Here is a 1153433-nt window from a genome sequence, read left to right as displayed (position 1 = left end):
CTGTAATTAAATTCTCTCCCAGATACTTAGTGGTCATATTTACTTGACCCACTTTCTAAATAGAGATTCAGAAAACATCTATGCTTTGTCCAAATCCACACTCAAAAAATGGTACCCAGCTGAGCTTTGATTGAAAAATTGACCTCAAAACACACCAGCAGACTGAACATTAGAGTAAATACATGAATGTCTGTGCATAAAGAAGAGTAAGCAAAAATGAGTGTTCTAAATGTTACAGTGAGGACACAAGCATCTCATGCCCAGCAGTAAGTTTCAGCTAACTTTAGTCTCCAAAGCATAGCTGGGCAGGTAGAGAAGAGGACTAGGGTTAGGGTAGGAAACAGGAAGAGAAGGAAAGGAAACTGACAGCCTCACTCTGATCTATTTGTCTCTTCTTTGACATAACATCACTTTTCTTTCGACTCAGAAACAAAACAGAGACCACTTATTGCCTTCTTCTGTTCTTCTAAACACTCAAGTTCTTTCGTGCATGCTCATAAAACCATTAAATATCCACAGGAGCAGAAAGAGCAAGAGGTTCTGTAGACTTCAAGTCACAAGCTTGGGAGTTCTGGGACAGCTGCTTCAAAGAAAAGACTTGACCTGTCATCTCAGTAATTACACCATCTTCAATCAATCCCCCATTGCCTCCAGCCTGCCTTAGTGCCTCTGATGTCCAGCCTTATGCTCATTGGCAAAGTTTACTTGGGGCTGGGTTTTATCTGAATGACTCAGTTGTGTGAGGACCTAGAAATTTTCTCCCGCAGATAGGTTTTACCTGTGCTTTCAGACTCAAGTTGAAAAAGTTTTAAAACCTTTGTCCTAAACACACTGTGGAGTACACTCTCACTCAGGGCATCATTGGGTTGAAAGCAGATGGCTCATGTCAAGTTAAAATCGAGATGTAGTCCCTTCCCTAGGTCCTTAGATGTCTGTGATCTCAAGTTCTCACACCTTATTCTCTTATTCTCCAAATGTGCTTCCCTGGACTTTTTTCCCAAGCCTCTCCAGTCAATACGATGAATATCAGGAACAATTTTAGGCTTCTAGTAGATAAGAGCAGGCAATGAATTTTGGAAGAGACAAAGAGTGATAGAAATAGGAAATCTGTGGAGCTAGAGAGATGGCTCAGTGGTTAGAATCTCTGACTGTTAGTCCAGAAGACCCAGGTTTGATTCCTCATGCCCACATAATAGTTCATACCATAATTCCAGTTCCAGGGTATCCAGCACCCTTTCCTGGCCTCTGCTGATATCAGGAACACACATTGAATGTAGATATGTACATATAAGGAAAACTATTCATATATATAAAGAAAAAGGAAATGTGATACCCAGGAATATGCAAAGTGTCAATGTCTTTTTGCAAATTCTTGTCCTCCAATGGGAACCATATATAATGAAGGTGATAACCATGTGTCAACTGGAAACAGAAAGGAAACTCAAATTGCTTGTAAGTATTGTTTCTGACTGGGTGGCAGGTTGAGTAAAGGTGAAATCAAAACCACCATGGATCAGAGAGAAGTGAATCTTCTCTTCTGCTTCAGCTTTGTGATCTGTGCCAATTCTTGGTAGTTGTGGAGGATGATCTTTGGGTGTGTGCTCTCTTAGATGACTCTTTAGTCATCAGTAGGGCACATATCTGACAGCAAAACTCTCACTCTCAACTTTTTCAGCAACAATAAATGAGCATCAAACAAGTTAAAATAACAAAGCAAGGAGTCTTAGACCATTCATGTCCTTGTTCAAGTTAGAGGCACTGGATCCATTTTTTTAAACAATCTTTTGAAAAAGAAAAGCATTGGAGGTAAATAGTAGGGGTGAGTGGAAATTCATGACTGACCTTAACAGAAGATATTACCAGAATTTTCCTTAAGGAGAAGATAGGTAAAGAGTGGGTCTCTGAAGCATGGATGTCAGCAAGAGTTCCAGCAGCAAAGGAAAAAGAAAGTAATTCTGGTAAGATCAAAGAGAAGTGGAGAGGAGAAAGGAGAGGAGAGGAGAGGAGAGGAGAGGAGAGGAGAGGGAAGTGGATGAGAGGGGAGAGAAGAGGAAAGGACATAGGAATCACTTTTACTTTGGGAAAGGAAAGAGGTAAAGGTTGGCTAGAGAATCAAGACATAGAGAGAGGATGAAGGAAGATATAGGAAGGAACCATGCTGAGGCATGTTAGAGGAATCCCTGGTGGTGCTGAAGTTGAAAATACCTTTGCAATATTTTAATTGGCATAATATTTGTTCAAATTTGTACAAATTATAGTACAATTATAATTTTTACTATAATTATAGTTATATAATATAATTAATAATATAGTATAATAATTCAATACATGTGTCTCACATATGATGATCAAATCAGGCCAGCATCTCTCAATCTTCAAGCATTTATTGCTTCTATGTGTAATACATTCAAGCCTTACAAGGTATTCCAAAATACACAGTAAATTATTAGAGTTATAGAGAACCCAAACTAATTCCTTCAATCTTAATGTACTCTCAGAAACAAAGCTGGCAGACATGTAATTTGAAGTGCTGTGTCTGAGATATCGACTATGCTAATGCTTCTCAGTAATATCAGCTCACACAAACACAGCTTTGCATGAGCCAATTGTGTCTAAGTGTTTATGCAGTTTAGGTTGAGTTTTCCATCTAGGTTGATCATGTGTAGAATTGAGACAATGTACACTATCAGGTGAGATAACAGGGTATAAAAAGTAAAACTGAGAGGCAACGCCTTCCACAAGAAATGGAAGCAACTGAGAATCATTAAAAGCACGAGACAGAAATTTCAAGAGCCTAGCATGGAGTCAAAAACATCTCATTTAGAAAAGAGGTGGGGAAGACCTTGCTTGGCACATGGACATGTGAATTTAGCACTTGTAGGAATGTTTCTGCTCTCATGCCTTGTAGCTGTATAAGTGCATGCTGTAAATAAAAAAGTTTCATGGGAAGAACAGAGCTGTGGAAAACCACTGAACTCTGTTTGTAATCAGATCACCCAAGACTTGTAATAGCCTGAATAAAAATAGTAACAAGGTGAAATTTCCACCATCAATCACACAACACTTTCGTCTCTTGCTTGGCTTTTAGGTATTCTTTAATGATCACTCACATAAGAATCAAAACTATGACCAAGGGTGTATTATTCTTTTTGACTTGATAGAAAAAAAGTCTTCACAGATTCTATACAAGTGCCATGTGTCTTGAAGATTTCAAATTAGACAGTCTATATGATAAAGAAAAGCATTCAGTCTTTTGTTTTGAGATATCTAATTCTGGGAAAATTCAATCATCAGAGAAATAATGTGCTAGGGAGAATTGCAAAGATTGACTTGAGATGAATTATGGATTACACAGATATTATAGGAATCTCCTATAACATTTAAACTATGGCATGGTTGCTACCCTCTGCTTTTAACCAGAATTATAATTAGAATCTAAAGCAGTGGACTCAGTGTTTTGAAAATTCTTTCTAAACAGCAAATGAGGTCCATGATTGCTAGAGAGCTAAGCACTGAAAATTTTGTCCATTGAACTTCTAAGAGTGACATGGAAGTTCCATGAAAAAGAAAACATCTTACACTTCTCATAGAAAATTCTGTGTTCAAACCCTGCTTTACATATAAGACTTCATTTGCTATTTAGAAAGAATTTTCAAAACACTGAGTCCACTGCTTTAGATTCTAATTATAATTTTGTTAAAAAGCAGAGAGTGGCAACCATGCTGTAGTTTAAATGTACTTAATCTTACCTAATTAGTAATAAAACTACTAGGCTTTGGGGTTAACCAACCACTATCTAATTGGCTGTAAGACCTGCTCAAAAGCAGGGCATATGCAAACCTACGTATCTGTGTAGTAAATAGGGGCGGCGGGGCTGCGTCCCTGGCACCCCAGCCGCCTGGCTAGCTTATGCCCCGAAATAACAACACACAAACTGTATTCATTTAAACACTGCTTGGGCCTTTAGCTCTAGCCCTTACAGGCTAATTCTCACATCCCGATCAACCCATCTCTAATAATCTGTGAGCACCGGTCTTACCGGGAAAGATTCAGCATGTCTAACCTGGCGGCTTGCTTCATCGCGTGCATCTGCCCGGGAGCTGGGAGCATGGCGTCTCTCTGAGGCATCTGCTCCCGAGAGGAGAGCTGTGGAGTCTGAGCTCACTTCCTCTTCCTCCCAGTGTTCTGTTCTGTTTACTCCTCCCATCTATCTTCTAAGCTATGAGGCCAAGCAGTTTGTTTATTAACCAATGAAATCAACAGATTGATATATGACACTCCCACATCATATCTGTAGCTTGAGAAGTTATGAACTCTAGAGGAGAACCCATTACTGACATTTTTCTAAACCAGAATAATTTCTAACTGATTTCTAAACACTTATATTTATATATACACAATAAGTATAGCTTTCATCCTTGTAAAAGAAGCTTCTGTTTTGTAGTAGTTGGAGACTATTCCCAAAAGACACAACTGGTCAAAATACAAAGGATAAATAACTATAGGATGCTCAATCCCAATTGATATATCTATAATGCATCCCTACACTTAAGGCTCAGGGAAAGTTGTAGAAGAGATTGTAAGACCTAGAGAACCAGAACACCTGTTGTGAGATAGTGTTTTCCAGACTTGACAGGAAGTTGCACCAATGAACTTTCAACTATAGTAGCCTAACCAACACCTGTATCATTATAACAATCATTCACTGGTCAAAATAAGTAAGGGGCATTTCAGAAGAACCACCTTTAGATGAAGAGATATAGTCAATCAATGGCTGCTAATAGAGGGAGAATGAGGTCAAATAAGTCAGTAAATCCAAAATGGCAAGCCGTAAACTCCTGCACATTTAAGCAACACTAAATGGACTACAGTGGATGTGTGTGCATATGTATGTGTGTGATAATTAAAGAAGTGATAACGAACTTTAGAGGGAATTGGTAGGAAGAACAGAGAAATTAGAAAGGAAGAAGGAAAAGTGTAAATTATGTAAATAGAGAATACATATATAAATTTCTTCAGAACCTACGTAATGTGCTGGCTTTGTGGGAGCCTAGCCAGTTTGGATGTTCACCTTCCTAGAAATGCACGGAGGGGGGAGGACCTAGGACTTACCATAGGGCAGGGAAATCTGACTGCTCTTTGGGCTGGAGAGGGAGGGGGAGAGGAGTGGGGGGAGGGGGAGAAGGGTGGGAGGAGGGGGAGGGAAATGGGAGGCTGGGAGGAGGAGGAAATTTGTTTTTTTTTCTTTTCTCAATAAAAAAAAAAGTTAAAAAAAAAGGTCAGAAATGTGAATTCCAAGACGCCTATGTTCTGTTGAGCGAAAAGAAGATTTCTAGTGTGCAGTTCATCGTACCTGCTCTGGAAATTGCCAATGCTCATCGGAAGCCCTTGGTTATCATTGCTGAGGACGTTGATGGAGAAGCTCTAAGCACAGTGGTCTTGAACAGTCTGAAAGTGGGTCTTCAGGTTGTGGCAGTCAAAGCACCAGGGTTTGGGGACAATAGGAAGAACCAGCTTAAAGATATGGCTATTGCTACTGGTGGTGCGGTATTTGGAGAAGAGGGGTTGAATCTAAACCTTGAAGATGTTCAAGCTCATGACTTAGAAAAAGTTGGAGAGGTCATTGTCACTAAAGATGACGCCATGCTTTTGAAAGGAAAAGGTGACAAGGCTCAAATTGAGAAACACATTCAGGAGATCACTGAGCAGCTCGACATCACCACTAGTGAATACGAAAAGGAGAAGCTGAACGAGCGGCTCGCAAAACTCTCAGATGGCGTAGCTGTATTGAAGGTTGGAGGAACAAGCGATGTGGAGGTGAACGAGAAGAAAGACAGAATTACAGACGCGCTCAACGCCTCGCGAGCAGCTGTGGAAGAAGGCACCATGCTAGGTGGGGGCTGTGCTCTGCTCCACTGCATTCCAGTCTTGGATTCCCTAAAGCCTTCCAATGAGGATCAGAAAATAGGTATAGACATTATTAAAAGAGCACTCAAAATTCCCGCGATGACCATTGCTAAGAATGCGGATGTTGAAGGGTCTTTGATAGTTGAGAAGATTCTGCAGAGTTCCTCGGAAGTTGGGTATGATGCCATGCTCGGGGAATTTGTGAACATGGTGGAAAAGGGAATCATTGATCCGACAAAGGTCATAAGAACTGCTTTACTGGATGCTGCTGGGGTGGCCTCCTTGCTAACGATAGCAGAAGCTGTAGTAACCGAAATTCCTAAAGAAGAGAAGGACCCTGGAATGGGCGCGATGGGGGGAATGGGAGGGGGAATGGGAGGTGGCATGTTCTAATTCCTAGAATAGCGCTTTGCCCTTACCAATGAACTGTGACAGGAAGCTCAAGGCAGATTCCTCACCGATACCTTCAGAGAAGCCCCTGAAGAAAATGAAAACAAGGCTGGCTGATCACTATAACCATCAGTTACTGGTTCCCATTGACAATACATAATGGTTTACTGCTGTCATTGTCCATGCCTACAGGTAATTTATTTTGTATTTTTGAATAAAGACATTTGTACATTCCTGAAAAAAAAATTTTAAATAAAAAATAATATAGCTCTCTAAATTGAAAAGTAGATTTTTAAAAATAGGCAAACATCCTATAATTTCACACTCTGCTCTCCTTCTAGAGGGAAATGTCCTAAAATTTTTTAAATCAGTTTGCTTGTTTAGTTATCTTGTTTTTAATATTTATTTATGATGTATGGGTGACACAACAATTATTTATCTACTTAACAGGAAGCAGACATATGAGTCACTATTTTTGCAATTATATCTACAATGCTGAAATGAGCATTCTTTTTTATCAACTTTTATTTTTATTAATAATTTTTAAGTACAATCTTTTCTCATTTTACATAGGTATTCCAGTTCCCACTTCCTCCCGACCTGTTCTACCCTTCCCTTTACCCCACCCACATCTACTCCTCAGAAAGGGTAACAATTTCTGACACTTCACTTTGAGGCAAGACCAAGGCTCTTCCCCATTTCTACACTGAACAAGGTGCCCCTCCAAATAGAATGTCCGACTGCCAGTTGCCTCACAGACTACCCAAGTCTCACAAATGTCCCTTACATTCAGTGGGCCTAGTTTGGTCCTCTGCAGGTTCCCCTGCAATTAGTCCAGAGTCAGTGAGCTCTCACTAGCTCAGATCAGCTGTTTCTGTGGGTATCACCATCAAGGTCTTGAAACCTTTGCTCATATCATCACTCCTTCTTCTCTTGGGCTGCTCTCTGGCAGCTCAGCCCAGTGCTTCACTGGAGATCTCTGTATCTGCTTCCAACAGTTGCTAGATGAAAGTTCTATGAAGACAATTAAGGTAGTCACCAATCTGATTGTAGGGGAAGGCCAGATTAGGCATCTTCTCCTCTGTTGCTGGGATCATCCTTAGGGATTTCTTGGAATTGCCCTAGTGCCATGTTTTTTGCTAGCCCTTTAATGGCTCCCTCAATCATGACATCTCTTTTCTTTCTCACCCTCACTGTCCTTCTCCTTCTTGACTATCCCATCCCCTGATACTGTCCTCTGCCCTCCTCTTCTCTCCTCCACCTCCCCTTCCATCCTCCCTTCTCCTTCCCCTTCTAATTTTTTCAGAAGGTCTTGTCTTATCTGTTGACATCCATGTATGTCTCTCTTAGTGTTTTCCCTATTACCTAGCTTCTCTGGAATTGTGGTTATATTTTGCTTTACATCTATTATCCAGTTATGAGTGAGTACCTACCATGTTTGTCTATCTGTATCTGGGTTACCTCCCTCAGGATTGTTTTATCAAGCTCTATTCAGTTGCATGCAAATTTTAACATGTTGTTGTTTTTACTGCTGAATAATAATCCATTGTGTAAATGTACCATATTTTCTTTATTTATTCTTTTGTTGAGGGGCATCTAGGTTGTTTCCAGATTCTGGGTATTACAAATAATGCTGCTATGAACACAGCTGAGCAAAGGTCTTTGTGGTATGAGTGTGCATCCTTTGTTTATATGACCAAGAGTGACATTGCAGGGTCCTGAGGCAGATTTTTCTGAGAAACTGTCATACTGGTTTCCAAAGTGACTACACAAATTTGCATTCCCACAAACAATGGAGGAGTATTTCCCTTAGTCCACATCCTCTCCAGCATAAGATATCATTGGTGTTTTTCATGTTGGTCGTTCTAATTGGTATAAGACTGATATCTTAGAGTGAAGGCGTAAGTCACAAACAATGCCACACCAATTCGGGGTTATGATTATTAGGGTGGTATTTATTTAAAGGGGAAAAAACTTACAGATCACTGTCCCAGGCAACAGCCCTCTTCGCAACCAGGAAAGGAGTCTAGTCGCAGGCAGAGCAGGAAGTGAAGAGAGAGAGGAGAGGGAAGTGGCCGCTTTTTGAAAGGGAGAGAAACCACACCCCAGTGGGCTGGTACCTCAGCGGTGATAGGCTGGAGGAGTGGGAGGACCTCCCGCAACACCTCCCCCTTTTGTTTAAATAAGAGAGTTCTAAACCTACTATGAAGTTATATACAATAAGTACAAATATCCTATTCTAACTAGCTTAGGTCTTGTATAATAAATAACTTGGCCAAGTCATGAGAGAAAGTAACTACATTTATATAGTCTTCAACCCCATCGAAGATCTGAGAAGGGAAATAATATTACCTGGGTAATTAGGAAGTTCAGTAAAACAACTTCCAAAACATGCAACAAATTACAGAGACAACTAGCTACCTGGGCAATCACCCAAAGTCACATTAGCAGCGTTGAAACAACCAACTTTGGCTAAGGCCTAACATAACTGACATACCATTTTCTAAGGCAAGCAACTTTTCAAAACTATCTTACCCTGTCTTGGCAGGATATGACAGTCCTGTTTTATCCATTGATGCATGCTCTGTATCTTTGTCAGTTGTTGAGGTATGGGCATTTCTTTGCCCAAACGCCAGTTCTGCCAAAAAGAAAGGCTCCAGGTGGAGTGTCTTTGGTGTTCAACATTCTCTCGGGAATAGAGTGGTGTTGCCAGGAGCAGTTGTGTCTCACTACCACAAAATTCTGAGTTAGATTAAAGGCCATTTTCTACAGCTCTTTGAAGAAGTTGAAGATTATCTATCTATACTGAGTATAATCTCTATATATCTAAAGAACCTGATTAGTCTATTATAAATGACAAACTTAGATGACTATTAGTCTATATAATTCTCAATATCTATCTAACTTAAAGACTAAGACAATAAACGACTGTGAAACAAATGAGGACAATGACCTCCATATATAAACAATGTACAAATATACATTGCAGTAGGTAAATATATATCAATACACAATCATTATATAAGTATCTTAATCAGAGGTAGAAATGTACACTGCAATGTGGTAAATATATACAATATATATATATATATATATACATATATATATATATATCAATACAATATATGTCAATACATAAAAAATGTTTTAAACAGAGGTAGAAACATGCATGCGTACAATAGTCAATATAATTTAACTTTGTATCAATATACAAGAATCTATACCAATGTATTTGTCTAAAAACAGTAACTCACAATTACAAATCTATTATCCCATCATCCCTCTTTTTTTTTTTTCAAAATGATCCCTGAGCGTATAAAATTCCTCCCCCAACCCTCAATCGTATACTAATTATAATCAACCCCTCAATGATGTCCCTAAACCCAAGGGCAAGTTTTACTGGGAAAAGGGACGTCGTCCTCTAGAATTACTTCCAGCTGTCATGGGGGCGACGTTCTTTCTGGGGGATCCTGTGAAAGTGAAATGATGGTTAAATTTCAAGATCAATGTCTTTTAAAATTGCCAATAGTCTCTGAGTATTTTGTGCAGGTCTGGCCAAAATGTTGTATAAGATGTGCACCATTTCAGCTAACCAAGTTGGAACTGTCTTGTGCAGCTGGTACCAAAAGCAGGTCTTGTAGTAGCGCTATCAGTATCATGACGTCATATCAACCAGGTGGAGTTGTTGTTATGGGGCCCCATCTTCTTCCTGGAAACTTCAAATGTCACTTCAGGAAAAACTCATTGTTCATTATGAAAAACTTAAACATTAATCATATAGACATATATAGACATATATATATATATATTCAATGAAAGACATGATAGATATATTCAATGAAAAGTATGATAGATATGAAGAAAAGCAAAGATGTTTTCTAAACTCATATTTCTTTCTGTCCCATATCATGGCTCTTGACATGAGACAGAAACTCCAGAAACTCTGGGTTTTTCTCTTACTAACAGGCTTGGAATTGGAGAGGGACTGAGCCAGAGTCCAACTTCAAAACCAGCTTTATAAATTTAGAAATATGGTTTAATATTTACTTACACAACCCATTCAGTTGTCTTGATATTTCCTATTGGGCAGGTATTTTTCCATCTGTCAGTATCCAAACATCCAGGGTCCCTTGAATTTCTCAAAGATGAGTGTTTTCCTGTGGAGATAAGAACAGAACCCTGCCCCCATTCTGTGTTTTTCTTACCACCTGTATGAATATCATCATTGTGGATGAGTTGTCATTTCTCCTTTCCAAGAGGTTTCTCCTCTTCAATCGAAACTTAATTAATTTTGATGGTATCCACAATTTTTCTTCTCCTGTGGAAACAAGAGGAAAACCCTTTCCCCAACGTAGCACATCTCCTGGCTTCCACTGAGAGGTCAGCACATCTTTGAAATAAATCGGTTGATTTAGTTCAGCAGACTTTTCCATTATCCAATGTCTTTCTGCTGCTGTCGTTCCTTTCTCATTAGCGTTAAGAAAATTCAAGGTTAATAAAGCATTATGTAATCTATTTCTGGGGGTATTTTCGGTCCCTTTCTGTTTGTTCAGCATATCCTTTATAGTACGATTTGATCTTTCTATAACTGCCTGACCTGTAGGATTATTTGGTATACCTGTAATGTGTTTTATATTATAATAATCAAAAAAGCGTTTCATTTTCTTAGATACATATGCTGGACCATTATCTGTCTTTATTTGCGCAGGTATACCCATGATGGCCATAACTTCCAATAAATGTGTGATTACTGAATCAGCCTTTTCTGAGCTCAGGGCAGTAGCCCATTGAAAACCTGAATACGTGTCTATGGTGTGGTGTACATATTTTAATTTACCAAATTCCATAAAGTGGAACACATCCATCTGCCAGATTTCATTTCTCTTAGTACCCTTTGGGTTACTCCCTGCAGGCAACGGTGTTTGATTATAGAAAGAACAAGTAGGGCATCTCTTTATAATGTCCTTAGCTTGTTGCCAAGTAATGGAAAATTCTTTCTTTAGGCCTTTACTATTGACATGATGCTTCTTATGAAATTCTGAGGCCTGCAACACACTTCCAATCAATAATTGATCAATCTCAGCATTGCCTTGTGCTAGAGGACCAGGCAGACCTGTATGGGACTGGATGTGTGTTATGTACATCGGACAAAGCCTGTTCCTGATTATGTCTTGTACCTGGATAAACAATGAAGTCAACTCTGTGTCATCTGGTATAAATTCAGCGGTTTCAATATGCAAGATAACTCTTTCTGCATATTGTGAATCTGTAACTATATTAAGAGGTTCTTTAAAATCCCTTAGCACCATAAGAATGGCATATAATTCTGCCTTCTGGACAGAATTATAAGGGCTTTGTTCCACCTTACTCAATTCATCTGACTTGTAACCTGCTTTCCCTGATTTATTTGCATCAGTATAGAATGTACGGGCTCCAGTTATTGGAGCATCACGTACAATTCTAGGAAGAATCCAAGAAGTTCTTTTTATGAGATTAAGTCTATCACTTTTGGGATAGTTGCTATTAATTTCTCCCAAAAAGTTAGCACAAGCTCTTTGCCACGGTTCATTGTCTTCCCATAACTTTTTTATTTCTTCAGTAGTAAAAGGCACTATAATTTCTGCTGGGTCTATACCTGCTAGTTGACGAAGTCTCAGCTTACCTTTTATAATTAATTCAGAGACATTTTCCACATAAGTTTTTAATTTTTTACTTGGTTTATTAGGTATAAATATCCACTCTAAAATAATATCTTCCCTCTGCATTAGAATCCCTGTAGGAGAAATTCTGGAAGGCAATATGACTAGGATGCAGCTAAGATTTGGGTTCACCCTATCCACATGTGCCTCCTGTAATTTTTCCTCAATCATTGTCAGTTCCTTTTCTGCTTCAGCTGTCAGTTCTCTTGGACTATTCAAATCTTTATCACCATCTAAGGTTTTGTTTAAATGAACTATTAGATCAGGTGTTATCCCAACAGCTGGTCGTAGACTGGAAATGTCTCCTAACAATCTTTGGAAGTCATTAAGAGACTTTAACCGGTCTCTCCTAATTTGTGCCTTTTGCGTTTTAATTTTCTCTAACCCTATTCTGTAACCTAGGTAATTAATAGAATTTCCTCTTTGAATCTTTTCAGGGGCAATTTGTAATCCCCACCTAGGCAAGACTTTCTTTACTTCTTCAAACATCCTTTCTAAAGTATCTTTATTTGAATCAGATAATAAGATGTCATCCATGTAATGATAAATGATGGACTTGGGGAATTGTTTACGAATTATTTCCAATGGCTTACTTACAAAATATTGGCACAGTGTAGGACTATTGAGCATACCCTGTGGGAGGATAGTCCATTGATATCTCCTATTAGGCTGAGAATTATTGTAAGTAGGCACTGTGAAGGCAAATTTTTCTCTATCCTTTTTTTGTAACGGTATAGTGAAAAAACAATCTTTCAAATCAATAACTATAAGAGGCCATCCTTTTGGTAACAGAGAAGGCAAAGGAATTCCAGATTGTAGTGGGCCCATAGGTTGAATTACTTTGTTGACAGCTCTTAGATCTGTCACCATTCTCCATTTACCAGATTTCTTTTTTACAACAAACACAGGAGAATTCCAAGGGCTGGTTGATTCTTCAATATGGTGAGCATCTAGTTGCTCTTGCACCAGCTGTTCCAATGCCTGTAGTTTATCTTTAGCTAGAGGCCATTGTTTGGTCCATATTGGCTTCTCAGTTAGCCATTTTAAAGGTAGGGCCGTTGGTACCTCTAAAGGTTTGGTATTTGCTGTATGTTCTTGTACAGCCTGAATGGCTGGTGACCTTTTTCCATAATACCTCATCATATCCTTCCCAGAATTATGAGTTCCTGGAAATACAGGAATGTTAATCTGGGTATTCCATTGCTGTAGCAGGTCACGGCCCCATAAATTTATGGCAATATTGGCTATATATGGCCTTAGTCTTCCTATTTGCCCTTCAGGCCCTATGCATTCAACCCATCTTGTGCTTTGTTTTACACGAGATAGGGTTCCAATTCCCAGGAATTGAACATCTACCTCTTGAAGAGGCCAATTCGGATACCAAGATTCTGGGGTAATGATACATCCGCACCTGTGTCTAATAAGCCTTCAATAAAAGTGCCATTTATACAGACTCTTAGCTTTGGTCTTTGATCATTAATAGAAGTCTGCCAAAATATACGTTTATTCTGTCCTATTGGGTTTTTTGACTCATCCTCCACACGTAATTCTTCATTTAGACCAGTATTACTTTTTACAGCAGAAATTGGAGCTTTTAATTTTCTTGGTGAGGCACGTTCTCCACTGTGACTGGGAATGACTGGGCCACTGTTGGCTTGGGGGCCTGCGAGAGGCCCCCCAAGGAGTTTCCCGATGATATCGGATTGCCCCGTCTGTCTGTTGTTGACCTACATTCGTTGGACCAATGCCTGCCTTTACCGCATCTCCTACATATACCTGAAGGCCGAGGTCTCCTATTTTTGTCATTCCCAGAAGAGATATTATTCCTAGAAATTCTTTGCCTGCAATTCCTTTGCAAATGTCCTAATTTACCACAATTAAAACACCTGGCAGTTTGATGTCTCCTCATTGCTTTGGAAATCGCTTCTCCTACCCTAGATTCATCATTATAGCTAAACGTCTCAACATTCATCGTATGCTGAATCCATTCATCCATAGGTGCTGATCTAGACTTTAAAGGCCCAATTATCTTTTTGCATTCTATGTTTGCATTCTCAAAAGCTAGAGATTCAAGAAGTATTCGTCTAGCTTCTGGGTCTGCTACCCCTATGTCCAGAGCCTTAATTAATCTTTGCAAAAAGTCAATAAAGGGTTCTCTCTGTCCCTGCCTAATTCTGGTATATGATTCAACCCTTTTTTCTGGATCTTGTATCCTATTCCAAGCATTTAAAGCTGCTTGGTGACATAGACACAGTACTTCATCGTCATAAAGAGCTTGGACCTGTGGATCAGCATATTCTCCTGCACCAAGAATTTGATCTTGGGAAACCTCAATACCTTTTGCTCTTCCTTGCTGTTCCATATGTTTGGATTCTTCTCTGAAATAAATTCCAAACATCAAGGAAGGTCCATTATCTAAAACTGCAGACACTAACTGATGGAAATCATGGGGAGTAGCTCTAGCATTAGAAGCCCAAGTCCTTATCATTTCCTTTACATATGCATTGTGCAAGCCAAAATTAACAACAGCTTGCTTAATTTCTTTCAGATCATTCATTGCTATTGGCGTCCATCTAGCTTCTCTGACTCCCTTTGAGCCTTTAGAAGTTGATGCTTTTTCAGAATTAAGTATAGGTTATGTCGCTAGAACCCTGGGTAAGCCAGTTCTAATAGCTGGTGGAGGCCTTATATCCTGTCCTTGTGCCTCCTTACTCTGTTCACCAGCTGCAATAATTTCCCCAATCTTTTCAAATCTTTTTATCATTGTCTCTCTTAAATCCTGAATCTCCTGACCTGTATATATTTCCAGTGATTTCACTGAGGTATCAATTTTTTGGTCCCCATTCTGCACCTGTGATTCCAAAGCTTTAATTTTTTCCTTCAAAGATAACATGTCCTCCTTAAACTTTTCTTGTATATCATGTAGATTCCCATCTTGGAGGTACATTCTGTCTGTTACCTTATCAAAACTTTGTGATAAAGTCTGAACGTCAAATTCAACAGCCTGAACCCTTTCAGGTAACTTTCTAATACCCTTGGATATGGAATCAATTTTGTCTGTCATAGTATCCACTTGTTCAGATAACCTCTGATTTTCAATAATTTTAATCCTGTCAATTAGTTGTTCATTATTAGTTCGTAAAGATTCTATCATTCTTAGGAGTGCCATATTCTTCTGTTCATTATTAGTACGTAAAGATTCAATCGTTCTTAGGAGTGCCATATTCTTCCTTAATGATAGAATATGGAAAAGAAAACTGAAGGCTAGTAACAAGCAAATTAAGGTATCCCCATAATCATATAAACCTTGTATGATGTAATTCATTGTATTAGTAAATAAAAATTTACTAATCCATTGTATTAGTGAAAACAAAGCAGTAAAATTTGCGTTAGAAACAAAAACTGCAATATTACCTATTATCCAGCAGGTGGCGCTGTTGCAGAGTCGCGGTGAAAACATGGTCCTGTTTCAGTGCCTTAGTAGATGTTAAAAACTGGAAAATGCAAGTTTCTCAACAAAATAAATCTAATTAAATCAATTCCTGAGAGGGAACAAGTCACCCTGAGGGGTTGCAGCTTTCAGCAACCACGTGCTCTGGTTTGTGCCACCTAAGAGCTGTACTTGCAAGGGAGATTTAAAAATGACTCAGAAAAGAGCAAACCAGGAGGCCAGAGACTGCGCGGGCCTGTGGAGTTTAAATCCACGTGGGGAGTCCAAGGCCTCTGGCGGCTGAGGAAGGAGGGGCTCCTGCCAAGCCGAATTAGAGCCCGCCAAGCCCGCGGCCACCAAGCTGAACTTGAGCCCGCCAAGCCCGCAGCCGCCAAGCCGAACTTGGGGCCGCCAAGCCGAACTCGCGGCTGCGAGTGGGGAAAGGAGAGGTTCTAAAACCAAACGTTGGGCGCCAAAATGAAGGCGTAAGTCACAAACAATGCCACACCAATTCGGGGTTATGATTATTAGGGTGGTATTTATTTAAAGGGGAAAAAACTTACAGATCACTGTCCCAGGCAACAGCCCTCTTCGCAACCAGAAAGGAGTCTAGTCGCAGGCGGAGCAGGAAGTGAAGAGAGAGAGGAGAGGGAAGTGGCCGCTTTTTTAAAGGGAGAGAAACCACGCCCCAGTGGGCTGGTACTTCAGCGGTGATAGGCTGGAGGAGTGGGAGGACCTCCCGCAACATTAGAGTCGTTTTGATTTGCATTTCCCCAATAGCTAAGGATGTTTGGCAGTTCCTTAAGTGTCTTTCAACCATTTGTAATTCTTATGTTGAGAATTCTCTGTTTAGTTCTGTTCTGCATTTTGGGATTGGATTATTGGTTATTTGATGTCTAGTTGCCTGTGTTCTTTACATATTTTGTAGCTCAGCCCTCTATCTGATATAGAATTAGTGAATACCTTTTCCCATCGTGTAGGCTGCTGTTTTGTCTTAGTGACTGTTTCTTTTGCCTTACAGAAGCTTCTCTATTTTAGGAGGTCCCATTTATTAATTATTGCTCTCAGTGTCTGTGCTACTGGTGTTATATTTAGGAAGTAGTCTACTATGCCCATGCATTCAAGGCTTTTTCCCACTTTCTCTTCAATGAGATTCAATGTGGCTGCATTTATGTTGAGGTCTTGGATCCATTTGAATTTACATTTTATGCATGGGGTAGATATTGACCTATTTTTATTCTTTTCCATACTGAAATCCAGTTATGTTGCTGGGGAGCACATTCTGCTCCTTCAGCCAATAGCCTTTAAGATACCAGCCCACTTGGGCATGATCTCTTATACTATAAAAGCAGCTGAAAAATGTGCTTCCTGCTCCTGCTTCCATCTGCTAGACTCTGTTCCTGTTTGATCAGAGGACTGTTGTCTAGGACAGTGATATGTAAGTTTTCCCTTTAAATAAATAACCCTTTCATTATCCATGATTCTGAACTGGTGTGGGATTGTTTTGTGACATATAACATCATTTGGCATCTTGACATTTGCTTTTAAATCCATCCCCCCATCTCTACTGCCTGCCGCCTGCTTGGAGTATGCCTGGCTAGGTGCAAGCCCTCCCTCAGCTGGCAGCCACCTGTGTGGAGCCAGCAGTTCATTTGGATATAGAATTCTCACAAAGTGCCTGCTTTTCTTGCTACAGGTTGGCCACGGTTCTTTATATTATCTCATTACTTGCCTCAGAGCACTTCTAGTCCCCGCACACTAACTCCATTGTCTGTGTCCCACCACATGCACATTGCATGGAAATTTAGATGGGATACATGCTTTCCTGGGGTGCTTTCTGTTATCTTGTTATCCCTGTGCTCCTGTAGTTGCTGACTGATCAGGGCCCACTGCAGGACACATGGTTTGTGATTTCTATTAATAACTATTTTTTTGACCTAAGCATATCTTTCAGCATTTATCATCAAAATTAGATTTATACCAGTCATGTGACTCCAAATGCATCACCAGAGTTAGTTTGGTAGGTGACCCATGGCACCTATTGGCAGGTAATGGTTATTGCACCTAATCCAACTAATTAAACCACAGGTATGATTTAATATCCTATATATAGCTCATAAGTTGCTAATTTAAAAGGGCAATATGTCAGACAACCTAACCATCCAAGGTTACAATAGCCTTTTTACTTACACCATGTGCGAGCTTTTACACAACTTATATGAAGTTCCTCCTACATTACCTTTTTTGATTCTGGGGATTGTTCTCAATATCTTTTTCTTAAAAATATGGTTTGAAAATAGGGCTATAAATAAGGTGTTTTTAGAAATTGTACAGTCTTTACAGACTGATTCCAGGCTTTTTAGAAGTGGTTGGAAATCTGAAGAAGGATATGACCACTTTAACTAACAAAATTCAGTCTACTGGGGTATTTTTAGAAATGGTACAGACTAGAACCAAATTTCTCATAAAAGAAATTGTACATCTGAAGGAAAATGCAAACACTTTAACTAACAAAACTCAGTCAACTGAGGTACTTTTAGAAATGGTAAAAACTGGTACCAAACTTCTTGTAAAAGAGATCATTCATCTGAAGGAGGACACAACCAATTTAACTAACAAATCTTGGTCAATGAGATACTTTTGAAAATGGTACAGACTGATAGTAACGTATTTAAAGAAAGATTCATCACTCTGAAGAAGGAAACAGTAATGTGGTACATAAAACCCAATCAATGACAGTGGGTGCTAAAACATTATTTGAGAGAATTCACACTGTTGAATGTATTAATCAGACTCGGTCAAAGGGGTATGACAGATTAACTGATAGAATGTCTCTACAGGAAGGTAATATGCATGCTATAAAGATTATGTCAAAGAATGAGACATTATCTCTACTAGAGAGACTTCATACCTTGGAATCCTCAATGAGGGCATTAGAACAGAACACTGGACAGGAGATCCAAACATTATAAAAGGTCGTGGTAAACAGACTTTAAAAAATTGAGAAAATTATCAAATGTGATGACCTGAAACAAAAGGTACAAAGCCAAAATTTAACCTTGTCAGTAGGTAAAAACCTCTGGGATAGCTTTCCCAGAGTTCTATCTGCTTTTCCAGTAATAACATCAGAAAAAGTATCTGGCTGCAAGTACCCTAAGGGTGTCAAGGACTATACATGGGAGCCCATTCGTATGACTGATCTAAAAGACATTAAACAAGCAATTGTATCTTATGGACTACATTCGTCCTTTATTAGTATAATGGTCAAAATGTGGGCTTTCAGTAGCAAAACCACACCTCAAGACTAGGCTCAGTTTATCTCAGCATGCCTAGATAGTGGACCACAATTATATTAGAGGTGCTTTTTTTTTAAAGAGGAAGCAAGACTTTTAGAGCAACAAGAAAAAGTAAACGGACTTAAGATTTCCCTAGATCAAATTCTAGGTGAAGGACTTTACTCTGACCCTCAGGATCACACTCTTTGTGGTGATCACACCTTGTTGATATATAGCACAGCATCATTAAAGGCTTTGGACAGAATTCAGGAACCAAAAAAAAAGAGAGTTGAATCATATTTTAGGGTTAAACAGGGTCAGAGAGAATCTTTTAGTGACTTTTTTGCAAAGATTAACTAGGACTGTACAAATAGGGGTAATTGACCCAGAAACTAGAAGTATAATAATTGCATCTTTGGCTTATGAGAATGCTAACATAGAGTGCAAAAGAATCCTTGGGCCTTTAATGATCAGATCAACACCCATGGATGAATGGGACTTGCATACAATGAATGTTGAGACACTTGACTATGCTACTATGGCAATTTCTAATGGTAAGAAAAGACATCAAAATACCAAATATTTTAAATGTGGTAGAATGGGACATTTGAGAAGGGATTGTAGACAATGGATTCCTGGGAATAATGCCTCCTGTGGGAATGGCAGAAATAGAAGAACTCAAACTTCAGGTATATGTAGATATGGCAAAGGCCAACATTGGACCAATGAATGTAGGTCAACAAAAGAAAGAAAAAGCAACCCAATACCACGAGGAAATGCTGTGGGGGGCCTCTCACAGGCCCCCATGGTGAATGTGATCCAGTCATTCTCAGTTACTGTGGAGAACATGTTTCACCAGGAAAATTTTTAAAAAGCAGTACAATAAAAAACAAAACTGGTCTAAATGATGGGATAAATGTGGAATATAAGTCAAAAGCTCCAGTAGGAGAGGAAATGTATATTTTGGCAGACTTCTATAAATGATCAAAGACCAAAGCTAAGAGTTTCTATAAGTGGCATTTTTGTTGAAGGGTTATTAGATGTGGATACAGATGTAAGTATCATTACTCCAGAATCTTGCCATACAAATTGGCCTCTTCAGGATGTAGATGTTAAATTCCTGGAAATTGGAACCATATCTCAGGTAAAACAAAGCATGAGATGGGTTGGATACATAGGGCCAGAAGGGGAAATAGGAAGACTAAGGCCATATATAGCCAATATTGCAGTGAATTTGTGGGGCCATGACCTATTGCAGCAATAGAATACCCAGATTAACATTCCTGAAACTCCCAAAATTTATGGGCAAAGCAGTTATTTAATTAATACAGTTTCTGCATGACTATTTCAGAGGTGAGCAGCCTGGAATAAACAAGCAGCCTTCTCCTAGTACAGATTTTTGCTAAGCTAAAAGCAAACTGAAATGATTTTGAGTGTAAGAATTTGTTCACTTGAAGTGGTGCATCTGCATCCCAGACCAGAGGATATAAAAAGAATCATGACCAAGAAGACTTCTTTGGTGGCAGAAGATACAAAATAATCCTACACAAGCTCAAAATTACATATAATAAAGGGTTACTTATATAGGGGAGTCTTAGAGATCATTGTCCAAGTTCTCTGCACTGATGAGATCCTGTGGATTTCTTCTATTCCAATATGGTATGATAGTAGACCTTGCCCTCCTGAAAGGTTGCTGTGAACACCCTCAAAAAAATTACTTCATTCAACTGCCAACTGAGATAAACCTGGCACACAGGTTACACCCTAAATGATCTGATTAACAGTGCCCTCATTCAGCAGGAAACAGTTTGGAGAGAAAAAGCTGCACCCGTGTTCCCAAATATGGTTTATAAACGTTCTTTTACATTTAAAGGGGGAGATGATATAGATACAAATAATTTGCTGGTATGGTTTTTAAGGTCAATTTTATTATATGTATATGTATTTCTGCTCTTGATTTAAGGTATTGTGGTTGTATAGTTCATTTTAAAATTAATATATAATTAAAAATATAGGTTGTTAATGGATAATTATCAACAATAGTCAAGCTTGTAGTCATGTTAGTTAGATTTTCTAGATATATAGAGATATTTCAATTAGATAGGCATTCTTCATATCTTTCAAAGACTACAGAATATGACATTTAATGTTTTAATAACTTAGGGCTTTTCAGGACAATGAGACATCTCTGCTCCTGGCAGCACCAATCTACTTCAAGAGGAAGATGGGCATTGAAGAGGATCCTTATCGAGTTTGATAGCCATTTGGGCAAGAAACTGCTCTTGCCTGGACTGATGCATAAACTGGACACAAAGAACCGACAGAAAGAGGACTGCTAAACTTGCCTAAAGGTGAGATGGTCTTTCGGGGTTCCTAATTTATAAAAGAGTCTGTGAAGCATTCTGCAGGACACAACAGATAGTGACTGAACTGTCTTTGGAATTTCCTGCTTCATGGAGGTGTCTGCTGGATACTATGGGCCTGTAGGCCAAAGATAAATGCCCCAAAGATACAGAGGAACTTTGGGTGACTGTTCAGGCAGTGAGATGTCTCTGTCATTTCTACAGTTTTGATTTCTTATTTACTTAGGTAATATTATATCCTTCTGGAGTCTTTGATGGAATTGAAAAATGGATAGTTATAGTTTTCCTTAGTTATGATAAAAGATAAAATAGATATAAATATTATAACTATAATTCTTGCTTGATAACTGTTTTGCTATATGTAATTTTACTATGTTAAAATAAAAGCCTTCTTTTTTGTTTAAACAGAAAAAGGGGAAATGATGTGGGAGTGATTTCTTTGTAATCTGTTGCTTTCATTGGTTCATTAATAAAGAAACTGCCTAGGCCCATTTGATAGGCCAACCCTTAGGTGGGTGGAGTAAACAGAACAAAATGCTGGGAGAAAGAAGCTGAGTCAGGAGTCGCCATGATTCTCCCACTCCAGACAGACGCAGGTTAAGATCTTTCCTGGTAAGCCACATTGTGGGCTACACAGAATATTAGAAATGGGTTAGATCAATATGTAAGAGCTAGCCAATAAAAGGCTGGGACTAATGGGCCAAGCAGTGTTTAAAAGAATACAGTTTCCGTGTAATTATTTCGGGTATAAAGCTAGCCATGTGGGAGGCCGGGTGCTGGGGACACAGCCCCACCGCTCCCACAACACTGCACAAATGGGGAATGGGAACAGAGTGTAGCAGCTGAAAGTGACAGCCGGAACCAAGAGAGTGAGCGCAGGCTTTACAGCTGCATTTATAGTATAAAAGACCATGCCCAAATGGGTTGGTATCTTAAAGGCTATTGGCTGAAGGAGCAGAAGGAGCTCCCACAGTACCTCCCCCTTTTGTTTAAATAAGAAAATTTCAAACCCAGTATAAAACTATATACACTAGGAACAGATATCAAGTATAAGATTAGAATCAAAACTGGCATAAAAAATATTAAGCAAGTAATATATGCTAAATGTTTTAATAAACATTTTATCCTAAAGATTTTTAGTCTTGTATTGGATATGGCTTGGCTAGATTATAAGAGGACAGCAACTATGACTACCTAATCTTCAACCCTATCAAAGACCTGAGAATGGAGATAATACTACTTGAGTATGTAGGAAGTATAATCAAGAAACTTCCAAAATGTGCCATTGATGACAGAAACAACTGGCTACCTGAGCAATCACCCAAAACCTCATTTGTAATGTTGAAGCAACCAGCTTTGGCTAAGGCCTAGAGTAACTGAAAGACCATTTTCAGAGGTAGGAAATTTTTCAAAACTGTCTTACCCTGTCTTTGCTAGATTTGACACTCCTTTTTCTTGTATTCTGCTTGTCCAGTCCAGACTTCATGCACTTTGTCAGTAGTTAAGGCTTGGGAAGTTTCTTTCCCAAAGGCCAGTTGTGCCAAGAAGAAGACAAACTCCAAGTGGAGTGTCTTTGGTGCTCAACGCTCACTCAGGACTAGATCAGTGCTGTCAGGAGTAATCATGTCTCATGTGAACAGAAACTTAAGTTATTTAAATGCCATGTTCTACAGAACTTTGAAGTAATTGAAGGTTACCTATCTATGCAGAATACATTTACTCTGTATCTAAAGAACCTAATTAGTCTCACTAAAAGTATAACAAACATGAATGACTATTGACCTAAAATATTTAATACCTATATAACTTAAAGATTAAGACTTCATATGAGAATATTTAACATTCTTTAAACAACCATGCAGTAAAGGAGGACAATGACATCAAAATGTAAACATTAATCTTGATCAGAGGTAAAAATATATAATGCAATATGATAAATATATCTTAAAGTTTTATCAATACACAAAATGTCTTAAACAGAGATAGAAACATACATGTATACAATATGACAAAATAACTTTGCATAGGTGTACAAATATTATAAACAGAAATAACAAATGATTTGAATATGTTTCAATATTCAAGAAACTATACCAGAATAAGTTGTCCATAAATAATAGCTCACAAGTATTCACTTTGTTACTCACTATTTGTTATTATTATTAAGGTGAGCAAGTTCACACTAAATTATCTATTATCCCATTCAATCTTCTTTTTTAGAGATCTCTGGACCTTCATAATTTCCACCCAAACCCCAAATCAATGCAAGTAATAATTAACCCCAAAATGGTGTCTCTACCTGTAAGGACAAACTTTGTTGGGAGAGGGGATTACACTTTATAAAATTGCTTCAGAGTAGTTGGATGTGTTGGTACACACCTTCCCAACACTTGGGAGGCAGAGGCAGGCAGATATCTGTGAGTTCAAGGACAGCCTGGTCTACAGAGTAAATTCCATGACAGCCAAAGATACACAGAGAAACCCTGTTTCAAAAATCCATGAGTTAAAAATAAAAATAAAAGACATAGAAGTTAAAATAAAGCCATATAAACATAAAAAATGCACAAAGAGTCTGTATACTGTATATTATTGTTTTGTCTTTAAATTGTTTGATGACTGTGGAAGGAGCAAAACCTGCTAAAAGATATTTGATTATAAATCCTTCTGGATTAAATATATATATATATATATATATATATATATATATATGTTGCTTTGACTTTAAAATTTATCTCAAAAGATATGTTACTTTGGAGAAGAGGTTTTGCTTTTGTTTCCACAGGAAATGAGGGACTGTGGATTCATTATACATTAAGAAAAATCAGGTTTGACCAAAGAATATCCCCTGAGAAATCTCTAATAGGAGGAATGGCCCAAATGTCTGAGTTCTACATTCAGAACAGTTTAAAGACTGCTGTTTGAGATGTTCAAGCCTCATAAAATACTCCAGTAAGGACTTGATCATAATTCTAAATTTTCTTTAGGTCTCCATAAATCATCAGTACCCCTAATCAGCAGGAAGTAGCCTGGAAAACTATGCCCACTTTCCCAAAAAATGGATTATGGATGTTTGCCTTAGTTTGGAACATTGTTTACAAGTAGTTATGGATACAGTAGAAAAGCTAAACAACAGAGATTAGTTTTAGAGTTCTTGTTTAAAGAAGGGGGGGAGTACTGTGAGACAATGGTCTGTACCCTGTCACTTGTAATTTAAATAAATGCTAATTGGCCAGTAGCCAGACAGGAAGTATAGCAGGTGACCAAGCAGGAAGTAGAGGTGGGCAATGAGAATTCTGGGAAGAAAGAAGTTTCAGTCTATAGTCATCACTCAGACAGAGGAAACCAGACACAAAGCAAGCAAGATGTGACTGCCTCACTGAAAGAGGTACTAAGCCATGTGTCTAACACAGACAAGTGATGTGGGAGTGATTTCTTATTAATAAAGAAACTGCCTAGGCCCATTTGATAGGCCAACTCTTCGGTGGGCGAAATAAACAGAACAGAATGCTGGGAGAAAGAAGCTGAATCAGTGAGTCTGTGAAAATCTTGAAGAAGTTTTCTGGAGCCCTGTTAACCAGTTACCACAGACTTGATGGGATCAGCAAGGAGTCAAAGGGCTTCTAAGCCTCTAAGGTAATCTTCATGGTGGCTCCTGAAGCTTCAGTCTGTTTAGATGGTCTTCTTCTTCTGTTTGTGTGTCTCCTGTACATACAGGAAACCAGTTAGTGAATTATGCTCCCTTCAATCCAAGAATCCACTTTGATATTCTTGATTAAATATTTGCAAACACTATTTTCAAACAAGGTCATGCTCTAAGATTTTGGGTAGACATGGGCTTTTAGACACTACTATTAAATCCACTATTGGGTTCTAACATCTATTTCTATGTTTTGTAACAAAGGTCAGTATTTCTCAACTCACATTAGTTTTTCTTAAGTTTTATATTACAGAATTAAGGAAAAGTAAACAGAAGGTGATCTACATTGATTAAAATGTTAGATTTATGTTGTGAGATATAGAAATAGCTAAGAAGTGTTGCTTTTTGTTACTAACCTTGACATTTACCAACTGTACAATCATCTACAGGAATTCTACTTTTCCCTCGAGCATCTACTTTCAGAAATTAAAGCATGGAAGTTCAGTGATATCAAGTTATTCATCAAATGTTATTCACCAAGTTAAGAGATATCAAGTTATTTATCAAATGTCATTACTACCTTTTAAGTAAGGTATGTGATTTCCTAAAACTAACTGAACAGTCACAAGAAAACATTTCAAGTTTATCTAGAGGGAGTTCTGTGATAAGATCTTGATAGGGTATTGCGAAGTATCTAAACCATTTGTATCCTCTGTTTTCATAGGTGTATGCTGTTGAAAACGTCTTAAGAGCAAAGGGCAGAATGGAACTTCAAAATGGTCAGAGCAAATGGAAAACTGTTCAGTCAACAAGCAGATATTTATTTTATCATCCCACTGAGATCTGGGGCATTTGTGATAGCACTCAGTCTCATCCCAACCACACTCTCCCAAAAGTTACAAAATAGAAGTTCCAAAATATAACTAAAATTTTCCTTTAGACCCAATATTCTTTATGTGACAGTTTCCTTTCTCATAATTGGAAAGACTGCTTAGCCTAAACTCAGGCCAGAGTCTCTACTCAAGCATCAATGTGAACATGAAGCTAGAATAGAGGCTTTCCTAAATCTCCCAGGAAATTGAGTTTGATAAATGGAATAAAGAAAGGTGAATGCTGGAGGTCACAGAGTAACATGGGATTGTTCGAAAGTGTTAACATTGCAAAGGGTGAACTAGCAGCCAAATCTAGAGGGGAATCTCAATATGTCTGAGTAATTCATCAGCCTCTGCAAAGAAAGATATGGAGTAACCTTGTTCAGATTTACTACTTTCTCTTTCTCCATACAACAAACTTAACACACAACTTTTCAGAGACATTTTATTGTTCTTTTAATAACCCAGAGCCCTCTCCTCTGCAGGAGTATATGGGTTGAATGGTAAGAAATACCCACCTACAGATCCAAATATTAGATATTAAAGTCAACTGCTGAAGTTAAGAAAATAAATAAATAATATGATTCTTGTATAGCGTCTTCTTTTAAAAGGCTTTTGTGATTCCCATTATTGAAGTGATGGTCTTTCATTCAGGCAAATATAAGAAATTTGAAGCCATTGTACAATATCCAGAGGGAGTTATAGATGGAAATTTTGTCTGAGATTAAAGGCATTTGAGCAAATGCTTAGCATTTCATTATTCATGCATCCTGTCAGAATCAGGGCATTGTAAGGTGGTAGGTAAGATTTTTATGGCTGCACTTCCCATGTTTGGCTTAGTTTTGTACATTTGGAACACTGAGTTTGAAATATAATAGATACAATAGCAGGAATTCATCAAAAACTCTGGTCTTTAGAACCCAAGGAGTACTCATATCCAGTCATTGCTGGCTTTTCCCAAGGATAGAACACTGGTAAGAAACAATGACAAATAGGAAAATTCAGTACAATATATTACTTATTTGATCTGTTTCCAATCACTTGCAGTACTCTCTTGTCAATTTAGCTGGAGAAGAAAGTTGCTGTTCCTTTGAAGCCTGAGAGGGAGGCACCTACCCTAGCTCTACAGACAAAAATCAGAAAGTTATTAAAAACTAAAATGCAGACCACGTTCTAATACAAAAGAAACAAGAAACAACATAACAGAAGAAAAAGAAGGAGAAGTTATAATCCTCCCAGGGCAGCTTATAGTTAGTCATGTGCCCACTGGTACATCAAGTCACATACTTTTTGACAAAGTCAGATTTTCTGAATCTACCTATCAGAGAAGATATTCTTGAGGGGCAGGAGGATGGAGAGAAGAAAAGTAGAAAAGCTGCAATCATTTGGATGCATCATATAGCCTAAAAATGTTTTGTCTCAAAAATGCAACACTCCTTCTTACCATCTGTGTACTCTTCAGAAAACCATTGCCCTATTTGTCTTGGCCTCCCTCTTACAATTGTCATAGAGATAAAGTTTGTTATGCTCCTAAAGCCTGGAACCAAGTGATAAGGTGTTTTTCCCAGATTAGGTCAAAATATAGGAATCCTGATTCTGAAGTTAGTAGTCAGGTGGCCTCAGCTGCAGAAAGGTGGTTGATGATTCAAGAGATGTGATCATAGAATGTAAAGGAAATTATAAAGCAGAACAAGAACCAGAAAAGGCTCCAGAATCTAGACCCCGGTAGATCTGGAAGACACAATAAGATCTTTGGCCAGGGTAGACACTAAGTGCTTTTCCAAGCTCTGGTTAAGAAGGGGATTGGTGCCAGAGCAGGCGGTATGAGGCAAGGAGGGTATTAGAGACTCTAGGTACTAAGCAACAAAGAACATGGAGCTTAACAACTATAGACTTTTGACAAATGCCATTTCATTTAATAGTTCTGAGAGAGCACCTTTCAATAAATATGCTTAGGAGCCTCACTGAAACTCAAATATTCTGGTGGTACTGTGGCATAAAGAACAATTAAATAACTCTGTCAAAGAGGGGTAGGCCAGGGGAGGGAGGGAAACAGCTGTGTGGTGAGGGATGTCCGTCTGTCTATGTGTTGCTTGTATTGGTTAATGAATAAGAAACTGCCTTGGCCTGATAGGGCAGAATTAGGTAGGCAGAGAGGACTGGACTAAACACTGGGAAGAAGGGCCAAGTCAGGAGATGCCACTGAGCTGCCGAAGACAGATGCTGGGAATTTTACTCAGTAAGCCACTGGCATGTGTCAATATACAGATTAATAGAAATGGATTAAATTAATTTAAGAGTTAGCCAATAAGAAGCTAGAGCTAATGGGTCAAATAGTGTTTTAATTAATACAGTTTCTGTTTGGTTATTTTGGTGCTAAGCTAGCAGGGTGGCCAAGAACTGGGTAGCATGACAAACAAGCAGCCTCCTCCTACAGCTGTGAGGAAATATACATGGCCTCATATTTCCCACAGGACACTGGTCAACACTGTGAGCTCAGGGCTCTTGCCCCTAGTGTGGAGGTTTATTCCAGGTCATTTTTGTTCAGAGGCCTCTGCCCTATAGGGGAAAAAGGATATCTAGATTTTGTAGGAATGAAGATTTCTTTAACCAAAGATGTAGCTTGAATAAAAAAAGTCATAAAAACAAAATGCAGGAAGCAAGATTAAGTATTAATATTTATTAAACATCTGCATTGTTTAAAGATCTGTGTCATGTCTTCTCTTGATGGTTTCATTTGGTTTTTTAATAGCCCTCTTCTATATTTTGTGCATCTGTAATAAAATATCTAATACTGGATGCTTTATAGAAAATATACATTTAAGTTTTAAGACTGTAAGTCCAGATCAAGTGGCTAATGTTCTGTGTTTGTCTTCTTACTATGTCCTGACATTGTGAGAAGCAGAAAGGAAAGAAGCAATAAACCCACACTTGCAAGCTTAATTACAAATGCTATCAATCCCTGATGTGGGGGGTCCTTCTGTCTATGTGTTGCTTTTATTGGTAAATGAATAAAGAAACTGACTTGGCCTTAGGTGGGGAAAACTAAACTGAATGCTGAGAGAAAGGAGGCAGAGTCAGAAAGAAGCCATGGAGCTGCTGCCAGAGAAGGACATGCTGAAACTTTGCTGGTAAGCCACTGCCCTGTGGTGATACACAGATTAATGGAGGTGAGTTAAATTAATATGTAAAAGTTTCCCAATAAGAAGCTAGAGCTAATGGGCCAAACAGTGATTTAATTAATACAGTTTCTGTGTGGTTATTTTGGAAGTCTGGGAAGCCAGGAAACAAACAAGTGATCTCCCTACTATAAATTGCAACTATAATCCACAGACCCAGAAAGGTTAGGTAAAGAGAAAAACTCTAGGAAGGTGGTGGTGGGGAATGCAAGGACCTCTTGGGAAGGGGAAATAGAATAGATTTTGTGGGTGGGTTGGGGGTGGGTGAGAAAGAGAGTGGGTAATATCTGGTTGGGATTGAGGGAGAACGGAGGGAGAGAGTTTGGAAAGAGACAGCTGGAATTGGGAAGCATTATGGGGAGCAGTGTAGAAACAGCACAATGGAAACTTCCTAGAATCTATGAGGGTGACCCTAGGGAGGACTCCCAGTAATGGAGGATATCAAGTCTGAACTGGCCATCTTTTGTAACTAGACAAGGCTTTCAATGGTTGGACTGGGTTTCATTTGGTAGATCTGTTGGCTTAGAGGGTCCCGAGGATATTACCAAACAACCCAGGAAAGAGGATTGCTCCCTGAAAACTGACAGCAGGGCCCTATTGCTGAAGACAACATCCACAGAGCTCATTGAATATAGAGAGATCAACCTGGTGGCAGCAAGGGTCCATGGCATGTGAAGGTACTCTTCAGGCTACAGAAAGAAGCCTGAACACCCAACCCAGCCACAAAATCCTCACCTACAATCTGTCCTGCCTGTATAATAAGCTGGGGTAATGTTGGTACAGAACTTGTGGGTGTGCCCAATTAATAGTGATTTAACTTGAGGCCCACACCAAGAGAAGGAGAGCATGCCATACATTGCCTGGTGACGAGGAATCAGAGATTTGGTAGCTCAGGGTAGAACCAAACTTGACTAGAAAAAGAAAATTATGAAATTATTCCCAAAGATATTATGATATACTCATAGATCATTGCCTTGTTTCATCATCAGCAGAGAGGTTTTCTCATACCGTAGATTGGAGAAAGTACAGAGACCCATAACCAGACATATAGAGAGAGAGTAAAAATTGGAAGTCTCTATTGGGTTCCTCCCTTCGGAGATTGAGGAACCCTGCAGATGAGGCAGAAAAAAGATTGAGGGAGTCAGAGGGGCTGAAAGACATCAGGAGAAGATGTTCACTGACTCAACTAAGATAGGCTCCCTTGGGCTCAAAGGGACTAAATTTGCAAGCACAGGGCCTGGATGGGTCTGCACCAAGTTCTTTGCGTATGTTAAGGCTGTTAACTTGCTGTTTTGTGGGACTCCTAACAATGAGAGTGGGTGTTTCTCTGATTCTTTTGCCAGCTCTTGGGGCTCTTTTCCTCCTATTAGGATGCCTTGTCCAGACACTATATGAGGGCTTTTGCCTTGTATTATTGAATCTTATTTTTTCTGATTAGCTATTGTCTCTTGGAGGCTTGCCCTTTTCTGAAGAGGAAACAAAAACAGAGTATATCTGGAGAAGAAAGAAGGTAGAGGTGAGTGGAGAAAAGTAGAGGAAAAGAAAATTGCTCTAAATGTGCTGTATGAGCAATATTTTTATTAATTAATTAATTAAAAATGCTATCAAGCCATCAATGAGTATGGAGCTGTTGGAAAACCCCACTTCTAAATATTGCTGTATTTGGAATTGAGTTTCTATGCATGAATTTAATGGAACACATTTAGAACATAGTATCTATAAGTTCAGACCAATTATAATATTGATTATTTGTATTATGAGATGGAGGCTCACTGGGCTGTGGTAGCACATGCCAGAGAGTGCTGGTGCATGCTGAACAGTGGCACACAGTGGGATCTTAATATATTTGTCAATTAAATCAGTTACATACTCCCAAGCAGGAAGGCAAAAGTATACACTGACCATCACATGCTGTATTCCATCAGAGAAATTTCCAGCAGGTTTCCTCTTCCATACCTTTGTTCATCAATGACACTTCAGACCACCTCCAGAGCCATACTCAGTCACACATAAATCATAATTCATTCAAAGGGAAAGGGGAGGAACATTCCCACCTGGTGCATTCAGTGTTGGGTTCTGTTGTTGAAGAACTACAGATGCAAGGTGATGAGTGTTATTGACAGGTAATGAGCAAGACTTGTCATAAGAATTTAATTTTCAGACTTATTCAGCAGTGAGACCCAAGACTGCTACTCTCAGGAGTATAAAATGTTAAAATAGAGGAAGTTAAGACCAAAGTCACTCAAACATATAGTGGTAAATCTGTAAATTAAATTCAAATTATCAGGTTCTAATTCTATCCTTCTCAGCTTTGGACTTCAGTCACTTTGTACCTATGAATTTGTTTCCTCAATCTGTAAGGGACATTTTTTAAATGATGCGAGATTATAAGTACTCCATGGCAGAAAGGATCAAGATACAATCAGTGAATCTGCAGGCAGTTTCATGATTGTATTTTATTGAACATGATTTGTTTGACAGGGCAGAGCTTTCTCATTCTTTTGGTGGAGAGACTTCTTCTTCCTCTGAGCTACTTGCCTTTCTTTAAAATATATGACCTATATCAAAATATGAAGAATGAGATTTTGAGGATAAAAATGTCAGCTAGAATCCAAACCCTAGCAAAGTGTGTTTTTGGTAAATCACTTGAGTGATTTGTATAAGAAATCATCATATTTACACCCATATTATGAAGCAATTAAGATTATTAAAGATTTTATACATATACATATATATTCAAACACATAAAAATTACAATAGCAAAGCTATTGATCTCTAATTACCATAAAGTCCTACTGTATTAGAGCTCATTGAAGAGGAGAAAGGGCTAGTTAAATTCAACTTCCCTTAACCACTGCTATGTTATATTTCCTGCCACAAGAAGCCAAATCTAACAAATGTTATTCTTTCTACAGATGAGAATATGCATCATTTTTGGAAATTTGATTCAATTCATTAAAAGTAGAAGCCTCCTTGGGGATGCTGGGTCCCTTCCAAATTGGAAAGGAAGAAGCTAGACACCAGGGGGGAATCAGGAACCAAAAACTTACAGTTTCCCTAAATTAGCTGAATTCCTCACCCAGCATAAACAAACCCATATCTGGCCTTGTGTGTGGGCATCAAGTTGGATGATTCCTTATCTGCCTTCCCCAGATCCTGGCACACAGTCAACACAGGCCTCAACTCCATTTTAAACAGCAACTAGAGTTTAGCAAGACTGTCTCATGAGGTATAAACAAATTCATTTTCTAAAATGTTAATGAAAATCCTTTGTGTGAATCATTGCTCAAAGTTCTGTGGATAGAATCAGGACAAAGTCCTGTTTTGTGAAACATATGTAGTGATAACTTTTTAGAACAATTAAAGGAATAATTTATGTATATGTGTGATGAAAAAAATTAAATGGAGTAAGGTGATAATGTGACAGTACAGAGATTGGTTAAGTTAAATAAGGTCATTTTGTCACCTTTCTAAAGTGAGCAGAAATTGGAAAATATAAGGGGTAGAATTCTTACTATGCCTTCATATATCAGACAGTTTCACAGTACATGGCTATGCAGGACTACCAACATGCCCACATAAGCTGAACAAAGCAATCTTTTCAAAAGCTTTTATTTGTTTTATCATTCTGTACGTTTGAGTATTTTGTATGCATGTATGCATGTGCATTATGTACATGCCCAGTGCCTGAAGAGGTCAAAGGAGGGGAGTAGATCCCCTGGGACCAGAGTTAAAGACAATTGTGAGCTGCCATGTATATGATGAGAATCAAATTTGGTTCCTCTACATAAGTAAAAAATGGTCTTAACCATCTATTCAACTCTCCTGTCCTAAAACAATATTAACAATAGTAAGAGTGATGTCTGCGCCATGTCCTTTAAACATGGCTTTTAAAACATTACTCATACTGTCATTCATGAATCTACAGATTAGTGAACAAAACTAATGCAATGATCCCATTTCCCTCCATGGAGCCCCTACCTGTAGAAGGATGGGATGTTTTTCTCTCTGGTAGTTTATTTGGTTGACAGCAGTGAAACATCAGTAGAAGGGATAATATGAATTCTGTGCCTTGTTAGGAACTAATCCTTGCAATACCAGGACTTTGTATTTGGTCTCAGTAGAAAATGACAGAACAAAGACAAAGAGGAATAGAATGGTGCTTAGTACTCTTGGAAGGTGAATGACAAGCCCACTAACCCCAGTCTTGTGTTTTCTTTTTCTCTCTTTCTTGTTTTTGCTACTTGACTTTGACTGTTCTGATATTTGCTATGCATCCCAGGTTCTACATATTAGCCTTGGACTTGATGTCTTTGTTTCAGCCTCCAACCTACTAAGATTATATACGCATTCCACCACGCTCAGTAAACAAGAATTTTTCAAACTTTGATAAACATCAAAAATACTCAGAGGGCTTGAGATCAAGGGAAATTGGCTGTCATTTTCACCTACATTATCCAACATTGCCTGTCTCAGAGGGAGATGACAAAGTGATACATATACCTCAGAAAAGTGTAATTCAAGGTGACAAGATGGTTCAAGTTCAATAAGTAAGTCAAGTCCAACAGCTTGACTCCAATCCCCAAAATAGTTGTAGATGTGGAAGGAGAGAAATCACTCTACAAGTTGTAATCTCTGACCTCTACCAAAACACCATGATATGTGTACCGCCCACATCATTCTCTCTCACACACATACACATGCATACATACAATGCACTGATAATAAAATTCAAAAAAATCAAAATGAAAAAGGCATCTTGATTGCTTTTCTAACACAATAGAGTGATGCTCATCATTCTTCCAAGTGGCTTCCTGATGAAGACAGATGATTCCTTTGAATGTTTCTTACAAAGACTGAAAATATGGTTGAAGACAGCCTAGTTAAGACTGATATGTGCAGCTGATATTAATGCAAGATTCTCTTGTCTGAACATCGAGGGCCTAAAATGTGCAATGAGGAACAAGGAAAGACAGTCTTCAATGGAATATTAAGCAATTATTTAAAAATGAAGAAATACATGGGCTTGTGAGGTTGTGTTTATGTCTTTCCAGACCCTGGTTCCAATTCTTTCTTGGGATCCAGCTGTTTTCTTTGCCTTGAATAGCCAACATGAGGCATGTGTCTATTTTTGTAGCGATATATTCTAATATCTGTCTATTTTGCTTTAAGTTCTCTACTGGATATCTATACCTTCCATTTAGTAAGTCATAATAATGAATCTTTTAAATAAATATAAGACACTATAATAATGCATCACTGTCAATCTATTGAATGCATGGGGAATGGTTTTGATGAATCTGATCATCATAATAACTGTAGCAGGCTCATCAGTCTTCTGCTCAACGATGGAAAGACGGATGCAATTGAAAGGTTTGGGGAAACAGCATTTATATACACATAGTATCCCTCAGAGAAACCATGTTCTAAAGACCAGGCATAACTTTAGACATGATATCCCACAGAGCATGGTGAAAAGTGGGGTGCTTTCTTTGTTCTCAGACTAAGAAAACAGTACACAGGGAGTGAAGAGGTTCTTCTGTGACACCTAACCAACTGCTTCTGTGCATGTGAGCCCATACATACACAGTCACAAATGCCACACATATGTATACTGCATACAGACACACACACTCATATAATAATAGCAGTAATTCCATGGATCAGACTTCATGCTGTAGATATACAGAGACTATAGATATAAAAATTAAAAAAATAGGATTTCTGTTTTTCAGGAGTCTTAGATTCTAGAGCAGTTAAGAGTTGGCTTTGAAATGTTCACTTCTTCAAAGTGATAGCCTGTTTTCTCTAAAAATGCCATAAATAATTGGAACATATGTATTATTCTACAATATTATCTCCTTACCCTTTGTTATTTTTCTACCCTTTTGCTCCTGGCATACTTGTATGTCAAGATATCTATAATTTATTGTGAACAACAGATGATCAGTCTTACTTAAGTATCCAATCTGCTCACCTCTGGAGTTTGGCTAGCTCTGCTTTGTCTTAATGTAATCTCACTGTGATTGAGTTCACATCCCTATGCTTTGCACCCTGCTTTCTTTGAATTGCTTGATTATAAGTTTTTATTTCATTATGTTGCTAACTTTGGCTTATTTAGTGTTCTTGTTGTTTGGAGTTTTGTATGCCTTCAAATTTACAATAAATAGCATTAGCTCATCACTATCTACCTTCAACCAGTATTATTCCACTTAACGGCTGGTAAAGTCTGGTGCATGTTTGTCTTTTCCCTTGTTCCTTATCTCCTATGTTACTGCTCTCTAACAACTTTTTTGTGTATATATTATAAGATCTTATAGTTCATTACTAATATTTGTGCCTTTAACAGCTAAATTACTTTTAAAGTGATTATAAATGATGAAAAGGCATTCACATTTATTTTAATGTTTACTACTTATGGTGGCATTTATTCCATTTTGTACATAGAAAATTTTATCTATTTTCATGATTTGTGAGATATTTAAGTGGTTTTCTTCATGTTTACTAAGAATTAATTGAGCTTTATGATTCTATGGCTATATAGCTATCATCAAATATGGATTTGAGGGCCAGTGTTTATTCAATATTCTTCCTGTCCTATTCATCTTTCTGATAGTCAAAACATACACAGATTAAGTTGTTTTATATTAAGCACATGCACAAATGTTCCCTTATAATCTATTACAAAATATTTTAATTCCCCCAGCCTGGAAATCCTAAACTCTAAATCTTACATGCTGAGCCCTGTGGGGATTTTGAGGGGAAAGGAAATGAATGAATACCTGAAACTCATGCTTCCTGTTGTTCGGTGAGTATCACAGTATGTGTTACTGGTGTCATCTGCCATTATCTGAAAACTTGGAACAGTGAGGTAAAAAAATCTCATTTCTGGTTACAGCCTTGACAAATGATTCCTTTTAAATTACAGTCCAGACACATTTTAATAATTCTGTCTTCTACTGACCAAGATCCACTCAAGGGTGGTTTTGAGCTTTGATTCTAGACAATGAAATGTGAAGGAAGTATTTAGGGTCTTTCAAAGGAAGAAAAAGAGACAGGAGTTAGCATAGGTTCTGGACCTTTCCTCCTGAGTGTGTTTGTCTGAGCAGCCATTGGTCTCAGTTCAGAGATTGGTCAAACTGCTGAGAGCAGGGCAGAGTAAATACCAAATTAGTGACCGCATCATCTGGGAGCAGGGCAGAGTAAATACCAAATTAGTGACTGCTTCATCTGGGAACATGTGAACTTGACTGTTTCTGGGACAAACTTTCAGTAGATTTCACCTGTTTAGTCAGCACATTATCTGGAGCTATAGACATCCTACCTACCTACAGGAAGAGAAAGAAGGACAAAGAGACACAAAGGAACTGTAGAAAAAAAGAATATAGAAAGAGATGGAACTGAATGAGAAGGAGAATTAAACATCCTGGGAATTAGGTATAGTCCAAATACCCTTTCACACTCAAAGACTAAGAAGACCAAATCAACTAGTGAAGATGATGCTGGTGAGGTCTCAAAAGGTAAGTAGAAATACTGACCTTGAAGAAGATTTGAATTCAATTCTCAGCACCCATGTCAGACAGTTCACAATTGCCAATAATTCCATCTCCAGGGGATCCAGTACTCTCTTCTGGCTGCCTCCACAGGCAACTGTACTCATGTGTACATATTCCTTTACAGACACACAGCAAATATTTTATTGAATATTTTTTTCATACAATATATTTTGATCATCTTTTCCCTCTCCCAATTCCTCTCATATACTTCCCCTATTTATTCAATTTATGTTCTTTGTCCTCTCTCTCATTAAAACAATAAAATAAAAACAAAACAAAGGAACAGAAGCACAAAATAAACCACAAAAATGAAAACCAAAGTAAACAAGCAAAAATCCAACAAGACAGAATAAAGATGTCAAAACAAAGCAAAATAAAAGAGTCCACTAAAATGTCTTTATATTCATTTTGTCATGCCACACCCACTCCTGAATGTGTGGTTGATATACCCAGTGAGACCATTGGAAAAAACTATTTTTCTCTTTGTCATTGGATACCAATTACATATTGCTTATGGTTAGGGATAGGGTCCTGTGTCCATTTCCCTCTTCCAGTGCTGGGGCTTCGTCTCATCTGGTCTGAACTTGTGCAGGCTTTGTGCATGCTGCTGTAGTCTTTGAGTTTGTATGTTCATTATTACTGTTGTGTCTGGAAGAAACTGTCTTCTTGGAGTCATCTATCATCTCTGGATCTTAGGATCTTTCTGTCACCTCTTCCACATTGTACCTTGCGCCTTGAAAGAAAGGGTTTGAATATGACACCTTGTTTGGGAGTGGGTATTCCAAAGACTCTTATTCCCTGAACACTATCCAGTTATGGGTCTCTGTGTTAAGTCCCATGTTCTACAAGGAGCAACCCTGATGTGGATTATTTGAGACACTGATTTATAGGTATATCAATGTCATTGGCAATCATCTTATTACCATGTTCTTCAGCAGAGTAATATTCGACATGATCTATCTAGTCTCAGGATTTGGCCATTTTAGCAATATCACATATGAGTAAACAATAAAAATGAGCATCAGTGTTACTTTGTGGGAGTTAGAAGGGCTTACTCTGTGGTTTCAGCTTCTCTTGGTTCTCATTTCTATACTAATTGTTAGTTCAGTTTATTGTTGCTGCTATTTCTATTAATAACCAATGGTAAGACTGGTGAAATACCTCAGTAGGTTAAGGTATTTTTTTAATTATTTATTTATTAAAGATTTCTGCCTCCTCCCCACCACCACCTCCCATTTCCCTCCCCCTCCCCCAATCAAGTCCCCCTCCCTCGTCAGCCCAAAGAGCAATCAGGGTTCCCTGCCCTTTGGGAAGTCCAAGGACCACCCACCTCCATCCAGGTCTAGTAAAATGAGCATCCAAACTGCCTAGGCTCCCACAAAGCCAGTACGTGCAAGTAGGATCAAAAACCCATTGCCATTGTTCTTGAGTTCTCAGTAGTCCTCATTGTCCACTATGTTCAGCGAGTCCTGTTTTATCCCATTGCTTTTTCAGACCCAGTCCAGCTGGCCTTAGTGAGTTCCCGAAAGAACATCCCCATTGCCTCAGTGTGTGGGTGCACCCCTCGCCGTCCTGAGTTCTTTGCTCGTGCTCTCTCTCCATCTGCTCCTGATTTGGACCTTGAGATTTCAGTCCTGTGCTCCCAATTTTGCATACAAATGGACGGAAATAGAAAACACTATCCTGAGTGAGGTAAGCCAGACCCAAAAAGAGGAACATGGGATGTTCTCACTCATATTTGGTTTCTAACCATAAATAAAGGACAATGAGCCTATAATTCGTGATCCTAGAGAAGCTAAATAAGAAGGTGAACCCAAAGAAAAACATATAGGCATCCTCCTGAATTTTTAACCTTCATCATGCAGTGAAAGGAGACAGAGACAGAGACCCACATAGGTTAAGGTATTTGCTACTAAGCTTGATGACCTGAATTTAGTCCCTTGGACCCATATGGTGGAAGAAAAAGAGAACCAGCTTCCATAAGCTGTTCTCTGACTTCCACATTCACACTATGGTACACATGTAACCACAGAGATACACACACACAGACAGGCACATGTACACATATGAACACATATACATACAAACTAAATAAATGCAAAAAGTTGGTCCTGGCACTGTTGTTTAAGAACAAGAGGAAAAGAGCTAGTAGGTTGGAAAATGTTGCCCTCATGTTACCTAGAACGTGTCCTCAGTTTTAGTGTCTTAGGAGATCCATGGGGGCTGCTGACCATGATGAGCTCTAGACCAGCAGCACCATTCACAGCCTCACTACAGTCTGTGCTCACCTTCTCTCATTTCATAGTTTCTTTTAAAGTTGTCTTTTCTGCCATTATTTCTAACTATTCCAGTATACTACTTATCATTCTATATCTAGTTTCTTTTTAAATAAATAATTAAATCTTGACTAGGTATTTGATACTGTAGAACAAAGCATATTCAGTGTTCCGTACTGATTAATATTTTGATTTTGGCAAGTATTAATGATTAATAACATTTTATTCTCTACATGTTTATGTAATACGGAGTGGCAGGAGTGTGTATACTGTTATGCCCAGACAGTGAAGTCCCCCCAAAACCAACAAAGAGACCAAGTCCCATATGTAAAAGCAAAGAGCCTTTATTTTATACAAGTTTGCAAATTTGTCTCTCTGTGTGTCCAACGTTTTGGAATAATCAAAGATCCCCAAGCTCAGTTAGAGTTGAGTTTTTATAGTAGTAAAGGTGGGGGTGAGGGGTTTCTAAGGTGCAGGACCCCTGATTGGTTGACATTTGTCTAGGGTGTCCTGGTGAACGCGTGCAGGCAGGTTGGAATGTTAGGAATTTCCTTTCGATGGTCTTTTCTTGGGTGGTGCCTGGGTAATCTCAGTTTGTGACCCTTCCTGCAAACAGGTATTGCCTCAGGGTAAATCAAAACTCAGGCCTCCCTTAAGCTTATCATGGCTGGGTCCTACACTGGCAGATAATGATGGTTGGAAATTAAGAACTTCCTTTGGGTGGTCCGTTTCTATTAAGCTTATCATGGTTGAGTCCTACACATACGGCTATTTCAAATATTGTTGCAAATCCTGTCTCAATCTCAAGTTATAATTCATTTCATGGTGTTACTTTGTTGTTCTTTGTTCTTTTGTTGTGGTTTTTATGAAACTCAATTCAGAAACTTAAGCAGCACTTTAAAGTTCAAGGCCAAAGATGTATTGGCTTAATACTTACAAACTAAAGAAGGATGGCAGGAAAATATTAGGTTTTGGCTTTCTCTAAGTAAGTTAAGAGCAGAAAATGTTTGGATTCAACAACAAAAACATTGCAATTTATACTTCACGGTATTCTCAGATCTGAGCCAATGCATGTCAGGCAGTTTGTTGGTGTTACAGCAGTGTAAAGTGTGTATGATCTGTGTTTGAAACCAAGTCATGCAGCACTGGTGAGCAATGCCAGAAATACTTACAGATTTGTCATGTATGTGATTTTGAGTTAGTTTTGCATACTAAGAAATCTTGCTCTGCTACAAAACACTTTGTGACTCTGCCTTTAGTTCTACAGCCCACAGTTTATAAGGCTACAACTTTAGAGAGTAACATTTCTAATTACCAGTTACTGTGGCTGTCATGTCATTTAGCATGGATGTGTGGCTGGATGGACAGGTGGAGAGATGGATGGATGAAATTATTGTCTTAGTTTGGAATCAGAATTGGTTAGAATCCTAGCTCCACCACTTACTCCTTTAGTAATCACCAGAGAGGATAACACTTTTGCATACCAGTTTCCTGTCAGAAAAGTATTACTACAATAAGGAGAGAATAAATATTAGTTCTTCAAGTACCATTGTTGGAGATAACTTGTTGGGTACTGAAAGCCTTCCTTCAGGATGCTTTTGCCAATGATAGCAGCACAAGAGGTAGAAAAGAGAAAAGAGGAAGAAGGGAGAAGGAAAATTATACAAGACAGAGGAATTCAAGGTGGGATAAATGACTCTTTCCATTAGAGTTCCAAGATGACTGGACAGAACAACAGCTGTGGGGATCAGCATACAGGCAGAAATGATTTAGGGAGTGAGAGACACATGTGTTTCATTTTTCTCTTCTGATTCTAAATTGCAGTAATCCCTGTCCCCATGGAGTAAACAAATGAAAATTCCTTTAAGGGTAAATTTCCATGAGGAAAAACAAGAGAACAGAGCAAAAACAGATAATATACTAGGCATTTCAAAAGAAAAGATCTAAGGTAAGAACCCAGTTACAAAGAGTGGCTTAGTCGGAATAAGAAAAGAAATGGCATGATAACACAAAGATGAGTCACTGCAGGAGACAGCCACCTCCATTAGGGCTGACAACTAAGGCAAGGGATGTTCCTAATCTGAGCCTAGGAAGGTACTGTGTGGCTCCAGGCAGTGGTGGAGCTAAGGAAGAGGGACTGCTGGGAGTACTAAACTGTGCCTCCTGCTGAGACACTGGTCACCAAGAAGAGAGCTGCGAAGATCACAAAGGGATGTAGCCCTTTTCAGAAACACCAACAAAAAGGCAGAAAAGTGAGAAAAAATCCTAGACCTCTGTCCTCTCACAAAGTCTCCTTGCTGGCAAAGCTGAGCTAGAACCCAAGTGATAGGGAAGGTAGGGAGGTAATTTACCCAGGTTTCCTATTTAGAGATTACATGGAAAAATCCAGATAGAGTAAATAAAATGAGCTTCAAGGAAGGAGATGATGATAAAGAGAAGGAGGAAGAGGATCACAGAGACAGCTATGTTAATGACAAATAAAAGCAATGGGACTAATGAGACTGCTCAGCAGGAAAAGATACTTGTGGCCAAGTCTGATGACCTGACTTCAGTCCTCGGAACCCACATGGAATGAGAGAACAAAACTCCTAAAGTTGTCATCCGACCTCCACATCTGTGCCATAGTACACACATACACACACACATACACACACATGCACACACAAATAAAGTAAAATAAAATAAATATAACAAAAACGTTCCAGGACCAACTGCCACTTATTACCAAGCATTATTCTGAAGCACTTTGGGTATATGTGTCCAAGAGGAGTTGGGAGGAACCAGAGGAAAGACAAGCTAGAGTGAACTGCACAACTACAGGGTTTAACATTTGTGTCCCAGAGACTCATGCATGGGCAGCCCGTATATGGTAATTCTGTTGAACTTGTTCATATTTGGTTTCATGATCTAAGATCTTCAAGGGCACAAGATCTCATTACAGATGATTGTGAGCCACCATGTGGTTGCTGGGAATTGAACTCAGGACCTTTGGAAGAGCAGGCAGTGCTCTTAACTGCTGAACCATCTCTCCAGTCCACACATTTTATCTTTTGTCTTGCCGAGATCCTTTCTATCTACCCACACAAACAAGGGAAAAATATTTATTCAATAACATTCAGCAGGTTTTCCTCTGTGTTGAAAACATTCCCATTCTCTTATTTGGTTTTCAAAGTAGTCATGTGATGAAAAATAAAAACTGGATAGAAGTCTTAAATAGTCAACAAATGGTGAATTGCTTACATGCTGGGAAAGTAGCCCTGGTTCTGTCTGAAGCTCAGGTACCTTAAGGACAAAAACATGCCATGCCCAACTGGTGCAGGAAAATTCTGTATTCTGTCAATTATATTTTAAATAAACGCTGATTGGCCAGTAACCAGGCAGGAAGTATAGGCAAGACAACCAGACAGGAAATAGAGGCAGGGCAATGAGAACAAGAGAATTCTGGGAAGGAGAAAACCCATTCCTCTCCAGTCCTGTCCAGACACCTAAGAAGCAAGATGTGAGCTGCCCCACTGAAAAAGGTACTGAGCCATGTGGCTAACATATACTAGAATAATGGGCTAATATAAGTTTTAAGAGCAAATACAAAGCCTGAGCTAATGGGCCAATCAGTATATAACTTATGGAGACCTCTGTATGATTTTCTTTGGGGCTAAACAGCTATGGCACCTTGTGGGAGGATAGAAACCCCAACAAGCAGGTCCTCAAGTTACACTCGACAGAGTTCCTGCAGAGGGTGATTTGGAGAGGGGAAGGTCATCTTGGAGTGGGGACATGAAAGAATCAGACAGAAAAACAGAGAGAACAGCCAAGAGAGGAGTAAGGAAAGTCAAGGAAGGCAAGTGAAATAAGAGGGGTACTGTGACAGATAGGCACTCTTAAGGGGTGCACATGATGCATAACTGAGGGTAGAAAGGCACCTGGTAGCAGAAACAATACTTTCTGCCTGGTTAGTGGCCAATCAGTGTTTATTTAAAACAAAATTGACAGAATGCAAAATAACAGCCTTCAGATTAAGGAGCTAAACCAGTATCTTAAATGCTTCCAAACAGTCTTTACAGAAGGCTATATCCATCTTCCATCATCTTGAAGGTTCTGCATCCCCATCTTTTTTTTAGTTAAGGATGTACTGAGAAAATTGGGAGCCACTAGCCTGGGGCTACCTACTCTGCCCACAATAAGGTGTGATTTGAGAAAGAACTTCTGAAGTTGACAAAGAAAGTACTTTCTCTTCATCAATGGAATTTAAACATCAAATATTCAAACACTGTTCAGTAAAGAATTGTTTAAAAGAAACAGAGGAAAATAAATAAATACATAAATAAATAAAGTGTTGCTATAATTCACTCCCAATAAAAGAGGGGCACAATTCAAAAAGCAGAAAACTAGCTAAATGAATAGAAGAAATATACGAATTTCTCTACACAGCAAGAAGCCTCCCTTAGGCATATACCTCTCACGGAAGAATGGTAGAAGTCAAGTCCATATGAGTATGGGCAGATTTCATGTCCATCCAAAGAGATCATTTTCATTTTAAAAGATAAAAAGATTTATCTTTTAATAAAAAGATTTAATAATTACTTTATTTATTAATAAAATAAATTTAATACTTAGTGTTTGGTTGTTTCCAGTTTTCCTCTAACATTGATTTATTTCCTATGTTAATTTTAAGGGATCTCTTCTTCCCCTGTCCCAGTGCTGATGAAAACCTTTCCTATTTAGCTATTTTCTCTCTTCCTCGCACCATCATCCTCCCCTTCCTCACTTTCCCTTACACCAATCTCAAAGACCATAAGATTCTTCCACTTCTGTCAGGATTGCATTTCATAGGAAATAAAAGTTAAGATCTCTGTTTGCCTCTTCCCAAAGAAGTCAGGAACAAAGAGAGGCTCTGTGTGCTATGCACATCCAGACTCCTGTCCAGGGCTCTGACCATGAGCAAGTGTGAAAGTGGCGGGAGAATATTAACAGGAGATGAGAAGAGACATGGCTTTGTTTAAGCCTTCTCCCATCTAGTCTCTTATTGATTGAGAAACAACACAAGGAGGTGTCTGGGGGGAATTAACATGAACCTTTTTAAGTTTTCCTTCACCTTCTCCTCTGCTGGATATTTCAGGTGGGGTGCGTCATCCAGAGAGCACCTTGGGTAATCAATGCAGATGGTAATATGCCAACTTAAGAAATGCATTAACCTTGCTCCCACCAACACATCCTTGAACAAAGCCCAAGGAGAGTGAATTCAAGAGTATCCCAGATGAATTAAAGAGGAAGATGGATGTGTGGGGAATAAACACATGGCATGGGCTTCCTCTACAGAGGAAAGAAGAGAGGAGAAAGAATGAAAATTAAAGAAGGGAAAAGGAAAGAGAGTATTTTTTTCCACTTAGAACTTGAATCTCTGTTTATAAACTGGGCAAGACAGACCCCCAGAAACTTGCTGGCTTAAAGTACACAATGGCACCTGTGAAATATGTGAATCTGAAGTGGTTCAAGATCAAGTTTCTGCTTACTAGAAAGAAGTCTGGCCCTTGTCTCTGTAACCCAACTGAAAGCTGGACATATTCTGGAAATGCTTGTCAAATGACTCCAATTTCATGCTTTCAATGTCAATGTTTAACTAAGCCATGACATTGGAGGCCTTTCTCAGCAAAGACTCATTCAAGTGTCAATCTATTTGGCCATTATTGAATGTTGACTGAATGTTGCCTACTTAGTGTTCAGCACTGTGATGATAAATAGTGGAGTAATAATGAATCGGATATTGTATTATGTTCTTCATGGGCAAATCCATAAATTCTAAAAGGTGTTACCAGCCATTATTATTACAGTAGCACTGGCAGGTGAAGCACTTAGCTTGGTATCAAAAGACAAAAGTGTTTTAAGGTTAGGGAGGTAGTGCAGTCAGTAGTGCAGACTCAACTTTAGACCCTTTACACCCATGTGAAATCTAGACATGGTAGCATACATCTGTAACTCTGATAATGAAATAAGGGAAACAGAGAAGGCAAATTTCCAACATGCTGGCCAAGCTGTTTATCTACTTAATGAGATCTAGGTTCAGTGACCTTTACATGCATACGGATGCATACCTGCACACACACACTTGCACATATATACTTTTCAAAAACAAACTCTCATTTTAGAGCAAGTATCACCTAAGAGCTATTAGCTGAAAGTAGACAAGGGAATTTGAGCTCAGAGTACTCCACTTAAAAGGAAGAACTGGACACAGTTTTATATATCAGAGTAACATACTAGAGGAAGTGCAGGACTCAGAATGACAGGATCAGACACAAGTGTCGTTTGTTCTACCAAATCCAAGTACTATGTGGCAGAGGGCTCTGTGACATAAACCTAGAGGATTCCAATTGATTTTTTTGAAATTATAATATAATTACATCATTGTTTTGCAGACTTTTAAGTTGGACATGGATGATCTAATCATATTTATATTTGAAAGGTTTTATTTCCACTCTGGGGAATACAATAAAGGAAGTAAAGCTAGTTAGAGGCTGAGACAATGATCCAGATAAGAGATAAAAGTGACCTGATATTGGGAAGAGTTAGGAGTTGGGCTGAGAAAAAAAGTTGTGAATGAGAGGATGTGACTGGAAGAAAGAATAGAAATTTGAGAGAGCTGTTTGGCAGAAATGAAAAGACACGTGGATACAGGAGTCAGGAAAGTCTCTTTCTGGTATCTATCATCTGACTTGGCAGATGATGGCACCAGGTGCTAGACGAGTAGAAGGAATTTAGAGGGAGACAAATACATAGGAGTTGAGATATTCAAGGAAAATTCTAGAAGTTTGGACTATTACAGGCAAAGACCTGGGAGGCATCAGCTTCTGGGGTGTCAAGATCAAAACACTGGGAAAGATTCAACAGGATGATGTGGAGCCTGAAGATATGTTGCTTGACCCTCCTCCTCCAAGGTTATTCCTTTGACTTAGTTTAAGGCTGAAATCTACAAAAGCAGACTTTGCAACAACTTGGCAACAGGGGGATCCCTAATATTAGATTTGGGAAACAGGAACACTTTCTGTTCTTTCCACTGTGTTTTCTAGAGTTTGCTATCATCTTGCTGTCTGTTTTGTTGCTTTGACTGCCTTTCAGCTTTCCGTAGCATTTAGTAACAATCTTTGTGAAAGCACAAACCAATTTCAATTATGTTTAAGGAATAGAGGTAAAGGGGGTTTTGTTAAGCTTAGGTCCAACTCTTAGAAGGGAAGCTGCAACCTTTAGGGGTTTGGCACTAGTGTCACAGAGGGTGCTATGATTGGATAAGTGTCCCCTAAAAAATCTCTACTCTGTTAGTACCCAGACTAGAGTGTTTTGAGGTGGTTCTACAAACTTTATGAAAGGAGGGTTAGTGGGAGGTTTTAAACCATTGAATATGTGCCCTTGAAAGGACCTACCCCCTTTCTGAAGCTCATTCAAAGACCAGATGGAACAGATAACTGGAATATTGTAGAAATTTTGATTTTTTTCTTTGGCATGATATAGACACTTCTGCCAAACTATTCATGCTGGGCTCTTTCTGTTTGCCAGTGAGGCTAAACTTCGGCACATAAGCTTTTTAACTGTTTTTTCCTGTCAATTTCCCTCCTAAGAAACTGAGTAGAATAAAACAAACAGCTGCATCTCCCTCTGAGCACCTTTCAAAGATTTGGTAAATGACTACAGAGAGAGTAACTTGGGGCCTCCAGCCAGTTCCTTCCTTCTGTCAGTTTCAACTCCTACCCCCACTTCCCACAGGAAGAGGGGAATAGGTTTCTGTCAGCTCCTAGGTAGGACAGCTGGAGAGATGGCAAGATGGCAAGGTAGGATACATATCCAGTGTGGAGTCCCTCTTGTGTGGAGATATTTATTATGCCAAAAGTAAAAGAGATCATAGAAACCGTCAAATAAAGGGTTTGCAAACACAAATACTATCACATTAATGTCATGTTCCTTTGTTATTGTATCAGAACACTGCCTTATACTAGCCAGTATGTGGCATTCCCCTGTGGGCCCAGGATCCAGGAAGTTAGCCAATGGAGATGAGAAGTCAGATTCCATTCTTCCGTGAGAGGGAAAGCGAAAGTTAACTCAGGGGTTGCCTGCAGCTGTGTGTGATTAATGCAGAGTTAGAGCAAGACAGAAATACATGACAAAAGAGAGTCCAACTGTGGGAGCAGGAAGGGTGTGGAACCCCAAGCACACTGGAAACTGGCAAATGATACAAACTCTGAAAAATGTCCTGCTCCTGGCTGTTTAGCCAGGTCACTAAGCCAGGAGAGATCAGGTCATGATCTGACATCTTAACTATCCTTCCTAACCTCCTAAGTAACCCTTCTGCTCTCCTCCTTCCTAGAATTAACATGGTCCCAAATAAGGGCATCCTTGTGCCCAGTCCTTTCTGTACTATGCCTGCAATGCTGGCCACCTTATCTAGTTATCCATTCTCTTGTGTCTCAGGTTCATTTTCAATAAGGTGGAAGAGTAAAATATTCACCTCCTATCATATGCTTAGTCCAGCAGCAGTGCTCAGCGGACACTTGAGGTGATGCTTGTCATTGTAAAGAACAGTCTGGACATTGGTATTTAGGGAAAGTGACGAGTCTAGTGTCCTGATGCAGCCTTGTTTCTTCAGTATGCTGGTAAGTCTATACCAAGTTGAGACAAGCATATATATCTTTGGATCCAGAATGCAGAAGGAATCATGTCTCGTTATTCTGACTTATAAACTGAGTGATGATATTTCAACATCTGCCTCATCATGGCTTCCAACCCTCAGCCTGGGCTTTATATTGTCAGCTTCCTTGGCTCTGAAGCCATAGCCATTACTCAGATTCAGTTGTACCACTTGCTTTCCAGGGCCTACAGAAGAAGACTTTAGGACTTCACAGTGGCCAGGATCATGTGACACAATTATTTGTAATAACCACTTCCCCTGACACACACATATATACACAAACACATCATGTGTTTAAGAAACTGTGAATCAGAAGTACCTGGAAGGGAATTGACTCTGTGTCCACTTTTTTTTTCCTTGAATAATTTTTTAAAAAATATAAGGCAACTGTTTTACAATCATTTCCATTGCATTGGGTACTATAAAAACATGGAAATGGTTTTACGTATATAGGAGGACTCCTTAGATGATTTGTAGATTTAGTGCCATTTTTGTAGAAGGGACAAGCATTAGACTCTGCAGAGAACAATGGCTCTGTGTACTGCTGTGTCTATCCTGGAGAACCCCACTAAGACACTGTTATTAGCTCCACTCAAATTCTGGGATAACAGATCCGAAGTTGCCCTGCTTCTCTATCCCACCTCTCATTATGATTGGAAAACATAATGTCCCTCCCAGGTTTCTGTGTTGGGGTATTGGTCCCTTGCTTTGTCTGCTTACACCATGATCCTTTCCCCCATCTTCATTCTTGTGTCCTGTCTAGTTTCTACAACCAATAACCAGTAAAACTGAACCAAAAATAGGTTGATGTGGGATGTCCTTCTGTATATATGTTGCTTTTATTGGTTGATGAATAAAGCCAATGACTCAGCAGAGTAAAGCCAGAAAATCCAAACAGAGATATATAGGAAGAGTAGGTGGAGTCAACAAGACACCATGAAGCTGCCAAAGGAGACAGTTGCCAGAACCTTACCCAGTATGCCAATACATAGATCAATAAAAATGGGTTAATTCAAGATGTAAGTACTATCTATAAATATGCCTGAGTCATTGGCAGAACAATGTTGTAATTATTTGGTCTGTACATCTGGGAAACAAACAAGTAGTCTCCATCTACAAAAGGTCACTTTCCTTGGTAACAAAGAGACCCAGAGGACCCAGTTGAGCTTACTGATAACCCTTAAACCTTTTTTACTGCCTCACTACAGGTCTGCTCTAATATGTATTCTGATCTGGACTGCTCTTCAGAAGTGTCTGACTTAGGTCTACTGTTCTGCTAACAATGTAACAATGTCATGCACTGGCTCTGGACTTGAATTTAGGGCTTTGCCTTGGATTTGCTTTGCTGAGCTTTCTTCTTTGTGAGCTTTTCAGAAGAATGCAGTTCAGCCTGTCATTCCTTGTCACCAAGATTATACCACACTACTTTTAACTGACATATGGCAAAATTTCCCATCCTACAGCTATACTGGAGTATATATTTCTTCCTAGATTTGTGGAGAAATAGAAGTTATGGACCTGGTATAAACAATAGGCTAGTGTGTGTGCATGTAAGTGTGTTGTGTGAGTTTGTGTATATGTGTGTGAGAGAAAAACAGACAGAAACAGAGAGAAAGAGGAAGGGAAAAATGAGAGGTAGAAAGAGACAAGGATACAGAGAGGAGAAGTCTCACAGCTGTGGTTATCTACATAAACAACCTAAGGAAGAAATTACGTATTGTGCTTCATGGTATCAAAGTCCATGGTTAGTTAGCAAAAGCTCCATTGGCCATATGATGCCCCAAGCTCTTAGAAAAAGTAAGGGGAATCTCTAATATTTATTCTTGAAATAACCAGCCTCAAATATAATTTCCAATTTTCTAAATAGCAAAGTAGTCACTGTAAGGGAGGTTGCCCCACTCTCTGAATCAGTATAGGACACACCCAGACACCAAGTTCTTGACAGAAAAGAGATTTATTATCCCGGAGGGACAAGAAGAGGATGGGGGAGGCTGTAAAGGCAGGCAACAAGCATGAGAAACAGCAACAGTAGCAGCAAGCAACCTAGAAAGCATGGAACAGGTGTTTCTGAAGGACTGGGATTTTAAGTTGAGAAAAAAGGGAATTTGTGCTTGGGTGAATTGGTAAATCCTGATTGAACGTATTAACTAAATGATGAATTTTGATCATTTCCCCTTCTTCTTTTGTTTCAGAAATGAATCAGTAGCCCAATAAAGGAATGGACCTTAAGGACTAGCTTTAGAACTACAGTCTAACAGTTTGTAGCAAGGGAAAAAAATGGGGAAAGGGCAAAATCTGTGGGCACTATGTTTGCCATGCTTGGGCCTGTTAGAGTCCTTCAGTCACCAACCTGGCACCTCTGTCATCAGCTGTGCTAGGTGGATAGAAATCAAGAGATACAATTTTTCTTCTTGCATAATACAGTTTTTTCTGATAATCTGCTTGTTGTGTCTGACTTTCTCCTTTGTGCTACAGAAATCAGAGCTTCTCTCATAACAAAACCCCTAGACTTGCTCTAGCCTGCTTGATGCAGAATTAAATTGTCATGTTTGCCTGCCACTGGGACCTGTGAGGTGTCAGAGTCTTAAACAGCTGAAATGCCAAAGGGAAGAAAAGTTGTCTACTGGCATTCTGTCATGTCTCTTCTGTAGTACATTTTGAGCTCATTGAGGTGCGTGTTGGAAGGCTCTGGGAACAGGTACATGAACAGGGAGATGGGAGCCAGTTCTGGATTTAAAATCATAAGGACGTGTGCTTGTAGGACATTTTACACCTTCCAAATGACTTTCTCACATTCTCACCTGTGACGCAGGCCAAGAGAAAGGTGATTATTTCTCTTTGTATAACGTTAGTTGCCACATTGCAAGAAATCCTGAATGCTGAATCAAGAGCATGCCTGAAATACTAATCTGTGTGGTCTTTACAAATTCACTCATTTTTTCCAATCCCAATTTTCTCAGCTCAAAAACCAGACACTAAACTGGAATGAAGGACACTTCATCACATGTGTAAAATTCTAAAATGCCTTATAAACTCTATGGGATTGTTTGTGCCCATCCATAATAGTACATTATAATCATTCTATTATGAAACTGACTCAAACTGAAATGATGTATCATCCATGACACGAGGAAAGGTATCCTGGAGCTAAAGTCCTGGATTCCCCTCTCTGTTCCTGCTCTACTTCACTTTGTGGCCTGGAGGAAGTTCCTTTTATATCCATTGTTTCAACTGTAAAATGGAAAGTAAGGAAAGCTGTTCTGAGAGTTCAGTTATATAGTGCAGAAAAAGCACAGAGTGGGGAGCATAATGTATGTTCAGTCAACAGTTGTAGTCATAATTATCATCATCACCATCACTTTTGCCCTAGAGGCAGATTCTATAGCTGTTAGTTAAGTAGTACAGAAGTCCTTTGAAAATATGATGACCTCAACTCTTACCCCATGAACAGAATGGCAGAGCCAGCCAGGATTACTAGGTATCCTACCCACCTATTACTGGAAGTAGAATTCAGAAAGGGAACTGAGTCCTGAAGGTCACGGGGGAGGGAATCTTGAAAGAAGCTCAACACCCAGGCAAAGTCCCTGGGCTCTTGGTCCACTGTTGCTTTCATATCTGCACTCAGATACCCATAGATCTTAGAATGTAAGAGACTATGACAGTCCACCAAGCTCACCCTACTGCACACTTAGTGGGCAAGCACACACTGGCACATGTATGCACATACACACACACACACACACACACACACACACACACACACACACCAGGAACTTACCAGTGATGAATATAAGAAAATGTCACTACTATCTGCCATATTTATGCAATATTTATTATTTAATAATTCAACAGCAAATATTGATGATTTAGGGTAAGCTATGTACTTTGTGTATTAGAGTACCTCATTTAATTTTCAAGAAATAAAACAACAAAGTGAACACTTAAGAACTTTAAGCCTTATCTCTATAAGTCTATAAGTCTTTAAGAACTTTTAAGACTTATCTCTATAAGTCTCAAACAATTAAAAACTGTAAGAACATGTATAAAGTTGAATAAAGTGCCCAATAAAATGTAAATTGTAAGAAAGCAGGGATCCTTTTATTTGACACTAACTGAAGAATGTGGGAAAGCTCCGAGCACGTAGTACTTTCATTATAAATTTTGAACACAAAAAAATGTGGGAAGTAGGAAGGACATTAGTATGGTCATAAAAAATGAAACCATATATCTCCTCATACTCACAGAAAATGGACAATAACACATAGTGAAAGGATATTTAGTAGCACTTCATAGTCTGGGTAGCTGTAACACAGTGAGTTTATAAAAGGTAGACAAACACATACACACACACACACACACACGATGTTTATTGAGACTGGCATATCTGAAATTGTTGCACAGACCCAGAAGTAAAGAAAAACAGGACACTGGGGAGGTATTCTCAGTTTGTAGTGCACTACTATTCAGAGAACATGGGCATCTTTCACTACAGAGATAATAAAAAAAAATCCCCCAAAGAAAAAAGAGGTGCATGGGGCAGCCATGCTGAACAGCTCCAAGTGTAGATGCCAACTCTGCAGCTGTGTGACACACAGCAAAGACGTCAGAGCCACCACCAAAAGATTTAAAGCAATAATTCATGCCCAGCTTCTTGGTTTCTTTATATATAGTCATGCTTGTAGTAGTATGGGGAGCGGCGGGGCTGCGTCCCCAGCACCCCAGCCGCCCGCTCGGCTAGCTTATGCCCGAAATAACAACACACAAACTGTATTCATTTAAACACTGCTTGGCCCATTCTCTTCTAGGCTAATTCTCACATATTAATTTAGCCCATTTCTAATCATCTGTGTGTAGCACCCCAAGGTGCACTTACCGGGAAGATTCTAGCCTATGTCCATCCTGGGTCGGACCTTCATCGCGTGTGTCTGCCAGGGAGTGGGGCATGGTGCCTCTGCTGAGGCGTCTGCTCCGGAGAACAGAGCTGTGGAGTCTGAGCTCACTTCCTCTTCCTCCCAGCGTCCTGTTCTGTTTACTCCTCCCACCTATCCTCTAACCAATAAAATGGGCCAAGGCAGTTCCTTTATTAGCCAGTGACCTTCCTCCATCACATGCTCTGGAAGCTGATTCCACTATCATAAAGAATTCCATGTACCATATGCAGAGCAAACATAACTCTCTGTGTGCATACAAGCAGACTCTAGGGACCCTGGATTATTTAGAGCACCCACAGCATGCAAACCAATGTGGCAGGAGAAGCACTATGCCCTGAATGCAGGTAGCACTTTAATGTCTATCTTGGAGCTGAAGTGTCTCCACACATTCTCTGTTCTTTGTATTTAGTGGCAACACTACCTTTTCAAGCTGGACCCAATGTCAGAAGAAGCCATTTTACTATAACTACCCAAGTGGATAAAAATAAATCAAGGGTAATTAAGGGCCTTTCCTATCTATGACCCAACGATCTTTACCACCTTATTCAGACACCCACAATGTTGGCTGTGGAGGGTCTCTGTAATGTCTGACAATGCTGACCTCAGCAATTAGAATCATAGAAATACAGCATTTATGTAACCCCATGAAGCCATAATTGTTTCAACTACTACCCACCTGGCATTTTTACAACAGGCATTCTCTATACACATACTGAAATAAGACCATGAAAAGCAGAAGAGCTGACTTCTAAATCAAATACACACAAATTAATGCAAGACAGAAAAAATAATAAAAAAACTAAGAAAATTTAACACTACCAATGGACACATCATAAGTTTCAAAGATATAAATAGACCCAAAATGAATGGAAAGATAAAGATTTGCCCCTATTCAAATAGAGATAATGAGAGCAGGGATAGTTATATTTATAGCAGCAAAATGAGCAAATAAAATACTATAACTGAAGAGATAAAGAGTTTCATTCTACAATGACGTTCATCTGGAAAGTGTAGTAATTGTAAAAGCATATGCAGCTTAGATAGGAGGACCTAAATATATAGAGTAAAAACAGATCGTAGGAAAGAGATAAACAGCAAATACTAATAACAGTGACTTTAATATTCCTCTAGCAGGAATGGATGGATGGTCCAGATAACAGCCAATAAGGAAACACTGGGCCTGAGTATACTTTAGATGTAATGTATCAAATGAACTTAACACACCCATGGGATCTGATGGACACAGGAAGAACAACATTCTTTCTGGGTATCTATAGAACACTTGTAAGATAGAGCATATTTTAGGCCACACAATAAGATGTAGAAAATTTAGGAATACAAGTTAAATTATCTTTCTTTACTCAATGCAAATATATACAACTTGAAATCAATAGCAGTAAGAAAATTCATAACTATCATGAGTCAAAAGAAACACAGCATAGCAAATAGCAACAACAAAGATGAATACAGAAATAAATATGGTAGAAAATAAAGGAAAATGGACAATATACACTTGAATTTTCAAAAAGAAGAAAGTGAAAAAATGCTAGGTGACAAATCTTTTTTAAAGGCAGAGAGGTAAAACTCAGAAGCATAAACAAAATAAAATTATAGTCAAGGCCATACAAATACAGTTGATAATGAGACTACTATGAGGAATCATAAAGAAGTGGTTTGAATAACCCAGAAGTGCTTTAGGGATTCCTTCAGCCAGTAGCCTTTAAGTTACCAACCCACTTGGTTGTGGCCTCTATCCTATAAATGCTTATGAAAACCATGCGCTTCCTGCTTCCAGCTGCTGGATTCAGTTGCTTTTCCCTGTTTGAGTAGAGGACTATGATCTGTGAGTCTACCCCTAAAAAAAATAACCATTTATTATATTCAATTCTGAGCTAGTGTGGGATTTCTTTTCTTTTTAGTGTCTATCTTCATCTGGCAACAACATGGATACCACCTCTACACCTATTGTATGGACAGGTCTAAATGGTTCAAAAGGTCCATGGCCCTGAAAATCTCCCACCCCCAACCACCTGGCTTTCTTTCTCCTACTAAGCAGTTTTTTGTAAAACCCCTCCATAGCAGAACCAAGTACAGCAACTTGGCAATTTCCCAGGTTCATGCACATTCCTCCCCAATGCCTTGTTCCCTGTCACATGGAGACTTATGCAGTTCTCAGTTTGTGCTGCCTGCTTGTGAGTTATGCACTCCTTGCTTCATATAAGGAACTGATTTAATTGCCTTTAATTTGTCAAGCAAAGCATATTTCTCAGTATTTAACCAGGTACCAAGGTGGAAAATCAAAGCAGAACAGGACTGTTTGTGCCACCACTGGTTGTATCACTGCTGGTTTTGACTCTTTGCTACACGGTCACATGTTAGAAAATAAAGGTTCTTACACCTAAAACAATTTACCAAAATCTATAAAAAGGTAAATACTTGATTAGTAAAAAGTCAGTAAACTTGGAGGTTATGTAATGAAGACAGTATTACCATGTGTTGGCATAAAAACCAGGCTAGCTTAATATGAAACAACAAATTTTAATGAAGGAATAACTTACAACACCAAAGATCCAGCAAAGAGCAGAAGATACCAAAAAAGAGGCCAGTGTGGCTCATGCTCACCAGATTTATATGTAAACATTAGCCCAAGGCGAACACTCCCTCTACGGGGCTGAGCTATCCCTACATCTCCCCCTTTTGTCTAAATAAGACAGAACTAAACCAAATACAACTATATACAATAGTAGTAAATAATAAACATAAAAATCAATATTGAGCAAGAAACATATAACAAAAGTTTTGCTAAACATTCTATCTCAAGGAGTCTAAATAATGTAGAGAGTAACTACAATTATATAACCTTCAACTCCGTCAAAGGTCTGAGAAGGGAATTAATATTACTTAACAAACGAGAGATATCCAAAAGTGCAACAAATGACAGAGACAACTGACTGACTACCTGGGCAATCACCCAAAGTCTTGTTTGTAATGTTGAGTCAACCAACTTTGGCTAAGGCCTAACATAACTGACATACCATTATTAAAGGCAAGGAACTTTCTTAGAATTATCCTACCCTGTCTTGGCAAGAGAAGACAATCCTGTTTATCTTTGTCAGTAATTCAGGTATGGGCTTTTCTTAACCCAAAGGCCAGTTCTGCCAAGAAGACAAGCTCCCAGTGGAGTGACTTTGGTGCTCAACATTCTCTCGGGAGTAGAGTGGCGTTGCCAGGAGTAATTGTGTCTCGTTGGCACAGAATTCTAGGTTAGATTAAAGACCATTTTCTACAGCTCTTCGAAGAGGCTGAAGATTATACTATCTATACTAAATATAATCTCTATGTATCTAAAAGACCGGATTAACCTAAAAATAAATATGACAAACATATAATTCTCAATACCTATCTAACTTGAAGACTAAAAGAATAAACAACTGTGCAATATATGAAGACAATGATCTTCAACTGTAAACAATGTCATTACATATCAAATGTAAACAATGTTGTTATATAAATAGTATCAGAGGTAGAAATGTACATTCTAATATGGTAGATGTATCAATACAATATAGACAAAGTAAAAAACAAACTCTTATACAAAAATAGAGGTAGGAACACTCACATTCAATATTCAATATATCAATATACAAGAAACAGTACCAATACAATTTTCTAAAAACAGTAAATCACAAATACCAATCATCCCATCCAACCAGCTAATACCCCCCCCCATTTTTGTTTTTTGGAAAAATACCCCTAATTCCATGAAATATCTTCCTCATCGCCTCAACCGTAAACCAATCACTAAATGATGGCCCTAATCCTGAGGGCAAACTATGTTGGGAGAGGGGACATCGTCCTCAAAGATTGCTTCTAGCTGACAAGGGGGCGACGTTCTTCTTAGGGGGTCCTATTAAAGCAAATGATGGTAGAATTCCCAAATTAACCTTTGACCTAAGAAAATTGTAACTACTCTCTGAGCATTTTGAGAAGGTCCGGCCAGAGTGTTGTCAAAAATGTGCACCATTTGAAATTGTCTCGTGCAGTTGGTACCAAAAAACAGATCTAATTTTAGCGCTTAAAAAATATTCATGACGTCATAAAAACCAGATTGAGTTGATGTCGTGGGGCCCCATCTTTATCTTTGAAACTTTAAAGAGTACTGTAGGAAAATATGTTGCTTGTTATGAGACATTTAAACATTAACAACAAGAACATATATTGACATATAAAGAAAGACACAGATATGAGGAAAAGCAAAGAAAATTTAACAAGTACATAATTATTCTTATTCTGTCCCATTTCATGGCTCCTGACCAGAGACAGAAACTCTGAGATATCTCTTATCAACAGGCTTGAAATTGAAGAGGGACTGAGCCATAGTCCAACTCCAAAACCAGCTCTACATATTTATAAAGAAATGTTTAATAAGACATATGTATAAAAAAATTAATACTTACAGAACATGTCCATCCATCAGTAATTAAATATTCAGGGTCCCTTAAGTTCTTTGAAGTTGGGTATTTTCCTGTGGAAATAAGAAAAGAACCCTGCCCCCAACCTATCTGTACTTCTTACCATCAGTATGCTTGCCATCCCTGTGAATGAAATGTTATTTATCTTTTCCAAGTAGCTTCTCTTCTTCAAACTGAACCTTTATTAATTTTGACGGTGTCCACAATTTTTCTTCACCTATAGAAACAAGAGCAAAACCCCTTCCCCAACACAGCACATCTCCTGGCTTCCATTGTGAGGTCAGCACATCCCTGAAATAAAAAGGTTGATTTAGTTCAGGAGACATTTCCATTATCCAATGTCTTTCTGCAGCCGTTGTTTCCTTCCCATTAGCGTTGAGAAAATTCAAGTGTAACAAAGCATTATATAACCTATTTCTGGGGGTGTTTTCCACGCCTTTATGTTTGTTCAACATATCCTTTATAGTTCGATTTGATCTTTCTATGACTGCTTGACCTATAGGATTGTATGGTATGCCTGTAACATGCTTGATATTGTAATAATCAAAAAACCGTTTCATTTTCCTAGAGACATAAGCAGGACCATTATCCGTCTTTATTTGTGTAGATACACACATGATAGCCATGACTTCTAATAAATGAGTGATTACTGAATCAACTTTTTCTGAACTTAAACCAGTTGCCCACTGAAAACCTAAATAAGTGTCAATGATGTGATGAACATATTTTAATTTGCCAAATTCTGCAAGGTGAAACACATCCATTTGCCAGATATCATTCCTTTGGGTGCCCTTTGGATTAGCCCCTGCAGGCAGTGGCGTTTGGTTATAGAAAGAGCAAGTAGGGCATTTCTTTACAATCTCCTTAGCTTGTTGCAATGTAATAGAAAACTCTTTCTTCAAACATTTGCTATTAATATGATACTTTTTATGAAATTCAGAGGCTTGTAGCACACTACCAATCAATAATTGATCAATTTCTGCATTACCTTGTGCTAGAGGACCTGGCAGACGCATATGGGATCAGATGTGTGTTATGTACATAGGGCAAAGCCTGTTTGTGATCAAATCTTGAACCTGGAGAAACAATGAGGTTAGTTCTGTATCATCAGGTATAAATTCAGCAGTTTCAATATGTAAAATAACTCTTTCTGCATGTTGTGAATCAGTGACTATATTAATAGGTTCTTTAAAATCTCTTAGCACCATAAGAATGGCATATAATTCTGCCTTCTGGACAGAATCATAAGGACTTTGTTCCACCTTACACAAGTCTTCTGATTTGTAACCTGCCTTCCCTGATTGATTGGCATCAGTATAGAATATACAGGCTCCAGTTATTGGAGCATCATGGATGATTCAAGGAAGGATCCAAGAAGTTCCCCTTATGAAGTTAAGCCTCTTGCTTTTTGGATAGTTGTTATTAATGTCTCCCAAAAAAATTAGCACAAGCTCTTTGCCATGGTTCATTATCTTCCCATATTTTCTTTAGTTCATCAGCAGTGAAAGACACTATATTTTCTGCTGGGTCTATACCTGCCAGTTGATGAAATCTCAACTTGCCTTTTATAATTAACTCAGAGACTTTTTCCACATAAGTTTTCAGTTTCTTACTTGGTTTATGTGGTAAAAAGATCCATTCCAAGATAATATCATCTCTCTACATTAAAATTCCTGTAGGAGAAATTTTTGATGGTAGTATGATGAGAATACAATCGAGCTCTGGATTCACCCAGTCCACATGCCCTGTTGTAAATTTTTCCTCAATCATTGTCAGTTCATTTCCTGCTTCAGCTGTTAGTTCTCTAAGACTGTTTAAATATCTACCACAATCCAAGATTTTGTTCAAATGAATTATTAGATCAGGTGTTATCCCAATAGCTGGTCGTAGACTGGAAATGTCTCCTAACAGTCTTTGAAAGTCATTAAGAGTCTGTAGGCAATCTCTCCTAATTTGTGACTTTTGAGTCTTAAATTTTTGCAAACCTATTTTATAACCTAAATAATTAACAGAATCTCCCTTCTGAATCTTTTCAGGAGCAATTTGCAATCCCCATTTAGGTAAAAGTATCTTTATTTCTTCAAACAGTCTGTTCGAGTTATCCATGTTTGAATCAGATAACAATATGTCATCCATGTAATGATATACCATAGAATTGGGAAATTACTTGCATATTATGTGCAATGGTTGGTTCACAAAATATTGGCACATGGAGGGGCTATTTAACATACCCTGGGGGAGGATGGCCCAGTAGTACCTCCTCGAAGGTTGAGAATTGTTATAAGTAGGCACTGTGAAGGCAAATTTTTCTCTATCTTCTTTATGCAAAGGTATAGTGAAAAAACAATCCTTTCAATCAATAACTATCAGAGGCCATCCTTTTGGTAATAAAGAAGGCAAAGAAATTCCAGATTACAGAGGGCCCATAGGTTGAATAACCTTGTTGATAGCCCTGTGATCTGTCACCATTCTCCATTTATATGATTTTTTCCTTAACCACAAATACAGGAGAAATCCAAGGGCTGGTAGAGTCTTCTATATGTCCAGCATCTAATTGCGCTTGTACCAGTTGTTCTAAAGCCTGTAACTTTTCCTCAGCTAAAGGCCATTGCATTGCCCATATTGGTTTCTCAGTCAACCATTTTAGAGGCAAGGCTGTTGGTATCCCTGAAGGGACATCAATTGCTTATTCTTGTACAGCCCAAATAGCTGGTTTTCTCCGTTTGTAATATCTTTTAGTATTATTCTCAGAAATATAGGCTCTAGAAATAGCAGGAATGTTAATTTGAGTATTCCATTGTTGTCGTAGGTCACGACCCCATAAATTCACTGCAATAGTGGCTACATATGGACTTAATTTTTCTATTTGTCCCTCTGGCCCTATGCATTCAACCATCTTGTGCTCTGCCTTACTCGAGATAGGGTTCCAATTCCCAGGAGCTGAACATTTACATTCTGAAGAGGCCAATACGGATGCCAAGATTCTGGGGTAATGATACTTACATCAGCACCTGTGTCCAGCAGGCCAGTAATAAAAATGCCATTTACACACACTCTCAGCTTTGGTCTTTGATCACTTATAGAAGTTTGCCAAAATGCACGGAACTCATCTTTCTGATCATTATTGCTTGTAACAGTAGGCATGGGGCTTCCTAATTGTCCTACAAGGCATGTTCTCTGCAGTAACTGGAAATGACTGAATCATGTTTGTCATGGGGGCCTGTGAGGCCCCCCTCTCACATTTCCCATCTGTATCAGGTTGCCTTGTCGATCTCTTGTAGACCTGCATTCATTCTTCCAATGTCTGCCTTTCCCACATCTTCTACATTAACCTGAAGGCTGAGTCTTCCTATTTCTGTTATTTCTAGAAGATGCATTATTATTATTTCTGAAAATCCATTGTCTATAATTCATTTTGATATGACCCATTTTGCTACAATTAAAACATTTGGTATTCTGGTGTTTCCTTTTACCATTGGAAATTGCTTCTTCTACCCATGCTTCAGTGCCATAGTCAAATGTATCAACATTCAGTGTATGCAAGACCCATTCTTCCAACGGCCCTGATCTAAGATTTAAAGGCCCCAAGATCCTTTTGCATTCCACATTTGCATTTTCATAAGCCAAAGACTCAATCATTATACATCTTGCTTCTGGGTCAGATATCCCTATTTGTACAGCTTTAGTTAGTCTTAGTAAAAAGTCACTAAAGGGTTCTCTCTGACCCTGTTTAACTTGACAAATGATTCCCTTCTCTGTCCTGGGTCTTGTACCCTGTCCCAAGCCCTTAAGGCTGCTGTAGTACACATGGAGAGTGTGTTTTCATCCAAATTAGCTTCTTCCTGAGGGTCGGAAAAGAGCCCCTCACCTAGAATTTTATCTAGGGAAATGTCAATTCCCTTTGCTCTTTCCTGCTGTTCTTAAAGTCTAGACTCTTGCCTGAATAAGCATTTCCATTTCAATTGCGGTCCACTCTCAAGTACCACAGAAGCTAACTGAAGCCATTAGAGGGCATGACTCTGTTTGTCATGGCCCAAGATTTTTGCATCTCTTTAACAAAGGAGGCCTGCATCCTAAAAGTCATCACAGCCTGTTTAATTTCCTTTAGATCATTCATACGGACAGGCTCCCATGTATCTTCCTTGATGATCCTAGGGGTTTTGGAACCAATCACTTTCTCTGTTGTTATTACTGGAAATGCAGGTAGAACTCTAGGTAGAGCTTTGTTGGTATTGTTCCGGAGAGATTTACCCACAGATGGAGTTAAAATTTGCCTTTCTACCCTTTGCTCTTCTTCATCAGAATTTAGAAATTCCTCAATCTTTTCAATTCTATTCACCATTGCCTTCTGCAATGTCTGAATCCCCTGTCAAGAATTATGTTCCAAAGCCTTCATTGAGGATTCTAAAGTAAGAAATTTGTCCATTAGAGATAACATCTCTTCTTTAGACATAATTTTTATGGCATCAACCATGCCTTCTTGTATTGACAATGTTTCTGCCAATCTGTCATAAGCTTTAGATAAAATCCGATTGTCACATTCAGCAGTTTTGATTCTCTCAGTTAATGTTTCATTTCCTACAGAAAGGGACTGAATCTTATGGTCCAAATCAGCTGTTCCCTCTTCCATAGTAATGAATTTCTCCTTAGCATCAGCCTGTACCTTTTCTAAATTTTGCTCAGTTGACCGAGTCATGTTAATCAAAGATTTGTAATCTTCCTGGAGAACTTCAAACTGATTCTTGAGAAGATTGTTGTCATTTTCAATTGTTTTTAAGCATTCAACCTCTGCCTTTAGAATCCTGGATTCGTCTCATAAAGACTTTATCATATTTCTATTATCAAACTATATAGTGCCAAGGAAAACTACGAATCCCAGAAAGATCCATAGATGTAGGGTGACAGACACCTCTTGTAAAATCTCCTACATGGTAGAATCAAAAAGGCTATTAAAGTCTTGAATGGTAATGATTTCAGATATTCTCAATCAAATCAGTATTTTTATTTATAAAAGAAAATTTTTTTACCTGTAATGACCATTCCTGCCAGTGGTGGCAAAATGCACCTGGAGTCCACGTGGCCTAAATCAGAGCCGGTCTGAAAAGTTTACTCAAAACCCAAAACTGAAAGTTAACTGTAAACAGCAGGGGGGAAGGCCAGGAAATGGGGTAGCGCCAAGGCAGGACTTAGCCACCCGCGGGGAGGGGATGTTAGTGGGGTGGGGCTGAATACAGAGGTGCTTTCACCACTTGCTAGATCAGAGCAATTCTGGCGGGAAGTTCAGGCCGCATGGCAGGCGGGGCCGAGTGGGGTCGCTGAGTCATTGATGAACGTGCAGCTCTTCGGGAGTGAGAGGTGGGGGAATGAAAAGCAAGCCGCGGGAGTGCGCTATGAAAGCTAGCAGGCTATGTGCTTGATTCCAGTCACACTTCCTGAACTCTGGTAGCTAACTTGCATGCAAAGGCTGGAAGAGATCGAGCTTGTGTCTCCTGTGCCGGGGCGGGGGCAAAAAAAAAAAAAAAAGCTGACGTTGGAGCACCAAAATGTAGTTGGAGTAATAACCAGGCTAGCTTAATATGAAGCAACAAATTTTAATGAAGGAATAACTTACAACACCAGAGATCCAGCAAAGAGCAGGAGATACCAAAAAAGAGGCCGGCATGGCTCACGCTCACCAGATTTATATGTAAACATTAGCCCAAGGTGAACACGCCCTCTAACGGGCTGAGCTATCCCTACAACCATGCAGAATTGTAATAACCTTTTTGCTGGTACTATTGATTGTATTCTATAAGACATATATGGTTATTGTGATATATCTATTTGTTGGATATTGGGACTCAGCTTTCTTCTTCATATTATATCCTTAAGAAAATAGTTTGATAGCTGAGCCAAGAATCAGGCACTTTTAGAAATGATACAGTCTTTACAGACTAATAATGAACAGCTCTCTGACAGGATTAATATCATCAAAAATCAAAAGCTCCAGAAAAAATTATTACTATTGAAAAGGATAAAATTAATTTGACAGATAAAACTCAATCCATGTCAAAGGGTATGTAAAAATTATCTGAAAGAATTCATACTGTTTAATTTGGCAATCAAAACTTGTTAAAAAGTTACAATAGGTTAGCAGATAGAGTATCTCTCTGGGAAGGCAATCTACATGCTATCCAAATAATGTCCAAGGTGAGATATTATCTTTAAAGGAAAAATTCAGACGTTGGAATCACATGTGCAAAATAAGGACCAGAGGCTAGGTGCCTCAAAGAAATAAGTAGAAATATATACAGGCCAGAAGACTCATGCTTTACAAAAGACAGTAGTAAAAAGACTTGAAATGATTGAGGAAATTATTAGAGCTGATGAGCAGAGAAAGAAGGTACAAGGGCAGGATTTAACATCAACAGTACCTGTTAGAGATGACTTATCAGAATTTTAACTTTCTACCCTATAATCAACTCTGAAAAAGCATCAAGCTCTAAATGCCCAAAAGGATCCAAAGAAGGTAGATGTATACCTATTGGAATGAATGATCTGAAGGGAATTAAGTAAGCAGTAGTATCTTATGACTTGTATTCAACATTTGTTAGGGAGATGGGCTTCTAGCAATAAGGCTACCCCACATGACTGACTGGCTTCAATTAGTTTCAGCAGCTCTTGATGGTAGGCCACAACTACTGTGTTATTTGCAAGAAGAGGCAAAAATTTCAAATCAATGGAAAAAAGCAAAGGACTTGAGATATCCTAAGATCAAATTCTTGGTGAGGGCACTTATGCTGGCCCACAGGCTCAAGCTCTTTAGGATTAACAAATCTTGTCCCTATACCACAAAGCAGCCTTAAATGCTAGGGACAGGATTAAAGAACTAAGAAAGCTAACTGAGTATACCAGGGTTAAACAGGGATAGAGAGAACTCTTTAGTGACTTTTACAATGATTAACTAAATCTGTACAAATAGGAGTAACAGACTCAGAAGCTAGATGAGTACTTATTGAATCTCTAGCTTTTTAAAATGCCAACTTAGAATGCAAAAAGATACTTCGGCCTTTAGAGGTTAGATCAGCACCCATAGATGGATGGATCCTGCATACAATGAACATTGAGACATTTGACTCTAATACTAAATCTTGGGTATGAGAAGTAATTTCAAAAGAAATGAGGGGAAATGAAAATGTCAAATGTTTTAACTGTGGTAGAATAGGACATCTGAGAAGGGATTGTTGACAACAAAATCCTAGAAATAATGTCTTCTCTGGAAATGGTAAGAATAAAAGGTATCAAAATTCTGGATTATGTAGAAGGTATGATAAAGGCTGACAATGGACCAATGAATGCAGATCAACAGAAGACAGACAAGGCAAACCATAATATTGGGAATCTCCTTGAGGGTCCTCTAACAGCCCCAAGTCAAAAGTGGCCTAGTCATTCCCAGTCACTCTAGAGAATATGTATCACCAGGCAAATTTTAAAAAAATGCATTGCCTTTTGTAAAAAAAAAATCATACTGTTCTTAATGATGAAATAAATATGAAGGATGAATGAAAAATTACAATAGGAAACAGGGAACATATTTTCTGGCAGACTTATATAAATGATCAAAGACAATAGCTAAGAGTGAGAATAAATGTCATTGTAATTGTTGGTTTGATAGACATGGTGGTGAACTTGACTACATTAGTCCTGAATCTTGGCATCCAACTTGGCTTCTTCAAGAGGTAGATGTTCAATTCCTAGAAAATGGAACCCTATTTCAACTGAAACAAAGCATGAGATGGGTTGAATGCAAAGGGCCAGAAAGACATAGAGGAAGGCTGAGGCCATATTTGACTAATATCACAGTGAATTTGTAGGGTTATGACCTGCTGTAGCAATGGAATACCCAAATAAACATTTCTGCAGTTCCAGGAACTCATAATTCTGGGAAGGTTATTATAAGGTACTATAAAAAACAGTCTCCAGTTATTTAGGCTGTACAAGAACACAAAGCAACTAGCAAACCCTTAGAAACATCAATGGCCATACCTTTAAAATGGTTAAATGAGAAAGCAATATGGGTTAAACAATGGCTTTTAACAGAAGACAAACTGCAAGCTTCAGAACAGCTGGTACAGAAGCAACTAGATGCTCATCATATTGAAGAAACAACCAGCCCTTGAAATTCTCCTGTATTTGTTGTTAAAAAGAAATCTGGAAAATGGAGATTGGTGAAAGATCTAAAAGCTGTCAACAAGGTCCTATACAAACTAGAATTTCTCTTCGTTCTCTATTACAGAAAAGATGGCCTCTTATAGTTATTGATTTAAAAGATTGTTTCTTCACTATAACTTCACAGGAAAAGGACAGAAAAAATTTGCCCTCACAGTGCCTACTTATAATAATTTTCAGCCTACTAGGAGATACCAGTGGATGATCCTCTCTCAGGGAATGCTCAACAGCCCTACATGTGCCAATATTTGTAAACAATTTCCTAAATCTATTATTTACTATTAGATGGATGACATTTTGCTCTCTGATTCAAGCATAGACCTTCAGAAGGAATGTTTGAAGAAGTAAAGAAAGTTTTGCAAAAATGGGGATTACAAATTGCTCCTGAAAAAATAGAGAGGAGATTCTGCCAATTACCAATGTTATAAAATAGGTTTACAGAAAATTAGAACACAAATGGTACAAATTAGGAGAGACTGGTTGTGAACTCTTAATTACTTTCAAAGATTGTTAGGAAACATTTTCAGTCTACAACCAGCTGTTGGAATAACACCTGATCTAATAGTTCATTTAAGCAAAATTATAGATGATGACAAAGACTTAAATAGTCCCAGGGAATTAACAACTGAAGCTGAAAGGGAATTGATTGTCATTGAAGAAAACTTACAGGAGGAATATGTGAATAGAGTAAGTCCAAATCCTAATTGCACACTGACATATTGCCTTCCAGAATTTCTACTACAGGAATTTTAATGCAATGGGAAGATATTTTCTTAGAAGGGATCTTTTTACCACATAGACAAAATAAATAATTAAAAGCTTATGTGGGAAAAGTCCCTGAATTATTCATAAAAGGAAAATTGAGACTTTGTCAACTAGCAGGAAAAGACCCAGGGCTGGAAAGATGGCTCAGTGCTTAAGAGCATTGACTGTTCTTCCAGAGGTCCTGAGTTCAATTCCCAGCAACCACATGGTGGCTCACAGCCATCTATAATGAGACCTCTCACCCCCTTCTGGAAATGCAGGCACACATGGAAGGAATGCTGTACACATAATAAATAAATAAATCTTTAAAAAAAAGACCCAGCAGAGATTATAGTGCCTTTTACTACTGATGAAATTCAAAAATTATGGAAAGACAATGAGCCTTGTCACAGAATTTATGCTAATTTTAAGGAGAGATTAATTATCCCCAAAATGATAGACGTAACCTTATAAATATAACTACTTGGACCCTTCCCCACATTGCATGTGACACACCAATAACTGGAGCTTATATATTCTATACTGATGCAAATAAATCAGAAAAGGCAGGTTACAAATCAGAAGACTTAAGTAAGATGGAAAAAAGCCCCTTTAATTCTGTCCAAAAGGCAGAATTATATGCTATTCTCACAGTACTAGGGGATTTTAAAGAACCTCTCAATATAGTTACTGATTCACAATATGCAGAAAGAGTTGTCTTACATATTGTAACTGCTGAATTTATGTCAGATGATACAGAATTGACTTCATTATAATTGCAGGATCAAGATATAATCAGGAATAGACTTTGTTCCATATATATACAGGCCTGCCAGGTCCTCTAGCACAAGGTTATGCAGAAATTGATCCATTACTGATTAGAAGTGTGTTGAAGTCTTCAAAATTTCTTTAGAAACATTATATCAATAGCAAATATTTAAATAAAGAGCTTCCTATTACATTGCAACAAGCTAAAGAGATTATAAAGAGATGTCCTACTTGCTCTTTCTATAACCAAACATTACTGCCTACAGGGAGTAGCCCCAAGGGTACTCAAATGAATGAAATCTGACAGATGAATGTGTTCCACATTTCAAATTTTGGAAAATTAAAATATGTAGACCACACCATTGATACTTATTCAGGCTTTCAATGGGCAACTGCTTTGAGCTCAGAAAAGGCTGATTCAGTAACCACCCATTTATTAGAAGTCATGGCCATCATGGGTATACTTGTACAAATAAATACAGATAAATGGTCCAGCCATATGTCTCTAAGAAAATAAAACAGTTTTTTTACTTATTATAACATACAGCATATTACAGGTATACCAAATAATCAGGCAGTTATAGAAAGATCAAATCAAACTATAAAGGATATGTTAAGCAAACAGAAAGGAATAAAAATATTACCACCCAGAAATAGATTGCATAATGCTTTATTAACCTTGAAATTTCTTAATGCTAATGAGAAAGGAACAACAGCAGCAGAGAAACATTGGAAAATAAAAAAAGAAACTTATGGATTAAATTAGCAATTGTATTTCAAGATTGTTTTGACCTCATAATGGAAACCAGGAGATGTGCTACTTTGGGGAAGGGGTTTCTCTCTTGTTTCCAAAGGATAAGAAAAGGTATGGATACCATCAAAATAAAAAAAAAGATTTGGTTTAAAAAGGAGAAACCACTTGAAAAAGAGAAATGGTGGCTCATACACTGAGGCAGCAACCATATAGATAAAAAAGGAAACCCCATAAAGGTTATGGCAGGGTTCTGTTCTTGTCTTTGCAAGAATATACTCATCTTCAAAAAGTCAAGAGTCTTTGGATTTACCTTCTTATTTAGTTTCTCTAGGATCGCAAATTATAGGCTCAATGTCCTTTATTTATGGCTAGAAACCAAATATGAGTGAGTACATCCCATGTTCGTCTTTTGGGGTTTGGCTTACCTCACTCAGGATAGTGTTTTCTATTTCTGTCCATTTGCATGCCAAATTCAAGAAGTCCTTGTTTTTTACTACTGAGTAGTACTCTAATATGTATATATTCCATACTTTCTTCATCCATTCTTCCATTGAAGGGCATCTAGGTTGTTTCCAGGTTCTGGCTATTACAAACAATGCTGCTATGAACATAGTTGAGCATATACTTTTGTTGTATGATAGGGCCTCTCTTGGGTATATTTCCAAGAGTGGTATTGCTGGGTCCAGGGGTAGGTTGATCCCGAATTTCCTGAGAAACCGCAACACTGCTTTCCAGAGTGGTTGCACAAGTTTGCATTCCCACCAGCAATGGATGAGTGTACCCCTTTCTCCACAACCTCTCCAGCAAAGGCTATGAATATTAACCTTCATCAGGTGATGAAAGGAGACAGAGACAGACCCACATTGGAGCACGGAACTGAAATCTCAAGGTCCAAATCAGGAGCAGATGGAGAGAGAGCACAAGCAAGGAACTCAGAACCGCGAGGGGTGCACACACACACTGAGGCAATGGGGATGTACTATCGGGAACCCACTAAGGCCAGCTGGCCTGGGTCTGAAAAAGCCTGGGATAAAACCGGACTTGCTGAACATAGCAGACAATGAGGACTACTGAGAGCTCAAGAACAGTGGCAATGTGTTTTTGATCCTAATGCATGTACTGGCTTTGTGGGAGCCTAGGCAGTTTGGATGCTCATTTTACTAGACCTGGATGGAAGAGGGTGGTCCTTGGACTTCCCATAGGTCCGGGAACCCTGATTGCTCTTCGAGCTGATGAGGGAAGGGAACTTGATCGGGGGGGGGGGATGGGAGGTGGTGGTAGGGAGGAGGCAGAAATCTTTAATAAATTAATAAATAAATTTAAAATAAAAAAAAATAAAGACATAAAAAAAGTCAAGAGTTCCTGGACATCTAAATCCCTAAAGAGGAAATGATAATTATCCAGATAGGATCACCAAACAAAGAGAATTATGATTTATGAGGACAGGTCACCTGAGGGTAAGAATCACTGAAATACATACATAGTGAAAAAAGAATATATATATATATATATATATATATATATATATATATATGCACATACATATATGTTGCTTACTATAATAATAATCATAACTCACTTAAAAATCAAAGCTGGCTTGGAAACTGGACAATGGCTCTGTCCTGTTGTACTAGCTGCGGGTTGCATTCCACCACCCAGCTCTCGCCACCAGCTAGCTTTACCCAAAATAACAACACACAAACTGTATTCCTTTAAACACTGCTTGGCCCATTATATCTAGCCTCTTCTCATCTAACTCTCGCACCTGGACTAGCCCATTTCTAATAATGTGTGTAGCACCCCAAGGTGCGCTTACCGAGAAGATTCTAGCCTACATCCATCCTGGGTTGGAGGTTCATTGCGTCTGCCCGGGAGAGGGGAGCATGGCTCTGAGCTCACTTCCTCTTCCTCCCAGCATTCTGTTCTGTTTACTCCTTCCACCTATCTTTTAACCTATGAGGGTCAAGCAGTTTCTTTATTATAATTAACCAATGACCTTCCTCCATCATTTCCCCTTTTTCTGTTTAAACAAAAAAAAAAGGAAGGCTTTAACTTAACATAGCAAAATTACATATAACAAAACAGTTATCAAGTAAAAATTACAATAATCTTTATCATAACTAAGGAAAACTATAACTATAACGAACTATTCTTCAACTCCACCAAAGACTCCAGAAAGATACAATATTACCTAAGCAAACAAGAAATAATAAACTTCCAAACTCTAGAAATGACAGAGACATCTTGTTGCCTTGATAGTCACCCAAAGTTTCTCTGTACTGTTGGGGCATCCATCTTCAGCCTACAGGCCCATAGTATCTAGAGACATTTCCATGAAGCAGGAAATTTCAAAGTCAGTTCAGTCACTATCTGTTGTGTCCTGCAGAATGTCTTGCAGACTCCTTCATGTATCAGGAACCCCAAAAGATCATCTCACCTTTAGGCAAGTTCAGTAGTCCTCTCTCTGTGGGTTCTCTGTGTCCAGTTTATGCAATAGTCCAGGCTAGAGCAGTTTCTTGGTCAAATGGCTATCAATCTCCATAAGTATCCTCTTTGATGCCCATCTTCTTCTTGAAGTAGATTGGTGCTGCCAGGAGTATGAAAAGTCCTAAGTTATTAAAACATTTAAAATGCCATATTCTATAATCTTCGAAAAATATGAAGAATACCTATCTAAAATATAGCTATATACATCTAGAAAATCTTAACTAACATGAATACAAGCTTGACTATTATTGATTATCCATTAACAACCTATATACATTACATTTTTAAGTTAACTGCACAATCACAATACCTTAATCAAGATCAGAAATACATACACATATAACAAAATTGACCTTAAATCTAAATCACCAAAGCAAAATCCATATCAATGCAAATTATTCATATCTCTATCATATCCCCCTTTAAATGTAAGAGAACATCCATAAACAATTTTTGGGAATATGGGCACAGTTATTTCTCTCCAAACTGCTTCCTGCTGAACAGGGGCACTGTCAATCATATCTTTCATGGGGTAACCTGTGTGCCAGGGTCATCTCAGTTGGCAGTTGAGCAAAGCAATTTTTGAGGGTGTTCACAGCAACCTTTCAGGAGGGCGTGGTCTATCATACCATATTGGGATAGAAGCCATCCACAGACTCTCACCCTCTGTGAAAACAAAATAAGAAACTCCTTTCCAAAGCATCATGTCCTTAGATCCAAATTTCAAAGTCAAGGCATTTTCAAAATATCTATGTTGGATTAGTTCAGCAGCATTTATAAACAAATATATTTTAGCAGCTGTTGCTCCTTCCTCAGCATTCAAACAATTCAAAGAGAGCATAATAGCATACAGTATTAAAATTCTCTATTTTCCATCTTTGTGTGGCTTTATTTTAACTCTATTTTGTTTATTTTTACTTTTTGAGACAGTTTTTCTATATATCTTTGTCCTGGAATGACTCTGTAGACCAGGCTGTCCTTGAACTCTCAGAGATCCGCCTGTCTCTGCCTCCCAGGCATTGGAATTAAAGGCGTATGCTACCATACCTAGAAGTCACAGAGGTCAATCTCCCTCTTCCTCCCAAATGTTGGGATTAAAGGTGTGTACTACCACACCCAACAACTCTCTTCCTTTTTTTTTTTTACTTTAAGAACTTCAACTTTTAGCCTGCACATATTTTTAACACACCGTAAATCATTTAAAAGTTTTTTTTCTTTGAATCTTTCTTTTACTGTATATGTCTCTTTTTTTGACCACGAGTCTTTAATTTACCAAGCAATATCAGTAGGACTAAAGCCGTGGCTTTGACGGCTGGATCCAGCCCATTCCTTAGCTTTCTGCCCTTCCAAACTTGTGGCTGAGGTACCGGCCAGAGCCGCGTCCAGTGCCACAAGTCTACAGTGTTTCAAGGTCCTTGGCAGCAAACAAGCTACAACACTCAAATGCTCTCTCTGTAGCTGACCTCCTGCCTCGAAGAGTCAGAGTTTGCCCCGGTAGGATGGCCCACAAAGCTGGCATTTTACAACAGCTCAGCTTTTTTCCTGCTATGGCTGAAAACTGAAAAGCATGCATTCAGCTTTTCATCAACACCATTTAAGTGTTTCGTAGCAGGACCTCTTAATGAGCTGCAGGGTTTTGCAGCTAAAGCTGAGTAAGGAAGCCTCTTTTAGATGAGAGTGCTTGCTGGCCTCTAGCAAGCAGAGTAGATCCGAGAAATTGTTGCTACCAAGAAAACATGCTTTACTCTTTCCCAAGCTTTCTCAGGCTTTCAGTGGATTCAGTTGTCCACACATCTGGGCACCCTTCTGTTGTTGGAGCTGCGGGCCTCTTCCCACAGCCCAGCTCTGTGGGTCGCCACTCTGTTGTAATAGGAGCGGAGGGGCTGCATCCCTGGCACCCGGCCTCCCGCATGGCTAGCTTTATCCAAAATAATTACACAGAAACTGTATTCTTTTCAACACTGCCTGGCCCATTAGTTTCATCCTCTTAACCCATTTCTAATAATCTATGTAGCACCACTAGGTGCACTTACCAGGAAAGATTCAGCATGTCTGACCTGGTGACTGGTGACTGGCTGCATCGCATCTGCCCTGAAGAGAGCTGCATGGCGTCTGAGCTCACTTCCTCTTCCTCCCAGCATTCTGTTCTGTTTACTCCTCCCGCCTATGTTTTAACCTATGAGGGCCAAGCAGTTTCTTTATTATAATTAACCAATGACCTTCCTCCATCACTGTTCTTCTCTAAATCCAAGCACATTGATTAAAGAAAAGTTCCAAGTTTCTGTCTCATGTCAGGAGCCATCTGGTATGAGATATAAGGAAGAAAGAATTTAGGAAAACTTTTATTTTTCTTCATATATATTTATGTCTATATCATACCTTTCATTGAATATTCGTCTGTATAAATAATGTTTAAGTTTTTTACAATGAACAATGAATTTTTCTGCAGTACTCTTTGAAGTTTTCAGAAAGAAGATGGGGCCTCACCACAATGACTCTACCTGGTTAATATGAGATCATGATGCTGATAGCGCTACTATAAGACCTGTTTTGAATACCAACTGCTCAAGATGGTTCCAACTTGGTTAGTTGAAATGGTGTACCTTTTTATAATGTTCTGGCCAGAACTTCAAATAGCATCCTCAGAAAAACCCTACTGAATACTCAGAGGCTATTTGCAATTACACCAGACAGTAATCTTCAAGTTTAACTATCATTTTATTTTCTCAGGATCCCATAGAAAGAAGATCACCCCCATGACAGTTGGAAGTAATTTTAGAAGACAACATTCCCTCTTTCAACAAAGTTTGACCTCAGGGTTAGGGACATCAATTAGGGGTTGATTATGATTGGTATAGGGTTGGGAGTTGGAGTGGAAATCATGTAGGGTCAGGGATCTCTTTGAAAAAATGGAAATTGGATGTGATAATAGATTAGTGTGAGCATATTCATACTACTAATAATAGTGAGTAATAGTGTGAATACTTGTAAACTATTATTTATAGGCAATTTACATTGGTATAGATTCTTGTATATCGATTTAAATTATATTGAATATGTTCTTATTTTTGTCTACAATATTGTAAACATAGGCAAAGTTATTTTGTCATTATATGCACACATACTTCTGCTTAAGACGTGTTGTATATTGATACAACTCTAGGATGTTTTATTTTATTGTACTATGCATTTCAACCTCTGATCAAGATACTTATACATCATTTACATTTCAAGGTCTTCATTTGTTGCACAGTTGTTTAAAGATTGTTCAACATTCTAATATGAAGTCTTAGTCTTTAAGCTATACAGGTATTAAAAATTATAGGTCAATAGTCATCCATGTTTGTCATACTCATAGTTAGATTAATATGGTTCTTTAGATACATAAATTATATTCTGTATATGTAGGTAATCTTCAACCACTTCAAAGAGCTGTAGAATAATGCATTTAAATAACTTAGGGTTCTGTTGATGTGAGACACAATTGCTCCTGGCAACACCAATCTATTCCCAAGACACTGAAGACACTCTACTTGGAATTTGTTTTCTTCTTGGAAAAACTGGCCTTTGGGAAAGGAACTGCCATACATTGACCACTGACAAACTGCGTGATGTCCAGACAGGATAAGCAGGATTCAAGGAAAAAGACTGTCAAATCTTGCCAAAACAGTGTAAGATGGTTTTGAAATTTTTCATGCCTCTGAAAATGGTCTGTAAGTTACTCTAGGCCTTAACCAAAGTTGGTAACTCCAACACTACAGATAAGTCTTTGAGTGATTGCCCCAGGTAGCAGTTGTCTCTGTCATGTTTTGCGTATTTTTGGAAGTTGTTTGATTGTACTTCCTGCTTACTCAAGTAATATTATTCCCCTTCTTAGGTCTTCAATAGATTTGAAGACTAGATAGTCATAGTTACTTTCTTCTCATTACTGGGCCAAGTTTTTTCTAATACAAGACTTAAACTCCTTAGGATAGGATAATTATCAAAACATTTATCATGTTTCTTACTTAATATTGTTTGTGCTGGTTGTAATTCTAATTTTATACTTGATATTTGTTCTTAATGTATATGATTTTGGATTAGGCTTAAAACTTTAAACAAAAGGGGGAGGTGCTGTAAAAAATCCTTCAGCCAGTAGCCTTTAAGTTCCAGCCCACTTTGGCATGGCCTCTTATACTATAAATGCAGATGTAAAGTGCACACTCCCTCTCTCTATTGGCTGCTGGATTTGGTTGCTGTTCCCCATTCAAGCAGAGAACTGTGGTCTGTGATCCTACCCCTAAATAAATAACCCTTTATTATACTCAATTCTGAGCTAGTGTGGAATTTATTTTTAGTATCTGTCTTTATAGAAGAGCAGGACAAATTTCCAGAATTTATAACCTATCAACACTGAATCACAAGAGAACAAAAAATTTGAGCAGATCAGTAAAGACTAAGAAATATAGATCAACCAAAACAAACAAAACTGATCAAGAGAGAAAACTCTAGCATCTGTGGGATATATCGGGTTTTGGGTCACTTCTCCCAGATAGAACTGCTAAAAATTTTTCTCAAACTCTACTTTTTAGAAAGGTTTATTTTAAGAAGAATCCCCTGGAGTTGAAGTTAACAGGTAGCTGCAACCTGCCCATTGTAGGTGCTGGGTCCACTGAAGGAACAGTGCATGTACTCAGCTATCTCTTCAGCTCTTGATGAGCAAAGTTACGAATTAAGAAGAAAGTAAGATTACAGAGAATTTCCAAGCTCACTGCAACTCTGAGTGGTGATAATACAAGTCACTTCAAGACTTAAATTTAGGGATTTATGCCTTGTGAGGAAAGAATTATGGCATCTCCAGGGAAATAATGTCTATGATTCAGGCATGTTAAGGCCCTATGAAATGACTTTTCTCAGAAGGATTGTCGTCAACAATTCTCAGTGAATAACTCTATAGGTCTTTTGTAAATTCATCGTAGACAAAGAGAGTGTAATTCTGTTTTTTTTTTAAATTCTGTTATTTTTTACAATGGAAAAGGAGCATACTTGCATGTTGAAAACAATAAATTTGAATTTTAATTATCCACTAACAATCCGTGTTTAAGAGGCTGGATCCTAAGAACGGACCTATTTAAAGGTAGCAGAACTTTCAGAAAGTGAGGGAATCCAGGTTCTTTTATGAACCAGAGCCCTCTAGAGAAACAGAATTGAAAGAGTAAATACATATTATAAAAGTGATTCATATACAGTAGGGTCTAGATAATCTAGCAATGGCCATCTGTATACTGGAGAGGTTGAGAACTCTATCCAATCCTCAGTAATGGGTATCTCAACAGTCTCAGTGATTGAAGCAGCACTGAAGACTTACGGGAATTACCAGAGAGCCACCAGTGTTCAGTCCACATGGGGAATTCTAAGAAGCTTGGTTCTGAGGTTAGTGAAAGACAAGTGCCTGTTGAGGCAGCAGCAGCAACAACGCTACACTTGGCAGCAAGAAGCAAGGGTGGACAAGCAAGCAACCCTGCTTTGTCCTTAGAGATCTTTATATTGATACTTTCACTAGAAGGTTCTGCCCTTTGTGAGAGGAAATATTCCTCTGCAGATATATACAGAAGTATGTCACTTAGTGGATTCCACATGTGCTTGCATTGACAATAAGGATCAGACATTATAACCCTCAAAAAGGTTTTTTTTTTCTCTTGTATCCAGTTCTTTTCTCTCTGTCTTTTCTGGACCTGGACTGAGTAGTTTTCTTCCCCACCTGCTCTCTACCATAATCACTCTGCATCTCACCAGCAACATCTGTGACCCTAGGCTGCACTGAAGGATAAGCAAAAATAAACATTTCCTCTTTATAGGTTAATTTTCTAAATACTTTGTTCTATGATAGAAAGCTGATATCTTTTGCAGTCTTTTAACAATGAGCTCTAGTTGATCTGCCAATATTCGAAAGCTGGTACTACAATTGGAAGCCACTGGTTCCATTTTGTTTTCTAGTTTCTTCATTCCATAGCTCCTTCTCTTGGCTGGACCATTCAGATTGACATTTTGGTTAATTGAACTGTATTATCAACTTTCAATTTACTCTTTCTGGATCTGACTCACTTCTGTGCCAGATTCAGGTTCCCAGAAATTCTGTGGCTTCCAATAACAACGGTCCCAACAGTAGCATCTTACCTGATTCATAGAGGAATTATAACACATTGAGATGGAAATAAGATGATTTCTATTTTTCCCAAAACTCCCTCCAACTCTGTTACATATATTTTCACAAACATTTTATTGAAATGCACACCCATACAGAAACTACAAAGGTATAGACTCTGTAAATTAACACAAGGTAAAAAGCATTTGTAGACACACCATTGCCAGAAAAACAGGAGCTCTTCTGAGCCCCAGCCTCCTCCACAGCTAACCAGTGTCCTTGTGTCTGCTGTCAGAAACTAGAACAAAGTCATGTGGCTTGCATTCACTTGCTTGTGGACACTTACTAAACCTCATTCCATACCATCTTCATCTTGTGTACATAAAGCATTCACTTGTTTTTGTGGCTTCTCTGTTCTTTATTTTAGTAATGATACAAGTATACATTTTCCTATTGTTGGATATTTGGATTCCAAGCTTGAAGCTTTAAATAATGCTATAATAAAATGCTTCCACATAGGGCCTGGAGTCACAGCTCAATGGATAAGAGCACTTGATGCTTTTGCAGAGGTCCTGAGTTTGGGTCCCAGCATCCACATGGTGTGGCTCACTATCATCCGTAGCTATAGTTTCAAGGGATCTGAGCCCCCCTTATGGACACTATGAGCACTTCACATACAGTACACGAGATGCAAGCGAAACACCCAAAATAAAATAATTAAAACACCTTCATATGTCATTTGGTGCTCATATGTATCTTTTTGTATAATACATATCTAGAAGTGGAACTATAGGATCAAAAGTTTTACGGACACTGTCTTATTGGCTAGTGCTGCCCAGTCCTCCCAATTGGCCATCCCACCATCAGTACATGTGAATACCAATATCTCTGATGCTATGCTAACTTTAGCATTAGCAGTTTTTTTTAATTAAGTTACTCTTGTAGCAGTATATGGTTATCTCATGTCTTTAATTATCTTATTTAATTTGTACCCTCCTGATGAATAAGGAGGCTAACTAAGTCTCTTTATGTTATCTAAATTTATTAGATATCTTCATTTTTTAAAAGTCTGTTCAAGTCTTCTGCAGAACACATAAGCACAGAACAAACACACAAACAAACAAATAAATAGATTCTGTCTCCTCATACCCACTCCCAGCAATGGCTAAAACCTAAATGCTCTTTTCACCCAGTCACCTCACCTAAATCAGAGAAGTGGGAGAAAACAAAAGTTTTCAGAGAACCCTGGAATGGACTGTATTCATCTGCTGAAATAGCATGACAACATGTTCTGGAATGGATCCCTGATGTAAGCAACAGAGATCACAGCCTCAGTTCTAAGGATGAGAAGTCCAAATCTCAGAGCACCAGTTACTTCAGTTCCTGGTAATGATATCTCTATTGTTTTCTTGGTAGATGATGCTCACTTTCCCATGGTGCCCTCTGGTAGAAAAAGAGACTTCACTATTTGATAACTCCTCTTCTAAGGATGCTAATCTCGTTGTATCAGGGTCCCATCCTTAGGACCTCAATGAGCCTTTGTTGCCTCCTTAAGGGTTCTGTCTCCAAACACAGTGATATACTCCTCATTCAGCATATGTTCCCTGGGAGTGGGACTGTGTTTGTCAGAATCTGGCAGCACAAAGTATATTGCTTGGTTCTTTCTTATAAAATTCTCTAGTTTGTTTTAGATTTTAGAAAGAACATAAAAATTTAAAGTTTATTTTATAATTGTCACACAAAAGAGAGTAGTGCTGATAGGGACCATATTGAATATACAGATCAAATTTCAAGAGAATTTAGATTTTAACAATATTAAACATTCTAATTCATAAAAATTTTCTATTTGCTTTGGATATTTTTCATGAGAAAATAAAGTCCTATGTGTGGTAGATTTATTACTTTATATTTAACCCAGTAATGATATTTTAAATGTTATTATTTAAGTTTTTATTTTATATTTGTTTTATCAGATTTTTGCATATTGAATTTGAATTTATCAACTCCTAAATTACTGATTAATTCTTATAGTCCCATTCTTGTTTTATATGAGTGTGTTTGCATAAAACTTTTTGTGTATTTTTGATTAGCATTTGTTGATATATAAAAGATAGATAGTGTAGCTTATGAATGTATTCATTTTTATGTCACTGTGAAATACTCTATCTCTAAAAATGAATCAAAAATTCAATATTTTCATAATGTGAAATTCAGTGGTTTAGTGTTTTATTTATTTGAACACTTTTATTAAAATATGTATCTTAAAGCAGCTTTTGCCTTTCATCTTATTTCAGTATCTTCATGTTTTATGGGAATATTTAATCAATTTTCATTAATGTAATTACAGCAGTCTATGGGTTATAGCTAGACTCTTGCCATTTTTGTTTTTACCATTCACTTTTTATTTTCTTTCATATCATTTCTTTCCTTAATTTAGATGTTTTTTAAAAAATATGTGCCACCTGTTTCTCTATTTGTTTATACACTGTGTATTATTTTACTATTATTTTAGTGGTTATGAAGGGACTAAATACATGACAATGAATTACTAAAGTCAAGATGCTTTTATGCCATTTCCTATATAAAGATAAAGTCTTTTAAATCCATTTATCCTATTTGCATTTTTTCATTATTGTCATTATGTTTTGCATAGGATGGCAGCCCTGAATGTCTTGCTTTGTGTAATAAATCTTAATTTTTAAATTTTAGCATGAATTTACTTTTGTTACTGTTCTTGTCTTCTCTGATTTTGGGTATCCTTCTCTCTTGTCTGAAAAGAATAGTTCTTGGTATTTCGCTTGTCACTGTCATGATGGTAATAAATTCTCAATTTATTTATTGCTTGAAGTTGTTCTTATTTTCTTTCACTTTGGCCCTCAGTGGAATTTCAAGCTGACAGTTGATCACAGGACTCAAACTCCTGCCTTTGGTCTTCTGGAATCTCATTTCTATAGAAACACTCTCCTCTTAACTGCTCATTTAAATGCCTCTGTCCTTTGCTCTGGTTGCCTTAAAATCTTTCTGCTGGTCTTTAGTTTTTTCTTGGCTTATGGAGCTGCATGTTTTCTTTCTATGTACTTATCTAGGGAGCTGCTGAGCATCTGGAAGAGCCTGTCTATCATCAACTTGATGGGATCTCCCAGTTACTGTGTCCAGTGCTCATCTTGCCTTGCTCTTCCATGTCTCTTCTATGATTTTCCTTAGATTTCTTAGGATTCTTTTTCCACACCTGAGCTGCATTTTTGTCTACATTATTTTTTCTCATACTTGATGGTTATTTTCATCAGATGAGCATTCTAGTTTTTTAGGGCCTCTCTCTCTCTCTCTCTCTCTCTCTCTCTCTCTCTCTCTCTGTCTCTCTGCTTCTATCTAACCTGCAGTTAAACAGAAGATATGAATTCTAAAATACATTTACTATGTTTGTTGGCCAATTCCAAAATTTTAATTTGTTACCTTTCTCAATTTCTAGTTTTGTAATAAAACTTCCAAGTTTGTTTAATTATTTTAACATATTAATACCTTTTAAATGTTCATTTAAAAAGGCACTCCTGTAGGGATAGGAATCTTTTCACCATTGGATTTTCACTTGTTTTATTTATTTATATTTTAGATGTATTTACTTTATGTGCATGTTTTTTTTTTCTTTTTGCCTGCAAGTACATACATACAATGTAATGCTTGATGCCCAAGGAGGGAAGGAGAGAGTGTCAGATTCTCTGGAACTGGAGTTACAGATGGTTGTGAGCTATCACATGGGTATTAGGTATCAAACCATGGGGCTTCTGCAAGAGCAACAAGTGCTCTTAACTGCTGAGCCATCTCCCTAGACTATTATGTTTTGTAATGAGATAGCATTTCCTTGTATGCTTAAAATATATCTTTTAATGTTAGTGATGACAAATGAATATTCTTTTCAAGGAGGATTTAGAAAATACTGTTTTCCTTGGGGTGGGGTAGGGTGGGGATGCTTCTAAGGGTAAGAAGGAGAGGGATAGGTCACTTCAACTCTCACAAAGAATTTGTGGAAGAGCAGTCTATTTCCAGTTTTAACTTTAGGACTTCCCACTGGAATCCTGGGTATTTACCAATGTATCTTCTCCTTGGTCAATGCTAGCAGGTTCCCTTCCAAATCACTGTGGCTGGAGGAAGCTGTGCTCCAGCCATTTATCCATCACTTTCTACTCACCTTTTCAGGGTTTCAGTCTTTATTTTTTTTTATTTTTTTATTTTATTTTATTTTTATTTTATTTTAATTTAGTTTAGTTTTTTTGGTTTTTCGAGACAGGGTTTCTCTGTGGTTTTGGAACCTGTCCTGGAACTAGCTCTTGTAGACCAGGCTGGTCTCGAACTCACAAAGATCCGCCTGCCTCTGCCTCCCAAGTGCTGGGATTAAAGGCGTGCGCCACCACCGCCCGGCTCAGTCTTTATTTTAGAATCAGCAAATATCTTGGAAGAGAAATATAATACTCAAACTCACATTAACTTTTCCGTTTCCTTTGGATTTTGTTTTTAAAGTTCTATAGCCTTTCTTCTTTTGGTGATGAGGGTTCATCACAACAAGGTACTCTGTATTTGCAAAAATGGGATGGTCAATTGGATCACAAGAAAACATCTCTCTTCTTTATAAAGGTCTTCTAACAACACATTGGCACTAATTCTTTGCTGTTTTACTCATTTGCATTTACAAACATTGTATTGTTGTATTCAAAGTTTTCCTTTGCTAAAAAGAAGCCTAAATTACCAGTAAGTAGAACTAGGAGAGACACTTGGTATAGAAGGTTCAAAAAAAAAAAAAAAAAAAGTAGAAAAGCCAGGAGATGGTGGCACACGCCTTTAATCCCAGCACTCGGGAGGCAGAAGCAGGCGGATCTCTGTGAGTTCGAGACCAGCCTGGTCTACAGAGCTAGTTCCAGGACAGGCTCCAAAGCCACAGAGAAACCCTGTCTCGAAAAACCAAAAAAAAAAAAAAAAAAAAAAAAAAAGAAGTTTCTTCTGTTTATGTGCTTTCATTGGATGAATAAAGAAACTGCCTTGGCCTTTTGATAGGGCAGCATTTAAGTAGACAGAATAGACAAAATGGAATGCTGGGAGGAAAAAGGCAGAGTCGAGACACCATGGATCTCCTGCCTTGGACGGACGCAGGTTAAAATCTTGCCGGTAAGCCACAGTCATGTGGCAATGCACAGATTGATGGAAATGGGTTGAATTGCGATGTAGGAGTTGGCCAATGGGAGGTTGGAGCTGATGGGCCAGGCAGTGTTTAAATGAATACAGTTTCTATGTGATTATTTTGGATATAAGCTAGTCAGGCGCTGGATCAAAACAAAGGGACCCTCTCCTACTACAGAGACTTTACTCTGCTTTCCTTCTTCAGGTGTCTGGTGTTAGACTAGAGGAGAAACAATAAGGGCAAATATGTTTCTATATGAAGTCTTAAGTTGGCAGGTATTTTTCTGTTGATAGTTTCTAATTTTTGATACTGCTGACTTCTGGATTTCCAGTGCAACAGTCATACAAATACTGATTACCTTGAATAAATGTGTTGGTTATCCATTGAGTCTTGTAGCTTCCAGATTCCAAAACATACAGCTTTAAAGTATGCAACTTAGTCTACATTCATTCTTTCCAATAGCTTCCCAAACCCTAAATACAGGTGATAGGTTACTTAAATTCTTTAAGCAAGATAATTTATTTAGCTTCATTTAGACTGTAGCTCTTTGGAGCATGAATTTCCAAAATAGCTAAGGTCATCTACTTTTCTAGGTTGCCTTTCTACAGGCAATTTTATCAAAGGACAAACAGTAGAATAAAGAGCAGTGTCACCACATAGGTAGGGTAAGGCCCATTTTAGTCAGCTTTATTTTCTCTCTCTCACTCATTCACTTGCTTGCTCTTGTTCTCTCTCTCATCTTGCACACATTTTTCTTAATTTCAAGAACATCAGATACTTTTTTGTTCTAGTAGCTGACAAAATGCTCAGGAACATTGGTACAAGGACCCAAGGTAGAGAGATGTCAGAATCAGATATCAAATGGGTGGTTCTATTTAGATCTTTTCCTTTGCATTTTTGCCTTGAGTAAAGGAGTAAAGGTGTGAGAGTTGGGAAGAACCTTTCTACACAAGTCATTTTGTCTCAAGAACAGTTTCTCTAGTTTGTCTAGTTTGAAGACATCCTCTGTTACCAGATGGTTGTGGACTCTGTAAGTGAGAGCTACTAAAATGCCAGAACTGTGCCCTTAGTGAACCCTCTGAAGTGGGTGCTGATGCTGTTTTAGGTGTCTTTGTGAATTTGGAATATATAATACTACAATATTTTCCCCTCAATTTTAAACTTAAGTCACAATCCTTGAAGAATAAGATAAACTCTACTAGATACTTTGTAAATACTATCATCATCCTTAGTAGAAAGGAAAATAGAATTCATAATATACTAAAAATCCTTAAAGCACTTAGGAAATGTATTCTCTGTGCTATTTATCTAATTGTATCTAGGAGGATGCTATTGTTATGCCTCAGTTATGGGGTAAAGAAACAACAGGTTAAAGTAGTTAAGTTATCATCTCAGTGTCACTCAATTGCTGGCAATTAAACTCATCTTTATATACATCAAATTGCCAGAGTATGAAACAAGTAACAGTCTCCCAAACTGAGCAAGACTACATAGCTGATTAATATGAAACACATTGACATGAAACACAGGTGCAAAAGAGCAAAATGCCCAGATACTCAAAATAGTTCCTTTCTTGTAGCCCTGAGCTCAGAGAGCATATAAGCAAGGTTGCAAAAAAAGTTTTCCAAACACTTTAAACTCAAAGAATAGTCACAAATTCCTCAAAGGAAATCTTCCATGCAGAGGTTTTATCTTTTCACCCAACTGCAGAATTAATTTGCATTTCAAAGTGGCAAGGACTCAAATATCCTGCTGATCTGGGCCAACAGTAGGAGAAAATTCTCTGCCTCCCTCTGAGAAGCCTCCTGAGACCTCAGGCCTCCCCTCTCCCAACAGAGACAGAGGAAGCTGTTCTGAACAGCTATTTGTTGTGAAAAAGATGGAGGGGAGGTGTGGGAAGTAGCATCTTATGTGGGAAGGTGTCAGAGGTAGAGGGGTAGAGTTGCTTTAGTTTTCAAATTTCTCAGAGAGTGTCTCTGGTTACAGAACAATTATTGTTGTTGTTGTTATTATTATTATTGCTTTAAACAGATTAGTCACTTTCCCAAACCTACCGTTCTCTTCACATTTGAGTTAGTCACACAGACCATCAGATAGGATCTCATAGGGTATCTCTCAGAAAGGGAATAAATCCTCACAGAGGTCACATTTACCAAGAGGGACAAAGAATGCTGAAGCTCTCTATTTCTTGTGTGAAAGCAAGTGTAAAAAGTGTAAAATCTTACATTACAATGCAGAGATTCTTTGAAACACACGTTCTACTCTCTTTCTTTTAGATAAAGAAGTGCAGGAGAGAAACCTCATAGCACATGCTATAAAAACAAAAACTTTTACCACCCAGGTAAGATAGTGGTTTAATCCTCAATGGTGCACTAATGATCTAATGTATGTAAAGGGATATATATTGTATACATATTTTAAAAAGTAGCTGAGAAGATGGACCAGTTGGTAAAGTGCCAGTATTGCAAGAATGCACTATATTAATCTACAATGATAGAAATCAGAAGATTATTTACCTTTGGAAGGCTGATGTTGACCCAGGAGAAAGGAAAAAGTGCATTTTTTGGTGGGGGGAGGTGGTGTTTGTTGCTGAGTTGTAAAGGCTCCCTTGCAGGAGGGGGTAAGCAGGCACAACATCAATACATAAACACCGAAAATCATGTAGAAGACAAATGGCAGACTCATTTATTTAGCAAAGTGGATACTCTTATATACCCTTCTCCCAGAAACCAGACTGTGTCCTGATCTGGTGGCATTATGTGGTCACCCCTCATTGGCTAGACACAATCAAGAACTCTGACAGCACCTGTTACTAAGCACTCAGTCATACTCCAAGTTGGTTTATCTCTCAGTTTCATAGGTCTTATCTTCCTACAGGTGTTGATCATATTCTATATTTTTAACATTGTACAGCTGCACTGGAGGGTTCAGAATATATGAGCTACTTTTCTCTTCACAATAACAAAACACTTGGCAAGAACTAACTGGGAGTGGAAGGACTATTGTAGCTTTCAGTATAAGAGGAAAATGTCTATCAGGGTAGAAAGGTCATTGTGGATGGAGTTGAGGCAGCTGCTTACTTTGCATCCATCAGGAAGCAGGAGATGAATATTAGTGCTTAGGTTATTTTCTTTTTTTTCATTAATCATACCCCTTCCAATGAAGTAATTATGCCCATAGTTAAGTCAGATCTTCCCAACTTAGTCAACCTACTCTAGATAATCCCTCACAGGCATGCCCAGAGGCTAGCCTATTATAGAAAACCCATCACAGGTGTGCCTGGAGGCACAATTAGCATATTGTCTAAGGGGGTTCTATATCCTGCCAAGATGACAATCAGTATTAATCATCACATATAGATAAATACTAGAGTCTTCACTGTAAATTAGTCTTCAATTTAAAGAATAACATTCCTAGCCTGGACTTTCCTATCCATTTCCCTATAATACAATATATTCCTGGTCAAACCACAAGCACATTTTAACATTATAAATAATATTTCTTGATTTATTTACAGTATTAAAGTTTTCACATCTATTATTTGATTCCATTCATTGATTCTGTTTATGACATCTTTTTTTGCACAAAGTTTTATATATACAAGTTTGCCTTATTGTATCTCAGTTTTAAGCTATGGATAGCAAGGCCACTGGATGGCACCTGTAATTCTCTAGGCATTTTCTATGAGACTTATTCATTCATTCTTCATATGATTAAATATTTCATTTATGTGTTCTGTGAGCCACAAGCATTATACAGCAAAATTTCAGCTGACTGTAAATAGAGACTGTACTTTTATTTCCCGACTGTCCAGACTCGATGACACAGAAACTATTTTAATTACAACACTGTTGAGACAATGGCTCAGGCAAATTTTTAGCTAGCTCTTGCATCTTCAATTAACCCAGTTCTATTAATCCATGTATAGCATGAGGCTGTGGCTTACTGGTAATTTTCTGGTATCTTTCTCCTTCAGCAGCTTCTTGGCACCTCTCCTTGACTGCCTACTCTCTCTAACTTTGGATTTCCTACCTGGCTTTACTCTGCTAAGCTATTGGCCAAAACAGATTTATTCATTAACCAATGAAAGCAACACATATACCGAAGAATATTCTGCATCAGCTGGCAGATCTATACACAGAACCACAAGAGTATGATCTGGTGGGGTACCTAATTTGCAAAGCTTTGGGAACAACTTTCTTTTGGATACTCACTGTCAATTGTGCAGAAATCTTGTGAAGCTTTGGCTCTTCTCCCTTCCATAATGGGATTCATCCCTAAATGTCCCAGCAGTATATAAATGATTTGTTGAGATAACTTCTTCCTGTATGAGCAAATGAATGACCTTTGTCCACATTGTAGGGCCCTGGTGTAAAAGCATTCACTCAGCCAAACTTTTGTTCTCATAAACAAATGAAGATGGATGGATGCTTAAAAGAAATCCCACAAACTAGCTCAGAATGGAGAATAATAGATGGCTATTTATTTAGGGGTAGACTCACAAATCAAAATCCTCTGCAGGAATAGAGAAGAGCAACTGAGTCCCGCAGCCAGAAAAGAGGCCAGACACATGTTTTACATTGGCATAAATAATATAAGAGGCCATGCCCCAGTGGGCGGTTAATTTAAAGGCTACTGACTGTGGGATTTCCTACAGCACCTCCCCCTTTTGTTTAAATAAGAGATGTCTAAGCCTAATACAAAATTATATACAATAAAAACAAATTTATTCAATAATTATCTTATCCTAATGAGTTTAAGTCTTGTATAGTAAATAACTTGGCCAAATCATGAGAGGAAAGTAACTATGTCTATCTAGTCTTCAACCACATCGATGATTCAAAAAGGGAAATAATATTACTTGAGTGAGCAGGAAGTGCAATTAAGCAACTTCCAAAATGTGCAAAACATGACAGAGATAACTGGCTACCTGGGCAATCACCCAAAGTCTCATTTGCAACATTGAAGCAAAACTTTGGCTAAGGCCTAGAGTAACTGACAGACCATTTTCAGAGGCAGGAAATTTTTCAAAACTGTCTTACCCTGTCTTGGCCAGATTTGACAGTCCTGCTTATCCATTTCTGGATACCATGTACCTTGTCAGTGGTTGAGGCATGGGCAGCTTCTTGCTTGAAGGCCAGTTTTGCCAAGAAGAAAACAAGTTCCAAGTGGAGTGTCTTCTGTGCTCAACATTCTCTTGGGAATAGATTGGTGTTGCAAGGAGTAATTGTGTCTCACTTCAACAGAACCCTAAGTTATTTAAATACCATATTCTACAACTCTTTGAAGTGGCTGATGATTACCTATCTGTGCAGAATACAATCTCTATGTATGTAAAGAACCTGATTAGTCTCACCATAAGTATGACAAACATAGATGACCATTGATCTATAATTCTTAATACCTATATAACTTAAAAACTAAGACTTCATATTAGAATATTATACAATAAACAACTGTGCAACAAATGAGAACAATGACCTCAAAATATAAACAATGTATAAATACCTTGATCAGATGTAGAAATGTACATTTCAATATGATAAATATATGCTAAAATTGTATCAATTTGCAAAAATGTTTAAGCAGAGGTAGAAGCGATGCATACAATATGACATAATAACGTTGCCTAGTTATACAAATATGGTGGACAAAAATAGGAACATATTTAATATAATTTAAGTTTGTATCAATATACAAAAATCTATACCAATATAATTTGCCTATAAATAATAGCTCACAAATATTCACTCTATTTCTCACACTAATCTAATATCCCATCCATTTTTCCACTTTTTTTCAATGAGATCCCTGAGCCTACTTAAGCTAGTCCCCCACAATTATTGTTATCAACACAACTTTCACAAAGAAAGTAGTCTTGTAAATATGTGGTCACATAAAAAGCTCAATAGGGACAGGCACTGAGTAGGGGAGACGGTATTTGTGCTCTCACTGGTAAACAGGTCTGAGTGCCCCTGAATTTTATAGCAGCAGACTCAAGAATGTGTAATCTACTGGTCTTTGATCTACCCTGACAAGATATTGATATTTTGTAATTACCCTGCACCTTGGTTTCGATTAACACAAGATCATATTTGAGGATATTAACTCTTTACGCCTTTACACCTAGAGATACAGAGAAAAAAGCTTGGGTCACTAAACCAGTCCTATAAAAAGAAATTCCTTCTCACTTGGGTGCCGGCAGTTACCCTGCTGGGGCTGGAAGCAAGCTTTCAAAGAGGTTCCCCTTAATTCAACTAGCAAAACACAGATGAAAACCAAGCACCTTTGCCTTCCTCCAAAGCTTGCATTGGTTACTGTGGTTACCACAATGCTGTGTTCCCAGCTACCAAGAAAGGCAACTGAAGTGCTCAGTAAGTGCAATACTACTGTTGTGTTTTTTTCTAAAATTATTAATAACAAAATTTTAGCCTAACTAGTCACACTTAAGAAATGTAGTTAGTGCATGAAAACCTCTTTTTAGAATTTAGTATTGATTTTTTTTTCTTTTTTTTATTGCGAAAAGAAGAAAAAAAAACATAAACAAAAAACAAGTTTCCACCTCCTCCCAGCCTCTCATTTCCCTTCCCCTCCTCCCACAATTCTCCCCCTCCTCCCACCCTTCTCCCCCTCCTCCCACCCTTCTCCCCCTCCCCCCACTCCTCTCCCCCTCCCTCTCCACTCCACAGAGCAGTCCTGGTCCCCTGCCCTGTGTTAAGTCCTAGGTCCTCCCCCCTCCGTCCATATCTAGGAAGGTGAACATCCAAACTGGCTAGGCTCCCACAAAGCCAGCACATTAAGTAGGATCAAAACCCCCTGCCATTGTCCTTGGTGTCTCATCAGCCCACATTGTTCGCCATGTTCAGAGTGTCCGGTTTTATCCCATGCTTTTTCGGTCACAGTCCAGCTGGCCTTGGTGAGCTCCCCGTAGATCAGCTCCACTGTCTCAGTGGGTGGATGCACGCCTCGTGGTCCCGAATTCTTTGCTCATGATTTTTAAAAGTCCCATTCTTAGTTAATCCTCCCCCTCTGAGATGTAAGGCATCCTCTTTGTCAGATTTACCAGTTTTCATGATCCTGTGACATGCATGCTTGCTACCATTGTTTTCGCCTATGGAATTGCTAACTATGTCTGTATGGATATGTAAACTGGAAACCTTGTGGGATTGAGAGGAACACTGAGGAAGAACATCAAAAAGAAACATCAAAAGGGGAACAACAAGAGAACACTGGCAATAGCACAGAAATAATAAATGGGACATGATGAAAAGACTTATGTGCATTATTTACTGTCAGATATATTTAGCCATTTTTCACCAGCTGTAGAGGTTCTTCTGAATCCTGAGGGGTTTAGGGGGCTAAACCCCTAATATAAACCTTGATATATATAAAATTAAATTTTAAGTCTTTAAAAAATTTACCTACCTGAGGTAAATAAAAAAATTTGCATGTGTCACAGCATGTGAAAGTCAGAAGACAACTTCTGGGAGTGATTTCTATATTCCATTCTGTAAGTTTTCAGGGATCAAATTCAGGCTATCAGGATTGGCAACAAGTAGCTTTACCTGCTGAGCCTTTACACCAATGCTAGGTACTTATTTTTATGTGTACTATGGACTGAACTGCACCCCACTACAAAATTCATATGCTGAAGACCCAGCTTCTATCATAACTGGATCTGGATATCAGACCTACAAGGATGTAATTAAAGTAAAATGAGGTCATAAGGGTAGGATATGCATAGTATAGCATCAGAAACTGGGAGTGAGGGAGGATGAGTATTCTCCAACTCTCGGAACCTTCTTAGTCTTTAGAACTATGAGAAAAATATTGTTCTTTCAGTCACTCTATATTTTATGTTATGACAGTTGAGTAGACTAAGAGAATATGCCATGGGGACCTCTTTTGTTTTGTTCCTGATACATCAATCTCCTTTAAATAATATTTTCTACTCTACCACTTGAACTGTGCAACCACTTTGGTACCAATGTGTGAATTTTCTATTCTGCTTTATTAATAAGTGTGACATATTTGTCCAAATTTCAACATCAAACAAAATAAAAAATAACATCATACAAAATATAAAATTCTCAAGAATATTCCAAAGAAATAAAAGGAAACTGGATAAAATTAGTGGAGGGAAGAGAGAAGACAATAAAGAAGTTAACAGAACATCAAACTATATGATAAAACTTTTGAGGTCAAGTTACTTTAGTGTTGCCAAAGAAGATTTCCTGGAAAGCATAAATACTCTTACAACTTAAGGGTATAGTTTCTGAAGAAAGCAAATTATCCATCATTTGTTAGAATTGGTCATACATACTCCCTTTAATCACACCATTTTAATTAAGAGTATTGTCTTCTATAGGAATAAAAGCAGACCTGCTTAGGAACCTGAGTACTAGTATGTTTATTTCAATATTACTCTGCCAAGGAGCTAAAAATAAAGTAATATTAACCAACAGAGAAATGGCAGAGTCAACTATAATACAGCCATACTATGGAGCATTAGGTTGCTCATTACTGAAAGTGAAGTAGAGCAATTTGAGGACTTTGAAAGATATCAGAAATACCACCTCATAAGATCATTATAATATGTGGAAGAATGTTTATTATAATCCCATTGCTATTTGTAAATCAGTGCCAGAATACTGTATGTCAGTGGTGAAATACTTAAAATAAAATACTTTAAAATAAAAGAGAATAATTTAAAATTAAAGAGTTTCAGTAAAATTCGGAGGAAGAACCAATGGCACTCCCATCACAAGCCAGCAGCACCCTCTCCTGCCAACCATCTACCACCAAACCAGCAACCACAGGACCCAAGGGTCCAACCTGCACCTGGAGGGAGAGGTAGATGAATGTCTAATATCCCTTTCACTCTAGGCCCCAGCCCTTCCCCTCTCCTACCCATGGCACCCCCAGTGAACAGGCAGCAGCATACTCTCCCACCAACCACCCCCCAACAGCACCAATGACTAGTGGACCCACGAGACCCAACTGCACTTGGAGGTATAGTGACGACCAGACCCACTTGCACCTAGAAGGACAATAGCTATGAGAGCCATTGGCCTCAACTACACCCAGATAGAAATGTTCCAACTGCATCTGGAAGAAGAATGACCACCAGATTACAGACCCATTTATACTGATTGAATGGAGGAAGAGATAGGAAGACGCCAGTATAAGAATACATTTAACAACATAAAGAGCAATATGGCAGGCTGGAAGTTAGTTGTTCTACAACAGCAAATGTTGTTCTTAGTTCTGTGGGTTAGAGGGTAAAGACATTAGGCGAGGAAGAAGACACAGACACGCGGCGGTCCCATGTGGGTGCACTTTAATGGGGGAGGGGTAACAGGCAGGTAAAAGGTGTGCGGACACGATGGGAAAGGCGGGGAGAGAGAAGGGAGGAACTCGTGGCGGCCTTTACTTTTTAATGGGAAATGCAAAGGCTTCTGGGAAATGTGTCCTGCACTTGCGTGCGCGGGCATTCGTAGTCCAGCGGAACGCTGGGAGCTGTAGTCTTGCAAAAGAACAACATTTCACCCTTTTGGTTTGATTAAAAAAAAATTGGGGGAACTTAAAGGGTAGGGAATGGGGGTGTAGTCCGGTCTCTCATGGCTGCTTCCTGCTGGCTTTGGGCGTTGAGGGGTCCAGGGAGTGTCCGATTATTCTGGCGATGTCCCACTGGCATCTGAGGTCGCTGGTGTCGCTGATCGCTGGTGTCTGGAATGGCTGATTGTACCGCTGGCATTGAAATATTGAGAGGTGGGCAGCACTGAAATGTGAGACTCGTATCTTCCACCAGCGCCACCTGGAGGGAAAGAACTCGAGAAGGAGGTAGGGTCTGTAGGCCTTTGTAAGTTAAGAGGTTAGACAGGTTATGATGAGAGAAAACCGTAGTGGGTGCTCCGAAGGTTAGCTTTTTTGACTCACGAATAAGAAGTTCAGCAGCTGACAAAGCACGTATGCAGGGTGCCCAGCCCCGAGTGGTGAGGTCCATCTTCTTTGACAGGTAAACTACAGGTGCAAAGGAAGGTCCCAATTGATGACCTAGGACTCCCAGGGCATAGCCCTCTTTTTCTGCTACGTAAAAAGAAAAAGGGCGGGTTAAACCTGGAAGATGGAGAGCTGGGGCTTGGGTAAGGGCCTGTTGGAGTCTTCGGAAAGGTTTGGTGATGGGGTAAAGGAGGGGCTCATGCAGAGAGCCGAGAGCTGCTTCATGTAGGGGGCGGGCGAGGAGAGAGAATGAGGGAATCCAGGATCGCAGGAAACCGGCCACTCCCAGAAATGACAGAACCTCTTCTTTGGTGGAAGGAACTGCAAGAGATTGAATTAGTCTTTTTCTGTCCAGGGTGATAGCTTTTTGCGTTGGGGTTATGGTTAACCCCAAATACGTTACCTGAGTGGTGGACAATTGAGCCTTAGAAGGCAAGACTCTGTAGCCCTTTTTGGATAAAAAATTTAATAAGGTGGCAGTGTCAGTCCTGCTAGTCTCCAAAGATGGGCGACATAGCAGGAGAGTACCAGTTTTGATTTAAGGAGGGGCAGTGAGAGCAGATCAGAGGCCAGAGCCTGGCCAAAGAGGTGTGGGCTGTCCCGAAATCCCTGAAGGAGAACGGTCCAGGTTAGTTGTGTGGAGAAATTAGCATCAGGATCTGTCCAGGTGAAGGCAAAGATGTTCTGAGACTGAGGGCTGAGAGGAATAGAGAAAAAGGCATCCTTTTGGTCTAAGACTGAGAAGTGGGAGGTCCCTGAAGGAATGTTAGACAGAAGTGTGAGGGGATTAGGTACCACTGGATGTAAAGGAATGACAGCAGAATTGATGAGTCGGAGATCCTGAACCAAAGGATAAGTTCCGTTAGATTTTTTGACAACCAGTATAGGAGTGTTAAAGGGGGATGAGGTGGGGCGAAGCAGCCCCTTCCTCAAGAGATCAGAGATTATAGGTTTTAGTCCTTTGAGGCTTTGGGAAGAAAGGGGGTACTGGGCTTGGGTGATATACCCAGTAGGGTTTTTTTAACTGAATAACAACGGGGGGGGGGGTGGTGTTTAGCAACAGCTGGGTTTTGGATGTCCCACACGAGAGGGTCCACCTGGGAGGCTGGGAGAGGAAAAGGCATGTTAGTATCAGAGGATCACAGGGCCAGGAGAAGCAGCAGCTGTGTCACCGACGAATCTGAAACAAAACGAGTAAGGGGCGCGAAAGAAATGGAGACTCCCAGCTTGGTCAGAAGATCTCTTCCCAAGAGTGGGACTGGACAGGTTGGTAGAACTAGGAATGAATGAGTGAGAAAGATACCTCTAAATATGCAATTGAGAGGTGGGGTTTGGTGAGGTAGATAAGGCTGTCCCCCTACCCTGACGATAGGGGAGCTTGAGGGGGAGGTTGGCCCCCAAAATTCCCTTAGAACCGAATATGTTGCTCCAGTGTCCAAGAGAAAAGAGTGAGGCGTCCCGACACTATAAGAAGTACCCGCGGCTCCTGGTTGCAGATGGGCGTGGCGGTCAGTTTGTCGATGGAGGAGCCCGGGAACTTTCAGTCTTCCAGGGCCAAACCCAATAGGTCAACTTGGGGGTCCTCTGGGGTGGCTGCCCCCGCATCATCGAACGTGCGAGGACAGTCTGCGGACCAGTGACCCTCCCTGTGACACCTTGCGCAGGGGCCCCTTGGGTTGCAATGGGGATTGGGGCATGCCTTTGCCCAGTGACCTGTCTTACCACACTTGAAGCATAGGCCTGGTGGCTCACGCACCCCGTGGGGGTGGGGGAGCCGTGTGAGGAGGGTGGGTTGTGGAGTCCATCACCTCGGCTGGCCTGGCGGGTGCGGTGATCACGTGGCAATGATTTCGGGTCCTGTCATTCCTTGCGTGGTAGACCTTGAAAGCCGTCTCCAGGATCTGTGCCTGTGGGGTTAGGGGACCCTTCTCCAAACGTCTGAGCTTTGCCTTGATGTCTGAGTAGCACTGGTTTACGAAATGGGTCATCAGGAGCTGTCTGCCCTCCGTGGATTCTGGATCCATGTTCGTGAATTATAACATAGCTTTAGTAAGGCGGTCAAGAAATGCAGAAGGATTTTCCTTAGTGTCTTGGAAAATTTCTGCGAGTTTAGAATAATTTACTGGTTTGAGAGCGGCCTTTCTTAATCCCACCAGGAGGCAAGTTAGGAACCAGTCTCTGGCCAGAATGCCCCCAGGAGAGTTGTAATCCCAGTGGGGTTCCTGGTCCGGCACCGCCTCTGCCCCCGGGTGATGGGAAGGCTGTGTCTGATGAACTTCATCAGTGTGCAGCCTCGCCTGCTCCCAGACCCGCCGGCGTTCCTCGGGAAGCAAGTTGTTACAGAGAATCATATAAATATCATGGTAAGTTAGGTTGTAAGATTGGGTTAAATATTGAAACTCTTTTGTAAAATTAGTGGGGTCAGCTGTGTACGACCCTAGTAGCTTAGAAATATGTGAAAGTTCCGAAAAGGCGAAAGGAACGTGAACTCTCATCAGACCCTCTGCACCCGCTACCTCCGGCAAGGGCAGAACAGTGGCTGGTTTGAGTTGATCAGGGCCAGATTCTGCTGCTGCGGTGGCGCGCAAGCGCGTGAGGGGAGGGGTGAAGGTAGGTGGAAGGCAGCGGGTAGGGTTAGGGCCTGAGGGGGTTTTGGAAGACCGAGGCAGCGGGGTATGGCGGGGAAGTGACCCTGAGTATTCCGAAGTTGATTCGGACAGCCTACACCTCCTGTGACGAGAAGAAATTGTTAGCTGCCTGCGCGATTGTGTCCGGCTGTGAGAGAAGTTGTGTGAAGCTGGATCGGAAAGGCTGGGATATATGAGACGGGGGGAATGAGATTTTTGGGGGGATTTAGAGGAGCAGGAAGGCGACCCAGAAGGATATTTATGTGGAACTCCTGGAGACCTAGGAATGGAACGTTTAGAGGTGTCATGGGGGAAAGGTGTAGGCGAGTCCTTTCTGTACCTAAAAGAAACCTTTGAAGAAGGAGGGATGGGGGAGGTGTCCCCCGATTGGGCAGGGCGGGAAGGGGTGGTCACATGAGGTCGGGGGTGCGGGGGTTCGTCAGCTGGGTCTGTGGCCAGAGCAGAGGGTTCCTGGAGGGAGGGCATTGCCAAAAACATGTGAGCAGGTGAACAGTGCAAAGAAGTGGAAGGGTCAGTCTTTAGGGCCATGTAAAAGAAGGCCATAATATACATTAATTCTTTCCACTTAGCTGACCGGTGACAAAAATTTACCAACTCTCGCAGAGTGTCGGGGTCAAATGAACCATGGGAAGGCCAGCGGATAGAAACTTGTAAATTGTACTTATGCCAAGTTTTGGAACAAAGGTGTGTCAACTTAGATAGTTTTATGGAGGGGATGAGGGCATGAGGCTCGAGAGCTTCCAGAAGCTGCCCGAGAGGGGAGGATGGGGGAATTGGCTTAGAAGACTTAGAGCCTATGACTAAAACGTAAGCCTGTCTGCAAAAAGGTACCGGGGTACCACGAACACGGCAGCCACGAGTACAGACGTCCAAGTACTCAAGGGGCGTGTTAGATCTTAATAGGCCCGAACCCAGCTACCGACGGGGAAAAAAGCCCCCGCTGGGAGGAGACAATTAAGCTTTCTGGGGCTGACCACACAGCCCGGAGGGCACTGCACCGGAGTGGGCCGGAAGGAAGAGAGAGAAAGATTAGAAAAAAAATAGAGGGAGAAGCTGGAAGCACCAAGCTTCCAGGCGCGGACGGTGGCAGGTTTCAGCCAAGAGCAAAAAGCCAGGGGGAAGGGGGAGGGACATCGGCGACCTTGCCCAGGATTCGCCAAAGAAAGCTGGCCGGACAGTCTCTGAGCGCCCCGGGGGGAAGGAAGCCAACTTAGGTTAACTCACGGAACAGATGGTGGTGGATGGCCATGGTAAACAGGTGGAGGTGGTTGGAGGCGGTCGGTTCAGACCTTGTGCCAGCAAAGCCTCAGGCACCGGGACGGAAAGGTCACAGAGTCGACGACAGCACCACTGTTGTTCTTAATTTCTGGCTGGCTTTCTTGTCTGCGGGTTAGAGGGTAAAGACATTATGCGAGGAAGAAGACACAGACACGCGGCGGTCCCATGTGGGTGCACTTTAATGGGGGAGGGGTAACAGGCAGGTAAAAGGTGTGCGGACACAATGGGAAAGGCAGGGAGAGAGAAGGGAGGAACTCGTGGCGGCCTTTGCTTTTTAACGGGGAATGCAAAGGCTTCTGGGAAATGTGTCCTGCACTTGCGTGCGCTGGCATTCGTAGTTCAGCGGAACGCTGGGAGCTGTAGTCTTGCAAAGGAACAACAGAAAGACCTGAACATACCAATGTAGATGAAGCAGAAGAAAATGATCTTAAAAATAACTTTACAATGATTATAAGGTCTTTAAAGAGGAAATGAAAAATTCCCTTAAAGAAATGGAGGAAAAGACAAACAAAAAATTGGAAGAAATCAATAAATCCTTTAAAGAAAGACAAGAAAACAACAAAAAATAAATCAGTTAAATAAAATGTTAAATCCATTTCTTAACACAAGGCATCCAGGGAATCTGGGAGGCTATGAAAAAACCAAACCTGAGAAAATTATTTATAAAATTTGGAGAAGAATTATAGCTCAAAGGCATAGATAATATCCTCAAAAATCATAGAAAACTTTTCCAACCTATAGAAGTATAAATCTAGAAAAGCCCAAGAGGCTTACAGAATAGATCAAAATAGCCTAGACAAAAAAGGTCCCCTCAAAACATTAAACATACAGAATAAAGAAGGAATACTAAGAACTTCGTAGAGAAAAGGCCAAGTCACTTGTAAAAGCAGATCTATCAGAATTACACATGATTTCTTAATGGAAATTCTGAAAGCAAGAAGGTCCTGGACAGATGGCATGCAGACACTGGAAGACTATGGATGCCAGACTATTATAATCTGGTGTAGGAGGTCCTTCTGTCTTTGTGTTGCTTTTATTGGTTAATAATGAAACTGCTTTGGATCTGTGAATAGGGCATTACTTAGGTAGGCACAGAAAACTAAGTGGTATGCTTGGAGAAGGAAGCAGAGTCAGAGAGAGATGCCATGGATCCACTGGAGATAGATGCTAGGAATTTTCCCTGTAAGTCACTGCCACATGGTGATACACAGATTAATAGAAATGCGTTAAACTGAGATGTAGGAGTTAGCCACTAAGAAGTTAGAGCTAATGGACCAAGCGGTGTTTTAATTAATACAGTTTCTCTGTGGTTATTTTGGGTGTAAGCTATCTGGGAGTCCAGGACAAACAAGTAGGCCCCCTCCTTGCAACAATAACCAGCAAAGTTCTAAATCACCACAGACAGAAAAAACAAAATATTCCATTATAGAATCAGATTTAAACAATACCTATCCACAAATTCAGCCCTATAGAAAATACTAGAAGGAAAACTTCAACCCAAAAGAGTTAGCTACACCTACAAAAATACAGGCAACTGTTAACCTCATACCAGCAAATCCACCAAAAGGTAAACACACAAATACTCCCAACACTACCATTAATATCTCTTAATATCAATGGTCTATAAAAAGACACAGGCCTATAAAAAGATACAGGCTTTGAGAATGAACAAGAAAATGGGACTTATCCTTCTGCTACATACAAGAAACAAACCTCAAATTTAAAGGCAAATTTTATCTCACAGCAAAGGGTTGGGAAAGCTTTTTCTAAGTAAGTGGACCTAAGAAACAAGCTGGTATAGATATCCTAATAACTAACAAAACAGACTTCCAATTAAATTATTCAAAAGAAATGGAAAACAACATTTTATATTCATCAAAGGAAAATTCATCAAGATGAAGTCTCAATTCTAAACATCTCTGCTCCAAATGCAAGGGCACCCAAATCTGTAAAAATAAACATTACTAAAGCTTAAGTCATATATTAAACCACACACATTAATAGTGGACGACTTAAATGCCGTACTCTCACCACTGGACAGGTCTGACAGATGGAAACTTAACAAAGAAATAAGAGAAATAACAGATGTCATGACTCAGATGGAAATAACCGACATTTATAGAACATTCCACCCAAACATAAAAAACTATACCTTTTTCTCAGCACCTCAAGGAACCTTTCCTAAAATTGACTAATACTCAGTAACAAAGCAAACATCAATAGATTAAAAATAAATTGGGGAGGGAAGCAGAGAAAAATATATAGCTCAATAAAAATAATAAAAAGGAACAAAAATATAAGCAATCAAAAAATAAACTGGAATAATGCCCTGTATCTTATCAGATTAACATGGCTTAAAGTTAGAATTCAAAAGAATTGCAGAAAGCCTACAAGTTCATGGAAATTGAACAATGCTCAACAGACTCATCACTGGGTCAAGGAAGAAGTAAAGGAAGAAATTAAAGAATTCCTATAATTTATCAAAAATGAAAGCAAAACACACCCAAATTCATGGAACACTATGAAAGGAGTGCTAAGAAGAAGAAAGTTTCTAGCGCAAACTGCCTACATAAAGATTGTGGAGAAATCTCACACTAGTGACTTAACAGCATACATGGAATCTCTTAAACAAAAAAGAAGCAAACTCACCCAGGAGGAGTAGGTGACAGGAAATAATAAAATTGAGTGCTGAAATTAATAAAATAGAAACAAAGAGAATAATACAAAGAATCAATGAAACAAAGAGTTGATTCTTTGAGAAAATCAGCAAGATAGACAAATACTTATCCAAACTAACCAAAAAGCAGAGAAATAATATCCAAATTAGCAAAATCAGAAATGAAAAGGGGGACATAACAACAGACACTATAGAAATCCAGAGAATCGCCGGGCGGTGGTGGCGCATGCCTTTAATCCCAGCACTTGGGAGGCAGAGGCAGGCGAATCTCTGTGAGTTCGAGACCAGCCTGGTCTACAAGAGCTAGTTCCAGGACAGGCTCCAAAACCACAGAGAAACCCTGTCTCGAAAAAAAAAAACAAAAAACAAAAAAACAAGAAATCCAGAGAATCATTAGGTCATACGTTGAAAACCTGTACTCCACAAAATTGGAAAATATGAAAGAAATAGATAATTTCTTGCATAAGAAATTCTGAAATTAAATCATGACCAGATAAACAATTTAAATTGACATATAACCACCAGAGAAATAGAAAAAGTCATCAAAAGTCTCCCAACAAAGAAAAGCCCAGGAGCACATAGTTTCATTGCAGAATTCTACCAGAATTTCAAAGAAGTGCTAATACCAATATTCCTCAAGTTGATCCACACAATAGGTACAGAAGGAACAGTGCCAAACTCTTTTTACAAAGCTACACTTACCCTGATACCCAAACCGCCCAAAGACACAACTAAGAAAGAGAATTACAGACCAATGTCCCTCATGAATATCAATACAAAAATACTCAATAAAGTACTGGCAAACCAAATCCTGGAAAATATTTAAAAAAATCATCCACCATGATCAAATAGGCTACATCCCAGAGATAGAAGCAGGGAAGGTTCAACATATGAAAATAAGTCAATGTAATCCACCATATAAATTAACAGAAAGGAAAAAAAAAACTTTCGATCATCTCATTAGATGCCAAAAAAGTTTTCAGCAAAATCCAACACTCCTTCATGATTAAGGTCTTGGAGAGATCAGGGATATAGGGAACACAACAAAATAAAGGCAATATACAACAAACCAACAGCCAACAAAAATTTAAATGGAGAGAAACATAAAGTAATCCCACTCAAATCAGGAACAAGACAAGGCTGTCTATTCTCTCCATTATCTATTGAATATAGTACTCAAAGTTCTAACTAAAGCACAAAGAAAACAAAAGGTCATCGAGGAGATATAAATCGGAAGGGAGAAACCAAACTATCACTTTTTGCAGATGATATGAAAGCATACATAAGTGTCCCCCAAAATTCTACAAGGGAACTCTTCCAGCTGAAAACTACCTTCATAACTTGGCAAGATATGAGGTCAACTAAAAAAATATAAAGTAAAATCAGTAGCCCTCATATATATAAATAATAAATGTACTGAGAAAGAAATCTGAGAAACAACATTCCTTACAATAACTACACATAACTTTAACTTTCTTGGGATAACTCTAAAAAAACAAGTGAAAGCTAAGATTTTTTTTTTTTTTTGATTTTTCGAGACAGGGTTTCTCCATAGCTTTTGGTTCCTGTCCTGGAACTAGCTCTTGTAGACCAGGCTGGCCTTGAACTCACAGAGATCCGCCTGCCTCTGCCTCCCGAGTGCTGGGATTAAAGACGTGAGCCACCACCGCCCGGCAGAAAGCTAAGTTTTTGAAGAAATAAATTGAAGAAAATATCAGAAAATGGAAAGATATTACATGGTCTTGAATAGGCAGGATTAACATAGTAAAAATGACAACCTTAACAAAAACAATCTACAGAGTCTATGTAGATTATCCCCATCATAATCCCAACAGAATTCTTTTAACAGACTTTAAAAGAACAATACCCAACTTCTATGGAAAAACAAAAACCCAGGATAGTCAAAACAATTCTGTACAATAAAGGAACATCCAGAGGCATCACCATCCTTGACATCACATTCTACTATAGTGCTGCAGTAATGAAAACAGCTTGGTATTGGCATAAATACTTACATGTGTGTCAATTGAATCAAATTGAAGATTTACTAATCCACAAACTTATGAACATCTGATTTTTTTATTGATTTTATTGAGTTCTACATTTTTTCTCTGTTTCCCTCCCTGCCTCTCCCCTTCTTTTCAGTCCTTTCTCATGGTCCCCATGCTCCCAATTTACTCAGGAGATCTTGTCCTTTTCTACTTCCCATGTAGATTAAATCCATGTATCTCTCTCTTAAGGTCCTCACTGTTGTCTAGGTTCTCTGAGATTGTGATTTGTAGGCTGGTTTTCTTTGTTTTATGTTTACAAATCATTTATTAGTGAGTACATATGTTAATTGTCGTTTTGGGTCTGGCTTACCTCACTCAATATAAGAACATCTGATTTTTGACAAAGAAGTCAAAATTATACAATGGAAAAAAGAAAGTATCTTCAACAAATGGTGCTGGCAAAACCATATTATACTTATATATACAATATTATACTTATCAGAATGGCTAAAATCAAAAACACAAACATGGTATATATTCACTTATAAGTGGATATTAGCTGTAAAGCAAAGGATAACCAAGTTAGAATCCAGTTACACCGAAGCTAAGTAAAAAGGTGGACCCAAAGAGGGACACACATGGAGTGCCTCTATAGTGAAATTCTATTTATGTTTTAATAAATAAACCTTGCCTGAATATCAGAAGGGAAAAGCTAAGCAACTAGATTTTAAGCAGTATTGGCACACACCTGTAATCCCAGAATTTGGGAGACAAGAAGATGGATCTCTGTGAGTTCAAGGCCACCCTGGGCTACACAAGATCAATGTAGAAGTAAATCCAGGTTGTAGTAGCTCACCCCTTTAATTCCAGTATGAGGGAGTCATATACCTTAATCCCAGCACTAGAGGGAATATAAAATTGGAGGAGAGAGAGGCTCAGGTTGCTTAGTCTGCTTAGTCTGTTTAGTTAGCTTAGTCAGATGAGTCTGCAGTCACCCAGACTTGGTGATTTGGCTTTAGTGGCTTGGCTGCTTTGCTTTTCTGTTTTTTCTTTTGAACCCCAATATCTGACTGTGTTTTTATTATTTGTGCTTCAGTGCCAAAGAAGAAAAATAGTTAAGATCTCCAGGGTATATGGGGAGAAAGGAGTAGAAGGGAGGGATGGAAGATGGGAACATAAGGTATCAAAAAGACTGAGTTGCGAGAAGTATGGAAGGGAGGAGCAATGAAAGTGGATTCTTGATAGAGAATTATGGGGTTAGGGAGAAATCTGGCTGGTGTTAGAGAAATTCTCAGGAATCCACAAGGATGACCCCAACTAAGACTCCTAGCAATAATGGAGAGAGTGTCTGAAAGGGCCTTCCCCTTGAATCAGATTAGTAACTACCCTAATTGGCATCATTGTACTTGCATTCCAATCTGATGGAAGCAGATGCAGTGACCCACAGCAGAGCACTAGACTGAGCTCTTAAAGTTCCATTAAAGGGATAAAGGATGGATCATATGTACTAGAGGTATAGAGCATGAAAGGGGAAAACTCATGCTAGTTGGAACTCAGACTATAGACTGACAGTTGGGAAACCTGGAAGTGACCAAACTAGACTAGAATTTTGGTTAACAATTATGTGGTTTTATCTGTTGGAGGGGCCCTGGCAGTGGCACCAGGATCTATCTCAGGCGCATGAACTGGCTTTTTAGAGCCCATTCCACATGGTGGTGATACCTTGCTCAGCCTTGATATGGGGAAAAGGACTTGGCCCTTTCTCAAGTTGGTATGCTAGACTTTGTTGACTCCCCAAGGAAGGCCTTACACCCTCTTAGGAGTAGATTGGTGATGGGAAGGGGAGTGATGGGTGTAGTAATAAGAGCGGTGGGGCTGCGTCCCCAGTACCCCGACTGCCTGGCTAGCTTATGCTCCGAAGTAACAACACACAAACTGTATTCATTTAAACACTGCTTGGCCCATTTGTATCTAGCCTCTTCTAGGCTAATTCTTGCACCTGGACTAGCCCATTTCAAATTATCTGTGTAGCCCACGAGGTGGCTTACCAGGGAGATTCTAGCCTACGCCCATCCTGGGTCGGAGCTTCATCGTGTGTGCCTCAGAGAGCAGAGCTATCCCCGCGTCCGCCCAGGAGAGGGGAGCACGGCATCTCTGCTCCAGAGAGCAGAGCTGTCGAGTCTGAGCTCACTTCCTCTTCCTCCCAGCATTCTGTTCTGTTTACTCCTCCCACCTATGTTTTAACCTATGAGGGCCAAGCAGTTTCTTTATTGCTTAACCAATGAAATCAACAGATTGATATATGACACTCCCATATCAGATGGGGGGCAAAAAAGAGGAGAGAAGAGGAACTGTGGTTGGTATGTAAAATGAAAAGCAATTTTTTTAATTAAAAAAAGAAAAAATATATACCCAAAGAAGGCTGAAGCAACAGAGAAAACATCAGAGACATGAAAATATGACTAATACCATCAAAGGCTAATTTTTATGAAAGGCTAATAAATTTAATAAACTGATGGAAAAATTGAGCAAGGAAAAGGATGAGAGGTTGCATACTCAGAAATACAGAAATGAAGAAGCAAAAAGGTGTCTTCCATTCTAGGAATCTAAGTTTTGAGGATTTAACGTTGCTCCAGTGACAATCTACACAGTGGTAGAATCTTACACTTCTGTATCTATAATCTCATGTGTCTACATAACTGATGTATGACAATGGTTCAACAGTCAGAGCATCTAGACCAAAGCAGACATCTGCAATACATGCTAGTGAGAGGCAAGATGAATTTCTCTAACATTATTCCAGGTTTACTTTGTGCTGGACCTTGTCCTAAAACTTTAGTCCGATGCTCAGTAAATGTCTACATCAACTCACTATGAGTTATGATTATTGTTATCATTTTGCCAACAGTTTTTTTTTTATTTTTTATTTCTTGGTTCCCTTAAGATGAGAAAATTTCAACACATAGAACTTAAATAATATTCTCAGTATCATATTTCTTGTGAGACATAAAACTGAATTTCCTCAAGTGCTTTGTGCCTTGATTTCCTATGTACAGAAGGTAATGAGAGACCTTTAACAAGCACTACAGTTCTCAAACTGTGGGTCAGGACCCCTTTGGGGGTTAGGTTAAACAACCCTTTCATAGGAGTCATGTTTCAGAGATCCTGATATCAGATATTTACATTATGATTGATGAAAGTAGCAAAAGTAGCAACAAAAATAATTTTATGGTTGGGAGTCACCAAAACATGAGGATATATTAAAGTGGTGCAGCATTAGGAAAGCTGAGGACCACTAATCTAGAAAAAAAAGGATTTTAAAGCAGAGACAAGTGAGTGTGAGTTCATGCCAAGGGGTTGTGGAGAATGGTCAACTACAACTCAGAGAGTGGCAGCTGACTCCAGAGTTTAAAAAGACATGGTTTGAGTCAGCTTCTGTAATTATCAGAGGTCTTTAGAAAATGATACTATAATTGTCAGCTTTAGCAAATCAAAATACATGAAGCTGAATATGAACATCCTGTAAACAATGGATATTTTTATTCTAGCTAAGCCTACTATGTAATCTAGAACATAATTATTTTTTTAAATACTATTCATTTGAAATTCGAGTTAGCTGGGCAGTATACATTTTCTAGTAACTCTTTCTACATTTTTATTAATTGAGAAGTTGAACTAAAGTAACTGTAGGTAGATGCTGTCTGTTTATTCCTGGCTGCCCAGATCTGAAATAATCACACAGAAACTATATAAATTACAACACTGTTTGACCAATTAGTTCATACATACTTCTAGCTAACACTTATATCTTGAATTAGCCCTTTCCTTTTATTTTGTATTTTTACCACAAGGCTCATGGTTTACCAGTAAGTTCCCAGGGTTTCTGTCTCCTTTGGCGGCTACATGGTTTCTCTCTGACTCTGTCTTCTTTCTCCCATTATTCAGTTTAGTTTTCCCACCTAGCTCTATTCTACTCTGCCACAGGCCAAAGCCATTTCTTTATTAACTAATGATAACAAAACATATTCATTGCATTCAGAGAAGATTTCCATATCAAGTAACCATCTAGTAGTGAGCCTTCTTGTCTGCCCCAGGTACTCTGCACTTCTCCCTTAGTAATGGTACCTCTGTGATCCATCATGAGCAAAGCTATCCAGCTAGTGGCTGCCATTTCCTTATCTCCCTTGAAGGTAGGAAAAGTAGTGACAGTGTCATGAAGCTACAAGAAAAAAAGAATGAGATTCAAGATCTTGTCTTGAAAATACAAGGAAATGTCTCTCCTTTGTTTTTTTTTCTCCATCCTAATTCTTGAAGGGTCAGTGTGATAGCTGGAATTTAAACTACCATCATGGACCATAAAGATTAGCACACATTCTTATTGGGTTGGTAGATATAAGGGCTGGAAGATTAGATATCTAGAACCATTAGCGGTGGTCCTGACCTTGACTGTAGACTAGAATGCCCTTCTAACACCATGAATCATTAAATGAGACTTTGTGTGGTTGTATATTTAAAGCTCCCTCTGATTGAACTATACGGCCAAAGCATAGAACAATTGATTTCTGTTTCATCTGCTGGTATATAAACCAGGGGTCAAAGTTGGTGTCTTCCTCAACTGTTTTTCTCCTTATTTTTTGAGGTAGATCCTCCCACTGAACCTGGAGCAAAGCTATACTGACTAGCCAATGAGCACCAATGATCCTCTTCCCTCTGACTCCCACTTCAGGGCTAGGGTTAACAGATCTCTGCTGCCCAAACACACTCAGTGAATAGAAAACTTTAATCTTTAGTCATCCAAAGTATTAGAAGGGGATACCAGTCTACGGCCAAGATGAGGACTACCATTAATGGCTGAATGAAATTTGGTTGTTTCCCAAGTATTTCAAGTAACTTGTGATTATTTTAGCTCATTTGGGAAATAATATTATGTCTAGGTCATAAGCATCAGAATTACATGGAAAGCAATTTTTTTTAAAAAAAAAATTTCTTACCCACTTTAATTGAACTATATTTTACATATCATAAAATTTGCCTATTTTCGATTATATGACTCAAGAGTAATTACTAACTTAGTGATTGGTACCATAAATCAGATTTAGAACAGTTAGACTCTTCCCTAGTAAGATCTTTTACACATATTCACAGCTATGATCTATGACTTCCCCACAACCCCCATCCCAGGCAGCCACAAATTGACTTTTTGTCTCTGTGAGTTTGTTTGTTCCAAATATTGTATATGTATTTACACACTATGTGGTCTTTTGGTTCTGGCTTCTTCATTTAGTGATGGCCTGGAGGAGGTTTACCTTTGACACATGCCAGGAGGTCATTTCTCTTTTCTAAGTAGTATGTGAAAGGTTTATGAAAACCCAGGTCTCATCTTGCACTCCACCCCTGAGATTCTTTTTCAGCTGAATTGAAGTCTACCAAGTGCTCACGTGATATTGCCTACACCCTGGGTTCAACACAAAAGAAAAAGGACAAACCCGTAATTACATGCATTCAAAATTGGTACTGAGGCTAATTTACTGATTTGTGGCCCAATACTCTAGGAGTTTAAATCCCAGCACTGTCAGTTACCGGTTATGGGACTGTGTGAAATCACATATTCTTTCTGCTTCAAATTTTTTCATCTGTAACATGGAAGCATAACAATATGACAACTTCTAAAAACATTAATTATGGATTACCACTTTACTGAGCTTTTCCACAAAACCTTGAACAGTCACTTATACACCCACACTCAGAATTATTTGCAAGGTGTGGGAGAGAATAGAATAGTATTTAACCTTGAAAGGGAGGGAAATTCAACACATATTACAACATAGATAAACTCTGAGAATATTAAACTTAGTGAAATGAGCCAGTCAAAGTGCAAGAGCTGTGCAATTCTATTTATATGACAAATAGCCAAATTTGTAGAGACAGAGAGGAGAATGACAATTGATAGCACCATCAGGAGAGGAAGGGGGGTTCATCATTTGATTTGTCCCAGTGTCAGACTGGGACAAAGAGAAGTTTCTGTGACAGCTAGTAACTGTTGTGCAGCACCATGAATACACTTTAGAGCATTAACATGTACACCAAGAATGGCAAACTCAGGTTATGCTGTGTATAGTTGGTATTAATAAATGAAAAACTATTGTCTATTGTGATGGTTGGTCTCAATTGGCAGCCTGATAGATTTAGAATTATCTAGGAGACATACTTCTGGGTGTGTCTATGAGGCCATTTCTTTTTTTATTATTTATTTATTTATTAAAGATTTCTGTCTCTTCCCCGCCACTGCCTCCCACATCCCTCCCCCTCCCCCAATCAACTCCCCCTCTCTCATCAGCCCGAAGAGCAGAGTAGTACTCTAATATGTATATATTCCATACTCTATGAGGCCATTTCTAGAGAAAAATAACTGAGATAGTATGTATAGATTGTCCATATACAAAAAGATCAGAGGAGACTGTACCTAACCCTGCCTTTGATTCTTCCTCATGAGGTCTTTTTTGTTGCTGAGGTCCTCCGATGACAGAGACCCCATCTTCTGCAGCCTTTCAATATGATCTCAGTGGCAGCTCAAAGAGCTTCCATGCTTTCAGCACTGGATTGAGATGATGCAGCATTCAGGTTCTTAGCCTGAACAGTTACCAAGTTCCCTACTTCTCTAATGTTCAGACAGCCATTGTTGAACAACTCAGCCCCATTATATGAAAGCCAATATAGATCCACCATATACTATATATGCATACATACATATGAGGATACATATGTATATACTCACTTAGATGTATATTATCACTTCTGTCCCTGTCCCTGACTAATAAACCTTATAATCTACCTTATACTGTTTCTATGAAAAATAAAGCCAATAATTATGAAATACTAACGTATCCCCTGGATAAAATAAAGATGCCATAAATAATACCTACTTCATAAATAAAGACCTCACATCTTTAAAAAATTAACATGTAAAATGAAGAATATCAAACCATAATATCAGCAAAATCTAAATTTTGTTTAAAACAACTTTCTGGTTCCCTTGTGCTCAACATCGGAAAGTAGGAAAGCCTTAAGTGTAATAAAATGGTAACCTGGCAAGGTCTGGGTGAAGATATTTTAACTGCTGCTTGTTTGCCTTATTGTATTTCAGAGTTTCCCAATTCTAATGACTGGCACAGTAAGGCCAGGTGGTGGTGGCCCACACCTTTAATCTCAGCACTCATAAAGCAGAAGCAGGCAGATCTCTGTTAGTTCAAAGACAGCCTGGTCTACAGAGTGAGTTTCGGGACATCTAGAACTACACAGAAAAAACCTGTCTTGAAAAATCAAAAATGAACAACCAACAAACAAATAAATAAGTAAAATAAACCATTGTAGTAGTTTTTACTCTTTTGTTATTAGGGGACTTATTCTTAGTTATGAATGCCTGGCCTTAGCTTGGGTTATTTCTTTCCAGCTTTTCTTAAATTATCCAACTACCTTTTGTCTCTGGGATTTTATCTTTCTCTATTTCTATATACTTTTTTTCCTACTTACTCCATGACTGGCTGGGTGGCTGGCCCCTGATACATTCCTCTCCTTGTTCTCTTGTCCCCTGCTCTCCTCCTCCCAGATTTCTCCTTCTATTTATACTCTCTTCCTATTAGTCCCATCCATCATCCCTCCTGTCTCACTATTGTCCATTCATCTCTTTATTAGGCCCATCAGGTGTTTTAGACAGGTACAGTAATATAGTCTCACAGAATTAAACAAATAAAACATAAACAAAAATAACATACCTTAAAATGATATTCCCCAACAACAAACATTACCAATGATAATTTTACATGTTTAAGGGACTTTACAGTTCAATATCCTGTTTGCACTTCTGTGCCTACTGGAGGTAGTTTTCTGATCCCAGAAAATACTGCTAAAAACCAACTCTATATGCTGATTGATTATAGACTAATACCTCCGTGTGCTAACTATATTCCCCAAGAGCATCCCTTAAGACGTTTGCTTCACACTTGCACTTAGAAGTTTTAGAGGGGGAGACCGGGCGCGCAAATGTACGCGGCAGGGAGACCAGGTGCATCTCGCACCTGGCGGGGAGACCAGCGCGCAGACACGGCCAACACGGGATGGTCCAAGCAGGAAATAGTGAAGCCCACACTGAGAGCCACTACAATTAAACCAAGTAGGTTTTTTGGGGCCTGGCCTGCAGAGTAGTAGGCCTTTTGTTGGCGAGATCCCTGGCGAATGGGGAGCCTGGTCTGGTCACTGAAGACCCTCCTGAGTGGTGAGAGTGTTCTTGGCCCACAGCGGGACCCAGGAAATGGAGTGGGGGCATTCCCTGGCCCCTTGACCCCCAGTCAGTCTGTGAGGGCTGCTCAACTCTGCGGGGACTGCTCCTCCTCTACTGTGACCTCTCTATAACTGACCCATCCCAGCTAGCACCCAGGGGCTTCCTTCCTTCTCCATCCCTTCAGCGGGGCTGCAGGATCACCCAGTTCATCCTGTTTTGGCACTGGGTCGGGTGCTCAGGGCAGAGGGCAGTGGGAATTGCTTTGTTTTGGTGGCTGGCCTGCAGAGTGGTAGGCCTTCTGTTGGCAAGATCCCTGGCAAATGGGAAGCCTGGTCATGTTCCTGAAGACCCTTCTGAGTGGTGAGAGGAATCTTGGCCTGCGGCAGGAGACAGGAAACGGAGCAGGTGCATTTTGTAAGCGAGGCCCCTGGCCAGCAGGGAAAACTGATCCTGTTTTAGAAGACCCATTAGATAGCTTCGGTAGGAGGAGATGGGCAGGTGCCAAGGCAAGAATTCACGCAATAATCTGAAAAACAACATGAAAACATCAGAACCCAATGATCATACAACAGAAGGACTTGAACACCCTAACACAAAAGAAGTGGAAAAAATTGACTTTATGAAAGAAATAGAGTCCCTTAAACAACATGTAAAAAAATGCCCTTACAAAAATGGATGAGAAATATGACAAAAAGTTTGAAGAAATGAGTAAATACGTAAATGATACCCTGGAAAACCAAGAAAAAGTGATCAAACAGGAATGGAAACAGATCAAGAATTGAAAACTGAAATGGAAGCAAGGAAGAAAACACAAACTAAGGACCAGCTGGATAGGTATCTAGGTCAATGAGCAGAGACTACAGAAACAAGCATAATCAATAGAATGCAAGAGATAGAAGAAAGAATCTCAGATTCTGAGGACACCATAGAGAAAATAAATGCACTGATCAAAGAAAACAGCAAAGCCAACAAATTCTCAGCACAAAACATTCAGGAAATATGGGACATAATAAAAAGACCAAACTAAAGAATAGTAGGGATAGAAGAAGAAGAAGAGTCATAGCTCAAAGGCCCAGAAAATATTTTTAACAAAATTATGGAAGAAAACTTTCCCAACATAAAGAAAAACATTCCTTTGAATACTTAAGAAGCATACAGAACATCAAATAGACTTGATCAAAAAAATCCACTCACCATATAATAATCAAAACACAAAATATACAGACTAAAGAAAGAATATTAAGATCTGCAAAGAAAAAAGGCCAAGTAACTTATAAAGGTAAACAAATCAGACTTACACCAGACTTCTCTAAGAAAACCATGAAAGCTAGAAGGTCCTGGATAGAGGTACTTCAGAAACTAAGAGACTCATAGGAACTGAACAGTCGACTACTGAACCACACCTGAGTCAAGGAAGAAATTAAGAAAGAAATTATTGTCTTCCTTGAATTCAATGAAAATAAAGAAACAACATACTCAAACTTATGGGACACTATGAAAGCAGTCCTAAGAGGAAAGTTCATAGCACTAAGTATCCACTTAAAGAACGGAGAAAGCATACATTGGGGACTCAACAGCACACCCGAAAGCTCTAGAAAAAAAAAGAAGCAGACATGCCCAGGAGGAGTAAAATACTGGAAATAACCAAACTGAGGGCTGAAATCAAAAAAATAGAAACACAGAAAACAATTCAAAGAATCAATAAAACAAAAAGTTGGTTCTTGGAGAAAATCAACAAGATTTAAAAACCCCAATCCAAATTAATTAAATGAGAGAGGGAAAACACAAAAATAAATAAGATCAGAAATGAAAGGGGAGACATAACCATAGACACAGAGGAAATTCAGAGAATCATTACTACAAAAGGCTGTATGCCAAAAAACTGGAAAATGCAAAAGAAATTGACATTTTTTTAGATAAGCACCATATACCAAAGTTAAACCAAGACCAGGTAAACAATCTAAATAGACCTGTTAGTCACAAAGAATTAGAAGCTGTTATCAAAAGCCTCCCTTCAAAAAAAAAAAAAAAGCCCAGGACCAGATGGTTTCAATGCAGAATTCTACCAGAACTTCCAAGAAGACCTAATACCTATACTTCTTAAGGTATTTCACAATATAGAAACAGAAGAGTCATTGCCAAATTCCTTTTATGAAGTTACAGTCAACCTGATACCAAAACCTCACAAAGACTTAACCAAGAAAGAGAATTACAGGTCAGACTCACTCATGAACATTGACACAAAAATTCTCAATAAAATACTGGCAAACCGAATCCAAGAACACATTAGAAAAATTATCCATTATGATCAAATATGATGATCATATGATCATCTCTGGGCTTCATCCCAGAGATGCAGGGCTGGTTCAACATACGCATCAATGTAATCCATCATATAAATAAACTGGAAAAAAAAGTATGATAATTTCATTAGATGCTGAAAAAGCATTCGAGAAAATTCAACACCCCTTTATGATAAAGGTATTGGAGAGATTAGGGACACAACGGTCATACCTAAATATAATAAAAAGCTATTTACAGCAAGCCAACACCAATATTAAATTAAAGGGAGAAAAACTCAAATCCATCCCACAAAAAGCAGGAACATGACAAGGCTGTCAACTCTCTCCATACCTCTTCAATATAGTGCTTGAAGTTCTAACAATAGCAATAAGACAACATAAGGGGATCAAGGGGATTTGTATTGGAAAGGAAGAAGTTAAACTGTCGTTATTTGCAGATGATATAATAGTATACATAAGCGACCCCAAAAAATTTACCAAAGGACTCTTACAGATGATAAACACCTTTAGTAATGTGGCAGGATACAAGATCAACTACAAGAAATCAGTTGCCTTCCTATACACTAAGGATAAGGAAGCAGAGAGGGAAATCAGAGAAGCATCATCTTTCACGATAGCCACAAATAGCATAAAATATCTTGGGGTAACTCTGACCAAGGAAGTGAAAGATCTATTCAACAGGAACTTTAAGTCTTTGAAGAAAGAAATTGAAGAGGACACCAGAAAATGGAAGGATCTCCCTTGCTCTTGGATTGGGGGGATCAACATAGTAAAAATGGCAATTCTACCAAAAACTATCTATAGATTCAACCAATCCCCATCAAGATCCCATCAAAATTCTTCACAGACCTTGATAAGAAAATAATCAACTTTATATGGAAAAACAAAAAAACCAGGATAGCCAAAACAATATTAAACAATAAAGGATTGTCTGGAGGCATTACCATCCCTGACTTCAAACTCTATTATAGAGCTACAGTATTGAAAACAGCTTGGTATTGGCATAAAAACAGAGAAGTTGACCAATGGAATCGATTAGAAGACCCTGACTTTAACCCACAAACCCCTTTATTTTCGATAAAGGAGCTGAAAGTATACAATGGAAAAAAGAGAGCATCTTCAACAAATTGTGCTGGCAAAACTGGATGTCAATCTGTAGAAGAATGAAAATAGATCTATATCTATCACCATGCTCAAAACTCAAGTCAAAATGGATTAAAGACCTCAATATCAGTCTGAACACACTGAACCTGATAGAAGAGAAAGTGGGAAGTACTCTACAACACATGGGCACAAGAGACCACTTCCTACGTATGATCCCAGAATCAAAGACATTAAGGGTGTCATTGAATAAATGGGACCTCCTGAGACTGAGAAGCTTCTGTAAAGCAAAGGATGCTGTAACCAAGACAAAAAGGCAACTCACTGACTGGGAGAAGATCTTCACCAACCCTGCAACAGACAAAGGTCTGATCTCCAAAATATATAAAGAACTCGAGAAACTAGACTGTAAAAGGCTAATCAACCCAATTATAAAATGTGGCACTGAGCGGAACAGAAAATTCTCAACAGAAGAACTTCAAATGGCCAAAAGACACTTAAGGTCATCCTCAGCTTCCTTAACGATCAGGGAAATGCAAATCAAGACAACTTTAAGATACCATCTTACACCTGTCAGAATGACTAAAATCAAAAACACCAATGATAGCCTTTGCTGCAGAGGTTTTGAGAAAGGGGTACATTCATCCATTGCTGGTGGGAATGCAAACTTGTGCAACCACTCTGGAAAGCAGTGTGGTGGTTTCTCAGGAAATTCGGGATCAACCTACCCCTGGACCCAGCAATACCACTCTTGGGAATATACCCAAGAGAGGCCCTGTCATACAACAAAAGTGTAGGGATAAGTCCCGCCCCTTGGGGAGGCGTGTTCGTCTGGGGCTAATGTTTGCTATAAATTTGGCGAGCGTGCTCCCAGCCGTCCCTTCTGCTATCCTGGTCTCCACAGAAACGGTGGTTCAGTAAGTCTATTTCGCCATTAAAGCTGTAAATATATTTTTACAATTTGTCTGCATTCGTTTACGCCGTTACATTTTGGCATCCAACATCGGGCTATTTTGCTCCTGACTCGAGCGGGTAGCCTGCTAGATAGATAACACAGCACCCTCCTGCTTGCTGTTTTTTAGTTTGTGACTCGGGCCCCATTGCCGAGTCCGAGACACACTCGGCCACACAGGCCCATTCTGCCCCGCCTGCTCGCCAGAGCAATTAACCCCTCCCTGCCTGCCTTGGCTAAGTTTGGAGCTGAACCCCACTGCCTGAATTAGCAGAAACTCAAGTACCAGCAGTTTTGCAACAAAAGCTTCCACTGCAGCAGATTTGGTCTGATACAAAGTGACTTAGCTGGGCAGTGATGGCACACTCCTTTAATCCCAGCACTTGGGAGGCAGAGACAGGCGGATCTCTGTGAGTTTGAGGCCAGCCTGGTCTATAAGAGCTAGTTCTAGGACAGGCTCCAAAAACACAGAGACCACCACTGGCAGGAACCGATCATTGCAGGTAAAAAAATTTTCTTTTATAAATAAAATGTCTGAACACATTACTGTTCAAGAATTTAACAGTTTTTTTTTTAATTGTACCATGTGGGAGATTTTACAAGAGGTGTCTATCACCCCACATCTATGGGGTTCATAGTTTTCATTGGCACTAAATGGTTTGATAATAGAAATATGATAGCCGGGCGATGGTGGCGCACGCCTTTAATCCCAGCACTCGGGAGGCAGAGGCAGGCGGATCTCTGTGAGTTCGAGACCAGCCTGGTCTACAGAGCTAGTTCCAGGACAGGCTCCAAAGCCACAGAGAAACCCTGTCTCAAAAAAAAACCAAAAAAAAAAAAAATAGAAATATGATAAAGTCTTTATGAGACGAATCCAGGATTCTTAAGGCAGAGATTGAACGCTTAAAAACAATTGAGAATGACAACAATCTTCTCAAGAATCAGTTTGAAGTTCTCCAGGCTGATGTTAAGGAGAAATTCATTACTATGGAAGAGGGAACAGCTGATTTGGATCGTAAGCTTCAGTCCATCTCTGTAGGAACTGAAACATTAGTGGCTGATATTAAGGAGAAATTCACTACTATGGAAGAGGGAACAGCTGATTTGTTTGGATCGTAAGCTTCAGTCCCTTTCTATAGGAAATGGAACATTAACTGAGAGAATCAAAACTGCTGAATGTGACAAGCGGATTTTGTCTAAAGCTTATGACAGATTGACAGAAAGATTGTCAATACAAGAAGGCACGGTTTATGGCATAAAAATTATGTCCAAAGATGAGATATTATCTCTAATGGACAAACTTCATACTTTAGAATCCTCAATGAAGGCTTTGGAACATAATTCTGGACAGGAGATTCAGACATTGCAGAAGGCAATGGTGAATAGAATTGAAAAGATTGAGGAATTTCTAAATTCTGATGAAGAAGAGCAAAGGGTAGAAAGGCAAATTTTAACTCCATCTGTGGGTAAATCTCTCCGGGACAATTTCCACAAAGCTCTACCTACAGCTCTACCTGCCTTTCCAGTAATAACAACAGAGAAGGTGATTGGTTCCAAAAACCCTAGGGTCATCAACAAGGCTACATGGGAGCCTAACTGTATGAATGATCTAAAGGAAATAAAACAGGCTGTTATGACTTTTGGGATGCAAGCCTCTTTTGTTAAAGAGATGCTAAGAACTTGGGCCACAACAAGCAGAGCAACCCCCTCGGACTGCCTCCAGCTGAGCTCTGCAGTACTTGAGAGTGGACCGCAATTGAAATGGAAATGCTTATTCAGGCAAGAAGAACAGCAGGAAAAAGCGAAGGGAATTGACATTTCCCTAGATCAAATTCTAGGTGAAGGGCTCTTTTCCGACCCTCAGAAACAAGCTAATTTGGATGAAAACACACTCTCCATGTGTCCTACAGCAGCCTTAAGGGATTGGGACACGGTACAAGACCCAGAACAGAGAATGGAATCATTTGTCAGAGTTAAAAAGGGTCAGAGAGAACCCTTTAGTGACTTTTAACAAAGACTAACTAAGGCTGTACAAATAGGGATATCTGACCCAGAAAAAAGACGTATAATGATTGAGTCTTTGGCTTATGAAAATGCAAATGTGGAATGCAAAAGGATTTTGGGCCCTTTAAACTCAGATCAGCGCCCTTGGAAGAATGGGTCTCGCATACACTCAATGTTGATACATTTGATTATGGCACTGAAGCATGGGTAGAAGAAGCAATTTCCAATGGTAAAAGGAGACACCAGAATACCAAATGTTTTAATTGTGGCAAAATGGGTCACATGAAAAGGAATTGTAGACAATGGATTTTCAGAAATAATAATAATGCATCTTCTAGAAAGAACAGGAATAGGAGGACTCAGCCTTCAGGTTTATGCAGAAGATGTGGAAAAGGCAGACATTGGATGAATGAATGCAGGTCTACAAGAGATGGACAAGGCAACCTGATACAGATGGGAAATGTGAGAGGGGGGCTCACAGGCCTCCATGGCACACATGGTTCAGTCATTTCCAGTTACTGCAGAGAACGTGCCTCATCAGGACAATTAGGAAGCCCCATGCCTACTGTTACAAGCAATAATGATCAGAAAGATGAGTTCCGTGTATTTTGGCAAACTTCTATAACTGATCAAAGACCTAAACTGAGAGTGTGTGTAAATGGCATTTTTATTACTGGCCTGCTGGACACAGGTGCTGATGTAAGTATCATTACCCCAGAATCTTGGCATCCGTATTGGCCTCTTCAGAATGTAAATGTTCAGCTCCTGGGAATTTGAACCCTATCTCGAGTTAGGCAGAGCACGAGATGGGTTGAATGTATAGGGCCAGAGGGACAAATAGGAAAATTAAGGCCATATGTAGCCAATATTGCAGTGAATTTATGGGGTCGTGACCTACGACAACAATGGAATACCGAAATTAACATTCCTGCTACTTCTATGGCCTATATTTTTGAGAATAATATTAAAAGATATTACAAACAGAGAAAACCGGACATTTGGGCTGTACAAGAACAAGCAATTGATGTCCCTTCAGGGATACCAACAGCCTTCCCTCTAAAATGGTTGACTGAGAAACCAATAAGGACAAAGCAATGGCCTTTCGCTGAGGAAAAGTTACAGGCTTTAGAACAGCTGGTACAATAGCAATTAGATGCTGGACATATAGAAGACTCTACCAGCCCTTGGATTTCTCCTGTATTTGTGGTTAAGAAAAAAATCAGGTAAATGGAGAATGGTGACAGATCTCAGGGCCATCAACAAGGTTCTTCAACCCATGGGCCTTCTGCAATCTGGAATTTCTTTGCCCTCTTTATTACCAAAAGGATGGCCTCTGATAGTTATTGATTTAAGGATTGTTTTTCACTATACCTTTGCAAAAAGAAGATAGAGAAAAATTTGCCTTCACAGTGCCTACTTATAACAATTCTCAACCTTCAAGGAGGTACCACTGGACCGTCCTCCCCCAGGGTATGTTAAATAGCCCTCCCTGTGCCAATATTTTGTGAACCAACCATTGCAAATAATATGCAAGAAATTTCCCAATTCTATAGTATACCATTACGTGGATGTCATTTTGTTTTCCGATTCAAACATGGATACATTGAACAGACTTTTTGAAGAAATAAAGATACTTTTAACTAAATGGGGAATGTAAATCGCTCCCGAAAAGATTCAGAGGGGAGATTCTGTTAATTATTTAGGTTATAAAATAGGTTTGCAAAAAAATTAAGACACAAAAGGCACAAATTAGGAGAGATCCCCTACAGACTCTTAATGACTTTCAAAGACTGTTAGGAGACATTTCCAGTCTACAGCCAGGTATTGGAATAACACCTGATCTAATAATTCATTTGAACAAAACCTTGGATGGTGATAAAGATTTAAACAGTCCCAGAGAATTAACAGCTGAAGCAGAAAAGGAACTGACAATGATTGAGGAGAAATTACAACAGGCACATGTGGACAGGGTGAATCCAGAGCTCGATTGTATTCTCATCATACCACCATCAAAAATTTCTCCTACAGGAATTTTAATGCAGACAGATGATATTATTTTGGAATGGATCTTTTTACCACATAAACCAAGTAAGAAACTGAAAACTTATATGGAAAAAGTCTCCGAGTTAATTATAAAAGGCAAGTTGAGACTTCGTCAACTAGCAGGCATAGACCCAACAGAAATTATAGTGTCTTTCACTGCTGATGAACTAAAGAAATTATGGGAAGATAATGAACCATGGCAAAGAGCTTGTGCTAATTTTTTGGGAGACATTAATAACAACTATCCAAAAAGCAAGAAGCTTAACTTCATAAAGAGAACTTCTTGGATTCTTCCTCGAATCGTCCGTGATGTTCCAATAACTGGAGCCTGTACATTCTATACTGATGCCAATAAATCAGGGAAGGCAGGTTACAAATCAGAAGACTTGGGTAAGGTGGAACAAAGTCCTTATAATTCTGTCCAGAAGGCGGAATTATATGCCATTCTTATGGTGCTACGGGATTTTAAAGAACCTATTAATATAGTCACTGATTCACAATACACAGAAATAGTTATTTTACATATTGAAACTGCTGAATTTATACCTGATGATACAGAATTAACCTCATTGTTTCTCCAGGTTCAAGATTTGTTCAGGAACAGGCTTTGCCCTATGTACATAACACACATCCGATCCCATACGGATCTGCCAGGTCCTCTAGCACAAGGTAATGCAGAAATTGATCAATTATTAATTGGTAGTGTGCAACAAGCCTCTGAATTTCATTAAAAAACATCATGTTAATAGCAAAGGTTTGAAGAAAGAGTTTTCAATTACATGGCAACAAGCTAAGGAGATTGTAAAGAAATGCCCTACTTGCTCTTTCTATAACCAAACGCCACTGCCTGCAGGGGCTAATCCAAAGGGCACCGAAAGGAATGAAATCTGGCAGATGGATGTGTTCCACATTGCAGAATTTGGCAAACTAAAATATGTTCATCACACCATTGACACTTATTCAGGCTTTCAGGGGGCAACTCCTTTAAGTTCAGAAAAAGCTGATTCATTAATCACTCATTTATGGCTATCATGGGTATACCTACACAAATAAAGATGGATAATGGTACTGCTTATGTTTCTAGGAAAATGAAATGGTTTTTTGATTATTACAATATCAAGCATGTTACAGGTATGCCTGACAATCCTACAGGTCAAGCAGTCATAGAAAGATCAAATCGAACTATAAAGGATATGTTGAACAAATAGAAAGGGGCGGAAAACACCCCCAGAAATAGGTTACATAATGCTTTGTTAACCTTGAATTTTCTTAACGCTAATGAGAAGGGAACCACAGCTGCAGAAAGACATTGGATAATGGAAAAGTCTACTGAACTAAATCAACCAGTTTATTTCAAGGATGTGCTGACCTCACAATGGAAGCCAGGAGATGTGTTACGTTGGGGAAGGGGTTTTGCTCTTATCTCCACAGGTGAGGAAAAATTGTGGATACCGTCAAAATTAATAAAGGTTCCGTTTGAAGAAGAGAAGCCACTTGGAAAAGATAAATAACAATTCTTTCATAAGGATGGCGAGCATACTGATGGTAAGAAATACAGATAGGTTGGAGGAAGGGTTCTTTTCTTATCTCCATAGGAAAATACTCATCTTCAAAGAAATTAAGGGACCCTGAATATTTAATTACTGATGGATGGACACATTTTGTAAGTATTAATTTATATATATATATATATATATATATATATATATATGTCTTATTAAATATTTCTTTATAAATATGTAGAGCTGGTTTTGAAGTTGGACTCTGGCTCAGTCCCTCTCCAATTCCAAGCCTGTTAGTAAGAGAAAAACCCAGAGTTTCTGTCTCATGTCAAGAGCCATGATATGGGACAGAAAGAAATATGAGTTTAGAAAACATCTTTGCTTTTCTTCATATCTATCATAAATTTCATTGAATATATCTATCATGCCTTTCATTGAATATATATATGTCTATATATGTCTATATGATTAATGTTTAAGATTTTCACAATGAACAATGAGTTTTTCCTGAAGTGACATTTGAAGTTTCCAGGAAGAAGATGGGGCCCCACAACAACAACTCTACCTGATTGATATGACATCATGATACTGATAGCACTACTACAAGACCTGTTTTGGATATCAGCTGCACAAGACGATCCCAACTTGGTTAGCTGAAATGGTACATATCTTGTACAACATTCTGGCCAGACCTCCACAAAATACTCAGAGACTATTTGCAATTTTAAAAGACATTGATCTTGAAATTTAACCGTCATTTTACTTTCACAGGATCCCCCAGAAAGATCGTCGCCCTTATGACAGCTGGAAGTAATTCTAGAGGACGACATCCCCTCTCCCAGTAAAGTTTACTCCTGGGTTTAGGGACATCATTTAGGGGTTGGGAGGTTGGGGGAGGAATTTTATAAGCTCAGGGATCATTGTGAAAAAAAAAAGAGGGGATGATGGGATAATAGATTTATAATTGTGAGTTACTGCTTTTAGACAAATATATTGGTATCGATTCTTGTATATTGATACAAAGTTAAATTATATTTACTATTGAATGCATGCGTGTTTCTACCTCTGTTTAAAACATTTTTTTATGTATTGACTATATTGTATTGATATATATATTGTATATATTTACCATATTGCAGTGTACATTTCTCCCTCTGATTAAGATACTTATATAATGTTTGTGTATTGATATATATTTACCATATTGCAATGTATATTTGTACAGTGTTTATATTTGGAGGTCATTATCCTCATTTGTTACACAGTTGTTTATTGTCTTAGTCTTTAAGTTAGATAGATATTGAGAATTATATAGATAAATAGTCATCTAAGTTTGTCATTTATAATTAGACTAATCAGGTTCTCTAGATATATAGAGATTATACTCAGTATAGATAGATAATCTTCGACCTCTTCAAAGAGCTGTAGAAAATGGCCTTTAATCTAACTCAGAGTTTCGTGATAGTAAGACACAATTGCTCCTGGCAACACCGCTCTATTCCTGAGAGACTGTTGAGCACCAAAGACACTCCACCTGGAGCCTTTCTATTTGGCAGAACTTGCCTTTGGGCAAAGAAATGCCCATACCTCTACCACTGACAGAGATACAGAGCCTGCATCAATGGATAAAACAGGACTGTCATATCCTGCCAAGACAGGGTAAGATAGTTTTGAAAAGTTCCTTGCCTTTAATAATGGTATATCAGTTATGTTAGGCCTTAGCCAAAATTGGTTGACTCAACATTGCAAACGAGACTTTGGGTGATTGCCCAGGTAGTCAGTTGCCTCTGTCAATTGTTGCACATTTTGGATATATCTCGTTTGTTGAGTAGTGTTTATTCCCTTCTCAGATCTTTGACGGAGTTGAAGATTATATAATTGTAGTTACTCTCTACATTATTTGGACTCCTTGAGATAGAATGTTTAGCAAAGATTTTGTTCTCAATATTGTTTGTTATATTTATTATTTGTTGTTATTGTATATAGTTGTATTTGGTTTGGTTCTGTCTTATTTAGACAAAAAGGGGAGATGTAGGGAAAAGTCCCGCCCCTTGGGGGCGTGTTCTCCTTGGGCTAATGTTTGCCTATAAATTTGGTGAGCGTGCTCCCAGCCGTCCCTTCTGCTTTCCTGGTCTCTGTGGGAACGGTGGTTCTGTAAGTCTATTTCGCCATTAAAGCTGTATATATATTTTTACAATCTGTCTGCATTCGTTTACGCCGTTACACAAAAGTATATGCTCAACTATGTTTATAGCAGCATTGTTTGTAATAACCAGAACCTGGAAACAACCTAGATGCCCTTCAATGGAAGAATGGATGAAGGAAGTGTCGAATATATACATATTAGAGTACTACTCAGCAGTAAAAAACAATGACTTCTTGAATTTTGCATGCAAATGGACAGAAATAGAAAGCACTATCCTGAGTGAGGTAAGTCATACCCAAAAAGAGGAACATGGGATGTACTCACTCATAATTGGTTTCTAGCCATAAATAGAGGACATTGAGCCTATAATTCGTGATCCTAGAGAAGCTAAATAAGAAGGTGAACCCAAAGAAAAACATATAGTCAACCTCCTGGATATTAACCTTCATCAGGCGATGAAAGGAGACAGAGTTCCACATTGGAGCACCGGACTGAAACCCCAAGGTCCAAATCAGGAACAGAAGGAGAGAGAGCACGAGAAGCGAACTCAGGACTGCGAGAGGTGCACCCACACACTGAGACAATGGGTATGTTCTTTTGGGAACTCTCCAAGGCCAGCTGGACTGGGTCTGAAAAAGCATGGAATAAAACCGGACTCGCTGAACATAGCGGACAATGAGGACTGCTGAGAAGTCAAGAACAATTGCACTGGGTTTTGATCCTATTGCACGTACTGGCTTTGTGGGAGCCTATGCTGTTTGGATGTTCACCTTACTAGACCTGGATGGAGGTGGGAGGTCCTTGGACTCCCCACAGGGCAGGGAACCCAGTCTACTCTTCGGGCTGATGAAAGAGGGGGAGTTGATTGGGGGAGGGGGAGGGATGTGGGAGGTGGTGGCTGGAAAGAGACAGAAATCTTTAATAAATAAATAATAAAAAGAAATTATAAAAAAACATTGGTTCTCTAATCTCTGGAGGTACAATTATCCTAAGTGTTTGAGAGCCGATGCAAATGGCCAACACTGTCTACCCAGGTGCAGAATTAGAAGCAACCTGGTGCTCAGAGCTGCAGGTATTTATGAAAGCAGCAGGGATCTGAAAGATGCACAGGTATAATGCCCACAGCTATGTGTCTGCTTCTGGTTTGGGAAGTTTAAAAACTCAATGTTCATAAGTGAGGTCTCTGATCTTTTCCCTTTAAACCCCGCTGTCCACCGCCACCCAATATTAAACCTGTTTGTTATACCCAAGGGGGAAAAAAAAAAGAGCAGCAAGCCTCGGCTAGCTGTCTTGGTTCCAGCTCTTGGTTCCAACTCTTGCTCCAACTAGACTCCTTTCCTGGCTGTTTGGTGTTCTGTAAGTTTTCCCCTAAAATAAATACCCCTTTAAATCCAAATCTGGCACCCAACGTGGGGTAATAGATTGGTATTTCTGAGTTATTGCTTATAGACAATTACATTGGCATAGATTTTTGTTTATGGATACAAAGTTAAATTATATTGAATATTGTATGCATGCTTCTACCTTTGTTTAAAACATTTTTATGTATTGATATATACATTGTATTGATATATATATATATATCATATTACAGTTTACATTTCTACCTCTGATTAAGATACTTATATATTGTTTTGTATTGATATACATTATTTATATTTGGAGGTCATTGTCTTCATTTATTACACAGTCGTTTATTGTCTTAGTCTTTAATTTAGATAGGTATTGAGAATTATATAGATCGATAGTCATCTATGTTTGTCATTTATAATTAGAGTAATCAGTTTCTTTACATACATAGAGATTATATTCAGTATAGATAGATAATATTCAACCTCTTCAAAGAGCTGTAGAAAATTGCCTTTAATCTTACTCAGAGTTTCGTGGTAGTGAGACACAATTGCTCCAGGCAACACTGATCTTTTCTTTTTCTTTTCTTTTCTTTTTTTTTTTTTTTTTTTTTTTTTGGTTTTTCGAGACAGGGTTTCTCTGTGGCTTTGGAGCCTGTCCTGGAACTAGCTCTGTAGACCAGGCTGGTCTCGAACTCACAGAGATCCGCCTGCCTCTGCCTCCTGAGTGCTGGGATTAAAGGCGTGCGCCACTACCGCCCGGCAACACTGATCTTTTCCTGAGAGAATGTTGAGCACCAAAGACACTCCACTTAGAGCTTGTCTTTTTTTTTTTTTTTTTTTTTTGGCAAAACTGGCCTCTGGGCAAGGAACTGCCCATACCTTTTCAAAAAAAAGGGGGGGGGGCTAACTGGTTTGATGGGATGATTGGTATTTGTGAATTACTGTTTTTAGAAAATTATATTGGTACTGTTTCTTGTATATTGATATATTGAATATTGAATGTGAGTGTTCCTACCTCTATTTTTGTATAAGAGTATGCTTATTACTTTGTCTATATTGTATTGATACATCTACCATATTACAATGTACATTTCTACCTCTGACACTACTTATATAATAACATTGTTTACATTTGATATGTAATGACATTGTTTACAGTTAAAGATCATTGTCTTCATATATTGCACAGTTGTTTATTCTCTTAGTCTTTAAGTTAGATAGGTATTGAGAATAATAGGTTTGTCATATTTATTTTTAGGTTAATCAGGTCTTTTAGATACATAGAGATTATATTTATATAATATAGATATAGATATAATATAATATAGATATAGTATAGATAGTGTAATCTTCAGCCTCTTTGAAGAGCTAACCTAGAATTCTGTGCCAATGAGACACAATCACTCCTGGTGACACCACTCTACTCCTGAGAGAACGTTGAGCACCAAAGACACTCCACTGGGAGCTTGCCTTCTTGGCAGAACTGGCCTTTGGATTAAGAAAAGCACATACCTCAACTACTGACAAAGATACAGAATATCCATAAGTGGATAAAACAGGATTGTCTTCTCTTGCCAAGACAGGGTAGGATAATTCTACAAAAGTTCCTTGCCTTTAATAATGCTATGTCAGTTATGTTAGGCCTTAGCCAAAGTTGATTGACTCAACATTACAAACAAGACTTTGGGTGATTGCCCAGGTAGTCAGTTGTCTCTGTCATTTGTTGCACGTTTTGGATATTTCTCGTTTGTTAAGTAATATTAACTCCCTTCTCAGATCTTTGACAGAGTTGAAGATTATATAATTATAGTTACTCTCTACATTATTTAGACTCCTTGAGATAGAATGTTTAGCAAAACTTTTGTTATATGTTTCTTGCTCAATATTGTTTGTTATATTTATTATTTGTTACTATTGTATATAGTTTTATTTGGTTTGGCTCTATCTTATTTAGACAAAAAGGGGACATGAAGGAGAGACCCAGCAAATCACCTTGCCAGCAGGGGGCGGGGTCCCCCGAGGATATTTTTACTTATAAAGATTGTGAGTGTGCTCCCAACCGTCCCTTCTGCTTTCCTGTTCTCCTCGGGAACCTGTGGTTCTGTAAGTCTATTTCCCCATTAAAGCTGTATATATTATCACAATCTGTCTGCATTCATTTACTCTGCTACATACCTCAACTAATAACCAAATACATAGTATCTGGAAATGGATAAACAAAACTGTCAAATCTTGCCAAGACAGGGTAAGATGGTTTTAAAAATTTCTTGCCTGTTAAAAATAATCTATCAGTTATTCTAGGCCTTAGCCAAAGTTGGTTGCTTCAATGCTGCAAATGTGACTTTGAGTGATTGCCCAGGTAGCCAGTTGTCTCTGTGATTTGTTGCATGTTTTGGAAGTTGTTTGATTGTACTTCCTCATTACTCAGGTAACATTATTTCCCTTCTCGGATCTTCAATGGGGTTAAAGACTAGATAATTGTAGCTACTCTCCTCTCCTGACTTGGCCAAGTTATTTATTATGCAAGACTTAGGCTAGTTAAGATAGGATATTTGTTCTTATTGTATATAATTTTATAGTAGGTTTAGATCTCTCTTACTTAAACAAAAGGGGTAGGTGCTGCAGGAGTGCCTTCCACTCCTTCAGCTAATAGCTGCTAAAATAAAGCCCACTGGGGCGTGGTCTATTTCTCTTTTAAAAAGAGCAGCAAGTCTTGGCTCGCTTTCTTGGTTCCGACTCTTGGTTCTGGCTCTTGCTCCAATGACTAGACTCCTTTCCTGGCTGTTCAGTGTTCTGTAAGTTTCCCCTAAATAAACACACTTTTGAATCCCCCCCCCCCAAGAAAAAGAAGTTTGAGAAACACAGGATGACTGGGGAACTAGCATTTCATTGAGAAAGCAATCCTTCAGGGCACTCAGCTGTTGTCAGGGGAGGACCAACTCCACATTCCTAAGGGTTCCTTGTCACTCCCAGGACCCGTTTCATCAGAGTTTAGTTGGAATAACTTCAAACTACATTCTTAGCTTCCTGCTTCCAATCACTCCCTCTTCCTGCCTTGTGCACTCTATGTTACTGGTGGGTCTCATAGGAGAAGGAAAACTCCAGAGAATGTCACTCTAAGTCCACCACAGTGAATCTGCTCCAGGTGTCCTAGGCCTAAAAGTACTTCAGCCTATCCATCAGGAATGAGCTTTCCATAGCAGGTTTGTGTTGTAACCTCTGCCTTTTTGTGTCCTTTCTATTCTGCCTTTGCCAAAGGACTTAGTATTTTTTAAGGTGTTAGGAGACCATTTCAACAGCCTTTTCTGACTTTTCAGGCAGGGTACAGCTTCCTTTTCTCTGAGTTTATTGCACAACCTCTTCTCCTTTTTCTGTCTGGCTGAACAAGGAGATTTCTGGGAATGAGATAAGATTCACACTTTAGATGGCCACATTAATACATAATAAACAGTCATTTCACCTTGGCTGAGACATGTCTCAGGCCACCCCGTGGCATCTCCAAGCTCACATATTAAATAGAGAGAGCACTCTGTTTTACTTTGTCTTGTCACTATGACTCCACAAGAAGCAGCTTGGGGAGGGTTTCTTTAGCTCATCATTTGAGGGTCTGAATCTATCGTGGTGGGAAAGGCATGGCAGTGGATGGCTCCATGATGGTAGAAACTTGTGGATGAGACACTTTACTTCTTCACTTCTGGGTAGAAGGGAAAGCAGAGTTGGGCCATCAACCTCAAGACCCTTCTCCCATTGACCTACTTACCTCTTACACATTATCCTCCAAAGGTTCTACAACTTTCCAGAACAGTGCCATCAGTTGGGAATATCCCAAAGTATAACACTTTGCATGACTTGGTTGAAGATAGAAAGATCCAGTAGGCCACTCACTGGAGAGGAGAAAAAGAGACAACAAAACCACTTATTCAGAAAGTTTCCTAACTATACTGAAGGATCATGATAATAATAATTTTCTGTCTCCTAATTAGTCCACCAGTGCTCTGGTCCCAGATTTGCTGTACTCAGAAGGAAAGTGTTTCAGTTGTACTCACCTGAATAATTGAATGGTTCATCGCTAAGAAGAAGAACAATGACACATTCAAGTGTTGGGAGAGGAACAATTCAATGTCCTGCATTGTTGGAAGGGGACTGATTGAATGAGCCATTGCCCCAGACAGGGACAATTGAGCATGAAATTATTGGAAGAGAAATTATTGGACATCCCATTGTTTAGGGATAGACATATTTACTAACCCAATCCTTAGAAAAAGAGCACTCTAGAACAAACTTTCAAGATGTGCCACCCTCTTCTGTGTAAGAGTTAGTTCTCAAGTTATATGTTTATTTAGAAGAGAAAACACATTTACCTAGAAAATTAATATTTATACTTTTTATAGTATCCTGGTATAGTACCTTAACTTTAAATTATATTTTATTTACATTTTGTTTACAGAAGAGTTTGGATATATTTTCCACATATGCTATGCTGCCATTGAGGGGATGCATACCCAAACTCAGACTTGGATAGCAAGAGATTGCACTATTGTCTTTTTTTTTTTTTTTTTTTTTGGAAAATGTTCCTACTTCATGCACTGTCCATGCCAATTACAGTCTTTTAATGTGAAAAGAAAGACTTCACCTAGCATTCCTTTAACTTGCAGACATTCTGCAAACATAAAAATTAACTATGTGCATTGGCACACAAGAATATTGCTCGTTTAGACTGGTCATTCCTCAGGATATCTTGAATGGAGCATGACTTAAATAGTTTATGTCTATAAGTCCAAAAGAGATCTCAGGTTAAACTGTACAGCTCCATTGTTTTGTATAATGTCTCTAAAGATTAGGGAACATGACTTCAAAGCATTATTTCCTTGGAGCTGTCTGCCTCAATGCAAGTGTGTAGTAAATCTCTTATAGTGATATTGTCCTTTCATAAGGATTGTAAATAAATTCTTCCATGTTTTCTTTTTTCCATTTTAACATCTTTAGTAGATTTATAAAAGCAGCCACCCAGTTAACGTACCTGAAATCAGTTTTAGGTAGTCCCCATTTCACTCCCTCTGAGATTTGTCACATAACTCAACTGACTAATGGGACAAAAAACCCACAAAACTAATGAATCTGGGTGGTAGACGCAAAAACATTTCTGTGTTGGGCCTTGCATTGTGTATCCCTAAAACTTCTATTTATTATACAAAGAAACCTGGTCTGCAGTGCTGTATAATGAGATACTACTCAGTAACCTGTGTTGCCCCAGATGGCAGACTGGTAATATACCTACCTTCAGGTGTTTAAAGTTTGAGTGTACTTACCCCTGTCAATCTGTCTACCACAAACAAACCCATGAGCTAGGCCAGCAGAGGTCAGCCAAGCTGATGCAAACCAAAAGAATTGACTGAACAAAGAATTAGAAGAAAGTTAAACAGCCATAGGTCTAAGCTACTATATTTTGAAATGGATTACTTATAAATCAGCATAATCTAATGGGTTTAGAAACTAAAACACGAAGATATAGTGCTGACACCACAAAACTCTAAAACATGTGCACTAATGTTGGGACCAGGGAATGGAACTTAGGGAGTCCAGGAGATGTCAATGAAGACAACAGCTGCAATGAACCAAAGGAGAAGGGAACAGTAGTGAGAGACCAGCAAGGAAGAAGTGAAAAGTCCCAAGCTGTGAGGCCCACATAGATCAGTCTGTGTTCCCACCATCTGTGATAAACTGGATGATACTGATGCCTTTTGCCTTGGAAAATTATTTTCAAGTACCATGTGTAAATAATCATTTGCCTTATAGATAAATTTTGTTTTGCTATGACCAAATATCTGGTACAATCAATTTAGAGAGGAACAATCTATCTATTTTGACTCATGGTTTCAGAGTGTTACAATGAGGTTCTTTACCTCATGGTGGAGTAGAAGAAAAGAGAGAAAGAGAGAGGAAGGGATGGGAGGAAGAGAAGAGAAAGAAGAGGCTGCACTAAGACAGAACCTTTGAGAACTTCAAGGATCTGTCTCTAAGTGGTACAATTTCTTCACCATGGTCCTAACCTCCTAAAAGAACATTATCATCTGAGGATCAAATCCCTGACGTGACGACATTTCCTATTGAATCCTTAACAGCTTACATAGGTACCTGTGAAAATATTTTTTTTTTTAAAAAAAGAGAGCTAAATAAAAAAAGACAAACAATAATAACAAAGTAGGTCACAAGTAAAATTTAGAAGGAAAAAAGTCAGGATAAGTGAATGGAAACATAAATTAATGTCTTTCTTTAAGGTTTATTTAAAGATTTATTTTTTGCATATGAGTGTTTTTTCTAGATGGATATCTGTGTGCTATGTGTATTTGGTTCCCATGGAGGTCAGAAGAGGGTGATGAATGCCTTGTGCCTGAGTTACAGAGAGCTGTGAGCATCAAATATGTGCTGGGAATCAAACCCAGATCCTCTGCAACAGGAACAAGTACTGCAACCACTGGATCATTTCTCAAGCTCCATAAATTCATTTCTTAATTGCAGATCTGTACCACTAGAAATTTCTCAGAGTAACAGTCTCAAGAACTCATTAAATCAAACATGTAGCCCTAAAGTATCTCTTAAGCCCTGTGAAGGGCTTAATGAACTGACTATCAGACGTTCTTTCCTAGAGGACAAAGCTCATAGAAATCTTTGAGTGGGGACTGGAGAGATGACTCAGCAATTAAGAACACTGGATGCTCTTCCAGAGGACTCAGGCGGGCCCATATGGCAGCTCATGACCCTATATAACTCCAGTACCAGGGGACTTGCATCCTTCTTCTGTTCTCCATGGACATCAGGCATGCATGTGGTACACAGACATACAAGCAGACAAAACACCCAAACACATAAAATAAAGTGGGACGAGGGGGGAGCTTACAGAGATTGTCCCAGAGGAGAAACAAGAGCTTATGAAATTCAGTGGATCCATAACTGAATACATAGAAACCTCATGAACTGTGGAAGAACTTGGAAGACAGCTACCCATTTTAACTGGATGATCCTGCTTTTGCTTGAAGCAAAAAGACTCGCATTTCAAACTTCATAGAAACAAAAATCAGGCAGAAAACAATACCTAGCAGTTAAAACTACAGGTATTTCTTATAAAAAGGGCATATTTTGTTAAAAAGCAGAATAAAATTCTACTGAAAGTGATGGGTTCTGTCCTTCCCTGTTCTGCCATGAATTGTTGAGTGTGCATGGATCAGACACCTCTTTCTAACTTCAAGATCTCCAGAGAAGAATGTCCAAGTTGAAAGAACCATATTCAGGAGTCTCACACACATCTAGACCCATCGTAGACTAGGTAATCCCAGACTTTAGTCCACATACCATTATTAGAAGATATTTTAGAAAAGTTAGAATTAGGACAAGAAGTGTATTTTGCATACAGTGGAATATAAAGAGGTTTGCAGCAACCACATCATGGTACATTGCAGATGTGGTCAAAGAGACTTCCTAAGAGAACCTCATGAAGTTTGCTATCATTCAAATAAGCCCAGGCTAGCTCCCATGTGAAGAGGGCTGAGCTAGCCTACTTAGATGTAGTCATCTCTCTATTTGCTACCAGCCAGCAAACTATCAAATGTCTGAATGAGGTACTTCAGGGAAGTTAGAATTCAGCTAGAACCAAAGCTAAACAACCAAAAAACAGAATGCAAACACATCGAAGCCCAGATAAAGTTCCCTATGTCCTTCCAGACCAGAAGACCCATTCACCAAGAATGTAATAATAATAATAAAAGCTAGCATTTATTTATGACCTTGTAAAACAGGTACCAGCAAGTTAATTATATACATCCTGATTTGGAAACCTTAAGACTTGTCGATTACATCTGCCATCTATAGTGGTGTGTATGCATGTGTGTGTGCTCTTTCATGAAAAATAACTTTTCCTTTTTGTTTACTTTGTAGAAAATACCCCCTATTCTCTAACTAAAGCATAAATCCCATTAGGAGAAGTGAGAGAGTAGATAATAGCTATCATTATGGAGTCAGAATATCTGAGTTCAAACCTTAACATCACACCTGAAACTTCTGTGTCTATAAGTTACTTACCTTTGTGGTCAATGTCATAAAATATGGCTATGATATGGATGGCACTCACCTGTAGGGGATAATCCCATAAGTCAACATATGTTACCTGTTTACTGTGGTTACCTGGCATGTATTCAGAGTGAGTGGCAACTGTTATCTGTTACTTGATGCCTAAGATGACTCTAAACCAATGCTGTACACCTCTAATTGCTTATCCATGATCATTAAGAAAAGAGATGGGGAATTCCACGTTAGTTAGACTGCAAAGCAATGAAGCAGATGATATAGATTCATAAAGTTGCTAGTGTAAGAATTTTTAAACCCTTCCTTCTGAGGACCTGGGAGTATTCCTCCGCCATTACTCCAGCCAGAAGTGCCACCTGCCTTGCAAATTCCCGCACCCAAATCTCAGTAGTTGAGTTTTTCTGACATTGATTATCATCTCCTTTTTTGCACAGAGAAAACAATTCACACATGTTGTGTCAGCTCAGAGACTAGCTACAATAGCAAGAGTCCACAATATCTACTTCCTACATCTGTGAGTTCTGCTTTATCCAATGCATTTGATTTCAGCACATTCTGGATAATCCTTGGGTAACTGAAAAGCACTTGGTATTGGAAGTAAGAACTACAGTGGTGTCACATATTTCTCATATTACCACAAGAAAGATTCAGGGAGACATACAGAAAAAAATTACACACTAGCAGAGGTTGGGAGGGAATGGATACAGCAGTGGTCAAGGAAAAAGAATGGATTGCAGACAACCACTAGAAGCTAGAGGGAGGCAAGGAAGGACTCTCCCCTAGAGCATCCAGAGGAAGAGAGCCCTCCCAACCACTTGATTTCCAATAGTGGGACTATGAACTGAAAGACAAGAAGTCTCTCTGGTTTCAGGTCACCTGATTTGTAGTTCTTCATGCTGTCAGCTTTGCAGAACAAGTACAGCCACAGTGGGAAACATTTTCAAACTGTGATCTCAAAAAGCTATCTAAGGGGAAGAGAATTCCAAGCCAGGAGATAACAACTGCTATGGTCCTGAGATGGCAGTGTGCCGCTCATGTGCCAGTACGGCTGGAGCAAAGTGAGCTCAGATACAGAGGAGCGTGCACAGGAACCAGGACATTCTGGATCTGGTCATTTTATTGATTTTGGCTTTTACTATGAGTGAGAAGGGAAGCCCTTGTGGTTTTGAGTGAAAGAGGTGATTTCTCTGACTTGAATTTTAGGAGTATCACCCCGTCTTCTTTGCTGAGAATAAGATAAAATAGTGTCAGTGTAAAGGTGAAGTGGCCAGTTAGGAGGTTGAACAAAAAGCCTGAGAGAGAGAGAGAGAGAGACAGAGACAGAGAGACAGAGAGAGACAGAGATAGAATGGGGATGCAGCCCAGGAGGCTTCAGGGTGAAGGTACTGTCAACAGGATTTACAGTCAATAGGGCACACATATGTCTCCCAACAAGGACTGCCTGTTTTGTTCTCTACTGTAGATACAACTTCATACAATATATGCCTTTTTGTGTCTGGCATCTTTTTCTTGGTATAATACTTGCCATATTCTTCCTCATTATTGTATATACCCCTAGAGAATACCATATCATTAGTTGACAGATACTTAGGTTGTTTCCAATTCTGAGCCATTTGAGAATGAAACTTTCATGAATATTAATTTCCAAGTCTTTGTGTATGTATATTTTTTTCATGTCCCCTGAGGTGATGTCTGGAAGTAGGCTGCCAGGCTGGTGTGGCAAGTATATGTTTATTTTTAAAGAACCCATGAATTTTCCAAAGTGATCGTACCGTGGTAGATTCCTGCTAGCCACAACAGCATGTTAGCTCCAGTGCATCCTGTCACTGCCCACACACAGTGTGCTCAATATTTTGGATTTGGGACATTGCCGAGTATATAATGTTATCTTCTTATAGTTTTAACTTTCTGTCTTTTCACCACTAGCAGTGTTTAGTATATTTTCAATGTCTTTTGGCTATCTACTTATCTTGTTTTGAGGAGTGAATTCTCAAATATTTGATCCATTGTAATTTAATAGGTATAGAAAACATACAATAAATGGTATTTATTAATGTGTAGTTTGATAAATAGTGACAACGATATACCTATGGAACCATCATAATCTTCCGTCAAAGAGTTTTCCTTCCAACTATGTTAGTGCTTGTTCTGCCAATCATCTAAGTCAGTGGGTGGCTGCTTCATTCTGCTGAGGTTTGTTTGAAGTTTGCATCTGGGCTACTTGGCCCATCTGCTGTCATTGTAGAATGCCTGTGTTCAACAGGGTTCTCTCATTCAGCAGATCAGAACCTTCTTGCTTCCATACTCATGTGGGATCAGTGGGTCACACCACGCCCTGGTATTTCTTTATACAAGCCAATTATGCGGCATGATTTCTGTTATGCACAAAGAGGTAGCCTTCAGTCATAGGCTCAAGAAAACCTGTGTGAAGATTGTTGGATCTCTGTCTTCCCTGGTTCCCTGACCTACAATTTGTATATATTTTAACTACTCAGACCCTGTTCTTTTTCTTAACTTAGCAAGACTTCCAAGTCAATATCTAAGATTTAGGACTATCACTCACTCAGCTATTTCTTTTCCTGAAATAGTATTTCACTCTGTAGCCTGGGCTACCCTGGTACTTATTGGCAAGCTTCAAAATTGTGGTAATCCTCCTGTTCTGCCTCACAAATAATAGATTTACCAGACTGGGCCACTATAACTGTCACCACATTTCAAGAACTGAATCATCACTATCTCCTGTCCATGGCCTTAAAATTGATTTTACCCTTATGTTTATTTCATTTTCTAGCTAGTTGGAGCAAGAAGCTAGACTAGTCTCAGCTAATCTACTATGGCTTGACTTAAAATTGTTCTTTAAGGTCATTAAGATAATAGAGCTAAATATTTCTTCTAGTTGCTATTCTTTTATGGCCAACGGGTTTCTCATCAAGCTGGGTGCCATATCTTTTAATGCATATTCCAGCATAGATTCCTTGGGTCACTGAGGATGGATTAAGACTCACCTAACTACTTTATCCTAGATGTGGAGTCAGAAATTCTCCCCAAAACTCCCTGACTCCTTATATTGATAAATTCTGTTTTTTTTTAATGATTTTATTATTAGTTCTTTACATCGCAACCACAGTTTCCCTTCCCTTCTCTCTTCCCAGTTCCCCTGCACCTCCACTCTGCCCTCCCCATTCACCATTCACTCCATTACCATTCAGAAAAGAGCAGGCCTCCCTTACAAAACAACCAATATTGACACATCAATCAAGTTTCAGTAAGACTAAACACCTCCCAATACATTGAGGCTGGACAAGGAGATCCAGTATGAAGATTGGGATCCCAAAAGCTTAAAAAAAAAGAATAAGAATCAGGCCTGATCTCACTGTTAGAGTCCCACAAGAAGACTAAGGCACACAGTTGTAACATAAAATTAGAGGGCCTAGGTAATGTAGGTAGGCTCCCTGGTGGTCAGTTCAGTTTCTGTGAGCCCTTGTGAGCCCAGGTTACTTGATTCTGTGTTTTCTTGTGGTGCCCTTGATCCCTCTGGCTCCTACAAACCATTTTTCTCCTCTTCTGCAGGAGTCTCAAACTCCACATAATGTTTGGCTGTGTGTTTTTGTATCTGTTTCCATCAGTTGTTGAAGAAAAGCAACTCCAATGACAGCTAGGCTAGGAACTAATCTATGAGTATAGCAGAATATCATTAGGCAGCACTACATTGACTATTTTTACCAGTCATGTTTGGTTCTATCTTCAGTCTCTGGCTTATCCTGCCTCTGGGTACTGTCACTCCAGGCAGAATAAGGTGTCAGCTTCATCTCGTGGCATGGATCTCAAATTGAACCAGCCAATTGGTTGGCCACTCTCACAATTTCTACAACTTGTAAGCAGAATAGATGTATCACCTATTGCTAGAAGTCTTAACTAGGGCACCTTGTAGATTCCTGAGTGTTTGCATTGCACTAGGCTTCTACGTCATCCCAAAATGCTATTCCTTTCCAGTCATCTCTTCCAGTATTCTTCCCCTCCATCCCTCCACCTGATTCCTCTTCTTATCTTCATCTGTCCCCAGTCCACCTGTGAAATCTACTCTAGTTCCCATTCCTAGGGACATCCAGCATCCCCCCTTGAGTCCTTTTTGTTACTCAGCTTCCTGAGTCTGTGAATTGTAAAACCTTTACTTTACAGCTAATATCCATCTATAAGCGAGTACATACCATGTTTGTCTTTCTGGGTCTAGGTTACCTCATTCAGGACGATTTTTTTCCAGTTCCATCCATTTGCCTACAAATTCATGCTGTCATTAAGCTTATGCTGGAAGACATGAGATAAATGTTATTTTGAGACCATGCTGTGGTTGCTAGGGGAACCTCACTACTGCAGTATTGGTCACTCTATCTAGAAGTTACTAGTGGATCAGGGGGCTAGGAGATAGGCTGTTATTTTGAATGAGGAAATTTATTTTTTATTTTGTTTTTTATTCTTGAATTCATAAAGTAATCACATCATTTGTCTCTTCTCTTTCTTCTCTCATAATCCTCCCCCAAACCCCTTCTTGCTCTCTTTCATATTCCTGGCCTCCTTTTGTCATTATTTTTGTTGCAGGAATACATGTGTATGTATATACATATATATTTCTCGATCTGACATGCTCAGTCTGTATAATGTTCCTTATATGTATTGCTCAGGGGTGACCATTTAGTTGTCTACATTTTATTTTATTTATATTTATATTGAGCTCTATATTTTTCTCTGCTCCCTCCTTATCTCTCCCCTCCCCTTCAACCTTCTCCCAAGGTCCCCATGCTCCCAATTTACTCAGGAGATCTTGTCTTTTCCCACTTCCCATATACATTAGATCCATGTATGTCTTTCTTAGGGTCCTCATTATTGTCTAGGTTCTCTGGGATTGTGATTTGTGAGTTGGTTTTCATTGTTTTATGTTTAAAAACCACTTATAAATGAGTACATGTGATAATTATCTTTCTATATCTGGGTTACCTCACTCAAAATTCTGTTTACTAGCTTCATCCATTTGCCTGCAAACTTCAAGATGTTTTTTTTCTGCTGTGTAGTACTCCATTGTATAAATGTACCACATTTGCCTTAACCATTCTTCGGTCAAAGGACATTTACATTGTTTCCAGTTTCTGGATATGACAAACAATGCTGCTATGAACATAGTTGAGCACATGTCTTTATTTAAAATTCACTTTAGAATGAGTCCCATGTTCAGTTCAGAATTTTCACTTAACATTTTTATTATGATCTCTCTATATTCTTTTTTCATGATTTGCCTTATAGTCATTATTTTATTAAAAAAAATTTACTTTTCATTTTATGTATCAATCCCAGTTCCCCCATCCTTCCTTTTCTTCCAGCAGGTTTTTCTGCTGTCAGTCCAGAGTCAGTGAGCTCACACCAACTTGGGTCAGCTCTCTTTGTGGTTTTCCCCGTCATTTCTTGACCACCCCCCAATCCTTATGATCCTTTCTTCCTCTCTTTGACTGAACTCCAGGAGCTCAGCCCAGTGCTAGGCTGTGGGTCACTGTATCTGCTTCCATCAGTTACTGGATGTAAGTTCTATGATGGCAATTAGGGTAGTCACTAATCTGATTTAAGGGGAAGGGTCTTTCAGACACTATTACTTAGCTGGGTTCATCCTTGTAGATTCCTGAGAATTTCTCTAATACCATAACCCCATAATGGCACTCTCTATCAAGATGTCTCTTTCATTGTTCTTCTCTATGTCTTCCCCAGCTCAATCTTCTTTATCCCTCATGTTCCCATCCTCCATTTCTTCCCTTCTACCCCCTCCCAGTTTATGCAGGAGGTCTTGATTAGTTTCATTCCCGGAACCCTCCATGTGTCTCCCTCTTAGCATCTGCCTTTTTACCTAGCTTCTCTGGGATTGCAGATTGTAGCTTGGTTATTCTTTGAGTTATATCTAATATCCTCTTATGAATGAATACATACTATGCTTTCCCTTCTGGACCTGGGTTATCTCACTCAGGATGTTTTTTTCTAGTTCCATTCATTTGTCTGCAAATTTCAAGGTGTCCTTTTTTTTTAAAACCACTAATTCTCCATTGTGTAAATGTACCACATTTTTGTGATCCGTTCTTTGGTTGATGGGCATTTAGGTTGTTTTCAGGTTCTGGATATTACAAATAATGCTGCTATGAACATAGTTTAGCAAGTGTCCTTGTGATATGATTGTGCATCCTTTGAGTATATAACCACAAGTGGTATTGCTAATCTTGAACTGATTCCCAATTTTCTGAGAAACTGTTACACTGATTTCCAAAGTGGCTGTACAAGTTTTCATTCCCTCCAGGAGTGGAGGAGTATTTCCCTTACTCCACATCTTCTCCAGCACAAGCTGTTATCAGTGTTTTTGATCTTAGCCATTCTGACTGGTAGAAAATCATATCTCAGAGTCATTTTGATTTGCATTTCTCTAATGGCTAAAGATAGTGAGCATTTTCTTAAATATCTTTTGGCAATTTGAATTTCTTCCATTGGAAATTTTCTGTTTAGATCTGTACCTCAGTTTTAATTGGATTATATGGTATTTTGATGATTATATAGTAGTTTCTTGAGTTCTTTGTATATTTTGAAGATCAGTTGTCTATCAGATATGGGGTTTTAGAAGATCTTTTCCCATTCTGTAGGCTGCCATTTGGTCTTATTGACTATCCTTTGCCTCACAGAAGCTGCTCAGTTTCAGAAGGTCCCATTTATTGATTGTTGCTCCTAGAGTCTGTGTTACTGGTATTCTGTTTAAGAAGTGGTCTCCTGCCGAGCGGTGGTGGTGCATGCCTTTAATCCCAGCACTCGGGAGGCAGAGGCAGGCGGATCTCTGTGAGTTCAAGGCCAGCCTGGTCTACAAAGGGAGTTCCAGGACAGGCTCCAAAGCTACAGAGAAACCCTGTCTCAAAAAACCAAAAAAAAAAAAAAAAGAAGTGGTCTCCTGTCCCAATGAATTCAAAAATATTCTTTCCCCAACAGTAGTCTTTCTTGTAAATGTATAAAAATATGTCCTTCTCAATAAGGGAAGTACTTATCTATTCGCTTCACAGTCGTCACACAAAACTCTTGGTGTCAGCAGCTGTTAACACTATGTCAGTGTTAATTGCTGCAGATGTTTAAAATTGATTGAAAGGTATCTTAGTGCATATCCCACTGGAGATGTAATCCAATTATTGTGTTTTGAAATCATTTGAAGATCCCTCTATTTGTTTGAGCCACAATCCTATTCATATAATTAAGTTTATGTTTCTCACTCTGATTTTGTAACATGACAGGCCTGCTTGTTGGGGTTTCTGTTCTGCAAGATACCCCACAGCCGGCAAGCCCAGAAGAAAATCACACAGAGATCTCCATAAGTTATAAAACTGATTGGCCCATTAGCTCAGTCTTCTTATTAGCTCTTGTACCTTATATTAACCCATTATTCTTATCCATGTTAGCCACATGGCTCGGTACCTTTCTCAGAGGGGTAGCTCACATGTTGCTTTTTCAGTGGTCTGGGATGGAATGTGGAGGAATGGGCTTCCTCCTTCCCAGCATTCTCCTGTTCTCATGGCCCTGTCTCTACTTCGTGTCTGGTTGACCCACCTATACTTCCAACCTGGCCAATCAACGTTTATTTAAAACATGATTGACAGAATATTGACAATATGCCCACACCATGATTTCAATGTTTAGAAATGATAGTTTGAAATTTGATTTTACTTGGTAATTATGTAAAATATTTTCCTTGTTGTAGAGTCAAGTATATAAATTAGGATATATTCAGAGATATTTAGTTTCTTGTCTTCTTTCTTCACTGATAATAATGGAATATAACCCCGTTTGTTTCTGTTATTGGTTCTTCTTCTTCCAATCATAAATATGAACATAGAGAAACACATGCATGTAGATATATGAGTCACATATACATGTATATATATATATATATACACACATACACACACATTTATGTTTTTACCATCATTTCTCGTGAATATATATGCTTTTCTCCACTTTCCTTAGTGTACAAGGCAATATGGCTATCATTCACAATTGTTTATAATATGTATCTTTTTATACTTGTGAGCATATTCCACTGGTATACATTTAGGGTTTTCCACTTTTCCCTGAATATTTCTTTTTTTGGCTGAAATGTACTTTTAGATTCTCCTTTATATTTTAGGTAAACATGTAGTCTATCAACAGAGGACTCTCCAAAGACCACTTTGGAGGTAACAGACGGAGTGAAATATATCTTGTTTCTGTCTTATTTCAATTTATCCAGTGTTATTGATGCCATGCTATATTGAAAGCAATGTGTTTGTGTCATGGGAACACCAAGGTAAAAAGGGCCCCATTGGACCAAAAAACAATATGCAATTAATTGTGTAATAAATAGGAAAATGAGATCAGTGTTGTAGGTGAATTATAAGTGAGAATCTGAAGAAAATCATGTGCTGACTTGTAGGAGATAAGAAAGATATATCATGTTACCAGAGACTCTTAAAAAAACTACAAAATGAATGGGGGAGATGATTCAAATCATGAAGATCTTGTCTTGCAAGCACAAGGACTGGAGTTCAAATTCAAGACCCATGTAACAGAAGCCAGGTAGGGTGGTACACACTTCCAATATCAGCACTGGGGTATCAGAGAAAGGAATATCAGTATATATACATACACATACAACAATAATAAGGCAATAACAACAAAATCTGCAAAAATTATGCCTTCTTATGAGTAGAAGATGAGAATCATAGCATAGATTCAGAGCATAATCACAGATATGCTCAAGTGAGAAACAAGATGAGAGTCAGAAGCTAGCAGGAAACACTGAGAAGTGATAAGTGAATCTCACAATGAATAAGAACACAGGCTTGGTAAACAGACCAGAGGGGCCTCCCCTGGACCCTCTCTCTCTTACCCTGTGATTCCAGGCAAGTGTGCACAATTTAAAAAACATGTTTCATCTATAGCACACATTGAAGATGTTTCTTGTGCAGCCGAGTCCTGAGATAGAACTCTACAGGGTTCTTGATGAATTCTTGAAACTCTTTGCCATGATCAGAGTCAACTTTTCCATTTCTCAAGGCATCCTATAGTAGTTTAGTGGTGGTGGGAAGGTGACCTTGGTGGGTTGGAGCCCAGGGACACCACAAAGTCACATCATACAACAAAACTATATGGGAGGTTTATTGGAGGGGGGGGGGGTGCAGAGGTATTCTTGAGCAAAAGAGGAAAGGGGAAGAAGGAGTAAGAAAGACTTGCTTTTTATTAGGGGATATAGAGCATATGCACAGCGAGTGCTCTGCTTATTTGGTTTAGTGTCCTGTTGGGTCCCTGAGAACAGGTTAGTGTAAATGCCTCAGTGCTAACACATCCACTCTGTCCCCTTTTCTTAATGCTGACCTTTTTCAAAGGTCATAAGAGAAAAGAATCATTCTATGCCAGACAGTATTTTCCTCTATACATGCCTCTTTCTCTTAGATACTTCAAGACAAGTATCTTAACCAAGAATAAGAACTCTGGCTTATTGTTAAAAAAGTGTATCATTTTTCCTAACTCATGATGTAAGTCAGACGACTTCTCTGACCCCTCCTTTCTCCTCAGCACACTATACTCTTGGTTCTTATCTGAGGTCTTTCAGGCATTTGGATTCAAGGTGACTCTTCATCTCTTCCTCGGTAACAAGAATGGTAGCTGGATAACTTAACATGCTTGCAACAAATATTTATTGACAGCATTTCTTCTGATAGACAATGTTTTAATCTCTGAAAATAGAGTGAATAATACAGACCAAGCTGAAGCTGCTATGGGACACAGGTGTATTCCTAACCTGAAACCCTCTGTTCTGCAGATCCAATTGCTGTATCCATGGAATGGCACTCTCAGATGAGTATTTTTGTTAAGACTAGTACAAACATGAATAGATTTTGAGTTAGAATTACTTGGCATCTAAGTTTGCATCTGATTTTCTTCAGACTAGTTGTTGAACATTCTTGAATTTTGCATGTAAGTGGACAGAAATAGAAAGCACTATCCTGAGTGAGGTAAGCCATACCCAAAAAGAGGAACATGGGATGTACTCACTCATAATTGGTTTCTAGCCATAAATAAAGGACATTGAGCCTATAATTCGTGTTCCTAGAGAAGCTAAATAAGAAGGTGAACCCAAAGAAAAACATATAGTCATCCTCCTGGATATTAACCTTCATCAGACAATGAAAGGAGACAGAGTTCCACATTGGAGCACCGGACTGAAACCCCAAGGTCCAAATCAGGAACAGAAGGAGAGAGAGCACGAGCAAGGAACTCAGGACTGCGAGAGGTGCACCCACACACTGAGACAATGGGGATGTCCTTTCGGGAACTCACCAAGGCCAGCTGGACTGGGTCTGAAAAAGCATGGTATAAAACCAGACTTGCTGAACATAGCGGACAATGAGGACTGCTGAGAAGTCAAGAACAATGGCACTGAGTTTTGATCCTACTGCACGTACTGGCTTTGTGGGAGCCTATGCTGTTTGGATGCTCACCTTACTAGACCTGGAAGGAGGTGGGAGGTCCTTGGACTTCCCACAGGGGAGGGAACCCTGAGTGCTCTTTGGGCTGCTGAGGGAGGGGGGAGTTGATTGAGGGAGGGGGAGGGAAATGGGAGGTGGTGGTGGGGAGGAGGCAGAAATCTTTAATAAATAAATAAATAAAAAGTATTCAGATATAAATGGGAAGATGATCACTGCAAACTCATTGTTTTGCAGAGAGAGAGAGAGAGAGAGAGAGAGAGAGAGAGAGAGAGAGAGAGATTATATGGAAAGAATGTGAAACAACACTATCTGGTATATTAAGAGCCTGTAGTAAATGTGACCTGCAAATAAGGTTGATTTTCAGACTTAGCCTAATGTGTAATATTCGTTTTTCTATGTACTTGGGCCATGAGATCGTTAATCTATTTAATCCCCTTTCATTGAAAGTAGATTCTTTTTTCCTATAATATATCCTGATTAAAGTTTCCCCCTATATCTCCTTATCCCAATTTCTCTTTCCCTCCCCTCCTCTCTGAATCTACTCACTTTGTGTCTCTCATTAGAAAAGAACAGGCTTCTAGATCTTTAGGTACATTAATTCCCAGTTTTTTTAAAAAAAAGAACAAACACCATACTAATTTCTACAATAATTGTATAAGTTTGCACTCCCACCAGCAATGGAGGAGTGTTCTCCTTATTCCACATCCTCTCCAACATAAGCTGTCATCAGTGTTTTTGATCTTAGCCATTCTGAGAGGAGCAAGATGGTATCTCAGAGTTGTTTTGATTTGTTTTTCCCTGATGTCTGAAGATGCTGAGCAATTCCTTAAGTGTCTTATGGCTACTTGAACTTCCACTGTTGAGAATTCTCTGTTTAGATCTGTATCTCACTTTTAATTGGATTATTTGCTTTTTTGATGTCTAGTTTCTTGAGTTCATTGTATATTTTGAAAATCAGTCCTCGGTCAGATGTAGGGTTAATAAAGATTTTTTTCTATTCTTTTTATTATTATTTATTTATTTATTAAAGATTTCTGTCTCCTCCCCGCCACTTTTTTTCTATTCTTTAGGCTGCTGTTTTGTCTTGACCATGTCCTTTGCCTTGTGGAAGCTTCTCAGTTTCAGGAGATCCCATTTATTGATTGTTTCTCTTAGAGTCTGTGCTACTGGTATTCTATTTAAGATGTGGTCTCCTGTGCCAATGTGTCCAAGGCTACTTCCCACTTTCTCTTCTATGAGTTTCAAAGGATGCACAATAATACCACAAGGACATTTGTTCAACTATGTTCATAGCAGCATTATTTGTGATAGCCAGAACCTAGAAACAACCCAGATATCCATCAATTGAAGAATGAATAAAGAAAATGTGGAACATTTACACAATGGAGTACTACTCTGTGGTTAAAAAAGAAAAAAAGAAGAAAAATCCCAATGGCATCTTGAAATGTATAGGCGAATGGATGGAAATAGAAAAAGACCATCCTAAATAAGCTAACCTAGATCAGAAAGACAAACACCTTATTTACTCACTCATAAGTGGATATGAGACATAAAGCAAAGGGTACCCAGCCTATAGTCCACAACCCCAGAGAAGCCAGGAAACAAAAAGCACAATAAAAGAGGCATACATGAACCCCCCTGGAAAAGGAAAATAGACAAGATCTCCTAGAGAAAGAGGATGGGGAAAAGCAGAGGGGAGGGGGAGGGGAGGGGGAGGGGAGGGGAGGAAAACATGACAGAACTGAATAGTCCAGATGGGAGAAGAACAGAGAGGAAGTGCAAGATATCTTGATAGAGAAAACCATTATGGGGTTAGTGAGTACATGTCAGTAGGGAAATTCCCAGGAATCCACAAAACTCTAATAGTGGAAAGGGGGCTTACATTGGCTTTCCCCTATAATCAGATTGATGCGTAACTTAATTGTCATCACAGAACCTTCGTCCAGTCACTGATGGAAACAGATGCAGAAATCCACAGCTAAGCACTGAGCCAAGCTGCTGGAGTCCAGTCTAAGAAAGGGGGGAGAGATAATATGAGCAAAGGGGTCAAGACAGCGATGGGGAAACCCACAGAAACAGCTGATCCTATATAGTAGGAGGCCACTGACTCTAGACTGACAGCAAGGGAACTTGCATAGGAACAATGTGGGTGACAGTTGTTTGGCTTGGGCAGTTTGTGGGGCCACTGGCAGTGAGATTAGGATTTATCCCTAGATCATCAAATGGCTTTTTGGAGCCCATACCTTGATCAGCCTCCTTACATGGGGAAGGACGTTGGTCCTGCCTCAATATAATGTGACAGACTCTGTTGACTACTCATGGAAGGACTTCCCTCTCTGAGGAGTGAATGGGGGCGGTAGTGGAGAGAAGTGGAAGGGAGGAGGAACTGGGATTGATATGTAAAATTTTAAAAAATGTTCTAAAAGAAGTTACAGATGTTAAAAAAAAAAGCAAAAAAAGGAAAGAATTGACTTCTAAAAGATAACAGAGATGGTTAATGCCAACTTGATGAAATATAAACTTGTGAAACAGATCTCCGGGTCTCCCTGTGATTGAGTTTAGATTAATTAGATGTGAAGACCCACTATTCTTTGGTCTGGTGTCCTGGATTGTATAAAAAGGAAAAGATAGCTAAGCACAAAGCATTCATTGATGATGTATCCAACTGCTTGAAGCCCCCATTGCTTTGTCTTCTCTACCATAATGAACTTTACCTTTGAACTATGAACTGAAATTAACCCGTTTTCCTCAGAGTTGATTTTGTGAGGGTATTTTATGACAGCAACAGGCAAAAAAATAGACAGGTCACTGCCTGGTAAGAGTCCAAGGAACTAGGTTTTATTGCCCCATCTCTAAATTCTTATATGGAAAATAAGGTTGATGATACCTTATAGCTAAATTATAGGATTAAAAAATGTTTATTTAAAATTTCTATCAATTTCTAAGACATGGTACATGGTCAATCAATGTCTAATATTGTAATTATTATTATTAATAAGATCACCATTGGTACTATTCTCTAATGAGTAAAAATATTCTGACAATGAAGAGGGCATTCAAAAAATATTTTGTTAAGGTCTGAGAGAAGGGATCAGTCAGTAAAGTGCATGGAACACTAGTTGGAAGACCTGAATTTAATCCCTAGCACCTAGGTAAAAAGCCAGCTGAAGTAGCAAGCTCCCATAATCCCAGCACTTCAGAAATTGTAGCTGCGGTAGACTGCCTGGGCTTGCTGGCAAGTCGGTCTTGTCAAATTAGTTAGCTCTAGTTTTCATTAGAGAGCATGTCTAAAAAAGTAAGGTGGAGAAGTGAGGGAGACATCCAATGGTGAACTCTGCTCTCCACATGACCACACATGTACACACATGTGCATACACATACACACCCATGTACAAGAACTTATACATATACACTAATAAATAATACAATTCAAAGGGACATAAATGATAAAGCTGACTCAAGAGAAGCCCTCCCTGCTATCCATGGGTCCTAAAGAATCCCAGTGGCTTCCCTCTAATGAATGGCAGCTCATCACTACCTTTGGTTATAGTTGAGCTATAACTGTACATCCCTGCTAATTACTTAAAACCTAGTATTGGATTTGTAAAAGCTGTTTTTTTAATGATCTCTTACAACCCTCCATGAAATCTCATTAGTAGATACAGATTCACATGGGGCTGGCCAGGGGAATATTTGTGTTCATAGTCAGAGGTCACTAGTTTCCTCTTGATTCTAACTGAAGTTAAAGCATGTGCTATGGTTAAGTTCCACAGAGGCACTTCAGAAGTTATCTGTGAGTCTCTTTTTCTTCCCCCTTACCTATCCTGTTTAGACCTGTCCTAACCCTGTAACCTCAAGCAGCCTAAACTGGGAGAACACTGTGGTCACCAACTACCAGCCTCTTCCTGAACATTTCCTCATTAGTCCTCGTAGCTAATCATCTATCCTTTGCTCAAATACCCAGCATAGCTCCCTATGGCCTCATTCACTAACTCTTCCCTGTGACCACTTTCTACCACCTTCCTCACTCAATCATGTCTCCTTCACACTCAATAAATATATAGAATGAGAGGGTCAGGGTTATCTGCCTCAACCCAAAAGTTTGTACTCTGTTCCTTCTTCTTTCCAAGGTTTGTACACTCAGTTCCTGACCTCTAAATCTGTCCTTCTCAAGCCACAGTGATCCTGTGGCGATGTGGCGAGAGGCAAGGATTAACAATATGTAGCCTATAGAAAAAACTGTGTCTTATTTTACTTCTAGATAGCTCTTGTTGGGATCGGACACATCACTCCATGGTCTATTTGTTCCTCATGTTACTATGGTATTCATATACCTTGAAGAAATAGAGTCAGATGTATCTGAGTTGAGTGTTACACCTGTGTACAGTATTTTCAGTAGGAAATATACTTCTATTAACTAACTTAATTATCATAAACATCATTATTTTTGTTTGTTTGTTTGTTTGTTTTTTCTAGACTGATTTTCTCTGTAGCATTGGAGCCTGTCCTGGAACTAGCTCTTGTAGACCGGGATGGTCCCTAGCTCACAGAGATCTGTCTGCCTCTACCTCCTGAATGCTGGGATTAAAGTTATGCACTCCTACCACCGCCTGGCTTCATAGACCTCATTATTTAAGTACTTCTATGATCCTCATTTAAATGATATGCATATATATATATATATATATATATATATATATATTATACATATATTCCTTCATGTTAACTTCTTTCACTGAAAATAACCTTATGGGTTATTTTCTCGCATCTCTCCCTGCTATGGAAATTTTTTTCCTGAATTTAAACTCTACCTCTAGGGAAGGACCAGGAAGGCTCATGAGACTCAGAAAGTGAACAAACTTCCTGTGTTTGGAAATGCTGAAATTTAGAAGATTGACAATGATCCACTCCAAGGATAAAGAAGCAGTGAACCACTGCTGCAGGGTATTACTTCCTGGAAGAGCTGCCTAGAGGATGTCTCTGACCAGCAGGGCTGCCTGCATGTCATTGAGGGATGCTGGCTGTCCTATCACCTACTTAGTGGTGAGCTTTTCAGTGTTGTGGCTCAAAAGTCCTCTCTGTTCCTTCAAGTAACCCTTCACCTGCACTTCTCTAAGAAACACTAAAATCCTCACTAGTGAATCAGGTTAGACTTTGATCTGCCATGTGTCCCTACTCTCTGCTGAGTAGGGGTGTGTGTGTCTGTGTGTGCGCGTGCACACCGCCCCCCCCACGGATACTATGTCCCTCCAGGAAAACCTTCCATGATACTTCTTCTCACTTCGGATGCAGCACCATGCTGCTGCTGTGCATCAGTTCTCATATGGTCCTTTCCCAGGTGTTCCATGACTGCCTGTAGTAAGTGCTTCTGCAGAAGAGCACTCCAGTATGTGTTTGATGCTGTCGCCAAGGGCTACCCACTTATGATCTCTGACAGCAGAATTGAGAGACTCCACAGAGGATCAATGAATCCAAGACAAAATTCACAGGCAGAAGCAGGCGGACCTAGAACTGGAGTCCAATCCTCACTATTGGCATCTTCTCCATTCTTCATGGCACCTCCAGAACTGGCCAATCTCCAGTAACTTTCACCTTGCTCCCAGGAGCTACAAAATCTTGTAACTTTGCTAGATATTAGAATAAAGTGATCTTTTAAAGAGAATTTCAAAACTATATTAAGGAATAAACCAAACAATAAAGTCCTAACTCAACTTTATTTTACAGGGATGAATAACTGCCTTCAGAACCAGTCTCCAGAACAAGTTCAGTGGTATTAGCATGTCATCCCACTACTTGGGAAGTTGACATGGGAGGACTTCAAATTCCACTACAGTCTGAGCAACACTGTAAGACTTTGTCTCAAAGAATGCTTTAGCCTTCAATTCAGAAATTCCAATATTCCAAATATTCACAGTGTGAGTATATAAGTTCATTTTTATTATTATAACTAATCTCTGAGATAAACTAACATTATTTTTTAAAGAAGCCAATTTTAGCTCACATTTTGAAAGGATCAAGGTGGTCATGGTACTGGCTCAGATGCAGTTATGATGGTGATGATCTTCCTACTAGCAGAATTCTGAAATAGCACATGACAAGGGAAAGGAAATCTGTGTTTCTGTATATTTCTGGTATGTGTCACCCTTCCTATAAAGCCATCAGGACAGAATCATAAGGATCCACCTTAATGACCTTAACTACTCCTAATTACTTCTCAAAAGCCAGACCTCTAAACAGTAGGGTTAACTTTTCATCCTCTGAATACCACTATCATTTAACTTTTGATATTTAACTCCTGATAAGTTTGGGGAAGGCTTAGAGGCCAACTGTATTAAAACTGTAGAAGTGAAGCTAACTGAGAGTATAATTTCTGTGCTTATTAAGCAAATTTCAAATCCTTGGACCGGCTATGTGACTCTCATTATCATGTGTTCCTCTCAATTTACTAAGAGATAAAATTATCTATTCTGATAAGTCTGGGTCATTTTTATGCTCTTACCATAACTTTGAAGGAGGTAGGGATGAGCTTATGATGAGGTGAAGGCGTAAGTCACAAACAATGCCACACCAATTCGGGGTAATGATTATTAGGGTGGTATTTATTTAAAGGGGAAAAAACTTACAGATCACTGTCCCAGGCAACAGCCCTCTTCGCAACCAGGAAAGGAGTCTAGTCGCAGGCGGAGCAGGAAGTGAAGAGAGAGAGAAGAGGGAAGTGGCCGCTTTTTTAAAGGGAGAGAAACCACGCCCCAGTGGGCTGGTACCTCAGTGGTGATAGGCTGGAGGAGTGGGAGGACCTCCCGCAACAATGAGGTCAATTATTATTTTCTAAAACCTACCCATACTTTTGATTTATCTGTTACCCCACTTATTATTTGAAGTGGAATTTTGCCTTGCTATTCAACAATTAATGCTTTACTTTTAACCTCTACTTAGGAAATAGATCTAATTTGTTTTGAAACTCACAGTTTCTGATTTAAACCTGTGGGTAGACTCGTAATGTAATACCATGAACATAGACTTGGAAGAAGCATAAATCTTCCCACAATAAAGAAGGTAAACTCATTTGTCCCATGTACTTGCTGTTGATAGTAGTTAGCACATAGATATGCTCCTTGACTAATTGAAGCCTCACAGAAACTCCAAGATGTGAGCATGATAAATATCTTAGTTTCTTTTTCTGTTTCTGTGATAAATTACTCTGATAAATCACCTTAAGAAGAAAGGGTTATGTTAGCTCAGAGTTTTATGTTGTAGTCAGTCAAAACAGAGAAATCATGACATCAAGAGATTGAGGGAGCTGTTCACTCTACATCTACAATCTGAAGAAGAGAGTAATTAATCCATTCCTTCTGTTACTCAGCCTGGTTTCTCTATTCTTCTATAGTCCAGGATCCCCTACCTAGGGAATAATGTCAGCCACAGTGAGTAGCCATTCTTTCCACCTCAAGACATTCCCCCAAGGTATACTCAAAGGCCTATGATTCTAGATTATGTCAAGTTGACAATTAGCATCACCGGAAATAGGTCAACCTTATCATTGAGAATATGTAAAAATCCAGAAGTTCAGGGTCTGATAGATTGGACTGTTCTCTAAATTGGGATGTTCCATTACTCCCTATAGTAAACTATTGAAAATAATCATAAAGCAAAAATTAAGATATATCTTTATTTAAAAGCAGCAAGGAATAGTAAAAAGGTCTACAAAAAATGACTCATACAAAGGTAATGAGGTTGGAATGAAATCCTGATGGTGTTAAATCAGGATTTAGCACAGTGTGGGCTTTAGCAGTTGACTCTGAGGTTTTGATAGCCACCCAGACATATAAACTGAGACATAAGGCCTTCTTAAGGCAGGGATCTGGTTGGGTTCTCATTAATGACACAGATGTTAGAAAAATAATTCTTAATTCCTATTTCCAGGTAAAACTGATAATTAGTGACATGTTTCTAGTACAGAATTCACAAAAACTCAGAATAAACTATAAAACAGTAAGAAAATTTCTAGGGGTTACAAATGACAAGAAATACAGTCTAAAATAAATATTTTTCCCTTGGAGTATCTCCCAATTTTTGTTTACCAACAGTGTAATTTTCAAGAAACCATGTTTACAACAAAATGCAGACAAAATTTGAGACATAGAAAGTTAGACCAAGTATGTACAAATGAAGACTAGATAATCATAAGATATTCAGTACAAAAATATAAAATTATAAAGTTGTGATCACCATAAGGCAAGGATAGAATGCTGATTTATCTCTGGGCAAACAGATGAAGCCTCCATGGGAGTCTCTCCCAGAAACCCATCTGGACCAAAAATTTACATGGGAAGTATAACCTCCCGAAATTTTCCAAACCAAAAGTGAAATTTAGAGCATTCCTAGTGGTGTGTAAAATGTAATGATTTTTTTTTTAGTAATATGCTTTAGTTTGGGTCTCTGAGAAGCAATGAAAAGTCACACACTCACAAAAACACACTACATACCACGAAGATACAAGTAACTATTATAAAGATTAAAAGCAAAAATAACAACTAGCCTAGACTGCAAAATTAGAGGTTACCCACCTCCAAGTTCTAGGATTGAAAACAGCCCCTCATGCATGTTGTATAACTGTGCAGCCACTGAATGATAGCCCCAACCCCAAAATAGGTTCTTAATGATGATCAGTGTTGAAGTAATCATGACAGAATAAAGAGTTGGTAAATTAATATATTTATGGAAGTAAATTAGATATTAAAAGTATGAGAAAAATAAAAAGGTGAGGAAATTTTTGAAAAGTAACCAAGTAGAAAACTTATAGACAATATTAGAAACTGTGAATAAATTAAATAGCAGGTTTTGTAGAAATATGAGTATTGATGAAGTAGAAGATATGCTTCATTGATTACCGAGATGAATCTTAAGAAACTAGGAAAAAGAGACTATGAACAAGGCATATTACAAAGACTCCTGTCTTATGGGCTTGGATTCCAATGTAAGCAGCATTCAGAAACTGGGGTTTGAGGGAGAGACCAGATGGTGAAGGCTCTTTCTTCAAAAATTAATTAATTCATTGATGGGCTTAAAATGTTCTGGTATTGAGGGTGCCTGAACTGGCCTTGCCCTGCTATCACACTGATATTTAGCTCAAATATCATCATAGAATCTTCGTTCAGGCTACGGATGAAGATAGAGACAGAGACGCTCATCAGAGTAATGGACTGAGCTCCCAAGGTCCAGTTGAGAGGCAGAAGATAAGCAAGGAAGTCTGGACCGCGAGGGGTTGATCCACCCACTGAGACAGTGTGCCTGTTCTAATGGGAGTTCATCAAATCCAGCTGGACTGGGACTGAATGAGCATGAGATCAAACTGGACTCTGAATGTGGCTGATAATGGGGGCTGACTGAGAAGCCATTGATAAAGGCACTGGGACTTGTTTCTACTGCATGTACTGGCTTTTTGGGACCCTAGTCTATTTGTCTATTTGGATGCAAAGCTTCCTAGGACTGGATGGGGGGGGGGGGGGCTTGGACTTCCCACAGGACAGGATTCCCTGTCCTCTCTTAAGGAGGGACCGGGAGGGAGGTGGGGGAGTGGGAGAGCGGGAGGGGACTGGGAAGAGGGGAGGAAGTGTAAACTTTTTAATGGAAAAAATAAAAAAATAAATAAAAAGAAAAAGAAAGAAAACGTGTTATCATGGCTGGCTCCAACCCTGATAGAGTAAGTGCCTCACTGGAAACAGAAATCCATTGGAAGGCGCACCAGCAGCATGCTCTCTGCTGAGCAGGATACAGGTACTCTTCAGTGGGGGACAACCTAAGGCGAACAAGAAGAGACTGGGGAAATACAACTGCAGCTTATTACCAAGTACAGAGCACCCTGAATTATGAGCTTACACTTCATTCATGTAGAAAGTAAAACCAGTAAAAGTTAAAAAGGCTACAACTATCAGAAGCAGCTTCAGTGTGAAGCCTGTGCTGGAACTAGCTCTTGTAGACCAGGCTGGCCTCAAACTGACAGAGATCTGACTGCCTCTGCTTCCCGAGTGCTGGGATTAAAGGCATGTGGCACCACCGCCCAACCTTCAATTTTTTTTTCTTTAGAGATTTCAAGTTCTTGTCATACAGATCTTTCACTTGTATGGTTAGAGTTACCCCAAGATATTTTATATTTGCGGCTATTGTACAATAATTTGTATTATGTATTTGTATTATTGTATGATATTGTATGATGGATGATGATTCTCTGATTTCTTTCTCAACCTGTTCATCATTTGTGTAGAGGGCTACTGATTTTTTGAGTTAATCTTATATCCTGCCACCTTACTGAAGGTGTTTGTCAGTTGTAGAAGTTCCCAGGTAGAGTTTTTGGGTCGCTTATGCATACTATCATCTTCAAAAAATGGTACTTTGACTTATTCCTTTTTTGATTTGTGTCCCCTTGATCTCCTTTTGCTGTCTTATTGCTCTAGTTATAACTTCAAGAACTATATTGGATAGATATGGAAAGAGTGAACAACCTTGTCTTATTCTTGATTTTAGTGGAATCACTTTGGATGTCTCTCCATTTAATTTGATGTTGGTTGTTGGCTTGTTGTAAATTGCTTTTATTATGTTTAGATATGTTCCCTGTATCCTTGATCTCTCCAAGCCCTTTATCATGAAGGGGTATTAGATTTTGTTGAAGGCTTTTTTAGCATCTGAGATGAAAATGTGGATTTTTTTCTTTCAGTTTCTTTATTTGGTAGATTATATTGCTAAATTTCCATATGTTGAACCAGCCCTGCATCTTGGGGATGAAGTCTACTTGGTCATGATGGATGACTTTTTTGTTCTGCTTTTGGATTCAGTTTGCTAGTATTATATTGAGTATTTTTGTGTCAAGGGTCATAGTCTGTACTCTTCTGTCTTTGTTGCATCTTTGTGTGGTTTGGGTATCAGGGTAATTGTAGCATCATAAAAGGAGTTTTCTCTATTGTGTGTAATACTTTAAGGAGTATTGGTATTAGCTCCTCTTTGAAGATTTGGTAGAATTCTGTACTGAAGCCATCTGGTCCTTTAGTTTTTTTTGGGGGGGGGACTTTTAATGAATTTTTCTATTTCCTTAGGGGTTATATGTCTATTCAAATTGTTTATGTGGTCTTTATTTAATTTTGGTATGTGGTACCTATCCAGAAAATTATTCATTTCTTTTAAATTTTCTAATTTTGTGAGTACAGGTTTTTGAAGTATGTCTTGATGATTCTCTGAATTTCATCAATGTCTGTTGTTAGGTTCTTCTTTTTGTTTCTGATTGTGTTAAGTATTTTTGGTTGTTCACAGTATTTTGGGGGGGTCTTGGTCTGTCAAACCACATTAGTCTGGAAGGAATCCACAGGTTCTCATCTTCGGTGGAAACAAAAGCAGAACATTTTTTCCAAAGAAACATATCCTTAGACCCAAATTTTAAGTCAAGATACCTTTAAAATATATATGTTGGTTTAGCTTAGTCATCCATATAATGAAATGTCTCTTTGCACTTAGCTCCTTCACAGTCAAAAAATTCAAAGAAAACATAATAATATATATAATCCAGATTCTCTGTGTACATTCCATCTTTATGTGGCTTATTTTTCTTTACTCCTTTAATCTATGACTGTCTGTACTGTGTCTCTTTAAAGACTTTACTTTTTTCATTAAAACACTGCTCAACCTATTAGCCTATGCATATTTCAAGATAGCTCTTTTATCTTAAATTACCCCATTTCTATTAATCTGTGTTCTGTGTATTGCCACATGGTTGTCACCTACAGGTTTGTGTTCAGTATCTAGCATCTGTCTCTTCAGGTTTCTCCTTGACTCCACCTACTCTGTTATATGCATGTCTCTCAGCCTGCCTATATTCTGTTAAGTCATTGGCCAAAAACAGCTTTTTTTATTAACCAATGGCAATAAAACATATTCATAGCATACAAAGGGGAATCCCACATCAATGATGTGCTTATATCTGGACCCAACTGGAAAGCCTGTGGGTCTAGGCTATAGGGAATGAGGAAAGAAACTGACTTATCCTTCTGTTTTTGTTTTTTTTTTTTCCCAGCGTGAACTTCAAACAAGAAAAGACATTTTGGATTTAGTTACCAAGCAAACTGAGTTTAAATGCAAGGTGCCTAGATGATTTTTAGGTGTCTGTAGGACTGGAAGACCGTGGGAAGTCCTTCCCATCAGCAGTTGAGCCCATAGGCATAGTTCATTTATTGCCAAACAACCTGAAAATGCTCCCAGATACCTGACTATACAGGGAACATTGTCCCCATTCCCATCCCTCTGCTATTTTGCCTCAGTGGCTAACACAACACTAAACCACTGGTTTTGTACCAACAGACTCTGACCCCAGAAGCTTTGCCACATGAAGAACAAGAAGACTCTGTAGACAAGAATTTCTTGTACTTGCATTATGAATTCTTGAGCAGTCCTTCATAGGACCACAGCAGATGTTCCATTGTCCTTTCATTTTCCTTTTTAGAGCAATTGTAATTGGCAGTGTTTCAGTTAGGCTCTCCCTCAGGATACTTCAGCTTTCTTCCACACCCAGGAATTCAGATTCCCTCTTCATGCACCAAGCTGATTAGATTTCTTAATTTTCTAAAATTTACTGTTCTAAAGCTTAATATAGTTGTATGGTGAGATCTTTGTCTCTCCCTCTTCTCTCACTATGGAGCTATAGCAGTCACTGCTCAGACCCTCACTTATTGTCCTGGATCCCTTTCTTTAGATGGGTAATATATCACTGAACATTTTGTCTTCCTGGATAAATGGCTTTACTGAAGCTGTAAGATGCCCTTTGCATGGATTAAAAAGTACGTCCATAGGTAGTAGGTTTACAAACCTAGCTGTTGCATTGGATCTGAATTGGGGTAGGTGGGCAGCATGAACGTTGAACACACTTATTTGTAGTTTCTTATTCATTCACTCACTTACTGCTTCAAGCTTTCCTGTGCTTGGAAAATGTGAAATGAAAATATAAGTTAAGGTGGTTTCCAGTTTCTTGGAAATTATTATCATCATGGGAGTCCAATAAGTGATGATGGTGAATGACTAGGGGATGCTATAGAAATTGCTTTGAACAAAGCAAAACATTTAAGTAGGCATGTCAGTCTTTGGGGACTAGAGGCAGGTTTCTAACAAAAATCTTAATTCAATTGAGGCTTGAAGAATAAATCAGAGGTTTCAGACCAAGGAGATTGAGAATGGGCTAAAAATGTGTGGCTGGAGGAAAGTGAGAATTCTGAATAATGGAGAGACCTAACACCAAGAAAAAGCAAGGCTGGAAAGAACTGTAAGAGTAATTAATCATGACTGGAGTGTGAAACAATGGTAAGAGATATGAGGTGAGACAGACTGAAAAGAAATAAGAACCAAGCATGGGTCAGTAGGAAGGACCAGAGCATGCAAGCGCTAGTATCCAGCCGAAGTATTTGGCACTGCACCAATATAGGACTCATTACTCCTTTGGCCCCTCTTTGCCTAATGTCTTAGAGAGTTTAAAGTTTATTACGAGTCCTTCTCGTACCCAGAAATTTGGAGAGTCTCCAGTAGCCTTTAGGCTTGTGAAGGACAATTCTGGAAGCAGATACCATGCAAACATAAAATACAGGGCCGCTTTGATCTCTGAAACTCACAAAACTTCTGACAAAAAAAGTTACCATGGCAGGACAAACTAGTTCCAGCTGAGAAACAGATGGGGAAACACAGACCTGGTGAAACAGGAGGTGGGGATTGCGGATTACCAGAGAAGAATCTATGAAAGTATAATGGAGTTGATGTTAGCTTCAAATTTCTATTCTTAGTGATCCCCCTTACTACCATTCAAGTATAGTCCTATATGAATTTCAAGTAGATGTCACTATTGCTACTAACCACTGTTAAAAGGAATGACTTTCTCTGTTGTAAGGGTTTTAAAGCAGAGGTTTTTCTCCTAAGCTTCTTGTCAGAGTATAGGATAGATGGACGGAAGAAGGTTGAAAAGGTGACACATTTATTACAATTCTTTCCCAAGTTTTGTGCAGAGGAGTAGAACTTTCTTGAAAGTTAGAAGAAATGGTAATTTATAAAAATTAGAGGTGAGAAGAAGCCTAAAATTAGGAATTAAACTACAAAAAATATAAATTCAAGCGGAAGAAGATATTAGAAGTTGAAATTATCTAAGAACAAAAGCCTATTACAAATAGAACAAGTTATCAGATGGATTATAATGCTGATCATAACAAGATGTATTTTCAAGCATTCACTATGTGCCAGGCACAGCGTTTTACAGAAGGTGGGTGGAAGGATGGATGGATGGTTAGGTGTTTGGTAATAGGATTAGAGAGTAGGTAGGTGGTAGAACCAATCTGTCACCCTGCTCCCAAGACACAATCATCATTTCTGTGCAAACACATTCAAATCTCATAAGAAATATCTATGTGGGGAAGGAAAGTCTGCAGGTAACATTATGATGTTTTTTTGAAAATGTCCTAAATGAGACATGCATAATGAAAAATCCAGTAGTCCTATTAAGACGAGTGGGGGAAAGCTCATTATGTCCCACCCAAGATGAAAAGCTACAGTCTACTATGAAGAATTTGGTCTCTCCAGGGATAAATTCCCTGAAAGGTTGGATAATCCCAAGCAGTTAGTACTAAGCACATGTACTCAAGACCAACACTAACTAGACTCAGTATGTAAATACTAATGTATATATAATGTTTACATATATAACCTATGTATACACCTAAGAACATATATTCCAGAAAAGGTTTTGAATTTGAGAAGGGTTGGGGTACACAGGAGGAGTTGAAGAAGAGAGGGGAAGGTACTAAAATGATGTAAATATAGAAATTATGTATAAAATTATTAGAAATAAAAAATAAGACAAAAATATGTTAGTATGACAAGCAGAATCTGTTAGGAAACCTTAAAGAAGATGTTGTGTAATATCAACCTCACAGAGAAAAATGTGTAGTGTTTCTCAATGCTTCAGGCTATGGTAGACAAACAGCCGGATAGAGGGCTAAGTGGGAACCCAGGGCAGATGCTCAAATCTTTCCTCCATCTGTCTCATGAACTGAGCTTCCTGTCTCCTTTTGCTAAACCACAGAGACAGATTGGTAATTCCGAGTACAAACAAAGGCTGGGAACCTACTACATTCTAAGGAGGAATGACAATGTGGGAAAGACGGGGCCAATGCAGGAAGGAAGGGGCTGTGTGAGAAATATAAGGTTCACTCAGTACCCTTCCCTGCTAGGAGATGGTATGGAAAGCACCTGTGGCCTGGCAGCCAGTGCTATCAGCTCTCTAAAACCACATTTACCCAGGATGGTTAGAAACTGAGGGTGAAACATGATTAAAGAGAAGTCTCTGCACAGGAAATGTACAACTTTAAGATTTTATTTCAACAAATACATTACAGCATATCAGTGTGCCTTTTGACCTAAAGCCCACACTTGTTTTTCAGTCTGAGTCTGTCATGGACAAAGGCTCTAAGTTTCAGCCCTACTTTCAAACCTTCTTAAAGGAGAAGAAAATGCAGTTACATGTGATGCCATCTAGGGGAAGCTTCATTCTCCCATTTTACTCTTGTCTTCCAACCACTTAGTGTAAGTCACAGACATCTGATTGAGCACCAGGAGCTTCTTGCTTCAGCCCTGGGAGAGAACCCAGGGATTTGCACATGCCAGGCAGGAGCCAGACCACTAAAATCATACTCAGTTTTTTTACCATCCCTTTTAAATAACTTGATCTTTTGCGTTTTCCAACTAACTTAACTTAGTTTATCACAACTGCTCTACTTTCTTTCAGATGCACATTTTATTAACTTATATAATATCTAATTAGGTCAGAGTGGCAGAGTAGTAAGCAGGCTTTCCAATGGCACTTTTACCATTGACCCAGAATGAACTGCTAAGATGATAAGCAAATGACTAAGTACACATTCCACAGGGAATTGAAGATACTGGAAAGGCAAAGAAAACCTTGGAGCATCAAGAGCAGTCTGAGTGACCAGATCTTCACTCAATGTAGCAGACATATGACTGACAGGAAGATAGATACAGAACATCCCACAAAGACATCAGAACATCCCACAAAGACATCCTTCAGTGTGTGTGTGTGTGTGTGTGTGTGTGTGTGTGTGTGTGTGTGCGCGCGTGTGCATCCATGCATACGTGAGTGCGTGTTTCATCCCTCTGCCACCATGGGGGACAGGATACCATTTTTAATTATAAGACAGAAATGAACAGACTCTAAGACATCACCAGCAAATACCTAGGATACAAGCAAAGCCTCGAGTGTAGAGTATGGAGCTCTGCTCTGTTGGTGGAGGGTCATTCCATTCATACATTTATGTCTCAGTTCCATTTGAGCAATCTGAGAAGAGAATTGGGGAAAATACTGAGACTGAAAAAGGAGAACAGCACAAGAGGCTGCACCTATAAGGAAGATGTGACCACAGTGGAGAGGTGCTAATTAAAAGGACATATTGCTGGAGCGGCCCCATCCCCTTTCTCAGACTTAGATGAAGTACCTGGGGCCTCAGTAATCATTTTGAATCTATTAGGTAGTGAATATGAATATAAAAATATACCTGCTTAGGCTAAAAAGATTTATTTCTTTATGGAATTATTTAGTACTGAAGAATAAGAGCAAATTATGCAGTGAAGGAAAATGAGTGTGTTTGGCCCAAGGCCATGTTTTAAGTTATTCAAAAAAAAACATTCATAATTAATAACATTCATCTCCAAATATGTTTTTACCTAAACTGTAGAATATCTTGATTTAAAAACTCTACTATATTACTGTGTAGCATATTTAGGTGGACTATGTTAGTGACATAATATCCCCTGATACAGTGCTAGAAAGTTCTATACCCACTACTAGATTAAAAAAAAAATCATCAATCTACCCTAGCTCTGAGCCCTGAGAGCTACAATAGTAACTCATCTACCTGGAAAAACATGGCCATGATGCAATAGTGGCACAAATATTATAGAAGTAATGAAATAATTTTCTGACTATATTAAAGGCCTACTCTTCAGATGGAACCCATACCTGGCACAGTTATCAAGATCTAGAGCTAGTTGCTACACAGAGATTATAGGCCACAGGGAAGAATCTACTACTGTTATTCTGCTAATGGAACATATCATGAACCAACTCCTACTGACTTCTCATTATACAAGTATATTAGTGAATCTCTCAGCCCTTGTCATGGAAGCTTCTTTATTATAGTACATAGCTGGTGTAGGAGGGTCTTCTTTCTATGTGTTGCTTTCATTGGTTGAATAAAACAAACTGTCTTTGCCTTTTAATAGGGAAGCCCTTAGGTGGGCAGAGTAGACAGAACAGAATGCTGGGAAGAAGAGAAGTGTGGCAGATGCCATGTTTTTCCTGCTCAAGATGAATGCTGGTTAGACCCATGCCAGTAAGCCATGACCTTGTGGTGAACACAGATTAAGAGAAATGGGTTAATCAATATGTGAGAGTTAGCCAATAAGAGGCTAGAGCTAATGGGCCAGGAAGTGTTTAAATGAATACAATTTGTGTCCGGTTATTTCAGGGTATAAGCTAGACAGGTAGCAGGACACAGCCCACTGCTCATTCTACTACACATAGCTGTTAACATAGAGACCCACAACTAGTCAAGACATATATTTTTCAGATCATGTCTATTCTAACTCTAAGAAGATAAGATTGAAATGGGAAATATCTTAATTATTAGAGTTTTGTTACATGGTAGAACATATGCTTTTTTCAGCTTTGTTTTTCTTTCTTCAATTTGTTTTGGCCATGTGGTATTCTTTGTGTTTCCATAGGTGCTGCATAGCCTTAAGTCAGCATAAGCTAGAGTTGGCTGGGAGGAAGAAAACTCAATTTAAAGAAATGCTTCCATAAAATCTGGATGTACAAAAGGATATCAGCATTAGGTAAATGATAATCAAGCTACAATCCATAGACCTAAAAAGGATAGGTAAAGGAGAGGAGACACAGGGGATGTATGTATTTGCCTGGAATGGGGTAATAAGTTAATTTTAAGAGTGGATTGAATCTAAGTGAGGATGGGAGGGGGCAGATAGGGAGTGAAATGGAGTAGAAGGAGAAAGTTTAGGGAGAGCTGGCTGGAATTCAGAAGCGATTTGGGGGTTAGTTTGAAAACTTAGTTCAGTGGAAACTTTCTAGAATCTATGATCATGATCCAAATGAGGACTCTTAATAATGGAAAATATGATATCTCAAATGGCCCTCACTGGTAGCCAGGTGAGGCTTCCAATGGTGGGACTAGGGTGCATTCGATTGAATTGTTGGCCTAGGGGCTCCCATGGAAATACCCAATCTATCCTCTTGCTAAGACAAAGAGTTGTTCTCAGCAATTTGATATGAGGGGATAGATATTGCCAAGGACAACACCCACACAACTTATTGAATATGGAGAAGTCTCCCCTACATTCTAGTCTCTTTGGTGCAAAAAGGTACTCTGCAGGCTACTGAAAAAAGAAATATGGACACCAATCCAGCTAGAAAACCATTGAGCTACAATCTGTTTGACTTGCAAAACATACTAGAGCAGTGGTGGCACAGAATGAATGGGGGTAGCCAACGAATATCTGATTTTATCTAAGGCCCACTTCATGAGAAGGAACCTACTCCCTATACTGCTTGGGTAACCAAGACCCATAAACTAGATAGCCCAGAGATTTAGGGTAAAGCCAAACACTACTGGTCTAAAAAGAAAAAAAATCAGTAAAATGGTTCTTAATGATACTCTGCTATACTCATAGATCAATACCTTTTCTAGTCATCACTAAAGAAGCTTCTTCTCAAAGTAGATGTGGAAAAATGAACATACACACAGTCATATATTATGCAGAATATAAATTAGAGGTCTCCATCAAATCCCTCCCCCTCAGAGCTCAGGGGATCCTACAAAAGAGGAAGCTGAAGGATTATAAGAGTCAGAGGGATGGAGGACACCAAAACACAGCACTCTGAATCAATTAAGCAAAGTGCATATGAGCTCACAGAGACTGAAGCAGCACACACAGAGCCTAAATGATCCTCTGCATGTATGTTATAGCTATACCAGGTCCTCTGCATGTAAGTTATAACTATTAGCTTAGTATTTTTATGGGACTCATGACTATGAGAACAAGTTGGTCTTTGACTCTATTGCCTGATCTTGGTACTCTCTTTTTTATGTTGGATTGGAATGTTAAATTTAGATATGATAATTTTTATATTATATTTTACTTTGTCATGTGCATTATCTCTTAGAAACCTGTTCTTTTCTAATGGGAGACAGAAAGAAAAGGAAAGAAAAGTGGGGATAATTAGGAGGAGTAGAGGGAGAAGAAACTATAATCAGGATATGAGGTAAGAAGTTATTTTCAGTAAAAGGGGGAAAAAACTGACAGAGGGAGAAACAGCAAGTTTGAAAACTTGCTGACTTGGATAATTACTGGGATTAGTAAAAATGATGCAAGAAAAATTTCTGGGAGTTTTTCCTGGAAGATGGAAATTTTCTAGGACTCCTTGCAGAAGAAAAAGTGAGCCCCAGAAAGAGGAATATCCTAAATCAGATTTTTGCCTTCTGATTATTCTGAAAGATTCATGGTCGATTGAGATACCCTCTTAATTTTTACTGTATTAGGATTCTCCAGAGGAAAAAGGGAAAGGTGTATGTGTATGTGTTATATAGTGTGTGTGTGATGTGTGTGTTGTATGCAAGTGTGTGTGTATGTGTGTTATATGCATGTGTTTAATTCTACTCAATCTATGTGTATTCTGGAAAAAAAAAGGTAGAAAGGGGATCTCTTCTTGCTCTTGCATTTTTTTCTAAGTTCCAATGCAAGCCTGAGATCCAGATGGCTGTTGATTCTGGTCCAAGTCTGAGAGATATTGAAGGGAGACACTCTACATGGTTATATAACATCAAATAAACACTTCTTTTTTTAAAACCATTTCTGCTTCTTAAACTACTTTAAAGTAAAATGATTTAAAGGAGAAGAGAAATATAAAAGCTCTCAAATCTGAGGGAAACCTTGGGAAAGAAAAGAAGTGAGAAGCAAGATTTATTCCTATTCTGACAAGGATACTAAAAGAAAACAAATGATTGGATATGGTTGAATATGGACTGATACATTTTGCACAACTGCAAAGTGAGCTTGGGTTAACTTGGTTCTATTCTTTTCTCTGTATAAACAATAGTTTTGGAGGACTCATTATCATTGTAATACCCTTAGCTAGAGACACATGTTTACCATGAGAGTATTATGCCCAAGGATTACAGATGAAGAGAAATTAAGTATTGTAATAAGCAGACTTCAGTGTTAGGATTATGCATGTTAAAAACATGAATTTCAACTGACCCATGCAGTTGGATTATGAAAAAAATGGCAATAAGTTGTATTTATGACTGAAACAAAGGGGTTTGTTTGGAAGCTAGCCACTATATCTGTATAGATTCAAGATGATGACCCAGAAGAGACAAGATTATGCTCTCTTCAGGCAAACAGTATAGACCCACCACAGACAACTCTTCTGAATATGCCAATAGCTACATAAGGTGCCATCATACAGCATAAGACAACTTAGAAGCACAAATCTGAGTCAGAGAAGTTTCTTTTCTCAGGAGACAGCAGTCAGTGGAGAGTTCATAGCCACCCAAAGTGCTGAGACTAATAAATAGAGTACCCAGCTCTAAATGGGACATGTATATTAACCCCTCCACCACCTTGGTACAGCGAACGTTGTAGAAGGAGAAAGAAAAAGAATGTAAATCTCAAAGGTTGGGGCCAGTGCTGTGAAATACTGCCTTTTGAAAGCATGACTAGACCATCACACTCATGAACTCACAGCACACAAGATCATGTCAGTCAAAGCTCCAGCATAAAAGGGGTAGATGATTTTCAGGCCTACTCAGTATATTGACAGTGGATGCTGCTGAGGTAGGAAGAATGTTATTTTTTTGAGGTTAAGGAAGAAAATTAGGGAAAATAGCATCATATTATATAGTATGATTATATGAAATTTCAAAATAATAAATAAGTAATACTAAATTAATGTGTGATAAATTGTTAAATAAAATAGAATGTTGTAGGTCTCAGAGCATGTTTTATCTTTTTGATATTTAAAGACCATGACATCATTTACAAAGTTCATTCTTGAGAACTGTATAATCAAATTCAAAGAAAAAAATTATCCATTAAAAACTCATAGTAGTTTATGAGTTTACAATGTTGTGTTTACAATGTTGTGTTTACAATGTTGTATTTGGTTCCATTCATAACTATCTTCACTGAGCATGCCTGGTAGATCATCTTATAGGCCATTTAGAAACAGCCTGTCTTTTGTTTTGATTATATTTGTATAAAGTCTATTTGTTTACTTTTAAAAATTATTGTTTCTACCAGTTTATCTATGAAGTTTTAGAGTTCTCTCTCTTTCTGTGCCCCCTGACACCACGTATGTGTGTCCTATTAAGAGTGACAATTTAAATGAGTTTCATTTTTATTCTCTATCCTCTGACTAATTGTTCCAGGTAATGCTACTAGTCCTGCATTGAATAGAAACACTGAACATGAACATCACTGTCTTGCTCTTGGTTATAAGGGAGCACTGTAAACTGTATGTTGGTATGTGTTACAGCTTTGCTCTGGCAAGGGAAGGTTTCCCCAAAGTGTCACAGCTCTGAAGGAAAAGGTATTTCTTGGCAGTCAGAAGACAAGGAATAAACTGTTATGGTTTAAATAAAATGCTGCATGACAGAAACACTGCATGTCTCTGAGCAGTGGCCAGCAGCAGGCAGTGGGTCCCAAGAACACAGTGGGACATTAGGAAAGCTGGTCCCAGAAAGGGAGCAATTCCAGGCAAGGAGCTACATGGTAGGTGAGAGACCCAGAACAGCAAGTTCCATGAAGAGAGTCAGACGGATAGGCATGCCATGCAGAGTGATGTTGGATATTTATTTAGTGGGTTATGAAAGGAAAGGAGAGAAGGGGGAAGAGCAGAGAGAAAGGCAGAGAGAGATAGAGAGAGATAGAGAGGGAGGAAGGGGAGAAGTAGGGAGAAGGGAGAGAGGCAGAAGTGGCCTCTTTGGGGGAGAGATGAAAAAGAAAAGAGCTCATCCTGGAAGCAAAAGGAAGATCTGCTTGTGTCAGTGATGGATGGGGGAGGGAGTGGGCAGGGCTGTCTCTTAAAGGGACAGGACAGGACAGAATATTGTCTGAGGATTCCAGCAATTGTTAAGTCCCCAAGAAATCACACAGAGGTCTACATTAGTTGTAAACTGATTGGCCTAGTAGCTCAGACTACTTACTAATTCTTATAACTTATATTAGCCCATTATTCTTGTCTATGTTAGCCACATGGCTCAGTACCTTTTTCAGTGAGGCAGTCACATTTTGCTTGCTCTGTGGCTGGACCAGGACTGCAGAGGAAGAGGCTTCCTTTTTCCCAGAATTCTGTTTTCATAGACTTGCCTCTATTTTCTGTCTGGTTGTTCCCCCTATACTTCCTGCTTAGCTACTGGCCAATCAGCGTTTATACCAGTTTCCCCTCTTAAAAAAAAACCCAGGAACTCTGAATCTAATATCTTTTATTTAGCTTTTTTCCTGACCATTAGCCATAACAACTTGTAACCAACATTCTAAACAAAGGAAAATATCCATAGTTCATTTTTTGGGAATGTGGACATAGTTTTCCAGGCTACTTCCTGCTGGTTGGGGGTGCTGATAATATTACAGGGACCTAAAAAAGTAGAATTATGATCAAGTCCTTACTGGAGTATCTTGTGAGTCTTGATCATCTCAGGCAGCTCAGACATCTGGGCCATCTGTTCCTACTGGGGATTTTTCAGGTGGTCTTCCAAGATCAAACCTGATTTTTCTTAACACAGCTTCTCATTTCCTGTGGGGGGAAAAAAAACAAAACCTCTTCTCCAAAGTAACATACATTTTGCCTTCAATTTTAAAATCAAGGTATTTTTAAAATACCTATATTGGATTAATTCAGAAGCATTTATAAACAAATATCTTTTAGCTGCTGTTGCTCCTTCCTCAGTATTCAAACAATTCAAAGACAACATAATAATATACAGTATCCAGACTCTCTGTGTATTTTCCATCCTTACATGGCTTTATTTTAACCTCTATTTCTTTTATTTTTATTTTTAGCTTTTGAAACAGGTTCTCTGTGTATCTTTGGCTGTCCTGGAACTCCCTCTGTAGACCACGCTGTCCTTGAACTCATAGAGATCTTCCTGCATCTGCCTCCCAAGTGTTGGGATTAAAGGCATGTGCCACCACACCTTGAACTCAAAGAGGTCTGCTTGTGTCTGTCTTCTAAGCATTGGGATTAATGGTGTGTGCTATCACATGCAACTACTCTCTCTTTTTTTAAGAACTTTAACCTTTTTCTTTTCTCTCCCAAGCCTAAATATATTTTTAACACACTCTAAAACATTTAGAGGTTTTCTTCATCTTTGAATCTCTCTTTACTGTATATCTCTTTTTTTCTGACCATGTGAGTCTTTAATTTGCTAAGAAATACAGAAAGGATTAAAGACATGGCTTTGATGGTTAGATCCAGCCCATTTCTTAGCTTTCTGAGATTCCAGCCTCATGTTGGAGGTACCAGCTGTAGCCATATTTATTGCCAACGTCTCTATGCATTTCAAGGTCCCTGCCAGCAAGCAAGCTACAGCAGTCTGCTCACAAAGCACACTCAAATGCTCAATAGCTAGACCTCCTGCCTGAAAGAACCATAGTTTGTGCTGGCAGAACAGTCCAGAAAGCCAGCATTTTAAAATGGTGTGGCATTTGCCCTGCTATGGGTGAAAGCAAAAAAGCATGTGGTCAACTTTTCATTAACATCATTTAAGTGTTTCATGACAGGACCTCTTAAAAGAGGTGCAGGGTCTTACAGCTAAAGCTGAGTCAGGAATCCGGCCTTAAATGAGAGCACTTGCTTGCCTCTAGCAAGCAGAGCAGACCAAAGAAATTGCTGCTGCCAAGAAACCATGTGTGATGCTGTTACTTTATGTCTAGAATTACTTCCCATGCTTTCTTAGGCTTTATGTGGATACAGTTGTTCACATGAGTGCCATTCTGTTGTCTGAGGTTTCTATCCTGCCCATTTCCAACAATCATTAAGTCCCCAAGAAATCACACAGAGGTCTACATTGGTTATAAACTGACCTAGTAGCTCAGACTTAATACTAACTCTTATAACTTATATTAGCCCATTATTCTTTTCTATGCTAGCCACATGACTCAGTACTTTTTCAGCAAGGCAGTCACATCTTGCTTGTTCTGTGGCTGGGTCAAGACAGCAGAGGAATGGGCTTCCTTCTTCCCAGAATTCTCCTGTTCTCATTGACCCGCCTCTACTTACTGTCTGGTTGTCCCGCCTATACTTCCTGCCTGGCTACTGGCCATTCAGTGTTTATTTAAAATATATGACAGAATATAGACAATTGTCCCACACCAACAGACCATTACACTTCCATCTCTTTTTTATTATAAAAATGCAGGAGGTAAGGCACAACAGGTTAAAAGAATTAGGGTGGTGGAATCTCAAAACTACTTCCTGCTTATTTGTGGGTGTTGTCTTGGGGGCTGAACCTGAGAAAGCTGGGTGCTGGTCACACCTTGGCTTAGCTGGTCTCTTTGCTCCTGTCTGGTGTTTATGGTATGGAAATGCCTGGTGTCTCTTATACCTGTTTAAGGTATTGGCAGAACAGAGGACAAAATTAAGTTTAGAAAAAAAAATTGGATCAGGGAATTTAGAAGGGTGTATCTGAACTGTTTAAGGTGGATCCTTCAATTCAGATATTTTTTGCATAATAAAAAGTATCTTTCAGACTATGGAAGGCAGAATGAGAGAGATTTGATAACTTGTACCTTATAGAAATTTGATTGATGAGGCTGTTCTTTTATATCAGAATGTCTGTGACAGATATTTTTGCATAATAAAAAGTGTTTTTAAGACTATGAAAGGCAGCATGAGAGATAAACTTAATAACTTGTATTTGTCCTCACACCTTTATAAATTGCAGGTACACATTTTAATAACTTGTAGTTGTATTTTACTGACATTTGTTTGGTGAGGTTGTTCTTTTAACCTGAAAAAACCTGTCAGCTGTCAAATTACATCAGAGATCTTTGAGAAGGATGAAATTTTACTTGAGTTATTCATTAAAAATGACAGAGAACTTACATGGTTGGCACCTAGAGCTATTCCTCAGGGTCCTCCATGGTCACGGAAGGTTATATTTGCCTTTTGCTATTTAGAACAGGGCCTGCACGTCTCCAGAAGTTCCTGTGGGCTAAGAAATCTGTAGGAAGACAAGCCTACCCTGACCTGAGCAGCTAGGTTGTTGGTTTCATTAATTCTTTCTACTGTTTGGTGATCTTCAGTTTAGATGAAAGGCAGTTTTTCCCAGTGGTCAGTGCTTGGCAGCTGAAGCAAATTGTGGATGGATGTTGTTCTGTGCCCATTTGTCTTCTGTCTTCTTTGGAGGAAATAGGGTGCTGCTGCTAATAGCCAACCTGTCTCTTTTTGTTATGAAAAGTTTTTTAATAATTAAATATTTAAATGCCATATTTCCCAGATCTCTGAGCAGTTGAGGGCTGTTTACTGGGTATAAATAAGTTATAGAATCTGCCTAGAGAGCTGCGTCTGAGCTTGAGTGTACTGGCTCTCAACTTAACAGGTAAAGCAGGATTGAATTAAATATAATGTATTATTGTAATAGTACATACCAGTTTAAAACATGAGACTTATTGCTTTGTAGTCTGAAATAAGATACAATGAAGAGACAATTATAACATTTAAGTTACATGTATGCACACACACACAGTGAACAGGAATTGAGCAAAAAAAAATACTGGCAGAGCATTCACAGGTGGGTGGCTGAATAGTTTCAGGGATGTTCTTGATGGGCCCTATCAAAGGCATGTTGCTGCACAAAACACACAGATAACAGAGTTAACACCAGGAACTAGGCAGGGAATACCTTAGTAAAGATGATGGGACTTGGTCACCTCTTGGTCACTGCCATCAGTTAAGATGACAGCTGTTACATGTTGTAATGAAAAGTCATGATTTTTGAGCCACAGAGTTTTAAACATAACAAAAAGAGAGACATAGATACATGATTCACCCTATTTTCAAGTCACCATGCCACAAGCCACAGTGGAGAGCAAGACCTGGAATTGAAAACAGCAGCCTCGTGGATCTGACCAATCCATGGGACCAGTGATAGTGGTGGCAGGGACAGTTTGAGGAAAAGCAGAGCTGGCAGAACACTGGCAGAGCATTCACAGGTGGGTGGCTGATAGTTTCAGGGATTATACCATAACTAAATCATGAAAATCCATGCAAAACACCACAGGGCCTATAGAAGAGTGTCCTCTCTCCATAGGTGGGGTGTGAAATTACAGCAAACACCGTAGGGCCTGTAGAAGAGCATCCTCTCTCTACAGGTGGGTGTTAAAGTGTGACTGGCTCCAGTCTCGGTGACTTGGAAGCCAGGGAGTCTTAGAGGCTGTTCCAAGTGGTCTCTCATGGTGGGGACCACTTACAAGTGGTTGAAAAGAAAAAAAGAAAAGAATAGGAAAGGAAAGGAAAGGAAAGGAAAGGAAAGGAAAGGAAAGGAGAAGGAAAAATCTGTGGGAATCCGGGCTCCCAAATAAATGCACTGAACAGTGCGTGCAGTGATGGCATGGGAGGACCAACCCTGGATTGTCTGGTTTTTAGCTACAGAAAGAAACCAGAGATGAATGTTAGTGAAGGGCTCAATGGTAGCTGTGAAGGCTGTGGTTGGTGGCTGGAAGAGGAAAACTCACCACTGAAGCTGGTGTTGTGAGTAGAGATTGGAGTTTAGGCAGATAGAATGCAGAGCTGTTGTAAAGAAACCTGGTTCCTCAGCCAAGCGTTCTGCGTGTACTCAAAGCTGGCCCGCCAGTGGGCAGGAGAGAACATGAAGAGCCTGGCCAAGTCACAAGCACTAAAGTAATGGTTTAAATAAAATGCTTCAGTTTCCCAGGGGGCACAGCAGCAGAAATCCTGCAGCTCCCTAAGTGGTGGCAGTGGGCAATAGGCCATGAGATTATGCTGCAGGCCCCAAAGATGCAGCTTCTGCTTCTCTCCCTTTTCCCTACTTCTCCCCTTCCTGCCTCTCTCTCTCTCTGCCACTCTCTCTCCTCTTCTGCCTTCTCCACTTACCCCCTTCCCTTCTATAATCCACTAAATAAATATCCAACCTCACTCTGCATGCCATGCTTATCCACCCACGTCTCTGTCTGTCACCTGCCACATGGCTCCCTGCCCAGGACCAGCTGCCTTTGGAAACCTGCTGCATAATCTCGTGGTATGCCTATCTGTCTCAGTCTCTCACCCACCATGTAGTTCCCTGCCTGGGACTTGCTTCCTGCCTGGAAATGGCTGCCTTTTTGGCCCACTGTGGTCTTGCAACCCATTGCCCTCTGCCGCCACTCAGAGAAGAGCACCATTTTTACTTAAACCACAACAACCACAATGTTACACTGTACAACACCTTCACACAAGAGACTTTTGGGAGGAAAGAACCCAGAGGGTGACTGCCTCTGCTGAGAAGAGAAGCAGCAGAGAACTGAGTAGAAGACAGAGTTTATATACCATTTCCAGTATGAAGATTGATAGGCTATCGGGTCCAGAGATTGGGGTAAACACAGCAATGATGGGATTTCAAATCCATATCTTTGACTTTTTACTCTATAGGGCTGGGGCTGGGGCTGGGTCTAGCCATTAGGGCAATTAGAGTCCTCGGTGGGTAAAACCTGTTGGTTGGAGGTCCTCAGTGGAGCAGGCTTGCAACTCTTGCACCTTGTGAGACTTACAATATTTACAATATTTAGTTCTAATTCATAGAGGTTTTTTATTTATTTATTTTTATTGAAAAAATTTCTGCCTCCTTCCCACCTTCCATTTCCCTCCAACTCCTCCCACTCCACTCCACCTCCCCCAACTCCTCTCCACCTACCCCCACTCCTCTCCCCGTCACCCCACTCCTCTCCCCCTCACACCAATTCATTCCCCCTCCCTCTCGGGTCTGAAGAGCAGTCCGGATTCCCTGCCCTATGAGAAGTCCAAGGTCCTCCCCCCACCATTCAGGTCCAGGAAGGTGAGCATCCAAACAGGCTAGGCTCCCACAAAGCTAGTTCAAGCAGTAGGATCGAAACTCAGTGCCACTGCCCTTGGCTTCTTATCAGCCCTCATTGTCCACCATGTTCAGAGAGTCCAGATTTATCCCATGCTTATGCAGTCCCAGTCCAGCAAGCCTTGGTGAGCTCCCAATAGATCAGCCTCACTGTCACAGTGGGTGGGTGCACCTCTCGTAGTCCTGACTTCCTTGCTCATGATCTCCCTCCTTCAGCTCCTCATTTGGACCATGGAAGCTCAGTCCAGTGCTCCAATGAGGGTCTCAGTCTCTCTCTCTCCTTCCATGGCCAGATGAAGATTCTATGGTGATATGCAAGATATTCATCAGTATGGCTATAGGATAGGGTCATTTCAAGTTCCCTCTCCTCAGTTGCCAAAGGTACTAGCTGGGGACATCTCTGTGGACACCTGGGAGCCCCTCTCGAGTCTCCCTTAATTAGGTTATATACTTCCCTGCTTCCATATCTACCCTTCCTTTATCCCAACCATCCCATTCCCCCATGCTTCCCCCATCCTCCCCTTCTCACTTTTTTCACCCCATCTCAACTTACCCTCATCCCACCCCACCACCAAGTTCCCAGTTTTTGCCAGGCAATCTTGACTACTTCCTATATCCAGGCAGATGACTATATGTTTTCCTTTGGTTTCACCTTCTTATTTAGCTTCTCTAGGATCATGAAATTATAGGCTCAATGTCCTTTATTTATGGCTAGAAACCAATGATGAATGAGTACATCCCATGTTCATCTTTTTGGGTCTGGGTTACCTCACTCAGGATAGTGTTTTCTGTTTCCATCCATTTGCATGCAAAATTCAAGATGTCATTATTTTTTACCGCTGAGTAGTACTCTAATATGTATATATTCCACACTTTCTACATCCATTCTTCCATTGAAGGGCATCTAGGTTGTTTCCAGGTTCTGGCTATTACAAGTAATGCTGCTATGAACATAGTTGAACAAATGCTTTTGTCATATGATAGGGCATCTCTTGGGTATATTCCCAAGAGTGGTGTTACTGGGTGTTGGGGTAGGTTGATCCCAAATTTCCTGAGAAACCGCCACACTGCATTCCAAAGTGGTTGCACCAGTTTGCATTCCCACCAGCAATGGATGAATGTACCCCTTACTCCTCATCCTCTCCAGCAAAGGCTATGATTGGTATTTTTGATATTAGTCATTCTGACAGGTGTAAGATGATATCTCAAAGTTGTTTTAATTTGCAATTCCCTGATCACTAAGGAGGTTGAGCATGACCTTAAGTGTCTTTTGGCCATTTGAATTTTCTGTTCAGTTCAGTGCCCCATTTTTTTAATTGGGTTAATTAGCATTTTAAAGTCTAGTTTCTTGAGTTCTTTATATATTTTGGAGATCAGACCTTTGTCTCTTGCAGGGTTGGTGAAGATCTTCTCCCAGTCAGTGGGTTGGCTTTTTGTCATAGTAACAGTGTCTTTGCTTTACAGAAGCTTCTCAGTTTCAGGAGGTACCATTTATTTAATGATGCTCTTAATGTCTGTGCTGTTGGGGTTATACGTAGGAAGTAATCTGTGCTCATATGTGGTAGAGTACTTCCTACTTTCTCTTCTATCAGGTTCAGTGTGTTCAGATTGATATTGAGGTCTTTAATCCACTTGGACTTGAGTTTTGAGCATGGTGATAGATATGGATCTATTTTCATTTTTCTATAGGTTGACATCCAGTTATGCCATCACCATTTGTTGAAGATGCTTTCTTTCTTCCATTGTATACTTTTATCTTCTTTATTGAAAATCAGGTGTTCATAGGATTGAGGGTTAAAATCCGGGTCTTCTATACGATTCCATTGGTTGACTTCTCTGTTTTTATGCCAATATAAAGCTGTTTTCAATATTGTAGCTCTGTAATAGAGTTTGAAGTCAGGGATGGTAATGCCTCCAGATAATCCTTTATTGTATAACATTGTTTTGGCTATCCTGGGTTTTTTGTTTTTCCATATAAAGTTGATTATTGTCCTCTCAAGATCTGTGAAGAATTTTGATAGGACCTTGATGGGGATTGCATTGAATCTATAAATTGCCCTTGGTAGAATTGCCATTTTTACTATGTTGGTCCTCCCAATCCAAGAGCAAGGGAGATCCTTCCACTTTCTGGTATCCTCTTCAATTTCTTTCTTCAAAGACTTAAAGTACTTGTCAAATAGATCCTTCACTTCCTTGGTCAGAGTTACCCCAAGGTATTTTATGCTATTTGTGGCTATCGTGAAAGGTGATGCTTCTCTGATTTCTGTCTCTGCTATCTTATCCTTTGTGTATAGGAGGGCAACTCATTTTCTGGATTTGATCTTGTATCCTGCCATGCTACTAAAGGTGTTAATCAGCTGTAGGAGTTCTTTGGTGGAGTTTTTGGGGTTGCTTATGTACACTATCATATCATCTGCAAATAACGACAGTTTAACTTCTTCCTTTCCAATTCTAATCCCTTTGATCTGCTTATGTTGTCTTATTGCTATTGCTAGAACTTCCAGCACTATATTGAAGATGTATAGAGAGAGTGGACAACCTTTTCATTTTCCTGATTTAAGTGGGATGGCTTTGAGTTTTTCTCCGTTTAATTTGATGTTAGCTGTCAGCTTGCTGTAAATAGCTTTTAATATTTAGGATCCCGAATCTCTCTAAGACCTTAATCATAAAGGAATGTTGAATTTTCTCATATCTTTTTCAGCATCTAATGAAATGATCATATGGTTTTTTTCTTTCAGTTCATTTATATGATGGATTACATTGATAGATTTGCGTATGTTGAACCAGCCCTGCATCTCTGGGATGAAGCCTACTTGATCATAGTAGATAATTTTTCTAATGTGTTCTTGGATTCAGTTTGCCAGTATTTTATTGACAAATTTCACATCGATGTTCATGAGTGAGATTGGCTCTTTCTTAGTTGAGTCTTTGTGTGGTTTTGATATCAGGGTAACTGTGGCTTCATAAAAGTAATTTGGCAATGACTCTTCTGTTTCTATATTGTGAAATACATTAAGGAGTATAGGTATTACCTCTTCTTGGAAGTTTTGGTAGAATTCTGCATTGAAACCGTCTGGACCTGGGCTTTTTTTATTAGGGAGGATTTTGATAACAGCTTCTAATTCTTTGCGACTAACAGGTCTATTTAGATTGTTCACCTGGTCCTGGTTTAACTTTGGTATATGGTACTTATGTAAAAAAGTGTCCATTTCTTTTACATTTTCCAATTTTGTGGCATACAGGCTTTTTTAGAAATATCTAACAATTTTCTGAATTTCCTCTTTGTCTCTGGTTATGTCCCCCTTTTCCTTCTAATCTTGTTAAATTGCTTATTCTCTCTCTGCCGTTTGATTAGTTTGGATAGGGGTTTGTCAATCTTGTTGATTTTCTCCAGGAACCAGCTTTTTGTTTCATTGATTCTTTGGATTGTTTTCTGTGTTTCTATTTTGTTTATTTCAGCCCTCAGTTTGATTATTTCCAGTCTTCTATTCCTCCTGGGTAAGTCTGCTTCTTTTTTTTCTAGAGCTTTCGCGTGGGCAGTTAAGTCTCCAATGTGTGCTTTCTCCGTTCTCTTTAAGTGGGCACTTAGTGCTATGAACTTTCCTCTTAACACTGCTTTCATCATGTTCCATAGGTTTGAGTATGTTGTCTCTTCATTTTCATTGAATTCCAGAAAGACTTTAATTTCTGTCTTAATTTCTTCCTTGACCCAGGTGTGTTTCAGTAGTTGACTGTAAAGTTTCCATGAGTTTGCTGGCTTTCTGAGGGTAGCATCATTGTTGAATTCTAACTTTAATCCATGGTGATCCAATAAGACACAGGTGGTTACTAATATTTTTTGTAACTGTGGAAATTTGCTTTGTTACCGAGTATGTGGTCAATTTTCGAGAAGGTTCCATGAGCTGCAGAGAAGAAGGTATATTCTTTCCTCTTTGTGAGGAATGTTTTATAGATGTCTGTTAAGTCCATTTGATTCATTACCTCCATTAATCCTCTTATTTCTCTGTTAGGTTTCTGTCTAATTTACCTGTCCATTGGTGAGAGAGGAATGTTGAAGTCTCTTACTATTAGTGTGTGTAGTTTGAATACTGCCTTGAGTTTTAGTAATGTTTCTTTTACATAAGTGGGTGCTTTTATATTAGGGGCATTGATATTCAGGATTGAGACTTCATCATGATGAATTGTTCCTGTTATGAGTATAAAATATCCATCTCGATCTCTTATGATTGATTTTAGTTTGAAGTCAACATTGTTAGAAATTAGTATGGCCACACCTGCTTGTTTCTTAGGTCCATTTTCTTCATAAACCTTTTCCCAGTTCTTTCCTCTGAGTAGATGTATGTCTTTGTTGTTGAGATGTGTTTCTTGTAAACAGCAGAATGTTGGATGCTGTTTTTGTATCCAGTCTCTTTCCCTCTGCCTTTTTATAGGTGAATTGAGAACACTGATATTAAGTAATATTAATAACCAGTGGTTAACTCCGGTCACTTTTTTAGTAGTAGAGTTTGTGTGTTTCCCTTCTTTGAGTTTCACTGGTGAAGGGTCTCTAGATGTCTGAGTTATTGTGGTCATTGTTGGACTCCTTGGGTAGTGATTTTCCTTCTATTACTTTCTGTAAGGCTGGATTTGTGGCTATGTATTGTTTAAATTTGTTATTATCCTGGAAAATTTTATTTTCTTCGTTTATAATGAACGAAAGCTTGGCTGGGTATAGTAGTCTGGGCTTGCATCCATGGTCTCTTAGTATCTGTAGTACATCTATCCAGGACCTTCTGGCTTTCATGGTTTTCATAAAGAAGTCAGGTGTAAGTCTGATAGGTTTACATTTATAAGTAACTTGACTTTTTTCCTTTGAAGCTCTTAATATTCTTTCTTTATTCTGTATGTTTTGTGTTTTGATTATTATATGTCAAGGAGATCTTTTTTTTTATCCAGTCTATTCAGTGTTCTGTATGCTTCTTGAACCTTCATAGGAATATCTTTCTTTAGCTTGGGAAAGTTTTCTTCTATAATTTTATTAAATATATTTTCTGGACCGTTGAGGTGTACTTCTTCTCCTTCTTCTACTCCTATTATTCTTAGGTTTGGTCTTTTTATTGTGTCCCATACTTCCTGTGATGAGAATTTGTAGGATTTGCTGTTTTCTTTGATCAGTGCATTTATTTTATCTATGATTTTCTCTATGGTATCTTCAGTGTCTGAGATTCTTTCTTCTATCTCTTATATTCTGTTGGTAATACTTGTCTCTGTAGTTCCTGTTTGTTTGCCCAGATTTTCCATTTCCAGCCTTCCCTCAGTTTGTGTTTTCTTCATTACCTCCATTTCATTCTTCCCTTGAACCGTTTCCCTTACCTGTTTGATTGCTTTTTCTTGTTTCTCTTGGTTTTCTTGGGTATCTTTGAGAGATTTATTCATTTCCTCTACCTTTTTGTTTGTCATCTCTATTTCTTTGTTTCCATTTTTCACCTCCTGTTTAAGGTCCTTTATTATTTTCATATAGTTTAAAGTTGATTTCTTTTATTTATTCTGGAGTAGGGTGTTCAAATCTTCTTGTTTCGTGATCCCTGGATTTTGGTGATGCCATGTTGCCTTTCAGATTGTTGGAGGAATTCTTGCATTGGCGTCTGACCATCTCTTCCTTCAAATGAAGCCAGGAAAGGCCTGGTGTCTTGGTCCAGTCTTTGCTGTGACTGACTCTCTGGGTGGATCTGTTCAGTGTAGAATCAGGAACCATTCCCTTCCAGATGGAACTCTTCATCACTGAAACAGGGATGCCTGGTAGCCCAATGACCCATGGACAAAAGGCAGAACATGGGGGGCAGGGCAGGGTCGAGTAGAACATAGGAGACCCTGCAGCACAAGCTGAAGGTGCCCTCGCTCCCTTGTGGGGGACCTTGAGGCCTGCCCAGTAGGCAGGAACTCACTGCTCTGGGTGGGCAGTCTTAGTGTATGAGTGGGAAACTGTTCTTGAGCAAAGGACCTTGCAGACAGCAGGGCAGGCTTGGGGGGGTGGGCTGGGGGGCTGAGTAGTGTGTACGAAAGACAGCCATGCAGCAGGAGCTGGGGGAAGGGGTTTGTGCTCTCTTCCAGTACAGGTCGCCCCTGGATAGCACACACTCACCCGTCCAGATGGAACTCCTCTGCACTGAAACAGGGACACCTCTTCATAGAGGTTTTTAAACTTTTTCTCAAACTCAGTTTTCTAGAACTCATTCTAGGATTTTTTTTTCACCACTAACCCCTTAAAAGCCATCAATTTGGAGACCATTCTGTTTGCATGAGTCTCAAAAGGATAAGATGTTGCTTCATCAAACTTGACTAGGATTATGTCGTGGTATGAGGTTGCAAACTCCAGAGATAATCATCACCCTTCTATGGGGGCCCTTGACTACCCCCTCAGGGCTCAGAATTGTATGACCATGGCAGGCAAGGATATGAGGGTAAAAAATTAACTCAAATACATTACCTATGCATCTTCCTTATTTTTAATGCAAGGGGAAAAATGAACTGAAGGGTGTATGGAGGAGAGAAAAATTAAGAAGAGTAGGGAGAAGAATAAGGAGAAGAAAAGAGAGTAAGGAGAAAAGGTAGAAGTAGCAAGGAGGAGAAGAGTAAGAGTAAGTGCTAATCTCCACAAGTTTCTAGTTTTTACAGACATATTTGGAAAATTCCACAAGCAAGAACAAAGATAAAATGCATTTTGAAATCACAAAAAGGGGCAGGTAGAACCTGGCAAAGCTATACTCCAGAACAGGTGACACAGCCCAGGAAAGAGCCAACATTCAAGGTGAAGTATCTGACATTCTAAACCATTAGATAAAATTACTAAACGTCCTTGAATCCTGGATTGACCCATTCTCCTCATCTAATCTCTGTGGTGATAACCAGCATTGGGGATGCCAAGATTTGTTTGTTAGTGAAGGTGGGCATGTTGCCTTCCTGCTCAGTGCCTGTCTTCTATAGACATTTCTATGTGGTCTATTGTCAGGAGCCAATTTCCTCCTAGGATTATTACAGGAACCATCACCCTGGCGAGTCTGCAGAGAACCCCACACCCATAATTGTGTTAGGAATCATTCTATTGACAGAGCCTACCCCACACCCAAATTGGCTGTTAATGGAGAGCTATCTGTTAGCGGAACCCACCCCACATTCCAAACTATCTAGAGAACTAGGTGTGTCAACTCGTGACTTCCTGGCCTAGGTGACCTGACCGAAGGTAACCTCTGGACCATGTGACCAACGTGAACCACGCAGCAAGAGCCCAGGCCCCTGTGCCAACGCCCAACTCCTTACCCTATATAAGCTGTACCCCATCTCTAATAAACGGAGGCTCTGACAAACCTAGCATGGCCTCCTTCCTCTCTCTCAGCCCATATCTTACAGATAGTGCCTCTCTGGGACTCTGGAATAACTGAACTGCCAGGCGGGTTACAAACCTCTAGACTAAGTAACCCGCCAAGGCAATCAACAGGTAATTCTGTGGGAATGACTCTATGTAAATTTTACAGTTAGAACAAAAAATGAATGTTATTGCTCTGAAGCCTCAAGGTGTGTAGGAGGATGGAGCAAGGTCATTTTATCGCCCTGCAGAAGTCACACTGCTGAGGTGTTCTGGGAATTAATCCCATTTCAAAGTGAAGAATCATGGCTTCACAAGTTTTCCACAGATATGACAGTGACTTTTCCAAAAGGCAAATGTTCATGCAGCTCTGAAAAATGGGTTGCTCCATGTGGATGTGGATATGTATGTATATACTCTCTGTGGATCTGCCTATTGGTCTGTCAGCTGTGCATTAACCATATAGATTTGTGGGCTCCAACACCCTTCCTCTATGGGCACCCCAAAAAGCAGGAGTCCTCAGGTAAAAGAGGAGAACTAGAGTAGGGTGTCTCCCTGAGCTCTAACAGTAGGCCTCTAATATTGGAACTTATGGAGTCAGGTAACCTAGAACTGATTGTCCATCCTCACCAGGTCAGCACTCCTTGACTTCAGGAGATTCTCACAGCTCTGCGTGTCCTCCCTCAAATGGAATGTGATAATGCATTGTAGCGTGTAGGGCTTTGTGATAGATACATGATACAATCTCAGGAAAATTTACAAAAGACCAGGTCTATAGGAAGCACTCAGACTCTGCTGTATTTGTTTGTTTACTGTGATACATGATTCATTTTGGTTTGGACTGCCCAGGGCAAATAAGGAGCAGGTGCCAACAAAATGCAAGACAACACCTCCTGGTGGAGCATGGAAGTCATCTTCACTGGAAAGAGTGCTGTATGGCCAGGATGCACTGCAAGGCCAGTGTCATGGCCTCTGTACCATCTTAAAGGCTCTCGCTCTAGAGAGAAAGCACTGCAGAATCCACACAAAACAGAGGACTTAGGAAACGTTCCTTGTTGACATCATGCACCATGTTTGTTATACCTAGCTTCAGGCTGGGTTCCATTCTGCCACAGGAAGGCCACTGAAAAAAATCAACTTGAAACTCATATCAACATTTAAATTGCAATAATGAGATTAAGCTTCAAAGAAGATTAATTACCAGTTCTTACATGTCAACTCCCTCCCTAGTTATTAATGTTCCCTATACTCCCCTCCTGAAGGATGCTTCCAGAAGAATCTAACTGTTAAGTTGGGAGCATAGTCCTCAGACCCTGGCATCCATACCAGTGCCAGGCCTGAGAGTTGTATTGGTCTGGACTCTAAATCCCAGCATGCCCCTATTTAAGATAGCTCTCAAAGGAGAAACACATGGTCTCTTTCTTCTCCCCACTCCCAGTGATAGTCATTTTGGCGGCCTCCCAGTTTCCCCTTGGGGCCACCCGAGAGTGCAGGAATCCCATTAAACCTGGATATTTCTTAATTTGGCTTGTCGTGATTTGGCTTGATTGGGATTTTTGCATTGGCAGAGAGCTCGCTTTAAAAAATTCCTAACACTAACTTTCTAAACAAGTACCTGATAAAACTTAGATTCTGACTGAAGATCTTTTCTGAAGTTTGTCATAGATACTATTTTAATCTCTGAAGATTTTCCCCCTGCATACATGGAAACTACAGATGATTTAGCCTTTGAGGAATTTTATCACGTGTCGATGATGACTGCCAGTTCCAAGGCTTGCTGAGGAACTGACCCAGGATTAGACCTCTAAAATTGTTCAAAACAAACAAACAATAAAAGAAACAAAGAAGTCTTTGGGGTGTTAGGCTTCTATCCCATTTTCTATTTCCATCTTCAGAGAAAACTAACATCCCCTACTCATTTGTCTCAGTCAGCAAGACAGGGTTCTTTGAATGCTCACTAGCTTCATGTAGAGAGGGATGGCAGAACCTTGGTCCCATGACATTGGCAAAGGCCTGTGGTGAAGCAACTCTCTGAGCGACTTTGAATCTGGATGTGGAGCTCCTTTGTCATCCTCTCAACTCTATCTACTCTGCTTTTGTGGTCTAATAATGTCTATTGACGCCTGCTTGGACCATAGTTTGTCTCCGCTGTTCTTTCCTCTGTGAATCCTTGTTTCTATACAGCTCTACACTGTTCAATATGCTTTCTTGATTATGTTTGCTTTGCATTGAAGTAATGCCTCTGGAGGGAAGACAGAAGCTAGAAGATTCAGGAATCTCAGAAAATTATAAAACTCACCAGTTCCCTCCCCAAGTGTCCCAAGGTGGTTAAAGGAATAGCAAATTCTGGGAGACAGGAAATACTTTGGCAGAGTTGCCTGCAAATTGGGCAGGGACCTCCATGAATAGAGCTTTTGGAGGTCATTAGTCACACAACAGTGGGCTGTGGGTAATGCAACTGCCTCTGAATCACCCATACTTCTCTATATGATCCTAATAAAGTCATAGGTTTGTCAAGTCAAACTTGGATGGAATTGTTTTTTTTTTTTTGACCTGCCATCAATATCTTGTCTATAGTGAATAAACTTTACGTTACATCTTCTTAGGAAAAATAAAATTATATTATATCCTTTGGGTTAAAAACAAAGCCACCAATCTGCCACATATATTCACCTTTGTATTTTAGGGCTACAGCCACTTGTCAAAAGATTTCTGAAAATCAAACAAATACATTAAGATCACCACTTTTAATGACATTTACAACATTACAACACTTAGTGGTCTTTATTATAAGTCTCTGTGATGATTCTCATAGACACACGTTCCTCACGCTGTACAGAGTGGATGATGCTGCCATTGCCACCATTTTTAGATAAAGAACCTGTTTCTCTCTGAGTTTAAACAAATTTCCCAAGGTGTCTGAAACTTGGGTTTATTCATTGGCACCCTACAGTTGGAGGTTACAATTCTCAAGTACTCTGCTTTATGATTTTCATGTCTTTTAAGACTGTGTAGAGCAGAAGGGAAAATTCAAGATGCATTGCTGACACTGGCTCACAAATATAGAAAATATATATGACAGAGAGTATAACCTTTAAAAATATATTTCTTCCTAGTGATAAAAATACTTGAAACTTGTTTGAGGCACTTCTACTTTTACAATGGAAACCAGGAGATGTACTATGTTGGGGAAGGTGTTTTGGTCTTGTTTCCACAGGAGAAGAAAAATTATGGATACCATCAAAATTAATAAAGAGTTGCTTTGAAAAGGAGAAACCTCTTGAAAAAGAGAAATGATACCACATCCACAATGGTGACAATCATACAGGTGGTAAGCAAAGCTCATAAGGGTTAGGGCAGGGTTCTGCTCTTATCTTTGCAGGAAAATACACATCATTACAAATTCAAGAGACCCTGGATGTTTGAATGCTAACAGAAGAAAAAATAAGGAGCATCTAGAAAACAGAATATGGTTTATGAATCCAGGTATGGGTTACACTTACATTTACACACAAACACACACACACACACACACACACACACACACACACACACACATATATATATATATATTCAGCTGGTTTTGGAGTTGGACAATGGCTCTGTACTTCTCTAAATCCAATCGTGTTGTTAAAAGGAACATTAAGAGTTTCTGTCTCATATCAGGAGCCATCTGGTATGGGACAGAAGAAAGACTTTAGGAAAAAATTTTACTTTCTCTATGCCTTTTTGTCTATATCATATTCTCCATTGAGTGTATGTTTATATGAATGATGTTTAAGTTTTTCATAATGAACAATAGATTTTCCTACAGATCCTTTTTCTTCAGTAATCTTTGAAGTTTCCAGAAAGATGGGGCCCCACAGCAACAACTCAACCTAGTTGAGATGACATCATGATGCAGACAGTGCCACTATAAGACTGTTTTTTTGTTTGGGTATCAGCTGCTGAAATGGTGCACCTTCTCATGACATTCTGGACAGAACTCCAAATAAAATCTTTGAAAAACAAAACTATCGACTGCTTGGAAATTGTTTGCAATTAGATTAGACAGTAATTTTGAAACTTAACCATCACATTAATTTTGCAGGATCCCATTAAGAGAACATTGCCCCCATGACAGAGGGAAGCAATTCTAGAAGACAATGCCCCCTTCCCAAAAAGTTTGTCCATAGGGTTGGGAACACTGTTTAGGGGTTGTTGATTATTACCTCTATTAGATAGAGGGTTGGGGTGGAAACAATGTTTGTTTAAAAAAAGGGTGGATAGTAATAGTGGGTAATAGAGTGAATTCTTGTGAGCTATTATTCATGGATAATTTACATTGGTATAGTTTTTGTATATTGATACAAGTTCAAATTATATCTGTTACATTGTTTATTTGTACACTTATACAAAGTTATTTTGTCAGATTGTATATATGTATGTTATTATCTCTGTAGGGATAAGTCCCGCCCCTTAGGGGGCGTGTTCGCCTCGGGCTAATGTCTGCCTATAAATTTGGCGAGCAAGCTCCGAGCGCTTGCTTCTGCTTTCCTGGTCTCCGCGGGAACGGTGGTTCTGTAAGTCTATTTCTACATTAAAGCTATATATATATATATTTACACTCTGTCTGCATTCGTTTACGCCGCTACATTTTGGCGTCCAACGTCGGGCTATTTTGCCCCCGACTCAAGCGGGTAGCCGCTAGCTAACACAGCACCCTCCCGGGTGCTGTTTTTCAGTTCGTGACTCCGGCCCCAGTGCCGAGTCCGAGACACACTCGGCGACACAGGCCCATTCTGCCTGCCTTGGCTAAGTTTTGCAGCGGAACCCCACTGCCTGAATTAGCAGAAGCTCAAGTACTTGCGGTTTTGCAACAAAAGCTGCCACAGTGTCAGATTTGGTCTGTTACAAAGTGACTTGGCCGGTTGTGGTGGCGCACGCGGTAGGATTTGCTGAAGGAGGCAGAGGCAGGAGGATCACAAGTTTGAGGCCGGCCAGGCAGTGGTAGAGCACGCCTTTAATCCCAGCACTTGGGAAGCAGAGGCAGGCAGATCTCTGTGAGTTTGAGGCCTGCCAGGCCTTGGTAGTGCACGCCTTCAATCCCAGCACTTGGGAGGCAGAGACAGGCGGATCTCTGTGAGTTCAAGGCCAGCCTGGTCTACAAGAGCTAGTTCTAGGACAGGCTCCAAAAACACAGAGACCACCACTGTCAGGAACCGATCTTTGCAGGTAAAAAAAATTTTCTTTTATAAATAAAATGTCTGAACACATTACTGTTCAAGAATTCAATGATTTTTTTAATTGTACCATGTGGGAGATTTTACAAGAGGTGTCTATCACCCCACATATATGGATCCTTCTGGGAGTCGTAGTTTTCATTGGCACCAAATGGTTTGATAATAGAAATATGATAAAGTCTTTACGAGACGAATCCAGGATTCTTAAGGTAGAGATTGAACGCTTAAAAACAATTGAGAATGACAACAATCTTCTCAAGAATCAGTTTGAAGTTCTCCAGGCTGATAACAATCTTATCAAGAATCAGTTTGAAGTTCTCCAGGCTGATAACAATCTTATCAAGAATCAGTTTGAAGTTCTCCAGGCTGATAACAATCTTCTCAAGAATCAGGTTGAAGTTCTTCAGGCTGATGTTAAGGAGAAATTCATTAGTATGGAAGAGGGAACAGCTGATCTGGACCATAAGATTCAGTCCCTTTCTGTTGGAAAGGAAACATTAACTGAGAGAATCAAAACTGCTGAATGTGACAATCGGATTTTGTCTAAAGCTTATGACAGATTGACGGAAAGATTGTCAATACAAGAAGGCACGGTTTATGCCATAAAAATTATGTCCAAAGATGAGATGTTATCTCTAACGGACAAACTTCATATTTTAGAATCCTCAATGAAGGCTTTGGAACATAATTCTGGACAGGAGATTCAGACATTGCAGAAAGCAATGGTGAATAGAATTGAAAAGATTGAGGAATTTCTAAATTCTGATGAGGAAGAGCAAAGGGTAGAAAGGAAAATTTTAACTACATCTGTGGGTAAGTCTCTCCGGGACAATTTCCACAAAGCTCTACCTACAGCTCTACCTGCCTTTCCAGTAATAACAACAGAGAAGGTGATTGGTTCCAAAAACCCTAGGGTCATCAAGGAGGATACATGGGAACCTGTGCGTATGAATGATCTCAAGGAAATAAAACAGGCTGTCATGACTTTTGGGATGCAAGCCTCTTTTGTTAAGGAGATGCTAAGATCTTGGGCCACGACAAGCAGAGCAACCCCCTCAGACTGGCTCCAGCTGAGCTCTGCGGTACTGGAGAGTGGACCGCAATTGAAATGGAAATGCTTATTCAGACAAGAGGCTAGACTCTTAGAACAGCAGGAAAAAGCGAAGGGAATTGACATTTCCCTAGATCAAATTCTAGGTGAAGGGCCCTTTTCCGATCCTCAGGAACAAGCTAATTTGGATGAAAACACACTCTCCATGTGTACTACAGCAGCCTTAAGGGCTTGGGACAGGGTACAAGACCCAGGACAGAGAATGGAATCATTTGTCAGAGTTAAACAGGGTCAGAGAGAACCCTTTAGTGACTTTTTACAAAGATTAACTAAGGCTGTACAAATAGGAATATCTGACCCAGAAGCAAGACGTATAATGATTGAGTCTTTGGCTTATGAAAATGCAAATGTGGAATGCAAAAGGATTTTGGGTCCTTTAAAGCTCAGATCAGCGCCGTTGGAAGAATGGGTCTTGCATACACTCAATGTTGATACATTTGATTATGGCACTGAAGCATGGGTAGAAGAAGCAATTTCCAATGGTAAAAGGAGACACCAGAATACCAAATGTTTTAATTGTGGAAAAATGGGTCATATTAAAAGGAATTGTAAACAACGGGTTTTCAGAAATAATAATAATAATAATAATAATAATAATAATGCATCTTTCAGAAATAATAATAATAATGCATCTTCTAGAAATAACAGAAATAGGAGGACTCAGCCTTCAGGTTTATGTAGAAGATGTGGAAAGGGCAGACATTGGACGAATGAATGCAGGTCTACAAGAGATAGACAAGGCAACCTGATACAGCCGGGAAACGTGAGAGGGGGGGCCTCACAGGCCCCCATGGCAAACATGGTTCAGTCATATCCAGTTTCTGCAGAGAACGTGCCTCATCAGGACAATTAGGAAGCCCCATGCCTACTGTTACAAGCAATAATGATCAGAAAGATAAGTTACGTGTGTTTTGGCAAACTTCTATAAATGATCAAAGACCTAAACTGAGAGTGTGTGTAAATGGCATTTTTATTACTGGCCTGCTGGACACAGGTGCTGATGTAAGTATCATTACCCCAGAATCTTGGCATCCGTATTGGCCTCTTCAAAATGTAAATGTTCAGCTCCTGGGAATTGGAACCCTATCTCGAGTAAGGCAGAGCACGAGATGGGTTGAATGTATAGGGCCAGAGGGACAAATAGGAAAATTAAAGCCATATGTAGCCAATATCGCAATGAATTTATGGGGTCGTGACCTATTACAACAATGGAATACTGAAATTAACATTCCTGCTAAATCTAGAGCCTATATTTCTGAGAATAATATTAAAAGATATTACAAACTGAGAAAACCGGCCATTCGGGCTGTAAAAGAACAAGCAATTGATGTCCCTTCAGAGATACCAACAGCCTTGCCTCTAAAATGGTTGACTGAGAAACCAATATGGACAAAGCAATGGCCTTTAGCTGAGGAAAAGTTACAGGCTTTAGAACAGCTGGTACAAGAACAATTAGATGCTGGACATATAGAAGAATCTACCAGCCCTTGGAATTCTCCTGTATTTGTGGTTAAGAAAAAATCAGGTAAATGGAGAATGGTGACAGATCTCAGGGCCATCAACAAGGTTATTCAACCTATGGGCCCTCTGCAATCTGGAATTCCTTTGCCCTCTTTATTACCAAAAGGATGGCCTCTCATAGTTATTGATTTAAAGGATTGTTTTTTCACTATACCTTTGCAAAAAGAAGATAGAGAAAAATTTGCCTTCACAGTGCCTAGTTATAACAATTCTCAACCTTCGAGGAGGTACCACTGGACCGTTCTCCCCCAGGGTATGTTAAATAGCCCCTCCCTGTGCCAATATTTTGTGAACCAACCATTGCAAATAATACGCAAGAAATTTCCCAAATCTATAGTATACCATTACATGGACGACATCTTGTTATCCGATTCAAACATGGATACCTTGAACAGACTGTTTGAAGAAATAAAGATACTTTTACCTAAATGGGGATTGCAATTAGCTCCTGAAAAGATTCAGAAGGGAGATTCTGTTAATTATTTAGGTTATAAAATAGGTTTGCAAAAAATTAAGACACAAAAAGCACAAATTAGGAGAGATCGCCTACGGACTCTTAATGACTTTCAAAGACTGTTAGGAGACATTTCCAGTCTACGACCAGCTATTGGAATAACACCTGATTTAATAATTCATTTGAACAAAACCTTGGATGGTGATAAAGATTTAAACAGTCCCAGAGAATTAACAGCTGAAGCAGAAAAGGAACTGACAATGATTGAGGAAAAATTACAACAGGCACATGTGGACAGGGTGAATCCAGAGCTCGATTGTATTCTCGTCATACTACCATCAAAAATTTCTCCTACAGGAATTTTAATGCAGAGAGATGATATTATTTTGGAATGGATCTTTTTACCACATAAACCAAGTAAGAAACTGAAAACTTATGTGGAAAAAGTCTCTGAGTTAATTATAAAAGGCAAGCTGAGACTTCGTCAACTAGCAGGCATAGACCCAGCAGAAATTATAGTGCCTTTCACTGCTGATGAACTAAAGAAATTATGGGAAGATAATGAACCATGGCAAAGAGCTTGTGCTAATTTTTTGGGAGACATTAATAACAACTATCCAAAAAGCAAGCGGCTTAACTTCATAAAGAGAACTTCTTGGATTCTTCCTCGAATCGTCCGTGATGCTCCAATAACTGGAGCCCGTACATTCTATACTGATGCCAATAAATCAGGGAAGGCAGGTTACAAATCAGAAGACTTGGATAAGGTGGAACAAAGTCCGTATAATTCTGTCCAGAAGGCGGAATTATATGCCATTCTTATGGTGCTAAGGGATTTTAAAGAACCTATTAATATAGTTACAGATTCACAATACGCAGAAAGAGTTATTTTACATATTGAAACTGCTGAATTTATACCTGATGATACTGAACTAACCTCATTGTTCCTCCAGGTTCAAGATTTGATCAGGAACAGGCTTTGCCCTATGTACATAACACACATCCGATCCCATACGGGTCTGCCAGGTCCTCTAGCACAAGGTAATGCAGAAATTGATCAATTATTGATTGGTAGTGTGCTACAAGCCTCTGAATTTCATAAAAAACATCATGTTAATAGCAAAGGTTTGAAGAAAGAGTTTTCAATTACATGGCAACAAGCTAAGGAGATTGTAAAGAAATGCCCTACTTGCTCTTTCTATAACCAAACGCCACTGCCTGCAGGGGCTAATCCAAAGGGAACCCAAAGGAATGAAATCTGGCAGATGGATGTGTTCCACTTTGCAGAATTTGGCAAATTAAAATATGTACACCACACCATAGACACGTATTCAGGTTTTCAATGGGCTACTGCCCTGAGCTCAGAAAAGGCTGATTCAGTAATCACACATTTATTGGAAGTTATGGCCATCATGGGTATACCTGCGCAAATAAAGACAGATAATGGTCCAGCATATGTATCTAAGAAAATGAAATGCTTTTTTGATTATTATAATATAAAACACATTACAGGTATACCAAATAATCCTACAGGTCAGGCAGTTATAGAAAGATCAAATCGTACTATAAAGGATATGCTGAACAAACAGAAAGGGACTGAAAATACCCCCAGAAATAGATTACATAATGCTTTACTAACCTTGAATTTTCTTAACGCTAATGAGAAAGGAACGACAGCAGCAGAAAGACATTGGATAATGGAAAAGTCTGCTGAACTAAATCAACCGATTTATTTCAAAGATGTGCTGACCTCTCAGTGGAAGCCAGGAGATGTGCTACGTTGGGGAAGGGGTTTTGCTCTTGTTTCCACAGGAGAAGAAAAATTGTGGATACCATCAAAATTAATAAAGTTTCGATTTGAAGAGGAGAAACCTCTTGGAAAGGAGAAATGACAACTCATCCACAACGATGATATTCATACAGGTGGTAAGAAAAACATATAGAATGGGGGCAGGGTTCTGTTCTTATCTCCACAGGAAAACACTCATCTTTGAGAAATTCAAGGGACCCTGGATGTTTGGATACTGACAGATGGAAAAATACCTGCCCAATAGGAAATATCAAGACAACTGAATGGGTTGTGTAAGTAATATTAAACCATATTTCTAAATTTATAAAGCTGGTTTTGAAGTTGGACTCTGGCTCAGTCCCTCTCCAATTCCAAGCCTGTTAGTAAGAGAAAAACCCAGAGTTTCTGGAGTTTCTGTCTCATGTCAAGAGCCATGATATGGGACAGAAAGAAATATGAGTTTAGAAAACATCTTTGCTTCTCTTCATATCTATCATACTTTTCATTGAATATATCTATCATGTCTTTCATTGAATATATATATATATATATGTCTATATGATTAATGTTTAAGTTTTTCATAATGAACAATGAGTTTTTCCTGAAGTGACATTTGAAGTTTCCAGGAAGAAGATGGGGCCCCATAACAACAACTCCACCTGGTTGATATGACGTCATGATACTGATAGCGCTACTACAAGACCTGCTTTTGGTACCAGCTGCACAAGACAGTTCCAACTTGGTTAGCTGAAATGGTGCACATCTTATACAACATTTTGGCCAGACCTGCACGAAAATACTCAGAGACTATTTGCAATTTTAAAAGACATTATCTTGAAATTTAACCATCATTTTACTTTCACAGGATCCCCCAGAAAGAACGTCGCCCCTATGACAGCTGGAAGTAATTCTAGAGAACGACGTCCCCTCTCCCAGTAAAGTTTGCCCTTGGGTTTAGGGACATCATTTAGGGGTTGATTATAATTAGTATATGATTGAGGGTTGGGGGAGGAATTTTATAAGCTCAGGGATCATTTTGAAAAAAAAAAAAAAAAAGAGAGGGATGATGGGATAATAGACAAATATATTGGTATAGATTCTTGTATATTGATACAAAGTTAAATTATATTGACTATTGTACGCATGCATGTTTCTACCTCTGTTTAAAACATTTTTATGTATTGACATATATTGTATTGATATATATATTGTATATATTTACCATATTGCAGTGTACATTTCTACCTCTGATTAAGATACTTATATAATATTTGTGTATTGATATATATTTACCTACTGCAATGTATATTTGTACATTGTTTATATTTGGAGGTCATTGTCCTCATTTGTTTCACAGTCGTTTATTGTCCTAGTCTTTAAGTTAGATAGATATTGAGAATTATATAGACTAATTGTCATCTAAGTTTGTCATTTATAATTAGACTAATCAGGTTCTTTAGATATATAGAGATTATACTCAGTATAGATAGATAATCTTCAACCTCTTCAAAGAGCTGTAGAATATGGCCTTTAATCTAACTCAGAGTTTCGTGATAGTGAGACACAATTGCTCCTGGCAACACCGCTCTATTCCCGAGAGAATGTTGAGCACCAAAAACACTCCACCTGGAGCCTTTCTATTTTGGCAGAACTGGCCTTTGGGCAAAGAAATGCCCATACCTCAACCACTGACACAGATACAGAGCGTGCATCAATGGATAAAACAGGACTGTCATATCCTGCCAAGACAGGGTAAGATAGTTTTGAAAAGTTCCTTGCCTTTAATAATGGTATGTCAGTTATGTTAGGCCTTAGCCAAAATTGGTTGACTCAACGTTGCAAACGAGACTTTGGGTGATTGCCCAGGTAGTCAGTTGTCTCTGTCAATTGTTGCACATTTTGGATATAGCTCGTTTGTTGAGTAGTGTTTATTCCCTTCTCAGATCTTTGACTGAGTTGAAGATTATATAATTGTAGTTACTCTTTACATTATTTGGACTCCTTGAGATAGAATGTTTAGCAAAGCTTTTGTTCTCAATATTGTTTGTTATATTTATTATTTGTTGTTATTGTATGTAGTTGTATTTGGTTTAGTTCTGTCTTATTTAGACAAAAAGGGGAGATGTAGGGATAAGTCCCGCCCCTTAGGGGGCGTGTTCGCCTCGGGCTAATGTCTGCCTATAAATTTGGCGAGCAAGCTCCGAGCGCTTGCTTCTGCTTTCCTGGTCTCCGCGGGAACGGTGGTTCTGTAAGTCTATTTCTACATTAAAGCTATATATATATATATTTACACTCTGTCTGCATTCGTTTACGCCGCTACATATCTCTGTTTAGGACATTTTGTATATTGATACAACTTTTAGGATATATTTTCATATTGCATTATATATTACTCCTACTTAGATACTTATATATTGTTTACATTTTGAGGTCATTATCTTCATTTGTTGCACATTTGTTTACAGGTTATTTAATATTCTGACATGAAGTTTTAGTCTTTAAGTAATATAGGTATTAATTATTATAGGTCAATAGTTGTTCATGCTTGCTGTACAAACAGTGAGATCAATTAGGTTCTTTAGATACATAGAGATTATCTTCTATATAGATAGGTAATTTTCAACCACTTCAAGGTTCTGTGGAACATGGCATTTAAATAACTTAGGGTTCTGTTGACATGAGACATTACTGCTTCTGACAGCACCAATCTATTCCTGAGAGAATGTTGAGAACCAAAGACACTCCACTTGGAACTTGTTTTCTTCTTGGCAAAACTGGACTTTGTGCAAGGAACTGACAATACCTCAACCACTGACAAGTTACATGATATCCGGAAATGGGTAAGCAGGACTGTCAAATCTTGCCAAGACAGGATAAGATGGTTTTGAAAAATTTCTTGCCTCTGAAAATGGTCTGTCAATTATGCTAGGCCATAGGCAAAGTTGCTTGCTTCAACGTTGCAAAATGAGATTTTGGGTGATTGCTCAGGTAACTAATTGTCTCTGTCATATATTGCTCACTTTGGAAGCTACTTGATTGTATTTCTCCCTTCTCAGGCCTCTGAGAGGGTTGAAGATCAGATAGTCATTGTTACCATACTCTTTTTTTTTTAAGTTTTTCAAGACAGGGTTTCTCTGTAGCTTTGTAGCCTGTCCTGGCAGTAGCTCTTGTGGACCAGGCTGGCCTAGAACTCACAGAGATCTGCCTGCCTCTGCCTCCCGAGTGCTGGGATTAAAGCCATGCGCCATCACCGCCCAGCAATTACCATACTCTTATGATCTAGCCAAGTCATTTTCTATACAAGACTTAGACTCCATAGGATAGAATGTTTATTGAAACATTTAGCACATGTTCTTTGTTTAGTATTGTTTATGCTGATTGTAATTCTAATCTTTTACTTAATATCTGTTCCTAGTGTATATTTTTTTGTATTGGGTTAAAACTCTCTTACTTAAACAAAAGGGGGAGGTGCTTCAGGAGATCCTTCCTCTACTTTAGCCAATAGCCTTTGATATAACAGCCCAATTCTGTGTGGTCTCTTTTGCTTTGAAAAGCAGTGATAGCCATGTGCTAGCTCTCTTGCTTCTGGCTCCACTTCTATGTACTAGACTCCTTTTCTGGTTGTACAGAAGGCTGTTGTCTATGATGGTGATCTGTAAGTTTTTCCCTTTAAATAAATAACCCTTTTATTAATCATAATTCCACACTAGTGTGGGATTAATTTGTGACTTATGCCTTCAGTCCCAGACTTCACAACTTTAATATCACCCAGAAACTGTAGATTAAGATCTCCAGGTTTCACCCGGACCAACCAACTCACAAATTCTGATGGTAAGCAACAGCAGTATGTATCATGAAAAGTTGGTTCTCATAGCAACAGAAAGAAAACCAGGATGAAGTCCAAATTTCCCTTACCTGATAGACTATGATCACTTCTTGACATGATATATCTGCCAAGATTCTACTACTAAGTAAAGTTACATTTTTTTTTTTTGGATCCTGTGACATCATTATTCGGAAACAATTTAACACACACCGCAGCATCTTATACCACTTCCTTATTTTATTTTCTTTGTATATTTTATTCCTACACAAAGTACCGTGTTCTTTTTACAGGTGTCTATGCTCATTTTTTGCTGGATTCTATGGCCACCAAAACCCTTAATCCTTTTGGTCAACTCCTTCTCTGTCTTATTTTTAGCAATATCTACAGAACCTACAACAGGTGTGCAAAGAAGTACTAAGCAAAGATTTACCAGCAACTAGACTGTCTTTCTCTACTGGGGTATTTAATAATTTGAGCTCTCAACTAACCGATCATGGGGAGGAGTATATGAATATTGAAGAAGGATTTTTTAATGTGCCCATCCATTAAAGACTTGGTTGCTAACTTCAGACACTACCAGAAAGTGGTGGGAAATTTAGAAAGTGGGACTACCTCCTATAAGAAAGTTAGGTTACTAAGGATGGACCTTTGAAGAGTATGTATGAGTCCCTTCTCAAGCATATTGGTCCCTTCTCTGATGTCTTTGCACCATGGCTTCTATGAGGTAAACAACTTTGTTCCACTTCCTGACATTGCTTCCTACCATGATGTTCTTCTTCACCATAGTCCCTAAAACAATGGAATGAATCTAACATGGATTGACTCTGAAACTGTGAACCCAATCAATTTTCTTCTTTAAGTTTTCAGTCTGAGATGTTTTGTCACAGCAATGAAAACCTAACATAATAACTTAAGGAGGCACATCAAAACCTGTTTAAGGTAACATGTGTTCAAGAGAGAGCTCTGTGGTTTTTCTTTTTGTGTGTGGATTAAGAACTATGAAGCTCAGTCTCAGGTTTGCCAGGTACAACCCAGAATCCTAATATAATTTTTGTTTGAAGTTTGGTTTTGTTTTTTAAACAAGATCTATGACTTCAACCTTTCTACATAGCTGAGATTTACTTTGAATTCCTGATCTTCTGTCCTCTGCCTTCTGTGTGCTGAGATAGTAGATATGTACTATGATACTTAGTTCCCAATATGCTTTTTTGGTATAAATATTTCCTATGTGGTGCTTCATCCATACAACAAATACTACTTTGGATACACTTACATCTTTTAAAAAGTATTAGTTGTTTTTATGCAATTCAGTTTTATTTAGACTCTTAACTTTTTATTTACTTAATCTGACAATTCTGTGGTGTTGGTTTCAGACCACCAGCAATCTTATAGTCTTCTCTGTGGAAAGAAAACTCTTTGGGAAAGCATCATTTGTATGAGATATCAATCAAGAGACAAAGATTGACTTTCAAAAAAAATCTACCAGTTATCTGGATTCAGTCATGGATAAATACTTACTTTGTCACATATCTTTCCAGTAATTTTTTCCAATAAATTCATCTTTTGTTCTTTCCTAAACTTCTAAAAATTGAGTTCGAGTCATTTACAAATGGAGCAAGACTGGTGAAAATGAGCCAAAAATTGATCAGTGCCAATTCTGTTTTTTATGACCAACTGAAAAATCCATATCTGTGTCTCCATTATAAGTCATTCTCCCATTTTCCTCAATGATACCCTCTTAGTCTGTCTCCAATGGGTATTGATCATCTTACAGAGCATAAAATGAAGGCAGTGTGATTCTAAAATGGCACATTTTGATAAATAGCAAAGAATAAGACAATAGGAAAGATGATAAAGATGACAGAGAAATAAATTTTGCTGTAACAAGAACATCATCTAAACTTCCAAAGAAATAGCCCCAAATGCTTAGTCTGATACCACATGCTTCTTGAACAGCAGTCATAGCTTTTGTTTCTTTCTCAAGTTTTACTGTATGGTTAAGTGCAAACTCAGGGTACCATAGAAGAGTGTCAGCAAAAAGGCAGGTATAGAGTATCAAGGGGGAACCAAAGTTGATATTAAGTGGTTTGTTTAGTGTATCTTCTGTAAAATGGATCCATTGATCCTACCAAATAAATCTCCCTTACTTAAGTTACAGCCGAGATTAATATTTTCCATTCAGGCAGATTCTGACTTGATAAAGTTCAATTTTTTGTCCCAGGCAAAATAGAAAAAAAAATAGAAGCCAAATCACAGTGCCTATCTTTCAGCGTATGGGAAGGATAATAGACCATTCTCAAGGTCTTGCCAAGAGATTCATCAAATGACAGGACATTGTTCTTCACCAAAATCACTCAGCATCCCAAGCCCACTATTTGACAAGCACACACTTCATAACACAGAAAGCATCTATTCATCCAGGAAATATTAAGATAGGCAAAACACAACAAGGGAAAAAGTGCTTGGGAAAATTTGTAAGCAAATAATAAACATCAGTTCCTATAAATGCTGGGATGTGTATTACACTTAATTTTAAACAAAAGACTGGGCAGAAATCAAGTTGAACATAACCCATGATACAATAGTGTTGAAGGGTACATTTTTAGGAGATTCAATGAGGATTCCACGTATGGATGGCAAGGGGACTACTTAAGAGGGCTGCAAAGAATAAACTAAGCCTTATTTGACCTTCCATGTCCTCTACCATAAAAGGGCAACATTCATCCAGAGATTCCCAATGATGAGGCTCATTCTTGAAGCCATAGACTGGCTCCTCATCAAACAATAAACTTTCAATAAACCCACCTTCATCTTGAAATTTTCTTCTCTGAAAATGTGCAGACTACATTACTATCCCTTATACATGTCTCCATCTTGGCATTTTGTTATACCATCAGGGGTAGCTGGGACATGTTTCTTTACTCTTGAATTCCCTTTAGCTTGAAAAATGGGCATTGTTCAATAACTCCTTGAATAAATAAAAGAATATTTCATTAAATGTCACTAAATCAAAATGTATCATATGAGAACAAAAATAAAGATTAAGCAGTTTAACAAGTATTTCAAATATTCTTGAACCCTACAAATACAGATACAGATATGGGTGCTGCAATGCTTTAGATGAAATGCTGTGGCTCCCTTAGGGGCAGCAGTGGGCCACAAGGGGGTGGATTCCACCACCTGAGGACTCTGTGTGTCCCAGGTAGGTGGAAAGCAGTGGGTGAGAGACCTCAGCAGTCCCACAAGGAGCCACAGTGAGGTAAAGTCTACCTTGACCTGAGCAGGTAGGCTGTCAATTCCAGCTATTCTGTCCACTGTCATAAGATCTTCAGTTTAGTTGAAAGGCAATTTTTTCCAGTGGTCAGTGCTTGGCATGTGAAGTGAATTCTGGATGGACATTATTTTGTGGCCATCTGTGTTATGTCTTCTTTGGAGGAAGTAGAGTGCTGCTGCTAGGAGCCAACTTGGCTTGTCCTGTCCCTTTAAGAAATAAACCCTATCCAAGGATCTGCTGTCCCAATTTCTTTAACCTGTTGTGTCTAACTTCCTGCTTTTTTAAAAATTTTTTTTAAAAAATGAAAGATGGAAACGTCTGTCTTATCCTTTTAAGAGACAAGCTCTGCCCACTCTCCCCTTCCACTGAGGCAAGTGGGTCTTCTTCTGATTCCACCTGAAAAAAGTGGCTGTAGCCTCTTCTCTACCTACCTGCCTTCCTCTCTCTCTCTCTCTCTCTCTCTCTCTCTGTCTGTTTTTTTCTCTCTCTCCTTCTCTCCCCGTCCCCTTTCCTTCCGTAACACACTGAATAAACTATACCTGAACCCTTCCTTGCATGGCATGCCTCTTTGCCTTGTGTCACCCATCATAGTGGCTCCTTGTGGGACCGGCTGCCCTAAACCACCCACAGTGGCCTGCTACGTCCCACAGCTCCCACCTGGGACCTGTTGCCTCTCATCACCCACTGCCTGCTACCATCCCTCGGGGAACCAGAGCATTTTATCTAAACCATAACATTGCTCTTCCTTTCTCTTTTCCTCTCCCTCTCCCCCTTCTCCTTCCCTTCCATAACCCACTGAATAAACTCTATATTCAAACTCTCTCTCTCTCTGCATAATATATCTGTCTGTCTCTTACCCACCACAGTCTCCCACCCACCAAGGTGACCCACCAAAGCCTCAGGGGACTTGCCAAGGCCTGGAGGACCCACTGAGGCCTTGAGTCACTTGCAGCTATCCCTCATGGGACCAGCCTTCCCCTCTGATATCTTTAAAAAAGACTAACAGGTGCTGGTGGCAGTCATGCTTTATTAACATATGGATCTATTTGTTAACTGGAATTCTTTTACCCCCTATTGTCTAGTTCATCTCAATTCCAGATTAAGTATTATATAGTCCTCTCATTCTATTTCAGATACCCTGGTTACCTATAGCCCAACAATATATACCTACTGTATTTGTTAGGTGAGGTTTAGGAGATCCAAGGTCTGCAATCAGTCACCCAGGGATCTTGAGAAAGAAAGGTGCAGGTGAACAAAACCTGGGCTTATAATGGAACAGGCTGTTGCTTGGACTCCATCTGTGAAGCTAACAGAATTTACTGAATTACAGAATAGAATTGATGTCTTGGCCATCTGGTTACCAGTCCAAATATTCACACTTTGTGGATGATTCACAAGATAGGAGTTTGAGATTTTAACTGCTTTGTATTAGCCTTTGTGTTTTCCTCTTTGAAGATCCCAAGCTGCTCATGGCTTCTCTCCAAGTCAGATGGTCCCTATGATAGTTTGGCTTTAGATCCATTCATGACAAGCAGTGGAGGAAAATCCAGTGGTTGTGCCTTTTTTCTCCCTACAGAGCATTTTCCCAGGTGTACAATTCTTTTAAAAGAAAATTGTAAGCTTAGAAAGCTTCTCTGGACTTCAGCATCTCAAGCTTACTCAAAATTGTATCGACCAAAGGTAAAGATAATAAATTGTAAATGAGCTTAGTTGGGGGAAATGGGAAGAAGGAAAGATCTAGTAGTAAAACACATGTGTGTTTCACATAGTTCCAGAGAGAATAGAACCCTGTAGAACCACACATAGCGCTAAAGTAGAAATAGGAAAACATCATGAAATAGGATGACTACAACCTAGCCTAGGCCCCTGTTAAGTTTAAGTTCCTGGTTAATGGGAACCTGCTACCACCGATGTAATAAGCCAATCAAACAAAGAGGTTTATTCTGAGTACAGCATTTCTGAGTGGCCCCAGGGGAAGTTAAAGAGACCTCAAGGAGAAAGCATGAGGTGAAACCACAAGGTAGGAGCATGTAATGTCTTTGGGAGATGGAGCCTTCAATGGCAGCCTTTCTCTGGGGCTGAGTCTGGACTGAGGCAACTCCAGGGAAGGTGAACTTGTGGTAAAGCTTCCACAGTAACATTCCAGACTATTTAGATATATGGGTGCCAAGGGCTGGGGTAAGGCTTCCACCCTAACATTCCAGATTCTTTGGTATATGGATACTAGGGGTTGGAATGACATTTCCACCCTAACATTCCAGACTCTGAGTATAGGGGTGCTGGTTCAAGTCTGGCTACATCCTGCAGGCATGGGATGATGTGGGGAGGTGGAGAGTTGGTGGGCTCATGCTGAGTGGGAGGTGTGGCTGGAGAAGATCCATTTAACTGCCATCCTAGAGACCTTAGGAATCTGTTTCTTGAGAATGCTGAGAAGGCATGTTGCAAGGAGAAAAAAGTAGTTTGTAATTACTGGTTGTATGACAGGGCTAGCCTTGAGAAGTGTGACAACTCCAGAATCAAAGGATCAGAGAATTGCCCCAGTTGTACAGGAAAGGCAAGGGTGAATGAGTGAGACATGAGAGCAGATATGCCCTTCAAACCAGATTTCAGCTGTTCAGTAGGTATCCATTTGAGCCTGGAGAGGTGGTACCAATGATGAAGCCCCAGGAGTTGATGCTGGTTATCTGGAGGGCCCTCTGTGGGTTGGTCTTAGCCCAGGCCGAGGAGTGAACCTGAAAAATATGCTCAAAAATGGGTATAGTCAAAATAGACTCTGGAGACTGATAGTTTTTACCAGCCTAGATTTCTTGATACAATAGCAGAACTCCTCCCAGGAACCTGCAGGTATCTGTAAGACAGCTGGAACATATTTACATTTTTGTGTCACAGCAAAAGGCTAGGACTTTAGGTTAAAAGGCATGAACATTTTAGAAGACAATTAGAGACAATTTAAAATTTTGAACTTCTAAAGTTTCAACTTTTTAATTTTGGACTATAAAGCCTGTGAAAGAGGCACAACTGTCTGTATTTTTAACAGAAAATTTGACTAACAAACTAATGAGCTACCAGTGCTGCAAGAAGTTTATGTGCCTCCCGGTCCTGCAGCCATTCAGTCCCAAAGAATCACACAGTGGCCTACACTAATTATAAACTGCTTGGCCTATTAGCTCAGGCTTCTTATTAACTCTTTCATCTTACATTAACCTACATTAACCCATAATTCTTGTCTATGTCAACCAAGTGGCTTGGTACCTTTTATCAGTGAGGCATTCTCATTTTGCTTCCTCTGTGTCTGGATTATGACTATAGACTGAGTCTTTCCTCTTCCCAGAATTCTCCTGTTCTCATTGCCCAGCCTCTGCTTCCTGCTTGATTGCTCACTTATTCTTCCTGCCTGGCTACTGGCCAATCAGCATTTTATTAAAGTGATACAACTGATAAATCTTTACAGGGTATAAGATCATTGTCTCACAACATATCAGTATCATAGTCATCAAATGTCATCAGACAGATCTGAGAAGGATAAGTAAATGAGCAGAAGTGAGACAGGTTTTGCCAGCACCCCAGGCAATCCCAAGTCTCTCTGTGGTCTTTGGTAAACATAAGTCTTAGAAGCAGTACTTGCCTTTAGCTGCTAAGTCCATGAAGACTGACAGATTTCCTGTGAAGGTAGAGCTTAGTCTACCTGTCTTGGCAGGATGATACAATGGATTTCCCCTGTGTCCTACTGTCCAGTCCAGGCAGGGTTCAGGCAGCTGATGAGGTGAAAGGTAAATTTTCACTGTGTAGCTGGATTTGCCACATCCAAAGGCAAACCTCCAGGAAAAGTTCTTCTGCAGTTGTGCATCTTCTTGGAGGAGCTGCAGAGGAGGATGCTGCAGAGGCTGGCATGTCTCTCTGTCATAAAAACTTCTTTTGTTAAATGTCATACCCTGAAATCTGTAAACTCATTTGAGAATCAGGGTACCATTACCTGTCAGGTATATCTAAATTAGACATATATGTTAAATTTGGATATATAGTTTACCCAGTCATTTACATCTTACCAATATTAGTAGAGGCAAGAAGATTAGGAGTATTTAAGTCTCTAGTTTTCAGCTGTCATCCTAAGACCTAGAGTATAATCCTATTCTGTAGAAAACAGAACCAAATTTTAACACTGTAAACAATTTAATGTGCTGCTAGCAAGATTCATTCCTGTATATGAATGTACATATGTAACTTTAATGTCTCAGTAAATCAGCATTATTATAAAAACCTTGCTTTTTATAAAAATTTTCTTTTAGGACAGGGTAGGTATTATATGACCTCTGTCTCTGACCTTAGCCAAAATGGTAACTGCCCATGGGCTATAGGGTATAGGCAGATAATGTGATTCTTTTTAGAGCAGTTGTATTCCGGAATTATACATTTTATAGATTTTTAAAACAAGCACACAAACAGGTATAAACAAGCATACCGTGACCAGATTATTTGCACATTTTAATTTATACATAAGGAATGGACAAGACTTTTAACAGAAACAAAACTTTAACAAAAAGAATGAACAAAACTCTTCCGGGGAAACCATATCAGATGACCAACTTAAAAATCTTAAAGTAAGAAACTGTAAGAAGAATGAAAGGCATTTCATGACATTAAGGGACCTCTTACCAGGTTGGGGCTGCCCAGTGAATGGAGAAGATTCTGCAGGAAAATCAGAGGAGCAGGAGCCATTTGGAGAACACAGCCTGCTGCAGCTTAAGCTGTGAGTTTCACAGGTTGTTGGGGAAGGGAGGCGAACAACCATGAGCTGAGCATGAAGCATTGGCAATATTAAAGTGAGCATCCAAGAAAGGAACAAGTCAGGAAAATTGGAAGGGCAATCAAGCAGAATCATGAAATATGGACAGGCAGAGAACAAGGAGATTGCTTGCAGGCAGAAGCTGGGAGCAGAGAGAAAGGCTAGAGACAGGCAGGCAGTGGGATGAAAAGGGACAGAAATGTGGTGCTCAGGGTAGCACAGCCCCAGTCTGGATAAATGTAGAGTATTTGGGAAGCAAGCTTGTACCTGGAAGTATCCATTCACAAGCTTTTAGCTGAAGACCAAAAAACTAAGACAGAGCATCCTCTGAAATAGCCTGTGGCCACAACAGTAGGAGGCTTGGGGTACCTCTGTGCATCTCCCATATAAGGGCCCCAAAAGGTATAGACTGTCTCTACCCCAGAACAGCCACCTGGAACTGCAGCATCTTAACAGGTGGACTGGAAGACAGAGGGGTCTGGATCCCTTTAGAGGCTGAGGCTTGAAACTGGGTAACTCACCAAGCAAGTCTGTCCAATGGTGGGAAACTGAGAGTGGTTTTCCATGGCCACTTGGTAGGGAAAAACCTCAACTTTACTCGTGTTTGGCACCAAATTCTAAACAGTCCTCTCCTCCCCTCTCTTCTCCTCTCCTCTCCTCTCCTCTCCTCTCCATTCACCTGTATATTACCTAGTTCGTTCATTTCTCTCTGCAGGACACCTGCCATCCTCTGCTCTAAACAGGAGATAAAAAAAAATGACCACTATGCCTGAAGCTATCCCACATCCTCACTTCCAAACCTATAACAATTGACTCTGTCATTGTCCCTTACTTTCTAAAAATTAGGTACATACTTTAATGTAAAAAAGAATTTAAAAAGAAAGGACATGACTACTTCTAGATATAGTGATGGAGAAAGTTTAGTTTAGATTAAAAAAAGGGGGAGGATAGCTGGAGATGGAGACATCTGGGAGAGTCCAGAATGGTCATGACCCTGAGTGAGGTGGGGAGAGGGGAAAGGAGAGAAGGGGAGCAAGATGCATCAGCCAAGAGGGCAAAAAGTAAAAAGGGACAGATATCCAAAATGGCTGGATTATATAGGGAAGAGCCTATTGGGAAAGGGCAACCCAACCCCTGGCCCAGAGAGTTTTGTGTGGGGTGGGTAGAGGGCAAGTAAGGGACTCAGGAATGCTGGGATAACCTCAAGGCCAGATCTCCTTTGGTATGCTAAATAGACACCAGTCATTTGCCTCAGGGTTTGACACTTAACAATACTCACTAAACCACCTACTGTGTGTCAGACTTTATTTTAGGCCTATTGGAATATCTTCACCTTAAATGGAGTCCCTCAAATCCCTCAGCTTACTATTGTTTGGGTCTCATTTTAGAGCCTCCATCTGCACCTATGTTCTGAATAATTTGAAAGTCAACAATATCAGACCCAAATGTCACTATTACTATTGTATTTGTGTGTTCATATGTGTGGGAAGAGTTGTTCACTTACATATGGGTACCTAAGCATGTGCATGCATGAATGCATGTTCATGGCCTTTCCTTTCTAACACTGGAATTATAAACACATGCCATGCACACTCAGCTTTTTATGTGGGTCCTAGAGATTGAAGTAGGGTCCTCATGCTTTTGGGACAAACACATTACTGAGATATTTCTCCAGTGTCATTTTTATTACTAATGAAATCTAAAGTGAAATGCATGAGTTTGATTTGTAGGCACATGAGCTCAGAAAAGATGCACACTCAGACATCACTGTCAGAACAGGTCTCAGGTGCCCTGCAGACAGAAGGCCCTTTGCCTCCAGGAGCCAATTAGAACTCCTTTACCCCTAAGGGCTGCTCCTTCTCATGGAGAATCTGCAAGAGCTGGATTCAGAAGGGTGCCTTTGCTCTACTGAAACTTACAAAAGAAATAAATCACTTCCCCTTCCCTGGGGCAAGTGCCTGCAGAGGGATAGAGAAGCCACAAGTGGTCTGATTGAGCAAGCTTCTTCCCTGGGAAGAAATGCAATTCCCTTCCCAAAGCCTCCACAGTTGTTATTGTTCTCTGATTTGGGGTTGATTTGGGGTTGTGGTTGGCTGGTTGTCTGCAATGTGGATACAAATGCAGGAAGTTTCCCACATTGCTAGGCAAGCTCTCTTAATGTATCCAATTCTTATTTTCTTTCTAAATCACTTGTTTACAATTTCTCATTTTAGAGTTCCAGTTCTTATTTTAATTATGTGGGCACATTTTTTTTTTCTGTTGATATTTCAGAGACTTAATTTTTTGGTTGTTTTTTATTACTACAACTATCTTTGGTACTTTAACACACTCTTACCCTTAGTCAGTGTATTTCTACTCTCTATCATATGGCAAAATAAATACATTCTCCATCAATTCTTTCTTTCCATTGCCACCTAATTTTAACTATCAGTTTTTAACTTATTATTGTATGTATATGATGGCAGTTGGTGCACACAAACCATAGTTGATATGTGGAAGTCAGAGGAAAATTTGGTAGAGTTGGGTCTCTCTTTCCACATTGAGGCAAGTTCCAGGACGTAAACTCAGGATTATATGGGAAGTATCTTTAAGTGCTGAGCCACAGCAATGGACCTTTTAATTCTTTCATTCATTCATTGTTACCTTGTGTGTGGGGGGTGGGGGGTGGGGGGGGGAATGTGATGACTCTTAAACTGCTTTAAAATCTGCTTTAAATGATCTCTGTTGACATGATGGCTATAAAAGATGAGGAAGGCCATATATACAACCATTGCTTTCCACTTTTCCCCCTCTTCTGCAGCTTTCCTTGGTTAAATCTTTTCTACCTTATGAAACTTTCTATTTTAATATACTGGCAATCCACAGAGAGGATTGTGAAATTGCCGCAGCTTCTTTCTTTCTTCCTGAGGCTCATGGTCTGACTTTATCCAGCTCTGGGGTAGGTGGGATATACTGTGAGCTACTGCATGCTCAGATATAGAGGCCTTTACTTTATCACAAACAATGACTAAGTTCAGTGGCCTTTTTTTTTTCCTTGATATTTTATAATGATTTCTCCATGGATTTTTAGCTCTGAAATGCTGTGAAGAAGGAGAATACTGGGACAAGTCCGGTAACTTGATAATTTCCCCACTCATGTTCATCCTTTTTTATTCTTTTATTTTCTTTTTTTCTTTCTGAGACAGGGTTTCTCTGTGTAATAGCCCTAGCTGTCCTGAAACGAGCTCTTCTGGACTAGGCTGGACTCGAACTCACAGAGATCTATCTTCCTCTGCCTCCTGAGTGCTGGGACTAAAGGCATACACCACAACAACCAGGCCTGATTTTTTTCCCTTTAAAACCCAGAAACATAATTAACACATGTCTCTGTGTGTTCAGTTTTAGGCAAATTTTCCTGGGTATGTCTGCCCCTTTACAATACATAAGCACATAGGTAGAAATATGATACATATTTAATTTCTAGAAACTTATAGAGGATCACAATTTGTTTATTTTATGTTTTAGTTTAAAATGCACATGGCTATTTGTAAAAATGTATGCAACTACTACCTTTGTGTTATTTCTATCTCCTCTGTTTTTTATTTTAAGTTTATGTTTATTGTTTGTGTACTCATTTTTGCCTGCATATATGTTTGTGCACACCTATATATATACAGTGCCTTTGAGACCAGATAGAACATTCAATCCCCTGGAACTGGAGTTACAGATGGTTGTGGGATCATGTTGTTTCTGGGAATTGAACTCATGTCCTCTGCAAAATCAATAAATTATCTTTATCACTGAACCACCTCCCTAGTCCTTATTGTTGTCACTGTATCATGAAACTATTTTAATCCTATGTCTTTGGCCATTTCTGTTAAATAGATTTTCACAACATTTTCCTCAACTTGTCTTTTGCTTTCAGATATTCCTTATCTTTATGAGGCTTTTCCATTAGAAAAACTATTTTTCTGTGATGCCTTTAGTTTTACTCTTCTTTCCTCAAGTTCTGTCAGCTTATATTCTACTTTTATTAACCTTATTATTTATGGCCTATTGTATGTTTTTCTTATGGTCTCAGAGAAGCTCAGGGAAGCTTTGCAACAATAGGATTATGAAGGAATCAAAGCAGCATCAAAACTACTATTTATAGAGTCTACTATTTCTATCAGGAGCCCAGCACTATAAGGGTTGGATTTAAGAAAATTCGGCATCAACAATTAAAATCAACTTGGGAATAATCATGCCTCCATTACAGTGTTGGTCTCTGTAGTGAACAGAATGAGTCCAGACCCTAAAAACAACAACACATGATTGTGCTTCATCTTTTCACTCACCTTGATTCTGAACCCAAGTCTCACATGTGTCTGATTGGGAAAATCTCACATTGAAAATTGTAACTTCAACTAAGGAAGCTGAGTTTCAATCCTTAAAAACTGCCAAGTGCAGAAAAGCAGACAAGAAGAACATTAGAACAGATGGCAAGTATTAGTCCAATGATTCAAACAGGCTCCAGTTCCCACCAAGCTTTCAGCATTGTCCTATAGCTGCTTTGAGCACTGTTCCTTCAGCTCTTGAGCATAACCCAAACGTAATGGTAAAAATAAAATGGTGTGGATCCCCGAGTAGCTCCAGTAGCAGAAACACTGCAGGTATCCAAGTGGTGGCAGGCAGTGGGCCATGTGGTGGCAGGCACAGGGTAGTGGGTCCCAAGAGCAGCCAGTCCCAGGCAGGGACAGAGCACAAGACCATGCCGCAGGTCTCTGAAGGCAGCTGGTCCCAGGTGGTGAGCCACATAGCGGCAGCGGGCGAGTGACAGACAGATAGGCACGCTATGCAGAGTGAGGTAGGATATTTATTTAGAGGATTATGGAAGGGAAGGGAGAAGGGGAAAAGAGCAGAGAGGCGAGAGAGAGAGAGAGAGAGAGAGAGAGAGAGAGAGAGAGAGAGAGGAGAAACAGAAGCTGCCTCTTCAAGAGAAAGACAGAAAAGGAAAAGACTTGGGTTGCAAGCAGGAAGGAAGATCTGCCTCAGCAGATGGAGGGAGGGAGTGGGCATGGCTTGTCTCTTAAAGAGACAGAACAGACAATTACATTCCCATCTCTTTTTTTTTATAATAAAAAGACAGGAGCTTAGGCACCACAGGTTAAGGGAATTGGGGTGGCTTATTCTCAAGACTGCTTCCTGCTTACTTATGGGCATCATCTTAGGGGGGAATCTGAGAATGCTGAGTTCTGGTCATATCCTGGCATAGCTGGTCTGTTTGTTCCTGTCTGGTGCTTGTGGTATGGAAGTATCTTGTGTCTCTTACACCTATTTAAGATATTGGCAGAACAGAGGACAAAGTTAAGTTTAGGAAAAAATAAATTTTAGGACGAGTGAATTGAGAGGGGTGTATCTGACCTGTTTAAGGTAGATCCTTCAGTTTGGTTCCCTGGAACTCACAAGAAATAGACATATACATTGTATAAACAGTAGCATATTTATGTCAGAATGACTGTGACAGACATTTTTGCACAATGAAAGGTATTTTTAAGACTATGGAAGGCAGCATGAGAGAAAAATTTGATAACTTGTATTTGTCCTTACACCTTTATAACTTTCAGGTCTTGTATTTCTTTTTATTGAAATATGTTTGGTGAGGTTGTTTTTTTAAGTAACAAAACCTCTCAGCTGTCAAACTGCATCAGAGATCTTTGAAAAGGATCTTGAGTTACTCATTAAAAAATGACAGAGAACTTACTTGGTTGGCACCTAGAGTACTCCTCAGGGTCCTCTATGGTCACTGAAGGCTGTATTTGCCTTTTGCTGTTCAGTGCAGGACTGGCCAGGCTCCAGAAGATCCTGTGGGCTAAAAAATCTATAGGAAAACAAGCCTACCTTGACCTGAGCAGCTAGGCTGTCGATTCAAGTGATTTTGTCCACATCTGGAAATCTTCACTTTAGATAAAAGGTAGTTTTTCCCAGTGGTCAGTATTTGGCAGTTGAAGCAAATTGTAGATGGATGTGTGCCCATTTGTCTTATGCCTTCTTTGGAGGAAGTAGAGTGCTGCTGCTAGAAGCCAAACTGTCTTTTTGTTATGAAAAGTTTTTTAATAAATAAATATTTAAATGCCATATTTCCCCAATCTCTGAATAGTTGAGGACTGTTTATCAGATATAACTACAGTATAGAATCTGCCTGGAGAGTTGGGTCTGAGTTTGACTGAGCTATTAACTTAACAGGTAAGATTTATACTTGTAAAAAGACAGAAAGAAGAAAAAAAACTGCTTGCAATAGAAGGTTAACGACAGAACTGGAAATAGTATAGAACTAAAAATAGTTTAATATAGTTTAAATGAGGGTTGGATTAAATATAAAATATTTCTGTAAGAGACTTAAGTGGTCTTAAATGACTTGAAGTTTAAAACATGAGACTTATTGTTTTGTAGTCTGATATGAGATGCAATGAACAGACAATTATAACATTTAACAGTAGAAATAGGTGCATTTAAGTTACATGTATGAACACACACACACACACACAGTGAACAGGGATTGAGGAAAGTGGATGCTTTTTGTGGGCCCTACAAAACACATGCCACTGCACAAAACACGCATGCAACAGAGTCAACAAGAAGAAATTAGAGACAAAAACTAAGTAAACTGGGGTCCAGGTAGGATATACTTCAGTAAAGATGGCAGGACTTGGTCACCTGACCTGGCTTTCAGTTAAGAGGGCGATGAAGTCACCTGACCTCAGTCAAAATGGCAGTGGTCACATGTTGTAAAGAAAATCCACTATTTTTGAGCTGCAGCGATTTTAAGGTTAATAATAAGAGAGATCTAGAGGCATGATCCACCCTGTTGCTGAGCCATCTGCCATGCCACAAGCCATGGCAGGGAGCAAAAGGCTGGAATTGAAAAAGCTGCCTTGTGGATCTGACCCATCTTGTTGGCTGCAGTAGCAGTGGCAGGGTCCATTTGCCTGCGCGCTGGCAGTAGTTATAAAGGTTCCATAAAAAAGGAGCTGGCAGGACACCAGTGGAGTAAGGGTACGAGCTGAAGACATAAGACATTAAGGCCTGTGGTTTTAGGGCCCTAAAAGGCATTCATCCTGGGGGGTGGGGGGGCGGAGGATGGATATTGATGGCTTGCTACCCAGAGCTGAAACCATGAAAACCTATGAATACAGCAATACCACAAGGCCTTTAACAAGACATCTCCCCCTATGGGTGGGGTGTAAGTCAGCATGAACACCACAGGACCTGTGGGAGAGCATCCTCTGCCCCCAGGTGGGGTATTACAGCCTGATTGGATTCAGTAGTGGTAACTTGGAAGCCAGAGAGGCCAGAGGCTGCTCTGAGCAGCCTTTAACAATGTGGGGAGGGAGAAAAAGAAAAGAAAGAAAAAGAAAAACTGAGGGACCCTGGGCCCCCAGTTGAATGCACCTCACAGAGCGTGCAGTGCTAGTGCAGGAGGACTGACCTCGGGTCAGTCCAGTCACAATTTTAGCTAAGGAAAGCAATCTAGAGATGAATGTCAGTGAAGGGCTCAACCATCTGTGGTTGGAGGCTGTCCCTCCATTTCTAGGAACACCAGAAGATTTCTGGGAGCTCAATGGTCAATTCCTCAGGTTCAGAGAAATGGTTAAGCTGACCAGAATGGGGGAAATTCACCAAATGAAGCCAGTGGTGTTTGTAAAAATCATGCTCTAGAAATTACGCTCAGGCATATGGAACACATGGTTGTTGTAGAAATAACTACCTGGTACCAGATCCTGACTCTGGGAGAGGGGCTCAGGGCAGGAAAACCTCCCCAGTCTTTGCACCACTGTAATGGTTTAATTAAAAATGCTTCAGATCCCCAGCCTACAGCATTTTTATGGCATTCTGACCATAATGCATGTCCCATCCAAGCTCAAGCCATTTCCTGTAGGAATTAGCAGGAAATTTCAATCTAATAAAAACTTGTTAGCTTCATTTACTTTAATTGCCTTGGGATTAGCTGCTTGAATAATTTATCCCAGCCCCTTCCCTCATTCTTGGCCATTTCACACTGAGTTAACTTCACTATTCAATAAGTCCCCTTCACGTGGAGACTCTTGTACCTCAGCAGAAGTCATCTTTGCAGATATCAATCTCTTTAGAAACAGTTCTGGTCCCCAAAATAGTCCTGCAAAAGTTCTGAAATTCCAGCTGCCTAGGTCAACTTACTTGTTTAATCCTGACTATGATCTTTAAGTATTATTGTCAACCTGACTGGATTTGGAATTGCATAGGAAATTTGTCCGGGTGCATCCAGAATGTATGAACTGAAGAAGGAAGGCTGGCTCTGAATCTGGATGGTATCATCCTATCAGCTTGAGTGCTGGACTGAATAAAATGAAAAACAAGAGAAATTGAGCTGAGCTCAGTCTTTCCTGACTGTGAATGAAATGTGGCAAGCCATCTTGTACTTCTGCTGGCATGCCTTCCTTACCACAGTGGACTAAATTCCCTCAAATCATGTGCCAAAATAAACACATTTCCCCTTAAGTTGTTAATATCAGGTACTTTGTCATAGTCATGAGAACAACGGCTAATGCATTGAACAAATCACTTTGTCCAGGATCATGTAGTAACTGGCCAGGTATTCATTTATTCCTAGGTCCTGACAAAAAGTGTCACTTCCCCTTGAGTCACATAGATAGTCTCAAAAGAGAGGGTGGGTATGTGTACAGCCATTAGGAGGCCTCCCTTACTATCCTCTCCATTGACTATCCCTTGCTGTAGCTTCTCTTCCCTCCAGCTTTTTTAATCCTTCCCAGTCCCTTATTCTCCTTACATTGCACTGTAAGGACCTGACTTTGCAGACTCCATTTTAAAAAGGGGCTTCATCATAAGTCATAGAGTAGGAAGGGGCTCACCTCAGTTCTAGGAATGTACTGCAATAGTGGAATTTAAATGAATACACTAGAAATAGACAATTAAGGAGCTAAGGAGCAGGACCACAAAAATGTAAGAAGGTCCAGATGTCCCTGAAGACATCCTGTCCTCACAGATACATTTGAAAGCAATTTATTGTTCCCTTGTTAACAGTTCATACCCAAAGTTGGACCAATGGTTTCAAAAATCGTCTCATTGTGTACACCCTTCAACCAATCCCAAGACCCACAAACAAGTATCCACCCAGCTTGTGGCATTTCTCTTTTGAATGCTTTTCTCCAGGCTTAGGGCCTCACTCTACTCTCACCAACTGCAATGGTGTGTTGAAAGAGTGTGGTCCAGATTCTAATTTGTTAAACAAAGATCCTCATGTACTTTGCAATGAAAATCAGTTCTGTGGATTCATTTGGAGTTCAGTGACATGGGCAAAACAGCACCTGCTTAGGACCTGAATATTCTTGACTCCCCTGTAGGCGTCTAAGGAATTCTAATACCAAATATGAGCTCTAGCTACTCAATAAAATTCCCTGCTCTGCCCTGCACAGAGACAAGTAGCCACCATCAAGCATGGGTACCCTTAAAACAGATCTGGAGCACCCAAAACCTATAAGCCCATCTGGGTTAAGAAATGTTGATTCCACCCCTGGCCTCATCCCTCAACAGTGGGAGTCCTCTAAAGGAGAAATAGTAGGGACTCACACTAGTAAAAAACAGAATGTCTTTGAACATTGTAAGAGGATATGAGTCATCCTTTTCTACCAAGAATTGGATTTTTATAGCAAGAAAGCTGGCTGCTGTGTGATAATCCTCTGTATGCTGTGAATAGGTATTGGTCTTATTGGTTAATAAAGAAGTTGACTGACAAATAGTCAGGCAGGATCAGGTCAGGCAGAAAAACCAAACCAAGAAAGAGGATGAAGAAGGGAGGAGTGAGGAGAGAAAAAATGGGACACCCAAGAAATGAGAAGATAAACTACAGGTGAAGCCAAGAATTATGTGGTAATACATAGAATAATAGAAATTAGTTAATTTAAATGTAATGACTAATCAATAATAAGCTTGAACTATCAACTGAGCTTTAGTAATTAATATAAGCTTTTGTTTGATTATTTGGGGCAGCATAGTCAGGACAGAAAAACTCCATCTCCACTTACAGCTGCTTGCTTACTTGGAGGATTTGAGAGCCATGTGAAAGAATTTAGCCTTTGAAAGCATTGGTTCTTATACCAGATCTCCTTAGGGAGAAAAGTTCTCTAAAAAGTTTCAGTGTATATATATATATATATATATATATATATATATATATATATATATATATATTAGCCTAAAATGCCCCTTCTCAGGATGACAGAAACATTACAGATTGAATGCCTGTGGTGGCTTTGAATGGATATTCAGCTCACTTTGACCCATGTCCAACTTTGTCTCTACTTCTACTTCTTAAGGACAAGTCTGAATCTTGCATGAAAATCTTCATACACTCAAAAGGTACATATACCAGTAGATTAGATTTTAAGATTCCATTAAACTATGTCTTCTAAGTTATAGATGCATGTGTGCCTGCTCTTTATCCTCTGGTCCCTCAGGGTAAGGGCCAAAACTGCCTCTAAATTTGAAAAGGTCCATTTGACTGCCCCCAAATGCGGCTGACAATGTCTGTGCACTCAAAGACTTGCCTTATCATATCAGCCAACACAATCTTCTGAGATGTCTTTTGAATCTCTTTGCCATGTCAATGCCATCCTGATTTAGGATGAAGGGGCAAGGGTAACAGATTTGGAGCCATAGAGATATCTGGAAACTTAACTTCTTCCAGAATATAGGGGCGATAATGTATAATATATAAATGCTGGTACTGATTCAAAGATGGCTACAACAAAACCAACATAAATATGGGCTCTTATTTGGCATACATTTATAAAATATTTACATAAATTTCTCTCTTTCTAGAAGGCAGGATTTCCTGGAGGCAATATATTACTGCATCAATGTATCATCCATTTGATTGGCCACAAGTTCTAGCTCAGACAATAAATCCAAATCTCTTCTAAAAGGTATTTTAAGGGTGGGAAAGATGGCTCAGTAACAGCAATATAGCTCTTAAAGAGGATCTGAGTTCAGTTTCAAGCACCTAAGAAGGGGGTCTCAGAACTATAAGTAATTCCAATCAAGGAAATCCAACTCCATTTTCTGGCCTCCACAGGCACCTTTATTCATGCACATACACATAATTAAAAATTACAGAAAATATATTTAAAATAAAATACCTTCCTTTGTTTTCATTTTTAAGGAAGAGATAACATGAAGTTGGATATATAGTGAGGTGGGGGCATCTGGGAAAAGTTAGGGGAAGAGAAAACATAATAAAAACATATGAAAAAAGTTTAAAACATTAAACTAACAAAATATCTTTTCATTTATATACAGGAACTTTGAATGGATAAAAATTCACAATATTTCTGTATTCCTAGTGTCTAGTATTTCTAGATGAATAATTAAATAATGATAGAGAAGTCAAATCATTATTCTCTCTAATCTTTCTTTTGTTTTCATTATTCTGTCCTTGTATATTCATTGATGACCTAGATTGTGCTGAATGATTTAGGGGGTCTCATATAACAACTTATTCAGGTCATACACAGCTCAAAGCATGTAGTGGGAGACTGTTTATTTATTTCCCAGCTGCCCAGACCTGAAATAATTATATAGAAACTATATTAATTACAACACTGTTTGGCCAATAGTTTATGCATATTTTTAGTTAACTCTTGCATCTTAAATTAACATATTTCAATTATTTGTGTATCACCACAAGATTGTGGCTTACTGGGTAAAGTTTTGTTCTGGATCTGTCTTCTTCTGTAGCCATATGGCATCTCTCTGACTTTACCTTCTTTTCTTCTCTATCTCTACTTAGAATTCCCACCCTGCTCTATTCTGCCCTGCCATAGGTCCAAAGCAGATTCTTTATTAATCAATGCTAATAAAATATATTCACAGCATACAAAGGAGAATCCCACATTAGCTCCCCTTTTCTGTCTAAATAAAATGGAAGGTTTTAACTTTAACATAGCAAGATTACATACAACAAAATAGTTATCAAGCAAAAATTATAGTTTAATATTTAGTTCACTTACATTTGGAAAATTAAGGAAAATAGTCTATCATTTATCCTATCTTTTTTAATTTAAAGTTTTATATCAAATCTATGTTTTATAATTATAACTATCGTTTTTATCTCCATTTTTTGCATAAGTAAACAGGAAGTGCATTGTAAGCAACTTCCAAAATTCTAGAATTGACAGAGACATCTCACTGCCTGGAAAGTCACCCAAAGTTCTTCTGTAACATTGAGGAATCCATCTTCAGCCTAGTATCTGGCAGACTTTTTCATGAAGTATGAAATTTTAAAGACAGTTCTGCCTATATTGGCAGTTTGTCAGTCATTTATTTTTTGTGTCCTGAAGAATGTCTGGCAGACTCTTTCATTAAGTAGAAACCCTGAAGGACTGTCTCACCTTCTTTGGTGGTCATTTTTCTGTGGGTCTTACATGTCCAGTTCATACAGCATACCTTTAAGCAATCCAGGCAAGAGACATTTCTTGCCCAAATACATAAGGAGACTCTTCAATACCCATCATCCTTTTGAAGTAGATTGGTGTTGCCAGGAGCAGATGCATCTCATTGTCATGAAAATTCCTAAGTTGTTAAGACATTTTAAATGCCATATTCCATACATTTTGAAAGGTTTGAAGAATACTTATCCATTTGAAATATATTTCTGTACATCTAGAAAACCTAACTAACATAACTACAAGTGATGTAGAATTTCCCTGTATATGCTGTGATTACCATGAAAGAATAAAGAAACTGCTTTGGACCTATAGCAGGGCAGAACTTAAATAGGCAGTGAAAACTAAACTGAATGCTGGGAGAAAGAAAGGTGGAGTCAGGGGGAAGCCATGGAGCCGCTGACAGACTCAAACATGCCAAAACTTTGAAGGTAAGTCACTGACACATGGCAATACATAGATTAATGGAGATGGGTTAAATTAATATGGAAGAATTAGCCAATAAGAAGCTAGAGCTAATGGTCCAAGCAGTGATTTAATTAATACAGTTTCTATGTGATTATTTCTAGTTTATTAAGTGGCCAGGAACCAACAAATGGCCTCCTCCTACAATTGGCATACATACATGGTGGATTAAATCCTTGTAAAACCTGAGAGAGATTGGAAAGAAACACTACACACACACACCACACAAACCCAAAGTTTAGCCACACTTTTTTTTCTGCTGGAGGCTTGCCACAGCTCCTTTAAGAGAGGTTTTCTTGATTCAGCTGTAGCAGGAAAAATGCTGCACTGTTTTGAAACACCAGCTTTCCGGTCTGTGCTGCCAGTGCAACCTCTGACTTTTTTCAGACAGGAGGTCCAGCTACAGAACATATACTTGGGGTTTGTGAGTAGTGTGCTGCTGCTTGCTTGATGGCAACTTGGACCAGCTGTGTGCCTGGAAGTGGGACAGTGTGTGTGGCACTCAGAGGCAGTGAACAGCTCCGCCATGCTAGGCTGTGTGGAGCAAGCATAAAATACTATATATACCCTAGTAATGACACTGCTTAAGTTTTTAAGAAGTGCTTAACATTTTATAAAGCACTCCTGGATAGTAAAGAATTACAGATATACAATAAAGACAAATCCAGATGAGTCATAGTGTTGGATAAATGTATGTAGATTTGGAAGAGAGAGGAAATGAGTATAAAGAGTCATAAAATAAAGTTAATGCTTTTTTAAAAGGGTAAAGTCTTTTAAGAGACAGAGTACAGATAGTCATAGATTTAAAAAATTAAAAAAAAATAAGCCATGTAAAAATTGAAAATTCACAGAGAGTCTGGATGACATGTATTATTGTGTTATCTTTGAATTTTTTTTGACTGTGAATGAGCTAAGTACAGACAGACATTTCATTGTATAGGCTGCTAAGCTAATCAAGCATGTATATTATAAAGGTATCATGACTTCCAAATTTGGGTCTAAAGATATGTTGTTTTGGAAAAGAGATCCTTCTCTTGTTTCATAGAGGATGAGAACCTGCAAATTGCTTCAAAATCAGTGTGGCTTGATGGAACAAGATCCCCCAAAGGTCACCATGAACACACCCCAAAATACTCCACCCAATAAAAAGTAGGGAGCAGTATGGAGACAACTACACCCATATTCCCAAATATTGTCTATACAGCTCATTTAAAATTGAAATGTATAATTTAGAAATCCAGGTAAATATGTATTATATAGATAGACATCTATAATAGTTAAGCTTGTAGTCATGTAGGTTAGGTTTTCTAAATATAGAAAAATATTTCACTTAGATAGGTATTCTTCAAATCTTTCAGAGACCTTCAGAATATGGCATTTAAGATATTCATCAGAGCCATGGGATCAGCCAGCTCAGCCTGTTTGGGTGTTGGGATGGGTGCTGGGGGCAAAGGGCAGCAGGAGTTCCTTTGTTTTGGTAGCCTGCCTGCAGAAAGATAGGTCTTTGGTCAGCGAGGTTCCTGGCGAACGGAGAACCTGGTTCTGTTCCGGAAGACCCATCTGAGTGGTGGGTGTGTTCTTGACACACAGCAGGAGCCAGGAAATGGAATAGGGATATTCCCTGACCCCCTTGGCTCCCTGATCATTCTACAGGGGCTGCTCCCCTCTGCTGGGGCTGCTCCCCTCTGCTATAGCCTCCCCCTCCTTGGCCCATCCCAGCTTGCACCGAGGAACCTCCTCCCTTCTTCCTCCCTTCTGCAGGGCTGCAGGATCAGCCAGCTCACCCTGTTTGGGTACTGGGGGCAAAGGATGGGCGGGAGTTCCTTTGCTTTGGTAGCCTTCCTGCAGAAAGGTAGGCCTTTTGTCAGTGAGGTCCCTGGCCAGCAAGGGAACCTGATCCTATTTTAGAAGACCCATTGGATAGCATTTGTAGGAGGAGATGGGCAGGTGCCAAGGCAAGAATTCCTCCATCAATCTGAAAAACAATGTGAAAACACCAGAACCCAATGATCTTACAACAGAAGGACTAGAACACGCTAATTCAGAAGAAGACTTTATGAAAGCAATAGAGTACCTTAAACAACATGTAAAAAATGCCCTGATAGAAATGGATGAGAAGTATAACAAAAAGTTTGAAGAAATGAGTAAATATGATATCCTGGGAAATCAAGAATAAATGAACAAACAGGTAATGGAAACAGTTCAAGAATTGAAAACTGAAATGGAAGCAAGAAAAGAAAAACACAAACTGAGGGCTGGCTGGACATGGAAAATCTAGGAAACAAGCAGAGACTACAGAAACAAGCATAACCAATAGAATACAAGAGATAGAAGAAAGAATCTCAGATTCTGAAGACACCATAAAGAAAATAAATGCACTGATCAAAGAAAACAACAAATCCAACAAATTCTCATCACAAGACATTCAGGAAATATGGGACACAATAAAAAGACCAAACCTAAGAATAATAGGGATAGAAGAAGGAGAAGAGTCACAGCTCAAAGGCCCAGAAAATACATTTAACAAAATTATGGAAGAAAACTTTCCCAACATAAAGAAAGATATTCCTATGAATATTCAAGAAGCATACAAACACTGAATAGACTGGATAAAAAAAAATCCCCTTGCCATATAATAATTAAAACACAAAACATACAGATTAAAGAAAGAATATTAAGAGCTGCAAAGGAAAAAGATCAAGTAACTTATAAAGGTAAACCTATCAGACTTTCATCGGACTTCTCTATGGAAACCATGAAGGCAGAAGGTCCTGGATAGAGGTACAGAAACTAAGAGCCCATGGATGCAAGCACAGACTACTATACCCAGCCAAGCTATCATTCACTATCAATGGAGATAACAAGATATTCCAAGATAAGAACAAATTTAAACAATACGTATCCACAAATCCGGCCTTACAGAAAGTAATAGAAGGGAAATCACAACCCAAGGAATCCAACATTGCCAAAACTGCCCACAATAACTTAGACATCTAGCAACCATTCACCAGCACTACTCAAAGAAGGGAAACACACAAACTCTACTACCAAAAACAATGAAATAACTGGAGTCAACAACCACTGGTCATTAATATCACTTAATAACAATGGACTCAACTCACCTATAAAAAGGCATAGGCTAAGAGATTGGATACGGAAACAGGATACAACATTCTGCTGTTTACAAAAAACACATCTCAACCACAAACACAGGCATCTACTCAGAGTAAAGGATTGTGAAAAGGTTTTTCAAGCAAATGGACCTAAGAAACAGGCGGGTGTGGCCATAGTAATTTCTAAGAAAGTTGACTTCAAACTAAAATCAATCAGAAAAGATTGAGATGGATGTTTTATACTCATAACAGGAACAATTCATCAGGATGAAGTCTCAATCCTGAATATCTATGCCCCTAATATAAAAGCACCCACTTATGTAAAAGAAATATTACTAGACTCAAGGCAGACATCAAACCACATACACTAATAGTAGGAGACTTCAACATTCCTCTCTCACCAATGGACAGGTCAATCAGACAGAAACATAATAGAGAACTAAGAGAATAAATGGAGGTAATGAAGCAAATGGACTTTACAGATATAGAACAGTCCACCCAATAGGAAAGAATATACTTTCTTCTCTGCAGCTCATGGAACCTTCTCGAAAATTGACCACATACTTGGTAACAAAGGAAATCTCCACAGATGCAAAAAAATATTAGTGACCACCTGTATCTTCTCAGATAACAACAGATTAAAGTTGGAATTCAACAACAATGCTACTCCCAGAAAGCCAACAAACTCATGGAAACTGGACAGTCAACTACTGAACCACACTTGGGTCAAGAGAGAAATTAAGAATGAAATTAAAGTCTTCGTTGAATTTAATGAAAAGGAAGAGACAACATACTCAAACCTATGGAACACGATGAAAGCAGTATTAAGAGGAAAGTTCATAGCACTAAGTGCCCACTTAAAGAAAATGGAGAAAGCATACATTGGAGACTTAACAGCCCACCTGAAAACTCTAGAAAAAAAAAAGAAGCAGACATACACAGGAGGAATAGAAGACTGGAAATAATCAAACTGAGGGCTGAAATCAACAAAATAGAAACAGAGAAAACAATCCAAAGGGATCAATGAAACAAAAAGTTGGTTCTGGAGAAAATCAACAAGATCAACAAACCCCTATCCAAACTAATCAAATGACAGAGAGAGAACACACAAATAAATAAAATCAGAAATGAAAAGCAGAACATAACCACAGACACAGAGGAAATTCAGAGAATCATTAGATCTTACTACAAAAGCCTGTATGCCAAAAAAAACTGGAAAATACAAATGAAATGGACATTTTTTTAGATAAGTACCATATACCAAAGTTAAACCAAGACCGGGTGAACAATCTAAATAGACCTGTTAGTCGGGAAGAATTAGAAGCTGTTATCAAAACCTCCCTTCCAAAAAAGCCCAGGAGCAGATGGTTTCAATGCAGAATTCTACCAGAACTTCCAAGAAGACCTAATACCTATACTCCTTAATGTATTTCACAATATAGAAACAGAAGAGTCATTGTCAAATTCCTTTTATGAAGCTACAGTCACCCTGATAACAAAACCTCACAAAGATTCAACCAAGAAAGAGAATTACAGGCCAATCTCACTCATGATCATTGATGCAAAAATTCTCAATAAAATACTGGCAAACCGAATCCAAGAACACATTAGAAAAAATATCCATTATGATCAAATAGGCTTCATCCCAAAGATGCAGGGCTGGTTTAACATACGCAAATCTATCAATGTAATCCATCATATATATAAACTGAAAAAAAAATATGATCATTTCATTAGGTTTTGAACAAGCATTCTACAAAATTCAACACCCCTTTATGATAAAGGTCTTGGAGAGATTAGGGATATGAGGGTCATACCTAAATATAATAAAAGCTATTTACAGCAAGCCAACAGCTAACAATAAATTAAACGGAGAGAAACTCAAAGGGATCCCACTAAAATCAGGAACATGACAAGGCTGTCCACTCTCTCCATACCTCTTCAATATAGTGCTTGAAGTTCTGGCAATAGCAATAAGACAACATAAGGGGATCAAGGACATACGTATTGGAAAGGAAGAAGTTAAACTTTCGTTATTTGCAGATGATATGATAGTATACATAAGTGACCCCCAAAACTCTACCAAAGAACTCTTACAGCTGATAAACACCTTTGATAATGTGGTAGAATACAAGATCAACTCCAAAAAATCAATTGCCCTCCTATACACTAAGGAAAAGGAAGCAGAGAGGAAAATCAGAAAAATGTCACCTTTCACGATAGCCACAAATAGCATAAAATATCTTGAGGTAACTCTGACCAAGGAAGTGAAAGATCTATTTGACAAGAACTATAAGTCTTTGAAGAAAGAAATTGAAAAGGACACCAGAAAAAGGAAGGATCTCCCTTGCTCTTGGATTGAGAGGATCAACATAGTAAAAATGGCAATTCTACCAAAAGCAATCTATAGATTCAATGCAACCCCATCAAAATTCTTTACAGATCTGGAGAAGACAATAATCAACTTTATATGGAAAATCAAAAAACCCAGGATAGCCAAAACAATCTTATACAATCAAGGATCGTCTGGAGACATTACCATCCCTGACTTCAAACTCTATTACAGAGCTACAATATTGAAAACAGCTTGGTATTGGCATAAAAACAGAGAAGTCGACCAATGGAATCGTATAGAAGACCCAGATTTTAACTGACAAACCTATGAACACCTCATTTTCGATAAAGGAACTAAAAGTATACAATGAAAGAAAGAAAGCATCTTCAATATATGGCACTGGCATAACTGGATGTCAATGTGTAGAAGAATGAAAATAGATCCATATCTATCACCATGCACAGAACTCAAGTCCAAATGGATTAAAGACCTCAATATAAGTCTGAACACACTGAATTTGTTAGAAGAGAAAGTGGGAAGTACTCTACAACACATGGGCATAGAAGATTACTTCCCACGAATAACCCCAGCATCACAGACATTAAGGGCAACATTGAATAAATGGAACCTCCTGAAACTGAGAAGCTTCTGTAAAGCAAAGGACACTGTCACTACAACAAAACAGCAACCAACTGACTGGGAGAAGATCTTCACCAACCCTGCAACAGACAAAGGTCTAATCTCCAAAATATATAAAGAACTCAAGAAACTAGACTTTAAAATGCTAATCAACCCAATTAAAAAATGGAGCACTGAACTGAACAGAGAATTCTCAACAGAAGAATTTCAAATGGCCAAAAGACACTTAAGGTCATGCTCAACTTCCTTTTGATCAGGAAATGCAAATCAAAACAAATTTGAGATACCATCTTACACCTGTCAGAATGGCTAAAATTAAAAACACCAATAATAGCCTTTGCTAAAGAGGTTGTGAAGTAAGGGGTACCCTCATCCATTGCTGGTGGGAATGCAAATTTGTGCAACCACTTTGGAAAGCCCTGTGGCTGTTTCTCAGGAAATTCAGGATTAACCTACCCAAGGACCCAGCAACTCTTTGGAATATACCCAAGAGATGCCCTATCATATGACAAAAGTATATGCTCAACTATGTTCATAGCAGCATTGTTTGTAATAGCCAGAACCTGGAAACAACCTAGATGCCCTTCAATGGAAGAATGGATGAAGACAGTGTGGAATATATACATATTAGAGTACTATTCAGCGGTAAAAAACAATGACATCTTGAATTTTGCATGCAAATGGATGGAAATAGAAAACACTATCCTGAGTGAGGTAAGCCAGACCCAAAAAGATGAACATGGAGTGTACTCACTCACAATTTGTTTCTAGCCATAAATAAAGGACATTGAGCCTATGATTCGTGATCCTAGAGAAGCTAAATAAGAAGCTGAGCCCAAAGAAAAATATATAGTTATTCTCCTGGATATTGTAAGTAGACAAGATTGTCAGGTAAAAACTGGGAAATGGGGGTGGGATGGGATGGGGGAATGGGGAAATGGGGAGAGAAAAGTGAGAATGGGAGGATGGGAAGAACTTGGGGGAATGGGATGGTTGGGATAAAGGAAGGGTAGATATGGGAGCAGGGAAGTATATATCTTAATTAAGGGAGCCAATTTTAGAGTCAGCAGGAGACTTGACCCTAGAGGGGTTCCCAGGTTCCCAGGGAGATGTTCCCAGCTAGTTCCTTGGGCAGTTGAGGAAAGGGAGCCTGAAATGGCCCTATCTTATAATCATACTGATAAATATCTTGCATATCATCATAGAACCTTCATGTGGCGATGGAAGGAGATAGAGACAGAGACCCACTTTGGAGCACCAGACTGAGCTTCCAAGGTCCAAATGAGGAGCAGGAGGGAGAACATGATCAAGAAAATCAGGACCACGTGGGGTGCACCCACCCACTGAGACAACGGGGCTGATCTATTGGGACCTCACCAATTCCAGCTGGACTGGGTCTAAAAAAGCAGGGAATAAAACCAGACTCTCTGAATATGGTGGACAATGAGGGCTGCTGAGAAGCCAAGAACAATGGCCCTGGGTTTTGAAATTACTGCATGTACTGGCTGTTTGGATCTCACCTTCCTAGACCTGGGTGGAGGGGGGAAGACCTTGGACTTCCCTCAGGGCAGGGAACCCTGACTGCTCTTTGGGCTGGAGAGAAAGGGGGATGGGAGCGGGGGAGGGGGAGGGAATGGGAGGTGGAGGCAGGGAGGAGGCAGAAATTTTTAATAAAAAAAATAAAAAATAAAAAATAAAATAAAGATATTCATCAGTATGGCTATAGGATAGGGCCATTTCAGGTTCCCTCTCCTCAGCTGCCCAAGGAACTAGCTGGGGACATCTCCCTGGACACCTGGGAGCCCCTCTAGAGTCAGGTCTCTTGCCAACCCTCCCTTAATTAAGAAATATACCTCCCTGCTCCCATATCCACCCTTCCATTATTCCAACCATCCCATTTCCCCAAGCTCTCCCCATCCTCCCCTTCTCACTTGTCTCTCCCCATTTCCCCTTTCCCCCATTCCACCCCACCCCCAAGTTCCCAATTTTTGCCTGGCAATCTTTTCTACTTCCAATATTCAGGTGGATATCTATGTTTTTCTCCAGATTCACCTTCTTATTTAGCTTCACTAGGATCACAAATTAGAGGCTCAATGTCCTTTATTTATGGCTAGAAACCAATTATGAGAGAGTACATCCCATGTTCAACTTTTTGGGTCTGGGATACCTCACTCAGGATAGTGTTTTCTATTTCCATCCATTTGCATGCAAAATTCAATAAAGCAGACAAGACCTTGGACTTCCCACAGGGCATGGAACTTTGCTCTTTGGACTGGAGAGGGAAGGGGGAGAGATGTGGGGGAGGGCAAGATGAGTGTCAGGAGGGGGAGGGAAATGGGAGGCAGGTAGGAGGCAGAAATTTTTTCAATAAAAAAATATGGCATTTCAAATGTTTTAAGAAGTTAGGACTTTTCATGACAGAGACACGGCTCTTCCTGGCAGCATCAATTACTTCAAGACAAAGATATGCATCGAAGAGACTCCTTATGGAATTGGTTAGCCATCTGCACTTGCCTGGACTGCTTAATGAACTGGTCTACTTCATGAAAGAGTCTACAAGACATTCTGAATGACACAGATGAAAGTGACTGACAAACTGCCAATATAGGAGAAACTGTCTTTGAAATTTCCTGCTTTGTGGAAAAGTCTGCTGGATACTATGGGCCTGTGGGTGAAGATTAGATGCCCCAATGGTACAGAAGACCTTTGGGTGACTGTCCAGGTGGTGAGATGTCCCTGTCTATTCTAGAGTTTTGGAAATTGCTTACAATGCACTTCCTGTTTACTTAAGTAATATTATATCCTTCTGGAGTCTTTGATGGAGTTGAAGAATAGATGTTATTATAGTTTTCCTTAGTTTTGATAAATGATAAAGTAGATATAAATATTGTAACTGTAAACTGTTTTGTTTTATGTAATTTTACTATGCTAAAGTTTAAAACCTTCCTTTTTATTTAAACAGAAAAGGGGAGATGATGTGGGATTTCTCTCTGTATGCTGTGATTACCTTTAATTAACAAAGGAACTGCTTTGGACCTATAGCAAGGCAGAATTTAGGTACGCAGGAAAAACTAAACTGAATGCTTGGAAAGAGAAAGGCAGAGTCAGGAAGAACCCATGGAGCTGCCACCAGAGTCAGACATGCCAAAACTTTGCCAATAAGCCACAGCCACATGATGATACACAGATTAATGGAGATGGGTTAAATTAATATGTAAGATGTAGTCAATAAAAAGCTAGAGTTAATGGGCCAAGCAGTGATTTATTTAATACAGTTTCTGTGTGATTATTTTGGGTCTAAACAGCCAGGAACAAACAAGCTGCCTCCTCCTACATACAGTTTGACAAGTATAGATGACTATCTATTAATTTCTATTTCTTAACTCTTCATTACATTTTTAAATGAACTGCATAAATACAATACCTTAAATAAGAACAGAAATCCATATAACAAAATTGACCTAAAATTTGTATCAATAGACCAAGATCAATACCAAAGCAAGGTATTTAATTCTATATCATATCCCCCTTTAAATGAAAACAAATATTTATAAACAATATTTGAGAATTTGGGTGTAGTTTTTTTAAAAGGAAACCCTACCTTTTGTTTTTGTTGGGTGAAATATTTTGGGGGGTTTACAGAGACCTTTAGGTATTTCTTGGTCTATCAGATCACATTAGTCTAGAAATATTCCATAGGTTCTCATCCTCTGTGAAAACAACATCAGAACCTCTTTGTCAAAGCAACATATCCTTCGACCCAAATTTTGAAGTTAAGACACTTTTGAAATGTATATGTTGGTTTAGCTTAGCGGCCCTCAGAATCAAATATCTCTCTGAATTCAAAAAATTCAAGAAAACACAATAATATACATAATCTAGACTCTTTGTGTATGTTTTATCTTTTCATGGCTTTTTTACTCTATTACTTTTTTACAAGTTTAATATTTATTTTATTATTTTTACTCCTTTAATGTATGACTGACTATACTCTTTTATATTATAACTGTCTATACTCTTTTTCCTCTGTCTCCCAAACCTACATTAGAGGTCTTTTTCAAAATATGAATCTCTCTTTATTGTGTGTGTATCTGTAATTATTTTTTGACCAGGAACACTTTTTTTCTCTTTTAAATGCTAAGCAGGTCTGGTTAGGACCAACTCTGTGGCCCTGTCTGTTGGCTCCACCAGTCCAACATGGTGGAGGCATGTTCACTGCCTCTGAGAGACATGCATCCTGCCCCAGCTCCACAGTCACAGTGTGCCTAGTCACCATTGAGCAATTTTATAAAACACTGCTCACAGACCCCATTTAAGTCTTTGGCCTCCTGGAAGAGCCAAAGCTATTCATGCAACTATCATGAACCAAGAAGCCCTTCCCTGAAGAATCTGAGCAGCCTTCACTGCCAATGCTGAGTCAGAAAGGCTTCTCTTAAAGGAGGCAAAGTGCCCCTGGTTACTGACAGCAAACTGGAGGCCATCCAAAAAAATGTGGCTACCAAGAAGCTGCACTAAACTCTGTTTTTTTGTTAAGCTCTTTTAAAAGAAATTTTAAAACACTTAGGTTTTCTGTAGATGTAGTCAGCCTCATGTTTGGTGCCATTTGGTAGTGGGACACTGCTAGTTTTTTTCTGGCTACCCAGACACAAAATAATTACACAGAAACTATATTAATTACAACACTGTTTGACTAATAGTTTATGCATATTTTTAGTTAAGTCTTACATTTTAAATTAACCCATTTCTATCATCATTATTATTATTATTCCAAGGTTGTGGCCTACTGGGTAAAATTCCATTCTGTGTCTGTTTCCTTCAGTGGCTATATGGCATCTCTCTGAATCTACCTTCTTTTCCCCTCTATTGCTGCTTGGAATTCCTACCTTGTTCTTTTCTGTGCTGCCATAGGCCCAAAGCAGATTATTTATTAACCAATGGTAATAAAACATATTCACAACATACAGAGGGGAATCCCACATCAATAGCACACAGACAGAAAGTGACTAGTGTGTATATTATGTTATAAAAATCAATCTGTTATAGTTATTATGGTTGAAGATTCTGAAATAAAACTCTCTGTATTTAATTTTCAGAACCATTACTTATTAACTATGAGATCTTGGACTGAGAAATAAGCAATACCCAGATAGTAAAGTGGGCACAATAGTAGTATATGTTACTAATTTATATTAGTAAGTGTATACAAATCATTTATAATAGGGTAGTCCTATAACAACATTATGATTTAAACTCAAAATGTACTTCACAGACTTGTGTATTTGCACACCATGGCCATAGTTGGTATTGTTGTTTTAGAATGGAACTTTAAGTTGTGGACCCTCAGTGGAGGACGTATATTGTTGGAAAGTTGGATCCTGACTTTTAAAATCTAGTTCTACATCTGGAACCAGTCATTCTGTTTCTTGATCTACCAAAATGTCAGCAGCCTTATGTGTACATCACCAATAAACACTTATAAGCTGCTTTCTCAGGGCATTCCATACTCTTTCCCCTTGAGCTCCGGATGTACTCTGATGATACTCAGGGTCCATGGAAATCTTGGCACCAATAGGACAACCTAGAAACCTTATAAAGGCATTTTCTATGAAACCCCATTTGGGTCGTCACATCAGTTGGAAGGTGCTATTACAGGTAGATGCATATGGGAATAGGGAGTGTCTACCTGATGTGGGACAATGATCTGTACTACTAGAGCTACTAGACCAATCAGCATTTTATTAAAATACAATTGACAGGTTACAAACCATTGTCCCACAGCATCTACCCAGAATCTCTCTAACCTCTGTTATGCTAACTTGTTACAATTTATAATAAAATAGTCCCACACTAGCCAAGAATGGATTATAATAAAGGTTTATTTAATAGGTGGTGAACTCATAGAAAGGGTAACAATCTGCAGTCCTCTGCATGCACTGGGAACTGAAACTGAATCCAGCAGCCAACAGGCTGCACATGCTTTTATAACTGCATATATAGTACATGTGACCATGCTGGGTCAGTATCTTAAAGGCTATTGGCTAAAAGAGACTGCACAGCATCTCACCCTTTTGTCTAAATAAGAGTTTTAAGTCTAATGCAAAGCTACATACAATAAGGGCAAATATCAAGTATAAAAATTAGAATTACAACCAGAATGAACAACATCAAACAAGAAACATATGCTAAATGTTTATTAGTTATCTTATCCTAAAGTGTCTAAGTTCTGTATTCGAAAGGGCTTGACTAAGTTATGAGAGGAAAGTAACTATGACTATCTATCTAGTCTTCAACCACATCAAAGGCCTGAGAAAGGAAATTATATTACTTGAGTAAACAGGAAGTGCAATCAAACAACTTCCAAAAGCTATAAGAAATTACAGAGACAACCAGCTACCTGGGCAATCACCCAAAGTCTCAATTGCAATGTTGTGGCAACCAACTTTGGCTAAGGCCTAGAGTAATTCACAGGCCATTTTCAGAGGCATCTTACCCTGTCTCAGTAAGATTTGGCAGTCTTTTTGCTTGTATCCTGCTTGTCAAGTCTAGACCCAGTGCATTTGTCAGTGGTCAAGGCATAGGCCGTTCTTTGCCCAAAGGCCAGATTTGTCAAAGAAAACAAGCTCCAAGTGGGGTATCTTTGGTGCCCAACATTCCCTTGGGAACAAATTGGTGCTGCTAGGAGCAATTGTGTCTCACTTCAACAGAAACCTAAGTTATTTAAATGCCACAATCAACAGTTCTTTGAAGTGGTTGAAGATTACCTGTCTATGCAGAATACAATTTCTATGCATCTAAAAAACCTGATTAGTCCACCCATAAGTATAACAAACATGTATGATTATTGTCCTATAATTCTTAATACCTACATAGCTTAAAAACTAAGGCCTCATATTAAAATATTAAACAATCTTTAAACAACTGTGCAGCAAATGAGGACAATTTTAATCAATTCAGTAAGAGTTTCCCAATGCATGAAATCTACAAAGTAGGATTACCTGTTTCATGCTAACATGGTTAACTGAACCCCCAGGCTGAACTGATGTATGATATAAACAGTAGTAGGTCACCCAGAAATCCTGTTTGCAAAGGAATTCTAAAAGTAACAAAGGAGGAAACTACTGAAAGTTATCAGAATGGGAACTATAGAGTAATGTGTTGCAGTTTCATGCAAGAACAAGAAGAGAGGGGGGTGTGTCATAGTAATAGATCACCTAGCATGTGTAGAGTACTTGTTTCTATTCTAAATACACACACACACACACACACACACACACACACACACACACACACCATACCAGAAGGAAAAACAAAACATAACCCTATACTTGGTCATCAACTAAAATTAATTCAATGAGACTATTTCAGGTGGTACCAGGGCATCCATTTATTTTTTTGTGCACTAAACATTTCCTACTTTCAGCCAAGTAATTAGAATTATATGTAGAGTTTCTTCTCTTGGAAAGGAAACTGTGCTCTGAAATTCAAGAGGCCTCCATGGGGGAAAGAGAAGAAAGCAAAATATTGACAAACCCTAGAAACTGACAAGATACCAGCAAATTCTTAAACTCGGGCCTTGTGTTTAATGACAGAATGGCAATGGTCTATCACCACAAATTGTGTGACTACAGCAGAAGAGATATGTAAATTAGGATATGCGTGTGTGTGCCAATACGTGATAGGATAGTCATCACTGTGACACACTTCAGAATGAACAATTGACCGGGAAGAGTGAGTTACTTTGGTTCATAGTGTCAGGCACTCAGATCTGGTCAGAGAGATACATTGCCATAGAGCTCTGGGGAAGAGCATCATGATAACAGGAGTATTGTGTAGTAAAGTTCCTCACCTCATGATGACCACAAGCAGAGTTAAGAGAAAGGGATGATATCTTTTTCCAGGACACACATCCAATATCTACTTTTTTCCCACTAAATCCCATCTTCTTGTTTTTAATCACTTCTCAATAATTCTATGATATCATTAACTCTCTCATCTACCCTTGCCCCTCTTCATTCCCCTTTTGCCTTACAATAGCCTTCCTCCTGCCACTGACTACACAGATGGTACTTATGCTCAATGTGTTTCAACATCTTTACTGTTGAAGGAAATTCTTTCTCCACTATGATCACAAACTAGACTTTTCACTTCGTCTTCCAATAGGTTCACTTTGTATTGCCATGGTTTCCCTTAACTCTTAGTTCCATTCAAGCAAGCAACTAAGCTCTTGAACTCATTCAGTGCAGAGCAAGCATGACACTTCCAGCTCACATATGAAGCAATCAGCAAACACCCCAAGGGTCCCGAATCTACACAGCTAAAACACAACTGTGGCCATGAATAGACCAATAGCAATAGCCTAAATATAATAAAAAAATCATATTAATGCTTTAATTTGAAGATAAATATCTGAGGATATGGAGAACAGAAAGACAGAAGAGGATTCATAGTCAGGAACAGATGAGATTTTGTGGTTCAAATGTCACAGTAAAGAAATTGGAAGCAGGAATGAGCAACAAAACTCACACAAAGACTGGTATTGCATCATTTCTGTCTCTTAGTTTCCCCCTAAGATCTAAGACTAGATCAGAGCTGGAAAATAAGTTTAATCTTGAGAGCCATCTCTGATCAGTTGGTAGTAATTTAAGTACTATACTGTTAAGGGCAAGAGGCTACATCTGGGCTCTTGAAAAGACTACAGTGATGCATTGACAATTTCTGCCATGAATGTCAGCAATAAGAATTACAGTCCATGTACCAAGTGTTCTCTATCTCTGAAATGGCACACCTCTAAATTTACACTGCATCTCTAACATTATGATCCATACAACCATGACAAAAATGCAAGTTCCTTTGCTAGATCCCATCACTCTCTAAATGTGTGTCTAATGCTTATCATCACTAGGTGTCTAGAAAAAAATATGATGGAAGAGTTTTAAAAAAGAACATTTGTAGTACTTCTTTTACAGCACACTTTTGAACTGTAGACACTACCATTTGCATCCATTGGAGAAGAGTAAGAGGGAAGACAGCTGGAAAAAATATAGGACAGTTGTACATTATTTATAAATCTTTGCTTTTCTTGAATTTTCCAAAAGAACATAGGCCCTGAGGTTTCTGCTGCATGCACTCTGCACATCCAATAAGAAATGTTGAAGCTTAGGCTGCAAGAATGAAAGAACCACAGCATGTGCTCAACAATGGCAGAAAGCTGCAGTTCGGTGATTGGTTTTTTTCTGGTTCAGGTTATCTCTTCTCCAGGAGCTGAGGTCTATTGGGGATAGGGATGATTGACAGGTGTTTATATCATTGGTGTTAGGCTATTGTGATCTTTGGGGTTAGGAAAGGGTTTGCTTTGGGCTCAGTCCTCCTACAGACATGTGGCAGAGGCAGCTGTATATTCAGATGCTTTGGACTGGGGTATTAAAATCTTAAATATTTCTGTTCTCTGTACTGTTGCCTAGGAAGAGGTTCTTATCAACCTTTCACTTAAATTCTCATTAAAACCTTTTCTCCAAAAAGTCTGTTCATATGTGTGCATGTGTGTGTGTGCATGTATGTATACATGTGTGTGCATGCATGTGTGTGTGTGTGAAAGAGAGAGAGAGAAAAAAACAGACAGACAGACACAGAAATAGAGAAAGCCAGAGGACAACTGGATGTGTCATTCCTCAGGTGCAATCCATGTTTATTTATTTGTTTGTTTATTAATGGTGGGGTCTCTCAATGACCTGGAACTTACCAATATTATAGGCTGACTAGCTAGTGAATATCAAGGATTTTCCTCTGCACCACTATGCCCAGCCTTGTTTATATGGGTTCTAGGCTGAGAATCAAACTCAGGTGGAAGTACTTTAGCTACTGATCCAGCTTCCCAATCTTTAATTCTTTTCAACTTCTCTTTCTGATAAATATGCTGTCTACTGATCATATTCACCCAACTCCATTTCCCATCCTCCTTTTCTTGCCCTGCCCCCAATTATTCCATTTTCCCTTGTCAATTTCAGTTCTGCTTCCATTTAATCTATTCATACATTATTTTATGTGGCTACATAAAATCTAGGAAACACTAATAGAAAAAAAACCAAATATTTGTCACATATCGAAGACAGTCTTAATTCACTTAAGGCGATTATCTCCAGTTGAATCCATTTTCCTGCAAAAGGCATAACTTCATTCCTCATGGCTGAATAGAATTCTATTGTATGTACACCACAGTTTCTTATTCATTCTCTGTTCTTGGATACCTAGCTTGGTTCCATAATTAGCTATTATTCATTTGTGGGGATCTCTATGACAAGTTCAATGATGTCTCTTATTACTCCTCACCGCTAGTCTGATCTTCTAGTCCTTTCCTTCACCTTTAGTCAGATTGGTCTTTCAAAATGTGTACCTCACTGTATAGCTCCTCTTTAAGTCTTATTCATGCCCCCCTTTCCATTAGATAATACCCAAAGTCCTGAAAATGTTTCAAGACCTAAAAATGTTTCTTACCTATGTCTTCAGACCTTCACTTGACATGCTATAAATGCCAACCCAGGTAAGCTTCCCACCACAGTATGAGATTTCTTTTGTGCATAGGAGTGTGTGTTTGTGTTTTGAGACAGGGTTTCGATTTGTAACAGACTGTCCTGGAACTCATTTTGTAGACCAGGCTGGCCTCAAACTCACACAGATCCACCTGTGTCTGCCTGCCGAGTGTTGGTATTAGAGGCGTGTGCCACCACTGCCCGACTAGATTTCTTAACTTCACTGCTTTGCTCCATTTCCCTTTTCCAGGAAAATTGTTCCATTCCTATCTATCTAGATAACCTTTCAGCTCATTCCCTAAATGCCCAATATACTGCAATGATACTATGTGTCTTTGCTTGTATGTCTTTCCATTCTTCTGTACAAGAGCTCCACCAGGATAGCAACCCCTTCTTAATCACCTCTACTTTCTACAGTCCAAATATTAGTCACAAACAAATTTGATGACTAAGTGAATACAGAGAAAGGCCCTACTTATTCTTTAGTAAACAAAAGAATGTGTAGCGGTGTAAATGAATGCAGATAGATTGTAAAAAAATATATACAGCTTTAATGGAGAAAAAGACTTACAGTACCATGGTTCCCGTGGAGAACAGGAAGCAGAAGGGAAGGTTGGGCACATGCCCTGCAGATTTATAGGTAAACATTAGCCCCAGGTGAACCCGCCCCCAGAGGGCAGGGCTTAACCCTACATCTCCCCCTTTTGTCTAAATAAGACAGAACTAAACCAAATACAACTATAAACAATAATAACAAATAATAAATATAACAAACAATATTGAGAACAAAAGTTTTGCTAAACATTCTATCTCAAGGAGTCTAAATAACGTAGAGAGTAACTGCAATTATATAATCTTTAACTCCGTCAAAGAACTGAGAAGGGAATAAATGTTACTTAACAAACAAGAGATATCCAAAATGTGCAACAAATGACAGAGACAACTGACTACCTGGGCAATCACCCAAAGTCTCGTTTGCAATGTTGAGTCAACGAACTTTGGCTAAGGCCTAACATAACTGACATACCATTATCAAATGTAAGGAACTTTTTTAGAACTATCCTACCCTGTCTTGGCAGGATAAGACAATCCTGTTACATTGTCAGAAGTTGAGGTATGGGCTTTCCTTAACCCAAAGGCCAGTTCTGCCAAGAAGACAAGCTCCCAGTGGAGTGACTTTGGTGCTCAACGTTCTCTCGGGAGTAGAGTGGCGTTGCCGGGAGTAATTATGTCTCGTTGGCACAGAATTTTAGGTTAGATTAAAGGCCATTTTCTACAGCTCTTCGAAGAGGCTGAAGATTATATTATCTATCCTAAATATAATCTCTATGTATCTAAAAGACCTGATTAACCTAAAAATAAATATGACAAACACATAATTTTCAATACCTATCTAACTTGAAGACTAAAAGAATAAACAACTGTGCAATATATGAAGACAATGATCTTCAACTGTAAACAATGTCATTACATATCAAATGTAAACAATGTTATTATATAAATAGTATCAGAGGTAGAAATGTACATTGTAAAATGGTAGATGTATCAATACAATATAAACAAAGTTATAAGCATATTCTTATACAAAATTAGAGATATGAACACCCACATTCAATATTCAATACAAAACAGTACCAATACAATTTTTTAAAAACAATAATTCACAAATACCAATCATCCCATCAAACCAGTTAATCCCCCCCCTTTTTTAAAAAAAATACCCCTAATTCCATAAAATATCTCCCCATCCCCTCAACCCTAAACCAACCATTTTATTTATAAAAGAAAAAATTTTTTTCTTACCTGCAATGACCGGTTCCTGCCAGTGGTGGTGAAAGAGTCCACTTGAGTCCACGTGGCCGAAGTCTGAAACACTTGACTCAGAACTGAAAGTTGGAGCAGACACCAGACTGATAAATAGCAATTGGGGGGAAGGCCAGGAAGCCCAGCAGAGCCAAGGCCAAACTAAGCCACCTGCTGTCGGGCAGGGCAGGGCCAATTCCAAACCACTGGGTCTAAGTCTCCCGTCCCATTTGCCGACTTTCTGGCAGGCACCAGGAAAAATCGTAGATTTTCAGTGACTCAGAATCTCTGCTGCTTCTGCCGTCATAGTCAGGCAGAAGTGAACCATCAAGGAGCAGTGCTCAGAGGGTACAATCTGCTCGAAGAGAGAGAGAGACCTCCGGAGGTGGGGGTGCCACTGGCTCCCAGCGGTCGCCTGCAGGAGGCTCCGATTTGGGGTGGGTATCCCCAAAGCCCCACGTTGGGTGCCAAGATGTAGCGGCGTAAATGAATGCAGATAGATTGCAAAAAATATATATATATATATATACAGCTTTAATGGAGAAAAAGACTTACAGTACCACAGTTCCCATGGAGAACAGGAAGCAGAAGGGAAGGTTGGGTTCACGCCCTGCAGATTTATAGGTAAACATTAGCCCCAGGCGAACCCGCCCCCAGAGGGCAGGGCTTAACCCTACAAGAATGAAATTCTATTCTTTAGTAAATCAAGCCAAAGGAGACTTTGAGAAGATGGAAGAGACCAGACAGAGATGGTAGAGTGTGGGGTGGTGAACATCACCAAAGTACATTATACTACAAGTAGGAAATATCCCATTGTTTTGTAAAATTAGTGTATGTTAATTAAATGTTTCGTGTTTACTTCGAAGTTATAATGGTTAAATCAAAGTCTATTTTCAAATGTACACATGTTACAATAATCTAAATTTTCCCTTTTGTAGCATGAATTCTAATTGATCTTAATAATAAAAACCTAGAGTCAGATAGCAGGGCGAATGCTGAAAGATCAGAGAAACAAAGCAGCCAGTCACTAGTTCTTATTTTTACAAAATCCTCAGACCAAAGGGGCAAGATCCTGTCTTCATAAATTCTCGGACTTCAAGGTATCCTGTCTCTACAAGTCCTCAGACTTAATGCTCTCAGATCCTGTCTCCTCCCTCCTTATAAATTCCTCTCTCTCTGCCCAGCCACATCCCTTCCAGTCTCCACTTCCCTACTATTGGGATTAAAGACATGTGAATCCCAAATACTAGGATTAAAGGTGTGAGCCACCATGCCCTAACTGTTTCTTTTTGAGAATAATCTCCCATAGCCCAGCGTGGCCTTGAACTCACAGAGTTCTGCCTCTGCCTCCCCAGTGCTGGGATTGAAGGTGTGTGCCACAACTGCCTGGCCTCTATGCCTAACTAGAGGCTTGCTCCACACTCTGATCCTCAGGCAAGATTTATTTGTTATAGCACAAACAAAATATTACCACAGCCTTCCTTCTAACTTATCTTCCCATTTTTAATTCCAGCATCTGGATAGATGTGATCAGAGCAGAGCAAAAACAGGAGAAGCATGAGATAACTCATCAATAAATGACAGTCCCTTGAAACCTGTGTCCTATCTGTACATTAAATTAAAGTTATGGGATTTGAGTCTTTGTCCAGATATCTTTATATTGTTTTCATTCCTTGAACATGGCATGATGTCCACATCCATATCTTTGTATTTGTGTATTCATGTGTATGTTTGTGAGTGTATTTGTGTTTATGTTTGTGTGTTAGTGTATGTGTGTATATGTGTGTTTTAGTGTGTATGTGTGTGTTAAGGTGTGTGTATGTGTATGTATGTGTGTGTTAGTGTGTGTATATGTTGTGTATATGTGTGTTTTAGGTTATGCATTTGCTAGTGTGTGTATTGTAAGTGTGTGTATATATGTGTGTTAGGGATGAGACTGAGATCCATTTGATCACCCTTCCCTAAAGAAAATATTATTTCATTTTGTAGGAAATAATCCTGATTATACTAAGATTCATATCTTATAATGGATCCATCTAGTTTTAAAAACTGCTGGAATTTTTTTTCTGACTACCACTTGACATTTTCCTGTTGGTGAAGGAATTCCCACTTAGTCCAATTAGATTCTCTCTCCTCTACTGGGTCTTGAGCACTCATTAGTTTCCAACTGGGTGACACATTACAAGGAGTTTTCTAATTACCTTTATTTCATAGGCAGCCCTACATGCAGGTGACCAATGGATGCTTACCTAAGCCACACTGCTGATCTCCTCTGACTCATGACTTAGCATTTCACATGTGCTGTTTTCTCCCTCATCTTATTAGAAATCAAAGAACAAAGCTGCTATATGGAGACTGTCACCAAACAGACCTTTGTAAGTGCCAGATCACTAGAGGTGAAGAAGTGAGAAGTCACATCTGAGTTTACTATTCAATAAGTAAAGCCTAGGTTTATTTAGAACAATTTTCTTTTCAATCAAGTCACCCTGCTAGCCCATCTCTGTTATTTGTGCTTTGCCTTCCAAACTTTCTAGCTGGTTGATACCAAGTGCAGTTTCTTGCATAGGTCAACTGCTTTTGAGCAACTTCTATAACTGGAGAAATTGTATAATGTGGCCACTTATGGAAGGTGTAATCATGATTACATGGTAAAAACAAGCAAGAAATAAGACTGCCCCAATACATAGCCCCAATGAACTGTTGGTTTGAGCATTTTTATATCCTTCCTCTTAACCCTTACCCTTGCTTCCCATATTCCAGTAAGCAACCTTTGTGATCAAGTCCCGGTTCTCACAATGACTCACAAGATGTTGATTGCGTCTTATCAAACATGTTGGAGATTGAAAGCTTTTCAGATTAGAAAGGTGTGTGTGTGTGTGTGTGTGTGTGTGTGTGTGTGTGTGTGTGTATCATTCCTGAACTTTAATAGAGTACTTGGTTCTTAATTCAGTGAAGATTCTTGGATAGTATTGATAAAAATAAATATTCATTCATTTAAATCAACTTTATCTGCACCTTGACATACTAGCCCCATCTCTCCACATGTGTACAAACTGAGGGGTACTTGGTCTCTACCCTTTGTTTTCATAGCCTTTTCTCAAATCTATCTTCTGATATCCTATGAATCCTCTACATTTTCATCCTTAACTTGTAAATTTCTTTTCTTTTTGCTATGAAAAGAACACTAAAATTATTTTTTAAGTTAGCATATAATGAAAGGTCTCAGAAGACATTTTTATACATATGTATCATAATTTTTTGTTCTAATTTGTTTGTTCCCTTCCTTCTCCCAAATAGTCCCTATTCTGCCTTCATGTCATATCAGCATTTTTAGCTGTTTTTGCTACCCTAAAACACTATACCTACTTTCTAGCTCTGAAGGTTTTAATTTTTTAAAATGAGATGAATAGATTTTTATCCCAATATACCACAACGGGATAATATGATGGGTTAAGCCTCAATAGTCATAATTAATTCCTAAACAGACTTAATTTAATTTCCTTTCTCCAATAAACCCAATTTACCTCAGTGGAGTTGTGACACATTTGATTAGACATGGTGATGCTGAGAATAGCCTCACAAACCAAGGGCTTTATGTGCAGGGAAATAAGAGATTAAAGCTGATCAAAGTCCGCAGCCACAGGACTAGTTATAATTCTGTAGAACCCCCAATTTAGTTGTTTCTTGGCTGCTCCTTAATTGGAAAGATAACTTGCACCAGGAGGGAAAGGGACTCCAGAGTTATACCTCAGTTGACACTGGAATTGCAGAGGGGAAAAAAAGACAGTACTAAATATCATCCTACCATACCTAAGTACTTGTTCCATGTCACAGGGGCCAGAAACCTTGCAGGCCTGGTAGGAGAGGATGACAAGGTCTCTAAAAGTCATATTTTTCTTAAGGCACTGTTTTTTTTTAAACTTAATTTATACCAAAACATTTACTGGTTGTATGCTTATTAGGAATCTATAATAACACTTTGGACACAGAATTTAATTTACTGTAGTTATTGAGAATAGAGAATTTGGGGGCTGGGAGATAACTCAGTTATTAAGAGCATCAGCTGTTCTTCCAGAGGACCCAGACGTTTTTTGATTCTCTGTGAATTTCATATCATGCATCCTGATCCCACTCATCTCCCCATTCCTTCAGTGCCGCCCTCTGCCCTTGCAAATTCCCCCCAATAAAATAAAATTTAAAAGAAAACCAAAAAACAAAAATAAACTAACATACAAAACAAAATGAAAGTCTTGGTGTGGAAGTTGTAGTATGGCACAAGTCACAAAGTGTACCCTTTAGTGCATGCGTCTTTAATTTTAATAAGTGTTCATTGCAATGAGTTATTGGTCCAGTTCAAGGACTCTGACTTCTAATACACCCTTGATACTGAACCCATCTTGCATATCCTGTTGTTGCCTTGTGTCATGGAGTGCCTGAAGTTTTGAATCTTTAGGCCTGGCTCCTTCAAATGTTCTCATAGTTACTAGATGAGGTGGATATTGGAGTGGGCCAACTCATAGGCCTGATTCTGTGCCTGGGTGATAGCTGGGTTGGTCAGTCTGCCAACTTCCCTTCATTGACAACACCTAAGCAAGTTCTGTAGCATTGCCTGGACTAGCTCACCCACTGCAGCAGGCATCAAGGACCAAAGCCAATCCTGCTCTCATGCCTTCATCACCAGCTCACCCTCACTCATACTGGCAGGGCTAGCTCTACTGTTTTGCTCAGGCAAGGTGCAGGACTCACCCTCACAAGTGCTGCAGTTGGCGAGGAGCAGCACAAGTTCCCCCATTTCTATGCCTCCAAGGACAACTCTCCCACCTGTAGCAGGTGGCAGGGGGAGGAGGAAGGGAGGTTATCTTTCCCTCACTCATGCCACCACATGACAGATGAGGAGTGGGGCCACACCTCTCATGCATGCTTTGTGGGCAGAACACCTGTGCCCCCATAAGCAGGGTCAGCTCTGGCAGCAGCACAGTCCTTGGACACAAACATGCCCCTAGGTGATGGCCCAAGCTTCAGTCCTCTACATGACCCTCAGTGGTAATGTGGGACACGGATATCAACACAGACCCCAACTCTGATTGAAACCCAGACTTAGGCATGGTCCTTGTCAGCAGACCAGGCCAGGATGTTATCATGGCCCTTGCTAACATCACAGATCACCCAGATCAGCATGACCCCAGTGGTATTGTGGCCCTTGAATACCCATATGCTCACTGGTGGCATCCCAGACACCAGGCATCCACTCAGCCTTCGATGGTAACAGGGGAGATAGACTTCAATGCAAACCCTAGCTACAGTAGGACCCAGACATGGCCCTCAGCTGCACTTCAGGTCCATGGCTCAGGGTGGCAGCACAGGCCACTCAGATCTGTATGGCCCTGGCAGCAGCACTGATCCTCAAACATCAACATGGCCTTAGGTAGCATCCTGGCCAAGATGTCACCATGTACTCTTAAATAAGGGGCACATCAATCAAACACCAACATATTCATAGGTAGTGGACCAGCCTCCTAATATCTGTAGGGTCCTCATGGTAATAGGAGCCATGGATATCATCACAGACCCCTATGATTGTGTCAGGGCCACTGACTCAGACATGGCCCTTGGTAGCAGCCCAGGCCCAGACATCGACGTGGTCCTGGATGGCAAGCAGGCATCCCATGTTAGCCACTCCCCATTGTCTTTGACTCTTCAGATCTATGCCTCTCCACAGAACATAAACTTTTCTGCCTCTCCCTTTCCATTTTCCCACCATATACTCACTCATCACAATGGTGCCTGTTCACCCTGTACCACAGAGATACCTTTGATAACTAAGGGCAAGTATCCTGGGGTAAAGATGTAGACAGAGGTCTCATATTTTATTCTCTGCACCAACATGGCATCTCATAACCATGATAGCCTAGAAGTAAAGGGACAGGACAGAACAAGATGGTTTACAGTGGCACAGCTCCAGGGAATCCTTTCCTTCAACCAAGCACCAACTCCTACCACCTTTCAACAATAACATCAAACTATAAATACACTAGTCAGTTAGCCATAAAGGAAGGTAGAGTCCATATGATTCCATCATTTCTTCCAAAATCTTCACCCTCAAACACTGACATGTTGGAACTCAATTCTTCAACATATGAACCTAGAGAAGGCACTTCATACCCAAATCACAATAAGGACCAAATGAGGGAACAAAAGAGCACTGCTCATTGGCTTGGATGTTCTTAACAGAACACAGTACCTTTCTTATTCAAGTGAGGACTTCCAGGGTTCCATGCCTTCTTCAATGAAACACTTCAGATGGCTTCCAGATTCAGCAAGAAAGCCATTAGGCACCCTAAAATAACGGAAGGATAAAATTTAAAGGCACCCTGTAACCATTTTGAGCATAAGAGAATTTTAAATTAGAACCCTAATGAATTAGCTCATGCACTCATGGGCACTTATGGAGCACCATGGCCATGCTATAGAGCAGAAGGCAGCAGGTGGGGTGACATCAGAGATCCACTACATCCCGGACACATAGAGCCCATGGTGTCTTGGGCCCATGAGAAGCATTATTTGTCAGTAAAAATGCAAAAAATGAAAATTCAGTGGTTATAACAAGAGGGTCATTGGAGGAGAAAGCTGGACTCTTTTTTCTGAGCAGAATAGGGCACAAGAATCTGGTCCACCTACGTAAGCACTGATCCCAGCCAAGAAGTCCAATGTCTGACTGGAAGGTGCACTTTGAACATCAGCACAGGAACCATAAGAAAAGAGATGTGTGTAAATAGCTTCATAAAACCCCCAAAACCTGGGTTCTCTGGGGCCTGGAAGATAATCCACATAGGATTTGAAGCAGCAAAGGAGCCACAACACAGCCAAAAGCCATGGCAGAACTAAAATTAGGAGCCAAGCAAGAAACTAAAATATATTTCAGTGACCATTCCCTTTTGAGCAGTGCTATTTCTGGCTTAAATAAGAGTTTATATATGTGTGTACATATACACATTACATATATAGTATATAACATATACTGTATATCATGTAATATGTCTATTACATATTATAATATATATATATAATAGAAATGCTGAGAAACATAGGTTCAGAGAAATTTTTAAAAAGGATTCATGAATTGCCCTTGTATTACAGAACTAAATGTTGAGTGAGGTTTCAACCCAAGTTGATTCTAAGACCATGGCCATGACCACAGGGGTGGAAAATGATCCAAACGAGACAGAATGGGAATGCCCAGTGGCACTGAACTGATGTATTCCACTGAATTAGAAGTCAGGAGAGAGTTCCAAGAAAGAAAAGTGCTGATATCATATATGAAGAGTGAAAATGAAGTTACAATTAGGGCAGAATAGTATAGTATATCTAAAAATGAAAGAATCTGATTAAAAAGCAAAGTTAGGGTGTGGAGATATAATCCAGGTGGCCTCTTGGCTTCTTAACATACATGAAACTCTATGTCTGATTCTTAGCACCACATAAAAATGGTGTGGTGGTACACACCTGTGATCCTAGCTCTAGAGGTGTGGAAGCAGAAGGATCAGAAATTCAAGGTCATTCTTGGTGACATAATAAGTTTAAGGACAGGCTAGGACTACATTTGACCTTGTCTCAAAATATCAAAAGAAATATCCAACAAAACTAACCCATACAACATTAAGGGTAATGCAGGCAGATGGTCCAGAATGAAGAGAGGAGGGCAAACACCCAGAGGAAACTGTAAATTGCATCAGACCTTTATGAGAGTCTCTGTCCATCCCTATTATCAGTATTCTATTGTAGGCTCTGGAAAAAGCTCTCTGGAATGCTTCTTTGCTTTGTCTGCCTGGACATCTTTGCCTCTCTCCAGGTATAGACAGAAATCAGGCAGCCCACATCACCTGTTGATAGGACATTTTAGGCTATAATATGATCCTGAAAAGGCCAGATATGAATATCTTTGCAGAGGACAGGTATTTCTCAAGTACATGAGGCCTCTCATCTCCATGTTGTTCTGAGTATAATCACTGTAAATATTTATTTTCCCACTTTCTTCCTGGAACTATCTGAAGTGTGTGAAACAAGTTTAAGGTATTTATTCCCTCCAATAGTATTCTGATCACCCAGTCTGGAGCTACACACCATCCTCTATGCGGCAGTGCACTCTGCAAATAACTCCTTGGTCTAGAACATAGTTGTTGTTCATTTGTGTTTTTCTTTTGTATTATACATAAACCTCTACATTAAGGTTCTAGTCTTGTCCATAATCTGTGGATGTGGAAGAGACTCAAGGAAAACTTGAGCAATGGCTTGGGCGAGTTTAGAAGAACCGCAAGCCAAAATATAAAATGTGAGATCCCCAGAATAGACCATGGTTAATATAGCAACTCTTTGACTGCCTTCACAGAAGTCTACACAACCAGTGACAGCTGTTCTTCTGCTCCCAATATGTTGCTGACTATAGCAGAGGCTCCAGCATTTGTGTAGGTGCCAGTGACTGGGACCTGGCCCAATGGCATATAAGCTTCTGGTGGGTTCTCTCCTCCTATTGTTTGCTCTTAAAACGTGTATTAGATAGTAGTGTTGCCATTGGTGTTGCCACAGACTAGATGATAAAAATCACGGAAATTAATTTCTCTCATTTCTGGGTACTCAGCCTAAGCGCAAGATGTCAGCATGGTTGAATTCTTGTGAGGTCTCTTTTCTTGGTGTGCCTGTGTGTCTTCTATCTGTAGCTATTACACATCCATGCTTAAATCCCCTCTCATTATGAGGATACCAGTCACATTAGATTAAAGCTTAGCTTAAAGGGCTCATTTTAACGTAATTATCTCTTTAAATACCTTGTCTGAAAATATGGCTACTTAAGTTATTGGGAGCTAAGACTTCAAATTATGAATCTTATGGGAACATGATTCACAGAGCAGAAAAGGAATGGCTGGTGACACTAAGTTTATGTGAGCCCAGGAAAAAGTCATACCACATGCATGTGCTTATATGGGTACCATTGCATAGTCATCAGAAGTCATCCAGGTTAGACTAATAAAAAAACTAGAAAGGACACAGAGTAGTGAGTGGTAAAGGCGGAAAGATGTGGACAAATAACCTTGGACTATTAACTAAAAGGTATGAGATTAAGACTAATTTTGACTCTAATAACTGAGAACCTAAAATTGTCAATCCCTTGTATGTTGCGAGATGGCAGGAATGAATCTTGGTGGACATAAAACCCAACTCAAGTGGATTTTAGTATAAAGGATATCCTAATGATCTATGTACCAGGATTGAAACAAGAAGATATGGCAAAATTATACTCAGTCCAGTAACTGAGTGACAGAATCCAGGCTATTTTCTATCTAGCATCTCTGCTTTTCTATGTTGGTTAAGTTGTCGGGAAAGTTTTCAGGGGCCCTTCCCTTGGCCTTTCTCATTTCATTAAATGCATCACCAACCAACCACCAGGTTGCTTGAGTCAGAACACTCAAGATCACCTTTAATTACGCTCTACCAATCTTCTCTATGTGCCATCTATCAATGAGTTCTTTAGACTACCTTCTGAACACATACCACATCCACCCTCCCAAATGAACTCTCAGTTCCTTTATGTTTTCTGTAACTCATTCTCCATATATCAATTGGAGTTGTCTTTAAATGCTATAGATTTTTCTCCAACTTGAAACTCCCAGGACAAGAATTCTCTCACAATGAATTCCAAGTCTAGGCTGTCAAGTTCCTACGGGATGTGGTCAACTCATCCCACTTGCTCCCACTCATTCTTCTTTAAAGACAGTGATCATTCTGGTTTTTTTTTTTCAAGAATGCCAACCCAGTAGTCACAACAGAACCTCTGCATTTGCTTTGCTCTCTGTCTGGAACATTCCTTACCTACCTACTACATGGCTTGATCTGCCCGTATTCATTAAGTTTTACTTATAAGTGAACTTCCGGCAAGAAAACTTTTTTGACATGTTCTCTTATTCTGTCTTTCTCAGTCAAATTCTAGACTTCTCCTATTTTCATTTTCTCAATTATATGTACTATCTTCACTACTCACATGTGAATTCTGTGAACAAAAGTCCAGTCAGAATGGCTTAATGCTCTGTCTCTAATAATTGTATTAAGAGTACAATAATTCTCTATAAAGTTGTTCATCAAAATAAAAAAGTACCAAGAGCTGGGAATAAATAGGCAGAAAGGAATGTCTTCAACATTTCTCTGTATGAAAAAATGGGTAATCAACTTGTCTTTCAAAGGTAATCAACTTGTCTTTCAAAGGTTCTAGAGCTATATACACTCGTTGTTAAAAATCCTTCTGTCTGCTGGCTTATCCATGACACTGAGTTTATTAAATAACTTGGGGTTAGGAAAGAGGATTAAGGTTGATTGAGGCTAAACCTTCTAGGTTGTTTAGAGTCTCATCTAAGAAACTCAAATGTGAATGAAGTATTTGTTGAAAAGGAAATAGTATCCTCCATACATTGACCTGCACTACACCCACTTACAGTGTGTTCCACTTTCCATCAGAACACATTGATTGAATCTTTTCTTTTTCTTTTATGTGTACCAGAGGAGTGATAATAGGTGTTGAGGAAGGTGAGGTGTCTGGCATCCTGAATGGGCTGATTTGATAGCATATATAGAAGCTGAACTACTTAGAATACTTGAACTAGTTCATTCCTTCCTATAAATACAGCAGAGCAGCCTATTTCCAGAAACCGTGACCCTTTCCTCCTCCTGAAACCCTTATTAACAGTCTGGGTTTATGAGCAGGTGATCAGCGTTATGGCCTCATTTGCTAAGACGACAGGCTGACATTGTTTATGCCCACTTCCTTCACTGTCTTTCAATCAAATGCCTTGCAATTTTAGAAACAGTCACATCAATTCCCAAAATCTCTCTATTCACCTTTCTATTGATACAGTGCTCAAGGTACCAGAGGTACTATTTGTCTTATTGATATAACTCCCCCATTCTTAAAAACTAGCCTAGTTTAGATCAAATTTTATTAATAATGGAGTAGGTTCTTTCTACATCCTTCCCCTTTCTTCACCACTTAATTATATTTTAACTCAGGCCCCCTTCTTGAAACCATTCATATTCCTCCTCAGAACATTCCAGAAAACCACACTTTCAGGAATGATAATTCTCCTACTGCCTCCAACTCCTGGCTCTCTCTGAACAGGGGTACTTACTTTTCCTGGGTTTTTTTTTTTTTGCATTGTCTATTCAAAAAGACACTCACCTCATAAATCTTTATTTTAGGGGTTTGCATACTCTTTGTACTGCAGAGTTCTAAGATCCAGTTTCACCTTTTGCTTCTGTTCTATGAGCAGTCATTGTCTTGTGTAGGCTTCCAATGCCTGTCTCTGTGATGAGTTTTCTGGAAAATAGACAGTGTTACTTAACTCTCTTTGAGTCTCCTTGAAGGCTGAGCAGGAAGCTAGTGCATAAGGTAATCAGCAACTGATTGGGGGAATTCTTATCAATTGCTAAACTTTTCTCTGAGATTTATGTTATTCTCCTGTAGGCTTTTGAAACTTAAACTCAAAATATTGATCAACTTTCTGCCCCTGAGTAAACTTCCTTAGACTATCAACTTAGAAGAAGAGGTTTACTTTGATTCATAGTTTCAGAGTTCTCAGCCCAAGATTCCTTGTTTTCTGTTGTTTTTAGACCCATTATGAGGCAGAACCTGCATGTCAAACTGCACTGCATATTGGGGCAAAGCTGCTCACCTCATGATGACTCAGCAACAAAGAGAGAGAAAGGAAGGGTCCTGGGACCACTTGGTACACACCCCAGTGACAAACTTTCTCTTTCCATCAGGTCATACCTCTCAAAGATTCCATAACCTCATAGTAATGCCCATCAGACCTGCTATTACAAAGTTCTTATTCATAGTATGATGGTTAATATTAATTGTCAACTTAATTATAATTAGAATCATCTTGTAAACACATATAGTATGTCCGTGACAGTATTTCTATAATACTTTAATTGAAGTAGAAAGATTGAATTGTAGTGTGGAGAGCTCCACTAATGTGAGGGCAGGGAGTAGTGTTCAGGACTGAAAAAATGAAATGAAATGAAATAAAATAAAATAAAATAAAAAGTAGAAGTGAGCAGAGCACCAACATTCATCTCTCCCTGTTTCCTGACTGTAGACAGAATGTGACCAGCCTCCTCACACTGATACCACTATAACTTCCCTACTATATGGATGTACTAAAATATAATCTAGCATCTGTTAACTTAAATATTGCCCTTAACTTTACTTTTTGATAATTATGATGGAAGACACTAGTAACTGAGTTTCTGATTAATAAACTAGCTAGTATCATGGAGGGTGTGATGGACTGAAAGAAAATGGCCCTGATGGGAGTGGCACTATGGGGAGGTGTAGCTTGTTGGAGTAGGTATGGTCTTGGAGGAAGTGTTTCACCATGGAGGCAGGCTTTGATAACTCATGTATGCTCAAGCCATACCCAGAGAGACAGTTCACTTCCCGTTGCCTGTGCAAGATGTAGAACTCTCAGCTAACTCTTTGACACCATGTCTGCCTGCATTCTGCCATGCTTCCCACCATGATGATAATGGGCTGAACCTCTTAACTATAAGCCACCCCAATTAAATGTTTTTCTTTTTAAGCATTGCTGTAGTGTTTCTTTGCAGCAATAGAAATTCTAAGACAGAGGGAAGCGAGTTAGTTAAGATACTAGTGACAGTAATTGTAGCTTTCTACAATAAGCATTCTTCTGTGTGTTTATCTCTTTCCAGTTATTTGATTCATATAGCTTAATTTATTCAGTAATTCTCACACTGCTGGAGAATTTAGGTAATTCCCATCTTGTAACATGAAATATTATCATGCAAATTTTTAGTTCCCTTGAGCTTATTTTGCAGCGTAATTTTACAACAGTGGCATAAGGTTTTCCTTCAGCTGAATTTTGATGTGTAATTGCCATATTGATTTTCATGTGCATTTAGAAATATTAATTTCATCAGATTCCATTAGAAAGTACTAACTTTCAAAATGTTTACAATTTCTGCAAGGGATAACCTAAAACTCCCCAAATAATGCCTTCACTTGCACAGCTTTGATTACTAGTGAGATTAAACATTTTCTTATTTTGCTGAAAACCAAAGCTGGATTACCTAAGAAAGTTTTTGTGAAAAACTGACTAAAATGAATGCAAACCTAAACTCAATATTCCTGGGAATAACTGACCAAAGAGTGATTCCATGCTTGATTTACAGATGATTATAGGGAACAACAACCAGCCTCCATGGAATTTTCTGGAAATAGCTGCAATCCAATTGAATGTTTTATCTTCATTAATGATTTCATAGAAAACAATAAGCAGTACAAAAATTAACTACACAGATGGCTCTTAACTGCGATGACTGTAAATGGCAACGAATAATGAGAATTGCTCTGGGGCCAGAAAGGTGATAATCAGGAATACATGAAAACCTCATCCTCAGACAGAGGCTATAGCATAGGGAGAAAGAGTCTGGCAACACCCAGCCCCACTGCACAAGTGAGATGGTGCCTACCCTAACCAGATACTTCTCTAGCATCCAAGGCCATTGTTCCTAAGGAGGGTACACTCTCTTCCCACTTGTTCTGGTTTGAATCGACAGTGTTCCCAATATGCTAATTTTTAGCTTTCAGGCATTTACACTGGCCTGCTCTCCGGAACCTAAAAGGAGACATCATCAGTAGCAGCCAGGGCGTGACACTCCAGTTACCACAGCCACCAGGTAGAGCACTCTCTCTATGTGCAAGTGCTATACCCCCTTATAAAAGGCAAATCCTTCTGTCCCATCTCTGTTTCCTTCTGCTATCACTCAGAGTCCACCTCTGTACCCCCCATAAACCTCCCATGTGTACTCTGTTATATGATGTGACATTGTTGTGCCATTTGGTTCCAACCTATAACATGAGTAATAAAAACCCCAGAGACAGATATTGGGGCTCAAGCTGAAACATCAAAAAGCAAAGCAGTCAAGCCACTAGAGAACTCTTACCTCTAAAAAATCTTCAGACTGAAAAGAAAACGAGTTCTTATCTCATCCTGCTTTATATTCCTCTCTAGTGTTGGTATTAAGGTGCGCACCATGACTGCCCGAACTTTATGGCTAACTAGTGTAGCTGCTGGGATTAAACGTGTGTGCCTGGTCTGAATGGCTGACTAGTGTGGCTAGCTTTGCACTCTGATCTTTAGGCAAGTTTAATTTATTAAAACACAAATAAAATGCCACTATACCAACCAACCAAGGTCACCTTCCCTTCCACTGCTAAACTCTTTTCTTAAAATCTTTTTCCCTGGCTGGTGGTGCTATTTGGGGAGGCTATAGAATTAGGAGGTGAGTACTACCTATTTAAATTAAGTTATTATGGCTAGTATTTATGAACTTCCTTGATTCTTCTGCCATGGAGTACACATTCTAGCCAGTAAATAATTTTTGCACTATTTTTTCCAGGGTGGGTATAAAATAGTGAGCTGAGACTTGTGCTTTCCTATGTTTATCAGGTATCTGAGGTCATAGCTACACAAAAGTAACTAGTATACATTGCCTGACCCCTCATGAATGCTGCTCCTTTATCTGGATGTATTGCCCTGCCCCCTTCTTGAGCCAGTTAACTCTTTATGAGGCTCATGTCAGTCAACAGTCACCACCTTTAGGTTTCTTTCACAATCTCCATCCACCTGATTCTCTTTCTGCATTTCAAGACAAACCAATATCTAAAATCCTTTTAAGCCACATTTTGCAGCCATATGAGGAAATCTACTATGACATGGTGATTTGATTATACTGAAACCAGGTGATAAAATGTCCACTCTAATACAACAAAACACAGTGAAGGTTAGCTATGTTTATTCCTTCTGCAGTTCAGGAGCTGTATAAAGTAGAAGGGTTAATTTTTGGGAAATCTGCCCTCATTGAAACCAAATGAACCTCTCAAAGAACACCAGAAATATATTGAGCAGATGAAGTTTCAAAAAGTTTGCATCTGCCTTGCCAGTGAATACAAGAGAGTTCATTCAAGACTTCAGAGACTTCAGTATTCCACCAAAAAAGTAATCTAAACAAATAAGCCAACAAACCTGACCCTTAGAGTCTTAGCCTGAGGCAAAGCTATCAAAATAGCAGAATAGACAGTGAGAAAAAAAGAACAAAGAAGCGTTGATATGAATAGAGGAAGAGGAATAGGGGGTGTGGCTCATTGCTTGGGTGCTTGCCTAGCATGCAAGAGACCCTAGGTTCGATTTTCAGCAACACACACACACATACACACACACACACACACACACACACACACACACGGAAAGAGATGAGCTAAAGACAGCTAAGAGTGTTGCCATTGACCTTTTAACACTAAGCAAAAATAACAGAAAAGAGAAGTTCAGAACACTGAAACTAAAGTATCTTTGCTGACCTTCCCTTACTCTCTCCACAAAATGCAGAAAAATAGACTTGTATAAAAATGAAAAATATTTGCATTAATTTCATACATAATCATTCTGAAATTAGTGAATTTAGACTAGAATAATTTCCTTACATTCAGAGTATGGCAAAATTAAAGTTTCTACAAGTATAGATACCAGAAATACTGAAAATCTAATTCTCCAAAAGGAATTTAAAAGAACAATAGAAGTATACATGAAAGAAAACCATACAGCTCAAATGGAATAACTAAGAACCAACATTTCAGAAATGAAGCAGAAAAACAAACAATGGTGAGAGGACTGTTTAGTGGGAAGAAATATATAAAAACATGAATGTCTCAAATCAAAAGTTGATAAGATATATTAAAATGAATATATAAAAATAAAACTTTAAGCTGGACAGTTGATGGCACACACCTTTAGTCACAGCACTCGAGAGGCAGAGACAGGCAGATCTCTGTGAATTTGAGGACAGCCTGGTCTACAAGAGCTTCCAGGACTGGTGTGGGAAGTCCTTCTGTGCATGTATTGCTTTTATTGGTTAATGAATAAATCTGTTTCAATCAGTGACTTGGCAGAATAGAGCTAGGTGGGAAAACTAAACTGAATGCTGGGAGAAAGTAGGCAGAATCAGTGAGAAGCCATGTAGACACCTACAGGAGACAGACGCCTACACTGGAGCCTGCCAAAACTTTGGCAGTAGACCACAACCACGTTGTGATGTACAGATTAATGGAAATGGGTTAGCATAGACTATAAGAGCTAGCTAGTAATATGCTTAAGCTATTGGCCAAACAGTATTGCAAATAATATAGGTTCTGAGTGATTATTGGGGGTCTAAGTGGCCTGGAATGAGTGAACAGCCTCCCCCAACACAGGACAAACTTCAAAGTTACAGAGAAACCCTGTATCAAAAAGCAAAAGTAAATAAGTGAATGAATAAATAAACAAAATGATAAAAATTAAACTTTAGGAATAAAGTTGTAGATGAAGATTAAAGAAGAAATAAAAAGAACACATTGAAACTTTAGAACACTCCCCAAAACTATTTATTTTTAATTTGAAATTGATTTTAAAGGCTAGTAACACATTTAACAGGCATGTAAAAAGAAAATATGAGCCAAGGGTTTCATGTTTAACCAACCTAATTTTGAGATGTAAACATTCTGGATAGTTGTCCTTAATAAGGTTCCAAGGGAATCAAGTTTCTGTCAGTCCTTTCCATAAATTTGCTTGATTGCGTACCTCACCTGACAAAATCCACTGCAGAGAAAGATATATATATATATATATATATATATATATATATATATATATACACATATATATATATACACATACATACCTTGTACATGTTGATACTGGAGTGTGCAATGATTTGTGTTCTGACATTATTCATACAGGAGATTAAAAACAGGTGGAGAATTGAGAAGAGCACATGAGAATAAAATTAAGCTAGTTGATTAGCAATTATAAACTAAAATTTGAAAAATAGTCCAAGTTTTGGGGGAAATAGAGAAGAGAAGATAGTATTGATAATTTCAATATTGTTTATAGTTAAGCCCCGAGAGATCAAATTAAAAAACATGAAAGTGGCAAGTGTTCAAATGTTTATTAGAAAAAGATATATGAAGAATATCTGTCTACACTGTTGCTGAACTGAACAAAAGATTTTATAATATGTTTATATTCATTAAGAAAATGGGGTTATACATACATGCATATCCATTTCAACCAGAAGAAAGATAAGGTTATTTGCTGTTGAAGCAAGAGGTTCTGAGTCTAAATTTGTAGATCTGTGTAAAGCCAGACATGGTATTGCACTTCTATTATTCCAGTGTTCCTATGGCAAGATACTAGGTAGAGATCATTGTTGCTCTCAGTCCAGTCTGACACATACAGAGAAAGCAACCAAGAGACTGTACTAAACAAGGTGGGAGGCAAGAACCAACACCATCATTACCTACAGATCTGCACATATACCTGTGACTATATGTGAGTCTACTCAGGCAAACCAATGTGTTCATACAGAAAGATGCATGTACATTATATGCACACTCACTTTGTATACACACACTCACACACACACACACACACACACACACACACACACACACACCAAATAAGTTCTAAAACCCATAAGGGAAGGATTACAGACAGACAAGCTTGACTAACTGAAGACACCTTGTTTCATGGAGTTGCCTTTATGTAAGCTACTACTTAATTTAATTATAAAATAAAGCATAATAAATGAGTAAGCATGAAAAATAACTTGAACAATAGCAATATAAGCCACCTGGAAATGAGGTGAAACAGTAGTAGCATCATTACTGAGAGGAATTATCCCAAATTACTGGCTTCACACAGGTCGCTGGAATTTAGACTCCCTCACACTTATGATAAAAGGACCTTACCCACTAAGCTGTCTCTTTGCCACTATCTTTCTCTTCAGATACACCAACTACTTTACAAATTACAAAACCCAATATAATTATCTTCAGCAGTCATAGTCTCAGCATTGTGTGTAATGTATCAGCAAACTTCTCTATTTTTGATGGTTACTTTGTTCTATTTTTATGAATTCATGAATCTCAGAGGAGAAAATAAACCAGATGTGATACAGAGGAACTGAAGAGAACCCCTAAAATGAAGCCATAATTAGGTACACCAGAATACAACCACAATGTCATCTCTTACAAAGTGTCTCCTAGCTCTGACTATCTACTGGAAACAAAATGTGAACCAATGAGAATGAAAAGAAACGATCATTTCTAGAGTACAGATTATCTCATTTTCCAGTAAAAGAAATGAAGACTCTTAGAAAAATGACTAATGTTGGAGTAGGAAGTAGACAGGACAAGACTAACTTTGTCAATCAGACTTTTAGAAAACTCTCAGACTCCCAAAGTAATGTCAAAACATGGAGAGCATATCGGAAGAGAAAGCCATGAGACAAAGGGGGCATTTTAAACATTAATGAAAAATAGCTCCACTGCATTAATGCACATCATATCCATTTAGGCTTGCAATGCTTAAAAACTATAACTGATCAGCCACGATTTGGAAGCCACTGGAGAGCTCATTATTATTTTAATTAATGACTGCCTTCATTTATTGTAGCAAACAAAACAATAGAGATAATAAGGCATTTTATATCAAAACAATAGCATAATAAATAAAAAGGAACAACAGAATTATGTTGCCATTTTAAGTTCTTTCTTATCAATTTTTAGCATTGACTAACATTACAGAATAGCCGGTCTTTACATGATTATCTAAGAACTGTGCCAAAAGGACATTGGACCTAAATTTGACTATGTCTTGAATCCAACTGTCAATATAGAAGAAACAGAAAAGACAAGGAACACTGTAAAATATAAACTACAGATACATTCAGTCAATTAAAAACAATGACAAGCTCTAATTGACAAAAAGATGTAGTTGCAAGGAGCAAAGTGAAGAAATGAGAGTCTTTTAAATTGCAACTACAAACCACAAGGTATACACCTTAGCAAGCAAGATTTTAAAAAGTAACATTTATGGGAAATTCAAATTTGAAAAATGAGTTTTGATGATACTAAAATATTATTGCTTTGTTTTAAGGCCTGATGATAATCATGATATTCTGGAAGTCTTTATTTTGTAAAGATCAACAGATATATGCTTTAATTTTATTTAGAGAGCCTTTATTTTATAAATATAAATAGATTAGATAGATGAATGAAAAGATGAAAGATAGATAGATGATGGAGGAGTTAATTTCATTGGTTAATAAAGAAACTGCCTTGGCCCTTGATAGGACAGAAAATTAGGTAGGTGAAGTAAACAGAACAGAATGCTGGGAGGAAGTGAGGCAGTCGCCATGCCTCTCCTCTCTGAGCCAGACACGATAAAGCTCTGACCCAAGATGGACGTAGGCTAGAATCTTCCTGGTAAGCTACTGCCTCATGGCGCTACAAAGATTATTAGAAATGGGTTATTTGAGGTGTGAGAATTAGCCATTAAGAGGACAGAACTAATGGGCCAAGCAGTGTTTAAAAGAATATAGTTTCTGTGTAATTATTTTGGGGCATAAGCTAGCCAGGTGGCCAGGAGCCGGGTGGCAGGAATGCAGCCCGAAGCTCCATCTACAGAATGGCACCCAGACGTGGATCACTAAATCCACAGAAATCCTGAGAAAGCTTGGGAAAGAATAGAGTAAAGCATGTTTTCTTGGTAGCAGCAATTTCTTGAGTCTGCTCTGCTTGCTAGAGACAAGCAAGCGCTCTCATCTAAGAAAGGCTTCCTGACTCAGCTTTAGCTGCAAAACCCTACAGCTCTTAAGAGGTCCTGCTACAAAACACTTAAATGGTATTGATGAAAAGCTGAATCCATGCTTTTCAGTTTTCAGCCTTAGCAGGAAAAAGGCTGAGCCGTTTTAAAATGCCAGCTTTCTGGGCTGTCCTGCCAGGGCAAACTCTGACTCTTTCAGGCAGGTGATTTGACTTCAGAGTGTTTGAGTGTGGTTTCTGAGTGCAGTGCTGCAGCTTGCTTGCTGGCAGGGACCTTGAAATGCCACAGAGTTGTGGCAATAAAAATGGCTCTAGTGGTACCTCAGCCATGAGGCTGGAAAGCTAAAGAATGGGCTGGATCCAGCTGTCAAAGCCACAGCTTTAGTCCTACTGATATTGTTTGGTAAATTAAAGACTCATGAGGACAGAAAAAGAGAGAAAGATGCAGTAAAGAGAGATTCAAAAACAAACAAAAACCTTTAAATGATTTACAGTGTGTTAAAAATATATGCAGGCTAAAAGTTAAAGTTCTTAAAGTAAAAAACAAAAAAAGAAGAAAGAGAGTAGTTGGGTGTGGTAGTACACAACTTTAATCCCAACACTTGGGAGGCAGAGGGAGATTGACCTCTGTGACTTCAAGGTGTGGTAGGTAGCACACGCCTTTAATCCCAATGCATGAACTGGTTCTTTGTGACTATTTAACTGAAGCATATCTCTATATATCTAGAAAATCTAACTAACATGACTACAAGCTTGACTATGATTGATAATTTTCCATTAACAACCTATATACATTACATTTTTACATGAACTACAGAATCACAATACCTTAGTCAAGGTCAGAAATACATATACATAAAATAAGATTGACCTTAAATTTATATCAATAAAGTCAAATCCATACCAATGCTGAGCCCTGCGAAGTCATGCTTGTTATGAGGGTTGCTTGAATAACATGATGGGCACTCTCTATTACTGCCTAGAAACTCTTTAGAAAGCAAGCCACCATTTTCTCTCACCTTGTCTTGGACAAAAAGACCATTAGAATGTGACTACTAAACTTCAGTGCATGGGTCCTGTGCTATGTGGGATAGAGAAGCATCAGCCAGTGATGACGAGTAATGGGAGTATGTGGAAGAATTAAGTGATGACTAGTAATGGGAGTATGTGGAAGAATTAAGCCTCTGTTGTTAAAAGCCACAGAGATTCAGTGTTAGTTTTTTTCACTATAACAAAACACCTTTATGACCTACAAGAATTTCATACATGCCATTTGGCAAGACTTGATTTATGGAGCGGGCCATTTGGGATTTTCTTTTATCAGGAATAAGAGTCGTGAAGATAGACCTTGAAGAATCCCAGAAAGAGTTAATAAGAATACACAGCCAGAGGGTATGTAAAGTGAACCCAAGTGATATGATGGAGGGATGATCCTCAAGAACAGGACGATGAACAGAGGACCCAGAAATAGAAAGACTGAAGAAGACTTCAGAGGATGTGGATTAGGAAAGCCCTCTGGAAGAACAAAACTGATTAAAATGTGCATATATTATGAAAGGGCCTCAGTGGCAGTCCAACAATAATCAACTTTATACTGGAAATATCCACATGCTTCTCAATTCACAAAGTTGAATGCCTCATAAATCCTGGTCTTGAATTGACCTATGAAAGAGCCTATGGTCTTCAATTGCAGATTGACCTTTCTAAAGAAAGGTCAAAGAAACTAAAGTCTGATGTCAATGCAGGATTTTAGTAGTAGAAACAACATCAGCCACAAAGATAGATGTGAGCAAGGAGCAAAGGCAATGCTTCTCTCCATCTGTCTGGTACACTCACTGGAATATGCCTCCTGGTCTGAGGGAGAATCTTCCTCAGTTAGTCATTTCTGGAAACTCATATAGACATGCCCAGAGGAGTATCTTTTACTCTATTTCAGATCCTGAAAAGTTGACAACCAAGGTTAGATAGCATAAGGAAGGTTGAGGCTACTATAGATAATGAAAGGCATAGTAGAAGGTGCAGAGAAGCCGTTATGAAAGGGGATTATGGAGGCATACAAGGGATAAAACAAGACTGAAATAGACTTTGCACATGCCCTTCAGACCATGTTTATCAGAAAGGCAGAGGGGTGAGCACAGATCCATCCCAAGTTCATGTATCTAGCCCTGACCTCAAAACTGGGCTGGGCCAGCAAATTTTCTGACAGATGGTCTCATTTCTGCTTCTCAATTCTTTGCCAAGAAGCTGTACTGAAAGCTTTGCAATATCTAACAATACCCTGGTCAGCAAGTTTTCCCCCTTAGTAAGCAACAGTGCTCAGGGTGGGGTGCTGACTACAGAGCACTAACAGTAATCACTCTTATCAGAGCGTTCTAGACATTATTTTGCAAACAGGATTTTGTGGATTTCTGGAGTCTTCAAGCCAAGCTCACTTTTATTGTTAAAAGCAATGAAGCTGTGAAAGACCTAAGTAGCACATCTTTACATAATACCTTCCCACGTAACCATCTTCTACTGTTGGTAAAAATGATAGAAAAGTGGTGATAGTTTTAACTTAAAAAGACAAGTTCTGATGACTGTTGCTTGGGTTTTGATTGGATGAGTAAGGTGATGGTTTTGAGGATGTAAACCTGATACAACCAGAGATCAATTAATTGTCCTGACATCAGTTTAGAGAGGATCTGGTGTAGGAGGTTCTTCTGTTTATGTGTTGCTTTCATTGATTAATATATAAAGAAACTGCCTTGGCCTTTTGATAGGGCAGAACTTTGATAGGCAGGGAAAACAGAACTGAATGCTGGGAGGAAGAAAGCAGAGTAAGAGAGAGCCGGTATGGAGCCGCTAGAGTCAGAAATGCTGAATCTTTCCCCGTAAGCCACTTCCACGTGGCAATATACAGATTAACAGAAATGAATTAAATCAAGATGTGAGAGTTAGCCAATAAGAGGCTAGAGCTAATGGGCCAAGCAGTAGTTTAATTAATACAGTTTCTGAGTGGTTATTTGGGGGCTAAGAAAGCCAGGCAACTGACATGAACAAGCGCCCCTCCTTCAATCCTTTGCAACAAGAATCAGGGAGAATGATAGAGATGGAAGAGAAAACAATCAAGGATCTCAAGGGTAACACCTAGAAGTTAAACCCCTGGGAGAAATAAGGAAAATAAAAAGTACAAGCATGCATGGATGAGGAAACACATATGTACACATGTATGCATATATAATGAATATATAGAGATATTAAGTAAATTGGTGCTTATTGCATGCAAGCCAAGCAAAGCACCTCTGAATTATTACTATGATGCCTTTAACAGTGAATGTAACTAAGCAGTAGATCCATATGTGTAAAGTTCTGACTTTGATAAGATGTTCAGCACTGAAAAACTGAAAGAGCTTGATGAGATGGTATATCTTGATAATTCCAGCACTTAAGAGTCTGAGTTGAAAGCAAGCTCAAAGCCAGACTGGAAAAATAACTAATAAAAATAGACTCTGCTTATAATTCTTTAAGAAAGGCTTTGTGTGGAATTGGTCATAAAAAGACATTGCATCCTATTTGAAGGTTAGAATAAGGCAAAATCAAGAATGTTCTTGAGTTTTTTGCAATAATTACAACAGTGACATTTTTATTTGGCAGAAACAAAAACTATAGCTCTAATAGACCCATAAACTGTGGTACATCTATGTAGTGGAATACTACTACCCTGCAATAAAATATAGAAAGCAATAAATTCAACAGCATCATAAAAAAGTAAATAAGATAAGTCCAAATATGAAAGGCAAGCTTTATAGAATATAAGTCTGTTTATGAATAGAATAGAAAATACATCTACTGGACAACAAGCAGCCCACTCCTCCTTTAACAAGGACCTTTGTTGGGAGAACTTAGTCAAGGTGTGGGAGTGAGAGGCAGTGGGGTGAACTTCTCAGGCCATGATTAAGTGCCCTTGTTGAAGGCCCTCTCCTGGATGGTAACAGTGGTATTAACTCCTCCCAGGGCTCTTCTGTCTGAGAGTGACTACAAACATAAAGAGCTTTAGCAGAACAGCCAGTCCATCCTATGCATCAACCAACCAAGTTGTTAAAATACTTCGTCTGGTTTTCCTTTTGAGTATTACTCATTGACTTGAGCACCAGTCCATCTGGCCCTATGGGAAGGTACAATATCCCATCCCCAGACAGCCCAGCTGAGATGGGCAGAGCTTGGAGCCTCATCAGACTATACCAATTCACAGAAACTATAATGTGGTCCCAGACTACAGTTTTAAAATGGAGCTTAGTGACTCCTGGGAGATGAACATCTGCCTCCTTAAAATTTTTCATTTCAGAGATGTCTCTTAATTAATAGGGCAAAACCATGTTGAGAGAGATGGGGGAAGATTCTACACCTGCTCCCAGACATTGTTCTGGAGGAAGAAACAGAAAGTGCTCCCAACAGGTTCACATAGAAACACTTCTATATTTAACAGTATGGTTTGCTTTGGTGAATTCTTTATTAGCAGGTCATTAAGAAGAAAATTGCTGACTGGAATTGGTATACAGGGAGGGTTTATTTATTATCTAGTTTTGGATCTTAATTGTAAGGCAGATGAAATAACTTTGTATACTATCTAGGAATAGTCCTGAAGACACTTTCTCCCCTGAGTGGAACAAAATAAACAAATAAACCAGGCCACAGCCTGACTCTGAATGTGACCTGGTAGGCTACAAAGGAGGTAAGCTAGATGACATCTTTGGAGATAATCTCTGGGTCCATTTTGACAAGGGAATTTTGATGTTTGGGTTAACCTCCAGAAAATATAGAGGCATACCAGGCTGCTTCAGTAGATCTAGCAAGCTGTGCAAGGGTTCTCACAAACATAAGTGCCCATAACATGTCAAACACATGTATCTAAGAGTCTCTCAAGGCCTCCTGAAGTTCACGTTTTTTTTCAGCTAGTGAATAATATTTTCAACCTCACGAACTTTTGTGAGGTTTAATGAGCAAATGGTATTCAGTGCACAGAAATTATTCAGGATGAATGATGAGTGATTATCAGTAATATTTACTGCTTTTACCACATGCCAAATGGAAAATTGGCTATCTCATTGAAAATATACTATCTTATCAGTAAATGCTTCTATTTCTACTGCTATTATTCTATTTTATTATGTGTGTGTTCATGTGTGTGTATGAGTGCAGGTGAACACGTCACAGTACTTGCGTGATGTCAGAGAATGGTCACAGATTTCAGTACCCACATTCCATCTTATTTTGAGCCAGGATTGCTTTTTTTCCAATGCATACTAGCTACCTGGCCCATGAGCTTGTCAGCATTCTCCTGTTTCCATATTTTATCTCCTCTTAGCCGAGATGGGATTATAGATGCTTTGGAGATATGTCCTGCTCTGTTTTTACTTCAGTTCTAGAGATTAAAATCCAGGTCTTCATACTTGTGAGCCATGTCCACTGTCTCCTGAAACATCTTCCAAGCTCTGTTATTCCTGCTTGAAAAAAAAAATGATTGAGACTTTTAAAAAAAGATAAGATTTTATGTAGTCCAGGCTGACCTCAAATTTCATATATAAATGAGCTTGACCCTGCTGGCAGAGGTGTGGGTGAACCAGAATAGAAGTGGTGAGCATGGTGAGCACGGGAGACCTGTCCCCATTACTCAGCTGTCTTGTGGCAACATGGGCAGGGAAAGCTGCCCACCTTCCCCTCTGATCAACACTTAGGGCAGATGGGAGAACTGGCCTCACGGTTACAAAACCAAGAGAGCTATCCCTGACCCCCTCCACCTGCAACACTTGGGAGAGCAGGCCCTGTACCTCACCAGGGTAACATAATAGAGCCAACTTTGTTGGCAAAAGTATGGATGATCCAGCTCTGAAGTCATAAACATGGGAGAGCTATTCCATTACTCATCTGTCATGCTGCATAGTGGGTGGGGGAGAGATGCCCCCTTATCCCTCACCCCTTACCACCTACAACAGACAAAACAGTTAACCCTCCCCCTTACCAGCCACAGTACCCAGGAAATCTGGTCCTGCTTCTCGCTTAGAAATCACAGCAGAAATGGCCAGGTATTTGGAGGTAAGGGTGGCTCAGCCCCAATGTTGTGAGAAAATGAATGTTGTCACCATTACTCATCTGACATGTGACAGCGTGGGCAGAGGAAAGATTCCCTCTCCCATACCCCGCACCCATCAATGTCAGAGATAGGTGAAGGAGCTGGCTACTAGGTCATAAAAGCTGGAGAGCTTTCCCTGACCCTCACCAGCTGCAGCACTCAGGAGAGGAGATCCTGTACCTGCAGGGGTAACACAATAGATCTGGTAATGTTGGTGTAGGTTTGGGAGAACAGACCGAGAGGGTGTGAAGGCAGGAAAACTGGCCTCACACTTCACTCATTGTTGCAAGAGGTGCATTAGGCAGAGCAATGTTGGAGAGCTCACCCTGGAGGTGAGAACAAGAGAGAACTGACAGACAAACCAACTCTGCAGCAGCCCAGGCCCAGAACCAGGGTTATAACTTGACCCACCCCAACATCCACTCCACCTACTATCTGTTGGAACATGTGGTAGTTAGGAGACTGTGAAGATAGCCCAAATCATGAAAGAATCCTGAATAGGAGACCAGAGAGTGTTATTGATAGGAGGATTCATCAGTCTAATGGCATTTCAGGTGTTACAACAGGAAACTTTATTCCATAAAAACTAAGTTGCAGCTTAAGAAGTAAGAGTAACTTACGAGGCTGTTTTCTTCTTTTAATTTTTAAAAATTTTTATTTTATGTGCATGGGTATTTTGCATAGATAGATAAACAGACATAGATAGGTAGATAGATAGATGATAGATACATACATACATACATACATACATACATACATACATAGTCAGTCTATGTACTACATAAGTGCCTGGTGCCCATGGCATGGGATCTCCGAGAACTGGAATTACAGATGTTTGTAAGCAGTCAAATTGGTGCTAGAAATTGAACCTGAGTCCTCTGGAAGAGCAGATAGTTCCATTAATCACTGAACCATCTCTTCAGTTTTCTAGGAATCAGTTTTCTAGGAATAGGCCAGCAGTGAGGTACAGAGAATGTGGTCCTTAGTAATATGGAAAAGACATTAAACATTGGAGTGAGAGATGGTATGTGACAAGTAAGGCCCTTGTTTAAGTTCAGGGTCAGCCTAGGCTACATAAGACTCTATCTCAAAATTACAAACATGGAGACTATAGACATCTCCCAACTAGTAAAGTACTTGCTGTATTAGTACCAGAATCTGAGTTCAGTTTCCAGATTCCATGTGAAAAATGCAGGTATGGTAGCATATGTTTGTAACCCCAGCATTGGGGAGACTAAAACAGATGGGTTCGTGGGGCTTGCTGGCCAACCAATCCAGCCAAAGCCTTGCCACAGAAATCAATAAAGATGGCTCATGAGGAAAAGCACCTGAGGCTGACCTCTGACTTCAACATTCAGGAACACCAGTACTCACACAAACATGAATACAGACAAACACACATGTTCAAAAAAAGCAAACATTAGTGTATCTGCTTACTGCCATGTACAATGAATAGGGAAGAAAGGTCTTTCAAGTGAAATATGAAGGTAACCAGGGGTGGTTTGTTGACATAGTGCTGGCTCATCAGGAACAAAGCCTTTCAGTGACATCCCCAATGCCTCAAATGAATAAACTGGAAATGAATGAGAGAAGGAAGTCCCAGGTAAGTCAATCTTTTTGTCTGGATGGATTTGCATGCATTCTGACCTTCAAAAGATCATTGTTAGTCAATGATGATATCATAGCTGAATGACATGATAATAAGTGGCTTAAAGGAACATAAATTATATGCATATGAACAGTATTAGGGCTCTAGTACAGCATGGGAGAAATCTTGATCAACGGATAATTTCCCTTTTTTGAACAAGCACAGGTCGGGTCTCCAGTCATACGAATACAAGTCAATACATTTCTGGAGCATCACTCTAATCTGGTACATGGGAGTCAGTAACAGACAGTCAGGAAATAGCAGTGTTCTCTTCTTTCCAAAACTAAAAGGATGGTGCTGATAACTAACACTGAAAGCTGGTGTTGTGAGCAGCGATAAAAAGTCCAGGCATTTTGCATCATTAGGCAGGTTAACTAGCCCTGCCCAAGAGGTTCAGGATGTGAAGTATTTCAGGGGTTTTATTTTTCCATATTTGGCATATTTGCATATGTGTATTGACATACCTAGAGATGAAATATGACAGAGGTCTTTTATCTATACCTTACACACATAGGCTAAATGCAATTATATGTAATGTTTTAAATAACCTTCTACACAAAACAAAGATTCATCACGTGGAAGTTTTCACTGTTGTGCTGTGTTCAAGGTTCAAAAATATTGTAATTTGTAATTTAAAGCCTTTCAGATTAAATATTTTCATCAGATGATAAGATTAAACAATCCTGTGGCCTTGAGGGAAACCTAGAGATTTGCCAGCCTAGGATCAAATTCTGGACTCCCTCATTGACTCCAAATAATATGAATGATCTTGAGTTTGTTACTCTATATTCCTCCTGACTCCATGGTCTCTTTACTTGACAGATGTGGATAATATTGCTTTCCACATAAGACTAGTGAATAAGTGAGCCAGTGTTACAAAATGCCTATGTGAGAAAAGACTAAAATACAACTGCTAAGTGCTGAATTCTCTGAAGCAAATCCAATGAACCTATCTCCTCTTCCTGTCTACATTTATAAATGGGAAGAGGGTGCAGATACAAAATTAGAGTCAGACATCAAATACCAACATCATTGTTGGTTATCTGATTATCTAATTTTAAACAGCAAACCACCTTAAAACTCAGTGCCTTAAATATACACACACACACACACACACACACACACACACAAACACACACAGCTTACAGAGCTGATATTTTTACTAAATGGTAGCTGTTCAGCTCTGTTCTACTTGGCCTTTGACAGAAGAGCTCAAAGGTGGGCAGCTAGACACTTCTTTTTAAAAATTAGTAGTATTAATTTTGAGAACTTCATATATTATATTTTGATCATATTCATTTTTCTTTCCAAAACTCGTGTTGACAGAGGTTTCTATACCACCTGGTCCCATAACCAGTCCTTAAGAAAATACTCAGAGGCCTACATTAATTATAAACTGGTTGCCTATTAGCTCAGGCTTCTTATTGACTTACTCTTACATTGTAAGTTAACTTATAATTCTTGTCTGTGTTAGCCACATAGCTTGGTACCTTTAATCAGTGAGGCATTTTCATCTTGCTTCCTCTGCATCTGGGTGATGACTACAGATTGAGCCTTTTCTTTTCCAAGAATTCTCCTGTTCTTGGCATGGGAGAATTGTTTGTATTCTGTCAATCATGTTTTAAATAAATGCTGATTGGCCAGGAAGGAAGTATAGGCAGGAAAACCAGACAGGAAGTAGAAATGGTGCAATGAGAACAGGAGAATTCTGGGAAGGAGGAAGTTGATTCCTCCCAGTCCAGCCCAGACCACTGAAGAAGTAACACGTGAGCTACCCCGCTGAGACAGGTACTGAGCCATGTGGCTAACATAGTTAAGGATAATGGGGTAATATAAGTTATAAGAGTTAATAAGAAGCCTGAGCTAATGGGCCAATCAGTTTTATAACTTATGGAGATCTCTGTGTGATTTTCTTTGAGGCTTGCCGGCGGTGGGGTACCAGGTGGGATGGAAACCCCAAAAAGCCAGCCCTCATGTTACATGTTCTAGTCACCCTGTCTATACTTCCTGCCTGGCTACTGGCCAATCAGCATTTTATTAAACCAGTACATGTGACAAATCTTTACAGGGTACAAGACCAGTGTCCCCTAGCAATGTCCTTTAAGATACAACCACCATCAATATCCATCCAATTTTGTGTCATTATTTTTAAACTCACTGAGTCCAATTTGCGTTACTCATATAGTGTGGATATATATACTTACACTAGAGTGTGGTAAATCTACCAATGGGTCAAATCCGAGAAGAAAATTAATTATCCCTCTCCCAGAAGCTATCAATCACAAATAGCTCCTCAAACTTCAGTAGGACATTGTGCCTACATCCTCCTCAATGTATCCATTTTATTTGACTTGAACTTGCACAGGCTACAACCACTGTAAGGTCATATGTGCAACTTTCTTCACTGTTGCACATAGAAAACTGTTTCCTTATAGTCCCCACTGTCTGTGGCTTTTATAGCTTTCCATCCCTTTTTACATGATGAGTCTTTGCAGGAGAGAATGTACTATAAATGTTCTGTTTAGGGTTGAGCACTCTAGTTATTCTCTGTGCCTTGCCCAGTTATGGTTCTCTGTGTTACTCAACATCCACTGTAAGCAGCTCCTCTGATAAGGCTTGAGAGATGTCCTGCAAAGATAAGGATAAATCACTAGGGCTCCATTTACTATTACATCTATTTAGTCAACAGTAGGGTCTTCTCTAGATCCTGTCTAGCCACAAGTTCAGGGCCCTGATAATGGTGTTAGGAAAGAGTTCCACCTTGTGAAATGATCCCTAAGTCCAATTAGAAAGTAGATGGTTATTCCCATGACATTTGTGACACAACTTCAACCAGGGATCATATATTTCCAGGTTTGTCATTGCTATAGCTTGCAGGGTTCAAAACTGAGTAAGACTAGTGATTACTTTTCTCCTTCAGCTGCAGAAACAGAATCTTTTAGTACTCTGAAAGACAGCCAGTTATGGCTGAAGCATTCAGATCTGAAGCAGTTTGATTTTCTTGTGTTCTATGACTCAAACATGTACCATCCTCATAAATATGATCTTATCATCAAGTTCTGGAAGGTAATCAAGAGTAAGAATGGCAATATCATGCAATATCTGCGAATCTACGGGCCTTCTTTGTCCAATAATTCCAAAATAGGCAATATATTTCTAATACTTTTTAAAATTTTTTGCCCCATTTTATTTTTTGTTTGTCCCATTATAGAATAATTTCATTTAAACTTTTTATAGATGCATATGTTCATATTTTAGGAAACATTATACAATAACAATTAATAAGCTGTTACTAATATATTACACAGTAGTTAACAAACATGAGCAGATTATAAACCCACCCTCCTGATTGAAGATTAATGAAAAAAAATAAAATAAAATATGGAGAATTAATGAGATGGAGTTGATCCTTTGAAAATATTGGCAAACTTCTAGGTAAGTTAACCAAAAGAGAGAGAAAATTCAAATAAATGAAATTAAATATTTAAAAGAAAATATTAAAATGAAAACCAGATATTCAGAAAGCTATAAAGACATACTTAAGATCAGTATGTGGTGATATCTGGGTCTGTGCTGCCACAGAGGGCCATGTCTCTGTCTGTGGTCTTACTGTGGCTATGTCTGTGTTGATGTCCATGGCCTGTCCTACCACCTAAGGCCATATGGATGTTCATGGTCTGTGTTGCAGCCTGAAGTCATATTGATGTCTTCTAGTAATGCTGCCAATGGGGGCCACATTGATGTGAATGGCCTGTCTGCTTTCTGGGGCCATAGTGATGCCCAGCCTGTGCTACCTGGCCTGTAATGCACCCCACAGCCATATCTGGGTCTGTGGTCCTACTACAGTCTGGGTCTATGTTGACATCCAACTTCTGTGACCCATGTTGCCACCACAGGCCATGCAGATCTCATGTTCCATGTTGTGGCCTGAAGTTATATTGCTATCTGTGGGCCAAGTTGCTGCCAGGCACCATACTTATCTGAATGGTCTGCACTGCCACCTAAGGCCATGGCGTTGTCCTGTTCCATGCTGCCACCAAGGGCCATATCTGGATCCAAGGTCTTACTGTAGCCTGATCTTTGCTGATATTCCTGGCTCATGTTGCCATTGAAAGCCAAGCAGATGTCAGTGGTCTATGCTGCACCTTGAAGTTATATTGATGTTCATGGTTCCTGCTGTATCTGTGGGCCTTGTCTGGGTCTGTGGCCCTGTTTTCAGTCTGTGCTGTATACAGAAACCACGATTCATTCTTCCTTGGACATAAAGAGCAAATGAGCTACTTTGGAAGTGATATTAATGACTGCAGATGCACAGTTGAGGAAAAGAGACATGTAAATCTTCTGTGGCAATCCTTCCCTCCACCTCAACCCTCACCACAAAACATGCACATGCATGCATACACACACACACACACACACACACACACACACACACACGCACACACACAAATAGCAACACCCTAAACAGTAAGCCATCAAAGACAACTCTTAAAAACTGTAGTTGGATGATGAAGTGTTGCCCTCTACAATAGATGGCTTCAAGCAGGAGTTTTGGAGGGGAACGACTTAGTTCTATTAAAATAGGCAGTCTATTGCGCTCAGGTAAGTATATTGATAACACAAATGTGACTTTTTTTGGGGGGGTGGACTGGGAATCAAATGGGATAGGAATGTATGATGTGAAATCCCTAAAGAATAAAAAAAAAAGTTGAAAAAAGATAATGTAAGTAAAGAATACGTACACATAAAAATCAATATAAGAGAGGTTTTGGAAGTAGGAAATGAAAGAAATTACCATTGTAAAATCACAATTTCAAAATAAAAATCTGTAGTCCATCACCCTCTTAGTGCAATGGACTGTGAATCAGTCTCATAAGAATGTACAGCCTGGAGAGATTCAAGATGGCAGTGCTTGCTGGTACCCAAGAGACTAGGGAACCATTCGGAGAAACCTACAGAGGCTTTGAGCAGTGACATGTGGCAGAAAATAAGTTTACAAAGCACACGGTATCTCCAGAACAATTGGGGGGGAAAAAGAAGGTCTGATGGGAAGATGCTTTTCAAAAGTGATCTCATTAAATTGGAATAAAAGATGGTGGGTGCAAAATTCAAGAAGTCATTGTTTTTTACCACTGAGTAGTACTCTAATATGTATATATTCCACACTTTCTTCATCCATTCTTCCATGGAAGGGCATTTAGGTTGGTTCCAGGTTCTGGCTATTACAAATAATGCTGGTATGAACATAGTTGAACAAATACTTTTGTAGTATGATAGGGCATCTCTAGGGTATATTCCCAAGAGTGGTATTGCTAGGTCCTGGGGTAGGTTGATCCCAAATTTCAAAACAATGACTTCTTGAATTTTTCATGCAAATGGATGGAAATAGAAAACACTATCCTGAATGTGGTAACACAGACCCAAAAAGATGAACATGGGATATATATGAACACTCATAATTGGTTTTTAGCCATAAATATAGGACATTGAGCCTATAATTCGTGATCCTAGAGAAGCTAAATAAAAAGGTGAACCCAAAGAAAAACATAGTTATACTTCTGGATATTGGAAGTAAACAAGATTGCTGGGCAAAAATTGGGAACTGCGGGGTGGGGTGGGATGGGGGAAAGGAGAGATGGGGAGAGACAAGTGAGAAGGGTAGGATGGGGAGAGCTTGGGGGAATGGGATGGTTGGGATAAGGGAAGGATGGATATGGGAGCCATCTTAATTAAGGAAGCCATTTTAGGGTTGGCAAGAGCCTTGACTCTAGAGGGGTTCCCAGGCATCCAGAGAGATGTCCCCAACTAGGTCCTTGGGTAGCTGAGGAGAGAGAGCCTGAAATGGCCCAATCCTATAGCCATACTAATGAATATCTTGCATATCACCATAGAACCTTCAACTGGCGATGGATGGAGATAGAGACAGAGACCCACATTGGAGCAATGGACTGAGCTCCCAAGGTCCAAATGAGGAACAGAAGGAGGGAGAACATGAGCAAGGAAGTCAAGACCACAAGGGGTGCATCCACCCAATGAGACAGTGGGGCTGATCTATTGGGAGCTCACCAAGGCCAGCTGGACTGGGACTGAAAAAGCATGAGATAAAACCAGACTCTCTGAACATGGTGGACAATGAGGGCTGCTGAGAAGCCAAGGACAATGACACTGGGTTTTGATCCTACTGCACGTACTGGCTTTGTGCGAGCCTAGCCTGTTTGGATGCTCACCTTCCTAGACCTGGATGGAGGAGGAAGGACCTTGGACTGCCCACAGGACAGGGAACCCTGACTGCTCTTAGGACTGGAGAGTGAGGGGGAGGGGAGTAGGGCATGGGGAGTGGGGGGAGGGGAGGGAAAAGGGACACGGGGAGGAGGCAGAAATTTTTAAAAAATAAAATAAATTTTAAAAAAGATGGTGGAGTGTCACAGAGGAGAGATGTGAAACTAGGGAAGTTCAATGGGTATGGCCACAGTGGGCAAAAGAGCATGTCATGGCTGAGTAGGGAGTTCCCACCTGTCTGGATGATAGGGCCTGTGTTGCTTACCCTTCTTAAGGGAGAAGAATGCAGGACCACTGAAAGCAGGCCATATGGGGTGCCTGGTGCTGAGGGTGTGGAGGTGTTAAACAGCCCGGAGCTCACACAGATTCTGCCTCAGGTAATGCTGCCCAGATGCAAGATCACCCTGGCTGTGAGAGATTCAAGAATCTCAGGGATTCTGAGAAGAATCTCAGGGATAGTCCAGTGTTTATGGTGCTTCAAAAACCAGAAACCTTGAACCAGACCAATGACTGGTTATAATAAGTATTTATATGTAAAGCTATTTGGGAGATATATATATATATATATATATATATATATATATATAGAGAGAGAGAGAGAGAGAGAGAGAGAGAGAGAGAGAGATGGATGAATGAAATATGCTTCGATGGATGAACTGTGATGGAGAGGTGAGAAAGAGGGCAGAATGGAGCATTGGTTGCCCAGCAGAGAGAGGCAGAACTAGGATGGGGCAGCAGAGGGCACAGGTATGGGTGCTGGCTGCAGTGGACAAAGGAACATGTAATTGCCAAGTAGGACTGGCACAGTGATTGCTGCAGCCTGGAGCTCATACAGGCTCTTCCCCTATATGCTGCTCAGCTGTAAGATCACTTCCGTCTATGAGCAGCAAGAGATATCTGAGATGAAGAATGGTTCATTTTCTGGATTAAGCCTCCTTGTAAGATCTACATGATACCTGCTTCCACTAGAGGCTGTGCTGGTGTCCATGGTCCATGCTGCCAGTAAAAATCATGAGGAAATTCGTGATCCATGCCTCCACTGGCTGCTAAGGGTAGGAAAGCTTCTTTTGTAGTGGTATTGATGACTGCTGACTCATAATTGAGAGTGTAAGACACTGAAGGATGTGACAACCTTTCTTCCCATATAAAAAGAAAAGAGAAACAGAGAAACAGTCCAGACAGGAAGCCATTAAAGAAGGTCTTTAAGAATTACGATAAAGATGATAAAGTGTAGTTCTTTACAGTTGATGGTTTCTGGTGGGGAATGGGAAAAAAAAACAGTAATCTTTAAGGTACTGACCACTTGGAGCTTGACCATGATCCACTGAGTATACGGGCAACACAAATAGGATTTGGTTTATTTTTTTTCTTTTTGGAGGAAAGAAAAAGCAAATCCCATAGAAGGGGAAAACACACACAATAACATCTTCAACAATGAAAACTAAAATAAAGGAATTAGCATCACTGATCAACAATATCTCTTAACACGAATGCACTCAACTCACCTATAAAAAGACAAAGACTAACAGGGTTGATACAAAAACAGAATCCATGTTTCTGTTGCATACAAGGAACAAACCACAGTAGCACAGATACTGAGAGAAACAATTAATAAATGGGACCTCCTGAAACTGAAAAGCTTCTGTAAAGCAACGGACACGGTCAACAAGACAAAACGACAGTCTACAGAATGGGAAAAGATCTTTACTAACCCCACATCAGACAGAGGTCTCATCTCCAAAATATACAAAGAACTCAAGAAATTGGACACCAAAAGATCGCATAATCCAATAAAAAAAATGGAGTTGAGATCTAAACAGAGAACTCTCAGCAGAGGAATCTAAAATGGCTGAAAAACACTTAAGGAAATATTCAACATCCTTACTCATCAGAGAAATGCAAATCAAAACAACTCTGAGATTCCATCTTACATCTGTAAGAATAGCCAAGTTCAAAAACACTGATGACAACTTATGCTGGAGAGGTTGTGGGGAAAGGGGAACGCTTCTGCATTGCTGGTGGGAATGGAAACTGGTACAACCCCTTTGGATGTCAGTGTGGCAATTTCTCAGAAAATTAGGAAACAACCTTCCTCAAGACCCAGTAATACCACTTTTGGGTATATATTCAAAGGATGCTTAATTGTGCCATAAGGACATGTGCTCAGCTATGTTCATAGCAGCTTTGTTTGTCATAGCTAGAATCTGGAAACAACCTAAATGCCCCTCGATCAAAGAATGGTTAAGGAAAATGTGGTACATTTACACAATTTCTACATTGCAGAAAAAAATAACAACAGCTTGAAGTTTAAAGGAAAATGGATGGAACTAGAAAACATTATTTTGAGTGAGGTAACCCAGACACAGGAAGATAATTATCAGATGTACTCACACATAGGTGGTTTCTAAACATAAAGCAAAGAAAGCCAGCCTACACACCACAATCCTAGAGAATTTAGACAAAAAAGTGAACACTAAGAGTCTTACATAGATATAATCTACATGGGAAGTAGAGATTAGAAAAAGACAAGATCTCCTGACTAAATTGGGAGCATGGGGACCTTGGGGGAGGGTTGAAGGGGGAAGGAGAGTCAGGGAGGGGAGCAGAGAAAAATGTAGAGCTCAATAAATATCAATAAAAAATGTAAAAGAAAAAGATTTTCTACAATACTGGCATCATCCCAAAGCTGCAAGGGTTCAAAATAGGCAGATGTAATCCACCACATAAATAGACCTGAGACAGAAATTACAGGATCATCTTAGTAGATGAAGAAAAGACCTTTGAGAATCAATTTAAGTGTTATGTGGTCTCATTGATGCTGCTAATCATCTGGAAGCTATGACCAGGATATGAATATACAACTCCTCCATGTGCTGGATATGTTCAAGAGCAAGCATTCCTTGGCCTAAGTGGATGATTGAGTGAGAGTCCTATTGTCTTTTATGGCTTATCTTTGGAAATCAAATAGCCTCATACTTGCCATTGTCCTCATCCTGCCAAGATGTGAGGGTATCTCCGCACTTCCTCACTGAGAGTCAGTGACATAAGGTACATCTAAGCTGTACCTGTGATGGTGTGGGAAAGACTTGGCACAAGCAACTAGACCAAGCTACACTGCACCTAGAAATTCTTACTACACCAGGCTGAGGAAAGGAGGGGAGAGACTACATTAGAGTTTGTTGTTTGTTGCTGTGTTAAAACATTAGCTTAGATCAACATGTGGGAGGAAAGGGTTTATCTGGTTTACAGGTTGGAGTTTATTGTCAAGATAAATCAAAGCAGGAACCTAGAAACTGGAACTGAAGCAGAGACCATGAAGGAACTCTGTTTATAGGTTTTCTCCATTTGGCTTGCTCTGCTGCTTTTCTTACACAGGCCAGGTCTTCCTGCTGAGGTATGGCACCACCACTGTGGGCTGAGACATCCTACATCAATTAGATTTTTTTAAAAAAAATGCCTCACACACATGGCCACAGACCAATCTGATTGAAGAAATTCCTCAGTTGAGGTTCTCTTTTACCAGATGTGTCAAATTAACAACCAAGATTAACCATATAAGCCATCATAGAGTAGTTCTTTAGTAGAACCATCAGCTCAAGAGAAGTGACACTATCAACAGGTGATAACAAATTAGAAGAGTGGCTAGGGTTCAAACCTCAGCTTTCCTCTCCTCCTGATGTTTCATCTCCTTCCAAACATCTCTAACATGAAAGCATACATCAAGGCAACCTGTCAGTGCTAATTAATAAGACACATAGAGCCTAGAGTGTAAGGTTTGGCAAACAAGAGACATCTGATATAAAACTTATATTGGAGAATATGGGCTCATCCAAATAATCAGCCTCCTACAGCCATCTGATAAAATAAAAATGACTATCTTATCCTCAATACGTTGTTTTCCCCTGCTGGGTAGAAACAGCTATCTATTGCCTTCTTTGGGTTCATGGAGAAGGAAGAGGAGATACAGAACTATGCCTTTCTCCTAGAGACAATATGCCAAACAGAAGTGTGGGCAGCTGGTGGCACCATGCACTCCATCACTGTGGGGTGAAAATAACAGTATCATATGAGTAGCATAGAAGATGATAGAGATTTTTCTTCCACATTAAACTAGCACCATAATCCATCAGTTTTAGGAACATCAAAGAAAGCAATTTAAAGCAAAAGATTTTTTCATCAGATTTCTGTATTTCCCACACTCACAAATAATACAGGAAGATCCAAGTTGTGCAGGAGCATCTCAATCTTCCTCTCACTATATCCTAACGGAACCTGACATTCTACAAGGTAACTTTTCAAATAAACAGCCAAGAATGGACAGGAGAGAAATGCACTGCGTAAACACAAATAATTCTCATTCCATCCTCTTACATATTGACATGTGCTTCTTGCAACCTCTTTTATTTTAGCCTCTTCCTCCTTGAAAGAGATGGGGAGCACAAAAAATCCATTAACATAGGGAGGAGGGTATCACTGAGATGCCAAGGAGGTCTATAGCCATTGGCTACAGCCAATCAATCTCATCTGAAAATGCCAACTGGTAGCTGACCTACTCAGGAAGCCCATGAAGACTGCAATAGAAGATTGCTCATTGCCCCTTTGTATGACCCAACCATGACTCTGCATCCAATCTATAGATTGTTCTTCATGCATCTTTTTATCCTTCTACCTTCTCAAAGGGCAGGCTCAGCTCCTCATGGAATAAGCCAGACAAGCTTTCTTTCTGTCTCACCAGCCAACTCCCAAATAATGACATGGAGACTCCTTGTTAATTATGAAAGTTTTGCCTTTAGCTTATGCTTGTCCTAGATTCCCCTCCCCTTTCCTTTCTCTCCACAGAAATCCTTGCCTAGCTATTGGCAGTTCAGCTTTTTATTACACCAATCACAGCAACACATCCTTACACATTATGAAAATATCCCACAACAAGCAGCTAGCTTCCTAATTTAAAAATGTTTATGTATGTATATGATCATATGTGTAAGTGTGGGATGAGCATATGCCACAGTGTACATTTGAAGGTGAGAGAACAACCTCAGGTGCGGGTCTTCTCCCTTCACCTTGACTCTTCTAGGCTAGTTGGCCCTTAAGATTTCAGAGATGTTCTTGTCTCTATCTCACAATCTCTACAAGGAGTGATAATATTATAAGTACACATTTCTATGTCTGAGTGTATGTGGGTTCTGGAGATCCCAATCCAGATCTGTACTCACTGAACCATCTCCCCATTGTAAATCTTGACTTCTTAGGTAGCAACTTGAACAGTCAATGTGCCAGATATTGAGAAAGCTATAGTGATCATTTAAATATAACTATTCTCCACAGTTAAATGTGGAGATTTAAAATGTTTTTAAGAACATTTTTTGATTGGAAGGGTGAGACATTTGTCTCAGTCTCTAGCCCAGGCTGGCCTGGAATTTAATGTTTAGCTCAGGATAGTATTGTACTCATGACTATCTTCCTATTTTAGCTTTCTGAATTCTGGAATGAGAGGCATGAGACACTAAGCCTGACTCTTTCCCCCACTTTTAATACTGAAATAAATGACATGTGTGATAGTGTTGTGTAAATAATATGCATGCAAATAAAGAAATGTACTTGTCTATGTGCCAACGGGTATGACAGTCAGGATCAATAATAGCCTCCTGGCCAGGCTAGTATAAACTGGATCAAATTCCAGCAAGAAGGCCAGAAACTGCATGGGGGGAAAAAAAGCATCTCTTTTTCAGATCTCAGTTCCACCTGCCTCTAGCTGCATAATTTTTATCAACTTCTCTACTGTACCTGTGTCTTTGTCAAGTGGGTTCAATAATTGACTGTACCTGATAGAGCACATTGAGAATCAAGAGGTTGGATATATAGCTTTTGGAACACAGCACAGAGCAAGACCTACCTTCTACTGGGTTCTTGTTAATAACATTGCAATTTTCATGATTAACACTAATACTAATATCTAAATACTGCCACAATCTTCTACAGTCTTTAAGATGGAGTGAATATTACTGTACCTACATTCCAACTAATTGCCATTGTGTCCTTCATAGACATGCAACCAACTACAGAAGGATGCTTAGTAACTGTCATATACATTTGAAGACATCATAGATGCTAAGAGCCCCTTCCTCCATTTGTGAAAAGAAAAGCATAAAGTGAAATTTGCCTCTAGCTATAAATCTTGGAAATAGTGGACTCTGGATACCAATCTGGACCACCAAAGCCTCAGTCCCTGTTAGCTGCAGCCTCCTTCTCTATTCCAATAACTGCATTCTCCATCCATGTGCCAATCACTGTATTCTCCATGCAACCAAAAATGTACTCATTTCTCCTGCTCAGTTCCCTCTACTCACTCCCATTCAGTAAGCCTAAAATTACTTTAATTTTATCCTTACTTCATGATGCTCTGAATGGACCTGACTCAAGCATGAAGGACTCTAGCTTGGGAGTCTGGTTGCTGCCTGTGGACTATGTTTCTCTAAGCAAGCAAATATCAATTGGTTGATATAGAGCAAAGGACAGCAAACCATGGTCAGTGTCTTCGATTGAGTTGCCCAGGAAAGTGAAAGCTGAGTTTTATAAGCAGCACAACCAGACAAGGAGAAATCTGGGAAGAGGAAAGGCAGAGACCCAGTTGTTGACCAGATGCAGAAGAAGCAACATGAGAATGCCTTGCTGAAAAAGTTACCAAGCCATATGGCTAAATATAGACAAGAATTAAGGGTTAATTTAAGGTATAAAAGTTGGTTAACAATAAACCTAAGCTAATAGGCCAAACAGTTTATAATTAATATAAGCCTTTGTATGTTTCTTTGAAAGTGAACAGCTGTGGTACGCTGTAGGAGAGAAACTTTCAACTACAAAGCCTAAATATTAATTTGGTTTACAAAGTGAGCCCATGGGCAGGTATACTAAAAGAGACAGATGACAGATATACAATGTATACTGTCAAGTTGATTGTCACAGAGGATAACTAGGCCCTATTTCCCTGGGCCCTTCAGAAAAGGTCTTCAGAATGCATCTCATTATGTTTCACCAATGTTTGTTCACCTGCTATAACACAAGGTATAACATGTGGTATTAATAACCCTGTGCTTCCAGATACCTTCTGAGTATGAGGCAGGTTTTCAGGCACTCCTCTGTGCTGGGCGGAAGGCAGAGCAACTGGATCTTTCATAAATTGTTGGTAGGGATGCAAAATAATATCGATGCTCTAGAAAACATTTCAGCAATTTCTTATAGAATTATTTCATGACAGACTGAAAAGACAGCTCAGCAGTGAAGAGAATATATTGCTCTTACAGAGGACCCAAGTTCAATCCCCAGGATCCATATAGGGCAGCTCACAACCGTCTGTGACTAGAGTTCCAGAGATTCTGATGTCCTCTTCTGTGCTTCCACATGAATTTTCACATATACATAGACCATCAAACACATAAATAAAAACAAAATCTAAAAGTAAAAAAAATACTGTTTGACCAAGAAATCACACTATATATGTTTATTATCAAGACATGAAACAATGCTCCTATCCTACACATTGATGTGGCTAGTGGATCTTTTCAAGATTGTTCCAAATTAGAATAAAAGTTATATCCTTCAGCATTGAAAATGAATAAACTAAGTGGGTACCATACAGTATCACATCAGTTTGTGAACCAGAACAAACGTTTAGAATCACAACTTGAATGAACCTCAAAGGCATTGTATATAGAGTGAATGATGCCAATCTAGAAAGGTTGCAGACTGAGTGATTTTCTTCATGACATACTGATAATCACTAAATGATAGTGGTTGCCAGGGACCAGGGCTCAGGAAGAGCGATTAATTTCAAAGCATCATGAGAAAAAATGCGAGAAGATAAAGCCATCTGCCAGTATTGAGAACCTGTAGCACAAATCCATGCATGTGTTAAAACTGAGAGCCACATGCTAACGAATATCTTGCATATCATCATAGAAACTTCATCTGGTCATGGATGGAGACAGAGACAGAGACCCATACTGGAGCACTGGACTGAGCTCCCAAGGTCCCAATGAGGAGCAGAAGGAGGGAGAACATGAGCAAAGAAGTCGGGACCGCGAGGGGTGCACCCACCCACTGAGACAGTGGAGCTGATCTATTGGGAGCTCACCAAGGCCAGCTGGACTGTGACTGAAAAAGCATGGGATAAAACTGGACTCTCTGAGCATGGCAAACAATGAGGGCTGATGAGAAGCCAAGGACAATGCCACGGGGTTTTGAACCTACGTAATGTGCTGGCTTTGTGGGAGCCTAGCCAGTTTGGATGTTCACCTTCCTAGGAATGGACGGAGAGGGGAGGACCTAGGACTTACCACAGGGCAGGGAACCCTGACTGCTCTTTGTACTGGAGAGGGAGGGGGAGAGGAGTGGGGAGAGGGGGAGAAGGGTGGGAGGAGGGGGAGAAGGGTGGGAGGAGGGGGAGAAGGGTGGGAGGAGGGGTAGAAGGGTGGGAGGAGGGGGAGGGAAATGGGAGGCTGGGAGGAGGTGGAAACTTGTTTTTTTTTTTTCCTTTTCTCAATAAAAAAATGGGGAAAAAAAAAAACAAAGAGCAAACCAGTAGAATGTGGAATGTGTGGTCTTTGCCTGTGTTCAGTTCCCCGCTATACTTTTTACTGGATGAGACTTTAAGAAAGTCTCTCTCTCTCTCTCTCTCTCTCTCTCTCTCTCTCTCTCTCTCCTTGACTCAGTTTTCCAGTCTGTAACACAGCAGTCCTTTGCTTCATACTTAAAGTTTTTGATAGCATATTTGACAACATCTGAATAAAGCTTGATATGTAAAGTAATCACAAGTAATGTTTATTATTCAGTGTAACCCAGATGTTGCATTGAATGAATTTTATTTTGGTGTTTGAAGACTCATCTCAGGGGTTGAGGATGAGTCATTTTGAATTGATTCAGAACATCCTGTTTCTCACAGCATCTTCGTCACCTGCATCAGTCAGAAGGCTTTATGAATTTTGCAATTTATCCCATGTGACCTTGAGATCCTCTGTCCATATTAAACTGTCAATCTCCCAAGTTTCCAAGATTTTTGACAACCAGTAGTTTAAAATAGTTTATGGTATGACATGAGTATCCAAAACCAGAGTGCAGCAGTACAATGGGACTGTGTGCTCTAACCCTGCACTGTTTGAGTTCTGGGCATCTTCTCTTGAATAAAAACACTTTGGTGGAGTAAATTGAAATTCTTTACATACACAATGATAAATAGTTTGCAGATTTTTCCTCCGTAAAATCTCCTCAGTGTTTCTTTTCCTTTCCTGTCCTATGATACTTAAAATAATCCCTCCTTTATAGTACTTCCATGCCCCTGCCTGCACCTCCTCCCGCCCTGCCACGCTGCACAGCCTCCCTCCAGCCCTGTCAAGCTACACAGCCTCCTTTCAGCCCTGCCATGCTGCACAGCCTCCCTGCAGCCCCACCATGCTGTGCAGTGAAATGATAGTCTCTGGTAGCCATTTGAGTCTCTCCACTTTCCTTTAGAAACCATCAGTACCTTCCTTGAGCACATTTCTCACTGGAGATAATTGTTGTGACATGTCCTTGATTTCTTTCTCTGGAAAGTGGAGTGCCACCTTATGTTTTTTTGTTTGTTTCTTTGTTTTTTTTTTTTTAATCTGAACAAAAGGTTTTCCTTTCCACCACAGACAGCACAACCTTGGCCAGCTGTCTGTTCAACATTTAAATAACGGTAGCTTGAACATTGTTTGTGCCATGCATGATAGACACAAGCCTGAGTGAGACACAGCCCCAGGGAGCATGGCGATCCTCAGACACTGATTGTGGGAGTGTAAATTAAAACAAGGCTTGAAAAAGGATCTGACCTACAATCTATACCTATAATTTAGCAACTCAATTGTGGAAGCATGTCTAAAGAAAACCAGGCTCACATTACCCAAGAATACATATGAAAACATCATCAAAGTGTTGTTCAGCACAGTCTAACCTTTAAATAACTCAACTGCCCATCAGTCTGTACACAGAAGGATACAGGGATATAAATTTATATAGTGTAACAAAAATGAAGATAAATTAATTACAGTGGTGGCCAGGATTGATTAATTTTACACTGCTGATTAAAAAAAAAACAGACATTGAAGAACGCGAAGTATATGCAATATGCAATGCTCAGAAAGCTATAACTGACCCATGTTGCTCCATGAGGAAAATCAAGGCTCCTTAAAATTTGTATGGTCATGACCCTTCTCCCCTGACAAACTCTTATGTAACTCCAGATATATAGTTCTTTAAAATGAGTGTATACACATATATACATACAAATAGAAATGGGTCTACAAAATGATTTTTACAGATAATAAATCACAAATATATTAAAACATTTTTCTTGTATGCATATGAATTTATCAAATATACATGCTAAAGAGATGCAGGTGTTTGTTTATACAGAAGGAATTAAATTCTGGTTGCATAGTTCTCACTACAGGACATAAAACATCTTCAACAGTTTTCAGAGCTGATGGATGTTTTGATCTTACAATCATCAATGTTGAGCATGCCTCTTTGCATAAATACATGGTACAAAATGGCAGTACTATGTTTCAGGCCATTTCAGAAATTGCTCAGCGGCTAAAGTGTCAGCATGATGACCCGAGTTCTGATCCCCAGAGTCCATATGAAACCCAGGCATGGTAGTGCATGCTTGTAACTCCAGGCTCAAACATTCTAACACAGTGTGATTCAAGGATACACTAATTGAATGCTTACATCCAGAAAACTGGTAAGAAAATATTAAAAGTTTCTTTTTCATAAGTAAACCATCCCATTTCTCTAGGAGCAGAAAATGTTGCATGTATGGTAATTAAAAAAGCAAAACAAAACTACAGTTCAGAGCATAGGTCTCAAGTCTGAGCTGAGCTGAAGATTTCAGGCTGCATTTTTTTGACTACATATAATGTGATAGTGTGTACAATGCATCGTGCATGTAGTGTATTGAGAACAAATCTTTAGCAGGTCACACAATGTCACGCAGGAGAGTACTGCCAGAAACATGTCAGATTCATTTCCAATTATAAAGTCAATTTTGACTATTGCATGTTCAAAGATATTTACTGTTGGCAAATATTTTGCAGTCCCTACATTTGGCTATGTAACCCCATATGAAACAGAGACCAAAAGTTAAAGAAATAGGGTATAGATTCTGAATAAAAGGTAAGGAGAAAAGGATCACCTCCCATAGAGGGAGTTCTTAAGTTGTCCTTGAGGTTTTGGAGATACAAATGACCCCCCCAATATTTGTATTGGTATATATTCACTGTACACAATATTAAGCTTCATATAGATAATTTGCTTCAAGTATATCATGCACCTTGACTGTGTTCATTAATTATCACTCTCCATTCTCCCTTCTGCTAGTCTCCTTCCTTCTAGAATGTGCAAACACACACACACCCTCATACACACACAAATACTCATGACATTTGTACTTATAAACAATTCTAGAATCCACAAGTAAGAGGAAGAAAATGCTGTATTTGTCTTCCTGTAGGAACCTAAAAGGACTGTGTCATCTTTAGGCTAGTTCAGAAGTCATTTTTCCGTGGATCTTGCATGTCCAGTTTATATAGCATATCATCAAGCAGTCCAGGCAAGAACAGTTTCTTGCCCAAATGAATAGCCTTGTCAATTGAAGGCAAATTCCATAATGAGTTTCTTCAACCTCTCTGAAGTAATTGGTACTGCCAGAAGTAGATATGTCTCACTGTTGAGAAAAGTCTAAGTTCTTAAAATATTTAAATGTCATATTCTGTAGGTCTTTGAAGTGTTGAATATTATCTATCTAACTGAAATATATCTCTGTATATTTAAAAATCTAACATGACAAGTTTGACTATTATAAATAACTATTAATCTGTATTCCTTAATTATACATTATACTTTAAAATGAGCTGTACTTTAAACAAGAGCAGAAATACATATACACAGTGTAACAAAATCAACCTTGAATATGTATCAATAGACCAAGATCCAGGCCAATGCAAAGCATCCATCTCTGTATCATATCCTCTTTATTATTTTTTTAGAAATTGACTGTGACCATGAATCAATTATAACCAACTATTTTAAAATGAAAAGAAACGTTCACAAACAATCATTTTGGGAAACTGGGTGTTGTTTTCTCCAAATTGCTTTCTGCTATTTGCTGGGCAAATTATTTTTAGGGCTCACAGAGTATTTTGGGAGGTCTTGTTCCATCAAACCACATTAGCTTAGAAGGAATCCACATAGGTTCCCATCTTCCATGTAAACAAAAGCAGAACCTCTTTTTCAAAGCACCATATCCTTAGACCCAAATTTTAAAGTCAAAATTCCTTTAAAATATGCATGTTGGCTAGTGTAGCAGCTCCTGAATCAAATATATCCTGCAGTCAAAAAATTCAAAGAAAACACAATAACATGCATAATTCAGACTCGCTGTATATATTCAGTCTTTATGTGGCATATTTTTCTTTACACCTTTAACCTATGGCTCTCTGTAGTTTTTATCTTACTTTACTGTCTTTTTAAAGTCTTTATTTTTAAAACTATTTATTTCTTTTTATGACTGTCTATACTCTTTTTCTTTTTTTCCCAAGCCTATGTATATTTTTTAAATGCACTGTGATCTGTTCAGAGGTTTATTTATGTCTAAATTTGCCTTTGTTGTGTATCTGTAATCCTTTTCTGACAAGGAACATTTTAAAATGGTAAGCAGTGTGGTTGCAGCAGCCTTAAATACTGGATATGTCTTCTCAGCCTTTCAATATGGCAGGAGTACCTTTACCACAAGCTCTGGGACCTCCAGGTTGGAGCCATGCTCACCACCTCAACTCTAGGAAGGAACAAGCAGCACATAAGCCCTTTTTTACCTGAGCAAAAGCTAAATCTGCCATGCAGCACACTGTGTGGACTGGAAATATCTTTTTGTGTGGCAGTGGGAATCTGCCATGTTCTCCTGCCTATGCATGCCTAGCAGACACCATCCAGCTGGTTGCCCAGGCAAAGAGTACTGAGCTGCTGGTATGCTCTCAGCTACTTTCCTCCTAACCCTAAACAGGTAGGTATACAATGACTCAGTCCCAAAGTAAGTGGCAGGTCATGCATGTCAACTCCAGTCGTTTGAATGCCATTATGTAAGTGGAGACTGTTCTTTTTATCCTGGCTACCCAGACCTGAATAATTACACAGATAACATATTTTTATAACATTGTTTATTATTAGCTCTGGCTTCTTATTACCCAACTCTTATATCTTAAATTAACCCATTACTATCTGTGTATCACTACAAGGTTGTGGCTTACGTAAGGTTCAGGGGTATCTGTCTACTTTGACTGTCAAATAGTGTCTCTTTGACTCCACCTACACTCTCTCTGATGTGGGATTCCCCTCTGTATGCTGTGATTACCATTAATGAATAAAGAAATTGCTTTGGACTTATAGCAGGGCAGAACTTAGCTAGGCAGGGAAAACTGAGTCAAGGAGAAGCCATGGAGTCACTGACACCCAAGACAGAAACTTTGCTGATAGGCCACGACCTCATGGTGTTGTAAAGATTAATGGATATGGGTTAAATTAAGATGCAAAAGTTAGCCAATAAGAAGGTACAGCTAATGGGCCAAGCAGTGTTTTAAATAATAGTTTCTGTGTGGTTATTTCAGGAGTCTGGGTGACCAGGAAACAAAAAAGCAGCTCTTCTACAACTTTCTCTCTGTCTCTGTTCTGATTTTCTGCCTGGCTTTGTTCTAATCTACTGGCTGAAACAGCTTTATTCATTAACCAATGGTAGTAAAACTTATTTACAGCATTCAAAGGGGAATCACACATCAGATAATTAACCTGCATCTGAACTTCTTATCCTAAGTTATTTGTAGGCATCAATCTATAGTAATTTAACTGTGAATATTATACTGCACTGTTGACACTCTTCCTGTATATGTTATATTACATGATAAGAGGTTTTTAAAAGACAAACTTGAAATAAAAACATGGAAGCCACCACTTGTGAAGAAGTAATGAGCAAGATAATTATCTTGGTTTACTCTTGGTGTTGGAGGTCCTTCTGTCTTATGTGTTGCTTTCATTGTTTAATGAATAAAAAAACTGCCTTGGCCTGTTGATAGGGCAGAACTTAGGTAGGTGGGGAAAACTGAATGAAATTCTGGGAAAAAAAGGCAGAGAGGGAGATAGACACGCTGAAACTTTGCTGGCAGGCCACAACCTCATAGTGATACACAGATTAATGGAGATGGGTTAAATTAAGATGTAAGAGTTAGCCAATAAGAAGTTTGAGCTACTGGGCCAAGCAGTGTTTCAATTAATATAGTTTCTGTGTAATTATTTCAGATCTAAGCTAGCTGGGTGGCCAGAAAAAACAAGCAGGCCCTCCCTCCAACAGATTTGTGCCAATGTGGCTATCTAAATCCACATAAAACCTGAGAGGACTTCAAAAGGAATTCTAGACACAAAAAACACAGAGTTTAATACAGCTTCTTGCTGTTTGCAGGCGGCTTATCATAGCTCCTTTAAGAGAGGTTTTTCTTATTCAGCTATAGCAGAAAATAAAGCTGTTCTGTTTTGAAATGCTGGCTTTCTGGGCCGGACTGCCAGCACTGTCTCTGACTCTTTCAGGCAGGTGGTCCAACTACAGAATATTTGAATGGGGTTTGTGAGCAGATAGCTGCAGTTTGCTTAATGGTGACATGGACTGGCTATTTGCCTGGAATTGGGGTGGTGTGTGTGGCTCAGAGGTGCAAATGACTTTGCCATACTGGACTGTGCAGAGCAAGCAGGCAGTACCCTATATACCATAGTAATTGTGCCACTTAAGTTTTAGACTGGGTAGGCAAGCAGGCACTCCCTAGCAATGGCATAGTTTAAGTTTTGAGAAGCACTTAGCTAATTAAAAAAGTGCTCCTAGATAGTAAAAAATTACAGATATGCAATAAAGACAAATCTACATGAGTCATAGTGTTAAATAAATGTACATAAGCTTAAAAGAAAAAAGAGTATAAAAAGTTATTAAAAATAAATGGTTTATAAAAATTAAAACAGTCTTTAAAGAGACAGAGTACAGATAGTCATAGATTAAAAGGAATAAAACAAAATAAGTCAAATAAAGATAAAAATTTACAGAGTATGGATTATGTATATTATTATGTTTTCTTTAAATATTTTGACTGTGAACAAGCTAAATAGAGACATTTTATTGTATGGGCTTCTAAGTTAAACCAGCATGCATATTGTAAAGGTAAAGGTATCTTGACTTCAATATTTGGGTCTAAGGATATGTTGCTTTTAAAAAGAGGTTCTTTTGTCTCCACAGAGAATGAAAACCTGTGGATTCATTCCAGGCTAATATGGTTTGATGGACCAAGACCCCCTAAAAGGTCACAATAAGCACCCCGAAAATACCCACAAAAATTACTTTGCCAAATAAACCGCAAAAAGCAGTTAAAAAAAAATAACTGTGCCTCTATTCCCAAATATTGCTTGTAAATATTTGTTTACATCTAAAGGGAGATATGATATAGATATGAATAATTTGCATTGGTATGGATCTTGGTTTATTGATACAAATTTAAGGTCAATCTTGTTATATGCATATTTCTGTTCCTGATTAAGGTATTGTGATTTTGTAGTTAATTTTTAAAATGTAATGTATAATTAAGAAATATAGGTTAAAAGAAAATCATCTATAATAGTCAAGCTTGTAGTCATGTTAGTTATATGTTCTAGATTCATAGAGGTATATTTCAGTTAGATAGATATTCTTTAAATCTATCAGAGACTTTCAGAATATGGCATTTAAAATGTTTAAAAATTTAAGACTTTTTATGACAGTGAGACATGTCTTTTTGGCAGCAGCAATCTACTTCAAGTGGAAGATAGGTATAGAAGACGCTCCTTGTGGAGTTTGTTAAATGAACTGGACATGCAGGATCCACAGAGAAATGACTGTTGAACTTGCCTAAAAGTGAGATGATCCTTCAGGGTTCCTGCTTTATGAAAGAGACTGTGAAACGTTCTGCAGAATACAGAAGAAAGTGACTGGCAAACTATGTCTGAAATTTCCTGCTTCGTGGAAAAGTCTATTATGGGTCTATAGGCTGAAGATGCATGCCCCCATGGTACAGAAAAACTTTGGGTGACTGTCCAGGCAGCTAGATGTCTCTGTCAATTCTAGAGTTTGGCAATGTGCTTACAATGTACTTCCTGATTACTTAGGTAATAAGACTCCTTCTGAAATCTTTAATGGAGTTGAAGAATTTATAGTTACAGTTTTCCTTAGTTATGATAAAAGATAAGTATATATAAATATTATAACAATAATTCTTACTTGATACCTGTTTTGTTATATGTAATTTTACTATGTTAAAGTTGAAGCCTTCCTTTTTGTTTAAACAGAAAATGGGAAATAGTGTGGGAGGTCCTTCTGTCTATGTGTTGCTTTTATTGGTTAATTAATAAAGAAACTGTCTTGGCCTGTTGATAGGGCAGTATTTAGGTAGGTGGGGAAAAGCCAGGAGAAGGAAGGCAGAGAGGGAGACATCATGGATCCACTGCCAGAGATAGACATGCTGAAACTTTACTGGTAGGTGATACACAGATTGATGGAGAAGGGTTAAATTAAGATGTAAGATTTAGCCAATTGGCAGTTAGAGCTAATTGACTAATCAATGTTTTAATTAATATAGTTTCTGTGTGATTATTTTGAATCTATGCTAGCTGGGTGGCCAGGACAAACAAGTGGGGCCCTCCCTCAAACATACTCTTATACCAAGGTATATGAGGATAAAATGTTTCACCCTACCTTAAATATATATGATTGTTCCTTGTCAATTAAAAATAAAAATATTTTTAAAGGATAGTAAAAGACAATATTTCAATAATACATTGTAGAATATACTTGACAGTTGAAAGTAAAAACAGTACATTTCTGCTGATATTTAATGAATTAAATTCAATATATTAGACAACAATATAAAGATGAGAAATTGAAGGGTCGCTATGACAGTAAGGCTTCTGCATTCCATGTATATGATAGAAACCAGCCATGGGTGAACCATGAAAGTTGAGGTAAGGATTTAATTTAAGTGTAATCTCTTCGCTGAAGACTAAAGTTACTGTAAAAGATGTAGTCAAAATATAAACACAAAAATTTAAGAACAATACTAAGATTATTCAGACGTCCTTAAAAGGAGATAGATGAACAAAAAGGAAACAGTCAATGAAAATGGAAATGATAAATCTAAATCAAAGGATATCAATAATTGCAATCAATATACATGGTTCAAAGACAATAAGTAAAAGCCATAGATACACAAAATAAATACAAGAACATTAGCTGACATCATGTTATATAGAAGAAGTTAACTTTAAGTATAATGATATAAGGGGCTGGAAGGATGGCTCAGTGATTAAGAGGTTCTAGCATCCATTTCCTATAACTCTAGCTACAAAAGATCGGATTCTTTCTTCTGACTCTCTGTGCACTTCATATCTGTGCACAAGTTCCATACTCAGATACACACCCATATAAATAAAAGACATCTATATATCACATAGAGATAGAGAGAGAAAGACAAAAGGTAAAAACAAAGAAAAAGTTAAAATTAATTGATCAAGGAAACACCAATAAAAGTAAAGCTAGAGAGGGTGTATAAGTGGACTTTGGAACAAAAGAAGTCACCAAGACTAAAGAGATAGACACAATAATAACATACAATAATAAAGGGACCAATTCAAGAAAGTTACAGTCTAAAATAAATATATGGGTGGGTTACAAGAGACAGGAAGCATACTGAAAAAATAAGAGAGAAGGAGACAAATCTACAACTGTAGTCCGACATTTTAAACTCCACTTGGCAATAAACATAATGAATAGTGGAAATGAATATCAGAAAACTGAGCAGACATGGCATAAACTAGATCTAATGGATATTATGGAATAGTCCATCTAATATCAGAATACATAAAATTTCCTCTGCAAATAAAATGCTAAAATACGATTACATTATCAACCATAAGGCAAACTTTAAGAAGCTAACAAGGATTGAAATCATATTTAGTATGATCTGTGGCCATAATGAAACTAAACAATAGTATCAAGTCTAGGAAATTGCGATATTATATATAGCTATCATGATTCTAAATGATCAACAGATAAAAGACAAAATCTCAAGAGAATACCATGAAATGAGTAAAAGTATACCAAATTTGTGAAATTCTGCTAAAGTTGTACTTAAAAAGGGAGAATTTTAATGTGATTTCTATTTGATCTTAATAATAAAAACCCGGAGTCAGATATTAGGAGGTGAAAGCTAAAAGGTCAGAAAAGCAGAGCATCCAGACAATAGTTCTTACATCAATAAAATCCTCAGACCAAATCGGGTATCCTGCCTCTACAAATCCTCAGACTGAATGTTGTCTCTACAAAACCTCAGACTAAATCATGAGCTCCTGTCTCCTCCCACTTTATATTCCTCTCTCTAACCAGCCATATCACTTCCTGTCTCCACCTTCCAAGTTCTGGGATTAAAGGTATCAGCTACTACTACTTGGCTCTGCTTTCCTTTAAGAATGATTCAACAAGACAAAATGACAGCCTACAGAATGGGAAAAGATCTTCACTAACCCCACATCAGACAGAGGTTGGTCATCAAAAGAACAAATAATCCAATAAAAACCTGGAGTACAGACATAAACAGAGAACTCTCAACAGAGGAATCTAAAATGGCTGAAAGATACTTAAGAAAATGTTCAACATCCTTAGTCATCAGAGAAATGCAAATCAAAACAACTCTGAGATTCCATCTTATATCTGTAAGAATGACCAAGATCAAAAACACTGATGACAACTTACACTGGAGAGGTTTTGGGGAAAAGGGAACACTCCTGCATTGCTGATGGGAATGCAAGCTGGGACAAACCCTTTAGATGTCAGTGTGGCAATTTCTCAGAAAATTAGGAAACAACCTTCCTCAAGACCCAGCAATACCACTTTTGGGTATATACCCAAAGGATGCTCAATCATACCACAAGGACATGTGCGCAACTATGTTCATAGCAGCTTTGTTTGTCATAGCCAGAACCTGGAAACAACCTAAATGCCCCTTGACTGAAGAATGGACAACGAAAATGTCCATTTACACAATGGAGTACTACACAGCAGAAAAAAATAACAACCGCTTGAATTTTACAGAAAATGGATGGAACTAGAAATATTATTTTGAGTGAGGTAACCCAGACCCAGAAAGACAATTATCACATGTATTCACTCATAGGTGGTTTTTAAACATAAAGCAAAGAAAGCCAGCCTACAAACCACAATCTCAGAGAACTTGGACAACAATGAGGACCCTAAGAGGGACTTACATAAATCTAATCTACAATTACATAATAGAAAAAGATCAGATCTCCTAAGTAAATTGGGAGGCTGGGTACCTTGTGGGAGGGTTGAAGCAGGGAGGGAAGAGTCAGGGAGGGGAGCAGAGAAAAATGTAGAGCTCAATAAAAATCAATAAAAAAAAGAATGATTCAATCTTGTGTAGCCCAGGGTGGCCTTGAACTCACAGAGATCCATCTGCTTCTGTCTCCTGAGTTCTGGGATTAAAGGAGTGTGCCACCACTACCTGGCCTCTATGGCTAACTAGTATGGCAAGGTCTGCACTCTGATCCTCAGACAAGTTTTGTGTGTGTGTGTGTATGTGTGTGTGTGTGTGTGTGTGTGTGTGTGTGTGTTTGGTTTTGTTTTTGTTGTTGTTAGATCAGGAACAAAATATCACCTATAAAATGATAGTTTTAGAGGCTGGAAAGAGGTTTTTTAATGGCTAAGAGGACTTCCTGCTCTTGAAGAGGACCTAAGTTTGCTTTCTAGCACCCACAAAAATAAGAAGAAGCCCACAAGCCTTTGCTCCAAAGGTTCTGATACCTTCTTCTGGTACCTATGTGTATGTACATGCATAGGCATATACTCACACATAGATACATATATACAGAAATGAGTAAATAAATCCTTCAAAAATAAAGGTAGGAGGCTGAAGAGATGCCTCAATGGTTAAGGGCACTTACTACTCTTGTAGGAGATGTGGGTTCCATTCCCAAAACTCACATGGTGATTCACAACAACCTGTAACTCCATTTCCAGGGTACCTGATGCCCTCTTCTGGTCTCTGTGAGCATCAGGCATACACAGGACACACAAATATATAGGCAGGCAAGCACCCATACAATAAATAAAAATAATAAATCTTTTAAATTATAGTTTTAAGTGCTTATATCAGAAAATATAAATCTCTAAAATTTTAACTTTAAGGAAGTAGAAAAATAACAAGAACAAAACAAAAGAACAAACAAACCAAAAAGACACTCAAGTTAAGAAGAAAAACAAAATTAAAGCATAGCCTACAGAAATTCAAAAGAAAAAAAATCAGTGAAACCAAAAATACCAACTAAAAAGAGAAGACAAAATTTGTCAACATAAATAAAACAGACTATACCACTTCAGACCTTACAGACAGTAAAAGGATAAAATAGGGATATCATAAGCACCCTCTCTTCACATGAATTTGTCTAAGTGGAAAAAAATGAGCAAATTCTTGGCAAACCACAAACTAGTGAAATAACTAGACAGAAGAGAAGCACAACTATAAAGTGTGGTGACTTCAGATTTTAAGCTTACCAAAGAAGGGAATGTTCACAGATTTGGTTTCGCTCACAAGTCCGCCCAACCGTGTAAGAAAGAGCTATTATTGATGCTGCCAAATCTCTTATAGAAAATACAGACAGAGGGGGTAGTTCTCAACATGTTTTCTAAGCTTTGCATCATTCTGCTGTAAGAAAGAATTGAGAGCAGGTGATACAGAATCAGAACCCTGCAGGGTACCAATAGTCATGCATGTAAAAGTCACACAGTGAGCTGAGATAGTCCAAGAAGAGTGTGTCAAATACATATAACTGGAAGCCTTTGCTGACGAGATGAGTCAATAACTAGATGGTTTATTTTGAATGCATGAGGACACGCATTCAAATCCCATTCCCAGAGCATACATAAAATCATATCTGTAATCCTAACACTCCTATTATGAAATGAAAATTGGAAACAGGAGAGAGAATCTCGAGTTTTGCAGGACACTGAAGAGAACAAGAATCTCAAACAAGGACTCATTTTCCTCTGATCTCCACATTCATGTTGTAGTATCTCAGGGTCTGTGTACATACACACATGCACACTAGTGTACACACATACGCATACACATATATGCAAACAAGAAAGTTTTTTTTTAGACAATTGGTGTCTTTATTCATTTTTGTGCTTATGATAAAAAAAAAAGCATGCTAGATAATTACAGTGACTGGAAACGTATAGTTCTGGAGACTGGGTAACCTACAACTGAGGGACTATATATAATGAGGACCCCCCATGACAAGAGAACATGTTGAGAACAAGAGTGGGACATAACTCCTGTAGTGATATGAACCCATTTATGACATGGACTCTTCATGATCTGAATATCTTCCTTGAGATTTCATCTCTTAGTGTTATTGCATTGGAGATGACATTTCCAGAACATGTTTGAAAATACACATTCAAATCAGCAGCTAGTAACCTACTAAAGATGGGCAGCCAGGAAGCAGTCCATGAAAGAGAACAGGATGAGACTCAAAGAGTAATATTTCCAAGAAACAACAGGATTTATGCTGTCAAGTAGAGGAGTACGAAGCAAGACCAGAAAAGGGGCCCAAACTAAGGCTTGATAGAAGTGAAGGTTTCCAAGCCCATCTTGTATTCAAGTCCTGACTTAGCTACCCAATTCAATTTGATGGTTCTTCAGTTTCTTTTTCCATAATGTGGAAATGATATTTCCAATTTCAAAGGCTCCTGTATATTAAATGAGTGCATAGAGCAAAACAGGTAGCTTGGTTACCAGGCACCAGGAAGTTTTCCATAAATTTTAGCTGTAAATATTCTAGTACCCTGCCTGCCAACATTTCCCTGGAAAGAATTAGACAGAACAGACATGAAAACTAAGTGAGGCAAGAAACTTCCCTCTCCCCAGCTTACCTCCATATTAATGCATGATTTTTGCTCTGGCATTGAACTCTTCCAAATACAATTAAAAGAAATGTGGTGTTGGTGCAAGAACAACAATCAAATCCCCCTAAAATGATGGGTTTATCTCTTGATTCTGCCAGGACAAGGCTGTGGGAATGTGGATAATTTCACTGATTTCCCTGAGCCCAGGTCCCTCATCAATCTTTAGGATTGTATTTTTTGTATCATTGAATAACTGTAAGAACTTTATTAGTGAGAGTGGTAAACTCTTCCCTAGTTGAACATTGTAAGAAGTACAGTGGTGTACTACATCCTGCCTGGGAGATATTTAAGGTCAGTAGGATGTGATAAATGACAGACTCTGCAAAGTTTCAAATCCCTTTTTAAAACACCTTCCATAGCTAGGTAGTTGGCTAAGTTGGTAATGTGCTTGCTTTGTAAGTTCAAAACCCTGAATTCAATCTTCAGAACCCATACACAAAAAATCCAGATGTGATGGTGCACAGTTGTAACCCAGCACTGTAGAAGGAGAGCCAAATGAGTCCTTGGAGTTCCTTGGCCTAATCACTAAGTTCCAGGCTAGTGTCAATATAAAATAGACATTGACTAAGGAGCAAAATCTAAGGTTGTCCTCTGGCCTGCAAATCACTTACACACACACACACACACACACACAAACACACACCTCCAAATGAAGAGTTATAAAGTTAGCCACCTGTTTTCCAGAGTGTATAGGGGTCATGTGGGAAGTGACATAACAATAGGCCAAGGCTTTGTTGTTTTTAGAGGGTCCAGCCCCCTTTTCCATCTTTCTTGTGGTGGCTTTTAGTATCCCAAAAAGGATAGATGTTCAACATCCTCTGGCATAAATGAGAACAGTAGGAAACAACCAACTGAGAGGGATATATTCATACAACTGCCTCTGAATTGGACCACAGAAGGAATTGGCCCACCATCACTGAGCAATTATTCCTTCTCTTGCAGCTCACTAAGTCTTTCTCAATTTGTAATCAATACATTAAAGTCTGTCTGTTTTATAAAACAACTCATCAATATTTTATCATTTTAATAATTGATGTCTAGTTACAGAAACATACAGATCCTACAGAACCCTGATTCTCTAGAGACAGCAAAGAAGAGAAAATCTGAGCTGTAGATGCTCTGATCCAGGGCCCCAGTTTGCATATTTGAGGGGAACATTGGTAACTGAAGGATGCCACACTTGATTATATTTTCTATGGGGGGATGGGACTGTTTCAATTACTCTATGACCAGCTATTCTGGGTACTTCACAGATATCGCATCATCTAATATACCCAAGAGCCATTGGCCTCAGTATACAGATTCACAAACTGACCCAGAATCAACAAACAATATAACCAAGTTGAATAGTCAGAAAAGGCCAGATTCAGATTGAGTCATCTGACCTTACGCATCTATGTTGTCAATGTATCTTCTACAGCAAAGGTTATTGTTTATTTGGAAATTTACTGAACACAAGCTTTTCTAAGCACCACCATAATGAACTAAATAAGCAGGAATTCAACCTAGTACTGTCAATATATAAATGTGTTACATTGTAAATGGTAAAGATTTCTGAAGATAAAGAGAAGTCAGAATGTCCTCCAGACCCCATACAATTTACCTTACAACCAGGTTTCTCTAGCTCATTTCAGTGGTCAGGTTGCTTCATGACTTGATTGGAGTTCATGTGGTCAAGACTGACAACCTAGATGGAGTTCCTCCCTACTATACGAGACTCCAGGCAAGCACCTAAGCAAGCAAACAGATGTTTCAGTGAGTATTTCCTCCCCTGGGATTGGTTCCCAATGCACTTGTGATTGTTCTCATGGGTAGTCATGATTTCCCAGTAGATGTCTCTCCCAGAGGAGCTGTTGTTTGCCTCAAGCCTTCAAAAACTCCCTTGCTAGGTACCAAAATTGACTTGAAGCACGTAAAAACATTTTGTTCTGATTCTCACTATAGAAATAGAAAAAGAATATTTTGCACACATACAAACACACACACACACACACACACATACACACACACACACACACACACACACACACCAGGCTTATTTACCCAGAGTTCATTGCCCAGTTCTTGGTCCATAGGGAGGCACTCAGTGTTCAATAAGCACTACATGACTACACTGGGTCCAAAGCTAGAGCTTCCTGTGAAGTCTTGGGTAGTGTACTAAAGCCTGTGTGTCATTTTTCTAGTCTGTAAAATGGAGTTTATACTAGTAATCGATTCTAAGAACCATGAGGAGCAGTGAGGCAATGCACATAAAACACTTACAAGAATGCATGGCTCACCACACACCTAGAATAAATACTAGTGCCCTGCTTTTTATGGTGGGAATCTAGTCAGGGGCTATTTTCCTAATGATTACCAATTTATCCTACATATCCACCTGGTGGTTATTTAACCCATAGCACAGGGGTTTCTTTGGATGGCTTTTATTCTAGTTGCAACCCACCCCAAGCATATATGCTCCCTGGTCATATTTCTGCTTTTTTTCAGTCAAAGTTTCCCTCGGAAACATTTTTTCTAAAAGACAAATTCCTCTAGAGAATTGAGCAAACACATATATACACACTCTCTCTTACACATCACACACACACACACACATTCTTTTTCATGGATCTTCCCAATGGATACTTCTCCCAGCAAATATCTTCACGATGGGCCTGTACCTTTTTCCAGAGAATGTTTCTCCATAAAGTTTTTCAGTTGTTTATCCAAGCAGGCATTTTTCTTGTTATATGTCTTTCCTTCCGAGGACCATAGTCACTGTAGTGGGCTGAATTCTCTTCCCAAAATTTACATGTTGATGTCCTAATTCCCAGTGGGATACTTAGAGAGACTTTAAATTACTAAGACTGAATCATAATGATGGGGCTGTGACATATTATGGCATTTGTCTTTTAAGAAACGAGTAGGCTGTGCTTGGAGATGCTCACCTGTGCTTCTTTCACTCAGGATAGAAGGCTGGAGAATTGTAAGTTTGGGGTCAACATGTAGTATTTAGTAAGGAGAGAGAGAAAGAAAAAGGGAGAAGGAGAGGATGGGGGGGCAGATAAGGATACAGAAAGTGGTCGTCTGCCAGATACATTGAAGGACTTCAGGAGAAAGTACCTGCCAGCACCCTGATTTGGGCTTCTAGCCTCCCAAACTTGTAGAAAACTGATTGCAGCTGCTTGCACCTGCCAGTCTGGTATTTTGAAATGGAAGCTGAACAAACAGACTGTCCTTCGTTTTATGCTGGAGCTACAAAAATGATAGACAGACTTGTTTCCACTGGAGACCCACAGGCATCCCCTGTTTATTCTATGTTGAACTCCAAAATCTAACTCAACAGAAACAGAAAGTCCACACTAACTTCCAACTCCTTTTTATGCTGATCAAAGAATATACTGTCCTTAATCCAATTTATTTCTTAGCCTGCCACTTCCCATAACTACAGCCCTTCATGACTAGTTCAATAATGTACGCTATTTCTATTGAATCAGCCCCAAGGTCGTGCCCCAAGTGGTGGCAAGCACATAAAGAACCTGAGGAAAGCCAGAAAGTCCCTTTGCAGGGAGAGTGATATTTCCAGTCTTCTCTATGTCACACTCTTTTCAACATGATGATTGTGAAGACATACCATGTGTTTGTATTTATTCAAATCCTGTCCACTATAGAGTCTCTAATGTCAGTAAGCATGATTGTTGAACCACCACATACATAAATATTAGAATCTGGATAGATTTGTTCATGCTACATTAGCACAGAGAGCAGTTGGTACACATAGTCTAGAAAAGCAAGAGTTCCAAATTGACAATATTTAAAAAAAGACACTCCACTTACAAATCCAAGCCTCACTTCTTTTTTTTTATTGAGAAAAGGAGAAAAAAAAAACAAGTTTCCACCTCCTCCCAGCCTCCCATTTCCCTCCCCCTCCTCCCCCCCTTCGCCCCCTCCTCCTCCCACCCTTCTCCCCCTCCCCCCACTCCTTTCCCCCTCCCTCTCCAGTCCAAAGAGCAGTCAGGGTTTTCTGCCCTGTGGTAAGACCTAGGACCTCCCACCTCCGTCCATATCTAGGAAGGTGAACATCCACACTGGCTGGGCTCCCACAAAGCCATCACATTACGTAGGATCAAACCCCCGTGCCATTGTCCTTTGCGTCTCATCAGCCCTCATAGTTCGCCATGTTCAGAGAGTCCAGTTTTATCCCATGCTTTTTCAGTCACAGTCCAGATGGTCTTGGTGAGCTCTCAATAGATCAGCTCCACTGTCTCAGTGGGTGGGTGCATCCCTCGTGGTCCCGACTTCTTTGCTCATGTTCTCCCTCTTTCTGCTCCTCATTGGGACTTTGGGAGCTCAGTCCAGTGCTCCAGTGTGGGTCTCTGTCTCTACCTCCATCCATCACCAGATGAAGGTTCTATGATGATATGCAAGATATTCGTCAGTATTGCTCAAGGTTAGGGTCATTTCAGGTTCCCTATTCTCAACTGCCCAAGGAACTAACTGGGGACCTCAGCTTGGGCACCTGGGAGCCCCTCTAGGGTCAGGTCTCTTGCCAACCCTAAAGTGGTTCCCTTAACTAAGAATTGTGGTTCCGTGCTCCCCTGTCCAACCTTCCTTTATCCCAATCCTCCTGCTTTCCCAAGGCCCGACCTCCTTCCCTTCTAACCTTTCTCTCCCCATCTCCCCTTACCCCCAACCCACCCCACCCCAAGATCCCAATTTTCTCCCCGGCAATTTTGTCTACTTCCCTTAGCCAAGAGGATAACTATATGTTTTTCCTTGGGTTCCCCTTCTTACTTAGCTTCTTTAGATTCACCTATTGTAGACTCCATGACCCTTATTTATGCCAAGCCTCACTTCTAAGCACCTTCCTCCAGCCCCTTCTACTCCAAAGTCCCCACACTGATTAAATCATTCATCCACAAATAAGCATTAAGCATCTTTATTCCTATTACACATTTTCTCAACAGTCAAAGTAACCAAAAATTATTTCATTCTGAAATCCAAATAACAAAAGCAACCCTCAGTGCTACTGCTTTCCCCCTCCCTATTTCTTTCCATTGTACATTCCTTGAAATAGTAAAAAGCTTAGCTCAATAAAGAACTTCCATACAGAATTTCTTTATTCCATACAGAATGAGCTGGCCAGAGAGACATGAGTGACAGGCATGGAGACACCAACTGTGCCTCTCGCCTCTTCCTGCACCTGGGAACTTAGAAGATCAAAAGTGCCTTGCAAGGCTTCAGCAAAAAAGATTCTTCAGAAACCAAACAGGATACAAAGCATTCTTTCCTTTGTGTTGTAATAGCAGTGGGCTAGGTTCCTGGCACCCGGCCGCCTGCACGGCTAGCTTTATACCCAAAATAATTACACGGAAACTGTATTCATTTAAACACTGCTTGGCCCATTAGTTCTAGCCTCTTATTGACTAGCCCTTACATATTGATCTAACCTATTTCTAATAATCTGTGTAGCCCACGAGGTGGCTTACCAGGGAAGATCTTAACCCGCGTCTGTCTGGAGTGGGAGAATCATGGCGACTCACTGACTCGGCTTTCATTCTCCCAGCATTCTGTTCTGTTTACTCCACCCACCTAAGGGTTGGCCTATCAAATGGGCCTAGGCAGTTTCTTTATTAATAAGAAATCACTCCCACATCACCTTTGTCCAACCTACTGCAAGGCAATTGGTAGAAAAAGCTTCACACACACACACACACACACACACACACACACACACATGCTCACATGCACTCACAAAATCGATTTTCCATGTGTAGTAGATACAATAATGTCCCCATCAGGGTGTCTAGTCTGAGAAAAAATTTTGTTAGGAGAAATTGTAGGGCTATTACTTCCCTGTGTGTCACAGGTGAGTCCAACAAAACTGTGAGATTCCATAAAAAAAGAAGGCAGTGGAGTTAAAGTCAGACAAGGAGTTGCAGTGTCAAACTGCGGTATTGAAATTTAATCATGACCCCATGGAGGTGTACCACTGACCCAAGCTCCTGCTCTAAATGTATAGGTACATATCATTATAGTGCAAAACTGGCCCTTCAGGATCTCTATCTGGTACTGTCTATACATTCAACCTCCTCTGCCTCTCTAGGATGAAGGCTCGCAGGCAGAGCCTAACATTCACCAAAGAACCTTCTCCAAAGTGCTCTGCTCACCCTACTGCCACCTACTGCAAGATCTCATTCCAATTTTAGAGGTGTGTAAGTTAGTTCCTTAAGTGTAGCAGGCCCATGTTCCCCAGGTGGTACACACCACTATTAGAATCTAGCTCATCCTTTCCAGTTCCACATTGTATGTCTAGGGCAATTTACCCACATGGGTGGCAGGTGTCGCTTCTGCTTTGATATTCAGTTCTTATGTCTACTTATGGCCAAAGGGAATATAGAATAGGTGCTGACTCCAACTCAATGCTCCCCAACATCTCTCTGGTTTCTAGATATATACTATATATTGGTGAAAGGAAAGAAGTGTGGAAAATCTCAGGGAGAAGGGAAGAAAGAAAGATAAGATGGAGAGACATAGGAAGGAAAGAGGGAAAAGGAAAGTGAGGAGAAGGTAGAAGAGAATGAACTAAAATGAGATCCTGGAACCAAAAGAGATGGGACACTCTCCTCATGTGCTTGCTGTCACTGTACTGAAATATTGACAAGATCATCTTGGGAAGGAAAGGGTATGTTTCAGCTCACAGGTTACAGTGCATCATCTAGCAAAATCAGGGCATGTACTTAAGGAAAGAACCTGGAGGCTAGTTTCTTATACAGGCCAGGCTCACTGCCAGGGATGGCTCCACCCATTGGGCTAAGCCTTCCCACTCAATCAATCAAGCAAATGCCCTACGGATGTACCCATAGGACCACCTAATGAAAGCAACTCTTCAACTGAGGTTCCCTCTTGGAGGGTGTGTCAAGGTTGATAACCAACATACCCATCATAGAGGCATTATACATACCCCTCTTTTCTGAGCAAGTATTTCTTTGTCCCAGTTCATCTTATTTCTACTTAGTAGCCCCAGTGTTCTATAATCTCCATTTCTAGATATGATTTTCCATTTGTGTCCATGACATGAAGTCCTGAACACTAGACATGAACAGAAATGACATAGAGATCCCTTTAGCTGAGTCTTCTTCATTGTTCCTCTGCTAAACCAAGATGTCTTTGAAGTTTTGTACGAGAGATGTAGAAAGCCTTTAGTTTCTGAGGGATTCCATGGGAGAGATTCCCTGCCCACATCTGTGACAGAAAACATTTCTCTATTCCTGTCAGTTCCTTGCCAGCTGTACACCCACAGAATGATGAGTCTCTGTCCTTTAACCATCTAGATCTCTGAGGGACATCTTGATTTCCCCTACCAGGAAGTTGGGGTTACTCTAGAGAAAACAGCTTTGTGAAGTGATTCTGAATTTTCATGATACTGGCTGTTGGGGAGGGGGCTCCCCGGGAAGATGGAGGTAAATTGTGAACTTCCTTTGATTGATGGGGATGATTGATCTTCCTGCTGCTTCCCTGCTTGCTCCTCATTGTTTGTTCTCAACAGGAGCCAGGATGAAGAGTCTGCTAAAATATAAATGAGATTCTGTAGTTCTTGTGCTCAGCCAATTGCAAAAAATATTCCTTTCACTTCCAATAAAAGCTGAAGTTCTTACATTTCTGGCTGGAGCTTACTTCTTTCTCGTATCTTATTGCCCTCTCAGTCTCAGGCAGGCATGCCTCCTAGGCATGGCTAATCAGACTCCTTCCTGCCTTGGGGTTTTTGCACTTCTTAATTCTCTTCCTAGAATACTTTTCCTCAAATATCTTTATCTTTTATTCTTCCTTCAACTTTATAGCAAGAGTCATACCTAAAATTCCCACTTGTAAATGAAATTTTCCCCATCAATGACACCACCTATTTTTCAATTTTGCTTTTTTTCTGTATGGCCCTTGCCACTTTATCATAGAACAGAAGAATAGAGCCAATAAAACTTGTTTATTTTCATGCCTGATCAGCCCTTCCTGAACATAAGCCTCAGGAATGTGTGCAATTGATCTTTGCTGTCATATCACCATCACCCCACAGACTGAGGAAGACAGTATGCTCAAAAAATGTTTTTAATTGACTTAACAATGTAGTTGGTTCTTGTAGTTTTCAAATGATATTGTAAACTCCTGATATGAAACATAATACATTTTGTACCCTAGACAGGTTCAAAATCTCAAAGCCCACTTGAGATCTACAGATTTCAAAGCATGATTGAACAAGAGTCCTTGACATATTAGTTCATTAAGGTGGCTATAACAAAAATATCACAGGATGGGTGACTATTTTAGACAATGTTTATATGTTACAGTTTCATAGAACCAATGGATTTGGTGTTCAATGAGAAATGGAGAGACTGTTTTCAGGTTCATAGTCCTTCCATGGTATCCTCACACGGTAGAAAAGATAAGCAATGTCTTCTTTCCAGGACCTCCTTTACAAGGACACTAATCCTATTTATGTGGGCTCCACCCTCATAACCTAACTACCTCCTAAAAGCTCCACCTCCTAATATATCACTTTAGGGCTTTCAGGACTTCAGTGCATAAGTGGATGGCACAAACATTTAATCAATAATACCAGGTGACTACTTTATCAACTCAAATTTCAGAACTCGAAGTTTAGAGTCAGTGTGATGGACCAACCAACAGAAAAAAAAAAAAAACCCCTACCAGAATAGAATTTTGGAAACTTGGATCCCATAGTGAGTTCTTCCCTTTATTTTGTGACACTATTCCAGGAGAGATGTAAACAAAAGTCTACTCAGCTCAGATAAGAATAAAAAAGAGACCAAGTGAGCTACCTAGGCTGGAGTGGGCCTGAGAAAGCAAGCTCCATGGGACTGGGAACAGATTCAGGTCAGAGATATTGGTGGATCAGGATTGAGCCAGCGACCTGGGCCAGAGCAGACATGAGACAGGGAACTCCACAGTGACAGGTACAGGGGAAAAACTGCTGAGAAAATGAGACAAAGACAGAGAACTCTGAGGGTTCTGAAGTGAATCTGGGACCTTCAAGGGAGTAAACCTAAGCCAGGACTCTTGTGGGTCTGGGCATGAGTCTAGCACTTTTGAGGAACTAATCCTGAGCCAGGTCCTCTGCGAGTCTAGCCATGAAGCTGGGACCTCCAAGGGAGTAGGCAGGAACCAGAGATCTCTGTGGGTCCAGGTGTGAGTCTTGGACCTCTGAGGGAGTAGGCTTGAGCCAGGACCTCTGCGATGTCCAATGTCTGGTACATCAAAGGGAATAGGCAGGAACAAGAAACCTCTGTGGGTCTGAGAATACTAATTCCAGAAAGCCCACAACCACATGGAAATTAAACAATGCTCACCTGAATCATCAATGGGTCAAGGAAGGAATAAAGGAAAAAATTAAACACTTCCTAAAATTCAATGAAAATGACCACACAACACACCCAAATTTATGGGACACAATGAAAGTAGTGTTAAGAGGAAAGTTCATAACACTAAAAGCCTACATAAAGAAGCTGAAAAAATCCCACACTAGCAAATTAACAGAACATTTGAAAACTTTAGAACTAAAAGAAGCCATCTCACCCAAGAGAACTAGACAGCAGGAAATAACCAAATTGAGAACTGAAATCAACAAAATAGAAATAAAGAAAACAATACAAAAAAAACCAATGAGACAAAGAGTTGGTTCTTAGAGAAAATCAACGAAATAGACAAACCTTTATTCAAACTAACCAAAAGGCATATAATGGAGAGAATATCCAAATTAACAAAATCAGAAATGAAAAGAGGGACATAACAACAGACATGTAGGAAATACAGAGAATCATCAGGTTATATTTCAAATACCTGTACTCCACAAAATTGGAAAACTTAAAAAAATGGACAGCTTTCTGGATAAATATCACTTTCCAAAATTTAATCAAGACAAGATAAGCAAATTAAATATACCTATAACTGCTAAAGAAATAGATACCAGTCACCCAAAGTCTCTCAACTAATTAAAGCTCAGGACCAGATGGTTTCAGCTCAGAATTCTACAAGATTTTCAAAGAAGAACTAATACCAATACTCCTCAAATTATTCCACACAATAGAAACAGAAAGAACATTACCAAACTCTTTTTATGAGGCTGAGATTAGACCTCTGTCTGATATGGGGTTGGTGAAGTTTTTTCCCATTCTATAGGCTACTGTTTTGTCCTGTTGACAATGTATATGAATGAAAATAGAGCCGTATCTATCACCATGCACATTTGCACTCGAGTCCAAATGGATCAAATACCTCAACATAAAGCCAGTCACACTGGACCTTAAAGAAGAGAAAATGGAAAGTACAGAAAGTGGAAAGTACACTTGGATGCATTGGCACAGAAGACCACTTCCTAAAAATAACCCCAGCAGCACAGACACTGAGAGAATCAATTAACAAATGGGACTTCCTGAAACTGAAAAGCTTCTGTAAGCAAAGGACAAGGTCAACAGGACAAAATGACAGGCTACAGAATGGGAAAAGATCTTCACTAACCTCACATCAGACAGAGGTCTGATGCAGGTGGGACTTCTATCTATCTGTTGCTTTCATTGGTTAATTAATAAAGAAAACTGCTTGGCCTGATAGGTCAGAACATAGGTAGGCAGGGAAGACAGAACAGAATGCTGGGAGGAAGAAGGCAGTGAGGCAGACGCCATAACTCTCCTCTCCAAGATGGACATAGACTAGAATATTCCCAGTAAGCCACCACCTCGTGGTGCTACACACATTAATAGAAATGGGTAAATCAAGTTGTGAGAATTAGCCAATAAGGCTAGAACTAATGGATCAGGCAGTGTTTAAATGAATACAATTTGTGTGTAGTTATTTCGGGTGTAAAGCTAGCCATGCAGAAGCCAGGCAGGACAAAAAGTAGGCCTGCTCGCCTCATCACTACAGAGGTCTCATCTCCAAAATATACAAAGAACTCAAGAAATTGGTCATCAAAGGAACAAATAATCTAATAAAAAATGGAGTATAAATCTCAAGAGAGGAATCAAAATGGCTGAAAGACTCTTAAGGAAATGTCCAACATCCTTAGTCATCAGAGAAATGCAAATCAAAACAACCCTGAGATTCCATCTTACACCTGTAAGAATGGCCAAGATCAAAAACACTGATGACAAATTATGCTAGAGAGGTTGTGGGGTAAAGGGAACACTCCTGCATGGCTGGTGGGAGTAAAAGTTGGTACAGCAACATTGGATGTCGGTGTGGTGATTTCTCAGAAAATTAGGAAACAACCTTCCTCAAGACCCAGTAATACCACTTTTGGGTATATATTCAAAGGATTCTCAGGACATGTGCTCAACTGTGCTCATAACAGTATTGTTTGTCATAGCCAGAATCTGGAAACAACCTAAATGTCCTTTGACTTAAGAATGGTTAAGGAAAATGTGTTATATTTACACAATGGAGTACTACATAGCAGATAAAAAAGAACGACATCTTGAATTTTGTAGGAAAATGGATGGAGCTAGAAAACATTATTTTGAGCGAGGTAAACCAGAAAGACAATTATCACATATACTCACTCAAAGGTGGTTTGTAAACATAAAGCAAAGAAAACCAGCCCACAAATCACAATCCCAGAGAATTTTGACAACAATGCAGACTCTAATAGAGACATATATGGATCTAATCTGCATGGGTAGTAGGAAAAGACAAGATCTCCTGAGTAAAATGGGAGCATGGGGACCTTGGAAGAAGGTTGAAGGGGAGGGGAGAGGCAGGAAGAAGAGCAGAGAAAAATGTAGTGCTCAAGTAAAAAAAAAAAAACGACCAGTAACAAGACCAACTGAGTGGGGCTTTGGGTTTATTGGAATTACTTAAAATAGTATAAATAAGTGATTACTTACAGTAATGACTCAAGGACAGCTGCATCACAAGTGCCCATACCAGTGTGGATGAGAAATCATGAAAGCTGGAACCTTGGAGCTCTTTGTAGGATTTACAAGCAGATCAACAGGTCAAAGAGTTCTCTCTTTAACACTCCTTATTGCTTTTATTTTCATGAGGAGGGAAGGACCTTGTGCAACTGGTAAGATTTAGAAATTTTTGAAACAGTTGAGAGGTTTACTTCCTACATCTTAAAGAGCTTTCTCCCAGGCTAGAATGCTTTGGTGCAGAGGAAAGTATGACACAACATTTCTGAATAACCATAGATTTAATTTGCTTCCTTTTTACACAACAGTAAGTGATGCTCCCATGTGAACCAACATCTGCTCCCACAACATTTTGTACATACCCATTTGTAGCATGTGTCTGGAACAGCATCACCATCAACATGTATACCCTCAAAGCCTGGAGGAGGAAACAGTTTAATTCATTCACAGATAAATAATCTGTGCTGACATTCTTTGTGTGACAGGCACTGTGTAACGATCTGGAATGATAATCTGTGTCTGCCCCAGCTTTGCATTAATGTATAGTAAGTGTTTCTGAACAAATGGTTTAATTTCCAATTTCTTTTAGAGACAAATTAATGAATCGAATGCACACAGGAATGTAATTTAAAATTATTATTATGAGGATTATCACTTTTGAGATCGTCTGAAGTTCCAACAGTCTCTGATCTGTGCAGTGAATCATTTACCATTTGCGGAGTTAGCCTGGATGGACCACATCTGCTGCTCACCTTATGCTTTCTTGCGGAGATGGCACTCATGGGTTATTCTTATCCACTCATGGAGATTGTCTTAAAGATCAAGGTTACTAGATAATTCACCTGTCTGAAAGAGTAGTTAATAAATTCTATTTTATGACTAAGCTGAGGGACATGGGGGGAGGGTAGCAGAAATAAAAGCAGCCGTTTCCATAACAACAGAAATGCACAATTTAAAGAACATAGTGTCTTACTTTAAAATCTATTTATAAAGAATGCGTAGGATATACAATTAAGGAAACTAAGAGAAGATAAAGTACTTGGGGTTCTGCCTTCATTTTTTGTCTTCCATCATTTAGCACTCAAGAAAAATTGGGTTGTTAGGGGGTCAAAGTGTCACAAGCAGAGAAGGTTAGGCAAAGAGGAAAGCATTGCATACTGCTGCACTGCAGAGAGCATCAATCCTCTGAAGGCGTAAGTCATAAACAATGCCACACCAGTTTGGAATTATGATTAATAGGGTAGTATTTATTTAAAGGGGAAAAAACTTACAGATCACCGTCAGCCCTCTGCGCAACCAGGAAAGGAGTCTAGTCGCGCCGGCGGAGCAGGAAGTGAAGAGAGAGAGGAGAGGGAAGTGGCCACTTTTTTAAAGGGAGAGAGACCACGCCCCAATGGGCTGGTATCTCAGCAGCTATAGGCTGGAGGAGTGGGAGGACCTCCCACAACACCTCCCCCTTTTGTTTAAATAAGAGTTCTAAACCTACTATGAAATTATATACAATAAGTACAAATATCCTATTCTAACTAGCCTGGTCTTGTATAATAAATAACTTGGCCAAGTCATGAGAGAAAGTAACTACATTTATATAGTCTTCAACGCCATTGAAGATCTGAGAAGGGAAATAATGTTACCTGGGTAATTAGGAAGTTCAGTAAAACAACTTCCAAAACATGCAACAAATCACAGAGACAACTAGCTACCTGGGCAATCACCCAAAGTCACATTAGCAGCGTTGAAGCAACCAAATTTGGCTAAGGCCTAACATAACTGCCATACCATTTTCTAAGGCAAGCAACTTTTCAAAACTATCTTACCCTGTCTTGGCAGGATATGACAGTCCTGTTTTATCCATTGATGCACGTTCTGTATCTTTGTCAGTCATTGAGGTATGGGCATTTCTTTGCCCAAAGGCCAGTTCTGCCAAAAAGAAAGGCTCCAGGTGGAGTGTCTTTGGTGCTCAACATTCTCTCGGGAATAGAGTGGTGTTGCCAGGAGCAATTGTGTCTCACTACCACAAAACTCTGAGTTAGATTAAAGGCCATTTTCTACAGTTCTTTGAAGAAGTTGAAGATTATCTATCTATACTGAGTATAATCTCTATATATCTAAAGAACCTGATTAGTCTAATTATAAATGACAAACTTAGATGACTATTAATCTATATAATTCTCAATATCTAACTTCAAGACTAAGAAAATAAACGACTGTGAAACAAATGAGGACAATGACCTCCAAATATAAACAAGGAACAAATATACATTGCAGTAGGTAAATATATATCAATAAACAAATATTATATAAGTATCTTAATCAGAGGTAGAAATGAACACTGCAATATGGTAAATATATACAATATATATATATATATATCAATACAATATATGTCAATACATAAAAAATGTTTTAAACAGAGGTAGAAACATGCATGCATACAATAGTCAATATAATTTAACTTTGTGTCAATATTCAAGAATCGATACCAATATATTTGTCTAAAAACAGTAACTCACAATTACAAATCTATTATCCTATCATCCCTCTTTTTTTTTTCAAAATGATCCCTGAGCTTATAAAATTCCTCCCCCAACCCTCAATCATATAGTAATTATAATCAACCCCTAAATGATGTCCCTAAACCCAAGGGCAAACTTTACTGGGAGAGGGGACGTCGTCCTCTAGAATTACTTCCAACTGTCATGGGGGTGACATTCTTTCTGGGGGATCCTGTGAAAGAAAAATGATGGTTAAATTTCAAGATCAATGTCTTTTAAAATTGCAAATAGTCTCTGATTATTTTGTGCAGGTCTGGCCAAAATTTTATATAAGATGTGCACCATTTCAGCTAACAAAGTTGGAACTGTCTTGTGCAGCTGGTACCCAAAGCAGGGCTTGTAGTAGCGCTATCAGTATCATGACGTCAGGTGGAGTTGTTGTTATGGGGCCCCATCTTCTTCCTGGAAACTTCAAATGTCACTTCAGGGAAAACTCATTGTTCATTATGAAAAACTTAAACACTAATCATATAGACATATATAGACATATATATATTCAATATATATATATATTCAATGAAAGACATGATAGATATATTCAATGAAAAGTATGATAGATATGAAGAAAAGCAAAGATGTTTTCTAAACTCATATTTCTTTCTGTCCCACATCATGGCTCTTGACATGAGACAGAAACTCCAGAAACTCTGGGTTTTTCTCTTACTAACAGGCTTGGAATTGAAGAGGGACTTGAGCCAGAGTCCAACTTCAAAACCAGCTTTATAAACATAGAAATATGGTTTAATATTACTTACACAACCCATTCAGTTTTCTTGATATTTCCTATTGGGCAGGTATTTTTCCATCTGTCAGTATCCAAACATCCAGGGTCCCTTGAATTTCTCAAAGATGAGTGTTTTCCTGTGGAGATAAGAACAGAACCCTGCCCCCATTCTATATGTTTTTCTTACAACCTGTATGAATATCATCATTGTGGATGAGTTGTCATTTCTCTATTCCAAGAGGTTTCTCCTCTTCAAATCGAAACTTTATTAATTTTGATGGTATCCACAATTTTTCTTCTCCTGTGGAAACAAGAGCAAAACCCCTTCCCCAACATAGCACATCTCCTGGCTTCCACTGAGAGGTCAGCACATCTTTGAAATAAATCGGTTGATTTAGTTCAGCAAACTTTTCCATTATCCAATGTCTTTCTGCTGCCGTCATTCCTTTCTCATTAGCGTTGAGAAAATACAAGGTTAATAAAGCATTATGTAATCTATTTCTGGGGGTATTTTCAGTCCCTTTCTGTTTGTTCAGAATATCCTTTATAGTACGATTTGATCTTTCTATAACTACCTAACCTGTAGGATTATTTGGTATACCTGTAATGTGTTTTATATTATAATAATCAAAAAAGCGTTTCATTTTCTTAGATACATATGCTGGACCATTATCTGTCTTTATTTGCGCAGGTATACCCATGATGGCCATAACTTCCAATAAATGTGTGATTACTGAATCAGCCTTTTCTGAGCTCAGGGCAGTAGCCCATTGAAAACCTGAATACGTGTCTATGGTGTGGTGTACATATTTTAATTTACCAAATTCCATAAAGTGGAACACATCCTGCAGGCAACGGTGTTTGATTATAGAAAGAACAAGTAGGACATCTCTTTATAATGTCCTTAGCTTGTTGCCAAGTAATGGAAAATTCTTTCTTTAGGCCTTTACTATTGACATGATGCTTATGAAATTCTGAGGCCTGCAACACACTTCCAATCAATAATTGATCAATTTCAGCGTTGCCTTGGGCTAGAGGACCAGGCAGACCTGTATGGGACTGGATGTGTGTTATGTACATCGGACAAAGCCTGTTCCTGATTATGTCTTGTACCTGGATAAACAATGAAGTCAACTCTGTGTCATCTGGTATAAATTCAGCAGTTTCAATATGTAAGATAACTCTTTATGCATATTGTGAATCTGTAACTATATTAAGAGGTTCTTTAAAATCCCTTAGCACCATAAGAATGGCATATAATTCTGCCTTCTGGACAGAATTATAAGGGCTTTGTTACACCTTACTCAATTCATCTGACTTGTAACCTTTCCCTGATTTATTTACATCAGTATAGAATGTACGGCCTCCAGTTATTGGAGCATCACATACAATTCTAGGAAGAATCCAAGAAGTTCTTTTTATAATGTTAAGTCTACCACTTTTGGGATAGTTGCTATTAATTCCTCCCAAAAAATTAGCACAAGCTCTTTGCCACAGTTCATTGTCTTCCCATAACTTTTTTATTTCTTCAGTAGTAAAAGGCACTATAATTTCTGCTGGGTCTATACCTGCTAGTTGACGAAGTCTCAGCTTACCTTTTATAATTAATTCAGAGACTTTTTCCACGTAAGATTTTAATTTTTTACTTAGTTTATTAGGTATAAATATCCACTCTAAAATAATATCTTCCCTCTGCATTAGAATCCCTGTAGGAGAAATTCTGGAAGGCAATATGACTAGGATGCAGCTAAGATTTGGGTTCACCCTATCCACATGTACCTCCTGTAATTTTTCCTCAATCATTGTCAGTTCCTTTTCTGCTTCAGCTATCAGTTTTCTTGGACTATTCAAATCTTTATCACCATCTAAGGTTTTGTTTAAATAAACTATTATATCAGGTGTTATCCCAACAGCTGGTCGTAGACTGGAAATGTCTCCTAACAATCTTTGGAAGTCATTAAGAGTCTTTAACCAGTCTCTCCTAATTTGTGCCTTTTGCGTTTTAATTTTCTCTAACCCTATTCTGTAACCTAGGTCATTAATAGAATTTCCTCTTTGAATCTTTTCAGGGGCAATTTGTAATCCCCACCTAGGCAAGACTTTCTTTACTTCTTCCAACATCCTTTCTAAAGTGTCTTTATTTGAATCAGATGACAAGATGTCATCCATGTAATGATGAATTATGGACTTGGGGAATTGTTTACGGATTATTTCCAATGGCTTACTTATAAAATATTGGCACAATGTAGGACTATTGAGCATACCCTGTGGGAGGATAGTCCATTGATATCTCCTATTAGGCTGAGAATTATTATAAGTAGGCACTGTGAAGGCAAATTTTTCTCTATCCTTTTCTTGTAACGGTATAGTGAAAAAACAATCTTTCAAATCAATAACTATAAGAGGCCATCGTTTTGGTAACAGAGAAGGCAAAGGAATTCCAGATTGTAGTGGGCCCATAGGTTGAATTACTTTGTTGACAGCTCTTAGATCTGTCACCATTCTCCATTTACCAGATTTCTTTTTTACAACAAACACAGGAGAATTCCAAGGGCTGGTTGATTCTTCAATATGGTGAGCATCTAGTTGCTCCTGCACCAGCTGTTCCAATGCCTGTAGTTTATCTTCAGCTAGAGGCCACTGTTTGATCCATATTGGCTTCTCAGTTAGCCATTTTAAAGGTAGGGCTGTTGGTACCTACCTCTAAAGGTTTGGTATTTGCTGTATGTTCTTGTACAGCCTGAATGGCTGGTGACCTTTTTCCATAATACCTCATCATATCCTTCCCAGAATTATGAGTTCCTGGAACTACAGGAATGTTAATCTGGGTATTCCATTGCTGTAGCAGGTCACGGCCCCATAATTTTATGGCAATATTGGCTATATATGGCCTTAGTCTTCCTATTTGCCCTTCAGGCCCTATGCATTCAACCCATCTTGTGCTTTGTTTCACACGAGATAGGGTTCCAATTCCCAGGAACTGAACATCTACCTCTTGAAGAGGCCAATTCGGATGCCAAGATTCTGGGGTAATGATACTTACATCCGCACCTGTGTCTAATAAGCCTTCAATAAAAGTGCCATTTATACAGACTCTTAGCTTTGGTCTTTGATCATTAATAGAAGTCTGCCAAAATATACGTTTTCTCTGTCCTACTGGGTTTTTTTTACTCATCCTCCACACGTATTTCATCATTTACTTTTTACAGCAGAAATTGGAGCTTTTAATTTTCTTGGTGAGGCACGTTCTCCACTGTGACTGGGAATGACTGGGCCACTGTTGGCTTGGGGGCCTGCGAGAGGCCCCTCAAGGAGTTTCCCAATGATATTGGATTGCCCCGTCTCTCTGTTGTTGACCTGCATTCGCTGGACCAATGCCGGCCTTTACCACATCTCCTACATATACCTGAAGGCCTTGGTCTCCTATTTTTGTCATCCCCAGAAGAGATATTATTCCTAGAAATTCTTTGCCTGCAATCCCTTTGCAAATGTCATAATTTACCACAATTAAAACACCTGGCAGTTTGATGTCTCCTCATTGCTTTGGAAATCACTTCTCCTACCCAAGATTCATCATTATAACTAAACGTCTCAACATTCATCGTATGCTGAATCCATTCATCCATAGGTGCTGATCTAGACTTTAAAGGCCCAATTATCTTTTAGCATTCTATATTTGCATTCTCAAAAGCTAGAGATTCAAGAAGTATTCGTCTAGCTTCTGGGTCTGTTACCCCTATGTCCAGAGCCTTAATTAATCTTTGCAAAAAGTCAATAAAGGGTTCTCTCTGTCCCTGCCTAATTCTGGTATATGATTCAACCCTTTTTGCTGGATCTTGTATCCTATTCCAAGCATTTAAAGCTGCTTGGTGACATAGACACAGTACTTCATCGTCATAAAGAGCTTGGACCTGTGGATCAGCATATTCTCCTGCACCAAGAATTTGATCTTGGGAAACCTTGACACCTTTTGCTCTACCTTGCTGTTCCATATGTTTGGATTCTTCTCTGAAATAAATTCCAAACATCAAGGAAGGTCCATTATCTAAACTGCAGACACTAACTGATGGAAATCATGGGGGGTAGCTCTAGCATTAGAAGCCCAAGTCCTTATCATTTCCTTTACATATGCAGAGTACAAGCCAAAATTAACAATAGCTTGCTTAATTTCTTTTAGATCATTCATTGTTATTGGCATCCATCTAGCTTCTCTGACTCCCTTTGAGCCTTTAGAAGTTGATGCTTTGTCAGAATTAAGTATAGGGTATGCCGCTAAAACCTTGGGTAAGCCAGTTCTAATAGCTGGTGTTGGCATTGTATCCTGTCCTTGTGCCTTATTACTCTGTTCACCAGCTCCAATCATTTCTTCAATCATTTCACGTCTTTTTATTATTGTCTTTATTATTGTTTCTTTTGAATCCTGAATCTCCTGACCTGCATGAGTTTCTAGTAAAGATTGTATGGTTCTTAGGAGTGCCATGATCTTCCTAAATGATAGAATATTCAAAAGAATACTGAAACCTAGTAACCAGTAAATTAAGTTATCCCCATAGTCATATGAACCTTGCATGATATAACCCATTGTATTGGTAACCAGAACAGTAAAATTCGCGTTGGAAATGAAAACTGCCATATTACCTATTATCCAGCAGGTGGCGCTGTTGCCAAGTTGCGACGAAAACAGGGTCCTGTTTCAGAGTCCGCCTAGTATTTGTTAAAAACTGGATAATGTAAGTTGCTCAACAAAGTAAATGTAATTAAATCAATTCATGAGACGGAACCAGAAACCCAGAATCTAGGGGTAGAAAAGAGCAACCTGGAAGCCGCTTATGCCTCCACGTGACAGAGTCACCCTGAGTGGTTGCAGCTTTCAGCAACTGCGTTCTCTGGTTCACACCACTTAAGAGCTGTGCTTGCAAGGGAGATTTAAAAACGACTCAGAAAAGAGCAAACCACACGGCAGAGACTATGTGGGCCTGTGGAGTTTAAATCCACGTGGGGAGGCCAAGGCCACTGCTGCAAGGCACAGGTGGCGGCTGAGGAGGGAAGGGCTCCTGCCAAGCCAAACTCGCGGCTGACAGCCGAGCGGGGAAAGGAGAGGTTCTAAAACCAAACGTTGGGTGCCAACTGAATGCGTAAGTCAAAAACAATGCCACACCAGTTTGGAATTATGATTAATAGGGTGGTATTTATTTAAAGGGGAAAAAACTTACAGATCACCATCAGCCCTCTGCGCAACCAGGAAGGGAGTCTAGTCGCCAGCGGAGCAGGAAGTGAAGAGAGAGAGGAGAGGGAAGTGGCCACTTTTTTAAAGGAAGAGAGACCACGCCCCAATGGAGGAGGCTGGAGGAGTGGGAGGACCTCCCACAACAATCCTCTAGGACCCTATATACTAGACCCACAGTCCCATCACCAGGTTTCCAAAGCCACACATAAAATCCTCTATTCACTTCCAAATCTCTTCACCCTAGCTGATTTCCGGGGGTATGAAAATGCACGCACACATAGCCAAAATCTCCTCCTGCCAAACTGATACTCTCCTATCCTATGCTAGCGCCCCAGGGTAGACCACATCTCTAAAGCTTACCCATAAAATTTTCCTCTATTATATCTTGAATCCTGCCACCCATGAATACCCAGAATAACACAGCATGCAGGAGAGTTGGTTGATTTCCTCATCTGAACAGGTGATCTTCCTTCGTGATTTCCATCACCTATCCTAGCACCAACTTTAGTCCTGGGCTCTGGGCAATGGGAGGGCCAAAGAGTGTAAGCCTATTCAGGTGAAACTAAATCATGACCTCATGTTTGCCATTCTTCTAGGTTCATATCACATCTCTTCATATGCCAGAATAGCTACAGGCTGGTGCCGGACTTGGATAGACTCCTTCCCTGATGAACATCATGCACTGAGCAGTGCCAGCATGCTGCTTTGGTTGTTGGTGATGTCTACTGACCTCTAGCTTCCATTATGCAATGCTCATAATAACCAAAAACATTTATTCAATCTGTAGTAAAGAAAAGGCTATGCCAAGCATTCATGTTCCCCACACAAGGGAACAATGCAATCAAATAGACTCCTAAATAGAACAAATTCTGACTCTCCATGTCAGAATGCTAAGCCTTAAACCTCACCTCCAAAAATGTGTTAAAATTTAATTACCTTCATGAGGTATTAAGGACTGAGACTTAAGTGGAGCTTTCCTGGCCAATGGATTGGTAATATTACAGAAGGGAATTTTGAAAGAATAAATTTTGTCTTCTCTCTAGCCCACTATCCTATTTTCCTCCACTTCTTTCTTTCATTGTGTGATGCTTTAAAAATATCATGGTGTATTGTGGAGGTACACACCAGATCCAGCCTCTGCATACAAATACATTTCAGAAAACTAGACAATTAGACAGATACACAGATATTAATCTTTTTACCTAGTATGTGTAGTGTGTGCTTAGCAGCAAAAAGCAGTTATGTGGGTTGACAGTGTCCCACAGGACCCACTAACCCACTGACCTACTATCCATTGAACCATAAAGAGAAAGTTTTATAAAAACACTGAAGTTAACAATGCCTTGCTCATTTTGTTCTGCTTCATTTTTTGTAGGACCCACCTTCATTTCAAAAAGAATCTTTAACTCCAGAATCTACTTTGATTGGAATAAAAAAAAGCTCTGTGACAACAGGGGCTTCAAGGGAGCCTCACTTTCAGTTCTTTCCTAAGTACATCCTAGCTCTTCCTGGCTCCAGCCTACTCTTTTGCTTCCTCTAACAAACCAGCAGCTCACTTTGGACTTTCTATTCCCTCTGAATTGAGCACTACTGCCTATACCTTAACTTATTGAGTTCTGGCCACACTACATCTAGTTAAGAGCAGCAGTATACCTTGTCTGTCTAGAGCAAGCAGCCCCTTGTTCACAGAAAAATCTCTGGCATTCATCTCAGCATTTATTTTGTTTACATTCTAGACCACTCACTTTATTCATAATTCCTTCCACAACATGTGAATTACTGGAACTGTCTGCCTGCACTGCATTATTCCTCTTTATGTTCCCAGACTCCAAAAGAGTGCCAGTGCAAAGTAGAAGTTCAATAGCAAGTCTACTTTCTATTCATGGTACTAATGAATGTTTGCTTATACAGCCAGCCCAGTGGTAACAACCACTGACTTAAAACCTTGACATCCTTGAACACAGATCCTGGGTTTTTTATTGTTTTTATTGAGATGCATACTTTTCTTTACTCTCCTCCCTTCTCCCCTCTCCACTTCTACCCTCTCCCATGCTCCCCATGCTCTCAATTTATTCAGGATATCATGGAAGCTACATCCAGAAACTGATGGGAGCAGATGGAGAGACCAGAGGAAGCATTGGGCTGAGCTCCTAAAGACCAGTCAAAGACAGGGAGGAATGAAAATAGAGCAAAGAGGACAAGACTATAATAGGGATACCCACAGAAACAGCTTACCTGAGCTAATGGAAGCCTTACAACTCTGGCCTGACAGCAACAAGGGAACCAGAATGGGACCAAACTAGTCCCTCTCAATGTGGCTGACAGTTCTACGGTTGGGGCAGTCAGTGGGATCACTGGCAGTGAGACCACTATTTATCCCTACTGCTTGTTCTTGTTTTTTAGAATGCATTTTCTCTGGAGAGATACCTTGCTCAGCCTAGATATAGGTGGAGAGCCTTTGTTGTGCCTCAAAGCAAGTGGTAGACTTTGTTGGCTCCCCAAAGGAATCTTTATCCTCTCTGAGGAGTGAATGAGGGAAGAGATTTAGGGAGAGGTGGAGTGAGCAGGAGGAGGGAAGGGATTTGGCATGTAAAATTAGAAAAGAAATATTTTTTTAAAAAATATTTTAGAATAAAGTAATAGGAATTTAATGAGTATGTACTATACACAGCATTTGATATGAATCATCTCTTTAACTGCATGGTTGGGAAAGAGTAGAGAGCTGAAGATATAAACAACAGAGTAAAGTTGTCTGTGACTAGCACCATGGCCCTGAATGTACCAGGAGGAGCAACTATCTGAGCCTTGGATCCATTGTCAACTACAAGATTGATCACCAGAAGCACAGAAATCCCAAACTACTCCAATCAGAGGGAAAGATGAGTGGTCAATGTAAGAACACACACAATACCACAAAGAGCAGCACAACACCAATAAAAACTAGTGGCCCTACAACAATAAGACTTGAAAAACCAAATATAGAAGAAGGAGAAGAAAATGACCTAAAAATAACTTTAGGAAAATATTTGAGGACCTAAAAAAGAAAATTTTCTCAAAGAAATAGAGGAAAAGACAAACAAAAAATTGGAAGAAATCAACAAATACCTTAACACTGTTGGTCAAGAAAAAAATTAAAGACTTTCTAAAATTCAATGAAAATGACCACACAATATACCCAAATTTATGAGACATAATGAAAGCAGTGTTAAGAAAAAAGGTCATAGCACTAAATGCCTACATAAAGAAGTTGGGAAAACCCCACACTAATGAGTTAACACCTGAAAACTCTAGAACAAAAAGAGATAAACTCACTCAGGAGAACTAGATGGCACAAAATAATCAAACTGAGAGCTGAACTCAACAAATAGGAAAAAACAAACAAAAATGCAAAAAATCAATGAGACAAAGAGTTGGTTCTTCGAGAAAATCAACAAAAAAATACAAATATTTATCCAAACTAAACAAAAGGAAAAGAGAGAATATCCAAATTAATAAAATCATAAATGAAAAGGGGACATAACAGACATAGAGAAAATCCAGAGAAATATTAGATCATACTTTAAAAACCTCAACTCCACAAAACTGAAAAACTTAGAGGAAATGACAACTTCCCAGATAAATATCACTTACCAAAATTAAATCAAGATCAAATAAGCAAATTGAACAGACCTGTAATTGCTAAAGAAAAAGAAACAAGCCGGGTGGTGGTAGCACACGCCTTTAATCCCAGCACTTGGGAGGCAGAGGCAGGAGGATCTCTGTGAGTTCGAGACCAGCCTGGTCTACAAGAGCTAGTTCCAGGACAGGCTCCAAAACCACAGAGAAACTCTGTCTCAAAAAACCAAAAAAAAAAGAAAAGAAAGAAAGAAAAAGAAAAAGAAAAGAAAAAGAAACAACATCAAAAGTCTCCCAACCGAATGCAAACTTGTGCAACCACTTTGGAAAGCAGTGTGGTGGTTTCTTAGGAAATTTGGTATCAACCTACCCCTGGACCCAGCAATACCACTCTTGGGAATATACCCAAGAGATGCCCTATCATACAACAAAAGTATATGCTCAACTATGTTCATAGCAGCATTGTTTGTAATTGCCAGAACCTGGAAACAACCTAGATGCCCTTCAATGGAAGAATGTGATGGAGGAAGCTCATTGGTTAAAAAATAAAGAAACTGCCTTGGCCCATTTTATTGGTTAGAACAAACGTGGGTGGAGTAAACAGAACAGTAATGCTGGGAGGGAGAGGAAGTGAGCTCAGACTTGACAGCTCTGATCTCTGGAGAGACGCCATGCTCCCCTCTCCTGGGCAGATGTGATAGCTCTGCTCTCTGAGGCAGATGCGATTGATGAAGCTCCGACCCAGGATGGACGTAGGCTAGAATCTTTCCTGGTAAGACTGATGCTACACAGATTATTAGAGATGGGTTGATCGGGATATGAGAATTAGCCTGTAAGGGCTAGAGTTAATGGGCCAAGTAATGTTTAAAAGAATACAGTGTCCATGTAATTGTTTTGAGGCATAAGCTAGCAGGTGGCCTGTGTGCTCGGGACACAGCCCCGCCACTCTATTACAACAAGAATGGATGAAGAACTTATGGAACATATACATATTAGAAGACTACTCAGCAGTAAAAAACAATGACTTCTTGAATTTTGCATGCAAATGGACAGAAATAGAAAATACTATCCTGAGTGAGGTAAGCCAGACCCAAAGAGAGGAACATGAGATGTACTCACTCATAATTGGTTTCTAGCCATAAATAAAGGACATTGAGCCTATAATTCGTGATCCTAGAGAAGCTAAATAAGAAGGTGAACCCAAAGAAAAACATATAGGCATCCTCCTGGATATTAACCTTCATCACGTGATGAAAGGAGACAGAGACAGAGACCCACATTGGAGCAACGGACTGAAATCCTGAGGTCCAAATCAGGAGCAGAGGGAGAGAGAGGACAAGCAAGGAACTCAGGACCGCGAGGGGTGCACCCACACACCGACACAATGGGGATGTTCTTTCAGGAACTCACCAAGGCCAGCTGGACTGGGTCTGAAAAAGCATGGGATAAAACCAGACTCACTGAACATAGCGGACAATGAGGACTACTGAGAACTCAAAAACAATGGCACTGGGCTTTGATCCTAATGCACGTACTGGTTTTGTGGGACCCTAGGCAATTTGGATGCTCACCTTACTAGATCTGGATGGAGGTGGGTGGTCCTTGGACTTCCCACAGGGCAGGGAACCCTGATTGCTCTTTGGGCTGACGAGGGAGGGGGACTTGATTGGGGAAGGGGGAGGAAAATGGGAGGCGGTGGCGGGGAGGAAGCAGAAATGTTAAATAAATAAATTTTTTAAAAAAGTCTCCCAACATAAAAAAAAAAAAAAAAAAAAAAAAAAAAAAAAGGCCAGGACCAGATGGATTCAGCTCAGACATCTACAAGATTTCCAAAAAGAACTAATACCAATACTCCTCAAATTGTTACACACAATAAAAACAGAAGGAACATTACCAAACTTTTTATGAGGCTACAATTACCCTGATACCCAAACCACATAAAGACATTACTACGTAAGAGAATTTCAGACCAGTCTCCCTGATAAACATTGATGAAAAAATATTTAGAAAAATACTGGCAGATTGAATCCGTGAACTCATTAGAAAAATCCTCCACCATGATCTGTAGCAGCATAAACGAATGCAGACAGATTGTAAAAATTATACACAGCTTTAATGGGGGAAATAGACTTACAGTACCATGGTTCCCACAGAGAAACAGTAAGCAGAAGGGGCGGCTGGGAGCACGCCCGGCAGATTTATAGGTAAACATTCGCCCAAGGCAGACACGCCCCCTAAGGCTGGGCTTAACCCTACATCTCCCCCTTTTGTCTAAATAAGACAGAACTAATCCAAATACAACTATATACAATAATAACAAATAATAAATATAACAAACAATATTGAGAACAAAACTTTTGCTAGACATTCTACCTCAAGGAGTCTAATTAATGTACAGAGTAACTGCAATTATATAATCTTCAACTCCGTCAAAGATCTGAGAAGGGAATAAATATTACTTAACAAATGAGAGATATCCAAAATATGCAACAATTGACAGAGACAACTGACTACCTGGGCAATCACCCAAAGTCTCCTTTGCAAGGTTGAGTCAACCAACTTTGGCTAAGGCCTAACATAATTGACATACCATTATCAAATGTAAGGAACTTTCTTAGAACTATCCTACCCTGTCTTGGCAGGATAAGACAATCCTGTTTCATCCACTTAGGGATATTCTGTATCTTTGTCAGAAGTTGAGGTATGGGCTTTTCTTAACCCAAAGGCCAGTTCTGCCAAAAAGACAAGCTCCCAGTGGAGGGTCTTTGGTGCTCAACGTTCTCTCGGGAGTAGAGTGGCATTGCCAGGAGTAATTGTGTCTCACTGGCACAGAATTCTAGGTTAGATTAAAGGCCATTTTCTACAGCTCTTTGAAGAGGCTGAAGATTATACTATCTATACTAAATATAATCTCTATGTATCTAAAAGACCTGATTAACCTAAAAATAAATATAACAAACATATAATTCTCAATACCTATCTAAATTGAAGACTAAAAGAATAAACAACTGTGTAATATATGAAGACAATGATCTTCAATTGTAAACAATGTCATTACATATCAACTGTAAACAATGTTATTATATAAATAGTATCAGAGGTAGAAATGTACATTGTAATATGGTAGATGTATTAATAAAATATAGACAAAGTTAGAAGCATACTCTTACACAAAAATAGAGGTAGGAACACTCACATTCAATATTCAATATATCAATATACAGGAAACAGGACCAATACAATTTTTTAAAAACAGTAATTCACTAATACCAATCATCCCATCAAACCAGTTAATCCCCTTTTTTTTAAAATATACCCCTAATTTCATAAAATATCTCTCCATCCGCTCAACCCTAAACCAACCACTAAAAGATGTCTGTAACCCTGAGGGCAAACTCCGTTGGGAGAGGGGACATCGTCCTCTAAGATTGCTTCTAGCAGACATGGGGGCGACGTTCTTCTTAGGGGCTCCTGTGAAAGGAAATGATGGTAAAATTCCCAAATTAACCTTTGACCTAAGAAAATTGTAACTAGTCTCTGAGCGTTTTGAGAAGGTCCGGCCAGAGTGTTGTCAAAAATGTGCACTATTCGAAATTGTCTCATGCAGTTGGTACCAAAAACAGGTCTAATTTTAGCACATAAAAAAAAAACATATTCATGACGTCATAAAAACCAGATTGAGTCGATGTTGTGGGGCACCAACTTCATCCTGGAAACTTCAAAGATTACTGTAGAAAAATATGTTGCTTGTTATGGGAAGTTTAAACATTAACAACAAAGACAAATACTGACATATAAAGAAAGACACAGATAGAGGAAAGGCAAAGAAAGATTATCAAGTATATAATTATTCTTATTCTGTCCCATTTCATGGCTCCTGACCTGAGACAGAAACTCTGAAGTATCTCTTATCAACAGGCGTGGGATTGAAGAGGGACTGAGCCATAGTCCAACTCCAAAACCAGCTCTACATATTTATAAAGAAATGTTTAAATATATATATATATATATATATATATATATATATATATATATATATATAATTTGATACAGAATATGTCCATCCATCAGTAATTAAATATTCAGGGTACCTTAATTTCTTTGAAGATGAGTATTTTCTTGTGGAGATAAGAAAAGAACCCTGCCCCCAACCTATCTCTATTTCTTACCATCAATATGTTCGCCATACTTGTGAATGAATTGTTATTTATCTTTTCCAAGTGGCTTCTCTTCTTCAAACCGAACCTTTATTAATTTTGACAGTATCCACAATTTTTCCTCACCTGTGGAGACAAGAGCAAGACCCCTTCTACAACGCAGCACATCTCCTGGCTTCCATTGTGAGGTCAGCACATCCTTGAAATAAACTGGTTGATTTAGTTCAGTAGACTTTTCCATTATCCAATGTCTTTCTGCAGCAATTGTTCCCTTCTCATTGGCATTGAGAAAATTCAAGGTTAACAAAGCATTATGTAACCTATTTCTGGGGGTGTTTTCCACCCCTTTATGTTTGTTCAACATATCCTTTATAGTTCGATTTGGTCTTTCTATGACTGCTTGACCTGTAGGATTGTATGGTATACCTGTAACATTCTTGATATTGTAATAATCAAAAAACCGTTTCATTTTCCTAGAAACATAAGCAGGACCATTATCCATCTTTATTTGTGTAGGTATACCCATGAGAGCCATGACTTCTAATCAATGAGTGATTACAAAACCAGCTTTTTCTGAACTTAAAGGAGTTGCCCACTGAAAGCATGAATAAGTGTCAATGGTGTGATGAACATATTTTTTTAATTTGCCAAATTCTGCAAAGTAGAACACATCCATCTGCCAGATATCATTCCTTTGGGTGCCCTTTGGATTATCCCCTGCAGGCAGTGGTGTTTGGTTATAGAAAGAGCAAGTAGGGCATTTCTTTACAATCTCCTTAGCTTATTGCCATGTAATAGAAAACTCTTTCTTCAAACCTTTGCTATTAAGATGATGTTTTTTATGAAATTCAGAGGCTTGTAGCACACTACCAATCAATAATTGATCAATTTCTGCATTACCTTGTGCTAGAGGACCTGGCAGACCCGTATGGGATCGGATGTGTATTATGTACATAGGGCAATGCCTGTTTCTGATCAAATCTTGAACCTGGAGAAACAATGAGGTTAGTTCTGTATCATCAGGTATAAATTCAGCAGTTTCAATATGTAAAATAACTCTTTCTGCGTATTGTGAATCAGTAACTATATTAATAGGTTCTTTAAAATCCCTTAACACCATCAGAATGGCATATAATTCTGCCTTCTGGACAGAATCATAAGGACTTTGTTCCACTTTACTCAAGTCTTCTGATTTGTAACCTGCCTTCCCTGATTTATTGGCATCAGTATAGAATGTACGGGCTCCAGTTATTGGAGCATCATGGATGATTCGAGGAAGAATCCAAGAAGTTCCCTTTATGAAGTTAAGCCTCTTGCTTTCTGGATAGTTGTTATCAATGTCTCCCAAAAAATTAGCACAAGCTCTTTGCCATGGTTCATTATCTTCCCATAATTTCTTTAGTTCATCAGCAGTGAAAGGCACTGATGGGTCTATGCCTGCTAGTTGACAAAGTCTCAGCTTGCCTTTTATAATTAACTCAGAGACTTTCTCCACATAAGTTTTCAGTTTCTTACTTGGTTTATGTGGTAAAAAGATCCATTCCAAAATAATATCATCTCTCTGCATTAAAATTCCTGTAGGAGAAATTTTTGATGGTAGTATGACGAGAATACAATCGAGCTCAGGATTCACCCTGTCCACATGTGCCTGTTGTAATTTTTCCTCAATCATTGTCAGTTCCTTTTCTGCTTCAGCTGTTAATTCTCTGGGAATGTTTAAATCTTTATCACCATCCAAGGTTTTGTTCAAATGAATTATTAGATCAGGTGTTATTCCAATAGCTAGTTGTAGACTGGAAATGTCTCCTAACAGTCTTTGAAAGTCATTAAGAGTCTGTAGGCGATCTCTCCTAATTTGTGTTTTTTGTGTCTTAATTTTTTGAAAACCTATTTTATAATTAACAGAGTCTCCCCTCTGAATTTTTCCAGGAGCAATTTTCAATCCCCATTTAGGTAAAAGTATCTTTATTTCTTCAGTCTGTTCAAGGTATCCATGTTTGAATCGGATAACAAAATGCCATCCATGTAATGGTATACTATAGATTTGGGAAATTTCTTGCATATTATTTGCAATGGTTGTTTCACAAAATATTGGCACATGGAGGGGCTATTTAACATGCCCTGGGGGAGTACGGTCCAGTGGTACCTCCTCGAAGGTTGAGAACTGTTATAAGTAGGCACTGTGAAGGCAAATTTTTCTCTATCTTCTTTTTGCAAAGGTATAGTGAGAAAACAATCCTTAAATCAATAACTATCAGAGGCCATCCTTTTGGTAATAAAGAGGGCAAAGAAATTCCAGATTGCAGAGGGCCCATGGGTTGAAGAACCTTGTTGATGGCCCTGAGATCTGTCACCATTCTCCATTTACCTGATTTTTTTCTTAACCACAAATACAGGAGAAATCCAAGGGCTGGTAGAGTCTTCTATATGTCCAGCATCTAATTGTTCTTGTATCAGCTGTTCTAAAGCCTGTAACTTTTCCTCAGCTAAAGGCCATTGCTTTGTCCATATTGGTTTCTCAGCCAACCATTTTAGAGGCAAGGCTGTTGGTATCCCTGAAGGGATATCAATTGCTTGTTCTTGTACAGCCCGAATGGCCAGTTTTCTCCGTTTGTAATATCTTTTAATATTATTCTCAGAAATATAGGCTTTAGAAGTAGCAGGAATGTAAATTTGGGTATTCCATTGTTGTAATAAGTCACAACCCCTTTAATTCATTGCAATATTGGCTACATATGGCCTTAATTTTCCTATTTGTCCCTGTAGCCCTATACATTCAACCCATCTCATGCTCTGCCTTACTCGAGATAGGGTTCCAATTCCCAGGAGTTGAACATTTACATTCTGAAGAGGCCAATATGGATGCCAAGATTCTGGGGTAATGATACTTACATCAGCACCTGTGTCCAGCAGGCCAGTAATAAAAATTCCATTTACACACACTCTCAGCTTAGGTCTTTGATCATTTATAGAAGTTTGCCAAAACACACGTAACTCATCTTTCTGATCATTATTGCTTGTAACAGTGGGCATTGGGCTTCCTAATTGTCCTGATGAGGCATGTTCTCTGCAGTAACTGGAAATGACTGAACCATGTTTGCCATGGGGGCCTGTGAGGCCCCTCCTGTCATCTGTATCCCATCTGTATCAGGTTGCCTTGTCTATCTCTTGTAGACTTGCATTCATTTGTCCAATGTCTGCCTTTTCCACATCTTCTACATAAACCTAAAGGCTGAGTCCTCCTATTTCTGTTATTTCTAGAAGATGCATTATTATTATTTCTGAAAATTCATTGTCTATAATTCCTTCTCATATGACCAATTTTGCCACAATTAAAACATTTAGTATTCTGGTGTCTCCTTTTACCATTGGAAATTGCGTCTTCTACCCATGCTTCCGTGCCATAGTCAAATGTATCAACATTCAGTGTATGCAAGACCCATTCTTCCAAGGGTGCTGATCTGAGTTTTAAAGGGCCCAAAATCCTTTTGCATTCCACATTTGCATTTTCATAAGCCAAAGACTCAATTATTATACGTTTTTCTTCTGGGTCAGATATCCCTATTTGTACAGCCTTAGTTAGTCTTTGTAAAAAGTCACTAAAGGGTTCTCTCTGACCCTGTTTAACTCTGATAAATGATTCTATTCTCTGTCCTGGGTCATGTACCCTGTCCCAAGCCCTTAAGGCTGCTGTAGTACACATGGAGAGTATGTTTTCATCCAAATTAGCTTGTTCCTGAGGGTCAGAAAAGAGCCCTTCACCTAGAATTTTATCTAGGAAAATGTCAATTCCCCTCACCTTTTCCTGCTGTTCTAAAAGTCTAGACTCTTGCCTGTATAAGCATTTCCATTTCAATTGCGGTCCACTCTCAAGTTCTGCAGAGCTCAGCTGGAGCCAGTCCGAGGGGGTTGCTCTTCCTGTTGTGGCCCAAGATTTTAGCATCTCTTTTACAAAAGAGGCATGCATCCCAAAAGTCATGACACCCTGTTTAATTGCTTTGAGATCATTCATACGGACAGGCTCCCATGTATCTTCCTTGATGACCCTAGGGTTTCTGGAACCCATCACCTTCTCTGTTGTTATTACTGGAAAGGCCGGTAGAGCTGTAGGTAGAGCTTTGTGGAAATTGTCCCGGAGGGATTTACCCACAGATGTAGTTAAAGTTTGTCTTTCTACCCTTTGCTCTTCTTCATCAGAATTTAGAAATTCCTCAATCTTTTCAATTCTATTCACCATTGCCTTCTGCAATGTCTGTATCTCCTGTCCATAATTATGTTCCAAAGCCTTCATTGAGGATTCTAAAGTATGAAGTTTGTCCATTAGAGATAACTTCTCATCTTTGGACATAATTTTATGGCTTAAACCATGCCTTCTTGTATTGACAATCTTTCTGCCAATCTGTCATAAGCTTTAGACAAAATCCGATTGTCACATTCAGCAGTTTTGATTCTCTCAGTTAATGTTTCAGTTCCTACAGAACGGGACTGAAGCTTACGATCCAAATCAGCTGTTCCTTCTTCCATAATAATGAATTTCTCCTTAACATCAGCCTGTACCTTTTCTAAATTTTGCTCAGTTGACCGAGTCATGTTAAACAAAGATCTGTTCTCTTCATGGAAAACTTCAAACTGATTCTTGAGAAGATTGTTGTCATTCTCAATAGTTTTTAAATGTTCAACCTCTGCCTTAAGAATCCTGGATTCGTCTTGTAAAGACTTTATCATATTTCTGTTATCAAACCACATAGTACCAAGGAAAACTACGAATCCCAGAAAGATCCATAGATTTGGGGTGATAGACACCTCTTGTAAAATCTCCCACATGGTACACTCAAAAAGGCTGTTAAAGTCCCGAATAGTAACGTTTTCAGATATTTTATTTATAAAAGAAAAACTTTTTTTACCTGCAATGACCAGTTCCTGCCAGTGGTGGCAAAAGAGTCCACTTGAGTCCACGTTGAGAGCCAGTCTGAATCAACTCAAAAACAAAAGTTATTGTTCTGCCTGAGGAGTTGGAGTAGTCTTGGAAGGGGTCACTTTGAATCAGACCAAATCTGCCTCTGTGGCGGCTTTTGTTGCAAAACCGCAGGTACTTGAGCTTCCGGGTTTCCGCTCCAAACACCAAGGCAAGCAGGGAGGGGTTAATTGCTCCAGCGAGCAGGCAGGGCGCAATGGGTGTGTGTGCCCGAGTGTATCTCAAACTCGGCACTGGGGAGAGTCACGAACTAAAAAGCAGCACCTGGGGGCGCGCTGTGTTAGCTAGCAGGCTACGCGCTTGAGTCCAAACGTGCTTCCTGAGCTCCAGTAGCTAATCTTGCTTGCAAAGGCTGATAAAGATCGAGCTTGCGCCCCCTGTGCCGGGGCGGGGGCAAGATTGCCCGAAGTTGGAAGCCAAAATGTAGCGGAGTAAATGAATGCAGACGGATTGTATAAAATATACACAGCTTTATTGGGGAAATTAGACTTACAGTACCACGGTTCCCGTGGAGAAACAGGAAGCAGAAGGGGCGGCTGGGCGCACAGATTTATAGGTAAGCATTCAGACGAGGCGGACATGCCCCCTAAGGCTGGTCTTAACCCTACAATGATCAAGTGAGCTTCATCGCAGAGATGCAGGAATGATTCACCATACAAAAATCTGTCAATGTAATTTACCATATACTGAAGCTTTTCAGTTTCAGGAGGTCTCATTTATTAATTTTTCTCTCAGTGTCTGTGCTACTGCGGTTTGTTCCTTGTATGCAAAAGGAACATGGATTCTGTTTTTGTATCAACCCTGTTAGTTTTTGTCTTTTTAGAGGTGAGTTGAGTGCATTCGTATTAAGAGATATTATTCACCAGTGATGCTAGTTCCTGTTATTTTAGTTTTCATTGTTGAAGATGCTATTGTGTGTGTTTTTCCCTTCTTTGGGATTTGCTACTGTGGGATCATCTATTCTTTGTGTTTTTGTGGATTTATCTAACCTACTTGGGTTGGAGTTTTCCTTCTAATACTTTGTGTAAGGGTGGGTTTGTGGATAGGTATTGGTTAAACTTGGTTCTATCATAGAATATATTGTTTTGTCTGTCTATGGTGAATGAAAATTTGCTGGGTATTGTAGTCTGGGGTAGCATCTATGCTCTCTTAATGTCTGCATAACACTTGACAAGGACCTTATGACTTTCATTATTTCCATTGAGATATCAGGTTTACTTCTGATAGGTCTGCATTTATATGTTACTTGCCTTTTTTTCTGCAGCTTTTAATATTCTTTCTTTATTCTGTGTGTTTAGTGTTTTGATTATTATGTGGCAAGGAAACTTTGTTTTTTTTTAAATTTCTACATTAAAATTTGGAGCTTTGTAGGTGAATATCACTTTCACTTTTAATTGGAATCCTCTTAGTATTCTCTCAGTTAGCTGTACCATTTATAGAGGCGGAAACTAACTGCTCTATCAGCTACACCCTCAAAACAAACCAGATAGAAATACACTTGAAATAGATTAAAGTCAATTACTATGCCACCGTTGACCACAAAACAGAAAGTAACAAAACTAATGTGATGTAAACTATGAATTTTAAAAGGGTCAAGCTAAAAATAGGCAATGAATGACATAAAGAGGTCAGAAAATGGGGAAAGGAAAAGAGAAGAAAGTTCAGACAGAACAAAGGAAAAGAGATGAACAAAATAATGTTAGAAAGAGGGAGAGAAAGCAGCAAGAGGTAAAAATTCAACTGAAAATTAGAGTAAATACAAAAACAAAATTATATAGCCATAAAAAGAGTAAATAAAAGCTTTTCTAAAAATAGTATGAAATAAAAGCCATGCTAAATCTGCAAGGTGCTCCAGAAGGAAGTCAGATCCTTGGTGAGCTAATCAAATAATTATTTGAAAAAGAATAAAAGAAAAAAATAGTTTGAATGGAGATGCCATGGATAAATAAATAAAGCTGTTTCTAGAAGTCATGTCTTATTAATTGAAGATCCCAGGAGTACCAAGTGTAGGAGGCAATAAGAATAGCCTCCATGACCTCCAAAATACAGGTGATTGCTACTACTGTTGGTTATCCACCACAACTATATTGTAGGACCCTGTTGCTGAAGATATCACTTGCCTGGTTTACAGAATATAAAGAAATTAAGTTGGAACTGGAAGCTCCCTCTTTGCCAGCTAGACTTTTCAGTACCAGAAGGTACAGTACAGGCTGAGGTAGAATTGTCATGAACAATCTTACACATCTGTAGGTCCTGTGGATAATCTGAAATAACCAGGAAGATTACCTGTTTGGATTCAGGCATTATACTGGCCCCTGTCACCTGGCAAGATAAAGCCAGCTAGTACCCTGGCCAACCCAGGATCCTATGGCTGTTACATAGGTGCAAAGGTCCCTTTAAGAGACAAGCTCCACCCATTTCCAATCTCTCCCCTTCCCATGCCCCCATTGCCCTGCTGCTGTTCTGAATAGGCAGGCTGCTCCTTGCCTCTTCTTCTTCTTCCTTCTTCTCTCTATATTTCTCCTTCTCTCTTCCCTCCCCCTACTCCCTTTATCTCAGGAAACTCCTCACTTAAACTCTGCCTACATGGTGTATTTGTCCCCACACCCCGTGCAGTGAGGCCTCTGGCTCTCATCCTCCTGATGGCCTCTTGGCCCCCTAAGGTCTCTCACATGCCATTTTACAGCAGTACCCACTGATGCAATAGTGGCAAAACCGTTGTAGAAATAACCAACTGTTTCCAGACTGAATTTGCAGCCCACTCCACTAGAGGGAATTCATACTATAAACCCAATCAAAAGTCCATGGCTCTGGAAGTCTTGAGCCTTAGAGGAGAAAGTACTGCTACAGCTGTTTTTCTCAGTGGATGTGATGTCTCCATCAAAAGCCTTCAAAATAATTATGCTTATATCCATAGATAAGTGCTACTATAAGCTTTGGTCTAAAACACTTTCTCTTTGTAGTAGGCAATGGCAACCACAGAGACCCATAACTGGTCAAAGCAATGAGACAAAATGGTTGTTGAATATTAGCCATAAATAAGACATATTTATAACCCCTCTAAGGCTCAGAGAATATCAAAGAAGGAGCATTAAACAATGTAGGGATGAGAAGAAGGAACAGAGTGGTGTATAAAGTTGATTACTGGGTATGTCACGACCTCTGAATTCTTAAATTCATCTCAGCTGTGATAATCCATTTAAGACTGGAGTTGTCAACATTCTGTAATAGAAGGGGGCAGTTGTGGGATTTGTACAGGGTTAATGGTTGACGAAGGGAAAGAAAAACACTTCCTTCAATTGTATCGTCATTGGTAAGATATCCATGTTCCTGTTGAAAAAAAGAAAGGAAGGAAGGAAGGAAGGAAGGAAGAAAAAGAAAGAAAGAAAGAAAGAAAGAAAGAAAGAAAGGGAAAACTTCATAACTTCATCCATGTTTTTGTAAGTAATTGTAACAAGACTCATTGGCTTAACAACTTAGAAGATGGGGCTGGTTGTGAAAAGGAAAGGGATCAGCAGGAAAGGAGGGGAACTAGAGTGGTTAATTAGAAGTTAATATGATAAAAACAAATTTTGTATATGTATTAGAATGCTATAATTAGATCAATTGTTATATATAAGTAATATATGATAATAAAACGATCATGAAAAAGATGAGGTAACACATCAGGAAGAAAGAAAATAATATTTAGAAATTATGAAGTATTGAAATGGTTTATTTCTGGACCCTCTAACATTGGAATCTACCAGGAGGAGGCAGTAGGTCAGTGGATATTAGAGTCACTTGTCTTTTTTACTATTCAATCTAATGGGGTAAGTGGGCAAGTGTCAAATCTGACAGGTCCTATGTGACTGACACCTGAAGTTATCTCCACCCGGTGTCTGTGGCAGAGGAATGAGTGACCCTTCGTCTTGTACCTGGGTCTCTGATGACCACATACAGCTCTGTGATCTGCAAGTCCAGAAAGCTCCAGAAACTCCTCAACTTATACACATGTGGGCTGCTGATGTGTAAGTCAACGTGTGTCTCCCATGTGCACTGAGGACTAAGGAAAATAAACATAAGATGTGTAGAGGTGACCAGAACGTTGTTCAGCATCACAAATCCATTGGGAGTGAGAAGGCTGCAGACACAGCTTCTTTTCAGTTTCTTCCTCCATTGCACTCTACATTATTGTTTGAGTTAGGGCTTCTCACTGAGCCTGAAGCACACCGGTTTGGTTAGACCAACTGACCAGTGAACTCTGGGTACCTGCCTATGTCACCTTGCCAGTACTGAGGTCACAGATTTATCCACCATAGCCAGATTTTGCATGAATCCTTGAAGAACAAACTCCAGTCCTCTTACTTGTATGCCAAGTACTTTACTGGCTGAGCCATCTCTCCAGGCTCCTGGGAGGCTTCTGAAGTCAAAAAGTGTAGCGCAGTAATATGCTGAGTGTGTAACACTTATTGAGCACTTACTGTATGCTTCTGTCAGAAAAAAAAAACCACCAAATCAAGCTAAAGATGCAAACAAACTTTTGCTCAGGAATATATCAGAGAGGGAGAGAGAAAGTGCACTTAATCTAAGGTCTACATTACAACACAGGGTCTTTGAGTTTGAAGAGCTAAGGGGGCCATTGGCTATGCATGCTCACTAATTGGACTTACCATAGAAAAAGTCGACTTCTTTATATCTTCACACAGAATGCTCTAAAACATGGAGCAATGTGTCTATCAGAAAACCTCCCAGCCTCCCAGAGACCATGATCTGAGAAGCAAACTTTTTTTTTTTTTTTTTTTTTTTTTTTGGTTTTTCGAGACAGGGTTTCTCTGTGGTTTTGGAGCCTGTCCTGGAACTAGCTCTTGTAGACCAGGCTGGTTATGATGGGTGTACTTTAAAGAAATTATTACAGGGTCCTTGGGAGGATCATTATTAAGCTTCAACCTGGCAAGAGGAATCTTAAAATATTTACATATCCAAAACCACAGAGAAACCCTGTCTCGAAAAACCAAAAAAAAAAAAAAAATTTACATATCAAAGTGTCAGAGAAGGAATCTGCAGTTACAGTTTGTCTAAAGAAAATAACATAAGTGTAGACCTAGAGAGACCTAGAGCCAAGAATAAGCCTGTCAAAAGTCTTTAGTGGAACGAAGGAGAAAGTTAAGGCCCTCTCACTCTCTGACATGGCACTATATCATTTCACAAGCTCTTCTCCACAAACAAACTCAGACAAACTTCCTAAAGCTATAAAGAAAAATTAATTGCAGCAAGATATGGAAGAGAAAATGCTAAATGTGTGTGCAAAATACTGAGTAGATGTAAAATGGAACAAGACATCATTAAGGTTTGTATTTTAGGCAGCCATCTTTCTGTGAGCATCTATTGGTTTAGTAAACTGTTACATAGGCTGGTCTAATGTAATGGTTCTATGTTTAAATGTGGAAGGAAAGTAGACCATTAGTCAGTCTCTGGAAAGTTTTGACCCACTGCTTACAAAGATAGCACTCTAATTCTTCACTTCTCACATGGATCATCTCCCAGTGACTGTGAGGCTTACAGTGGTCCCCAACACCAAACTAGAAGGATAATAAAGCAGATGTGGTGACTGAATCCAAGTCACTTGGGAAAACCTGTGAGATGTCTGTCTTCATCTCTGCATGTGATTTCTGCTCCATGGTCTTTTGCCTTAACTGAGCTTGCTTGTGATGGTGGAATAGTGGTTCCCAGTGAGTCCAGTCTTTCTCCTGTGGGCCTGTACCTCCAGCAACTTTCTTCCAAAATCTCTACTGACTCTGATTCTAATTAGTCTTCCAAAACGACAACTGGGTTTTGTAAGATTGTGTTCAAGACTTTGTAAGTTATAAGGCTAAAAGGAAGAGGTTGCCTGGGAGAAGGGCAAAGTTAGGAGATGTTTATAACGTTACATTTGAAACAATACCATTTTTAGTCTGATTTAGTCTGATTAAGGTGGAGACTTCAGGGAGGGAAAAGAAAAAGCGGAGAAACTGGGCCTCCAAAACCAAAGGAAGGGGAAATCTTGCTGAAAACTGCTGTGAGACAAAGCAACATAAGCATTGTTGAGTTGTTGGATGCAGCAATGTGCAGATCTTTGAAGACATGCTCATAAGATATTTCAGTAGAGTGCTGGAGATAGATAAGAGCACGAGGAGGACTGTGTGGGAGGTGAGAAAGCAATATAGCTCCTTTGAGGAGTGTGATGGAGTGGAAGAAAAATGTGGTGGGAGCTGCTATCCTAGCTTTCAGCTCAGTGACAGAGTCAAGCTACATAGAGACAACATTCAAATGTGGCCATGGGGGTGGATAGATGGGAGAGAAACAGTACTCCAGACCGCTATGAGCAATCTAGTAACTGAAGAACCAGGAAGACAAGCATGGTGTTCATTACATGACACAGAGTTGCCAAGTGACCAAACAGAACATCAGAAGTATAGGTACAGAACGGAGCAATCCAGAAGCAAATCATGAAAATTATAAACTTGTGTACCGATAACAATCCATACAAAAATAGAGGGGCTCCCAGACAAAAAAATCCAGTCACAGAAATGGAGGTTTATTCAAAGGGATGGAGCAACCAAGTTAAAGAGCCTCCAGTGGCCAAAGCAACATTTATAAACTAATATTAAATTATATATCAAAGCATAAAATCCATTTCCTTGATTCCATATTACATGAAGAAAAAAACGACTGAATGAATGAATAAAGGAGGGAGAAGTACCATACAAGAAGTTTTGATGCAACATTTGTAGATGTTACACCTTCAAGATGAAGTGTTGCTTCACACTGGGTGAGGTGAGCTCACTATATGAAAAGCAAGAATAACATGACAGTGGAAAACTCCAACAAGCACCCAGGTCACCAAGGCAACAGCAACAATAGTAGATTACACTGATAATATGGACTTTTGATGCCATATATTAAATGGTGTGACTTTCTGATCTCCCAAACCCATAACCCCAGACTTACCATAAAATAAACATCAGAAAATACTAGGCAGGGTTCTCTAAAGGAATAGAACCATGGAAAGAATATGTGTGTGTGTGTGTGTGTGTGTGTGTGTGTGTGTTATACATATACATACATACATACATATAAACATACATATATTTAAATGTAATTTATTAGATTGTAAGCCAAAGTAATATAGTCTGGGTAGTCCAACAATGGCTGTATTGATACTGAAAAAGTTGATACCCTAGTATCTTTTCGATCCACATGGCTGGATGGTTTGCAGTCCAGATGGGATTCTGAAGAACTAAAGGAAAAACACTGGTCTTTGAAAGCCAGAAAAAGCTGGGTTCTTGTATTAGCAACGGAATGCTGCAGATGAACTTACCAAGGAGATTGAGGAGAGGTAACTAAAAGAAAAGTCCTTCCTTCTACGTCTCTTTTTCTGGGCCACACTAGAAGATAGCACCCACATCCGCAGAGGGTCTTCTCACTTTAAATAACACAATAATGAACATCCTGCACAGGTGTGCCCAGTAGGTTGTCTTTAACTGGTTCTAGATCCAGGCAAGTTGATAACCAAAATTAACTACCTCAGCGCTATTTATAATCCTTCTCCGAATAGTTGAAGTCATCAAAACTTGGAAAATTTGAAGAAAAAAGTATTACAACTAAAAAGTGCCTAAGGAAACAGGATGACTAAATTTAATGTGGTATCTGGAATGGGATTCTGAACAAAAACAAAAAATTGGAGGGAAAGTAAGAAAATCTATCAATACATGGCATTAGCTAATAATAATAATGTATAATTATGGTTCATTAATTGTAACTAATTTTCCAGAATAACATAAGGTATTAATAATAGAGGAAGCAGAGTGTATCATGTATGGGAACTCTGCGTCTTATCCTCATCATGATTTTGGAGAATAAAAGCTGCTCTAAAATAAAATATTCAGAAAAACCAAAAAGCAAAGGGTAAAGGGCACTGCAGGGACCTCCATTTCTGTCTAGACATTTCTCCATATAAACAGATCAGAGCAGCCACATTGCATGTGTTAAAAAAGAATATCCTTTATATTGATTTAGAATGCATTATGGTTCCACTTTTATATTGATTGTCTAGAAATGTACTTTAAAGATGTTCTGTTTTCAAGACTCTAAGTTAGATCACCTCTTTCAAGGGCAGGACAACCCTATAGAGTGAATATTCTTATAAATCAATCAATAAACTTGTAACATGATGTTTAGTGATGCTCATAAGAAAAGACCCAGGGCATTCTCATCAGAGAGTTCTTAATTCTTCTGGGAAAATTATGTGATTGCCACCTTTCCCATGATAGTTAATGTCATTATATAGTATAACATGGTACCAAATAGGTAAGGAAAATGAGATTTAAAGTTAGATCCACATAGATGCAAACTCTAGTTTAATATTCTTAATTCTATGTGCTTGAACTTAAGATTCCATCTTTATTCACTCATCCAAAAAGAAAAAAAGTCCATCTGAACAAGGCAGCATAAAATAATGGATGTCAAGTGCCAGACTTACACAACTCCAAGGTAAAACACTTCCTTTTTCCTTTCATGTCCTTCATATAGTAAGAAACATCAAAGGTAGATAGGTATGCCTTGCCATGTCTTGACCTCTTGAATTAACAAGACAAAGAATCTGTTCACTTAAGAGAAAATTAATAGAGGACAGCAACTGGAGTAGAATACTAAGAGAGACTACCCGAAGGCTCAGCCTTCTCTGGGCATTTTAGTGTCTTTCTTAAACCTTCAATAAAGAAACTCTGTATTAGCTATTTTTATGTTGCTGTGATTAAACACCCTGCCAAAATGCAACCTATGGAAGAAAAGGTTTATTTTGGATCACAGTTACAGAGAAATAGTCTATTATGGTGTGGAAAACAAAGCAAAAATATTATGGTAGAGAAAGCGTGGTGGCAGAAACAAAAAGCTGGCTTATCACATTTTTATCCATACACAGAAAACAAGAAGGAAGCCAGGTCATAAATACTCAAAAGCCACCTCCAGTGACATACCTCCTCCACCTCCTAAAGATTCTATACTCTTCCCAAGCAGTGCTGCTAACTGGAGACAAAGTGTTCAAACACCTGAGGCTTTCAGAAATTTTCAACCAAACCCCCACAGATCCTTATGGATGTGCTTCTTAGAGTGCTTGTCACAGTCTCCAGAAAAGACTGTGTGAAACATATATGTATACTTAGCATTGTGATATCATTCAAAAATGCTTGCTCAACTCAGAATGTTTAAGGGAAAGCTAAGATCTCAATGCTGATTAGAAAATGTAATTTAAAGAAATTGAAAGTATTGATACATATAGACCACATAGAACAATGCCTTACATATTGTCAATGCCTCATAAATCCAGTAAATCATCTTCAACCACAGTGTCAATAGAGTTCTTAGAATGAGAGCAGTATGAGAATGGTTGATTCTCATTGCTGTATATGATCCTATAATTTATGAATCTACTACATCCATATGCTAACTTGATAATCAATGATGTATTAGTGATGTTGATGTTTCAATATTTTGATGAGTTGTCGTTGTAATAAGAAGGCTTCAATTCAAAGGAATGAGAGAGACATGGAAACTTGTTGAGCTAAGGGGTAGAATCTGAAAAAAGTAGGGAATTGGAAATGCTGTGAAATGCATCTGCAAAGGTTTCTAAAGGGAGTCCTAGACCACAGGTCAATTGACTAAAAAACCTGTAAAGCAGGGGTCTAAACCCAGAGATTCCTCTGGATAACAATGAAAGGAAGGAAGCCAAAAGAGGGTAAGCAGCAGAGACATGGTAAGAACCCTACAGCCAGGCAATAAACACCACATCTAAAAGGTACACCACTAGCTGCTCTTTCTGGTTGTTATAATTCAGTGTTTCTAGACCTGAAATATTTCTAGAGAACTCAGAAATCTACAATTTCATGTGAAGTGTTCTACATCTTAAGTATTGATGATATATATATATATATATATATATATATATATATATATATATGAAATAGTTAAATGTCATGGGGCTATCTGTTTATAATGAAATATTAAGAGTTCATCTCTAGCCAGGTATAGTGTCATACACCTACAATCTCAGTACATGGAAGTTAAAACACGAAGACTACTATGAGGTAAAGGTCAGTCTGGTCTATATAGAGAGTTTTAAATCAACAAGGGCTATCTTGTAAGAATTTGGAATATCTTTAAGTCCACCTTACTCTGCTGGTGAAAACAATAACTGCTTTATGAATTGAAATGTGTATCCCATGAGTCAACACTCAACCATTCTTTGATTTGCTCATGGCTCATGGATATCTGATCACCGATACACTATGCACTATGATCTTTCTCCTCTTTTGACTGTGAATCACCAGGAGTGGGCAATGACCCATTTTGTTTACCACTGTTCTTCTGGGCACATCTATTATAAAGATGAATACTTTGCATTAATATAGATCTTGGTTTATTTATACAAATTTAAGGTCATTTTTGTTATATGTATATTTTTGCTCTTGATTAAGACATTATGTTTGTGCAACTCATTAAAAAATGTAATGTATAATTAAGAAATGCAGGTTAATAGATAATATCTATAATAGTCAAGCTTGTAGTCATATTAGTTAGGTTTTCTAGATATAGAGATATAGTTCAGTTAGATAGATAATCTTCAAACCTTTCAAAGACCTATGGAATATGGCACTTAAAATGTTTAAAAAATTAGGACTTTTCTCAACAATGAGACACATCTGTTCCTACAAGCACCAGTCTACTTCAAGAGGATGATGGGCATGAAGAGCCTCCTTATGGAGTTTGTCAGCCATTTGGGCAAGAAACTACTCTTACCTGGACTGTTTGATATTATGTTGTTTGAACTGGAAACGCAGAACCAACAGAAAAAAATTACTACTGAACTTGCCTAAAGGTGAGATGGTCCTTCAGGGTTCCTTCTTCATGAAAGAACAGAAAGAGTCTGCTAGACATTCTGCAGGACACAAAAGAAAGCGACTGACAAGCTGCCAATATAGGCAGAACTGTCTTTAAATTTTCCTGCTTCATGGAAAAGTCTGCCAGATACTATGTGCCTGTAGGCTAAAGATGGGTGTCCCAATGTTACAGAAGAACTTTGGGTGACTGTTAGGGCAACACTATGTCTCTCTCAATTCTAGAGTTTTGAAAGTTGTGGGGGGGGGGTTAGGTAATATAAAATTATTCTGGAGTCTTTGATGGAGTTGAAGAATAGATATAGTTATAGCTATAGTTTTTCTTAGTTATGATAAAAATAGACATAAATATTGTAAATATAATTCTTGCTTGATAACTGTTTTGTTGTTTGTAATCTTGCTATGTTAAAGTTAAAATCTTCCTTTTTATTTAGACAAAAAAGGAGAGGTGATATGGGATTCCCTTTGTAGACTGTGAATACTAATAAAGAAGCTGCTTTGGGCCTATTGCAGCTCAAAATAGGGCAAGGCAGGCATTACAAGCAGATAGAGAAGAGAGTAGAGAGAGTCAAGGAAAAGTCATGTAGCTGCCACAGAAGACAGATGCTGGATGCCAGATGGAACCTTACCTGTAGGCCACAACCACATGGCAATATACAGATTAATAAAAATGGGTTAAAAAATAAAGCTAGATAGCAAAACACATAAGTGATTGGCCAAGCAATGTTTTAATTAATACAATTTCTGTGTGGTTATTTAGGATCTGAGTTGCCAGGAACGAACAAGCAGCTTCCACCAACACACATGTAGCATTAGAATACTCAGTGTTTGTAGGCGACCAATTTAAAAAACAAAGCACCACCTGCAAGAGATGAAAGATTCTACATTCTTGTCTTCTTTCCCTCCATAGAACTTCCATCTCTGTCTTTCCACACTTTGACTACTAGGCAGATCACAACCAGAAAAATGTATATTTTTTTCTGTATCATTTTTACTTCCGCAAAATTCAATTTTAAACTTGATAACCTATCTCTCCAAGCTCCTTTTACAGTAACTATACCATAATTATCCTTTAAAACCTAACTCAAAGCATCCATCTTCTGAGAAATGGCTATTTCATCAAGGGATATAAAAACCTACTCCATGCCCATTCTCTTTCAGGACTTTGTTCTTGCTCACAGACCTGCTCTGGCACTTGTTAGCCTGAAACATTTGCCGAGTCGGGGAAATCTATCTGCTTATTCAAAGTTCAAGTGACCTAAATGCAGGAGTACAACTTCCCCTCTCTACTTGAAGTGTCTAACGGAGTGACTTACAGTGAGGAGAATTAAATAAGAAAATGAATAAATAGACAGTATGTGCATAGATTTTTAATAAATTTATCATTTTGAGTAAGTAGAAGTCAGACCTTCAAAGTTATTTCTTAAGTGCCTACAATACAATATATGGATTCTAAGACCATTGAAAATAGTATTGGATAAGGCAAAATATATAAGAAACAACTTTAGAAATAATGAAATAGGATATTTTAGAGAGAGATAAGTGTGATGAGGAAAATAACACAAAAGAATATACGAGATAGCAGTTGAGTGGGAGCTCTTATGCATAAGTGGTCAGATTATCTCTCTGAGAGGGGATAGGTGAGCAGAAACCAGAGTGACCAAGACGCACCAAAAGCAGGAAAGATTCACAAAATCCAGGAAGAATGAATTGCCATAAGGACTCTTAGGAGGGACACACTCTATAAGTTGAAGATGTCACAAGAAGTTTAAGCAGCCTAGAATAAAACAGTTGAGATGAGCTCAGAGTCTGTCAGCTGCCTTAGTTCGTTCCTGCAGGTGTAGACAAATACCTTGGAGTCATAAATTATAAGCAGTAGAGATACATGGTTCACAATTTTGTAGGCTGGCAAGTTCAAAATCAAGGTGCCAGCCCTCCTGGTGTGTGATGAGGACTTCTCTCTGCTTTGCTGATGGTACCTTGTCGCTGTAACCTCCCATGTCCCTTTTATAAGGTATGGATTCCAATACTGAATGCGGAACTCTCATGGCCTAATCATCTCACAAAGGCCTCACCTCTTGGCAGGTTTGCACTGGGGGTTAAGTTTGACCATATGAACCTTGGTGGAATGGACATCAAAATGCAAATCCTAACACAAGAGTTCACTGCCTCAGTAGTACCTGATCCCTCACAGACATATATTTTTTGGGCCACATGGCCCATAGCAAAGACTTCAGAAGGTTTTAGGCAAAATAGTGACATTATTGCCTTTTGTTTAAGGAGGTTAGAACAGTGAATTTTTGAAGCTACTATGGCAAGAACAGACATAGGAACAACAGTGAGGGAGCAAATGCATTAGTTCAAGTGGTGGTAGGTTCAGGAATTTCTATGGTGATGCTAAGGCAAGGAAGTTAGGACAGGAACCTGGAGTCAGAAGCTGATGCAGAGGCCATGGGAGGGTGCTACTTACTAGCTTGCTCCCCATTGTTTGCTCAGCCTGCTTTTTTATAGGAAGCTAGAGTGAACTCTCCTGTTTTTTTTTTTTTTGGACCATATGGCATCTGGTATAATAACACAACTTCCCAAACCTAGTGTAAAAATATCCTTAGATGCCTATAAAAGCATGAGGAGTAAGCCTGGGCTTACAGAGAGAAGTATCAGGCCCATAGACTATAGTCTGACAATTTCTTGCCCTAAGGAATATGGAAAGAATGCCAAATAGGAAGGACTAAAAATATGATGATATTTAAGCTAAGGTTCTAATTCTGAAAAGGAATAGTCTCATGGCTACTGAAGAGGAGACATTATAGGCAAAGAAGACCAAGTACAAAACTTCCTTCAAGTTGTAGCAACTTTAGCCCAGAAACATCTACCTGTGTAGTAAGACACAGGCAGGAGGAGAGAGGTAGAGAGGGGTCAGGTTGTTTTGTGTTTCAGAGCCTTTTACACAGTTCAGGAAACATTTCAGGAGCTCTACGTAACTATTCAAATAAACTAAACTGTCCGTTATCTTTGCTTAGACCTATATGAGCGAATTTAAGTCATTCATGCACACAATAAACTTTTGCCTTGATCCATAAGTTATATTTCAGCTTTATCTTTCATGAAGGGATCCAACCATTCTTAAACCGAGCCTCTGGAATGTAGCTTGAAGCATCAGATCTTGTAAAAGCAGGACCTCTCTGATGTAAGATAAGGAGCTAAGAGATTCTTGCCTATGATTTTTAAAAGGAGATATAAAACATTCATGCCCCACTGATAAAAGGAGGATGCTAGCTACAAATAGTGTTAGGCATATCAACAAATATTCTGAAGTATATTTCCTTATTCCAAAAGTTGTATAAAGTCCATGACTGCTCTAACCAAAAAATAACAACCAGATGTAGTATGTCACCTGTAAGGAGGAGTTGTAAGAGCCACTGTTCTAATTACCAAGTATTTCTTTCTGCCTCCATGAGTGTAGAAGTATTTGCCCAGAGGGAGCCTCCTTATCACCATACAGGACAGAAAATATTTCCTAAAGTGTTGCATTAGGATTTCGCAGTTATGATTGTTCTCTAACTTACGCTGTCCTAATGTAGAAGCTGGCACTGAAAACCAATTTGCTGTGACAAAGCCTGTTATGTTGACCCAACAGTTGACAGGGATAATTCAAAATATCCAGACTGATATTTCGGCAGGTTATGTAGATTCTGTGAAGTTAATGTTTTTCTGTCTTGTTCTCTACTATAGTATAAAACTTCAGTTTTAGATTCTGTAGATATTTGTTGAAAGAATTAATGAGTATTAATTTCCAGAAATATAGGAATAAAGGGAATTTTAGGCAGAGGCAAGAACTTCACTTCACAATACAAAGATTTGCATTTACCTGAATAAGATGATCATGCCTGGGCCAAGAAGAAGGTAATGGAAATAACAGGAAAGGGATAGGGACGATTCTGGAGAATTTGGGGATGTATTTTAAGGAAATTTGCATGCCATACTATATGTAACTATTAAAGACCAAGCTATTCAAGGTCAGATACCCAGAATAAGAAAAAATATAATTCATGAATTATGTTAAAACACAATAAGAAACAGCAAATATCTATGCAAGGCTTTTTACCCTAAAGTCATTCTGCTTTGAATATTTAAAAATGTCATGAGAGATATGTACATGTCTAAAGGTCATAAGCCAGGTGCAAGGAATTTTTAAAATCCAGCAGGTGAGACAATCATTAGCCAGTAAAATCTTCCACAAAGAATATACAAGACTAGAAGCCATCATCTGCCCTCATGCAATCCCAAAACCTGACAACTAGAGGTTCCTTCACGCTTTGGCACAAGCTAATTTGGTGGAGAGCACAGCTGAACCTCTAAGTGTCTCTTCACAATCTTTATCCCTCTTCATGTGAATATTCATGTGTGTCACACTCCCATGTTTGAAATGAGGGTGTACTGTTAGATCTAAAGAACATGCTGGCTCTGGCATTTCTTAAATCCAAAAGATTCTGAAACTTTCATAAAACTCAAATTTTAGATGAAGAAGTAACAGACCTCTCCCATATCAGATTAAAGCTTTAGGGGGAAACTCTGCGAACAGTTTTAATAATAAACTGGAAAAGTTAGAAGAAGACGCTAGTGAAAAAATTGTGGGCAGGCTAGGAATGAGAAAATTTGAGTTCTGTAACAAGCTGGGATCACTGGCAGTGGAGGAGTTTGGGGTATATTTCCCAGCTATAGCCACACAGTCTGTGCCTGATTGGTGGTGGGAAGCAAGAAAGGAAGAAATCCAGGATGTGCTTCATGCTGCTAGCTTGGAAGAATGAACAGATGGTGAGCTATCTCCCATGAAAGAGAATCAAGAATAATTATAGTTGAGGAAATAAATTCTAAATGCTAGTTTGACCATGTGTATATGAGGCTCCTCTTAGTCTTGTACTTGAAAACATGGAGAAGGAGTTGGAAATATGCATTGGAGAGCTCAGAAGAAAACATGATGAAGACCTTACGAATTTGGAAGGTGCAGTGTATTGAGTAGTATTCCAGCAAAGGATATGCCAAGGCCCTACTCCTCAGTCTAAATATAACCACAATAAAAAGAGGTCTTTGATGATATGATTACATTGATGCCTTCACACAAGACAGTCCTCTTTTTTTTTTTTTCAAAACAGAATTTCTCTGTGTCACAGCCCTAGCTGTCCTGGAACTAGTTCTTGTAGACCAGGCTTGCCTTGAACTCACAGAGATTGAGTTCCACCTGCCTCTGCCTTTTGAGTGCTGGGATTAAAAGGTGTGCACCAACACCGCCTGGCAAGACAGTCCTAGGCTTAAAGTGGGTTATGAAAAGATTAGTTGTTAATTTCATAGGAGAAAGAAGAACAGAAAAAAAAGCCAGCTGAAGAGATAGATTCAATTCTATTTATAAGCCAGTAATACCAAGGAGTGTTGAAGTCTTGGCAGAGAGGCATAACACAGACTCTCCTCCAAGTCTCCAGCTGAAATCACACCCATGAACACATTTTTTTTATTTCTGACCATCAGAAAGAGGAAATAATAAACTTTTGATATTGTAAGCCATGTAGTGGGTGGCAATTTGTTATAGTAATATAGGAGACTAATACTTAAGATTTGAGACAAAGGAGGAATTCTCAACCAAAAATCTTGAAAATGAGGAGAGAGGAACTCAAGTGGCACCACTACCGAGTAGAAAGCAAAGAACAGAGAAAGGATGCTCAGAGGGATAAGATAAAAACAGAAAATAGAGATCTCAGAAAATCATGAGATCCAGGCAGGAAGACGTCCTTTTGGTGTCAAATTTTGCATAGGAGGCATTTAAAATGGAGTCTGTATAGAGAATATCAGATTCTAAAGGTAATTGGTGACTTTAAATCGAAGCTGTTTTGGAAATCTAAGGAATCAGTAATACATGGGAAAAGTCAGCAGAATATTCTTTCTGAGATGTTTGATTCACTAGTGACCAGCTAATTTCCTGGGAACATCAGATAGACTACCTTGAGAATGATAATAAAAAGGAAAGTGGCCATGTTTGTGGCTTGGAAGGTCGTTGAATATAGGGTAAAGATTTTTAGACTGGGAAGCTTAAGGATCTCTACTGGCTGTTTGCAGTATTCAGGTTGGGCAAAGTTTTCATCATAGGAGAAATAAGTAAAATGAAAGAACTAGTCCATCCAACAAAGACAGTAAAATATCTATCAGCAGTTGGAGTGGAGAGTGCAGAGTATTTCTTTGTATGGAGTTGTTGCTGTAAAGCAGGGGCAAGAGGGACTTCTGAGTCTTTTGTGCAGCTAAGTGAAGACATAATCTGTTCATACCAATAAAAGAGAGAGAAGATAGTAGAAGCAGGGAGGGTAATCCTCTGAACCCTGGGCTATGGCAGATGAACATGCCTTCTACAGTTTTTCTTTCCCCAGTGCTAACTGGAAGCAGAGAACTAATGATTCTTAGTGATGACAAAAAAACAAAACTGAAGGAGCCAGTGTTCCTGGATCACAGTGTGGAGGAAGTCTCCCATTAATAGGAACAAATCCACAATGGATTATTATAGTAGTGAGAAATATAAATGGCAGATGTTCATTTATTTTAGTGGCTTTTGGTTCCTGTTGTCTGTCATAGAGTTCAGTTTCTACCAGCCAGGTCACAGGTGACCCAGCTGACTGGGAGAACCTAGCATCTGTTCCATCTTCACTAATGGCTTCTCCTTCTTTTAGAATAATTATTTTAATGTCAACTACACATGAACAGGGCTTAGAGAAACCATCATGCATGTGATGGATCTCTGACTTCAACTTGCTTATATTCTAGTTGAGGCAGACAGACAGTAAGCAGAAAAATGATTTTAGACAATAATTTGAGGTAAGTATATGTGGTACATTATCAATCTTTAAATATAACAGAATGGGGGGAAAGTGATGGGTAGAGTGTATTGCAAGAGAAAAGATCTTTGTTTGGGAAAACTATAATAGAGATTTTTGTGAAGTTGCTAGACAATCAGGTCAACATTTGCCTCATAAGAGAGGCAAAGAAAATGGCTTTGTTCATGGAGAAGTGAATATTCTGCAGAGAAAATAAAGCTTGTAGGCTTCCTAAGGGAGAAGCAGGCCCACACAGCACTGAGCATGAAGTCTATATTTGAGCTGAAAACACGCAGGCGTGCTTGCGGGAACCCAAACACAACTGCTTTTCCTTATGTGATGGCAAGTGAGTAATTTTACCTCCTGAGTTTGAGGAAGCTCCTCCTGCTCTGAATCAGCACCATCCTTCATACTAGAAGGCTGTAGAGATACATAGGAGAGCTCAGGGCCTACGCAGATGGGAACACTTTTAACAGTCACGATAACTCACATTTGCAAACTATACTTCGCTAGCTCCATCTGTGTCACCACCCCAGCCTAACATCAATCTAGGGAGGACATGCCAATTCTATTTTAAACACCAGGAAATTCTGGACCAGAGAGATGAAATGACGAGCTAAGGCCACCAAGATAGTTGCTGCATTATTCTTGTGAAGGACAGTCCAAAATGACATTATTAATTCCCATTTAAAATTATCCATGGGCACTTAAAATTCAAAATCTTTCTCATGTTCTACAGTGTCTTACACCAGACACTGGGGAAACACCCTGACTTTATAAAAACATTTTATTGGAGACCATCCAGGCCCACTTGTCTGTGTATCATGTATGGTTGCTTATGCAAGACAATGGGAGAATTGAGTAGTTGAGAGAAACCTGTATGGGCCACAAAGCTGAAATTATTTACCATCTGGCCTTTTCCAAAACAGGTTTGGTGACTGCTGTGTTCTGTAATCAGTCAAGGTACTCTAACTTTCTCTTCTATTCATTCTTTTCCAGGTACTTTGTTTACTCCCAAAAACACACAGACAGAGAGGAGAGAAAGAGAGATTTCAGCTCTCACAACAAATACTGACTCTCAGGAAGACTCTCTGTGACCTCCTAGCTAACATGGCTCAAGTCCTAGCATAAATTCGCTCCTTTTTATTTTTTGTATTTGTGGCAATATTACCTTCTTAGGTGTGTGTGTGTGTGTGTGTGTGTGTGTGTGTGTACTTATTGTTGATGTTTCCCTTCAGACTATCATCTCCATGGCAACAGGCATCCTAACTGCATTGGTCAGTTTATTCTGCTGGTAGAATTGGGCCTGATACATACTGGCCTCTTCATAGTCAAGTGATAAGCGAATATGCAAATCAAAGAATTAATGAGACAACCACAACCCATTCTTGTCCAGTTCAGATCTCTCAACCCTGATATTTCTGACCTTTGGAAATGAAAAATTTGCTATTGTGTGGCAGTATTCTGTGTATTATAGTTCCTGGTACACCACCCTTGACCTGTTAGACATCAATAACTCATCAGCTACATCATATGAATTATGACAAACAGAAATATTTTCACACTTTGTAACATGTCCTCTCTATGGGTATATGTGACCCAGCTTGGAAACATTGGGTTACATGGGTTTAAAGTCACCATGGCGGTATGGGGGGGCGGGTGGGGCTGAGCAATGGCTCACCGAGTATATAGTGCTTGCTGTGCAAACTAGAGAACCTGAGTTCAGATCCCCAGAAGCACTGGGAAAAGCCAGGTACAGTTCTATACATCTGTATCTGCTGCATTGGGACTGGGGAAACACACATATCAATGAACTTGCTGACCAGCCAGTCTAGCCAAGATGTTGAATGCCAGTTTCAAGAAAAGACCCTGTTTCAAAACATAAAGTGGGAATGATAGAAGACACTTAATGGCAATCTCTGGTCTTCACATAGAATCCTGAGCTAGTGAGCATCCTTGCAAATGCACATTGCCCTTGGACCTTAAAGTATAAGAGCAAGCTTTTATCTAAGACTGCAGTCATTCCAAATTTCTAATTAATTGAGATTATATCTATGGGTGAACTCTGCTTTAAGTACAGCTCCTTGGGGACTGATGTAATTGCTCCTTTAGGAAGCATCCATACTCTTCCAGAAACACAAAGTCCCAAGTTAGAAACCACCTAATCATCTTCAGTGGGGAATGGTGAACAACAGGAAGCCAAAACATGTAATGCTACATGTTATTTCCACTTTCTGCACTGACACAAAGTACAGCCAGTGGGGGCACTATGAACAGAGAGATCGAGGGATCTCTGGGGCATTTGGTCATTTGCAGAGCTCAGAAACGTTAATGTGAGTTGGTTGGTTAAGTCTTTTTCCATGACAAGAAGAAAAATGAATGAAGTAGAGATGGAGCAAATATATCAACTGACAAGGTCTGTATGATCTCCGGGGTAAGCAGATGAAGGCAGGATGTGGAAGTCACTTAGTAATCTTGTTTTCTGTGAGGAAATTGCTGAGTGTGGAGAGCCTGTTGGTGCTGCTGCTGCTGCTGGCTCCTATACCGATGGAGAGGTGGAGCAATGGATTCTTCTTGCTTCCTGGGGATGGATTCTATTTTCATAGCTCTCTCCCACCATGAGGTGTAGCTTAATGTGATAGAGCAGATGCAGCCATATCTTAAGGATGGTTTTCACCAACAGATGACCTGTAGTGAAAGACTCTGCTAAGGACAGACCATCCTGACCATAAAGAGCATTTTCTGGTGACAGTGGGAACTGGAGATGATGGTGGAACAGAAAATGGGCAACTGGGCATTTCTGGGAGCCTTGTCTGCAGAAGTAAATAAATTTCTCTCGGGTTCACTCCTTATGGTCCGTTTCCCCTCTGCCACCCTCCAAGGACTAAGCCTGTTTTCTTATCCTCATCACAGCTATCAGGACTTCCTCCATTGCTCAAACTATATCTACTACTAAAGTTGGGTTTAGATTTGGATAAAGCCCTGGCTCTCAACTTCCATCTCAGAGAAGAAAGAAATGATTCTTAGGGTTTTAGGGCCAAAAATTGGCAGGTGAAAATAGTGCAAGAAAGAAAATGAATATAGTGTAATCGGTTGTTTCCAATTGTCCTGTATTCTTTCGCACTTCTGATCACAACACTTACATACTGGGGATACCTTGGAACACCTAGCTTCTTGCATATGAGTTATCCTAGCTTCCTCCATGCCAACTTCAGGAAAGAACCATAGCACAGAACTTCGCCAATCATTGTGTCTCCTCCTTCTTCTCATGATTACAAGTCTAATACTTAAAGGTGACCCTTACCAATCCTGCCACCATTTGTCAGGGATTTAGGATGAAGAGTTTTGGATAAGGTATGCTACTTCTACTTGAACAGAAGAGAGAGCAAGATGGAGTCACTGTCAGTAGATTCAACAAGAAAAGCAGAGCCATCAGATAGCACAGTATAGCTGCTTTATGGTGACCAACTGAACTGGGTAGTTTTGTGTGTCAACTTGACACAAACTATATAATCACCACAGGAAGGAACCTCAGACAAAGAAATGCTTCCTTGAGATTCAGCATTAAGACATTTTTGTTCCTGCAGCCATTCAGTCCCAAAGAAACACATGGAGGCTTATATTAATTATAAACTGCTTAGGCTTGTTACTAACTACCTCTTACAACTAAAATTAACCCATAATTCTTATCTATGATTAGCCACATGGCTTATGCCTTTTATTAGTACAGCATTCTCATCTTGCTTCCTCTGCATCATGGTGGCAACTGTGTCTGGCCTTTTCTCTTTCCAGAATCCCCATAGTCTGGTTGCCCACCTAGACATCCTGCCTGGCTACTGGCCAATCAGCATTTTAGTGAAGCAATACACGTGACAAATTTTTACAGTGTACAAAAGCATTATCACACATCACGTTTTCTCATTTGGTGACAAATGGGGGAGGGCCTAGCTTATAGTGGGTGGTGCCATCCTTGGGCTGCCATAAGAAACAAGCCAGCTAGGACTTACCACAGGGCAGGGAACCCTGACTGCTCTTTGGACTGGAGAGGGAGGGGGAGGGGAGTGGGGAGAGAGGGAGAAGGGTGGGAGGAGGGGAAGAAGGGTGGGAGGAGGGGGAGGGAAATGGGAGGCTGGGAGGAGGTGGAAACTTGTTTTTTTTTCTCCTTTTCTCAATTAAAAAATGGAAAAAAAATCAGTCTGTTTCATCTCTTTTACTTACTGAAAAAAAAAAAAAAAGAAACAAGCCAGCAAACAGCTTCCCTCCAAGGCCTCTGCATCAGCTCCTGCTTCTGGGATCCTGTCCTGTTTGTATTCCTGTCCTGACTTCTTCAGTGATGAACAGCAATGCTGAAGTTTAAGCCTAATAAACCCTTTCCTCCCCAACTTGCTCTTTATTTATGGTGGTTTTGTCATAGCAATAGAAACTCTAGTTAAGATACCAGGTGATCCTTGATGTTCACCATACCTGAAATCATGCCTGTGTCTGAGTGTTGACAACATGTGATACAAATAATTTCAAAAGTTCTTTTAACTTTTTTTCTCAAGCAACAATAATAAGATCTTATATTTTAACTGAAAAAGGTCTCAGAATCTCAAAGGAAAAGTCCTTATTTTCTTTTGCTATCTGGGCCTCATAAATCTCTTTATCAGAAACCAGACAAACAATTGTATCTGATAGCTTTCTTTTATAATTATAATGCTGAAAGCTAGTAAGTATGCATATATTAAGGACCCATATATATTCAAATCACACTTGGATCTTTTTCTATGATAGTTAAAGTCTTGTTATAAAGATCTATAATAATTTTGCCTCCAATTTAAGATGAACAGACTGAGATTCAGATAGCAAAGTCATTTCTGCAACTCATGTGACCAATAAATTGCAGAATTGGCATTCAAGTCCTGCTTCCCTTTCTGGGCAGAGAAACTTGTCTCCCACTTAAACTTGGAGCTACGATTAGGCAAAGCAACACTCATGCCAAGCTTGGCCATTCAGTGCAGCTGTAAGCACATTATTTTATGTTTATCCAACCCTAGCATATTAATTCACAAAATTGAGTTGCTATTGTGAGACAAAAATATTACAGGCAATGAATATAGCTTGGGCTAGTGGGGTATCTTCAAATGATATGCAATGATATTACGAAGAAGGAGTGGAATTAGTTACCTCATGCAAGCTACAAAATAGGTGAGAAGAGAACTGGCTTCAGGGCAGATGATAAGTAGTGGTAGACTGGGGGGGGGGGCAGCAGAACTTCCTCTTCTGAGGGCTGAGCTTATGAAATCGATAATAAAGAAACTGACAATGACTGCTAGCTGTTTTGACTTGAGTTTTGGAGTGGTTTACACTGACATCTGTTGAGACAAGATGTCTGAGAGAACAACAGAATTGGAGGATAAAACTAATAACTTCCCTTGTTACACTTGAAAAGCCCATAAGGTGCTGATTTGGACATGGAAGATAGACATCTTGACATGTCAGTCTGAAGGAATGGAAGTAGTCATACTGGTATTTATCACCCTTCTTGGGATGGGTGAGATCACTCAAGACAAAAAAGGAGAAGAAAATAAAATCTAGAAAAGAAGCTTGGAGTAAACCCAAGGGCAGTCAGCTATTTTGAAATCAAGCAGATGATAAGACGTTGGCAAAGTACAATGACAGATTTAGGAAGGAAGAACTCAAACAGGAAGAGCACAGTATTGGGAAGTCAAGAGAAGCTGGCACCCAAATAGTGACATTAGCCAGGCTTGTCAATCATCCCCTCTTAAGGGGCATTTAAATGGTTACATCAACACTGCAAAGAAAGGGACACACTAATAAAAGGATGATGTTACTGATTATATTGTAATAAAAAACTATATCAGCCATGGAAAAATTTGGTTCATGCAGTAATTAAAGCTACAATCACAGATCTTACCTGAGTTAATTTTGAGAGCTTAGTCTGGGAAGCCTCAATCCCAAGAACAACACAAAGAACCACAAATACTTTACATTATCCTAGAGTCATTAGAGAAAGCTAGAAGTAGTTTTTACACTCAGCACTACACAGGAAAAGTGCTGAAAGCTCTTACTGAGAAATGTGTGGCTAAAGAAACCTATACATCGTAGGTTAGGTTTGTTTACCTGCTAAATGTGGTATCTAAATCTCCCCATAATCCTTTCGTACTCATTTGGGGTTTATTTCAAGCATTTGGAATGTGTCAGTAGTCTCTACCAGTCTGTTTGGAGGAAAAAGATTAAGATCTGGAAAGAAGACGTGGGGTTTGGAGAGTTGGTTCAGTGGGTAAGAGCACTTATTGCTCTTGTAGAGGAGTCATATGCCAGCACCTACAAAGCAGCTCACAAATATAACCCAGGATCTTGGAGATCCAATTCACTCTTCTGGCCTCCCTGAGCACCAGGCACATGCACAAAGTGTATATGTGTGTGTGTGTGTGTGTGTGTGTGTGTGTGTGTGTGTGTGTATAAATGCTCATACACATAAAAATTAAAACTTTAAAACCTTTTTCTAGCCAGACAGTGGTAGAACACAACTTTAATCACAGCACTCAGGAGGCAAAAGCAGGCGGATCTTCTTGAACTCAAGGCCAGCCTAGTCTACCAGAGCTAGTCACAGTACTAGGGATGTTGCACGGAGAAACCCTGCCAAAAAAAAAAAAAACACTTTTTCTAAAAAGTGGAACTCAGAAAAAATGAAGGAGATGGTATCACCAAATACAAAACCAAAATTCATGAAAATGCCAGACAGGAAAGCAGAATACAGAGAAAAATTTTCCGCAGGAAATAATAAAAATAGCAAGCTTTGTAACAGTATCTCTTAGAACCTGGAATAGAGCAAAGAACTAAATGTCAGGCAACCAAGATTGGTCAGCAGGTGCAGGTCCTTGCCACCAAGCCTGATGACCTGAGTCAAATTCCTGGAACCACATGGTTGAAGGAAAGGTTCAACTCTTGCAAGGTTTCCTCTAGATACCATGCTTGTGACATGGTACACTTGTGCCCACAATCAAAAAGTTAAATAAATAAGTAAGCAAGTAAGTAAGAGAAGAAAAATATCCACCTTTCTTTGGAGTAGAGATGAGTCAGGAAAAAAAGAACAGGCAGCAATTTCATAGTAGAAACTGTGAAAGAATGTTGCAAACGAGAGATTATTCTTGATATTCTCAGATATGAGGAAGGCAGATTTAGCCAACAAAACTATTAGGTGACTATTCAGTTGTCTTCAAATAAACAAATATGGTTTAGTATAAACATGTCCCAAGTATTGCATGAGACATACCTACTCCAAGATTAACAAAGAGCAGATTTTTGCATATTATTTCCTAAATTCTTATTACTCTAAATACGTATTTTTAACTTTCAAGAAATTCCAGTTTTCTGATGTGCTTCATCTTGCAACCTTACAAATACACCTTATCTCCTATGGCTACACCATTTCTTGGTCTTTTTCCCTATTACCATTTGACAGTGACTTACTTGGCCAGTGAGGTATAAGAAAGAACATAGATAGAAACTTAAACAATGCATGTGCAAAGAGAATGGTGCTCTGGGAATGAGGATGACTCTACACAAGGATACATGGTTTAGCCCCTATAAGCATGCAACACATCATAAGAAGAGCATGGGTACATGAAACCCAGCTGACTGCAACCAACAGAAGCCCTAGTGAGCACAATGCAGTCACCTTAATTGTCAGTGGTGCACAGAAATGTGAAAAGGAAAGTCACTGTTGTTTGCAGCCATCTCCACTGCCATCTCTATGGAGGCTCCTGCACCTCTCACAGAGCTTCTTACATGGCTTATTGCAATTCCCCAAGAGGAATCTAATCCTCCTGTTCCCATTTTTCTTCAAACAGCAGCCAAAGTGATCTTTCATTAACATGTATAGTCTAGGTGCTTAAAATTCCCCAACTGAGTTTTAAGGGTGTTCTTTGTGTAGCGATTGATAGTATATCTCATCTCACTGTGAAGAGGTATGTAGCATCTACTATAGGCAGGCTCCTGGAAGAGTAGCTGGTGTATAATCTCCAGAGTTCTGTGATCTTCCTACATTTGAATAATCCAGGCCAGTTACTAAAATTTCATTCTCATGTCAGATCGTTTGGTGACAGGCCAGTAATTTGCATCTGTAACAAGTCTTTCTGGTTATTTTTAATTCTCTCTAGACTTTGAGGATTTCTCTACAAAATGGATACAAAAACTATAAGCACTACTGAGCCTAGAAAGTTATGCAAGCTAGTAGATCATGGAAACCTGATAGAGTGATTACACACTGACTCAAAGTAGAAGCAGACTGAACAGGGAACTTGATTTTCTGGGTCTGGGTCACAGTTAATAGCAGCCACCATGCATTCAACACTTACTATTTTTAAGGAAATAAGATAGAATCTAAACATACACACTTTAGAATCTTCACAGTGAATTTTCAAAGTAGGAATTATAATCACAACTTTAAAGAGAAAAGAGGTTTAGAGAGGGGCTGTTGTTTGCTCAAAAACATATAACTAGGAGTTGCAGAGTGAGGGTGTGGCCCCCATCTGACTGACTGTAGTTCAGATAGTTTCCATTACACTGTGGAGCCAGCTTTCCCATCTTGGTTGTCTCTGCAATGGCATAGAGTGCACAGATCATTTTTGTGGCCTGGGATCAAATTCTTTCCAAGCCTACTCTAGGTAATGACTGCACTTGGGGACGGGGATCAAATTTTCTCCAAGCCTACTCTAAATAATGACTGTACTTGGGGATGGTGCTGTGGGGAGTAATTGGGGGAGAAAATGTCAAACATCTGGAACTGGTCACTAAGCAATCAATCCAGGAAACACCAATTATAAGTTATCTGCCTGTCACTTTCAATACATATAGCTCCAAAGACCTTGCTCAGGTCTTTGGAAAAAGGCTCTCAGAGAATCTCAGGGACTCACATTTTAAAAATCTTAGTGTTGTACTTGTAATTCAACAGCATAGACACAGACAGGCCTAGCCCTGGGGCTCACTGGCCAGTCAACCTAGCTCATTTGGTGGACAGTGAGAGACCAGTCTCTAAAACAAATGATAGATAGTAACTCAAGAAGACAACCAAGGTTGACCTCTGAACTCCATATTTAAACAGGGATACATGTGCATGTGCACATGCAAATACACACACACACACACACACACACACACACACACACTTTTCTCTTGCAGTGGGAATATATGGAGGAAGGGCAAGTCAGAGCATAGCTAAATGACTGAAGAAGAAGCAAAAAGAATTAAGGAATAAATGATGGAGAAAGACATGGTGGAGGAACTCTGATCATATGACTGCCAGTACCTCAGTGAAATTAGGAAGAAAATGACCTATTTGTAACAGATAATGATCTGAAAAGTGAACCTGTAAGTGAGCAAGCACTCACTATAACATCAGTAAGATCTGGTTCACATGCATAGAAACACCTCACTTGCCAATGATGGTTCAGGAATATTAGAAAAAGTAATGGAAGGGTTAAGGGAGACCCCACAGAAGAGGAAAGAGGCACTAGAAACCCTGGAGCAGTGACCAGTCTCTATGAGAAGAGAACATGTAACAACAGTTCACCAAAGTGCTAGGTGAGCCACTAATTGATGAGAAAATGAACCAGGAAGAGTTTACTGCTGAAGGTCAGTGATGGCAGTAAGATGCCTGGGATAGTGAAGGACTGAGAACATTAGATTCAGAGGCAGCACAGGTTAATGTGATGGTCAAAGTTATCAGCCCATGCTGAGAGTCCTTAATTTTGTACTAAATTAAGTCAGTTCAGATCATTTAATTAACTGTGTTCTGAAATTCTCTCACTTTGAAGCAGAAAGAAACTGGCATTTCATTATGATTCCCAAGAAAATGAGACTTCATATGAGCACTTCAAAAATTGTTTTAAAAATACAAGAAGCTGCCATTGGTAACTCAGGAAATCCAGAAGGGCAAAAAAGAATCAACATTATTTTTAGTTTTGTTCTCTCTCTGTGTGTGTGTACATGCGCATGCTCATGTATGGAGATCAGAGGTTAGCATCAGATGCCTTCTGCAGTCACTCTCTACCTCATGTTCTGAGATAGAGTCTCTCTTAACCTGAAGATCATAGATTAGTTTGGCTGTCTAACCAGCAGTCCCCAGGCATCCTTCCTAGTGCTGAGGCATCCACCATTACACCATTCTTTTTTACTGGAGTCTGGGAATTTTGAACTTATGTCCTCAATGGAGTGCAGCAAGCATTTTGACAACTGTACCATGCTCCTACCCCAAGAATCAACATTTTTAAATAATGAACCAAACTATCTAGGGAATTATGCAAACAGAGCAAGCCTAAAACATAACTCCAATTAAGGAAACTGTTTGGTGTCCAGCCAGTGAGGAGCAGAGTGCTGAAGTCTGGCTGGGTGCTTGTCTCTGGAAATTTGACTCTTATGACATGACTTGATTTGCCTTTTATTTTTTATTGAAAAAATTTCCGCCTCCTCCCCACCTCCCGTTTCCCTCCCTCTCCTCCCACTCCTCTCCCCCTCTCCCCACTCCATTCCCCCTCCCTCTCCAGTCTGAAGAGCAGTCTGGATTCCCTGCCCTGTGGGAAGTCCAAGGTCTTCCCCCCCCTCCATCCAGGTCTAGGAAGGTGAGCATCCAAACAGGCTAGGCTCCCACAAAGCCAATTCATGCAGTAGGATCAAAACCCAGTGCCATTGTCCTTGGCTTTTCATCAGCCCTCATTGTCCACCATGTTCAGAGAGTCCGGTTTTATCCCATGCTTATTCAGTCCCAGTCCAGCTGGCCTTGGTGAGCTCCCAATAGTCAGCCCTACTGTTACAGGGGTGGGTGCACCCCTCACGGTCCTGACTTCCTTGTTCATGTTCTCCCTCCTTCTGCTCCTCATTTGGACCTCCATTTGCCTTTTCAGAAATTTATTTGCTACACTAAAGCACCTTCTCTATTGCTATAAGCTGTCCTATTCATTGTTGAGTCCATTTAATAGAATCCAATTAACAGAAATCTAATCTAGGACACAACATTCCAGCAATGTTTCTTTCTCCCTTCTCCTTAAAATGTTAAAAGTAAGGATTGGAAAGAGAAGTTCAATCCAAGCATGGCACTAACTAGAGATTCTTTTCAGTGGTAATCAGAACACATTATATGCAATATCACCGTTGATAAACTCCAAAGTATCTCATATTTTATTTCAAGTTCTAAGCTGAAACTTTGATTTCCCTCAGCACTGCCTATAGCTTGCTTGAATTCCTCCTTGTCTAGTCATCATAACAAGCATCTACCCTATTGTTCAAGTCAGGTGTTCAAGATCTGTCTTTTTCATTTCCATTGCTCCTTTTTGCTATCTATTCAACCCTAAATCCTCAAGCCATCCATTTTCTCTATTCTTATTGTCAGAACCCCACTTGTCTTGTTGCCTGTACTTTCTCCTTGATCTCCATTTCCCTTGCTACCCACTTCTGATGCGCAACAACACAGTGTTCTACACCAACTTCCTAGCTGAAGTAAGTCATGCCCTGTTAGAATCCTCTGAAGGCCAGGTGTTGTATTGTTAGACTTGTTCTCAAGTTAATTTCTGAGTTCTGATAAAAACACTGTGGTTAAGGGAAACACTAATGTTAGAAGAAACTAGATTAATGGTAAAGGGAGCAACTCCATGACTTCTTTACAATCCTTCTCTAGGTCAATGGTTATTTTTAAAAGATTTCAAATGTATTTCATTCACTTCTCTCTGAACTGGACCAGTATCACTACTCCTTGGTGCAGTCTTGCTACATCTTGTATATCTGTTCTTGTTTCTGTCTCTTGCTCCCCAAAGTTCACCCACTACAATCCCTCTGCCCCCACATTCCACAAAGATGCTGAGCTAATAATTCCCTATTTGGGAGTCTTTTCAGGCACCATTTTGTGCCACATGATTAATAAAATCCCAGAGACAGATATTGGAGTTCAACCTGAAGACCAGAAAAGCAAAGCAGCCAGTCACTGGCTTTTACCTCAATCTCAGTCCAAAAATGGTGATCCTGCCTCTAGAAAACTTCAGAATGAGACTGAGACTGAGAGCTGTCTCCTCCTGTTTTATAATCCTTTCTAGTTCTGGGATTAAGGGCGTGCAACACTACAGCCTAATTTCTATGGCAAGCTAGTGAGGCTACTGGGATTAAAGATGTATATCATTGTGGCTATTGGGATTAAGTGTGTGTTCCTAGTCTGTAAGGCTGGCCAGTATGACTGTTTTACTTTTCTGATCTTCAGGTAAGCTTTATTTATTAAAATACGAATGAAATACCATTACACCATCTTTTCATCTTGATGTCTTCTGCATTTGTTTTTCATTTTTTCTCTTTTAACTCTAGAACTCAGTTTAAAATGCAGCTGCTTAGAAAGACTTTCCCTGCCTTCCTCATCTAAAGTAATTTCCATTCTGCTATTTGGCTGCTTCTTCCAAAGTAGAACATTCTGCTATGGCCCTGGAAGTAAATAAGACTTACAAGCCTAAAGAAGTTTTAGAAACTTACAAGATTCACAAGGTCCTTCCCCAGTGTTATACAAACAGTAATAAGCACTAAGGAGATCTTCTTTCAGTAGGATAAATCTTTGGTACACTGTAAATATGTGTCTCTCTCATCGGTTAATGAAATACGTCTAGGTGGGGAAACCAAACTAGAAATACAGAGAGGAAGAGGGGCAGAGTTGGGAGAGATGTGAGCCAGTCCCCCAAGGAGCACTTGGGTCACCTTTCATTCTATAAGGAACTCCTAACCCATACAACAAACCCACTTGTTGTCTAAAGTAGATTTGAATGAAATTGTCGTGTTGATCTGTCATTGAGGCCCTGTTCTCTTCAGGAAAATCACACTGCACTTTCCCTCCCTGTAGACAGTGAATAACTATTCCATCTGTTCAGCTCATTCCAGTCTTATGCATCCAACTGTGTTTTTATGAGAATAGAGATTTGACCTGTCTGTCTCCTCCTCTTACTCCATGGCTTGGTATGAGCTCTCCTATCCCCTCTGCATCTCCTTGCAATATAATCCCCAGAGAAGTGTTTGGTGTCTGTAATATATTCTGTATCAGAGACCTGGAGTAAAAGTTATTAAAATGGACTTTCTTAGCCAGGAATATTTAAAAAATAAATAAGCCCCCATTTCACATACTGCCTCATTCTGACTCCATGTTAACTTTTTTTTAACATAGCCTTTAAAAAGAAAGTAGAAAGCATAATATTGGGAAGAAAGTAATCAACTACCCCTGAAACTTTTGTCATGAAATCAGGTAAATATGTCTCAGGAGAAAATTTTTGTCACCTCCTTGAAAGCTTTGAAGAATCACCACCCTCAAATCAGTGTTTTGGCATTTAGATGTCTCCCCTTCCTCCATATTTAGTTCAGTGGGTCAGGAAAATATTGAAATTATGAAAATTCAAAGCCACACCTATAAGAAGGAGACAGATTTCAAAGCAAACATCACTTTGTGTTTAGCGAATAAAATATTGTAATGCAAATAGCTGCCACGTATGTTTGACTTTACAGCACGCTGTCACGGGGTGAGCATCTGCTCTATGTTAGCTCCTTGACCACGTATGCCTGACTTTGCAGCACGCTGTCACGGGGTGAGCATCTGCTCTATGTTAGCTCATTGACCACGTATGTTTGACTTTACAGCACGCTGTCACGGGGTGAGCATCTGCTCTATGTTAGCTCATTGACCACGTATGCCTGACTTTGCAGCACGCTGTCACGGGGTGAGCATCTGCTCTGTGTTAGCTCATTGATATTTCATGTTATCTTCCTCAGGGATATCACTCAAATGTTGAGGACAGACACATAACAAATACTCCATAAATATTTACCTGTTCATAAAGGCCCAATCCTCTAATAGAAGGGCTGTTTATATCTCTCTTTTCTAGATATGAATCCAATGTCTTATAAAAATTAAGGAATTTTTGCAGCATGCCCAAACAGAAGGAAAGGAATCCAGATTGGCACATGCCTATCACACCTATGTTCCAACTGTAATTGAGAATCATTTGTTTCAATTCCCAAGCTCATTTTGGATTCAGGTCTATCACATTCTCTAATCCTAAAGCACAATAGCTTAACATGTCCTCAATCTTAAGGACTGCCATCCTTACACCTAGTATTTTCCTATTCATTTTCCAGATGATTAGATCAGTTTGCTGTTCCAGACAGGAAAACAACCTCATAAAGAGACTTCCTTCAAAATGATATTTGCCCTTTAAATTTTAAATTCATACAACAATATATTTCTTACATTAGTTCAGTGTTGCTCAATTTCTAGTTATTTTTTTTTCAGTCAGTAGATTGACAGGGAAAACACATGAGTTAGAAAATCCAAATCAGTTTTGCAGGGCAATCCAAGGGTGGGAACACTGCTTGATTGGCCTTTTCACCAGGCTGCTGTTAGGACACAAAAGAGTCCCTCCAAAGGCTCCACCAGTTAAGTAGGCTTCCAGCATTCACATGAACAAAAAGAAGGTGGGGATGGGGTGGACTCTGACAAAGAAATAAGAGAGAATCTGAAGCAATCCAGGGAAAAAAGCAGTAATAAAAGTCACCTTTTTTGCATAGGACTGTCACGCAGACTATGGTGGGGACAGTGCCCCTGTGATTATATGACACAACAGGCCCTAGAACAAATTCCTTACATAGATTCTCTTAATTTTTCTGACAAACCTTCGTATGATAGTATAGCTATATGCAATTTCCAATGAACAATATGAGGCTCAGAAAGTTAAAATGTCTTACCCAAGGCACACAGCTACTATATGAAAGACGAATTTTGTCAACAGTTACAAAAGTCATGAAACCATGGAGAAATGCTATGGTCAGAAAAAATGGATTGGACTTTAGGGGACCTGCTTTTCTGTTATAAATTGCTCACTTGATAGAGGTTTATTAACATGCACAAATCCCCCTACCCTGCTTTGATCCTCACTTTCCTTATCTTTGTAGTGAATGTTTGGACTGTGTTGGCCAATCTTGTGAAGGTAATTGCATGTAGAAAGTTAGCATTTGGAAAACATGAAAGTACAGCAGAAGACATACAGAGAGTCATTGAAGATAATGCTTGACCTGGAATTTTAGAGGTAAGTTGAATTTGCTGAATGAAGAGGTGTGTATAGACTGTGGTCTGCTAAAAGTGTTTCCTAAGTGTGGAAGTGGTAAACATCAACCTTAGGAATTTGTGCCTCTGAAGACAGGAAGGCTGAGCATATGTTACATCTAGGTACTTCTCAAAAAAGTTAGTTTAGCTAATTAGCTGTCTTTTTTTCGCTCATATATACAAAGTAGAGACATTTTGAAAAGACTAAATAAGTTGATCCTTGTAGTTCCTGGCCAATATACGTTTTCAATATTAGTGAGCTGCCCTCGCCATTATTTCTATTATTGCTATTAAACCCTTGAGAAAAATGACATGTTCAGTGTTAAATAAGTGTATTGATGTGGATGTCCATTTACCCATTCAGAAAACATTTATTAACAGATATGCACTAAACTAAAAAGAAGAAATGAGAGTGGAGAAAGGAGAGTGAGAGGAAATAAAAATCTAGGTAAAGGAGATAGACCATGGAGAACCAAAATAGCTAAGAAGAAGAAATTGCAGGGAATCAAAAAACAAAACAAAAATCAAGCCAAGTGGTGTGACACAGGATTTTCATCCCAGCACTAGGGAGGCAGAGACAGTCAGATATCTCTGAGTTCGAGCCCAGCCTGGACTACAGATCAAGTTCCAGGACAGCTAGGACTGTTACACAGAGAAATCCGGTCTCAAAAAGGAAATAAACAAAAAAGAAAGTGCAGAGAAGTCTAGATGGATTTTTTTAAGCAATGGAACTAAATGACCACAATTCCAAGGTGGTCAAACAGGACAGAGGAAATGATTAATGATAAAAAGAAAGAAGATCAGTGCAAACTTATACAACTACTCTGGAAATCAGTATGGTGGTTTCTCAGAAAATGGAGAATCAACCTACCTCAGGACCCAGCAATAACCATCTTGGGCATATACCCAAAAGATACTCAATCATACTACAAGGGCATTTGTTCAACTATGTTCATAGCAGTGTTATTTGTAATAGTCAGAACCTGGAAAAAAACCTAGATGCCCCTCAATTGAAGAATGGATAAAGAAAATGTGGTACATTTACACAATGGAGTAAATTACAAATACTCACCTGTAAAAAAACAATGATACCTTGAAATTTGCATGCAAATGGATGAAATTAAAAAAAAAACATCCTGAGTGAGGTAACCAAGACCCAGAAAGATAAATATGGTATGTACTCCTCATCAGTGGGTACTAGCTATAAAGCAAAGGATATTGAGCCTATAGTTCATGATCCTAGTAAAGCTAAGAACAAGGTGAGCCCTAAGAAAAACATACATAGATCCACCTGGAAAGGGGAAAAAGACAAAATCACATGACAAAATTAGGAGCATGGGGGTGGGGTGAGTAAAGAGGGTGGAAGGGGAAGAGAAGTGGAGGAAAGAGGGGGGAAGAATAATTGAGAGAATAGGATAGTCGAGAAGGAGGAAGGACAGAGATGAGAGCAAAGAAAGATATTTTGATTGAGAGAGCCATTATAGGGCTAGCAAGAAACCTGACACTAGAGAAATTCCCAGAAATTCACAAGGATGGCCCCAGCTAAGACCCTAAACAATAGAGCAAAGGGAGCCTGAATAGAAGTTGCCCTGTAGTCAGACTGATGAATATCTTAAATATCACCATAGAACCTTCATCTAGCAACTGATAGAAACAGAGGAAGAGATCCACAATGGAGCACTGGACTAAGCTCCCAAAGTCCAGTTAAAGAGTGGGAGGAATGAGCATATGAGCAGAGAGGTCAAGACCATGGTAGGTACACCCACTGAAACAGTCTACCTGAGTTAATGGGAGCTCACCAACACCAACCGGACTGGGAAGGAACAAACATAGGACCAAACTAGTCTCTCTAAATGTGGTTGACAGTTGCATGACTGGGGCAAACTGAGCGGCCACTGGCAATGGCACCAGGATTTATTCCTACTTCTTGTACTGGATTTTTGGGAACTTTTTCTTTGGATGGATACCTTGCTTAGCCTAGATATAAAAGGGAAGGCCTTAGACCTTCCTCAAAGCAATGTGCCTTACCCTCTCTGAAGAGTGGATGAGGGAGTAGGTAAAGGGAATGAGAGGAGGGGAATAAGTGGGAAGTGGGATTGGTATGTAAAATGAAAAAAGATAGTGTGTTTTCTTTTTTAAATAAAATAAATGCTTTTAAAAAGAAAGAAGATCTCTGAGCTGGAGAAGGGTTGGAAGCTCCACACAGAGTCCTTGGTGACAGATAGAAAGTAGACATAAAAGGTGCTAATGTGGTGAAAACTACAATATATAATCTTGTGACTGGTTGGATGTAGAAGGAAGGAACTCAGGAAATAAAAGGAAAGATGAAGAGGTAGATGGATAGATACTTGAGTTTGAATGAATGGGAATGTGAGTGGATGGACTGATGAATAGCTTGATATTTGAATGGGTAAATGCATGGATACAATGATGGATGGTAAAAAACAATCTTAGATATAAAGCTCTTGTAGACATGTACAATGCATGCTGCCTCCTCAGATTCTGTGATACAACAGCTTATCAATACTCTTCTGAGTTAATGATTCCAACTTTATATACAAAAAGATTTTAGTAGTAAATATTTCAAAATAAATAAAACCTCATAAATATGTTTATATTATTGTCTTTCTGGTCTTTGGAAACCCTTGTAAGCTGCGACTGTTATCTTTTTGTTTTTCTTTTTAAATTTTTGAAATTGGATAATTTAGATAGATGCTCAGAGAATTTCTATATAACTCTACCCATTTGTGGAATTAAATGTCTTCACAATATAGTTGAAAACATAAGAAAGGATGCTGTGTTAAATTAATTTACAGTAAAGAATATGTTGACCATTAACAAATACTTTTTATCCCGGTGATGGTGGTGCACTCCTTTAATCCCAGCACTCGGGAGGCAGAGGCAGGCGGATCTCTGGGAATTCGAGGCCAGTCTGGTCTACAAGAGCTAGTTTCAGGACAGGAACCAAAAGCTACAGAAAAACCCGTCTCAAAAAATAAAAAACAAAAAACAAAAAATAAACAAATAGTTTTTACTTATTTGAATAACTATCCTTCTAAACTCAATGCCTGAATTAAATTATAAGGTTGCCTAGAATTGAGTCCAACCCTGCTATTAAAAGTTGTGGAGGCCTGGACCGATATAACATAGATTAATTTTATGATTCTATTATTTGATGATGAAACAGGGAAGGTATTGTGTTGACCTTCATTTTCGACTTTTTTTATGCTTCTATAAAGATAGCTGGCAAAATAAAAGGACTGTCCGCTCTTTCCTAACAGTGTCTCCCCACCTGGATCACATGATCACTCTCGCAACTGCATGTCACCCATGGCTGGACTGCAGTTAGAGCTATAACCTACCATAACCTGCATGCCACTTGTCATTGCTTGTTTTACAAGCAGCCTAATTATGTTTCAAGTTTGAGTCACTATGATAACTTTCAGTCACTGCAGGTGGCAAAATTTTAATACTTTCTAAACAAGTTGACCAATTATAGTATCTTATTCCTGATATACCATAAGTCTCCTGTAATCACCCATCCTAAGCCTTGCAGTGAAGTTAAACACAAAGTGTTTTGCTAGCTATTGCTCTATTACTTTCTGGGTTAGAAAGAATGGGCACAAAAGTGACCTTGAGTACAAATAGATCAAGTACAGAAAGAAAATTCAATGAAGAATTATTTCTCCTGTGCTACAATTTTCCCCCTGGGTTCAGGTATGACTTAGAAATCAGAAAATTATGTACTTAGGCTTGAACATCTGTCTTGGAATTCTGCTTGTCAGAACTTATATGACTGTAGAAATACTATGTCAAATAGACACAACAATCAATGCATTCATAGAAGAATGTGGCACCAAACATGTGAATAGAAGTCCTTTTTTAGTGTGTTTCCTTAGAGTTTCCAACTACTGTGGCAATGTGGTAATCAAAATATCACCTCCAATATAGTGTGAAGCAGATATCAGATATTTACATTGGATGCAGAAAAAAAAGCAGCATCTAGAAATGTTTCTTCATCACCTCCTCCACCAAACTGAAGAAAAAAGAGAAATTTTCTATATAAACACAACGTGGACTGTGGCCTTCAGATTCTGAAAGATAAAGATAAACTCAACAGTCTTTCCATGCACAAGAAGGGTGAGCCAGCTAAACATCAGCTTGTCTAGAGATAATTCCAAACATTGGAAATAATATTTTTTCTCCCAATGTGGAGCAAATAAAAATTGAAATTTTAATGTTTGGGAACATTCTCTCTTCAAAAAGTCCCTCATGTATACTTACTTCACAAAGCAATATTCTGTCTCATGCCTTGAAGAACACTGAGGTTCATTTGAATAGTTAATTACTTTGGAGTTAGAAGGATAGAAAGAGTTTGGATATTACAAGATGCTCGTTGATTAGAATTTGATTCTGTCTGTGTGAGTTGGCAACAGAGAAGATATTTTCTGAGTTCCTTCCCTGCTGCAGACACCTCCTCAGCTTCACACTTTCCTCCTACACCTGGCGTTATGAGAAACCCAGAAACAAATCCACTTGGAGCTGGAGCTAGTGCATGTGCTGCAAACGTTTATTGTGGGAGGGAAGCCATGTGGTCATTTAAAGTTTCTGAGTTAGAATCCCATGAACTTGACCTAAATATTTGACATTTCAGAGACTCATTTTCCTCTCTTATGGAACAGAAAGCAGAGAACTGGTTCATACTGGCAAACAAATTTCCCCATGCCATGATACTTCAAAATCACTGACATGGGATCTGGCATATGTTAGGTAAAACATCAGGGCAAGAGATGCACACAAGCAAAGTGAAAGGCAGATAAACAGGATAAAGAAATACTTAGATAAAGGGGGTATAGAGTGTAGCTCAGTGGATAAACAGGATAAAGGGGGTATAGAGAGTGGCTCAGTGGATAAACAGGATAAAGGGGGTATAGAGCGTGGCTCAGTGGCAGAGCATCTACCTAATATGCCCAAGTTCCTAAGCCCCATCACCAGAATGAGACACACACGAAAGACAGGGAGGGGAGAAGAAAAGAGGAAAGAAAAGAGAAGACAAAATTAACCTCTGGAATTCCTAAGGTGGAAAGAGAGAAATGATGCCTGCAGACTATTCTCCACATGTGCACTGTGACATGCATTATGCCCCTCTCACCACACACACACTAAATTTGAAACAATATTAAAGCAAAGAAAATAAATGGTGCCAGAAGTCTGGGGACTGGAGAGAATCCTCAAGGGTAACATAAGTAATTGTTGACAGAGAAATACTGGAATCCCATCTCCACTTATGCTGCAAACAAAAAATGAAGTATGCTTCAGAAAGGCCCTCTAGTATATAAATGTTGGAGAGGTGGGTGCTATGCAAATAACCCATAAAAGGTCAGGGCTGTCTGATCAGGTATCTTTCGGGCTTTTTTCCACTTAGCTTCCCTGTCCAATCCCATTCTTTCCCTTGCTTAATAAACTGTCTCTGTTTCTATTTCTAACTATGTGTTCCCCAGAGTCCCCCAGAGTCAGGGTTTTGACCTGGGACACAAGGGCCTAAAATCTACAAGTGATCACTGAAATCAGATCCATGTCAACAACAGAAAAGACAAAAGAGGAGGAGAGGGGAAGTGATGGGAGGAGAAAGGAGAGGAGGGAGATTGCATACACCCTACCTGAAACATACACACACACACACACACAAACCAAAATATATGGGAGCATATGTATACAGATGCACAACATATAGACATTAATAATGATAATAAATAAATAAATAAATAAATAAATAAATAAAAGACTTCATATTTTCTGAAGTAGTTCATATTGACCTAGGGGAAGCTATAATGTGCATAATGTTCAATTTTGGATTTTTTTTTTCTTTGCTCATTTAAGGAATTATTACCATGGCTTTCATACAAATTTATGATTACATAATTAACTCAGCTGTAAATCCATTTAAGGAGATCATTTAACAAAGAAGATAAAAATATGCATGTATTTCTTGCTATGAAATGCTCAGTCCAGAAACTGGGGTCTTTTCAGCTTGTTATCTTGGGCATTGAAAGAGGTTTGATTCTAGAATTTGAGATTAAAATTTGGCAAATGATATCTAACTTGTACCTATATCTGGGTTTTATATGCTCAAATGATGGAGGAAGGTCATTGGTTAATAAAGAAACTGCCTTGGCCCATTTGATAGGTCAGTCCTTAAGTGGATGGAGTAAACAGAACAGAATGCTAGGAAGAAAGGAGGTGAGGCAGATGACATGCCTCTCCTCTCTAAGCAGACATGATGAAGCTCCAGCCCAAGATGGACGTACACTAGAATCCTTTCTGGTAAGCCACCACTTTATGGTGCTACACAGATTATTAGAAATGGGTTAGTCAAGATGTGAGAGTTAGCCAAGAAGAGGCTGAAACTAATGGGCCAGCCAGTGTTTAAATGAATACAGTTTGTGTGTTGTTATTTCGGGGCATAAGCTAGCCAGGCAACTGGATACAGCAGATAGTGACTGAACTGTCTTTGAAATTTCCTGCTTCATGGAAATGTCTCTAGATACTATGAGCCTGTAGGCCGAAGATGGATGCCCCAGCAGTACAAAAGAATTTTGGGTGACTGTCCAGGCAGCGAGATGTCTCTGTCATTTCTAGAGTTTTGGACTTCTTGTTTGCTTAGGTAATATTATATCTTTCTGGAGTCTTTGATGGAGTTGAAGAATGGATAAATAGTTATAGTTTTCCTTAGTTATGATAAAAAATAAAGTAGATATAAATACTGTAACTGTAATTCTTGCTTGATAACAGTTTTGTTATATGTAATTTTACTATGATAACGTGAAAGCCTTTTTTATTTAAACAGAAAAAGGGGAAATGATGGAGGAAGGTCATGTATCTATCTGTTGCTTTCATTGGTTAATTAATAAAGAAACTATCTGTTGAAGTTTTCTTTGTTACCAAGTATGTGGTCACCTTTTGAGACGGTTTCATGAGGTGCTGAGGAGAATGTATATTCTTTTATGTTTGGATGGAAAGTTCTATAGATGCCTGTTAAGTCCATTTGTGTTATAACATATCTGTTAGTTCCCTTATTTCTCTGTTAATTTTCTGTCTGACAGACCTGTCCAGTGGTGAGATTGGGGTGCTGAAGTTTTATACTCTTACTGTGTGGAGTTTAATGTATGATTAAGCTTTACTAGTGTTTCTTTTATATGTGAGGGTACCCTTGTATTTGGGGCATAGATGTTCAGTATTGAGATTTCCTCTTGATGGATTTTTCCTGTTACAAATATGAAATGTCCTTTTTTGTCTCTTTTGATTGATTTATTTTGAAGTCAATTTTGTTAGATATTAGGATGGCTACACCAGCTTATTTTTTAGGTCCATGTGATTGGAGAATTTTACCTTTATTTTGAGGCTATGTTTGTCTTTGAGGTTGAAGTGTGCTTCTTGTGTGTAGCAAAAGGATGGATTCTATTTTCATATCTAATCTGTTAGCCTGTGTCTTTTTATAGGTGAGTGAGGTGATATTAAAGGATATTAATAACCAGTGATTGCCAGCACCTGTTATTTTAGTTTTCATTGTTGGTGATATGTTTTGTTTTGTTTTGCGGGGCATGGGAGGTTTGAGACAGGGTTTCTCTGTAGCTTTGGAGCCTGTCCTAGAACTAGCTCTTGTAGACCAGGCTGGCCTAAAACTCACAGAGATCTGGCTGCTTCTGTCTCCCAAGTGCTGGGATTAAAGTTGTGTGCCACCACTGTCCAGCCTGGTGATGTTATTTTGTCTGTTTTCCCCTTCTTTGTGATTTGCTGCTGTGAGATCGTCTACTATCCGTGTTTTTGTGGATGTAACTAATCTACTTAGGTTGGAGTTTTCCTTCTAGTACTTTGTGTAGGGCTGGGTTTGTGGCTAGGTTCTGTCATGGAATATTTTCATGGCAATGAGACACATCTCCTCATTGTCATTATTTGTCTTATTGATTCTTTGTATTGTTGTATTTGTATTGGTTTTAATTTTATGTGAAGACAACCATAAATTTGGTTCTGTCATGGAATATTTGGTTTTGTCCGTCTCTGGAGATTGAAAGTTTTGCTAGATATAGCCATCTGGGCTAAAATCCTCAAGGTGTTTTTCTTGTATACAGAAGAAGAATGAATCCAGTTTTCTCATTTTTTCTGTTAGCCTGTGTCCTTTTATTGGCAAATTGAGTCCATTGGTATTATAGAGATATTAATGACAGGTAATTGTTCATTCCTCTTAATTTTTCTTTGGTGGTGTTGGTGATAGTGTCTCTGTGTGTCTGTGTGTCTTTGTATGTCTCTGTCTGTGTGTTTCCCTTCTTTGGATTTTGATAATGTGAGAATGTCTATTACCTGTGTTTTTGTGGGTACAGCTAACTTTCTCAGGTTAGAGTTTTCCTACTACTATGTTCTGTAGGTCTGTCTGGTGGATCGGTATTGTTTCAATCTGGCTAGGCTATAGCTAGGCTATAGTTAGGTATCCTAACTTGTAGTAGTAGGAGCGGTGGGGCTGCGTCCCCAGCACTCCGGTTGCCTGCTAGCTTATGCCCCGAAATAATTACACAGAAACTGTATTCTTTTAAGCACTGCTTGGCCCATTATATCTAGCCTCTTCTTGGCTAACTCTTGCACCTGGACTAGCCCATTTCCAATAATCTGTGTAACCCACAAGGTGGCTTACCAGGGAGATTCTAGCCTATGTCCATCCTGGGTCAGAGCTTCATCGCGTGTGCCTCAGAGAGCAGAGCTCTCACGTCCGCCCGGGAGAGGGGAGCATGGCATCTCTCTGAGCTCACTTCCTCTTCCTCCCAGCTTTCTAATCTGCGTACTCTTCCCACATATATTTTAACCTATCAGGGCCAAGCAGTTTCTTTATTGCTTAACCAATGAAATCAACAGATTGATATATGACACTCCCACATCACTTCCCCTTTTTCTGTTTAAACAAAAAAAGGAAGGCTTTAACTTTAACATAGCAAAATTGCATATAACAAAACAGTTATCAAGCAAGAATCACAGTTACAATATTTATATCTATTTTATCTTTTATCATAACAATGGAAAACTATAACTATAACTATCTATCTATTCTGCAACTCCATCAAAGACTCCAGAAGAATACAATATTACCTAAGCAAACGAAAAGTAAGCAATTTTCAAAACTCTAGAAATGACAGAGACATCTCGCTGCCTGGACAGTCACCCAAAGTTCCTCGGTACCGTTGTGGCATCAATCTTCAGCCTTCAGGCCCATAGTATCCAGCAGACATTTCCATGAAGCAGGAAAATTCAAAGTCAGTTCAGTGACTATCTGTTGTGTCCTGCAGAATGTCTTGCAGACTCCTTTATGAATCAGGAACCCCGAAAAATCATCTCACCTTTAGGCAAGTTCAGTAGTCCTATCTCTGTGGATTCTCTGTGTCCAGTTTATGCAATAGTCCAGGCAAGAGCAGTTTCTTGCCCAAATGGCTATCAAACTCCATAATGAGCCTCTTCGATGATGCCCATCTTCCTCTTGAAGTAGATTGGTGCTGCCAGGAGCAGAGTGTCTCATTGTCATGAAAAACCCTAAGTTATTAAAACATTTAAAATGCCATATTCTATAATTTTTGAAAAATATGAAGAATGCCTATCTAAAATATATCTATGTACATCTAGAAAATATTAACTAACATGACTACAAGCTTGACTATTATGATTATCTATTAACAAGCTATATATATATATATATTACATTTTAAGTGAACTACACAATCACAATACCTAAATCAAAATCAGAAACACATATACATATAACAATATTGACCTTAAATTTATATCACTAAAGCAAAATCCATATCAATGCAAATTATTCATACCTATATCATATCCCCCTTTAAATGTAAAAGAACATTTATAAACCATATTTGGGAACATGGGCGCAGTTTTTTCTCTCCAAACTGCTTCCTGCTGAATGGGGGCGCTGTTAATCATATCTTTCATGGGGTAACCTGTGTGCTAGTTTCATCTCAGTTGGCAGTTGAGCGAAGCAATTTTTTGAGGGTGTTCACAGCAACCTTTCAGGAGGGCGTGGTCTATCATACCACATTGGAATAGAAGCAATCCACAGACTCTCACCTTCTGTGAGAACAAAATTAGATCCAAATTTCAAAGTCAAGGCATTTTCAAAATATCTATGTTGGATTAGTTCAGCAGCATTTATAAATAAATATCTTTTAGCAGCTGTTGCTCCTTCCTCAGCATTCAAACAATTCAAACAGAGCATAATAGCATACAGTATCAAGATTCTCTGTGTATTTTCCATCTTTGTGTGTTTTATTTTAACCTCTATTTTGTTTATTTTTATTTTTTTGCTTTTTGAGACAGGTTCTCTGTATCTTTGACCTGGAATAACTCTGTAGATCAGGCTGTCCTTGAACTCTCAGAGATCTGCCTGTCTCTGCCTCCCAGGCATTGGGATTAAAGGTGTACACCACTACACCTTGAACTCACAGAGATCTGTTTATCTCTGCCTTCTAGGCACTGGGATTAAAGGCGTGTGCTACCACACCTTGAAGTCACAGAGGTCAATCTGCCTCTGCCTCCCAAGTGTTGGGATTAAAGGCATGTACTACCACACTCAACAACTCTCTTCCTGTTTTTTTGTTTTTTACTTTAAGAACTTCAACTTTTAGCCTGCACATATATTTAACACACTGTAAATCATATAAAAAAATTTTTGTCTTTGAATCTCTCTTTACTGTATCTCTGTTTTTCTGACCACATGAGTCTTTAATGTACCAAGTAATATCAGTAGGACTCAAGCCGTGGCTTTGCCGGCTAGATGTAGCCCATTCCTTAGCTTTCTGCCATTCCAACCTTGTGACTGAGGTACCGGCCAGAGCTGCATTCAGTGCCACAAGTCTACAGTGTTTCAAGGTCCCTGCCAGCAAGTGAGCTTCAGCAGCCTGTGCTTGCAAACCGCATGAACCGCCTGCGTAAAAGAGTCAGAGTTTGCCCTGGCAGGACAGCCCAGAAAGCAGGTATTTTTAAATGGCGCAGCTTTTTTCCTGCTATGGCTGAAAACCAAAAAGCATGCATTCAGCTTTTAATCAACACCTTTTATGTGTTTCATGGCAGGACCTCTTAAGAGCTGCAGGGTTTTGCAGCTGAAGATGAGTCAGGAAGCCTCTATTAGATGAGAGTGCTTGCTTGCTTCTAGCAAGCAGAGCAGATCCGAGAAATCGCTGCTACCAAGAAAACATGCTTTACTCTTTCCCAAGCTTTCTCAGGCTTTCAGTGGATTCAGTTGTCCACACGTCTGGGCTCCATTCTGTTGTAATAGGAGCTGCGGGGCTGTGTCCCAAGCACCCCAGCCGCCTGGCTAGCTTATGCCCCGAAATAACAACACACAAATTGTATTTATTTAAACACTGCTTGGGCCATTAACTCTAGCCCTTACAAGCTAATTCTCATATCCCAATCAACCCATCTCTGATAATCTGTGTAGCATCAGTCTTACCGGGAAAGATTCTAGCCTATGTCCATCCTGTGTCAGAGCTTCATCGCGTGTGCCTCAGAGAGCAGAGCTCTCATGTCTGCCTAGGAGAGGGGAGGAGCATGGCGTCTCTCTGAGCTCACTTCCTCTTCCTCCCAGCATTCTGTTCTGTTTACTCCTCCCACCTATGTTTTAACCTATCAGGGCCAAACAGTTTATTTATTGCTTAACCAATGAAATCAACAGATTGATATATGACATTCCCACATCACTAACTCTTGCCAGCCAAGCTGTATCTACAGCTGTCTTCCCATGGGGCATGGTTTCCCAAAGGATTATAGCAATCTTGCTCCTGTCCAAGAAAACTGTGGAGCAGCTCTTCTCCACTCTGCTAAGAGTTTCCCAGCAGTGAAGTCTGTTATTTCTCTGATACACCCCACTAAGTGAGTTTCCCAGCAGTGAAGTCTGTTATTTCTCTGATACACCCCACTAAGTGACTTTCCCAACAGAGGTGCCCACTGCTTCTCTGCTCCACTGTGCAAAAAGAAGTTCCTAGCAGAGATTCTGCTCTGCTCCACTCCAGTAAAAGAAGGTCTTCATCAAAAACTTATTCAAGAGATTTATTTGGAGGGAGGAATCCAGGAGAGTGGCTGTCTCTGCCAAGGTGAAAAAAGGCAGCACCCAACTAAACAGGCACAGAACCTACATGGGGCTTGGGGGGGATTAGTTTTTACAGGATGGAGATTTTCAGGTTGCAAATTGTTCAGTTTTCAATTCCAAAGCTTGGATGAGCTCAGAGATTGCCTGGATTTCTTGCTCAGAGATTGGTTGGTTTTCCTGTTTAGGGACTTGTTAGGTTTATGCTGAGTTGGCCAGAGGCAGAGTGGGTTTCTTTAGTTCTGGTGGCAGAGCCAATGCATGTTTCTTTCACTGGCCTTTTTTAATCTTTCAGCTCTACTTTCAAAGCCAGAGTGTGCTTTTTTCATTGGCTCGGTTTTCAGGCTCAGGGTGTGGTTTTTTAGCTGACTTTGGTTCTAGGTTCAGGGTACATTTCTTTGGCTAACTATTTTACCCTGTAATGGTGATTAAAAGTATTGATGGGTTGAGTAATCTGGGCTGGCACCTGTGGTCTCTTACTTTCTAAAACATGTCTGTCCAAGAGCTTCTGGCTTTTAGAGTTTCCATTGAGAAGTCAGGTGTTATTCTGATCAGTCTGCCTTTATATGTTGCTTGCTTTTTTTTTCTTTTCAAGCCTTAATATTCTTTATTTATTCTTGATGTTTGGTTTCTGATTATCATGTGGTGAGGGGTCTTTGTTTTGTGGTCCATTTTATTTGGTATTCTGTAAACTTCTTGTCTCTTCATAGGTATGTTCTTCTTTAGGTTGGAAAGTTTTCTTCTATAATTTTGTTGAAAATATTTTCTGTGTTCTTGGGTTGAAAACCCTTATTTTTAACATCACTTAACCAAAGAATACATGGACCAAAAGAATGGCACCAAGTGTAACTGACTGATAGCGTCTCCTGGGTAATTTGACTTAAGACAAATTCCCAAGGCTGCAGAAGTTAGCACATGCTTCTCTTGCAGTGAACACAAACTGGTTCCTCGCACCCATGTGGCAGTCTATAGCCATTTGTAACCCCAGTTCCAGGGGATCAGATGCCCATTTACAGCCTCTGCAGGAAGAAAACATACATGTGGTGTACATTTATACATGAAAGCAAATACTCATACACATAAACTGAAACTAAGAAGATATAAAGCTATTTAAGTTTCTATGACTTATTCTGTCATGGATTTTTTTGGTTTTAGTGGTGGATAAATGCAATACTGAAATGACAAAATTTAATGTGAAACTCCACAGCTTCCATTTTAAATGCCAAACTATATAAAAGTTTATTGTATGATTTTGGGTATGTTTAACATTTGTGTGTGATGTTTTTAATTATTTGAAAGTTTTTATAATAATGTTTGGGGGATTTGTTGTTGATCATTTGTTTTTCAAAGCAAGGTTCACCTGTGTTAACCCTGGTTATCTTAGAATTTTCTCTATATATCAGACTGGCCTCAAACTCAGAAATCCACCTGCCTCTGTTTGCAAAGAACTGGAATTAAAATCATGTGCCACCACAGTGTGGCATAAAAATTCTTAAAATAAGTAAATAAACCTTAAATACAAATTCCTGAACTTTCTCCAATACAGCTGGATTGAACTATCTGAGTTGAAAATAGTATTTTTTAAGGCTTTCCCTTTAGATGCTTTATAGACTTTTAGTAAGAATATATATTATTAAATATGCTATGGAAATCCATGGAGAACTTTCTTAAATGAAAAATATAACTAACATGGGACTCAGCTGTTCCACTTATGAACATATCTAAGGGAATCAAAGTCAGCTACAATATGGATACATGCCTACCTGGTGTGAGAAGACCTTCTGTATATGTGTTGCTTTTATTGGTAAATGAATAAAGAAGTTGTTTTGGCCAGTGGCTTAGCACAATAGAGCTAGGCAAGGAAAACTAAACTGAATGCTGGGAGAAAGAAGGCAGAGTTAGGGAGACGCCATGTAGCCTCCACTGGAGACAGATGAGCTGGAACCTTCCTAGTAAGCCACAGCCACATGGCTATATATAAATTAATAAAAATGGGTTAAATTAAGATGTAAGAACTAGCTAATTAGAAGCTAGAGCTAATAGGCCAAGCAATGATTTAATTAATACAGTTTCTGTGTGGTTATTTCTAGACTGGGCAGCTGGGAATGAACAAGTTGCTTCCTCCAACACCTACCCATGTTAATTGCAACACTATTCACACCATCAAAGTTATACAATAAGCCTAGGTACCCCTCAAAATATTTAGATAAAGAAAGTATGGTACTTTATGTAAATGAATATCACTAAGATGAATAAAGATGTCATTTGTAAAAAAAAATGCATGGAGTCATAATTGTGTTAAACAAAACAAACCAGGAAGAAAATATTGGGTATGTTTCTCATATTTGAAATCTAGAAGAAAAAAAACACACAAAAGTAAAAGGGGACTAACATGATGAAGTGTGATGGAAAAGGGGAGAGATGAAAAGAGATAGCAGGAAGAGTAAATTTAATAAAACTATTTCAAATACTTGCATGAAAATGTCTCAATAAGACTAACCCCACCCCACCCCAAAACTTGATTTGAGAAATATCAGTATTATTTTGCCTTTATAATTCTTGTAGAATTCTGAACTGAATCAATCTGGCCCTGGGTTATGGTTTTTTATTTGTTTTTGTTGTTGTTGGGAGACTTTTGATGACTATTTCAATTGTTTTTGGCTATAGGTCTATTTAATGTGCATATCTGGGTTTGATTTAATTTTGGTATGTGGTACTTATCCAGAAAACAGTTCATTTCCTTTAGTTTTTCCAGTTTTGTGGATACAGATTTTTGCAATATGATATGATGATTCTCTAGATTTCCTCCATGTTTGTTGTTATTATCCCCTTTTCATTTCTTACTTTGTTAATTTGCATATTCTCTCTCTGACTTTTGGTTAGTTTAGATAAATATTTGTCTATCTTGTTTATTTTCTCAAAGAACCAATTATGTGTCTATTGATTCTTTGTATTGTATATATTTGGTTTAATTTTAAGTGGAGACAACCATAGTATGTTTGGAGTCTAATGGAGGAAGCTGATAGACAACCATAAGAAAGAAGAAAACACAGTCTTCAAAGGGATGTTGAACACAAGACATGAAGGGGTGATTTGTTTTCTAATCGAGTAGAAACTGCTTATTTCTCTAATGCAAAAAGGAAACTGTGGCCAAATGATCATATTCTTTAAAAAAATACTAATTGAAATTCCCACTTCCTCCCCTCCTCCCACTCTTTCCACATATCCTTCCTCTTACCCCCTCCAATCTTAAGAGAGGGCAAAGCACCCTGCCCTTTGGAAAGTTCAAGGCCCTCCCTACTACATTTAGGTTGAGCAAGGTATATATCCAAAAAGAATAGGATCCCAAAAAGCCAGTACATGCAGTAGAGACAAATCCCAATGCTATTGTCTTTGGCCCCTCAGTTTGCCCCAGTTGTCACCCACATTCAGAAAGACTAGTTTGATCCCAGTCCAGTTGGAGTTGGTGAGCTTCCATTAGCTCAGGCACCTTGTCTCAGTGGGTGAACCCCTCATGGTCTTGGCTTCCTTGCTCATATTCTCCCTCCTTCCACTCTTCAACTAGACCTTGGGAGCTCAGTCCAGTACACTGATGTGGGTCTCTGTCTCTGTTTCCATCTGTTGTTGAATGAAGGTTCTATGGTGATATTTAAGATAATCACCAGTCTGACTACAGGGCAAGGCTACTTCAGGCACTCTCTTCTCTATTGCTTAGGGTCTTAGTTGGGGTCATCCTTGTGGATTCCTAAGAATTTTTCTAGATCCATGTTTCTTGCTAACCCCCAAAATGTCTCCCTCAATCATGATATCTCTTTCCTTGCTCTCATCTCTGTCCTTCCTCCATCTCAACTATCCTGTTCCCTTGAGCTCTCCCCAACCCTCCTCTTCTGCCCTCCTCTTCCCTTTCTCCCCTTCCTTCTACCCAGATGGTCACATTCTTAAAGCAAATATCTGAACACAAAGCAGTTGGTACCATGGGGTTTAAAAGTTCAGTGAGGTTTGTTATGTTAAAAGATACATTTCTAGGAATTTTTGCCTCTCTCTCTCTCTCTCTCTCTCTCTCTCTCTCTCTCTATCCCTCCCTCCCTCTCTCTTTGTCTCTCTCTCTCTCTCTCTCTGTGTATGTGTTTGTCTGTCTGTCTCTGTATATGTGTGTGTGTATGTATTAATGTTTATGATGATGTGTAATAATAAAGTGTTGGAACAGTTTAACTGATTCATCATTTAAAGTCACTCTCTATCTTATCCCTTGAGACAGGGTTTCTGGCAGCCAGAAAGCTCCAATGATCCTCTAGTGCCCATAGCAATAGAATTGGGGTTACAGGTGTGCATAGCCATGCTGGAATTTTTGTGTTGGTACTAACAATTTAAACCCAGATAGTCGTGCTTGCACAGTAAATGTTCTCACCTATTAGTCATCAACTCATCTCTTTCCAGAAAGTCCTAAGGAGAGTTATAGAAATATCTACCGGCAACCTGGGACAGACTTATTAAGACTGGGAATTTCCAAAAGAATTTTTCCATGGCCTCATTTACTCATGGGGTCAGAAAAAAGATCTCTATGAGACAAAGCAGGATTGGACAAGGGTAGCAGTAGGGAAAGAAGCAATTACTGGCAAAGGCACTAACCAGCAATCAGATTTCATATTATTCAGACCTACCACTGAGGGATGTCTTCAAAGGGAAATGCTTGAGAGGTCATGCTGGTTTATAGGAAGCTTAATTAGGAAAGTTAATTAGATGCAAAATTATTCCAATGAATTCCATACATTCCCAGGCTGGCATGATACAATTGGAGGATTTCCTACTGCTGTGGGTTTGTGGGTTGCCAAGTCTTCTCTATTACCACAGGTAACTATGTAGGATCCATAGAGTATCTCTATAAATAAATGTGCAGGATGTGTCGTACTTTTTCAGGGTCCCACTTGTTTCTGGGCCAGGCTTTTAAAACAGTGATTGTTCTTGAGGTTGTACTGAAAAAGGACAGTTATATCAGACAGGAAGCCAACTTAATTTCTGACACTGACTGAATTACAAACTTTCCATCACCTGAATATCCACACTGAGTGAGTCTTGTGATCATCCCCTCTTCCTTTTCTAGGAGTACAAATGGATAAGTTGTTAACTGAGAGAATTGACACTTCCCTATTTTACTTTCTTAAAAGTGAAATTTTAAATAACTGCACTGAAAAAGAATTGAGACCACATTTAATCATAGTCTTGCAGTTTTGTGACAATGCAGGTCATACTTGGAAGTGAGACAGTTCTAGACATAGAAAATTAGAACTGTCGCCGGGCGGTGGTGGCGCACGCCTTTAATCCCAGCACTTGGGAGGCAGAGGCAGGCGGATCTCTGTGAGTTCGAGACCAGCCTGGTCTACAAGAGCTAGTTCCAGGACAGGCTCCAAAACCACAGAGAAACCCTGTCTCGAAAAAAAAAAAAGCAAAAGAAAATTAGAACTGTTATCTGGGGTCTAATAACCTCTGAGTTTTAGTTTGTCATTAACTGAGTTAATGACATGTGTGTGTGCATGTCAATGAAAAATACAGAGAGAAATGACTGATAAAGACAGATTGACAGAAAGATGAGTAATAAAAGTGATGATTACAATGACAAAGGTAGATGGATGTGTGCATGGAAATGAATGGATAAATACACAAAGTAGTAGAAAAGAAGAAAGGACAAAGTAGAGGAAGGGGGAGAAGGGATATCAGAAAGAAAGAAAAAAAGCACATGTCATTCAACAACTACTAATTAAGACCACATACTCAAGAATGAGGCTATGTACATGTCATCTAAGGTTTTTCCATCACTAGCTATGAGAGTGGGCAAAACTTGACTCAAAAGATGGATGTGAAGATCAAGTTCAATAATATTACTAAAATCCCTGGCATGCAACTAAATTAACAGCCAATAGTTGCTACATATCTGGCTTATGTCAGCTACCAAACAAAGCAATTTATGTGGGTTACCTGATCTAACTCTCCTAGTATAGCCACAAGGAAGATACTGTCCTGTTTTTAATTAAAAGGATAAAGCTGTAAGCAAGCATCTGCAGCAGGAGGTCCATGTGTTTCCTGGACAGAGCTGGGGCTTTATGAAAATTCACTTGCCTAAGATTACACAGGAAGTAAAGAGCAAATCACTCTCTTAAATCCAGGAACATCTGACACCTGACTGTGCTTTTAACTTCTAAACACATTATACTGTGGTGCTTATTATTTTCTTAGCCAAGTGAGGCTAATTGAAAAATCAGTTTACTGCTCAGATAGGTAAAGAAGTAAACAGATTATCTTGACATGCTCCAATTTCATCTCTGTCTCCTCTGTCTGGGGAGTTGCACAGGCTCCTTTAGCAAGCCTGCAGAGTCAGCTTACACAGGATTTAAAATTCTTTTGCACTTAAACTCCAGAGATCCTCTCCTCCTGGGTGTGGTTTTTCCTTTACTAACACACCAGCAAATGACCCTTAGAACCTATTTGTTGTATTGCCTTAATACAACCTTAACCTTCTGACCACGACTGTTTGTTGAGAAAATAAATATCAATTTTAATATTAGCCCTAGGATCTCTTCATTTGGAAGCAATCATGCTGTCCTTTTCCTCTCTGCTCTGATGAATTTGACTACTGAATGCATAGTCTCAGCACAGCAAAAGCATCAAATTAGATAGTATTTTCTGGATGTGACACTGAGAACACAGGTGCTGGGTCAAACTCACCAGAAACTTGCAGCATCTCACCCAAAACTGCTCTCCCATCAGTGACTTTACTCAGTTTCCCTATTTTCACACTGCTTATAGATTGGGCTCAAATCTTGCACTAACAGATTCCAAAGGGCCACTGTGTCCGTGGCTAGGAAAAGTTACAGTCTTTGATGCATCTTTCTTTCTTTCCTTAGAAAAAATGGTTCCTGCCTGGCCTTGCAGGGAATGCACCATCAAATGAAAACAGAAATGACTAGATAGAGGAAGGGAATGGCAAAGATACAAAGAAACTGAGTGGCAGAGAAAGAAGTGATAAAAAGGAACAAGATCACAGCACTAAAGATGAGCTGTCTGGGGGAAAAAGACCACTCACATCATTTAAAAATAATTCTGTGTACTGGGTGGTTTTGTGTGTCAGCTTGATACAAGCTAGAGTCATCAGAACAAGATGCCTTTGCTAAGGAAATAACTCCTTGAGATCCAGCTAAGTGATTTAAGTCTTAGTGATCACTGGGGAAGGGCCCAGCCCATGGTGGGTGGTGACTTCCCTAGGCTGCTGGTACTGTATTCTACAAGGTAGGCTGAGAAAAACCATGTAAAGCAAGCCAGTAAGCTGCTTCACTCTATGGCTTCTTCATCAACTTCAGGAATCTGCCATGTTTTGAGTTCCTGTCTGGATTTTCTTCAATGATAAACATCAATGCTGCAGTGTAAGCTTAATAAAGCTTTCCTTGCCAACTTGCTCTTTGCTCATGGTGTTTTGTTGCAGCAATAGAAACCCTAAGACATTTTGTTCATCAGGTATGGCTTCTAGCCTCAGAACATATGGTTTATAAATACTCAACATACAAGCACACAGACACACAGTGTAAATGATCCTTCTCACTGCAGTGAATGAGCAATGAGTCCTTTGTTACCAACTGAAGCTATCATAGGTTATAAATACTGCAGCTGGAATCTTAAAACAGCCTCCAAACAGCTCAAAGTGCAAGGATTAGCTTCAGCCATTTACTAGCACAGCCATAGCATGGGCCATGCCCTAAGTTTCTGGAATTGAGTTTCTTCCTTTTTCTTTTCCAATCATCTAAACATATTATAAACTAAATATATCTGTGGTAGATAAATAAATGAAAATAAAATCAGGTAAATAAATGATTACAAAACAAAACAAAAAATGACCGCTTTAGTCAGTCTACAAGACAGAGTATCCTGGAGCCACAAGAACAGTCTTCTTAGGAACCAATGGGGCAGTTGTCACCAACAAGGGTACGCTTAGTCAGATTATTGAGGAGGAGGTTAGGGTGACTAAGGGTAGCAGGTACTCCAGGAGCAATGTGGAAAGGTATGGCTTTTGGGGAAAGATAAGCAGACAGAATACTGGTAAGGAGTTCATTTGAAGGGAAGAATCAAGGTCATATTGGCAGAAGCATCTCAAGGACTCTTACTCTCATACATGAATGTTTAAACGCTTGGCTATGTGGACATAGAACTCAGTAGTTCCAATCTAAACACACAGACTTGAGATACAGGCTATGAGAGAGTTAATTAAAGGAAATTATATTTTAAGAATAGATTCCTCTGTATAAATCAAGGCATTCTTCAGGACTGCCTCATGTGATTCAGCTAGTGGGCATAATGTGGGAACTCCTTTGTTTATGTGTTGCTTTTATTTGTTAAAAAATAAAGAAACTGCCTTGGCCAGTTGATAGAGCAGTAGAACTAGGCAGGGAAAACTAAACTGAATGCTGGGAGAAAGAAGATGGGCTCAGTAAGAAATGCCATGTAGCTGCCAGAGGAAAAAGATGTAAGCTGCCAGCTATAACCTTACTGGTAGGCCATGAGCCTCATAGTGAAATATAAAAATTGGATTAATTCTAGATGTAGGAGCTATCTGGGAATATGCTTAAGTGATTAACTAAGCAGTGATTTAAATAATATAGTTTCTGTGTCATTATTTCAGTTCACGGCAGCCTCCATACAATAAATTAGCATGCCAACTTGGTCAGTTAAACCCACATAAAACTTGAGAGGGCTAGAAAAGGAAATCTAGACACTAAAACATAAAGTTTAGCCACATTTTTTACAGATAGGCTCTGCTTGCTGGTGGCATGCTGCAACTCCTTTAACAGTGATCTTCCTAATTCAGCGGTACCAAAGCACACACACAGACACACACACACACACACACACACACACGGTTTCAAAACGGTGGTTTACTGGTTCACCAGTACAAATGGCTCTGACTCTTTTGGGAGGTCTGGCTATGAAGCATTTAAATGGGGTTTGTGAGCAGAGTTCTGCAACGTATTTAATGGCAACAGAGACCCACTGTGTACCTGAAAATGGGTCTGTGAGCATGACTCATGCTAAACAGACCTCGATCCTGCCATGTTGGAATAGGCAGAGCGAAAAGGCAAAGCAGCCATAGTCTTAGTAAGGATGTTTAGCTGCTTACCATTTTAAAAGCTCTCTAGGACAGAAAAGGATTACAGATACAGAACCGGACAGATTCAGAGAGAAAAGAACTCTAAATGAGTCGTACTATATTTAAAAAATGTACATAGGCTTGGGAGAGAGAAGGAAAAAATAGACAGTAAATAAATATAAAAGAGTACAGGCAGTCATAGATTAAAGAGTAAAGATAATAAATATTAAACTTGTAGAAAAAATAATAGAGTAAGAAAAATAAGTCACGTAAAAATGGAAAATACACAGAGAGTGTGGATTATGTATATTTGGTTTTCTTTGAAATTTTTGACTGAAGAGAGACATTTGATTCTGGGGACTGCTAAGATAAAACAAATCTGTTTTAAAGGTATCATGACTTCAGAATTTGGGTCTAAGGATATGTTGCTTTGGAAAAGAAGTTTTTCTTTTGTTTCCACAGAAGATGAAAACCTCTAGATTGCTTCTAGGCTACTATGCTTTGATGGACCAAGACCCCCTTAAAAGGTCACCATGAATGACTATAAAAAATTACTTCACCCAGCAAAAAAACAGAAAGCAGCTTGGAGAAAACAACACCCAAATTCTCTAAATGATTGTTTATAAATGTTTGTTTATATTTAAAGGGGGATATGATATAGATTTTAATAATTTGCATTGGTATGGATCTTGGTCTATTGATGTATGCTTTTGATCTTGATAAAGGTATTGTAACTATAATTCTTACTAGATACCTGTTTTCTTATATGTAATTTTACTATGTTAAAGTTAAAGCCTTCCTTTTTATTTAAACAGAAAATGTGAAATATTGTGGGAAGTCCATTGTATATGTCTTGCTTTTATTGGTTAGGAATAAAGAAATTACCTTGGCCTTTTGATAGGGCAGAGTAGAACTAGGTGGGGAAAACTAAACTGAATGCTGTGTAGGGATAAGTCCCGCCAATTGGGGGCCGTGTTCGCCTCGGGCTAATCTCTGCCTATAAATTTGGTGAGCGTGCTCCCAGCTGTCACTTGTGCTTTCCTGGTCTCCTCAGGAACGGTGGTTCTGTAAGTCTATTTCTACATTAAAGATATAGATATATATTTTTTTACAATCTGTCTGCATTCGTTTACGCCGTTACATTTTTGGCGACCAACATTGGGCTCTTTTGCCCCTCACTCAAGCGGGTAGCCCGCTAGCTAACACAGCACCCTCCAGGGTGCTGTTTTTTAGTTCGTGACTCGGGCCCCTGTGCCAAGTCCGAGACACACTCGGCACACAGGCCCATTCTGCCCCGCCTGCTCTCCAGAGCAATTAACCCCTCCCTGCCTGCCTTGGCTAAGTTTGGAGCAGAACCCCACTGCCTGAATTAGCAGAAACTCAAGTACCTGCGGTTATGCAACAAAAGCCGCCACAGTGGCAGATTTGGTCTGATACAAAGTGACTTGCCCAGGCGGTGCACGCCTTTGATACCAGCACTTGGGAGGCAGTGGCAGGCAAATCTCTGTGAGTTCGAGGCCAGCCTGGTCTACAGAGCTAGTTCTAGGACAGGCTCTAAAAACACAGAGACCACCACTGGCAGGAACCAATCATTGCAGGTAAAAAATTTTTCTTTTATAAATAAAATTTTTCTTTTATAAATAAAATGGATGAACACATTAGTATTCAAGAATTTAACAGTTTTTTTTAATTGTACCATGTGGGAGATTTTACAAGAGGTGTCTATCACCCCACATCTATGGATCCTTCTGGGATTCGTAGTTTTCATTGGCACTAAATGGTTTGATAATAGAAATATGATAAAGTCTTTACGAGATGAATCCAGGATTCTTAAGGCAGAGATTGAAAGCTTAAAAACAATTGAGAATCAGTTTGAAGTTCTCCAGGCTGATGTTAAGGAGAAATTCATTACTATGGAAGAGGGAACAGCTGATTTGAATTGTAAGCTTCAGTGCCTTTCTGTAGGAACTGAAACATTAGTGGCTGATATGAAGGAGAAATTCATTACTATGGAAGAGGGAACAGCTGATTTGGACCATAAGATTCAGTCCCTTTCTGTAGGAAATGAAACATTAACTGAGAGAATCAAATCTGCTGAATGTGACAATCAGATTTTGTCTAAAACTTATGACAGATTGGCGGAAAGATTGTCAATACAAGAAGGCACGGTTTATGCCATAAAAATGATGTCCAAAGATGAGATGTTATCTCTAACGGACAAACTTCATACTTTAGAATACTCAATGAAGGCTTTGGAACATAATTCTGGACAGGAGATTCAGACATTACAGAAGGCAATGGTGAACAGAATTGAAAAGTTTGAGGAATTTCTAAATTCTGATGAAGAAGAGCAACGGGTAGAAAGGCAAATTTTAACTACATCTATGTGTAAATCCCTCCGGGACAATTTCCACAAAGTTCTACCTACAGCTCTACCTGCCTTTCCAGTAATAACAACAGAGAAGGTGATTGGTTCCAGAAACCCTAGGGTCATCAAGGAGGATACAAGGGAGCCTGTCCGTATGAATGATCTCAAGGAAAAAAAACAGGCTGTCATGATTTTGGGATGCAAGCCTCTTTTGTTAAAGAGATGCTAAGATCTTGGGCCACAACAAGCAGAGCAACCCCCTCGGACTGGCTCCAGATGAGCTCTGCGGTACTTGAGAGTGGACCGCAATTAAAATGGAAATGCTTATTCAGGCAAGAAGCTAGACTTTTAGAACAGCAGAAAAAAGCGAAGGGAATTGACATTTCCCTAGATAAAATTCTAGGTGAAGGGCTCTTTTCCGACCCTCAGGAACAAGCTAATTTGAATGAAAACACACTCTCCATGTGTACTACAGCAGCCTTAAGGGCTTTGGGACAGGGTACAAGACCCAGAACAGAGAATAGAATCATTTGTCAGAGTTAAACAAGGTCAGAGAGAACCCTTTAGTGACTTTTAACAAAGATTAACTAAGGCTGTACAAATAGGAATATCTGACCCAGAAGCAAGACGTATAATGATTGAGTCTTTGGCTTATGAAAATGCAAATGTGGAATGCAAAAGGATTTTGGTCCCTTTAAAGCTCAGATCACCGCCCCTGGAAGAATGGGTCTTGAATACACTGAATGTTGACACATTTGATTATGGCACTGAATCATGGGTAGAAGAAGCAATTTCCAATGGTAAAAGGAGACACCAGAATACCAAATGTTTTAAATTGTGGAAAAATGGGTCATATGAAAAGGAATTGTAGACAACAGATTTTCAGAAATAATAATAATGCATCTATCAGAAATGATAATAATAATGCATCTTCCAGAAATAACAGAAATAGGAGGACTCAGCCTTCAGGTTTATATAGAAGATGTGGAAAAGGCAGACATTGGACAAATGAATGCAGATCTACAAGAGATAGACAAGGCAACCCAATACAGTTGGGAAATGTGAGGGGGGGGGCCTCACAGGCCACCATGGCAAACATGGTTCAGTCATATCCAGTTTCTGTAGAGAACGTGCCTCATCAGGACAGTTAGGAAGCCCCATGCCTACTGTAACAAGCAATAATGATCAGAAAGATAAGTTACGTGTGTTTTGGCAAACTTCTATAAATGATCAAAGACCTAAGCTGAGAGTGTGTGTAAATGGAATTTTTATTACTGGCCTGCTGGACACAGGTGCTGATTACCCCAGAAACTTGGCATCCATATTGGCCTCTTCAGAATGTAAATGTTCAGCTCCTGGGAATTGGAACCCTATCTCGAGTAAGGCAGAGCATGAGATAGGTTGAATGTATAGGGCCAGAGGGACAAATAGGAAAAATAAAGCCATATGTAGCCAATATTGCAATGAATTTATGGGGTCAAGACCTATTACAACAATGGAATACCGAAATTAACATTCCTGCTCCTTCTAGAGCCTATATTTCTGAAAATAATATTAAAAAATATTACAAACAGAGAAAACCGGCCATTCGGGCTGTACAAGAACAAGCAATTGATGTCCCTTCAGAGATACCAACAGCCTTGCCTCTAAAATGGTTGACTGAGAAGCCAATATGGACAAAGCAATGGCCTTTAGCTGAGGAAAAGTTACAGGCTTTAGAACAGCTGGTACAAGAACAATTAGATGCTGGACATATAGAAGAATCTACCAGCCCTTGGAATTCTCCTGTATTTGTGGTTAAGAAAAAAATCAGGTAAATGGAGAATGGAGACAGATCTCAGGGCCATCAACAAGGTTATTCAACCTATGGGCCCTCTGCAATCTGGAATTTCTTTGCCCTCTTTATTACCAAAAGGATGGCCTCTGATAGGTATTGATTTAAAGGATTGGTTTTTCACTATACCTTTGCAAAAGAAGATAGAGAAAAATTTGCCTTCACAATGCCTACTTATAAAAATTCTCAACCTTCGAGGAGGTACCACTGGACCGTCCTCCCCCCAGGGTATGTTAAATAGCCCCTCCCTGTGCCAATATTTTGTAAAACAACCATTGCAAATAATATTCAAGAAATTTCCCAAATCTATAGTATACCATTACATGGATGACATTTTGTTATCCGATTCAAACATGGATACCTTGAACAGACTGTTTGAAGAAATAAAGATACTTTTAACTAAATGGGGATTGCAAATTGCTCCTGAAAAGATTCAAAAGGGAGATTCTGTTAATTATTTAGGTTATAAAATAGGTTTTCAAAAAATTAAGACACAAAAAACACAAATTAGGAGAGATCGCCTACAGACTCTTAATGACTTTCAAAGACTGTTAGGAGACATTTCCAGTCTACAACTAGCTATTGGAATAACACCTGATCTAATAATTCATTTGAACAAAACCTTGGATGGTGATAAAGATTTAAACATTCCCAGAGAATTAACAGCTGAAGCAGAAAAGGAACTGACAATGATTGAGGAAAAATTACAACAGGCACATGTGGACAGGGTGAATCCTGAGCTCGATTGTATTCTCGTCATACTACCATCAAAAATTTCTCCTACAGGAATTTTAATGCAGAGAGATGATATTATTTTGGAATGGATCTTTTTACCACATAAACCAAGTAAGAAACTGAAAACTTATGTGGAGAAAGTCTCTGAGTTAATTATAAAAGGCAAGCTGAGACTTTGTCAACTAGCAGGCATAGACCCATCAGTGCCTTTCACTGCTGATGAACTAAAGAAATTATGGGAAGATAATGAACCATGGCAAAGAGCTTGTGCTAATTTTTTGGGAGACATTGATAACAACTATCCAGAAAGCAAGAGGCTTAACTTCATAAAGAAAACTTCTTGGATTCTTCCTCAAATCATCCATGATGCTCCAATAACTGGAGCCCGTACATTCAATACTGATGCCAATAAATCAGGGAAGGCAGGTTACAAATCAGAAGACTTGGGTAAAGTGGAACAAAGTCCGTATAATTCTGTCCAGAAGGCGGAATTATATGCCATTCTGATGGTGTTAAGGGATTTTAAAGAACCTATTAATATAGTTACTGATTCACAATATGCAGAAAGATTTATTTTACATATTGAAACTGCTGAATTTATACCTGATGATACAGAACTAAACTCATTGTTTCTCCAGGTTCAAGATTTGATCAGAAACAGGCATTGCCCTATGTACATAACACACATCCGATCCCATACGGGTCTGCCAGGTCCTCTAGCACAAGGTAATGCAGAAATTGATCAATTATTGATTGGCAGTGTGCTTCACACCTCTGAATTTCATAAAAAAACATCATGTTAATAGCAAAGGTTTGAAGAAAGAATTTTCAATTACGTGGCAACAAGCTAAGGAGATTGTAAAGAAATGCCCTACTTGCTCTTTCTATAACCAAACACCACTGCCTGCAGGGGCTAATCCAAAGGGCTCCCAAAGGAATGAAATCTGGCAGATGGATGTGTTCCACTTTGCAGAATTTGGCAAATTAAAATATGTTCATCACACCATTGACACTTATTCAGGCTTTCGGTGGGCAACTCCTTTAAGTTCAGAAAAAGCTGATTCAGTAATCACTCATTTACTAGAAGTCATGGCTATCATGGGTATACCTACACAAATAAAGATGGATAATGGTCCTGCTTATGTTTCTAAGAAAATGAAACGGTTTTTTGATTATTACAATATCAAGCATGTTACAGGTATACCATACAATCCTACAGGTCAAGCAGTCATAGAAAGATCAAATCGAACTATAAAGGATATGTTGAACAAACAGAAAGGGGTGGGAAACAACCCCAGAAATAGGTTACATAATGCTTTGTTAACCTTGAATTTTCTCAACGCTAATGAGAAGGGAACAACAGCTGCAGAAAGACATTGGATAATGGAAAAGTCTACTGAACTAAATCAACCAGTTTATTTCAAGGATGTGCTGACCTCACAATGGAAGCCAGGAGATGTGCTACATTGGGGAAGGGGTTTTGCTCTTGTCTCCACAGGTGAGGAAAAATTGTGGATACCGTCAAAATTAATAAAAGTTCGGGTTGAAGAAGAGAAGCCACTTGGAAAAGATAAACAACAATTCTGTCATAAGGATGGCGAGCATACTGATGGTAAGAAATACAGATAGGTTGGAGGCAGGGTTCTTTTCTTATCTCCACAGGAAAATACTCATCTTCAAAGAAATTAAGGGACCCTGAATATTTAATTACTGATGGATGGACACATTTTGTAAGTATTAATTATATATATATATATAATTAATACTTATTATAAGTATTAATTATATATATTATATTATATATATTATATTATATTATATATTATATATATATTATATTATATATATTATTAATATATATAATTATTATAATTATATATTATTAATATATATAATTAATACTTATTAATACTTATAATATATATATTATAATATATATTATATATATAATTAATACTTATATATATGTCTTACTAAACATTTCTTTATAAATATGTAGAGCTGGTTTTGAAGTTGGACTCTGGCTCAGCCCCTCTCCAATTCCAAGCCTGTTAGTAAGAGAAAAACCCAGAGTTTCTGGAGTTTCTGTCTCATGTCAAGAGCCATGATGTGGGACAGAAAGAAATATGAGTTTAGAAAACATCTTTGCTTTTCTTCATATCTATCATACTTTTCATTGAATATATCTATCATGCCTTTCATTGAATATATATGTGTATGTCTATATATGTCTATATGATTAATGTTTAACTTTTTCACAATGAACAATGAGTTTTTCCTGAAGTGACTTTTGAAGTTTCCAGGAAGAAGATGGGGCCCCACAACAACAACTCCACCTGGTTGATATGACGTCATGATACTGATAGTGCTACTACAAGACCTGTTTTGGGTACCAGCTGCACAAGAAGATCCCAACTTGGTTAGCTGAAATGGTGCACATCTTGTACAACATTCTGGCCAGACCTCCACAAAATACTCAGAGACTATTTGCAATTTTAAAAGACATTGATCTTGAAATTTAACCATCATTTTACTTTCACAGGATCCCCCAGAAAGAACGTCGCCCTTATGACAGCTGGAAGTAATTCTAGAGGACGACGTCCCCTCTCCCAGTAAAGTTTACCCCTGGGTTTAGGGACATCATTTAGGGGTTGGGAGGTTGGGGGAGGAATTTTATAAGCTCAGGGATCATTGTGAAAAAAAAAGAGGGGATGATGGGATAATAGATTTATAATTGTGAGTTACTGCTTTTAGACAAATATATTGGTATCGATTCTTGTATATTGATACAAAGTTAAATTATATTGACTATTGTATGCATGCATGTTTCTACCTCTGTTTAAAACATTTTTTATGTATTGACTATATTGTATTGATATATATATTGTATATATTTACCATATTGCAGTGAACATTTCTACCTCTGATTAAGATACTTATATAATGTTTGTGTATTGATATATATTTACCATATTGCAATGTATATTTTTACAGTGTTTATATTTGGGGGTCATTATCCTCATTTGTTACATAGTTGTTTATTGTCTTAGTCTTTAAGTTAGATAGATATTGAGAATTATATAGATAAATAGTCATCTAAGTTTGTCATTTATAAATAGACTAATCAGGTTCTCTAGATATATAGAGATTATACTCAGTATAGATAGATAATCTTCGACCTCTTCAAAGAGCTGTAGAAAATGGCCTTTAATCTAACTCAGAGTTTCGTGATAGTGAGACACAATTGCTCCTGGCAACACTGCTCTTTTCCCGAGAGAATGTTGAGCACCAAAGACACTCCATCTGGAGCCTTTCTATTTGGCAGAACTGGCCTTTGGGCAAAGAAATGCCCATACCTCAACCACTGACAGAGATACAGATAATTTATCAATGGATAAAACAGGACTGTCATATCCTTCCAAGACAGGGTAAGATAGTTTTGAAAAGTTCCTTGCCTTTAATAATGGTATGTCAGTTATGTTAGGCCTTAGCCAAAATTGGTAGACTCAACATTGCAAACGAGACTTTGGGTGATTGCCCAGGTAGTCAGTTGTCTCTGTCAATTGTTGCACATTTTGGATATATCTAGTTTGTTGAGTAGTGTTCATTCCCTTCTCAGATCTTTGACGGAGTTGAAGATTATATAATTGTAGTTACTCTCTACATTATTTGGACTCCTTGAGATAGAATGTTTAGCAAAGATTTTGTTCTCAATATTGTTTGTTATATTTATTATTTGTTGTTATTGTATATAGTTGTATTTGGTTTGGTTCTGTCTTATTTAGACAAAAGTGCTGGAACATTCCACATCAACAATGCATGCATTTTCAGTCTGTTAGATGCAGGAAATGCCAAATTTCATCTTCTTCTAAAATTTTATAATGGCACTCATACCTTCTGGATGAGCCATTCTGAAGGAAAATAAAGGGGAAATGTACAAAATATTTTAATGCTTTTATTTCAGAAGACCTCACATTTAGATAAGAATTAGCAATGAAATGACATATTCAACAACAACAGAAGTCTGATAAATCAAAGGGAAAGGTTAAAAGTACATCAAGACAAACTGGAAGGGAGCCACATCATGCCCCATACTTTGAAAAAAAACAGAGGGAAATTTATATTAATAATCATCTACAGTAATGAAGATGGATCTCACACAGTCTATCATTGCACCTTGAGGAATTACAAAAAAGACAGATACAACCAATATTAGTAGATTGAAGGAAACAATAAGATTGTAAAGGAAAAGCATCAACTAGATAACAAAAAACTTTATTTAAAAATCAACAAAGTGAAGTCAGTCAGCTTTTTGAAACTTTAAATAAAACAACTTTAGTCAGACTAACAGAGAGAAATAAAGATTCATGTAAATAAAATCTGAAATGAAACTGAATGTGTTTTAACAGAGGCAGAAGTCACTAGAGGATTATGAAGAACTGCAATGAAAAACAATATGCCTTCACAGTGTATAAAACAGAAACATAAAGATAAATCCTTAGAAATAGACAACCTATGAATATTGAATCAAGAAGATTCAATAGCGCTGTACCAGAAGATCCATCAGAGAGTTGAGTGTGTTCCCGACCTGCTGGTGGACACCCCAGAAATGGAACACAGACACCCTGCAACCCCTTAAACTATCTGGGTATTCAGCAGGGGCTTCTCTCCCCGGCTATGGCCTCTCTTTTCCTATCCCATCCCAGCTTGCTCCCAGGCACCCCTTCCCTTCTATGAGGTCATAGGATCCCCCAACTCAGCCTGCTTTGTTGCTGAGGATCTGGGGGAAAAGTGGGGAATACAAGGGAACAGGAATTCCTTTGTTTTACTGAGCTTCCACACAGCAAGCCCATCCTTTTGTCTGCAAGGTTCCAGGCCAGCAAGTGGCCCTGATCCTTTATGAGAAGATACATCAGAGAGCATTTGAAGGAAGAGATGGGAAGGCCCCAATGCAAGAATTCCTCCAACAAGGTGAAAAACAACATGATAACATCAGAACACAGTAAACATACGACAGGAAGACTTGAACACCCTAATCCAGAAGAAGTAGAAGAAATAGACTTTCATGTGATAGAGTCCCTTAAACAGGAAGTGAAAAATTCCCTTAAAGAAATGGATGAGAAGAATAACAAAAACTTTGAAGAAATGAATAAATACCTAAATGATACCCTAGAAAACCAAGAAAAAACAATCAAACAGATAATGGAAACAGTTCAAGATAAGAAAACTGAAATGGAGGCAATAAAGAAAACAAACTGAGGGATAGTTGTATATGGAAAATCTGGATAAACAAACAGGTACTCCAGAGACAAGCATAATCAAAAGAATACAAGAGATAGAAGAAAGAATTTCAGATGCTGAAGACACTATAGAGAAAATAAATGCACTGAGCAAAGAAAACAGCAAATCCAACAAATTCTCATCAGAGAAGATCCAGGAAATCTGGGACACCATTAAAAGACCAAACCTAAGAATAATAGGGGTAGAAGAAGGAGAAGAATTACAGCTCAAAGGCCCAGAAAATATAGTCAACAAAAGTATAGAAGAAAACTTTCCCAACCTAAAGAAGGATATTCCTATGAAGGTACAAGAAGCATACAGAACACTGAATAGACTGGATCAAAAAAAAAAAAAAAGACATCCCCTTGCCATATAATAATCAAGAAACAAAACATACAGAATAAAGAATATTAAGAGCTGCAAAGGAAAAAGGTCAAGTAATTTATAAAGGTAAACCTATTAGAATTACACCTGACTTCTCTATGGAAAACATGATAGCCAAAAAGTCTAGGATAGATGTACTGCAGAAACTAAGAGACCATGGATGCAAGCCGAGACTACTATACCCAGCCAAGCTTTCGTTCACAATCAATGGAGAAAACAAGATATTCCAGAATAAAAACAAATTTAAACAATGCATAGCCACAAATCCAGACTTACAGAAAGAAATAGAAGGAAAATCACAACCCAAGAATCCCAAAAATGTCCACAATAACTCAGACATCTAACAACCCTTCACCAGCACAACTCAAAGAAGGGAAACACACAAACTCTACCACCAAAAAAATAAATATATAAAAAATGACCAGAGTTAACAACCACGGGTCATTAATATCACTTAATATCAATGGACTCAACTCACCTATAAAAAGGCACAGGTTAAGAGATTGGATGTGAAAACAGGATACAACATTCTGCTGTTTACAAGAAACACACCCAACCACAAAGACAGACATAAGAAACAAGCAGGTGTGGCTATACTAATATCTAAGAAAATTGAATTCAAACTAAAATCAATCAGAAGAGATGGAGATGGACACTTTATTCTCATAACAGTAACAACTCATCAGGATAAAGTCTCAATCCTGAATATTTTTGCCCCTAATATAAAACCACCCACTTATGTAAAAGAAACATTACTAGAACTCAAGGCACACATCAAACCCCAAACACTAATAGTAGGAGACTTCAACACCCCTCTCTCACCAATGGACAGGTCAATCAGACAGAAACCTAACAGAGAAATAAGAGAACTAACAGAGGTAATGAATCAAATGGACTTAACAGACATCTATAAAACATTCCCTCCAAATAGGAAAGAACATACGTTCTTCTCTGCATCTCATGGAACCTTCTCAAAAATTGATCACATACTATGTAACAAAGCAAATTTTCATAGATACAAAAAAATATTAGTAACCACCTGTGTCTTATCGGATCACCATGGAATAAGTTTAGAATTTAACAATAATTCTACCCCCAGAAAGCCTACAAACTCATGAAAAGTGAACAGTCAACTACTGAACCACCCCTGGGTCAGGGAAGAAATCAAGAAAGAAATTAAAGTCTTCCTTGAATTCAACGAAAAAAAAAAAGGCACAACATACCCAAACCTATGGAAGCAGTGCTAAGAGGAAAGTTCATAGCTCTAAGCACCCAAATAAAAAAAAATGGAGAAAGCTGACATTAGAGACTTAACAGCACAGCTGAAAGCTCCAGGAAAAAAAAGAAGAAGCAGACTCACCTAGGAGGAGGAGAAGACTGTAAATAATCAAACTGAGGGCTGAAATCAACAAAATAGAAACACAGAAAACAATCCAAATAATCAATGAAACAAATAGCTGGTTCTTGGAGAAACTAAACAAGATTGATAAACCCCTATCCAAACTAATCAAAAGGCAGAGAGAGAACGTGCAAATTAACAAGATCAGATATGAAAAGGGGGATATAACAACAGACACTGAGGAAATTCAGAGAATCGATAGGTCTTACTACAAAAGCTTAAATGCCACAAAGTGGGAAAATGTAAAAGAAATGGATTTGTTTTTATATAAGTACCATATAACAAAATTAAATCTAGACCAGGTGAATAATTCAAATAAACCGGTAAGTCATGAGGAAATAGAAGCTGTCATAAAAAAAAAAAGCCCAAGACCAGATGGTTTTAATGCAGAATTTTATCAGAACTTTCAAGAAGAGATGATACCTATACTCCTTAATGTGTTTCACATAAAAGAATCAGAAGAGTCATTGCCAAACACTTTTTATGAAGCTACATTCACCCTGGTTCCAAAACCACACAAATACCCAACCAAGAAAAAGAATTACAGACCAATCTCACTCATGAACATCAATGCAAAAATTCTCAATAAAATTCTGGCAAACAAAATCCAAGAACACATCAAAAAAATATCCATTACAATCAAGTAGGCTTCATCCCAGAGATTCAGGGTTGATTCCACATAAGAAAATCTATCAATGTAATCCATTATATAAATAAACTGAGAGAAAAAACCATATGATCATTTCATTAGATGCTAAAAAATCATTTGACAAAATTCAACATCCCTTTATGATAAAGGTCTTGAAGAGGTTAGGGATACAAAGACCATACCTAAATATAATAAAAGCAATATACAGCAAGCCAACAGCTAATATCAAATTAAATGGAGAGAAACTCAAAGCCATTCCACTAAATCAGGAACAAGACAAGGCTGTGCACTCTCACCATATCTCTTCAATTTAGTGCTTGAAGTTCTAGCAATAGCAATAAGACAACATAAGGAGATCAAGGGGAGTCGAATCAGAAAGGAAGAAATCAAACTTTCGTTATTTGTAGATGATATGATAGCGTACATTAGTGACCCCAAAAACTCTATCAAAAAACTCCTATAGCTGATAAATACCTTCAGTGGTGTGGCAGGTTACAAGATCAACTCAAAAAAATCAGTAGCCCTCCTATACACAAATGATAGAGGAGCAGAGAGGGAAATCGGAGAAACTTCACCTTTTACGATAGCCACAAATAACATAAAGTATCTTGGGGTAACTCTAACCAGGGAAGTGAAAGATCTATTTGACAAGAACTTTAAGGCATTGAAGAAAGAAATTGAAGAGGACACCAGAAAATGGAAGGATCTCCCATGCTCTTGGATGGGTAGGATCAACACAGTAAAAATGGCAATTCTACCAAAGGCAATCTATAGATTCAATGCAATCCCCATCAAAATCCCATCAAAATTCATCACAGGCCTTGAGAGAACAATAATCAAAATTATATGGAAAAGCAAAAAACCTAGGATAGCCAAAACAATCTTATACAATAAAGGAACTTCTGGAGGCATTACCATCCCTGACTTCAAACTCTATTACAGAGCTACAGTATTGAAAACAGCTTGGTATTGGCATAAAAACAGAGAAGTCGACCAATGGAATCGAATAGAAGACCCTGACTTTAACCCACAAACCTATGAACACCTGATTTTCGACAAAGGAGCTAAAAGTATACAATGGAAAAAAAGAGAGCATCTTCAACAAATTGTGCTGGCAAAACTGGATGTCAACCTGTAGAAGAATGAAAATAGATCCATATCTATCACCATGAACAAAACTCAAGTCCAAATGGATTAAAGACCTCACTATAAATCTGACTACATTGAACCTGATAGAAGAGAAAATGGGAAGTAGACTGCAACACATGGGCACAGGAGACCACTTCCTACATAAAACCCCAGTAGCATAGACAATAAGGGCAACACTGATTAAATGGGACCTCCTAAAACTGAGAAGCTTCTGTAAAGCAAAGGACACTGTCATTAAGACAAAAAGGCAACCCACTGACTGGGAGAAGATCTTTACCAACCCCGCATCAGACAAAGGTCTGATCTCCAAGATATATAAAGAAGATATATCAAGAAACTAGACTTTAAAATTCTAATTCACCCAATTAAAAAATGGGGCACTGATCTGAACAGAGAATTCTCAACAGAAGTTCAAACGGCCAAGAGACACTTAAGGTTATGTTCAACTTCCTTAGCGATCAGGGAAATGCAAATCAAAACAACTTTGAGATACCATCTTACACCTGTCAGAATGGCTAGAATCAAAAACATTAATAATAGCCTTTGACAGAGAGGATGTGAAGTAGGGGGAACAGTCATCCATTGCTGGTGGGAATGCAAAGTTGTGCAACCACTTTGGAAATCACTGTGGTGGTTTCTCAGGAAATTCAGGATCAACCTACCTCAGGACCCAGCAATACCACTCTTGGGAATATACCCAAGAGATGCCCAGTTATATTGCAAAAGCATTTTTTCAGCTATGTTCATAGCAGCATTATTTTCAATAGCCAGAACCTGGAAACAACCTAGATGCCCTTCAATGGAAGAATGGATAAAGAAAGTGTGGAATATATAGGCATTAGAGTACTACTCAGTGGTAAAAAAAAAAAAAGACATCTTGAATTTTGCATGCAAATGGATGGAAATAGCAAACACTATCCTGAGTGAGGTAACCCAGACCCAAAAAGATGAATATGGTATGTACTCACTCATTTGTGGACTCTAGCCATAAACCAAGGTCATTAAGCCTATATAGTTCACAGGCTCAGAAAGCCAAATAACAAGGTGATCCCAAAGAAAAACATTTATAGATCCTCTTGGAAATTGGATGCAAACAAGATTGCACAGCAAAAGTTGTGAGCATGGGAGTAGGGGAAGGGGTGGGGATGAGGTTGGGGGAAAGGGGAGTGGGATAGAGGGAAGGGAGAAGGGAAGGACTGGCAAGCTTGCGAGAGTGGGAGGGTGGAGATGGAGGAAGGGCAGATATAGGAGCAGGGAAGAAGATACCTACATTAAGGGATTCATTTTAGGGTTGGCAAGAGACTTGGTTTAGAGGGGATCCCAGGTGTCCACGGGAATGTCCCCAGCTAGGTCCTTGGACAGCAGAGGAGAGGATACCTGAACGGTCCTTGCCCCACTATAACGCTGATGCTTATCTCGAATATCACCATAGAGTCTTCGTCCAGCGATGGATGGAGATAGAGACAGAGACCATCATCAGAGGAAAGGACTGAGTGAGGAGTTGGTCCACCAATTGAGGCAGTGTGCCTTTTCTAATAAGAGCTCACCAAATCCAGCTGGACCGGGTCAGAATGAGCATGTGATCAAACCGGTCTCTCTAAATGGGGCTGAAAATGGGGACTGACTGAGAAGCCATTGATAAAGGTATTGGGACTTGCTTGTATGGCATGTACTGGCTTTTTGGGACCCTAGCCTATATGGATGCACAGCTCCCTAGGCCGGGATATAGAAGGGAGGGCCTTGGACTTCCCACAGGGCAGGATAACTGGCCCTCTCTCAAGCAGGGTGGGAGAGGGAGGAGGGGGTGTGGAGGAGAGGGAGGGAATTGAGAGGAGGGAAGGAAGTGTAAATAATTGAATGGAAAGATAAAAATTTTAAAAAAAGATTAAATAGCCTAAAGAGACCAATGGCCAATATAATAATTAAATAGTACTTCTGTTCTATAAATACTCTATATATAATAGCATGTTGTTTGTATCATTAGAGAAGATCCGGCACAGAGGAGGTGTGGTGGCCAGACGCACAGAGGCGGCAGCCAGACGCGGCAGTGCGGCAGCCAGACGCAGCAGCACAACACTGCAATCAGGAAGAGGCTTTGGGGGACCAGCGCAGCGGAGAGCAGATCGCCCTACTACAATTAAATCAAAGAGGTAGGCCTTTGGTTGGCCAGGTCACTGGCACACGGGGAGCCTGGTCCTGTCCTGAAGACCCTTCTGGAGGGGTGAGAGGGTTCTTGGCCTGCGGCAGGAACCAGGAAACAGAGCGAGGGCATTTTGTAAGTGGAGCCCTTGGCCAGCAGGGAAACCTGATCCGGTTTTTAAAAGACCCATTAGATAGGATCAATAGGAGGAGATGGGCAGGCACCAAGGCAAGAATTTACCCAATATACTGAAAAACAACATGAAAACACCAGAACCCAATGATCTTACAACAGAAGTATTTGAACAACCTAACACAGAAGAAGTGGAAAAAATTGACTTTATGAAGGCAATAGACTCCCTTAAACAACATGTAAAAATGCCCTTATAGAAATGGATGAGAAGTATAACAAAAAGTTTGAAGAAATGAGTAAATACGTACATGATACCCTGGGAAACCAAGAAAAAACGATCAAACAGGTAATGGAAACAGTTCAAGAATTGAAAACTGAAATGAAGGCAAGGAAAAAAATACAAACTGAGGACCAGCTGGATATGGAAAATCTAGGTCAACGAGCAGAGTCTACAGAAACAAGCATAATCAATAGAATACAAGAGATAGAAGAAAGAATCTCGGATGCTGAGGACACCATAGAGAAAATAAACGAACAGATCAAAGAAAACAGCAAAGCCAACAAATTCTCAACACAAAACATTCAGGAAATATGGGACACAATAAAAAAACCAAACATAAGAATAATAGGAATAGAAGAAGGAGAGGAGTCACAGCTCAAAGGCCCAGAAAATATTTTCAACAAAATTATGGAAGAAAACTTTCCCAACTTAAAGAAAGATATTCATTTAAATATTCAAGAAGCATACAGAACACCAAACAGACTGGATCAAAGAAAAACATCTCTTTGCCATATAATAATCAAAACATAAAATATACAGGTTAAAGAAAGAATATTAAGAGCTTCAAAGGAAAAAGGGCAAGTAACTTATAAAGGTAAACCAATCAGACTTACACCTGACTTCTCTATGGAAACTATGAAAGCCAGAAGGTCCTGGATAGATGTACTACAGAAGCTAAGAGACCATGGATGCAAACCCAAACTACTATACCCAGCCAAGCTATCGTTCATTATCAATGGAGAAAACAAGACATTCCAGGATAAGAACAAATTTAAACAATACGTAGCCACAAATCCAGCCCTACAGAAAGGAATAGAAGGAAAATCGCAACCCAAGGAATCCAACACTGCCAACACTGCCTACAATAACCCATGCATCTAGTGACCCTTCACCAGCACATCTCAAAGAAGGGAGACACACAATCTCTACTACCAAAAGCAATAAGAATAAACGGAGTAAACAACCACTGGTCATTAATATCACTTAATATTAATGGGCTCAATTCACCTATAAAAAGGCACAGGCTAAAAGATTGGATATGAAAACAGGATCCAACATTCTTCTGTTTGCAAGAAACACATCTCAACCACAAAGACAGGCACCTACTCAGAGTAAAGGGTTGGGAAAAGGTGTTTCAAGCAAATGGTGGTAAGAAAAAAGCAGGTGTGGCCATACTAATTTCTAGCAATACTGACTTCAAACTAAAATCAATCAGAAGAGACCGAGATGGTCACTTTATACTCATAACAGGAACAATCCATCAGGATGATGTCTCAACCCTGAATATCTACGCCCCCAACATAAAAGCACCTACTTATGTAAAAGAAATTTTACTAGAACACAAGGCAGACATCAAACCACTCACACTAGTAGTAGGAGACTTCAACACACCTCTCTCTCCAAGGGACATGTCAATAAGACAGAAACCTAATAGAGAATTAAAAGAATTATTGGAGGTAATGAAGCAAATGGACTTAACAGACATCTATAGAACATTCCACCCAAATAGGAAAGAATATACCTTCTTCTCTGCAGCTCATAGAACCTTTTCAAAAATTGACCACATACTCGGTAACAAAGCTAACTTACACAGATACAAAAAAATATCAGTGTCCACCTGTGTCTTATAAGATCACCACAGATTAAAGTTAGAAGGCAACAACCACGCTACCCCCAAAAAACCGACAAACTCATGGAAACTGAACAGTCAACTACAGAACCACACCTGGGTCAAGGAAGAAATCAAGAAAGAAATTAAAGTCTTCCTTGAATTTAATGAAAATAAAGGAACAACATACTCAAACCTAGGGGACACTATGAAAGCAGTGCTAAGAGGAAAGTTCATAGCACTAAGTGCCCACTTAAAGAAAACGGAGAATGCATACATTGGGGACTTAACAACACACCTGAAAGCTCTAGAAAAAAAAGAAGCAGACGCGCCCAGGAGAAGTAGAAGACTGGAAATAATAAAACTGAGGGCTGAAATCAACAAAATAGAAACACAGAAAACAGTCCAAAGAATCAATGAAACAAAAAGCTGGTTCTTGGAGAAAATCAACAAGATCGACAAACTCCTATCCAAACTAATTAAACGACAGAGAACACGCAAATAAATAAGATCAAAAATGAAAAGGGGGACATAACCACAGACACAGAGGAAATTCAGAGAATCATTAGATCTTACTACAAAAGCCTGTATGCCACAAAACTGGAAAATACAAAAGAAATGGACATTTTTTTAAATAAGTACCGTATACCAAAGCTAAACCAAGACCAGGTGAATGATCTAAATAGACCGGTTACTCGCGAAGAATTAGAAACGGTTATCAAAAATCTCCCTTCGAAAAAAAGCCCAGGACCAGATGGTTTCAATGCAAAATTCTACCAAAACTTCAAAGAAGAACTAATACCTATACTCCTTAATGTATTTCACAATATAGAAACAGAAGAGTCATTGCCAAATTCCTTTTATGAAGCTACAGTTACCCTGATACCAAAACCACATAAAGACCCAACCAAGAAAGAGAATTACAGACCTATCTCACTCATGAACATCGACGCAAAAATTCTCAATAAAATACTGGCAAACCGAATCCAAGAACACATAAGAAAAATTATCCATTATGATCAAGTAGGCTTCATCCCAGAGATGCAGGGCTGGTTCAACATACGCAAATCTATCAATGTAATCCACCATATAAATAAACTGAGAGAAAAAAACCATATGATCATTTCATTAGATGCTGAAAAAGCATTCGACAAAATTCAACATCCCTTTATGATAAAGGTACTGGAGAGAATAGGGATACAAGGGTCCTAACTAAATATAATAAAAGATATTTACAGCAAGCCAACAGCTAACATTAAATTAAACAGAGAAAAACTCAAAGCCATCCCACTAAAATCAGGAACACGACAAGGGTGTCCACTCTCTCCATACCTCTTAAATATACTGCTTGAAGTTCCAGTAATAGCAATAAGACAACATAAGGAGATCAAGGGGATTCGTATTGGAAAGGAAGAAGTTAAGCTTTCGTTATTTGCAAATGATATGATAGTATACATAAGCGACCCCAAAAGTTCTACCAAAGAACTCCTACAGCTGATAAACACCTTTAGTAATGTGGCAGGATACAAGATCAACTCCAAAAAATCAGTTGCCTTCCTATACACTAAGGATAAGGAAGCAGAGAGGGAAATCAGAGAAGCATCACCTTTCACGATAGCCACAAATAGCATAAAATATCTTGGGGTAACTCTGACCAAGGAAGTGAAAGATCTATTTGACAAGAACTATAAGTCTTTGAAGAAAGAAATTGAAGAAGACACCAGAAAATGGAAGGACCTCCCTTGCTCTTGGATTGGGAGGATCAACACAGTAAAAATGGCAATTCTACCAAAGGCAATCTATAGATTCAATGCAATCCCCATCAAAATCCCATTAAAATTCTTCACAGATCTGGAGAAGACAATAATCAACTTTATATGGAAAAACAAAAAACCCAGGATAGCCAAAACAATCTTATACAATAAAGGATTGTCTAGAGGCATTACCATCCCTGACTTCAAACCCTATTACAGAGCTACAGTATTGAAAACAGCTTGGTATTGGCATAAAAACAGAGAAGTCGACCAATGGAATCAAATAGAAGACCCTGACTTTAACCCACAAACCTATGAACACCTGATTTTCGATAAAGGAGCTAAAAGTATACAATGGAAAAAAAGAGAGCATCTTCAACAAATTGTGCTGGCAAAACTGGATGTCAACCTGTAGAAGAATGAAAATAGATCCATATCTATCACCATGCACAAAACTCAAGTCCAAATGGATTAAAGACCTCAATATCAGTCCGAACACACTGAACCTGATAGAAGAGAAAGTGGGAAGTACTCTACAGCACATGGGCACAGGAGACCACTTCCTACGTATAACCCCAGCAGCACAGACACTAAGGGCATCATTGAATAAATGGGACCTCCTGAGGCTGAGAAGCTTCTGTAAAGCAAAGGACACTGTCACTAAGACAAAAAGGCAACCTACTTACTGGGAGAAGATTTTCACCAACCCCGCAACTGACAAAGGTCTGATCTCCAAAATATATAAAGAAATCAATAACTAGACCAAAAAGGCTAATCAACCCAATTATAAAATGGGGCATTGAGCTGAACAGAGAATTCTCAACAGAAGAACTTCAAATGACCAAAAGACACTTAAGGTCATGCTCAACTTCCTTAGCGATCAGGGAAATGCAAATCAAGACAACTTTAAGATACCATCTTACACCTGTCAGAATGGCTAAAATAAAAAAACACCAATGATAGCCTTTGCTGGAGAGGTTGTGGAGAAAGGGGTACACTCACCCATTGCTGGTGGGAATGCAAACTTGTGCAACCACTCAGGAAAGCAGTGTGGTGGTTTCTCAGGAAGTTTGGGATCAACCTACCCCTGGATCCAGCAATACCACTCTTGGGAATATACCCAAGAGAGGCCCTATCATACAACAAAAGTATATGCTCAACTATGTTCATAGCAGCATTGTTTGTAATAGCCAGAACAACCTAGATGCCCTTCAACGGAAGAATGGATGAAGAAAGTATGGAATATATACATATTAGAGTATTACTCAGCAGTAAAAAACAAGGCCTTCTTGAATTTTGCATACAAATGGATGGAAATAGAAAACACTATACTGAGTGAGGTAAGCCAGACCCAAAAAGAGGAACATGGGATGTATTCACTCATATTTGGTTTCTAGCCATAAACAAAGGACATTGAGCCTATCATTAGTGATCCTAGAGAAGCTAAATAAGAAGGAGAACCCAAAGACAAACACATAGGCATCCTCATGAATATTAACCTTCATCAGGCGATGAAAGGAGACAGAGACAGAGACCCACATGGGAGCACCGGACAGAAATCTCAAGGTCCAAATCAGGAGCAGAAGGAGACGGAGCACAAGCAAGGAACTCAGGACCACGAGGGGTGTACCCACACACTGAGACAATGGGGATGTTCTATCGGGAACTCACCAAGGCCAGCTGGCCTAGGTCTGAAAAAGCATGGGATAAATCCGAACTAGCTGAACATAGCGGACAATGAGGTATACTGAGAACTCAAGAACAATCGCAGTCGGTTTTTGATCCTACTGCACATACTGGCTTTGGGGGAGCCTAGGCAGTTTGGATGCTCACCTTAGGAGACCTGGATAGAGGTGGGCGGTCCTTGGGCTTCCCACAGGACAGGGAACCCTGATTGATCTTCGAGCAGATGAGGGAGGGGGACTTAATCGGGGAGGGGGAGGGAAATGGGAAGCGGCTGCGGGGAGGAAGCCGAAATCCTTAATAAATAAATAAATTAAAAAAAAGAGAGAGAAGATCCTTTCACTTGAGATGACTTAAAAGACACCATGACAAGTGAAATAAGACAATGCAGAAAGTAAAATGCTCCATGAGTAAAGCACCTCAAACACATTAAAATCAAGAGTAAAATGGTAGTTTTGAGAGACAGATATAAAAGGTATGGAATAAGGCAATGCAGGTTAACAGAGAAACATTTTGCAGTAATGGAGACTGAATACATCTAGAGATAAATTACTCATCTATAATAATCATCTTACTGTGTTGATGCATATCAAAGCAGCATGTGGTATCTTTAACTTTAGAGAGTAAAAACTTAGTGTTTTAAAATTACAGATATCATCAAGGTCACACAAAGTCATGATTATATTATATGTTTCTCCATTTGGCAAACACTAAAAAATTTTCAAGTTCTTGGAACAAATGAACAAAGACAATTAATGGAAGACATAAAAATAAATCAAGATTATGCAAGTAGAGTCTCATTTGAAAATTTCATTAATACCCAAACCAATGAATGAAAATGAACTGAAGTCAAGTAACGTTCAGAACACTAAGGATGCAGACTTCTAACTCATGAGATAAGGAAGAAAAGGGGGGCATTCACACAGAAAGCAGTCAAAACTGTTCCAGATTTATTAATAGCAATATGAGAAGACAATGGGAAGGGGACATCTTTGAAACAGAAAGAATTTCATTTCCCAACTACAGTTTTATGCCTAGCTAAAGAATCAATCAATAATCTATATATTTAATGTTTTTCAGGCATGCAAAGACCTTTTAGAAATATTTTCTAACTTCTTTCTTAGGAAGAAATGAGAGACTATAGACAACAATCTGAAAATTATAAACAGTGAAAAAGAGATGGAACATTAGACATGGGAGCAACTGCTGCAAATAAACCCAGAATAACTGATAAAGATGCTTCTAGCATAAAGGGGATTTTAATCCAAAATGGATCTCACCTAACAGTTTAGAGGATCTTTTAAAATATCAATTAAATAGAAAACACATGATCTGCTTGAAAATTAAACCAAAAAAAAGGTATTTAGAAAAATGGAAAAGGCTTTGGTTTGATTTTCTGATTAAGAAATAACATAGGAATCTAAGCATAAGGAAAAATAAGTAATAGCCTCAGGGAGAACATAGTTGTACACAAAGGGAAAAGTAATTATAAAGTATAAATTATTATGTTGCTCAATCATGAATAACATTTGCATAGTCATGAAAATGTAAATACAGTTATTGATCAAATTAAAATTGTTATGGTTAGGAAAATTTGAAAAATGAGAAAATGGCACAGGTATGAACACTAACTAATTCTTAGATAATGTCTGAAGCTGAAAAAAGAACAAGTAACAATGTATACTGTTTATTTCAATATTGATAAGTAGATATTGAAATGGTCACTAAAAAGACATTAAAGGTTTATAAATGTAGCTTAATTGGCCGAATAGTTGCCTAATATGCATGAGTTCCTGTGTTCAACTCCCCAACACAACATAAACCAGGTGTAGTCATGCACAGTGAAATCCCAGCACTTGAGTGAGTGGGGAAGTAGGAGGATCAGAAGCTCAGTGTTATCATTGGCTATCTGAAATGAAATCTGAGATTCCATCACTCTTGTTGTCTGTGCATATTTTTATTGCTGCTGTTCCTGCTGTTCAGAGCATTCACTTCTTGTCCACTCTGGGATTTTAGCCCACTCCTACTTGACCATATCTGAAATAAAAAAGAGAGGAGATTGGTTAAAATTATTGCTTTGGTATAAAAGTTGAGTAAAATGTGACTATTTCTTACTTTTATGTCACTATGATGACAATGACTGGCATGACTTCAAATGGTTTCAGTCAGTCATTGTGAGGATGGCAACTCAGTTTATTGCATAGGGGTTATGTACTGGAGACTATTCACATCAGAGTACCCAGTGAAGCAGAGAGTGAGGCAGAAACCAGTGATGGGGTATAACCTTCAAAGGCCTATCTCTAATGAATTTCTTCTTACCTCCAAAAGTTCCCAGTATCCCAAGATAAAATCACCAGTTGAGGAATCAGCCTTCAAGACAAAAGCTCATGGAGAACTTCTAGTGACCACAGTGACATGTCAACTTCTCTTGGTGATATTTTGCAAGTTTGAAGCAACACAATTAGATAAGTAAAGCTCACAATTCAGCTTCCAATTCTTTCAGCTAGTACCCAACAGTACAGACAATTCAAGGAACTTTCCCCTTGAAACCTTTAGAAAATGCTGAAGTATTCAGATTGTTCTTCGGTTTTCTCTATCAAGATCAGAAACCTATAGCTATTCAGTACCAAATGGAAGAGAGGTATATTCTCTTCTAAAGGAAGACCTTAGGGATGGCAAAAAGTCCATGTCTGTTTTCATTATAAGAATTTCTCTCATATCTATGTCAACCATATTTAATACTTCTCTTTAAGAGAATACAATTAAAAATTCAATATGAGCAAGCCAAGATGCTGGGCTGAGAAAAATTACACAGGCAAGGAGGTTATTACTTATAGGTAAAGAGGTTATAGTAATAACCACGTAATAACCTCTACAGATGAAAATATTAGACACCAGAGTTCATTTGCAAAATAAGTCTATTAGCTAATGGTCAGGAATGTAGCATTGCTTATTCTAACCTTCTCTGGTGCTCCAATGGCTCTTTACTGCCTACCAGTATGTTTAGGTGAATACTAAAGATGCTTGGGCCTAGCCTCCTCCTACTTTTCTAATGCAATATCTCAAAACTTCTCTTTGTATTGTCTGTGCTTTCACCAAATCAATGTACATATCACCATGCCTTGTCTTGTTTCAATCACACACCTGGCTTAGTTATTCAGATCCTATCATTCCATCAAAACCAAGATAAAATATCACTTCATTTTGTCTATTCAGCAGTATTGAAGGACTCCTCCTTTCAAGATACTCTATACTGAGAGAGATTTTTTTTTTAACTTTCACAGGAGTTCTTTGAAGCTCAAGTAGGAGTGGGCTAAAAACCCAGAGTGGACAAGAAGAGAATGTGCTAAGCAGCAGCAATAAAAATATATACAGACAAAAAGAATGATGGAATCTCAAAGAGTGCTCTTGGGACTGTGAGTTGTTCTGTGTCATCAGAGAGATGCACAGTCCCATCTTCTGACATCCTCATTATTGTCTCTTTCCTGTGTTCTTATTCACTCTATCCAACGGGAGATGAAGCAAGTTAGTTGCTTCTAAAATTTGGAAAGAATAAAATAGACTTCCTTTCATTTCCTTGGGAGAAAATCACACACAAGGAGTCAAGATTCTATAAATGTACATTACACACTTGCTGATTTAAGATTCCTGGCCCAGGACTGACTGTGGCTGTTTTGGCATCTGGCCCAATTTAAAGGCTTTAGCTACTAGCCCCATGGTACTCAAACAAACTTTGTTAACGAAACTGAACTTTTACAACCTGATCATTTCATATTCTGATTGCATTGAGTTATCTTCCTTAGCTTACAAAAAAGAAAAGAAAAAAAGAAGGATAATACTATTTGGTCTTCTCAGAGATGGCAGATGGCAAATATGGATCTCACATAGAAAGTAGAAAACAAAGGCAGATATCAAACTGGGATGGGAAATTGAGGAATTAGAATAGAAGTACTATGATCTCTGCTATATGGTGCTTTCTCCTGAAACAAGAGAAGCCACTTGAAGACTTAAAGAAGGGAGGCAACATAGCTAGACTAGCATTATAGAAGAAGAGCTTTACATAGGAAGATGCACTAAAGTGTAAAGTAGGAAAGAAGGGCTGGACTAGAAAAGGGAAGTGTGTTAGATGTTAATAGATATATATTCTCAACTGTCTAGTATTAGTATTCACCTAAACATACTGGTAGGCAGTAAAGAGCCATTGGAGCACCAGAGAAGGTTAGAATAAGCAATGCTACATTCCTGACCATTAGCTAATAGACTTATTTTGCAAATGAACTCTGGTGTCTAATATTTTCATCTGTAGAGGTTATTACGTGGTTATTACTATAACCTCTTTACCTATAAGTAATAACCTCCTTGCCTGTGTAATTTTTCTCAGCCCAGCATCTTGGCTTGCTCATATTGAATTTTTAATTGTATTCTCTTAAAGAGAAGTATTAAATATGGTTGACATAGATATGAGAGAAATTCTTATAATGAAAACAGACATGGACTTTTTGCCATCCCTAAGGTCTTCCTTTAGAAGAGAATATACCTCTCTTCCATTTGGTACTGAATAGCTATAGGTTTCTGATCTTGATAGAGAAAACCGAAGAACAATCTGAATACTTCAGCATTTTCTAAAGGTTTCAAGGGGAAAGTTCCTTGAATTGTCTGTACTGTTGGGTACTAGCTGAAAGAATTGGAAGCTGAATTGTGAGCTTTACTTATCTAATTGTGTTGCTTCAAACTTGCAAAATATCACCAAGAGAAGTTGACATGTCACTGTGGTCACTAGAAGTTCTCCATGAGCTTTTGTCTTGAAGGCTGATTCCTCAACTGGTGATTTTATCTTGGGATACTGGGAACTTTTGGAGGTAAGAAGAAATTCATTAGAGATAGGCCTTTGAAGGTTATACCCCATCACTGGTTTCTGCCTCACTCTCTGCTTCACTGGGTACTCTGATGTGAATAGTCTCCAGTACATAACCCCTATGCAATAAACTGAGTTGCCATCCTCACAATGACTGACTCTTAATTATCCCTTTCCCTGTGAAGTCAGTTTTTCAGATTTAGTCTGTATTAGTTTATAATAAGATACTCCCCCCCCTTCTTTATAGAGACATGGAGAGGATTAACAGTTAATTTAATGTTTTCAAAATGCCTTAAGCACTATGGAATTAAATTATCCATGTGCAAATAAATAAATAAAGGCTTTTGAGCACATAAGCATCAGTCTTCTCTAAATCACATGCTCAGAGCATCTAAATGCATGTATATACTCAGACAGCTGAAAATCTATGGATCCCACCAGGCAGTCACCAAGCAACCCTGGAATTTTCACTTTCATGTGTTATATTAGAAGTAAAAGATGAAAGGCAAAATTCCATTACCCACCACATTTTCTATCTATGTGTATGTACATATGCACGTATATATGAAGTATATATGAGATAATGCAATATAAATGCAAATCATTTATATGATCAGCAAAATCTTCTCAATCCACAGCACACACACAAACACCCTTCCTGTACTTTACTCATGACAGAAGTCACAAATTAATGCTATACCAGTTCAGAATTATGAATAATGAAGGGTTATTTATTTAAGGGACAACTTACAGATCACTGTCCTAGATAACAATCCACTGTGCAAATAGGAACAGAGTCTAGCAGTTGGAAGTGGGAACCGGAACCAAGAGAGAGGGCACATGATTTACAGTTGCTTTTACAGTATAGGAGACCATCCCCAAGTGGGCTGGTATCTTAGAGGTGCTCCCACAGCACCTCCCCCTTTTGTTTAAATATGAGAGTTCCAAACACAATACAAACCTATATACACTAGTAATAGATGTCAAGTATAATTGGAATTACAGCCAGCATAAAATATATTAAGCAAGGAACATATGCTAAATGTTTTAATAAACATCCTATCCTAAGGAGTCTATGAAGTCTTGTATAGGAAATGACTTGGCTAGATCATAAGAGGACAGTAACTATAACTAAATAATCTTCAATCCCATTGAAGGCCCAAGAAGAAAAATAATATTACTTGAGCAGGCAGGAAATACAACCAAGCAGCTTCCAATTAGCTACCTGAGCAATCTCCCAAAGTCTCATTTGAAACATTGAAGCAAGCTATCCAACGGCCTTGCATAACTGGCAGGCCATTTTCAGAAGCAGGGAATTTTTCAAAACCATCTTACCCTGTCTTGGCAAGGTGTAATAGTCTTTTTCCTTGTGTCCTGCTTATCCATTTCTGGATACCATGTACTTTGCCAGTTGTTGAGGTATGGGCAGTCCCTTACCCATAGGCCAAAGGTGCAAGAAGAATACAAAATCCAAGTGGAGTGACTTCGGTGTTCAACATTATTTTGGGAATAGATTGGTTCTGTCGAGAGCAATCATGTCAACATAATCTTAGCTATTTAAATGCCATGTTTTATAGATCCTTGAAGTGCCTGAAAACTACCTATCTAGACAGAATACAGTCTCTATGTGCTTATAAAGAACCTAATTGATCTGACTGTATATACAACAAACATGAACAACTATTGATCTATATTTAGTACCTCTATAATTTAAAAACTAAAACTTCATGTCAGAATATTAATCTGTAAAAAATGTGCAACAAATGAGAACAATGACCTCAAAATGTAAGCAATCTATAAGTATCTTGATCAAAGTTAGGAGTAATATATAAGGCAATATGAAAATATATTCTAAAAGTTGTATCAATATACAAAATGTTCTACACAGAAGTATAAACATGCATATATACAGTCTGACAGAATTAATTTGCATAGGTGTAACATAAATAACAAATATAATTTGAACTCGTATCAATATACAAAAAATATACCAATGTAAATTATCCATAAATAATAGCTCACAAGTATTCACTCTATTACCCACTATTATTACACTATTTTTTTCTTATAATCAACATAATTTTCACCCCAACCCTCTATCTACTACAAGTAAAACTCAACAACCTCGAAATGATGTTCCCAACCCTAAGGACAAACTTTTTTGGGATGGGGGCATCGTCCTCTAGAATTACTTCCCACTGTCATGGGGGCAATGTTTTCTTAAGGGGATCCTGCAAAAGTAAAGTGATGGTTATGTTTCAAAATTACTGTCTAGTATAGTTGAAAACAATTTCTGAGGAGTTCATAGGGTTTTTTTCCAAAGTTCTTATTTGAAGTTCTGGAAAGAACATCAGGAGAAGGTGCACCATTTCAGCAGCTGGTCCCCAAAAATCTGGTCATATAGTAACAATATCCGCATCACGATGTCATCTCAACCAGGTGGAGTTGGTGCTGTGGGGCCCCATCTTCTTCCTGGAAAGTTCAAAGATTACTGCAGGAAAAGGATCTGTAGGAAAATCTATTGTTCATCATGGAGAATTTAAACACCATTTATATAAACATACATTCAATGAAGAATACAACATAGACAAAATAGAGATGGAGAAAGTAAAATTTTTTTCTAAAGTTATTCTTCTGTCCCATACGAGATAGCTCCAAATATGAGAAACTCTGAATGTACTTTTGAACAACAAATTTGGATTTAGAGAAGTACAGAGTCATTTTCCAACTCTAAAACCATCTGAATATATTAATAAATGTATATGTGTGTATGTGTGTAAATGTATGCATATCCAGTACTTGGCCTCACAATCCATATTCCATTTTCTAGATGATCCTTAGTGGATAGATATTTTTCCTTCTGTCAACATTCAAACATCCAGGACCTCTTTAATTTCTGAGGATGTGTATTTTCCTTTAAAGACAAAAGCAGAACCCTGCCCCAGCCCTAACTGTTTTAATTGCCACCTGTATGGTTGTCACCATTGCAGATGAGCTGTCATTTCTCTTTTTCAATTTATTAATTTTGATGGTATCCATAATTTTTCTTCTCCTGTGGAAACAAGAGTGAAACCCCTTCCCCAACATAGTACATCACCTGGTTTCCATTGTGAGGTCAACACATCCTTGAAATATACTTATTGATTCAATTCAGAAGTTTTTTCCATTATCCATTGTCTGTCTTTATTTTGCAGGAATGTCCATGATGGCTATAACTTCTAATAAATGGGTGATTACCGAATCAGCCTTTTTCTGAGCTCAAGGCAGTTGCCCATTGAAGGCCTAAGTATATGTCTATGGTGTGGTATAGATATTTTAATTTAGCAAATTATGCAAAGTGGAACATATCTATCTGCCAGATTTTATTCCTTTGATTACCCTTAGGGTTATTCCCTGCAGGCAACAGTGTTTGACTATAAACGAGCAAGTAGGACATCTCTTTTTAATCTCCTTAGTTTGTTGCCATGTAATAGGAAACTCTTTTTTTTTAATCTTTGCTATTGACGTGATGTTTCTTATGAAATTCTGAGGCCTTCATCAAACTTCCAATCAATAAGTGGTCAATTTCTGTATTACCTTTGCTAGAGGACCTGACAGAACCACATGGGATTGGATATGTGTTATGTATATAGGAAAATGCCTATTCCTGATTATGTCTTGCAACTGGATGAATAATGAAGTCAATTCTGAATCATCTGGTATAAATTCAGCAGTTTCAATAGCAAGACAACTCTTTCCGCATATTGTGAATCAGTAACTATATTAAGAGGTTCTTTAAAATCCCTTAGTACCATAAGAATAGCATATAATTCTGGCTTCTGGACATAATGAAAAGAGCTTTGTTCCACCTTACTCAAGTCTTCTGATTTGTAACCTGCCCTCCCTGATTTGTTTGCAATAGTATAAAATATATGGGCTCCAGTTATTGGTGCATCACCTACAATTTGGGGAAGAATCCAAGAAGTTCTCTTTATAAGATTAAGTCTATCACTATGGGGATAATTGATATTAATTTCTCCAAAAAAAATTATCACAAGCCCTTGCCAGGGTTCATTGTCTTCCCATAACTTTTTTATTTCTTCAACAGTAAAAGGCACTATAATCTCTTCTGGGTCTATACCTTTAGTTGACAAAGTCTCAATTTACCATTTGTAATTAATTCAGAGACCTTTTCCACATAAATTTTTATTTTTTTACTTGGTTTATGTGGTAAAAAAAAATATCCATTCTAAGATAATATCACCCCTTGGCATTAAATTCCTGTAGGAGAAATTCTGGAAGGCAATAAGACTAGAATACAATTAAGATTTGTATTCATCCTATCCACATATACCTCTTGTAATTTCTTCTCAACAATTGACAATTCCTTTTCTGCTTCAGCTGTTAATTCTCTGGGACTATTCAAGACTTTATCACCATCTAACGTTTTGTTTAAATGAATTACTAGATCAGGTATTATGAGATCAGTTGGGACAGCTGGTCATAGACTGGAAATGTCTACTAATAATCTTTGAAAGTCATTAAGAGTCTGCAAACAGTCTCTCCTAATTTGTGCTTCTTGTGTTCTAATTTTCTGTAAAACTATTCTGTAACCTAGGTAATTAACACAATTTCCTGTCTGAATCTTTTCATGAGCAATTTGTAATCCCTATTTAGGCAAAACTTTCTTTGCTTCTTCAAACATCCTTTCTAGAGTATCTGTATTTGAATCAGATAACAAAATGACATCCGTGTAATGGTAGATTATAGACTTAGGAAATTGCTTACCAATTATTTCCAATGGCTGACTGACAAAGTATTGGCACAGGATGAGGCTACTGAGCATTCCCTGTGGGAGAATAGTCCATTGATATCTCCTAGTAGGCTGAGAATTATTATAAATAGGCACTGTGAAGGCAAACTTTTCTCTATCCTTTTCTTTTTTGTTTTTTTTTTATTTTTCCATTCAAAAAAATGTATACTTCCTCCCCTCCTCCCATTTCCCTCCCACTCCCCCACTCCCCCTCCTCCCTCCCCCTCCCTCCTTAAGAGTGGGCAGGGAACCCTGCCCTGTGGGAAGTCCAAGCCCTCCCAACATCCAGTCCTAGGGAGCTTGGAATCCAAATAGACAAATAGACTAGGGTCGCAAAAAGCCAGTACATGCAGTAGAAACAAGTCCAAGTGCCTTTATCAATGGCTTCTCAGTCAGCCCCCATTTTCAGCCACATTCAGAGAGTCCAGTTTGATCGCATGCTCATTCAGTCCCAGTCCAGCTGGATTTGGTGAGCTCCCATTAGAACAGGCACTCTGTCTCAGTGGGTGGACCAACAACTCACAGTCCAGACTTCCTTGCTCATCTTCTCACTCCTTCTGCTCTTCAACTGGACCTTGGGAGCTCAGTCCGTTGCTCTGATGAGGGACTTTGTCTCTATCTCCGTCCATTGCCCGACGAAGACTCTATGGTGATATTCGAGATAATCACCAGTGTGATAGTGGGGCAAGGTCAGTTCAGGTACCCTCTACTCTGCTGCCCAAGGACTTAGCTGGGGATATACCCGTGGACACCTGGGATCCCCTCTAGAGCCAAGTCTCTTGCCAACCCTAAAATGGCTCCCTTAATGTAGATATCTTCTTGCCTGCTCCTATATCTGTTTTCCTCATCCCCCAAGCATTCTCTAGTCTTTCCCTTTTCCCATCTCTCTCCCCCTCTCCCCTTCCCCAAACCCCACTCCTTTCCTTACCCTCATGCTCCCAACTTTTGCCCAGCGTTCTTGTTTGCTTCCAATTTCCAAGAGGATCTATATATGTTTTTCTTTGGGTTGACCTTGTTATTTGGCTTCTCTAGGCTTGTTAACTATAGGCTTAATGTCCTTGGTTTATGGCTAGAGTTCACTAATGAGTGAGTACATTCCATATTCATCTTTTTGGGTCTGGGTTATCTCACTCAGGATAGTGTTTGCTATTTCCATCCATTTGCATGCAAAATTCGAGAAGTCATTGTTTTATACCGCAGCGTAGTACTCTAATGTGTATATATTCCATACTTTCTTCATCCATTCTTCCATTGAAGAGCATCTAGGTTGTTTCCAGGTTCTTGCTATTACAAATAATACTGCTATGAACATAGTTGAACAAATGCTTTTGTAGTATGGTTGGGCATCTCCTGGGTATTCTCCCAAGAGTGGTATTGTTGGATCCTGAGGTAGATTGATTCTGAATTTACTGAGAAACCGCCACACTGATTTCCAAAGTTTTTGCAAAAGTTTGCATTCCCACCAGCAATGGATGAGTGTTCCCTTTGCTCCACATCCTCCCCAGCAAAGGCTATCATTGGTGTTTTTGATTTTAGCCATTCTGACAGGTGTAAGATGATATCTCAAAGGTGTTTTGATTTGTTTTTCCCTGATCACTAAGGAGGTTGAACATGACCTTAAGTGTCTTTTGGCCATTTGAACTTTGTCTGCTGAGAATTCTCTTTTCAGTTCTGTATCCCATTTTTTATTTGGGTTAGTTAGCATTTTCATGTCCAGTTTCTTCTATAGAAGTCAGAGCTGGTTGAGAAGATTTATATGGATGGGATGCAATTAGAGAAATAGGTTTGCATCATGCAAAAGAATCAATAAATTAGCTTGAACATGATCTTTTGAAGGCAACATTTCATTTGGCTCCTATTCTCTGGCTCTGAGTTGTCACTCATTGATTGGTAGTTTGCTCTCTAGTCCGACTGCCTGTTTCTGACACTGGGTAATGTATTATGAGATAATCTACTTTCTGTGACTTCACACGGTTTTCATGGCAACCATCAATTCCATTTCCCTGTAGAATGGCTGCTTCATTTATTCCAAATGTGTTACAGAAATGTAAATATCCTAGATAAAAATGTCCAGCAAAATGACAGTCCAAGCAGTGGATGACATTTGTATAATTACAACCAGAAAGTGATCTATAATTACTTCAGCCTCTCTCCTGAGAATAAAATCGGAAAGGTGTAGGGGATTTTGTGTTTTGAGATTTTTTTTTTAACCTTTTTAGTTTAGGTAAAGAAAATGAAGGAAAGGTTTTCTTTACAAGGCATAATTCAAGATACATAGCACTCCTATGAAAAGATATCATTCATTGAAACTATAGTTCATTAGCATCAAAGCAACCACACTCCTGGAAGAGACCAACCATACTCATCAGTCCAGTAACCATATAGACACAAGGCAGGTGCTCCCTGTAACACCACCTTGGGTGATGAAGCCATCCTGACATTCAAAACTAAATTCAGGATTCTCTTAGTTGAGGGAAAGAGTTTTTTTTTTCTTTTTCATCTTGCTGACTTTACTCTGTGCCCTCCAAGTGAGCTCCCAAGAGATTATTCATCTGATGGTGCAAACTCCAAGTACAAGACATGGATCCTTTCTATAGCTTTATTGAGATATCATAAACACAAAACCCCTGAATATGCAATGTGAGTTGTTGAGTTTAGGCAAAACATGTAGGTCTTGAAAGTGTTTATACCTCATTATCCCTTACTTCTTTGTACCATTTTTCCTTCTTCATGCCACAGAATTCTCACCTTCTGTATCAGTCCATTATACTTCTCCTTTGCAACCAAGTTTGAGTATCATACCCTTTATCCAACTGTGCTAGGTAAAATTTCATAGTGACCCCAAGGTTCCTGACACCTGGGGCTTAAGTCTTGCACAGTTTCCACCTGTTACAGTTGTGATGAAATTGTGAGTGCAGTAGTCCTATCATGTACTGAAGACACTATTTCTCTTAGGTCCTATCCAACCCTTAACGCTAACAATCTCTGCACCCCACTTTCCATGCACACCATGCTATTTAATACAAAGAACATACGTTTCAATTGATTCTGGAATCTGCAGCCTACTGCCCATGGATATGAAGGGACTGCCTTTCTCCTGTGATGTTGTTTTCACGGTTTTGTTTTTCCTGTTAGTCTAACTTCTAGAGTTCCCTATTTCCTTAGATCCCTGACTCATGAAGATTACTTTCTTTCCCTTCAATGAGACAATGGAAGGGTTGTAACCTATAACTATATTATCAGCACAAGTAAGCTGGGCTTGCTTGTTAGCATACAATCATACAGAGGTTTATTTGCCCCTACTCCTACCATTTAAGTCAATACTGTATTTCACCTTCATGAAAATAAAAAGATAACCCAATGACAATACAGAAAAGATGTGAAGGAAGGAAACAGTCTACAGAATCACAATGAAAGATGATTCAAGTGTCAGACTTAATTGATGGAGAATTTAAAATATATTAAGTGATATGATGAAAGAAGTAGAAGACATTCATGTGGGCAATTTAAACAAGAGTTCAAGACATGATCAAATAAAAGCTAAAACTGAAAACATCACTTCAAGGGTTCAGCAGACACAACAAAGCCACAGAAAGTATCAGTGAGTTTGAACACATGTCAATAAAAATTCCCTAAAGTGAAGATCAAAGAATAAAAGACAAATCAAAACAAAATTTCTCATTGAGAACCATGGGGCAACATCAAATGGGGCAACACATGGGTGAATGTGTTAGTACACAAAAAAAGAAAATCAGAAGAAACAGGTAAAATAAAGCCGATGAAAATTTCTAGATTTGATAACACAAAGCCACAGGCAAGTCCAAATAAAGCAAAACAAGACATCTAGAAATAATATATTTCAAGTATAAAAATGACAAGGGAAAATTTCTGTAGTCACTAAAAGAAAAATATAGTTCATATATGGAAGAGCAATGGTGGGAAGTATTGAGGTGAGGAAAAATGTTTATATCAGAAATCATGAACACAGAAGAGGGTGACTGGAAATGTATAGAAAGTAAAAAGAATAACATTTGAACAATATAGAAATTTATATCAGGAAACTGGAAATGACTGAGCAGCAAAGAGTATTTGTATAAACAAAGATTGGAATTCAAATTCCAGTACCCACATGATAAGTCACATGCTTCGCGGGAACACCTCTGAGGTAGGATACAGACAGGAGGATTCCCAATGCTTTCTGAAGAAACTGATTAAGACACAGATGTTGAAGGAAAAGTGACATGACATATTTTAAGACAGAATGTTTCCAGGGAAGTGAAACAATAGGATATCTTAAGGCAGTGGTTCTTAGCCTTCCTAATGTTGTGTCACATCAAAACAATTCCTCATGTTGTAGTAATTCCCAGCCATAAAATTATTTTGCTGCTATTTTATAACTGTAATTTTGCTTCTGCTGTGAATCATAATGTAAATATCTGATATTCAGGCTATCTAATATGTGACCCTATGAAATGGTTCTTTGACCACAAAGGAGTTACCAACCCACAGATTGAGAACCACTGTTTTAAGGGGATATGTAACATTCCATCCTGCATGGAAACCCCTTAAGCTCAGGAAGTGAACAACTCAAAGTAGCTTTAGGAAGCACCTGAAACTGACAAGATTCTTTATGTCTTTCCTTCCCCCAAAATAGCAGTTATCAACTGCTCAGAGAAGCTCTCAAACCTGCTGAGTTACCTGAAAGAGGTTCGGACCAAATTAGCTACCTGGAAAGAATACTTACTCGTAAATCAGCTTAGCTGCCTGAAGGTTGCATAGGATGATCCAGATTCCCAGCTTCTTTGACCTTCTAGCATCCAAATAAATAAGATACTGTATGTTAAGTTTATAATGAGTGACAACACTTGCTAGAGTGGGCTTTAGTTATGCAACTATCGTGAGTGTAATTTCTGCTCCATTAAATAAAATCTGGCCCATATTTTTGAAAGTAGCCCCCAATAAAACCCATTGGCTCACCAAGTTGTATTTTAGTGGTACCCATACTTTGATCTGTTATGAGATTCCTTAACTGGGATTTTCTTCACATCTCTCAAGGAATAGTGTCCCACAACAGCATAGATCATATAAAAATAATGGTCTCAGGCTGCCAAGAGCATTATTAGAAAAGTGTTTGTACAGTCTAAGACAAGGAGAGCCCCAGGTTATTAAACTATTCTTGTGCTTGCAGGAGAGCAGCTAGGTAAGAATTATTGCTGTAGATGCGAAAGGGGGGGAATCCTGAGAGCTTCTGGAGAGAGAGGATTAATGTAAAATGAGCTGAGAAAGGTGATACAGGAAGCCTCAATACAAAGAAAGTGGGTAAGACTCAGGGAAGTGCCCACTGTCATCGTGCATGTGTACAACTTTGTGTTGATATTCCCTCAACAACCCGTATCCCTCCCGGCCATCTTAGCCTGCCCAGTACCTATGGTGCCTTCAGAACCTCACTCACATTTACTTAGACCATGAATCAGTCACTGACCACTCACATCTTCTGTTGTTTCTGAGCATCTGAGCATCCTTCTTCATGAAAGAATGCTCTGTAGGAGAATTGTTCTTGTACTGCCAGGCCCCACACAGTGAGAAGTTGCTACAAGAAAGCACTGCCCTTCAAAACTCCATTCTCAGCAAAAACATACTCATTATAAAACAAGGGTGTGTTTCATGATTAGTGTAACAATAGAAGAAATAACCCATTATGGGAACCCCTACCCCTTCTGTCAGCAAATGCCTCTAAGTGTGCTGGTATAGTTGACAGTCTGTCCACGAAGACAAGCACAATGATTTCTAGTAAATATCACACAAAAGAAATCTGACTTACCTAGTTTGCTAATCCATACTGGAGGAGAACCTTCTAACAGCAAAGGCTTCTTCCCAGACCCTGGATTAGGAACAAACCACACCTAAACATCTGTTTCCACAGAGAGATTCTTTATTAAGCTGGGAAGATAAGTCAAAGTGACTTCTTTTCTAGCAGAAAATTGCGGCAAATGACCTTGCGGGCGTAATTTTCAAGAGATGAAAAGGGGAGATCTGTGTTAGAATAGACTAGGATGCAGTGATAAAGGATGTAGGGGGTAGGGAGTAGAGGAAAAAGACAAAGAAAGGGGAAGAAATATTTATCCAGGCAGAACAAAGGACTGCTTCTGGATTGAGAGGAGTGAGTGGCACATAGGCAAAAGGTAGTTTTTAAAGGAAAAAGGCTAAACCTCCTGTTAGGAGGAGGTGTTTAACTTTAATGGGGTATGTTAATTATGTGAACCAAAGGGAGTTTTATGTTGCTGGATTTTGGTACTCATCCTCAGGAATGAGTCTGACATAGAAAAGTAAACAAATATGGGGAAACACCTTGCTTTAGGAATGAAAACTAATGGATTTTTTACCAAAGCAAAGGGAATGGGGGAGGAGAAAGAGGGTCAAGGCCTGCCAGAGTAGGCTGGGTTCCCTTCAATAACAAATTAGGTGAAATTTAAAGGAGTCATCACCCTAACAATGAGACACAAAGCAGGAAAAGAAAATGCATATGACTGGTAGCATTGGGGTGTATAGCTGGTAAAAACAAACAAACAAACAAAAAAGCAGCAAGTGAGCTTAAGATCTACAGTCTGTAATGACATACTTATTTGCATACTATTGCAAAAGGAAATTACAGTCGTGGCCATCTGCATGACACTGTCCACATACAAGCTTCGTTCATCTTCTCAACTAATGTGTGAGAAAGTACAAAGAATAAATCAGAATTCTCTAGAAGAGAAGACTGCCATAAGGAGAGTGAAGCATGAACTAGAAAAGTACCCCTGATGTCTTTAGGTAAACTGGCTGCTGGAGGGATGGGGAGGTAGTGCCCAGATCATTGTTCTTCCCACATCAAAACTATATTCTGTATATTCATTGTTATGTATGTCTGTATAATATTAAATTTTTGATTTTGTTATTTTGTTTTATATATATACGTGTGTGTCTGTCTGTCTGTGCGTTATAAAAGTAAATCTGCTGACCTGCCCTGTCACCTGGTACCCTGTTCCTTTAAGAGACAAGCCCCATCCACTCTCAATCTCCCCCTTCCTGACTAAGCCAGAAGATCTCCTGCCTCCTCTCCCATCTGTCCATCCTTCTTTTAGAGAGACAGCTTCTGTCTCTCTCACCCCCCAGTAAATAAACCATATACCCAAGCCCTCTCTGCATGGTGTATTTGTTTGTCTCCCACCCACCAGGGCACCCTCTATCGCCCCTCATGGGACCAGCCTCAGGTCACCTGCTTCAGGAATGATAGCATTGGTGCGTGACTCAGCCAGGCTCTCTTTGCCTTCCCTCCTGCCTACAGGTGGAAAGCCTGAGGCATACAGGGACTCTGGACTCTGACCACTTTCCAACAACCTGTGCCTGCTCCATAGCTACATGACTAAGTGGTAAAGTCCAAGTCAGTTTTCCCTGATATTCATCTCTGGTGACGACTGAAATCTCATTTCTCATCTGGGACTGTTGTCCTCATCTCGGGACACTCAGAGTGGCCCTGCCTGGTGCTCAATCACTGTGCCAACAGGCCTCAAATGGACCTGACAATTCTTTTTCTGTCTCAGAGATGTCTACAGACAGCCCTTTTGTCTCACCTCTCTCACATTCTTGGCCATGGGGAATAAAGCTCCTAAAACTATCAGCCCAACCTCCATCCCCCCCCCCCCGGGATACTTTTACAGACCCTAAAACATCTGAACTTAATGCCTTACTTACAAATTCCTACCCTTACTCAACTTTGCACTATCAAGTGGCCTACTTACAGACCCCAACATGAGAGCTTTCTAATTTCTATCAGCAAACAGGCAGATTAAAATGTTCCTATCCAGCAAAGCTTAACTCTGTCAAGCCTGCATCTCATGCCTGTCTGATTTTCCATTCTTTGGGCTCCCACCCCCACCTCCCACCCCCTGTCTCTGCCACCACTACCAAGGGTCCTGCAGGAACTGGAAAAACTGGCCAGGTCCACAAGGTGGCTGTTTCACTCCCAGCCCTTGCTCTCCACAGCAGCTGGCAGCATGGCACCTGGTGGCAAGGCAGCTGGCAGTGCAGCAGCTGGTGGCACAGAGTAATTTTCCTATCTACTTTATATATGAAAGAATGTGTGAATGTTGTGACCACACAGAGGTGAATCTATTTTAAATGTATATCTATGATCTGATGACCTCACCACCATCTTGACTAAGGGCAGGGCAGGTAACCAAGTTGCCATCTTTACTGAAGTACTTCTTGCCTGGTCTCGCTGCTTACTTAAGTTTTTGTAAATTCCTCTTACTGACTCTGTTACCTGTGTGTTTTACACAGTGACATGCTTTCCATAGGGCTCACTAAAACATCTACTTCACCTAACTCCTGCTAAATATATGTGTGTATGCATGAATGTGACTTTTGAATTAACTTTATTTATGAACATAAGTTAGCTTTAACTCTAAATATATGTATATATGTATAAAATTGAATTCAACTATGTATGTCTGTACATGTACTTACAGTTAAAAAACATTTTAAAAGCTAACCTACAGCCTTTCCTATAAGGTGTTCTCCACGATTGTCAATTCTACAATTAAGCTTCTATTGCAAATAGTTTTTTCTTCTTTGTCTTTCATAAGTACAAACCTTACCTTTTAAATGAAAAACCAGTATAGTCAAACTTGGACTCAGCTCTCCAGGCAGATCCTATGCTGTAGTAACAACTTACCAATACCTGATAAACAGCCCTCAACTACTTAGAGATCTGGGGAATATGGAATTTAAGTGCTTAATTATTAAAAGACTTTTTATAACAGAGAAAGAGATTAACTCCTAGCAACAACAACCCATTTTCTCCAAAAAAGACAGAGGACAGATGAGCACAAACAATTTTCTTCATTAAGTGAAGCACTAACACTGAAAAGAACTGCCTTTCATCCATACTGCTGAAGATCTCCAGACAGTGGACAAAGGAGAAGTGGAATCTACTGCCTAGCTGAAGACAGGCAGGCTTGTCTCCCTACACATTTTCTGACCCTCAGGATCTTCTAAAACCTTGATAGGCCCTGCTTCAAACAGCAGAAGGCAAATACAGCCCTAAAAGCCTTGACAACCATGAAGGACCCTGAAGAGTGATTCTAGGTAGCCAATCGAATAAGTTCTCTGTGATTTTATAAAATCAATAACTCAAGTAAAATTTTATCCTTCAAAAACATCTCTGATACAGTTGATAGCTGATAGGTTTTGTCAGTTTAAAAGGACAACCTCACCAAATTTCAGTACCACCTCTTAACCATGTTCTAAATAGAAGGTGTTTTAAAATATACAAATGCAAGTTATTAAGGTGTGTAGCTACAAGATATAGAGGTATGAAGACAAACGCAAATTATCAAATTTCTCTCACACTGCCTTTCACAGTCTTAACATTATCAGTAAAATGCTGATAAGCTATGAATCTAAATCTGGCAGAGGACTACCACTACCACTACTGCAAGATCAAGAATTTAAATTCTCTTTGGTCATTTATCTAAAGATACTTTTCATTGTACAAAAACATCTGTCATAGTCATTATGGTATAAATATGATGCTGTTTATACAATGTACGTCTCCAAAACTTATTGTTAGGGATATTTCCTAACATGAGCTCCCTACCTACACAAAATTCCCAATCAAGCCAAATCAAAACAAGCCAAATTAAAAAATATCCAGGTTTAATGGGAGTTCTGCCCTCTTGGGTTGCCCTGAGGGGGAAACCCAGAAACCACACAAACATGATCACCCCCCCCCTGCGGAGGAAGAAGGGACCACATGTTCCTCTTTGGGGGGCTCATTTAAATACCCTGGGCAGTGGTCTTGACCCCACCCCTAGGGAGGGTTCAGGACCTGGCCTGCTGGGATTTGGAGTCCAAACCAGGCCTGAGAAATCAGCTGAGTCTTCCCAACAGACAAAGCTACAACAATCTACAGGCCCAGGCCTTAGCAGCTGCCCTAAGGTCACAGGAAGAGGGACAAAGGAAGCCTCGGGTCACCCAGGTCATGAATGATAACATTGTTTGCCTAGGATTACAAAATTAATCTGTGGCAGAGTTGTCTGTCACTTCAATTCAGATTTGGTGATTCTAAATCTAGTGTGCCTCTCACTGTTCTTTGTTGTCCTCATTGCAAAGCAGAGGATACCTTGAGTTATGTCATGATTCAGTCAAACTAGTATCTGTGTCTCACAGGGTGGCCAGCAGGAACACATGAGTATCTTCACTGATCAGTATTCCCAAGTTAAAACTGATGACTCCATTTATTATTACTGTTGCTATAACAGCCCTTGTAATCTACCAATTGTACATAGTTATGTCTGAATTTTCATATATAAAGTTATTCAATCACATTGCAGATGTCCTGAAAGTCAAGTCCTATTTTTTTACCATGCAGAAGGAAAGATTAAGATGTGGCAGCTCAACAACTAGATGGGATCAAACTTACTTCTGTCTGATTCCATTATTTCATTCTACTCACTAGCTTCTTCTTGTAGGAGTCCCATCTGTCAATCATGTGCTCTAAGTATAAATATGAAAATGTGCAGGATTTTTCAAGTCCTGGCTAAGTGACCACATCCACTGGTTTACACAAGAAGAACAAATGCATAAGGTTGTCAAAGTTGCCTTGCATTTTAGTTTGCTTTCTTGTTGCTGTTACAGACATTATGACCAAAAACAACTTGAGAAAGAAATGGTTTATTTTATCTTACATATCAATTTATCACCCCAGGAAGCCACAAATGAACTTGGAGACAGGAATTGAAGCAGAAACCATGGAGAACCACTGCTTAATGGCAGGTTCCCAGGCTTATATTCAACCACCTTTCTCATACAGCACTGGCCCTCCTGCCTAGGGATGTTACTACCCACAGTTGACTAAAGCCTCCTCTATCAATTAGTGTAATAAGGGGCAAGTAGGCCTGCTTTTCATCCCGCCTGGCTCCCTCATGGTTAGCTTTACACCCGAAATAACAACACATAAACTGTATTCTTTTAAACACTTCCTGGCCCATTAGTTCTAGCCTCTTATTGGCTAACTCTCACATCTTGATTAACCCTTTTCTAATAATCTGTGTAGTACCACGAGGTGGTGGCTTATCGGGAAAGATTCAGCATGTCTGACCTGGCGGCTGGCTCCGTAGCATCTGACCAACTATGCTTTCTTTCTCCCAGAATTCTGTTCTGTCTACACCACCTATCTAAATCCTGCCCTATCTAAAAGCCAAGGCAGTTTCTTTATTAACCAATGAGAGTAGCACATAGACAGATGACTCTTCTCCATCCTTTAACAATCAAGAAAATGACCCACAGATATCCCCAAAAGGCAATCAATAATGACAATTATTCAACTGAAGTTCCTTTTTTCCAAGTGTGTCAATGATGACCAAATTCATTGCTTCATCCAAATTCACACATCATCATACGTGCTGAATACATCACACTGCAGAGCTCACAAGAGATGCCAATCATGAGTGCCTATGTATTCTGTTGTCTTCTGATTATTGTAATGGACATATTTGGACAAGAATGCAACAAAAATGATGAGCAGAATGGGAAAGGAAAATTCATCACAATTTTCATCCACATCCCATCTGGATAGGGTAGGATGAGATTTTCCTCCAAAGATCTACTGCTAAAAGCTTAATCATAAATGTGGAAGTATTGAGAAGCAGTGAAAACTTTCAACCTCTAAATTTTTGCCTAGCCTCAAATTTTTTATTATAGTAAAAAAAAAAAAAGACCAAGATAGTGGGCATTGTTAGGATTTGTTCCCTTACTGTCATAGTAGCTGGATGGGCTGAACCTCAAGCAATCAGATCAGAAATTCCATGCCACATTTCCTGAGGTGATGCAGGGGCTTAATCTCCTTGCTGGGAAAAGAGATGGTGCTTTTTATTTGTAGATCCACCTACCTTTGCATCCTGATTGGTGGGATTCAAGGCATACACCATCAGGCCTGGCTGCAAGAGTGCTTGTTTATACAGGAACTAGCTGACCCTTCCTAGTGCAATAGGAATATTATAGACTATTCATTACTTGAGTCTCACATCAAACTGTCCTCCTGTAACAGTTCTTGGGGAACTAAGAGTGGAGTTTCTGGCTGGCAAATACATTGAAGACACACACACACACACCACATGACATGGGACCACCATACTCATGTGCTCTCTGGGGCCCATAACACTTCTCTTAGCCATATCATTAAATACAAAAGCTTAAAGTAATTTGTATCCTCAAAAGTGGAACTCATAAGCGCAATTATGCAGAGTGCAGAAAAGCCCAAGAGCCCTAGCAAATTCTACACCAACTGCAACGTTTCTCCTTCCTTTTATGAACATTAAGCTTGTTTTCAGTCTATAAAATGCCCCCTCTCATCCACTCCATGCCATGAACAAATTTTACAGTGTTTACTTCAGAATGGAATAGATGCTGTCATTCATCCGCAGCCATGCTCTGCTTTTAACCCATTCTGTCATCTACTAGTTAGTGTCACTGAATCTCTTGCCTAACACCACTCTGATACATACTCTGTAAGACTTGCTTTTGTTTGTTATATAAATGCCATCTTTTATGTTTCAGGGACTCACATAATTAGTTCTTAGCAAACATTTGCTACTTGATAGGAGAAATGAATGTGCTGGGCAGTAGTAGTACACACTTTTAATCCCAGCACTCAGGAGGCAGACAGGCAGATATCTGTGAACTCGAGGCAAGCCTGGTCTACAGAGCAAGTTCCAGGACAGGCTCCAGTGGTACAGAGAAACCCTGTCTTGGAAAAAAGAAGAAGAAAGGAAGGAAGGAAGGAAGGAAGGAAGGAAAGAAGGAAGGAAGGAAGGAAGGAAGGGGGAGAGAGAGAGAAAGAAAGGAAAGAAAGAAAGAAAGAAAGAAACATTTTAACTTTTCAAATGGAAATCAACATTTGGAAGTGCTTTCCCCAAAAAATTTATATTAAAAACAGTCAACTTACACATAATTCCTTACCAAATTCCCAGATGAGGTTGTTGTTTCCAAGGCTATTACTTCATTGTAGCTAAGTTTAGATACCATAATGAAGACATACCAGAAGTTAAATTATACTTGAACTTCCATTTTGGCCAAAGTTAGACAGAGTTCAGCTTTCATTATTTGTGTTTTGAGGGTGGAGAGCCACTGATTTTACTCAATAAAATCCCCCTTGTGAAAGACTGTTTTTAAAGATGTTAAATAATCTCTATACCATTCTGTTTTATTTCAATAGTGCTGTTCACAGGCCTTTCATACCTATGAATTGCACATCTGCAGAGTCTCCAGTCCAGATAAGAAATACTCAGAAAAACAATGTTTCTGTAACATTTATATGTTGTAGGTATTATTAAAAAATCTGTAGGTAATTTAAAATTTAAAGCATATAGGGAGATAGATACATATAATAGCATATAGATGTTAGGCCATTCTTTATAAGGAACTTGAGCATCTGTAAATTTTGGTACCTTAGAGAGTCTTGGAATCAATAGCACTGAAGATGGATCTATATGAACTCACAAATTTTCACAATGACTTTGTAGGTAAAGACTATTGCTATGCTTGTTTCATAAATGAGGAAATCAAAGCAGAGAAAATTACTGGACTATATATAAAGCACACAGCAGGTGAGTAGTAGAACTTAGAAAGAACCCCAAACATATCTTACTTCAGTAGCCATGTTATGCTTCTCTGTATTCAGTGATGTAAAGTATTTGTGTGAAAATCAGAGTATTACAAGAAAAACGATGAAAAGATGCTGAATTTGCCATTTTCCATGCCCTATGGGATATCTGGAGACACAATAATGATACTGTACATAACAGGCCAGTGGAAAATTACCCTGCTCTGGCCCTGATACTTGGAAATCCCCACCTCCATGACTCAACATTATCAATGCTCCACAACAATGAAGCATAACAATGCTTCAAAGTTGGCTACAGTCAATTCTTCCTACTGTACTGTGCTTTTCCACTAGCTCACAGGGCGTGCTCAAAAGACCCCAATAAAAGCCTACACCTTCACTGAGCCCTCTGCTGTCCCAGCCATCACTTTGTTCTCTTCAATAAATCTCTTATAAGAGTTTTATTTCTTGGTGGGACATTGTGGGATTCTTTGACTTGAAAACTACAGATGTGATTTTATGAGTGCAGCATCTCTGTGTGTAGAGAAGACTGTTTCCATAGCAATCATTCCCATCTTCACAATCTTAATTACCCATCTTCAGCAGGACTCAAGGAGTGTTGCTAAAGACTGGGTCTGAGCACTTCATAAAACTTTGACATGTTGTGAGTCTGTATTAACCACTACACACTGCACAAAGAAGCTTTTATGATAAGGACTGGGAGCTTTCCAATTTTTTTTTTTTTTTTGGTTTTTCGAGACAGGGTTTCTCTGTGGTTTTTTGGAGCCTGTTTTGGAACTAGCTCTTGTAGACCAGGCTGGTCTCGAACTCACAAAGATCCTCCTGCCTCTGCCTCCCAAGTGCTGGGATTAAAGGCGTGCGCCACCACCGCCCGGCTTGCGCAATTTTTGAATATGAAGACAAAAATTTAGAAGGCAGTTTAACTATGTCTATTTAACAAAATAACAGGTTCTTCCCTAGGGCCTATGAGCTTCTAGCCAAGGATTCTGGGATAGATTCGCAGTTCCAGTGAGAAGTTTCTTCTTATGGAGTGGGCTACCAGTCCAGTCTCCTGAAACCCCAACCCTTGTTTCTCTGCCTCAGCAATACCACCATGCAGCTCATCCAGAACAGTACCTCTATGAGAGAAGCCCAGACCATCACTCACCTCCTTTGAGAAATGATAGTTCTGTCTGCTGCCCAATGTCTGCAAACACTTCATAGATATTATCTTGTTTTGTGACTTACACTGAAACAGGAACTACAATCTCCATTATTTATAACCATTTTGAAACTATTTTTAGAACAAAATTCTTTTTTTTTAATTAAATTTGTCACAGGGACACAATACAGCAGAAGGACAAATATGAGAATTTCAAGATTTTGCTGCATTTAAACTCATGATACTGGACACAATTCTTTCATTATTTGTGACATCTCTATGGCTCCTCTTCAGAAATCAAGCTTAAAATCACTATCTGAATCATTCTCTGCATCTCTATACCAGAAAGGGAGGAAAATATCCTTAGGGGTATTTTTTAAAACTACTTGATTTGCATTTTTTCTATTTACTTTGCAAGTTTCTATTTTGACAAATGGTTTAACATAGAAAAATATATTAGAACTTTAGTATGTTGAAATATTTGTGGGATCTGGAGAGAAGGTACAGCAGTCAAGAGCACTTGTCTCTTTTGAAGAAGATGAAAGTTCAGTTTCTATAACCCATAAACAGGCTTACAACCATCTATAACTATAGTTACAGAGGATTAGTTAGCCATGGGCACAGCATGGACATGGTGCACAGACATACATAAAAGCAAAATGTCCATATATATAAAATAAGAAAAATAAATCGTTAAAAATTAAACATTTGCAATTGAGTAAAACACATACATGTAGGTTAAAGTATGTGTTTTGTTATTATCTCCAACAAAAGAACATGCCATCATAGCTTGATGACCCCCACATTAGCAAACATATCCTTAAAAGTAACAACCCAGTAACAACCCTTTCCTTCTCTCTCTCTCTCTCTCTCTCTCTCTCTCTCTCTCTCTCTTTACCAGTCACCATGAATGTAAATTTGCTCTGCTGTATGTTGCCTGCCATGATGATCTGCCTTGTCTTGGGCCTGTAATCAATGAATGGCATCAAGTAAGGAGTGTCTGAAAGCTGTAACTGCTAAAAAAAAAAAAAAAAAAAAAAAATGTTTAATTTCCCACAGAGAATAAGAGGAAGATCTGTTGACAGTGAAGGGGGGATGTGGTGATTTGAATGTAATTGCCCCCCATAATTTCATAGGAAGTGGCACTATTAGAAGGTATGGCTTTGTTGGAATAGGTATAGCCTTGTGGAGGAAGTGTGTCATTGTGGGGGTGGGCTTTGAGTTTTCCTATGTTCAGTATACTACCTGATTTCTCAGTCAACTTCCTGTTGCCTGCAAGATGTAAAACTCTCAGATACTTCTCCAGTACCAGGTACTTCTACCTGGACTCTGTCATGCTCCCCACTCTGATGATAATGGACTGGACCTCTGAAACTGTAAGGGAACCACCCCAATTAAATGGTTTCCTTACTAGAGTTGCCATTGTCACGGTGTCTTTTCACAGCAGTAAAAATTCAACTAAGACAGAGAACGTGTCAAAGATGTCTATATGCAGATCACCATGAAGGTTTTGAATTATTTAATACTAATAAATTAATTGTTAAGATATTAATGTGGAAAAAATATACAATGAACAGAAAACAGAACAATTCAAAAGAAATCATTCTTACTCTTCTACTTGATACAAAAACTAAAAATCTCATAGCAATGTTCAAAACTAAATTGATAAGAGATGTGTTAGTCATAGTGGAGAAAATCTATAAATGAAATGAGAAAGTCAATATGGTCAAATTTCAAGCCTTACTATGCTCAAGAGAAGTACTGAAAGAAAATATTATGGAATTCATGAATATAGAAAAGCCTTTGTGTTTCATTATTTCCTTAAGAATACATTAAACTACATATTATAAATAAACCATATCAATATAATGAATGTAGGAAACATTTCCACTTTCTGACCCTATGGAAAATTCCACTGAAGAGAAGCTCTATAAAGGCAGGCATGTTTCAAAGCCTTCAGTAATTCTTTATGGGGGGGGGCATATATGAATATTTACAATGGAAAAGCAAACTAGGAATGTTCTGCAATATGGTGAACGCTTTGATAGTTCTTAATACCACGAGAAACATGAAGGCATACATAGTAAAGATTAGATTTATGAAGTAAGGAAGGCCTTAACTTTCTTCCTATGACTTCAAAATAGATGAGCATTCACACTATAGAGGCACCATATGATTGTGTAACGTGTGGGAAGGCCTTCATTGTACCCTTCAAACTCATTCTAATGTGTGTGAAAACATATTGACTGGAAATTCTATAAAGGTAAGGACTCTAGAAAAGCTATCACTTGTCCGTCTTCCTTAAATATTTTTGAGAAGACACTGAAGAGATGCCCTATGAATGCTTGCTACATGTAAAAACTCTACAGCACCTTCCCTAAATATACATATGCAAAAAAAATGTAGAGAAAAACTATGGTATAAGGAATTTGGGAAATACTGCATATGTCCCTAATCCTTTAATACACTGTGAAGGAGCATGATGAAAAAATACTATGAATGCAGGATTGGAGGGTGGCTTCCAGCACTTCCACATCTTTCATGGCAAAAATAAGAACTCATAGAGGGATATCTCAGAGATAGCATACTTGTTTAGTATGTATGGGTTCCTAGGCTCAGTCCACAATACAAAAGCAAAGCAAACAGTGGTGATATTTTTTGTGCTGTAACAAATAAAGCTTACCTGAAGATCAGAAGATCAAAGTGCAGAGCTAGGCACACTAGCTAGCCATAGAGGCCAGGTAGTGGTGGCATGCACCTTTAATCCGAGCACCTGGAAGACAGAGGCAGATGGATCTCTATGATTTCAAGGTTACCCTGGGCTACAAGAGATTGAATCAGTCTAAAAGAAAAATAGAGCTCACACAAAGGTGATCCCAGCACTTGGGGTCACACACCTTTAAGCCCAGCACTAAGGAGGTAGTGATAAGATTGATATGGCTAGGCAGAGAGAGGTATACAAGGCAGGAAGAGAGGGGAGCTTGGAGCATTCAGTCTGGGGTTTTGAAGAGACAGGATTGCCTTTTTGGTCTAAGGTAAAGTTAAGAACTAGTGGTTGGCTTCTCTGCTTCTCTGATTTTTCAGCTTTTACCCCTGAAAGCTGACTCTGAGTTTTTATGATTAAAACCAATTAGAATTCATGCTATAGCAAACAAACAAGCAAAAGAAGGAAAAGGAGGAGGAAGAGGAGAAGAATCAATTCTAATAAGGGAAAAAAACCCTATGACTGGAATATATGTGGGCAACTTTTTATTATTCTTGAACTTCTAAATCCATATACCCTGTGGTTGTGGTAGGGTAGGATATTGGCACTTACTCATTTAACAACAAATGGAAACCTAATTGGAACTATGTGTATGTAAAGAAAGTCCATAATGGTGGACCATAACCTGAAATTAGAAGGCAAATAAACCCTTCCTCTCCTAAATTACTTTTTGTAAGGATACTTTTATCACATTATCAGAAAGGAAACTAGAACAGGGTCCATATAATTTGTGCTTCTTAATTCTAATGTTCCTCCCGTACATATATATCTCTTATTTAATGGAAATCAAATACACAGTATAAATAAATAAAGTGCCTATTCAAAAGTCAGAGTGGTGGAAAAATTCAAACACGGCAATAAAATAGATACAAATCTTAATTTCACAATGAAGAGGCAGATTTTGTTTTATTATTTCTCTGCTCCTCCATATCTATCAAGCAAAGACTCTAATAACTATTTAGCATCAAACTTGACACATGGTATGTGCTTTGTAAATATTGAATCATTCTTAAAATCTTCTCTCTGGGCTCTTTTGTTTTCCAAAGCAAAAACTAAAAGAACAGGAAAAAATAAAATAAAAATAATAAAGAGGTTATGGAAAAAAGAGGGAGAAGTTGGAAGGAAAAGAATAAGAGAGAGGATACAGTGTGTGTGTGTGTGTGTGTGTGTGTGTGTGTGTGTGTGTGTGTAGTATAGCAGAGGACATGAAACTCAAACAATGATAATATGATATTTAAGAACTGGCTGCAGACATATTATCACCTGTGCCAGCTTGGAAGAAGGAAGATGTCACAATAGAAAGGCCATAAATGAACTTTTAGATAGGAGCATTGAGACAGGAACGGTTAGATTTCCTCTAAATATACTCTGCAAGCCAAAGGAACTCACTGAAGACTTGAAAAGGATACGTAGCCAGCCCCTATCCAACTTCTGCTTAGGGAGCTTGGTCCATCTGGAATGAGAATTGCTTCAACATGCTACATCAAATTGCATGCAGTTTCCACAGTATAGATTGTGCCTTGCTTTGTTGTAGGAGTGGTAATAAAATGTACAATTGATATGAGATTTACCTCTGGATCCTATATGGTGTCTTGTTAACTTTTAATTTTTTAAATGCTAATGTACAATAAACAATAGTAGTTGAGAGATATTTGATTATGAAAATTGCTAAATTAAACCAACCTTTATAGATGTTTTAACTTAAAAATGGAAGTCAATGTGTGGTGCTGAGGGAGAGATTAAGCTGCTGTTTTCACACAAAACAAAAGACTTTGGATTCCTTCCAGATTAATAGAGATCAGATTTGACTGGGGGAAACCTGATTAACTTGTGTACAATGTACATTCCATATTTATGTTAATGCAGATATGTATGTTTATATGTTTGAAAGTTTATGTGTTTTCAGAGCAAGGGGACAAGACACCAATGAAAATGGGTGACCCAGGTGATTCAGCCTTTCAGAATGCCTCTGTTACAGTTTCTTCAGAGTTCCACTTCCAGAACAACTTAAAGGCTGCTTAATGAGACAGTCTAGTCTCATAGACTACTCCAGCCAGGACTTCAGGTAAGCTTTGCACTTTCCCATTGCACAGAGACTTAACAACAAATAATGCACCTAACTATCCCAAGACTTGATTATTGTCCCAATTTTCCCAGGTTCTCCTAAAGATGCCAGTGCCCAAGACAACATGAAGCAGTTTAGAGAACATGATGTACATATTTCCAAGAGATAGGATGGATGGTTTATGGTATTCTATAGGTTATAGATGTTTGTCATAGTTAAGTTTAGAGGGGTTGGTTACAAGTTTTTATTGGTAAATTAGACAGAAAAAAAAGCTAAACAAAAGAGATTATATTCAGGGATCTTCTAAAAATTAGGGGAATATAGAAATAATATGATAAAAAGGGTAGATTATTGAATTTACTTTCAAACTAAAAAGGCAACTATAAGTCTTAAATATTTTACATTGGCATGAATTTTGTATATTGATAGAAATTTAAGATTATCTTTGTTATTTAAAAAAGCATCTATGAATATGGGTTTATGTATATTGATACAAATTTTAAATTATCTTTATTATATTGTAAATATGTTTCTACTCTTGTAGAAATACATCTTACTTAAAAGGGTTGTTTTAGTCTTTGAAAGTTATTTAAGAAAATAAATACAGGTGAATAGTCATCCATAGCTATCAGACTTATAGTCATGCTAGGTATACTTTCAAAGTCATATAGAGATATCTTTTAGATAGATAAGTATCTTCAAACACTTCAACAACTAACAGAATATGGAATTAAAATGTTGCAATAACAAAGTCTTTATGACAGTGAGACACATCTTCTGTCAGTACCAATTTACTTCAAAGAAAGGATAATGGGTGCCAAAGAACCTCCATATGGATTCTGATTTCTTTATGGCAAAAACAAACCATTTGGACAAGAAACTGCCCTTGCCCCAACTGCTGACATTATGCTTTCTAAACTTGACCAGCAGGACACAAAGAAAAGTGACTGCCAAACTTTTCCAAGACAGGGTAAGTCAGTCCTTCAAAATTTTCGACTTCACAGAAAAATCCATCAGATATTCTAGGCCTGTAGGCCAAAGATGGATGTCCCCATATTGCAAAGAAATCTTGGGTGACTGTCTAATCAGCCAGTTGTTTCTGTTGTTTCTTTTAGTTTCAGAAGTTGCTTATTCTGTACTTTTAATTTACTAAAGTAATATTATATCCTTTCAAGATCTTTGATGAGGGTGAAGACTAGATAAAGTTATAGTTATAGTTTTCCTTAGTTATGATAAAAGATAAATTAGATACAGAACTTTGAACTCACTATGATAACATAAATAGTAAAGTATTTTCTCCAAAATTGCCAAATGCAAATGGACTACACATTGCAAATGTAATTATTACCTGATAATTATTATTATATAAAGTTTTCTTGTGTTAGAATTCAACCCTTTCCTTTTTAGACAAGAATAGAGAAATGTAGAATAATCTTTTAATAAACTGTGAAGATATATCATTCTGATTTGTTTAATAAAAGACTGAATGCTCTAGTTAAAAGCAAGGCAGGATTTTTAGGCACACAGTAAACTGGGAAAAAGGAAGGGCTGTGAGCCAGACAGAGAGGGAGCAAGACTTGCAGATAAATAGAAATTGGTTAATTTGAGTTTAAGAGCTAGTAGGGCAAGCCTAAGCTATCTGTCAAGCTTTCATAATTAAAAATAAGTCTTCAAGTCCTGATTTAGGAGCTGGCTAGAAAAATCTGCCTACATGCTACTGTGTTCTAAACTGTTTATAGTTAACATGTTATTATGTTTGGTATGAGAACTGACCTAGTTTTTTACTGTTTATTCTGCATTTATTTACAACATGAATCCAAGTACACAATTACTTTTACCAATTGGTGAAATGGGTGTAACAATTATTGTCAAGGGGAGTGAAAACAGTCCCCATAAGGTATATGACACAATATAGTTACATAAACTGGTGCCTAAAGTTTCCTTTCCTCACTTTTCTTCTCTGTCCATTGAAAAGATATCAGTAGTGTGTGTCACAAATCACTAGAGCTGTAGTGCACACTGAAGTCTAGAATCACTCTGCCTCAAGTAAGGTTTTGGATAACAGCACTAGCATCCTCTAGGAATTGGTGAAGTGTCTAACCTCCTCAAGATCCATGATAGTGGATTATGGGTAAGATCTGCTGGTGAATCTTACGAAGCTGGGAGCTAGAGAACAATCTGCAGAGCAGGGGTTACTAAGGGAAGTAAAACTGTGTTCTAACTGGAACAAGAAAACGTTAGACCTTTCACTTATATTTATGTTTAAGACTCATTTTGAATGTTTGATATTTATGCATGTTTTATTAGAGTTGATTGGTATCTAGTACACACATGTGCACATGCACACACACACACACACACACACACACACACAAAACCGAGCACAAGTGTAAATAAGACCCTGAATAAGAAACGGTATCAGAGTCACAAATATCCAGCTAGTCCCTTTCTGCTCTGCAAGACGCTGAAAACAAACTTCCACAGCTCTGATGGTGATGTAAATGAATGTGCCTTCGCTGGTACAGTATCCTCTGACAATGCTCCATGTTCATAGTGAATCTATCATTTGCCCTCTTTGGGAGAGAACAATGACTTCACCAAGTAGGAAATTAGTGAACCAACCTTGTTTCATTCTGTATCTCACTGTGTACCTCTCTACCAGTGTGTTTCAACTCCTAAGAATTCAGAGTCGTTTCTTTGCATATTTTATCCCCTGGCCTACCTCTCCTCTCTTATTTTCGCTCTATTCCTCTTACAAAACAGAAATCCTGGCCCACTGCAAATGAACTCATCCAGTGCCTACCTCAGGAAGTTGAATCCCACTGGAAAACACAAAAACAAGATGATGATGGGAAGTAAGGGCAAAGATGTTGTTCAGTGGTTAAGAGCATTTGTTGCACTAGCAAAGGACCCAGGCTCAATTCCCAGTGCGTATACAATAGCTCACAACTGTCTGTAACTCCAGGTCCAGGGAATCTGATGCCTGCGTGTGATGCACTTAAATGCATGCTTGCCTGTATGCAAAACATTCATACTCATAAAAATAAATAACCAAAAATTTAAAAGATGATAGAAATGAATGCTCATTTACAAACCTCATTCAAATGGACCTGGATGTTCTATTACCATCTCTTCCAATTCTCCTTTTTATTCCTCAAACCTCTAAAATGCCCCCTTTCTTCTCAGTTCTCAGTTCAAAATATATTTTGGTTTCTGCAAAGATGTCTGATACTTCAGTACTTGGAATGGAATCAGATCATCTCTTATTCTAAGCTCCTTCCAGCACATAGGACTGCTGGCTTCCTGTCAATGTTAAATTCAAGCACTGCCCTTATTAATCTTAAAAGCATTTGTGAGCTTTAAACAAAATGTTGCTAGTGACATAGAACATGTGAGACTAGCTGTGGCTCCCATTTTTCAGACAGGGAAAATTGGGACACTCTCAAGTTCCTGGCCTACTGTCAGTCTAGTCAGAGATCAAAGGGTTTATTCCCTCCCTAAAGTACACTGTGTCTTTGGAGCTGTATACTAGCAATATGGGGGAATCAAAAGGTGTAACACAATGTCTTCTCCTCAGTCCCTGAATGATTTGAATACTGCAGCTTGTGGTCTGCATGGCCTATAATCCAGAATGGGAGCTGGGAATTTGGGTAGAAGTTAGTGGTTGTCCTTAGTAAGATGTTAAGAAAGTACAAAAATCCCCTATATGTTGTATCTCAGTGGCTCTAGAACATCAGCCTTATGGCTGCAGGGTGACTACAGTTACCAAAACATAGAGAAAAAGTGCATTTCTGTGCCTGCACCCAAACCATTCAATCTTCAGCTAGAGGGCTGGACACAAAATACATTCTAATGCTGCATCTAAGCTTGGTCAGTCTTAGTAATCCTAGAATCCTTGTCATTATAAATTTATTAAAGTCCTCAAATGGCAATTCTGGCAGAAGTTTAGGGATAATTTAGTTCATCCTATCATTTTAACTTTTTCTTCTTCTTTTCAGAGCTGAGAGCCAAACTCATGGCCTTGCACTTCCTAGGCAATCACTCTACGACTGTGCTACATCCCTAAACCCATCTCATCATGTAAAAATAGAATGCAGATATCAACTGTCCATGTTTTTGGACCCAAGAAGAGTTAACTGTGGTCCATATCAAGTGAAGTTACAGTTGCAAGTCTCTTGGGATCAAATATGCCCAGTTGAAATTCACTTATTAATTACTGAATATCAGAGCCAGGTTTCTCATTCAAATTTTTCTCTCCCATAAAATAAGTAACCTAAGTCCCAAGAACACCCATCCTCACACTCCACAAGACTTAATAAAGTGATTTTCATCTTGAATAAGGACAGAGGGAGAAGTGAATCCTGAGAGCTTTGTTATGTCATGGTACTACAGGGTTGGTTCTAATTGACGTCTCAGGCCTCAGGAGGGTTCTGTTCTCCATCACCCAGTCCCTCTCTGTGGAATTCTGTGGCTATTCAGAAGGGTCCTATAATGGAATCCTGGAAGCAAACAAAAGACAAAAGCATTCTGGGCTTTTTTTCTCCAGGTGGCAAGGTTTGCACACAGAGGACAGAACACTGGTGACATCTTTTAAAAGAAATGTGGCAGCCTCAGTCCAAGAAACAGAATCACTGACAGAATAAATATGTCATCTGTGAGTGTGAATGCTGGGAAGGCAGTCCTGGTAGTTCCTGGCAGTTCCTGACTATGTCTCTCCTGCTAAACATTTGTACCTGAAACTTTTCTTGAGATTTGGAGGTTTGGATTATTATCCCACTGTGAGTCAACTGAGTGCCTCCCCACCTACCTGCCTTTTTAGAGGCAGAATCTCCTGGGAGCCTGCAAGCCAACACATTAACTAGCACATGGACACTCACATGAGTATTAGTCGAGCCTTTGAAATGAATTTTACCCTTTCTGATATCTATATTTTTAGCCATCGTTCAATTTAATAGCTAAAGCCAACGTGAATTCTGTCAAATGCTTGTCCAGCAAGGGTTAAATGCCTGCTCTTTGCTACAGCTGCATCAAGGTCAAGAACAAAGGAGGGACTGAAAAATAGGGGAGAATACATGCCCACTCTTTCCATCTACACTTGAAGAAGGCAGCTCGTGACAGGGAACTCACAGGGATGTGGAGAAGCATCAGCATTCTGGGACATACACTTCCTGGCTTGCCCCTGTCTCCAAAGCCCTTCCCAATCCACTGCACATTGTAAGAATTCAGCTTTCTAGGAGGAGAATAAATGCAACCACAGATAATAATATTAAACTAAAGAAGACAGTCAGAGAAAAAAGAACCTGAGCCTGGCATGGGATTTTAAAACCTCAGAGCCTACTCCCAATGACATACTTCCTTCAACAAGGCCACACCTCTTAATTCATCTAATCTTTTCAAAGAATTCTACTCCCTGGGGACTGAACATTCAAACATTTGACTCTACAGGGACCATTCTTATTAAAACCACCACACTCATCAACCTTCCATTCCCCATACCCACTTTGTACTGCCCTACCTTTGAATCTGAGAGGCTTTTCTTATCTCCCCTATTTTAGCTTATAGAAAGAATATTACATATTTTCTCCATAGAAATTTTTCCAATCCCACCTCCCACAGACTGAGCTCTGCTTCTTTGGTGTTCTAAAAAGCAATGGTAGTAGTAAAGTAGTGGCAGTCTAAACATTTACTGAGAACTTACTATTGGTCTGAGAGCATGTATGAATTAGGTTATTTGAATTTCATGACCACCTTATTAAGTAAAGTTTCTATCCCATTTCATGTAAGCCAAGGTTAAGACTGCACACTGAGTAAAGGCAAGAAACTTTGAGGCTGTAAGGTATTTCCAGAAAGAAAACAAAAAGAATACCTTACAGAGACCAGGGAGCATGGTGCTTCCTTAAAGCAATAATTCTACAACAGGAGACACTTCGACCAGGATGAGACTCAGGGAAATATGAGAATGGTGAAATAATAAATGTCAATTTGGGATGAACCTGCATATTACACAAAGATGTGTGGGATGTGTTTTACAAGGAAATTGGAAGACACAGAAAGAATCTACACACCTAAATTCTTACTTTGGAGACAGAATAACATTTAGAAGTCTACTCCATTTATCCAAAGAGAGGACATCAAATTGAAGAAAAAGGAAGGGAGCAACAATCACAAAGACTCATGAGACCATGAAACTGTAGGATCAGTTCCACCCTGCCCTAGGTGAGAAAGTGAAAGCCACAGCACAGCTTCTGTCACAGAGGCATCATTCATCTCATTTGACCCTACCTCTCCTTCAGGTAGGTGTCAGCCTTTCTCCCCTGTGTGAAGACAACAAGCCTGACACAGGATAAACTGCCTGGTCATGCCAAGGTATCTGATCAAGACAGAGCAACCATCTGGTTTTCCCAAAGCCCAGTCCTAACGCTACCTTGCCTCTGACCTTAAACCCAGAAGAAAACTTCTGTCCTCAGAATTCCTTGTTTGTCAAGCATAAAACAAAGGATGAGTCACTAAGATGGTATTTAAATTTTTCCACAACTTGCAAAGCTTTTGCAGACCAACCTCTTTTCTTGACTTTTACTTCATTTGCTTTTGGGTAGATACTGTGTTGTAGATGCCTAATGGTATTTTCATTTTATACATCCTTATGCATGTAAGGGAAAGTTTCTTATCACCTCTGACCTCTGACCTGGAGCATCTCCTCCACTTCACCCATCATCCCCAATTCATCTCCCCATGCCTAGGCCAGCTCTGAAATTTCAAAAGCTTCTCAAACAGGGTGGAAGTATAGCTTCTTTCTACTTTGGGACAGGGTGAAATTCTATATTAAAAATAAGAGCAAATTAAACAAGTTAGTGTTGAACTCAAGTATGACATCTGTCACTTCTTGACTGACTTTTTTAATCTACTGAAGGATGTGGCCACTCCTACTTTACTATAAATTCAGTGCTTTCTGTATAGAGCCCTGAAGCTGTCCTGTGTTTATGCCCTCAAAGACAGTCTCGATTTATGCTTATAGAGCTTAGGAAAAAATATGGGATTTAAAAAAGTCCTTGGACAAATACTTCATGTCATCCAAAGTCTAGTTTTCCATCCCAAAATGAAATAATGATGTCTACCTAGTAAGAATGAAGTCACATAAGCATGTGCCCAGCAGAAAGGATCTTGAAGAACCGTTATTTTCTTTGTTGCTAGAGGAACAATGGAGATTTTAAATACGATAGACAGTTTTATAAATTAGTACATTCATCTGATTTCTTTTTCAGAAGGCATTTTATACTGGTTTTACTTTAATCTGTAAGATTCTGTTTATGTAGCACAACCTATTGCTGGGAGTGGAGAGAGAGAAGGCTGCAGATAGAAAAGAAGGCTGTTAAAAAACGACTCATTCTGAGGCACTGTGGAGCACTGCATTCCTGGGTTTGATTTCTAACCCCCAACATCTCAGAATGTGACTGTATTTGGCAGTGGAGCATTTGTAGAGGTAATTAAAGAAAAATCAGGTCAAGCAGGTAAGCCCTACTCCAATACAGCTTACAAGAAGAGGAGATTAGGAAGAATGCATCAACAGAGAGAAACCAGGCAAAGCCACTTGCAAACCAGGAAGAGAAGCCTTAACAACTGAGATCATGAACTTCAAGCTTCCAGAACAATGGGAGACATTGTTGTTTAGACCATTCAGTCTGTGGTCTGTTGTTATGGCAGCCATCATCCTTGGTGTAAAATAGTCATTGATTTATCAAATATTTTCAGTATAGCTACAGTGTGTCTGGTGACCCCTACCCTAATAGAAGTTCCCATGGAATATGTGTGTGTGTGTGTGTGTGTGTGTGTGTGTGTGTGTGTATAGCGTTTCACTTAGACTTCACAACAGCTTCATATGATATGATATCATGGCTTGAATGTGAAATCTCCCCTGCAGATTCAGGTGTGGATCCCCAGATAGGAGCACTGCTTTAAAAGATGTTGTAAACTTTAAGATATTGGGCCTAGCAGGAAGAAGTTCATCTTGGGGCCATGTCTTTTGTCTTTAAATATTTTATCTGGTTTCTGGCCCCATTCTTGCTCTTTGCTTTCTCTTCGCTTCAAACAAAACAGCCCGCTGTGACTACATGCTCATAACGTCATAATATTCTGTTGTATTGTGAGCTCAGAGTCAGTGGAAGCAAGAACTGTAGACTGGAATCTCTGAAAGCATAAACCAACTTAGGTCCTTTCTCTCAAAGGTGCTTCTGTCAGGTATATATTTTCAAAGAAACAATAAAAATCACTCATGAGATGTGGGATGTCGTTCTGTATGCTGTGAATATGTGTTGCCTTTATTTCTTGATAAATAAAGCCATTTGACCTTTGGCAGGGCAGAATATAGCTACACAGGAAATCCAAGCAGAGATACAGAGAGAAAGAATGCCAAGTCAAGGAGATATCAACAGTTGCCAGAGGAGTAAGATGCCAGAGCATCACCAGTAACCCATGGGACAATATACAGATTATTAGAAAAGGGTTAATTTATATTTAAGAGTTAGCCAATAATAGCCTGAGCCATCAGTCAAGCAATTATAATTACTATCAAGCCTCTGAATGATTATTTTTTAAGCAGCTGCAGGGACTGGCAGGTTGGAGAGAAACCAGTCCAGGGACACCGAAAAGTTTCCAGATATATTCATACGGCTGAAAGACACTTGATGAAATTCTCAACATCCTTAGTCATCAGAGAAATGCAAATCAAAACAACTCTGAGATTCCATCTTAAACCTGTAAGAATGGCCAAGATCAAAAACACTGATGACAACTTATGCTGGAGAGGTTGTGGACTAAAGGGAACACTTCTACATTGCTGGTGGAAATGTAAGCTGGTACAACCCCTTTGGATGTCAGTGTGGCAATTTCTCAGAAAATTAGGAAACAACCTTCCTCAAGACCCAATAATACCACTTTTGGGTATATATCTAAAGGATGCTCAATTGTGCCACAAGGACATGTGCTCAATTATGTTCATAGCAGTGTTGTTTGTCATAGCCAGAACTTGGAAACAACCTAAATGCCCCTAAACCAAGAAATGGATAAGGAAAATGTGGTACATTTATACAATGGAGTACTACACAGCAGAAAAAAAAAATCAACATCTTGAATTTTGCAGGCAAATTGATGGAGCTAGAAAACATAATTTTGAGTGAGGTATACCCAGACCCAGAAAAAAAATATTGCATGTACTCATTCATAGGTGGTTTTTAAACATAAAGCAAATAAATCCATCCCACAAATTATAATCCCAGAGAACCTGGACAACAATGAGAACTCTAAAAGAGACATACATGATCTAATCTACATGAGTAGTCAGAAAAGACAAGATCTCCTGAGTAAATTGGGAGCCTGGTAACCTTGGGAGAGGGTTGGAGAGTGATGGGAGAGGCAGGGAGGGGAGCAGAAAAAAAATGTAGAGCTCAATAAAAATCAATTTAAAAAAATCATCACCATCTTCATTGTACACATAGAGAAATAGAATCAAACAAACCAGCTAGACAGTATGATGCTGGAATGTTCCCAGGATATCAGTGTCAGTATTTGAAATTCTTCAGTCAGTGAGTAGAAGATGGCAGTGGGAATTCAGAACTAGTAAAATGACCAGCTTTTCAGGACTGAAAAATTATACCCACAATATAATTTAATTTGCTATGGAAGGCAGTGAGGGTCCACCTTCATAAGAGGGTTAAATCAAAGTCAGTCCCTTCAGCTGAAAGAGCAGCTAGTATTTGACTCATAAGATGCCTAGTTACAGTTTCCTTTGATCAAATACCCATGTGAGAAAGAGAAAACTGCGTGAATCATCTCATCTAACATTTAAATATTCCAAGGAGGCAAGAACTAGCTTTCTCTTCCTTTTGTTTAAAGAAATGTGTGCAGGGGGAGCTTTTAAGGTGTTCAGAATTCTACAGTCAATACCAAGCAAGACATGATTATAAATCGGCTGTGTACAGCTCTACATTCTTTTTTTTAATTTATTTATTTATTAAAGATTTCTGTCTCTTCCCCTACACCGCCTCCCATTTCCCTTCCCCTCCCCCAAGTAAGTCCCCCCCCCTCCTCAGCCCGAAAAGCAATCAGGGTTCCCTGTCCTGTGAGAAGTCCAAGGAACCCCCACCTCCATCCAGGTCTAGTAAGTTGAGCATCCAAACTGCCTAGGCTCCCACAAAGCCAGTACGTGCAGTAGGATCAGAAACCCATTGCCATTGTTCTTGAGTTCTCAGTAGTCCTCATTGTCCGCTATGTTCAGAGAGTCCGGTTTTATCCCAGGCTTTTTCAGACTCAGGCCAGCTGGCCTTGGTGAGTTCCCAGTAGAACATCCCCATTGTCTCAGTGTGTGGGTGCACCCCTCGCTGTCCTGAGTTCCTTGCTCGTGCTCTCTCTCCTTCTGCTCCTGATTTGGACCTTGAAGTTTATGTCCGGTGCTCCAATGTGGGTCTCTGTCTCTGTCTCCTTTCATAGCCTGCTGAAGGTTAATATTCAGGAGGATACCTATATGTTTTTCTACAGCTCTACATTCTTGTATTCAACTGATATGCTCTACAACTTCCCAGATTAAGGGATCAGGCACATCCTGGAGAGGTGAGAGTTCAGAAAAGACTGAGTCTGACAAGGAATCTATTTTGGTTTTTTTTTTTTATTTCCCATTACCCTTTCTTCTAACTCAGCAGATGACTTTCATTTTAGGTAGTGTTTTATAAAAATTGGAACAAGAGCAAAGAGCACAACCCTGTGTACCCCTGTAACCCTCAGTCCTATAACTGTGAAACAGATGTGAAAGAGATTACATATGTAGCAAGAATAAAAATCAACAAATAACAACTGGATCAGAGGAATCTGAGACAAAGAAACAAATGGGAACAGAATGACCAATAAAAACATGGACTAAAAATAACTGCAGTATCTTAGAGGGTCTGGAAGTATCCAAGATTATAAGTGATACACATAAGACACAGGAAAGGGCTCTTAAACAAATATCAAGGTATCCTTAAGAAAACATCAAAGTGATTGGTTGGAAAATCTTATAATTTAAGTATCAAAAAAAACCTCTATCTAGTCTATATTCTCTTGGGTGTGTAGGGCAGGGGACATCCCTTCTCAATTCTTCAAGAATTATGTGTCATTTGGTCAAACTTGTTTTGACTAAAGGCCCAGAATCAAGGTAATACCAAGGAAGAAAAACATCTCTGGACTAACCATTCCCTATTCCTCCCCAACTGCTAGAGACTAATGGAAACAAATAGAAAGTAAGAACAGATTTTCCTGTAAACCTATTTCCTTGATGATTTCCGTTCCTTTCCAGCTGAATAGTAACATAAAGCATCATATGGTTTTAACTCCTGATATCTGTGACTGTGAACTTATTTGGAAATAGAGCCTTGGCAGACATGATCAAGATTAAATCAGCTAGGAATAGGATAGACCCAAGTGTATCACTGGGGTTCTAATATAAAGAGAAATATGAAATGTGGACACAGAGACATTGTCACTCATGGGGAAAAAGAATGCTTGATGAGGGAATCAGGAGTTAGGAGATATTCAAAAATCAAGCCAAAGAACTTCAACTACCACTAGCAACTAGGAGAAGATAGAAAAAGAAAGAGTCCTTCTTGCATAAGCAATAGGAACATACTTAGCAAAGAAGTTAAAGATGAATACATTGCAAACTACAAAACATTGTTGAAGAAGTTAAAATACAAATGAGTACAGTATAAGTATATATCTGAAAATCCTCATTTTGTTCACAGTGATTTCTGGACCTTCTGCTGCTCCCATCAAAATCTCAGGTACTTTTTTCACATAGGTGGGGGATCCAAAAATTTATAACTATAAAAGGCCCCATATAACCAATACTATCTTAAGAAAGAACAAAGTTGGAAACCCCCATACTATCCAACTTCTTAGCATAGTTCAAAGACAACATATACCTACTAGGTGAGAGAAAAATGTTTGCAAACAATTTGTCTCATAAAGAGTTAATATCCAAAATATGTAAAGAAGTTCCCTGATAGCAAAATACATAAATAAATAGCATGATTATTAATGGGTAAAGGATTTGAATAGACATTTCTTCAAAGAAGGTATGCAAATAACGGAATTGAATAGAGTTCTTCAAGGAAGATATGCAAATGGACATGAATTTAAAAGGATGCTCAACATCATTAATCATCAGGGAAAGAAATACCAAAGGCATAATGAGATACTATCTTATATCTGCTAGGATGGCAATTATTAGGTACAAAACAGACAATACTGAGTGATGGATATGTTCACTGGTGCACTTGTGTGATGTTAGCAGGGAAGTAAAATGGTATACGACTACAAAAATAATGTGTGGTTTTTCTTAGAAAATTAAAGACTGAACCACAATCCCAATTCTGGGTATTTATTCTGGTTATTGATTTCAGATGTCAACGAGATAGTTACTCTCCCATGTTCACCAAGAGATGGAAAGAAACTTGGATGTCAAACAAAAGATGAGATAAAGAAAGTATGCTACAGGCATACCATGAAATCCTAGCATTATAAAAGGAAACTCTGCCCTATATTGTAGTGCTGAAGAAATTAGAGAACTTTATGCTAAACGACAAAAGCAGTCCACTGATAAAATTATTTCTCTGGAGGAGAAGTGAAGAAGTGTCTACTCATTTCTCCTAAGATTCTAACAACAAACAAAAATACAGTTCCATCACAGTTCACCCTGGAGAATCAATGAATTCATTGGGCTTATTTACACAGCTTGAGTGAGGGGTTATTAACAGAAAGACGTATGGTGGCCCAAGGCATCATGCTGGAAAGAATTCACTCAGAATGGATGATGGAGTCCCCATAGCCACACAGTCTGAGCTCCCTTCCTTTCACCTATATACCCGAGACCTCCCAGAGAACAGACCCAATGTGAAACTAGGGCGTAACTACATATAAATGGCTGACCAGACAATCATGTGATGGTTCAATGACTGAGCACCGCCTCTTTCTAGGAGGAAATGTCAATAGTTAACAGACTTAATTCTGATAGATTCCCATGAATAAACACAGTTGATATTATGACACTGGTAGCAGTTTGGCTTGGAGGATAACATCTACTACACAGTCACAAGAGGACAAATATTATATGCCTCTATTTATATCAAGTATAAGTAGACAACATAATAGAAACAACAAATAAAATACTCATTTTCAGAATTAGGGAGTAGGGAAGGGGACATAAGAAGTTGATGGGTTTATACAAATTTTTAATTTCACAAGATGAAAAAGTTTGACAGGTGGTGGTGGCACACACCTTTAATTCCAGCACTTGGGAGACAGAGATAGGCGTATCTCTATGAGTTGGAGGCCAGCCTGGTCTATAAAGTGAGTTCCAGGATGGCCAGGAGTATACAGAAAGACCGTCTCAAAACACACACACAAACAATAAGAAATAACCAAAATTCTTTCTTGCTGTCCAGCAACATGTATTTAGTTAGCCCTTAAAATATGGTAGATTCCACAGTCAGTGCTTTTTATTATATATAATACAAAAAAAAAAAAAGAAAGAAAGGAAAATTTTCCTGGAGCTTTAAACAGGAACATAGCTTGATTGACACCTTGATTTCAGACATCCAGAGGTGTAAAAGAATAAATTTCTGCTGGTTTACAACTCAGGTTGTAATTATGTGTTACAACCTTCCTTCCATGGTTTTCCAACCTAGGGAAGCATGTATAAAGATATATACAAAGATTGACAAATAAGATAATAAGTCCCCAAAGAAGTACAAGGAAGAAAAACAAAATGCAAAAAGACTTTCAAATAAAGGAAAAAAGTATTTTCTTATGCCCAAACATGCCCATGATCTAACAAACTCCTAAGACAGAAGGGCAACAGGATTTGTGGAGAATGTAATCCTAAACTTCAAGACAGCAAGTGGTTTGAGGAACATAGAGAATAAAGTGAGAAACTGGTAGGGCCTAGGAATCCTCCTAAAATACTGTACAAAGATAAAAAATATGGAAATGTAAAAAAAGCCTAAGTTCTTTCAAATAGAAACTCTAGAAGAGAAAATATATGGAAAATAATAACTAAATGAGTAAGAAATTTGCCAGAACTAATGAAGGACATGTGCTTCAGATTCAAAATACACATGCATGCTAAGCAACTGGGATAATGTGGGCAATATTTAGCTCTTACGAATTTGGGTACCTTATGTATGAGCTACTTGAGATAAACAGACTTTCATTTCTTACCTGAATGCTTGATATGAGATATATCACTATGTTGAGGGAACCTTCCATGAAACATAAAAGCATCAGTTCAGAATCCATCACTGTTTCGTAGCTAATGTCTGTGGCATATGGACGTGGAAATGGCCATTTCAGAAGCATGTGGTATAATTGGAATTTATTAGTAACAATGGTGTGTGTTTCTGCAAAGTTCATCATAATCTTAGCCTGGAACAAGCTAAAGTTGGATTTCCTGTCAAATTAGAGGGGAAATCCAATAAGGAAACATCTTGAAATCTTTATTTTAATTGCACATGAAACGCATGAAATGCTTTTGAAAATATCATGTAGCAATTTGCTTGGATAAATATTATTGGAATTGTTGACTTTTATGTGAGAAAGTTATTGTTCATAAAATGAAGTGGAACAAGGATTAGAAAAAAATCTCTGACAGGATAGCAAAACAACTACAGAGAGCAGTCAGTTTCTAAAACTGAAACAGTATTAATCTGAGATAGGAAATATCAGTCTGGTAAGAGTGATTCAAGGCTGGCACTTGGTGATATATAGTATCTCTTGGGAAGTAAACATTTCCTAGGATTATTTTATTAATCAACTCTTAGGAGAGGGATTAGACAAAAGCCATTTTACTTAGTAAATGAAACGTATTTAATTTTGTGTTCAATTGCATGCCAGTTTGTTGTTAGAGCAGTTCATATCAAGACTTAGAAAAAACAGCGTTCCATCAATAATAGTTTGACAGTTACGATGCCACTGGGTATGCCTTTCAATTTTATAATTAGGGAAACTCGGCAGATAAGACATATGGATCAATAGCATAGTCAATTTTCTATTATGGAAATAAATTGATATTTCCATTATAAAAATATTTATTTTGATATTCCAGAACAACACTATTTATTTCCAGGAAAAAAAGACAACTAAGAACAGGTTTAAACATTGCACAAATTACAGTAGTATAAATTACAGTTTCTTCAACTCTCTAGGTAAAGTGAGACTTGCTTAGCAGCTCTCTCAAAGGAGGTATTGTCTTTGACATCTGCATTGGCTTAGAAATGGGTCCAGTTCCTTTCATTTTTTCCACTAAGTTCAACACTGCTAACAATGGCATTAGGATAACACAAAAGAAAGAGAAGAGCTTCAGAAACCAGACAGAAGTGTATATAAATCTTGATTTTGAAATTGTAGGCATTTTTAACTAATCCTGAACTTTAGTCCCCTCCCCTACAAGTTAGACTCATCTCAATATAGGGTCAAATTCTTGTACCTTGTAGTGGTTTGAATTAGAAATATCACCAATAGTCACAGGCATTAGAGCACTTGCTCCCTATTGACTAGCACTATTTGAGCACTTTCGGGTGATGCAGTCTCACTGCAGGAAGTATGTTTCTAATGGTGGGCATTGTGCCATTTCTCTCCACTCTGCTTTGTGCTTGCAGTTCAACATGAAAGCTCTCAGCCTTTCTGGCACTATCCATACCATTCACTTCTATACCTCCATTCCCCCATCATGGAAGAGTACACTAAAATAAATTCTTCTGTCAGCAAGTTGATTTTGTCAAGTTATTAATCACAGCAACAGAAAGGTGACTAATACACCCTACTACATACTTATCAGGTTTACGTTGACCACTTCTCGTTTCATAGCTCTGCTTTCTTAAGTGAGCTACCATTTGAGTACAATGATTTGATGCATGCTTGGTGAACTACCATGCAATTGCAATTATTTGATGCATGTAAATATTATAGCATTAAGGGCATGCTTAACAATTTTCAATTGTTTTCCTTTTCCTCTTACCTTCACCATGATACATTTCACAGGGAATGTAGAAACAGACTGAAGAAAGTTACAATACACTTGTGAAATAATCAATTCTTTTTTATTTTGATCAATTTAAAATAAGATAATTCTAACAAAATACCAGTTTCACATCATCCATGCTTATGGAATTTATAAGATTAAATCAATCTCATGTTTGTTGAAATGAGTTTTATCCAAATCATGAGAGTAAATGATAATAGTTGTTTCAACTGCTTGCTTCCAGAAGTTTACATCCAGTTGGGTTGTTTCTACTCAAGTCACAAATATAAGCCTGGTCATGACCTTGCTATTACTGTCAACCAAAGAAAGCACAGGCCTTCATGATCTCAGAAATTTTCTATTATTCCTAACCTCTGCTGAAATATCCCAAAGAACACTGTATCTGACTAGGGTTCTAGCATGACAAGACCAGGGGGTGGTTCAGTCCTGTTTTGTTTATTGAGAGGCTTGCCATTTCCACCTGAACATATTAACTTTAGATGTTGTTTGCTTCATTTAATATAGCTATTTGATTTTTGAAAAGTACATAGAAGCACAGTAAAATTTGGCCAACTGCTTAGCCCCAAGGCCTTGGGAACTATCTCAAGATAACGGAGACAAACAGTAAGACTGGATAACAGAAACAGTGATTGGAAAGTATGGATAAAGTTGTAAACATTACCCACCTATTTGGCTAGATCAAATTTAACAAAGATAATATACAAAAATTTCTGTTCCTTGTCTCCAGTGTAATATCAGCATTCCTCCACCTAGCCAAGCAACATTTATATACCCCATACTGACTTCAACATCATGATCTTCCTGCCTCACCCTCCAAGTGCTAAGATTTCAGGCATATGCTACCATACCAGGCTATAGGGTAGATCTAAATATCTTCCTTCAACAGGATGCAACAAGATCAACTGTAACTTGCAACACTAGTTTATCAAAGGTCAAACATTCATACCTGCTTGGCCTGGAGTGTTTATGTGGGGCACTTTCTTAAATGGGAATCATACTGTAAGGTTCTAACATAGGGAAGGTTGTTAGTATCTAAGCATTACCAGACACAATTCCAGGCCCTATATTTTTTAGTCTTTGTAGTCTCTTTGAGTATCCTCAAGGAAAGTTCTAGATATTATGAAACAAAGACCCTCCTGATGTGGGATTCCCCTCTGTGTACTATGAATATGTTTTATTACCAATTGGTTAATAAAGAAATTGCTTTATTCTCCAGCACAGCAGAATATAGCAAGTCAGGAAATCCAGGCAGAGATAGAGGAGGAAAGAAGGTAGAGTCAAGGAGACGCCAAAACCTTAGCAGTAAGCCACAGCCTCGTGGCAATACACAGAATAATAGAAATGGGTTAGATCAAGATATAAGAACTAGCTAGGAATATGCATCAGTCATTGGCCAAACATTGTTGCAATTAGTATAGTTTCTGTGCGATTATTCAGATCTGGGCTGTCCTGAAATGAATGAATGGTCTCCATTTACACACACGCACACACACACACACCCCAATTCCCTGCCTGGATTTTTGGCCCAAACGCTGTAAGCTTGAGCATAACAAAGGGTTGTTTATTTTATACTACTCATTGTGGTGGAGTTTTAGATAGTGGCTGGGACATGTACTGCAGGTCTGACACATTAGCATATTAATATACACAGGCAAAACATTTACATTCATACACACACACACACACACAAATGTTCAACCAACCTCACTTGTGGGAGAAAGTGAGGGAAAGTTTGAAAAAGAAAGATAGATCCGATCCACATGGGAAGTAGAAAAAGACAATGTAGTAAATAGGGGGCGAGGCTGCGTCCCCAGCACCCCGGCTGCCTGGCTAGCTCATGCCAGATAACAACACACAAACTGTATTCATTTAAACACTGCTTGGCCCTTTGGCTCTAGCCCTGGCTAATTTTGATATCCCGATCAACCCATCTCTAATAATCTGTGGGCACCCGTCTTACCGGGAAGATTCTAGCCTATGTCCATCCTGGGTCAGAGCTTCATGGCATGTGTCTGCCCGGGAGCGGGGCATGGCATCTCTCTCAGGCATCTGCTCCCGAGAGGAGAGCTGTGGAGTCTGAGCTCACTTCCTCTTCCTCCCAGATTTCTGTTCTGTTTACTCCTCCCGCCTATCTTCTAACCAATGAGGGCCAAGCAGTTTCGTTTTATTTAACCAATGACCTTCCTCCATCATTTCCCCTTTTTTGGTTTAAACAACAACAAAAAAAAAGGCTTTAACTTTAACATAGCAAAATTACATATAACAAAACAGTTATCAAGTAAAAGTTACAATAATCTTTATCATAACTAAGGAAAACTATAACTATAACTAACTATTCTTAACTCCATCAAAGACTCCAGAAAGATACAATACTACCTAAGCAAACAAGAAAAAAACAACTTTTAAAACTCTAGAAATGACAGAGACATCTCGCTGCCTGGACAGTCACCCAAAGTTCCTCGGTACCATTGCGGCATCCATCTTCAGCCTTCAGGCCCATGGTATCCAGCAGACATTTCCATAAAGCAGGAAAATTCAAAGTCAATTCAGTCACTATCTGTTGTGTCCTGCAGAATGTCTCGCAGACTCTTTCATGAATCAGAATCCCCGAAAGATCTTCTCACATTAGGCAAGTTCAGTAGTCCTCTCTCTGTGGGTTCTCTGTGTCCAGTTTATGCAATAGTCCAGGCAAGAGCAGTTTCTTGCCCAAATGGCTATCAAACTCCATAACGAGCCTCTTCGATGATGCCCATCTTCCTCTTGAAGTAGATTGGTGCTGCCAGGAGCAGAGTGTCTCATTGTCATGAAAAGTCCTAAGTTATTAAAACATTTAAAATGCCATATTCTATAATCTTTGAAAAATATGAAGAATGCCTATCTAAAATATATCTACGCACATCTAGAAAATATTAACTAACATGACTACAAACTTGACTATTATTTATGATTATCCATCAACAACCTATATTTCCTAATTATACATTACATTTTAATAATGAACTACACAATCACAATACCTTAATCAATATGAGAAATACATATACATATAACAAAATTGACCGTAAATCTCTATCAATAAAGCAAAATCTATACTAATGCAAATTATTCATATCTATATCATATCCCCCTTTAAATGTAAAAGAACGTTTATAATCCATATTTGGGAACATGGGCGCAGTTTTCTCTCCAAACTGCTTCCTGCTGAATGGGGGCATCGTTAATTAGGTCTTTCACGGTATAACCTGTGTGCTAGTTTCATCTCAGTTGGCAGTTGAGCGAAGCAATATTCTGAAGATATTCACAACAACCCTTCAGGAGGGCATGGTCCATCATACCAAATCAGAATAGAAGAAATGAACAGGGTCTCATCCTCTGTGAAAACAAAATAAGAAACACTTTCCAAAGCATCATGTCCTTAGATCCAAATTTCAAAGTCAAGGCATGAAAATATCTATGTTGGATTAGTTCAGCAGCATTTATAAATAAATATCTTTTAGCATCTGTTGCTCCTTCCTCAGCATTTAAATAATTTAAAGAGAGCAAAATAGCATACAGTATCAGAATTCTCTGTGTATTTTCCATTTTTGTGCAGCTTTGTTTTAACCTCTATTTTGTTTATTTTTACTTTTAACTCTTTGCTTTTTGAGACAGGTTCTCTGTATCTTTGACCTGAAGTAACTCTGTAGACCAGGCTGTCCTTGAACTCTCAGAGATCCACCTGTCTCTGCCTCCCAGGCATTGGGATTAAAGGTGTACACTAAGACACCTTGAACTCACAGAGAACTGTTTGTCTCTGCCTTCTAGGCACTGGGATTAAAGGCGTATGCTACCACACCTTGAAGTCATAGAGGTCAATCTCCCTCTGCCTTTCAAGTGTTGGGATTAAAGGTGTGTACTACCACACACAACAACTCTCTTCCTTTTTTTTGTTTTTTACTTTAAGAATTTTAACTTTTAGTCTGCATATATTTTAACATGCTGTAAATCATTTAAAAATTTTCTTTGTCATTGACGCTCTCTTTACTGTATCTCTCTCTGTTTTTCTTTTCTTTTTCTTTTTCTTTTTTTTTTTTTTTTTGGTTTTTCGAGACAGGGTTTCTCTGTGGTTTTGGAGCCTGTCCTGGAACTAGCTCTTGTAGACCAGGCTGGTCTCGAACTCACAGAGATCCGCCTGCCTCTGCCTCCCGAGTGCTGGGATTAAAGGCGTGCACCACCACGGCCCGGCTCTCTCTGTTTTTCTAACCACATAAGTCTTTAATTTACCAAGCAATCTCAGTAGGACTAAAGCCATGGCTTTGACGGCTGGATGCAGCCTATTCCTTAGCGTTCCAGCCTCATGGCTGAGGTACTGGCTGTAGCCATGTTTACTGCCACAACTCTATGGCATTTCAAGGTCCCTGCCAGCAAGCGAGCTTCAGCAGCCTGTGCTTGCAAACCGCACGAACCGCCTACGTAAAATAGTCAGAGTTTGCCCTGGCAGGACAGCCCAGAAAGCCGACATTTTTAAACGGCGCAGCTTTTTTCCTGCTATGGCTGAAAACCGAAAAGCATGCGTTCAGCTTTTCGTCAACACCATTTTAGTGTTTCATGGCAGGACCTCTTAATGAGCTGCAGGGTTTTGCAGCTAAAGCTGAGTCAGGAAGCTTCTCTTAGATGAGAGCGCTTGCTTTGCAGAGTGCAACAAATGCTTTAAAGCCAGAGTTCACACTGGCAGCACAGCCCCAAGAAGCTGCGCTTTAAAATGACACAGCGTTTTTTCTGCTGCTGTTGCCGAATCAGGATATCTCTCTACAGCACGCCACCAACAAACAGCAAAAATCTATGTTAAACTCTCTCTCCCTTATTTTTAAGCCTTCTCAGGTTTTTTAAGTGGGTTTAGTCCATCATGTCGGGCGCCATTTGTAGTAATAGGGGCGGCGGGGCTGCATCCCCAGCACCCCGGAAGCCTGGCTAGCTTATGCTCCGAAATAACAACACACAAACTGTATTCATTTAAACACTGCTTGGCCCTTTAGCTCTAGCCCTTACTGGCTAATTCTGATATCCCGATCAACCCATCTCTAATAATCTGTGGGCACCAGTCTTACCGGGAAGATTCCAGCCTATGTCCATCCTGGGTCGGAGCTTCATGGCATGTGTCTGCCCGGGAGAGCGGAACATGGCGTCTCTCTCAGGCGTCTGCTCCCGATAGGAGAGCTGTGGAGTCTGAGCTCACTTCCTCTTCCTCCCAGCGTTCTGTTCTTTTTACTCCTCCCACCAATCTTCTAACCAATGAGGGCCAAGCAGTTTCGTTTTATTTAACCAATAACCTTCCTCCATCAAGCCACATTCAGAGGGAATAGTTTGGTCTATGCTTGTTCCCTCCAAATCTGGCTAGAATTGTTGAGCTCCCATTAGCTCAGGTAAACTGTTTCAGTGGGTGTGCCCACAATGGTCTTGACCTCCTTGTTCACACTCTCTTTCCTCCCACTCTTCAACTGGACTTTGGGAGTTCAATCCAGTGCTCTGATGGGGGTCTCTGCCTCTATTTCCATTTATCAGTCTGACAACAGGGCAAGTCAAGATCCAGCCCCCTCTCCTCTGTTGCTTAGGGTCTTAGTTGGGTTCATCCTTGTGGATTCCTGGGAATTTCTCTAGAGCTAGGTTTCTTGAAAACCCTTTAATGGCTCCCACAATCAAAATATCTCTTTCCTTGCTCTCATCTCTGTCCTTCCTCCATCTCAACTATCCCATTCCCTCAAGTTTTCCTCACCCTTCCCCTTCTCCCCTCCTCTTCCCCTTCTACCCTCCATTATCCCCACCCTTATGCTCCCAGTTTTGTCAGGCAATCTTGTCTGTTTCCACTTTCCAGGTGGGCCTACAACTGTTTTTCTTAGGGTTCACCTTATTAATTAGCTTTTCAGGAACGTGAACTATAGGCTCCCTATCCTTTGTTTATAGTTAGTATCCATGGTGATCCAAAAGACAGGGGTTTACTCTTAATTTTTTTGTATCTGTGGAGGTTTACTTTGTTATTGAATATGTGATTAATTTTAGAGAAGGTTCCATGAGGTGCTAAGAAGAAGGTATATTCTTTTGTGTTTGGGTGGAATGTTCTATAGATGTCTGTTAAGTCCAGTTGAATCATAACATCTGTTAGTTCTCTTATTTCTCTGTTAAGGTTCTCTCTGGTTTACCTGTTCATTGGTGAGAGTGGAGTGTTGGAGTCTCCTACTATCAGTATGTGGGGTTTGATGTGCAATTTAAGGTTTTTTTAATATTTATTTAATTATTTATTAAAGATTTCTGTCTCTTCCCCTCCACCGCCTCCCATTTCCCCCCCCTCCCCCAATCAAGTCCCCCTCCCTCATCAGCCCAAAGAGCAATCGGGGTTCCCTGCACTGTGGGAAGTCCAAGTACCACCCACCTCCATCCAGGTCTAGTAAGGTGAGCATCCAAACTGCCTAGGCTCCCACAAAGCCAGTACATGCAGTAGGATCAGAAACCCATTGCCATTGTTCTTGAGTCTCAGTAGTCCTCATTGTCTGCTATGTTCAGTGAGTCCGGTTTTATCCCAGGCTTTTTCAGACCTAGGCCAGCTGGCCTTGGTGAGTTCCTGATAAAACATCCCCATTGTCTCAGTGTGTGGGTGCATCCCTGGCGGTCCTGAGTTCCTTGCTCGTGCTCTCTCTCCTTCTGCTCCTGATTTGGACCTTGAGGTTTCTGTCCGGTGCTCCAATGTGGGTCTCTGTCTCTGTCTCCTTTCATCGCCTGATGAAGGTTAATATTCAGGAGAATGCCAATATGTTTTTCTTTGGGTTCTCCTTCTTATTTAGCTTCTCTAGGATCACTAATTATAGGCTCAATGTCCTTTATTTATGGCTAAAAACCAAATATGTGTGAGTACATCCCATGTTCCTCTTTTTGGGTCTGGCTTACCTTACTCAGGATAGTGTTTTCTATTTCCATCCATTTGCATGCAAAATTCAAGAAATCATTGTTTTTTACTGCTGAGTAGTACTCTAATATGTATATATTCCATACTTTCTTCATCAGTTCGTCCATTGAAGGGCATCTAGGTTGTTTCCAGGTTCTGGCTATTACAAACAATGCTGCTATGAACATAGTTGAGCATATACTTTTGTTGTATAGTAAGGCATCACTTGGGTATATTCCCAAGAGTGGTATTGCTGGGTCCAGGGGTAGGTTGACCCTGAATTTCCTGAGAAACCACCACACTGCTTTCCAAAGTGGTTGCACAAGTTTGCATTCCCACCAGCAATGGATGAGTGTACCCCTTTCTCCACAACCTCTCCAGCAAAGGCTATCATTGGTGTTTTTTATTTTAGCCATTCTGACAGGTGTAAGATGGTATCTTAAAGTTGTCTTGATTTGCATTTCCCTGATCGCTAAGGAAGTTGAGTATGACCTTAAGTGTCTTTTGGCTGGCAGTTGTGGCACACGCCTTTAATCCCAGCACTTGGGAGGCAGAGGCAGGCGGATCTCTGTGAGTTCGAGAACAGCCTGGTCTACAAGAGCTAGTTCCAGGACAGGAACCTAAAGCCACGGAGAAACCTTGTCTCAAAAAATGCAATTTAAGTTTTAATAATGTTTCTTTTACATATATGGGTATTCTTTTGATATTCAGGATTGAGACTACATCTTGATGGATTGTTTCTGTGATGAGTATAAAGTGTCCATCTCTTCTGATTAATATTAGTTTAAAATATATTTTTGTGAGATATTAGGATAGCTATCTCCACTTGGTTCTTAAGTCCATTTTGATTGGAAAACCTTTTCCCAATCCTTTACTCTGATATAGTGTCTGTCCTTGAGGTTGAGGTGTGTTCTTATATACAGCAGAAGTCTGTATCCTATTTTTATATCCATTCTCTTAGCCTATGTCTTTTTATAGGTAAATTTAGTCCATTGATATTAATAGATATTCATGACCAGTGGTTTTTAGTTCCAGTTATTTTTTGGTAGTAGTGTTTGTGTGTTTCCCTTCTTTGCATTATACTGGGGGAAGGTATCTGTTGCCTGTGTTTTTGTGGGTGCAATTCACTTCCTTGGGTTGGGGTTTACCTTTAGGGCTGGGTTTGTGAATACGTATTGTTTAAATCTGTTTATGTCATGGAATATCTTGTTTTCTCCATCAATGGTGATTGAAAGCTTTGCTAGGTATTGTAGTCTGGGCTTGTATCTGTGGTCTCTTAGTGTTTGCAGGACATCTGCTTTCATGGTTTTCATTGAAAAGTTAGGCATAATTCTGTTAGGTTTACCTTTACCTTTATATGTTACTTGAACTTTTTTTGTAGCTCAAATATTCTTTCTTTATTCTGTATGTGTTGCATTTTGATTATTATATGGTGAGGGGATTTTTTTTGATCCAGTCTATTTGATATTCTGTAAGCTTCTTGTACCTTCATAGGAATATTCTTCTTTAGGTTGAGAAAGTTTTCTTCTATGATTTTGTTGAATATATTTTCTGTGTCTTAAGCTGGTGTTCTTATCCTTCCTCAACACCTTAGGTTTGGTCTTTTCATCATGGTGTCCCAGATTTTCTGGATGTTTTGTGTTAAAAATTTGTTAGATGTAATATTTTCTTTGACCAATGAGTCTATTTCCTCTATAGTATCTTCAGCACCTGAAATTCTTTCTTCTATCTCTTGTATTCTGTTGGTTATACTTGTCTTTGTAGTTCCTGCTTGTTTATCCAGATTTTCCACTCCCAGAATTCCCTCCATTTGCGTTTTCTTTATTGCATCTATTTCAGTCTTCAAGTTTTGAACTGTTTGCTTAACCTGTTTCATTGCTTTTTCTTTGTTTTCTTGGGGGTTTTTGAGGGATTTATTAATTTCTTCCATTTTTTTGTTTTTTCCTCAATTTTTTTTTCAGAGAATGAAGTATTAATTTTAATTGAAAACCCACTTGAAATAGACCCAAAGTGGAAGCAAGGGCTTCTTGACAAAAGAGAAACAGTGCCTTCTGTTGTTCTTAATTCTGTGGGTTCGACGGTAGAGACGTTACGCGAGGAAGAATACACAGACACGCGGCAGTCCCACGTGGGTGCACTTTAATGGGGGAGGGGCAACAGGCAGGTAAAGGTGTGCGAACACGTTAGGAAAGGCGGGAGAAGAGAAAGAAGGGAGGAAGTCGTGGCAGCCTTTGCTTTTAACGGGGAATGCAAAGGCTTCTGGGAAATGTGTTCCGTGCTTGCGTGCGCTGGAGTCCAGAGGAATGCTGGGAGCTGTAGTCTTGCAAGAGAACAACATTTCACTTTTTTGGTTTGATTAAAAAAAAAGGGGGGGACTTTAAAGGGTAGGGAATGGGGTGTAGTCCGGTCTCTCATGGCTGCTTCCTGCTGGCTTTGGGCGTTGAGGGGTCCAGGAAATGTCTGATTATTCTGGCAATGTCCCACTGGCATCCGAGGTCGCTGGTATCGCTGATCGCTGGTGTCTGAGGTCGCTTATTGTACCGCTGGCATTTGAAATCCTGGCTGTTGTCTGAGGTGGCTGATTGAAGAAATCTGTCTGGCTTTTCCTGAGTAGCTGGGTCATCATTAAGGTGCTAGAAGGCAAAAGTTGCATTAATAAAAGGAAAAATTAAAAGGGGGGGATCTAAGGTAATTTTTTTGGGGGGGGAACTGGGGTGAGGGGGGAGAGTGAGGGAGTCTTAGGATGTCCGGGGTTAAGAAAGATAAAAAAAATTAAATGATACTTATTCCGTTATTCCATTAATGATCCGCTTGTGTTTGATTTGATTAGGTGGGTTGGGCTGGCATCCTGGAGCTTAAAGAAAGTGTCTTAAAAGAAATAGATTTTTAACCATACATTCCTTAACATTTCGGGGGCCTCTGCTGCAGTCAGCTGCTGGCCTGTTATGTTAAAGAACTTTGTTGAGGAGAATCTGCTTACTACTTGAGCCCTTGACTCCGTATTTGATGATGGTATCTGTAACGACAGCTAGATGGTTATTTATGAGTTTAAAGAAGGGAGGGTGTGTTAACACAGCGACAGATGGGGACCACTGTTTTCCCTAGACTGTAGCAGACGGGACTGAATCCGGCGTCCTTTGGAACTTAAGAGAACAAGGTCCCGTCCAAGTTACCGTGTATGAAGGATTATCTTGAGCTGTGGAGATAAATGGTTTAAGATGTGACAGGTGAATCCAATGAGGAATTCCTTCAAGCTTGGCAGCTGTGGGAGTTAAAAGAATTACTCTGAAAGGGCCCTGCCATTTAGGGATAAGGGGTGAAGGGTGCTGGCCTGGGGGTGAGAGTAATACCTTATCTCCTATTTTAACCGGCGGTGGACATGTATTAGCACATGGTCGAGGTAGTGAGTGATCTGTGAAGTCCCACAGTAGTGAGCGTAAGTGGAAAAGGAGGGGAGTGAGCAGGTGGTCAGGAAGGGGAGAGGTCCCTGATGAGAAGCCGGGGGTTAAGACCGGCCGCCCATACATGAGTTCAAAGGGTGAGATGTGGAGGGGGCCCCTTGGAAGGGCTCGGAGCCGGAGAAGAGCTAAGGGTAGGAGTCTTACCCAGTCAAGGTGGAGCTCCTGTGACATCTTAACGAGGGCTTCCTTTAAAGAGCAGTTAGTTCGTTCTACCCTTACCTGATGACCGAGGATGGTACGGTATGTGAAAATTCCAGGGAATTCCAAGCGCTTTAGACAGATTTTGAGAAATCTGAGAAGTAAACTCTGGACCGTTATCTGACTGAAGAGAAGTTGGGAGTCCAAACCGAGGAATAATCTCTCGGAGAAGAATATCAGAGACTGTCTGGGCTCTCTTGTTAGAGGTGGGGAAGGCTTCAACCCACCCAGACATTGTATCCACCAGAACCAGGAGATATTTAATTCTCCTGACTGTGGGCATATGAGTAAAATCCAGCTGCCAGTCAGTTCCCAGAAGGGAGTCCCTTGCTTGGTGGGTAGGGAAAGGGAAGCTACGATATTTAGTCCTGGGATCTGACTTTTGGCAGATCTGACAGGAGGCAGTGGTGGCTTTTAGAAACCTGATGTCCTCAGGCATGGGTTTGATATGTGTTTTTACAAAATGAAGAAGAGCTTTTTCATTAGTATGAAAAAGCTGGTGTAGGTAGGACAGGATCTGTTGAGTGTTAGGAGATGTCTGTGGGGTTGTGGGCTGTGCTGTAAGGACTCCCTGAGGTAACTGAGGCAGATCTGAGCTAAGTGCTGCTGTCTTAGCTGCTCTGTCAGCCCGGTTATTTCCCTTGGAAACAATAGAACTGTCAGACTGATGGGATCGACAGTGAATAATTCCTATAGCTTTAGGGAGATAGGAGGCTCTTAGTAAGTCCATAATATGCCCTGAGTTGGTAATAGACCCTCCCTTCGCTGTGAGAAGTCCGCGTTCCTTCCAGATGGCCGTGTGAGATAACAGGATATGAAAAGCATATTTAGAATCTGTGTAGACATTTGAAGATTGTCCTGTGGCTAACTGAAAGGCATGGGTGAGGGCTATCAGCTCAGCCTGTTGGTTGGTAGTATGAGCAGGGAGTACCTTTGCCTCAACTATATCTGTGTCTGACACTATGGCATAACCTGCTCTGTGGGTCCCGTCACATAGAAAGAAGCTGCCGTCTGTGTGCCAGGTGTGAGTAGCCTGGGACAGACTGCCCTCCTGTATATGTGAGGGGTGGGGCAGTAAGTCCTCTAGGACCTCAATGCAGGAATGGGATGGGGAATCATTAACACCAGGTTGAGGTAGAAGATTTGAAATGTTGAGAGGTGGGCAGCACTGGAATGTGAGACTCGTAACTTCCACCAGTGCCACCTGAAGCGAAAGAACTCGAGAAGGAGGTAGGGTCTGTAGGCCTTTGTAAGTTAAGAGGTTAGACAGGTTATGATGAGAGAAAACTGTAGTGGGTGCCCCAAAGGTTAGTTTTTTTACTCACGAATAAGAAGTTCAGCAGCTGACAAAGCCCATATGCAGGGTGCCCAGCCCCAAGTGGTGAGGTCCATCTTCTTTGACAGATAAGCAACAGGTGTGAAGGAAGGTCCCAGTTGATGGCCTAGAACTCCCAGGGCATAGCCCTCTTTTTCTGCTACATAAAGGGAAAAGGGGCGAGGTAAATCCGGAAGATGGAGGGCTGGGGACTGGGTAAGGGCCTGTTGGAGTCTCCGGAAAGGTTTGGTGATGGGGTGAAGGAGGGGCTCATGCATAGAGCCAAGAGCTGCTTCATATAGGGGGCAGGCAAGGAAAGAGAATGAGGGAACCCAGGATCGCAGGAAACCGGCCACTCTCAGGAATGACAGAACCTCTTCTTTGGTGGAAGGAACTGCAAGAGATTGAATTAGTCTTTTTCTGTCCAAGGTGATAGCCTTTTGTGTTGGGGTTATGGTTAACCCCAAATACGTTACCTGAGTGGTGGACAATTGAGCCTTAGAAGGCGAGACTCTGTAGCCCTTTTTGGATAAAAAATTTAATACGGTGGCGGTGTCAGTCCTGCTAGTCTCCAAAGAGGGGCTACATAGCAGGATGTCATCGACATAGAGTACCAGTTTTGATTTAAGAAGGGACAGTGAGAGCAGATCAGAGGCCAGAGCCTGGCTAAAGAGGTGTGGGCTGTCCCGGAATCCCTGAGGGAGAACGGTCCACGTTAGTTGTGTGGAGAAATTAGTATCAGGATCTGTCCAGGTGAAGGCAAAAATGTTCTGAGACTGAGGGCTGAGAGGAATAGAGAAAAAGGCATCCTTTAGGTCTAAGACTGAGAAGTGGGAGGTCCCTGAAGGAATGTTAGACAGAAGTGTGAGAGGATTAGGTACCACTGGGTGTAAAGGAACGACAGCAGAATTGATGAGCCAGAGGTCCTGAACCAAACGATAAGTTCCATTAGGTTTTTTGACAGCCAGTATAGGAGTGTTAAAGGGGGATGAGGTGGGGTGAAGCAGCCCCTTCCTCAAGAGATCAGAGATTATAGGTTTTAGTCCTTTGAGGCTTTGGGAAGGAAGTGGGTACTGGGCTTGAGTGATATACCCAGTAGGGTTTTTTTAACTGAATAACAACGGGGGGGGGGGGGTGTTTAGCAACAGCTGGGTTTTGGATGTCCCACACGAGAGGGTCCACCTGGGAAGCTGGGAGGGGAAAAGGCATGTTAGTATCAGAGGATCGCGGAGCCAGGAGAAGCAGCAGCTGTGTCACCGACAAATCTGAAACGAAACGGGGGGGGGGTGGCAAAAGAAATGGAAGCTCCCAGCTTGGTCAGAAGATCCCTTCCCAAGAGTGGGACTGGACAGGTTGGTAGAACTAGGAATGAATGAGTGAGAAAGATACCTCTAAATATGCAATTGAGAGGTGGAGTTTGGTGAGGTAGATAAGGCTGTCCCCCTACCCCGACGATAGGTGAACTTGAGGGGGAGGTTGGCCCCCAAAATTCCCTTAGAACCAAATATGTTGCTCCGGTGTCCAAGAGAAAAGAGATGAGGTGTCCCGACACTGTAAGAAGTACCCGCGGCTCCTGGTTGCAGATGGGCGTAGCAGTCGGGTTGTCGGTGGAGGAGCCCGGGAACCTTCAGTCTTCCAGAGCCAAACCCAATAGGTCAACCTGGGGGTCCTCTGGGGCGGGTGCCCCCGCGTTGTCGAACGCACGAGGACAGTCTGTGGACCAATGACCCTCCCTGTGACACCTTGGGCAGGGGCCCCTTGGGTTGCGATGGGGATTGGGGCATGCCTTTGCCCAGTGACCTGTCTTACCACACTTGAAGCACGGGCCTGGGGGTTCACGTACCCTGGGGGGCGGGGAGCCGTGCAAGGAGGGCGGGTATTGGAATCCATCACCCCGGCTGGCCTGGCGGGTGCGGTGATCACGTGGCAATGATTCCGGGCCTTGTCATTTCTCACGTGGTAGACCTTGAAGGCCGTCTCTAGGATCTGTGCCTGTGGGGTTAGGGGACCCTTCTCCAAATGTCTGAGCTTTGCCTTGATGTCTGAATAGCACTGGTTGATGAAGTGGGTCATCAGGCGCTGTCTGCCCTCCGTGGATTCTGGGTCCATGTTTGTGAATTGCAACATAGCTGTAGTAAGGCGATCAAGAAATGCAGAAGGATTTTCCTTAGTGTCTTGGAAAATTTCTGCGAGTTTAGAATAATTTACTGGTTTGAGAGCGGCCTTCCTTAATCCCACCAGGAGGCAGGTTAGGAATCGGTCTCTGGCCAGAATGCCCCCGGGGGAGTTGCAATCCCAGTGGGGTTCCTGGTCAGGCATGGCCTCTGTGCCGGGTGGATGAGAAGGCTGAGTCTGATGCACTTCATCAGCATGCAGTCTCGCCTGCTCCCAGACCCGTCGGCGTTCCTCAGGAAGCAAGTTGTTACAGAGAATCATATAAATATCATGGTAAGTTAGGTTGTAAGATTGGGTTAAATATTGAAACTCTTTTGTAAAATTAGTGGGGTCAGCTGTGTACGACCCTAGTAGCTTAGAAATATGTGAAAGTTCCGATAAGGCGAACAGAATGTGGACCTTCATCAATCCCTCAGCGCCAGCTACTTCCCGTAAGGGCAGGACGGTAGCTGGTTTGAGTTGATCAGAGTCTGCTGTTGCAGCAGTGGCGGCGGCTCGCGAGCGTGTGAGGGGAGGGGTGAAATTAGGCACAAGGCGGCGGGTGGGGTTAGGGCCTGAGGGGGTTTTGGAAGACCGAGGCAGAGGGGTGGGGCGGGGAGGTGAGTTGGAGGATTCCGAAGTTGATCCGGACAGTCTGCACCTCCTGTGACGGGAAGAAATTGTTAGCTGCCTGCGCGGTCTTGTCTGGCTGCGGGAGAAGTTGGGTGAAGCTGGATCGGAAAGGCTGGGATATATGAGACGGGGGGAATGGGATTTTTCGGGGGATTTAGAGGAGCAGGAAGGCGACCCAGAAGGATATTTATGCAGAACTCCTGGAGACTTAGGAATGGAACGTTTAGAGGCATGGGGGGAAGGCGTAGGCGACTCCTTTTTGTACCTAAAAGAAACCTTTGAAGAAGGAGGGATAGGGGAGGTGGCCCCCGATTGAGCAGGGTGGGGAGGGGTGATCCCATGAGGTCGGGGGGCAGGGGGTCGTCAGCGGGGTGCATGGACAGAGAGGAGGGTTGCAAGCCCATGGCGGGAGCAGAGGGTTCCTGGATGGAGGGCAATGCCAAAAACATGTGAGCAGGTGAACAGTGTGAAGAAGTAGAAGGATCAGTCCTTAGGGCCATGTAGAAAAAGGCCATCACGTACATTAATTCTTTCCATTTAGCTGACCGGTGACAAAAATTGGCCAACTCCCGCAGAGTGTCGGGGTCAAATGACCCTTGGAAGGCCAGTGGATAGAACCTTGTAAATTGTACTTAGGCCAAGTTTTGGAACAAAGCCCTGTTAACTTAGATAGTTTTATGGAGGGGATGAGGGGAAGATGGGGGAATTGGCTTGGAATGCTTAGAGCCTATGGCTGAAGCGGAGCCTGCCCACAAAAAGGTACCGGAGTACCGCGAACACGGCAGCCACGAATACAGGCGTCTGAGTATTCGTGGGGCGTGTTAGGGCTTAATTGGCCCGAACCCAGCAACCGGACGGGGGGGAAAAAGCCCCGGCTGGGAGGAGACAATTATGCTTATCGGGGCTGACCGTACAGCCCAAAAAGGCACCGCAGCGGAGCGGGCCGGGAAGAGGACAGGAAAGATTAGAAAAAAAAAGAGAAAAAGGCCAGAAGCACCGAACTTCTGGGCGCGGACTGAGGCAGGTTTCAGCCGAGGGCAAAAAGCCGGGGGGAAGGGGGGGAGATTGGCGACCTTGCCCAGGACGCACCAAAGAAAGCCGGCCGGACAGTCTCTGAGCGCCCCGGGGGGAAGGAAGCCAACTTAGGTTAACTCACAGATCAGGATCAGGTGGTGGTGGATGGCCGTGGTAAAAAGGCGGAGGTGGTTGTAGGCAGTCAGTTCAGACCTTGTGCCGGTGAAGCACAGAGGCAAAAGCCTCAGGCACCGGGACGGAGAGGTCTCCAAGTCGGACAACGGCACCACTGTTGTTCTTAATTCTGCGGGTTAGCCGGTAGAGACATTACACAAGGAAGAAGACACAGACACGCGGCGGTCCCACATGGGTGCACTTTAATGGGGGAGGGGCAACAGGCAGCTAAAGGTGTGCAAACACATTAGGAAAGGCGGGGGAAGAGAAAGAAGGGAGGAAGTCATGGCAGCCTTTGCTTTTAACGGGGAATGCAAAGGCTTCTGGGAAATATGTTCCACGCTTGTGTGTGCTGGAGTCCAGAGGAATGCTGGGAGCTGTAGTCTTGCAAGAGAACAACACCTTCCACTTGGCTAGCTATGTCCAAGTCTTAGTGGATGCCAGAGGCCACATGGATATGTACTTTACTTGAGTTTGCTCCCAGAAAAAAAGGCAGACTAGGTTTAACTCAGGATGATCGGACTCTGGGGTGGCCAGACCTTGGGAATATAGGACTCTGATGCTGAGGATGGGGATACAGGCAGGGTTGGACAGGAGCTTCCTGCTCAGAACAGGCTTGGCTGTCTAGTGTGAGAGCAGAGGTTCCCGTCATGGGGAATGGCTCTTATCAGGTGCAGATGTCCCACTTCCCTCAGACCCCCTGGAACTCTGCAGCCAATGCAGCGCCTCCGTCTGCCTCCTCTTTTCCTTGGCCCGGTTGATGGTGGTCCAGAAAAGCTTGCAGAAGAGCTGGATAGCTTGGGGCAAGTCATCCTTGCCAGGGATAGGGTAAGTGATGAGGCACGCATTGCAGTTGGTGTCCACAATGCCCACTGTGGGGATGTTCATCTTGGCAGCATCCCTCACAGCCACATGGGGCTCAAAGACATTGTTGAGCGTGTGCAGGAAGATGATGAGGTCCGGCAGGCAGACTGTGGGCCCAAAGAGGAGGTGTGCGTTCGTCAGCAGACCACCCTTGAAGTAGCGCGTGTGGGCATATTCTCCGCAGTCCTGGACTGTCTTCTAGATCAAGTGAGAGAACTGCCGATTCCTGCTCACGAACAGGATGATGCCCTTGCGATAGGCCAGGTGAGTGGTGAAGTTCAAGGCCAGCTGTATGTTCAAGGCTGTCTGTTCCAGGTCGATGATGTCTTGGCCCAGGCAGTTCCCAAAGATGTATGGCTCCATAAACCTATGCCGGCACCTGGCTTTATGGCCCAGGTGTACTCGGGCCTCGAAAAGGCTCTTCACAGAAAACAGCTCCTTGACATTGAAGAAGTCAGAATGTTGCAGGGGCACATCTAGGCTCATGCTCTGGAGATCGTCGTCGTCCTGGGGCTCGCTGACCACGGGACTTGGGCTCCCGTCACTGTCCTACCATTCAGCCCCGCCACGCCCAGGGCTGCCTTCTGCAAAAAACTTAGCCAGCGCCACACACCTGCACACAGTAGCCAGGTCAGCATGGCCGGAAAAGGCTCCATGGTTGGTGCGTGGACAGCTTTTCCTCAATTTTTTAAGGGAGTTTTTCATTTCCTCTTTAAAGGTCTCCATCATTTTCATAAAGTTACGTTAAAAGTCCTTTTCTCCTTCTTGGTTAGGATGATCAGGTCTTCCTGCTGTGTGACTACTAGGTTCTAGTGTTACCATGTTGCTTTTTAGGTTGTTGGATAAATTTTTGCATTGACACCTACCCATCTCTTCCTTCAAAAGAAGCCAGCAGTGTCTTTGTATCTTAGTACAATCCTTGCAGTGTCTGTCTGAGTTTTTGGGAGTTTTTCTTGGTCTTACCTGTACTGCCAATGTCTGTGTCTCAGGAAGCCTCTGAGGTCTCATTTTTCTTTTCTAATGTAAAAGTATTGCAGTGAAAAATAATACAGTTATCAGAAAAAGTAGGAGACCAAGAATAAATTTCAATTCTGGGTAAGTACTTACCTTCTTTGAAACTTAATTCAGACACATATGAAGTGCTCAATAAATATTTGTGAGACAAAATTCTAAAAACTATTATATGAATATTTATCTTTTCCTTGGCAGGATTAATAAGATATGCAGTGAAAGCACCTAGCTCGTGGCTAACATGGAGCAAGGTCAGTTTTCTTTACCAATTCACATTTTAAATACCAGACATTTTTATTAAGAAACTCCAAATTTGACTATTTCTTTTCATTTTAATAAAGTTTAATTTCTCTGTTTGTCACATGAATAAGCATAGCTTTATGTACTGAACCAATTTTACCAAAAAGTCTTCTTCATTCTATCTCAGAGGTCCTCTGAAAACAGCATTACCAACTCTGCCTTACAGGCTTTCTGACCATCTTTCCAGCTATGTGACTAAAGCAATGATACTTCTCACTGGAAATGAAAAGCATTCTTTATGATGAAAGTAAGAAGTACACTTTTTAAAATTAACTTTAAAAGTAGCTAAATTTGTTTTTTTTATCACATACACACACACACACGTCCATACACACACATACACACATCACATACACACACACCACATATATACACACAGCATGCATACATGAACACAAAACACATACTTGCCACAAATACTAAATTCATACTGCACACACACACACACACACACACACACACCACATACACAAACACAAAATGTACATACAGCAGCAATGAAGAGTTGAATGCTCCTAAACTGAATGGAGGACACTAGCTCAGGTGTATCAGATTCAATGAGACACTGCAAGAGCAAGTTGGAAAGCTGGTAAAAGTTTGGGAAGCCTCTAGAAGATAGAAGGAACCTCAGAAATGTGACACTGCAGAAATAGAGGTCATCAGTGATGCTGGTAAAAACATGACCTCCAACTGGCTACCTCCAAACTCAAGAGACTTGTATAATTGAGCCACTAGTGTAAAGTCAAAGTCCTTGAATGGGACTGTTATGTCTTTCATAAGCAGCTGCTGGTTATAACAGGATTAAAAAAAATAAAACCTCTTAAGCCATGATCATGGACGTGCTGTGATTACCACATGCGTGAGTAACTGGGGACTGGGAATGTGGCAGAGAACAAACGTGGCTTTAATAAGAACCTAGTATAACCTCCAATACTACAAAATAATAATAATAACAATAACAATAATAATATTTTTTCTTGACAGGATAATTGGATTATAACAGCTTGTTCTGACAGCAAAAATGAGAACAAAGAACAAAATTCTTCAAAATGTAAATTTCAATACTTAGCATATTGCTGGCACTCAAAACTAGAAGCTCTTAGTATGTGTTTTTCAAAATATTACAAACTTCCTTTGACCACTGTTCCTTTCCTGGCCCTATGCTAAGCTGAGGAAAAACTAATGATGTTGTAGGCTAATGTGCTATGACATCTACTCATAGCAATATTACAGTGTAATGGAGAAGGCAAAGGAGAGAAGAATGATAATAATTTGAAATAGCTGAAAAAAACAAAGGTCTTATGGTTTAGACCTGGAGGGGAAGGAGCTATTTATTGCCTCTTAGATGGCTGGGAGAAAGAAAAAGAAAGAGAATTCCTTAATAAAAGGGTAGCAACCTCTGTCTATTCTGATTCATTCATTCTTCAAGCTGCAGATTGCTTCCTGTTTTACAACGCAGATGACAACATTTGAAGAGAAAAGAATGGAAACCCTGCAGGTGGGCAAGACATTGCCAAGGAAAACAACTCTTGTTCATTTCTTTATTCATTTCCATCCCTTTCTAGAGCACAAGAGAGTACTTTCTAGGCACAATTAATGATCTCCCACAAAGGAAAGTTATCGCTTTCACTTACAGACTTCTTGTTTCAATAGATGACCAGTGTTTATTGAGGAGGTAACTTGTATGGAACTTCTCAGGAGTTAAACAGATCAGAAGGATGTCTCACTGGGTCTCAGGGAACTCTTAAAAACTGTTAACCCCATGGGAACTAGGCATGAGCCTAGTAACATGACCACAGATTTGATGTGCCACCATGCAAATATCTGAGAAAGATGCTCATGGATTGATCTTAAAGGTTTATGAGATAAAGTGCCTTGCACTGTCGAGGAAGGTAGGTTGGGGAAGTTAAAAGCCTTTGTCAAAGACCAGTAGACAAGAAGAAAATTAAGAAAAGTCAAGAAGTATAAGAGTATGACAGTGTTGAGAAAAGCTTTCTGGTTCTTCCATGTTTCAGCTCTTTTGCTTCATTGTTTCAGCAGAGTCTGTAACTGTGTGTTCACTAAGAGGTTCTGTAAGTATAGAGTTCAAAATAGTAACTCTCAGCCAGGAGGCAGTGGTGGTACACACCTTTAATCCCAGAACATGAGAGGCAGAAGCAGGTGGATCTATGCGAGTATGAGGCCATGCTGGTTTACAGAGTGAGTTTTAGTACAGTCAGTACTGTTACACAGAGAAACCCTGTCTCAAAAAACAAAAACATTAATTAACTCTCAAATTTTCTGGACTTTGGAATCATGTAAGGTATAGCAAAAAGAATCTAAATGTCTAGTATTCATTTCGAGATTCTTGTTTTGTTGATTTAGTGCATGGTCTGCACAGTGCGACTTTCTTTGATCTCAGGAGGTTAAGATACAAAAACGTTCTCTCTCTTTATCTTTAAAATATGGCTCCACAAATGCTTTCTGCTTGACTCCCTCTTGTTTATCACCATGTATGTTTGGTTTCTTTGTGGCAGCAGACAATTCTTCCTCATCTGGTACCTGGGGAAAGTTATCTGTCAAACAGGATTCATATTCTTCATGTGCTGTCTGATCAAACATTTCTTCCATGCTATCATTCATTTTTATGTCTCCATTTGGACTTTTTTCTTTTGGCTCTTGTTTCTTCATTTTTAAAAGCACAGTTTCACTGACCAATGTACAGTCCATATCCACCGTTTCTCCTAATCGTGAGTGACTGCTATCCTTTGTATCTATTACAGTAACATCCATTTTATACTGAGAAAGGTCTGCTCCGGGATCAACACTCCACTGGATATTTTCAAAGGACACATCTTGGTTGTTTGGTAGAGACTTTGTTTTAGCAACTCTACAGGGATTTAACTGAAGAACTGATGCAAGCTCACATCCTCCATGGACCGATCTGCTTTTTACTTTTGTTGGCACAAGAGAACCAGTACCCTTCACATCACTAAAAAAATTCTCTGTCTCCGAACTTTCTTGTGAACAGGGAGGGGTTTTGAAGACAGGCTTTTCCTCTTTTATCCGCAGGGCTGTTTTATGGTCTGGAGAGCCTTTACTAAAGAGAGAGAAAGTAGCATACAGAATTTCCCTCATATTGAGGTAGTTCGGAAAAAAAAAGAGCGAAGGAAATTGCTTGGGCACACATGTAAAGAGTGTGAAATTTACTATGCAGATATGCCAGCAGAAGAAAGAGAAAAGAAGTTGGCTTCCTGCTCCCGACACCGATTTCGCTACATTCCACCCAGCACACCAGAGAATTTCTGGGAAATTGGTTTTCCTTCTACTCAGACATGTCTGGAAAGGGGTTACATCAAGGAAGATCTTGATCTTTGCCCTCGTCCCAAAAGACGGCAGCCTTACAACGCAGTGTTTTCTCCAAAGGGCAAGGAACAGAGGACCTAGATGTTTGAGTCAAAGCGGAGCAGATGACCTTTGGTTTTTTGGTTTTGTTTTTTGGTTTTTTTTTTTTTTTAGTTATTTATATGAAAAGAGTTTAGAAGCATTTTTTCTTTCACATTTCATGTAATAATTTGAAAAGTATTGGTTTTAGTTCTTCTTTGATGATTTGGTATAGAATTCTGCCATGAATCCATCTGGTCCTGGACTTCTTTAGGGAAGTGATTTTTTTTAATTGCTGTTTCAATCTCATTCCTGGTTATAGATCTGTTAAAATTATGTATTCTATTTTGTTTTAATTTTAGAAGCTCATATACATCTAGATGTTCATCCATTTCTTTTAAATTCTTTTCAGTTTAGTGGGATACGAGTTTTTAAGTTATATCCTCAGGAATTTCTGCTTTTTGTTATTGTTTCAAGGGTAGTGAAGAAATCACATTATCGGCTTAAAATGAATGCAGACAGATTGTAAAAATATATACAGCTTTAATGGGGAAATAGACTTACAGAACCAGAGGTTCCAGCAGTGAACAGGAAAGCAGAAGGGGCGGCTGGGAGCATGCCAGCAATCTTTATAAGTAAAAAATATCCTCGGGGGACCCCACCCCCAAGTAAAGTGATTGTCTGGGTCTCTCCTACACCTCCCCTTTTTGTCTAAATAAGATAGAGCCAGACCAAATACTACTATATACAATAGTAACAAATAATAAATATAACAAACAATATTGAGAACAAAAGTTTTGCTAAACATTTTGCCTCAAGGAGTCTAAATAATGTAGAGAGTCACTACAATTATATAATCTTTAATTCGGCAGACTCGTGTGAAGCTGATTTAACTATCCGCTGAACCACTGGAGCGAGTCGCCCTTTAGGAGTCCTGTTTGCCAACTTTCTAGCAAGCGCCAGGAAAAATCGAGTCGCTGCAGATGTTCAGTGACTCAGAATCTCAGCTGCTTCTGCCACCGTAGTCGGGCAGAGCGGACCGGCAAGGAGCTGTGTTGAGAGGGTACAATCTGCATGGAGGAAGAAGCCTCTGGGGGAGGGGGCCGCTGGCTCCTAGTGGTCGCCACCCAAGAGGCTCTAATTCAGGGCGGGTATCCTCAAAGCCCCACCTTGGGTGCCAAGTATCGGCGTAAAATGAATGCAGACAGATTGTAAAAATATATACAGCTTTAATGGGGAAATAGACTTACAGAACCAGAGATTCCCGCGGTGAACAGGAAAGAAGGGGTGGCTGGGAGCACGCCCACAATCTTTATAAGTAAAAAATATCCTCGGGGGACCCTGCCCCCAAGTAAAGTGATTGGCTGTGTCTCTCCTACATCACATAGACCTGGAATGAGAAATAAAGTCTAACTACAATTAATTTAATTTTGTGTCACTATCACAGGTATTTTCTGAAGTATGTAGACAGGTAGAAATGACTCATCAAAAGAGTGATTAATGAAGACATAGACATGGTAAATGAAGGAACAACAATCTTCCCTGTGGGGCAGGAAGAGATGCAGGGCCCAGAAACTGAATATTTAGCTGTCCCAGCATTCCATTGTCTCAACACAGGAGTCAGAGAAAGACTTAAAGGTTGACAGAAAGATCAGAAAAAGGCAAGATGAGGCTGTCCCTTGTTTCCATAACTTAGGAGGGATCTGAAGCTGTAGCTCAGTTGGCAAAGTGCTTGCCTAGCATGCATGACACTCTGGGTTCAATTACCAGAACCAGATAATCCAAGCATGGTGGTATATGTATGTAATCACAGGGAAGAGATCAGAGTAAAAGGTCATTTTTAGCTATGTAGGGAGGCCAGAGTAAGTGATGTGAGACCCTATCTAAAACAACAATGACAAAATAACAGAAGGTAGTGGTGTTGGTTCTCTAAGAGTCCATGAGATGCTATGAGAAAACACATTTGTCACTCTTAGTAGATAACTATTTTGGGGAAGACTTACAAAGAGGGGTTCTAGTAGGGGATTACATCAGTGAAGGAAGAGGAATACACAAAAAGTGTTACAGCTGTAGGATCTGGATGGAAGACAGAAGATGGTGTAGGAAGTCCTTCTGTATTTGTGTTGCTTTCATTGGTTGAATAAAGAAACTGCCTTGGCCTTTTAATAGGGTTGAACTCAGGTAGGCAGGGAAGAGAGAACAGAATGCCAGGAGAAAGAAGCAGGGAGAGAGCTGCCATGGAGCCTCAAGGTCAAACATGCTGAAACTTTCCTGGTAAGCCATGACCTCATGGTGAGCAAAGACTAATAGAAATGGGTTAGATCAAAATGTGAGAGTTGGCCAAGAAGAGGCTACATATAATGGCCCAGGCAGTAATTTAATTAATACAATTTCTATGTAGTTATTTTGAGGGTTAAGCTAGCCAGGTGGCTAGCCGCTTATTCCTACTACAAGAAGGCAAAATGAAAAGGACTCAGGTAAGACATGATATTGTGAAATAATAATTTAAGATGTTTTACATTAATTTATACTATGGGATAATCATTTAATGAAGTAAAGATATGTTGTATTCTTTTATGTTATATTTGTAAAGCTTTGTTACTTTGCCTGCCTAAAACACCTGATAGGTCTAATAAAGAGTTGAATGCTCAGTAGCCAGGCAGGAGAAAGGAGAGGTGGAATTGGCTTGCAGGGACAATAAATAGAAGAAATCTAGAGAAGAGGGAGGAGTGAAAAAAGAAGGAGAGGAGATCACCTGGGGCAAGCCACAAAGCCACAGAGTAAGAAGGAAATAAAGATATATAGAATAAAGAGAGGTAAAAGCCCAGATCAAAACCTAGTTAAAGAGAAACGGGATAATTTAAGTTAGAAAACCTGGCTAGAAACAAGTCAAGCTAAGGTTGGGCATTCACAAGTTAGAATAAGTCTCTGTTTATTGGTTTGGGAACTAAGTTGTCATTCCCCAAAGAGTTAAAAGAAATAAGAATCAACTACAGCAATATAAAACTTTACCAAGTTAGAGGATACATGTGATCATTTTGGGATGGGTCAAGGAGCCGTAGCTGTCTAGAAAGGTTTGAGAGTATGCTAGTGATCAACATACCAGAGGTGGGAGGCATTTTGGAATCAACTTTAGAATCTTGTCAGGAAAGTTGATTTTGAGGCCTTTTTTCAGGAAGTCAGTTGGTAAATAGTCTGCAGTTGTGAGGTAGATTCTAGAGTCTTACTGGAAGCTCAACTTTTTCTCAGACCTCCTTAAATATGATTGTAGGCTTATCAAGGCATATTCCCACATCTCATAAGAACCCCTCCCCCAAGAAACAGTCAGTTTGTAATGGCTAGGTAATGGAATTCCCCCCATGAGTCTAGTCATTAAAGTTAGAGCATTGAGGGATGCTGAGTCCCTTTAAGCAGATTACAAGTGATTAAGAGTATGAAGAAAGCAGAGGCAGAAGAAATAATATCCCTTTATGGGTCTACCCTAAGTTTACCTAATTCCTGCATGAAAAGATGGATATGAAGAATCTGTCGTTTGATCTTGAGTCATAAGTACAAAGTGTTATCATGGAGAATAAGGCCAGAAGGATTAGAAGATACAAGCAACAACTGGAACAAAGTCTCTCTATACAACAATTGTCTCTACAAATCTCTTCTATCTCCCTCTCCTGAGGGCACTGAGATGCCAAAGGCTATTTCAATTTACAGAATTGTTCTGAGCTGAGATATCACCAAGCCAAGTGAGGAACTGAGGAGATTTGGGCTTTCCCAAGGAATTGTGCAAAGTCAATTACATACCAACCAAAGGTGATTGTCCTTTATGAATATGAGAGAATATCATGTGTACCATGTCCTTAAGTCAAGTTTGAAAGTAAAATCAAAGCCAAAGTTTCCCACCATTATTATGAAGTGGGCAGATATGTAGCTCATTTGTGAAATAAGAGATGCAGATTCAATAAGGAAAAAGAGATCAGTTATCTGGTTCTAAAAGGGGTCTTAGAGAACAGCCTTTTCAGGAGGTCTTTCAAAGAAGTACAATTGGGATGTTTTCTTTTCAGTCTTGCCTGGGGTGAGTAGAGGATCTCTCGGCCTCTTCTAGTCTGACTATTATATTGACTTGGGTCTTCCTTCCTGTTCTGAGAGTCAGAATCATAGTCTTACAGACCATGACTTGCCCAAGAGTGGATACTTAGAAAATGTCCATGGAACTAAATTCTACAAAATACTTCCTGCAACTAGCTCTAAGACAGGTTTGAATTTACAATTTTACTACTGCAAAGTCATAATAGGTACCAAATATAAGGAATCATTACGGAGAATTGTATGAAGTATATTATTCTGTATAAAATATATTTTTAAATTCTTATAGACTACTTCATGAAGTAGATACTTGTGTTACCTTCTTATACAGCAACCCTGATCTATTGGGAGCTCACCAAGGCCAGCTGGACTATGACTGAAAAAGCATGGGATAAAACCGGACTCTCTGAACATGGGGAGCAATGAGGGCTGATGAGAAGCCAAGGACAATGGCATGGGGTTTTGATCCTACTTCATGTTCTGGCTTTGTGGGAGCCTAGTCAGTTTGGATGTTCACCTTCCTAGACATGGACGGAGGGGGGAAGACCTTGGACTTTCCACAGGGCAGGGAGCCCTGACTGTTCTTTGGACTGGAGAGGGAGGGGGAGAGGAGTGGGGGGAGGGGAAGAGGGGTGGGAGGAGGGGGAGGGAAGTGGCTGGGAGGAAACTTTTTTTTCCTTTTCTCAATAAAATAAAATAAAATAAATAAAATAAAATGCTAATAGTAGTAAAAAAAAACAAATACCAACAATAGTAACATATAGTGTTTGGTATATTCTGTAGCTGAGCTCAACAGTTCTAGTCATATTAATTAATCTAATACCCTAACAACCTTTTGTTGTATATAGTTATGTTTATGCCCCATGGACCTGATAGTAAAAATAGAGTTATAACTAGCACATTAATTAAGAACTAAAGGTTATAATTTGGCTGGCTTCAGCATCCATAGGCTTAACCAATAAATATTATTGCCTGCCCAAATTCTCTGTACAAAATAACGAACATATCCATGTATAAACGGTCCATATTGATCTTGCCTAAAGATCAATCATTGGTTTTAGTATATGTTATTCTGAACTTTCAACTCAAAAGATACCCAAATATGAATAGAGGGTAGAGTAAAAATAAATAGGAAAGTGAGCCTATTAACAAATTGGATACAAATGAAAATTTGATAGGAAAAAAAAATCCCTCAAGAATTTCAAAGTATTATTCCAAGGCCTGGATGCACCCCTGTGGGATTTAATTCCCCAGGCCCCACTCCCAGCAAGTGGCTCAAGTATAGATTTCCCATTTGTTAATTAACATGCATCATCTCATTCCCCCTTCAAGACCAGCCAAATTTACTTTTAGCTGCAGGGAGACGAGGGGTGACAGGACAATGAGTCTCAACAATAATTATTGTAAGTGAGAACAGATAAACTACACCTGTCAAAATAAATAATCCATGTCTTAAATTGCTGGTTCCACTATTTACTGTTTTGTAAACTTGAGTTATTCAGCCTTCTTACTAATTTATCCCACTGCTGTTCCCAGAGACGTTTGTATTTTTATTCCCCTATTCTCCCTCCCTGCTACTACTCTCCACCCCAACTGTGCTCATATAATTAACTCAGAAGGTACCTGTCTCCTCCAAATTCTTCAGAGGATAAAAGGAAAAGCTAGAAGCAAAATTATACCCACAGGAAATGGATTACTAAATCAGCAGGCATTCCTGAAAGATGTCAGACATAGGCTGGCTCATTGTGGCTCAGTCTATCAATGTTCAGCCTTTCTATAATACCTCCCTCCCCTTTTTTTGTTCTTTTGTCAGCTGGCACCAGCTGACAAAGAGACAATGGCATCACAGCATAGAAGTCAAACTAATTAGGAGTATAACTGAGTCTAAGGCGTGTTCAGCAGATAGTATTTTAGATGCAGGAATACTATGTCCGTAGTCTCTGAAGTTTAAGTCCAACAAACCATGTTTCTGAGTCTATATCCAAGTAAAGGTAGGGTATGTGAAGTTTTTAACAATGGCACATGGTTGGACTTCTGGAAGAACAGTTCATGTTCTTAACCTCTGAGCCATCTCTCCAGCCCAAGCTGCAGAGATTTTAAGCTTAATAAGAGAGACCTAGAGGTATGATCTTCCCTGTGGCTGAGCCACCATGCCACAAGCCACAGAGAAGAGCAAAGGGCTGGAATTGAAAAAAAAAAAAAGTTGCCAATCTTGTTGGCAGTAGTGGCAGGGACAGTTTGAGAAAACTCCTTCCATTTGCCTGTGCACTGACAGTAGTTAAAAAGCTCCCACTGACAGTAGCTAGAAAGCTCCCATAAAAGTTGATCTGGCGGGACACCAGCAAAGGGAGGATAAGAGCTGAAGAAGTAGGGTATTAAGACTTGTGGTTTTAGGACTTCTAAAAGGCATCCATCCCAGGGGGAGGAGGGATGGACATGGATGGCTTGCTACCCACAATTGAAACCATGAAACAGCATCAACACAAGGCACACAGTGAGATGCCTCTCAACTATGGGCAGGGTGTGAATCAGCATATGATCTTCACAAGACCCGTGGGAAGGTGCCCCCCCCCCAAGGCCACAAGTGGGAAGGCAAGGCCTGGCTGGATCTGATTGGGTTGACTCAGAACCAAGAGAGGCCAGAGGCTGCTATAAGCAGCTTTTCATGGCAAGGGAAAAAAAGAAAAGGAAAGGAAAGGAAAAAAAAGAAAGAATAATCTGAGAGACCCTGGGCCCCAAGTTATGGATGGATTGACACCAGGCCTTTCCAAACACAACTTCAACTAAGGGAAGCAATCCATAGATGAATGCCAGTGAAAGGCACAACAATAGGCTTGAAGACCATGGTTGGGGGAAGGCCTCCATTTCTAGGAACACCAGAGGATTGCTGGAGCTCAATGATCAATTTCTCAGGTTCAGAGAAATGGTTAAGCTGACCAGAATGGGGAAAAATCACCAATTGAAGCTGGTGGTGTGAGTAGAAATCACACTATAGAATCTCGCTCAGGCATATGGAACACATGGTTGTTGTGGACAAAAATCTGGTTAAGGATCCCAACCCCAGGAGAGGGGCTCAGGGTGGGAGAGCCTTCTGAGTCATGGCACCAGTGTAATGGAAAAATTAAAAATTCTGCAGATCCCCAGCAGTGGCAGGCAGCTGAAATGCTGCAGGTCCCACAGAGGTGGCAGCAGGCCATGTGGCTGCAGTCAGTGGGCCCTCAGAGCAGCCAGTCCAAGGCAGGGATGGCTGCAGGTCCCCAAGCGGTGGCTGGTCCTGGGCACAGAGACACGTGGCGGAGGGCAAGAGACAGAGACATGAATAGGCATGCCATGCAGAGTAAGGTTAGATGTTTTTTCAGTGGGTTATGGGGGGGGGAGGAAAAGAGCAGAGAGGGGGGAGAGAGGGAGAAGGGGGAGAGAGAAGGGAGAGACGGAAGGAGGAAGGGGAAAAGTGGGGAAATAGAAAAGCTGCCTCTTTGAGAGGGAGATGGAAAAGAGAGAGAACTCAGGCTGGAAGCTGAAGATCAGCCTGTCTCAGCAGATGGGGGAAGGAGTGGGCATGGCTTGTCCCTTAAAGAGATAGAACAGATCATTACACATAGGAGTGGTGTGCCTACTTAATGAATGGAATCCATTATATGAGTATATGACAAATTAGAAAATAGGGTTTCAAACCCTAAAACAAGATTGTAAACCGGATCTGTTATGTGACCCCTGCTCTCGGTCATTAGACCCACAATGGAAGCTGAGTTCTTTGCCTAGAAAGAACATGCCCACAAAAGAGGGAAATTATGGGGGAAAAAAGATAGGTGGATGTTATCCTCTACCCTAGGCTCTTAACTGGCCAAGGAAAAATGAAGAAGAATTAGATAGAAACGTCAGATTGTCATTTTTGTGTAAAGGGTTAGTGAGTAAAGTAAAGAATACAAATTAGGTCTGTGCCAAATAGTCCCTTCTGTGTCCAAAAAACACAGAACCTAGAGGAATCAGACACCAAAGAAGAGGGAGAATCAAGGTAGAAGTGAAAGAAACTATCTCCCAGGCCCAGCTTCTAATACAGAGGAAGGGGAAACATGTGATTTGGTATGCAGACAGGAGCCTTTGTGGTGGATCACTATGAGACATGATGTTTACTAGAGAATACTTAGCATCTGGATGCTTGAATGAAGACTTTTAAACAAGTCATGAAAAAGTATCCAACACCCTATCATGTGGTATTGTGGGATGTGAAGGCAGATCAGTCAGAATGTGGAGAAAGCAGAGAAAGTTAATAATAAAACTACCCATTCCTCTTAGAGACAAAGACTGTGTATGTAATCTGGGGTAATTGGTCTTGATGGACAGGGTCATATGAGTCATTAGTGACACTTGGTTATCACTGTTTTGAGGTCCCCATGAATATCAGAGATTGGAAGATAGAAGAGGGACAGATGCTATGGAAGGAACCTGTGCATATATGTGGCAGTGTTTAATAGCTCTGTGACTGGGCCCATGAGGAACTAACGGGAAATTGAAGGAAAAATTAATTCAGTGGTGACCTTGGGACTGATAAAGCCCTTCGATGGCTTTTGCTGAACTCCATGGTGAGACATAGTAAGAAGATCTTTAGGAAGTAGGAAAAACATTGGTAGAATTTAGACAACTGAGACTGCCGTGTAAGCCAGATTTAAAAATAATGCTAAATAAGTCAAGAATGGGTGATAGAGAAAGAAAGAAAGCAGTTTATCCAGATCACTCTAGCAGCTACGGCAAAGGGTATTTAAACAGAGGTCCTAAGGAAAAGGAGTTGGCTGGAAGCTAAAGTCAATGCTTTTAAGAATCTAAAAATTTTTAAATCTGAACAACAGTTTAATAAAGGTAGAAAGAATAGAGCAAAGGGACTGAGAAAAATTAGGCCAGCCTAAGGGATAGGCAGATATTGTCCACCCAGGTGACATGCTGTGGATTTCTCTTCTGCAAGAAAGTTTTCTAGGGAGGGAGATTTCGCAGTACAATAGTCTTTCAGCAACTAGGTGTGACTAATGGAAAGGCAACAGCTGTCTACATTGCTGTCTTTAGGCCTCATGAGGCTGAAGTACCTGCCTATTGCAGAAGAACATGTCTGAGATATTACAGCTCCATTCTTGCTTGCCCTCAGGTTAAGCAAAACAAAGCAGTATAAGCTAGCCCTACCCAGCCCTTCAATGGATGTGTACAGCATCCCTGCATCAGCACCCCTAATGAGAAAGCAATGATAGAGTATAACAGAGTGCTAAAGCATATTCTTCCATCCACACTACCAGCCAGCATCACTTTCTGAGGAAACAATAGGGACAGGTAAGAGATTGTAAGAGATCTTTCCATACGTTATTGAAACCTTACTAATGTGTGTGGAAGAGTGTGTGGTAATTACCTATTACTGAACTCTGAGACCAATTCATCTGGAATGGACAACAGTTCACTTGCAGAGTATCCTCTCAAGGTTACTTTACCATCCCACTCTTAGTCATGGAAGAGTAGCTCAGGACTTTGTTATGTTATCCTTCCCACCTTCTGTGTTATCCTTCCCACCTTCTGTAACTTTCATTACATAGATGATATAATGCTAACCTCTAAGTGTCTTATGGACTCAAAAAAGCATCTGAAAGGGCAACTGAAAGAGTGCATGTGTTACAAGGACCATGAACAGCAGCTGTAAAATACTTGGATGTGTTATGGTTTGGGAAGAGCCATATGATACTAGACAACATTATTAAGCAAAGCCTACAATCGTCTGTATACATATGTAAGTAAACTTAAGAAATAAAGAAACAAAGAAATAAGAAAGAAAGAAGTAAGGAAGAACGAAAGGATGGAAAAGCATCCACATAGGATTGGTACCAAGTAGAAGCCAGAAGCAAATGTAGTCCCTGAAGTCAACCAAGTTTCAGGACACTGGCTGACCAGGTCTGAGCCAGTGAACTGATCCAAAGTCAGCAATCTCCACTGGAACTGGAGTGGGACTGAACCAGCTACCTAGAACAGAGACGGAAAAAGTTCCACCAGGAACAGAAGCCAGGAGCAAACCCAGTCCCAGGAGCCAACCAAATCCCAGGACACTGGTGGATCAGGATTGAGCCAGCGACCAGATCCAGAGTCAGTGATCTCCACCAGAACAGGTACAGGGGAGTAACTGCTAAGCGAGAGAGCCAGATCCAGAGACCACTGAGGGTCCAGTCATGATGTGGGAATGTCATATATCAATCTGTTGATTTCATTGGTTAAGCAATAAAGAAACTGCTTGGCCCTGATAGGTTAAAACATAAGGTAGGAGGAGTAAACAGAACAGAATTCTGGGAGGAACTCAGAGAGAGATGCCATGCTCCCCTCTCCGGGGTGGATGCGAGAGCTCTGCTCTCTGAGGCACATGCAATGAAGCTCTTACCCAGGATGGACGTAGGCTAGAATCATTCCCTGTAAGATTGATGCTACACAGATTATTAGAGATGGGTTGATCGGGATATGAGAATTAGCCTGTAAAGGCTAGAGTTAATGGGCCAAGCAGTGTTTAAAAGAATACAGTGTCCATGTAATTATTTCAAGGCATAAGCTAGCAGGCGGCCGGGGTGCTGGGGACGCAGCCCCGCCACTCCTATTACAACACAGACGTGAATCTGGGAACTTCAAGGGAGTAGACATAAGCCAGGAGCCTGGCTTGTGTCTTGGCATGAGTGTAGGACCTCTGAGGAACTAGGCCTAAGTTAGGACCTGTGCCAGTCTGGGCATGAGTGAACCTGAGACCTCCAAGGGAATAGACAGAAACCAGAGATATTGGTGGGGGCAGGAGTGAGTCTGGATCCTCAGAGGAAATATGAATGAGCCAGGACCTCTATGGGTCTGAGAATTAGTCTGGGACATCAAAGGGAATAGGCATAAACCTAGAACCTCTGCAGTTCCAAGCATGAGTCTGGGACCCCTGAGGCTGTAAGCAGGTCCTCTGCAGATTCGGGCCCACCTGAGTCTGGGACATCTGAGGCAGTAGACCAGAGCCAGAAACCTTTCCAGGTCCAATTCCAAATCAGGGACTTGTGAAGAAGGGGTTCCAGACCAAGATTTACAGAAACAAGGCAAAGCCAGCAACCTAGGCCAAAGTAGGCCTGAGACAGCAAACTCCAAGGGAGCAGAGCAAAGTACAGGAGCACTGAACTATCTCCAGAAACACAGAGTAACCAATGGGTGAACTAGAACTGTGAAACCTACTGTACCACAGGGAACAACCTCTGAGCTTTGGATTTACTAGCACCTGGAAGATTATTCAACAGAATCTCAGAAAACCTTAACCACATCTATTAGAGGAAAAGACGAATAGAAAAGGTAACAACACATGCAACATCACAAAGAGCAGCAAAACACCACTAAAACCTAAAGATGCTACAGCAGCAAGACCTGAACAGTCAAATATGAATGAAGCAGAAGAAAATGACCTAAAAAAATAACTTCAAGAGAATGTTTGAAACTCTAAGAGGAAATGAGAAATTCCCTCAAAGAAAAGGAGGAAAAGACAAAAAAAAAAATGGAAGACATCAGGAAATTACTTAAAGAAAACCAACAAAAAGAAACCAAACATACGAAAGAAACTATTCAGGACTTGAAAACTGAAATAGAAGCAATAAAGAAAACACAAATAAAGGAAGTGTAGAAACAGAAATCATGAGAAAACAATCAGGAACCACAAATGCAAGCATGAACAGCAGAATACAAGAGATGGAAGAGATAATCTCAAGCACTGAAGATACTATAGAGGAAATGGACTCATAAGTTAAAGAAAACGCTAAATCTAACAAAAGTTTAACCCAAAATATCCAGGAAATATGGGACACCATGAAAAGGCCAAATCTAATCATAGGAATAGAAGAAAGAGAAGAAGTTCAACTCAAAAGCACAGAAAATATATTTAACAAATTCATAGCAGAAAACTTTCAAAGCCTAGGGAAAGAAATGCCTATGAAGATACAAGAAGCTTACAGAACACCAAATAAACTGGATCCAAATAAAAAGTCCTCTCACCACACAATAATAAAAAAAAACCGCTAAACATAAAGAATAAAGAAGAATATTAAGAGCTACAAAGGAAAAAAGGCCAAGTAACATGTAAAGGTAGAACTATCAGAATTACACCTGACTTCTCATTGGAAACAGAAGGTCATGGTCAAGCACTATGCAGATATTAAGAATACATGGATGCCAGCCCAGACTACTATACCCAGCAAAACTGTCAATCACCATAGAAAGACAAAACAAAATATTCCATGACAAATCAAGATTTCACCAACCTAACCACAAACCCAATCCTACACAAAATACGAACTAATACGAATATTCCTCAAATTGTTCCACACAATAGAAACAGAAGTAACTCTTTTTATGAGGCTACAATTACCCTAATACATAAACCAGATAAAGATATTACTAAGAAAGAGAATTACAAACCAATCTCACTCATGAACATTGATGCAAAAATACTAAATAAAATACTGGAAAATCAAATTCAAGAACACATCAGAACCATCATCCACCATTGTCAAGTAGACTTCAACCTAGACAGGTAGAGATGGTTCAATATATGAAAATTTAATTATGAAAACGTAATCCACCATATAAACAAATTAAAAAGTAAAATCCACATATCATCTCATTAGGTGCCGAAAAAGCTTTTGACAAAATATAACATACCTTCATTATAAAGGTCTTGAAGAGAGCAGGGATACAAAGAACATACTTAAATGAAATAAAGGCAATATACACAAGCCAACAGTCAACATCAAACTAAATGGAGAGAAACTCCCAGCAATTCCACTGTAATCAGGAACAAGACAAAGTTGTCTAACGACTCTCTCCATATCTATTCAATTCTCACTGTTGATGATATGATAGTTTACATAAGCGATCCCAAAAATTCTACCCAGGAACTTCTACAACTCATAAACACTTCCAGTAATGTAGCAAGATACAAGATTAATTCAAAAAAATCAGTAGCACTCCTGTACACAGATGATAAAAGGGCTGGGGAAAAAAATCAAAGAATCAACACACTTTACAATAGCCACAAAAGCATAAAATATCTTGAAGTAACTCTAAATGAACAAATTGTATGAAAAGAACTTTAAATCTTTGAAGAAAGAAATTGAAGAAGATACCAGAAAGTGGAAAGGTCTCCCATGCTCTTGGGTAGGTAGCATTAATAGAATAAAAATGGCAATTTTACCAAAAGCAATCTACAGGTTCAATGCAATGCCCACCAAAATCCCAGAAAAATTCTTCAAAGGTCTTGAAAGAACTCAACTTCATATGAAAAAGCAAAAAAAAGCAAAAAAAAAAAAAAAAAAAACAAAACAAAAAAAAAAAAAACCAGAATAGCCAAAACAATCCTGTACAATGAAAGAACTTCTGGAGGCATCCCAATCCCTGACTTCAAACTCTACCACAGAGCCATAGTACTGAAAACAGCCTGGTATTGGCATAAGAATAGACATGAGGACCAATGGACCTGAATAGAAGACCCAGATACCAAATCACACATCTTCGAACACTGATTTTTGACAAAGGAGCAAAAAAATATCAAATGGAAAAATGAAAGCATTTTTAACAAGTGGTGCTGGCATAATTGGATATCAACATGCAGAAGAATGAAAATAGAAGCCGGGCAGTGGTGGTGCACGCCTTTAATCCCAGCACTCAGGAGGCAGAGGCAGGCAGGCAGATCTCTGTGAGTTCGAGGCCAGCCGAGTCTAGAAGAGCTAGTTTCAGGACAGGAACCAAAAAAAAAAAAAAAAAAAAAAAAAAGCTACGGAGAAACCCTGTCTCAAAAATCAAAAAAAAAAAAAAGAATGAAAATAGACCCATATCTATCACCATGCACAAAACTCAAGTCCAAATGGACCAAAGACCTCAACATAAAGCCAGCCACACTGAACCTCATAGAAGAGTAAGTGGGAAATACACTTGAACGCATTGGCACTGGAGAACACTTCCTAAATATAACCACAGCAGCACAAACACTGAGAAAAACAATTAATAAATTGGACCTCCTGAAACTGTAAAGCAAAGGACACGATCAACAAGACAAAACAACAGCCTACAGATTGGGAAAAGATCTTCACTAACCCCACATCAGACAGAGATCTGATCTCCAAAATATACAAAGAACTCAAGAAATTGAGTTCAAAAGAACAGAAAACTCTCAACAGAGGAATCTAAAATGGCTGAAAGACACTCAAGGAAAGGTTCACCATCCCTAGTCATCAGAGAAATGCAAATCAAAACAATTTTCTCTGCCATTCACTCATGGATCTTTTCATAATCACTTTATGAGGATTCTTAAAATTAATCTCACACAGTCCCTAACCTTGGAAAACTAAAATCCTTCTACTTGCAGCCCACCTTGTTTCAGGGGTGATAACACAATAATGGTCCTTTTTCAAAGCAATATTCTATTTGTATATATAGGTGTTGCTGTGTACAAAGTTCTTGAAAGAACAAGGAACATCAGAAAAAAGAGAGCAGAAAGATAATAAAAGCCAAAGATCAAGGAAGAGTGCTGTACAATGCTGACTTATGGACAGGATGGGGCTGTTGCAATCATGAGCTCACTGCACCTGGGGCGTCTTGCACAAGACCTGCACAAGATCAAGCCTGTAAATGTTCTAGCAAGAATAGGAAAGTGACTCTTGTGGTCCCATTAGACAAACAACTTAGAATTACTGACCATTGATGGCTTTGGGGGAGGGAGATTGAGTTTTATTCAGGGATGTAGCCTTTCTCAGGTTTCCCATGTTCAGGTGGGTAGCCCCACACTCATGCATATATAGGATGTTCTACTTGGATAAGTGCCTCATAAAATAAAATTTTAAAAAAGACATGGAATTGGGAAGGAGATATAGGAGATGACTGGGAGAAACTGGTAAATTAGGCAGGTGGGTAGATATGATCAAAATATATTTTATACATATAAGAAATTATCAAAGAATATATAAATAAAAATTTTAATGAAAAACTCCTGGAGTTGACTTTAACCCATTTGCTGGAGAATCTGAGTAGTGGGGTTATCAGAGTTGAACATGTGAATGGTTCCTTCTCATACTGAACTATGCTTCATTCCTCCAAATGGGATTACTTTAACCCTCACATTCACCCCCACTTTCCCTGTTCTTGCTAAATATCCAGGTCCATCTTCCAGGTCTTCACCACAGCATCCCCTCTTCTCCTAAATTCCTGGTCCATCATCATCATGGGGACGCTGGGTGTTCTCCTTTCTTTGGGAATGTCAAAGCAAAGGAATATATAACTGTATTCAGTATAAATATTCAACTTCTCCCCAAGATCTCTGTTCAAAAGAAAAGTTAAAACACTTGCTTTAAAATGTCACCACAAATACACTCTCACTGAAAAGAGTTCACTCATGGATGCAAGGCCTGATTTTGAGGTGTGTTACTTTGTCTATGTTTAGTTACCATGTAACTACCACAGCATTTTCTTTCTGAACTATAAAAAATTGAAGAATTGGTAAAAACACACTTGAGAGTATTCTTAGCCTTAAAAGAGAATATCACCTTCTACACAGGTCCATTCAGCATATTGCATTACAACCTGATCCCTGTTCCTCTAGGTTGCAACTCCATTATCTTTTCCCCAGTTAGTGATTTTGATCCATTCTAAAGATATCTTCCTCCTAATTCAATCCCTACTTTGTAGTTTGATGTGAAATGTCCCCTGTGCTGGCTAGTTTTATGTCAATTTGGCACAAGTTAAAATCATTTGGGAAAAGAGGACCTCAATTGAGAATATGTCCTCTCCTCACCATACTGTCCTGTGGGAGTATCCAAGTTACTGTGAGTGATTTTGTTCTTTGGTTGGTCATCCTGGGGTTCATAAGAAGCAAGCTGAGCAAGCTATAAGAAACAATCCAGTAAGCAAAGTTATTCTGTGGCTTTTGGTTCCAGATTCCTGCCTTGAGTTCCTTCCCTGTCTTCCTTGATCTTACAACTGTGATATGAAATAAACTCTTTTCTCTTCAGGTTGCTTTTGGTCATTGTGTTTATTAAAGCAATAGAAACCCTAAGACATGTTATAATCTCACATGTTTTAACCATTAGTCCCCAGCTGGCAGTGCTATTTGGGAAGATTGTGGAAGATTCAGGAAGCAAAGCTTCACTAGAGGAAGTGGATAACTGGAGGTGGGCTTTAAGGTTTTATAGCTCTGTGAACTTTCTATTTACATTCTCTACTTCCTAAGCACTGATGCCATATGACAAATACCAGCTCACCTTTCTAGACTGTGATGGTCTGCATTTCCTTGAACTGTAAGCCCAAATTTTCCTCCCTTAAGTTGCTTTTTGCTAGATATCTAAATACAACAATAAAATACATTCTCTTTACAAGTTATGACATTGACTGACATTCAGAAGCCCTCTATTTGGCTGCTTTGGGTAAATAGCTTTTCCAGCTACGTATGAAAACTTGATACTAGAATGATGTACCCATACAGTAAAAAATAAAACAGATAGTCAAACATAAAATATACTAAATAAGCTAACATTTATTTTTCTCTAAAGGTTAGCAATGAAAATAATCAGTGTGGTCTACTGACTTTGTTTCTACCTGGGATCTTATGGAATTTACCAGAAGGGGAAAAACAACCAGAGAAAGAGAAATAGGATTTTCTGCCTAAGTGATTAATTTGGAAGCTACATGGACTTTGTGACTTCTCTTTATTTTGAACAGCAGGACTTCCCAGCTGACTCTTCTTGGCCCAGCTCTCAGTTGTCGGAGTTGTTTCTACAAAGGACATCACTTTTGGCTACTTGCTATGATGCAATAATTATCTGGTAATTGATGTAATAGATGCATAAGCTTTGAAAGACACTCATTTTCCTCACTCTCTCTCTCTCTTGTTAAATATTTAAGTCTCAACTACTCTTTCAGAACATGAGGGGAGTGATGAAGGAGGGTAAAGAAATCAAGGAAAGGTAAGGTCAATGGAAAGATTTAATAAAAAAAGGTTGCGCTGTGTACCTGATATTGGACAAGGAAATGTGTTGAGAATGTTGTTTTAAAAGAGGCGACTCTGAAGTGGGCTTGGCAACAACATTGGTGTTTAAAACAAAAGCATTTTTGTTGTTGATTTGTTCATTAGAAAATGTGACAATATATAATTTATTCTTACTGTACAAATTATGCTTTAATATATATTCATGCCTTTAAATTCTACACTTGATCCTATCCTAAAGATTCCATGTGATATAGACTACATATTCATTCATTTATTCATTCATAAATATTTTTGAGTACTTATTATATTCAAGGACCTAGATGTGGCACCAAGAATATGTAAGAAAGTAAATTAGACATTGCTCTTGTTGTTGAGAGGGCCTGTAAAAAAGAGTGCACCCAGCAAGATGGAGGTCATTGTTGACCTTAGCAAGAGCTGTTTTCCAGGAAGAAATGACATCAGAAGGTTTACTCAAGTGGGTTGAAGAGTGACTAGCAGGAAAAAAATTGGAGATAACAAGGGCCCATAAGTGTTGCTAAATTTCTCAGGAAAGTCAACAGATCTGGATTGCTCACTCAATGAAGTGCTGGATTTTCTGTCCAAGAGTTGAAGTGGTCTATAGTACAAGCCCTCCTCCTCAGATATAATGAACAGATAGAGCTCCTATTAATCAATTGAATAGTTGAAGGAGATTTCTCCCAGTGAAGTTTATATCCCACAGGTACCTTGTACTACTGGGACAGAATGGTGGCCATCTTGGTAAGTCTTACTGAAGAATTTCTCTTCTCTGTCCACACATTTGTCCTTAGATACCACTAACTCATTGCTATGGTTTTGTAAGAAGAAAATAATTTCTGGGCTTTTAGAAGACATTTTTTGCTTGAAATAGTTGATGGGCAATCTGAAGACTAACATATTCGTCTTGAATGTGGACGTAAGAAAACAAACTCAGGTGTTGTTCTGATTTTGTTTGAAACAGTTTCTTCTAGTTTGAGGATGTTTACACCATGCTTAGTAGCACATGAACTTCTAGACATTCTCCTATTTCCACCTTACATTTTATCATAGGTAAGCTGAGATTGCAGATGTGTGCAACTGTGTTCAGCATTACGAGGGTTTTAAGGATCAGAATTAAGGTCCTCGTGCTTGTACACCAAGCACTTGACCCTCTGAGTCATTGTCTCAGCCCTGTGAGATTGATATATTCTTAAGTTGTTTAACTATTGGGCTGGTGCTGGAAAAATCTTGTAAACACTATTAATTAAACCCTCCATTTAGAGTTGTATTATCAAAGTGTACATTTTAAACTGCTTGTTGCCTTATTTCTAGGACTTAATTCCCCCAGATCTCCAGTTAGGAACTTGTTGATGGGTATTTTTACATGTTACTGATGATTTTTGAGTTTTAGTAAGATGATCTATCATAGGGAACTAACAAAAAGAAACTTTGTATATGCAGGTGAGTTTTAAAAATCAGGAAATTGATAATGGCAGGTCCATTACTGGAGTAATGGAAAAGCCTGTCTAAATATCTCCCAAGATACATACTGTGATACAGAAGAAAAAATACTGAATATTGACTGCCAACTTGACAGGCTCTAGAATTACCCACCCAGCAGGAAAGCTTTTGGACATACCTGTGAGGGAGTTTCTGGACTGTATTAATCAAGGTAAGACCCATCCTAAATGTGAATAGTACCACTCCAACTGGGGTCAGAAGCTGAATATAAAGATGAAAACAAGTTGAGGGCCAGCACTTATTGCTTGTTTCCTCTTCACTGCAGAAACTATGTGATCAACTGTCTCATTCTCCTGTAGCTTTGCCTTCCCTGCTATAATGGACTGTGAGCCAAAACAAACACTTTCTTCCTTAAGTCACTTTTGTGACACATTTCTCAGCAACAGGAATGAGAAAAATAACTAAGACATCTATCCAATCTGAAAGTTCAAAACAAATATTATGGCTGAAGAGATGGCTCTGCCAGAGAGTGTTACCACACTTGTAGAGAACCTGAGTTTACTTCCCAGCCCTGAATCAGACAGTACCCAAACTGCCTGCTACTCAGTGCCCTCATCTGGCCTCTGAGAATATTTACATTCTCTTGTGCATACACACGTGGAGATATAACTATTTTTTTAAAAAAAAATAAATCTTTGTTTTTTAAAAAAATCAAACTTCAACTTGAAAGCATCCTGACCTAAGGTGACTTCAGAACTGATTAATTCAAGATACGATGATCCACATATCTTCTAATTTCTGACAGTCCCTCACTGTTGGCTTTATTGGTTGTATCTTTAGTGAAATCATTACCCTCGGATGGCTACTGTCATTGCAAGCATTACCCACAGACATTGTAACGTCCAAAGAGGGTGGAGGAGTGACCCTTACCGTTGATTTTTGTCAATAATGAAGCCTGTCCCTCAAACCTTAAGGAACGTCTTCCATCTTGATTACAGAACTGTGTTAAGTCACATTTCTAAACCAATTTCTAATAAGCAGAATGTATCTTAAGAATAGATTTTAAACTAACTAAGATAAACTCTGGAGCAGAAGGCCTTGCTAGTCAGACTGAAAAGAGAACAACTTCTGGTGCATACCTTGGCTATGGTAGAATTACTGCATTCCTGGCTTGTGAAAAGCTGCAGACCAGTTGTTATGCTTTAGGGAACAGAGAGCAATCAGATTCCTGCATCTCTTTCAGTGGAAGGGTACATAGACCAGGGTAGGAGTGTTTTAAAAAATCACAAAAACCTGGTGTTCTTGACTAGGAGTGTAAGGAAATATTACTGAGGTTATTTCTTGTTGGGCACACTTTTATGGAAACTGATGAAAATCTTTCCATGCACCGCAGACTTTACTAATTCATCTTAAGACCCTTTTGCCGAAAGGGACAATTGCATTGCAACTTCATGAGGTATATTGAAAACATTCAAAAATAAACCACCAATAGATGAAATGACAACAGTAGGAATCCCTAAGAAATAGGCTAGGAAGAGGTTAAGTGGAAAATGAGAGGGGAGAGATAGTTAAGACATTCATAATGAAAGAAAGGCTAGAAGAAAGAATTTTATCAGTACAAGTCTTAGCTAAAAATCTGGTGTAGGAGGTCCTTCTGTCTATGTGTTGTTTCATTAATGAATAAAGAAACTGCCTTGACCTGTTGATAGGGCAGAACTTAGGTAGGCAAGGAAGATGGAACTGAATTTTGGGAAGAAGAAAGCAGAGTCAGGAGAGATACCATGGAGCTGCCAGAGTCAGACATGCTGAATCTTTGCCAGTAAGCCACTGCCACATGGTGATACACAGATTAATAGAAATGGGTTAAATTAAGATGTAAGAGTTGGCCAATAGTAAGCTAGAGGTAATGGGCCAAGCAGTGATTTAATTAATACAGTTTCTGTGTGGTTATTTTGGGGCTAAGCTAGCTGAGTGGCTGGGATAAACAAGCAGGACCTCCTCCCACAAAAATCTGCACCTTGCCATTTAAAACCCAAGAGAGAAAGCTTGCCCTCTTTATGAGACTCTTGGTGCTAGGCAATTACAGCATATCTTTGCAACGAGACTGTAGTGTTTTTAGGGGTGGGAGAGAAAAAGAGAAGTTTCTGTAGGAGGCACCTGGCTTAGCAGAAGTGGTCATTTACCTTCCATTTTTACTGATGCTGTTTTTTTCTTTTCTTCCCTTCTAAATGACACATAATAATTTATTTATGAGTTACAGTATGGGAATCCAATACAATATACAATGTGTGACAATCAAAGCAGCATAATTAGCATTACATTTTCTTAAACATTTATCTTTGCTTTGTGTTTGGAGCCATTGAGTACCCTCTCCTTCAGATCTTTATAAAATGTATAATAAAATATTATAAACTTGAGTTACCCTATCGTGCTGTAGACAGTAGAATGTGTTTTTTCTACCTAACATTATCTTGGCACTCATCATCCAACCACCTTCTGTTCCTACTACCCTCTAACTTTTCCTAAGCACTAATAATCATATTCTACTTCCTCTTTCTATGTGCTTGACAATTTGCACTTCCACAAATGAGTGAAATGTGTGTTTTTTCGCTTCCACACTTTTTGTCACACAATGTCCTCCAGCTCGATCCAAGTAGCTCTAAATCCCAGAACTTAATTGTTTTTATGGCTGACTTATACAATATTTTGCCAGATGCCATTTTGACATTGTGATAAAATTCCCAACCTCCTCCCCTCCAAAAAAGTCAAGGGAGAAAAGATTTGTTCTGCTGTGCTTCAGAGGTTTCAGTTCTTTGTGGTTGAAAAAGTGTGGTGGAGATTGACCTTTCAAGTTGTGTCAGCCAAAATGCTGAGAGATGACAAAAAAAGAGGCCAGGATATTCCCTTTGTACATACCCATTCAATGATGGACATACCTCTTCTCCATAGACCTCACCTTCCACAACTCCACCAATTCCAATGGGTCTATTCACCATTGACTCCATGGATGGAGTAAACCAGTAAGTAGATCTGAACACTCATAATTCCATCTGTCTATAAATGACAGACACATGTAGAGGTGTGGCTTACTAATTTTAAGTCAGATTTTGAATATTAAGCCAAGAACATATCATTTTATACCATATGTGGGAGTGATTTCTTTCTAATCTGTTGCTTTCATTGGTTAATTAATAAAGAAACTGCCTAGGCCCATTTAATAGGCCAACCCTTAGGTGGGTGGAGAAAACAGAACAGAATGATGGGAGAAAGAAGCTGAGTCAGTGAGTCGCCATGATTCTCCCACTCCAGACAGATGCAGGTTAAGATCTTCCCTGGTAAGCCACCTCATGGGCTACACAGATTATTAGAAATGGGTTAGATTCATATGTAAGAGCTGGCCAATAAGAGGCTGGAACTAATGGGCCAGGAAGTGTTTAAAAGAACACAGTTTGTGTGTAATTATTTTGTATAAAGCTAGCTGTGTGGGCAGCCTGGTGGCGGGAGGCAGCCCGTTGCTCCTAATTACAACAGAGTGGCACCCAACTTGCTAATGAATTCCACATAAAACCTGAGAGGGCTTAAAAAGGAGAGAGAATTTAAGACAGCTTTTTGCTGTTTGTGGGTTGTGTGCTGCAAAGAAATTGTCCTGACTCAGCATCAGGAAAAAACTGGCTGTTTTAAAATGCCGGCTTTCTGGGCTGTGTTGCCATTGCAATCTCTGTCTGGCTCCTACGGGAGACAGAGCTTTTGAATGGAGCATTTGGAGTAAAGCTCTACGGCTTGCTTGATGGCAATGTGGACTGCTGTGTGCCTGGAACTGTGTGTGGCTCAGGGACACAAAATGGCTCTGAGGCAGGAGTGGCTCAGCTCCGCCATGCTGAACTATGCTGGTCTCAAGCAGGAACTACCATAATTACTGTGATAACAGCACAGTTAAAGTTTAGACTGGGCAGGACACAGGTGGTACAGTATTACCTGTACACGGTGCAACTTAAGTTTTTAAGTATGCTTAACATTTTAAGAAATGCTCCTGGATAGTAAAAAAATTACAGATTCACAATAAAACAGATTCAGACATAAAAGACCACAGTGCTGGATGAGTGTACGTAGGCTTGAGAGAGAGAATAAAAAATATAGATAATAAAGTTAATGCCTTTAAAAAAAAAAGGTAAAGTCTTTAAAAAGACAGAATAAAGTAAAGTGATAGAGTAAAAATAAGCCACGTAAAAATGGAAAATTCACAGATAGTCTGGATTCTTTGTCTTATTGTGTTTTCCTTAAAATTTTTGATTATGAAGGAGCTAAGTACAGAGAGACATTTCATTATATGGGCTGCTAAGCTGAACCTGCACATATGTTCTAAAGGTATCTTGACTTCAGAATTTGGGTCTAAGGATATGATGCTTTGAAAAGGGTCTTCTTTTGTTTTCACAGAGGATGAGACCCTGTGGATTTCTTCTATTCCAATATGGTATGATAGACCACGCCCTCCCGAAAGGTTGCTGTGAACACCCTCAAAAAATTACTTCACTCAACTGTCGACTGAGATGAACCTGGCACACAGGTTATACCATAAAAGACCTAATTAATGATGCCCCCATTCAGCAGGAAGCAGTTTGGAGATAAATAACTGCGCCCATGTTCCCAAATATGGTTTATAAATGTTCTTTTACATTTAAAAGGGGATATGATATAGATATGAATAATTTGCAGTGGTATGGATTTTAAGGTCAATTGTGTTATATGTATATGTATTTCTGATCTTGATTAAGGTATTGTGATTGTGTAGTTCATTTAAAATGTAATGTATAATTAGGAAATATAGGTTGTTAGTGGATAATCATTGATAATAGTAAAGCTTATAATCATGTTAGTTAGATTTTCTAGACATATAGAGATATATTTCAGGTAGATAGACATTCTTCATATCTTTCAAAGACTACAGAATATGGCATTTTAAATATTTTAATAACTTAGGACTTTTCTTGACAATGAGACACATCTGCTCCTGGCAGCACCAATCTACTTCAAGAGGAAGATGGGCATCGAAGAGGCTCCTTATGGAGTTTGATAGCCATTTGGGCAAGAAACTGCTCTTGCCTGGACTGATGCATAAACTGGACACAAAGAACCCACAGAGGACTGCTGAACTTGCCTGAAGGTGAGATGGTCTTTCGGGGATCCTGATTCATGAAAGAGTCTATGAGACATTCTGCAGGACACAGCAGAAAGTGACTGAACTGTCCTTGAAATTGCCTGCTTCATGGAAAAGTCTGCTGGATACTATGGGCTTAAAGGCCGAAGATGGATGCCCCAACGGTACAGAGGAACTTTGGGTGACTGTCCAGGCAGTTTGGAAGTTGCTTATTTCTTGTTTGCTTAGGTAATATTGTATCTTTCTGGAGTCTTTGATGGAGTTGAAGAATAGTTAGTTATAGTTATAGTTTTCCTTAGTTATGATAAAGATTATTGTAATTTTTACTTGATAACTGTTTTGTTATATGTAATTTTGCTATGTTAAGTTAAAGTCTTTTTTTTGTTTAAACAGAAAAAGGGGAAATGATGGAGGGAGGTCATTGGTTAATTATAATAAAGAAACTGCTTGGCCCTCATAGGTTAAAACATAGGAAGGAGGAATAAACAGAACAAAATGCTGGGAGGAAGAGGAAGTGAGCTCAGAGACGCCATGCTCCCCTCTCCCGGGCAGACACATGCGATGAAGCAAGCCACCAGGTCAGACATGGTGAATCTTTCCGGGTAAGACCGGTGCTACACAGTTTATTAGAGATGGGTTGATCGGGATATCATAATTAGCCAGTAAGGGCTAGAACTAATGGGCCAAGCAGTGTTTAAAAGAATACAGTTTCCGTGTAATTATTTCTGGTGTAAAGCTAGCCGTGCGGGAGCCAGGCAGGATGAAAAGCAGGCCTGCAGCACATACTACAATCTAGTCAAGCAAAATATGAAAAACATTTCTAGTTATTTCTGGTTATTTTTAAAACCTCCAATTTTGTTAGCATCACAAACTGACAAAGAACAAGAGACCTGCTTCAGAGGGACATCTAGGATGATTAAGTAGTTAGAGTAGCTAGAGAAATCATTCCAGAACAGGTTAAAAACTACTATAGTTGACAGAACAGGACTTAGATTAATAAGCAATAGATATTAGCACTCATTATTTCAAAGTTTTTGCAGACCAACAAACCTTTCTGCTGACACAATAATCCAAATCAAAACAAATCAAACAGAATTAGAAAAAGCTCAGGTGTAATTGATGCCAGCACTTCCAGGGGGTCCACCAGGGAACCATGGAGAGAGGAAATGAGAACTGGAAAGACCACATGTTCACTGTGGGACAGTTTAAATAGCTTGTGGGAGTGGTCTTGACTCTCTATGGGGAGGGTTCACTGTTTGGTGGGCTTTCTTGGAGGTGGAGTCTAGACAGCGGCAACTCCCAGGGAAGGGGGCTTGGGACAGATGCCAGGGGCTGGAATGACACTTCCAATCAAACATCCCAGACTCTATGGATATAGGAGTGTCAGGGGGCTGGGGTCTCATTTCCAAGCAAACATCCCAGACTCCTTGGATATAGGGATTGCCTGCTCAAGTGTAACTACTTCCTTTGGGCATGGGGGATGTATGAGAAAAGAGAGTTGGGAGCTGGTGGGGTCACACCATTTTCAAGTATATTTTACAGGTCACTCCTGCTGTCTGGGCCAAGACCAACTTACAAAGGACTCTTGACGTAAAAGGTCCTTCTGTATTTGTGTTGCTTTCATTGGTTAATAAAGAAACTGCCTTGGCCTTTTGATAGGGCAGAACTTAGATAGGCGTGGAGAAGAGAACAGGATGCTGGAAAGAAGGACAGTGTAGAAGATGTCATGATTTCACTGGCCTGAGACTGACACTGGTTAGAATCCTTCCTTGTAAGCCATGACCTCGTGGTGAACACAAGTTATTAGAAATGGGTTAGATCAAGATGTAAAAGTTGGCCAATAAAAAATTAGAGCTAATGGCCAGGCAGTAATTTAATTAATACAGTTTTCTGTGTGGTTATTTCAGGTATAAGCTAGCTGGGTGGCCAGGATGACAAGCAGCCTGCCGGCCTGGGTGTAAGCTGGGACTGGACACAGCCCATTCCTCCTTACTACAGCCTCTCCAGTTAATGCCAACACATGCACCAGCTCCTAGGACTTCACCATTGATACCAATTCTCCTGGCTCAAAAGGACACCTACCAACTAAAATCTGGTTTTAAAGAGCATATCTGCTCTGGTGTCTCACTTATTCACCTGAGCCTCACCTGTATGACCAAAGAGGGCATCTCTCTGTCCCATTCTTTCTGGCAGTTAATGACCCTTCCCATGGCTAGCCCCATTCATAGGGCCAATAATAACAATACATTTTTTCTCCTAGCCCCTACCTTCTCATTTCCCTTAGGGAACAGATGCCTGAGATCTCCAGGATGGCAGTAAACCAAATGTCTCTCCAGCCACAACTCCTGCTGAGAGTGAACCCACCAGCTCCTAACTCTCTCCTCTCCCATGTCGCCCCATGTTCACAGGAAGTAGCCAGACTTAAACCGGTGCCCCACTTTATACAAAGAGTCTGGAATATTTGATTGGAAGTGTAACCCCAGCCCCCTGGCATCTATATATACAAGGAGTCTGGAATGTTTGGTGGAAAGTTCCAAGTCCCGTTCCCTGGGAGTTGCTGCAGTTCAGACTCTACCTCCAAGAAAGCCAGCCAAATGGTGACCCAGGGAGGGTCAAGACCACTCCCACAGGCTATTTAAACTGACATCCCAGAGAATAAAGAAGTGATCTTCCCAGTTTTCCTTGCCCCTCTCAGTGTTTTCCTGGAGGGCCACCCAGGAGCACTGGCATCTATTAAACCTGGGCTTTTTCTAATTTGTTTTGATTTGATATAATTTTGCTTATTGCATTGGCAGAGAGGTTTGTTGGGCAAAAAAAACCTTAACATTATGGTGGAGAAGAAAGTTTATTGTAGATAAAAGGGAGAGCAAAGACAGAGAGACAGGGACATCTGGGAGAGTCTAGAGTGAATATGATTAATCTGGGCCATGTAGGGAGCTAGATAGAAGCAGTGAGAGGAAAAAAGGGGAACCGGGTGCAGCACCCAGGAGGCCAAAGGTACAAAAATGGATGGGAAACCAAAACATCTACATCATATAGGGAAAAGCCTCTGTGGGAAAGACAGACAGCCCAGCCCCTGTGTATTGCCAGCTATACTCTGTAGCAGGTAGAGACTAAATGATGCTAGGGAAACCTGAAGGCCAGGATTCCCTTGATATGTTAAAAAGTTCTTCAGCCATTTGTCCTGGGTTTGAAACAAAACATTATTGTTTTCATGCCATTCTCTTCCTTGTGAGGTAGTGTTAATCCCATTGATTAAGTCAAAATCTTTGATTGGGATATTTGACTAACTTGGCCTCAGTCACATGATCATTCTCTATCAGTTATATATACATAGAGAAGGATTATCTACCCTGTAGTAGATACTTTTTATATTAGCCATGTATTCCTGGCTTTCCCTTTTGAACACCTTGCAATAACTAAGTAATCTGCTTCCCTGCCATGCAAGCACATCTTTCTAGACCCATTTTGCTCACAGCTAAGTGGCTTGTGTCATATAGAACTGACTTATGGACTGTACCATAAACCTGAACTACTTTGGGAACAGCAAGTCTTCAACCTGGTGCCAATCAACTGAGGACTACATCTGCTGCCCTCTTGGGAATATTTGGCCCTGGTTCTTAATCTCTTGAGTTTATTTCTTTAGCCATCCCAATGATTTTATAAATTAGTTCTCTTTTGCTTAGTGATCTACAGTCAATTTTTGCAGATCACAATCAAGACCCATGGGCTAATCATGTCTGTTTTGCTTCGATTTCCACATCAAAAGATGAAATTCTATCTCCCACTAAAATTGTAATCCCAATGATTCTCTTTCACCAGATAGGTATTTTAAAAAAACATTAATAAGTGAATAAGACAATACTGCAATAGTACTTTCCCATACATTAGGTCCAACACTCACAGTGATCACTACATTTGCTATTACTACCTCCGTTTTAAAAGTTATAAAAAAAGCAAAGAGACAGACAAATGTGAGAGGCCTGAGAAAGCATGTGGTAGAATTGGTTAATCCCCTTGAGGGCTGTTGCTCAGACAGCACTTCAAGCAAGATTTTCTAATTCTCAATTCCTGCCAATTGATCTTTACCATAACACATCTTCTCATTAACTGAAAGGAGAAAACATAACACAAACAAAACATCCAATATTAACAAAAACTCTTACAGGACCATTTACAGGGCAACAAACAATGCCCTCACCAAGAATTGCTCAATGCCAGGCAACATTGCATGATATCAGAGCACGGGGTCTAAAGTCTCTATCACTGACGCTTATGAGGTCTAGGCAGAATCACTTGAACAGCCAGCAGAATAATCAAGAATTAAAAGATAAAATATATAGAAGTCAGGCAGAAGCCCAGTGTTTCAATTTATTAAATGCTGAAGAACAAGTGGTTATTATTATCCTTGGGTGACCTTTGGTAAAAGGCTATATATTGGATAAAGATCAAATCAGCTCAGCATTCTAAGAGAGACTTAGCCATGTAGGTGAAGTCTCACAAAGCTCCAATAGGATCCCAAACCTTTATAGGATTAAATCAAGTCCAAGTTTTACTTTTTTCTCCTGAGAAAATATAATATCAATCTTTCTTAATCTGGAGTAATTAAGTGAACAAAATGAGATAATGTATTTGCAAAAAAAAAAAGCACTGCAGAGAAATGCTAAGTGCCAAAAAGTTGCAAAATATTACTGTCTTTGAGGATTTTAGTATATTAAGAAAGCTTTTACCCTGGTAAACAATAAGACTCACCCTTGCAATTTCTTTAAGTATATAGGACTGTAACACCTGATTCTATGTTACCCCCTCAGTACAGTTCATGCACCACTGTACTGTACACGAGTCGGGAAAGGGCCTGGAGATTGAAAGAACACACAAAGAGACCTGGGTCATTCGAAAGATCAGCCAAATGCCGTTTATTCAACCTTGGGGAAATCCTTATATACTTCACTGCTGCACAAGGATTTCCACCCAGGCAGGTGGGAAATTAACACACCAAAGATGGAGTCAACAATGCCCTACAGCTAATCACCAGGCAGGGCAGAGGGAACACAGGAACAAACAGAATGTTTTAGCTGGCTGACCAGAAACTGTCCTCAAGATGAACCCCAAGAACAAGGGTAGACCCAGGCCCTACAGGTCCCGCTTTTATATAAATTATATGACTAGGCCTGTCTTGCGTGGCATTGGACATCAGGCAATACCCCTTACCCATCATGGGAAAGCATTCAGATCAAAACACATTTCCTGTCTTAGTTTGGAGCAACCCCCCATAAAACCTTTCCCATCATTGGCTCACTAGTCACCCATCACAGAGTTCAGCCAGATTTGTACTGAAAGATTCTCTGGGGCAATAGCTAAGAGGACTCACCATGTGGCAACATTGACCTGAGCTTGCCTTTGGCTCTGTCACCATGAAACCATAAAGATGATGTACCAGCACATGTAAGCACTCCTTAAGGAGACTGTGCCTGCTCAATCCTTAATAAGTCTGCTCAAATTGGAGCCCTTTAAGTAAGGTCTCAGCGCTGGTGGGAGGAACCCTGGTATAGTTAACTAGAATAATCTCAAGAGCCAATTTGTAAATTGTGCACTCCAGGGTCCGTGAATAACAGCAATAAGCCTTTTACTGTAACCTAGCAGTGGTCTTTAACCACAACCAATAGCAAAATTAACTGCAATATTTATTTGTAAATTTAGCTCAATTTGAATGGCCAAGGCTTTGCAACTTGTCCTAAGAGGGTATCCATTGTGCTAGCAGAAGCAACTGACTGACTAATGAAAAATCCAGCAGCTCTAGGCACACTGGCAGCCACAGCAATGGATGCCAATATCATGGGATGGGTAGATAGGTAGAGGAATCCTTAGCACTCGGACCACCACAGCCAGCTCCTCAGGAATCCAGCAACTCTTCAGTTGTCAGTGTCTATTTGAACTCTAGGCTCTGTCCTGTCTTCAGGCTTCTGGACAGGAAAATCCACAGCACACACCAGATGCTCAGGTACCCATATTGGATTGTCAGCATCCAAGGGGAAAACACAAACAGCCCCTCTTCCCCATACCAGAACAGGATCTGGACCATACCAAGTGCTGTCTGCTAGATTCTTCCATTTGACATGAGGCATCAACAGTCAAAAAATTTAAAATGTAAAAAATAAAAAACAAATGGTCTCTGGGGGTGGAAACATATTCCCCCTTTTTAGTTTTATGCAAATAGGCTTTGAGTGTACGATGCGATGTGCTCGCTCCACTATAGCTTGTCCTTGAGGATTATAAGGTATTCCCATTTTATGAGAAATAGAGAACTCAGAGCAAAATTTAGCAAAGCCAGCACTGGTGTAGGCTGGCCCGTTATCAGTTTTTACAGTTTTTGGAACTCCCATGTAGGCAAAAGCCTGGAGACAGTGATTTCTAACATCCTGTAATTTTTCTCCTGTATGAGCTGAGGCAAAAATAAGATGAGAATATGTATCCACGGTTACACATATTTCATGTGCCCAAAAGAAGGAACATGGGTGAGATCCATTTGCCATAAATGATTAGGAGCAAGTCTGTTGTGCTTTCCTGTCGCTTTAAGGGACAAGCCTCGCCCACTCCCATTACCTCTGACCTGCCCGCCGCCATCTTGGGCCCTTCCTTTTCTGCTTCCTTGACATATGTACTTTTTATTATAAGGAAGACCTGGGAATGTTATGGTTTTGGTTCCTTTAAGAGACAAGCCACACCCATTCCCCTCCCCATCCGCTGAGGCAGGCTGATCTTCAGTTTCCGGTCTGAGCTCGCTCTCTGCTCTCTTTTCCATCTTCCTCTCGGAGAGGCAGCTTTGCTTCTGCCTCTCTCCCCACTTCTCTGCTTCCCCCCTTCTCTGTCTCTTTCTCTTCTTCTCTCTCTCTCTCTCTCTCTCTCTCTCTCTCCCCATCTCTCTCTGTCCCCCCTTCACCCTTCCTCCTCCATAACCCCCTGAATAAACATGCAACCTCACCCTGCATGTCGTGTCTATCCATGTTTTCTGTCTTCTGCCTGCCCGCCATGTGTCTCCCTGCCTGGAACCAGCCATTGCTCGGGGACCAGCACCCACTGCCTGCTGCCACATGGCCTGCCACCACTGCTCTGGGACCAGCAGCTGTCTCTGCCTGGGACTGGCTGCTCCCAGGGCCTGCTGTCTGCTGCCACATGGCCCACCGCCACTGCTCGGGCCGCCGCTCTGGGACTGGCTGCTCCCAGGGCCCGCTGCCTGCCACCACATGGCCCGCCGCCACCATTTGGGACCTACAGCATTTCTGCTGCCTACTGCCATGGGGATCTTGCAGCATTTTTTAAAAAAGAACAACATTTTGGTGCCGCGTGACTCGGATGATTCGTCAGCCCCAGACTTCCACCTGGGGCCGGAGTTCTGGCTATAGGCGCCATCCGGGACTCTGAGCTCCCTCCTGGGGCAGAATCAGGACTCGAGGACCTTCTCTACAACGACCCATGTGTTCCATCTGCCTGGACGCAGCTCCTCCAAACAACAAATCAACTAATCGTGAGTGTCCCCATCTCGGCTAGTTTAACCATCTCTTTTAACCCAAGGGATTGACTGTTGAGCTCCCGGCAACCCTTCACGGTTTTTAAGGATGGGGGAGACCTCCAACCGTGGGCTTTCAGGGCCTCGGTTGTTCCCTTCGCTGACAATCAGTTCGGCTTGTCTCCTGTGCTAAGCCTGTGCCTGAGACGGCTGGCCTTAGCCAGCCCCTCAGCTCACCTGTGCCTGGAGGCCCGGGGTCTCCAGTTCTCCACCTTTTTCTTTTTTCATTCCTTTTCTTCCTTCTTTTCGTTGTAACTGCTGCTATGGTGCAGCACGCCGCTACGGTGTGGCCTGACCTTGGCTGAATCCCTCCTGCCCGGGAATCCCTCTCCCATCGGAGGCTCGAATCGATTCAGCCAGGTTATAGCACCCCCCTGTGAGCTCGGAAGCCTGTTCACAGGGCCTGGGTGTTCGTGCCATCTGCATCTTGCCTTAACGGGGAGCCATTCTCGTTGTAGGCTTGAGGTGCCACGGTTTTTGCAGGTGTTTTCACGGCCTTGACCATGGGAGCCAAGCAATCCAGACCTATCACTCTGGCCTCATGCTTTAAATGCCTCACACTTATCAGTCTCTATCCAAAATGGCCCCAACTACCTTAAAAAAAATTTAAATGGCCGGTTTTTTCGGTTCCAGCATTTTGCCCCTCCCCTCTGCGGCTTTTGTTATGGCATGGCAGGCTCTCCAACAGAGCAGACTACACGTGGTGGTCACCATCTTGGCTGAGGGCCAGATGGGTCAGGTGACTTTTTCCGCCATCTTGGCTGAGGGCCAGATCACGTGACCACACTCTCCTAGTTTTACCCTGCCTCTTCACTTGGTTTTCACTAAACTCCTCATGCTAACTCTGTTAAATGTGTTTTGAGCAATGGCACGTCTCTGATAGGGCCCATCAGAGTTGTCCACATTGCCCAATTCCTGTTCACTCTTTCTATACATAATAATACATATATTTTAAACTGGTGAGAGGTTTTGCAAGGTGACCTCACCAAACAAATTTCAAACCAAATTTATCTCTTATGCTATAGTCATTACATGTCTAAAACTTCTGTTTTCACAAAGCCAAGGAGTTCTCATGAGTTCCAGGGAGCCGAATTAAAGAATCCACCTTAAACAGGTCAGATACATCCCCCTCAATTCCCTGGTCCTAAATTTTTTTTTCCCTTAATTTAACTTTGTTCTTTGTTCTGCCAATACCTTACGGACACCAGACATTCCCATGCCACAGACATCGTTCAGAAGCAAAGAGACCAGCTATGCCAGGATGTGACCAGCACCCAGCCTTCTCTCGTGCTCCCCCCCCAAAGACGACACCCATAATCAGCCGGAAGCAGTCTTGAGAGTTCGCCGCCCCAGTTCCGTTGGGCTGTGGTGCCTGGTCTCCTGCTTTTTATTATAAGGAAGACCTGGGAATGTTGTGCTTTCCTGTCACTTTAAGGGACAAGCCTCGCCCACTCCCATTACCTCTGACCTGCCCGCCGCCATCTTGGGCCCTTCCTTTTCTGCTTCCTTGACGTATGTGCTTTTTATTATAAGGAAGACCTAGGAATGTTATGGTTTTGGTCCCTTTAAGAGACAAGCCACACCCATTCCCCTCCCCATCCGCTGAGGCAGGCTGATCTTCAGCTTCCAGCCTGAGCTGGCTCTCTTTTCCATCTTCCTCTTGGAGAGGTAGCTTCACTTCTGCCTCTCTGCCCACTTCTCTGCTTTCCCCCTTCTCTGTCTCTTTCTCTTCTTCTCTCTCTCTCTCCCCATCTCTCTCTGTCCCCCCTTCACCCTTCCTCTTCCATAACCCCCTGAATAAACATTCAACCTACCCTGCATGTTGTGTCTATCCATGTTTCTGTCTTCTGCCTGCCTGCCCGCCATGTGTCTCCCTGCCTGGAACCAGCCATTGCCGGAGGACCAGCAGCCGTCTCTGCCTGGGGCCCACTGCCTGCTGCCACATGGCCTGCCACCACTGCTCTGGGACCAGCAGCTGTCTCTGCCTGGGACTGGCTGCTCCCAGGGCCTGCTGTCTGCCACCACATGGCCCGCCACCACCACCGTTCGGGCCCCCGCTCTGGGACCGGCAGCCATTTCTGCCTGGGACTGGCTGCTCCCAGAGCCCGCTGCCTGCCACCACATGGCCCACCACCACCATTTGGGACTTACAGCATTTCTGCTGCCTACTGCTGTGGGATCTTGGAGCATTTTTAAAAAAAGAACAACAAAGTCCACGAGAATTAACTCCCAAATGGGGAACAGTTAAAAGTTCTGTACACAGAAAGCATTTTTTTAACAATATCAGTGGCTTGATCTCGAGATATCTTAAAATGAAATCTTAAAGACCCAGCATTGAGATGAAAATGATTATGAGCTTTTTTTTGCAGCTTCATAAGATTCTTATCTAACTGTACAAATTTGGTGGGTAAGCTGATTAGCCAATGCATTCCCCTTGCTCAAGAGACCAGGGAGGTCAGTATGAGCCCACAAATGCCCTATGTAAATGAAAACAGATCAAGCCCAAAGAAGTTTGAATAGCCAATAACTGCATCTGGACTTGAGATACAGAGGCAATATAAGCTGCAGTTTCCAAAGATGCAAGAATTTTGCTTATATATTGACTGTCACTAAAAAGGTTAAATGGAATATCAGCATATTTCTCTAAGGCCATTTGTACAGAAATCAATTCAGCCACCTGAGCAGATTTAGTATTAACAGGCTGAATACCAAAATCAGGGGGGGAGTCTACCACAGCTCTCCCAGTGGAAGACCCTTCAGTAAGCATATCAGATGATTTTTTGAAAAAGATGACCAACTTATCAGAAAGATAATGATTATCAAATCTGTGGGGATTAGTGCATAAAAAAGGTCCAATCTTTAGCAAAATTTTGCAGCCAAGTTATTTCTGCTGGGGTATATATCAGGTAACATTCCAAAGGTTTGTAATGAATATGAGCAGAGGCAAGCTTTTCTTACAGCAACCTCCACATACCAGACTTCTTCTTAATAACAAAGATAGGAGTATTTTAGGAAGAAGTGGATGATACTATGCGTCCTGCCTCTAGCTGTTTCAGAAACTCACTCTGTAGACTAGGCTGGCCTTGAACTCACAGAGATCCCCCCCCCCCACCAAGTGCTGGGATTAAAGGCAGGCACCACCACACCTGGCTTTTTCCCTGGGCTGATTAACCTCCCTTTACCCACAGGGCAATTCCTTTTATAATGTGTCCTGATCATTTGCATTGAAAGCAATTCCTTGATCTAGCCCCACCTTGACCCTCCCTAAGGGCAGAAATAATTACCTGACCCATCATGTGAATACCATCAATGTCTCTGCATAACCAATAAAGTCATTTAAATTCCCATTTCTATGGGAGCATATAGCCTCTTGATAGTATGTTACCATTTTCTTAGGCCAATTGCTTTAAGACCAGCATAGTGCACATCCCAAAATTGCAACTTCCCACCTGTAGCAGGCAATCAACAAACTCAGAATACGGTTCTGAAGATCCTTGAAGGGTCTTAGAAAGATGTTCACCCGCTCCTTTGTTAGGTAAAGTTTTCCAAGCTTTAATGGCTGTGGCAGCTATCTGAGCATAAATCACAGGATCATATGCAATCTGTGCTGCTAAGCCAGCATACTGTCCTTTACCAGTTAACATGCCAAGGTCACTCTGGGGGGAAATCCATTACAATCCTCCTGTATTTTACCTCTCCATAATAATCTCCTCCCAAAAGACAGGCTCTGCAAAGCAGCCTTCCTTCTTTTTCTAACTTTTTTATCAGTGCAATCTCCTTTTCCAAAGTTTCCTCTTCCTCTTCTATATTCATTTTGGTACTCTCAGATTTTACATCTTGAATCTCCTCAAAGGTTTTATTCAAATTCTCTAATTGCTCTTTTACTTTTACATCATCACTAAGAAGAGCATCTCTGACTAAGCACAATAGTGAAAATATCACTGTGGGGAATTCTTCTGGCCCTTGCTCTTTCAGTGCTTTTACCTTTCCCTGCTCCCTGAAAGACCCTCAACGAGGACCTCTTTTTGGGAGGAGACCTCCCCAACGCCAAGGAACAGGCCGAGACCGCACGGATGCAAATCGCAAGAGGTTTATTGAGTAGACACAGGTACCTGTGGGCAGCAAGATCTCTTGGAAGATTTGCGCACCTGCCAACTGGAGGGCGGGCTTTTTATAGGGAAGAGCAAAAAGCAAGTTTACAGAAGCAAAAGCGTGGTTATCAGAATGCGGCGGGGGGCATGAATGGTTTCCTCTTTCATCATGGATGCCTGGCAACAATCATCCTGTTCCTATCTTATAGCTAACCTGCTTTGTTGACATCTTGCCTTGCAGTCTTCCTATCTCTATCTCATAGATATCCTGCTCTCTCAAGCACATGGGATGTTCTTACGGGAGCAGGCTGGCTGCTGATCCGGAGAATTTTTTTAAAGCAAACAGGACGTTCCCCCGGGAGCATGCTAGCTGAGGGTTTTGAGGAGGGGGTCTGTAGGGTCTTTCACTCCCAATCAGTAATATTAAAACCCCCTGCATGTAGAAACCAGGGACTAAACTCTCTCAAAAAACGAGGCAATTAACTACCTTACACAAAAGAAAACTGTCTTAAGGAACTCTTGGCTGTCTACTTTTAATACTGGTGCCTTCCTTGCCTTGCTTCTCTAAAAGCAATATCAACTGGCCCTTTATTGGCCATCAGTAATGAAACAGAATTACTTACACCCATTATCAATACACCCTCACCATTCATTTTCTTACCTGCTGGCCAGCCTTCTGAGGGGAACCTCTCAGGGATCCCTACTTCCCGATCTCACAGATGGGTCTCCAACTGTAGTTGCTGAATATCCCAGTGGGGCCTCCAATTGTAACACCAGATTCTGTGTTACCCCCTCAGTACAGTTCGTGCACCACTGTACTGTACACTAGTCGGGAAAGGGCCTGGAGATTGAAAGAACAAACAAAGAGAACAGGGTCATTCGAGAGGAGATCAGCCAAATGCCGTTTATTCAACCTTGGGGAAATCCTTATATACTTCACTGCTGCACAAGGATTTCCACCCAGGCAGGTGGGAAATTACCACACCAAAGATGGAGTCAACAATGCCCTACAGCTAATCACCAGGCAGGGCAGAGGGAACACAGGAACAAACAGAGTGTTTTAGCTGGCTGACCAGAAACTGTCCTCAAGATGAACCCCAAGAACAAGGGTAGACCTGGGCCCTACATAGGACTTAAACATGTGACTTACCAAAAGAAGGGTTTTGTGGGTTTAAATTAAGCTGACAAAAGGAAGACTGAGCAGAATGATTTAATTTTTATAAGCATGAGTGATATGAACATTGCCTCTGTGGGGAGGTTATGGCTGTTTTTTTTTTTTTTATCAAGATCTACATCCTGGGGAATAAGAGATTATGTGGATCCTATGAAATACCTCTAGTCACTCCACTGGTAGTATTAAAGGTGTCCTATACGGATCCTATCCATTCCGTAATTAATGACTTCCAGAATGAGAACATCTTATGGATGTTTTGGATAAAATAAGAGCAAATGGTTTAGAAATTCGACTATGGCTTTTATTCTAAATCAGTGGTAGTTAACCTGTGAAGTCATGACCCCTTCAGGGGTCCCATATCAGATATCCAGCATAACAGATATTTACATTATGATTCATAACAGTAGAAAAACTATAGTTTCAAAGTAGTAACACAATAATTTTATGGTTGGGGTTCACCACAACATGAGGGACTGTATTAAAGGGTTGAAACATTAGCAAGGTTGAGAACTACTATTCTAAATGGAAGCTGGGATTTGCCATGGGTTCCCCAAGAGGAAGGTTAGTTGGTTGGAAGTTGTTGCAGCAAGTTCATACTTATTGAAAGGACATTACACACACACACACACACACACACACACACACACACAGAGAGAGAGAGAGAGAGAGAGAGAGAGAGAGAGAGAGAGAGACCAGAGGGAGGGAGATGGGAAAGAAAAATAACATAGAAAGATCATTTTCATATCACTCCCCTGTGTAAGGCAGAAGATCCCAGGCTATAGCTCAAGGTCAGCCTATTTGGGAGGTAAAGTAGCCTTCACAACCTAGCTTTGAGAAGGGTAGAGTGAAGAGTACTAGCTGGACCATCATAAAAGGTTCAGTTGGGTTTCTTGAGGACCAACTGAAGACAAGCAGAATGTGCAAATGCTTCTGGAGGAAGTCCCAGAACTGTACTGCCTTGGGTCAGCATTAATTTGTGCTAAATTCAATGAGACCATACTGCTACTTGGCAATCCATTTGTTTATCTCTTGTTGATTTCCCTAAATATCCCAAACAGATGTTCATTTCCCATTCTTTTCTTCAAGAGTCTCCCTCCTAGTCAATAAGCTCCAGATAACTGGCCTTCATTCATTCACTCAGTCATGCTGAGTTCTCCTGCCTCATTGCTTTGTGCATGCTGTTCCTTCCATCTGGAATGCTCAGTCTTCACAAATTGCTTCTACAGAACTTAGGTAGGTGGGGAAAACTAAACTGAATGATGAATGCAGGGACAAAGGAGGCAGAGGAGAGAAAAGACATGTAGCCCCACTGGAGATAGACACAGGAAAATTTCCTGGTAAGCCACAGCCTTGTGGCAATGCACAGATGAAGAGAAATGGGTTAAATTAATCTATAAAAGTTAGCCAATAAGAAGCTGGAGTTAATTGGCCAAACAGTGCTTTAATTAATACAGTGTCTGTGTAATTATTTTGGGGCTAAGTGGCTGAAAACTAACAAGCAGCTCTCTCCTCCATCAAATTGGTAACCACATGGCCAACTAAAATCCACTTAAAAACCTGAGAACATAGCTTCTGGCTGTTAGCTGTTGGTGTGCCACATCTCCTTTAAAAAGAGGGTTTTCTTACTCAGTGGTAGCAAAAAAAAGTTGCACCATTGTGAAATTCTGGTTTTCTGGGCCATGCGGCCAGTGCAACCTCTGGCTCTTTCAGGAAACTGAGCTTTTGAATGGGGTTTGTGAGCAACATTTCTTGGAAGAAACATGGACCGGCTATGTGCCTAGAAATGGGGCATTGTGCATGGCTCTCAAGCAGCTCCACCATGCTGGGCTGGGCAGGGCAAGCAGGCAGTGCTGTATTTCCCCTAGCAATGGCACAGCTTAAGTTCATAAGAAGGGGGGCTAGAGAGATGGATCAGTGGTTAAGAGCATTGCCTGCTCTTCCAAAGGTTCTGAGTTCAATTCCCAGCAACCACATGGTGGCTCACAACCATCTGTAATGAGATCTGGTGCCCTCTTCTGGCCTGCAGGCATACACACAGACAGAATATTGTATACATAATAAATAAATAAATAAATATTTTAAAAAATAGACATGATTAAATTAAAAAAAAGTTCATAAGAAGGGCTTAGCATTTTAAGAAGCGCTTCTGGTAAGAAAATAATTACAGATATGCAATAAAGACAAATTCAGATGGAAAAGACCTCTAAATTGTCACAGTGTTGGACAAATATATGTAGGCTTGGGAGAGAGAAGAAAAAGAATATGGACAGTTATAAAAAAAAGTAAATTGTTTTAAAAAGTGAAGTCTTTAAAGAGACAGAGTACAGACATAGACTAAAAAGTAAAGAAAATAAAATAAATATTGAAAAGTTATAGAGTAAAAGCAAATAAGCCATGTAAAAATGGAGAATACACAGAGAATCTGGATTATGTATATTATTGTGTTTGCTTTGAATTTTTTGACTGTGAAGGAGCTAATAGAGACATTTTATTGTATGGTCTGCTAAGCTAAACCAGCATGTATCTTGATTCTAAAATTTGGGTCTAAGGATATATTGCTTTGGAAAAGAGGTTCTTTTGTTTCCACAGAGGATGGGACCACGTGGATTCATTCCAGACTAATATGGTTTGATGTATCAAGATCCCCTGAAAGGTCACTATGAACATCCCCCCCCCCCCCAATTACTTTACCCAACTGCTAACTGAGATTAACCTAGCACATAGAATATACCATGGAAGACTTGATTAACAGTGCCCAATCAGCAGGAAGTAGTCTAGAGAACTATGCCCATATTCTCAAATATTGTTTATAAATGTTTGTTTACATTTAAACAGGAATATGCTATAGAGATTTTCATTGGTATGAATCTTGGTTTATTGACACAAATTTAAGATCAATTTTGTTATATGTATATCTCTACTCTTGATTAGGCTATTGTGTTTGTGTAGCTCATTTAAAATATAATGTATAATTAAGAAATATAGGTTAATAGATAATCATCTATAATAGTCAAACATCTAGTGATGTTAGTTACGTTTTCTAGATCTATAGAGATATATTTCAATTAGATAGGCATTCTTCAAGTCTTTTAGAGACATTCAGAATATGGTATTTAAAATGTTTTAAGAATTTAAGACTTTTCATGACAGTGAGACTCATCTGTTCCTGGCAGCACCAATATACTTCAAGAGAAAGATGGGCATTGAAGAGACTCCATATGGGGTTGGTTAGCCATTTGGGCAAGAAGCTGCTCTTGCCTGGACTTCTTGATGAACTGGACATGCAGGATCCACAGAGAAAGGAAAGAGTCTGCCAGATATTCTGCATAATACAGAAGAAAGTGAATGACAAAATACCAATATAGGTGGAACTGTCTTTGAATTTTCCTGCTTCATGGAAAAGTCTATCAGATATTATGGACCTGTAGGCTGAAGATGGATGCCCCAATGTTACGGAAGAACTTTGGCTGACTTTCCATGCAATGAGGTGTCTCTGTCAATTCTAGAGTTTTGGAAGTTGCTTACAATGTACTTCTAGTTTACTTAGGTAATATTATATCCTTCTCGAGTTTTTGATGGAGTTGAAGAATTTATAGTTATAGTTTTCCTTAGTTATGATAAAAGATAAAATAAATATAAATATTGTGACATAATTCTTCTTTGATACCTGTTGTTGTATGTAATTTTATTATGTTAAAGTTAAAACCTTCCTTTTTATTTAAACAGAAAAGGGGAGATAATGTGGGATTCATCTTTGAATGTTATGAATACCAATGGTGAATAAAAAAACTGCCTTGGCCTGTTGATACGGCAGAACTTAGGTAGGCAGGGAAAACTAAACTGAATGCTGGGAGAAAGGAGGCAGAGGAGAGAGAAGACATATAGCCCCACCAAAAACAGATGCTGGAACTTTTCCTGGTAAGCCACAGCCTTGTGGCAATACACAGATTAATAGAAATGGGTTAAATTAGTTTGTAAGAGTTAGCCAATATGAAGCTGGAGCTAATGGATAAAGCAGTGATTTAATTAATAAAGTATCTGTGTGATTATTTGGAGGCTAAGTGGCTGGGAACCAACAAGTGGCTCTCTTCTCCAACATACTCTGTTCATTATTGGCACAAAGTTGGAAGAATAGGCTTGATTCTAGTTTAAAGGAATAAGATTAGACTATGCACTGGTGTCTCCATTAGAGATGTTTTCCATAAGTTTTTAGCATGGATGTAGTAGAAAGGATGAATGGTTAAGTCATTACCACATTAGTCTCAGTAGTGGTATGATTCTGTAGCAACTATTCATTTGGGTTATCTACTGGCTTTGATGGTATCCCAAGTCCATATCTGTCTTCCTAAGCTCTCTTGAAGTTAGAAGCTTCTTCCAAGAGAAGAATCAATATTTGAATTCCCACATCCTGCCCAGCCTTAGACTATTTGTACTGGGGAGATGGGAAGAGGCAGGGATTTTTCATTAAAACTAGACTGAGCATTGGACCTTTAGTCCATTACTTATTAAATAGATACCAGAGCCATGGCACAAGCGGGAAATAGGATGGAACTTTCTCTTTCATAAAAGAGCTTTGTGCCAACTACATGTAGTCTTTCACTGTTTCCTGCTAAAATACTCATGTGATCCCCCAAAAAGAAGCTATATAATACAACCCCACCAAGTGGACTTCACATTGAGTCATTATTTTTACCAAATATACAGCTGCTTGTGTGAAAGGAAAAACTCAGAGTCACAGGTCATTCATACTGGCCAGTAGAAGTCACCTACTTTCTGTTTGAGATACTCAAGGACTTCATGGTTCACTGCTCAGCAGCAAAGCAGAAGAGAAGAACACAGAAAGAGGAGGAAGAGCAAGCTATAATCTCACACACCTTATGTGTTCTAAATAGCAGAAACCCAGGTGGTTAGGAAAGTGAAGTTTGATCTTAATTCAGAAAGCCACACAGAGAGCAAGTTATCTAGGCAGGGAGTTTTGGGTCAGGAGCTATTTGTACATATCAACCTTCTGGCCAGCTGTCAATCTGAAATACAGTTTACAGTTGCCACTTTGAGAAATGGGATAAGAGAAAGCCATCAACATAGAAAATTGATAAAACCTAGACATAGATGACTTGTTCTTTTTGTGAGAATACATGAGAAGGAAACAATAACTATACAAAGCTAGGAGAAACTACTACAGAATAAGAGAAAGGGAAGACTATTGTAAAGACTCAGTGATAGGAATTGAGGAATTAAGGAATTTCTTCTAAGTGATTTGCTGTAGGAAATAAAGTAATATTTTACATTCTGCTTGACATCAATAAACTGGAATTAAAAGGCCAGGATGTCAAGACAAAGAAAATAAGATTTCGAGGGAGCAGATGGCATAAAGAAGGACTAAGAGAAAGAGAAGAAAAACTAACTGGAAATCGAAAAATGAATGTGTACAATGAGCCAGTGACAGGTAGAAGTGAGCATATGGAAGGTTGGGTCAGTGGCATGAGGAGAAATAAGGAGAGACTTCTAAAAAGGCATATCCTCATCAGTAGAGGTTAAATGATGTGGTGGAGTGAGGATGGTGCTCGTTTGGAGAGTAACTGCCTCCCAGCATCAAATAAACTATCCATGGGGGAAGGTTGATGCAGGGGGATGAGAAGTGTAAGGTCATTCTAGGTTATGTGGATGTAAGTTCAAGGTCATAATAAACTACATGAAACTCTCAAAAAATATAAGCTGGTGACCAAAATTTTATTAATATTAGACACACAGAAACCAAAAGGTAAGGGATAATCTTGAATCTTTAGCCAACCACTGGCTATGACTCTGTGTAAAGTTTATGTGGCTTGGTAGTGAAGAGGTCATTCCAGTTACACCACGACTTTAATCCTAGCACTCAGGAGACAGAGGCAGGTGGATCTCTGTGAGTTCCATCCTGGTGTCTACAAAAGCTAGTTTCAGGGCAGGCTCCAAAGTTACAGAGAAACCTTGTCTCAAAGAAAAAAAATAAGAAAAAAAGAAAGAAAGGAAAGAAGCGGGTATTTAAAGAAGCTATGGATGATGGTTTACTATATTGCTGGGTAAGAGTGAAGGGTCCAAGAATAAGGATATTAAAATGTATATTTTAGAAATAAGAATATAGAAATAAAGAAATATAAAGTTGTAAGCCCAGGAGAATGAGAGAAGGCTGTCAGGAGGTTTCTTAGCAGCTTAAGGACCAACTGTCAACAGTGGATTATTCTGTTTTACAACCCATAGCTTTGTTTGCAAGGCCACAACATCTCTCTGCAAACTGAGAGCTAGTATAAGAAAACACCCTGGCCATCTGTGATTAACAATGAATATGAGCTAAGTTAACTTTTGGGTTATGCATTATCCCTGCTACATGCAACTAGCAGCATCAAAAGGGAGAGCACAGAGCTACAGTAAACACCGCCTAAAAATACCAGGGAAGATAATAGATTAATTACAAGAACTAGTTTAACTAAAAAACTATGTTAATAAAGATTGTAAAGGAAGGCAATCTATATCTGAGTTTTACCTCAATATTGTAAAAATTTTTTGTGCAGACCTAATGTTTGGTGCCCCTTATTATAAAAAGGTTTGTCCAGAAACCAACCTTTGCCACAGCCTTACAAATCCATCTCTGGCTGTGGTCTCAGCTAGTCAATAAGCTTTTTGTGGCCTGTGAAGATTTTTTTTAATTTTGATTTTTTTCTGTTTCTGGTACTTTTTCCCTGTATTAAAGTTTGCTTCTGGTTTACGAGACTTTGGTGGTCTGTCCCTGTCTTTGCAGGACCCCTATAAACCCAACAGAGAGATGAGAGTTTGAACTAAGATGAGGCTTTTGGACAAACAAAAGCAATGGATTTGTGAGTATTTTGATAACAATGGAATACTTGGAGCAGTCTTCCATCAGAGACAAGAACCCTGGGCCACCTCAACTGCACCATCCTCAGTCCTGAACCAATGTTGAACCTTCAAACTAAAACCATGATTTTATTTTCAATTGCCTTTATCATTTTAATGCACTGTCGTATGCATTCTTGTGAAAGACCCAGATAAATCCAGACCCCTCTAGCAGAAAGAATAGAGACAAAAATCTAGCAGGAAAAGAAGAGCCAAAAATCTAGCAGGGAGAGAAGAACCAAAAATCTAGGTTAGTCAGTTCAGTGACTCTGTTCCAGGAACTAGCTGACCATAAAGTTAGATTATAATCTTGAGAAACAGGGAGTTACCCCCTTGTGATTATCACTGGTATTTTCAGAATTTTCCAATGATCATTGGTATTTTTGGAATTTTCCAATGACGCCCTCCCTACCCCCTTTGGGTTGTGGTTTCTTCCCCTAAATACCCCCTCTCCCAGCTTCTCAGGGTTGAACTCCTCTACCCCTGAGTGGGAAATGAGTTTTGGCCCCAGTGTGCTGGTTCCTGTCCTGTCAATAAATTTTGTGTGATTGTAGCAAGGACCCCATGAGTTCCTGGGGTGTCATGTTATCTTGAGACTTGAGGGGGAGTCTCCCCACTCCGGGGTCTTCCATTTGGTGAGCCTGAATCTGGCTGAGGCCTAGCATAAGCTTTAAGTCCTGTTCTTCCAACTTCTAGTTCTGGAGCGGCTGGAATGTGTGCCTCCCTTACATAGGTTGGCCCTCTTTTAACTAAGTTACATCCATAGCACTTCTTATGGCAAATGATGCCATTGTCTTTTGCACTCCCTGAGGTTCACCTTGGTGATCACATCTAACCATGGTGGGCAGTTTTCATATACCCTAAAACATTCCCACCTTAAGCACTGGGAACTCTTCTGAGGTGATTCTCTGGCTATAAGAACACAGAAGAAAAGCTGTGAGTTAGTCAGTTGCCAGGGGCAACCATTAACCCATGAATGGACTTGATGGATAAATTTCTGCTCTAGCTTTTCAGATTGGTGGGATACTTCTGAGCTGTGTTCCACACATCTGCAGTGTCCAGCACAGTAGCCACTAAGTCTTATATGACTTCTTTAATTTAAATCAATTAACTGAGTAAAACATCACAGGAGCTTCAAATATTCAATAATCACATGGGTTAGTGACTACCATGTTAAAGAGTGCAGGTATAGAACTTTGCATTGAAAGTTCTGGATGCCACTGTTCTGTGCCATCTCTTCCAGTATCCTCTCAGGGCTGACTCAGGCTGAGCACTTCTTCATTCATCCCTTATTAGTCTTTTTTCCTTCTCTATTTCACTTCCTTACACCCTTCCTCCATGCCTTGGTTCACTAACACTGTCATAACCAAATTTCTGAGATGGGGTACTTTATAAACAATACAAATGTATTTCTTATATTTCTGGAGGCTGGCAACTCCAAGTTCAAGGCAGTATCCAGTTCTCTCTCTGCTGAGGGTCTTCTTTATATAATAGAATGAGGAGTTGTGTCTTTTCATAGGGTGGAGGTGAAAAGGAAAAGAAAGGGTCGCTGGAACTGTGGGGGCCAGCCATAATAAGCTTAAATATGGACAAGTCAACCAAAGGAAGTTCTTTGCCAGAGTAGAACTTAGCCATTGGTAAATTTAATAAGAGGCCTGAGTCTCAGTAGTTTGCCCTGAGGCAATGCCTGACTGCAGGAAGAACCACAAGCTGAGATTACCACCACCCAAGAACACTCTTCAAAGGAATGCCTGGCATTCCAACCATTGTAGATAGGATCATCTGACAGACGTCAGTCAGAGGTCCTGAACCTCAGAAACCCCTCACCCCCACCTTTACTACTATAAAAAACCAATTCTAATTGAGCTCAAGGCTCTCAGTATATTCCAATTTTTGAACATGCGGGGAGACCGAGTTTGCAAACTTGGTTAAAATAAAGGCTCTTTGCTTTTACATATGGGACTCCATCTCCTTTGTTGGCTTTTGTGGGGACCCCCGCGAATTTGGGCATAACAGGAACTATTTGCAGCTCTACCCCTCCAGAGCTGCCCTATTGAGGCTCTACCCATCCAGAGCGTCTATGCAACTTCACAGCTGTAATACATTCCCCTACATTTTGGTGTCTTCACAGGCAGAAGGGCAGAGGAGAGTGAATTCATGCATTCCTATAAAACTGCCATTTACCCCATACATGAGGGCAGCTTTTTCACAATTTACTTAGCTCCTAAAGGCCCATCTATGTATACTATCACATTGGGCATCCAACACATGGCTGCTGTTGTTGTTCTTAATTCCTGCGGGTTAGACGAGGGTTACGCTAGAAAAGACACAGACACGCGGCAGTACCACGTGGTACACTTTTTAATGGGAGGGGAAAACACACTAGGAAAAGTGAAAGGAAGGGACAAAGGGAAGGGACAAGAAGGGAAGGGAAGGGGCGAACTCGTGGCTTGTCCTTGCTTTTAACAGAGGATGCAAAGGCTTCTGGGAAATGTGTCCCGCGCTTGCGTGCGCTGGAGTCCAGAGGGATGCTGGGAGTTGTAGTGTTGCAAGGGAACAACAGCTGTGGCACTGAAACCACCACCCCCCCCCCTTTTTTTTCTTTTTTTGGTGTTACTTTCCAATTTAGCTTTCCAATTTCATATCCTTTCCTCTGGGTTTACCTTTTGAGGTATCCTAACCCAGCAAAACAGGAAAAGGAGGATACATACTGTTAATGTTAATGTGTGGTCTGTGGACAGCTCTGCTCAGGAAGCAGAGCCCCAGGCTCCAGCACAGGCCCACTAAACCAGCAGGTGTTCTCACTCTACAGGTTTTGGTTTCTTTTGTAAACAAATAGAGGAGGGCAGGTAGCAGGGGCTGTAAACATGCCCACCCAGTCATTTCTACCCTTTTAACTCATTTACCAATTCTGAAAGCTATACATCCCTATCTATTATTTCCAGAACATGTTTACAATGTATATTTCTGTTTCGGGGCCTTATGCCACACTAGCTTGAAGTCCCACTTTGCCGGGACCTGAGAAGAGAATTTTGCTTTGTCTTTTCTTTTGACCTCTCTAGCACCAATGTATCCTTTTTTCCAGAGAGGGCTCTGACATTCCTGTTTTCTTTTTTCTTTTTTTTTCTTAAGGTGTCCAGGGAGCTATCTACCTGACAATGTTGGACTCTGATGGCCTCTCACAGCCAATGAGTGAATACACCCTCACCCCTACAGACAATTGCATCTTCCATCTAGAACCAAATCCATTCTAATTATAAGGCTCTGAAGTTTGAGGTAGAAAGTCTCCCAGAAATTAATAATGCTATTTTGGGATCACCTGTATTCAACCTCCTTAATGAACATGATGCAGAGAACATAAAATATTGTTTTTATTTCACACAGAAAGACTTTATTCTCATTTTCTGTTTCATGTCTCACTTTTGGACTTGCTTGGTTTTCAGTTAAATTATGTTCAAATTACACTTCCATTAGTGTTAATTTGATGACTTATATTAACATTCTTTAATTCTTCACCAAGTAAGTGGCTTCTTCCCTGTGTCTCCCTGATGAGTGCATTTTGCTTTGCCTAGGAATGTCTTTTTATTATAGGCCAGAATGACAGGAATGTTTCATGCCTGGTGAGTAAATTTTCATTGGATACATGCCTACATAGAATATTGTTCACAGATATTTATTTCTCCAGCACTGGTTGGAGCTTCTCTAACCTGAGCTACATGGGTACTCAACTCTCAAAAAGGACATCTTAACCTTACTGAGTGGTAAGATGGGGGATGAGATTATGTGATTGCTAAGGTTACCTGATATTTGTTTTTGGCAAATGCAACATTATTAAGATATTGCAACCTTTCTCTCTTGACTGGTCAGTGTCCTCTGCTGCAGTCTCCAATGTGAATCATTCCCACTGTACTCAAGTATCCCCACTAATGTCATCATTAACTCACTAGCACCCAGTCTCCAAGGTGGGGCTGGAGAAATGGCTCAATGTGGTAAATGGCTTGCTTTGCAAATATGAGGACTGGAGTTAGGATTCCTAGAACCCACATAAAAAGTTGGCATGGTAGTGTGTGTCCGTCATCCTAAGGTTGAGAAGGTAGAGAGAGGAAGCTCTTTGAGGCTTTCTGGCCAGTTTAACATGGACGTCTGCCCTCTACACCCCCCCCCCCCCCACACACACACCCCACACACAATTTGAAGTTGGCTTGACTTCTATTGGTAGCTGCATTGGTATTCAAGTTGTTAGGTATTCTCTCTGCAAAGATTCAGTCTAACTACCCAGCTTTTGAGGAATAGTCAGATAGTTAGAAAAACGTACCAAATCAGAGACTGAGTCTAGTCTGGAAAGGTAGACATTGTTTCTTTGACTTTGAGATGCGGCTATCAATGGATGCAAAATTCCTTTTGTGGAATAATGAGGGCTTTAGATATCAGAAAATGAAGAAACAAAATTCTTGACTCCCAAGTCGAAGGCCTAATTTGTCTCCACACCATGCTCATTCTTTACTTCTCTTTAGATCCCAGTTGCAAGTACTCAGGAAAGCAGGTCAGAAACCAGGGAGATGAGAGATGCCTTTAGGGGCCCCTAGTGGCTGTTTTAAGACCTCGGGTTTCTTAAGATGAGTTCTGTATGATCCTATTGAAGAGGAGAAAAGATAACCGAGAGAGAGATTTGGGGGTTAGGGTGGGGGGTTCAGACTTTTCAGTAACAGGTGCAATGTTGGTGCGAGGATAAATAGCAGTTGGTTTAGAGGGTACTGTACTTTCCATTTCTCAGTTGAACCCAGGCTGATTTTTTTTTAAAAATAACAGATATATTCCTTACATATTTTATCCTGCATTTTTCGTACTATATTATTTCAAAGTCAAAATCATTTTTTTTTTGACATTTATATCTTGGTTTGTGTCTAAGACCTATAACTTCTAGGCAATCACTTCCAACTTCAGGACACACATACACACACACACACACACACACACACACACACACACACACACACTTAGACTGGGAGGTTTAAGAGCTTAACAGTTTTCCAAAAAGGAAAAACTACAATGTGGAGCTTCCTATGACAGGAATTAACCAGTGCTGTCTTAACGCATTCTCCCTTTAGCCTATTACATACACTGCTGCTGTACAAATGGAACCTTGAGTTGATAGAAGCTTTTCAGCAACTAAGGAGTTTAATGGCCCATGATAGCCAACTTCATGAAGCCCCTAGTAACTATGGTACCTCACTGATCCCAGTGACTAATGCTCCCTCCCAGCACCCTATTCATATCTTTCAAAGATCTTGACAAGGTACCACTCTTGTGTTATTACAATGAAGATGTTTCATGTTATTACAGTGAAGAGGTTTCTTTCCACATTCTTTATCTTTTGAGTTTCTGATGTCAATTAGATTTTCTCCTTTGCTTGTAAATTCCAAGACTCTCTTCTCTTCCCCTTATTAACATGCTAATGTATTGTAATAATGCACTTTTACACCATTAATATGAAGTGAAGCCAGGCGATAAATAAAAAGTTTATCCTTTATTTGTCTCTATCAAGTTCCAGGGCGAGAGCTGGTGTGTGGGTGAAGGAACAGAGTAGGAAAGTCTTTCGCGCCACATAATAAATAAATAAATAAATAAACAAACAAACGATCTCCTTGTTTACTGGGCGTTCTAGAACAAAGCTGTACGTCAGAGGAAATATTGAGCTGCTTTTGAGCTCAAGGCAGCTAAAGGCTTGACATTAAACTTTGACACTTTAATGGCTTCTAGGATAATAGATAATAATTTATCATATAATGTTCTTCTCCGGCACAATAATGGCATCAACACCAGATACGATCTGCTTTCTTTCACGTTGAAAGTCATCCCGCCAGAGTTAAGATATCAGGGCCCCAGCATCGCGGTTTACTATCCCAAAGCTCGGAAGCAAACGTTTTTTAATTCTTTGCCAGGGACTTTGCTGTGCAATCCCTACCTTCCTTTCGCCTTCTCCACTGGGGCTACCACTGATTAGGTAAATATTATCGGGAACTAGGGGAGAGACCCTGATGGTGGTGGAATGGATATTGGTTTCTAGAGACTGGAGGGCAACTTGGAGTGAGCAGAAGAGTGTTGGTGTGTAAGGACCAAGGCCAGAGCTAGTGGGTGTGTGTGTGTGTGTGTGTGTGTGTGTGTGTGTGTAGCCGACTCCAAGGGAAGAGTGGTTCCCCACCTCGGGTGGAAAGGCTAGGAGGCGTTTTTTGCTCACCCCTCCACTGTCCATCCTTCCCAGCCTTTAAAAGAAAGCGTGTGGATTGCCTGCAGAGACAGGCGCGGGGAAAGCGGAGACTCAGCGGCTTGTAGTGTGGTGGGTAGGTGTAGACTCAGGGGTGGGGGGTGGGGGAAAGAAGGGGACCCCAGAAACCCTGGGATAGAGTTGAGGAAAAAACCTGGGAGCTGGATTGCCCTCTCGGAGCTCGGTTTTCCAGTTGGAGTTGTCCATCCGCCGTTATCTTCTTTCTCTTCCCAGACTCTGCTTCAGCCTCAGGTCCCCCCCCCCCCCCCGCCCCCGGAGGGACAGTCCGTCCTCTTTACTGTGACAAAATTCCTGCGCTCCTCCGCTGCATGGGCGGACTCTCGGCATCTCCCCAACCTCACCATTAACACCAGGAGGCTGGAAGTCCCTCCAGTGGGATGTTGCACGCGGGGATTTGAGCAAGAATAAAATTAGAAAGGGGCCCATCTGTGTGTATTGGGGAGGGCACAAAAATGTAAATACCCCTGAAAAAAATTGTCTTGCAGAGGATTCTTGGATCCAGAATCCTAACAGATGCAGTCAAAACCTTCTGGGGGGACTTTTCGCAGCTCCAGCCGCCTCATACCCCTGTCCCTAGCAGAAGAAAGAGCAGGAGAAACTTCCTACTTCCTAAAGACCGCTATTTTGTAAAATCGTGGGTGGCACGGTGACCCCCACGGCAGGCAGTCCTACAGCAGCAGCTGCGGATCCGGTCTGCCTCCCTTCCCCCTCTTTCCTCCAATCCCGGAGCGGACGGGAGAGGCCCAAGTGGGGGAAGAAGGGTGGGGAGCTCCAGCCAGCTCTCTTTCCCCACGACCCGGCCCGGGATCCCCGCTCCGGGTGTTGCTTCTTCCTGCTATCCAGAGAGTCAAGGAGTGTTGGGAGGCGCCTGGCCGTGGGCGGAGCCTAGGTAGGGCGGGCACTTGAGACGCTCATTCCTGGCTCTGTCCATTGGTCGTCCGTGAGGTCACGGGGGTGGGGGCGGGGCCGAGGCAGGCTCCGGTCCCTCCCCAGCTCGGAACCCAGTCCCGATTGCATCCCCCACCCCCAGCTGCACAGACGTGACACTGACACACAGTCACTGCAGCTGCTTAGCGAGCCGGACGCTTTAAGCACGCGGCGGCCGCAGGACTAGCCCGGAGCTCGAACCCCAGCGCCCGCCAGCGCGCTCCCACGCGGGTCCCCGCACAGAGGTTCCCGCTCGGCCGCGCGCGGGAAGCGGGGATCGCGCGCCCTCCGCTCGCGGCTCCAGGCTACCCACGGCGGCTGCAGCCGACGCGCGGTTCCAAACCCGAGCGCTCCGGGAAGCCGGCTCGTCTCGGAGGCGTCGGCGTCGGCGGTGGGGGCCGCCCGTCCGGGTTCCCCGCACCCACAGTGCTGCGTCCCGCTTGCCGCGCCCCGGCGACTCTGACCTTCCAAGGGTCGCCTACCTCGGCCCCAAGTCCCCGGTCCCGCGCCCCACTCCAGGGCGAGGCCCGCTCCAGCTCCCGCTTCCCGTGCACTCGCGGGCCGGCGCGCAGGCCCGGGTGGGGGGAGGGTCACTGGGACCAGCTACCGCCGGTCCCTGTGCACGCTCGCTGCTCTCGCCACCAGGGCCGGCTGAGCAGCTCCCGGCCTGGTCGCTGTTCCCGAGCCGGGGCGCTGGTGCCGGGGCGCGGCCGCACTCACTCGCCTCGCCGGAGGGTTGTGGGCAGGCCCTGCCTTGAAGGGGCTAAGCGGCTAGGTGGAGCCGGTAGGGTGTCCGCTCCTCGTTTCTTCCCGGCGCTGGTTCCCGCGGGACCCAACCCTGGGCCGCCCCAGGCCCCTGCCCACGCGAGACGCTCCCGGCTTGGAAGAGTCTTTTTGGCGAGACACAGCTCCCGACAGCAGCCCAGGAGGAGGAGAAAGAAGGGACAGTGCTCTGTCGCCGCTACCCGGACCTTTCCTGTGGTATTTGGAGCCTAAGGCTGTCCCGAAGTCTACACTTGGCACCGACCGTCGGGTTAAAACGGCACCTGCTGGGATACCGACCCGGACCCCCTACATTTCTTAGGCGTCAGTGTCACCAAGCTTTCCAGTGTCAGCTCTTCCGGACTGTTCTTTTTCCTGGGTAGTCAAGGCCAAGGTAAGAGCCCTAGGTTGCGAGAGAACCTCTTTGTGAGGCGATTTGGTGAGAAGTGCCCTAACAAGCTACCCATACCTGTGGCTGATATCCGGTGTGCTTAGGTTACTGTGGAAGACGGAGGGCACACCGTTTTTGACTTGGCTTTGAGTTCTGGAAAAGCAGGAGGTTGAAGACCCTAAATCTCTGGTGTTCTCAGGACCTGTCTCAGGGTATGACAGGCACATAGGCGGACAGATGTAGGTAGACAATGGTGGGGTGGGATGTTATGTGTGGGAGTTCTCTAACATCTGGAGGTGCTGTATTCCCACTACCCTGGGACCCTTCCCGCCATTCTGCCCTGCTCACCTACCCGCCTTTCATGATGGGTTGCCCCTAGAACTTGCTTTGCAATTAATTGAAGAGAGGACGGTTTGGGGGTGTGCATCCACATTTTGCAAGAAGCTTTTTAGGTTAGAGTGGATGGTTTGCGTCAATACCCACAAGAGGAAGAACAGCCAACACACCTGATCCTTCCTTTTAGACTAAACTTCTTGTAGGGATCAAGTTTATTCTTGATCCATTCTGGTCTAGACAGAATTTCTTGTGAATGCCATTGGTTCTGGACGTTGGGATGGTGACTAAAGTTTGAGCATCATGAAGTTATGCTGTTCATCGCTTTGAAAGGCTCCCACTATGTAACCACAGTTCTTTCTACAAGCCATGTCTTTGCCAGAGTGAGATTTTTTTAAACTTATGGGCTTCCTCGAAACAATCTGCTTTTAAATGGGTCACGCCAAAGGGAACAGATTGTCTCTTGCACATTCAGTCCATCCCCTGGGTGACCCTGTTTAATAGGGATGCGTTTTTTTCTGTTCCTGTGCTGGTGCACCTGGGTTGAGTAGGTTTCTGCTCAATTCTGAATCTGTGAATTTTGTCACTCAGTCCTTTGAAATGATTTCCCGAGGGAGCAAAATAGCAGTTTACATTTTCTGTGAATGTCACAGGAAGTTTTACAGGGTCTTATGTAAGTCTCTCAAGAAAGAACTCAGACTCTTCCTTCAAGGGGACACGAGGAGTAGAGAGGGGTGGGGGGGTGCACATCACCTAAGTGCAGATGCCTGTATTGACATAGTGGGGACCCAAAGTGCTTATTCTCTGGTGGATGCAGTAACCTGAGACTAATGTTCCTCCTTGCCTCTCCTGCCTTCCCACCTCAGGAACAATTTGATAGACTCGAGATAGGGCAAGGTTCTAAATTCGGAAAAGGACAAATGATGGTTTCTTTTCTCATCTCATCATTACAAATGGATGACATGAATGAATTACTCACCTAGGCTGGGGCCTCACTAGGAGAGAAAAAAGACTAAAGGAAAACTTGTGTGACGGTGTCACACATCTCTTGTGTGCCTTTAGTTTTGAAGTGTGCTTTTTACCTTAGTGAAAATTGCTTGAGGAGAACACACATTTTGTCGAGCTGGAGCCTGTTAATTCCATTCAGAGGGGCAGAAGCTATCAGAATTTGCCAGTGTTAAAGAAAGGCAGCAAACTCCTTTAGTAGGACAGAGAGGCTTCTAAAGCAGAGATTCCCTCCAACCTGGGTCAGCACAGACAGCTTGTGAGTGGTCTGAATTGTGGACTGATATTTTAGATGTGAAAGGACTTTCCTTTGACTTTTAAGTTTAAACTGGAAGAAGCTTAGAAATAAAATCAAAGGTTTAATCCTCTAATAGGTCATGAGAATTCTTTTCTAGGTTTCCAACGTTTTCCTAGGTTCTCCTGTGTTTTAGTCAATGCTTGACGGAGGAGACTGCTTTTCACAATGTCTTAGCCCTCCAGCCACCTACAGGACACTAGGGCGGACTGGTTTTCTATTCCACTACCAAAGCACAAAGACCAAGAACAGATGCTAGAGACAGCCATGGCTTTTTGTTAAAGTTCATAATTGTAACTTTTTGGTACCCAACTTGTGCTTGAATTAGTGAATTGATTCCAATATTTTTGTGGTGGGCCTGGTTTTATCTACAGTGTCATGTGGACAACTTGGTTGTTAACTACAAAGCTGGTCAGATTCACTTACAGTGTTTTAAGCATATAATGACTATACATTTTGGGAAGATAGTCTCCTGTAAACTCCTGCCTTTTTCATGGGGTCATGCTAATTTTAAATTACCTAATATTACTTGTAACTACCCCTCCATCCCCTTTGTAGTTGTGAGGTTCAAACTCATGGCTTCATACTTCTACTGAGTGACATACTCAGCCCCTCCTTCTTGGGAGATGAGGGGGACTTTTGGACTATATAACCCAGATTTCAAAAATAACACTTCTTCAAAACATCTCTGAGATTAATTCCATCAAGTTTCTTGCTGTCATCTTCTTAAAAGTACATTCCTTACACAGATGGTAACATATCATTTGACAGCATGGTTGGGCTTAGATGCTCTCTGCAATTTGAACAGTGTTAAATCATTAGTGTCTGGGATTCTTCTAACAGAATTAGAAGATAAATTGTATTTCCCTGAAGAACAAAGCCCTTTGGCCCAAGTCTGTGCATAGCAGCTAATTCTTTTTTTTTTTTTTTTTTTTTTTGGTTTTTCGAGACAGGGTTTCTCTGTGGTTTTGGAGCCTGTCCTGGAACTAGCTCTGTAGACCAGGCTGGTCTCGAACTCACAGAGATCCGCCTGCCTCTGCCTCCCAAGTGCTGGGATTAAAGGCGTGTGCCACCACTGCCCAGCTAGCAGCTAATTCTTATGAAAGACACACAAGGTAAGAAGGTAGAGTCTTAAGAGATTGCCCATTCCAAAATATTGGCACTCAAAGGACAAATTACATACATCAAGATCTAGGTACTACTGGAGTCTTAAGAAGCCTGATTCAGCATGTAGAATTAAATTTTGTTTGGAACTTGCAAAATTCTGCAAGTCATTTCATTGCCTGGAACTCTGGGGTCTGTTAGATTGCATCTGCGACCTTTTACTCAAAAGTATAATGCATATGTAGGTAGTTTAAGGAGTACTGCTATTGTGGTCTAGGAAAAATGATAAATATAGAGTCTTACCTTCTATTAAGGCTTTCCAAATTGATTCTCATAGGTGTAATATAACCAAGAGGTAAGAGATTGGAAAAGGGGAATGTGGTTAGACTTGTCATTGAGTAACAGCCTGTGAAAGCCTGAGAGCATCTGGTCTGTGGTTCTAAGCCATGACGGGAGTCTTAGGAATTTGAGGGAAGCCCTTTGGCAGAGGTGGAGGAGGTACCTGAGGCAGAATACCGGCCTTCTGTAGGGTTGGTGAACAAGGTGGATGTGCCTTGTGGCTAGAGATTCTCAGAGAGGCAGGAATGATGATGGCTTGGGTTATGTGGCTTCACTGCTGTACACTTCTCTATTAGAAAGGAGTGATTTTGTACTTCTCTATTGGAAAGGAGTGATTGCTTCTGAATATTGGTACAAGTGCCTTACCCTGTGTGCAGGTCATGGAGGCTCTTCATTTGACTCATTGTTGGTCACGGGTGGCAGACAGACATCTACTCCTGCAAGCTGAGTACTACTGTGCAGGTGTGTTCAAAGGACGACTTTTAGTTTCCCAGGTTAGTGGGAATAAGGGAGACAGCAGCATGTACCCCATTGTACATCAGTCATGTGGAATGGCAGCTGGAAAAGGAGAATTTCTAGGAAAGGAAACCTTGGAGTTGGGAGGTTAGTAACTTAACAGGGCCCATGCTAGAGATTGTATCTTATCCTTATTCTCTGTATAATCAAAGAGGGCAAAAATGGTTGTCAGGCAAGTCCAAGAATACTAGTTGATTACCCCATATTGTTATTAAACATAGACAAATATTTTGGTGTCTGTTGTTCTCCATGTAGAATTTTTCATGTCCTTTCAAAAGCTATTAGCATGCAAATAAAGGGTCCCTTTTCAACCCTACATCTGCCTTCTGTGTACATGAATGACATCCGGGGTTTCATTGTGTTTTTACACAGCAGTGCGATAAAGAACTCAGTTACTTAACTCATAATACAGTATGGTGAGGACAAAACTGCCTCCTATTAGACTAAATTTATTTTGTCAGCTTTAGATCCAGATAGAGTTATAGCTGTGTTTCACACCTTAACAGCGTTTCAGTATCATAATCATTTCCATTCTAGTCTCAACTTTCTTTGTTGTTAGAAGAGTTTTATACTGTTGAAAATGGGAGTATGCATGTACATGTCTGTCAACCTTTGTGTGTTGCAGTGGTAAACTTTAGTTTGTTCCTTGGTCTTGGTTTCTGTAGGTGATTGATTCTTAGGTTCCTCCACCTTAATACCAATTTTCACAGATGTTTAAGCTCTTTTTCTAAGATGGTCTAGTATTTGCATATAAACTATGTACACCTCCTATATAGTTTTATAACATCTACATTATAATACCTACCCCAATGTAAATGATACATGAATTACAGTGTGATGTTTAGAAAGTAAATGACAGAGAAAAATGTCTACATGTTTAATATAGTCACAATTTTTATTTTAAATTTTATTTAAAGACTTATTTTTACTTTACGTGTATGAGTGTCTTGCCTGATTGTAAAATACTGTATACATGCCTGTAAATAGAGACTGTACTTTAATTTCAGACCAGAATAATCACACAGAAACTATATTAATTACAACATTGTTTTGCCGACAGCTTAGTTATATTCCTAGCTAGCTCTTACATCTTAAATTAACCCATTCCTATTAATCTGTGTATAGCCACGAGGCTGTAGCTTACTTGGTAAGGGTCTGTTGTCTTTCTCCTTCGGCAGCTACATGGCATCTCTCTGACTCTATCTTCTTTCCTTCTCTATCCTTGCTTGGATTTTCTGTCTTGCTATGTTCGCCCTGCCATAGGCCAAAGGAGCTTCTTTATTAACTGATGCTAATAAAATGTATTCACAGCATACAGAGGGGAATCCCACATCAAAGGACACTAAATTCCCTGGAGTTAGAGTTATAGACTTATAAGCTGTCTCTGGATATTGGAAACTGAACCTAGGTTCTCTGCAAGGGCAGCAAGTACTCCTAACTGCCATGTTATCTCTCCAGCTCTGGACATAATTTTTAATGCTTTCTGTCTGCTGCTGGTTGCATACCTAATGGCAAATCCTCTTAGTCTAGACTCTCTAGGACTGCCTGCATGTGGTAAGGAAGAGGATCAATAGTGGAGCTATGCTCTCTGAGGGTATTAGAAAGAACAGAAACTCAAAGTTGCGATTGTAATTTCCAGGACCATGTATGTTTAATTAAGATCAGGAGCCAGGACAGAGGTAATAAAAGGTGTATGTATACGTGTGTCTACATGTATTTTTAGTACTTGCTCGTTTGCTTTGCATCTTCTATGCCTGTATTGGATGGGTTGCTTTAAGATTCTGGGTAGCATCTGTCCGTAAGGCATTGCTTACTTTATATCTAGCAGTTTAGACTCCTGAATAGGGAGAGGTCCAACCTAAGCTAGTTAACAGCAAGATTTAGATCAACAAGTAGGGCTTTAGTTCTCTGTTCTGAATTGGAAGAGACCTGACCAGTACAAAGGTGTGTTTAAGAAGAATGTCAGCCTTTGCTCTTTGTTGCAAACTTCATAGAACCTCTTGTACGTGAGGCCATGAACATATGAAAAAGCTTGCTTGCTTGCAGATAGATTGACCCTGGAATGTTATGTAGTAAGGAGGATCGGACTGTGTCCTGCCACTCGGCTACTTTAACCCCGGCCTGAGTCTAAACAGCGTCCTTCTTGGGCAGGAGAACCATGGGGTCTGATACAGAAGGACCTCCTACACCACTTAGGTACTACTTGAGAAAGAAGAGCTTTGTGATAAAAAGAAAACAAAGCAAAAACAATGATCATTTTAACTGTTTCAAAATGAAGTAGATAAAAACAGGAATTGACCCTTCTATAGTCTTCTGCCTGATACCTTCAGAAGGAAGTCCTTCCATTTGACCTTGTAGGGGAGAGGTTGGATAAAGATGAAAGTGTGGAAGTCACGTGAGGAAGAGTGCACCATACCTTGTTGTTGAGTTGGTTCTGGTCTCCCTTGGGCAGAGCACTGCTTATTGCAAAGTAGAAGTTTCAAGTGCGATGTGAATCTGTGAATCTGTGCTATTATGTTAATACTGAAGCTAAATTGGGGAGTCCTGTATTTGAGAACTTGGCGTATAAAATCTTTTGTCAAGACCAAGTAATTTAATATAATTAATTGTTTGAGCTATGAAAGGATTTTTATTTTACAGAAGTGATTTATTATGGGCCTCCATTTTTATTATATTTGAAATTATTTTATGAATACAGTCCTAATGGACACTTTGAGGAGATTCACCTATTATATAATATCAAGACTTTTGAATCCTAAACTAGAATGTTTTACTGGGTAGCCAACTTGGCTTACCTGTCATGAAGCCCAATACAGATGTGTTACAGAACAGGAGTTATTTAAATGGTCACGCTCACTAACTGGCCACCAGAGCAAGTAACTAAGTTAGCTAAGTATTCCCAGGATTCTGACTTTCATAGTTCCAGTTTTGACTCTTCTTTTGTCTTTTTCTTAAATTGGGTGTGTACTCATTTGTACTTGTGCACATTTGTTGAAGTTGGAAAACACTCCTGGGAATTTTCTTGCAGTGTTTGGGTCCCAGGGATGGAACTCAGTCATCAGGCTTGACAGCGCACTCTTAGCCAACCATTCTGTCATTGCTACAGTCCTATAGGGGGTTTTGTGGTTGTATTGTCTCTGACTTCCAAGTACCTATATCTTTTATCAAATCCTCAGAAGAGAGTTTGTTCTAGGAATGAAGTGAAATAGAGGCATTTAAGGCAGCAGAGGTAATTTTGGAGTTGCAGGTAATCACAGGCTCACAGGCTGGGATAGAATGGAAAGTACAGTCTCATCCATAATTGGAGCTGTTCTTGTCACATTATGGGGCTTTGCTTTGGACAGGTAGCAGATGCCAAAGGAAACGGAACCCTGACCACTGGGAGAGCTTTGCTTTTCACTGGGTCCTTTTCTGAATTACCAAGGCCAATTGGAAAGAAATAGCTTGGCCGATCTCTCCAGCCCTCCATGATAGTAGGAGGATTTGCTGAAGCAGAAGGCCTTGTGCATTTCTTTGGTTTTTAAAATTATTTGTAAAGGGATTGGGTTTTGAGTGTTATTTTACTGTTAGTGATGACTACTGCTTCACACATATAGATGCATATTTTTTTCTTTTGAATAAGGTTGACATGTGTGACTGACTGGAAGCTATCACCACCCCCTACATTAGTTTCCAGAACAGTTGTATGGATCCTTAATAAGCCAACAGTGTGTTCCAGCTTTGCCGACAGATACTGGCTCTTATCTGGGAGAGGCATTTACTGTTCTACTTGGGAGACACAAGCAGAAGGATGGGGTGGGTTTTTTCCTACCTCTAGTACGATGACTGGTGCTTTACTAAGCACTGAAGTAAGTAGTTACAGTATCAGCCCCAAATGATCAATTTAGTGAATGAAAGGGTAGCCCTGTTTTCACTGTTGAGGTGCAGTGACCAGGGAGGGGGACATTTCAGCAGATCCCAGTGTACATGGGATGAACTTGAACTACCTGCAGCCACTTTACAGAGCTTTTCTTTTCAATTTGCCATTGGCATTTCAGATCAACAAAATAAATTCTCTGAAGGCTTATCTTTGTGTGTAAGTGCCATAATAGAATGCCCCTATGCTCCTTCCTCTGATATATAGGGATTTTAACTTATTTGGAATGAGTAGAATGGGTGTACCCTCAAGCTGGTTCACATTCAGGTACAAGATGTGTTGAAAATGTCTTAAAGCATTTTCAATACAAGCCTTAGAGTGATTGGGGATGTTGGCATCTCTAGTGCTAATGACAGTGGCTATAGCATGACTGTGATGGGGCCGTGGCTTTTGTGTTAGGAGGGTGAAGTGGATTTCCAGGATTGAAGGGAGAGACACTGCCTCAGTGAGAAAAGGTCAGGGAAGAGGCCTCTGCCCAGTAGACGTCTTTGCCCATCTGTGTTAACTTGAGTTGCTTCATCTGAACTCCTCAGGATCATGACTTAGTTTAGCATGGACAGCTTCTCCCTGTGATCAGAGCAGCTGTGCTGGGACAGCATTCAGTCTGAAGAGGTAGCTGAGTCCCCAGGTCAGTTCCTTCATTCAGCCTAAGGGAGGCAGTTGAAGCCTGAGATCAGCTCTTTCATACCTAAGCCATGGATATTGAGGCCAATGAGGTAAGGAGGATTCTTCACTGGGAAGGTGGGACTAGAGTTGAGGCTTCCTGTCCTCCATCTCTATCAGCCTTTGGTTCCAGTCTCATACACCCTATTTTTCGGCTTTGTCCTCAGTTTCCCTCCTGTCTTTCCACACTCTCTACTTCAGTGTGTTTCATACCTACTCAGTGTACCTTAGTACAGACAAGCCTCCATTAGAACCCCTTTTAGTGACTTTATTTTCACAGCCCCCATAAAATGTGGGGGCTCATTCTTGACTAGGTCACCAAGACTCATGTTTCCTCAGTCTGGTTATCTGAGAGCTGGTCTTGCCCTGGCTTTCCTGCATTCAGCCTGTGTGACTCCCAAGTTCTACTTGCCCTCTTAGATGACTTTGATACACTTACTTCCTTTGCTAGTTAGACCCTTACTGTTCTGCTGTCTGGTTACAGTCTTTCCTTCCTGACTACAGGCTCTGTGACATTCCATGTCTTTATGGTGTTCCCTTGGCTCATGGAGCCAACATCCGCCAGATTCTTCCATGTGCAGGAATAGAGGTGCAGTGATCATTCACTCATGTCCTTGACCAGGGTAGGGGAATAAATGCTAAAAAGGTAGGAACAGAAAGAGATGCACACTGGCACACTGCTTGGTAGCCTGAAGGGATCAAAGAGGAGGATGATATTCCATTTGAATTCTTGTGAATCTGAGATGAGATGATAGAGTGACGGGGGCCATGCCAAATCCAGAGTAGAGCCCTGGTGTTGTCATCCCTTACTGTTTCTCTCATTGTGTGCTGAGGCCACACCTATCTTAAAATTCATGGGAGCATTCCATAAATTTCTAGCACTTAGAGATCCTTTACAGACACGTGTTGAATTAAGACTAGAGACTTCTGCTGTTGACGTTAAGAAACAAAGTTGGAGAGTTTGGGGAAAATGTGTCTGAGTGAAGCACAACATAAGATACAGATGAGTTGCGGGCCCGAATAGAAAGCGGGGGATGATGTTGGGGAGTGTTTAGCTGAAGGTGTTCATGGGAACCAGAAGTAGGAATTGTTCTAAAATTCTGTGGAAGAGGCAGTATTAAAGTCAGGCTCTTGAGTGTGAAGTACTTGAACCATGAGTGAAAGGATTCTAGGGAAGTCAGGTCAGGTGAGGTTGAAAAAAGCACAAATATCTAACTTGAGGTTTGAGAAGAAACCAGCTAGAGTCTTTTAGCAAAGTCATTGCAGACGCAATGAAGAAAGTAACTAATACACGCTGCTTAACCCAAATACCTCACAGTAGGTAGGCTCCATTGTCTGACAATGGCACATTGGAAAATTCTGGAGGACCCTCTCAAGTGTAGCAGTATGCCTTGTCTAAAAATCCCTGGATGGAATTGTTGCCACAGGACAGAGGCCAACAGATGTTTCTGAAAGCTTTTCCAGTCTTCATCATTGGCTCAACTTAAGCTTGACATTGATGTTGGAGATGATTATCATTACTCATCCTAAAGGCAGCCTCATTGGAATAAAGTCAACTCATGACCCAGCCATAATCTAAAAATAGTTTCTCTTTAGGCTGTGATGGGAACGGGACTTTGGTGAGGTCGTCTTGAGCCTCTCTCATTAGAGGTTTGTTTAAATGGACCCAGAGTGATAGAACAATCTTTTTCTGGGTTTTGTCCGATACTCAGTAAGGGACATAATAGAGAAATTTCTTTTCTTCACAAGTGGCTTCTATGGTACCTGCAGGGGCTGAGAGCAGATGCTAAGAATTCTTCCATCTAGATTGTGCTTCACATTAGAAGCCTGGTCAGGGCTCTGACCTCTACCCTCATGTCTGCCATGTTGTTTTCTGCTGGACTATGGGGACATTCTTTGTATAATGTTAGAGTAAGCCATTCTAGACAGCCACATTTTTTTTTTTTTTTAAGTAGGGCATTCTACTTACCTTTGGGGAGTAAGAACTTTTCTAGAATAGTTTGTGGATTTGCCCTCACTGGCTAGTGACTAGAAAGCTTCTACCTTTCTAATGGGACACACAAAGCTTATTGTGAACCATCTCCAGCACAGTTGCTTCATCTCCTTCCCTCCACTCCCCACTTAGGGACCTCCAATCCCTAACTTCATAGTTTCCCTATTTATTAGTTATTTTGCCCAAACTTGACAAGGTCTGTACTTACTTTCTTTGCCTGTTCAACTTTTTCCTCCTTTTCTGCATGGAACATTTCTAGTTCCTACTTGAAACCAGCCTAAGAAGCCTTTCCTAGCTTTCCTGGTTCTGGGTGCTGAATGATATTGGTACTGTCTGTTCTGCTGAGTGCTGCCCCCTTTTCACAATTCTGCCTCTCTCACTAGCCTGCGGTTTACCTGTCATCAGCTCCCACTGTACTTAAGGCTCTTTATCTTCAGGGCTTTATCCTAAACCCAGAAGTACTGTTTGATCAATAAATGGTGATACTGCTATTTTAGTGTGGTGTAGACTGGACTGGTGTAATGTGGTATTTTTCTACTGGACCTGGAGAGCCTTCCTTTCCTGTAGGGGTAGCTAGCATGATGTGAATTTGTTTCTTAAAACATTCTTAACTGTACTGACTGCATGTCTTTAACAATAAATAGAAGGGTTATACTGTTGCCCCGAGGTCATGGTGGAGTGTGAAAGAAAAAATAAATAAAAGGAGGACATGACTTCTCCTAGGTATGGGAGAGGAGAAGATTTATTGTAGATATGAAGAAGAGTGTAGCTAGAGGCAGAGATATCTGGAGAATCCACAGTGAACATGACCCTAAGCCGGGCCATGTGAGGACAACGGGGAGGTGAGAGCCAGGAGACCAAGAGGCTAGGAAGGTGAAGGGTGAAAAAGGATAAAAAAGGACAGGTGTAGCCAAAATGGCAGGATTATATAGGGAAGGGCAGAAAGGGGAAGGGAAGGGCAGTCCTGTCCCTGGACTGGAGAGTTCAGGGTACGTTGCAGGGTATGCCAGCCAGGTTCTTAAGTGTCCTTGTACACCAGTTGATCCTTTCTTCTGCTTTCTCCTCATGTTGTCTTCACTCTTAGGAAAGCTCTCCCTATTGGGTGACTGTGAGGGTCCCTGGAGCCTGTGTTCCATCTTACCCAACTCACCATCTCAGCTGAAGGGGAGTGTCTTTTCTCAGTCTTATCTGGTAAAGTAATAGTCCTATTCTGGTAGAAGAGTCACATCTCAGGAGCAGGTTGGGAAAGGGCATGAGTCATGTTTGGATGACTTTCCATAGTTCTGTAGCAGACCTGAAGTTTAGATGCCACTATGCTTATTCTCTTGTGTGTGCTTCCTCTACTGCCCCAGCCACCAGCTCTCCTCTTGGGATGTCCACGTAGCCACTGACAGGATGGCCTGGGAGTTGCCTTCCATTCCCTACATTTGTCATGTCAAAACCTTAGTCGAAAGGACAAGGAATCCTCAACACAGTACATTTTGTGACTTTTTCCTCCCTTAACATGGTTTTATTCTTCAAACATCTTAAAAAGGTAACTTAAAAATAGTGGGCCCCATGTAGATTAGTTTGACAGGGATGATATAACAATATGTGGGTGTGTGGGAGGACTTCAACAACTGTTGTAGAAACTGGTGATTATCCTTTGAATCCAAGCAGCGTGATGTTCAATGAGACCCTCACAATACTGGGCCTGTAAACACTCCTTCTGTGATTCTAGTCTCTCCCTCCCACCCATTCCTTCTCTAGTTGTATGTGGTCTTGGGAGATGCTCCAGCATATAGTAGAAGGTTACTGGGTTGAGAATTCCAGTGATACAGTTTCCCCCAGGTCATTACCTATTTGGGGTGGGACTTTTTTGTGGCGCTCTGTGTTGTAAACAACTTCACCCATGCTCCTATTATAAGTGAGCCAAATAAACTTGGGTTTATGAAACTGAGCTGGGATGGGGTAATTTCTTTGGTCTGTTTATTAGTATCCTATCTGGGTGAATAGATGTTAGTTCATCACTCTCCAGGAAAAGTGTTATCACCACTGCAGAAATTTATTTTCTAGTAGTTTTGAGGCAATAGTGTGGCAGGACTATGTCTTCCAAGGCCTGTGTCCTTTGTTAGTCTTTACTTTATCTTTATTTATTTTTGTCTATGGATCTCTAATCTGCCCTTCTTTTATGGATGAAACCACACTGGGTGAGGATAATGACTGTATTTTACCCTTGTAGCCTCCATGAGACCCCTCTCTCCAAACACAGTCATATCCTGATTTGCTGACTTCATTTACAGACTTCTCAGTATTTGAGCTTGGCGAGGAGCCTTAATCCTACCCTTAGCAGGGATGTGTTTTAATGCTGTTCAGTAGGTAATATTTGACCAGTTTTGTGCAAACTTAGAAACACAAATTTATAGCACATTCTGGTCTGTCAATGTAGACAAAGCAACCCAGGGATGGTGTCTTTGCAGGCTGCTGTTTGGGGACACTTTTTCCTTTTGATGGAATAGAGAGGACAGGTGTACAGAAGGACAACATCTTAATGTGATCACTTCCATGAAAACCTTATTCTTAAGAATTCTTTATGAGATATTGTGGGTTATCTTTTGGAAGCAGAAAGTGTGACAATAAAACCTGTGTCCTCTCAGCTTCATAGTCTCTTATCTGTGAAACAGGGACTATCATCCTTTCCCACCTTCAGCTCAGAGACCAAGCACAATCTTGTGAGAAGGTATCCTAGAACACAGATGGCTTCTGACTTGCTATAAGGTTCAGTTTAGAATCTTTTGACTTTGGTATGATATGGATGTGATATGCCTTTGGGTTTTGAACTGTGATCTTTTCCTGGGTGATACAGAGTAGAGTCTCCACGGGATGGTGTAAAGCAGCATGGAGCTGTAGCTGTCTGTCATCCAGTATATCAGAGTGGTAAACTACCTGTGCTCTGAAGTGTAGCACACTGCTGAGTTTGTTAGGTTAGGTGTATGGCATACATCATTTTCCTTTTACAATAGGTTTATTGCGACATAAGCCTAGTGTAGGTAATAAGCATCTGTATGTATTCGCAGGGTGATGGCACAGGGCCCCATATGAAGTCTATGATATCAAACCAGGTTCTGGGTCTTACCCATGATAGACTCTGTGAGTTTTTTAAATGAAAAATTCTTTGAGAAGTAAAATTTGAATTTTGACTGAAGTTACGTGCTAGGTAGGACTCGGAGAATTCTGGTCCTGGATTGAGAGGGACACATCACTGTGGTGGGGTCTACACCCTTAGACTTATGGATTGGTTGCCTTCTCTGACTGAATTGACGGGCACTGACTGCTGCCATTGGTGTAAATTGGTATGGATCCTGGGGTATGCTTTCCAGCTTTTGAATCTTTTATGGGGAGCATAACATGTAGGTACATTCTGCATTTATTAATTTATTTTTGTGATTTAGGTTTTGGAATTCAAAAGAGCTTCATTGAGGACAGAGACTAAAAAAAAAGTTTCTTGAATCTTCTAATCACTTATAATGGTGAGGGACCAAAGCCACAAACAAACCTTGGAAACCCTGGAAACCTTCACACTTACAGTTCAAGGGGAGTGTGTGTTTCTTTGGCTTCTTTTAGCTTCAGTTGTAACACAAATGTCAGAGGTAGGCATATCTTGAATTTGTGTTTTGTTTGTTTTGTAGCTCTTTTTTTTTTTGAGACAGTGTCTTGTGTAGCCCAGGCTAGCCTTGAACTCATTGTCTTCTTACTTCTCCAATCAAATGCCTGTATTTCAGGCATGTGCGATTGCATCTAGCTCTTCATTTTTTTAAAAGATGCTTAAACTGCTGCAGAAATCTCACTTCTTTGTTAAATATATGCTAGCCTAATTTTCATCATCAGATTAGCATTTCTGAAGGCCACAGTAGTTAATGTCACTTTGCCCAGACTCCTTCAGTGACCTGCAATTGCTGACCATTTGCAATGTGCCAGAATTGTACACCAACCCCCCTGGGGTGAGGAGGATAATAAAATAAAGTCTCTACGTGGAACACTTTTACTCAGCGAGGCAGGGTTCAATGACCAGGTTAGGCTGTTCCCAGCCCTTTTGTTTCTAGGCAAAGCCACTTCTTTTTTTGCTTGTCACCTGCAGTTCTGGGCTAAAAACTACCATATATCTAACTCCACTTGGTATTTATTGGGCTGTTACATCAAATTTTGCAAAACCAGAGGCATCGCTTGGCTAGACAGAATCTTTATTCCACTCCCAAGAGGCTGCTCAACAAGCTTTGATGATCCGTAAAACCCAGCTCTATTTCTAACACAGGAAAGCTTGTAACTTTTTTCTTTCCTTTTCTGAATTTGAGTCCTTTATGGAGTATTTTGATAGTTGGGTGCTGTCAGCTGGCAGATTTTATGTCACTGCCTCTCAGATGGATGATGAAGTTCTGGGATCAATTTGGTTATATGCTGGCCTCATACAAAGCCACACTTGGAAGTGTTACATTGCAAGAAGTGTTCTTTTTCGTGGGGAGATTTAGATACAGTAATTGAAATGGGGATACCTGAAAGGAATATTGATGTCTCTTCACTACATGCAGTAGTTGGCAGGCATCTTGCAGAAGAGTTGAGGGAATTTGCTGTCTTGTTCACTTCCAGTGGGGAAGAGTCTAATGGCCTCCGCTGTAGTGATCTGACCCAGTACAGCCTCTCCTTAAGCACTTTTTCTTCTGCTTACTTCCTGATGGATAATATCAGAAGAGGACTTGACTAGATATGCAGTGAGGTGTCCTAGAAAAATACAATCTCACAGATTGAGAAGGCAGGGAGAAGAAGGAACCATTGGCACAAGATTTGGGCCATTACATAACTTTTCTCTTCAGAGGCATTCTTTGGTGGGGAGAAAGGAGGAAATAGAAGTGTTGTTATCAAAGTGTTTCATACTTCCTCTGTGTCTCATTGAAAGATAGGAGTTTCTAGAGTTTTAAAGAGGCATGTGGATTAGCTGGATTATTGTGTAGACAATAAGACAAACCATAAAATTTATGGTTTCATACCTTTTTTAGTTATAGGTCCAGAAAAATCAAGGGACTTGTCCAAGGTCACACCAATGGAGTAGTAAAACCTCCACTCTGGAGTTCCAGCTGCTTGCTGGCTCTCCTGAGCCCAGGCTACCTTTGTCATGATTCAGTAACTCTTTGAAACGAGACTTACATTTTTTCAGATGATGCCCCCCCCAAAGAAATTACAGAGCCCTCCTATTGGGTGCCTTTGAGTTGCTACAGCTGTGATCATATCACTGGACAGCAATGGAAGGAATGGCACGGTCAGGTCTTCTTTTTTAAATCAGGGTCTTGTTCCTATGATTATTGAATGCATCCTTTAAAGATGAGGGGGGAAAAAAACTAGCCACCCTCCTCAGCAAGTCATAAAACAAATTATGCCCTTGCTACCCAGAAGTGCAGAGAAACAGGCTCTTCATGGTGCAGAGAGTAATGGATGCAATATTAAAACAATGAGGAATAAACCAGGATCCAATAGCTGAAAGCCCAGAGGAAAACAGCCTAGTAATGCCCCAGGGATAATAGGTCTCAACGACAGGTCCCTGTGATTTATTGTGCTTAATGTACTTATTTTTATTTGTCCCCTTCCACATGGAGCTTTGTCACCAAAGAGATTTGATAATGGCCTGTTTGCAGTCACTTAGGCTCCGTAACAAAGCACCACCATTCATCTATCTGTGCATTGGTTGGCATTCACCCTGAGCTTTCACCTTCTCTGGCAAGGATAAAATAGAGCCAGATCAGGGCTTCTCTGCCTCCTTGCATGCTTTCATCATGCCTCGCTGTTCTGACTCATTGTGGTTTCCAACTTTGTGCTCCTTTGGAACAGCAGCAGAAGACAGTTTCAGCAGGTGGATATCAAGTTCTGAGATGGATGGTTGTGTAAGAGCAGAGTACACTCAGTCAGTCTTACTAAGATGCAAAAGAAGAGCCCCATCCTACATGGCCTGACAGGTCTACGGGATTTCATCCACATATATCATCAGTGAGAGTTCTTACGACTTTCAGCTTTTGAGGGTAAGCAAAATAAAGCAGAGAAGTGGGCATGTAAAGCTTCCCAGAAGAATGGGCTTGATCTAAAGGCTGTAACATGTTCGCTTCTTGGCAGCAGATGCTTTGCCAGTATGGGTGTGTCCAGTCAAATTTTCTTTGCTCTTATTTCTGTACTTTTGGCGAAGGGACGTAGAGGCCTTTCAGGGGGGTCCTGCCTTTAACCTGTGTAGGTGCTGTGTAGGGTGAAGGCTGGGAAAGCAGAGCACTAACTCCAGATTTCTTCTCTTTGGGGAACTCTGCCTAGTCTATCATCAGGGCTGGCTGGCAGGAAGGCACTTTGGCTCTGTTGCTTCTCACACTTAAGCTCCTTTGCTCAATTTTCATTTGAAAACCAAGAGAATAAATATCTAATTGCAGAAATTTCAAACAGTGCAACAGAGCCAGATTGTAATAGCAGGAGATGGATACTCTGGGGGCCTTCTAGGTAAACCCACCTGTGTACAAAGAGACTTGGCCTATTCATAATCAATAGTCAGTGGCCGAGGGACTGGAAGGGCACTTTTGGGATCCCATTATGTTACTCTTGCATGAGACTATTGCTGCCTTCATGAAGTTGCCACACATTGGAGTACACACAGCAAGGAACTTCAGTTGGTTCGGGGCCTGAAAGTGACTCTAGGTATCAGTCAACAAGCAGACAGGTCCCTCAGGTACAAGGAAATGAATGGACACTCAAATGAGCTTATGGATAGATTTTTACCAGGGCTCCATGCACAAGAATACCACCTGGTGACACTGACTGCAGCCTTGCAAGTTGATGCCCTGAGTATCTATTATGCCATGGTCAGATTCACGCCAGAGCTGCAAAGCTGAACTCACACAGGTCTGCTGCCCTGGGCTGCTGGTTGATGATAGCTTGATGTACAGCAGCAGCTCACCAGAACCTGAATTCACTCCATCTTGGCTTTTTTCACTGGTTACCTCAGCCTGCATCTTCTCTTGTTCAGATGTTGGCAACAGAGGAAACATAAGAATCTTCTGCTTTTCCATTTTCTTTGTAGACTTAGATACATTCATGGTTAGAGTGAATCTTTCCTCCTACTTCCTTCCTGTCCTCTTCTCCTTTCTGACAGATACAGATACCCAGAGATACAGATACCCAGTTTTGCCTGCTCACCTCTGGCAGGTGAACTTACTTCCCTATTCTTCCTTTGTTGACAGGCATAACCTTGTGTCTTGCATTTCTGTTGTGTTATAACACAAAATAAGGGTGATCATATTTGCTGGGGTAACTTTAATTTAAAATATTGTCCTATTTGCTGATAATTATCAACTGCTGAAGCATTCTAAAAAATCAAGCTCAGTGTATAAGCTTTCATTGAACTGACTCGCATGCAGTGAATTAAAAAGACGCTATTATTTTTGGAGCACTGGCAATATGTCAACCACTTGATTAATGATTCTTATTGTGTCTTCGCCGCAACCTGATGAGTGGGTGTCAAACTACCTGATACACAGAGGAGCACACCGAGATATACTAGGGTTTGTTTTCTTGTCACACAGTGCATTTAAGTGGCTGGAATTGGAACTCCCAGCCATGTTCTCTCTTGGCTGGGCTTAGGCCAAAGGGAGTAGAGGTATTGCTTCCAAGTCTTCTGACTCAGCTTTATTTGGAAGGTGGAACTGTTGTTCTTGGAGGCTGCTGGGGGTTTCTAAAAATCCATTCCACAATGGAACCCCATGGGCTGTAAAAATCCAACACTGAATAATGCAAGGGGACCAGGGAATTAGGAGAAGCAGCTGTGGATAGCTTCCCTGGTGCTGTATTTTAAGGATTACAGTGACTTTTGGCCTGGCTGTGTGTTGGAAAAGTCAGGAAGCTAGAATGTCTGCTGTTCCTTGTTCTGTCCTACCAGTCAAGGTTTATTTGGACCATGTGTATGTATCTTAGCTACTGGGGTCCCATACACCCTAGGTATGGAGGTGTGTAGCTTAATTCAGAATACTGGGAAGACGGGCTTCTATATATGGGAGTTTGAGGATAAAACAAAGAAGATATAGCTTTGGTTGAGGGTGTGGTCTGACAATCACAGCTCCTTTAGTCTTAGAGTGGCATTGTCCAGGCCCACAGTGATAGCTTCCTGGGTTTGGATCTGGAAACAGAGATGGGTAGGCTTTTACTTTCCCTATGAACTCAGTAGACCCTTGAACCTTCACTGTGGTCACTCCACTTCCTTCTCAACACATCTGTGAAGGGGACAGAGGTATTTGTGGGGCTGAGATGTGTATCCAACATGCCTTCACAGGAAAGTTTGATGCTTGAGTTGCACAAAATGCCTTTAGCCATTGCTTCTAGTTCATGGTTAATCTGTGGCTTTTGGGCTTTTTAGAGAAGGTACCAAACTAGATGCCTCATGTTGTATAGATGCATCATTTTGTGTCTACTAGAGTGTGTCGTGTGTTTGGTGCTCTGTATATCTTAATTTAGTGATCTACTAGAGCATTCTTTGAAAGTGGCAAGCGCAGAGAATCTAAGGTGCCTTGGGCATTGAAGCCTTTGGCGATTAGTACCTGTTTAAAAGGATACTTCTCTTAGCTGCACTCTCGCCACTTTTAGCTTACATATTTTTTTTTTCTCCTGCTTGTGGCAACACTTTTAATGTGCTGTGTCATTTCTGTGAAGATAAGCTGATGATGGCAGGCTTCTGTTTCCCTCTGTCTTGTGTCTCAGTGCATATTTGAGGTGGCATGTCTCTGGCGTCAGCCGAATTCAGAGTGGGAAATGGAATAAGTTAAGATTTAACTTTGGTTGCGTTCTAGAAAGAATTGCAGTATGTGCGGCGTAATGTGATTTTACTGCCTTTCCATTTGGAGCAGGTGTCTTCATATTTAATTAAAATGCATTCCTTTCCCCTTTCTTTTTTTTTTTGATTTTTTTTTATTGAGAAAAAAAAATTTCTGCCTCCTCCCAGCCTCCCACTCCTCCCCTCCCCCCCCACTCCTCTCCCCCTCCCTCTCAAGTCTGAAGAGCAGTCAGGGTTCCCTGCCCTGTGGAAAGTCCAAAGTCCTTCCCCCTCCATCCTGGTCTAGGAAGGTGAACATCCAAACTGGCTAGGCTCCCACAAAGCCAGAACATGAAGTAGGATCAAAACCCCGTGCCATTGTCCTTGGCTTCTCATCAGCCCTCATTGTTCGCCATGTTCAGAGAGTCCGGTTTTATCCCCTGCTTTTTCAGTCACAGTCCAGCTGGCCTTGGTGAGCTCCCAATAGATCAGCTCCACTGTCTCCGTGGGTGGGTGCACCCCTCTTGGTCCTGACTTCCTTGCTTGTAATGGAAAATGATGCTTTTCTGCAGACTTTACTTTTTTTTAAAATTTTTTATTGAGAAAAAAAAAGTTTCCGCCTCCTCCCAGCCTCCCATTTCCCTCCCCCTCCTCCCACCCCTCTCCCCCTCCCCCCACTCCTCCCCCCCCCCCCCCCCCCCCCGTCTCCAGTCCAAAGAGCAGTCAGGGTTCCCTGCCCTGTGGAAAGTCCAAGGTCCTCCCCCTTTTGTCCAGGTCTAGGAAGGTGAACATCCAAACTGGCTAGGCTCCCACAAAGCCAGAACATGAAGTAGGATCAAAACCCCGTGCCATTGTCCTTGGCTTCTCATCAGCCCTCATTGTTCACCATGTTCAGAGAGTCTGGTTTTATCCCATACTTTTTCAGTTACAGTCCAGCTGGCCTTGGTGAGCTCCCAATAGATCAGCTCCACTGTCTCAGTGGGTGGGTGCACCCCTCGTGGTCCTGACTTCCTTGCTCATGTTCTCCCTCCTTCTGCTCCTCATTGGGACCTTGGGAGCTCAGTCCAGTGCTCCAGTGTGGGTTTCTGTCTCTATCTCCATCCATCACCAGATGAAGGTTCTATGGTGATATGCAAGATATTCGTCAGTATTGCTATAGGATAGGGTCATTTCAGGTTCCCTATCCTCAGCTGCCCAAGGAACTAACTGGGGACATCGCCTTGGGCACCTGGGAGCCACTCTAGGTTCAAGTCTCTTGCCAACACTAAGGTAGCTCTCTTAACTAAGATATGTGCTTCCCTGCTCCCCTATCCATCCTTCCTTTATCCCAGTCATCCTGTTTCCCCAAGTTCCCACCATCCTCCCCTCCTCACTTTTCTCTCTCCATCTCCCCTTACCCCCATCCCACCCCACCCCCAAGATCCCAATTTTTTGCCTGGCAATTTTGTCTACTTCCCATAGCCAGGAGGATAACTATATGTTTTTCTTTGGGTTCACCTTATTTAGCTTCTTTAGGATCACAAATTATAGACTCAGTGACCTTTATTTATGGCTAGAAACCAATTATGAGTGAGTACATCCCATGTTCATCTTTTTGGGTCTGGGTTACCTCACTCAGGATAGTGTTTTCTATTTCCATCCATTTGCATGCAAAATTTGAGAAGTCATGGTTTTTTACCGCAGCGTAGTACTCTAATGTGTATATATTCCACATTTTCTTCATCCATTCTTCCATTGAAGGACATCTAGGTTGTTTCCAGGTTCTGGCTATTACAAATAATACTGCTATGAACATAGTTGAACAAATGCTTTTGTCATATGATAGGGCATCTCTTGGGTATATTCCCAAGAGTGGTATTGCTGGGTCCAGGTGTAGGTTGATCCCGAATTTCCTGAGAAACCGCTACACTGATTTCCAAAGTGGTTGTACAAGTTTGCATTCCCACCAGCAATGGATGACTGTTCCCCTTCCTCTACAACCTCTCCAGCAAAGGCTGTCATTGGTGTTTTTGATTTTAGCCATTCTGACAGGTGTAAGATGATATCTCAAAGTTGTTTTGATTTGCATTTCCCTGCTTGCTAAGGAGGTTGAGCATGACCTTAAGTGTCTTTTGGCCATTTGAACTTCTTCTGTTGAGAATTCTCTGTTCAGTTCAGTGCCCCATTTTTTAATTGGGTTAATTAGCATTTTAAAGTTTAGTTTCTTGAGTTTTCTATATATTTTGGAGATCAGACCTTTGTTTGTTGCGGAGTTGGTGAAGATCTTCTCCTATTCAGTAGGTTTCCTTTTTGTCTTAATGACAGTGTCCTTTGCTTTACAGAAGCTTCTCAGTTTCAGTAGGTCCCATTTATTCAATGTTGCCCTTATTGTCTGTGCTACTGGGGTTTTATGTAGGAAGGGGTGTCCTGTGTTGCAGTCTACTTCCCACTTCCCACTTTCTCTTCTATCAGGTTCAATGCGGTCACATTTATATTGAGGTCCTTAATCCATTTAGACTTGAGTTTTGTGCATGGTGGTAGATGTGAATCTATTTTCATTCTTCTACAGGTTGACATCTCGTTGTGCCAGCACCATTTGTTGAAGATGCTTTCTTTCTTCCATTGTATACTTTTAGCTCCTTTATCGAAAATGAGGTGTTCATAGGTTTGTGGGTTAAAAACCGGGTCTTCTATATGATTCCATTGGTCGACTTCTCTGTTTTTATGCCAGTACCACAGTGTTTTCATTACTGTAGCTCTGTAATAGAGTTTGAAGTCAGGGGTGGTAATGCCTTCAGAAGATCCTTTATTGTATAAGATTGTTTTGGCTATCCTGGGTTTTTTGTTTTTCCATATAAAGTTGATTATTGTCCTCTCAAGATCTGTGAAGAATTTTGATGGGGATTGTATTGAATCTATAAATTGCCTTTGGTAGAATTGCCATTTTTACTATGTTGATTCTCCCAATCCAAGAGCAAGGGAGATCCTTCCATTTTCTGGTATCCTCTTCAATTTCTTTTCTTCAATGCCTTAAAGTTCTTGTCAAATAGATCTTTCACTTCCTTGGTTAGAGTTACCCCAAGATATTTTATGCTGTTTGTTGCTATCGTGAAAGGTGATGCTTCTCTGATTTCCCTCTCTGCTTCCATATCCTTTGTGTATAAGAGGGAGACTGATTTTTTGGAGTTGATCTTGTATCCTGCCACATTACTGTAAATAGCTTTTATTATATTTAGGTATGCTGTAATAGCTTTTATTATATTTAGGTATGACCCTTGTATCCCTAATCTCTCCAAGACTTTTATCATAAAGGGATGTTGAATTTTGTCAAATGCTTTTTCAGCATCTAATGAAATGATCATATGGTTTTTTTCTTTCAGTTTATTTATATGATGGATTACATTGAATGATTTGCGTATGTTGAACCAGCCCTGCATCCCTGGGATGAAGCCTACTTGATCATAATGGATAATTTTTCTAATGTGTTCTTGGATTCGGTTTGCCAGTGTTTTGTTGAAAATTTTTGCATTGATGTTCATGAGTGAGATTGGCCTGTAATTCTCTTTCTTGGTTGAGTCTTTGTGTGGTTTGGTATCAGGGTAACTGTAGCTTCATAAAAAGAATTTGGCAATGACTCTTCTGTTTCTATATTGTGAAATACATTAAGGAGTATAGGTATTAGCTCTTCTTGGAAGTTCTGGTAGAATTCCCATTGAAACCATCTGGTCCTGGGCTTTTTTTGGTAGGGAGGTTTTTGATAACAGCTTCTAATTCTTCGCAACTAACAGTTCTATTTAGATTGTTCACCTGGTCCTGGTTTAACTTTGGTATATGGTATTTATCTAAAAAAGTGTCCATTTCTTTTACATTTTCCAGTTTTGTGGCATACAGGCTTTTGTATTAAGATCTAATGATTCTCTGAATTTTCTCTTTGTCTGTGGTTATGGCCCCCTTTGCATTTCTGATCTTATTAATTTGCATATTCTCTCTCTGCTGTTTGATTAGTTTGGATAGGGGTTTATCAATCTTGTTGATTTTCTCCAGGAACCAGCTTTTTGTTTCATTGATTCTTTGGATTGTTTTCTGTGTTTCTATTTTGTTGATTTGATTATTTCCAGTCTTCTACTCCTCCTAGGTGAGTCTGCTTCTTTTTTTTCTAGATCTTTCAGGTGGGCTGTTAAGTCTCCAATGTGTGCTTTCTCTGTTTTCTTTAAGTGGACACTTAGTGCTATGAACTTTCCTCTTAGGACTGCTTTCATAGTGTCCCATAAGTTTGAGTATGTTGTTTCTTTATTTTCATTGAATTCAAGGAAGACTTTAATTTCTTCCTTTATTTCTTCCTCAATCCAGGTATGGTTCAGTAGTTGACTGTTCAGTTTTCATGAGTTTGTAGGCTTTCTGGGGGTAGCATTGTTGTTGAATTCTAACTTTAATCTATGGTGATCTGATAAGACACAGGTGGTTACTAATATTTTTTTGTAACTGTGGAAGTTTGCTTTGTTACCGAGTATGTGGTCAATTTTTGAGAAGGTTCCATGAGCTGCAAAGAAGAAGGTATATTCTTTCCTATTTGGGTGGAATATTCTATAGATGTCTGTTAAGTTCAATTGATTCATTACCTCCATTAATTCTCTAATGTCTCTGTTAGGCTTCTGTCTGATTGACTTGTCCATTGGTGAGAGAGGAGTATTGAAGTCTCCTACTATTAGTGTGTGCGGTTTCATGGCTGCCTTGAGTTCTAGTAATGTTTCTTTTACGCATGTGGGTGCTTTTATATTAGGGGCATAGATATTCAGGATTGAGACTTCATCCTGATGAATTGTTCCTGTTATGAGTATAAAATGTCCCTCTCCATCTCTTCTGATTGATTTAAGTTTGAAGTCAACTTTGTTAGAAATTAGTATGGCCACACCTGCTTGTTTCTTAGGTCTATTTGCTTAATAAGTCTCTTCCCAGCCCTTTCCTGTGAGTAGGTGCCTGTCTTTGTGGTTGAGGTGTGTTTCTTGTAAACAGCAGAATGTTGGATCCTGTTTTCATATCCAATCTCTTAGCCTGTGCCTTTTTATAGGTGAGTTGAGTCCATTGACATTAAGTGATATTAATGACCAGTGGTTGTTAACTCCGGTCACTTTTTTAGTAGTAGAGTTTGTGTATTTCCCTTCTTTGAGTTGCGCTGGTGAAGCGTCTCTAGATGTCTGAGTTATTGTGGTCATTGTTGGACTCCTTGGTTTGTGATTTTCCTTCTATTACTTTCTGTAAGGCTGGATTTGTGGCTACGTATTGTTTAAATTTGTTTTTATCCTGGAAACTTTTGTTTTCTCCATTTATAGTGAACGAAAGGTTGGCTGGGTATAGTAGTCTGGGCTTGCATCCATGGTTTCTTAGTTTTTGCAGTACATCTATCCAGGACCTTCTGGCTTTCATGGTTTCCATAGAGAAGTCAGGTGTAAGTCTGATAGGTTTACCTTTATAAGTAACTTGGCCTTTTTCCTTTGCAGCTCTTAATATTCTTTATTTTGTATGCTTTGTGTTTTGATTATATGGCGAGGGCATTTTTTTTTTTTTGATCCAGCCTATTCAGTGTTCTGTATGCTTCTTGAACCTTCATAGGTACATCCTTCTTTAGGTTGGGAAAGTTTTCTTCTATAATTTTATTAAATATATTTTCTGGACCGTTGAGCTGCACTTCTCCTTCTTCTACTCCTATTATTCTTAGGTTTGTTCTTTTTATTGTGTCCCATATTTCCTGAATGTTTTTTGATGAGAGTTTGTTGGACTTGTTGTTTTCTTTTATCAGTGCATTTATTTTCTCCGTGGTATCTTCAGAATCTGAGATTCTTTCTTCTATCTCTTGTATTCTGCTTGTTATGCTTGTTTCTGTAGTCTCTATTCGTTTTACCTAGATTTTCCATGTCCAGCTGGCCCTCTGTTTGTGTTTTCTTCTTTGCCTCCATTTCGGTTTTCAAGTCTTGAACTGTTTCCATTATCTGCTTGATTGGTTTTCCTTGGTTTCCTACGGTATCATTCACTGATTTATTTAATTCTTCAAACTTTCTGTTATATTTCTCATCCATTTCTATAAGGGCATTTTTTACATGCTGTTTAAGGGCGTCAATCACCTTCATAAAGTCAATTTTTTCTACATCTTCTTGATTAAGTTGTTCATGTCCTCCTGTTGTGATGTCGCTGGGTTCTGGTTTTTTCATGTTGTTTTTCAGATTGTTGGGTGAATTCTTGCATTCGCGCCTGCCCATCTCTTGCTCCCAATGCTCCCCTATGGATCTTCTTTTACAGGATCAGGTCTCCTTGCCTACTGATGTACCTTCCCAGTGATGGCACTCCCCAGTGATGGCTCTCCTGGTGCTCCACTGATGTGTCTCCTGGTGCCGAGATCAGATCTCCGTGTTGGTTGGGTAGCTCATAAACAAAGCGCCTACCTTGCTTGCTGCAGGCAGGCTATTGAAACAAAGGAGCTACCCCCCCCCACCCCCCCCCCCCCCCCCACCCCCCCCCACCCCCCCCCGTTGCTCTCAGGATTCGGCTCCAGGGCCCAGACAGGGCCCAGCTGGGTGATGTTATGTGCCCGAAGGGGGAAGGGAGGCAGAAGGGGGGAGGGTTCTGGATGCAAGCTGGGTGGAATAGGAAGAGAGAGGCAGTATGTGGGGAGTATAGGCCCAGCAGGAAGCCCAGGAAGTATAGGGAGGATGAGGAACGTCTGAGTTGTCTGAGTTCCGTGTCCTGGGCTGCTGCCGCGGGTCCGAAACTCACCCCAGTGATGGCTCTCCTGGTGCCGAGATCAGATCTCCGTGCTGGTTGGCCAGACTTTAGTTTTTAGGTGTTCTAAACTGAGCCCTTTTCCCTGTTGGGGCTTCAATAATGCATCATCTCAAAAGTTCATGGACTTTACTGTGCTGCTGACACCTCTAGTCTCAGCTAGGTTGTTAAAGGGAAATTAACCACTGTAGATTGGATGCAAATTCACTTCTTTACCTTTCTCCCTCTGATCCTTTCCCTTCCCCTCTCCCTCTTATGCAAATCACTGCCCCTTTTTGTGGTGACAGAGGTGATGGTATGTGTGTAAAGAGCTCCTGGCATGAATGGGAATATTGATTTATTTCATAATCAGATTCATGAAAAAATAACGATATGAGTGTACAAGGATTTGAATGGCCTCCTCTCCAGTTAAAGTACCATGGAACCCAGGGACTTGGCAAACTAATATTTAACAAGAGTACTTCTGGCATACTGCACCTAGGATTCACAGTAGCTGCTGGTGAAATTGGCATGTGTCCTGACATGGCTCTGAAGAGTACTCAGTCTTCATTTTTTCCTTTATTTGTTCATTTATTCAAGACCTAATGATCATTTTGTATGTATGAGGCACCCAGGAGGTACATGGCATAAACAATTTGCATGAATGGCCTCAATCCTCTATGCTCTGAATTCCTGCCCAGGTTCCTTGACGTTTGAATTTGGCCTTTATTGTGGTCCTCAGTTTTGACCCATAGGTGGGAGTGGAGGTTCTAGGTGTAAGTCTGTGTTTTGCAAGATCCGAATGTTTCTATTTTCTGGTAAGTATTTGTGTTTACTATGAAAATAATGTGCTCTGTTAGCCTTCTGGTCTGAGGAATGAGAGGCATAGAGCCACCTTAGGCTGCACCACTTGGAAGTCAGATCTGCCATCAGCTGAGTTCTGTTCCAGCCATGAATGTGTGTGAGTGAAGAGATGTTTAGTCAACATGTGCTGCAGTGGGTATTAATAGGCTATATGTGATAAGATGGGCCTGCTTGGAGCAAGTCTTGGAGTTTAGTGGTGGTGATGGGAAGAGTCAAGACCAAAGGGAACTCCTGCACAGCAGGGGTTTTCTCCTTGACCCCAGATTAGGCACAAACCACACCCAAATACCTATTTTCACAGAGAAATCTTTTATTAAGCAGGGAAGAAAAGTTAAAGAGACTGCTTTCTGACTCAGGCTAATTGATCTTGCAGGTGTAATTTTTAAGAGGAGGGCAAGGGGAGGTCTGAATAGATTAGATTAGGATGCGGTTATAAAGGAGATAGGAGGTGAGAAAGAGAAGGGGACAAGGCAAAGGGGCAGGGATATTTGTCCCAGAGTGATGAAGGTCTGTCTCTGGATAGAGAGGAGACAGACATGGAGCACATAGGCAAATGGCAGTTTATAAAGGTAAAGGAGGAAACCCCACGTTAGGATGTGTGTTTAATTTTAATTGGGAATGTTAATTAGGTAAACCAAAGGGTGCTTTTGATTGTGCAACTTTGGTAGTAGCCTCAGGAGGAGGAAGTGGCCAAATAGGGAATAGAACTTGGTGGCTAGCTTTAGGCATGCAATCTTTTGCTTTTTAGCAAGGCATTAGGAATGGGGGAGAGGGACGAGGCCTGCCAGAGCCACAAGCTCCAGAGGGCTAGTGTCCCTTCAAGGAGGATATCATTAACTGTCATATAGTGTAGAGAAGGTGCTGAGTACCCTCTAAAATGACTCAGTTAAGAGTTTTAGGAGGGAAGCTGCAGGGAATGAACAGAGAAGACTTCATGGCCCAAATGGCCTTTGCAGAAGCTGCGTTCAGATTGTGCTATCAAAGTCCAGAACAGGTGAGTACTGATGAGGATCCTAGTAAAATGAGCCATTTCAAGGAAGATTTTGCATCAAAGCCAGAACATCAGTGCCAATTTCCCATTAAGTATCTAAAGACTTTTCTTTCACCGGACCAAAGAAAGACTCTTAGTTAGCAAATTAAAACTGGTGTCAGAGAGCAACAACCCCCGCCCCCCAACAGCTTCTCACAAAGAAGAACCTGATGTATATTTTTGCAAGATATATGTTTGCTGTGCATTTTATCTCATAAAATTATCATCATCTCATTTATGATCTCATAAAAGCATCATCATGGTATGAGCTGCCAGTACTAATGTTGATTGTGTTTTGCAGAAATTAAGTAGTCTAGAGCTAGCCAGCTACTTGCTAAAGTTATTCATTGTATATAAAAGTTTCATTCTTTTCCCTACACCTTCCCTTCTTGTTGTTGGCATCCTTACAATTTGTTCTCATGATGCCGGCATAGAGTATGGTACCTAGCACACAATTAGATACTCAAAGAATGGAAAAGAAGAACACATCTATTAAGCAAGGGGGGTGGGGATTCTATCAGCTGGGTTTGGCAGAGCTCCAGCTTGGTGAAAAATCTGGGTCCTCTATATTAGTATTGATGTGGCTAGTCATGTCCATTCGCATTTCTGTTTCTCATCCCTCTGTACTGAAGGTATGCAGTCCGTAGGGACAGGGAGCCTTCAGCCTTCCTGAACCACACTGCATTTACTGGGCCAAGCTTTGAAGCATCAAGGAAACAATAAATAAATGTCCTGCCACGTCCCCCTATGCCCACTGTCATTTTCTTTCAAGTCCTCATCTAAAAGCCCCATCCCTTTGTAGCAAACATAGCTGATTGCATCTGCCTGTAGCAATGCTATAAAATAAAAGCAAAATTGAGGCCGGAGAGATTGCTTAGTAGGTAAGGGTATTTGGTCTACAAATATGAAGACCCAACTTGAAATCCCCAGCACCAGTTTGACAGATGGTCATTGTTGCATGTACCTATAACCCCAATATTGAGGGACATAGTCAAGTCAATCTCCAGAGCTAACTGGCCAGCCAGCCTACTGCTACTGGTAAGCTTCTAGTTCAGCAAGAGAATCTTTTTGAAGACAGTAAAGTGCAGAGTGATAGAGGAAGAAACCAGACTTCTTCCTCTGGACTCTTCATGTGTGCACTTCGGCATGTATACCTGCACATCTACATACAACCCACCATACACAAGCATACACTACTACACTTAGGTCTCCTTTCCTCCTGGTCCATGAGCACTGTAAGATCCCTTGGTGACTCCAGATTCATGGCTTGCCTCCCATGTTCTCTGCTCTTATTTAGTGGTCTGAATGTTAGTGGACTGAATGAGGACCCCTCCAAGAAGCCTGATTTACCCCAATTTCTGAAGTTGGGGCTTCAGAAGGCAAGAAAAAAGAAAAAGAGAGGGGTTGTTTAAGGACACCATCATGCATGGTTTTACAGCACAAGTTAAGCCAGCTCCCCATCTCAAACTTATGAATCAGTGGACTGAAGAAAATGTGCCTTCTTTTCTCTCAGTGAAAAAGATGTCACAAGTGGAGCTGAGGAATGCTGTTGGTGCAGAAAGTCTGCCTAACCCAGGCGGGAGCTGGATTCCTGGACCTTTGCCACAAAAATTGTCAAGACAGCTGCACTTGCCAGTGTGACAATAAAACCTAAGACAAAACAGCTGAATGTGAACGCTTTTCTTTATATTGAATGAGGGGGCTTGGGAGCAGCTCTTGTAATTAAAAGCAGAGCAGTGGTGCATCTGAAGGGAGCGTGGTGAGAATTTGCAAAGTAGGTGTCACCTGTTGATTATCATGGTTCTCAGTATATGTTCATTGTGTAATGTTTCCTTGGGGGTGTGTTTCTGTTCATTGCCGATCGAGGGTAACAGCAGACCACAGAAACCTTTTTACCAAAGTCTAGTCTCACTGAAGTTGGGGATACCTTCTGAGGCACAGGAAGCTTATGGGCAGCTGTACCACCAACAGAGAATCTATTTCAGCAGTCTTTAGTGGATTGTGAATCTACTGGGAGGGAAGAGGCCTTGTGTACCTTGTGAGTACTCGCTTCCTATTCCATAAGGAAATGCTGCTGCGCCCAATCTTGTGAGGGTCTTATTACAAGAAGTCACAGCTGTGGAGATTTAAACAAGGCAATGGTGCTGTCATGCAGGACAGATCTGCAACAGAGTTTCCTTGTGGGTAAGTAAGGTGTGGGAAATTGAATAAAGCTCAGGCTTTAGGACCAAGCAGATCTGGTCAGGCACCTGATGTGACTTTGGGAACAACCTTAAGCTACTGGACAGATGATAGGCATCTCCTTATCTGTAAAGTAGATGATATTATTTTAGACTCTGGGCAGTACTGTGTGAGGATTCATTTGAAGGTTGTTTGTAGGTGTTTAGGGCTCTAAATACTAACCGCATCCTCACCACTGTCTGCCATAGACACTGCATGTGATCACAAGCTTGTTAAACACTTACCCACCATGCACATGCCATTGCTTACAATGGAAGAGAAATGGAGGCAGTTGGGAAAGCCACAGGGAGGGATTTTTGAAGATGTTGAATATTTTGACTCAAAACATTGTTTATCTTTGGGATTTTACATGTTCTCTAATACTTTCAGATTATTTTTTCATTTAACTTTTAAAAGCTGTCATTTGGATCTTATCTAAAGTTAATGCAATTTCTTAGGCATTCGTAATGGTAATACTAGGTGCACCAGTGAGTCATTGCTTTGGTGTCTAATGTTCCTTCTTGGACAGAAGGATATTCATGATAGAGGGCAGAGGATGACTGTAGCAAGGGGCCACAGGTACTAGTATACTGGGTCTGTTGATAGGATGATCTTAGGACTCAGGCTGGGGACTCAGTACAGAAGAACCTGGTTGTCTTGAATAACTGCATCAGACTCTCTTTGGGAGGTAGGGTAGACTTGAGAGGAATAGAACCAAGCATCAGCCACTGAAACAGTCTAGGTGCTGGTGATTTGATATCTCATTAGGGCTGCTTCTTGGTTCACAGGTGCTGGCTCCTCTCAGCATCCTATTTTTGTAGAAGGAACAAGGGAGCTCTCTGTGACTTATTTATTAATTTGTGTACTTTTTTATTATTTTAAATAAAGTTTTGGCTAGCATACAAGGAAATACCAGCTGACAGTTTCATACATTTATATCATTATTCTTTATTCTTTTTGCTCCTCACATCCTTCATCTCTGTCCAACCCTGACCCCATGGGCTTTGAAAAGAGAGGCCTAGCTCTCAAGGGGGAGCTTGTTACTTTGGACTAACCTTCTAGGTTTTAATTTCTTTACGTTGTCAGGAGGCCAGAGAGCCATGCAGTACAATGCAGGGGTTACTAGGGTGCTAGTATTGACCTTCTGGAGGCAGCTGAGCTACTCCTAATCCTCCTTAGCCTCCAGGAGAACCTTACTTTTCTCCTGGCTTTTTTCATATCCAGCTTTTTCTAGGTTGCAAAGTATATCAGTGAACCTGGTGCCTCTTTGTTAAGGTTGCAAAGTCTGTATGGCAACCTGCGATGCCTCTGTGGAATAAACATTTTTACAGATGGACAGACTCAGTTTTTTCGACCTCACTTTGTCATCTGTCTGGCTTAAGCAAGGTTGTCCACTATGCTCCTGTGCTGAAGTCTGACAGCCTGGTGTGGCCTGTGAAAGACCCTTTGAGCCAGGCAGCCCTGAGTTTGAAAGCATGTGGGACTTGAGTGGGTTACATATAATCTCAGCCTTAGTATCTCCATAAAGTATTAGAATAACATGAACTGTGAGGTAAACAATTGCCCTGGGGTCCTTTCTTGCTTTCTTTGTAGAAGAAGGGAAAGCCCAACAGCTACAAGGTATCCCTCTCTGTCTTCTTCCTCTTTGCCTTTATACGTATAGAGTGAGCAAGGAAGCCCAGGTGAAGTTTCCTGCTCTCCCCAAGTGTCCTCCTAGTTTCTTATAGGTGGATGACAATCTGCTTCCCTTTTCTTCCTTTTATAGGGTGATCGAGCAATGAATTATATATAGCACAGGGCTTCAAACTCAGAGTGATGAAGACCCTGTGGGGGAGAAGTTGGACGAAAGCATAGTGCTTAAACACCCACTAAGTCACTTTGGAATTTAGTTTCCTTGTTGTAAATTGGGAATATTATTAGCATGATCATTGAGAGGGTTTTGTAGGTATGGAGTGGAAATTTGTGGGAAGATCTTAGAAAGGGATGAGAACTATTGTCACTCTTAGAAAGGAAATTATAGAGCTCAGTGGTAGGGAGAATGATTGTTTTACTTGTGCATGACCCCGGGTTTGATCCTTCACACTGCCTACAGCAGCAACAACAAGAACAAAACCCAAACCCAAACCAAACCTGCTGAGTTCAGGGTTCATACATCACAGCTCTCATTTGTATTCCTCAAAAGGTGTTACCTGTGCTTTTATTTTTTGAAAAAAAATGTTTTTCCCCATGCAGAAAACACAGTCCATGTACTACTTGTGCTATGTAGGTTCAGGTGACACCCCCTTTGTGCTTGGGAAGAGGGCAATTCGAACATTCGTAAGCTTTCAGGCCATTGTTCTAGGAAGGTTGACTTTGGAGTCAGTGATTGTGTGTCAGCAAGACAGTGATTTGAAGGAGGTATGGACCTCTCTTCTTGGGCTAGTAGATGAGAGGCTATCTTGTCAGCCTGCAGTGTAAGCCATGACCTTGAGACTCTGCTAGCTCTGTATGATGGTGGTATGTAACCTTCATGGCCTCCCAGTCTGACTTTACCTGGTATCCTACTGATTTCCTGCATAGTTCTGACGTTCTAGCCAAATGCACAGGGCTTGGTGGTGGTACAGGCCTCCTCCTGGGTAGCCCTTTGCTGGAGTTGGCATGATGCATGGCCCTCAGAAGGCGTGTGGAGCTTGATAAGTGGGCAGCTCCTTCAGGCTGACTCATTCCTAGGGTTAGCCCTGTGCAAAGTGCACTTTCTTTAATGCTACCAGGGAAAAATTGTGACATACAGCAATTCAGGGAAACCTTTGAAATACACAATTACTTCCAAATCTTGTGTTTCTAGCAACCTGGAGAGAAAGAGGGTATAGTTCAGCTATGAAGAATTAGTGAGGGAGTTCACTGAAAGCCATTGGATGACACTTTGATGTTGTATGACCACCTGACACCAACCTGTGGTAGACTTAGATCTTCTTTTCCTTTTCATTCTTTTGTTTAATTATTTTCCAGCTATTTGTTGAGCACCAGTTGATATGAGACTTGTCCTAAGCACTGTGGGTTCATTAGTGGATGAAGTTATTGTTGGCTTTGTCCTTGTGAAGATCACAATCAGTTTGTACAAAAACAAGGAGAACATGCCTTCTTTGGAGTGAAATACCACAAAGAAAGGTAATGTATTAACATATAAATAGATGATAGGGAAATCTGCATATGCAGGGGGTAGAACATACATTTAAAACTAGCTTTTAAAATTGTGTGTGCGTATGTGTGTGTGGTGTGTATGTGCGCATGTGCATATGTGCGTGGAGGTCAGAGAACAACCTTTGAGAGTCTACTTTCTTCATCCACTGTGTTGAGTCTGAGGCTTTCTTGTTTCTGCCATGCCTTGTATTCCAGGATAGCTGATCCATGAGCTCTTGTGTCTGCCTCCCACCTTGCCGTAGGAGTGTTGGGATTACAGAAGTGTGTCATCTCATCTGACTTGAATGCCTGGGTTCTGGGTATCTAAGTCTGCCAGTCTTTGGCAGCAAGCGTTTTTACCTGCTGAGCTTGCTTTTTGAAGCAGGAGTTTGTGGAGATGACTTTGAACACTGGAAGAAGGTGGAAGAACGAGTCATAAGGAAAAAGCAGAGGCCCCTAAGCTCTTCTTCAGTTGTTGAGTGAGAGACTATAATGGGGGTCCTGTGTCTGGAAGGAATGCCTAGAAAAGTAGTGAGAGGTATTAGAGGCCCATTCACTCTGGGTCTCATGGGCACTGGGAAACTGGTATGAGTCACCTCATCTCTATCAGGATTGTATAGGCTAACTCCCATGTTGTTGACTGTCTCAAAGACAGACCACATAACTGGCAGTAGTGGGACATGTCTATTATCTCAGTACTAGGGACAGTGAGGTAGGAGGGGGTTGAGAACAGGCTGAATTATTGGGCAACATAGCAAGATCTTGCTACATCAAAATATAAATGAGAAGCAAAAAAGGAGGTGCTTAACTCTAACTACAGTTGGAGACAGCATGTCAGAGTGTGTTGGAATACTTCATCCTTAGTCTCTCTTGCTCTAATTCCCTCTAGTCCTGTGATGGTTTACTCACTTAATTCTTTTTAGTTTTTCTCAGCTCTCAGATGAAGTGAAACTTTCCAGGATGGTGACAGAGTGGTAGCCACTGAATGGCACTTGCCTCATCTTTGCATGTTGCAAATGTGTGTGTTGTCCCACTGTCACGCCCTTGAAGGGTCTGCATTTAAGCAGACTGAGACATAAAGATCTAGTTGCTGATTTTTGCTAGCCAGGCAACTCCAGTGCTGGTGCCAAGCAGATTTGTAGGAGTGTTCTAACTCAATCCTAATGATATCTGCATCCCACCATGACTAGTTTTCTCACTTCCAACATATTTCATCTAGCTGTGCATTGTCTCACAGCCCTCTTGGATCTGGGGAGCATTGGGGAGATTTGTGTTTCTGTGAGGAAAACTGAGTTACGGAGGGATAAGTTATAAGAGTACCCAATTCATCTACTAAAATGCCAATATTTTGAAGTTTTCAAAGTTCAAGGTGGTCACAGAATGTCAGGGGCAGGTGCAAAGACTTACCCTGTTATTTTAGCAAGTGATGCCCGGTGTGCAGCAGTAGTTTTAGTCCTGAAACTAGCCGTGTGTTGTATGAGGCCACTTGTTTGTTCCTGGCTGCTCAGCCTGAAAATAATCACACAGATACTATATCACTTAAATCATTGCTTGGCCTGTTAGCTTTAGTTTCTTATTTGCTAACTCTACTTCTTAATTCAACCCATTTCTATTAATCTGTGTATTGCTACATGGCTGTGGCTTACTGGCAAAGTTCTGTCTCATGTCTCTCTCTCTTGTGGGGCTACATGGCTTCTCTTGACTCCCCCTTCTTTCTCCTAGCATTCAGTTTAGTTTCTCCACCTACCTCTGTTCTGCCCTGCTATAGGCTCAAACCAGCCTTTACCCGTTAATGGTAATCACAGCATACAGCCATGTCTGCTGCTCCATGGAAGTGTGACACTTTCATAACAATGGATTTTAGCCTTAGCCATCGTCATTCTAGTTGTGAAGGCCAATGCTGCTGTTTTGGTTTACTGATATAAAACAGCTTTTAGTTTTAGGGCCAAAGTTCATCTTGGTAGTTTTCCTAGGCCAAGTTCCCTGGATGACTGGGCTGTCTTTTACCCATTCCTTTGAGACTGCAAGAGGCAGAAGTGGGAGCCATTTGGAAGAATTTGGATATAGCCTGGACTGACTTTCAGCATAGACAGAATTGATGGGAAACCCTTGTTTTGGTGAATAAGCTGTATGGTACCTGCTTTTCTCATGCACTGGATGTCATGCATGTGAATCCCATACCATTTATCCATCCTGGGTACAGCACTGCCCTTGAGTTCTTTGGTGTTAGCCTATCTTCTGGACATCAAACCCAGAGTGCCAGTGTTAGCACGTCCTCTTCTTAGGACTCCTATTTCATTAACTGTTGCTTTAACCTCTTGTCATTGTTTATTACCGCTTGTTTGCCTAACTCGCTCACATGGTTGAAATGTATACTGTATGTGGGTCTTTTTTAAAAGCATAGTCTCTATCAAAGTGGGTGTCTTTATTCAGCATTTCTAGGGAAAAGGGTCTATTCAAGAGAACCACACAAACTTGGTGCTTATATTTTGATAGCACTTACAAACCAAATTGCCATGATTCTGTACAGTTATCACTTGGAATTAAACTGTATTTTTGTAAGCTAAGACTCAGACTTTTGAACCAGGCTCCTCTGTGCCTTTAGAAAGGATCAGTTTATAATCATGCATGATAAAATTTTTCATGAATCTAATTCTTTGACCTTCTGTTTCTCAGAATTCCTTGATAGTGAGGTTTAGACCAGCCTTCTGTACATATGTTCATTCCCCCTTTGAGTTCTCCACCTGCTCTCTCAGAGCTGTATGTGACTTGACCTGGCTGCTTAACACAAGACCTCAGGGGTACAGAGCCTGCTGCAGGCTTGGACCAGTTTACTCGTTAAGCTGGACAGAAAGCCATGCAACTTGTCTTGTGCTGGTCCTGGGTTCTATATGAAGGTGGGTTTTGCAAGTCAGTAGCAGCTCCCCTTCATGGCCTCTGCATCATCTGGTGCCTCTGGGATCTTGGCCTGTTTGAGTTTTTGTCCTGACTTCCTTTAGTGATGAACAGCAATGCTGAAGTATAAGCCAAATAAACACTTTCCTCCCCATCTTGCTTTTTGGTTATGGTGTTTTGTTATAGAAAATAGAAAACCTAACTAAGACATTGCCTTTATTTAATACTGTGTTTTGGACTCCTGGTGTGTTTTAATTTGTGACATAGCTTGGTTCACTCTGGTTACACTCTGAACATATTTGTGGTTCATGGTGCAGTGTTTAACAGTGTGGTTGGTAGGAACCAAGGCAAAGATGGAGTGATTCTCTAGGTAATTGAGTTTTCTTCCTTCTGCCTCCCCATCTTTCCAGTCTCCTCTCTTTTCTTGTATTGCTTTGATACTTTTCTTATCACTCTGAGCAAATTCCCCAGAATGAGCATTTTAAGTGAGAAGTTCATTTTGGCTCACAGTTTAAGGGATACAATCTACTGAAGATGGAGACCTTGGTGACTGGGTTTTCATCCATGGTAACAAAAGGTTGTAGCATGGCTTGTTCACATCTCAGTGGGTGAAAAAGAATGGTCATACTGGAAGCAGAGCTGGCCAGTATCCCTCAAGGCACATCCTGCGCAGCGATCTGCTTCCTGTTTCTAATCCTCATTGCCATGGGGCCATAGCGGTTCCATGAATAACACCACCAGCTGGATACCCAGTGATCAAACACTTGAACTTCTAAGGGATGTTTCATATTCAAACCATAGCATCACCTGTCTCTTCATCTGCTTCTCTTCTTGAGAGGGACATAGCATTGAAGGACCCATGCTGACCACTATGAATACTTTTTGTCATTGAATTTGGGTGGTGCGTGAAGCCTAGGGAATCTTTCATGGGAGGACATTGAGAGACAGCCCACTAGGAATTCATAGAAATTGTAAAAACAGTACTACCTAGCATGTAAGAAGTATTATCTGTAATAACTGTTATTAATTGTTTAATGTTTCCAGAACACTACTGATAATTATTTCGTCTACTCTGAAGATGTGAATCCTGGGGTACAAGGTTTAGAAACTTTACCCAGGGACACACAGTGGAGGCCTCAGCCTTGTAGTGATCGTCTCAAACATTTGGTCTGTGTTACAGGGTTTAGAGTGGGAAAGCTCAGGGATTATCTGCAGTAGGCAGATCCTTGCTGCATTCTTCCCTGTCTCTCTGTTTTCTGAGATAGGGTTTCTCCGTCTATCGCTGGCTGTCCTGGAACTTGATTTGTATACCTGTTTGAGTTGCACTCTATCTGCCTCTGCTTCCCAAGTGCTGGGGTTCGAGGCGTGTGCTATCACTGCCTGTAGCATTCTTAGGATTAATTTTGCTGCAGCTCCACCTTCTGGGTACCTGTCACACAAAACAGGGCCTCATGGTTCATAGCCCTGTCTGTTTGGGACCATAAAATAAACTTTTTAAAAGAAATGACTTTTTTGATTGTTGTCCATCTCGAGATCTGTGCCTGGCACATAATGGGTACTCAGAATGTCTTTGTAGAATTAGTGAGCATACTCTGAGTCCCCAAATTTAGGCACCAGTAGGATGTCTACAGGTACTGTTGTACCAGTGGACGGAAGCCTTATGGATATAACTTTGGGTAAACAAGAATAATACTGGGCATGTTCATATCTACAGTGGTTTTTTGTTTTGAATGCTCAATTTTTTTTTTTTAGATTGGATTTCACTGTGTAGCTGAGGCTGACCTTGACTTCTGATCCTCTGCCTGTATTTCCTTTGTGCTGGGATTATGTATCACCTTGGCCCAGCTTAAATTTAGAATTCTTCCTCCAAATTGTGAACTGTCACAAAGGCTGGTGCATTTGAGTATCATTTGAACTTTCTGTAGTGATGACAGGTACCTGAGAGAAATAGTTTAAAGTGGCAAGCATGTATTTTGAACCAGAGTTTCAGAGGTCTCAATATACAGTGAGATGGCTCTATTGCTTTTAATTTGTGACAAGACACTATGGAGGAAGAGCATGCACAGCCCAGGGAAGCTAGGCACACTGCATGACAGCCAGGAAGCAGAAAAACGAGCAGAAAGAGATCAGGGCCAAACTTACCACTTCAGAGGCACTCCACTCTGCAGCAGTCCACTTCTTTCTGCCAGGCCCCACCACTGAGACTTCTACCACCTCCTGGCAGTCTAGGGGGAATTTGAGCCTCTCATTGACTGGATCAGAGCCCTTGTGATCTGTCTCGGGAAATTCCTCCACAAATGCATCCAGAGGTGTACTTCACTAATATCTGAGGCACTTCTCAACCAATTGAGTTGATAATTAAGCTTATCAGCTGTGCAGCTTGGTGCACTTTCCCAAAAGCCGTGTTCCTGCGTGATCAACTCTGTGACCAAGAAACAGAACATTACCGGAACCACAGACAGCCCTGGCCTCCATCACTGCTCCACGTTCCTCCCAGGGGTGTGCATCTTGATTTTAGATTGACATTATTGTTGAATGATGTTTGGGAGAGACTGCTCTACATCTGTAAGGACCCAACCATTGCTTCTGCAACTCAGGGGCAGGCATGTTCCTGGCCCAGAACTGATGGCTACATTCCACCTGCCAGAGTTTCCTGTAGAGCCTGTCTTGGGTAGGGGCTATGGGAGGCTTCAGATCAGGAGGTAGGATGGTCCTTCGTTGCAGGGATTTTCCTTCTGATTGCTGATGGCAAATGCTGTGAGGCACTGGCAAGGGATGTCTTCATTTTTTTTTAATTTTAATTTTTATTCTTTATATACATTACATCCCAGCCAGTTTTATTTTCTCTCCACTATTCCCAGTCCTCCTTCTCTTTTCCTCTCCACCCCCAGTCCTCTGCTTCCCTTCAAAGAAAAAAAGAGCAGTCCTCCCAAAGATATCAACTTAACATGACATAACAAATTACAATAAGATGTCTTCAAGTTGGCCAGCTCAACATCTCCCTCCCATCAAAGTGCTATGTTCACCGTGCGAGCTTCAGTCCCTGGTCACCTGCCTGCTGCAGGCCAGACTGAGACTGAGTCTGTTGCTGCAGCATTTGAGTTTAATGCTCAGGGGATGGATCAGGCATGGTCACTAAGGAGGCAGCCTCCCTCACCTCTGGAGTCCCCTTGGATGGTTGAGGTGACACGTATTCGGGCTGAGGAGCTTTGCTCTCTGTGATGTGGCTCTCTGCCCCATAGTTCCCCAGTCAAGGACAGGTGGCTGTCACTCAGCTTTGGCTACAGGCCACAGAGTGCTTTGCTAACAGTTTTGGGATGGAGATCTTCCTGGCCTCTTTGGCCCAGAGACTGCAGTTTGTCTCATAGAGCTTGGAGCAGCTCCCTCAGCCCTGCTCTTTCATCACAGTGGTGGGGGTGGGAAGTGGGCAGAAGCACAAGCATACAGAAGGCTCCACACTCCTGGAGCTAGAATTTAACTACCCAAATGCCAAATAAGATCTCCCGTCTAAAGTCAGGGATTCTTAGAAATGAAGCCAGTGTGGTTTATAGCTATGATCCCAGTTACAGAATGAACAACTTATGCCTTGCTGTCCTCAGGGAACGGGATCATAGCATTGTAGCAGAGACTGCTTGGCATCACTCTGGAACTGCAGGGGAAGAAAGTCCTGTACCCTCTACCTAGCTGTGTGAGTTTGGGTAAGTTTCTTGACTTCTCTGATCCTGAACAGAATGGGGATCACTGCAGTCTGAATCTGTTCAGGTTGTGCTCACTATTCAGAGTAAAGCACTTAGAATAGCCCATTGAAGGTTTGATGCACATTAAGCATTCCTAAAACTGAAACATAGCTGCCTGTAGATTCTGGATCATCCAGGTGCAGTAGGTAGTTTATTATTCATTGTTTTCAGACAGGGAAATTGAGGCACAGACTGGCCAAGTTCCTGCTCCAGACTTCACAGCTGAGGTAGGGTTTGAACCAGAGGCTTTCCATTTTCCTGTCAATAGTTCCAGAACCATTTGTGCTTTGCCCATTATTATCAACTGAAGAGCATGTTTCTTTGAGGAAGACTCCACGTGGTAGTTGGTATTGATTGTCAGCTTGGTGGGATTTTGAATTACCCAGGAGACAAAACCCTGAGCATGCCTGTGAGGAGTTATCTTTGTTAGCTTCATTGCACTGGACAGACCCACCTGAATGCAGGCAGCATTGCTCCATGAGTTGGCATACTAGACTGAAAGGTAGAATGTTTATTTCACTGTTCTTTCTGACTATATGTGGCATAGCCATCTCCACTTCATGTTCTTGCCACCACATTTTGTTTATCATGATGCACAATACCCTTCTACTCCAGAAGTGGCCACCACATTTTGTTTATCATGAGGCACAATACCCCTCTACTCCAGAAGTGGCTTTTGTCAATTATTTTGTCAGAGCAATGAGAAGTGTAACTAACATACTCCCCTCACCCCTAAATAATTCTGGGGAAAACAGGGCCAATGCCGTTCACTTTATGGTCCACTCAAAATACTAAGCATAGCTAGAACATGAATATTGGAAGTTTCTTTTGTCACATTTGCTTGACCTGTTTATTTGGATCAGACTCTGTAGATATAGGTTTCTGTCCTGCCTGGTCCCACAACCTTTCAGTCCCAAAGAAATACCCAGAGGCACCAGTTGTAAACAGAGACTGCACTTTTGTTTCTCAGCCACCCAGACCTGAATAATTATACAGAAACTATAATAATTACAATACTGTTTGGCCAATGGCTCAGGCATATTTCTAGCTAGTTCTTACATCTTAAATTCACACATTTCAATTAATCTATGTATTGCCACAGGCTGTGGCTTACTGGCATCTCTTTCTTTCTGCAAATACGTGGTGTCTCTTTGACTCTGCCTACTCTTTCTATATATCTTTGTTTGGATTTCCTACCTGGCTTTACTCTGCTAAGCAACTGGCCAAAACAACTTCATTCTTCAACCAATAAAAGCAGCATATTTACAGAAGGACATCCCACATCATCTCCTCTTTTCCTTCTAATTAAAAAGGAAGGTTTTAACTTTAACATAGGAAAATTACATATACAAAATAGTTATCAAACAAGAATTATAGTTCAATACTTAGTTTGTTTACATTTGGCAAATTAAGGAAAATATCATCTATCTTATTTTTGTGAGTCTAAAGTTTTATATCTAATTTATCTTTTATCATAACTAAGGAAAACTATAACTGTAACCATCTAATCTTCAATCCATCAAAGACCCAGAATGCTATAATATTACTTAAGTAAACAGGAAATGCATTGTAAGCAACTTCCAAAGTTCTAGAAATGACAGAGACATCTCACTGCTTGGAAAGTCACCCAAAGTTCTTTTGTGACATTGGAATATCCATCTTTATCTTACAGGCCTATAGTACCTGGCAGACTTTTCAGTAACACAGGAAATTTGAAGATCTGTTCTGCCTTGTACTGGCAAAGTTTGTCAGTTGCTTTCTTCTGTGTCCTGCAGAATGTCTGGCTATTTCTTCTGTGAAGCAGGAACCCTGAAGGACCATCCTGACTTTTGGAAAGTTCAGCAGTCACTTTTCTGTGGGTCCTGCATGTCCAGTTCTTACAGCATACCATCAAGCAGTCCAGGCAAGAGCAATTTCTTACCCATATAACTAGTCTTGTCACATTGAAGGCAAATTCCATAATGAGTTTCTTTAATGCCCATCAACTTCTTTGAAGTAATTGGTACTGCCAGAAGCAGACATGTCTCACTGTTGAAAAAAGTCTTTAAGTTTTTAAAACATTTTAAATGCCATATTCTGTAGGTCTGTGGAAGGTTTGAAGAAGACCTATCCATCTTAAATCTCTCTATACATCTAGAAAAGCTAACTAACATGACTACAAGTTTGACTATTATAGATGACTGTCTATTAATCCATAATTTTTAATTATATATTCCATTTTTAAGTGATCTGTATAAACATTATACCTTAAGCAGGAGTAGAAATATAGATATAACAAAATTGACTTGAAATTTGTATTAGTAAACCAAAGTCCATACCAATGTAGTATTCATTTCTATGTCTCCTCTTTTTTTTCTTTAGAAATCCTTGACTATGACCATTATCTATTAACCATTTATAATCAGCCCCTTTAAATGAAAACAAATATTTATAAACATTATTTGAGGGAAAAGTTATGAGGTTGGGTCATCCTACGAAGCATCTTTCCTCACCACAGCTACCCTTAATAGGAGAGGATTAAAGAAAGGAAAACTGTCTCCCTAGTCTGTTCATACTAGGTCCCGGCTGACAGGCATGTCCTGATGAGTGCTATACTGTTTTAACTCCCTGGTGGCCCATACTCAGGCGTACAGAAGCTTAAGAATGCAACAGATCAGCCAAGAAAAACAATAGCTGTGGGGAGCAAGGAAAACAGAGAACCAGAAGAGGGGTGGTGGAGGTGGGAAAGGAAGAGAAATGTCAGGGTCAGAGGTGAGATGGGAAAGGATGGATCCAGCCAGCAGAGGAGGAGAAACCAGTGATCTCGGGTCTGCTTGGGGAGTGTGATGGGAGGGCAGAGGGCAGTGTGCAGTGGGAATGTAGAGGAGGACTATCAAAGCTAGTTTCAGATTCAGTGCCACAGTTCTGCGGGGACTGGATCCTAGGAAGACAGAGAACTAACTCTGAGCCCAGCATACTTGCTCTGTATTCCCTGGAAGACTGTGTGGGTCAGGACTTAGCTCAGACCTAGATTTTACTAGTATCTGCATTCCAGCTTCCCAGAAAGGTCCCCATGAACGGATGTATCCGTGAGTTTGTTTCCAGCCCTGTGTTCCCTTTTACACTATTCAGAAAAGTTGACACAAATAAACTCTACCATGTGTCTCTCATCCAGGAAGAGTGCCTGCTTGCTTTTCTAGGCAGGCTTCTATGGAGTGTTGGAGGCACTAAAAAAAAGAAGTACTCAGGCTGATCCAAGGGCTTTTTGTGGACAGGGCACAATAACACCAAACACGTAGTCAGACCTGCAGGAGTGCTTCAATTGTGTGGATTCTCTCTGCTTAGGAGCTTGTCATCTTAGCTGAGAGAGGTGTCTAAGTCTCTGCCCTTAAGGACTGTCAGGGCTCTATGAGGAGCTGGGGCAGAGGTGAGTTGACCGGCTTTTGTGTGTGGGTGTGTGTGGATGGATATATATATAATCTCATGATGGTCACACCAGCTCTCTGCATGGGTAATAATAATGGCTGTCTAATTTGATACTTTCTCTTCCAGATACTTCTAGATCTTTGCCACCTTTCCCTGTGCTATTTGCTTTGTATTGAAGAATTTAATTGCTACAGTACCATTGCTAGTGGGCTGTAAACTTACCTAGCTCTGCTCTTAAGTATTTTCTAAAGTTGATAAACTAAACTCTATGTCCTTCATTATATAGCAATAATCTCGAGTCTAATGTTGAGTTTCTTCACCTCTTCAGTGTGATTCGTTCAGTGAAAAAAAAAGCTCATTGTTTTGGGAAAAAGTTTCAGAGAGGGCGGAAGAGGGGAGATGCATTCTGTATGGGAATACCTGCATCATGGAAAAGTCTTGGGAAAGAAAGGTTGAGCTTTCCATGCCCTGCCCTGAAGCCCTTCCCTCTGTGCTGATCTCAGTTCAACCACACTGTGCTGCAACCGTACCTGGGTTCAAACTTCAATTCTGACTCTTAACCAAAATTTCTGGTGAGTGAGCAGGGGCTGTCACTTGTGTACTTTCCTGACACAGAGCTGGCACATCACAGGTATACCTTAAATGTTAATTGAATTTCAGATACAGAAAAAAAATTGTGAGAGGTGGGCTGTTTTCCTCTGCCTCCTTGGAGATGCTTAAGTTCTTTTCCTAATCCTTGTTGCCATATAGACTGGTGCTGAAATTATGAGATGTGTGGAAGCCACTGCAGTTTAATTCAGTTTGTGTGTGTGTGTGTGTGTGTGTGTATGTGTGTGTATGTGTATATGTATGTGTGTATGTGTGTGTGTATGTGTGTGTGTGTATGTGTGTGTATATGTATATGTGTGTGTGTATGTGTGTGTGTGTATGTGTGTATGTTTGTGTGTATATATGTGTATGTGTGTGTATATGTGTGTGTATGTGTGTGTATGTGTGTGTGTGTGTATGTATATGTGTGTGTATGTGTGTGTGTATATGTGTGTTTGTGTATGTGTGTGTGTGTGTGTGTGTGTGTGTGTGTGTGGTTACTAGTGCAAAGCATTCTGTGCAGGCAGAATAAATACAAAATGGAAAGAGTCCAACCACCAGGGTAAGTCTCCATCAATCACTTGCTTCTTGACTTAGGCAGTTATGGGTGGGTAAGAACATCCTGGGTCTGGACTTTAATTCAGATTTCATCACATGCAACCTTGTGATACTGAGCAAGGTACTTAACTTCTCTGAATGAGTTCCCTCTTCTATAACATGCCCCAGACCCAGCAGGTTGTTGAGTATTAAATGAGTTACTATGTATAAAGCATTCAGGATCACTGCTGGTGTTATTTGTTGTTAAAGGAAGCTTTACTGTCCTCATGGAAAACCCAGCTGGTCAGAGCCTAGGTTACATGACATTGTAACAAGGACAGAGAGTCTCCTGGAATTGGACTTAATAAAGTACTTCAAAGTGGTGGCTCAGACTCATAGACATTTATTGTCTCACAAGCAAAGGGGCCAAAAGTCTTAAGTTCAGAGAATTGTCAGGACCACCTAGGTCCTGTGTCTTGCTAGCATACTGCTGTCTTTTGTGCTCCTTGACTGGTGAAGGCATCAATGGCTTCACTAGGCCTTATCCCCATGTTTCCCTCTGTAACTGCTTATACCATCAGCCATGTGGTCTAAGGGTTTATCCTATCCCTGTATCCCTCACCTAAATTTTATTTACAGTAACCTTGTTCCCAAATAAGGTCACATTCTGAAGTGCTAATGGTTTGGCTCTAACATACCTACTTTGGGAATACACATCTATATCCCTAGCTTGGGTGCAGATATTATGTGCTGAAACTCTGAGCACAGAGCCTAGAAGGAAGGAGGTGATCTGTGCTAGGTAGGTCTGGTGTCACTTCATCTTCATCTTTGGCTGCACAGTCCTGGGATGTTTCTCTGAACAAGTTGAAGAGTTTCTTAACTCTTGACTTTGAGTGGTACAATGGCTTGCAGGGGAGTGGATTCTTTAGTCTTTGTTTTTCTGGAATGGGGTGGAAAGAAATTCCTTTCCTCTAGCATGAGGAAGGAAAACTTAGGTCCTGGTGGCACATGTTAGCCCAGGAATGTTCCAAGTTGCTGTATTCCTCCTTGCCTTACCTATGTGATGTTTTGTGGACCAAGGGGTTTGGAATGCTCAGAAGTGCTGGCACACATGAACTGGTTTGGGTTTCCCAGATCCCAGAGTTACTTTGCAGTCAGAATGGAAACCTGACTTTCATTCCACTTAAGAGCTAAATAGCTTTGCTCCACAGAAGTGTAGATATCTATGGAAACAGCCCTAATTTTAGCCCTGCCATACTTAATACCGACTTAGATAGTGCTGTTTTGGGTCAGTGCCCAGGGAATTGGGAACATAAACAGGCTGAAGGGTCAGATCAAGCACAGAGTGGCCCAGGGACTGAGAAACTTGGGAGGGCACTGCAGCGATCTTTAGTGGATCTAAAAAAGGTCAGCCACAGCTGAGCATCATGCATGCCCAATCTCACAACTCAATAGGAAGTGGCAGGGGGATTGCTGTGGCTGAGTTCTAGTTCACAATGAGTTCCAGACCAGTCTGAACTACAAAGGAAGATATCTGAATAGATGGGCTGGACAGAGAAGCCCTGATCAGAAATATGGGATTCTAAATGCAGGGGTCTCTCTTTCTTCCCTATTTTATATATCTTGTTAAAATTCTTCTTCTTCGTAAGCCAGTTCTTGACCCTGTTTCTCTTGTCTCTATCTCCATAATTCTACTCCTGTCCTGAATTACTGGTATTTTTCATAATCATGTTCATGTCCCATGGCAGCATTTTTAATTCTGAGATTGATTCACATGCCTTGAAGACCCAGAAATCATTTTTATACCTTGAAGAGTCAGCCAGGGTTATTATTGTCATGTCTGTATACTGAGCTGGCTATCTAGTAGACATGCAGAAAATACACAACCCAAGGGATTTGAAAAGATTGTTGATTTCTGCTTTACCCAACCAAGGGCTTGGGGCAGCCAGAATATAATAAAACATATATTGTTTATTAAATGGAAAGACTTGGTTTCTATGAGAGACAGAAATGACCTGTGGCTCTAGTAAGGACGATCTATGAAGGGTTACTACGGGTGGAGACCATAGCATGGACGATGTTGGGTGTAAGGTGAGATCTGTGTGGAGATGATTTCAGGACACTTGGGAAATAACCCTGTCCTTCTAGCTTAGCAAGAACCTCTGTAGACTATCAGGCAGAGAAAGAACTTTAAACATCATCTAATTTTGTGTCTTTGAAGCATATTTAGCACTAATATTTTTACCTTAATCTATGGTTATTTATTTTGGTAAGATGGGTTCCCTGCTCAGTTTCCAGGACTACATGGTAATGTTCCCACCTGCTGTAAACACTTGAAATATGTGAATGACTGTCCTGTGTAACTGTTTGGAATTTAGATTTTGGGCATTAAAGATGTGACTGATTCTTGTACTGTCTTTTCATACACATTGTGCTCTTTAAGTAGGATGAGTTGTGTTAAAATTGGAAAAGTGTTGTGCCAGGGCCTGGGGCCCCTCTTGTGAATGATTGGTGAAGGCGAGTGACGCACAGGTAGACCAGATGCCTGTAGATGGTGTGAGCACTAGAACTTGAACCATATCTCCTCTTTCCTCTGTCTCAATGAATTGAATGTGTGTTAGCTTATTTTGAGTTATTGGCTACTGATGTTTGGATATACTTTGAATGTGACTTCCAAGGGTTTGTGTTCTAGAAGATTGTTCATCCGAGTGCTCTGTGAACATTGGGGTAACATTCAAGAGTGGATTTGTAAAAGGTGCTATGCCCTTGGGCTGTTGCCTTCAAAAAGGATTAAAGTGAGTTTTCCATATAGCAAGTGTGTTCTCTTGAGAATTGGTTATTTTCTAACAACTCTAGTTCTTGAATCCTTTTGACTTACACCTCACATTTGCTTTAAAAGGGTGCCATTTGCCATGTTGTGATGAAGCTAGAAGGATTTTATAGCTCCATGCTGGTGTCATGCTATTGAACTTGCCAAACTATGATCTAATAACCTTATCTTCCTTATAAAGTACCCAGCCTCGACTAGTAGGTCTCTTTTAATTGATGCCATTTAATCTTGCTGATAATATTGTGAAGTAAATGTGGCCTTTCCTTATCAAATGAAAGGAGACTCTAAGATTAGAGGACTAGTGATCATGTGGGGAAGCTGTCGGTAAGAACAGATCCAGAGTGTCAGCATGGACCCAGCCCTACTTTGTTATATCAGGCAGCTACAAATCAAATGATAGGAGCTATGGATTTTGGAAGGAAGAAATGTAACTGAGGCACTTGCTTCCTGGCAGAGATCTTCCTAATCTACTGCTCAAGTCACAGGAGAGCCCAGGTCTTGGTAGGATTTCCTGGGCTATGAGTAAAATCTGTTTGTTAAGGGAGTTTTGTTCCTTAGCTTAGGGAGCAGCCCCAGCTGACAGGTTGAGTCAGAGAAGATCCCAGAATAAAAGCCAAAGGGCATGGATATGAAGGGCATGTGTATCCCAGTCGTTTGGATTGCAAGATTTCTGCTCTCAGTGAGGAAGCATTTATATGTGATGCTGTTTGCAGACTGCTTTATTATTTATTAGTGTTGCTTGGCAAGAGTGCCCCAGTTTAGCCATATCCACTTACCAGGGGATACTTAGTCCTGGATCCCAGGTGTTTAGGTCACTGCTTCAGCTATTTTTAGCTCTACTCCCATCTTGTCCGTCTGTTCCTCTATACATTTGTCCACCCACCCACCCATTGCTGTGGTACAATGGTCTTCTACTCTGTAAAGATTTGTCAGTTGTGTTGCTTTAATAAAATGCTGATTGGCCAATAACCAGGCAGGAATTATAGGTGGACCAACCAGAACAGGAGAATTATGGGAAGAGGAAAGGCTCAGTCTGCAGTCATCACCCAGACACAGAAGAAGCAAGATGAGAATGCCTTGCTGATAAAAGGTACCAAGCCATGTGGTTAACACAGACAAGAATTATGGGTTAATGTAGGATGTAAGAGTTAATAAGAAGCCTGAGCTAATAGGAAAACCAGTTTATAGTTAATATAGACCTCTGTGTATTTCTTTGGAACTGAATGGTTGCGGGACCAGGTGGGACAGAAACCTCTGTCAACTAGTGCCCTTTTGTCAGGTACTCCATCTTAGGTAACTTTACTTCCTATCTTCATGTTCTGTTGGTGGAGGCATTAGTGGGTAGGAGAATGGATGTGTTGCTGATATAGTTGTATAAGCAAGGGCAGCATCTTTATTAAGACCATTATGTTCACAACGACACACTTCTTCTTTACATCTCCCTGCTGCCTAGAAGAATGACTAGTGCATTGTTGATGCCCTGATCATGTGTTGAAGAGTTAACCAGCTACAAGCTGCGTGCTTGACCCCATGGGGAGTACATTCCATAATCTTGTTTGTCGTTCTTGTACTTCTCTATATATTTGTCCCTGTTCTAGGGTACCATCTGCTGCATGTGTACAGTACTTGTACATCAGATATACTCTATAGCATCTAATAATTTGGTTTCAATTATTCTTTTTTACAGATGAGGAAATTGGGATAGAAGTCACACAAATCTCTAGCTCATGCTGTTTCTTTATTTCTGAACCATTGTTCTGAGCAGAACATCTATGTTCTAGAAAGGCTCTTTCTGTGCACTCTCTGCTATAGCTAATTACTACATCTTTGCAAGGCAGCTTGTGTGAGGAGGAACTAAGTTTTACACTGCATTTAAATTAAATCTCAAAAGTCACACCTGAGTCGTGCTACCATATAGGACAGTACCAATCCCTACAAAGCTATCCTTAAATAATAATAACTGCCAAAATTGAGTGTTTCCTATGTATCAAGCTCTGGGTCCACCCAGAGACATAGATTAAATGTTTTAAATCTCAAAGCCCTGGGTGAATTCACAAGGGCCAGGCTACCTTATCCACTCTGTAGATTATCCTATATCTTACAACAAGGAAGTATTTTGACTCCGTTCTTGCCCAGAGTGAACTAATCTCAGAGGTTTTAACCAGTTCCTTGTTTCTCTTTGTTTTCTGTGTTTACAGCATTAGATCTTGCTGCAGAAATGAATGTCTCATTCTTGTGTTTGTCAACTATCAACAGAATAGCTCTTTTTCCCCTTCTCCAGATCTTCCTAAAGGGGTCAAACCATATGCGGATTTTCAAACGCACTGTCTCCACCACATGACTCATTTAGATTGAAGACATTTCTTTCCATTAGGTGAAGTTATGCCAATGTCACTTTGAAAAAAAAAAAACCAATATTCTTCACAGGATGTTCTATTATGTTTCCTGACAAATGAAACAAAATCTACTTTGTGTAATGGTTAAAATATTTCAAGGTTTAGATGGGAAGAAGAGAAGGTTAAGTTGAGTTGGGCTGCAATTTCATTGGGTGGAAAAACTTGGATCTTGTGAGTTTAATGACATTTACAGTTCCTTGCTGAGCCTTCCTTTCCAGAGGTGGGTTCGCAGGAGTTTCACACTAGGCCTGGTTACGAGTAGAGAGCAGAGAAATTGTGCTTCTGGATGGAAGTGAAAGCTACTGCAGTCTGTTTACAGCAGATGTCAGTAGTACTTTAGCATACAGACTTGCCTCAGTGTGTTCTGTATGGTGGTGAGAACTGTGAATGAAACATGGCGTATTTGGAAGCCATGAAGTGACATGAGGCAGGGCCAGGAATTCAGGTTAGGAGTAGAATTGGGTGAAAGCAATCAAGAGAGATACATGGAAGGAAAGCCAGAGAGATGAACCCAAAGGGTGAGACCACAGATGAGCACAGCCCTGTGGCCCAGCAAGTGTAGGGTAAGAATGTTTTAGCTTCTGAGAATAAATATGGGGGTGATGTGGCCAAGGACCTCTGGGGAAAGGCTTGATATGTAGATTTTGATTGACTAGTTAAGTCCAGATGTCTCTCTTCCCTCTGCTAATTCAAGACAATTATTTAGCTTTCATCCATCCATCCATCCATCCATCCATCCATCCATCCATCTGCTCACCTTCCTGCACACATCACTTGCCTACCCATTCACTCACCGAATATCCACACATCTGTGAATACAGCATTTTAGTTTCTTATCTGTGTGTGGCATAGGGGATATGGTGATGTACAGGCACTGGCCTTATTCTCAGGGAATTCCCAGGCATGCATTTTTGAAATAGTCAAGGGGAGTTTGGCATGTTTTGGACTTTAAGGCCAATGGTATTATACCCATGCTGCTAGTGAACTAGCAATATGCAGTCAGCGCTGACTTCCCCACTTCAGCTCTTGTCTATGTCTATATTGTGCTTAGACTCATTGTAATCATTATACTCATTGAATCTTTATCCCTTCTGATAATAGGGTCCTCATGTCCTCCTTGAGACATTGTAGACATTTGACAGAGTTTTGGGTACTGATATAAAAGGGATCTGTTTACATGCAGGGAGCACAAAACTTGAAAGGGTCATCATTGATTTGAAGGAACTCCCTGACCTGTCTAAGGTCCCACCTTTCTTCTCTCTGCATCTGTTAGTCTGTGAGCTATTATCAGGCAGTATAAGAATCAAGGAAACCTGCAGTCCTCACTGAAGCTGAGGCTCAACAGTGTCCGTCACCTGTACACATACCGTATTACCTGGTGACAGTCTTGTTGGACTGGCAATCAGACAATTTCTTGGTACCTCAGAACCCCAGGGTGCTTTTGGTGTCTTCAATTTTAAGGCCTATGATTTTCAATGTTTTGAAAGCTGTTAATTCACTGGGTTCTCAGGTTTTTTAGAAAAGGAGATTGCATCATCCAGGTATGACCAGGGTGCTGTTTTGAGGCAAATGCTGGTGGCTGGGCTCAGCAGGCACTGAAAGTAGAACACTAGCATACTCTGCACCATGTTTATTTCCATCATTCTCTTAGTTAACACAGGGAGGCTATGTTAATCTTACTTGAGAAAGGAGTGGGGAGAGGCTGACACTGGGGCTCAGCTTCAGATCAAACAGCATTTGGATGTAAGAGTAGTACTTGATCTCTAATATGTCTATGACAATGTTCTTGTTACAGCTTTGCCTTATGGAGAGCCTGGGGCAATAAATTTACTACTGATATATATATATATATATATATATATATATCAGTATATATATCAGTATATATATATCAGTATATATATATATCAGTATATATATATATCAGTATATATATATATATATATATATATATATATATATATAAATAAAGTAGGGTACCTGCTTTTTTGAAACATGCTTGGGCAAACTTATTTATTGACTGATATGTCTCCACTTTTGTCTTTTATAAAATAACAATAATAATGAGATGATGGTGATGATGATTATATCTTGCTGAGTATGTTGATGCTCATCTGTAATCTCAGAATGAGAGGGATAGGAAGGAGGATGATGAGTTCAAGGCCAACCCAGGCTACAACGCAAACAAAACATGGGAATGCAGCTCAGTGGAGGGCGCTTGACTAGTATACATAAGATCCTGGGTTCAGACTTTAATACACACACACCCTCTCCTCTCTCCCTCCCCTATCTCTTTCTCTTGTGTTAGAATAAAGATTAAAAAAAGTTCATTAGCAAATGCCTGGCACATTGACCAGTGATACATATTTTGCTATAAGAGGAGCATTACTCATCATTAACATTGTGGGTATGTTTACTTCTGCTAATTTTGACCATGCGCTGGGCTTTATTTATTAATAGACTTACTACATTAATGAAAAAGAGCTTTTGCTTTGTAACATGAAGTATAGGCGTAACACCATGTGGCCACTGAAAATGTAAAACAGAGCTGAAATTTGGCCTCTGGCCTGACACTGCCTTTTGTGGGATTTAGCTTTGTCTCTCATGGCTCTGATGGCAGTTGCTGTGTCAGGAGAAGCCATGACCTTGCTAGGGAGGAGGATCCCCATTTCAATCCTAGAAAAAGAAGAAGAAAACATAAAACTGTATTGCTCAAGGCTAGAGCTGTCTCAGGCCACTGCTCAGGAGATACTGTAGACCCCTTCCTTGGGATGTCCTGTGGATTGTGCTTGATGGGCTTAGAGGCTGTTTCCTCAGTGATGACTTGCATCTTCCCAGCATGCTTCCAGGGATAATGGGGAGAGTCTTCCTCTGTTCTGTTTGATGTTACATTCACTTCTGCGGCCTTTCTGTGATGTCGTCTCAGGGGTGTGGCTCTTGGTCAACTCAAATTGAATTCAGGGAAACCAGAAAAAAATCCCCTAGATACTGTCTTCTCTGTCTTAGGGTTATTATAGGAATATATATATATTATAGGAGATGTTTAGATTGACTGGGCATGCTGGTATGGCATCCTGCAGGTAAGAAGAGGTCTGAGGTTGCACAGATGATCCAAGTCCAGATTGGATTTATTTTGTAACAATATGTTCTCATTCATTTAGCTAATTTCTTGTGCTTTTACAGTTAAGTTGTAGGCTAAGTGTGTGTGTGTGTGTGTGTGTGTGTGTGTGTGTGTGTGTGTAGAGGTGTGAGTAGGGTAGGCATAGGAGAATGAGAACAACTTGCAGAGCTCCAGTCTTTGGTTCTTTTGGCAGTTAGGATGATGGGAAAGGTTGGCATCCTAAGCCCAGGTAGTGGCTTAGGGTAGAGTTGGCTGTTCTCTCATTGCATATTTAAGCACCAATAATACCAAGAAGAGTCTGTGCTTCATGACCTTTTCTCAACTGTGCGGAGGGAATGAGGGATGTGGGAGGAAAGGAAACAGAGTGTCTCACTTAGGTCATCACTACTGGGGAGATACTGGATATTGTTTGGAGACTTGGAAGCCTCATCTACGGCTTCTGAGATGAAGGCTCAAGAGAGCATCTGAAAGCATGGACCTCACACTCCAGAGTCCTTGCAGAGTGTGTGGGGGCGTGGACTGTGTCAATGGGTTCAATGCAGCAGACCTGGGAGAACTGTTCCAGCCATTTGGAGGCAGCTGGAGCAGTGAATTGTTCGGTTATCTTGATGTTCACTGATCTCTTTCACTTGCATACCACTGTCTTGAGAATGTTGTCCCCTGTCCCCTCTGATGTTTCTGCTTCTGCTGTCCACTGAGCAGCTCGGAACGCTGAACACCAGAGAAGTCAGTGGCCTTTACTGATTACTATATCAGCAGGTTTTGGATCAGGACTCCAGAGTTCATGGCTTACAGAATTGTGCCACAGGGGAGCATGTATCTGGATGCCAGCATACCAACCTCCTCTTTCTCCTTTCTTTTAACATTTAAATAATTTATTTCTTTTTATTTTATGTGTGTGTATTCTATCTGCATATATGTGTACCACCTGTATTCCTGGTGCTAGTAGAGGCCAGAAGAGGGTGTCAGATCCCCTGGAACTGGACGTACACATAGCCATGGGCTACCATGTGGATGTAGGGGCAACCAGTGCTCTTCAACACTGAGACATTTCTCCAGCCCTTTCCCCAGCCTTACTTCTTATCTTGAAAATGGAGATAGTGAGAGAAGCAAGTGTTTATCTGAGTCATGTACATTATCATAACAATCTTTTTTTAAGCTCTGAGGTTAGTTGTCATTTTGTTGGTTTAAAATGTTTTCTAAAATTTATAAAAAACTTACACTAGGCCAACCTGGTCTACAAGAGCTAGTTCCAGGACAGGAACCAAAAGATACGGAGAAACCCTGTCTCGAAAAATCCAAAAAAAAAAAAAAAAAAATTACACTTAATAAAGAATGTACCATCTTAACCATTCTTAATTGTACAATTAAGAAGTGATAAGTAATTTACACTGCTGTGTACCCAATTTCAAGAAATCTTTTGATATTGGAATAGCATGCCCATTAAACATTCTGCCCTTTCTCCACCCTCTGGAAGTTACCATTCCCAGTGATTTGACTACTGGAAGTGTCTCATATGAGTGAGGTCAGTTAATATGTGTCCTTTGGTAATTTAGTATAATGTCCTGTAGATTAATTCATATGGTATTGTATGACAGGATTTCCATCCTTTTAAAGCTTGAATAAATTCTGTTATAAGCATAATACAGGTAGTATATTTACTTTCTATTCATTGATGTGTCTTTGAGAATGCACCTTGCATGGTGGTTTCTCTCTTCTGTCTGTATTCTGTATATTTTGCAAATGAGTATAAACCAAGTCGCTGTGAAATACCAGTCTATTTGACATTTGACTTATTTTATTTTGATATGCAGGGAATGTTACTTTCGTGTGTGTGTGTGTGCCTAAGTGTATGCATGTGCATTACATACATGTCAGAGTCTGCAGAGACCAGAAGAGACATCAGATCCCTTAGAGCTGGAGTTATAGGTGGTTGTGAGCAGTTTGTTGTGGGTGCTGAGAATTGAACCTGACTTCTCTGTAAAAGTAGCAGGAGCTCTTAACCACTGAGCCAATTGTCCAGCCCCAGGGAGGATACTTTTTAAAGAGTCCACTGAAGAAAGTTTTAGAAATGTTTGTTGAGGATCTTACAGAATCTTCTCGATATTTGGTTTTTAGTATCTTTTCTCTTGGGTTTCTCTGGGCTTTGCTGTTGGGTCTGTGGGTTCCCTGGACTTGCCAGTGTGTATGTGTATGTGTCAGGGTTTAAAGCACTTGATCTTCCTGATTCTTAGCTTTCCCTCACTGCGACAAAATATGTAAGACAACCACCTTATGGTGAAGAAAAGCCCTTGGTTATTTAACATGGTGATTCTTGTCTCTGTGTTAATGTAGCACATTACAATAGAAATACAGGGTGGAATAACCGTTAACCTCATGACAACTAGAAATCAAAAGTGAGAGCTACAAGGGGCTGGGGCCAGGGCCAGAACCCGGGCCACTGTTTCAACATCCCAACTTCAATGTCATGTCTCAGATGACCTAACTTTATTATATTAGGTCCTAATTCCTAAACGTTCCACTCTCTTTTGTCAGCACCCACAGGCTGAAGGCCATAGCTTTAACACATGGGTTGATTCCATATCTAACCTATGGTATGAAATCCAGTACATTCCTTCACTGCCCTGAAGTCAGTTTGTCACCTGCAGAATAAAGGTCTGGACACCTTTTGGTTCCCAAACCCAGAGGTTTCCGATGTCTGGTCTTGCATGAGCTGTCCCGTGTTAAGGATATGAATGTGGCACCTATGAAGCCTGAAGTGGCTATGAACCTTTAAGCAAGGCAATTTCTTGGAGTCCCACTAACACAACTTCCAGATGTTTTCTGGGGATTCCCTTTGTACTACTTGAGGCCACAGTAGTAGGTGAAGGCTTTAGCTTATATTGTGATTTATGCCCACTGTTTTCTAGCCAAAGGCTCCTGAGGCACTGTTCTCAAAACAACAAGCACAGTTATCCAGCATCAGTATTGTGGCCCCAATCTAGATCTCTGGAGCCGGCATGCTTCATCAAGCCCAGGATCTGACAATAGATGCTGCCTTGCGACCAGGGTTCCCTTCCTACCCGATTGATCATCAATTTCTATTTAAAATAAGAGCTTTGTTTGTCTGGGAGAGCTCTAAGTCCTAATGGCTGACACTTACTTCTAAATCACTCTGCGAAAGATTTAAGTAAGCATTTCTTTCACTTCTTTTCCCCAATGTGCATTCAACTTCCCATGCTTCTGACCACATGATTTCTTGCAACTGTGTGTCCAGTGCGGATATTTACTGCTTGCATCTTTTGAATTCCAGTCTTTTGGGGTCTCCTTACTATCTGGGTATCAAAAGCTCATAATCGATTTTCTGCTGTCCTTGAGGAACATTGCTTCTTTTGGTAGCACAGCCAGATTGGAAAAAAGGACATATGTGACCCGTGCAAGGAGCTTCCACTGGTCTCTGTACTCTTTCTACCCTCTGAACCTGACTTTATGTGACTTTAACTTTTTTTTTTCTGCATGCTTTCGGCAAAACAAAAATTGGAGGATGCAAATAAAACAGAAAGATAATGGCATATGGGCTTATTGGACAGCTGGTCTTAAAGGGACCTTTTCCTATCTCCCCAATCTGCGTTAAGGAAACACATCTAGGGGCTGTGGGGATGGCTCAGTCAGTACAGTACTTGCCCTTGTACAAGCTTGAGAATCAGGATCAGCAGCCCTCACATAGAAGATGGGCATGGTGATGTGTTTATGTGACTGTTGTGCAGGGTGTGTGTGTATGTGTGTGTGTGTGTGTGTGTGTGTGCAGAGACATGGCAATTTCTAGAGGTTCCTGGATAGCCAGTCAATGATATCTGGACTCACTGAAAGATCTTTTCCCAAAATATATGTTGGAGAAAGATCGAAGATGACACTTGGCATCCAAATCTGGCCTCCACATTCATAAGAAATGCAGCCCTGAAAAGAACACTTGGTTAGCATCCACAAGACCCTGGGTTTGATCCTTAACATCACAAAAGCAAGCAAAACACCAAAAGCAAATTGAAACACATAAGTCCTTTGTGCATCCTATATTGTGCCAGGTAAAGTGTGAAGTGTTCTCAAATCTGTTTTCTAAAATCCACACAGAAACCTTTGCAAGTCACCATTGTTCAGCTATGTGAGAGAGCTTTCCTGCTTTCACTGGACTAAAAGTAGAAACACTACCCTGCTCCAAGCTCACAGCTCTGTTCAGTTCCTCCCATGAGTGTCTTCTTTACAGAACCTGGAAATGGGTCCACTGTGCAGTTCTGATGGGTTTTCTCTCTGTGCCTGGTATTGTTTGCTGACATCTAGTAGATTGATTATTCTATTAGTTACTTCTCAGAGCTGGGGAGATCAACCAAGTTTCTTCTCATCCTCTTTATTTGAACCCACTAAGTTCCCCGAGAGGGAAGAGACTCCTTAGATTTGTCTCCCAACTCATTCAATTGGAAACAGTTCTTTCTCTTTTTTCTGGAGGAATATGTAGCTGAGAGGTAAACATTTCCAGAAGTGCTTGTACCCCCGATAGGTGCATCCACTTCTACTCTTTAGTCAGTCTTGTGTTTGGAACCCTCTGAGATGTTTTCTATGTGAGCCTGGCTCTATTCTATTGCTAATGCCTTAACCCCTTCCTAAAGGTGGAGGCCATTCTTTATACATCCTTCTCCACTGGTGCTAGTATAGGCTGATGCCCTGCCTTGGCAAGCAGTGCTGATGTGATAGTGTGGGGCTACTTCTTAGCATGCTGATGCTCGCTCACCTCTGACTTGTTGTGTGTGTCTCTTAATCTTTTATGTACTGCAAGCTCCTGTCAGCAAGGAGAGAGGGCTGTAATGCTTAATGGTATTAGTTATTACACAGACTCAATGAGTAAAGATATGCAGTGAGGTCATGTGTTTTTGCTTTATTCACAGTTGTATTCCAAAATGGGTCTGCAACAAATACTCATTGTCTAAGTAAGAAATCTCCTCTTGTCCCACTTTGAAAAGTGACATGCTCCTGCAAATCTGGTTCTTAGGAACTGTCTATAATAGATATCCTGGTTCTCAGGATCACGGTTCTCCAGAGAATGTAATTAGTGTAGTGTTTATCTGTAAGAGGGAACTTACTGGGCAACTTGGCTTTCATTCTCACAGAGGGTGCAAGGTACCACAGTAGTTGTCTTGTGCAAACAATCAAGAGAGCCTGGGAAGCTGGTAGCTGACTCAGTCCAGTAGCTGGGAGACTCAGAGTTCCAGGTCAATGTAGTAATTGGAGCGGCGGGGCTGCGTTCCCAGCACCCTGGCCGCCTGGCTAGCTTATGCCCCGAAATAATTACACGGACAGTGTATTTTTTTAATCACTGCTTGGCCCATTTCTATCTAGCCTCTTCTAGGCTAACTCTCGCACCTGGACTAGCCCATTTCTAATATTCTATGTAGCACAGCTAGGTGCGCTTACCGGGAAGATTCTAGCCTACGTCCATCCTGGGTCGGAGCTTCATCGCGTGTGTCTGCCCAGGAGCTGTGAGCATGGCGTCTCTCTGAGGCGTCTGCTCCCGAGAGGAGAGCTGTGGAGTCTGAGCTCACTTTCTCTTCCTCCCAGCGTTTGTTCTGTTTACTCCTCCCACCTATCTGCTAACCAATGAGGGCCAAGCAGTTTCTTTTTATTTAACCAATGACCTTCCTCCATCAGGTCAAGGTGTAAGTTCCAGAGTTTAGGGGTGTCAAACCTGGAGCCTGGTGTCCAAGGGCTAACATCAAAATGTATCCAGAAAGATGGTTCAGAATCCAATCACCCCGGTTCCTTGCACTTACTTGCTACATCTAGCCTGACATGACTGACCAGTGCTGTCCACCCTGAGGGTAGGTCTTCTCCTTTACTTTACTGACCCACATACTAGTCTTCTAGAATCATCAAAGGTAATACTTTGCTAGTTCCTTTGCCATTCTCCAGTGCAGTCAAGTTGACACCACCATTGATAACATAGAATTCTTCCCCACCCGAGACTGGATTTAATACTGACTCTTAGCTGGGTCTTAACACATGTGTTCTGAAATGGTGTGAACTTGACAGTAGTCTGGGTGAAGAGCAATGGGCTCTCCAGACTTTGAAGTCTCTTGTCCGATAAATTAGGGAACCAGAGAATGTTATGGCCAGGAAACAGGATTCTATCAGTGTATTGTTCTACCCACCCTCCCAGGTCAGTTTCCGTGCTTCCTTGTCTAGAAAGACCTCTGAGGCTCTTTGGCTAGAAATCATCCTCTTCCCAGAATGTCTCCTATATTCCAGCCTTTCAGCTTTTATAATCCCAGGACCAGCCAGGTCAGCCAGACCAGCTGGACCAGCATAAATTTGCCGAGTGGTAGAGTGCTACCTGATTCAATGTGGGGCCCCATAGTACCTTCTCCAGAGTCTTAGATCTAGTTGACTCATCATTATTTTTAGATGTATCACCAGTTAATTTATGAATGACTTTCTAAAATCTTTGGTTTTATAAGTACCACTGTCTCTCCCAAGATACTTCTTTCTTATTCAGACTAGAACTATAGCTCATTTTTATTAGATTGCTTTTTTTAAGATTTTTTTTTTTAAAAAAAAAACCACATACTTTAGGGAGAAAAGCTCTTTACTTTTCCTTTGTAATTAGCCTTGATGATGAGACTATGTTTTTCATTATGTTTTATTTTTGCTTTCCTGGAATTTATCAAGTGACCTTTTTTCTGTAAAGGTTGTCCTTCAAGAGAGCAAGAGAATTTGATTAGAACACTGTGGGGATTTACTTTGCATTTTTTAAGAAATAGGGATCATGATGGAAGGGGCTGATGAGAGAGGATAGAGAAATTTCAGTCTGGAGCCATAACAAGGGCTGGGTAGTAGAAGCTCTCAGGACAAGATTTATTTATTTATCTTTTGCAATCAACTGCTAAAGTAATTAATAGTCACTTTTATTTTAGAGATTGTTTTATACTTAACAAGGCGTCCTGACTTGTTAAGACACTGTGGCTGTGTCTTTTGTGTCCAGGGCAAGGTCTGTCTTTAAAAAGCACATTAATAATTATATTCATCAGTACCGCTTTGTAGAATTTTTAGATGCTTAAATATGATATTTTATTTTACTTACTTAGTTTGATATAGATGGATGGTTTTGGTAAATTCCAGAGTACCTTGGTAGTCTGCTGAATCCCCAAGAGTCTGCATTATGGTCTTGGGTCTCTTTTAGCATGTAAGAGAAGTATCCAGGTACAAAGTCAATCTGGGTCATGATGGTGGGGGTGGGGGCAGGGATGGTTATGGGTGGATGGGTTTTGTTCTCTGTGGGGGTGCTTGCTGGGACCTGTTGAGGCCAGTTCCACTTTCAAGCATTTCTTCATGTCCATGACTGAACTGAGAGATTTTGTTGATGGTCCCAGAGTCTCTGGAACAAAGAAAAGAAGGAAAGGCTCAAATTATTCATCCATCCATCCACCATCCATCCATCCGTCCATCTATCTACCATCCATCTCTCTATCTCCCCACGATTCTGCATCCATTTTTCTGTCCATCCATCTTTTCCACCCCCCACACACATACACACAGCCACATCTAGTCAATTTTCAATGCCGGCCACAAGGCTGATGTTGAGGATACAAAGTCCTTGTCTATGTGTGTATACTTCAAATAACAAGTTCTTTCCAATTCAGCATGGTGGGAAAGGCACTAATTTTAATTGTTCTTGGGCATATGTAGGCATGCTTATTTCAATTTCACAATTCTGTGATAAAAATGTTTTCAAAGTTTTTTTTTTTGTTTGTTTGTTTTTCCCCACACACTCCTACACCTGTTGAGTATCATAGTGGTACATGGTGTTTTGTATAATAGTTAGAGCTATGAAATTCTATCACCTGTGTTTGGAAATAACTTTACTCTCTGTGTGATTTTATATGAAGCCCTTAAACACCTAGAGCAGTGGTTCTCAACCTTCCTAATGTTGCACCCCTTTAAAATAGTTCCTCATGTTGTGATGGCCCTCCAACCATAAAATTACCTTTGTTCCTACTTCAAAACTGTTATTTTCTACTGTTATGAATCATAATGTAAATATTTGTGTTTTCTGATGGTCTTAGGTGACCCAAGTGAAAGTATCTTTTGACTCCCAAAGGTGATGCAACCCATAGTTTGAAGACATCTGAATTAGAGCCGTATGCTCCTCTTTCACTCAGGGTAAAGGCTTAACCTCTTCATAACAGTCAGTAGATAGGTTGAAAGCAGGAATGCTTTGTGGACCTGACAATAGGGGGAAAGGAATGGAAAGCATAGAAGTCTTCAGTTTCAGAATGTATATTTCTAACCCTGAGTCTGGGAGTTTCTCTGTATCAGTCCTGCCTGAGCTTGACCTTGAGTACTGGCAGGAAATCTAGAGAGCCTGTGAGGTTCCACCCACTGTTTCCATTGGATCATATGGATAAGTTTTACTTTTCCAGGCCGCAGTTTTCTCTGTTTATATTGAGGGAATTACCTACTAATGGAATTCTGGATTCCTGACAGCATTCACTCAAGAGCATTCTACACTGAATATCCTCTCCCTGGTACATACCTTCAATTCTCTGGGGTGTGGTGTCTTCCTGTTTTCACTGAGACACTAAACCAAATTTTGATGGAGCATATGTGTATTCCTAGTAGACCTTGAATCCTGGGGCACAGTCCTGTGGTGATAAAACATCCATTATTGTACGCATGGGTAGTTTTCCACTCTGCACTGAATGATACTACTGATGAACTATGTTTGGACAAGGTGTAAGAGAATGACCAGATGGTTCAGTAGATCTCATATTCAGCTTTTCCTGAAATTTTCTAGGTACTTCCTATGTGGTATACCTAGGGAGGGCTACAAGAGAAAATGAGGTGTTATCTTTGAATTCCTTCTGACTAATGCTACAGTGCTTGTATTTGATTTAACATAAGTCTAAGACCCTGAACCGTGAGTTTAAGTTTTATTAACTGTGAAATTATAATGATGATGACTAATAATATTGATATATAATAATTAATGATGAAAATAACATAGAGTTTCCAAGAGATGAGTGTTTTATCACTTAAGGTTTGATTAATTCCCTCTTTAATCCTGTAAGTGCTGTTATTTATTAAATACAGAAAGAAATGAAGACACAGAGGGTAAAGAACCTTATTAGAATCACACAGATAAAAAGTAACAAAACAGGGATTCAAGCCTATCTCTCTGTTTTTAAAGCTTAAACTAATCTCTCCCTCCCTCCCTCCCTCCCTCCCTCCCTCCCTCCCTCCCTCCCTCTCTCTGTTCTTGTCTTTCTTTCTCATATATGTGATATGTATGTTTGTTTGTACAGAAGTCAACTTGTGGGATATTCTTTTAAGATATGTTACATTTGTTTATGTGGTGTAGGATGTCCTTCTGTATTTGTGTTGCTTTCATTGGTTATTAAATAAACTGCCCTGGCCTAGTTGATAGGGTGGAACTTAGGTAGTCGGAGTAAACAGAACTGAATGCTGGGAAGAAGGGCAGCTTGGCAGACGCCATGAAGCTTCTGCCTGAGACTGACGCTGGTTAGAATCTTTCCTGGTAAGCCATGATCTCGTGGTGACATACGGATTATTAGAAATGAGTTAAATCAATTGTGAGAGTTAGTCAATAATGGGCCTGGCAATGATTTAATTAATATAATTTCTGTGTGATTATTTTGGGTGTAAGCTAGCCGGGCAGGACCCAAAACAGGCCCTCCTGATAGATTTATGCTGTGGAACATTTATTTTAATGATGCAATGATGTGTTGCATTCTTTTATATTACATTTGTTTAGTTCTCTTTCCTGTGTAAAACACCCAATGGTCTGATAAAGAGCTGAGTGGCCAATAACAAGGCAAGAGAAAGGATAGGTGGGGCTGACAGTTAGAGAGAATAAATAGGAGGAGAAATCTGGGAAAGATGATCTCGGAGCAGGAGAAATCAAGGAGTGAGAAAGAAGGGGCCAGTCACTCAGCCAGCCATGGAGTAAAAGTGAAAGAAAGATCACAGAAGTAAGAAAAAAATCTCAGAGACAAAAGATAGATGGGGTAATTTAAGTTAAGAAAAGCTGGCTAGAAACAAGCCTAGCTAAGGCTGGACATTCATAACTAAGAATAAACTGCGTGTGTGATTTATTTGGAGCTGGGTGCCCCATTTCCCCAAAGGCCAAAAGAGTAAAATGAGTAAAATCAACAGTATACTTCAGGTATCATTCCACAGATACTGTCTGTCTTGAGGCAGAGTGCTTCATGAGTTTGGAACTTGCTAATTGGAGTAGGCATGTTGGCCACCAAGCAAGCCCTAGATCACATTCAGGACTAAGATTAAAGCTCGTGCCACCACAAATGGTTTATGACTTGGCTTCTGGGGATTGAACTCAGGAAGGCACTTTTCCAACTGAACTGTCTCCCTAGTCTAAACTTCATATTCTAAATCTTATCACTTTAGTAGATTAATATTATTATCACTGAACAGGTGGCCCAAAGATATACTAAAATCTCTACCCCGTTTTGTATTTTAAAGAGTGCACAGTTCAATTGGAGAGCCAAATCAAACATTTAATGCTTGTTGAAACAAACCAAGATGTGTTAGAAGCTGAAAAGGTAAGAGTCAAGATTGTATGTGCTTCACTGTGAGCAAGAATAGGGAAAGAGGTAGATTGGAGTGACAGAGACTAGAAGCACTGTTTCAGGATGTGGTGGCAGTCTTGAAGAGCACTGGTTTGGGATTCAGGAGATCAAGTTTTATCCTTGTTGTTTGAATGTAAACTTTTAATGCTACTCACTGACTTTAAATTTGTTGAAAACAGAGTCAACAGTCTCTCTCATAATATCATAATTGACTGGTACGTGAACATCCTAATGTGGGCATGGACTGTAGAAGGATTAGGACTTGCTGTAACAGTGAAGAGAAATAAATCATGTACAATTTCAAGACATTTTACCAGTAGCCAGGTGTCCATTGATCCTTCTATGTCTTTAACCCAAATCCAGAATCCAGGGTTGCTATAGGAACCTTGCCATTATCATTCATCAGAAGTAGACTTGCTCAGGTGTTGGAATTTTAAAAGCTCCTTTATAATTTATGTAGTTTCTTGGAAGTAGGAGTGTGGTGGCAAGGCACACCAAGGCAGGAGTGGGATTATCATAAGAATGGAGAATGCTATATCCCCTACTTATCAGGAAGAGAGCTCAGAAGCCAACTATTCACTGATGCTGCCTATTTTGTCTCTCTCACTTTGACACAGACTTAGGTATTCAAGGATCTAACAAGGAGTCTATTGACCATATTGTCCTTCCAAATAGAGTTCTGGAGGCTGCTTGCACCATCAGAAGAGAAAGTCTTCCTGTGGGACTGTACATTTTGATAATGAACATTTTGATGATGTACAGTGGTGTATTGTTGGAGGCTGTTTGTTCCTTCTCAGCCACTCAGATCTGAAATAACCACACAGAAACTATATTATTTGGCCGGGCGGAGGTGGCACACACCTTTAATCCCAGCACTTGGGAGGCAGAGGCAGGCGGATCTTTGTGAGTTCGAGGCCAGCCTGGTCTACAAGAGCTAGTTCCAGGACAGGCTCCAAAGCTACAGAAAAACTCTGTCTTGAAAAACCAAAAAAAAAAAAAAAAAAAAAAGAAAGAAAGAAAGAAAGAAACCAATAGCTTAAGTGTATTTCTACGTAGCTCTTTTCTCCTAAACTAACCCATCTCCATTATTAATCTGTGCATCACCACAAGGTCGTGGCCTACCAGCAAAGATTTGGCGTTCTCTGCAGAGGTATCTGTCTCCTGTGGCAGCTACATGGCTTCTCCATGACTCTGCCTATTTCTCTTCTATCTCTGCTTGGAATTTCCACATGGCTTTACTCTGTTTTGCCATTTGCTTCAAGCAGCTTCTTTATAAGCCAATGCCTCTGAAAATGGTCTGTTAGTTATTCTATGCCTTAGCCAAAGCTGTTTGCTCCAACATTGAAAATGAGGCTTTGGGTGGTTTTCCAGGTAACCAGTTGATGCTGTCATTTATTGCACATTTTGGAAGTTGTTTGATGGCACTTCCTATCTACTCAAGTAATATTATTTCCCTTTTCAGGTCTTCAATGGGGTTGTAGACTAGATAGTTGTAGGTACTTTCCTCTCATGACTTGGCCAAGCTATTTCTAATACAAGACTTAGACTCCTTAGGATAAGATATTTATTGAAACATTTAGCATATATTTCTTGTTTGGTATTGTTTATCCTGGTTGTAATTCTAATTTTTATACTTGATATTTGTTCTTATTGTGTATAGTTTTGTATTAGACTTAGAATTCTTTTATTTAAACAAAACGGGGAGGTGCTATGGGAAGTCCTTCAGCTAGTAGCCTTTAAGATACCAGCCCACTTGGGCATGGCCTCTTATACTATAAATGCCAGTGTAAAGTAAAGTGTGTGCTTGCTCTCTTTCCCAGCTTCTGGATTTGGTTCCTGTTCCCTGTTAGAGCAGAGGGCTGTAATCTTTAAGTCTACTTCTAAATAAATAACCCTTTATTATACTCAATTCTGAGCTAGTGTGGGATTATTTTATAGTGTCCATTATCAGTGGTGATGATAGTAACAGTACAACCATACATTTGTTGGGATCTTTCAAGTATCAGGCACTGTATTTGACTTTCATATGTAGTGTCTTTGGTAACTTCATCCTTATTTCCTTTACCAGGGAGGATGCTGGGATACAGGTAGGCTTTTGTACCCATCCTCTCCTTTGTCATAATCAGGAAGTTTCCCAGAATGGATTGGTACAAGGTCTTCTTGCGTCAGTAATGAGAGGGGGTTGAGTAGGTGAGTATCCATAGACTATGGGAGGAAGAGTTAAGATGGGTAGGGTGTCAGAGAAAGGATTTTAATATTTATCATTCAGTTAGTTTTTCACTTTTGAGAATTCTAGGAGGCAGTGGAAATGGCCTTCCCATTTTGAGAATAGACCACATTCCCAGAAAGGTCCTTGTTTAGTTAGAGGTCAACCACGGACTTGAATCCAGGTCCCCTCTTCTTGTGATACTCTGGGGTTTGCAACTTGAGTAATTAAGAACATACTAGTGTTTTCAGAATGAGGGGCCCTTCCTTAGTTGGAAGATAGGCACACAGTGTAATTTATGTGCCCCTTGCACACTGAAAGTTGTCACTTTTAACATGTGACTCTAGGAATAGCTCCCCATTCTTTTATTGGGATAGGTGAGCCATGTCAGTTAGGGCTGGCCTTGTGCTGGACAGGCTTTGGCGGGCCTCTTCCTGCTTCTCATTGATGGTAGAGAAAAATTACTTTCTTCTTTCTTCTTTAAGTAACCGTTTAGGAATGTGACTGGTGAAGTCACCATTCCCCACCCCATTTCCAATTTTGTTTTCTCCAGGGTGTACCTACAATCTAAATATGGTAAATGACTAGAAAAAAATGGTAAAGAAAAAAGTAAGTACCCATGGTCTAAAATACACTAGGTAGAGATTTCCAAATAAATGCTCCACTTAAATGCCTATGTACTAATATTGTGAGCTCCCAGCATAGAGGACCACATCATTCTATCAAAAGAGAGCTACAGATGGATTTGAATAACAACTTGTTGCTTGATTTCCTGTTGGCCTCTTATATTTCTGGCTTTTCCCACAGAAATGTTAATTGGCCGAATGACATCTTTGCTTTTCATGGAGTAAGTGCTTGGTCATGAAGCAGAACAGAGACTAAGATGCTTGTGTGTGGGAGTGGGAGGGGTGTGAATGGTTTTCTGTGCTCTGGCTGTATTCAAGCATATTGTTGGTTGTAAACATTGGTTAGCATCAGCAGGGGTGGCAGGAGTGATTTGATGAATACTTGAGTATTGACCAAGGGTTATGACTTAAATAGTGGTTTAAACAGAGGTGGGGAAGAAGCTGATGAGAGAATGAGTTAAGATGAAAAAATGGTTCATGCTGGGTTGATGTGGGAGTGTCTTTATCTGTTGTTTCATTGGTTGATTAATAAAGAAAACTGCTTGGCCTGATAGGTCAGAACATAGGTAGGGGGGGAAGACAGAACAGAATGCTGGGAAGAAGAAGGCAGTGAGACACAACACCATAGCTATCCTCTCCAAGATGGACGCAGGTTAAGATCCTCCCCGGTAAGCCACCACCTCGTGGTGCTACACTCATTAATAGAAATGGGTTAATCAAGATGTGAGAGTTAGCCAGTAAGAGGCTAGAGCTAATGGGCCAAGCAGTGTTTAAAAGAATACAATTTGTGTGTTGTTATTTCGGGGCATAAGCTAGCCAGGCAGCTGGGAGCCGGGCAGCAGGAACATAGCCCGCAGCTCCTTTCTACACTGGGTCTTTCAGCTTTTTTTTTTCTTTTAAATAAAACATGGGGCTGAGAAGTTGGTTTAGTGTATATAAGTTCTTGCTGTACAAGCCTGAGGACCTAAATTCAAATCCCAAGATCCCACGCAAAAGCTGGGCATGGATGGAGTATCTGTAACCCCAGCACTAGTAGGGGAGGTGGCAGAGATAAAATAGGTAGATCCCAAGACCTCTCACCAGCCAGCATAGTGTAAACAGTGAACTTTAGGTTCAGTGAGAGACCCTGTCTCAGGGGAGTGAGATACAGAATGATAGAGATTAGATTCCACAACGTGTACACCCATCTGGAATCCTCCTGTGTATCACAAGGCATCTGGCTTAATCTTCCTGGTTTTTTAATCAGCAGCTACTTGTTTTCTCCACGACACTGCTCCTGGCACATGTTTGCTAAGTTTTCTAACTCAAAGCTGATCAAAACACCTGCCCTGCCCTATTCTGGGGTTTAAGTAGTCCTGACCATTCTTTACTTGTACAGTAAGAGCTCTTACCCACTGAACTTTCTCCTCAGCTCCACATTTTGTTTAAAAAGCAACAGAGCCTAAAGGCCCAGCATGAATCGTTTTCCGCCTAATGTTGATTTGTGAAATCTGCTTTCTCTAGAATTCTGGTTTCTTTAAATAGTAAACTTGCCTTGTTAAACAAGTTTCTGAATGAGTTTGACTTAATGTGGTTAAAAATAGGAACATATAACTGTATAGATATGAGATATTTTGGAAGATGGGTAAGAATGTTAAAAATAGGCTAATAAAGACAGACTAATCGTTGGTTGCCAGATGCTGTGTCTCTTGAGGAGGCTTGAATCTGATAAAGATTTTAGATCTAGCTTCCAGATCACAGGAACCAGAGAGGTGGTGATTACATTTTACATGACAGCAATGCAGAGGGTAGGAAGCTCTAGAAGGTAAGTTTTATCACATCCAGTGTAAGAGAGGGAAACTGATTGACTTGGTGCTGTGTCAGAGGGTGAGACCGATGCTTCTTTCTTTTTGTGAGCTTTTGAAAATGATGTTGAGCTTTTGACTGAAAGAAAAAGATTTTTAAGTACTCATTTCCAAGATTATAGTGCATTAGGGAACTGTTCCAAAATAATCTTGAGAAGGGTATAAGACTGAGTAGGGCAAAGATGGAATGAAATTGGTCTTTGTTTGCTCTCTGCTGTCTGACTAACGATACATAGCAATTTTATTCTGAATACCTTTGACCTATTCCCCTTCCACACTTTCCTTCCGGTTTTGCTGCCTTTCTCCTTTTCTTCTATTTTTATTTATTTTTTTAAACTTTGCGTATATGGATGATTTGCCTGCATATATGTGTGTGCGCCAAGGTGCATGTCTGGTATCTGTGGAATGTGGAAGGTGGCATTGGATACCCTGGAACTGAAGCTACAGACGGTTGCGAGCCACCATTTAGGTGCTGGGAATTGAACCTAGACCTCTGAAATAGCAGCAAGTGCTCTTAATTATTGAGCCATTGTTATTTCTCCAGTCCCTAATTGACGCTTTTGTAATAAAATTTTCTAATGCAGTAGTGTAGCCCCATCGTGGCTAATCTTGGTTGTAAACTTTGCAGAACCAGGGAGACAGGAAGAAAGAACCACAGTTTAGGAATCATCTGTGAGCATGTCTATAGGGGCATTTTCTTGATAATGATTCTGGGAGAGCCTAACCCACTGTGAATAATACGTCCCTTGGCAGGTGTTCTGGGCTGTCTAAGAAACAGCTGAACAGAAAAAGGAAAGCAACTCAGTAAAGCAGCATTCCTCCTTCGGTCTCTGCCTCAGGACCTGCCTTGAAATCCTACCCTGGCTTCCCTTGATGATGGACTATATAAGATGAATAAACTTTTTCTTTCCCAAGTTGGTTTTGGCTATGACATTCGTCATGGCAACAGGGTATTTATTGTGATAGAGCTGACCATGTAATTTTTGGTGAGGATTGTGACAGCATCTGCAACTCTGGAAAAGCCATTGAGTGCTCAGAGCTTAATGAGCCTTTGCGGGAATTTGGAAGATGATGCTGAGGGAAAGGCAGACAATGAGGCCTGGCCTGTGAAGTTTCAAAGGGAAGCAAAGGCTCTATCAAGGTTTCTTGTGTGATATTTTCAATTAAGAATCTGTGAATGTGAAATCTTTTGCGTTTTGCTGGGAAAATGGAAGCGGGTTAGTTGAGGTTGAAAAATCAGCTGTGATTAGTAAGGGACTAACATTATTGAGGTGAAATCTTCTGGGAAGTCTTTCCTTAGGGTCACACAAGCTGTAGTCCAGTAGGGAGTGTGGCAGCTGGGCTTGGCATCTCCCATGTGGTTCTGGTTTTGCAGGCATGATGAGCTCATGAAGAGCAGCTGAGTTGCACTGCATGCCAGGGTCGGCATCCACTGGAAGAGAGGCTTAGCAAACTGCAATAAGCTTATTTCCTGGCTACTGCTAGTGAACAAACAAGATGTGGTTTGTTACAGGTAACACCCTGAAATGTTTAAGGTTGATGTGATTGATATTAAGTAGATAATCTAACTACTTAACTTTGTACCTTGCATCTCATGGGTTCTGGGACTGGGTCCAGGGCTGAGGGTGAGGACTCAGATCAGTAGGACCCAGGATTTCCAAACTATGTTCTATTCTCAGCTCTTTACCTCTGTGTTTTCTGCATTAGAACTTTCCCCTAAGATAGTGTTTAAGCAAAAAGAAGTTTCTGCTTTTTTTTTGAGTTTTTCTCTTTTGCTTTTTCCATTCAATTATTTACACTTCCTTCCCTCCTCCCAATCCCCTCCCGCTCCCCCACACCTCCTCCTCCCTCTCCCACCCTGCTTGAGACAGGGCAGGGAACCCTGCCCTGTGGGAAGTCCAAGGCCTTCCCCCCTACATCCAGGCCTAGGGAGCTGTGCATCCATATAGACTAGGGTCCCAAAAAGCCAGAACATGCTGTAAAAACAAGTCCCAGTACCTTTATCAATGGCTTCTCAGTCAGTCCCCATTGTCAGCCACAATCAGAGAGACCGGTTTGATTACATGCTCATTCAGACCTGGTCCAGCTGGATTTGGTGAGCTCCCATTAGAACAGGCACACTGCCTCAGTTGGTGGACCAGAAACTCTCAGTCCTGACTTCTTTGCTTCCCCTTCCTTCTGCCTTTCAACTGGACCTTAGGAGCTCAGTCCTTTCCTCTGATGAGGGTCTCTGTCTCTATCTCCATCCATCGCTGGACGAAGATTCTATGGTGATATTCGAGATAATCATCAACGTGATAGTGGGGCAAGGACCGTTCAGGTACCCTCTCCTCTGCTGTCCAAGGACCTAGCTGGGGACATCCCCGTGGACACCTGGGATCCCTTCCAGAGCCAAGTCTCTTGCCAACCCTAAAATGGATTTCTTAATGTAGGTATCTTCTTCCCTGCTCCTATATCCGCCCTTCCTCCATCTCCACCCTCCCACTCGCCCAAGCTGTTGCCAGTTCTTCCCTTTTCCCTTCCTTCTCCCCCTCTCTCCTTTCCCCCAACCTCACCCCCGCCCCTGCCCCTACCCCCATGCTCACAACTTTTGCCCTGCAATCTTGTTTGCTTCCAATTTCCAGGAGGATCTATAAATATTTTTTCTTTGGGATCACCTTATTATTTGGCTTCTCTGGGCTTGTGAACTATATAGGCTTAATGACCTTGATTTATGGCTAGAGTCCACAAATGAGTGAGTACATACCATATTCATCTTTTTGGGTCTGGGTTATCTTACTCAGGATAGTGTTTTCTATTTCCATCCATTTGCATGCAAAATTCAAGATATCATTGTTTTTTTTTTTTTACCACTGAGTAGTACTCTAATGTGTATATATTCCACACTTTCTTTACCCATTCTTCCATTGAGGGGCATCTAGGTTGTTTCCAGGTTCTGGCTATTGTAAATAATGCTGCTATGTACATAGTTGAACAAATGCTTTTATAGTATGATAGGGCATCTCTTGGGTATATTCCCAAAAGTGGTATTGCTGGGTCCAGGGGTAGGTTGATCCCGAATTTCTTGAGAAACCGCCACACTGATTTCCAAAGTGGTTGCACAAGTTTGCATTCCTACCCGCAATGGATGAGTGTTCCCCTTACTCCACATCCTTTCCGGCAAAGGCTATCATTGGTGTTTTTGATTTTAGCCATTCTGACAGGTGTAAGATGGTATCTCAAAGTTGTTTTGATTTGCATTTCCCTGATCACTAAGGAAGTTGAACATGACCTTAAGTGTTTCTTGGCCATTTGAACTTCTATTGAGAATTCTCTGTTCAGTTCAGTGCCTCATTTTTTAATTGGGTTAATTAACATTTTAAAGTCTAGTTTCTTGAGTTCTTTAATATTTTGGAGATCAAACCTTTGTCTGATGCCGGGTTGGTGAAGATCTTCTATTCAGTAGGATGCCTTTTTGTCTTAATGACAGTGTCCGTTGCTTTACAGAAGCTTCTTAGTTTTAGGAGGTCCCATTTATTCAATGTTGCCCTTATTGTCTGTGCTACTGGGGTTATATGTAGGAAGGGGTGTCCTGTGTTGCAATATACTTCCCACTTTCTCTTCTATCAGGTTCAATGGGGTCACATTTATATTGAGGTCTTTAATCCATTTAGACTTGAGTTTTGTGCATGGTGATAGGTGTGAATCTATTTTCATTCTTCTACAGGTTGACATCCAGTTATGCCAGCACCATTTGTTGAAGATGCTTTCTTTCTTCCATTGTATACTTTTAGCTACTTTGTTGAAAATCAGGTGTTCATAGGTTTGTCGGTTAATATCTGGGTCTTCTATTCGATTCCATTGGTTGACTTCTCTGTTTTTATTTCAATACCAAGCTGTTTTCATTACTGTAGCTCTGTAATAGAGTTTGAATGGTAATGCCTCCAGAAGTTCCTTTATTGTATAGGATTGGTTTGGCTATCCAGGGTTGTTTTTTTTTTTTTTTTTTTTAAAGAAAAAAAAGAAAAAAAAAAGAAAAACCAATAGGCAGAAACTACTATCTGCTTTTATAAAGGAGGAAATGGAAGCCCAGAGAAACAAGAGAACCAGGAGGCAACTGTCTATCTCAGCCTTCTGGCTGCTTTTCCTGATTTGTTCTCAGTCATGCTCTCCACTAAATCTGTAGGCTTTTTAGCTTCCTGCATAGGCGCTCTGCACTATGTACTCCAGGGCTGCCTTCCCCCTTTATCCAGAACTGCTGAACTGCCTCTCTGCCTGAGCAGTGCTTGCTGTGTGCTCAGAGCCCCCACCTTGCTCCTTTCAGCTCCTGGCCCTTCAGCTGTGCCGTATCACTTACACCAGAAGACAGTCAAAGATGGAAAATTTGGGAAATGAACAGTCTTTTTGGGAGTTCTCATGGGCTAGATGGCTCTATTTTGAACACTGAATCACTTTTAGTGCTTGCTTCACCTGCTGCTTATCCATATTTGCTTTCAATAAAACCAAGCAGCCTGGAAGAGCATAGGAGAGCCAATCTTTCAGGGCCAGGGACATCTCCGGGGCACAGTAGGAATTCCGGGTTATAGGAATGTTCTAGTAAGTTAGAATGTTTCCCCCAGAACCAGTAGCTATCTGGGAAAGGATGGGGTGGAGTAATCGCGAAGGATAAGGAAAGGTGTCTTTCCTTATGTTAGACTAGTGGTAGACCTTAAATTTACTTTATTGTATCCTAATAGGCATGATAAGGCTTGTTTCCAGTCATAACATTTTTTGCTACAGATTTGGCCTGTTTAGAGTGAGAGGCTCTGAGGTAGTGGTAGGAGAGGCAGTGAAGATGGCCAGCCACTTTGTGTGCAGATTGAATTAGTTGTGCATAAATTTTGTTGGCTTTGTGATCTCACCTCACCTACCCTGCCCACTTCTGATGAAATCTGTATATAACTTTAGAGCACTACCTTCAGAGTAATGTTGCTCAACATTAGGAGAATCCTTAGAACTGAGCTCAGGCCTGGCATCCATCTACTGGAGGCATTGTTAATAACTTTAATCTTTAATGAGTATTTGCTGTATGTTAGGAGTGTTATGTTAGGTTCCAGGGATGACAGAGATCTACGTCATACTTACACAGTCTAATAATGTAATGAAAAATAAGACTGAGTGATCAATTTTATTGAGTCTTTGCTCCTTGCCAGGCACTCTGCTAATAAACAGTCAGAAAGTAAAGTTTCTATTAATAGCCCATTTTCCAGATGGAGCATTAGGGTTTGTAAAGAGCATATAACTTACACAAAGTCAGAGAGATGATAGTGAGTTTATGCCAAAGACAGGATTTATGCTGGGCAACTGCCTGCAGAATACATGCATAATCACAATAGTCTACTGCCTTTCATGGTGAGAGGGACTTGCTGTGACCCATAAGGCAGTGGGGAAGGAGAGAAAAGTTGCCCTCTTGAGTGGAGAGTTTATAGGGAAAAAGTAGAGGAGGCTTCCCAGAAGAGGTGACTGCATGGGTTCAGAGCATGAGACCAGGAGTATGGCTGTAAGGGGCCAGCTAGAGTCCAGAGTAGCAAGCACAGGCCTATATGGAGAAATGTGTGTGGCAGTCTCTGCTGGGATAGAAAATAGGAAGCAAGAGATCCACCATGCTGTAGAACTCTCAAGGGCAGCCTCCAAACTGTCTTCCCATTCAGTAGTCAGTAGTCACATGTGACTGGCTACTTTAAATTGAAATTAGTTAATATTAAAAATATACTTCTTTGGTCTCTGTGGCCACATACAATGAATTGCTAATGCAGTGGAGGGCACATGTGTTGAATTTTGTATATCATTCCCAAAAGTTCTGTTGGACAGTACAGGGCTGACTCATTTCCATACTTGGCACATGTCTGGCAGGCTTCAGCTGCTATTCCCTGGCTCTCAAGACTGCAGAATTCCAGGGGATTTGTTCTGGTAGAAGCCTGTGTGCTGACTGCCTATCCCTAAAGTGGGTGATTGGAGATGTGGTGTGTGTGTGTGTGTGTGTGTGTGTGTGTGTGTGTGTAATGTGCAGTTGCTCTTGAAGTGAATATTGTGACATTTTAAAAGCAGCACGTCATATAAAATAATTCTCCCAAATATATTATTTTTTCCTGTAAGCCAGGAGAACTGCTAGTTTCATTAAAAAGGCTGTGGCAAATCTATTTTTAATTTTATTTTTTATTAAAAATGCCTTACTGCTCAAGATCATAATCTCTAACTGAATAATAGGTGTCATTTTAGAGTTGTGAATAGCCAGCAAAATAACATGTACTGGAGGTTCTTAAGAAATAGGATTTGGTGCTTTACATTATTGTAGGGACAAAAATAGGTCAAAAAGCTTTTTCTTTCTACTTCAAGTACAATGTTCTGATTTTCCAGATGGAGAGAAGCCATTAGTGTGAAAAGGATTTTTATTTAGATAATGGTAACCTTGTTTAATTTTATAAATGCCGTTTTGTAAAAAGAGCCTGGCTTTCTTTGAAGAGCTATAGACAGTTGTTAAATATTTCATACTTTATTTGTGGCCAAGAAATTCTGTTTTTAAGACTTCTGACTCATTCCCGCATTTTCAAATGATTTGACACTAGTTTGGAATGTGTGGTTTGTGCTGGAGTCCTGATTCGTCCCTTAGTATCCATGGTGTAGGCAAGTCCCTCCTCTTCTTCTGGGTATCTCTTGGTTTTCTGCCTTAGCATTCATCCTGCTTTGTTTTGCTCTGGAGGAACCATGGTCACACCCATGCATGATGCCTTCAGGGAGGATGATACAGGGCTCTGGATAAGAGATTGGGTAAAGATGATTGTTCTAGTGTTTGGCCAAAGGATAACCCATGACCTGGTCCGAATCATAAGATGGTAAGCCTTTGGCAGGAACTGTTGTACTACATTTTTAGAGGAGGAAGGTTTTCTTTTTGGCTCACACAGTCCAGCAGTGGGAAAGGCATGTGGGATGGACCAGTTGCTTTCCAGATTGGTGGGAGTATGTAGCCAGGCTTGCTCCTTACTCACCAGGAAGAAGAGAGCTCTAGCAAGAATCAGGGCTGTACTAAAACCTTTATGGTCCACACCAGCAAACTGTTTCCCTTGTTCCCACCTCTCAAAGGTTACACAGCCTCTACAAACAGCGCCATCATCTGGGGAGGGGTTAAATATTTAACATATGATGTCTGAATCATAACAGACTGAAATGACCAAGAGCAAAAGTTGTAGACCATATCATACCTTGTCTGACAGGAATAGACAGATCATAACTCATTAGATGTATTTTTAAAGGCTAATTTAGTTGAATTTCTGTAGCTTTGAGGGAAAGAGCCCCTCTTAGAATTGCCTCAAAACGGATGTCTGTGTGTCTGCCAGACAGAGGCATTAGGAGGGATAGGAACTTAGAGATGGGAACTCACCTATGACTGCTGTAAGGATAGGAGGGCAAATATCCAAAAGCTATTAGAAACACTATATTTTTAGATGCATTTAGAGAATATGCTAAAATCTCTTAGATCACATTCGACTTCCCTTGTCATAGAGGTCTTAACATTTTTTTGTTCATAGGTCAAAATTGATGTGAGAGACTGAATTACATCACTCTCAGTATTTGAGGAGATAGGCTTCAAAATCAGTTTTAAATTAATATAGATATGAGGTGGTCCTAAAGACTGTAAAACTATCATAGACTGTTCATTTTTAGTACCAATTTTGCTTTCTGGAACTAAATACTTTCTTGTGGGACTTCTCTTTATTTGTCTAGACTTTAAAGTGTTGGATGTCCACCTGGCAGATTTGGGTGCCAGTTTGGTGAAATTATTAAGTCGGTAACTCTGAAGTTGGATAGAATGCTAAGGCCAGTCTTTATGGACACATGCTTTTCCTATGTTGGTTAACATTGTTTTGACCTTCTTCCCTGTGGAGGCTGTTTCTCTAATGATCTGGCCTATGGATTGGTCCATAATAATTTCATAATACATGAGTTAGTGGAGTGAACAGATTTTTATATTCTATGCAATAGTAAGTACTTGGATTTTGTATGAACACAGGCCTCCTGCCCACTTTGGCAGGTGATTACCATGGGTCAGTGAGGGGCATGGTTCTTTATTGTGAGTGAGTGATGTATGTGACAGGGCTTCATACCTGGCAGCCAGGCAGTAATCACTTTTTTCTTTAAAAAAATCATGTAAATGGGTTATTTTAAGGCAAGCCGTTCTGGCTTTACGGAAATTAAGAATTTTATTAAGGAGTCAATGGACCCCTCCAGCATTCGTCTTTTAATTCTTGGGTGAGTAAGTCTTGTTTCCAATAGATGCTCTCCTTTTGTGATTTGTGAGAGTCTTAGTATGAGGACAGTATTCTCTGCTAATATGCTCAAATGAAGGCATGTCTGAGCTCTTTAATTTTTCTGCTTAACATGAGCAATGTGGGAGAGAACCAACCCTCCCAGGTGCACAGATTACCCCTTTCCTCTGCCACAGTATATTCTGTTTTCTTCGTAGGTCTGTTGTCAGGGCTATTTCTGAAGCTGCTGCTGAGGTACTGGATATCTGTGTTTTCTTTCCTGACATGACATGGATTTTTCTGTCCTGGGAGTAATTCATTCCTTTCATTTTCCCCTTTCCCTTGATGCAAATAAAAATCATGGGGAGCTGTCATGGGAGGATGAATGAAATTAATTCTGGAATACCATCAGTGACATCTAGGAGCCCTCAAGGGAGAGATAAGGGAAGAGAAGGCAACTCAGAACTGGCAGCTGGATCCCACCCCTAGTGGGATGGGCTATTGTAGAATGTTTCTGAGTTATGCTGCCAAAGGTATTTGTTAAAAATCAGAAAGCAGTCTGTCTGTCTGCCTGCCTGCCTGCCTGCCTGTCTGTCTGAAAAAGGGTCTTATGTAGCTCAGACTGACTAAAAAACTTATTATGTAGCTGAGAAAGACCTTGAGCTCCTGAGCCTCTTCCCTCATCCTTTCTAGTGCTGGGACTTTTATGCAGGGCTGAGGGTCAAACCAAAGGCTTCTTGTGTGATACACAAGCATTCTACCAACTGAGCCACATTCCCTAATTCAAGGAAACATCATCATCAGTTATTTTACCCCAGTGTTCTACAAGTGACTGCAAATTGAGTAGAGGAGACAGTCTGGCAGCCACGTAGCAGCACAGAATGTAAGGAAACCCTTACATTCAAACTAGGTGGTAAGATACTGGGTAGTGGTCAAGAGTAGGAGTCTTCCAACTGGGCCAGTCTGTCTTCATGAGGTAAGAATAGCTTTTATATTTTAAATGGTCTCTCAAGGCATTAAAATAATACTCTTTTCTGTCTCAAGGAAATGACTCAATTTTAATTTCTCTGTCCACCAGTAAATCCTTGCTGGCCCGTAACCACACATTTTCTATCTTTTTTCCAACTTGCCTACTGTCACAGCCTACTCGCATAGCTGCAACTGGGATCATGTGCCAGGCAGAGCTTTACGGATTTAAAATCTGACCTTTTCCATAAAAAAGTTTGCAGACTTCTGCATGACTATGCAATTTGTAGAAACTTCCTGCCCACAGGCTGTGTGGAAAATGGTAGAGTTTATTCATTGTCCCAGGGAGGTGGAAGGTGCCCTGCTGGGCAGGGAGGGCATCCATGGTGCTCTTCAGTTGTCCTTATGGACACTGTGCTGCCACCCATGATTGCTGGAGGTGGCCCCTCTCACCTGTGTCCAGTTTTCTGAGGTGGGAGTGGAGGTAGCTTCTTCTTTTTTTTTTTTGAGTTTTTAAATTTTTTTATTGTTTTTTTTTTTTTTTGAGCTATGTATTTTTCTCCCCTCCCCTCCCTTTCTCTTTCCTCCCCGTCTACTCTTTCCCATGGTCCCCATGTTCTCAATTTACTCAGGAGATCTTGTCTTTTTCTGCATCCCATGTAGATTAGATCCATGTATATCTCTCTTAGGGTCCTCTTTGTTGTCTAGGTTCTCTGTGCTTATGAAATGTAGGCTGTTTTTTCTTTGCTTTATGTCTAAAAGCCACTTATGAGTTAGTAATATGATATTTGTCTTTCTGACTCTGGGTTACCTCACTCAATATGATGTTTTCTAGATCCATTCATTTGACCACAAATTTCAAGATGTCATTATTATTATTATTATTATTTTGTGTAGTACTTTGTTCAGGGCTGGGTTTATGCTAGGTATTGGTTAAATCTAGTTCTGTCATGGAATATCTTGTTTTGTATGTCTATGGTGATTGAAAGTTTTGCTGGGTATAGTAGTCTGGGCTGGCATCGTGGTCTCTTAATGTCTGCATAACGCTTGACCAGGACCTTCTGGCTTTTATTGTTTCAGTTGAGAAGTCAGGTGTAATTCTGATAGGTCTGTCTTTATATGTTACTTGGCCTTTTTTCTTTATAGCTCTTAAATATTCTTTTTTTTTTATTCTGCATGTTTAGTGTTTTGATTATTATTTGGCGAGGGAACTTTTTTTTGGTTCAGTCTATTTGGTGTTCTGTAAGTGTTTTGTATTTTCATATGCATATCCTTCTTTAGGTCAAAAAGTGTTCTTCTGTGATTTCGTTGGATATATTTTCTGTGCTTTTGAATTGGACTTCTTCCCTATTATTCTGAGGTTTGGTCTTTTAATGGTGTCCCATATTTCCTATATTTTGTGTTAAGCTTTTGTTAGATTTAATGTTTTCTTTGATTAATGAGTCTATTTCCTGTAATGTATCTTCTGCGTTTGAGATTCTCTCTTCCATCTCTTGTATTCTGCTCTTTATGTTTGCATTTGTGGTTCCTGATCTTTTTCTTATAATTTCCATTTCTATAGTTCCCTCAATTTGTGTTTTCTTTATTTTCTCTCTTTTGGTTTTCAAGTCTTGAATCGTTTGTTTCATTTATTTGATTGCTTTTTTTCTTGGTTTTCTTTAAGGGATTTATTGATTTCTTTCGATTTTTTTGTTTGTCTTTTTCTCCATTTCTTTTTGGGAATTTTTTATTTCCTCTTTAGGAACCTCAAACTTTCTCCTAAAGTTATTTTTTTTTAGGTTGTTTTCTTCTGATTTATCTATATTGGGGTGTTCAAGTCTTGCTATTGTAGGGCCACTAGTTTTTGTGGTGTTGCATTGCTCTTTGTGATGTTGAGTGTGTTTATTACCTTGTCTACCTGTCTTTTCATCTGATTGGTTTTGTTGGTGCTGTGTCTCTCGTGATCAATCTTCCAGGTGTCAGTGCATCCAAGGCTCAGATGGTTTCTCCTCATGATGCAGTCAGGGCCAAGGTTCCAGTCACTCTGGAGTTCAGTCGGTGTTCCTGGAGGTTGTTCAGTGCTCCTAGAGGTCGCTCTGCAATCCTGGATGTTCTTTGGGCCTGCTCCCTTGAAGGTTTCTTGCTTGGGGCTACTCCTTCTGGGGTCCCTGTCTTGGGCCTGCTCAGGCAGAGGTCACTGGCTGAGGCTGGCTCTGACAGAGGCCACTAGCTGGCGCTTGCTCCCTTGGAGGCTGACTAGTGCCTAGGTTCTACAGAGGTCTCTGGCTCCTGTTGGAGTTACTTCTTAAAGGCTCAGCCGTTGTTAGTTGCCTCCTTCACTTTCTCATGCCGCTAAAAGACTTTTTACTTTCGTGTCTGCCTTTGTTCACAGATTCACAGTCTTGTTTTCTCTCTCTGTCTCAGTCTCTCTCTCTCTCTATCCCACTCTCCTCTGTGTGTGTGTTACAGAAGAGAAGACCCTGTGTTTTTGACACGACCACCAAAGGAATTGCACTTATCAACCAGTGTTGATGGAGCCAGGGTAAGAATTTGTACTTTTTGGTTTAAGGGAGGAAAACAGCTGACATGTGTCCATTTTAGACTCTAGGAACTGTCCTTTGCAGTGGACTAACACAAGAGCTTGAATCCTACTGTTACTTTACTTAATCGTTAGGACATTGGCAAACAGTATACAGATAGCTAGCCATTCAGCAGCTGGCAAAACTCAGACATTTAAGTTCATTCAGTTATCAAATACTTTTGTTCCTGTTATGGATGAGGCACTGTTTTAGAGAAATGGAATTCCTTGGATATTATATCTCAGAGTGAGAGTAGACACACACACACACACACACACACACACACACACACACTGAAGATCCAAGCCTTGCATGTAATAGGCACTTACTCTATCTCTGAGTCTTAGAAAAATGCATTTAAAAACAGATTAAGGTATTGGTGCAAATAATCCAGATTGGTGTGCTTTAGTAGGTGGGTATAGCAGGAACTGCTAGGCTATCTAGGAAGGTCTGTTAAGTGGGATTGGGGTTGGGAGGATACTCAGAGCCTCTGATGAAGCCATCATTGCTAAGACAGGACAGGAAAGAATTTTAGGCAGCGTACACAGCAAATATAAAGGTCTTGAGGGTGGTAACTGACTTAAACAGCAAGAAGCTATTGTGGCTGGGCTGTGAGATGTCACAATGGGGCTTGCAGGTAAAGACAAGTGAAATCCCGCTTAATAATGGATCAGCAACCATTCAGTGGGGCAGAGCCCACACTCTTTGTCAAGACCCCTTGTACTGTCTGGTTGTAAGTTTAGGCCTTATAGGCCCTAACTGGCTTGGTTCTTACTCCCTGTAGTGTCCTGGGGTTAAGCATACTCACCCAAGGCCTTTGTTTATTCACAGTAAACTGTTTACCCAAGCCAGGATCACCAAGCCTCTCTTTCTGACCCTCAGTTCATAGTGACCAGCAGTGCTATTCTCAGGCCTCATCTTTACACTGCAGATAGATTAATTCTTTGTTATCCAATGAAGTAGATATTTGTGGTTGTCCCAAATTTGAACCATATCCTCTGATGTTTTAGACCATCTCTGCAGGGAGAGCTAACCTGGTTGGTGTACTCCAGTTGCTGACAGCCATGAATGGTTGTAGTTCCCTTTCCCAGGCTGTTGTTGTGGCTTCTTTTTCACAAGCATTTTTTTTTTTTGCACACATGTATGAACATACAACAGTCTTGCCTGAAAAACTGCATATATGGGTCCAGAGCTTTGCTTTTGACCTTACTAACTCAGGCTCGGTCAGGACAGGTGGTACTGCACAGAAGAGGAATGGAATGATTCTGCCTGCTACTCTCATCAGATCCTCATCACACAGAGGAGTGATTATTATCCAGAAGTGAACCTGAGTCTACTTTGTATCAGGTGCAGGCCAGGAGCTCATTCATCCAGAACTCCTGTTTCCCTGGGCCAAGGATACTAGTGTATCTCTTCTTACTTGAAAGATAGTAGGCTGAAGTTTCCTCATGCTCAGTGTTCTGCACAGCTGAGCTTCTCACTCAGCTCTTAGTTACCATGACTCTCGAAGCTATTGAGTTGTAGTAGTGCCAGCATGTTTTTTTTAATGTAAATAACACATATGGCAAATACTGCTAGGCCCTCAAATTTCATTTCTCATCTGCCTTTGTTAAGCAGCCCAGGGCCCCAGGGCTGGGGACTGTAGACTTTCTGGTTTTATCCTGAATGCTTTCAGGCACATCAATTACTGTGGCTGTGACTGCAACTTGAACTTGAGAGATTGTGAAATTGTGACATCTTCTCAGGCTCCATTATAGGTAAACAGTACAGTTGATCTCTGCTGAGATAGTGTTAATCCCAATGGTGGGGAGAGAAAGAACACAGACCCAAATCATGAAGGTCAAATTGACTAAGGCAAGCAATTAGTTAAAGCAAACTTTTCCTGTATAAGGGCTATTTCCCTCAAAGCAGTGCTTAAGAGGTCAGCATTGGATGTGAGGAAGACAAGGCTTTTATAGCCCAGGGCTAGGGAATTTCTAAATGGGAGGTTTGGTAAACAAAATAGGCCTTTTTATAAGTTAGTCCCTCCTGAAACAAAGACATGTTTTGCATGGATAAAACAGCATAGTCATAACAACCAGTAGTCATATAACCTTTTGAAACAAAGGTAGGGTTTCAAGATGTTTATAAAACTTTTGAAACAAAGACATGATGCCGTTCCTGAAACAGGCAGCACAGAACCATTCGCAGTGAAGGTTACATACAGGTGGGGCATAGCCTAGTCCCTGAGAAGCAGAAGTTTAATCATAAGCAGGAATGAAGGTAATGTTTGTCTTTACTTTAAGATAGTTTTTAAGCCTAAGATGGAGGCAGGTTGGTTATTCAGTTAGCTACACATGAGGGTAAAAATTATAGGTTTCTCAGTGTTTACTTCTATCATGGATCCCCCTAGCTACAAAGTACAGTAGATTGTCAGAGAGAAGCCATGTAGCCACACCAGAGACCAGATGACAGAACTTTAGTGGGTAAGCCACAGCCACTAATACACAGATTAAGAGAAATGGGTTAAATGTAAGTTAGCCAACAAGAAGCTAGAGCTAATGGGCCAAGCAGTAATTTAATTAATACAGTTTCTATGTGATTATTTCGGTTCTGGGCAGCTGGGACGAGCAATTGGCTGCTTTTCCACAAAAGAAATATCACAGTCATATAAGCCTGAATAAACATTATAATGACATGTGTAAACATCTGTTATGATATGAATGTCTGCTCCATCTGGTTCCATGAGAATTATCCTTTGTAGCTCACCTCATGTGTGTTCACCATGATGAAGAAAATACAATCCATGTTTCTGATGACTGTGGCCCTAAGCATAACCCCAAACCTAACCCTGCCTAGGAATGCTAATGGCATTATTTCATTCATTTCTTTGTTGCTGAGGAATATTGACATAGTAGAAATTCTTAGCAAAGATTAAACTTTCCTGTGCTTGATTTTAGTGAAGAGGGAAATGAATGAGTGATGTTTTCCCACAATAGTTTTCTCTAATATGTTCACTTTTATGGTTTAACTGTATTATTGTTATTAATTTCTAAAGAAAGCAGGGTTTGTACTCTGTTTATAGTAGAAGCTGAATGAGGAAGTATGTCTCTCATAGTCCCAACCTTTTCCAGCTATTTCTGATGGTAAACTTCTTTTTCTTTTTTTTTTTTTGGTTTTTCGAGACGGGACTTTTCTTCCCCATGTGTCTTAAAGTTCTACTTTGAAGGAGACCTGTATCTTAGGCCCTTGTTTTGTTCTTAGCACCTTGAAAGAATGTTGGCCTACAGTAGATACTGAGTACAAGCCAGGTGCTCGGGCTTAGTGAGAGATGTTTCATTTTCTGGGATCCAGCTTTGCTTCCTAGTAGTGCAGAAGTCTGGGAGAATCATTCAGCCTCTTGCAGTCATAGTATTTTTGTAGTAAAATGACAGCAGTTAAACACCAGGACTTACTACACCTCTTATGGCTGACTCTTTACTAGACCCACTATGGCAAAGGATTACAAACCCAGTGGCTTAAACCACAGACATTAATTTTGTTTTGTTTTTTTTTTCTTTTGTAATTCTGTGGCCAGAAGAACAAGATCAAGCTCTCAGCAGGTAGGATTAGTTTCTTCTGAGGCCTTACCCTTTGACTTGAAAAGAACACTTTCTCTCTGTGTCTTTATATTGCATCCCTGTGTATCTGTGTGCTGAACTCTTTTCGCGGGATTCAATTAATTACACTCTAACAATCCATTTCTACATCCCTCATCTCTTTAGAGACCCTGTCTCCAAATTCAGTGTCAGTTTTAGGGATTATAGATTGATTATACATTGACACATGACTTCCAGAGTGTCACAAATGACTTCTGGAGGGTCACAGCTTGGCCCATAATATAGAGTTGCTGATTTGAATATATTCTGTAACTGATAAAATATATTCCGAATACTGAGATATTTAACCGATGGCAGTATATAATTAAAGGTTAACATTAAAGTCGGTTAGTTCTCCAGTTTGACCTGTTTTGTGGCTTTTTGAGCTAACCTCATCTTTCCTCTAGAGAAGGACACAGTAGGGCATATTGTCTGCAATGTTTTGTGGTTAGAGTAACATAGGCTGTGGAGCTTTCTAAATCAAGAGCCCACGTCTACCTATCTCTAAGCCAGGTCCATGTCTGGGGTATACCATAGTGCTGGAAAAATGTCTGCTGAGCTAAGCATAAACAGTCCATTAGTATGTAGCACATACTGAGTTCTTTCTTAGCCAGGCATGGTTCCATAGGAGCTTGTGATTGGAGGATCAGTTGGCCATCCCAAATTACCCAGTCAGCCTGTAGTTTTTGCCTGTAGATCAGGACCTTTGCCTCAGGTTTTGCTCTTACCTCTGTAGTTACATTGGGTCCCAGAGAAGGTGTCATGTTGACTGCCAGAAGCCCCAGATATGAATAGGTGTGGAATATAGCTTCCCTGGCTTTCCCTTATGACCCTTCCTGATTTATTCTGTTGAGTTCTGCAACTAAATTGCAGAGCCACCACTCCGAATCCAGGAGACTAATCCTATGTTGGTTAAGACTTGACCTTGTCATGGTCTCTATATTTGAATTTCTGACCTGGGTCTCCAGGCTCCCTCATGTCCATTTCTGACCAATCTTGTCCTATGGGTAGGATGTATCTGTCTCTTCAGGCTTGGGATTGCTGACTGTACTCTTTATTTTCCTTATACAGGCAAGGAAAAGCTGCCTGGGTACTTTCTGATGATTCCAGAACCACAGCTGAATGAAAAGCATGTGGAGAGGTGGCATAGAGTATTGTCAGTGTGGTGGTTGCTGGCATTAGTGGCACAGAAAATGCTCTATCAGGAAGAGCTGTGATCCAGAATCCTGAAACCTGAATGGCAATTAGGTGAAAGGAAGAAAGCCACACTGGGAACTACAAGAACAGGGGAAAATTTGCGGAGGTGTGTAATGGGAGAAACTAGTCACTCAGTACCCTGGGACCTGGTATTTCTAAATGAGATGCTTGGCTGGGGATCAGGTCTGGGCCATGCAAGGATGAGCTCATGAGCAAAGCTGAGAAGCTCTTTTTGAGAGCTCAGACCTGTTGTATGCATGTGTCTTTTACAAGTCTTACCCCATACCACATACTTTCCCCTTGTTGTGTGCTTGTGCCTGGGGTTATGAAGGCCTCAGTACTAGGTGAAAAGCTTGGAGGAGACCGAAACCATCTTATTTGCATGTTCATGGTGTTATTTTTACTTAAAATTTAAAACTAGTACTTTATCAGCTGGAGCAAAGAAGTTGCTGTCAACCTTGAGAGAACGTCTGTGGGCCCCGTAGGCCTCTGGGACTTGCGTCTTGGTGGACATTAGGTCCTAGCACAGCAAAGAAAAAAAAAGCATCACCATGATGAGCTTGCTGTTCACCCTCCCAGTATCTCTCTCCTACTTTTCCACGACTTCTCCAGCTCTTCAAGCCTGTACTCCTCAGCTTTAGTATGTGGCTGGAGGACCAGAAAAAAGTGGACAGAGAGGTATAAACAGAGACCCAAAAGTAAAACTTTCCTAATGATGTCTTTGTCTCTTATTGACTGTGTACACTCATAATCTCTGCTAAATAGGAACATCAATATAGTTATTGCCATCTTTATTGACATTAACATATCTTCCTATGTCCGTATTGTATATCTTCAGATCATGCATTGAAACCCTCATTCCAGTTGTGATGTTATAATGAGGTTTTGAAGCATGCTTGGTTCATGATTAGGAATGGGATTAACACCCTTAGAAAAGGCCCCAGAGAGCTACCTTCCCCTTTCTGCATGCTTGAAGGTGCTAATCTGCTAGGCCAGTCTTGTTTTTACTGTGGGGAGTAAGCTTCTCTTGTTTACAGGGCACCCTGTTGCTCTGATGTGCTGCTCTGTCCTGCCGCACTTCCCCTTGGGTTGAGGTCAACCTCTCAGACTCCTGGAGACAAGTTGGATATAGCAACCTCAGGTTTCTTAAGGGTCAGATGGAGTATCCGTCAAAGGTGAAGTTGGCTGTGGGTTATTCCTTGGAAACTGTAGTGCAGTCACACCCATCACTGTAATAAATGAGCCAAAAGTGCAGTTAGTTCTTCTTATTTGGTTGACGGATACGCAAACAGTATATTCCATCTGCCACTCTTATGGACCATCTTCAGCACCTCCTCACACCATTATGTAGCCAAAGCATCTTTGCTGGGAGTTTCTCCACCTCTTCCTTCCCTTAGCCAAATCATCTGTAATTCCTGAAACAGGGTCTTGCCCCTCTGAGGTCCCTCCACCCCACCACAGGGCAGGGTGGATGTTTCTTCCTGCTGAATAAAGTCTTAAGTCCAGGCATCTCTCTGGATCCCTGTTGGTTTTAGTCTTCATTATTATTATTATTTTTTTAATGGGCCAAGCAGTGTTTTAATTAATATAGTTTCTGTGTGATTGTTTTGGTTCTGGGCAGCCGGGATGAACAAGCAGCCCTCTCCTTGCAACAGTCTAGGCTGGAGAACTCAGCAGTTAAGAGTACTGGCTGCTCTTCCAGAGGACCAAGGTTCAATTCCCAGCATTCCCATAGTGGTTCACAACAATCTGTAACTCCAGTTCCAGAGGTTCTGATATCATCTTCTGGCCTCACACTTTGCATATTTATAGTAGACAGACATACATGCAGACAAAAATACCCTATACATAAAAATAAAATCTCAAAAAAAAAGTTAAAGATAGTAATGACTAACCTTCATCAAATACATCTAATGGCCAGACACTATTGTAAACACTTTACCCTGCTGAAACAACCCTATTGTTGCTGGCCCTGCTTGGCACGGAACCTCCTGACAGTGGTGGGACAGCTTGTTGAAGTTTCCCGTCATTGGCAGCTCAAGAATCTAGTTCTCCCTTTTGTGCTAACTCAGTGATGGGCTAGTGAGGGGTCAGTCTGGAGGAAGGAATTACTGTGGGCAGCTCTAGGGCAGGGGTAGAAGATGGAGGGAAGGTGATTGTTAATTGGCTGGTTAGCCATGACGAATTCCAGACAGGGGTTTAAACAGCAGAGAAATGGCTCTCACAGCTGTGGAGGCTGATGCCCAAGGCCAGGATGCTGTCAAGACTGGCTTCTAATGAAGGTGTCCTTGGTTTATTTGTATGTGTCTTCTCTTTTGTCTCTTTTACTTGTCCACTTGTGTTTTTGTTTTGTTTGGGGGCTTTGAGGGGTGTTTTGGCTTTTTTTCCCCTTTTTTCTTAAAATCTATTTATTTATTAAAGATTTCTTCCAACCACCACCTCCCATTTCCCTCCCCCTCTCCCAATCAAGTCCTCCTCCCTCGTCAGCCCAAAGAGCAATCAGGGTTCCCTGCCCTGTGGGAAGTCCAAGGACCACCCACCTCCATCCAGGTCTAGTAAGGTGAGCATCCAAACTGCCTAGGCTCCCACAAAGCCAGTACGTGCAGTAGGATCAAAAACCCATTGCCATTGTTCTTGAGTTCTCAGTAGTCCTCATTGTCCACTATGTTCAGCGAGTCCGGTTTTATCCCAGGTTTTTTCAGACCCAGGCCAGCTGGCCTTGATGAATTCCCAGTAGGACATCCCCATTGTCTCAGTGTGTGGGTGCACCCCTCGCAGTCCTGAGTTCCTTGCTCGTGCTCTCTCTCCTTCTGCTCCTGATTTGGACCTTGAGATTTCTGTCCGGTGCTCCAATGTGGGTCTCTGTCTCTGTCTCCTTTCATCGCCTGATGAAGGTTAATATTCAGGAGGATGCCTATATGTTTTTCTTTGGGTTCTCCTTCTTATTTAGCTTCTCTAGGATCACTCTGTCTGCACCCAGGAGGGGTGCTTGAACAGCCAGATGGTGGCTGGAGTTTTCTGCCAGTCATCAGTTTCCATTTGATTGCTTAGCAGGTGTGAGAGGGAGAGACTCTGTGTTCTGGCTGGGAGAGTTGCAGAGACTTAAGATAATACAGCCATTCACTCAGTAAACATGTAATACCTACTGGGTATCAGGAGCTGTAGTAGGCTCCAGGTATGCAGAAAACAGTCAAGCAGCATCCCGTTCTCAGTGAACTGCATATTCTAGAAAACAGATGGATAGGATAGAGCACAGTGCGTTACTCAACATGATGAGAAAGGAAGAGGGCAGTAGAGGCTGACTGGGCCTATGTGCAGGGTAGGAACTCATGATTTTATTAAGGGAATTTAAGTCTCTGTTGGCAGGGTGTGTAGGTTACTGGTAGAGGACTTGCTTAGTGTGTCCAAAGTTCTGGGTTTATCCTCAGCGCTAGTTAGAAAACTCTCTTTGAGAGGTCGTGTTCGATCTATGACTGAGTGAAGCAAGCCCCTTTAAATAAGTGCAGAAGAACATGAAGAACATTTCAGAGGGGCAGGGGGATATGCAAGGGTGATGAGTCAGGTGAGCCAGATGAGTGATAAGCCAGGTCATTGAGTGAAGGCAAGGAACCACACTGATTTTATGTCTTGTCATCCATCCATCCATCCATCCATCCATTTGTTTATTAATGTCTTTCAGTAGGGATGCCCTTGGTATCAAGAACTACTTTCAGGGCTTTTTGAGGAAAATGTGCTGGCACTTGGAGTAGCCCAGAGTTGTATTCTGAACCCTACTTTTTCCCCTTTATCCTCTACTACAAAGCTTCACAGAGGAGTTTCCAACAAGAACATTAGCTTTTTTGGCACATGGTTTTGTTCCCCTGGTTGTTGTGTGCTTTCAGAGGGTAACTGTTATGCCCAAATCCACTAAGTCCCACAAAGCCAACAAGGAGATCAAGTCCCGTATGTAAAAGCAAACAGCCTTTTATTTTATGCAAGTTTGCAAACTCGGTCTCTTTGCATGTCCAACATATTGGAATAAATGGAGAGCCCTGAACTCAGTTAGATTTGGGTTTTTATAGTAGTAAAGGTGGGGGTGAGGGGTTTCTGAAGTTCAGGACCTCTGATTGTCTGACATTTGTCTAGGGGTGTACTGGTGAGTGTGTGCTGGCAGGTGATCCTATCAACAGCGGTTGGAATGTTAGGCATTTCCTTTGCATGGTCTGTTTTTGGGTGGTGCTCAGGTAATCTCAGTTCTTCCTACAACCAGGTATTGCTTCAGGGTAAACTGCTGAGACTCAGGCTTCCATTTAAACTTATCTATGGCTGAGTCCGATCTTCCTTTGGGTGCTCTGTTTCTATTTAGCTTCTCCTGGCTGGCTCCTACAGTAACCTCAGTGTGGGTTTTAAAGGCCCTTTCCCATTTACTCTTCTCTGAACTCTGCTGTAGTCTTAACGTGCTCTTGGCCATCTCTGTCCTCAGAGACTTCCCAGTTGAAATAAGAGGGCAAAACCTTTGCATCCAATCACAGTTACTGTCAGTGAGCACTTCAAAGCAAGTAACTTCCAGGTTCTGTGGTTTACCATAGATGCAGATGCTGACTTGGTTATGAGTACCTTCTCCCACCTGTTTTGCTAGTACCCTCTAATTGACCTTGTCAGAGCCAGAACTCACTACTCTCTGTCTTCTGACGTCCTCTTTACCTTCCATCTCTTTTGCACACATCTTCTTTTTCTGTCCCCCCCCCTCCCCGCCATCTTTTTCTTTATGCCCAAATTGCTTGAGTACGTCAGTGCTTATCTCTCAGTCCTATTCTCTGTTCTAGTCTCTGGTTCTCCCTGCAGGGCCCATCCAGAGCAGTGACTTTTTAGGTTTTGTTTTCAGAGCAGTAATATTCCATCATTTGGGAACCATGTTCTCAATGTCTACTCATGAGCTGCATCCAGATTCACAGAACTGGAAGTTGGGGTGTGCCAGGCAATCTGCCAGCAACTGCCCATGTGATTGCTTTGCTCTTACAGTGAGAACCTCTGAGCCTGGCAGTTCATCTAGCGTCATCTTAATCTGTCTGTAATGCTCTCTGCTCTGTGTCAACTGCATATTTTAAAAAAACATCTCTGCACAAGACTGTTTTCTTCCCACAACTGTGGCTCCTTCACAGGCTACGGTGTGGCAGTCCTGAGTTCAAGCTGTATTGTAGTGAATGAGTGCAATCTTGAGTTTCTCCTGCTCTACTAGGATAACTTAGACATTGTTGTTTTGTTTTTCTTCTTTGTTTTAAATCATATCCTTTTGTATAGATGTGGTTCATTTTTACTGTCACTGCTAATAATTTATATTTGGTAGGGTTTATTTTTGCCTGTTTTTGGTGGGGAGGGAACAGTATTCTTTAAAACAAACTCTCCACTGCCTTGGGAGAAGTTGTGGTTTTCAAATAGTTTTGTTTTGTTTTTTGTTCTTTTTTTGGCTAGAATGGCTCTTCTGAGTAATCCTGCTGGGCAAGTCTCTTGTCCCTGGCTAAATGAACTGATTTCCAAGGCCATTTCCAGCTTGCAATTCTAGATCTTCCATTTAACTGTGTGGAAAGGCTGTTACTTTAGTAGCCCCAAAATACCAGGCCCTGGTTCCTAGTGTAATGTATTAAGTGAAATGCTACAGGTTTATGAGTGGCTGCTGCGGGCAATGGGCCATGAGATCATGCCACAGGTCCCTGAGTCGGGGCAGGCAGTGGGCAGTGGTTCCTGAGTGCAGCCAGTCCCAGGCAGGGATGGTACAGGGAGCCATGGGGGGCAATGATTCCCAGGCAGGGAGCCATGTGGTGGGTGAGAGACCTCTGTGGGGCAGCCAGTCCCATGAAGAGAGACAGATGGATGGGCATGCCATGAGAGCTGGTCCTGGGCAGGGAGCCACACAGCTGGCAAGAGACAGATATTTAGATAGGCATGCCATGCAGAGTAAGGTTGGATATTTGTTTAGTGGGTTATGGAAGGGAAGGGGAGAGGGGATAAGGAAAGAAGGGGGAAGAGCAGAGAGAAACAGAGAGAGACAGAGAGGGGAGGAAGGGGAGAAGTGGGGAGAATGGAGCGAGGCAGAAGCTGCCTCTTCGGGGGAGAGACGGAAAAGAGAAGGGACTCAGACTGGAAGCTGAAGATCAGCTTGCTTCGGCAGATGGGGGAGGGAGTGGGCATGGCTTGTCTCTTAAAGGGACAGAGCAGACCATTACATTTTCATCTCATTTTTATAACAAAAAGGCAGGAGTTTAGGCATAGCAGAGTAAAGGAATTGGGGTGGCAGATTCTCAAGACTGCTTCCTGCTTATTTGTGGGCATCATCTTGGGGGGGGGGACCTGAGAACTTTGGTGTTTGTAGTATGGGGATATCTGGTCTCTCTTACACTTGTTTAAGGTATTGACAGAACAGAGGACAAAGTTAAGTTTAGGAAAAAAAAAATTAGGACTAGGGAATTGAGAAGGGTGTATCTGACCTGGTTAAGGTGGATCCTTCAATTTGGCTCCCTGGAACTCACAAGAATTCTTTGGATATGTGAAAACAAAAGTTTTAGACATATATTTTCTATAAACCGTAGCATATTTATGTCAGAATGACTGTGACAGATACACAGTGAACAGGAATTGGGTGAAGTGATTGCTGTTGGTGGGCCCTACCAAAGGCATGCCACTGCACAGAACACACATGCAACAGAGTCAACAAGAGGAGTTTAGAGACAAAAACGTAAGTAAACTGGGGACCAGGCAGGGTATACTTTATTAAAGATGTTGGGACTTGGTCACCTGACCTGGCTCAATTAAGATGGTGGCAAAGCCACCTGACCTCAGTTAAGATGGTGGCAAAGTCACCTGATCTCAGTTAAGATGGCGATAAGGTCACCCATGTAACAGAATCAACACTGGGGAACCAGGCAAGGAATACCTCAGTAACGATGGTGGAACTTGGCCACCTGACTTGGCTCTAAGTTAAGATGGCGGCAATGTCACCTGACCTCAGTTAAGATGGTGGTAAGGTCACCTGACCTCAGTCAAAATGGTAGCAGTCTCATGTTATATGGAAAAATCACAATTGAGCTGCAGGGATTTTAACATTTTTTTAAACAAAGATGGACAAATGTGGGAATCTGTAAGTAGGGCATGAAGGCTTGGCGTTTAGGGCCTCTAAAAGGCACCCCAGGGGAGAGGTTGAATTGATGGGCTTGGATGGCTTGCTACCCATAGATGAAACTGTGAAAACCCATGAAACAGCAATACCACAAGGCCTATAATGGGACCTCTCCCCTTATATTCAGGGTGTAAATGGGCATCGAACTCTGCAGGATACAGATCTATAGGAGAGCGTCCTTTGCCTATGGGTGGGGTGCTACAGCCTGATTGGATTCAGTTGGGGTGACTTGGAAGTCAGAGAGGCCAGAGGCTGCTCCGAGTGGCCTTTCATGGTGGGGGCGGGGAGGGGGGAAGAAAAGAAAAGAAAAAGAAGAAAAGAGAAAGAAGAATCTGAAGGACCTTGGGCCTCCAGTCACGGGAGGACCAATTCCGTATCATCCACTCATGATTTTAGCTAAGGGAAGCAATTCAGAAATGAAGGGCTCAACTGTAGCCATAAAGACCATGGTTGATGGCTGTCCTTTGCATTTCTAGGAACACCAGAAGACTTCTTGGAGCTCAATGGTCTATTTCTTAAGTTTGGAGAAGTGGTTAAGCTGACCAGAATGGGGGAAATATCACCAGTTGGAGCCGGTGTTGTGTGGAGAAATCACGCTCAGGCATATGGAACACATGGTTGTTGTGGAAAAAATACCTGATTCTGGATCCTGACCCTGGGAGAGGGGCTTATGGCAGGAGAGCCTCCCAAGTCTCATGGCACCAATGAAATTACCTGGCATGAGTGAGAAGGAAACACGGAACACACAACAAACCTGCTTAGGAGTTTATTAGAGGGGGCGTGTACAGGCCTGGGAAGTCAGTGTGCAGAGAGAGAGAGAGGAAGATGGTGCATCCAGCTTGATAAAAGCTGCCTAGTGCATGCTCACAGGGGTTTGATGTGGCTATGTCATACGCAGATGACAGGGCTTATCATGCGTGCAAAGGCTTAACTGAGTCATACGTGGATGATGCAATCACGCATGTGCACAAGGGCTTAGCTGAATCATACGTGGATAATGTAATCCACACATGTGTGTGGATCACTTGGGTCCTTTAACATCTCTGGGGGCCATTAGGCACTTCTGCCTGAGGGCTTGTCTGCACCTGTATGATCCTTAGAACTGGGAAGTATCAGCATTATGTGGCTGAAATCATTACAACTAGATCTTATAAATGTTACCTTATTTGGAAGTTTGCAAAGACCTTTGCATCAAGTTAATGATTTTTGAGATAAGGAAATAATTGTTATGAACCAGGTCAGTCTTAAAGGTCTTTGTCATGGACCTTCTAAGAGAAAAGTCACAGGGGATTGAACACTTAGGAGGAGAAAGGCCTTTATGACTACTTGACAAGAATGGATACTTCTGCATTCAGTATCCTAGGTGGTGTGTCTGTCTGCCCTGGCACCGGAGTTCATGAATACATGATGGAAGGGACATATTTCCTAAACTCCACCTCTCCCATTCAGGCTCTGATCAGTCACTCACTGTCCCCATCTCCTTCTTACCAAGGCGCAGCATTTCTGCTCACTGTTCCCATCTGTTCTCTCATCATGATGCTTGCATGCTCACATTTTATTCTTGCCAATTGTACCTGGCAACTTTAGTTGCTTCCAGTATGATGGAATCTGGATTGATAGGTGATGGGCGTGGTGAGCTTTGTGCCTCTATTTCTGTCACCACTTCATATTTGGGGATTTGACGGCCACTCACATCCTGAAATGAATAAAATGCTCTCTGTAATATGTCCTTTGGGAAGTTTGTTCTTCATGGTGGCATGGTCATTTGGGGTCTCTTTGTAGTTTTCTGTAGCAAAAGCCACTATTCTCTGCAGGTAGACTTGAGGATTATCTGGGAGACTTAGTCATAGTATTGCTCATTTAAATCATCAACCGCTAAAATCACAAATGGTAAAATTTGAAAACTCATTCCTGGAGGTGACTGTATCTGTTTTCTTCCCTTTGTATATAGGAAAATAAAGGCCAAGCATGTTGTGTCTGGGATGATCTATAGTAATATCTGACATTAGTCTTTACCTATAATGCCACTCACTCCGTTTCTCTGTCCTTCAAAACCCTGCCATGCTGTGTTGGTGGACCACAGCTATCATTCAGCTTTATATATTTTTTATTTTTTATATATATTTTATTGTATAAGTGTGCCCAGGTCCTGCTAGCAGCACATCTGCTAAATTCCACACTTGCTTCCTGTCACATCCTGGTGCTATTATTAGTAGACAGTGTTTAGATTTTGTAATTGGCTAGACATTTAAATTCTACAGCTTGTTAAATTAATCCTTATGTGTGAAATGGGAATAATGCCACCTTAGCACAAGTCCTCAGTGGATGCTTCTCAGTGAAAGAAAGACAAAAATAAATGGATAGAGAAGTCAAGGACCTAAGGAAGTACATGTATTTAAAAAAATATCGGTCAATAAAATGTTAGATAAGCCCAAGGGCCTGACTGTATGTGGCTGATACCTTTTATTTGTTCATCTGCAAAATGAAGTTAGTTATAATTGCCTTCAAGTACTGTTGTCAGGGTTAAATGGAATAATGATATAAGTGAGATTTAGCTGTGGTTCAGGTGGGGTTTCTGACTGCCATGGGGATTATGGATTGGGAACTTAATCCCCAGTGCTGTGCAGTGGTGGGATCTGTATGAGGTGGGTCCTAGAGAGAGGGAGTGTCCTTGGGAGGGTTTCATGTACCTTTGTGTTACATGTAACCTCCTGAGTTACATGCCTTCCTATTTGACCCCATGATCTGTCTTCACTCTGTCGATGCCATTTATCTATAGGAAATCTGTTGCACCAGACCTGTAAATCTCTAGAACTGCAAATCAAGCAAACCTGTTTTTGTTTTGTTTTAAAACTTACCTGTCCCAGGTCTTCTGTTTCAGTGATGAAACTCTTAAGTACCTGCCGTAGTATCCAGAACAATGTCTTGATATCAGTGGGTATTTAATAAATAGTAGTAGTTATTAATAGCTGCTACCAAGGCAAGTGGGGAACTTATCATCACTGATTGTGTGGGTCTCTGGGGTAACTGTAAAAGACTTACTATGAAGACATCAACACAGAGGCATGGAATGCATATGACTCAGAAGATAGCAGAGAGAACTCTGTCCACAAAGAGTCTGCCTGGAAAATCCCTTGCTATCTAAGGGGAGGGAATAAGGGGCAGAAGGAGCAGGAGGCTGCATGTACATGGAATTATGTACAGTTACACCCTGTATAGGTTGCATCATTCGCTCAGTCCTTAGAGGACAAAGACTAGGAACACATTATGAGATGGGGCATGTCTGATGGAATGGGTGAGCCTTTGTTTTGGGATGATAGATTGTTTAATTTCTAATCCCAGTTATGTGTACTGCTGTGAACTTTGGCCTGCTATTGTAATTTTTTTCTTACTCTATGTAATGAGACTATTAACTTAGATGCATAATTATTATTAGCTTATTCTATGTACTTATCATTGTATTGTGTTCTAGGCAGACACAAAGAAAACATGTGGTTTAGGTCTTTAGATTGCAGACAGTTTCAAGAGACATAGGCATGGAAGCCAGGAGTAAAAGGTACTGTGAACATATTTGTATATACACAAACTCATTCCCTTGTACACGCACTTTTTTTTTTTTTGATAATCAAAGTGTATGATCTGGTCTGGGTGCAAGCTTTTGACCCTTTTTAATTGGAAAGCCTCTTGACAGAAGTCATAAATGTGCCTGCGCATTTGTATGTGCCTGTGTGTATATGAGTACATGCATATGGGACTAGAAGCCAAGCATGAGCCATGAGTATTCTTTCCTGCTATTTTTTTTAGTACAACATTTTTATTTGTCAGGCAGGGTTGTAGGGACAACCCCATTATCTGTGTGTCTTAGACAGTAGAGAGACACTTTTTAGATATGCAAAACATTCACCTGCAAATGGTATGTCTGTCTCATTCCACACATACTTTGAGACACAGCAGGATCCTACTAAGTGTAGTGTTCTAGATCCTTGTGACCAGAGCATATTGAAAATTAAAGATTTTTCTTCTGTGTCCTACAGGCTCATTTAGTTCATCGATCAAAGCTTGTAACATGGCCACTGTTTCTTTCTAGTTGCTGAAGTCGACCAATTTTAACCTGTGACTGGAAAGCTAGGAGTGTGCAGATTCAGATCTTACTGAATTTCACATCCTGATGATCTTTGTATTCAAATTCCTAAGTTGTAGATATAGATTTATAAAATAATATATTTGCAAGGAAGAACAGCTTCTAAACATGGCACGGTGTCTCATGCCTATAGTTCCAGCCATTGGGAGGCTGAAAGAGGAGGGTCACATAGTGAGTTCCATGGGCTTCAGTGTGACAGCGTGTTTCAAAACAAAACAAAAATAAAACCACTGCTGTAAATAATAAATCTGAAGCCACCTCCAAAGTTGGCAAGAAGCACAGAAGAGACATGGCAGTGAGACTGGTAAGTATATGAAAGTCAAGTTCGCCTGCAGGTGTAATTCCATAGATACCTTTGTGCTTTCCAAGGACATGTGTAATCCTGTGGTAATGTAGTAGGCACCATGCCAGAATGGCAATATATAGTTACGTAGAATCATTAACAGAACATAGCCTATGTTTATTATATTCAGTACTTGATCATGGGAGTTTCTTTTCACTTTGTTAAAAATAAGTGTTTTAGTAAGCAAAGCAACAAGCTTTGTGTAACCTAAAAAGTGACTTAAATGCACTGTGGGTAATTGATGCCTTGCTGTTTATACTTCCATTTTAAAGTACTTAGACTTAGTGCAGGCTTTTTAATTCAATTCCTCCTGTTTTCTTCTTTGTTTGCTCATTGTATTCATGATTGTCGAGAATTTCCAGTACTGTGTTGAAAATTAAGCTCCTTTAATATAAGCATATATACATACACATCCATCCCATCTTTGTGTTGTGAGAAACATGGCCCCCTGGAGCAGCAAACAGGCCAGGGGTGTAAGGATAGAACAAGGTGTCATTTGGAGTATCCTTGCCTGACATCTCACTCTCTTGCTCCATAGGTTCTAAGGCGTGTTTTCTGCAGCTGCTTAGAAAGAAAAGTTCTAAAGTTCCTTTGTTTCTTTTCTTGGATCCTTTATTACTTTGTCACTTAAGCAAATGTTCGTTAGTCATAGTTTTACTCACCCAGGCATTGCGGGTCAGAAAAAAAATGATGATATACGGCCCCCATGATACTGGAGGTTTAAGAAATTCCTTTGTGGTCAGCAGATGCTACTAGATAAATTGGGATACCCTTTTGGGATTCTTAGTCTCATTAAGATATATATGTGTATCTATGAATGTATGTATATATGCATGCATATATATACACATATATCTTAAATTATTTTATTAATATACACTCAATATATAAAACATACATGATATATAATATATACACTATATATACTCAATAATACTCAAATATAAGTTTAAGGAAAATTTTTAGCATTTAAAAGAAAATCACCCCAGGGCAGGAAAATTGTAAATCTTAGCAGCTGCTGAAAGAATAAGAATGGAGACAAGAAGGAAAATAAAATAAAACCACAAACTAACCATGCTATTTAAGCTGACATAGAGTTGAGACATGGTGGACAAGCAGATATATGGTGAGTAGGAGAGCTTTATAGAAAAAGTAAGGAGACCTAAAATTTTTGGAAGTTCAGCATTACAGAAAACATGCTTAGAATATAGATTAAAAGAAGAAAAGAAAAAGTTTTCTTTCTTAGTATTTTTGAAAATTGGGCATTGATTGTACTCTGAAGAAAATTGCTCAGAGTAAGGCTTCTGGGAAGGAAAAGTACTGTATTTCATTAAAGGGTTAATCTGCTCATCTCTTTTGCATGAATTAAGATGAACCCACCTTCCTAGAGCCATCCATGGCTGCGTGGTTGACCCAGTTGGAATACTAGGTCTCTCCCCAGAGATTCTACTCTCTTGACCAGAATGATTTTTCCTGAATAGGTCTTTCTTTATTGCTACTTTTTAGGTGTTCACAGTTTTGGTATTGGAAGACAGTATCCCTGTTCCTCTGGATCTTTGCCTGGATTCCAAGCACCTAGCATTTACCAACATCCCTGCACACCAGAGTCCTTTATATGAAGCAGCATAGTATTTTGTAGCGAGATGATCCTTTCTAGTTTACTTCAGATACTTCATTCAATGTAATTGTTGTATAAATAGTAGCTTTATTATATTTAGGAAATAACGATAAGAAAATCTTCATGTATTTAGTGCAGATGTAATTGTTTTTCTTTGGGGGATATTTTAAACTTCTTTTAGTTGAGTTCATAGATGCTGAATTCAGGCTGTCTGTAATTGCCTACTCAATGCCAAGCTCTGCTCTCATATTTACTTGTTAACTCACTTAGCCCTATAGTAGCCCTCATATAGTAGCTAGCATTTTTCTTCTGTTTTATAACGTCAATAAAAACTGGAAAAGATGGACAACTTTATCACTCTTCCCTAATGAAAAGCAGCATTTGCGTAAGATGCCAGGGCTTTTTTAATTTGACCTCGTCTCTTACTATTGTTTAATAGGAAGAATTACATTAGTCAGCCTGAGTTGTCCCAAGAATGCATAGATTAGGGTAGTTTATTTACTTTACAGTTGCACAGTTGGTGTGTTGGGAACATGCATACTTGTCTCTGCTTTGCAGTGTCCTAGTGACCCAGACTGATGGAGACCTCCCTTATCACATTGGCCTTCAGTTATCCAAAGCCTGAGTAGGCAAGTGAGTGCACATTATTGTGGTTCACATGATAGTGGTTAGAGCATAGTCACATAGAGAGCCCAACTTCAGAGTCTATGAAATATTTCATTTCCTCCATAGAGGATGGGAACAGCTCACTGTTCTCCATAGAGGGCCTTCTTTATAGGCTTCTTAGATCACAGAAATTATCAATAACGAGATTTGCATTTGGATTGTTTTTCTAGCCCCAAGGGAACTGTGGAAGAGTGGTGCTGGAGGTGTGGATTTAAAACAAGTAGACTTAGTGGGATGAACTAATAGAAGTAATTAGTAATGACAGGGAATTTGAAAGCAAGATAATTGACTCTAAGTCCTAGGTGATGTCAAGGGCTGGCACTGGTCCTCAGGAGGACTGGAGGTGATGGTCATCAAAATCAAGGGTTTGATACAGCATCGGTGTGGATGGAAGCCCCAGATTATATTTAACTGGAAGAGAGGGAATTCTGTAACTCATGTTAGAGGACAACAAAGGATAAAGAACTTGTAGCTAAGGTCTGAACTTATGTTCAGAACATTTACAGCTTCCTTTACAACCTGCCTTAAGCTTTGTAGAGTGCTTGCCATAGAAAAGAAAGTGAGGTGTGGTACAGCTGGCTGGCAGAAATTGACTGTTGTGACCAATACCTTCGGATACAAAGATCATGGAACCATTGTAAAGTCTGATGTTTGATGTCTGAAATCCTGCCGCTGGTGAAATTAGTCAGCCCATTATTCCCAGTCTTCCATGTTGTTTTGGAGTGTGGGGACAATCATCCAATCAAAGTATTGGTTAAGCATCATATCCCAGAGAATCAGGGAAGCCTTTGTGTGTGTGTGTGTGTGTGTGTGTGTGTGTGTGTGTGTGTAAATATGAAACAGAAATAGTAATGAGGGACAGTCTGAAGCCTTAGCCACACTAGTTGTGGAGGCATTAGAATGCAGATCACGCATTCAGTTCTTAAAGGGTAGGACATGACTGAGCCTGTCATTGCGCTGTGTCCTTGGGTACCTTGGACCAGTTTCTGTGCTTTCTGGTCCTGGACATCTTATCAGATTAAACATCAACACAAAGGATTAGGGAAGGCAGCTTTGCTTTCCTTATTCTGCATGGGTTTGCTATCTATCTGTTTGGGTCTGTGGGGCATAGGTTGGTAGGTACCAGTACTACTCTCCTTAAGTCACACAGGAATTTGATTAACACTGAAAGAAAACGAAAAGAGAAAGGAAAGCCAGCTTTCTTTCTTAGGCTCCAGCAACTTTGATGACTGTTGTCATTCCTCTTGAATAAGGCAGGAGGTAGTCTGCAGTCTTCTCCCAAGCTACGAACCATCTAGTACACCTGACAGTATGTCCTTTTCCTTTATCCACTTAGAAAAGACTTATGACCTGTTATGACCTGAAGCTGAATTATCACCTATCATTTGTGTTTTGGATGCTCAGTACCTGGCTTGAGATAGTATTTTGAGGCTTTGATGCCTTTAGAGGTGGAATATGGATGGTGGAAGTGGTTCACGAGGGGCAGACCTTTGATCTTTATAGCCTTCCGTGCTTCCAACCTGAACTCTGCTCCCGTTTGTGGCACCATATGATGAGTGTCCACCACGTGCTCCCATTGCCATGATTAATGCAATGGCTTCCCACCTGGTAGAGTAAAATCCCTCTGAAACCAGGAACCAAGCTATTGTAAGTTGCTTCTCTCAAGAGGTTTTAGTCCTAAAGATGCAGAAATAACTGGTATTCTGTAGAGAAGGTGAGAAATGAGTTACAGAGTCCATTTATATTCCGCTTAGAACAACAGACTGTAAACAAATAAACAGATAAGTTGAGTTCAGGTCTTTATATGTGCACTGAACAAATGCAGGAAAGTAGCTTCCCATGGTACCAGCAGTATAGGGAGCGTCTAAGTCCTGTGGAGCGGGCTGTAAGGAGAAGCACCTAATAACTCAGGGGCAGTGACACGAGCAGTCTTGGCAGAGGCTTCCAGGACTAGAGCCTGACCTAAAGCCCTTTACTGGAAAGGTCCCTCTTCCGTGGAATGAAGCTGCCTTCACTGTCCTGCCATCCTCCCCCGCTTCCCCAAGCTTCTCCATCTGTCATAAGTGGACAATGATCTTGTCCTACCTTTCTGCTGACCCCCCTTGATAATATTGACCTAGTGAGGAAGTGCTAAGACATAACTAATAAAAATGACAGTGAAGTATTTGCGGCCAGAAGGCGAGCTGCTGCGTGCAAACACGGGGAATCCTTCTGCCGTGAGAGGGCAGATTCATGAGGCAGCTGTTCAGCCAGCATGATTCTTCTGTCCCCCGCTTGACGAGGCAGATGAATACAGTTCCAGCTGGACTTCTGCCCTGTTATCTTTCTTGGACTCTGCTTGTGTGTTCTTGAGCCGATTTGAAAGTCCTGTTGCATTGTGAATTGTTCCATAGCCACAGAAATGGTGGGTCTGTACTTGGGGTCTTCTGATTTAGAAAGGAGAGACAGATAGTGACTAAGTGCTGCTGGGGGTGATAACACCCAAGACAGATACCCAAACGTGAGGTTTGTAGGAGATCTTTAGCTCGGGTGGAAAAGAGAGGAAGTGTCCATAGCAACACCAGACAGGGTTCTAAACAGTTCAGAGCAAGGCCTAAGACCTTGGACTCTGGGACCGCTTTCTGGTTGGTGGATTTTGAACTGATCATTTCTTTTTTTTTTTCTGATTTTACAGTGGAGGGGCTCCACTGCCTACTTTTGGGGGGGGGGGCTGTTGAGAGCATAAAATGAATTAATATATGCAAAGGCTTGGGACAGAATCAGCTTTCTGGGTGTAGTGTGAGTACATGCCTGTACCCAGTCTTTCAGTGGGCTGAGGGTGAGTGCCACTCTAGGAAGAAACTTGTTTAACTAACAAAGGAGTGTACAGATTTGACTACATGGCCACACTTGCATGGCACATACACATAAACATATGTATGCCTCTATATGTGTGAGCTCTATTTATTTATACACACAGACCGCCAGGGAACGGTTATACTGAAGGAGAGATCGGATTGAAGAGAAAATAGCTTGACTTTTTTTTTTTTTTTGATACGGGTACATAGAGAGGTTTGACAGTCAGTTTAGAAGTTATTCAGGAATTTAAGCTAACTTATATGAAAGTAATTGGAGGCTATACATGTTTGGCTTAGAATCAATAACATGTTCATTGTCTCTTGCTGTCTATCTGTCCCTATATCTCAGACTGTCTACTGACATTTCAAAATTTATTGCTCACCTACCTTCTCAGTTCTGAAACTCTAACCTCTAGTGTAACCATGGTGTTGAGAAATGGAGCCTTTTTGAGGCAAGTGTGGATAAGTAAGAGCTGTTAGAAGGCAGACACTGGAGAACTCCTTTAACCGTTTGAAGACACAGTGAAAAGATGCCGTCTGTAACCTGATAAACAGACTCTCATCAGATATTAGTACCTTGATCTGAGACTGTTCAGTCTTCAGAACCGGGAGCAGTGGATACCTGTTTTCTAGTGGCCCAGGCTATGATGCTTTGTTACAGTAAGCAGCTTGAGTAGTCTAGTCTAAGGCACTATCTGTGTCTTTGGTAAATCTGAGGTAACTGTTTAGGATGAAACTAATCATGAAAATCTAGACACTGCCCTGCATTACTCAAAGGTTGTTTTTCCCACCTCCTCTCATTTCTTTTCTCACAGGCCACAGGGATGCTCACTCAGCCTGGCCACGAGCTGCCATTACTTGGACATGTTCTATTTGTGAAACAGTGCAGACAACTGAGCACCAGGCCACATTTTTATGTGGTCCTTTAATGAGAAAATTGAATGCAAAAGAGGAAAAGTTTGAAGATAATTGGCCTCAGGAGAGGGTTGCCTGATTTTGGAGTTGATGTGCAGTTGATAGTCTCATAAGAAGTGCTTAGTTGTTGAATCCCGGACTTCCCAAGTTCCTCTCAGAGGACTTCCCTGTTCAGCAAACATTCCTGGGTCTTTGCAGAAGCAAGAGGCTGAACATCCCCAGGATACTGCTTAGGCATCTCATGGCTGGAAGCACATGCAGCCCTTTCTTTGTTGTCTGTGAGATTTCACAGAAAATGGAGAGCTCAGATCCTTGTTGCAGTCTGTGTGAAGATTCCCCCACCTGCCCTTTTGCTTAGCCAATATGTTTCCTGACGTTGTGAGCTTGTGTCTGGGGACCAGAGATTCAGTGACAGTCAGGTGCCTGCCTTTTAAACACCATGAAACTCCCAAGAATGGAGATTTGGTGAAAGAATCTTTTTGCATTGTGGGAGCCATTGTCAAAAACAAGGCATTTACTCACTTGTCATAAAATGGACCAATGCAACATGGCACATTTCCACTGACAGCATTCTCCTGACACAAGGAAAGGAATATAATTGGAAAATGGGCAATATTCAAAGAGCAATTACTAAGCCTGTTAATGAGGTTTACATGAAGGTTTCCAGGGAATTAATGAAGAACAATGATTTTGGCATTTCTGTTGAACAGCTGGACAGTTTGATAAGGGTGCAGATGATAGTGTCCTTGGCATAGACAAGGTGATGAGAAATATCCTAGTATTTCCTAGCCCATTCTTCAGTCTGGAAGTTTGCATCTTCTTTGGGTCTTATCTCAAAGTGTAGCTGGCAGCAAATTCTTTCCTCTTCTTCTCTGGTATTCCCATTAGGGTATAGTTTCTTTAGGCAGCGGTGAATACAGAGGTCAGTGTAGTAATATGAGCGGCGGGGCTGCGTCCCCAACATCCCAGCCGCCTGCTCGGCTAGCTTATGCCCAAAATAATTACACGGAAACTGTATTCTTTTAAACACTGCTTGGCCCTTTAGCCCTAGCCCTTACTGGCTAATTCTGTTATCCCGATCAACCCATCTCTAATAATCGGTGAGCACCGGTCTTACCGGGAAAGGTTCAGCATGTCTAACCTGGCGGCTTGCTTCATGGCATGTGTCTGCCCTGGAGTGGGGCATGGCGTCTCTCTCAGGCGTCTGCTCCCGAGAGGAGAGCTGTGGGGTCTGAGCTCACTTCCTCTTCCTTCCAGCGTTCTGTTCTGTCTACTCCTCCCACCTATCCTCTAACCAATAAAATGGGCCAAGGCAGTTCCTTTATTAGCCAATGACCTTCCTCCATCATTTCCCCTTTTTCGGTTTAAACAAAAAAAAAAGGCTTTAACTTTAACATAGCAAAATTACATAAAACAAAACAGTTATCAAGTAAAAGTTACAATAATCTTTATCATAACTAAGGAAAACTATAACTAACTAGTCTTAACTCCATCAAAGACTCCAGAAAGATACAATACTACCTAAGCAAACAAGAAAAAAGCAACTTTTAAAACTCTAAAAATGACAGAGACATCTCGCTGCCTGGACAGTCACCCAAAGTTCCTCTGTACCGTTGGGGCATCCATCTTCAGCCTTCAGGCCCATGGTATCCAGCAGACGTTTCCATAAAGCAGGAAAATTCAAAGTCAGTTCATTCACTATCTGTTGTGTCCTGCAGAATGTCTCGCAGACTCTTTCATGAATCAGGAACCCCGAAAGATCATCTCACCTTAGGCAAGTTCAGTAGTCCTCTCTCTGTGGGTTCTCTGTGTCCAGTTTATGCAATAGTCCAGGCAAGAACAGTTTCTTGCCCAAATGGCTATCAAACTCCATAACGATCCTCTTCGATGCCCATCTTCCTCTTGAAGTAGATTGGTGCTGCCAGGAGCAGAGTGTCTCATTGTCATGAAAAGTCCTCAGTTATTAAAATATTAAATGTCCTATTCTGTAATCTTTGAAAGACATGAAGAATGTCTATCTAAAATATATCTCTATATATCTAGAAGATCTAACTAACATGACTACAAGCTTTACTATTATCGATGATTATCCATTAACAACCTATATTTCTTAATTATTCAGTACATATTTAAATGAACTACACAATCACAATACCTTAATCAAAATCAGAAACACTTATACATATAACAAAATTGACCATAAATCTCTATCAATAAAACAAAATCTATACTAATGTAAGTTATTCATATCTTTATCATATCCCCCTTTAAATGTAAAAGAACATTTATAAACCATATTTGGGAATATGGGCGCAGTTATTTCTCTCCAAACTGCTTCCTGCTGAATGGGGGCGTCGTTAATTAGGTCTTTCATGGTATAACCTGTGTGCTAGTTTCATCTCAGTTGGCAGTTGAGCGAAGCAATTTTTTGAAGGCGTGCACAGGAACCATTCAGGAGGACGTGGTCCATCATACCAAATCGGAATAGAAGAAATTAACAGCATCTCATCCTCTGTGAAAACAAAATAAGAAACTCCTTTCCAAAGTATCATATCCTTAGATCCAAATTTAAAATATTTATGTTGGATTAGTTCAGCAGCATTTATAAATAAATATCCTTTAGCATCTGTTGCTCCTTCCTCAGCATTTAAATAATTTAAAGAGAGCATAATAGCATACAGTATCAAAATTCTCTGTGTATTTTCCATATTTGTGCAGTTTTGTTTTAACCTCTATTTTGTTTATTTTTACTTTTCACTTTTTGCTTTTTGAGACAGGTTCTCTGTACCTTTGACCTGAAGTAACTCTGTAGACCAGGCTGTCTTTGAACTCTCAGAGATCTGCCTGTCTCTGCCTCCCAGGCATTGGGATTAAAGGCGTGTGCTACCACACCTTGAAGTCACAGAGGTCTATCTCCCTCTGCCTACCAAGTGTTGGGATTAAAGGTGTGTACCACACACAACTCTCTTCCTTTTTTTTTGTTACTTTAAGAACTTTAAATTTTAGTCTGCATATATTTTTAACACACTTCAAACCATTTAGAAATTTTCTTTGTCTTTGAATCTCTCTTTACTGTATATCTCTCTTTTTCTGACCACACGAGCCTTTAAATTACTGAGCAATATGGGTAGGATTAAAGGCGTGGCTTTGCCAGCTAGATCCAGTCCATTCCTTAGCTTTCCAGCCTCATGGCTGAGGTACCTGCTAGAGCCACGTTCAGTGCCACAAGTATACAGTGTTTCAATGTACATGCCAGCAAGTGAGCTTCAGCAGCCTGTGCTTGCAAACCGCACGTACCGCCTGTGTAAAAGAGTCAGAGTTTGCCCTGGCAGGACAGCCCAGAAAGCCGGCATTTTTAAACGGCACAGCTTTTTTCCTGCTATGGCTGAAAACCGAAAAGCATGCGTTCAGCTTTTCGTCAACACCGTTTAAGTGTTTCGTGGCAGGACCTCTTAATGAGCTGCAGGGTTTTGCAGTTAAAGCTGAGTCAGGAAGCCTCTCTTAGATGAGGCGCTTGCCTCTAACAAGCAGAGCAGAACCGAGAAATTGCTGCTACCAAGAAACCAGGCACAATGCTTTCATTTTGTTCTAGAATTACTTCCCAAGCTGTCTCAGGCTTTATGTGGAAGCAGTTGTCCACGTGGGCGCCATCTGTTGTAAATAGGGGCGGCGGGGCTGCGTTCCCAGCACCCCGGCCGCCTGCTAGGCTAGCTTATGCAGCCCAGACTTGATGTCTGTGTGTCTCTTGGATATGTAAGGGGGCCACCAGGATTGACAATTGCTTCCAGCCGTGAGTTCTTGTGAGGATCAAATAGAATAGTTTACATGAAATTTTATTATGTAAATATTAGCTCTACCAGGCATAGTCCTCCAGAAACCCAGAACTAGTAAGATGCTGCACATATGCACAGGCACACATGCATGCTGTCAGAAGCTGTGAATTACCTTGTGAGTACAGTAGACTGACATGTATGAAGGCAGTGGATCGAGCTACAACTGAGAGAGGTTTTCAGAAATCTCCAGTTTTGCTCTTAAAGGCTTTAGTTGACTGGCTGATGCTCGTTGGTATAGTTTTAGGGAACTTTTTTTTTTTAAAGCTAACTCTGTGTTAATGATACCCACAAAATAATCACTCTTGACTTGTGTTTAATTACTGAACACATGCCACTGAAGTTTCTAGGTTAGACAGGTTGACCCATGAAACTAAATGCCATAGTCATCACAATAGATACCAATATATTAAGAGTTAAGACATGTTTAGCCTCAATGGGTGCCATTGGAAATATGTTGCTAGTCTGAAAGGCACCCAGTGTCTTTGCTCTAGGGGCTGATTGTGTAGAGGAGTGTCAGAGTCCAGTCTTGCGTCAAATTCAAGTCCTGAGGCAGGGAAGAAGCATCGGTACAAGAAAAAACACCTTCTGTCTATCAAGTGGATTGCACTCAAGTGGTCCCACATAACTCAGGCCATCCTTATTTATAGTTAGTTTTCCTTACCAGGGTTGCATGAATAGCTTTGTTATTGACTTCTAATTTTGACTTTAAGAAATGCATCATAATTTAAGGAATACATTGCGATCATTATGAAAGCCCCGTTGTTCCCCTTTATGCGTCTTCAAATACACCTTCGCATCTCCCTATATTACTTTATTCTAGACATAAGAGTTCAGCATTTTTGCAGGTTTAACTAAATATAAAGTCAGACATACCATGCTCTCGCAGTACTTATGTCAGTTGGCAGCTGCCTGAGGTTACAGAGTTAAAAAATAATATACGTGGGTGTTGTAGGAGGCCACTTGTTTGTTTCCTGGCTGCCCAGACTCCTGAGATAGTAACACAGGAATTATATTATTTAAATCACTGTTCTGACTTACTCTCATATCTTAAATTAACCCTTTTCTATTATTTTATATTTTACCACAAGGCTCGTGGCCTACCAGCAAGATTCCAGCTGGCAGCTCACATCTTTCCCCTCTGGCAGCTACATGGTGTTCTCGACTCTGCCTTCTTTCTCCCAATATTCGGTTTGGTTTTCCCTGCCTAGGTCTACTCTGCCTTATCACAGGCCAAGCCAGCTTCTTTTTTCATTATTTTAAAAAAAAGCAACACATATACAGAAGGACTTCCCACACCACATTGGCACAATGCTTTAAGGACAATAATATTCAAACCCAGACAATTCTTTCTGTGTGCAAGATACACTTTTATACAGTTCCCTTTTCTACAAGAGAGTCCCATGCCTCAGTCTCTCTGTGAAAGGCAGACTTTGACAAAGTATACTTTTTCCATGTCACTATGCCATACATCTTCCACCAATATAAGTATGGCAAAGATGGATCTATCTATATCCCACATTTTGCATTGTGTTTTTTCCTCTTGGAGCATACCAGATTCTACCACTGATTCTATGATTGGTATTCAGAGAACTTAACTCTTAACAAACAGTTGACTCTATGTGTGTACCTGAGGCCTTTTCCCTATTTTGTGGATGCAGCCTTACTCTGCTTTCCAGAACTGTGAGACATGGTTAATGTTTCAAGTGTTTTTTTCTCATATGTATATAACTATTTCTGTTGAGTCAGAGAAGTTCTCAGGATTGGGAGTTATAGTTAATAATTCCAGATAAGAGATTTGAGAAACATTAGCCTTCTATTGAAACTTAGGGGAAATATTTGAGAAAGGGCAGAATTTCCAGGGAAAATTTACAGCTATTGCTTGTGAGACTGACAAAGTAAAACTAAAATCCTCCCAAAGAATCACCAAAGTAATGAGAGAGAAAAGAGCCTGCAAGCTGAACGAATTTTGCAAATTCCAACTCTGTCACATGAACTACTGTCCTTGCCAAGTGATTGTCCGTTTCCACATTTGCCTTGCTTTGAGGAAACCCATTGGACAGGTAGTCTTATGCTGATCCAAGACTAGGCCACACAGCTCCCAACAGAGGAGGTCGGGTTGAGGATGACTTAATTGTTAGAGGCTCTCTGAACAGTTGGAGAGGCCATCAGTCTAGTCCAGCCTTCTTTGAATCCAATACTGAACTTGAAATTATAGCATGAGAGTCCTATAAAGATTATTGGTTTCAGAAGTCAGGCAGACCTAGTTTATCTTATTCTTTACATTTCAGATTTAATCTTAATAGCTAGACATCAAGTTTAGAAAATAATGTACAGCTTTGGGATTGTTGCAAGAGTGGGTGATTTAAATAGTCAGTAATTGTTTCCACCACACTGTATATTGATTGCTTGTTCATTGGATTGTTAAATTATGACATTTGTTTTAATGTAGAGGTTTTCCCATGAGGTAGAGGTAGGGTACGATGCAAAATGCAAAAGTTTAGAAATGCTGGCATTATTAGTCAAAATGAAAAAGCATGTAAGTTCTTGGGTATCTGAGACTCTGGTGTTCACACACACACAAAATGCTTTTGTGCATTTATTGTGACCTTCACATAACACCCTGAAATGCTGCCACATAGAGAACATGAAATATGGAGAACCCTGAAATGCTGCCATGGAGAATAGAGTTAGAGCAAATCTATATTTGTTATTTCCCAGTATTGTATCTAGGTGGGGTTTTCAACATATCTCCATATTTTCAGGTCGGTAGCCACTGAAATTACCTGGTGCAAGTGAGAAGGAATCACAAAACATGCAACTAACCCACTTAGGAGTTTATTGGAGGGGCTGTGTACAGATCTGGGGAATCCGTGTGTGGGGGGGTGGTGGCGCATCCAGCTTTTAAAACCTGTTTAGTACATGCACAAGGGGTTGACATGGCTATGTCATACGCAGATGACACAGATGATGGGGCTCATGCATGCATTTAAGGGCTAAGCTGAGTCATATGTGCACGTGGGTTATGCATCCCTTTAACATTCAGGCACTTCTGTCTGAGGGCTTGTCTGCATGTACATGGCTCTAGAACCTGGAAGTGCAGCCTTATTTATGGTTGGATAATTACATTCCATCCTTTTGTTTATTATAAAAATTTGGGAGTTTGGGGGTCTCTAACGGGTGGGAATGGGACAAAAGTTGGCAAAACTTTGGGAGTTTGGGGCTTTTAATGGGTGGGAATGGGGCATCATAATGTCCCTCTTGACTGCTTCATGCTCATTTTGTGGACACCGTCAGGCCTCTAGAGACTGCTTTTTGCAAATGCTTGACCACGTCCTGGGGTGGCTGATTATTGTTGTGTTTTTCTGGGCTCTATGGAACTGGCTGGCTGGCAGCTTGGACCTCGCAAGATGCTGGAAAGGCAGAAAATTATGTATGGAAAAAATTTATATCCCAGTGATTAAGGGAAGAGAGTCCCAAGATGGAAGATAGAGGGTATTTTGGGGGGGGGGGGTGGAGGAGGGAATTTCCCAGGAGTTCCGAGACCAGGAATGATAAGGGAAGAATTAAACAATACTTATTCTGGGCAAGTCTGGTCCGTTTAGATACGTCCAATTGACTTCCTGGATCTTATGAAAAAATGTTTGTAAAGAAATAAATTTTAGACATTAAAAGCTTATGATTATGATGATATAGTGTTGTAATGGAAGACAGTGGGGAGGAGGGAGGAAAAAAGAGGAATTGGAAAGGGGATTTATTAGATCCTTTAATGTTTTTACCTGAAGCAAATCTTAAGGCACTTGTTTTCCTTTAGCATCATGGTATTACCTGAATATCCAGGAGACACTGCTGCAGTCAGTGATAAACCTGTTATGTTAAAGTCTGTTTTGTGAGTTTTTGGAGTTTGGGGCTGCAAACTCATTATTGTTTCTTACCACCTGGGATTTTGACAGTCCTCTGGCTCTATGTTTAATGATGGTTCCTGTAATAACAGCTGGGTGGTTAAGTGGAAATTTAAGCATGACATTGGAGATATGGAGAAGTTGGTAAAGCAGATAGGAGAAAGAGGAAGAGGGAGAGTATATGGAATTTTTGGCATAGGAAGAGATGAGTATGGTGATAAGACTTATTTTTCTGGAACTGGAGAGAGTGGCTGATCTTGGTGTCCTCTGGAACTTAAGAGAACAGGACCCTGTTTTAGTTACCATTATGAGGGAGTATCTTGAGCTGGAAGAGTAAAAGGAAGTCCCTCCATCTTGGCAGTGGTGGGAGTTACAAGAATTATTTTAAAGGGGCCATGGCATTTAGGGGAAAGAGGTGAGAAGCGTTGGTCTGGGGGAGAGAATAGTACCTGATCCCCTATTTTAATTGGCAGTGGGCATGATTTGGCACATGTTGAGTAGTCATAATAGGGAGTGAAGATGGGATACCAGCAGAGTAAGCAGGTGATCAGGAAGGGGAGAGGTTTTAGGTGAGAGGCCAGTGGGTAAAACCAGCTGCCCATACATGAGTTCAAAGGGCAAGATGAGAAGGGGCCTTTTGGGGAGAGCCCTAAGCCTAAGAAGGGCCAGAAGCAAAAGTCGAGGTGAAGCTGCTGTGATATCTTAGCAAGAACATTTTTAAAGGAAAAGTTAGTTCCCTCTACCTTCCCTGAAGACTGCAGATAGTATGAGATATGAAAATGCCAGGGAATGTTAAGAACCTTAGACAAATTTTGAGAAATCTGGGAAGTAAACTAGGTGTATTATCCGACTGAAGAGAGGTTGGGATTCCAAATCGGGGGATGATTTCTTGGAGAACATTGGGAACTGTTTGGGCACTCTTGTTAGTGGTAGGAAACGCTTCAGTCCACCCAGACATGGTGTCTACCCAAACCAGGAGATATTTAACTCTTCTGACTGTGGCCATATGAGTAAAATCCAGGTGCCAGTCTGTTCCTGGAAGAGAGTCCTGGACTGGTGGGTGGGAAAAGGGCAGCTACAATATTTGGTCTTGGGATCTGACTTTTGACAGATTTTATAAGAGGCAGCGATAGCTTTTAAGAACTCAGGGCTTGGTTGGAGGTGAGCCTTGACAAAATGAAACAGAGCTTTTCTATTAGGATGAAAGAGCTGATATAGGTAGGACAGAATTTGTTGGGTGTCAGGAGGTGATTGTGAAAATGTGGGCTGTACTGTATGAACCCCTGAGGAGATTGAGGTAGCTTCGGGCTCTAGAATGCTGTTGTTCTAGCTCCTTGGTCAGCCTGGTTATTTTGCTAGGAAATAATGGAACTGTCCATCTAACCAGACTGGCAGTGAATAATTCCTATAGCTTTGGGGAGATGGGAGGCTTTTATCAGGTCCATAATGTAACCTGAGTTAGTTATGGATCCTCCTTTCATCGTAAGAAGCCCACGATCCTTCCAGATAGCTGTGTGGGACAGGAGGATATAAAATGCGTATTTAGAGTCTGTGTAAACATTTAAAGATTGTCCTTTTGCTAATTGGAAGGCATGGGTTAGGGCTATTAACTCAGCCTGCTAATTAGTGGTATGGGCAGGTTGTGCCTGTGCCTCCACTACCCCAGTATCTGACACTATGGCATAGCCTGCTCTATGGGTCCCTTCACATAAAAAGGAGCTGCCATCTGTGTAACAGGTATAGCTGGTCTGGGACAGTTTGCCTTCCTGTATATGTGAGGGGTGGGGTAGTAGATACTCTAAGGTTTTTATACAGGAATGATGGGGGAATAATTAATGTTAGATTGAGAGGTAGGAGATTTGAGATATTAAGGGGTGGGCAGCATTGGAAAGTGAATGTGGCATCTACTACTAGTGCCACCTGGAGGGAAAGAACTCGGGAAGGGGGTAAGGTTTGTAAGCCTTTGTAAGTTAAGAGGTGGGACAGATTGTGGTGGAAGAAGACAGTGGTGAGTGACCCAAAGGTTAGTTTCTTTGACTCATGAATCAGAAGCTCCATGGCCACTAAAGCATGTATACAGGGTGTCCAGCCCTGATTTCTGAGGTCCAGCTACTTTGACGGGTATGCTACAGGTACAAAGGAAGGTTCCAGCTGATGTCCTAGGACCCCAAGGGATTATCCCTTCTTCTCTGTTACTTAGAGGGAGAAAGGATGAGTTAAATCTGGGAAATGAAGAACTGGCCCTGGATAAGGGCTTGTTGGAGTCTCTGAAAGAGTTTAGTAATTGGATGGAGAAGGGGCTCATGCAGAGAGCCAAGAGCTGCCTCATATAATGGGCAGGGTAGGAGAGAAAAAGGGGATCCAGGAATGCAGGAAGCCAGCTATTCCTAGGAACAATAAAACCTTCTTTTGTAGAAGAAACTGCAAGGGACGGAATTAGCTTTTTTTTTTTTTTTTTGGTCTAGGGCAATAGCTTTTTGGGTTGGAGTAATAGTTAATCCTAAGTAAATGACTTGAGAGGTAGACAGTTGGGCCTTAGAAGGTGAAATTCTATAGCCCCTTTTTGGACAGGAAATTTAAAAGATCAGAGGTATCAGTTTTGCTGATCTACAGGGATGGAGTGCAAAGTAAAGTATCATTTACATACTCTATGAGTTTAGATTTAGGGAGAGACAGTGAGAGAAGATCAGAAGCTAAAGCCTGACCAAACAGGTGTGGGCTGTCCCAGAATCCCTGGGGAAGGACAGTCCAGGTGGTGTGTGGAGAGGTGAGTGCCAGGGTCTGTCCAGGTGAAGGCAAAGATGTTTTGAGATTGAGAGCTGAGAGGAATAGAGAAAAAAGCTCCTTGAGATCTAGAACTGAGAAGTGGGAGGTTCCTGGAGGAGTAGTGTTAAGAACTTTGTAAGGATTAGGCACTACAGGATGAAGGGGCCCACTGAGGAGTTAATGAGCCGGAAGTCTTGAACCAGGCAATAGGTTCCTTTAGGTTTTTTTAACAGCAAGTATAGGGGTGTTAAAGGGAGAAGAGGTGGAATGAAGTAGCTTTTTTTCTCAAAAAGTGAGAGATAATAGGCTCTGGAGAAAGAGGGGTTACTGAGCTTGGGAAATGTACTTAGTAGGATTTTGTAATTGGATAACAATGGGGGAAGTGTGTTTAGCAACAGAGGGGTTTAGGTGTCCCAGACTTGGGGTTTTACCTGAGGCTTGTAGGGAAAAGACACATTGGGCCTGGGAGGTTGGGAGGTTAGGAGAAGGAGGATTGGAGCTTTTGGAGAGTCTGGAGTAAGGTAAATGGAAGGAGCAAATGAAGTGGAAGCTCCTACTTTTGCTAAAAAAAAATCTCTTCCCATAAGAGGTACTGGGCAGGTTGGAATGACTAAAAATGAATGAGTGAAATAAATACCCCTAATACCACAGATAAGTGGTGGGGTCTGCTGAGATAGATAATGCTGTCTCCCTACCCCGACAAAAGGGAAGCTAGAAGGAGAGGTAGGCCCCAAGAATTCCCACAGTACCGAGTATGTGGCTCCAGTGTCCAAGAGAAAGGAGATTTGCCGTCCTGATACCATGATGTTTATCTATGCCTTCCTGTTATAGATGACGGTTGTGGTTGGGTCATAGGAGCCTGAGCAGCCTCATTCGTCATAGCCAGACCTAGAACTTGGGAATTTTCTAGGTTTAATCTCTCCATGCCACTATGTGCACGAGGACAATTGACTGCCCAATGTCCTTCCCTATAACATCTCAGACAAAGTCTCACAGGACCAAGATGAGGATTAGGGCATGCTCAGGCCCAGTTACCAGTTCTACCTTGAAACACTCTCGAGCCCCAGGGAGCAAGGGAGCAGCATGGAGAGTATGAATTCAGCAGTCTGTCACCTCAGCTGTTTGGAGGGCCGTGAATAGCACATGACAGTTATTGCAGGCCTTGTCATTCCTCGCATGGTACACCTTAAAAGCCAACTCTAAGACTTCTGCCTGCAGCATCAAGGGGCAGACTTTCTCCAGACGTCTAAGTTTAGCCTTTAATGTCAGGGTAGCCCTGAGAAAAAAAAAAATGAGTCTTGAGGAACTGTCTGCCTTCTGTGGTTTCTGGATCTAAGTTGTAACAGAGCTTTAGTGAGGCGCTCCAAAAATACAGAAGGCTTTTCCTTCATATCTTGAAAGGCCTCTGAGAACTTACTATATTTTACTGACTTGAGGGCAGCCTTGTGGAGTCCTGCCAGGAGGCAAGTCAGGAACAGTCCCTAGCTGAAATCCCACCTGGAGTGTTATAGTCCCAGTAGGTTCCTGCTACTACTGCCTGTGCCCCTGGATGGTGTGTTGCATGATTTTGGTGAGTCTCATCTCCATGTAGTCTGGCCTGCTCCCAAATTCACCTGCACTCTTCAGGAAGTAGGTTATTAGATAGGATCATATAGCTATCATGAAGGTGAGATTATTGTTAGGAATTTTCCTAATGCAACCTCTCTGCTGACGCAAAGATCCCAATCAAACCAAATCACAACAAGCCAAAATATTTAATGGGATTCCTGCACGCTCGGGTGTCCCCAAGGGGGAACCGGGAAGCTGCGAACGTGACCACTGGTGGAGAGGAACGAGACCACGTGGAGACTTTTGGGGGAGCAGTTTAAATGCACTGGGCAAGTGGTCATGGTTTTGGCAGGCTGTCTTGACCTTCCTCCGGGGCACAAAGATGGAGGCCAGAGACCGGGACTTACAATTATAAGGCTGGGTAATATATTGGAATTGTTTTATAAAAGTGGTAGAATTAGACATATAGGACCCCAGTTTTTGCTCTATATGGGAGAGTTCTGAGACAGAGAAAGGAACGTGTACCCTAATCAATCTATCTACCCACGCCACCTCTCGCAATGGGAGAACTGCAGCCAGCTTGGCTTGGTCAGGGTTGGGTTCCATAGCAGCACATGAGCATGTGAGAGGAGGGGTAAAGGTGGGTGCCAGAGCTCGGTGATTAGAGGAAGAATGACTGCTGATGGAGTAATTAGTTGGTGGGGAGGGAAGCTTAAGAGTCAGTGGAGGGAGGTGGCAAGGCAGTGGGAAGTAAAGGAGCAGAAATATCTGTCTGTTGGGGTCGGGAAGGTGTGGATTCCTTAGTGGGGTCCAGAGCAGCAGCTAAAGGAACTGGAGTAGGAGCTGAGAGGATGGCAGTAGGAGCTGAAGGAACGGGGATGGGAGCTGAAGCTTTTACCTACTGGGGAGAAGCCAGAGCATAAGCAGAACTAGTGAAATCAAACAGCTTTGCATTTTGTCTTTTTACATTTTTTGTCCCTGAGGAAGCTGTGCACTTTTTGAAGGACAGATGGTTTCTTCTCATCTCTACTTCATTGCCCAGCACAGGGCAATATGTTGGTGTGTTTTCAGGGTTCAATACTTGTTTGTTGGATAGTGAATAAACTGTGAAGAAATGTCTTGTTCCATGTTGTCCTCTGGCCTTGAACAGCTGTGGAGGCTTGACTCTGTTTATGGAATGGCATACTACTCACAAACAAGTAATGGACCAGTATTCCTGGGGGTGTCCTCAAGGATCTGCTAGATGGCCCAGTGACTCACAAGCTCTGTGCCGTCTATATCTACTAGTGTATCAGAGATGCGTAAGTTATGGAATGAGCCTTATCCAGTGATAGTGCAGCCTGGATAGAGATGCACATTAGGCTATTGTTTAGAGATAGGGTTTCACTGGACACGTGAATGGAAGGAAAAGATGCCACTCTATACAGAGACAAAGGCATGGCTTCTATGTGGATCTGGGATATAATGAATAAAGATATGACATCCCGAAGGGAGCCTTGTCAAAACAAAACCAAAAGACCGTCATGAATTGTGGGCAGGTGAGATGCCACATCAAAAGCACAAACAAGCAGAGGAGACTTTGAAAGTGTGCTAGTGCTTAGCACAGGCTGTCCCCTCCAGTCAACCATCTGTGGCATGTGCCTAGGATTTAGGTATTAAGTGTCCTTGGATTGTAAGGAGAACTGAGTTTTAACTATCCACAAGCATATATTGTTAAAGGGTCTGTGTATTTGCCTGCCCAGATTAAATCTATCAGAATAGTTGACAAAAGTTATTTTAAATGATATATGTTCTTTTATACCTAGGTTAAAATCTCTAAGTCATCTTCTCTTTGTTCTTTTTCTACTTTGCCATTTAATTGGTGGGGCCTTTTCTATCTGACATCTCCTGTGACCTTTTCCTTCTCTGTCAGTCATCAGCTTTGGTATGGGAGATTGAATTAGCCTGTGACATGATCTCCTTTGTTTTCTCAACCATCATTCATTCATTGCTGTGCTTTTGTAAAGCTCAAAGCAGCTTCTGGTATCATTATGTAAGCCTGATGGAACCCCCTTCCCTACTAGAAAGGACCCAAATAACTTAACACTACACCCTGGCCCTACTTGCTACCACTATTGTCAAACCTTGGTTCTTTCCCTGTGTCACTCCCGTATATTCTTTCATGTTGTCAAGATGTAGTAGTCCTTTTATTCCATGTAAGGCCTAGGAACTTCTAATCATCAAATACCCATTAATCCTTCAAGATTCAGGCTTTGTTAAAACTAAATTACCTTGCAAGTGTCACCCCCAGAGCTGTTGGGATGGGTGCACTCCACTGTAGTCTTAGCTGGCACACAGCAGAGATTCTTTTCAGCTGGAGCCATGAGTCCCCACAAGGGAGCCTGTCCATGCATGTCTTTACTTGCTCTGCTAAATTGTGCTTTATTAATGTGTATGATTGAACTGATGCTTAGGTTACTGTGCTAATACTGATAATTGCCTTAATGAGCTATTTGTAAGAAATACAGTAATACTGGTCATAATGAAAGCAGACCTTGCCACAGCTCGTATGGTAATAGCCCTTTGACTGCTTTTAGGAAGCAGTCTAGAGGATCCCTTCCACAAAGAGAATGGCTCAGAGGTATGCATGAATTTTTGGATTTAAGTTTACCCATCTTCCATTTGCATGGGAACCATGTGTGGATCAGCATGAGGCTAGCTCATGGTGCAGTGACAGATACGGCTACTATATAAGCCTTCATGTCATCTCAGGTTACCTGTAGCTCTACTCCATGTTGCTTTTTTGGATGCAGCATAGTTAGGCTCTTGCTGTCAGGAACACTATGGCAGAGAGAGACACACTGGTCCACAGAACTTCTTATGTCATTGTGAATAAAGGGGAACCACCATTCTGTTGCTTGCTAGTGCACGTTTCTGCCCTTAAAATCTGGTTCTACACAGTTCATAGGAAGATTTTATCTGAGGTTCAGAAAGTATTTTTACATTGTCTTGCATTCACTATGTCCTGGTAAATTACCATCACATACCAGCTGTGTAACTTTGGTCAAGTTAAATTGTTCACCCCCCAGTCTCTCAACTTGCAACATAAGAACAGCAGGCTTTGTGGGAGCCTAGCCAGTTTGGATGTTCACCTTCCTAGACATGGACGGAGTGGGAAGGACCTTGGACTTTCCACAGGGCAGGGAACCCTGACTGCTCTTAGGACTGGAGAGGGACGGGGAGAGGAGTGGGGGGAGGGGGAGAAGGGTGGGAGGAAGGGGAGGGAAATGGGAGGCTGGGGGGAGGCGGAAATTTGTTTTTTTTTTCTCTTTTCTCAATAAAAAAAATAAAATAAAAATTAAGGGGGAAAATAAATTTAAAATGTAAAAAAAAAAAAAAAGAAGAAGAACAGCAATGCTGGGCCGGAGAGATGGCTCAGAGGTTAAGAGCATTGCCTGCTCTTCCACAACCATCTACAATGGGGTCTGGTGCCCTCTTCTGGCCTGCAGGCATACACACAGACAGAATATTGTATAATATATATAATATATTTTAAAAAAGAACAGCAATGCTTAGCATATAGAACTGGGAAAGAGTAACATACACACATTGAAAAGCATTGTGATTCTGTTGCAAACTGTGTTGGATTTTGATCTCTTTTCCCAGTGCAAATTTCATTTAGAGTGAGAGGTCTTCTTTTGTCGTACAGTAGCCATACCATTATGAAACTTATTTTCATTACTTTTTAAAAATATTTTTTACTTTCTTCTATATACTTCTCCTTGCATTCTTTCAAAAGTTTTGGGCTCTTTTTACATTAATTATTATTACATGCATATATGTATGTGTGTATACATGCATATGTATATTTGAAAATGCAACCTGCTCAGTGCATATAATATTCATTGTATGTATTAGGGCTAATTTTTGGTATTGCATAATTGGTATGTCTATTCTTCTCTGGTGAAGATTGTTTTCTTCATGAGACTATTGAGTGAAATGGAACAGAGTCACTTATCTTGGGATTTTATTTATTCTTTAATTTTCATGTGTTTTAGAAAATAAATTTATTTTTTAGATTGACAGCTAAGTCATGTGTCCCCATTAGCATGTTTTGAGGTATATATGTATTATAGGTTGCTTCAGTGCAATCCTTAACAAATATATTACTGTACATTGTTATCAATATTTATGGTGAGAATAAAAAACATTCTGTTGAAATACTTTTAATAATACAGTGGTGTATCATCAACCATTGTTGTGCTTTGCAAAAGATCGTTTAAAATACATTTTTTCTCCTTTCACTTGCCCTGCATTGCTCAGTTCTTTTCATCCTAGCCTCCCATAGCTGACCATCTTCTTATTACTTTACTGGATGAACCTCATCAGATTCCACACTTGGGAAGAGACAAGATGTCCTTCAGAGAATGTGTGTGCAAATAGCCTGACACATGTAGATAATAGAAGAAGTAAATAATCAGTCAGGCCATGTAATACAGGGAAGGAACATCCAGATCTATTACCAAGTGACAGATGCCAGACTCAACTGCTGAAAATTGCATCTTAACTGATACCCTGGAAAAGGCAAATGTGGCTAAAATAAAAAGATATTGTTTGTCAGAGGTTAAAGAGGAGAAAAAGATGAATTAGCTGACAGGATTTTAGGACAGTGAAACAGTTCTCTGACATAATGGTAACCACATTGCACTGCGTTTGTTAAAACTAAATCAAGGTGAACAAGTTTATGCACTGTGGACTTGGAAGTGGTGCTGTGAATTTGGATTTGCAATTTATGACACATTGGGTGGGATATGTTAAAAATGAGACAAGCTGTTTTCAAAGAGTGTATATATATATATATATATGTTGCAGTGCAGGCGCTTTTGTTATAATATTCCAGTCATATTCCTGGAATGTGTTCAAAGAGCTATTTGTCTTCTTCCTATAGATGACTGTTTAAAGAGGTTGCTGCTGAAGCTTCTTCAAGTGTAGCTTTTGAAATATGCAGGTTGCAAAATGCAGTCTACTCTGTATGCCAACTGTCTGGTGACACTGGACTAGCATGGTTCTATAGTGTAGCTTACCTTAGGCACTTCTGCTCTTGGTTTTTCTGTCTGGTTATCTCAACTCCCAAAGTGGACCTTTTATAAGTCCTCTTCGGGCTTTCATTTTTCTTTTTTCCTTCTGAGTAATGTATTGCTTGTATACATTCATCAATTCATACAACAGTCATCATTCATTCTACTCATTCATCTGTCCAAACATTCATCCACCTGTTTATCCACCTATGTACTCATACAGCTATGCGTAACATGGAGGGCCTGCTTGTTGGCGTTTCTGTCCTGCCCAGTTCCCACAGCTGGTAAATCCCCAAAGAATCACAACAGAAGTCTACATCAGTTATAAATTGATTGGTCCATTAGCTCAGGCTTCTTAACTCTTATAACTTATATTAACCCATTATTCTTATCAATGTTAGCCACATAGCTTGGTACCTTTTTCAGCGAGGCAGGTCACATCCTGCTTCTTCGATGTCTGAACAGGACTGCAGAGAGAGGTTCCTTCTTCCAGAATACTCCTGTTCTCCTTGCCCCACCTCTACTTTCTCTCTGGTTGTCCTGCCTATACTTCCTGCCTGGCTACTGGCCAAACAGCCGTTTATTTAAAACATAATTGACAGAATACAGAATTGTCCTATACCACCCATCCACACAACCAATGTTCATTTTGGTCAGCATTATTCTTAGATACTGGATTTGCAGTCATGAATGAAGACAGACTATTGTCATAATCTAAATTCTAGAAAGGGACTGTGAAATAAAGCAGAAACAAAAGACTGTGTATTGTCGGATCTCATTTGTAAAATACAGAATAAGTGAATCTACAGAAGCTGATTTGTCTTTACTGGAGCCTGGGTGTATGTGAGAGAGAATGGATAGCATCAAATTGGGGATTTTATTTGGGGGCAGTAGAAAAATTTGGAATTGAATGGTTGTGGCTTCCCAGCACTGTGAGTATACTATATATCTCTGTGCTGTTTTAAAGAGTTTATTTTCTGGGAATTTCACATTAATTTATTTTTAAAATAACAAAACATCACAGAGAAGGGACATAGACAGGAGCTGAAGTTGACATTGACAGTGGTGCGGGGATTGCATCATGCTATGCACAATATTGGACTTTGGGTTTTTTTTCCAGGCGCTTTTACATGCGAGGCAAGCTCTTTACCACTGAGTTATATCTCCAAACCAATTGTTTTGCTATTATTCTGAGATGGAGTCTTACTTAATTGCCCTTGCTAGCCTTGAACCTGCACTGCCATCCAGGCAGATCTTGAAGATCTGATCCTCCTGCCTAAGCTGAGGTTACAGTCCTGTATCTTCAGGCAAAATGGTGGGTTGTCATTTATATGAGACACTTGAGACCCAAAGGTGGTGGCTGTGTGAGTAGGGTGTGTCCTGTCAGTTTGCAGGTGAGTGGGGATAAAAAGAGACATTGTTGCTCCCAGCCCTAAGGTGCCTTTGTCCAAATACTGGAAAGAAACCTCAGCAAGGTACATTTGTTTGATTGCAGAGCTGTAGGAAAGAGTGTGGTCACTGGGTTTCAACTACTCCTACAGGACAGAATGAACATCCCCCAAATAGTCATGCTGCTAAGAACATAAGGAAGAGAAAATTCTGAATGAGATTACTAAATGACTTGGGAGAGCCATTGGAAGCTGTGTGGAGGACAAGCAGAGGAGAGGAATGTTGCCTGCTTTTCAAAACAATCTTTTTGGTTATTAATTTGAAAAGGCATTGTAGAATATGTGACTTCCATTAGGAATCAAAGATGAGAGATAGCAACTCAGACAGGATATGCTGGTGCTTTGGATCACAAGAACACTGGCAAAATGAGTGAATGGATAAAAGAAAACAATGGGAAACCATCTGAGCACCAGCATGTTTTCAGGTAAATTCAGCTGGGTTTCTTGATATTGGAGTGTGGAGACTAGTGAGAAAGGAGTCAAAAAGGAAGGTTTGTTGTTTGAGATGCTAGAAGTAGGTGTGGGTGTGGTGTTTGGGGGACATCAGCATCCCATTTATGCTAATGTGGAAGATTGCTGATGTTCTTCTAATGTCTTTCTTTCAGAGTAAATGGCTTGCAAAAAGACATTAGGAGTTTAGTTTGACTCTTATTGAGTTGTTGGTGGTTTTTAGACATGTTCGAATACATGTATTGGGTTGGGAAGCTATACATAAGCCAGCAGCTTAGAGAAAGATGAGGCTGGAAGATATAGATTGTGGTGTAGCCAACATTTAAATGATACCAGTGATCATGAGCCTGATGAAATCAGCTGAGTAAACTGTACAGGTGGAAGGGAATATTCAGAATTTTATTGGATTCTGTGTCTGGAGAAATGAAACCCAAGTGATGTGTAGAACAATGGGGTTAGTTTAATTACTTTTAAAAATTGTGTATTCATGTATGTTTGTTTGTGTGTGTGCGTACACACACACACACACGCATATACTTCAATTCAGAGTCTCACCTTAAGAATCTTTCTCCATTATTTTCTACCTTAATTTTTTGAGATGCAGTCTCTCCTTGAACCAGAACTTCCTGATTCAATTAGACTTGATGGCTAGGAAATCCATGAGATCTACCTACCTCTGTCCTCCAGCCAGTACGAGAGTTACAGATATATGCTGCTGTGCCTATCTTTTACATGGTGCTTGGAATACAAATTCAAGTCCTTGTGCTTGTGTAGCAGAGACTTACCTCTCTGAGTCAGTCCATTAAACTGAGATTTGAAAAATTTAAGCATAAATATTCAGTCTTGCACCATGGTGAAAATAAAGGTAGTTTTTCTCAAATATTCATACATATGACTTGCTTCATGGGAGGTGTTACTTGGTGTGTGTGTGTGTGTGTGTGTGTGTGTGCGCGCTTGTAAAGTTTTTGCTATACAAAGCAGCAGTGAACTAGGCCCTGAGATCTGCTAGTTACACGTTTCTTATTTGTATCTCAAGTGCTATGGTTTGGATAAATGACAGTCAGAGGTCCATGTGGCAAGTGACTGTTAGCCCATGACTGAGAGATGATAGAGACTTCAGGCGATGGGACCTAGTGGAAATAAGTTGGGTTATTGGGAGTTTGCTCTCGAAGGGGACTTTTGGGACTCTGGCCCCTTTCTCGTTTGTTTTGAGGACTTCATGAAGTAATTAGCTTCTTCCATGACATGCTTTCCAACGTAAGCAGTAGACCAACACATCACCTGGTATTCAGGAGATGACAAATGCACATTTGTGAAATGATAGGGTATATAGTACTTACCCTCTGAGCCTGGAGACTAATGTGGAAAAAGGTGATTCATTATTTTTTTATTAATTCATAGGTTGAACCAAAGATGCTTATATATTATATAATTTGTTTGTAGAGATAGGCTCTGCCTTCAGAAGTTGGGAGATTTACCACATTTGGATAGATAAGCATCCAAGGCAGTTCACACAGAGAAACCTACAGCTGCCGGGAACCAGGACAACATTATTGGAATGGCAAAAGAATACCAACAGGAATGTTCTGCCCTAAATCCTGTTGGACCTGAGACATAGCATAGTGTCCTAACTTCTGTCTTCAGGAAGAGGTGTGAACAAGATTAAGACCATCTTCTGGAAATTTGAACTGTTCTCCCAGCTCATATGACTGGTTTATTGTATCCATGTTGTTCACTTCCGGAGTCTGCAAATTTGCCATTTGTCAGGTAAAGGAGGCCTACCTGTCCAGTCCTCTGTCTACCCATGAGTGTCAGTCATACAATGTCTTCACTGTGTCATCATTGACTGCTGGAGGAATTTAGTGCATCTTGTGTGACTCTGCTGGGGAGGGCTCTTGGCTGAACCCCCTTTCCTCTTTTTCTTCTTAACCTAACCTTACACTGTTTCCCTTTGCAGATACCACTCGTCATTTTGTCGTGTTTAGTCATTGCTATGAGTAGCTATATGCTGTGTATCTTAGATATTTGGTGGTTAACAAGCCTGAGGCTGGTCTTGAAACTTCTGACATCTTCCCTCTATTTTAGCTGTTTACTTTGTTAAACAGTCAATTATAGCACTTTGCAGACTTTTGAATTCCATTAACATTTACTGAATCTCAACAATGTACATTACACTGGTAAAGCAGCCAAAACTCTTAAGAGAGTTTGCTGCATATTCCATGTTACACCACCAGATGCTTCTAGGTGTAACTGGAAGACACTTCCAAATATGTGATGCTATGGAAACTGTGGAGATGATTGACACCTAGACTAGTAAGAATCCTAATTTGAAAGAGAAGATGTAAGGTGAAGACAGCAGATTTCCTAGAATGTTCAGAAGAATGAAGTTCTGTGCTTCTGTGATATAGCAGTATTGTTGAGCAGGATGAATTTATGTTGCTTGCTTGGATTTGTTGAAGTAGCTTTAAGGCATTAGTACATATTTCTCTTTCCTGGCATTGTTATTTTTAGTTTTCATCAGGTTGTAAATCTCTCCCTATCTTCCCATCCACATAGCTGTCTGTTTACCAACTCACCCATCCAACTTCCCATTCATCCAACTGTCGGCCTCTGTACTCATTTATCCCTCCAAGTTTCCATCTATTTAGCTGCCATCCTGTCTACCTGTTTTGCTAACAGTTTTCCATCCATTGATCTATCTGTTTAGACACCCAGTGTTTGATCCATCCAACTGTCTTTCTACTTACTTGTCATTTTCCCATTTGTTTAGTTGTTTTCTGTCTACCCACATCCCCACCCATCTTTTCAGTTACTACATTGTGAATTTATCTACATGCTCACTGATCCATCTTCATATCCTTCCATTTATCCATAGGTCTGCTTATCTCTCTCCTATCTGTCTATCTATTCATCCCTAAATCATATCTTATCCCTTTCACATCCATTCAATTTTTCTTCTGTGAACCCACTTATCTACCCATCTTCCCTCTGTTCAGTTATCCATCATTCCATCGATTTACTCATCTTCATATTATTCCAGTTGTCCATCTGTCTTCTGATTCATTTTCCTATCTATCCAGTCACCCATCCATCAGTCTGCCTTTTCATCCATTCTTTCTCCAAGTCCAGTTATCTATCTACTTACTCACTCATCCTTCCATCTTCTCCTCTTTTCAATTGTCCATCTGTATACCCACTGTTAAATCGGGAGCATAGCCCCAGTCCCTGGCCTGGGAGTTGCATTGCTCTGGACTCCAAATCCCAGCATGCCAGGCCCTGAACCCTCTCTGTGGGGGGGTTAGGACCACTTCCACAGGGTATTTAAGGCCCTACGGTGGAGCACTCCATATGATAAAAATAGAGCAGCTCCTCCGGCACAAGAAATCCAATTAGGTCGAATCAAACCAAATCTAAATACCCATCATTTTATTAAGAATGACGTTCTTGGGTGGCTAAGCTCATGGCGGAGAGACAGGACAGGAGGGAGACCATGCAGACCTGAAAACCATGTGTTTCTCCTCTAGGAGGCCCCTTAAATACCCCGTGGGAGTGGTCCTGACCCCAGCTTAACACCCATCTTACTGTATACTCATTTTTCTATTTTCCAGTTGTCCACCAGTCTAGCTTTTTTACCTGTCTATTCACTTAACTTTGCTAGACAGTTGGTTAGATAACTGAACACTGATTATATTTAGGAAATTCTAGATGCCAGGGTTAATTTGCTAAGAGTTCCTCTTAAGTTCTGTAGAGAAGTAGATAGTCCAAAGAGATTATTCCCACAAAGAGAACAGATCAGGAGATGCCTCATGTCCATTTAAGTAAAGGATAGTACAGAGATCCTTTCTTATTGTAGTTTTCCAGGGTTAACAAAATAGTCCTTTATTTGGCTTCAGGATAGCTCCTTCTATACAGTTGGATTCTAACCATGCTTAAGGCAAATGGCAATCACTTTCATTCACATACAAGTGCTAATGAGAAAAAGACAACTCCTGTGAGAGGTCAGGAATGTTCATTGGTTGCTAAGAAATCCATGCCTCTCCCCACATAGGATAATGGAACTTGAGTCTTCCCTGGAGCATAGCTTGCAGTCCTGAGGCACTGACTTTGCAGTATGTGTAAGTGTGTATGATTGGGAGGTACAGAAATCAGATTAGTCCCTTCAGATTTGGCTTTAATGTAAGGTCAAAATGCCTTTTGTTGTGGACTTGTTTGAGAATATTGGCCTGACTCCTGTGTCTAGAGGATCCATTAATCATCCCCTCTACCAAGTCATTCATTATTTCCAAAGTTAATTAAATATCAGGGGTTTCCTCTTGGGATTCTCCTCAGGTTATCTGAGCAACAAAAGACATTACTTTCACAAGTGAGTAAAATGATAACAGCAGGGAACCGTGTATGTCCAAAATTGCATCGAGTGTTGTACCCGGTATTTGGTTTAACTCTTAATTTTTCCAGTAGCACATAGATAATGTTGTCATTCCCCTGTTTAGAACTCTGAGATGTGGGGTATGTGTGAAGTTAGTTCCCCATGTATCTTTGCTAGTTCTTTATTTTTAAAGAAGGGTAATGAAAGTACAATTTATAAACAAAACAAAAATGGACAGACTGAACTTAAAAATAGTTTATTACATTGCTTTGATTCTGTTAAGATGGTGAAAAAAATAAACTACAACTAGCTAGATCTGATATAAGTCCAGGGCTCTGTCTTCCATCTCTTCTGATCTTCCTGGATCAACCTTCAACCCTTTAGTCATCACTGAAGTGAATCTTAGTGAATCTCAGTGAATGGTAAATAGTTCATTCTTGTACATGTGTATACAAATGAATTCCTTTGTCAACTTGAACAGAATATATTCTCATAAATATGTATTAACTTACTAAATTCACAGAATCTTTTTGAGGAGTATATATATATATATATATATATATATATATATATATATATATATAGTTATTGTCTTGTTTATACAGGAAGAAATCAAGGCCTAGCGATGGCAACTGACTGACACAATCACACGGCCAGGAAAGAGCAGAAACACACACTTTCTGTTTTATAAAACTCATCCACATAAAAACACAGTTCTCTCTTCAGAGGGGATAAAAGAGGGTTTATTCTAGAGTCACTGGAACATAGCTTAGGTTAACTCTGTTATGCCCAGATCCCAAAACCAACAAGGACCGAGTCCCATATGTAAAAGCAAAGAGTCTTTGTTTTATGCACGTTTGTAAACTTGATCTCTCCGCATGTCCAAGGTATTGGAATCTCAGAGTTTGTTTTTTATAGTAGCAAAGGTCGGGCTGAGGGGTTTCTAAGGTTCAGGACGTCTGATTGACTGACATTTGTCTAGGGGTGTCCTGTTGACTGTGCTGGCAGGTGATTCTTTCCTTTGGATGGTCTGTTCTTGGGTGTTGCTCAGGTATTCTTTGTTGGTCCTTCCTGCAACCAGGTATTGATTCAGGGTAAACTACTGAGACTCAGACCTCCATTAAACTAATGGATGGCTGAGTCCTACTCTGGCAGGTGATAATGTTTGGAAGTAAAGAACTGCCTTTTTAGCTTATTATGGCTGGCTCCTACAAAATCCAAATCCCGTTTTCAGCATGCCCACAGTTTTATTAATTTTTTATTAATAAAAAAAGCAAGTAATAAGCCAAGGCACGTTTAGTGCATTGATAGAAATATCAGGTAGGTAGGTTACAGCAATAGGGAATTCCCATTGTAGGCCCCAGATGTTGTCTGATAGCATTGTTACCTTTTCCCAGAAGGAAACTGGTTGTCTGCTACTACACCAAAAGGTTTTACCTGTTAGTACAAGGATGTTAGAGTAAAGACACGGAGGTGGGCAAGGACTGTCTGTTAAAAGATATAAAGATAGATTGTAGTTAGGCTCTGGAGTGCAACATTGAACCTCCTCACAGTCATTGACATTCTTTTCACTTACTCAGCCTTGCAAAATGTTCCCTGTAAGGTGAGTTTTTTATTTCTTTTTTCCTTGAAACTGTTCTTCAAAAACTTCATATAGTCTTGTTTCAGCTGCCTACGTGAGTCCATCCATAGCTGTGTAGTCTATTTCCCCTTCCTAGGGAGACCCCTCCCTTCTAGTCTTTTAAACCAGGAGATGGAAGTAAGAAGGGAGTGGGAGAGGAAATATAAAGGGAGGAACAGCTTAAATTAAGGGCCATTTTAGGGGTTGTGTAGAAACCTAATACAGGCAGGGTATCCAAGGGAAGCTTCAATGAGGGTCCAGTGCTGATGGTATGTCAGAGGCCTTGAACCAGACCAATGGCTCATTGCAGTGAACATTTTGTGGATGGGGCTGATGGGACAAAAGGCTATAATACTGTGTGACACCCCACAGCACTCAGTGTCACTAGGATGAATGCAGTAGTGTTGGAAAGACAGAGGAGTGAGTTGATTTTTTTGTGCTGTTTTATTTTTAGTGGAGTTTTTTTGAGGGGTGGATACTATAGGGGTAAGAGGAGGATATAGAGGGACTGAGAGGGGAGTGGAATTGGGGTACATGGTGTGAAATTACCAAGGATCAATAATGAATTATGTTATACATATAAAAAGAAAGAAACCTAACAAAGTAGAAGCTTCATAAAATATACATGTATGAAGGATATCTAAGTGGAATTGACAAATTACAGGGGAGAAGGAGACATCTCTCATCCCCAAATGAAGTTTCCAGTTCTAGGAATGAATTATATCAAATTGAGTTGTTGGCCAAAGGGACCTCATGGGAACCCTCAAAAGCCAAGACTATTGGTTATTGTCCACAAACTGATGGTAAGGCCCTATTGCTGAAGCCAATACCTACATAACTCAATGGACAAGAAGTTGAGTTGGTGCTTACCTATTGCTTTCACCCCTATTGACTAGTGTTCATGGTGCTGTGTAGTATTCTACACAATACCAAAGGAGAAAGTGAAACTACAAATACTTTGAGCTACAAAGATGACGTATTTGCATAGTGCAATCGTTACACAAATCTTGTGAGAGTAACCAACCAGTTTCTGATTAGGTTTAAGGACCACTTTATGATAGGGAATCCTACCCCAGCACTGCTCTGGTAGCCAAGAACCTGAGATTAGATAGATCAGGGACCAAATACTGTTATGCTAATGGAGCATCATAAATCAGTGCCTTGCTCGTCCTTCATTAAATAAACTTCCTCCTGCAGAATATGGGAACACATACAGAGACTCACAGCCAGATGATGTGCAGAAAATGAGATACCATGGTACATTCAACCTTAAATGAGCCATCTCCATCAAGTTATCCACTGTTTCCCAGAGTTCTGAGAACCTTGTAAAAAGGGAGGCAGGAAGAGAATACTTGAGGGGAGATAGAGGAGAATACCAGGACACAAGACCTTCTAAATACAGTAGGTACTGATGCACATATGAACTCACCAAGAATGTGACCCAGATGGAGTTCCAGTGCTGAGAGGCGAAGTAGACATAAGCTGCATCCCTAATCCGGAAGCAATCTCCAATTGCTAACTTACTGAAAATAAAAATTTAGTTTCTCCAATGGTGTCTCACTGGGCATATGAAATACTCTTAGGGTCTGGCCCCATGTCTATCAGTAGATGGCCAATGCTAAACAAACTCAGTGTCATTTTGGAGGTTCTTCGTCTCATAAATCATTGTCAAGGCATTTATTTATATTTATTTATGCATACCTTATAGGTCCTTTGTGTATATGTTATGTTTTCTGGTTTTGTGTTTTTATGAAATTTCTCTGTGTGTGAATGTAACTCTTTCTCCACTTGTGCTTTTTCTGTTCTTTTTCTTCTGTTTGTTTTGTCTTATTCTAGTTTTTTTTTTTGTTATGTCTTATTGTTTTTTAGATGCCTCTCTTCTAAGGGGAGAGGAAGAAAGGGTGTAGATTTGGGTCAGAGGGGAGTTGGGGGAGGTATCAGGAGGAGATGGGAGAGGAAACCATAACCAGAGTATATTATATGAAAGAAAACCTGTTTCTAATAAAAGAAAAATGAAAAAAAAACTCCATAAAAGTATGTCATTTAATGCATGTGTAGCTGTGGTTACTGTGGTGATCAAACTGGTTAACTCTGTGTCAAAGTAAATGTAGCATGTAGTCTTGACAGTTGTGACTGATGAGTAAGGGGGTGAAGTACTGATGGTACACCATTCACTGAATTCCATGCTAAGTGCTGAAGTCATTTTGTGGGGCTTGTTAGGATCTTCTCTGCTCCATAACTCTCCCAGACATTGGGCTTCTCTGAAGACCATCTCATTACCTACCAAACCTGACTTTTCAATTTAAAATCTTTTTATTTTTTAATTTTTTTTTATTTTTGGTGACCCATTAGATTAAAAATTAAAAATAGTAAATCAGATTTTAGACTTGGTTTTTAGGCACTGTATTATTGCCTATAGCTTCGAAATGGGCATATTTTAAACAATTTGCAAAGTCTCTTCAGTGTTTAACTTCTTTCTTCACCTGGACTGGTTATGAGACTTTTGACACCATGTCTTTAGCTATTTACTTTTTGTTTGCCTGGATCTAGCACACAAATTAGATTAACATTTATTATTTCCTTTTTTTTTTGACAACTGGCATTTTTTCTTTTTAAGTGCTTTGACAAGAGCTGCTAATGAACTTGGAAAATTGAGATGTCATCTGGCAGACAAACTCGCTTTGTTTGACAAAGGGCCTAAAAGTATTTGTAGACAGGACAGATTGTCATCCCTCCCAGTTCAGTTGTCCCTGCGATCAGTGAACAAGCTGTTGTAGATGTTTACAGAAGCTTAAGGAGCTGGTTTCTTCAGATCCGAGCACCCATTGTCTAGGTTGTCAGCGTTTCTTCCAGGACATGATTTAGATGCTGGTAGAGAATTTAAAGTGCTGGCTTCATAGGAGACAAACTTAATCTTCATATAAAGAGCTACCAATCACAAAATTTCCCTTATCTGAAGGGCTTGGAACCAGATTTTAGAATGGAATGTTTGCATATAAATAATGAAGTCTCCCTTGTGAGGCTGGAGTCTAAGGACGAAGTGCATTTATGTTTGGTTTTTTTGAACATACTATATACACATAGCCTAAAGGTAACTTTTTATATTTCTCTTCATGAAACAAAGGTTTCATGGTGTGCTTTGCAAGTCCCTTTATAGTCTGATGCTGTGCGTACATCAGTTTTTTAATTCCTGAAAGAAATGGGTAAAATTATTTGAATATGTGTTATTTTTATGCAAACACATACTGTATATATTTTGTATAGTATATACTATGTAATATATGGGTATATAAAGTATATTGCATACATGTAAATATTAATTCTTCATGCATACATCAAATGGTCTAAAGAATCATTTTGTGCTTATTAGTAACAATTATGTTTTGAAGCAGAAGAACAGATTTCCTAGTGGGTAGACTGGCAGGAACCTGCAGTTTTGCCCTTCATTGCACTGTTGAGTCATGAACTGGGGTACCTAAACACTAAAGTGGATTTTAAAAAGCAGATTACTGTGTTGGAGATCTTTGTCTTCAACATTTACTCACTCAAACTAGAGCAAGAATATGGCAAATCTTTAGCTGACTGCCACTTCTCACTGTTAACTAACCTTTGTGTGATTAATGGTTCAGAAGTTATATCCCAAATTTACACTCTTATTCCCTTTGTTCTAGTTTTATGGTTTCTTTTTATTTTCTCTACTTTGTGTGTGTGTGTGTGTGTGTGTGTGTGTGTGTGTGTGTGTGTTTGTACATGTGTTTATGTGTGCAGGTGTTCATGTGTATGCGTTTGGAGGTCAGAAGTCAATCTCACGTTATTCCTTGGGAGCCATCACTGTGTTATTTCTCTGTTTTTTTTAGAGAAGGTTTCTCATTGGGTTCTGGGACTTAGCAATCCAGCTATGGTGATTGTCTAATGAGCCATAGGGATGTCTCTGCTTCCCCACCATTGGAATCTCAAAGATGTACTGTTATGCTGGGCATTTCTCCATGGTTCTTGGGAGCAAACTCAGGCCCTCATACTTGGCAAGCTCTCTTCTGACTGAGCCATGTCCCTAGTCAAGCCTGTGGTTTCTGAGTATGCTATTAAAAATTATACTCTTTATATAGTGTTCTTTAATATTCCATTAGCATATATTGATTATTCAAAACAATGTGTTTCACTATGATATTTTCATTCATATATATGAATATGCCTTAATCACACCCTCTTCAGTCCTTCTCATCTTCTCTTTCCCTGGCTTCTTCCTTTTCTCCAAAATGGACTAACAGATTCTTGAAGGATTTTTCTTCTTTTGATCTTGAATAATGTTCTCAGATATAATGAATGAAATTCTCAAAGAATTAATAAAATATACATTTAAAATATATATTCATTCCATTTTTTTATTAATAGGAATTAATTTGCTGATGAAACAGAAATAGCAGCAGAAGTAAGCAAGTACTTAGATTCTAGGTTTATTTCACATTTGTGCCCTGGATAACCTACTGGTCAGAACATTTCTTTGTGAGTCTCTTTTCCTATCTACATAAGTGATTTTGATAGGAGGATGTACCCTAGCTCACTTCTAGACCTTGCACAGTGGTCTTGCTGTCTTTAGTCTGTTCATATGTCCAGTTGTTTTCAGTGGTTATTTACATTACTTGTTTGTTTGCTCTCATTTTCACAGCTGGCATTGCTTTCTATATTTAGTTTCAGTGTTCTATATGAGTATGCCAATAAATAATGACTATACTACATATAATTACTTTTATGGGTGTGCTATGTGTTTGTACAAAACAGTGGGAAAGTTTCAAGCAGAAAACAGGTTTTGCAAATCTCTTTAGTGTTAATCATTTGACCCAGTGTTTGGCACATGGGAAGGACTTGGATGCCTTTGATCTGTTTGGCGAATTATGGCTCCTTGGCTGACTCCTTGATATTTGTTCATATAACTTTGTTCAGTGACTTGTCCCATGTGATGCCAGCTAGAAACACCATTGATATTTGTACCTGTGTCTCTGATTCCTCATTGTCTTTCCTGATTTGCCTTTGCCAGTTTCTAGAACATACCAGGGTAAAATTATAGATTTGAAAAGTGAATGCTGCAAAAGAAACATTTTACCTTATCCTGCTCTTTTCAAGTGACCAGGGGATTGAAACAACATCTAGAGGAAAACAGATTTATTAAAAAGCAAATCATGTATTGATTCTTAAAGCCAGACAGCAAGATTATGAATTGAGTAATAAGAGTGAAGAGTGTTTAACTGGAATTCTCTGATGGAAACAGCTTTGTGTCTTATCAAAGCTCTTGGGTTCTCCTAAAAGCCCTACAACCAATGAACTAGCAATTATTAAAAATTCTTTGGACTGTGCCTCATCTATCTGTGTCATGAGTGAGATATCACTGAACAATTTTATCTTTTTTATAGAAACCAGGGTCATTGAAGCTTCATCTCTGATTTTGAAAGTAGTAGGAGAGTTTGGCAGCTAGGTCTTGCTTAGAGGTGAGAAAAGTCTGGAATTGCTCTAGGTCCTGAGTGGGTCTGCAGAGGAGTAGTTTATATCTCTGGATAAATTCTGCCAGGGAAAACAGGTCCTCTGATTGAGGTGCTGGAGATGAGTTCTTTGAGCTCCCTGTTGAATTTGGAGGGCAAAGCCTAAAGAAGATGAGTACCTAGCTAGGTTATAGAGTGATTTGGTGCTGAGTGCTCCAGAAGACTGTGTTTCTTCATTGTTTGGAATATTAGAGGGAATTTGAATAACCTTTCTGACCCTCCTGTCTACTTTCCAGCTGTCCATGTCAGTTGTGCCCTGTATCAGATGACCCCATGGAATTTAAATCTTCATCTGCCTCTTTTTCTACTTCTAGCACCCCCTTCCTTCTGTACTCTTTCCCATTGTGGTTTTCTTTTGTGTTATTTGCATGATGGTGCCAATAAAGGTCCCCCCTCCATATGACTAAGAATGGTATTTTATTCAGAAATAGGACTGTATTTATTGGATTTAGTAATTCATATTATTTTTGATTTGTAATTGAATACAATCTTCTTATTGTATATGTGAAGATATAATTATTTAAGATCAGGTAGTACTGGATTAGACTGGACTTTTGGCTTTGTGTGAAAGTGATACAGACATATACACAACGTGAATGCCAAGAAACTACTAGCAACTGGAGAGAGGCCTGGAGCGGGGCTTCCCCTAGCACGTGCAGAGGGGAATGCCTTATTTACACCATGATCTTGAACTTCTGTTTGTTCAAGCTCCTCACTTTGTGGCACTTTTTAATAGCAATGCTGACAAACTAATACAACAATCCCCCAAGTGTTTTGTGTTACAGATTCTCAGATGGAGGGTTGTGACTCCATATGTGATGCAATGTGGAGGTTATGAAAAAATTGGAAATAGCAAAGTTTCTAAATGCTGAACAAACAAAAATGAATTAGGTTGTGTGACATACGTGAGGTATTTGTCAGTGTCCTTCCATGTCATGCTGCATGATTTCAGTGCAGACTCTGAACACAACATGGAGTTTATACTGAGTATGCTGTTACATCGTGTGGCACTAGTGGATGCTGCCTGAAACACCACAGCACAGATTGACTGTAGACTGTTGTCTGCTATAAATTAGTGCTTTATTGTACACAATTTTTCTGTTAAAAACACATGCAGACATAGAAACACAATGGGCTACTAATAGAAAACAAAGACTTGGGGTCTAGGGAGACAGCTCAGTTGGTCAAATCCATGCTGTGCAAGTATGAGGACGTGAGTTTAACACCCAGAATCTATGGGAAAATGCTGGTGTGGTCACATATGTCTATAATCTTCACACTGAGGAGAAACAGATAGCAGTTCTCTAGGGCCTGGCCTACTCAGTGAGTTCCAGGCTACTGATAAACCCTGTCTGAATAGTCAACGTGGACAGCTTCTGAGAAAGTTTTTTGAGGTTAACCTCTGGCTTCTGCAGATATGCACACACAAGTGTCCCAGAACACCTACACACAACAGATACATACACAGAAACAGAAAAAAAAACCCCCAAAAAGGAAACAGGGACTTTAATATGTTCCTACTTTTATTTTCTCTGTATGTAAATATCAAATTATTTTATCTTTACATTACACTATATTATATTAGAATGTTTGATTTTTAAAATGGCTTTTTGAATTACAGATTGGAGTTTCATTAAAAGTTATTTAAGTGGGGCGGAGAGAGATGGCTCAGCAGTTAAGAACATTTGCTTCTCTTGAAGTGTTCTCAGGTTCAGTTCCTGAAGAAGAATGCTTAAAAGAAATCCCACAGTAGCTCAGAACTGAAAATAATAGAGGGTTATTTATTTAAGTATAGACTCACAAATCACAATCCTCTGCTGTAATGGAGACCAGCAAAGAGAGTGGATGTGTGATTTACGTCGGCATAAATAGTATAAGAGGCCACGTCCAAGTGGATGGGTAATTTAAGAGCTACTGGTGGTAGAAATTCCTACAGCACCTCCCCCTTTTGTTTAAATAAGAGAGTTCTAAACATAATACAAAATTATATACAATAAGAACAAATATAGCAAGGAAGAAACATGTGATAAATGCTTCAATAATTATCCTATCCTAATGAGTTTAAGTTGGCCAAGTCATGAGGAAAGTAACTACAATTATGTAGTCTTCAACCCCACTGAAGATCCGCGAAGGGAAATAATATTACTTGAGTAGGCAGGAAGTGCAATCAAGCAACTTCCAAAAATGTGCAACAAATGACAGAAACAGCTGGCTACCTGGGCAATCACCTAAAGTCTCATTTGCAATATTGGAAGAACCAACTTTGGCTAAGGCCTAGAATAACTGACAGACCATTTTCAGAGGGAAGAAATTTTTCAAAACTGTCTTACCCTGTCTTGGCAAGAGTTGACAGTCTTTTTTGTTATATTCTGCTTGTCCTGTCCAGACATCGTGCATTTTTGTCAGTGGTTGATGCATGGGCAGTTCCTTGCCCAAAGGCCAGTGTTGCCAAGACTCCAAGTGGAGTGTCTTTGGTGTTCAACCTTCTTTCTGGCATAGATTGGTGCTGCCAGGAGCAGTAGTGTCTCAAGTCAACAGAACTATAAGTTATTTAAATTCTATATTCTTCAGGTCTTTGAAGTGGTTGAAGATTATCTGTCTATGCAGAATACAATCTCTATGTATTTAAAGAACCTGATTAGTTCTTCAGTCTAACTATAAGTATGACAAACATAGATGACTATTGATCTATAATTCTTAATACCTATATAACTTAAAGACTAAGACTTCATATTAGAATATTATACAATAAACAACTGTGCAACGAATGAGGACAATGGCCTCAAAATATAAACAATGTATAAGTATCTTGATTAGAGGTAGAAATATACATCCATATAATAAATATATCCTAAAATTGTATCAATATATAAAAATGTTTTAAGCAGGGGTAAAAGCATGCATGCATACAATATGACAATAACTTTGCCTAGATATACAATATTATAGATGAAAATAGAAACATTCAATATAGTTTAAGTTTGTACCAATATACATGAATTGTATAGCTCACAAGTATTCACTCTTATTTATTATCCCATCCAATTCCCCGCTTTTTTCAAAGAGATTTCTGAGCCTATATAGCTTTCTCCCAACCCCCAACCCTATACCAATTATAATCAACCCCTAAATGATGTTCCTAACCATGGGGACAAACTTTGTTGGGAGAGGGCACGTCTTCTAGAATTACTTCCAGCTATAATGGGGGTGATATTCTTTCTATAGGATCCTGTCAAAGTAAAATGATGGTTAAGTTCCAAGATTACTGTCTGGTATAATTAATTGCATAGTCTCTGAGTATGCAGTAGAGTTTTTCTGAGGTTTCTATTTGAGTTCTGGCCAGAACATTGTAAAACATTGCACCATTTTAGCTAACCAAGTTGGAACTATCTTGAGCAGCTGGTACCCAAAACAGCTTTTATAGTAGCACTATCAGCATAATGATGCCTTATCAACCAGGTGGAGTTGTTGTTATGGGGCCCCATCTTCGTCCTGGACTCTTCAAAGATTACTGGAGGAAAATTCATTGCTTATTGGGGTAAAATTAAACATTATTTATATAGCTATATACAGATATATAAATTCAATGAACAGTATGATAGAGACAAAATAGGTATGAAGAAAAATAAAATTTTGATGTGGGAGTCCCCTCTGTGTGCTGTGATTACCATTAATGAATAAAGAAACTACCTTGGCCTGTTGATAGGGCAGAACTTAGGTAGGTGGAGAAGACAGAATTGAATTCTGGGAGGAAGAAGGCAGAGTCAGAGAGATGCCATGGAGCCGCTGCCACTGGAGAAAGATGTTCTGAAACATTGCTGGTAGGCCAAGACCTCGTGGTGATAAACAGATTAATATAAATGGGTTAATTAAGATGTAAGAGTTAGCCAATAAGAAGCTAAAGCTAATGGGCCAAGCAGTGATTTAATTAATACAGTTTCTGTGTGGTTATTTTGGGGCTAAGATAGCTGGGTGGCCAGGAAGAATATGCAGATCCTCCTTCAACATTTTTTCCAAATTCTTTCTTCTTTCTGTCCCATACCAGACAGCTCTTGACATGAGACAGAAACTCTGAAGTTTTCTTTTAACAATGTTTGGATTTAGAGAAGGATAGAACCATTGTCCAACTCCAAATCCAGTTCTATATATTCATATATGTGTATGTATGTATGTATATATATATATATATATATATATTTAAATATATATGTTTTGGTCACCTGTCCTTGTAAGTCATATTCCTTTTTTTTTGATGATCCCTGTTTGATAGTTATTTTTCCTTCTGACAGCATCCAAATATCCAGGATCTCTTGAATTTTTAAGATGAATATTTTTCTGCAGAGATAAGAACAGAACCCTGCCCCAACCCTTATGAGGTTTTCTAACCACCTGTATGGTTGTCACCATTGTGTATGAGCTCTCATTTCTCTTTCTCAAGAGGTTTCTCCTTTTGAAAGTGAATCTTCGCTAATTTCAATTGTATCCATAGTTTTTCTTCTCCTGTGCAAACAAGAGCAAAACCCTTTCCTCAACATAGCAAATCTCTTGGTTTCTATTGTGAGGTCACCACATCCCTGAAATAAACCATCTGATTTAATTCTGAATAATTTTCTATTATCCAATGTCTCTCGGCTTCTGTTATCCCTTTCTCATTAGTGTTAAGACAATTCAAGGTTAATAAAGCATTATGTAATCTATTTCTAGAGATATTATCCATCCCTTTCTATTTGTTTAACATATCCTTTATAGTTCAATTTGATCTTTCTATAATTGCCTGACCTGCAGGATTGTGTGGTATACTTGTAATATGCTTAATATTATAATAAGTAAAAAAAACTTTCGTTTTGCTAGAGACATATGCTGGACCATTATCTGTCTTTATTTGTGCAGGTATTCCCATGATGGGCATAACTTCTAATAAATATATGATTACTGAGTTAGCATTTTCTGAACTTTAAGCAGTTGCCCACCAAAAACCTGAGTAAGTGTCAATGGTGTGGTGTACATATTTTAATTTTCCAAATTCTGCAAAGTGGAACACATTCATCTGCCAGATTTCATTCCTTTGAGTATTCTTTGCGTTAGTCCCTGCAGGTAGCAGTGTTTGGTTATAGAAAGAGCAAGTAGACACCTCATTATAATCTCCTTAGCTTGTTGCCATGCAATAAAAACTCTTTCTTTAAACTTTTGCTATTGACATGATTTTTTTATGAAATTCTGAGGCCTGCAATATGCTTCCAATCAATAGTTGATCAATTTCTGCATTACCTTGTCCTAGAGGACCTGGCAGACCTGCATGGGATCAGCTGTGTGCCATCTATTTAGGAAAAAGCTCATTCCTGATTATGTCTTGCACCTGGATAAATAAGAAGTGAATTCTATATTATCTGTTATAAATTCAGCAGTTTAAATATTCAAGACAGCATATTGTGCGTATTGTGAATCAGTAATGATATTAAGAGGCTCTTTAAAATTACTTTGCACCATGAGAATAGCTATAATTCTAACTTCTGGACAGAATTATAAGTGCTTTGTTTCACCTTATTTAATTCTTCTTATTTGTAACCTGCCTTCCCTGATTTATTTGCATTAGTATAAAATGTACAGGCTCCAGTGATTGGAGCATTAAGTACAGTTTGTGGAAGAATCCAAGAAGTTCTCTTTTTAAGGTTAAATCTATCACTTTTGGAATAGTTGCTATTTATTTCTCCACACAAATTAGCCACAAACTCTTTGCCATGGTTCATTGTCTTCCCGTAACTTTTTTTTATTTCATCAGGAGTGAAAGGCACTATAATCTCTGCTGGGTCTTTACCTGCTAATTGACAAAGTCTCAATTTACCTTATATAAGTAATTCAGAGACTTTGTCTATATAAGTTTTTAATTTTTTATTTGGTTTATGGGGTTTTAAAGATCTAAGATAATATCATTGTCTGCATTAAAATTCACATAGGAGAAATTCTGGAAGGCAATATGACTAGAATACAATTAAGATTTGGATTCACCCCATCCACATGTGCTTCCTGTAATTTCTCTTCAACAATTGTCAATTCCTTTTCTGCTTCAGCTGTTAATTCTCTGGGACTATTCAAGACTTTATCACCACCTAAGGTTTTGTTTAAATGAATTATTAGATCAGGTGTTATCCCAAGAGCCGGTTGTAGACTGGAAATGTTTCCTAACAATTGTTGAAAGTAATTAAGAGTCTGCAATCAGTCTCTCCTAATTTGTGCATTTTGTGTTCTAATTTATGTAAACCTATTTTATAACCTAGGTAACTGACAGAATCTCCTCTCTGTATTTTTTCAGGAGCAATTTGTTAGCCCCATTTAGGCAAAACTTTCTTTACTGCTTCAAACATTCTTTCTAAAGTATCAGTGTTTGAATCAGATAGCAAAATGCCATCCCTGTAATGGTAAATTATAGACTTAGGAAATTGCTTATGTATTATTTCCAAAAGTTGACTTATAAAGTATTTGCACAGAGTAGGGCTATTGAGCATTTCCTGTGGGAGGATAGTTCATTGATATCTCCTAGTAGGCTGAGAATGATTGTAAGTAGGCACTGTGAAGGCAATTTTTTCTCTATCCTTTTCTTGGAAAAGTATAGTGAAAAGGACAGTCTTTCAAGTCAATAACTATAAGAGCTCATTTTTTTGGTAATAGAGAAGGCAGAGGAATTCCAGATTGTAGAGCACCCATAGGCTGAATTACCTTGTTGACAGCTTTTAGATCTGTCACCATTCTCCATTTACCAGATTTCTTTTTAACAGTAAATACAGGAGAATTCTAACGGCTGGTTGTTTCTTCAATATGGTGAACATCTAGTTGCTCTTGTATTAGCTAATCTAAAGCCTGCAGCTTTTCTTCAGCTGGAAGACATTGTTTAACCCTTATTGATTTTTCAGTTAACCACTTTAAAGATAGGGCTTTTGGTTCCTCTAAAAATTTGGTAGTTGCTTTGTGTTCTTGTATGGCCTGAATGGCTGGTGACATTTGTATAGTACCTTATAATATCTTTCTCAGAATTATGAGTTCCTGGGACTACAGGAATGATAATGTGGGTATTCCATTGTTGCAATCGGTCAGACCCCATAAATTTACTTCAATATTAGTGACATATGGCCTCAGCTTCCCTCTCTGACCTTCTGGCTTTATGAAGTCAACCCGTCTTGTGCTTTGTTTAGCTTCAGGATTCCAATTTCTGGTAATTGAATATTCTCTTCTTGAAGAGGCCAATTTGGATGCCAGGATTCTGGAGTAAGGATACTCATATCTGCACCTTTGTTTATCAAACTAGCAATTACAATACCATTTATTTGCACTCTCAACTTTGGTCTTTGATTATTTATAGAAGTCTGTCAGAATATATGTCTCCCATTTCCTAACAGAATTTTTGATTGATCCTCCATGTTTTTTTTCCACCATCCAGAGCAGTATGGTCTTTTATAGAGGGCTCTGGATTTTTAAATTTCCTGGTGACACATGTCCTCCACAGTGACTGGCGATAACTGGGCCACTTTTGTCTTGGGGGCCTGCAAGAGGCCCCTCAAAGAGTTTCCCAATGGTATTGGGTTACCTTGTCTGTCTTTTGTTGATCTGCATTCATTGATCCAATGTTGGTCTTTGCCACACCTTCTACATATACCTGAAGGCTGAGTCCTCCTATTTTTGCCATTCCTTGGAAATCCTTGTCTACAATCCCTTCTCAGATGTCCTATTCTCCCACAATTAAAGCATTTGGCATTTTCTTATCTCCTCATTTTTTTTTTTTTTTTAGAAATTGCATCTCCTACCCAAGATTCAGTATTATTGTTAAATGTCTCAATGTTCATTGTATTCAGGATTCATTCATCTATAAGTGCTGATCTAACCTTTAAAGGCCCAAGTATCTTTTTGCATTCTAAGTTTGTATTTTGAAAAGTTAGAGATTCAAGAAGTACTCATTTAGCATCTAAAGGTTTGTTAGTCCTGTTTGTACAGCATTAGTTAATCTTTGTAAAATGTCACTAATGGGTTCTCTCTGGCCCTGTTTAACCTTGCTATATGATTCATTTAGTTTTCCTAGTTCTTGAATCCTGTCCCAAGTATTTAAGGCTGCTTTGTCATATAAGGAGAAGATTTGTTAATCCTAAAGAGCTTGAACCTAGGGTCAGCATAAGTGCCCTCATCAAGAATTTGATATTGGCATTTCTCAAGCCCTTCTGACTTTCCCTGTTGTTCTAAATTTTTGCCTCTTCCCTGAAATAACGTTTGAATATCAGCTGCTGAAAATAACTGAATCTATTCATTTGGTGTTGTCTTAATGCCAGAAGTCCATGTCTTTATCATCTTCCTAAAAAATGTATAATACATGTGATAATTAGGCTTGCTCAATTTCTTTTCTTTTCTTTTTTTTTGGGGGGGGGTTCGAGACAGGGTTTTTTTTTTAGATCATTCCTTCCTTCCTATGGATATCCATCTATCTTCTTTGTATCCTTTTGGACCTTTAGAACTTCATGCTTTGTCAGAGTAGATTACAGGGTAGGAAGCTAAAACCGTGGGTAAGCCATGTATGACAGCTACTAGCAGATGTTGAATCCTGTCCTTGTGCCCTCTTTCCCTGTTCATCAGCTCCAATAATTTCCTCAATCTTTTCAAATCTGTTTACTATTGTGTTTTGTTAAGCCTGAATCTCCTGGCCTGTATATATTTCTAGTGACTTCATTGAGGCACTTAGTCTGTAGTCCTCATTCTGCACATGTGATTCTAAGGTCTGAAGTTTCTCCTTTTAAGATAACACCTCATGTTTGGACATTATTTGGATAATGTGCAGATTGCCATTCTGGAAATATACTCTATCTGCTAACCTATCATAAGTTTTTTAAAAAATTTGATTATCAAATTTAACAGTATGAATTATTTCAGAAGATTTATTAGTACCCTTATACATGGATTCAATTTTGTCTGTGAAATTAATGTCACCCTTTTCAATAGTATTAATTTTTTCAGGTGACTTTTGATTTTCGATGATATTAATTCTGTCAACTAGCTGTTCATTATTAAAGATTGTATCATTTCTAAAAGTGCCACATTCTTATGGATATAATATGAAAAAAATGAGTCCCAATATCCAATAAATGGATGTATCACCATAACCATATAAGCCTTGCAGAATACAATCCATGATATTAGCAAAAATGTTACTAATATTTCAATGTTGATGTAGTCTGCAATATTGATGTATTAATTACATGTTATGAGAGCTGGTAAATTCTTTTAGGTGTAGTAATCTCTATTGTCCAGCAGGTGTCGTGGTTGCAGCTTCGCAACTATGAGGGATGCAACCAGTGGCGATAGGAATGGTCCTGAGCCACTTTAGTTTCCTGCCTTGATACTGGTTAAATACTGAGAAATACGCTTTTCTTGACAAATTTCCAGCAACTAAATCAATTCCATACACAGAGCAAGAAGCCCAGAACTCATGGACGGAGAGCATAAACTGGAAGCTGTACCAGAGACGCCACGTGGCAAGGATCGTGGCAGTAGGGGAGGGGATGTTTGCTAGCTTGGGAAATTTTCAAGTCACTGCAGGTAGTTAACTCCGCTGTGGTGGGGGCTTTACAAAAAACCACTTAGGTAAAAGCAAGCCAAGTGGGAAGGGTTGGGAGACATTTTTGGCTGTGGACCAGTTAGGCCCTCAGGCCATACACCTGGTAGGTGTGGAGTCTCAGTGCATGTGGGGACCAGATGAAGAAAGATGCTTAAAAAAAAATTCCACACTAGCTCAGAATTGAGAAGAATACAGCATTATTTATTTAGGGGTAGACTCATAAGTCACAATCCTCTGCTGGGCCAGAGAATAGCAACTGAATCCCACAGCCAGAAAAGAGAGTGGGCGCACGCTTTACATCAGCATAAGTAGTATATGAGGCCTCACCTAAGTGGGCAGGTAACCCAAAGGCTACTAGCAATAGGAATTCCTACAGCAATTTCCCAGCACCCCCACACAGAACTCAGATCCTTTGTAATTCCAGTTCCAGAAGATCCTACACACTATTATAACCTCTGCAGGTACTGTACCCACACCATACACATGTATACCTGCAGGGAAAACAACTGTATACGTAAAAAGGTCATTTAAGGAATTTTGATTTGAGAGTATCATGGTTTACATGACTGATGCTTTGAGACCTTTTCCCCAGCTGGTGGTACTCCTTTAGAAGGCTATGTAATCTGTAGGAGATCAGGGTTGGCTGACTAAAGGAGTTCAGGAGAAGCCAGCCTTGGAAGATGATGCCTGATGCCAGCTTCCGGCTCCTAGGTGCTTTCTGGGAAGAGCCTTTGTTTGATACCCATAATGTTGTAAATTTTTTTCATGTCTGTGTTGGGTTCTACCATTTCAATCTCTGAGCCTAAATAATTTTTTCTTCTGTTGTTTTTGTTACAGTGACACAGAAGTAACAAATATGTCATTGTTACTCAAGGGTCTGGAGAACTAAATTTAGTTTCTTCACTTTGCATCCAGAGTTCCAGTGTTTTCCCCCTATCTGTCATGTTTGTTTTCTGAAGATCCTCTTTGCCCTTTGTCTGGGACAGAGTGGCCCTATCCTGTCCTCAGATCCCAGACATTTCCTTGTACCTTTCCTAGTAGTTTTCTTTACCATAAGGACTCTCTCAGTCAAACACCAGGAAGTCCTTCAGGAATACTGAAGTGTCTCTAGTGGCAACCCGTGTTCAAAGCTTTGAGGTGTTGCTTAGGAAGAATGAAAATGTGAAGCATGCATGTTTAAATCACATCTTTTCAGAATGGAAAAAAAAAATCACAAGAATCAAGATCAAAACACTTCAAAGGTTGGTTTCCTGGGTCTGTGAATGTGAGTAAGGACTGATAAACATGGACATGGAGAAAAACCCAAAGCTCCACTTTCTTGAAGTTGCAGTGTGATGTTTGGATAAGGGTTTCTGTTTAGAGGGTCTAATTACATTAAGGTTTTTTGGTGGTGGACTTTTGAAAGATGTTAACATCATCAGAAATGGAATTTTCATTTCTTCTACATTCTTTCTATGCTTTGGGTCTCTCTAACCTGTGTTGTCACAGTAAGAATTCAATGTCAGGAATAATATTTTTACTTTCTGTCTCTGACAGCTATTAAGCTAGAGTTCCTGCCTCTATGAAACAAAACCCAGACTGTACAAAGTGAGAAAGTTATGGAAATTGATTGGCTGCCAATAGATGTATATTTTACCTCCCTACCCCTGGAGAGACCACTTTAGAGGAAAGACAACTCCAGGAAATTCACACAGCTTCCTGTACATGTGCTCATCTGCAGCATCCTTTGACTCTGCCTACAAGGGAAGGGTCTTCCTGAAGGAGTGACACCTTGGGCTAGGCCTGTCCATCTCAGCCCTGTCTCAATTTTTATGAAATCTTTCCTTATAGGTCTGTTTCATCGGTGCCTTGTAATATGTTTATCGGCATCTCTGATCTCCAATCATTAGGTTCTCTTTCCAGGTGTGACCATCAAAATTGTCTCTAGATCATGCCTGATGCCTTTCAAGGGGCGGAATCAGAATCACCTCCCAGTTATTTGGATGAAATAGAGCTTGGGGAAGCCTAGCAGGTAAAGCAGGCAGCAGATGGGAAGGCATGAAGAGGGAAGCAGTGCATCCTTCATATAACTCAGCATTAACCTCCTTGAATCTCAGTGCCATTCTGTGTAAGTAGTCTCATAGGTGGGCCATAATGCCTCTGTGAATCAGGGCCTTGAGAAACTGTCAATAGCTATCTATATATTATAGTTGCCCAGTGGTTTCTTTCCTAAGCTCAGAAATAGCTAATACTGCTTCTATTTATTCATCTAGATTACCACACAGCCTTCTGGGTCCTCTGCTTCAACATGATTCTGTGGTCTGTACTTATACTTACCTCCTGTAACATTCCAGTGTGAATGCTTAGGGCATCTTAAAAACTGTACTATGGAGCATTCTGACTGTGAACCTTGGCTACTGAACTATGGAAATGTGCCTTTGATGTAAGCGAAGAGCAGATGTAAAGAAATGGATGTAAAACAATGTGTAAAATGATTCATATTTATTTTATATTAAAATGCTTAATTTTGACTATACCTGGTGAGGTAAAACTAATACAATTACAGTTTTCTTCTTTTCATTTTTACCCCTAGGCTTTTAATGGGACTGTAGGAAAGAGAGTGGGTTTTACAAGAGAAGTTGTTCTCGGGAAGAATCATTTCCTGGTCTTAAGTATTGAGATGTAGTTGTCCTTGTTCCTAGTTTTCCATAGACTGTATATTCTGAGACACAAATACGGCCTTAGAGCATGAACAGTACTAAGTCCTACATTTATTATCCTTGTTACACATTTAACTATGATGATTTGTAATTTTTAAATGTATTTTAAAAGAATAACAATAATAACTGAGAATGATTAACATTTATAATAATCTATTATAATAAAAGTGTTGTGGGTATGGCCTCTCTCAGTTTTCCAGAATCTTTTGGTTCTGCATTCATCTGATGCATTCTTCTGATGTGAGATGATCAATCCTTATGTAATGAGATGAAGTGAGGTGGATGACAGCGTTGTCATCCATTTAAGGATTGTTTGAACCAAGCACTATGTCGCCAGAGAAATTGGGGTCCTGCCTTTGAATTTTTGTCTTCTTAATAAGAAAATTTAAAAATGGACTCAGTAGGAAGGTAGAGGACCATTTTATTAGAATTTGCAAGAAAACAACATGGCAGGCAAGCTGTAAATTTCAGCAGCTTGCAGTGTAGTAATATGAGCGGCGGGGCTGCATCCCCATTACCCCGGCCGCCTGCTAGCTTATGCCTCAAAATAATTACATGGACACTGTATTCTTTTTTTTAATGTTATTTATTTATTTATTATGTATACAATATTCTGTCTATGTGTATGCCTACAGGCAACACACAAATTGTATTCATTTAAACACTGCTTGGCCCATTAGCTCTAGCCCTTACTGGCTAATTCTGATATCCCGATCAACCCATCTCTAATAAACTGTGTAGCACCCGTCTTACCAGGAAAGATTCGGCATGTCTGACCTGGCGGCTTGCTTCATCGCGTGCGTCTGCCCTGGAGAGAGGAGCATGGCATCTCTGAGCTCACTTCCTCTTCTTCCCGGCATTCTCTTCTGTTTACTCCACCCACCTATGTTCTAACCTATCAGGGCAAGCAGTTTCTTTATTTAATTAACCAATGACCTTCCTCCATCATTGCAGGATGTGGTTATGGAGAGGAGGACGAGACGAGGTCATGTCTTTGGGGTTAAATAGAGGTCAGCATTGCAGCTGCATGATGAAAGGCAGGCAGCTTCACAGAGAGGGTGGAAAAGCCCAAATCGTTAGGGAAAACATGTTTAGTAAAGAGATACAAAAAAGGAAAATAAAAAGGAAAGGAGATTTTTCAGAGTTATAGTTCAGAAAGCAGGTTAACTTAACAGAGCTAGATGCCTGCACCAAGGCTAGGATTTCTGGGAAGGAAAATCACATTCTCATTAAGGGGTGGTTATTCCTCTCATCTCCTTAGTATCCTAGTCTTTCTGAGGAATAATCCCTTGGCTCGATGATTATCAGACACATCTGGATTAACTTCTTTTTTTTAATTTTTTATTTATTTTATTTATTTATTAAAGATTTCTGTCTCTTCCCCGCCACCGCCTCCCATTTTCCTCCCCCTTTCCCAATCAAGTCCCCCTCCCTCGTCAGCCCAAAGAGCAATCAGGGTTCCCTGCCCTGTGGGAAGTCCAAGGACCACCCACCTCCATCCAGGTCTAGTAAGGTGAGCATCCAAACTGCCTAGGCTCCCACAAAGCCAGTACGTGCAGTAGGATCAAAAACCCATTGCCATTGTTCTTGAGTTCTCAGTAGTCTTCATTGTCCACTATGTTCAGCAAGTCCGGTTTTATCCCAGGCTTTTTCAGACCCAGGCCAGCTGGCCTTGGTGAGTTCCCGATCGAACATCCCCATTGTCTCAGTGTGTGGGTGCACAACACATGGGCACAGGAGACCACTTCCTATGTATAACCCCGGCAGCACAAACATTAAGGGCCTCATTGAATAAATGGGACCTCCTGAGACTAAGAAGCTTCTGTAAAGCAAAGGACACTGGATTAACTTCTAAAGAATATTTATTTCAAAACCTTTTATTTTGTATTTGTGCATGTGCACTAGCACATATGCATATGTTTGTGCAGGTGTGTGTGTGTGTGTGTGTGTGTGTGTGTGTGTGCATATGCATTTGAGTGTAAGTCCCCATGGAATCCACAAAAGGTTTGTTGGATTTCCTGGAGCTCAAGTTATAGCTGGATGTTTGATGTTTGTACTGAATATGGATGCTTATTACTGAACATAGGTTCTCTGTAAGTGCAGTACACAACAGTTTAGCCATTTCTCTAGCTTCTATCTGGACTGACAACTCTAGGGAGTACATTGGTAGTGCATATTATGCTAATATTGGGGCAGATCTGAAAGTCATGGCTAAAACCAGAGGTAGATTGTATTCTTGGAATAGCTCCTTTTAAAATATAACTTCTTAATGAGCCTGAATAGAGTCTTGATATTCCCAGTGGCCTTCAATAATAATGGTTCTGTTATCAGATCAAAATTGGAGACGCAAACATTATTTAGGAGATGGGTTGACATTGGGAAATAGACACAGTCCATTTCTGCCATGAATATCTAGATATCCAATTCCAAAGCTGTTCATCAGGAAGAATTAATGTCTGGTACAGAATTTCATTATTTTTGTCACAAGTTCGTTCTCCAAACAAGGATATTTCTGAGCCTGTTGCTTTGGGGTTTCCTGTCTAAGCTGCCTAACTAGTTTTCATCTCCTGCCCTCATTGCTAAGATTCTCTCTTAGTTGATCTCATAACCGAGACAAGTGTTAAGTGATTAGCAGAGACATTTGGTAGTTGACTAACAGGCAGGTAGCATATACTGCTTGGATATTCAGGATACTAGGGTCATTCATATACATCGTCACACAGATATATCACGTGATAAACTGATTTTTAGAATTTTCCATTTGATATTTTAAGCCACGGTTTAGTCACTTGTGGCAAGTATGTGGGCGTAAGTACTACTGTTTATGTTTTTTCACAGGGTCATCTCTTTTTAAACAATGAATATGGTTGGTTTAGAGGGAGCAGTAACATACTGAATGATGAGTTCAGAGTGTTTTCCATTTCCCTTCTGCAGATAAAAGAACATTCTTTTCATTTCTGTAATTCTCCCTTTACAAAGAAGTGGCCCGGAGGCAACTGCAGAGCACGCAGTGCATATTGTTAGCTTTCTCCTTCCTTCCTGATTCACAGATAGAAATCAAGAAGTCATTTGTGTCTTCCCTAGCCCTAGAATTTGATTGGACAAGTGTTTGGTAAATGCACTTTTTATTTTAATCAATTTTAATTTTAATCAATTTTATTCTTAATTTTATAGCTTCTTACATGGATCTTCCTTTGGTGTATTTTTTATCTTATTGTCTCTCTCTGGCTCCTTTCACCTGCATTTGATATAGCCATGGATTCTCACATCAAAGTGCTGAAGGCAGTTATGAAATGGATTTTCTAGGGTGACCAACAGGTAACAGTTGACAATTTAACCATGTTTCCAGATTCCTGTGTTTTGTGAATGACACATGTGGCTCTTACCACATGCAGATCACATTTTCTTTTCGTATGAAAGAGGCAGGATGAGTGGAATTCTCTGTTGACAGTAAATATGTCTGAGCCATAGAGCTGAAGGAAGTAGGTGAAAGGAAACTGAGTTGGAAGCTCTGGGTAGACCACTGCTGTTGATCTGTGACAGCACAGTGGTTCGGAAGCAAACAAAACAAAACAAAGCCTTATGCTTTTCTACAGCCAGAGAACTGGATTTCACAGCAGGATCAGGACAAATTGGGACGGTGGGAAATGACCCTGAATGACCTTTACAATACAAGGAACAGCTGGGTTTCAGTGTTTATTCTAGGCATACTGTACTGTGCTTTTAGTTTGAAGACTATCTTCAGCAGGAGATGCTATGGCTGTAATGTGCAGAACATGTACACATGATTCAAGACGCAGGCAGAGAAGGAGAGAAAATTACCAAAACAAACTTTGCCGCTGACCTGCCCTGCACCTGACTGTGTCTGCAGGATATATCATTGCTAGAGGACCTGTTTCAGGAACTGTGTGCAGATTTTGTTTCCTATATTACAAACCTGGCTGCCAGACCACTGTTTAAAAAAAAATACACATTTAAAGAATTCTAGACTAAGTACAGAATATGTACATTTTGTTATGTGTTCAGCAAGCATTAGACATTGCTGCCTGAGTCCACGAGTGTTGTACTGATGATAACTTTTATGTCAGTTTGACAGAAGATAAAATCATCTCAGGAGGAAACTACAATTGAGAAAATGCACTCATAGATTGTAGGTAAACCTGTATGGCATTTTCTTAGTATTTGAAGCCGGAGGGCTACAATGGCTTGGGCCACATCTTGGCTGGTGGTGCTGGGTTCTATAAGAAAGTAGGCTGATCAAACCATAACAGTTCTATAAGCAGCAGTCTTTCATGGCTTCTGCATCTGCTCCTGCCTACAGATTCCCAGCCCGTTTGAGTTCCTGTCCTTACTGTCTTCAATGATGAACAGCGTAAACAGAATAAACCCTTTCTTCTTCAACTTGCTTTTGTTTGTGGTGTTTCATCACAGCAAGAGAAACTCTAACTAGGACAAGTACACCAATGATGAAGCTGTTAGAATTTATGCTCAGGTGGAAATTAAAATTTACTGGGTATGATGGTTGATAGAAAAACAATTTTTCAGAGAATTTTGTCACTTTGGAATTTGATGAGAACTATGAAGGAAATGACCAGGGCATGGTGATAGACAAATTGGGGAGGGCTCCCTAGGTATAGAGTTATTAGCAAAGAGTTCTCTGATCTCAGCATCCAAGCTCTAGATTGCATGGACGGGAGCAAGACAGTGGAGCAGAGGTCACGATGATTCAGATTTGTGGCATCAAGAATAGAGTGGCGGAGTTGATGAGGTGAGGTCCAGAGGTGAAAAGGGCGACATGCTGAGCAGAAGAGAACAGAGATTTCAGAGGAGGTTAGAGAAGTTTTTAGATGATCATGGACATGGCCAAGCATTTGGGATTCATTTTAAGAGCTGTTGAGAAACACTGAATAATTTTAGATGAAATTTGAATTAGGTGACTGATACAATAGGACTAAGTATAAGATGGCAGTGACCATACCTCATGTGATGGTAGGAGAAAGTGGTAAAATCGGGATGTATTTGAAGCATGTGTTGAAAGTGAAAATGACAGGACTTAAGGATTATAGGGATTGGACAAGGTGAGAAAGATGAACATAGAATTAAGAGTGATCAAGTACCTAAGTAAATGGTGCTGACATTTGTGAGGAGGGAAAGGTCCAGGCAGCAGCAGGTGATGGGAAAGGAAGGTTTGGGTCCTAGACACAGGTGTATCTATTACTATATCTATGAATTTGAGGCTCAGTAGAGTGGCCAGGGCCAGAGAGACTGGTGTTCAGAAGTAGAAGGCAAAAGCCTCCAGATCAGCCTTTTCACAGAGGCACCAAGGACTCAAAAGTCATTATCAGATTCTAGAAAGGATGAAAAACACTCCAGGACAGCATCTGATGCAGGGATAGCATGGTATAAGAGACAGGCAAGACTTAGCCAGTCATTAGGACAGTGAACATTGGTACTGATTCTCTAATCATGACAGGTCCATATTCTTATGGTTTGGGGCCATTTTTTTCTTCTTAGATACTCTTTTATTTTTCTTTTTTTACTTTCAGAGATGTTACCATGTCTTCCTATTAAGTAATTCTATAAAGTCCACATATCTTGAACATACGATATGTCATTTCTTCCATGCTTCTTATGAAAAGCTGACCTCTAGTAGTGATGAGAGCTGACTGTCGTAGAGAATGAGTCCTTGTGATGGTCCAGGATCGTCGCTTGGAGGGGGTGCTTACAATTAGGGTACAACAAAAATCAACTTCCTGTATCTAGCCTGTAAATACTAACAGTGCTGAGGTATTTTGAATGACAAACAATATAATGTAACATTATAATAGATTTTAAAAATATTTTTAAATTATAAAAGCAATATGTGCTACTTTTATGACACTTGGAAAATACATAGTGATATATAGTGAAATTATCATGTCCTCTGCCCAGCAATTACTTTTACTATGAAAATTATTTTTTATGTGATCAAACATACATGTTTCATCATTTATTATGGATATTTTTATTATATATTTATTATACTCATAGAATATATTGTTGTACTTCAGAGGGCTGCCTGGTTATATAGATATTTGCCTTACTGTATCAAGTTTATTCCTTTGGAAGTATACTCATGATTGTGTTATCCTTGAAATTTGAATCAGGTTTTGTGATGTAAAATACCATAATTATCCGGGTCTTCTATTCGATTCCATAGGTCGACTTCTCTGTTTTTATGCCAATACCAAGCTGTTTACAATACTGTAGCTCTGCAATAGAGTTTGAAGTCAGGGATGGTAATGCCTCCAGACAATCCATTATTGTATAAGATTGTTTTGGCTATCCTGGGTTTTTTGTTTTTCCATATAAAGTTGATTATTGTTCTCTCAAGGTCTGTGAAGAATTTTGATGGGATTTTGATGGGGATTGCATTGAATCTATAGATTGCTTTTGGTAGAATTGCCATTTTTACTATGTTGATCCTCCAAGAGCATGGGAGATCCTTCCATTTTCTGGTGTCCTCTTCAATTTCTTTCTTCAAAGACTTAAAGTTCTTGTCAAATAGATCTTTCACTTCCTTGGTCAGAGTTACCCCAAGATATTTTATGCTATTTGTGGCTATTGTGAAAGATGATGCTTCTCTGATTTCCCTCTCTGCTTCCTTTTTCCTTTGTGTATAGGAGGGCAACTGACTTTTTTGAGTTGATCTTCTATCCTGCCACATTACTAAAGGTGTTTATCAGCTGTAGGAGTTCTTTGGTAGAGGTTTTGGGGTCGCTTGTGTACACTATCATATCATCTGCAAATAACGAAAGTTTAACTTCTTCCGTTCCAATTTGACTCCCCTTTATCTCCTTATGCTGTCTTATTGCTATTGCAAGAACTTCAAGCACTATATTGAAGAGGTATGGAGAGAGTGGACAGCCTTGTCGTGTTCCTGATTTTAGTGGAATGGCTTTGAGTTTCTCTCCATTTAATTTGCTGTATATAGCTTTTATTATATTTAGGTATGACCCTTGTATCCCTAATCTCTCCAAGACTTTTATCATAAATGGGTGTTGAATTTTGTCAAATGCTTTTTCAGCATCTAATGAAATGATCATACTTTTTTTTTTCAGTTTATTTATATGATGGATTGCATTGATAGATTTGCGTATGTTGAACCAGCCCTGCATCTCTGGGATGAAGCCTACTTGATGATAATGGATAATTTTTCCTTCATTGGGCCACCACTCACAGCTGTAAATTTTAATTCCCTTTCACAAATTGGAAGTTTAGCTAGGTAGGATCTTGCCCTGAGGTCACCACTCCCTTTATTACATTTAGCATCAGACTTTCTTAAAAACTTCTTTTCTGGTGTTTCTTTCTCAAACATTATGTATTTTTTTATTCTCTGCTTGCTTATTTTCATTATAGATTAGCATAAAACTGGCCACTAATAACCACAAAACAGTCAATACCAGGCAGTTTTGAAATCTTCTCTGCCAAAGCTATTAATCCCAAACTTTCAATTTAGCCTCAGGCACACTTTTGTTTGACAAGAACATAAAGCAGTCACATTCTTTGCTAGAATGTTACAAGAATGGGTCTCTGGGCCACAAACTAATACTAATATGCTCCTCTGAGAAACCCCTTGAGCTGAGCTCCCACAGTTCAAATCACCCTCAGCAGCACTATCTTTCATGCTTCCATTAGCATGGCCCATTAAGGCCAGCTTAAAGTTTTCCTAAACCAGTCCCAAAGTCCACATTCCTCTAAAATAAGCATGATCAGGCCTATCAAAACAATACTTCCAACCCTGTACCAACTTCTGTCTTAGTCAGTGTCCCATTGCTGTGAAGGGATGTCATGAGCACAGCAACTCTTGGAAAGTATTTAATTGGAGCTGGTTTTGTCTACCATCATCATTGTGAGAAGCATGACTGTACACAGGCAGTCAAGTTGCCAGAGTGGTAGCTGAGAGTTCTACATCTGGATCAGCAGTCAGCAGGAAGAGAGTGTCTCTCTCTCTCTCTCTCTCTCTCTCTCTCTCTCTCTCTCTCTCTCTCTCTCTCTCTGTGTGTGTGTATAAATATTGAGATGACTATCATGAGCTCTCTACACTATCTTTGTTTTGTTTTTTGTTTTTTCTCAAGACAGGGTTTCTTTGTAGCTTTGATGCCTGTCCTGGAACTAGCTCTTGTAGACCAGGTTGGCCTCGAACTCACAGAGATCCACCTGTCTCTGCCTCCTGATTAAAGGCTGGGATTAAAGGCCTGCACCAACATCACCCGGTAACCTTCTTTCTTTTCTTTTAACCCATTACTGCCATTTTGTTTTGGTTTAAAGATTATTTATTGTAATGGTTCAAGCTGGTTAACTCTTGTTCATTCTCATTGTTTCTATGTTTTTATGAATCTACCAGAGTAGGGGGCTATGCAGACGATTCACAGTTGAGATATTTTTAGCTGCTCTGACCACAGTCCTGTTTCAACAGGCTATGTTGTGTTCTAACCAAGCCATTGTTCTTTAGGTGTGTTCTTCATTCTGCTTCAGCTGCCTCTCAGGGTGTTTTCTATTAGGAACACAAGAGCTGTCTGCCATGTTGACCATACATGGCTAAACTAACACTTTTTTCTTGCCTTAATCAATGGTCCATATAAATTTTTTGGGGAACATGTTCTTTAGTTGGTCACTCAGGACACTTTATTCTTTGATATCAGCTTAGGTCCTAGTTTTGATAGCATATCTGTTTAGTATTTTTTTTTATAATATATGCTATCTAAATGCATGTGAGAGAGAGAATGGGGAGGGAGGGAGAGAGAGATTTCTTGAAGACCTCATTATTTATTTAGGTGTCTCTGTTTTAAAAGACAAGACTATAGCATCATTTATCATCTCTTGAGATAGAAAGGTGAGAAGGAAGCCATGGCCCTGGGAATCTATTTTTAGGATCTATGGGATATTTTTTCTTTCATTTTGCCTGCGTCTGCTCATCATAATGGGATTCAGCTCTTCCTCTTCTATTTTTCCTTCCAGAAAGTATTATGAGGGATACTGAGGACTTCATGCTTTGGACAGAGACAAGGTGCTGAAATTAGAAATTGCCACTTCTGAGAGGATGCTGGGAATTTGCAGAGGGAGACGGAAATTTTTGGCTGCCTCTTTGACTCTGCTCTGTATCCCAGCCATCACCTGGATTTACTTATTTGCTGGGAGCTTTGAAGGTAAGAACAAAAGCCAAGTGAAAGGGAAGGTGGGGCAGGGGGGCGACCATCTGTTAGAGGCCTAGAAAGGTCCTGGAAGTCCTAGTGTTCCTTGGGTAAAATATTGGGTTAATATTGCCTGTCTTGAGAAATGACATCTGGCACATCTCCACGGGTAGTTGGAGCAAATCAGTAAGGAAAGGAGTTAAAGGAAAAAACTAGTCTAAAACTAAAATATAAGTTTTTGTAGTGGCAGGAAGTGGGAAGACAGATGTCCAAAGCCTGTTTGGTCACATGGTCCCTGTGTAAACACAGGGGAGAAAGATGAACCTTGGTAAATGGCTTGGCTTTTCTGAAACCAGATACTTGATTCATTTGTTTGTTTACACCCTCAACATTTTCTTGCTTGTTGACATCCTCAGTAATCCTAGTGCTGAAAATAAAAGATAATACATCTAGACATACACTGTTTCATGGGGGAGACAGACAGGTGTATGTGTTATGGTAGAAAAGGCAGGGTCCTGGGCGAGAGTCTTGTAGGAACTGTCAGGCTGAGGCTGGGGATGAAAGATGATCCTTCACACTGACAAGAGAGCTTGGGGATGAGGCAAAGGAATTGCCTTCCCTGAATAAACATGAATGACTATTGCTGCCACTCTCCAGAAATGAACAGGAAAGACAAACCTCACCATTTCTCCAGCCAGCAACTTTGAATGTGTCTTGATTGTTGGTGATTGTGTCACTGCTTCAGGGAGGGAGGGAGACAAGGGTGGTGTAGATGTGGAGACTTTTTATTTTAATTTCTCTCACACTTGAATTAGAAAAAGATCTTACATGACAGACTGTCTCAACAAAATTATACTATATGAATATTTCCTTTGTATGTAATTTTATTGACAGCTCAAGGCTACCTTTTAATTAGGTCCTCGGCTCCACTTTCGGAGCTTGAGTTAGCAAGGCTGAATATAAATATGACAGAGCTATGCATTTGCTGAACAGAGGTGATTGTTTTTTATTTAAAGTTTTATTGTTATTGTTTTTAATTGTGTGTAGTTGTGTGTATGTCTGCAAAAGTAGACCAGAAATGTTAGATCTGCTGGAATTGGAGTTACAGTCTGAGCTGCTTGATATGGGTGCTGGGAACTGATCTTGGGTCCTCTGGAAGAATTATCATTTGTCTTTCACAGTGGAGCCATTTGTGTCCATCCCAGAATGGAGGTGACAGGAACCCAGCGTCACACTCCTGTCATTGTTCCCTTCCTCTTAGTTACATCCCTTGCCTCATGAGAGATTTCACGTCAACAGTTTAATAGATTAAATTGTACTCTGGCAGTGAGGGACTCCTTTCTGCAGATGGGTCAGAGGGAAATTGGTGAGTTGATGGTGATCCTGGCAAAGCTAGGAGGAAAGTTTTTCAACTGAGTCAATGTGAGAGATGCCCTGTGAAAGAGGCAGAGGCCCCCAGGGCTAACTCAGTTCCAGATGTGAAAATATGACTTGGCATGGTGACTGTGCCTAAAGCGTCAACACTCTAGAGGCTGAGGCAGAGTGAGTTTTGCTTTTCAGCCTAGCATGGCTTAACATAATTACACCTTTACAAAATCAGACCTTACCACAAACCACAGCAGAGCAGAACGCAGCCCATCACAGTACACCACATCAAAGCATAGTAAAGCATAGCATTGCAAACCAAATAGAAGAAAAATAATAATCAAAGGGAAAGTAGGCTTTTGGCGATATAGGAAAACAGCTAGTAATATTAGCATAATAATCTAGAAGGAATGGAAGGGAGAGTTCAGATGCAGATGATCACGATAAGGTGTGCGTATGTGTATGCATATATATACATATGCATGAAATTTTCAAAAGAATTAGTGAAAGTATTTTTTACAGTTAGCATAACAATTTAAGAAGACAATGGTGATATTGACAATATAAACAACGGGCATTGTTGCCATTTCTGTGTGTCAGACATTGCAGACTGTTTTTTTAGACGGTGATTATAGCACAGTGAATGGCCTTGTTGTAAAGGTGGGAAGAACACAGGATAAAAGTTTTGTTCACTTGCCCTAGTCCTCTATGCCAGTCAGGATAGAGACCAGCTTAGATTTAAAAGCTTAAGATTTTTTTCCTGATACCATGGGGGCCGGGGGGGGGGATATTGGATTTTGGCAAGGAATTGTACTAAATGCCACATAATCTTTATTTAGTAATGTTGTAGAATTAATTTTGTTTCAATTTTAAAAAATAATTTATTTTTGTTGGTTTTATACATGCATATAATTCATCATAGATACATTCATCCCTCCACCCTCCCTGACTGTCACTCATGCCCACCAACCCCCATATGCTCTTTCCAAGTCTCCATCCAACTTTAGTGTCTTTTGTTTTTGCTTAATAATGTATTGAGTTTAACTAGAGCTATCTTGAATATGGGTGCATTTCTCTCCATTGAGCATGAGTAACACAGTGAAGGGAGCATCAGTGCCAACAATGAATTTTTTACTTCTCTAGTAGCTTTCATCTGCCGTTAGCAGCAGTCTGTAATTCCCTTATCTATGAGTGAATTTACTGAGTCAGTCTTGTGTGGACTCTCTATAAGCAATTGTAGCTGTTATGAGTTTATAAGTGTCATGGGCATGTCATGCCCATAAGACTGTTGATCATGGCCCTTCTCTTTATTCTTTAGTTGTTATATTCTTTGCAATCCCTCCTCCATGACGTTCCCTGTGCCGTGTGTGGGTGTGGGTGTGGGTGGTAGTGGGGCGATGATATGTGTGTCCTATGTAATGCTGTCCACTCAACAGTCATTTTTTTCTCAGTACCCTTTCTACTCATGAGTCTGGGCTTTAACTGCTATTCAGTTGTGTTCTCATATGCCTTTTTGACCAAGTTGATATTGTGGCTTGCAAGGTCTAACACTGGGGAAACATTGCTATAGAACTGTGATTCTTGTTCAGTGGTACAAATTAGTCTGAACAGATTTGGGGGTGTATTTATTAATGAAATGGTTTAATGCTCACCAACTTGATCAGTTCAAGAATCACCTAGGGGAGAAACTTCTTCACAAATCTCTGGTCTGTAAGGGAGTTCCTACACTGGTTTAATTTTGGTTGGATGACCCACTCTTCATGTGGGTGGCACCATTCTAGGACCTGGGATCCTGGAATGAATGAAAAGGAGAAAGCAAGCTGAGTATGAGTGTTCATATTTTTCTGCTTGCTGCTATGTAATGTGGCGAGCTGCCTTAAACTGCCACCATGACTTTCCTGCTATAATGAAGCTAGTAAACTGAGCCGTGTTAACCTCTTCGTTCTTTATGTTGTTTTTGTCAAGTGGCCACAGCAACAAGAAAAGTAAGTAATACAAGTGGTTAATACAAGAAAGTTAAAGCCAGTCTAGGCTGAAGGAAGGGTTGGGTCAGATTGCTCAGATGTTGTTTGTGTTCCTAGATCTTCCCTCATTTCCTTGGTTGTCTTTTCTGTATTGTATTCTCTCTAGATAGTGTTTCCTACATGGAAGGTATTTGCAGCTTGCATCTCATTCCTCTCTTCCTAATTCTAGAGCATTGCCTCTGAATAGATTATGTGTGGTTACCGCTACTGTACTCAGAGGCTAGGGAGTAATTTGGCACTTTATAGTTATTACCCTTGATCCCTTGTAATACATATTTTTTTTTTCTGGGTGCAAGCTGGTAAGGAAAACATTCCCTAATGACAAAAAGGAGATCTAGTTTGTGGGGAGCTTGTAGCTGTATTTATGATTTGGCATGAAGAATAAAAATACCTGGTTCAATGACAAGGATGTCCACTCTCTCCATACCTCTTCAATATAGTACTTGAAGTTCTAGCAATAGCAATAAGACAACATAAGGGGATCAAGGGGATTCGTTTTGGAAAGGAAGAACTTAAGCTTTCGTTATTTGCAGATGATATGATAGTGTACATAAGCAACCCCAAAAACTCCACCAAAGAACTTTCACAGCTGATAAACAGCTTTAGTAATGTGGCAGGATACAAGATCAACTCCAAAAAATCAGTTGCCTTCCTAAACATTAAGGATAAGTAAGCAGAGAGGCTTTCACGATAGCCACAAATAGCATAAAATATCTTGGGGTAACTCTGACCAAGGAAGTGAAAGATCTATTTGACAAGAACTTTAAGTCTTTGAAAAAAGAAATTGAAGAGGACACCAGAAAATGGAAGGATCTCCTTTGCTCTTGGATTGGGAGGATCAACATAGTAAAAATGGCAATTCTACCAAAAGCAATCTATAGATTCAATGCAATCCCCATCAAAATCCCATCAAAATTCTTCACAGATCTGGAGAAGACAATAATCAACTTTATATGGAGAAACAAAAAACCCAGGATAGCCAAAACAATCTTATTCAATAAAGGATTGTCTGGAGGCATTACCATCCCTGACTTCAAACTCTATTACAGAGCTACAGTATTGAAAACAGCTTGGTATTGTCATAAAAACAGAGAAGTCGACGAATGGAATCGAATAGAAGACCCTGACTTCAACCCACAAACCTATGAACACCTGATTTTCGATAAAGGAGCTAAAAGTATACAGTGGAAAAAAGAGAGCATCTTCAACAAATGGTGCTGGTAAAACTGGATGTCACTGTAGAAAAATGAAAATAGATCCATATCTATCACCATGCAGAAAACTCAAGTCCAAATGGATTAAAGACCTCAATATCAGTCTGAACACACTGAACCTGATAGAAGTGGGAAGTACTCTACAGCACATGGGCACAGGAGACCACTTCCTACGTATAACCCCAGCAGCACAGACATTAAGGGCCTCATTGAATAAATGGGACCTCCTGAGACTGAGAAGCTTCTGTAAATCAAAGGGCACTGTCACTAAGGCAAAAAGGCAACCTACTGACTGGGAGAAGATCTTCACCAACCCCGCAACTGACAAAGGTCTGATCTTCAAAATATATAAAGAACTCAAGAAACTAGACCCTAAAAGGCTAATCAACCCAATTATAAAATGGGGCACTGAGCTGAACAGAGAATTCTCAACAGAAGAACTTCAAATGGCCAAAAGACACTTAAGGTCATGCTCAACTTCCTTAGCGATCAGGGAAATGCAAATCAAGACAACTTTAAGATACCATCTTACACCTGTCAGAATGGCTAAAATAAAAAACACCAACGATAGCCTCTGCTGGAGAGGTTGTGGAGAAAGGGGTACACTCATCCATTGCTGCTGGGAACGCAAACTTGTGCAACCACTTTGGAAAGCAGTGTGGCGGTTTCTCAGGAAATTCGGGATCAACCTACCCCTGGACCCAGCAATACCACTCTTGGGAATATACCCAAGAGATGCCCTATCATACAACAAAAGTATATGCTTAACTATGTTCATAGCCGCATTGTTTGTAATAGCCAGAACCTGGAAACAACCTCGATATCTTTCAATGGAAGAATGGATGAAGAAAGTATGGAATATATACATATTAGAGTACTACTCAGCAGTAAAAAACAAGGACTTCTTGAATTTTGCATACAAATGGATGGAAATACAAAACACTATCCTGAGAGAGGTAAGCCAGACCCAAAAAGAGGAACATGGGATGAACTCACTCATATTTGGTTTCTAGCCATAAATAAAGGACATTGAACCTATAATTCGCGATCCTAGAGAAGCTAAATAAGAAGGTGAACCCAAAGAAAAACATATAGGCATCCTTCTGAATATTAACCTTCATCAGGCGATGAAAGGAGACAGAGACAGAGACCTACATGGGAGCACCGGACTGAAATCTCAAGGTCCAAATCAGGAGCAGAAGGAGAGAGAGCACGAGCAAGGAACTCAGGACCACGAGGGGTGCACCCACACACTGAGACAATGGGGATGTTCTATCGGGAACTCACCAATGCCAGCTGGCCTGGGTCTGAAAAAGTCTGGGATAAAACTGGACTCGCTGAACATAGTGGACACTGAGGACTACTGAGACCTCAAGAACAATGGCAATGGGTTTTTGATCCTACTGCATGTACTGGCTTTGTGGGAGCCTAGGCAGTTTGGATGCTCACCTTACTAGACCTGGATGGAGGTGGGTGGTCCTTGGACTTCCCACAGGGCAGGGAACCCTGATTACTCTTCGGGCTGATGAGGGAGGGGGACTTAATAGGGGGAGGGGGAGGGAAATGGGAGGCGGTGGAGGGGAGGAGGCAGAAATCTTTAATAAATAAATAAATTTAAAAAAAAAAGAAAAAAAAATACCTGGTTCAACCACATAACTGACGGAATGCCTGGAGTCATCAATGTACTGATCTTACCAAACTGTTGAGAAAATTATGAGAAATGTGAGAGTAAAGGCAATATTTAGAACAACATCCCCAGATTGGAGTGTGAGTGCTATACCTGTCATCAGCATAGAATGTAAGAATAAACTCAAGTGTCTGAGTCACAAACTACATTGTTGAGTGCAAGGTGACATGAGCACAGGAGCAAAAATGTGTAGGCAGAATGGCAAAGTCACATCCCAAGCACTAGTTGGCCTGTAGCATTTATTTATTTATTTATTTATTGGCTGTATACTATAAGAATGATCTAGAGACGAGTCGGCATGCTTAGCAAGACATTGGTGAACATCACTGCCAGCTCAAGTTGGTTACATAAGAGGTAGTAGAAAGAATTGGTATGTTTACCCTGGAGACACAGATGCTCAGCATGCACAAGATCAGTTTCAGCAAACATTCAGGGCTATCACTGGGACATGAAATAAAAAGTTTCAATGGCCCCTGGTTTTGATCAGGGATATGGCCAGAAGTTAGATGTTGAGTCCCTCATAATGAAGGTTGCTCTATGCCTTGCTGAAATGAGCTGTCCAGAAAGGGTATGAAATTCCCCTGGAAGAGATGTGGAAGCAGAAGTTTATTGTCCTGAGATATAGTGGTAATCATCTAGGATGACCTCCATGCCCTGACTCCAAGATCTATAGACTGCAGAGGAGGCTTTGTGACCACCAGGAGTCAAAAGTCATCTCTTTGTCATGTACACTGTATGTTGCTGCAGATATGGTCCTCTCTCAATTGTTAATCATCATAGTGCTCCGTACACTTCACTGATTGACAGCTTTAAGGTTTTGACTGCGTCGTAGTTGGTGCCATAAATAACAGAGCATTGCTGCTGGATTTTGTGGAAGTATGATTCATGTTTTCAGTGTACTTTCTTATTTTCCAGCTCTGGTTAATTTCAGTGGGTCTGCTTGAGAGCAAACCCAGAATCTGCCTAGCTGCTGATACTCTTGATGCTAACTCAGGTTTGGCAGTCTGATTAGTTAGTTGATTACCTGTAGTGCCAACTATGAGACAACTAGAGCAGTGAGCAGAATCAGGCATTCCAGACTGTGAAGTCAGCTTAGGCAGGCATAGCTGACTCCTTGGAAGGAGTATTTCCCTTCTCTTAGCTTTAGTCTACTTAACATGAAATAAAATTGTTAAAAGGAAGCCCAGTGGTTGGCATACTAAAATTCTACATACAGCATATTACTAGCATATGATATTGGAAATCTGACATAACTGAATTGGAAGCAACTAGAGTCTTCCCTAATTAGAAAGAGCTATAAATGGAAAGGGATCTGCTTTTACAATCATATGCTTCTAAGGATGGAAACAGGATCAGTACATAAACTTTATGAAATCAAGATCTGACTCATAACAGTAAGAATGCCAGTTCTAAACATTAGATCACCATGCATGGATTTCTTCATTGCTAGAGCCCTTTGAAGAGGGCCAAGGGAGCTCATTAGGAAGATGGTACCTGGGGGTGTTTTCTTTGATTATTTTAACCTTGAGTTCTTAATTCAACTTATTATTTCACACTGCTAATCATCATTTCATTCTTTACCCTGTGAGCAAGCGTCTCCAACCCTTGCCTCTTTTGTCTTATTCTTTGACCTAGTCACTCTTCCCTTCCCACTAATTCCCTCAGAAGATGTCACACCCTGACTTTGGCCCCTTGTTTCATGTTACCCTTTGTGTTTCTTTTTTCCTTCCCAAGAGTACTCAGAGCTACCCCAGGGCACCACTCTACTCTTATCTCCCTGGACTGCCTCCTGGTATCTTCACATCTCTGTATGGCCACCCTGGACTCTCTTAGAACCTGGCCTGTGGTGTCATCTGTGGGTTCTGCTCCTTCCTCAGAGACACTTTTGGTCCTGCCATCCTCTCTTTGCCTTCTCAGTCCAGCTGACTAAGATCCTTGGATCTCAGCCTCAGTACTCATGAAAATCCATTACTGACTCTGCTTCCCCTTCTTACTCCTTGTTTTTTGTTTTTTTCTTTTTCTTTTTTTCCTTTTTCTCATCATGTGTTGTTATTGCTGACTTCTAGCACCTGTGATGGTATCAGGAGAAGAATTGTTATTCAACGTTGGTGTTCAAATGTCTGCTAAGTGAAGGTATGAATGAATACATGTGACCCCTCTCCTTCCCCATTCCCTGATGTAGTAATATGAGCGGCGGGGCTGCATCCCCAGCACCCTACCCGCCTACATGGCTAGCTTATGCCCCTAAATAATTACACGGAAACTGTATTCTTTTAAATACTGCTTGGCCCATTTCTATCTAGCCTCTTCTCCCCTAACTCTTGCGCCTTAACTAGCCCATTTCTAATCATCTGTGTTGCACCTCAAGGTGCGCTTACCGGGAAGATTCTAGCCTATGTCCATTCTGGGTCGGAGCTTCATTGCGTCTGTCTGGGAGAGCGGAGCATGGCTTCTCTGTCTGAGGTGTCTTACCTCACTGCCTCTTCCTCCCAACATTCTGTTCTGTTTACTCCACCCACCTATGTTCTAAGCTATCAGCCCAAGCAGTTTATTACTTAACCAATGAAATCAACAGATTGATATATGACACTCCCACATCACCCTGAGTGTGGCAGATCTCACCACTGTCTCCTGGATGAACTTCTGAGCCCTCACTGTGATTATAGTGCTTATGCTGTCCCTTCTCTTCCTCTGAAATGTACCATGTTTGTGTTCACTTGGGTTTTGCTGCCTCATTGACCTCCCTGGGAAAACTACTTTGTTTCTTTCCTCTTTTTTTCCCAGTTTTTTGAGACAGGGTTTCTCTGTAGCTTTGGAGCCTATCCTGGAATTAGCTTTTGTAGATCAGGCTAGCCTCCAAGTCAGAGAACTCCAGAGTGCTGGGATTAAAGGTGTACACTCTTACTGACCGGCACTATTTTGTTTCTTAAATTTCACTTTGTTCTTTCTGCCTTGTATGTAGTTCTTTGCCCTTAGATTTCTTCTAATACAACACCTTTTGTGCCCATGCTTTCTGCCATTTCTCCCTGATCCTATGTGGAGATGCTGTGACCAACATATAGCAAGTGACATTTGCTGCTCTTATATCTCTGCAATTGTGTGCCTGAGTTTCTTGTAGGAAAGGCCAACCCAATGTTAACTCTTTGAGTCTTTAATAATTGTTTTTTTTTTTTTTTAATGAGAAGGGTTCTTTCTTCCACACATTTACTGCAGGGTTTTTGTTTGTTTGTTTGTTTCTTTGTTTGTTTGAGGCAAGGTCTCATGAACCTGAGGCCAACTAACAATTTGCCATGTAGTTAGTGATGCCACTGAACTCCTGACCTTCCTCCCTGAATTAGAATGGATTTTGTGCATATTTCTTTGCCTGATGAGAGGGATAGGAGCTCCTAGTTATTGGTGCTGTGAACTTCTATGATGCTGAGACCCATGGCCACAACTCTACAGCCTCTTTTTCATTGTGGTGGTGATACTGACTCTTCGACTTGAGCACTTATGCATAGGTAACTTTCATTTGAATTTAGATCATTCTGTTACTTCTGCCCAGACCCATGTTTCCTTGTTGGCCTGGTTGATTTTATTTGCAGTTGTAGTTTTGATTGTTGAGAGATTGGACGCTCAAAAAAGGAATCCCAAACTAGCTCAGAACTAAGAAATAGACAGTCATTTATTAAGGGGTAAAACTTACAAAATCAGGATTCTCTGCTTGAATGATGGATGAAGATGAGATCCAAAACAAACTGAACCAGCAAAATGGGGACCAAGGGGAGGAGAGAATGGCTGGACGCACTTTGTCCATGCAAATCGTCTATGAGGCCACTCTCTAGTAGGCGGATAATTACTAGCTATAAACCTTCCTGCAGTATAGTTTTAATTTTCTGCACCCCTGGGGCAGGTATTCAGCTCTTGGTGAGTTGCCAAGATGTGGAGGATGTATACTTTAAGTCATTTATCATGATGTTCACATTTGCTGCCTATGATAACCTGTAACCAGCTCAGTGCATATGCTTTTCTTGGCCATAGACGCAAGACAAGGGAGGATTGTGGGTATTGCTTGAAGGCATATGTCTCTATGTAACATGGGGGCCTGCTGCCTATGAAAACTTGTAACCAGCTCAGTGCATATGCTTCCCTTGGCCATAGATGCAAGACAAGGGAGGATTGTGGGTATTGCTTGAAGGCTTATGTCTCTATGTAACATGGGGGCCTGCTTGTTGGGGTTTCTGTCCTGCCCAGTTCCCACAGCCTGTAAATCCCAAAGAAAATCACACAGAGGACTATATTAATGATAAACTGATCGGCCCATTCTCTTAAGTTTCTTATTAGCTCTTGTAGCTCATATTAAGCCATTATTCTTATCTATGTTAGTCACATGGCTCAGTACCTTTTTCAGCAGGGTAGGTCACATCCTGCTTCTTTGGTGGTTAGGGCAGGACTGGAGGAATGGGTTTCTTCCTTCCTCAAATTCTCCTGTTCTCATTGCCCCGCCTCTACTTTCTGTCTGGTTGACACGCCTATACTTCCTGCCTGGCCAATCAGCGTTTATTTAAAACATGATTGACAGAATACAGACAATTGTCCCGCACCATCTCTAGAGCATGTAAAGTTCAGGTCTTTTATAACCAGTGTTGTGAGCAAGTGGAGGATATTAATTTCTGAGCTGATTTCAGCCTGCACTCATACTTTGCATTCCTCAAGCCTCTGTTGGGTGCTTCTTTTATTCTTTTTGAAGCAAACGTCTCTCAGCTGAATGTATTTGACAGTCATCCCATTGAATCTCAACAGAAAGGCAAAGAGTCCTTGTAGTAATAGGAGCGGCGGGGCTGCGTCCCCAGCACCCCGGCTGCCTGGCTAGCTTATGCCCGAAATAACAACACACAAACTGTATTCATTTAATCACTGCTTGGCCCATTTCTATCTAGCCTCTTCTAGGCTAATTCTCACTTATTAATTTAGCCCATTTCTAATCATCTGTGTAGCGCCCCTAGGTGCGCTTACCGGGAAGATTCTAGCCTATGTCCATCCTGGGTCGGAACTTCATTGCATGCATCTGCCTGGGAGCTGGGAGCATGGCATCTCTCTGAGGCGACTGCTCCCGAGAGGAGAGCTGTGGAGTCTGAGCTCACTTTCTCTTCCTCCCAGCGTTTTGTTCTGTTTACTCCTCCCACCTATCTTCTAACCAATGAGGGCCAAGCAGTTTCTTTTTATTTAACCAATGACCTTCCTCCATCAGGTCCTGACATCTGATCATGTTGCAGAGTTAGAATAAGAACTAGAGTTTTTAAGTTATAAAACATTGGCTGTGGGGCAGGGCAGTGTAGATGAGAGCTTGCTCAAGTGTGACTGATTACCCAGACATGTTGAGTTAAGATGGTGCCTGTCCTGGCACTCGCTCTTGTAGACCAGACTGGTCTCAAACTCACAGAGATCTGCCTACCTCTGCCTCCCGAGTGCTGAGATTAAAGTGTGTGCCACCATCGCTTGGCTTACTCTATATAATTCTTTAGGGCTCTCTTCAGAGCCCTTGAAAGACTCAGTTGACTTGTTTTACTTAGTGTGAGTCATGGCTGTTACTTACTCTTGAGTTCATGTATTCAGGCAATAATCACCACTGTCAGGGGATTGCTGAGTTAAGATGAAAAACATCACCAAATTAGTATATGCATGCATAGGAAAAACATTATAACTTCAAGTTTTACTGTGTACAGTTCCAGGCATGCCTGGGAGGTCTTAGGACATATTTCCACTTGTGAGAAGGTCACCACCACTTTGGTTCTTATGGCTGCCATAACAAATCACCACGGTCTTGGTGGAATAATAAAATCACCTTTCTAGATGTCTAAAAGCATTCTTAATAGACTGAAGTCAAGGTGTGGGTATGGCTTGTTCCCTGTGTAGGCCCCAGGAAGAACCCTCTCCTAAGGTTTTTAGCTTTAAGGAGCTACATACTGTCATTGTTTTAGCTCCCAGTCATAAAATTTATGTCTTTAGGCCACCCGCCCTCATCTCTCAGGACTCTGCTCTGTCTACCTCTTTTCTGTGCCTGTGACCCCCCCCCCCCCACTTTGGCTTTTCTTGTTCTGAGGATTGTTACCTCTGCACTTGACCACCCAAGCAGCCCATGATAATCAGCTCATCTCAACATCCACTGGCCCTGCAATGGATGCATGGGTTGTGGTTGTTAGATATTAGCTATGGTGGGAGGAAGTAGCTCCATTATTTCCATTCCTTATCTTCTTTTAAGACAATGTGAAGGGATGTTCTGTCATCTAGTTCCTTATAAAGATATCTTAGTGTCCCTGAAGAGTTTGATATATATATATATATATATATATATATATATATATATATATATATATACACACATACATACATATACACACACACACATATAAACATGTATATAAGTTCAGTTGATCTGAATTGTCCAGCATGTTACCATAAAATTTGATCTGAGATGATGCATCAAGTTTTTTTCTGGCAAGAAAGATCTAGAAATTCTGAAATTTGTTGGTTCCTTTTACAGGCATTTTAACTTATTTAATAATTTCAGATCCCAATTTGTCAAAAAGAGTTGATGGTTTTAGCAAGAAGCCTACTGATGGTTGAATAGCTCTGATAATTATAAGCAAAATGCAGCCATTAATGTAATTACTTTGGAAAAAATGCTTTGTCAATCAAAGCCAAGCATACCCATAACCCATCATATCAATCTCTTCATTCCCTTTAGTATTCTCAATATTCATGTATGGATAAACCTTATCTGAGATGCTGATGTGAGTGTTGTTCATGGAAGTACCAAGTAAGAAATTGTAAGATGTCTGTAAATAGGCATTTATGGCAGTGCAGTAGTAAAATGGACAAATAGCAACATGTTTGTATATGGAAGCCCATAAAGCAATGGAAGACTTGTGGTGTTGACTAGAAGAAGGCCATTGTTTGTTGTGAATATTATGTAATTCCAACAGTGCAGAGTTTCAATCCAAACAAGGCTTAATCTGTACCCTTGCCAACCAGTTGTGGTGGTTAAGTCTTATGGGAACAGGTTATCCTAACAGTGGGGCATGTAACAAAGAAGATGTCTGATTTTTCACTTGTGTAATAATTATACAGGTGCACCTCTTTATGATAATTTATTAAGTATTTGCATTTAATGTAGTCACTTTGCCATGTATATAATTTGTTTATTTTAAAAACCTATGCAAATCAAGCACTCATTAAAGCACTTGTCTGGCAAGTGTGTGAGGATCTGACTTTGGATCTCCAGAATTTAAAAAAGCTGTTGGCGGTGCATATGTTTGATTCCAGAGATGCTGAGAAGGGAGTCAGACTGGCAGAGCTCCCTAGACAGGGAGTTGATTAAGTTCCTGACCAGTGAAATACCTGTCTCAAAAGGTGGAAGAAAAATGAAGAAAGAACAAGGAGGTTGTTTTCTGACTTCCACACAGATAGGTGCATACCTCCAACCCCTTCTCTCTCTCTCTCTCTCTCTCCCTCCCTCCCTCCCTCCCTCCCTCCCTCCCTCCTTCCCTCCTTCTCCCTCACTCTCTCACACACACACCACAGACCCTTATATAAATCTAGATAGTTAATTACATAGTTGAATTTAAAGCACTTTTATACGATTTTTATCCTTCAAGTTGAGAGGGATTTTATTAACCTTTGAGATTTATGAATCTGTGTCTCTGTTTAACTTTGAAATTCAAAAGCTTTGTAAGTAGGAAACTTTTGTGTGAGGACTGATGTTTAACACTACTGCTTTAACCATGCACACTCTGAGGATTTGATCACACGGTTGACTTCCAGATCTGAAATTTCTTCTTAAAGTTTTGCTACTGAATGAGTGCTCTCATCAATTTGAAATGAGACCAGTTTTCCTACCAGCAGTGAGATTCTTTCCGTTACTATTAGAGCAATATTATTGCCTGATATGAAACTGTATTTGTTAATGCATGCCACCATCTGCATAAGTCAGTAAACACGTATCTGCCTGGAAAAGAAAGAAAATTCTTACTGAGGAAGATATGAAAACTAGAGAAGAAAGTTCACTGTGCTGCAACGTCATCAGAATGACAGCACCCTTAACCATCTCTGGCTCGTGAAACATAGTATGCCTGAATGTGGTCAATAGTAGTTTGACCTTTCCACTGTTTTTATCATTTTTTAAAAAACTCTTGCTAATGGTTAATTGTTGATAAATTGCTAATAAAACCATGATGTGTGGCATTCCTTTTACCCAAACAGGAACAACAACAAAAATGGAAATAGCTAGCAAACCTGTACCCCAATGGTGTGGTTGCAGCCATCAGCTGGGGTGGAGTGGTACCTGTCTATTGGAGGGTGTTTGAAGGTTCTCGCTTGTGAACATCTCTTTCCTTCTCATTTTCTGTATTACCCCTAACTCTTATTTTATGTAAGACAGAATGGAGGTAAAAGAGCTTTTGGTATCTGGTTATGCCTCTTGTTGACCTTGCCTGCCCCAGTTAGGTTCTGACTTTTGACTTACTCTGTATCTGGTACTAGACGATCGGCATTCCATGAAATATCTTATTTATTCTGCAACCATTTTCACACTTTGTAGAGGAAGATAATGAGGCCCAGGACTGGTTGAACTGTTGTCCAAGGCTACTTCCAAATGTGTAGAGAGTACTTTGACCTTGTCTGAAAAGATTCTCTATGCCCCAGTTTCTCAAGAACTTAAAAACATAGAAGCAACTGGGAGATGCCATTTCAAAGTCATCACTGTTGAGTTTCAGACAAAGACCAGACAGACGGGACATGCCATAAAAGGCTGTTTTGGGTAAAAGGCAAACTTCATTCTTTGGCTAGCAGGATTATTATAAGGCAGCAGAAGCAGAAAATTCAATTATTTCTTTAATGAACTTTGCATTTTATTTCTTCCATGGATTCATACAATTAAAAGCAGAGAAAGATATTAGGAACCACCCAGGCTGGCCTGCACCCTGAACAGCTGAGACCTTTGAAAATCATACAAGGACTTTTACATGGTTGAGGGAAATGTGCTCCAGCTGGGCAGCCATACCTGAGTTTGGATTAGTGATACTTTTTCCAGGGTGACAATGCACAAAGTGCTCATATTTTTAGGTGGATTCTTCTCCACTGAAAGAAAATACACTCTGTGGCCATACTGTTGTTATGAAACCTACATAACCCATCAGCCATGCACCAGTGGGTGTTTCACAAGCCTGTGTTTGGTTTTTGCTTCTTGTGCTTTTGTGGAAGGTAGAAAGTCTTCAGGAAAGAATGCAAAGTTTAGTACCATGGAGTCTACTATCATGGTATTGGGGAAGAGATTGACAGATTGGGAATGAGTTTACTTTGTATACTAGAATATGAAAAATAGCTTAACGAGTACACTGCATAGAATAGCAAGGTGGACGGTAACTAGAGATGGGCTGCAAGGAAGGCTGCCTATGTGTGTTTGTGTGTGTGTAGTATTTTTCAATTAGAGTGAATTTCTTTGTGTGCAATTCCCTGTATGTAATTTGTTTTGTATTCAGGAATGCAGACCAGATTGGCCAGTGCACAGTTCAGGGAGGTTATCATAATTTATACTGTTTCCAGTATGCCAGTATGGTCTGTGCAAATCAGGATCATGTAAATCAGTTTAGGTCATTAGATACTATGCTATCAGTTTCCAGCATTCCAGTGCCAAGAGTTGGTAGGTGATTTCTGGGCTATGCTTGTTAGAATTCTCTAGTTGGTACCAGCTTCCTTTTCTGTTTAATAATGGTGTTCTCGCCACACAATGTTTAACTCACTGTGAGTAAATAGAACCCTCTGTGTTGTGTCCTCATCAGCGTTCTTGTGACCTAATTACAGCCACCTCCAAAGCAGCCTGTGTCATCATTTTTTCACCATATTTCTGCCACTACTTTATGCTTTAATAACAAAGGCAGAACTACACTGGCTCTCTCTTTCATTCATTCCTGTTCATGTACAGTTTTAGACCCTCTTAGCACAATGTTGGAGAGGGTTAGGGAGGGCCTGAGACACTGTAACTGTAGTCATCAGTGTCCCTTCAGCAGTTGTATGTAGCCATGTTTGGAGAAAATTAAATTACTGTACTTAAAGGACCAACTGTGTGAGAACTTTAGAGATGACAAAAAGTTTGATGTTGCTGTGACTGGGTTGACATAGTTGGTTATAGTCCCTATGTTTCACTTGAAATAGTATACATCCTCAGCTGATGCTTCACCTATCTTAGATATAATTTCGACCTACAGAATCAGGAGTGCTAATCACTGCTTGATGGGAAACAAGAGCCCCCCTTCATGCTTCACAGAGAGTTGGCCCAGCATCATTTCAGGTTCAGTGGGCCCTTTGGATATTCTGTCCATGCTCTCAAGCAACACTGCCTCATAAGGCAAGCCGCTCTGGAGGTAAGAATCCTAGGGATGCCCAATGCCTTTTTTCAGACTTCTCAGTCATGCCTTTAGAGCATGACTGCTTTCTGTTTGGTTCCAGCAGAGGGCACTGAAAGCCTCATTTCACAATAATCTGGATTACCTGAGTGGAGCACAGCCAGTAGAGTTTGAGATGATGTCCTGCTTGGAAGCTTCCTGTTGGCTCTGTTGATACCATAGTGTTCATATAGTGATGCACCGTTAAGTATGGGCTTCCCTGTCCATATGAAAGGACACTCCTTGCCACCCATTAGTGATGGAGCATATCCATTTCTAATGCAGCCATTAAGTTTCAGAGCTAGGAGTTGGATTTTCTAAGGTTCTTCATTTGTTTAACAATCACAACCAGACATTACTGCAGGACTGGAGCTAGAGCTCTCATACCCAAGAATGTCCCCATTTCTCATGAAACTTAACTCCCAACAGATAGAGGGACAGAAGTCATGAACACATCCATGCTGTGTTGAGTGGTGACAAGACAACAATGGTAACTAAAGCATGGTATCAAGATGGTGGGCTAGGTGACAGGATGAAAGTCCTAGTTAGGTGAGGGAGTGGGAAATACTGCTTTAATGGGATGGACTGAGCATGCCTTACTGGTGGCATGTCAGAAGAACCAGATAGAAATGGAAGGCCAGACATTCAGGTGGAAGGAATAGTAGAGTGTTTTGTCTCCTGTAGGAAGGCTGGTAGTTAAAAAGAAGAGATTAAGTAGTGGTGTGAGCTCAGGCAGCTGGACAGACCATATGCAAGCTGCTCTGAGATCTTGTGTCTGGCTTTTTCCTCCTTGCCCTTACTCTTCTATTCAAGGCTTCTTCCTTTGTACCCTGCTTTTGGCTTTTGCTGCTGTGCATGGGTAAGAGGAGCCTGAGCCAGCATTTCCTCCTCTATTGTGTAAAGAGGTCATCTAGATTTCTGCCTCCTGAATTTGCTACATGAGAATGTCCTGGGACATTTGCATAGTGTATTGACTCCCACTCATCCTGGGCACTGGGGAGAAATATTGACATAGGACCCTGTATGTCCTAGACCAAGTGCCTCACTTTAAGAATTCCCTGTTTTCTGGACAATTGGTGAAGTTTGACTTGGATAAAGTAAAGATTCTGAGTGGCTTATTGTGATTCCCCTCCCTATCCAGCCTCCTGGTTTTACATACCATTCTGCTTATCCCAGAGATGTCAGCACTGATAGAGTACCTGTTTGCCTCAGCCTTTTTACCTCACTGCTGCCTGTAAAACTGTGATCTTCACATAGACTTCTCAGCCTATAAATGAGTTGTACTTTTCTATTAATGGCTTACTCTATGTAATTCTGTTTTTTCTTTTTCTCTCTTTCTTTCTTTTTTTTGAGACAGGGTTTCCCCATGTTGCTTTGGTGCCTGTCCTGGAACTCACTCTTGTAAACCATACTGGCCTCAAATTCATAGAGATTTGACTACCTCTGCCTCCCAAGTGCTGAGATTAAAGGTATGTGCCACCATCGCCTGGCTTACTTCATATAATTCTTAAGGGCTTTCTCCAGATCCCTTGAAAGACTCAGTTGACATGTTTTACTTAGTGTGAGTCATGGCTGTTACTCTTGAGTCCATGTGTTCAGGCCGTGACCACCACTGTCAGTTCTCAGGGGATTGATTCCGCAGTGGCTCTTCCTCCTGTGCTGATGTTCCATTTCTTATGTGAAATGACATAGTACCTGCTCCAAGTGATTTATCATAAATAGTATCTAATATAAGGTAAATGCTATATTAATGATTTTTAGGGAAGAATGATGAGAAATTCAAGTGTGTATTTTGGTACATAGCAATTTTCAGTACTTTTTTAAGTCTTTGATTAAATTTGTAGACAAGGAAGTCACAGCTGTGCAAGACCATCTCCACTTACTTTCCTTGGTCATTTTGGGGTCCTTTTTCTGGCCTAGTGCTCAGAATTGAAACTCAGTAGCTATCAAAGTGCCAGAAATTAAAATGGGAGTTGGGTGGTAGTGATACACGCCTTTAATCCTGGCACTTGGGAGGCAGAGGCAGGCAGATCTCTGTGAGTTCAAGGCCATTGTGGCCTATAAGAGCTAATCCCAGGACAGCTAGGATTGTTACACAGAGAAACTCTGTGTTGAAAAACCGAAAAGAAAAGAAAAAAAGAAACAAAAGAAAAGAAAAAGAGGTGCCTTAGTTGGTACAGAACTTGTTATGGGGACATGAGGACCCCATGTTTGAATCTGCAGCATCCAACCCATGTAAAAGACTCAGTTTGGAGACATATATCTGTTACTTTGAGCTGCGGAGTGAGGTAGATATAGGTTGATCCTTGGACCTTACTGACTAGACTAGCCAAATTGTTAAGCTCCAGGTTCAGTGAAAGATCCTTTCTCAAAAAGTAAGGCAGATAGTGACTGAGGAAGATATCTGCTAACAACCTCTGACCTCCATTCACAGGCTTACCTGTATTCGCAGGTCCACACATATAAATGCATGCACATAACACACTCAGCAACTTCATCAGGTTCTTGGATTGACTCAACTTCTTTGTTTCTCAGAGCTGCCTTGTCAGGCCCCAGAGACATTCTCATTTAACAGACAGGGAAATGGAAGTAAGTAGTTCAAATTTGAGAGTTAGGGATTGGGGTGCTAAAATTTAACTGTCTGCTACAGTAATCGTGTCTTCTACAGCCTGGTCTGGGTTCTTCCACTTCTTAAATGGGTTAGATTTTAGACCTCACTACACTTTGATGTCAGGTTTCTCTCTATTGCTCTGTTACTCATAGAAGTTGGAGCAATTAGTAATTTTCCTTTATATCACCTTGAATGAGAAATGAACTGATCCAATGTTCTCTAGGAGTGGAATTTTTAAAAATAATTTTTTATATATATTACATTCCAATTATAGTTTTCTTCTATCTCCATCCCCCATTCACTCGTCCTCCATTTCTCTTTAAAAAATAAAGTAGGTCTCCAATGTATATCAACTAAGCATGGCATAATATATTACAATAAGACTAGGTACAAACCTTCATTATCAAGGCAGGACAAGGCAACCCAGTAGCAAGAATAGTATCCCAAGTGCAGGCAAAAGAGTTGCCCCCTATTCCCACTGTTAGGAGTCTCACAAGAAAACCAAGATATACAAGCATAATGTATATGCAGAGAACCTAGCCTAGACCCATACAGGGTCCATGATTGTCAGTTCAGTCTCTGTTAGCCCTTATAAGTCCTGCTTAGTTGATTCTGTGGCTCATGTGTTCTCATGATATTCTGACTCACCTGGCTCCTAGAATTTTTCTTCCCCTTCCTCTTTGGGCATTCTGGTTTTACCTAGTGTTTAATTATGACTCTGCATTTGATCCTGTCAGTTGCTGGACATTGACTCTGATGACTGTTGGGTAGGAGATAGATCTGTGAGTATAACAATATCATTTCACTGACATTTTTTCCCCAGTCATACTTGATACTATTCTGTGTCTCTGGGCTGACCAGATTCTGATTCCTGGCTATCCAAGTAGTGTTAGGCATGGCTTCCCTCTCATGGTATTGGCCTAAAGTTGGATCACTTATTGGTTGGCCACTCCCACAAGTTCTGCACCAGTATTACTCTAGCACCCCTTGCAGGCAGGACATAGTGTAGATGAAATGTTTTGTGACTGGGATGATGTCTAAATTTTACTGCTGGGTTCCTTGATTGACTACAGAAGATTGCTTCAGACTCAGTATCCTCCTTACTAGAGGACTTCACTAGGGTCACTCATGTAGATTCCAGGGAGTTTCTACTGTTTAGGTTTCTACATTGCCTGCCCGCCCCCAGATGCCCACCAATTTCAGTTGTCTATATTTCTATAAGTACTCTATTCTTCTATCTTCCCCACCATTTTCTGAACTTTCTTGCTCCCATTCCCACCTGCCTCCACTTCACCTGCCAAAATCTATTCCATTTTCCCTTCCCAGGGAGCTCCATTCAAGTATAAGATCTAATTTTTTTTAGGTGCTTAGTGCTATAAATTTCTCTTAGCAATGCTTTCATTGTGTCCTATAAGTTTCGGTATGTTGTGCATTCATTTTTATTGAATTTGAGGAAGTCTTTCCTTCCTTCCCTCCCTCCTTCCCTTTCCTTCCTTCCTTCCTTCCTTCCTTCCTTCCTTCCTTCCTTCCATTTTCTTCTATTTATTGATACTATCTCTGTGACTGAGTATGTGTTCAATTTTGGAGAAAGTTCTGTGCTGTGCTGAGAAGAAGATTCTTCTGTGTTTGGGTGAAATGTTTTGTAGATATCTATTAGGTCCATTTTTTCCATAATCTCTGTTAACTCCTGTATTTCTCTGTTTAGTTTTTATCTGCATTACCTGTGCATTGGTGAGAATGATGTATTAAAGTCTCCTACTATCAATGTATGAGGTTTGATACATGATTTAAAATTTAGTTGTATTTTCTTTGCAAGTGTGGGTGCCCTTGTTCTTGGAGCATAGATGTTAAAATTGAGAAATCATCTTGGTAGATTTTTTTTCCTTTGATGAATGTGAAGTGTCCATCCTTATCTCTTTTGATTTACTTTGGTTTTTAGTCTATTTTGATAGATATGGCTATACTGGCTTGTTTCTTAGATTCATCTGCTTAGAAAATCTATTCCCACCCCTTTACTCTGAGGTAATGTGTCTCTTTAATGGTGAAGTGTGTTTCTTGTATGCTACAGAAGGATGGGTCCGGTTTTCATATCCTGTTAGCCTGTGTCTTTATATTGGGGCATTAAGTCCATTAATATTGAGAGAATTGGTGTTCAATGATTGTTTATTCCTGTTATTTTGTTGTTGTGTGTGCTATGTGTGTGTATATTGTGTGTGTTTCTCTTCTTTTGGTTTTGCTGATATGATATGAGATTATTTATTGTCTTTCTTTTTGTATGTGTAGTTAACCTCCTTGGGTTGAAATTTTCCTTCTAGTACGTTCTGTAGGTCTGTGTCTGTAGATAGATTTTGTTTAAATTTGACTTTACCATGGAATGTCTTCTTTTTCATTGTATAACATTTGAAAGTTTTGCTGGGTTTGGAAGTAGCCTGGGTTGGAAACATAGAATTTGCTGGGTTGGTATCATAGAAGTCTGTAGGCCATCCCTCCAGGCTCTTTTGACTTTTAGGGTCTTCAATGAGAAGTTGAGTATAATTCTGATAGGTATGTCCTTATATGTTACTTACTTTTTTTTTCTTGCAGCTTTTAGTATTTTTGTATTATGTGACAAGAGGACTTTTTTATGGTTCAATCTCTTTGGTGTTCTATAACATGAAGGCCTGCTTGTTGGGTGTTTCTGTCCTCCCACCAGGTCCCACAGCTGTTTAGCCCCAAAGAAAATCACACAGAGGTCTCCATATAAATTATAAACTGATTGGCACATTAGCTCAGGCTTTGTATTAGCTTTTATAACTTATATTAACCATTTCCCCCTCTTTAAAAAAAGGAAAATATCCAAAGTCCATTTTTGGGGAATGTGGGCGTAGTATTCCAGGCTACTTCCAGCTGGTTGGGGGTGCTGATAATCTTATGTGAACGTAAAGAAAATTTAGAATTATAATCAAGTCCTCACTGGAGTATCCTGTGAGTCTTGATCATCTCAGGCAGCAGTCTTATCTGTTCTGGATGTAGAACTCAGACATCTGGGCCATCTTTCCTACCGGAGATTTCTCACGTGGTCTTCCATGATCAAACCTGAGTTTTCTTAACTCAGAATGAATCCACAGCCTCTCATTTCCTGTGGAAACAAAAGCAAAATCTCTTCTCTAAAGTAACATACCTTTTGACTTTAATTTTGAAGTCAAGGTGTTTTCAAAATACCTATCTTGGATTAATTTAGCAGCCTTTGTAAACAAATATACTTTAGCAGCTGTTGCTCCTTCCTCAGCATTCAAGCAATTCAAAGATAGCATAATAACATACAGTATCAAGATTCTCTGTGTGTTTTCCACCTTTATGTGGCTTTATTTTAAACTCTATTTCTTTTATTTTTAATTTTTGGCTTTTTGAGGCATGGTTTCTGTATATCTTTGTCCTGGAACTCACTCTGTTGACCAGGCTGTCCTTGAACTCACTCTGTTGACCAGGCTATCCTTGAACTCACAGAGATCCACCTGTCTCTGTCTCCCCAGTGGTGGGATTAATGGTGTGTGCTACCACACCTTGACCTCACAGAGATCTGTCAAGCATTGGGATTAAAGGTGTGTATCACCACACCCAACTACTCTCTTTCTTTTTTATTTTAAGGACTTTAACCTTTTTTTTCAAGCCTACATATATTTTTAACACACTGTAACTATTTAGAGGTTTCCTTCGTCTTTGTATATCTCTCTTTTTCTAACCACATGAGTATTTAATTTGCTAAACAGTATGGGTAGGATTATAGCCATGGCTTTGACAGCTAGATCTGGTACATTTCTTAGCTTTCTGAAATTTCAGGCTCATGGTAGCCACATTTATTGCCACAACTCTATGGCATTTTAAGGTCCTTGCCAACAAGCAAGCTGCAGCAGTGTGCTCACAAACAACACTCAAATGCTCCGTAGTAGGACCACCTGCCTGAAAGAGTTTGCCCTGACAGGATGACCCAGAAAGCCAACATTTTAAAACGGTGCAGCTTTTTTCCTGCTACAGGCAAAAACCAAAAAGCATATGGTCAGCTTTTTATCAACACTATTTAAGTGTTTCTTGGCAGGGTCTCTTAAGGAGTTGCAGGGTTTTGTAGCTAAAGCTGAGTTAGGAAGCCTCTCTTAAATGAGAGTGCTTGCTTGCCTCTAGCAAGCAGAGCCCATCTGAGAAAATGCTGCTATCAATAAGCCATGCTTAACTCTTTTTTTTTTTCTGTCTAGAATTACTTCCCAAGCTTTCTCAGGTTTTATGTGGATGCAGTTGTCCACATTGGTGCCATTCTGTATCATGAGGGCCACACCAGTATTTTGTAAACTTCTTGTTCCTTATAGACTCAGAAATTCTTCCACTATGATTTTGTTGAAAATATTTTCTGGGCCTTTGATCTGGTAATCTTCTCCTTCTGTTTCTATTATTCATAGATTTGGTCTTTACATAGTGTTCTGGATTTTTTTAGATGTATGGTGTCGGGAACTTTTTAGATTTGACATTTTCTTTGACTGATGTATTCATTTCTTCTACCATATCTTCAATGCCTGACATGCTCTCTTTTGTCTCTAGTATTCTGTTGGTGATGTAATGCTTGTGCCCATGGTTCCTGTTACTTTATATAGATTTTTCATTCCCAGAATCCCCTTAGTTTGTGTTTTTTAATTGCTTCTATTTCCATTTTCATCCCTTAAACAGTTTTATTTGTTTCCTTCAACTGCTTATTTTTCTTTGTATTTTTAATAGTTATTAATTTTCTCCTATTATTTATTTGTGTTTTTCTGAATTTCTTTAAGGAATTTCTTATTTCCACTTTAAGGACCTCAATCATCTTCATAAAGTTGTTTTTAAGGTCTTTTAGTTTTGTTATTTCTGCTGTGTTGGAATATTCACGGGTTGCTGTGGTAGGATAGCTGAGTTCTGGTGGTGATACATTGCCTTCGCTGTTGTTGGTTGTGTTGATTGTGCCTAGGCATCTGGGTTTAGGGTGATTATTGGTCTAGGTGCCAATTTCTCAGTTTGTCTTTGTTGGATGGGTGTTTTGTAACTTGGTTTCTGTTTTCATCTTTAGTCTTCTGGTAGGTGTGGCTTGGACTTCTCACAGTCTGTGTGGTCTCTGATACAGTGGGTAATCTTCACCCAATTGAAGGCTGGAACAAGGCAACTAGGAGGTCATGGAACTGGGGATAGGGTGAGAGGATGCGGAATTAGAGAGAGTGGGGCAGTTTGCCTGGCAGGCAGCCTACCAGGACTTTTCCCAGTTTGTGTGGTCTCTGGCATTTTTGAACTGCAGATTTTCATGATTATATCTTGGAATTGCATGTCATTTGACATTCTTCTATTGATGACTAGGTTCAGTCCTTGGAGAGAAACAGGGGTTTTGAACAATGGAGATGACCCTTCATTTTCTCTACCTTCCTAAGAGTCAGGCTGTGATGGATGTTTCCTAGAAGACTATGCGTGACCTACACAAAGCATTGTGGGGCACTTGGATTCCTGAATTGTTTAGATTTTCCAGTTCAGAAATGACTGTGTGCATGTGTGGACAGTGGGATTTTTCAGCATGCACATGGGATCCTGTTCAGAGGAAGCTGATAGAGATCAGTCTCTAGAGACATAGCATCTCACCCAGCTTAATTTCATGTATTTGATAAACACTCAGAGGTGAATGGCATGAAGAGGAGGATAAGTAAGTGTCTCTGGGAGTATTTCCATGCTGTGCTTCACTTCCTGGACTCTCCTCATAGATACCTGCTCCAAAGACTGTTTGATGAATAAGAAGAAATCTCTTTATCTCTTTTTCTCTCTTGTTTAGCCTTTGCCCTAGACAGCCCATCTTCTTTTCTATGTGCTTCTCTGGTAGGTGAGAATCAGAAGAAGATGCTTGAATTGTGTAGCTGCTTTTTTTGTTTGTTTGTTTGTTTGTTTTTTTAATGTGATTCCTTAGAGGTGAAATGTCCGGGGGCCTGTAGGTTTTGAAGCTGTGCTTTCTTCCTGTCCTTAGTGTAAGATCACAAAAGTTGACACATTGTCATTCTTCATAACATGTACCTTTCTGAGTGCTTGGATTGTGTTTCATAAGACATTGTTTAGACAGGCACTAGCATCACACTCTCCCTAAACCCCTACTCCTATTGTAATGACGTACTGGGTATTGGTTGTGCTTGGCCTAGGTTGAAGCAAGTGGGCATCTAGCTCAGAGTCTGAACTCTTCCTCATCATGAGGCCTTCTTCTTTTTGCCCTGCCTGGGTACTGCTCTTGTGCTCTTTCCCTGTGTGTGGTCATTCCCATGTGTCAGCAAGAAGCGGATGAAAAGATAATGTCCTGGGACTGCATATGGCATTGAGATCCAGAAGTGACAGTGAACTGCTTCTGCCATGAAAACACAGGATAGAGTTGTAGAATTTTGCATGGCTGGAGGATAGAAAAGGGCTGCACAGGGAAGTTGGTTAAAGCCCAGTTGGAGTGCCCTGATGACACAGGGGAAACAATGGTGTTACTTTAGATGACAAGAGCAAAACATCCCTTGCAGGATTAGAAAGTGATCTGTGGACAAAAGGAATGGAAACATACATAAGGATGTCTATTCAAGCTACTGTGATGATGGCTGTTTTCTTGTATGAACCCCAAACTGCTTGATCATCTTAATCTTTGAACTTTCCCCATATGTTCATTCCATGTAACAAGGGAGCAACCTAAAACCAGGTGTTAGGGGCATGGCATCTGGGGAGTTGGAACCCTGAGTATATTCCAGATGAAGATTTATACAGAAATTGAATGAATGAGAACATTGGTATGATATGGAAGGCAAACATAACTTTTTTTTATAAATTATTTTATGTGTATTACCGTCATGTGATACAAATGCATTACATGTGTGTATGGTGCTCCCAGAGGTAAGAAAAGGGGTCAGGTTTCTTGGAACTGGAATGACAGACACTTATGAACCATTATGTGGGTACTGTGAATTGTACCTAAGTCCTCTGGAAGAGCAGCAAGTGCTCTTTACCTTGAATTATTGCTTTAACTCTGAGCTCAGGCTAGCTTTGATATCACTAACACCTATCAGTTGGACCTAAGAAGTTTGTGCATTCTTTCATGCTGTGCTTCCCTTTGGGTGTCTCTACCCCCATTTTAAATCCCTCCATTATCATAATTGTGAATTAAGCACTATATATGCTTGATAGAGTATGAGAAGCAGGGTAAGATTAAATCTTGGCTCTTGACCTCAAATAAACTCTTGTCTTTATAATCGTGAGTGGTAATAGCTGCCCTCCACTTGCTCATTCTGAGTGTAGTGGGTCTGTGGAGGAACCCAGATGAGGATCTGAAGGCTGACAAATGCTAATGGAATCAAGGGATGGCAGAATTAAGGCTGAGAGCAGCAGTCTCCACAAGAGACTCAGAATTGCAATCTAAAATTCCTCCTTTGATGAATGTGTGTATGCTTGTATTTGGGGACCAGGAAGAAGAACTCATAGCCATCTGGAGCCATCAAATGAAAGGGGAGGAAGTTATGTCATGGGTAGAGTCTTCACGTGTGGTAAAGAATAGTGTAGGCAGAGGAGGCATCCCTGAGCCTTCGCCATTGGTTCTTTAAGAGGAAGGGATGACAGGAGAGGTCTGTTTGCTGAGATCATTGAATGATTGCAGGTGTGGTCTTAGAGACCAGCATGCTTCATTAATCAAGCTGAGATGATCTTGCTAGAAATCTCCTGCATTGACTTCTGAGCCTGCCAGAAATCTATGTCTTCAGTATTTCTTTGGTGTATCTTCCTGTTTTTGTAGATTTTGGAGGTCTCTCCCCATCCCCTGCCTCTGTGCAAGTCTCCATCTTTGGCTTTCAGTGATTCTGTAATACAGAATCACTGTAATAGCAGTAATTAAGCCACCTCGTGTCACTGGGGAGGCTCGTTCCACTTCATCAGGCTCAGGGAGGAGCTAATTAGTTTCTGCTCACCCCTCCCCCTGCTGCCTTTGTGGAGTTCAGCACTGTGCATTGCACCCATGTTTGTGGGAAGCTTAGGAATCTGTTTCTGTGGATAACTTTCAGAAGCTTTACTTCTCTGCCTTTCTGAGTACGTTTCCTTCTGTCATTCAAGAACAGAGAGAGTCAAGAGGGGAAAGGGAGAAGACAAGGCTCTTTAACAAAAATTTCTGCTTTCTTTGTCTTGTCACCATGTGTTTTAGACAGGGCAGGACTATGGGTGGAGACAGGGGCCATCTTGGTGTATGAAATACTGCTTCGCCTTTGGAGAAGCCCACAGACTCTTGGGGCCCTTTGCACACACTGTTCACAACTGTCAGCACACTGAGCATGTTGGATGCAGGGCAGCAGGAGGCAGGGAGGCTTGAGGTTAGCTAGAAAATTAGGATAGAAAGAGATAGCCTCAGAGCATGCTCTATCTTCCACACTAGTCCTGCTTGTTTGAACCAACTGTCAGCAGCAGTTTATCATCAGTAGAGTTTGGACAGTTGTTAGGCTTGATCCTGCACAGCACATTAGACATGCTGTTCTATTTCATTCTCACAGAAAGTTGCCAGAGACATACTCCTTTCCCATTTGTTTGATGCAAAAGCTGGAGTCTGAGGCGTTCAAGAACCTCTGCTGAGGTTACATAGCTTTCTAGGTTAGGAACCTCAATTGTTTCTTCACTTTCCTGACCTGTTTGTTACATTCCATTCTTGGTACCTAGGATGTCTTGGATAATTTGTTAGTAAAACTGGATTCTTTTCAGATTGCAAAATGATCTAGATGAGTGTGTCCCATGTCGCAGTAGGAGTAAGTCAGATGTGACTCAGGGAAACTGAGGAACTCAGTCCTAACTTCTGCTCTACACCAGGAAAGGGTAGTGTTGCCAAGTACCTCCTTCAAGGTTAACCTGCTCCTCTACCCACTTACCTTTCTTCCCTGTGGTGGTCATGAGTCTCTTGGTGCCCTGCTGGTTTTATAGTTGGGTTGTACAGTGCTCTTCATGAGTTTATTTCTTTAGGGTGAATCCAGAGCCACTGCTTGTCCCTCTTCTCAGCAGCCCACATCTCCAAACCACCCAGAGCAGCATCTGACTTATTCACCCACACTCCCAGATCACCCCGGAGGATTTTCTAAACCCTCCATCCCCAAACTATTCAGAGCAGCTTCTGTCTAAACTCCCCCTCATTCCTGTATTATGTTCAATCCTTCCATCCTGTCTTTCAGCTTCTGAACACACCTGGCTTGGAGAAAAGACTCTTTTTCTTTAAATTGGCTCAGTTTACATTCCACTCGCAATTTCCTTACTCTAGAGATCCATGGGACATTAAATTAGCAGAAAATGACATTAGTGCTAAGAACCAAATTCTATTATCTGAAATACAAGTTTTATTGTAAGGAACCATACAGCCTCTTCTTAGTTTGCAGGCACTTTATGTTTATGGCAGACACCCTCACATTTTAATTCTCTGTGTTGTAGCAAGGCACATTTGTATGTGGTTTTCTCCTTTGTCATTGGCTGGCTTTTCTGGCTGTAGGGTATGGATGTAAATTCTTACAGAGACTGGAAGATGAATTCAACCAATTCCTTGTTTACCTTTGTCCTTAACTCTGCAGATATTCTATGCCCTTAATGCTGTCTAGCTCTTTGCTTTATTCCCTGAGGAATAGTCTGTCCGGAATGCTCTATCCTTGAACTTGAACCTTTTCTTTCTGTGTCCCAGCTGGTGTTCAGTATGTTCCAAATAATGGGACAGTAATCTCTTTGTCGTATACAGCTGGGCTGGGCATGGGTAATATCCTTTTAGAATAAACACCGAGCAAGGCGTGTGTCAATCCCTATTTGCAGTTCCTTTTGTTATTGCTCTATCTTGGAAAGGTGGTATAATGCCAGTGTTTGGTTTGTGTCTTACCTGTTCAGTCCTGCTCCTCCCTTCAGGCTTGTGTGATTTCATTCAGTTCTTTATCACCACAGTAAAACTCAAAGAATTTAGTAAGTGTTGACTGAATTTAACTGAGTGAACTAGATAACATCAAAACCCACTTGGAGAAGAGAGGTGTGAGCAAGACACAGAACTTCTCCAGATGCCTGGGTGCTTTTGAGGTAAAATGTTAGGTCCTGACGTTAACTAATAGCAAATCTAGGCAGCTGGCATGTGACATTGCAAACTGCTGCCTATCTCAATATGTTTATTTACTTTGGGTGTAATATAGCCCTATGTAAGGAGGGAGGAAAGAGGAAGAGCCTCTCTGGCCTATTCATTACTTCTGTATGCATACTGGATTACTTCTGGGGAGTTTGGACACACAATTATGGACTAATCTGCAAACTAAGGTAGGTTGGAACAGTTGAACCAATTCTATATGGATTGTTATCCACTATGAAAAATGAAATGAAAAGCAACTTGCAGTAGATCAGAAGTCTAAATATCAAAGCTAAAACTGTAAGATTTATGAAAAGACAAGCAAGCTGGACAATGGTGATCCCAGCACTGGGGAGGCAGAGGCAGGAAGATCTCTGTGAGTTCGATGACAGCCTGGTCTACAGAGCTAGTGCCAAGACAGACTCCAAAGATACACAGAGAAACCTTGTCTCGAAAAACTAAACGAAACCAAACCAAAACAAACAAACAAACAAACAAATAAAGAAGAAGAAAAGTCCTTGAGACTAAAGATTTGGTTATGATTTCATAGACATGACACTGTAATCTTCCTTTTCTTTTGTAACAAGCCATTCACTTCTTCATGTGTGGCCAGTACACCTTTATCATTTGTTTATTGTAGTGAATATATTACAATGTGTTAACTTCTATTTTTCTCTGTTAATATAGTCTGAGATGATAAAACTTACTACTATATACTATATAGTTCTAAGGTTTAATGATGGGTCTTCCATTTAGGAAAAAAAAAGTAAAGAAGATGAAGGGAGGGAGGTAAGAAAGCATGGAAGAAAGGAGATGCATAGATAGCTTGGATGGGTTAGGTAGTTAAATGGGTGAATGAGTAGATGTATGAATATGATGAATAAATAGATGCATGCTGTATGAATGAGTGAATGAGTGGGTACATGAGTGAATAGATTATGGACAAGTGGATAATTGATTAGATGATGAGATAAACAGTAGATAAAGGGATAAATGGGTAAGGTGGATAGATAGATGGATAGATGCTTGGGCATATGAATAGATGGATGGATGATCAAAAACAAGTCAGTCTCTCTTGTTTTCTCAATTCTAAGAGAGAAAAAGCAATTTCCACCAAAGCTCAAACTTTGAAAAGCAAAATAACATTTGAAAGATATGTGTTATCTCTGTTTGAGTCCATCTTTGGCAAGCAACCACAGGCATGCGTTTCCCTGTGTAAATAACTGTGAACATGTAAAAGGTTCACCAGTGTTTAAATTCATTAAATTAACGTTGTCATTTTGAACTGCTGAGTATATTGTGGGTTGCAAGCTACTCATCCCATCTTTAAGTCCATAGTAGTATTTTGTTCAGAAATGTGAGGTATATTAAAAATAGAAGTCTTCCTTTATAATCAAAGAGACTGGGACCAGGAATTAAATTACTGTAGTCTGCTACCTACTGCTGTGTGACTTTTATTGATTTATCCCTGCAGGCAGTCAAGTAAGATCTGAGTGCCAGCACTGTTCTTTGACTGGTGAGAATAAGGGGTGCACAAGCAGAAGCAATCAGCTCTGCCCTTAAGGAGCTACAGAATCTTGAGGAATGGTGGGAGAACTATGAGCAAGACAAAATTCAGGCATGGAATTGTCAGCGGTGTGATGGAGACTGGCAAAGAGTGCCATGCAAGCATAGACTAGGATATGCGTGCTCCAAAGATAGTTATCAGAAATGGCGTAGAGAAGAGTTGGTATCAACACAAGAAGCAAGTTTGATTGTTCAGTGGTAAGGGTGTGGATGGTATTCCACACACAGAAAAGTGTGTGCAAAGGCTTGTCAGAAAGCTCAGTGAGCGGCAAGGCTGAGATTGATGGCAGCAGGGGCAGCTAAGAGAGAGCAGGTGAGTGACCCGCTCTGATGGTGCGCGATTTGCAAGTGGCTACAGTTATCTGAATACAGAAGTTCTAGGATATTTCTTGAAAATGTTGTTTCCCTCCCCTTTCACCTTCCCTTTTTATCTTCCTCTTTCTCTTTCCTTCCCTCCCTCTCTTCCTCCCTCTCTCTTTAAAACTCTTTCTCTCCTTTGTGAAAGGCTTGTCTAAGTCTCATCTGACTCTGCTTTGCATGTGCCTGTGTCTCGCACCAGGCTGATCACAGTTATGGGACAGCTGCAGTGGGGATTCAGATAATCCCGAGGCTTTGCTAAGGTGAAGACACTTCATATTCTTTGCCAGTGGACCAAATCCTTCACTTTACTACCCGTGCAGCATATGCCTGCCCTGGGGCCTTTATACCTGATTTGTTCTTTTCCTTTCAAGACTTAAATACCATTCTCCACCCTGTTCTATGCCCTCAGCCTGACATGAATGGAGGATGTCCACCAGCTGCCTGGCTCCTAGCTTCCTGTTGGTAGGATCCTGGCAGGAGATGCATGAGAGGGAAGGGAGGCTGGGCATTTCTTCCATTGTTCTTGACTGTGGGCAGAAGGAATGGAGCATGAAGAACACAGCGCCTGCAGGTGGCACTGTCTGATCTTCCTAAACAATCTCAGGACTCCAGGGAGCATCATTCAGTTTCTCTAAACTCCACTTTCTTGTTAATGAATCTATTGGTAGATAGATAAGGTAATTTCAGAAGGCACAGTGTAATGGGAGAGAAGCCAAGTATCTGACTGCTTTGTCATTTTCATGTAGGTAGATATATCACCCTTACACAAAACATTAAGTAGATTAATTATTGATTTCCTAACTATAGTCGATGATGCCTCATTTCTTTGTTTTTCTGAATACTTTATTGAGTCATGATTGGGATAGAAAAAAGTGATTTGCAGATAAATATAACCATGAAATGAAACCATTATTCTAGTCTGTGATCCATCACCTAAAACAGTTTTCTTTTGCCTTCCTAGTTTATAATCATTATTGTTTTGAGATAAATGCAGTTAGCACAAAGCCTAGCATCTCAGCAGGTTCTGCTTGTGGGATAAAGTATTGCTGACTTTAGTCAGTGTGCTGTGATGCAGCTTTCCGTGCTGCTTGGTGCTTAGTTGCAATCCTGCATGGTGCTGACTGCCTCCCTGATTCACAGCTCCCAGCCTCTGGATACTACCATTCCACTCGACACTCTCTTCAGGTTCCTCAATTGTAGTGTGCTGTTTTCCTGTCAGAATTCCTGCAGGTACCACCTAGGCATTCTCATTCTCTCGTTTTTTCTCTTCTCCAAATTATGCTTATTATTATTGTCTCCCCCAGTCTCCTCCAATCACTGTGTCTAAAAATTCAAAGCCATCCCTAGTTTTTATCACCCTCCCTACTTTGTGATGATTTAGCTTGTTGAAACAGAGTGGCATGTGACCTTGAACTGCTGATTACCCTGCTTCCTCCTCCCAAGTGCTGGATTTATGGGCTCGAGCTCCCACATCCAGCTCCTCAGTTATCTATTTGTATTTTTGTCCTTACTTATTTCTACTTTTTGATTTTGTCATTGTTCCTTTTTAAATTTTTTTTGGGGGGGGGCAGTGTCTTATGTTTAGCTCATGCTATCCTAGAACTTTTCATGTAACCAAGGTTTGCCTCAAACTTGCTCTTTTCCTTCCTGAGTGCTAGGTACTACCATGCCTGGCTCTTGATACTTTTAAATATGTTGTGTTATGGTTGCTTTGTGTATCCCTGGATCTCTCATCTCTCCTTTCTCTCTCTGTCTCTTTCTCGCTCTATCTATAGATAGATGGATGGATGGATAGATAGATAGATAGATAGATAGATAGATAGATGGATGTAGTCTCAATGTCTGTCTGTTAGTCTCTGTCTGTCTCACATACATTTATGTCTATCTTACACACACACATCTCTGACTGTCTCTCACATGTACACACATATACAGGCACACACATTCTTTTTAATGCCAGGGAACTTGCTCATGACGTCACCCACCATAAGCGTATTATCTCCATGAACACCCTTTAAAGAGGCACCAGAGTGATATTTAACCTTCCACATCTCTTTAGGGACTGTATACCACAGCTTGTTTACTTCCTGTGACAGTGGGATTCATAAACTTAGAGAAACTTAGGCTCACAGTAAGGGAGCTTCTTGTGCCCACCGTGCCCTGAGTTCTTGCTGTGGATTATCCTAGTTTTCATCATCCTCTGTTGCTTGGGGATGGGCTTTGAAGTATACAGAATACTTCCTCTTTGGAGTATCAAAGGCATTTTGAGTTAGACTCGATGCAAACCACCCATGCAACTGTGCAGGCGCATATTACTATGTGGAGACAGGCTGGAGAGATCCACTTCACTCCATCATCTGAGCAGTCCATTTCTCTCATACGATAATGCACCTGAAAACATATTTGACTCATCATGTTGTGGGTTGTGTTGGTGATACTTTACATCCCCAGAAAGGCTAGTGCTTACTCCAGTTGTTCATGGCATTGTTTCATGTCCTTTCTGTCACAGAGACTGACTATATTCTGTTTATCTCTCTTCCTTTGCTGCTGGAGAAGCCTGTGTGCTCTGATTGTAGTCAGTATTCTCTGCCAAACCTTCATCGCCCCACTGCACTGCAAATTGTTGCTTGCTTACTCTGCATTTTGGTGTTGCATACACATATATTTTAATTGTAATTCACATCACTTTTGGGAAAGCAGGAATTAAAGTGTATTATGAACGAAGTGTGCATTCTTTCTACTGTGCTATACTCAGTTTGCCATTGTTGTGTGTCATTTTATGGTAACACTATTTAGGTTTCTTTTCTGAAATAAACACTCACTCCAAATATTACTTTTTCTCCTATGATAATACTCTTGATCTTGCTGGATCTTGTTGCTTTTATTTTTATGAGTATGACCAAACATGAAACATGGGTAGTATCCTTTAGGCCAGTAGTTCTCAACCTTCCTAATGGTGCAATCTCCCTTTGTTTTTTAATTTTTAATTAATTTTATTTAGCTCTACATTTTTCTATGCTCCCCTCATTTTCTCTCCCCTCCCCTTCAACCTTTTCCCATGGTCCCTATGCTCCCAATTTACTCAGGAGATCTTGTCTTTCTCTACTTCCTATGTAGATTAGATCCATGTATGTCTCTCTTAGGGTCCTCATTGTTGTCTAGGTTCTCTGGGATTGTGAATTGTAGGCTAGTTTTCTTTGCTCTATGTCTAAAAACCACTTATGAGTGAGTACATATAATATTTGTATTTCTGGGTCTGGGTTACCTCACTCAGTATAATATAGTTTCTCATATTGTGGTGACCCCGAACAACAAAATTATTTCTTTTTTTGAATACTATATATAAAATTGATTTTTATTGAGCTCTACATTTTTCTCTACTCTTTTCCTTGCCTCTGCCCTCCCCCTTTAACCCTCCCCCAAAGTCCCCATGCTCCCAGTTTACTCAGGAGATCTTGTCTTTTTCTACTTCCCATGTAGATTAGATCCATGGAAGTCTCTCTTAGTGTCCTCATTGTTGTCTGAGTTCTCTGGGATTGTGGTTTGTTGGCTGGTTTTCTTTGTTTTATGTTTAAAAACCACCTATAAGTGAGTACATGTGATAATGTATTTCTGTGTCTGGGTTACCTCACTCAAAATAAAGTTTTCTAGCTCCATCCATTTTCCTGAAAAATTCAAGATGTTAGTTTTTCTGCTGTGTTGTAGTACTCCATTGTGTAAATGGACCACATTTTCCTTATCCATTCTTCGGTGGAGGGGCATTTAGGTTGTTTCCAGGTTCTGGCTATGACAAACAATGCTGCTGTGAACACAGTTGAACACATGTCCTTGTGGCATGATTGAGCATCTTTTGGATATATACCCAAGTGTAGTATAACTGGGTCTTGAGGAAGGTTCTGGGTAAGTAGTTTAACCTCACAAATGCCTGGGTAAGAGGCCCATGAACACCTGCTATCAGAATATTGGCAGTATTTGCCAGGAGGCGAGTCCCTGCATGCTTTCAGAAGGAAGGAAAGCAAGGAGGGGGCAATTTATGGTAAAGTATCTGACACTTGCTCAGCCTCCTGAGTGAGGCAGAGAAACCTGAGTAACATAGTGCAATGCCTCAAGCTCAGTAGCAGTTACATGAAGCTGATGTTTCATTTGTAGTAAAAAGCTAGCTCTAAAAATGGTGTGCCTGTGATCAGTGATTTGCTATGCCCCTGACCTTTTATAGTTCGAGGCACTGAGGTAGAGTTGGGAGAGATAGCCCAGAGATTTCTGTCAGCTTTTGGTGGGTTTTGCTTGTTGGACTTTAGTCTAATTCCTGTTTAATTGCATATTTTTAGTTTTCCTACTTTTGACTTAGCCTGTCTGCCTTTCTGCTACCCCTGTTTAATTGTTGACCTTTCTGTACCTGCCTATTTGTCTGTCAGCTATCTATCCATTTGTCTACTTGCCTATCTACCTGTTTGTATAACTGTCTTCATGCCTATCCATCTGTTTTTCCATCAGTGTATGTGTCTGTTTGCCTGCCTGCCTACCTATTTGCCCCCTCACTTGCCTACCTATTGAGCCTTTTATATACATATCTGTCTACCATATATGACCAGGTATTTACCTACCTTAAAACTTGTCTATCTACCTGTCTCATCTCTCCACACTCTACTGCCTAGGTTGTTACTATGAACACTCCACCAAATTAATATCATAGGGACTATTTTTCTCACCCTGGAAAGGTAGTGTATTATAATGACCACACAAGTTGGATTCCTATGCTTAGCATTGGATATTTAGGTCTTTGCAATTCTTTGGAGGACGGTGGTTTCCTGTGCATTGCATGCTGTTTAACTGCTTCTGTGACCTACTAGAGTCCTCCTTTATCCCCCCTTCCAAGTTGAGATACTAAAAATGTCTCTAGACATTGTCAGATTGTCATGACCGAGATTGCTGGCACATAGCAAGCAGGTACTAGGTATTACTAAACACGGTATTGTCATCCTGTAGTTTTTAACCTACAGGCAGTTCTTCATACTTCCTTGCACAGTACTATCGTGAGAGACAGTGGAGGTCTGGGATTACTTGGCTGATTCTCATGAGCCTAGGCAGTCATCCTCCTCTGTCTGGGCATCTGACGCAGCCCTAGATGTTTTGTTTCTGTTCTAAATATAGCGAAGTGACAAAACTAGACAGACTTGTGAGGGGTGTTTACTCCCAGACCTTGTTCCTAGGTTGACAGTCCCATCCTTGCATTATTTAAAATCAGCAGTGGAGAGAGGTCACATTGTGAATTGGACTTTGTTTCTGGTAACCCTTGCCTGGGAAAGGCAGACCCAGGGTAACAGTAGCTGGCTCTTTGAGTCGGCACTGTCGCACTCTTGCTGCTGCTGTCCTGTGCCTTCTGAATCTCTCTCAGAATCCATCAACCAGATGATCAGCCTTTCCTATACTTGTGCCTTCAGAACCACAGTCCTGCTTCTCAACACACGCTGGGCTCTGTCATATGTGCCTGTCAGATGTGAATTTGGCCTTCTAGGAGTTTTCAGACCTCTGCTCTTCTTCTCCATCCCTTGGTCCAATAACTGTCATTCTTCTTGTTGTGATCATTATTTCATCCTCTTCTAAGAATGACCTGGGGGGTATAGTTTTGTGGAGGAGGTTCTAGGTGATACCATCCTTTCCCTCCTGCCTTGAGCGAGATCTATCAATGGCCATAAGCCCATCTGAGGATAGTACAAGGGCCTAAGGGTTGACCCACTTAACATTCTTTGGTGGAAAGCCAGGAATTCATGCTTCTACCTCTGACTGCATAGTATTAACAATCTCGCCTAAAAAGGTATATCACTGTCTTTATGTTCTAGGCATTTGATAATGGAATTTTTCCCACTTCTGTGCTTACTTCCCTCCCAGCCTCTTTGTTCTTTTCATTTCCATCCTAGGAACTCTTAATTGCTAGAAAGGGAGACATAATTAGGCTACATTATTGGTGACCCTGCGACTGGTGGTTGTCTTAGTTTCATGTTCCATATTCGTTTGTTTTTGGGAAACCATTGGCTGGGAGAGACAGACTCTGAAGGAGTCTGGGACTTGAGGAAGATTTTTTTCCTAATTTTCTTAGAAATTGCCATACTGATATGCAAAGGGACTGTACCAATTTTCATTCTCACCAGCGATGCAGAAGTGTTCCCATTTCTCCACAACCTCTCCAACATAAGTTGTCATCAGTGTTTTTGATCTTGGCCATTTCTTACAGGTGTAAGATAGAATCGCAGAGTTGTTTTGATTTTGCATTTCTCATGGGTAAGGATGTTGAGCATTTCCTTAAATGTCTTTCAGCCATTTTAGATTCCCTGTTGAGAGTTCTCTGTTTAGGTCTGTACTCCACTTTTTTTATTGTATTATTTGTTCTTTTGATGATCAATTACTTGAATTCTTTGTATTTTATGGAGATCAGTCCTCTGTTTGATATGGGGTTGATGAAGATCTTTTTCCATTCTGTGGCTGCCATTTGGTCTTATTGACTGTGTCCTTTGCTTTACAGGAGCTTTTCAGTTTCAGGAGGTCCCATTTATTAATTGTTTCTCTCAGTCTCTGTACTACTGAGTTTCTATTTAGGAAGTGGTCTCCTGTGCCAATGTGTTCAAGTGTACTTCCTGCCTTCTCTTCTGTGAGGTTCAGTGTGGCTGGCTTTATGTTGAAGTCTTTGATCCATTTGGACTTGAGTTTTGTGCATGGTGATAGATAGGGATCTATTTTCATTCTCCTACATGTTGATCTCCAGTTATGCCAGCACCATTTGTTAAGTATACTTTCTTTTTTCCATTTGATATTTTTTCCTTCTTTGACAAAAAATAGGTATTCATGTGAATTAATATCTGGGTATTCTTTTCGGTTCCATTGGTCTTCCTGTCTGTTTTTATGCCAATATCAGGCTGCTTTTAGTACTGTAGCTCTGAAGTAGAGTTTGAAGTTAGGGATTGTGATACTTCCCAAAGTTCCTTTCTTGTACAGGATTGTTTTGGCTAACCTCGGTTTTGTGCTTTTCCACATGAAATTGAGTACCATTCTTTTGAGGTCTGTGAAGAATTTTGCTGGGCATTGCATTGAATCTGTAGATTACTTTTGGTAAAATTGCCATTTTTACTATATTAATTCTCCCTACCCAAGCGCATGGGAGATCTTTCCACTTTCTGGTGTCTTCTTCAATTTTTTTCTTCAAAGATTTAAAGTTCTTGTCATACAGGTCTTCCACTTGTTTGGTTAGAGTTACTTTGTGATATTTTATGCTATTGTGTTTCTCTGACTTCTTTCTTAACCAATTTTTTATCTGTGTAAAGGACGGCTACTGATTTATTTTTCTGAGTGAATCTTGTATCCTGCTACATTACTAAAAGTGGTTATGAGTTGTAGAATTTCTTTGTTGAACTTTCGGGGTGACTTATTTAAACTATCATATCAGCAAATAGTCAGAGTTTGATTTCTTCTTTGTTCGTTTTGTATTCCCTTGATCTCCTTTTGGTGTCTTATTGATGTAGCTAGGATCTCAAGAACTGCATTGAATATATATGGAGAGAGTGCACAACCTTGTCTTGTTCCTGATTTCAGTTTGATAACTGTGAGTTTCTCTTCATTTAGTTTGATGTTGGCTGTTGACTTGCTGTATATTGCCTTTATTATGTTTAGGTATGTTTCTGGTATCCCTGCTCTCTCCGAGACCTTTATCATGAAGGGATATTGTATTTTCTTAAATGCCTTTTCATCATCTAATGGGATGATTTTTCAGTTTGTTTCTATGGTGGATTACATTGACAGATTTTCATTTGTTGTATCATCCCTGCATTTCTGGGATGAAGCCAACTTGATCATAGTGGATGGTGGTTTTGATGTGTTCTTGGATTCGATTTGCCAGTATTTTATTGATTATTTTTCCATTAATGTTTATGAATGAGATAGATATGTAATTCTCTTTCTTAGAAATGTCTTTCTTTTGTTTGGGTATCAGGGTAATTGTAGCCTCATAAAGAGAGTTTTGCAATGTTCCTTCTGTTTCTATTGTGTGGAACAATTTAAGAAGTATTTGTTCTTCTTTGAAAATCTTGTAGAATTCTGAGCTGAAACCATCTGCTCTTGGGCTTTTTTTTTTTTTTTGGTTGGGAGACTTTTGGTGACTGTTTCTATTTCTTCAGCAGTTATAGGTCTATTTAATTTGTTTATCTGGTTTTGATTTAATTTTGGTAAGTGATATTGATTCAGAACGTTGTCCTTTTCCTTTAAGTTTTCCAATTTTGTGGAGTACAGGGTTTCCAAGTATAATTTCCTCCGTGTCTGTTGTTATGCCCCCTTTTTCATTTCTGATTCTGTTAATTTTGATTTTTTTGTCCCTGCCTTTTGTTTAGTTTGGATAACAGTTTGTCTATTTTGTTGATTTTCTTGAAGAACAAATTCTTGGTCTCATTGATTCTTTGTATTGTTTTCTTTGTTTCTGTTTTGTTGATTTCAGCTCTCAATTTGATTATTTCCTGCAGTGAAGTTCTCTTGGGTGAGTTTGCTTCTTTTTGTTCTAAAGTTTTCTAATGTTCTGTTAATTCACTAGTGTCTGATTTTTCCAGCTTCTTTATGTAGTTGTTTAGTGCTACAAACTTTCTTCTTAACACTGCTTTCATTATGTCCCATAAATTTGGGTATGTTGTGTGATCATTTTCATTGTATTTTAGTAAGTGTTTAATTTCTTCCTTCATTTTTTTTTTGGCCCATTGATGATTCAGGTGAACATTTTTTAATTTACATGTGTTTTGGGGCTTTCTGGAATTAGCTATGCTGTTGAATTCTAATTTTAAACCATGGTGATCTGATAAGATAAATGGGGTTATTCTATTTTTTTTTTTGCATCTGAAGTTTGTTTTGTTACCTAGAATGTGGTCAGTTTTTGAGAAGGTTCCATGAGGTGCTAAGAAGAAGGTATATTCTTTTATGTTTTGATGGAATATTCCATAGATGCCTGTTAAGTCCATTTGAGTCATACATCTGTTAGTTCACTTATTACTCTGTTAATTTTTTGTCTAACAGACCTGTCCATTGGTCTGAGTGGAGTGTTGAAGTCTCCCACTACTAGTGTGTGGTATTTAATGTGTAATTTAAGCTTTAGAAGTGTTTCTTTTACATCTGAGGTACCCTTGTTTTCAGGGCGTAGATGATCAGTATTGAGCTCTCCTCTTGATGCAGTTTTTTGTGACTAATTTGAAATGTCCTTCTTTGTTTCTTGATTGGTTTTAGTTTGAAGTCTATTTTGTTAGATATTAGGATAGGTACACCAGCTTGTTTCTTAGGTTCATTTGATTGGAAAAGTTTTTTCCCATCCCTTTACTCTGAGGTGATGTCTATCTTTGAGGTGGTGTGTTTTTTTGTATGCAGCAGAAGGATAGATTCTGTTTTTACATCCAATCTGTTAGCCTGTGTCTTATTATAGGTGAGTTGAGTCCATCTATATTAAGGACTATTAATGATTAGTGATTGCTATTTTCTGTGTCCTTGAGTTAAAATTATATCTCCATGGAGCTAGACTAGAGTTCATAGGTTTCTTCCTACTTTATAAAGCTGGGGCTATGTGTTTTGATAACGTGTAAGCATGTGAGTGAGTAAACATTTCAATATGGATTGTGCTAAAAATGAATAATTTATTTAGCAGGGAATATGAAATTGAACTTAGTAGTTAGTAATGGAGAATCCAATTAAATAAACTTGCAATGGTTTGTAGGTTCCTTGGAGATTTCTTAGTGTTGGTTTCAGAACAATAACAGGAAATCCCATTTTAAAGTTAGGGAGGATCCAAATATGTTAGCATGGGGTGTTGTCCAATGACATTTGAAACTTATCTGCATGAGTGACAACTTTAAGTTAGTGTTAAGGGGGTGACAATGTGCTAAGTGAGAACTTGTTTGGAATTCTATAGTCCAGCCCTCTTTATACCTACTTAGGCAGATACTCTGGGACAGTGGCCCTACTATGATCCTGGTACTCACTAGGGTCTGGGAACCACTGCTGTATATACTGGGGGAAATCCGGACATGTGATATGTGTGTGTATGTATATGCATGTGTGTGTATGTTATATATATATATATATATTACATATATATTACATACACACATTTGTATTTATTTTGTGAATGCATGTCCATATATGGGTATATATAGGTACTGATGTATGTATATGTAAGCATATAAAGACCCAAAACTGATATCACTTGTCTTTCTCACTCTCTTTCTACCCTGTATAATTAAGAAATGGTCTCTATCTAAACTTCGAGCTCACTGTATCTTGTCTAGTCTGGTTAGCCAGCTTGTTGCAGGGATTCCTTGTCTCTGTTTCTCATGTGCTGAGGTCGTAGGTGGAACACAGTGCCCACTTAACTTTTACATGGGTGTTGGGAATCTGAACTGCGGTCCTTGTGTTTGCATGGCAAACCCTGTACTTACCTGACTATCTTCCCAGCTACTATAACACATTTTCCTTATGCAGTCTTCTCTCAGCAGGCATCCATTCCACATGTTGGCTTCTGTGAGTAATACTATAATAGTTCTATATCTGACAACCTGAGTTGTTTCATCACCAGCACCAAGATGGGGAAACCAGCTCTCTGTTGCCTCTGCCATTGCACACACATACCCACATGCATATTTACACACACACACACACACACACAGAGAGTTTCTGCATGGTAGCACATGCCTTTAATGTGAGCATTGCACTTATTCCAGCTTTGTCCTCTGACTTACTGATTTCAGTTCAGGTCATATGGCAGTTTTGTTCCTAGTATTTTAAAAGGCCTTTATACTGGTTTCCATAGCGTCTAGGCCAATTTGTATTCCCAGCAACAGTAGAAAGGAAGTGAATTTTCAGCTATATATACCAATGAGAAAGAGCAAGCAAATATGTGGATTTACTCTTTCTGGGTAAGAAATGGTAACTAGGAAGACAAAACAAATTCCTGAACTCAAATCTTCAAGTAGAGAATTCAGGGTGTCCTTCTGATTTGCATTTTTCATCAGTATGTGCTGATTTTACATTTTTCACAATTAACTACCAATAATTGTGGGATGAGTGAATCCCAGAGTATAATTGAGGTTCTTCTTAGGAGCAAAAGTATGAACCTGCATTTGTCTTCTGAATAAATTGCATAGCATAGGGCATTGCTGGCCATAGGTTCATGTGGTTCCAGACTGGAGTAGAAATAACCTCTTTGCTTTTCTCTATCCAGTTTAGGGTAAACTGCAACTATTTTTTGAAACACAATATATCCATTTCTTTAATGAGCACCTAAACGGTCAAATCTTCTGGGACTGTTTTGTGTAATCATTCCCTGAAATCTCTATTTTCTATCTTCTCTAGCTATATCAGTCCCCACACTCCTTTTATAATAAAACTGTTTAGTTATAAGAAACTAGATATGAAATAAAACTTGGAGCTTCATTGGGAATTCAGCCTTCCAATGGTATGTTTTGCTTTCATGATTCAGGGATTCCACAAAGGGAAGATTGGAGGCTAAATACCAAACAATTTAGTCACAGGGAAAGACAGTTGTGCTGCATTTAAATGCTTTGCTGCCATTGTAACTGTTCAGAAATGTTTATTAGACTGCTTTCCTCAAGGACAGCAGTGGCACATTCTTAGAGACAGTAGATTGTGTGCCATAGAAAACTCTATTAAATTTCATTTCATTTGAGACCACAGAAAGGTGCAGAGGCCAAGTGAGATCATTGGCCCCTCTTCTTTCTACCTTCTAATGCCTTTGTTGATGTTTGTTTGTCCCAGTGCTGGAGACTGAACCCAGTACCTTAGGCTTTCTAGGTACGCTTTCTGTACTGAGCCACACCTCAAGCCCCTGCCCTTTCTGAGAGACTGGCCTTTGCTTGTTGGCCTTGATAGGGTGTTTCCCGTCCCCATATCCCTGTGCACATATCTACCTTCCATCTTCCTTTCTTCTCCTCTGCCTCTCTCAGTTGCTGTGTCTCTAACTACTGTTGCTGTCCTCTGTGTATCCACTTGTTTCTTTCTGGTTTGGACCTTGTTTGGAGTTAAATTAGGGTTTCCTGATGATGCACCATGGCTTATAGATGGAGGGTATCACTCCTCTAGTTGCTTAGTAGCAGACTGCCATTCTGCCCTTCCTTACTGCCAGCGGGACTTCCACACCAGTGAATACTGTCCTCTTGGGTGCTTCTCTTGCAGGGCATTGCTCCTGTAATGGGTCTGTTTCCACTTGCCTGGGGTTCTTAGAGAGGGCCGTTGTTTCAGTTGAAGCTGACTTTTTGACCAATTCAAGGGCATCATCAAGGGAGCCACCAGGTTATATAATCTCTCCAGATGCAATTTCCTAACATTGAATCTTGAAGTAATCTCTTCTGGTTTAGTGATGATGCCACTCCAATCCCTGGGCTTCACTTTCCTTAAGTATAAAATGTTCACCATTCAATTTGAAACAGACGTTAGCCCCAAACTTTATTTTCAGACAGCTGGAGCTTCTAATCAAAACCCATATTTCGAGCTGGTGAGTTGACTCAGTAAAGTGCTTTTGGAGAAATAGCATGAGCTACAGCCCAAATGAAGCCAGCAGAACAGGACCCAGCACGTACACCACTGTGTCTTCATCTAACTTGGGAGAATAGGACAGAAAGTGAGCAGCTTCTCAAAAGTCAAAACACTGCCTTTTAGAAGAGCTGAATATAAGTTCAGAACCCCAAATCCTTGAAAAAACATTCTACCATTCCATGCAGCCACCCTGGGCCTGTAAAGTAGGTAGTCTCAGGGCCTGTTCTGTGGACAAGGGAGCCAAACCCAAGGAATTAAGTAAGTGACCGGAGGGTTTCAGAACTAATCAAAGTGAAGCTCAGACTCGCATGCAAGGTGAGTCTATGTAGTAACTTGAGTCTAGATCTGAGTGTGTGTGCATGTGTATGTGTTATGACAAGGTCACCCTCATGTATCAACAACTCTCTGTAAAGACAGAAACAGTTTAATACTGGACTTGATCCTGCTCTGTCCAGATGCCACCGCTATCTAAAGCTCTCTCTCCTCTCTCTAATTATTACATGCTTTACTTTTTTAACTGTTTCTTAGAGTCACTGAATTTTAGAAAGGTATTAAAAGCTATTGTTGTTGGAACTGGAGAGGTAGCTCAGCTGTTAAGAATACCACTGACTGCTCTTTAAGAGGACCTCTAGTACAAAGGGATTTGATACCCTCTTCTGACCTCCATGATTACTGAGTGCACATGGCGCACAAACCTACAAGCAGACAATAACACACATAAAATAAAAATAAAACTTAATTTTTAAAAAAGCCCTGCCATCCTTGCGTTTTATCGGGCATTCAGCCATGAACTCACCACCTTCAGTGAAACATGATTTGATCGATGACTATTCTCCACATTATATTTCAAACTACTTTAATGCTTCTTGGGGTGCTCAGTGTACAAACATTACTTCCTGGTAAATTATTGCTGAATGCTTAAATACCTGAGTGGATAAATAGAAAGGCAGGTGAATGCGTAAAGTAGTGGATGAAGGGATGGGTGAATGGATAGGTGAGTAGAAAGGTTAGAAGGTTGGATGGATACATAGTTGATATGTGGGTAGGTTAAAAGATGAATCAATTAGCCTTGGTAACCTCTAAACATCTTTCCCAGCTTTAAGTTGCTGTAAGAGGTGACAGGACCACTTACTGCTCCATGGCTGAGGACAGCAGCAGTCCTGAGCCAGGACCTTCTATCCATCTATCTTCCTCCTATCCAGACTGTATCAGAGAAGTGTCACCAACAGATAAAATGCAATAAGAAGCTGCTTGTGAGTTTGGCTTTCTGCCATTAAAGAATAAGGCAAAGTCCCTGAAGTCTATTAAACCCTCCCCTTACTTAAAAAGAATGCAAGACAGTTGTTATGTATGCTCTTCTACTGTCAAACTTTTGGAAGGTGCGGGGAAATCCATTACACCTTATATCTACATTTCCACTTTCAAAATATCATTTCCATTCAACAAACCAGTTATTTGAAAAGCTGTATAAATAAAGCACTATTGGGCATTTTCCAAAGGCTCCAAAGACAACAGCTCATGAGAGCCAAGTGTTTACAAGCAATTCAAGAAGATTAAAAAATTTATACAAGAATGGAGAATAATGTGGTACAAATTTTATTAGTGATTGTTGAGCCTTTAAGGAATAGTCAGCAATCAGTCTAGGGATGGGCTTTGATCAAACATGACTATCCATGTAAGAAGAGGAGATCAGGATACTCACAGGTTCAGAAGGAAGGCAGTGTGAGACCAGAGGGAGAAAGCAGCCATCTACAATCCATGGGCAGTGAACCTCAAAGTAAACCAGCTCCTTGAAAACCTTATCTGGGACTCCCAGTCTCTGGAACTATGAGTCAATGCTATTCTGTCTGCATTAGTTACTTTTGTTATTGCTGCTGTTATTAAGAGGTATCTTCAGGAAGAAAGCATTTATTTTTGGCTCCCAGTAGGAGGGTTCAGTATGTTTTGGTGGCGAAGTCAAAGAGGCAAGAGATTATGGCAACTGGTCATTTTGCATCCACAATCAAGAAGCACAAATGAATGCTAGTACTCAGCTCACTTTCTCCTTTTTATTAAGTCCATGACCCCAGCCCAGAAGATGGCACTGTCCACAATTAGTGCGGGTCTTCCAACTCTGATAACATAATCTAGATAAATTCTTGGACATGTGTAGTGTTTTATTACCACAGTGATTCTAAATCCCATCAAGTTGACTATCATAATTAACCTTCATCATACCTTATATTCTTTAGACTTAGGTATTTTTTTTAAGATTCACTTACTTTTATGTATATGAGTATTTTGCCTGCATGAATATATGTGCACCATGGTGTACAGAGCCTGGGGAGACAAGAAGTGAGTGTTGAATCTCCCAGAACTGGAGTTGCCATGTAGGTGCTGAAAACTGAACTCTAGTTCTCTGCCAGATCAGCAAGTGCTTTGTAAAAAGTGAAAATAGTTTTTTTAATAGAATGTATTCTGATAGTATCCCCCCCCCGAAACTTCTCCCAGATCCTCCTCAGTTCTCCTCCAACCCAAATCCACACTTTTCTTTCATTAAGATACAGACATCTAAAAATTAGTAAAAATAAAATAAAATAAAACATACCAGAATAGTATAAAACAGAGAAAGAGAAGGAAAAGAGCCAAAGAAATACATATAGACAGAGACACACATATTTGCATATACAGATGTCCTATAAAAACATAAAATCAGAAACCATAATATATATGCAAAGAATCTATAAGGAATAAAGAAGCCCCAACAAAGACTGTGAGAGAAAGAATATCCATAAATGAATTTTTTTTGTTTGTAGATTTTTTTTCTTGATGTGCTCACGTGTACATCTCTGCCTGTATATGTGGGGTGTGTGTGTGTGTGTGTGTGTGTGTGTGTGTGTGTGTGTGTCTGCCTGCCTGCCTGCCTGCCATCTGCTTCTGGACGTGGATCTTGGCCTTAAAAGCGGTCTGTATACCCAGTACTTTAAACCCGAGCTCTTTCTCCAGCCAGCCCGGACTGGGATATTTTGGAGTCACTACTTTAGACACCTTGTATGTCACTTTTTCTCCAAAAGCCACCATGTCTGATACACCATCATAATTACTCTGCCTTGTTCTTATCCTTTCTCTTCCTCTCCCCCCCCCTCTCGTTTTCCCTTTTCTTTTCCAGTTTCTCTTCCTGCTCTCCCTCATCTACTGACTTCCTTGTTCTCTTCACTGTCAGTAGGCTCTGTTCTATCCTGGGTAACAAGATCATCACAGTGGAAAACATAGGATTGTGTTTCATTCCCTCATTGCATAAGACAGTGAGGGGAATTTTTCCTAAAGGTCCTACTAGGTGCTCTTTGGAGCTGCATCATTCCCTATACTTCAGACTTCAGCAGTTTGCTCAAGTATCACTGTCTCACTATAAGCCTGGTTCTATCAAAGTGGCACAAACAACCACTTGAAGGGCCCCTGCCTGGTGACTCTTCTTGAGATATTTCCTGAGCTAAATATACTGTGATTCCCTAGTTTCTGTCTCCCCAACTTTCTCAGCTGTGTTCATTGTTGTTGATCTCTATGGAGATACTCACCCCCACACCCACACAGTACTACTAAAATCCCAGGAGTGACATCAGTTCTTGGGTATGTGGGTTGCCTGTGGGAGGCAGCTCCATCTGGAAGCTAAATGGAGCAACATAATCATGTTCTTTTCCTTCTCCCAAACCTGTCTGTATTCCTTCAGGTTGAGACTGCCAATCAGGATACTTCCAAATTGACACTTTTCTAAACTATCTTGATATTTTAAAAGATTCTTATGATTTCAAAGAGCTGGGAGCTGGGTGTGAAATTGGCTAGGAAGCCAGTGCAACTGGAGGCAGGAAGCAGGAGAAAACATATGTGCCTGAATTCCTGTGTCTGAAAAGTCTTGGCTGTGTCCTGCAGATGTAGTTTTGGGCTCTCCCGCTGTTAACACTTGGAGCCATTCTCAGTCCCAAAGACCATGCATGGCAAGATTGATTTTTACAAATTTGATTATATGGCACCTGAGTGCTTCTCTTACCCACCTCAGTATTCTTTGGGTTTTCCCATTGAGTGACACAGTATGGTAATCGGGGCCACAGGACAAATGTGGTCCTGAGAGGCAGTGCAGGATGGATGCCCAGGTGCTTTTGCCTCTTCTTATGCTTTTTCTTTGCCGGCCATGGCATCATTCAGTCATCATTGCTCTTGTGTACCTCTACTGGATCAACTGTAGGGGATAGACTTTATTCTGGATGGTGATATACTCATGGTGATTTGGATTGCTTTCATTTTGCAGTGAGTCCAGAATGTGTGTCAGGATCAGGAAGAATCAGTGCTGGTGACTGCTTTTGAGTAGAAAAAGGTACATTTTTAGGGTCTTGCTCATGTGTTTTGAGAAATATAACCTTTCTGTAGACCCCTGTATATCTCCACCCCTGAAGAGCTAGATCATTCTCCCAAAGTCATAGGCTGTGTTTGCTAGAGTCCACTTAGTGCTAGCAAACGAATTTTGCGAAGATGTGAAGTCACTTACTTAGGAATGTTCTTAGTTTATATAAGGCCAAGGCTAACTCGCTCTGAGTCACACAGTAGTGGAGAAGAGAGGACACTTGAACCTGTGGCCTCTTTTCCTTGCCTAGGATGCTTCCCTTGCAAAGATTCACTTTTCCCAGTGATGACCTTGAGGCTGCCTACCCCACATCTCAGGTGGTGCCCTTCTAGGGAGCTACCTCCTCCTCAGGCGGGTGAGAAGGCTCCATTTAGCCATGAAGGCAGTGTTCTTGTGGTTTGTCCTAGGTGAGAGTCTGAGCCTTATGAACCATGCTGGCTATAATAGGAAAAGCTCCCAGAGGACAACTGCAGGCATTTGTATGCAGCCAGTATAATGGGATTAAATAAACACAGTCCCGATCAAACTACACACAGCCATCATGTCTCTGGGAAGACAGAGCCAAGCAGAATGCTCATCTTTGGAAAGCTGCTTTCTTATTGTTGCCCACAAGGTGGTGTTAACTGTGAGGGGCAGCCCTGCGTTTCAATCTATTTATTGATGGAAGCAGTTTTCAGTTATAATCTATGGGACTCTTGGAACATGCTCCTTTTCTGAGCTCCAGTTATTTCATCTATAAACAATGCATATAGATTTTAAAAGTTAAAATAAAGGAATATAAAATATATCTCACAGAATCCTGCATTTGTCAAGCTTACATCATTGGGCAGACACCCTGCTTGTCCAGCTGTGGTGCTTTGGTGATTGTTGTCTCTTCGTCATGGATGGCAATGATAGTGTGTATAATGAAGTATAAGGTCTAGAACCTGGCCTGTGACTGTTTGCAATGATTGAAAGATACTCTAATCATAATAGAATGACAAGAAATTCTGAAGAATTGAGCAGAAAAATATGTTACCCTGGTAAGTGATTGTATTCTTTGGGTACTAAGTCACATATGGCTTAGGGGATATTGTAGGATAGTGAAGAAAGGCATCAGAAGACAGATAGCAGGGCATTCATTGGAGATATAAAGTAGGGGTATAGCAGGTGGCTACTAGGTTGTAATTTACTAGTGGTATTTTGTCACCTGCTTGTTCATCACAGTCTTTATGAACTGCATAACTCTTTATACCTACTGAAATGGAGGTGTTTTTCTGATGCTGGGTCTTAATGTCTTTCTGGGGGTGTGTGAAAAGGCACATCATCAACGAACGCAGATGCTAGGAGTCAGGTAGAAGGCTTACAGCAGACTCGGTCATTTAACAACATGGGGACTTATATACTATCCTCCCAGCACCCAGGTGGTTTGATCCATTGACAGTTGGTATCTCATACTCTTGTCTCATTGGCTAGGCACAATCAGTACCTCTGACAGTGCCTGTTGCTAGGCACTCAGGAAACACCACTTGGTAGCTAGGCACAGGTAAGACCTTTGCCAGCTCCAGGCAGACTCCAGGTTGGCTCCTTTTGGTCTTGTAGGTCTTATCTTCCTATATTTATCTTCAAAACTAAGTCTTGCCACCATTACAGCTTCTAAAATGAGAAGTGGACAGAATAGGACCGTGGGCATGGTCAAATACAATACTCTTTAAACAGCTCAGACTGAGCACTGAGCCTTGCAGTGCGCTGTTAGCTGTGCTTGATGTTTTACCAGCACACAGTCCTTTGTGGTTGGGAAGTCTGATGCTCAGAAAGTGTCCTCGCTTTTCAGTTGTGTCAGATATTATTGTTGCAAAACTCTAAAAGCAGTGATCCATCTTTTGTTTGAGATCAAGTGACTGCCCAGTGTCAAGACATTGGATCAGAGCTCAACTCGGATCTCCCTTTGGTCGGGAAACCCACTGCCTTCAGGCCCTTTCTCTTGACAGAAAGGCACTGGCTTGGAAACTCTGTGTGTCTAGCCTGTTATCTCAGTGCCAGAACAGATGCAGTTTGATCATATCCAGGGTTGCTTGGTGCTTCCTTAGTGATTATTTTAGCTGCAAGCAACATTCATACTAAGGAGTAGCAGATAGTAGTAGACTGCAGAGGTGTGTACATGGGACAGGTTGCTGGAAAACCTTTTGTGAATGTAGACTAGGACTGGGTTGGAGGTTGGAGTGTGTGTGAGTTACTGGACTATCTCTGGTCTCTCTGATGGGTATTGTGTCTCATACTATATGTGCTCAAGGAATCAGACTCAGTCATATAAAGCTTAGATTTCTTGATAGCTGAGAGAACTTTGAGAAAGAATGATGGTTAAATGTCTATAGGAGAATGACCATGGAAGTCTAGGTGCAAGGTGAGTCTCAGTAAGTGTTGCTTACCATAACCCTTCCTGCAGTCATAGCCGAGTGAGATTCTGGGGTCTTTTTCTCATCCAACAGCGCTTTGGCTAGTGTTTGGGGGTGGATTCTTAACTTCTGGTACAGTTCCGAATGTGCACACACATGCTCACCCAGGTCACAGCTCTGCCGTGGATGGCTGCATCTTTGGAAACATTAGGATAGAATTGGGAGGGATGAGATCATCACCTATTACACCAACTTTTCCCTCTTTCCATAAAATTTATTATAGTCTACAATAAAAGAAAGGAAAGTCAGTAAAATGAAGAATTAGACACATTGTGATTCCTAAGATTTAAGAAGTTCAAATGAATAGATGCAGTACTTTCCATGGGCAATCTTGTTATGGTATCTCTCAGCTGATGCCTTTCTGTCCTGCTCAGATCCATGAATATAGCCCAATGCACAAACCCTTCCGTCATGGATTTGGTTTGCTTGATCATTTTCATTATCTCTCAGTAGTTCTGAAGATATACCCCTTTGCAGCTATCACACATTACCAAATGCTTCCTTGCTGAAAATAATCCATGTTTGATGACCATTTTGGAGGTCTGATGTTTAAAAATCATTCTTAGAGGCAGTGTGTCAGGTCCAGGATATAGGGATAGTCCTTATCCTTACTGCTCTCAGCTTCTATAACCTACATTACCTGCTTTGTGATCCTTTCTTCTTTTCTTCTTTCTACAAAGCACATCTCTCCAATCTCTTATCTTCTGCCACAATGCTGTGTACTCTGACTTGAACCTTCTCCATATACTTCTCTTACATGGACATTTGCAGTGACATGAAGTCTATTTAGGGATAACATCCCCATCTTGGGCACTCATTGTATTTTCACAGCTCCTTTTACCATGGAATGTAGCATTCACATTGTAGGAATTATCATGCAGATCTCCTTTGCTGGAAGGCATATTACTAGCAAAACATAATGTCATTATGCCCATTATTCTTACTGCTTGTCTGCAATTTAGCGTCCTCTCTGTGAGGTTCTGTTTCCCTGATCTAGCTCTGTCCTGCACCATTTACCCAGTGATACCTTAAAATATACTTTAAAAAAATTATTTATTCATTCATTCATTTATTTAGAGACAGGTGTTTTTTTTTGTTGTTGTTGTTTTTTTTTTTTTTTTTTTTTTTTTTTTTTTTGAGTAGCCTCTGTAGAATTGTCTGGGCCTAAATTTAGAAATCCACCAGTCTCTATCACCCAAGTTCTGAGAGGAAGATTGTGTTCTAACACTACCAGAGGAAGAGTGTGTTCTAACACTACCAGGCAGTGATGATCTTTTCTTCCTTGTTCCTGTAACATCTGGAGCCTGCCCCTTAGGAACATGTACCACATACTGTCTTGTCACTACTGGTTTATTTATCTGCCTGTTTGGACAGAGGCTCATGGAAACTACTTCTTATCTCTGCCACACATAACCAAAGATGGCAGGCACTATTTCATGCCTTCCCAGGAGCATAGGTCCCAGAGCAAGAACACTGCCTTCCTTCATGGAAAAGCCCCAAGAAGCTCTGTGTTCTGTTTTCCATGGAATCTCATTAACCTGAAAATCGGATATCCTCCTGAATCTCCCCAGTCCTCTGAGCTTCTGCATTTTTGGGTCCCCATTTTCCTGACCCTTCAGCTGTCTAATTCCTTCTTTGTTGAGCTTCAGTAGATTAGGCTAAGTAAAAGTGAGTAGACAAGTTCCTATTAACATTTATATTGCTTTTCTTTGCTATTTCTTGGCAAGGTTCTGCAAATTATGACTGCAGAAAATGTTCTTTCATCTAAATAATGTCCCTGTTGGTGACTGGAATCTGGCTTTTTGCTGGGCTTTCGGAAAGAAGAGGTGTAGGGGTTTTCCAAACCCAGAATGGAAAAGAGGCATGAAGGACTGCATGTCAGATGCATTCCATTCATGCCGAGTGCACACTGAATTGTCTTCTCTCTGCTAGGCTGTGGTGTCGAGAATTAACATCCAGTACTTAGTGAGTGGATGTGAAGGTCCTCATTTTCCACTGACTATAGTGTTTCTTCTCTCTCTATCTCTCTTCTTTGTTTTTGAGACAAAGTCTTATGTAGTTCAGGCTTACCTTGAACTTTCCTGCCCTGTACTTACCTGCTGCCTCCATCTCTAGAGTTCTAGGATTACAGACTTGCACCAGTAAGCCTGGTTTATGCAGTATCGGGGACCAAACCCAGGGCCTCGTGCGTGCTAGACAAGCATGCTATCAATTAGACTACTTTCTTAGCCTATATTTCTTTCATTTCATAAAATAATCCTTTTTATATGCATATCAGTTTATTTATATTTTTGTAAGTTTATTTTTTTAAAAAAATATATATCTTTGGTCATGTTATTTCTCCATCCCTAGTGCCCCCCAGATTTCTGTCCATATAGACCCCATTTCCCAGTCTTTCTTTCCTTTCAAAGCCACCAAAATCAAAAAAGTGCACACACATGCACATGCTCACACACAAAAGATAAACAATTTCTTTAAAAAAAAATGGAGTCTGTATTGGCCAACTTTTGGAAGAGGGCGTAGAGAGAGTTGATCTAACATGTTTTTCAGGAAGTAGCAGATAAATAATTTGAAGATCTGCAGGTGAACTGAGGACAGACAGTAAGGATTCCCAGGGCAGAAAGGATAATGAAAACAAAATCAGGGAACTCTGAAGGTAATTACCTCGTTCAAGGCAGATTCTTTAACATTATAAGCTGGAATAGATCTCCCAATGAGGTAGTAGGAGAAGCTGACAAGGAAGGACAGGAGGTTATAGCTTGAGATGCATTTCTGCCTTAGTCTAGAGCTAAGCATATGGAGTCTAGGAGGAAGACTTGAATGATCATCAGTGTTTCCTAAGTTAGGAAGTGCATTGATATAGACAGAATGATTACTAAGAGATCTTTTTCTGGCTAGTTCTGGGTATACTGATGCTCTTGATGTATGAGTCATACCTGGTATCATGAGGGAGTAGATGGAGGGTAGGTGCTGTGGGAAAATGGTACATTCATCTTGCTGTATGGTTAAATGGTTCGGTGGGTATACAGTCGCATTATGGAGAACGGCATAAGTGGAAGGCAGAAAGCAAAATTGGTGTAAAATCTGCTTGGTGTGAAATGGAAGAAAAACTTGATTCTTTATGTGGAAAGAGTTGGAGATATAGTAGTCTCTCTACAGCAAGATACATTAGCATATAACAATGATTATCCAAAAGCCCTGAACTATAGGAATATTTATCTCCTGTTTATCAGGAGGTTGACCATGTAGGTGGTGTGCTGCTTTAATGGTGTCAGAGATTCCCGAATCTCGTCTTTGTTTCATAACGCTTAGTAGTGTCCAATGTGGTCCTCACGTTCCATTTTACATTTTTTTCCCAAACATACTATACCTCTTCTTCATGTGTTTGATCCTGGAAGTGCCTGGTACTATATGTAGTCCCAGCACATGCTATACTAGTTGAACTTCAGTGTATATTCTATAAAGCTTGCTGGCAGGGTGGAGCATGGTTTACGGGTTTATACTAGAGTAGTACTCCCCAGCCTCTGATCACTGGCCCATCTATGACCATAGCATCTTTACCCACAGCTTTTCAATTATCCGGTCTTGGATAAACCTAAGAGTGTGCATGTATCATAAGCTTCAGGAATTCCTAGTTTTCTAAGACAACCCTTAGTGATGATGATCTTTTATCCCTCAGGGGACCATGTGCTGTGATGGAAATAGACCTGGGAATTAAATACAGAGGGATAAATTAAAAATTGAACAACAGAGAAATATTTGTGGTCAAAGTGATTGAAGTCTTATTTTAAGTTGTTTTTTTTTAACAAAACAATCCCTATTTCTCTTCATTTTCAGTGCCACTGACTGTATGATACACTGTCATTTATATATAGCTAAGACAAAAAAAAGGCTTTTCAATAAACTATGTAACAGTGTTATCTCATCCCCTCAAATCTTTCTTTTTGCTTGTAAAAGAGTCTCTTCAGAGTTATTTAAGTGCCTTTTTTTAGAATCATGTTCACATGAAAGGGGAAATAAAAGCAAATGTGCAGATTTGCAAATTCCTAAAGCTTCTCTCCTCACTTAGTCTCACTCTTTGGCATTCATCTGATGAGTGTAGACTTGTCTGTGCTTCTTTCTTTCCACTTGTTTTGAAAGCACTCTCAGTGGGTGCCATGACTTAAGGCAGTCCCACAAAGGATGAGCTGAGGCCTGCTTTGCCTCCTTCATCCTGGCTTCTCTTTCAGGAATAGTGCTGACCACATCTGATTCTGATCCACATCTCACAGTAGCGTCCGGATCATAGCAGTTGGAGGAGTGATCAACAGGATTGCTGTGGAGGTCATTGTGATAGTTTATATTGACCGTCAACTTGACAGGATTAGTGATCACTTGGGAAAGGAGCTTCTGGGAATACCTGTCAGTTGATAGGGAGACCCATCCTAATTACCCAATTTAACAAAAAGAAGAAAGGGAAATGAACATCAGCATCTATTTCTCTCTCTGCTTCCTGACTGCAGATGTCCTGTGACCTCCAGTGCCAGCCACCATGACTTATATGCCACAAGTGACTATATTCTCCAACTATGAGGGAAAGTTAAAGTCATCTTTCTTTATATTGCTTCTGTCTGGTTATTTGTTCAAGCAACAAGAGAAGTAACTGGTACAGACTGTAGTGCCCACTATGGAAATCTATGAATGTGATAGTGGTGTAAGCCATGTCATCATGGCTGTGTGGCTTCTGACTATTAGTAAATGCTTCTTCCTTTCATTTATTCTAGAATATGAGATATTTTAGTCAGTAAGAAAAGTTTTTTTAATGCCAGCATATGAAAGACATATTTGTCTTGCTATGGGTTCTCAGATAATATTTGCCATAAATGTTCATATAAATTGGAAGATTGGTTTTTGATTGGAGCCCCAGACCTGTGTGAAACAAGCAGATAGGCATTAATATAAATGGGTATAAAATATTGAATCAGTAAAGTGCTGTGGGAAAAAGTAATTTCTGCAAGATTGTAGGAAGAACTTTTTGAGTAATTTTGGATGAAGTTAGGGCATTTATAGTACAAATACTTTGGTTTAGGATGTAGCACAGTTGCTAATGTGCTTGCTCAGCATACACATAAGTTTGATCCACAGCACTGAATATACTGGACATGTTGTAATATATGCATGCATGTACATGCATATTTGTAATCCTACCACTCAGGAAGTTGAGGCAGGTTATTCAGAAATTCAATTTCATCTCTGGCTATAGGTTGAGTTTGTGGCCAGGCTGGGCTACATGAAATATTATTAACATGCAGATTCTATTAATAGCATATTGATGATGCAGAGATCTTCGTTGGCAATAGGATATTTATGTTGTTTGATGAACAGCAAGGAAGCTATTGGCTTAGATGAATGGAAATTCAATAAATATTTGATCAGTGACCCAGGCTGGGATGTCAACAGCTAGTGCTTGTAGACATTTTAGTTCTAATTTGAGGGTCTGCCCATATGTGGGTGACCATGAGCATCCACTGCAAATGAGGCCCCACCCCTATTTACAGGAGTGAGTTTAATCTTTAAAGGAACAAATGTCTTAACTGACTCCTTTCCAGAAATAATCTGCAGGAGACAGGTATTCCTATTCCTGTCTGTCATGTCATGCCAGGAAGAGCCTACAGTGTCCTTCCTTCTCACGACTCATTGCATCTTGTCTCTGAACAGCAGTTCAACCCAGAGAGAAAGAAGCACACTAATAGATGGGTATGGAAGGCAAACATTTTCTTTCATGAGTGTATCCTCAAAATAGAGCATGGGGCTTTCAACTCATCCTTTTTGAAGAACACAGCAGAGGAAGAGACTCTGTCAGCACACTGGAGTTCAAAGCACAGAGACCTTGGTTTTGATCCCTGTTCTGGCAGTAATTAGCCAAGGTACTGTGCCCATCAGAGTTCACTCCAACAAGAAAATGAACAAGTTTGAGCAAAAATGGATTTATTATTATCCACGAGTCTATTCTGTACAGAGCTCAGGGGAGGCTCTGAGCTAAGAAGCAATGTACAGAGCTCAGAGCCACACAGAATCAGGCAAGCTGGAAGACTAGTAAGGAAGCCATTACCAAGCACCAAATCAGAACCATATACTTTGTGTGTGGATATCTGTGTCAGCAGAGTGGCACCATAGCATTTGGAAATGGAGAAGTTTGGTGCAGGCTAAACGTAACTCCACCTTCTTCAGAAAGATGACCTGAGCCTTCTGTGCTTTCACAGCAGTGGTCAATGTGGGAGTGGGCTCTACTACCTGATGTTGACATTTGTATTGGGATCGTGGCAACTAAGTATAACATTGAAGCCCAATACATAAAGGAGTTTGGAATGGCATGGCTTTCTCAAGTATGTGCAGAATTGTTTGAGGTAGTCCTATTTAAAGGAGAAAGTGTTGTCGTGTTGTGAAAGTTTCACATACAGTGATGTTTGTGAAATTGTTCATTTGTGATAACAAGATTAAGAGCAATGACTCAGAAAGGTGTACAGTGAAATGCAGTAAACAACAGCAAAACAAGATTAGTGGAGGTGGAATTCTAAAAACCGTGTTCAGATGTACCAGCAGAAATCAGGAAATATGATAAGATGCCACTACAAAGCCACCAAACTATGTACATTAATGAAAAAAATCAAGCAAACATAATATAACAAATGTCAGCAAAGATGTAGAGTGCCTCAGAGGTTACTGTGTAATTGGTGGTATCTCTGGCAGTAGACATGGAGCATGTTCTTGGAGATGTTCTGGGCCATCTTCCTCAAGGGGTTCCTGGGGATGTGGATCCTGACTAGACTTGGTAGGTAGACTACGCCGTGATGGTGACTAATATCTTCGTTGCCCTCAGCATCTCTAAACTTACTGCTAAATTTTCAGTCTGTGAACATACTTGCTGTTTCCTTGACACCTTTTCAGGGTGACTCGCAGACAGACACATCCAACATGTTGTGAATTATATTCCCCAGTATTTACTGAGCATCATGTGTGAAAGTTCTGAAATGTGCAATGCAATGGATATACATTGTAAGGGCTTAAAACTCCAAACATTCTTTCATTTGTCTGCCTTTTCATTATTCTTCTCTGGTGGTTTGAATGAGAATTGCCCCCAAATGCTCATATGTTTGAATTCTTGGTCTCAGTTGAGTGGTACTATATTAGAATGATTAGGAGATGTGATTTTATTGGCGGAAGTGTGTTATTGGGGTGGGGATTGGGCTTTCAAAGACTGGTACCATTCTCACTGTTTTCTCTGCCTCCTGCTCATCTCTTACTCATCTCGGCGACTTGATGCTATGCCTTTGCTTTGCTATTATAGACTCTCATTCTCTGGAACCATAAGCCTGATTAAATTCTTCTAAGTTTCCTGGATCATTGTTCCTTATTACAACAGTAAAAACCCTAAGACAATTTCTATTCATTCCTCCTTTTGAAGATTTCACAGAGTTCCCATTCTTTTCCCTTTTTTGCCTTTCTCTATTTTCTTGTCCCCATTATGTTAAGATATCTCCTCTCTTTGAGATCTAATTCCTTTTTTTTATCTTACTTTTTCATCCCTAACAAATCTCCCTTTATTCTGTGCTCTACCTGGTACCTCCTTTTCTCTTTCTCCTCCTCTGCCTCTCCTCTCCTTCATTTTTTCTTTTCCCTCATCCTAACACATCTACCTTCATCTGTCCCATACCTGGTACCTCCTTTTCTCTTTCTCCTCCTCTGCTTCTCCTCTTCTTTCATTTTTCTTTTTCTTTTTATGCCTCTCTCTTGTCCTCCACTTCTTCCTCCTCCCTTCGCTCTTTGTCTCATTTCTCTTTGCTTTGTCTTTGTACTCTGTAAAGTCTCTTGATCTCTCTCTGTGAGGAACACAACCTTCATACATTGTCAGAGGGCCTCCAGTACCCTGTTTGAACAGAGCCAGTAAGCTGCAATGCCTCTGCACCTCTTAGTGTGTGATCTGAAGTTCTGCCTCCTGCAGCACATGTGCCACCAATGGATCAAACAAGTGGCACATGTCTAGTGCTGAGAGGTTAGCCATTTCAAATTCTGGAAAGTTCCAAAGTTACATTTCTGCACCCTGAATAACTTATCTGGACATGTACATGCAGTCATATGTGCTCACTCACACTGAGAAATGGACACACATCAGGTCAGTGAATCTGCTAGCCCATAGTATGATATACAGTTCTAAATATGGGCTTGTTTAGAAAAGAGACTATCCCTTCACTGTGGAAGCCATAATTTTTAATTTACTGGCTCAAAACTCTAAACTAGTCTTTGTGTTTAATTTAGTGGTTTTTTTTTGTTTGATATAACTTTTCATGCTTAGACAGGAAGTTTAGGAGAAGTCAACAAAGGGGAGACAGTAGATGGTTAATGGATTAATTAATTGATTGTTAATTAGTGTACCATACAATGTTTACCGTGAAGAGGAGGACTCTTTTAAAAGAAGGGAAAAAATAGTATTAGAATAATTTTACTTTTTTAGTGGATGGAACTCATTTATGGGGTCCCAGCCAATTTACTCTTTATATCAGAAGTAGAAAAATTGGGCAGGTGCTGGCCAGGATGATGGGACTTATCAGGAAGTTAGACAGCAGCTTGGGGGCATTGGAAGCCCTTTGGTCTTTGCAGAGCTGAGGTGAGAATAGTGGACACTCTGCCCCAGTGCTGAACATCGTTTGCTACAGACAGGTGCTCTCCTATTTCTTCTCATTGTAGCTCCAAGAGACAGACAGGCACTAAGATACACTACACAGGATCTTAAGACCTAGATTTTTCCTAGTAGGCTAGCTCTGGATTTAGAGCTATGTGTCAGTGTTTGTGTGTTTGTGTATTTGAGTGTGTGTGCATGCGTGCTAGCTTGTTTGCTGTTTTCAGGGATAGAACCCTAGGCCTTGCACATGCTAGATAGATGATTCACCCCAGTCCTGACTTAGCAATGTTGTGTTAGGTAAGTTTCTTAACTCTTGTGAGTTCCAACTTCCTCCCCAGAAAGATGAGAAGAGTTAATGCTCTTGGTTGTGAGGGATCTTGGGTGAGCATAAGCGTGTGATATTTCTCAGTAGGTATGGCATACAATGTTTACCATGAAGAGAAGAAGGACTCTTTTAAGAGAAGGAAAATGAATTAGTATTAGAATAATTTTACTTTTTTAGTGGGTGGAAGTCAATGTTGGCAGTGGCCCTACCTGACAAATGACAGATTCTCTTCCTCCCTCTCCCTCCTCTGTCATTCACAAGAGAGGGCACATTGGTTTTTTAGTTTTTTCTCCTCGTCTCAGCACACCACACTTTGCCCAGCACAAGATGTAACTGTGAAGTCAACAACACCTGCTGGGTGTGTTTGCTGGCATAGCTTCTGTCATGACTCTTTTGAGAGGAAAGAAGCATAGTTTTTCCATGAGCATCTTGGGTGACAGCATTTTAGGGCAATTCTGAGAGAGTTGAGTTGTGGGACACCTAGCTGTATTATTTTTTGTTTATTCTCTGTGGGGTGGGAAAGCATAGAGTTCTCTGAAATCTTGGCTAGATATTCTTTGATGTGGGATCATCTCAGCTAGCAGCTTTAAAATTGTTCTGGATGCAGAAATTTGAGGAAACTGCAACAGAGCCATTCTGAGAGGCTGGATCTTCTGAGCTCCTTGTCTTCATTGTTGCCTGGTTCTTTTGTTCTGAAAAGACACAAACTTTTAAAGGTAACATATATATCTACATTAACACTTGTATGGAATGTGCGGTATGCACAAGTCAGCTAAGGATGATTTTTTTTTTCTGCTGTGTTTGAGTCAGGCATCTATCATTTTTATGTGTTTGTTTAGACTGTATAACCAAACTGTAATATAAATTTCTATCCATGTTATATGATATGATGGCATATACTAATAAGTCATGAGGATTCTGTAGCCAACAAGATTTATCATGTCTCATCCAGTCTCAGAAGAGTTTCCTTGTCTAAGGATCAACATATATGTCACCTGTCCTGTAGTCTTCCTAGGCTCTTTCTCTCATGTCTGCAACTAAGATACTCAGGATCTCTTCCCTGATCAAATCAGATCTTTATTAATCTTGAAGAGAAGCATAACCTTTTGTTTCCTGTGCAGCCCAAGGCATAATCTTTCCCCCAAAGCAGCATATTTTTTCTGACTTTAATTTTGAACTAAAGATATTCTTGAAATATATAGATTGGTTCAATTTAGCACTTTCCATAATTCAATGTCTCTGTAGCTATTGTTTTTGTACATTAGCATCCAAAAAATTCAAAGGCAAAATAAAGCCATCCAGCATTCAGACACACTGTGTATATCCCATATTTATGTGACTTATTTTTCATTGATTACTTTACTCTTTCTTTAAAGACTTTATTACTTTTAAACTATTTTTTCCTATGACTATCTATGCCCATTTTCTTTTCTTTCTTCAGCATCTAAGCAAATTTTTAAACAAACTGTACCTTTTTAGAGGTTTTCTGTGTCTGGAAGTGGTTTTTCTCAGCACATGCAGCATTCTCTGACCACATGAGAAAAATATTACAATGCCATGCCAGCCACCACACAGCTTAGCTTAGCATAGGCAGCTTGTGCATGGCACTGCTGACTGGCTCCAGCCCACAGGCAGTAGCTAGGAACTGAGTCTTTATATCCTGTGGTCCACCTGAGAGACTGTGGGACTAGGAAGTCATGTCTGGTTCCATGTCTGCATTTTTTTGGAGCTTTTTCTTCTAATCTTTCTTCTAATCTAGTCCTATGTGGCTTTCTTACCCCCCACCTCATGTCAGAAATGATATGTAACGAGTCTTTCTCTGTCCCTTTAGCTAGCTCCCAAATAATGACATAGAGACTTCTTATTCGTTATGAAAACTTGACTTATAGCCTAGGCTTTTTCCTTATTTGGTCTTATAACTTCAATTAACCTATTTATATTAGTCTACGTTCTAAAAATCATGTGGCATTTCTTCTCTTCCATCTTGTACCTCCTGTTTCCACTCTTTGTCTCCTGGCATTTCCTGTGTGCCTAGATTCTCCTTTTCTCACTTTCTCTCCCTGGAAAATCTTACTATACCTCTTGCCTAGCTACTAGCTGTGCAGCTTTTCATTACACCAATCAGAGAAAATTCATTTTCACAGTTTACAAATATCTACCCCACAACAGGATTTTCTTCTCTCTAAAGTTGTTTTGTAGCTGGTATTTGTTGGCCTGTAGGTGTCAGGATATGAAAGGTGTAGAGCACACGGGTTCCTGGGTGGGCTCCATAGACACCAGGCATGCACATGATGCCTGTATGTACATGCAGTTACACGTGCATACACTTAAAATAAAAATAATCATAAAAAGATGTGGGCACAATGGGTCAGACTCATATTCAACTCCCATCGGGAACATTAGATGAGAGTAGTTCCTATAAAGTTGCCTGTATCTTGGCTGCTTGTGTGCTCACTGGCTTTGATAATTGCATCCTACTCCTCTCATGTTCCCTGTAAACTTGTCAACATTTTACCAATAGGCACCTTGAGCAAGGGAAGGAGTAGATTCCCAAAAGAATGGATCCAGTAAGGACATCTACATCAGTTTTACTCCCAAACACACTATATTTTCCGGGTGCTGCTGAATTAAAGGTGAACATGCTTATTCCTAAGCTTGCTGTAGCCCTATTACAAAGGCTTACTGTCAACACCTCTTCCTGTGGTCACTGCAGAAGCTCACCACAACACATTTTTAGACTGTGTTCTATTGTATACTGTGTGTTAGTATGTTAGTTGGTGAAAGCCTGGGAGTTTAAATTAGTGAGTCCTGGCTACAGGGTACTCATTCTTCAAAAGTAAACAAATAGGATTTCATGCCAAGAGATGTTAGAAATATTTTCTAAAATGTGCTCTCTGTCGACACAAAAATCCTAATCATGCCAAATCAAAACAAGCTGAATTAAAGGATATCCAGGTTTAATAGGACTCCTGCTCTCTCTGGTGGCCCTGAGGGGAGCCAGGATGCTGCCAACGTGATGGTGGGGGAAGGGAGGACGGACGAAGACGACCACATGTTGACTTTTTGGGGAGCAGTTTAAATAGACTGGGGGAGTGGTCCTGACCTCCTCTGGGGAGGGGGTCAAGGTGCAGGGGGCACAGGATTTACAAGAGATATTTGTCAAAATGGAAGGTCAGCAGACCCAGTCAGTCTCATAGGTATTCTTTGCATGTAGGGGTCAGGAAGACTTCACAGCAAAGGAAATAGTTTATTGTGGGAACTTAAGTGTTGTAATAGGAGCGGCAGGCTACGTTCCTTGCACCTGGCCGCCTGCACGGCTAGCTTTATACCCGAAATAATTACACAGAAACTATAGTCTTTTAAACACTGCTTGGCCCATTAGTTCCAGCCTCTTATTGTCTAGCTCTTACATATTGATCTAACCCATTTCTAATAATCTGTGTAGCCCACGAGGTGGCTTACCAAGGAAGATCTTAACCTGAGCCTGTCTGGAGTGGGAGAACCATGGCGACTGACCTGACTCAGCTTCTTTCTCCCAGCATTGTGTTCTGTCTACTCCGCCTACCTAATTTTCTGTCCTATCAGAGGCCAAGCAGTTTCTTTATTACTTAACCAATGAAACAACAGATAGAAAGATGACCCTCCTCCATCATTTCCTCTTTTTCTGTTTAAACAAAAAAGAAAGGCTTTAACTTTAACATAGTTAAATTACGTATAACAAAACAGTTATTAAGCAAGAATCACAGTTACAATATTTATATCTGTTTTATCTTTATCATAATAATGGAAAACTATAACTACAACAATCCATTCTTCAACTCCATCAAAGACTCCAGAAGGATATAATATTATCTAAGCAAACAAGAAGTCCAAAACTCTAGAAATGACAGAGACATCTCACTGCCTGGACAGTCACCCAAAGTTCCTCTGTACCATTGAGGCATCCGTCTTCGGCCTTTAGGCCCATAGTATCCAGCAGACATTTTCATGAAACAGGAAATTTCAAAGACAGTTCAGTCACTTTCTGCTATGTCCTGCAGAATGTCTCGCAGACTCTTTCATGAGTCAGGAACCCCAAAAGACCATCTCACCTTTAGGCAAGTTCAGCAGTCCTCTCTCTGCGCGTTCTCTGTGTCCAGTTTGTGTAACAGTCCAGGCAAGAGCAGTTTCTTGCCCAAATGGCTAGCAAACTCCATAAGTAGCCTCTTTGATGCCCATCTTTCTCTTGAAATAGCTGGTGCTGCCAGGGGCAGACGTGTCTCATTGTCATGAAAAACCCTAAGTTATTAAAACATTAAATGCCATATTATGTAGTCTTTGAAAGGTATGAAGAATGCCTATCTTACTGAACTATATCTCTATATATCTAGAAAATCTAACTAACATGACTATAAGCTTGATTATTATTGATGATTATCCATTAACAACCTATATTTCCTAATTATACATTACATTTTAAAAATGAACTACATAATCACAATACCTTTATCAAGAGCAGAAATACACATACATATAACAAAATTGACCTTAAATTTCTATCAATAAGGCAAAATTTATACCAATGCAAATTATTCATATCTATACCATATCCCCCTTTAAATGTAAAAGAACATTTATAAACAATATTTGGGAACATGGGCGCAGTTTTTTTCTCTCCAAACTGCTTCCTGCTGAATGGGGGCGCTGTTATTCAGGTCTTTTATGGGATAATCTGTCTGCTAGGTTCATCTCAGTCTGCAGTTGAGCAAAATAATTTTTTGAGGGTGTTCCCAGCAACCTTTCAGGAGGGCAAGGTCTGTCATACCATATTGGAATAGAAGAAATCCACAGGGTCTCATCTTCTGTGAAAACAAAAGAAGACCCTCTCCAAAGCATCATATCCTTAGACCCAAATTCTGAAGTCATAATACCCTTATATCCATTTTTGTTTAGCTTGGAAGCCCATATAATGAAATGTCTCTCTGTACTTAGCTCCTTCAGAGTCAAAAATTTTAAAGAAAACACAATAATACAAAGAATCGAGACTCTCTGTGAATTTTCCATTTTTACGTGGCTTCTTTTTCTTTATTTTTCTTAATCTATAACTATCTGTACTTCTGTACTTTGTCTCTTTAAAGACTTTACACTTTTTCTTTTTAAGACATTAACTTTATTCTTTATTTTCTTTTTCTTCTCTTTCCCAAGCTTACATACATTCATCCAACACTGATCCATAAAGGTCTTTTATGTCTGAATCTGTCCTATTGTGAATCTGTATTTTTTTTTTTTTTTACTATCCAGGACCACTTTGTTTTGCGCCTTTACATAACTAAGCACTTAAGAATCTAAGCTGTGACATTCCTAGGTCGAAAACAGCTACTGCAGGCTTGCCCTACCCAGTCCAACATGGCGGAGCTGCTCGTGCCTCTGATCCTTCCACATTGCACCAGTAGCGTGGAGGAGCTGCTTGTGCCTCTGAGCCTCAGCATGCAATGACTTCCTTTTAGGCACATAGCAAGTCTAGTTGCCATCAAACAAATCGTAGCACTTTACTCCAAATGCTCCACTCAAAAGCTCTGTCTCCTGCAGGAGCATAACAGAGACTGCAATTGCGGCATAGCTCAGGAAGCGGCGGTTTAAAACTGCAGCCTTTTTCCTGTTGCAGCTGCTGAGTCAGGAAATTCTCTCTGCGGCACGCCACCCACAAACAGCAAAAAACTGTGTTAAACTCTCTCTCTCTCCTTTTTAAAGCCCTCTCAGGTTTTTAAGTGGATTTAGTCCATCACGTTGGAATGGCACTCTGTTGTATTAGGAGTGGCAGGCTACGTTCCTGGCACCTGGCCGCCTGCACGGCTAGCTTTATACCCAAAATAATTACACAGAAACTGTATTCTTTTAAACACTGCTTGGCCCATTAGTTCCAGCCTCTTATTGTCTAGCTCTTACATATTGATCTAACCCATTTCTAATAATCTGTGTAGCCCACAAGGTGGCTTACCAAGGAAGATCTTAACCTGAGCCTGTCTGGAGTGGGAGAATCATGGCGACTGACCTGACTCAGCTTCTTTCTCCCAGCATTCTGTTCTGTTTACTCCGCCTACCTAATTTTCTGTCCTTTTAAAGGCCAAGCAGTTTCTTTATTAATTAACCAATGAAAGCAACACATAGAAAGATGACCCTCCTCCATCACTTAAGAGCTGAGCAAGAAAGCCTGGGTGGTAGGCAGGAACACACATTATTAGAGGGAAAAGGGGAACAGACCATAGGCAGTTCAGTAATTTCCTTTTTCAAAGTGCATAATTATCATGAAATCAGTGATGACTGAAGTAGTTGCATTGTAGTATTGTTTAAACATGCAGTTTAATAGGCTGTAAGAGTAAATGATACGAAAGAGATGCCCATATCCTCCTGTTTATGATGGCACTGTTTAATGTGGCTTGGATATAGACTCAGTCAAGGTAGCTATTAGAAGAAGGATGGATAAAAAATATAGAATTATGTTGTATTATTGATCTGTCAAGGAAGATGAGCTCTTGTTATCTGCAGGAAAATGGGCGGAACCAGAGTCAACATGTTAAGTGAAATAAGGCAGACAACAGAAAAATGAGTATGGTTGCATTCATATGAAGAAAATATATAATGACATTAGTAAATAAATAAGAAATTTAGGAAGTAGAGTGGTATTGTTAGGGATTGGGAAAGGTCCTGATTGGGGGGGAAATGAGGGGAAGGTAGAATAAGGGTAAGTTGTCTTTATTATTTATGGTCTACACATATAAAACACCCACTGCAAATATCGTTGGTCCAGTTATGTAGTAATAATGATAAAATGATTAAAAATAAAATTTACAGTGTATATAACTGGTTCAACATATGAATTTTAACAAAGACCTCACAAATTTGAAATTATGACTCTTTTATGAGGTAGTAATGGTATATTACCCTCCCAGCATGGGCATAGGATGCATCACTATGCCCTAGGGTTTAGACTGCTCACCCACTGTGGTATAGTTTACCTTTCCTACTTCCTCACATCTAAGAAGGCAGTGCCCATTCTCTCTGTAGTTACTTCCAGATGCTTAGCCTTGGCCTGGTTCTACAGAGTTATATGCTAATTTAGCCTTGCTCTAATCTCTTTTTATTAGCCTGAGATACTTAAGGTCATGGACAGCTGTCGGTCAAAATAGGTTCAAAATAGACTGTGTGGCATTGGACTGCACGAAAAGACAGTGGTGCAGAGTACCTGAATATGTGTGAGAGGTGGGAAGAAAATGCTCGGAGAATTTTACATGCACATTATCAATGAAAATGTCACAGTGAAATCCCATTGTACAATTAATATACACGAAATAAAAGTGCACTGGAAAATATTAATGCTAACGTGGAAACTTCAAATTAGCAAGCACAGGAACCCCAAAGGCATTTACATTGGAGAGGTTACAATGTCAAACAAATTTGGGGCAATTTGGTTAGCTAAATTATGCTACTACATAGTAAAGTACATATAGTTGTTATTGTACAAATAGTGGTAATTATTATCAATGTTGGAAATGCTTATTCTAACAAGGGTTTAATTATTCAGACAGTATTCTAGAAGCTTTTTACATGCTGTCTGGATTAGTTATTGCCAGCACTCCTATAAAAATGTATTGTTTTTATTCCCATTTATCAGGAGGGTGGTAAACCTAAAATGTTTGTCAAGACTGGAAACACAAGGCTGACAAACAGCAGCTGTAGCATTCAGACCCTCCTAATGTGGCCTTGGACCTCTGACTCCTGAGATCTGAGAGTGTGAATTAAAATTTCAACTTCTGCTTTAATGGCTTCCCACAGAAATAACTAAAAACCCATTCACTTTATTCCTTCCAAGGATATATTTTGGGGTGGGGTGGGGTGTGATGTTGACAGCCTGTTAAAGTTAATATTCAAAGAGCAGCTGCTTACCACAACTCTGTGACAGTTTTAGATACAAATATACCTTAAAGGTGTATGAGAACAAATTATGCCATTTGAGTTTTAAGTACATTTTCAGCAATATAAATAATGCATTGTGAAAAAAAAATAATGAAGTGTGTTGGATCTGGCAAGTATACTATATTAAATTGAGTATAATTAAAACCTTGTGATATTTTTTTTTAATTAGCCAGGAAAACAGTGGCAAAATTAAGAAATCTGCATGTGTCTTCACACCTTCCTCCAGCTCATAACTGGATGGGTGGTTGCTGAGGGTATTGGTAACATTTATGCTTTGTTTTAAGTGGCATGATTGTCACACATCATACCAAGACTGCTTTGATTTTATTTCTGCAGAACAGACAGATGACATTTCTAACAACAAGCCCCACTCTCTGTTTCTCAGATGACATAGGATATTTTGAGACACCATCTGAGTTGAAATAATGACTCACCTTCTGAGTAGTGTGTCAAAGAGATGGTGAAAGTCAGGAATCCTGTTAAGGACAAGCTGTGTTCTTTTACACTCACAGACACAGTTCACTCTTTTCAAAAGTCAGCAATCTCTTAGTGGGAATCCCAGAGTACATTACTGTGGTTAAAATCGTTTTTCAAAACTTGTCTAAAAGCTTTATATGGATGGAGTTGATGTCTTATCCAGTCCCTGAAAGTGAAGATAAGGACTGAGCTATATAGATCTGTACACCAAAGGTCTCCTTGAGTGACTATGTAGACTTGCAATGAAAGTGTCAACATGCTTCTTCCTGCTCTCTTCTGGTGTGCACAGGCATCTTTGTCTCTCCCTCTTTTTTTGTCTTCTCTCTTTCTCTCTCTTCCCCCCCTCTCCTTTAATAAATGTTTACACATATTTTCTGTGTCTATGTGCCTTTTACCCACCACCGCCGCTGTCTGGGGATCTTGCAGGGACCCACAACCGTCTCTGCAGAGCCTGCTACCTGCCTATGGCTTCTCGGGACTTGCCAGCATTTCCCTTTGGAACTGCCTGGGGATTTAGGAACGCAGGGATTTTTTAAGAATAAAATTGGTGCCATGACTCGAATGATTCGCTGGCCCGGGACTTCCACCCAGGGCTGGAATTCCAGCTTTAGGCGCCGTCCCAGCACAGAATCAGGACTGAGGATCTTCTCTACAAGGACCCACGTGTTCCATCTGCCTGGGCGCGGCTCTTACAAACAACACCATCTTCTAATTGTCAGAGAGGGCTGGTGGAAACAAGCTCCACTGGGAGCAGAAGCCAGGAGCAAATCCAGGCCTGGGAGCCAACCCAGTCCTGGGACACTGGCAGACCTGGATTGAGCCAACAACCGGACTCAGGGTCTGCCACCTCCCCTGGAACCAAACCAGTTACCTAAGACTCAGAGAGAACAAGCTCCACCAGGAACAGAAGTCAGGAGCAAACCCAGTCCCAGGACATGGGCAGATCAGGACTGAGCCAGTGACCAGAACCAGAGTCAGCAATCTCCACCACAACAGGTCAAACTCCAACGCAGGGACTTCCGCAGGAGGAGATCCAAACCAAGATTTACAGAAACAGATCAAAGCCAGGAGCCTAGGCCAAAGTCGGTCTGAGATAACAAACTCTAAGAGAGCAGACCAAAGCACAGGAACACTGGGCTACCTCCTGGGACAGGAATAACCAATGGGGTAACTAGAACTGTGACACTGACTGTACCATGAGGAAAACCATCTTAGCTTTGGATTCACTGGCACCTAGAAGAGTAATCAACCGAATCTCAGACAGCCCCAACCACACCTATTAGAGGTCAAGATGAGTAGAAAAGGTAAGATCACAAGCTACACCACAAAGAGCAACAAAATACCAGAAAAACCTAAAGACCATGCAAAAGCAGGACCTGAACAACCAAATATGGATGAACCAGAAGAAAATGATCAAAAAAATAACCTCAGGAGAATGTTTGAAATTCTTAAAGATGAAATGAGAAATCACCTTAAAGAAATGGAGGAAAAAACAAACAAAAAATGGAAGATATCAGCAAATCACTTAAAGAAAACAAACAACAACAACAAAAAAAAAAGAACTCAAACATATAACAGAAACTATTCAGGACTTGAAAACTGAAATAGAACAAAATAAAGAAAACAAAAGCTGAAGGAATTATGGAAACAGAAATCATGAGGAAAAGAACAGGAACCACAACTGCAAGTGTAAACAACAGAATACAAGAAATGGAAGAGAGAATCTCAAGTGCTGAAGATAGAATAGAGTAAATAGAATCATCAGTTAAAGAAAACATTAAATGTAACAAAAGCTTAACCCAAAATATCCATGAAATATGGGACAACATAAAAAGGCCAAATCTTAGAATAATAGGTATAAAAGAAGGCAAAGAGGTTCAACTCAAAGGCACAGAAAATTTATTTAACAAAATCATAGAAGAAAACTTTTCCTACCTAAAGAAAGATATACCTATGATGATATAAGAAGCTTACAGAACACCAAATAGACTTGAGGATTGTTTTGTTACTGAGTATGTGGTCAATTTTTGAGAAGGGTCCATGAGTTACTGATAAGAAGGTATATTCTTTTCTGTTTGTATGGCATATTCTAAAGATGGCTAAGTCCATTTGAGTCATAACATCTGTCAGTTCTCTTATTTCTCTGTTCATTTTTGTCTGATTGACCTATCCAGTAGTGAGAGGGGAGTGTTGAAGTCTCCCACTAGTAGTGTGTGGGGTATAATATATGATTTAAGCTTTAGAAGTGTTTCTTTGACATATGAGGGTGCCCTTGTATTTGGGCATAGATGTTCAGTATTTAAATTTCCTCTTGATGGATTTTTCCTTTGACTAATATGACATGTACTTCTTTCTCTCTTTTGATTGATTTTAGCTTGAACTCTATTTTTGTTAGATATCAGGATAACTACACCCGCTTGTTTGTTAGGTCCATTTGATTGGCATATTTTTTCCCAACCTTTTACTCTGAGATGATGTCTGTCTTTGAAGTTGAGATATATTTCTTGTATGCAGAAGAGGGATGGATTCTGTTTTCATATCCAATCTGTTAGCCTGTGCCTTATGGGTGAGTTGAGTCCATTTACATTAAGGGATATTAATGACCAGTGGTTGTTATTTCCTGTTAAATTAGTTTTCATTGTTAAAAAAATAAGAAAGAAAGAAAGAAAGAAAGAAAGAAAGACAAAAAGAAAGAAAGAAAGAAAGAAAGAAAGAGTCAACGTAAGTTTGGTTCCTAGCACCCATGTAAAACATCTCATAGCTATCTGTAACCGTAGCTCCAGCATATCCAATTTTGTTTCTGGCCTCTACAGTCATGTATAAAATTCCCACACAAAGACACAGATACATACTTACACCTAATTAAAAATAATTTTTAAAAATAATCTCAAAAGTGTATGTGTGTGTCTGTCTGTCTGTCTGTGTGCCCCAAAACCCTATCCTGGTTGAAGACCCAAAGAAATGTTCCTGATTAGTTTTTATAAGTACACGTGCTTTTACATTTTTATCCAAGTAATAGACCTGGAGCTCAGTCATCTCACTTACCTGTCTCCTTACCCTTTTATTTTTTTCATCTTCATGGATTATGAACTCACTGGAAATACAAGACGTATATGGTAGTTATTTTGAGAATTTTGTATGTTTTGATCATATTCATCCCTCAACTCTTTGCAGATCCACACCTCCATTTCCTACCCACTCAACTTTTAAAAAGATTATCTGCAATGACCAATCTGTGTTTCTCAAATACTCTCAAATGTATTACTACACACTGGAGCATGGCTGGCTTACCAGGGGCCATTGGTAAGGGGTCAGTTTTCCTAGGTAAAACTGACTGCCTCTTTTGCAACCTATAACTCTGCAGATAGGGGTGGGATTTTGTGCCTGGCTCTTCCCTCTTCAAGCTAGGGTTGGTCTGACTTGGGCTTACAGAGATATTGTGCATGTTATCACAACTTTGGTGAATTCATATGTGCTACTGCCCTGCTGTGTCCAGAAGACACAGTTTCCCTGTCATCCTCTGCTTTGGTTCCTATACTCTTTCTAGTCCATCTTTGTAATGATCCTAATCTTTTGGGGGAGGGAACTCCTACCATGTGATTACATTGTAGGTTTGAACCTCCTGTATGTTGATTTGCTGCCACAACCAAGGACCAAAAACTGAGTGGTGTAAACGATACTACCTTACTGCCTTCTGCTGCTGGAGTCCAGAAGTCTGGAAGTCTAGGTTTTGAACAAGCTGTGGTGCCTATTTAGGCTTTAGCAAAACTCTAAGTACCTCTTACTACTACTCTAAGTACCTCTTCTGGCTTCCCCTAGTTCCTCCTGTTCCAAATGTCTTCCTTTTAAAAGTATTATATTGTATCAAACATTTATAGAATGTATATTGATCATATGCATTTACCACGTGACCTTCCTTCAACTTTTCCTAGTGCCTCCACCAAGTCTCCTTGCCAACTTCATTGCTTCTTTTGATGCCACTATTGTTGTTAATAACCCTTGAGTCCAATTAATGCTGTTCATGTGTCCACACATGGGTGGCTGACCATGGGAGAGGGAAGGGTACAGATTTCTTGTTATGAAAATATCAGATTTCTTAGATTTTTGAATCCTTTTTACCAGGCCCTTTATATACAGTAGAGACAAAGCAGTGGATTCAAACATTGAGATCTCAGGTACCTTATGTTTTTAATGTCAAGTACTGGATTATGCTCTGGGGAAAAATGGGTAGTCATGTGGGGATATTGATTGGTGCCAAGTGGTTCAGGAGGTGTCCGCTTTCTATCCACGCAAGATGTGAGTATTTCAGACAGGTGGATGGTTTCATACTAGTTAAATAATGTGTGAATGCAGGTTAAGTTTTAGTAAGAATGCTAAATTAGAGCAGTGTTAGATTTTAAATGCCTTGGGAGTATCTGGGGAGTGAATACTGATAACTGAGAAAGGGGGAGGTAGTTCAGGCCTATTCTTTTGGGTCAGATGCATAACAGAACTTTTGGAAGGTTCTGTCACATTCAAAGTGAACATTGGCCAAAAAGTCCCTTCTGAAAAGGTTTAAAGGGGTTCACCATTTAGAACCCCAAACCTTTCTATCCTTTTTTCTGTTATAGGGTACTGAAGTGCCATGCCTCTCCTCTGAAATTCAGCTCCTTCTGGACCCTTTGTGGGGCTATGAGTCTGCTATCCTGTTTCCAGGAGCCCAAATCATTACTACACATATGGTTTAAACTATGCTCCTGGCCCATGGAGAGTGCTGCTGTTCTTACATAGGTGCTGCATGTCTGTGTTAAGAGCCAAGTCCTAAACTAGTTGTTCTGTGTGCTAATTATGCAAAGAGCCATATGGAAAGTTCTGCAGATGGCAGATATGGGGATCACAATCTGAATCTGCTGAATCAGAATTTGGAGGATAGTGGACTGGCATATATTTATAGCATACTTTAAACATGATGCTGATATACACTCAGGTTTAAGATTTCCTGCCCTAACACACTGGTGTGGTTCTTCTTAGATTCAGTTCTGTCAAAAAAATGAGAGGAAGGAAATAATCTGGGTAGATGATGTCACCTGTGCCCCCAAAAGGATACCTTGACCATGTGGTGGTGCTGCCAAAGATGTTCCTCTTCCCCAATGCAATTTGGAAGGATTTTGTTCAGATTTGGGAGCCTGTCATTGATAACTATAGCACCCTTGATTGTGGTATGTCATTAAGAATCTCAGGGAGATTTGGATCAGCCAGAAGCAGCAGCAGAGGGAGAATTAGCCGGCTCGACCATAACTGCTAAAAATAGAACTGAAGCTTAGAATTTTCTTCTTAATTCTTATGGATCATTTGGTCATCTCCATTTGTAACATGTCTTTCATGTACACACTAGGGACAAAATGCTTTCTGTGTTCAGTATACCCATGGACAGCTGCTTTCAGAATTGGTGATCCCCTTCTTCAGATCACAGGTTCTTTGCCATTGTTCTATGCCACGCTGCCTTTAGGAGAAATACAAAGCAGTTTTCGACAGCTGTCAAAAATAGTATCTCCTCACAGAGTGTCCCACTGTATATTTATAGTTTGGCAAATTGGATTCCTTATCTGTGTGGTTATTTTTTATCGTGCTCCTTTTGGCTGTCTCTTGGTCCTTCTGATTCTTGCTGAGTTGCAAAAATATATCTTCCTTAGGTGCCTTTTTGGTCACTGCATTCTGTATTGAATTTGACCTCCAGCACCTTGGACTTGCCTACCCTTTTCCCCAGAGTTACAGATCTGGGCATGTGCTTGTCTTTGCTTGAATATCCTAAGTTGTATGTACATCACTCAGTGTACTGGTTAATATTCATAGTCCTGCAATCTTATATGTATTTGTTATCCTAGGGCTGCTCCATTCTTGCTTATGATTAGATGGACAGTATACCTAAGACCTGTGCCTGGCAATTATCCAAGGTGGCTGATGATTGGTGGCCTCATCTCAGAAATTTGGAGAGGCAACATAGAGCTGAGCTACGTTCAGGGCAGTGGTCCTGCTGTGACAGGTGTCATCTGGAGATGTGATACTGTAGGTAGTATCTGTGATTAAGGAGGCAGTAAAGGAAAGCTGATAAGAGAGGGCAGAGAAGGGAATGGGAATTGTATTGCCTTTGACTAATATCCCCTTTATTTACCTTGACCTTATTTTCTTTTACTATATAATTTGCTAGTGCTCATGGTCAACTTCCCTTTACCCTTGAGCTGGTTTCATGCAGTTTCTGTTCTTATACCTATAGATATAGACCAATGCATATTTCAAGCTTTTCAACTCAAATATCATTTTTCTTGCCTCTTTGTTCAAATTACAAAATGATTGTTTCTCCATCCTTCACTGCTGACCCCCACATATGGGAAAATCATCCAAGCAGGAATATTCTGTTTTTCTCTAGATCATAATCTATTGCTGACACAGCTTGACAACCCTGTGTGATTGTATAAAATCTTAGTGTTGTAGTTTCTTTTGTTAAATGAGAATAAGTGAGATTCATTTGATAGAATAAGAATTTATAAAAATTAAGTCCAGACTATTTAGTATTTGATCCTTTATAGGAAAAAAAAATCTGATGATTGTACTCTGAATGGGTAAAAATATCATTCTTAAATGCATTGCATAATAATATGTACATAATCTGTTATTATTGACTACATTTTATTATTTTGAGCATTTTCTTGGTCTTTGTTATATATATGGCTTCTCCTATAACCTTCTGATATGTTTTATGAATTAGCACAAATACAGCATTTCAAAGGAAAAAATACTTATATATAAAATGGATCTAAGATTCTTTTTTCAATTTATTATTAAATATCACAAATGTAGACAGTGTTCTTCCATTTTTAAGTGACATTGAAGATTTGAGGCCCCTTTGGGGGCCTCATTTCAGAGATGCTGCATATCAGATATTTACATCACAATTCAAAATGGTAGCAAAATTACAGATACGAAGTAGTAATGAAGTAATTTTATGGTTGGGGAATCACCAAAATATGAGGAACTATGTTAATGGATTGAAGCAGTAAGAGGAATGAGAACTGGTACTTTAAGAAAAGACAGCATTGTTTGCAGGCTGAACAAGCCCATGACAGTATGAAATAGCACAGCTTGGACTTCACCATCTATTATTTTTTTCTTCTCAGACACTAAAGTCAGTTTCGCAATTAGAGAATGATCGCGTCTGACTATCCTGAATCTAGACATTGGAAATAACATAGTATAGAGAAAATAGACCCAATAGTCTAGCACAAAAGGAGTCAGATCAGGGTTTAACTTCCAGCAGTTTTACCTAAATTTTGGAATCCAGATTGCTTATGTATAAATGTGGGATCATTAGCTTCATAAAGCATCTTGAAGTTTACATAGAGTTTTTACTTCAGTTGAGTGGGTTAGGTACAATTGAAGGCCATTACCTGGAAACTGCACTGAATTTTTACTCCATGTTAATGTGTGTATCTTAGGCCTTCAATTGCTGTGATAAAACACAGAGAGGAAGAGGAACCTAGGGACAGGAAATGAAGCAGAGGCCATAGAGGAAGGTGCTTACTGGCTAGCTCCTCATGACTTTCTCAGCCTGCTTTCTTATATTACACAAGACGACCTGCCCATGGGTGACACCACCCACATTGTGTTGGGCCCTTTCACATGTATCACTAACCAAGAAAAATACCCAGCAGGGTATTCTATAGGCCAGTCTTATGGATAGTCTCTTCCAAATGAATTTAGCATCCTTCAAGTTGTCAAAAAAATCAATAAGGCTGGGCGGTGGTGGCGCATGCCTTTAATCCCAGCACTTGGGAGGCAGAGGCAGGCAGATCTCTGGGAGTTCAAGACCAGCCTGTTCTACAAGAGCTAGTTCCAGGACAGGCTCCAAAACCATAGAGAAACCCTGTCTCGAAAAAGGAAAAAAAAATCAATAAGGACAACATAACACATGTCACTGTGACAAGTTAAGAGATGCAGCCACTTTTAAAGGAAAGTCTAGCAAATCTCAGGTGATATTATATTTCTTGCAACAAGGCAGTCTAGACCCTCCTATGTCTCCTTCTGACCTCAAGATGAAGGTTGTTGATGTGGGAGTGTCTGTCAATCTGTTGATTTCATTGGTTAAGCAATAAAGAAACTGCTTGGCCCTCATAGGTTAAAACATAGGTGGGTGGAGTAAACAGAACAGAATGCTGGGAGGAAGAGGAAGTGAGCTCAGACTCGACAGCTCTGCCCTCTGGAGCAGAGACACCATGCTCCCCTCGCCCGGGCAGACACACGCAATGAAGCTCCGACCCAGGATGGACGTAGGCTGGAATCTTCCTGGTAAGCGCACCTCTTGGTGCTACATAGATGATTAGAAATGGGCTAAATTAATATATGAGAATTAGCCTAGAAGAGGCTAGATAGAAATGGGCCAAGCAGTGTTTAAATGAATACAGTTTGTGTGTTGTTATTTCGGGGCATAAGCTAGCCAGGCGGCCGGGGTGCTGGGGATGCATCCCCACTGCTCCTATTACTACAGAAAGCAGTGTTTAAATGAATACAGTTTGTGTGTTGTTATTTCGGGGCATAAGCTAGCAGGCTGCCGGGGTGCTGGGGACGCAGCCCTTCTGCTCCAATTACAACAGGTTGTTTTTGTTCATTCCTTTGTAGACCCTCTGTGATCTTTCTTACTTCTATATCTGTACTTCAGTCATATCAGTGTGGGTTCCGTGGAACTCTACCTCCTGGTTTTCAGTCATTGAGTTGCATGTTTTGTTCTTGTGTTCTCAATACATTTGGTATCCCAGCAATTATTTTTCCCGCCACCACCTCCCATTTCCCTCCCCCTCCCCCAATCAAGTCCTCCTCCCTCGTCAGCCCAAAGAGCAATCAGGGTTCCCTGCCCTGTGGGAAGTCCAAGGACCATCCACCTCCATCCAGGTCTAGCAATTATTTTACATAGTATTGGTTGTCCAAATAAATGCTCAACTCCTTTCATCAAATGTTTATGTCATAACAGCTACTGGAAAAGAAGAATATGAAACAATTGAAGGGAGATGCTGTTACTTCTCTCTTACAGGATCATGGTTATTTGATGAATGGATGGATATGGCTGTTGCGAACTGCACAGTTTCTTGAAGCTGGGTCATACGGGACAGTGATTTCCATGCACTTACTGAGTTTTCTACTAGCAAGCGCTGCAAGTCCAGCTTCATAAAAATGTGGCCTTGGAAGCAATTAGTGCAGTAACATTGTAACCACGGTTATCCTTGGGCTAATTTTTGAGACAGTGTTCAACTGTTCCTGAGGTTTTCTGAATGTGCTTGAAATTTTTTATTTCTGGAAATTGAAGATGATCCTATGATACCCCTGTGGGTTCTCTTTGGCATCCTGGGGCAACTTGGTCCCATCTCAGCATTTGGATTCTTCTAATGGAATACCTCTCTCCAGTTTCTGATCTTAGTAAGAACATTATGTGCCCTAGATTTTTGCCTTTCCTTCACCTTTAAGACCAAACTGACTGGGTGCTTCGGCATGATTTGTTAGCATATGTTTTTCTGTTCTGTTACTTTATCTTATTGCACATTGTGACTCTCCTTTCTCCCACTGAGTTTTAAGTTCTTTTAGGGAAAGGTACAGAATACTGACTATATTATATGCCTCAAGAATTTATGGAGTGAATGAAGGTACTGGGTCCTGGACATTTAGATTGAGCTTAACTCAGAAAATCAAAATAATAGTACCTGACAGACAGGTCGCAATCAGTAGTCATCTCTGGTTATATTCATACAGCCTCACAAATTAAAAAAACTATTTACAGTTTTTTTTAATAATAGCTCATTTTGCCTCTTGCATTCATTCATGATATAAGTTTCTGACCCATGTACATAATGTTTTGAGTCAGAAACCATGGGTGTCATTTGTTTAAAATGTGTTTGTTCTTTCCTTTAGAGGAAAATATATTCAGTTTCCTAATGGCTCAGATTTCTGATATACCGAAGCATGTAGGAAATATTGTTATGCTATAGTCATTTAATCTAGAGGTGACGGAGGCCCAGGGATGTGGTGTGGTTTTTATCAGAGGGTCTAGCTTGGATTTTATACACAAAACGTGAAAAGCGTCTCTCTAGAACTTAGTGAGCAGGTGGTGGTCGTACAGATGCCCCCCATATTAGTTCTCTGTAGCTCTTGTTTTGCTGCCCAGATCTGGTATAGCATCACAAGCTTTCTGGTATAATAAATATAAGGAGAGGTTATTTCCTCCACCAGGCTACAATAACTCAGATGCCTTTTCTGAGTTCTGTATACATTGCTGGCTTTGGGATTACTTTGTCCTTATAATCTGAAAATGTTAATGCTGTAATCTAGCCCAGATGGCTGTTTCTATTGCTATATTAAATAACTAGATACATGATCTTCAACTAATAATAACAGAAATAGCAATAGAATCTCAACAGAATCCTGTCTCTTCATTTAAGAATATTGCAGCTATTTCCATAATATTTCTTTTTTATCTTGGCCAGAAATTTACTCTAAAGAGCATTTTCAAAAAAGCCTTCTAAAATCTTTCTAAGGTAGGCATTTAGTTACAGATTGAGACTCACAAGTATTGAATAAGTTTCCAAATGTCGGTTCAGCTGATCACCTTGCTCTGGCCTCCTCTGTTTTGGTCACTTACTTCTGAAGGGTCTCGTTTTCTCCAGCACTAGACCTGTCTAGCCTTGTGGCCATCAGAATAGTCTCTGACTCAGCAGCACTCCAGGTCAGCGAAAATCTCACATGGCAAAATGGAGGTCTGCTGAAGGATTTTCACGTGGACTTAAAACCATTCAGGGAAACGTGAGCCTATGATTCTTTGATGCCATTAAATACTTGGGCTACTCTGGTTTTCAATGTTTATACAGGGAGCAATTTTAGGGTTTAGAAACTAGCACAGTCTAGGATTTGATTGTTCCATGTTCTATTCCCTATATTCTAGAGACATTCTGCAATAACCTGTGGTCCTCTAGGTCTCTATTACATCATGTAGAGTAGGCACAGTAGCAATCCCCCATGTTTGCGTCATCTTAAGTAAGAGACAGGCATATGAACATAAGATGCTGTGAGCTTGGTCTCGTGGTTTTCTGTTATGTAGAGTATCAAAACCCTTTTTCTGTTTCTGTGATAAAATACCCTGACAAATGCAGCATAAGGAAGTAAGAGTTTATCTGGGCCCATAAAAGAGAGAAAAATAATTATGCCATGCTCTGGTCAGCCCACTTTCTCTGCTTTGTACAGTCCATGATGCTCTATCTAGAGAAGCAGAATTCCACATCAGTTAACATAATCAAGACAATTCCTCACAAGCAAGACCAGAGACCCGTCCTCCACGTGAGTATAGATTCTGTCGAGCAGACATGAGCCATCACATGGGACAGTTATTTTATCCGAAGCACAAGACGTGAGCCATCACATGAGACAGTTATTTTATCCGAAGCACATAGGTGGCTATTTCTGATCCAACATCTGCAGTTTACAGGAAACAGTACCTTGACTAGTGTAGCAAAGAACTGTGAACCCCTTTGCTCTTACTGAGTACCCAGTCTGGGAAGCAAAAGACATCAAGCTGTGTGTGCTCCTGTTCACTTTTCCCTACAGAACCTCTGGGAAATTCTCAACAGGAGATTCTTTTTTTTTTTTTAATTGAGAAAAGGAGAAAAAAAAAACAAGTTTCCACCTCCTCCCAGCCTCCCATTTCCCTCCCCCTCCTCCCACCCTTCTCCCCCTCCCCCTACTCCCCTCCCCCTCCCTCTCCAGTCCAAAGAACAGTCAGGGTTCCCTGCCCTGTGGTAAGTCCAAGGTCCTCCCCCCTCTGTCCATATCTAGGAAGGTGAACATCCAAACTGGCTAGGCTCCCACAAAGCCAGCACATTAAGTAGGATCAAAACCCCCATGCCATTGTCCTTGGCTTCTCATCAGCCCTCATTGTTCGCCATGTTCAGAGAGTCCGGTTTTATCCCATGCTTTTTCAGTCCCAGTCCAGCTGGCCTTGGTGAGCTCCCAATAGATCAGCTCCACTGTCTCAGTGGGTGGGTGCACCCCTCCTGGTCCTGACTTCCTTGCTCATGTTCTCCCTCCTTCCACTCCTCATTGGGACCTTGGGAGCTCAGTCCAGTGCTCCAGTGTAGGTCTCTGTCTCTATCTCCATCCATCACCAGATGAAGGTTCTATGGTGATATGCAAGATATTCGTCAGTATTGCTCTAGGATAGGGTCATTTCAGGTTCCCTATCCTCAGCTGCCCAATGAACTAACTGGGGACATCGCCTTGGGCTCCTGGGAGGAGCCACTCTAGGTTCAAGTCTCTTGCCAACATCTTCACGTAAAAACAAATACAGTAGCAGAAGTTTTCCTATCAGAATACCCTTCAATGTCCAATATGAATGGAGTATCTCTGCCAGAAGCCTACTTTCCAGAGCCATCTGACATAGCTCATGATACCAGCTAAATTGTGTAAGGAGCAAGAGTCATGTTAATACATTATCATACCTGTATGGTAGATCTTTATTATATTATTTAATAATAGGAATTTATTATTACTTCTAGCCTTGGCATATAAGTATAGGAGTGTCTATAAAAACACTAAGTTACTGGTCTGTGGTGGCGCACGCCTTCAATCCCTACACTTGGGAGGCAGAGGCAGGCAGATCTTTGTGAGTTCAAGGCCAGCCTGGTCTACAAGAGCTAGTTCCAGGACAGGCTCCAAAGCTACAGAGAAACCCTGTCTCAAAAAACAAACAAACAACAACAACAAAAAAGAAACCATAACAACAACAGCAACAACAAAAACCCCACTAAGTTGTATACTTTAAAACCATGGCCAAAAGGCGAATTGTTCTAAAAGCAGCTGCCAAGACAAATATAAGCAAGATAAATTTAAGACAAAAAAGTGAAAGAAAAGTAAAAAAAAAAAAAATTGGAAAGACATTTTGTTACTGAAATACTTTTTTTAAAAAAATGTCTTTTACATTTAAATTGTATTTTCAAAAAAAATATCCAAACTGGGTGTGTTTGGTAGTGTGTTTTTTTTTATATAAAAAGGACGATGTAGGATTTGGGACTTCTGTTCCATAGCAGAAGATTATCGGATCAATCAATCATATGTTTAAACGCTATAAATTGAAGTCATGCTGCATAGATAAGGACTTCTAAAGAATTCTTTCCTTCATTTTTCCCAGAAAGGGTGGCAGGGCACCAGGAGTGTCACAAGCTCAATCATGAATAAAGAAAGCCATAGTTAATACTTTTGCTATTGCTTTGTCCTACTTTTCTGTTTCTTTAGAATATTATAAGTATGACTTCAGGCACCTGTTCTTGATTCCTTTGGCTTTCTTATTACTCCCAGGCACTAGACCCTTCAACTGACACTGGTATTTTGAAACCCTGATTTTTCAGTGCATGTTAAGGACAGTGTTCTCCTTATCCTTCTGGGCATGTTGACATCCTCTGCTATAGCATACATTCCTAGAGAAAGAGAGGCATGCTTTTTAGAGACGATCCCTCTCATAAGCCAAGATAAATATAACAGAATTAAGTCTTCAGATGAGGTGAAAAGGACATTGCTGGCATTTCCATCTAACCTGTTCCTCAGTGCTGAAGCATCTCCATGGGCAGGTGCAGAGATTCAAAGCTTTGGGAGTTGGTGACAGTGATGGAAGCTTTCTAGGAAGTCAGCCCTGTTCAGTGTGGGTGGCAGGGTGAGCTCTAGCATGCACCCAGCCTGGAGCGATACTCTTTGTGAAATGCATCCTCCTCAAATTTCCAGAGAGAGGTCTCTTAAGTGAGCTCTGGATTTTGACAAGTGGAATACTTTGGGATATGGGATTTATTTCTGCTGAATATCTGACTTGATTAGCATGGAGCAACACATGGAGAGCAGGCTAGATCCCCACCCTACCTCATCCTTCTCATGCTGTACAATCAGGAAGCACATTCTCCCTCCCATTGTGGCTTCTGAAGGAAGTGTGCTTTACATATGCAAATGTAAGCCTCAAGTTTCACTTAATAATTATCAGCTGGAGATTCTATTGATGAGCAGCTGAAGCTACTCATCAGGGAAGAATCTGTAAGTTAACCATTTGTGGGTTCCCCTGGAGCCTGCTGCGTCACATCAGCATCTGAATACTCTGGTGATTGCAGACCCTAGATGATGATTTTCCCTATTCACTTATCCTGCCTGGCCTGAGTCTGGCAGCTCTTTAGTATCCTGCCCCTGACCATCCTTCTTCTGGGTTAGAGGCTCAAGGGACAGTGGAGATTCAGCTCTATTTGCAGAAGCAGCATTGCTTAAAGCTCTAGAAGTAATGGCCTCCTCCTCACCCTGCAGCTGCTTTGCCCCAACTCCCACAGCTTACTATTAAAAGTTCACAGGGTGCCCTGGATGGTGTGGTCCGGATGTCAGGTCCAGGCATCCTTTTGCCTTCATTTTCCACTCTTCTGCAACAATGCTATCCATCTGGGGTATCTCATAGCATAGTGGGCTATCTCTGTCTACTATGTTGCTGTTGATGTACCTGGGTGGAGTTTAGAAAGGCGCTCATTTAAAGCTTTTAGTCGTCATGATTTTATAGAAATTTCTTCACTTTTCTGATTCTTAGTGAAACTATCCTTTTCCAGATCTTTCTTGTATGTGTAGTGAGATGTTCCCACCTTGTTACTGGAAAATGCAACCTTTATTTTCTGCTAAATGCTGTTTAGAGGCAGAATGTGAAATGAACAATAGAAAGAGCTTACACATGGCAAGTTACTCAAGTTCAGCAGGCTTCTGTTTCTTTCTCTTTAATATATGGACACTACAACCTGCCTCAGAACTTCAGCAATGAGCGGGCCTATGTTAGATTCATCCAGGCAAAGTGGATGGGAGGTAAAAGAAGTGGAACACCCAACCTCACTTCAACCTGGTTGTAGTAAGTGTCAGGTTCAGCAATTATTTCTATACATTCCTGATTGTGATATTCGGGTCTATCCGGTTGTCTCTAAGCCGTGGCGGTAGCATGGTGGATCAATCAGGTCTACAGAAACCCTGTCGCTGTTGAATTTGAGCTTCAAACTTTCTGCTTCATCCACCCAAATGTTGGGATTAAAGGTGTGTACCACCACTGCCTGGTCTCTATGGTTAACTAGTGGGTAGGTCCACCCTCTGATCTCCAGGCATGCTTTATTTGTCAGAAACAAACAAAATATCACCACAAGCATTAATTTTGGAGAGAGCCTTGTGATGTTTTACCGTAGAAGATGTGCCAGAGTTGGAGGGAGAGATCCAGGGCTTCAGAGTGCTTCTCTAAGGAGTGGCGTTGAAACAGATTCTTTCCAAAAGGATCAGAGCCATCACTCTTGTAACATGATCGGACCTGGCCTGCTTGTTTGTGTTTTCTGTCCCGCCCAGTACCCCACAACTGTTTAGCCCCAAAGAAAATCACACATAGGTCTCCATAAATTATAAAGCTGTTTGGCCCATTAGCTCTAGCCTCTCACTGGCTAACTCTCACATCTTGATTAACCCATTTTTCTGATCTATGTTAGCCATGTGGCTCAGTACCTTTTTTCAGTGGGGCAGATTACATCCTGCTGCTTCGGTGGTCTAGGCAGGAGTGGGAGGAATCAACTTCCTCCTTCCCAGAATTCTCCTGTTCTCATTACATCATTTATATTTCCTGTCTTGTTTTTCCACCTATATTTCCTGCCTGGCCAATCAGCATTTATTTAAAACATGATTGACAGAATACAGACAATTCTCCCGCACCACACTCTCAGGGAAACATTGCTAGGAAACATCCAGAAAGCCAGTGTGTCAGGCAGAGAGGCCAAAACGTACAGCATTAAAGTCAGATAGATAGCTTAGGCCAAATAACTGTTTGTGAGACACTGTGAAGTCCTTGTTTCTGGCTTTATGTTTGATGGGAACTGTGGGATAGAGATTGAGTTAGGTAGGTGAGTGGTTAGGTGGCCATTGCAAACATCTGAGCAAGAGTGATGTGGTCAGAACTTAAGTTAGAGCAGCAATTTAGGTGTCATCTAGAGAATTTAGGTGTAATCTGGAGAAAGAACTAATATTTTAATATATATTTCTGATGGATATCAAGAGAGGAATTCAGTGCAGTGTTACAACAAGTATCATAGTGATGTCATTATCAGAAAATACTTTTTACCAGTACAGTGAACACCCTAACAGGAATTCAGCTGACCTTTATTGAGTCGCAATGTGAAGCAGGTTGCACATACAGTCTTGGTGTATAAAAGAAGAGAGTCATTTCTAGGCAAAGGGCTGACCAGGCAGGCATTTCCCCCTTCCATTACCTGTATAGCATAAGGCAGTGGACATCTAGGGACATGAGAGGAATGTAAGACCAGCTCTACTTAGGCAGGTTAAGTGTCCTAGGCAGGATTCTTGAGCTGGTGTTGAAAGGTCACTGTTAATTCACCAAGTTAAAAGGGAAAAAAAAAGCTTGTAAATGACATAGATCTATTTCCCCACATCCATTCTATTTTCCGGGACGTAGCTCACACCTTGCATATATGGGGACCCCCAAAACCATGTCTTTCTGAAGATGGGATTTTGGTGTGCACGGGATTACGTAGCAATTCCTGAAGGTCCAGAAACTCTTGAGCCATAACCCATCCTGCTGTGTATACCTTTATGATCCTGGCACTGGTTCGGAGTCATTGGGCACCTGCTCTACCATGACTCTTCCCTTTGGGACTGCGAATTAGGATCCAGCATTGCAGGCTCTACTACCAAAGGCTTCACTTTGGTCCTGGGTATCTTTCAAGGTTTCTACTCCCCCCCCCCCCCCAAACAGTCCTAGTTTTGCTTCACAGTGAAGTCAAGCCAAGAGTTTTAGGGATGGGTGGTGCTTCAGTGGTTAGGAGCATCCACTGCTCTTGCATGGATCACAACCAACTGTAACATCAGCAACATGGGATTAGAACGATCTTGTCAACTGCAATAATGTATACATACCACACAGACACACATAACTAACAATAATAAAATAATAAAATCTTTTTTAAAACAATTTTTTAGTGAAATTATCTGGCACAAGTGAGAAGGAAACAAGGAACACAAAACAAATCCACTTAGGAGTTTATTAGAGGGGGCGTTACAGGCCTGGGGAATCAGTGTACAGAGAGAGAGTGGAAAATGGCGCATCCAGCTTTTTAAAAGCTGCCTAGTGCATGCACCCAGGGGGTTGGCATGACTACATCATATGCAGATGACAGGCTCACGCATGCCTGCAAGGGTTTAGCTGAATCATACGTGGATAGAACCATGCTCACACGGGGCCCTTTTAACATTCATGCACCTCCGCGCCCCAGGGCCTTCTGCACAACATGGCTCTAGACCCGGAAGTGCAGCCTTATTTGTGGCTGAATAATTACATTCCACCCTTTCGTTTATTATAAAAATTTGGGGGTTTATGGGTCTTAATGGTTGGGAATCAGGCATCATAAGGTCTGTCCTGACTGCTTCACGCTTACTTTGTGGGCATCGTTGCTGATTTTTTGGGCATTGGGGAGTTGCCATGCTTGACCATGTCCTGGGGTAGCTGATTACTGTTGTTATTCTTGGCTCTGTGGAACTGGCTAACTGGCAGCTTGTACCTGACAAGATGCTGGAAAGGCTGGAAAAAAATTTAGATTCTGGTGATTAAGGGAGGAGAGTACCAAGATGGAAGATAGAGGGGGGTTCTTTGGGAGGGAGGGAGAGAGGGAGGGAGGAGGGAATTTCCCAGGGGTTCCCAAGATCAGGAATGATAAAGGAAGAATTAAATGATACTTATTCTGGGTGAGCATGGTTCGTTTAGGTAGGTCCAGTTGTGGTGCGGGAGAATTGTATGTATTCTATCAAACATGTTTTAAATAAACGCTGATTGGCCAGGCAGGAAGAATAGGTGGGAAAACCAAACAGGAAGTAGAAATGATGCAAGGAGAACAGGAAAATTCTGGGAAGGAGGAAGCTGATTCCTCCCACTACTGCCCAGATCACTGAAGCAGCAGGATGTAATCTGCCCCACTGAAAATGGTACTGAGCCACATGGCTAACACAGATCAGAATAATGGGTTAATATAAGCTACAAGAGCTAATAAGTAGACAGACCTAATAGGCCAATCAGCTTTATAATCATAGAGATTTCTGTGTGATTTTCTTTGGGTCTAAACAGCTGAGGGTACCAGGCAGAACAGAAACCCCCAACAAGCAGGCTCCCTTCATGTTACACAATTGACTCCCTGGAGCTTATGAAAAAGTGTTTGAAAATAATTAAATTTTAGACATATTAAAAGCTTTTGATTACGATGATATAGTGTTGGAATGGAAGATGGGTGGAAGAAGGGGGAAATTATTGAAAAGGATAATTATTAGACCCTTTAATGTTTTACCTGAAGTAAATCTTGATGTTTTCCTTTAGCATCATGGTGTTACCTTAACATCCAGGAAACACTGTTGTAGTTAGTGATAAAACTGTTATGTTAAAGTCTGTTTTGTGAGTGTTTTTGGAGTTTGTGGCTGCAAATTTGTTATTGTTTTTCTTTTTTTCCACCTTGGTTTTTGACAGCCCTTTTAATTCTAGTTCTATGTTTAATGATGGTCCTTGTAATAACAGCTGAGTGGTTAACTAGAAATTTAAGCATGACATTGGAGATAGGGAGAAGTTGGTAAAGCATATAGGAGAAAGAGGAAGAGGGGAGAGTATATGGAATTTTTTTGCACAGGAGTGTTGAGTAAGGATGAGACTTTTATTTTTCTGGATCTGGAGAAAGAGTGGCTGATCTTGGTGCCCTCTAGAACTTAAGGGAACAGGGCCCTGTTTGAGTTACTGTATATGAGGGAGTATCTTGAGCTTGAAGTAAAAAGGTTTAAGATGGGACGGGTGACTCCAATTGAGCTTGGCAGCTGTGGGAGTTACAAGAATTACTTTAAAGGGGCCCTGCCATTTAGGGGAAAAGGGTGAGGGTGTTGGTCTGGGGAAGATAAGAGTACCTGATTCTGTATTTTAATCGGCAGTGGGCATGAATTAAGACATGGTTGAGGTAGTAAGTAGTTGGTAAAATCCCATAATAGGGAGTTTAGATAGAATAACAGCAGAGTAAACAGGTGATCAGGAAGGGGGGAGGTTTTAGGTGAGAGGCCGGGGGTTAAAACTGGCTGCCCATACATGAGTTCAAAGGGCGAGATGAAAAAAGGGGGCTTTGGGGAGAGCCCTAAGCCTTAGAAGGGCCAGATGCAAAGTTTTACCCAGTTAGGTGAAGCTCCTGTGACATCTTAACAAGAACATTTTTAAAGGAACAGTTCGTTTGTTCTACCTTCCCTGAAGACTGAGGGTGGTATGGGATATGAAAATGTCAGGGAATGTTAAGAGCCTTAGACAAAGTTTGAGAAATCTGGGAAGTAAACTCGGGGCCATTATCCAACTGAAGACAGATTGGGATTCCAAACCGGGGGTTGATTTCTGAGAGAAGAACATCGGAAACTGTCTGGGCCCTCTTATTAGTGGTGGGAAACACTTCAATTCACCCAGACATGGTGTCCACCAAAACCAGGAGATATTTAACTCTTCTGACCATGGGCATATGAGTAAAATCCAGCTGCCAGTCTGTTCCTGGAAGAGAGCCCCTGGCCTGGTGGGTGGGAAAAGGGAAGCTACAATATTTGGTCTTGGGATCTGACTTTTGACAGATTTTACAAGAGGCAGTAATAGCTTTTAAGAACTCTAAGTCCTCAGGGCTTGGTTGGAGGTGAGCCTTGACAAAATGAAACAGAGCTTTGCTATTAGGATGAAAGAGCTGATGTAGGTAGGACAGAATTTGTTGGGTGTCAGGAGGTGTCCGTGAAAACATAGGCTGTAGTGTATGAATCCCCTGAGGTGATTGAGGTAGGTTTGGGCTCTGGAATGCTGCTGTTCTAGGTGCTTGGTCAGCTCGGTTATTTCCCTGGGAAATAATGGAACTGTCAGTCTGACGAGACCAACCGTGAATAATTTCTATAGTTTAGAGGAGATGGGAGGATTTTAACAGGTCCGTTATGTCAGTTGATTTAGTTATGGATTCTCCTTTCATCGTAAATAGCCCACGCTCCTTCCAGATAGCTGCATTGTACAGGAGGATATGAAAGGCATATTTGGAATCTGGGTAACATTTAAAGATTGTCCATTTGCTAACTGTAAGGCATGGGTAAGGGCTATTAACTCAGCCTGCTGATTAGTGATATGGGCAGGGAGTGCCTGTGCTTCCACTATGCCAGTATCTGACACTATGGCTTAGTCTGCTCTATGGGTCCCTTCATATAAAAAGGAGCTGCCATCTGTGTACCACGTACAATTTGGCCTGGGACAGTTTGCCCTCCTGTATATGTAAGGGGTGGGGGCAATAGATCCTCTAAGTTCTCTATGTAGGAGTGAGATGGGGAATAATTAATGTTAGATTGAGAGGTAGGAGATTTGAGATATTAAGGGGTGGGCAGCATTGGAAAATGACTGTGGCATCTACTACTAGTGCCACCTGGAGGGAAAGAACTCGGGAAGGGGGTAAGGTTTGTAAGCCTTTGTAAGTTAAGAGGTGGGACAAATTGTGGTGGAAGAAGACAGTGGTGAGTGACCCAAAGGTTAGTTTCTTTGACTCATGAATCAGAAGCTCCATGGCCACTAAAGCATGTATACAGGGTGTCCAGCCCTGATTTCTGAGGTCCAGCTACTTTGACGGGTATGCTACAGGTACAAAGGAAGGTTCCAGCTGATGTCCTTGGACCCCAAGGGATTATCCCTTCTTCTCTGTTACATAGAGGGAGAAAGGACGAGTTAAATCTGGGAATGAAGAACTGGGGCCTGGATAAGGGCTTGTTGGAGTCTCTGGAAGGGTTGAGCAATGGGATCGAGCAGGAGGCTCATGCAGAGAGCTGAAAGCTGCCTCATATAAGGGGCGGGCCAGGAGACAAAAAGAGGGGGTCCAGGAATATAGGAAACCAGCTATTCCTAGGAACAATGAAACCTCTTCTTATGTGGATGGAACTACAAGTGACTGAATTAGCTTTTTTTTTTCTGTTTAGGGTAATAGCTTTTTGGATTGGGGTAATAGTTAATTCCAAGTAAATGACCTGAGAGGTAGGCATTTAGGCCTTAGAAGGTGAGATTCTATAGCCCCCTTTGGATAGGAAATTTAAAAGAGTGGAGCTATCAGTTTTGCTGATCTCCAATGATGGACTGCAAGGTAAAATATCATTCACATACTGTATGAGTTTAGACTTAAGGAGAGACAGTGAGAGAAGATCAGAAGCTAAAGCTGACCAAACAGGTGTGGGCTGTCCCGGAATCCCTGGGAAGGACAGTGCAGGTGAGCTGTTGGAGAGGTGAGTGCCAGGATTAGTCCAGGTGAAGGCAAAGATATTTTGAGATTGAGAGCTGAGAGGAATAGAGAAAAAAGCACCTTGAGCACCTGTGCAAGATGTTGAAGTGCTCTTCTGAAACAATGACATTTTGTTAAGCTGAACTCCTGGTAAATATCTCCTGCTGCCTTCTTTCCTAGTCTACCCTAGTAAAAACCTGTCCTTCATTTCTGATTTCCTTGAAATTGCTCATTTGGATTTGTGGAGAAAGTAACTGATAGAGGTCCCCTTCCTGTGTATCTCTAACAATGTAACTTTCACTAATTGCTTTCTAGCACTGATGTTAGTTAAGGTGACAGTGGGGAAAGAGGGCACAAGAAAAGTGAGCTGTTATTTCTAGGCAAGGGCTGGCCAGGCAAGCTTTATTTTGTTTTTAATTTATAATGAAACTGAGCATGATAACATTCTTTTAGGTCATATGGCAATTTATAGCAGCTGGATAGTATGAAAAAAAATTGTCTACATTCACAAAAAGGATTGCTTTGGTTTTTGTTTGAAATGTAGAAAAGCACTGTGTTTGTGGCAGTCTCCCACGGTGCCATGGGATAACTCTCCAGTCATCACTAACATTAGTCAAATACAAATGGATCCGTATCTGTCTTTGATATCAAGCTCTTCCTGATAATCCAAACCCTTCTTTTCAGTGCCTACTGAGTTTAGCTCCCTGATGAACACTGAATGGTGAAGGTGGCCTACATGCAAGTTGATATTCTCAGGTTAAGTGAAGTACTTGTTGTGATCTGTGTCAAAGTCAGTTGAGTGGAGAAGAGGTAAGAACTATCAGAGGGCCTTGAGAATATGGTTCAAGTCATCCCTCAGCAATACTATAAGGTTTGCTGATGGGGTCTGATCACCCATGTGATTACAGAAAGTAAGTGGAAATAGGTTAGGGAAATGGCTCAGTGCAGAAAACTCTTAAAGCACAAGTGTGAATACTTTAGGTTAGATCTCCAGCATCCACATAAATAAATACAGCTTAAATATGGCAGCCTGCTTGTAATCCCAGCTTTGTGGGGGAGCACGGAATCCTTGAACATGTTGGCCAGCTACATTAGCTCACCAGTGAGCTTTGGGATCAGCAAAAAGATGCTGCCTCTGTATATATGATAGAGCACAATCAATGTAGATGCTCAGAGTAAACTCACATTTGAACACTCAAATGTACACAGGTGCTTATGCATGCACATACCATACATACATACATGCCTACACAAAGAAAGTATGGAAACTGACTCTCACTGACATAAATCAGGAAGCACACTAATGCCTCTTGATCCTTTTTTCTTCAGATTGAGTCTTTCAGTCCCAAGCTGTCCATGGCATTTGTGATCTTCATCTGAGAGAAGGATACCAAAGTCTGAGTGGGCTGTTTTCGCATTCCCATCATGCGGAGAGAAAGCACAGCAGTTTAGTCTCATATGGCACCATTAAATAGCAACTGAAATCTTCCCCAATCTCACTGGATAGCCAGGGATGACGTGTCTTCACCTCCAAAGTACTAGAATTAAAAGTGTGTACCACAAAACCCAGATTATATGGTACTGAGAATAGAACCCAGGCTTCTGGCATTCGTCAATCCATCTACCAACTGAGCTATATCCTTAGCCTACCATTGAACCCTTTTCAAATATAGATCTTATTTATATTGTGTGTATGTGGGTGTATCTGTATGTCCAAGTGAGCACAAGAGCTCCAAAGGTCAGAAGGGGATTAGATCATCTGCAGCTAGAATCATAGGTGTTTGTGGGCCCCTGGACCTGAGTGTCATCTGTAAGAGCAGTGAGTGTCCTTAGTCTATAGTTATAACCCTTTTGGACTCTTTGTAGCATCTCTTATCTCTTCACTGAATGCGGTGAACTTCTGGACCAGCGAGAAAGAACAACCACCACACGAGGATTCTTCCCAGATCACGCTTTAATGGAGTGCCCTTGGTTGAGGGAGTGCAGGTAGCGAGAGGCCCCAAGAGCACTAAAGCAGTTGCTTATATAGGGAGTAGGCACACAGGTCGCCCTGTGATTGGCTGCCACCATCAGCTGACATTAGACTGCGTCAGGATAGGCCCAAGGACTCTAAACCACCGAGCATGCAGGAAACAGGGGACAAAAATGGCATAGCCAAATATGGAGTTGTTTATTTCCAATGAGACAGGATGTCGGCGCCATCTTGTAATGGCGATCCTGTCCGGCTCCTGCAACTGAAGGTCTGGATTTTGCTGGACTGCCACACTTTAGAAGTAGGAATGGATGGTGTCAGAGCTTTGTCTGTCTGTTACTTGCCATTCAGCTCTTTTTTCATCTATGATAGGAATTGGATGTTGTTGCCCATATTCTCTTTTAAAAGAAATCATTCCAATAATTTTTGAGTACTGAATATATCCACCAAGGATGGCAACTTAAACTTCATGTCAAGCAGAGCTTAATAAACTGGATACAGCATATTGTTCCACACCCTGAGTTTGATTATTAAAAGAAAAATTTAAAACCTTGTTCAAGAATCGTCCCATGTGGTCTACTGAGTTGGTTTTATATTTAAGCTACAAAAAACACATGTGTACACACAAACACAGATACATTCCACCTCATCAGAACGTTTTACAAAACATTTTACTGTAAAATATAATGCTTCTACCACATGTGACTTGTGACTCTTAGAAACAGTATTAGATTAAGGACTGAGTATTTCATAGAAAATTATACATTTATCGCATAAGATTTTTTAAAAGTTAGATCAGTGGGGAAACACTTATAAAGCCTTTTACCTTCAATATTTCTCAACAAAAAGGGCAGCAGCAGGTTGGGGGGTGGAGATACTAGAAACCCTAGAATATTTCTGCATGTCTTTTATGATCAAGAGTCACAGTGATGACTTGGTGAGCCTTGGAGCTCACTTTGCAGAGATAGGAAAGCATGTTGTGTTTCCCATGATCTAAGAACACAGAAGATTGTGTCCAATTGCTACACTCATATAGACGATGACCCAATAAGCTGGGCATAGTGAAAAGCTGCTTCTTTACCTGCAATCAGTATATCCTCTGCTAAAATAAGTGATGTCCTTGAAGCTGTGTTAAAAGGAATTGGTATTAACGAGTAAGTAGAATCAGAGAGAAACCAAAAGGAGTGGAGTATTAATTTGTTGTGTTTTTTACTGATCAGTTCTCAGAATTTCAGGTGAATGTGTAGTTGTGGTTTCTTTTCTCTTTCCCCACCAATGCTGTTTGCTAAACTGTCTAATGGTTACATTGGAGACAAGACTCAACTGCCAAGGAGATGAATTGACTGTAGACAGAGGTCTTTTGCCTTGTTTGGTTGCAATTTGATTGCTCCTCACATATCTCTTCGGGTAATTCTTATTTTCTTAGCCATCAAAAGAATTTTCTGTAGTTAGAAGCAGGTTTATCTGCTCTGCTATAAACACAGTAGATGGAAGAACAACTGCTTCCACCATACTGAGCTTTGGGATATTTGGCCAAAAGTTTGCAAAGTTTTATATCATTGAATTAGAAATACATAACAAAAAAACGTAACAAAAAACCCTGTGATTATTGATCATAAGGACATAGTTCAAGCCAAAACCCTAGGTATAGATCTAGGAGATTGTTACTAAAAGTGTCTATTATCTCCCTTTAATGAAGTTCTTTAAGAGAAAGTTCTTGAGAATAGTTCCATGGGGGAGAGAAGAGAGGTCATGCTGCAGATCAAGGAGAGTGGAGTCCATACCTCCTTCCTTCTGGCATAGTGGTGGTAGATTCTTTTTCAAAGCTTACAAAGTCTTTTTTATTGTCGTCCTTCCTTTACCAGAAGATCGCTGATGCCTTTGTTGGAACTCATGCTTGGTGCCCCCACCCCTTCCCTTTGCGGAAGATACCTTCCAGAAAATCACTTCAGGAAAATCTTTGGGTGAAGCATTCTCTGTTTACCCACAACAGTCAGACAGTCCTTGCCTGCTTTTGTTTCCCTTCTCTTTCTCAGTGCACATGTGTTGCTGTGCTTCCAGAAGCTTCTATGATTTCAAACCATGCTGTAGCTAAAAGTGTACCTGAAACTCGCCCTGGTGCACACACTGCCTACAAGTGCAAAAACTGATGACATATTAATATACTCAGCTTTCATAGAGTGTTTGGGGAGCATGCTTCTTTTTAAGTGAAGCTTTCAAGATCAGTTTCAGCTTTTTAAACTTCTCTAAAATGACTTTGTCTTCAACGTTTTATCTGTTTTGCATTTTGAAGTGATAATGGAGTGTGTGAAATTTCTATATTTCAAGGAGGGCATTGTGTGTGTGTGTGTGTGTGTGTTTTAATGACATGATGCTTCATGAACATTGCCTGCGTTATGTGGAAGTAGAAACATGCAGAAATGCAGTGTAACTTAGGCCAGTGAACGTCACAGAGGGAAGGGGAGCAGCCTGTCCACTGGACCTACTTCATAGACAACCCTAGTTGAGACAGGAGAAACATTAGGGGAACCAAATGGCCCATAAACTTTGAGGAGCTAAAACAGCATTATCTTAGCTACTCTTCTGTTGCTATGATAAAACACCATGACCAAGCATCTTGTATAGGAAAGAGTTTATTTGGGTTTGTGATTCCAGCATTATTGATGGTGTAGGGAAGACGTGGTTGCAGGTACAAGAAGCTGGTGCTAAACACAAACCACAGTCAGAGAATGAAAACTGAGAATGCCATGAGTTTAAAACTGTTGTGCCCAAATTACGACCCCCCTGAGAGAGACCACCAGAGAGGTCCAGACTGTAATAAGCAAGATTTAATCAGCATAATACAAACATGTTTGGAAATCATCCACATCCCCATTGTAGTGCGGTAGAGAGGAGTTGTACATCCTCTGTGGGGGTAAGCTTTTAAAGGCTACAAAGAGACTCTTTGAAGCTGCTTTAGTAACAGGTGCAAGGACTTTTGCTCCTTCCCATCCTTCTAAGTCAACTTTTTCCTTGTTCTTAGAGCAAAGCCACTGTTCCTGAGTTAGACCGTCTTTATCAGCCTGTACCAGGTGGCTGGCTAGGCTAAGCTAAGCGACCTTGTGCTCTGAATCTCCTGGGTGGGAGAGGGGAAGGCCACTATCTTCTGGGAAAACATTCTGCTAGGAAATTTCTTCTTGACCCTTAGAGAATAAGAGGTGAGGGTCCTACAGAAACCTCAAAGATTGCCCCCAGTGACATACTTCTTCCACCAAGGCTATGTTACCTAAAGAGTGTCATCAACTGGAAACCAAGTATTCAAACATCTAAGCCTGTGGAGGGCATTCTCATTCAATACCACAATCCGAAAATGGGCGTTGCTGCTCACGTGACACAAGCTGCTTTAAGAGGGTAGTAGAAGTAAAGGCAGGGGACAGCACCCTGGTGAGAGCCACACTGCTCTGAAGGGGATAAAGCTTTCTTTGTACCTGAGCCAGAGGGTCTGTCATGATGCACAGGACAGTCTTTCTCCTCTTTGGTTACATGTGAAAATCTCATGCAGGGCTGCTTTCTGTGCTGAGAACTAGAAGCCTTAACTCAAGAGGCTTTTAACTTACTCATCTGATTAAGGCCTGTGTATACACCAGGTAGTTGGTAGCTACACTTTGTGATATATGAATGTGTATAATTTGTATATTTGTGTGTCTGTGTGTGCATATGAGTAAGCCAGAAGAGGATGTTAGGCATCCTGCTTTATCATTCTTTACCTATTCCTTTCAGATAGAGTCTCTTTTCATTCAACCTGGAACTCACCATTTTTCTGCTATGCCAATTGTCCAGCAAGCCACAGTGGGCTTCCTGTCTGGCTATAGGTGACTTCTATGTGGCCGTTGAGGAGCCTCATGCTTGCAGGAGAATCATTCTTGACCTTGACGTAATGGACTTCTGCACATTTTCAAACTACCAATATGATAGAAATGAGGTTGAAGGACATTAATTCATAAGATCTATATGGGAAGCTGTGGGAATAATGAGAATGAGGATATACTGGAGGCAGGGAATTAACCAAGAAGCCCAGTGATGTTTTAGTACAAAGACTTAAGGGACCTTGCACACAAAAGATCTCCAAATCTGAGTTCCTTCTTATTGTTTCTAAATCAGATTCTTCTAGGACATAGCCACATCCATTTGACATCTTGACATATGAAGGTTAGTACCATGCCAGGAGTACAGCTTTCTTTAAGTATGGCTCTGAGTGCAGGATTTTGGTACCTATATTTAAGGTCTGACTAGAAGAGCCAAAGGCACAACCAAGTCTGGCTCAATCTGGAAATGAATATTGCAACTGTGTCCATTTATAAGTGAGTGACTGATCCTATACCAAGTGACATGAAAGCCATCGATCAAGATTGCAGGATAGTCAACACATACAAATTGATTATCATTTAGGACATTGTGGACAACAGGTCTCTAATCCCTGTCATAACACCACACAAAGATTGCTTTGTTCTGAATCTTAGATGTTTTACTTCTTTATTCAGAGCATTCATCTCGAGTGGATTCAAAGATTTTCAAATCCAATGATAAAGTTCTTGCTTGTTCAGAATTTATGGAAGGAGGAGAAAACAGTTATCAACTGAGGTTTTGAATAATGTCTTGGTTGACATTTCTAACTCATAGTGGGCTGAACTAGATTAACACATGTGCATATACTTTATCATAGAAAGAAGCACTGAGTTCATAAATAGACTGTAACAGAGAACAAAGTTAGGGTTAAGGATGGGGCTGGAGGAAGAATGAAGAAAAACATTACATAATCTCAGCTGAGTCTCAGTGCTGGTTAATAAGTACACATAGCCACAGTTCTGTCTCAGCATTTACATATGGACACATTGAGTTACAGAAAAATGCAGTACTTTGCTTAAGTCTGTTCAGTAGTAAATAGAAGGTCATAGTTTAAGCTTAGTTATTCTTAATTCCCATTGTTCTCCACTTCCTTTGATTTTTTTTCTAGTGGCCTTGGTTCTCTCTCCCTCTTACTTTAACATGAACTATTATAGTCTCTCATTAAATAACTGGTTGTTTGAGATTTATTAGGTTTGTATTTTTCATAGCTTTTTTAAATATTTTATCTCTAGTGGTTACAAACTCTTCCCTCTATCTCTTCTTCACATCCCTGTTAAGTGCAGCCAAAGAAACTGGTATCAGACAGTGTCCTCCATGGTTGGACTGTAGATCATTATGGTCATTTTATCAGTCAAGGGCCTCCAGAGAAGCATAACCATGTATGGGTATTTTCACTGACACACATACATGAGAGTACCTACATAGCGGCCATTGCAGTCTGGAGGCCTGTGGTCAAGCAGAGGCAGTGATCAGTCTAGCCCATATGCCAGCAGCCTAGAGACCTGACAGTGCAAGTGCTTTAGTTCCTTCTGTTGAGTGTGTAAGCAGGAGAAATCTGAAGTCCAGGTACAATAGTGGTCAGGCAAGAAGGACTTCTGTTCCTCAGAGAAATAGTTGATTTTTCTACTCCATCCAGTCCCCACACTCTTTTACTGTTTGGATGAGGCTCATGCACCCTAGAGAAGGAGTTCTTCTTTATTCATTAGACTGATACAAATGCATATGTCATCTTAAAAAAATGCAACCATTGAAACACCAAATGTCTAGGAACCTCATGACCCAGTTAATTTGACATGTAAAACTGACCATCAAAGTATACAGGCAGGTATTAGTTTACTACAAATATATGTGAACGAACTTGAGACTAGGCAATTAGAAACTCGCAAAGAAAAAGTTATACTTCATGGACACAGCAAGTCTGTGATCTGTAGACTCATCCTGTTGAGCATGGTGTACACTGACTTCTTTAGGTAGAGAAGGAGTTGCATATGTGGCAGCTGTATACCAGCCAAAGGTGTTAGGACAAGACTTTGTACTTGTATGATGGCAGGGGTAATTGCTGGGTCCTTACAACTGATAGCTTAAGAAAACATGGAGTGATCGCAGTTTAGTTAGACCATGGAATCTAATCCCGGGAGGGTTAATTATAGAATCTGACTCATAAGACATATTGCAAGAGGTTATGACTACAAGGCTCCGACTTGCTCTTTACTCTTATTACCTCCCACTAAAGGGTTTTGGTGAATCCCACGGAACAAAGGTAGGAATCAGCACATCAGGAACAAATAAAATAATCCAAATAAAAGGGAGCAGACTGTCAACATGGCAAAGCAATGGTGCCTCCTAGCCCTCACATCTAGTTGCTCAGTGACAGGATTACACAGCCAGGTTTCTGCAGGGTTTCTCTGCACAGGAAGCCAGAGCTTAGAGGGAGTCTGCATTTCCTTTTTTTGTCTTTCCCTCCTCTTCTTTCCTTCCTTCCTTCCTTCCTTCCTTCTTTCCTTCCTTCCTTCCCTTTCTTTTTTGTTGTTTCTTGCTTGTTTCTTAGTACGTATCTTTGTCCATTCTATAACTCGCTATGTAGACCAGGCTGGTCTCAAACTATTGGAGATCTGCCATGTATGTGCTGGAATTAAAGGTGTGAGACCCCACACCCAGCTTCCCCCGTTTTCAAAAGAAGAAACTTGTTGGAAATGTCAGGGCCTTGGGCAATGTGACGTGGCTTCAAAACAGACTAGAAAGGACACTCATGTCCACTATTGGCACATTTTCTATTCCAGGCTCTGGCACAATATGATTTTTTGTCCTTTTAGGTGTCATTTTTTTCTATGTATTTATAGGTGACAAATATGTAGAGTCCTGAAAAGCAAGAAAACTTCTGCAAATGCTTGAGAACTAATTAAAACCAAATATGGCCCAGAACAGGCTGGAAACGGATTCAACAGGAATGTGATTTTTCTATAAGCACGTCATTAAAGCTTGCAATTTTCATAAACAGGCTTGTGGGCTGTGAGGAAAGGAGCAAGAGGATAGGAAAGGAACCTGATACTGGACCTGCCTTCTGTGTTTTCCTATGTGTGAACCTTGGCATAGTAAAGGCCAGGTGCAAAATGATGGGAGATGTCCTGTGTGAAAATTATGTCAGAGGAAGCCAAAGCTTGTGGCTACCTGCTTATACATTGCAGTCCTGTGCTCAGAACATCTGCTGTTATTAACAGGTTAAATTCTGTCTACAACTCTATATTACCCTCTTTGAGATAAGGGTTATAGGAATCCCTATCTGGCAGGTGCCTTTTAGGAGGAGGCATAGCCCTTTTGTTGTTGTTGTTTAGACCTCAAGCCTGCAACCTTGTTGCTATGCCACCATTTATATTTTTGTTTCACAGAAGGGATTAGAAGATAGAGCATTGAAGTAAACTGCTAGGTCCTGCTGATAAGTTTCTAGAGTTCCTCAGGAACTTGGGTCCTCAAAGCTTGCTGTGTTCCTAATTCTTTCATGAAAGAAATAGCCCAGAGACCTTTAACTCAGCCCCTTATGTGGGGTCATAGACAGGTGTGACATCAAGGAGAGTTTATTTCCTTCCTGCTGTGAATTTTAATAGTGTCAGTCTCCTTGTCTATACAGGCATAGTGACTACCTTGTCCTCCGATAATTAAGGCACTGTGTGTTTAGGATAGAGTGTGCAAGAAACCCCTGTTATTATTCTCTGCATACTTGGGTGTCTGCCTTCTCTTACCTGCAAGATGTTCACCTTTATCTACCCTTCTCCAAGGTCCACATTCACTTCTACCCATCTTCCCCCCACTTTAAAGATGGGAGCTCAAACTATGTGTATCTGAGCATGACCTTGACCTTTTGACCCTCCTAAGTGCTGGGATACAGGTATTCATCAAGGTCAGGTGCATCTAAGGAGGCTAAGGCCTCACACTTGTCAGGCAAACATTCTCTTCATGGAACATAGTCCTGTCCTGTATTGTTTAATTCTCTTGGTGGACCCAAACATGGAGGCTGATTTAAAAAGCTGGGGAGGGGGCTTGTAGGGTTAAGCCAGCCCCTTTAAGGGGCGGGTTTGCCTCAGTCGAATGCAGACGGATAAATCGGGCGGGAGGCGGATTGGCCCTTTCTTTCCTACCTCCTGTGCTACGCGGGAACCTCGGTTCTGTAAGTTTATTTAATCATTAAAGTTGTATATATTCTTTAATATCTGCCTGCATTTATTCACGCTGCTACAGGGGCTTGTAAGTAACTAGCCCAGTTTTAGTGCACTTCTCATCCGTCTGTGATTTTATGTCCTCTGCAGATTCTGCCTCAACCTTTGATTTGTAATTCATGGCAGTGCAATTCTGTAAGCCTTACTTCTTGCACTGATAGGCTTGGGAGCGTATACAGCTAACCCTAAAGTGAATTTGGGTTAAATAAAATAGCAGTTATCTGTAAGGACATCAAATGTCCTTGACAGAGACAAATCCCATGCAGCATGGGCAGCACAGGTGAAACACACAGTGTGTGTGATTCATACCTTGATGGTACAGTTTGGGATCTCAGCCTGGACTAGGCTGCAAGCAAGACAACTTGGGTTGTGGACAAACAGAAGTGCGTTTTAGCCAGTTAGGGAGATGGAAGCCACTGAGACAGCTGCACTCAGGCTGGATCAAACAAAAAGGAATGGCAGCCTTGTGTCTCTGGAATTACTAATAGCATGCATTGGTATATATATATATATGTATATCAATATATATATTAGTACACACACACATATATGCGAGTACACACACATATATAGATATATGCTAATTGGCTTTGCAAAGTGGTGGTTTTTTTGAATTGTAAATATTAAAACAGAAACCCAATCAGTCAGCCTTGAGATCATATACTTATAAGTAGCTTTATACAGGCAGAGGAGGCTTTCCTTGGGAAGTGATGCTTTCAAAACAGGGTTTGGAAGATGACTTTAGGTGTTCACTTAAGAACTTCACTTTATTCCCTCTTTTTCCTTTTGAGCTCTTCTACATTCTCAAGCTCCCACATCTCAGACTTTCCATTCCTCCTTATTCATACATGTTATGTGACTTCTTGTTAAGAATGTTCATTTTCAAATATGTCTTATGGAGGAGAAGGCATTGTGTTTAAGTAGGAACAGTATTAAGAGTGTCTTTCTCTAATCAGTCTTATTTTTATTACCGTAATACACCACCCTGTTCTCACTGTTTTCCCATTTTAATATGTACTAAATTATCATTCACAGTCCAACTGCTTTCCTGCTAAAGAGTGGGATTGTGTCAAGAGCCTGGGGAGGTAATGCTGGGGTTCCTGGAGGTAAGTTTGCTAAGCTGATGCTTTTTTGGTCTCTCCTCCGCTAGATGGGAAGCCCGTGTCTCTGTCTCCCCTGGAGTCCCAAGCCCACAGTCCCAGGTACACTGCCTCAAGTCAGCGGGAGCGGGAGAGCCTGGAGGTTCGTGTCCGAGAGGTGGAGGAGGAAAACCGTTCACTGCGCAGGCAGCTCAGCCTGGCCCAGGGTCAGGGCCCTGCTCAACGCCGTGGGAACCACTCCAAGACCTACTCCATGGAAGAGGGAACAGGTGACAGTGAGAACCTGCGGGCTGGCATCGTGGCAGGCAACAGCTCTGAGTGTGGACAGCAGCCAGTCGTGGAGAAGTGTGAGGTGAGGAGCACAGGCATTGGGGGAAGTGGCTACTCAGAGTCGGTGTTACTGTTTGTCCCTGCAAATGCCCCCTGGACACATTACCAGGGCCCTGCAAAGAGGTGGATTTCTTAATTCAGAGCAAAACCAGATTGATCACAAAACTTCGCTGAATGGCCACAAAGACTCTTAATCTCATGTGTCTCAGTTTCTCCATCTGATAAACAGGGATAAGAAGGCCTACTCCACAGAAGCATAATGGATGCAACCGGTCTCTGGTTTCTTTGTGTTTCATTAGGAAATACTCAGGTTTTAACACCCTGTCTTCATCCTGGGAACTCAGTTCTTTACAGTGTAGAATGGCTCACCCAGAGATATAGTTGCATTATGTAGTTAGTTACTTTGGCCCCATTCTCTTTTCTGTGTATGAACAGTCTCTGCAATTCAGAACTAGAGTGCTATTGCCTATCAAAAGCCACTCTTTGAGGTTTCATATCTCAGTACTATTTTCTTCCTGGAATGTACTTCCTTTCTTAGTTATCCGTTGAAATCTTGCAATTCTTATCCATCTTTCTGTAATGTGACTGGCAGACTCAACCTCCTTTTTACCACACGCGCGCGCACGCACACACACACACACACACATTTCCTGCTTCTTCTGGTTCTTACTGTGTAGGTGAGTTAGGCAAGTGCTTGCTAACAGCAAGGGTGAATAAGAACTCAGCCGTGGTAGTTTCTGATTTGAGTACTTGAGCACTTTGCCTAACTTCTTGGAACTCATGGGTGCCTCAGCAGTGAACATCTAAGGCTGATTTTTATGAAATTTTGGAGGCTATTAAAGTGATGGCTAATGCCAAAGACACTTAGTGTGCTTTTAGTTAAAGTAAGTAGTATTCTTTTTTAGCTAAGTACAGATGATACTGGCTGGGTTTTCTTTTGTTGTTTCCTAGAATAAATAACATTAAGCTTTATCCACACTGAAGTCATAGCTCTTCATTTTAAGTTTAAGCTATAGCATCTGCTCCATGAATGGATTTATTAATGATATTGGCAGTACCATCTGTATGTCACATGGCAGGACGGCTTATTAAGTGATGAAGATGAAGATGGACTTGTATAGAAATCTAATATCAAGAGAGGAGAACTTAAACAAGAAATGAAAATGAGAGGATTACAAGTCTAATTGAAACATGCCCTAGTGGAGGTATCTAGAAGTTGGCTATTCTGTTTGTTTCTGTTGCTGTTATTTAAAAAAAAAAAATTAGCCTGACCAAAGCAGCTATAAGAGAAAGTATTTCTTTGGCTCACAGGTCACAGTCTATAAATGGAGAAAACAAGGTGCCAGGAACTTGATACAGTTACATATATCCACAGTCAAAAGCAGAGATAATGTATGGTTCTTATGTTTTTTCTCCTTTTCACCCAGTACATGAAATGGGGTCTACTGCATTCAAGATGGGTCTTTCCATCTCAATTAAGAAAACCCCTTAGTAGTTCCAGGACAGGCTCCAAAACCACAGAGAAACCCTGTCTCGGGGGGGGGAAAAAAAAAACCCTTAGTAATTCATATAGGCCAATACAATCCAGACAGTTCTTCATTGAGATACCTCAATTCCTTTTAGATCTTTTTGACAGAACTTAGTCTCAAGGCTTCCTTAGCTATAAACTGCAAGGGAGCCAGAAATACAAGGGAAATGAACTAACACTTTGAAGCTATGTTACTGCTGTTACTTATGAACATTCTCTCTGCCCTGTTTATTATTCACAAATTTGATTGCGCATAAGATTGCTATATACCAAAATGCCTATCCAGACACCTTATCCAGTATGTGAGGAGTTTGTGGGAGTAACACATGAATGTGCGTATTTAAAATATGTGTGTGTGTGTATGTATATGTCCGGGTGATTGCAAGAAATGAGGAACTATTTGGAAATCATTTCTGAAGGCACAACATCACTGTTTGGAACACAAAGTAGTATACTGATTTATCTCTTTAATATTCTGACCATTACTTTCCAGTATTTTGATTTGCTACTGAGAGGTAGTTTTGATTCATTTGCTTTTCTAATAGGTAGATTAGTGAAATGGAATGAAAGATCCAGACTTAAATACACACACCTATGGACACCTGATTTTCAACAAAGAAGTCAAAATTAGACAATGGAAAAAAGAAAGAATCATTAACAAATGGTGGTGGTATAATGGGCTGTTGACATGTTGAATAATGCAAATAGATATTAATCTATCACCTTGCACAAAACTCAAGTCCAAGTGGTTCATAGACTTCAATATAAATCCAGAGACACTGAACTTGATAGAAGAGAAGGTGGGGAATATCCTTGAACACACATAGAACAGGAGGTAATGTTTGAATAGGGCAGACATTAAGATCGACAATAAATGGGAGGGACCTGATGAAACTTGAAAGTTTGTATAAAGCAAAGGATACTCACTGTCAGTAGGTCAACCCATAGAATAGGAAAAGATCTTCACCATCTCTTCATCCCAAAGAAGGCTATTTTCCAGAATATATAAAGAACTCAGGAAACCAGACATCAACAAACCCAAATAATCCAATAAAAATGGGGTATAGATCTGAACAAAGATTCTTCAACAGAAGAAGCTCAAATAGCTGAGAACTAAGGAAACATTCAACATCTTTAGCCATCAGGTTAATGCAAATCAAAAGGACTCTGAGATTCCACCTTACATATTTCAGAATACTGATATCAAAAACACAAGTGACAGCTCATGCTGGAGAGGATGAATAAGGGGTATATTCTTCATTGCTGGTAAAAGTACTTGTATATCTGCTTTGGAAATCAATATGGCACTTCACAGAAAATTGGGAATTGATCTACCACAGTGTCCAGTTGTGCTACTATTGGGCATATACTCCAGTGATCCTCAATCATGCCATAAGAGCACTGGCTCAATTATGTTCATAGTGGTTTTATTTGTAGTACGCTGAACCTGGAAAAAAAAAATCTTGTGCTTTCTAGTTCTGAATCCATCTTACAGATTCTGTACTGAAGGTCACCCATTCACTGCTTAGTTGTCAGGAATGAATCCCCATTCACATCTCTGATATTAGATTACCTGTAGATCCAGGCTGCAGAGATTGAAGATATACTAATCAATGTATTTTGTATGAAAAATGGAGGTACAAGGTTTCCATAGAAAGTACCATCCTAATGCTTATAAATGATATGAACATTCTTGACTTTTTTCTAGTGTCCTCCCTTTGAAGGTCAGCAAATACTTATATGGACCGAAAAGTATGCCATACTTTTTAGTCTCCAAGGGTCCCTGTGAGGTTAGGTGTTGACAGGTATACTACATTGTATACTAAAGAGTGACAAGAGCTTAAGGAGAACCAAAGCAGAAGATAGAATTAGGGAAATTGTGCAGAGAAGATTAAAGGCCCATCGAATGGGTGCTTCAGTACCAGCACATGAAGGAAGCAATCACACCTTGAGCCAAAGCAGGGATACTGGTTCTGAGATCCTATTGGTGCTTCTTTTTTTTTTTTTTTGGTTTTTCGAGACAGGGTTTCTCTGTGGCTTTGGAGCCTGTCCTGGAACTAGCTCTTGTAGACCAGGCTGGTCTCGAACTCACAGAGATCCGCCTGCCTCTGCCTCCCGAGTGCTGGGATTAAAGGCGTGCGCCACCACCGCCCGGCTTTGGTGCTTCTTATTTTGCACACTTAACCAGAAATGGAAGGCAAAGAAACCTGGTTCATTTGCTCTAGGAAGGTCAGGTCTTAAGTGCACAGAACAAGTTGAGGCTGGGTAGTCAATGAGTGCAGCCCCTGAGCCCTTTGTTCTTTCCAAGGCTAAAAAATGTGGAGCATGCAGAACCCTTCCAAGAGCATATATTATGATGCTGATTTTCTCCTTATGTAGCTGCTCCCTGCTTCTCTGGCTCCAGATGATAAATTTATTCATAATAGGAGGTGTATTGGCTAAAACTGAAGAGATTGGAAAATTATGCAAAATATTTGATACTGTGTGTGCTTTGCTTATATTTAATGGGTCCATTTAGAAAAGTCTCTGAACCTTGAAGGCAAGACAAAGATTGTTATTTCAAAACCACATGTTCAAATATTTGAGATTCACAAGAGCCCAGTTCTAGAGTTTTCTGCCTCCTCTTCCCCTTCTGGGATACATGTCCCCACATGCAAGTGTTTTCATTTCATAAGTAAAATGGTGGCTATCACGTACACCCTGGCATCTTTTATTCTGAATCTTTTCGGGCAAAATATTACAAAGAGGTAAGTGATGATGATTTCCTTTTACAGGTGCAGAAATTAAGAAATGCATAAATTACTGACCCAGGGTAGCTGAAAGATGTGGAAGGACCTAAACACATCTACTTCCACCCCACCCCAATTCCCCTCCCCCCACACACACACTCACATACCTTTCTTCTAGATGAAATTTTCTAGCAGAAGTATCTTTCTTTTTTAATGAAAAAAACCCCTCTCTCTCTTTCTCTCTCTCTCTCTGTCTCTCTGTCTCTGTCTGTCTCTCTCTCTCTGTGTCTTTGTGACTTCTGTTGCTTTGATAAAACACCATGATTGAAATCAATCTGGGGAGGAAAGGGTTTATTTTATCCTTCAGTTTTACATCAAAGTCCATCAGGGAAGCAGCCAGGGTTGAAACCCAAGCAGGGCAGGGAACCTGGAGGCAGAAAAGAAGATGCTCTGGAGGAATTGTGCTTACTGGCTTACTAACCCAACTTGTTTTATTATTATACTAAGACCACAGGCCTAGGGATAGCACCACACTGACATCAGTCATTAATCAGGAAAACGACTCAAGGTTTGCTTGTAGATGAATCTGATGGGAACATTTTCTTAATTGAGGTTCCCTCTTCCAAGGATTCCAGCTTGTGTTAAGTTGACGTATCTGTGCGTGTGTGGTGTATATGCTTGTACACATGTTGTGCTGTCAAAAACCAGGAGCTAAAACAGATTTGCATCGAAAAATTTGTTTATGACTCGGCCATATTTTTAGTCTCTTCTAGTAGAATGCAACAGAAATCAACCAAGTAAAGGAACCTCAAAGCAATCAAGCAAGTGATTGAAAGTGGAATTTTGCAGTTATTGTTTTTCCAGCCTGACAAACTCTCTGCCAATCAGACCAAATCAAAACGAATTAGATAAAGGCCTGCTTTAATGATGCCAGAGCACCTGGGTGGCCCTCCAGAAAACATGGAGAGGGAAAAGGCAAAGTAGAGAAACCATGTGTTCATTCTCTGGAGGGGAGAGTTTAAATAGCCTATGGGAGTGATCTTGACCCTCCCTGGGGAGGGTTCCCTGTTTGCCAGGCTTTCTTGGAGGTGGATTCTTGACTCTAGCAACTCCCAGGGGAGGGGGCTTGGAACTTTGACACCAAACATTCCAGACTCTTTGTATATATGGATGCCAGGGGGCTGGGATGAATCTTCCAACCAGTTATTTTTGTGACTGTGGGACAGGTACATGTTATGGGGTTATGGTGAGACAGTTAATATACCATAAACATTTTATACATTTTATGGTCAGTCAATTTATAGAAAAACAGAAACAAGTTACAGTGTGTAATTCACAAGATTATTGAGGGAAAACCAGTCAAAAAATGACATTTAGCTCAGGAAATGCTCAAAGTCTAACATTGTAAAACTAAAAAGAAAAATGGAGTCAGCTGTTCTTAACAATGTGTGTGAATGAATGTATATAAAGACAGAAAATGGTGTCAGCTGTCTTCCGGATTCTGTCTGATTATTTACTGTTGCAGGGTCTTTCACTGAACCCAGAGCTTGAGGATTCAGCTAAACTAGCTATCCAGTAGCTTGCTTGGGGGTATTCCATGTCTCCACTGCCCAAGGGCTAGCATTCCAGGAAATGGCTTCCCCTGCTGGGAATTCACAAAGATTCTGAGATCTTTCTAAAGCCTAGCAAGTGCTTTAACCACTGAGCTGTTTCCTAGCCCTTAACAAAAGTATGGTTTACACTGGAGTAAGAACAATCCTTAATTCATAGGCAGGGTAAAGATTTGTGTGTGTGTGTGTGTGTGTGTGTGTGGATATCAGTAACATTCCTATCCTAAATAATTACATTTTATATCTCTTGAATCTTGGAATTGGGTTAAGTGCTCCATGTAGAGAGCATGACCTTCTTACAGAATGCCTGAAGATCCTGGGCATCAGAGACTGTATTTTAATTCATTAAGAGATATTGCTAAAGGCACACTGTATATATTTTTAGAAGCTCTTTTCCACAATTTAAATGCTAACTTATATATTAGTTACTTCTACAAAAGCCATTTGAAAGAAGAAAGCTTTATTTTATTTCAGGTCTCTTGAGGATATAGTCCATCATGTTAGGGGACACATATTTGTGAGAAGGGCTCATAACTGGGCTAGTGGGAATATGAGGCAATTCCCCACACTTTATAGACATCCAGGAAACAGAGTGGGCACATAACTGTTAACCTTCCACCCTTCTGCTTACTTCTGTTGGGTCCTGGAAGGTCGTGCAAATGGTGAAGGGACAGTCCACCAAGTCTATTAAACCAGAAATAAACTTTATTCCAGAAAAGAAAAAAGAAAAAACAATCTCCATGGGCATAGCAATAGTTGTGACTACAGCCAGAGACTGAACTTCTGTAGCTGTGTCTGTAGGTGCTGGTTTTAGGCCTCTTTTTATAGTAAAATCAACTCCAGATTCAAAGAGCTTTTACAACCTTGAGGTCAGGCTTAACATCACAATACATCTTAAATTTTACAACTTTTGGTTATAAGATATCAACTTATGATGTTTGTCAAAGTTTGTGGCTAAGACAGCCACTTTTCATTGTCCCTGAAAGAATGCAAGACAGAGAGAAGAGTCAAATGGGGGCACAGTTAAACATTAAGGGAATACAATCAGAGGGTCTATTGAAGCAATAGTTAGAAGCTAACCTTTGTCCTTAATGCCTGCATAGCTGGGAAGCTGGGAGGTAGGGGACAAAAGTTTACCTCAATACACAGTGGCTTCCAGAATATCTGTTCTAAAGGCAGAAAGTGTTTGTTAAAGGTTAACAGTTACTACCAGCTTTCTTTCTTTCTTTCTTTCTTTCTTTCTTTCTTTCTTTCTTTTTCCCAAAATATGTTTGGGCTCACAAATTTATATTTTTATATTTCTATATTCCTATTTCTAGAACCTACATTTCTATATTCTTATTCTTGTACTCTTTATTTCCTCGATTTTAACTCCACTTTCTGAAGCTTAAAGAGCCTTCTTTAACAGTGCCACCATCTTGGAATCAACTAATGGAACTTGGTGCCAGATAGGGACGAGTAAGTTCACATTCAAACCATAATATTCTCCAGGCCCACATTTCCTATCTGTGATAGAAAAATGAAATACCATACTTGATTCACACAGCTGTGAGGTTTAAATATACTAAAGCTCATATGGTGTAAAGCATAAAACCTGGGTTGTAGTCATTTTTGGACTGATGCCACCTCTCATTGTGCTTGCTATTAATGTCTTTTCTTTCCCTTAATCTTTCTGGGCACTTAGGTACAAGAGCAGAACATGAGACTTGCAACAGATACCTGGGATTAGTGACTTGTGTCTTTGGTAGAAATCATGTCGAGGAAGAGGCTGGGGACAAATTGAGAGGGCAGTTTACATGAGCAACTGTGATGGTCAGATGTGGTGGGGCTGTGTAGCTTATATTAGGGTGTTTGGAAAGTAGCACATCCACAGCAGAGGAATCTGCTATAGTGGCTCTCAGAATCCTATAGATTCCCCCCTCTGACTCTATTGCTTCCAGCTGGCTAAGGAATTGACCCTCCCCTTTATCAGTTGCAACATTCAGGAAAGAAGGCCCTGTACCTCATCTGGGCAGTGTAGTGGAGCTGACCATGTTGATGGAGGCTGCAGGTGTGCCACCCTCAGAATGTGAGCATAAGAGATCTGGCTTCCCCCTTCATCTACGACATGGTGGCCTGGGTGGGAGAGATATGCCCTCCCCCTTTCCCCCTCACAGCTGAGGTGAGTAGGAGAGCTGGTCCTGAGTTCATAAGACCTGGAAAGCTGCCCCTGCCCCTCATCTGCTGAAGCACTCAGGAGAGCAGGCCCTGCACCTTGTCCGGGCAATACAGTAGAGTGGACCCTGATGGTGCATGAAAGCAGGAGGATTAACCCCGCCACTTGCTCATGCTGCAAGTGATGAACTAATTGGGGCAATGTGGGAGACCTCACCCTGTTAATGAAAACAAGGGAGAGATGGTGGATTAACCAACCCTGCAACTACCCAGGCCCAGAACCAGGGTTATGAGTTGACCCACCCCAACATCCACACCATCTGATCTGGTGGAGAATGTGAAAGGGGCTGGTCCTGCAGGCTTAATGATGCAGGATCTTTATGACACAAGGCCATAACGTGATATCCAAGAAGAGTCCCAGTGAGTTCCCAGCATCCACAGCATAGCAGAAACCAAAGGCCTTGAGCCAGACCAATTGAAAGACCCCCGGAGTAGGGGAGACTCTCACTCAAGTCTCAGGATAACATGACCCCCCAAGAACTCATGAGAGACCATCCTTGCTGCAATCACACAAGGTTTATTGACAGGAACCAGCGTGCTGGGGCCGAGACTCATATCCCACACAGGTTAGAGGAGTACGACCCCGAGTAGCTGGGAGAAGGAGTATTTAAGAGAAGAAACCATAACCCAAAGGGAGTAGGGAGGGCATCATTGGAAAATTCCAAAAATACTAGTGATAATCACAAGGGGGTAACTCCCCGTTTCTCAAGATTATTCTCAAGATTATAATCTAACTTTATGGTCAGCTAATTCCTGGAACAGAGTCACTAAACCAGCTAACCTAGATTTTTGGCTCTACTCTTCCTGGTCCTTCACAGTGACTCTTTACAATGAACAAGATAATATGAGTAAAAAGGTTTACCACCAGACTCACTGTGTCACACTACAGCTTCTATGAAAAGATTTTGTTTTGTTTTCTTTTTCCTCTTTAATTTTATTTTGATGGGGAGGTGGCAAGGGCAGAGGGTGGATATAAAGGGATGGGGAAATGAATGGGATCTAGATGATTGATGTGAAAGACACAAAGAATAAATAAAAATAAAGTATAAAAAAGAATCCTGTAGATATGGCAACCACATAACATAGTGATGTTCTGATGAAGTGAAGTCCTGTGAGGACTGGGGTGATGGGAGTGGTCAGAGTAAGTGAAAGTAATTAGAATCAGAGAGGTTATGGGGGTAGATGGAGGTTAATGAACAATTTATGGTTTCTGTCTGATGTCATGTGGTTCCCATGGTATACTAAATGTGGTGAAGAATTCCTGTTAGCCAGAAGTCATTGCACAAAGCATCTAGTGGTGTGATCAGCATAGAAGAGGCTTCCAAGGAGAGTGGGAAGTCAGGAGTTGTGATGTGACTGCATGGGCAGTCAGAAGACCCATTGTTATGGTGGGTTTTAATTTTTAACTTAACACATTCTGAAATCACCTGAGAAAAGTCTCTATGTACATCTGTGAGGGATTGTATTGAATGTTGTGGTTGGTTATCAGGAGGCTTGCCCACTGTTGGCAGCACCATTTCCTTCACTTGCTATTCTGGGCATTATGAATATACACAGGGTCAAGGAACTAGAATACATGTATTAATACACTGCTCTGTGCTCTTGAATTTAGATAAATTGTGACTAGTTATATTGAGCTCCTGCAGTCTTTACTTCCCTACAGTGATGAATTTTAAGCTCGAATTTTGAGACAAATAAACCCATTCTTCTTTAATGGTATTTATTAGGTTATGTTATCATAGCAGCAGTGAAAGAGACTAATACTTCATCTGCCAAGCACCTATTCTTCAATTTATTAGGTGTTAGAAGGATCATCCTTCTGCAAGGCTTGTAGTACAGAATATCTTGGAATGGCTTTTAGGAGATATGTTTTGACTCCAAGAATGTTGTGCTTCAAGAAGAGGGACAAAATTGATAAGCAGGGACTGTGCATTCTTTGACAGATCATAACATTTTAATAAATTCATCCTAAACTAGAGAATTTATTCCCAGTCTTGATTAAAATGTGCCAAAAATAAAAGACAATGTTTATACAGTACAGTGTATCAAAAGAAAGTTAATGACAAGGTGGATACATGGGAATCATCCAAAAGCAGGATTCTAGCTAGCAGGAAATACTCAAGCGCTCAGCTTCATCTTCCTGTTTCTTCTTTTCTCTCTTCCCCTCCTCTCTCCTCATACCCACCCCCATTTAAAATTAATTTAGAAAACAAAACAAAACTTATAAACCGTAGGGAAGAGCCAACCTAAATGTGCCAGCCTGACTGGCAATTTTAAGAGTATGAAGAGATATTTATGTCACTTGTAATTCAATTACAGAACACCACTGTACCTGCAAAATTCAAGAACAAGTCATAAGGACTTGAATAAACGCTCTACAAACCACTTATTTGAGGTAATGTGTTGCTGAGTTAGATTTTTATATAGTCTGCCCAATAGGAATGGATATGAATCTGTGAAGTTCAAACTGTTTTGCTGCACAGACCCTAGCAATGCTACCAACCAGAGATATACCCCCAAGAAAAACTACAGGCATAAAATAGAAGTAGTTTAAAGGGGAAGGAAGGCCTGCTTCTATCTCTATGATAGTTCATCTTCTCTTTTCCTTTTCTTTCAGACTATCCATGTGGCTATTGTCTGTGCAGGATACAATGCTAGCAGAGATGTTGTCACCTTGGTCAAGTCGGTCCTCTTTCACAGGTAAGAAGTCTTTGCTTGTACTCCTGTGGATTTGTGTATCCCTGACCACCTGCATGATGCCTTGGAGAATGTTATAGAAGAGTGTGCTTTTGACCCATTTAGATTGCCATGAAAATGTATTTTTTCTCCAAAATATGAGGAAGGATGTTGCATTAAGAATGCTTAGTAGCTAGCCGGGCGATGGTGGCGCACGCCTTTAATCCCAGCACTTGGGAGGCAGAGGCAGGCGGATCTCTGTGAGTTTGAGACCAGCCTGGTCTACAGAGCTAGTTCCAGGACAGGCTCCAAAGCCACAGAGAAACCCTGTCTCGAAAAACCAAAAAAAAAAAAACAGAATGCTTAGTAGTAGGTGTTTAGTGTTGCCCAGCCATGCTTAGATTCAGAACTATGGGAGCCTCCAAGGACATCCCAACTTAGATGCTTCAGTTTCTACTACCCCACAGTTCTTTTTCTATATTCCTATTGGCGGATTATGTTGTGATCTGCACCACATCCCATCTGAAATTCGTATTAAAGTTTTAACCCTTAGTACTTTGAAATAAGACTGTTTGTAGATATTTTTTTTAAAGATGGGATTAAAGTAGGCACACTATGGTGGACCCTAATTGAATATGACTAGTGTTCAAAATATAAGATTAGTACAGACACATTCAGAAGAAAGACTGTGAAAGTACCTAGGCAAGGAACTTGACTTCCCAGGCTTCAGCCTTCCATCTCCTAGAACTGTGGCAAAATGCGTTTCTGTTTCCAGCTAGTCAGTTGTTTTAATTTGCTGTGGTACTTGGTTATTATAAAATAATACCCAAGGTTGACTTGCCATTTTTCTGAGTACTTCTGGCTGTCAGAAATCCTTCTTTGTGTTAAGCTAAAGGTAATATCTGGTAGACCTTTTGGATCTCCATTAGACAAGTTTGAAGTTGGATTTTTTTCCACTTAGAAGTAGAGATACCTCCGAGGTGTCATCTTTTTTCTATGCTTCTGCTTTTTTTATGGACCTTTCTTCCTTCCCTTTGATATTCAGGTTTATTACCTGGAAATACTTGAGGTCACCTCTAGAACTGAGTCTGCAGTTCCAGGCAAAGCCCTGTTCTGACTTCTCATCAAAGATGTGGATAAAGCTCATCTGTAGTTACAACCTATTGTATAGACAGATACCTATGAGAAGATTGAGTTAGGCTTCTGCACATTCTCTATAGAAGGAACCTTTTAAGAATAATTCTCAGTTCACCTGAGTAGAGAACACAGCATAGCCAGTCAAATTCACCACCTAGATCTACCAACGCTGCAAGAATTTGGATTTATCTTTTCTCCCACCTTCTATCTCAGTTTCCCAACCATTCCTTCTGTCTGTGGTACCATGCAGCGCTCACTCTTGGAGATATGTCAGGTTGTGTCTCTGCTCTCCATTAAGCTCTGGCCCACTAGTTGTTAACCTGCATATACCATTCCTGGTTCCCAGCTTTCTGTTCTTTATATCCATCCTCTCTTACTCAAGAATGGTGTTTCAGAAAGGAATGTCTGATCTTGCTGGATCTATTCATGACATTCAATGTTAAAGAGTCTAGAACTTTATTATCCCAATAGTTGGACAGTAAGGCACCAATACATTCTTCATAGTGTTTTCTTGATTGTGTCTGTGGTGCTTTTATGCTTTGCCATTCTGGCCTGGTTTTAGCTCCCTACTTTCTCTGTCATATGTCCTGTCAACCCATTCCTTCCCGAATTCCAAGCCATCAGTTGTCTTCTTACCTTATAAGATTTCACACAGGCACTAACTATAACAGAATGCCTCCTTACAACTCTCACTGTGTGTTTAATCACCTAGTTTATAGCCCACAATACCCTGCCTACATTTTTTATCATACTTATTATGGTAATCCCTATGTATCTATCTATAATTCCTTCTGTAGCAGAATACAGGATATTTGGAGACAGAAACCGTGACTTATTTCTATTTATCTCAGATACTTAGAAAACTACTAACTAGTAAATGTTCATTTGTTTAGCAAGTGCTTTTGGGGAAGTCCTTTAATAAGAAATCTGAAGATACATATTTTTACCTAAGATACAAATCTACATTCAGTTCACATTCATGCCACTGTTGCACCAAGAGGCCTTCAGCAAATTACTTTAACCCATTGTTAGTCTGTTAACTTTTGCTGTAGATCAGGTTACTCCCAAGCTGACTTTTACTGTATTAATGTTTATTCATTACTGAACTCTGTGGCATGTCTCCTGTGCTGGTAACATTGTGTAGCTGGAATCAACTAGCTTGTTGACAAAAGATCACATTTCTTACCTTCCAGCATCGAGGATAGGCTGGAAAAAATGTGGTAACAAAGCAAAATATAACAGTAAGCAACAGTAGGTGGCAACTCTTCCTGCCTCTCCTGACACTGTGAAGCTATGATTTCTGTTGTATAGTATAAGAGATCATAGGAATGCCAGGTGCAAATTGACTGAGTCTTCCCATGTGAAGCCAAGTGTCTGAAGAATATGACTGTATTCACTGTGCAGATTCTCACATTTGTGATCCCCATACCCTCATTGCTGAATGCAAGCAGGCACTATGAGGACTGATCATAAGTCAGATGGGAGATTCTTAGCCATGATGTCATTATTCCTTGTCTGTGGTCCAATAGAATGTCCCTCTCTGATGAAATCCAAAAGCCTGTTCATTGTGGAATGAGTGTGTGTATGATTAAAGATATTTATTTTTTTCTATGCCTCAATCATGATAAAATTTCAAATCTGTGATATTGTTTTTCAGCAAAAGTTTCCTTCCTGTTGTTTTAGTTACACATCACATAAACTAGTAGTTGTTGTAACTAAGAATTCTATCAAGAATAAACTTTTACGTCAACAATCTATACAGCACAAAGATGTTTAATTTTAGAATAGCAGTTTTATTGGCAGCCTTGAAGGCATATCGTTTTTCCCATCCTTCCATGGAGCTGTTCATATCCAAGAAGAAATGTTGTTATTCATGTGTGTAATGAAGATGAAGACTGCACCTTGGCAATGAGTACTTGGCTGTTCTGTGCCAGGTGGCCTCTGGAGTTCCTTCCTCACGTTGAAGTGATACAAATAAGAATAATTGTGATTTGATTTGCTGCTGGTCATGATTTGGATATTAAAGCTGAGACTCTCCAGCAATAAATAGCTTTATTGTCATGAAGCATGTTATGGGGATTAACTAAGTTATGATTATAAAATATGTTGACAATTGAATTATCTTCCTAATGTTAATAATAATAGAATAATAGTGGGATAGAATGCTCCTTTTGGTTGTCACTGTTAATTACAGCAGTTAGATTTATTTTCCAGACAAGATTTTCATTTAAGTCTTGCTGTGTTATGTCAAATCAATTTTACTTCTATAATATGCTTGGTGACAGTACAGTGGACATGCTCTCTTTTAAAAGATAGTAAGAGACTGGCATGAACAGTTACATACCAGTGTGACAGAGAGCATTCTCCAACCTTCTAGAAAGAAATTTCAGAATATCTGTCACAAAGGACGATTCACAAAGGACTGCCAATGCCATCACTGGCTCTTTTCTTTGCCTAAAGTTGAAGTTGTGTTGTAAACCTAATAAATAAAGATTATCTCTGCTCCAGGGGCATTTTGTATTTTTAATGAAAACAATCCTTGGATTGCCTTGTGGGACTTTTGGCACTTTCCTTGCAAGATAAGGAAGTGAGGCAGGAGGGAAAGCAATGGTTTACTCATCTTTAATTTCTGCCATGCTGTATTTATTATACCCCGACCTTGAACACGGGAACATTTAGGAAGCAGAGGCAACAGAAGTGCTGCTCAGTAAAAGTGTAGTCTGAAGGATCTTCTGGAGAAAGGTGCATTTCCTTGCCTACATGGGAATACTCGTTCTCACACACATGAGGCTACTGGGTATTAGGATATGGACCAAACCATCTATGAAGGAAGAGATCTTTTTCCATGGGCCTAAGGCTGTACTTTTGAAAATATATTTATAGTGATTGGTATAAAAAAAAACAGAAACCATCTAACTTAGATATGATGCCATCATAAAACTAAAGAGCCTTACATTATATATTGGTTATTCTTCATGAGTTTTTATTAACTTCAGTTTGTGAATGTTCCTTTGCTATAAATGTGTTCTTAACATCTATCTACATGATGCTCACATTCCCTTTACACAAAAGAAAAAACAGAATCTACAGTCTCTTGTAGATTGTGGTATTTGCAAGACTCTATCATTAAATCAATTCTTCCTGAATTAAAGTCAAAGGTAAAGGAGACTCAGAAGCCACCTGTGTAGAAGATAAAAACATTCCCTTTATTAGTTATTCTTGAGTTATAGATATCACTAACCATGGGTGCCATCAGGCTGTTTTCTGTAACCTCCAGAACTGGATATACCTTCTGGTCACAGCCCAGCCTGGAAATACGCAGGCTCTCCCACCTAGTCATCTGTGTACCATGTGGGCTAGGGTTTCCAGTGCAATGAAGGATCTAGAGCAGCCGAGCAAAGCAGGCTAACCCACTCACACACTCAGAGAATAGACTGTCGTTCTATTCTCAGACAGACAACAAACCATTTGTATAAGAATATTCCCATAATGTAACTGTACATTGAAAGAGAAACATTCAGGATTCCCCATAAATTTATCATTATTCAACTATCATAACCCTTGACTATTAGGCCCTTTTCATTGATAAGATGAAAAAAGATGCCCCGTATCTATATAATCACTCAAATCACCACTCCTGTGTCTCCTCTCTGTCCGTAGACTTTCCTAGTCTGCACGTTTTATTGCCATGTACATCATTTAGTATTTAGTCTTTCTTCAATGGCTTCTCTCCCTTCAAATGAGATTTCATGATTCTTCCATGACATGAAACTTAGAAATTTATGCCCTGGGAATGCTGAAGCATGCATGGGCAGCCCATATGTGGCAGTTCTGTTGAACTTGTCCATATTGGGTTTCATGGTCTAATTTGATGAGAATGACTGACCAGGTCTCTTTCTCAAGAGGGCACCAGATCTTTTACATATATATAGCGTATGTGCTAATACTTCATTCTATTTTCTTGTGCACTAATGTCCTTTTGTATGATTATATTATTCTGAGGTGATCATCAGTTGACAGCCATGTTCATATTTACTTGTTGGCTAGTAGGAATGTCTCTGCTACAAGTAATTGTGTATAAGCTTTTTGATATAGACCTGTTTTCATTTTATTTATAGTTTGTTCTGTGCTAAGGGGGAAACCCCTGCAGAAATGTAGCATTCTGCTCTGGTTCCAGAGAAAAGTTGTCTTCTGTTTTCTCCCAAGGGAGTTTCCTAGTAGAGGGATCAGTTGCTTCTTCTGTTCTGCTCCCCTAAGGGAGATACTGCTCTGTGCCAGTGAGAGAACATCTTCACCCAAAACTCTCTCAAGAGATGTATTTGGGAAAGAGGAATACAGGAGAGAAGCTGCCTCTGCCATGGTGGATAAGGGCAGCTGCCATCTGAACAGGCAGAGTGGCTTATCTTCTTAGGGGCTCAGTTTTTGTAGGGATATTTTCGGGGAGGGAATTGTTCAGATTTTGATCCCCTTGACCTTGACCCAGCTCAGATTGGCTAGATAGGTGCTCAGGGATTGGTTGGTTTTCTGCTCAGGAGTGCCTGCTTTTCCTGTTGATTGGTTTTGTATTTCAGTTGGTCATGGGGAGTTTTGACTCTGGTTCTAGGGCCAAAGTTTTTGTTTGGCACTGGTTTCAGGATAAGGGTGTGTTTCTTTGGTTCTGGTTTCAGAGCCAAAGTGTTTCTGGCTCAGGATTCAGGTCCAGGATGGGTTTCTTTCACTGTCCCTGGTTTCACGGTCAGGGTGGGTTTCTTTCACTGGCTCTGGTTTCAGGGCCAGGGTGGGTTTCTTTTACTGGCTCTGGTTTCAGGTTTTCTTTGGCTGACTCTTTTACTATGTACTAGTAGTGCAGGAATCAGGTCATTTTCACTACTGATTAGAGAAGCAAAACATCAGGAAAAAAGTGTCTTAGAAATCATAGGGAGTCCCAGCAAAGCCATCATGTGATACATGGGAAATTGGAGTCCTCTTTTCACAGTCAGATTTTTCTTTTGGGCTTCCAGTTCATATATGACAACACGGAGACTTATTAGTTGTGAAAGTTTGGCCATTAGGTTAGGATTGTCCTACTGACTCTTATAACTTAAATTTACCCATATTTTTATTAATCTGCATTCTACCATGTGGCTTTTACCTCTCTCTCATTCTGTGTGTCTGACTTGTTCCACGCCTCAATGACTAATGTATGCCTCAATTATCTTCTCTTTCTGTGCCCTATGTCCTACCTACTTCTCTTGCCTAGTTATGGGCCATTCAGTTTTTTTATTACCTAACTACAACACATCTTCAGACAGTATACCAATATTCTGCAACAAGTCTTGGTGTTCTTATTCTCATTTATAAGAGGATTTAAGAACAGAATAAATGGAAACTCAAGGACAAACCCTGAACTAAAGTGGAAACTTGAAGACAATTTATTAGTGTTTAAAGAAAAACCCCAGGGCATATAACCTGTAAGTCTTACAGCTACCTGAAGTAGAAAGCTGGTTAAGATAAACTGGCTAGGAGGTAATTCCTGTGGCTTCAGGAATCCAGGTAGCAGTAGTGGAGCTTTAGAAAAAGCACAAGAAAGTTCAAAGCATTAGTTAGAGAGTTTAAAAGCACACCTTGCAGCAGCACTAGCTAGCCAGCCCCTGAAAGAAAATGACAGGGAAAAAAAAAAAAAAAAGGGAAAAGAAATCAGGATTCAGGCAGGAAGATAGACCCAGCCAAATTGAACGTTATGGCCAGTCTTAGGGCCTACACGTGGAGGCATGAATTCTGGAAAGGAAAATAGCATTGCCTTAAGGTGAACCCACCCTCATGGGGCCAGCTACCCTTGACAGGTTCCAGATTTATTTACCTGGATTAAATATTGAGGAAAGAGATAAGGGCATGCTTCCATCTACAGGTGGGGTCTGTTCTTTAACCTAGCACCCTGAATTCATCTCAACAAGAATTGGAAAAGCTCCATTGCTTAAAAACAAAAAATAACAGCAGCAAAAACAAAATCCAAACTCATCATCTCCCCCTATCCCTTTAACCCACTGAGTTTAATTAGGGTTTCTTGCTTGCTTGTCAGTGGAGAGTTATTTTCTAGAGCAAGGCAACTATATTTTCATGTGCATTTATATGATATATACATACATTCATTTTTGTATGTAACTAGTAGAGAAAATTGATGAATGCCTCGGAAATGCTATTTCTATGCTAATTTTCATTTTATTTTCTATTTTTGAGAAATTTTTCAACTCCTTCCCCAAATGAACTAACTGTTGACAATTCTATCAGTAATGAATATTGGCTCAGAGTCCTCCCCAGCCAAGTTATTGTTATGATTTTATTTTAAGCCTATTAGTGGGTGTGCAGAGCCCTCTTCTTGTGGTTTTTCATATCCCTGAGGATTAATGAGATTGAGTCTTTTCATATGCTTATTGACAGTTTGTAAATCTGTCTTGAGAAATAGCTATTTAGAACCTTTAGAACCTTTTCAGGATTTTAATTGGCTTGATTGTCTTTTTTTTTTCTTTCTTGGAAGATCTTTATCACCCTAAAAAAAATCCCTCATCAGTTACTCACTTGCAGATATTTCTTTCCTACTCTGAGTAATATTTTTCACTTTATTGATGTTCTTCCAACCATAAAAGTTCTATTTCTTTTCTTTTCTTTTTTTGGCTTCAGCAATTATTACATGTGGTCTTCTCTTTGGGGTGCTGAGATGAAGGTGCCGGAGTCATTAAACTCCTGACAGAATCTTCCTCTGGATCTGCAGGTAGCCATCCTGCTGTTCCTTCCATGTTATGGTGAGCAGGAACAGATAATGCAGTGAAGTAGAGTTCATCCCCCCCCCCCCCCCCCCGCCCGCCGTTCTCTCTCTCTCTTTCTGCTTTAGTGATGTGTCATTTTTAAGAACAGCATAGTCTTTCTTCACTGTTAGAGCATTTACCCTGGTGAGCTAACATGTCTGAAGATTAGTCAGTGGTCAGCAAAGTTACCTAAAGCCAATGTTGTTAGAGTATATTGTCTCATGCCTAAGAAGAACAATGAAATATAAGAAGCAAGGACAAGGCTGAGCAGAACAAATGAAGGCTTGTTAAAGAAAAGTAAGAAATAAATCCTGAGATGTAGGGGACCAAAACCTTCTTGCTACCTTGACCCATGGATGTACTGTAGGAACTAGATGAAGACTGAAGTAGTCTTTATTGAGGCTGGACATTTTTAACATGAGCAGGCCGGAGTCCGTAAGGATTTCACATATCCTATACAAATTCTGTCCCTAGAAGCAGAGCTACTCTCTCTTGTGGAAGAAATAAATTTGGAATCAGAACGAAAGAGAACACCACTCCAGTTGAAGTATCTGGACAAGGCAAAATATTATACTGTTGATCCAGAGAGTGCTCCAAAGAGCAAAAACATCAACAAGAAGTATACCTCCTATTTATTTTAACTAAAGTGCTAACTCTTTTTTTCCCCCATTGGCTGGCGTCGTACCTTACAGTCTTTTTCACCTGTCCAATCTTAATGAATTGCTACATAGAAAATGAAGGAGGAAGGGGAAAGGAGTCATTGCTTCAAGGGGAAAAGGGTCACTGTTCCAGGCTATGAAATTCCTAGACTATAAACCTGGACATTGGTGTAAGCAAAGATTGTGCTTTTTTGTTTGTTTGTTTGTTTTTTGGTGGGGGTGTTAAAATATTTGAAAAAAACAAATTATTATAAGTTGTGATATTTAAAATTATTTTAATTCCTTGTCTTAAGTACAAGTTTCAAGTATTTTTAATATTTCTTATAAATACAGGGGAAGCTTGAATGTGTTGTGTGATTAGCACATGATCCACCATGGTGCCTGCCCTTTAACTGCCTAAACAGAGCAATTCAACTCTAGTTTCATAAAGTAGTTACATAACCTAGTGTTGAAGAAGTCCCTCCTCTCTTTCCTTCAACATGCTTCTCATAGTGACGTTCCGGTTAACTCTGTCAAACTGTGATGGAATTTGGATCATCTTGGTCTTTATTTTTTCATTAAACAAAACAAGGAATTATTTCTGTAAGAGGGAAAGTATGGATAATTCTGGGGGTTATTAACAAAATGGAGTTTTAAAAGTCCAGTCTTAATTCAGTATGGTATAGGGGGTTTCCTATATTTATGATTAGTTAACTTTGGAGCAGAGGTCAGAAGGTAGTGATTCCGAGGTACCAGCAGGCTCACAAACTTGCAGAACTGCATGCTGCATTTCTTGAACTGCAGTAGGCCATGTACCTTGCAAGTCCCATTATGCCAGTGAAAGTAAATAAAGTCAGTTACTTATGAAATCGTAAGAACCTTGCCACAGACACCTCACGTTATTCCAGAGGGACCTGGGCAGAGCTTGATGAGAAGAGGTGGGGCTGCAATGGGTAGGATGGCTGAAGAGAGCTGCCTGGAGTTTATGACTCTGGAGCTCATTTTATAGAAAGAACAGGCGAGGGTCACAAGTGGATATGGAACAGAAAATATCCAGAGGAGGAGGAAGGACTTCAAAGACATGAGAATGAAGTGGAGGACAAGGTGAAATCTTCAAAATCCCTGTTAGCTAGACCCACATCAGAAGCACTGGACTGAACTCCCAAGGTCCAGTTGAAGAGCAGAAGGAAGTCAGGACCACGAAGGGCTTGGTCCACCCACCGAGACAGTGTGCCAGAGCTAATGAGCTTACCAACTCCATCTAGACTGGGATTGAACAAGCATGGGATCAAACTGAACCCACTGAATGTGGCTGAAAATTGGGACAGACTGAGAAGCCAATGATAATGGCACTGGGATTTGTCTCTACTGCATGTCCTGGCTTTTGGGGATCCTATTCTATTTGAATGCATACCTTCCTAAGCCTGGATATACTGGGAGAGTCTTGGACTTCCCACAGGGCAGGGTATCTTGCCCTCTCTCAGGACTGGAGGGGGAGAGGGAAGGGTGTGTAGGGGAGCAGGAGGGAAGTGGGAGGAGGGGAGGAAGTGGGAATTTTGTTTGGTATTATTTATAAAGTGTGGCTCACGCCTATAATCCCAGCACTCGGGAGGCAGAGGCAGGCGGATCTCTGTGAGTTCGAGACCAGCCTGGTCTACAAGAGATAGTTTCAGGACAGGCTCCACAACCACAGAGAAACCCTGTCTCGAAAAACAAAATAAATAAATAAATTAATTAATTAATTAATTAAAAAAATAAAATAAAATAAAAAACAAAAATAAAAAAAAAATCCCTGTTAGCTCAATGTGGGAGGGTAGATATTAAAATATCATACAGTGGACAGAGAATTATGGGATTGTTTTAGAGGAACAGGATTTATAGAGTGAAATGTATGTTGGAGGAAGCAATAGTCATGAAGAAAGAAATAAAATATTCGTGAGATGTCAGTGAAGGTTGGGTGTAATAGTAACAGCCATCATCAGCCAAGTCCTTGTCCTTCTGATCTCTATTTTATTTGCTTCATATTACTTAAGACCAGTTCATGTAGATTGGTAAATATATAGATGATAGATAGATAGATGCATGCATGTATACGTCCATATATACATACATAGAGCTATAATTGATCAAGCCCATTTTACAGATTTTAATGCTGAATTTTGAGGTGAAACCATTCGCTTTTACAGAACCTCGATAAGTTAAAGCTAGTAGATTTATCTCCTGAGATTCAACTTGGAACCCTATATGGAGTGGCCTCTGAAGTTTTGTCATTGATTAGGTACTGAAATCATGGGTTGTGTGAGATGGATGAGACTCTGTTGCTAGAGAGGGTAAGTGATATTTGTTGTTAATTCCAGAGATGCAAGGAAAAGACCACTGACATAAGTCATCATGGCCAAATTAATTAAAGCAAATGATTGATTAAAGCAAGCAGTTTTATTTATGTACACAGGCTATCTCTTCCTACAAACGAGATTGAAGAGGTAAGTGTTAGACATAGTTTTATAGCTTAGCGGTAGGAGGTTTCTAAATGGGGGACTTGACAGGCAAAATAAGCTAGGTTAGCTAGGCAGTGGTGGCACATGCATTTAATTCCAACACTCAGGAGGCAGAGGCAGGCAGATTTCTGTGAGTTTTAGGCCAATCTCAAATAGGTCTACAGAATGAGTTCCGGGACAGGCTCCAAAGCAACAGAGAAAGCCTGTCTTGAAAGATCCCCTGACCCCAAAAAAGGGCAGGTTATAGTAGCAGAACATAATCATAACAAGTTAATTATAACAGCATCCTGAAACAATGATGTAATTGCAAGGTGGTTATAACAAGGTAGTAATAGCAACAAGAAGTCATAGCAAGGTAGTCATAGATAGTCTAGTAATTTTTTTTTTTTTGAAACAAAGGCATGGTTGATGTTTCCTGGAATAGGCTTACAGAACCATTTGTAGTTAAGGTTGCTGGTGGGTCATAGCCCAGTCCTTGAGGAATAGAGGTTTAATTATAAACAGGAGTGAACCTATTTTGTTTTTATTATAGGATGGCTTTTAAGCCTAAGATCACCATTTATCAGACTCAAGAAAGAAATGCTGTAGGAAGATTTAGGACTCATTTCCACTTTTCCTTGTATTGATTACTTTTCATATTATAACAAAAGATTTGGGATAGATCAGTTTAAGGAAGGAAGGATTTATTCTGTATTATGTTCAAAAGCATACTCTTCTTCTCATACCAGTTTCTGGCACTTTTTACTCATCTCATTGTTGTAAGAAAATACCCGGGCTGGAGAGATGGCTCAGAGGTTAAGAGCATTGCCTGCTCTTCCAAAGGTCCTGAGTTCAATTCCCAGCAACCACATGGTAGCTCACAACCATCTGTAATGAGGTTTGATGCCCTCTTCTGGCCTTCAGGCATACACACAGACAGAATATTGTATACATAATAAATAAATAAATATTTTTTAAAAAAGAAAGAAAATACCCTAACAATATCTGCCTAAGAAATGTTAATAAAGCCTAATAATAGTTTATTATGGCTTGAAGTTGCCAAAAAAATCCTAGGGGATGCCTTTCTTCATGAAGGGGAAGGCAGGAGCACAAAGCCAGCTGTTCATCTCTGCAGTCAGCAAGCCAAACATGAACAACAAGTGAGCTTAGTTATAAAAACTCATATTTACTCCTAGTCACTTACTTCAGCAAAACGCTACCCCTAAAGGTCCCATTATCTACCACAACAATGCCTCCAGTTGGGGCCCAAGTATTCAAGCACATAGGGGACATTTTGTATTCAAGCCACTGAAGCCCCCAGAATCTTTGCCTTTGTGTCATACTTGTGTCTTTGAGTTACTGGGGAAGTATGTTGACAGCCATCCACACCTGTGTAAGACATGGCCTGCTGTCATTGTATTTCTGCATTAATGCTGGCATGTCAAGCTGGCAGATGCAATAATTGATGCAATTATTAAATATGTCCTACTTTAGATTCTTTTCCTCATAACAGAAGTGAGAATTGGGTCTTGCCTTCTGTGGTTCTTGGTTGTTTACACTCTGAAATGCAGAGGTTGAGGGAGATGTCCTCTGTCTCTTGCATCTCTAAAATCCTCATCAAAAAGCACTATGGAGCTACATGCCTGATTTATTTCCAAAGTGGCTTGTGACACTGCCCCACATTATCAGTTTGTAACAAGATTCAAATCCTTTAATGCTTTTTTGGAATTCTCCTTTTTACTCCACAGGCGGAACCCTCTGCATTTCCACCTCATTGCTGATTCTATTGCAGAGCAGATCCTGGCTACGCTCTTCCAAACCTGGATGGTACCTGCAGTGCGTGTGGACTTCTATAATGCTGATGAGCTCAAGGTATGGAAAGGAAGAAGGGAGAAGGGAAAAGTGTTCTCTTATCTGCTGCAACTGGGGACCTCAGTTTTGCATAATTAATTGTCTATAATAAGAACAGGGACCTCACCTCCTAGTAGGACATGTTCAGGTTGTAACTCTTCTTATCTAAATTTATCATTAAGCAATGTATTAGCAAAACTGGCCTTCTAACAGATTACCTACTTTGATCTGGGCAATTCTAGATACCAAGGAACTCCATAGAAGCTGAAGTTCACTGACCTCGATTTGTATCTAAACATGATCTGTGGTACCATAGTAGGTAATCATTTTGTTGTTCATTGAGGTGAACATTGACCTTAGAGTGACAGATCTTACCTTAACTCTATGTACTGTTACCGACTAATCACAAGACACACATCAACCACCTGCCCATGATAGCCTGGTTCTTTAGGGACAGAAAGATTATAATCCTAAGTTTTGGGGTAGGAGTTTCTGATGAAAGAATATATGCTGATGCCTCAAGACGAATTCCTGAATAAATACTACATTAGGAACTTTTAACTAATAAAATTCATATGGGCACCTGATTCCTTTGTTTCAAGTTCTTCTATAGTGCCACCTTGCTTGCATGATATTTGGGATTGTGGTCTAAAGACCACTGACTGATTAGGGCTTCCAAGTCCACTTCTTATCTGTCTCTACTTGAAGCCACAAAACAATCCCACACCAGTTAAGAATTAGGGATAATAAAAAAGGGTTATTTATTTGAAGAGAAAAACTTACAGATCACTGTCCCAAACAACAGTCCTCTCATTGCAAACAAGAAACAGAGAGTCTGGTCGCCAGAAAGGGAGCCAGAACCAAGAGAGAGATCGCTGGATTCCCACTGCTTCTTAAAGTAAAAGAGACCACGCCCAAGTGGGTGGTATCTTAAAGGTTATTGGCTGAAGGAGAGCTCGTGGCATCTACTCATTGCAATAAACTCCCTACACTTAACCATAACTATTAGAAGATACCTAATATGTAGCTTCTCTCCAATGTTGCACTCCTTTGTTTATTCTGTTCCCTCTATCAAACTTTCTCCCCTAATATCTTGTCACAATCTCACCCATCCCTTTATACTCAGTGGCACTGCTTTCCTTTCCCTTTTCCAAGAAAGAGCAAGAAACTTTCTATCCACTTGTCTCTCAGCATTTTATCTAGTCTGTGTTTCTTAGACCTTATGCAGCCAAAGGTAGCTATCTATGAATGCATCATGACACAAAATGTAAACTTACTTAGATCATGGTAAGTTGTGTTTGTGTGTGTTCCCATTTTTTTTTAAATTTTCCTATTTTTTTTATAAAACACTTGCATAAATCTTGAGCATGTAATATGCAAATGACCATATTATGTCACAGTGTTAAAATGATGAGCTGCCATTGGAGTCTCGTAGTACCTCTTTAATGAAGTAAGAAGATGAGAACATACTAGGAGGTTTAGCATCCTGCTATTGTTAGAGGAAATAGTAGCTTTGAAGGAAAACATTGACTTTCTGTACTAAGCACTTTGGGAAGGAACAGATAGGTACCTAGGTATGGGACTGATTCTGGCAAACAGATTCTTTTCAGAGCCACAAAGCCATTATAATTTTATTTCAGAGTAATAATATTTTAAATAGTTTGATCATGTTGATGCAGGCTAGAATTTCTGATTTTCACATATTTTAGGCTCTTAGGTTGATCGAGATGTTCAGAATTTTGCATTTGGGGATTCTCATAATTTGTATGTCATTCCAATCTATTCCGAGGTAAAATTGATTAACACTCTTATAAAGGCAAAAACAAAATTTAGCAAATTGCTGTACTAATTAAGGTGAAAAGCACACCACTCTGTCTCCCAGGTTCTAGTACAAGCACCAAGGAGAAATAAAAAGAGAGAGGAGAAACAGAGCTCTGCCTCCACAATTATTACTCCATTTTCCCCTGCCCTGTCTCAGTTATGAAGCCACCCATGATTTGTTTAAAACATAAAAGAAGTCAGGTTGGGTGGCATGGGCCTGTGGTCCCAGAAAATGAGGAAGCTGGGGCAGAAGAATAATTATCTCCAAGCCTATCTGAATGATTTAGTGAAAGTCTATCTCAAAAATTATAATAAAAAATGGGACAGCAATTTCTAAGTTTTAATTTCAAATATTTGTTTTCCACAGAAGAACTACATGCTTGGGTTTGAGCCATCGCTATCTTACTTGTCAAATGGGCTTAGATAATGCCAGCCACTGAAGGAGGATATAGTATCTGTAGCATGTCAGTTTCTTAAAAATGATTGGTCTTTTCAGACATAGTAGCTGGAACCTATAGTCCCACACTAGAAAGAATGAAGAGGGAGGATTGTTACAACCCAGGAATTAGAGACCAGCAGGCAATATAGCGAGACCTTGTTGTTGTTTTTAAAGAATATTTTAAAACTTGAAGTATCCCTCTCTCTTTTGAATCCCAAGGTCATGTGGTTCCTAAGTTGTTGTGGATCCTATTGATAACATAGCTTGCGATGCAATCCATAATGGTGATCCATGATTGGAATGTAGCCCAGGGCTTCCTGCCCCAGCCTTAGAAGAGAGGATAGAATAAAGGGAGTCTGTGGTTCTACTCATGGTGATCCAGATAAACTATTATTTTACATGCTGATTTTGTTGGTTACTTTCTTGTCAACTTGACTCAAGTTATGGGTATTTGGGAAGGGGAACCTCAACTGGGAAAATACGTCTGTTGATTGGTCTGTAGGACATATTCTTGATTAAGAGTTGATGTGGGAGGGCCCAGTACACTGGGGCCGTGTCCTCTCTAAATAGGTGGTCCTGGTTTGTATAAGAACATAGAGTAAGCAAGTCATGGAAAGCAAGCCAGGAAGCAGTGTTTCTCCATGGCCTCTAGTTTAGTTTCTGCCTTAAGTTTCTTTCATGTTTTTCTTTAGTGGTGGATTATGATCAGAATATATCATCAAATGAACTCTTTTCTCCTAAGTTACCCTTGGTCTTGGTCTTTATTATAGCAATAAAAAACATACTGGTACAGTTATTAACTAAGTCAAAGCTTTAATTGTTTAAAAGGTGTAATAATTAAAAAAATTGGATCTGGCATATTAAAATGTGTACTATCTTCTAGAATCTTGTCCTCCAGAGAAGATTCCTAACATCTCTATATTTCTATGTACCATCTCTCTCCTGTATCTAAGGATTTCTATCCCCAGAACTTTGTAGAATATGAATATCGATACATTATTATATAGAACGTACTGTTTCCATTTCACTAGTGGTCATAAAGGAATATATTAATTTGATCATTCCTTCTAACTTGCATCTGCCCCTCTCCTGACTCATGGCACTGTCATCTGCATAGCTGCTCATTATTCCTTTGTCCTTCCTCTCCCTATGTGTTATCCCACAGCCTAGCTGAGTCCTATATTCCTAGCCAGTATTCTCAACCAAGCTTCGCAATCTTTCCCAACATACTGGCATCTCTTGCCTTTATTCTGCTCACATTTTCTCTCCTAGGTCTATTCTTGCACAATAGCGAGGATCCGTTTTTATGAAAAAGCAAGCCCATGCATGGTACCCCCATCCTCTTTTGAAAATCATCTATGGCCCACTATTGCTCTTTTTTTTTTGTTTTTCATTTTGGTTTTCTGAGACAGTACTTCTCTATGTAGCCCTGGTATTGTAGAATTTGTTTTGAAGACCAAGCTGGCCTCAAACTCACTGAGATCTGTCTACCTCTGCCTCCCAGGTGCTGGGATTAAAGATGTGTGCCACCACCACCTTTAATCCCATTTGATATTACAAATGAGTTCTTTGATTTAACAAATTTAGATTTTGATACAGCTAAAAACTGTTAAAAAAAAAAAACACCCTAGACAAACCTCAAGCAGGTATTCCCACCCCTGATGAGCCTCCAATCTTTAATTAGGAGATACTGTAGCCATAGGAGCATATATGTTGCAAAGCATTATCTGCTTGCACGTGATTATTTTGTTGTTGTAAAGTCTTTTGACAAAAATTTGGCTCAAAGTTGCAAAGTGACTAGAGATGCTTTCTCCCTTAATCCTTTGCTAACAGAGGTCAGCAGTCAGAGATGGGTATGATTCTTTTCCACCCAGGTAACTAAGACATGGGTATCATATATGGTTAGAATGTATGTACCAAAGACGGGAAAATCTAAGAAACAAAGAAATGTTCACCTAAGGTAGACACGATCATCTGTCTTTAGCAGAAACTCAGGCTTTATTAAAATTAATAAACAGGGAGGAATTTGTGGAGTTCATTTCTACCTTGTCTGAAGTTCAGAGGGTTTAAGTTTGCTCAAAATTGTTGACAACAACTAGGGCTGCACATCCTGACCCACGGTGTGGTTGCTTGGTCCCTTTGATGTTAAGATGACCAAAGGTCAGAAAATTCAAGCATACTTATGCTTCTTCTCTTGAATTAGGAGTTTGACCTAGGGAGTGACTCCCTTCAGGATACTTGGTCTAGTGTGGGTTCACTGCCTAAACAACAAAATGGTTTTCTCATAGATTCATGGCTTGATGGCTCAAAGTATTGAAACAAGTAACTGTTCTAGTTGTCCTTTGTATCATGTTAAAGCAGTCTTTTGTCTTCCTCCCCCTGTATTGGGGTATAAAAGTGTACGGAAATTAAACACAGGTGAATGTCAGTATTCGCTGAAACTCCCTTCCAATACTATCTTACGTTTTCTCTTTTTATTATTTTTACTTGTATTTCATACTTTTTACTTACTTTTTCTAATGCGCATGTCCCTAACCTTGTAAGTGGTATACTTGTCAAAGCTGGTTTCTTTTGCTGAGGCTATGATATTGGGGGAAACTGCCTGCGTCATCCTTACCTTGGAGATTCTTTGTTCTGTGCATTTGTTGGATTACATGTTTTTCCATGAAACTTGCCATATTTTCATGCCATCCTCCGATAAGTTGCTTGTGATAGTTTGAGAATGATTCCCATAGACTCATTTGTATGAATATTTGGCCAACAGTTGGTGGAACTGTTGGGGTGAATTTGGCTGTATGTCCTTGTTGGAGGAGATGTGTCACTGAAGAATGCTTTTGTTGTGCCGAAGTTACTGATCCCCCAAAAAAGAAAATCCATGGAACAGGATTCTGATGTGAAACATGAGTGTTTCTAATATATAAATTCCAGTTTGAACAATACCTGTAGCACACCAACCCAGTGGATGAGGGAAGTGCATTGCCAAGCCTGGGGAAGGGAGAACTTTTAAAGGGGAAACACCATAATCAGGAGAGTTCTTGTCCTGTCATCTTGGGACTGCGTAAGGAGGGCACAGGATAAGGTAGTTTCTGAAACCATTGGTCAGTTTTTGGGCACAAAAAACTCTAGCAAAGAGCCATTAATAACCGACAAGGTATCTTCAAGGGCAGGATGCCTCCTAGGAGTATCTGGACCTCGTTAAATTTTATGGCCCTGCTCCTTAGCTCCTTAATTGTCAATTTTCAGGATATTCATTCAAATTCGTACAAATTGCAGAACATTTCTGGAACCGAGATCTCCCCTTCCCCCACTCATTATATGGCTTAAAATGAATCCCCTAATAGAGTTTGCAAAGTCAGGGTCTCACACTCCTGAAGTTTCAAATGCCCGCAGCTTTAACTTCCTATACCTTGTAGTTTTTTCTTAAGATTTGAGCTCTTGGTTTCTGCTCCAGTGCCAAGAATACCTGTCTGTGGCCCTCCTCCCTGACATGATCTCAAGGAATGCTAACACTCTGAAACTGTAAACTTCAAATAAACTTTTGGTCATGATGTCTTATCATAATATTTGAAATGTAGCTAAAAACCATTTAGTATCTGTTTGTTCCCTGGATTTTGTCCCTGTTGTGTGCCTAATTGGGTACCTGGTTAAGAAAATATTTGCTATATAACTGATACATAGTACATTCAGTGCTCTTTTGTTATTTTGTTTTTAGTTCTGGGGATTTAACATAGGGCCCTCCCAAATGCTAGACATGCACTGTACTACTGAGCTATGTTCCCTCTCCTTCATTTTACATTTTGTTTTCAAAGTACCTCACTAAGTTTCTCAGGCTAGTCTGCAACCTCTGATTATCTTGCCCCTGCCTCCTAGGAATTGCGATTATGGGCCTGGGTCACCATGTATACAGCTCTAACACTGGGTTATTTAAAACAAAAAGGCAATATTTATCTTTGATCTCAAAAGAGGGTCACTACATTTCTGAGTATGATTTGGGGTCTGTGTGGGCAGTCACATGTCTGCCTGCCTGTGACTTTGTAATAGTGATTCTGTGTGCACCAGCCTATCCACCAGCCCATATTCCAGTAGTAGCTCTGGGACCTATAAGTTAGCATTTATCTCTTTCTCTCTCTCTCTCTCTCTCTCTCTCTCTCTCTCTCTCTCTTTCCCTTCCCCCTCTCTCCCTTTCCCTCTCCTCCCTCCTTTCCTCCCTCCTTCCTTTCCTCCCTTCCTTCCTCCTTTCTTTTTTCATTTGTTTGTTGAGACAGGGTTTATCTGTGGCTTTGGAGCTTGTCCTGGAACTAGCTCTTGTAGACCAAACTGGCCTTGAACTCACAGAGATGTACCTGCCTCTGCCTCCTGCATGCTGAAATTAAAGGTGTGTGCCCCTACCACCTGGCGTTTTCTTTCTTTTGACTATTCTACTTTTCTTTTTCAGACAGTGTCTCATATGTAGTCAGCATTGGCCTTCGAACTTATCATGCAAGCCCATGCTAGTTTCAAACTCATTATGAAACCAGGATGATTATTTTTCTATGACAAGTACCAGGAACAGAACACATTCATATGTCATACTTTAGATGATATCTGGGAAGGAAGAAGAACAGGAGGGAAGCAGATGTGCGATGTGCTTTGTAGTTTTGTTCAACAAGTATGTCATACGGCACATCTGTAGACACAAGTAAGCATCCCCTTTTATGGCTGGCTCTTGAGAAATTACTTTGTACTGCTCTTGGAAGTGACATTTCCCAGAAACACTCCTGTGGGCCCCTTATTATGTCTGTTAGTGTGGAAGATGGAATATGAGGGAATAGGAAATTTATGAGGGATGGGTACATGATTAAAAACAAACTGTAGGAAACCCAGTATGGACTGGTATACTTCTTTCCATAATGATCAATTTGTGTGGATTTGCAAGTAGGAATCTCAGGTTTACCCATCTCTGAGGCCTGTAGAATGCTCTCTCTCTTCTTGGTACTTGCTTGATCCATTTACTTGTGGTCTCCAGATCCCTGTTTCAATAAGCCACCAGGACCGTACTTTCTGTGCTCTGAGCTATGCTCAAAGCTTATAGCTCTGAGCCTCTGGAGAATGGGATTTATTTTGTTATAGAACTTTGTAGATGGCTGCACACTGTCACTCTTTTCTCATGACAACCCTCTGGACTTGAGAGTGAAGTTTGATTACTTCCATCTCACAAATAATTCATAAACCTACAACCCCACCCTGAAGATTATTTGCCTAAGATCAGGCAACTAATAAAGGCAAAAGCTGATATTTGACTTTTACCTTTTGAATGAGATAATATGAAATAGGAAGTTGCATAATTTACTAGATACAGATGGAGTTTTAATCTGAAGGAAAATTCTGTAGCCATTAGAAAATGAGGCCTTGCTCAGTGCACTTGAATTGCTCTCATTTGGGGTCCCTGGGCTCATGCATGTAAGGTCTATTCCCTTTAGAGTGAATGTGTTGTTTCTAGTATTCTCCCTACTTCTCCTCTGCTCCCACAATTTATAGGCTCAGTTCTAATATCCCCATTATATGGATAAACACTGATGAAAACTTATACTGGAGAAGTTGTGGGGAAAAGGGAACACTTCTGCATGCTGATGGGAATGCAAACTGGTACAGCCTCTTTGGATGTCAGTGTGGCGATTTCTCAGAAAATTAGGAAACAACCTTCCTTACTACCCAGTAATGCCACTTTGGGGTATATATCCAAAGGATGCTCAATCGTGCCACAAGGACATGTGCTCAACTATGTTCATAGCAGCATTGTTTGTCATAGCCAGAACCTGGAAACAACCTAAATGCCCCTCCACCGAAGAATGGATAAGGAAAATGTGGTACATTTACACAACGGAGTACTACCACGCAGCAGAAAAAATAACATCTTGAATTTTTCAAGAAAATGGATAGAGCTAGAAAACATTATTTTGACTGAGGTAACCCAGGCACAGAAAGACAATTATCACATATACTCACTCATAGGTGGTTTTTAAACATAAAGCAAAGAAAACCAGCCTACAAACCACAATTCCAGAGAATTTAGACAACAATGAGGACACTAAGAGAGACATACGTAGATCTAATCTACAAGGGAAGTAGAAAAAGACAAGATCTCCTGAGTAAATTGGGTGCTTGGGGACCTTGGGGGAGGTTGAAACGGGGAGGGGAGAGGCAGGGAGGGTAACAGAGAAAAATGTAGAGCTCAATAAAAATAATTAAAAAAAAAAAAAACTCCAAGCCTGGTCTACAAGAGCTAGTTCCAGGACAGGCTCCAAAGCTACAGAGAAACCCTGTCTCGAAAAAAAAAAACCAAAAAAACAACAACAAAAAAAAAACTCCAAATCTTAGCTGAACACTTCGGAGTCATGTAATAGTGGTTCTAATCCCAAAACTGTATTAACTCCACTTTGTTGAATCAGTCTGTGTTCTTCTCATTTCTTGTGTAGCCTAAGATATAAGTCTGCTTAGACAAAGGTCCCGAAAACTTTTAAAGCTGTTCCTATTCAGACTATCCTAAAGAACAAATGAATTAAGCATGAGTCCTCCATTTAAAGGCCTGCTGAGAACACACCTTCCTGCTAGGGATAACAGTGGCCTCCTCCAGTGCTGCGGCTGAGGCTTGTGATGGCCCAGTGGCTCTCATCTAAGGGAACTAAATGATCATCACAGTGGACAGTTTGCTTTGAACAAAACAGTTCTTGCCAGCTTTCAGACAAGGCCCTGTGTGTCTGCTAGCCTTTTTTCTTGCCCCATCTGGCACAGAAAGTCACTCTCTTGCCACCACTTATGTACCTCTGATGCTGAGTTCATAAAGGGAAGTGGCTGAGGCAATGGCTGTTTCATGGCTCACCTGTTTGGTGGGGAGTCTTAATTTATCTCCTTTTCTCTTAGCCCTGGTGCCTGCTCATTACCCATGTTACAAAGGTTATGAAGTCTGATTCCAGACAGTGGCTACAGAAAATGTTGACAGTTGACTCTGCAGATTGACATTCCACTCATTTCTAATGTGTCTTTTCTGTGAAAAGAGAGGAAGTGCTCCGTAGATAGCTTTAATCTCTCAGACCCCTGTGGGTCTTCAGGAAGAACACTTCTATTGTTCCTCTCCATGGAACCATTAAGTGAAAGTCTGCCTACCCTCACTATCCTATGAAGACAAACTTCTGAGTATTGAATTTTCAATTGCAGCGAAAGAAGCAAAGATAGATTTTATATGTTGACGGAGGCCTGATATTCATAGCTTTTATAAAAAATGAGGCCTAGAAAGGCAAGCAAGGTATCCAAAATCTCCTCAATGATTATGTCTAACATAGACCTTTTCTCCCCAAATTGGATATAATATAGAGGTTCCACACTGGCAGTGACTTGCTTTAGTTAATGTGACTAGATATCCCTGATTGCCTGGGTAATTCCATAAGCTTAGGAGGCTCTGATCTTTGAGATGCCCAACAGAGGTCCCAGAGGGGAAATATGACTTGTGGTTTCTTGATACATGCTAAAGTAACCAGAGTGATACACAACACTTAAGTCTTTCAAGAGAGAACTGTAGCTCCCTTTTGGGGTAATGACTCAGTGCATCTAAATCATACCATATACTAGGTAGCACAGTGCTGGAACACAGTGGGCACTTACCTTTTCCTCACATGGCTGTCATTCACATGCAGATAGACCCTCATCAGGACAGTTCAGCTTATAGTATTTCACCTTTACAGTAATGCAAAAGCATTGTGCATAGATTAAAGTGTACCTAAGATTTAGAACTGGTCTTTCACTGACTAATGTCATGTAACAGATTCCTCCTATAATGCTGGATAGCAACAGAGAGCTGCAGTACTCAGTTAGCCCTGTTCTACTAGAGGAAACAGCGAGAGCTCTATATTAAGACATATTCCTCTATGCTAAGTTATATTGCTCAGCTGTAATTTCTGGGTCCAATGTGTTAAATCATTTTCTGATTTGCAACATTTTTGATTTAAAAAAGCATAATCAAGACAAAACCTCACTGGGAGTCAATAAACATCTGTTTTTGAAGATAGTTATTATTTTTTCATCACTTGTACTTCCAGGGTGATTTCTGACCTCTCAAAAAAGGCTTGGTTTCCATAATAGTTCATAGGATTTAATTTCTTCCCTTCCTTCTTTTTCTTATTCTTTCCAGAAGGGTTAAATACTTTCAGGACTAGGAAAGATGCCATTAACTCATGCTCAGTAATATGTTTCTGGTTCCTGGATTAATGGTCCAGTTTCTGAAAAACTATCTGATTCCTATACCAACAGTATGTCTCTGACCTTTGTCAAAGAGACATAGGGCAAGGTCACAGGCTATACAGGCTATACAAGAGCCGTAACTCAAAAGCATATGTACTTTATGTGTAGAAGATCAGTCACTGGATGCTGTGTTCTTCATGTGTAGACAGCATAAATGTCATCTGCCTTACAGAGCAGTCTTTTTTGTCAGGTCTTCCCTTCAACTTAGACTTGGGAAATTTCATTCTATCTCACTTTTTTCTTTCCTTTGTTTTGAAACAGTGTTTTGCTTTTAGCCCTGTCTGGCCTTAAACTGCCTATGCAAACCAATTGGGCATCAAACTCACAGACATTCACCTGCCTCTGTGCTTCTGAACCCCAAATGCTGCAATTGAGGGCATATTCTACTAAATTCAAATATATCAAATCATCTTAATGAATGAGTCTTAATGAATCACAGACTCTTCATTAGGGTCCTCTGTTATAGCCTCATATTTTCAAATATTTCATCTTTGATTAGCTCATCTTTGAATGCTTCCAGAAATTTGAGATAATTCTCTTCCAAAGTATCTTTGTCATATTTGGAAATTCTCACAGACTTGTTTGCCTTGAGCTTCATCGTTCTGATTGTGCGTTATCCTGAATGAGGTTACACAGACTCGGAAAGCTGAGCATGGATGTACTCACTTATAAGCCTAGGACCAAACTAGACAATCTGAATGTGGGTAACAGTTGTATGGCTAGAGTAGACTGTGGGGCCACTGACAGTGCCACCAGTATATCTCCCTGCAACTTGTACTGACTTTTTGCAAACCATTCTCTTTGGATGAATACCTCGCTCAGTCTGGATATAGTGGGGAGGGCCTTGGTCCTTCCTTGGAGTAATGTGCCTTGCCCTCTCTGGGGAGTGGATGAGGGGTGGGGTGGGATGGGGGAGTATAAGGAGTGGGAAGAGACAAGGAAGTGAGAAACTGGGATTGGTAAGTATAATTTAAAAAGATAGTTTGTGATTTTATTTTTAAAAAAATAAAATAAAAAATGAAAATAGAAAATAAAAAGGAAACTGAAAAAATTAGATATGTACATGAAAATCCATAGCTAAATATTGTACTTGTCCTTATGTCTTAGCTTCTGGATGAAGCACAGGTTCAAAGAAGCACAGCTTATGTGGTGGCAGTTTTTACCATCAATATGGTTATAGCAAAGAACTAAAACAAAGGAGAGGTTTAAAAATATAATCAAGGTCAGCAGCTATCAATCTCCATATCCACTATGCAGAGGATGAATGGATTTTCAAATGTTTATGACAAATTTATATTGCTGATATGTCCCAGGATACACAAAAAAACTCATTAAATTTCTGGCCCACAGTTGTGCTAGTGTCCTGGACCTGACTCCAGTGCAGAAAAATGACCCAATAGAAACTTATTTTTGAGTGAGAAAGTTCAGGATACTTGAAAGTCTGCGAAAGTAACAGTATCTTCATAAACTTTTATTTAATTCAGAAGGAAAAAAATTAAAATAGTGGCTATGTTGCAACCAGTACATGGATTTAGAACTTTTAAGTTTCTAGAATTTGCCAAGAACTACCAATGGAGATGTGTTAACAACCATTGGTGCTCATTATTCCGAACCAAAGATAATGATGAATGAAACTAGCTTTCAAGTCAGTAATTGAAACATGAGAGCAGTGGTGTGGCCCAAGGAAAGTAGGAGGGAAATAAAGTCAACAGCAAATGTCTATGAAGTAAGAAAAATAAAGGCAGAACAAGTAAAGGAATTAATTTAAAAGCAGGTTCAATGGATGGGAAATGCCCACTCTTGTAATTGAATAATAATGGAGAAAGTGCTAATATAGAAAACAAGTTCTGAGATGGAGGATGTCTCTCTCTACACACACACACACACACACACACACACACACACACACCACAGACGTATGCACAAATAAGATTAATTAATAGTTGGCATTTATTAGTCAGTCATGTACTTCATCATGTAGCACTAAGTGGACTAACTTGTTTATCTTGGCAGTGAGTTTTGGGAATGAGTACTGTTAGGATTGTATTTTTCAAATGAAAATCCTGGGCCCAGAGTTTTCTTGATCAAGGCTTCATAACCATGAAGTGCTGGAAAGGGACCTCATTCTTCCCTGTAAAGTCTGTGCTGATTTGTGAAAGTGAAGTTGTATTTGCCTAAAAGAATGTTTGCATCCTCTCGGTCCTTATCAAGAAAGCTGGTCCATTTTCTCAATGGACAGTATTCAGCAGAGAATTTCACTACTGGTCACAGTATAGAGTACATAATGGCTGAGAACTCAATCTTACTGCAATGTGACACCTATAGCACACCATCTCCATCCTAGGCTTGGTGAATCTTGCAAAAAAAGAGCGTTGAAGGAGAAAAAGCCAAAGGTTGGAAAGGAATTCTCCAAAATTGTCTTCTAGACATGACATGGTCATTGTATATGAACTCACACAGCAGTGATTGCTTGGTTAAGACCTGCACATGATCAAGCCAGCCAATATTCCTGTTAGGGACAAGGGAGGAGATCACAAGGGCTACTCCTCCCTGAGAGCTATTGGTAGATAATGACTGCCGTGAGATGGTCAGCTCTAAGTATCCAGTGAAGGGGTGGGTCTTAATGGATAAGCCAAGAGTGAAAGAACTAATTTTCTTCACATTCTCTAAACTTACTGTTTTGTTCTAAATGGTTCCTTAAGAGAAGGTACTGAACCATCTCAGTTAAAAGCTCCCTCTGGAGATGTTTCTCTTGTCAGGAGACACCTGATAAGTGATAGGCTAACAGTTGCTGTGACAGGGTATGAACCCAATAAGCAGAAAACAGATATGGGATGTAAGAGAGGGATCAGATCTCACTCCCTCACTGTGGGTTCTAGTACAAGCAGGTGGGCACACTGGTAGAAAAGTAGGAGAAACTGAGACAGAAAAAGTTTTCTTAGGAAGACAATAGTTATGTTAGTTGTCTAGATTTCCACTCACAGGTGTTTAGTAGTGTAAGTGTGAGTAACATACTACCCAGTGCAGAGTAAAATGCTCATACTTTATGTATTTTGTTATCCCTGAAGTAATGGTATATACCTAATGAACAGAGACACAGTGCCTCAGAGGGACAGGTGAAGGAGACTTGGGGAAAGGTAGTCAATCAAATGCTTGTCTTGAGAGCCTGATTTGGATTACTAGGATGAATAATGCATGTAATAAACCGGGTATGGTGTCACATACTTATAATCCCAGCACTAGGAAGACAGAAATAGGAATATCCCTGTGGCAACCATCTATGATCTATGTATGCACAAGCACACAATCACACACACACACACACACACACAAATTGTGACAACTGAGAAAATCTCTATGTTTTGCCAATAGTACCTAGTCATTCCCAAATTGGAATCTTAAAACATTGGGGTGACCCTGTTGCCCACCAAATGCTGACTACTGTGACTTCAGGGCAGATGAAATGACAAACTCAAAACACTGAACTCAGAGAGTAGAAAGCAGATTATGTCCTTTGATAAACCCAGTTACGTGAAACACAGTGTTGCTTGCAATGGGTACATCCCCACTGTACTCCAGAGTGATTCTGTCCATGCCCTTTAGCCCAGCTGGCTACCCCAGGGCCAGATTCCCTTTTCCTTTTTTTTTTTTTTTCTGATTGAAGTATGAGAAGTAAGCCAAGCGTTCCCAAAGACAGACTTGGGAAACACTCCAGGCTTTTTAGCCCTTATTCCATGTCACCAGTTGGATTCTGGAAGAAGGCCTGCCTGGGTGTCAAAATGTACTTCTTTGATGAAAAACAAAAGGCAGTGCCTCAAAGCCAATTTATTCTGTTTCCCTCATTTCCCTCAGAGTTTTCAGGGACAGTGTTATCAGAAAAGTTCTCCACTTTTTAACAGTGATTTTATGGAAGGTCAGAAGAGTTTTATTCTGCCACTTACTGGCTGTGCAGATTGGGTCTGTAATATTTTAAAACACATTGTCCTCCATGATAGAGGGAGATGTGAACACCTTGCGTGCCCTTTCCTCACAATTATTTCAAGAAGAATTTGCCAACCCCAATTATGACACATGTGTTATGAGAATTTATTATTTTTAAAGATGGACACCTTCACAATCTGTTATGTTAAATATCCTTTTGTATGCAGTATTTCCTTGACTAAAAATTCATTTGAGATATTTTCATTGGGTTTAACCACTCACCAAGGTTGAATTCAAGAACCCCAGCAGATTTTAAATCTGTTCACTACTGGATAAATAATGTGTTTGAAGAGAAAATAGCAAGCAATGATTAACATCTTATTCTCAGGCATAATAGCCCTGCCGAAACTCTCCTTTTTCATCCCCTATTATTATTAACACAGTGTTATTACTTAATGTACATTGTGTTCCAGAGGGTACTCATTACATTTACATTACATATACATAATACATAAGCCCTACCCTTAAAAACCAGCCATTATAACCAAGGACAGGAAATCACAGTAGCCAACAGATATTGCAAGTGACATACATTCTGTGCTTGTTCATTGTAATCAGGCCTTTTATTCCACTTGTCACCTACTGAAATATCCCTTCTTGATGCAGAATTAATTATCAGTGACTGTGTGTGTGTGTGTGTGTGTGTGTGTGTGTACGCACACTGTTTCTGGCACTCTGCTCAGTACTTCCCTACATATCATTTTAGTTGTAGATCTCATGGAACAAACTGGTGCCTTTGTGTATCTCAGATGTAGTGCCTGAGAGTCACTGATCCAGAAATATGTTTTCAAGCTCTGAGGTCAGGGCTCATTTCATTATTCCATGTGCTACCACATAAAGATTGCTTTGAATATTCCAGAGAATTTAAAAATACAAACTATATAGCAACTTGACAATATTTGTGAGAAAATAAAACAGCAGCAAAACCCAACCATCTACCGTTTATAAAGCTACATCATTAATTTGTTCTTTCTTTCCCAAGTTGGAAGTTAGGACTGATCTGTCAATTCGGTTACCCAGTTGTGCCCTTCAAGCATGGTTGAATGGAAGAAGAATCACTTAGTAAGTTTTAAAAGCTCAAAACAGTACACCTCAAGGTGGTTCTGGGAGCTACCTCTGTTTGCTCTTCCCTCTGAACCACACCAAGTTGCAATACTAGACACTACTTCTAGATACTCAAATTCAGTTTTTTGTTTTTTTTTTTTTTTTTCCTTTGGCTCATGTGGTTCCAGGGCAGAGCTGGCTAGTGCTGGGTTTTGGTTTCAACTAATTTTCAACTTTACCTATAGAAGAATCTCCAAACTTTATTTCCCATGTGCTCCAGGCCATCAGTGACACTGTTCAAATGCATACACTGGGTAAGTCTAAGTAGCAAAAGTCACCATGACATACTGGCTAGGTAGTGAAGAAAAGACTTTAGAACCATTTATAATTTGGATTTGGTTGCCTTCTTGATGCTTTGGTTTTTATAATTTCCTTAATAGAATTTTACTAGCTACTTTATAATCCTATATTTTGAAGTCATGACTGTATTTAGAAAAAAAATAGTGACTATTAGTAATATTTGTTGTTACCTTGAGGACGGTGATCTTTTATGCCAAAATACAAGCTCTGTTGAGTTTCACATTTACTGATTTGACTTCCCATCTCCAATCTCATGCTCCATCCCAAGAATTGGAATTGTACTAATAACTTATTTATTGCGTTTACTTCTCAGTGCTCCTTTGAACATGTTATTTGAATCAGTTTCCTCAAGAATTAAGAGCTTCACAGTATTACACACATGACTTTTCCAACCCAGCTCCAATAATTCTTTGTAATTCTGTAATTTCCTTGGCATATGCTTCAGGATTATCAGGTAGAAGGGAAGATAATATGTGTAAATTGCTTCATAATAGCATAGCATACATGGCATTCTACAAATGTGACCTTACTGTTCACGTAAATACCTTCTTGTTGTTAGTTGGTTTCCTGAGATCTAGGAATACTCTACCTTTACTAATCTTCCTTGTCATACAAGATTGGGCAGCACAGTGAATTATTAGATAGATAATCACTTGAAGAATTAAGTGAACTCTTTTTACATCTTTAGTTATTTGTCTGCTAGTGTCTGTGTGAACAGGTACACCCTTGTCATTGTACAGATATGGAAGTCAGAGGACAAACTTGGAATTGAATTGGTTCTCTCCTTTTAATTATGTAAGTCTAGAGAATGAATTTAGGTCTTCAGCCTTGGCAGCAAGCACCTTTATCCATAAGGCCATCTCATGGCCCAAAGAACTAGGTCATTAGGAATTCAATTTCATTTCGAGTGAAGTGAAGGAACAATGGAATTATTTTATTCTATGTATTATGTCTATTCTTTTCCCCCCTTTTATTGTGCTAGGGATGGGATTGAGAACTTACATTTTAGCTAAGTGCTCTAGCCCTGAGCTATACCCCTAGCTATGTTTTATTATTGTGTTCTCTAATGATGATATTATTTACCTGTCTGCACTCTCATGGATGGTAAATTCTCCACCTAGGCAGCTAGCTATCCTCAATTTCTGGTTTCTTTGACAACCATCATATAAATGGTAAGGACCTTTTATGGAGGGTGAGTGTCAATATTGTATCAGTAGCCTGGAACACGATTTCAATGTCAGGATTAAACTAATTGAAATTATAATAAGTTTTGTTGGTAAATGTTAGTTGGGTATCTTATATAAGCAGAGTGAAGATATCTTCTTTCCATGAGTGACCAGTGAAGAGGATCATTTCCACAGTTAGCCAGAAGAAATTCAGCCTGTCAATCTTTTTACCACATGAGAGAGGTTTGTTTTCCATATCTTTAGGAAGAAAACAATATTAAAATAACCATAAATTAACCAAGTTGCTCTTTGGGTTCTTATCCCTTAAACCTCTCTTGTGTCTAGAGTTCACCTACCTGGCTGCCCTTTAGATAGGATTCTTGTGAAGAGAGCTGAGGGACAACAAAGGAGGAGTCCAGAGAGAGTCTGAGCCAGCCTTCTCTGATGAAGCTCAGGACAGAAAAAGGTGCTTTCTTATGAACCTACCTGGTGATTAAATCCAGAATGGCAAGCAGCAATGTGTAGTCTTGTGCTGTGATTTTGATGTTTACTTCCCCTCCTCTTCCTATCTGAGGCTAGGCTGGTGTGGTGTCATCTAACACACATCAGTCCTTAGCTTCTTTTTGACTTGATTTCTCCTCTCATAAAGAGTTAGTTTTCTCATTAATTCAATCACTTCTTTCTGCCATAAGGTCTTAATATCAAACCATGGGAACGACTGATCTTTTTTCTGCCTCCATACAAAACATAGTGTGCTCTTGTTAAGAATGTGTTTGATAGGGTACATCGATGGTATCAGGAACACAGGCCTTATTTTCCTTTTTCATTACATTTAATACAGGTTAATTATCTTCATTTATTTTAAGAGTTAAATATAATTTTAAAAGTTTGTGTATACATGTGTACCATAATCACACACATATTAATAAACGAACTATTTGTTCAGTAGGCAACTATCTCTTAGAAAATTAAATATGAGTACAAGATAAAGTTCACATTTGGGCAGGCAATTTGATCAGTGTGTTTTCTCTGTTGGCTACACTCTTTTCACCTGATCACATGTCTGGTCTTTCCTTGCAGGCTCATGATTAAAGTCAGCTCTGCTGTAGACTGGTCAAAGTCTGTGTGCCTATCTTTGAACTAGAACCATCTCTTAGAACTTCTATATCACTCCAGGCAAGACGACACCCCCAGTGTTAAAGGCCTTACAAAATACTTGTAGGTCTCCTGAAACTATCAGTTTTCCCTTAAAGTAGAAGCTCAGAGCCTCAGACTTAAAAGTCACTTGATTATTAGTTCAAAACATGAGTGTATCTAGTTTGACAATTCATAACTCATGGTAGGAAAGTTACTCAGTAAATGGTGGATTTATTTCTTTGGACATTATTTTGTTTTTGAGGCAAGATCTCTTGTAGCCCAGGTTGGCCTCAAGCTCATTGTATAACTGAGGATTTCCTCGAACTCTTGGTCTTCTGACTCCAATTCTCCAATACTGGGATTTTAGGAATGCTTCTGGTGTAGGAGGCATGGTGCTGGGTGAACATCAAGCCTAGAGTTTCCTACATGAACATCAAGCCTAGAGTTTCCTACATCCTACTTTGCTAACTGAACTGAGTCCTTGTTGTTTTAACCAGCACTGTTTGTGTAGTTGCATTGTTTTTTTTTTAATTTTTACTTTAATATTTTTCCATTCAAAAATTTACACTTCCTCCCCTCCTCCCACTCGCCTTCTGCTCCTCCACTCCTCCCTCCTCCCTCCCCCTCCCTCCTTAATAGAGGGCAAGGAACCCTGCCCCGTGGGAAGTCCAAGCCCTTCCCCCTACATCCAGGCCTAGGAAGCTTTTCATCCAAATAGACTAGGGTCCGAAAAAGCCAGTACGTGCAGTAGAAAGAAGTCCCATGCCTTTATCAATGGCCCCCATTGTCAGCCACATTCAGAGAGTCCAGTTTGATCACATGCTCATTCAGTCCCGATCCAGCTGGATTTGATGAGTTCCTGTTTGAACAGGCACACTGTCTCAGTGGGTGGACAAACCCCTTGCAGTCCAGACTTTCTTGCTCATATTCTCCCTCCTTCTGCTCTTCACCTGGAGCTTGAGAGCTCAGTCCGTTGCTCTGATGAGGGTCTCTGTCTCTATCTCCATCCGTCGCCAGACTTTGAGATACCATATTACACCTGTCAGAATGGCTAAAATCAAAAAACACCAATGATAGCCTATACTGGAGAGGATGTGGAGTAACGGGAACACTCATCCATTGCTGGTGGGAATGCAATCTTGTGCAACCACTTTGGAAATCAGTGTGGCAGTTTCTCAGGAAATTGGGACTCAATCTACCTCAGGATCCAGCAATACCACTCTTGGGAATAAACCCAAGAGGCCCAATCATACTACAAAAGCATTTGTTCAACTATGTTCATAGCAGCATTATTTGTAATATCCAGAACCTGGAAACAACCTAGATGCCCCTCAATGGAAGAATGGATATAGAAAGTGTGGAATATATATATATATATATATATATATATATATATATATATATACATACATACACGCGCGCACACACACACACATTAGAGTACTACTCAAGTGGTAAAAAAAATAATGACATTTTGAATTTTGCATGCAAATGGATGGAAATAAAAAACACTATCCTGAGTGAGATAACTCAAACCCAAATATGGTATGTACTCATTCATTAGTGGACTCTAGCCATAAACAAAGGACATTAAACTTAAACTTGTAGTTTCATTGTTTCACTTTGAAACTATTTGCAGAGTGTTCACCCTGTTTTAAGAATACACATATAAATGGATACTGGCAGTGTACTAAGAACTGCAACTTCTAAAAAAAAAACAACATGATGCAGGAGCTAATGGGATTTTTTTCCTCAGTGCAATGAAAAATCTATTAGTTGAGAAGGCAGCAATATTTTAAGAAATTAAATGGCTGCAACAGTCCAATTCACAAATCAGAACTCCAGGTGCTGAGCTGAGCAGAGCTGCATTTTAGAATGTGAAGTACTAAAGAGTGTGCAAGCAGTCAGTGAATGCCCCAGTGGCCAGTCCCCCCTCAAACTCCCCAGATCTAAACAGAAGATGCTTCTGACACTGTGATGAAAGGAATGAACTCCTCACAGACAGGAGGGGTGGCGGGTCTCTCCCATGTAGGTAGGTCTGGGATCCTGTTCCTCTGTGCTTCCTGGGCCTCTCTCCTTCCAGGCTGACTTGTATTCACAGGAGGTGGTTTCCTAGTTAGTAGGCTTCTTTGACTTTTTAAGTGGAATCCAGAAAGTCTGATGTTAGGCTTCGATCACACATTAAATAAGTTTCCTATGATGCTTTATTACCTATAAAGACCAGCTCTGAGGTTCTGCAAAGTTTCTTTCAAGCAGGCTGATATTGGGACTTTCAATTCAATTCAACTTTGCAGTTGATGTTGGTTTTTAAGAACCTCATCAAAACTTCGGCTACTTAACAGGATTTCTAAATTTCAAATGTCACAGAGATGTGGAAGCAACTCCTAAGCTTGTCTCAACACAAAGATTTTCTCACCCTAAAAAACGTGGAACTACTGAGTACCAACCTCAGCTCTCTCCCAGGGCTCAAAGCAGGACTTCTACAGCAGGGGAAAACTGACTGGGGAAAGGGATCTGATGGGTTAGAATAATCTGACTGACTCAAGCATGTTCCTCCTGCAAGTTTCCTTATTTCTTGGGTGAAGAAGAAGAAAAGGGCCATTCTCCACAAAGGTTTCAGTTTATACAGGCATACAAACAAGTTAGCAATTCCATATTATCAAACATGCATTTTGTCAAATCACAAATCCAGTGGATCTGAGATGTCTTGTGTCTCAGATGGGGTGTCTCTCTCTTTTTTTTTTTTTTTTTTTTTTTTTTTTTTTTACGTTGGGAGGATGCTTTATTATAAGCAATAAACAAAGAATCAGGGTAGCGCATGCCGGTATACCCAGCACCTAGGAGGTGGAAGCAGAAGGATCCTGAGTTTGAGGCCATCCTGGGCTACATAGAAGTCCTATGCCAGTCTACCTTATAAGATTCTGTCTCAAAAGGAAAAAAGGCCTTCTAAGAAATACATGTCAATTATTTTAATCATATTGCAGACAGATTCTATTTTCATGTGCATCACACAGTTGTTATAGAAAAGTCACAGGAGGCCCCAGAAGGGGCATGCGTGAGAAGGCCGGGCACTGGCTTCTACAGAATGAAGAGCAGTGGGGTGAACAGCGCCTCTAACCTCTGTGCCAATCACATCGTCATTTTTACACCCTCATGCGTGTGTGATGGCCAACCTCACCAGAACATATTCTTTTTTTTTTAATTTATTTATTTATTAAGGATTTCTGCCTCCTCCCCGCCACTGCCTCCCATTTCCCTCCCCCTCCCCCGATCAAGTCCCCCTCCCTCATCTGCTCGGAGAGCAATCAGGGTTCCCTGCCCTATGGGAAGCCCAAGGACCACCCACCTCTATCCAGGTCTAGGAAGGTGAGCATCCAAACTGCCTAGGCTCCCCCAAAGCCAGTACGTGCAGTAGGATCAAAAACCCACTGCGATTATTCTTGAGTTCTCAGTATTCCTCATTGTCCGCTATGTTCAGCTAGTAGATGGGTTGTCTCTTTAAAGTTCCCTGGCAGATATTGGGAGGATTAATTAACAATGGGACTTTAAATCAATCAATGCAGAATTCTAAGAGGTTTTCATGCACTAACTACATTTCTTAAGTGTAACTAGAAGTTTATGATTAACAGCAACACTGTTGTGTTCCCAGAGCAATTCAGTGTTCTTACCTGGTGTCTTGGGAGTAATGCAAGGTGCTTGATTTGCATCACTGTCTAACTGCCTGAATTATAAAGGAGTCTCTTTGGAGACTTTGCTTTTGACTCCAGGAGGGTGTCCAAATGAGAATTTTTCTCTCTGAGGCTGGTTTTAACAACTTAGGCCCTCTTCCTGTATAAACATTTAGTTTCTGAGCTACGATATTATGTTAATTGAAACCAATCTGAAGGGTAAATACAGAATATTAGCAGTTTGTTAGAACAGAAGACCAGTAGATGACACCTTCCTGAGTCTGCTGCTAGAGTAGACATTCTGTCCCTCTATTCAATGCCTCCTGTTTGGGGCTCCTTTCTTCTCAATGAGTCCTGTCAGGGCTGAACAAGGTAATCCAACAGGAGGAAAAGGGTCCCATGAGCAGGCAAAAGAGTCAGAGACACCCCCACCCCCACTGTTAGGAGTCCAATAAAAACCCCAAGCTAAACAACAACAGCATGTATTCAGAGGGCCTAGTACAGACCCACACAGGCTCTTTGGTTACTTCAGTCTCTGCTGTGAGCCCCTATGAGCCTTACTAGTTGACTCTATAGGTTGTGTTTTCTTGGTGTCCTTGACTCTTCTGTCTTCTACAATCCTTCCTCCCACTCCTCTGCTGGTTGGGGGTCATGTTTCTGTGCTCTGGCTGATATTTGTCTGTAGGTGTCTATATCTGCTCCCATCAGGCACTGGAGGAAGCCACTCTGGTCGTGATTCACCTAGGCACTGATCTATGATATAACAGAATATTGTTAGGAGTAATTTCATTGACTTTTTTTTCCTTTTTCTTTTCTTTCTCTTTTTTCTTTTTTTTTTCTTTTTGTCAGTTATGTTTGATACTACCCTAGGTCTCTCAACCATCTATATTCTTGAGTTGGCCGTCAGTGAGTGTAGAGCATCTGTTCTGTCTAGTGGCTTAGGCTTCAAGTTAGGCCAGTCATTGATTAGCCACTCGCACAAGCTCTGAACCACCCATTATCTCAGTGCATCCTGCAGGCAGGACAGGTTATGGGTATAAGTTTCTTTTTGGTCGGGTTGGTGTCCCAGTCCCACCAGTGGAGACATAGCCTGGCTACAGAAGATGGCCAGTACCAGGAGTCTACACTAGGCTCACCCACATAGGTCAGAAAATGTCTGCTACACTGGGTTTTCACATTCTCTCTGAAATATCCACCTATTCCAGTGTCTCTCACTGTACTGTTTCCCTCCTGTTCCCATCCCCACCACTCTCAAACCATCTATAAAATCTATATTTCTCCTTCCCAGAGATATCCATGTGCCCACCCCACACACCCCTCCTCTTTATCTAACCTCTCTGGGTCTGTGGATTGTATCATGGTTATGGTTATCTGTTACTCAACAGCTAATATTCAGTTATATGTGACTCCATATCATGTTTGTCTCTTTGGGGACTGGGTTGCCTTGCTTGGGATTTTTTGTTTGTTTGTTTCTAGTTTCATCTACTTGCCTGAAAATTTCATGATGTCATTTTTTTCCTAATAACTGAGTAATACTCCGTTGTGTAAATTTACCCCATTTTTAAATTTATTGTTTTTGGGGGGTCAGTGTGGTGTGAAAAGCTTACAGACTATAAATAAATAGTTATTTCCTATTAATAAGGGAGTAATTTTATTTTATAGATGAGAAAATTAAGAAACAGGGAGATTTAAAAACCAGCAATGACTAACTTTACAGCCTTGGTACCTAATTTCCCTTAAAAAATAAAGAAATAATAAAAAGGAAAATGGAGAGGTTTCCTGGGCCAACTAAAGTCTCAGCAGGTTAATGTATTTGCCACATAATCCTAATGGCTTTAGTTTGATCCCTGAGATCCACACTGTAGAATGAGAGAAAAGATTCCCACAAGTTATCCTCTCATTTCCACATGTATACTATGGTATTGATACATATATACACACACTAAATAAATTAATGTGATTGTAAAAGTGAATGTCTTCCTGGCTTGAGAGAATGGTTCTGTATATGAAGTACTTGGCTTTTAAGTAGAAGGATCTGATTTGATTTTCACAACTATTATAGAAACACTGGGCATGTTGATATATTGAAAAGAGAATTCTAGTCTGACCTTATAGGAACCCAGAAATGTAGGAGGATTGCAGAGAGAAGGAATAAGAAAGATCTTAATTGTGGCTTTGTGTACTGTGGTTAATTCAAACCAGATGAAAGGCTTCTAGGAGGGGTTTAATAAATTAACAAGCTCTCCTCTAATGCCTGACACTCAGTGAATGATAATACATTTTTTCCCGTTGTTATTACTGCAGTATTGTATGGACTACTGAGATTCATCATTTCCAGATAAGAAGTGGGCACCCTTTCCTGACCAAACCAGCCTCCTCACCAGCCTCTGTATTGTCTATCAAAGTTCAGACATATCTCGCACACCACTCCCGTACATTTCTTAGGTTGGAATTAGTCTCTTTTGGAGATCAGTCAGCAGTGTCCCCATGCTCACATCACTGTACTGGTCAAATTTTCTAGGTAGCTTTTACAGGGTTACTGAATGTTCAATATTCTCAAGAGTCACCTATAGAGCTTTGTGAAAACTCCCATTTAGTTCCCAATGGATAACATAATGTCAGAGCTTTAGCAAGTGGAGTTTTAAACTGCCAGTATCCTCCATCCTTCACTTGAGAAGGAACTTGTAAGCTTTGGTCATTTCTACTCCCTTATGCATGTACAGCATATTGTAATCTTGGGTGCAATTGCATTATTGCTAATGCTGCTTAGAATTGTTAACAGTCACCACAGGCCTACTATCCTGTCCCTTACAATGAGGCTAATTTCATCTTTATTATATTTTTAATTATATGGACCCTTTGGCATATGAGCTGCTGTGGGAATAACTCCAATGGGTGCTCTGTTTCTGTTGGATGTTTTGGGACGAGTGGTTTGCATAGGCTCCACTTCCTTCCTTTATCCAGGATGCTCTTTTTGCCATGGACTCCATGACTTAATGACCTTTGTTATATTGGAGCTTGTTGCTGGGTAGGAGGAAAACCAACCTTTGGGAATGTCCTAAGACACTGCCCAGAAAAGTCATATGGGTGACTCTTACACATAATCTCCTCCACCTAGTAATGCCATTGTATTTGGCACTCTACCCTAGAGGACTTGTATTTTCCAGTTATTGACATCTCTGCTTGAAGTGGAACGGGGTATTGAAGGTAGGGTTCAATCCCAGACACAAGCAAAACTAAGGTCTTGTACATTCATCACGTTTATCTTGAGCATTGACAATGTGGATGAAAAGTACATTTCCCAAGCCTCAAGGAGTTTCAGTCAAATGCAAGAGACAGGCATGGAAAATTAAAAGTAGTGCTTTACTGTGTTCTGCATGAGTGAATGAGATAGCTCAGTTCAGGAGTTACAGTCCATCCTGAGGCAGAGAGGAGGTGCCTCCTTATGTGGCAGTGGCTTTCAAGGGAGGAAAAGTACAAAGAAAGGGAGCATGAGGTGAGCAGTAGAAGTCATGCAGATCCTGGGATGAGCTGATGATAATACATGTATTTCCTTCCCATTCTTTACACTCTTTACCCCAAATGTTCCTTCATTTTCTATCCTTTTTGTAAATTCAAACTCATTCACATGCCTTTTTTACAATTAATTGAAGATTTGAACTTAATTGATTATGAATTAAGTTGGGGACTTGGGGTGGCATTCAGGACTGAGCTCCTGTGGAGATTAATTTATTCCTGTAGTTTCATAGTTTTGCAGTGCATCCAAGTGTCTCACATCTGTGTTAAAAATAAAACTCAGAGTCAGGGCAATCTAATTAGATGGCTTAACCCAACACTGTGGCTCTCAGTCTTCACCAAGCTCTGCTGCTTTGATGGTTACCAAAATAGATGGATAAGTTAATCAAAGGTCTGATTAAATAGCACAGCTATGCGGCATGAAGTTGTGATTTCCAGGCTTCAGTTCAGGCAGAATCTCTGGGAAAGAAAGAAATGGAGCTGAGTTCCAAAGGCTAGGGATTATGTGAGGAAGAGTTTTATAAAGCACTTTGTGGGGAATTGCTTGCTGAGGTCTTAAATCTTAAGGTGATGGCTACCTGGGAAGCTAACTCGCAGAGAAGGGTGGGGTAGGTTATGATGACCCAGACTCACATCCAAACGCAGAAAAAGAACTAGATCCTTTCTCAGGCAGATTCTTGGTTTGGCTGTGTGGTGGTGTGCATGTATATGCATGCATTTGGAAGCCAGAAGTTGATGTGAGGTGTCTTCCTCATTTGTTTTCCACCTTACTTTTTGAAGAATGCTCTATCTGAACTGGGAACTCACCAATTCACTTAGACTGGCTGGTCAGTGAGGTCTACCGATCCATTTATGTCTGTGCTTCCTTTTCAGCACTGAAATTACAGAAGTATGCCTTTTCTCTGGGTTATTAGGATCCAAATACAGGTCCTCCTGACTCCCCAGCAAGTACTTTACTCAGTGAGCTATCTTCCGAACCCCTCTTTCAGCAGGTTCTAACTATAGGTTTACATCATGCGTGCTATAGAGTGGGTTGGGAGTTGGATGGTTACTCTACTCCTTTATTGCCCTCCATTCATCTAACCTAACTTTGCATTTTGCCCCTATAATCTTTAAATTATTATGTTTTACTCTGACCAGGTTTTAATTTCTCTTCTTGCTCAACACTATGGCTATGCCTTGGTACTCCCCCCTCTTGCTTTCCACACACTTGGCCCTTTTTACTTACCTGGTTTCTGTAGTTGCTGCAGGTTATATAGTCACCTCTGAAGTTTTGCAACTAGGAACCTCAGATGTTTTTCTTAGTTTGGGTTACTTGTTTAGTATATATTTTCCTAGTTCCATACATTTTCCTTCAAATTTTGTCATTTTATTTTCTTTATATGTTCCACATTTTCGTTAACCATTTGTCAGCTGAAGGGCATTTAGGTTGTTTCAGTTCCTCAGCTATTGTGAATAGAGCAGCAGTAAGATTGGGCTCTCACTCTGTAGCTCAGACTAGCCTTGATCTATCACCAATCCTCAGGCCTTTGCCTCATAGGTTCTATGAATATAGGTGAGAGTCACCCACACCCAACTCCTACTTACTTCCTTAAAGGCCAGTGTCTTGTAAAGGCAGTTACTAGGATAAAAGAGGTGCGTGTTGTTTGGAATTCTGAGGTGGATGATTAGAAGGTGTATGTTAATCTGTTAAATTAAAATGTGGGCCTTGAGTTCCATGGAATTTCTCCACATACATGCCCCACGCCATTCTTCCCACAATGGTCTTCACATAGATATGGATTGTTTCCCCACTGAATGGACCTCAGCGTTTTGATAGCAAGTATTATGAAAGTGTGTGCATATAGCTGACACCACTTACTTTGGGGACAGTGGTTGTTCCTGTCATCTGAGCCCTGCATTCTTGAGGTTTTTCATCTAACTGTACCCTCCCTTACTATCAGATGACCAGCATTATACAGATGCTGACTGGGTCCTTATTTCTATGAGGATGAAGAGGAGGCCCAGGTACCAATTGAACCCATTATAACTTTAAAGTAGACATAGGTATAGGCATTAAAAATGCAACAAGGTATAGCAGTCTCTAATTGCACATAAGAATTAAGAAGATAATTCTACCTATGAACAACAAGGTATAGCAATCTCTAATGGCACATAAGAATTAAGAAGATAATTCTACCTATGAACAATGAGGTGCTAGTTTTGGGGGGGGCTTGGTTTTCTGTTGTTTTTGTTTTGCTTCTGCATATTTATTTTTCTTCAATGGACCCATGTAATTTCTCTAATAATAAAAAAGTCTATTTTCAAAATCTCAGCATAGAATTTAAATTTAAAAAGTACTTTACAGCTATTATTTTATCCCGTCTTGAGTCAAATACATTACCAGATAAACGATGTGGCAAAATGAAATAGACAAATCTTTAAAGAAAAGTCATTTATATATTTAAAAAGTTTGTAAATTTGCATTTTATTTCTGTCTCTGCATGGTTTATAATGTTTAAGCAAAGAATCCATGTGGTGATTTTTTTTTCCTTTTTCTTATTTTACCAATTCTTTCTCTCCCTCTCTTTTCTTCTCTTTCTCCCTCTCCCTCTCTCTTTTTCCCTCTATTCTGTCCTGTCCAGTCTGAAGTGTCCTGGATCCCCAACAAACATTACTCTGGGATTTATGGCCTGATGAAGCTGGTTCTGACCAAGACTCTACCTGCCAACCTGGAGAGAGTCATTGTCCTAGACACTGACATTACCTTTGCAACTGACATTGCAGAGCTATGGGCCGTGTTCCATAAGTTCAAAGGTAGGAGTTAAACAAGACAACCATGCTGATGTTTTTAAAGGTATTTTATTTATTAGTGTGTGTGTGTGTGTGTGTGTGTGTGTGTGTGTGTGTGTACACGTCCACAGTTACATATGCCATAGAGTTCATCTGGAGGTCAGTACAAATTTTGAGAGTCAGTTCTCTCCTTCCTCTCGTAATGGCAGGGTTTGAATTCAGGTGGCCAGACTTGCAAATCTAGCAGTTTAACTCGTGGAGCTATCTTCTGAGGCAGTGTTTGTTTGTTTGCTTGTTTGTTTTTAATATGGTCCTGGGGATTGAATTTCGGGCCTTATATGTAGCAGGGAAGCGTGCTACCACTGAACAATAGACTGGATATGAGCTTAACGATAACATCAATAAGAAATCACACACATAAAAGTCAACTCTACTCTAATTTCAAACTAGTTAAAGTAACACTGAATTTTGCATTTATTCGGGGATTGAAGAGATTGGATGAATTTTCATTGAAAATCCCAGTTTAGGAGATTTCGTAGTCAGCAAATAATTAGCTAGGGATATCTTTATGCACGTGATCAAACGTTGATATACCTTTTTGTATGTGTGTTTTTAATTTTTTTTCCTTTTATTGAAAAAATATTGTTAATTTTTAATTTTTTCTGATATAATATATTCAGATTACACTTTCCTCTATGTCTACTCCTACCAATTCCTTCCCACGTTTCATCCAGATTTATCCCCCTTTTCCATCTCTATTAGAAAGCAATCGGCTTCAAAGAGATAACAATATAATAAAATCTAATACAGTAAGATCAAACAAAAACTAACACATTTGAGTAGGACAATACAAACCTGCAGAAGGAAAAGGCTCAAAAAATGCAGAGACCCAATTGATAATACACTTAGGAATTCTATAAAAACAAAAAGCTAGAAGGCATGATAAATAAAATAAAAATATAAAAACAAGCAAAAAAAAAAACAGTTTTGATACAGCCTTATAAGAAAAGAAACATCCTTTGAGTTTGTTTTCTGTTGGCTATGTAGTACTTGGCACATGGCCTAGCTTTAAATGTAGTTTGCTTCCCCAGTGAGACTCCGTTAGATAAAACAAAACTTTGATTTTCAAGTGGTTATCAATTGGGATGGAGACTGGGTTAGGCCTGGGATGGGGCAGGTGTCCACTTCACCTTTCAGCTTGAAGACTCCATTGCAGACACTGCGGTCTGTGTGCATACTGCTTCATATGCGAATTCATCCAGTGGATTTAGAGAACCTTCTTTTTTCCTTGCTTTCCTCTTCCCCTCTTCTTTGGCTCTTACATTCTTTCCCCCACCTCTTCAACAGGATTCTCTGAGCCCTAAGGGGAAGGATTTGATAGTGATATTCCATTTAGGACTCTACTTTTTCCCCATCTGCTGCAGGAGGAAGTTTCTTTGATGATAGCTGAGCTCAGTGATCTGTGAGTATAGCAAAATGTCTTCAGGACTCATTTTGTTATTTTGTTCTTTTAGTATAACAATAATATTTGATTTTACCCTCAGTCGCTGTGCTTATCTAATGTTAGGTTCTTAGTCACCAAAACAGCATCCGATATGGATTCCATCTCGTGGAGTGAACCCAAGTCAAATAAGATACAGATTAGATTTATTCCCACAAGATTTGTTCTTTCAAGTCACTAACATTTGAAGGCAGGACACTAGGATTAAAGGGTTTGAAAGTGGATAGGTATTTACATTTCTCTTTGGGTAGTGTGCCTTCCTGCACCAAAGACACTAGCCCATTGGGGTGAAGGCTCTGTGTGGCACTTGCTCTGTTTCTCCATGTCCATGTTCAGTGAGTTCAGTAGGTTCTAGCTGTCAGTTTGAGAAGAATACCTATAGTCTTGACCACAGTCTGGGTTGTCTGGGGCTTCCCATGGGGCCCCTTTTGCTAACAGCACAGTTAGATTTAACCCATTTCTGGTGCTGGATGCTTCATTTGGTGAGAAAATATGGCCAGTTGTTGCTCTATCTTCCCCATTCTTTGGCTTCAGGTATTTCAGGAAGCTTCTTTTGTTTGATTTCCATTCTAACCTTGAAATGACCTTTGGATTTTTTTTAACTGTGTCTTTCTGTATTCTCTCCCTCATCCCCTTTTCCCTTCCCACTTGATCCTCCCATTCCTATTCTGAAATATATATATATATATGTGTGTGTGTGTGTGTGTGTGTGTGTGTATTTAATATTCTTCTTCCTCTTTGTTTCTTTATTTCCTTCTTTTTCCTCTTTTCTCTTTCTCTCTCTATCTATCTCTCTCTCAATAAATAAATGATGCTTTTTTGCTGAGAAAACCTGGGAGGCTATAGTAAAGGCTATTAATTTTGTGGTGTTTGAAATGTTATAGAACAGCTTTTGCTGTCTCTAGTACTATGGACTATTATTTTTAAGAGTGTATGTAAGGCTGGATTTGTAGCATTGCTCTTCTGGCCTGGTTATTTTCTTATTGCTTTCATAAATGTGTGAGGTCCCTATACATGAGTGTTCAGATAGACACACCTGGACTTGCACAGGGGAAGTTCACAGTAGGACATCAGGTGTTTTCTATCATTTTCCACTTTATTACCATGAGGAAGGGTCCTTTTTGAATATGAAACTTGCTTTTCTGTTAGGATATCTGACCAGTGAGTTTTCAGCATCTGTCTCTACCCCTGAATATCGGAGTTGCCGGTATATGTATTTATGCCTAGTTTTTAAGTGGGTGCTGAGGATTCAAACTTAAGTCGTCTTCTGTAGAGAACATGTGCTCTTACCCACGTTGCCATTTCCCCAGACCCTCTTCTTAAATGTTTGAGCTGTCATCATTACTTCAGAGAATATCAGATGGTCTAAAGTCGAGTCATGAGCCTGATATGTGTATCTGAGTTTGCATACATAAGAGAAATATCACATTAGCACAGATGTTGGACTATTCTAATAGCATCCGCCCAAGGGTCTTCCTTACAGTTACCTAGTTTTTAACCTTCTTCTACACCATGGCCAAATTCAGTGAGAGAGAAGCTTGGTAGTGAGGCTGATATACTTTACTTCTTTGTTCTATTTCTTTTTTGAGTTACACTTTGTTTAACATCTCTCTGCCTCTTCTCTTGGCTGTTCACAATATTCTCATTAATTATGGAGTATTCCTATTGGTTTCTCTTTCTTCTCATGATAGAGAGTAAATTTCTTCTCTACTCTGTTTATTTCCTGCTCCTTCTGGGGGCTTCATAGTTCTCTGTTATTTGAACTAAGTACTTGGCAAAGCATTCAGATGACATAGTGACCCCTGGGATTCTCCAAGATATATTTATCAAGATGAAAATATATTTATATGGGCCAATAGGACAGCCCATAGGAAGAGATCATTTGACAGAACTAGGAAAGCAGAAAACAAGTGTGTCTTTTCCTTCTACTTCCCGAATAAGCTTCTATGGGTACAGGGTTTTACTCAAGAGCAAAATCAGAAAAGGAATGCACCTTGGCTCCTGCCTGCTATTCTCTTCAAATTCCAGTCATTTTTGTTTATTCCTCCTTTCAAAGCCACATTGAGCTCATCTGGGGACAATTTCTCTTTAATTGTGTGTGAATTGATCTGTGCTTTTATGCTGATGTTCTGTGTTTAATGGTGCATTTATTCTGCAGGCATTATTGCATCCCTACTGGGTGCCAAGCAGTGTGCCCAGCTCTAGAAATAAGATAGTGAGTAATAAAGGGACAATGAGAGTTGTCTTCTATCCTGGTGGAAAGTAGAGAAGTCGGCTAGAGAGTCTTGCAGAGATGAGATCCGTGCTGCGCAATTGGATAGGGGGATGCTTGTGGGCTGCACTAGCCCACCACTCCTCTTTTGGAAAACTTAGGGCTTCTACATGTTTGACTCTGTCTATATAGAGAGCCAGGCATCAGCTATCTCTGAGGACAGCCTGAGATGAAGAGACTCATGTTGCCTATGACCAAATGCCATTACTGGGTTGTACTTGTCCTAAATTAACCGACTAAAAGTGGGATCCATTGGAGTACTCCTTGGAGACTGCCTCAGGCCTGGTCTTCACAATCTTACTTTTTGCCCCTCTCTTTCACTTGCCTCACTGACAAACCCCTGCTGTGCTAACTTCCTTATCATCCTCTCAACAACATAATCCACCCACATCAGGAGTTCTGAGTTTCCTTTAGCGAAGAGAAACTCAGCAGATACAGTGGAGCAGGAGTCCTCCAATGGCCAAGCTATAGCCGAGCGCTCACAATTACTGTGTTCCAGGCACTGTGTTGCTTACTCAAAGCACTGAAGCCAAGAATGCTAAAAAGGAAGAAAGGTGGTGGGACTCTGTACCTCACAGTAATAGTTGGAGATCTCAGAACTGGAGAGTACAGAGCCTGAACACAGAGTACTTAGTCAAGCTCAGGACAGGGACAGGGACTGAGGAATACCCTTGAATCTAGCTGAGTTAGTGGGCTATGTTTATTTATTCTTTTATGAGTTTATTTCCAGTATTACTTGGCCATCTGTTGTACAAAGGAGTATATTAGATCCCACTGTTCCCTAAAAGACTGAGCTTCCAAGGTCCCAATGAGGAGCAGGAGGGAGAACATGAGCAAGGAAGTCAGGACCACAAGGGGTGCACCCACCCACTGAGACAGTGGGGCTGATCTATTGGGAGCTCACCAAGGCCAGCTGAACTGTGACTGAAAAAGCATGGGATAAAACCGGAATCTCTGAACATGGCGAACAATGAGGGCTGATGAGAAGCCAAGGACGATGGTGCGGGGTTTTGATCCTACTTAATGTTCTGGCTTTGTGGGAGCCTAGCCAGTTTGGATGTTCACCTTCCTAGACATGGACGGAGGGGGGAGGACCTTGGACTTTCCACAGGGCAGGGAACCCTGACTGCTCTTTGGACTGGAGGGGGGGGGGAGGAGTGGTGGGAGGGGGAGAAGGTTGGGAGGAGGGGGAGGGAAATGGGAGGCTGGGAGGAGATGGAAACTTTTTTTTCCCTTTTTTTTCAATAAAATAAAAAAAAAGAGTGCTTCCATAACTCTTTCGTACAATCCTTCATGTTATAGTGACTCCCAATATAAAATTATTTTCTTTGCTACTTCACAATTGTAGTTTTACTACTGTTATGAATCACAAGCATCAGATATGCAGGATATCTGATATGTGACCCCTGTGAAAGGGTTGTATGACTTAGAGGGGCCTTGACCCACAGGTTGAGAACCACTATCCTAAGCAACCCAAAACAAGGCACCTGCCTTCAGAGAGTTCACAGATTGGCCAGACTGTACTACATCTATGCCTATCAATTGCTAGGAGTATAAAATGTGAGATTTTCCCCACAACCCCATTCCATTTTCTTCTGAGGAAATAAAGAGGTTAAAAATAAAATTTATAAGATCCTCTTCTCTTCATATGTCAATGTTTTTAATATATCTTTTGTCTTCTAAGCTAGAACTACGGAAGGTTCTAAGTGAGAAGAAGAAATCTTCATAGGGAACACCTAAGAATATAGAATGTTCTGGTTCAAAGTGGAGAATTTCCATCTCATCAAGGTAGTGGTGTTGATTTCATTCACTGTTAACATTTTGAGTGGCCTTGTTCATCCTTGTCTTCTGAAGAACAACTAGCTCTCCAGGTTCTAGTGACTCTTATGCCCATCAATGTTGCTAATACTATAGAATCTCCTTCTATTTAACTTTATTCCGTGGAAAATCAACTACAGACTCAAGTCTCTCTTCGGCTTCTGCCTTTGGGATATGCTCCATATCTCTTGGCATTGGATTCTCCTCAGCATCGGGTCCTTCCTGATACATAGGCTGCACTTTACCCAGACTTGTGCTGGCCGTTGAAGGGTTTTCAGGAGCTATTAATGCTTAGCAACAGAAATGACATTTGTCCTAAGTATATATTGTCTCCCACAGGCGTGTGTCTTGAAGTCCTCCTCAGCTGTAGTACTGTTTGGGGAGGTGCTGGAGTTATTGGGAGCAGGGTTTGAAATATTCACCCCTTCCCATTCTCCTTCCTAGCTGCCTACTTCTGGCCATCATGAAATGCGTTCTGCCTTGCTCTGTCCTCTGTACCATGGTTTTCTGCCTTACCCTAGCGTAACAGAAAGAGGACTAAATGATCACAAACCAAAGCATTTGAGAGTAAACCAGTGTAAATCTTTACTTCTTTAACATATATATATATATATATATATCAAATATTTATAATGCAAAACTAAGTAGCAAACAGATGATGAATAAAATCTTGAGCTTCGCATTCAATAATACATTCTTCTAGTTGTCAAATAGACTTTTGACAGTTGGGAATGTTGTGAGAGTTTAAGGACCATAGGTGCAGAGTTAGGCAACAAATAAGTCAAACATGTTGTATATTAAATGGTGGTTACTGCTGTAGGCACTGAAGAGAAAAGAGGAAGTGATTCCCATGTGATTGGGTGATTAATATGCAGGCAGAGTGGTAATGAGGGTTCTCACAGAAAAGCTGATGTTTAAACAAATACCTGAATATGTAGGCAGAATTAGTGAGCAAGTAAGTGTGTGTGAGAAGAGTAGGCTGCTGTCCTGAGCACAAGGATCATCAGGAACAAACTGCTATGAGTAGATAGGGAACAGGCAGACCGCAAAATGAATGAGTGAGCCCAGGAAAGGGCTAGAGGCTTTGCAATGTCACATCATGGGACCTTTGTAGAACAATGAGATGTTGCCTTTGCTTTTAGTACTTTGGGGATCTGTCAGCAAACTGGCAGAGATGTGACTTAATCTGCATTCTATTTGTAATGGAACATCCTTGTTGTGCTTAGGTGAATAGAAGGAAGCAAGAAAAACATTTAGGAGACTTCTAGGCTCTATAGTTGTTTATGATGTGAGCTTCTACCAGGTATAACTTATGAAAAGTTACAAGTTTCCACTTTAGGGCACATTTGGGGCATATTCTGGAATCATCGGTAAATTTCAGGGAGCCAGAAAATAAGGTGGAAGATGGTCCAAGGTGTCTGAGCCAGTGCTGTGGCATTTGTCATACTGGGGTGTGTCAGAGGTCAAAGAGAAAGCCAGGACTTGGTTGTAAGTCCTGATAAACTTGAGTGGCCAACTGGACATCAGCCTGGAGAGGTAAGGAGGTGGGCAGAGAGATGAGTGTTTATAAAAGCAAAGAGAAGCCAGGCGGTGGTGGCGCACACCTTTAATCCCAGCACTCGAGAGGCAGAGGCAGGCGGATCTCTGTGAGTTCGAGGCCATCCTGGTCTACAAGAGCTAGTTCCAGGACAGGCTCCAAAGCTACAGAGAAACCCTGTCTCAAAAAAAACAAAATTAATTAATTAATTAATTAATTAAAAAATAAAAGCAAAGAGAAGTTGGCTATTGTTTATTAAGTACTTCTCTTCTAGAAACCAAGCTAGAAGCTTTATGCATTTCAAAGTTTAGTAAACTGGGCCTGAAAGTGATTAAATTACTGTTCTTGTCCAAAAAGTCATTACTGACTCCAGTCTCTTCAGCTTTAGAGCCTGGTGATGGAGGAAGGTCATTGGTTAAAAAAATAAAGAAACTGCTTGGCTGGCCCTCATTGGTCAGAACACAGGTGGGTGGAGTAAACAGAACAGAATGCTGGGAGGAAGAGTAAGTGAGCTCAGACTCCACAGCTCTCCTCTCGGGAGCAGATGCCTCAGAAGAGACGCCATGCCCCACTCCCGGGCAGACACACGCGATGAAGCTCCGACCCAGGATAGACGTAGGCTAGAATCTTCCCAGTAAGACCGGTGCTCATAGATTATTAGAGATGGGTTGATCCGGATATCAGAATTAGCCAGTAAGGGCTAGAGCTAAAGGGCCAAGGAGTGTTTAAATGAATACAATTTGTGTGTTGTTATTTCTGGCCAAGGAGTGTTTAAATGAATACAATTTGTGTGTTGTTATTTCTGGTGTAAAGCTAGCCATGCGGGAGCCGGGGGGGGGGGGGGGGGGACGAAAAGCAGGCCCACAGCTCCCTGTTTCTACAGCCTGGGTTCTGTTATTTTGTATCACATCTCTGGGATTGCCCCTGGGGTAGAGAATGGGGCACCTACCAATTTGTGGGTGGGGTCTATACTTAGATTAAGTGCACCTGGCAATCTGAGTGCTTGGGATAACTGCATGTAGAGACTTATGCATTGTATGTAGGATCTGACCGCAGCAGTTACAGGAAGGTTCCTGAGGGCCTAAATAATAGGTATGTGCTCATAATTTGAAGCTTTTAGAAGAAAACCTTGCTGAATAATTAATATGCTATTCAGACCCACAAGGACAATTCCTCTTCTTGTAGATGAGCATGTTGCCAAAGAGTACAAAGTGACCTTGAAACAAATATGTACAGCCTCAAGCATATATTGTTACTACTCGGTCTATCCTCCTGGAATACTTGTTTTTTAGGTCACTGGGTGTCTTTTCAGTGGCCTTACTGACTTACTGGAGTGGATCACTCCTCACATTTCCCATATTTGCTTTGTATAAGCACTCAGCCAAGCACTCCATGGATAAGCTCATTTCTCACAGTCTAGCATGAAACGCTTACTGCTATAGTTCTTATCTCAACTATTTGGGAGAGAGTACTTACTAAGGTACAATGTCTAACCCAGGGACTGAGTTTTCAAGGGGTAGAACTGAGATTCTAACTCATACAGTCTACCTTAATTCCTCTGCACACCTGAGATGAAGAGTATGAAACAACATTGTGAAGCTGTCTCTGGAGATGCCGAAGGACAGAACTCCAATGAACATGTAAGCCAATTTGTTCAGGTCAGAGCCATGATAATGAAGGCATCCTGATCCTGCATAAAAAGGTGCAGAACAGACCCCAAGACACAGACTACATGAACAGTTTCACCAGAATTCAAGTGGAACCTGGGACTGTAAAACCTGCCTGTCATCTGAATGCCTGGAAGTAGCTCTGGACCCAAGAGCTCTGTGCTTATACTTATCATGGAGAGATAAGTTAAGCCTGTGTTGAGATATACCAGTAACTTGACTTTTTTTTTTTTTAATATTTACACGTTGATTTTCAGTCCCCCTTGCCTTAGTAGTAAGAGGCAAAAGAGAACAGTGGCAGGGTTACTAGCATGAGATTAGTGCCCATGTGGAAGGGGCCTGTGTGAGCTTGTCCACCTCTTTTATTACACAAGGACACAATTAGAAGGCAGTAACCTTAAAGCAGAGAGCTAGTCTTCCCTAGATATTGTATCTGATGAGGTCTTAGTCTTGGGACTTTTCAAGCTTTGGGAAGAATACTAAACCTGTTGTTTATAAATGATGCGACCTAAGGTGCTTTGTTACAGGGGAGACTACCTTACTTCTGAGCCTAAGTGAAGTAGGAAGGATGCTAATGGGGTCCTTGTGAGACCTGCACAAGATGATGTGTGTTATTTTCTTTGGATTCTCATCTCATTTTCTAGCCACTCGTTCCAGATATCAGTGCAGTTTCACCCTAATTGCATATGGCCTTTGTGTGTTGGTTTGAATGAAAATGGCCCCACTAGGTTCATATGGAATGAAACTTTGAGGACGTATTTCTTTGTTGGAGTAGGTGTGACCATGTCAGAGGAAGTGTGTCCATAGAAATGTGCTTTGAGGTATTAAATGCTCAAACCAGGCCCAGTGTCTCTTCCTGCTGCCTGTTGATCCAGATGTAGAACTCCTGGCTCTGCTAGCACCATGTCTCCCTATGTGCCACTGTGCTTCTGACCATGAAAATAATGCTTTAATCCTCTGAACCATAAGTCAAACCAAATTAATTGCTTTTCTTTATAAAAGCTGCTGTGCCCATGGCATATCTTCCCAGCAATAGTACATTGAATAAGACGGGAAACTAAATTAGGGATTATTTATCTCTGCTGTTGTGGAGAGGCTGTCATCCATTCTAGGTGAAGATGAAGCCTCTGCAGTACAGGCAAGGAATAAGGTTAACGCCTGCCCCAGTGTCCACTAAGGAAGGAACAGGTAATAAAATCTTGAACCAAGAGTAGAGAACCTGGTTATGGCCTTTCTAATGGTCTTTTAGGGGAGAACTAAAGGCCTCACAGAAAAACTATCATCCAAGGGCATGCTCCTAATGACCTAAAGCCAGGTTCAACATCTTAAAGATTCCAATACCTCCTAATATTTCCTCTCTAGAACTAGCATTTTATGAATGGCAAACACAGTGCATCCATGTCATAACAAGCTTTACCTGAGTGGCTCTGCTTCATTTTCTCCTCCTTGAGTAAAGAAAGGTCCCGACTTACCCCAACTGAGATGGAGGAGAGAAGCTTGGGAACAGGGGTACATAGGAAGAAGAGCTGGTAATTTTTTTTCTTTGGAAATAGATAAGAGCTGCCTTAGAAGCCTGGCTCTTCTTGCATGCTATACTTCAGCTTCTCATTCTCGATGGGAATAGTACTTCAGTGAGCAAAATATGTAATTCTCCTAGTACTTTGCAGGCATTTGTGATATTATCTCAGTTCAATGATGCTGATTTTTCACCTCTTAAGGTTTCAAAATTGAGATGTGGATTACAAAAGAAGGTGACAAATAGTCACCTTCTCCTGGAAACTGTTCTGATAGCTTCTACAATCAGTAGCCTCTTAGAATCCTGAAGAAAAGAAAAAGTATTATTATTTTTATCAGTATATTTCTCTAGCTTCTACTTTAAGTCTTGAGTGATAGTGGAGAAGGGAAAGTGGGAAGATGTTTAATCATTTAATTATTTATTTAGTTAATTTAAAAAATAAATTATTAATTTAATTATTAGTTTAATAATGCCCCCAAGCTCATATTTTTGCAATATTAGTTCCCTGTTGGTGAATTGTTTAGGAAGTATTAGGAGATATATATTTGTTGGAGGAGATATGTCTGGGGGACAGTATGCTTTAAGGTTTCAAAAGCCCACACCAGGCCCAGTGTCTGTCTGTCTGTGTTTCTGTCTCTGTCTCTTTCTCTCCCTCTCCCTCTCTGTCTCTGCCTGTGTGATTCAGGATATAAGTGCTTAGTACTATGCCTACCTGCCTTCATGCCCCGTTCCATGATGCTAATGATCTAACCTTCTAAATCTGTAAGCAAGCCCTAATTAAATGCTTTCTTTTATAAGAATTGCCTTTGTCATGGTATCTCCTCATAGCAATAAAACACTAAGACTGATAGTCTTTGAACTCTTCTTCTTCTTCTTCTTCTTCTTATTATTATTATTATTATTATTATTTTATTTCATATGTTACATCCTGACTACAATCTCCCCTCTGCCACTTCCCGTCTACCCCGGATCTCCTCCTCCGTGTTTATGTATGCATGGTAGGGTATTGTGCAGTGTCCTTGGTGTCTACCCATGAGGTATCAGAAGCATCCTCATTGCAGCACAGGTTAGGCTCTCATGTTGAAAACTTGGTCTCCAGCTGGTGGCACCATTTGAGAAGTTGTAGAAACTTAAAAAGTTAGAGTTCAGTTGGAGAATGGGGAATGGGGGGCAGGCATTGTCTAGCCTAGTCCCTTGTCTCTTGTATTTTTGCTTTCCAGTTCATGAGGCAAAGACTCTTTTGAGTTCTGTACAAGTACATGGGCCAAGGCCTAAGTCCTCTGAATCCGTAAGCCAAGATACTCCCTTCATTCCTTAAGTTGTTTTGTCCAGTATTTGCACACATATACATAAGTAAAATGCACACACTCCCCCAGATCCCTTCTGCCATCTGTGACAGCCAGAAGTGTCTGTAGGCACCACCAAAAATTTGGCAGTTTTCTTGCTGGGAACCACTTCTTGGTGAACTGGTGTGGCTGATGGATATGTATAGAATTCAATTAGGAGGTTACAGTGGTGGTCATGGTGTTGTGCAATGTGAATAAGGCCAAATAGAGGAAAGTAATTTTCTCTACATCCTTTTACAGCTCAATTAGCTGTTTCTAATTATCCACAATGCATAAACGTTCAGTTAACTTTCTGAATAAGCTCTATGGTACAAACTCCTATTGAATACTCTTCATACTTTCATCTCTATGTTCGTATTCAACACTAGCCTTTAAAAAACAAACCAATTTGAATTCTAAATTTTCTCATAGTCTATAAACAAGAGACAGTTGTATTAACTAGACACACCAAAGGCCACAGATTTGGCAAGAGTTTCTGATCTGCCTTGGAAATGACAAGAGGGAACAGCTTGCTTCTCATCTCACGAAAAGAAGAACTCAGTGCATGTCACATTTTTTTAGTGTTAAGTGTCATACATAATTAGCAAAAGCTATTATTTGACAAGGATAGACATGTGCTATCAAAGAAGACAAATGCTTTAAGCTATTCTTTGCAGAACATGCAGGCTAGCTCATCTGGAAGAATAAAGTGACCAGAGCACTGAGATGGATGGAGGGCCTTTTCCAGGAACATGGACATCCTCGCCAGACCACAGTGTTCCCCTAGATGAAAGGGAGATAAAGATACATATGCACACAAAACATACATGCACAAAGTATATAACACATGTATGCATATATGTGTATTACATTCCTCAAAAAGAAAACAATATTTTGTTATTGTTTATTTGATGTTTTTTTTTCCTTTTTTTGTCTTGTTGATCAAGTTTTACCTGTTTTCTTTTAACAGCCTCAGGGACCATAAAATAATGGCACTTTAGGGATTTGCTTGTTTACTGCTTAAAAGTTTAAAAAAATAGGTATTTGTGAAAGCAAAATTCCTGTAAAAAAGCAGAGAATAAGTGTACCTAGCCAATAATCCTATTTAGAAATATTATTTTTAAATACTTTGAGAGTTTTAAATTTTTCCTGTGTATAAGTATTTTTTGCATGTATGTATGTATGCCCCATGCATGCAGTTTCTTTGGAAACCAGAAAAGCATGTCAGATCCGCTGGAACTGGAGTTATAGATGGATTACCATTTGGGGTCCAGGAGTCAAACTTGGGTCCTCTATAAGAATAGTAACTGTTGTAAACCTCTGAGCCATCTGTCCTGAACCTTGAGTATTATTTTGAGGTGAAGCCCTACTGGGATATTAAAAAAAAAAAAAAAAAGAAAGAAAGACAGAAAAAGCCCTGTAGTATGCATGCAAATGGCAGAAGGGAGAATTGTTCCTCAGTGTAGGAATTTTAATTTTTAAATAGAATTTATTTTGAAACAATTTTATATTTATGGAAAATGTGTGAACAAAATATAGAGTTTCAGTATACCGTGTTCTAACTTCTGTCTTATCCTGCTTTAATCTAGCAATTCTGTAGGTTACTGCATAAACTATGACATAGTTGAGACTGTGATATATAACATAGAGTTTGAAATACATATTAACTCCTTCCATCATATCACCAATTCTAACACACATATATCCAAGTCTCCATTTTAGAAAAGGGAAAACCCTGTGCTTACTGAGATTAAGGATTACATTCAAACTTTTCAGCTGGTCAGTAGCAGAGCTAAGAGTGTGCATGCTTGTGTATGTGTCTACTTTCCTTCACTAATTCATTCCATAGGTTGTAGACAGGCCTCCATGATGGTCTTCATCAGTAGCAATTTCACAGGTGGGATAAGCTGATCTCCCTACCTTAGTGTGGATTTAGAAGCACAAGTGATTGGTGACAGATGGGGAGCATACCAAGCTTAGTGAGCTATGGTAGGGAGAGCAATATTAATAACTTTGCAGATAAGGAACAATGCTAACCACAAACCAGCTGGAGATCTCTAGTGGCCAAAGAAAACTCATAGCTTTTCCACGGGGAGGACAGAGACAAAAGTATGGAAACATGAAATAGCATGAGTTGATGCTTCCTGGATATTTGGGATTCTCTGTGGTAGAAATGTGGAGGACAAAGAAACAGGTAATGTTAGGAGGATATTTGGAAGGGTGGTGGAGGATTTAAGAATAAACAGGGGCCCGAACCTGGAAGAGATGGCATTTCTGGTTGCCTTGATAGTTACAGCGAAAATATGGACCTGGTCAAATTTTACTGCTGTCATGAAAGGCATGGGCAGTTTCCAGATACTGAAAAGTATAGAGCAAAAAGCAAAGAGTCCTGGTTGGGAGCCCCTTATGACAAAGCTAAACTCAGGTGGAGAGTTCTACACAAACTTTAGGCTATTTAAAAATTAGCCCTGAATGTCTTGGTAAGGCATGATACAAATGAGAACACACTTGTAATTGACTTTAGTTTCTCAGGTTAACAGCAGGTGGATAATATAATAAAGCAACATAGGTGTAAAGCCATTCTCAGTGACAAGTCTCACGTCTGGATGACATCCTTCATGCTGCACTTCATGTTCAGGCCCTTCCTTTCTGTTTTCAGAATAAGACAATAGCTTTAACGCTGTTTGGATAGTTGCTTTGCTGCTGTTCATTTGATCTGATTTGTTTTTCCAAACAGAATGGCCCAAATTATTTTGGTTTTCTATATATTGATCAGAGAACAGCTAGCAGACAATTTAACTTACACATTATTTTTAAGTGATCCATGCATCCATTTTTGTTTCATTTGAATTATAAAACATGGCATCTGGAATACATGGCTTATCTCTGAGCCTGCTCTAATCCCAACAGTATTGCAGGTAGGGAATAGAAGAAGATACATGTCAAACAGTTTAGAGAGAATGAGAACAGAAGAAGCAACCACAGCAGTCAGGAGAAAAAAAAAGATAGATGGGGGAAAAGCGGGAGCACCACAAACCAGTGCCCTATTAGCATTCAAGGCAGGATCTGGACTACCTAGCTTTGCTGAATTCAGTCATGGTTCAACAGTGAGGTTGCTGCAGACACCATTACATGTGATAGGCATCCCTATGAGGGGTTAATACCTCTCCCCTTGCTCATGAATCCTGGCTGAAGATTCTCTTCATGCATGCTATTTGAAGCTTTCTATGATTACAGGATTTGCAGGTCCTACAGTGTAAAGGGGCCACCTTTAATGACCAACATGAAAGCTGCACCCCCAGGCAGCAGAAGACCTTCCTTGGTGCAGAAGTCAGAAGGTTCCAGTCCAGTTTTCCCTTTGAAAACTGAGGGACCAATGGAGTCCAAGATTTTGAGATTGATCCTCAGGGTGTAATATACCCCATCCCACCCCACCCACCAAAGGGCAGGTTGAAGCCCATTCTTCCAGGCTTTTGCTCTGAGCTACTAAATCTGAGAACACAGCTTTCTTAGCAATTCATGTGAGTTTCTCTAAGATCAGCACTATGCAGAGATTGAGGCTGTAGGCAGAAGGGATGTGCTCCTGGTGCCTATTGCCTGCCTCTGTGAACTTATTCCAGCCCAGTCTCCTTGCTGAGCATCATGAAGCTATAGTGGACCTGACTTCCCAAGCTTAGTACATGCCTTAGTGAGCCATTCCCTCAGAGGTGTAGGGTGAAGCTTTGTGTGGTACTCTTTCTTGACTTCTGAGTTCACATGCTGATTCCATCCCTTTGTTGTGTAAACTCTGAAAGTACCAATGGTTCCTTGTAATCATTGTGAAATTAAGGCTTTAGAATCTGCATACCTGCAAGCTGATGGCTCTTTCAGACGAATCCTGATTTGTGACTGATTGAGGGACCAGTGAAGATTCAGCACTTACTTCATCAGCATATAGTGGCAGCTACTGATCACAAGCCACCTGCTCTAGTGCTTCATATGTGTATTGTGAAGAGTGGACAGGCAGTATAGGAAGAGACTGATTCACTAACAGGGAGTCAGAAGCTCTCTGTTGTACAAAGAAGCAGTTAAGAAAGAACTTCTTTCTTAATCTAATCATCCTGAAGCTGAAACAAAAATTTCATTCATAAAACAGAAGCTTTAACATTAAAAAACAAGAAATAAAAAACACTTGAAAAATGAGCAAGAATTTTTGGACCTCACTTTTTTTTTGTCTATGGTGTGTGTGTGTGTGTGTGTGTGTGTGTGTGTGTGTACACATGCACATTTGTATGCACATGTGTGTACATTTGCATATGCATAAGGTATATGGGCACACATGTGGAGATCAGATGATAACGTCAAGTGTCACTTTTCATCTTGGCCTAAAATTTGCCAAATAGGCAAGGCTGGCTAGCCAACAAGTCCCAGAGATTTACCTGTCTCTCCCTCCTCCATGCTGAGATTACCAGTGAGCCCATTCCACACAGTTTTCTACATGTGGGTTAAGTATATACATCATATCTTCCTGCTTTAAAAGCAAACACTCTCCTGGCTGAGCCATCTTCCCAACTACATTGTTAAGAAATTAAACATGAAATTTGGCACTTAAAAAAATGGCCCAAACCCAGAGGTAGATAGCTTCCTATCTAGTTTCTTGAAAATAAGCATAGGCTCGTGATAAATAAACACAGCTAAACATAAAGCCAGAGCATCAGGTTAGTAAGATGGTTCTGGGGAAAACGCTCTTGCCACTCAGCCTGATGGCCTAAGTTTGATCTTCAGGACCCACATGATAGAAGGAGAGAACTAACTCTTGCAAATTGTCCTCTGATCTCTACATATGTGCAAATACCCACACACCCCTCACTATCATACACATACACACAAAAGTATATGTTAAATATTTAAAATTTTAAAGGAGCATTTGCAGCTATTGCATTGATCTCTGGGGTCAAAAGAGCTGCTAATTTCAAAGCCTCTATGGGCCTCCACCTCTGAGAAAGGGACCCATGTGGTAAGGTGGCTAACCACTGGCTTCTATGGAACTGATGGGAGGCAACCTCCTACATGACCTGATTATTGAAAAAAGGATGGTGTCCCATATAGAACTCATCGTTATAAAGAAAATCATTTTTTCAGGCATGAACCGGGCCACCCAACAGATAACAATGTGCTAATAAGATAATATTGTCAGGCAGCTATTAGAATAAGAGAATTATCTAAATTTGTATAGGTACCTACTCTTGTTTTTACTCATAAAATGAACATCTGTTCACTGCTGAAAGTCCAGTACTGTTGTTAATGGCTGGCTGACCCCCACCATCACCCGTGTCTTTCCTTTTCTTATTATGATCTAGCCATTTTACTTTTTCGTGTGTGCATGTGTGTATGTGCATACATGCATGGGAGATCTTGCCTGAAGTTGTCAGATCTTTCCCACTATTGCACTCACTTTCTCTCATGAGACATATTCTCTACTGAACTGAGTTCATAGATTGGCTAGAATAACTAATCAGTTCTCCAGGGATCCAGCACTGGAGTTACTGACATGCATGACTGCACTCACTTTCTTAAGTGGGTGCAGGGATCTGAATTCAGCAGCTTCATGTTATCGCCTTGACTCTGCCTACTCTCTCTATATATCTCTGTTCAGATTTCCTGCCTGGCTTTACTCTGCTAAGCCATTGACCAAAATAGCTTTATTCATCAACCAATAAAAGCAGCACATATACAGAAGGACATCCCACATCAACTCTTCATTCCCAACATTCCCCTTGGTGTGTATGCCATGGTTTTAACTTGATGATAGTTTGGTGGAATCATTGCATAATTGATTAATTTGTGTACAAAAAGAACAGAGTAAAGGAAATCAGAATAAATCAGTGTTACTCTAAAAGATCTAGATGGCTTTTGTAGTTTATCAACTCCTGCTCTGCTGTCTTCCAGATCTCCCCAAGACTCACCTAGCACAGGGTTCCGTGAAGTCAGTCAAGATTGTGTTCTAGATGCTGCACAGCGGTGGGATTTTTATCTTTGTTGGAGACCCTGATATGTGAACCAATGAGATCCTAGGTATACCCATCAGATAAATTCTAAAGATCCCATGTCTATAGTGAATTCTGCCTTTTCTCTAGATTTAATTCTCCCTTCTAAAAGCCTAGCAGCATCCAGCTCTTCCTTACCTGTCAGCTGTTGCTAAAATCGGCCTCTTAATTATTTCATAAAATGGGTCTCTTTATTATTTCATTTTTGAGATAATGCCTTGTTTTGTTGCCCATTGTGGCCAAACTTGTAATTGTGCTTCCTCAGCCTCCCACTTGCTGGGAAAACAGGAAGAAGCCACTAGACTACACTGCCCTAATATTTCTTGCTCTGTTACTTGAATTCTTCTGTGTTTCAGGATAAATGCATGAAGGAAAAGGGATGTACCCAGCACTCAGTGGGTCAGCAATAACTCTTTATGGAATACATTATTCATATAATGATTGTACTGATGTTTTCTCTTGTTCCTAGAATCTATTTCATTTAATCTTCTTTTATCTGATTTTCTGGAATATCAGAAAAATAAATGATTAAGCAGGAGAACCTGGTGTGACTCAGAAATGCTTAACAGAGGATGCGTGATGATGGTACATGTGTTTAAGACCAGCACTCCTGAGGCAGAGACAGGTGGATCTCTGTGACTTCAAGGCCAGAGTGAGTTCCAAGACAGCCAGGGTTAGACAGAGAAACCCTGTCTTGAAAAACAAACATTTAACAGAGGCACAGAGGAAGCCACGGTGTAAAGCTATTAAAAATTAGTTAACTTTGTTTTGACTCTACCCCCATTCTAGTTAATTTTTCAAATGATGTACATTTTACTAAACCGTCAAGTGTTTTTCTTAATTTTTTTAAAGATTTATTTTATGTATATGACTACTCTATCGGCATGCACGATAGCACACCAGAAGAGGGCATTGCATCCAACTATAGATAATTGCTGGGAATTGAACTCAGAACCTCTGGAAGAGCAGCTGGTGCTTCTAACCACTGAGCCATCTCTCCAGCCCACCTTCAAGTGTTTTATGGACAAACTGCACTGCTTTATTTACTTCTACAACAACTTTATTGAAATGTAAGTCACAAACCATAAAACACATTTTTGAGTTATATTTCAATGAATTTTACTGTGTTCAGATACCCACTTGTGCAAGTGACAATATCATCAAAGGTAGAACATTTTAATCACCCCCCAAATAGACACCCCATACACGTGAGCAGACTTCTCTTTCTTTCTCTCTCCCCCCTCTCCCCTCTCCCTCCTTTCCTCCCTTCCTCCACATGTGTAGACACAAATACACACACACACACACATACACACACCTTGTCTGTATGATTTTGAGGTACAAGGTATTTCATATAAAAAGATCTCCTTGGTATGTGATCTTTAGTGACTGCTTGTACCCAGCCTAATATTCTCAGTGTTCATGTGTATAGCATCAGTTTGTGCTTCATTTTTTTCATGGTCAACTGGTATTCTACTTTGTGCACAAGGCACCATTTTTAATGTTTTTATCAACCAGTTGGGCAATTTGCAGGCCTTGGTCATTGTGAATAATGTTGCATGGATATGTACATAGATATTGTGCGGGCATACATTTCAATTCTCAAAGATTCATACTGCATCATATGAAGAATTTAAGTTTCTGAATGTCTGCCACACTTGTAGTTCTGTATCTGAGGCATCTCTGTTCAAGCATAGGGAATACCAATACATAAGATACCAGTTCTTACTGAATCTTCACCTACAGGGGCTACCGGACAGATGGGCACAGGTGAGGAATGAAGAGAATGCTCTAATGCTCTTCTCTTCTTTGTAGCCACTCTGAACAACAATTCATAATTAACTAGGGGTCCAGTGTGCTAGGGATTCAGGTTGTAGGAGTCTGCTACAAACAGATAGTGTTAGTTAGCCATTTACTAAGGCAGTAGGGACATTCAAGGATTCTCACATGTTCTAGTCTCACGTTAGTAGCCCTCACTTTTATTTTGTTTAGCATCGCAGGGCAACATTATTAGGTAGATGTTTCCCACAGTTTCTTGGTTGCTTCTGTCTCTTTCTACCTTGCACTGCTGCAAGAGTTTTGATCCTTCCCATTTCCTGTTGGACTTCTGTTGTCAGTTTTCCTGAGACCATATCCCAGTGGCATGTGAACCCTTATGGGATCAATCAACCTACAGAGAATATGGTTGGAAAGTCAAGGGACTCCTTCCTATTTTCCCTACTTATACTCTTCTCTACTGACAGAGGAATTCCATCCTGATAATACCAACATATGGTATAACAGAAGAATTCCAAACAAAATATTAACATCTAAACCTTGCTAAGCAAGAAAACCTGTGCACCATATTAATAAGTGTCAAAGTTTCAGTTGTTGAATCCCCAGTGACATTTTAGAAAGAACTTCCCAGGGTCCCTCTTGTATGATTTGTTCTACAACAAAGTCTTCACCAACAAGAGATGCATTTTGTAGGAAACATGGTAGACCCTTTTGCAGAGCCTCCAGGGCCTGAACTTGACTTTTGCTTTCTTTGCCGTAATTTTTTTTTTAATTTCCTTGTAAGCTTTTCTAGATGTGTGATACCAACAAGCAGGAGAACAAAACAGCTTCCTTAGTCCTCCTAGAAGTTGGGGGTGTTCTACTTCTCCCCAGTGTTACAATGAAAAGAGAAACCTTCAGGCTGCAAGCCCCCTGGGCTAGAAGATTGTCCTAGAGAGAGGTAGATTGGTAGATTGAGTGAAGTAGGAAAAACATGACAGATGAGCCTTCCTATAGCCTGAAGATTGACAAAAAGCTGCCTCTACTCCAGAAAAGGGAGTTTTGTAGCTGACCCAATACTGTGAAAGTGGTGAGATTTCATATGGTGATTGAGCTGGGAAAATGCCTCTCTAAATAAGGTGCATGCTGCATAATCATCCGGGATTGAGTTCAAATCGGCTGCATACCCATAAACATCTGAGCACAGTGGCTCAGGTAGCTGAGGACAGGGGATCTCTGAAGATTTTCAGCCAACAAGGCTAGCCAAGTTTGTGAGCTCCATGTTCTATGAAAGAACTTGTCCAAAAAGTAAGGTGGAGAGCAGCCACATATCAGTCAAGGAAGACAGGGAAACAGACATACACACACACATAGCACACACACACACCTGCGCACATGCATACATATCTTCACTGTGAGCTCATATACATGTGCATACAAGTACAGGCACAAACGCATGCACATGCAAAAGTAAATTGCATTTGTTTCATTCTTGATGTTCACTTTTAAAATATGAAATATATATTGTTTGGTTAAAGGACTATGGTGAATTAGTAGCAGATGTAAAAATAACAGTAAGTTAGAATAAAGCTGGAAGAGAATCAACTTATTTGCTGTTTTTAATATTAGAAGTGAACAAATACAAGTATGGGTGCTGCAGCCTGGAGTTTCTGGGGAACCCAGGCCTCTGTGGGAGGCAGGACAGGGGCATGTGTTTTGTTGGGTTGTTTTAGATAACTGCCTCTTGATTGTGGCTTGAGTTTTAAGGGTGACATTGCCCCCTTCTGGTACAAATGAGTAAAAAAAGTGAATGAGTTAAAAAAAAAGAAAAGAAAAGAAAAAAAAAAAAGCCTGAGGACCTCCCTCCAAAACAGAACTTGGAATATCTCTGAATCAGAAACCTTACCCATTGGGCCCCTTTTTCCACTGTGATTTTGAGCTTCCTATATGAGTTCAGCTCAGGGACCTCCACATTTGGCCAGAACCCGGATTTCTCAGTTTTGACCTAGATTCATATTTTATTAATCTGCATGCAGCCAGCATATCTATAAGAGGCATGCTCAAATTATTTGTCTTAGTCACAGATGACTGAACTTTTTTGCGGATCAGTTGACTCAGGTAAAATGGAGGAGCTTGTTCCCTTTGAACTTGATGTCTGTTTGGGACATAGCTCAGCAGGAAGCAAGCACATCACACTAACACCAACTACGTGCCAGCTGTTATTCCTGTGTCTTAGCTGAAAGCTGAAAGTTGTCCTTAGATTGTCTTCCCCAGTGTATTTCCCCAGATCACATCTTGAGCCCCACTGATTTGGGAAAAGAGATCCTTGTAGAGGCTCAAGAACTCATTCTGCATGGAAGCAGTGTAAATATAGCAAGGAAGCTGAATTTTCAGCCTCATTTAGTTCTGATTTTGGTCTGTAGCCATGATGCTGGGTTCCAGTTTGGAAGTCTCATGTACCCAGTCAAGCAACTTCAGAATGAATATAGCTTTTATTTCTTGGAGTGTTATTGGGGCCTTGAGTACCATCCTCAGTACCCACTCGGGGCTCAGAATTGGTTGTCTATGACAGGCGAGGATCTGAGGGTAAAAAAATTAACTTAAGCACTTTACCTCTGCATATTCTTTATTTTCCATGTGTGGAGAGAATGTAAAAGAAGAGGAGGAGGAGGAGGAGGAGGAGGAGGAGGAGGAGGAGGAGGAGGAGTAAGGGGAAGAATAAGGAGAAGAAAGAAGGGGAGTAAGGGGAAGAAGTAGAAGTAGCAAGGAGAAAAAGAGTAACGGGTGTTCTCTATGAGGTTTCTAGTTTTTACAGACTAGTTGGAAAACTCCATAGCAAGGACAGTGATACTTGACATATCAAAATCACAAAAAAAGGGGCCAGTAGAACCTGACAAAGCTGTACTCCAGAACAGGTGACACCACCCAGGAAAGAGCCAGCATTCAAGGGGAAATACCTGACTTCCCAAACCATTAGATAAAGTTACTAATCAGCCCTGAATCCTGGGTTCACCCAGTCTCCTCACCTAATCTCTGTGGTGATAACCAGCTCTGGGGATGCTCAGCTTTGTTTGTAAAGGTGGGCTTGCTGCCTTCCTGTTCAGTGCCTATCTACTATAGAAATTTATATGTAGTCTGTTAGCAGGTAATTTGTAGTTATATAAATTTGATTATTAGAACAAAGAGTGAATGTCCTTGCATCAAGGCCTCATTGTGTGGGGGGAAATGAAGCAAGGTCCTTCCATTGCCTGTGCAGAGGTTATACTGTTGAGGTGTTCTGAGAATGAATCCCATTTTGAAGGGAAGATTCACAGCTTTACAAGGTTTCCACAGATGTGACAGTGACTTTTCCAAAATGGGTTATTCCATGTGGATCTGCCTATTGATCTGTCAGCTGTGCATTCACTGTATAGTCTTGTGGACTCCAATAGAGTGTGTAGTATTGGGTTACAAACACTGAGAGCCCAGCTAGGTCCCTCGCCTTATACTCTGGTTCAGTGTATGCTTTTAAAGCATATACCTCCTTTGCAGAGGACCTGAATCATAGCCAACATCCAGAGGATCTAATTCCATCTTCTGGACATACATATGAAAGACCTGGATAAATCCAGACCCCCCTAGAAGAAAAAAAAATAGAGCCAAAAATCTAAGCAGGGAGAAAAGAATCAGAAATCTAGGATTAGCCAGTTCAGTGACTGTGTTTCAGGAACTAGGTGAAGATAAAGTTAGATTGTAACCTTGAGAATAATCTTGAGAAGCAGGGAGTTCCCCCTTGTGATCATCACTGCTATTTTCAGAATTTTCTGTGACATTTTCCCTGCCCCTGTTCGGATTACTGGGCTGTGGTTTCTTCCTATAAAAACCCCTTCTCACAGTCACTAGGGGTCGAACTCCTCCCATGCTTGGGTTATGCGTCTTGGCCCCAGTGCACTGGTTCCTGTCTTGTCCTTGTCCAATAAACCTCATGTGATTGCAACAAGGATGGTCTCTCATGAGTTACTGGGGGGGGTTATGTTATCCCGAGACTTGAGTGAGAGTCTCCCCACATCAGGGGTCTTTCACATATACACATAACTTTAAAATAAATCTTTAAGTATTAAAAAAGAAATTATTTGAATTTCAGGCCAGAGACATAGCTTATAGGTAGAGTTCTTGCCTAATATGTTGAAGGCCCTCAGTTTGATCTTCAGCAGAACAAATAATTGTTTTTATTAATTTATTATATTATTACTTAAAAAATACCAATCCAATTTTCTACTCCCTCCCCTCCTCCCACTCTCTTCCCTCTCCCTCCACAGACCCTTCCACCCCACCCCCTCCAATGCTAAGAGAGGGCCATGTACTCCACCCTGTGGAAAGTCCAAGGCACTCCCTACTATATCCAAGTTGAACAAGGTTTACATCCAAAGGGAATAGGATCCCAAGAAGCTGGTTCATGCAGTAGAGACAAATCCCAGTGTCACTATCAGTGGCCCCTCAGTCTGTCCCCTTCAAAGTGGCTTGGTTGTTCCCATGCTATTTTACTCCCAGTCCAGTTGGAGTTGGTGAGCTACCTTTTGTTCAAGCAAACTGTCTCAGTGGATGACCCCCTCATGGTCTTGAATTCCTTGCTAATACTCTCACTCCTTCCACTCTTCAGCTGGATGTTGGGAGCTCAGTCCAGTGCTCCAATGTGTGTCATTGCCTCTGTTCCCATTTGTTGTTGGATGAAGGTTCTGTGGTGATATTTAAGATTTGACTACAGTTTGACTACAGGGCAAGGCCAGTTCAGACACCCTCTTCTCTGTTGCTTAGGGTCTTAGCTGGGGTCATCCCTGTGGGTTCTTGGGCATTTCTCTACAACCGGGATTCTTGCTAACTCCATAATGGCTTCCTCAATCATGATATCTCTTTCCTTGCTCTCATATCTGTCCTTCTTCCATCTCAACTACCCAAGTCCTTCAAGATCTCCTCAACCCTCCTTTCTCCCATTCTTTCCACTTCCCTGCCCTCCTGCTCCCAAATTTTTGTCTGATTTCCATGTTTTTCTTTTGGTTCACTTTATTACTTAGTTTCTCTAGGATCATGAATTATAGGCTCGATACTCTTTGTTTATGATTAGTATCCACTTGTGAATGAGTACGTACCATATTCGTTTCTTTGGGGTCTGGGTTACCTCACTCATCATAGTATTTTCTAATTCCATCCATTTGTATGCAAAATTCAAGATGTCATTATTTTTTACTGCTGAGTAGTACTCTAATGTGTAGATGTGCCACACTTTATCCATTCTTCAGTTGAGGGGTTCTGACTATTACAAATGATGCTGCTATAGTTAAAAAAATGCATTTGTAGTATGATTGAGCATCTTTTAGGTATATTCTCAAGGGTGGTATTGCTGGATTCTTAGGTAGGTTGATGCCCTATTTTCTGAGAAATCACCACACTGATTTCCAAAGTGGTTACACAGGTATGCATTCCCACCAGCAATGGATGAGTGTTCCCCTTGCTACACATCCTCTCAAGCATAGGCTATCATTAGTGTTTTTTATCTTAGGCTTCCTGACAGGAGTAAGATGGTATCTCAGAGTTGTTTTGATTTGCATTTCCCTAATAGCTAAGGAAGTTGAACATGTTCTTACATGTCTTTTAGCCATTTGAAATTCTTCTGTTGAGAATTCTCTGTTTAGTTCAGTACACCACTTTTTAATTTTAAAAATTTAATGTATAATTTCTTGAGTTCTTTATATACTTTGGGGATCAGTCCTTTGTCTGATGTGGAGTTGATGAAGATTTTTTGCCATTCAGTAGATTGCCTTTGTTTTACAGAAGCTTCTCAGTTTCAGGAGGTCCCATTTATTTATTGTTGCTCTCAGTTTCTGTGCTACTGGGGTTATATTTAGGAAGTGGTCTTGCATTGAAGGTTACTTCCTACTTTCTCCTCTATCAGGTTCAGTGTGGTTGGATTTATATTGAGATCTTTACTCCATTTGGGCTAGAGTTTTGTGTATGGCGCCAGCTATGGATCTATTTTAATTCTTCTACAGGTTGATATCCAGTTATGCCAGCACCATTTATTGAAGATGCTTTCTTTTTTCCATTGTATCTTTTTCGCTTCTTTGTCAATAATCAGGTGTTCATAGGTGTGTGGATTAATTCTGGTCTACAGTTCGCTTCCATTGGTCAACATCTCTGTTTTTATGCCAATACCAAGCTGTTTTCATTACTGTAGCTCTGTAATAGAGCTTGATGTCAGGGATGGTAATGCTTCTGGCAGTTACTTTATTGTACAGAATAGTTTTGGCTATCCTGGGTTTTTGGTTTTTCTATATGAAGTTGAGTATTGTTCTTTCGTGGTCTGTGAAGAATTGTGTTGAGATTTTTTTGGGGACTGCACTGAATCTATAGATTGCCTTTGGTAAAATTGCCATTTTTACTTTATTATTCCTTCCTATTCAAGAGCATGGGAGATCTTTCCATTTTCTGGTATCTTCTTCAATTTCTTTCTTCAAAGACTTAAAGTTCTTATCAAATAGGTCTTTCACATCCTTGTTAGTGTTACCCCCAGATATTTTATGTGATTTGTGGCTATCGTGAAGTCTGATGTTTCTCTGATTTCTCTCTCAGCTTCTCTTATCCTTTGTGTATAGGAGGGCTTCTGATTATTTTGAGTTGATCTTGTATCCTGCCACTTCACTGAAGGTATTTATCAGCTGTAGGAGTTCTCTGGTAGAGTTTTTGCGGTCACTTATATACACTATCATATCATCAGCAAATAATAAAAGTTTAACTTCTTCCTTTCCAATTTGAATTCCCTTGATCTTCTTATGTTGTCTTATTGCTATTGCTAAAAGTTCAAGAACTATGTTGAAGAGATATGGAGAGAGTGGACAGCCTTTTCTAGTTCCTGATTTTAATGGAATGGCTTTGAGTTTCTCTCCATTTAATTTGATGTTAGCTGTCGGCTTGCTGTTATTGCTTTTATTATATTTAGATATATTCTTGTATCTCTAATCTCTCCAAGACCTTTATCATGAAAGGGCGCTGAATTTTGTCAAATGCTTTTTCCACATCTAGTGAAATGATCATATGTTTTTTTTCTTTCAGTTTATTTATATGATAGATTACTTTGATAGAATTTCATGTTGAACCAGCCCTGCATATCTGGGATGAAACCTACTTGGTCATGATGGATGATATTTTTTATGTCTTCTTAGATTCAGTTTGCCAGACCTTTATTGAGAATTTTTTCATCCATGTTCATGGGTGAAATTGGTCTGTAATTCTCTTTCTTGGTTGAGTCTTTGGGCAGTTTTGGTATCAGGGTAATTGTAGCTTCATGAAAAGAGTTTGGCAGTGAGTCTTCTGTTTCTATTATGTGGAACACTTTGAGGAGTATAGGTATTAGCTCTTCTTGGAAGTTCTGGTAGAATTCTGCACTAAAACCATCCGGCCCTGGGCTTTTTTTGGTTAGTAGTGTTTTGATCATAGCTTCTATATCCTTGCGGCTTGTAGGTCTATTTAATTTGCTCACCTGGTCTTGATTTTGTGGAGTACAGGTTTTTGTATTATGTCCTAACCCTAACCCTAACACTAACCCTAATCCTCTGTTGTTGTGTCCCCCTTTTCATTTCTGATCTTGTTAATTTGGATGTTTTCTCTCTGCCTTTTGATTAGTTTGTATAAGGGTTTGTCAATCTTGTTGATTTTCTCAAAAAGCCAGCTCTTTGTTTCATTGATTGTTTGTATGGTTTTCTGTGTTTCTATTTTGTTGATTTCAGCCCTCAATTTGATTATCTCCAGTCTTCTGTTCCTCCTGGGTGAGTCTGCTTCTTTCGTTTGTAGAACTTTTAGGCATGCTATTAGGTCACTAATGTGAGCATTCACCCTTTTCCTTATGTGGGCACTTAGTGCTATAAACTTTCCTCATAGCACTGCTTTCATAGTGTCCCATAGATTTCAGATATGTTGTGCCTTCATTTTCACAGAATTCAAGGAAGGTTTTAATTTCTTTCTTTATGTTTTCCTTGACCCAGGGGTGGTTTAGTAGCTGGCTGTTCAGTTTCCATGAGTTTTTAGGCTTTCTGGAAGTAGTATTGTTGTTGAATTCTAACTTTACTTCATGGTGATCTGATAAGACACAGTGGATTACTCCATTTTTTTTATATCTTTTTTTGTATTTTGTGGGTGTTTGCTTTGTTACCGAGAATGTGATCAGTTTTAGAGAAGATTCCATTAGTTGCTGAGAAGGAAGTATATTCTTTTTTTGTTTGAGTATAGGTGTCTGTTGTGTCCATTTGATTCATTACATCAGTTTATTCTCTTATTTCTCTGTTAAGTTTCTGTCTGGTTGTCTTGTCCATTGTTGAGAGAGGAGTGTTGAAATCTCCTACTATTAGTGTGTGGGGTTTGATGTGCGATTTATGTTTTAGAAATGTTTCTATTATATAAGTGTGTGCTCTTGCATTAGGGGCATAGATATTCAGGATTGAAACTTCATCTTCATGAATCGATCCTGTTATGAGTATAAAATGTCCTTCACCATGTCTTCTGATTGATTTTAGTTTGAAATCAATTTTGTTAGATATTAAGATAGCCACTCCTGCTTGTTTCTTAGGTCCATTTGATTGGAAAACCTTTCCCTAACCCTTTACCCTGAGGTAGTGTCTGTGTTTGCGGTTGAAGTGTGTTTCTTGTAAACAGCAGAATGCTGGATCCTGTTTTCATATTCTTTCTCTTAGCCTGCGTCTTCTTATAGGTGAATTGAGACAACTGATATTAAGTGATATTAATGACCAGTGGTTGCTCTCTCTGGTTATCTTTCAGCAGTAGTGTTTGTGTGTTTCCTTCTTTGGGTTATGCTGGTGGGGGGTTATCGGATGTCTGTCTTATTGTGGGTGTAGTTAGCCTTCCTTTCTGTAAGGGTGGGTTTATGGATATGTATTGTTTAAAACATGTTTTTGTCATTGAATGTCTTGTTTTCTCCTTCAATGGTGAATAAAAGCTTTGCTGGGTATAGTAGTCTGGGCTTGCATTCATGGTCTCTTAGTGTCTGTAGCACATCTATCCAGGACCTTCTGGCTTTCATGGTTTCCATTGAGAAGTCAGGTTAATTCTGACAGGTTTACCTTTATATGTTACTTGACCTTTTTCCTTTGCAGCTCTTAATATTCTTTCTGTGTTCTGTATGTTTCGTGTTTTGATTATTATGTTTTTGTTTTTGTTTTTTCGAGGCAGTTTCTCTGTAGCCTTGGAGGCTGTCCTGGAACTAGCTCTTGTAGGGCTAGCTGGCCTCGAACTCGCATAGATCCTCCCGAGTGCTGGGATTAAAGTGTTTTGATTATTATATGGCAAGGGGACTTTTTTTTCTATCCAGTCTATTTGGTGTTCTGTAAGCTTCTTGTACCTTCATAAAAATATCCTTTTTTAGGTTGGGAAAGTTTTCTTCTATCATTTTGTTGAATATATTTTCTGTGTCTTTGAGCTGGAGTTCTTTTCCCTCTTCTACCCCTATTATTCTCAGGTTTGTTCTTTTCATGGTGTCCCAGATTTCCTGAATGTTTTGTGTTAAGAATTTTTTGGATTTAGTGCTTTCTTTGACCAATGAGTCTATTTCCTCAATAGTATCTTCAGTGCCCGAGATTCTTTCTTCTATCTCTTACATTCTGTTGGTTATACTTTTCTCTGTAGTTCCTGTTCATTTACCCAGATTTTCTATTTTCAGAGTTCCCTCAGTTTGTGTTTTCCTTATTACTTCTATTTCATTCTTCAGATCTTGAGCTATTTCCTTCACCTGTTTGTTTGCTTTTTCATGGTTTTCTTGGGTTTCTTTGAGGAATTTATTAATTTCTTCCAGCTATCTGTTTATCTTCTCCTTCATTTCTTTAGGGGAGGTTGGGGGCGGGTGGATTAAAGGTTAGCAAACTAGCTCCCTGCTGGTGGCTAGGAATGCTGAAGGCAACTGGGGAAGGGGGCCCCTGTCTTTTCTCCCATGTGGAGGTTTTAAGGAGTGGGGGGGGGTGTCTGGAGACACAGGGCCAGTGCTGACTCACCTCTAATGTCTACCAAGTATTGGTCTCCATGGAGCTCGCAGGGGTCGGTGGGTTCAAATAAATAAATATTATAAAAAAATCTTTATGTACTTCAAGTGGGTGGCAGTAGAGTACCAAAAGAAGTTCTGATGCATACTTAGGTCAGGCATCAAAGGTCTCACAGCTCTCAGCCCCACCCTGGCTGGTCCCAGGCAGGGAGCCACATGGCAAGTGAGAGACAGACAGATAGGCATGCTGTGATGTTTATTTATTGTGTTATGGAAAGGGCGAGGGGGTAAGGAAAGAAGGGGGAAGAGCAGAGAGAAACAGTGAAAGAGATAGAGAGAGGAGGGGAAGAGGAGAAGTGGGGAGAAAGGAGTGAGTCAGAAGCTGCCTCTTTTGGGGAGAGGGAGAAGGAAAGGACTCAGGCTGGAAGGTGAAGATCAGTGGGGGGATGAGTGGATGTGGCTTGACTCTGGAAGGGACAAACAAACCATTACATTTCCATCGTTTTTTTTTTTTTTCATAATAAAAATGTGGGAGTTTAGGCACAACAAGTTAAAGAAATTTGGGTGGCAGATTCTCAAGACTGCTTCCTGTATATTTGTGGGCACCGTCTTATGGTGGGAACCTGAGAAAACTGGTGCTGGTCACATCCTGGTGTAGCTGGTCCATTTGTTCCTGTCTGGTGTTTGTGGTATGGAAATGTCTGGTGTCTCTTACACCTGTTTAAGGTATTGGCAGAACCGTGGGCAATGTTACGTAAAGAAAAAAAATAGGACCAGGGAATTGAAAGGGATATATCTGACCTGTTTAAGGTGGATCCTTCAATTTGGCTCTCTGGATCTCATAAGAATTCTTTAGATTTGTGAAAACAGAAGTTTTAAACACCAGCAGAATGACTGTGACAGATATTTTTGTACATTGAAAAGTAATTTTAAGGCTATGGAAGGCAGCATGAGAGAGAAATTTGATAACTTGTATTTGTCGATTCCAGTGATTCTGTCCATGTCTGGAGATCTTCAGTTTAGATGAAAGGCAATTTTTCCATTGGTCAGCACTTGGCAGTTGAAGTGAATACTCTTGTTGGGCCCTACCAAAGGCATGCCACTGCACAAAACACACATGCAACAGAGTCAGCAAGAGAAATTTAGAGACAAAAACATAAGTAAATCGGGGGACTAGGCAGGGTATACTTCAGTAAAGATAAAGGGACTTGGTCACTTGACCTTGCTCTCAGTTAAGATGGTGACGAAGTCACCTGACCTCAGTTAGGTTGGTGGTAAGGTCACCTGACCTCAGTCAAAATGGCAATGGTCACATGTTGTATGGAAAAGCCACTTAGTAAAGATGGCGGTGACGTCACCTGACCTTAGTTAAGATTGTGGTAAGTTCCCCTGATCTCAGTCAAAATGGTTGGTCACATGTTGGAAAAGCCACAATTTTTGAGCTACAGGGATTTCAAGTTTACTAATAAGAGAGATCTAGAGGCCTGATTAGCCCTGTTGCTGAGCTGCCATGCCACAAGCCGCAGAGGGAAGCAAAAGGCTGGATTTGAAAACAGCCACCTTGTGGATCCAGCCAATCTTGTTGGCAGCAGTAGTGGTGGCAGGGCCAGTTTGAGGAAACTTCTTCCATTTGCCTGTGGACTGACAGTAGTTAGAAAGCTCCCATAAAAGTGGAGCCAGTGAGACACTGGCGGAGTGAGGGTAGGAGGTGACGAAGTAGAGCATTAAGGTCTAAGGTTTTAGGGCCTCTAAAAAGCATCTCTCCCAAGGGGAAGATGGATTGATGGACCTGGATGGCTCACCACCCATAGTTGAAACTGTGAAAACCCACTAAATGGCAACACCACAAGTCCTATAACAGGAAGTTTCCCCCATAGGCAAGCTGTAAATCGGCGGCGAATACCACAGGGCCTATAGGAGAGCATCCTCTGCCTATAGGTTGGATGCTTCAGCCTTACTGGATCCAGTCTGGGCAACTCGGAAGCCAGAGAGTAAGGTTTTGCCTAGCTCCATTCCCTTCCCTCATCTCACTCTCTGTCTCTTTGTTTCTCTCTGCTCTTCCCCCTTCTTCCCTTAGTCCCTCTTTCCTTCCATAACCCACCAAATAAATATCCAATCTCACTCTGCATGGCATGCCTATCCATGTCTCTGTCTCTCGCCCACCACATGGCTCCCTGCCTGGGACCGATCACCTTTGGAGACCTGCTGTGTGGTCTCTTAGTGTGCCCATCTGTCTGTCTCTCCATGTTGGACTCTCTGCACCCTGTTGCCCACTGCAGCCACTTGGAAACTGTGCCATCCCTGCCTGGAACTGGCTTCTCTCGGGACCTGCTGCCCTCTACTGCTGCTTGAGAACCTGCGGCGCTTCTGCTGCTGAAGCCACTCAGGGATCCACAGCATTTTACTTAATCCATTACAGACACCATCAGGAGTTTTGCAGAGTATGTCAAAACATACCCTTCTGTGAGTGTAGGAGGGTGCTGAGGGTGCTACAGGGAAGTTGGGTTAAGTTCATAGAGACATATGGGTCCAGGGGGTTCATGCAAAGATGGGGACAGACCACCAACGTCTAATAAACCAGAAGCAAACTTTATTCCAGAAACCAGAATCCAGGGATAAAAATTAAAAAAATAAAATAAAAATTCTTCATGGGGCACACAAAGCTTATCGGCTAGAGATGGATTTTAAGACTATGGCCAAGTCTGGTTTCTGAACCAATCTTTTTATAGTAAGGGTACCAAGCATTAGGACTGAACAAAGGAATTTGTACAATCTCAAGGTAAAACTCAAATACAGATTGCCTTACTTTATAATCTCCATTAACAGAGTTTTTCAGTTAAACTAGTGTTGGTACCTAATCTGTTGTCTTTCTTGGTACTTCCAGGTAGTGTTTACTGAAGCCCTTTGATGCTGCCATTTTCACATAGCAGGGATAATACGTAACCCAGAGGTCATATATTTATTTCCTAAAAGTTGACTCGGCTCATATACGCAGGCTAGCTCTCAGTTTGCAGAGAGATGCTTTGGCCTCGTGAATAGAGCTATGGGTTGTTATGTGGAGTAACCCACTGTTAATAGTTAATTCTCAAGCTGTTGAGAAAGCTGCTGACAGTCTGTTCTCATTCTCATAGACTTATAACTTTTTATTTCTTTATTTCTGCATTTTTATTTTGCAATCTCCAAAGGTGATCGGTCCCAGGCAGGGAGCCATGTGGTGAGCGAGAGACAGAGACATGAATAGGCATTCCATGCAGAGTGAGATTGGATATTTATTTGGTGGGTTATTGAAGGGAAGAGGGAGTAAGGGAAGAAGGGGGAAGAGCAGAGAGAAACAAAGAGACAGAGAGAGAGATGGGGGAAGGGAATGGAGCTAGGCATTTTATATTTTATATTCTTATTCTCAGACCTTTTAATATGTGTTCACTTTTATGGAGCAAATTTCTAAAGTCTACTATAATGGAATTGTATGGTAGGTTTGCTTGGACATTATAAGAAATGACAAAACTTTTACCAATCAATTATATCATTTTCAGTTTCCTCCAATATTGTATGGCAGTTTCTTGGCATTACTTGAAATGGCAGTCTTTTTGTATTTAACTGTTCTGGGCATTAAGCTGTAGTACTTCTGATTTACATTTAAATGTCCAAACACCTAATGAGGTCATGTGAGAATCTCTTCATGTAGTTACTTCTTACCTATATACCTAATATAATAGAATGTCTATTAAAAGATTCTTACCCCTAAGAATATGTTGCTTAGCCAGACATAAGTCGCTTATTCCTGCAGTCAGAGTACTTGACACATACAGACAAGAAGTTCAAGGCTAGCCTCAACTATATACCAATTGGACATTATCTTCAGCTGTAGAAGACCCTGTTGCAAAATTTTTAAAAAAAAGTCTTTGTCTTTATTATTGAGTTGTAAGAATTCTTTATGTATTTTTGTCATTGTCAAATAAATGTATTACAGTATTTCCCAAAAGACAGTTTCTTGATTTCTTTAATAGCTCTTTCTGGGCTAGTACTCAGTGAATGTCAACTCAAGTGAATGTCAACTCAGTGAATGTCAACTTGAATGTCAGTCAAGGCACCAAGTCTCTGCTTGCCTAGCATACTCCTCTGTGGAATTCTTATCATTCATGGAATTGTGAAAAAGGCCAAGCTCTGCCAGAAGGGTCAACATTACCTTTGGAGGAAATGCACTGTGGACCTCCAACTGATTCTTCTTTTTTTTTCTTTGTTTATTTTTTAATTTTTTTCCATGATATTTATTGAGCTCTACATTTTTCTCTGCTCCCCTCCCTTTCTCTCCCCTCCCCAAAGGTCCTCATGTTTCCAATTTACTCAGATCATGTCTTTTTATACTTTCTACTCCCCATGTAGATTATATCTATGTAAGTCTCTCCGTATTGTTGTCTAAGTTCTCTGGGATTGTGGTTTGTAGGCTGGCTTTCTTTGCTTTATGTTTAAAACCACCTATGTGTGAGTACAGGTGATAATTGTCTTTTTGTGTGTGGGTTATCTCACTCAAAATAATGTTTTCTAGTTCCATCCTTTTTCCTGCAAATTTCAAATTGTCATTATTTATTTTTTTCTGCTGTGTATTACTCCATTGTGTAAATGTACCACATTTTTTTTTTATACATTCTTCGATCGATGTGCATTTAGGTTGTTTCCAGGTTCTGGCTATGACAAACAAAGCTGCTATGAGCATAGTTGAGCATCTGTCCTTGTGGCATGATTGAGCATCCTTTGGATATATACCCAAAAGTGGTATTATTCGGTCTTGAGGAAGGTTGTTTCCTAATTTTCTGAGAAATGGCCACACTGACATCCAAAGGGGTTGTACCAGCTTGCGTTCCCACCAGCAATGGAGGAGTGTTCCCTTTTCCCCACAACCTCTCCAGCTTAAGTTGTCATCAGTGTTTTTTATCTTGGCCATTCTTACGGGTGTAAGATGGAATCTCAGAGTTGTTTTGGTTTGCATTTCTCTGATGACTAAGGATCCAACTTAATCTTCTGTAGACCATACAGGGGGCAGCTTCTCACCTGTCACCATTTGTCATTGACTGCGGTCAGAATAACATGCTGAAAATGACTCCCACTACCACCGTCAGCTTTCTGTTTCCTTACAGTATTAATCTACTAAGTAAACATGTATGGAGTTTCCATCATATACCAAGTATTTGTCTAAAATACAGGATTCACTGAATCTAATAGCATGCCACCTAGCCCTCTACCTTTCCAGGATTGGCCTTTGCTAGGAGGTATGGGAGGATGAACCTAGTGTGTAAGACTTGTGATCTATCTATGATGATCTTTGCAATTATAATGATGAAAAATCAGCATATGGACTAAAAGTCTAGAGTTCTTAAAAGCCAGACCCAGCTACCTTTGGAGCCAGGAGCTTGTGATCAGTCTGGAATCCCATCTTGGCTCAGATACTGAATCTAGCCTGGTTCAAGTCTAAACTCTACCCAGGGATCACCTCACAGGAGTATACTTTCCTGTGAGGGCACAGCACCTAAAGCACTCAGAGCAGTTGGTATGTGCATTGTCACTGTTATGGAACTTAGCAAACCACTTTTCCTGGCCGTTCACTACCCTCCTCTATAAGTGATCTACTGGTATTGGATCTTCCTAGTTCTGTGTTTCTGATTCAGTTAGTGTTGCATCCAGCTTATTATGTTTCCTCTTTGTGTAGTTTGCCCCCTGAAACAAGGCTATGTAGGCTTAATTATCTGTGTCTATGCATGTATATTACTATTAGAAAGCACAAATCACAGAAATTGAAACAAGGTCATCATCAGCTTTTAAGTCTCTTGGTCTTCTTCATAAGTCACTGTCATCTCTCAACCAGAGTTCCAGTCCCAAGTCACCCTACATTTTCACATATGTGAAAATCTTCCCAACTAAGAAAATTTAGTCTCTGTCCTTCAAGCTCCCAGCGTCTGCTGGTCCTGTTATTACCTGGGAGGCGGCACACGATTTCTTATTCTGGGTGTGTCATGTTCTTGCTTGTTCTCCTTTCATTTCAGTGATAATAAAATATTCTGAAAATAGTACCTTTGGGGAGAACTGGCTTATTTTATCTCACAGGTATGGGTTACAGGCCCATCATGGCCAGGAGTTCAAGGAAACAGGAGCTTAAAACAGCTAGTTACACCATGTCCACACTCAGGAGAAGAGAGACATAAGCATGCATGCTTAGTGCTTAGCTGCCTATTTCTGCTCTTGTTTGTACAGGTCCCCCAAACCAGGGGATGTTGCTGTCCACTTTCAAGCTGTCTTCTTCTGTCTGTTAAGGCACTCAAGGCACTGCCCCACAGATGTACCTACAGGCCATCATGTTCTAGACAGCCCCCAATAAGATGAAACTTTCTCTTCTTCCAGTGTACCATATTCATGATTTGATCATCATACTGTTAGTTCAGGAGGAAGGAAGGCATCTCTCTTCTTCCTGCATCACTCACCCACTGGATCATCGCTGCTTTTGGTGCATATGGGTTGAGCTGTTTTTTCAGCCTCCTGGTAAGGTTCATGTCATTAAGAAGGTTCAAAAACCCTTACAATGAACTAGAGTGAGTTTCTGCATTCAGTCCTGCACTAGTTTCGCAAGGTTCAGCCCATTTCATGCATAATGGAATCTAAACCGAAATTTAGACGTGGTAGCTTTTTTTATTACCTTGAAATTAGTCTTGAGTACCCTTAAATTACTTGAAAATTGACCACCATTCAAAGTGGTTTTCCCTTGCATTAATCTCACTAACTTGCTGTATTTGTTATAAATCTTTTCTCCTAGCCAGTACAAGATATTTTTTTTTCCTTGTAAGAAGGCCTCTCCTAAGTCACCCTCTCTCATATGCCTATGCCCAATAAATGGAAAACATCCCCAAAGCCATGCTTTCTCTTGTGTTTCCCAAGCAAAGCAAGGACCCCTGGCATTAGGCTCCTCCTTTTGAAAAGCATTAGTCAAGGTGACACAGCACATGAGTCACCATAAAATAACACTAGATTTTTTTTTCTTTATTAAGAAAAGTCCTGTGTGTCATAGAATGTTGGGGATTGGAGAAAATTAAGGGAAATGTGAAATAAAGCAAGCATTCCTCACTCCTCAGGGGTTAGTGCTCACTTCTAGTCTTCCTTCTGTATATTTCTAGCGTCGTTTTTTTCTTCTGTGTGTAGCTCTGGTTCCTCACTCTTCATTTCCATTTAGCATTATTGATTTTTCTAATGGCCACTGGCTGGGGACGTTTCTGTCTACCACTAAATCATTATCCTTCAAAGACCTTCTCTTGTTTCTGTCCACTGAAAATGTCTGATTTTTTTTCTTTCTTCATTTGAAAATGTTATCAAAACTTTATACCTGAGAGTGGTGGTTCCTGCCTGTAAGCCCATTGCTGACGATGCTATGAATTGAAGGTCAGGCAGGGTTATGTAGCAGATTCTAGACCACTTTGTGCTATACAGTGATGAGGGCCAACCTGAAGTTCTGCAAAGTGAGACCCTCTGACCTCAAAAGGAAAAAAAGAAATTCTTGGGCTTTTGTTGTAGCTTATCAAATCAGATCCCCCCCGTCCTCCTCCTCCTCCTCCTCCTCCTCCTCCTCCTCCTCCTCCTCCTCTTCTGCTGCTGCTGCTGCTTCTGCTTCTGCTTCTTCTCCTCCTCCTCCTCTTCCTCTTCTGTTTTTCTAGACAGAATTTTTCTGTGTTGCCTTAACTGTCCTTGGTTTTCCTAGAACTCCCTCTGTAGACCAGGCTGTCCTCAAACTCACAGAGATCTGCCTGCCTTTTGCCTCCCCAGTGATGGGATTAAAGTGATACATCACCACAGCTAGGATTAGTTTTGTTTGTTTGTTTTTGTTTAACGGTTTATAATGAACTATCAGTATGCCTAAGAAAAGCTGTGGTTGCATGTAAAGGACCAAAGGCTTGAGTGGGAGCTCAGACTTCTTCTGTGTGTTTGACATCATTATGAAGTTCTGTGCATAACTTTGGTTTTCTTAAGGTATTTTTTTTCACTAACTAATAATGATAATAGTTTTGGAAGGTCATATGTATTACTAATTCACAGGGACATCATTTGCTTTCCTAAACTTCAGTCTTCCCGTGTGTAAAATCAAGAGTCCAGAGGGGCTTTTCTAGTTACATTGTGGAATGGCTATGGTTTCAAAAACAGTTTGACAAAGACCTGCACGTGTGTGTGTGTGTGTGTGTAGAGTCACGTACACCCTCCTATGGGCAAGTACACATCCATGTGTAAGAGCCAGAGGTCCATACTGAATATCTACTTTAATTCCAAATACTTCATTACCTTATGTTTTGAACCTAGATCTCACTGATTGGCTAGACTGACTGATGTGGGATTCCCCTCTGTATGCTGTGATTACCATTGATTAATAAAGAACTGCTTTGAACCTATGGCAGGCCAGAACAGAACTATTCAGGGAAAGCTAGACTGTATGCTGGAAGAAAGAGGGCAGAGTCAGAGAGAAGCCTTGGAGCTGCCAATGGAGACAGACATGCCACAACCTTGGTGGTAGACCACAAGCCTTATGGTAAAATATAAAGTAATAAAAATGGGTTAAATTAAGATGTAAAAACTAGCCAATAAGAAGTAAGAGATAATAGGCCAAACAGTGATTTAATTAATACAATTTCTGTGTGGTGATTTTGGGAGTCTGGGTGGCCGGGAAATGAACAAACAAACTCCTCCTACAACTGACTGTCCAGGAAATCCCAGCAATCCTCCTGTCTCACCATTCCCTTTGTATTCTGAAAAATGTTACGCATTCACACCCCTTCCCCAACTTTTTCATGGGTGCTAGAGATCTGACTTCAGGTTGGCCCTCTGCTCGTGCAGCCAACACTTTATCCACAGCACCAAAGCCTACTCCTTATTGTTTTAAGACTTTTATTATTTGTTAAAGTTGTATGTGTGTGTCCTCCTCCCCATAAATAAACTCTGTCCACCGTCTGCTTCCGGTGTGGCACTTTCTGTTCTTGCCGTGACTGCCTGTGCATATCCCTGCTTTGGGGGCTTTCATTCTCTAAACCTTAATCATCCTGTCTTTATGTGATTAATGGTAGCTGTGGCAATGCTTAGGACACCTAAATCCTCTGAATGTTTGGGAGTGGTGATAACAATCTGAAGTGCTCTGGTGTTTATCATGCAAAGCCAAGCCATACTGTGCACTCCACAGTAGCAACATGGATAACATGGAGAAAACCTAGGTGGTAAGAAAATACCTCCTGAGTTGCGTCAGGTCTCCCCTTTCTTTCAGTGTTTAAATAAGACCCCTCCACATCCTAGCAATGCATACACATGTACAGTTTATATGTATGGCATTACAATACGGAGAAATAACAGCCATGAAAGCTTTATGTGAAAGTGTCTGAGTACAGGTGCCACATGTGGAAACATCTGTTCAAATAGGACAAAATATGGTTATCGCAACTTGTTCACAATAGTTATTTAAATAGCTGATTCATAATCCCAGCACTCGGGAGGCAGAGGTAGGCGGATCTCTGTGAGTTCGAGACCAGCCTGGTCTACAGAGCTAGTTCCAGGACAGGCTCCAAAGCCACAGAGAAACCCTGTCTCGAAAAACCAAAAAAAAAAAAAAAAAAAAAAATAGCTGATTCAGAAAACAGAGGTGTGTGTGTGTGTGTGTGTGTGTGTGTGTGTGTGTCAGATTGTCTGACATCTTAACACTGTCCTAGCACCCTGTGTCATGCATCTCTCATCCAAAGGTCATGGAGCAATTATTAGAGGAGACTGGCAAGTACCACAGACTTCGGTTTCAATGGAAAGTCAGTTTTTAACCTCTGAAGGCTTGGATTTTCTTCTCCAAGCCTTAAAAACAAACGAAGTAAAACAAAACCCAAAAAATGGTTCCTGGGTTAGACGCCATTTACTAGCTGATGCCGTAGAATCTAGCATAATTGTTTACACATCTTAAAGAATGGAGCAGAAGTTTTAACTTCACCTTTTAATGGAAAATTATATTGACCAAGTTTTAACCAGTTTTCCTTTTCTGTGAAGTCCTGATAGAGTTGCGGTAAGCAATAGAAGTTGCACAAATGCCCATCCCCCTGCCACTCTACCACCCTTGTACAAAGTGGCTGCGGGTATTAGGATGTCTTCGTATTACATTGAGCATGAATAGGGTTTTTTTGGGGGTTTTTTTTTGTTTTGTTTTTGTTTTTGTTTTTTGTTTTTTTGTTTTTCAAGACAAGAGTTTCTCTGTAGCTTTGGAGCCTATCCTAGAACTAACTTTCGTAGACCAGGCTGGCCTCAAACTCACAGAGATGATTGGGGCTTAAGAGAGGGAAGTACTGTAAAGTCACTGCACATACACTGACTGCCTAGGGTAGTTTGTTACTTAGGCTTATTCTCTAATCAATCAGGTATGCTCTGACTTATTTATTTTCTTACTTTGTTCAAGCATTCTAAATCTATATATCTCAAATATGGGTCAAATTCAAGGTCACAGATGGTGTCCAGAGTATAGCCTGGGGCTCTGTTCTAATTATCTAGACATCTTAGCTAGGTGAAGCCCAGGTAAAGATGCATTATTGACTTTCTTTATCTTGCCATTATTAATTTCTGGCCAGTTGAGAAAGAGATTAAAGAGACTGCAGAATACTTGGGTTTGGGGAAAAAAATGAACTATTTCTAAAACCCATCTTTGACCATATACTACTGTGTTCAACATGGAATCCTGTAATCTTCAGTGTGGTACATGCAGATGCAGCCACTGAAGTAGAGAAAGGCACCTTGTCATGGCTCAGTCCTGATTGGGACAGTGGCTCTCACCAAGTGCCTCTGGGTTGGCAGCATGAGTTCCTCTCAGGGACATATTAAATTAAATTAAAGTTAGGGCAGGTAAGAATGCAGTCTGCACCTCTGTGAACCTTATGAGTGATTATGATTCCCAAGCAATTTGAAATATGCACCTTCAACTCACCCTGGGTTAGGCTGAACACTTCCAGCAGGTGTATGTTTTCTAAAGACAGTCTTCAACCATATCTGCCTGCACATCCCCATCCCTTCTCAAGCAAATACATGCCTGTAACCAAACAATCAGAGGAGTAAATTGAAGCCAATTAGCAGCTAGTCACTGCCAACTCTTGTCACTAGGTTGGTTGTTAGTAATTAGCACTCATCACTGTGGAGAGGAAAATAGTCATGGTTCAAAGATATCACTACCATCTGAATCCACTGTGCGTTTCTCTGTTTCCTTCAGCGTTTTTCTGCCATAGTTTTCTTTTACATGCAAACATTGTCACAATTGGATAGAAATATTGCATGGAGACATAATTTGAGGTCATGTTTTTCATGCTTGCCAGGAAGAACTTCTGCCACTAGAGAAGCTGGAAGTCATGATTCATCCCCTTCTCAGTGCACCTGAATCTTTCCTATAGCAATATCAAGATAGGTGTTTTCAATTTCTCCCAGAAGCTTAAAGTGATTTATTGGCAGGGCTGAAATTGTTAGATGAAGTAATCATGATTGTTCTCTCTGCATTCAATGAGAAAGGAAACAGAGAAAAGGAATGGAAACTTAAGAGATTATTTTCAAAAAGAAAATAAAATTTATTAACTTCAGTGTTTTATATATATATATATAGCTTTAACGGAGAAATAGACTTACAGAACCACCGTTCCCGCTGAGACCAGGAAAGCAGAAGCAAGCGCTGCTAGCACGCTCGCCAGATTTATAGGTAAACATTAGCCCGAGGTGAACACGCCCCCTAAGGGGCGGGACTTATCCCTACATCTCCACCTTTTGTCTAAATAAGACAGAATTAAACCAAATACAACTATATACAATAATAACAAATAATATATATAGCAAACAATATTGAGAACAAAAGTTTTGCTAAACATTCTATCTCAAGGAGTCTAAATAATGTAGAGAGTAACTAAAATTATATAATCTTCAACTCCATCAAAGATCTGAGAAGGGAATAAATATTACTTAACAAACGAGATATATCCAAAATGTGCAACAATTGACAGAGACAACTGACTACCTGGGCAATCACCCAAAGTCTCGTTTGCAATGTTGAATCAACCAACTTTGGCTAAGGCCTAACATAACTGATATACCATTATTAAAGGCAAAGAACTTTTCAAAACTATCTTACCCTGTCTTGACAGGATATGACAGTCCTGTTTTATCCATTGATGCACGCTCTGTATCTCTGTAAGTGGTTGAGGTATGGGCATTTCTTTGCCCAAAGGCCAGTTCTGCCAAAAAGAAAGGCTCCAGGTGGAGTGTCTTTGGTGCTCAACATTCTCTTGGGAATAGAGCAGTGTTGCCAGGAGCAATTGTGTCTCACTATCATGAAACTCTGAGTTAGATTAAAGGCCATTTTCTACAGCTCTTTGAAGAAGTTGAAGATTATCTATCTATACTGAGTATAATCTCTATATATCTAAAGAACCTGATTAGTCTAATTATAAATGACAAACTTAGATGACTATTTATCTATATAATTCTCAATATCTATCTAACTTAAAGACTAAGACAGTAACTGTGTAACAAATGAGGATAATGACCTACAAATATAAACACTGTACAAATATACATTGCAATATGGTAAATATATATAAATACACAAACATTATATAAACTTATATAGTATCTTAATCAGAGGTAGAAATGTACACTGCAATATGGTAAATATATATATATATATATATATATATCAATACAATATATGTCAATACATAAAAATGTTTTAAACAGAGGTAGAAACATGCATGCATACAATAGTCAATATAATTTAACTTTGTATCAATATACAAGAATCAATACCAATATATTTGTCTTAAAGTAGTAACTCACAATTATAAATCTATTATCCCATCATTCCCTCTTTTTTTTCCCAAAATGACCCCTGAGCTTATAAAATTCCTCCCTCAACCTCCCAACCCCTAAATGATGTCCCTAAACCCAGGGGCAAACTTTACTGGGAGAGGGGACGTCGTCCTTTAGAATTACTTCCAGCTGTCATGGGGGCGACGTTCTTTCTGGGGGATCCTGTGAAAGTAAAATGATGGTTAAATTTCAGGATCAATGTCTTTTAAAATTGCAAATAGTCTCTGAGTATTTTGTGGAGGTCTGGCCAGAATGTTGTACGAGATGTGCACCATTTCAGCTAACCAAGTTGGGATCGTCTTGTGCAGCTGGTACCCAAAACTGGTCTTGTAGTAGCGCTATCAGTATCATGACTTCATATCAACCAGGTAGAGTTGTTGTTGTGCGGCCCCATCTTCTTCCTGGAAACTTCAAATGTCACTTCAGGAAAAACTCATTGTTCATTGTGAAAAACTTAAATATTAATCATATAGACATATATAGACATACATACATATACATATATATATATATATATTCAATGAAAGGCATGATAGATATATTCAATGAAAAGTATGATAGATATGAAGAAAAGCAAAGATCTTGTCTAAACTCATATTTCTTTCTGTCCCATATCATGGCTCTTGACATGAGACAGAAACTCCAGAAACTCTGGGTTTTTCTCTTACTAACAGGCTTGGAATTGGAGAGAGACTGAGCCCGAGTCCAACTTCAAAACCAGCTCTACATATTTATAAAGAATGTTTAATAAGACATATATATAAAAAATTTAATACTTACAAAATGTGTCCGTCCATCAGTAATTAAATATTCAGGGTCCCTTAATTTCTTTGAAGAAATCTGTATTTCTTACCATCAGTATGCTCGCCGTCCTTGTGAAAGAATTGTTATTTATCTTTTCCAAGTGAGTTCTCTTCTTCAAACCGAACCTTTATTAATTTTGACAGTATCCACAATTTTTCCTCACCTGTGGAGATAAGAGCAAAACCCCTTCCCCAACGTAGCACATCTCTTGGCTTCCATTGTGAGGTCAGCACATCCTTGAAATAAACTGGTTGATTTAGTTCAGTAGACTTTTCCATTATCCAATGTCTTTCTGCAGCCGTTGTTCCCTTCTCATTAGCGTTGAGAAAATTCAAGGTTAACAAAGCATTATATAACCTATTTCTGGGGGTGTTCTCCACCCCTTTCTGATTATTCAACATATCCTTTATAGTTCGATTTGATCTTTCTATGACTGCGTGACCTGTAGGATTATATGGTACACCTGTAACATACTTGATATTGTAATAATCACAAACCTGTTTCATTTTCCTAGAGAGATAAGCAGGACCATTATCCGTCTTTATTTGTGTACGTATACCCATGATAGCCATGACTTCTAATAAATGAGTGATTACTGAATCAGCTTTTTCTGAACTTAAAGCAGTTGCCCACTGAAAGCCTGAATAAGTGTCAATGGTGTGATGAACATATTTTAATTTGCCAAATTCTGCAAAGTGGAACACATCCATCTGCCAGATTTCATTCCTTTGGGTGCCCTTTGGATTAGCCCCTGCAGGCAGTGGCATTTGGTTATAGAAAGAGCAAGTAGGGCATTTCTTTACAATCTACTAAGTTTGTTGCCATGTGATAGAAAACTCTTTCTTCAAACCTTTGCTATTAACATGATTTTTTTTATGTAATTCAGAGGCTTGTAGCACACTACCAATCAATAATTGATCAATTTCTGCATTACCTTGTGCTAGAGGACCTGGCAGACCCGTATGGGATCGGATGTGAGTTATGTACATAGGGCATAGCTAGTTCCTGATCAAATCTTGAACCTGGAGAAACAATGAGGTTAGTTCTGTATCATCAGGTATAAATTCAGCAGTTTCAATATGTAAAATAACTCTTTCTGCGTATTGTGAATCAGTAGCTATATTAATAGGTTCTTTAAAATCCCTTAGCACCATAAGAATGGCATGTAATTCTTATATGCCATTAATTATACAGACATTATTACGGAACAGACATTATTATATACAGACAGAATTATACGGACTTTGTTCCACCTTACCCAAGTCTTCTGATTTGTAACCTGCCTTCCCTAATTTATTGGCATCAGTATAGAATGTACGGGCTCCAGTTATTAGAGCATCAGGGATGATTCGAGGAAGAATCCAAAAAGTTCTCTTTATGAAGTTAAGCCTCTTGCTTTTTGGATAGTTGTTATTAATGTCTCCCAAAAAAATTAGCACAAGCTCTTTGCCATGGTTCATTATCTTCCCATAATTTCTTTAGTTCTTCAGCAGTGAAAGGCACTATAATTTCTGCTGGGTCTATGCCTGCTAGTTGACGAAGTCTCAGCTTGCCTTTTATAATGAACTCAGAGACTTTTTCCACATAAGTTTTCAGTTTCTAACTTGGTTTATGTGGTAAAAAAGATCCATTCCAAAATAATATCATCTCTCTGCATTAAAATTCTTGTAGGAGAAATTTTTGATGGTAGTATGATGAGAATACAATCGAGCTCTGGATTCACCCTGTCCATATGTGCCTGTTGTTATTATTCCTCAATCATTGTCAGTTCCTTTTCTGCTTCAGCTGTTAATTCTCTGAGACTGTTTAAATCTTTATCACCATCCAAGGTTTTGTTCATATGAAGTATTAGATCAGGTGTTATCCCAATAGCTGGTCGTAGACTGGAAATGTCTCCTAACAGTCTTTGAAAGACACTAAGAGTCTGTAGGCGATCTCTGCTAATTTGTGCCTTTTGTGTCTTAATTTTTTGCAAACCTATTTTATAACCTAAATAATTAGCAGAATCTCCCTTCTGAATCTTTTCAGGAGCGATTTGCAATCCCCATTTAGGTAAAAGTATCTTTATTTCTTCAAACAGTCTGTTCAAGGTATCCATGTTTGAATTGGATAACAAAATATCATCCATGTAATGGTATACTATCCATTTGGGAAATTTCTTGCATATTATTTGCAATGGTTGGTTCACAAAATATTGGCACAGGGAGGGGCTATTTAACATACCCAGGGGGAAGACGACCCAGGGGTACCTCCTCGAAGGTTGAGAATTATTATAAGTAGGCACTGTGAAGGCAAATTTTTCTCTATCTTCTTTTTGCAAAGGTATAGTGAAAAAACAATCCTTTAAATCAATAACTATGAGAGGCCATCCTTTTGGTAATAAAGAGGGCAAAGGAATTCCAGATTGCAGAGGGCCCATAGGTTGAATAACCTTGTTGATGGCCCTGAGATCTGTCACCATTCTCCATTTACCTTATTTTTTATTAACCACAAATACAGGAGAATTCCAAGGGCTGGTAGATTCTTCTATATGTCCAGCATCTAATTGTTCTTGTACCAGCTGTTCTAAAGCCTGTAACTTTTCCTCAGCTAAAGGCCATTGCTTTGTCCATATTGGTTTTTCAGTCAACCACTTTAGAGGCAAGGCTGTTGGTATCTCTGATGGGACATCAATTGCTTGTTCTTGTACAGCCCGAATGGCTGGTTTTCTCTGTTTGTAATATCTTTTTTTTTTATCTTTAAAAAGAATTTATTTTGATTAAAGAGATTAATGATCGTCTCATTTATTGTGTTTGTAGTATCTTTTAATATTATCCTCAGAAATATAGGCTCTAGAGGTAGCAGGAATGTTATTTTGGGTAATCCATTGTTGTAATAGGTCACGACCCCATAAATTCATTGCAATATTGGCTACATATGGCTTTAATTTTCCTATTTGTCCCTCTGGCCCTATACATTCAACCCATCTCGTGCTCTGCCTTACTCGAGATAGGGGTCCAATTCCCAGGAGCTGAACATTTACATTCTGAAGAGGCCAATACGGATGCCAAGATTCTGGGGTAATGATACTTACATCAGCACCTGTGTCCAGCAGGCCAGTAATAAAAATGCCTTTTACACACACTCTCAGTTTAGGTCTTTGATCATTTATAGAAGTTTGCCAAAACACAGATAACTTATCTTTCTGATCATTATTGCTTGTAACAGTAGGCAAGGGCTTCCTAATTGTCCCGACGAGGCATGTTCTCTGCAGAAACTGGAAATGACTTTACCATGTTTGCCATGGGGGCCTGTGAGGCTCCCCTCTCAAGTTTCCCATCTGTATCAGGTTGCCTTGTCTATCTCTTGTAGACCTGCATTCATTTGTCCAATGTCTGCCTTTTCCACATCTTCTACATAAACCTGGAGGCTGAGTCCTCCTATTTCTGTTATTTCTAGAAGATGCATTATTATTATTTCTGAAAATCTGTTGTCTACAATTCCTTTTCATATGACCCATTTTGCCTCAATTAAAACATTTGGTATTCTGGTGTCTCCTTTTACCATTGGAATTTGCTTTTTCTACCCATGCTTCAGTGCCATAATCAATCAGTGCCATATACATTCAGTATATGCAAGACCCATTCTTCCAAGGGTGCTGATCTGAGCTATAAAGGCCCCAAAATCCTTTTGCATTTCACATTTGCATTTTCATAAGCCAAAGACTCAATCATTATACGTCTTGCTTCTGGGTCAGATATCCCTATTTTTACAGCCTTAGTTAGTCTTTGTAAAAAGTCACTAAAGGGTTCTCTCTGACCCTGTTTAACTCTGACAAATGATTCCATTCTCTGTCCTGGGTCATGTACCCTGTCCCAAGCCCTTAAGGCTGCTGTAGTACACATGGAGAGTGTGTTTTCATCCAAATTAGCTTGTTCCTGAGGGTCCGTAAAGAGCCCTTCACCTAGAATTTTATCTAGGGAAATGTCAATTCCCTTTGCTTTTTCCTGCTGTTCTAAAAGTCTAGCCTCTTGCCTGAATAAGCATTTCCATTTCAATTGCGGTCCATTCTCAAGTACTGCAGAGCTCAGCTGGAGCCAGTCCGAGGGGGTTGCTCTGCTTGTCGTGGCCCAAGATTTTTAGCATCTCTTTAACAAAAGAGTCTTGCACCCCAAAAGTCATGACAGCCTGTTTAATTTCTTTGAGATCATTCATACGGAGAGGCTCCCATGTATCCTCCTTGATGACCCTAGGGTTTCTGGAACCAATCACCTTCTCTGTTGTTATTACTGGAAAGGCTGGTATTGCTGTAGGTAGAGCTTTGTGGAAATTGTCTCAGAGAGATTTACCCACAGATGTAGTTAAAATTTGCCTTTCTACTCTTTGCTCTTCTTCATCAGAATTTAGAAATTCCTCAATCTTTTCAATTCTATTCACCATTGCCTTCTGCAATGTCTGAATCTCCTGTCCAGAATTATGTTCCAAAGCCTTCATTGAGGTTTCTAAAGTATGAAGTTTGTCCATTAGAGATAACTTCTTATCTTTGGACATAATTTTTATGGCACAAACCGTGCCTTCTTGTATTGACAATCTTTCTGCCAATCTGTCATAGGCTTTAGACAAAATCCGATTGTCACATTCAGCAGTTTTGATTCTCTCAGTTAAAGTTTCAGTTCCTACAGAAAGGGACTGAAGCTTACGATCCAAATCAGCTGTTCCCTCTTCCATAATAATGAATTTCTCTTTAATATCAGCCACTAATGTTTCAGTTCCTACAGAAAGGGACTGAAGCTTGCGATCCAAATCAGCTGTTCCCTCTTCCATAGTAATGAATTTCTCTTTAATATCAGCCACTAATGTTTCAGTTCCTACAGAAAGGGACTGAAGCTTACGATCCAAATCAGCTGTTCCCTCTTCCATGGTAATGAAGTTCTTCTTAATATCTGCCATTAATGTTTCAGTTCCTACAGAAAGGGACTGAAGCTTATGATCCAAATCAGCTGTTCCCTCTTCCATAGTAATGAATTTCTCCTTAACATCAGCCTGTACCTTTTTTTAAATTTTGCTCAGTTGATCGAGTCATGTTAAACAAAGATCTGTTCTCTTCCTGGAGAACTTCAAACTGATTCTTGAGAAGATTGTTGTCATTCTCAATTGTTTTTTAGCGTTCAATCTCTGCCTTAAGAATCCTGGATTTGTCTCGTAAAGACTTTATCATATTTCTATTATCAAACCATTTAGTGCCAATGAAAACTACAAATCCCAGAAGGATCCATAGATGTGGGGTGATAGACACCTCTTGTAAAATCTCCCACATGATACAATTAAAAAAACTGTTAAATTCTTTAATAGTAACGTATACAGACATTTTATTTATAAAAGAAAGCTTTTTTACCTGCAATGATCGGTTCCTGCCAGTGGTGGTCTCTGTGTTTTTGGAGCCTGTCCTGGACTAGCTCTTGTAGACCAGGCTGGCCTGGAACTCACAGAGATCCGCCTGCCTCTGCCTCCCAAGTGCTGGGATTAAAGGCGTGCGCCACCACTGCCCGGCCAAGTCACTTTGTATCAGACCAAATCTGCACTGTGGCGGCTTTTGTTGCAAAACCGCAGGTACTTGAGCTTCTGCTAATTCAGGCAGTGAGGTTCCGCTGCAAACTTTGCCAAGGCAGGCAAAGAGGGGTTAATTGCTCTGGCGAGCAGGCGGGGCAGAATGGGCCTGTGTGGCCGAGTGTGTCTTGGACTCGGCACTGGGGCCCAAGTCACGAACTAAAAAACAGCACCCGGGAGCGTGCTGTGTTAGCTAGCGGGCTACATGCTTGAGTAGGAGGCAAAATAGCCAAACGTTGGATGCCAAAATGTAACGGCATAAACGAATGCAGACAGATTGTAAAAATATATGTACAGCTTTAATGGAGAAATAGACTTACAGAACCACCGTTCCCGTGGAGACCGGGAAAGCAGAAGCAAGCGCTGCGAGCACACTCACCAGATTTATAGGGAAACATTAGCCCAAGACGAACACACCCCCTAAGGGGCGGGACTTATCCCTACACAGAAATCCTTACTAAAAAAATGTCTTTGGATAGCAGGGTCAGACATCTGACTCTGATCACTTGTGAATATATTGTTCAAGGAGAGAAAGGCTGGCTGGTGATCCATGAGTGTCCCACTTGCTCACTAATGTCTATAGTTGCTCCATGTCATGCCCAGAGCAACACTCTCCTAGAATACTAGATTGAGAGGTATACCACTGGATCTATGACTGTCTAATTTAGGCTGCATAAAGTTGTTTTCATTCTGGACACTGTACTATACAGTGATCAAAGCTCCCCAGTTCAGAAGCATTTGAAGCTGGAAACTGTTCAGTAGTATGGGGTCCTGTTAATTAAGAGAAGGATTGAGTAGGTTATCAAAGGAAAATGTGGCTATCTTTATTCTCCCCCTTTCTGCCCTCAGCTCAGAGGCATAAAAATAAGACATTTGTAAGAAAATGGAAGAGAAGGTAGACATTATGAATTAAAGGTCCCCTCCTTCCGGAAGTGACAGCTGTTTTGGTTTGCTATATCATTTGTATGGAGTGTGTTCATTACTTCCCATGGTAGAGTGCTGGCAGTACAGAGGAGTCTGTAGTTCCTCAACTGAATGATTGGAGAACATACCTTCCCAAGATGTACCTTCATGCTGAACCATCAGTCTATGTTTTCCTTTCTGCATCTCTTCTAGGCCAGCCTTCTGTTTTGTTTCTACATACTTTTCTCTTTTAGGCCCATATAAATGGAATTTCAGGGTGTTTCTTATGTGCCTGTCTTATATCTCTTAGCCAAGTATTTTCAGTAGATCCATATTGTAGAAGACATCAGATTTCAGTCCGTTGAGCATATTCTCGAACTGTCAGCATTTTTAGCCATGAGATCAGAGCCCATTGCAGGGTTCACATCCATCATCATGTGCTGGGCAGAAAACTTCGTTTTATTTGCAACATTCTGAACCAAGCAGCTCACTTATGCTGAGTTCTTTGCTAATCCTGATTCTAGATAGAAATTTGGTCCTCCCTGTTCCCACAGCCATTCCCAAAGAAATACATAGAGGTTTATAACAATTATAAACTGTTTGACCTATTAGCACAGGCTTATTATTAACTAGCTCTTACAACTTACATTAACCAATAATTCTTGTCTATGTTTAGCCATGTGGTTTGGTACCTTTTATCAGTAAGGCATTCTCATCTTGGTTCTTCTACATCTGGGTGGCAAATGCAAACTGATCCCTTCCACTTCCCAGAATTCTCTTAGTCTGAACAGCCCACCTACACTTCCTACCTGACTAATGGCCAGTCAGCATTTTATAAAGCCAATATGAGTGGCAAATCTTTAGAGGATACAAAAGCATTATCCCACACCATGTCCCCTTTTTCTTTTCAAAACAAGGACTCTGAATCTAATCTCTTTTGTTTAGCTTTTTTTTCCCTGAGCATTATCTATATCAGCTTGTAAGCAACACACTAAAGACAAACATTCATAATCCATTTTTTGGGGAACAAGAATGTAGTTTTCCAGGCTACTTCCTGCTGATTGGGGTCACTGATAATCTTATAGGGACACAAAGACAATTTTGAATTATGGTTAAGTTCTGACAGGAGTATTCTGTGAGGCTGGATCGTCTCAGCCAGCAATCTTCAGGCTGTTCTGAATGTAGAACTCAGAGGAAACTGCAACAGAGGTTCTCTGAAACAGTGCAACATCTGGGCCACGTGCTCCCACTGTAGATTTTTTAGGGGGTCTTCTTTGATCAAACCTCATTTTTCTTAACAAGGAATGGATCCACAGTCTCTGATTTCCTATGGGAACAAAAGCAAAACCTCTCTCTAAAGTAACATATCTTTTGATTTAAATTTTGAAGTCAAGGCATTATCAAAATATATGTTAGTTTAATCCAGCTGCATTTATAATCAAATGTCTTTTAGCAGCTGTTGCTCCTTCAGCAGTTAAACAATTCAAAGACAACACAATAACATACAGTATCCTGATGATTCTCTGTGTATTTTCCCATCTTTACGTGGCTTTTTTTTTACTCTATTTCTTTTAATTTTAAGTTTTTGATTATTGATACAGGGTTTCTCTGTATCTTTGGCTGTCTTGAACCTCACTCTGTAGACCAGGCTGGCCTGAAACTCACAGAGATTCATCTGCCTCTGCCTCCCAAGTGCTGGGATTAAAGGTGTGTGCCACCATACCTGACTATATTTCTTTTCTAAAAGACTTTTTTCTATCCTTTTTCTTTTCTCTCCCAAGCCTACATATATTTTTTAACACAGTACAAACTGTTTATAGGGATTTGTTTTTTCTAAATCTGTCTTTATTGTATGTCTTCTTCTGACCATATGAGTTTTTAATATGCTAAGTGATGTAGCTAAGATTATAGCTGCAGCTTTGGTGTCTGGATCCATTCTACTCCTTGACATTCTGAGAGATTAACTCCATGGTGGAGGTACTGGTGGGAACTATGCTTTTTATCACAACTCTGTGGAGTTTCTAGTTCCATGCTGCCACCAAAAAGTATGCAACCGGCTGCTCATAAACAACATTTAGGTGTTTGGTGGCAGGGTCTCTTAAAAGAGCTGTAAGGTTTTTGCTCCTGATTCTGAGTCAAGAAGCCTCTATTAAAGGAGCTGTTGGCATGTGGGGGGCGGGGTATGTCATAGGACCCCAGGAGTCACAGGAAGCTGGTGGGGCATGGGAAGCCCAGTGGGTACCCTGCAGGGTGCCATGGTAGCAAGGACAGTCATGGTAGGAGAGGAAGCTAAGCCTGGACAAATAGGAGCTGGGAAAGCTAGTGCTTCTTCCAAACCCAGGTGACTAAGTTTGTGTTCTAATTCCTGGAGTTGGAATTCCATTCCCAGCTCTGGAAGGGCTGATGGCTTAAAGGTCTCAGGCAAATGGCTTTTTTTTTGTTTTTTTTTTGTAAATACATTCCCCAAAAGTTGGGTGCCAAATTAAACATGATTAATAAAACCTCAGAGAAATTTGGGTTTAAACTGAAGATCTGAAAAGCAAAGCAGCCACTGCCTCTTACCTCAACCTCAGTCTTAAATGGCGATCCTGCCTCCAGGAATCTCAGAATGAGACTGTGTTTGAGAGCCATCTTCTCCCATTTTATAATTCTCTCTAAGGCTGGAATTAAAACCATGTACTGGTTTATGTGGTAACTAGTGTGACTACTGGAATTAAAGGTGTGTGTTACCACTGCCTAATCTATAAGATTGACCAGTGGCGCTGTTTTACTCTATGATCTTCAGCCAAGCTTTATTTATTAAAACACAAATGAAATGTCACACCTGATCCTTTTTTGAGGAGCAGCTCATCAACCTGCTCAGCTGCATCTCATTTCAACTGTTAACCTGGATAGAGAGACACATTTATTTAGATCATGACATGTGCCTCTATCATGATTCTTTCATCTCTATGCATGACTACCCATCCCATGTTCCAGCTGTGAGTGTGTGTAAACAGTTTCTTTCTTGCTTCTGAGTCTCCTCACTGCTTTAGACTCTTCCCTGTCCAAGTAATTCTCATAGTTTGTAGCAAGTTGAAATAGTCAACTTGCTAAATAGCGGTCAGACGGAGAAAGGACATCATAAGAATTTTATCTAAAGGAATGAAATGTGTTTGCAACCATACATATTCTTCATCTAGCTCCCATCTCCTCCTCAAATGTAACAACTTACTTCCAATTTAGACAGAGAAGTAAGGTCCTTTGTAGGTTACAGCAGCAGACAGATATCCCTAATGCCCTAATCTCTGGGCCACACTGTCTCTGATTTCAGGGTATATGTAATTTCTGTACCTTTCCCAGAGTTGTCCTTTATTGCCAGACTTAAGTGGGAATATTGTTCCAGAGCACCAGATAAAAATGTATCCCAAGTAAGAATGTTGCTTTTATTATTCAGAAAAATACACACACACAAACACACACCCGCAAGCTCACACTCACACTCGCTCATGGTTACACTCACACTTGCACACTTTTAACACACATTTATTAGGGAAGGTTTGAAATAAGACTCTGTTCTTTCAGTCAAGGAAGACCTCATTTCAAAGGTGAGCCTCTGGATGAGTGTCAAAAGGAATTTGTCTCTGAATCCCATGATCTTTTGGCAACTGGAATGCTGGGATGCTGCCACCTTGCTTGGCAAGTTTAGCATCTACTATGATTCTGGGATCTTGGACATAATCTTAATTATATTTGAAAATCAATTTGAGTGTGAAACAGGGTGTTGTGATAAGGAATTTTCCATTTTGGACTCCAAAAGTTTATGATTATAGTCCATTTTTTATTCTGGCATTGATTTTTTGAATCTGGAATGTTCAGCCTTTGATTACATTCAACGTAGCCCACCCTGAGCTTAATGGAGTAGTGCCAAGGACACTTGGAGCAGTGTTACTGTCAGTTCTGTCATTCATTAAGCATCAGTAAATAAGGGGTGAGAAAGAAAATTGATTCCAAATGACACTAGCCAAAACATGATTTCTGAAAGAACTCAGTCTCAGATGACAAGGAGTTCCCAAAGCCTGGCTGACCTCACTCAAGTCATCGAGCAGCCAGTGATGGACCCACAGTAGTACTGCAGAACCTCCAGCTCTCAGGACAGCCTGCTGTGCGGCCAAAGAGTTCTATCTAGCCTTTGAACATTCTCTGTATTCAACCTCCAACTCCCTCCTGTCATGCCCCTTTTTGTTCCAGTTTTTACTCCTCGCCATGCTATACAAATCCTACTCTCCATCATTACCATTGAGATGCTGGAAGCATCTCTAATGAACCCTTTCTTCTTTGGAAACTACAGCAGTGCCTTGAAGGGTGGAGATGGCATGCAGGCTACACAGGAGCCTATTTAGGCTTTCTCATCTCTGCTGTGATAATGGCAGATCAACTGTTCAAGGCAGATGTCTGTCTGCCTGTGCACACCAAGCTGTCCAAAGCCTCCATTCAGCTCAGCTCCATGTCCAGATGACCCACAGGGAGGATGCACTGCTCCAACAGGGCCTTTATTCCAGCGATTGGACAGAAAAGACAGGCATGGAATGGGCAGGCTGGTTAAGTTGCATGATCATTCAGTCTCAATGAGGTTCACAAATGCAGTCTCTTTAAAACAACAATAAGAAAAAAATGTGTGTTTCTTTCTCTTTGTGTGTACCTGTATGTGGAAGCCAGAGATTAATGGCTACCATCTTCCTCAGTTGCTCTCCAATTTATAATACTGGATCCAGATTTTTCACTTGAATCTAGAGCTTACCATTTCAACTAATTTAGCTAACCAGCTTGCTGTAGGGATCCTCCGTCTCTGCCTCCCGAGTACTGGGATCACAGGAGGCTGTCATGCCCACACAACATTTAGGTGAGTGATGAGGATCTAAATGTATCCTCATGTTTACATGGCAGTCAGTTCATGCACTGAGTCAACCCCAAATGCAGGCTTTTTAGTTATTGTTCTATGTTTTATTTTTTTTTTCAGTATGAGCAGCTGAAAAAGCAATTGCTTCCTGTAGCTAACACCATTGGGGCTGCCGCCTTCAGGGATTTCTGCCTTTGCTATGTCTTGTGCAGGAGCTCTAACGGTGTGAGCTCTGCAGGTCTCCTGTCAGTGTGCCAATGTGGTTCATTGTGCGTTTGGTGCCATTTGCTGTGTCAGAAATCACTATGTCTACTTAAGGTATTATATTTGGCTGTATGTCTTTTTAAAAATGTCAGCAGCTTGCAGCAAATGCGATGCTAATACTTCATGTGAAATACTACATTGTAGTCATAGCAGCCTAGGAACTGGTGTTAAGTATCCTGCACAGATGTGGAAATTCAAACTCATGAGATAGTGGGAGGACACCTGATCTATTTCATATGGCATTGCAATCACAAGAGCTAGAAACCAAAACCTCATCTGTGAAATTCGAATGTGTAAATTTTAATACCACTTTTAGGATGTATTTCTTAAACCATAAAATTCACTGGTTTGCAATGTACATTTCAAGGGTTTTTAGTTGCCTTACAGAGTTCTTATGACCACACAACATTAAAATATTTTAATATTCTATTCAAAATACCTGTTCCCATTAGTATTTATCCTCTACCCTCACCTCCTAAACCCTGGATAACCCCTAATCTACCTCTATGGAATTTTTTTTTATTCTAGATGTATCATATGACTAGCATTATTTGATACACAGTGTTTCCTGTTTGGCCACCTTAACTCAGCATTGTATTTCTACACTTCATCCTCATTGTGCTATATGTTACTGTGGTGTTCATTTTATGACTGAACAATATTCTACAACATAGCTATATCTAATTTCTTTATCGACATGTCACTTGAGCAGTGAAGTCATCCTCAGTTTCTGATTACTTTACTTGTCCTGGTTTGAATGTAAACCATCCCTCATAGACTCATGTGTTTGAACACCTGAGGCCTGGCTGATGGCATTCTTTTTGAAGGTTATGAAACTTTTGGATGAAGGAACTGGCTAGCAGACATAGGCGAATAGAGAGTAAGTGTTATATCCCGACCATGCCTCTTGCCTTGTTCCATATAACAGTTCCTACACTTTCCACCTACCACAGACAGATGCACTCCAGCTGCCATACTTTCCCTCCATGTTAACTAACATAGATCCATCTTCCCTTATGTTGCTCTGGCAGGTATTTCTTACGGAGAACACACTGACCAATATAGAATGTGAACATTCATCACAATCTTTAATTCGTTTGTCTATTTTACACACTTTTCTTGTGGTATATCTATGTACCACATGTGTGCTTGAGGAGGTCAAAAAAGGGTATTGGACCCCCTTTAACTGGAGTTACAGATAGTGCAAGCCACCATATGGGTGTTGGGAATTGACTCTAAGTCCTTCAGAAAAGTACTGAGCTATTTCTCCAGCCTTTCATTACACAGTTTTGAATGGATATGTCCCTGTTTCTCAGGGGAATGGGTGTGTCATTTATGCAGTACTGTTGTTTGAATTTGAAGGCCTGCCAAACCATTTTCCAGAAGTACTTCAACATGTATTAATGATTGTTCTTGACTGATTTCAATACAGTAACCATGTTGTTGGGGTTCTGGGTAACCCTGTGATTTCTAAGTCATCCTTCTGCAACAACCCAGGTGGTACTTTTGGATGCTACTGCACCATCGGCAGCCTTGCAGCAAGCTCTTGATAGCATTTCAGTCCATTAGCTCTCCACCAACTTGCCCTTGAGCTTGTCAGCTGCTCTCTATCAGAAAAAGAAATGGACAGAAAAAGTGAAAAGATCCTAGAAACCCATTCAAAGCACAGAGCATAGTGGCTTGCCTTTTGCTCACTCTGTACTTGGATTTGAATTCTTACTGTAATGTGCTGTATAAAAGCACATAGTGAGAGTTGAAAATGTGGATGATACCTACTAAAGCTTGTCTACAGAGGACAAACAATATTTTTCTTGTCTTATTTCCTGTTCTGCTTAATGTTTCTTGCTCACTGTGTAAGACCTTGATATGCCAAGTTCCTGGAATGAACTACTCTTTCTCCACCTCAGGGCCTTGACCTCTGCTCTTCCCTCAGACTGGAACATTCTTTCTTGTATTCCTCAGTCAGACAACAGAATTTAGTTGACAGAGGTGTTCTATGTGTTCTTTCAATTTCACCTCCTTTATCATTATCTCAGGAGAGCTACCTACTAAAGTAACTTCCTTCATAGCACATTCATGAGTGTCATCTCCATGGTTGACATCCACATTTACCACTGTACTGTACACCACAAAAATCAATTTCTTTGTTCTCACAAGACCTTCTTGAGTTACAAAAGAGTCCTACTCCAAGGCCTGCCAAGGCCTTTGGACTACCAAGCCTGGTGATTGAGTCAGAATGTAGACTCTGGGAAAACAAAGCATTAAGTAGGTTGAAACAAAAAATGCTTGGGCCATTCTCTACCAGTTTCAGGAAAGAAACCATGAGAGTGTGAGTGCCCTGAATTTTGCTGCCAGCAATGATGACAAAGTTCCAGCCCAGGTGCTTTCTATCATTGTTGATTAGTCCCCCATCACCTCCCTTCTGCTCCTACCCTATGACTCCCACCAGCTGTGGTCATCATATGTAGGCATTCAAGAGAATGTCTCAAGGATTTGGCCATTTCTCAGCAGGTAGAGGAACCCCTTCACCTCTCAGGGCTGGGTGTCTTCTAGTCCCTGCTCTCTTTGTATGAGGAACAGCTCCTCCCATTAGCCTTTCTCTGCTCTCTGCCTTTGAAGTATCAGTAATAAACTTTTACAGATGGTGAAAAGAAAAGCCTCGTTAGCTTCGACCCTCACTCAGAGGGTAGCGCTAATCCACTTGCCTTCTGAATTCCACCTTTAAATATATCATTTTCAATATTGAACCTCTCCAATAACACTGGAACTGCTTTGAAGTGTCACAGCCTCCCTTCTCCTTCCCCTTTGTGTTCTAGGTTCATCCATAAAGGATTCTGGGCTAGGCCAGGAGGTGTTCCCCCACCACCCGAAGCTGTCATAAATGTCTTATCTGATTCAGTAATGAGGTGTGTCTTTATTCCTGTGCTTTCACCTGTGCTGCAAACAGACCTGTTGGTCTCTGGAGGTGTCATTCCGTCTTAGTCAATGTTCTGTTGCTGTGAAGAGATACCATGACCATAACATCTTTTTATCTCTTATAAAGGAAAGCACTTAATTTGGGGGCTTGCTTACCTTCAGACGTTTAGTCCTTTATCAGTGTGGCTGGAAGCATGGTGGCATGCAGGCAGGCATAGGTCTGGAGAGGTAACTACAAGTTCTATATCCAGATCAGCAAGCAACAGCAAGAGAGCCACATTGATCCTGGCTTGAGCATTGAAACCCCAAAGCCTTTCCCCAGTGAGATACTTCCTCCAACAAGGACACATCTACCAAAACAATGACACACCTCTGCAGAGTGCCACTTCCTAATGACAGTTCATTCCAATATAAGAGGGCTATTCCTATTCAAACCACCACATAATTCTTCTGACTTTTAGCTGTGAAGTTTTATTAAGCCACACTTGACTTGCATGTCAGCCAGGGCTAAAGTCATAACAACATGAACTGGCAGCTCCACTCATTAGGTAAATGGTATCATATATATTGCTTTCATAATCTACTAACAGTCATGCAAACAAAGGCATTTTGATCATCCTCATTTCCGTGTGTGTGTGTGTGTGTGTGTGTGCACGCACGCTCACTTGTGTGTGTTTCCATATGTGAGGGCAGGTGCATCTTCCACAGAGGTAAGAGGTATCTATCTTCACTCCCCATCTTGTCTGAAACAGGGTCTCACTGTTTACCACTATGTAACAAAGCAAACTGGCTATCAGAATTCTTGGGATTCTTCTGACTCTGCCTCTCACCTCACTGTGGGAGCACTAGGAATAGAGATGTACATTACAATACTCAGATTTTACATGGGCTTTTGGGATTCAAACTCAAGTCTTCACATTTGTATAGTCAGTGCTTTTCTGCACTAAGTCATCTGGTCAATTCTATCTGTCTCAGTTTTTTTTGAATGAAAATACAGACTCAGTGAAGTTAAGTAGATAGCAAGGTGGAGTCTGCAGTTTAAATCAGGCAAATGGACACACAGTGTACTCTTGCCCACCTTATTAACCAGGAAACTCTGAGATCTGGCTTTTCTTTAACAAACACAGTAGGATTCTTAAACCAAATCTTTTTCCATGAGAGAATATGTACTTTAATGATGCTTCTCCCTTGCTCTCCTTGACATCATCATGGCCCCTAAAGAGTGATTCCATGTGTAATTGGACAGGGAAGACAAGGGGTTTGGGAAGACTGAGATGAAATAAATAAGTGCTTTGCTCATTCCCCTGCTTTCTAAAGATATTCCAAAGATAAGTTTTATAGTACATATCACTTAGTTACCATTTCTTATTGGTAAAATGGCAAACCAGGCAAGGCAGTATCCAGTGTGAATGGGACCAAAGCTGTGTCTAGTGTGAGTGTGGATGGGACCAAGGCAGTGTCCAGTGTGATTACATCCCATTTCTACTTCCAGAATTCTCTGTGTAGGAGAGAGAAATGACTAAGCAGAATTGTGTACTGCCTGAATATGTATAGTGTAATACATGGTGTTAATACAGTTTATAAATGTTTACATTTATTGTATAAAATGAAATATTGTATGCCTGATAGCTGTTATAGCACATGGTTACATAACATATATTCAGAACTTCTCATATTTATAAGTAAAAAACATTCCTACCAAACTGGTCTGGGTATTAAGGCTGTAGATTGCTTCAGGTGACTTTGAAGGCAGAAGCAAAGAAACATTTCAGGTGACCACTGGCTCATATCTTCAAGTTGCCATTGAATCAGAAGACAGAAAGACAAAGGGGAAATAGGTGTGAAAGGTTCTTGGTTGTTTGGGGAGATACAGTGGTTATTTATTAGCTTTGTAGTACTCAAATGTGGAGCAAGGGTTGCCTGGGATCATTGTGGAGATCTTAGAGGTTATTAGGTCCAATTTTATGGATAGGAACTTTAGCCTCAAGAAGACTCACATGTGCCATCTACAACAAGTGATTCAGATTTTCTCTCTTCCATTTCTTTCTTTGAAAAGATAATACTACCCCTGAGGTACTTGAGAATGGCCAGTGGGATGATCCATATGAATCAACTCTGGGCCAAATTATCTTGTCACCTCCACAGAGGACATTCATGAGCTTACAAAAATTATCCAGTTCAAAGTGTTCTTTAGGCATGAATGTGTTTTTGCTGGAAAGTGGCACCAATAGATTCCTTCTTGGTTGAAGAAAATACACTTAAATTATGTTTAAAAGGTTAATCCTCTCTTTACCCAGCCCTTAAGCAAATTTTTGCCTTTATGGGGGTACTCTCATCATTTCCTCCTTGTCCTGAAAATGGCTAGAGACTGCAACATAGTAGGCAATGATGGCTTTTATGACACTGGCCTCCTCTCCCCGCATCAAATCTCATTATGTCAGTCACTTTGTAAAACCCCTGAACATAGTATCCTTAGGTAATATAAAACATCATTTTTCCTTAAAACACAATACTTACATTACGATGCAAAATATATAAAAATGATTACAGTCAAAATTGATGTTTCCAAGAACTTACAGTCTGATTTGGTAATTTGGAGTTTTTGAGGCTTCTGAATGTAACCTACAAAATGGCAAGAACTGGCTATGTAACAGACTGGTCTCAGCTGCATGGGAACACTACCACTTTAACCTCCCAAATCCTGGGATTACACAAATATACCACCATGCTCAGCTGTTTATTTCTTCTTGCGGTTTCTTAGACATACTGTTAGTGAAAGAATTTACATTGTTCTGAATGTGCAGCTTGTGCCTTCAGAAAGAACAGCCTAACCCTCTTGTTTCCAGTCTCCTAAGTGCAGTTCTTGCCTTGAAGCTGTTTCTACTTCAGAGAGATTGGGGAACAGCTAATGCAAGTAGCATATGAAAAAGGAAAAGTCATAGCCCAACAAATATTTTTGACCTAGTGTGATATTCCTTCTTCCTGAAATCACTTGACCTGAGAGAACAAGGGAGGAAGAGTGTTCTATATCCTTAGTCCTATACCCTACAATCCTAGCTCCTCACCCTGGTTCTCTGGCTGTTGGGGCTTATCTGAGAGCTTGGAGCATCCAAATACCTCCCAGACACCCTCCTTAGATAAGTATTGGATCATCTGTCATCTTCTGATGACTGGCCAGGCCTTGTCAGTCTTACTATTACCTGTATATCCACACATTCTTTCTCTTTACCCCCATTCAGCACTTTCTGAACTCTTTGCAGAATGCAGTCAGGGACAATTTTGTATCTTTTCTGGGGTTGAACTATACCATGAAACAACTCTGAACACTTATTTATAGAGCCCCATCTGTGAGTCAGCCTCCATGTTTGCAGAAACATTGCCTAATCACTGGCTCAGGGAGGCTCTTTTCTCACCTTAACCTTGTTTGCGTTTAACAGTAATTTAGCTATGTGTGGAATCCCTCTTTTTTTCTACCATAGTTTGACAGTTTGGCTTAGTTTCATCTGTGTATCCCCCAGCTGTTGGGGGAGGCTATGTGTTTGTTCCCGGCTGCCTTGGCCCAAAATAATCACACAGAATCTATAATATTTGCAATACCATTTGGCCAATAGCTTAAGAGTATTTATGGCTTAATCTTATATCTTAAATTAACCCATTTCTATTAATCTATGTATTGCTATGAGGTTGTGACCTACTGGCAAAGTTTTGGTGGGTTCTAGCACAGGCATCCATCACTGCAACAGCTACATGGCTTCTCTCCTACTCCACCTGTTTTCTCCCAGCATTCAGTTTAGTTTTCCCACATAACTATACTCTGCCCTATCACAAGCCAAAGCAGTTTTTTCATTCATTAACCAATAAAAGCAACACCTATACAGAAGAACCTCCCACATCATCTCCCCTTTTCTTTTTAAATAAAAAGGAATGCTTAAATTTTAACATAGTAAAATTACATATACCAAAACAGGTATCAAGAAAGAATTAAAGTTATAGTATTTATATCTACTCTATTTTTATTATAGCTCAGGATAACTGTAATTATACCTATCTTGTCTTCAATTCCACCAAGACTCCAGAAGAATATAATATTGCCTAAGTTAACAGGAAGTGCATTTAAGCAACTTCCAAAACTCTAGAAGTGACAGAAACATCTTGCTGCCTGGATAGTCACCCAAAATTCTTCTGTAGTATTGGAGCATCTGTCTTCGGCCTATACACCCATAGTATCTAGCAGGAATTTTCAAAGCAGGAATTTTACCAAGAAGCAAGAAATTCAAAGACAGTTCTGTCTATATTGCAGTTTGTCAGTCACTCTTTTCTGTGGCCTACAGAATGTCTTGTAGAATCTTCCACAAAGCAAGAACCCCAAAGGACTGTCACCTTCGTTAGGCAACTTCAGCAGTCATTTTTCTTTGGGTCCTGCTAATCCAGTCAAGCAGCTCAGGCAAGAGCAGTTTCTTGCCCAAATGGCTAACATACATCATAAGGAGCCTCTTCAATGTCCATCATCCTCTTGAAGTAGATTGGTGTTACCAGGAGCAGATATGTCTCATTATCATGAAAAATCCTGAGTTCTTAAAACATTTTAAATGCCTTATTCTCAAGGTCTCTGAAAAATTTGAAGAATACCTATCTAACTGAAATATATCTAATATATCTCTGTATATCTAGAAAACCTTATTAACATGTCTACAGGCTTGACTACTATAGATGATTATCTATTAACCTATATTTCTTTACATTACATTTTAATAAGGTGCACAAACACAATGCCTTAATCAAGAGCAGAATATATATATATATATATATATATATATATATATATATATATATACATACACACACACACACAAAATTGACCTTAAATTTGTATCAATAAACAAGATCCATATCCCCCTTTAAATGTAAACAAACATTTATAAACAATATTTGGGAACTTAGGCATCGTTCTCTCCAAACTGTTTCCTGCTTTTTGTTGGGCAAAGTAATTTTGGGGGTGTTCACAGTGACCCTTCGGGGCAGTCTTGGTTCATTAAATCACATTAGTCTGGAAGAAATCCACAAATTCTCATCCTCTGGGGAATCAAATGAAGAACCTCTTTTCCAAAGTAACATATCCTTAGACTCAAATTTAAAACATATGTTAGTTTAACTTAGCAGTTCCCAGAATCAAATGTCTCTCTGCAATCAAAAAAAAAATTAAAGAAAACACAATAGTATACATAATCCAGACTTTCTGCGTATACTCCATCTTTACGTGGCTTATTTTATTTTTTTCTTCTTTTAATCTCTGACTATACTCTGTCTCTTTAAAGACTTTGTTTTATTTTTTAGATGATTTTTTTCTTTTTATAACTCTCTGTACTCTTTTTTTTCCTCTCTCTCCCAAGCCTACATACATTTATCCAACACTATGACACATTTAGAGGTCTTTTTTTTTAAATCTGAATCTGTCTTTATTGTGTATATGTAATTATTTTTTGATCAGGACCACTTCTTAAAATGCAAAGCAGCATGACTAGGACTAAGGCTGCTTTGCCTTTTGGCTCTGCTCAGTCCAACATGGCAGAGGTCCATTCACTGCCTCTGTGACTGTCAGGTGGGAGCCACGCTCACCACCTCAACTCTGGTAACCAGTTGGCCCTTGCTACCACCAAGTAACTTGAAGCACACTGCCCTCAAACCCCATTCAAGTGCTTAAGTTCTGAAAGCACAGGAGTTTGTATTGGCAGCACAGTCCAGGAAACTGCTTTTCTGAAACCTCATGGTATTTTTTTTCTGCTACTGATGAATCAGGAAGACCTCTTTTAAGGAAGCTGTGGCATGCCACCAGCTGAAAAAAAAAAAAGATGGTAAACTTTGTTTTTTTATGTGTCTAGAATTTTGTTCCATGCTTTCTCAGGTTTTACATGGACATGGTCAGCCTCACATTGGCACGCAAATTTGTTGACAAAAGCTGTTAGTTTGTTTCCAGCTACCCAGACCCAAAATAATTAAACAGAAAAGGGGAAATGTTGTGGGAAGTCCTTCTGTATATGCATTGCTTTTATTGGCTAATAAAGAAGCTACTTTCGGTCAATGACTTAACACAATTTAGCCAGGCTGGAATATATATATATATATATATATATATATATATATATATATGGAGAGAGAGAGAGAAAGTAAGTGGAGTCAGGAAGAAGCCATAGAGCTGCCAGAGGAGAAAGATGTGGGTTGCCAGCTGGAACCTTGTTGGTGGGCCACAAGACTTGTGGTAAAATATAAAATAATAGAAATGAGTTAATTTAAGATATGAGTAAACCAAAATACACTTAAGCTCTTGGCTAAACAGTCCTGCAAATAATATAGTTTTCTGAGTGATTATTTCATGGTCTCGGCAGCCAGGAATAAACAAGTGGCCTCTGCCTACACTCCGCCAACAAGATGGATGAATTCATGCTATTCAAAAACCTCCAGCACTTACCCGATGCCAGGCACTAAAGAGACTGTAAAATTTGATAGAGTTCCAATTTCAAATAAAGTGGCTTATTGTATAGGCAAAGCTCCTCAACGCACATATCCAATTTCAAATAAAGTGGCTTATTGTATAGGCAAATCTTCTCAACTCCCATAAGTTCCCTTTGGTAGACAAAGCACTAAGTAAGGCAGAGCAACAGTAGTAATAACGAATGTGTTTACAGCATGTCATCATAAGAAACATGCTCTGTGTGCTGCTTTGCAGATGGGTCTCTGCTTTTCAAAGGGTTTCTGACGTTCAAATTACACTCTGTTCAAGGAGGACTGTACCAGGCTTTTTCTTTTGAATCACCAACCAGCTCCCAAATCATGACACAGAGACTTATTAGTTTTGAATGCTCAGACTTAGCTTATGCTCATTTCTGGCTAGCTTTTTGTATTTAACTTAAATTACCCTGTTTCTCCTCATCTACCTTTTTCCCTCAGGGATTTTTACCTTTTTTTTTTCTGTATGTCCTTCTCTATGTCTATGTAGCTGACTGGACACTGCCTGGTTGCCTGGCCCTGGGTGTTTCCCTTTCTTTTTCTCTTGTTATCTCTTTCTCTTCTCCTCTCCCCTTCATGAATTCTCCTATTTATTTTCTCTGGTTTCCAGCTGCACCTGTTCTTTCTCTGCCTAGCTATTGGCCATTCAGCTTTTATTAGACCAATCAGATGCTTTTGGCAGACAAGAGAAAACAAATGTAACACATCTTTACAAAATTAAACAAATGTATCACAAAGAAAACTAATATGCCTTTACAAGTTAAAGTAATATTTCTAATCATAAACAAATGTAATACATCTTTATATATTTAAAATAATATACCACAGAGGACTTAAGGGGCTCAGGTGGGACTTCTAGTGTACACTAAGTTTTGCCTGGATGATACTCTGTCTTTTTTAAGTCTCTTGGGAAATATGTAGGTCACATAAAAGAGAAGAGAGAAATGGAGATAAGAATTAAACACATCTGGCTATAGACAACAAAAGAGCCTGAGTTCTGCTGTTCAAGGAAGCATATCGAGGCAGAGAGATCATCTGGGAATTGCCTCTGAGATGGCAGGCCGTTGGGCTATCAAGTCAAAGAGTGTCTTCATCATATTCTCAGAGAATGATGGAGATGATAGGAAGGACAAGTAACCATCTCTAATTCAGCAATGTCTTCAAACTAGATCTGCCCTTTGGGCAAGCAGATACATTGTGCAGGAACCCACATACTTCAGTACCCAGTCTCTTGATTCTTAGCTAAGGGAGTGGGTTCATCATGCTGTGGTCAGGTGAAAAGCAGAAGCATTTCAGAAGTGCACTAGGAAATCTGCAAAATCATATAATTAAGAACACATAAAATTGATTTTGACAGTAATAGTCATCATGCCTGCTGACAGCAATATCCACATTCTTGGTGTTGTTCTGAACAGATACAAAGCATGATGAGATCTAAATGGCACATTAGGCTTATAGAGAAATGGCAACTCTTTGTAAAGTTAGTACAGAATGACAGGGTCGTTTGTTGATACTCTATGTTGGGGAAGCTGGGGGGAGATTTGTAAGTGGTAGCTCCTACATCTTCTAGAATAAATAAATAGAGATGAATATAGTATTATTTTTATAATTGCTGTGACTAAATACCCGACAGGAAGCAAATTAATGCTGGAAGGGTTTCTTTGGGCTCACAATTGGGAGTGTATTGTCTATGGTTGCAGGAAGGGTGTGGCAGCAGGAATGTGAGACAGTTGATCCTATTGTGTCTACTACCACAACAGAGAGAGGTGAATGCTATTGTTTAGTTGGCTTGATGTGTTTCTACTCTGATTATTGCCCGCTAGCTCTTGGTATACTGTCCATATAAATGTTCAATAAAACACATTTAACTGAATATTTTCAAAGATAAATAATACAGGAATTGGAATGTTGGCTCAGCAGTCAAGAGTGAGTACTGTTCTTGAAAAGGACCCAGGTTCGGTTCCCAGCACCTATAACTCTGGTTCCAGGACATCTGATAACCTCTTCTGACCTATGGGGCTTCTGCATACATGTGGTACACAAAAATCCACACAGGTCATACATGTGCAAATAGTAAAAAATATCTTTCTTAAAAGATAACTAATATAATAATATTTAGATAGAAAGAAAGTCATGCTGTTCCCTGATTACATTCCAGTTTTTGATTTCTGTATTCACATTCATCATTTGATACTCTGTATATCAAAAACACTTCTGTTTTCTGTCTTTCCTTATGACAGTGTAACCCATGATGATAGAGATTGGACCTTACTTTCTTTTGTTCTTTCTACTTTACTACCATCACCTAGTGTGACGTTTGACACCTATAAGTGTGCCATAAAAATTTAGTGAATGAGTGCTGGATGGTTGTGGTGCACAACTTTAATCCTAACACTCAAGAGGCAGAGGCAGGCAGATCTCTGTGAGTTCAAAACCAGCCTGTTCTACAGACCGAGTTCCAGAACAGGCTCCAAAGCTACCAAGAAACTCTGTCTCAAAATAACCCCCAAAATTTATTGAATGAATGAGAGTAGTATCTGCAGGGAGATCAGTTAGGGCCGCAAGGTTCTGTCCCAATCCAAGAATGTTGATAGACACCACATGCTGTGAAGACTTTTTAGTCCAATATCATGACGATATCTGCACCATATAAGGATATTGGCATCTTATGAAGATATGTAATACAGTCCAGTGGAGTTAAGAGCAGGCAAAAACTTTAACAGGTAAGTTCTACCTGCACAGATGTTACCAAGCACCTCAGAATATTGAATAGAAACTTCCCAGGTTCTGATGTAAAGAACTCAGTTGAGTTTGTGTAAAGTTACTTAAATGCTATGTTCAGAGTTACCATTAAAAGACAAACAACAGAGAACAATTTGGCTTATATGAACAGATACTTCATGATGTTTTGTAAATGTGTTTTTATTCAATTAGTAAACGCTATAAGCAGTCAACACTTTAAGCTGTTATAGACAATTAATGACTGTACGTGTCACAACCATCCCATTAAGCCATCCATTGAGCCTGATAGGTGTCTGCTCAATATAGCCCCAGAATGAGAATAGCCTCCCTCCCTTAGCTCTGAGGTGTGTGTGTGTGTGTGTGTGTGTGTGTGTGTGTGTGTTTTAGCAGCATGTTTCAGTTTCATGAACCTCCATGGAATTAATACTCCTTCCTTCCTGTTGATTATTCTCATTTCTTCCTTCGTGCCCTGTCTACTTGAACTTTCTATGATCTAGCACTTATTTTTTATCTGCTTGGATATGGGAACTTTTAGCCTTATGTGTCCATTGATCACTTGAAAAGTTGCTAAAATGACTAAAGGAATAAAATCTATTTTATTCTAATTTTGATTTGTTTACGGTTAAATGCCCATGTCATGACTCAAACATGTAGGCTAGCTTTATCTAAAATCTCAATGATCCCTTTGTGCCCCCAACGAAGCCCATGTAAATAGCAAACAGAGATTCCAGAATCCTTCACCAGTGCTCTCTTCTGAGTCTCACACTTGAGTTAACTATGATTCAGTGTCACATTCAAGGACTTCACATACTACCTGACTTGTAGTAAATGCTAAGTGAGAGGTAACTTCAGCTTTGACCCTCACGCCAAATCTCTGGGCTAGATATAATCTCTAACTTACAGACTGAGACCCTGAAAGTCAAAGTTTTCACTTTCAATCAATTGCCTCCGATCTCCCTAAAACCAGTGTAGCAGAACCTGGGTTCTGTAGTCTATCAGGTCTGCTTCCTGGGATACCAGACCAAGAATTATACTTACTTTCCAGATTGCAGCAAGTTCTGTCCTTTCAGATGAAATAAGCTGTCGGTAATAGCCAACACCCCCATTCTTTGCAACTTTGCTTGAGTTTTCCATGCTTCCTACACATAGGCACTCTTTGTCATAACCAAGATTGGTGGCTGGAGGAAAAGGCAATGAAAACCAAAGTGCTCTCCACATTCCTGAGCTGAGTAACTCATAGACCATAAAAAAAAAGTCGGGTGTATGTGTGCTGATGAGGAGAAGCCCATGCTATAGCACAGAAACCCAACAAGCTGACAGGGGGTTGAGTGAGAGGAATTGGAAGTCTACAAGTGGCAGTGGGGGCCAAGGACTACTCCAGACCTGTGCTAAGGATGGAGGCAGCTTCCTCTTCCTTTTCAATGAAATTGCTTTTACCCCCTTTGCTTCAATAAGTGTCTTGTTGGCAGGACAGCCTCTGCAATTGTACTTGGATGGATGAGCAGGTGAGTAAATGAAGAATTTGATAAGCACAAGTTCGCAGTTGCCCTCAAGCACTCCTCCTTTATAAAAGAGAGAGAAAAATTTGTTCCTGCAAGCTGTAGTAATCTATAATGTGAGAATAATATACTCAGGCCACAACCATTCATCCAGAGAGAATGTGAAAAGGCAATATTTGTGTCTGTAATTCAGATGTAGCCTTTTAATAAAAGTCATGGAATTACAATCAGAGGATGGTTATAAAACCTAGGAAACACATTAGATAGGATACTGTAGGTATCCTTTTGAAGAAACCCTGGAAGTTTCAGTTCCTTCCTGCTGAAGATTTTGCATATTGACTCCAGCAAATTTGGGGATGACGATCTGGAAAAACTGATTTCTCTCTGGTTCACTGTGCCCATCAGAACTATAAAGTTGAAATGCCAAGAGTAAATAAGGATGCATAATTGCCCCAGGTGTGCAGTCCTCTCTGCATCCATGGCATGTGATCAGTCATGGCTGAGGGGTAGTTAAATAAAATGTGGGTATCTTAGCTGGGTGGTGGTGGTGCATACCTTTAATCCCAGCACTAGGGAGGCAGAGGCAGGTGGATTTCTGTGAGTTTGAGGCCAGCCTGGTCTACAAGAGCTAGTTTCAGGACAGGCTGCAAAGCCACAGAGAAACCCTGTCTTGAGAAACAACAACAACAACAAAAAGTAGATAGCATGGGTAGAAATAAACCCCTATGTTTGATATTCTTTCTTACCCTATTTTGAAAGTTTTATTGATTGGATTTGACTCAATTTCTAGTGTTTCTCTGGCCATCTTTCCCTGTTTCCTCTGTTTAATCAGGCTGGCTCTGTCCCTTGTGTCTAAATTTTAGGAGTAATGTGTGTTTAATTTTGATGTTGTGCTTCAGATTCTCAGGCTGATTAGCCAGTAAATAAAATCAACATAATCCAATGGAAAATACCTTATAAGCTAGCAAAAGTAGTGACTGGGGAAGTGGGAAAGGGTAGGGAATAAGTGGCCAGCTTTTTTCTTCTGCTGCATAAGATCCCTAGAAACTCTATCTGTATTCTGATGCCATAGAGCAAATAGATGGGAAAACTTTTCAAATATATAGATATGTCTAGTTTTACAGATGAGAAAACTGATCTGAGGCTCAGAGTACAAAAATAGACATCCCAAGATCAATAATCTGGCCACAGTGACAAACCAGTTTCATTTTCTCACCCTGCCTACCTTCTCTTTGTTGACAGAAATGCAGTGTAACTGGTATGGAAGACATCATTCCCAATCATGGTCCTGTTTCTAGTATGGATTGAGTATCCCTTATCTGAAATGCTTGGTGCAAAATATATTACAGAGTTTTGAATTATTGATACCTGAAGCATTTTTCAACTAAAAGAAAATGTTTGTTCTTTTTATGACAAAGAGTATTCATTTTTCTAGTGGTTCTTTATCTGTGGACACAGCAGGCAGAAAGTTCAGGCCTTGTGGAACTTTCAGTCTCCTCTGAGGAAACACAGAAGTGTAAGTGTGTGTAGGAGGTGTGAGTTTGTTCATACACTGGCACACGTTTGTGCATGAGTAGAATATATACTAGATGATGGTATATGCTTGTAGGAAAAATAAGACAGGAAGGAAAGTTGAAGGTGTTAGGGTTCCAGGAGAGAGGGCATGCTCTGTAAAGTGGAAGTATGGATCCAAGAGCCCTTGCTGATAATGGATTTGAATCTGAGTGGTGATCTGAGTTAAAACCCAGTGCAATGTCTTAATGGGTAAACAACAGAACATCTAACCACAGTGCTATTGACTACCTGTGAAATTAATGCTTCTAATATCTAATTAACAGATTCACAATTTTCTCTAGTTCTTATGCTTTTATTTCCTGAAAACTTATACAAAGCATATATATATATATAAATTTTATACTGAAACAAGAACAGAGACAGTAGGTTCCTTTAGGTGGCAGAACTTCAGTATTAAGGAGTGATAAGAAGTCATGGTGGATGAATGTGAAGTGAGAGGGAGTGTGGGGGAGGAGAATGTTTGAAGCAGGATAACAAAGAGTAATGACTTCGGTCCTGGCAACTTAGCTACTGTCAGAATGAGATGAAGAACTTGGAGGAAAGTGCTAAGAAGGGATGGATATTTGACTCAGTCTAAAAGGACCAGGGTGTTTTATCAAGCAATAGAAAACCTAACTAAGGGTAGTTCAGTCCACTGAGCATAGCTCTACCAATAACCAAGAGATATAGAAACTGAGAAGAGAGGAAAGCCATCATCCTTCAATAATTGTCTTCTAGAAGCCTTATTCTCTTTCCATATATAATTATTGGTTGGATAAATCCTCCATCTGCATTTAGATCGAACTGACATTGGCTGTAGAAAAGGATTCTTATGTAATTATTAAGTGGAAACTCCTCAAGGTGAGGGACCTTAGCTCATTTTTCTCTGCATCACCCATAGCAATGAGCTCTGTGAATATTTGTTGTATTATCAGTGAAATTTATGTAGTGAAATTTGACCAGTATCAGAAAAGTAGTTCACTAATTTCTTAAGACAGACATCAGAATATTCCCAGGATGCTCCTAATTCTGACTTCTTTGTGTACTTGACATGGAGCATTTTTTGAAAAAAGTCCCTTAGACAGTTAAGAGAAATGCAAGGATGCGGCCACCAGTCCATTCCATGATGTTCCCTGTCTCTAGTTTACATGCTCATCCCAACCCAAAATATTAAATCGTCAGCTACATTTGAAGTCCCCACAAAGACCACCTCTTTCTGTAAGCTGTGCCAAACAGGAGACTGAATTACCCAGGAACAGGTGCATGGGATGGCCAATTTTCTCCCCTAGCATGCCCCCATTTCCACATCTGCAGCTCTTCTATGTGTCATCCCTCTCTCTCTGATGATGACTCCAAAAATCAGTGGTCCACAATACTACCTCTATCAGTTTAATAGAGTGAAGATAATTCAATTACCCTTTAACAAGGTGGTATCCTGAATACCCAGCAGTTATAATTAAGAGAATGCTTGTGATCATTATCAGAATCCATTCTCACTGCCTAGCAGTTCCTCTTTATTTACCCTTGGCTACTTTTCTAGCTGCTGTCACCTGTTCCAGGCTTTCATTGAATATCTGGGGAAACTGTCCCACATTTCCTAGCCTCCCATTTCACGTCCCTCAACTTCCATCATTCCTTTACCTCTCACTTTCCTGGTCCCCATCTATTCCCAGCTTACTTCACCTTCTATACATGGTAACTCAGTGTCCAGCTTTGCCTGGGACTCCAGGACCTGGGCATCATTAGATATTCCAACTCTAGACCCTGGGTTAGAGTGAATCATCTCCATTTATGTAATGCAGCCTTTGGTCTCCATGGTGCAACTTAGTATAAATACACTTTTTTTTTTCCCTCTGAGGAGAAAGAACTGGATAAAAGGCCTGGCACCTCTGTGTTTGACTTTCCCCTCTGAGGATTTCTCTCTGTCCCCTATTGCTTGCCTTCCTGCTTTCCTTGAAATGTTACCACTGAATCCTAAATGTTCTGGCTCTAGTGAGTTGTGAAGTAAGCATGCCAAGACCTCCAGATAGATTGAATGGTGACTAGCAGAGAGAGACAAGGAAGAAAACACTTTCAGCAAATTGAATTCACTGAGTGTTGTGGTACCATGAAGGACTTTTATGATGGGCATTTCTAGAATTGCTTACTTGAAGGTCTTATGAGTTATGGCCTGTCTTGCACGAAGCCTATGATATCCTGTCTTCCCAGCACTATGTGAACAGGCAGCGTGTCCCCTCCACTATCAGAACTGCCCCAGTACTCAGTTCCCTGGCATAATTATTGCCACCATCAAGGCAGTCAGTGCTCCACTTGACTTTCCCACCAGTCCATTAATAATACTGCAATTTCTAATTAATGAAACATAGGTCCTAGGACATGGTATTGGTGGAAAATTTATCACGTAGTAGTCCAAGTTGGAGAAAGAATGTAAGGCAGAGTCAGGCACTTAAGGAGACCCATGCATCACCTGTGGAAGAGAATCCCTGAGACTTTTTAAGGGACATAGAAGTGTGGCAGGGGAGAGAAGGAACCAACTACGTAAGTGAAAGCTTGGTTTAAGTCCCAGTTCTGCTTTTTTGTAGCTACATGCCCTTGGACCAGCATCTTATGCTTTTAACTTCAATTTCCTCAGCTGTACAGTGGAGACTAAGCTACAAATCTCAGACTTGTTTTGAAAAAAATAACAAAATTATGCATCCTTTTTCAGGAAGCAATCAATTAACATGATGGCTTTTGAGCTTTTGCTTTTTCTGTTGTGGAATATTAGTTTACGATGTGGTACATTCATTTAGGCTGTAGAATATTTGTCTAATCATGCAAAATTGTGTGGCATTCTTTTATGTTGCGTTTTGTTTAACTCTGTAAAGCTTTGCTATGTTGCCTAACATACCAGTCAGTCTAATAAGGAACTGAATGACCAATTACTAGGCAAGAGAGAGAAATAGGCAGGGCTGTCAGGCGTAGAGAATAAATAGAAAAACATGAAGAGGAGGTGTGAGAAGAGGAGGAAAGGAGGACAACAGCTACACAGACAACCACAGATAAAGAAGGAAAGCAAGATATATAGAATAAAGACAGGTAAAAGGTCCAGAGATGAAAGGTCGACAAGATAAATTTACGTTAGAAAAGCTGGATAGAAGCAAAACAAGCTAAGTCCTGGCATTAATAAGTAAGAATAAGTCTCTTTGTATTTATTTGAGAGTTGGGTGGCCAGCCCCTCAAAGAGTTTTTTTTTTTTAAATAAGCTACATTTTTCCAAAGTAAGTATTGATTAGGTTTTAACTCTGTGGAATTCAAGGCTAGAGAATATACTCCCTGAAAATGTCATGCTTGTTTAGAAATTGTGGTGTTTGTTGTTTTGACTTTTTGAGTTTCACTGACAGCCTGGTTGAAATTTTGGACATAGAGGAGGTGAAAGGGGACTGAAGTTCAGATATGGTTTCCTTGGAATTAATGGGACTGGAGACATTGATTCTGGAGTCTTCAACACAGATGTATACATTTGATGAAACAGTAAAAAGATTTAAAAAAAAGTAAAGTAGAGATTGGAATTTTGATGTTAGGGCACAAACAAACATCGCATTTCATGAAAGTATCCATTCAATAGTATTGCTTCAAACATTGCCTCCAAGATACATGCCTTTTTTAGGTTTCCTTTAAAACATCTAGCAAGACTACCTATCCATGTAGGTTCACATGTGGATGACCCTTCAAAAACTCTTGATAACAAGAAAAATTAGAATTAGGTGACTCTTTCTTATCCAAAGAAGTTTAGCTATGCCAATATCTATAGAAAGGTGGATTTGAAGAGTAAGCCTCTATTAACTTTAATACATACATACACATCTTGCAGATGTTAGAAACAAGAGTACCCTGCACCCCTCTACCCTTTTACCCATATAGCATTAAAATTATCCAGAGAGCAAATGCCAAGTAATGAAGTCTGGGTTACTCACCATCCTTCTCACTAAATGCCACTTGGAACCAGCAACTTTTAATTTGACAATAAAATCAATGAATGAAATATTACAAGGTTGAAAGCAGTGCTGTGCAGAATTCATTAAAGGTGATGGTATGTTCCAAAGGACACGAAGACCTGGCCCTTTGTACTTTACTTTCCCATAATATCAGTACATCTACTTAATGGAACTTGAACTTCATCTATTTGCTTTTAAACTGGACTCTCTTGAACAAAACCAGGAAGCCATCTCTTTGGATCCTGCTTCTTTCAAAAAGAGCTGTAATAAAATTCTGAGACTATAGGGCAAATGAAGGTGAAGAAGAGGGTGTCCTGAGGGGTTTGGTTCCTTTTTGGGAGTCAATACCTACCCCATGGCTCGTGTAAAATATATTTGAAGCAACAATAGCCCTATTTACAAATTATGAAAAGAGCTTAGGAAAGGGCTCATTTAGTAAAGTACATGGCAGGCAAGGGTGTCTGAATCTAATTACCTGAATCCACAAGCTTGGAATCTCAGTGCTCAGGGACATAGAGACAGGCAGGTCCACGAAGCTTGCTTGGTTGGCTAGCTAGCCTGGACTACTTGGAAAACTCCAGGCCATTAAGAGACCTTGTCTCAAAAGTATGGTGGACAACTCATGTAGAACTACACCAGGCATTGCCTTCTGGCCTGCATATATACATACACGTATGTGCATGTGTTTGTGGACATACACATGCACCTACATACCCACAAGTAATCAAGTAATGGGAAGAAATGCTTTTAATAAGTAGTATAAGTAGGAAAGAACTAAGTCTTCGGTAGGGGCAGGTAGAGGAAATAAGAGTAAAATGAGCTGGGACTGGAAAAACTGCATATGTTTCTGTTAGAAGCTGTTCTTTCCTAGAGAGCGGGTTGTTTGATGCATGTCAAGCAGGCAATCAGAAAAAGAAAGACCTGGGATTACAGGTTAACTTTGTAGTCCATCTAAATGTCTGCTAACAACCATGTTCCCCCAGCAGATATTTGCAGTGCAATTCTGTATTCTAGGCATTACTCATCTGAGGAAACACAGTAATCAATGACTCAGAAGCCTCCATCAAAAACTTGTGTTCTATCGTGAAAAAAAAGCAAGAAAACAGGATTACAAATATATACACATGCACACACACATACAAAATACATATGTGACTAACACTGTAAATTTAGAGGGTTAGGGAATGAGGCATGGCAGGGGGTGCTATATGCTTTTCATTACTGTAATCAGATATTTGAGTCAAGTCACTTCTAAAAAAGAGACCTATTTTTGCTTTGGAGGCTCATGAGCATGATGTCTGCATGAACTTAGCCCTGGTGAGGGCTCTTGCAGCTGAATCACATTATTGTGTGAAACATGGCAGGAGTGTGTATGCGTGCAGGGATTCATAACTCAGTAGAAGCCAGTGAACTGTCTGTAACCAGACTGTGGCTTTTGTAACAACCTAACACATTCATTGCCATTAACTAGTTGGTAATTAAAATTAACCATCACAGCCATTGTTTTCTTTATTGATTTTGAGCCGTTCTTTATTTGTTCTAAATACTAGGCTGTTATAACTGTCTCTGTTGCAATTTATCTGTTTAGGTTTACCCCATGCCTTTCCCATGCACTAAAATTCAAAACGGTTATACTTCAAGTTATCAGTTGTTTTTTCATGCCTTGTATGTTTTCGTATTTGATATTAGAAAATAATCATGGTATGCAAATAAAACGCTTGCCATAATTCATTCTAAACATTAATAGCCTCTTGCTTTTTTATTTAACTCTTCCTTAATACTTAATGGACTCACTGGTTTGTTGTGAATAATATATATTTGCTTCTTGTATGGTAATTAGTTTTCACAACATAATCTTTCAAATCCCGTTCTCTCCAACTGTTTGTCAAAGAATAAGTAGACAGAGAAGTTCCCTCAATTAGTTTTTGCATTCCTATGTGAGAACTGCTATACCTTTGGCTTAGTAGACTTCATAGCAGGTATGGGTGCCTAGCAGTGTTGTGTCTCTCTCTCTCTCTCTCTCTCTCTCTCTCTCTCTCTCTCTCTCTCTCTCATCTCTCATATCCTTTGTTTAAAATTTAAAAGTTGAAGTATAAAAAGTTATAAAAGCTCAATTATCACAATTTTATTTTTTCTATCCTTTATTTTGGCCCAGTTTCATCTTGTGCATGTACATATACTATGATCTTGACATTTTATTGCCTGCCTATAGGCAGTTTGACAAGATCTGTGATCATTATAGTAGTCTGTCTATGATTTGCTCTTTTCGTTTGTTCCTCGGTACTGTCTTCCAGTAGATTTTACCACACTGTCTCTCAAATGTTAACATAGGTGCTTTCCTGGGTAACTAATGCATTTTGATGTCACTGCAGATGTTTTTGTTTGTACTTGAAACAAAGTCTCACTCTACAGTCCTGGCTGCCTTGAAACTCTCTGTGTAAACCAGGCTGACCTTTAGCTTATACAGATCATCCTGCTTCTGTTTCCAGAGTACTGGAATTGAAGATGTGTGCCACCACCTGAAGCTAGTATATTTAACCTATATGTAATTCTAATAACGTATATATAGATTTTAGTTTCTAGCATGGCTAAACTGTTTCTAGTGATGTGCTTTATCATGAAGTCTCATATCTGTGACCAGTTCAGCACTTATTCTTTTGATATATATTTGCCTTTTCTGCCTTTCCCCCATCTTTTTTGTTCAACATATTTTAAGTTAATCATTGGTAACTTTTAATTTTTTTCTTATGAAAAAGTCTGTGTTTTCTTCCTGAAAGTATAGTCATAGTCAGTCTCTAAGATTGTTGTGGCCAGTGTTATTTCTCACCTCTGGTAGCTCACCTCCTATTTATACTACTTAAGGAGATATATCTATATATCTATATATCTATATATCTATATATCTATATATCTATATCTATATCTATCTATCTATATATATATAATCTTCTATTACCATCTTTGGATTGATTACAGAGTTTTCTTTCTCATTTCAGTTTTAACCCCTCATTGATTAGATGTTATATAGAACCACTCTTAATAAGTAATCTCCCCTGAGTTATTTGCTCACTATTTAAAGTTTGCTTTTCTTGTAATTTTATGAATTATCATTATTTATTTTCATGTCTTTCTTTTAAATTTTGTATCTGAATTTGCTGAATTCTGTTCTCTTTTGTCTTTCTCACCCCCAGACACTCTGTTTGAAGTCCTTTCCCTACTTCCTGAAGAAGTGTTTAAGTGTTTGCTACTTGTGAAAACCCAGCTTTGATTCTCTGACAAATGACTTTATTTTGCCTTCTGGTGGTACATGTTCAGTGGACCCACAATTGTGAGTGACAGTCCTTTTCTCCCAGAATGCTGTTGGTGTTTTTCTACTCTCTGAAAGGCTTGCATTGTTTCTGTTAATAAGTCGACTGATCATCATTCTTCATTTGTGCAGCTCTCCTATTTGATTCCTTCTTTAATGTATCTAGTCATTTTTGACAGTCTTCTTTTGGGAGGTTTTCATATACTCTCTCAAGCTACTATTCATGCGCAGTAAATTACAGTGAAGCCTAATGGTTTAAACCAAGCCATTTATGATGTCTCCTGGTTTCTATAGACAGAAATTCCCGAGGTACTCAGCCAGACAACTCTCATTCAGATTCTTCTGCACTCTCAGTCATGTTTTGGCTTGGGGATGCAGAATTAAACTGGCAAGGTACCTAGCCAGCTTGACTAGATACTTTGATCTGCTACACCTTCACTTCTCCCCAATGAGGCTCTCTATAGACTGGCTTGATGCATCCTTACAGTACAGAAACTAGCTTTCCTAAGCGTGAACAAACATGAAAAGAGAAAGAAACGGGAGAGCCAGGCTGATGTTATATATCCTTTTAATCACTTGAATTCAGATGTTCTCTGATATAAATCCTGTTCTATTCTATTGATTAGAAATGAGTCACTGAAACAAGTTGTTCAGTGTACGAGGAACTGTGCCTTTTACAGGCTCACAGTGAGAGAAGCTAGAGATTTATTTTAAAATCATCCCTACTTAGTACTTTCTAAAAATTTTTCATGTGTATGTGTGTATTTCTCTGTGTAGTTTATGTGTACCACATTTGTGTGGGAATACACAGAGACTATAAGAGGTTGTCAGGTCTCCTGAACCTGTTGTCATAAGTTATGAGCATCACATGTTAGGAATAAAATCCATGTCCTCTGCAAGTGCAGGAAGAGCACCTATCCACCAAACCATCTCCCCAGCCCCACTTTTAAAAACACATTGAATAAATATAGGTTCTACATATGTTGATTCCTGTTCACAGACTTTTGGAGACTAGGTTATTGTTACTTTTGCAAATATATTTTCTGATAGGTTTGAGGGGGTACAGGTGGTAGCGAACCCATATTCCTTGGAAACTTGAGAATTCTGTAAGGGTAGGTTTCCAAATACACTTCTCTAGATAGGATCTAGAGATGCAGGGTTTATGGTAGACTTCCGACTGACAATGTAGCTGTGAACTCCAACCCCCATGCTCTATGGGTGGATAAAACTGTTTTTCTTTATATGTAACAACAAGACAGATTAGGTTCCCAGATCCTTTTATAGAATTCTCCCCCACCACCACCCCAAGTAAGGAAATGACCTTGGTGGGTAGAAGAGGGGGTTTGTCTTTATTTTTGCTCTCCATGATGGTCTTGCACACCTCCTCTGGTCTTCTTACATTTGCACCATTAAAAGTAATACTAATGCTACTTATAAACTGTTGGCTCTGCAACCAAGGTACTTGAGTGGCTTCTACTCCCTTCCCTTTCAGAATGCACCTTCTCACAAATTTTCTTTATTGACTATTTTTCCACATTTACCAGATTTTTTCCTACACACACACACACACACACACACACACAATGTGTGTATACATACATTTCCTGAGCCAATATTTTTTGGTTATTCCTGGCAGAATTTTGTGTTTCAAGATTTGTTTCCCACGTTCCATGATGCTGATGTATTCAGGGAACTCTTTAAAAAGACAAATGCCCTAGTCTAAACTAAACTTTAAAAATTAGTAAATTAAAAATAATTAGTAAATTAAAGTCCTGTTATGCTGGACCAGGTACATGTATATCTTTTAAGCTTCCCCAGATATTCCCCAATGCCCACCACTGCTAAAAGTTCATTATTATAGTGAAGACATTTTCAGAAGCAATGAGAACACAGCAGGAGTGTTAAATGTGTCTGCCATAGTTGGGGAAGGCTGGCTAGAGGAGGAAATTGAATTTTGTTACTTTTAAACACTCCCCTCATCCTCTGACTGCTGTGCTTATCTTTGTGTGGTGAAAGCGCTTCACTATCATCCTTGCACCATACATGGAAAGGCCCCTGGGGGATGTTCATAAACACCTTTCTCACTGACAGACTGCTGAGTTCCTGGCTTAGATTGCTTTGCATGTATGGTTCTAGAGTCCTCTGCTTTGCCCATTGCAGAGGTCTGTGCCTCTGCAGTGGTTTTGTTTTCTGGCACTATTGTGGTGTGTGGAAGGTGTTGTCTGTATTAGTAGGTTGTCAGAGAAATCTTGCATGGAATTTCTTGCTAGACACAATCCAGACTATAGAACTCTATCCTTGTAACATCCTAAGCTTCACTAGATGCTATGATGTAATAGAAACTTTGACTTCAGTCTTCCCTTGCTCAGAGGACTTTCACTGCAGATCGCACACATCTGTAGACTCATAAAAGGAAGCTTGGTGTGAATGTCAAAGTCAAATGGACCTAGCTTTATACTCTATTTTAAGTACTCTTCCCAGTACCCAGCATCTACTAACATCTCTACTCATTATTTTCTATGTTCCTGCTATAGTTCTTAAAGACACTAAGGTATAAATGAATGGGGCTGGATATGTTTTATGGTTTTCTCCTATCTGATGAATTTGTTACCCTCCTCCCACACCTTTACTAGCAAATCAAGAAAAGATTTTTGTATCTAAATGTTGAGCCTTTCAGGTTAAATCCTAATAATAACAATAATAATTTACAGTTCACTTATTGGACAATTCTCAAGTGTCAGCAAGCTAGGTATTTTACAGATACAATCCATCTTCCTTACAAGTTTGTAACTAGGTTTTAAGAGTTTAGTTTGACAAACAGCAGACCAAAGCTCAGAGAGTAGAGGACCATGTTTTATTTTTCCATCTGTGTCTTGATGATTGTACCAGCTGGTATAGTAATACAGTAATTGTGAGTAGTGCTGAAAACATAGATTTGCAGGTATTTCTTTGGTCTGCTGACCGTCTTCTCTTAGATGTGGAATCTTGGAAGAATCAATGGATTGATGGATAGAATAGAAGGGAAGATAGATGATAGATTAGATATACAGATGATAGACAAATCATGGATGGATAGATAGATAGATAGAATGAATGAGATAGATACTGAAAATAGAAGTAAGTCCTTTGTAAAGAAGAAATGAACTAACAAATTAACTGGGACAGGAGAGGGCAATTGAAGGTGAATATGGTTAACAAACATCATATACTTTAATGAAAATATTTTTATGAAATCTTTTACGCTACAATAAATATATGCTAATAACAACAATTAGTACATATATCCCTTCATCTTTGTCGTGGGCATGTTTGCTTCCTTACTTACAGCAATGAAAAATTGTTTATCCTCACATTCCCATGTGTTTAAGTAGCAGAATATCTCTCCAATTCTCCCTCCTTGTTACCCTCTTACCCCCTAGCCTAGTAGCTGAAACCTTGCCTGGAGCCAGCAGGTCCAGAAAGAGGGAGATTGGGAGTTCCGAGCCTGGAACCATTCATCTGATGGCTAGTGACACCAGCAGCAGAGGCCCAACAGTATAGCTTGCTTGTTTGTTCTTGTCTGGTTGTTACTGTTGATATATGAATAAGCAAGAAGACAGCTTCATTTTCATGAGTTAGCATGTGCCTAGAGTAGGGAAGACTGAGAACAGCACAGTTAATTCATAACCACAGGGCCAAAAACAATGACAAAGCATTTGCTTTCAGTCACAGTGTTTTCTTATAATAACTCCTTTGGAGATGAGGGAGGCATTGCAGAATGCTGTGTCTTGGGATCCTGTGGAAGCCTGTGTCATTCCCCACAGGATTTGCCAGGGAATTCACTTCAGTGTTTAGACTGAAGCCTCTGGAGACAAGGATGTTGTTGCCTTGAGTTGGCAACAACCCCCTCCCTCCCCCCGATATCAGGCAGCAGAATGAACTTCTGTCCTAGATGGATAATGCTGAACAGTAAGTAGCAAGAGAGCTGGGAAGGAAGCTGGGCACTCTGAGGTCTGCTTTTGGGAGTGGGGGGGGGGACTGCCTGCTGTGCAAAAAAGGACATTGATAGACAGAGCCAGGGCAGACATCAAGTGTCAGACAGACTTCCCTCGCATTCAACACAGAATCAGTTATTCTCTGCTTTCTTATCAGATCTCCAGCCTACCAGATCTTCCCAGGTATCGTGGTGCTTCAAAACTGTTTCTTTCTCCTCATCTAACTGCCTTTGGGTCAGGACTACATTTTATTTGTATTTAATTCCTTCATATTTTGTTTAGTGTCTGACCAAGCAAATCCTCAGTAGAACTCAGGATGTACCAAAGTCTCAACAAAGCAAGGGCAACAGCAGCTGGGAAGGGAACAAATGGAGGAAGTATGCAGTCTGGACACATAGGGCAGCACACGCTACCAGGGAACTTCTATACTGGTACCAGCAGATGTCGAAGGGACATTATGCTGTATTTATGTGTATGAATGGTTGCTTGTATGTATGTTTATGCACTGTAAGCTTACAGTGTCAAGAAACGGGCATTAGAACCCCTGTAACTGGAATGATAGATGGCTGTAATCCACCATGTGGGTGCTGGAAATCAGATAGGCGTCCTTTGTAAGAACAGCAAGATCTCTTAACCACCAACCATCTCTCTGGCCTCTCTTTTGAGATATTTCTCAGTGGTGTGATTTGAGTAAACATGAATTACCTTAGGCCTACAGGGGAGTAAAATCTAGTTCTCATATATCTACTTCTTGAGTGTTCCTCAAAGATGACTGAATTATATTACCTGGGGCTAGAGAGATGATTCGGTGACCAAGAGCACTGACTATTCTTCTAGAGGACCTGTATTCGATTCCCAGCACTCACACAGTAGCTCACAACCATCTAACTCCAGTTTCAGAAAACTAACACTGTCTTATGGCCTCCATGGCACCAGGCATGCATTTAGAACAGATATGCATGTAGACAAAACCATATGCATTAAAATAAAGTGAAGTAAATGTAGCATTGGACAATTCTGCTAGTTTGTGTATTGAATGTAGATACCACCACATAAGCTAATTGTATGTCAGACCCTGCAGAAGAACCTCACACTTAACTAAGGCTGAAAGTAATCTTTCAGATAAATCAATAGTTTGTTTCAGTGCATATATGAAGTATTGATAATTCAGATTTCAAGGCACTAGGGTCAGAATTAATGCTCTAGTGTGTTGATATCTAATAGAGTAAGAGTACTCAAGAGATTAACCACACACCACACATCTACACACTAACTTGCTCAGATGTAAAGGAGTAAAAATAAAGTGTCACCTTGTGTTGTTGATAAAAGTGGTACTAAGCTATATCTATGTTATGTCTCCTTAACATTTGAGAACGTAGTTATAATTCCCAACCTGTTGTGCTTTCTGAATAGTGATGTCCTTCTCAGGATGGGGCTGCCCTAGGAAACCTAGAGCATGGAAGAGCACATTGAGTGCACACATTGACACACATAGGAAGAAGGATAATAAGGAATAAAGAGAAAGAAGGGATAGAAGGAAGCTAAAGGGGTAAACTTAGTTTTCTCAAACTCACCAGTTAGTTAATTCCCACTGTAGTAGGAGACCGCTTGTTTGTTCCTGGCCACCCAAGAACCAAAATAATCTTACAGAAACTATATTATTTAAATCACTACTTGGTGTATTGCTAGCTAGCTCATATTTTTGGTTAATCCATTTTTATTACTGTGGTATAACCCTTTTACCACGAGGCCTGTGGCCTACTGGCAAGGTTCTAGCTGACAGTTTGTGTTCCTCCCCTTTGGTGCTTCATAGCATCTCACAGACTCTGCCTCCTCTCTCTATGTATATCTCTTCCAGCCTGGCAATATTCTGTTAAGCCACTGGCCAAAAGTGACTTCTTTATTAATCAATAAAAGCAACACATATACAGTAGGACTTCCCACACCACTCTCCCATTGGAGAGAAAACATTACCAAAAACAAGGCACGAAGTTCCTTCTCTTGGGACTGGAACACCAGAATGACATAACCTTCCACTAGCTATTGACTTTTATTTTGTAGTTCAAGGATCTATTCCCAGGTGTGATGGGGGCATGATGTGTCTGAAATGATGACCCCTTGATCATACCCAGAAAAGAAAACTTATAAAATACCCTAAGCATTGTGCAAGGAGACATCCAATTTGTACAATTTGACACATATAACATGATTTAAATGCATATATTCATACGAACCAAGAGAGATACCAAGGGAATGAGAAGTTGAAAAGTTTTCTAGAAGCTTCACAGCAAGAACACATCAGGGCAAGAGTCCACATTTTATACCCCTGCCTCCAGCAGTGTTAATGCTTACAGCTCCCTGTCCCTAGCTGCAGACCTCAGTGGGCTTGGGAGACACACCAAGCAGACAACTCAGGGAATTCACAAGCCTACAGGCAGAACCCAAGGCTGCTGAACAACCAATAAGGAAAAATCACTTCTGCTCACTACTGTTTCAATAAATGATATAATGGCTACTGAATCTACTTAAAGCAAAATGAAATCTTCTGTTGATTATTTTGCTCTTTTCAGCCAATGGATATGAACATTACAATCATGCTGATAGTTATTTTATTTTTTTGTACAACATTGAATGAAGGAATTTTGTGCTATCAGCAGAAGAAAGATATCCCAGGCTTGAGAGAGAAAGATTTGAATGTTATCTCCAGAGACAACTTAAAGTTATTCCTGAAGGTTCTTAAGTTTAAGCTTTTTATGAGCAATTTGCTGCTGCTGTTTTCTATCTTTGCGGTTCTCCGTGTGAGGGACACTGACACCTGACTGAGCTCAACAACTTTATAAAAGTTGCATTGATATTGGGAATAGGAGAGAGTGAGATGACATGCATTTTCAAAATCACAGGGATAATGGCTGGGGCTGTTGACACCACGAACTGGTAACATAGTATTCAATTTCCTAGGCTTATGTGAGGATATTTGACATTGTTAGAATACTTGCCTACCATACATAGAAGCCTATGTCCAATCCCTAGTACAGCCAAAAATAAAGGAAAGTAAAAGAAAGCATTGACTTGAGGAGGATATATTGGTTGCATTGGCAGTACTTTATTGGGACAAGTCTGTCAGTAAAGTAATGAGGTCATCATGGGAATCTGACTCAAAAGCCTAAGACTGGCGTGTTATCTGTAGCATGTCAAAAAGACAGGGATAGGAAAGTCCCTTGGGCTCGTGAGCCTGCCCAGCTGGAGCAGCAAACTCTAGATACATTGAGAGACTTAATTTGAAAGTTTAAGGTAGAAAACAATACAGGAATACATCTGATGTCAACCTCGACCATACACACGCTTACACATGCATACCTGTTTATACATATGCATACACCACACACACATCAAAGACATGAAAGAACACTAATATTTGTGTGTGTGTGCCAGAAAAGTCATTTATATAGCTATCATTTGTTAAAAACTTACTGTATGTGAAACATTGAAATATTACCCAGATCTTGCCCATTTGCTGATATACATGCCCATAGCATGTACACATGAGAGACATGTATGCTTACTACTACTCGGTAATTTAAGGGATGTAAATCAGCTGAAGGCACAAATACTGATAGAAATTACCAAATAAAAATATATGCCATGGTGCCGTAAATACAAAATATATCTCAGACTTGGAGTTATATATTAAGTGTCAAGCTCAGTATAGGCTTTGAAAGGACTATGGGTAAGGACTAGCAGGGGCAAGTATGATCCCTGCTGAGGAAGTGTTTGGTGAACGAGAAAGGCAAGAACACAAGTAACACCCTACAATTTTGTTGGGTAGGAAGGAAGCATTAGCTAGGAGAATAATTGTTTGAAGCAATAGGTTGAGACAAATAAAATGTGGATGGTGCCAAAATACAGAATTTGGATTTCAGATACTGAAAGTCCATATTTCCTGAGATGCATGTAGCCATCCTCAATGCAGTAAAACCTCATTATTCCCTGCTTGTCAGCTCTGAGTATATGGTACATGTAATAGTTACTCTTCTGTTGCTGTGATAAAATACCATGATCAAAAAATCATTTACAGAACAGATTATTTTTGTTTATGGTTCCAGGGGGGATAAGAATAAATTGTGGCAGGAAGGTGTGATAGCAAGCAACAGGGATGAGATGAACTATGAGATTTCACCTTCAACCACAAACATAAAGCAGAGAGAGAAGCAGAAGTAGGGCAAGTCTTAAATTTCTCAAGACCCACCCTTGGTGATACATTTCCCTCAGCAAGGCTGCACCAACTCTCCAAACAGCATTACCAACTGTTTACCAAAATTTCAAGTGCCTGAGCCTATGGTAGGGCATTCCTCATTCAAACCACCACATCTTTGCCAGGTCTGAGTTTGTGATATCCTTTATCAATTCAAAAGCATTGGTGATACTAACTCAGGCTCCTTAATTAGTGTATGCTGTTACCCACCAAGGACTATTTTAGCTTTGTCCAATCCTCCTATGTAGGAATATCAAATTGTTCTCCAGTGCAAAGATTCTGATTAGAGCTTCTCAGCTAAGGGACCAAGTCTTTTTGAGCTGGTTGTTTTGCATTAAACCTCAAGGTTATTGCATGAGGCATTTATTGGCTCTTCCACTCACTAAATTGAACATACACTTTATGAAAGGATTCTACAAGTTTGGGTTGCAATCACCTACATTGACAAAGTGGGCAGTAGTATTTTTCTGTGCCTCTAATTTATATGTTTGTGCAGGGACGATGATTTACATAGCAGCTTAATAAATTGATCAAATAAATTGCAGCAAACTTTTGCACCATCATTTCAGAGAGTTGCCATCAAACCAATGTCCTATATCACCCAGCGTGGTGTTCCAACAGTACTGCTGTGTTTTCTTAGCATGCAGCCGGGTTTTCATTTGGTTAGAAAGCTCTTTATTTCTAAGATTGGTCAACAGCATGAGAAGTTTCACTTCAGAAGGTTAGCTGTGAAAGCCATCAATGGCTAGTTGTGTGACTGTTAACAAATCATTTAAAGTTCCTAAACCTCAATTTCTCATTCTGTGAAATGTGGATCACTAATGCTCTTAAGAAAAGGATGTGGGTGTCAGCCAAATGCAGATTTACATACTAGCTTCATCAGTAATTGTTTGTAATTGTATTAATCACTGGTTGTATGAAAGTCTCATTCCCCAGTCAATAAAGTGGCAGGGGTAATTCTAAGATACCTTTTTCTGATAACTTATATTAGAATGTCTAAATGAAACTAGGTAGGTTTGATAACATGCCTGAAAGGCTCAGAGATTCAGTCCTACCTACATTCCAGACACACATCCCTTAGTGATGGACTACACTCACTAGACACAGCCAAATATGATTAATGATACCCTAGAAACACAGCCCTAAATGATAGACTACAAGCCTAACCGATCTGAAATGTTATGGTTCACCAGAGACAAGGCTGACTATGGTGGCAGAAAAGTACTTATCCATCCAGATGACATCATTGCATTGACATGATGTTGAAATGGTGCTTAGTAACATAGATGATGTGGGATTCCCCTCTATATGCTATGAATATGTTTTACTGCCATTGGTTAATAAAGAGGCTGCTTTCGGCCAATGGCTTAACAGAATATAATTAGGCTGGAAAAGATATATAGAGTAGGCAGAGTCAGGGAGAAGCCATATATAGCCACGACAGGAGAAAGATGCTGGACACCAGACAGAAACTTACCAGTAGACTACAACCAGATAGCAATACAAAGATTAATAGAAATGGGTTAATTTAAGATATAAGAGCTAGAAAATAAGAAATGTGAGCTAATAGACCAAGCAATTTTGTAATAATACAGTTTCTGTGTAATTATTTTGGGTCTGGGCAGCTGGAAAACAAACAAGCAGCCTCCGACAACACATAGATGGATGCATTTTGGAAGCAGTAACAACAGAAGCACCGTGACAAGCTGGCTCTTGATTATGGACTCTCCTCTCATGAAACAAGGATAATTCCTTATTCTTTAATTTAAAAAATGCAGAAATCCAATAAATTAATATATAAAAGAAAACATCATATTGGAATGCTTGAAGATTAGTATGTGAGGTCATAAAGATATAACTCATGTCCCATGATTTAGGGAATGAAACACATCTTTGTATGCATGGATAGATGGACAGATGTTTGGGTAGATGGATGGATGGTTGGAGACTATGGCATTATCAAAAACAGATGACCTTGGACAAGATAATTAACCATTTTGGAAGCTGTGTCTTCTCTGTAAAATGGAGATAATAAAAGCAGCTGCCTAATTGTCAGAATGAAATATGTTTATGCAAGTTAAACACTTGGGTCAGGACCTAGCACTTAATGAAAGCCCCCAGTGAATGTGAGCTGTTATTACGAAAATGTGGGTCTGCATAATTATTCATTGTGTCTGGTACTCTCCAGCCCTAGATGCCTGTGCTGCTGCTTCTAAGACATCTATCTGTATTCTCTGTGTTTTACAGGCCAACAGGTCCTGGGCTTGGTAGAGAACCAGAGTGACTGGTATCTTGGAAATCTCTGGAAAAATCACCGTCCATGGCCAGCCCTTGGAAGGGGCTACAACACAGGTAAATCATAAGGGCAATGTAAACGGGGGACAACAGAGAGTGATGTTTAGACTCATTGTCCCTTCCTAAAAGAGAGGGGATGTGTAGCAATGTGGAGGAGGACATGCAGTTTCCTGTTTCATCAGAGCATAGGACATGCACAGGTGGCTCTTTCAGTTATTACTCTATGTCATGCTGCAAGCAATAAGCAGTTGAGCTGGGGAAGTATGGTGCGGTCTTTCCAGAAAGCCTCTCTGCTGGCTTTAATGCTGATCTCCCATTGAGTTCTTTATCAGTTTGACATGTAATGTCTTTATCTATTGATATAAATTAGAGATCAGTCTCTAGCAATAAATTCAATATTTAGTTTCTTAATTGAACAGATATTGTCTTGTATATTGTATGTGCAGCTTGGATATTCAGGGGTCTGCACTTGCAATACGTATCAGTATTTATCTTACTGCATTCTTCCATGTATAGGCTGGGAAAACAGCAGGAGCTCATATTTTCTCTGATTATTCTTATCTCTAAAAGGTACATATATAGCCTAGCGAGTGTCAGAAGAAAAGGCAGACATATTTGAAAATTGTTAGTTCTGGGTACTGCATTCCTCAAATAGCATGTCTAAAGTCACATATTATTTTCTACTTTGTTACTACCACCAATCTTGGAATTTCTCTTTGTTTCTTGTTTCTCTGTTATTAATAGTTACTTGTGCAGCCATTCTTTATTCAACATATATCTGAATTATAAGTAACATAGATGCAGTCCATGGCTTCAGGGAATGGATGAATATACTGCTAAATAGTAGAGGAATCTGAGGACTCTCTGAGAAGGTCTGGAATGGGAAACTGAAGATATGATGACCAGAATAGTATGAATGGAAGTACTTCTGAATTCCAATAATGGCAAGACAGCACTTCTTCTTACCTGGTAGTTGTTAGTTTGACATTGAAGTAGATGCTAGCTTGGATTAGCATCATAGGATTCTGATGCTATATTTTTCTGTACTAGAGAAAATTGATGCTTAGAGATTTCAAGAGTGCAACCCTAATTAAGGAAGCCTGTAAGGTTAGCTACTGACCTTGCTACCTCAAACTTGAAACACTTTATGATCAAATACTTTTTATTTGTATTTGGTTTTAAATTTTGTGACAGAGCCCAGGCCAGCATAGAATTTACTATGTATCCCAGACTGTCCTTAATATCCTGACATTGCATACATATGTGATTCAAATACTCTTAAGTATACTGGGCTCTGTCCTTAAGGAGTCTAGTGGGTCTGTGGAGGGGTCAATATTGCACTGTAAGGAGCCTTTGGCATGTTTCTGAAGCAGAATATCCAAAACCCTTCTATAATGAATAGGATATATTGTCTCTCTTCCAGCAAGAACAATGAGACACCTCCCTGTATGTGTTTGTGTGTGTGTGTGTGTGTGCACATACATGCTCCCAGATTCATATGTATAGAGGCCAAAAAGCAATCTCCTCTGTCTTTCACCTTGATTTTTGAGGCAGGGTTTCTTATCATGACCTAGGACTCAATGATTAGGTTTGACTGCCTGGTCTGCAAGCCCTAAGAATCTGCCTGTCTGCCTCCACAGACTTGAGAATACAAGTATGTGGACACACGTGCAAATACACACACATACAAACCCACACACACATGGCTTTTTTACATGGATACAGTGTGCCTAACTCAGATCCTCAAAGTTGCATGGCAAGCACTTTGTTGATTGAGCCATGTGCCCCGGATCCATGAACACTGTTTTCTTAATGCATTTGAGATTGGACTGTGTATGATTTCACAGAAGGCCAATGAGAAGGCATCATGTATCTAATTGAAGCAAAAACAGCCATCTTTTCATTAATGTCTAGGCTTTCAAAGAGACATAGATACCTCTGTATTTTTGAATGCAAAAGGGAGGTTTCAGGTGATGCCTGTCGTGCAGATTTCCTGTTCCTCAAGACCTATGCTAATAAAAATTCTCATGTAAACTACAGCACATTGAGGATGCAGTATCAAGTCATGGTTATCTTCATTAAACTAAAGCACTTATCACCAATCTAGGTTTGCAAGGAGAAGAAAAGTCTAGAACCATGGAAAATTGCTATGGCAAGGATGGCAAGTTCCTCCTTCTCTTATATATATTTCCTCATAGCATGATAATAGACAAGTGTCTTAACCACCTTCAATTTGTATTAGTATGTTGAGACAGTGAGTTTTCCCTTGAAAGGTCATTAAAGGGTACGGCAGGTAGGGAAAAGCCCTGTGATATGTGACAAGTCTCTTTCAAGACACCAGGTAATCATTATAAAAGAATTTATTTATCATCAAGATGACATGGCTTTCCCAATGAGGACCTTTTTTTATGACCAGTGAGTGTGCCACACATCAGCAGATGAGTTATCCAACTCTTAGGGAAATTGAAAACTCTACTGGAGGTAACTAATCACTCTAAATCCCAGCCATCTCCAGTCTCTCATGAGGCTCCTCTAGTAAAGTATCTTGTGGATGCTATTGGTAAGCTCCAACACATTTGGGTTGGATCCACAGCTTGACCACTGAGTCTTAACTATAGGCTTGGTCACTCAACTCAATCAGCTTAGTTTTCTGCCTTGTCAGGTCAGTACCCTCATCTTGTGAAGACCACTTGCTTTGGAAGAAACTTATTAAGAACCCAGCCTGATGCCAGGCGTAGAGTAGGTACTCAGTTCATTCTAGTCTCTGTCCTGCTGTGCATTTCATCACTTAATTCAGGAAATGGTGGGGACATAACTAACCAGCTGCTTATCACAGTCTCTTAAGCACCAAAGTTAGGGAAAAATAATTAATCATTCTATTTTTATACAAGTATGTACCTTTCCCCACTGTCTGGTAAAGCTTAGCATTTAGTTCTATAATTAAAAGGAAATAACACCTATTTTAGTAACTATACCAATTTCCCAACTTTATTTGGCTCTTAAAATCTCCAAAAACAGAACATGACATGTTTGAGCTGCAAAATCTGCCTCTTAGGCCTGTCTTGTATTTTTACAAAGCATACTCAACATTGTGAGCTCATAGTCTTTAGACCCAGAAGCTTGATAATCTTTGGTCAGAATCTGGGCAACTTTGTGAGGGTGTCACTGTAAGTACCTGTAAGCCAGAACATCTTGGGGGCTTGGTTTGGCTCCATTTCTCTGTCAGAACCAGTCTAACTAACTGTCAAGGTAGTACGTGTAATGGTAAAATAAAATGCTGCGAAATCCCAAGTGGCTACAGCGGGAAGCAGACCATGAGACCGTGCTGCAGGTCCCCAAGTCAGGGCAGGCAGCAGGCAGGGGTCCTGAGAGCAGCCAGTCCTAGGCAGGGATGACACACAAGACCATGCTGCAGGTCTCCGAAGGTGGTTGATCCTGGGCAGGGAGCCACGTGGCCGGTAAGAGGCAAAGACTTGGATAGGCATGCCATGCAAGGTGGGGTTGGTTATTTATTTATTTATTTAGTGGGTTATGGAGGGGAAAGGGAGAAGAGCATAGAGGTAGAGAGAGGAGGGAGGCAGGAAGGGAAGGAGGCAGGGAGGCAGGGAAGAAGGGAAAGGGTGGAAGTAGGGATAGAATGGAGCAAGGCTGCTGCCTCTTTGGGGAGGGAGTGGGCATGGCTTGTCTCTTAAAAAGACAGGACAGATCATTACAGTACTATTTAGCTACACTCCTCAAATGCCCCTGCTTCCCACCAGACCCATTCCCATGCAGCTCAGCTGTGTTTTCTCAATGTTGGTTGATTCCTAGGGTTATCTTCTAATGGAAACCTTCCCCTTGAAAGGTCCAGCTAGGCTTCCACTTCATCTCTGTTTGCGTTTCTTTCCAGTCGACTTTCACAAGGCACAGAGGTCCTTAAGAGATTTGGGGAAATATTCCTTCCACCTCCTCTTTCTTCATCTTGAAGATGTTTGAGGCACGGTAGCCTGACTGGCCCAGAACTCCCTGTGTAGCTGAGGATGACCTCAAACTTGGCAGCAATGCCCTTGCCTCAGCATTGCTGTCCTGAGTGCTATAGTTACTGCTTTCGGCACCACACCTGACTCTTAGTGGTGATTGTTATAACTCGTTCTCCTGCTCATGTATCATGGAGCTGGAACAACTGTAGATGAGATGACTAGGCAGTCCCAGAACAGAACTTTTGCCAGTAAGTGTTCAGGTGGATTTAAGGGCACCTTCTATATTCTTGGCACAGAAAAAGAACATTCTCAACTACTCTGTCCATGTATCACCTCCTGGGTGCAAGAAGATGCCATTCACTCAGCATTCATAAAACAGGTTTGACAGGCCCATTAAAATTCATCTCACTTCTGTTCATATGGTGATGGATGGCTGACTATCTTAAAAAGCCAACAACAGCAAAGGAGGGGGGATGAAAACACTTGGATGAGAGTTTGGGAAAGGCAAGGCAGACTTGAGAGGACATTAAGGAGCATATTCAAGCTCAACAAGAGATTTATTTGGCAACATCACAAAGGATCCAAGAGGAAGTTTTGTTGTCCCTAGATGAAGGACATGTTAGCTAGAGAAGGTCTGAGATTTGCAGGCAAATGGATGGATCTAGAAGACATCATATTGAGTAAGGTAACTCAGACCCAGAAAGACAAATATCATATGTACTCACTCATAAGTGGCTTTTAGACATAAAACAAAGAAAACCAGCCTATAATTCACCGGGTGGGACAGAAACCTCTGTCAATACTGACTTTCAGTGCAACCCACCCACAGCCGTAATTCTTATCTCCTGAACTATTTTTCCTTATGCATGTGGTGCAGGAGAATTGTCTGTGTTCTGTCAGTCATATTTTAAATAAATACTGATTGGCCAGGCAGCAAATGTAGGTGGGAAAACCAGACAGGAAGTAGAAATGATGTAATGAGAACAGGAAAATTCTGGGAAAGAGGACGTTGATTTCTCCCACTCCTGCCCAGTCCACCCAAGCAGCAGGATGTGATCTGCCCCACTGAAAAAAGGTACTGAACCACATGGCTAACATAGATCAGAAAAATGGGTTAATCAAGATGTGAGAGTTAGCCAGTGAGAGGCTAGAGCTAATGGGCCAATCAGCTTATAATTTATAGAGACCTATGTGTGATTTTCTTTGGGGCTAAACAGTTGTGGGGTATCAGGCGGGACAGAAACCCCAACAAACAGGACCCGTTCATGTTACATGCATGATGTCATATTCTGAAAAATTTTGGCCTCAGAGTCTGATGTTTTCCTCGTTTGGCTAAGTAGATCACAAGGCTACTGTAATCAGAAACCTTTTTCTTTCCCCAGCCACCCAGACCTGAACAATCACACAAAAACTATATTGATTACAACATTGGCCAATGGAACAATGGTTCAAGCATATTAGCTAGTTCTTATGTCATAAATTAATCCATTTCTATTAGTCTGTGTATTACCATGAGGCAGTGGCTTGCCAGTAAGGTTCTGGCATCTTTCTCCTTTGGCAGCTACATGGTGTCTGCCTTGCTCTGCCTTCTTTCTCCTTGCATTCAGTTTACTTTTCCTGCTTACCTATATTCTGTCCTGCCATAGGCCTGACAGCTTCTTTATTAACCAATGGTAATAAAGCATAGTATACAGAGAGGAATCCCACATCAGGCTGCCACCTGCTGAATAGAAAGTTGAAGCAAGAAAAAACAAAATGCAAAAGAAAGATTCCTCCATCTGAGCTGGGCCTCCTGTCTCAGGTACAGCTGCATGATAGCATTTGTGGGCCTACAGTACACAGGTACTATCCCATCCTCCAGGCTTCTTCTGCCTTTATCCTTGTACAGCCTGACAGAAAGTAACCAGACCACTTCTTTATACCCTGTTCTCCACTGTGAGTTAAGAATACTAATGTTGCCCTGGCGCATTCATACTGTTGTAGTAATACCATGAGCAATAAGGATGTATTTCACTTCATTCAGAGACCAGGATGTCAGATTCAGGCAGATTCAACACCTAGCCAAGGGCTGCTGTCTGATTCTTGTCTTGGCATTTTCTGGCTGTTTCCTTCCTGTTTTTTTTTAAAGTGGGGGGGGTGAAGGAATTTTTCTATATCTTGTTTACACCCTGACCACCTCCCAAAGACCTCAGTGACCATTTTGGTGATTAGAGTTTCAATTTTCGAGTTTGGAGATAAACACATTCAGACTATAATCAATACCTCCCTGATAGAGAAACAATATACCTCCTGAAAATGCTGAGGAACAAAAGTGAGAGGATAAAGTTGCCATGAAGCTGTATGACATAAGCAGCACCCTGTTTTCTATATCTGCAAGAGAGTCATGAGTCCTCAAATCCTTGATTAGCAACAGGTTACCCATCTAATTGCAATTGCATAGCAGCAGCATTCCTGAGCTACATTTTGTTATAACCAAATGGCACACTTTGTTTTGTGCTGGTGGGTTACTAACCACAAGCAATATGTTGTACAGCAGACTCCTAGAATATATTCATCATGCATGGAAGAAATTCTACTCATTGAGAATCATCCATACTTGACTCCAACACACACACACACACACACACACACACACACACACAAAATAAAGCAAAGAAACCTAATAAAGTGGACTAGCAATCTTCCCATCTTTGGTCACATTGTATTGGTAGCTCAGAATCTATGGAGGTGGGAATAGTCACACCATGGAATCAATTAACACCACAAGTCATACTTTGTCCCTTTCTGGAATCCTGTTGGTAAACACTGAACTGTGAAATCCTTCTGGCCCTCACATGCCTAACAAAGTTGCCTACAGTTTTTTGGTCATTCAAATTTTGATTTTTCCATGTAGGCAGTTGTCTGCTCCATCAGTATCTGTGTCTTCTTCTAATATGCTCTATTTATTTAAAAGTGAAATAGTATGTATCCTTCTATATTTATTTAGATAACATGAAGCGTTATCTTTCTTTCTAATACTGCATTGTTTTTCCATTTGATGATAATTTATTGTCGCATCCACCCTCGACCCACAAGGATGACGTGCGACACACCAGAGCTCTTCTCACTGCAGTTTATTCCAGGACTTTATTCACTTTCTCTCTCTCTCCTGGCAAACCTCTCCCAGCCCTTAAGAAGGCATGGGCTGCCAACCCCGAACTGCCAGGTGGGCACTGCCCATAGGTTCACGCATATGCAGGCAGCTGATAATCATTGCATTATCAGGCCCCAGCCAATATTAGGAGCTGATTATCAGGTGTGGCTCCATGCTGCTCGCTACAGTTCCCCCTTTTGTTTTGTAAAGCATCAGGCAAGAGTATAGGTCGGATCTCTGTTAAAAATGGAACATGTACTAGTGTTTGTCCAGGTGTCATCCACTCAGAGAACACTAGACCTGTCCGGTGCCTTTTTTACAGAGGTGGGAGTTAGACACCAACCCACATGCAATCAGACTTGCTCTTCTTAAGGTTGATGTATGCTTACCTCAAGTGCAGTGCGCAAGCCTCACATCCTGTGCTCAAATATAGATAACCAAGCTTGAGGAGACTGTCCTGCTTCAATGGCCGTGAAGACCTGAATGATCATAACTGCATTGCGATGCTGTGAGACCCTTATGTGACAAATGCACCATAGGCATACCAGGGAGGCAAGCACCATTAAGCCTGTTAGGGCTCCTACTCCCGCCCACTCCTTCAGATGATCCATGGAGTGATCCAGGAAGATAGTTCTTCTGCCAGGCTGGTATCCATGCGTGTGGAATCTGCAGTCACCATCGCCACCCGCAACTTTTCCAGTTGTTGTTCGAATTCACCAGACCAATTACCTAAAAGATAGCTGCTCCTACAATAGGGCAGTCTCTTGATTTAAATTCGCTCTGTAGAAGACTCGTCAGCGGCGTGCAGAGCCTTAAACTGCCATTGTCTTTTCCTTGCCCCGCGGCTATGCTGCGTTCTCAGGCAGCCCTCTGAGGTCTGTGCTCCAGCTTGTCTCAGCTCCAGCACTTGTTACGTTTGCTGATACTCTTGACACTGCTGTGGCATCTGCCAGGCTAGGCACCAACTGGGCTGAGGCAATGTGCCTTCCACCACAGCGACCTAGCAAAGCTCTGCTCCAGCTGCCTTCTCCAAACTGGTGCATGGAGTGGCGCGGAACTCAGGAAAGCAGGCTGCTCTGCAACCACTGAAGGGACCTCACACCACGTTTTAGGGAATTGGGGCGTTGTCAATCTCTCTGGCTACTTCCTGCAGAGCGGGGACTTGCCTTCTTACTGCCCTTACTTGCGACAGGGGAGAGGCAGAGACTCCACTTCCCCACCGAGCTGTAAGGTGGAGGCGTGGCAGGGCTGAGCGGCCAGCCCTGACCCCGGTCCTGGCCTGTTGCCCTGGGCTGGGACAGAGGTTCAGGCCTACAGATCTTATCCTGTGCTGCGTTTCTATGCCCTGAGGCAGGTCCCGGGTGTTTGTAGCTTCTCAGACCCTCAGCGCTGCTTGGCCTTGGAGCCGCCTAGCCACTTTCTCTCTCTCTCTCCCTCTCTCTCTCTCTCCTGGCAAACCTCTCCCAGCCCTTAAGAAGGCATGGGCTGCCAACCCCAAACTGCCAGGTGGGCACTGCCTATAGGCTCACGCATATGCAGGCAGCTGATAATCATTGCATTATCAGGCCCCAGCCAATATTAGGAGCTGATTATCAGGTGTGGCTCCATGCTGCTCGCTACAATTTATTTTTCCCCTAGCTGGTATTAATTGAGAAGTGGTATAAAATTTTATCAAATATAATGAAAAAATTTAATTTTATACCACTTCTCAATTAAATGGATATATTATATGTAAATATAGTATTTTTGTTTGCTGTCTATGTTGGGCATATGGTCTCCATATTTCAGAAGAAGAAGTATTTTTTTGCAGAGAAACTATTAATAGAAAGCCAGCTTCAACTTCTTTAGCTCAGAGAGATGTTCTCTGACAATAAAGTCTAAGCCTCTGAAGTTAAGGGTCATGAATCTAAGGCCAGGGAAAACAGAGCCTATGCTAGCCATGAGTAGCTATATCTAGCTCAGCATTTCAATTGACCTAGAGGAGCAGAAACAAAAGCATGACCTTTCCTGAAAACATTGCTGCCTTACCCTACAGACCCATGCAAAGTCAGGAAAGCTCCTTGATGCCAGCATTATCAAGAACAAGAGCTGTGACTGAGCACCCAGACACAGGGCAATGGGCAGTAAGAAAAAATGGTGTGATCCAGAAGCTCCCTTCCATGGAGAAATCTGTCAGCATTCATTTGATGCCTGTTTTTCACAGATCAGAGAGATGAATTTATGATGGGATGAGGCATCTGATATCTTTGGGGCCTTCCAAGTTCATGGCACTAATCTCAGACTTGATGCGTGTTTTCATGTGCATTAGCTCATTCAATCCCCATTTTACAGTGGAATTTATGAAGGCTCCATGAGGTTAATTGGTTTCACAGGTTAGCAGAGAAGGTAAATGACGGGGCCAAGGGCCTAAGCTTTCCTTATAAGCTCTTAGGCTGTCAGTTCATAGCAATAGTTGGTAGAGCAATTATGTAGCTCTGGGAATTTGTCCAACCCCCTAATGGTTAGTAAAGGGTTAGATAACTATGGATTCTTTTTTTGTTTTCTTTTGTTGTTGTTGTTGTTGTTGTTTGAGACAGGGTTTCTCTGTGTTGTAACCCTTGGCTATCCTGGAACTTGCCCACCATAGGCTTAGCTGTTTGAATATTTGGTCCCCTGTTAGTGGTGCTGTTTGAGTAGGTTTAAGAGGTGTGGCCTTGCTGTAGGAAGTGTGTCACTAAGAGACCAGCTTTGGGCTGGTGGAGGAGGTTTGGAGGAGGGCTGTGGGGAAGAACTGTGGATGGAATGTAAAATAAAATTTAAAAAATAAAATTAATATTTAAAAAAACTTGAACCATCCTCAGTTCTTTCTCTCTGCTTTAGGATTGTGGGTCAAGATTTGAGCTCAGCATATAGTTACTGCCCCCATGCCTGAGGCTTCCTGCCATGTTTCCCTACCTGGACAGTCTCTTAACTCCTCTGGAACCCTAAGCCAAATAATCCCCTTCATCTATAAGTTTCCTTGGTCAGTTGCATTTTATCACAGTGGTAGAGAGTAACTAACACAGCCCTCTTTTACTGTAAGTGGGCTCTTGGGCTTCATAGATGGTTGAATTTGTGAATACTCATTCATCAGAGATGTATTGATAATTAAGAGTACTACCTTGTGGTGCTCAGGGGACACTTAAGTGAAAAGAAAAACCATGCCAAGACTGTCAAGAAAGATATGGAATTACAAGCAGTTATAATTTCTAAGTGGGAAAACCCTATAGATTCTATAGAAAGGAACCAGCAGAAGGCATTTCTGTCTATGCTGTTGTACTCAGGCCATTTTTCTGTGCTTTGTATGGCTCACAAAACCCGACTTAAAATGCCTGTGACTTCATAAACTGAGGAAGATCAGCCTCTTGTTCTGTCAGTCACACTCTGAGCTATTCCCTGTCATCCACCATTAGACTTAAATAGTAGTCCTTGTCGCCCTGATCCCTCCCTCCACGTCTGCATCTCACCACAGTGGGTCAGATATATTTGAATCAAAATGGGTTGGCAGACACTGAGTTGGTTTTTGGGGTCCTGAGAGATTGCTTCAAGTAAAGGGAATCTCAGCAAAGACTGAGAGGAATATTCTTTCTTTTATCCCGCATGGACCTACCAAGGAAAGCTGTGCTTATTGAACCCATGTTTATTAAACCCAGCCTGGTTGAGATTGACTCTACTATTTCCTGGTCCTGATGCAAAAGAAATAGGAAACAGAACCGATCTTTATGAATCCCAGAGTTAAGCTGAGATGTTCAGGAAAGCACACCGTAAAAACATGTACCACTATGCACCAAGTCAATTTCCAATTCCCTGTCTCTGCCTGCCTGCAACAGCGGTTCGCCAAAATTGCACAATTTTGTGTCCTAAAACCTAGATATGCTTTGCTTTTTTAGAATGCTATTTTGGGAACAAAATAATCCACTTTGTGACACATGGATGTTGTATGAAACTCAAATGTCAGTGTCCATTAATAAAACTTCTGCCACATCATTGCTTTGATTATTTCCTGTCCTCAACTCCTCCTGGGTAAGTCTGCTGATTTTTGCGCTAGAGCTTTTAGGTGTGCTGTTAAGTCTCTAATGTGAGCTTTCTCCATTTTCTTTATGTGGGTACTTAGTGCTGTGAACTTTCCTCTTAGCACTGCTTTCATAGGTTTGGATATGTTGTGCCATCATTTTTGTTGAATTCAGGGAAGTCTTTAATTTCTTTATTTCTTCCTTGACCCAAGGTTGGTTCAGTAGTTCATTGTTCAGTTTCCATAAATTTGTAGGCTTTCTGAGAATAGTATTGTTATTAAATGTTAACCTTAATTCTTAGTGATCTGATAACACTTGTTGTGGGCTTTGATGTGTGATTTAAGTTTTAGTAATGTTTCTTTTACATGTATGGGTGCTCTTGTATTAGGGGCATGGATGTTCAGGATTGAGACTGCATCTTGATGAATTGTTCCTGTTATGAGAATAAAGTGTCCTCCATCTCTTCTGAATTATTTAGTTTGAAATTTTGTTAGATATTAGGATAGCTACACCCACTTGTTTCTTAGATCCTTTTGATTAGAAAACCTTTTCCTAATCCTTTACTCTGCGGTAGTGTCTGTCTTGAGGTTGAGGTGTGTTTCTTGTATACAGCAGAAGGCTGGATCCTGTTTTCATATCCATTCTCTTAGCCTGTGTCTTTTTATAGGTGAACTGAGTCCATTGATATTAAGTGATATTAATGACCAGTGATTGTTAACTCCGGTTATTTTTCAGTAGTAGTGTCTGTGTCTTTCCTTCTTTGGGTTGTGCTGGTGTGTGTGTGGGGGGGGGGGGTAATCAGATGCCTGTGTTTTTGTGTGTGCAGTTAGCTTCCTTGGGTTGGGGTTTTCCTTCTAGTACTTTCTGTAAGACTAATTTTGTGGATATGTATTGTTTAAATCTGTTTTTGTCATGGAATATCCTGTTATTTTTATCAATAATGAATGAAAGCTTTGCTGGATATAGTAGTCTTGGCTTGCATCCATTGTCTCTTAGTGTCTGCAGCATATCTATCCTGAACCTTCTGGCTTTCATGGTTTCCATTTTGAATTTGAGTGTAATTCTGATAGGTTTAATATGTTACTTGACCTTTTCTCTTTGTAGCTCTTAATATTCTTTCTTTATTCTGTATGTTTTGTGTTTTGATTATTATATGTCGTGGGAATTTTTTCCCCTCAGGCAGCAGCAATTTATTGAAGCATTTCTGGGAAAATGATTGATGTAATTTTAAGGAATAGTTATGGAAAATATGCATACAATGCAAAGACTATTTTCTGCTAATGTCTAAATCTCTAATACATGTCTGTCAAAAGTAAAAGCAAAATTTTAGGTTATATAAATACAGTCCCTTCTAATTAACCTATATAGAGGTGCTGAATACTGATGATTTGCTGAACCTGAACACAAACCCACCCATACACACTGAGTGGATGTATTATGAAATATAATTGCAATATATATATATATATATATATATATATATATATATATATAACAATTTCAGAAGTATTTTGTCAGTTAAAGTAATGTTTAGACTTAATATAGAATAGATTTAAACTTTACCATGCATTTTTGTTCTAACAACATATAGATTTACCCTCCCCCTACACTGTATGGTTATGTATATACAATAGAAATGTGAATATTGTAAATAAAATTTTTCATTTGAGAAAAATGAAACACATTAAATTTCTAGAAACATTGTCAAAATAAGTGTCCATTTAACAGTCAAGGATGGATGACAGCTCTGCTGGTAGAGCAGTGTAACAGTTATCAGGACCTGAGTCTGCATCTCCAGAACCCTTAGAAGTATGTGCCAGGTGTGGCAGCCTTCCTGTGATCCCAGAGCATAGAAGGCAGAGATAGCCAGTACAAGATAACAAGCTAGACCATATAAAATAGTGTGCTCAGATTCAAGTGAGAGAGCCTGCTTGAATATGCAAGATGAAGACTTATCAAAAAGGACCTTAGCTGTGATCCTTGGTTCTCGATGTTCATTGCACACATGTAAGCATGCATCTGCACATATGCATATATGCATGCAAGAAGAATTTTAAAAGAAGTAGAGGAGATAAAACACTTAGAAGTACTTACAACAGAGAAAATCTGCATGTACAAACACACAAATAAATTCAAACATCAATGTAAAAGTTAAGTTTTTGAGATCATAAGATAAATTTTGATGTGCTGCATAGATTGAGGGATTCCATATAGTACTGGGATGTGATTTCAGTTGTTATTTTGAGATGCTATATATTTGGTGTTAATAGTGGGCTGAGAAAGCTCTAGGCAACCATTCCCAGAGATCAAGGAATGGAATGATCACATCCCATGCTGTTAAAGGAACCGAGCGTCATTCTCTCTCTCTCTCTCTCTCTCTCTCTCTCTATATATATATATATATATATATATATATATATATATATATATCCTTGTTTGTTTCTCTTTTTTTATTTCTTACCCTCACTGACTACTTCCCTCCTGTTCCTTCTTCCCTTTTCTTCTACTTGTCTTATATCAAATAATTTTATCTTAAAATTTTTTTTCCTATAGAAAAGTATGGAAAGTTGCTTTGTACCTGTGGTAGTTTGAATGTGATTGTCCCCCAAATCTCATAGGGAATGGCACTGTTAGGAGGCACGGCCTTATTGGAGAAAATGTGTCACTGTGGTGGGAGGAGGCAGACTTTGAGGTTTCCTATGCTCAGGATACCACCTATTGTCTGAGACCACTTCCTGTTGCCTGCAAGATGTAGAACTCTCAGTTAGTACCCCAGCACTACATCTGCCTGCATGATGCCGTATTTCCTGTCAAGATGATAATGGTCTAAATCTCTGAAACTCTAGTTAGCCACCCATATTTATTGTTTTCTCTATAAGAATTTCTGTGGTTATTGTGTTTCTTCACAGAAAGAAAACCTCTAAGAGGGAACTTTTTTTGACCCAGTCTATTTGGTGTTCTGTAAGCTTTTTGTATCTTCTTCATAGGGATATCCTTCTTTAGGTTGGGAAAGTTTTCTTCTATGATTTTGTTGAATATATTTTCTGTGCCTTTGAGCTGGTGTTATTCTCCCTCTTCTATACCTATTATTCTTAGGTTTAGTCTGTTCATGGTGTCCCAGATTTCCTGCATGTTTTGTGTTAAGAATTTGTTGTATTTAATATTTTCTTTGACCAATGAGTCTATTTTCTCTATTGTATCTTCAACTCCTGAGAGTCTTTCTTCTATCTCTTGTATTCTGTTAGTTAACTTGTCTATGTAGTTCCTGTTTATTTACCCAGATTTTCCATACCCAAAATTCCCTCAGGTTGTGCTTTTTTTTATTACATCTATTTCAGTCTTCAAGTCTTGAACTGTTTCCTTCACCTATTTGACTGTTTTTTTTTTTCTTGGGTTTCTTGTGTTTCATTGAGGGATTTAATAATTTCTTTGAATTTTTTGTTTGTTTTCTCCTCCATTTCTTTAAGGGAGTTTTTTATTTCCTCTTTAAAGGTCTCCATCATTTTCATAAAGTTACATTTAAAGTCGTTTTCTTCTGCTTCTTATGGGTTAGGATGATTAAGACTTTCTGTTGTGTGACCGCTCAGTTCCTGTGTTATCATGTTGCTTTTTAGGTTGTTGGAGAAATTCTTGCATTGGCAATTACCCATCTCTTTCTTCAGATGAGGTCGTCATTGTCTTTGCATCTTGGTCTAATCCTTGCAGTGGCTGTCTGAGTGTTTGGGAGTTTTTCTTGGTCTGCTCTGTACTGTCAGTGTCTGTCTCAGAAAGCCTGCTCTCTTGGTCTTCTCTCCTGGTTTGCTCTTGTGGTGCTCTCTCTTAATCTCCTCGGTGTTGTAGCAAGCTCTTGGTCCCCTCAGTATTATTGCAAACTCCCAGCTTTTAGGTGGGGTGTGGCTAGTAGCTTGGGTAGTCCAGTGAATGGGTTTGGGTCTTGGAGGAGCCTAGCTGCAGGAAACTCTGCTGGCTGGCTTGAAAAGCCAAGGGAGTTGGGGGAAGTGCCCATAGTTTTTTCCCACTATGGAGGTCCTAGAGAGTGGGGTGTCTCACCACGTGGCTGTTCATTCACCTCATAAGTCTCCTCAATATTGGAGCAAGCTGTGTTTCAAAGTTCCACCAAGGTTGCAGGAGCAACTGTAGAACTTCTTAAAGCTATACCCCGTGGTCTCTAAATATATTTTCTTCTTTCATAAAATGTTTGTTGCGCAAAATAAAAAAAGTAAAAGTAGTTTGCAGATCTTAATGAAAGTCCTTTGCCAGCCTCCAAATGCTTTATATTTGTAGCCCTGTCATAGTCTTTCTTTTTTTTAGATTTATTTATTTTATATGTATGAGGCACATGTGTGCCTGGTGCCCACAGATGTCAGAAGAAGGAATTGGATCCCTTAGAAGTTGGATTACATATGGTTGTGGGCTATCATGTGGGTGCTAGGAACTGAAATTATGGAGTCAAGATCACAAAACACCCTTTAATACTGTACCCCCAGTAACATTAAAGACTTCCTAATAGGCCCTTCCTCATCTACTTCATTTACTGTCTACTATTAGTGCCAAGATCAAGCCTATTATTGACTCTGGGCCTTTGAAAGACATTCAGACCCAGCCCTTCCTTAGTGCTCTCTATCTGACTACTCTTTATCTCTGAATACCCGATACCTGATGTGTATAAGCCACCCAATGAGCTTGTATTGAATGAATAAATAAGTAAGCAGAAACAATCAGCTTTTTGTAAGGTTTGAGCATCATTATACCTTATCCCACCAATACTTAAAAAAGAAACCAACTCCTTCACTTTCTCTTCACAGTACTAAGGGTGCTCCTCTGCCCTGAGGCACCTTTCCCCAGGTGCCCTTCCTTGTCAGCCAGGAATGAGGACACAGTGGCTCTCCCACCTTACTACTGTTGATCCCTATGCCACTGTGCCCAAGGCCTACAGTTCTTCTACCACCAGTTCATGGATAAAGTATAGTTGTTGATGCCAGAGAAATTGAGGCCTCTATACAACCACATGGCAGGCCCCTAAACAGTTTATATTTTTCTGGACTCCAATAATGAAATGGGGATTGGTGTGTGCTGGTTAGCTGACAATGGCCAGAAACTGCAGAGAAACTCAGCACAGCTCAGTCCCGTGTTGTTAGTTATAGGGCTTATTTAGTCAAGTTACTCACATTAATTATACTAAAAATTGGAACGTTTTGCTGTTAATTTCTTTGTGGGGGTCAGCAGGAGCCTCTCAGTTGTTTTGTATTTGGAGATATAGTCAAGAACTCAAAGGTAAAGGAATCAAGAGTTCCTGATCAACTCAACAATCCAGGTGTGGATAGAAACATAGGAGCCTAGTTTATTTAATTATTGATAAGGTTATTCTAACTGTTCTGATAACATTTGAAAAGAATGGAAAAGAAATTTTTCATTAATAGCTGGCACTTGGCTCCACAGAAAAATAAAGCAATCTTTTAATAAAAAAAAAAGAAAGAAAGAAAAAAGAAACTAGCCAATGTAAGAGGAAGTTGTTAGATAAGATTCTGTCTCCCACACTTTCAAGCATTCTTTCTCACAAATGTTCCCCTTTCTGTCTCTATCTCTCTGCTGCCCCTCCCCCCACTTTCAGGAAAGAAAAAAAAACTCAAAGAAACAAAAAGTGGTCTGCAGAATTCCTTAGTTTTTATAATCAAAAGTGATACCCAGGAAAAATCAGCACAGATCTTAAATTGAATAATTTTTAATAAACTCACCTTCATTATTGGTTCAAACTTGTAATGAAACAAGTGCTTCAGAGCAGAGGGAGGAAAGTCATGACTGTGAGGGTCACATTCATAAATGCTTCAAGTAAGAGAGCCCAGGTGCTCTCAGAGCTTCCCATGCAGCATCCACCAGATGCCCAGGTGCCCTCAGAGCTTCCCATGCAGTGTCCACCAGAACTTTCATTGGTCTGATCAGCAAAGCCACAAGAACCACCAGAGGACTAAGGAACAAGTCATAATGGTGAGGGGGAGCTGAAGAAGTGTAGACAGAAGCCAAGCAGGACTAAGCAAAGGGAGACACAATAAATTATACCCAAAATTCTGGTAAATAAACACCTTTACAACTCACTACGCATAAGTTATGTCAAATACTTTGTTTCTCCCACCACCTTCTCAACTTGTTTAACTGTATTTCCTGCACATCTTACACTGAATTAAGGAATAGGTTTTTCCACAGTCTGCTGTGAACTGGTCTTGTCTATTGGAATTATGTAGACACTTAGGAACTCCTATTTCCCCCCTTGAATAGAGGAAGTTTGTGGTCTGAATTAACCAAGCCAGTCCTAAGATGATTCTTTCATTTAGCTCAATCATTGAAGCTGGGATGCAAAGAAAGAAACTAAGAGGAAAAAGGGAGGGAGGGGAGAGCTTCCCTTAAGAAAGGTCTTGGTCACGCAGACCTCAGGTGTTTGCCTGATTTAGTGGTTGGTTTTGATTGTCAATGTGACTGGATTAAGAAACACTTGGGCATTAGTTGGGCATGCCTTTGGATGTGCCTTTGAGGGCATTTCCAAGGAAGAGTAGCTGAGAAGGTAACCAAAATGTGGGCAGCAACATCCCTATAAGCTAGGATTCCATTCTGAATTAGAAGGGGGGGGGGGTGAAAAACACCTGCATATCAGCATTCTCGTTTTTCTGCTTCCCAGTATTCTGAAATGTGAGCAGGCAGCCTCACACCCCTATTGCCATGGAGCTTCAGGGGCCACAACTTCTCACCATTATGACCTAACCATGACCCCTCAGATTATGAGCTAAAATACTTCTTCCCTTAAGTCACTTTCATCATGTATTTGGTCATAGCAACAAGGAGACCACTACTGTACTGAGGAAGTTTTCTTTTAGTTCCCCTTGCTAGGAAGAGCTAGTCCTATACTTGCTGAGAGATCTGTTGGGTGTGCTCACATGCAGGAAGAAGACAATTGCTCTGGCTTTCACCAAGTCCTGATACCAGTCTTTCTGGTCTCCAGCCAGTAACCATGATCACTTACACAGGATCATGCCTGCCATCATCATCACACAGGACAGTCTTCAGGAAGCTCTGACGTTTCTGTCCTGCCAGATCTGTACAGGGGCTACCTGCAGATGCCCTAAGGTCTCCTTCCTTCTTCCTCCAGGAGGAACTACTTTATATTGGATTGAGAACTCTGGTAGAACTGGGCCTTCCCTATTTACATATGAGCATGTTTGAACATGCACACACACACACACACACACACACACACACACGGAGCAACATGACATCCAATATGATTAATTTTGCAACTGATAGCCATATGTGAGCCTTAGTCTTCATCTCTAAAATGAGGAACATTTCATCTCCCTCGTAAGAATCAGAGGTCACATAAATAAAGAATCCAGACTCTTGTGGACAGCAGTTACCAGGTAGATGCAAGCTAAGTGTCGCTGTCTTCAGCTATATCTCCCTTTAATAGTACAACAGAACCCAATATTTAACCCAAAACAAAGCAGTGTTTTAAAGGGTACTTCTCTTTCTCCTCTCTCATAGATACTGTCTTGTTCTCCTTGCTATTCCGGGTGTGAGCTTCGCTACATCCTCAGTTGGTACAGAAGATAACAGCCCTGCCTTCTAATCCATAGATAAAATATAGTCTACCACTAGACCACATGTCCACAGGAGAAGCCTTTGATTATTTATTTGTTTATTTATATCATGTTGGTCTCTTATGCTTCTGGCATGACAGCTGTCAATAAAACCCTGCTTGGCCCCACACATCCCAGCCAATTGCAGTAAAAGATCCTGCCAAATTTAAGGCCACAACCTCTGTGCATAACACCCTAAGTCATAGGGCAGGCTCCAGACTCCTGAACACCAACAGCAAATCTGGAAATGGGCAGATAATACAGCAGCAAATGCAGACAAAGGCCAAAGTCAAGGTTTTTGGCACCACCTTCTGCCCGACTGCCAAAGAATGAGCACAGCATTTATTGAAGTATGATGTTGAAAAGGTCCTATTTCCTATGGTACCAATTCTGTAATTTGAATCAGAGTTCACTTTAAAGGCTTGTCCCAATTTTGTAGTATGTGCATTAAATTTTATCAATTCCAGTGGGAATTAGGCACATTCCACAAGTTATAATTAGACACCTTAATGAGGAAATGTATATTTTTCAGAACTTAGTTATCAAGCGGTTATGTGCCATTCGTGATTTGGAGGACTGTTGTGGTCAATTAGTGTGTCTCCCTATAGCGTGGGGCTAATGACAATAAATAGCAGAGGTTTCTCTTATTCTTAGAAACAAGTGTGTTGACTGTTTTTTTAGTTGTTTGGAATTCTGTTCTTGAATATGCCACTCTCAATTCTCCTACCTACTTATTACAAACTCCTAGCCCTGGAAGAAAGTAGTATCTGTTAGACGCTTTTGTCATTGTGATTCTATTTGACATCTTAAGCTGGCTGTTTTTACTGCTCAATAACATAATTTATGCACGTAATTTTCTATGTGGTGGATCTTCTTTCCTTTACTATTTTGCTTTTTCTTGATTGTGCCCTTTAACTATCACTTTAAATAACCCCGAGGGGTTTTCTAATAACCACAGATTGCATATAACACCCTCAGGTGAATATTGCCAAAAGAGTAGAGAGGTATGGCCCTGGAAATATGTCAGTATTTCAAGTGTCCAGTTCATTAGACAGAGAGAGGATGTTTTTAAAGATATTTAGGGTGGTATGTGGATACAGGCTAGAAAATGAATTCCTAGCTATAAACATCAATTATCAGATTATATTTTCCATGGGTATCATGCCTATTCAATCTTGCCTCTGTTGTGAGATAATCTCTAGGTTACAAATAAGAAACTGGGGTTTAGACACCCAGTGACTTTTTCAGGGGTCCTTAGCAGTGTGTAATGTTCTCAGACCAAGTTGCTGCAATGTTCTGTCCTTGCATTAAGCATCGTCATTGGTGGCAGTTCCATGTTCCAGAAGGCTCCTTCTGGGCATCAGTCTGAGTGTGTGAAGATATGCATTATATAAATAATTTGTGACTAATTATAGATTTGTGAGCAAAGACAAATGTTCTTTCCAGCATCTTTTTAATCTTTCTATTAAGCTCTGCTCTTGAGATATGGTAGGAAATACTTATAACCTGATAGATGTTGAATGTCCTTCTCTAGAGACATGCCCTTCAGGGAAGAGCATCTGCCCTGACATGCCACGCTTCCTTCCCCTGCCTAAATATCATTCCTATTCTTTTTTATCTAGATAGCTTTTGTTTAGAATTTTCAACTAACTTCTTCTCCCAGCCCAGTTTCAAAAAATAAATAGGTAAATAACTAAACAAGTTAGACAGTACCCAATAAGAAAAATTACCTTAGATTATCTTCTGACATCCTTATACATACAAACACATGTACACATGTACTTGCCCACATTCCTGTACCCAAACACACATGAACATGCTCACTCACATAAAATATTTTAAATATTTTTAAGTAAACAGTAAATATACAGGCAAGTTAGAATAGAACATGTGTGATATGAAACACACACACACACCAGACAACCCACCAAGTATTGTTTATTATATGGATAGAGATAAAAAATGTGAGGACATACAAAGACATAAAACAACCACCTCAGGAGATTGATTGTGTCTAAAGAAGGGAGCAGGTACAAGGACATGATGGATCTTTTGGTTCATCAATCATGTTTTATTTTTGGCATTTATGGTGCCTGGGTATAGGGTAAATCTTACATTAATTTCCACGGTTTGTGTTGACTTGAAATATAATCATTATAGAATTAAGTTACATCTCATAACACTCTGAAACTGGGGGAGAAGTCTTGAGTTTCTGCAGTTGGTTCTCAATTCTTGACTTCACATCCTCTCCAAAGAGCCTACCTGTTGGTGCAGAACCAAGTCTGTCACCCTATCCACCAAGACATAGTACCATTTAAAAGTGCTGATGCTAAGCTCAGACTCCATAGTTTATAGATTCACATAGACCTCGACTTTTAAGAATGTTCCTTAAAATTTTTTATCATTACCTACAGCTTGCCCAGCCTCTCTTTATATATTAGAGTGTTGACTTTATCCAGTTTAAATTAGCTTTTTCAATAAGAGTTGATGAAGTCTCTCACACACTTAAGACTGGGTTCTGCTTTTGTCTTCCTTGTCTTATATCACTATATTTTTCTATTTTGTATCTCCCCCAAAATTACTTTATTGTCCTCCCAAAATAAATAAGACTCTTTTACTAAGCAGTTTTAGCATGAAAGTAAGAGATTTTGTTGTGACATTTTCATACATCTGTATCATTGGCTTTGGAATAAGGCACACCCATATTGGTTTGCCTGTTTTTCAACTCTAAATTAGACATGTGCCTAAGTTAGCCCTCTCAGTTTCCCCTCCAGCAAAATAAGGATGACAGTTGTTTTCAAAGGATCTTGGAACATTGAAGAAAATGATATTCAAGAAAAGCCAATATGCATGAAGGAGATAGGCAATCAGTGTACTGCACCTTGTAACTCATAAATACACATCTCTGTATTACTCTATTCTTCCAAATGTGTCAAACTTTCTCTGCCTAAAACCTTCTGTAAATGATGAATATACTTTTCCTACAAACATGTTCCACTAGAATAAGTAAAGAGTGTTAGAGTCAATATATGTGTCTGACAGGAAGGAGGAAGTCAGTTATATCTAGGTGTCAACTAATTTTTTACCTGCCTAGACAGTGGCCCATCTCCTCAATTAATCATAATGAATTGGATTGCTTTGAGGACCCAAATGTGTAGCAAGTCCCTTCACTACCTTGGCCATGTGGCCTCTTCTGAATATGGCTTTTTCTGCCCACGAGGACTGAGTTGTTAGTAGGTAGCTGCCTCCAATTCACTCAACTAAGCCAAATTACATGTTCCTTGTTAGAACTATTTTGAATTTTTGGCCTTAATACTATGTTTAATTTTTTTCCCTTTTTCCAAATGCAAGAATGGATTCAATGGAAAACTACCCTACTCCCTGCCCCACTTGCTCACATTCATCCCTATAAAAACACACCATGAAAAAAAGATGAAAAGGAATAGGCTCTTGTTAATAGTTTCTTATGAACACAAAACTTTGACATTTGCATTAAAAACCCAACATGAGATTGGGGTGAGTTTCTGGCCCCGTGGCGCCAGCCTCGGAAGGGGAGCTCAGAGGTTCCTTGGCCCCCTATCCTGCTTGGGCCCTCTGCAGGGCCTCCACTCCCTGCATACCTCCTCTTTCTTCCTAGCCCACCCAGCTCCCATCCAGAACCCTCCCCACTTCGGCCCCACTGTCTTCTTTCTGCAAATAACATCACCCAGCCCAGCCTGTCTGGGCACTGGGTCCGAATCCTCAGGGCACTCAGCGGGCGGGCGGACTCCCTTTGTTTCCATCACCTGCCTGCACCAAGCAGGGTAGGTGCTTTGTTTGCGACCTGCCCACCAGCACTGAGGCCTGATCTCTCGGCGCCAGGAGAGACAGCATTGGGGTGAGTTTCTGGCCCCGTGGCGCCAGCCTCGGAAGGGGAGCTCAGAGGTTCCTTGGCCCCCTATCCTTCTTGGGCTCTCTGCAGGGCCTCCACTCCTTGCATACCTCCTCTTTCTTCCTAGCCCACCCAGCTCCCATCCAGAACCCTCCCCACTTCGGCCCCACTGTTCTCTTTCTGCACATAACATCACCCAGCCCAGCCTGTCTGGGCACTGGGTCCGAATCCTCGGGGCACTCAAGCGGGCGGGACTCCCTTTGTTTCTATCGCCTGCCTGTACCAAGCAGGGTAGGTGCTTTGTTTGCGACCTGCCCAGCAGCACGGAGGCCTTATCTCTCTGCGCCAGGAGAGACAGCATTGGGGGTAGGCACTTTGTTTGCAAGCTGCCCAACCAGTACGGAGACCTGATCTCTTGGCGCCAGGAGAGCCAACGTTGGGGAGAGCCAGCGTTGGGTAAGCAAGGAGACCTGATCCAGTAAAAGAAGATCCATAAGGGAGCATTTGGAAGAAGAGATGGGCAGACGCCAAGGCAAGAATTCGCCCAACAAGCTGAAAAGCAACATGAAGCCACCAGAAACCAGCGACCTCACAACAGGAGGACATGAACACCTTAATCAAGAAGAAGTAGAAAAGATTGACTTCATGAAAGTGATTGATGCCCTTAAACAGCATATAAAAAATGCCCTTATAGAAATGGATGAGAAATATAACAGAAAGTTTGAAGAATTGAATAAATCAATGAATGATACCCTAGAAAACCTAGGAAAAACAATCAAACAGATAATGGAAACAGTTCAAGACTTGAAAACTGAACTGGAGGCAAAGAAGAAAACACAAACAGAGGGCCGGCTGGACATGGAAAATTTAAGTAAACAAACAGAGTCTACAGAAACAAGCATAACCAACAGAATACAAGAGTTAGAAGAAAGAATCTCAGATTCTGAAGATACCATAGAGAAAATAAACACACTGATCAAAGAAAACAGCAAGTCCAACAAACTCTCATCACAAAATATTCAAGAAATATGGGACACAATAAAAAGACCAAACCTAAGAATAATAGGAGTAGAAGAAGGAGAAGAAGTGCAGCTCAATGGTCCAGAAAATATATTTAATAAAATTATAGAAGAAAACTTTCCCAACCTAAAGAAAGATATACCTATGAAGGTGCAAGAAGCATACAGAACACCGAATAGGCTGGATCAAAAAAAAAAATCCCCTCGCCATATAATTATCAAAACACAAAGCATACAGAAAAGGAAAGAATATTAAGAGCTGCAAAGGAAAAAGGCCAAATTACTTATAAAGGTAAACCTATCAGACTTACACCTGACTTCTCCATGGAAACCATGAAAGCGAGAAGGTCCTGGATAGACATACTGCAGAAACTAAGAGACCATGGATGCAAGCCCAGATTACTATACCCAGCCAAGCTTTCGTTCACTATAAATGGAGAAAATAAAATTTTCCAGGATAAAAACAAATTTAAACAATACGCAGCCACAAATCCAGCCTTACAGAAAGTAATAGAAGGAAAATCACTAACCAAGGAGTCCAACAATGACCACAATAACTCAGACGTCTAGAGACCCTTCACAAACACAAATCAAAGAAGGGAAACACAAAAACTCTACTACTAAAAAAATGACCGGCGTTAACAACCACTGGTCATTAATATCACTTAATGTCAATGGACTTAACTCACCTATTAAAAGGCACAGGCTAAGAGATTGGATACGAAAACAGGATCCAACATTCTGCTGTTTACAAGAAACACACCTCAACCACAAAGACAGGCACCTACTCAGAGTAAAGGGCTGGGAAAAGGCTTATCAAGCAAATGGACCTAAGAAACAAGCAGGTGTGGCCATACTAATCTCTAACAAAGTAGACTTCAAACTTAAATCAATAAGAAGAGATGGAGAGGGGCATTTTATACTCATAACAGGAACAGTTCATCAGGATGAAGTCTCAATCCTAAACATCTATGCCCCTAATATAAAAGCACCCACGTACATAAAAAAAACATTGCTAAAACTCAAGGCAGCCATCAAACCGCACACACTAATAGTAGGAGACTTCAACACTCCTCTCTCACCAATGGACAGGTCAATCAGACAGAAACCTAACAGAGAAATAAGAGAATTAATGGAGGTAATGAATCAAATGGACTTAACAGACATCTATAGAACTTTCCACCCAAATAGGAAAGAATATACCTTCTTCTCTGCTGCTCATAGAACCTTCTCAAAAATCGACCACATAGTCGGTAACAAAGCAAACATCCACAGTTACTAAAAAATATTTGTAACCACCTGTGTCTTATCAGATCACCATGGATTAAAGTTAGAATTCAATAACAATGCTACCCCCAGAAAGCCTACAAACTCATGGAAACTGAACAGTCAACTACTGAACCATACCTGGATTAAGAAAGAAATTAAGAAAGAAATTAAAGTCTTCCTTGAATTCAATGAAAATAAAGAAACAACATACTTAAACTTATGGGACACTAGGAAAGCAGTCCTAAGAGGAAAGTTCATAGCACTAAGTGCCCACTTAAAGAAAACAGAGAAAGCTCACATTGGAGACTTAACAGCCCACCTGAAAGCTTTAGAAAAAAAAGAAGCAGACTCACCTAGGAGGAGTAGAAGACTGGAAATAATCAAACTGAGGGCTGAAATCAACAAAATAGAAACACAGAAAACAATACAAAGAATCAATGAAACAAAAAGCTGGTTCCTGGAGAAAATCAACAAGATTGACAAACCCCTATCCAAACTAATCAAACGGCAGAGAGAGAATTTGCAAAATAATAAGATCAGAAATGAAAAGGGGGACATAACCACAGACACAGAGGAAATTCAGAGAATCATTAGATCTTACTACAAAAGCCTATATGCCACAAAACTGAAAAATGTAAAGGAAATGGACACTTTTTTAGATAAATACCATATACCAAAGTTAAACCAGGACCAGATGAACAATCTAAACAGACCTGTTAGTCGCGAAGAATTAGAAGAGGTTGTCAAAAACCTCCCTACCAAAAAAAGCCCAGGACCAGATGGTTTCAATACGGAATTCTACCAGAACTTCCAAGAAGAACTAATACCTATACTCCTTAATGTATTTCACAATATAGAAAGAGAAAAGTCATTGCCAAATTCCTTTTATGAAGCTACAGTCACTCTGATACCAAAACCACACAAAGACTCAACCAAGAAAGAGAATTACAGGCCAATCTCACTCATGAACATCAACGCAAAAATCCTCAACAAAATACTGGCAAACCGTATCCAAGAACACATTAGAAAAATTATCCATTATGATCAAGTAGGCTTCATCCCAGGGATGCAGGGCTGGTTCAACATACGAAAATCTATCAATGTAATCCAGCATATAAATAAACTGAAAGAAAAAAAACCATATGATCATTTCATTAGATGCTGAAAAAGCATTTGACAAAGTTCAACATCCCTTTATGATAAAAGTCTTGGAGAGATTAGGGATACAAGGGTCATACCTAAATATAATAAAAGCTATATACAGAAAGCCGACAGCTAACATCAAATTAAATGGAGAGAAACTTAAAGCCATCCCACTAAACTCAGGAACACGACAACGCTGTCCACTCTCGCCATACCTCTTCAATATAGTGCTTGAAGTTCTAGCAATAGCAATAAGACAACATAAGGGGATCTAGGGGATTCGAATTGGAAAGGAAGAAGTTAAACTTTCGTTATTTGCAGATGATATGATAGTGTACATAAGCGACCCCCAAAACTCCACCAAAGAACTTTTACAGCTGATAAACAGCTTTAGTAATGTGGCAGGATACAAGATCAACTCCAAAAAATCAGTTGCCCTCTTATACACAAAGGATATGGAAGCAGAGAGGGAAATCAGAGAAGCTTCACCTTTCACGATCGCCACAAACAGCATAAAATATCTTGGGGTAACTCTAACCAAGGAATTGAAAGATCTATTTGACAAGAACTTTAAGGCATTGAAGAAAGAAACTGAGGAGTATACCAGAAAATGGAAGGACCTCCCTTGCTCTTGGATTGGGAGGATCAACATAGTAAAAATGGCAATTCTACCAAAGGCAATTTATAGATTCAATGCAATCCCCATCAAGGTTCCATCAAAATTCTTCACAGATCTTGAGAGGACAATAATCAACTTTATATGGAAAAACAAACAACCCAGGATAGCCAAAACAATCCTATACAATAAAGGATTGTCTGGAGGCATTACCATTCCTGACTTCAAACTCTATTACAGAGCTACAGTAATGAAAACAATGTGGTACTGGCATAAAAACAGAGAAGTCGACCAATGGAATCGTATAGAAGATCCGAATTTTAACCCACAAACCTATGAACACCTCATTTTTGTTAAAGGAGCCAAAAGTATACAATGGAAGAAAGAAAGCATCTTTAACAAATGGTGCTGGCATAACTAGATGTCAACCTGTAGAAGAATGAAAATAGACCCATATCTATCACCGTGCACAAAACTCAAGTCCAAATGGATTAAAGACCTCAATATCAGTCAGAACACATTGAACCTGATAGAAGAGAAAGTGGGAAGTACCCTACAGGAGATGGGCACAGGAGATCGCTTCCTATGTGTAACCCCAACAGCACAGACTTTAAGGGCAACATTGAATAAATGGGACCTACTAAAACTGAGAAGCTTCTGTAAAGCAAAGGACACTGTCACCAATTCAAAAAGGCAACCTACTGACTGGGAGAAGATCTTCACCAACCCCGCAACAGACAAAGGTCTGATCTCCAAAATATATAGAGAACTCAGGAAACTAGACTTTAAAATGCTAATTAACCCAATTAAAAAATGGGGCACTGAACTGAACAGAGAATTCTCAGCAGAGGAAGTTCAAATGGCCAAAAGACACTTAAGGTCATGCTCAACCTCCTTAGCGATCAGGGAAATGCAAATCAAAACAACTTTGAGATACCATCTTACACCTGTCAGAATGTCTAAAATCAAAAACACCAGTGATAGCCTTTGCTGGAGAGGTTGTGGAGGAAGGGGTACCCTCATCCATTGCTGGTGGGAATGCAATCTTGTGCAACCACTTTGGAAATCGGTGTTTCGGTTTCTCAGGAAATTCGGGATCAACCTACCCCTGGACCCAGCAATACCACTCCTGGGAATATACCCAAGAGATGCCCAATCATATGACAAGAGCATTTGTTCAACTATGTTCATAGCAGTATTATTTGTAATAGCCAGAACCTGGAAACAACCTAGATGCCCTTCAAAGGAAGAATTGATGAAGAAAGTATGGAATATATACACACTAGAGTACTACGCTGCGGTAAAAAACAATGACTTCTCAAATTTTGCATGCAAATGGATGGAAATGGAAAACACTATCCTGAGTGAGGTAACCCAGACCCAAAAAGAGGAACATGGGATGTACTCACTCATAATTGGTTTCTAGCCATAAACAAGGGTCACGGAGTCTACAATTGGTGATCCCAAAGAAGCTAAGTAAGAAGGTGAACCAAAGGAAAAACATATAGTTGTCCTCTTGGCTATGGGAAGTAGACAAAATGGCCGGGAAGAAAATTGAGATCTTGGGGGTGGGATGTGATGGTGGTAAGGGGAGATGGGGAGAGTAAAGGGAGAAGGGGAGAATGGGGGAAACTTGGGGAAAAAGGAGGATTGGGATAAAGGAAGGTTGGATAGGGGAGCACGGAAGCACAATTCTTAGTTAAGGGAGCCACCTTAGAGTTGGCAAGAGACTTGAACCTAGAGTGGCTCCCAGATGCCCAAGCCAAGGTCCCCAGTTAGTTCCTTAGGCAACTGAGGATAGGGAACCTGAAATGACCCTATCCTATAGCAATACTGACGAATATCTTGCATATCATCATAGAACCTTCATCTGGTGATGGATGGAGATAGAGACAGAGACCCACACTGGAGCACTGGACTGAGCTCCCAAGGTCCCAATGAGGAGCAGAAGGAGGGAGAACATGAGCAAAGAAGTCGGGACCACGAGGGGTGCACCCACCCACTGAAACAGTGGGGCTGATCTATTGGGAGCTCACCAAGGCCAGCTGGACTGTGACTGAAAAAGCATGGGATAAAACTGGACTCTCTGAGGATCGCGAACAATGAGGGCTGATGAGAAGCCAAGGACAATGGCACGGGGTTTTGAACCTACTACGTAATGTGCTGGCTTTGTGGGAGCCTAGCCAGTTTGGATGTTCACCTTCCTAGAAATGGATGGAGAGGGGAGGACCTAGGACTTACCACAGGGCAGGGAACCCTAACTGCTCTTTGGACTGGAGAGGGATGGGGAGAGGAGTGGGGAGAGGGGGAGAAGGGTGGGAGGAGGGGGCGGGTAATGGGAGGCTGGGAGGAGGTGGAAACTTGTTTTTTTTCTCCTTTTCTCAATAAAAAAATGGAAAGAAAAAAAAATAAAAATAAAAACCCAACATGAGCACTGCCTTCCCAATAATTGACACGCATATTAATTATCATTGACCCAAGGAAAGCAGTTCTCAAGTAAGGAACACTTAGGCAAGGAGGTGTGACTGGTCAGTTCTGTCAAATAATGTACTTAGAAGGGGTTAAAATGGCGGCTCATAAGTTAATAGCACTTGCTCTTGAACATCACTTGAGTTCTATTCCCAGCACCCACACAGCAGCTCACAGCCTTCTGTAATTCAAATTGCAGAAAATCAGGGACCCTCTTCTGGTCTCTGTGAATACCAAATGCACATATGCATACATGAAGGCAAACTCTCAAACAAAAAAGAAATGTTTAGTAAGTGAAACAAAACATGTAATTGGAGTAAATTAAAGTTGTAGAAAAGTTGTATTTTTCCTGAAAAAAGCAAATGGTGTGTGTTGTGCAAGTGCCACTTATCAGCCATACTGAGGGTGCCTTTGTATGAAAGGAAGCTACTATTTGTGAGAAATGTAGTGCACATCAAGTTGACAGCAGTATCTCTTGTTATTACTGTGATATAATCTGTAAATAGTAAATAAATAATAGAAACTTATTATTTTAATTCAGTAGTGCAACTATCACCACAAAATATCTCCAAAAAGTACTAAGCATTACTCATTCACCTTAATACTCTTTCCTATGTAGTGGGGATGTTTCAGAGATGTGATTTTGTTTTACACTTTGTAGCAGCTTAAATGAAGGCAGACAGAAATTGTAATAATATATACACTTGTTCAGTATCTGGCAGAGCCTGGTGCTGAGGCCAGGACTCATCTTCAAGCCATGCACCCTGTATGGTGAAGGCTCACTCCTGAGATTTGGGAGGGAAAGCTCGTCCTTTTAGGTGATTAGGCTGTCCCAGAGTGGCTAGTGTCTCTAGTTCTGTCTCATTGCTGCTCTTGTTCTTCTATCCTATGCTGTTGCCCAGGAGTCATACTATTGCTTCTGGATAAGCTGCGCAAGATGAAATGGGAACAGATGTGGAGGCTGACAGCAGAGAGGGAACTCATGGGCATGCTGTCTACCTCTTTGGCTGACCAGGTGAGTGGCCAGTGACAGGAATCCATACACCTGAGTACCCTCCTCTTAGTGCTTGTTGTATTGTTACTACAGTAAACACGGAGAAAGTGTTTTTTGTTACCGTTTTGTTTAGTTCATTGTTTTCTTTCTCAAACAGATTCCCAGGGTATACTCCATGCTGTTTTGAACTAGCAATTCTTCTGCCTCTGTTTCCCAAGCTCAGGGATGGGCGTGTATATGCCACTATGCCTAGATTATGCGGTTCATTTTGGATCACAGTTAAGTAGGTTAACCCATAGTTGGTTGACCATATTGCTCTTGGTATAAAACCATAACACTGGTGAGCACATGGAGGATCTTACCTATCTGCTCACCTTACAATAAGGACATCAAAGAAGACACTAAGTTTCCACAGTCCCCCTCACATATGTTCTCCCAGTGGCCTTAAAACTTTCCACTATATCCTACCTATCAAAGGTTTAAGCACCTTCAGTGGTAATTCAGCATTTAGGACTAGTAGTTTAGCATGTGGATCTTTGGTACAATATTCCAGATGCCAAAGCACAGCAGAAAGACTTCTGTATTTTTTTTTATGTACACACTATTCTGTCTGTATGTATGCCTGCAGACCAGAAGAGGGCACCAGACCTCATTACAGATGGTTGTGAGCCACAATATGGTTGCTGGGAATTGAACTGAGGACCTTTGGAAGAGCAGGGAATGTTCTTAACCACTGAGCCATCTCTCCAGCCCCCAAAAGACTTCTGTTAATAATTGAATGGTCTCAATTCATTGTTTCTTTCATACACTCCATCAAAAGACATTCAGTGAACATTGTATACTAAGACATGTAGGAAGATAACAGTAAAGGACCCAATATTTTTTCTTTATTTGCTTTATGTGTAAACTTATTTTGCCCACATGTATGTCTCTGGACTTCATTTGTACCTGGTGCCCATGGAGGCCAGAAGAGGCTGTCAGATCCTCTACAACTGAGGGTTACATGTGCCTATAATCCTCCATGTGCTGGGAATCAAACCCTGGCTCTCCTGGAAGAGCAGCCAGTGCTTTAAACCACTAACCCGTGTTTCAGTGTTAAAGTCCAGGCTCTTTACTCAGAAACTTCATTGTTTATGGAATCAGAGTCACAAGTGGATGATAGTCTGCTATGTGAAAAGGCATCAATACCATCTTTACCACCAGTGTGGAATGTACATGCTCCCTATGACCAGAAAATGCCATGGTGTATTTCCCAGATAATTCACATGCATCTGAGAAGAATTATGCAATGGGTAGGATAAAACCATTATTGTGACCCTCATCCTGGTAGCCCTAAACTCATTTAAGCAGGGAAAAAAGAGAAATTAAGCAGACGGTCTGAGAACATCCTTCAACTCCAACAGATGATTAACTGATTTTATAAAAACACGTGTCTCATTTTGATTGGGAAAGGCATGAATCTATTTGACCTCAGAACTCAAGACCTCTCACTTAGATTTTACCTTCTTGTGATGTTGCTGATCATCTTAAGATGTGAAGATGCTTTCTCTGGGTTTTCATTTCTTCCTTTCCGAAATTAGTTCATGCCTCACGACTCCTTTGTCAGAGTCCCACAAAGTTTTCAAATACAAAGAGGAAACAAGAAAATCTGCAAGGTTATATAACTTTTTATTTCTTTTTTGTAAATGCATTATTATTCAGTATTTCCCTAGGAGACAAAAACTGACCTCCTTTTCCAAGCAATGAGATACAGCATGAGTGAGTGAAAAACTAAAATAAAATAACTCAGATGCTGTCTAGGACCTGAGGCAAAAGTTGTCCTCTGTCCTTATATTTCAAATTACGTAGCAGTGACCTGAGTGTATGCCCCCAAAGTTAGCAATTGTGTGTGTGTGTGTAAAATATTTCCAATGAGGATAGTTTGTTTAGCAATCTTGTGCCATGAAGGCCCATAATTCACCTCCCAGAACCACCTGTCAAGTAGCTGGTTAATAAGTGGGGTTACATATTAGGCTTGAAGGGAGCTCAAAAATGGTTTAAAACATTCCTTTCTAGACAACTTGGAATAGGAGTTTGAAATAGGGAGTTGCATTCTAGGTACTGTGGCCTTCAGAAATTCAACGAGCATCCATCACTAGGCTAACCAAAAGCCCTGAGAAAGAGCTACTTGAAATAAGGATCCATCATTTGTGTCAACCCTCGGGATGAGTTGAGCCACTTAGCATCACACTGTTTCCTCTCATGAAGGCTCCGGATATGACAGGGCTCCTACCTAGAGTAGGATAAGGGGAAGATAAGAGACTTGATTTATTTCATGATAGTCAACACGGGAAAGTCATTACCTATCGGCCCAGTGTGACCTCACTGGATTATGACCAGCTGGACCCCCAAGCATCAAGTGAGCTTGTTTGGCCTATGACATTCCTCTGCTCCTACCCAGACGTTAACCATTGGTTCCTGAAGAAAGCAGTAGGGAAAACTGTCCACAATGGGAGCAATCCTATTTCCAGAACATGGTGTTTGAGAGATGTCCTCCTGTAAATTAAACCTGCCCACTCACTTGACTGTGTCCTTGGCTTTTATTCCAGGATATTTTCAATGCTGTCATCAAACAAAACCCCTTCCTGGTGTATCAGCTCCCCTGCTTCTGGAATGTACAGCTGTCAGACCACACTCGCTCTGAGCAGTGCTACAGAGATGTGTCTGATCTAAAGGTGGGTCAAGAAGTGTCCTGGTGGGACGTGGTTCATATCTTCAGTTTACTGTAGTGATATTTCATTTGTATTTCAATAAATGAAGGTTACCTGCAGATCAGAGTCTAAAACAACCCCATTGGTCAGCCTTACAGATCAGGCAGTAATAACACACACCTTTAAACACAGTAACCACACTAGTTTGCCATAGTAAGTAGACAGTAGTGGTGCATGCCTTTGAGCCCAGCTCTAGAGAGGAATATAAAATGAGAAGAGACAGCTTTCAGTCTCATTCTGAGATTCCTGGAGGTAGAATCACCATTTCAGACTGAGGTAAAGGTAAAAGTCAGTGACTGACAGTTTTGCTTTTTACACCTTCAGACTAAGTCCCAATATCTGTCTCTGGGTTTTTATTAATTGTGCTACATACTCCTGTGCTGAGCATAGAGAAGCTGGGTACGGGGACTGGCAGGGAACAGTTTTCTGTAAGCCTGTGGACATGTGATGGAAGATGTATGGTCCCAGGAGAACAGGAAGAAAGTGATTTTCCTCTCTGCTGGTTCTTTTCTTTCACACTCTTATTTGGGATTCCTGGAAAGTATAAAGCCCCTGGAATAAAGAACCAGCTTGTGTGGACTTCTCTTCCCATATGCTGCCAGCTCTTCTGGTTCATTCCACATTCCCAAATCCATTGATTTAACTCAAGTAAAAACATTTGTGGAGAGGTCCACTATGTGCCAAGTGCTATATGTGTGATGTTAATTACTTCCTGCTTCCAAGTCACATTTTTAGAAGGGCAGAGAATCGTGGAAGGAAATAAATAATTCAGGATCTGTGACAGATCTAGAAGGGTCGGGGTGAAGAAAGCAAGCACAAATGTCTCATTCTCCTGGAGGAGATGGGACTGGGCAGAGAAGCCCAGTACCAACTACTAAAGAAGGCCTGACTTTAAGATGACAGCAGGGCAGGGCATATTGGCTAGTGCTGTACACAATGTCACAAGACAAAATATTCTAATTATGACTGTACTCAGCACCTATGTATTTAGCCTATGAGTTTATACATTGGATAGAGGTTCACTCATTTTCCCTGACTTAACTAAGTACTGCGATTGCCTTCAGTTCAGAAAGTGATGCCTAAGATACCTCAGATGTCCTCTAGTGTATGATGTCATCAAGTCAAACTGTTTTTAGAGCAAGGTGGAGGTAGAAGGAGAAGCCTTAGTGTACAGATGGAAACCCTGACTTGTTTCTAATGACTCGCTGCCCCACACGACCAAAAGAAAAAAATCTTAAACCTTGTGTTCCTTTATCATTTTCTACCTTCGTTGTTGAGGCAGGGCACATGCTGAACCTGTAACTCACTAATTGCCAGGATGATTGGCCACTGAGTTCCCAGGAATCTTTTTGTCCTCCCAGTACTGGAATTATAGACATATATCACTATGCCTATGTTTTTTTTATATAAATACATGTACACACACACACACACACACACACACACAAATAACCAAGTAATTTGAATTCTTTAAGGATAGGGCAGGCTCAATAATATCTATTTGCCTATATTATTAAATTATTATATTCTGACCCCTTTTAGATTAACCAATGCACCATTATTTCAATTTTTTAAAACATCTTTAGATTTCATACTAAGTATTAGAAATCATTATGGTATTTTCAAACTTATGTTTTATTGGCTCCCTTCCCCCCAACCGTACCCACCCTCTGCTACCTTCAGTTCCTTCTTCCCTTTTGTAAGCTCCTTTCCCAGTCTGTGTACTTTTTTATAGCCCATTTGTCTGTTTGCCTACCTCAGTACCTATTTTACCCTTTCTTTGTCTCCTTTCTACTTTTGAGATTTTACCCATGATTACACACACAGACACACATACGTGTATGTCATGCATATGTTCATATCTATATGTTGAAGGCTAGGAAGTTTGTATGAAAGAGAATGTGCAGTTTATGCCTTCCTAGGTTTGAGCCTCTTAACTTAATATACTTTCCAAATCCATCCGTTAGAACTTCTTTTGAGATACTGTCTCACCCAATCAGAGCAGTAACATCAAGAAATGTCACAACAGATGCTACTGAGGACACGGGGGAGGAGAAGCCCTAATTCAGTACTGAAATTTGCAAGAAAATGGATGAGCTTACAAAGGATAATATTAAACAGAATATTTTCTTTTGTGTCTATCTTTATGCTCTTTTTTGCCAAGACAGGAAAATCAAGTGTTTTCCTTCCTGAAGTCCATCATCATTCATTTTGGTAAAGGTATCTTGAAAGAGACTTCTAAGAACTTTCCATGGGGTTCAGAGAAACTTTATTAAGCCTTGCTATCACAAGGGTTTGAACAACAACAATAAAAATAAATACCCCATTTTTGGGCACTGTATCCATGTCCCAAGTGATCTGTTTTGAAATGACTTGGTAATTCCTAGTACCTAACAGTTAATACTACTCAAAGTGTAAAGCCTGGGCAGTATGAACTTCTTCCTTCTCTGCAGTGGTAGTTAATTCATTTTTACACATAACGAGAATTCATTTTTTTTTTTGTGAATGCTCAGTTATAGTAAACCACCTATTTCCAGGTTTTCTAATGAATGATCTCACATTGGGAGCAGAAATGTAGCTCAGCTGTGTTGCTATCCTTTTGAGCTTGTCTTCATAGGTATCCTCAGCTATTTTTCTTTATAGATTTTTTTTTTAATATAAACTTTCTGAAAGAATCTAAGACTGTAGAAGAACTGCAGAGCCCCACTGTCTCCCATCTGGTTCCATCCTGCCTCCTGCAACAACTTTCCTCCAGTGGCACACTAGTCAAAACTAGTCAACCGGTCTTCATACACTCCTGGTAACTAACTAATCCTTGGGCTAGAAAGAGCCTGGGATTTGTGCAGTTGCCTAATTTCTGTATATAGTCTGTCCATTTTGCCCTAGGCACCTTTTTTCCTTGGTCTCACCAGTCTTCAGTGGCCCAGTCTTTTCTGGTTTCTTGTTACTGACACAGTGGTTTTGTGGAGTGCTGCTTAAGGCTTTACAGTCTCAGGAGGAGACATTGAAGTAAAGTGCCCTCCTCAGCTCATCCCATCAGAAGGAATTCGACTTCCATTGAGGATATGGCTAGGGACACTAACTATTCTTACACAGTGAAGGCCAGTACTATGAAACTGCTGTTTTTCTCTTCCATACTTTATTATAACTGAGTGACTAATCCACCCTACATCAGTGATGGAGGAAGGTCATTGGTTAAATAAAAAAAAAAACTGCTTGGCCCTCATTGGTTAGAAGATAGGTGGGAGGATTAAACAGAACAGAACGCTGGGAGGAAGAGGAAGTGAGCTCAGATTCCACAGCTCTCCTCTCGGGAGCAGACGCCTCAGCAGAGACGCCATGCTCCCCCCTCCTGGGCAGACACACGCGATGAAGCTCCGACCCAGGATGGACATAGGCTAGAATCTTCCCGGTAAGCGCACCTAGGGGCGCTACACAGATGATTAGAAATCGGTTAAATTAATATGTGAGAATTAGCCTAGAAGAGGCTAGATAGAAATGGGCCAAGCAGTGATTAAATGAATACAGTTTGTGTGTTGTTATTTCGGGCATAAGCTAGCCAGGCAGCCGGGGTGCTGGGGACGCAGCCCTGTCACCCATATTACTACACATCAGAATTGGGGGATGAAAAAGAAAGGGTATTGTCTATTTATATTAATTAAGATTGCTCTACAGAAAAGATTCATCAGTCATTTATGTGCATTCACATGGACTAGGGCATATTCATTTTATACTTTGGACTGTAATATAAAAACCTTTTAAGGTATGCACTTTTGAGAATTATCTTAATTTGATATTATCAAATAATATAATTTGATATATTAAATATATATATAGCAGTATTAGTAGGTGAATACTTCCCTGGCACATCAAACTCCACTATACTTCACTAAGTTAAAGGCACCATTCACTACTGTCTACATGGACAAGATTAAATTTGAGGGTTCAAATACCCTAGGCAATAAGATTCTCTCTCTCTTTTCTACTTTCTTCTATCATTTTTTCCTTTTCCCTTTCTTCACTTACTTTGTGTTCTCTGTTATGGATGGCAGAGTGGCTTCAGGGAGCCTCTAGCCAGGATGCTATTCAACAAATATCCAGTGCATCTTGTTAACCACTGGTTGTGCAGTGGTGAAGGAATAATGCAGACTTTTCCTCTCCATGAATTTATGTTCTCAGGAATACAGTCCTCCAAGAAGAAAACAGATGGTGGCTTTGGTCACTATAGGTAGTATGATGGATTATGCAGAAATCAAAGCAGCGTAGAACCAATGGTTCTGAATGACAGAGAGAAACCATTTTTCTTTTGATGACTGTACAGAAAGACCCTGTTAACCTTTCAATGAGATGTAAGTTACAATATAACCATTTCAGTGTTTTTATGAATGGTTAGGACTGGCTAGTTGGTCAGTGAATCATATATCATGAATATGATAAGTTTAGTCTGACCGCAGGCCCCAATTCTAAAATGAATGCCATGCTGGGCAAGCAGGAGAGCAGTGGGGAACCACTGCAGAAGATGCCTACTGAGAGCAGCTGCTGCTCATAGACTCTAAGCTGTGAATCATATGTTATGTACAGTCAAATTGACAGCATTCCTCTGGACTCTTGTCCCAGATGTCTTTCAACCAACCTAGTGAATCCCTCTGCTGGAGCTTCCATGCCTTGCTCTAGTGGTGTCTGGGCCTCGCTTTTTCCTGTCCACATCAGCACACACTACTGAGAAACACACTGGGGATTATGCAAATGTGAATACAGTTTAATAATTAATTCCACAGAGACAGGAAGAGCACAAAGCTGATTTTCACTCACAGATCTTGCGTTGGTAGTTGGCGAAGAAGCAATGTGAAGGAATTAGTAAAGCTCATGTTTCTTCTCTGCTATCTGTGTTCCAACAGGAATTCTTCACACATAACAAGTCCAGTTCAGATTGACTTTTATCTCAGAAGAAAAATAAAAGTAACAGGAAGAAAGGGAGAGAAGTGAGAGGAAGGGAAACATTGACCATATGAACACTGTGGAATCTATCTGGATCTGAGGACTCCTCATGTCTCCAACCCTGAATCTTAGTAAAGCTATCCATTTTATTAGTCTTAGTTTTTTTTTCTTCTGTCCAAACTCTACCTCCTTAAACAGGACAGCAGCATGAGTTACAGAATAAAGAGCACCTGGGATTTATGCGCCATCCTAACATCTAGATTTTTCAGACAAGTTGGCTAAATAACTGGAGATCTGTATTGCTCTATCCTCCTCATGGGTTATGGTTTATTTTTTTTCTGGGAAGTACTTTTTTTAACCCCCCCCTTTTTGGACTGGGATTTGAAAAAAATAAGAAGGAGCAGGTGGATCTCTGAGTTTGAGGCCAGCCTGGCCTATAAGATCTATTTTTTAGGACAGGCTCCAAAGTTACAGAGAAACCCTGTCTCAAAAAAAAAAAAATTAAAAAGAAGAAAGGAAGAAAGAAAGAAAGAAAGAAAGATCTAAGAGTCAAAAACATTATATTTCATAACAATATCCCAAATAATAATTACTTGTCTATTATCTTTTCTATTATTATAACAAAACACCATGGCTAAGGCAACTTAAAAAGGAAAGCATTTAATTTGTCTTATAGTTTCAGAGGGCTGGAGTCCATGATGATAAAACAAAGGTATGGCCACAGTAAAAGCTAAACATTCACATCTTTATCTGCAAGTAGGAAGCAGAGAGAGGGGGGGGGGGGGGCGGAGACTGAGAGAGAGATTGAGAGTGCCTCTCCCAGTGACATACCTTTTCCAGAAAAGCCACACCTCCTAATCCTTCCCAAACAGTTCCATCGGGTGGGGACAAAGTTTTTAAATATATAAGCCTATGGGGCCATCTCATTTAAACCATCATACCTAGTGATTGCTAAGATTGAAAAGAAAAACAAAAAGAAGGATGAAGAGATTAAAGCACTGGAACAAACTCACAAATGTTGACCAGGCCTCGTTTTGTGCTTAATGTTGGACTCAATGCAAGTCTTGTATTCAAAGATGCAAAAGTCCAGGCTGTCTCACAGTATCAGAACTTCCCTTATAGAAACAGCATAGTGGAGTATGTACAGCCCATGTAAGCAAGAAACATCCCCCCCTTGCTCCATGGTGGAGACCAATAAATACAGGTATGGTCTGAAAATATCAGATGAAAAAACTCAGAAATAAGTTTTATGTTATACACAGTTCCAAGTAGCATAATGTGATCTCAAGCTTTGCCACATGGTCTCCCACTAAGGCCTTCTTTGTCTAAGTAGCCACACTTTATATACTACCTGCGTAGTGGTTCTTTAGAATCAGCCCAGTCATCAGATCTACGTGATCCTTGTTTTGCTTTACTATGTCCCTAAACCATGAGAGCAATGAGTGTTTCAGAGATGAGTTTAATGCATAAAACACAGAATAATAGATTCTGGGTGTAGCTGAGTTGGGAGAGTGCTTGCCCAGCATGCAAAAAGCTCTGGGTTCAATTCATAGTACCACATTACAAAAAAAAAAGCAAACAAAAGGTGTGATGTTGCATGCATGTATATATTACCAGCATTCAGGCAGTAGAAGTAGAAGAATAAAAAAGTTAAAGCCATCTTTGGCTACTTAGGTAGTTCAAGGCAAGACTGTGCTGCAATGAGATCCTCTCTCAGAAAAGAAAATTAAACATATAAAGACAAACTAAGTACCATGTTACAATGTTACAAAGCATTTAAGAAAAGATGTTTGTGTGTAATATCTTTACATAATAAGGGCAAGTTCTCTAGAAAAACAAAGCCAATAGATATGTTTTTACTTGTATCTAGCTCAGCCTTTTCTTACAGAGAATCAGCCTCTCTGATTACAGAAGCTCTGAAGACCCAGATTCCACAAGTTGGAGAGAAAGGGAGGCTGCTGAGGAATTTCAGCCCAAATCCCAAGGCTCAGTACCAAGGAAGATGATTGCATAACCCTCGGTCTGCAAGCAGGAGAAGGGTGCACCAGTCTAAGCAAGCAGAAAAAGAGAGGCAAAATTTTCCTGCCTCTCTGCCTTTTGTTCTGTCCATGCCCTCAGTGGATTAGAAGATGGTACTCATATAGGAGAGGAACATCCACTGATGAGGTCCACTGACTCAGATGATGAGGTCGTCCGGAAACATTCACATATCCACAAGTAATACTTAGTTAAATACCTGGGAACCCTGTGACCCAATCATGAAATCATTAAATTGCTGTTAACACCTTTTGTCTAATCCATCATCTGCAGCCAGTATCCTTCCTTTCAATATATTTGTAAATAAAAGTTTAAGTATATTAAGAGTCAAAAAGAAGTAGAGAAAAATCTGAACCCACACCTTCCTTACTCAAGTACTCAGTCTTCTGCTTATTAGTGCTCTTGCTCAGTGCCCCCCACCACACACACACTTTTTCAGTCAATTGAAAGCTACTTTTTAATTTTTTTGCTATACTACCAAATAGTGGGTTTTGTTGTAACATTTTAACATAGATAGAGATAGATAGATAGATAGATAGATAGATAGATAGAATAGTTATCAGCCCAGAACACCCCAAGACCAAGTTCTCAACACAAAGGAAATTTGTTCTATTCCAGAGAAACAAGAGGGAGGGAACAAGAGACAAAGACAGGAAATAAGGACAAGTGAGTACAGAAGGGAACAAAGGAGAGGGGGAAGAAGTATTTTTTTGGAGGTGGGGGTGGACCAGAAGACTGCATCTAGATAGAGAGGAAACAGATGTAGCCCCTATGAAAGTGGCAGTTTATAAAGGTAAAAGGGGAAATGGCTTATGAGAGCGAGGTGTTTAATTTTAATTGTGCATGTTAACTAGGTGAGGCAAAGTGGTTTATGATTGCTGGTCTTCAATATTTCAACAGCTGAACCTTGGCAGTCAGCCTCAGGAAGAAGTGGCCACATAAGGGAATATACTAGGTGGGTGTGCTTTAGCATGTCACAGGGAATGAGAGAGAAGGGCAAGGACTTCCAGAGCCGTGTTTGGGCTGGTTAGAGTCCTTTCATATGTCAATGTGCTTTGTTCATATCATCTAGCCATTACCCTCTCTTATCCTTTATCAAGTCTGTCCAAAGGCATACATACTCTTTTTTCTAAATGCAAATATAGATTCTGCATTTTAGAAAAAGCAGTGGTATTTTCCAAAGTTGGCTTATTTCATTTATTATGTTAATCTTCAGTTTCACGCATTTTTCTTAAAGTGCCATAATTTCATTCTTCACTGTAGCAGATTAATACTCGTGTGTGTGTGTGTGTGTGTGTGTGTGTGTGTGTGTCTTATTTTCATTTCTCTTTCATCTGCTGATGAGCATCTGGGCTCTTGCCCATTATTTTAGTCTCTATCAGACATGTCTGTCTTACTGAGCATGGCTCATGGTAGCCCTGGCTTGGCTTCACTGCGCTGTATGGTCTCTACCTGCCCTTCCTGTGTTCTGTGACCACTGATTCCTCCTTCCCCCACAGAGTCTGTTCTCAGTAGGCCATCATAACTTGGAAGTCTCCACCAGATTTATTTTGTGACTTGCACGCAAGTGGTGTGTCTTTGTGTGAGTCATTCAAAAACACAAAACCAAAAGGAAGAAAGAATTGGGGAATTGGCTTACAAGCATTATGATGGCTGAGAATGACAATAGACTACTTGTAAACTTGTCTACCTGGGATGCTGATGGCATGACTCAGGTCAAGTTTGATGTCCTCAGCACAAATAAGCTGATACGGTAGCTCTCAGAGACCAGTGATCCAAGAACATAGGTTCCCTGGCATCTCAAGGTCAAGGAGTCTGGAGTTCTGAAGGTGAAGAGAAAGAAAAGGAAACTGTATCACAAAGCCAGGAGAGGGGTGGTTCCCTTTGTTATTCACCTAGGCCCAGTGCTCACTGGATGGTGTCATCCATATTGAGGGTGTCTCTTAACCACCCAGTCTGCCAGCTCATATGCCACTCTCCTCTAGAAACACACTGGAAATAAACACTTGCATATCTCCAGGTAATCCTTCATATTATCGTGTTATCATCTAAAATATATCATCACTATATCCATCATTGCAGCACTCCTGACCTGTACTACAGATCTGCAAGGGAGTTTAAATTAGTCCCAGTTGCAGATGAATGACATTTGACATGTTGGTGCAGATGAGGGTGAATTGTGTCTAATTTGTAGGCCAATTCACTCCTGCTTTTCTGCCTTGAATCTTAATTCTGAAGGTGACAAGGAGAAAAGACTTGTGAAAATATTGCCCTTCTCTTTCAAATGCCAGCAAGTAGATAACAGGGAGTTTAAACTCTTTTACAGGAAAAAAAAAAAAAGATGACAAGCTATTTGGCCCTCAGACAATGAAAGGAGGGCTGTGTTTCTGTATTCTGAAGCCCATGTTGATGGGGCTTTTATAACTGATTTACTGTAGACATACCGCATGTGAAGATAATAGAGAATGTCACCACCGTGATTTCCATCCTCAAACCAAAGGCCAGCTATTGAATCCCAGGGTCTGCATCACTTAGGAAGAATAATAAGTCATGTTTCCTGCCAGCCTAGATATCCACTTTTCATTACTGCCAGGGGAAGGCATGAAAATAAATAATTATAGGAATGTGCAAGATTTTCTCTAATGAAGTAAACCACAAATCTATGGAACACTAAGAAAGGGCCAGTATCCGTCTCCCCTGTTGCTTAGGAAGGCTTACAATAATAATCAGAAAACCCAGTTTGCAGTGGCTTAAAATGAAGAGTTTGAGTTTTTCCCTTTATAGGGCATGAGGTTGTAGACACTGTTCAAAGGTCAGTCTTGCGTTGACCTGTCCATGATGGTTCCGTGATAACTACCATAGTCCAAGTTATTATATTTGTGATTCTGACAGAAAGGTGGGTAGAGTGGGAAGATAGCACCACTTTAATCATAACCTTTAGGGGAAGAAATGCTTCTACTTATAACATTGTTGGGGAATGGTGGGTCTTATAGACATGCACTTCTGCAAGACTGTCTGGGATCGTTCATGGTATCTTGAATCGTCTCCTCTCTCTCATGATCTTGTCACAGCATTTAGAGCATTGCATTCTATAAAGAACAGAGAATGGAGTAGAGAGGGAGTCATGCTATGTGGCAATCCTCTGCCAGGAATGCTCATATAAAGTCTTACAGAAGAGGTGTATCTAGGTTAATGCTTGAAAAATAACAGACAGGCAGATAATACAGAAAAAGTAGGATATTCTTGGGAGGGACAGTTATTTGAAAAGTCACAAAGTCATGAAAATAAGGTGAAAAAAACACCAGGAATGTTTATTAGTTGAAGACCAGGTGAGAATTTTAAGTGTCAGCTAGTGGCAACAAGCTTAACTGACTGGTAAGGAGCATAGCTGTTACTCCGTGAGCCACACAAAAGCTCTAGGAGTCTTCATTCAGACACCCATTTTCCAGCACTGCTTGTCATGTTATTCTTCATCTGCTGTCTGCACACAGTCTCCGATTTTCCAGCTCTTGTGCACCAGGAATGAACTTATGAGCCCTCTTATGTATAAGTACTTCAGAGGCCAAAATGTTGGCTTGATTCTTTCCATAGACTCACCCTCACACTGAGGTCTTTTTCTACCTTTGAACTTCTTTTTTGGTACCCTTGATGGTTGTGGAGTTCTCATCTCCCCTTTGATCACCTTAACTTCTCTCTTCCCAAATGCTGTTGAAATTTTCTGGATGGTAATTAGTTGCAACCAGTTCTCCAGGATCACTAGAGTCTGACTACAAATCTGTACACATCCTCAGCCTTTATAAAAGTTTCAGATCCAGTGATATCACATTCCCAAACCCCCATGCTGACAGCCTCAGCAGCCTATATGATAATCCCCTTCTCCCTTTCTAATGAATGCTGCACAGAAGACTCACCTAGTAAGTGTATCCAGAAGTCCTCAGTTACCTGTAAGTTCAGGTCTATCGCAAGGTAGGAAAGTTTCACCTCTAGTCCCCCAATCTTCTGTAAATATTATGTTCATTTCTAGGAAGAGAATCATTTCATAGTTTCAGGTAAAGGAGAATAATGAATAGGCATTTCTTTTTCTAGTTTCTCTCTCTACTTGAATTCCAATCTTATCTATCCTGATTTCTGACCAGATAGGGAAGAACAATTATCTAAATTTCTATACCTGAATGGGGTCTATGTTAGTTACTTTGCTCGTTACTGTGACAAAAATATCTAACAAGTTACTTGAAGGAGGGATTTACGTTGGTATGGCAAACAAGGCATGGTGGCAGGAGTGAATTGAGGTTGGCCACTCACGTTCTCCATTTTGTTCAGTCCTGGACTCCGACCTCATGGAGTGATGCTGCCCACCTTTAGGGTGGGTCTTCCCACTTCAGTTTATTCTCACTGATATGTACAGAGGAACTTGTCTCCTTTATATTGATTCTAGACCCTCACAGAGCATGATGAGAATGTCAGTTGTCTTTTCCAGGTATGGTAAGAGCGAATGAGTTCTGACATGTAAAGTGTTCAGAGCGGTGTTTGGCATACAGCAAGTATCAAACCATTGTTTGTGAAGAGCAAACTATTATAATCACCACCATTATCAATATTATTCTTATGACTGCAGTGCTAATGGACCTCAGAAATGAGAATGAGTTATGACAGATTCTTATCACAGACCCTGCAGATCTAAACAACTTTGTTCGCCAGCTTCACACAAAAATCTATTTGGGGCACATTCTTCAGTGTCAGTCTCAGGTGCTGCTGCCTTGAATCCAGCAGTGATTGCTGGTTCTGCCCTTCAAGAGGCCAAGAAATGGCATTCCTCACCAAGCAGAGAGCAATGAGTCAGTGTTTCAGAATCATGAATGTGGCTTAGTACAGGAATACAATGTTTTGTACACCCCACCCCCTGCTGTGTGACACTGGGCAGCTTACTGTGTCACTCTGGACCCTAGTTTCTTGTAAAAGTGGCTCTGCTAGGGGGGAGATCGTGACTAGTTACCCCTCTCTGACTCTTGTTTATAGGAGTTTAGAGAGTCAATTGTCCTATTTGTTTAATGCTAATAGAACAGTGTACCTGAGACTGGGGGCTTTATTGGAGATCCATTTCCTACTATGCAAATACCTTGGTAGCCCAGGGCAGAGGCAGAAATGTATTAGGGGGAAAGAGGGAGGAAGGAAGCAAACTCCTTTTATCAGATGCTCACCCCCTCCAAAAAGGCATTTGCTCTCCTATTTAAATTCCCTCTTAGAGAGCTTAAGCTGTTAATGCATAAATTTGGGTAAATGCTTTCAAAATACAGCACCATCAAATGCAGACCTCTTGGTGAGCCCTTAAGAGACATCTCCTGTTGAAGGACACATGGTACCCTCTTCCCCTTCTTACTCCATGCTGAGGTTTGGTCTTGCTTGACTTCTTCTGTAGGCACTGGGAATGTGACCAGTTATGGGGACTACCATCATGGAGCAGCCTCCTTGGAGCCAGCTCTTCCCTGGTTCTGCTGTCTTTTAGCTTATTAATTCATCCCATGCCCATCTTCCCTATCTGCTTCAGCCCCACTGTTGATACCTGCTAATACCTTCGCCCATTAGTAACTCCATCTTCATAGGAACTCTACAGCCATTCCTGACTTTGCTGGGCTCCACATCCAGCTTAGAGAAAGTACAGTGGTTAGTCAAGTAGCCTCTGAGGTGGGTAACAAGGTGCCAAGCACAATTTTGTGAGACCATGGGAAAACAGAATCCTCTGGAGCCTCCCTTCCCTTCCAAGACAGAGTACTATTCACAGTGATGCCCGATGGATTTTCTTCATTAAAATTTAATTCAAATTATTCATTGTTAATAGTCATGATATAATAGTAAGAACTACTTGTAAGAATAAGTACCAATAAATATTAATAATGAGGTACTTAGAATAATTTTGGTGTTTATTATACTCTAAATATTCACTTACTTTTCTCTATTTTCCTCTTTCATATTTTCTTTTTACAATCAAGTCAAAAAAATGTGTACCCAATGCTTCATTTTCTCACCAGGGCATCACAACAGTGTCCCCAGCTTTGATTTTGGTCTGTTTACCTTACCAGGTACATCTTTACACACAGTGAAGGCTTGAAAACCTAGTCTGTCTGAAAGACCCTCCACGAGTGTCTTTCCTCTGGGGAGACCCTTCCCAAGGAACAGTGAGTCCACTTGTACGGATGCAAACAGCAAGAGGTTTATTTAGATACACAGGTACCTGGGGCGACAAAGTCTCTCACAGGACTTGTGCGCCTTTAGGTCGGGGTAATGGGTTTATATATGTTTTGGGAAGCAAAACGCGCGGTACAGAAGCAAGAAGCGTAGTTACAGGGTTTTCATTGGTCAGTTTGAATGTGGCCGACTTCAGGTCAGGACAAGGTCTCTAGTTCCAGAGAGTTCAGATATGGGCTGCCTTGGCTCTTATCTAGGGCAGACCTAGCCACATTCTTGGTATTCCCGTTCCTCCCCCAGCCACAGGTGTCTCTATCTCGTTTTGGTATCTTCTAAACTGCCCTTTGTTCAAACCTTGAATATTCAGTACAAGCCTTGTAAAATGGCGTTACTGGTGCTAAGTTGTTTAACAAGCTGGGCGGGGGGTCTTTCATCTGGTGCTAAGCTGCTTAGCAAGCTGGACGGGGGTCTTTCATGTCATTTTGCACTCTCTCTCTCTCTCTTTCTTTCTCTCTCTCTGGAATCTATAGTGGTCAGGTCTATCTGAGTTCCAGATGTTGACTTCTCAGGTATAGGAGGTCAGCCCAGCTGTGGTGTGGGAAGTCCTCTGTCTATGTGTTGCTTTTATTGGTTAATGACTAAACAAAACTGTCTTGGCCTATAGCAAGGCAGAACTTAGCTAGGCAGGGAAAACTAAACTGAATGCTGGGGAAAAGGAGGCAAAGTCAGGGAGAAGCCATGTAGCCCTGCCAGAGACACATGCTGGAACTTTACCCAGTAAGTCACAGCTTCATGGCGATACACAGATTAATGGAGATGGATTAATTTGAGTTAAGAGTTAACCAGAAATACACTTAAGCTTTTGGCCAAACAGTATTGCAAATAATATGGTTTCTGTGTGTTTATTGCTGGACAGGGTGGGACAGAAACCTCCTACTACAAAACTGGATCTTCTATGCCCCACACTATGCTTCAGCGTGATCTTCCTCACATGTCTCACTTTAGCTCATGTCTCCTGGGAACCATGTTTCTCTCCTCTGAGCTCCAAAACAGGCATCTTCTATCATGCTTCTATAGAGTATTTCAGAGCTATCTCCAATGCTTTTTCCTGCACTGTGCCTTCTACCTCCCTATTGGGGGGCTATGTATAGTCTATGGACAGCTCCCAGGGTCATGTTCCTTAGGACATCTACAGATGCTAAGGGAAACAACATCTTTGTGAGTTCTTACCCAATGCCAGATTTGCATGCTAATGTGTTTACTTTTCATGGTAGTTCTATGAGGTTGTCACTCAGTCTTGGCTGAAGACTGAGATCTCAACAATTATTTAAACAGGGAATTCAATGTTTAGAACTAGTAACCAGACATAAAGTATAGACTTGGCCCCTAAATGAAACATAAATCAGAAATTGTAGGGGGCAATTAACAGTGTGGTGCTTAAAGAACAGAGAGAGAAAAGATATGGAGAGAATTCAAACTCACACCCTTGAGGTCAGCAATGTCAGGCAGCTGTTCTGGACAGAGAAGCAGGGACCATGGAAATACCATTGGTAGTGGAAGAGCCACATGATGTTCTCAGTACCAGGAACCTCCAGGGAAGAGCTATGCCTTCCCCTCCTCAGGTATCAGGTGTCCTGAACTGTCTGCATCACCCAACAGTTTTTGGTTGAAGAGTCCCAGTCTCTACACACAGGAACCGTGTATGCTCCTGTGACACAGAAAATAAGGGAACTTTCCCGTGATTAAACAACAGCTTAGAACAGAGGCAAGATTTGATCCTTCACCAGCACTGGTTCCCTACCACTCCTCTCAACATTTAGAACCAATAGGTGAGTGAATGACCTGCAGACGTACAGATCACAGCTCTTCTAGTCCAAAGCCATAGAGAGCTGTGTTGTGTGGCCCTCTCAATCTGACAGCCTCTTTGCTGCCCTTCAGGTTATCCACTGGAACTCCCCCAAGAAGCTCCGTGTGAAGAACAAACACGTGGAATTCTTCCGTAACCTCTACCTGACCTTTCTTGAGTATGATGGCAACCTCCTGCGGAGGGAGCTCTTTGGCTGCCCCAGCGAAACTGCTGTCAACAGTGAAAATGTGAGTGTTCAACAGATAGTGGGAGAGATTGGCCGCATTCTCCATTGTCTGTTTTGGGTCCTTGTTGGGATTTGGATCAGCTCAGGACTATACACTGAGGACCAAGACCCTTTACTTGCCATAGAATCAATCCATAGCTCAATGGAACAGTGGTCAGATCATCTGGTCACTTCCTGTGGATCAATTTGGACTTGATAGGAGACATTAGCTCAGTTGAATGGGTCAGAATGAGTTTTCAGGCAGATCAAGCTATCAGATTTTCATTGTCTGCTTCATGGCCAGGAAATTCCCAGGCTTGTGGTGGTGAAGGCACAGAATTCATTGACTGGAGCCTAGGGTGACACAGAGGGAGACATCAACAGGTACTGGCTTTTTTCCAGTTGGTTTGGGCAAGGAAAGTGTTAAGTGAAGAGTTACAGGAATAGCTGAAGATATTGGGTGCTTTTGTTGTTGTTGTTGTTGTTATTGTTATTTCCTATTCTTTCATATGTAGTAACTCATTTTTCTTTGTTTAGTTCTTCTTTTACTATTGAAAAAGTTCAAGTAGAAAAATTAAACAAATTGCCCATGGTAACAGCAAGCAATGATGCCAGCTGTGACTAACACTGAACTCTTAAGGATATAGAAAAAGAGCATGGTAGCCAAAGGCAACAGAAACATAGAATCAAGATGAATTGATTTTAACTCTAACCATTACCTTTGTTGACACAAAAAACACAGGTCTCATCTTAAAGAGAAAAAAAGTTTCTTGAGCCAATTTTAGTTCCATAGCCTAGGAACACAAATTTGAGTCACCCCAAAATCCGTGTTCCAATGTGGAAGCAGTTTTATGAAGTTTTATAAATTCACAAGACAAAAATAATCATAAATCAAGACAAGTTTAAAATACATCAGTGGGTACATCAGGGAAGCAGGTACAGCAAGATGGGGGAAGCTTTTCTATAGGAAGATGCTCTCTTATCTTTTGGGATAGTGGAAGCTAGTATTGTAAAAGGTTTTAATCTATTAGTCACAAGATGTTAGTTCACAGAGGTAGACAAGGAATGGCTGTCCTGGAGAGTTAGAACTAGCCCAAGGTAATTAGCCTCAAAGGCATGCAACATTCCAGGCTCTCCAAAGTCCTAACACTCTCCTCACTCAATCGGTCTGCAAGTACAGCTTCTTTTCTGGAATATTTGTTCAAACTTCTCATTTCTACCTATGTGACCTCAAACAAGATACCCTGTGTCTCTGTATCTCTAATACTTCTATTGCAAAATGGGCAAGAAATTACATATATGCTCAGCATCTGCTGTGTATTAGATTCTAACAAAATACACGGATCTTTTTCTAGCTTTCCCAAGGTCCTCAGTATCGGACACAGAAGAAATTGTTTCAGTCATTCAGTATAGAAGCACTTACAGAGAGTGTTCTTCTCATTCTGAGCACTGAGACAGATGAAAGGGGGACTGAGTATATGGCTCGTGGTAAAGTATAGTGACTGCACCAGGAAAGGATGCCATTCCCGCACTCACACGGCAGCTCGTCATCATCTATAACTCCAATTTCAAGGGATCTGATGCCCCCTTATGGCTTCTATGCCAATGTAGGCATGTGGCATACATACATATATGCAGGCAAATACTTAAAAACTTAAAATGAAAATAAGTGAATGAATCTGTGAAGACAGACAGTGGAAGGGAAGAAGGAAGGGACAGTAGTGCCTCCCTCAGAGTTTGTGTCTCATAGCAGGAAAACACAGCGAGCTCATTGATAACCAACCACCCAACCACCCAAGCTGTGAGGAAAATTTATTAGCTAATAACCAGTGATACATAGCAATGACTAGTGAAAAGCCAGGCAGATTCTCTGTTTGGGGAGCAGCAAATTGGAGATGAGGAGGTAAAATTGACACTGAAACCTAACTGACAAGAAACTCAGCTGTAGTCAAATAAGGGAGATACAGATACATTCCAGGCAGATGATGTATCTGGTGCCACAGACACAAGACTGGTTTGGAGAACAGGGTAGGGACTAGTGGGTGGGACAGAGAAGAAGACATAGCAGCTAATGACCAGATAGATGGACATGTGAGCTGACAAAGGTTTTTTTTTAAAAAAAAAATAATAATAATAAATTAAGTAAGAGTAACTCAAACTAGAATTTTCCTCTGAGACTGGCAAGGCTTTTATAGCTGCCTTAGGTGTCCTGAGAAGTCTTTTAGACTCCCTGTGGAAGGTAGGAAGACCTTCCTGACTTTTATGGAGTAAGTGATCACATGCTAATACCACCTCTGAACCCCAGTGAACTTGCTACTTACTCATGCTTTTCCCTGTATCCTCCTAGACTCCTCAGGATCTACAGTTCTCTGCTGGCAACAGAGAAGGGAAGTCAGAAAGCACTCGAATCTCTTGGGCTCTGAGAAGCACTGTTTCTATTCACCCCATTTTCCTCAGCTTTTCTCTTTGCTAAAATCAGAGTTTATTCTCAGCAATGATGGTTGAGTGCCTGCTTGGAATTTTGTCCCAAATGCCCAGTGTAAACTCTGTTCTCCATCATATCTCCTCTGTGACTGTCTACCCATCACCTGCACCCCTGTGTTCTCAGGGTTAAGCTATATGCAAGCTGCCACTTAACAACCCCTGGTGAAGCAGAGAATCCAGGCTTTCCAGGTCTAAGCACTCAGCACCCCAGTCTCTCCCAAGTGCCATGTACCAGCTGCACTTCCCCATTGGTCCTCTATCTGTGTGCTTTCCCACCACCTAGAATACCTTGTCTCTGCCTGGCATGTTTAAATGTTCTCATTTAACGGTGGCCCAGAGTAACCCCTTAAGTAAAATTCTGTGATCTGTCTTATTTTCTTTCCATCATAGCATATGTTACTATATGCAATGACATAGACTGTTTCTTTCCTGTTTTGTTTTCATCCTCAAATATAAAGCTTCTAGGCTGGAGACTTTGAACCGTTCTCCTCTCAAATCCACTCCTATAACAGAACTAGGCACATGAAAGATACAGAATGAATGTAGTAAAGAATTAGCAAGAATAAAGCATCAGGTAAAAGATAAGGCAGGTAAGTGAAGAGGCAGAAGCAGAGGCAGAAAGCAGTATGATGGTGGCTTCTGTTTGACAGTAGCACAAAGGCTTTGGCTGGGTTGGGAGTTTTGGCTAAAGCCTGTTGATTTTATAGGCATTCTCACATTTACATTTGAGAGAAGTCAATGCAGAGAACAGAATAAAAAAGAAAAGACTGACACAGCAAAGTCACTCAGAGACTGTGTTCCAGTCCAGGTAAAGAAGTGATAATGGTATTGAACTTCATCAGGAGCAGCAGGAATGGAGAGCTCAGTTGAAATGATTTGTAGATTGTAAGGACAGGTAAGAAAGCACCCACGAAGGCAGCAGGCCCCTGTAACCTGTCTAACTAACTCTAAAGCCCCAAAGCAGAATGGTGATATCCCAGTGCAGCTGCAGGTTTAGACATGACATGACAATGATAAAAGCCCCTCTTGTTTCTCGTAGTATTTCTTACTTTGCAAACCCTATAAGGTATTTGTTACTGGTTGCATTTTTAGAGAAGGAAATGGAGGCTTAGAGAGTTAAAATCACAGAACAGGGTGGCGGCAGACCAAGAGCTGATATGAAGCTCTCATTTGTATCAGTCACTATTCCTTCAACTGTTAAAAGTGTCCCCCAATCACCACTCTTCCTTAGCATGACCCCTCTTCCATTTATTCATAGCACTTGTACTGATTGATATAGTGAAGTAATAAGGGCGGCAGCGGGGCTGCGTCCCCAACACCCCAGCTGCCTGCCCGGCTAGCTTATGCCCCGAAATAATTACACGGACACTGTATTCTTTTAATCACTGCTTGGCCCATTCTCTTCTAGGCTAATTCTCACATATTAATTTAGCCCATTCTAATCATCTGTGTGTAGCACCCCGAGGTGCGCTTACCGGGAAGATTCTAGCCTATGTCCATCCTGGGTCGGAGCTTCATCCCGGGAGCGGGGCATGGCGTCTCTCTCTGAGGCGTCTGCTCCCGAGAGAGCTGTGGAGTCTCTGAGCTCACTTCCTCTTCCTCCCAGTATCCTGTTCTGTTTTCTCCTCCCACCTATCTTCTAACCAATAAAATGGGCCAGGGCAGTTCCTTTATTAGCCAATGACCTTCCTCCATCAATATAGTCATGACATCTGTGTGTGTGTCTATCTGTGTGTCTGTGTGTATTTGTGCAGTGTGTCCTTCACTGTTGCTCCCAATTTATCTTTTGAGACAGGCTGTCATTGAGCCTGGTGCTCACCAATTGGCATCAGTGCCTGGCCCATACTTCAGGGATCCACCTGCCTCCACCTTCTTATACTAGAGTTAAAGACGTATGTAATCATGCCTGACCCTTTTTATGTAGAACTGAAGATTTGAATTTAGGTCCTCAGTCTTACATTGTGTGGGAAGAAATAATTTTAGGATACACAAAGAGAACACAAAGCAAAATAAATTTGGCAAGGCCTTTTCTTTTTGCAGTATGAGAGGTGCATCATGATCAAAACCAGGCTAACAAGCACACCAAAGCAGAAAGTTCACTAAGTTTTAGTTGTAGCAAAGGTAGTGTCTGGGTCTCATCCCATTAGTGGCTGCTCAGCCTTACAGTCTGACGCAGTTGTCTAATTGATGGGAAAGGGCATGAGAAAGTGAAATACCAAGAATATCTTTACGTTGGGTAAACAAATACAAGATGGAGCAAGATTATGGAGTACTGAGCCTTGGAGGGTGAGCTCTCTTCAGTAGAAAAAAGGTGCTACTTTCTCAATGTAGCAAGCACATTCCCCACTCCATTTTCCCAGCCTCAATTCATGATGTCAGCTTTCCTCTTTCTCTATCAGAATATTTGCACACACGAACAGACTGCCTGCCATCCGTTTCTTAATCTTATTAACTGTAAGAACTGTAACAGTTGTTTGCCTAAAACGTACATTTGCTAGATGAAGAAATCTAGCCCTGGACAAGACCTGTGACTCTGAGTGTAGTCCAGTTTTCTGTTTTCTCACCTGTAAAACAGTCATCCAGTTTAATCCATGAAGGCCATGTTTAGAAGGTTAAAAGTTAAGGTGATCAGTGTACCAACCACTCTGGGAAAGTTCTTATGTGTGTTAGGAAGGAAATGCTTATGTGAGACACCTTTCCATCCAACCTCTCTGAGGTCTCACGTCTCATCATCTCTGAAATGAAGAAGGCTTACAAGTTCAGGTCCCTTATGCTGTGAAGGTGATAGACTGGCCATCTCTGAAGCTGTGTTCCCTGATACTAAGCTCACTAGGAGGAAGAGACAGTAGCATCACCACAGCTCACTTAAAAGTTAAAACTAAGACACATACAAAAAATTCTATAAAAAACTTTATTACATAGTTCTGTTGAGCACTGCCAAGGAGCAGATGCCTTGTGTGAAAGCATCTGTACCCCCAGAGAGACCTCAGAGGGAAATCAGAATGTATTACTGTACTCATGGGTCAGCAGCATGCCACCAGCTTTTCAACCACACAGCTACAACTAGCCCAACATGGACAATTCTGGGGCCCTAGAGATGGGCTGAGCAAAGCCATCTGTGACCCTCTATGAACACATTAATCTTCAAATCCTTAAAAATCACAGTGTGGATAGGTAGATCAGGGGAGGAGATGAAAAGAAGAGGAGCCTAGGATCAGGAGATTCTGTGTGCAGATACCTAGATACAGGATTGACCTTTGTAGCTGGCTTTTTAGGTCTACTTCCCCTGACACTCTGACTTCTGTGGTCATGCCCATATACCTATGTAATTCTCTATCTTCTTATAAGATTACCTCATGAAAAATATGTGGGATTTAACATGACTTGTATAAATTTTCTGTAACTCCCTGTACAATGGAACCAAGGATGTGAACTTGATAGACTTCAAAAGATAAAATAAGTTCGGGTAGTACAATGGCCAGTACTGTCAACTTGACAAAATCAAGAGTTACTTGGGAGATAGATGGACCTTTCAACATGCCTGGGGAGATTATCTTGCTCTGATATAAGAAGACTCACCCTCTCTGGGTGGTGCTATTCCCACAACAGAGGATCCTGAACTGTGTGCTTCATGGATTCATTGCTTTCTTTTGACTATGTACATATGACCAGCTGCTTCAAGCTCCTGGTAATTTGACTTCCTCACCATGATAAATTGTAACTTGGAAGTGTAAACTAAAGTCAATCTTTTATCCCTTAAGTGGCTTTTTTTCAGAGCATTTTAGAATAAAACAGCAAAGAAACTAAGAGAGGCATTTTGGTAGCTTATAATAATGTGGCACCAGCAGCTGTCCCCCCAAATCAAGTTGTACTTATGATCACAGTACTTTCAAGCTGGGAAGCAGAGTGACAGAATCCTTCCTAGCACCTAGGAGATTCTGGATTCCAATCCCAGCACCACAACCAAAATAGAAATTGCTGGCTTGCTTTTTTGCCTTTCCTTCTAGACTACATGATCCATTGAAATACAGAAACAAAGGCCTTAGGTTCATTTCTAGAGTAGAGATTGATATTAAATAAGAGACTGTTAATTGTGTGTGATAGAGAAGCTAATGCTAGTATCTGGGAAAGAGGAGGCCATGTCTTTCCTTTTCTGCCTTCTCCAAGTCTAATCAGGGCCTGCAGATAGAACCCTTCTGAACCTTCACTGAACACACTTGAATGTGGCCTCTTCCATGAAAGACTGAAAGTGGTTTTTCCAGTTTGGTCTTCTGTGTAAAAATGTTCAGGGTACCTGAAACTTATTGACTAATACACACAGCAGATTATAGTGAGCTAGTGATATTTCTCTCCCTGTCTCTGTGGTCCAATAAAACTTGACTTCTTTTTAGAAGCCATAAGGAAGAAGAGCCTTGGATGAGATTTCAGGAGATGAGTATGGTGCCCCAAGCCATCTGAGAAAATCTCTTTGGCAACACCCCCCACTATGTGTGTGTGCGTGTGTTTGTGAGTGTGTGTGTCCTTGTGTAGGCCAGTGATACACTGTGGATATCCTTCTCTGTTATTTTCCACCTTCATTTTTTGGAACAGAATCTCTCACTGGACCTGGAGTGGGAGGGAGCAACCTCTCTTGTCCCTCAGCACTGAGGTTACAGATGGGCACCATTGTTTGTAGCTTTGATGTAGGACTCAGGCCCATGTGCTTGTGTGGTAAATAAATGCTTTACTCACTGAGCTATCCACTAAGCCCTCCTCATTTCCTCCTCTTTAATCTGAGAGCATCAGGACATCTCCTTACCACCTCATACAAGTATCAAGAGAAAACAAATAGTGGATATGAATTCCATTTAAAGACAAAGTAATTTGGAAGCATGAGCAATATTCTTATTGTTAGCTTACCCATCAACATTTTATCTGTTGTTCTAAGGTATCAGAATGAAAGAATTCTCAAGTGGCCTCTGAGATTCCTTCTTTGTCCATTGGACTTTTTCGTGATTACTTTCTTGTTAGGCAGGGTGTGCCTTGTAAGGCAATACCAACTACTATAGCATGCTTCAACATCCTGCACTGAAAAATTCAAGTGAGTTTTCGTAATTGGCATGTGACTCTTCTCCAGGTTCGGGAGCAAACCACTTCCTGTCTTGTCTCTGCCTTCCATGAAGCCCTGGATTTCTCTGGGGTACTCTTTGATTCTAGCTTTCAGCCAAGAAAAGAACATGATATTTGTGTCTAAGTGAGACTCAAAAGTGGTAGCCCTACAAGCCTATCTGCCCAAATGTCAGAAGCTAGAAATACAGCCCAGCTGTGTGTCCAGAAAAATCCAGTGTGGAGACTGGTGAGCAAATAATGTCCCTGCTACTTTAAATAATGTATGCACTGTCTTCCACAGCTGTCTACTAGATCTAAGTACATCTGCTCGCCACTTAAAAGCCAATACTCAGGAGATAGGAGTTGGTGGAGATGAAATCTAGTTATTTCAGGGTTGACCCTGGGAAGATAAAGGAAGATACCCCCTCAAAATTCTACCTGAGGAACTTTCCAACACAGAAGGGCTTTTTATAGAGAGCAGATAGTCTTCATTCAGGGCATGTGTCTGTGTCCCTTGACCCTGACCTCCTAGAAGTAGTTACAAATATATTGCTTCCTCTAACTTATTTTGGGGTTTATTGATATTGTGTGTGTGTGTGTATGTGTGTATATATATATATATATATATATATATATATATATATTATCTTAAACAAGAGTACAGTATGTAAGTGTTACAGCTCTTAGGGAAAAGCTTCACCAATGCAAATGTTACAGCTCTGCTCTGGTGGCAGGGTCAGCGCATTCTCCAGTGCAAGTATTAAGCTCTAAAGTGCATGTGTCGGGAGCTAAGCAATGCCACAAAGTCATACCACACAACAAACTTTACACAAGAGATTATTGGGAGGGAAAAACCCAGGAGGCTGGCTGCTTCTGCTTGGGTGAGAATCAGCAGAGAACTTAGCAGAAGACAGAGTATATATAGACTTTCTTGAGAAGATTGAAGGATTATATATATCCGTATCTTGGGGCAAGCTCAGGGATTGGTGGGATTTTCTGGCCTGATCTTGAAGCTTAGGGATTGGTGGTTTTACTTTTGTTTTTTTGTTTTTGTTTTTTTCCTTAGTTTTTTACTTGGGTTCAAGCTAGGGGCAGTGTGTTCTTCCCTGGGCCCTAGTCTTGCATCATGTCAGGGTTAGGGTGTTCTTTCCTTGGCCCTTTTACCCTACACAGTATAATTATCATTTCCATTCTTATTCCCCCCCTTTCCCCTGTCCTTCTCATTCTCAGTTTCATGACCTCTTCTGTAATTTTAATAGTTTATATGTGTGTTACATACACAACATTCTAAGCCCACATTTATTTTAGTGTTGCTCATGTGCATGTATTTAGAGATGGCCACATAGATAGGCTGTCATTATGCAAATCTGTTTAGTCAACCATATTGTTGAGATTTCATTGTTGCATACTTGCTGCAGTGTAAGCACCATAACAATCCATATCTTTTGTATAAGATAATGCACAGAGTTAAAAAGTAAGGCTATTCTAGTATTAGCTGAAAGCACCAGATCTTCTGATGTGTGAACTTAAAGCATTTCTTAGCAGTTAACAGCTTCATTATTTAAGCCCACTTTTACTTTTTCCCCCTTGCAACATTGTCTCACTATGTAGCCCAGGCTTACCTCAAACTTGAAGTCCTCTCCCTTACCCATTGTACCTTCAAGCCCAACCCTTGATGTGACTTTTCCTTAGAATTTAGAATGCCCGAAAGAGGAAACCAAATTAATTCTGCTGAGGCAGCTACCAGAGGAACGTCACTGTTGCATAGCCACAGAACCATCTAACTGAATAATTAGAGCTAGGAAAAAACAAAAAACCTCATTACATGATAATGACATGGTGACCACAAAAGCTCAGCAAAAAGTCCTTAGGTTCAGTACCTGCTGCTGTGTTCACTGATCATACAACCTTGAATACTTGGCTGAACCTTCCAGATTGTAAAGCCTTCATCAAAAACGTAGGACTGAGAGGCACCCTAACATGTGGGACTGGTTTGAGGATTAAATGGGAGAACCTGCCAGACCTACTCCAAGTAACCTACTGATTTTCCAAAGATGCTTTGTGAAGCCCAATCTCTTTGTTCTATTGTTGAAATGAATTTTCACATAGATCACATAGAAAATGAGGGTTGGTGTTATCTGGTTCTGGTTTTCATATATCTCCATAATGTCACTGTTTCTTCACCCTGCTGTAAACAGAAGTCCCTTTCTCCAGAGCTGGGAACACACTTCGGCTAAACCTTCAGGCATGTCCAGCCATCATTTCAGGCAGCTCAAAGCCAGTCTAGACCATTGTCTTTCAGGATAGAAAGGCAGAACAGAAGTGCAAACTGCTTAAAGGACCATTTTCTTGAGTCAAATTTTGCCTGTGCCTCAGTTGGTTGCCCCAAGAAACAATTTAGGAAATGTATTTTATCTTAGAAAAAATACATCTTTTGTTTCTTTTACTCACTTGGCGGGAGTCCTATTTTCTTCTGTGGCTAGAAAACAGGGTGCAGTAGCCTTCAGGCCTGTTAATGAAAACATTCCCTTCAGCCCAGTTTCTCTCTGGGGACATTGCCCAGTCACTGGGTGAAGAAAACACTGCATTGAAGCAACTGGTATTTTCCTCTTGAGACAACATCAGCCAAACATACAGCAATAAGCCACCCAACATTAGATTTTGAAAAAGTAAGTAATGCAATCACATTCATTGTTTAAGTCCATGCAACACTTTTCACTTTACAAAGCACTCCTGCATGCATTAGCTCATTTGGGAAAATTGCAGAGAATTTGCTAACTACAGGAAGATGTATAGAAGCAATAAAATTTATCTTTGAATCCATCACTCACAGCAAAATTTTTGTTAACCTTATAATGTTTTCCTCAACTGAGTTTTAGTGGATTTCCTTTTTTGTTTGTTTTTGTTGGGACCTTACTATATATACAATTTTCTCTTTTTTTAATGGCATGCTTTGTTAAGGCATGTTATGTTTTCTGCCATTCCATTTGAAGCTCCTATCTTCTGTGGAAGAAGTAATTGTGTAGTGTGAAGTGTTCCTGGCTGGACTTTCGAAGGGGGAGGGCCTAGGTTTTCTCCTTTGAAAAAGAGATGTGTGCTAAGGGATTTAAAATGTGAGACAGTGCACCCCGAAACATTAACTTGGCACCCAACACCCAGCACCGAGCAGCTGTGTTAGGTGCATCCCATGGTGGTGGTAGTAAAGGTACTACGAACATGTAGCTGGCATCTGGGTACCCTGAAGTCTCACAGGCAGATCTATCTGTCTTAGCATATCTGTGTGGTATCCAGACAGTAACACCTCCTAGGTGACCATCACACTGATGGTTATATGTGAACTTGGGTTTGTATGAATCACACACCACTGATACCGTGAATTTCATAAAAGAGAACATAGGTGCTCTAGAACTGCATCCCAGCCCACTCTGCTAGAGCAAGCTACACCTTGGTAGTTCTGGACTCATTTTCCTTGATGGTCACTCCCTTTCTTAGCATGAAGTAATTGATACCAACAAAGGCTTATATAGCTTTTAAGGTGCTTGGGGTGTCCTGGGTTTAGGGGTTCTAATTTGAATGGGGTATAGCTCTTGCCTTTAGAATTCATTCTATGGGTGATTTAGAAAGTATTTCCTAGAGCCATTAACTTGATAAGTTCTTTTCCATTGGTCCATGTAAAGAGAAGTAAACACCCCATACATTTCATTGTGTTGTCAGCAATAATCTTGCCACATAAATTAAGATACTTGGTTGAAAACTCATCAAAGGAAGATGTGAGTCTTGAAAGCTCACATACAAACATCCATACATACTTTTCCCTTCCCTCCACAAAAGCAGAAATCATGTGCCTTTTTCAGTATATTAAAGCCACCAAGCAAAACCAAGGGGAGACAAAGCCAAACATATTCCTTCAAGGAGTTTGCAAATGTTTCTTTTCTGAACTGGAAACTGTTCAATTACAGTGTGGAAGAGAGAGAGAATGTCAGAGATAATCAAGGCACAGAGAAGACACCAATGAGACATGGAGGGAGCTGTATATATAGAATGAAAGAAAGGTAAAAGAGCCACATGGTACAACATAGTATAATAAAAGCAGGTAAATTTAAATTATAAGAGCTAGACAGACAAGCCTAAGCTAAGTCCACACTTTCATAATTAATAATTAGTCTCTGTCATTATTTGGGAGCTGGTGGGACAGAAAGAGTTGTTACATGATTTATCCTAAGGGTGCTTACAATACAAGCATGATGAGTTTATTCAGTAGCCATGTAAAAAGCCAGGTGTGTGACATACACTTTTAATGCCAGTGCTAAGGAGTCAGAAACAGGCCAGTAGCTTACTTGTTGACCTGCCTAGCAAAATCAGCAAACACCACATCCCAGTGAGAGACCCGACCTCAAAACTCCAGGTTAATTGCTTCTGAGGCTGTCTTCCACATGTGAGCGCATGCACGCACACACACTTGTTAGCGTGTTAGGTGAGCTAGGAGAAAGGAGTAGAACTAAAGATAATATTCTACTAATGAAGCCAGATTTTCATTAGAAAAAGTAAAAGAGAAAGAGGTTGTCCTGATTAAATTAAATTTAAAATACTAAATGGACAGAGTTTTGTGTCATTAATGCATTTGCTTGATTCTTCTCTCCTATACCTGACCCAAAGATTAAAGTATGTAGTTCCAGGAAGACAAAGCATCAGGTCACTCAGAAGCTTTTACATTTGGGATTTCCTCATCTGGAAGTATCTTCTTTGGGTTAGTTGAAACTAGATCACCATTTGACTGACTTGCCCCAGAAAACCCTCTGTTTTATTTGTGAGAATTTTGTCTGGGCTCTATTTGTCAGTGAGCATCACTGTCTCTCTTGGCCACAAGGGGGCTCATCTCTCATATGGAGAAGGTGCCTGCCTTTCTGATCACCCTTTGAAGTTAGAGTAATGGCTCAGGAGATAAAATAGGAGTCCTTTCTGTTAAAGTACTAACACAGGAAGGACAGACAACTGCAGACAGGCTCCTGGGTCACTTGGTGCCTTTCCTCCTATCTCCAAACCTTTTTCTTCCTTTGCAGCTTCAGAAGCAGCTGTCAGAGCTGGATGAGGATGACTTGTGTTATGAATTCCGGCGAGAACGCTTCACTGTTCACCGAACCCACCTGTACTTCCTGCACTATGAGTTCGAGCCTGCTGCTGACAATACAGATGTTACCCTGGTAGCTCAGCTCTCCATGGACAGGTACGATCAATGATGTCACCCACCACACAGTCCCCATAACTGATGATCTTTACCCCATGGAACAATGGAAGATGGGCGATGGTCTCCCAGGCTTAGAATATCAAGTTGTGTTAAATCTAAATCATCTTCCTCGTGCTGCACAAGAGGGGTTTCCTCTTTTTGTTATCAGTGTTGCTTGAGGATAATAATAAGAATTCGTTCATTAGGAGTAAAGCCCTGCTGAAGAGGCTACACACTGGAGCTTAGTTACTGCTCTGTTGCTGCTGTGAAGAGACACCATTATTAAAGATACTACTTCAAAAGAAAGTATTTAATTGAGGGCTTACTTACAGTTTCAGAGGATTAATCATGAATATCATGATGGCAGGAATGTAGGCATGGGACTGAGAACTTGCATCCTGATCTGCTGGAAAGAAGACAGAGTGAGAGAAATACTGGGCTTGGCATGAACTTTTTAAACCTCAAAGACCTTACCCAGCAACATACTTCCTTCACCAACGCCACACCCCCTAGTCTTTCTAACACAAGTGCCACTCCCTGGTGACTAATCATTTAAATATATGAGAATGTGGGCACCGTTCTTATTCAAACTGCCAATGTGGACCCAGCAAAACATGGCTCATTTCTCTTCTTCATTTGTGTCCTGATATAAAGTCCTTCACTGGGCATTTCCCAGTGGCACTGCTGTTATGGTGGCCCTTTCTCAATTACAGTCTGATAGGCAGGTTCTTAACCATGACAAGGGATAACTGAGTCACAATGAGAGCTTTTGAGACAAATTCATACCCAGGATCCATAGCAAACCAATTAAGACAGAATCTTTGTTTTGGTGTTGTTTTAAGTTTGGAGTGTGTGAACCAGGATCAGGAGTATAGATAGATATCCATAAATAATTTAGTAATATTATAGTGGCAATAAGGTCTTTGAAGGGACTGGGATAGATAATGTCAGTCTGTTTGAGGATCTTCTTTAGATTATGCCATTAGGCAAAATCTTCCTAAGAGACATATCTGTAGAGATGTAGAAGGTAATGAGGAAAGCTAGACACAGACAGATGAACTAGCAAGTCCAAACGGTCTATGGTTGGAAGGGTGATGGTTTGCACAACAATTGGACAGAAGAAAAGCATAGCTATACAAATAATGTTAGCTATGGACAGTGTTCACGGATCACCTTTAGCTGAGTTACAGATGGTTGTGAACTGCCTGATATGGCCAATGGGAAACAAACTCAGGTCTTTGCAAAAGTAATACATACTCTTAATTGCTAAGTCGTTCATCTCTCCAGCTGTTACTTATATTTTTACAAACCTCACTGACTACAGGAGATGAATGGATTTTAAGCCCTGAGGTCACTGTCCTAGAGATAAGCAGATTTCCTCTCCCCAGCCATTTGACATAGCTGACTCTCATCTTTAAGTTACACACTCCTCAGTGGCTGCCCTTATCTGGTACACTTTGTGCAAACTGAGATGTTAATCTAATTAATGTTAATCAATACAAAATTAGGAGTCAAATATTGGGGTAAGAACCTGAAAGATCAGAGAATCAGTAGCAGCTACCAGTAGCTTCCTATGTCTTTGTTCCTCTGCCCAAAAAGGACAAGGGCTCCTCTCTCAGCCCTGCCTTGCCATGTCCTGTCTTCTCTCGCTCAGTCCTCCAAACCTAGCTAGCTCTGCCCTCTGACTCCAAGCAAACTTTATTTGCTAGCACACAATCAAATTATCACTCATTTGCCCCTTTTTATATAAATAAAAAACAAAGGTTTTAACTAATGGAAAAATAATATACAATATGTACAATAACTATATACAAATATATATAGGCAATAATTACATTAACAGTGTCTAATCCATAGCATGTGACAAATTCAGAGAAAATACTCCATTTTATCTTGGTGAGGCCAAACTGTTGTACTTAATTCACTTTCTATCCTAACTTATAGTAACAGCCCAAAAGAACCTTTTATGTCTCTCAACCTTTTTTTTACACTTTACACTTTTTTGTGAGTTTCTTTTCTGAACTGACAAGGAAAATAACCATAGCTATCTGTTCTTAACTCCATCAGAGACCTGAGAAGGATATAATATTACCTGGGTAAACAGGAAGTGCAAAGCAAACTAAGAAAGGACAGAAACAGCTGACTGCCTGGACATTCACCGAAGGTTCTTCTGCAACCTTGGGGCATCCATACCTGGCCTACAGGTATATATGACAGAAATTTCTGTGAAGCAGGATTTTTGAAGGATTTTCCCACCTTTTCTTGGCAGAGTTCGGCAGTCACTTTCTTTTGTTCCCTGATTGTCCAATTTGGACAGCATACTGTCAGCAGTTGAGGCAAGGGCAGTTTCTTGCCAGTGGCTAACTTTTACCACATAGAAAGTAAACTCCATTTGGATTTTCTTTGATGCCTATCATCTTTTCTGAAGTAGATTGGTGCTCCCAGGAACAGACATGTCTCATTGTCTTAAAAAAAGAACCTTATGTTATTAAAATATGTTAAGTGCCATATTTTGTAGATTTCCAAGGTTTGGAAGACCACCTGTTTATAGAAAATATCTCTATTTGACCTCGAAAATATACCTAACCTGAGTACAAGCTTGATCATAATAGGTGACTAACTACTAACCTGCATTTCTTTATTATCCTAAATACTTTGTAATAATAAATTTTGAGGATCAGAAATTTAATTACATTGTTCAATGAGCTGTATAGGTACAATACACTGAACAAGAGTAGAAATCTATGTACAATATTTTCTAAACAAGACAACCTTAAGTTTCTATCAATATATAAACATGACTTTAATAAGAGTAGAAGCATATATCGTATAACAAAGATAGCTTCAGATTTGTATTATTGTACAAAAACCTATAGCTATACCATTGTAAAATATGTAAGAGTAGTATGCTTTTTTGACTTTTAGATTCAATAATCTATATTTTATCTTATAATATCTATAGCCCTCCTTTTCTTTTTTAGAATGAGATCCATGAATCTAATATCTTTTGTTCAACTTTTTCCTGATAATTACCAATAAAAACTTGTAACAAAACCACCTAATTGATGGTAAATATTCATAACCCACCAAATGACCAAAACCTGGCCACCCCACCTATTGAGGATGTGAGTGTCGTGTTCTTAAAATTACTTTCTGCTGTCTGGATATGGCAGCATCTTTACGGGAACTTGAAAAATAGTGGAATAATTGCAAAGTCCTGGGAGAGCTAGCTGTATCATTTGTTTTCCAGTCTCCTGTGTAGTGGGAAAGTGCAGGGCTTCTCTCAAGTCCTGGCTAAAGCAGTCTGTGAGGCTGAAATTGTCCTGAGCATTTTATAGTCCAGAGCTGATCTTTGGGTGGTGTTTGTCAGCTTAGTGGTGTTACCACAATCCAGGTGGAATCATCATTGTAAGGCCTCATACTCCTTTGGAGACTTCAAAGGTCTGTATTAGGTAGACATGGTCATGATTCACTTAAAGGTTATATGCAGCATATCTCAAAGAAATTAAATTACTAAAATTTGTTATGTACATCCAGAGTGAAAAACTTAATTTCTAGTTTCCTGGTAGAGATTTAAATCAGAAATTATGAACAGGATGCTAGATGAAGCCTTTTTCTAAAATCAGGTTGTACTCTATATGACCATTAATATCATGACAAAAAGTTTAAAATATAAATAAAGCCAAAGTACTATGAAATTAGTGACAATAGAATACTTGTTAATTTTGGTTTTTCTTCTGTCCCATATCTGGTGGCTTTTCTGCCACCAGATATCATTCTATTTGCAACTGAAGTCAATCTTTGTAAAAAAAAAAAAATCAATGAAGGTTTCTTTTGGATACTGTATAATTTTAGAAAATGGCTCAATTCTCTTTCCGACTTCTTTAACTCTGTTCCAAGCATTTAAAGTTGCTGCATGGCTTAGAGCCAAGGTGTGATAATCATATATAGACTGTCTTTGAACATCAGAATAATTGCCCTCTCCATGAAATTGGCCATGGGAAATTTCCATATCTCTCGCTCTACTTCATTATTCAATGGTTTCATCTTACCACCTGGTCCTCCACTGTAATTGAGGACCATGTTCCAATACTGCTCTAATAATGTCTTTCCAGATGGACAATTCTGTTATTAGTTGACCATAATTTGACATCTCCCTCACAAAAAGTGAATGCATACCTTACAAACCTATTTCCTCCTTAAATCTCCTCAAATCTAACATTTCCACAGGAATCTAGTCAGCTCTTACATAGCCTTGGGGATACCTGTTACTTGGTAGTTGTTCCTGTAGGGAGACTAGAGAAATTAAAGTTGGTTTTTTGATAATTTTGGGCTGTTTCCAATATAATGGTGAGGTTGGTTCTCCTTTTAATTCTTCTGCCTTTGTCTCAATATCTCTATCTGTTTTAGGAAGTTTTTCTAAAGCTTGTAATGTATCAATCAAAATTGCATTATTTTCCTCAGTAATTTTTCTAAGGCCTGTTTCTTGGTGCTCATATAAACCAACTCTTTTGTGGATAAAACAAGAATTATCAAACAGATAATGTTTATAATTGACATTATGTAGATCCCAGCAAAGTTAATTATCCCCTGATTCAGTTCCATTTTTTAAACCATTTATTGTGCAATCCTACATAGACCTAACTTCCTCCAATATAATAGTGTTTCCCATTTTTAATGGTGAAAAAACTCTTATCTTTTTAAAACTAATTTTCCCCTTTAAGAATTCCAAATTGTTTAACCAAATTTGCTTAGGATGACAGTGAAGTGTAAGGCTCTCTATTGCTGCATAGTATGTCCAGGTGGAGAACACAAATAGTGCACAACCTGGCTGAGAACAGCTGCACTGATCAAGCATCAACAGCCTGAGAAGGGCGTCCAGGGAAAGTCCACAATACGAAGGGAAAAGGGGCCAAAGATCTAGCCATCTGAATGGTGGACATGGAGGGAATGTGTGAAAGCATGTGTGACTGGGAGGAAGTGAAAGCACAGTGCTGTTCGAAGGCAAAGCTGCCCAGTGGTGAGGGCCTAACCACAGTAGCATTTGGATGCCAAGGACCTGTGGAGTTTGGGGCTTGTGGAGATTGCTCTAGAGAGGCTGCAATAGGAAAATTCCATACTCAGAGGGCCTGAGGGGTGGGAAGGAGCATGGTGACTCCAGCACGTGGAGCTCCTATGTGCAGCTGCAGTGGGTGCTGGTGGCTTCAAAGCCATAGGCAACTATTTTGTGAATTTGTGCTCCAAAAGTTGGGCAACAAATGATGTATTTATCTAAATAATCTTAATCAGTAAAAACGAAGGAATCAAATATTGTGATAAGAACCTGAAAGATTAGGGAACCAGGAGCTTCCTACCTTTTCTGTTCCTCCTTCTAAAAGGGCCAAGCTCTTCTTTCAGCACTGCCTTACCACTTCCTGTATCCTCTACTACAGTCCTCCAAACCTCTATGTTCAGCTAGTGGCTAGCTCCACCCTCTGACCCCAAGCAAGCTTTATTTGTCAGAACACAATCAAAATATCACACAACACCTTACCTGCCTCATTTCAAAAGCACTGTCTGTTGGGCTACCTGACTTTCCCATCTGGAAATGAAGATGCCTTGGGATTGATCAAGAATGATGTGAGTCACTGTTCCAGGCATGCAATGAGTGTTCCTTAAAGACTGTTATTAATCATGAGTGGATGCAAAATGTGCAAACATGAAGGAGCAGGAACCTCGAAATGCAGAGGCCCACAGAGCACCATCAGGGAAGCATGGAATGGGTGGAAACTTCTATGTCATGGCTGTCTGGGAATGACACTGAGTGTAATTAATGGAAATGGGTGCCTTTCTCAAAAAATGAGGTGAGAGAAATGTGGAGGAAGACACTAAACAATGACCTCTGGCTTACACACATACTTGTGGTGTAGCTATGCACAACACCTGGTCCTAGGAGGCAGATACTGTGTGTAATCAATAGCTCAGACCTTCAACTTAACTTTCTGCAGAAGCCATCTTGCCTTTCTAAACCCCAGTTTCCTTATCTGTTACCTGGGAATGATGAATTATTAAGGTTATAATGCTCATGAGAATATGCAGGCCCAGTTCTTTGTACTGATGTATATTCAAAAGCTTCTGAACTGAATGCAGCATGAGTGATCAGAATTTATTAAAACATTAGTGTGTTCTGTGTAGAAGGCACTAAGCTTCAGATCAAAGAGCTCTATATCAAGTCTCATCTCCTCCCTCAATCCTCTGCTGATAGTTTTAGTATTTCACTCAATATCTTAGAATTCTGGTTTTTTTTCTATGAAATAGGGTTAAAATTCTTGCCATTCAGAGTTCTGATTAGTGTTGAATAAATCTGTGGAAACTCTTGTAACATTTGTCAACCAGGAACCATTGTCTAGATCTGAATGCCCTTCTGGAAAATTCTGTATGTGTTTGATTTTCTGTTGCTGTGATATAATAGTCTTATCAGCAGTAACTTAGGAAGGGAAAAGATTTATTTGGTTTATGTTTCAAGTCACAATTCATCATTAAGGTGGTAAGGGCAGGAACTTAAAAGCAGAAATCATGAATAAATACTACTTGTTCCTTACTGTCACACTCATCTAGCTTTCTTATACAGCCCAGGATCGCCTTTGTAGATATGGTACCACCCACAGTCAGCTGGGCCATCCCACATCAATCATCAACCAAGATAATACCTCATAGACATGAACGCAGACCAATCTGATCTGGGCAATTCCTCAGTTGAGAATCCTGCTGATGACTCTACACATTCTCAAATTGATCACTGATGCTAACTAGGACATGGTAGTAGGCATTTAGCGATAATAAGAGGGAAAGAAAGACCTGCACTGAGCCCAGCTGTGTCACTTCTGAGACGTGTGAATTTGAGTCAGGTACTTGGCCCCTTTCAGCCTCCCAGTGTGAAGTGGGATAATACTTTCAAGCCATGTTCATTGATAGGATGTTGGTATAAGGAGCAAGAGAATTTCTAGGACCTTTACAAACCATAGTAGTTGCTTAATAAAGATATTTTAAAATAGATTTGTATATGAGGATTATAAGAAAGACAGATTCTTAGAAGGAATAATAAGTGCATGGGTGTGGGCTTTCCAAAGAAGAGTTACAAGAATTAAGTTACTAAATTATGCCCAAGTATGAGTGAGGACTACTCAAGGGGGAGTTTTTGGATTCTCTCTTATAATGGTATTAACCCTAGTCACAAAAGATGCACCCTTCTGACATAATTATTTCCCAAAGCACCCTTAATCTCATGTTATCACTATTGGAGTTAGGATTTGTACATACAGGTTTTGCAGAAGCAGAATAGCTTTAGGTCATGAGTTTTACCTGGCCTGCACTGAGTCTCTCTTCCTTGAATCTTCTGTGTTCCTGTTCCTTACATCCCAAGTGCATTGTTCCATCTGAACTCATCTCCATTTGTTTTGTTTATTGTATTCTCCACTATTGGTACATGCACCCCTGAAGTGGAGGAGCCTTGTCTGTCTAGCAACCCAGGAACACTGATAAAATTGTTAGATAAGGCTTGCTTAAAAAAGCAGAAATGAGGAAATTATAGCTGTCAGAGACTGAGTACCTGCTGAACATCCAGCTTTATACCATGCACTTCCTACCATTATCTCAGAAAATCCAATCACATGTTTTTGCTACTTAATAAACTAGTCCAAATCGTAGCAGTTTCAGCTGACCATCATGATGAGCTCACTATTCCATGATCAGCCGTTTGTTCTCAGGGTCTATGGGTCCCTACAGGTGTCTGCTGCTATCTAAGAATGTCTGCTAAAGGCCATGGGCTCATTATCAAGCCAGATAATATATTTTTAGTCACAAAATGAGGAAGTGGGGTGTCACAGGATTTCAAGAGTGTTGAAGCTCAAATCCAAGTGCCTTAACAAATTTTGATGCTTCTAACATCAATTTTCTTAATGTCCCATGAACCAAAACAAGTCACACAACCAGGCCTGAGTCCTGTAAGAGAGTGCCAATATTAAGTATAGATAGAGAGAGTTAAGTGGCTTTTGTAATCAACCACAGGTGTTCTTATTCCCAATGAACATATATACACACTGACATCAAAATGCCATCAACATTTGACCACCTGTACTGCACCTATAACTCAGAGATCAAATCTGATACTATGACAAGTATCAGAGTATTCCAGTCCTGAGCCCTTTGTTCTCTCCAGCAGAAAGCAGTTATGGGCACTGTGGTGAATTGGGGAAAACTTAGAACAGAAAGGCAGAGCTTCATCGAGTGTCTAGAGCCATCTTCTGGGCTGGCTCGTCCTGTTTTAGGCAAATACTCTCTAAAACTTGACTCTTTCATCATAAAAATGGCACAGTCACATTAGGAATGCACAAATGTTTACAACTTTAGCAGTGTCCCCAGACTGACAACATTCTAGTTTTTATTTTTTTATAGATTTTATTGAGCTATAGATTTTTCTCTGCTCCCCTCCTTTTCTCTATCTTCCCCCTCCACCTTCTTCCATGGTCCCCATGCTCCCAATTTACTCAGGAGATCTTGTCTTTTTCTACTTCCCATGTAGATTAGATCCATGTTTGTCTCTCTTAGGGTCCTAGTTGTTGCCTAGGTTCTCTAGGATTGTAAATTATAGCCTTTTTTTTTGCTTTATGTCTAAAAGCCACTTGTGATATTACTCTTTCAATAGGATGTTTTCTAGATTCATCCATTTGCCCTGAAATTTCAAGGTGTCATTTTTTTTTCTGCTGTGTAGTACTCCAGTATGTAAATGTACCACATTTTCCTTATGCATTCTACACTCAGGGTCACTTAGGTTGTTTACAGATTCTAGCTATGACAAACAATGCTGCTATGAACATAGTTGAGCACGTGTCCCTCTGGTACAATTGAGAATCCTTTGGGTATATACCCAAAAGTTGTATTGCTGAGTCTTGAGAAAGGTTGTTTCCTAATTTTCTGAGAAATCACCATATTGATATCCAAACCAGTTTGCAAACCAGTTTTCACTCCCACCAGTAATGGAGGAGTGTTCTGTTTACCTCACATCTTCTTCAGCATAAGTTGGCATCAGTGTTTTTGATCTTGGCCATTCTTGCAGGTGTAAAATGGAATTTCAGAGTTGTTTTGATTTGCATTTCTCTGATAGCTAAGGATGTTGAGCATTTCCTTAAGTGTCTTTCAGCCATTTTATGTTCCTCTGTTGAAAGTTCTCTGTTTAGGTCTTTACCTCATTTTATGTTATTGGATTCTTTCTTCTTTTGATGACCAATTTCTTGATTTCTTTGTATATTTTGGAGATCAGTCCTCTGTCTGATGTGGAGTTGGAGAAGATCGTTTCCCATTCAGTAGACTGCCATTTTGTATTGTTAACTGTGTCCTTTGCTTTACAGAATCTTCTCAGTTTCAGGAGTTCCCACTTATTAAGTTTTTCTCTAAGTGTCTGTGCTACTGGGGTTATATTAAGAAGTGTTCTCCTATGCCAATGCATTCAAGTGTACTTCCTACTTTCCCTTCTTTGAGGTTCAGTGTGATTGGCTTTTTATTGAGGTCTTTGATCCATTTAGACTCGAGTTTTGTACACAGTGATAGATATGGATCTATTTTCATTCTTGTACATGTTAACATCCAGCATCAGTTGTTAAATATGCTTTCTTTTTTCCACTATATATTTTTTCCTTCTTTGTAAAAAAAATCAGGTGTTCATAGATGTGTGGATTAATATCTGGGTCTTTGATTTGAATCCATTGGTTCTCCTGTCTATTTTTATGCCAATACTAGGCTGTTTTCAGTACTGTACCTCTGTAGTAGAGTTTAAAGTCAGGAATTGTGATGTCTTTATTGTGCAGGATTGTTTTGGCTCTCCTGGATTTTTGCTTTTCAATATAAAGTTGTGTACTATTCTTTCAATGTCTTTGAAGAACTTTATTAGAATTTGATAGGCATTGCTTTTGGTAAGACTGCCATTTTACTGTATTAATTCTACCTACCCAAGATCATGGGAGAGCTTTCCACTTTCTGATGTCTTCTTCAATTTCTTTCTTCAAAGGCTTAAAGTTTTTTTTTTTTATACAGGTCTTCCACTTGTTTGGTTAGAGTTACTTTGTGATATTTTATGCTGTTGTCAAGGGTGATATTTCTCTGATTTCTCTCTTAGCCCATTTATCATCTGTGTAAAGGGGGGCTACTGATTTTTTTTAATTTGTCTTGTACCTTTCTACATTACTGAAAGTGTATATGAGTTGTAGAAGTTTTTTGGTAGAATTTTTTGGAAGTTTACATAGCTTGTGTAAACTATCATATCATCAGCAAATAGTGAGAATTTGGCTTCTTTTCCTATTTGCATACCCTTGACCTTTTGTTGTCTTATTCCTCTAGCTAGAACCTCAAGGCCTATATTGAATAGATATGGAGGGAGTGGACTACCTAGTCTTTGTTCTTGATTTCAGTGGGATCTCTTTGAGTTTCTCTCCATTTAGTTTGATGTTATTGTTCGCTTGCTGTATATTGCCTTTATTATGTTTAGGTATGTTCCTTGAGGACAGGTCAGTCAGACAAAAAATGAACAGAGAAATAAGAGAACTAACAGATGTTATGACTCAAATGGATTTAATGGACATTTATAGAACATTCCATCCAAACATAAAAGAATATGTGTTCTTCTCAGCACCTCATGGAACCTTCTCAAAAATTGACCACATATTCGCTAACAAAACAAACCTCAACAAATAAAAAAAAAATGGAATAACAAATGTACCTTGTCAGATCACCATGGTTTAAAATTAGAAGTCAACACCTATACTAATTCCAGAAAGCCCACAAAACATGGAAATTAAACAATGCTCACCTGAATCATCAGTGGGTCAAGGAAGAAATAAAGGAAGAAATTAAAGACTCCCTAAAATTCAATGAAAATGACCACACAACATACCCAAATTTATGGGACACAATGAAAGCAGTGTTAAGAAGAATGTTTATAGCAGTAAATGCCTACATAAAGAAGCTGGAAAAATTTCACACTAGTGAGTTAACAGAACATTTGAAAACTTTAAAACCAAAAGAAGCAAACTCACCTAAGAGAACTAGACAGCAGGAAATAATCAAATTGAGAGCTGAAATCAATAAAATAGAAACAAAGATAACAATACAAAGAATCAATGAGATAAAGAGTTGGTTCCTCTAGAAAATCAACAACATAGACAAACCTTTATCCAAACTAACCAAAAGGCAGAAAGAATATCCAAATTAACAAAATCAGAAATGAAAACAGGAGCATAACAACAGACACGGAGGAAATACAGAGAATCAAGTCATATTTCAAAAGCCTGTGCTCCACAAAATTGAAAAACTTAAAGGAAATGGACAACTTTTCTAATAAATGTAACTTACCAAAGTTAAATCAAGACCAGATAAGCAAATTAAATAGACCTATAACTGCTGAAGAAATAGAAACAGTTATCAAAAGTCTCCCAACCAAAAAAAAAAAAGCCCAGGACCAGATGGTTTCAGCTCAGAATCCTACAAGACTTCCAAAGAAGAACTAATACCAATACTCCTCAAATTATTCCACAAAATAGAAGCAGAAGGAACATTGCTAAACTTTTTTTATGAGGCTACAATTACCCTGCTACCCAAACCACAGAAAGACTATGAAAGAGAATTAAAGACCAATCTCACTCATGAACACTGATGCAAAAATACTAAATAAAATACTGGCAAATCGAATCCACGAACACATCATAACCATCATCCACCACAATCAAGTTGGCTTCATCCCAGAGATGCAGAAATGGTTCAACATATAAAAATCTGTCAATGTCTTCTTGAATTTTGCATACAAATGGATGGAAATAGAAAACACTATCCTGAGTGAGGTAAGCCAGACCCAAAAAGAGGAACATGGGATGTACTCACTCATATTTGGTTTCTAGCCATAAATAAAGGACATTGAGCTTATAATTCATGTTCCTAGAGAAGCTAAATAAGAAGGTGAATCCAAAGACAAACACATAGGCATCCTCATGAATATTAACCTTCATCAGGCGATGAAAGGAGACAGAGACAGAGACCCACATGGGAGCACCGGACAGAAATCTCAAGGTCCAAATCAGGAGCAGAAGGAGACGGAGCACGAGCAAGGAACTCAGGACCACGAGGGGTGCACCCACACACTAAGACAATGGGGATGTTCTATTGGGATCTCACCAAGGCCAGCTGGCCTAGGTCTGAAAAAGCATGGGATAAATCCGGACTAGCTGAACATAGCGGACAATGAGGAATACTGAGAATTCAAGAACAATTGCAGTGGGTTTTTGATCCTACTGCACGTACTGGCTTTGTGGGAGCCTAGGCAGTTTGGATGCTCACCTTATGAGACCTGGATAGAGGTGGGCAGTCCTTGGGCTTCCCACAGGTCAGGGAACCCTGATTGCTCTTCGAGCAGATGAGGGAGGGGGACTTGATCGAGGGAGGGGGAGGGAAATGGGAAGCGGTTGTGGGAACGAGGCAGAAATCCTTAATAAATAAATAAATTTAAATAAAAAAATCTGTCAATGTAATCCACCATATAAACATACTGAAATATAAAAACCATATGATCATCTCATTAGATGCCAAAAACGTTTTTGACAAAATACAACATCTGTTCGTGATAAAGGTCATGGAGAAAGCAGGCACATAAGGAGCATACCTAAACATAATTAAGGCAATATACAGCAAGCCAACAGCCAACATCAAACTAAATGGAGAGAAACTCCCAGAAATTCCACTGAAATCAGGAACAAGACAAGGTTGTCCACTCTCTCCATATCTATTCAATATAGTTCTTAAGGTCCTAGCAAGAACAATAAGACACCAAAAGGAGATCGAGGGGATACAAATCAGAAAAGAAGTCAAACTCTCACTGTTTGCTGGTGATATGATAGTTTATATAACTGATCCCAATAACTTCTACAACTCATAAACACTTTCATTAATGTAGCAGGATACAAGATTAACTCAAAAAAATCAATAGCCCTCCTGTACACAAATGATTAAAGGGCTGGGAAAGAAATGAAAGAAACAACACCTTTCACAATCGCCACAAATAGCATAAAATATTTCAGAGTAACTCTAACCAAGCAAGTGGAAGACTTGTATGACAAGAACTTTTTAATCTTTGAAGAAAGAAATTGAAGAAGACACCATAAAGTGGAAAGATCTTCCATCTCTTGGTAGGCAGAATTAACATAGTAAAAAAGGCAATCTACAGATTCAATGCAATGCCCATCAAAATCCCAGGAAAATTCATCATAGACCTGAAGAGAACAACACTCATCTTCATATGGAAAAGCCAAAAAAAAAAAAGGAAAAAGGATAGCCAAAACAATCTTGTACAATAAAAGAACTTCTGAAGGCATCACAATCCCTGACTTCAAACTCTAATACAGAGCTATAGTACTGAAAACAGCCTGGTATTGGCATAAGAACAGACCAGAGGACCAATGGAACTGAATAGAAGACCCAGATATTAATACACACCTACAAACACCTGATTTGTAACAAGCAAAAAAAAATATCAAATGGAAAATGAAAGCATATTTAACAAATGGTGCTGGCATAACTGGATATCAACATGTAGAAGAATGAAAATAGACCTTGTGCAAAACTCAAGTCCAAATGGATCAAAGACCTCAACATAAAGCCAGCCACGCTGAACCTTATAGAAGAGAAACTGGGAAGTACACTTGAATGCATTGGCACAGGAACCCACTTTTTAAATATGATCCCAGCAGCACAGACACTTAGAGAAATAGTTAATAAATGGGACCTCCTGAAACTGAAAAGCTTCTGTAAAGCAAAGAACATGGTCAACAAGATAAAACGACAGCATATAAAATGGGAAAAGATCTTCACTAACCCCACATCAGAGAGAGGTCTGATCTCTAAAATATAAAGAACTCAAAAAAAAAATGGACACCAAAAGAACACATAATCCAATTTTAAAAAAAATGGAGTACAGATCTAAACAGAGAACTCTCAACAGAAGAATCTAAAATGGCTGAAAGACACTTAAGGAAATGTTCAACATCCTTAGGCATCAGAGAAATGCAAATCAAAACAACTCTGAGATTTCATCTTACACCCGTAAGAATGGCCAAGATCAAAAACACTGATGACAACTTAAGCTGTAGAGGTTGTAGGGAAAAGGATACAATCCTGCATTGCTGGTGGGAATGCAAGCTGGTACAACCACTTTGGATGTCAGTGTGGTGATTTCTCAGAAAATTAGGAAACAACCTTCCTCAAGACCCAGTAATTCCACTTTGGGATATATATATAGCCAAAGGATGCTCAACTATGTTCATAGCAGTTTTGTTTGTCATAGCCAGAACCTGGAAACAACCTAAATGCCCTTGGACTGAAGATTGAAGAAGGAAAATATGGTGCATTTACATAATAGAGTACTACACAGCAGGAAAAAAAAAACGACATCTTGAATTTTGCAGGAAAATGAATGGCTCTAGAAAACCTTTTTTTGAGTGAAGTAACCCAGACACAGACAGTTATCACATGTACTCACTCATAGGTGGTTTTTAAACATAAACCAAAGAAAGCTAGCCTACAAGCCACAATCCCAGAGAACTTAGACAACAATGAGGACATTAGGAGAGACTTACATGGATCTAATCTACATGGGAAGTATGAAAAGACAAGATCTCCCAAATAAATTGTGAGTGTGGGGACCTTGGGGGAGGGGAGAGGCAGGGAGGGGAGCAGAGAAAAATGTAGAGCTCAATAAAAAAACAAAAACAAAAAAATTGGGTTTGCCCAGATCTGCCTCTTCTAACTGTCTCATCTTCCCAGCTCAGGGATCAAAAAGATGCACAGAGCTTTGTGTGGTTGATACTGTATAGGGGTGGATACTCTTTAAGGACCAGGCATGAATGAATAACAACAGCCATGAGAGAAACATAGACCTTTGTGGCAGAGTCAGAGAAAATAAAGGAAGGGAAAGGAATAGAGACTGAGAGCATGAAAATAACACATTTACTGTTGTTTGAATGTAAAATGTTTCCCATAGGCTCAAATGGCTAAACACTTGGTCCCAGCTATTGGTGCTGTTTTGGAAGGTTATAGAAGCTTTATGTGGTAGAACCTTGTGGAGAAAAGGATCACTGGGGGCAGAAGTTCCTCTCTCCTCTCTGCTTCCTGCCTGCAGACATCATGTAATAGCAGCCTCACACTCCTGCCACTTTGGCTTTCCAACCGTGATGGACTATACCATTTCAAAAATTGTGAGCCAAAATAAACCCTGACTCCCTTAAGTTTTTTTTTTGTCAGCTATTATTCAAATCAGCAAGAAAAGAAACTAACACACATTCTTATTTGGGATGCAGGCAAGGTGAATGAAATACATGGCTTGTTGGTTATGATCCTAGAACCTATCCACTGGCTAGTTCCCTGGATTTTGGTGAAACTTTGCATTAAACAGACTTGAGTATAAAGTCCACGTTTGGCACCACATGCCAGCATCCCAAATAGGAGTTATGGAGTTAGTGTGGAAAGAATGGAGACATGCACAGTGATGTGTTGATTATACACACTCTGTCTTTTTAAGAGAGGACCCCTTTTATTTGTCCTTCTAATAATGAAACCATTATGTACAACAAGGCATGTAAAACATGGATTTTTACATAAGTCTCAAGAACTTTCAAGATACATCAAAATGTCCCCCAATCCTTCTACCTAGTTTTTTCCTCCATGTCTGAGAAACAAAAGTTAGTCACAGATCATGAATTCTACACTCAAAGAGCACCACCTCTCTTGGCAGGTCAGGAAGGAAACAGCTGGCCTCTGAGGTTAGCAGGTGATTCTGTCTTTTTATTCTAACTAAAATATTCTGTCTAGCTGTCTTTTCTGGTTTCAAGGTACTAGACATTGAGTCTTAAGAAACAAACCTAGAACTTTCATTCTTCAAGAGGACTGGTGTAGTTTTTGTACCATGTAGCATAGTAAGCATTAAGTTTTTTAGGTTTAATTATAAGTACACCTTCCCCATGTCCCTTTGATCTTATAGCAGGTATTTTAGGCCTAAATGTAGACTTTAAACCTTCTCTGGGTAATCAGATGTTCCCAATTTTCAGTTGCCAGTGTGCAAAAGAGTTCCTAATATCATCTATCCAAGAAATATTTCCTGGAATCAGTGCCTCACATATAATCAACAGGACACATTAAGTATTCCTTGGTGGGTTCATATAAAGCAATTTGTTTTACAGCAGTTGGGGTACTCATAAAATTATGCTGAATAGGAGTAAAGAAACAGGAACTTTTATCTATTTCCATAGTATTCCCATTAGTTTCATCTTTTCACAATTCCCCAGAGGAATTGTTCTCCATCCTCTCATTAATCTCCTGTGGCCAAACGACCATGGAAATCCCTGTAGCAACATCAATAAAAGACCCAGAACCAGACATCCTTCTGGGGAATCATGGACTATCGATAGAGCAGAATTTTCTTGCTGAATCTATATTACAGCAAGCAGCTCAACAGTACTTACCATATAATAAAAACTCTACACTCCTGTGTACTCCCAGGAGATGCATGGGTCCTGCCAGCCACCCTTCTAATTTACAGCTGCTTGACTCACAGAATCACTTCCTTTCTTTCACTTGATAGTCACTATGAATATTAAATATGATAACAGCTATCAATTGGCTGGCACCTTACTAGCAGCAGGTAGTAAGAAGTTCATTACAGTATCACCTTTTATACTATCATTGTCCTTGCTGAGAAGCTCAGTTTATCAGTTTGCATATCCTTGCTGAAAGGTCAGCTCTGGGGAAGAAGAGGCTAGATGAGGCAATTGTTCCTCACTAACGTTCCTGAAAACATTTGGCACCATCTGTAGTAGGGAGCTGAGGGTTGCATTCCGACACCCAGCTCCCGCCACTGGCTAGCTTTACCAGAAATAACAACACACAAACTGTATTCTTTTAAACACTGCTTGGGCCATTATATCTAGCCTCTTCTCGGCTAACTCTCGCACCTGGACTAGCCCATTTCTAGTAATGTGTGTAGCACCCCAAGGTGCGCTTACTGGGAAGATTCTAGCCTACGTCCATCCTGGGTCGGAGCTTCATTGTGTGTGCCTCAGAGAGCAGAGCTATCGAGTCTGAGCTCACTTCCTCTTCCTCCCAGCATTCTGTTCTGTTTACTCCACCCACCTATGTTCTAACCAATAAAATGGGCCAAGGCAGTTTCATTATGAGCCAATGACCTTCCTCCATCAACCGCACCTTTCTCCTGAGAACGTTAAGTACTCTGACTATATTTTCATTCTAAAACCTTTATGGATCTTGGAGTAAGGTTGTACCAGGTGGGGCCTGCTACTTAGCTTATAAAATGCAGATTCAAAACCAGACAGAGTTAAACCATCTTCTCTTAAATCAAACACACATCCTGCTTCCCATGCCTCCAGCAGCACTTCTATCTACACAAGAGGATTTGCTTTCAAATCTTAAAGGCTTCGTAGCCATTGTTCTCTGTGGGTGCTCAGGGTCCCTCACCTCCACAGAAGCATCAGGAAAGATCCTCAGGGACCAGGTAAAAGCAGGAGCCTGCTTCGGAAATGGACCCACAAGTTCAGCAGCCTTTAAATCGCATTTTATTGGCTGTGGTTAATGGGACAGAAAACACAAATGTATTTTACCGTGGCGAGCCTCTTAATCATTCCCAGTAAAAGAAGCAGCTGATCAGGGCAGTATCCACTGATAGAATCACTGAAAGAAAGTTTCAAAGTTCAGGGTGAATGACATTGAACAGAGGCAGGTATGTCTGTTCCCTTTTTGTTTCCATGCATTTCTATGCACAAAATCGATTTCTTGGTAATTGCCCCAATAAAGCAGACACTCTGACAGGGAGACTATTGATTACATGGGTACCTCTTGCTGAGCAGGAGAAAAAGCACAGAAATAGGCTTTTGCTGTGTCTTTTGCACAGGCTTTATACACCAGACCCTTCTGATGGTCTGATGCCTTTGAAATAGAATCTTCATGATTGATTGCCAAATCTGCTTGCTGCCTCATTCTGGTTGGAGACACCTTTGTTGTTGCTGTTCTTTCTTTGAACTGCGTGTGACTCCTCCATCCCCTTAGCTCTTCACAGTAGCCCTGCAAAGTTGTTTAATGTGTTTGTTTCTGTTTAGTCTGGATTTTTATTTACTTTTTGGTTTTTTAGAGATGGCATCTCACTCTGGAGCCCAGGCTGACTGGGCTATTGTGCCCTTAGGCTAGCCTCGATCTTACAGCAGTTACCTTTGCCTCCTGAATTAAGGCATGCTTAGCCACCAGGCCTAGCTTAGCTTTGCCAAGTTGCTCAGGACTTCCAGGAGCAGGAAATTCTGAAAACTGAATATGGCACCACCTTAGTTACCCCACATACACTTGTGTCTCCATTGTCCCTGTGTTTTTTCTGTTACTTTCACCAAACACTAATTTTATTACTTTCTCACCCACTCCAAGACCCCAATAAGGTAAATGTCTATATCTCTCTCTATATCTATATATCAGGGCAATAAGTTCACAAATAAAGTTGGAGACTCATTGCTTTCAACAACAAGTTGTACAACTGTGCTGGGAGAATGCTGGAAGGTGTTTAGCACCAGAATATGTCAATACTTATAGTTATTTCTCATTTTGTTGCTTGTTTGAGTGTTGTTTTGGACCAAGTTTCTGGAGATGGTCAATGTTTTAGGAGACCCACAATCTTTTTTTTTTTTAAGCCTTTGCTGAGAAAGAATTGGCATTTGGGATAGAAGAGTTCAGACCTTTGCTATAATCCCACACATATACAGTCCATTTATTTTGCAATATTTATTCTGTTTTGCCATGACAATATATCTGAGGCTAAATGCTTATAAAGAAATCTATTTACTTTACAGCATTAGAAGCTATAAATCCAAAATGTAACACCTGCTTAGACTCTAGTGAACTAGGTTTTTGACAAGGGGAACAGAAATGCATGTGAATGTTAGGAACCATAGGGCCCCCTTTGCTGTCAAAACATGACAAAGAAGCAGGAAGTAAAACAGCTTCATCTAGAAAGGGAATCAAGAACGTGTGTGTGTGTGTGTGTGTGTGTGTGTGTGTCTTGTCTGTCTGTCTGTCTGTATTCATGTTCATTTTTGGGAGATTAGTTTTTTGAGATAAAGTATCCATCTGTTTTTTTCTGAAACTCATTTTGTAGACCAAACAGACCTTGACCTCACAAAGATCCACCTGCTTCTGTCTCTCGAGTGCTGGAAGTAAAGGTGCCCACCTTCACCTGTCTATTAAATGAAAAACAGTGGACTTCCAAAATAAGGCAAGATCTTTGGTGAGAAAGGAAGCAAAGGGAGTCATTTTTAATAACCCACACTGGTGAGAATTAACTGAGATCCAATGAGAGCTACATTCATCTTTTGTAAGTGTAGCACCCCAAATGACTGAGCTACCTTCCCTCAGTCCCATCTCTTAAAAGTCTCAATACCACCACACAGAGGACCTGACTTTCAATATATGAATCTTGGGTAGAAAACCCAGCCAAGTCATAGCATCTTTGAGGATGAATCTGAAGCTTAGAGTGAGTGGAGATGAATATGAGACTTAAAATGGGAAATGTGCCATGCAGTCAGTTGCAAGTAGAGGAAGAGTAAGATCAACAAGGTAGGTGTTGTGTCTGCTTTACTGGTAATGGACTTAGTCATATTTAGTCAAGAGATTTGGATTTGCATCTGATTATCCAGGACATGCTAGAGGCAGAGACTCAGAGGTGGTATGCTGATGCTGCTTTCTTCCCTTCTTTTCCAGACTCCAGATGCTAGAGGCCATCTGTAAGCACTGGGAGGGGCCCATCAGCCTGGCCCTCTACCTGTCTGATGCTGAAGCCCAGCAGTTCCTCCGCTATGCCCAGGGATCCGAGGTGCTCATGAGCCGCCACAATGTGGGCTACCACATCGTGTATAAGGAGGGTCAGTTCTATCCTGTCAACCTCTTGCGCAATGTGGCTATGAAGCACATCAGCACACCCTACGTGTTCTTATCTGACATTGACTTCCTGCCCATGTATGGGCTCTATGAGTACCTCAGGTAAGGACCCCAGGGGACCTGACTGCACTGTTCACTCTTCAGGCTGGCAGTCACATAGGATAATGAAGAACTAGACCAGAAGGTCCTCAGTCAGAACCATTGTCCAGTCTGCCACTCACCTTTTATAGGTAGGGCAACTGAAACCCAAAAAAGGGAAAAGGGTCTGCCCAGAGATTGTTCCTGCCTTCAGTAGGACCCTGTTAAAGGGCCCCTACAGGTTTGGAAGATGCATACAAAGTTCTATTATTCCATGCATAGACTGGATCTGAGTTTCCATAGTGACATGTTAATTTTGGTATAGAAAGATCCTTTTTGTTCAAAATGCCTGTCCCTCTTCCAGTTTTCCAGCAGACAGACTTCCTGTAACCATTCTCAAAAAACCACTGCCTGCTCTTTAAAGCAAACCTAAGTAATTATGATGCCTAGCAAATGTTGAAGCACTTGTACCAGAAAGTGATTGACAGATAAGATCTCATTCTGTTTCCTCCTCTCGTGGTCCATGCCACAGATCATATTTTTGTCTTCATTTTACAAATGGGAAGCTGCTGAACAAGACTGGAAGATGCTGTTCTATGTTGCGTAACTAGAGGAGAGGGAGCTGGGGAGTCACAGCACAGGACAACTAATCTCAGAACATATGAATTTCTATTGTAAGAGCTGTGGGCCTCTTCCCACAGCCTGGCTCCTGGCCGCTTGGCTAGCTTATACCCCGAAATAACAACACACAAATTGTATTCTTTTAAACACTGCCTGGCCCATTAGTTTCAGCCTCTTAACCCATTTCTAATAATCTATGTAGCACGACGAGGTGTGCTTACCAGGAAAGATTCAGCATGTCTGACCTGGTGGCTGACTGCATCACGTCTGGCTCTGAGAGGAGCTGCATGATTTCTGAGCTCACTTCCTCTTCCTCCCAGCATTCTGTTCTGTTTACTCAGCCTATCTAAATTCTGCCCTATCAGATGGGCCAAGGCAGTTTCTTTATTAGCCAATGACCTTCCTCCATCATTTCCCCTTTTTCTGTTTAAATAAAAACGAAAGGCTTTAACTTTAACATAGCAAAATTACATATAACAAAACAGTTATCAAGCGAGAATTACAGTTACAATTTTTACATCTACTTTATCTTTTATCATAACTAAGGAAAACTATAACTATCTATATATTCTTTAACTCCATCAAAGACACAAGAAGGATACAATATTACCTAACCAAACTCTAGAAATAACAGAGACATCTCACTGCCTGGACAGTCACCCAAAGTTCCTCTGTAATGTTGGGGCATCCATCTTCGGCCTACAGGCCCATAGTTTCCAGCAGACATTTCCATGAAACAGGAAATTTCAAAGTCAGTTCAGTCACTATCTGCTGTGTCCTGCAGAATGTCTCACAGACTCTTTCATAAATCAGGAACCCCGAAAGATCATCTCACCTTTAGGCAAGTTCAGCAGTCCTCTCTCTGCGAGTTCTTTCTGTCCAGTTTATGCAACAGTCCAGGCAAGAGCAGTTTCTTGCCCAAATGGCTATCAAACTCCATAACGAGCCTCTTCGATGCCCATCTTCGTCTTGAAGTAGATTGGTGCTGCCAGGAGCAGAGTGTCTCATTGTCATGAAAAACCCTGAGTTATTAAAACATTTAAAATGCCATATTCTATAGTCTTTGAAAGATATGAAGAATGCCTATCTAACTGAAATATATCTCTGTATATCTAGAAAATCTAACTAACATGACTACAAGCTTTATTATTATTGATGATTATCCATTAGCAACCTATATTTCCTAATTATACATTACATTTTTTTTTTTGTGGATTTTTCGAGACAGGGTTTCTCCTTAGCTTTTTTGGTTCCTGTCCTGGAACTAGCTTTTGTAGACCAGGCTGGCCTCAAACTCACAGAGATCCGCCTGCCTCTGCCTCCCGAGTGCTGGGATTAAAGGCGTGCACCACCACCGCCTGGCTATACATTACATTTTTAAAATGAACTACAAATCACAATACCTCAATCAAGAGCAGAAACACATATACATATAACAAAATTGACCTTAAAATCCATACCAATGCAAATTATTCATATATATATATATATATATATATATATATATATATATATATATATATCATATCCCCCTTTAAGTGTAAAAGAACATTTATAAACAATATTTGGGAATATGGGCACTGTTTTTTCTCTCCAAACTGCTTTGTGATGTATGGGGGCGCTGTTATTTAGGTCTTTCATGGTATAACCTGTGTGCCAGGTTTATCTCATTTGGCATTTGAGAGAAGTAATTTTCTGAAGGTGTTCACAGCAACCTTTCAGGAGGGTGTGGTCTATCATACCATATTGGGATAGATGCAATACACAGGGTTTCATCATCTGTTAAATCAAAAGAAGAATCTCTTTTCCAAAGTATCGTATCCTTAGATCCAAATTCTGAAGTCAAGGTATTTTCAAAATATCTATGTTGGATTAGTTCAGCAGCATTTATAAACAAATATCTTTTAGCAGATGTTGCTCCTTCCTCACCATTAAAACAATTCAAGGAGTGCATAATAGCATACAGTATCAAGATTTTCTGTGTATTTTCCATCTTTGTGCAGCTTTATTTTAACCTTTATTTCATTTATTTTTACTTTTAACTTTTTGCTTTTTTTTAATTTATTTATTTATTAAGGATTTCTGCCTCGTCCCCACAACCGCTTCCCATTTCCCTCCCCCTCCCCCGATCAAGTCCCCCTCCCTCATCTGCTCGAAGAGCAATCAGGGTTCCCTGACCTGTGGGAAGCCCAAGGACTGCCCACCTCTATCCAGGTCTCATAAGGTGAGCATTCAAACTGCCTAGGCTCCCACAAAGCCAGTATGTGCAGTACGATCAAAAACCCACTGCAATTGTTCTTGAATTCTCAGTATTCCTCATTGTCCGCTATGTTCAGCTAGTCCGGATTTATCCCATGCTTTTTCAGACCTAGGCCAGCTGGCCTTGGTGAGATCCCAATAGAACATCCCCATTGTCTTAGTGTGTGGGTGCACCCCTCGTGGTCCTGAGTTCCTTGCTCGTGCTCCGTCTCCTTCTGCTCCTGATTTGGACCTTGAGATTTCTGTCCGGTGCTCCCATGTGGGTCTCTGTCTCTGTCTCCTTTCATCGCCTGATGAAGGTTAATATTCATGAGGATGCCTATGTGTTTGTCTTTGGATTCACCTTCTTATTTAGCTTCTCTAGGAACATGAATTATAAGCTCAATGTCCTTTATTTATGGCTAGAAACCAAATATGAGTGAGTACATCCCATGTTCCTCTTTTTGGGTCTGGCTTACCTCACTCAGGATAGTGTTTTCTATTTCCATCCATTTGTATGCAAAATTCAAGAAGTCCTTGTTTTTTACTGCTGAGTAATACTCTAATATGTATATATTCCATACTTTCTTCATCCATTCTTCCGTTGAAGGGCATCTAGGTTGTTTCCAGGTTCTGGCTATTACAAACAATGCTGCCATGAACATAGTTGAGCATATACTTTTGTTGTATGATAGGGCCTCTCTTGGGTATATTCCCAAGAGTGGTATTGCTGGATCCAGGGGTAGGTTGATCCCGAATTTCCTGAGAAACCGAAACACTGCTTTCCAGAGTGGTTGCACAAGTTTGCATTCCCACCAGCAATGGGTGAGTGTACCCCTTTCTCCACAACCTCTCCAGCAAAGGCTATCATTGGTGTTTTTTATTTTAGCCATTCTGACAGGTGTAAGGTGGTATCTTAAAGTTGTCTTGATTTGCATTTCCCTGATCGCTAAGGAAGTTGAGCATGACCTTAAGTGTCTTTTGGCCATTTGAAGTTCTTCTGTTGAGAATTCTCTGTTCAGATCAGTGCCCCATTTTATAATTGGGTTGATTAGCCTTTTAGGGTCTAGTTTCTTGAGTTCTTTATATATTTTGGAGATCAAACCTTTGTCAGTTGCAGGGTTGTTGAAGATCTTCTCCCAGTCAGTGGGTTGTCTTTTTCTCTTAGTGACAGTGTCCTTTGCTTTACAGAAGCTTCTCAGCCTCAGGAAGTCCCATTTATTCAATGATGCCCTTAGTGTCTGTGCTGCTGGGGTTATACATAGGAAGTGGTCTCCTGTGCCCATGTGCTGTAGAGTACTTCCCACTTTCTCTTCTATCAGGTTCAGTGTGTTCGGACTGATATTGAGGTCTTTAATCCATTTGGATTTGAGTTTTGTGCATGGTGATAGATATGGATCTATTTTCATTCTTCTACAGATTGACATCCAGTTTTGCCAGCACCATTTGTTGAAGATGCTCTCTTTTTTCCATTGTATACTTTTAGCTCCTTTATCGAAGATCAGGTGTTCATAGGTTTGTGGGTTAATGTCAGGGTCTTCTATTCGATTCCATTGGTCGACTTCTCTGTTTTTATGCCAATACCAAGCTGTTTTCAATACTGTAGCTCTGTAATAGAGTTTGAAGTCAGGGATGGTAATGCCTCCAGACAATCCTTTATTGTATAAGATTGTTTTGGCTATCCTGGGTTTTTTTGTTTTTCCATATAAAGTTGATTATTGTCTTCTCCAGATCTGTGAAGAATTTTGATGGGATTTTGATGGGGATTGCATCGAATCTATAGATTGCTTTTGGTAGAATTGCCATTATTACTATGTTGATCCTCCCAATCCAAGAGCAAGGGAGGTCTTTCCATTTTCTGGTGTCTTCTTCAATTTCTTTCTTCAAAGACTTATAGTTCTTGTCAAATAGATCTTTCACTTCCTTGGTCAGGGTTACCCCAAGGTATTTTATGCTATTTGTGGCTATCGTGAAAGGTAATGCTTCTTTGATTTCCCTCTCTGCTTCCTTATCCTTAGTGTATAGGAAGGCAACTGATTTTTTGGAGTTGATCTTGTATCCTGCCACATTACTAAAGCTGTTTTTCAGCTGTATAAGTTCTTTGGTAGAATTTTTGGGGTCGCTTATGTACACTATCATATCATCTGCAAATAACGAAAGCTTAACTTCTTCCTTTCCAATACGAATCCCCTTGATCTCCTTATGTTGTCTTATTGCTATTGCTAGAATTTCAAGCACTATATTGAAGAGGTATGGCGAGAGTGGACATCCTTGTCGTGTTCCTGATTTTAGTGGGATGGCTTTGAGTTTTTCTCCGTTTAATTTAATGTTAGCTGTTGGCTTGCTGTAAATAGTTTTTATTATATTTAGGTAGGACCCTTGTATCCCTATTCTCTCCAAGACCTTTATCATAAAGGGGTGTTGAATTTTGTCGAATGCTTTTTCAGCATCTAGTGAAATGATCATATGGTTTTTTCTTTCAGTTTATTTATATGGTGGATTACATTGATAGATTTGCATATGTTGAACCAGCCCTGCATCTCTGGGATGAAGCCTACTTGATCATAATGGATAATTTTTCTTATGTGTTCTTGGATTCGGTTTGCCAGTATTTTATTGAAAATTTTTGCGTCGATGTTCATGAGTGAGATCGGTCTGTAATTCTCTTTCTTGGTTGGGTCTTTTTGTGGTTTTGGTATCAGGGTAACTGTAGCTTCATAAAAGGAATTTGGCAATGACTCTTCTGATTCTATATTGTGAAATACATTAAGGAGTATAGGTATTAGTTCTTCTTGGAAGTTCTGGTAGAATTCTGCATTGAAACCATCTGGTCCTGGGCTTTTTTTCGAAGGGAGATTTTTGATAACCATTTCTAATTCTTCGCGAGAGACCGGTCTATTTAGATCATTCACCTGGTCTTGGTTTAGCTTTGGTATATGATACTTATTTAAAAAATGTCCATTTCTTTTGTATTTTCCAGTTTTGTGGCATACAGGCTTTTGTAGTAAGATCTAATGATTCTCTGAATTTCCTCTGTGTCTGTGGTTATGTCCCCCTTTTCATTTCTGATCTTATTTATTTGCGTGTTCTCTCTCTGTCGTTTAATTAGTTTGGATAGGGGTTTGTCGATCTTGTTGATTTTCTCCAAGAACCAACTTTTTGTTTCATTGATTCTTTGGACTGTTTTCTGTGTTTCTATTTTGTTGATTTCAGCCCTCAGTTTTATTATTTCCAGTCTTCTACTTCTCCTGGGCGCGTCTGCTTCTTTTTTTTCTAGAGCTTTCAGGTGTGTTTTTAAGTCCCCAATGTATGCATTCTCCGTTTTCTTTAAGTGGGCACTTAGTGCTATGAACTTTCCTCTTAGCACTGCTTTCATTGTGTCCCATAGGTTTGAGTATGTTGTCCCTTTATTTTCATTAAATTCAAGGAAGACTTTAATTTCTTTCTTGATTTCTTCCTTGACCCAGGTGTGGTTCAGTAGTTGACTGTTCAGTTTCCATGAGTTTGTCGGTTTTTTGGGGGCAGCGTGGTTGTTGCCTTCTAACTTTAATCCGTGATGATCTGATAAGACACAGGTGGACACTGATATTTTTTTGTATCTGTGGAGGTTTCCTTTGTTTCCGAGTATGTGGTCAATTTTTGAGAAGGTTCCATGAGCTGCAGAGAAGAAGGTATATTCTTTCCTATTTGGGTGGAATGTTCTATAGATGTCTGTTAAGTCCATTTGCTTCATTACCTCCAATAATTCTCTTAATTCTCTATTAGGTTTCTGTCTGATTGACCTGTCCCTTGGAGAGAGAGGTGTGTTGAAGTCTCCTACTTCTAGTGTGTGTGGTTTGATGTCTGCCTTGAGTTCTAGTAATATTTCTTTTACATAAGTAGGTGCTTTTATATTGGGGGCGTATATATTCAGGATTGAGACGTCCTCCTGATGAATTGTTCCTGTTATGAGTATAAAGTGACCGTCTTGGTCTCTTCTGATTGATTTTAGTTTGAAGTCAGTTTTGTTAGAAATTAGTATGGCCACACCTGCTTTTTTCTTAGGACCATTTGCTTGAAACACCTTTTCCCAACCCTTTACTCTGAGTAGGTGCCTGTCTTTGTGGTTGAGATGTGTTTCTTGCAAACAGCAGAATGTTGGATCCTGTTTTCGTATCCAATCTTTTAGCCTGTGCCTTTTTATAGCTGAATTGACCCAATTAATATTAAGTGATATTAATGACCAGTGGTTGTTTACTCCGGTTATTCTTATTGCTTTTGGTAGTAGAGATTGTGTGTCTCCCTTCTTTGAGATGTGCTCGTGAAGGGTCATTAGATGCCTGGGTTATTGTAGGCAGTGTTGGCAATGTTGGATTCCTTGGGTTGCGATTTTCCTTCTCTTCCTTTCTGTAGGGCTGGATTTGTGGCTACGTATTGTTTAAATTTGTTCTTATCCTGGAATGTCTTGTTTTCTCCATTGATAATGAACGATAGCCTGGCTGGGTATAGTAGCTTGGGTTTGCATCCATGGTCTCTTAGCTTCTGCAGAACCTCTATCCAGGACCTTCTGGCTTTCATAGTTTCCATCGAGAAGTCAGGTGTAAGTCTGATCGGTTTACCTTTATAAGTTACTTGCCCTTTTTCTTTTGCAGCTCTTAATATTCTTTCTTTAACCTGTATATTTTGTGTTTTGATTATTATATGGCGAGGAGATGTTTTTCTTTGATCCAGTCTGTTTGGTGTTCTGTATGCTTCTTGAATATTTAAATGAATATCTTTCTTTAAGTTGGGAAAGTTTTCTTCCATAATTTTGTTGAAAATATTTTCTGGGCCTTTGAGCTGTGACTCTTCTCCTTCTTCTATTCCTATTATTCTTAGGTTTGGTTTTTTTATTGTGTCCCATAGTTCCTGAATGTTTTGTATTGAGAATTTGTTGGCTTTGCTGTTTTCTTTGATCTGTTCGTTTATTTTCTCTATGGTGTCCTCAGCATCTGAGAGTCTTTCTTCTAGCTCTTGTATTCTATTGATTATGCTTGTTTCTGTAGACTCTGCTCGTTGGCCTAGATTTTCCATATCCAGCTGGTCCTCAGTTTGTATTTTCTTCTTTGCCTTCATTTCAGTTTTCAATTCTTGAACTGTTTCCATTACCTGTTTGATGGTTTTTTCTTGGTTTCCCAGGGTATCATGTACGTATTTACTCATTTCTTCAAACTTTTTGTTATACTTCTCATCCATTTCTATAAGGGCATTTTTTACATGTTGTTTAAGGGACTCTATTATCTTCATAAAGTCAATTTTTTCCACTTCTTCTGTGTTAGGTTGTTCAAATACTTCTGTTGTAAGATCATTGGGTTCTGATGTTTTCATGTTGTTTTTCGGGTTATTGGGTGAATTCTTGCCTTGGCGCCTGCCCATCTCCTCCTATTGATCCTATCCAATGGGTCCTTTAAAAACCGGATCAGGTTTCCCTGCTGGCCAAGGGCTCCGCTTACAAAATGCCCTCACTCTTTCGTGGTTCCTGCTGCAGGCCAAGAACCCTCTCACCCCTCCGAAGGATCTTCAGGACAGGACCAGGCTCCCCTTGTGCCAGTTACCTGGCCAACCAAAGGCCTACCTCTTTGATTCAATTGTAGTAGGGCGATCTGCTCTCCTTATTGCACGCCTGTCCCCGCCGCTTGGGTCTGCCTCTGCGCCGGTCCCCGAAAGCCTCTTCCTGTATGCGGTGTTGCTCTGCTGCGTCTGGCCGCGCCTCCGCTCCGCTGCGTCTCAACTTTTTGCTTTTTGAGACAGGTTCTCCATATATCTTTGATCCGGAATAACTCTGTAGACCAGGCTGTCCTTGAACTCTTAGAGATCCACCTGTCTCTGCCTCCCAGGCATTGGGATTAAAGGTGTATGCTACAACACCTTGAACTCACAGAGATCTGTTTGTCTCTGCCTTCTGGACACTGGGATTAAAGGCGTGTGCTACCACACCTTGAAGTCACAGAGGTCAATCTCCCTCTGCCTCCCAAGCGTTGGGATTAAAGGTGTGTACTACCACACCCAACTACGCTCTTTCTTCCTTTTTTTACTTTTAAGAACTTTAACTTTTAGCTTGCATATATTTTTAACACACTGTAAATCATTTAAACATTTTCTTTGACTTTGAATCTTTCTTTTACTGTATATGTCTCTTTTTTGACCACATGAGTATTTAATTTACCAAGCAATATTTTTTGGTTTTTTCTTCTTTTTTTTCTATTATTTTTTTACCAAGCAATATTGGTAGGAGTAAAGCTGTGGCTTTGGCGGCTAGATCCAGCCCATTCCTTAGATTTCCAGCCTCATGGCAGAGATACAGGCTGTCGCCATGTTTATTGCCACAACTCTATGGCATTTCAAGGTCCCTGCCAGCAAGCGGGCTTCAGCAGCCTGTGATTGCAAACTGCACGAACCGCCTGCGTAAAAGAGTCAGAGTTTGCTCTGGCAGGACAATCCAGAAAGCCAGCATTTTAAAACAGCACAACTTTTTTCCTGCTACGGCTAAAAACAAACAAGCATTCAGTCGGCTTTTATCAACACCATTTAAGTGTTTCTTGGCCGGACCTCTTAATAGCTCAAGGGTTTTGTAGCTAAAGCTGAGTCAGGAAGCCGCTCTTAGATAAGAGCGCTTGCTTACCTCTAGCAAGCAGAGCAGAACTGAGAAATTGCTGCTACCAAGAAATCAGGAGCAATGCTTTCATTTTGTTCTAGAATTACTTTCAAAGCTGTCTCAGGCTTTATGTGGATACAGTTGTCCACACGTTGGGGGCCAGATGAAGGCGAAGGTCTAAGTCACAACAATCCCACACCAGTTTGGAATTATGATTAATAGAATGGTTATTTATTTAAAGGGGAAAAAACTTACAGATCACTGTCCCAGACAACAGCCCTCTGTGCAGTCAGGAAGGGAGTCTAGTTACTGGAAGCGGAGCAGGAAGTAAGAGAGAGACAGAAGGAAAGTGGCCGCTTTTTTAAAGGAAGAGAGACCATGCCCCGATGGGCTGGTATTTCAGCTGCTATTGGCTGGATGAGCCGAAGGACCTTCCGCAACAAATTTCCAGTGACCTTTTCTACCTATCCATACATAGCAGGGCAGAAAGGAGTACACTGGTATAAGGCTGGGTGGCTCTATAGGGAATTACATTTACTGCAACATCATAAACAATACGAATTGAAAGGGACTGTAGAGTTCATATAGTTCAAAATTGTACGTGAGAGAAAAGTAAAGTCACTGGGTATACGTGATTCAATAACATTGTTAAAGGGCCCTTTTCTTACTGTCATTTGTCAGCATGGATTTCCTCTGTATCTAAGATAGTGCCTGCTGGACCCCACATATCCCTAGAGATGCTTTTACATATTGTCTTTTTTTTCAAGATCAATTTTTTCTTTTTTTATTAAAAATTTCTGCCTCCTCCCTGCCTCCCTTTTCCCTCCCCCTTCCCTCCACTTCCCACACCCCCCCGCCCCTACCCTCCCTCTCTAGTCCAAAGAGCAGTCATGGTTCCCTGCCTTGTGGGCAGTCCAAGGTCCTCCCCCCCTCTATCCAGGTCTAGGAAGGTGAGCATCCCAACAGGCTAGGTTCCCACAAAGCCAGTACATGCAGTAGGATCAAAACCCAGTGCCCATTTTCTTGGCTTCTCATCAGCCCTCATTGTCCACCATGTTCAGAGAGTCTCGTTTTATCCCATGCTTTTTCAGTCCCAGTCCAGCTGGCCTTGGTGAGCTCCCAATAGATCAGCCCCACCGTCTCAGTGGGTGGGTGCACCCCTCGCGGTCTTGACTTCCTTGTTCATGTTCTCCCTCCTTCTGTTCCTCATTTGGACCTTGGAAGCTCAGTCCAGTGCTCCAACGTGGGTCTCTGTCTTTATCTCCATCCATCGCCAGATGAAGGTTCTATGGTGATATGCAAGATATTCATTAGTATGGCTATAGGATCGGGCCATTTCAGGCTCTCTCTCCTCAGCTGCCCAAGGACCTATTTGGGTACATCTCTCTGGACCCCTGGGAACCCCTCTAGAGTCAAGGCTCTTGCCAACCCTAAAATGGCTCCCTTAATTAGGGAGAGAAAAGTGAGAAGGGGAGGATGGGGAGAGCTTGGGGGAATGGGATGGTTGGGATAAAGGGAGGATGGATATGGGAGCAGGGAAGTATATACATATTGTCTTTTAAGATGCACATATAATCCTCAGAAGCATGTGGAGCTGCCCTGTGTTACATCATGGGCCTTTAAGGCTTGGAGAGGCAAAATAACAGGTTTGAGTCTGGAGACCTTTCAGCCATAAGACTTGAAGCAGTGTCTGACAGGTCCCTCTCTCAGATCTTGCCTAACTACTCTGGGGTTTCTAGCTGCCCAGGATATGATGTCCAGATATTGACACCCCTCTTTCTCCCATCTTCTCTCCTTTTTTCCCTCCCTCTCCAGCAAGAGAAGGCATCCTTGTTAAGGTTGACTATGAATTCAACCTCTAGCACATTAGACTTTCATTGCAAGGTGTTGTTTGAGACACCAGACCCTTCCTGGTAATCATGGAAGAGCCCCCTCAGCTTTCAGGGAATGAAAGGGTGAAAAGAGAGAGGTTAGAGGACTGTTCCCTGCCCATCCATAACCTGGGATTTTCCTGAGAAGTCTTTACCACAATGAATTGAGTGTTAACAGGCCCTTCTCTCATCTCAGTGGCCCATTTCCCAACTTTACCTCATGGGCAGCATGTTTTGCGACACAGCACATAGGAATGGGTGTTTGTTTTTTCCCTATGTGTCTGTCATTGGACAAAGACTTAAAATTGATGATGGCAATTCAGTGCTAGGTAACATGTGTTACCACTAACTGTTTTATTTAGTTCAAGGGTCACCTTATAAATCTCATCAGAAGTTTTGAGATATTACAGATTGCCCTTCAAACCCTATCACTTTCTTACAATTTGAGTTCACAGACTTATCTGAGCAAGAGCCATCTCCCCAGGTATGGAATTACCTCTGTTGGAACAGGATTGGAGTTACTCACTCTATGTTTTCTCAGAGGACCTGAGTTTTCATGTGTTCTAATGTTTTAATATTTTAAAATAATAGGCAGCTAGAGAGATGGGTCAGCAGTTAAGAGCACTCATTGCTCCTACAGAAGACACAGGTTCAGTTCCCGGTACCTTGCCAACTGAGGTAAACATTTTTACAGGTGGCTAACCTTGGGTCCCAGGAAACTGAAGTAGTAGTTCATAGCCATTCATTACTCCAGAGAACTGGTCCTCTCTTAAACCCAAGCACTCTTGTGACACACATGTGTATGTATAGTCAAAACACTGATATACATAAAAAAATCTTTAAAATGTGCAAATAATTGAAAATGAGTTTTTAATGCTATGGAACCAAACTATATCGCCAGGCAACATTAGTCCGTCCTCTCTCACCTGCTCACCAGTGTGTAACCTCTGACCTAGATTGTTTCTAGACACCAGAATCTTGAGAGCCTGTAAAAATTCAGTCAGAAGGCCAAAATAAATTCAGTCTCATTTTTTTATGTAGGCAGATTATTGATTTGCTTTGCTTGGAGAAAAAAAAATTTAGTGATTACCAGGTGTTTGCTTCTGATGTGTAAATTACTCATGGGCACATTTGAGAGCAGTGTGCTATTACTGGTTTAAGATGAGCTTAAGGGTGCTATTTGCTACAATATATGTAGTTTCCAAGAAGGCCAGTAGACCCTGGTAGAGACTCACTGTTTCACATGTAAATATAGCAAAAATGTTTTATTCAAACTCTGTTAACCTTCAAATAGTAATGCCACAAATATGACACCCTGGAAGCCCTGCCAGCTGAAGTAAACATTTCTATAGGTGACTAAATATAGGGCCCAGGGAAGTGAATGATTAGTGTCAGAAAGAAGAGAAAATGGCCTTCTACCTGTATAGCTTGCTTACTGGACAGCAAACCACCAGTTCATTCTTGCATCCAAAACTCCTGCTTATGTTACATTTTTTAAGGTCTTTCTTAGTTTCTAAAAAAAGTTCAGCATTGCAGCTCACTAAGCAGTTGCTTAGCAACCTGCTAATATTATAGCAAAACAAACAGCTCATTTGGAAAATAATGAAGTTGTGTCTATGCATAGGCAGAGCTGCAGAGTATCACCAAGTTCTCTTCCAGCCCAATCTGTGTCTAGTAAAGTATCTGTTAGAGACCCAGCTTTCATGCTTGATCACAGAACTATTAGTAAGGTCAGGGGGCATGAAGAAACCACACAGACCTTCATTTGAACAGGTACATGACTTGGGGCAACTTACTCCATTTCCCAAAACTTCTTCCAAAAAAAAAAAAAACCAAACTTTTTTTTTGTTTCACCTAAAGAAGGGGCACTGACATCCCGCTGGATTATAGTAGATGTTCTACAGGAATGAATTCCCTACCCTGCGGCAGGCTCACAGCTGTCAGTTTGGGACTCATTTGCCAGTCCTCACTGCAGGACCTTCCCTTGCAGATGCCCCGCCACCTTCAGGACAGTTGGGTAACTGCATGGAACTATTTCATTTTTTTTCTCTCATGGACATGAGAAACATATAAATGGTATCTGGTCTACGATAGTTCACTTTTTGATTTTTCACTTATATAATGATGTGTCTACAGAACCCATACTTAAAGATTTTGAATTTTGCTGTTTTTCCCAGCTAGCAATTAGCATAAAATCTTGTCTTGATTCCAGACTGAACAGTGACAGAAGCTCCAGTCAACTGTGTGGCTATGGGACAACTGATACCCCACACTGTGCTACAAGACTAAGCTATGGTGTTAACTAGATTAGGTGTAGTAAATGGGTTTCCCATACACCATGCTTTCAATGTATGATGAGTATATCAGGATGTGACCCCATTTTAAATGAAGGGGATTCTATCCTCATATATGAGTTGCTTTTCTGTTGCATGATAAATTACCATGATCATTGGCAACTTAAGGAAGAGAGGGTTTATTTGGGCTTATGATTCCAAAAGGATAGGCATCCATCCTGGCAAAGAGGCATGACAGCAAGTAGCAGGTATGATTGCTGGAGCAAGAGACTATGAGCTTACATTTACATCTTCTGCCACAAGCACAAAGCAGAGAAAGCATACTGAAAATAGGTGAGGCTTTTAATCTCAAAACCTATCCTCAATTTACATACATCTTCCAGGAAGGCTACCTACATAAATCTTCCCAAACAACACCACTAGTAGAGATCACTTCTAGAAATTGTAAGGCATATTTTGCATTCAAATCACCACACCTCCTTAGGGATTTACTTGGACTTGGCATCTAGGTTCCTCCTAGATGTTCCTTGACTTTAATATGAGGATCATCCCAGAAAGTGATAGGACAGTCTTCCTGTGACCATGCAGTGTATACCTAGTATAGAAGACTTGCGACAAAGCACAGGGGAAGCAACATTTTTCCATGCTTGGAGTTTTTAATCTGGTTGTATTGCTACTACCTCTGCTAATATTGTTTCCATTATAATTTTCATCATGAATGCAAAATAGAATTGCAGGAGCTGAAAGTATATCAGGAAGATGTGGGTGGTCATGGAACACCTCAAAAAGAGCTGATAGCTGAGGTTAGGTTTAAAGGTCAGTGGGACTCAAGTACAGCTGGTATCGCTGATGGACTGAAGGGCAGAAGAGTTGAAGGGTGGTTTCACAACGAGGACTATTCACACCATGGAATTGGACTGGTTTCCATTTTTGGTCACCTGCAAAATTCTCATTGCTGATTATTACCTACAAGCCATGGCTATACCCATTGCCTTCCTTGTATTTATGTTCTAGGAGTAAAACATGGTACCCTGGCCAACACTGCACTTTGTAGCATGTGGGAATAAGTAGTCAGTGTAATTTCATTTATTCTAAGGGTATACATAACTGCATTCCTTTACATTTTCTCTGGTGTATAGTGGAATAAGTGTAGCAATGTGAACAGGGTAAAAGGTGACAAGTGAGTCAGGCTAGGTGTCTATTGAGAGATATTAACTAGGTGGCATTTCCTTGAGTTCACATAGCCTTCTAATTCTACCTTATCTATAACATTAGCATTCATAGAGCACTTGTTATGTGCTAAGCACTGTTATAATCCTGCATGTGTTTTAGCAAATGAACACCTCCATTTATGTTGCTTATGAGGGTACTCAGACTGAGTCCCCCACCTCGGGGCTCAGCATTGCTACCTGAAAATCTAGTTCCCTGTGAGCTTTTCCAGAAGTGCTCTCTGTTTAGCCTGCTAATTGATCAAGATGCCCATGTCCAAATTCATCACTATGACCACAATCGTCAACCCAGATTGTACATAGAGATCTATGCATTGAGAGCTATCTTAACCTTTGCCTGAGGATACCCATTCGATCCTTACAAAACCCTACAGAGTACACACTAAGTGCATATCCTACCTACCAAACCATGGGGTCTCAGGGCTTGCTCAAGAGTACCAGCTGGTGAATGTCTAGGTTGGATCTGAAGGCACCTGCAGCAGAACTACCCTTCTGGGAGACTATGTTGTACATAACAAACAGGTTGAATGATTCAGCAGAATACTAGCTAAGCACCAGGTTCTACAGCCTTGTCTTCACCATCAAGACATTCTAGGATATTCTAAGAGGGCAGTGATAAGTTGTCCCTTGTTTCTATGAAGTACCCCTGCCCATAAATCTCATGCTACAACTTGGGCGGTTTTCCTGGTTACAGAAACATCTATTTCTAAGGCAAAGGGTGTGGAGAAAAACTGAACAGAGAGAAATGCTGGCTGGAAACCGAAAGGTTAATACTTTTTATTTCCATAAAAAAAAAAAGCCAGAAATCTGCCCTTGCTCTAACAGTATGCCTCTCTTTTGAATGGTCCATGCTCTCCTTTTCTCCTACCTCAAGCCCATTGTAAGTTGAGACTAGGAAAGAGAGGGGACTCACTACTAGAAGACAAACTCTCCATTGGTCTCTAAAACTCTGAGAGCAAAGAAATAGTGTCACTGCCTGTGTTTTCAGATAGGGACTCAATGAGTGAAACAGGTAGTAAAAAGTATCTAAAAGGTCAGAAGAGAGGCAGACAAGCTTTGAAGACAGCACCTCTTCTGCAGTGTTCTCCATTTTATCAGTAGTATACCCTCCACCATTTAGGTAGATACAAAAATGTTCCTCAACCCAAACTATTGCAGGAAGTTTATGAATACTTTGAAAATGTTTTAAACAAGAAGCAATGCATGTCACTCAGTACTCTACATGAAAAAGAGATGCAGAGATATGGATAAATGGGCGGATATGGGAATATAGAAAAGCAGACTTTAAGGGTTGGCAAGACTTTGAAATTGGCAAGCTTGAATGTGGTACAGCAGGCTTCCATGTGGAATCACAGTTAGTGTCTGTTACAGCCCTGAGGCATCAGTCTTTTTTTTTTTAAGAAAACTTGGCTTTTGCATTCTTCAACTAATTGACTATGTTATTAAGGGTTAGCTGATTTCCTTAAGATCAAGTGATGAAGATGTTAATACATATACCAAATACCTTCATCCAATGTTACTTGTTCAAGAAGACAGCTGTGATCCAGTGAAGTTTTTCAACAGGAAAATACAAAACCTTCAATTCTAACAGTCTAGATTCAGCAGTAGAAAGGAGATGTACGGAGTGATCCAAAGTCACTTAGTTTTGGGGGGCCATTTATATAACTCAAGTCTCCCAACCCAGATGTACCATCATCACAACCCTGCTTCTGGAAAATTCTGTAGTCACTGCATGACTCATCTTACAGGCAAATGATGGTGGCAGATTATTTGCCCCTGAGCCAGCATGTCCCAGCCAAGATAGGATGTATCAACAGGGCACACTGCAGCAGGGCCCAGGCCATAGTTACTATCCCACTCAACTGAAATGTTCAGAGTGTAGACCCTGCAACCACTATACTGCTGAGACAATTTCCTTAATGAGACCTTTTCAGAACCTCAAAATTGAAAACTTCTGAACTGAGTCCAAAATGAACTTATCTGGGAACAGAGCTATCCTTGTGGCAGTTTGTGTTTCAGTGAGATCAAAGAAATGTGCAGAAATCACTGCAGAAGCAGATACTCTCTGTGCAGGGAAAGGAGCTAACCAGAGCCTATTTATAAGGTATGCTGCGCATTGGGTCTGTTTGTTGCAATATATCCATTAGTGTTTGATTATGAGTAACAGATTCTGTTATAAGAATATAATTATAGTAAAAATAAATCACAGGGTGAATATCTTCTAATGGAATCAAAGCAGAATCAGAAAGCCAGTGCAGTGAGACAAAGTTAAGATGAGCAGCTCTGGGCATCTTTGCAACAGAAGTTCAAAAACCTGCAGAGCCCCAACAAAGTCATCTGTGTGGTCTCCCAGGCTCTGTTTCTGTATAAATCGCCTTAGGCTGAGTGTATACCCCTAGACAGAGCAGGCAAGCTCTGAGGGCTGCTGCTATAAATAGTCCTTTAGAAAGGAGAATTAGTTTTGAGCATGACATTTTTAGGGTAGCTGCAAGTGGGGACCAAAAGCTCAGTCAGAAAAGAGGCTTCCTGGGCAAGCTTGAGGATCTGAGTTTGATCTGAGAATTAAATAAGAAAAAGCTGAATGTAGTAGTGTATGCCTATAATCCCAGCACTGGGGATGCAGAAGCAGGTGAACCCTGGAGCTTGCTGACTTAACCTAATTGGCAAGCTCTGGTTCCCAATGAGAGACAGTGTCTCCAAACACAAGTTGGAATGAGGAATGATAGATATTCCAAGCCTGACCTCTGGCTTACACACAATGCACCCATGCATATGTAAGCACACATATATATTAGTCACTGTGATTGCAATAATAACTGGGGCTTATATAGAGAACCTCATGTTTATATATGCATATAAATGAATCTCCTGTTCCCGTCATAATTTTGCCCTCCCCACCTCCTACTCTACTTTCATGCAATTTATGACTTAAGTTTCCACAGATGCAGTCTTGCTTCAAATTTAGAGATCTTTGTCCTCAGACTTTTAGCATATAGAGCCATTTATGCCGTCATGTAAGTACTATCTGGGCAATGTGTGGTGGCTGTATTTCTTTGTAGCTGGCACGTGATGGGTGGATGTACAGTGACCACTGACTAAGTAACAATATCTCGTGTCTTAGGGTTTCTTTGGCTATGAAGAGATACTATGACCACAGCAACTTTTATAAGTGAAAATGTTTAATTGGGTGGCTTATAGTTTCAGAGGTTTAGTCCATTATCATGGCGGGATATGGATGCATGCAGGCAGACATGGTGCTGAAGAAGGAGCTAAGAGTTAATACATCTTCATCTGCAGGTAACAGAAAGTGAACTGAGACACTGGGCATATCTTGGGCATAGCAGACCTCAAACCCTGCTCCAGCAATGACACACTTCTTCCAACATGGCCACACCTACTCCAACCAAGCTACACTTCCTAATAGTGCCACTTTCAGTGAGCTTATTGGGGTCAATTACATTCAAGCTACTCTATCCCCCAACATTTTTATGGCCTAGAGTCCCAGGGACCCAAAAATATTCTTTAGACTTAGATTCTTATTTCACATCTAAAGTAGATAAGTAGGTCCATACCTTTTTTAGGCTCAACTGTGTATATAATGTAGGTTTAATACAAAAGCCTGATTCTAGGTATCTGGCCACAGAGGAAGGAACTGTAGTTATTTGACAACATTGTTCAGACAAACAAGGGGGAGAAGAATGCAGGCCAAGACAGACTGACTGACACCCATGACTCTCAGACTTGCTGAGTATAGTTTACAGACATCTGTCTTCTGTCATCCTTTATAAACCTCTGTAGTAGTGATGTGGGGTGTATCACTGTAATTATAAGGGCTTAATATAGTGATATTCAAGGGATTCCAAGATGAGCTTCCAGGCTACTTCTTGAACACCTCTTATCTATTCACCAAAGTCTCATAAGACTAAAATGATGGTCTCAGAAATCTGTCCTTATCTGTCCTGGTCCATAGTCTTTATCACCATTAATTGTTATAAAGTCCTGACTATATGCCTCTCAGCCTGTGGCCCTGTTCTGCTCTGCCTTGGACCAGGTTAACCCAGTGACTAAAACAGCATGTGACTTCTCTTTGAACATCATCTCTAGTCCAGACTTTAAGTTCAGACTCCAAGTTTTGTTAAGTGAAGTGGCTTCACATGGCTATGAAGGCTGCTTCTCCCAGGATTTTTCAAAATGCCTTCCAGTGTCTACCATTCCCTCAAGCCTTTCAGCTGTTTTTTCTATTGTAGAAATAGACGCAGAAGGTCCATGAGTGCATCAAGATCCTAAGTCAGTGGTGTGACTATATACAAAATGAAGTACTAAGATCATAGCCAAAAGTAGATCAGGCCACAGAATAATGACAAGACTGCAGATGATACTTTCTATTTATCACTGCATACTTGCATCCTGCCATGTGTACTGCTTGGTGTGATATTACCTCATCTACGGTAGGCAGGCATTATTGTCACAATTCTGGGCAGGAGAAACGTGAGGTAGTTCAGGAAGTCTGTCAGAAACTGAGCTCAGTTATTTGACCAGGACAAGACTCAAAGTAACATTGCCAGAATTCAAATGCAGTTTGTATTTCTTAAAAGTATCATGCTATACTGCCATCTCTGAGCCTTTTGCCTTTTCCAAGAGATAGTGTTGGAACTGGTAGCCAACAGTCCAACTCGGGGGAAGGAGCCAGGTTCTGAGGAGTCAATGAAGTTGGAGAACTCTTCCATGTAATCCATCAGCCTTCTGACTTACCTTGACCGGTGCTGGCCATATACTTTGCAGGTTCAGGATCAGGATCATCCCAGAGTTGAGGGGTCATGGGTGGTCTTTCCTCTCATTGGCTTTGTATCCCTGGTCTTCTATGACTTGCAGTGTTGTAGAAGAGGTAGACATAGGTCCTTTGAGATTTCCCCCTTCTATTCCTGGCTGTGATAGTAGTGCACTCTGCAATTTTGTGGGCAGTAGACCCAGCCTCTACCGTTTAGCGTGCTCTCGGTTAGCAATGATAATCTGTCAGTTCCTCTCTGTGCTCTGCATGAGGCATTTGAACAGTTGCTTAACCTTCCTGGACTACCATCAGCTTATCCTCACAAGGAAGAGGCTTGACCTGACATCAAAGGCACCTTATATCTCTCTTTGCATCTCTTTCAGGAAGTCTGTTATCCAGCTTGACCTTGCCAACACGAAGAAAGCGATGATTGTCCCCGCATTCGAGACACTGCGATACCGACTCTCTTTCCCTAAGTCAAAAGCAGAGCTTCTGTCAATGTTGGACATGGGGACCCTATTTACATTCAGGTGAGTGACCCTCACAGCATACATCTGCAGTTCCCAAAGCCTTTCTCTCCCATTACACCCAGATGTCAAAGATGTTGGCAAAGAGGTCAGTATGTTGCATTAGTCCACTATAAAGCCAAAGAGAGATACTAATCCCAGTATCCTTGGGACTCTGCTATTTCTCCCTGAATTGTTATTTACTTTGCTTTATACATGGATGGTAGGGACTGCATCCAGATGGAAAGAGGCTTGCTGGGGCAAGAAGCCACACATTTATGTTTATACTTTAAAAGGCATGAAAAAATCCATTTAGCACCTTGTCACTATCCCTTAGCTCAGAATTCTGCCTTTGGTGTACATGGTAATGTTCTCTAGAAGAACAAAATTGATAGAATATATATATATATATATATATATATATATATATATATATATAATGAATTTATTAGATTACCACATGCAATACAATCAGAATGGTTCAAAAATGGCTGTCTCTATTGGAAAAGCCAAGAATATAGTAGTTCCTCAATCCAGGTGTCTAAGTACTACAACAATACAATCTTATGCCAAGGATCTGGTAGATTCTTTCTCTTCAGTACACATTGAAAGGCTGAAGAAGCTTGTTCTAATACCACAGAAGGAACTAGCAATGGTAAGAGCAATTGGATAGATGAATTTGTCAGCCAGAGTGAAAACCAAGTAAACAAAAAGCTTTCCTTCTTCCAGGTCTGGCTACTACCAGTAGGTAACACCCACATTTAGGGAAGATCTTCCATATTAATTAAGGCAATCAAGACAATGCCTACACAGACTTTCCAGGGCAACCCAATATGTACAATCCCTCATTGAGACCCTCCCCTTCCCCCTTTCCCCCTATCCCACCCCACCCACCCCTACCCCCATGCTTCCAACTTTTGCCTGGTGATCTTGTTTGCTTCCAGTTTCCAGAAGGATCTATATATGGTTGTTGGTTTTTTTTTTTTTTGGTTCACCTTATTACTTAGCTTTTCTAGGATCACTAACTATAGGCTCAATGTCCTTTGTTTATGGCTAGAATCCACTAATGAATTAGTACATACCATATTCATATTTTTGGGTCTGGGTTAACTCACTCAGGATAGTGTTTTTTTATTTCCATCCATTTGCATGCAAAATTAAAGATGTCATTGTTTTTTACCGCTGAGTAGTAGATGTGCCACACTTTCTTTATCCATTCTTTCATCGAGGGACATCTAGGTTGTTTCCAGGTTCTGGCTATTACAAATAATGATGCTATGAACATAGTTGAACAAATGATTTTGTAGAATGATTGAATGGTATTGCTGGATCCTGAGGTAGGTTGACTCCCATTTTCTGAGAAACCATCACACTGATTTCCAAAATAGTTGCATGAGTTTGTATTCCCACTGGCAATGGATGAGTGTTCACCTTACTCCACATCTTTTCCAGCATAGTTTATCATTGGAGTTTTTGCTTTTAGCCATTCTGACAGGTATAATATAGTATCTCAAAGTTGTTTTGATTTGTGTTTCCCTGATAGCTAAGGAAGTTGAACTTGTCCTTAAGTATCTTTTGGCCATTTGAAATTCTTCTGTTGAGAATTATCTGTTCAGTTCAATACCCCATTTTTAATTGGTCATTAAGAATTTTAATGTCTAGCTTCTTGAGTTCTTTATGTATTTGGGAGATCAGACCTTTGTCTGATGTGGGGTTGGTGAAGATCTTCTCCCATTCAGAAGGTTGCCTTTTTGTCTTAATGACTGTGTTCTTTGCTTTACAGAAGCTTCTCAGTTTTAGAAGGTCCCATTTATTCATTGTTGCTGTTATTGTCTGTGCTACTGAGGTTATACATAGGAAGTGGTCTCCTGTGCCCATGTATTGCAGGCTAATTCCCACTTTCTCTTCTATCAGGTTCAGTGTGGTCACATTTATATTGAGGTTTTTAATCCATTTGGACTTGAGTTTTGTGCATGGTGACAGATATGGATCTATTTTCATTCTTTTACAGGTTGACACCCAGTTTTGCCAGCACCATTTGTTAAAGGTGCTTTCTTTCTTCCATTGTATAATTTTAGCTTCTTTGTCAAAAATCAGGTGTTTATAGGTGTGTGGATTAATATCTGAGTCTTCAATTCGATTCCATTGGCCAACGTCTCTGTTTTTATGCCAATACCAAGCTGTTTTCATTACTGTAGCTCTGTAATAGAGTTTGAAGTCATGGATGGTAACTCCAGAAGTTCCTTTATTGTATAGGATTGTTTTGGCTATCCTGGGTTTTTTGCTTGGCTATCCTGGGTTTTTTGCTTTTCCATATAAAGTTGATTATTGTTCTCTCAAGGTCTGTGAAGAATTTTGTTGGGATTTTGATGGGGATTGTGATGGGGATTGCATTGAATCTATAGATTGCCTTTGGTAGAATTGCCATTTTTACTTTGTTGATCCTACCAATCCAAGAGCATGGGAGATCCTTCCATTTTCTGGTATCCTCTTCAGTTTCTTTCTTCAAAGACTTAAAGTTCTTGTCAAATAGATCTTTCACTTCCTTGGTTAGTGTTACCCCAAGATACTTTATGCTATTTGTGGCTATCGTGAAAGGTGATGTTTCTCCATTTTCCCTCTCTGCCTCTTAATCCTTTACAGGATTAATCCTATACAGGAGGGCTACTGATTTTATAAGCGGATCTTATATCCTGCCACATCAATGAAGGTATTTATCAGCTGTAGGAGTTCTTTGGTAGAGTTTTTGGAGTCACTTATGTACACTATCATATCATCTGCAAATAACGAAAGTTTGACTTCTTCCTTTCCGATTGGAATCCCCTTTATCTTCTTATATTGTCTTATTGCTATTACTAGAACTTCAAGCCCTATATTGAAGAGATATGGAGAGAGTGGACAGCCTTGTCTTGTTCCTGATTTTAGTGGAATTGCTTTGAGTTTTTCTCCATTTAATTTGATGTTAGCTGTCAGCTTGCTGTAAATAGCTTTTATTATAATCTCTTCAAGACCTTTATAATAAAGGGGTGTTGAATTTTGTCAAATGCTTTTTCAGCATCTAATGAAATGATCATATGTTTTTTTTTCTTTCAGTTTATTTATATGATGGATTACTTTGATAGATTTTTGTATGTTGAACCAGCCCTGCATTCCTGGAATGAAGCCTACTTGATCATAATGGATGATTTTTTTTATGTGTTCTTGGATTCAATTTGCCAGTATTTTATTGAGAATTTTTGCATCAATGTTCATGAATGAGTTTGGTCTGTAATTCTCTTTCTTTGTTGAGTCTTTGTGTGGTTTTGGTATCAGTGTAACTATAGCCTCATAAAAAGAGCTTGGCAAGGACTCTTTGTTTCTATTATGTGAAACACATTGAGGAGTATAGGTATTAACTCTTCATGGTCTTCTTGGAAGTTCTGGTAGAATTCTGCACTAAAACCATTTGGTCCAGGACTTTTTTGGTTGGGAGGTTTTTGATGACAGTTTCTATTTCCTCACGACTTATAGGTCTATTTAAATTGTTCACCTGGTCTTGATTTAATTTTGGTATATGGTATTTATCTAAAAAATATCTATTTCTTTTACATTTTCCAATTTTGTGGCATACAGGCTTTTGTAGTAAGACCTAATGATTCTCTGAATTTCCTCAGTGTCACTTTTATGTCCCATTTTATTTCTGATCTTATTAGTTTGAGTGTTCTCTCTCTGCCTTTTGATTAGTTTGAATAGGGGTTTGTCAATCTTGTTGATTTTCTCAAAGAACCAGCTCTTTGTTTCATTGATTCTTTGGATTGTTTTCTGTGTTTCTATTTTGTTGATTTCAGCCCTCAGTTTGATTATTTCCAGTCTTCTACTCCTCCTGGGTGAGTCTGCTTCTTTTTTTTTTTTTCTAGAGCTTTCAAGTGTGCTGTTAAGTCTCTAATGTGAGATTTCTCTGTTTTCTTTATGTGGACACTTAGCAATGCTTTCATAGTGTTCCATAGGTTTGGATATGTTGTGTCGTTATTTTCGTTGAATTCAACGAAGACTTTAATTTCTTTGTTTATTTCTTCCTTGACCCAGGGGTGGTTCAGTAGTTGACTGTTGAGTTTCTATGAATTTGTAGGCTTTCAGGGAGTGGAATTGTTCTTAAATTCTAACTTTACTCCATGGTGATCTGATAAGATTCAGGTAGTTATTCCATTTTTTGGGGGGGGTTGGGGGTTTTTTTGTTTTGGTTTTTTAAATCAAGTAGATTTTAATTAACAATCTTAGAGAATTCACAAGAATATTTGCAATTTATTCATGATGGGGAAGGACTTTGTTGAGAGAGAGAAAGACTCATTTGCTTGGGCGTTAAGTCTACTCTGGATGCTTGGGGACCACAACATAATAAAGATTTTCCCCTCTACTTTGAGTTAAAACTTCAAGCAATCCTGACAGGTAAAGCTGTCAAGACTCTTAGGACAAAATCCATTTTCTTGAAGAGATTTTTACAAGAAGAGAGTCAGAGAGGACATGGGACCATCTCCTGCTCAGTGTAACCTTTAACAGAGTTGCCTAGCCACTGACACGGAGCTTTTCATGTCAAACAATTTTATTTCTAAGCTTTTTTAATATTTATTTATTTATTAAAGATTTCTGCCTCCTCCCCACTTCCGCCTCCCATTTCCCTCCCCCTCTCCCAATCAACTCCCCCTTCCTCATCAGCCTGAAAAGCAGTCAGGATTCCCTGCCCTGTGGAAAGTCCAAGGACCTCCCACCTCCTTCCAGGTCTAGTAAGGTGAACATCCAAACAGCCTAAGGCTCCCACAAAGCCAGTACGTGCAGTAGGATCAAAACCCAGTGCCATTGTTCTTGACTTCTCAGCAGTCCTCATTGTCCGCTATGTTCAGCGAGTCCGGTTTTATCCCATGCTTTTTCAGACCCAGTCCAGCTGGCCTTGGTGAGTTCTCAATAGAACATCCCCATTGTCTCAGTGTGTGGGTGTACCCCTCGTGGTCCTGAGTTCCTTGCTCGTGCTCTCTCTCCTTCTGCTCCCCAAGAAATGCCCTATCTTACAACAAAAGTATATGCTCAACTATGTTCATAGCAGCATTGTTTGTAATAGCCAGAACCTGGAAACAACCTAGATGCCCTTCAATGGAAGAATGGATGAAGAAAGTATGGAATATATACATATTAGAGTACTACTCAGCAGTAAAATACAATGACTTCTTGAATTTTGAATGCAAATGGACGGAAATAGAAAACACTATCCTGAGTGAGGTAAGCCAGACCCAAAAAGAGGAACATGGGATGTACTCACTCATAATTGGTTTCTAGCCATAAATAAAGGACATTGAGCCTATAATTCATGATCCTAGAGAAGCTAAATAAGAAGGTGAACCCAAAGAAAAACATATAGTCATCCTCCTGGATATTAACCTTCATCAGACGATGAAAGGAGACAGAGACAGAGTCCCACATTGGAGCACTGGACTGAAATCCCAAGGTCCAAATCAGGTCCACTTTTTTTTGTATCTGTACATTTTTGCTTTGTTACTGCATATGTGATCAATTTTTGAGAAGGTTCCATGAGATGCTGAGAAGAAGGTATATTCTTTCTTGTTTGGGTGGAATGTTCTATAGATGTCTGTTAAGTCCATTTGATTCATTACATATGTTAGTTTTCTGATTCTCTATTAAGTTTCTGTTTGGTTGACCTGTCCATTGGTGAGAGAGGAATGTTGAAATCTCCTACTATTAGTGTGTGGGGTTTGATGTGTTTTGAATTCTATTAATGTTTCTTTTACATATATGGGTGCTTTTATATTAGGGGCACAGATATTTAGGATTGGGACTTCATTTTGATGAATTGTTCCTGTTATGAGTATAAAGTGTCCTTTTCCATCCCTTCTGATTCATTTTACTTTGAAATCAATTTTATTAGATATTAGGATAGCAACACCCACTTGTTTCTTAGGTCTGTTTGATTGGAAAACCTTTTCTCAACCCTCTACTCTGTCTGAGGTAGTGTCTGTCTTTGAGATTGAGGTGTGTATCGTGTAAACAGCAGAATGTTGGATCCTGTTTTCATATCCATTCTCTTAACCTGTGCCTTTTTATAGGTGAATTGAATCCATCGATATTATGTGGTACTAATGACCAGTGGTTGTTAACTCTGGTTATTTTTGGCGGGGGGGGGGGGGGGTGGTGGTGGTGGTAGTGTTTCCCTTCTTTGAGATGTGCTGGTGGAGGATTGGCAGATGTCTGTGATATTGTGGGTATTGTTGGCGTCCTTGGCTTGAGGTTTTCCTTCTAGTACTTTCTGTAAGGCTGGGTTTGTGACTACATATTGTTTAAATCTCTTTTTGTCCTGGAATATCTTGTTTTCTCCATTGATGGTGAAAGAAACCTTTGCTTGTATAGTAGTCTGGGCTTGCATTCATGGTCTCTTAGTGTCCTCAGCACTGCTATCCTTGACCTTCTGGCTTTCATGGTTTTCATAGAAAAGTCAGGTGTAATTCTGATAGGTTTACCTTTATATATAAAGTTTTCTTCTATAATTTTGTTGAATATATTTTCTGGGCCATTGATCTGGAATTCTTCTCCTTCTTCTACCCCTATTATTCTTAGGTTTGGTCTTTTCATCCATATTTCTTGGATGTTTTGTGTTAAGAATTTGTTGGATTTTTCTGTTTTCTTTGATCAATGAGTCTGTTTCCTCTAGACTATCTTCAGTGCCTGAGATTCTTTCTTCTATCTCCTGTATTCTGTTGGTTATGCTTGTCTCTGTAGTTCCTGTTCTTTTACCCAGATTTTCCATATCCAGTCATCCCTCAGTTTGTGTTTTATTACCTCTATTTTAGTCTTCAAGTCTTGAACTGTTTCCTTTACCTCTTTGATTGCTTTTTCTTGGTTTCTTGGGTATCTTTGGGAGATTTATTAATTTCTTCTAACTTTTTGTTTGTCTTCTCTTCCATTTCTTTAAGGGAGTTTTTTACCTTCTGTTTAAGGGTCTCCATCATTTTCATAAGGTTACGTGTAAAGTCAATTTCTTCTACTTCTTCTGGGATAGGTTGTTTAAGTCTTCCTGTTGTGTCTTCACTGGATTCTGGTGTTATCATGTTGCTTTTCAGGTTGTTGGAGGAATTCTTGCATTGGCGCCTCTTCCTTCAAATGAGGCTTCTTGGTCCAATGTTTGCTGTGGCTGACTGTATACTTGTATACTTGGTAGTTTTTTTTTTTTTTTTTGGTCTGCCCTCTCTTAGGTCCCCTCAGTACTGGAGCTGGCTCTCAGATCCCCTCTGCCCTGAAGCAGGCTGTGCTGTGGGATCTAAGGGCCCCACAGATTAAAAGGAGTACTTGTGGGCAAGGTGGAATGGGGTAAAGAAAGCCAGTAGCCAGGAACACGCCCAGCTGGATGGCCAGAAAAGTTTAGGGAATTGGAGGAGGCCTAGACTCCATTCCCATGACTGGCCGGCTGGGCGGCCAGTCACTCACCACTCCTGATCTCCTCAGCACAGGAGCAGGGCCTCTCGCTGGGCTCCTAAAACCTTGCAGACAATAAGGCAGGCCCCAAAGCCCTGTTAAGGTTTTTCATTGTTCAAGGTCCTCTCTTCCTACATGGCGGAACAGGGATTTGAACCCTAGTCCAGAGCACCTACTGTACTTTGCTTGGAACCTCATATAAATTCCCAGTCATCACTTATGCTGTTCCTTTTCTGCTAAGGCACCAGGTATCAAAGCTGCCTGTTCAGCAAATTCTCAGAAAATCAACTGCTCATAGCCTAATTTTTAGATTAGACCTGTGATTGACAGCTCACAATATTCCTTCCATGCTCCATTAAAGTACCAGTTCTTCTGTCTTTCTCTTCTTTCCCCCCTTTCTTTATCTCTATCTCTCATATCTGACTTTAGTAAAAATTGCTGCATTGATGAAACTGAAGCTTAAGTTGCTGCCTTTTCCTAGCCTGTTTATCCTAACCATTGAATTTGCTGTATGGTTTAATAAGTCCATCCTCTTTGATGAAACAAAGATTTAAGAAAGAGTTTCAGTCCTGCCACTTGTTAACAGGGACTGACTGCCCTTTTGCTTTCCAATTTCCTGGACCCAAATAATCACAAAGAAACTAAATTAATTACAACATTGTTTGACCAATGGCTTAGGCATATTCCTACCTAGCTTTTATATCTTAAATTAACCTATTTCTATTAATCTGTATAGCACCACAAGACTATGGCTTACTTGTAAGGTTCTGGCATCTTTCTCCTTTGGTAGCTACATGGTGTCTCCTTGACTTCTCCTTGACTCCACCTACCCTCTGTATATCTCCTTGCTGACTTTACTCTGATAAACCTTTGGCCAAAACAGGTTTATTCATCAACCAATAAAAGCAACACATATACAGAAGGACATCCCACATCAGCCACTGCAATGCCACCTGCCTTGGGGCATTTACTCTCTCAGCCATGCTAGCTTTACAGAGATGTTTCTAGATTAGAAACATGAATTATCTGTATTCCTCTCTCCTACAACTAAGCTATTGGATCTCACCCTTACTTTTATTTCACAAAGCTTTTCCATACTATTGCTGTGACAAAACATCATCACAAAAGGTAAGTTGAGAAGGAAAAGGTTTATTTGGCTTACACTTCAACGTTGCTATTCATCACTGAAGGAAGTCAGGACAGGAACTCAAACAAGGCAGCATCCTAGAGGCAGAAGCTGCTGCAGAGGTCATAGAGGGGTACTTCTTAATGGCTTGCTTATCATGACTTGCTCAGCCTACTTTGTTATAGAACCCAGCCTCAGCAGCCCAGGGATGGCACCACTCTCAAAGGGTTGGGCCCTCCCCCACTGATCACTAATTGAGAAAATTCCTTACATCTGGATCTTAGAGAGGCATTTCCTCAACTGAGGATCCTTCCTCTCTGATGACTCTAGCTTGTGTCACATTGACACACAAAACTAACCAATACACCGGGGTTACCATGTTTTCTAACCCTTTCTGATTTTGTTGCCCCCTACTGTAACTTTATTTTACTCCCTGCATCTTCCTTCCCCACAACTTACAGTGACAATATACTACCCACTCACTGGTATACCTCTCAGATACCTCTCAAGTTTTAGATTATCCATCCACTCTTTCACAGTGCACTCTTTCACATAAGTAAGAACAGAACATCAATATAATGATAGGAAAGGAGAGAGCCTTGGAACTTAGAGCTGAAAGGAAATTTTTTTGAGATGAGTTGGGAACCTAAGAACGAATGTGGTAAATTCAGGTACATTGAGTGCAAATAGAGTCCTAATCAGCCTCAAACCCCTGATTTTTTTCCTCTTGTATGAGTGTTGAGGACAGTGGCACAGAAGCTGGCTAGGCTACCTGGGCCTTGTTACTGTTTGCAACCCAACATTGGATACATTTTTAGAATTTAAAACAATATGTGTCTAGAGCATTTAAAATAGTCCCCAAACATAGTAAATTTGTAACTAATATATTTTTCTGATTGTCATGTGGTCATTTCTCATCACCAGATAACAAATACCATAAACACAACACTGTAAAGCAGTAAAGACTCAACCTCACTGTCTGTCAGCTTGCACTGAGTAGCCAACTCTCTGCCCAGAGTACCACTGGATGGAAAGCAGATGTCTGAAGAATACAGGTCTCCTCTAGTGCCACATGTTCCTCTTTTTGTTCGTTAGATACTGATAGGATTTCTTCCCTTGTTACCACAGGGTAAGGTCTCATCTTTACTAGCTTTTGGATGTATACCCTCATTAACTCCTAGTTCCTTGCTCTTTGCACCCTGATTTCATAAAGAGCTCACAACATGATTCTTTCCTTCCTTTCATACCTGAAGGCTCATGAGTCATATCAGACCTACCTAGGCAATCTCAAATTTTGTTAGTACAGAGGTACCTGCTTAATAAGCTTTATATCTATAAAAATCCACTCTTGCCACAGAATATAATATAACCAGAGGGTATCCTACTCATAGGTTCTGCCCTATCATTAAGGATTAAGCAGGATCACCAGTGGTCCCTGGTGGGAATTATCAGATATAGATTCCATGTTGCCAAGTGCGTGGAAGTTCACAGACATTTTTATGAAGTCTTCTCTTTAGTGACAGATAACTCTGATAATCTGCATTAATTTCCTGGGGCTCCTGTAACAAAACACTACAAAATAGGTGGTTTAACTCAACAGTTGATTATTTTTTAACAATTTTGTGAGTCAGAAGTTGTTTTCCAAAGCTCTAGGAAAGACACTTTCATTGTTCCTTTCTGTCTTTTTGCTGGTGATTGCCAGCAATCCTTGATACCCCCTTTTGTCTTGATGGATCTGTCACTCTAAGCTCTGTTTGATCTGCACGTTAGTCTCACTGTATCTGTGTGTCCAAATATCCCTCTCATAAAGGGACATAAGATTAAGTCCCACCCTAATTTTAACTTAATTGTGCCTGTAAAGGTCCTGTTTTCTGTTAAAGGTTTGAACTTGAATGGGGGTTTTGCAGGGACATGGTGCATCCCAGTAGGAAAAACATATCAAAATGCATTTCTTCTTCCTCCACATCACCAGGGTTGGGAAAAGCTCAGCTTCCATCCTTTCATTCATTGGCCAATCTCCATATTTCCCAGGTATCACGTTTGGACTAAAGGCCATGCACCCACAAACTTTGCCAAGTGGCGGACTGCCACCATGCCTTATCGGGTTGAGTGGGAGGCTGATTTTGAGCCGTATGTTGTTGTGAGACGAGACTGCCCTGAGTACGATCGAAGATTTGTGGGCTTTGGCTGGAACAAAGTGGCTCACATCATGGAACTGGATGCACAGGTAGGAACAGAGCACCTTACTGCTATTATTCAGGGAAGGAAACAGGTACAGATATTAGAACTGAAAGAGAACCTTGGAGATAAGATGATTAAAAACAAACTTCAGAGGAACAGGATGTGTTCAGGGACTAAAAATGAGAACATGAATCTGATTTTCTAGGCTTTAAACCTCAAACTTTTGTTCTTGCACAAGAGAATTGGGTTCCTGGCCACGATTAGGCAAATGTGAGTCTCCTGTAATGTATCATCTTACCCCTCCATCCAGTAAGGAAGGCAAGCACAGGATGACTAGTCATGACTTGGCTTTCAAGTTGTATAATTGTGTCACTGTAAATAGCACAAAACATGCCACTAAAATGTGGTTAATTATTCTACCCTTCAATTAAAACAGCAGTGACTTTTAGACTGGGTTTAATCTTGAAAGCCTTCATTCATTTATACAATTCTTAACAAACTTATACTTCAGAAGAAGTCTGCATAATTTAAATAAGTGAAGCCTAGGTACCGCACACTTTCTGCAGAAGACCAGATAGTGTGTGGAGATTGTGTGACCTGCAAATCTACCTTGCACCTGCTCAGATCAAGAATTGTTTTTCCTCCATAGATGGCCTGTAAATAAATGTGCATGGCTGGATTTCAGTACAGTTTCAGACAGCTACCAGAAAGGCTGTAGTTTATCATCCTCTGTGTTGAACAAAACTGCTCTGGTTAAGTTAGGGGGATACTTGGATCCCTTGAATCCCACTATTCATATTCTTCTTCGGGCTTCTCCTTTTTGCCACAGTATTAATATTTCTCAGCAAGACTACTCCAAAATATTGGAACACTAAGTTAGGTTAGTGATGGCTATCCATGAAACAATTGTTCCATTGAGTCTGAGCTATGCTAGGTGACTGAGAACCATTGGTGTTGGGAGAAGGTTGTGGAATAGTGTCCTCATTAAACAAAACAAAGCCTGATATCCATCCATTGATATCCATGTCATGACCAACATAACTGTTTACAGACCATGAGCCTTGGCCTGCTTTTGCTGTTCCTAGATAGAACAGTGGTATTTCTGGGACCAGAAATGTTGTATGGAGAAGGTTTAAAGAAAAGTTAATTTTTCCCATCACCAAGGCTTTGCTTGCCTTTGTTTTAGACTCTTTTCACAGCGCTTTTGCAAATAAACCCTATACTTTCCTCTATTTGCCTGTGGGATTCATAAAACACAATTTTACCCATTCCAGGGAATTAAGAAAGTGAAACACTCATCATCATCCCTCAAGATAGATTTTCTCACTCTCACTTTGTAGATGAGCAAACCAAAGTTTAGATGACTCCTATATTTTGTACAAGTTCATGGGCATGGTCCTGAAGCAAGTTACTCTGTAGCTAGTATGCCCCCTTTCCAGTGTTATTCTCCAGTCCCTTGATTCAAAGTCATATATGACCCAAGGCTCTTGCAAGATCTCTCATTACCTTGTCTTCCTCCTTCCAGGAGTACGAGTTCATCGTGTTGCCCAATGCCTACATGATCCACATGCCCCATGCCCCCAGTTTCGACATCACTAAGTTCCGTTCCAACAAGCAATACCGCATATGTCTCAAAACCCTGAAGGAAGAGTTTCAACAAGACATGTCCCGACGCTATGGCTTTGCTGCCCTGAAATATCTCACTGCAGAGAACAACAGCTAGCACTATGAAGACCACCGCTAGGGAGAGACATACCACTGAGGAAGAGCCACTTGCTGCCTGGGGCCCAGCATTGAAGACAAACTCTACCACTGTTTTCTTTGGTTTGTTTTCCTTTGTCTCTTTGGCCCCTCAAAGCTGTTCTTTTCTAAGATCTTGGACAGCAACCCAGTCCACCACCATGAGGTGCTTCCAGAATGGGACATGGAAGTGTGGAAGCAAACAAAGAGTAAACAACTTACCACAAAATCACAGACCAAGTCAGGATTTCTCGATGCTCTAATTGCTTTTTAATAATTATGGTTCAAATCCTAGCTGTGGAGTAAGAAGTGGGCTATTCTACTTCATGCCAAGAAAGAGGAGCAAACTACTTCTTCCTAGGAAGGGAACTTTATTTCCCCTGCCACCTAGCCAGGTACCCAAGTGGAGAGCAAGTCAAGGATCCCAACTACCATCTGGAGACCAGCATAGGGACATTATATATGTAGGGTCCTGGAAGTAGAATGAATTGATTCTTTATTCTCAAAGTCTCTCTTGTTTTGATTTGTTTGAATTTGGGAGATACTATTCATTTTGATTTAGGATTCCAAGCTAAAATAATTACCTAATCGTTAAAGCTCTAAAAGAAAAATCAGCTCCCCCAGTCAGCAGTGGCTGGGCAAAGATGAGCCTCCTCAGAGAATGTTCACACATGGACAGCTTCCTTCAGAATGAACACTGAGATCCCCTGATGCTGAGTTCCTACTCTCAAGACCCAGGGTTATGACAGGAACTACAGAAAAATGAAGCCAACACTATATGCAAGTCACATTCTTCTATGGACAGTAACTGAGCGCACAAGGAAAGGTCTTCAAGGAACTACTTCAGTACTCACAGGCCTTTAGAAGAACTTAATAGTTCTTCCGCTCTCAGGCCTTTAGAAGAACTTAATAGTTCACAGTAACCCAGTCCGAAGACTTATGTGACCACATGGAAGCCACTGGAAGAAAGAGGTCAGGCACTTCCAGAAAAGGGTCAGGCACTTCCCTTTTGGAAGCACAGGAGTTAGTAACCTTAGTTTCCCTCAGGACTTGTTCTGGGGTTGGTAAGCACCTCTTCACTTCACAGATGGAGGAAACACTGAACTTTTTACTCATTTCCTTTACTCTTCACTATTAATGTTGTGTTTCCATTGATGAGAACAAGAGTTAATGGCCTACCCATTGCTGGACTGTTTGTATTGAGTTGCCATGTGACTAGTGAAAGCTGCATTCAATAAACAAAAGTATGGACTGTTTCTTCCTCATCTCCCTCCCACTCTTGAAAGAAGCCACATGACATACTTGGTCTAGAGGGCAAAGTTGGTTCCATGCACAGCACCTCACACTCTGTTATCCCATCTCATCTTTCTCGTTGTTTGAAATGTTACATTTTTTTCTCTATGTTTAGACTTAGATCTTACTTTCTCCTCTAACCCTCAACTCATTTCAAAATTTCCATTTTGCATCTGTCTCACTACTGTAGTGGTGATGTTTTATTCTAAGTATGCAAATCGTGGAGATCAGAAGCAAATTGAATAGCCAACTCTTAGGTCTCTCTTGTCCCCTGGAACCCCAACAGTCCAATCAGTGAGACCACTACATTCAGTGTGTTCAATGGCGTTTCCCCTATATTTGTGCAAAATGAAGAAAATTGTAATTAGGATTGTCACATAGACACAGATAAGTTTGTTTCTTTGTTAGTTACTTATCTTGTTACTGTGATAAAATATTTGGCAATAGGGTTTATTTTGGTTCAGAGTTTGAGAATGCAGCCCAGCATGATAGGGAAGACATGGCAGCAGAAACTTGAAGCCCTGATCACATTGTGCCTGTAGTCAGGAAGCAAAGAGAGATGAGCATCAACACTCAATTTGCTTTCTTCTTTTTCTTCAGTCAGGGACCCCATACAATGGAATGATGCTACCCACACTTAGGGTGAGATTTCTCACTTCTGTTAACCTTGATAGTCTCACTCAGACATGTTTAGAGGTTTGATTCTTGGGTGATTCCCCTAGTTGATTCTAGATCCTAGCAAGTTGACAATATTATCTATCACATTATACGTACATATATTACATATATATATATAATGGACATATATATTTATATATAAACGAAGCATCTGTGTGTATAGCATATATGCAAAATTTACCCTTACCAAAGTAATGAATGAACACTATAAAAGGAAAACATGACAAAAAGGTGTTCAAAGTCATGCTAAGTTCAGTTTCTTCACTAATGATGCTGCAGCCAGCTACCACAGGCTCACAGAATTGACTGTGCGTCTCTCTTTAGTTGCCATATTCAGTGACTTCCTCAAAACATTGGCTATTAAATATTTACCTTTAACACTCACAGCCTTTTCCCCCCACCGCATGCATATATACACATACCCAAGGTACACATAAATTCTGCTGCTTTCCCCCAGATTAGCCACTGCTAGTTGTAGGTTGATTTGAACTAATCATTCCCAGCTACTTGAGCCAAGCTTAACATTAATTGGCAGCACTGGTTCTCAGCATTAATCATCAAAGTTTAATTCCCTAAGGCTTTTCTTTAAACATTTATTCTGGCACATGAATCAGGCCCAGACACCTTATTTTCATTTGCATGTTTATAGGAAAAACTAGAGCCCATATAATTTACTAGCCAAACAAGGTCACTTCCAAGAATGAAAGGAGATGCTAACTACTTTGATATAATACCCATAAACTGGTAGATGATGAAACTGCATGTACATAGAACCTATTAAAGCCAGAATCTGACACTCCATACCATCATGAGAAACATCCTATTTCCTCAAATATGACTGACACTGTCATCTAGTTCCACTTAAAAATAGAGCTCAAAAGTTATCAACCAAATTCAACCCAAAATTTGGCAGCTAGTGAAGTTGAAGTATGTGGAGCCAACACCATGAGTCTCCAGCAGATACCTCAGTAGGTACACAGGCCTGTATTTGGTAAGTACCCATTTGAGCCAAGGTAATTGCCAAGGATGATGGTTCCTATGTATCAGTTTCCTGGAATCAAACAAACTTTGGAATGGATTGTGCAAGTGTCATGCCAATAGGCTTGGCTTTTAGTTGACAGGAAGGGCAGGTTCTCTCATTGGCTCCAAAATGTTCAGTGTCCGGGAGAATTGCTGTTAAATAATAACCAACTGTGTGCAAGAGCCTTTAGTAGCATATATTAGCTCACTGAGTAGTTGGCGCAAAGCTTCATGCTGGGCATTGCTGATTATCAGTGAGAAGACACTGTGTACTCAAATTAAAACTTCCCCTTAATTCCTATGATCCAATATCATAAAACCAGGTTTGAAACTCAATCCTAGCTATTTAATACAAAACCACATAACCTACAATACTGCTGTTGCCTTCCTCAATAAGAAACAGCTAAATAAATATGAACTGGGAAAAGGGGGGTGGTAGTGATTTGAACCTGCTAGTGAAAATTATTAACCTTTCTCCTTCCGTATCCTTTCAGTAATACAAAACCTGAACATCAGATGCTCCACCATTCTTCTAAGCTAGCTGTACTAATGGACCTCATGACCTCATGTGAACTAGACCTGGTCTGTCTGTACTTATATGCAAAGAGTGGTTCCACTTTAGGGAACAGAAACTGACTCCCTAAATGCTAATGACCCAGGTAAAAGTATAGAATTTTAAGTTCCTCCCTTGAGCCCCAGCCTAGCAAACTACTTCAAAGTAATGCCAGTAAATATGTTGCAATGACTTATAAAACACATATCGACTGAGTTAAAAAAAATAGATTCTTAGAGCTTCATTGTGAAATGACAGATACTGTGTTAATATTGTTCCTCTCAAAAAACATTCCTGTCCGAGTTAAGGCTATGCTTTTTATTAACCAGATCTTTAGGGAGTTCTGTGTTGGTAGAGAAACATGAAGAAAACTTCCTCCTAGATGGAATCTCTGCACACTACTAATGAAGATGATAAGAGCCTTGTTATTGAGTCCAAACGTTAGTTGTAGTTGGCACTGTTGGGTCATAACAGCCATGCTATATTATGTCCCTTCTTACTTAGCTGGTAGAGATATGTCTTAGAAAATGTACATGTTCTTCCCAGCGTCTCATAGATAGTAATCAATGCTTTGGAATGAGAACAAAATCTAACTGGTTTCAAAACCCGTATCTTGGCACTAATACATGCTATGACCTTACCATGTAATGTTGCAGATAGCCTTTGAGATTCCATAGTCATATCTGCATGTAGTTTTTGGTGACATGCTTTGATCTTGTTTTCTTGTAAACTTAAGAAAAATTGTAGTTTAATGTCACTACTATTCATGAAATTTCACAACTATCTTGAGAATCTCAAAGGTTCCAGACTTACAAGACCTACAAGATCTGATATTAAATATATTATGGGCTTTGTTTTTATTTGCTAAACAAGAAATGTTCTCAATAAGCAACTTTTTGCTTCTAAGTATGACTGATGGTATCTGAAAGGAGGTAATAGACTTCTAATTGGGAATTTGGTCATTGATTTGTTCTGACATATTTAGGTGGTCTTGATAGGCATCATAATTTACAGATAAAAGAATGCCATCAGTTCGGGGAAAGAATTTCCCCATAGGATGCATTATTAATTTAGTTACTTCACTATTGGACAATGAAAATGGTTGTTGAAGTGCTTCATGTGTGGGGATGAATGTTTATTGAATTGAAAGTCTTCATGGGGTTGTTTCACAGGGATATGAACCACACTGAATACCATAGGCAATGGTAAGTCAGGGACTGTGAAGCAGGGGAGAACAAATAAGCTGAGTAATAGGAATGTTTCCTTTTTAATTCTTTTCATTATTTTATGTTTAAAAAGAAAACAATCTTTTTTATTTATATATATATAAATAAATATTATATATATATATATATATATATATATATATAAATCCAAGTTCCCACTGCCTTCCCTCCTCCCATTCCCTCCACTTGTGCCCCATATACTTCACCCCCCCAATCCACTCCACAGAGAGGGTAAGTCACATTGCTTTGGAGAAGGTCCAAGGCCCTCCCAACTATATCTGGTCTTAGCACGATATTCATCCAAAGAGAATAAGTTCCACAAAATACAGTACAAACAGGGATGAATCCTGGTGCCACTGGCAGTGGCCACTCAGTCTGCCCCAGCCATGCAACTGTCAGTCACATTCAGAGGAACTAGTTTTGACCTATGCTTGTTCCTTCCCTGTCTGGCTGGAGTTGGTGAGCTATTTCCATGGGTTTACCCATCAGTTTGCTCATACTCTCATTCCTTCCACTCTTCAACTGGACTTTGGAGGCACAGTTCAGGCACTCTTTCCTCTATTGCTTAGGGTCTTTGCTGGGGTCATCCTTGTGGATTCCTGGGAATTTCTTTAGAGCCAGGTTTCTTGTTAGCCCCAAATGGCTCCCTCAATTAAGATATCTCTTTCCTTGCTCTCATCTCTGTCCTTCCTCCATTTCAATTACTCCATTCCCTCAAGTTCTCCTCCCCCTTTCTCCCCTCCTCTTTCCCTTCTACCCCCATCCCCATGCAATCTTGTCTATTTTGACTTTCCAGTTGGATCTATATATGTTTTTCTAAGGGTTCACCTTGTTACTTAGCTTCCCTAGGATCATAAACTATAGGCTCAATGAGTGAGTACATATCATATTCATCTTTTTGGGTCTGGGGTACCTCACTCAGGATGGTGTTTTGAATTCCATCCATTTTCATTCAAGTTTTAAGATGTCATTATTTTTTTACTGCTGGGTAGTATTCTAATGTATAAATGTGCCACATTTTCTTTATACATTCTTTGGTTGAGGGGCATCTAAGTTGTATGCAGGTTCTGGCTAATACAAATGATGCTACAATGAACATAGTTGAACAAATGTCCTTGTAGTATGATTGAGAAGCTTTTAGGTATATGGCCAAGAGTGGTATTGCTGGATCCTGAGGTAGGTTGATTCCCAATTTTCTGAGAAACTAAAATACTGATTTCCAGGGTGTTTGTACAAGTTTGCATTCCCACCAGCAATGGATGAGTGTTCCCCTTACTCCACATCCTTTCCAGCATAAGCTATCATTGGTGTTTTTGGTCTTAGCCATTCTGACAAGTGTAAGATAGTATCTCAGAGTTTTTTTTTTTATTTGCATTTTCCTGATGGCTAAGGATGTTGAATATTTCCTTAAGTGTCTTTTGGCCATTTGAGGTTCTTCTGTTGATAATTCTCTGTTTAGTTCTGTACCCCATTTTTCATAGGGTTATTTGGAATTTTGATCTCTAATTTCTTGAGTTCTTTTTACATGTTGGAAATCAGTCTTTTGTCTGATATGGGGTTGGTGAATATCTTTTCCCATTCAATAGTCTGCCTTTTTGTCTTATTGACTGTGTCCTTTGCTTTACAGAACCTTCTCAGTTTCAGAAGGTTCTATTTATTTATTGTTGCTCTCAGTGTCTCTGCTACTCTCTCAGGGTTATATTTAGGAAATGGTCTCCTGTGTCCATGCATTGAAGGCTACTTCCCACTTTTTCTTTGCCAGGTTCAGTGTGGTCAGATTTATATTGAGGTCTTTAATCCATTTGGATTTGAGTTTTGTGCATGGGGATAAAAATAGATCTATTTTCATTCGTCTACATGTTTACATCTAGTTATGCCAGCACCATTTGTTGACGATGCACTCTTTTTCCATTGTATAGTTTCAGCTTCTTTGTCAAAAATCAGGTGTTCATAGGTGTCAGGGATGGTGATGACTCCGTAAGCTCCTTTATTGTACGGGATTGTTTTGGCTATCCTGGGTTTTTTGGGTTTTCCGTATGAAGTTGATTATTGTTCTTTCAAGGTCTGTGAAGAACTGTGTTAGGATTTTTGATGGGGATTGCATTGAATCTATAGATTGCTTTTGGTAGGATTTCCATTTTTATTATGTTGATCCTGCATATCCAAGAACATGGGAGATCTTTCCATTTTCTGGTATCTTCTACAATTTCTTTCTTCAAAGACTTAAAGTTCTTGTCAAATAGTTCTTTCACTTCTTTGGTTAGTGTTACCCCCAAGATATTTTATGTTATCTGTGGCTGTTGTGAAAGGTGATGTTCTCTGATTTATTTCTCAGCTTCTTTATCATTTGTATATAGGAGGGCTACTTTTTTTTTTAAATTGATCATGTACCCTGCCATATTACTGAAGTTATTTGTCAGCTGTAGGAGTTCCCTGGTAGAATTTTTTTGGGTCACTTATAGATACTATTATATCATCTGCAAATAATGAAAGTTGACTTCTTATTTTTTCCAATTTGAACCCTCTTGTTTTCCTTTTGTTGTCTTATTGCTGTAACCAAAACTTCAAGAACTATGTTGAATAGATATGGAGAGAGTGGACAGCCCAGTCTTAGTCCTGATTTTAGTGGAATCACTTTGATTTTTCTCTCCATTTAATTTGATTTTAGTTGTCAGCTTTCTGCATATTGCTTTTGTTATGTTTAGATATGTTTCTTGTATCCATGATCTCTCCAAGTCTTTTATCATGAAGGGGTGTTGGATTTTGTCGAATGCTTTTTCAATATCTACTTAGATGATCATATGTTTTTTCTCATTTTATTTATATGATGGATTACATTATTGGATTTTTGTATGTTAAACCATCCCTGCATCACTGGGATGAAGCTAACGTAATGATGGTGGATGATTTTTTGATGTGTTCTTGGAATTGATTTGCCAGTATTTTATTGAGTATTTTTGCATCCATGTTCATTAGTAAAATTGGCATGTAATTCTCTTTCTTGGTTGAGTCTCTGTGTGGTTTTGGTATCAGGGTAACTTAGCCTTATAAAAAGAGTTTGGCAATGTTCCTTCGGTTTCTATTATATGGAACAATTTGAGGAATATAGAACTTCTTGTAAGTTCTAGTAGAATTTTGTACTAAGACCCTCCAGCCCTGGCTTTTTTTTTGGGGGGGGGCTTTTGATGATGACTGCTCCTATTTTCTTACAATTTACAGGTTTTATTTAAATTGTTCACTTAGTTTAGTCTTGATTTAATTTTGGTATATGGTATCTATCCAGAAAATTGTCTATTTCTTTTACATTTTCCAATTTTGTGGAGTATAGGTTTTTGTAGTATGACCTAAAGATTCTAGGAATTTCATCAGCATCTGTTATATCCCACTTTTCATTTCTGATTTTGTTAATTTAGATGTTCTCTCTCTGCCTTTTGATTAGTTGGGATAAGGGTTTGTCTATCTTGTTGATTTTTCTCAAAGAGCCAGCTGTTTGTTTCACTGATTCTTTGTATTATTTTCTTTGTTTCTATTTTACTGAATGCAGCCCTCTATTTGATTACTTCTCATCTTCTACTCCTTCTGGGTGAGTCTGCTTCTTTTTCTTGTAGAGCTTTTATGTGTGTTGTAAAGTCACTGATATGAGCTTTCTCCACTTTCTTTATGTGGGCTCTTAGTGCTATGAACTTACCTCTTAGCGCTGCCTTCATAGTGTCCTATAGGTTTGGGTACATTGTGCGTTCATTTTATGTAATTCTAGGAAGGCTTTAATTTCTTTATTTCTTCCATGACCCAGAGGTGGTTTCATAGTTTTCTGTTCAATTTCCATGAGTTTGTAGGCTTTCTGAGTATAGTGTTGTTGTTAAATTTTAACTTTCAACCATAGTGATCGGATAAGATACAGGGGGTTACTCCAAATTTTTTGTATTGTTGAGGTTTGCTTTGTTACCTAGTATGTGGTCAATTTTAGAGATGGTTCCATGTGGTGCTCAGAAGAAGGTATATTCTTTTATGCTTGGGTGGAATTTCTATAGGTGTCTGTTAAGTCCATTTGAGTCAAGGCATCTGTTAGTTCTCTTATTTCTCTGTTAAGTTTCTGTCTCATTGACTGGCCCATTGGTGAGAGTGGAATGTTGAAGTCTCCTACTATTAGGGTTTGGGGTATGATGTGTGGTTTAAGCTTAATAATGTTTCTTGTATTAGGGGCATAGATGTTCAGGACTGAAACTTCATCTTGATACATTGTTCCTGTTATGATTATAAAGTGTCCTTCTTCATCTCTTCTGGTTGATTTTTGTTAGATAATCAAATAGCTGCATCTGCTTATTTTTTAGGTTCATTTGATTGGAAAATCTTATCCCAACCCTTCTCTGAGGTAATGTCTGTTTTTTTGAGGTTGAGGTGTATTTCTTATATAAAGCAGAAGGCTGGATCCTGTTTTCATATTCATTTCTTAGCCTGTGTCTTTTTAGAAGTGAATTGAGTCTATTGATATTAAGAGACATTAATGACCAGTGATTGTTAATTCCTGTTATTTTTCAGTGGTAGTGTGTGTGTTTTCCTTCTTTGGGATTTGCTAGTGGGAGGTTATTTGTTGTCTGTGTTTTGTGGTTCCAGTTAGCTTCCTTGGGTTGGGGTTTTCCTTCTCATACTTTCCATAGGGCTGAATTTGTGATACATATTGTTTAAATCTCTTTTTGTTATGGAATATCTTGTTTTCTTCATCAATGGTGATTGAAAGCTTTGCTGCGTATAGTAGTCTGTGCTTGCATCTGTGGCCTCATAATGTCTGGAGCACATCTGCCTGGGACCTTCTGGATTTTATGATTTCCATTAAGAATTCTGATATAATTCTTATAGGTCTTCCTATATGGGTTACTTGAGCTTTTTCCTTTGCAGCTCTTAATAGTCTTTCTTTAGCCTGTATGTTTTATGTTTTGATTATTATATGGCCTGTGGACTTTTGTTTGATCCAATCTATTTGGTGCTCTGTAAACTTTTTGTTTTGTTTTGTTTGTTTTGTTTCCAACCTTCTTTAGGTTGGAAAAGTTCTATTCTGTGATTTTGTTTAATATATTTTCTGTGCCTTTGAGCTAGAGTTCTCCTTCTTCTATCCCTATTATTCTTAGGTTTGGTCTTTTTATGGTGTCCCAGATTTTCTGGATGTTTTGTGTTAAGAATTTGTTGGTTTTAATGTTTTCTTTGACCAATGAGTCTATTTCCTGTTGTATGACCACCGGGTTATGCTGTTACCGGGTTGCTTTTTAGGTTGTTAGATGAATTTTTGCATTGGTGCCTACCAATCTCTTCTTTCAATTGATGTGTCTTGGTCCAATCCTTGCAGTGGCTGTCTTCATCTTTGGGAACTGTTCTTGTTTTGCTCTCTACTGTCAATACCTGTGTCTCAGGGAGGCACTGGTGTCTCTCTTAGCCTGCTATTTTGATCTGCTCTCCTGGTTTGCTCTCTTGGTCCACTCTATGTAGTCAGAATTTGTTTTAGTGTTCCTCTCTTGGTCCTCTCTGTGTAGTTGCAGCTTTTGTTTCAGCATTCCTCTGAGGTTGCGGGGTGGGGGTGGGGTGGAGAGTTTGGAGGCAGAGTGGTACTTGTAGCTTTCATGGTCCAGTGGATGGGATGGAGGTGTTAGAGCAGCCTACCTACAGAATACTCTCCTGCTGGCTGGCTAGAGAAGCTGAGGCAGGTGTGGGAGGGACCTGGGGTTTTGCCCCATTATCTAGGGCCTAGAGAGTGGGTTGTCCTGCCATGTGGCTGGTACTCACCTCTTAATCCTCTGTGTACAGTAGCAAGCTGTGTTTCAGAGTTCCACCAAGGTTGCAGGAGGATAGGCTAGTTTGGGGGTGGGGTGGAGCTTGTATCTTGCAGAGTCTAATAGATGGGGGTATTGGGGCAGCCTACCTGCAAGAAACTCTCCTGTTGGCTCAATAGACATGTTTTTTTTTTTATCACATTTACATCGAAAGCATAAGGCAAGAATTATCTCCATTGTAAATATAAGAAAACAAATGCTCTCTGGGCAGTGGTGGCCCATGATTTTAATCCCAGCATTCAAGAGGGAGAGGCAGGTGCATCTCTGTGATTTCGAGGCCAACCTGGTCTACAAAAGCTAGTTCCAGGACAGGCTCCAAAGCTACAGAGAAACCCTGTCTTGAAAAAACAAAACAAAACATAAAATCAAAAAACCAATCCAAACAAAACAAACAAAAGACTAAAAACAGAAAGAAAACAAATGCTCAGAGAGGTTAATTAAGGGCCCTGACAATCCTAGACCTCTATGTCTGTCAGGTCCATTCCTTTGATTGTTCAGTTTTCTGGGGATTCAGATAAACACAAGATGATAAAATCTTAATGAGCAAAATAGACCTAGCCATTGGGAATTAATCTTGTCTTTTAGCCCCACTTATATTTTTTTAATCTTCCTGTATGTAAGATAACATTGAGAATTTCATCAATATCACATTTACTCACTAGACTGCCCTTGGGACAGTTGGGAGTTCTTTGCCTGTTCCTTGGCATATAGAATAGTAGGTGTTAAACTGACAGGCAGGTAAGCCTATTAGCATCTCTGTGTTATCCATCAACCTCTTCATAGGGTCTGTGTGTAAGAATTATACCTCTTCAGCCTGATATGTCTAGTTCTCTTGGGCCCATTTTTTAAAATATGATTTTAATATGTCCATCTGACTATCAGTGTAATTTACCCTGATTAATTTATAGGGTGGCATCTTTCCTACTCCCAGGAAAGTCATTATCAGACTTTGCTACATGGGTAACATCAGAAATATGGTACCATTCACATGTCCACCCAAGTCCAGAGTTATCCTCTATCCCCAAATGTATTAAAAAACTGCTTGTAAAATGGAGTCATTCATGGCGAGGAGCAGTCTAAAAAAAAAAAAAACACAGAATGAAACAATCTAGGACAGGCACAGCCTGACCTTAACAACTTCCATCTATGCAAATAATATAATGATCATAATCTCTTTCTGTTCTGCTTTCTTTTTTCCACCCTCTCTTCACTTGTACATGCCTAGTGGTTCCTTTTGACTTTCATGTCTTTTGCCCTGTCCATTCCATGTACAAGAGAAAATATATACATTTGTTTTATAAATCTAGTTTGATCCATTCAACAGGATGACCCCTGTGACCATGATTGTCCAACACTCTAGCTTTCTGGTATTAAAATTTAGCAGGAGCCAAGAAAGGCCCATGACTCTCAATGTACATGTAAAGAAATGTTAAGGGCCCATAGTACTCTTGGAAAGGATCTGACTTCTGTTACCAGCATCCAAGAGAATGATGTCTTACCTTGGAAAATGAGGGAAGGGTTCAGTATCCTAATGCCACACTGTAGGTTCTTGGATACTGAGAAGGGAGTACAACTCCCCCAACCTGATATCCGACCAGTGACAGTGTCTTGGGATCTGTGTTGCAACCTGGAATTGACTGTCCCAAGGATCAGAACCTTTCTGAATCTTCCAGATTCTAACAACAATGAAGTGTTAAGTCTCCCAGATGCTACATGCCTGATTTTTACATATCCCATTCTACCCAACTGATGCTTGTATTAGCTAAATGACTGCACACCAGTGCTCTCAGAAATGGGACTTGGTAATCCTGCTTTTAATCACCTACTAGTCCTAGACTTCCTGAAGTTTGTCAGCAATCTAAGTTAGGCTAACTCAGTCCTCTCAAACTTGTTGCACTTTCTTAATTGATGAGGAAATAGTAAATAATACACACAGCAAATTTGGTTCCCTGCTTGTTAAAATATGAACACCAAGAAGAAATTCACTGTGCTTTGTAGAAGCTGAACACAGCCAAATTTGAGAACAGAAATGAGGGCAGGAGCAATCCCAGAAAGGTGTCTATTGTCTTCTGATGACCCAAAGGGACTCAATGTTATAATGGAGTGAGCCTTTGAAAGTTGTTTTCTTTTATCAGAAATTATTTCTAGGACCTGGCATTTTCCCTAGCATCTAGTAGATCCTCATTAAATAGCTTGGCCTGGAGGCAACATATTATAATAACTAAAGAGTCAGATTCAAGAAAAGTCCTTTAGAATCAAGGATGGTCCACTTCTAGCCATTGTATCTCTCTGATTCTTATCTGCACAGCAATGACACTAAGAATTTATACTGCCCACAGCTAAGAAGTCTATATGACAGATCCTGACAATGAGCAGGTACACACACACAATACACATTACACAGAAAAACACACACAGAAAGAGAGAGTTTATTTTTTCTGTTCCATTTTATTGTCACTGGTTTTCTGTATGAATCCCTAAGAGAAGGTCTTTGAGGTTGAGCTCTGAAGACAACTATTCAAGAAAAGGATAAAAGGAAGGGTGGAGCAGGGAGAGGAAAAGTTGAGTCCCAGACACAGAAACAGGAAGTGCAAGGTACACTACTGTAGCTGGAGAGATGGCTCCATGGTCAAGAGCACATACTACTCTTGCAGAGGATCTGAGTTCTGTTTCCAGTACCCATCCATGTAAGGCAGCTTGTCACTCAAGTTACAGGGATTCAGATTTTCTCTTCTATCCTCTGTGGGTATATGCATTTTTGTGTTTACTCATACACATACACACAAACAATATAAACACACACACATATATGTATATATGGCAATACCAGCTGCCTTCTGTGTATTCATTACAGCTCTTCCCAAGGTTGGATTCCTCTATACTTTGAGCTCTTCACAAAAGAGGGTTGTGGTTAATGTAAGTTGTCACAGCTCAGGTGGAAAGGGATCCTGGCAGTTTGGAGCTAAGGAGTACTGAGTTTTACAGTTTGGGAGGAAGAGTATTCTGGCAGTTGGGAACCAGAGAACAATGAGTGTTACAGCTTGGGTGGAAGAGCATTCTGGCAATCAGGAGCCAGAGAATAAGGAGTGTTACATCCAGGGTGGAATAGTGCTTTAGCAGTCAGGAGCCAAGGAACAGCACAGGCCACATTAACCATAGCAGATTAAAGCCCTGATCTATGGAGAGGTTTCCCAATATAACAGCTCTGCTCTGGCAGAAGAGGACTTCCCAGAGAAGTTGTGACAACTCAGCACTGCTAAGGTAAGGCTCTCCTCAGTGAAAGTGTTACAGTCCCACTCTGCTCTGCTCCAGTGAAAGAAGGTCTTCACCCAAACCTTGTTCAAGAGATTTATTGGGAGGAAACAATCCTAGAGAGTGTCTGCCTCTACCAGGGTGAAAGAAGAGCTGCAGTAAACTGAACGTGTGCAGGGCTTATATAGGGCTTCTTAGGGGTGGAGTTTCTCCTGGGAGAAGAGTTTAGTTGGTCAGGGACAGAGATGGCTAATCTCAGAGCCACACTGTTTCTTTCACCAGTTTTTTTTAAAAGCTTTATGGCTCTAGTTTTGGGACCAGAGCCTATTTCTTCCACTGACTCTGATTCTAGGGACAAGTATTTTTTTTTTTTGTACTTGTATCAGAATCAGGGCATCTTTCTTTGGTTCTGCATTCAGGGATAAAGTATTTGTTTCACTGGCTTTGATTTCAGGGCCAGGGAGAATTTTTTGGCTGGCTCTTTCCCCCTACATTTAATACAGGCTTTCTGCAATGTCATGCTGATTTTATAGCACTTAGCTACATCTTTGGTCTTCATGTTGGTATTGCAAAAATTAGAACCTCAAAACTCACCAAGACTGACTCATATACTTCATGTCACACATAGGAGCTGGAACTCGGGCTTTGCTGCAGTTTCTGTGCTATTAGAAACACTCAGATGGGACCTAGGTAAGAGAAAAGAGTCAGTTTCAGTGAATGTCATGTCTAAGTGTCTCATCAAATTTCACTCTCTAAGCCTGGCAGGGTCTGCAACGCACTTTTGAAGGAGAAAATAGAAGGCTTCAGTTGTCTGGAGTTTGAAAACTCCAGGAAGCAAAGGCTGAAGAGGTCTCAGTCAATCATCCACAGATTTTCTCCAAGAGTTCAGGGTGACACACTCATGGTTTACTGAGGAGCTTGTATGTTTCAGGTCCAGTCCTAGATGAGTGATCTGAATCCCCACATTTAGTCATCAGTCATCCCTATTGAGCCAGATATTGTAGTCCTAATCAGCAGAGATAGATGAGGAGGGGTCAGGAAGGGAAGGAGAGGTCCCAGTGTCCTTTTGGCCCATAAAGACACAACAGGATTATTAGCTTGGATCAGCCAGGTTCCAAAGGAAGTCCCTATCTTTCCTCTCAGACATGTTAGCGATATAAGAAGGATTACAGGCAGGATTTCTAATGACAGTCAAAGAAGAGGATCTGTGGAAGAAGCTTGTGGTTGCTACTTTGATATTGGCCACATGATGAAGCCCTGCCAGTCTTAGAATTCAGGATAGAGCAGACTAGCCTCAATCACAGATATCTGCTTTCTTCTGCCTTCTTTCTGCTAGGATTAAAGGTGTGTGCCAGTCCAGCTGACAGGAAAAAACTTTTACATGTAAGTTTTGTCATTTAGATTCCATGAGGCCAATGGTTATGACTGCTTGAGAAGAAAGAATTTGTTTCAGTTCCCCAAAGGAAAGTCACATGTGGTAGAAGGAGGAAGAAATTGAAGTCATGGAGTTTTTCTGTGCAATGAAACAGGAGCAAGGTAGGCAGGTATGGAATTGCTGACTTTGGATAATTTCAGTCTTTCATTATCATTGCTGTTTTCTTTCTCTGATTTGAGTCCTAGTTTTGCTATGAAGCCTAGGGGTAACCTTTAGATCTTGATCTTCTTGCCTTTAGCTTCCCAATACCAAAATTAAGCAGTGCTTAGGTCAGGCTTCAATAAGTGATTCTAGCTGTCTGCTACAAGGCCCCAGGATGATTAGAACAATGAACAAACTTTGTTCCACAGTTTCAGACCTGAGCAAGTGATTTGTGCTTTGTTTTGACAAACCACATTTGGAAGGGAAATTAATTCTGATGTGGGGAGCCTCTTAGTCAAAGTTCTATTGGTGTGAAGAGATTAGCAGACACTTTAACAAGACCGCACCTCCCAATCCCTGTCAAGTGGTCCTATTTCTTAATTACCAAATATTCAAATCTATGAGTCTATGGGGGCAACCCTACTTAGACCAGCGCAGGGAGCATCCCTCCAAGGTCAACAAGGCCCTGGATGGATGTCAGAACATCAAAAACCTGATGAATAGAAATGAGATATGTTCAGCAACACCAATAGGTTGTGCCACAGCCTTAAAAAGTACAAATAGCATTGCTATTGGGTAGCCTTTGTATTCTGGAGCATGAGGTAGAATTCAACACCAGGGGAGACTACTTTGTGGGATTAGCATCATTTGGAGATGTCAGAATAGGTCTTATTTTCAGCATTATGACAGCATGTAATTGCAAATCAAATGAGGCAAGTGGATAAGTAATTGAAATTAATCAGAATACATTCTGTTATTATTGAATCAGGACTGTCAGACTATCATTTGCTAAGATGTGTGTGTAAAGGGTTCAGATGCATGACCATATACATATCACAGAGTCATGCAATATATGCACACACGAGAGAGAGAGAGAGAGAGAGAGAGAGAGAGAGAGAGAGAGAGAGAGATTTTTACCATGGCAATCATGTTCTTGAAGAAATAAGAAGCATTTGACTGGTCAGGTTATCAGGAAAGAATGTTATAGCAAAGGATTGGCTTTAGATGTCTCACAGATATGTATAGAAATGGAATCTACCTACTCTATTCCTTATCTTTAATATCAGTTGTCCTGCAACTAATTAAAGAGAAATAATTGATTCTCTTATATGTTCCTCTGGTTCTAGACTCTCCCTGTTCTTAATTCTTTTTCTCACCATCCTCTACCCCAAACACCTAAAATGAATGCCCTTTGCTTTAACACCTGCTTTCACAAACACTCCTTTCCTTGGTACCAACTCAAAGCTGCATCCTCTGCTCTGACAGCATCAAATGTGTCTTCTTCAGAACATCCCTTACTGATAAGCTTCATATTTACCTAGGAACTTATTGAGAATATGAACTGATTTTCTTCAGGTATCTTCTGAGCTCAACATGTAGTAGTTACTACATAGATGTTGGTTAAGTTCATACATGATGGGCAGAGAAATCAGGCGCTTAAAAGAAACCTCACACTGGCTGAGAATTGAGAGATAGACCGTTATTTATTTTGGGGGAAAACTTACAAAACCAGGATTCTCTGCTTGAACGGTGGATGGGATGAGAACCAAAAACAATCCAACTAGCCAAGCAGAAACCAGGGGGACCAGAGAGAGGGGCCTGCCTCGCTTCTGCATCCAGGTAAATAGTCTATGAGGCCACGCCCCAGTAGGCGGGTAGTTACTAGCTGTAAACCTTCCCTCAGCACATACATAAATGAACACTCTCAGGCTTCCTCCCCAGACCATCTCTGCATGACTACTCATTCTAGAGCAAATTGTCCTCTTTGTCCCTTCTTTCAAATCCGTATATAATACAGGAGAATTGATTAAGATGTTTTTCGAACCCTGTGTGTTTCTTTGACATTAAAGGAGATTTTAAAGCTTTCTGTGTCATACAAAAAGAAGTGGTATAGCTGGCATTTCTTCTGGCAAAGAGAAAAAGGCTTAAGATTTACCCTGACATTTAAGAGGCTGAGACAAGAAGATTACTGTATAATCTAAGTCAAGTCAGACCAACCTTAAAACATGGGGAGTTATTTGGTCTTATTGAAACTTGATGCTTGATATGCATGTTTTGTTGATATCTATGTGAGGCCTACCCTTTCCTGAACAGAAAAAAAGAAGTGAATTGGGATGGGGAGGACAAGAGTTAGGGGAGGGACAGAAAGGAGAGGAGGGAGGCGAAACTGTGGCCAGGATGCAAAATAAAATAAAATATTCAAAAGAAAAGGAACTATTCCCATTTTAGAGATAGGAAGAGCGAAATTGGTTACCCAGGTTTATAAGATGATTTGGTGGTAGAACAAGAAGTTTGAGTTCTGGAATTTTACTGTGCGTGTGTGTGTGTGTGTGTGTGTGTGTGTGTGTGTGTGTGTGTGTCTGTCTGTCTGTCTGTTTATCTGTCTTCCCATTCTTTTTATCACTCATTTCTAACAATTTTAACAGTCAATCAGTTTAAAAGAGTAGAAATTATGGGTGGCTTATATATCAATGAAATCCATATAGATTCCTTTCATAACCTGACTAGGCATCTCTTCTACCCTCCTCCAAGTATACAATGCCTCATGTACAAGATTTAAGGAGCTGCAAACACAGCTCTAGGAGACTGATTCACTTGGAAGAATTCCAGCTGATAAACAACCTATCTTGATTTTGCTAATCGTTCCCTGCTCAGCTGCTGGAAGAACAAGTGAGAGCTGCTATTCTTTACTTTGTTTTGATCAATAAAGAACAACTGGTTGGTTGTCTTCAGATGACAAGAAAATGAAAGAGAGAGGTCACTAAGGGATCAGTGGGAGATGGTGTGGGGAGGGTCAGGTGAAAAAAATCAAGCATAAAAGAAAAAAAATGGAGTTAATGTAGGTGCTAACTCTGAAAACCAAACCAAAACCAAAACAAACAAAAAACAATAACTACTCAAGAGAAGTGGTCAGAATTCTAATAATGAAAGCTGACAGTACATTTAGATAGCCCTAATCAGAGATAAGAGAGACACTCTCAGGAGTCAATTGGCTGTACAAGTACAAAGCACTTATTAAATAAAGTTCTTTTGAATACAAGTACTGAATTCACTTTGGATAAATTTAAAAACATCACATAAAGAGGAAAGCATGTGAAAGATTTTTAAAAAATAACAGCAATGATAGCCCAGTTTCCAGAAGTAATAAACACTGACAATGAAAAATAATTATATATTTCTTCTTTAAACTGGGACACATCCAGTTTTGGTTTTTGCATTTTTCCAGTGAGGAGGCAAAATATTTGTGCTCCAGGGACATAGTCACCATGGCCCAGCAATGCATACTCAGGTTAACCCAAATTTCATATTTCCATGAGGAAGTAGTTTCATGAAATTTTTAAAGTAACAGAACAAAGTCATAAATCAAAATACCATTTAAATGCATTAAAAATAACGTCAGTATTTGCAGTAGAAACAAGTCCCAGTGACTTTATCAATGGCTTCTCCGTCAGCCCCCATTGTCAGCCACAATCAGAGAGTTCATTCAGTCCTGTTCTAGCTGGATTTGGTGAGCTCCCGTTAGAACAGGCACACTGTCTCAGTGGGTGGACCAACCCCTTGCAGTCCAGACTTGCTTGCTCATCTTCTCCTTCCTTCTGCTCTTCAACTGGATTTTGGGAGCTCGGTCTGTTGCTCTGATGAGGGTGTCTGTCTCTATCTCCATCCGTAGCCGGACGAAGATTCTATGGTGATATTCAAGATAATCATCAGTCTGATAGTGGGGCAAGGCCAGTTCAGGCACCCTCTGCTCTGCTGCCCAAGGACCTAGCTGGGGACATCCCCGTGGACACCTGGGATCCCCTCAAGAGCCAAGTCTCTTGTCAACCCTAAAGTGGCTCCCTTAATGTACATATCTTCTTCCCTGCTTTTATATCTGCCCTTCCTCCATCACCACTCTCCCACAACCCCAAGCTCTCTCCAGTCTTTCTTTTCTCACTTCTCTTTCCCCCTCTCCCCTTTCCCCAAGCCCACCCCTACCCCTACCCCCATGCTCCCAACTTGTGCCAGGCAATCTTGTTTCCTTTCATCAGGAGGATCTTTATATGTTTTCCTTTTGGTTCACCTTGTTATTTGACTTCTCTAGGCTTGCAAACTATAGATTTAATGTCCTTTGTTTATGGCTAGAGTCCACTAATGAGTGAGTACATACCATATTCATCTTTTTGGGTCTAGGTTATCTCACTATGGATAGTGTTTTCTATTTCCATCCATTTGCATGCAAAATCATGTACTGGCTTTTTGGGACCCTATTCTATTTGGATGCAAAGCTTCCTAGACCTGGATGTCAGGGGGGGAGGGCCTTGGACTTCCCACAGGGCAGGGTTCCATGCCCTCTCTTAAGGAGGGAGAAGGAGGGAGGAGGGTGAGTGGGGGAGCTGGAGGGGAATGGGAGGAGGGGAGGAAGTGTAAATTTTTGGATGGAAAAAATAAAAAAGTAAAAAATAAACTCATTCTGACACCAGTCAAAAAAAAATGTCAGAAAGGTGGTTCTAACTAAGTGGCTAAATCTCAGCTATATTCCTCAGCCTTTTATTGGTGGAATCTAGGGTTTGTTAATATAATTTTAACAGGTTTCATCTGTTAGTCATGGGATGTTAGGTACAATACAGAGCTGAGTAAGGAACAGTTATTTAGGGAGCTATAGATAGTCCATGATAAATTACAATTGGACTCTGAACCTGCAACATTCCAACAACTCCCATCAGTTGATCAACAAACACAAATTGTGAAAATCACAGGGCACACACATCAGGACAGTGAACAAGCACAATGTACACTGCATTTCAGGATAGAAAAAAAGCAGAGTGCTCACTGAAGTCCGGGACAGTGAACGAGCAGAGTGCACACTGAAGTCCGGGACAGTGAATGAGCAGAGTGCACACTGAAGTTCGTGACAGTGAACGAGCAGAGTGCACACTGAAGTCCGGGACAGTGAACGAGCAGAGTGCACACTTCAGAGCAGTGAGTAAGAAAGTACACCCTATATTTCAGGGTACTGAACAAGCAGATTGCATGTCAAGTTGTGTTGTCTGAGGTTTCTGTCCTGCCCGGTTTTCACAGTCGTTAAGTCCCAAAGAAATCACACAGAGATCTACATTAATCATCAGCTCAGGCTTCTTATTAACTCTTATAACTTACACTAGCCCATTATTCTTATCTGTGTTAGCCACATGGCTCAGTACCTTTTTCAACAGCATAGTCACATCTTGCTTCTGTGTCTGGACAAGACTGCAGAGGGAGCTTCCCTCTTCCCAGAATTCTCCTTGACCCACCTCTACTTCCTGTCTGGTTGTCTTGCCTATATTTCCTGTCTGGCTACTGGCATTTATTTAAAACATAATTGTCAGAATATAGACAATTGTCCCACACCAAAGTTAAGGACAGTAAACAAGCAGAGATTACACTGCAGGTAAGGATACTGAGTATGAAGACTACAGATGTGTCAGGACAGTGAACAAGCACATTACACACTGCAATCCAGGACAGTGAAAAAGTACAGAACTCACTGAACTTCTGGACAGTGAAAAAATGCAGTGCTTACATAGTTAAGGACATCGAATAAGCACAATTCATACTGCAGTTCATGAGCATGAACAAGTACAGTGCACACTGCAGTTCAGGAAGTAAAGAATCACAGTGCACACTGAAGTGCAGGACAGTGAGGAAGTACAGTGCACACTGCAGTTCAGGATAGCAGACTAGCACAATGCACACTGCAGTCAAGGGTCGTGTAATGCACTGTACATACAAAGTAAAGGACAGTGAGATTCACAGCACACAGTGTTCATTACACTGAAAAAGCAGAGTGCACACTGTAGTCTAGGGCAGTGAAGAATCTCAGTGCAGACTGAAATCCTGGGCAGTTAATAATCACAGTGCATACTACAATCCAGGGCAGTGAAAAAGCGCAGTGCACTCTGCAGTCCAGTACAGAGAACAAGCACAGTGCGTACTGAAGCTCGGGGAGGTAAGAGCAGAGCGCCTGCCAATTTAAGGACAGTGAATAAGTACAGGGCTCACTGAAGTTCAGTACAATGAACAAGAAGAATGCAGGTGCAGTTCAGGACAGTTAGCAAGCAGAGTAAACTCACAATTCAGGAGAATATACAAGCACATTGCACACTTCAGTTCTGGACAGTAAAAAAGCACAGTTACACTGTAGTCCAGTACAGTGAAGAAACACAGTGAGCACTGTGCTTCAGCAGAACAAGCACCTTACACGGACATTTCACAACAGTGAAATATCACAGGGCACATGGAGTTCAGGACAGCAGAAATGAGAAATGGGCAGTGAAAAAGTAGACTGTCCACTGCACTTCAGGAAAGTGAGCAAGCCAGAATGCCCACAAATAACTGACAGTGAACAAGGAGAGTGTGCACATGGTTCAAGACAGTGAACAGTTATAGTATACTGCAGATAAGACACTGAGCAGCACAGTGTGGGCTGTAGTTCAAGACAGTGAACAAGCAAAGGTCATGTGCAGTTGAGGACAGTGAGAGAGCAAAATGCACACGCAATGGAAGAGGGGTCACAACTTCTTTGTCCTGGCACCTAAATGTCAACTATGCAAGAGGATGCACAGCTACCACAGCCAGACACGCCAGGGCCTAGCCAGCCTGGAGCTAGCTAGCTGTGGAAGAAATGGGCACAACTTCCCCAGGCTGTGTCACCTGGGCTTGGCCATTCCTGGGAAGGCCAACCATGGTAAAGGGAGCACAATGCTATGCTGGCCCTGGGGAAGCCAGCGTGGATGAGGAGGCTTAGCTTTCTTGGGCTGGCACCCCAGGGGATGGCTGGCACTGGGGACACTGAAAGTAGAAGAGAGGGTGCAGCTTCCCAAACCTAGTATCCAAGGGCCAGTCTGTCAAAGGGGAAGTCATGGAAGAGAGGGCATATTTTCCCTGTCTGTTGTGAGAGTGTGGGCATACCTTCCCTAGCCTGGCACTCCAGGGCCTCAACAGTCCTATGAAGCTAGGTTGAAAAATGTGGCTCAGTTCCCATTCCAGCAGGTGAGGAAGTGAGGGCGTGGCTTTCCCAACCTGTCACCCAATGGCCTGACTAGTACACAGAGGTCACCTGTGGAAGAGGGGGCACAACTACCCAGCCAGCCAGCTCAGAGACCTGATGGCCCTGAGGAGGCTACCCATTGAAGCGGGGACTAAGCTTCCTTGGTCCGTCTCACCAGGGGGCTCAGTTATCCTGCCTCAAGTTGTGGAAGAGTGGGTACATCTTGCCCATCCTGGCACCCAAGGGTCTTGTTAGGCCTGAGGAGGCCAACTGTGGAGGGAGGGGTACAGTTCTACTGCCTATCAGCCATCGACCTGTGAGCACAATTCCCCAGTCTGACACCCCAGGGTCTGGTCCAACTAGAAATCTTTCCTGTATGGCACCACAGGTCCTGGCAGGCCTTGGGGAGGCCATTTTGGAGGAGGGAGCACGACTTCTCCGAACTGGCACCACAGGTCCTGACTGGGCATCAGGAGACCTGCCAATGAAGAGGGGGTATAGCTTGCTTGGCCTGACATCCAACGGTGTGGCCAGTCCTGGCCTGGCCGCAAAGGGCCTGGCTGGCACTGGGAAGGCCAACTGTGGAAGAGCAGACAGCTTCCCTGGCCTGGGAGTTGTGGAACTGTGGTCACAGCTTACCCAGCTTGGCACCTCAGGGCCTGGCCTGGGATGGACAGCTGTGTAAGAGGGGGCAAATCTTCCCAGTACTCACACCACAGGCTTTGGCAAGGCATGGGGAGGCCAACTTTGAAAGAGGGAATGCATCTTCCCTGGTCTGGTCCTGGAAAAGTCAGCTGTGGAAGTGGAAGAGCAGACATAGCTTCCCTGGCCTGGAACCCCAGGACCTGGCCAGCCTGGCGAAGATAAGCCAAGGAAGAGGGTATGCAGCTTCACCTGCCTAGTACTCCAGGTCCTGGCTGACTCTGAAGAGACTAGTCGTGGAAGAGGGGGTTCAGTTTCACTAGCCTGGTACCTTTGGGACTAGTTAGCCCTGAGTTGTCCATCTGTGAAAGAGTGGAAACAGCATCTCTGAACTGGCACCACAGAACTTCATCAGCCCTGGTAGACCAGCCAAGGAAGAGGGGCCATAGGTACCCAGTTTGCCACCCCGAAGACTTGCTAACACTAGAGAGTCTAGCCATCGAAGAGGGGTTGCAGCTTGCCAGCGTGGCAGCAGAAGCCCGGCAAGACCTAGCAAGGCCTGCCATGAAAGAGGGGACATAGTTTCCCTTCCCTGGTACCATAGGCCCTCAGCCTTGGGAATACAGCCATGGAAGATGGGGTGGAGATTCCCTGGTGGCTTCCCAGAGCAAGATCACATGAGTGTGTGGCTGGCACTGGGAGCACCAGCAGTGGAAGTGGGGGCTCAGCTTCCCTGGCCTGGAACCCCAGGTTCAGGATGGTCCACGGAAAGTCATCTGTGGATGTGGTGGTGGTGGTGGGGCAGTTCCCCTGCCTGGCTGTCATAGTAGAGTGGGTGCATCTTCTCCAACATTGCACCCCAGGGTTTGGCCATCCTAGGGGAGGCAGGCCATGAAAGAGGAGGCACGATTATTGTGCCTGGGCATCCATGGAATGCAGTGTACAGCTTCCCCAGCCTTGCACCCCATGGCTTGCTCAGCCTGCAGAGGCCTGTTATGGAAGAGGGGACATAACTTCCCTAACCATGTGCCCCAGTTCCTTGTCAGCCCTGGGGAGGCCAGCCATGGAAAAGGGGATGCATCTTCTTCTGTCTGACTCCCCAGTCCCTGGGTGGAAAATGGGGAATAGATTCCCTGGTGGCACTCCAGGGACTGGACAGCCCTGGGGAGGCTGGACATGGGATTTCAGGCTCAGCTTCACCTCTCTGGCACCCCAGTTTGTGGTCAGCACTGAGGAGGCCAGAAATAGAAGAGGGGGTGCAGTTTCCTTGGGCTGCCACCTTAGGGACTGGTGGGCACAGGGGAATTCAGCCCTGGAAGAGGGGGCACAGTTCCCTTGCCTGACAGTTGTGGAAGAGTGGGCACATCTTCCCAGGTCCAGCACACCATAGCCTGACCAGCCATTGAGAGGCCAGTTGTGGAAGAGGGTACACATTTCCTTGCCTGGCAGTCTTGGAAGAGTGCCACATCTTTCTCAGCCTGGCACACTAGGGTCTGTCCAGCCGTTAGGAGGCTAGTCATTGAAGAAGTGTTGCAGCTTAATCTGACTGGCACCCCAGGACCTGGTTGGCACTGGGGAGGCCACCCATTTAAGAGGGGATGTATTTTCCCATGATCTGGCACCCCAAGGCCTGGCTGGCAGTGTGGAGGCCAGCCATGAAAGAGAGGCTATAGCTACCTGACCTGGTACTCCACACACTGTCTGACCCTGGGGAGGACAGAAATGGTAGAGGGGTGACATCTTTCCAGGTGTGACACCTCAGAGACTAGACAGGCCTCGAGAAGTTGGCCATGGAAGTGGGAGTATAGCTTCCCTGACCTGGAGCACCAGGGCCTGGATGGACCTGGGAAGGCCAGCTATGGAAGAGGTGGCACAGCTTCCCTGTCGTGGCACCCTAGGGCCTGGTGGGTTGGGGGGATGCCAGGCCTGGAAGAGGATCACAGCTTCCTCAGGCTCATACCCCAGTGCCTGGCAGGCCCTGGAGAGGACAGTTGTGGAAGAGGGAGCACGTATTACAAGGCCTGGTACTCCAGGGCCTGGCCAGCCAATAGAAGGCCATGCATGGAAGAGGGGACACAGCATACCTGGCGTAGCACTCCAGGGCATGGCCTTTCTGGGTAACCCAGTCATGGAAAAGGGTGAACAGCTTCCCCAGCCTGGCACACCGGGGCCTGGCCAGTCATGAAAGAGAGAGCACAGATTCTCCGGCCAGGGACAACAGGTACTAGCCCACCTAGGGAAGGCCAGCTGTGGGAGAGAGGCCTCAGCTTCCCCAAACTGGCACCCCAGTTAGTGGCTGGCACTGGGGAGGCCAGTAGTGAAAGAGGGAATACAGCTCCCCTGGCCTGGCACCCCAGGGCCTGGCCAGTCCTGGGGATGCCAAACTTGGAACATGGGGTGCAGTTACCCTCCAGGCAGTCATGGAACTGAGGGTGCAACTTCTCAAACCTGTCACCCAATGGCCCGGCTGCCATGTGGAGGCTAGCCGTGGAAGGGGATTGCAGCTTCCCTGGGCTGTACCCCAGGTCCCAGAAAGCCCTGGGGAGGCCAGCCATGGAGGAGGAGGTGCAGCTTTCCCAGCTTGGTACCTCAGAGCCTGGCCAGGCATGAGAGGTCAGGTATAGAAGAGGTGCAGAGCTTCCATGGCCTGACACCTTAGAAACTGGCCAGCCCTGGGCAGTCCAGCTGTTGAAGAGTGAGCAGAGCTTCTATAGCCTGGTACCCCAGGGACTGGCTGGCCTTGGGGAAGCAAGCTGTGGAATAGGGGGTACATCTTCCCCAGGCTACCACACAAGTGACTTGCTGGCCCTGGAGAGGCCAGCCATGAAAGAAGGGGTGCTGCTTCTCTAGCCTGGAACCTCAGGGCCTTCCCAGCTCTGGGAAGGCCAGCTGTGGAAGATGTGGTGCAGTTCCCCTGTCTGGCAGCCATAGAACTGTTGGTACAACTTCCCTAGCTTTGCACTCCAGGGCCTATTCTGACCCAGAAGACCAGCTGTGTAAGACGGTACAAATCTTCCCCAACCTGATACCACAGGGCCTGGCCGGGCTTCAGAAGGCCTGTTGATGAAGAGGGGGCAGAGCATTCCCCAGCCTGAATACACAAGGTTTGGCTGGCTTTGGGGAGGTCAGCTGTGAAGGAAGGGGTCCAGCTTCCCAGGCCGGTCCCCAAGGGCCTGGACAGCACTGGGGAGGCCAACCATGGAAGACGGAAATGCAACTTCCCCATCCTAGGAGCCATTAAACTATAGGTGCACATTCCCCAGTTTGACACCCCAAAGTCTGGCACACCCCAGAAGACCAGCTGTGTTAAGTGGGAGAAAATCTTTCCTGTCCTGCACTCCAGACACTGGCAGGCCCTGGGGAGGCCAACTTTGGAAGAGGGGGGTGAATCTTCTCCAGTCTGGCACTCATGGGCCTGTCCAGGCCTAGGGAGGCCAGCCATGGAAGTGGGTGCACAGATTTCCTGGCCTGGCATCCCAGGGCATGGGCAGCCTGAGAAAGACCAACCATTGAAGAAGGGGTGCAGTTTCCCTGGGCTAACACCCTAGGGACTGGCCATCTCTGGAAAGGCTGGGCATTGAAGAGCCAGTGCAGTTTTTCCAGCCTGGCACCCCAGGCCTTGGCTAGCCACTGGGAGGCAAGCCATTGAAAAGGGGTACATCTTCCCCTGCAAAGTACCCCCAGGGACTGTCTGGCACTAAAAAGACTAGCTGGTGAAGAGGGGGAACAGTTTTCCTGCCTTGTCAGCTTAAGAAATGCCTGGTCCTTGGGAGCCCATCTGTGGAAAAATGGGCACAATTTCCCTCCTGGGAACACCAGCCATGGAAGAGGTGCCACATCTTCCATACTCTGGCACTGTGGGGACTGGCCAGCCCTGGGAAGGCCGGTTGTGGAAGAGGGGGCACAGGTTTCCTGGCCAGGGATGCCAAGGCCTAGCCATCCCTGGGGAGGCCAGCCATGGAAGAAGGGGTACAATGATACCAGTCTGGCATTTGAGGGACTGGTTGGTCCTGAGGATGCCAGCTGCTGAAGAGAGGGCTCAGCTTCCCCAACCTGGCACTCTATGGAGTGTCCAATACTGTGGAACTCAGCAGTGAAAGAGGGGGAGCAGTTTCCTTGGCATGGCACCCAAAGGCCAGTCTGCCAAAGTAGAAGTTAGTCATACAAGAAGGTAGACAGTTTCTCTACCCTGGTACACCAGGGTGTGGCTGGCTCTAGGGTTGACAGCCATGGAAGAAAGGGGCACAGCTTACCTGACCTGGAACAACAAGGCCTGGTGATCCTTGGGTAGGTGAACCGTGGAAGGAGGTGCAATGTCTCTTGCCTGGCACCCCAGAGATTGGTCGGCCCTGGGGAAGTCAGCCGTGGAAGAGAGGGCTCAGCCTCCCTGGCATGGCATCCCAACAGGTTGCTGGCACAGGGGAGGTCATCAGTGGAAGATGGGCAACAGCTTTTCTGGCCAAGCACCCTAGGGCATGGTCAAGTCTGGTGAGGCCAGCCTTTGAACATGGGGCACAGTTCTCATACTGGCAGTCATAAAATTTAGGGTTCAGTTTCCCTAGCCTGCCCAACACTTAGAGGGCAGCAGTGGAAGAGGGGACATTACTAACCAGGCCTGGCACTCCAGGATCTGGACTGCCCTCAGGAGGTCAGCCATAGAAGAGAGAGGAAACTTCCCTCGACCTTCACCCCAGGAACTTGCTGGCCCTGAGAAGGCCAGCAGTGGAAGTGGGGGATTTCCCCCTGCCTGGCAGTTGTGGAAGAGTAGGCACATCTTGCCTGTCCTGGTATCCAAGGGCCTTGTCAGCCCTGGGGAGACCAGCTGTGGGAGAGAGAGTGTAATTCCCCTGCCTTTCAGCCATGGACCTGTGGGCAGAGTTTCCCCAGATTGGTACACAGGGCCTGGACCATCAAGGAAGGTCAACTATGCAACAGAGGGCAAATCTTCCCAGAACTAGCATGCCAGGCCCTGGTGGACTCTTGTGATCCAGCTTTGGAAGAGGAAGAGCAGCTTCCCTGACCTGGCACCATAGTTCCTGGCCAAACCTTGGGAGGCCTGCCAATAGAGAGGGTCATAGATTTCCCAGTCTGGCACCCTAGGGTGTGGCCAGCCCTGGGAAGACCAACTGTGACAGAGGGGCTGCTGCTTCACCAGCATGGTCTCAAGGGTTTGGGCGGCAAAGGGGAGGCCAGACATAGAAGAGGGGAAGCAGTTTCATTATCCTGGGAGCCGTGGACTTGTGGGCACAGCTTCCCCAGACTGGCACCACAGATCTAGCCATTCCTGGGGAGGCCAGCTGAGGAAGAGAAGCTCTTCTTCATTACCCTGGCACCCCAGCAATTTGCCAGGCCTGAGGAGACCAGCTCTGGTAGAAATAGCACAGCTTACCCAGTCTGACACATCAGGACCTAGACAGACCTGGAGAGGCCAGCCATGGAAGAGGGGGTGCAGATTCCTTGACCTGGAACCCAAGGGCAAGGCCATCCCTGGGGAGACAAGCCATGAGAGAAGGGACACAAATACATGGCCTGTCACCCCAGAGTATGGCTGGCACTGGGGAATCCAAGCGTTAAAGAAGAAGTATATCTTCCCATCCTGGCAGCACAAGGCCTGTCTGGGCCTAGGGAGGCCTGCTATGGAAGATGGGGGATCTGAGAAGGCCAGCCATGGAAGAGGGGGTACAGCTTCCTAAACGTGGCACCCCAGGGCCAGTCTGGAAAAATGATGAGTCAGTGGTTGAAGTGGAGGTTCGTTTTCTCTGCTTAGAAGTAGAGAACTGGCAGCTGTAGAACTAAGGGTGCAACTTCACCAACCTGGCACCAAATTGCCTGGTCAGCATGTAGAATCCAGTTGTGGAGAGGGGTTGATGTTACCCGACCTGACACTCCAGATCCGTTCTGGCCTTGAAAGGCCCACAGTTGAAAAGTGGGCACAGCTTCCCCAGCCTTGTACCCCAGGGCCTTTCTAACTTCATGGAGGACATCTGAGAAAGAGGGGACCATTTACCTTGCCCTGGCACCCCAAAGGCTGGTTGGCTTTGGGAAGGACAGTTGTGGAAGAGGAGGCATAACTTCCCCCAGCATGATAGCTCAGGCCTGGCCAGCCCTGAAGAGGACAGCCATGAAGAGGTGGTTCAACTCTCTGGTCTGGCACCCCCAGGGCCTGGCCAGACATGGGGAGGCCAGCTGTGGAAGAGGGGACAGAGGTTCCCTGGCCTAGCACCCAGCGTCTGGACTTACTGGGGAGGCCAGGCAAGAAAGAGGTGGCACAGATCTGGGTCAGGTACCCCAGCCCCTGTTCAGCCGCAGGGAAGCCAATGGGGGTGCAGCTTCCCTGGCCTGGCACCCTAAACTTTGGCTGACCCTCAAAAGGCTGGCACAGAAGAGGGGGCACAGCTTTCATGGCCAGGGGCCTAGCCAGTCCTGTGTAGGACAGCCATAAAAGAGGGGATGGAGCATGCCCAGCCTAGCACCCTATGGCCAGGATAACCCTGAAGAGGCTAAGCATGGAAGAGCGGATGAACATTCCCTGACCTGCCACCCCAGGGCCTGATCGACCCTGGGGAAGCCAGCTCTGGAAGCGGAAGCATATCTTCCCTGGTTTGACACCCCAGGGCTTGGTCAGTCCTCTGGAGGCCATATGATGGAAGAGGAAGAGCTCTTTTCTCACCCTGGCACTCCAGGGCTTGCCCAGCCATGGGGAAGCCAGTTGTGGAAGAGGGTGTGCAAAATGAAACCCCAAGGACTGACTGGCCCTGAGAAGCAAGGTATGGAAGTGGGAACACAACTTCCCCAGCATGGCACCTCAGGTCCTGGCCAGCACTGGGGCGGGGAGGCAGCCATAGAAGTGGCACTGCTTTCCTGGCCTGGCACAATGTGGCCTTCTTGGCCCAGGGGAATCCAGTCATCAAAGAGTATGGAATACTGCTACCCAGCTTGGAACCCCAAGACCTGGTTGTCCCTGAGGAAGTCAACCTTGGAAGAGGTTCACAGGTTACTTGACTCACTGTGGGAACTCCATCAGTCAATAGCCTTTAAGATATGAGCCCACTTCAGGCCTGTTCTCATGTACTATAAATTCAGATTAAAAGTGTGCAGGGACCTCTTGGCTGTTGGATTCAGTTCTAGTTCCCAGCACATTCAGAGGAATGAGTGTTGCTACTTTTTCTCCGAATTCATCCCTGTATAAATAAACCTTTGCAATACTCCATTTTGAGCTATCGTGGAATTCTTTTGTATGCCAACAAATTGGCATCCAACATGGCCAGAGTACTTGCCATTGCTGGACCTTGCCCAGACCCCCATCTGTGGCCTTCTCCCATCCCACGCAGCTGAACTACCCCTCCACAGCTGAACTACTCCTCTGGTGCATAGTTGTGTATCATTTGACTGGACTGTTGTATGTCGATTTAGCAATTTCCTGCTGCCAGCACCTGCATGGCTTGGTCCTACCTACTAAGCAGCTGACTTACTGCTGCCTGCAGTTTTTTGCCAAAATTCTTCTGAGGCTTCTCTGGCTTCTGTCAGGCCTGCTTGGGAGCAGTGGCTGCTCTGACTTGCATTCCCAGGTCAGATCTGCGAATGCCTTGCTGAAGCTCTAGCCAGTAACCTTGCAGCTCGCAACTTCCTGAAAGCTCTGGCTTCCTTGATATTCTGCCCAACTCAAACCTTCTTCATATATGAATGTGCTGCCCATAAGTAATTAACTAAATTTATTAGTAATTAAGTCTCCGGTAATTCGGGTACTCATCTAGGAACTGCCTTACTGCACAACTGCGACACCTGTTGGCCAAGCAAGGTTATTGCACCTACAACAATTTTCTGAAAATTATAATGGTGTTAATTTGACTAATAAGTAAATAAATTTGAAAATTTTAAACCAACCTCAAGATAAGGCAAATCATATCACCACACAGGAATTTAACAAACTTTTGTTTCTACTATGGATAGAATTCTATAAGAGCTATGTGAGCTATCTTGTATATATATTTTTGTTATCATGGTAACTACTGGCTTTGTTCTTCATACTATATCCTTAAATAAAGGTTTCGATAACAGAGTCAAGAAGGAGAAACTTTTAGGAAGGATACAGTATTTAACTGAAAGGATGCATACAATTGAAAATGATAACCTCAATTTGATAGACATAAGTCAATCCATGTCAATGGATTATGAAACCTTAAAAAAGAGTACTGAGAGATTATCTGAAAGGATTCATGCTGTTGAAATTGACAATCAAAATCTGTTAAAAAGTTATTATAAGCTAATAAGTAGAACATCCCTCCAGGAAAGCAATCTACATGTCATCTAAATAATATCTAAGGAGGATAGTAATAAAAAAATTAAAACCTCAGAATCACATGTGAGGAATGAGAGCCAGAAATTATTTGATTTGATGAAATTATTAGAAATATTCATAGGTCAAGAGGTTCAAGCTTTACAAAAGACAATGATCAAAAAATTTGAATTGATTGAGGAACTTGTCAGAACATATAAGCAAAGAGAGGAGGTACAGGCTAAGTACTTAGCATCACTAGTACCTCTCAGGGTCAGAAATTATTTACCAAGAGTTTTAGCCAGTTATCCTGTCATTACCACCAAAAAGTCAATAAATACTCAATAGCCAAATAGAATCAAAGTATGTAACTGGAAATCTATATGTATGAAAGATATAACAGAAATTAAGCAAGAAGTAACATGCATTCACCATTTGCTATAAAAATGGTAGACGAGGGTTTCAGTAATAAAGCTACTCCACATGATTGGCTTCACTTATTGGTTCTAAAAGATGGGCCACAGTTATTGTAGAAGTGCTATTGGAGAGAAGAGCCTCAAGCCCTAGAACAGCAAGATAGAGTGAAAGGATTTGAGGCATCCCAAGATCAAGTTCTTGGTGAGGGTAGTTATGCTGATCCACAGAGTAAAGCTATTTACAATGAACACATCTTGTCCCTATATCATACAGCAGCCTTGAATGCTTGGGACAGGATTCAAGAATAGAAAAAATAATTAAATCAAATACTATGGTCATATAAGGTCCAAGAGATTTTACAAAGATTAACTAAAGCTATACAAATAGGGGTAACAGACCCAGAAACTAAATGAGTACTTATTGAATCTCTAGCTTTTGGCAATGCCAACCTAGAATGCAAAAGGTACTTTGGCCTTTAAAGGTCAGATCAGCACCAATGGATGAATGGATCCTGAACACAGTCAATATTGAGTCATTCAAATATAATACTGAGGCTTGGGTAGAGGAAGAAAAATTTAAAGGTATGAAGAGACATCAAAATCACATATGATTTAATTGTTGTAGAATAGGACATCTGAGAACACTTATAGACAAGGGATTTCTAGAAATAATGTTTTTTTTTTCCAGAATGACAAAAGTAGACGTTCTCAATCTTCTTGATTATGTAGAAGATATGGCAAAGGGTGAAATTGTACCAATGAGTGTAGATCAACAAGAGACAAAAAAGGCAACCTGTTACCAACAGAAAAATTCTTTGGGGACCTCTTCTAGGCCACCAGGTCAGATGTGGTCAAATCATTTCCAGTCACTGTGGAGGACATGTTGCCCAAGGAAAAATTTAAAAATCCAGTGCCTGATGTAAAAAGTCATACTATTCTGGAATGAACATGGAGGATGATTAAAAAATTCCAGTAGAAACAGGAAACATATTTTGGCAGGCTTCCATAAACGATAAAAGACCAAAACTGAGAGTGTGAATAAATAACATTGTAATTGAAGGATTAATGGACATAGATGCAGATGTGATTGTTATGTGACTCCAGAATCTTGGCATCAAAATTGGCCTCTTCAGGAGGCATATGTTCAATTCATAGGGATTGGAACTTCATCTCAAGTAAAAACAAAGCACTATATGGGTTGAATGCATAGGGCCAGAAGGACAAATAGGAAGGTTAGGGCCATATGTGGCTAATATTGCAGTAAATCTATGGGGTTGTGATTTTTTTTTTTGCAGCAGTGGAATACTCAGATTAACATTCTTGCAGTTTCAGAAATGAAACATAAACCAACTCATGTTTTTGGTGAGGTTATTATAAGATGTCATGAAAAACAGCCACAAACCTTTCAGGCTGTACAAAAACACAAAAACAATTAGCAAACCTTCAGAGGTACCAATGACCTTTCCTTTAAAATGGTTAGCTGAGGGAGCAATATTGATTACACAATGATCTTTATCAAAAGAGAAACTGCAGGCCTTAGAGCAGCTGGTAGAGAAGCAACTAGTTCATCACCACATTGAAGAATCATCAAGCCCTTGGAATTCTGTGCTTGTTGTTAAAGAGAAATTTTAAAAATGGAGACAGGTGACAGATCTAAGAGCTGTTAATAAGGTGATTCAGTCTATGGGCCCTGTACAATCTGGAATTTCCTTGCCTTCTGTATTGCCTAAAGGATGGCCATGTACAGTTATTGATTTAAAAGATTCTTTCTTCATTGTACCTTTATAAGAAAAAGACAGAGAAAAATTTGTCTTCACAGTCTGGTGTGGGAAAATGGTCTGTATTCTGTCAATTATGTTTTAAATAAATGCTGATTGGCCAGTAGCCAGGCAGCAAGTATAGGTGGGACAACAAGACAGGAAGTAGAGGTGGGTCAAGTAGGACAGGAGAATTCTGGGATGAAAGAAGCCCATTCCTCTACAGTCTTTTACCTAGCCACAGAAGAAGCAAGATGTAACTGCCTCACTGAATAAGGTACCAAGCCATGTGGCTAACATAGATAAAAAAAAAATGAGTTAAAAGGCAGAGGCAGGCGGATCTCTGTGAGTTCGAGACCAGCCTGGTCTACAGAGCTAGTTCCAGGACAGGCTCCAAAGCCACAGAGAAACCCTGTCTTGAAAAACCAAAAAAAAAAAAAGAGTTAATAAGAAGCCTGCGCTAATGAGCCAATCAGTTTATAACTAATGTAGACTGCTGTGTGATTTCTTTGGGACGAAAAAATTGTGGGAACCAGCCAGGCAGGATAAAAACCCCAACAACAACAGTCCTACTAATAATTATTCTCAGCCTGATAAGAGATATCAGTGGACCATCCTCCCACATGGAATGTTAAAGAGCCCCACCCTGTGCCAATATTTTATGGGTCAACCATTGGAAATAATATGTAAGCATTTCCTAAATCTATAGTTTACCTTTACTTGGATGACATTTTGTTATCTGATTCAAATGTAGATACTTTGGGAAAAGTGTTTGAATAAGTAAAGAAAGTTTGCTTAGTTGGGATTACAAATTGCTTTTGCAAAATTGCAGAGGATATTCTATCAATTATCTATGTTATAAAATAGGTTTACAGAAAATTAGAACACAAAAGCACAAATTAGGAGAGATTGGTTGCAGATTCTTTTTTTAATTTTTTTTATATTTATTTATTTATTATGTATACAATATTCTGTCCGTGTGTATGTCTGCAGGCCAGATGAGGGCACCAGACCTCATTACAGATGGTTGTGAGCCACCATGTGGTTGCTGGGAATTGAACTCAGGACCTTTGGAAGAGCAGGCAATGCTCTTAACCACTGAGCCATCTCTCCAGCCCCTGGTTGCAGATTCTTAATGACTTTCAAAGATTTCTAGGAGACATTTCTCATCTATGACCCACTTCTGGGATACCACCTGATCTAATAATTTATTTAAATAAAACCTTAGATGGTGTGAAAGACTTAAATCATCCCATGAAATTAACAGCTGAAGGTTAGAAAGGATTTATTTTGACTGAAGAGAAATTATAGGAGGCACATGTGGATTGTGTGGATCCAACATTCTGGTCATATTACCTTCAGTTTTTTTCCTACCAGAATTTTAATGCAGAGAGAAGACACTATCTTAGACTGGATCTTTTTACCACATAAACCGAGTAAAAAATTAAAATCTTATGTGAAACAGCTCTCTGAATAAATTATAAAAGAAAAAAATTGAGACTTTGTCAATGAGCAGGAATAGACCAAACAGAATTATTGTACCTTTTACCAATGATAAAATTAATAATTTTTGGGAGGATAATGAACCCTGGAAAAACACTTGTGCTAATTTTTAGAAGAGATTAATAGCAATTATCCTAAAAGTGATAGAATTAACTTTATAAAAAGAACTACTTGGATCCTTTTGGCATTGTAGATGACACACCAATAACTGGAGCCAATACATTCTATATTGATGCAAATAAATCAGGAAAGACAGGTTACAAATCAGAAGATTTCAGTAAGGTGGAACAAAGTCCTCATAATTCTCTTCAAAAGGTAGAATTAAATGCTAGTCTCATGATACTAAGGAATTTTAAAGGACCTCTCAATGTAGTTGCTGATTTACAATATGCAGAAAGGAGTATTTTGCATATTGAAATTCCTGAACTTATACCAAATGATAAAGAATTGACTTCATTATTTATTCAGATTCAAGATATAATCAGGAATAGGCTTTGTCCCATATACATAGCACACATCTGATCCCATATGGGTCTGTCAGGTTCTCTAGCACAAGGTAATCTGGAAATTGATATTTATTGGAAATGTGTTGAAGACCTCAGAATTTCAGAAAAAAAAACTTCATATATTCCCCAGCATGGCACCCCAGGGTCTGGCCAGCACTGGGGAAGCCAGTCATAAAAGAGGAGGATCAGCTTCCAGAGCCAGGCACCACAAGGCCTGGCCAGTGTGGGTAGGCCAGCTATGGAACATGGGATGCAGCTACCCTGGCCTGGCAAACCTGGGCCTGGCTGGTCCAGAAGAGACTAGCTGTGGAAGAAGTGGTACAGTTGTCTTGGCCTGACACCTTAGAGACAGGCCAGCCCTTGTGAGGCCAGTTGTAGAAGAGATAGACCAGTGGTGTTGGACAACTGTCTATATTCTGTCAACTGTAGCTTGCTTTCTGGAAGGGACCTTGAAGCACCATAGAGTTGTGGCAATAAACATGGCTACAGCTGGTATCTTCACCATGAGGTTGGAATCTCAGAAAGCTAAGGAATGGACTGGATTCAGCCATCAATACCATGGCTTTAATCCTCTCCATATTGCTTAGCAAATTAAAGACTCGTGGTTAAAAAAGAAAGAGAGAGTAAAGATAGATTCAAAGGCTAAAAAATCTCTAAATGGCTTACTGTGTTTAAAAATAAATGGCTTGGGAGAAAAAATAAAAAAGAGAGTTCTTGGGTGTGTTGGCACATACATTTAAACCCAACATTTGTGAAGCAGAGGTAGACAGACCTCTGTGAGTTCAAGGTGTGGTGGCACACACCTTTAATCCCAACATTTGGGAAACAAAGGCAGACAGGCCTCTGTGAATTCAAGTGTGGCTGCACATACCTTTAATCCCAACACTTGGGAGGCAGAGGCAGGTGGATCTCTGTGAGTTCAAAGACAGCCTGGTCTACAGAGGTAGTTCCAGGACAGCCAAAGATATACAGAGAACCTGTCTCAAAAAGTAAAAGTAAAAATAAAAGAAATAGAGGTTAAAATAAAGTCATGTAAAGATGAAAAATACACAGAGAAGCTGGATACTGTATGTTATTATATTCTCTTTGAATTGTTTGAATACTGAGGAATTGTTTGAATGCTGAGGAAGGAATAAGAGCTGCTAAAAGATATTTACTTATAAGTGTTGCTGAATTAATCCAAGATAGGTATTTTGAAAATACCTTGACTTCAGAATTAAAGTCAAAAGGAATGTTACTTTGAAGAGGAGATTTTGCTTTTGTTTCCACAGGAAATGAGAGGCTGTGGATTCATTCTGAGTTAAGAAAAATCAGGTTTGATTAAGGATGACCACCTGAGAAATCTCCAGTAGGAACAGATGGCCCAGATGTCTGAGTTCTACATCCAGAACAGATTCAAGACTGCTGCCAGAGATGATCAAGACTCACAGGATACTCCAGTCAGGACTTGAACATAATTCTAAATTTTCTTTAGGTTATTTAAGATTATCAGTGCCCCCAACCAGCAGGAAGTAGCCTGGAAAACTATGCCCACATTCCTTCTTGTTTTTTTTTTTAAAGAGGGGGAAGTGGTGTAGGACAATTGTCTGTATTCTGTCAATTATGTTTTAAATAAACACTGATTGGCCAGTAACCAAGCAGGAAGTATAAATGGGACAACTAGACAGGAAGTAGAGGTGGGCCAATGAGAACATGAGAATTCTGGGAAGAAGGAAGCCCACTCCTCTGCAGTCCTGTCCAGACACAGAAGCAAGATGTTACTATGCTGCTGAAAAAAGGTACTGAGCCATGTGGCTAATACAGATAAGAATAATGGACTAATGTAAGTTATAAGAGTTAATAAGAAGCCTGAGCTAATGGGTCAATCAGTTTATAGTTAATGTAGAACTCTGTGTGATTTCTTTGGAACTTAACAATTGCAGGGACCGTGCAGGACAGAAACCTTCACCAACAGACCAAGTTCCCTGACCTGGCATATCAGGGCTTGGCCAGACCTGGGGAGTCCAGTCATAGAATAGGGATTGCAGCTTCCCCAGGCTGACACCCAAGGGCTTGAATGACATAGGGGAGAACAGCCCTAGAAAGGGGAACACAGATTTCCTGTGTTGTGATCCCAGTGCCTGGCCATGTTTGGGGAGGCTGGCCTTGGAAGAGGGGCACTACAGGCTCTGAGGAGGCCAACTTTTGTCAAGGGGGCTGAGCTCCCCAGGATTGGCACCCCAGGGGCTGGGCATCCCTGGGGAGGCCAGCCTTGGAAGAGGGAGCACAAATCCCCTCTTGGCAGCCGTGGAACTGATAGTGAGTTTTCCTAGCCTGGCACCCAATGGCCTGTTCAGCACACAAAAGCCAGCTGTAAAAGAGGGGGCACAATTCCCCTTCCTGACTGGTGTGAAACTGTACATGCAGCTTCCCCACCTTGGAAACCCTGGGTATGGCTGTACCCTAGGAAGCCAGCAAAGGAAGCCTCAATCCCCAGGTCCTAGATGGCTCTCAGGAGTCCATTGTGGAATTGGGGGAGCAGCTTCCATGACCAGGCACCCCAGGGGTTGGCCAACCCTGGGTAGGTCAATTGTGGAAGAGGGAGAGCATCTTCCTTCACCTGGAAACCTAGAGCCTGGCTGGCCTCAAAGTGGTCAATCATGGACAAGCAGCCCAGAGACTGTCCCTGTGGAGGTCAACAAGGGAAGTGGGTTGCAGCTCCTAGGCCTGCCACCTCACGCCCTGTCCAGCCCTGGAAAGTCAATTGTGGAAGAGATGTTGCAATTTCCACAGCCTGTAATCCCAGGTCCTGGATGGTCGTGGGGAGTCCAGCCATGGAAGAGAGTTACAGCTTTCCAAACCTGGCAACCCAGTACCTAGATGGTTATGGGGAGGCCATCCATGAAAGAGGGTGGCCATCTATGGAAGAGATGGTCCAGCTTCTTCAGCCTGGCACCCCAAGTCCTGGTTGGTGCTCCAGAGGTCATCCATGGAAGAAGGAGCACAGTGCCTCTGTATGGCAGGTATAGAACTGTGGGCACAGCTTCCTCAGTCTGGCTGTTCCCTGGGAGACAAGCCAAGGAAGAGGGCTGCATTTCCCCTGCCATGGGGCCCAAGGGGCTGGCTGGCCTTGGAGAGGCCAGCCATGGAAGAGAGTAGCAGTTCCTCAGTCTGGTACCACAGACCCTCTCTGACAAGTTGTGAAAGATAAGTTGCAGTTTCCCTGGCCTGGCAAATCAGGCCCTGGCTAGCACTCAGAGGGCAGCTGTGGAACTCGGGACATAGCTTCCACAGCCAGGTACCTCAGGAACTGACCATACCTGGTTTGGGCAGCCTTGGAAAAGAGGGCATAGTTTCCCCAGCCTGGCAGCACAATACCTTCTCAGCCCTATGTTAACCAGCCATGTAACAGGGGGCACAGCTTCACCAGCCTAGTACTGGTCAGTCCTGGGGAGGCTAGCTGAAGAAGAGAGGGCATATCTTTCTTGACCTTGAACCCAAGGCTCTGGAGAGGCCAGCCACAGAAGAGGAAGCTGAGATTCCCTTGTTTGACACTCTAGGACCTGGCTGACACTAGGGAAGCTGATTATGCAGCTTTCTCAGGCTAGCACATCAGGCTAGTCTTTCAAAGGGAGGACAGCCATGGAAAAAGGGATGGAGGTGTCATGGCCAATCACCCCAGGGCTTGGCCAGCACTGGGTAAGCAAGCTGTGGAAAAGGGCACTGAGCTTCCACAGCCAGGCACTCCAGGGCCACATGGCCAGTCTGGGTAGGTTGTGGTAGCGGGGTATCAGCCTCCTAGCCTGGTACCCCAGGTCTTGCCCTGCCATGGGGAGACCAGCCAAGGAAAAGGTGATGCAGCTTCCATGGCCAGACACCCCAGGACCTGATCAGCCCTGGGAAGTCGAGCTGTGAAAGAGGGGATGCAGCTTACTCAGCCTGGCACCCCAGGGCCTGGGGCCCTGAAGAAGCTAAGCGTGAAAGAGCAGGAACAGTTTCCCCAACCTGGAACACCAGGGGCTGGCTGATCCTAGGGAGGTCAGCTGTGGAAGAGAAGGCTTCCACAGCCTGGCACCACAGCGCCTGATGGGCCCTTGGACTGCCAAGTAAAAAAGATGGGGTGAATATTCACTGGCCTGGCACCCCAGGTCCTGGTTGGCACTGGGAAGGCCAACTGTGGAAGAGGGGTAGAGGTTAGCTGGCATGGCACTTTTGGAACTAGTTGGTCCTTGGAGTGTCCATGTATGAAAGATTGGGCACAGCTTCCACAGTCTGGCATCCCAGGTCTGGTCACCACTAAGGCCTGGAAACCATGGCAGTGCAGGGCCTGGCCTTCCCTGGGGAAGCCAGTCATTGAAGAGGAGGCATAGCTACCCAACTGGCACCACAGGGCCTGCCTTGCCATGGAGAGGCCATCTGTGGAAGAGTGGGCTCAGCTTCTCCAACCTTATCCCCTGGGGCCTGGCCAGCACTGGGAAAAAGAGCACAGTTTTCCTGGCCTGTTACCAGCAGCTTTGGGGACACCAGCCTTACCTGATTTGAAATCCAAGGGCCTGGCCAGCACTAGGGAAGCCAGCCATGAAACTGGGTGTGCAGCCTCCCTGGCCTGTCACTCCAAGCCCAGGCTGGCCCTTGAAAGGCCACCTATGAAAGAAGGGTGGAGGTTTCATGGCCAGGCATCCCAGGGACTGGCCAGCCATGGGTAGATGAGTAGTGGAAGAAGGGGATGAACTTCTATGGCCAGGCACCCCACAGCCTGTCCAATCCTGGATAGCCCAGCTGTGGAAGAGGGACAGATTCCTCTGCCAGGGCCTAGTGAACCCTGAAGAGGCTAACCTTTGAATAGGGGCTTCAGTTTCCCCAGCCTAGAACCAGAGGGCCTGACTGGCCCTGGGGAGGCCAGCCATGAAAAAGGGGGTACAGCTTCCACTGAGGGCCTGACTGGCTTTTGGGCAGCAAGTTGTGGAAGAGGGGACCCAACTTTCCTGGTCTGGCTACCCAGAGCCTGGCTGCCATTCCGGAGGCCAGGCGTGAAATTGCAGGCCAGCTTCACTGGCCTGGCCCCTTAAGAACTGTACATCCCTAGGGAATCTAGCTGTTGAAGAACTGGTGTAGTTTCCCCAACTTGGATATCCAGGGTCTGGCTGGCACTGGGGAAGCTATTCATGGAAGAGGGATCACAGTTTACGTGGTTTGTCACTGCCAGCCATGGGGAGGCCAGCCATGAAAGAGGGTACCGAGCTTCCATAGCCAGGCAACCTAGTGCCATGGAAGAGAAGGTAGTTTTCCAGGCTTATCACATTAAGTACTGGCTGTCCATGGGCATACTAGCTATAGAAGAATGGGTGCATCTTTCCTAGTCTGGCACTATGGGACAAGGCTGGCCTTGGGTAGAACAGTCATGGAAGAGGGAGTGCATCTTCCCTTGCACCCCAGGTACTGTCTGGCCCTTGGGAGGCCAGCATTGGAAGAGGGAACACAGCAACCCTGGCCAAACACACCAGAACATGGCCTGACTAGGGGAGGCCAGATGTGGATGAAGGGGTACAGCTTACCCATCCTGGTGCCTGAAGGCTTACTCATGGAATAGGGGATGCAATAGGGTGTGGCCATCCCTGGGGACACCTTCTGTGGAAGAGGAGGCATACTTTCCCTGGCCTGGGAGCTATGGAGATGTGGGTGCAGTTTCCTCAGCCTGGCATCCCAAGGCCTGGTCAGCCCTGGGGAGTACAGCTTTGGAAGAGGTGTTGAATCTTCTTCAGTCTAGAAACCAAGGGTCTGATTGACTTGTTGGAAGCCTGCTGTGGAAGAAAGTGGGTGCAACTTACATGGCCTAGAAACGCAGGGCCTTGCCAACCCCAGGGATGCTTGCAGTAGAAAATGGGATGCAGTTCCCCTGTCTGACTTCCATGGAACTCTTGGAACAGTGTCAACAGTCTGGTACTCCAGGGCCTTGTTGGCCCTTTAGAAGCCCTCCATGGAAGAGGGGACACATCTTTCCCAGCCTGGTATTCCAAGGGCTGGTCAGTCCTTAGGAAGATAGCTGTGGAAGAGGGGAAGCAGTTCTCCTGCCTTGCAGCCATGGAACTGTGTGCAAAGTTTCCCAACCTGGTACCCCAGGGCTTGGCTGTTAGCGAGGTTCCTGGCCAGCAAGGGAACCTGATCCTGCTCCAGGGGACCCATCAGAGTGGTTGGTGAGTGTGCTCTTGACCCGCGGCAGGAGCCCGGAAAGAGAGCAGGGACATTCCCCAACTCCCTTCACTCCCCAGTCATTTAACAGGGGCTGCTCCCCTCTGCTGGGGCCTCTCTCTCCCTAACCTACCCCAGTTTGCACACAGGAACCTCCTCCTTTCTTCCTCCCTTCTGCGGGGCCACGGGATCTGCCAGCTCAACCTGTTTGGGTGCTGGGGCGGGGTGCTCAGGGCAACTGGGCAGGTGGGAATTGATTTGCTTCAGTAGCCTGCCTGCAGCAAGGTAAGCCCTTTGTCAGTGAGGTCCCTGGCCAGCAAGGGAACCTGATCCTGTTCCATAAGATCCATGGGATAACATTTGAAGGAAGAAATGGGCAGGTGCCAAGGCAAGAATTCCTCCCCCAATCTGAAAAACAACATGAAAACACCAGAACCCAGTGATCTGACCACAGAAGGTCTTGAACACACTAATCCAGAAAAAGGGGGAAAAATTAACATTATGAAAGTGATAGAGTCCCTTAAACAGCATGTAAAAAAATACCCTTATAGAAATGGATGAGAAGTATAACAAAAAGTTTGAAGAAATGAATAAATACGTAAATGATACCCTGGGAACCCAATAAAAAACAATCAAACAGGTAATGGAAGCAGTTCAAGAATTGAAAACTGAAATAGAGGCAAGGAAGAAAACACAAAGTGAGGGGCGACTGGATATGGAAAATCTAGGGCAACAAACAGAGACTACAGAAATAAGCATAACTAATAGAATACACGAGATAGAAGAAAGAATCTCAGACTCTGAAGACACCATTGAGAAAATAAACACAGTGATCAAAGAAAGCAGCAAATCCAACAAATTCTCAGCACAAAACATTCAGGAAATATGGGATACAATAAAAAGATCAAACCTAAGAATAATAGGGATAGAAGAAGGAGAAGAATTACAGCTCAAAGGCACAGAAAATATTTGTAACAAAATTATGGAAGAAAACTTTTCCAACATAAAGAAAGATATTCCTTTGAATATTCAAGAAGCATACAGAACACCAAACAGACTGGATCAAAAAAAATCCCCTCGCCATATAATAATCAAAACACAAAATATACAGATTAAAGAAAGAATATTAAAAGCTGCAAAGGAAAAAGGGCAAGTAACTTATAAAGGTAAACTGATCAGACTTACACCTGACTTCTCTATGGAAACCATGAAAGCCAGAAGGTCCTGGATAGAGGTACTGCAGAAAGCAAGAGACCATGGATGCAAGCCCAGACTGCTATACCCAGCCAAGCTATCATTCACTATCAATGGAGAAAACAAAATATTCCAGGATAAGAACAAATTTAAACAATATGTAACCATAAACCCACCCTTACAGAAAGTAATAGAAAGAAAATAACAACCCAAGGAATCCAACATTGCCAACACTGCCTATAATAACTCTGACAACTAGCAACCCTTCACCAGCACAACTCAAAGAAGGGAAACACACAAGCTCTACTACCAAAAAAATAATAACAACTGGAGTCAACAACCACTAGTCATTAATGTCACTTAATAGCAATGGACTCAACCACCTATAAAAAGGCAAAGGCTAAGAAATTGGATACAAAAACAGGATCCAACATTCTGCTGTTTACAAGAAACACACCTCAACCACAAAGATAGATATCTACTCAGAGTAAAGGGTTGGGAAGAGGTTTATCAAGCAAATGGACTTAAGAAACAAGCGGGTGTGGCCATACTAATTTCTAACAAATCTAACTTCAAACTAAAATCAATCAGAAGAGATGGAGAGGGATATTTTATACTCATAACAGGAACAATTCATCAAGATAAAGTCTCAATCCTGAATATCTATGCCCCTAATATAAAAGCACCCACTTACGTAAAAGAAACATTACTAGAACTCAAGGCAGCCATCAATCCACACACACTAATAGTAGGAGACTTCAACACACCTCTCTCACCAATGAACAGGTCAGTCAGACAGAAACCTATCAGAGAAATAAGAGATTAATGGAGGTAATGAAGCAAATGGACTTAACAGACACCTATAGGACATTCCACCCAAATAGGAAAGAATATACCTTCTTCTCTGCAGCTCATGGAACCTTCTCGAAAATTGACCACATACTCAGTAACAAAGCAAACTTCCACAGTTACAAAAAAATTTTAGTGACCACATGTGTTTTATCGGATCACCACGGATTAAAGTTAGAATTCAATAACAATGCTACCCCCAGAAAGCCTACAAACTCATGGAAACTGAACAGTCAACTATTAAACCATACCTGGATCAAGGAAGAAATAAAGAAAGAAATTAAAGTCTTCCTTGAATTCAATGAAAATAAAGAAACAACATACTCAAACATATGGGACACTATGAAAGCAGTCCTAAGAGGAAAGTTCATAGCACTAAGTGCCCACATTAAAAAAAAAATGGAGAAAGCACACATTGGAGAATTAGCACACCTGAAAGCTATAGAAAAAAAAGTAGCAGACTCACCCAGAAGGAGGTGAGGGCTGAAATCAACAAAATAGAGACACAGAAAACAATTCAAAGACTCATGAAAGAAAAAGTTGGTTCTTGGAGAAAATCAACAAGATCGACAAACCTCTATCCAAACTAATCAAACGGCAGAGAAGAACACGCAAATTAATAAGGTCAAAAATGAGTAAGGGGGACATAACCTCAGACAGAGAGAAAATTTGGAAAATAATTAGATCTTACTACAAAAGCCTGTTTGCCATGAAACTGGAAAATGCAAAAGAAATGAACATTTTTTTAGATAAGTATCATATACCAAAGTTAAATCAAGACCAGGTGAACAATCTAAATAGACCTGTTAGTCGCAAAGAATTAGAAACTGTTATCAAGAACCTCCCTTCCAAAAAAAGCCCAGGACCAGATGGTTTCAATGCAGAATTCTACCAGAACATCCAAGAAGAGCTAATACCTATGCTCCTTAATGTATTTCACAATATGGAAACAGAAGAGTCATTGCCAAATTCCTTTTATGAAGCTACAGCTACCCTGATACCAAAATCACACGAAGACCCAACCAAGAAAGAGAATTACAGGCCTATCTCACTCACGAACATCGATACAAAAATTCCCAATAAAATACTGGCAAACCGAATCCAAGAACACATTAGAAAAATTATCCATTATGATCAAGTAGGCTTCATCCCAGGGATACAGGGCTGGTTCAACATACGCAAATCTATCAATGTAATCCATCATATAAATAAACTGAAAGAAAAATACCACATGATCATTTCATTAGATGCTGAAAAAGCATTTGACAAAATTCAACATCCCTTTATCATAAAGGTCTTGGAGAGATTAGGGATACAAGGGTCATATCTAAATATAATAAAAGCTATTTACAGCAAGCCAACAGCTAACATCAAATTAAATGGAGAGATACTCAAAGCCATCCCATTAAAATCTGGAACACAACAAGGCTGTCCACTCTCTCCATACCTCTTCAATATAGTGCTTGAAGTTCCAGCAATAACAATAAGACAACATAAGGGGATCAAGGGGATTCGAATTGGAAAGGAAGAAGTTAAACTTTATTATTTGCAGATGATATGATAGTATATATAAGCGACCCCAAAAACTCTACCAAAGAACTCCTACAGCTGAGAAACACCTTTAGTGATGTGGCAGGATACAAGATCAACTCCAAAAAATCAGTTGCCCTCCTTTACACTAAGGATAAGGATGCAGAGAGGGAAATCAGAGAAGCATCACCTTTTACAATAGCCACAAATACCATAAAATATCTTGGGGTAACACTAACCAAGGAAGTGAAAGATCTATTTGACAAGAACTTTAAGTCTGTGAAAAAAGAAATTGAAGAGGATACCAGAAAATGGAATGATCTCCCTTGTCTTTGGATTGGTAGGATCAATATAGTAAAACTAGCAATTCTCCCAAAAGCAATCTATAGATTCAATGCAATCCCCATCAAAATCCCATCAAAATTCTTCACAGATCTTGAGAGGAAATAATCAACTTTATATGGAAAAACAAAAAAAACCAGGATAGCCAAAACAATCTTATACAATAAAGGAACTTCTGGAGGCATTACCATCCTTGACTTCAAACTCTATTACAGAGATTCAGTATTCAAAACAGCTTGGTATTGGCATAAAAACAGAGAAGTCAATCAATGGAATCGAGTAGAAGACCCAGATTTTAACCCACAAACCTATGAACACCTGAATTTCGATAAAGGAGCTAAAAGTATACAATGGAAGAAAGAGAGCATCTTCAACAAATGGTGCTGGCAGAACTGGTTGTCAACCCTTAGAAGAATCAAAATAGATCCATATCTATCACCATGCACAAAACTCAAGTCCAAATGGATTAAAGACATCAATATCAGTCTGAACACACTGAACCTGATAGAAGAGAAAGTGGGAAGTACTCTACAACATATAGGCACAGGAGATCGCTTCCTATGTATAACCCCAGCAGCATAGACATTAACGACAACATTGAATAAATGGGACCTCCTGAAACTGAGAAGCTTCTGAGAAGCAAAGGACACTGTCACTAAGATAAAAAGACAACCTACTGACTGGGAGAAGATCTTCACCAACCCCGCAACAGACAAAGGTCTGATCTCCAAAATATATAAAGAACTCAAAAAACTAGACTTTAAAATGCTAATTAACCCAATTAAAAATGGTTCACTGAACTGAACAGAGAATGCTCAACAGAAGTTCAAATGTCCAAAAGACACTTAAGGGCATGCTCAACATCCTTAGCAAGCAGGGAAATGCAAATCAAAACAACTTTGAGATAGCATCTTACACCTGTCAGAATGGCTAAAATCAAAAACACCAATAATAGCCTTTGCTGGAGAGGATGTGGAGTAAGGGGTACACTCATCCATTGCTGGTGGGAATTTAATCTTGTTTAACCACTATGGAAAGCAGTGTGGCAGTTTCTCAGGAAATTTGGGATCACCCTACCCCAGGACCCAGCAATACCACTCTTGGGAATATACCCAAGAGATATCTTCTCATACTGCAAAAGTATTTGTCCAACTATGTTCATAGCAGCATTATTTGCAATAGCCAGAACCTGGAAACAACCTAGATGCCCTTCCATGGAGGAAGGGATGAAGAAAGTGTGGAATATATACATATTAGAGTACTACTCACCAGTAAAAAACAATGACTTCTTGAATTTTGCATGCAAATGGATGGAAATAGAAAACACTATCCTGAGTGAGGTAACCCAGACCCCAAAAGATGAACATGGGATGTACTCACTCATAATTGGTTTCTAGCCATAAATATAGGACATTGAGTCTATAATTCGTGATCCTAGAGAAACTAAATAAGAAGGTGAACCCAAAGAAAAACATACAGTTATCCTCCTGGATATTGGAAGTAGACAAGATTGCTGGGCAAAAATTGGGAACTGTGGGTGGGGTGGGATGGGGGAAAGAGGAGATGGGGAGAGACAAGTGAGAAGGGGAGGATCGGGAGAGCTTGGGGGAATGGGATGGTTGGAATAATGGAAGGATAGATATGGGAGCAGGGAAGTATATATCTTAATTAAGGGAGCCATTTTAGGGTTGGCAAGAGCCTTGACTCTCGAGGCGTTCCCAGGGGTCCAGAGAGATGTACCCAAATAGGTCCTTGGGCAGCTGAGGAGAGAGAGCCTGAAATGGCCCGATCCTATAGCCATGATCTTGATGAGGGCGAGGGGACAGGATTCAAGAATCAGAAAAATATTTGAATCATGATCTTGATCTTGATCAAGATAATGATTATCTTGCATATCACCATAGAACCTTCATCTGGCGATGGATGGATTTAGAGACAGAGACCCACATTGGAGCAATGGATTGAGCTCCCAAGGTCCAAATGAGGAACAGAAGGAGGGAGAACATGAGTAAGGAAGTCAAGACCATGAGGGGTGCATCCACCCACTGAGACGGTGGGGCTGATCTATTGGGAGCTCACCAAGGCCAGCTGGACTGGGACTGAAAATGCATGGGATAAAACCAGGCTCTCTGAATATGGTGGACAATGAGGGCTGATGAGAAGCCAAGAACAAGGGCACTGAGTTTTGATCCTACTGCATGTACTGGCTTTGTGGAAGCCTAGCCAGTTTGGATGCTCACCTTCCTAGACCTGGATGGAGTGGGGAGGACCTTGGACTGCCCACAGAGCAGGGAACCCTGAATGCTCTTCCAACTTGTTAGGGAGGGGGAGGGAAGTGGGGTGTGGGGAGTGGGGGGAGGGCGAGGGGACAGGATTCAAGAATCAGAAAAATATTTGAATCATATATTAGGGTTAAACAGGGCTAAAAGAAAATGCTTTAGTGACTTTTTACAAAGATTAACTAAAACTGTACAAATAGGGCTAAGAGATACAGAAGACAGTCAAGTTCTTATTGAATCACTGACTTTTGAAAATGCCAACTTAGAATACAATAAGATACTTGGACATTTAAAGGTTCAATAAGCATGTATGGATGAATAGGTTCTGCACACAATGATTATTGAGACATTTAACTGAGGCTTGGGTAGAAGACGCAATTTCAAAAGGTATGAGGTGATGTGGGGTTTCCCTCTGTATGCTGTGATTACCACTGATAAATAAATTAACTGCTTTGGGCAGGTGTTCAATTCCTAGGAATTGTAACCGTATCTCAAGAGAATCAAAGCACATGATGGTCTGAATGCATAGGGCCAGAAAGACAGAGAAGAAGGTTGAGGCCATATGTGGTTAATATTGCAAAGAATTTATGGGGATGTGACCTGCTGCAGCAACAGAATACCCAGATTAACATTCCTGCAGTCTTAGCAACTCGTGTTTCTGGGAAGGATATTATTAGGAACTATAAACAAAGGTCATCAGTCATTCAGGATGTACAAGAACACAAAGTAACTAGCAAACCTTCAGAGGTACCAACAGTGTTAATTTTAAAATGTTTAACTGAGAAATCAATATTGGTTTAACAATGGCTTTAACAGAAGACAAACTGCAGGCTTTAGAACACCTGGTACAGGAGCAATTAGATGCTTACCATATTGAAGAATCTACCAACCCTAGGAATTCTACTGTATTTGTTTTTTAAAATAAATATAAAAAATTAGGAATGGTAACAGACCTAAGAGTTGTCAACAAGGTAATTCAACTTATGGGCTCTCTACAATCCTTTGACTTCCCTCTTACCAAAAGGATGTCCTCTTATAGTTATTGATTTAAAAGACTGTTTCTTCACTATGCCCTTATAATAAAAGGACAGAGAAAAATTTGTAGTCATGGTACCCACTTATAATAATTCTCAGCCTACAAGGAGACATCAGTGGACCATGCTCCGACAGGGAATGATTAGTATCCCCATCCTATGCCAATATTTTGTAAGTCAGTCATTGGAAATAATACATAAACAATTTCCTAAATTTATAATTTACCATTACATGGATTACATTTTGCTATCTGATTCAAGTGTAGATACTTTAGAAAGAATGTTTGAAGAAGCAAAGAAACTTTTGCATAAATGGATATTACAAAGTGATTCTGAAAAATACAAAGAGGAGATTCTATCAACTACTAAGGTTATAAAATAGGTTTACAGAAAATTAGAACCAAAAGGCACATATAAGGAAATGCCAATTGTGGAATTTTAATGATGTTTGAAGATTGCTAGGAAACATTTCCAGTCTACAACTAGCTTTTAGAATAATACCTGATCTAATACTTCATTTAGAAAAACATTTAGATGGTGACAAAGATTTAAATATTTCCAGGGAATGAATAGCTGGAGCTGAGAAAGAATTAACTGTCATTGAAGAGAAACTGCAGGAGGGACATACAGATTGTGTGAATTTAAATCTTTTTCTATTTTTTTATTATTTATTTATTTATTAAAAATTTTTATAGGTGAATTGAGTCCATTGATATTAAGTGATATTAATGACCAGTGGTTGTTAACTCTGGTTATTTTTTCTGGTGGTAGTGTTTGTCTTTGAGTTGTGCTGGTGGAGGATTTTCAGATGCTTGTGTTATTGTGGGTGTTGTTGGCTTCCTTGGTTTGTTGTTTTCCTTCTTGTATTTTTGTAAGGCTGGGTTTGTGGATACGTTTTGTTTAAATCTGTTTTTTTTGTTGTTGTTGTTGTTCTGGAATATCTTGTTTCTCCATTGATGGTGAATGTAAGCTTTGCTGGTTATAGTAGTTTGGGCTTGCACCCATGATCTCTAAGTGTCTGCAGCACATCTATCTAAGACCTTCTGGCTTTCATGGTTTCCATTGAGAAGTCGGGTGCAATTCTGATAGGTTTCCCTTTATATGTTACTTGATCTTTTCCCCTTGCAACTCATAATATTCTTTCTTTATTCTCTATGTTTTGTGTTTTGATTATTATATCATGACGGGATGCTTTTTTTTGAACCATTCTATTTGGTGTTCTGTATGCTTCTTTCACCTTCATAGGAATATCATTCTTTAGGTTGGGAAAGTTTTATTATAATTTTGTTGAATATATTTTCTGGGCCTTTGAGCTGTAATTCTTCTCCTTCTACCCCTTTTATTCTTAGGTTTGGTCCTTTTATAGTGTCCCAGATTTCCTGGATGTTTTGTGTTAAGAATTTGTTGCATTTGTTATTTTCTTTAATCAAAGAGTTTATTTCCTCTATAGTATCTTCATCATCTGAGATTCTTTCTTCTATCTCTTGTATTCTGTTGGTTATACTTGTCTCTGTAGTCCCTGTTCATTTACCCAAATTTTCCATATCCAGCCTTCCCTCGATTTTTGTTTTTTTCATTACCTCAATTTTATTTTTCAAGTCTTGAACTGTTTCCATTACCTGTTTGGTTGCTTTTCCTTGGTTTTCTAGGGTATCTTTGAGAGATTTACTAATTTCTTCTATCTTTTTGTTTGTTTTATCCATTTTAAAGCAATTTTTCGCATCCTGTTTAAAGGATTTTCATAATATTATGTTTAAAGTCGATTTCTTCTACTTTTCCTGAAATAGGGTGTTCAAATCTTCTTATTCCATGATCCCTGGATTGTGGTGTTGTCATTGTTGCCTTTCAGGTTGTTGGAAGAATTTGTGCACTGGAGCCTGCCCATCTCTTCCTTCAAATGCAGCCAGGAGAGTCTTGACATCTTGTTCCAATCTTTTCTGTGACTGACTCTCTGGGTGGATCTCCTCATTGCAGGGCAGGAACTGTTCCTGGGCCAAGGTCTTCACAGACAATAGGGCAGGCTTGGGAGGCAGTGTCTTGTGGAACAAAGAAGCCCCAGTGGCAGGGGCTGGAGAGGCCCTCTGTTCCCTTCTCTGACCATCTGCCCCAGGATGGCACACACTCACCAGTCTGGATGGATCTCCTCAGCAGAGGAACACACAGACTCCTGGTAGTCCAAGGACCCTGTAGACAAAAGGGTGAACTTGTGGGGAGGGAAGAGTTGTGTAGGACAAAGAAGTCCCTGCAGCAGGAGCTTGAGGGGCCCTGTGTTCCTTTCCCTGACCGTCTGCCCTGGGATGGCACACACTCACCAGTCTGAATGGATCTCCTCAGCACAGGAACAGGGACTCCTGGTAGTCAAAGAACCCAGAAGACAAAAGTGTGAACTTGGGGGGAGGGCAGAGTCATGTGGAACAAAGAAGCCCCTGCAGCAGGAGCTGGAGGGGCCCTGTACTCCCTTCCCTGACTGTCTGCCCTGGGTTGGCACGCACTCACCCATCTGGATAGATCTCCTCAGCACAGGAACAGGGACTCTTGGTAGTCCAAGGACTCCTCAGACAGAAGCGTAAATTTAAATTTTAATTGAATTCTCATCATATTATCTTCCAGAATTTCTCCTACAGGAATTTTAGTGAAAAAGAAAGATATTATCATAGGATGGTAAGTACCACATAAACCAAGTAGAAAATTGAAAAATTATGTGGAAAATGTCTCTGTATTGAGACTTTGTCAACTAATAGGAATAGACCCAGCAGAGACTATAGTGCCTTTTATTACTGATGAAATTTTTAAAAAAATACAGAAAGACAATGTACCCTGGCAAAGAGTTTGTGTTAATTTTTTAGGAGAGATTAACAACAATTATCCCCAAAGAAATAGAATTCACCTTATAAAAAGAACTACTTGGACCCTTTTCAGCATTGTAGGTGACTCAACAATAGCTGGAGCCCCTACATTCTATACTGATTCAAATAAATTATGAAAAACAGGTTATAAATTAGAAGATTTAAGTAAGGTGGACCAAAGCTTTTATTATTCTGTCCAAAGGCAGAATTATATGCTATTCTCATGACACTAAGGGATTTTAAAGAACCTCTCAATATAGTTACTGATTTGCAATATGTAGAAAGGGGTGTTTTACGTGTTTTAACCCATTGAATTTATAGCAAATGACTTCATTACTCATTCAGGTTCAATATATAATCAGGAATAATCTTTGTCCCAAACGCATAGCACATATCTAATTCCATATGTGTCTGCCAAGTCCTCTAGCACAAGGCAATGTGGAAATTAATAGATTATTTTCTGGAAATATGCTGAAGACCTCAGAATTTCATAAAAAAAATCATGTCAATAACAAAGGTTTGAAGAAAGAGCTTTCTTTTATGTTTCAACAAGCTAAGCTAATTACTAAACACCACTATCTGCCAGAAGTAACCCAATGATTACCCAAAGGAATAAAATCTGACAGATGGATGTCCTCCACATTGCAGATTTTGGAAAATTAAAATATGTACACTACATTATTGACACTTATTCTGGTTTTCAATGGAATTGAAGCTTTGAGCTCAGAAAAGGTTAATTCAGTAATCAGACATTTATTAGAAGTTTTGGTAATCATGGGTATATCTGCACAAATAAAGACAGGTAATAGTCCAGTATGTCTCTAAAGAAATGAGATATTTTTTGCTTATTATAATATAAAGCATATTACAGGTATACAAAACAACCCTACAGGAAAGACCATTAAAGAAAGATCAAATGGAACTATAAAGGATATGTTAAATGAACAAAAAGGGATGGAAAATACTCCTAAGAAATAGATTCCATAATTTCTTATTAACCTTGAATTTTCTTAACTCTAATGAGAAAAGTACACATGCAGCGTACAGACATCATAGAGACATTGGATAATTAAAAATAACTTCTGATTTAAATCAGCAGTGTATTTTCAGAATGTGTTTACATCATAATTGTTGTTCTTAATTCCTGCGGGTTAGACGGTAAAGACATTACACGAGGAAGGAAACACAGACACGCGGTGGTCCCATGTGGGTGCACTTTAATGGGGAAGGGATAACAAACAGGTGGGGGGCGTGCAGACACGGTAGGAAAGGCGGGGAGGAAAAGGGGTGAACTCGTGACGGTCCTTGCTTTTAACGGGGAATGCAAAGGCTTCTGGGAAATGTGTTCCGCGCTTGTGTGCTGGAGTCCAGAGGGATGCTGGGAGTTGTGGTCTCGCAAGAGAACAACAATAATGGAAACCAAGAGATGTGCTACATTTGGGAAGGGGTTTTGCTCTTGTTTCTAGAGGAGAAGAATAGCTATGGATACTATCAAAATTAGTAAAGATTAGGTTTGAAAAAGAGAAACCAAAAACATAACTATCCATAAAGGATCACCAACAGAGAGAAATATGACCCATGAGAACAGGTCATCTGCATGGTAAAATTTATTACCTAAATATAAGTATATCTCTTCTTAAAAATCAAAGCTGGCTTTGAAGTTGGAAAATGACTATCCTTTTCTAAATCCAAGCACATTGTTAAGGAAAAATTTAGTGTTTCTGTCTCATGTCAGTGTGGGAACTGCAGCCCCGAATTGATATCCCTGCCCCCATCTGAGGTGCTTATCTGCAAGGAAGACAAAATAAATTCCCTCTGCTCCTGGAGTGGGGGAAGGAATATTGAGTGCATGGTGACCATTCCTTGATCTCTGCCAGGGTCAGGTTACAGTCCCTTCGCAGCCCTCTCCTCATTTGGTGCCCCAGCAGGACAATAAAAAAAAAAGCTGGCCATCCTACAGGGGCTATACTGCCCAAACCACCTCTCTCTTCCTATCCCATTCAGCTTACATCCAGATCCCCACACCCCCTGTTTCCCTCCCTCCCTCCCTCCTTTGGGGCATAGCGCCTCCCTGCCCAGCCTGCTAGGGTGCTGGGACTGAATCCGAACCGGGAGGACAAAGGGGTGGCCGGTAGCTCCTTTGTTCCCATAGCCTGCCCGCAGCGAGCGGGGTAGGCCCTTTGTTCGCGAGCTAACCAAGCAGCACAGAGTTTCGATCTGGGCACTGAGTGAAACATCATTGTGGTGAGTGAGTGCTGCAGCAACTGGGAACATACCTCAGCCCGCCCACACTTCCTGGCCATCCTACAGGGGCTATACTGCCCAAACCGCCTCTCTCTTCCTATCCCATTCAGCTTACATCCAGATCCCCACACCCCCTGTCTCCCTCCCTCCCTCCCTCCTTTGGGGCATAGCGCCTCCCTGCCCAGCCTGCTGGGACGCTGGGACCGAATCCGAACCGGGAGGACAAAGGGGTGGCCGGTAGCTCCTTTGTTCCCATAGCCTGCCCGCAGCGAGCGGGGTGGGCCCTTTGTTCACGAGCTAACCAAGCAGCGTGGAGTTTCGATCTGGGCACCGAGTGAAACATCATTGTGGAGAAACATCTCTGGGGAGTGACATCACTGGGAAGGTACATCAGTGGGCAAGAAGACCTGATCCTGTAAAAGAAGATCCAAAGGGGAGTATTGGGAGGAAGAGATGGGCAGACGCCAATGCAGGAATTCTCCCAACAATCTGAAAAACAACACGAAACCACCAGAAGCCAGTGACCCCACAACAGGAGGACATGAACACCTTAATCAAGAAGAAGTAGAAAAAACTGACTTCATGAAAGTGATTGACACCCTTAAACAGCATATAAAAAATGCCCTTATAGAAATGGATGAGAAGTATAATAGAAAGTTCGAGGAATTGAGTAAATCAGTGAATGATACCCTAGGAAACCAAGGAAAAACAATCAAGCAGATAAAGGTAACAGTTCATGACTTGAAAACTGAAATGGAGGCAAAGAAGAAAACACAAACAGAGGGCCGGCTGAACATGGAAAATCTAGGTAAATGAATAGAGACTACAGAATCAAGTATAACCAGCAGAATACAAGAGATAGAAGAAAGAATCTCAGATTCTGAGGATAACATAGAGAAAATAAACGCTCTGATCAAAGAAAACAGCAAGTCCAACAAACTCTCATCACAAAACATTCAGGAAATATGGGACACAATAAAAAGACCAAACCTAAGAATAATTGGAGTAGAAGAAGGAGAAGAAGTGCAGCTCAACGGTACAGAAAATATACTTAATAAAATTATAGAAGAAAACTTTCCCAACCTGAAGACAGATGTACCTATGAAGGTTCAAGAAGCATACAGAACACCAAATAGGCTGGATCAAAAGAAAACATCCCCTCGCCATATAATAATCAAAACACAAAATATACAGAATAAAGAAAGAATATTAAGAGCCGCAAAGGAAAAAGGCCAAGTTACTTATAAAGGTAAACCTATCAGACTTACACCTGACTTCTCTATGGAAACCATGAAAGCCAGAAGGTCCTGGATAGATGTTCTCCAAAAACTAAGAGACCACGGATGCAAGCCCAGACTACTATATCCAGCCAAACTTTCATTCACTATAAATGGAGAAAACAAAATTTTCCAGGATAAAAACAAATTTAAACAATACGTAGCCACAAATCCAGCCTTACAGAAAATAATAGAAGGAAAATCACTAACCAAGGAGTCCAACAATGACCACAATAACTCAGACATCTAGAGATTCTTCACCAGTGCAAATCAAAGAAGGAAAACACACAAACCCTACTACTAAAAAAGTGACCGGAGTTAACAACCACTGGTCATTAATATCACTTAATATCAATGGGCTCAACTCACCTATAAAAAGGCACAGGCTAAGAGATTGGATAAGAAAACAGGATCCAACATTCTGCTGTCTACAAGAAACACACCTCAACCACAAAGACAGGCACCTACTCAGAGTAAAGGGCTGGGAAAAGGCTTATCAAGCAAATGGACCTAAGAAACAAGCAGGTTTGGCCATACTAATTTCTAACAAAGTTGACTTCAAACTTAAATCAATCAGAAGAGATGGAGAGGGACATTTTATACTCATAACAGGAACAATTCATCAGGAAGAAGTCTCAATCCTGACTATCTATGCCCCTGATATAAAAGCACCCACGTACGTAAAAGAAACATTACTAAAACTCAAGGCAGCCATCAAACCGCACACACTAATAGTAGGAGACTTCAACACTCCTCTCTCACCAATGGACAGGTCAATCAGACAGAAACCTAACAGAGAAATTAGAGAATTAATGGAGGTAATGAAGCAAATGGACTTAACAGACATCTATAGATTATTCCACCCAAAGAGGAAAGAATATACCTTCTTCTCTGCAGCTCATGGAACCTTCTCGAAAATTGACCACATACTTGGTAACAAAGATAACTTACACAGTTACAAAAAAATATTAGTAACCACCTGTGTCTTATCAGATCACCATGGATTAAAGTTAGAATTCAACAACAATGCTACCCCCAGAAAGCCTACAAACTCATGGAAACTGAACAGTCAACTACTGAACTATACCTGGATTAAGGAAGAAATAAAGAAAGAAATTAAAGTCTTCCTTGAATTCAATGAAAATAAAGAAACAACATACTCGAACTTATGGGACACTATGAAAGCAGTCCTGAGAGGAAAGTTCATAGCACTAAGTGCCCACCTAAAGAAAACAGAGAAAGCACATATTGGAGACTTAACAGCCCACTTGAAAGCTCTAGAAAAAAAAGAAGCAGACTCACGTAGGAGGAGTAGACGACTGGAAATAATCAAATTGAGGGCTGAAATCAACAAAATAGAAACACAGAAAACAATCCAAAGAATCAATGAAACAAAAAGCTGGTTCCTGGAGAAAATCAACAAGATTGATAAACCCCTATCCAAACTAATCAAACGACAGAGAGAGAACACGCAAATTAATAAGATCAGAAATGAAAAGGGGGACATAACCACAGACACAGAGGAAATTCAGAGAGTCATTAGATCTTACTACAAAAGCCTGTATGCCACAAAACTGGAAAATGTAAAAGAAATGGACGCTTTTTTAGATAAATACCATTTACCAAAACTAAACGAGGACCAGGTGAACAATCTAAACAGACCTGTAAGTCGTGAAGAATTAGAAGCTGTTATCAAAAACCTCCCTACTAAAAAAAGCCCAGGACCAGATGGTTTCAATGCAGAATTCTCCCGGAACTTCCAAGAAGACCTAATACCTATACTCCTTAATGTATTCCACAATATAGAAACAGAAGGGTCATTACCAAATTCCTTTTATGAAGCCACAATTACTCTGATACCAAAACCACTCACAGACTCAACCAGGAAAGAGAACTACAGGCCAATCTCACTCATGAATATCGACGCAAAAATCCTCAACAAAATACTGGCAAATCGAATCCAAGAACACATCCAAAAAATTATCCATTATGATCAAGTAGGCTTCATTCCTCAGATGCAGGGCTGGTTCAACATACGAAAATCTATCAATGTAATCCAGCATATAAATAAACTGAAAGAAAAAAACCATATGATCATTTCATTAGATGCTGAAAAAGCATTTGACAAAATTCAACATTCATTTATGTTAAAAGTCTTGGAGAGATTAGGGATACAAGGGTCATACCTAAATATAATAAAAGCTATATACAGCAAGCCGACAGCTAACATCAAATTAAATGGAGAGAAACTCAAAGCCATCCCACTTAACTCAGGAACACGGCAAGGCTGTCCACTCTCTCCATACCTCTTCAATATAGTGCTTGAAGTTCTAGCAATAGCAATAAGACAACATAATGGGATCAAGGGGATTCGAATTGGAAAGGAAGAAGTTAAACTTTCGTTATTTGCAGATGATATGATAGTGTACATAAGCGACCCCCAAGACTCCACCAAAGAAATTTTACAGCTGAAAAACACCTTTAGTAATGTGGCAGGATACAAGATCAACTCCAAAAAATCAGTCGCCCTCTTATACACAAAGGATATGGAAGCAGAGAGGGAAATCAGAGAAGCTTCACCTTTCACGATAGCCACAAACAGCATAAAATATCTTGGGGTAAATCTAACCAAGGAAGTGAAAGATCTATTTGACAAGAACTTTAAGGCATTGAAGAAAGAAATTGAAGAGGATACCAAAAAATGGATGGACCTCCCTTGCTCTTGGATTGGGAGGATCAACATAGTAAAAATGGCAATTCTACCAAAGGCAATTTATAGATTCAATGCAATCCCAATCAAGATCCCATCAAAATTCTTCACAGATCTGGAGAAGACAATAATCAACTTTATATGGAAAAACAAAAAACCCAGGATAGCCAAAACAATCCTATACAATAAAGGATCTTCTGGAGGCATTACCATCCCTGACTTCAAACTCTATTACAGAGCTACAGTAATGAAAACAGTGTGGTACTTTCATAAAAACAGAGAAGTCGACCAATGGAATCGTATAGAAGACCCGGATTTTATCCCACAAACCTATGAACACCTCATTTTCGATAAAGGAGCTAAAAGTATACAATGGAAGAAAGAAAGCATCTTCAACAAATGGTGCTGGCACAACTGGATGTCAACCTGTAGAAAAATGAAAATAGACCCATATCTCTCACCGTGCAAAAAACTCAAGTCCAAATGGATTAAAGACCTCAATATCAGCCCGAACACACAGAACCTGATAGAAGAGAATGTGGGAAATACCCTACAACAGATGGGCACAGGAGATCGCTTCCTATGTATAACCCTAGAAGCACAGACTTAAGGGCAACATTGAATAAATGGGACCTACTTAAACTGAGAAGCTTCTGTAAAGCAAAGGACATGGTCACTAAGACACAAAGGCAACCTACTGACTGGGAGAAGATCTTCACCAACCCCGCAACTGACAAAGGTCTGATCTCCAAAATATATAGAGAACTCAAGAAACTAGACTTTAAAATGCTAATTAACCCAATTAAAAAATGGGGTACTGAACTGAACAGAGAATTCTCAACAGAAGAAGTTCAAATGGCCAAAAGACACTTAAGGTCATGCTCAACTTCCTTAGCAATCAGGGAAATGCAAATCAAAACAACTTTGAGATATCATCTTACACCTGTCAGAATGGCTAAAGTCAAAAACACCAAGGATAACCTTTGCTGGAGAGGCTGTGGAGGAACGGGTACCCTCATCCATTGCTGGTGGGAATGCAATCTTGTGCAACCACTGTGGAAGTCAGTGTTTCGGTTTCTCAGGAAATTCGGGATCAACTTACCCCTGGACCCAGCAATACCACTCTTGGGAATATACCCAAGAGATGCTCTATCAAATGACAAAAGCATTTGTTCAACTATGTTCATAGCAGTATTATTTGTAATAGCCATAACCTGGAAACAACCTAGATGCCCTTCAATGGAAGAATGGATGAAGAAAGTATGGAATATATACATGCTAGAGTACTACGCTGTGGTAAAAAAAAAAATGACTTCTCGAATTTTGCATGCAAATGGATGGAAATAGAAAACACTATCCTGAGTGAGGTGTCCCAGACCCAAAAAGATGAATATGGGATGTACTCACTCATAATTGGTTTCTAGCCATAAATAAGGACCACGGAGTCTACAATAGGTGAACCTAAAGAAGCTAAGTAAGAAGGTGAACCCAAGGAAAAACATATAGTTGTCCTCTTGGCTAAGGGAAGTAGACAAAATTGCCGGGGAGAAAATGGGATCTTGGGGGTGGGGTGGGATGGGGGTAAGGGGAGATGGGGAGAGAAAAGGTAGAAGGGAAGGAGGGGGGACCTGGGGAAACAGGAGAATTGGGATAAAGGAAAGGTGGATAGGGGAGCACAGAACCACAATTCTTAGTTAAGGGAGCCACTTAAGGGTGGGCAAGAGACTTGACCCTAGAGGGGCTCCCTAGTGCCCAAGATGAGGTTCCCAGTTAGTTCCTTGGGCAGCTGAGGATTGGGAACCTGAAATGACCCTATCCTAGAGCAATACTGCTGAATATCTTGCATATCATCATAGAATCTTCATCTGGTGATGGATAGAGATAGAGACAGAGACCCACACAGGAGCACTGGACTGAGCTCCCAAGGTCCCAAGGAGGAGCAGAAGGAGGGAGAACATGAGCAAAGAATTCGGGACCACGAGGCGTGCATCCACCCACTGAGACAGTGGAGCTGATCTACGGGGAGCTCACCAAGGCCAGCTGGACTGTGACCGAAAAAGCATGGGATAAAACCGGACTCTCTGAACACGGCGAACAATGAGGGCTGATGAGACACCAAGGACAATGGCAGGGGGTTTTGATTCTACTTAATGTGCTGGCTTTGTGGGTGCCTAGCCAGTTTGGATGTTCACTTTCCTAGATATGGACGGAGGGGGGAGGACCTAGGACTTACCACAGGGCAGGGAACCCGGACTGCTCTGTGGACTGGAGAGGGAGGGGGAGAGGAGTGGGGGGAGGGGGAGAAGGGTGGGAGGAGGGGGAGAAGGGTGGGAGGAGGGGAAGGGAAATGGGAGGCTGGGAGGAGGTGGAAACTTGTTTTTTGTTTATGTTTTTTTTCTTTCTTCTTTTCGCAATAAAAAAAAAAAAGCTGTTCTACCTCAACCTCGTGCTCTGTGCATTCATTCAACCTGGACACCTTCCGCCGAGATTCTTAGTTCCAGCCCGTGCTGGCGCAGCATCTGGAGGTCCCAGCTGAGATCAGAAAGTGAGGTACAGTGGACCAGGTTGTGTCATAGGCCGGCAGGGATGTATTGGGGAGTTATAAAAAAATTAATTAAGAAATGGAAAATATCCCAGGTAAATCGGAGTTAATGTTTCAATTAAAGAAACATTAAAAATTAAATTATTGAAAGAGCAGGGAACAGCTGTAAAAGCTAAGACTTTAGAAGATTTTCTTAAAACTATAGAGGTGTGGTTCATCACCAGTGGAGCCCTTAATATTTCTGAATGGGAACAGGTCCACCGGGATCTTCAAAAAATGTTGAGAAAGAAGGGGCCTGAGGTCCTGCCAATAGTTGCGTTCTCCCTTTGGAGACTGATCAGGGATGCTTTGCTTACAGAGAAAATCCGAGTTAAGCAGGCTTTGGAAGCAAGAAAAGAGGTGTTATCTGAGATTCAAGATAGTGAGACTAAGGCTTCCTTTTGTTTTGATATTGCCTCCAACACAAAGGTCGAACTGCTCTCTCAGCCTGCTAAGGGAAGGCCCAGTAAGGTAGAAGAGAGAAAGATTAAAAGGAAGTGAAAACCTCCAGACAGGGGGAAGGGAAGTGAATCCCAGGACGGAGTTTCCTCTCAGAGCTTAGGGGCTTGTCCCAAGCAAAATTTTCCAGCCCAAACATGCCTCTACCCTTCTTTGTCTGATTTTGAAGAGAGCTTGTGGGAATCAAAAGATTCAGAAGAAGAAGGTTTGGAGGGAGAAATCACAGTGCTGCAGTGGGAATTACACAGGGCCCATTTAAAAGAAAAGACAAAAGGAACCTATGGGGAGCAGGACAAGCCCCCTCCCTATCCTCTTTCTGACCCGTTCAGGACCTCTCCATCCCCTCCCATTTGATTGGGCTCTAAGGAGGCTCCACTAGGAGGAGGCTCCCCAAGGAGGCGTTAAGTGCTGTTCAGTGATTGCCCCTGTTATAAAAATTCCTGACCCTAACAATCCAGGACAGGGCTGCCAGTCCTTCAGTTTGTCAAATATATGTTGCAGCTTGTTTGGATCCACTTCAGCTTAAGTTTTTCTCCTTCTATAGTGTCCTTTATATGGATGATATACTTCTGGCAACACCAACAAAAGAGGAAAGTTTACCAATGTTTGCAGAGTTACAGACCCTTCTGGAGGGACATGGGTTCATTTTGTCCCCACAGAAGGTGCAGATGCAGCCCCCTATCCCTATCTGGGCTTTCAAATCCAATCCATTGGGCTTCAGCCTCAGAGGCTGCAGCTGGATTGCTCCCATTTGCGGCCCCTCCATGACTGGCAGAGATTATTGGGAGATGTTCAGTGAATTCGTTCCTTCCTTTCCATTCCTACAGGAGCTCTTAAGCCCCTTTATGACATGCTGCCTGGAGACCCTTCCCCTGCCTCCCCCAGGATCATGACTCCAGTGGCAAAAGAAGCCCTATATTGCTTTGCCCAATGTTCTTGAGCAAACATATCTCCACTGCCTCGATTATGCCCGCCCTTTTTATTTCATGGTCTTTTCTTCACAATTTTCTTTGACTGGAGATTTTTGGCGAGGGGAACCCATTTATTGGCTGCATTTACCTACTTCCCCTAAGAAGGTGGTGACCCTGTATTATGAAATGGTTGCTACAGCTTCTTTGGAAGGCATATGATTTTAGTTTAACAGTTTTTGGCAGGATCCCAAATAAATTTCTAATTCCTTATCAAAAAGAAGAAATAATAAAGATACAGAGGGTTCAAGATTGATGGACCTTGTTCATTGCCACCACTGGAGCCATTTTTGATAACCATTATCCTGATTCCAGTTTAATTTCCTTTTAAAAGAATCATCCTGTTATTTTTCCAAAAATTATTAAAACCTCCCCCTTAAGAGAGTGCACTCAGTGTTCACTGACGGTTCTTCCAAGGGCTATGCAGTGGTAGTCTCTGATTCAATTAAAGAAAAGCAGCCCCTAGGTCTAATTTCTTCCCAAGCTACAGAACTCACGGCCTGCCTTATGGCCAACCCTTCAACTTGTATACTGATAGTATATATGTGGCAAGGATTGCCAGGCCATTGGAAACCTCACCATATATATTACCTACCTCTTAGGTTTTCCACCTTTTGGTTCAGCTACAAAGTCTTATATGCCAAAGAGTGTTTCCTGCCTTTGTTGGCCACATTCGGGCCCATACTGATCTGTCAGGGCCCTTGGCAGAGGGAAATAAGCTTGCTGATTCCCTCACCCACCCAATGGCATTGTTCCTTTCTGAGGAACAACAAGCCCGTGATCTTCATGAAAAGTATCATTTAAATGCCTCTTCTCTAAAGTTTCACTCTGGCTGTTCTTTAGCCACGGCTACTCAAATCACGTCTCAATGTCCGGCTTGTGCTCCATTTCATAATGCCCCCAACGAAGGTGTTAATCCTCCAGGCCTTCATCCTAACCACCTTTGGCAGATGGATGTTACCCATTTGTCCCAAGATGACAGACTTAAATTTTTACATGTCTTTGTAGATACTTATTCCAAGGTAATTTATGCCTCCCTACATTCAGGGGGAAAGATTAAGGATGTTATTGCCTGGTGCCTACAGGCTTTTGCCTATATGGGCATCTCAGACTTTCTCAAAACAGACAACAAACCTGCTTATACCAGCCAACGGTTTGCAAAATTTTGCCAAGAACAACAAATTACACATACCTTTGGAATTCCACATACTCCCACAGGACAGCCCATAGTGGAGTGCATGCATGCTACCCTTAAACAGTTTTTTTGTAAAATAAAGCATGGGGAGTATACCACCTCCCCAAATACCCAATCATCTACAATTTTATACATTTTAATTTTTTTAACAATAGATAAACAAGGTCTATCAGCAATGGAAAGACATTAGCAGAAACCCTCCCAATCTCTGGGCTGGGTTATATGGAAGGAAAGCATTATGGAACAATGGCAATCACCCACACCCATGCTGGCTAGGGTAAGGGGAGCCATTTGTGCCTTCCCTCCAGGAACCAAAAAACCCATCTGGGTGCCAGAGCGGAAAGTTCAGCCAGTGGAGTCGGGCCCTACTGGCCCCGATAATATGGGTTCAAGTGAAGAACATCGAGGGAGGCCTGAGATGGGCACTGGTGAGGAATCCACCCATACTGATGCCGGTAAATAAAATAAGCTCTGTTTTTCCATCCTTTTACTCCACCAATTATACCTTGGGAGTTCCTGCAGCAAATACAGCATTAGAAAAATCCTCATTGGGTAATTTAACATTTGATATATCCCATGCCCTCTGCTTCTGGAGGATTAACAATATTTCACTGATGCCTAGTGCCTCCCTTTCTGGACCACGTGTGGTCCTTAGTAATTATTCTCTGGGAGACTTCTCTTCTAATTCTTCTGGAAATCCCTGTTTTGGATTGAGAGATATCTTTTACCCAATAAATTTTAAAAGAAATGTTTCTGGACTTCCTACCCCTCTGAGACCAGCTCTCTTATGTTGGAAGACACCACAATCCTTCAGATTATATTTACCATTGCCTTGGGGAAATTGTGCTTCTAAGGAACCATGGAAATGGGAAGGAGATAAATATTGATGGTGGCTTGGTCACTGACCTACCTTTAAAAACTCCTTGGGAGGGGCCTTTGATTTTTCCTATAAAAATCCAAATATGGCAGGATTTTCACCTATGTTCACAGGCATGTTTCTCTGTGGCCCTCGTGCATGTACAGATATTAGACCCTTCAAAGGGGCTTCACCTTCAATGCTACAGCCCAATGGAACACATCACACATCTTTTAAACCTCCCTCCAGATTAATTATGCACCGGGAATGAATTTCTCTATTGTCAGTCTAGCCTGTGTCCCAGAGTGCAGTACTGCAGAGACTGTTAACACTCTTGCTGCCTGTGTTACCCAGGCCTTAGAAACTCAAAATACCATTAACTCACATATTCAATTGGGGTTATTAAATTTTAATCAGCAAACGGCCTTATTACAGGAACAGATTAATGTGTTGTGGATGGTGCAACAAGCCTCTTGTTCTCATTTTTATCATTCTGCCTATATGACTCTTATGGAAGTAAAAAATATGTCCTTTGAGGTGCAATGCCTTAATGTTTACCTTAGGGGGGCTTGGAACGATTCCTTTGTAAACTTTACCCACTCTTTGGTACATCAAATTATTGCAATTAATGAAACTCGTGTTAAACCTGAGATAGTGGAATACCATGGCCCAGATTGGGGGTTGGGTGCAGTGATGGGAAGGTGCCTTATCCCTGGGGATCTTTGGACTAGTAGGGGTGGCAGTAGGCCTGCTCCTCTTAAAACGAGTCTTAAACATCTTCTCCCTGACTGAGCTTGTCCACCGTCAGGTGTTACTCAGTCTGGTGCATGACTCTCTCAGAAGTGATGAGATGTGGCTGCAGATGCTGAAAAAATGAGGGTCTCCAAGGATGGGCAACCTGTGGGGAGATCCCCCATGTAAGACAGGGCATCAGGGACCCTATGACAGGTAAGGGAAGGTACTTCCCTCACAGGACCTATGACAGGACCCCACATTATTAAATAAAGTCGGGGAAATTGTGGGAACTGCAGCCCCATCTGAGGTGCTTATCTGCAAGGAAAACATAATAAATTCCCTCTGCTCCTGGAGTGGGGGAAGGAATTTTGAGTGCATGGTAACCATTCCTTGATCTCTGCCAGGGTCAGGTTACAGTCCCTTCGCAGCCCCCTCCTCATTTGGTGCCATGGTATAAAGCCAGCCCCAGCAATAAAAAAAAAGCTGTTCCACGTCAACCTCATGCTCTGTGCATTCATTCAACCTGGACACCCTCCACCGAGATTCTGGGTTCCAGCCCGCCCTGGCACGGCATGTCAGGAACTATCGGGTATGGGAGAGAATGAAGAAGATATTTAGGAAAAAAAATTACTTTTCCCTATACCTAGTATATCTTTTGTTGGATATATATCTATATGAATAGTATTTCTGTTTTCCATAACAAACAAGAAATTTCCTTGCACTAATAATTGAAGTTTCCAGGAAGAAGATGGGTCCCAACAAGAATAATTCCACTTGGTTGATATGACATCATGATGCTGATAGTGCTACTTTAAGATAAGTTATGAGTATCAGCTGTTCAAAATGATTCTAACTTAGTGGAAATAGTGTACCTTCTTACACTGTTCTGGCTAAAACTTCAAATAAGAACTTCAGATATACTCTACTGAATACGCAGGAACAATTTGCAATTATTTCAGACAGTAATCTTGAAACTTAACCATCATTTTAATTTTACAAGAAAGAACATTGCCCCCATGACACCTGGAAGTAATTCTAGAAGATAATGTTCCCTCTCCCAACAACAGTGTTAGTGGCATCAATTAGATATGGATTATAACTGGCATAGGGTTGGGTTTTGGTTTGGACATTATGTAGGCTAAGGGATCTTCTTTAAAAAAAAGTGGAAATTGGATGGGATAATTGGTATATTAGTGTGAGCTTACTCACACTAATAATAGTGAGAATGAATACTTGTGAGCTATTTTATATAGACAATTTACATTGGTATATATTCTTGTACATTGGTACAAATTCAAATTGTATTTATTAGTCATGTTGAATATGTTCCTATTTCTGTTTACAATATTTGCAGACCTAGGCAAATGCATTTTGCCTTATTGTATGCATGTATGCTTTTGCTTCTACTGAAGATATTTTTATATTAATGTAATTTTAGGATATATTTATCATATTGCACATTTCTACCTCTGAGCAAGATACTTATACATTGTTTAAATTTTGAGGTCATTGTCCTCATTTGCTGCACAATTGTTTAAAGATTGTTTAATATTCTAACATTAGGCCTTATTCTTTAAGTTATATAGGTATTAAGAATTATAGGTCAATAATGTCTGTATGAATGTCTGTCATACGTAGAGTTAGACTAATCAGGTTCTTTAGATAAATAGATATTTTATTCCACATAGATAGGTAAACTTCAACCACTTCAAAGAACTGTAGAATGTGGCTTTTAAATAACTTAGGGTTCTGGTGACATGAGACATGAGTGTTCCTGGCAGCACTGATCCATTCCTGAAAGAATGTTGTATACCAAAGTCACTCCACTTGGAGCTTGTTTCTTTTTGGCAAAACTGGCCTTTAGGCAAAGAACTGCCCATGCCTTTATCACTAACAAAATGCATGATGTCCAGGAAGTACAAGCAGGATACAAGAAAAAAGACTGCTAATCCTTGCCAAGACAGAATAAAATGGTTCTGAAAATTTTATGGCCTCTGAAAATGGTCTTTTAGTTACTCTACGCCCTAGCCAAAATTGGTTGGTCCAACGTTTCAGTGATTGTCCAGGTAGTCAGTTGTTTTAGGTCTTTGAAGGAGTTGAAGACTAGATAGTCCTAGTTACTATACTCCCATGACTTGGCCAAGCCATTTCTAATAGAACACTTAGATTTCTTAGGTTAGAATAATTATTGAAACAGCATATGTTTCTTGCTTGATATTTTTTATACTGTTTCTAATTCTAATTTTTATACTTAATATCTCTTCTTATTATATATGGTTTTGTATTAGGCTTAGAACTCTTATTCAGACATAAAGGTGACATGCTGATGGAACTCCTTTGGTCAATAGCTTTTAAGATACCAGCCCACTAGTGTGTGTTCTCATACTTTAAATGTAGCCTTAAAGATTGTGTTCTCTCTCTCTCAGCTGCTGGATTTGATTCATCTTCCCCATTAATGCAGAGGATTGTGATCTGTGAGTCTACCCTGAATGAAGAAGCTTTTATAGTCGGTTCTGAGCTACTATGGGAATCACTTTACTGTGTCCATCTTCAGAGGTCAGCCAGCTTACCCATCCTGGCACTGCTAGCCCTGGGGGAGGGCAGCCGTGGAAAAGAGTTTTAAGCTACTAAGACCAGGCATCTCATGTCCTCCTGGCCAGGCCTGTGTAGTACAGTCATGGAAGAAGGGGTACAGATTCCCAGGCATTGCACCACTTGGCCTGGTCAACTCTGATGAGGCTATCTGTAAAATTGATACACTGACACATTTTCCCTTTCCCAATACCTTGAGTACCCAGGAAAGACCAGCCACAGAGGAGTGGGCATGTCTTTCCTGTCCTGGTACTCCAGGACATGGACTATCCTTCACAGTGCAGCCATGGAAGTGGGGGCACATCTTACCCATCCTGGAATGCCAGGGACTGGCTGGCTTTGGAGAGTCAAGCTGTGGAAGAAGGAGTGTTGCTTCCCCAGACTAGTGCACCAAGATCTGACTGGACCTGTTGAGGCTAGGAATGGAATAGTGGTGTAGTTTCTCAGGCCTGGAACCCAAGGGCCTAACCAGCCCTTGAGAGGCCAGCCATGGAAGAGTAGCACAGTTACCCTGCCTGGGACCCTAGAGTGTGGCTGACCTTGGGGAGAACAGTTGTGGAATAGGGGATGCATCTTTCTTGGCCTGACACTGCTATGTTGAGGGAGGTCCTCCCACTCTTCCAGCCTATAGCCGCTGAGATACCAGCCCATTGGGGCGTGGTCTCTCTCCCTTTAAAAAAGCGGCCACTTCCCTCTCCTCTCTCTCTTCACTTCCTGCTCCACCGGAGACTAGCCTCCCTTCCTGGTTGCGCAGAGGGCTGTGATGTGTAAGTTTTCCCCCTTTAAATAAATATCACCCTGTTAATCATAAATCCAAACTGGTGTGGCATTGTTTGTGACTTACGCCTTCAGTTGGCACCCAACGTTTGGTGTTAGGACCTCTCCTTCCCCTGCTCGGCTGCTGGCCACGAGTTAGGCTTGGCGCGAGCCCCCCTTCCTCAGCTGCGGCCTGTGCCTTACGGCGGCAGCCGCGGCCTTGTTGGCGGCAGCCTTGTAGCCTGTGTCTTGTGCGTGGAGCCAGCAGCTTAATATAAATCATCGCGCACTGGCTTTTCTTGCTGCAGTTCTTTATATTTTCTCTTTAGACACCTCAGATTGACTTCCAGTCCCCATGCACCCTATCGTCTCCCTCCCCACGTGGATTTAAACTCCACAGGCCTGCACAGTCTCTGCCCGCGTGGTTTGCTCTTTTCTGAGTCGTTTTTAAATCTCCCTTGCAAGCACAGCCCTTAAGTGGCATGAACCAGAGCACGCGGTTGCTGAAAGCTGCAACCCCTCAGGGTGACTGTGTCACGTGGAGGCATAAGCGGCTTCCAGCTTGCTCTTCTCTACCCCTGGATTCTGGGTTTCTGGTTCCATTTCTGGAATTGATTTAATTACATTTACTTTGTTTAGAAACTTGCATTTTCCAGTTTTTAACATCTACTAAGGCACTGAAACAGGACCATGTTTTCATCGCGACTCGGCAACAGTGCCACCTGCTGGATAATAGGTAATATGGCAGTTTTCGTTTCTAACGCAAATTTTACAGCTTTGTTTTCACTAATACAATATTTACTAATACAATGGATTACATCATACAAGGTTTATATGGTTATGGGGATACCTTAATTTGCTTGTTACTAGGTTTCAGTTTTCTTTTCCATATTCTATCATTAAGGAAGAATATGGCACTCCTAAGAATGATAGAATCTTTACGAACTAATAATGAACAACTAATTGACAGGATTAAAATTATTGAAAATCAGAGGTTATCTGAACAAGTGGATACAATGACAGACAAAATTGACTGGTTTAGACTGGCTCAAGCCGGTTTAGATCAGTTCAAATAGCATTAGACTGGTTTAAACCGGTTTGAAACATTTCAAGCCAGATCAAACTGGCTTGAATTGGATTGGACTGGCTCTCTCCAGTTAAAACCAGATTAAGACTGGTTCAAACCGGATAAGACCAGTTTCAACTGGTTAAAACCAGATCAAAATGGATTAGACCTGTTCAAACCAGATGAGACCAGTTCGAACCGGATGAGACCAGTTTAAACTGGTTCAAACTGGTTTTAACCAGATTAGAGCAGTTAAAATGAGATGAGACTAGTTTATAATGGTTAAAACCGGTTTAGTCTGGCTCAAACTGGATCAAACCGGTTGAGACCAGTTCAAACCAGATTATACCAGTTCAAAACTGATTAGACCGGTTTAAACCAGTTCAAACTTTTTTGAACCGGAATAGACCGGTTGAAACCAGATGAGACTGGTTTAGACCGGTTCACACCAGTTTAGACCAGCTCAAACTGGATCAAAATGGTGTAGACTGGATTAGACCAGTTCAAACTGGATTAGACCTATTTGAACCAGTTCAAACCAGATCAAACCAGCTTAGACCAGTTCAAACCAGATCAAACTGGCTCAGAATGGATCGAACCAGCTTAGACCAGTTCAAACCAGATCAAACCAGTTTAGACTGGTTCAAACCAGAAGAGACATGTTCAAACCAGATTAGACTGGTTTAAATCAGTTCAAACCACTGTAGACCAGCTCAACACAGATCAAACCAGTTTAGACTGATTCAAACCAGATGAGAATGGTTTAGACTGATTCAAACCAGTATAGACCGGCTCAAACTAGATGAGACTGGTTTAAACTGCTTCAAACCGTTTCAAACTGGATCAGACTGGATCAAACTGGTTTAGACCAGTTCAAACTGGATCAAACTGGTTTAGACCAGCTCAAACTGGATTAGACCAGTTCAAATGGGATTAGACCCGTTTAGACCAGTTCAAACCAGTTTAGACTGGTTCAAACCAGATTAGACCAGTTTAAAGCTGTTCATACCAGATCAAACCAGCCTAGACCGTTTCAAACTGGATCAAACTGGTTCCATCTGGATCAAACCAGTTTAGTCCAGTTCAAACCAGAACAAACAGGTTTAGACAGGTTCTAACCGGATTAGACCCATTCAAATAGGAAGAGACCAGTTAAGACCAGTTCAAACTGGATGAGACCGGTTATAACTGGTTCAAACAGGATCAAACCAGCTTAGACTGGTTCAAACAGGATCAAACTGGCTCAGACTGGATCAAACTGGTTTAGAGCAGTTCAAATCTGATCAAACTTGTTCAAACCGAATCAAACCAGTTTAGACCTGTTCAAACCGGTTTAGACAGGTTCAAACCAGATGAGACCGGTTCAAACCGGATGAGACCAGTTTAAATCGTTTCAAACTGGTTCAAACCGGATCACACTGGTTTGAACTGGATTAGACCGTTTCAAAGTGGATGAGATTCATTTAGACTGGTTCAAACTGGTTTAGATCGGCTCAAACCAGATTAGACAGGTTTAAACCTGCTCAAACCAGTACAAACCGGATTAAACTGGCTTGAACTGGATTAGACAGGTTGAAATTGGATGAGACTGGTTTAGACCGGTTCAAACCTGTTTAGAAAGGCTCAAACAGGATGAGGTCATTTTAGACCAGATCAAACAGGATTAGACTGGTTCAAACCAGATGAGACTGATTTAGACCGGTTCAAACTAGAAGAGACCGGTTCATACTGGATGAGACCAGTTTACACCAGTGAAAACCGGTATAGACCCATTCATACTTGATTAGACCGGTTCAAACTGGATTAAACTGGCTCAAACCAGATTAGTCTGGTTTAAACCCGTTCAAACCAGATCCAACAAGCTTAGACCGGTACAAACGGTATCAAACTGGCTCAGGCTGAATCAAACCGGTTTAGACCAGTTCAAACTATCAAACTTGTTCAAACTGAATCTAACTGGTTTAGATCGGTTCAAACGGGATTAGACTGGGTCTAACCATATGAGACTGGTTCTTTGACATGGTAGTGCCTATGACTACAATACACTTGCACTCAAGGCTTTATCTGTTCTTTACACAGGCAGGCCTCCCTCGGTTCCCCCTTCCCAAAACCAAAAACAAGAACAGAACACTATTAGAACTGGTAAATTATTTCAGTAAGGTTACAGAATACAAAATAAATATATAAAAACAGTAGTTTATATCACAATTTCTTAAACATTTTCCACTTGCAACTTCTTTTGGACCATGGCATTTTTATGCAACTCTGGGCATATAGAGCGGGCAAGATGGCTCAGCAGGTGCAGCATTTCCTCTTCCAGGGGACCCATGCCAGAAGACTCACAACCACCTGAAACAAGGGATCCAACACCCTCTTCTGGCCTCTGAGGACACTGACCCATGTGTAGTGCACACCCAGATACACTTGGTCGCTGTGATCCCCAGAGGTTCAGTCATCAGTTGATGCACTAGGAAAGATTAGGGGGTGTGGCCTCCTTGGAGAATGTGTGTCACTCTGGTCGTGGAGGATTTTGAAAGCCCACACTATGCCTGGTCTATCACTGTCTACTGCTTGTGGAGTAGGAAGTAGATCTCAGGTACTGCTCCAACACCCTGACTGCCTGCATGCTGTCATGCTCAACACCATGTTAAATACTTTCTTTTCTTCTTCCTCAGCACTACCTGTGAGATGGCTGCCATTTCTTTTGCATCATTATGGCTGCCCTCCGGCCTCTGGTGAAGTCCAAGGTCCTCAAAAACAGGACCAAGAAGTTCACCCAGCACAGGTCAAACAGATATGTCAAAATTAAGCAAAACTGGCTAAAACCCAGAGGTGTCGAGAACAGTGTACGGAGAAGATTCAAGGGCAAGATCCTAATGGTTATGGGAACAGCAAGAAAACCAAGCACATCTGCCCAGCGGTGTCAGGAAGTTTCTGGTTCACAATGTCAAGGAGCTGAAAGGATTTCTGATGTCCAGCAAATCTTACTGTGCTGAGACTGCTCACAACGTTTCCTCCTAGGAACATGGTAGAAAGAGCAACACAGCTGGCCTCCAGAGTCACCAAGCCCAATGCCACCAGAGTCACCAACCCCAATGCCACCAGAGCCTAAACACTAAACGCTAACCCTCACTATAACCCTAACAATAAACCAAACCCTGCACCCTAAACCTAGCCCTAATCCAAACACTAAAATATACCTAATAATAAACCTAACACTAACCCTAACACTAAACCCTTCCCTAACCATAACCCTAAAAATAAACCATACCCTAAACCCTAACCCTAACCGTAATCTTTTTTTTATTGAGCAAAGGAAAAAAAAACAAGTTTCCCCCTCCTCCCAGCCTCCCATTTCTCTTCTTCTCCTCCCACCCTTCTCCCGCTCCCCCGACTCCTCGCTCCCTCCCTCTCCAGTCCAAAGAGCAGTCAGGGTTCCCTGCCCTGTGGATAGTCCAAGGTCCTTCCCCCTCCGTCCATGTCTAGGAAGGTGAACATCCACACTGGCTAGGCTCCCACAAAGCCAGAACATGAAGTAGGATCAAAACCCCGTGCCATTGTCCTTGGCTTCTCATCAGCCCTCATTGTTTGCCATGTTCAGAGAGTCCGGTTTTATCCCATGCTTTTTCAGTCATAGTCCAGCTGGCCTTGGTGAGCTCCCAATAGATCAGCCCCACTGTCTCAGTGGGTGGGTGCAGCCCTCGAGGTCCTGACTTCCTTGCTCATCTTCTCCCTCCTTCTGCTCCTCATTGGGACCTTGGGAGCTCAGTCCGGTGCTCCAGTGTGGGTCTCTCTCTATCTCCATCCATCACCAGATGAAGGTTCTATGGTGATATGCAAGATATTCGTCAGTATTGCTATAGGATAGGGTCGTTTCAGGTTCCTTTTCCTCATCTGCACAAGGAACTAACTGGGGACATCGCCTTGGGAACCTGGGAGCCACTCTAGGTTCAAGTCTCTTGCCAGCACTAAGGTGGTTCCCTTAACTAAGAATTGTGCTTCCATGCTCCCCTATTCAGCCTTAACCCTAATGCTAACACTAACCCTACCCTAGCCCTAACCCTAATCCTCACACTAGGCCTAGCTCTAACCCTAACCTTAGATGTAACATTAATCGAAGCCGTATCTCTAACCCTAAAAGTAATCCTAACCCTAACCCTAACCCTAAGCCTAACAATAACCCTAACCTTAGCAATAACTCTAACTTTAGAACTAGCCCTAACCATAAGAATAGTCCTAACCCTAACCCTAGCCATTACACTAATCCACGCCCAAGTCCTAACACTAACCCTAACCCTAACACTAAACCCTAACCCTCACCATAACCCTAACAATAAACCAATCCCTACAGCCTAAGAGTAGCCTAATCCTAACACTAAAATATACCTAATAAAAAACCTAACACTAACCCTAACACTAAACCCTACCCTAACAATAACCCTAAAAAAAAACCAATCCCTAAACCCTAAATCTAACCCTAACCGTAATCTTAATGCTAACGATAACCCTAACCCTAACATAGCCCTAACCCTAATCCTCACACTAGGCCTAGCTCTAACCCTAACCCTATATGTAACACTAATCCAAGCCGTAGCCCTAACACTAACTTTAACCCTAGCTCTAGCTCTAACTGTAACACTAACCCTAACCGATCCTTAACACTAACACTAACCTTAGCAATAACTCTAACTTTAGATTTAGCCCTAAACATAAGCCTAGCCCTAACCCTAACCCTAGCTCAGGGTCTAAGCCTAACCCTAGCCATTACACTAATCCAAGCCCTAGCCCTAACCCTAATCCTCACACTAGGTCTAGCTCTAAACCTAACCATAGATGTAACACTAATCCAAACCGTAGCCCGAATAATAACCCCAAAGCCTAACACTAACCCTAATCCTAAAACCTAAACCTAACACTAACCCTAACCCTAACCTTAGCAATAATTCTAACCTTAGATCTAGCCCTAACCATAAGCCTATTACTAACCCTAACACTAGACATTGCACTAATCCAAGCCCTAGACCTAACGCTAAACCTAACCCTAACATTTACCCTAACCCTAATCGTAACACTAAACCCTAACCCTAACCCTAACCCTAACCCTAACCTTAGCAATAACTCTAACCTTAGATCTAGCCCTAAACATAAGCCTAGCCCTAACCCTAACCCTAGCCATTACACTAATCCAAGTGCTAGTCCTATCCCTAACCGTAACCCTAAATGTAACTCTCACACTGACGCTCATCATAACCCTAACAATAAACCAAATCCTGCACCCTAAACCTAGCCCTAATCCTAACACTAAAATATGCGTAATAATAAACCTAACACTAACCCTAACACTAAATCATACCCTAACAATAATCCTAAAAATAAACAAAATCCTAAACCCTAACCCTAAACCTAACTGTAATCTTAACCCTAACGCTAACCCTACCCTAGCCCTAACCCTAATCTTCACACTAGTCCTAGCGATAACCCTCAACCTAGATGTAACACTAATCCAAGCCGTAGCCCTAACACTAACACCAATCCTAACCCTAACCCTAGCTCTAGCTCTAACTATAACCATAACCCTAACCCTAACCTAAACTTAACCCTAACCCTAACCTTAGCAATAACTCTAAACTTAGATCTAGCCCTAAACATAAGCCTAGCCCTAACCCAAACCAAGCACTAGGTCTAAGCCTAACCCTAGCCATTACACCAATCTAAGCCCTACTCCTAACCCTTACCCTAACCCTTACCCTAAAACTAAACATAATAATAACCCTAACAACTAAACTCTAACTCTCACCATAACCCTAACAATAAACCAATCCCTACACCCTGATGCTAGTCCTAAATCTAACACTAAAATATACCTAATAATAAACCTAACACTAACCCTAACACTAAACCTTACCCTAACCATGAGCCTAAAAATAAACCAAACCCTAAACACTAACCCTAACCATAATCTTAACCCTATCGCTAACCCTAACCCTACCCTAGCCCTAACCCTAATCATCACACTAGGCCTAGCTCTAATCTTAACCGTAGATGTAACACTAATCCAAGCTGTAGCCCTAACACTAACACTGTTCCTAAACCTAGCTCTAGCTCTAACCGTAACACTAACCCTAACCCTAATCTAACCTTAAAACTAACCCTAACCTTGTCAATAACACTAAACTTAGATCTAGCCCTAACCAAAAGCCTAGCCCTAACCCTAACCCTAGCATTAGGTCTAAGACTAACTTTTGCCATTACACTAATCCAAGCCCTAGTCCTAACCCTAAGCCTATCCCTAACATTAACCCTAACCATAACCATAACTTTAACCGTAAGGCTAACCCTAAACCTACCCTAGGCCTAACCCTAATCCTCACACTAGGCCTAGCTCCAACCCTAACACTAGACATAACACTAATCCAAGCAATAGCCCTAACCCTAACCCTAAACCCTAATCCTAACTCTAACCATAAGCCTAACCCTTACCCTAACCCTAACGTTAGCAATAACTCTAACCTTAGATCTAGCCCTAACTATAAGCCTAGCCCTAACCCTAACCCTAGACATTTCACTAATCCAAGACCTAGTCCTAACCCTAACCATAACCCTAACCCTAAACCTAACCCTAACACTAAACCCTAACCCTTACCATAACCCTAACAATAAACCAAACCCTACACCTAACACTAGCCCTAATCCTAACACGAAAATATACCTAACAATCAACCTAACACTAATCCTAACACTAAACCCTACCCTAACAATAAACCAAAAAATAAACCAAACAATAAACCCTAACCCTAACCGTAATCTTAACCATAACGCTAACCCAAACCATACCCTAGCCCTAACCCTAATCCTCACATTAGGTCTAGCTCTAACCCTAACCCTAGATGTAACACTAATCCAAGCCGTAGCCTTAACACTAACACTAACTTTAACCCTAGCTCTAGCTCTAACTGTAACACTAACCCTAACCCTAACCTATCCTTAACACTAACCTTAACCTTAGCAATAACTCTAACCTTTGATTTAGCCCTAAACATAAGCCTAGCCCTAACCCTAACCCTAGCACTATGTCTAAGCCTAACCCTAGTCATTACACTAATCCAAGCTCTAGTCCTAACCCTAACCCTATACCTAACCCTAACCCTAACTGTAATCTTAACCCTAATGCTAAACCTAACACTACACTGGCCCTAACCCTAATCCTCACACTAGGCCTAGCTCTAACCCAAACCCTAGATGTAACACTAATCCAAGCTGTAGCCCTAATCCTAACCCCAAACCCTAACCCTAATCCTAACCCTAACCCTAACCTTAGCAATCACTCTAACCTTAGATCTAGCCCTAACCATAAGTCTAGCCCTAACCCTAACCCTAGCCATTACACTAATCCAAGCCATAGTCCTAACCTTAACCCTAACCTTAACACTAAACGCTAACCCTCACTATAACCCTAACAATAAACCAAACCCTGCACCCTAAACCTAGCCCTAATCCAAACACTAAAATATACCTAATAATAAACCTAACACTAACCCTAACACTAAACCCTTCCCTAACCATAACCCTAAAAATAAACCATACCCTAAACCCTAACCCTAACCGTAATCTTTTTTTTATTGAGCAAAGGAAAAAAAACAAGTTTCCCCCTCCTCCCAGCCTCCCATTTCTCTTCTTCTCCTCCCACCCTTCTCCCGCTCCCCTGACTCCTCGCTCCCTCCCTCTCCAGTCCAAAGAGCAGTCAGGGTTCCCTGCCCTGTGGATAGTCCAAGGTCCTTCCCCCTCCGTCCATGTCTAGGAAGGTGAACATCCACACTGGCTAGGCTCCCACAAAGCCAGAACATGAAGTAGGATCAAAACCCCGTGCCATTGTCCTTGGCTTCTCATCAGCCCTCATTGTTTGCCATGTTCAGAGAGTCCGGTTTTATCCCATGCTTTTTCAGTCATAGTCCAGCTGGCCTTGGTGAGCTCCCAATAGATCAGCCCCACTGTCTCAGTGGGTGGGTGCAGCCCTCGAGGTCCTGACTTCCTTGCTCATCTTCTCCCTCCTTCTGCTCCTCATTGGGACCTTGGGAGCTCAGTCCAGTGCTCCAGTGTGGGTCTCTCTCTCTATCTCCATCCATCACCAGATGAAGGTTCTATGGTGATATGCAAGATATTCGTCAGTATTGCTATAGGATAGGGTCGTTTCAGGTTCCTTTTCCTCATCTGCACAAGGAACTAACTGGGGACATCGCCTTGGGAACCTGGGAGCCACTCTAGGTTCAAGTCTCTTGCCAGCCCTAAGATGGCTCACTTAACTAAGAATTGTGCTTCCATGCTCCCCTATCCAGCCTTAACCCTAATGCTAACACTAACCCTACCCTAGCCCTAACCCTAATCCTCACACTAGGCCTAGCTCTAACCCTAACCCTAGATGTAACACTAATCCAAGCCATAGCCCTAACACTAACACTAACCTTAACCCTAACCCTAGCTCTTGCTCTAACCATAACACTAACCCTAACCCTAACTCTAACCTAACCTTAACACTAACCCTAACCTTAGCAATAACTCTAACCTTAGATCTAGCCCTAAACATAAGCCTAGCCCTAACCCTAACCCTAGCCATTACACTAATCCAAGCGCTAGTCCTATCCCTAACCATAACCCTCTCCCTAACCCTCACCATAACACTAACAATAAACCAAATCCTACACCCTAAACCTAGCCGTAATCCTAACACTAAAATATACCTTATAATAAACCTAACACTAACCCTAACACTAAACCATACCCTAACAATAACCCTAAAAATAAACAAAACCCTAAAGCCTAACCCTAAACCTAACTGTAATCTTAACCCAAATGCTAAGCCTAACCCTACCCTACGGCTAACCCTAATCATCACACTAGGCCAAGCGATAACCCTTACCCTAGATGTAACACTAATCCAAGTCCTAACCCTAACCCTAACACTAAACCCTAACCTTCAGCATAATCCTAAAAAGAAAAAAACCCTACACCTTAATCCTAGCCCTAATCCTAACACTCTGTACACACTTTACACCATGTATAGGGTGCACACTATGAACACAGTGTGCACACTATGTACAGTATGTACACTCTATACACTCTGTACACTCTGTACACTATGTATACTCTGTACACTCTGTATACTAGGTAAACTCTGTACACTCTGTACACTATGCACACTCGGTAAACTATGTACATTTTGTTCACTATGTATACTCAGTACAGTATGTACACTATGCACACTATGCACACTGTGTACACTCTTTACACTATGCACACTCTGTACATTATGTACACTGTGCACACTGTATACACTATGCACAATGCGTATACTCTGTACACTGTGCACACTTTGTACACTATGTACACTGTGACACTCTGTACAGTCTGTACTGTGCACACTCTGTACACTATGTACACTCTTTACACTATGTATACTGTTCACACTCTGAACACTATATACAAACTGTAGACTCTGTTCACTATGTACACTATGTACACAATGTACACTGTACACACTATGTTCACAATGTACACTATTTACAGTGTGCAAACTATGTACACTCTGTACACTATGTACACTGTGCACACAATGTACACTTTGTACACTAAGTACACTGTGCACACTATGTACACTCTGTACACTCTGTACAATATGTACACTATGTACACTGTGCACACTATGTACACTCTTGACACGATGTACACTATGTACACTGGGTACACTATGTACACTATGTACACTGTGCACACTATGTAACTCTGTACACTATGTACTCTGTGCACACAATGTACACTCTGTACACTATGTACACTGGATACACTCTGTACACCATGCACACTCTGTACACTATGTATACTTTGTACACTCTGTATATTATGTAAACTCTGTACATTATGTACACTCTATACACTATGCACAATCAGAACACTATGTAAACTATGCACACTCTGTACATTATGTACACTGTGCACACTCTGTACACTATGTACACTGTGGCCACTCTGTACACTGTGTACACTCTGTACACTGTGCACACTCTGTACACTATGTACACTGTGGCCACACTGTACACTCTGTACACTGTGACACTCTGTACACTACACTATGTACACTGTGCACACTATGCATACTCTGTACACTCTTTACACTATGAATACTGTGCACACTCTGTACACTATGTAGAGTCTATAGACTCTGTATACTATGTACACTATGTACACTGTGCACACTATGTACACTACACTGTGCACACTCTGTACACTATGTAGAGTCTATAGACTCTGTATACTATGTACACTATGTACCCTGTGAACACTCTGTACACTCTGTAAATTGTGACACTCTGTAAACTCTGTACACTATGGACACTGTACACACTATGTACTGAAGGCGTAAGTCACAAACAATGCCACACCAATTCGGGGTTATGTTTATTAGGGTGGTATTTATTTAAAGGGGAAAAAACTTACAGATCACTGTCCCAGGCAACAGCCCTCTACGCAACCAGGAAAGGAGTCTAGTCACCGGCGGAGCAGGAAGTGAAGAGAGAGAGGAGAGGGAAGTGGCCGCTTTTTTAAAGGGAGAGAAACCACGCCCCAATGGGCTGGTACCTCAGCGGTGATAGGCTGGAGGAGTGGGAGGACCTCCCGCAACAATGTACACTCTGTACTCTCTTTAGATTATGTATACTGTGCACACTCTGTACACTATGTACACTCTGTAGACTCTCTACACTATATACACTATGCACACTCTCTATACTATGTAGACTCTGTACACACTGTACACTCTGTACACTATGAACACTCTGTACACTATGTACACTCTGCACATTATGTACACTCTGTACACTTTGTACACTATGTACACTCTGTACAATGTGTACACTCCATACACTCTGTACACTGAGCACACTCTGTACACTATGTACACTGTGCACACTCTTTACACTGTGTACACTTTGACACTCTTTGCACTAAGTACAATATGAACACGATGCACATTATCTACAATCTGTACACTGTGCAAACTCTGTACACTATTTACACAGTGCACACTCTGTACACTATGTACACAGTGCACACTCTGTACACTCTGTACACTATGTACACTGTGCACACTATGTCCACTATGCACACTATGCCCACTCTGTACACTATGTACACTATGCACACTCTCTACACTATGAAGACTCTGTAAACACTGTACACTCTGTACACTATGCACACTCTGTACACTATGTACACTCTGCACATTATGTACACTTTGTACACTCTTTACCCTATGTATACTGTGCACACTATGTACACAGTATGTACACTATGTACACTGAGTACACTGTACAAGCTGTACCCTGTGCACACTCTGTACACTATGTACACTGTGCACACTCTGTACACTATGTACAATGTGCACACTCTGTACGCTTGTACACTGTGCACACTGTGTACACTATGTACACACTTGACAATATGTACACTATGTACACTATGCACACTATGTACACTATGTACAGTGTGCACACTATGTACACTATGTCCACTATTTACACTCTGTACACTATGCACACTCTGTACAATATGTACATTGTGCGCACTATGTACACTATGCACACTATGTACACTATGTAGACTGTGTACACTCTGAACACTCTGTACACTGTGCACACTCTGTACAGTATATATACTGTGCAAACTCTGTACACTCTACACTATGAACACTATGCACACTCTGTACACTATGTACACTCTGTACACTATATACACTATGCAGACTATGAACACTCAGTACACTCTGTACACTATGCACACTCCCAAACTATGTACACTATGTACACTATGTACACTCTCTACACTGTGTGCACTGTACAATCTGTACACTGTGCACACTCCATACTCTATGTAAACTGTGCACATATGTACACTATGTACAATATATACACTGTGACACTCTGTACATTTTGTACGCTATGGACACTGTGCACAATATGTACACTCTTTAGATTATGTATACTGTGCACACTATGTACACTATGTACACTATATACACTCTGTAGACTCTGTACACTATGAACACTATGCACACTCTCTACACTATGTAGACTCTGTAAACACTGTACAATCAGTACACTATGCACACTCTGTATACTTTGTACACTCTGCACATTATGTACACTCTGTACACTGTGTACACTATGTACACTCTGTACAATGTGTACACACTCTGTATACTGCGCACACTCTGTACACTATGTACACTGTGCACACTCTTTACACTGTGTACACTTTGACACTCTTTGCACTAAGAACAATATGAACACTATGCACACTATCTACACTCTGGACACTGTGCAAACTCTGTACACTATGTACACAGTGCACACTCTGTTCACTATGTACACTGTGCACACTATGTACACTATGCACAATCTGTACACTGTGTACACTGTAAACTCTGTACCCTGTGCACACTCTGTAAACTAGGTACACTGTGCACACTCTGTACGCTTGTACACTGTGCACACTATGTACACTTTGCACACTATGTACACTATATACACTATGCACACTATGTACACTATTGACACTCTGTACACTGTATAAATTCTGTACACTGTATACACCCTGTAGACTATGTACGCTATGCACACTCTTTACACTAAGTACAATATGAACAATATTTTCACAGTATCTACATTCTGTACACTGTGCACACTCTGTACACAATGTACACTGTGCACACTATGTCCACTATGCACACTATGTCCACTCTGTACACTATGTACACTGTGTACACTCTTTACACTGTGCACACTATGTACACTATATATACTGTGCATACTATATACACTATGTACACTCTTTACACTAAGTATACTGTGCACACTCTGTACACTATGTACACTCTGTAGACTCTGTACATTCTGTACACTATGTACACTATGCACACTGTGTACACTCTGAACAGGTTTTACACTGTACACTTTGTACACTGTGCACATTCTGAGTACTATGTACAGTGTACACTTTGTACACTATGTACACTGTGCACATTATGTACACTGTGTTACTCTTTACACTATGTACACTAGGAACACTATGCACACTATTTACACTCTGTACAATGTGTACACTATGCCCTCTGTACACAGTGCACACCATGTACAGTATGTACACTGAGCACTCTCTGTACACTATGTACACTGTGCACACTATGTACACTCTGTACTCTACGTACACTATGTACATTATATACACTGTGCACACTCTGTACAGAATGAACACTCTGTACAATATGCACACTCTGTACACTATGCATACTCTGTACACTATGTACATTGTGCACACTCTGTACACTCTGTACACTGTGCACACTATGTACACTATGTACATTATGTACCTTCTGTAAACTATGTACACTCTATACACTCTGTATACTATGTCCACTCTGTACACTATGTACATTCTGTTCACTCTGTACACTATGCAAACTCTATACACTATGTACACTTTGTACCCTATGTACAATCTGTACACTTTGTATACTATGCACACTATGGGCACTCTGTTCAATCTGAACTCTCTGCACACTCTGTAAACTATGTACACTGTGCACACTATGTATAATATGCACATTATGTACACTCTGTACAATGTGTACACTGTAATCTCTGTACCCTATGCACACTCTGTACACTATGTACACTGTGCACACTATGTACACTCTTGACACTATGTACACTATGTAAACTCTGCACACTATGTACACTATATACACTAAGTACACTGTACACACTATGTACACTATGTACACTATTTACACAGTGCACACTATGAATACTCTGCACACTATGTACACTATGCACACTATGAACACCCTGTACATTATGTACAATGTATATACACTCTACATTATGTACACTCTGTATACTAGGTACACACTGTACACTCTGCACACTCTGTAATCTATGTACACTGTGACACTCTTTACACTCTGTACTCTCTACAACACACTCTATACACTATGTACAATATGCACACTCTGTACAATATGTACACTGTGCATACTATGTACACTATGTTCTCTCTGTGCACTCTGCACAATATGTACACTATGTACACTGAACACACTCTGTACACTATGTACACTGTGCAAACTCTTTACACTATGCACACTTTGTACAGTATGTACACTGTGCACACTATATACACTATATAAACTCTGAACACTATGTGCACTATTTACACTGTGCACACTATCTATACTCTGTACACTATGTACACTGTGCACACTATGTACACTCTGTGCAGTATGTGCACTGTATACACTCTGTATACTCTGTACAATCTGTACACTATGTACACTCTGTACACTCTGTACACTCCATTCACTATGCACACTATGCACTCTCTGTACACTATGCACACTCTGTCCATTATGTACACTGTGCACATTATGTATACTATGCTCACTATGTACACTCTGTACACTGTGTACACTTTGAACACTCTGTACACTGTGCACACTCTGTACACGATGTACACTGGGCACACTACGTCTACTATGCATACTATGTCTACTCGGTACACTATGTACACTCTGTACACTCTTTACACTGTGCAAACTATGTACACTATGTACACTCTTTACACTGTGCAAACTAAGTACACTATTTACACTGTGCACACTATGTACACTATGTACACTCTTTACAATAAGTATACTGTGCACACTCTCTACACTATGTACATTCTGTAGACTCTGTATATTCTGTGCGCTATGTACAATATGCACACTATGTACACTCTGTACAGGTTGTACACTGCACACTCTGTACACTGTGCACAGTCTCTACACTATGTACACTCTGTACACTGTACACTATGTACACTGTGCACACTCTGTACAGAATCTACACTGTGCACACTATGTATAATATGTACAGCATGTATACTGTGCACACTATGTACACTCTATACACTATGTACACTGGGCACACTAATACACTATGTACACTATTTACACTGTGCACACTACATACACTCAGTACACTTTGTACACTGTGCACACTATGTACACTCTGTACACTATGCACTCTCTGTACACTGTGTACATTCATTATACTATGTACACTCAGTACACAATGTACACTATGCACTCTGTGCACACTCTCTATACTCTGTACTCTATGCACACTCTACATTATGTACACTGTGCACACTATGTACACTATGCACACTATGTACACTATGTACACTGTGTACACTCTGCACAGTGGGCACACTATGTACATTTTGTACACTGTGCACCTCTATATAATCTCTACACTGAGCACACTCTGTACCCTATGTACACAGTTCACACTCTGTACTATCTGTACACACTGTACACTGTGTACACTCTATAACTAGGTACATAATGTACACTCTGTAGACTCTGTACACTCTGTACACTATGTACACTGTGCACACTTTGTACACTATGTACAATATGCACACTCTGTACACTATGAACACTGTGCACACTATATATACAATGGTCTCTGTACACTCTGCACAATAGGTACACTATGTACACTTTGTACAGTATGTATACTGTGCACACTACGTACACTATGTACACTGTGCATACTATGTACACTATGTTCACTATGTACACTGTGCACACTATGTACACTCTGTACACTATGTACACTCTGTACAGAATCTACACTGTGCACACTATATACAATATGTACACTATGTACACTGTGCACACTATGGACACTCTGTACACTATGTACACTGGACACACTAATACACTATGTACACTATTTACACTGTGCACGCTATGTACACTCTTTACACTATGTACACTGTGCGCACTATGTACACTCTGTACACTATGCACACTATGTACACTAAGCACACACGGTACATTATGTACACTCTGTACACTCTATGCACTCTGTACAGTATGCACACTCTGTACACTCTGTACATTTTGTACACTATGCACGCTCTGCACACTATGTACACTATGCACACTGTGCACACTCTGTACACTATGCATACTCTGTACACTATGCACGCTCTGCACACTATATACACTATGCACACCAGGTACACTCTGTATACTGTGTACACTGTACATACTGTACTCTCTGCACACTCTGTACACTATGTACACTGTGCACACTCTATACACTATATACACTGTGCACATATGTTCACTATATACACTGTGTTCACTATACAATATATACACTGTGCAGACTCTGTACACTATGGACACTCTGTACACTATGCACACTCTGTACACTATGTACACTGTGCACACTCTGTACACTATGTACACTGTGCACACTATGTACACTATGTATACTCTGTACACTATGTATTCTCTGTACACTATGTACACTCTATACACTCTGTACACAATGTACACTCTGTACACTATGTACATTCTGTACACTCTGTACACTATGCACACTCTATACACTATGAACACTTTGTACACTATGTACACTTTGTACACTATGTATACTATGCACACTATGCACACTCTGTAAACTCTGTACTCTAGGCACACTCTTTATATTATGTACTGTATTGGCATGAATAAACGCAGGCAAATATTAATGAATATATACAAATTTAATAATTAAATAAGACTTGCAGAACCGAGGTTTCTGAGTAGCACAGAAGGTAGGAAAGAAAAGGGAGGAGCTGCCTCCCGCACGCCCATTCATCAGTACGCATTCGCCCGAGGCAAACCCGCCCCCTAACAGGGCTGTCTTAACCCTACATCTCCCCCTTTTGTCTAAATAAGACAGAACTAAACCAAATATATCTATAAACCATAATAACAAATGATAAATATAGCAAACAATATTGAGAACAAAAGTTTTGCTAGACATTCTATCTCAAGGAGTCTAAATAATGTAGAGTAACTACAATTAAATAATCTTCAACTCCATCAAAGATCTGAGAGACGAATAAATATTACTTAACAAATGAGAGATATCCAAAACGTGCAACAAATGACAGAGACAACTGACTACCTGGGCAATCACCCAAAGTCTCGCTTGCAATGTTGAGTCAACCAACTTTGGCTAAGGCCTAACATAACTGACATACCATTATCAAATGCAAGGAACTTTCTTAGAATTATCCTACCCTGTCTTTGTAAGATAAGACAATCCTGTTTCATATCTTAGTCAGTAGTTGAGGTATGGGCTTTTCTTAACCCAAAGGCCAGTTCTGCCAAGAAGACAATCTCCCAGTGGAGTGTCTTTGGTGCTCAACGTTCTCTCGGGAGTAGAGTGGTATTGCCAGGAGTAATTGTGTCTCGATTGCACAGAATTCTAGGTTAGATTAAAGGCCATTTTCTACAGCTCTTCGAAGAGGCTGAAGATTATACTATCTATACTAAATATAATCTCTATGTATCTAAAAGACCTGATTAACCTAAAAATAAATATGACAAACATATAATTCTCAATACCTATCTAATTTGAAAACTAAGAGAATAAACAACTGTGCAATATATGAAGACAATGATCATCACCTGTAAACAATGTCATTACATATCAAATGTAAACAATGTTATTACATAAATAGTACCAGAGGTAGAAATGTACATTGTGATATGATAGATGTATCCATACAATATAAGCATACTCTTATACAAAAGTAGAGGTAGGAACACTCACATTCAATATTCAATATATCAATATACAAGAAACAGTACCAATATAATTTTCTAAAAACAGTAAGTCACAAATACCAATCATCCCATCAAACCAGTTAATCCCCCTCTTTTTTTTTAATATACCCCTAATTCCATACAATATCTCCCCATCCCCTCAACCCTAAACCAACCACTAAAAGATGTCCCTAACCCTGTGGGCAAACTCTGTTGGGAGAGGGGACGTCGTCCTCTTAGATTGCTTATAGCTGACATGGGGGCGATGTTCTTCTCAGGGGCCCCTGTGAAAGCAAATGATGGTGTTGGGCCCTAAAGCCCCTCCAAGGAGGTGGTCGCCCCAAGAGACACCCACAACTCGGTTGATGCAATAGCAAGAGGAATTTTTATTCTGCCGCAGCAGAGGTCCCTCAGCCTCGAGAGGAGAAGGATGACTGCTTTGTCTATTACAAGCTCTTTTAAAGGAAAAAAAAAAACCACAAAATCAGGGAGGGAGTAGTACAAAATCAAAGGGAAAGCCCAAAAATCATTTGTCTACTATTTTGACTAGTTCATTTAATGATCAGCTAACTCTACTTAATCAATGTTGTAACAGTTACAAGGAGGAGTCTTGACCAATGTCATGGTTACAAGGAGGAACCTTGATCAATGTTATGATGGTTACAAGGTTGTCTTACCCCAGTTCCAGGGTCCGGGTCTATACAATGGAGATAGAAAGTACTCAAAGCCCTCTTGCACGTGTTGTTGGTTACCAGGGCCCTGGTTTCCAAGAAGGGGGGTGCAGTAGTGCTAAGGTGCCTTCTAATGCTAAAGGCCTGGTTCCCAGGAAGGGGAGTGCAGTAGTGCTAAGGTGCCTCTAAGTCTTTCAATGGTAAAATTCCCAAATTAACCTTTGACCTAAGAAAATTATAACTACTCTCTGAGCGTTTTGAGAAGGTCCGGCCAGAGTGTTGTCAAAAGTGTGCATCATTCGAAATTGTCTCTTGCAGTTGGTACCAAAAAACAGGTCTAATATTAGCGCTCAAAAAAAAAAATTCATGACGTCATAAAAACCAGATTGAGTTGATGTTGTGGGGCCCCATCTTCACCCTGGAAACTTCAAAGATTACTGTAGGAAAATTTGTTGCTTGTTATGGGAAATTTAAACATTAACAACAAGGACATATACTGACATATAAAGAAAGACACAGATATGAGAAAAGGCAAAGAAAGTTTATCAAATATAAAATTATTCTTATTCTGTCCCATTTCATGGCTCCAGACCTGAGACAGAAACTCTGAAATATCTCTTATCAACAGGCTTGGAATTGAAGAGGGACTGAGCCATAGTCCAACTCCAAAACCAGCTCTACACATTTATAAAGAAGTGTTCAATAAAGCATACAAATATATATTAAAAATCAATACTTACAGTATATATAGAATTTTATTGTTGATACTCAGTGGGTCGTAACTATTTTCCATCCATCAGTAATTAAATATTCAGGGTCCCTTAAATTCTTTGAAGATGAGTATTTTCCTGTGGAGATAAGAAAAGAACCCTGCCCCCAACCTATCTGTAATCCTTACCATCAGAATGCCCGTCATCCTGGTGAATGAATTGTTATTTATCTTTTCCAAGTGAGTTCTCTTCTTCAAACCGAACCTTTATTAATTTTGATGGTATCCATAATTTTTCCTCACCTGTGGAGATAAGAGCAAAACCCCTTCCCCAATGCAGCACATCTCCTGGCTTCCATTGTGAGGTCAGCACATCCTTGAAATAAACTGGTTGATTTAGTTCAGCAGACTTTTCCATTATCCAATGTCTTTCTGCAGCCGTTGTTCCCTTCTCATTAGCGTTGAGAAAATTCAAGGTTAAGAAAGCATTATGTAACCTATTTCTGGGGGTGTTTTCCACCGCTTTATGTTTGTTCAACATATCCTTTATAGTTCGATTTGATCTTTCTATGACTGCTTGACCTGTAGGATTGTATGGTATACCTGTAACATGCTTGATATTGTAATAATCAAAAAACCATTTCATTTTCCTAGAGACATGAGCAGGACCATTATCTGTTTTTATTTGTGTAGGTATACCCATGATAGCCATGACTTCTAATAAATGAGTGATTATTGAATCAGCTTTTTCTAAACTTAAAGCAGTTGCCCACGGGAAGCCTAAATAAGTGTCACTGGTGCGATGAACATATTTTAATTTGCTAAATTCTGCAAAGTGGAACACATCCATCTGCCAGATTTCATTCCTATGGGTGCCCTTCAGATTAGCCCCTGCAGGCAGTGGCGTTTGGTTATAGAAAGAGCAGGTAGGGCATTTCTTCACAATCTCCTTAGGTTGTTGACATGTAATTGAAAACTCTTTCTTCAAACCTTTGCTATTAACATGATGTTTTTTATGAAATTCAGAGGCTTGTAGCACACTACCAATCATTAATTGATCAATTTCTGCATTACCTTGTGCTAGAGGACCTGGCAGACCCGTATGGGATCGGATGTGTGTTATGTACATAGGGCAAAGCCTGTTCCTGATCAAATCTTGAACCTGGAGAAACAATGAGGTTAGTTCTGTATCATCAGGTATAAATTCAGCAGTTTCAATATGTAAAATAACTCTTTCTGCATATTGTGAATCAGTAACTATATCAATAGGTTCTTTAAAATCTCTTAGTACCATAAGAATGGCACATAATTCTGCCTTCTGGACAGAATTATAAGGACTTTGTTCAACCTTACCCAAGTCTTCTGATTTGTAACCTGCCTTCCCTGATTTATTGGCATCAGTATAGAATGAACGGGCTCCAGTTATTGGAGCATCACGGACGATTCGAGGAAGAATTCAAGAAGTTCTCTTTATGAAGTTAAGCCTCTTGCTTTTTGGATAGTTGTTATTAATGTCTCCCAAAAAATTAGCACAAGCTCTTTGCCATGGTTCATTATCTTCCCATAATTTCTTTAGTTCATCAGCAGTGAAAGGCACTATAATTTCTGCTGGGTCTATGCCTGCTGGTTGACGAAGTCTTAGCTTGTCTTTTATAATTAACTCAGAGACTTTTTCCACATAAGTTTTCAGTTTCTTACTTGGTTTATGTGGTAAAAAGATCCATTCCAAGATAATATCATCTCTCTGCATTAAAATTCCTGTAGGAGAAATTTTTGATGGTAATATGATGAGAATACAATCGAGCTCTGGATTCACTCTGTCCACATGTGCCTGTTGTAATTTCTCCTCAATCATTGTCAGTTCCTTTTCTGCTTCAGCTGTTAATTCTATGGGACTGTTTAAATCTTTATCACCATCCAAGGTTTTGTTCAAATGAATTATTAGATCAGGTTTTATCCCAATAGCTGGTCATAGACTGGAAATGTCTCCAAACAATCTTTGAAAGTCATTAAGAGTCCGTAGGCGATTTCTCCGAATTTGTGCCTTTTGTGTCTTAATTTTGTGCAAAACTATTCTATAACCTAAATAATTAACAGAATCTCCCTTCTGCATCTTTTCAGGAGCAATTTGCAATCCCCATTTTTCTGTAAAAGTATCTGTATTTTTTCAAAAAGTCTGTTCAAGGTATCTGTGTTTGAATCGGATAACAAAATGTCGTCCATGTAATGGTACATTATAGATTTGGGAAATTTCTTGCATATTATTTGCAATGGTTGGTTTACAAAATATTGGCACAAGGAGGGGCTATTTAACATACCCTGGGGGAGGACGGACCAATGGTACCTCCTCGAAGGTTGAGAATTGTTATAAGTAGGCACTGTGAAGGCAAATTTTTCTCTATCTCCTTTTTGCAAAGGTATAGTGAAAAAACAATCCTTTAAATCAATAACTATGAGAGGCCATCCTTATGGTAATAAAGAGGGCAAAGGAATTCCAGATTGCAGAGGGCCCATAGGTTGAATAACCTTGTTGATGGCCCTGTGATCTGTCACCTTTCTCCATTTACCTGATTTTTTCTTAACCACAAATACAGGAGAATTCCAAGGGCTGGTAGATTCTTCTCCATGTCCAGCATCTAGTTGTTCTTGTACCAGCTGTTCTAAAGCCTTTAACTTTTTCTCAGCTAAAGGCCATTGATTTGTCCGTATTGGTTTCTCAGTCAACCATTTTAGAGGCAAGGCTGTTGGTATCTCTGAAGGGACATCAATTGCTTGTTCTTGTACAGCCCGAATGGCCGGTGTTCTCCATTTGTAATATCTTTTAATATTATTCTCAGAAATATAGGCTCTAGAAGTAGCAGGAATATTAATTTGGGTATTCCATTGTTGTAATAGGTCATGACCCCATAAATTCATTGCAATATTGGCTACATATGGCCTTAATTTTCCTATTTGTCCCTCTGGCCCTATGCATTCAACCCGTTTCGTGCTCTGCCTTACTCGAGATAGGGTTCCAATTCCCAGGAGCTTAACATTTACATTCTGAAGAGGCCCTTATGGATGCCAAGATTCTGGGGTAATGAAACTTCCATCAGCACCTGTGTCCAGCAGGCCAGTAATAAAAATGCCATTAACACACACTCTCATCTTAGGTCTTTGATCATTTATAGAAGTTTGCCAAAACACATGTAACTCATCTTTCTGATCACTATTGCTTGTAACAGTAGGCATGTGGTTTCCTAATTGTCCTGACGAGGCATGTTCTCTGCAGAAACTGGAAATGACTGAACCATGTTTGCCATGCGGGTCTGTGAGGCCCCCCCTCTCACATTTCCCGTCTGTATCAGGTTGCCTTGTCTATCTCTTGTAGACCTGCATTCATTTGTCCAATGTCTGCCTTTTCCACATCTTCTGCATAAACCTGAAGGCGGAGTCCTTCTATTTCTGTTATTTCTAGAAGATGCGTTATTATTATTTCTGGAAATCCATTGTTTACAATTCCTTTTCATATGACCCATTTTGCCACAATTAAAACATTTGGTATTCTGGTGTCTCCTTTTACCATTGGAAATTGCTTCTTCTACCCATGCTTCAGTGCCATAGTCAAATGTGTCAACATTTAGTGTATGCAAGACGCATTCTTCCAAGGGAGCTGATCTGAACTTTAAAGGCCCAAAAATCTTTTTGCATTCCACATTTGCATTTTCATAAGCCAAAGACTCAATCATTATACGTCTTACTTCTGGGTCAGATATTCCTATTTGTACAGCCTTAGTTAGTCTTTGTAAGGCACTAAAGGGTTCTCTCTGACCCTGTTTAACTCTGACAAATGATTCCATTCTCTGTCTTGGGTCTTGTACCCTGTCCCAAGCCCTTAAGGCTGCTGTAGTACACATGGAGAGTGTGTTTTCATCCAAATTAGCTTGTTCCTGAGGGTCAGAAAAGAGCCCTTCACCTAGAATTTTATCTAGGGAAATGTCAATTCCCTTCGCCTTTTCCTGCTGTTCTAAAAGTCTCGCCTCTTGCCTGAATAAGCATTTCCATTTCAATTGCGGTCCACTCTCAAGGACCGCGGAGTTCAGCTGGAGCCAGTCTGAGGGGGTTGCTCTGCTTATTGTGGCCCAAGATCTTAGCATCTCTTTAACAAAAGAGGCATGCTTCCCAAAAGTCATGGCAGCCTGTTTAATTTCTTTGAGATTATTCATACGGACAGGCTCCCATGTATCTTCTTTGATGACCCTAGGGTTTTTGGAACCAATCACCTTTTCTGTTGTTATTACTGGAAACGCATGTAGAGCTGTAGGTAGAGCTTTGTGGAAATTGTCCCAGAGGGATTTATCCATAGATGTAGTTAAAATTTGCCTTCCTACCCTTTGCTCTTCTTCATCAGAATTTAGAAATTCCTCAATCTTTTCAATTCTATTCACCATTGCTTTTTGCAATGTCTGAATCTCCTGTCCAGAATTATGTTCCAAAGCCTTCATTGAGGTTTCTAAAGTATGAAATTTGTCCATTAGAGATAACTTGTCATCTTTGGACATAATTTTCATGGCATAAACCGTGCCTTCTTGTATTGACAATCTTTCTGCCAATCTGTCATAATATTTAGACAAAATTCGATTCTCATATTCAGCAGTTTTGATTCTCTCAGTTAATGTTTCAGTTCCTATAGAAAGGGACTGCTGGAACTTATGATCTAATTCAGCTGTTCCTTCTTCCATAGTAATGAATTTCTCCTTAACATCAGCCTGTACCTTTTCTAGATTTTGCTCAGTTAACCGAGTCATGTTTAACAAAGATCTGTTTTCTTCCTGGAGAACTTCAAACTGATTCTTGAGAAGATTGTTGTCATTCTCAATAGTTTTTAAACGTTCAACCTCTGCCTTAAGGGACTTCATCATTTTCCTATTATCAAACCATATAGTCTAAGGAAAATTACGAATCGCAGAAATATCCATAGTTGTGGAGTGATAGACACCTCTTGTAAAATCTCCCACATGGTACACTCAAAAAAGCTGTGAAAATCTAATACAGTCACGTTCTCAGACATTTTATTTATAAAAGAAAAAATTCTTTTACCTGCAATGACTGGTTCCTGCCAGTGGTGGCGAAAGGGTCCACTTGAGTCCACCTGGACTAAGTCTGAAATAAATGACTCAAAAACAAAAATTGGAGCAGACACCAGGCTGATAAATAGCAATTAGGCCAGAAAAGGAACAGAGAGAAAAGCCACCAAAGTGAACAAATCAAAGGGATGCTGGCGTTCCGGGGCTCGCAGTGCCACTGTCACGTGACCCGAGTGCTGGCGGAGGTGGGAGGGGAACAGAGACTGATCACGCTGTTACAGAGGTGCTGCCGATTTCAAAACGCCGGGGAGTGCTAGCTCTCCCGTCCCGCTTGATTCTCTAGCAAGCAGCAGGGAAAATCGAGTCACTCAGAATCTCAGCTGCTTCCGAGCACCCAGGGAGACCACCGCCGGGAGCAGTGGCCCCAAGAGACTCCGATTTGGGCTGGGTCTCGGCAAAGCCCGACGGGGAGGGCGCCAAATGTATCGGCGTAAATAAATGCAATGCAGATATTAAAGAATATTTACCACTTTAATGATAAACTTACAGAACCGAAGTTCCCGCGTAGCAGAGGAGGTAGGAAGGAAAGGGCAAAGTTGCCTACCGTGCACCCATTTATCTGTAGGCATTCGCCCGAGGCAAACCCCGCCCCCTAAAGGGGCTGTCTTAACCCTACAAAAGTGTGCATAGTGTACAGAGTGTACAGAGTGAACAGAGTGTGCGCAGTGTGCATAGTGTACATAGTGTACTGAGTGTACATAGTGTCAAAATGTACATAGTGAACAGAGTGTGCATAGTGTACAGAATGTACAGAGTGTACATAGTGTGCACAGTGTACATAGTGTACATTGTGTGCACAGTATACATAGTGTACATAGTGTGCACAGTGTTCATAGTGTACATAGTGTGCACAGTGTGCATAGTGTACAGAGTGTGCATAGTGTACAGAGTGTTCATAGTGTAAAGAATGTACATAGTGTACAGAGTGTGCATAGTGTACAGAGTGTACAGGGTGTACACAATTTCCACAGTGTACAGAGTGTACAGATTGTGCATAATGTACAGAGTGTAAAAAATGTGCATAGTGTACACAGTGTACAGTGTGTACCCAGTGTATAGAGTGTATATAGTGTGCACAGTGTACATAGTGTACAGAGTGTGCACAGTGTACATAGTGTACAGAGTGTGCACAGTTTACAAAGTGTACAGTGTACACAGTGTACAGAGTGTATATAGTATGCATAGTGTACATAGTGGGCACAGTATACATAGTGTACAGAGTGAGCATAGTGTACAGTGTGTACAGAGTGTGCATAGTATGCATAGTGTACATATTGTACAGAGTGTACATAGTGTACATTGTGAAAAGAGTGTACAGAGTGTAAATTGTCTGCACAGTGTACATAGTGTACAGAGTGTACATAGTGTTCACAGTGTACAGAGTGTACAAAGTGTACATAGTGTACAGAGTGTACATATTCTGCACAGTGTAAATAGTGTACATAGTGTGCACAGTGCACATAGTGTACAGAGTGTACAGAGTCTACAGAGTCTATATAGTGTAGAGAGTGTGCACAGTGTATGAGTGTACAGAGTATACAAATTGTCACAGTGTACAGAGTGTACAGAGTGTGCATAGTGTACAGAGTGTACAGGGTGTACACAATTTACACAGTGTACAGAGTGTACAGATTGTGCATAATGTACAGAGTGTGCATAGTGTACATATTGTACAGAGTTTACATAGTGTACATTGTGTACAGGGTGTACAGAGTATAAATTGTCTGCACAGTGTACATAGTGTACATAGTATACATAGTGTGCACAGTGTACAGGTAGGATTAGGGTTAGTATTAGTGTTAGTGTTAGGGCTAGGGCTTTGATTAGTGTTAGATCTAGGGTTAGGGTTAGAGCTAGGCCTAGTGAGAGGAATAGGTTTCGGACTAGGGTAGGTTTAGGGTTAGCATTAGGGTTAAGATTACGGTTAGTGTTAGGGTTTATTGTTTGGTTTATTTTTAGGGTTATGGTTAGGGTAGGGTTTAGTGTTAGGGTTAGTGTTAGGTTTATTATTAGGTATATTTTAGTGTTAGGATTAGGGCTAGGGTTAGGGTGTAAGGTTTGGTTTATTGTTAGGGTTATGGTGATAGTTAGGGTTTGGCGTTAGGGTTAGCGTTAGGGTTATTATTATGTTTATGGTAAGGGTAAGGGTTAGGGTTAGGACTAGGGCTTGGATTGGTGTAATGGCTAGGGTTAGTCTTAGACCTAGTGCTAGGGTTAGGTTTAGGGCTAGGCTTATGTTTAGGGCTAGATCCAAGGTTAGAGTTATTGCTAAGGTTATGTTAGTGTTAAGGTGAAGTTAGGATTAGAGTTAGGGTTAGGGTTAGTGTTACAGTTAGAGATAGAGCTAGGGTTAGGGTTAGGGTTAGTGTTAGTGTTAGGACTACGGCTTGGATTAGTGTTACATCTAGGGTTTGGGTTAGAGCTAGGGCTAGTGTGAGGATTAGGGTTAGGGCTAGGTTTAGGGTTAGGGTTAGCATTAGCATTAAGATTATGGTTAGGGTTAGGGTTTGGGTTTAGGGTTTGCTTTATTGTTAGGGTTATGGTTAGGGTAGGGTTTAGTGTTAGGGTTAGTGTTTGGCTTATTAGGTTTTATTTTAGTGTTAGGGTTATGGTTTACGATTTGGTTTATTGTTAGGGTTATGTAGAGATTGAGGGTTCAGTGTTAGGGTTAGTGTTAGGGTTATTATGTGTATTTTTGTGGTACTATTAGGGCTAGGGTTGGGGTTTGGGCAAGGGTTGGGGTTAGAGTTAAGGCCTGATTTAGGGTGAGGGCTTGTGTTAAGGTTTAGGGCTAGTACTAAGGTTAGGTTTAGGGCTAATGTTAGGTTTAGGCTAGAGTGAGTATTACAGCTTGTGCTTATATTTAGTGTTAGGGATAGGGCTAGGCTTAGGGTTAGGTATACTGCTAGGGTTAGGATTAAGGCTAGGGTTAGTGTTAGGGTTTGGGTTAGGTTTAGGATTAGGGATAGGGTTACAGTTAGGATTAAGGTTAGTGTCAAAGTTAGGATTATGTTTAGGCATTAGGGTTAGGTTTAGTGTTCAGATTAGGTGTTATGGTTAGTGTTAGGATTAAGGTTAGTTTTAGGTTTAGGGGTTAACGTTAGTGTTAGGGTTGTTTTTAGGGCTAGTGTTAGGTTTAGTACTAGATTTGGGTTAGGGTTAGAGCTATATTTAGGTTCAGAGCAAGTGTTACTTTAAGGGCTAGGGCCTGGATTTAGTTTCGGGCTAGGTTTGTGGTTAAGGCTAGGCTTAGTGTAAGGACTAACTCTAGGTTCACATTTAGGGCTAGGGTTAGCTTTATGGCTAGGGTTAGGGTTAGGGCTAGTGATCGGGTTTGAGTTAGGTCTAGGTCTAGTGTTAGGACTAGTGCTTGGGTTTGAGTTAGGTCTAGGGTTTGGGTTATAACTAGGGTTTGTATTTGTGTAATGGCTAGGGTTAGGCTTAGTCCTTTGGCTAGTGTTAGGGTTAGGGCTAATCTTATGGTTAGGGCTAGATCTAGGGTTAGAGTTATTGCTAAAGTTAGGATTAGCATTAAGTTTAGGTTAGCATTAGGGTTAGTGTTAGTGTTAGGGGTACGGCTTGGATTAGTGTTACATCTAGGGTTCGTGTTAGAGCTAGGGCTAGTGTGAGGATTAGGGTTAGGGCTTTGTTTAGGGTTAGGGTTTGCGTTAGGTTTACGATTACGGTTAGGGTAAGGTTTAGGGTTTAGGGTTTGGTTTTGTGTGGATTATGGTTAGGTTAGGGTTTAGTGTTAGGGTTAGTGTTAGGCTTATTATTAGGTTTATTTTAGTGTTAGGATTAGGGTGTAGGGTTTGGTTTATTGTTAGGGTTATGGTGAGGTTTAGGGTTAATGTTATGTTTAGTGTTAGGGTTAGAGTTTGAGTTAGGTTTAGGATCAGGGATAGGGTTACGGTTAGGATTAAGGTTAGTGTCAAAATTATGATTAGGTTTAGACTTTAGGGTTAGGTTTAGTGTTCAGATTAGGTGTTATGGTTAGTTTTAGGATTAAGGTTAGTTTTAGGTTTAGGGGTTAACGTTAGTGTTAGGGTTGGTTTTAGGGCTAGTTTTAGGTTTAGGGCTAGAGTTTGGGTTAGATTTAGAGCTATATTTAGGTTTAGAGCTAGTGTTAGTTTAAGGGCTAGGACCTGGATTTAGTTTCAGGCTAGGTTTTTGGTTAAGGCTAGGCTTAGTGTAAGGGCTAAGTCTAGTTTTACGTTTAGGGCTAGGGTTAGCTTTAGGACTAGGGTTAGGGTTAGGGCTAGTGCTCGCGTTAGAATTAGTTTTAGGTTCATACTGAATTAAACTGGTTTAGACCAGTCTAAAATTGGATCAAAGCGGTTCAATCCAGATAAAATCAGTTTAGACTGGCTCAAACTGGCTCAAACTTGTTTAAAGTGGTTCAGACCAGATCAAACCCGGTTCAAACCGGTTTAGATTGATCCAACCCATATAAAACTGTTTCAAAGCTAATCAAAGCAGTTTAGGCCGGGTCAAAATGGATCAAACCAGCTTAGCCCAGTTCAAACCGGATCAAACTGGATCAGACCAGATCAAAGTGGATCATACCAGTGTAGACTGGTTCAAAACTGGATCAAATTGGATCACACCGGATCAAACTGGATCAAACCAGTGTAGACTGGGTCAGAACTTAATCAAACTGGTTCAAAGCCGATTAAAACTGCACAATCTGGAAGAGATAGCTACAGGTTGGAGAATTCGAATCAAACCAGTTTAGACTGGTTGAAACTGGTTTAGACCGGTTCAAGTGGATCTAACCAGTTGAGACTGGTTCGAACTGGAATCAAACCATTTTAGACTTTTTCAAAGTGGATCAAAGTGGATCAAACCAGATCAAACTTGTTCAAACTGGACATAACAGTGTAGACTGGTTCAAAACGGGATCAATTTTTATCAGACCAGATAAAACTGGTTCAAACAGGATCAAACCAGTGTAGACTGGCTCAAAACTGCATCGAATTGGTTCAAAGTGGAATAAACTGACTCAATCCGAATTGGTTCGCTACAGGAAGTTCAAACCGAATCCTACAGGTTTAGACCGGTTCAAACTGGTTTAGACCAGCTCAAACCGGATCTAACCTGTTGAGACCGGTTAGAACCAGATGAAACCAGTTTAGACTGGATCAAACCGGATCAAAGTAGATCAAACTGTTTTAGACCAGTATAAAATCTGAACAAACTGGTTTTGAACAGTACAAAATCGGATCAAACTGGTTCTATCCAGATAAACTGGTTTAGACCGTCTTAAAGGTGATCAAACCGGTTTGACCTGGTTAAGACAGGACCAAAGTGGATCAAATTGGATCAAACTGGTTCAACCAGATAAAACCGGTTTAGACCAGTTCAAAATCGGACGAAAGTGGTTCAATCCAGATAAAACCGGTTTAGACCGGTTCAAACCAATTTAAATTGTCTCAAACCAGATCAAACCTATTTAGACCAGTTCAAACCAGGTCAAAGTGGATCACACGGGATCAAACTGATTCATACGGGATCAAACCGGTTTAAACCAGCCCAAATTTGGATGAAACCGGTTCAATCCAGATAAAACTGGTTTAGACCGGAAAAAAACCAGCTCAAACTGGTTTAAAGTGTTTCCAACCAGATCAAACCTGATACAAACCGGTTTAGACTGGTTCCAAACCAGATCAAACAGGTTCATACTGATCAAACCGCTTTAGTCCAGTCCAAAATCGTATCAAACTGGTTCAATTCAGATAAAACCGTTTTAGACCAGTTCAAACTGAAACAAACCGATTTAGACAGCTTCAAACTGGTTCAGGCTGGCTCAAAACATATCAAACCAGCTTAGTCCTGTTCAAACGGGATCAAACTGAATCAGACCGGATGAAAGTGATTCAAACTGGATCATAACAGTGAAGACTGGTTCAAAACTGGTTCAAACTAAATCAGACCTGATCAAACTGGTTCAAACTGGATCAAACCAGTTTAGACCTGTTCATACCAGATCAAACTGGATCAGACCGGATCAACCTGGTTCAAACTGGATCATACCAGTGTAGATGGGTTTAAGACTGGATAAAACTGAATCAGACTGGATCAAATTGGTCCAAACTGTATCATACCAGTGTAGATGGGTTTAAGACTGGATAAAACTGAATCAGACTGGATCAAATTGGTCCAAACTGGATCATACCAGTGTAGACTGGTTCAAAATTGGATCAAACTGGTTCAAAGCAGAATAAACCAGCTCAATCCAGATTAGATCGGTACAAAATGCCCTAAACAAATCCAACAGGTTTAGACTGTTGCAAACTGGTTTAGACTGGCTCAAACTGGATCAAACTGGTTTCAACTGGTTCAAACTGGAACAAACCCAGTTAAAACTGGTTCTTACTGGTTCCAAACCAGATCATACTCATTCGAACTGATCCAAACCGGTTTAGACAGTTTCAAACCAGTTCAGCCATTGTCAAACTTGATCACACCAGCTTAGACTGGTTCAAACCGGATCAAAGAGGATGAAACCAGATCAAACTGTTTCATACCGGGTCAGTTTAGTTTAGAATGGTTCCAAACTGGATGAAACTAGATCAGACTGGATCAAACTGGTTCAAACTGGATCAAACCAGTGTAGACTGGTTCAAAACAGGATCAAGCTGGTTCAAAGCTGATTAAACTGGCTCAATCCAGATTAGATCGCTACAGGATGGCTAATCCGGATCAAACCAGTGTAGACCAGCTCAAACTGGCTCAAACCAGTTTCAATTGGTTAAGACCGGATCAAACATGGTTCTAACTGGATTAGACTGATTCCAAATCAGATAAAACTTGTTTGAACCAAATCAAACCAGGTTAGACCTGTTCAAACCAGTTTAGGCCGGCTAAAACTGGATCAAACCAGCTTAGCCCGATTCAAACCGGATCAAACTGGATCAAACCAGTGTAGACTGGTTCAAAACTGAATCAAACAGGTTCAAAGCAGATTAAACCGGCTAAATCCGGATTAGATGGTTACAGGATTGTAAAACTGGATCAAACCTGTTTAGACCAGTTCAAACAGGATCAAAATGGATCAAACCGGATCAAGCTGGTTCAATCCAGATAAAACCAGTTTGGATGACCCTATCCGAGAGCAATACTGACGAATATCTTGCATATCATCATAGAACCTTCATCTGGTGATGGATGGAGACAGAGACAGAGACCCACACTGGAACACTGGACTGAGCTCCCAAGGTCCCAATGAGGAGCAGAAGGAGGGAGAACATGAGCAAAGAAGTCGGGACCACGAGGCGTGCACCCACCCACTGAGACAGTGGAGCTGATCTACTGGGAGCTCACCAAGGCCAGCTGGACTGTGACCGAAAAAGCATGGGATAAAACCGGACTCTCTGAACATGGCGAACAATGAGGGCTGATGAGAACCCAAGGACAATGGCACGGGGTTTTGATCCTACTTAATGTGCTGGCTTTGTGGAAGCCTAGCCAGTTTGGATGTTTACCTTCCTAGATATGGACGGAGGGGGGAGGACCTAGGACTTACCACAGGGCAGGGAACCTGGACTGCTCTGTGGACTGGAGAGGGAGGGGGAGAGGAGTGGGGGGAGGGGTAGAAGGGTGGGAGGAGGGGGAGAAAGGTGGGAGGAGGGGGAGGGAAATGGGAGGCTGGGAGGAGGTGGAAACTTGTTTTTTGTTTATGTTTTTTTTCTTCTTTTCTTAATAAAAAAATTATAAAAAAAAAGTTACACTGTACATATGTATTTCTGCTCTTGTTTAAAGTATTGTGTTTGTGCAGCTCACTGAAAAAAATGTAATGTATAATTAAAAATTACAGATTAATAGTCATTTATAATAATCCAACTTTTAGTTATGTTAGTTAGGTTTTATAGATACATAGAGATACATTTCAAGTAGATAGATAATCTTCAATACTTCAAATACTTACAAAATATGGCATTTAAAATGTTTTACAAACTTAGACTTTTCTCAACAGTGAGACATGTCTGCCTCTGGCAGCACCAATTTCTTCAAGAGGAAGATGGGCATCAAAGTGTCTCCTTATACAGTTTTCTAGCCATTTGGGCAAGAAACTGCTTTTGTCCAGACTGCTTGATGGTATTCTGTATAAACTGGACATGCAGGATCCACAGAAATGACTGCTAAACTTGCCTAGAGGTAAGACAGTTCTTCAGGGTTCCTGCTTCATGAAAGAGTCTGCCAGATATTCTGTAGGACACAGAAGAAAGTGACTGACAAACTGTCAATACAGGCAGAACTGTTTTTCAAATTTCCTGCTTAATGGAAAAGTCTGCCAGATACTATAGGATGAAGATGGACGCCCCAACATTACAGAAGAACCTTGGGTGACTGCCAAGGCAGTGAGATGTCTCTGTCAATTTTACAGTTTTGGAAGTTGCTTATAATGAGCTTCTTGTTTACTTAGGTAATAATTTATCCTTCTGGGGTCTTTGAGAAATTGAAGACAGATATAACTAAGTTTTGCTTATTTATGATAAAAGATAAATTGGATATAAAACGTTAGACTCACAAGATAGGATAGATAATACAGTATTTTCCTTAGTTTGTCAAATGTAAACGGACTAATTATTGTAACTATAATTCCTGCTTTAAAAAAAAAAAAAAAAAAAAAAAAAAAAAAAAAAACCAGTTTGGACTGGCTCAAACCGGATCAAATTGGTTTCAACTGGTTAAGACCAGATCAAACCCATTTCATACCAGTTTTGATGGATCTAAGCCAGATAAAACTGGTTCTAAGGAAATCAAACTGGTTTAGGCTGGCTCAAAATGGATCAAACCAGCTCAGCCCGGCTCACACTGGATAAAACTGGATCAGACAGGATCAAACTGGTTCATACCAGATCAAACTGGTTTAAACCAGTCCAAAACGGATCAAATTGGTTCAATCCAGATAAAACCAGTTTAGACTGGCTCAACCGTATCAAACCGGTTTCACCTGGTTTAGATCGGATCAAACCCGGTTTAAACCATTTTAGACTGGTTCTAAACCAGATCACACTTATTCGAACTGAATCAAACCGGGTTATATTGGTTCAAACTGGTTTATTCTGGCCAAAACCAGATTAAACAAGCTAAGCCCTGTTCAAACCGGATCAAACTTTATCAGACCAGATTAAACTGGTTCAAACTAGATCAAACCACTGTAGACTGGTTAAAAACTGGATCAAACTGGATCATACCATATCAATCTGGTTCAAACTGGATCAAAAAAATGTAGAATCATTAAAAACTGGATCAAACAGATTCAAAGCTGATTAAACCACATCAATTAGGATGAGATGGCAACAGGATGAACAAACCGAATCCAACAGGTTTAGATTGGTTCACACCGGTTTAGACTGGTTCAAACTGGACCAAAGCAGATCAAACTGGATCAAACAAGGTCATACCAGATCAAATTGGTTTTGACCAGTCCATAAATGGACCAAACTTGTTCAATCCAGATAAAACCGGTTTAGACCGGCTCAAAAAAAATCAAACCGGTTTCAACTGGGTAAGACCGGATCACCCGGTTGGGACCAGTTTAGATGGTACCAAACCAGATCAAACTGGTTCAAAGAGAATCAAACCTGTTTAGGCCGGCTCAAAACAGATTAAACCAGCTTAGCCCAGTTAGAACTGGATAAAACTGGATCAGACCAGATCAAACTAGTTCAAATTGGATCATACCAAAGCAGACAGGTTCAAAACTGGATCAAACTGCATCAGACCGAATCAAACTGGTTCAAACTGTATTAAACCAGTGTAGACTGGTTAAAAACTGCATCAAACTGGCTCAAAGAGATTTAAACAGGCTCAATCAGGATTAGATCGCAACAGGAGAGCCAAACCGAATCCAACAGGTTTACACCGACTCAAACCAGATCAAACCAGTTGAGAACAGTTCAAACCAGATCAAAGTGGATCAAATTGGATGAAAATGGTTTAACCGGATCAACACGGTTTAGACCAGTCCAAAATTGGATCAAACTGATTCAATCCAGATAAAACCTGTTTAGATCGGCTCAAACCGGATCAAGCCAGTTTTAACTGGTTAAGAAAGGATCAAACTCGGTTCAAACCTGTTTAGACTGGTACCAAACCAGATCAAACTTGTTCGAACTGAATCAAACCAGGTTAGAACATTTCAAAAAGTTTAGGCCGGTTAAAACCAGATCAAACCAGCCTAGCCTGGTTCAAACTGGATCAAACTAGATCAGACCGGATTGAACTGGTTCAAACTGGATCATACCAGTGTAGACTGCTACAAAACTGGATCAGACCAGATCAAAATGGATCATACCAGGGTAGACTGGCCCAGAACTGGATCATACTGGTTCAAAGCAGATTAAACCTGTACAATATGTATTAGATTGCTACAGGTCAGCCAAACCAAATCAAACCGGTTTAGACCGGTTAAAACCGGTTTTGTTGGGATCAAAACAGATCAAACCAGCTTAGCCATGATCAAACCGAATCAGACTGGATCAGAGCAGAAAAAAACTGGTTCAAACTGGTTCATACCAGTGTAGACTGGTTAAAAACTGGATCAAACTGGATCATACTGGATCAAACTGGTTCATACCGGATTAAACCAATTTAGACCAGTCCAAAATCAGATGAAACTGGTTCAATCCAGATAAAACCAGTTTAGACCATCTCAAACCAGATCAAACCAGTTTAAACCGGTTCAAACCAGATCAAAATGGATCACATAGAATCAAACTGATTCATCCTGGATCAAACCAGTTTATATACCAGTCCAAAATCGGATCAAACCTGTTCAATCCAGATAAAACCGGTTTAGACCAACACAAAAAGTCTCAAACTGGTTTAAAGTGGTTCAGACCTGATCAAACAAGGTTCAAACTGTCTGAGACTGGTTCCAAACCAGATCAAACTGGTTCAATCCGAATCAAACTGGTTCATACCAATCAGTATGGTTTAGACCAGTCCAAAATCGTATCAAACTGGTTCAATTCAGATAGAAACAGTTCAGACCAGCTCAAACTGGATCAAACCGGTTTAAACTGGTTCCAAACCAGATAAAACTGGTTCAAACCAAATCAAACCGCTTTAGACTGGCTCAAATCAGTTCAGGCCAGCACAAAACTGATCAAACCAGCTAAGCCCTGTTCAAACGGGATCAAACTGAATCAGTCCGGATTAAACTGGTTCAAACTGGATCAAACCAGTTTAGACAGGTTCAAATGGATCAAACCGGATCAGACCAGATCAAACTGTTTCAAAATGGATCATACGAGTTTAGACTGGCTCAAAACTGGGTCAAATTGTATCAGACCGGATCAAACTGGTTCAAACTGGATCAAACCACTGTAGACTGGTTCAAACTGGATCAAACCAGTGTAGACTGGTTCAAAACTGGATCAAACTGGTTCAAAGCATATTAAACCAAATAAATCCAGATTAGTTCGCTACAGGATGGCTAAACCTGATGAAACCAGTTTAGACTGGCTCAAACCAGATCAAACCAGTTGAGACCAGTTCAAACCGGATCAAAGCATATCAAACAGGATCAATTTGTTTCATACCAGATCAAACAGATTTAGACCAGTCCAAAAATGGATCAAACTGGTTCAATCCAGATAATACCAGTTTAGACCGGCTCTAACCAGATCAAACCAGTTTCAACTGGTTCAGACCGATCAAACCCAGTTCAAAATGGTTCAGACTGGTTCCAAACCAGATCATACTGGTTCGAACCGATCCAAACCGGTTTAGACAGGTTCAAACCGGTTTAGGCATTGTCAAACTGGATCAAACCAGCTTAGACTGGTTCAAACCGGATCTAAGAGGATGAAACCAGATCAAACTGGTTCATTCCGTATCAAACCAGTGTAGACTGTTTCAAAACTGGACCAAACTGGATCAGACTGGATCAAACTGGTTCAAACTGGATCAATCCATTGTAGACTGGTTCAAAACTGGATCAAACTTTTTCAAAGTGGATTAAACCGGCTCAATCCAGATTAGATTGCTACAGGACGGTCAAACCAGATCAAACCAGTTTAGATCGGGACAAACCGGCTCAAACCAGTTGAGACCAATTCAAACCGGATAAAAGCAGATCAAACAGGATCAAAATGGGTCATATCAGATCAAACCAATTTAGACCTGTTCAAAAATGGATCAAACTGGTTCAATCCAGATAAAACTGGTTTAGACTGGCTCAAAACGGATCAAACCAGTTTCAACTGGTTAAGACCGGATCAAACCCAGTTCAAACCCATTTAGATGGTACCAAACCATATCAAACTGTTTCAAAGCGAATGAAACCGGTTTAGGCTGGCTCTAAATGGATCAAACCAGCTTAGCCCAATTCAAACCAGATAAAACTGGATCAGACCAGATCAAATTGGTTCAAACAGGATCATGCCAGTGTAGAATGATTAAAAACTGGATCAAACTGGATCAGACCAAATCAAACTGGTCAAAACTGGTTTAAACCAGTGTAGACTGGTTAAAAACTGCATCAACCTGGTTCAAAGAAGATTAAACCAGCTCAATTGGATTAGATCGCTACAGGATGGCCAAACTGATTACAATAGGTTTAGACTGGATCAAACCTGATCAAACCAGTTAAGACCATTTTAAACCAGGTAAAAGTAGATCAAATCGAATGAAACTGGTTCAACCAGATCAAACCAGTTTAGACCAGCCCAAAATTGGATCAAACTGGTTCAATCCAGATAAAACCTGTTTAGATAGCCTCAAACCAGATCAAACCGGTTTCAAATGGTTATGACAGGATCAAACCTGGTTCAAACCAGTGTAGATTGGTTCCAAACCAGATCAAACTTGTTTGAACTGAATCAAACCAGTTTAGACCATTTTAAACCGGTTCAGGCCGGCTAAAACAGGCTCAAATCAGCTTAGCCCAATTCAAACCGGATCAAACTGGATCAGACCCAATTAAACTTGTTCAAACTGGATCATAGCAGTGTAGACTGGTTCAAAACTAGATCAAACGAGATCAGACCTGACCAAACTGGTTCAAACTGGATCAAACCAGTGTAGACTGGCTCAAAACAGGTTCAAACTAAATCAGACCAGATCAATCTGGTTCAAACTGGATCAAACAAGTTTAGACCGGCTCAAATCAGATCAAAATGGATCAAACTGGTTCATACTGATCAAACCGGTTTAGACAAGTCAAAATCAGATCAAACTGGTTCAATTCAGATAAAACCTGTTTAGACTGGCTCAAATTTGATCAAACCAGTTTAAACTGGTTCCAAACCAGATCAAACTGGTTCAAACCGAATCAAAGCGCTTTAGACCGGCTCAAACCTGTTCAGGCTGGCTAAAAACAGATCAAATCAGCTTAGAACTGTTCAAACGGGATCAAATTAAATCAGACCGGATCCAATTTGTTCAAAGTGGATCATACCAGTGTAGACTGGTTCAAAACTGGTTCAAACTAAATCAGACCGGATCAAACTGGATCAGCTGTGACAAACCAGCTTAGCCCTGTTCAAACGGGATCAAACTGAATCAGACCAGATCAAAGTGGTTCAAACTGGATCATACCAGTGTAGATGGGTTTAAGACTGGATAAAACTGAATCAGACTGGATCAAGATGGTTTAAATTGGATCAAACCAGTGTAGTCTGGTTCAAAACTGGTTCAAAGTGGATTAAACTGGCTTAATCCAGATTAGATCGCAACAAGACGGCCAAACCGGATCATCCAGGTTTTGACCGGCTCAACCTGGATCAAACTGGTTTAAACTGGTTCCAAACACGATCAAACTGGTTCAAACCGAATCAAACTGATTTAGACTGGCTCAAACTGGTTCAGGCCAGCTCAAAACAGATCAAATCAGCTCTGCTCTTTTCCAACGGGATCAAACTAAATCAGACCGGATCAAACTGGTTCAAACTGGATGATACCAGTGTAGACTGGTTCAAAACTGGATCAAACTGGATCAGGCTGGATCAAACTGGTTCAACCTGGATCAAACCAGTGTAGACTGGTTCAAAACAGGATCAAACTGGTTCAAAGCGGATTAAACCAGCACAATCCGAATTAGATCACTAAGGGACAGCCAAACCAAATCAAACCAGTGTAGACCAGCTCAAACTGGATCAAACCAGTTGAGATCAGTTCAAACAGGATCAAATCAGATCAAACCGGATCAAACTGGGTCATACCAGATCAAACCGTTTTAGACCAGTCCAAAAACAGATCAAACTGGTTCAATCCAGATAAAACAGGTTTAGACGGGCTCAAACTGTATCAAAAGGGTTTAAACTGGTTAAGACTGGATCAAACCCGGTACAAACAGGTTTGGACTGGTTCCAAACAAGATCAAACTTGTTCAAACTGAATCAAACTGGGTAAGACCAGTTCAAACCGGTTTAGGCCAGCTAACACCGGATCAAACCAAATGAAAGTGGATCAAACCGGATCAAACTGGTTTAGACCAGTCCAAAATCAGATCAAACTGATTCAAACCAAATAAAACTGGTTTAGACCAGCTCAAACTGGATCAAACCGGTTTCAACTGGTTAAGGTCAGATCTAACCCCATTCCAACCAGATTAAACTGGTTTTAAACGAGATCAACCTTGGTGGAACCGAATCAAACCGGGTTAAGACCAGTTCAAAATGGCATAGGATGGCTAAAACCGGATCAAACCAGTTTATCCCAATTCAAACCAGATAAAGCTAGATTAGACCGGATTAAACTGGTTCAAACTGGATCATACCAGTGTAGACTGATTCACAACTGGATCAAACTGGTTCAAAGTGGATTAAACCACATCAATCCAGATTAGATCACTACAGAACTGCCAAACTGAATCTAAAAGGTTTAGACCGGTTCACACCGGTTTAGGCTGGCTCAAAATGGATCAAATCAGCTTAGCCTGGTTTAATCCAGATCAAACTGGATCAGACCAGATCAAACTGGATCATACCAGTGTAGACTGGTTCAGAACTGGATCAAACAAGTTCAAAGCAGATTAAACCTGCACAATCTGGATTAGATCACTACAGGTCGGCCAAACCGAATCAAACTGGTTTAGACCCGTTCAAACCGGTTTTTGCCGGGTCAAAATGGATCAAACCAGCTTAGCCAGGATCAAACCGGGTCAAACTGGATCAGAGCAGATCAAACTGGTTCAAACCAGATCAAACCAGTTTAGACCAATTCAAAGTGGAACACACCAGATCAAACTGATTCATTCTGGATCAAACCAGTTTAGACCAGACCAAAGTCAGATCAAACCGGTGTAATCCAGATAAAACCTGTTTTGACTGGTTCAAACTGGTTTAACGTGGTTCAGACAGGATGAAACCTGGTTCAAACAGGTTTAGACTGGTTCTAAACCAGATCTAACTGGTTCAAACCGAATCAAACCAGGTTACACCGGTTCAAACCGGATCAAATCGGATTAAACTGGATAAAACTGGTTCATACCGATCAAACTGGTTTAGACCAGTCCAAAATCATATCAAACAGGTTCAATTTAGATAAAACCGGTTTAGACTGGCTCAAACCGAATTACACTGGTTTAAACTGGTTCCAAACCAGATCAAACTGGTTCGAACCAAATCAAACCAATTTAGACAGGCTTAAACCTGTTCAGGCCAGCTCAAACTGGATCAAACCAGCTTAGCCCTGTTCAAACGGAATTAAACTGAATCAGACCGGATCAAAGTGATTCAAACTGGATCATACCAGTGTAGACTGGTCAAAACTGCATTAAATTGCATCAGACCGGATCAAACTGATTCAAACTGGATCAAACCAGTGTAGACTGGCTCAAAACCGCATCAAACTGGCTCAAAGCTGATTAAAACTGCACAATCTGGAATAGTTCGCTACAGGAGGGCCATACCTGTTCAAATCAGTTTACACTGGCTCAAACCAGATTAAAACAGTTGAGAATGGTTCGCACTGGATCAAAGCAGATCAAACAGGATCAAACTGGTTCATATTAGATCAAACCTGGTTAGACTAGTCCAAAAACGGATCAAACTGGTTCAATCCAGATAAAACTGGTTTAGACCGGCTCAAACTGGCTCAAACCTGTTTCAACTGGTTAAGACTGGATCAATCCCATTTCAAACCGGTTTAGATGGATGCAAACCATATAAAACTGGTTCAAAGCGAATCAAACCAGTTTAGCCCGGTTCAAACCGGATCAAACTGGATCAGACGGGATCAAACTGGATCATACCATTGTAGACTGGTTCAAAAATGGATCAAATTTGATCACACCGGATCAAACTGGATCAAACCAGTGTAGGCTGGTTCAGAGCTAGAGCAAACTTGTTCAAAGTGGATTAAAATTGTACAATCTGGAATAGATTGCTACAGGTCAGCCAATCTGAATCAAACTGGTTTAGACCGGTTCAAACCAGTTTAGACTGCCTGAAAGCGAATCAAACCAGCTTAGCCAGGATCTAACCAGTTGAGACCGGTTCAAATCAGATCAAACCAGTTTAGAATGGTTCCAACTGGATCAAATTGTATCATACCATATCGAACTGGTTCAAACTGGATCATACCAGTGTAGACTGGCTCAAAACTGCATCAAACTTGTTCAAAGCAGATTAAACCACTCAAACCGCATTAGTTTGCTACAGGATGGCCAAACTGAATCCTACATGTTTAGACCGGTTCAAACTGGTTTAGACCAGCTCAAACCGGATCTAACCAGTTGAGACCGGTTCAAACCTGATCAAACCAGCTTAGACTGGATCAAACCAGATCAAAGTGAATAAAACCAGATCAAACTGGTTTAGACCAGTACAAAATCGGATCAAACTGGTTTAGACCAGTACAAAATCGGATCAAATTGGTTCAATCCAGATAGAACCGGTTTAGACCGGCTCAAACCGGATCACACCAGTTTAAACTGGTTCCAAACCAGATCAAAGAGGATGATACCGGATAAAACTGGGTCAAACTGGATCAAACCAGTGGAGACTGGTTCAAAACTGGATCAAACTGGTTCAAAGAGAATTAAACCAGCTAAATCCAGATTAGATCGCAACAGAATGGCAAAACCAGATCAAACCAGTTTACACCGGCTCAAATGGGATCAAAACAGTTGAGAACAGTTCAAACAGGATCAAACTGTTTCAATCCAGATAAAACCAGTTTAGACTGGCTCAAACCAGATCAAACCGGTTTCAACTGGTTAAGACCAGATAAAACTCGGTACAAACTGGTTTAGACTGATTCAAAACCAGATCAAACTTGTTCCTACCAAATCAAACCCAGTTAGACTGTTTCAAAGCAGTTTAGGCCAGCCAAAACTGGATCAAACCAGCTTAACCTGGTTCAAAACAGATCAAACTGGATCAGACCAGATTAAACCAGTTCAAACTGGATCATACCAGTGTAGACTGGTTCGAAACTCGATCAAATTGAATCAGACCAGATCAAACTGGATCAAACCAGTGTAGACTGGTACAGAACTGGATCAAAGTGGTACAAAGTGGATTAAACCTGCACAATCTGGATTAGATCACTACAGGTCGGCCAAACCGAATCAAATCGGTTTAAACCAGTTTTTGCTGGGTCAAAACGGATCAAACCAGCTTAGCCAGGTTGAAACCGGATTAAACTGGATCAGACCAGATCAAACTGGTTCAAACTGGATCATACCAGTGTAGACTGGTTCAAAAATGGATTAAACAGGATCAGACTGGATCAAACTGGTTCATTCCGGATTAAACCGATTTAGACCAGTCCAAAATCATACGAAACTGGTTCAATTCAGATACAACCAGTTTAGACTGCTTCAAACCGGATGAAAGTAGATCACACTGGATCAAACTGATTCATACTGGATCACACTGGTTTAGAACAGTCCCAAATCGGACAAAACAGTTAAATCCAGATAAAACCAGTTTAGACTGTCTCAAACTGGCTCAAACTGATTTAAAGTGATTTAGAGAGGCTCAAACCTGGTTCAAACTGGTTCATATTGGTTCAAAACCAGAACAAAAGTGTTCAAACTGAAACAAACTGAGTTATCCCAGTTCACACCGGATCAAAGTGAATCTAACCAGATCAAACTTGTTCATATCAATCAAACTGGTTTAGACCAGTTCAAAATCGTATCAAACTAGTTCAATTCAGATAAAACCAGTTTAGCCTGGCTCAAACCAGATCACACCAGTTTAAACTGGTTACAAACCAGATCAAACTGGTTCAAACCGAATCAAACCACTTTAGACCGGCTCAAACCTGTTCAGCCTGGCTCAAAACAGATCAAACCAGCTAAGCCCTGTTCAAACAAGATAAAACTGAATCAGACCAAGTCAAAGTGATTCAAACTGTATCATACCAGTGTAGACTGTTTCAAAACTGGTTCAAACTAAATCAAACTGCATTAAACTGGTATAACTGGATCAAAATAGTTTAGACTGGTTCAAACCAGATCAAACTGGATCAGACCGGATCAAACTGGTTCAAACTGGATCAAACCAGTGTAGACTGGTTCAAAACTGGATCAAATTGGATCACACTGGATCAAACAGATCCAAACCGGATCAAACCAGTGTAGACTTGCTCAAAACTGCATAAAACTGGTTCAAAGCGGAGTAAACAGACTCAATCCGGATTCGATTGCTACAGGATGGCCAAACTGAATCTTACAGGTTTAGACCGGTTCAAACCAGTTTAGACCGACTCAAATGGATCTAACCAGTTGAGACCAGTCAAACTGGATCAAACCAGTTTAGACTGGATCAAACTGGTTCAAAGTGGATCAAACCGGATCAAACTGGTTTAGAGCAGTACAAAATCGGATCAAGCTGGTTTAAACTGGTTCAGACCAAATCAAACCCGGTTCAAACTGGTTTAGAATGGTTCAAACCAGTTTACGCCAGCTCAAACTGATTCAAACTAGCTTAGCACATTTCAAACAGGATCAGACTGGATCAAACTGGTTTAAACTGGATCATACCAGTGTAGACTGGTTCAAAACGGCATCAAACTGGTTCAAAGCGGACGAAAACTGCACAATCTGAAATAGTTCATTACAAATCTGCGCAACCTGATCAAATTAGTTTAGACCGGCTCAAACTGGATCAAAACAGTTGAGAACGGTTCATACTGGATCAAAGCAGATCAAACCAGATCAAACTGGTTCATATCAGATCGAACCTGTTTAGACCAGTCCAAAAACTGATCAAACAGGTTCAATCCAGATAAAACCGGTTTAGAACAGTTCAAAGCGGATCAAACCTGTTTCAACTGGTTAAGACCAGATCAATCCCATTTCAAACTGGTTTAGATGGATCCAAACCATATAAAACTGGTTCAAAGTGAATCAAACCAGTTTAGGTCGGCTCAAAACGGATCAAACAAGCTTAGCCCGGTTCAAACCGGATAAAACTGGATCAGACCAGATCAAAGTGAATCATATCACTGTAGACTGGTCCAAAACTGGATCAAATTTGATCACATCGGATCAAACTGGATCAAACCAGTGTAAACTGGATCTTAACTGGATCAAACTTGTTCAAAGCAGAGTAAAACTGCACAATCTGGAATAGATCACTACAGGTTGGCCAATCTGAATCAAACTGGTTTAGACCGCTTCAAACCAGTTAGACCGGCTCAAAACGGATCAAACCAACTTAGCCAGGATCTAACCAGTTGAGACTGTTTCAAACCAGATCAAACTAGTTTAGACTAGATCAACCTGGATCAAAGTGGTCAAACCAGATCAAACTGGTTCAAACTGGATCATACCAGTGTAGACTGGTTCAAAAGTGGATCAAATTGGATCAGACCAATTCAAACTGGCTCAAACTGAATCAAACCAGTGTAGACTGGCTCAAAACTGCATCAAACTTGTTCAAAGCGGATTAAACCACTCAAACGGGATTAATTCCCTACAGGATGGCCAAACCGAATCCTACAGGTCTAGACAGGTACAAACTGGTTTAGACCATCTCAAACCGTATCTAAACAGTAGAGACCGGTTAAAACCGGATCAAACCAGTTTAGACTGGATCAACCCAGATTAAAGTGAATCAAATCAAGACCAGTACAAAATCGAATCAAACTGGTTTAGAACAGTACAAAATCAGATCAAACTGGTCAATCCAGATAAAACCAGTTTAGTCTGGCTCAAACCGGATCACACCAGTTTAAACTGGTTCCAAACCAGATCAAAGAGGATGATACCAGATAAAACTGGGTCAAACTGGATCAAACCAGTGGAGACTGGTTCAAAACAGGATCAAACAGGTTCAAAGGGGATTAAACTGGCTAAATCCGGATTATATCGCTACAGGACAGCAAAACCAGATCAAACCTGTTTAGAACAGCTCAAACTGGATCAAACCAGTTGAGATCAGTTCAAACAGGATCACAATGGATCAAACCGGATCAAACTGGTTCGATCCAGATAAAACCAGTTTAGACTGGCTCAAACCAGATCAAACCGGTTTCAACTGGTTAAGACCGGATCAAACCCGGTACAAACTGGTTTAGACTGATTCAAAACCAGATCAAACTTGTTCCTACCGAATAAACCCGGTTAGACTGGTTCAAAGCAGTTTAGTGATTCTAAACTGCATCAAACTGGTTCAAACTGGTTCAAACAGGATCAAACCCGTGTAGAATGATTCAAAACTGGATCAAACTGGTGCAGGGCGGATTAAACCGCATCAATGCACATTAGATGGCTACAGGACGGCCAAACCGAATCCAACAGGTTTAGATCGGTTCACACCGATTTAGGCCGGCTTAAAATGGATCAAACCAGCTTAGCATGGTTCAAACCGGATGAAACTGGATCAGACCGGATCAAACTAGATCACACCAGTGTTGACTGGTTCAAAACTGTATCAATTTGGATCACACCAGATCGAACTGAATCAAACCAGTATAGACTGGTTCAGAACTGGATCAAACTGGTTCAAAGTGGATTGAACCCTCCTAATCTGGATTAGATCGCTATATGTCGGCCAAAATGAATCAAACCGGTTTAGACTGGTTTAAACCGTGTTTGGCTGGCTCAAAATGGATCAAACCAGCTTAGCGAGGATCAAAACGGATCAAACTGGATCAGACCAGATCAAACTGTTTCAAACTGGATCATACCAGTGTAGACTGGTTCAAAACTGGATCAAACTGGATTAGACCGGATCAAACTGGTTCATACCGGATTAAACTGGTTTAGACCAGTCCAAAATAGGAGGAAACTGGTTCAATCCAGACAAAACCTGTTTAGACCGGTTCAAACCGGTTTAGACTATCTCAAAACAGATCAAACCAGTTTAGAACGGTTCAAACAGGATCAAAGAGGATCACACTGGATCAAACTAATTCATACTGGATCAAACCGGCTCATTTCAGATAAAACCAGTTTAGATCAGCTCAATTGGGCTCAAACTGCTTTAAAGTGGTTCAGACCGGATCAAAAGCGGTTTAAACCGGTTTAGATTGGTTACAAACCAGATCAAACTGGTTGGAACTGAATTAAACTGGGTGAGATCTGTTTAAACCAGTTCAAAGTGGATCAAACAGTATCAAAATGGTTCATACCGATCAAACCGGTTTAGACCAGTCCAAAATCGTATCAAACTGGATCAATTCAGATAAAACTGACTTAGACTGGCTCACATCGGATCAAACCAGTTTAAACTGGTTCCTAAAGATCAAACTGGTTCAAACTGTATCAAAATGCTCTAGACTGGCTCAAATCGGTTTAGACCGGCTCAAACCGGATCATACCAGTGTCGACTGGTTCAAAATTGTATCAATTTGAATCACACCAGATCAAACTGGATCAAACAAGTGTAGACTGATTCAGAACTGGTTCAAAGTGGATGGAGTCTGCATAATCTGGATTAGATTGTAACGGGTCAGCAAAACCGAATCGAACCGGTTTAGACCGGTTTAAACCAGTTGGCCAGCTAAAAATGGATCAAAACAGCTTAGCCAGGATCAAACCGGATCAAACTGGATCAGACCATATCAAACTGGTTCAAACTGGATCATACCAGTGTAGACTGGTTCACAACTGGATCAAACTGGTTCAGACTGGATCAAACTGTTTCATACCGGATTAAACTGGCTTAGAGCAGTCCAAAAGAGGACGAAACTGGTTCAATCCACATAAAACCGGTTTAGACCGTCTCAAACCAGATCAAACCAGTTTAGACAGGTTCAAATCGGATTAAGTAGATCATACCGGATCAAACTGATTCATACCAGATCAAACCGGTTTAGACCAGTCCTAAATTGGATCAAACTTGTTCAATCCAGACAATACTGGTTTAGACCGGCTCACACTGGATCAAACATGGTTCAAAGCAGTTTACAACGGTTCCAAATGAGATCAACCTGGTTTGACCCAAATCAAAACCGGTTTAGGCCAGTTCAAACTGGGTCAAACCTACTTAGTTCAGTTAAAACAGGATCAAACTGGATCAGACCGGATCAAACTGGTTCAAACTGGATCATATTATTGCAGACTGGTTCAAAACTGGATCAAACTGGTTCAAACTGAATCAAAAAAGTGTAGAATGTTTCAAAACTGAATCAATCTGGTTCAAAGCGGATTAAACCGCATCAATCCGGATTAGATTGCTACTGGACGGCCAAACCGAATCCAACAGGTTTAGACCATTTCACACCGGTTTAGGCTGGCTCAAAATGGATCAAACCAGCTTAGCCTGGTTTAAACTGGAACAAACTGGATCAGACCGGATCCAACTGGATAACACCAGTGTCAACTGGTTCAAAACTGTATCAATTTGGATCACACCGGATCAAACTGGATCAAAGCAGTGTAGACTGGTTCAGAACTGGATTGATGGAGGAAGGTCATTGGTTAAATAAAAAGAAACTGCTTGGCCCTCATTGGTTAGAAGATAGGTGGGAGGAGTAAACAGAACAGATCGCTGGGAGGAAGAGGAAGTGAGCTCAGACTCCACAGCTCTCCTCTCGGGAGCAGATGCCTCAGAGACACCATGCTTTCAGCTCCCAGGCAGACACACGTGATGAAGCTCCAACCCAGGATGGACATAGGCTAGAATCTTCCCGGTAAGCGCACCTTGGGGTGCAACATAGATGATTAGAAATGGGCTAAATTAATATGTGAGAATTAGCCTAGAAGAGGCTAGATATAAATGGGCCAAGCAGTGTTTAAATGAATACAGTTTGTGTGTTGTTATTTCGGGGCATAAGCTAGCCAGGCGGCTGGGGTGCTGGGGACGCAGCCCCGCCGCTCCTATTACTACAAATGGCGCCCAGACATATGGGTAACTGAGTCCACAGAAAGCCTGAGAAAGCTTGGAAAAGAATAGAGTAAAGCATGTTTCTTGTGGCAATTTCTTGGGTCTGCTCTACTTGCTAGAGGCAAGCAAGCACTCTCATCTAAGAGAGGCTTCCTAACTCAGCTTTAGCTGCAAAACCCTGCACCTCATTAAGAGGTCCTGCCACAAATCACTTAAACAATGTTGATGAAAAGCTGAACTCATGCTTTTCGGTTTTCAGCCATGGCAGGCAAAAAGCTGCACCGTTTAAAAATGCCGGCTTTCTGGGCTGTCCTGCCAGGGCAACACTGACTCTTTTACACAGGCGGTTCGTGCGGTTTGCAAACACAGGCTGCTGAAGCTTGCTTGCTGGCAGGGACCTTGAAATGCCATAGAGTTGTGGCAGTAAACGTGGGTACAGCCAGTACCTCAGCCATGAGGCTGGAAAGCTAAGGAATGGACTGGATCTAGCTGGTAAAGCCACGGCTTTAGTCCTACTGATATTGTTTGGAAATTAAAGACTCATGTGGTCAGAAAAAGAGAGATATACAGTAAAGAGAGATTCAAAGACAGAGAAAATTTCTGAATGGTTTAAACGTGTGTTAAAAATATATGCAGACTAAAAGTTGAAGTTCTTAAAAGTAAAAAACAAAAAAAGGAAGAGAGTTGTTGTGTGTGGTAGTACACACACTTGGGAGGCAGAGGGAGATTGACCTCTGTGACTTCAAGGTGTGGTAGCATGTGCCTTTAATCCCAGTGCCTAGAAGCCAGAGACAAACAGTTCTCTGTGAGTTCAAGGTGTCGTAGCGTACACCTTTAATTTCAATGCCTGGGAGGCAGAGACAGGCGGATCTCTGAGAGTTCAAGGACAGCCTGGTCTACAGAGTTACTTCAGGTTAAAGATACAGAGAACCTGTCTCAAAAAGCAAAAAGTTAAAAGTAAAAATAAACAAAATAGAGGTTAAAATAAAGCACACAAAGATGGAAAATACACAGAGAATTTTGATTCTGTATGCTATTATGCTCTCTTTGAATTATTTGAATGCTGAGGAAAAAGCAACAGCTGCTGAAAGATATTTATTTATAAATGCTTCTGAACTAATCCAACATAGATATTTTGATGCCTTGACATTGAAATTTGGATCTAAGGACATGATGCTTTGGAAAGGAGTTTCTTATTTTGTTTTCACAGAGGATGAGACCCTGTTCATTTCTTCTATTCCGATTTGGTATGTTGGACCACGCCCTCCTGAAGGGTTGGTGTGAACACCTTTAGAAAATTGCTTCGCTCAACTGCCAACTGAGATGAAACTAGCACACAGGTTATACCATGAAAGACCTACTTAACGACGCCCCCATTCAGCAGGAAGCAGTTTGGAGAGAAATAACTGTGCCCATATTCCCAAAAAATGTTTATAAATGTTCTTTTACATTTAAAGGGGGATATGATATAGATATGAATAATTTGCATTAGTATAGATTTTGCTTTATTGATAGAGATTTAAGGTCAATTTTGTTATATGTATATGTATTTCTGATCTTGAATAAGGTATTGTGATTGTGTAGTTCATTATTAAAATGTAATGTATAATTAGGAAATATAGGTTGTTGATGGATAATCATAAATAATAGTCAAATTTGTAGTCATGTTAGTTAATATTTTGTAGATGTGCGTAGATATATTTTAGATAGGCATTCTTCATATCTTTCAAAGACTGTAGAATATGGCATTTAATGTTTTAATAACTTAGGACTTTTCATAACAATGAAACACTCTGCTCCTGGCAGCACCAATTTACTTCAAGAAGAATATGGGCATTGAAGAGGATCCTTATGGAGTTTGATAGCCATTTGGGCAACAAACTGTTCTTGCCTGGACTATTGCATAAACTGGACATAGAGAACCTGCAGAGAGAGGACTGCTAAACTTGCCTAAAGGTGAGATGGTCTTTCAGGGTTCCTGATTCATGAGTCTGCAAGACATTCTTCAGGACAAGCAGATAGTGACTGAACTGCCTTTGAAATTTCCTGCTTTGTGGAAATGTCTGCTGGAAACTATGGGCCTGTAGGTCGAAGATGGATGCCCCAATGGTACAGAGGAATTTGGGTGACTGTCCAGGCAGCGAGATGTCTCTGTCATTTCTAGAGTTTTAAAAGTTGCTTTTTTCTTGCTTGCTTAGATAGTATTGTATCTTTCTGGAGTCTTTGATGGAGTTAAGAATAGTTAGTTATAGTTATAGTTTTCCTTAGTTATGATAAAGATTATTGTAACTTTTACTTGATTACTGTTTCGTTATATGTAATTTTGCTATGTTAAAGTTAAAGCCTTTTTTTTTGTTTAAACCGAAAAAGGGGAAATGATGGAGGAAGGTCATTGGTTAAATAAAAAGAAACTGCTTGGCCCTCATTGGTTAGAAGATAGGTGGGAGGAGTAAACAGAACAGAACGCTGGGAGGAAGAGGAAGTGAGCTCAGACTCCACAGCTCTCCTCTCAGGAGCAGATGCCTCAGAGAGACGCCATGCCCCGCTCCCTGGATGAAGCTCCGACCCAGGATGGACATAGGCTAGAATCTTCCCAGTAAGCGCACCTAGCTGTGCTACATAGAATATTAGAAATGGGCTAAATTAATATGTGAGAATTAGCCTAGAAGAGCCTAGATAGAAATGGGCCAAGCAGTGATTAAATGAATACAGTTTGTGTGTTGTTATTTTGGGCATAAGCTAGCCAGGCAGCCGGGGTGCTGGGGATGCAACCCCGCCACCCTTATTACTACACTGGATCAAACTGGTTCAAAGTGAATTGAACCTGCATAGTCTGGATTCGATTGTGACAGGTCCGCCAAACCAAATCAAACCGGTTTAGACTGGTTTAAACCAGTTTTGGCCAGCTCATAACAGATCAAACCCGTTTAGACCTGTTCAAACTGGATCAAAGTGGATCAAACCGTACCAAATTGGTTTATACAGATCAAACCGGTTTAGACCAGTCCAAAATCATATCAAACTGGATCAATTCAGATAAAACCGGCTCAGACTGGCTCACCCCGGATCAAACCGGTTTAAACTGGTTCCAAACCAGATCAAACTGTTTCAAACCGAATCAAACTTCTCTAGATTGGCTCAAACCAATTTAGGCTGGCTCAAACTGGATCAAATGAATTTAGTTTAGTTCAAACAGGATCAAACTGGATCAGACCAGATAAAACTGCTTCAAACTTGATCATACCAGAGTAGACTGATTCAAAACTGGTTCAAACTAAATCAGACCAGATCAAACTGTATCAAACAAGTTTAGATCATTTCAAAATGGATCAAACTGGATCAGACCATATCAAACTGGTTCAAACTGGCTCATACCAGTGTTGATTGGTTCAAAACTAGATCAAATTGTATTAGACTGGATCAACCTGGTTCAAACTGGATCAAACCAGTAAAGACTTGATGAAACTTGATGAAATTGATTCAAAGCAGATTAAACCGATCAATCCGGATTAGTTCGTTATAGGATGGCTAAACCAAATTTTACAGCTTTAGACTGGTTCAAACCAGTTTAGACCGGCTCAAACCAGATCTAACCAGTTTAGACAGGTTCAAACTAGATCAAACCAGTTTAGATTGGTTCAAACCAGATCAAAGTTGATAAACCAGATCAAACTGGGTTAGACCAGTACGAAATCAGATCAAACTGGTTTAGAATAGTACAAAAATGATCAAACTGGTTCAATCCAGAAAAAAAGGAGATTAGACTGCCTCAAACCAGCTCAATATGTTTTAAACTGGTTCAGAGCAAATCAAACCCGGTTCAAACCGGTTTAGAGTGGTTCCAAAAAAGATCAAACTTGTTTGAACCATATCAAAATGGTTTAGACTGGCTCAAACCCGATCAAGCATATTTAGACTGGTTGAAACCAGTTTTGCTCCGATCAAAATGGATCAAACCAGATTAGACAGGATCAAACTGGATCAGTCCAGATCAAACTGGTTCAAACTGGATTATACCAGTGTAGACTCATTCAAAACTGGATCAAACTGGATAAGACCCGATCAATCTGGTTCATACCAGATTCATTCTTTTAAACCAGTCCAAAATAGGAGGAAACTGGTTCAATCCAGATAAAACCGGTTTAGAATGGATCAAACCGGTTTAGACCATCTCAAACCAGATCAAACCAGTTTAGACCGGTTCAAACCAGATCAAGTAGATCATACTGGATCAAACTGATTCATACCAGATCAAACTGTTTTAGACCAGTCCAAAATCGGATCAAACCAGTTCAGTCCAGATAAATCCGGTTTAGATCGGCTCAAACCGGCTCAATATAGTTTAAAGTGGTTCAGACCGGAACAAACCTGGTTTGAACAAGTTTAGACAGGTTCCAAACCAGATCAAACTGGTTGGAACTGAATTAAACTGGGTTAGACCTGTTCAAACCGGATCAAAGTGGATCAGACCGTATCAAAATAGTTCATACCTATCAAACCGGTTTAGACCAGTCCAAAATCGTATCAAACTGGATCAATTCAGATAAAACCGGCTTAGACTGGCTCACACTGGATCAAACCATTTTAAACTGGTTCCAAACCAGATCAAACTGGTTCAAACCGAATCAAACTTGTCTAGATTGGCTCAAACCAATTTAGGCTGGTTCAAATGGGATCAAACGAATTTAGTTCAGTTCAAACAGAATCAAACTGGATCAGACCAGATAAAACTGGTTCATACCAGTGTAGACTGGTTCAAAACTGGTTCAAACTAAATCAGACCAGATCAAACTGGATCAAACCAGTTTAGACCGGTTCAAAACGGATCAAACTGTATCAGACCTTATCAAACTGGCTCATACCAGTGTTGACTGGTTCAAACCTAGATCAAATTGTATTAGACCGAATCAAACTGGTTCAAACTGGATCAAACCAGTGTAGACTGGATCAAACTTGATCAAGTTGATTCAAAGCAGATTAAACCGATCTATCTGGATTAGTTCGCTATAGGAAAACCAAACCAAATTTTACAGGTTTAGGCCGGTGCAAACCAGATCAAGTAGTTCATACCGGATCAAACCTGTTTTGACCAGTCCAAATTCAGATCAAACTGGTTCAATCCAGACAATACTGGCTTAGACCAGCTCAAACCGGATGACTTGGTTCAAAGTGGTTTACAAGGATCCAAACGAGATCAACCTGGTTTGAACCAAATCAAACCAGTTTAGGCTGGCTCAAACTGGATCAAACCGGCTTAGCCAGGATCAAATCGGATCAAACAAGATCAAATGGAATCAAATTAGTTCAAACAGGATCATACCAGTGTAGACTGGTTCAAAACTGGATCAAACTGGTTCAAAATGAATCAAAACAGTGTAGAATGTTTCAAAACTGGATCAAACTGGTTCAAAGTGGATTAAACCGCATCAATCCGGATAGATCGCTACAGGACGGCCAAACCGAATCCAACAGGTTTAGACCAGTTCACACTGGTTTAGGCTGGCTCAAAATGGATCAAACCAGTTTAGTTCGATTCAAACAGGATCAAACTGGATCAGACCAGATCAAACTGAATAAGACCAGATCAAAATGGTTCATTCCAGATTAAACCGGTTTAGACCAGTCCAACATAGGACGAAACTGGTTCAATCCAGATAAAACCAGTTCAGACCGGTTCAAACCGGTTTCGACCATTTCAAACCAGATCAAACCAGTTTAGACCGGTTCAAACCAGATCATGTAGATCATACCGGATCAAACCAGTTTGACCAGTCCAAAATCGGATCAAACTGGTTCAATCCAGACAATACTGGTTTAGACCGGCTCAAACTGGATCAAACCTGGTTCAAAGCAGTTTACAATGGTTCCAAATGAGATCAACCTGGTTTGAACCAAATCAAACCAGTTTAGGCCAGCTCAAACTGGATCAAACCAGTGTCGACTGGTTCAAAACTGTATCAGTTTGGATCACACGAGATCAAACTGGATCAACCCAGTGTAGACTGGTTTAGAACTGGATCAATCTTTTTCAAAGCGGATTGAACCTGCATAATCTGGATTAGATTGTTACAGGTGCTCAAAACCGAATCAAACCAGTTTAGACCGGTTGAAACCAGTTGGCCTGCTCAAAACGGATCTAAACAGCTTAGCCAGGATAAAACCGGATCAAACTGGATCAGTACAGATCAAACTGGTTCAACCTGGATCATACCAGTGTCTACTGGTTCTAAACTGTATCAATTTGGATCACACCAGATCAAACTGGATCAAACCAGTGTAGAATGGTTCAAAACTGGATCATACTGGTTCAAAGTGGATTGAACCTGCATAATCTGGATTAGATTGTTACGGGTTGGAAAAACCAAATCAAACCGGTTGGCCGTCTAAAAATGGATCAAAACAGCGTAGCCAGGATCAAACTGGATCAGACCAGATCAAACTGGTTCAAATTGGATCAAGAAGTGTCCACTGGTTCAAAACTGTATCAATTTGGATCACACCAGATCTAACTGGATCAAACCAGTGTAGACTGGTTCAGAACTTGATCAAACTGGTTCAAAGTCGATTGATCTTGCATAATCTGGATTAGATTGTTACGGGTCAGCAAAACCAAATCAATCCAGTTTAGATCGGTTTAAACCAGTTTTGGCTGGCTCAAAACCAATCAAACCAGCTTAGCCAGGATCAAACCAGTTCAAAACAGGATGAAACTGGTTCAATCCAGATCAAACCAGTTTAGAACAGTTCGAACCAGATCAAGTAGATCATATTGGATCAAACTGATTCATAGCAGATCAAACCGGTTTAGACCAGTTCAAAATCAGATAAAACTGGTTCAATCCAGACAATACTGGTTTAGACCAGCTCAAATCAGATCAAACCTGGTTCAAAGCAGTTTACAATGGTTCCAAACGAGATCAATCTGGTTTGAACCGAATCAAACTGATTTAGGCCGGCTCAAACTGGATCAAACCAGCTTAGTTCAGTTAAAACAGGATCAAACTGGATCAGACCAGCTCAAACTGGATCACATCAGTGTCAATTGGTTCAAAGCTGTATCAATTTGGATCACACCAGATCAAACTGGATCAAACCAGTGTAGACTGGTTCAGAACTGGATCAAACTTGTTCAAAGAGGATTGAACCTGCATAATCTGGATTAGATTGTTACAGGTCCGCCAAACTGAATCAAACAGGTTTAGACCAGTTTAAACCGGTTTTGGCCAGCTCAAAACAGATCAAACCAGCTTAGCAAGGATCAGACTGGATCAGAACAGATCAAACTGGTTCAAACTGGATCAAACCAGTGTAGACTGGTTCAGAACTGGATCAAACTGGTTCAAAGCAGATTGAACCTGCATAATCTGGATTAGATGGTTACAGGTCCGCCAAACCGTATAAAACCGGTTTGGACCAGTTTAAACCGGTTTTGCCTGGCTCAAAACAGATCAAACCATCTTAGTCAGGATCAAACAGGATCAAACTGGATCAGTCCAGATCAAACTGGTTCAAACTGGATTATACCAGTGTATACTGGTTCAAAACTGGATCAAACTGGATCAGACCGGATCAAACTGGTTCATACCAGATTAATTCATTTTAAACCAGTCCAAAATAGGAGGAAACTGGTTCAATCCAGATAAAACTGGTTTAGACCGGTTAAATCCGGTTTAGACTATCTCATACCAGATCAAACCAGTTTAGACCGGTTCAAACAGGATCAAAGAGGATCACACCTGATCAAACTAATTCATGCTGGATCAAACCGGTTTAGACCAGAACAAAATTGGATCAAATGGGTTCAATCCAGATAAAACCACTTTAGATAGACTCAAACCAGCTCAAACTGGTTTAAAGTGGTTCAGACCAAATAAAACATGGTTTAAACCGGTTAAGACTGGTTCCAAACCAGATCAAACTGGTTGGAACAGAATTAAACTGTGTTAGACTGGTTCAAACCGGATCAAAGTAGATCAAACCATATCAAAATGGTTCATACCGATCAAACCGGTTTAGACCAGTCCAAAATCGTATTAAACTGGATCAATTCAGATAAACCTGCTTAGACTGGCTCACACAGGATCAAACCGGTTTAAACTGGTTCCAAACCAGATCAAACTGGTTCAAACCGAATCAAAACACTCTAGACCTGCTCAAACCGGGTTAGGCCGGCTCAAACTGGATCAAACCAGTTTAGTTCGGTTCAAACTGGTTCAGACTGGATCATTCCAGTGTAGACTGGTTCAAAACTGCATCTAACTGATTCAAACTGAATTAAACCAGTGTAGAATGTTTCAAAACTGGATCAAACTGGTTCAAAGCTGATTTAACCAAATCAATCCGGATAAGATCGCTACAGGACGACCAAACCGAATCCAACAGGTTTAGACCGGTTCACACCGGTTTAGGCTGGCTCAAAATGGATCAAACCAGCTCAGCCTGGTTTATACTGGACCAAACTGGATCAGACCGGATCCAACTGGATAACACCAGCATCGACTGGTTCAAAACTATATCAATTTGGATCACACCAGATCAAAGTGGATCAACCCAGTGTAGACTGGTTCAAAACTGGATCAAACTGGTTCAAACCTGATTGAACCTGCATAATCTGCATGAGATCACTATAGGTCGGCCAATCCAAAACAAACCAGTTTAGACCGGTTTAAACCGGTTTTGGCTGGCTCAAAACGAATCAAACTGGATCAGACCAAATCAAACTGTTTCAAACTGAATCATAGCAGTGTAGACTAGTTCAAAACTGGATCACAGTGGATTAGACCGGATCAAACTGGTTTATACCAGATCAAACTGTTTTAGACCAGTCCAAAATAGGAGGAAACTGGTTGAATCCAAACAAAACCTGTTTAGACCGGTTCAAACATGATCAAAGAGAATCACACTGGATCAACCTAATTCATGCTGGATCAAACCGGTTTAGACCAGTCAAAAATCAGATCAAACCAGTTCAATCCAGATAAAACCAGTTTAGATTGGCTGAAAACGGCTAAAACTAGTTTAAAGTGGTTCAGACCGGATCAAACACGGTATAAACCAGTTTAGACTGGTACAAAACCAGCTCAAACTGGTTGGAACTGAATTAAACTGTGTTAGACCGGTTCAAAGCGGAACAAAGTGGATCAAACTGTATCAAAATGGTTCATACCGATCAAACCGGATTAGACCAGTCCAAAATCATATCAAACTGGATCAATTCAGTTAAACCTGCTTAGACTGGCTCACACCAGATCAAACCGGTTTAAACTGGTTCCAAACCAGATCAAACTGGTTCAACCCGAATCAAACAGCTCTAGACCAGCTCAAACTGGTTTAGGCCGGCTCAAACTGGATCAAACCAGTTTAGTTCAGTTCAAACAGGATCATTCTGTATCAGACCATATCAAACTGGTTCAAAATGGATCATACCAGTGTAGACTGGTTCAAAACTGGTTCAAACTAAATGAAACCGGGTCAAACTGGTGCAAACTGGATCAAACACTGTAGACTGGACCAAACTTGATCAAATTGATTCAAAGCAGATTGAAACGATCAATACAGATTAGTTTGCTATAGGATGGCAAAACCATACTTTACAGGTTTAGACTGGTTCAAATCAGTTTAGAACGGCTCAAACCGAATCTAACCAGTTTAGGCTGGTTCAAACCGGATCAAACCAGTTTAGGCTGGTTCAAACCGGAACAAAATTGATCAAATCGGATCAAACTGGGTTAGACCAGTACGAAATCAGATCAAATTGTTTTAGACCAGTACAAAAATGATCAAACTGGTTCAATCGTGATAAAACAGGATTAGACTGGCTCAAACCGGCTCAAACTGGTTTAAACTGGTTCAGACCAAATCAAACCCTGTTCAAACCGGTTTACAGTGGATCCAAAACAGATCAAACTGGTTTGAACCGTATCAAACCAGTTTAGACCGGTTCAAACAGGTTTTGGCCGGTTCAAACCGGATCAAGCAAATTTAGACTGGTTAAAACCGGTTTTGTTCAGCTCAAAATGGATCAAACCAGCTTGGCCAGGATCAAACCGGATCAAACTGGATCAGTCCAGATCAAACTGGATCAAACGGGATCATACCAGTGTAGACTGATTCAAAACTGGATCAAACTGTTTCAAACTGAATCAAACCAGTGTAGAATGTTTCAAAACTGAATCAAAGTGGTTCAAAGCGGATTAAACCGCATCAATCCAGATTAGATTGCTAGAGGATGGCCAAACCGAATCCAACAGGTCTAGACCAGTTCACACTGGTTTAGGCCGGCTCAAAATGGATCAAATCAGCTTAGCCTTGTTCAATCCGGATGAAACTGGATCAGACCAGCTCAAAATGGATCAAACCAGCTTAGCCTAGTTCAAATCAGATCTAACTGGATCAGGTTGGATCAAACTGGATCACACAAGAGTCGACTGGTTCAAAACTGTATCAATTTGGATCACACCAGATCAAACTGGATCAAACCACTGTAGACTGGTTCAGAACTGGATCAAACTGGTTGAAATTGGTTCAAACCAGTGTAGACTGGTTCAAAACTCAATCAAACTGGTTCAAAGCAGAGTAAACCAACTCAATCTGGATTAGTTCGCTTCAGGACAGCCAAACCGAATCCTACAGGTTTAGACCGGTTCACACAGGTTTAGACCATTTCAACCCAGATCAAACCAGTTTAGATTGGATCAAATAGGATCAAAGTGGATTTAACCGGATCAAACAGGTTTAGACGAGTACAAAATTGGATCAAACTGGTTTCGACCAGTACAAAATCGGATCAAACTGGTTTAAACTAGTTCAGACCAAATCAAACCCGGTTCAAACCAGTTTAGAATGGTTCAAACTGGTTTAGACCAGCACAAACTGGTTTATCCCAGCTTAGGCCAGTTCAAACTGGATCAAACTGGATCAGACCAGATCAAACGGGTTCAAACTGGATCGAACCAGTGTAGACTGGTTCAAAACTGCATCAAACTGGTTCAAAGCGAAATAAACTGGCTCAATCCAGATTAGATCGGTACAGGATGCCTAAACCGATTCCTACAGGTTTAGACCTTTGCAAACCGGTTTAGACCTGCTCAAACCGGATCAAACAGATTTCAACTGGTTCAAACCGGATCAAACACAGTTCAAACTGGTTTAGACTGGTTCAAACCAGATCAAACTGGTTTGAACAGAATCAAACCGGGTTAGAGTGTTTCAAATCGGTTTAGGCCGGCTAAAACCGGTCAAACCAGCTTAGCCTGATTCAAACTGGATCAAACTGCATCAGACCAGATTCAACTGGTTCAAACTGGATCACACGAGTGTAGACTGGTTCAAAATTGGATCAAATTGGATTATACCGGATCAAAGTGGATCAATCAAGTGTAGACTGGTTCAGAACTGGATCAAACTGGTTAAAATCTGATTAAAACTGCACAATCTGGATTAGATCGTTACAGTATGGCCAAACCGAATACTAATTGTTTAGACTGATTCAAACCTGTTTACACTGGCGCAAACCGAATCTAACCAGTTGAGACCGGTTCAAACTGGCTGAAACCAGTTTAGACTGGATCTAACTTGATCAAGTGGATCAAACCGGATCAAACTTATTTAGACGAGTACAAAATCGGATCAAACTGGTTTAGACCAGTACAAAATCTGATCAAACTGGTTCAAGCCAGATAAAACTGGTTTAGACTGGCTCAAACTGGATCAAACTGGTTTAAACTGGTTGAGACCAAATCAAACCCAGTTCAAACCGTTTTAGAATGATTCAATCCAGTTTAGGATGGCTCAAACTGGTTCAAACCAGCTTAGACCAGTTCAAACTCGATCAAATTGGATCAGACCGAATGAAACTGGTTCAAACTGGATCATATCAGTGTAGACTGGTTCAAAACTGCATCAACCTGGTTCAAAGCAGAATAAACCAGCTCAATCCTGATTAGATTGGTACAGGACGCCAAAACCGAATCAAAAATGTTTAGACCAGTGCAAACCGGTTTAGACCAGCTCAAACTGGATCAAAGTAGTTTCACTGGTTCAGACAGGATCAAATCCGGTTCAAACCGGTTTAGCCTGGTTCCAAACCAGATCATACTGGTTTGAACCAAACCAAACCAGTTTAGACCGATTCAAATCGGTTTAAGAAGGGTAAACCTGTATCAAACCAGCTTAGACTGATTCAAACTGGATCAAAAAGGATGAAACCAGATCAAACTGGTTTATACCAGATCAAACCAGTGTAGACTGGTTCAAAATGGTTCAAACTGGATCAAACCAGTTTAGACTGGTTCAAAACTGGATCAAACTGATTCAAAGCAGATTAAACCGGCTCAATCCAGATTAGATGGCTACAGGACTGCCAAACTGGATCAAACCAGTTTAGACAGGCTCAAACCGGATCAAAGCAGTTGAGAGCGGTTCAAACCAGATCGAAGCAGATCAAACCGAATAAAAGTGGTTCCTACCAGTTCAAACTGGTTTAGACCAGTCAAAAAGCGGATCAAACTGATTCAATACAGATAAAACTGGTTTATACTGACTCAAACCTGATTAATCCAGTTTCAACTGGTTATGACTGGATCAATCCTGGTTCAAGCTGCTTTAGATGGATCCAAACCAGATCAAACTGGCTCAAAGCGAATCAAACTGGTTTAGGCCAGCTCAAAATGGATCAAAGCAGCATGGCCAGTTCAAACCGTATAAAACTAAATCAGACCGGTTCACACTGGATCATACCAGTGTAGACTGGTTCAAAACTGGATCAAATTGGATTACCCCAGATCAAACCAGATCAAACCAGTGTAGACAGGTTCAGAACTGGATCAAACTGGTTCAAATCAGATTAAACCTGCACAATCTGGATTAGATCGCTACAGGTCAGCCAAACCAAATCAAACTGGTTCAGACCAGTCTGAACCAGTTTTGTCAGGGTCAAAACGGATCAAACCAGCTTAGCCAGGATCAAACTGGATCAAACTGGATCAGACCAGATCAAACTGTTTCAAATTGGATAATACCAGTGTAGACTTTTTCAAAACTGGATCAGAACAGATCAAACTGGTTCATACCGGTTTAGACCAGTACAAAATTGGAGGAAACTGTTTCAATCCAGATAAAACCGGTTTAGACCAGTTCAAACTGGTTTAGACCATCTCAAACCAGATCAAACCAGTTTAGACAGGTTCAAACAGGATCAAAGTGGATCACACCAGATCAAACTGATTCATGCTGGATCAAACCAGTTTAGACCAGTCCAAAATTGGATCAAACATGTTCAATCCAGATAAAACTGGTTTAGACTGGCTCAAACTGGCTCAAACTGGTTTAAAGTGATTCATACCAGATCAAACCCAGTGCAAACCGGTTTAGACTGGTTTCAAACCAGATCAAACTGGTTCGAACCAAATCAAACAAGGTTTGACCGGTTCAAACCTGATCAAAGTGGGTCAAATCGGATCAAACTGGTTCATTCCGATTCAACTGGTTTAGACCAGTCAAAATCGTATCGAACTGGTTCAATTCAGATAAAACCGGTTTAGACTGGCTCAAACCATATCAAACAGGTTTAAACTGGTTCCAAACCAGATCAAACTAGTGAAAACCGGTTTAGACCAGTTCAAACCTGTTCAGGCAAGCTCAAAACTGATCAAACCAGCTTAGCCCTGTTCAAACGGGATCAAACTGAATCAGACCGGATCAAAGTGGTTCAACCTGGATCATACCAGTGTAGATTGGTTCAAAACTGGTTCAAACTAAATCAGACCGTATCAAACTGGTTCAAATTGGATCAAACCAGTTTAGGCCAGTACAAACTGGATCAAACTGGTTCAAACTGGATCATAACAGTGGAGACTGGTTCAAAACTGGATCAAACTGGGTCAAACCAGTGTAGACTGGTTCAGAACTTGATCAAGCTGGTTCAAAGCGGATTAAACCAACTCATTGCGAATTAGTTCACTACAGGACCGCCAAATCGAATCTTACAGGTTTAGACTGGTTCAAACCACTTTAGACTGGCTCAAACCGAATCTAACCAGTTGAGACTGGTTAAAACCGGATCAAACCAGTTTAGAGTGGTTTAAACCAGAACAAAGTGGATCAAACCTGATCAAACTGGTTTAGACCAGTACAAAATCGGATCAAACTGGTTTAAACTTGTTCAGACCAAATCAAACCTGGCTCAAAACAGTTAAGAATGGTTCAAACTGGTTTAGGCCAGCTCAAAATGGATCAAACCAGCTTAGCCTGGTTCAAACCAGATGAAACTTGATCAGACCAGATCACACTGGATCAAACCAGTGTAGACTTGTTCAAAACTGGATCAAATTGTTTAAAAGCAGATTAAACCAGCACATTCTGGATTAGATCACTACAGGTCAGCCAAACCGAATCAAACCGGTTTAGACCGGTTCAAACCGGTTTTGGCTGGGTCAAAACGGATCAAACCAGCTCAGCCAGGATCAAACCGGATCAAACTGGATCAGACCAGATCAAACTGGTTCAAACTGGATCAGACCAGATCAAACTGGTTCATACCGGATTAAACCGGTTTAGACCAGTCCAAAATAGGAGGAAACTGGTTCAATCCATATAAAACTGGTTTAGACCAGTTCAAACCGGTTTAGACCATCTCAAAACAGATCAAAACAGTTTAGACTGGTTCAAACCGGATCAAAGTGGATCACACTGGATCAAACTGATTCATACTGGATCAAACTGGTTTAGACCAGTCCAAAATTGGATCAAACATGTTCAATCCAGATAAAACCGGTTTAGACCTCCTCAAAGCAGCCCAATCTGTTTCAAAGTGGTTCAGACCGGATCAAACCCAGTACAAACTGGTTTAGACTGGTTCCAAACCAGATCACACTGGTTTGAACCTAATCAAACCTGGTTAGACCGGTTCAAACTGGATCAAAGTGGATCAAACCATATCAAACTGAATTTCCAGTACAAAATTTGATCAAACTGGTTCAATCCAGATAAAAGCGGTCAAGACCAGCACAAACTGGATCAAACCTGTTTATACTGGTTCCAAACCAGATCATACTGGTTCAAACCAAATCAAACTGCTTTGGAATGTCTTAAACCAGTTCAGGCCGGATCAAAATGGGTCAAACCATCTTAACACTTTTCAAACCGGATCAAACTGGATCAGACCTTATCCAACTGGTTCAAACTGGATCACACCAGTGTAGACTGGTTCAAAACAGGTTCAAACTAAATCAGACAGGATCAAACTGTTTCAAACTGGATCAAACCAGTTTAGACCAGTATAAACCAGATCAAACTGGATCAGACCAAATCAAACTGGTCCAAACTGGATCAAACCAATGTAGACTGGTTTATAACTGGATCAAACTGGTTCAAAGTGGAATGAACCAGCTCAATCCTCATTAGATTGATACAGGACGCCAAAGCCAAATCCAACAAGTTTAGATTGGTGTAAACTGGTTTAGACTGGCTCAAACCAGGTCAAACTAGTATCAACTGGTTCAGACCGGATCAAAACCGTTCAAACCAGTTTAGACTGGTTCCGAACTAGATCATACTGGTTCTGACTGAACCAAACCGGTTTAGACGTTTTCAAACTGGTTTAGGCAGGGTTAAACTGGATCAAACCATCTTAGAGTGGTTGAAACCAGATCAAAGAGGATGAAACTAAATCAAACTGTTTCATACTGGATCAAACCAGTGTAGACTGGTTCAAAACTTGATCAAACTGGATTAGTCCACATCAAATTGGTTCAAATGGGATCAAACAGTGTAGAATTGTTCAAAACTGGATCAAACTGGTTCAAAGCAGATTAAACTGGCTCAATTCGGATTAGATCGCTACAGGACAACCAAACCGGATCACACCAGTTTAGACCGGCTCAAACCGGATCAAAGCAGATCAAACTGGATCAAACTGGTTCATACCAGACCAAACTGGTTTAGACCAGTCCAAAAACAGATCAAACTGGTTCAATACAGGTAAAACCGGTTTAGACCAACTCAAATCCGGTCAAACAGGTTTCACCTGGTTCAGACCGGATCAAACCAAGTTCAAACCTGTTTAGATTGATCCGAACCAGATCAAACTGGTTCAAAGCAAATCAAACTGGATAAGGCCAGCTCAAAACAGATCAAACCAGCTTAGCATGGTTCAAACCTGATAAAACTGGGTCAGAACGGATCAAACTGGTTCAAACTGGATCATACCAGGGCAGATAGGTCAAAACTGGATCAAACTGGATCACACCGGATCAAACTGGTTCAAAGAGGATTAAACCAGCTCAATCCGGATTAGATTGCTACAGGACGGCCAAAACCATTCCAACAGGTTTAGACCGGTTCAAACAGGTTTAGACAGGCTCAAACTGGATCAAACCAGTTGAGACCAGTTCAAACCGGATCATAGTGGATCAAACCAGATGAAACTGGTTCAACCGAATCAAACCGGTTTATGTGGGGTTAAGCCAGCCGCTTAGGGGTCGGGCATGCCTCGGGCGAATGTTTACTTAAAAATCGGGTGCTCGGGAGCCTGCACAGCCCTTCTGCTTCCTGTGCTGCACGGGAACCTTGGTGCTGTAAGTTTATTTCTTCATTAAAGCTGCATATATTCTTTATAATCTGCCTACAATTATTTATGCCTCTACATATTTGGTGCCCAGTGAGGCTTTGCAGATATCCGCCCCAAATCATGGCTCCTGGGGGCGATCTGGGAGCCAGCAGGACCCCCCCTCCGGAGGTCTCCCTTGGCGCGCAGAT

General features: G+C 40.3%; 2 protein-coding genes and 2 pseudogenes across 4 annotated transcripts in view; 3 read left to right on the top strand and 1 right to left on the bottom strand.

Moving 5' to 3' along the window:
• Positions 1 to 6399, top strand: part of LOC121455698 (60 kDa heat shock protein, mitochondrial-like) — a 9131-nt gene extending 2732 nt beyond the window's left edge. Inside the window, exon 2 of the mRNA XM_041663326.1 lies at positions 5279 to 6399. Within this exon, the coding sequence (XP_041519260.1) occupies positions 5279 to 6300 (1022 nt within the window). The 3' untranslated portion in view covers positions 6301 to 6399. The remainder of the gene's footprint in view (positions 1 to 5278) is intronic.
• A 448673-nt stretch (positions 6400 to 455072) lies between these two features.
• LOC121455626 lies at positions 455073 to 455944 on the bottom strand (annotated as a pseudogene).
• Positions 455945 to 510530: 54586 nt separating this feature from the next.
• Positions 510531 to 1021271, top strand: Large1 (LARGE xylosyl- and glucuronyltransferase 1). Of its 3 annotated transcripts, XM_041663358.1 has the most exons (17): positions 510531 to 511747; positions 551211 to 551309; positions 665618 to 665805; positions 705632 to 705670; positions 766518 to 766819; positions 777496 to 777578; positions 790337 to 790460; positions 818470 to 818641; positions 906349 to 906453; positions 936434 to 936546; positions 939114 to 939239; positions 954372 to 954527; positions 967138 to 967301; positions 987123 to 987401; positions 1007395 to 1007541; positions 1018130 to 1018325; positions 1019805 to 1021271. In XM_041663358.1, the coding sequence occupies exons 3-17, from the start codon at positions 665700 to 665702 to the stop codon at positions 1020000 to 1020002; spliced, it is 2310 nt and encodes a 769-aa protein (XP_041519292.1). In that variant the 5' UTR covers positions 510531 to 511747; positions 551211 to 551309; positions 665618 to 665699; the 3' UTR covers positions 1020003 to 1021271. The 3 variants fall into 3 exon arrangements, with proteins under 3 accessions (XP_041519292.1, XP_041519291.1, XP_041519293.1); XM_041663357.1 differs by lacking the exon at positions 551211 to 551309; XM_041663359.1 differs by lacking the exons at positions 551211 to 551309; positions 705632 to 705670 and having other exon boundaries at positions 510533 to 511747.
• Positions 922438 to 923135, top strand: LOC121455595 (annotated as a pseudogene).
• Positions 1021272 to 1153433: the final 132162 nt, after the last annotated feature.

Source organism: Microtus oregoni, unplaced genomic scaffold, assembly GCF_018167655.1.
Source record: "Microtus oregoni isolate MIOR12 unplaced genomic scaffold, Mior012 000014F_ref0000157, whole genome shotgun sequence".
NCBI classification, from domain to species: domain Eukaryota; kingdom Metazoa; phylum Chordata; class Mammalia; order Rodentia; family Cricetidae; genus Microtus; species Microtus oregoni.
This window is presented reverse-complemented; position numbering and strand designations above follow the sequence as displayed.

Excerpts from the sequence above, each read along its gene's own strand:
- Large1 (XM_041663357.1), top strand. The coding sequence starts at position 665,700 with ATGCTGGGAATTTGCAGAGGGAGACGGAAATTTTTGGCTGCCTCTTTG. Across the intron at positions 665,806-705,631 it reads ATTTGCTGGGAGCTTTGAAG|CTCTCAATTTGATTATTTCC; the intron begins GTAAGAACAAAA and ends TGTTGATTTCAG. Across the intron at positions 987,402-1,007,394 it reads GGGCTCTATGAGTACCTCAG|GAAGTCTGTTATCCAGCTTG; the intron begins GTAAGGACCCCA and ends CATCTCTTTCAG.